General features: G+C 44.7%; 3 protein-coding genes across 8 annotated transcripts; 1 reads left to right on the top strand and 2 right to left on the bottom strand.

Annotated features, from left to right (window-relative positions):
- The first annotated feature begins 48003 nt into the window (after positions 1-48003).
- SYBU (syntabulin) lies at positions 48004-215727 on the top strand. 4 transcript variants are annotated; one of them, XM_086966132.1, is made up of 7 exons: positions 48004-48123; positions 48819-49014; positions 100751-100948; positions 166632-166737; positions 190285-190491; positions 197797-197946; positions 213793-215727. In XM_086966132.1, the coding sequence occupies exons 1-7, from the start codon at positions 48100-48102 to the stop codon at positions 214949-214951; spliced, it is 2040 nt and encodes a 679-aa protein (XP_086822258.1). In that variant the 5' UTR covers positions 48004-48099; the 3' UTR covers positions 214952-215727. The 4 variants fall into 4 exon arrangements, with proteins under 4 accessions (XP_086822258.1, XP_086822256.1, XP_086822255.1 ...); XM_086966130.1 differs by having other exon boundaries at positions 166632-166755; positions 213811-215727; XM_086966129.1 differs by having other exon boundaries at positions 166632-166755.
- Positions 215728-258156: 42429 nt separating this feature from the next.
- EBAG9 (estrogen receptor binding site associated antigen 9) lies at positions 258157-449460 on the bottom strand. 3 transcript variants are annotated; one of them, XM_086966126.1, is made up of 9 exons: positions 449286-449402; positions 428908-429091; positions 427886-427951; positions 424691-424788; positions 404817-404895; positions 358270-358419; positions 348366-348476; positions 293589-293677; positions 258157-258683 (listed from the first exon to the last, which is right to left on the bottom strand). In XM_086966126.1, the coding sequence occupies exons 4-9, from the start codon at positions 424771-424773 to the stop codon at positions 258563-258565; spliced, it is 633 nt and encodes a 210-aa protein (XP_086822252.1). In that variant the 5' UTR covers positions 424774-424788; positions 427886-427951; positions 428908-429091; positions 449286-449402; the 3' UTR covers positions 258157-258562. The 3 variants fall into 3 exon arrangements, with proteins under 3 accessions (XP_086822252.1, XP_086822253.1, XP_086822254.1); XM_086966127.1 differs by lacking the exon at positions 428908-429091 and having other exon boundaries at positions 449286-449460; XM_086966128.1 differs by lacking the exons at positions 427886-427951; positions 428908-429091 and having other exon boundaries at positions 449286-449460.
- Positions 449461-585627: 136167 nt separating this feature from the next.
- Positions 585628-1091181, bottom strand: LOC147724585 (fibrocystin-L-like). The gene is made up of 80 exons (XM_086918064.1): positions 1091038-1091181; positions 1089158-1089275; positions 1084603-1084689; positions 1058756-1058897; positions 1058550-1058637; positions 1054263-1054320; positions 1041484-1041577; positions 1035005-1035058; positions 1032725-1032792; positions 1032601-1032643; positions 1029652-1029722; positions 1028881-1028991; positions 1026478-1026579; positions 1026111-1026379; positions 1020980-1021071; positions 1000932-1001091; positions 991585-991708; positions 990826-990969; positions 987292-987449; positions 979128-979241; positions 974200-974349; positions 971920-972044; positions 967220-967380; positions 958719-958891; positions 957601-957748; positions 953858-954015; positions 953382-953504; positions 939653-939758; positions 933463-933507; positions 928395-928514; positions 921952-922116; positions 918714-918835; positions 909611-909743; positions 905633-905825; positions 902949-903091; positions 894202-894306; positions 887694-887882; positions 881884-882054; positions 878731-878954; positions 870530-871520; positions 849605-849853; positions 844430-844579; positions 841456-841630; positions 840126-840282; positions 832678-832834; positions 815134-815210; positions 814203-814332; positions 805368-805497; positions 802484-802725; positions 800525-800661; positions 797877-798903; positions 793397-793588; positions 792169-792320; positions 772355-772514; positions 764196-764364; positions 754753-754832; positions 752915-753051; positions 750238-750367; positions 743826-743944; positions 739414-739543; positions 736758-736931; positions 735817-735920; positions 722018-722144; positions 720211-720335; positions 714667-714757; positions 706204-706352; positions 696228-696350; positions 679664-679775; positions 679440-679556; positions 672374-672539; positions 661821-662053; positions 656030-656197; positions 649036-649193; positions 635836-635971; positions 634193-634543; positions 632672-632823; positions 628213-628362; positions 617934-618090; positions 600571-600799; positions 585628-587019 (listed from the first exon to the last, which is right to left on the bottom strand). Exons 1-79 carry the CDS (start codon positions 1091179-1091181, stop codon positions 600573-600575), a joined length of 12906 nt encoding a protein of 4301 aa, XP_086774190.1. The 3' UTR covers positions 585628-587019; positions 600571-600572.
- Between the last annotated feature and the right edge of the window lie 62252 nt (positions 1091182-1153433).

Genomic DNA, 1153433 nt, shown 5'->3' with positions numbered 1-1153433 from the left:
GGGGGCATATTATCAAGACAGGCGATAAAATGATCGCGCCCTAAAACAGTGATAGTGAGCTTGATAATATGCTCTATGGAATTTCAATTGAAGCACATGTTAGATGTCCTTCACATCTGGGTTATCATAAAAATAGGAAGCCAAGAACGACACAGAAACAACCACTGGCACAGTGAAACACTCATGTAGAAAACGGACTAAGGCTGTGACACCTCCAACCCAAAGGAAATAAAGTCAAATGAATTCGATTAATACTAAATAAAATAAAAATATATATGCATATATATGTATATATATATATATATATATATATATATATATATATATATATATATATATATATATACAATCCAAACCTTTGCTCGTCCAGATTAGAAAAAAGGCACTGACTCTGTTGGCTTCACAAAAAGGGGATTTATTCACCCTGTACGTATGGCTTAACGCGTTTCGACGGACAAAAACTGCCTCGGTCACAACACCTTTGTATTTAAAACAGACAGTTTATATACATAAGCACCACTCGATGGTCGGAGCAGTCTGATGACGTTTTTTGTTTACCTTGGCTTTTAAATAGACATAGAAAAAATCTTTTCTCACGTTACTCATACAGAATTTGATCGTAAATGGGCATTGTTTTGCAATTTCAGATTCTGATCCACTGCAACTGCAGTTTGCAACCATAACATGATTATTATCATAAATTAATTCAAAACAATTTCAATGCAATACGTCGCAAACTCATTATTGATCGATGCCCAAATCAATGGTAAAACATTCATTCATATATATTTATTCACTGAAAAAACCATAGGTTTCACACCAGTTATAGTTAACTGGAAATTTTACTGTCATAAAACCATTGAAATTCCACGTTATAGTTAGTTGGACTCACTATAACTTGCGCGTGCAATGCACTGCTGATGACGTCACATATTACATCACTCATTACATGGTCAGTGACATCACTCATGACATCACTGATGACACCATCCAGTGAATGTGTGTCTTTCTTAAAATGAATATGATTTATATATGTATATGTAAAGGTCGATGGAAGAATAAATGTTTAAATAAGTGTCTAAAAAGATATTTTTTTTTTTAATTGATTGGTTAACTGGCTTATTAAGTGTATCTTAGTGAATACATATATTAGCGAGTAATGTTTAAATATTTAAATATATGTATCAGTGTTTCACTTTGTGTATAAGTGGCTGCATGGGTTGGTGAGTAGCTACATGTGTGTGTATATGGGTTATTAGATTTTTTTAGTATCAGTATGAGTGTCAGTATGGTTTGGTGGGGGTATTACTTAGCACATAGATGCATCAATGATTGACTCACTGGTTGTATGTGTTTTGAAGACAGCATATGTGCAGGACTGTATGGGTGGATGAGTGTGTATATGTGTGTGTTAGTGAGTGAATGGCTGTCTCACTAGTGTCTTTATCAGTAACAAGATATGTTTTAATCTAGTATTTGTGAGTATTGATGTAAATAAGTGAGTATATGAGAGAGTGAGAGATTGTAAGAGTTCCTTTTTAAATAAGTATGTGTTTCTATAAGTGATTGTTTAAGTGAGTAAGTATGTGTAAGTTTCCTTAGAATTAAGGTAGTAGTTTGTGTATAGTTGTATATGCAAATAAATGGATGTTCAATAGTTTATTTGCATGTGTGAGTAATTTTTGGATGACTGTCGGTGTGTAACAGGATGTATAGGTGTATCACTACATATGATGAGTGAGTATATGTATGAGTGACTATATAGAACTGTTGGTGAATGAGTGGATGTGTATATAGATGGTGTAATTTCTGAATTGGTTGCTGTAACTGGTATGGGTATCTCCATTTTTTTGAAAATGTTAGTTTCTATTTTTGAATATGTGTTTCAAGGGTTACATTACACTGAAAGGAGGTCTGTCACTCTGTCACAAGGATGGTGTCATCAGTGATGTCATGAGTGATGTCACTGACCATGTCATGAGTGATGTAATATGTGACGTCATCAGCAGTGCATTGCACGCGCAAGTTATAGTGAGTCCAACTAACTATAACGTGGAATTTCAATGGTTTTATGACAGTAAAATTTCCAGTTAACTATAACTGGTGTGAAACCTATGGTTTTTTCAGTGAATTTAATAGGTTTTTTAAATGCTAATTCCTAACTATAACTAGTGTGAAACCTATGGTTTTTTCAGTGAATTTCAAAGGTTTTTTTAATGCTAATTCCTAACTATGGGGGTCATTATGATTGCGGTTTTTCCGCATCCTCGGGGCCGGCGGAAGGCACCGCCGGCCCAGAGGATGAGGAAAAACCTCAGCGGACTGACCAAAGACCCACCGCCACATTAGGATGGCTGGTGGGTCCTGGTTTCCGTCTGCAGCTTTTCCGCCGCGGTCGACTTACAACCGCGGCGGAAAAGCTCTAATATGGTGACGGTGTCTTCCAGACACCGTCCACCATATTAGGATGGCCTGTATATTATGCTTTTCCGCGGCAGGTTTTCCGCCGTGGAAAAGCATACGGAACTTCACTGCGGGGGCCCGTTGCGGGCCCCCTAGGTGAAGGGGGGGTGGGGGTTGCACATGGGGGGTACCTATGGTACCCCCCTGCATTTGCATGCAGAAAGCGGCAGGCACCGCGCGGTGCCTGCCTCTTACTGCATGCAAATGCAATGCGTGCATTTTTAACATTGTGGCGGGTGCAGCTTGAAGCTCCACCTGCCGCAATGTTAAAAATAGAGGATGTGACCGCAACCCTTGCGGTCACATCCTAATTGCACAGGAGGGAGCTCCGCATGCCATGCGGAGGTTCCCTCCTGCTCTGGGGTCGCGGACGGAAGCAAGTCCGTCCGCGATCCTAATGACCCCCCATAAGTCTCACTTTATAAGTAAGACTGTTAGCGCTCTATTTGTTCTTTAGAACACTCTGGTACATTCTGTCATTGGGCTATAGTTGCGCTACATCTGGCTGATATTTGGGCTACATTTGTATTTTTTTGTCTCTGGTGGCCATCTTTGGGCTACATTGGGCTACATTGGGTTACATTTGGGCTACATTTGGGCTCTAACATATATATAGCCCATGTAGCCCAATATATATTTTTTCAAAGTTAATTTTCTTAAAAACCACTGGAGCATATATCTTGAGACATAGCAAAGGCACATCGGGGTACAAGTCCCTACAATTTTTCCCATTTTTTTTTTGTATATTGTTTTTTTTTTTTGCCCTGGAGCGCTCCCGGTGCGCGCCCCGGTGAGCGCCCCGGAAAGCGTAGTATTTTGAAGCGCCCCGGTGCGCGAACCGGGAAGCGTCCCGTTAGCGCCAATGTCGTGATCAAAAACAACATCGTGACGCGTCGCGTAAGCGTGACGTATCTCGTAGCCGCGCGATGTGTCTTATGACGGGCTGCGTAAACGCACCTGGAAGCGCTCCACGGCGCGGCCCAGTGCGCGTAACGTAAGCGCGCCGGAGCGCGTAACGTAAGCGCATCGGGTCATGTGACTTGAAAATAACACTTTTCATTGGTTCTCATCATTTTTTTTCTCCAAATAATGAAAGCCCCCTCCTTTTTTCCTCATTCTAACTTTCTTCATTGAGAGAGCAAGAGCTATTTTTGAGCAAACAATGGCATCACTTGAAGCTGCAGCTGGTGCACCCCCACCACCACCACCACCACCAAGAAAAGAAGGTCCACCACCACAGTTTCTTGGAGGACAAGAAGAAGAGGAGTAAGAAGAGGAGGAGGAGGAACAACCAAGGCGCTTCCTGCCTGAAAAACCAAGGCAAAGGCACGTTCAAATGCACTTTATTTGGCAATTCTTTTCTTTTCCTGAAGACCAGAAAAAGGTGAACGCCCCCAAAGTCACCTGTCTTATTTGTGGCAAAGTCCTCTCCAGGGGCAATCCCAAAATGAAATATTCTTTTGGTAATTTTACCATGATCCGCCACATGGAGAGGTGGCATTCCAATAACTTAGCACAGGCTGAAGTACAGAAACTTCAAAATAACCCACCCCCTCTGGCCAGCACCTCCTCTACTGAACACTCACTTTCTGATCCTGAAGGACGCCAAATGGTGCCAAATATTCAACAAAAATTTGGCACCATCAAAATTGTTTGCATTTTCGGTGGCAAAACATTATGTTATGGTGAACTTAGTGTCACCTTAATAAATAATGCTGTGGACAACCACCAATGCAGCAAGAAAAGGAAGCAGTAATTATTGTCGTTTTTTTTGCTCTTGTTGAGCCATTTCCAATTCCCTGTTTTTTGTTTGTTCCCTTAAAAAACACAAAAAAATATAAAATTGTTCAAAAATACAAAAAAAAATGTTCAGAAAAATAATAAAAAAAATATAAAACAACAAAAAGAATAAAAAAAGTTATTTTCAGAACTACCTCCCATTTATAAAATATTGCAAAAAATTTTTAACTCTGCCATTCTTTTTTCTCTTTTGTGCGCTTCCCGGTGCGCTCCCCGGTGCGCGTACCGGGCGCTCCCTCCGCGAAAATCGAAAAAAAAAATGCTTTGCCCCTCGGGGCCCTTTTATAGCCCCCACATCAAACCTAGGGGGTCAGGGTGGGTCTACCCTGCCCCCTTATGGTCATTTCCCCCTTTGTTTTGGCCACCTCTTGTGTCTCGATCCTACCGAGACACAAGATGGCGGATGCTCCGGACTGTTTCGAATGTTTACAGACACCCGAGAGCCAATCAGCTTTCCGTGCACAAGTCCCGTGGCGCGCCCAGAGCCGCCATAGATATATATTTTTTTTTTAACCTAAATTACTCAAAATCCACTGGAGCACATATCTTGAGACATAGCAAAGGCACATCGGGCTACCAGTCCCTACAATTTTGTCAAGTTTGGTGCAAATCCATTCAGCGGTTCGGGCTAAAAATGAGGTCGACCACCCTATGGAAATTAACATGGGGAAAACATGTTTTGGGAACCCCCTTTTATCTCGGCCCCCGCTAGACGAATCCCTCCGAACCTTTCAAGGAAGGACCGGAGCTCCGGGAGGCAAATTTGAGAAAGTTTTCAGGCAGATTCGTCAACCGGCGCCAAAGTTATTCCAAATAGAATTTTGAGATTTTGCATTGAAAAAAATCCTAACTATAACTACCTACTGGCGACCGCCAGTAGGTAATATATATATATATTGTCCAAGCCGCAAGGAAATGGCACCAACATCAACTTGAAAGATGTGTCTGCCACCGCCCGAACCAAGTCGAGCAAGGTGGCAGCGCAGCACACAGAATAAAGTACCGGCGTTTGCACGCTCGTAACCCACTGGAGGGTTTAAAATTTGCATATTAAAGGGAGGAACATTGGTGTTGCAGAGGGTCTAAAACTACAAGCTCCAGCATGCTCAGGGGTCACGTGACTACTCACCTGAGAGAGCTGCGCCCCCCAGAGGGAAGACGCCCATTGAAAGGACTGAAATGTTAGTGGAAATGAGCTTCATGCTGTCTCGAGGTTTGGCCATGGAGAATACACGATCCACTGCAGGCACGCCTATGATTAAGGGGTGGGAGGCCCCAAAACCGGTCAGGCAAAGAAGAAGCAGGCTTGTAAAAATGCTGGTTCCTCCCAATAAATGGTCTTATGACTAAGAGCTGCGGTGTGCGTTCCTGATTGTTGGGCAACCTTCATGTAATATGGATGCGGCACATCCAAGACGCAAGGAAACGGCACCACCATCAACTTGAAAGATGTGTCTGCCGCTGCCCGAACCAAGTCGAGCACGGTGGCAGCGCAGCATACAGAATAAAGAACCGGCACTGCAGGCACGCCTATGATTAAGGGGCGGGAGGCCCCGAAACCGGTCAGGCAAAGAAGAAGCAGGCTTGTAAAAACGCTGGTTCCTCCCAATAAATGGTCTTATGACTAAGAGCTGCGGTGTGCGTTCCTAATTGTTGGGCAACCTTGATGTAATATATATATATATATATATATATATATATATATATATATATATATATATATATATATATATATATATATATATATATATATATATATATTCACTGAAAAAAACATATGTTTCACACCAGTTATAGTTAGCTGGAAGTTTTACTCGCATAAAACCATTGAAATACCCACGTTATAGTTAGATGGACTCACTGTAACTTGCGCGTGCAATGCACTGCTGATGACGTCACATATTACATCACTCATGACATGGTCAGTGACATCACTCATGACATCACTGATGACACCATCCAGTGAATGTGTGTCTTTCTGAAAAATAAATATGTTTTATATATGTATATGTAAAAGTTGATGGAAGAATAAATGTTTAAATAAGTGTCTAAATGGATGGTTTTTAAAAAAAAAAATTGATTGGTTAACTGGCTTATTAAGTGTATCTTAGTGAATACATATATTAGTGAGTAATGTTGAAATATTTAAATATATGTATTAGTGTTTCACTTTGTGTATAAGTGGCTGCATGGGTTGGTGAGTAGCTACATGTGTAGGTATATAGGTTATTAGATGTTTTTTTTAGTATCAGTATGAGTGTTTGTATGGTTTGGTGGGGGTATTACTTATCACATAGATGCATGAATGACTGACTCTCTCTTTGTATGTGTTTTGAAGACAGCATATGTGCAGGACTGTATGGGTGTATGAGTGTGTATATCTGTGTGTTACTGAGTGAATGACTGTCTCACTAGTGTCTTTATCAGTAACTACATATGTTTTAATCTAGTATATGTGAATATTGAGGTATATAAGTGAGTATATGAGGGAGTAAGAGATTGTAAGAGTTCCTGTTTAAATAAGTAAGTGTTTCTATAAGTGATTGTTTAAGAGAGTAAGTATGTGTAAGTTTCCTTAGAAGTAAGGTGGTAGTGTGTGTTAAGCTGTATATGCAAATAAATGGATATTCAATAGTTTACTTGCATGTGTAAGTATGTGTGAGAGTATCTTTTGGATGACTGTTGGTGTGTAACAGGATGTATAGGTGTATCACTACATATGATGAGTGAGTATATGTATGAGTGACTATATAGAACTGTTGTTGAATGAGTGGATGTGTATATAGATGGCGGAATTATTGAATTGGTTGTTGTAAGTGGATGTATGACGTTACAACGCATACTTTTACTCCGCATACCATTACAACGCGGTATTTACAACGCATACCGTTACAACGCATAGCGCTTTGGGGTGCTGGATAGTGGTAAGTATAATTTACTATTCTAACTCCAGTCCCCGTGGACCCTAGGGAAGGTGTTGGATAGTAAATTAAACTTAGCTCTTATCCTAGAGCGCCCCCCAGCGCTATGCGTTGTAATGGTATGCGTTGTAATGCCTGCGTTGTAGTGGTAGTGCGTTGTAAAAAATGCGTTGTAACAGGTGCATACCGTTGTAATTGGTATGTGTATCTCCATTTTTTTGAAAATGTTAATTTCTATTTTTGAATATGTGTTTCATGGGTTACATTACACTGAAAGGAGGTCTGTCACTCTGTCACAAGGATGATGTCATCAGTGATGTCACTGACCATTTCATGAGTGATGTAATATGTGACGTCATCAGCAGCGCATTGCACGCGCAAGTTATAGTGAGTCCATCTAACTATAACGTGGGAATTTCATTGGTTTTATGCGAGTAAAAATTCCAGCTAACTATAACTGGTGTGAAACCTATGTTTTTTTCAGTGAATTTAATATGTTTTTTAAATGCTAATTCCTAACTATAACTGGTGTGAAACCTATGGTTTTTTCAGTGAATTTCAAAGGTTTTTTAAATGCTAACTCCTAACTATAAGTCTCAGTTTATATGTAAGACTGTTAGCGCTCTAGTTGTTCTTTAGAACACTCTGGACATTCTGTCATTGGGCTATATTTGGGCTACATCTGGCTGATATTTGGGCGACATTTGTTTTTTTTGTCTCTGGTGGCCATCTTTGGGCTACATTGGGCTACATTGGGCTACATTGGGCTACATTTTGGCTCTAACATATACATAGCCCAATGTAGCCCAATATATATTTTTTTCAAAGTTAATTTTCATAAAAACCACTTGAGCATATATCTTGAGACATAGCAAAGGCAAATCAAGCTACCAGTCCCTACAATTTTGCCTAATTCTTTTTTGTATATATATATTTTTTTTGCCTTGGAGCGCCCCCCGGTGCGCGCCCCGGTGAGCGCCCCGGAAAGCGTAGTTTTATGAAGCGCCCCGGGGCGCGCACCGGGGAGCGTCCCGTAAGCGCCAATATCGCGAACGAAAACATAATCGTGACGAATTTCAATTGTTTTATGTGAGTAAAACTTCCAGCTAACTATAACTGGTGTGAAACCTATGGTTTTTTCAGTGAATTTAATAGGTTTTTTAAATGCTAATTCCTAACTATAACTGGTGTGAAACCTATGGTTTTTTCAGTGAATTTCAAAGGTTTTTTAAATGCTAATTCCTAACTATAAGTCTCAGTTTATATGTAAGACTGTTAGCGCTCTAGTTGTTCTTTAGAACACTCTGGACATTCTGTCATTGGGCTATATTTGGGCTACATCTAGCTGATATTTGGTCTACATTTGTTTTTTTTGTCTCTGGTGGCAATCTTTGGGCTACATTGGGCTACATTGGGCTACATTTGGGCTACATTTGGGCTCTAACATATATATAGCACAATGTAGCACAATATATACTTTTTTCAAAGTTAATTTTCATAAAAAACACTTGATAATAGCAAAGGCACATTGGGCTACCAATCCCTACTATTTTTCCCAATTTATTTATTTTTTAAATTTATTTTTTTTTGCTATGGAGCGCTCCCGGTGCGCGCCCCGGGGAGCGCCCCGAAAAGCGTACTTTTATAAAGCGCCCTGGGGCGCGCTCCGGGGAGCGTCCCATAAGCGCCAAAATCGCGAACGAAAACATGACGTATCGCGTAGCCGCATCCGCGTGAAACGCACGGCGTAAGCGCACCCGGAAGCACTCGAGCGAATACGATCGCACAATGTAGACGTCCGACGCGCTTACGCGACGCGCTCCGGTGCGCGCCCCGGGGCGCGCAGCGAAAGCGCGTCGTGTCATGTGACCAGAAAATAACACTTTTCATTGGTTCATAACAGTTTTGGTTTCATAATGATGAAGCCCCTGCTCATGTGACCTGAAAATAACACTTTTCATTGGTTCAATAATTTTTTTTTTCTAAATTTTGAGAAACCCACCCATTTCTCTCATTATTGATTTGCACTTGGAGAGAGCAAGAGGTGTTTTGTGAATTATCTACTCATTAATTTCCTGATCTACAGCAATGGCTGCAAGGGAGTCAGCCAGCAGTGATTCAGATGGACTTGTGCAAGAGGCCCCTCCTCACCAGAAAACAAAGAACCACTTTATCTGGAAATTTTATGACAGCCCTGAAGGACAAAAAAAAGTTAATACAAGTAAAGTAACTTGTAAAATATGTGGCAGTATTTTATCCAGAGGCAATCCTCTAAATAAATATAGCTTTGAAAATGCCAATTTAATTAGGCATGTCAAAAGAAGACACCCCAAAAATTATTCCAGGGAGAGTGTCAGGGAGCTGGCAGAGAATGCACGAAGAGATGGCGGCAGCACCTCCACTGGTGGAGCAATACCTTCAGGAAGAACACGTGCAAGAATGGTCCCTAACGTTCAGCCGGTCTTTGCAGGCATAACATTTTTATGCGTGGACTGTGACGAACTACTTTGTTATGGAGAGCAGAGCGTTGAACTCATTGCAATGAAGAGACAGGAACACCGATGCTCTCCCCGTCCCTAAGTTTTCTCATTTTTTTGCTCCTGTTGAGCAGTTTTTGAATCCCTGTTTTTGTTTTTCCCCTGTAAAAAATCCCACAAAAATATAAAATCGTTTTAAAAAGTATAAAAAAAATATAAAACATCAAAAACAAAAAAAGTTCTTTTCAGAACTACCTCCAATTTATAAAAAAATTCTATTTTTTTTAAAAAAAGTGTCATTCTTTTTTCTCCATGGTCCGCTCCCCGGTGCGCGTACCGGGCGCTCCCCCCGCGCAAATCAAAAAAAGAATTTTTTTTTTGCGCCTTGGGGCCCTTTTATGACCCCCACAACAAACCTAGGGGGTCAGAGGTGGTGTACCCTGCCCCCTTTTGCTCATTTCCCCCTTTGATTTTTTCCACCTCAATCCTACCGAGGTACAAGATGGCGGCGCTGCGGACTGTTTCGAATGTTTACAGACACCCGAGAGCCAATCAGCTTTCCGCACGCAAGTCGCGTGGCGCGCTTTGAGCGCTCCCTGGTGCGCGTACCGGGGCGCGGCTCTAGATATATATATATTTTTGAACCTAAATTACTAAAAAATCCACTGGAGCACATATCTTAAGACATAGCAAAGGCACATCGGGCTACCAGTCCCTACAATTTTGCCAACTTTGGTGGAAATCCATTCAGCCGTTCGGGCTAAAAGTGAAATCGACCGCCCTATGGAAATTAACATGGGGAAAATGCATTTTGGGACCCCCCTTTTATCTCGGCCCCCGCTTGACGCATCCCCCTCAAACTTTCAGAGAAAGCCCGGAGCGCTGCGAGGCCATTTTGAGGAAATTATCAGGCAGATTCGTCAACCGGCGCCAAAGTTATTCCAAATAGAATTTTGAGATTTAACATTGAAAAAAATCCTAACTATAACTACCTACTGGGGACTCAGAGGGTCAGTAATAAAACCGATTGATCCTCCTCCCGCGAGTGCTTGTTTTCTTTGGGGAATACGGAGAAAAAGGAGCTGAGATATGAGCGAGGTTCGCCCCTCGCAACAAGGCACCCGTGCTTGAGTGCGCGACCTGGCGAAAAGAGGGAGCAATAATACAAAACGCTGTGCACCGCCGCCGCCCGCGTGGAGAGAAAAGAAAGGATATTGACGAACTTGGCAGAAGCTCGGAGATCCGATAAGCAAAGCGGGTGAGGCGCACGAGGGAGTTTGAGCAGGAGTTTAAACAACACAGCAAAACTCCAAGGTAAATATATAACAACATCGACGTGCCATGTACAGCGAGACAGACCGCCAGGAGGCGGCAGAAAATGTTTTCAAAAAACGCACACAGGCAAGTGTGACAGAGAAAAAACAAGATGAAACAAAAGGGTCAACAGCAACAGTAACAACTCTATACAGCAAATTGGAAAGATTATTTGAAAGAGAAATTAGAAAGTGGTGGGAAGCCACGTCACTACAGAACTATGTAGAGGTGAAACGGGTGCCAAGGGGGCTGAGAGTGTATACAGTCCCAGCCTATGAGAACCCAGACCCCCAGCTTCTAGAGGAATGGGCAGAATACACAGGAGATTTTTGTCAAGGACTGTTGAAACTACTAATAAAGTTTGCGTGGAGTGACCATGTGAAAACGCGCGAGGAAATAACAGAACTTGAGAAAGAAATAGAGGCATTGGGGGAGGACAGCAAAAGGCTAGAAGAACTAAAGGGTGCCATGACGAAACGTCTAAAAGCATATGAAGATAAAATCAGGAAACGGAAACAGGAAAAATTCGCAAGAGACGAAGGAGACTATGCAAGGGGCAGGGTACTAACGTTCGCCAAGCGATATGATGCTCAGGTGAAAGCATTAAGAGCGAATAAGAAGGCGACTACAGCAAGAGGAGAAGAATTGGGATATACAACGGAATCCGAGGTCTCAGAGAATGAGGAGGCACGGAGAGATCGAGAAGCAGTACCAGCAGCAGATACACAACTCCCTTTTCACGACGAATATCAAATAATCAGAACAACACGACAACAAGGAGGCAGGGGGAAGCCCCCAGAATGACAACAAAGAAACTCCCCACGCGGAGGAGCGGCGAGTGGAGAAAAAAGCAATTACTCGCCACCGATGACTCGCAGCGCCAGATACAACAAAAGGCGATAACATGGAATGAAGAACAAACACAAGACAACAACTTAACTATTGTGAATTTGAGTCAACATAATTTAACGGAGGAGGAAGCACATGTTTTGAAATTGGGTCTCTCCTTTTGCCCGTCCAAACCGCTAGAATACACACAAACTAAAATAGACCTTTATAAATTTGCGAGGAAGCTAAAACTTCATAAATTCTATAAAATGAGACCACAGAAAACCACAGGTCCAACAAAAAGAACAGCAGGACAAGAAATCCGGGTAAAAGACATCCCAGCTCTGGAAGCTATGCAGGAATTGAGAGCAGAAGGAGCTAGTCAACCGGAAAATTTATCGCAAGTGTATATATCACAAGAAGGAGGAAACACGAACTTCAAACCAGCATCAACATTTGTGCCCCAAATGCCCAGCGATAACATAGATCTCTTCATGGAATCAGTCTCTAAAGAACTAAGGAAAATTGAAAAAAGAGGTCCAACGAATAAACAGTGGAATTTAACACGGAAACATCGTGAGGCGATAAAAAACTTACAGAATGATAATAAACTGATAATAAAGCCCTCTGACAAAGGGGGGAACGTGGTTCTGCAGACTTATGAAGCCTACAATGAAGAGGCTCTAAGACAATTAGAGGACGAAAAGTGCTACCAGAAAGTGGGGAGGAAGGAATACCAAGAGAGCATCACAGGATGTCACAAGTTGCTGAAAAAGTGGCACAGCAAGGGAATAATAGAGACAGAAGAATATCTGTACCTTCGATGCCTAAACCCCATAACACCATGTTTTTACCATCTACCCAAGGTGCGCAAAGACAAAGCAAAGCCACCGGGACGACCAATAGTAAGTGCCCAAGGGAGTCTCTTGGAACATTTATCAATTTATATTGACTTTTTCCTGATTGACTATGTAAAGACTTTAAGGAGTTATTTGAAAGACACTAAAGACCTACTAAATAAATTAGAACAGCTCACCCTAAGAGAACGAGATCAACTTATAGTAATGGACATAGCTAGTTTATACACTAGCATAGACCATGAACAAGGGATGAAGGCTGTAAAAAACATTCTATCTACAAGAGAGGCTAACTTCTTGGAACATAATGAAATGCTTTTGAAATTTCTAAACTTTAGCCTACAACATAACATCTTTCTGTACCAGGATCAACACTATAAACAGTTGGTAGGGGTGGCCATGGGTACAAGCTATTCTCCCAGCTTCGCTAATATTTTTGTGGGGTGGTGGGAGGAAAATGAGGCATGGAACCCTAAATATGCGGAGTGGACACAACACATATTAGTGTGGTACAGATATATAGACGATCTGTTGATTGTCTGGCGTGGACCAGATAAGAAGGCTAAGGAATATATAGAGAGACTTAATGTAAACACATACAATTTGCATTTCACAAGTGAAATAAGTGACAGTAAAGTAAACTTTCTCGACCTGGAAATAAAAATAGCACGAGGGAAAATAACGACGCAGCTGTTCAGGAAACCCACAGCAGGTAACTCGATTTTGCATTCTACGAGTAGCCATCCACCAAAATTAATCCACAGCATCCCGTATGGGGAACTGCTGCGGATTAAACAAAACTGTACATCAGAGGAAGACTACCAAAAGAATGAGCAGGAAAGCATAGAAAGATTCAAACATCGAGGGTATGGGGAGAGATGTCTGAAAGAAGCCCAAAAGAAAGTGAATAACATCTCACGAGTACAGACGTTGAAACCAAAATTGAAGGAAAATGACAAAGATGGAAAATTCAGATTGGTTACAACGTACTCGGAAGGAGCAGGGCTGTTAAGAACAGCATTGAGGAGAAACTGGAACCTGTTAACCACAGATCCAGTAATAGGCACAGACATACCAAAGCAACCAATGGTGACTTACAGGAGAGCAAGAGCATTAAGAAACACTTTGATGAGTAGTTACCTTGCACGTCCTGTGAGACAACCATTTGGGAAACCAATAGCGGGTTTCCACCCCTGTGGACGCTGTAAGGCATGCAAACGAAGTAAGAAAGTCACGACTTACCAGGTGAGAGGGGAAGTTCGAAAAATCAAATCCTTTTTAACCTGCACAACACCTTATACAGTGTATTGCCTAGTGTGTCCCTGCGGATTACGCTATATAGGCAGCACTGTGAATCCCACGAAAATGCGTATTCTGGAACACCTCAGAGCCATAACGAACTGTGACCCATCATATCCAGTAGCCAGACATTACAAACAGTATCATAAAAGTAATTGCGAGCTACTGGAATATTTTGCACTAGATCAAGTCCCTAATAACCCCAGAGGTGGGGATAGGCTACAAAGACTAAGGAGGCTAGAATCCAGATACATAATAGATATTGGGACGAAGAACCCGGGAGGATTGAATAGTCATGAGGAAATGACAGTACATTTAGGCTAGAAGGCAACTCCTAGGGGAAGTGTTGAGCAGAAGTGTATAGTTGCAGTTGACCCAGAGATATATATATTTTTTAAGAAACAGACTATGAAGGAAATGTACTTGTGTTTTAAATGTTATTGTGTATATGTTTAATTCTCTTGTTTTCCTAATTTGGGTGTGGGTGTTAACAATATGATTTGCACAGTGTTCATCAAAGATGGAAAAAACAAACTGTTATGTAAAAAACTGTTATTCACAGAAAAGCCCATGTAAATGTAAATGTATTTGAGCTTATATAGCGCACAGCTACCCACAAAGGGTTTCCCGGCGCTTGCTTAGGGAACCCGTCCTGGTATTCCCCTGTGAGATAACCCCGGCAGGGTATCCACAAGGTGAAAGCCAGGCATCCCGCCGCGAGGGGCCGTTGTGGAGATTAAGCAAGCTATTGCCCAGAGTCGCAGAGTGTGAACCCGTGAGTCGAGAAGGCACCGGAGCGAGAATTATCGAGTCTTTGGAATTTTTGAGCCCAAGACCCGCCGAGGCGGGGAATTGAACCCTGGTCCAGAGCCGTTCTCAGCTTCCGGGTCTGCCGCCTCTAACCCCTGAGCCACACTTCTCCACATCCAGGGCCTGATAGCACAATGGAGTGTAAACTCAGTATTTGTATAAAAAAATTGTGAATAAGACAAAAGCCCATCCAGGGCGCAATGAAAGTGTATGTAACAATGTGTGAATAACAGTTCCAATATGGCGGAGAAAGTTGGGCTAGTAGTCCCATTTCCATCTTTACATGTCAGTATCACACGGGGGATATTTAAAACAGAAAAAATGGCGCATCAGTGTACCACTGACAAAGGCAGTAGCCGAAACGCGTCTGGTGGTCAGAGGGTCAGTAATAAAACCGATTGATCCTCAAAAAAAATGGTGCTCAGAGGGTCAGTAATAAAACCGATTGATCCTCCTCCCGCGAGTGCTTGTTTTCTTTGGGGAATACGGAGAAAAAGGAGCTGAGATATGAGCAAGGTTCGCCCCTCGCAACAAGGCACCCGTGCTTGAGTGCGTGACCTGGCGAAAAGAGGGAGCAATAATATATATATATATATATATATATATATATATATATATATATATATATATATATATATTCCACACACTCTCCTTTGAAAAAAGAGACAAACCCAGGAGGACACGGTAGGAAGCCTTCATTTAATTACACAATGGCAAATGCATTATGCAGCCCTCTGCCTTCTTCAGCGCCCAAAGCATCCTGTGGTCACACGCGGTAGATAAGTCCCTCCTTTAAATCCCTTGCTGTTGCAAGCCCGCTCCACCCCTTGATGTTAAGTTCACGCACCTGTGTGAAGTCCCGAAAGTAGGGCAAGACTTCATTTCCCAGAATGCAGCGTGATGAACTCTGGGAACTATGGTGCCGGGGTGGGACACAGAATGTCAAAAATGTCAAAGCGGGGAAGCAGGGAACAGCATGCGCCCCACAGGACACTCAGTAAGATCTTCCCATGTGGATGTGCAATTTGCAGAGTGCCTCTTCCGGTCCCCCAACACTACCGCAACCACGATATCCGAAGATTCTATGCACCAGGGGCCGATCCACAATGTGCTCAGCCCGGCTTGGGATTAATAACCCCAAAACTGCTTGCTTGCTCCTCGGTGTTCGTGGCGGGATACTGGCCGTCCAACTAATGCTGGTCAAACAAACACGAACTTCAACAGTTCAGGTCCCAGTGAAGCCAGTGCCCAAGCGTGGCAGGGATTTCTGAAGGCGCCTCTGGGTGACGCTATTAATGTTCCACACACTCTCCTTTGAAAAAAGAGACAGAAACCCAGGAGGACACGGTAGGAAGCCTTCATTTAATTACACAATGGCGAATGCATTTCGGCAGCCCTCTGCCTTCTTCAGCGCCCAAAGCATCCTGTGGTCACACGCGGTAGATAAGTCCCTCCTTTAAATCCCTTGCTGTTGCAAGCCCGCTCCACCCCTTGATGTTAAGTTCACGCACCTGTGTGAAGTCCTGAAAGTAGGGCAAGACTTCATTTCCCAGAATGCAGCGTGATGAAGTCTGGGAACTGCGGTGCCGGGGTGGGACACATATATATATATTCACTGAAAAACTAGGAATTATCCTTTAAAAAACGTTAGAAATTAATTGAAAAAACCATAGGTTTCAGGGGTGTTATAGTTAGCTGGACATTTCACTCATACAAAACCATTGAAATTCCTCCGTTATAGTTAGTTGTACTAACTGTAACTCTCGCGCCCAAAATCCACTGGTGATGATGTCACATAGTTCATCATTCATGACATGTGACTACTTCACAGGCAGTGCAAAATAGGACAACAGACCTTCCCAAAATATTATATCCACACTAGCTCAATGTTCAGAGAGGTGGCAACCAACTATGTATAAGGGAAGAAACTAGCACATCAACAATAATATACACAATGGCAAGACTACCGGTGAAATGCTATACACAAATCACTATAGAAACCAAAAACTATTCCGTGTGTAGATATACTATTGATACATGTAGTGTACTGCATAGTGGACGCAACCATATTATCTCAGACACTGGGGGAATATTTTGGTCATGTAGCTGTGTTTCCACCGCCCCCTTGAAGCAGAAGCGGAGTGGGCTGGTCCAACTTATGCAACGTCAGCGTACGACTATAAATAATTAGGCTACGTTTTGGGAGTGGTTGTCTTCTGCAAAGAGAAGAGACTCCACCACAGCGAAGGTCCTCACCCTTCCACGTGGTTGCCGCCATGACCATGTGCCTCCTCGATACAGGCCCATTGCGAACTCAGCGCCACAGCACCGCAGACTTATGTTTGTATCCACTACTGCCTTCAATTTACACTGCGGACAGCAAGGTTCACAACTTGAATTCAGCTTTGGATCTACACTACGGACAGCATTCAAGTTATCCTTGATTTATGTAAGGCAAAGACTATTCTACTCTATGTCCTCAGACTTTGTTAAAATAAGTGATAAAAATTCTTCGTAAATATCTGTGCTGACTACTGCCTTCAGTCTTCAGTGCGGTCAGTGGAGTTTACAACTTGATACCAGTTGCGAATAAGCACTACAGACAACATTGAATTCAGTCTCGATTTATTTAAGGCAGGGACAATTGTACTATGTCATCAGATTTTGTTAAAGTATGTGTCAAAAAAGCATTCCTCGATATCTGTGTCAACTACTGCCTTCGATCTACACTGCAGACAGGAAGGTTCACAACTTGAATTCAACTCTCCATGTACACTACGGACAGCATTGAAGTTAGCCATGATTTATGTAAGGCAGAGACAATTTTGCTAAATGATGCAACAAAAATATTCTTCAATGTCTGTACTGAGTACTGCCTTCAAATGTACACTGAGATCAACAGAGTTCACTACTACATACCCGAATTGCATCAGCACTACAGACAACATTAAATTAATTCTCAATATATTTAAGACAGAGATAATTGTAATGTGTCCTCAGATTTTGTTAACTGTGACAAAAAAGCATTCATCGATGTTTGTGTTGACTACTGCCTTCAATCAACACTACGAACACCAGGGTTCACAACTTCAATTCAGCTTTCCATCTACACTACGGACAGCATTCAAGTTATCCTTGATTTATGTAAGGCAAAGTCTATTTTGTTAAAGGATGCCACCAAAAACATTCCTCAATGACTGTACTGAGTTCTGTTTTCAAATGTACAATGTGATCAAAAGAGTTTACCACTTGATACCTGTGGCGCATAAGTACTACAGACAACATAAAATTCAGTCTTGCTTTATTTAAGGCAGAGACAATAGTACTGTGTCTTCAGATTTTGTAAAAGTATGTGACAAAAAAAGCATTCCTCGATGTCTGTGTAAACTTCTGCCTTCGATGAACTCTGTGGACAGCAGGGTTCACAACTTGAAGTCAACTTTGCATGTATACTACGGACAGTAAGGACTTCCACCATGATTAATTTAATGCAAGGACACCTGTACGGTATGTGTTCTGATTTTGTAAAAATAAGTGACAAAAATCATTTGTCGATATCTCTGCTGACTACTGTCTTCGATTTACAGTGCGGACAGCGGGGTTCACATCTTGAAATCAGCTTTGAATCTATACTACGAACAGCATGAAATTTAGCCTTGTTTTTTTAAGGTAGAGTTAATTGTACTTTATGTCCTCAGATTTTGCTAAAAGATACGACAAAAAGAATTTCTTGATGTCAGTGATGACTACTGCCTTCGATCTACATTGTGACGCATTCCAGTAGACAAGAGACATTATACCACTGCGACCCCCCCGAACCACAAATCATCGCAGGGTATGCACACGCTGAGTTCTTTCGGTACCACTAACTCACTGCACCACAAGTCATTTTCCGTAGCCTTATTAAAGCAGAATTCACTAGGCAAAAAACATTGCTCCCAGTACAGCCCCCCTGCATTACGCATTATCGCAGGGTACGTACAAGCTCAGCGCCAAAGATACTACTAACTCAGTGCACCATAAACCATCGGAAAGAAGAGTGAACATTTTTATGTCAGCAATGAGGTATACTATCACTTTTGAGTGGAATTCATGGAGAATCCAATCGACAAGACATTACTCCAAATACTGTGACCCCCTCAACCCCCAGACCACGCATCATCGCAGGATATGTACACGAAAAGTACCAAAGGTACTAGTAACTCAGTGCACCAAAAATCATTATCACGTGGCCTTACTAAGGCAGCAGTCACAACTCAAAAAACATTACTATCAGTACCGTCTGCCCGGACCACGCATCATCGCAGGCTCCACAGAACCTTGTTGTTTCAGATACCACTTACTCAGTGCAAACCATACTAAGTATAACACCTATCAAACCTACAAAAAATCCCTTTGTTATGCTTCCTTCAAAAACGTCTTTTATATCACTTAGTTGAATAATAAAATGTATGCTACATACAAGTTCTATCTTCCATTTCAATCATGATTGCAGATAATGCAGTCTACCCTAAGATCTACTCTGCGGACAGCAAAGTTTACAACTTGAATTCAGCTTTGGAGCTACACTGCAGACAGTAGAGAATTTAGCCTTGATTTATTGAAGGCACAGACAAAAAAAATTCCTGTGGCACTACTAGCACGCGCAAGCACCTTTAATCCCTACATTCTGTGAACTATGTTTACAAAAAATGTAGAACACAGCGCCAAAATGTACCTCCACCACCGGCAATACCAAGTACCTATGGGGTATCACCTTCAACAACACCACCAGACATACGTCCCCATTTTGAGAAAGTTAGAATGCCCTGCTTGAAATTCAATTGTTCAATTTGTTATGGGGAGCAATCAGTAGATCTAGTTTGCAGAGCTATTGATAACCATTGATGGTAGTTTTTTTTTAACCTCAAAGTTCATGCAGACCAGTATGCAACTCAATATTTTGAGAACAGACCGCTAGAACCACGCATCATCGCAGGTGAGCACACGCTGAGCACCACACGTACCACTAACTCAGTGCACCATAAATATTCACCACGTGGCATTATTAGACAAAATTCAGTTGCCAAAAGACATTTTTAGCATTGCGTTCTGCTTGAACCACGCATAATTGCATGCTCTAGACAAACCGCCCCTTCCTCAGAGTACCACAACTCATAAACACTTTATGATTGAATCATCTGTGTATTATTTCACATATAACGCTCCTACCTTTGTGCAGCAGAATATATAAACCGTTTATGATTGAATATATGTGTATGATTTCATGATTACTATTCTACTTCTTACCAACTGAAGCGTATTAAAATGGAGTCGAGCACACGTGCCCGTACCCACTTCAACTATCTATCTGTGTCAGTGTATTTATTTGTAAAATGCTGCTTCTGCGCCCTACCACATTATATTGTGCTGTAAACAGCGTATGCAACCATCTTACCTCTGCCAATAACAAAAACTTCGATTATATAACTTTCTCTTGATCATTCTACAAATACGAACATACAAAATGGATCATTACAATACTGCAAAGAAACTGTATGGTCACTTTATAAATGTGTTCTATTTCTTCTTCTTTTTTAGCATAATTATATAGAGCGATGTCAACCCAAAACTATATCAACACTTTACATGACCACCATATTTACAGTACATTTACAGGCACGCGTAGATTACATAATTTCTCTTCAATAACAGAATGTGGGCGCGACTCAGATGCTCGAACACTGATTTCCAGCACCAACTGCAACAGTATACCCAAATGACTACACACGTATATAAATTAGCTGCACTTCATGTGCCAAAAACTGCATCCTAAAGCTTTCATAGCCCTGTATTACTACAGCTACAACACTCCACTGAATGTACAACAAACATTCATATACGCAGAAATGCGTCATGTCCACCATCTTTTATGTATGCAAATATGAATAGAAATAGAGTCAGTGATATCCTGTACCTTCCATGTTGGCCATGTTGTAGGACTTTACAGATATAATGACACATTTGCGTTTAAGACCCGGATGACGTCAGCACTACAAGACAGTCACCCGAATCATTTGATTTCTCATATAACTCACAACGGAACCACACCCATAGCTCCGAAATCATGGTTCAGAGCCTCGCGCAGCACTGGCATACGTCAGTCCAGCCCACTCCGCTTACGCTTCCAGGAAAAAACAAAAACGCGACATTGCCCAGATTTCCATTGTAGTGATTTCTTAGTTCCAGGTTTAGTTGTCAGAATGGCACACACACACACTCCATCATGCCTGGTATACACCCACACCACACCCATCCACCCCAAGCGTCACTACACATGTGACCCTACCACGGGAACCTCGACTCCGCCCTGCCATAGCAAACAGCAGTTTACCGGAGGCAGGCACCTGGGAGGTGATGTTCCCCAAGGCTTTCGACTGCTCCAGAATGGAGACCACACGGCCCCCCTCTCAAAATATAAAAAGCCACGGAGGATGGTAATCCCCGGGTTTAGACAGACGTTTGAGCTCCTTCACCCATTTATTTTCTAGCAAAGAGGAATGGCGGTCCCCGGGCTACAGGACCCCTTGGAACCCCCATCAAAGGTAAAATTTTAGACCCCGGGATATGGCCCTCCCAAGTAGCTAATTTTTAAGCAAGCACAGGAGCCCCTGCTTTGTTTTTATTTTTATTACAGCGGATCCATGCATCCAACGCACATTTCCAAGTTTTTTCATTAAAAAAATATATTTTTTAGGGCCCTAAGGGTCCTTGTGGGACCCCCTGAGTCAAAATATTTCTTACCTGCCCCTTTATACATTTTGAACACTTGTTCCACAAATTTCTAGATCCTCGCTTCTACCGAGGCACAAAATGACTGCCAACACTTGCTGGTTTCGAATGTTGACAACCACTTGACAGCCAATCAGCATTCAGTAGTGATCGGGATGGTGCGTTTAGTGTGCGCAAGATATGCGCAACCACCGAGGCCATAGATATATATGTACATTTACTTGTAATTTTCTCAGAAACTACTGAACCAATTTACACCATTTAAGCAAAAGGCATCAGTCTGACCCGAGGACTACCTCTTTGCCAAATTTTGTGTAATTCCGTTCAGCCGTTTGGGTTGTAGCCGCTATGAAAAATTGCATTGGGAAAACACATTTTGGGACCCTCCTTTTTTCTCAGCCCCCGCTTCACAAATCACCCCAAGACTTTCAGGATAGGACCAGACCGGAGCACCGCACCAAGTTTGAAAATATCACGAAGATTCCTCAACCGGCGCCAAAGTTATTCGAAATAGAATGTTGCGGATTTCCTATGGAAAATAGGTCTTAACTATACTACAACTACAAGCTCGCGTAACTGGGGGCGAAGCAGGTGCCCATCGCGGTCCCAGACGTCTGCCTGTACAAGTCTCCCTGAAAGGTAAAGATGTTACTATGCAGACAAAATTCAATGAGTTCCAGTAGCATGGTGTTATGTGCGGCAAACCTCAATGATCTCTTATTTAAAAAATAATTAACCGCTTTAAGGCCCTGTGTGTGATTAATGCAGGTGTATAAACTTGTAATATCAAGGACCATCATACAGAAAGAGGGCTGCCATTCCAATGTCTCTATACATTTCATGAAATTCTTCGTATCCTTGATATAGGATTTCAATTCCAAAACTGCGCTGAACAAAAAGTGATCCAGAAATTTCGAAAGATTCTCAGTTAGACTTTCCAAAGAGGAGACTATTGGCCTGCCTGGTGGTCTCATTTCGTCCTTATGCACCTTAGGCATGTGATAAAATGTCGGTAGGGTAGGATTTGCACTACTCAAAAACAGATGTTCATCAACGTCCAGTAGCTGCTTGTCATGCCATTTCTTGATAAGGGCATGAAATTCTCGTATACTGTTTTGGTATGCTGTTGTGGTGGTAAACTCATAACATTCTCGATTTTTTAGCTGTCTGAGTGCCTCTTCCACATAATAATCACGGGACAACAAAACTACATTTCCTCCCTTATCCAAAGGTTTATTGATGACAGTAGTATCATCCTCTACATTTTTAATGATGTTCTTTATGCTTTAGTCAAATTCCCGTGATTGTTAGATGTTTTTTGTTTTCCTCTTATTTGCATTAGATCTTTAATCATCGCTTCTGAGAAAATAGCATCAGGAGGCATCTGTGGGAGAAATTGCGAGGGAGATTTAAGGCCACTTGATGGTGAGTCCTGGTCTACATTTGGGGACCTGATTCTCTGACTCAAGGGTGATCCCTCCTGGCTTTCCTTTATCGTTTCACCCTGTCGTAAATCTTCCACAATTTCTAGGGTAGTCAGGTCATTCACCGTTAGAAGATTCCTATCCCTACTCTATGATTTTAGAATTCTCGCTTCTTTCACAGTAGGCCTTAATTTGAAGAATTTATGACGTTTTAATTTCCTTATGAACATAAACAAGTCAGGGTGTATTCCATACGGGTCTCTGGGCAAAACGTCAGTGCCAATCTCATTACAGACTCCTCTGTTTCTGTTAGGACCTTGGGAGATAAATTGATGATGGGTAGTTCGTCAATTTTACCTACCATCTGCCTCCCCTCTTGCTTCTTGTTACTCTGTTGGTTTGGACGGGCTTTGCCCTTCCTTTTCCTACCGCCCCTCCATGTGACAATGAAATACACCTCATCACACACTAGTATAATATTTTTCACTCACTATATAATAGATAGTGCCCTGTTTCAAACCATTGACACACCAATAGTAATTTCTAAACACACACTCGGTGATTCATAGATCTATACACACATCTAATCACTTACCTATAGATTCAGTGTTATGTGCAGAGAACACTAACAAATATACTTATACGCCTATTTCAACATTACAAACTAGCACTTATAAGGACATCTTATTGACTTATGCAAACAATGGATCATACTTACATTTACTCACCTACACACTTATACAAAACACCACTTCATCTATTCATATAGATAGTAACACACACTTAGTGTGTTGTAAAATGACTATTAGAAATATACAGTTATCTATACAGTGACTCATACAATCACTAAGTCTTAGGCTCACTTAATTAGATATAACTGTAACATGCACTGCTTTTTTTCAAATTTAATGGAGATATACTATTGGGTGACATTTTTCATCACCACCACACCCATACACATATACACTCATTGAAACAAGTGTTATAACATGTATTCCTAACCTCATTTACCTACTGAATAAACTATTCACGCATTTTTGGGCAATTACACCCCCACCACCAAACCACATAGACATTCAATTACCCATACAAATACTCAGTTAAGAAACCAATACCAAATATAGTCTTTAATATACCAATTAAGTCAAAGCAATAAAGACTTTAATACAGTTAAATAACTACACATTGTATATAGTGAGACTCAACAAATTAGTCAAGGAAACAATCAATGACACTGTTACTAAATCCATCATTCACACATTTATATTTATATATCCAGTCATTCTTCAATGCAAAGTAGTGTATTTATAATACATATTTAAATATCAAAGCAAACCACATTCACTGGATGATGTCATCAGTGATGTCATTTGAGATGTCATCAGTGATGTCATTAGTGATGTCACTGACCATGTCATGAATGATGTAATATGTGACATCATCAGCAGTGGATTGCGGCCGCGCGAGTTATAGTGAGTACAACTAACTATAACGGGGGAATATCAATGGTTTTGCATGAGTGAAATTTGCAGCTAACTATAACTGCTGTAAAATCTATGGTTTTTTCAGTGAATTTTTAAGGTTTTTAAATGCTAATTCCTAACTATAACGTGTGTTAAACCTATGTTTTTTTCAGTGAATATATATATGTTCATACACACATATGTATGTATTTATATGTATATGTGTGTTTTAATTATACAAAACGTAAGTATAATGCATCAGCAAAGGCATACTATCCAACGACCTCATCTTCCACCCAAAGAAACTTGCCCAGTGGAGAAACATCTTTCACTCATTGCTCCGTATCTCCAATGTAAAAAAAAACAGCATGCCTTCAAACTGTCAGTTACAGTTTCAGCTATTTGCCCAGCGAATGCCACCATCACCATTTACAATAACAGTAATATCCTTATACATGCCTCCGATGCTAATCTAGATACCATATGCAAAAACAACAATTGATGGACAGAATACAGAACAATGTCATACATTCATCCCAGTACAGAGATCTGAGCCCAAATCCATCGTTTTTGTTGCACTCCACACCACCCCAGTTCAGACATGGCCATATGCAAATCAGCCTTGACCCTGTGCCTCATGGGAACAGTCCAGCCCTAACTGCCAAGCCATGTCTTTCCTGGACCGGAATCAAGCATCCTAGGACCGGTTTCTGGCTATCAGCCGTCTTCAGCCAGGATAGCTTGACTCCAGTGGTGTGGAGAGCATGGGACTCACATCTGAGCATACCCATCCCACTCGGGGTGACACATTCAAAAACAACAATTGATGGACAGAATGCAGGACAATGTCATACATTCACCCCAGTACAGAGATCTGGGCCTAAATCCATTGTTTTTTTGCACTCCACACCACCCCAGTTCAGACATGGCCATATGCAAATCATCCTTGACCCTGTGCCTCATGGGAACAGTCCAGCCCGAACTGCCAACCCATGTCTTTCCTGGACCGGAATCAAGCATACTAGGACCAGTTTCTGGCTATCAGCCGTCTTCAGCCAGTATAGCTTGACTCCAGTGGTGTGGAGAGCATGGGACTCACGTCTGAGCATACCCATCTCACTCGGGGCCTAGGAGACGATGTTGAGGTTGTGTTTGCGTGCGATGGCGGCGAGGAAGCTCATGTAGATATTGAAGAGGGTAGGGCTGAGTGAAGAGCCTTGGGGTACACCGCAGATGATCTCGGTGGCCGCGGAGCGGAAGGGAGGGAGGCGGACTCTCTGGGTTCTGCCGGAGACGAACAAGGTGATCCAGTCCAGGGCTTTTCCTTGGATCCCAGTGTTGTGGAGGCGGGTTATTAGGGTGCGATGGCAGACGGTATCAAAGGCGGCTGAGAGGTCTAGGAGGATGAGGGCGGTTGTTTCTCCGTTGTCGAGCAGGGACCTGATGTCATCGGTAGCTGCGATGAGGGCGGTCTCGGTGCTGTGGTTGGCTCGGAAGCCGGACTGGGAAGGGTCGAGGGAGTTGTTTGCCTCGAGGAAAGCGTCAGCTGTTTATTGACGGTCTTCTTGATGACTTTTGCAGTGAAGGGAAGAAGAGAGATGGGCGGAAGTTATTGAGGTCTTCAGGGTCTGCTGTGGGTTTCTTCAGAAGGGCGTTGATTTCTGCGTGCTTCCAGCTCTCTGGGAAGGTGGCGGACGTGAAGGAGTTGTTTATGACGTTCCGAGGTGAGGTGCGATGATGGTGTCGGCTTTGTTGAAGATGTGGTGAGGGCATGGGTCGGAAGGAGAGCTGGAGTGGATGGTGTTCACGACATGGGTGGTGTATTCCGTGCTGATGGGTGTCCAGGCGCTGAGGGGGCATTGTTTTGGTGATAGGAGGCAGAGTCTGGGCACCGAAGCTGTCGTGTATGTCGGCGATCTTGCAGTGAAAGAATGTGGCGAGGGAGTCGCAGAGGTCTTGCGACGGTGTGATGTCGTTGCTGCTGGCGCTGGGGTTGGAGAGCTCTTTTACGATGCTGAAGAGTTCCTTATTTTTGTGTGTGTTGTTGTCCAGCCGCTCTTTGAACGATGTCCTTTTGGTGGTGCGGATTAGCTGGTGGTGTTTGCGGGTGGCGTTCTTGAGAGCTGTCATGTTTTCTGTCGTCTGTTCGTGATGCCAGGTTTTCTCGAGAGTTCGTCAGGATTTCTTCGATTCTTTGTGGCTTTCCTGTTGTTGGTCTTGCCAGGGGGGTCTTCAGTGGGGCAAGGGGGTCTTCAGTGGGGCAAGGGCGTCGGCGCAATTGGTGATCCACTGTGTGAGGTTGCGGGCTGCTTCGTTGGTGTCAGTGGTGTCGGTTGGTGGGTTCTGGCTCAGTTACATGGTTAGCTGGTCTGTAGTGACTTTACTCCACCCTTTGCAGGGGATCTGTTGCGGGCGGTCGTGGGATGTAGTCTTCTTGAAGGTGAAATGGATGCAGCTGTGGTCGGTCCAGTATAGTCCGGTGGAGTGGCTGAAGGAAACGTGGTTGCTGACGGAGAAGATGGGGTCAAGCGTGTGGCCGGCGTAGTGGGTGGGAGTGTTCACCAGTTCACCACTAACTTACCTCCCCCCTCTAGGCCTCACTCAAGATGGCCGCGGTGTAGGAGCCTCCTCGAGAAGCTCCCGGTTTAGGGATTGCCAAGTGGTAATTATCCCAGTATAACCCGTCTCACAAGCCATCCCGCCACCTACCTTTTGAACCGGACTGCGCTCCACTACCAGGACTTCCCGGGGAAGCTAGGCTGGTCATCCATCTCTCCTGCTGGAAAGTCGGAGGCGGCTGCCCTGGTCTGCTCCTACTTTGCTGGACCCCATCGCCGCTCATCGCACCTCTCGCTGCCAGCTACCGCTACAGGCTACCTGAGCTGCACCTCTCGCAACCGGTCCGCTGCTGTGGGACAGAGCCCTGGGCCTGGCAGCGCTCTCCTCCGAGGCAGAGCATCTTGCCCAAGTGGTCTCCTGTTCTTATGGTGCTGGGATTGAGTCGGAGACGGCCACCGCTCACAGCCTGCGATCGCCGTCCGGGAAGTGCCCATCTCCTCCATGGAGGTACATGGTCGAGACCCGGTTGCTGACGGAACGCAGTGTTTGCCAGCGGCCGCCAAGCTGGCTGCCACCTGGTCTTGCCTGGAGCTCGGCTCACACTAGCACTGATTCCCTGCCCCAGCACCGATCTCGGGATGCCACCACCTCTGCCTCGCCCAAAACCCCGCACGTCCTACGGCCATCTGTTGAGGGGTCACGCGAGATGTCCCAGCTGACGAGACCAGGGTTCTCGCTGCACGTTTTTGCCCAGAAAATATCGCCTGCAATGGAGTTTACCGCCCAGATGCTCAACTTTCCTTCTTTCTTTTTCTGCATCACCTGGAATCCTCAGACACACAGCTTGGCAAAAAGTGAGCCGATTGGGGAGTCCCTTCATCCACGTTTTGATCAAGACACGCCAGGTACTGTTTTCCTCATTTCCTCATTTCTGATCAATTTAACTCTTTAACTGATCCTGGGACGTAGTTTTTAGGCACCCAAAATGGCGGCGCTTTTAGCAAAGCAGAGCAATTTTACTGTACTCCTGGGTCACAACGGACCTCAAACGAGGAATTATGCAAGCGTTTGCACATAAAAGCCATTCTGATTTTAAATACCACAATCTATTTCCAAGACTAGTTAGATATCTGACTTCAGTTTCTCTTTCAGCAATGCCTGACCCTAAAATGGCGACAGCTTGAAGACATTGCCATCAATTTCAAAATGGTAGTGCTTCAAACTCCTCACAGGAACCCCACACCCAACAATGCCTGACCCTTAATAGCGACATTGGTATACTTATGTTCGCCCTACAATACCCTACTAATGCATGTCAGGGCTATAAAGTGCTTTTAACAATCCAATAACAGCATTATTAATGTGGACTCACGATTACTGCATGACTGTCCTTTCCAGCTTTACTAAATGCGTCACTCCAGGCTTGGCTCTTGCGCATTTAAGACTGACTGCCAATACTAGGTACAACGGAGTCCCCTGTACTGCTCGTATAGTTGAATCACTGATGCACGCCCTGCTGCTTCTACCCCTCCTGGATGTTTGTGGAGGTAAACTCAGGAGGGTTCCCACTGTGCCTCTCCTTCGCAGAATGACTTTTCCATCCACCGCAAATACACCTGGACTTCTGCCCCAACACTCTGACAGCCTGCCACGGGATACACCGCTTTCCACAATGTTGCAGAGATGCGATTACCCTGCCTCTCCTCCCTTAAGAAACCAGCTCGGTCATTATAGCTCCTTGACACCTGGAGAGTCATACCCTCTTCTGCTTAACCGTTCCACTCTGCTCCTATAGTGACCCACCCTAACCATCATGGCAGGTCCTGGGCTGATCGCGACTGGGGAACACTCATTTACTCTGGCTTACCCCCCCCCCAAACTTTCTAAAACCGCGACAAAATCCTTTAAGCACTCCACCCTAAAAAGTCACCTGAGACATTGATCTCTGACCAGCGCTACACCGCGGACAACGGCACAGTCATTAATGACCTTGTCTTATATTCCAGAAGAACCACCACCTTTGCACTCCTCCTTAATATATGCGCAACCAGGAACATTCCTTACAGCACTCAGCTTACAATAGAGCCCTCCTCAACCCTACGAGCTGACCTCTCCATCACACTCTACAAAAATGGCATCATCTTGATCCGAGCCTCAACCAAAAACCTTGACAAATTTGCAGACCTTTTCACCCTCCTCAAAAACCATGTGATTAACACCAGTAGACAGTGCGACAGAAATAGCATAATATCAACACAGAAGGGGGAAATTGTATGAAAGGCACACAACCAAATAATCAAAAAACTGAATTACATTTATTATATGTAAACCTATTCACATTAAAAACATTTGATAAAAAAGCATAATAAACCAACAATTACATAAACAACTCAGTAGCACAATAATCATATACTTATATCACAATTACATGAAAAAAGTCATAAAACGGTGGCAAACAATGTTATTCGACGCGCGTTTCGGCGTTGTTGGAAACGCCTTCTTCAGGAACCACAATAAAATCTGAAAAACATATTTAAAGCAAAATTAAAACCAAAAAATTACAATCTCAAGTTCCAATGTGAACAGTGAGAAGTACATACAAAAAATGCCTTTAACTGTGCTTACATAACAATGACTCCCTACTTGTGTAGCTAGAAAATATAGCTACGCAAGGTACAAGCTAGTAGTTGTATATTTGAGCAGTGGTCAATTGGGGAAGGGGAGGTACCCTATAGGTAAATTATGTTCACAACAGGTCAGTCAGGATGATGAACTCTGAATCTGCGGAGCTGTGGCCTTAAATAACCTCATACCTTCCATAAACTACACATAGAAGGATGGATCTGTGTATATATATTAAAAAATTAACTATTTAACGTAACCCATTAGAGGTCGGTCATCTGTAGATGACATCAAGTATTAGCCCAATGTTCCTATAGCTGATGTGGGTGTTTAGGAGCAAGAAATGGACTATAATGGGGAGAAGAATCACCAACTGTCAGAATTCTAGGGTGCGAAGCGTTGGAAATCACTTACCAAGGTGTCTATGACGCAAGGGAAAAAAGACACTTTTTGTCCTTCTTATTATGTCACTGTCCGTACAATCAAATCTGGAAAAAGATATGGCAAGGTACAATGAGGGAGAGAAGTACTATCAGTGATTAATTCATCCGAAAAATTAATGCAGTATCTCCGACTGACCGTATTTGCAAAACAATATCCCACATGTGAAAAATGAAATATCAGATTGCAGTTTTATATGTTATATACACTTCATCGCTATACTTAATACTGGGGGTAACAGTGATTTAGTGATTAAAAGGTCATAGATGCTCCTCAAGATTAAAATTGGGGAATCTAATTGTTCCGACGTTAGAGCTCAGATAAATGTCTAGTAGTCTGCCTCTTTGCTCCTGCTTACCGTAATAATACTTCGCTAGCAAGTTATGTTGCATAGGCCTCTTCGGATATGGCAGAAACTATCTTGGTTAATCTGAACGGGTAGCTTTCATTTCTCAAAGCTGGAAATAAGCACATGAGAGCATTACGTAAAGCTCTTTGCGATTTAGACCTAACTGGAGTGCAAGAACCTGCGTAATTTGCCCAACACGACAGGGATGGTTACTGGTGGTTAAACACAGGGAAGTATAATGAAAAAGTATAATGGAGTCATATTATATGGGTTACTCGATAGATTTATCATTATTGGAATTGGGTCGTCTAAAGCAAAAGAGTATATGACTTGCAGCGATAGTTGGGTTTGAATGGTGGTTAGGATTAAAGCTGGATTTTATCGTTTATCCTTACCAAAAACACAGATAGCGTGCATATAAAGGAGACGACTCGTGATCCCTTTGTTCTTATGTGAACTGGATGGAAATGTAACTCCACGCCGGGACTTGGTTTCTGGAATGGAAATGGAAGGCTGCTACAGTTACGAATAAATTAATAAATACTACGTATTGTATGCAGACAGGTAGACCATGGGTTCGTAAACACCCACATCAGCTATAGGAACATTGGGCTAATACTTGATGTCATCTACAGATGTCCGAACTCTTTTGGGTTACGTTAAATAGTTCATTTTTTTAAATATATATATAGATCCATCCTTCTATGTGTAGTTTATGGAAGGTATGAGGTTATTTAAGGCCACAGCTCCGCAGATTCAGAGTTCATCATCCTGACTGACCTGTTGTGAACATAATTTACCTATAGGGTACCTCCCCTTCCCCCATTGACCACTGCTCAAATATACAACTACTAGCTTGTACCTTGCGTAGCTATATTTTCTAGCTACACAAGTAGGGAGTCATTGTTATGTAAGCACAGTTAAAGGCATTTTTTGTATGTACTTCTCACTGTTCACATTGGAACTTGAGATTGCAATTTTTTTGGTTTTAATTTTGCTTTAAATATGTTTTTCAGATTTTATTGTGGCTCCTGAAGAAGGCGTTTCCAACAACGCCGAAACGCGCGTCGAATAACATTGTTTGCCACCGTTTTATGACTTTTTTCATGTAATTGTGATATAAGTATATGATTATTGTGCTACTGAGTTCTTTATGTAATTGTTGGTTTATTATGCTTTTTTATCAAATGTTTTTAATGTGAATAAGTTTACATATAATAAATGTAATTCCGTTTTTTAATTATTTGGTTGTGTGCCTTTCATACAATTTCTCCCCTTCTGTGTTGATATTATGCTATTTCTTTCACACTGTTTATTTCCCTGTACCACGAATTGATTTTCTTAACAGGGGGTCCTTGTTGTTTACATTATTAACACCAGTAGAGCCACTTACACCCATCATAACGGCCGTCAGATCAGCCTCCCCTATGCGCATAGCCACCCACAACCCACCCCTCCACGGATTTCCAACACAGATCATCCTAACACCTCCTACACACCTCCCGGCCTTGCCCACAGTAACGTCCCTGGACTCATGGTCCCCTCCCCCCTAGCTCCTCACTCTGACTGTGAGATTGGTACGCCTCCAAGGACCCATGATAGAGGTGGAGATAGCCCTTTTAGCCCACAAACTACCCCTCCTAAGCTTTCCAACTCAGACCATCTATCGTAACACAATCTCAGTCAAGTAAGCAGACTCTATCTCTCTAACCACCTGTGAATATCTCTGCATGAATATCTCTGATGATAAGACCTAGCTAGCAAGCTTCATTTATTCTACCACCACCAATGGATAATCTGACTTTCACTGACGAGCTAATGGAAGTTATTTCCTCGAACCTCAATTCACAAATACCACACAATTTCCTGGGTGACTTTAATCTTCACTGGAACAATACAAACAATCATGGTGTAGGAAGTCTTAAAGCGTTTCTGACAGACCAGGATTTATCCCAATTCTGTGACAGACCAACGCACAACAAGGGAGAGACACTGGAACTCATCATAGCAAAATCAAGCATCATTTCATTAGAATCCATCACCCCATGTGACTGGACCGACCATCACAGCATCTTCTTCTCCATCAATATCGAAGTAATTCCAAAAAGGAGTCAACCGCCAAAAACTAAACAATGGAAAAGGAACTTGCATATTATCGACCCCATCACCCTGGTAAATCGATGCCACTCCGCCCTGACCCCAGTAACGGGCATGGAGGATGTTCATGACCTCACAACCTTTTACAATTCCACAATGCTTGAAATCTTGGACTCCACAGCTCCCCTCGAAGAAAAACATGTTTCCACCAAAATTTCCAAACCTTGGTTCAATGAATCCCTCAACACGGAGCGACGCAAGCTAAGAGTGGCTGAACGCCTATGGAAATATGCACCCACTGATGTTCACCTACTTCACCTTAAAACGCTAAGGAACTCATACAACAGGAAGATTCTAAAGACCAAGGCAGACTTTTTTAGAACACAGCAAAACCAAGCAATCAACCGTCCAGAAAAACTCTTTGAAATTGTCAAGCAACAAACTAGCAACACAGCTAATTCTAAGGATCTAAACGACCTGGCTGCACCTTCGTGCAATGATCTTTGCAACTTCTTTTGTGAAAAGATAGAGGTCATCGAGGTCGACATCCAATCTAAGATGGCCCTCCCACAAGCACTGACCAAGGATGCTAATGGTCACTCACAATTCAAGGTCCTCATCAGTTCTCTGTGGGAAATCACAAAAAACAATGCCTCCCGAAACATCTTTGCGCCAATCTCTGAACAAAAAATCTATAATACTCTTCTGGGAATCAATACCTCCAAACACTTCGCCAACCCCCTTCCTCCTGCCCTCTTCAAAATGATAAAAACATCCATCCTACCATTATTGGCAAAAATTGTAAAAGCCTCCCTGAGGCAAGGCACCATACCAGATTTCCTTAAATTCGGGCTGGTTACGCCTATACTAAAGAAATCTGACGCGATCCCATCTGATCTCAACAATTACCGCCTTATATCTAACATCCCCACTTTGGCGAAACCGCTAGAGAAATGTGTACAAATACAATTATGCAACAATATTGAGAATTACAACCTCCTAGACACTCACCAATCTGGCTTCCGCCAAGGGCACAGCACAGAATCTGCTCTCACAAACATATTGGATGACATATTATTAATGCTTGACCGCAACGAATCCTGCCTAATGATACTGCTTGATTTATCCTCCGCCTTCGACACTGTTAAACATGACAACCTACTATTGCTATTTGAAAGAAGGATGGGCCTCTCAGGCACAGTGTTACAATGGTTCTCCTCCTTCCTTAATAACAGGTCTCAAAGAACCAAAATGAAGAATGCTCTCTCTTAACCATCCGGGGTCGACATAGGCGTTCCCCAGGGATCAGCCCTCTCACCTATTCTTTTCAACCTACTAATGGAACCCCTGGCTAATGCATTGAAATCAGCGAATATCTTTTATCACTTGTATGAGGACGACACCAAACTGTATTTGAAAATCTCCACTCCTGGAGACTTCATCTCCCTCAACGCTATTCTTCTGAACACGCAAAGCTGGCTCATGAACAACCACCTCATGCTTAATACACAAAAAAACAGAATTCATTCTCATCTCCCCATCCCACCACACACCAAAGATGGAGCAATGGTTGAAACACCAAACAGCCATGGACTGTGCACCACTCATCATTGACTCAGTGAAATCCCTGGGAGTCACAATAGACAAACACCTGAATATGGAGTCGCACATCTCTAAGTCCACCAAGGGAGCCAATCACCAGATGAGCTTACCAAGAAACCTTAAACCCTTCGACCGATTCAAAAATGGCAATGCAAGCCTTAGTGCTATCAAGATTAGACTATGGAAGTAGCACCTTATGTGGCCTCCCAAGATACCAGCTAGGGCCTCACTTAACAAGACTGGTATCAGGATCTAAAAGAAATAGCCACATTTCCCCAACTTTGAAAACACTGAATTGGCTACCATATGAGGCAAGAATACAACTGAAGGTTGCTTGCATGACCCATAAAGCACTTTATAACAACACACCCAGTTATCTGGCCCTAAAGCTTGAACGATACGGAGGTTGCAGACAACTGAGAAGCGCTAGTTCTTTACTTCTGAAACCACAATCCTTTCATAAAAAGAGAACTGGTTGCAAAGCCTTTTCAGGGTACGCTCCTAAGATTTGGAACTCCTTACCCCCAGTGGTTCGGGGAATCTCCTCCTTTACCGCCTTCAAAAAGGAGATAAAAATACTCCTAATGAACAAATTTACTTCCTAAGATGTCACAATCCTCTTATATCTGGGTACTGCGTGTCATTATAGGCTCTTTTATTTCCACAATATTGACCTAAGGCGTAATGACCGATTAAATTGTAATGTACCGTTGCCCTTTATGATCATCATGTGCTGTCCATCGGTCACATATATTATCTTATACCTATGTTATCTCATACCTCTTACCTCTTTTGTGAGTAATGTTGTTTATCAAATGCATGTAGACTACCTTATTTCCTATGTATTTAACTATATACTGTAAAGCGCTCTGATACCCTCGTGGGTCATGTTCGCGCTATATAAAACTTTATTAATAAATAAATAAAATAATGCTGAATTATTTTTTACATTTCATACACATAGGATTATTAACTTAGTTTAAAAAGTTTTATTTCTTCACTACGACCATATTTGGTTCAAGTTGAGAAGAAACAAAATTGTTAACACGGGTGAGTGATTTTAAGATATTCAAAACCAGTATTTTACAAAAGAATGTTATGTTATGTTATGTTATAAATTTGTTGAAGCGCACAGCTGTCCCAGTTGAGGGGCGTCCCGGCGCTGACCGTTCATTGTACAGGAGACTGATAGGCGGAACAAGAATCCTAGTTCAAAGGGAAGAGGAAGGTCTTGATGGCTTTCCTGAATAATAAAGGTTCGTCAATGCAACGAATGGATGTAGGCAGAGAATTCCACAATTTAGCCGCTAGTAGTCGAAAAGAGCGGCCACCAACACGTCAAAGTCTGAACTTAGGTATAGTCACCAGATGTTGGCCCAAAGAGCGAAGGTTACGTTGGGGAATGTAAGGAGTTAAGAAAGGACAGAGAAGCTCAGGGCTAGTACCTTTCAGAATCTTAAATGCCACACAAAGCGTCTTGAACTGAATTTTTGCTTGAATCGGTAGCCAGTGTAAGGCACTAATAGTAGCTCTGGCAGAACATCTACGTGGGAGTCCTACAAGGGCACGCGCTGCCGTGTTCTGGACTCGCTGAAGACGTAAGATCTAAGCTTTATTAGCGCCAAGAAGTAGAACACTGGCATAGTCCAGGCGCGATAAGATAGTAGCCTGGATAATAAGCTGACGAATAGGCGCATTAAAGAACCTCAGAATGGGACGGAGGCCTCTCAGTAGGCCCACACATGTCGCTGCCACTTTCTTCGTGTGGCACTGAAATTTGAGGTCCATATCCAGCCAGACTCCCAGGTTCTTAACCTCTGGCTTGGCTATAGGTATGGTGCCTAAGGAAGCCGGCCACCAATGTTCATTCCAGAGGGAGATGTTCTTCCCTACCAGCATCACTTCCGTTTTTGAGGCGTTCAATTGTAAAAAGTTGTCAGCCAACCAGTGGGCAACTGCAGTCATCCCATTTCTGAACCTCGCGGCAGCAGCGGAAGGGCCTTCAGCCAAGGTGACAGCCAGCTGAGTATTGTCAGCATACGATACCAGTGTTAGGCCCCAATCTCTCGCTACAGCCGCGAGAGGTTGTACATAAAGGTTAAACAATGTCGGGCTCAACGCAGATCCCTGCGGAACACCTTGACGGATGGAATGAACTTGAGATAAAAAAGGCGGTGCCGACACCCGGAAGGATCTGTCCGACAGAAAGGCACAGAACCATTCCAGAGCTTGGCCAGTGATCCCAATGGTCTCCAAACGGTACAACAGGATGTCATGGGACACCGTATCAAAGGCAGCACTAAGATCTAATAATATAAGTGCTGCACTCTGACCGGCGTCAAGAGTAGATCTTAAATACTCAGTGGAGACTAGCAAGGCGGACTCGGTACTGTGACCCGGTCTGAAGCCATTTTGCGACGGGTCCAGGATATTATTGAGGGTCATGTGCTGAGATAACACCTCGTTCGCGTGGGCCTCTGCCAGTTTGGAGACCCATGGGAGCTGGGAGATCGGCCTAAAGCTCTCAGGCAAAGAGGGATCAAGTGTGGGCTTTTTAATAATAGGGGAAACCAGAGCTTGTTTCCAGGCCAGGGGTACTATAGCCGTAGTAAATGATAGGTTGAGTATCTGACCTAGAGGTTTTTGTACAAGCTCCATAGATTCCAAAAACTGAGCCGGCCTCAAAGGGTCGGATGGAGAACCGGATTTGACTTTCTTACAAAGTTTCCCAAGATTGTCACATGAAATCTCAGGTATCATGGTCAAAGTAGAGACCCCTTCCCTGACCGTGACAGGACTCGGAGTGGGGGGAGGCTGAGGGAAAGTGGCGTAAATTTTCTGCACTTTATTCGTGAAGAAAGAGGCCAGCTCCTCACATTGCTGTGCCGAGTCTACATGGGAAGTTGAGGTTTTAGTGTTCCTCAGATCTTGTACAATCTTGAAGATGTACTTCGTGGGATTAGAATTGGCTTTAATATTTTCGGCGTGGAAGTTGGCTTGTGCCGTACAAATCATTTTGTGGTAGTGTTTCAGTTTGGCCAGATACACTATTTTAAGATCACTTTCATAGTTCCTTATCCAGATCCTCTTGGCTCTTTTACACTCCTTTCTAGGTGCTCTAAGAGCATCTGAGAACCAAGGGTTGGAGATCAAGCTGCGCCCCCTGATCCATATGGCAGGGATGAGAGCATCAAGCCCCCCCCCAATCCAGTTACAGAAGGCGGTGTATGCGGCCTCAAGGTCAGCCAGATCTTCCTCAAAGGTCTCTCTCAGATAGGCATGAAAATCATTTAAATTGAGTTTGTGCCAGGGTCTTTGAACATTAGAGTGGACTTGACTGTCTTAGGAGGTTGTATTAGCATCCAGCTAGCTTTGATCAAGAAGTGGTCAGTCCAGTCCATGGGTACATTAGCTTGGGCGGGGGGCGGAACCTAGCGGCAGAGGCCTCACAACGTTAAGAAGGACTAGGTGGGGAAGAAGTTGTGCAATCGATGGGGGGACTATAGGCAGCCAATTAGTATTAGAAATGTGAATAGGTCTAGTTCCAAGTGCCAACAACAGGTTTACACATGCAAGGAAAGGCCAAGAGGCTGCTATTCTAAGAACAATATCGTTACCTACGCACTATCTGCGCAGAGATGGCTATGTTCGCCGCCGGACCCCAGGGATGTCGGCAATACGGCTGTGTACTTTGATACAGAGTCTAACTCTGTTATGTGTCCAGAGCGCCGCCGGCCTCCGGGTTGTAGGCAAGAGGCTGTGTAACATAATGGCTGACACCAATAAAGGTTTTTGAAAATTAAAAAAAAACAAAAAAAACAAAAAAAACTTGTTAGGTCCAGTTCAAGGTTTCAGTAATTTAAACATGATCTCAACCCGTGGTAGCTATGGCACAGAAGACGGACTTAACTTCAGGAAATGTGTAAAGCATTTACAAGTACCAAAACAGTTAAAAAGTCAAAAACACAACACAATAAAAATCCCACTTCAGTTTATAAAAATAGAGAATACTTTAATGGCAAAATGATACCAAAACAACAAAAAGCAAGAAGGGAACCTAGAGATATGTTTTTCTTTTTACTTTTAAGTAAAAATAACTCCAATGGTAGTCAAAGATCAGAGTAAACTGACCCCAGGCACGATTTTAGGCTGATCGTGATAGAGCGTGGGTCAGATGTATCAACCAGGTTCGACTGGGTCAGAGGTTTTTCCTTGGCACTTTGTCTGTTTTTTCTGGAAGTCAAAATCCTGTAGCAGAGCAATGCAGCAGTCTGTATTAAAAGAGGCGCTTTACCAACACTTGATTTAGGGATCTATGATGTCGAATAGGCATTGAGCAAGGTCCCAGTGATTTTGGTGGGAAAAGCTCTGAGCAGGAGAACTGCAAAATTCACGCCCAGGGAAGTCCACATCTTGGCTGGATACTTTTGGCATCTTCAACCACACAAGATTTCTATCTTCAGATTTTGCCTATTTTTCAGAGTTCAAAATCCTTCAGCAGGGTAAGGCTGAGCTGTGTCTGGCCAGGGCTCCAGGATGCCTAATACCTTCTCAAAGAGGGTCCACTGAAACAGATTTGGTGCTGTGGAGAACCTTTGAGCAGGGGAAACCTGTTTATTCAGCCCAGCAGCAACACGCCTTGGTGGATTGGCTTGCCAAATTGGTCTCGGTCCTCTGGAGGTCCCAGACCAACAGGGTTTCAGAATTGTTAGGAGAAGTCCAGTTAGATACAGCCAAGGGATCCCACTGCATCAGAAACAGCACTTGGGGTTCAAGACTACCTCCAGCAATGGCCACCAGTAGGATACAGGTCACGTCCAGTAGACACTATACAGCTGGGATCTTCGGGAAAAAGCATCTTGCTGTTTGTTATGGCCCTGTAACTTACGCAGGAAGTCAGATTACTGATCTACGGGTTCCACTTCTTTTGACACAGTACAAGTGGGAGCAGGTCCTGCCCTTTAAGTCTTCTCAAAGGTCTCAGATAGCAGAATCAGTCCTTCTTCTGTTCATATTTGTGCTCTGAGGAGGGTGCCAAAGGAAACCACATTCATGCCAAGCACTACCTTGTTGCGGCGGGTAACTCCTTGTGCATCTTTAAGAAATAGGGAAAAAACTCCCAGGGGTAACCCAACCCACTTTTGCAGCAGTTCCTGTGCGCCATACTGCAAACAATCCCATAGTGCCCCTACTCACTAAATTCAAGCTGAAGAAACCATTCTCCCCTTGCACAGAGCATGTGTGCCCACTCAGTTGTGTGGCTGGAGTAATGAGCAGTTCCCTCTTCCTTGGTCACTCCAAACCAGTTCTGGGACAGCTTTCCTTCCACTTGGTTTGATGCCTGCCTGACTTTTCGGACAAATGATGGGGCCAGTACAGGTGTCATCTGCTATCTGTTGTGACAGACACAGAGAAGGGTCAAATGGGAAGAATAACAAATTAATGTTTGGTATCTCGGGAATCCTAGTTTAAAATCCTAACTTATGGTAAAGTCAGAATTTAAATTGCAGTTCTGAAAAAGCCACTCTTAGAAAGTTGCAATTTTTTTGCCATATCTCTGGTCACATGACTGAGTGTGGTTGACAGTTGGGCTTTATATATTCCCCCTAGACAGCCACACACAATGGGAGATTAGGTGTGACTAGGTGGGCCATCACTGGCAGGATGGGAGGGAGGAGCTGGGCCAAGCCTCACTTACAATTGAATCGACTGTGGTATGTCTCCACACAAATGGCCTAATGACCCTGCATTGTCACTTCAGGCAGCTTAGAGCCAGGGAAGGGGAGGCAGGGAATTCCATGCACTTCAAAGCTACTGTCTAGAAGCTTCTCCCACCTTTCAGAACCCGGGCACCTGGGTATAAAAGAAGGACTCAATTCACACAAGATAAGACACAAGAGAGTGAGCCTTCCCTAGCTCTCCTAACTCAGACTGTAAACCTCATAAAAAGAGAAGGACAGAGAACAGCTGTATAAGAAAGACAGCTAAAGACTGAATACTATCCAAATGAATACATACACTAGGTGTGCACCATAGGGAAGTAACACAAAGAAGCAAGTACTTGTGAATACCAGAAACTTAAGAGAAAACCCAGTTGTTTTCTGACGACTGCACTCACCCACTATGTAGTGGCATGCTTCATCATTGGGCTGCTACCAACACCCTGGTGTAGATCAACACACAGGGTGGAGCGCTGTTTTTTTTAGAAAACAAAAGGAAGAAATAAGGAGAACATTTTCCAGGTGAGGGATCCCTTACGCAGATAGAACTTTAAATGAAACTGTCTAAGTGGGTACCTGTATACTTATTTAATAATGGTCCCACTGGGCAGGATTAAAGTAAATGCTGGGTGTTTAGGGGGCGTTACATCTCCATTACCCCATCTGCTTCAACCGACATGATTTAGCCAATTTCAACTGCCCTTATGGGTCACTGGCCGTCCTCAGGGTGCTAATCTCTCTTGGTCATTCAAAATCTTACCAGTTACACTTTAACCAATATTGAAATGATAGGCCATACTTCATTCTTGTAAGTAACCACACTCGCCTTTCATATCTATAAAAAGACAAGATAACATACTAAAATACCTCCTCATGACATTTGCAAAGGTTATTCCTCCCTTGCAAGTTCTGTTATCTTGGATTATCACTTTTATACGCACACCAGTGTGAGGTACAAATTGTCAGCAATCCAAAGTTCACCCTTAAAATAAATACACCCCGCACCATGTGGAATGTGGGACTCTCACGTTAAAACCCAAGCCTCCTTATCAAGAAAAAAATTGAGATCATTGATGTTTACTCTTACCCGAGGTTCATTAAATTTTCTCCCAACTCGGGCCAAAGTGGGAACACCGCCCTGTAGTCAAACACTGTAAATGAACATATTTTTTTTTTAAGTGGGCTGCATATATTCATCTAGTCCTTTCATTAGGTACTCTACTCCCACATATATATTTCAATTAAAACAGTCTTCTATAGTATATGAAATACCCAGAAAGTGTTACGCCCCTTATGCATTCAGTGGGACTGTTTGACCTTGTGTACTGTAGTCACATAACGCTAAAGAATGCCATCTAGGATCCTATCTCCCTATTAGTATTCTTACAGGAGATATGACAAAACATCTATAGATGGAGCGTGCCATTCTTATTCGGTCGGAGAGACATACAGAATTGTCTCGTCCAACCCCTCTCTTTTGTTGAAAGATCAGAGCTCTAGTCTGTATAATCCATGCGATTGTGTCCCAATCCTCCCATTGACTTACTTCATCAAGGGTCAGAGTCTCCAACCCATCCACTAACAGAGAAGTGGTTCCTGTACTGCAGGAACCTCGGCACGCATAAGCGTATTGTTGGTGGTGAGCGGTTCACCGGTTGAAGGATCGAAAGTTGCCCACATCGTCGACTGTGCCACATTTCTCTTGTGAGCCATGCCACCTGCATGATCATTGCGTGCAGTGTCCAATTCACAGGTTGCAACCCTCTGAGGTGGAGCACACATCCATTGCAGAGTCTCATTCTACCTGTGAGGCATTGTAGAACTTGTGCCTGTGTGTGTGACCTGAATCGTCTGGTGTAACCGACATCAAGTTGTGCCGGACATAGCACCTCATTTCCAGGGAGGTACAGAATTGCAACTCTACTTTGTATACCCTGAAGTATCTGGTGTGACTCATCTTGTCATGTGCCAGACCCTGTGCCCGAATTTCCAGCACACAACCCGGATAAATGTGTACCAAGCTGAGAGGCTCCCCTGTGTGTTGTTCCCCATTTACTTCGCATTTCCTCACTGGCCTCCATCAAGGTGGACCAACTGCCCTCTCACTATCTGGCCCTTCTAAAGACTTCATGGCACCATGTAGGAGTGAAAGGAAATGACTAGGCTGGAGGGACACTTTCTGGAAGGTTCTGGAGCAGGTCAAAAGACTGTGTGACCCCCCCTGTGCTACACAGAACTGGTCTAGTGGACACCTGTTTGTAAAAATGGTTGCACTTGGCCCATTTCTGCTTTGAAGCTTGTTGGTGATCTTCCTGAGTGGCACCAACACCAGCTTTGTTTATGTTTACCTCTTGTTTATGCTGTCTATCCCCACCTGCTTTCCGAGGGTGCAGAGGAGATATGACCTCAGCCTTGAGCAGACTTGTTTCCAGATGGAGGGGCTGATTAACTTCCAACCGTCGTGTCTGGGACAGTCGGGGTGAATTGGATGGTGGAGAGAGACTTGGAGCCAGAGTCTGCAAAGTGTTATCTACTGACCTGTTTGTTATCAGTGGCACCGCAATAGGGTGTCGGGTGCGTATGTATGTGAAAGTGCCCATATGTACCGGGCGGGTACCTGCCGCATTGCATAGCAGTGCAAAGTGAGTGTGAGTGTGCAAGAGTGACCGTCTGTGGACCGCCTGTTCTTCATGACACTGGTTGGCCGTGTTGGTTTATACATTGTTCTCTTGTCAAAAGAAATGTACCCCCTCAACAGTGGGTTTACCCACATGACCTCGTCCCGCAGTGCTGCTAAAAGTTTTAGAATTGTGTGTGTGTTCAAATTACTGATATAGTTGTACTCCTGGATGCACCCTATAGTCATGTGAAATTGCTTTATTAGAGTTGTGAGGGTGCATTGGGGGCTGTTAATGTATCACAACGCATAAGGGTGCTGTGTCGGGATTTGAATATAACTTTTCCAATGCGTGCATACGATAGAGATCTCATCTACACAAATTGAGCCTAGTACTGCTAGTACGATTGCCAAGAGTGATTTATGCTCGAAATTCCATGATATTCATGTTGCAGTGCTTAATGTGTGTGTTGAATACAAACAACATTTCTCGACGTCAAGTGTGAAGCCTCTCTTTTTGTGTTGTGCAGAATATTTATTGTGTTTGTGTTTTGCTTTACACATTGCTTCAGAAGGATACCTGGCTGCTCAGTGCCAAGCTATCCAAGGGTGAGCACAGGTTGTACAGTATGTGTAATCACATGCCCTTGAATGGAGTGGTGTGTTCTGCCAGGCCAGGGCATCCCGTCAGCCAACCAGACAGTTGTATAAGTGTCTCCAAGTGAGTGACCATTGTGAACTATTTTCTGGAATGTTCAAGCTCCCTAGAAGTGTAATGCCTTTGTCTGTATATGTGGAACTTCTACACAGTCCTTGCAGAAAAAAAAGTAAATTTAAATATTATTTTGGTTTATGTTGTGATCCTTGCTTGCCTATGGTCCTTCTTACAGATGGCAGACAATGCAAGTCCTTGAGTTGCGGCCCTGCATGAAAGGTATTGGTACTTTTAAGTATGTAAGTAAGGTCATATATAGCACACAAATGCTGAGGTGTCTTGGCGCTGTGGAAAGCAGGATGGCGGCGGAGTCAGGTGGGGACAGATCACTGTAGTGGATGGAAAAGCCAGGTTTTAACCTGACTCCTAAACTGCGATCTTAACGGTAACAGCCTAATATTGAGTGGAAGTTTATTCCAAAACTTAGATGGCAAGAAAGATAGACAGCAGCCTCCCCATCTGGTTCTCTTAACTCTGGGGACGTGAACCAGGGTTTTGTTGGTTGGCCTTAACGTCCTGCTAGGGGAATGCTGTTGGAATAGTTTATGGTAGTCGTGGGCCCCCTCCTTAAAGGGCTTCCATAAAGGGCTTTATAGACCAAGCAAAGTGGCTTAAACTGAATTCTCTGCTTGACTGGAAGCCAGGGCAGATCTCTGATTTCACCCGGGATAGAACTATGTTTTGGGATTTTTAACAGGGTGCATGCCGCCGCATTCTGTAGGGACCTGGCATTTATCAACACCTAGTTATGAGGCGTTACAATAGTCAAGGCAGGAAAGAATAAGAGCCACCGCAAACATTTTTCTCAAGTCCTCAGGTAGAAAAGGCAGTATTTTCCAAAGTGTTTTTAGAAGAAAGTAGAAATCTGATGTCAACTGATTGATCTGCCCTTAGAGGTTGAGCTGGACATCACATAAAAAGCCAAGGTTTCTCACTTTGGTGCTATGAACAGGGCAGGCCCCAGCCGCTGCTAGCCAAGATGCTTGGGACCAGATAGGAGGACCATTGCCAAATTCCATGACCTCGGTCTTTGAAGTGTTTAGTTTTAAGTAATTCTTATGCATCCATTCCATAATGTGGCCAACACAGCTGTGAAATCTGTCCGCCACCAAGTCTGGCTTTGATGCAATGGAGATAATAATTTGAGTGTTATCAGCATATGACACTAGCAAGAAGCTGTGGTCCTTAATTAGTTTGGCCAACGGGGTCACGTAAATGTTAAAGAGCACTGGAGAGAGTACTGATCCTTGCGGCACTCCCCCAGGAAGATAGAATGTGCCTGATTCTAGGCAGGTCCAACACACCCTCTTTTCTCTAGCCGAGAGGAAGGAGGTGGGAGGGGAAAGCGCAGTATAAGTACAATATAATTAACCTTATCGAACGCGGCTGATAGGTCAAGAAGGATCTGGATGGCGCTGCCACCCTTGTCAACTTGCCATCCTATTTCTTCTGTGGCCAAGATTAGTGCTGATTCCGTTGAGTGGCCCAAACGGAAGCCATGTTGTGTAAAGTCTAATAGATTGTTGGAGTTTAGGTTGTGAGCTCTACATTGATGGTCTTTTCCAGGACTTTCACTTCCAGGGGCAGGCAGGGGATTGGATGGTAATTTATGACCTCAAGAGGGTCAAGGGAGGGTTTCATTAGGATGGGTCGGATACAAGCTTTCTTCCAGGAGGACGGGAAAACCCCAGTGTTAATAACATTGTTCAAAAGAGGGGCAAGTATTGTGCTGACTATGTTAGAGTCACCATGGATGATGTTAGGCAGACATGGGTCGGTTGGAGATCCTGACTTGATAGTAAATAGTAGGTAATTTACTCCATCGGGTGTCAAAGAGGAGAAGTTGGTTAGATGGCAAGTATTGAGTGTCATGTCTGATGTGGGTGCGGCCTGAGAAAAGGGGGTTTCAGGGTTCTGGGTCTCTAGTTCCTGGTATATAACTTGAACCTTTGACTGAAAGAACGTGGCTATTTCACCACACAGCGCTTGATCCGGAGCAAATGCGTTGCTATGCTGGAGTATGGATAGTGTATTGACGGTCCTAAAGTGTTCTCTAGCAGAATTTTTGGCCTCCTCGATCTTACTGGTACAGAAGTTCTTTTCTGAGCTAATGATGGCCACTTTGTAATCATTTATTGTCGGGCCGTCATGCTGTTATCTACCCTCCATGTGCGTTCCAGGCGTCTGCATGTGGATTAGATTGTTTTCCACTCAGAATTGTACCACGGGGCAGTAGGTTTTTTCCTACACTGTTTAACGGTTCTATCTGGAGATAACTGATTAATGGCTGACCTGATCCAATTCGTATAATTTTCAGCCACCAGGTTTGACTCTGCAGCTAAGGTGGGTATATTGTTAGCTAGCAGGTCTGTTAACGTCTCTGGCCTGATGTTCCACCAGAGCCGAGTTTTAGTTGGGGGCAGAAGTGGCAGCAGTCGGGTCTGTATTAGGCCTATCGGGTAGGTTAAAATATATTGCCATATGGTCGGACCATGTAAGTGGCAGAATTTTGTCAATGCGCATAAGGGAATTGTTTGTGAAGATCCGATCCAGAAACTTTTGCTGTGCTTCTTGCTGCAATTCCATTTGCGACTCAACTAGCATTACAAGATTCTGCACAGCTTCACAGGTCACCACTACTCATATTTGCGGTAATGCACCTCTTAGTCTCTACTACTTCACTTACATTTACTTGGTGAGGGTGCAACTCAAAGTGCTCCACCCACATTTGGAAATGCTAAATCTCTCGGCCTCTGGTACTTCACTCACCTTTGGTGATATCGCATACGTTATTTTCTGGTACTCCACTGGCATTTTGGAATGCAAAACCTTAGATGATGTGCCACTATGTCATATTTGGTCATTTTACTCTACTGTGTTACTCTGCTGAGTCTGCTCACATGTGGTGATGCTGCATATTTCAGCCTCTGCCACACCACTCACATTTGATGATGCTTCACCTCAGCCTCTGCCACACCACTCACATTTTGTGGTGCTACATATTTCAACCTTGGCCATTCCACTCACAGTTGTTGGTGTTATATAAGTTAGCCTCAGGCATTCCACTCACACTTGATGGTACATATGTCAACCTCTACCAGAGTGGTACTCACACTAGGTGGTGCTGTATATCTTAACTTCTGCTACGCCATTCACACTTGATGGTGCTTCACACTTGATGGTGCTACATATGTAAATGTTGTGCTTTTATATAGCGCACGAATCACCTCCGAAGGGGTCTCAAGGCACTGTGCACATACCGCTGTGGAACCCTTCCTGGCCTTTCCCTGTGAGTGCCCACTCCTGGGCACCCCCAAGGTGAAGCCAGGCATCCTAGCGCTGTTGGGGGCTAGTGGAGATTAAGCAAGCTATTGCCCAGAGTTGCAGAGTGGGACCCATGATTAGAATAGGCACAGAGGCGAGAATTATCAGGTCCGGGGAAATTGTGCACAAGACCCACCGAGGCGGGAATTGAACCCTGGTCCGGGCCAGACCTCTGCATCAGGGTCTGCCGCTCTAACCATTCAGCCACACTTCTCCACACCAGCCTCTGTCATTCCACTCACATAACACTTGTCGGCGCTATATTTTTTAGCCTCCGCCATCCCAATCACATTTGATAATGCTGCACATCTCAGCTTCTGCCACTCCACTCACATTTACTGGTGCTATATATATCAGTCTCTACCACTCCACTAACATTTGGTGATACTGCATTTCAGCCTCTGTCATTCCACTCACATTTGGTGATGCTGCATTTCAGCCTCTGCCACTCCACTCACATTTACTGGTGCTACATATATCAGTCTCTACCACTCCACACATATTTGGTGGTGCTACATATATCAGTCTCTCCCACTCCTCTCACATTTGGTGATGCTAAATATATCAGCCTCTGTCACTCCACTCACATTTGGTGATGCTGCCTTTCAGCCTCTGTCACTCCACTCACTTTTGGCGATGCTGCATTTCAGCCTCTGCCACTCCACTCACATTTGGTGAGCTGCATATATCAGTCTCTACCACTCCACTCATATTTGGTGATGCTACATATATCAGTCTCTACTACTCCACTCACATTTGCTGATGCTAAATTTCAGCCTCTGCCCCTCCACTCACATTTGGTAATGCTGCATTTCAGCCTCTGTCACTCCACTCACATTTGGTGATGCTAAATATATCAGCCTCTGTCACTCCACTCACATTTGGTGATGCTGCCTTTCAGCCTCTGTCACTCCACTCACTTTTGGCGATGCTGCATTTCAGCCTCTGCCACTCCAGTCACATTTGATAATGCTGCATTTCAGCCTCTGTCACTCCACTCACATTTGGTGAGCTGCATATATCAGTCTCTACCACTCCACTCATATTTGGTGATGCTACATATATCAGTCTCTACTACTCCACTCACATTTGCTGATGCTAAATTTCAGCCTCTGCCCCTCCACTCACATTTGGTAATGCTGCATTTCAGCCTCTGTCACTCCACTCATATTTGGTGATGCTAAATATATCAGCCTCTGTCACTCCACTCACATTTGGTGATGCTGCATTTCAGCATCTGTCACTCCACTCACATTTGGTGATGCTGCATTTCAGCATCTGTCACTCCACTCACATTTGGTGATGCTGCATTTCAGCCTCTGCCACTTCATTCACATTTGGTGGTGCTGGTTATCTGTTATCTAGTACTCCCTTAGACCTTGTGAGACTGCCTGTCTAGTCAGTGCTGCTCCAATCCGTGTGTAGCGATGCTGCCTCTTTAATCGCCGCGCTCCTGCATCTCCCTAGCAGCGCTGCTGTGAGTGGCTGACTGCGCTACTCCCCTCGACGTGTGCTGTTTTGCTCGTCACTGCCCGAGCTGCCTCTTTTGCCGCCCATAGTGCATCACATCATCTTCTCTCCTCCATGACAGGTCGCACCAGTAGGCAGTGAGTCGCCTCCGGGACGATGGGGCGCTTTCAGGAGAGCAAGGTAAGGCGCAGGTAGACACCTACGCTGCCACAGCATCCCTATTATGAGCGGGTAAGGCGGGGGCGGTGGCGTCGGGATGCGCTCCGGCAGCGGATGTGGCAGGACACGGTCCATTGGCTTCCCCTACTGGGGAACATTCCACTGAATGGCATGACTACACCTGGCCAGCAGTAGAGCGCTGGGGTGATGTTGGTTGATGATTGTGCATGAGAGAGGGAGAGGGGAAATACCTGGTGCTACCACACAGACAGGTACAGTCAGTGCCAGGTGGTGGCGTAGGGTATCTCCAGGGCTTGGAAAAGCTCTTGCGCCACCTGCGTATTAACGATGTGCCAAGGGGCACAAGCATCAGTGCTCTGCGAATCGAAACCCCACCCTCGGCATCTGTGTCCAGCTGACACGGGTGCCAGGAGGGAGGGTCTCCGGGCAGCATGAGCGCTCCCTATATGATCCCAGAGGGATGGGCAGGGGGTGACGGGAGTGTGGGGAGTTGATTTCAGCGGCCTCGGCTCCTCTGCCACCCTCCTGTGGGTCCGGGGAGGCCGCCCAGGCAGCTGCGTCAGGAGCCCTGCGCAGGGATGGCTCTCTGGCGCCTCTGCCCGTGCCTTGTACAGCTTGGCCGGGCGGCCGCTGAGCTGCGCGCTGCGGGGACGGGGCCCGGCCTGCGCTGACACTTCTCCCGTTCCATCCTGCAGGCCACCGTGGAGCAGCCGAGGGCTCCGGACAAGGAGGCGTCCGCCCGCAGCCGCATCCCGAGGCTGGTGCTGCGCCCCTATCTGCCTCGGCAGAAGGCCTCCCCCTCCTCCGAGTCCCCCTACTCCGAGGAGGAGAGCAAGGACTTCCAGAGCTCGGGCAGGACCATCAGCAGCAACAGCAACAGCTTCTGCTCAGGTACGGAGAGCTCCATTTATAGCGCCGCAGGCTGTTTTGTAATGTGTGACAAACAGGCACTGCCCCCTGCAGCTGCACACAGCATTTCATCATACAAGAAAACGGCTTCTGTTCAGCAACATGAAGGCACACAACACCCCACAGTGCCACATCGCAGCAGAAAACAGATATGACTGGCACTGCCTCCCCCCACCCCTCCTCGCACCGTCCATCACCCCCACTTTACGTAGCTGCACGTGAGAACCCGGCGGCCGCCCAAGGGCGTACAGTCCTCTCTTACACAACACGTCACAGTGTCGTATCTTCATTTAAAACAGTTAATGGTCTCGCCAGAGTCAGCTCAGCCTTGAGTTAATAACACAACCAAATGAAATACACCCGGTATTACACAGATGCTGGCAAGTCCGCAAATTCGGGGAGAGGATCTGGCGTGGTTCTGACAGCGCCATCACTAGAGTCGCTAGTTTACGAGAGTAAAATGAATCAGCAACGTCATGTAAACAGATTATAAAGATTCACCCAGATAAAAAAAGGTTACTTCTTCAAACCTTGTATTTCACTTGAATACTTTAGACTTCATTCACATCTGTTAAAAGTAATGCTTTATAAACAACGTTTCCCCGCTCCAATGTCTTGGCAACACGCCCACGGGTTACCCAAGAGATGTCAGTTTGTCAAGTGCTCTGTATAAATCACCAAAATTGTTGCTGTATACGGAGCGGCGTTATCGCCATTGAACCATACCAGGGGTCTGAGATTTGACAGTCAGATTAAGGCACAGTGATTTGAGTAGGATCACACAAAATGGTCACGTGGGGATTCAGGATTTTAGCTCAGGTTTCCGAATTATACATTAAACAACTGAACGTCTGGATGAATATCTCATTCCCTTTCCTATTTACCACTAAACATGCATGTTTAAGTTGAATTATTTCATGACCCACGTTAGTGCAGTGCGCCTCATATTACATTAAATCTGAAATGGTATTGGTGAAAAATGTTACATATCTTTCTTGGGGAGAAAAGTAGAAAGTTAATCTAAGGGAAGGCACGAGACTATTTCCATGTTCATTTCACTGCCTCCCTGCTTAACTCACAAACAGTACAGAGGGAGAGGGTCGGCGATGCAGGTACATGGATTAGCAAACCAGAGAGGACTTGGGCTTCTTGCGGAGTTTGATCGCTTGCGAATCGGGGCTCAGCCTGGCTAGAGACACCCAAGGCCGAAGAGCGCCTTTTTATTAGATTGTGTGCTTTCAGCTGCCCCTCATCCGGTGGGAGGGAGATGACAGTGACTGGGATGAATGGTTCGGCTCGATTTTAGCTCATGAGTCAACCTGGGACACGGGCCGAGCCAGAGCTTGACGTTTAGCCCACGCCAGCCTTTCCTACATAGAGTGTCATGAAAGGAAGATGAGCGCCTATGCATATACTGGTATTTATATAGAGTGAAACTAGCCGGAGAGCAACTAAGAGCTGGACATTATGGCAGTGTTGAGAAATACAAGCTCGTGTACTTCCAGTGGCGGGTACATCTTTTTAGATTGCACAAACGCACCACATATGTACATTTTAGTCACAGGGAGCTCTGGAACCTCACGAGTGGCTCATATTTCCGATAGGGCTGGAAACTCCTGTTTCGGGAGAGAGGTGAATAACATGGGGACCCGGCCAGATCAGCATGTGGATATATATTTTGCGCCCAATAATGGTCCCATTCTCACTATGATTTACCATCTGCTCCGAGTGGGTAGTAAATGGAAGCAAAGGGTCAATGTTGTTTGCAGGCACAAGGTGGCGAGGGCATGAGGCAGGGTAGTCTCCTGTGTTGCCTTGAGGGGCAGTGTGGGTTTCCATCAATAGTGTTTGGGGGAGTTCATGTGCAGTCGGGCAATGCCAGTGCTCAGAGCCCTTTCTCTGTGATGGCAGAGGTCTTACCAGGTGTGTACCAGGTGTGTATGTGCACCCAGATAACACCAGGCCTGGTGCACTCACACATGGTATTTGTGGGTGAGGTACCACTGGCATTTCGTAGTCTGTCAATGGGGTGGTCTCCCTGATACCATTCTGCCAGACCCATAACGTGGCTCATAATTTCACTGATGGCCCTGGTGCCCCAATATTACCACCAGATCATTCCAGGCTGCTCCTAATGAGGGTCTAAGTATTTTGCCCATATTCACGAGATTTTTTTTTGTCAAGTGCAAGGCAGGATTTGAAATCAAGGCCCTGCAGTTATAAAGTCAGCATCTTACACACTAGACTTCATCACCTCCCTTATCTAACTATACCCCCAATAACACATGGGAAAAATAAAGTCTGCCAAGGGAAATCCAGTCCACTCTCACACAACACATTACATCAGTGTACCCCATCAGAGAACAGGCATTACTCACAAGTCTAGTCCCATTTAACTATACAGTTTCATATCATAAAACAGTTTCTGCTTGGGTACCGTGTACTGTGCTGCTACGCTACCACACAATATCAAACCACACTAAACAGATGATACTCAGATGTACGCTTCTTTGACTGTAACACTAAATGCTGTGATATTTAGAAAGTCAAGTCAAGTCAAGTCAAAAAAATTTATATAGCGCGCTACATACCCAGGGGGTCTCAAGGCGCTTGAAGAGGGGTGGGGAATTACTGGTCAAATATCCACGTTTTAAGTTGCTTTCTGAATGCTAGGTGGTTCTGAGTGAGGCGGAGTTGAGTGGGAAGTGAGTTCCAGGTTTTAGCTGCTAGGTAGGAGAAGGATCTACCTCCCATGGAGGTTTTGTTGATGCGAGGTACAGTGGCAAGGGCCTGGTTGGAAGATCGTAGCTGGCGTGCGGGGGTGTAGAAGGACAGTCGTGTGTTGAGGCATTCTGGTCCGGTTTCGTAGAGTGCTTTGTGTGCGTGGGTTAGGAGCCGGAAAGTGATCCTCTTATTGACGGGGAGCCAGTGGAGGTTTTTCAGGTGACCAGAGATATGTTCTTTGCGCGGGATGTCTAATATGAGCCTGGCTGAAGCGTTCTGGATTCGTTGGAGTTTTTTCTGGAGTTTAGCGGTAGTACCGGCGTAGAGGGTGTTTCCGTAGTCCAGTCGGCTCGTGACCAGAGCGTGGGTGACCGTTTTCCTAGTTTCGGTGGGGATCCAATGAAATGTTTTTTTGAGCATGCGAAGAATGTTGAAGCAGGATGAAGAGACGGCGTTGACTTGTCTGTTCATTGAAAGTGAGGAATCCAGGATGACGCCCAGGTTCCGTGCGTGGTCCGTCGGGATGGGTGCTTTTCCAAGGGCTTCTGGCCACCAAGAGTCGTCCCAAGCAGAGGGGGAGGTACCTAAGATAAGGACTTCTGTTTTATCCGAGTTCAGTTTCAGACGGCTGTGTTTCATCCATTCGGCAACTTCTTTCATTCCTTCGTGTAGGTTAGTTTTGGCGGTGCTAGGGTCATTGGTGAGTGAAAGGATCAGTTGAGTGTCATCCGCGTAGGAGATGATGTTGAGGTTGTGTTGGCGTGCGATGGCCGCGAGGGGGCTCATGTATACGTTGAAGAGGGTAGGACTGAGTGAGGATCCTTGAGGTACGCCGCAGATGACTTCAGTGGCCTCTGAGATGAATGGTGGGAGGCGGACTCTCTGGGTTCTTCCAGTGAGGAACGAGGTGATCCATTCCAGTGCTTTTCCTTGTATTCCGATGTTTCTGAGGCGCTGTAGAAGGGTGCTATGGCAGACTGTGTCGAAGGCTGCGGAGAGGTCAAGGAGGATGAGGGCGACTGTGTCTCCATTGTCCAGGAGAGTTCGAATGTCGTCTGTTGCTGCGATGAGGGCGGTTTCAGTGCTGTGCTTGGCTCGGAAGCCGGATTGTGAGGAGTCAAGGGATTTGTTTGTTTCAAGGAAGGCGGCGAGCTGGTTGTTGACTGCTTTCTCGATGACTTTGGCCAGGAATGGAAGGAGCGAGATGGGGCGGTAGTTTTTGAGTTCGGTGGGGTCAGCTGTGGGTTTCTTCAGGAGGGCGCTGAGTTCGGCATGTTTCCAGCTTTCTGGGAAGGTTGCGGAGTCGAGGGAGCAGTTGATGACGTCTCGGAGGTGCGGTGCTATGATGGAGGCTGCTTTGTTAAAGATGTGGTGAGGGCATGGGTCTGTGGGGGATCCTGAGTGGATAGAGTTCATCAGACGGATGGTGTCTTCGGTGGAGATTGGTTTCCAATCATTGAGGGTGTTTAAGGGAGGTGGGGGTACTGCAGGGGGATGGGTGAGTTGGTCTTCGGGTTGGTTGTCGAAGCTGTTGTGGATGTCCGCGATTTTGTTGTGGAAGAATGAGGCTAGGGAGTCGCAGAGGGCTTGGGAGGGTGTGATGTCGTTGGAGTTGGCCGCGGGATTGGTAAATTCCTTGACAATGTTGAATAGTTCCTTGCTGTTGTGGGCGTTGTTATCTAGTCGGTCCTTGAAAGCGGCTTTCTTGGCATTTCGGATCAGTTGGTGGTGTATGCGGGTGGCGTTTTTGAAGGCTTCCTTGGTGCTGGTGGTTGGATCTTTTTTCCAGGCCTTCTCAAGGGAGCGGCAGAGTTTCTTGGATTTCTTAAGATCATCGTTGAACCAGGAGGCCTTCTTGCTGCCGAGTTTGTTTTGTCGTTTTTTCAGTGGTGCTAGGATGTCGGCGCTGTTGGATAACCATAGAGTGAGGTTGGAGGCGGCTTAATCGGGGTTTGAGGAGTGGGCTGGGGGGTTAAGAAGAAGCGATGAGGAGATCTGGTCGACGGTGATTTTGTTCCAGTTTCTTTGCAGAGTTGGTTGGGGGTGGTTGTTGGGTTTGGGCTTGTTGTAGGTAAAGTGAACGCAGCTGTGGTCAGGCCGAAGGAGATTCGTGGTGTGGCTGAAGGAGACATGATTGCTGGAGGTGAAGATAGGGTCGAGTGTGTGACCTGCGATGTGGGTGGGGGAAGTGACAAGTTGATTAAGTCTGAGGTTGGCGAGGTTGTCCAGAAGGGTGGTGGAGTTGCGGTCGTAGTGCTTTTCAAGGTGAAAGTTGAGGTCTCCCAGAAGGATGTAATCTTTGGAGGGGAGCGCGTGTGGAGTGATGAAGTCCGTGATGTCCTCACTAAATTGAGCGCGGGGTCCTGGTGGCCTGTAAAGGAGGGTGCCTCTGAGTGTGGTCTTGGGGTCGATGTGGATCTGGAAGTGGAGGTGTTCAGAGTTGGCGAGATTGACGTCTGAGCTGGTTAAGATGTGGATGGATTTCTTATGGACGATAGCGATTCCACCTCCTGTGTGGCCGGTGCGGTCCTTGCGTATGATCTTATAATCTTCTGGGATGGCGATGGTGATGTCTGGGGCAGAAGAGGCGTTCATCCATGTTTCTGTTAGGAAGGCGACGTCCGGAGAGATGGTGTCTAGTAGATTCCATAGGTCAATGGCGTGCCTGTGGACCGATCGGGTGTTGAGCAAGATGCATTGTAGGTTGTTGGGGTCGGATATCTGTGGTGTGACCGTAGCGGAGTTGTAGATGGTGCCGTAGAATTTGCAGGAGTTGCATGAGAAAGGTCCGTGGGTTTGTCCAGGAGTAGCTTGGATGCAGTTGGGGGAGCGGCCGGGGTTAAGGGCTAGGAGGGTGGTGGCATCGTAAGTGATGCGGGAGGGGTGGGGGGTGCAAGGGCCAGGGGGTATGGCGCTGGGCGCGGTCCAGGCGCGGACGGGCGTAGACGGGCTTACCTTTGGCGCACCTTCGGCGCAACTGGGGCGCGGTCGCTGCGCGTGGACGCTGCACGTTAATGCAGCGGTCATGTATGGATGGTGGAGGGGGTGGGGCGAGGGCGGCTCAGCTGGGAGGCGGGGCGGGCTACAGAGGAAAACAACAACAAACAAAATGGCAGCGTGGGGGTGAGCACAGCAGAGCGCTTGGGGCAAACGCGCAAACAGAGTGAAAGTTACAATTTTAAATCAAAAAGTGCATATGAAGCACAGCGGCAACCAGGCAGACAGCAGGCAATAATTATTAGGCAGTTTTAATCAGCAACGCAGCACAACGATACCAAATGTCGCCAGGGACACTGGGGAGCGACCACTCAGCCCGAGAGAGAGGAGCGAGTCACGGCGCTTTCAGGTAAGGGAGCGCTGTTTCTAGTTAGTGGGAGGGCGGCTCAGCTGGGAGGCGGGGCGGGCTACAGAGGACGACAACAACAAACAAAATGGCAGCGTGGGGGTGAGCACAGCAGAGCGCTTGGGGCAAACGCGCAAACAGAGTGATAGTTACAATTTTAAATCAAAAAGTGCATATGAAGCAAAGCGGCAACCAGGCAGACAGCAGGCAATAATTATTAGGCAGTTTTAATCAGCAACGCAGCACAACGATACCAAATGTCGCCAGGGACACTGGGGAGCGACCACTCAGCCCGAGAGAGAGGAGCGAGTCACGGCGCTTTCAGGTAAGGGAGCGCTGTTTCTAGTTAGTGGGAGGGCGGCTCAGCTGGGAGGCGGGGCGGGCTACAGAGGACGACAACAACAAACAAAATGGCAGCGTGGGGGTGAGCACAGCAGAGCGCTTGGGGCAAACGCGCAAACAGAGTGAAAGTTACAATTTTAAATCAAAAAGTGCATATGAAGCAAAGCGGCAACCAGGCAGACAGCAGGCAATAATTATTAGGCAGTTTTAATCAGCAACGCAGCACAACGATACCAAATGTCGCCAGGGGCACTGGGGAGCGACCACTCAGCTTGTGAGCTAGGTTGTGAGCTCTGAGAGTAAAATCACAAAGTACCAGGCCACAAAACATTTCTCAACAAGGTGCATGATGCTCTACATCATAAACAAAACAGGCATTAGTGAATATGACAAGTATGACTATTTTGGTTAGTTTATAAATAAAAGTTCTTCTTTGTTGACTGGTCACTATATGTGTGGCGCTGGCTGGATGGATGAAGAGTGGATGGAATAACGAGCTGACAGTTTGGTTGGATTAGTGAGTGCATAGTTGGACGAATAAATGAGCGACTAGGATACCTAATGCAAGTGCAAGGATGAATGTGTTTGCATTAAAAAAATTGTGAAAGCATGAATGGATGAACAGGTGAGTGAGCGCACAGATATATGCAGATGACACAGCAATACGGTATGTATATCTTTAAATTGTGTGGTATTACATAGTGGACCTCTGCCACACACTTTTAAAGATATATCTCATAAAATAACCCTTACCTTCTTTTACCTCTACCCACCCCTGAAACCTAAAACCATCCTTAACTTCCTTTACATCATCCCGCCCCTAAACCCTAAAATCACCCTTACCTCCCTTTACCCCTACCTACCCCAAACCCCTAAAATTACCTTTCCCTCCCTTACCAGCTACCCACCCCTAAACACAACAATGACAATTTCCATTCCGTTACCATTACCTCTTTTAAAAAAAAAACCACGGTGTTATTTGTAAAAAAAACCTTCCCTGTGTTGTAAAGTACTGAGTAGAAAATAACATTTCTGAATGGAAAAGACTGCATAGTGCATGGGCCTGTGTGTTAAAGGCCATGTTGTAAAAAAAAATTCCATCAGGATATTAGTCTTATAGGGTGCGGTATCAGACTGCAGTAGTGATCATTTTGTGACCATGCCAAGAGTTAACAATATGACAGTGCACTAGGCACCATCATTCAAAAATACCCAACATTCATACATAATCACCCTGATTAAGCTAGCACAAGCATTGTACCAGGGATGGGTATCATTGTGTCAACAGCGTTTACATTATGTCAATAATTACAAACGTTGTTCTAGATCGCACATTAACCATGAGTGGGAACTACAATGCTAACAAATTATCTACAAATAACTGTTTGATTAATCTTAAATGCATGTCTAGGTTTGCTCGATTATGAAGTAATCCTTAGTGAATGTTGAGATTCTCACCATCACTTGTTAATCTTAAATTCAAGTTTATATTTCCAACCAAATATTATAAGTGCCAGCAGAAATGTGAAAAATTGGAAGTCTTGCCTGGATGGCTGAATTTTCATCATCACTCAATAATCCTAGTCTATGATCAGATGTAGCACATCATTCAGTACTCATAGTGGAGAAGTGTGGCTCACTGGTTAGAGGAGGCAGACCTGGAAGCAGAGGTCAGCCCGGGACCAGGGTTCAATTCCCGGCTCGGCGGGGTCTTGAGTCCTAAAATGTGGTTCAATTCCCGGCTCGGCGGGGTCTTGAGTCCTAAAATGTCCATGGACTCGACAATTATCGCTTCGGTGCCTACTCGATTCACGGGTTCACACTCTGCGGCTCTGGGCAATAGCTTGCTTAATCTCCACAACGGCCCCTCGCGGCGGGATGCCTGGCTTTCACCTTGCGGATACCCTGCCGGGGTTATCTCACAGGGGAATACCAGAACGGGTTCCCTAAGCAAGTGCTTAGAAACCGGTTGGTGATTTGCGCTATATAAATTCCTGTACATTTACATTTACATTGAGATTCGCACCATCACAAACTAATCCTGAGTATGAATATCAGATGCTACAACAATGCATGATGTTTCCAACACATGCTTATACCACAGATTTTTAAAACATGGTATTTTACCATGCATTATAACAATTGATATATGATGTGTGTGTATATGTATGTATATATATATATATATATATATATATATATATATATATATATATATATATATATATATATTTTCTCCCAACCCTCTCCTCACGGAAAAGAAATGAGCCGCACTCCAGTGGTGAATGGTAAGTTCCTGCATTTAATGGCAATAATTTTCAGGCATTTCCTGACGCGTTTCGGTCAAAACATTTGACCTTTCTCAAAGGTGTGCCTTTAAATTCACACACCACAATGAAACTGCTGTCTTTACACTTGTTGGCACCTAGTGGCCACGCCTATGGGTGAAATTATTACTGCAGCATGCTGGTACTTGTGGTGCAAAACAATTTTATTTTCTTCAACCCTCCAGTGGGTGATAAGCACATGTTCGTTAAATGAAGTCCTTTACAGCTCACTGCTTCTCCCTGCACACCTATTCCTGAGGCTTCTGGTGTCCCATGCCAGAGTCAGTCTTCGGCACAGAAAAATAAAAAAAGGTTACATGGATGTTATAGTTAGGAAACAGAATTTAAAAAACCTTAGAATTCACCCAAAAAAACAAAGGTTACAGGGATGTTATAGTTAGGAAATAGACTTAAAAAACCTTAGAATTCACTCAAAAACCGAAGGTTACAGGGACGATATATTCAGTAAATAGAATTTAAAAAAACCTTTGAAATTCACTGCAAAAACCAAAAGTTACAGGGACGTTATAGTCCGGGTCAGATTTTACTCATATGAAACCAGTGAAATTCAGCATTTATAGTTACCTGAGCTAACTATAACTTACGCCCCAGCAATGCACTCCATAGGAGCTCACATATGACATCATTCATGGCTTGGTGAGTGACATCACCGGTGACATCACAAATGGCAGCACTGATGACCTCATCAAGTGCATGCATTTTATAAACATTTCTGATAATTAATGATACATACTAAAGTACTGCATACGTTAAATTACTATTCTTTCTGTACTACTGTTAAGTGATAATATTTCTGACATATGTGAGTGGTTGTCTGACTGTCTGAATACATGTGTGAGGGGCTGCCTGGGTGTGTGAGTGACTGTATGGGTGAATAATTAGGTGAGTGAGTAGCTGTATGAGTAAGTGGCTGTATTGGTGAGTGAGTAGGTGTGTGAGGGGCTGTATGGTTGAGTGAGTGGCTGTGAGAGTGGCTGTATGGGTGTGTGTGAGTGGCTGTATGGGTGACTGAGTGGCTGTGTGAGTGGCTGTATGGTTGACACAGTGGCTGTGTGAGTGGTTGTATGGGTGAGTGACTAGGTGTGTAAGTTCTTGTATTGGCGAGTGAGTGGCTGTTTGAGTGGGTGTTTCATTAACTGCGTGGGTGTGTGAGTGATCATGTGACTGCTTATGTGTGAATGGATATATAAGTGTTTTATGTGTGGGAGTGGGTGCATGAGGGGTTGTATGAGTGAGTGAGTGAGTGGCTCTGTTGAGAGGCTGTATGGGTGAGTGCATGGGGGTGTGAGTGGCTATATGGTTGAATACATGGGTTTGTGAGTAGCTGTATGGGTGACTGAGTGGCTGTGTGAGTAGTTGTATAGGTAAGTGAGTGGCTGTGTGAGCAGCTGTATCGGTGAGTGCATGGGTGTGTGAGTGGATCTATGTATGAGTGAGTGGGTTTGTGAGTAGTTGTATGGGTGTGTGAGTGGATGTATGAGTGGTTTTGTGGGTGTGTGAGTGGATGCGTGAGTGGTTCTGTGGATTATGTCATCAATTATGTAATTTGTGATATCATCATTGATGTCAATGACCATGTCATGAGTGATGTAATATGCAAGGTCATAAGCAGTGCACTGTGGGGGCTTGTGTTATAGTTACCGCAAGTAACTACTGCTGAATTCCACTGGATTGTACTGGTTAAATCTGAGCCTAACTATAATGGCCAATGTAACCTTTGTATTTTGGGGTGAATTTCAACTTTTTTTAATGTTATTTCCTAACTATAATGTCCCTGTAACCTTTGTTTCTTTCAGGGATTTTCAAAGGTTTATTTCAAATTTTATTTCCTAACTGTAACCTGTAACCTTTGAGAGTGGGTGTATGAGTAGCTGTATAGGTCAGTGAATGGGTGTGTGAGTGGCTGTATTGGTGTAAGAGTTGGTGTGTGAGTGGCTGTATTGGTCTGTGAGTGGGTGTGTGAGTGGTTTTGTGGGTGGGTGAGTGCCTGTTTGGGTCGGTGAGTGGATGTGTCAGCAGCTGTATGGGTTTGTGAGTAGGTATGTGAATGACTTTATGGATCTGCTACTGGGTGTGTGAGGGGTTTTTGTGGGTGTGTGAGTAGTTGTATGGGTCAGTGACTGGGTGTGTGAGTGGCGTATGGGTCTATGAATGGGTGTGTAACTGTATTGGTATATGAGTGGGTGTGAGAGTTATTTTGAGGGTGTGTGAGTAGGTGTGTGAGTGACTTTATGGGAGTGGGTGTGTGATTTGCTGTTTGGGTCTGTGAATGTATGTGCATGGGGCTGAATGGGTGAGTGAACGGATGCCTGAGTGTCTGGGTGGGTGTATCAGTAGCAGTGTGAGTGACAGGACCAGAATGGAAGCTCACCTGCTCCTTTATCCAAAAAGAGTCCACAGTTTTTCACAAAATGTCTACCCCACTGGAGTACTTTGCATTGGCTAATTAGTAAGTTCTACCTTCGTGGGTAAATGTCTAGTGCATAATCCACACTACAGCTGCCTAATGGACCACAATTAAATGTCCCCAGTGACCTAGGGAACCCTGAAGAAACACCATGGAAGACAGAAGGTTGGAGAGCCACCCACCTGTGGATACCCTAGTACCCACATTACCTATACCAGGGAAGCCAGGTGCAAAGGGGTGAAGTGGTGTCTGAACTGCTGTTGAATCCAATGGAGGACTTCAGGAAAGTGCCTCTGCTGGAAGAGGAGAAAGTCTCCGTGGGAATCCAAACATGTATTTTTGAAGAAGAGTACCTGAAAGCAGAGGGGACAGAGTATATGTCACTCAGGAATGACCAGGAGACTTGGAAGACGAATGCCCTCCGATGTCGGGTGCTTTAGTGGTGATGTTGAAGACCCTTGACTCTGCAGCTGCAGCAACCAGGCAAAACTGAAAATGACCAGGAGCTGTATAAGAGCTGTCCACTGAAAGATGTTGAGTGCTGAGGGGTCGGTGTCCAGCAAGAGCACCAACAAGCTTTGGGTAATGCAATCCACGCAGGAAGTCAAGAAGGTGCACCGGTGGGACCAGCAAGGTCCCGGAGACTTACCACAAGCAGGGAAGTCAGGGCAGGCCCGAGCAACCAGGGGACCCCAAGGAAAACAAAAGTGACCCTCAAATGAACCCACAGGCCGGAGGCAAAAGAGTTGTGAGAGAAGCTCGAGCAGCTCACCAAAAAGAGCATGCCATGGTGCCCACGAGGCAGTGTGGCTGAAGATCTTGGTGGAAGAAGTTGTCAGAGGTTGGGACTACTTGGAGCCTAATGCACTTGTCGTAAAGTTGCCAACAAGCATTTGCACTTGCAAAAGTATGCGTTGCACAGTGGTTCAGTTAATGCAGCCCCCACGAGGGATTCTGGCCTCAAACTCAGTGAGAGGATAGCTTAGGCCTCGATGGACGTAGGAAACTACAACCTGTGTTGTGGAACCCTTCGGAGTTCGCTGGAGCTCGGGATCAGCAGACCAGTCAGCAGTGTTGAGGTGTCTGCAAATGCAAGGGAGTGACTCCTTCACTTCAAGGAGATTCCTTCAAGTGTCTTGGATGCTCCACAGGTCGTGGATGAATCCTGTATGGTGCACTGGCACAGACATTGCAGCAGACTGGAAGGGAGAAGAAGTTAGGCCCAACAAAGTCCAGCAAAGTCCAGAGTGCCCAGACGATAGAAGTGCAGTGGTTTCAGTTGTTAATCTTATCCCAAGACAAATCTAGGGACCTACATCCAGGTAAGCTATTACGTACCCTAGGGACAGGGTTGGGAAGATTCAGGGGACCCTCCCAGGGGAGGGTCTGGGCAGGGGGGAGGTTACTCCCTTGTCCTTTGTCCAGTTTTGTGCCAGAGCGGGAGCCAGCGGCTACCACAACTGGTTTGAACTGGACTATGCACAGGGACACCAAATGTCACCTTCGTGCAGACTTTTGGGTGCTGGTAAGTGTATCCACCCGGTCCTAATACACTAAACCCTGTCTGGTAGGTGGTCACACCTCCCTGGGACCGGATGCCTATTGTTCCACCTTCCTCTGCTCGACCTTGGACTCAGCAGTAGGAGGGTAGAAATGTGTCTCTAGTCTCTAGTCGGCAGCAACAATTTTGTACTGTCCGGGACTAGAAGGTTGGCAACCGGAACACTCAGAGCCTAACGGAGGGTTCTGCCAGTGCTTGAAATCCTACCTCCCACACCGTTCATGGTGTGGGGATATGATTCCAACATGTTTGATACAAAACATGATAGGATTCATTGCAGCCGTTTTTTAGATGGTCATCGTGCGATTAGGTGGTGCCCCTCTATATAGTATATGGCTGCTTCACTGACAACCCGGGAGAATGGACTCTCTAGGCTGCAGGGGTGTCCTGCTCATGCAGGATTCAGAAAAGGGGGTGGTGATGAACAGAGTGTCTGAATTAAGCAGACCACTCTTACCCAGTCTAAAGATCAGGGCTTGATCCATCACCGTTATTTATCTCACTGCACCATCCCAGCTCAGAACCTGGCTATATGCAAATCAGTCTGTCCCTGGCCCAGTGCATCATGGGAACAGGGCAGACTAAACTACCAAGCCAATTCTTCACCAGAAAGGAGACAAGCTACCGGGGACCGGTTTCTGGCATTTCAGCCGTCTTCGGCCCGGCTTGCTTGAATCCTGATGGTGCAGTGAGAAAGGGACTCATGTCTGAGTATACCCTGCCACACCTATAGTGGCCATAAACGATTCAGAAAAGGGGGTGGTGATGAACAGAGTGTCTGAATTAAGCAGACCACTCTTACCCAGTAGGAAGATCAGGGCTTGATCCATCACCGTTATTTATCTCACTGCACCATCCCAGCTCAGAACCTGGCTATATGCAAATCAGTCTGTCCCTGGCCCAGTGCATCATGGGAACAGGGCAGACTAAACTACCAAGCCAATTCTTCACCAGAAAGGAGACAAGCTACCGGGGACCGGTTTCTGGCATTTCAGCCGTCTTCGGCCCGGCTTGCTTGAATCCTGATGGTGCAGTGAGAAAGGGACTCATGTCTGAGTATACCCTGCCACACCTATAGTGGCCATAAACGATTCAGAAAAGGGGGTATTGATGAACAGAGTGTCTGAATTAAGCAGACCACTCTTACCCAGTTCTGAGCTGGGATGGTGCAGTGAGCTGAAAAACGGTGATGGATCAAGCCCTGATCTTTGGACTGGGTAAGAGTGGTCTGCTTAATTCAGACACTCTGTTCATCACCACCCCCTTTTCTGAATCTGCTCATGCACCCTCTCACTTGGAACAAAGCACCCTGCCTTCAGGATTGCAAAGGCCTCCTATGGGGTTGACTTACGGGTTTTAAGTGCAGTGACCCTTAGATATAGTAAATCTATATCTTTAGTAAGAGGAGCATGCACCAACCTACACAGGCTGCAATGGCAACCATGTAGTTACATTTTGAATGGTTTCTCATTGGTGGCATAATACATCCTTCAGTCCATGGGAGACCTCTGGGGTACCTTTGCCCTGGGTACATGGGTACCATATACTAGGGACTGACAAGGGTACCCCAGTATCCAATCAGGGATGTACTTAAGTACTGAACACAACAATTTAGTGAGAAAGCAGATAGACTTGGGTCCTGACTAGCAGGATCTCAGTCAGACCAGTCAAGAACAGCATCACATCAAGCAAAAAGTGGGGGCAACCATACGAAGCAGATCCTACTTTCCTACAATGTTGATACCCAACTTTCACTAAGAAGCCTGCAGTTAGTGCTACCAAAGCTTGAGATCCTCTATACCAAGGCTGTGTTGTCTTGATTCCATCCCTTGCCTCATTCATCCACCAGCAGAGAGTCCTGCATCTTTACCTCACTCCTGCAGGTTATTTTACTTCCCTATTTTCACTCTTTGCAAAGGGTTTTCAGACTTTCTCTTCTACCATCTTTCAACTTCAATATTTTCTCTCTCTTGCTATGGGTCAAGTTTTATGAGGAAACATAAGTTCTGGTCCCCTAAAAAGACTGGCACTTGGCCCTACCTGCAACCAGTGGCTACAATTAGGGACTGATTAGCTTTAAATCCTGCATTATGTGTGCAGGCTTATATAGATAGTGGAATTTGCATATCTTAATGGGAGGGAAAGTATAATCTGTTTAAAAAAATGTGAGAGGAGAGCAGATGAAGTCAGAAAGGTATATTTAAAAAACAGAGTGTTTTCATCATCATATACAGTGAGGAAAATATATAAGGAGTATCGTCCTATTCATTGTCATTGGTTTTGTAATTTAAAGTCAGATCTTTTAAAAATACAAATGCCTGCTACACAACCAAAATTATTTACTAATTCATGGTTAATATTTGGAAACAGGAATTGTTATTACTACTTTTTTATGAAGAGATTCTTGATTGTTGGAAATGTGCCCTTCTTGTAGGGTCACCCCCCGAATTTTGCCTTCTATTGAAGAATCCGTTTTTGTTGGCCATAAGACACTGCACCCTGCTAACCAGTGATAAATGGCTTGTGCTCCACTTTCAAACATTGCAAAATTGAAAAAATCCCATTGGCCCATTTAGGTTACCTAGTATAATGTACTATATGTGCCCAGGGCTGGTAAATTAAACTCTCCTGGTGGGTTGCAGCATTCATTGTGTCAGCCCCTAAAGTAGCACTGTAAAGCATGTCTCCAGGCCTTCCAATGCAGCCTGGGTGAGCAGCTCTAAACCACCATTTCGCCCTGTCAAACCAAAGCTTTTGCCAAGCTTAAACCTTCCTATTTAATACTTATAAGTCATTCATGAGGTAGGCCCCAAATGTCCATAGACCAGGGTGCTAGTTAGTAGGGCATGTATATTTAGAAGCTGTTTCCGATCTTGCTGGGAGAAGGCTCTGTCCGACTTGGATCCAGAGTATTTTCTGACCGACTCGTGCTTCAGGGCTCCGAGCATCCGAGTACGATGCGAACAAGCGCTGACGGACACGGGTCCTGTAGTGGGGACACATACGTGCCACATGCACCATACATGCATGTGTAGGGGGACCCTTGGGTCCCCCCCTGTGATCGACTCATAAGGCCACGGATGAAGGGGGTCCAGCGCGGACCTCCAAAGTCTGCTTCCTGGAGCTTTTACGTGTCAGAGACTCTGACTCGATCCGGCTGTCCGAATTGTGCATCGTACTGGCTCGGTTGGAAATCGCCTCCATTGCACGGCACGGTTTGCTTACGGACGAGACGTACGGAGCGGTTCGGACCTGGTAACGATTCGGTCAGCAATTTTGCGTTTCTCGCATCGTACTTGCTTGCTCCTACAGCTGTACGAGTCGTCAGAAAACACGAGTACGGCTCGTACTTTTTCCGGCTGGACCGCGTTTGTAGCCCTTCCGAGCGAGATCGGAATCCGCCCCTATATGTTTTACTTGCCCTGGTAGTGAAAAGCCTCCAAAGTCATTCTTCACTGTGGTAAGGCTATTTCTCCAATAGATTAACACGTGTTTACAGTATTGCATTTAATAAGTGCTAAATCCCTTTTTGGAAGTAGCTAGAAAATAGTTTAAGGACTCATGTTAATAGTTGTTAAAAATCCAACTTAATGATCAAGTGAGATTTTGTATTACTGTTTTGGAAATGACATTTTTGTCATTTTTGTACTGGAGCCAATAAGGATTTTCTGCTAGTCTCCAGCTGTCACCTACTCCCTGATTGCCCCCCCCCCCCTGTGCTAAGAAGTGTATTGCTCCCAGACAATGGACAAAGGACTTTGGAGGGGGGCTCCTCCCTTGACAGGATTGCCTGAAGCTGTGCCCATCCCCTTCTGAGTTTCAGAAGATGCCTACCTTGTCTCTCACAAATGAAGATCACATCAATTTCTGCCTCCCTTTGGTCTCTCTAGACAGGGTTGCACAAAACCCAGTGGGAGGGGAGTAATTAACTGGAACTGGTTTAGTGGGCGTACAAATGAATTTTCCCCACCCACGGGCTGACACTGAGCATAAATGTGGCATCCCCAGTATCCACCTCAGAACACTCCTGGACATATGGAGAACAAGAATAAGAAATGCTATGCTGTCTGAAGACGCTGAAGGAAGAGTGAGCCTGGTTGCCTTGAACCCAGGACCACAGAAGTGACTGCAAGGGTCAGTTAGCTGGCCTCCTGTTTGAACTACAGGGCACAACAAGCTCCCAGAGGCCTCTCTCCCATTCTCTGCAGCAGCCCATCTGACCAGTTCCTACTGGACCTGTCCTGGACCCTGCTGTTGGTCTTTGTTGGAGTGAGTCCTAACCCCAAGAGGTGCTTGGCTGGTTCTGAACCCTTGGCTAGTGTTCTGGTGTTCTCCTCCTGTCAAAATTGAAAAAGCTAGGCCTTGAAAATGTTTTGTCTAGAGAGCTCACTCAGACCGGAATTTCTGTTAAAGTTACATTTGTCGACCTTTAATCACCAGTTACCCTCAGCTTGCAGGTTTGACCCGCTGAAGTAGTTCTGACTTCCAAAAACATGGAGGGCTTCATTAGGAATGACTCCAAGTCACAACCCGTCAACATCAAGGCCTTCCTTGATTCAAAATTTGGACTTCGCCTGATCGGTGCTTTCCTACTTTCGCAGACAAACACACCGGGACCCCGCACTTGCTGTTGTTGAGGCCCACTTTGGTTCCAACGTGCCCCGGCAACGACTCATTGATGACCACTTTTTCTCTATAAACATTTCTAAGTCTGAAGGTAAACTTTCCACTAGGACAAACCTGTGCTTGTATCAGACTGCTGATCCATCACAGTCGGCCCTGACTTTTGACTCTGATCTGGTCAAGTGTGACCAGACAGCCACGGTTGTGGCACTACTTTTGATTCAAACTTTAAAATATAATATCTCTGGTTCTACTTATTGGATATTTGTTGTTTTGGTGTTGTTTTATTTATTAAAATGTATTTTATTTTTCTAAATTGGCTTGGGGTTTTTCTTGTGTTGAGTTTTCACTTTATTACTGTTTGAGTACTGCGTAATACTTTACACATTACCTCAAATTTAACCCTGACTGCTTTGTGACAAGCTATCAGAGGGTTAAGAACAGGTTTATTTAGTGACTTTGAATATTCACCAAGACAAGGCTTGTGATTATTATTTCAGGTTAGTTTACACCCCACTCAACTAATACTCCAATTTCTTACATTGGTATGTTGTGTTATATTTGCAGGCAAGTTTGGACTGACCTATTAGAGGTGGACAAAATATTCAGTTCCGCCTGTGGAATTGGTGGAATTTTGGCCCCTCCAGATTACTCTTTAACGTGCAGTTCTGGGCAAATTCAGGCAATCGCTGAGTGGCAGTATTTTCTCCCATGAGGCTCCAAAATATGCGAGCTGGCGAGCACGAGCGAGATTTTTCATCCCCTAGTACAATTTTCTACCTAGGGTGGTCGCGGTTAGAGAGCTGCCATTCGAGTAGATGTGTGTTGTCGCTCAAGTAGACCTTCTACTTGAGTGGCAGTAAAATCAACTTGAATGGTCGTGCCTTGAGTTCAACGTGCTTTGCTACAAGGGTAACAGGCTAACCATGTAGGTAGGGTGTGTGGTTGTGGGGGTGTTGTGTTTGTTTTGATCCTGTGTGGGAAGTGTTTCCATGTTGTATGTAAGGATCACTAAGGTGGGGTTACCGTGTTATGGGAGACAGCACTCAGCAGTGTGATTGATGAAGAAGTGTGTGAGATAGGCTTGTAGTTTATAGTTTTCAGTAAACAGGCAGCTGTTAGCCGATCTGCAGATCCCTTTATGGTATTTGTTATGTTCATAGTTCATTTAACTATTTACTGCCTGGGGTTATACATTCTGAGATATTTTGTATCAAGTTAATGGTCCTCAGCAGGCATTGGTTAAAAGGAGAAATGGTGGAAAGATCAACTTGGATGGACTTAAATAATATCCTCCTACATCTGATTGTCACTCTGTGATGTAAAGAAGCGGTCAAAGTATGTAGCTAGTTGAGACCTGCAGTGGTAGACTACAATAAAATCCCCGGATGGCCAGCAGCATTTGGCAGATCTCAACAGTTATTCCATGCCTGTTCAGTTGGTGATGGGTGGTTCATTGCTGTAGACTGGTGCAGTACGGGGTGATAAATGTGCCCCTTAGCAGTTTTATGTGAATGTAAGACTATCAAGCCGTAAAAAGGAATAATAATGCAGCCTGTATGAACTACAATCGACTGCCCAGCTGCGGAGTGTTATGATATTACTTTTAGTTTGAGTTATATATTGTATTTGTATTGTAAGTGCATTTATATAGCGCTTAATCCCCCTTACGAGGTGTTGTAGTGCTTTACGCTGGGCAGCACGCTGCTCCTGATCTCCGGATTAGTAGGTTTTTGGTTGTTTTTCGTTACTGGGATTAGTCTTCCGCTGTTAAAGAAATCATGTCACACTTTTGCTATTTAAATGTGGTAGATTAAATTATTAGGAGTTGGGTGTTGCCCTACTTTAACGCCTTGATTAATAACATTCGGTGCATTTAATTCCATTTCTGCTTGTAAGCTCCCTCCTCACGGCAAGTTACTTGGTCAAAGTTGCATCAGCTATATAGCCTGATATTTATTGTTAGCAATTCAGTGACAGGGCTGTGGAGGAGAGGCACTAGTCTTGGTGCGAGCTTGAACTGAGCTCCCACACTATCAAAACTGAAATTATCACAAAGGTAAACAGGCTTCAGTAGAAGTAACCAATGCTCACCATGGTAATAAAGCTGTAGAGCGATGCCCTTGGAGAATATTTCGAAGTGTTGGAAAGAACTAACATAAGCAATTGCTGAACTACGAAGATAAAACGGTTCCATAGTAAACATGTAGAAAATCTAATTCAGCTTTATTTTATTGGATGAGGCACGCTGAGAGCAATGGGCACGTTTAGCTCTGCATGTGAGTGCACGTAGTTGACCTGAACTTGGTGGTCTGGCATGACTTCGAATTTCAAATCAGCATAGTTGAATTAGGTGGGACAGCCGAGCACTCACCGGGGGCAGGGAGAGGAAGCCCTACAACAAAGCCGCCACCGCCGCGAGTCATCAGGGGACAGCTGAGCACTCACCGGGGGCAGGGAGAGGAAGCCCTACAACGAAGCCGCCACCGCCACGAGTCATCAGCTGCTGAGATCAGCGCCGCCGCCCCGGGACCACAACTCCCGGCTGCCACAGCGGCGGCGCAGCTTCAGTGACGCACCGCAGCGCCAGGAGGCGCCATAAACAGCGCTCTGCCCCGCCTCGCGGGACGCCGAGCTAAGCCCGGGCAAAGGGCGGGCCCTCTGTGGCCCTCAGAGGCACGAAGAGGCCGGGTCGGGCCACCCCACCTGGCTGCTACGAAGTTGGAGGTATTGTATCTCTTCATTATCGATTCTGACATTGCACTGTTTTCACATCATGTCCATCTGGGAGGAGCTGAATGCCCTGTGTGGTACGAACTACGTCCAGAACGTATCCACCCCCCCTATAGTGGGTAGAGATGCTGATGAGGAAAATGACAAAGACACTGAGAATACCGACAAAATGTGCACTAGTCCCTCATTACAACCCTTCAATCCACCAATAATATTGCCGACTGAGGCGGTGAACAAAACACCTGACCCAGTATCACCACTTCAATTGACCCTACTGGCACAGATCGAGCAATTGTTAATAACTGCACTATCACCCCTGATCACTAAAATCAATAATCTGGGAGATAGGTTGACCAGTATCGAAAATAAATTATTAAGGAACCATATTTCAACTGAAACAACTGCCATACCCATTCACCCTATTCTCCCCAGCAACATTGACAATTTCAAACCCACGACATTCATGAAAGCTCAAACTCCTGAACCCCTCATCTCTCTACCTAATCCAAGAGGCCGGAACATTATTTTTAACTCCGTACCTGTACCCCATAGAGTTCCCAGGCTTGTACATGAAAGCAGGAATTGGATCAACATACCTCCAGAAGCCGCCCCTTACGTGACTGTTCTTTCTGGGGTCCCTGCACCTAGTCAGGGCAAACTTGAAACTCACCAGGACTTGTTAAACAAAACCATCTCCTGGCTAAAACAACACAGACCATTGCCACCTGCTTTAGATGGCGGCATCTTGAGTGTCAGGAGGGTGGGGTGGCTAGGTACGTCGCCCAAAGACATCCCAGGCGACCTTATTTTAATTAAATTCAAGACTATGAACATTCTCCCCTATTTGCGATTCTCCCAACCCAAAGAGGGAGATGGCCCCATTCGCATCTGGGACTTGTACGATTTTTATCCCGGCCCGACCCTATCCGTCCCTAAGGCAAACGACATGGAACCATAATTCTTGGTAAAAGGGGATGCCATTAACCTTGTGCTACCAACCCACTACCCTTTTTCCTGATTTTTGCACGTATCTTTTTATTTAGCTGAATGGACAAATTGATTTTAGTTTGTTTTTAATAGTTGGTTTTTCTTTTTTACTTTGCAAATGATATGTTGAGTCATTTATACATGTTTTGTATTTCTTTGCTGCTTTTATGGTTTTAAACAAAAACAGAATAAAGCTTATTTTGATTTGATTTGAATTAGGTGACACAGTGATTTTGTCATTGACATCATTACTTACTTTAAAAACACCCAGACTGCTGCCGAGCCGGGTGCCTGATCACGACCACAGGCCTAAAACAGCTAAGTCATTTGGGGCAACTGTCCCACTCCATGCACCCTCATACCTCGACACCTTTGTAACTGGGCTGGGGTGGCCGAGTACTATGAAGATTAGATGAGTGTGTGTCTGTTATTAAACATGTGTTAACTCTCAGCATCAGTCTTGTCACTGTGCCATTAAACATTTCAGGTCAAACCCACTGACAGCGGGTGACGCAAGGACTAAAGAAAGGATAACATGTTACGAAAGCACATGCAGTTGGCCTTGTCAATACACCTTTGCATGCAGATGATTCCAGCACCCGCAAAATCTGCATGTGTGCATTTCATGCCTGAGTGCTCAGGAAAATCTATGAATGTCACTGCACACACTGCTGCTGGACTGGAAAAGGCAGTAGATCTACCCTGGTGGGAAGGCTTCCCCCGGGACCATGCACTGTAGGAGTAAAATTACCAAAAATAAAGTCAGTGCATACTTATGATTTCTGAGGTCCCGGTATGTAAGGGAGTAGAGTGAGGGAAGGGCGGGCATGTTTGTGTGTCTCCCCAACTGGATCACTGCTCCTGTTGTTGGTGAACCCTGACAAAACCAGACATACACCATCTCTGTGCGGACCAGTGCGCTAGGAGGGCTAGTCCTATAGCTGTGTAGGTACTTTCATGCGAGTATATAATGTATATATGTGAAAAATAAAATGGACTATCAGTATCCGGTAACATTAGACTCGGAGACAGGAAACCTTAAGAAAAACTCGTGCAGCAATTGGTCAATATTTTAGATTCATGTTCATAGGGTGTATAACGAAGCGTAGGCCAGGAATGCATCAATGTTAGCTGCTGTGTAAACGCACCATTAACTTGTGCACGAAACACTTCCGTATGAAAAAGGCGTATGTGAAGTATTCTCAATAACACATATTTTCACATCTATGTTGACCAGTCAGTGTGTGGTGATGTTGACAAAAATTACCAGGGGGCTTATTCCCCCTGAGCCGCCGCTACGTTACTTTTTCCCCTATTAAAAGTGACGCACCGACAGTGACGCACCGACGGCGGCGCAAGGGGCTTATAAATAAGCTCCTCGGTGTTCACACTATTGCTTATCTCAAGCACAGTAGTGGTGACGTCAACAGTCGGAACCGCTGCTTGCCAGCTATGATTTGCTGGCGTGCATGGCGCACCCTGCTGCATTTGGACGTCTACTTCGTCCAACCGTCCTACCTGACTGAGTTTCGGCAGGAGCGTGCTGCCTTTTGTAACCTGCGCATCTCGTCTAGCTTCGTTCTCCGAGTAATAGGCCCTGCCTTCTTCACCGCGTACAGCAGATGTTCCAAATTGCACCTGGCTGTGGTCGTTTACTCATAGTTCCCGTGCCTGTCACGGGGAGGGAAGGCCGCATTCACTGCTCCATGGCTTGGCGCGGGGACACTCCATCTTTCCACCCGTCGCCATTCTCCCTGGGTGGCCGCCACGCAGCTCAGATGTCAGGCCCGTGGAAAACGTTAGCCCGGTCACATCTGTCTCCATGGTGACCGGATACACAATCTGCTGACAGCTCTGTGGCCTCCTGGCATCTAGCGAGGCGTCCCATCCTGGAAGTAATCTGCAATGGCATGACCATGACCCCGTGTGGGCCGCTAAGGCTACACTTACACCGCCTAATATGAGAGCAGAGAGAATGAATGAATGGATGGATGAGTAAATGGCACAAAGAATAATTGCAGGTAAGGGTGAACTAGTGAACGACTGTGAGACAGTTGCATTCGGCCCTCGAACTTACCTTTCGTGAGCAGCCAAAGTACAGATTTGGTAAACGAATCTCATACCCAAATAAGGATTTTTTTATTTATTTAACATAGTCTTTTTGTATTGCGGGGGCAATCTGATATTTAATAACCAAATTGCACTCGCACTCTTTTTAGTAGATCACAGCTATTTTATTATTCATTGATCTGACTAATAATATTTCTTTTAGAACATTCGTAAAATTCAAAGCAAATTATTTTAGTTGAGGCTTTAGTGCCTATGAATAACATTGACTTTTGTTATTTCTGATGCCGTCACCAACAGGGAAATTGTCCACATTTTATGTCAGATGCTCCCATTAGACGTGAACATAAACAGAACATGGTCCAAGGAAAAAAACCTCCGGGAACATTATTTGGGAAATGACAATTAGATTATAGCTGCCAATATGTTTTAATGTAATCTGCTTATTAAATACAGCAACAACTGCTGTTCAATGGCTGGCTACATGGCTAATTAAATAGAGCAATTAGGAAATAGTACAAAGGCATCCTCCTCAGATATTTCATTCTAGATGCATTTAAATTAATTTTGAGTGGATGACTTCTGTGGAACTTCCTGGCACCCTGTCTACTGTCATACTATCTCTCTATTCAACACATCCTTAGCCTTCTTGTTAAAGACTATACAGCTCCCCACCTGGCTCTCATCACCAATGTCTTGTTACAACAAGGTGTTTTCTCTGTGATTCCTTCGTAAGAACATGAGAGGCCTTTAGTCTGAGTCTGGGGCAGTCTCTCAGGGGCGGCCTTAGGCATGTGCAAGCTGTGCAGCTGAACAGGGCCACCAAACCCCAGGGGCCGCCATGTCAATATATATCCTTAATATAATAATCCTCTGAGGATGGACACATATTTGCGTGGCGGCACCTGGCAGGAATTTGGCGGCCTCCGGCTCTGTTCCACTTTCAAACACCCTGACCCCCCCTCTTCACTGGCCTTCGCGCTCTGCCCCACCTGGAACCGCTCTTCCGGGGCCCCATACCCACGCTCCCTGCCCAGGGCCCCCATGAGCCTAGAGCTGTGTCTCTGGTCACTGGGTAGGGTACAGGGAGTGCATGTTTAGGTCTCGCCTGGCGATAGCAGCGCATGCATTGCCCTCGCCATGCAAGTGCCTTTTGCGATCGACTTTGAAAGCTTTACATGCACGCGTACGGATGGACAAAGATGGCTGCTCTTCCAATTCATCCAAACCTAACAAATTGCGCGCGTATGTATGGACAGTGGACAGTCCGATGCCATCTTGTGCCAAGCTTTTCATTGTCATGGCAACTAAGCTGCTGCTTCGCATATGCAGCTTGCCAGAGGGTGCATTTTCGGTGTATTTCTTTTCTATTTGTTCTTGTGCACATACTGTTTACTTTTTTATTAACAACTCCATGTTTGGTCTATTTATCTCATTAATTTGGACACGCTGTCCAGGACAACTGTGCGGCTGCGACGGGTTCAAAGTTGCCGTGGGGGTGGTTGTCGCATGGTTCGAACTACAAAGTTCCCAGTTTTGTGGAAGTGCTTCTAAATTTTGTTCTGAGGAGAAACTTTCCTGCTGTTTTTATAAAGAAAGGAAAACATTGGGCCGGCGAAAACGAGAGTTGCTTAACCCCATCGGTCAAACGTGGAAACATTTGGCAAACAGTGTGTCGCCCCTGCTTGCTATGTCAAGCGGGCCGGCACCTTTGATGTGGAGTGATAATTATTCCGGGAATTTATTTAAACGGTTTTCATGCGCTTCAAAGCCACGTCAAAGTTTTGCTATTTCGGGATTCTTCGCCTTTCACTGCGCAGGTTCTTGGGTCTAGGTGCTGGGTTTCTCAAGTCGTAGCCTTCAGCAAAACATCAAATTCCCAGATAGAGGGCAGCGCAGGAGCCGCCCTTTCCATCGATAGAATGCGCCACATATATTAAATGCTTTACTGTTTCATGGCACATTTTATGCGTAGTGGAAAGTGATGGTTTGTGGTAGCCTAATGGGGCGAGTTTATTTATTTATATATTTATTTTACCAGGCACTGGAAGAACAATAGTGCTGTATCCCACACATTTCATTTTTTAATATTTTTTTTTACACAGGACTTTCAGCCCGAAGGCCTTTGTAAATAAGTAATGATCAACAGATTGGCTGTGGGTTTTTTGTAAAGCATGTCTGTGTCAGCTTGCATGAGCGGGGGGACACCATGGGGCATTCAAATGACCCACTGGTTGTCAACAATAACTGGGGGATGACTCTACTATTAGGAGCAGGGTCAAAGCGCGCTCCCACCTGGGCAGCAGATCATCTTCTGGCGTTCAGACAACTACTAGGAACTAAACTAGGGCTGAAGTTTTCCTCCAGCGTAGAGTGCACTGGTGAGAAGGACACCAGTTACAATCACAAGTTGTGCCACTTTCAAAAATCGTTCATCTCACTGTTTCAGATCAGAACATATCTTCCTCAATAGGTGGAGAGAGATAACCAACTGGTCAAATAGATATGTTTTCCAAGAGAGATAGTGCAACCTTCTAAAGCAGGCTGTCCCCCAGTTTCCAGACAGGTCACACTTCAAGACTAAATTGAGGTTATTGATGTCTACAGGGATATGTGATAGGACAGACTTCCCAAGCAGGGCTAAGCTGTATCTTGAAAAACACAACGTTGGGGAGGGTCAAGGGGGATATATTTATAGACTATCCAAACTCAATACCCCTATTCAAACTGCAGTAAACAAAAAGAGTTGGAGGGTCTGTATGCTAGGTCGCTGAGTCACAAAGGTCCTTAATTAAGCACCCCTTTTGAATTGCACTGAATCAGACCTAGTGGTCACATGACACGGGTATGAAGTAGATATCCTATCAGCCCACCCATTTGGCGGAGCATCGTCATGTAGGACGTCTGACCAGAGTGGTAAATCTAGGCCCAGGTGAATCGGCCAGATAATACACACTACTGGTTATGTTTGTACAGTGTCCATGCCACAGAGTGGTACTGAAAAATTGCAGTGCAAAAATAGGGAGTGAGGTAGAGTGAAGTTAAAATGACGGTCAAGGCAAAGAAAAATAATTTTATTGGAGATATTCACCAAGACGTCAGGTTAAAAAGAAGTGTAGAACAGTGTTGACAAAATCACTGTGATACTTTGCTGTACTATGGATTTGGCCAACATGTTTCTCACTCAAAACGATGTGCACGAAGGGGAGGCCTTCGGCTTAGGTTTCAGCCGAGAGGTACCGACGGAGAGAGCGGGGCCTCAATCTCCGAGCCGTTGCCGGGTGAGGTGAGGCTTGACCCCCACACATGGCTGGGATTTCCTCCTCCAACATCTACTAATCAGGAGGATATGGTAGGATGGTCCACGTGACCTCTCCAGTAATCTGGACAACTCTTTAACTTTTTTGGTTTGTCCGTTTCACGTTTTCACATTGCACATCGTGTTTGAGTGTATCTTTGCAGTAGCAAGATCTCTTTGTAGCTGGCCCTGAAGAATGCCGGTGTAGTTCACCTCAGGCAGAAACATGTGACCACTAGGTCTGATTCAGTGCAATTCAAAAGGGGTGCTTAATTAAGGACCTTTGTGACTCAGCGACCTAGCATACAGACCCTCCAACTCTTTTTGTTTACTGTAAGCTGTATCTTGGCCATATAGAAGCGGAACTCCCTAGGCACTCGAATGGGTATTGGAAGTCCTCTCTTTTAGTGCAGGGTGGTATGTCTGGCAGGATGTTAATGCTGATCCCTAACACACTTTGAGATGGGCTTCATGGTTTTGCAAGATGAAGCTACATTGTATTCACAAAGAGGACACCGTAGTTCTTTATAAATGTGTGACATCTTTTTGTGCCTTAATAAAAATAACTTTGACTGTTATAAGAAAGAAGAGAACAAAAGATGAGACTGAATCCACCCCAAAAGCCAAGAGAAGAAGGAAACCATCACAAACTGGGCAGTCTTCCCTTTTGGCGTTCCCATACCAAGCATTGTTAAAAGAGGCAAGGAAACTTACGGTCTGACAAAACAAATACCATAGAACAGCAACTGAGACTGTCAGCGAATTGACACAATGTGGATTATTGTAATCTAAGAAGCATCTGTAAATACATTGTAGGCATAAATATCATGGTCATAGTATCTGCATACAAAGAAGATAAAAATGTTATACAAGTATATTTTGATAAGACACGAAATAACAATATATCAGAATGCCCTGTGTTATGAATTTTATTTAACACAAATGCAAAACCTGTGTTTGAATGCGGCAGAGTGTGTCTGCTGGGCCATTTGCTTGAGCGAAGGTTGAATGAAGCCACTGTCCTGTGTATGCTGGTGGCTGCAGTTGTATTCTTTTTGGTCTGACCTTGCATCTGAGATGTTTTGCCAGGGATTTTTCTTTCGAAATAAGGGAGTCTGTGATGGTGTTGGAGAAAGCTTGAGTGGTTTGAAGAATTCTCTACGAAGTCTATGACGTTTTTAGTAGAATATTGACCATTACAGATCAGTTGGATGTAGTGCAGTGGTGTCACCTTCCTGACGGAGGGTGAATATACCAATTTGTGTCATCAGAGTATCTTTTTCTAGCTGGTTGATTAGATTTCTTCTGTTGGCTTTGAAGTGCAGTCATACTGGTCTTCATCTACTGAATATCTTTGCTGATTTGTGGGGTCTTAGGCGAATGACTCAGGCATGTGGACATATTGAAGGAAATGATTCCATGTAACCCTTCGGAAAGTGAGAACGGTGAGATGGCGTAGGAGACTATTTTTTTCTCGCTTGCAACCCTTGCATGAGAACTCTTCAAATAGATAAAGTGCTTATGTTATGATAGACCAGGCTAAGCCGCTTTAAATACATTTTCTTATATGTATTTTTGGGAAGGACCAGATCTGCTTTGCCGGACGCACTGATGCATTGTGCAGTATACACTAGAGAACAGCATGGAAATAAAATACACAGAGGTTATTGTACAGCTGTGCTTTACAGACGAGCTCAGTGGTAGAAGTCGGTGACACCAGAGCACAGATCATGCCCGTTTCTGTGCTTGGGTCAACGTGTCTCTCCGCGTTAGCTTTCCTTGAAGTTCTCTCAGCTGTGTCCCCTCAGGCTGAAGCTGATATCATTCATGACGTGGCACCAGGTACAGTCCCAGACCTTCATTTCAACATTTTCTGCAACAGCAGAATTTTATCTTGATTGCTGGTAGACGATGCTCCAAACAAAATGAATAAACACTATGAAAAAACAGATTTCACATAACTAGATCTTCCTAATGCAGGCCGTGAACAGGGGGCAGCGGTTCTGTGTCATCGGGCTGGGTCCTCCCAGGGAGAGCGCTGCTGGCGTGACGCCAGCCGTATAATGATAATCCACGCGCACAGTAGCTGTTAAAACGGATCAGGCCATGTGTCTGAGCCGATGCTTTGCAGTGCGTCTCGGTAAGCTTGTTTACTAAAGAAGCTTTGACTGCAGCCTCGCCAGGCCCGGAGGGGAAGTTATATTAAGTCATGATGATTAATTCATAGTTGTGAGTGGAAAGAGATTTCCAAGTGCCTTTACCCTCCCCCGCTTAAGTCAATATATGGTACAGTCCTCTGCACTCAGGCTGTGTACAAGCTGCCTTTCTCTGAGGAAGCTGCACAGGAGCTGGCCCTTTCCAGGCCCCCCTCCCTGAAGATGAAAAGCCTCAGCGTACACAAGAACCATATTTAAATAGAACTTGAGTTGAGTCTCTGCTACGTAAACTGCAAACCATGGATATACATACCAATGAAGTATTTACTAACTGCCTTCCTCGAGAAGGGAGGTCACTGAAATAACATGGCGTCTTACTATAAATACACATTGAAAACCCTGCAGACGTCATCAATGGGAGGGCTGCTGCAGCCAGCATTGCTTGAATGCAGATGAAGCCGAGAGACGTTCCTATTCACAAATTAAGACACATACTATATCAGAGAGAAGGCTGGTGCAGTGAAAAGATGTCTAAAAAGCCATCATTTAATATAAACGTGGGACCATTTCCACGCAGCAAGAATATTTGGATGTTTTAATCTTTGAAAATTTCTTAATGCTGAAAAAGGGGTCGCCTTGCCACTGGAATGCTCTTACCTAGATTCCTCCATTAAAAAAGAGTAACATTTGTGCAAGATGTTCGAGGATTGAGAGCCCTTTTACTTGGATTAGTTGATCTAGGGTTTAGGGGTGTTGCGCTTTCTGTTGTACTTTATGTATTTTGGAAGTTTTCATAGAGTAAGCGACTTCATTTACTAAACAAGCTTTAGCACTAGTATTCTCGAAGCGCTGGTCTGGAGTCAAGATCTTGCATATTTTCAAGGCAACTATTTCTAATGGCTACATTTTAGGAGTTCAAAGAAGGGGGTTGCTGCACTGTTCCTCAAAGAAGGGGGTTGCTGCACTGTTCCTCAAAGGGGAGAAAGATTAGGAAAAGCTGACGTGACCTAAGGTGTGGGTAGTACACCTTTGGGCATCCATTTTGTTGGATGTATTTGCCTCACACACCCAAAAGGGTGTCATGCTTCATCATTGGCGGTTGCTCCTCGTCGGGGGGGCGGTGCAATCCCCAACGGGCTCACCTCGAAGAGGGGCTCTTTAGCAGAGATCTTTTGTATCCAACAGCCCTATGGTGAAGTGAGGGTATGTGGGCAGAGTATCAGGTAGACTCGGTGTAGTGATTAAAATGCAGCAGGGGATGCCGGAAACAACTTTATTCTGGGGGTCCCCCTACTACAATTAAAACCAGTGGAGAAAGGCAGCTCGCTAGGGGTAACCAAGTTAGGTAAAGTAATCCTAGAGAGGCCTTTGAAAACAAACAATGGGTCAACATGTTTCTCGCATTGGGTTAATCACCTGCGATTCAACAGGACCTTTAAAAGTGAAACGAAAAAGGAAAAGAACTCTTAACATGCGAGTGTCATGTATGTTGTGTAGGTGTATTTTACCTTGGTGGAAAGTCCTATGCCTAAGGGTCAAGGTCTAAGAGCCACATGAATGCTCGGCGGGTCAGTTCTACGAGGGTAAGCCTTCAGGTGTGGCTTACTCGTCCCGTGACCGCGTGGATGCACCTACCCATCTCCGCCGAGTTCGGATAGTTCTATCCGAACTCGCATGTTAAGAGTTCTTTTCCTTTTTCGTTTCACTTTTAAAGGTCCTGATGAATCGCAGGTGATTAACCCAATGCGAGAAACATGTTGACCCATTGTTTTCAAAGGCCTCTCTAGGATTACTTTACCTAACTTGGTTACCCCTAGCGAGCTGCCTTTCTCCACTGGTTTTAATTGTAGTAGGGGGACCCCCAGAATAAAGTTGTTTCTGGCATCCCCTGCTGCATTTTAATCACTACACCGAGTCTACCTGATACTCTGCCCACATACCCTCACTTCACCATAGGGCTGTTGGATACAAAAGATCTCCGCTAAAGAGCCCCTCTTCGAGGTGAGCCCGTTGGGGATTGCACCGCCCCCCCGACGAGGAGCAACCGCCAATGATGAAGCATGACACCCTTTTGGGTGTGTGAGGCAAATACATCCAACAAAATGGATGCCCAAAGGTGTACTACCCACACCTTAGGTCACGTCAGCTTTTCCTAATCTTTCTCCCCTTTGAGGAACAGTGCAGCAACCCCCTTCTTTGAGGAACAGTGCAGCAACCCCCTTCTTTGAACTACTAGTACCTTATACGGGCACACGCTGTGACTGGACCTTTCACTTGCTTAAGTGATAGTTAGTGTCCGTTGATCCATTGATCACTCTCCCTATATTTGACAAATACATTTTAGGAGTGCCCTGTGGGAGAGTGATAGGGTGTGTATGAAATTCACCCTTTTTACCTAGACACCCAGGAATTTTCACCTTTTGCTAGACCCTACATTTTTGCTGGCTGTATAACTCTGTGCATTGTATCCCAGATAACCAGTGATAAAGTGTGGGCCCATACTTTCAACATGGTACAATTGGAAAACTACTAATTGGCATATTTAAGTTACCTATATATTACTATTATATTGTGAAAAGTACACCTGTGCTAGTAAATTATACACAGGATCCAAACCTTCCTTTTAAATATTTATAAGTCACCCCTAACTATACCATATTGCCCATATGTCAAGGTGCATGGGGCCAGATGTAGGTAGCCCTTTACCGATCGGAATCGGCCGAAAATACCGATTTTCGGCCGTTTCCGATCGGTAAAGGGCTAGGGAGATGTAGGTGCACATATTCGGTAATTTTAAAGAATCGTTATTATTACCGAATCGGTAATAAGTACCCATTCGGTAATAATTACCGAATCGGTAATATTTACCGATTCGGTAATATTTACCGATTCGGTAAAATTACCGAAAATGCTTTGTGGGTAGCCAATTTTCTATTGGCACATGGCTTACAGAATCGGTATTTTACCATGGAATACAAATCCATGGTAAAATACCGATTCCTGTGTACATGCACATCTGTGCATATACACATGTGCCATGTGACAGACAGACGTGCCCTTAGGGCATGTCTGTGTGCCACATTGCACACATGCCCGTTTTGGGGGTGCTAGAGGGTGTCAAAGTGACACCCCCTGCACCCTTGTGAATTCTTTAATTACCGATTCGGTAAATACCGAATCGGTAATGCCTAATCATTCCTATGGGCTTCAAAGCCCATAGGAATGAATGGGCATTACCGATTCGGTATTTACCGAATCGGTAATTAAAGAATTGTTAAGGATTCGGTAACGAATCCAGATGTTGGGACCTACATCCCATTTACCGATTTTGAAATACCGAATCGGTAAAATTCGGTATTTCAAAATCGGTAAATGGGATTTACCTACATCGGGCCCATGGTATTTTAAAGTAGGACAAATAAAAGTTGAATGTTACATATTTGAGCAGCGAAACGTCCCCAAAAGCTATTTTCAATGTAGCAAGGCTGGCTGTTCCATAGGAAAACACTGGGATGCAATTTTAAATACTAATACTGTATATCAGGAATGGTATTAGCCAGTAAAAATATTTAAACAACTATTTTTAATACTTAATACAAATCTAATTCAATAGTGAAGTCTGGTTTTGACTAAATATTAAAGAAAAGTAACATTTAGAATATCATCTTTTTGCTGCCTTAATTTTCTAGAGGTACATCTGCATTTTACTCTCCTACTTCTGCCAGCCAGAAATTAGCATTTGAATAGCCCCCTTGGTGAGGTGTGGACTTGTTCCCAGAGTTGAGACAAAGGTTTTGGGTGTCGGGAGGCGTTGTGCCCTTGACAGGATGGCCTATGGGCTGGGCCCTGGAACTTGATTAACTTCAAAGAGGTCTACCCTTTCATAAGTAGATGCAACTAGCAGTCAGGCCTGCCTCCTCTCTTTCTCCCCCCCAGCCAGGCAGGCTGCAATCACAGTGGGCCTTGTTTTGACATTGCAGTGACAAATCCTGGTGGAGTGTGAAAACCTGCTTGAAAGGTCTGCTGGGGGTGGTTTACATATAACACTTGGGCCACACTTCAAAGGATGAGGACAGGGTGCCAAAACAATTCTTGCTGTACAGCTCTTGCACACCACTTTGCAGAATCCCGCAATCGAGCAACTGCACAACCTTGGAAATCATTGGCGATCCTGCTGCCTGAGTACGCTAATGCGACTCCTCTGTTCGGTATCAAGACTGTGGAAATTCTACCGGCGTATGAGGCTCTTAGACTAATAGGCATGTATTCAATGTCCTGATGATGATCTGCTTATCTCCTTGCTGGATCGAAACACCGTTGACACTGTAAAACACCTTATACACGGAAAAGCTTTTGTTCATTGAAACTGTAAAGGCGTACTTTGCGATTTGTTCTTTCTTTTTTGTCACTGTGTATTTCCTATGTGCAACAAACCGAAAAGCTTTGCCTGAGCCCCCTGTGTTATTTCCTTTTTCTCCCCTGTTTTGTATTGGTTAAGTAGGGCACAGGTTTGTGCCCCATTTTATGTATTGTTTTGTAAAATTTCTTCTTTCTCTATTAAGTAAATATCACACCTCTGTCCGGCTGGACATGTCCTCCGAATATAGTAACGACTGGGTCTATATGTATTGGTTGCATATTCTATTTTTCCGGGGACCGTTGGTGTTCTAAAGAGTCCATGAAAAAAGCTTTTTTGCATTGCGAAAGGATGTGTTTATCTTATCTTATCTTACCTTGGGACTCTTCACAAAGTGGTGCGATAATAGAAGGTATGAAAGATCAAATAGCAGTTTTAGATTAGAAGTGCACTTGGAACTTGGTCTACCTCTGCAGCCTCATTAATATGTTTATCATTGATTTATATTCTTGGTCCAAATTCATAAGCCAGATGTTCCCTCCCTGATATCTTATGGATATTTTGGGGGATGGGGAATCGGGCATAGAGCATGAAGCTGAAGCACGGCCAGGGAGCAGAGAGATAGAGATGGAACAGGATGGACTGTTCATGAAGGTTCTCAACTGTTGCTGTCAAAAAATGGTCAGAATATATAGCTAGTCAAGACCTGCAGGTGATTAAAGTTAGAGTTGTCTTGTGGACACAAATGTGTTCGATTAGTATTGAAAGGTTAGTTGGATTTGTTAAGAACGTCCCACTCATATGGCTGATGCCTTGATTGCATAGTTGAAAGACAGAAGAGTGACTATCCCTGCTCTGTGGAAGTGGATTATACCATAATGCGAATATGTCCGTACATTCAAAAGAGTGCGTCAATACCAGCAGGGCTTATGCCGGGTTTATGGTTAAAATGGGCTAGGCCTCTTCCAAATTAGCCCTGACATAGGCGTTGATATATATGTAAAGTTCTTTTTATTTCTTTAGGTAATTATTAGTTGCTAGAGGACTGAGGGCCTTATTCAGGAGACTGATTCCTAAAGACCTTAAAGCTAGGGAAGAATTTGAAATCACGTGAACAAGTCCCAAGGGCCTGGCAGTGATCTCAGTGCTGGGGGGGGGGGGGGGTTGAGGGAGTTGAAGACCTCAGCATATGATCATTCCTAAAGGCCTTGAAGTGATGCAAATGCTGGAGAGGAGTCAATGCTGGAGAGGAGTCAATGCCATAACGTACAGAACCTGCATGTGTAGGTCTGTGAGGCTCATCCTGACATTTGCATGTGCAACTCATTACGGAACTTCCAGAAGATTGTGCCTACTGTAGCAGGTCTCTGAATCTCATCCAGTAGTAAATCATATGCTCATTACTGGAGAAAATATCTTGTAAGGTGAGAGTTCTCCAAGCACAGTAAGCAAAGTAAAACAACTGGGGAAATAACACATAAATGCTAGCGAGATTTACCGCAGGCTAAGAATCACCCACTGCATAATCGATTATCACGTTCACTTTCAACACTATGTGTGATACTATTTAAAATTATACACAGTACCCCTTTCTAAAGCAAATATCTTGTAACGTGTGAATGCTCATGACATGGATTCCATTTAGGGGACAGTCTAGCCCTAGCTACAAGACCAGGTCCTCTTAGAACAGAAACACAAGCAAATCAGGACCGGTTTCGCCCTAGTTAGGGCTCACTAGCCTGATACATAGCTGACAGATTGGGCTGCACTATTCCCATTGGAGCAAGGTCATGACTGATTTGCATATGAATGGGTACAAACTGAGGTGGGTTGGTGTGCAAAATAATGAAGGAGTGGGATGTGGCCCTGGTCCAGGGCCACAGCTGAGATTAATTCAAGCACCCCGTCACTTTTTGAATGCTTCAGTGTGTCATCCTAATGGGGACTTGTATGCCCAGCCATGGCTCTATGTACACTGTCACTGGAATCAAGCTATACCTGGCTGATGAGCCAGTCCTAGGCGTTGCGTTCCAGTTCAGGGCCCTGGACTGGCAGTTTAGGCTGGACAGTTCCCATTGAAGCAGGGTCAATACTGATTTGCATAGGACTGGTTCCAAATTGAGGTGGTTTTCGATCCATCACTTCATGTACACTTTTAGAAATTTTTCATTTTTCTAGCTAATCCAGATGTACCTTTCTGCTTGTGCCCAGGGTCAAAGTACAGCTGTGGCTAACAGATAAAGGAACAAATGAGTCTAGGTGTGAGGGGGAGACGGTCTTCATGACAGGATGACTGGGGAGAAGTTGTGCCCTGCTATGATTACATTTCAAAGGGTCCTGCCTGAAGCACACCCAAAAAAATATGACACCAGGTCTGTCTTTACCCTAGACAGTTTGGAGCCAAACGCAGGGGAACGGTAAGAATTGTACAGAATTAGTTCTTGGTGTAGGCCAGGGATTTTCCCCACACAAAGGTTGGCAGCAGTTGTAAATATGGCATCTTCAGAACATCTCATCATCACACCCTGGACCTGTGGCAGTTTCAGAAGAAGGACAACCCTGCTGACTAAGGAAGAGGCAGTGTCCTGCTGACTGAAAAAAGAAGATTCGACCTGCTTGCCTTGAACCAAGGCCACCTAGAGTTATGCCGAGGGTTAGTTGGCTGACTTCCTGTGTGAGCTTCAGAAACACAAAAAGCTTCCATAGGTCTCCCTGTAGTTGGCTAGCTGACCAGCACCAACTAGAACGGTCTGGACCTGCCTGAACGCTGCTGCCAGCCCTAATGGAGTGATTCCTGATTCCCAATAGGTGTGCCCCGGGGGCTGGAACCCTGGCTGGCATCAGGTAGCTACAGAAGCTTTTGGACTCTTCCAAAGCAGGAAATGACCTCCTCATACAGAGAACTGACTGCCTGAAATGATCGCCAGTGTAAAGCTCCAGCGGGACCTGCTCTTCGCACCAACAGCAGCATGCAACTCGAGACCTACACGTCACACCAGTGACAGCTGATGATGATTGCCAATGGAAAGCTCCAGCAACTACCATCTCTATGTGCTAAAGCAACTACCATCTGCGGCCTGCTCTTTGTGCCAACAGCCTCCTCCTCACTACCACCACCAACGTGGACATCACCCGTCACTTCAGACTTGAGAAAGTAACTCATCAGCTGAACTAATCCGGTCCCTGTATCCAACCTATGTATCATCGTTGCTGGTCTCAGCATGTGACTTTCCCCGGTCCAGCACGACCAGATAACCATGGGCACTTCGTGATTTTTGTGCTATTTTCACCTGAAACTTCAAAAACATATATCCTCGGTTTTACTGACTAGATTTTTGTCACCTTGGTGTCATTTCACTTATTACATTTTATGCTATTTGTCTAAGTTGGTTTGGGGCTTCTCTTGTATTGTGTTTCCACTTCCTTACTGCTTGTGTGCTGCAAAAATACTTTACACAGTGGCTCTAATATAAGCCTGACTGTGTTGTTTGCCACACTACCAGAGGATTAAGCACAGGCTTATTTATTGATTTTTGTAGTGACAAGAATTATGTTTATTATTTTAGTGGAGCTACCACTCCTCTCAACTAATAGCCCTATTTCTAACACACTAAAAATAAGTAGGAGAGGATGTCGCCTTGCAGCTAGAGCGGTTGACCTCGAAGCTGAGGAACTGGGTTAGAGTCTCTGCAACGCCATTCAACATCCTGTGATTCTGGGCAAGTCACTTAATCTCCCCGTGCCTAACAACAAAAAAACGAAAAATGAATGTGTCCATCTGTAACAAAACTGGTGCTCATGTAAAGCACTCTGATACCCGATGTCTCGGGTCTAGTTCTCGCTATATAAAACTGTAAACAGAAAAAATAAAGTACATGAGAGACTAGAGGAGCTTTGTTATAGATTGTTTATTCAACAGTGTACAATTTCTCTGCTAAAGGCTACTGACCAGCAATATTATACTCTCAAGGCCATTGATTTTTTGAGGATATAGCACAGCTACATGCATATGCCTTCCAAAGTCCCAAAACTCAAAATCTAGAAAGTTTGCAGAATAGAGTGGTCAAAGAATGTCAGAGAAGGAGCTTGATATATTTGATAACATTCAGCACAATTCTCCCTCATTACTCTCTCTCATGAAACTATAGCCTGACCACCCAACCTTATCAGCTCAAAAGTGCTAAAGAAAATAAATCAATGTGAGAATCAATACTAACCATTATGTACTCCTCTGTGAGACACAAAAGTAATAGTAAGTGTTCAGGACAACTTACTAACTTTCCTTTTAACATAGCCTTTTACCTCTAGAAGGACCGCAATAAGACTTTGGCATCCTTGAACCAAGGGAGTGGGCACCTTCCCTTCTTCTCAGTAGAGCACCCTTTTTCAACCAAGGCTTCAGAAGTACCTCCTGAATGTACCACCTGCCCTGCATCAACAGGAACTAGCAAACAATGATGTTTTTTGAGAAGAGGGGAATGTGATTCACCAAACTGCTGAACATGTCCATCAGTGCCTGGTACACAGATCACAAAGAAGGAAATATGATGTTGACTTATGCACGTTGCAAAACATGCATCCACATCATCTTAGTTTTACATGGCATTAAAGCAGCCTGCCTAGGGCATCCCCAATGGAGTGATCCCTGGTCCCCAAGAGGAGTTCTTAGCTGCGCGCACTACTCTCTTTTTTCCACTTTTGACAATATTAATGTTGCCATCTGGCACTCCTTGGGGCTATTTTACTAATATATCAAAGGGAGTGATCTATAAGCTTTAGCTGATGCAGCACGTACCAGCCCGCATGCTTAAGCACAAGCATGCTCAGTATCTCTCCCCGTCACTTCCGGGTGACCCCTGGCTGCCAGGGACGGGTCTCCGTGTCAGATCTCTTGGTTAGCTTCGTAAGCCTATCAACAGGAGGATTCCTCTCCATTTTCCGCCTCACTTTGAAAAAACATTAACCACCAGGATTTTTTTCCCTCTGTGCTCACGACCCTCAGGCTGAATGTCAGAAGAGTTCCTTCTTGACAAAGTCTAGAACTGGTGGTCCGCCTTCACTTCTAACAGAAGGTTATGATAATTAGTCAATTACACCTCAATGTGCGTAAAATTATTGTTATACGACCTCCAGCGCGCTCTACGTTTTATAATATGCAGAGACGCTTTCTTCAAGGGCACTTTGGACATGTACAAATGCTCTGAATGTTAAGTATGGCATTGTATTTCTGACAGGAAAGAGAAAATACCTTTCTGGATAGCAACAGTGTTACTGCTCAGTTGCAGATTGAATGAATTGTTCCTTGGTGCAACTAGAGGCTTATTTACAGAACAGTATCCTAACGGAGGTCAGTTTGATTTCACGTAAACTTTGTAAAAGAATGTTCTGAAAGTAATGCAGAGGGATTCCCTGACTAACCAAAATGAATGCACAGGATGCAATAATAATACAGAACTTGTGTATGGCACCACCGGGAAAATAAATATTACTCTACTCATAACAGGGAGTGTATGGTATGGTGTTGAGCCCAGATAACCTTCAAATGTTTGTCAAGGTTTGTCCAGGCGACACTATATTAAAGTATATCGGTTTATGGCAGTATCTCTTTTGCAGTGTGTTGTTTCGTGTTTGCCATTTCCAGGGTCGTTTTGTTCTTCACCACCCTCTACCCACCTCGAACAACAGGGTTTATAGTCAGTGACCATAGATCAATCACTACATTGTCCTTGCCTTACAATTTTCATGGGAGGTTGTGATTTGTGCAATCGTTACTAATTGATTTTCGTTTTCACTGTACATATGTTTAGATTTTGAAACAGTATATTTTGCTAAAATAACCACCCACTCTGGACATCCACATATTTTTTGAAACTATGATGCATTCTGCAGCACTCTGTCTCACTCCTGCACCACTTTAGTGAGCCTGGCCTTGATTACTCGTCCACACCCACCCTCCGACGACTGGAGGGGATTTGGGAAGACCCCTCAGGCCGGGTTACAAGACTTCTAACAACTAGGTTTTTAAGAAGATTACAAACATACTAAAATGGAAACTACAAGGGGGCTGTAAAAATAAGTTACATTAACTCACCAAAATAGTCAATGTGTTTTTGTGAATGTCAGTGCTGGATTGTGGAATAAACTTAAAATCTTAGAAAAGTTAGTAATTTCCTGAGTGACATTTTCAATCAGAGCTTCGGTGAGCTTGACCTTTGAGTGACTGTGGTGAAATAAAGGGCGTGTTATGGGGCAGTTGAAGACATTACCTAGAGATTTTGGGCCGCATTTACAGTTTGCAGGGGGCATTGCTCTCTGAAATTGGAATTGTGGGAACCACTTTGGAGAAAAATAAATTTGGCGGCCGGTATGTCATTCTTTAGAAACCTAAAATATCCAAGGGTCTAGAAAGAGATAGAGAACACTATAAATTCCTTTTGAACACCAACACCGCGATATCTAAATACCAAAAAATCAGGAAATATTCATTAAGTTCCCGGATTCCCATCACTCACCAACAAGTTGACATGCTTCATCACCTGGGTCTCCTCTGGAAGTCAATCTAGTGACTTTAAGGGCTACAACTCCATTAAAATGGTGGAGGAGCCCGAGGATGTTTTCTTTACAGAGAGAAGATAACTATCTGAATTAGCAGATGAGAGCAGTGGAGTGTGTGGGAAGTGTATGCGGAACAGTGATATGTGAGATTAAAATTGAATCACGACAGACCCAATATTTATTATTGTCTACCGTGACCCAAACTAAAAACAGTGCAAAAGACAGTTTTAACAAATAGCTGCCACATTACTAAGTGGTCAACATGTTTCAGTTCATGTGGACAACGATATGTCTGTGCTTTCGTCAGGACCCACAAAACAAAAATGTTTGCTACAGCAATAAGTGAAAATCTTGATATATAATAAAAATAGATTTCAAATCACTTAAATCTCACCTGATTTTCCCGGAATCACAGGATGTTGAGCCTCTGTTATGTTCCTGATGAGACTTGAACCCTTGAACCCCAGCCAGCTTCAAGGTTGGCCGGTGAGACAGCCCACTGTGCACGGGAGTTATCCAGCTATTAGCCCACTCAGTCCCGACAGAGAGAAATTAAACGGGTCCAATTAACATAGGCCATTTTATATCTGTCCACATAACACCAGTCAACTAATGGAGGAAACTAACCATTTTATTTCCATATTTAACCCTTTAAATCAGCCTATTGGTCGTAACTACTCTCATAGCTCATTGCCCACTGCTAGTGATAGATAAAAAACATAAACCCACTGTGACCTGCCTCCCCAACATCAGCGCTCTGCTCATACTTTGTAACCCTCACAAGCATCTCAACCATGACAGTTCTACCACTCACCGCCCTCCGTGCCCCTCCTGTTCCACACATCCAGACATTATCAACCAACAAATGGAAATTTAACATCGATTCTCTCCCACCACCTCCCCAGAGCAACAAACAACCCTTTCTACCCTAAAAGTAAAAAATAGAACACGCACGTACTTTCCAGAATAACGGCTTTCTAGGAGAGTGAAAACAAAAGGACAGTGAAAACAAAGCCTATGGAGGTTAAACCAGTGCCTTATAGGAGAGGAATAACGGCTTTCTAGAACAGTGAAACCAACGCCTCACAATCCTCTCCTGGGATCGCCACGAGGTGTTTATTACTTGCGCAAATAATGAAGTTCACCCCAGTACACTGCAGTTTATTTTACTAGGAGGTAAGCCTCCGAGATGCAGCTGGCCCAAAATGTGCCATCCCTGGGTCCATGTTTTCCCCATGTCAGCACTGCCTATTGCAATCTGGGCGCTCCTCTTAGGCCAAATTTCGTTTCCAGTGTTGGGGTCCGATCCTACCCCACCCCTAACGACCCCATGTTTGCCCATAGACCCAGGACTCCACTAGCGAACCCATGCATTATGGATAGCGCACCCATTAGTGCCAGGCACTCAACCGACCTCCCCCTTGACCCACCAGATGTGTCCGGATGCCCAAGGAATCCCTGGGAGCCCCCCCTCGTCATCCTTATCTCAAAGCCTCCTTGGCAGCCTGGCTCCCCCCCTTAAGTTATATTTCGTCTCCTGTCAGTCCTCTGGCCCAAATTCGCCGAAATGCGGCCCTCGTCTCACCCCCTCCTGTGTGCTCCACCTGCAAGCGATTTCCCTCCCCCTTAGCCACCGCAATAGTCTAAGTTTTCTCTCATTGTGTAACCTTGTGTTCACTTAGCACCATCTCCATAGTCGCCGTAGTAATATGCAGGTAAGCATTTTTTTTACCTGTTCGTCCTTCCATCTTATAAAGAAAGTGCTCTTCCCACACGAGACCTCCTCTGAAACCAATCCATGCCCCAAGGTGCAAAAAAAGATTTCGACCCCGCAAAGACCCTTCGTTCTCACAAGCTTACAACATTTATATCAAAAGAAAACGGAGTGGGGGCTGCGCCGGGTTTGACACCAGACGGGAATATTACGGCTCCCAGGCACACACACACCCGAGCATTTCACAGGTCTTTAAAAGACCATTTAACGTGCTAATAAGACTTTGTTGTTATTCATCTTAGAGCCCCTGCAGCGCCACTCTGCCTGTTGCTGGAAGGCCCGCGGGGATGATCCAAACAGCATGCTTATCGCGGGACACACCTACTCATGGGGCGCCACACAGTAACGTGTCGCGCCACACAGTTTGGAAAGCTGTGCTCTAGACGGTCGTCCGAGCCGTCAGGGAGGTACTGATCGTGTGGAGACCATGTCTATTTAACTGCAATACTGATATATGTTCACAAACCGACGCACTTACTGCACTCAACACTCTGCCCTCTGCCCTCAACACTCTGCCCTCTGCCCTCAACACTCTGTCCTCAACACTCTGCCCTCAACACTCTGCCCTCTGCCCTCAACACTCAACACTCTGCCCTCTGCCCTCTGCCCTCTACACTCTGCCCTCTACACTCTGCCCTCTACACTCTGCCCTCTACACTCTGCCCTCTACACTCTGCCCTCTGCCCTCTACACTCTGCCCTCTACACTCTGCCCTCTACACTCTGCCCTCTACACTCTGCCCTCTACACTCTGCCCTCAACACTCTGCCCTCAACACTCTGCCCTCTATACTCTGCCCTCTACACTCTGCCCTCAACACTCTGCCCTCTACACTCTGCCCTCTACACTCTGCCCTCTACACTCTGCCCTCAACACTCTGCCCTCAACACTCTGCCCTCAACACTTGGCCCTCTGCCCTCAACACTCGGCCCTCTGCCCTCAACACTCTACCCTCTGCCCTCTGCCCTCAACACTCTCCCCTCAACACTCTGCCCTCAACACTCTGCTCTTTGCCCTCAACACTCTGCCCTCAACACTCTGCCCTCAACAGTCCACCCACACCACATCATCAGAGCTGTGTGAATTATAACAGCTGTGAGCCCGTGCCTGAGGTGCATCATCAGAGCTGTGTGAATAATAACTGTCAGCCCCGTGCGTGAGGTGCATCATCGGAGCTGTGTGAATAATAACAGCTGTGAGCCCCGTGCCCGAGGTGCATCATCAGAGCTGTGTGAATAATACCAGCTGTGAGCCCGTGCCTGAGGTGCATCATTAGAGCTGTGTGAATAATAACAGCTGTGAGCCCCGTGCCTGAGGTGCATCATCAGAGCTGTGTGACTAATAACTGCAGGCAGCCTTGGCCCTGAGGTGCATCCTCAGAGCTGTGTGATTAATAAAAGCTGTGAGCCCGTGCCTGAGGTGCATAATCAGAGCTGTGTGAATAACTGTGTCAGCCAACTGCCTGAGGTGCATCATCAGAGCTGTGTGAATAATAGCTGTGTCAGCCCCGTGCCTGAGGTGCATCATCAGAGCTGTGTGAATAATAACAGCTTTGAGCCCCGTGCCTGAGGTGCATCATCACAGCTGTGTGAATAATAACAGCTGTGATCCCGTGCCTGAGGTGCATCATCACAGCTGTGTGACTAATAACTGCAGGCAGCCCTGCGCCTGAGGTGCATCATCAGAGCTGTGTGAATAATAACTGCGTCAGCCCCGTGCCTGAGGTGCATCATCACAGCTGTGTGAATAATAACTGCTGTGAGCCCGTGCCTGAGGTGCATCATCACAGCTGTGTGAATAAGAACAGCTGTGAGCCCGTGCCTCAGGTGCATCATCAGAGCTGTGTGAATAATAACAGCTGTGAGCCCGTGCCTGAGGTGCATCATCAGAGCTGTGTTAATAATAACAGCTGTGAGCCCCGTGCCTGAGGTGCATCATCAGAGCTGTGTGAATAATAATTGCAGGCAGCCCTGCGCCTGAGGTGCATCATCAGAGCTGTGTGAATAATAACTGCGTCAGCCCCGTGCCTGAGGTGCATCGTCCGAGCTGTGTGAATAATAACTGCGTCAGCCCCGTGCCTGAGGTGCATCATCAGAGCTGTGTGAATAATAACAGCTGTGAGCCCGTGCCTGAGGTGCATCATCAGAGCTGTGTTAATAATAACAGCTGTGAGCTCCGTGCCTGAGGTGCATCATCAGAGCTGTGTGAATAATAACTGCAGGCAGCCCTGCGCCTGAGGTGCATCATCAGAGCTGTGTGAATAATAACTGTGTCAGCCCCGCGCCTGAGGTGCATCATCAGAGCTGTGTGATTAATAACTGCATCAGCCCCGTGCCTGAGGTGCATCATCAGAGCTGTGTGAATAATTGCGTCAGCCCTGTGCCTGAGGTGCATCATCAGAGCTGTGTGAATAATAACTGCGTCAGCCCCGTGCCTGAGGTGCATCATCAGAGCTGTGTGAATAATAACAGCTTTGAGCCCCGTGCCTGAGGTGCATCATCACAGCTATGTGAATAATAACAGCTATGAGCCCGTGCCTGAGGTGCATCATCAGGCTGTGTGAATAATAACTGCAGGCAGCCCTGGGCCTGAGGTGCATCATCAGAGCTATGTGAATAATAACTGCGTCAGCCCCGTGCCTGAGGTGCATCATCAGAGCTGTGTGAATAATAACAGCTGTGAGCCCGTGCCTGAGGTGCATCATCAGAGCTGTGTGAATAATATCTGCTGTGAGCCCATGCCTGAGGTGCATCATCACAGCTGTGTGAATAACAGCTGTGAGCCCGTGCCTGAGGTGCATCATCAGAACTGTGTGAATAATAACAGCTGTGAGCCCGTGCCTGAGGTGCATCATCAGAGCTGTGTGAATAGTAACTTCGTCAGAGCCCGTGATCCGCAGAGTAACCTGCTGTCTGTTTCCATAGCATAAACCATAGCTGCAGATCCACAGACTAACATGCTGTCTGCAGATCCACCGATATCAACCCCCTGTAACCCATCCTGGAGATTGATGTATGCCCTTTCCGGGGCTCTTTAAGCTGCCCCTTGAGGAGCCTGGCTGTTGGTTTTCACACTGCAGTGGTGTTGGGGGCTTTGCTTTCCTTGTGTATGTGCTCTGATTGGGACTCGTCCGTGTTCGCTGTGCCCCTTGTGTAATGTTCGCTGCTGTTGAGTTGTCTTTGATGGCACCTTAGGTGTTCCTTTGTACCTGCTCTTGTTCTCTTGCCACAAACGTGTGCAGGTGGGAGTCCGGCATGCAAGCCGGTCTCAGTGGGTGTTTTGTCGTTTGTGGCATGTGAGAGGGCGGTGCCCGGTCCTTTGACTGCTCTGCTGCTGGAATGTCTCGCATTTGCTTCCATTGTTTTATGGCCCCCTGGGCATTACTCGTGCCCTCGACCGGGTAGAGGCATCTGACCCCCCACCTCAGACCCCTGCGTTCATAGTTTCATGTCTGTAACCTCGAGCTCTGCCTGGGGTCTTCTGCTGTTTGGGGAAGCTGGCGTGGGGTGCCCACACTTCCACGGGGTGCATGGAGAATTGTAATGTACCAAATGACGCGAACAGGAAACTAGACTATTTTCGGTAGAGAAAGTGGTTGAAAAACTGAAGCCTTGAACTGGGGTGAAAGAGGAGCTTGCGCTTGTCCTCGGGTCACGGGTCTGTAGGGCTATACTTGGGCTGCCCACTTTGAATGGTGACGTGGTGCGGGTGGGTCCGTGGATGGGGTACATGCTCGAGCAGAGAAGCTGCGCTCTCGCATTGGTGTTGTGCATGTATTTCCCAGTAATTAATACAAATGGATGCATACATGGAGCCCGTCTCCCCTGCCTCTGAGGGCAGAGGTGTGCAAAGATGAATCTGTGTGCTCAGCGTCTGTGCATTGCTCCTTCAAATAATTTTGATATATTTTTTTCACATTCTGGAACTTCTCCCTTGACTTCTCCTTGCTGCTCGAACTCTACATCACGTGGGAGCTGGTGCAAGAATTGTTCAGACCGTAAAGTACATGTTTTGAACATCAGTACATGTTTTAAACTGTTTGAGGCTTTTGTTGTTTCTGGTGTAAGGAAGGTTTTAATATGTATTCCTTCTCGTGTGTGCGCCCAGTACATGACCACTGCTCTGGTTTAATGCCACAAATGCAGTGCCAGTCAGACCCTAGCCCCCTCCCTCCCACGAGTTTTGGGGAGGGGACTCGTGCCTTGTAAGATCATGGCAGTGTTTTCCTGCCGCACCGATGTGCGTTTCACTGTTGCCTCACCGCGGATCCCCCCTCCGACTTGGGGTTTTGGGGCGCACTCTAAATTGCTCTACGTTAGCAATGCCAGGAATGCCTCTTCCTATATTTTAAAGAGGTGTCTTTCTCACATCAGTGGCCGGGCGCCCAGGGGACAGGAGGGTGGGGGACTGGGTAGAAGAGGCGGCGGCAGGGTCCTGCGGCATAAGACGATCGATCCTCACCTCACCGCAGATGAGAAAAAATGGCGCCCGCCAGCTTCCGAATTTTTCGGATTCGGGGGCCTGGCTTTGCTGTTTTGAGTGACAGACAACGTCACTGTCTAAAGAACAGCAGAACTTACGCCCCGAAATCCGAAAAAGACGGGGCTAAATCGGAGTGACGCATCTCTCCTCTAATGACTGGCCTCCGTTTAGGAAGCCAGCCAATGGAGGAGAGAAAGGGCAGGGAGGCGGGTTCCAAAGCGCTACTAAGGGACATTAATTCTCCGACCCCAGACTGCGCAAGCGCAGCCTTTAGGTCCTCGACCTAAAAAGGCCTACTACCAACCCGGAGTGTCAAACATGAGGGACCACTTGTAGCCTTGCTTCAATAGAACGGAATCATTGACAGGGAGAATAACAAATCAATATGGATTGAATTAATTTGATGAAAATCGGTTCTTTCTTTTGGAAACCCTGTATTAGAATCAGAGGGCTGCACCACAAGTCAATGAAGATTTCAGTGTGACTGTGGAGAGGCATACCAAGTACAGCCCTGGCTGCAACATTATAGATCTGTAGTATATTCTGAATAGTTTTCTTCTAAAGTCCTAAACAATAGGAATTACAAGAGTCAACACGCAGTAATGTACTTTGGCAGACAACCATTCACTGAGAGCCTTCACGTAAAAGTGGCAGTACATTACGGAGCATCCGTAACTAACAGAAACATGAGGACCTAATAACTTCAATTTTTTAGTCAAATATAATGTTGTAGCCATCAAAATTGGCAATTTTCTAAGCTGCTTCTTTAGGAAAGGCAGGCAGGACCCACTTACGTTGGCCACTAATCAGAGAACTAGGTCAGGGATGCACCTCCGAACAGCAGCAGCTCTGTCTTAGGTCCATTCCATTTGAGCAAATAAGTATTCATCCATTCTGCCGCTGTTCTCATGCAATTTTGAAAGCTCTGCACAGGCACAACTGAAGCTTTTGCAACCAACACCATGGTGTGTGTCTTGTCAGTATAAAACAGGAATGTGAATACTTGGCTTTGGATGAAGTTTGCTAGGAGTATCATATAAATATTGAAAAGAGTAGGACTTGATGCAGACACTTTTTGGATACCACACCTTAAAACATTTACTTTGGATCCAAGCCATTTCATAAATACAGGCAAAAATGACCCATCCCACTTACAAGCTTGATTGTGACGCCCAACAGCCCTAAGCCTGCAACAAAGAGATCAGTGGTCAGAACATTACTCATTTATTTGCAGAGACTGTCAGAATTATTACCCATCTTCAATCTTGCTCTAACTGTGGACTACTGCATCCTGCATGGGCTCTTGTACATGTAAACCACTGTTGGAAAACAATTACTCTATATCCACAACTGAGATGATATGCCACCATCAATAGAAGCCCTTCATCAACTGCCTTTGAACTTCTAAAACACACTTCAAGGCCCTCTGCACCACCTCAGGGATATCTACTTTCCCACATCTCTCAATCATTTTGCTTGCTACCACCATCACTGCCATTATCTAACAACAGTTTGTTTTTCTCAAAGGCATGTAATTCCCCAATATAAATGAAGATTGGAAAAGTGCCTTCATATCTGTGCTGCAGGTTTGTGGAGTTGATGAATCCTATACTGCATAAAAACACAGATGTCCTGGCTATTATCACAGACAGATAAAATCTCCACACCGGAGCCTACCAGGATTCCTGTCCATAACCAGCATCATCCATTGGTTAGAAATGAAAATCTTCAGAGCTCCCCCGATTCCTGGCCAATGAGCCTACGTATTCCTGCTCTCACTTTGTAGCTTTCCTGCAATCTTTAGGAAAAGACCATTGTTGGCGTACTTTCCCCCCAAATGTTTGCCTATCTGCTTTGTTGAACATAAAACCCTGCGCACTTAACCCCTGCTAAACAGGAATAAAGTGCCTCTGCTCCTCTTTAAACATGGTTAAATTGGCTTACCTCGGATTGATCTCTTTGACTTGCCTAGAAAGCCCTAGTATTTGCTGTAGGAAAATGCATCAAGGGCCGGGAAGTTAAATGCCACCTATGGACTGCAGCACCTATTGTGACATCAACAGAATTTGCCTCTAAGCACGGATTCAGAACTACTATGTGTAGACTGACTGCAGCCGCCTAAAAACCAGCTGTTAAACCTGTCATAATAACCCCATTCAGCAGCTCGGAAACCCAGCTTTTAAATATTACTAAGTCACCCCTAAGTACACCTTTGTTGCCCACAAGGTAGTGTACCTGATATTTGAAAGTGGAACATCTGCGAAAATCAAGTTAGCATGTTCCTACAGTGGCAAGTATCCAAAAGCTATTTTACTAGCAGAGCTATTGGTGGATCCTGGACAGTGTTGAAGTGCGAATTCTAAACTTTAATCTGTAACGTTTCACAGGAATCAGTTAGAATAATCAATCATAGTCCATTTTTAATATTTATTACAAGTTCAATGCAATGGCGAAGTTAGATTTTTGCCAAATATTTAGGAAACTAACTTTTACAAAGTTGTTTTTCCCGGCCTAAATCTATTAGAGGCTACATTGCATTAGCCTGTCAGCAGCTGCGCAGAAGGTTTTTGATCTTAATGAGGTGTGAACCTTCTCCCAGAGCAGAATATTGGCTTAAGCCACATGACAGTATGGGCTGGGTGTGGGGCATATTATCCTCCATTCACTCAAGAACACTAATAGGCAGAGTTCCAGAAACTTCATTAACTTGAAAGGGACAGAGCATAGGCCTGCCTATTTGTAGCTTAGTGGAGGGAGAGACCTGAGATGTGAAAAAACATAGTAGTCAGTCTGGCTAAGTACCATTATGAGGGTGGGGTAGCCCCAGAACCAGCAGAGTGGTGTAGTTTAGGACTACTCATTTCCCTAAATACACCACTGACTGGGACACAAACTCCATCCATGAACAGATGGCCTGTGGCACCTTGGATTTCCCTTAGAATTGTGCAATGTGTGATAGTATACAGTAAGGCAAATAGGGTGATCTGCAAAAGTGGGGAGGTTACCCCCAGAAACTTTTTCCACATCGGGTAATGAGTATCTAGGAGTCACCCCCATCCACTAGTGAAAACTTCAAAGCTGGTATCTCACCTGGATCTCCCAAATATACTTTCTGAACCATAAAACGGTCAGAAGAAGACTGAACCTGCTGTCTGTGTCCTGTGTGGCGATTTGAAGGTCTGGACCTGATCTCACTTATACTCAGGACTGAGAAGTGAAATCCCAGGGCCTATGTAGGTACAGGGACACAACAAACTGCAACCGGCATTTTTAATGAAGTGATCAGTGGAGCAGTTACAACTGGTTATAGACTGGGCTCTGCTATAGTGAGTCGTGAACCCTATGTGCTGTCTGTGAGGGCCCTGGAAGCCTTAGAAGTGACCAATAAGAGCTGCTCCAGGAACCCTGAAAGGGTGCGACTGATTGAACTTTTTGGATTTATGAGCTCTGAATCGTCAGTATGACCTCACAGCGAATGTCTCCGATTTTAATGCAACTTCATTGGATACAGGTTCAGGCGTGTCCGCTTTGAGAACTATAACAAAGAGTAGAAGAAGGTAACATTTTTGACTGGGACAAAGCCGCTTGGTATATTTAACCTATTCTCTATTGCGGGCAGCCTGAAATTGCGCTTTGGTCACAGTTCACTGCTTCCATAGACTATCATAGGTACTTAGCACTTTATGGCGCTATTTTCACTTAAATCTTTTTTTAAAGTTCATATTTCCACTTCCTCTTATTGATTTTTTTGTTGTTTTGATATCATTTTGTTTATTACATTTTACTCTATTTTTCTAATTCGGTTTGGGACTTTTTACTGTTTGGTGTTTTTACTTTAATAATGTTTTGGTACTGCATAAATACTTTACACATTGCCCTTAGTTAAGCCTGTCTACTCTGTTCCATAGCTACCTAAGGTTTGAGCTCAAGATAACTTAGTGACTCTTTGGCGTATATCCTGCCAAGTTAGTTTTATTATTCCTTCTGGTGGGCGACTGCCCACTCCAAATCATAATCCACTTTCTTGCCTAATCTCGTCCCATCACTTGGGAAAATCCTGCTCAATTATCAGCAAACAAGGGACACATCGTAAGTGAGATAGGACACAAAGTTCACTCATGTTGGAGTTTTACCAAAACTGCATACCACACAATCTTTTGGCAAGTGTAAACGAATACTGTTTGACCATCTGGTCAATTAATGAGACGAATGTAAGAGATCTAATGTAGATCACTTAACACAGTCTCAGTGTGATCTCACTTTGCATGCTTGATGCTTCAACTGAGTTGGAATGTGCCTGGTACCTTTAGAGCCAAAAGGCCACAATTGTGTAACTAAGGATACATTTCAAAATACATTAATTTCAACTAGTGTGCTCAATATCCAACTTTAAGTTAGAATGTTTAATTTTCAAGCCCTTTGCTTATTATACCATTCCAACTACCCAAGAGTGCCAGAGTGGCTATAGATAAATCTGTTCAAATAAAAAATGGAGTCTACTAAACTAGAGTTGTTTGGTTGTACAGAAAAAAAGAAAACAGTTCCCCTTGAAGTTACCAAATTCATGATATTGGAAAGCTCAAATTAGTTCGAACCAGAGAGGTACTTACTATGCAGGTCCAAGAACGCCGGACCCATTTTAGGATTCAAAGATAGCTGCTGACTATGTAAATGAAGTGCATTTAGATTCCTTAATGTAAATGCATTTCACGTGGTTATTCTGAAAATCTAGTTTGATCTGACCCTGCTACACTGCCATTGGACACCAGATCAATTACTTTGGTCCTTTTATGGATAGCTGCATAATATCATCGACAACTATTATGCCTCTGTACCTTGCAGTATGTGAAATTTTGCACGTACACTTTTGCAGGAACTCCGAGGACGACCATTTACAGTGTGTTGTTAGACCTGAATTATAGCTTTTCTGATTAATGAAGGAAAAATAATGTATAACCAACAAACAAGATATTCAGTTTAGGGCCACTATACTGTCTTCAAGGTTCTAAAAACAAACCGATTTATTCAAATTCCTGGGCTCACTATGACAAATAAAGTCTTATTTTCCAGCAAGTCTTTCTCTCCCTAGATCCCTTTGTGGGCTTGTTTACCAAATTATTGTGTTGCAAAGCTGTTCCTTTTTAGGTTGAGACTGGGCAGGGCATGCGCCACTCTGTGACACATGCTATTCTGAGGTAGGGACTTAAAGCTCCGCCTACATTTTTTCATTGGCTTGTGTCATTGTCCACTGTAAACTGTGGCTGTTCATTGGTTAAAAGACTTATTAGTCCCTCCTTAGTACTGCCTTGTCTCATTTTGTAACCTCCCATTGCAACATCCCCTGTAACTTGTGGTTACTCTGAAGGCTTGAATTACAGCCTCCGAGGAATATTTTCTCAAATAGCTTTGCCCTGTCTAACGCTTTTTTTTTTATTTCTATAGCATGGATTTTGCAATGCAATAGGTCTCGCATTTGCAAGAGTTTAAGCTATAGGAATTGTAAATGACAAGGACTTTTATTTACTTGTTTTTTTTTTTAAAAAGGCATTGTCATTTACAATGCCAATAACTCAAACTCAAGACCTATTGCATTGCAAATGCCTGTTCACTTCTGTCTCCTACTCACTGGAACAACCCTATCGCTTTATGCTTCTTAACTATGATGCAACTTCATTTTGGAATCTCGGTCTACTCAGAATCCTATATCTACCATAATTATTTGGCGTTCGTCTTTGCCTTTTTTCAAGTATTTTTCTTTCAGCACTGTTGCTTTATATGGACAATCCATATGCACAAATTAAGTGTAGTCATGTACTCAAGTGGTGAATTACTTGTCCAGATCTGATGTTGTTTTCTTAAACTATGCAAAGGACTGTGATGTATAAATCTAGCAAGAAATGTACCTTTCCCATCTCAAAGGAATGATGAGCATTTGAACTAAGTCTGCTTTTTTCTATTTCAGATGACACAGGCTGTCCCAGTAGCCAGTCTGTGTCCCCAATCAAGACTCCTTCTGAAGCCGGTAACAGTCCCATCGGTTTTCACACCGTCAGCGAGGAAGAATATGCCAGGAAAAAGCTGAGCCCTGCAAGCTCTGGTGATGGAAGTGCGCAGTCTGGGCGGCACAAGAAAGAACAGAAGACATGCCTTGCCAAGCCAGGTACCCGCAGAATCCATATTATTTACTCCTCTGGACAGCATGCTGGTAATGTTGGTTCATAGCTTGGTTTAGCCAGTCCTGAAACATGGATTTCTGCATGTAGTGTTTAACTAGAGAAACCCATGCTGGAAGAGTGGTCATTGTGGACCATTCCATTCTTTCCATCCAAGTGGACTTCCTGGTCAGTAGGCCTCATTGCAAGGGGCCCATAACTTCGATGGGGCTGCTAACCTGAGTTACTAGCCCCATCCGAATTATACATTTTGTGGGAATACTGCATCCCAGTCAGTTTGACCCGGAAATGTCATCTGCTGCTGGGAGATGAAGGCTCCGGGTGAAATACAGGGAAAAGGCAAGGAAGAATCGGCATTGCAAATTTTATTCCCACACAATTTTCCCAAAACAACTTGTCATCTACAATATTCTCTCCATTCCGCGATTAAAGGGACCGAGTAATGATAATTCCAGAGAAGGGAAATAAAGGGGATTATTACAGGCCACTCACAATTAGGACCGTAATGCGTTATTTGATATGGGGCTCTCAATTGACCAAGGTGACGTGACACTGACACAGTGCTTATGAAATGAGGGGGAAAAATGTGAAAAGAGCTCGGGTAGTTGGTGCTGCGATGCGCTTTCAGTTTCTCGTTATTGAATAACACGCAAATCAGTAATGTATCGACACATCTCCTGATTTCTTCGGATATCTTGACATGGGATCGTGCCAGCTTGTAGATCCAACAATCACGGACTTTTTATGCCCCCGGTTCCTACAAACGGTGATTTTGAGTAAGCGATGCCGCGGCAGCGCGTGTGTACACCCATCAGCAGGCGCGCAACACCAGGGGCGGATTGGCAAGGCGGGCATTCGGGCATGGGCCGAAGGGCCGGTGCCTCAGAGCCCTCTGTGGGCCGTTTTTTTCTCCCCTGTCCCAGCCCACAGAGAGTGGACTAGGAAAAGGGGAGAAAAAAAACGGCCCACAGAGTGCATGGAGACAGACAGAGAAAATGAAAGCAGCCTCGCCGGACGATTGTCAGCTGTGGGGCCTCTCCTCCACCCCTGCCCTGCCAAGCAATCAAGCTGAGGCTGGGCTGGGGAGGGGTGATTGCAAGAATCGGCCTCCCTTGGTGGCCAGGTGTTTCTCAGGCCTTTCAGCCATTTTCCCCTCGGCCCCCCTGGGGCCCATGCAGCCCAGAAACGGTGTTAGTCTTAACACCTCACCCACAGCCCTTCACATTCAGGGCATAGTGGGTGACGAAGAATGGGTCTTGCTGTGGGGGCCAGGTGATGTTTGGAATTTTTTTATTTAATTTATTTATGCGATTTTATATAGCGCGGACCTTACCCGAAGGTGTCAGAGCGCTTCACACTAGGAACAGCAATAATACATGAGGAGAAAAATTACAAGTGGACAAATTACAAAAGCAAACGTTAAGTTACATGAATCAAAAGTGACAATGGTGAGCAACCAAAATACATGAGGTAGCAATCGGTACATTACAGGAGGAAAAGGTGATATGTGTGCAGGTTACAAAAGCGTACAAAGTACAAGTAGATGCATAATACTGCAATAAATGGCAGACACTCCAGCACAAGAACAAACGTTACGTAGGCAATGGTGGCACTTGTGCAAGTATCTAAAGCAAACAAAAGTGAGAGGTAGCATACAGTGTGATACCATTGAAAAGTGACTTGTGCAAGTTACAAAAGGGTACCATACACAGGTACAAGGGTAATACTACAATAAATGGTAAACACTCAAACTGCCAGAACACACTGGGAAGGCACTTCCCATGCTCCAGCTTCACCTCAGCCACCCCCCTGGCTACCTTGGATGACCCAGAAAGCTGTGTTTTGTGCTCCCCTGCCAGGACATTTTCCCGAGGCCTGGAGGGCTGATTAATTTACTAATTGCAGGGGCCTTACCTCTGTTCATGTGCTCCTGAGCTGAAGGTCTAGGGAGGGCTAAGTAGGTTAGTAATAGCAGGGGCTATGCTGCTTTTCAGGTGCTCCTGTGCTGGAGGGCTGGAATAATTTTGTGACAGAAAGGGGCCTTGCTATTTATTTTAGTTGCTCAGCGTGTGGGCCATTGTCACCTTGGCCCTGTGTCCTGTGCAAGAACAGTATCCTCCCACTTTCATTCCTTGTCTGTGCAAATGGTGTTTCATGAAAGGGCACGCACCTTGAATGTGGGCCACGCCCCTTAAATATGGGCCACGCCTCTTGAATGTGGGCCACTTTTTTCGTCAGTGCCCGGGCCGAATTGTGATCCCAATCCGACCCTGCGCAACACCCATTGAGCTCAAGGAGCTTCAGCCACCCCCCCCTCCCCCCCCCCCCCCCCGTCGTGTGTGTCAGCCCGGGCGAAGACAACTTCGCGGGCTGGCGTGCATCTAATTGCAGCCGCACCCGAGTACTTAACAGGTCTTTAAAAGACCATTAAGTTGTAAATGAGGCTTTTAGTTGTAAATAAGGCTTTTGTTGTGGTTTCACCCCTTCTTACAGCCACTCTGTCTTAAGTTCGGAAAAATTAGCCCCCCCCCCCCCCCCCCCCCCCCCCCCCAATATTTTTCAGTCATCAACATGTGGAGGGCCGGAGGGCCGAGGGAACACGGGCATTCTGTTCCTGTCCGCGGAAACACAGCGCAGTTCCGCGAAATGGTGCGGACCACGGTAGAGATTCGTGCTGTGCAATAATATCAAATTTTACAGCTCAGAGTGAAGCAGCTTTTAACTTTCTGACAGCAATGACGATTCCCCACAAACCCCTTACTGCCACCCCCAAGAAAAAGCATGTCAAAAACTCCAGTTCAAAAAGAGCCACACATTACTGAAACATAGGTTTTCAAATGATAATTTAGACAGAATGAATCAGGAATGTTTTCTTTCTCTCAGCAATACGTCGTGGTAAAAGGCCAGAACAGCAGGCCAGTGAGTGCTGCCCAGAACAGAAAACCACAGACTACCCGCCCTGGGCGGATCCGTCTGCATCCCTCTTGCTGCCTGTGGCATGCTGACATTTTTTCTTGGAATCATTGTATAGTTCACCAAGCCTGGCTGCGTCTCCCAGAGCCGCAAGTGCAGTGTGCAAAGAGCAGCCTTGAAACACTGCTTAAACCAGCAGGCGCGCCTCCTCTCCTTGCTGTATACTTATATGTCCACCCATCGCTCTGCAGTCTCTCTCCCTCTCCTTCACTTTTCTCTCCATCTCTGATGCTCTTTCTCGCCTCCCCGCCCTCCCTCTCTCTAGAATCACATCTGCCCGCTGAAGGTAATCCCGTGGAACTGGGGGAAGTGACAGAAGCGCCACCAGGAGTCCTGGCTTCCAAAACCGGCCTCCGAGGGCCAATCGGGGAAATGGCCGGTGGAATTGATGGCCTGTCTGGCCAGGATATGGGGGATTTAACGCTTAGAACACCGGTTTCATGATCAGGCAGAGGAGAAGAGGGTATCAAATCAGTGCAAAATTGTCCTGTAAATCTTTTTTTAATGTTTTTTTGGGGGGGTTCTCAACATGTTTGACAGTGAGCAAGTCCCCATTTTGAGTGTGCGTTCATTACACATCGGAGAGGAAATAAATGAGCATAACTGACTTGAAATGAATCGCAACCCACTACCCCTTTTAATTTCTTTCCACGTGAAAAAACCTTCACAAAAGTTTAATAGCCAAGTTAATTGCATAGCACATTCAAATGCAGTGACACACCTTTAACTGCCAAGTTACTGTTTTGTGTACCTTCTTTACTTCTACTTACACATTAACTCTGTGCAGGTTTTCGATTGGGCTTATCCTTTGTGTGTGTTCCTTTCCATAATTTCTTCTTTTTCGTCACCTACAGGCATACTCTTTATTTATTCACCGGCTTTTTTATTATTTCACTTCCCGCAACACAACAAGTAACATTACACATACAACAAGCCAGGAGTTTTGGCTTTGCAGGGCTGGCCTTAGTCATGTGCAAGCTGTGCACCTGCACAGGGCCACCAAACCCCAGGGGCCACCACACCAATATATATCCTTAATATATTTATCCTCTGAGGATGGATACATATTTGTGTGGGGGCCCCTGGCAGGGATTTGGCGGCCTCGGCTCAGTTCCACTTCTAAACACCCTGACCCCCCCACCCCCGCCCCCCCTCTTTACTGGCCTCCGCGCTCTGCCCCACCCGGACCCCCTCTTCCGGGGTCCCCTACCTACGCTCCCTGCCCAGGGCCACCATGACCCTAGAGCCGCCCCTGGGCTTTGTCAATGGTTGTAACTTGTATAAGATAAATAAGCAACAACTATGGCTTTGTTGTATAGAATATTGAACATTCTACTCGCTATTGTGAGCGTAAGGCTAGAGCGGACGATGTTCGAGCTGAGGAAACAGGTTCGAGCCTGATGTCCTGTGATCCGAAAAATGAATATGTGCTTGTGTAATGTAACTGGTGCTCATGTAAAGCACTCCAAGTTTGCGCTATAAAAACCTGGAAAACGAGTCTCTGTGAGGTTACATCACAGGCAGTTATGGGCTGTACTATTGCAGAGTTAAGGTTTGTTTTTTTCACCCTGAGAGTAAAAATGGAGAGCCTGATAGGGACCGGTTTCGGCACCTGCTTTAAAAAACTGCCGGTGCTGAGCAACGGCAGAAAAACAGTGCATAGAAGCGTTGGTGTAAAACATAATATACACTGTTAGCTCCTAGAAAAAAAACGAAAACTCAAAGCAACCACCAAGCACATGCATTGCTAAACTAATGCCATAACAAAGAGGAATAACAGAAAGAATAATACCATGGACAAAGACCGGGCTCCTTTTAAATCAAGATAGATTTCAATAGACCACATTATCTAAATAGCATCCTTTATTTGTTTCTAAGGGTCCTGCATAGAATTGACTTGCATTTAGGTAGTAGCAAATACCATTTAGATAGCAATATTGTACATTTGGACATGTTTTCGTTTTATTACATAGGACATTAGACTAACTGAGCAAAATTCAAAAAAACAATGTGGTACTAAATGGTATGGGTGAACAAGCTGTTGTATGAAGGGCAAGGACCGAGAGAGCAATTTAGCAACTCAATACAGTATAGCACAAGTCGCATACAATAAGACAGTGTAACAAGCAACTCCTAGCTGAAGGTTGGCTTAAAAGATGGACATATTAGCACTATTAGTTAAATCTTTAAGTTTCAAGAGGCCGCCTTTTTCGTTTGTTTTGTTTCAAACTCCTTTAGTTTTGATTGGTTCTGATAATCCTTAAGTGAGTTATAGTGTGTTGGTCCAAGAACGTGGAAGGACCAGAAACAGGACAATGCCCAGAGCACTGTTGTTGCAGTTAGGATATTGTAGGAACTGGGTTATGATTGAGGGCGATGAAACCCTGCTCAAGCAGCAACCACAATTCTTGTCAAGATGAAACACAAGCAAACCCTAAATCAACCTGTGCTTATCCCTCTGGTAGCTTGGAACAAAAGCAGTGATGCCTAACTACTTAGAGGCAATATGTAAAGTAGTTAAGCAGCACTCAAACAGTAATAAAGTGAAAACACAACACAAGAAAAATTGCACACTAATGTAGAAAAATAGGGACAAATGTAATAAATTATTTAAAATCAAAACAAAAACTCCAATGAGTAGAACTGGAGATTTGCAATTTCAAAGATTTAAGGTAAGTAGATTGCCAAAAAGTTCAAACCACCACACACTGTTATCTTGTCGGGAGAGACTGGTTGATAGTCACCAGTTCAGGCTGACCACAATGTAGCATGGGGTGGATACAGGTAACAGGTTAGTCCCTCTGAAATAGTTGCCTTCAAAATTCCAGCACAAAGAGTTCCATTTGTGGTGGACTGTTCGCGAGGAGCAGTGAGAGCATTGCAGATGGTTGTTGATGTAGCAAGAATAGCAGGCTGGGCATCACGGACAGATATAACCGTAGCAGGGAGATCCTGTCAGGCGTTGCAGGCTTTCATGCTGGAGAGTCGCATTGGCAGTCACTGTGGCATGTTGATGCTGTAGCAAGAAGTTCAGATTTTGAGTTGCCGGGCATTGCTGGTAGTCGCTGTGTCATAGACTTAGATACCCTGGAGCTTCCCGTTGGTGGGCAGCAAGATCATGCCGTAAACAGGCCTGTTCATAGTCTTGAAGAGTCCAAATTTCAGAAGTTCTCCTTTATTTGAAGTGGAGGTTAAACCAATGCCACACCAAGGGTCCAGGACCTAGAGGGCACCGCTTGGGGATTACAAACTCACTTCAACAGCAGGACTCGGGCAGGCCCATTGGCATGTACAGGAAACAGGCCTGCTGGGCAGATGCAGGGAGGACTCTGAAGCTGGTTATGTCCCTGTAGCTCAGAACAGGACGTCAGTCGTTTGACCTTTGGAGTCAAAGGTCAAACGACTGGAGGATTTTGAGTTCTATAAAAAATACTTTGGAGTCACTTCAGCGTGAAACGAAAGATGAAGGTCCAGTCTCATTCTCAACAAGTAGACAGTAGGCAGCACACCAGCAAAATATCAGGGGAGTAGTGTAGAAGTCTGTATGCCAGCAGAGATGTAACTCACTCCTTCTTCTGAGTCTTTTCAGAGGCACAGATGTGTCCTGAAGAGTTGGGTCTGAGGGACCAATATTTATACTTGGTGCAATCTTAGAAGTTGGAAAAGGCTCTGGAGGTTTCCACCCAAGAAATGTTTAGAATTTCCTGCCTCCCTGCCCTGGCCACAGCTTGTCTTGGGCACAAAGAACTAGTGTGAATCACTTTGTGAGAGTGCTGATGTAGAGGCTTTGTGATGAGTATGTGTGGTCGGTGACAACTCCTCACCCTTATGAAGTCCGAGATGGCCCATCCTGCCAATACATATTCCCCCTTGCCACACTGTCTGGGAGCAATACACAAAGACCAAATGCCAGCTACACCTAGTCATGTGACCCAGGATTCAGACTGCAGGCACCAAATGGTTAGGACAAGAAAATGTCAACTTTCTAAAAGTAGTATTTTCTGACCTGTGACTTAAAATCAATCCAACTTTACCATTAAATAGGGTTTTAAATTACAATTGTTTAGACACTAATTTTGACATTCCTACCTGCTACCAATTAGAAGTTATCACATATTAAATGCAATAAGGCAACCCAATGTTATCCCATGGGAGAGGTAGGGCTTGCAGTACTGAAAATGAATTAAAGAGTTTTTCTATACCAGGGCATGTAGAACTTAAAAGTAAGTGTCCAATTTTTTTAAATACACTGCACCCCGCCCTAAGGATGTTTAGCCCCTTCGAAGCTAATGACGAGCTGGGCTCGTCATGGCGCTTACCTGCCGTGCGCGGATGACAAGGCCAGCTCGTCATGATTTATGGTGTTTTATATTTTTTAGCGCAGGACGGGAAAACGCCTAGCAGCCATGTGGTTAAGGCCTATTCTAAGGAGAACTTATACAGATTAAAAGCCGCACAAACAGCCTGCAATGGCTGGCATTAGACATGTTGAAAAGGGTACTTAAGTGGGTGGCACAAGAAATGCTACATGTCCACTAGGAGTATTTAATTTATAGGCCCTGGGGGCGCGTAGTACCACTTTACTAGGAGCTTACCAGTACATTAAATGTGCAAATTGGGTCTAAGCCAATTTTACCATGTTTAAGGGAGAGAGCACAAGCAATTTAGCAAAGTGTGCAGAGTCCTTTAAAACAACAAAAACTAGTTCATAAAACAAATGAAGGTGATCAAATTGTGTATGACCCTGCAGAGAGGGCTAGTCAAACAGATGCCAATTAATCCTGGGATGAGTTACTTCACTTTCTGGGAGAATCTGAGTTAAAAAAAACACTGTACATTCACAGTGCTTAATTGGTAAAAATGCAAGTGCCAGGGCCCTTCTCAGGCAGCCACTACATCTTTCCCCACCCCTTCCACCTGACTTTATGTAACTGTATACATTTCTCTATATGGTTTGATACATTAAATACTGATTGTTAATAATTGTCTTGTGGGTCCTTTTCAAGATGGGTACAAAGGAATGCATGCACTGTAAGAAGTGCAGTACGTATGAGGTGAAAGAATAGATTCCTCCAATTGATTTTATTGTTGATGCTTATGTTGTTTATGGAACCCTGCCTCTTGGAGTAGTGGGCCTCACTCTTTAATTTTGAAGCTAATTACCATAAGCCAGCAGCTGCATCCTGTAAGTGCTTCTCTTTAATTAAGTGCTGCCAGAACAGGAATGAAGCCTTAGCCCTTTTGACAGGAAGACCTGGGGATTAGTAATTTGACTTCTCTCAGCCCAAAAAGGACAAATGAGAAGGGTCCAGGTACTTTATTAACTTGAAAGGAACCAAGATGAGACCTGCCCTACCATTCCGAAGAGTAATGGGTAATTTGGAGAAAAGAAGCCTTTTGTTCCATAGGCCCTCTGTAGCCAGTTTGGCACCAGCCCAGTTGGACAGAGAGCTGGCCCCAGAACCAGTTTGGAATAGCTGAGGAGAAGTTGCCCTTTTTCCTAAGCAGACTGGTACACACTTTCCCTTCAGGGTCAGAAATATTCTGCCATGATGGATTGGATTTGTCTCCTAGTAGTGTGGGAAAGTTTGCAGTAAGGCAAACAGGATGGGGAACATAATTGGGAGGGTTTGCCCTTGGTATCTTTTCCCTCAGTGATTAGTGAGTGTCCAGGACCCCCCTAGCCCAGTGGTTAATGAATTCTACAAAGTGGCACCTCGCCCACAGCTCATCAGAACTCTTGCTGGACATGCAGAAGAACAATAGAGTACTGGCGATGGCAGATCGTTGTCCCACCTTGCTGCCAAGACCTGGAACACCCTTCCCATCCACCTACGGCAGACCTGCTGACCTTCAGAAAACTCCTCAAGACCTGGCTTTTCGAGACGTAGCAGCTTTCCCCATCCCACCCCAGCGCCTTGAGACCCTCACGGGTGAGTAGTGCGCTTTACAAATGAAATGATTGATTGATTGATTGATTGATTTGAGACCTGTGAGGAGACCCGAAGGGCTGATCCTGCTCCCATTTGTACCAAGAAGTGGACTCCAATGGACAGTTGGCTTACCTCCTGTGTGGCTACAGAGACACAACAAACTGCAAGAGGTATTTTTCCTAAAGAGTCCTGTTGACCAGTATCAGCAGGAACTGGACTGGGCTCTGCTGGTGGCCTTTGCTGGTCCTGAGAGCCTTAAAAGTATAGAGAAGAGATGTTCAAGAATCTCAGAAAAGTTCATCTTTAGAAACTTTTGGGAATTCTAAGACCTCAGGAACTCCAGCGGCGCGTTGCAGCAACAGTAGCCAATTTCAAGAGGAATTCCTCAGACACAGCTCCAGGACTGCCCTGCTGGAGGAATTTGAGTTCTATAGAAAATACTGAGTCCAAAGGTAGACATTTTTACCTGGTGAAGGTGATAAAAGTGTCTGTCGGATGCAAGGACTTCAGCAGATGCAAAAATTGGATTTCTCCAGCTTGAAGCTTATCCCACCAAAATGAACAGATTCAGCATGAACTCAACCAGCCCCTCTCTAACTTTGAAAGGACTTTGTGGGATCAAGAGTGCAACCTTGCCTCTGACGGTTTTGACTTCTATTTCAGAGAATAAGTCATGAGGTATAAAATCTTGAACCCTCTCTTAATATCCAACCCATGTTCCATCGTGGTTGACCTTAAATTTCTCATCGGCCTCGGTCAACAACGAACAGCGACAACTGATTGGGGTTTTACTTTATCTTGGTGCTTTTTGCTCTAAATCTTTAAAACATCATACCCTTTATGCCCTTGTTATTATTATTTATTGAATTTCTGTTGTTTTGGTGTGATTTTTCTCATTACATTTTTCTCAGTTTTAACTATTTGGTTGTGTAATGGGTCAAAACTCTCGAAGCAAGTAAGATACAAAACAATTTATTTGTGGATACAAGATCACCCAAGACTGTAGCGACCACGACTGCCTCAGCCACTTGAATCACAGCTGACCACTCTCGGCCACCACGGGCACCCATTCAAAAGAAGACTGAATATAAACATGCGGCGGGACTCGGGACCATAAGAGTAATTACGCAAGGGAAGTTGTGAGTCACCCCGAGTGTCACACCACAGGTTGTGGGATTTTTATTGTGTTCTGTTTTGACTTTTGAATTGTTTTAATATTGCTAAATACTTTACACATTTTTCTAAATTAAGCCTGTCTGTTCTGTGCAATAGCTACACAGGGGTTGAACCTAGGTTTAAATTATTAGAAGTGTGTTTTACTTTGACAAGCTTGTGGTATTATGTTTTATGGTGAACTCACATCCACATTGATTAATATGCCACTTAAACAAAGTAACATGATTTTCCTTTATGCAGATTGCCTCCTCCGTTGTGCACAACATTCCACTTCTGCCACAACACTGGGGTGTGTGCAGCAATGACACCATCCATCACACCAAATCAGTTTTAATTCCCTCAGAGCTCCAATTACCTGCTCTTTCCTCAGTCTGACAATCCAGGGAGGAGCAGAAGAAACTAACGATTGACTGGGAGTGGTTCTGGTCCCCTCACAAAAAATAGTATTAAAGGGGTCGTCTACCGCATGATGTCACAACAGATCTCAAAACCCAAGCTGACATCAAACAAAGCAACATTCTTGAATGTCTATTGTTGGTGATTCTTAGAGATGCAGATGTTTTCTCAAAGATTGTCAATTGTCCTGAGGAATGCTACAGTTTTGCCAGCCTTGCAAGTTATCAATTTGTATTTAACATTGATGTACAACAGGTTCAAGCATTGTTGACCAAATAAAAACAACAAATACAGGAAATATCTCTTCTGTGAGAGAAAGTCAAGTGAGGGGCAGATAATTTAGTGAGATAGAAATCTTCTTTGATAGCATTTCAGTTAGATAGAAATTGTCACTTGCGTTATGCCGATAGAACTGGTAGCCACGTTTTCTGTGGATTAAATGCCACTAGTCAGCAGCCATGGCTAAAGCTTATGTTCTGCAAATAAACAGAATCATGATATCTTGCTCTAGTAATGGAAACCTGATGTCTGCAGCCAAAGTGAACATCTGTTGTATACAACCAGGATTGGAAGTCCAGTGTCCATCTTTAAGCGCCTTGATGCCCCTGGGCTAAGTTGCGCTCTACAAATTTTATGCATTCATTCATTCATTCATTCATTCATTCATTCATTCATTCATTCATTCATTCAGTGTCTCCAATCGGCATGAGAAGCATGGTGTCTCAGTTTAGTAACAGAGGCTAGTTCTGGTGCCCGGATGGCTGCCTGGCATATCCATTTAGAACCCTAACCCTGGTTTCGCCTCTTGGTAAGCCTAATGCCAGCGTGGAGCCTTCACCTTTTCCTCCTGATCTACCCTGGGTTAATAAACTTCTTCCCATCAGGTCATTTTAGAGGCATCCTTTTCTTTCGGAATGCTGCCAAAATGGTACCTGATACGATTTATTTCCACTCATTCTCTAAGAGTACAATTGGTAAGCCTACACACAACAAAGGGGTATTGTAACACCTTGCGGTTGAAATATAGCTAAAGCTCAGGCGCTATGGTAGCTGTCGCTGCCCGGTCAGGCAGTCCTACCAAATGATTTTGATTGAACTGGCTTTGTCTAAACTCATAAATGAGAAGATGCAATGATCAGTGAAGGTAATGTATTTGAATCCCCAAAAGCCATCACATGACACAGATCTACAGATCTACAGAATGTTTGATTGAACCAGTTGTGCGTGCTTGGTTTGCTAGCAGCAGCACAGGAGTCATGTATTCAGCAGTCAGGCTCCCTTTATTCACTTGCTATCAATGCAGTTCAAACATCAGCAGTGCCAGCATAATGCATCTGTGTTTGTTGTTCAGACACAAACAAGCGCAGATGATGCTGCACAGACAGAACCCTCCTCACTGAAAGGGGAAATTGTCACATGAGAACTTCCATTGTCCTACATATAATAGAGAGGAAGGGTGTCCCTGGCACTGTGAAAACTGCAAATCCTGAACCTAGATCAACTTTTCTTAATTAAATCCTATAAGTCTTTTGAGTCCAAGTCGACCAGTCATTACTCAAAACGCTAAAGTCAAATCAGCATCATCATAGCCATTTCCACTCACCGCATTTTGCCTCACCCTCCATATCATAATAAGTGAAAATCAACAACCACCACACAGCTATTAAACTAGTCACTCAACATATATCTGATTCCCCCTTCACTCCGCAGACACCGCCTTGTAGGCAGTGACCCTCGCAAACTGAATTTCCTATGCTCAGAGCTTATTCTAGAAAACTCCAAAGAATCCCATGACCCAAAGAACAACACAGATTCAAAACTTGTGTTATAAAAGCACATTCAGTTCCATTGCTACCTTTTGACATGCCAAAGTCTAATCTACTCAGAAATCAGTTGCGATTTCTGAGTAAAGCCCCATCCTTGTGATGTAGCATGCTCATGTGAGTGGGTTCTGGAGCAGTCAGAGCACACACAGAGACGGGTGTGCTTCAAGTTGCACTTGCGGCCACCCATTCTTCCCTCTTTCAATCAGTGCCCTCCACTCCTCAGGAGTAAGCTGGTCTGTCATTTCAATGCCACCTCCCAAAAGCCAGTGCAACCAAGATTCTTGTCCATCAGAAAAGATCAGCACTGAAGACGTGACACACAGCAAATGAACCACTGATATCAGCAAAAAGAGCAAGGCCAATTCCAGTCTTTCAAATTCAGCAACAGGTACTGCGATCACACCTTTACTCACTCATTTGAACAAGGATTCTACTAGAGTAGGACGACATGGTGTTGGATTCAGTGTGCATCAGTTTCCCCATTTTAATCAATAAAGGACTCAGACCAACAGACGAGACTCTAAATCCTGGGCTCAAATGGAAGACTCACATCTCTTATTCAGATGAGCACCAAGACAACTAGGAGTCAATGAAAGACACTGGTGCATGGTGTGGGAGAGCAAATAAAACCCCTACACTGCAGTATGAGGTAGTGCATCTGTGGGGTACTGGCGTATCAGATGTCCGGCCACAACATGCTCCCCTCTGCAGACACTCAAGGGATAAACTGAAGCACAGCCGACAAATAACACGAATAAAATATTGTGTGCAGTATCGACTCATTAACAAGCTACCCAGAATAATGGGTCTACACCGAGGATCGACCTTCAATTCCATTCTACTGCCGGCATTCTCTTCTTCGTGGTACAAGGCAAATAAATCTGTGCCTTACACTTCCAGCAAGGTAGAATCTTTTGCTTCAACAAAAATGTCTTCTTCTTTATGCTCCTGTTTTAAATTAGAAAGTCAGAGTAAGAAGGAAGGCTGAATTTGAAACAAAATCATGTTTTTTCTCAGTTTATAGCTGATGTTCTGGTTTGAAAGCTGATGTTCCTGTTTCAACTTTAAGAATAAAGTGGAACCATCTAATGTTCCACAGTGATTGCTGGAAATTCCATCTGCCATCCCTGGTGTAATGTTCGTGAACAAAGATCACAGCGATTGGTCCTGCCATGGCTACGTCCAGCTTGCGGATTTGCGCTACATGCTCTACAGGAGGCATTGAAATCACAACCAGCAGGTTGCGAGTCCTTGCCCTCCATGCAGAAGCAATTGCAGGCAACACTCAGATTCAACGCCATCCTTCTAGTGGGCAAAGCTGCACGCACTGCAATGTTTCACCAGAAATCACTGCCCACCACAGACATGAGGAAAGAGTGACCAGAGACCTGTGTCATGTCAAAGATGCCAACCTTGTGAAGCCTCCTGTTAGGGAGATCCACGTGAAACAAATGAAATCACACCACCCATCGGATAGTCTTCCACAAAACAAGAGGGAGTGATTCCAAACAGGACCGCCTTGTTATAAATCACTACTTTGTTTATGGAATATATATGAAGAAATGGAATCTTTACACAAAAAGAAACTGGGTCTACGCCTGTTCACTACTCCAGTCCAAAATTGATGTAATTGAAACTCACAGCAAAGCGAAAAAATATGTCTCACAACATTAACAAATGATCTCGAAGTTGTGTTTACGCGCACTTCATATTTGACATATTATAGTACACCATTTTTTAATAAGTAAAACTCTGCTTTAGTGAATAAATTCCACAGAATTATCCTGTAAAACCTGATTAGGAAAAATAAGTGCCAGACTCCAAAAATGTCTCATTCTGGATAGTGTATTATAGATTGTGTCCTTTTGATCCAACGTGTATTCATATAAATATCCTTTCATTGTCTTAAAGTCGGTTATCATCTGTATGTCCTAGATTCGGCAAGATGCACTGCCTCTCATGTAACAATGATGGCTGACGCATTTGAGAGGATAACAAGCGCCTTCTTCAGGATCAAGTGGAGATAATTGGGAAAGGGCCAGGGCTGTGCGTCACTGATGCAGCTCCAAAGACCTCCAAGCAGTTTGCCATGTCCAGGGTGAACCTGCATGCTGCTAGAAAGGTCCCAATCTGAGGCACTCCTCCGAAATACGACCTGCTGGCAAAACCGAGGAGCAGCCATTTCTAGGTTCCTAGCGACTGCTGAGTATGAATCCCTCCTGCTCCCTTTCCTTTCAGAAACCAGAAGCATCTGCTATTAGTAAAATATCTGAAGCTGCCAAGTTTACAGAGTAAAGAACAGAAATTGAAGGAGGCACACTACCACTGCAGCATCGCGCCCTAATTACACAGTGCTTTAATTGCACCGCATCCAAACTAAGAACATGTAATTTGTCTCCTCAGCCGGTATTTACAGGATCCATATCACACGAATTCTCCAAACACGCTTCCCAAATCCCTTGATTAGCACAGCCACAGTTCCAGCTCTCGAAGTCGGTTCCCCGGACACCTACACTCTGCTGGCCAGCGCCGTTAATGTGACCTCACGGAGCCCTTACATAATGAAACTCTTCCACACATTTCCCTCCTATACTCAATGCATAAAAACATACTTTTTGCTGTTGGTTTGATGTAGTAAATACTCCACCCACACCTGAATTCAGCACCACATTTGATCGCCAACTATGCATTTGCAATATCAGTCCATCCTCATGAACAAGAGGCGCATATGTTATCCTAGTTAGACAAATGCCTGTCAGGTTCCGCTTTAGTCAACCAATACCTGCTGAGGTGCACTTGAACCTGGTCCATTTACAGCAAACAATCTCAAGTCATGCATTTGAACAAAGTAAAAAAACTCTCACTCAAAAGTCCTTCCTAAATACTGGACAGTGGAAGGTGTTTCAATGCAGGGACACTGAAAGTACCATGCTCTACTAGGGGATGTCCATATTGGACCACTATTACCACCGCTTGTAGGTTTGTGAATTTGGAAGTGAAACAATATATTTGGATATAGCAATAGCTCTGGCACACCACCAATCTACCCTGGCTTCACTGTGGGACATGTTCAAATGTATTCAAGCCACATGGCCTACTGCTAAAATGCAGACAGTCAGCTCATCCTCAGCATAATGTAGTTCAAGGAAACATCACTGGTCCTTATTCCATACCTCCTGCTCCTCATAGTGAAGGGGATTTTAGATTCACCAATAACATTTCTGCAAAGTGATTCCTGATCAGCTGCAAAACTTACTCTGCAGCCCTTCAGCCGAGCAGAGCGCAGTTCTCGTGTTTAGAATTTTCCTTGATGCTTACTGTCTTCTGGGAGTCAATATGGTTAAGACAGTCAAGCTGAATGACCCCTAAATATTTAAAACGTGAGAACTCCCACAGTTTGACTAGTTTGACTCATAACTCAACTCAGAAAGATAAGGTCAGGGATTGGAAAACCACCAGAAGCTCGGATAAGGGGTCTCCGGTGGTGATGAAATCAGCATGAAGTAGAATCAAGACTAGGCAAGATTGGCATTCAGGACCCCGGCCTTCAAAAGCCCTGGCCACAAGATTCTGGCAAAACTTTGAACTCCATCACTTATTTTATTACAAATCAAGCAGGACGTAGACCGGTGACGTGCACCAGTTACATAAATGAATGTAATTTTATTAACAAGTCTGTTATGCCCTGCATAGTTCACTTATTTCTTGCAGATTATCTATCTTCCTGCTGCTCAGCCAGTGTGTGTGTTTAGAGTAAAATGTTGGGAATGCAGTGATGCGTGGAATGTTGGGTGTCTGTGTGAGTGAGGAATGACAGTTAGAGATGGGCTGAGCAGCAGGTAGGCTGCTCCTGGTGGGGTTTGGTGTCACCTGAAACTAAGGGCTTATATACTGGCTACCTACATCTTTAATATTCATCTAGATGATGTCTCTCTCTGTCCACCACCAATAATCTCCTATCTGGCCTTCAGGCCTTAGGTCTTGACCTAAAATGTCCACTTCCTACTCATGGGAAAGGCCATTTACTGGATCCTGTATTCAGTAACCTGCAAAATCTTACTTCAGGAGACCCTATCCCTCTACCCTGGACCGACCATTTTTTAGTTCCCCTGTTCTGGGTCACTAAAAATACGCGAGAGGCACCTCCCCTCAATGTAATATATGACCGAAAGTGGGGTAAGCTACCTTTGGATAAATGGCAAACCTCTTTAAAAGCCACTCAACCTGTAATAGGAACCAACATTGAAGAGGCAAATACCAACTTTAATATCTGGATCCAAAATACGTTGGACTCCATTCTCCCGAACGTTATCACACAGAAATGTGACAGGAAAAACACTACACCATGGTATAGTCCTCAACTAAGATTGTTAAAACAAACATGCCGTAGACTTCAAAGAACCTGGAGAGCTTCACCCTCGAAAGACACAAAAGATACATATAGACAAGCTATCAGGAGCTACAAAAAGGAGATAAATGAAACACAGGCTAAATAATAAATAGCCACTGCCGCTAATTCTCCCAAAGAGATCTTTCGAATAACGAAAACTCTGATTAATCCGACACAAACACCCCCTGCCAAAGAAGGAGCCCTGGAACGCTGTAACAAACTTGCAGCGTTCTTTAAAGAAAAAAATAGAGACGATATATAAAACCTTTCCCTCCAACCAAAATGATACAGATAGTCAGCATCTTACTAATTCAATCGGAGTGCCCATCTTAGACCATCTGGACCCTCTGACGCCAGAGACACTCAATACAATCATTGGTAAAGTAGTCTCAGGTTCTCCTACAGATGCTGCACCTCCCAAACAGCTAAAAGCAATAATTAATTATGTCCAAACTACTAGAATGGACATATTAAATCTTTCCTTATCGACCGGTATAGTCCCCTCATCATGGAAGTGTGCAATGGTGAAAGCATTGATCATAAAGCCTAGTCTAGACCCCTCCATTCTATCCAATTATCGGCCAATTTCCCTCCTGCCATGGCTCAGTAAATTGGTGGAGAAACATGTAAACAACATTCTCACCAATCATCTCAAATCAAACAGTCTGTTGGATGACACCCAGACTGGGTTTCGACCTAACCATGGTACGGAGACTGCACTGTTGCTAGTAACAGAAGAGGCAAGGAAATTGGTAGACGAAGGAGGAAGGGCAGCTATCATCCTGTTGGACCTCAGTGCAGCGTTCGACACTGTCAAACATTCCATCTTGACCAACCGCCTCAGAATGAGCGGGGTGGCAGGCGCTGCACTGAATTGGATTGCCTCCTTCCTCAGTAATCGCCATTTCCAAGTCTTTGAGGGATATATAGTCTCATCTATTCAGCTGTTGGAATGTGGGGTTCCACAGGGTTCGGCATTGAGCCCAACACTATTTAATATTTACATGAAGCCGTTGGCAGCTGTGGTACATCCATTCGGCATTAAGATCGTCAGCTACGCAGACGATACCCAACTGGTGGTATCGCTAGGCCAAGATGCGGGTTCGTCTGATAGGCTGACACCCTGCCTTGAAGCAGTAGCCGGATGGATGGAGGACTCCTGCCTCCGTCTTAACGGAGAAAAAACTGAAATCATGTTGTTGGGCAATGCCGCCCCTGTTTCCACCATGCCCTCATGGCTTACATGTTTGGTCCAGCTCCACTACCCAAACCGCACATAAAGAGTTTGGGAGTGTGGCTTGATGACAAATTGACCTTTAATCACCAGGCCACAATATTATCATCAACATGCTACAGCTTGTTAAGGATGATGCGAATAATTCTCCCTCTCCTCCCTTTTGTAGCACGAAGAATCATGATTCAGGCCTTAATTCTTTCCCGGCTGGATTATGGGAACTCACTATACCTGGGAGCTCCTCTGTCCACCATTAACAAATTACAGGTGGTACAAAACAGTGCAGCCAGACTACTCCTCCAAGTCCCTCAAGTCCCTGGGAGACAATCGGCCAAACAAGCTCTTCGTCAGCTACATTGGCTGCCAATGAATGCCAGAATTCAATTTAAAACACTGTGCATAGCCTATAAAGCTGTCGTGTAGCGCGTTGCACGACCTGCAGGAACCACACAGGACACAGATTGCATACAGAGGTACTTCTTTATTATGTTATCATGTCCGTCCGTCTGGGCACGTCCGTCCTCGTCCTCATCCTGCTACCTAATGCCCTTTCCTGTCCGTCCACAGGAAGTAGTGTCCTGTGACCTGGTCACCGCCCTGTGACCCACAGGGTCCTAGTGCCCTGCGTCCGTCGTGGTCATCACATCTCCCCCCCCTGTCACAATAAAGTCTTTTCCACATGCACAAGTTCTTGGTATACTGTCCACACTGTGAAGAAATGATATGAGAGAGAGAGAGAGAGAGAGAGAGAGAGAGAGAGAGAGAGAGAGAGAGAGAGAGAGAGAGAGAGAGAGAGAGAGAGAGAGACTCTCTACATTTCTTCTATCAGTCTCTTTGTCTTTTTGCACTCTCTTCTTGGTCTTTGTTCTCCGCTCTGTTCTTGTCCTCCGCCTTCTTCTTTGTGTGTTTTCATCTCTCCGCTTGTTCCTTGCTCCCTTTCTTCCACTTCCGGTGTTGTTATCACTCTTTCCCCTTCTTCCATCTTGAACTCCTTGAAATGTGAGCTGTTTCTTGTTATTTTCCGATGATCTGAGACTGCAGTCACCATTGACCCTCTTACTCCAGTCACTACCAGCGGATCTTTTGAAAATGGGCTGTCAGATTTCCTTTGCTGTGATTGTTTCACTATTACTAAATCTCCTTCATTTAGCTGGTGTTCAGCTGCATGTCTCTTTTTGTCAGCATATTCTTTCATTTTCTTTTTCGCTTGGTTGTCTCTTTCTGCAATCTCTCTTCTGTTGGTGTCTGCTTTGGCCTCTGTTTGTGGTAGCCTTGTCTTGCTGGCTCTTCCTAATACCAGTTCCGCTGGACACCTGCCAGTGGTGCTGTGAGGGGTGTTCCTATAGTCTCGTAGCACTTGACAAAGCGCTTGTCCAGTTGAGATCTGTGTCAATTTTGCTCGCTGGATGGCTCTCTTGATGGTCCCCATAAATCGTTCTGCCATTCCGTTTGCTTGTGGCCACAGAGGAGTTATTTTCCTGTGCTTGATTCCCAGGTATTCCATGAACCTGAGGAATTCTTCTCCTGAGAATGGAGGACCATTGTCTGTTTTCAGTGTTTGTGGTGAGCCCCAGGCGGCAAATATGTCGTCTAACACTGGTAAGGTGGCACTTGCCGATGTCGATGACACTTCTCTTACTATTGGAAATCTCGAAAATTTGTCGATCACTACCAGCAAGTACTTTCCAGTCTCCAGTGGCCCATAGAAGTCTGCTGCTAGTTCGGTCCATACTGCCAACGGCAGTTCCGACATCTTCAACGGTGTGGGCTTACTAGATGATCCTGTTACTTGACAGGTGTGACATTGTGACACTTCTTCCTCCACCATGCTGTCCAGTCCTGGGAACCACACTCTTTCTCTCAACATCTTCTTTGTCGCTACGATTCCTCTATGTGACTCATGAGCTATCTTAACTGTTCTCTTCCTTAGTCGATGTGGTATTACAATCCTTGAACCTCTCATCAGGACTCCGTTCTCTGTCTCAGACAGCTCTTCGCCTATCTTTTTGAACGCCAGCAGTTCTTCTTTGTCAACCCCTTCTTCTGTGACGGTGTTGCTATTGATATGTCTCCATCTCTGTAGCCTCACTATCGTTCCTATTGCCTTCAATGTCGGGTCTCTTTTTGTCTTTCGCTCCAGTTCTTCACTTGTTATTGACGCTGGAGTGTTTTGTTTCACGATGAAGTTCAGATATTCTTCTGCCATTGTGGTACCACCTTTCCGATGTGGGAGCGGGTGCCGCGACATGTAGTCGGCTGGGTTTTGGTCTTTGCCTGGTTTGTGTACTATTTTGAAGTTATAGTCCATCAGCCTGATTCCCCACCTTTCGATTCTTGGTGGTATTTTAGCGTTTGGGCTTCCATAGATAGTCACTAGTGCTTGGTGGTCCGTCACTATTGTGAATGGTTTTCCATATATGAACATGTGATAGTGCTCGCATGCCCATACTACTGCCAAACTCTCCTTCTCTGGTTGAGAGTATGCTCTCTCAACATCAGACAGACTCTTACTTCCGTATGCTACTATCTGTCGAGGTGAATGTTTTCCAGGTTTGTGTTGTGCTAGTATTGCGCCAAGACCTACAGGGCTGGCGTCTACTGTTAGTTCAGTGCATAAGTTCGGATCGAAGTATGCTAGGTGGTCTACTGCCGTCACTGACGCTCTTATTTCTTCAAACGCCTTTTTACACTCAGTGGTCCATTCGAATGTGTGTCCTTGTTTTGTTAGTTCTCTCAATGGTGTGCTCACCGTCGCAAAGTCTTTTATATATCTCGCGCAGTAGCTGGCAAGGCCAAGAAAGGAGCGCACGTCAGCGACGTCTTTTGGTTCAATCGTTTTTTCAAGCGTGTCTATCTTGCTCCGGTCTGGCCTCATTCCTTTCCGTGAAAATATGTGTCCGAAAAACACTAGTTCTTCTCTTCCCAGTTCACATTTCTTCTCGTTTACTGTCAGGCCCACCTCTACTAACTGTGAGCACACTTCCCTCAGTGCCTTGTCGTGTTCTCCATCTGACTTCCCAAAGACCAGAATGTCATCGCTGTAGTTTAGACTGTTCTTTATTGGTCTTATTATCTGCCTTATCGTTTCTTGAAATATTTCCGCTGCTGACGATATTCCAAAACTCAATCTTTTGTAGCGAAATAATCCTAGGTGCGTTGAGAATGTTGTTATGTATCTGGACTGCTCGTCCAGCTCCAGTTGATGGTATCCCTTGCACAGGTCTAGTTTGGAAAATTTTCTCATTCCTGTCAGGCAGCTTATCATGTCATCCAGATGTGGCCCTGGATGTCGTTCTCTTTCGATGGCTGTGTTTGGTATTCTCATGTCCACACAGATTCTTATCTGTGTGGTGTCTTTTTTTGGTACAGCCACTATTGGGGACACCCATGGCGTTGGCCCTTCTGCTGGCTCAATGATGTCCTGTGCTAGTAGGGCCTTTATTTCTTCCTCCACTTGAGGTTGTAGATGTATTGGTACCCTTCGGTGGTGTTGTGCGACTGGCCTGACAGCTTCATTTATGTGCAGCGTTATTTGTCTTCCTTTCAGCTTTCCTAGTCCTTCCGTTAGTTTTGGGAATTCCTGTAGTATGCTCTCCTTTTCCGACATGTGGTACGTCATTTTGAGTAGGCCCATTATTTTTGCTGTTACATTGCTTAGTAGGCACGGTGCGGGAATGTCTCCTCGTAACACGTGTATTTCTTCTGTGACAGTCTTGCCCTTGTGCGTCATGGTGTCCGTGAATTTTCCCATGTTTGTTACAGGATTTTGTGCACCCCACGTAAATACTCTTACGCTTGATGGTTGTAGCTGTGGCTTCCTCTTCATCTTGTCATATTCCGTAGCACACATGATGTTGCACGTGGCTCCGCTGTCCAGTACAAATTCTGTTTGATGGGGCCCTACTTCAATGGTCACCCAATCTGTCTTCTTTATTGACTTCCTGTCTATTAGCCTGATGTGTTCCTCTTCATGCCCTTCGTCTGTGGTCATGAGGTATAGGCGTTCTACTTTTCTTGTTGTTTCTTCCTCTTCCTCCTCTCCTCCTGACTCCCCAGACGAGCTCCTCTCCGTCGCTTCCATGTGCTGTACATGTCTTGTTGTTGCTGTTCTTGGCCTTCCGGGCCTGCCACGTTCATTTTTGAATTGCCCACCTTGGCACATGGTAGCAAAGTGGTTGCTTCTGTTGCATTTCCTGCATGTTTGACCGAATGCTGGGCATGGTCCTCTGTGAGGGAATTCCAGACCGCACCTGTAGCATTGGGAATTTTGTTTTTTCGCCGCTTGTTCCTTGTGTCCTCCCTTCCAGTTCCCTTTCTTGCCTGCGTCTGACATTCTGTGTATTTGCTCTCCCTTTCGGTCCATCTCTCTCGCTTGTATCAATGCTCTTGCTTCCGCCCTCACTAGATCTAGAATCTTTTCTAGGGTGATAGGTTCTTTTAGTAGTCTTGTGCGAAATTCTGTGTCTCGGCAGCCTTCTATCAGTTTGAGGCGAAGGGCCTGTTCATTGTCGTATTTTTCAAATTCGCAGTGTGCTACTAGCTTTCTCAGCCTTGTTGCAAAGTCATCCATTGATTCTTCTGGCTGCTGATATGCCATGTTAAAAGAATATCTCTCAAAGTCGACGTTTCTTTGGGGGTCGAACTTGGCCGTTAGACATTTTATTAACTTCTCGTAGGTTTCTGTTTCACTCTGTGGCAGTGTTATGAGGAGGTCATCCACCTCGTCCCCCACTAGGTTTAGGAATAGATCTAGTTTTTTGTCGTCCACCACGTCGGTCGCCTTCATGTATCGTTCAAATTTTTTGATCCATTTTTCCCACCGGATGCCCACTTGTGGCTCCGATACAGTGAAGGGCACCGGTCTGCGGTATTGTGCACTTTGCTTTGTTTCTGGCATTTCTCTTTTTTTTTTTTCTCAATCTCTTTTATTCCTCTTCTTGTTTGTGTTTGTTTATTTTTTTTTATGTCTTTCCTCTTTATTTCTCTTTTTATGCTCCTGTCCTATGGTGACAGTGTTGCTCCTTTTTCTGTCTCTGTGGTGCTTTCCTTCGTGTTTTGCCTGCCCTTCTAATGGCTGCCCTTTGTTTCTACTGCACTTTTTCCACTTTGTCTCCCACAAAATGTCCGCCTTGTTTCTCGCGAGACTTCGAGATTGAAATCTCGCTTTCGCCTGACCTTAAAATGGCCGACTTGCTGTGGCCGCGTTTCTATTGGTCCCCTCTGCCTGTTCTCAATATGGCCGCCGAGATGTGACCGCTCTCGCGATACTACGCGCTTGACTTTTGAGCGCGATCTCCCTTCTCTCACAGGCGCTGCCGCTGCTCCCGGGGGCTCCTCTTACCGCACGTTGCTTCTTTTCGTTGGACGCTTATCGGGGTGGGCTCCCGTGTAGCTCCTTGCGTCAGCGTTCACTCTGCCGATCCCGCGCACTTTCCGAACGCAGTGGTGTCCCTGTTTTCCAACCAACTTCGTCGCCAGATGTCGTGTAGCGCGTTGCACGACCTGCAGGAACCACACAGGACACAGATTGCATACAAACAAACAAACAAACAAACAGAGGTACTTCTTTATTATGTTATCATGTCCGTCCATCTGGGCACGTCCGTCCTCGTCCTCGTCCTGCTACCTAATGCCCTTTCCTGTCCGTCCACAGGAAGTAGTGTCCGGTGACCTGGTCACCGCCCTGTGACCCACAGGGTCCTAGTGTCCTGCGTCCGTCGTGGTCATCACAAAAGCCATCTGGAAAACAGGCCCTAAAATTCTCGTCTCATTAATGCCACTCTATTTACCATCTAGGCCGCTTCGATCCAGCAACCAATTTTTAGCCTCCACTAGAAAGATAAAAAAAGCAAGATGGGGGGCCGCTCCTTTTCACACCTAGCGGCTAAATTGTGGAACGCCCTTCCCCAGTCTTTAAGAGAGACACGTAGCCTGACTGTCTTCCGCAAACATCTGAAGACACATCTCTTCAACTAGTGTCTTCACTGAATTGTCACTCTTGGTTCTGAAGCGCTACGAGGCCTCCGGGTAGTCTAGCGCTATATAAATACTCTTTCAATTCAATTCAATCTACATCACCTGTTTACCTAGACTACCTACCCAATTTACCTGTGTACCATCTTCATGTACTTGGACCAGCTACTGAATAAAAGTACTTTTGAACTTTTCTTGGCTACCAGTGTCTACTTGTGACATATGGTACAACAAAGTCATCAGGTATTCTCCCATAGACCTAACGTGTTTGGTCCTCGCTTTGTTGCCAATGTGATTCGTGCCTGCAAATGTTCAGCCTTTTAAACGGAAGGCCAGAATGGCTGAGGTAGGTATATGCACCTCATATCCCAATGGGGGTAAGGAGATTAGGGCGCAGATGAAAGATTTAGGGGCGTCAAACAAAGCTGATGGAATCATTAAAATGAGCATGTGGGATGTTGTTATTCATTAGGACATTATAGTGAGTGATTTGACGAACTGTCAGAAAATTGAGACGTATTAAATTGCATACTTTATAAATCAAGGGACCTCTGTTCAATTGTCCTTTCACTTTGACACGTGCTCTATGTGAATGATAAACTCCGTCTCGTTGGGCCATTCTTGCATTTGACACGGCCAGTATACATTTAGCTGCAAAAGACAGTGGAAGGAAGAAAGGAAGGCGAACCACTGAAGGGCGGCTGGGGACTGAAAACAAAACTCATGAGTGCTTGTTCTAGTGTCCTCAGATGTCCACGAGAATGATGCCTATCGTGAAGCCAATCGGTGTTTTTCTAGAACAGACTCCAGGCCCCGGGGAGCAGCCGCGGCGCAGCCTCCTGATAGGCTCCTTCTAGCTCGTGCATCTGTTGCCATGGTGCCTGCTAATGTGCCTACTTGACCTGTGAATACGAGAAGTTCTTAAAGCGGTCTCCATGGATACTGCAGGATGAAACGGAGCTCCGAGGGCAGCCTGCATTTCCGATGCCGTCTATGTAGGATGCAGCTTTGGGACAGAACGAGTTTGTTCCACCTTTTGAGTCGAGCTTTTGATGCAAACATTCATGCTCGCAGTTCCTCTGTCAGACGTGCGTAGGTGGTTTGTTAACGGGTCTGTTGCTTGCTCATGGAGTTACATCCCATAATGAATGTCAGACACAAAACGAGCATTTCATTTAATACAATATGTATTTGATAAGCAACAACATGGTCCTATATGTCTCATTCTCCCCGCATCGTAATGAGTCTGTAATTTCATGAGCGTTTCAGTACAACCAGAGTGCGAGATTCCTTTCACTGAGGCCCTAATGGCAGGTAGTGGACCCAGTGGCGGCTCCTCCGCTAAGGCGGAGGAGCGTCGCCCCACTGCTGATTCAGCAGTGCACAAAAGAAAAGAAAATGATAATAACATAATGTTATTATCATTTTATTTTTCTTTGCGGAGCTCGGAGCCAGGTGGGGGCCTGCTGTGCTCCGTGACGCCAAACAGAGTGAGGAGTGGTTTGCATTCCTCTCAGTTTGGCCAGCCCTTCATGCGCACTTGACATGTTCTCCATTGGGCTGTGTTACGCAGCCTCCCAGGCACAGCCTGAGCGTCCAAACAGAACGCTCAGACCAATCACAACGCGGGATTGGCTGGAAGAGCCCAGAAGCCTGGGTGCTTCCGGTAGATCATGAGGAAGAGGAGTGAGCAGAGACGTGTGGCAGAGCGGCGGCGAAGGAAAAGGTAAGTTTCTTTTTTTACTATCATTTTTTTTTGTAATCCACCCCCGTTCCGAGGCGGACGCAGAATTATGTGACTTGCCAGGAACACTTCAGATGTGGTTTTTTGTCACCTTGAAATTTCAGCTGTTTAGAAACAGGGAATTCTCATGAGAATAAAGCCTGGAATTAGATTCCCCAGAAATAATCGATCTCTTGGGAGAGCCTAAGACTCATGGACGTCATTTAGGGGTCGCCAGGGCTCACTGCTTCGCCCCTGCCTTCACGCTGCAATATCTAGAATTGCCTTTGCAACCCCTGGCATCAGAGGTGCCAAAACCAGTGGCGAAAGCAGAAAGTAAACAGTGTTGTGATGCGCACTGTTTACTTTTTATGGTGTGGCTTGACAGCGGAGCTGTCGCCAAACTATTATATGAGCCTCACTAGAGAGGGCCTTTTCCTCTAACCACATGTTGGGAGACAGAAGTACTTGTTTTGATTGAGAAAAAAGGTGTGTGGTTTCACAAAAAACGTGCTTGCCCTCCATGCAGCTGGGATCATTTTGTTTATTTATCCTGCTGACTAAGCTTGAACTTTCAGCGCCACGCACATGGCATTGTAATATTTTTTAACCACATCGCTGCGGCGGCTTTTTTCATATTACCTCGTTACATGACGAGCTCAGCTCGTCATCAGCATACGAGCACCGTAGCTGATGACGAGCTGAGCTCGTCATCAGCATCGAAGGTGTTATGTGGCTTAGATAACTAGTGGCCACATGTAGTCTAGTCAAGTCAAGTCAAGTGATTTATATAGCGCGCTACATACCCAGGGGGTCTCAAGGCGCTTGAGGAAGGGAGGGGAATTACTTGTCGAATATCCAGGTTTTAAGTTGCTTTCTGAATGTAAGGTGGTTCTGAGTGAGGCGAAGGTGAGTTGGAAGTGAGTTCCAGGTTTTAGCTGCCAGGTAGGAGAAGGATCTGCCTCCCATGGTGGTTTTGTTGATGCGAGGTACAGTTGCAAGGGCTTGGTTGGAAGATCGTAGGAGGCGGGGGGGGGTGTAGAAGGAAAGTTGTGAGTTGAGGCATTCGGGTCCAAGTTCGTAGAGTGCTTTGTGTGCGTGGGTTAGGAGGCGGAAAGTAATCCTCTTGTTGACGGGGAGCCAGTGGAGGTTTTTCAGGTGTCCAGAGATGTGGTCTTTACGCGGGATGTCTAGTATGAGTTTGGCTGAGGCGTTCTGGATGCGTTGGAGTTTTTTTTGGAGTTTTGCGGTGGTGCCGGCGTATAGGGTGTTTCCGTAGTCTAGGCGGCTCGTGACCAGTGCGTGGGTGACCGTTTTTCTGGTTTCGGTGGGGATCCAGCGAAATGTTTTTTGGAGCATGCGAAGAATATTGAAGCAAGATGATGAAACGGCGTTGACTTGTCTGTTCATAGAGAGTGAGGAGTCAACATTTTGTAAGTTACTAATTGCGACTTTTTGACACTTAGGAAGGTGCAAACTGCGATGTATAAGTGTGTCTCAGACACATTTAGGGATTCCCAATGGGGTCGCAATTGACCTACCTCATCAATATTCATATGGTAGGTCACAAATTTGTCACCCAATGCTAAAAACACAGAGATGGCGTCTTACTGGGAACAGTAGACCACTATGTCTGAGTTTAATTTTAGATAAAGCAACAATTTTTTTATTTTTTTTGTAACCGCTTAACTACGGCGGCAATTCCGCCGCGGAACAGTGGTTTAGCAGAGTGGGCGGGGCCGCGGCGGCCAAGAGACGTGCGTAGCACTACGGAGGTAGTGCTCACAATGGCCGTTGGCCGACAGAAGCATCAAAGGGGTTAATGCAGCCTGTGTTCCTTAAAGGAAAACAGGATTGTTAAAATGGGATTTCTGGTTGGCTAGGTCATGCACCTAAGCCAGGCAGAAACCACCACTCTAGTCAAGGCAAGGGAATTACACGCTGAAGATAACCCCTGCTCACCCCCTTGGTAGCTTGGCACGAGCAGTCAGGCTTATCCCAGAGACAATGTGTAAAGCGTTTGCGCAACACACACACACAGCAGCAACACACTAGGCACACCACAAAAGAGACTTCACACAAGGTTATATAAAAAAGAAATTTTGTATTATCATAAACACTTTATATCCTAATCACACAATATACACTGTGCCAACTGGCACTAGGTAATTATTTGCAGGGGATTATATACACGACAGGGCCAATTGGGCCACTGTCAGAGCCATTAGAAAACACAAGTAGTAAATATGAAACAACCAGCAACTACTGGTAAAATACGGTACTCAGCATGATCACATTAGGCATAAACACATTATGCATCACATCAGGCATAACACATTATGCATCACATTAGGGCCTTACACCCTCCCAGCACATCAGGTGCTTCACAGGCCACTGGCCTTTCCTCTGGGGCCCATCTGGGACTTCTCCATCATGCCCTATGTCCACCAAAGTCAGGGCGCTAGGCTGCCACTGCATCAGGGTGCAGGCCCAACAGGCCAGCACCAGAAATGAGGACGAGGGTGTAATCACCCCAGGTCTCTCTAGAGACCCCAAAATAATGCCCCCCCTCAACTTTGCAGCTGCCCACTGTCTGGCGGTGCAGCTGTGAAATAAGTAGGCACCAACAGAGTGCCTTGTGAACCCCTCTCACCGGGGCTCTACTTATAGGGAAAATCGGCACCGGCACAACAGTGCTTTCTCAGCTCCCCTCACTGGGGCTTCTATGCGGCCCAAAACGGATGGCCCAGCCGTTGAAGCTGCCCGCTATCTTGCGATGCAGCTGTGGAAATCAGCCCTGACACCAACCATGCCTTGAGAGCCGCTTTCACCGGGGCTCTTTCATTGCCACTCCGAGGCACCAACAATGCCCAATTTCAGCCGCACTCACCGGGGCTGTTTTCCTTCGCAATCGGCACTAACAGCGTGCCTCAGGGAGCCCCACTCCCTGGGCTTTTCATGGACTCCTCTGTCTCTGTGAGCAGGATTCAGGCACCAACAGTGTGCCTGGCAGGCCCCTGCTCACAGGGCCTCTTCTTGCTTCATCCGGTCCCCCCGCTCACACACACGTAGATGGAGTAGGCTCACGCCTGGTCTCAGGCTCAAGCTCTTCTTCCACAGAGCAAAGTCAGATCAAGTAGGGCGCATAACAGCTCTACCACTACCCCCCTTTTTAACATTTCCAGCTAGGGAAGTCATAAAATCATTTTTTTCTACTAGCTAGGAAATTTTTAATATATCACACTTATCCACAAGTCCCTACACTTTTCGAAATCACCCACACTACCTTCACATCACACATAGCCTATTATCAAAAAACTAAGTGCTCCCGCGTAGCTCGTAGGTCGCAGCACGCCCCGCCCCGTAGAGGGACGTGAAGACCCCTATGATGAAGCATGACACTAAGGGATCCTTAGTGGGTGAGGAGTATTTTAAAAACACATAGTGCTTGCCTTTGCCATCAGCAAAGTGGAGCCTTCTTCAACCTTTTTAGATAAAATAAAAAAATCAAAGTAATAATTAACTTTCTTATTCACATTAATTGCACATTCTCCAGAAGAAAGGTGTGATTTATAGCACCCAATAGAATCTGACTCACAGGGATTTGTTATTTTCTGGGTGCAGTAATTTACACCTAATCCAATTTATATTGTGTATGTAGTGTAAGTACTTTGTAAAATAAAAACCTGTAACTACTATTTGGGTTGTACAGATTGAAATGTAGCTGTTTCAGTGATGAAATGTTGAGATTAATGCACCAAAATTAATGTATTGGGAGAAAACATACTCTTTCCCAATGCAAAAATCCAGCTGTTGAACCTGCCAAAATGTAACAAAGGATGCAGACTTTATTACTCCAGGTAATTACTGGGAGCATAAACTCTTGCAAAATTCAAAACTCTGACCCCTCTGCAGACAGGTGTTATAATCAGGGCCAAAATGTGCTAACAATAAGGAATAATTTAAGACAATAACATTTTTAATATTCAATGTATGATCCATAAGAATTAATACAGGGGGACATTACTATTGTTTATTAAATCTCTTTATTTTTGCCTTATTTCTTATTTAAATCTTTGTTTGCCTCTCTTCATCATCTATTAATACATTTATTGTTGAATCTATAGTTGGGAACCATTAAAGAATGACAGTTTATTGCACAAATAATTTAGGGTCCCAATGCTGTTCTATGTTTTGGTATTGTATTCTCCTCTTCAAATAAGCACATAGGGCCTCATTACGATGTCAGTCAGAGTAGCCTCCGACTGACACCGTTTCTGTGTGAGAACCAACCGGCCATAGATCGGTGGTCCCGCACACCTCATTACGATTTGATTGCACGTGGTGCGGTTGCAAACTCCCATTTCTCTATAGGAGCTTGTGTGGCAGAAACCGCCCGCTTGTGACAATCCTTGCACCTTTGGCAGGTACTTCACAGCACTTCACAGGAATATGGGCTTGCAGGTTACAGTAAAGTTGATAAGCCTAGTGCAAACAAGAAGAATACAAACATGGGCTGCTGACACCAGAGCTTATGTAGAATATAAGCAACACCATAGTAAACATGAGGGGTTGAGACTCAAGATGGTACCACAGATCACACTGGGTGACGAGGAGTAAAGGAGACAGTGGGGTACTGCATGGAGAGAGGTGGAGTGGGAATGAAAGGGGAAAAAACGGGCTGTGGCAAGAGGGGGGGGCAGTCTAAACCTGGTAGGGTCCATGTATGCAGACACAGTTAGAGAGAGAGTGAAGCCACTTCCCGGGAATTGGGTGAAAACACCAAAGGGAATGAGAGCAGTGAGATGGGAGTACCAGCTTAAGTCACCGGGTGGGGAAGTGGGACAGGCACAGCCATAGGGCGGTACAAGTTCATCCGTTGACAAGAGGGTTGCGCAAAATCCATCCAGTTTATTGTTCAGTTTGTATGTAAAGTACTCATGATTAGCCTCTCTATGGAGTTCTATCTGCCACTCATTACATGTAGATACAGTAGATTGTCTCCAGGCAGTTTCAGGCAGTGCCTGATGAGCTGGTCTGACAGCCAGTCAGTGTGTGAGACAGTTTTTTGGCTGTTTGGGGACCTGTTTTATGGTCTGGTAGGCCAGTATTTACTGTTGAGTTCCCTGATTTTTCAACAAACATTGCCTAAAACGTTGCATTGTTGCAGGAATTGATGACGGGTAGGTTGCTCTCCAGAGTGGAAGCACACAGAAGAGGCTTTGGTTCACACTTTGGGTTTGGATAAAAAAAATGTTGATGAAAGCCAGGGTCCACATCCGAGCACAGCCTTCTGGTCACCGTGTAAACATCGCAATTAAAACGTGCACCATAGCGCCTCTGGGAATATTAAAACCGACATTTTTGTTTAAGCTAAAAATGTATAAATAAGATTATTTGTTAGCTTAGGGGCTGGAAAACGGAGAAACTTGAAGCAAAAGTTTTTCTGTCACAGTCCAAACCTGGGCTCGTTCTGTTCCCTAGTAAACTTATAAAGTCACACAAACAACTATATTTGACATTTGATTTTTTTTAATTCTTTGATTTGTGTATAATTATTTGTAGAAGTGTAGCCAACGTAAAATCACATAAAATGTTTACTAGACACACACGTTCTTCTTTGCTTCTTCTCGATACTACAAATAATATAACATTATTTCCAGCACTGGTGACAATTTTTTCCACTCAAGCAATAGTCCAAAATAGTTGCCTCCACCTCTGCTGCATGCTGCATATTCTTTTAAACCACAGCCACATCAAAACCCAGACATGGGCCATCACTAAGAAGAACCCACGAACAAAAGATGTGATCGACATCTTCTACCAACTCCATGATTGTCAGACAGGTTAAGAATAGACTGTTGAAAGATTAGATACTTGTTACTAATCTGTGGAATGTTGCTGGCAAAAGCTCTGCCAAGTGAGAAATACTTCAATAATTGTCTTTAATTAATTAACTTCTCAAATGTCCAGGCACAACATTCACTTGATTGTTAACATATTTGTTGAACAACTAACAGCTCCAGAATCTTCAATGTGCAGTCAAATGGTGTTAACTAAAGGAACCACGGTGAAACTGTAGTGCCCAAAATGCTTTGCACGTTGTCGCCGAGGCTGTAAGGCCCATACTCAAAGGGCATCATGCATGACATGGGTCTGAGCTGCTAAGTCCACATCACTTGACTGCCATGGGAATCCTTGAGCAGCGGCCAAGTACTATTTCTGTCAAATTCTGTTTACTGAATGCCCTCGGCCTATGGGCCAGATGGTTGTGCTTCTTTACTGATGGAGTTAAACCAAACTGATTGCCAAGGAGCACGTCTTTCTTTCCAAAACAAACCTGGGACATGATGTAACAAGCCATTTTGAAGCCACAAAGCCTGTGCTGTGCAAAATCACAGGGTTTGTCACCGCAAAATGGCTCTTTCTTATGCAGTAAACCCATTTTATGATTTGGTTACAGGGTACTGAAATGCAAAATGGGTCTCGAAACCCATTAAAAAATCACTATTTGGAAAGAGTGTGTTTAGGGTGTCTCTTCTAAATAATAATTTGTTACGGTGTGGATCATTGTTTTATTACCAAAATTCAGTTGAACGACCCCTCAAAGTAGATGGTAACCCATCCAAAAACGGAAAGGTTTCCCTCTGTGACCATTTCCCTTTGTGAATGTTAAGAAAAAAAGCTTGTTGGGGAGTAGGCAGTGGTTCGTGGGACTACGGCCAACTCTCAAACAAACAGAAGTAATCTGCTCTTTTTAAAAGCAGTTTGGTTCCCTTTTAGCAAAAGTACATGAAAATAAAGTGACTTTATTTAAACAAGCATTTACAATGCAATGGCCTCGGCTTTGTTAAAGTTAGAGCTATTGGCATTGCAAATGGCATTTTTTTCATTTTTTGTTTTTTTTAAAACATAAATAAATGTTATTGTCATTTACAATGGCAATAGGTGAGCATTAGAGAGTAGTAGAGAGTATTAGCAGACACAGAGCCCCAGACACACAGAGCCCCCCACACACACAGAGAGCCCCCCACACACACACAGAGAGAGCCACACACACACACAGAGCCACACACACACACACAGAGCCACACACAGACACACACACACACACACACAGAGCCACACACACACACACACAGAGCCCCCCACACAAACACACAGAGCCCCCCCCCACACACACACAGAGCCCCACACACACACACAGAGCCACACACACACACAGAGCCACACAAACACACACAGAGCCACGCACACACACAGAGCCACACACACAGAGACCCACACACACACACAGAGCCCCACACACAGAGAGCCCCCCCCACACACACACACACAGAGCCCCCCACACACACACAGAACCCCCCACACACACAGAGCCACACACACAGAGCCACACACACAGAGCCACACACACAGAGCCACACACACACAGAGCCACACATACACACACACAGAGTCACACACACACACACAGAGTCACACACAGAGCCACACACACACACACACACACAGCCACACACACACACACAGAGCCACACACACACACACCCACACAGAGCCACACAAACACACAGAGCCACACACACACACACACACACACACACACCGAGGGAGCCACACACACACAGAGCTACACACAGAGACAGACAGAGCCACACACATAGACAGACAGAACCACATACACAGACAGACAGAGCCACACACACAGGCAGACAGAGCCACACAGACACAAAGAGCCACACACACACACAGAGCACACACACACACAGAGAACACACACACACACAGAGAACACACACACACACACAGAGAACACACACACACACACACACACACACACAGAGCCACACACACACAGCCACACACACAGAGCCACACACACAGAGCCACACACACAGAGCCACACACACACACACACAGTGCCACAGAGACAGAACATAACTCACTGTTGGAGCATTCTTGCCGGTGGGACAGAGGTTTAATAACATCCAGAGATCCGGTTATACACAAACACATTTTGGAAATACAAACAGCCGCAGTGCTGGGGGTAGAGTGTCGCCGCTCAGCCTCGGTCTAAGGGGAACGTAGCCCTCTTTCCAAAAATAGTGGGCGCATGGGTCCGTCAACCTCCCGACCAGTGTGCCCTGTTTGCTATGTTCAAGTGACCTTAAAATAAAATATATCGCCACATAACAGAGATTAGGTGAAACGGAGATCTCACGAATAAGGCTCTTCCTTGAGCCCCTCATCTGCCAGAAACACAGCAGCCTTAATTATAACCACATATACCAAGTTATCACAAGCGGACGTTTCCGGTTAGATCGCCTCTCAGTTCCTATCCAGAACCACATCTACCTCGACCAAACCGCACCAGGAAAACACGCCCAACAATAAAAAAGGACCAACTCCACATATGAACCCCCAGCTGGACAGAGCCCCAACCCACCCACCCAGCCAGAGGATCCCTTTCACAACAGCAAGAGGCTGAAGGCTACGTACCGGATTATACAAATAATTACTGGAGAAGCTTGTACCGGGGCACTGACTCGAGAAGGCACCCCGGGTACTGCTTACTTGCGCCCTGAACTCGGCGGCTGCAGCAGTGGAGCCTCTCCGGCGCGCAGCCCTGGCGTCGTGCCCTCTTCACCTGGCTGCGGTAGTGGTACATTCTGGCCCCTCCGCAGTGATGTACGTCAGGGGCCCTCAACCCAGGTCTGCGTCGCTGCCTTCCGAGGAGCTAAGCCCGCCAGGTTAGGTCAGACACCTCGCGTTACATGCGACCCCCGGGCTGCAGCTGGCTCTACTGTGTGTCTAACTCTGGTTCGATGGGAAGTGGCCGTAGGGGCATCTTTGTCGTTGTGTGAGTGTACAATTGACTTCCAACTGCCTTGCTGACAGACAACTTAAAGTGCGTGTGTGTTACCTTACGTTACCCAAAACCCCCACCTAGCTGCACCTGAGTGGGTAACTCTGTCTGTTGGTTGCTGCACGTAGGTCGGCGTGCCACCTCGCTTCACCTCAGACCCCTTGGGTAACCTCTGTCCCTACTGTCAGGGCAGAAGCAGCATGACAAGGAGTGCATGTTTTTGTGTGTGTCTGTCCAGGAAGGTGTGCCGTGTTCTTCAGGTGGACCCCAGAACCGTGCCCCTTTAGAACGAACCCCACTGTTTGGAAAGTGCTGGTAAGGAAATAGGGGTCGAGGGTTGTACCCGTATGTGTAATAGAAAGCCCTCTTGGTCAACCGCCTGAAAAGGTTCATTGACAACGTGAAACTCTGCGGGTTGGGGCGCCCCCTTATTCTGTTACACCCCCACCCCCTTAAAATCTCTTCTCAGGAGTCCACTCGCCTGCCGAAACTCTTATAAAGTACCTCTTCCATTTCCCAAAATATGCTGTTCTTGCAAATAAATTAACGCACGCTGCTTTTTTTATTCCCTGTTTTAACCAGGAAAATTAATCTCTCCCTCTACGCAATTATAAAGGGCGTAAATAAAGGGGCACCACTTATGTTTATGTTTTAAAACTTTGCATTGTTGCAGGAACTGATGACGGGTAGGTTGCTCTCCAGACTGAAAGCACACAGAAGAGGTTCACACTTAGGGGTTGGATAAAAAAAAAATGTTGATGAAAGCCAGAGTCCACATCAGATAACAAAGGGAGATGCCAGTGCTGATAATGTTTACTTAATGCTAGGACTAATCACCCACAGCAAGAAAATAAATTCAAGAAAGGGTACTGCTGCTTAGTCGCAATTTTATTTTGTAGAAATCCAACAATTGTTATATAATTTATCTTTACATCAGAGAAGAAAAACATTAGAAAAATCAGGAAAAGACGGACACAACAAACTTCATTCAATTGAACACTTCAAACATTCAAAACCTCAATCATGTCACATTCAAAAAACATTCACCACATTCAAACCTGACTCAAGCATACCACATACTACTGCTACAATAAAAAGGAAATACAAACTGGATCTGCATCAATTATACAATAATTCAGTACAATTGTTTAGAAATCGTACAATCCCGTAGATTTTTTACATTTTTCACCATTCATTAAGGGATAATACAAATAGGTAGTGTACACAAAATGGTAAGGAGTCTGAAGGTAGGGGTGACTCCTATACACATAAGCAGACCAGTGGGATATTAGGCCTACGCGTTTCAAATCCCCTTTAGTTTGTCGGGGATTCTCATCAGGGCCTCAAGCACTAGAGAAGAAAAGAGAAAAACATACACAGAAATATTTTTAAAAAAGAGAATTGAGGAAATGATAACATGTGGAAAAGAGGTAAATTCAAAATGGCATACACTGTTAAAAAACTTTGCATTGTTGCTCGGGATGACGGGTAGGTTGCTCTCCAGACTGAAAGCACACAGAAGAGGCATCGGTTCACACTTAGGGGTTGGATAAAAAAAAATGTTGATGAAAGCCAGAGTCCACATCAGAGCACAGCCTTCTAACTGTCACCGTGTAAACATTGCAATAAAAACGTGCACCATAGCGCCTCTGGGAATAGTGAAACCAAAATTTTTGTTTAAGCTAAAAATTTATAAATAAAATTATTTGTTAGCTTGGGGGCTGGAAAACGGAGAAACTTGAAGCAAAAGTTTCCTAAAGCTTCTTCTCAACCCCCTCACCACTCGACCCCATGCTCGGGATACAAAATGCCGAGTTTGCCAACCTTTCAGGGCTAAAAGTCCCTATGAAAAGCCCTAATGCCCTGTAGAGGCGGCGAAGGAGGTGGGAGGATGCTGCAAGCCATCAGGAGGGCAATCGAAAACCACCATCTTTCTCCGAGGTCATGCGGAAATGCCTCGGAGAAATGCACCGTCATTTTGGGATTCAGGGGCGTGTTTTTCTTTCTCTCCTCTTCCCATTAGCTGGAATGTAAAATTCCAGCCAATGGGAAGAGGAGAGAAAGAACAGGAAAAAACACGCCCCGAATCCCAAAATGACGGGGCTTAAACAGACAGACGCCCCTCTCCTCCAATGGCTGGCCTCCGTTTAGGAAGCCAGCAAACAGAGAAGAGGGGCGGGTTCAAGCCCCACTCTCTAAGACACATCTTTCCAAACTTTTCATGCTGGTGACACACCTTTTTGTGAAAACATTTTCAGGGACACGGTAACGCGAGGAAACGCAGCGAGCGAGCCCAACCCACCTATGGTGGGTTCGGGCCCCACACACAGACACACACCCCACCCCACACACACCACCCCACATACACACACCCCACACACACACAACCCCCTCACACACACAGCCCCACACACCCAACACACACCACACACACCCCCACACCCCCCACACACACATCCCACACACACACCCATCCCACACACCCATCCCATACACACACACACTCCACATACCCAACACAAACGCCACACACAGAGACTTGAGGGGCACTGTTAAAGGGTACTAGTGAGGTAATCAGTGGCGGAGGTGGCCTTTCCCTTCACCTGTCTCCCTCCGACTGTCTCCCTCCCTCCTACTCTGTCTCAATCCCTCTCTGTCTCACTCCTTCTCTGTCTCCCTCCCTCTCTGTCTTCCTCCCTCTGTCTCACTCCCTCTCCCTCTGACTGTCTCCCTCCCTCTCCCTCTGACTGTCTCCCTCCCTCTGTCTCCCTCCCTCCCTCCCTCTCTCTCTGTCTCACTCCCTCTCTGTCTCACTCCCTCTGTCTCACTCACTCTCCCTCCGACTGTCTCACCCCCTCTCTGTCTCCCCCCTCTCTGTCTCACTCCCTCTCTGTCACCCTCCCTCTCTGTCACACTCCCTCTCTGTCTCAATCCCTCTCTGTCTCACGCCCTCCCAGAACCACTTTATCCATCTCTTAACCTACACGGGGAAACTGGGGAACTGATTTTTCACGGTGCACAATAAACCTAAATGGTGTCTAGCTGCTTAACTGTCACAAAGCCGGCTCAAGTGTACGAGGTGCGTCAGTCTTTATTGTATACTGCGGCAATGCGTCTTTGCAGTCTTACCTGTATACACTGTAGTTGTAAGCTGGAGACTGTAGGCTACCAATTGTATATCGATCGCTGTAAACAGTTATTTGGCAGCAATTTGGCTTTTTGGCCGTTGTTCATAATCAGTAGGAATTCATAGCCTTTAGTTTGGCAGGAGTACTGTGAGCTGAAATCACCTTTTGCTCCTTACAATTCCAAAGCTGTTTCTTGCACACACCAATGCTCCATTGGGCCTCTGCTAGTTTCTGGACACTCGGAAGAAAGCAGATAAAAGCGGCAATGGGGCTAAACTGGCAGTGACTGCTGCATGTGCTGCCTTTTACCTTCTGCCTCCACATCGCAGCCGATCGCCTGCAAGGCAGCAGCCAGGCTATTCAGGTCACGAGCCACTGACCCCCACGGGTGGCAATCATTTTGGTGTGCCACCCTAAGTTCAGGCTGCTCAGTCTAATCAGGACACGAACATAGTGCATACTAGCGGACGCTGAACAAGAGGGTCAGTCACTGACTCTGTGACTGCCACTCTCCCAGGCTCGGCAAGAATTCAATTTGCCTCGGGCAGGCGCCATAATTACAGGCATAGCGCTGGCGAGCCGGTTCGAGCAGCAGGCAGCGCTACAAGGCCAGCGCACGAGTCCCTTAAATCAAGAGCCTCCTGCCTTTTTCACAAACTTCCCGCTCTGTCAGCAGGAACCCCCCCCCCTCCCTGCCCCCCGTCGTGTGTGGCAGCCCGGGACCGCTCACAGCCTCACCCGAGCACTTCACAAGTCGTTAAAGACCTTGTGCATGTTATTGGGGCATTGTTGTTGCTTCCCCCCTTTTAAGAGCCCCTGCAGCTCGACTCTGCCGATGCGACACACCTACATATGGGTCGCGGCACAGTAATGTGTCGCGACACATAGTTTGGAAAGCTGTGCTCTAAGACATAAAGTCTCGGAGCGAGACTGCGCAAGCGCAGCCTTTCGCTAGCCGAGACCTAAAAACAATCACAGCACCACCAGACCAACATCCCTGTGATGGCACCCAATTGTGGCGAGTTGCAATTGGCAATCTACCTCATGAATATTGATGAAGTAGGTCAGATTGCGACCCACTACGATTCAGAATTTTATGAACCAACATATTAGTACATGGCTCAGTGAACATAAAATTCATTCCATTCACAAAAATTGGCGCACAATTTGTGACCACTTTTTGCAAAAGGAAATTTAGTATGTCAGGCCCTGAGTTCGAGCAGTTTGTGACAGTTGTTGAACTTAAAATTGGTAGGGCATAAATACCATGCCCAAATTGCAGGGAGAGATGAGGAAAGACAACTTTCTCTAGAGAGCTTGTGAGAGAGGCTTCTCCCCCTGTGAAAATTAACAAAAATTGGGCCAGATAACGAATTACTGTGGAAACTTCTTCAAGAATGTCTCAAATAACACAGACAACGAAAGGTAAAATATTCCAGTATTTCATGGAATGCTGGGCAAGCCTCCCTGGGAGTGATGAAGGTCTAACCGCTCTAAATTATTTTTTTTTAAAGTAGTGGCAATATTATGTATTTCCCAACATAATTTTAGCTCAGCGACTATAATGTGTAGGTGAAATAGGAGTCAAAAGGCAATTTCACATGGATTATCATTTTTCCTTGAATCTACGAACACTTCTGCATTTCAGATCTGCTCATTTTCACATCCTGCTCACTTCAAGTAGACTATAAGACTGACAGTCTCATTGGAAAGGACATGGAGAAAAAAGAAACATTACAAAATCTAATCATGTCAGCAAGTACATAGTAGAGCCAAGCACATTCTGTATGCTCATACAGTAGTGGCATCACTCATAATACACAGATGAAACAATTTCAGATAGGTTACACGCATTTGACAATGTGTCAAACAGCAGTGATTCTTAGCACTCAAATATTAGCTTTATACGTGTTTTGGGGAATAAAAAGCTTTTGTCCCTAAATGATAACAACACACAGATTTTGTCGTGAAATTAAAGCTTTTCATTTTGAAACATAAGGTCAGTTCCCATAAACAAAAGCTTATTATTTTCAAGACAAAAAAACACTTTTGTCCTCCAATAAAGTTTTTGGTAAATACAATAGGTGCTCAGACATCTCTCTTCTGCTTCCGTGTGACCATGGCCTGGCCTTGCCCTTCTGATTCATGTTAGTGTCTGTTTCCTGACATTTTTCCTGTTATCTGCTCGTTCTGCCCCTGACTTGGCAACTACTCTTTCTTTCTTTCTTTGTGCTGTCTGTTCTATCGGCACGTCTCTGTTTAACTGCGAATTTTTGCATCCTTTCTTCCGCTCAACTTCCCATTTCTGCATCTTTTGCTCCTGTTGCTGCTCATTGACTCCAATGCACCGGACCTCCTCTTCCTCACCAAAACCTGACTTAACACCACATCAGCACCACACATTGCCACAGCGATCTCAACTGGATACAAAATCCTGAACCAGGACTGACACCTTAAACCAGGAAGAGGACGAGCCGTCATCCAGAGACACAATCAAGTGTACCTCTTGCACTGACCCGGGCCAGAATCCACTTTTATGGGACTCATGCACTTTAAGCTTCAGACAGTAAAACCACTATTATAGGCACCTCGCCTACTGGCCATCAGGATCTCACACCCACTTCAGCAACCTCCTCACCAACCTCACTGAATCCCTCACCATGGGCACCAAAAACGTCAAACTCCTATGAGATCGCAACTTTCATCTCAATGATCCCAGGGACTCCAACTCCACAGACTTCCTTGATAGTCTACAGGACATCGGTATCACCAAGAAAATTCAAGGTCCTACCCACATCACTGGACACACTCTAGACCCCATCTTCTCCTCCAGCATCAAGGTTAAAGTCAGCCACATCATTCTACTCACATGGACAGACCAGTTCATCATCCACTTCCACATAACAGAGCCATCAAACACCCCTACAGAGTCTAGAAACACCCTAAGCCTCTACTGGAAGAAAGACACATAATGGCTCAAATTTCCCCAACTACACTTCCCAGTGCCCACCAATAACCTCATCAATGAAACAATACATTTCAACAACAGTATCACCACATACACCAATATGGTGGTGCCCCTGAAAAGAACCCAACCCAAAATATCCAACTAACAAGCCAACTAGTACAACGCTGACCTCAGAGAGCCCAAGAGAGTTTGCAAATGATCTAAAGGAAATGGAGAACCACCCGATGAACCACCGCAAAAAAACACCTACAGGGCTGCACCATCAAGTGAAAGAGACCATGAAAAAGGCTCTGACCCTAAAAATCGAATCTAGCTCCAACTACAATGAATTTTTTACCATTGTCAAGGAATTTACCAACCTAACAGCCACAACCAACACCATCTCCCCTACACAAGAACTTTGCAACAACCTTTCCGACTTCTTCCATGACAAAACCACCAAGATCTACATTAACTTTGAACCCGAGCCACACCACATCGACCATCCCAGTGTGCTACCCTCATCAAAAAAATACTACCACTCGACAGCATGGAACCCTCTATCCCATTGAGGACACTGCAGCAATAATGAAGACAGTTCGTTCAGGGGATCTCACAGATATATGTCCCCACAATATTTACAATCTGGGAAGAGCCACAATAAGTGCTGCATTAATTTCCATTTTCAATACCTCCGTCAAGTAAGTCACCTTCTAGATAGCTGGAAACATGCTGAAGTCATCGCCCTCCTCAAAAAAACCTTCAGCTGACCCTGAAGTACTCAGCAACTACTAACCCATCTTGCTGCTCCCCTTCCCAGCCAAAGCCATTAAGAAAACCATCAGCAGACAACTCTCTGGCCACCTAGAATGCCACAAACTCCTGGATGACTCGCAACCAGGATTTCAAAAACAACCACAGCATAGAAACAGCTCTCATCACAGCCACAAATTCCATACGCACCATCCTTGAATATGGACACACTGCCGCCCTCGTCGTTCTTGACCTCTTCCCCACTTTGACACGGTCTCCCACCAAACACTCATCGTCAGACTACACACAATGCAAATACAAGGACCAACACTCAAATGGATAGCTTCCTTCCACTCAGGAAGAACACAACAAGTTAGGCTCACGCCGTTCACATCAGAAACCAAGTACCTCATCTACGGAGACCCACAGGGATCATCTATCAACCCCAGACTTTTCAACATGTACATGACCCCTCTGGCTAACATCATCAGATCCTACGGAATCAGCATCATCTCCTACACTGACCACACCGGGCTATTTTTTTGGTTCTTAGACGACACTGTCACCACCAAGACAAACTTTACACAATGCATGCGTGGCCACTTGGATGAAAGAGAACTGCCTCTAGCTCAGCACCAACAAAACTGAAGTGCTGATTTTAGGGAATAAAAGGTCACCTTGGGACACCACCTGGTGGTGCACCGAACTCGGACCCACACCCATCCGAACCAACCCCACAAGGAATCTATGGAATCTTGGACACCAACCTCACCATAAAGTCTCAGGTCAACACCGCCACTGCTGTATGCTTCCTAATCCTCAGCATGTTACATAAAATCTCCAAGTGGCTCCCAGTGGACATCAGATGTACCACCATGCAGGCACTAATCACAAAACAGATTGAACTGTGGCAACACACTCTACCCCAGCATCCTAACCCATCCTCTTCATAGACTTAAAACTATCCAAATGCTGCCGCCAGACATGTCCTTGACCTTTCGTGCTAATTCCACACCAGGCCACTCCTCAGGGAGCTTCACTGCCAGTTAAACTTCTCACACACGCACTTATGTCAATACACAACAGAGGACTGCATACCTCAATCACTGGCTTCACTTCCACCAACCCACCAGACAATTTCGCTCAGCATCACTCACACGCTCTCCTCGTCCACAGAGGCAGAACAGGATGTCAATCCTTCCCCCACCAAGCCTCCAAATCCTGGAACAACCACCCCAACACATTAGGGCTTCCTCCTCCTCACTTCTTGAACGCCACAAGAAGCTGAAGACCTGGCTTTTCAATTCGTTTTCTTACGGGTCCATCCAGACTGCCTGTACTGCCTGTACTCAGGCCCAGCCTCACCATGCACCTTCTTTCACCAACTTAGTGCCTGGATACCATTGTGGGTGCCAGGCAGCACTCTATGACGCCGCCATATATATATATATACATATATATATATACATCATTACAAATCTTAAGGTGCCATTTTCATTATATATTCACATACTATACTACCACACACCGATAAAATATGCACTACATGCCCACACGATACCATTTTAATGCCATGGAAGCCCATAATATGGCAAAAATCACCAACATTATTATGTTAATAGTGGACCTCATGAGACCATGGATTTCTACAATAGTCCAAGAATTACTTTCACAATGTCATGGTATGAATTATATTGGGGGTAGACATAGGTCCCTCTACATACCATGAACTACTACCATTATGTTAGGAAGATCATAATATCAGTGGGCACTGTCATGTCATTTGAATTACTAGCACTAATAAGCAGGGGCCAAGAGTACTAAGTGGGGCACCACAAGTCATGTATGCCTGCATTATGCAAAAATGTCCACCATTGTGGCAAGTCCAGAATTTTTACAGGAGCAGGCATCAATATGCCATAATACCCACCATCATAGAAAGACCACCATTTTACAATTGGTTGCCACCATTATATCACCAATGCCCATAATATACAGATAATTATCATGATTAAATCAGGCCTAGCATGTTTTCAAGGCTGGATACTATCATTCAATAAATATCCACAATATGACAAAAATAACTATTATTATTTTAGGGTTACCATTTACCAGGGTGGCCACCATCATGCAAAGAATGCCTACAATATGCCATGAACGAACAATATTAATCCAGGGCCAGCATAATAATATCAAATGTGGGCAGAACACAAGCATAAACATGCACAAGCATACACTATTACATGCAAATACAAACACATACAGACATATCAACCCACACATAAACATTTCCATTTCCAGCATGGTGGACTTATTTTTCTAAAACTTACTGTGTGATTGGACCCTGCATACTTTCCATCCAGACTACCTTACTTCCCCCCTTGGTCATGCTCCAGTGTCGGTTCCGGTGACCTGGCAGGCTCAACATCCATGTCCTTGATAGCACAGAGTTCTCTTAGATTCTGTGATGCCAATCAAAGTGAGCTGGGGAGCTGAGGGGCATGGAATAGACTCTGAAAGGAGTCAAGTCTTTGAGCACAGATATGGACAAATCAGAAAGAGACGCTCACTCTAAAGTGCTGTAACTCATTACCAATTGAATGGACTTCAGATGGGTTTGACTGCTGGAGGTCAAGAGATGAAATCAAGTCACGCAGAGCCACCATTGGCTTATAGCTTCAAAACGAGTCCACTTGGACCATGTGGTTCGGCTAACCTTTGTCCTTAGACTAAGTATGCTTAGCATTTAACACTGAAAGTAAAGTCTATGTTGTAACCCTTTATGGCTGTGTGCTACACCCACTGGCATGGGGTCCATGCCATTCATGCTTCCAGACAGGACCTCAGACTGTTCCCTGCTTGTAAAAACATCAACTCCTGGCGTACTGACAAAACATTTAGACATGTCATGTGATGAAGAAAATGGTAACTAACAAAATGCAGTTTTCATGAGTGTATCAGAGACATATGTAATAATAATGCTCGTCAAGAAGTGGGTCGGAGGAGAACCTTGAGGATGGCATCAAATGGGGGAGCATTTCGGGGAATAAGACCAGTCCTACCTCTCCCCTAAAACAGTCACAGACAAATGCTCTTGACCTGCGTCACCCCTGGCTTCAAATTGACCGTGACTCTTCTGTCACGGACAGGGTCCTTACTAATATCAAGAACAGCACGGGTATGGTGTCGAGAGGTTGTCGCATGATTCCATCCTAAAGTTTTTGACATTCTTCTCTCCTTGAGGGGAACCTTGGATCACACCAGGAGCTAGATGCATGTGTTTACCAATAGTTTCCACAAGAGCCGTTTTCTTTAATATCACCAAATGGTTCACTGACACATGTGAAACTAAACTCTCAGCCTGCCAATGGCTCACTCTAATAAATAGCAAATCCCACTCCACATTTGAGAAGGAATGCTACCACTGTGCCGGAGTGGTACAAATGTCAGCATGGCCACAAGCTTCCAGTGTCCATGCCCAAGGGGCACATCCCACCACCTCATTTGTATGCATGTGCTCTGACTGGCATCACTCACTTCTAACGAGGCACCAAGACTCTGTTTGAAGCAGAATATAGATACTAACGTGTCCATTTCAACAGCGGATCGCAATGCTGCAGTCATAGCTTGGGATGTGCACAGTCCTGCAGTGCCCCTGGCTGTAGGAGCAAGAAGACGTCTGAAAGAAGACGGCTTGGCGTGTTACTGTCTCATAAAAAAGAATTAGTCTTGAATTCCCCATGCAACACTCTTTAGCTTTTACTGCAACACACAACACAAATGCCACACAGCAGAGTCCGATCATCAAGACCTGCCTGCCCCAGGATTGTGCTGTGGAATCCCCGTATAAGAGCTGATTTGCAGCCTCGGTTTAGCGGCCCCTTGTTGCCAACACACTTGCTTGATCCTGCGGTCTCACCCAGACACCTGCCCAAACACGGTCATCTGTCCTATTGTACATCCACTGACAGCACCCTCTCCTGCGGACACCTGAGCACAGTGCATCAGACCTCCCTGGCATCAGTGCTTTAAAAAAAAGCCAAACATCCCTTCTCATACCTGCCAGCTGGTCTTATGCTACGTGTTACTTTAAGGCAACCCCCAGTTTTGACTCCGCACCAATTTTCATGCTGGGGTTAGCTTGTGCTGTACTACAAGTCCCAAAATGCAAATCGGTATTAGCTAAAGAGACAGAACTGTCAGAAGATGCTGTACAGGACAAGATTAGGAGCCGCCTGGTAGCCATGATGAAAAGAAGTGAACATATCCCTCATTAAAATAAAAAATGGAGCACTGCTCCACCCTTAGTGTACCTGCTGGCCTGTCCTTTTCATCCTTTGTACTTTCTGTTGTTTCCTTATGTAATCTTAGACACAACAAATGCCGTAGGCTGCTGCCTTACGTTTGTGCAAGTAAAACAGTGGAGATGGGGGGACCTTGTCTGTTTATGGCTGGAAGAAATCAAAAGAGACCGTCTGTACCACGCACCCGGGCCCTGGATTGGTGTTCAGACCTGCAGTCTGCCTTTCTTGCATTATGTGGTTTAATAAGCCTGGCTAACAGTTGCCTTGCCAGACTAACTGTACCAGAATGCACCGGCCGCGTGTGTTCTTTAGCACCGGAAGTGGTTTACCTTCCCGCGGTTGGAACCAGGTGAATCGAGAGGCCGTTTCTGGCCGTATTCCACTTTTCCTGACTGCCATTTCACGGCCGCAACCGCTGTTCCTTCAAGCTGAGCATTTACTGTTTTTTTTTTATTACATGAAATATTTATACTGTCTGCCAACCTAATTAGTTTCAACTTGGTAGATATATTTTGCAATTAATGTTTATTATCTGTACCCAGTGGAGTTTTACATATTTATAGATACGTGTAAACGTTCTTAAAACAAATCGACCCTTAGCGGTACGTGTCGCCATCGGGCACTTCTAATTAATAACGTGTGTGCTGTTCGCGTCCCTCGAGGGCTTTAAATGGAGGCCCCTCTAGAGAGGCCAGTTCCTTGGTGAATGAAGGTGGGCTCTACGGCTGCAGGCTTCGGAATCCACACGTGGATATATTTCTCTCAACACCCCTCAGTGTTACCCGTTTAGTAAGTATTCACGCTCATGGCGCAGCGCCGTTCTCTTTCCCGCTACTGCTTGCAGCAAATGTCTTTAAACTCCCACAGCGCCGCGCATTGCTAAGACATGTTTGCCAGAGAAGCGCTCTGTTTTCTTAGAAACAGTTTCTATTTTTGGTTTTAAGCAGATGGGATCACGCACATGCTGCATTCCCCCGGAGGTTTTTCTGTCCACTGAAAAAACACACATTCTTCCAATTCTATTGTTTTAAGAATGTATTGTCTTTTAAAAAAGAATAGGCCCTCTACAGCGCGGCCGAAAGGAACCCGGCGTGATTCTATTCAGGGGTTGTGGGTGGACGCCCTACATAGTCCCATCATGGCGACACTCCCCACCCCAAGCACATAGCATGCATGCAAATGAATCCACACCACACAAATTGTTATTGGGAAAAACTGCTGCAGGTTTATTACATACAACGTTATGAGTGGCCTCCTGCGTTGGCCTCGGGCTGCCGCAAATACCGAGGGAGTCTAACATGTCTCCGCTGTGCCCCCTCACCCCTCCTAGTTTATATGCAGATCTACAAGGTATGTGACTATTAAATACTTCCTTTCGGTGCATGTGTTTACATAAATTCCAGTCCTTCTCAAGACGACATGGTCAGGCGTGTATATTGGAATGTAGCTCTATTTTTTTCTCAGTTCTTTCGTTCCTTGTAAAGTACAGATAAATCAGGAAACCGAGGTTGTAGGTTGTAAGCTGGTATTTATTTCAAGTTAAGTAGTTAAATAGAGAACCCCACCAGGAGCAGTATGATCTCTGCTCAGCCCGTACTCCAACTCCTACTGTAACTGACCTTCATCTAACATTCTAACATTCTACCATTCTACACTCTATACTCACGTGCACAGGCTGAGCAGTACTCTACAACTTCTCCCTTCTTAACAATGAAAAGAAGGCTTCATAAAATCATAACGATAAGTTACCATACAAAGTATTATGCTAAATATAAATATAATTAAGAACATTTATATAATAAATGTATTGCAAAAACATATGAAGAGGTGGATTGAAATTGATAAAACTATTTTCAGAAAACACAAAGAAGAGTGTAGAAGCGTGAAAGCAAAGCATGAGCTAAGAAAGAGAAACACTGGAGTAACACACTAAAACGAAAAGGCAACACAAACCCCTCTTCTCCCTTTTACAGAAACAATAGCTGAGCTAAGTGAGTAAGATGTAGAAGATAAGTAAAGAAATAGAGGAGACAAGGAGTGGAAAAAGCAAAAGCCACCAGGGCACACTGATTGGCCAGACCAGAGTGAAGGTAGGCTGAATATAGAAAAAGAATAACAAGTGCAGAATATAGATGACAAATACCATATAAAAGAAATAAAAACATGCATGCAAAATGTGGACATATCACATAAAGGAAGCAAAAGACGCATGCACGCAAAATGTACCTACCACATAAAGGAAGGAAGGGATGCATGCACGCAGAATGTGGACATAACACATAAAGAAGCAAGAGATGCGTGCAAGATGTGGAGGTACAACATGAAACGTAATCATTCTCCCGCATAGCAAGATGGAGAGAAAGGCATGGGAGGTACCCACACGGCACATATAAAAACATAGCTTAATAAATAGGTGTGACTATATAATCATTGGATGATTATTAAACATCTTAGAGACAACCAATTTTAAGATAAACCTTCCTCCTTCAAATGTCTCTTTTAAAATTTAAAACAAACTCCCAAATTTTAAAACACACGGCACCTATGAAATTCTAAACATTCTCCCTCAAAACACGTTGGAGAGAAAGGCGTGGGAGGTACCCACACGGCACATATGAAATTTAAAACAAATACCCTCAAACCAAGTCGGTAAGAAGATAACACACCTCTTGAAAGTAAGAACATGCATAGCTTAATAAATTGGTGTGACAATATAATCGTATGATGATTATTAAACATTTTAGAGACAACCGTTAAACCTTCCTCCTTCAAATGTCACTTTAACACGTTAACATTGTCTACAAGAACATACATAGCATAGCATAAATTTCAAAAAGAGTGCACCGATGAATGCATTTGCATTGGTGTGTTTAAAAATGCATTTGCACTGGATACTAACTATCAAATTATTCCATTTTATACATGCCTGTATACGAATCACGAAAGGCTAAAAGTAAAATACTTATTGAAATCACTGTAAAATTCAAATCATTAAGAACTTATGAATAATGTAACTGTAAATATAATGCAAGTGTAGAGCAGATAAGGGTAATAGCATCTTCATAATAGAGGTAGCACTTCACGGAACTTTAAACGTCTGCATTATCATTCTGCAATTCACATAAGTATATAAATTTATCATCAAAGTGCAATGATGGAAAATAACCATTAGGTGGCAGTGTTGTGACAAATAAAAGTATTGTACTTTGATAAACAGCAGATCGAGGTGATGAGTTTCCAGAGAATCCGTGGAATGCAAGACTGGGGAAAAGGGCGTCAGAGTAATGACGGAAACCGAATGAAAAGAAGGTTTGATGGTCTCGAATATATTCTGCAGTTTGTTTATTGTGTATGAGGCTTAAAGTTCTGTTCAATAAAAATGAATGAACTGCAGCTCGTGTATTTCCTTGAAGGAGTGCTCTCAAGCGTGAAGAGAATCCAATGATTGATGAGCTGTCACTGGTGTTATCTATGTTCAGGAGTGAGTGAGGTTAAATTGCTCTCGGAGACTTTGAAAACTGAAGAACAATTGCAGAGCAAGTATTTCCTTGAGCTCGTGAACTTCAAATTGTATGCGATAAAGTTAATCGTATTTCATGTTCATAAATTGCGCGTTGCTGGGCAACAGTTTAACAATGCCTGAACACTTCCTGAAAGATGGAGGCACGCACAGGATTACGTGATGACGTGCAAGAGAAGTCGTCACAGTGTAAGTAAGGTTTGATGTGTGGAGATGCCTCGCGCTGACTTCGAAAGAGGCAAACATCAACGGTAAGAGCGCGAGTAATATCTATCTCACGTTAAACACTTGACACATTGCTGCTGAAGAAAATGTAAAACTGCGCCCCTTCAAGTTTAATTTTAGCCGCTTTCAAAAATACACCTCACTGCCCTCGAGAAACTCTTTTTTCGGCAATAAAAGTGCTGTTTCAAACTATTACAGCTTTAAAGTTCACATAAACGCTGCTATGAAAATAACTGGCACTTACTTCTAGGGCGACCGGTGAGAGGTCACTGGTGGGGTTCTGGGTGCCAGTTCGCTTGATCTGTTTTGAAGGTTTCTTGCTGCAAAGTTCCTTTTCTTAAGTTTCTAAATTCAATCAGTTTTTTTTTTAAACAAAAGTCTTCTTTGAAATTGACACGGAGGTCCGTTTAAAACCCGTCGCCAGATGTAAAGTACAGATAAATCAGGAAACCGAGGTTGTAGGTTGTAAGCTGGTATTTATTTCAAGTTAAGTAGTTAAATAGAGAACCCCACCAGGAGCAGTATGATCTCTGCTCAGCCCGTACTCCAACTCCTACTGTAACTGACCTTCATCTAACATTCTAACATTCTACCATTCTACACTCTATACTCACGTGCACAGGCTGAGCAGTACTCTACATTCCTGTATTTCATTGGCTCTGCTTTGGGTGTTGGACTAAAGGATGGTCAGCAAAACACGATAGCTTGTTGTTTTGTTATTCACCCGTGCTCCAAGCTAGTTATGCCCCCCCCCCCTTTTTATTTTATTTTTTAAAGCATACAATGTGATTTTGTAAAGATGCTCGCTCATTTTTGGTTGCTGGCTTTTGGTGGTGGTGTGGTGCATACATTGGGTTGAAAGAAGAGTTATGGGCTCTTGAATGTCCGTACACTCAAACATGAGTTACCTATGAACATTCTATTTCCAGCAGGGCTTTTAGTGGGCCGGGTCCACCCTGGTCTCGGACCCGTTAGTAATAAAAAACAAAAACACAGATTAACACGGGTATCTATGGGGCCCTATATAATCATGTCCTTAACTGTACTGATAAATAAAACTGATACTTTTCTGAAGAAAGTCTAAAAACCATTAAAGTAGTAATTACGTTTTTGTTCATATTTTACTTAATCTTGCAGCAAATTACCGTTAGGCGGGCACATTATAGGGATCAGAAAAAACTAGTGTGTTTAAGCGACGCCCCTAATTACATAGGGTGCGCCTCTTTTAGAGCCCCCTTCCCCACACACACGTTTTTGCCTTCCTCTTAAAACCCTGACTCCCAAACATTTTATTTTTGTCCAGAGTAAACCCGCATCCGCTTCCGCTCAAGGTTCATTTTAAAGGACAAAACAAACAAAATGTGACGTTTAGAGGTCCTTGGATTAATCTCGCCCGCTGGTAGTTACACTGGGCTGCACTGCAACCTTTTGTGTGTGCCTTTGTTCCCTCTGCTACTACCTACATGGAAGAGCTTCGGGGTCAGTCCTGTTCAGTGTGAGGCGCAGCCTTTTTTTTTTTTTTTACATTTCTGTATTTTTTTATTGAAAATAAAGTATTTACATGGAGCGTTACATACACATGGGGAGAAGAGAAGAAAGGAAAAAGAAAAACGCCCGGCTAGGCTATGGAAGTCTAGATGTATCGATGACCCTGTGATGGCATTTACCAGTGTTTCAATTGTGTTCCAGAACCTCCTGACTTTGGTGCAGTGAAAGAGTAGGTGTGCTAGATCCCCCCCCCCCCCCCCCCCGCCCCCCTCTGCTTGTTACAATTCCAGCAGGTGTCGCTGTCACGAATTCCTATTGAGGCTAGGCGTGCGGGTGTTACTCAGGAATGCGAACATGCAACATACTACCTCATTGCGAGATAACATTTGATCTCAGGGAGAGGGAGAAAAAGAACAGTCTATGGACTATAAACACCACCTCAGGGAGTACACGGAGCAAAGGAACTTTGTCGTCGCACACCCACTCAGCAAGTATAAGGGGGTGGCGGGAGGGGAGGGCGGGGGGGGAGGGGGGAGGGAGGGAGCTGGGGGGCACACGCATGGGGTATCTACACTTCCTTTCGTCTATCTTTCTATCCTTTCTATCTTCTCTCACCACACCACTTTCTGGAAACGAGGTCAGCAAAGGAGAGCTAAAAGACAGCCACAGCCAACCGAGGGTCAGATAGGCCGAAGCATCACCAAACACAGAACTATACCAGTCACACCGCCAGAAGAAAAAGACATAGAATGACACACATCGACCCAACACACCTGACCACAGATATAAAGGCGCAGCCTTTAATGAAGACCCCAGCCCGTGAAACGCAAACTAGTATTCCATAGGAACACCGTGTGCCCTACATTTGGCGCCAAAAGAATGTGCTGCCCAGTCTGTATTGTTCGGTAAGGTAGTGATATTTCATAGTTTTGGGGCGCAGTGCCTGGGCCCCTGGTTGACTTCACACATTCAATGGCAAGTTAAGGGACTGTGGCAAAGGGATGCCACAGGTTCCTAACCTTCACACTTGTTATGAATGTGGATTGTTGCACATATTGTTGTCCCTGTGAGGGTTACTAATAGATGTACTCATACATTCTTCAGCTACCCACAGAGAAATTAAATGCGCCCCCCACCTTTACCCCTGTGTCCTGTCTCGAGGATACCTGGGATTTCCAGCAGAGCAGTGCTCCTTTCCTACCTGCTGTCATGGAGGCATGAACCCCCTCCAGTACCCTCGCAGCAATGCATTCTGGGAGCCGCTCAAGCCTGCTGCTCAGCGTCCACTCTTGGGTGATCATCTAGGGGGTTCTTACTGCACTCCCTCACTACTTGCACAATGTACTACCGCCCCTATCGTGGCTGGCTGACTGTTGCACCCATTCTCCTGGGTTTCACACCTTTTCATACCCTATATTCATCGCCTTCCTACCACTGTGATGACCTGTGAGAGCGCTGTCCTTCTGCATTCACAGAACTGGTTGCATCGCAGAGCAGCAGAGTTGAGACAAAAGTCCCAGTATTGCAGAACCATGCCACTTGTTTCATATTCCTGTTAAGTGCACCGGTGTATCTTTCGTTGATGGTTGTACGGGCTGCCACATCGACTCAAAACTTGTGCATACATGGCCTCATCCCCTCAATTCTTCAATGTTTTGTAGTGGGCACTTGTATAGCATGTTGCTGATCCCTCTGTCCCTGAAGTTTTATGCAGTTCATGTTTGATTGGTTGCAGGGCTAGCATCCATGCGTGGTAGGGTGTATGGTTGCTGAGTGACCTATGGGGTGAGTGTTTGGTGTTGTCCCAGAGGACCTCGGGGATGTTGCAGCTTTGTTGCAACAAAGGTGGTGCTGTGCATCGAAGTGCTTATGTCGTAGATGCCTGTGTGTTTCCTATAGAGAGACAGATACTTTCCATTGGACAGGTGCTTGAATATTAATTAGGACTTTCTTCTAGACATCCTTAATAATTATCATCTTTGTGCTTCATGAGGCTGATTCTTCCGAGAGCCATCTCTTGGACCTGGTTGTCTGGTGGCTCGCCAACAGAAGAGGACAAATAGCCATTTCCTTATTGCTCATTAAAATTGAGGGTTCTTATTTGGATCCGTAGGGTGCCCCTAAGTTAAGCGGGTTGTACCATAAGGCTTCCTGATCCATCCAAGTCTTTTGCTAACTTTAATGATAATTAGAGGTGTTACTTCTGAGCTCTAATTTCTTCTTAGGATAGAGTTAAGCCTTGTGTTAGAAGGCAGGAGCTGCACCCTCTATACCCAGATGCAGATGGCATTGCATGAGATGCTTCTGGCCACTGGGAGCCAGTGATGGGCCTGGACGACTGATATGAAGTAGTTGCATGTTCATTTGAGCAGTAGGAATCTGGCTGTGGTATTCTGTATCCGCTCTAACATGCATAGAAAGAGGACCGAACCCCCTATATTACCCAGTCAAGTACCGGACTATGGTAATGTGGACCTGCGGAGAAACCCCAGGAATGGGTAAAATACTTCAATGTCCAGAGTGTGTAAAGTGGATTTAATGACTTCCTCTACCTGCAGTGTTAGCTAGGGCTCAGTCTTGATAACTCATTGCCCCTATTCCTTTTTTTTCGAAGTTAGGGGGCACACAATTATCTTGGGCCACCATGCACATGTTGGGTGGCACACCTTTTCCAACATGTTACAATTTCGTTTTGCGATGTGGCCAGCTTTTAAGCGGGTGTAAGTCCTTCAGTTGTAGGATGCTAGCTAGGAAGATCAAAGAGGGTAGCTGTCTACAGATTTCTCCATCACCAGTGGAACCTGGTTGTCATCACTGAAGTAGTGACAGGAGAAAGTGGCATTTTTGACGATACCCAGTAGAGGTCTCCGATAGCTTAAAAATAGTATGATTGCAATATTTGAGCTTTGATGTACACATGCTTATATTTTGTACAGAGATGACTGTAAAAGTAAGATAATTATATATGTAGTTTCTGTGCAAGGAAAAGAGGTACCCATTACACTGTTGTTCCTAGGAATCAAAGTTCCTATAATTTGCCCAGTAAGGTAGGGTGGTTGACTGAAAAATGCTGCTGAGAGATCATGTAGGAAAAGCGTTGAATCTCAATTCTTGCCAATTGCTGATTTGTGGTATTGTGTGGCGGTGATCGGAGAGGATTTGGCTCTGCAACTGGAATTGGTTCTTATTTGAGCATTCTAAGGGATTTTGTTGCGTTTAAAAAATGTTTATAGTTGTTAGGACAATTTATGGAGCACCCTTCTATCAAGGAATTTTTAGGGTCATCAAATGTGAAGGCTCTAGTCCTTGTTTTTTAAGGAGTGCTTTTGTATTGGTTAAGTTGAAATCTTGCAGGAAGTAGAACAGTAGAAAAGAGGAGCTATGGATGCATCTAGGTATGGACCGCTGCCAATATTGATAGGAGTCTGTCATTCAAGATGCCCAGGGCTAGTCCCGAGCAGGCAAGACTAATTTGTCATGGGGTTTCCCTAGTTTGTGAAGACTTCTTCTACAGGCAGACAGACTTCCAGTATACATGTGCAAACCTCCACTGCTGGTCCGCACTTCAAATGAGAATAATTATTTCTTCTAATTCCTTTGTAGAGTGTGGACCTAGCAAAATGGTAACGATTGGAGAGAAAGGGATGGTTTTCTGGGAGTGTACTGTTACTGCATTGTGACGCGGTGCTCTTTTAGATGGTTCATGTGGATTTGAGTGGTTCTGAATTATTTAATACATATAAATTCTTGAAGAGTCTCTGGCTGCCTCGGCTGAGATGAGTGAGGTTGCGTCAGGTCATAACCCACATAACATAAGCCAGTTTGGAAGGTCAAAAACCAGTAAGGTGCTCTTTAGATAGTCGTAGCTAACCGTAAATGTAAAAAGTATAATAAAACGGTACTAGCTTATGAAAGCTAGAGTGAGAGGGTGAAAGTCAGTCCCTCTAAATCATGGGAACACTCAAACGTTTTCCCAAAAAGTATGGTCTGGGGTGTGACCAAGGGCCGTACTGATATCAGCAGGATTGTGGTCAGGAGGTATGGGGTTTTTAAGGTGTGTGTAGGTGAAGCAAAGCTTGTGATTCTCCTGAGGCTCAGCCGGGAGTTGTTAGCTGCTATTTTAGCAAATTTTGCAGTTATTTTAAAATTGCTGAAGACTGTTGGTTTCCCGTCAACAGCTTTTCTTTTAACCTTGCACCTCTTTTTAACTTCAAGCAATCCCGTTTACCGGCACAGGTAGTCCAGCAGTGGGAACACTGGTCCGCCATCTTGAGTGTGGCAAGTGGTCAGCGGGCTATGCTTTGACTCCCTGATGGCATATAAACAGTGTCTGGCGCGAGCGTGCCTTATGTGATTCTCCTGAGGCTCAGCTGGGAGTTGTGTTAGCTGCTATTTTAGCAAATTTTGCAGTTATTTTAAAATTGCTGAAGACTGTTGGTTTCCCGCCAACAGCTTTGCTTTTATACTTGCACCTCTTTTTAACTTTCCGCAATCCCGTTTACTGGCACAGGTAGTCCGGCAGTGGGAACACGGGTCTGCCATCTTGAGTGTGGCGAGAGGTCAGCACGCTATGCTTTGGCTCTCTAAAGTGGTACAAAAGGGGGTGGTGATGGACGGAGCATCTGAATCAATCAAACACTCGCACCCAGTCAAAAGATCTGGGTTTAATCCATCACCGTTCTTTAGCCCACTCTGCCACCCAATGGCGCGCCAAAGGCAAACCCTTCTGCGACCGTCCGCGATCAGACCACGCTCTGCGCCAGCCCCTCTGGTCTGGGGAGCGCAGGTAATCAGCTAAAAATGTGTTACAATAGTCTTTTTCTAAAGCATCTCAATCTAAACACCAACACACATTCATGCCTTTGTAACAGCCCTGATTCTCAGGACCAGGAGCTCCTAAATGTTTGTCCAATGTGTGGGAGCATAATCCCAAAGCTTCTTTTTCACACCTTAGAAATGGCTAGAAATTAATCTGCAAAGTTGGGGAATTACACCGGTGTTGCAACTTGGAAATGTGCCCTAATGAATGTCAGGTCACTGATTAAACATAGCACTGAGAGTGCCTTATACATAGAAGGTGAAGACATTAAGATAGCTTTTATTACCGAATCCTGGACGGACAATGCCTCTGGTCCGGACCTGGTCAAGGCGGCAACTCCTTATTTTGTTTGCTACAACTTGAGCAGGCCAAAGGGAAGAGGGGGCGGACTTGCTGTGATCTACCACTCTTCCATTATCTCCTCCTTTAGCCCGGGAGAGGTGGAAGGCTGCGAGGCGCTAGACTTCTCCTTCCGTTTATCTCCCCAGTATACCATCCAAGGCTCACTTGTCTATAGTCCACCAGGCCTCAGATCCCACTTCATTGAGAAGGTGGGCAATATTATGGAATCGGGTATTATGGCTTGCGCCTATACTATCCTAGGGGGTTTTAATTTACATTTGGAAACTATATCAGATCCAGACACAGTAAAATTGCTAGACTTGATGAAGTGCAGTAACTTAGAGCAACTGGTGACAGAGGCGACTCATCAGACAGGACACATACTTGATGGCATTTTTTTCCAACAATCCTCATTTACGAATAGCTAATATGATTCCTCTACCATGGTAGGACCATAAAGCTGTGGTATTTAAACATATTATTCCAGAGTGCCACCCTCAGAAACCAGTTAAAAATAAAATACTGGAGAAAAGAGCGTGGACTAAAGTAGTGACAGTGGATTTGTGCGACATATTTAATAAAACCATAGTTACCCTGCCCGCAAATCTAGAAAAGGCAACACGTTCCTACATTTTCTGCCTAGAAACAGCAGGGAACAAGCTTGCTCCTATAAAAAAAGTTCTATCCCACTAGAAGGCAACCCTCTGCTCCTTGGTACACACAGGAACTCGGGGGGAAAAAAAATTGAGTTGTAAACAACTGGAGAGAAGATGGAGAACGGAGTACAAGGATCGCGATAAGGAGGAGTATAAACAAGGTCTTGCCATATACAAACAGCAGATTTTATCAGGCAAAGCTTCTATTTTTCCCCATGAAAATCAATAGAGCTACTAACTCTGCTAGGGAACTATTTAATACAGTCTCCAGTTTGGCCAAACCAGTGGCTATTACATGTACACCTAGTCAGGCGCTCTGTGAAACTTTGGCCAGTTTCATTTTAATGCAAAAGTGAATACCACTTTTTCTGCTTTCACTAATGTAACCCTGAAAACCATGGTGGGTCAAGCAGATAACCTGCCTCTTAATAAGAAAGGGTCATTGGACAATGTTGCTCAGCTTACTACCACAGAAACGGCTAACCTCCTGATGCAGGTGAAATCTGGGTCCCCTTTGGATCCCTGTACGATCATAAAGTTAGCAGCAGAGCCTGTCGCCTGTGTCCTGACACACACCTTTTTAACTCGATGTATAGTGAAGGCTATTACCCGTTGGACTGGGAAAAAAACTCCATTCTGCCCTTATTAAAGAAACCGAACCTTGACACCAAAGATCCTAATAATTTCAGGCCAATATCCAGACTTCCGATACTGGCTAAAATTGTTGAGAGACATTTAAATACGCAGGTTAGCCAATATCTGGAACTCACACAAGCTCTGGACCAAACGCAGTATGCATTTGAGGGGGCCACAGCACTGAAGCAGCACTTTTGATTTCCACCAAAGAGATTCAGACTGTTTTAGATCAAGGTGGCAAAGCAGCTCTAATTATGCTAGATCTCTCTGCAGCATTCGACACAGTCCATCACGATTTGTTGATGGACCGGCTGCAGTAGATTGGTATACGGGGTGCAGCAGGGAGACTCTTAGGATCGTTCCTGTCGAACCGGAGTCAGCAGGTGGCCCTGGGCGAATTTTTATCAAACTCTTTTTCATTGCCATGTCGGGTCCCGCAGGTGTCCTCACTGAGTCTGATATTATTTAATATATATGTATCCTCTCTGGCGCCTCTTGTTCAGTCACTTGGGCTTAGTCTGACTACTTATCTGGATGATACGCAAATTCTCACTTCTTATGTGGATGATACGCAAATTGTGGTGTCTCTTTTTCCATCTGAGGTAAAGAGCACGGCTCTCAGTTTTAAAGAGTGTATGAACACTGTAGGGTTTTGGATGGCCCAAAACTACCTTAAATTAAACTTCGTCAAGACGGAGGTGGTATTTTTGGCAACAATCCTAATTTCTGGACACCGAAATGGTGGGCAGATACCCTGGGCACCTTCCCCACCCCTAACAGGAAGGTTAAATGCATAGGTGTGTGGTTGGACCAGAAGCTCCATTTTAAAGACCAGATAAATGCAGTGACCCGGCCACATCTTTTGTGCTTAGGTCGTGCAAGACAATTCTGTCATTCTTACCCACAGAATGCCGAAAAACAGTTATTACTTCCTTCACCATGTCGAGGCTGGACTACTGCAATAGTCTGTATTTTAACATTCAGGAAGGCTTAATGCAGAGTTTGCAGCTCCTGCAGAATGCTGCTGCCAGGCTGGTGTTGGGCAAACCAAAATACGCCCCTATAGCGAAAGGGATATGGAAATTGCACTGGCTGCCAGTTAGGAAATGTACCCAGTTCAAGGCGTTGTGTTTGGTTCATAAGGCACTTTACGGAGCAGGACCGGACTATCTAAAAGAGTGGCTGTACTGGCACACTCCAAATAGACCATTACGCTCATCTGACGCCAAACTAGTCAGTGCCGTTTGTAAAAAAATAAACCACATGGGGTGGTAAAAACTTTGTAGTTAATGCAGCCAGAGTTTGGAATCAGTTTCCTCTGTATTTTAGAGGTATGTCGTACCTTCTGGCTTTCCAAAAAGCCTTAACTTGGTGGTTTGCTGACTGTCATGACCCTATTTTCAATCCTTGGGAAGTTTTCACATAGCACCAGGACACCCACGGGTAACAGTGCGCTCAATATCTATACTACTATTATAAAGAGAGAACAGAAACCTTTTGGCAAGGTAAACTCTGGAACCACAGCGCCAATCCACACACCCAATACATTGTTGTAATCCTCAGTGTGTGTAGATGGACATAGGCTGCATAAATTAAAAAAAACATAAATTAAAAAATTAAACTTTAAAACAAAGTAGTCCCCTAAAAGTAGCGCCGGCCGCGACGTAGCACTGGCTGCTAGCGATGTCTGCAACATGCGTGACGACGACAGGCGGGGAGGAGCAGCGAGGAGTGGCGGCGAAGTCCGGAGCAAGGGGAAGAGTGGCGGCTCAGGCGAGGCGGGAGGCGGGAGGCGGTCTGGGCAATGTCGGGGCGGGCGTGTTAGGCAAAGGCGAGGCGGGAGGCAGGCGGGAGGCAGGCAGGAGGCGGTCTGGGAAGGTTACATGAAGAAACGGAAACGTTGGGTATTTTGAATTACCACAGCAATACTTCACTGAATATATTGCCTTCTCATGTGTTATGTTATGGTGCATTTTTATAGCGCACGGCTACTCTAAGAGAGTGTCCCGGCGCTTTCCACAGGCAACTTACAGTGTCAAATCAACATAACAAGTGAGACCGAACCCCCCAAAAAAAGAGAGAAAGAAAGAAAAACCCACCTAAACAAAATGATTAAAAAGCCAAGTCTTCAAATTCTTCCTGAATTGGAGCAGGTTGGGAGTGCTGCGGAGTGCCAATGGAAGCGCATTCCACAGCTGGGAAGCCTTGAGGCTAAAAGAGCGCCCCCCAATACGGGCCTTCCTCACGCGTGGGACCACCGCAGTGAACAGGGATTCTGAACGCAATGAGCGAGCTGGGCGATAAAAAGCTAGTCTTTTCTTCAGGTATCCTGCGCCTGAGCCAAACAGAGCCTTGTGCACCAGCGTCAAGGATTTAAAGACAATCCGTTTCCGGATAGGAAGCCAATGGAGCGACTGCAACAACACCGAAGCTCGTGCTCGTCTATGCAGCCCAAAGATTGCCCGGGCTGCCGAGTTCTGTGCCACCTGCAGACGCTGAACCAAGTAATCCGGGAGGCCTAAGAAAAGGGCGTTAGCGTAATCTAGCCTGGATCCGATGAGCGCCTGCACCGTAATCCGTCTGTGCTCCGCAGACAAAAGAGGTAGAAACTTGCGGAGCATTCTGAGGATGCCGAAACAGGTGCCGGACAGGCCAAGGATGTGCGTTTTCAGAGAGAGTTTATTGTCAAGCTTAACACCCAAATTCTTGGCAACCAAGGATGATTGTGCCGGAGGACACATGGCGGCCGGCCACCACTGCCGCCACTCGGGATCTAAGGCACAGCCGAAAAAAAAGAACCTCCGACTTGCTGGAATTGGCCTTCAGACAGTTTTGCTGGAACCAGCTGAAGACCCTGCCCAGGCAGTCCCGGATTCTCTCCCCGTCAAATGTCTGATCTTTTTCACATGTGAAGAGGAGTTGTGTGTCATCGGCGTAGGACACGATCTGGGCTCCGTAAGCCTCAACCTCAGCCGCCAGAGGGGACATAAAGATGTTAAATAATGTCTGGCTCAAGACCGAGCCCTGTGGAACCCCAACACCCAATGGCGGCATCTCGGCGGAGCTCTGGGAAACCCAGACCGTCTGGCGGCGACCCTCCAGGAAGGATGTAAACCATCTGAGCACCGTCCCCCTTAGGCCGATGTCATAAAGCCTGGCAAGCAACGCCTTGTGGGGAACGGTGTCGAAAGCCGCCGACAGGTCCAACATGACTAGCATGGCCTTGCCACCCCCATCCAAGGTCTCCCTGATGATCTCAGAGACCTCCACCAACGCTGTTTCCGTGCTAAAGTTCGGACGGAAACCGGATTGGGATGGATGGAGCAGATTGTTAGCCTCCAGGAAGTTCGACAAGACGCCATGAACATGTTTTTCGGTGATCTTGGCCAAAGCCGGGAGAAGAGAAATTGGCCTATAATTGGCCAGAGCCTCGGCATCAAGACCAGGCTTTTTCAGGAGGGGGATCACCATCGCCCTTTTCCAGGCGCGTGGGACACTCCCCGCACTCAAGGAAGCATTGAGGATCGGGTTGACCAGGGGATTCACCACTGCCGCCATCCCAGCCAAAAATTTGGCGGGGCAGGGGTCAAGTGGGGAGCCAGATTTAAGACTGGCCAACAAGGTCCGGGACATGTCGCTGGAGACAGGTGGAAAATCCTCCAGGATAGCCATAGGCATGGCCGATGTCCCAAGTCCTACCCCAAGATCACAACAACCCTCCTCCGTGCTTTCCGAGAAGGAGGCCTGAATAGCCTTAATCTTGTCGGTAAAGAAAGTGGCAAGATCCCGCGCCCACACATCAGGTAATACAGGCGGAGGTGAATAGGACGTAGGAGACGTAAACTCCTTCACGATCGTGAAGATCTCCTTACAAGAGTTTGCCGATGCCTCGATCCTCCTGGCAAGGTATTCCCGCTTGGCACCAAGAACATCACGGTGATAGGCCTTCACCGCCGCCCTATAGGCGAGTTTAAGCCTACGGTCTCATGTGTAAGCCTACGTGTAGAAATAAACAGTATGTAAGTGCTGGGGGCAGCATTTCCGGATTGCGGCAGCGTTGCCAGGGGCAGAAGGGGGTTGGGGGCAACATTTCAGGCTTGGGTGCACTCCCGCCCTGAAATGCTGCCCCCAGCCCCCTTCTGCCCCAGGCAACGCTGGGGCGGGCTGCTAGTATGCAATAACATAGCCTAACATAACATACCATACAAGTAGTGGCTGAATTGCACAATGCGAAGCCAGACAACCTGGGATAATTCCCGGCTTCCCCAAATTGTGTGATCCTAGGCAATTGCTTTTTCCACTTTGCCTCTTTTTTTCCTTCTCTTGTGTTGGATTTAATCAACTAGGATGTTGGCCATTTGTAATGGCGACGAAATCACCCTGAGGGCACATATGACAACCGACTGGCCTCTTGGTTCACTATTGGCAGTGTTGTCCGGGTCGCTGGAAGCATGAATGTTTCAAAATTCATGTTTGAAAGCTATCATTTAAATAATAAAATACCCCTCAATGCAGTGATATCATCGGCTGTATAAGGTTAAAAGGTTCTGCATGTTAACGAAATACACAGGTTGAATTTCTAAGAGACTTTTATCCTATTTTTCCACGTTTGTTGTGAAATGTCTTTTAAAAAAATGGTGTTTGTAAAGTTAAGTGGTGCAGGACTTACAACATACCTGTGCTGCTGTTCACCAAGGGGCTGTATTGAGATGTCAGGCCGGGTGAGCCGCAAGCGCCCCCCAGGCCGTACTTTAAGTATCTCTGCTCTAAACACGATATTACAGAGAGCAAAAGATGCAACAGTTGACTCCTTTAATAAAGCGGTACCTCCGAGAGGAACTAAAGCATCAGTCATCTCTGTGCCAGTATATTTATGCACACACGCACTCGAATTTATAGATATCTTCTACATTCACCATCTTCTGCTCTGTCTCCGTGTACCGCCTCGCTACATGAGATATAACATTCTCTTGCTTCTGGGATCACACCACCTCGCCTGCTCTCCTGTGCTTGAGTCCAGTTTTAAATGCTGATCCTCTAAAGGACGTTTACAGTTTTCAGTGGAGATCAAATAAGCCCTGTATCGCAATAATTGGATATTTTTTTTGTCATCCGAACAGAAGCTGCACACACCCTGGCTTCATTGCAGCGAAGTTTAAACCGTTTAGAGTTGCCTTCTGATCATGAGCCAGATTAAAAGAAAGTAATGCCTCAGGATCCTCTTAAGCCGGTTTTCGATTATGTTCAAAGCCTTTTCTTCTTTCAGAGAGGCAGTGATGGGGGGGGTAGCCATGGTTTCTGATACGGTTCAAACATGCCTTTTTAACACAAACCTTGAACAGTTGTTAAAATGGTTAAAATGGTCCTGATGCCTCTGTCTATCCTTTTTGGGAGTATCTGTGGTGGCAAATGTCTTTCAAGTCCTAAATTAGTCCTCTAGACGACCCTGGCAGATTCACTGAGATCTTGAACATCAGGTGTTTACCCGCTTTATAAAGCATGCCTGAGATGGAATATACATTTTGCTTACATGACCTGCTTAGTCCTCACTCTGTATGCTGTAGCACATCACTGTATCACTGGTTGCAGCTACAGGTATATTTGTTCTACGTAATGTGTAATCCTCCCAATCACCGACTCGCCACCAATTACACTTTATGTAATTGGATACAAATGGCTCTAGCATTTGGGAATGCCCCATCTCATCAATTCTTTGAAAAATACGAGAGTGGCTCTGGACCACTCACTCCATCCACTGGCTTTCACATGTTTTTTTCATGCTTTGTCTTTGCTTATATGAGCGGTCCAGGGAGCCCGTGGCATTTCGAGGATCGTTACAATGCCCATGTGTGTTCCCATTGGGCTTTGAGGGAGGGGCTTCAAGTAGTCCCTTTATTAAACGCAGATGCACCAACACGACATCTAGTTTGTAACTCGGGGGCAGTCTATATACTTAGCAGTATTTCCTTTCCTGACAACACATTTTAATTTCCAAATCACGATTTAAAGAAAAAAAAAGTTAGGAAGTTTATGCCGTTTGGATCCCTTCAGCTTTCCCGTTAGGACCCAGTGCTATTCACTAATCACCTTTTGAGTATTCATTTGTTTTACTTTGCTGTCTTGATAACATCTTCTTGGGTTTACGGATGTTTATATTCACAAAATAGGCATGCACGTAGAGCTTAATTTGTAAAAACATAAGTGCCAGGGCCTGTGCCAAGAGGCCACTGCAGCTTGCGCCACCCATTGCCCCTGCCAGCGATCCCAGTGACAGTACCAAGAGAACTAGTACCCTTCTACAACTGTGGCCATTCCGATTATTCCAGACCCCAATGCTGTACGAATGGCTTGGGCAGCAGGTATTAGTCATTTTTAATGTATAATTAATTAATAAACAATGTTGCTGTCCTCCTCTCTAAACTAGATAGACAGCGCAACTATGTGGCAGGCTGACATAGTTGCTGGTGTTGAAAATCAAGTGCCCGTGCTGAGCACCAGAAACCACCAGCTCAAATTAAGCACTGCATGCACGCACATAACCTTTTGAAAAGATGCAATGAAAATGCTGGCTTTTATCTAAAGTATCTGGTATGCAGCATATCTCGATCAAAGTAGGAAAAGTCTGAGTTGGGGATTGGGACAATTTTCCAGATTTAAAATTTTTGTTACGGTTAGGATGCGCAAAATCTGTTTGCACCATAAGGCAAAATCTCAGTGTATGCTATGGTAAGAGGAAGGCTAGTACAATGTAATGGACAAGTCCACAAAATATTATGGAACTAGACATTAAAGCTGTCCTAAATTTGCCGTGAAGTTGACTAGACGTTTGGATAGAAGTGAAGTCTCACATTTTTGAAAGTGACCTCTTTGTGAATACTTTTGAAAAAGTTGGCTTTCATTGTATACCTTAAGCATTCCCTTGATGTGGGGCAGGTGATGTGGAGCCCACTTTTCATTTCCTTCCATCTTCGTTTGAGAAGGAATTAGCCAATCAGGGTCACGGTAGTGCCCCTTCCCACAGGAAGTGGTCACTTAGAGTGTGTAAATGCCCTAAAGGTAGTAGGCCCATTGGCTCCTACATGTCACCCCCTGTAACCCCTATACATTTAGCATTTAAGTGGCATCTCTAGTCCCTGAACTTTAAATTCGATGGGCACAAACAATGTAAGGACCAAGAAAGGCTGCCGACCAGAGGACTGTTGCAGAAAATTTACACCAAACCCTGCCTGCTGCCTTAAGGACTCAACAATTGTGGTGTGCTGTTTTAACCCTATAAAAACATGGTATGAAACTGTGCACCGTAGAAATAAAAGTAAAGTTAGGTGCGCGGCCGCGATGCTAAAACATGAAGCAAGACGGCCTTGCAGCGGGCACCATTGGGATCAAATAAAAGGCGTGTGCCATCCCAAATAAATTGTTGGACCCTGTGCTGAGAAATAAAAGGTGCACAATGGTGAAACATGAAAGTGGGAGCCGTGATAAGATTTACTGGCCTGCCATCAAGCTCTCAATTGAAAGGCAGGGGGAGCAGCAGTGCAAAAAGAAAGCCTTCCCATGAGCCCTGCAGAAACAAAAGAAGAAAATCATGCAAAGGAACCGACCTAAATGCACTCAAGTGGAAGTCTGTAAGTCCTGGGGGCCTGCTCTATGGGAGGGAACAAACAACGAAAAGGTGGGAGAAATGGTATCAAATACCCACTTGAAAGCAAGGATGTTTAAAGGGCACTGAAACAAGCCAATGAAAAGCAATGGGCAGACTCTAAGCCTACAAACTACATACAGCATGCCTCGAAGAAACTGCGGAAGCGCTGACTAGGCTTGACCTAAAAAGTTGCATTTAGGTATTCAATGAGATTCGGGCGGCAGGTCCATAGTAGCCACATTTTAAATATAGTCCCTGATTATGAAATTGCTTTTAATTCAGATAAATTGTTTGTAAAAACTAAAAATTTAAAATGATTTATTCTTCCTGAACCTATGATGGTCAACCCTGGTCCTACAGGTACTATTCTCTTTTTTTAATTCATTAGTTAACAAGAATCCTTGCACCCGCGTCTTTTCTGTTTCAACTGTTATTCTAATATGAACAATCGTCACCTGCAACTACAAAACAAAATGGCACCTAACCTTTTAGTCAAGTGTTTCTCCTTCTGTGTATATATTTCACAAAACATTTATAGAAACTGCATATGTAGCCTTCTCTTAGGAGTCCTACTGTGAAACAGTGACTCCTGTCGAACGTAAGCATTACATGCCTGTTTTTGTGTGTGCAATCAATGTCCTCGTGACTGCCTTTATCATATTAGGTACTATTTTTCAGCAACCTAAGAGCAATGCATATTTTCCTCTTTCTTCTCAGGGAGTGAGGCCGATTTCAGCTCGTCGAGCAGCACTGGGAGTATTTCAGCCCCAGAAGTTCATATGTCTACCACTCCTGCCACCGTGGTTGCCACTGGAAACAAAAGGTCCTCATTTTCTCGCATGTAAGCATGGAACCTTCTGGAATGATTATGCTTTACAGCTGGTTTGTGCACTGGAGGTTTACAAGAGATTTAGGTTATTCTTTTAGGAAAGCATGTGTTTTCTTCTAACTAAAGTAAAGTTGGTTTGAGCTTCAACTCCTATTGGATTTTGCAAAAACGTTATATTTCAATTTGCAGCCACTTATGCCTTGTTATACGTGCATGATAACCCTGCTTCTGCAATGGCTCAAAAGACTCAAAGTATTTTTTAATGTAGTTTGTACAATTTGGAGTAGTGTTTGACACAATTTTAGTAATTGCATATCTTAAGTGCTAACCGCGACATGCAGCTTCACGACTTTATTTTGGTGTGTGATTAAAATATATTTTTTTAAATCCATGCTGATTCACTTATGTGGCTGATAGGTGGCTGCACCCATACATCATGGCTCGCTTTGTGTATGTATAAAAGATGCTTTTTTAAAGGCCAAGAAGGATGTGCATGCTCTCAACCATGACAAGAGCTTTCCTACTATTATGGTGCCTAACATGTTACTGAGATAAAAAGGTGACTATATTAGATTGCTCTTACATTGATGTTGTATTTTAGGTAGTGTATATGCTCCTTTTTTTTATGGGGTGTGTAAGAAATTAGGAATTTTAATTAAGGGGTAAGTATCAGCCTCCAGTTGTAATGACAATCTTTGTCCGGGTGACCCACTAAAATCACTAAATTAACGTGCACTCAAGCCCCTGGTAGCTATGGCACAGAGGCGACAGGCTTAAATTAGAGGCAATGTGCAAAGTATTTATGCAGTACTAAGAAAGTAGAAAGGATACACAATAAAAAAAAACTGGTTAGAAAAACGCAGTAGAATTGACTAAGCAAAATGATAAAAAATCTAATAAGGGGAACTAGATATGTATATTTTTAACTTGAAATAGCGCCAAGAAGCACAAAGTGCCAATGATAGTCAATAATCGCTGTAGGACAGGACCAAGGCACAATGTGAAGCTGACTGTGAGGGCGTGCAGGTCAGGTACACTAACCAGGTTCATCCTAGTCAAAGATTTTATTTTCTGACTATAATCCTTAAGTCCCAATCCACCACATGATTACATTTCTGAAGTCCCCAGGACCTCAGGGGAGTTACCTAGAGACTCTCAGGGTGTCAGACAGAGACCAACAGCAGGTTCCAGTCCAGGTTGAGTTGCCACTGGTCAGCAGGTCTCTTGCAACCCTGCTGTGTCCCTGAAGCTTTAACCGGAGGTCTGCCTTATGACCCTTGGATTCCACTTCTTTGTCCTGGGTACAAGAATGAGAGCAACTTCAATCTCTAGGCTCTTCAGTGCTCATACAGCAGGTTTAATCCTCTTCTTTCAAAAACGTATTCTAGATGTAGTCAGATGCCCGGCGAGCGTGCACTGTTTGGTGCAGCGGTGGATGGTTCCCGGGGGCTCGTCTGGAGGGTGGCCAATTTGGAAGTGAGGGGGCGGGGCACCGCGTAATGTGGATCTTCATATGGCCCACTTAACTCTTTGTGTAGAGGCTGGTGTGAGGTGGCAAAATTACTATTGGATAAACGTAGCCTTCTGTGTTTAACGCTTTTCAAATCATTCAAAAAAATCATTTTTTAAAAACCATGCATAGACCTACTCGATCGAATGGTTGCACACTAAAGGACTGGGCTATTATCATGTACATATCATGTGCCACGTGATCTAGAACTGTAACTGCATGTTGGCTCATAACACCAAAGTCTATTTGTATCTTACAATGGGAACATGTCAATTCACATTGTAACCACAGTCCGAAAAAGACCCCCTTTCTTTATTTGTTCTGTGACTAAGTGATTTCTAAGTACAGATGTATCCAGTGTGTATCTAAGCATAAAAATACTTGATCTAATTGTTATACAGTAAAGCACTTTTACAAGAAGTGTCCAATCCAAAGCAGGTGGTTTGTAAAATAGTCTAATTCAGAAACATGTGGTTCGGGATAAGACATGCACTTGTTATTCCCACTGTTAAGTTAGCATAGGCTTATTAGAAGTTTAAATGGCATTTTCCCTTTTTTCTGCTTTTGCACACAACACTGCATATAACTGTTGTGGTAAGTTAGGCTGCGTGAAATGCTTCGCATGAGACTGGCTTGTTTTCATCATCCCTAGACTTCATCGTGGCTGCACACTGAGTGCTAAAGCCTCCAAGGTTATCATAACAAGGTAACTGTTGCCCCGGCTGATCGTCTAACGTTCTAGCCATAACCTATATGCAGCTGCAAGCCAACGCGATCCTGGCACCTTTAATATCACACTGTAGGCATGATTTCAGGCACTTGGAAGATTTCCGTTTCCAGAGAGAGAGAGCTTTTGCAGATCCTGATGTGATTCATCCCAGCTGATCTTAGAGGTACGGGGGTCCCCCAAACAAGCCTAAGAGACCTTCTTTAGTTTATGAAACCTAGTTCCTATCTAGGCAGGGTGATTTACTAGGGGCTATAGTACCCATTTTCACCATCATTAGAATATGATTTCTATTTTTGTGTTTTATGGAATTGTAACCATGCTGATGATATTATTTCTAATCATATGTCTGCTTATGTTAGCAAAGATACTGCATCTAAGGGCACGTCGTTAAAATAAACCTTTTAACCTTGCTGTGTCTCGTTTTTACTCCTGTTGTGGACTGGTATGAGAGTATAACAAGTTTTCTTGCTTCCCACCATTCCGGAGTATAATCGAAGTTGCATGTTCTGGGTTGTCTAAAGATTGGTTCCTTTGCTGTAGGACTAAGAGCTAATGTGACAATGATGCTAGCTGGTTAGAGTTTCTAGGCACTAAGGTGAGTTTTTTGGTACACCACAATTCACTGAGGTCCTGGGTCTCTGTGCACAGTTCTGTGTAGGAGCAGAATCCTTGCAACAGGCCTTACTAAATGTCCTTTACAGGCCTTATGTTCGGTATGGATCCATCAGATATGCATACATATATTCACAAATTGTTTAAGGACATGGGTATATCACACCAGTTAAAATATCAGCCAAAGAAAAGAGCATTGTAATTAAGACACATTTATACTGAGCTTGAAAATATTACGCAGTGGAATCTAAACACATTTTAATGAATGGTCTGAGGTCTAAGATTCAACCTTTAGTGAAGTGTGTGTCATGTGCTGAGGTTCCCCAGGATTGGATCGAGCTAGTCACTGGTGCAGGGGTATGAGTGACATCAGTTCACTATGAATACTCTGAAGTCCCACCAGCTGGGCAGTGTCATCTTGCTCATTGAGTCCATTAGTTACTCTGTCCAAGAGGCACATCCATTTGAATTCTCTGATATTAAGGATCGGGCAGATGTCCCCTCCCCGTTGTCCTAGAGATACCTTCTCAAGCACTACCCATCTGATAGATTCAGGGGTGTGTGTGTGGTTGGAGAAATGTTCAACAAGGGGGGCCCCCCCTGTCTTGCATCTAATCCTGCTGCAATACTGTAGGATTTGAGTCTTTATTTTCTGTCTGGTTTGTCCAACATACAATCGATCGCAGGGGCACAGAATAGCATAGATTGTTAGATGTATTACAGTTGGTGTGTATTTTCAGATCTATGGTGTGGTATCTGTAATTGAACGTTTTGGTTTCCATGCACATTGTGCATGCCTTACACTAGGTGCATTCGTAATGTCCCACAATTTCAGGTAGGTTCCGCATTGTCTGGATGGTTGGACTGGGTGGCATGTCTAGAAGTAAGCGGACAACTTGGTCTCTGATATGCTTAGCTTTCTTAAATGCATGCATTGGAGGGTCTTGAATTTCTATGTCGTCTGAAATCAGGCCCCAATGTCCGTTAATTATCGTTTTGATATTGTTGCTCTTGGTATAGTAGGTGGCTACGCAAATCATTCTGTTCTGATCCTTGGGACGTTGTTTCGGTGTCAGTAAAGTCTCTCTATTGTACCAAGCTCGCTTTCTGGCTCTCTTCCCCAGTCTCCTGGGATATCCGGGTGATCAGATTATCAGACACTTGGAAGAAGTCTTTTTTGCGAGAGATTTCTCCAGATCTTGAGGAACTGGCCGAATGGCAGATTATCTGGGAGTCCCCGGGTATGGTGGCTTGTGTATCTGTAGTGTGTTCCGTTCTGCCTGTTTTCTATAGAGGGTGGTATAGAGGTGGTCCCCTGTAACTTTTAATGCTTATATCCAAAAAGTCAATGGTGTGCTTATCCCACTGCATGGTGAACTTAATGTCGTCAAACCGGGAGCTAAGCCAGGTAAAGAAGTTGTTCAATTCAGTCTCATCACCCGTCCAGATGAGGAGGATATAGTCTATATATCTTCTCCACTCTGTGATGTGGTTCATGAATGGGTTGACAGTATGTGATTCTCTTCAAAGTTGTCCATGAAAAGGATCACTAGGTCCGGGCAAATGCTGCCTCCATAGCCACGCCTTTGCTTTGTATAAAGAATTCATTCTGAAAGACAAAAGTTCTTCATCATGGCTACTCTTGTCAAGTGCCTTTGTCATGGATTCCAGTGCTGGTTGTTGGGGGATACTTGTATATAGTGTGACAATATCCAGAGTCACTAACAGTTGGGTATCCGTGTTGAATTTCATTTGATCAACCAGGTTGATGACTTGCATTGTATCTCGCAGATATGTCTTTGTTGTTTCAGCCAACAGCTTGTGGAAGAAATCAATGTATTTACACACTGGCTCAAGGAGCTATCCACAGCCAGAAATAATTGGTCGTCCTGGTGGCTTCAATGGGTCCTTGTGTACCTTAGGTAAGGTGTATATATGGTGGGGATGCGAGGTTGATTGACGTTCAAAAATTCGAATTCCTTGTTAGAGAGGAATCCCGCTTCCTTTCCCCTTTCTGTGATACCTCTGATTTTCATACGGCTTTCTTTGTTTGGATCGCCACTCACTGGGGTGTAACTGATCCCATCACGTAGTTGAGAGTATATCTATGCTTTATAGTCTTGGATGTTCTGCACGACAATGGCTCCCCCTTTGTCTGCGGGTTTGATAAACAATGGTTTTGTTATTCTTCAGAGTATCCAGGGCTTCACGTTCTTCTTTCGTGATGTTGTGTTTTACATATGTTTTGTTGGGGCAGGCTTTCATAACGTCTCGTAGAACAACACTTACATAGGTCAGGATTTTATGGGATACTGTATGCGCTGGAGGCATGAATGTCGATGGTGGACGCATCCCAATATATGATGATCTCGGTAGTGAATGTTTGATGAAATGTCTTGTGCGAATCTTGCGAAAGAAACGATACAGCTCTGCCTTTGTTGAAACTGTTTGCATGGGAAGTAGGCCCTTGTTGAGGATGCTGGTCTCTTCAGTGGAAAGCCTGTAGGTAGATAGATTAATGATCTGTTTTTTTTTTAGATGATTTGCCATCTGTAGGTCCTTCTCCGGGTGCTGATCTCCCAGTGATTCTTGGGTTGGAATCGCACTTGTTTGGGGTTGTGCTCCTGTTGACGCCCTGTGTCCCAGTTCTGTTGGTTCTGTCCTCTGTGCGATGGTCTGTTCCAGTTGCTGCACCGTTCTCTTGGCGGTCTCCAGTGGGTATCCTCTAAAAAAGGTTGGGGCCCAGTATGTTGTTCCTGAGGTTGTTGGTACCATGAGTCTTTGTTTTGGTTGCCGCTACTGGAACCCGCTTGATCACTGTCACTTCCTGTGCTGTAGGAAGTTTCCGGGAAATTAGTAAACCTCCCATCTCTGTATCCTCCCCTTCCCCTGTTGAAGAAGTGGCCCTGGTTAACCTGCTTGAAGTAGTCTTCTTGTAGGTACTGGTATGTCTTATTTTTGTCGTAGCGTACGTCTTTCGCCAATTTGTCTAATTTCTTTGCTTGTGTGTTGACGTCAAAATACTTTTGCGTTTTCTCCAATCTTTCTAAGGCTTCCTTCGCATTAGCTATTGCGGAATCTCCACTTATTTCTTGTTTGAGGTCACTAATTACTTTCATCAGCTTCTCGACTTGTTCCAACGCTGTTTCCACCCCCAACACCATCCAGTGACGTGAACAGTTGTTTGACACAAAGCTGAATCCTTCTTTGAATTTGGGGTTATCTACAAATCTTGCTGGTTCGTTGCTGACTTGTAGGCCTGTCTGTATGATGTTTGCTTGGAGATATTTCGTCATTAGATGTACGTGCAACCGAGTGTGAATAGGTTTCTTCTCTAAGCGTTACAACGTATTTATTTTCTCATTAAGTGAAAAATCAATATTGGGAGTTTAAGATGATAGGAACGTCGACCCAGATTCTCCTTCTATCAGACTCCTGATCTATTCCTCTGTGTAAGAGAGTGTCCCGCTCTGTCATGATTAGACACTCGATTTGTAAACATCAATGGAAAGAAAACCCTTGCAAGTGTGCACTTGCTGAGTGGTGTTTTAACGGGTAAACCCGTGAACCTACCAGACATGGGTCAGTAATGCAGTATACTCTAGAAATGGTTGTATTAGTACTTTTTAAAACACACATACAACAGAAAAAGCATTCACCACTGAGAGCTCCAATATGATTTAGAGAAACCAGAAATTACATGAATTATGGAGGCATTAAATGCAATATAAAGTCAAAGCATTAATACGAAATGTCAACAGCCGCATGGCGGCTGAAATTATTTAATTGAAGGAATATTTTGAAATATTATATAGATCAGGTGAGCTCTTTGCTGGACTACCTCCTTCAGGAAGGGAGAACAAAAAAAATAAAAACCTTATTCCCCAAAATAAACTTTCTTTAAAACAAATCTGAGCACAAGTCTGGGGAAAATCACCCCAGCCTACAAGTTGAAGGGCGGCTAAATGATTCATGTATTTGAATTGAACTTTTGCATTTCCCTAAATCCATTTGTTGACTTGCAAAGCATTCTGGTGGTTTTTATCTTTTACGAAGGTCTTTTTCAATTTAAGGGCGATTCATCTGGTTGTTTAAGGGTAGAAGGACAGCCAGAGAGTGCAAGGATAGATTATTGAAGGTCAATCTTGTCAAATTTCCTTAGCCCCCTGAGGTGGGGTACATGAAGAACACATTTCAGGGGTGTCGCATAGGTGTCTGGTTGCAGCCAGTAGAGCAAGGAAGATATTGGAGGCATGGGTCGACACCAATTCTGGTAGGGATGGCTTTACACAACACAAGGACAGTACATTCCATACAGACTTAGTCTTATACCAAAGTTGCATGTGAGGTTTGTATCGGTTGAAGATTTTAAGGGAATTTGGCAAAGTTGATGAGATGCGGGGCAAAGCCATGCAGATTCAGCTTGTTGAACCAGTCATGGTCCAAATTATGCTTGCTAACATTGGCAATAATGATCCACTACTTGTTTATGTTCAGATTGAGATGGGTTTTGGGCATCCAGGGTTAAATCAATTTTTCAGTGCGATATAGCATAGCCATCAAGACCTCTCCAGTGCCGGAGTATCATCCGCATGCTGGTAAATGCTTATTTCCTTGTTGATACAGCAACAGTAAAGTAATGCTGTGTTAAAAAGGGTTCCAAAGACAACCGGTAACCAAAGACCCTTTTATGTTGCCCGGCGGTATCGCCTCTATGACCCACCAATATTAATCAATGAAGAAGCAGGCGCTGGAGACTGGAAGGCAGGAAACGAGGATTTTATTCTCTCCGGAGGAGAACACATCAATTCAGACAGCAAGTATCGTCACGAGGTGCTCTAACCACATCTCTGAGGCCTGGCCTCTTATACTAGGGATTATGACTTTTATTGCACATAACACATTCTCGCAATACTTTAGTACTTGAAAGAACATCCTCGGAATCTCCCCTTCAGACCCGTTCCCACATACATTTACAGTTGGATTCCCCACCCCGGTCACAACAGGTGATGGTTGTCGCACAGCAGGGCATTCCGCCGATTCACGGAATGCATGGGGTTGATCGGATCTCATGGGGTGGGGGCTTTGATCGGTTCGGGGGTCTTTTGATGGGGAGGGGAAGCTTCCTACTGTACGGGGTAATAAACAGTATCCGCAGAGCCAGGTGGCGGCCTGGGAACAGGGAAGACAAACGGGGACACAGGAAAAGGGGTTTGCATCAAAAGGGTTTGAGGCCATGAAAGGAATGAGGGGAGGTGTCGCGCTGGGAACAGGATGGGATTCAGTGGTGAAGCTGCGCTGAAGAGGGGTTTATGACCCTAGGCATGAGAGAGCGGGGGTTGTCAGTGTGTGGGGGAATGCTTGCGAGGTTAAGAGAGAGAGAGACGCGCTGGCTATCAGCGAGGGGCAGGGAGGCCATGGTGCTCAAAATGGCTGCCGCTTACGCGCACGAATGGGCTTGGAAAAGGGGCAAGATGGCGCCGATAATGTTCACCAAGTTTGTATTTATTTTCCACAGTCCTCCCTTTAACATTTCCAAGACATCTTGCTGGCCTATTTCCTATCTACACCTATATGCAGCGATCATAAGTACGGGAGAGGGGACTTAGGCGAAAGAACTGTACATAAACATCACATTATCAACATCATATTGAAAAATCTCATCATTTAGTAGGCGGGTTCATCGTTAAGTTTGTTGCAGAAAAAGTCATCGTAATGCAATATCAGACTAGAATTACGTAGCGAGGGCGTTGGGTACAGATCAGAGAATAAGAACTGGTAAGTTATCATATAAGTAAGTCCTTTTTGTATACGGCGGGTGCATAGTCAGTCCAATGGTGGTTGGGAGAGAAATGAGATACAGCAAAAATATATCAGAGTTCTCGTTGTCCTTTGTCGTCTTCTGTCGGCACTGTTGAGCACCTGGATTACCTATCAACAGAAATGTTCATGTGGATTGAGTCGTTGGGGGTCTGCGGGTAGGGGTGCATTCTGTTTGGTTTTCGTCAGACCTCGTAGGAGGAATGCGTTACGGTTTTGGAGCAGGTGCATCTCCTTCCGTAATGCAGAGCATAGATTTTGCAATGGAAAATGCAATTGTTCCAGAATTGTGAGATCTGTTCGTTTCTTGAGTCCCTGTGGTGGGCATTTCCTGTTGCTTCCATCATCTTCAAGGTGCTTGGTAGCGGGCAGAACCACAGACTTTGTTTATCTTTTCTTCGGGGGCGACCCTTGGTGGAGTTCTAGGTCACCGTTCTGGGTTTTAACATAGTCCGTGGTCTACTTAGTCGGAGTTCCTTCCTTTCTGACGCAAGGAGTACTCTTCTCTGGGTAGCTCAGTAGGATTTGGAGGAACTTGGGAGTTCGGATGGAAAGGTGCGGGTGTGAACAGTCCTTATGGTAGGTCGGAGGAGGAGGGGATGGAGCAAGGCCAAGTCGGGAACAGATCAGGGGGAGGCGGAGAGTTTTGCGACAGGCGAGTCCGTAACCATGTTCAGAGAGCGGGGGCTTTTGGCACACGTTGATCATATAGCAGGGGCTTCAGGTCAGCCCTTTCCTTAGCTTTGTCTGAAACAATGCCCCGTCCGGCGTCTCCTTACTGCTGTGGTCTCGCCTCGGCCTCCGTCGCTGATGTTCCACAATCCGCAGTCAGGCCGCGTGCTCCCACATCCGGTCTCTTTCTCCTCCGACAGTGATACCCTTAAATGAGTTTTGAAAAGACAGTCTTTAGAGATATTGCAGAAGAAGGTAATTACATAAGTCTATTTCTCTCCCAACACCAAGCAACTGGGGTAAGCACTCGCTACATTGGAGATTCTTGCGACTGACGTATAAACAATTGATGATGGGTTTGCTGGATTCCTTACAACTTCCTTTTGTTGGCTAATTCTTTGACGCTTTGATGATTATTACGTTCATTTGTCATATGTCTATTATAGTAGATGTCAGTTCTTCTGGCAGAGACCCATTTCCCTAGTACAAGTCTTGAAAAGCTAGGCTGGTCTTCAGGGCCTTGTGTTTTACAAAAAGTGCAACGTGCTATTCACCATAGTCTGATAGGCATCCTTCTGAGAGGTGAACATAGGCTAAACAAGTCTGCATTACATAAAAACATTTTATTATCAACCAGGCTTACTGCAACAAGTTCTTTCGATTTTTCAATCTAATTTTCAACTTTGCACACATCCTTCTAACTTTCTATATAAATCCTCGCAACCTGGTTACTACAAAAACTCGGGAGGGGTGGTTTGCAATAATTATTAAACTTATCCTCGGGGAAGGAGGGATCTTATGGACAACAATTAGGGACACAGTGAATTAGAGCAATGTGCGTTTTTCAAGTTCTCGTTCAGGGCGGCTGATACCAAACTGGGGGGCATTTTGGGTAGATGGGGGTGTCTCGATCATTTCTTACAGCTTGGGGTACGGAGACAATTTGCAATGGGGATGGTCGCATTACCACAGACACATTTTATCATAGAAGCCACTGACAAATAGTTCCCTGAGGGTGGGTCAAATTTAGGGAACCTTAGTCGTCTTACCTGTCCCTTTCCTATCGGTCAATTTAATTTTCATCCATATTTTTAGCAGAAAGGGAGAGGTAGTAACGTGGTACCGATACAATTTTATTTAGGACAAATTTGTGCAAATACTTGTGGTATTTGGGGCCAATCAGGAGGTGCACCAGGTTCGCCAATTAGGTGCCAGTTGCTAGGAAGAGGGAAAGTGTGGAGGGGTGGAAGAGTGAGTGAGAGAGAGAGAGAGAGAGAGAGAGAGAGAGAGAGAGAGAGAGAGACAGACAATAGGCCAAACAGTACACGTGTGACATGGGGAATGACCGTGTATTGTTAGGGCTATTCAGTGCGTTACCTAACGTTTAGACGTTTTGGGTCTGTGTTAGGATGTAGAAAGCATGCAGTTTGGGGACAGAAGAGCATTAGATCAGGTAAAAAGGTCGTGCATTGGGTAGAGCGTCCTTGTTGTGTCGTTTTGCAGCGCTAGTCCGTCTTCATGCATCGGGCGTGACGTGGTTCCAGATCCCTTATGGTACTCTAATCGGGATTCTAATGTAACCTGCAGAGGGAAAAAAGGGGGAAAAAAGGGGGGGGGTAGGGGGACAACATTCGAACACATCAAATGTATGGGCACGAAAGTCCTTTACTTACCACATACTCGTATTTATCTCTTCGGGATATAATCCCTTAGGGTTCTGGTTTCCTAAAGTCATGGGGGCAGGCAATGTGATAGGTTGTTCATGGGGAGGTTCGAGGATGGCATTAAGGATCGTGTGTAGTGAAAACGCTAAAAAGAGGAATCAGAGGTGCCTAGCGTGAGGTACCCGGTTTTGTAGATGTATCCGGCCATCGGGATCCCTAAATCATTCCCAAGGCTGTGATGTTCTAAGGCATATCAGTTCTTCGTTCAACCCTGTACCTTAGTACCTTTGACCACCATATCCTTATATCATTTTATCAATTACACCGTTTTACTTTACCCATTCTCAGAGGTCAAGGTCCTTCTTCATACGTCAGTTCCTGAGCTTAGTCGCATATCTTGGAGGCAGCGTATCATACCTTTGATTCGACCATCAACCCAGGGCCGAACAACCATTTCTCGGATAACCTTAAAAAAAGAGCAGAACAGTTGCGTACAGAAAAACCCTCCCACCGATACCCGTATTCACAAAAGTATGCGATGCCTATCCATAGCTTTTTAAGACCTTTATTTGTAGAATTATTCAGTACGTAAAATGTGAGAGCGCAATTCATATTTTGGCCTGATATGTCGTCGATGGAAGCACATACAGTAGGGGGTTATTTTGTAACACAAGAACATGTGGAAAAAGGTCTAATTAATTATTTGCAAGTAACCAAAAACATTTCATTGCGTGACGAAGGAATCAGGGGCATTTCAGTTCATAAATGGAAACACAGCCAAGCTCATCATAATCACATTTTCTAGATGTAAACCGTGGGTATGCATCATAGGCGGCGTTATGTATCAGTTACAACAAACATCAGAAATAAATTGTTCATTGAAATCAACATTTTACGGAACCCTTCTCAAATGTTCGCCAAGTGAACCCTCCTCCCTCTAACATTGAGTGCGCAATGGTTCGTATATATATATATATATATCTTAGTACATCAAGTTTCATTAGCTAAGGAATACCACGAGGCATCCGTTAGTTTCCATTGATACCGGCGCCATTTTGGGCGAGGCCGGCTTAATCCGGAAGTAGCATCAGAGGAAAAAAATGTCCCCGACAATTGGCGGTTGGACCAGAGTCCCTTTCGGCAGTTCAAAAAACTGTGCTAACAGAGGGGCTGGTGGTGTGGACCGTCAATCAAGAGAGGGAGGGGGATAGAGTCTTTCTTACCGGGTCATGTTGATGCTCAGCCGGAACTTACTCAAGTTCGTTAGTCCATAATGTTCCTGGGTGGTTCAGACGGAAGCTGATGCAGACACGAGAGCACCGCCATCTTGTTGCTGTGCCGTGGTTATTTCATTTGAGATCAATGCAACTGTTCCTCACCGGAAGCCTGAAGGGGCCGAGGGCTCTTGGGACTTTGGTAGAATCTTCAAAGTCGAGGGGATGTTTGTCGATGGTGGGGGCTTGCGCCCGGGTGGGCAAGTGCCCGAGTTGCAATTTCGGACAAAGTTACTCCAGTGGCCTAGACCCGCCTTTCGAGGGCCCAGACGCCATTTTGAGACCCTGTGGCAGCCACCTTTGCCGTATCCATCAGGAGTGGAAGAAACTTCTTGTGATGGCGAAAGACAGAGCATCATGTTGCTGGAGCAGGACATTTTGGTTCGGGGCGCCAGGGTGCAGCAGTGGAGCCTTCGTCTGGGGAGGTGAGAAAGGCTCGTCCGTGCCGCCTTTCTCTCCCGGCGCATCCTACGCCGTCCCTTGGAATCAGGGGCGCACATGATGACCACCCTACACCCCTGATTCCGACTCTTGGGGGACCACTGTACGTCCGGTGCTCCGTAAATATGCCCGTCGGACATTGTATGTCCTGTTCTGAGAAAGTATACCAGTCGGGCATTGTATGTCCTGTACTACGCAAGTATACCAGTCGGGCATTGTATGTCCTGTGTTGCGGAAATATACCAGCCGGTCATTATATTTCCTGTGCAGCGTAGGTATATGGCCGTCGCCCGGCTGGAGGACATCGGCGTCGGGCCAGGGCAGGGAAGCCTCCTACCTGTGGAGGTGGAAGAGGCTCGTCCGCGTCGCCTCTTCCTCCCTGCCCACCCTGCATCCGTTCGATGGAGGAATTCGTGATGGCCGGACCAGAAGATACGAGGGAGGGGGTCATTTGCAGCCGCCCCCTCCCTACTCGCGGCCTGGGGGACGCCATCCCTGGAAGGGTAGTATGGAAAGACCATTTCATTGCCTGCTTGGTGGAGCCTCCAGGACCTTTTCGCCGGCGATCCCTTTTGGCTCATGGCTGCTGGCAGGCCCCGCCCCACACGTGCTATGTGTTTCGGATGGGCGGGACCATCGAACTGTTACATTTCAAGGACTTCCGGAGTGAGCATAACGTTTTGTATTTTTCCTATTAGTCAAGTTTGCTTTTTAGAGAGTTCTACTAGTTATTCTATTTACTGTTGGTTGTGTGTTTTACCGTAATTAAATCCTAAGTTATATAATAGACGCTTGGCTTTCTTGAGTCTTTTCTCTAACGGGGGGGTTGTTTACACTGACCTGCAGTTGTGTTTGTTTTTCAGAGTGGGGGAGCAACAGAGAGCAATCAGTCCCAGAACTCTAACATGTCGTTAAAATTGGCCTGACGAAATCTGTGCCACCGAGCATAATCAAACGGGGTGGTCCTGTCTGTTCTGTCTGCACTAGTCTGATTGGTTTTTATCTCACGTCTTTTTCCTTTCTGTCGGTCCGTCCTTTCTGTCAACCCTCCATTCTTACCTATGCTTTGCAGAGTCGGGCATTGGGCTTTCCAGTGTCCAAGACATTTACAGAAAGCACATTGGTTTTGTTTTAAATCTGTCCGTCCTGTGCGTAATGTCGGGGGATTACCTTCGGGTCGTTGTGTTCCGGGGTTGGCTTGTCGGCACATCCCTTTACACCGTTCGCTTTTCATGTCTACTCCTCGGGGCTGTGCCATCGCTGGCTCTTCCCTTTGCCTACTAGACGTTTGGAGGGTTGTCCGTCGTGTCCCTTCACCTTTTCTAAATTCGTCGCCTTCCCTTCGTCGTGCAGCTTCTTTGCGCCACATACCGAGGCTATCGAGCATAATAGGTGTTGTTTCATTCCTACGAAGGGCTATTTCTACCGTTTCTATTTTGTCGAGATCAAAGGATCCTCTCAGTGGCCACTGTCTTTCACGATCCCTTTTCGTATATTTATGCCACAGCTCACTATAGGCTATAGCAATTAATCCATGCTTCATGAACATGTCCTTATTAGGGGTGCCTTCCAGCGGAGCCGGATGGTTCATCTCTAATAAGCGGTCCGGGTTAAACAGGCTACTAACCAGTGGGGAGAAGACAGGCATGACGGATCACAATGGGATAATAGTCAGCACTACCTATCTTATCACTGCGCGCAAAGACTAGACAGAATATTTCTATTCTACGTTGTTTGCACGTAGTGAATACCTCATGAACCAATTCTGAGCAATCAATCAACGTCAGGTCAAAAATAAAAAATCAATATGGTCAATGGGGAGAATAAGTAGGCTCGCAAAGGTTCGCGTCACCTACCCTTTCACTATCTGTAAAGAGGGGACCTATTTTTCCCTGTTTGCAGACAGAGAATCTCCAGAAAACAATCTATAACAGTTAATCAATGGGGGGAAGGGGCAATTGTTCAGTGGGGGAGAAAGATAGGTCCGACGGGTGCGTACCTATCCTTCGCTGTTTATAAAGGGAGAGCCTGTTGTTTCTCCGTTTGTAGACAGTGAATCTCCAATAAATTAACAGAGTAATACTAGTATTTTCTCAACAATTATCAATTATTTTCAATTATCTATCACTTTCGCAATTCGTCGTGTTTACACGACCTTACCCGGACCGCATGGACAGTTTCTCGTCTTCCGAATCCAGCGCCCGATCGTCCTCTTCTCTTCGTACTTCTCGTGGCACTCCTGAGGGTTCCCAGTCAGGACCGCAGATCACTCGAGAGAGGTCTGTTCGGAACCAGTGAAGTTCGGATGATCGGCTGTCAGACAAGGGTCTATCGGACAGGGTACCTTCCGATCGTTGCAGTCGTTCACTCTGTCGTCAGGACCTCTCCCACTGGATCCACGAGTCGCTGATGGGCCCCACGTTTGGGACGCCAATTGTTAAAAAGGGTTCCAAAGACAACCGGTAACCAAAGACCCTTTTATGTTGCCCGGCGGTATCGCCTCTATGACCCACCAATATTAATCAATGAAGAAGCAGGCGCTGGAGACTGGAAGGCAGGAAACGAGGATTTTATTCTCTCCGGAGGAGAACACATCAATTCAGACAGCAAGTATCGTCACGAGGTGCTCTAACCACATCTCTGAGGCCTGGCCTCTTATACTAGGGATTATGACTTTTATTGCACATAACACATTCTCGCAATACTTTAGTACTTGAAAGAACATCCTCGGAATCTCCCCTTCAGACCCGTTCCCACATACATTTACAGTTGGATTCCCCACCCCGGTCACAACAGGTGATGGTTGTCGCACAGCAGGGCATTCCGCCGATTCACGGAATGCATGGGGTTGATCGGATCTCATGGGGTGGGGGCTTTGATCGGTTCGGGGGTCTTTTGATGGGGAGGGGAAGCTTCCTACTGTACGGGGTAATAAACAGTATCCGCAGAGCCAGGTGGCGGCCTGGGAACAGGGAAGACAAACGGGGACACAGGAAAAGGGGTTTGCATCAAAAGGGTTTGAGGCCATGAAAGGAATGAGGGGAGGTGTCGCGCTGGGAACAGGATGGGATTCAGTGGTGAAGCTGCGCTGAAGAGGGGTTTATGACCCTAGGCATGAGAGAGCGGGGGTTGTCAGTGTGTGGGGGAATGCTTGCGAGGTTAAGAGAGAGAGAGACGCGCTGGCTATCAGCGAGGGGCAGGGAGGCCATGGTGCTCAAAATGGCTGCCGCTTACGCGCACGAATGGGCTTGGAAAAGGGGCAAGATGGCGCCGATAATGTTCACCAAGTTTGTATTTATTTTCCACAGCTGGACCTGGCCCTCTTTGCAGGGTTATGCCCAAACTTTTTGCCTTCCTACCGGTTATTTTTCTGATCTTATTTTTTGGTTTTCATTGCGACCAGTGCAGAAAAGTGCCCAACGTGCATGTGCTCTGTCTAAAATTTAATGGTATATAGTTTCTCCATGATTCACATACTTGTTTTTGCTAAAGTCCTAGCACAGTGCACTACGCTTGCCCAGGGTCTGTAGGTCAAATGCCACCAGTGGGTCTGCTCTGTGCCTCAGTGTAACCCCTGTACCATCGATCCAAAGGGATGTTTTCAACAGAAAAAATGTGTTGTCATTGTTTCTTTGATCATCAATCAATGACTACTGGTGGATTTTGTGAGTCTTTGAAGCTGAGCACTGATTTTGCCATGTGTCAGAATCTCTTATGAAACTGTAGCCCCCAGAATAAGAGAACAAGGTATTGTGTAGTCTAATATTGTTTTTCTTCATTAGTTTACAAAAGTTCAGTTTCATATAGTTGAGACAAATATATAAAAATAACATAATCAAAGAAACATTGTGTATATAATTGAGACCATTATATACACATTGTCAATCACATAGACCTGTACATACATTGTTATGGATCACTTCAAATAACAAACATTAATGACCTTGTGTGTCAAAAGTACATGAAAAGATTAAGGCTGGTGGCCTGTGCTGTTAGTAAAGGTGGGGTACCTATTAATCAATCTGGGGATAGTAAGCGTGCTACTCACCCATGAGGGTCTCAAGGTGCTGAAGGGTGGGGGGGGGGGGGGGGGGGTCCTGCAGCAGGTCTGTTTTAGCAGAAGAGACAGTTTGAGGCTCTTCCTGAAGGTGTCCAGGGAGGGGGCGAGTCTGATGTCTACCGGTAGCTCATTCCAGGTCTTGGCTGCGATGTGAGAGAAGGCTCTTCTGCCTGCTCTAGCTCAGTGGTTGTGTGGGGCTTTGGCTAGTGCGAAGTTGGCGGATAGGTTTCTTTTTGGGTACATGGTAGTTCATTCTGTCGTTGAGGTATTTGAGTCTGTTGTAGTGTAGTCATTTGTAGGAGCGAGTTACGATTTTGAATGTAACTCTTTTCTCCACGGGGAGCCAGTGGAGTCTTTGTAGGTGTTGGCTGATGTGTTTGTGCATGGGGATGCCCAGGATGAGTCTGGCGGCGGTGTTTTGTATTGTCTGGTGTTTGTGGAGTAGGGACTTGTTGATGCCAGCGTAGAGCACGTTTCCGTAGTCAAGTCTGCTAGTGATGAGTGCGTGGGAGACTGTCTTCCTTGACTCAGGGGGATCCATTTGAAGGTTTTTCGGAGGATGCAGAGGGTGTTGAAGCAGCTGGGGGTGATGGGGTTGACTTGCCGGTTCATTGTGAGGGAATAGTCTAGTACAATGCTGAGGTTTTTGGTGTGGTCTGAGGGGGTAGGTAGGCTCGTAATACCAAGGAAGGGAGGTAGAGTAAAAAGATAGGATTCCTACTCCACAGGCACTGATAAATAAACAAGGAGAATCCTACTTCCAGTGTGCACCACAAGGATGGGGGACACTCAGTGTTGTGTAAAATACCCCTCACACACCAACAGGCCCCTTGGTGTCATGCTTCATCATCGGGGTCTTCGCACCCCGCTAAGGGGATGCGGCACGCTACGACCTGCGACTACGCGGGAGCGTTGACAAGAATAGACTATGTGTGGTGTGTGTAGAGTGCAAATGAGGGGATTAATGTGAGTGAAGGGTGTAGTGAAAAGTTAAAAAGTACCTGGCTAGTGGGTGGTGTGAAAAAAAACTTTATTTCATACCCCTGGCTGGTGCTATTAAAAAGATGTGCAAAAAGGCGAGGTTAGTTGTCTTAGTTAGGGACAAAACCTCTGGTGTGCGTCGACATGTTTCGGAACTGAGCCAGTCATGGGCTAGACCTTCCTCTACCATACCTCCAATTCGGGTCCGAAGTCTTTCTGTGGGATCTCTTTCCAGCATTTTATAGTTCCGTTCATCCGATAGTAAACGCTGGCACGCTCTGTTGTATGCTTCCAGGGTTTGCAATACTATCGCTCCCCCTTCGTCTGCTGGTTTTATCACGAGCTCACTGTTGGTTGTCAGCTCTCTCAGGGCTCGTTGTTCATCACCACTTGTGTTATAGAAGACATTTTTCCCTTTGGTATTCAGTAGGTTTACCTCAGTGGTCACTGCCTTTTCAAAGGTTAGGATTTCTACGGGAATTGTAGAATCTGGCGGGGAGAAGGTTGATTTCAACTTTAAACCGGTGTCCGTTTTATCTTCTTGTAATGGCTTATCTTTGAAGAAAGCCTGTAGTTTTAGTTTCCTGAAGAAATCCTGTAGCTCCATGTTAAGTTTGAAGACATCTGGTTTCTGAGTTGGTACAAATCCCAGGCCTTTGTTAAGGACATTCTTCTGTGTTGCTGTCAGTGTCATAGGTGTGAGATTCACAACTAAGTCCCTCTCTTGCTGGTTGATGGTTGATTGGGAAGTGATCCCGTCATGCTCCGGGTTGTCCGGGCGTTGGGCTGTTCCTGGTCTTCCCAGGCGACAGTATTGCCTTTCCGGTTCTTGCCTCGTGTGTTCTGGCGTGCCCCTAAAAAAGGTTGTTGTTGCCCTCCATATGGATTTCGTGAGTATTTCACACGCAAAAACGACACCAAGATATCCAGATTTATTGTGGAGTCAAACAGTGAGTAAAAGGAGTAACAACACTGAAACCACTTCTTTACCCTCACAGATTGTGGATCCACCTACCTACCTTGATGTTCAGGATATGCTCATGATGCAATAACAACAAAAAATATGAGTATGTCTAAACCTAACAACTTTTAAAAAAACCTTAAGTGTGTCCTATATGTTGTGTGTTTTGTGTGTCCCTCTTTTTTAAAGGTTAATTTAACTGTTTGGGGCTCCAGGTGACTGCACCTGTTTGAGCCAATCCTATATGGTAACCAAACTAAATCTAGTTTTTCTTCTTTTTTCAGGGCATGCAAATGCATGAACCTAGAATACCGCTGTAGGCACATTGTTAGCCTTCGTGAGATAGTTATCACTTTTTAGCAAAAGAGAAGTAGATAACATTTTTTGATAGAAACACGTGAGTAGGGGTGGGAAGTTGTGCCCCGTCCTGAAGAAGGAACACCAGTTCCGAAACATGTCGACGCACACCAGAGGTTTTGTCCCTAACTAAGACAACTAACCTCGCCTTTTTGCACATCTTTTTAATAGCACCAGCCAGGGGTATGAAGTAAAGTTTTTTTTCACACCACCCACTAGCCAGGTACTTTTTAACTTTTCACTACACCCTTCACTCACATTAATCCCCTCATTTGCACTCTACACACACCACACATAGTCTATTCTTGTCAACGCTCCCGCGTAGTCGCATGTCGTAGCGTGCCGCATCCCCTTAGCGGGGTGCGAAGACCCCGATGATGAAGCATGACACCAAGGGGCCTGTTGGTGTGTGAGGGGTATTTTACACAACACTGAGTGTCCCCCATCCTTGTGGTGCACACTGGAGGTAGGTAGGCTCCTCAGGGCGTTTGGCCACCAGGTGTTGTCCTATGCTGAGGGGGGGTTCCGAGCATGAGGACTTCTGTCTTCCAGACTGCGGCGTCTTGTATTCCTTTCTGAAGTTGAGTTGGATGGTGGTGGGGTCTTTGGTAAGGGAGACGAGCTGGGTGTCTTCAGCTTAGGGTACAATGTTGAGGCAGTGTTGTCGGACGATGTCTGCATGGGGGGGTCATGTTGATGTTGAAGAGGGTCTGGCTCAGTGATGACCCCTGTGGTACTCCGCAGGTGATATTCGTGGGATCGGAGAGAAAGTGTGGCAGTCTGATCCTTTCACTTCTTCCGGTGAGGAATGATTGGATCCAGTCCAGGGCTTTTCCTTGTATGCCAGCGTCATGTAGTCTGGTGACTAGTGTGCAGTGGGATACCGTGTTGAAAGCCGCTGATAGTTCGATTAGGATGAGGGCCGTGGAGTGGCCTTGGTCCAGGAGGGTGCGGATGTCGTCTGTGGTGGCGAGGAGGGCGGTCTTGGTGCTGTGGTTACTTCGAAATCCGGATTGGGACGGGTCGGGGATGGCTTTCTCTTTGCTGAATCGGGTCCATTCCCTGAATTCTCTGCTACTTTGGCTGCGAAGGGGAGGAGCTAGATGGGCCGATAGTTCTTGAGGTCGGTGGGGTCAGCTGGGGGCTTCTTAAGCAGAGACATGACCTTTGCGTGCTTCCAGTCATCTGGGAAGGCACCTGTTCTGAAGGTGGTGTTGATAATGCGTTGTAGTTCAGGTGCATTGGCGGCCGTGGCTCTATGGTAGTTGTAAGGGGGGCAGGGGTCGGTGCCCCCCCCCCCACCCACCCCCAGAGTGGATGCCTTTCATGGTTGAGGCAGTGTTTTCGGTTGTGATTGGCGTCCAGTTGGAGATGGTGGGCTGGCTGGTGTCTCTGGGGGTGGTGGACTGGCCGTGGCGTCTGGTGGATGGTCGACAAAGTTGTCGTAAAGGTTTTTGATCTTTAGGTGGAAGTAGGTTCTGAGCTTGAAGGAGAGGTCTTGGGATGAGATCATGTCTGTGCCTTCACTGTGTGGGTTGGTGAATTCCTGAAGTTGGTGAGGATTTTGTTGTGGATGATGTTCCTCTTGGTGGTTCTGATGTGGTTGTGGTAGTTCGTCATGGCTTCCTTGTAAGTGACGTGGTTTTCGGTTGTCTTGATGTTTCTCCAGTTCTTCTCTAGGCGTCATCAGGTGCGTCTGGTTTCTTGGATATCGGTGGTGAACCAGGCTGCTTTTCTGGGGCGCTGTTTTTCAGGGTTGCGGGGCGAGCTCGTCGGCGCAGCTGGAGATCAAGTGTGGAGTCCTCTGGCTGCAATGTTAGCGTTGGATGCCCAGGTGTGGCTGCCTCTGGTGAGGGTTGAGTTAATTTGCTCATCTGTAACTTTGCTCCAATTCCTTCGTGGGCGTGGAGCTGATTTGGGTGCCATGGGTTTGTCAAAGGCGAAGTGCACGCAGTGGTTATCGGTCCAAGGCGGTTGTGATATGTGGCTGAAGTTATCGCTGTTTCCTGCAGTGTAGTACCTCTTCTAACCCTCTGTTGTATAGTCCAGATGGTACTGGTTGGCCCTTTCCTTTGGTGGTCGGAGATCTTTAGCTATTTCCCAGTGAAGTCATTATTCATGTCACTGTTTTTAGAAAGATAATTGATTCTTTTGTGATTGTGATAGCTCCTGGCCACACCATTTCATAGTAATTGGTGTGGCCAGGGGCTATTAGCAATCCTCAAAGAATCCATTGTCTTCCTAAATATTCTGACATGAATTACTTCGCTGGTGAATAGCTAAAGGTGTGGTCATGAGCTATCGAAGCTGTGCAGCCGTGACTTTGCCGACGGAACGCCTCCAAGGAACCACTGCTTTTTGAGTCTCGGACACCGCATCACTCTTGTCTGTGTTGCACAGACCCAACTCCGAAGCATTCCCGGCCCTGTGTTGCTTCCAACCCATGCATCTCCTTCAGCCCAACAGTTCGACATCAATGCCGCGGAACCGAAACACCAAGCTCTTGACTTCAACACATCGTTGGCTTTGCCTGATTTATAGAAGAGATTCATCGCCTACAATGGCACTACATCACCTTTGAATTTCAGCACAACGTCCCCGAGCATCGACGCATCCAAAGTACTGTCAACTGGCCTGCATGATTCCTGTATCGTGTCTGTGCTCCATCTTGGTTGGATTGAACTTTTGGATTTGCCCCGGTGAAGCGCGACCAGATATCCCCAGTTGGAGCTATTGACTTCTAAGCACTGTTCTGATTTAATCTTGTGAAATTCATATCTTGAATTGTGAATATTGGATTTTTGTTGTTTTGGTCTTGTTTTGCTCAGATAAATATTTCCTATTTTCTAAACTGGTGTGGAGTACTTTTTATGGTATTTTCACTGTTACTGCATGTGTGTGCATAAATACTTTACACATTTGCTCTTTAGTTTAGCCTGACAGGTCTGTGCCAAGCTACCAGAGTGTGAGCACAGGCAAACTTTGAGTGTGCCCTACACTTACCCTGACTAGAATTATGCTTCCTGCTTGGACAGGGTTCAAAATTCTGCCATCCAGAAACCCAATTTCTAACCTAGGCAAACAAATGTGTAATTTAGAAGAGCATATAATCACATGTTGCAATAAATTTAAACAAGGAAAAAGTATTCATTTAATTTCTACCGTCATATAATCACTCAATTGCCTGAGAGAAAATATATCCTGAGGCTAACATGTGAATAAAAGGTTTTATTATGACAAGAACACAACAAATAACCTCGATTTAAAAAGAATTGTTAAAACATGGATGGTTAAAAGGGATTATATTGTTTGGCATAGAAAACTCAAATGACCCCCCTTACCCTCCTTCCCCTCCTTCCCCTCCTTCCCCAACATACCCCCAAAGTTCTTACGGCACAGTTCGTGATTGAGGCCAGATGCATTTAAAACTGAATAGGTTGCAGGTAGTGAAAACAAGTCCATGTTTCGGTCTCCTATGTAATAAATGAGACCTTCCTCAGGACTATGTTTAGATGAAAGTGAACCACTTTGTGTCCTTTTTGAGAGGTTGTTTCGATAGCCAGGTTCACAAATCCATTGCAGACCGTGGTTGACAAAACAAATGTAGCCTTACTCAAGAACCTGAATAAATCAGAAACAAAATGCATGCCATATGCAATTGCTTACAACAATCAGTGCGCGGATTGCCCTTGTTCTTGTTGTTTTGCTGACATGACATGGACTAATGTTAATGTGCCAAGTGGCGTATATCACTCCTTGATCAGTCCCAGGCGGTGGTTCGTCTGCAGCATTGTGATGGGATTTGTAGGTTTATATTTGTTATAAAAAATAAAAAAGGAGCGTCACGTCATGTGGGTAAAGTAGCAGCAAATCCGAATCTGGGATGGGTGGATATTAAAACACTCCTTTCATTTTTATGACCGTTTGATTTGTTTCAGTTGCCCTTTCGAGGGTTCTCTTTGTATGGCCTTCATTAAATAAAAAGTCTAAGCCACATTTTCTAAATGTTAACTTTTACAGTGCTCCCTGAAACGTTTCCACTCTGGACAGAAAGGGACATGTGAAAGATCGCTGAATAAACTTGTTGATGCCAGGCACGACTAGAAATATTACTGCACATATTAGATACATTTTCACCAGCTTCAAATAAGAAAACTAGCAAATGTCAATAAAAGAATAGAGAAAAAAAAAACTAAAAGCCTTTCTGAAGCATGAGGCGGCTTTTCAGCCAATAAAAGCTAGCGGTTTCACGCTGCAAACGATGGGCCATTCGAATATTGCATTTCTGAACATTGCAGCCACTATATACAGCAGCGATTGTTTTTCAAAATGCATTTATTCGATGCTTTAGAACGTGTTGTCTCCAGTGCTTTGTCATGCACCCATTTTTACAAAAGAATGCACCCGCATTAGTGTTCATTGAGTAACTGTTGATGACTTGTTTTCGTTTATCTCTTAGCCGCAGTTGTCATGGAAGGGGCACAGCGAGTTGTTCAGCTCACAAGGCAGGAACCAGTCCACCTGTGTCACGTGATAAGGACCTTCTGTCCATGCTGGGAAGGAATCCCGTCAGCCCTGTCAACAACCATGAAGGCTATGGAGCGTCATCGGCGAGCAGCAGCAACTCCGGATCCTACAAAGGAAGTGAAACCAGCCCAACTTTGAGGTGAGTTTGTCTTAAAGTTCTCTCTTCCTCCGTTGTGCAGATGCCGCAGCTAATGTTTTGACTTTCTGGAGAGTGGATTGGATGCCTGTTCGTACCAGTGGTTGGTAGTGGACTTCGAGACAAGTGTCCACTCTGTGGTAGTAGGACTGCCGCTATGCTCAAGTTAGAGCTAATGGTCATTGAGAAAGGACCACTGTCAAAGCTCTGCTGGAAGAAGTGTCTGATTGCTACTGCCCTACAAGCCTGGTGCATGTATGTATGTATGTATGTATGTATGTATGTATGGACAAGAGTGAAAGTCCTACTTTTCTGAGACCTGCTACCCTTCATGAGATTGCCTCCTCTTTTGGAGATCAACCAGACATCTGCATGCATTTTGGAATTCCAGTTTCAACAGATAGCACTAGAATAATTTGTGTCCAATCTCTAGTACTTCCTTTAACACTGCTATCCTGACTATTTGCTCTACAAGACAGGAATGGCCTAGATAGCTGGGCTTTGTTTTGTGGGTTTTTTTTGGCTAGTATTAGTAGGTGTAGGTTTCAAAAGGGGAAAATGCATTATTTTAACGACTTTGCTTATATTTTGAGCAATTCATGGCTGCTTTGTGCATTAGATTTCTTCTGGAGGTGTACAGAGGACCTCCCAGCTTAACAGTCCCCTCTTCAGCACAGGCTTCCCTTTCATTGCACTTGTGAAATCCACAAAGCGCTTATCAATCACACCAGGGTGTAATCGATTGGCCAGTGTGGAAGGGGCTCATGGCCTTCAGTAAGAAGGCTGCCCTACTTCAGAAAAAAAGTAGGTTTCAGGCATTATATAGAGCGCAGGTAGTTTACTAAAGCAAAGTGCTGGCTTAATCACAATGAGGAAGACTGTTTTAATGATCAAGAGGCATGAACAGCTGCGCATCAGCTCTGAGGGCCAATACATTAAAAGTGCCGATACCAGCTTCAGGCTTCACTGAGAAAAACATTATTTTGGTGTCAAATCTTTCAAAAAAATGCGTCCCGGCCAGAGACTGACATCTGCTTCCTCCTGTCTCCGCATGGCTTCAATCCCGTTGTTTTTGGTGGGATATTGTTGTATAGACACTGTCAAAAGTTTTTTGAGTCTTCATAAGGCAGACCAAATTTAGAGCAGAGCTCCAGACCACGTCAAAGGACAAAGAACAAAGGATCGGACATCAATGTGCAGGGGTGGATCTTATATATGAATTTGTTCTCTCACTTTTGGGTGACCACAGAGCATATAACACCACCTACTGGTGCACAGAAGCATTGCTGGAAGAATTCTCTGCCTCCAGTCTAACAATTAGGGCAAGTGTTGTTGGCTTCCTGGGTTATGGTCAGTCCCTCAGCTAGGACTTTAGTCGTCACTCCTGGTTACAGCAGCTCTAACTCATGGTGATCTTGACAATACTGATAAACAGCTTGTGGGATTCATGCTCCCACTTTTATAGTCCGTATGCAGACATAGATTTCATTTAGTGTCTGGTTCTTTGAAATTCATGTTGAAAGTTGACTCATTTTCTGTGTCCTCTACCATGTCCTATCCTCGGTCAAAGGGACAGTCTGCCACAGCTGGAGAGGCTCCAGTTTTGATTAACTCTCAACACAGGAGTAACTGGGGATCACACCTAGGTGTCGGCCTTCATGGAAATATGACTTACAAAAGTTCAGAGGTGTAAAGCATCCCCTCTATCATGATTCCCGGGTCCCAAATTGCCATCCTAATCAGACCCACCATCTCACTTCACAATGAGCCTAGGCCTCAATGACCATTAACCCTTCCTGAAATCAGAGACCCTTGATGTACGCAGCATATGTTCTGCTCCCCTTCCTCCAGTGCATGTTTCCACCTCAGCCCTTAGGAATGTTAACATTCTATATCTCCTGTCTGGAGTTCAGTCTTCTCCTCCTACTAGCCTTTGTAGGCTCATGTTCCAAAATGGAACCCGCTGGACTCCCTGTTATGTACCTTGCAGAACCAAACAAATGTCACAGCACCACACGCAACTATCCGTCACTATGTTGGTCAAGGGTGACGTAAGTACACAGCAACAGAACTTTACATGACTAGGCTGATGGACACCACACCAGTGACAAGGGCTAAAATGGCCTGTTCACACTCCTGATTTTTACTAAACACCAAACTGGTAGGTCACGCGTCTTAGAGTGTGCATCGCACAACAGTATATGAATGCATCTTTATAAGAAGTCTAGCATCGGATGTTTTGTCATCACCATGCTCGTGTCACTTAACTCCTTGTCAGGGCTATAGCCTTCTGCCACTATGGGAGTAGAACTAGGGGCACCCAAAGACCGCATTACTGTTCGACCGGACTAGGTCATGGCACACACGCATGGTCCATGTTTGCCCATGAACAAAAATCAGTGCAAGGGATCCTGATGCTTACGCATCTCTGGCACTCTCGACAGGGGAGCATGTCTGTTACCATGCAGGGGATGTTTCTGTCCCAACATGGTGTGTACAAAATGAGGTTGAGATCAGACCAATTAGAAAAATAGGTTAAGATGATGAAGGTAGTGGAAGCATGTAGTTGGGGTAGAACTATACTGAACGTAGTCCAGTGTTTGCATATTTATGTTGCAGTCATTTACATTTTGAAATGGAGTAGACTACCAACTGACACAGTGCCATAATGAAGTCCTACCTGCTCTCTTCATCTGGTCTCCTGGTGAAGAGAAAAAATCAAATTAAATTCTGATATAAAGTGAACTGGAAACCCCCGCAGAGAGCAGGTTTCTAGCTCGTGTTTGGAGAAGCCCCATCTATCAGGAGTTTTGCAGCCTCCCCAGGACATGTGCAAAAGTTGAAAGCCTTAATTTGTTTTTGTGGGAGGGTGGGCTCGAACAGTTGCAACCTCTAAACTCCTGCCGTAGTTGACCAGGTGGTGGTGGGCTCAAAGACCGTGCCCCACTCCAGACCCCACCCCCTTTAAGCACTCCACACCTCTCCCCTGCATAGGAAAATTATTTTCAGGGTTGGCAAAGTCTGTGTTGGAAAGTTGATTACTGGTATGGGTAAGTATGCACCTACAAATAGTAATAAGGCCACTAGCATGGTATAGGGTCCAGTAAAGGTCTCAGTGGTCAGCTAACAAGGGTTGAGCAAGGGGCCAATGTACTAACAGTCAGGCCTAACATAAGAGTCAGTGTAAAGCATTTAAAACACCAATACATCACAGAAGTAAAACTCAACACAAAATAACAATCCCACACCAATTTAGAACAAGCATTTTCAATTCAACAGGTCTCTTGTTTTTGAGAGTTAGACCTATTGGTGTTGTAAATGTCAGTCTTTTACCTATGTGTTTTGGTTTGGAGAGTAGTAGATGTATAAACAGAGAAGCCGCTGCAGCACTGTCTAGCGGTCTAAGAATGGTGAATTACCACTTGGAATTGACACAGCTGCAGCACTGCCTAGAGGACTTAAAATGGGGGACTTACTGATGAGACCAGAGAAGCAGCAAGCAGCACTGTCTAAAGGACTAAAAATGGGGAATTATCACTGGAAACAGAGACACAGCTGCAGCACTGCCTAGACGACTTAAAATGTGGGAATTACTGATGGGATCAGAGAAGTGGCTAGCAGCACTGCCTACAGGACTTAAAAGTGGGAATTACCAGCGGGACAAGAGTAGCAGCTTGCAGCACTGTTTGGAATACTTGGAATGAAAAATTACTCTTGGGACCCGAGTAGCAGCTAGCGGCACTGCCTAGAGGATGTAGAATGAGGAATTACTGGTGGGACCAGAGTAGCAGCTAGCTAACACACACACAGCTGCAGCACTGCCTATAGGACTTAAAATGTGGGAATTACCAACGGGCCTAGAGAAGCAGCTAGCAGCACTGTCTAGAAGACTTAGAATGAGGAATTACAGACGAGACCAGAGTAGCAACTAGCAGCACTGCAAAAAGGACTTTGAAAGAGAAGTACCTCTGGGATGGGGAGGCAGCGAACAGCATGTCTAGAGGACTTAGAATGAGGCTGCCCACAAGGAAATCAGTTGACAAACTGTCAGAGAAAACCCAATTATAACGGACTTGTACAGTCATACATGTAAATTCCTTGCTGTCCTTGGGTTTGGTGTTTCTTTTTTTCAGGAAAGGAACAGTCAAATTTTACTGTGGCTGCCATTTAATTTAAAAAAAGCAATCACCATGGTGTACTGCAATGACGGGCGGGGGTGCTAGAGAGGAAGCAACAGATGGGCAGAGATGCCCAACAAAAAGGAACAAGAAGCAGCAGCGCAGGAACGACAAAAGTAATGTCAGGAAGAGGTGCGAGCCAGGAAGCAGCAGATGTCCGGCAAAGAGGAACAAGCGGTGAAGTCCTCTTGGAGAGAACCAGGCATTCAAGGGCGGGACAGATGTACCCTATTGACTAACCAGACCAAAGGAATTTCGAAAGGCAGGCCAAATAACCAACCAAATGTGGTGGGCGTGTTTAAAGCCCTTATACTGAATACAGCATGTCTTGCAGACTGCCATGCAATTTTTAGGCTGACATAAAAATATTTCCTATTTTTAGGAACAGGCACCAAAAAGACAAAAATCCAGTGTAGGGAACCAGAGAGATGAATTTTTAAAGATTACCCAGTTTATGTTGCTTAAACACATATATCATCACTCTGGGACATTTGGTCACGTTTGACAGGGACAAAGTTACCTTCACGCTTAGAAACTTTTCTGGAGCTTTTTTTTCAAGCGTAGCTCAATTCGCCAGCATGCTAGATTCTTAGAGGGTTCTCTGGCTTGACTTTCTGCTAGTCCCAGGTCAAATCCTGGTGATCTGGAGTTCCGGAGCTTTTAGCAGGACGAACCAGAAATTCTGGCCGGATCGCGGCTGAAGGTAGTCAGCTTGACTTTCGACATTCGGTCGGTCATCTCATGGAGCTTTTTCACATAAGTTCTCCAGACGTCCGGAGGTGCTTCCTGAAGGTCTCCTTGTAGGTTTAAAAGTGTCCAGATGGTCTCTGAGATGTCTGGGCTGCAATTCCCACAGTTCGTCTGGCCGAATCTTTAATAATCCACTGGATGGGTACTCTTGGAGATGATGCAGGTGGGCTATGTTAACCTCTAGCATGCAGAGAGTCCACTCCTTAATCCTTCTTGAAGAAAGGCACCGCCCCCAGAGCTTTAGTACGAGATTGTGCTGTAGGTGCAGTCATTCAGAGTTCTGGTCTTTGGGTGCAAATCTAGATTCCAGCAGGGCAGTCCTTCTTTTCCTTGTTGTTTCAGGCAGCAGGTCTGAGAAACTATGCAGCTCTCACACACTTATTCAGTGTTCCGGGGCGACAAGCATCGGTCACCTCTGTCCAATGAAATACTGGGTGCCACCCAAAGGTATGACAACTTCCTCTAAAGTGTGGCATCTTCTTGTCCCACAAAGCACTGTACTTCCAAAATCTAACCTGGATGATTTCTCTGCAGAGGAGTAAGAGCTGGCTTAACCAACCCACAGTGTGGCTCATTTCCATTATATCTCCTCCCAGGGCACAAATTGTAAAAAAAGAAGTGAGTGGATGCTGTCACCGGAAGTGACGTCACGGCAGGAAGTGACGTCACGAAAGGTGCCAAGCTCCTCGTCCCAGAGAGGCGAAAGAGTGAAGTCCAGATGTTTGGCAGGGGGGCCGGCGTCCGCCCAGTAAAATAAGTGGGGGGACGCGGTCCACCCGCGTGGTACCCCGACTCGAGCCATGTCTCCTCTCCATGACTTCTGTAAACTCCTGTCTTAAGTCTGCCATTGGGCTGGGGCAGAGGATGTGGGGTTAGGTATGTATGGCATTCCTTACTGATCTGCTCTCTTTGAGCTCAGTTTGATTTACCCAGCCCCCTCTCTAGGACAAAACCTCCACAGCTGTAGAGCTCTGGCCATTCGTGCCAGATCACATATCACCCAATCAAAGCAGAGTGGTTAAGCCTGTTAAGACTGACCAATTGGCAGAGACGACCAGAAGGCTAGATTTTGGCTAGCTAACTTCTCTTCTGTATTATAGGATAAATTCAACTGTGGCAAATTGTTGCATTTATCAACCCCAATCTTTTGAGTCCTTGAATACTGAACTCCTTTCCTAGCAATGGTTCTACCTAAATAAAATATTGCAATGTTAGCCTATGGAGCGAAGTATCCACAATGGGGTAAAAATAAAATGTGCAGTTTCTTCATCCGGGCATATAAAACAATTTATCAGGTCACTGTTTAGTTACATGCCCCCCAACACTGGGACACCTGGGGTGGTACCAAATATTTAAAAAGGTAAATAATTCCTTCTGCCCATACCACAAAAGTAGAGTTTGCACCCAATTTACTTTTAAAGGGGGTCTGCAAATCAAGGCTGCCTTTAAAATGATATCCGGCGCACAGCAGCGTGCACATGCAACTGCAGGAACCTTACTGGGCCTCTAAACCTCCATGCTCTATTATATACTAGGGACTTCTAGGTGAATTGCACCCCCTGGCCCTATTTTCTACTAGGGACTTTTAAGGTCTGTAACTGTAACTGTACCGTATTTCATGCATCTTTTTAAATATTGCACTGGGCCTGCTTAGTAGAGCCCAGGCACAGCCAGAGTTAGGTACCACTAGTGTCATTCAGCAAAAAATTGGGATGAACCGAGCAAAAGGCTGACTTTCTAACAGTCTGATGCAGTCCATTAAAGAAGTTTGTTCTGATGGACCATATTTTAGGTCAAGTGTCAAAACTGGGATTAAAAAAATCCTGGACCTGGTTAGCAAATTAGATTTATGGCCCTGGATTGAGCCAGTGCACCTACAGCAGACTAGGCTCCTTCACCTGCTGCGGATTTGTAAAAAAAGCAAAAAAACACCGGCGCGTGAGCAATGTATTGCTGAATGGGCCTCAAGTGCCAGCACCACTTTCTGCTAAACAGAAACGCGTGAAACACCACCACAAACTACTCTCGGCCGTTTGCACAGGAGCACTCGTCCTCCGGTCTCTGGTTTAAGGTTCAGCAACTCTGGGTACCATTCACATATCATGCCTTGCATGCAGGGAGCTTGCACTTATTAATGTTTCAGAATACAAATTGCTGTTGGCTGCGGTGTGAAGACAGAGGCGTAACTTTGGCCTTGGTTCACGTGCCAAAAAGCTTGCAATATACTGTCGCGTGTGGAAATTGGTCTCTCTCTGGCAGAAAGTCATTTGGTAGATTAGACTGATCTTGACCGGTCACGCGTCTTAGAGTAAGCATCGCTCAACAGTAAATGAATGCATCTTTATAAGAAGTCTAGCCATCTGATGTTTTCTCATTACAGACGCACCGCCAGGTACAGCTCGTGTGGCGACAACCACGGCATTAAACCACCCAACCCCGAGCAGTATTTGACACCCCTGCAGCAGAAAGAGGTGGCGATACGGCATCTGAAGACCAAGCTGAAGGAGTCTGAGAGCAGGCTTCACGAAAGGTAACTTTTACCATCCATGCTACAGAGGGATGACCACTATGGGTGTTCTAGCAAATGTTTCCATGTCCAGTGTATTTCTCATGGTTTTATTTGATATGCCAACATGGTGTCCACGACTAGCCCATCGAATCCAATTTCTAATATGGAGTCTACAGTCCAGTCAGTGGTTGGTGTCATTGGTTGGTATCACTGTGTTTAGGCACTTGTCTTTCATGCTTTCCTGTTTTTTTTTTTTAAAACGGGAGTACCATGAGGACTATGTCCAGAAATGAAATGCTACCCCTGTCACTGGTTATCAAGTCTGCCTGTGTAGTCATTCTGTTGCAAAGGAGCACTGAGAACTGAGTCAAAGCACTTCGTATGGCATAATACAGGCCCTATACGTTTAATCTGAAATGACTCTCATGCATATTGAGGTGACCATACAAAAGCGTTCGGGTTCAGGTGAAAGTGCCTATATTACAGCTAAGGCAGAGGAGCGCCGCCCCACAGTAAAAATAAAAGAACACTGTTATTTATTTATTTTTCACTACTGGCTCTGGAGAGACTGGGCAAGGCTGGGCTGCCCACAGAGCAGGGGGCGGAGTGGTGGTCACTTTCTAAGTGAGCATGAATGTCTGGCTGGCTGTCTGTCTTTGGCAGACCAAACAGTCATGCGTCCTTGGCTTTTCTCCACCTGGCTGTATTGCACAGCCCGGGTGGAAAACATGCACAGCCTCCCACTCCCTGCCTGAGTGCAATCATAACACTGAATCATGCTGGTGACAGCAGTGTTGTGATAGTGGATGTTCAGTCACTAATAGACTGCCAACAAGCATGCTTGAAACAGGCAAAGCTTTAACCCGGGGTCCGTCAAGCTGAATGAGGGACTGGTTATTGTCCTAATTACATATAAAGTACCAGTGCTTGCATTGGGTAAAATTATGTGAATCTCCAATTAATGTTAGAAAACAGTAAACTTTCTGAGGACAGGTGGACGTGAAAAAGTTTGGGTTTGGACAAGAGAACAAGAGTTGTTTAAGCACTGTGACCTGGTGAAGAGCGTCAACTTTCGCAGACAGATCTAAAAGAACCAGCAGTGCACCATCAGCCATACTTCCTCTGATGCATCCTGTATGATGTTGGGTGTTGAGAGGGGCTGAAACCCACTGCACAACATTCCTCTAAACTATGAATATTGCATAGATGAGCGCACTGTGTTTAACCGCTTTAAGGGCTATTGCCAAACCAAGAGAAGAGTGTTGATTTATAGGGCAGTCTGCCAGCTACCCATGGAGGTACTTGTTTCCAAAACCTAGCAGGACTGGGGGTTTCAGGATAAGCCAGATAAAAAGCAAGTAGGAGTGATTAGTGAGCTGGTCCAGAGGAAGCTAGTAACATTCTGAGAAAAAACGTAACTAAATCCTAAGGCTTCTTGCCTCATACTGTTTCACATTTTAGAGATTCTCTTTATACCATGGACACCAGGGGTTAACGAGCTGAAAGCACCTGACATAGTACACAGATTTATTTTTACAAGTTTCATTAATACTTGGTGAAAAATGGGGGTTTTCATGTATCCGATCTTCAAGTTTAAAAAAAAAAAATAATGTAGATTGTTCACAAAGTCAAAAGGACACAACGTGCAGGCTACCATCTTTCAGCAGCTTTAACTTCAACTTCCAGATCAGAGAGAGGGAACTTAAACAATGGAGATGCAGTATCTGGTGGCCTTTTGAGTTTACATTTAATGGGAAGAAATCCAAGCTGCAAAATAAATCGCCGCTAATGGCTCAGGTGGCATATGATGGATCATCAAGAGGCAGAACCCATTGTTCGGTACTTCTTGAAAAAATGCTTTATTGATGTCACCAGGATGTTGGAACGCAGGAACTATGGCAAGTAAAAGCAAAAATAGACTACACACGTGGCAAGCACACCATGGAGCACGGGTGATCACTGTGAGCAAAACACAGATGCTGCATGTGGCAGTGAAATGAGTGACCCCGGGCACATGTTCTTGAAGCTCAAGCGAATGTAAATGAAGAATCATAACGTGTGCATTGTTGACCAAATAACTATACATTAAAAAAAATATCACCCACCAGTTGTAAAGAAAATGCTGAGAGGGAGCGATACGAGCCTAAATCTGAACAATAAGATGATTTAATAGTCACTATAGATGTGGAAGAAAATTTAACTCTGGCCAATAGTAATGTATGCCAATTTTGCCTCCTCAAGGGGTAACTCTGGCTGGGTGCAAAAATCAAAATAAATGCCTAGAGGGATGGCTTCTAGAATTGCAGGGGTGGAAACGTGTTTGGCTAGGTTTCAATGGTATAGTGTACTGTTTTCAAATGATCACAGATCAAGTTCCATTGCATGCACACTGATGGAACAGTCATTTACATAATGGTTGGTGTTACTTGATTGAGGGAGGAGTAAATCTCCGTCCAACATGAGACACTTGTAGCAGTAGATAAAGTGACTAACTAGCCACATTTCGTATCCACAGAGCAACTCCTCGAGCATGATGGTGAACTGTAGGACTGTATGAAGCTCCAAGATTGAATTATGGTCAAACATAAATGGGCAGGGTCATGGGATCTTGGTTTGGACGAGCAGGACTGTGGAGGCGCTGCCTCCTAGATTAAGAGGAAGACTGGAAGGTCAAATGAGCTCCACCATGTACAGCCATCATTGGAAGTAGAATCATTTAGCAAAATAATTGGGGAGGGGGAAACGAGACAAAGGGCTTAATAAAAAAAAAGATTGACAAACTACTAAAGCATAAAAATAAAAAAAGGTACGTCTCCGGGGACCATTTGGAAAAAAAAATAGCATTTTCAAAATACAGCACAGCTAATGTCAATTACTTAGAATTACAAATGAGGAAACAATCAAACTACATTTTACTAAACAATATTACATTTAGGAATATTTAACAAAGGTAAACCATAAAAACAAAGTTTCGAGTGGAAACGCTATGGAAAAAAGGAAAGAAAAGACAAAGAGAAAATGTCCAATTTTCCATCATATAACCAATAAGGGAGAGAATTCAGTTGGACAGATTAACACATTTATGACTCCACTACAAATTGCTGTCTTTCTAATGCATAAAGCTGTGTGAGACAACGCTTCCTTCCAGTTGTAAATAGGGGCCCATATCTGTCTGCAGAGTAGTTTCGCTTTCTTGCCCTTCCTTTCATATGTTCCCCTCTCAAGATTGAATACTGAGAGGAGTAGAGGAAGCCAAAGCTGGAATGTTGAGGCAGCTTGGCCAATCCAGCCTGTGGCAACACAGATTCGTAACACTGCCATGGCAAAGAAGAGAAAGACTAAGTTTGCACCTGGCTATTATCAACCCCAAGAAGTATCAAAGCTGGGGTTAACTTAAATTTAAGACCCAAGGTAGACTAAAATATCGTAATGGAAGATTCCAACATATCAATGTGAGGGCAAGAGGAAAACATATGGGCTAGATCTGCATTTAAAGAATTGCATTGTGGGCACCCAATATCTTCCATACCCCTCCCCCACCCCCCGCTCATTGTAATATCTTTGTCGGGGTATAATATAATGAAAAAACTGTTTTGTAGTGCTGGGCCTGAAACCCCCGCAGAGCATAAAACTGTCTGACCCAGTTCTAAAGACTGGATAAAGTTATCCGAATCGATGCTCAGCCTGGCTTCCCATTTTTTACCGTGCTTTTTTAAGTCATCCAATTTAGTTGCCATTAATTCACTATAAATTCCTTTAATAGTGCAGCCATTCCCGCTTCTTATTACATCAATGGCTTTACACAATACCAAATCCATTAAAACCACCCACCTTTTTGCTCAAACTGCATCTAAGTTGGAGATATTTGAAAAAATTCCTAGCGTTGATGCTAAATTTATCCTGAATATCCTTAAATTGGTAAAAACCATCTGAGCTCAATAAATCCCCGACTTTCGTGAGGCCCCGCTCAGCCCAATCAGCCATAATTTGATCCCGAACAATTTCTGGCAGCGTAGGGTTAACAAACAACTGAATATAAAAATTAATCCGCCCGAGGCCTGTCTTCTTCTTAAAGGCGGCCCAGATTTTAAAAGCTGCCTGCATAGTGTTAAATTTAGTTCTCTTAAAGTAGCAGGGCTTGCTAAATATCTAGAAACAATGTTATGCATCTACCCCCACCAGTAGCCTATATACATCTGGAATCTTAACTTCAGCAGCAGGGCCATCATATTTGCCACCAAGCATCCCGCACATATAATGGAAAGCTGCGGCCCAATAATAAAATTTAAAATCTGGGACTGCCCAAGCCCCTCTGTCTGGAGGAAACGTCATAAATCGTAAAGCCCTCCTTGTTTTGCCGTGTGCTCAGATAAATCGGTTAACCATGTTGTCCACAACGAAAAACCACGACTTAACTTCTAAGGGTATTGCCCTGAACAAATACAATATTTTTGGTAGAAATACCATTTTGATCATGTTACAACGGCCAAACAATCACAAATGCAGATTATGAAATTTGGCAAAATCTATTTTGGCCTTTTGGCCTTCCGAATCACACGGTCAATATTTGCATCCACAATTATTCAGATCTGGGGTTATAGTAATCCCAAGATATGCCGCTCAGTCTCTTTCGTGGGTCAGATCGACTAACCTCCCCATTCACTACCATCTGGGCCTTGTGTTTATTCAAAGCATATCCAGAAAATACACCGAAAGCCGAGGCTATCTCCTCGACTGCCGTTGCAGCTAAGGGGTTAGGGGTAACCAAAGCAACTTCTTCCACATATGCGAGGACCTTTGTACCTACCCTGTGATAACAATAGGCTACATTTCCTAGCAGGACTCGAATTGCCTTATTTGTGGATTTATATAAATCGCAGATAGGGGGGGTGAACAAGAACACCCCTGCCTAGTGCCTCGTTTAATCCCAAAAGCTGCAGTGTAGTTCCCATTAATTCTAAGATTATACAAACTACTGATGGCTTTAATAAACCCCTGCCCGAGATCGAACCATCTCATTGCCTCCCATAGGTAGTTCTTTTTCTGCGTTCAGAAGCAGCATGGCCATAGGGTCTCCTGAGACTTCTGCTGCGTCAAATGTTATTACCCTGCGGATATGCCGAGTGGTCCCTCTCCTCGGGATAAACCCATGTTGATACAGATGAATTACTTTCCCAATGATGGTATTTAATCTAGATGCGAGAGCTTTGGACATCATTTTTACATCAGCATTTATGAGGGTGGTTGGCAGGTACGATCCGGGTTCCTGAGATGGTTTACCCTTTTTTAAGATTATTATGTCTGCTCCTGACCAGGAGTCTGGGATCAAGTCCCCAGATTGTGCAAAGCGTATTATTTCTACCAGATATGACCCTACTTCTTCCAAAAAGATTTTATAAAATTCCGGAGGGATCTGGTCGGGTCCAGCGGCCTTACCTGAGGTAAGGTTTTTCAGAGCACAATAAATCTAGTCTTGAGGCCAGATAGCCTCAAGTTTCATACTCATGCTCGATACCTTGTAATGGTATACTATTAAGATAACCATGGATTAAGTTCTGCTGCCCCCGGGGTCCCGCATCATATAGATGTTGATAAGTATCTTTGCGCATTCATCTCTAATCTCGTTTATCTCGCTCACAGTGAATCTTTGCCCGAGTCTAGCTGCCAACATGTGACCCACCCATTCACTGAATTCATGGCAGTGTTCCCGTTTACTTAAGAAAAGCTCAGCAGCTTTTTTGGCAGCGCGATCTCCAATTCCTGCCTTAGCCCAGCAAGACTTCTTCCGTTGCTGAACCTGAATTTACAGCTGCGGCCAGCTCAATCTCGATTCTAGCAAAATTTTTATATAGCGCTTCCACCTGATGAGTCTCCCTCTTCTGTCGGAACAGGCTAAAACTAAGTTTCTCCCCTCTGAACCCAGTTTTAAAAGCATCCCATACCACCCCAGGCCTAGCATTGTATCCATCTATATCCCAATAGGTCTTAATCTATCCCTTCATATGGGAGACATAGTCCGAATCTACTGGCAGCCCTCTTTCAAAAGTCAAGTCCGCTCGACCCCCACACCATTTGTAAATACCAAAGTGAGGGCAAGGGGATTATGATCAGATAATATCCTAGGGTGTTTCTCTATCTTAGCCTGATGTACTAGAGATTGTGCCTCAAAAAAGTAGTCCAGTCTATAGACTGCCTTATGTGGGGCAGAAAAAAAGGTACTGCCAGGGTCCTGACCATTTACATGATGCCATAGATCTATAAGTTCATGATTTCTCACTATATTTGAAAGAGCCTTCATAACCTTCTTTTTACGACCCGCATATGAGTCTCCAGTGCTACCCCACAACCCACCAAGCCCATTAATATTGAAATCGCCACATATTAGTAATGGGGTGGGCCAGTTAACTAACTCATCATCTAGATACTCCAAGGCCTCTGGATCATCAGCAGTGGAGCCATACAGAGAGCGCAGAGTGAAAGACTCCCCGGCAAATACGCAATGCAATACTACCCACCTGCCCCATCTGTCTGAGAGCTTCTTTTTTACGATTATATCATACCTTCGAGTAAGAATAGCAACCCCTCTTGTCTTAGTCCCTTGTTTAGTGGCCCACAATAAACAAAACCCAAGTTGTTCTATGACTACCTCCTCTACTGCCCTCTATATGGGTCTCTTGGACACATAGTATATAAACTCTCATGGATCTCCAAATGATAGCCGCCCTTTGCCGCTTAGCCTGGTCATTCAGCCCGCAATTGTTAAGTGTTACAATTCTAAGAGTAATAGGATTCATGTACTGATTTTGGGTATCTTTTCTTAGATGTGAATTTTCCTGCATTTACTCTCCCTTGATGCCACCCTCAACACCTCTTCCTTTCAAAATAGAACTTTCCTTTATATATTTCCCAAGTCCTTTAATACCAAGTATCTTCATATGTGGTACTGTGCTGTAACCGTTCCTCCCCCACACCCCAAGCCCTCCCCTGAGCCAAACCCCCGCCACCACCTTGCCCCCCCCCCGCATCCCTCATAGGCAAATAGGTCAGTCATGACTTGTGTGGCAGCTGTTCACACAACTTGAGCTACTGCGTGCTCGCCACCCTCTATGCCCATGTATACCGTCACCAATAAAAACGCCAGTAGAGGACCCCCTATATAAAACGCATAACCATGTAAAGCAATACAAACAAAATATTGATTAGAGATCAATTGCTCATCGCCCCGCCCAAAACCTCTAACATTAACATTTGGGGTTCATCCAGCAACAACAGGCAACGTCAGATAACATCAGTTAACATCATACGACTTCCCTCCTCCCTTTAAGATCCTTTCAGTTCTGATATAAATACTTGAGCTTTGATTTCTGGAAAAAAAATGTGAACCCAACCCTTAACTATGACCTTAAGGCGGGCAGGATAAAGCAAATATGCCTCTCCACCCAACCCCTGAAAAACAGAAATCAGTTGTCGAAGCCTCCACCATGGCATGGCAAAAGTCTGGCCATGCGAAAAAAGTATGCCCTTCACAAGACCGTTTAGCATCTGGTCTTGCCATCTCTATTATGGCCTGTCAAAGCAGGAAGTTCCCGATGAAGATCAGAATTGCCCTGGGACGCTCTTCTTGCCTAGCCGAGTAATTCCTCTTCTTCTGTACAATTGGAAAATGATGGGCCTGTTGGACCTCCATGTCCCAGTTCCAGTGTGCAAGTTCCGGGAATGATCATTTTAGCAAGGATAAAACAAAGGACATCATATTTCCCCCTTCTACATTTTCGGGAATCCCAAGTAAACGAACGTTGTTTCTCTGTTGGCGAATCTCGGAATCCTCATGTTTCTAGCATCTATCCATTGCCTGCTTTTCCTGCTGCACTTTGGACTCCTGCAATTTATCTACCGCCTCCTCCAAGGCACCTGTTCTGTCCTCCACATGGGCAGCCCTTTCGGCCATTTCGGTACAAAGCTGGTTTGTTTTACAAATGGAGTCCTGGAGCTTTTTTGTTGCTTGAAGCGACTTCCTGCTTTCCGATCTGGCCTCACTCTGCATTTGTTTTAAGGTTTGGTATACCAAATCCAGTGAAGGAGGGGCGGTGTTACCAAGGAGTACTATTGAGCACCCTGCGGTCACCTGCCCGCCATTCAGACTTGTGGCCGAACAGTCCCATTCCAAAATACGTACTGTGGTAGAATCGTTTTTTGCTGGACTTGTCTTGGATCTAATTCTACGCCTCTAGGAGGTTAGCTTATTGTGAAGTGCTTTTTTTTTTTTTTTTAAATTTTTGCCAACCTTTATTGTGCATAATCAGAAGAACAAATACGGGCCTACAACCATCGGGCCGGCCACGAAACATCATCAGCACAAGTCAGGCAATACAATCCCCCCAGCAGCTGCAATAAGTCTAGCAAGCATCGAACTTTACATCAGACAGAGCCGTATCGCCGGGGGAGAGGAGGAATGAAGGTTAATTTTTTTATGTTTTTAAACGTTTTCACCAAAAGATACAGTGAAGGAAAAATAATAAGAAGATTCGAGTCCGCGCAGTGTCTTCACGCTACGGGCAGGCGACGTTACATTCTGAAAACATCAACGAAGGTTGAACACCAGGTATATCGTGGCGGTGCAAAACAGTGGTAGCAATTTACTAATGATCATGCACCCCAGCCATCGTCGCTCCAACCCTATCAACCCCAACCCAGTCCCGGAAACGAACCAGAGTCTAAAGCACAGAAATGGAAGAAAAAGGCCCATAGAACCAAGAGTACAGCAAATTACCCCACCCACCCTGCAACATTGTGGAGGCTACGGCCTGCCCCCCCCCCCACAGAGTGCCTGTCGCCCCAGAAAACCCGAAATATAGACGAAAAAGAATAAAGAAGAAATGAAAAAGGAAAAAAGACAGTAACACCTTTAATATAGGGAACTAGAGAGAAAAAATCAATCAACATTCCCAAAAAGAAAATAGCGGGGAGGAGCCCACTCGATACTAAACACCCGTATATCCCGGCCCTTCCGAGATCCACAGTTGAAACATCGGCCTTCAGTAAAGTATATTACATTGTCAAGCAGTCCCACAATGCGAGTGTAGAAAAACAGCGTACGATATGCGCCCATCAAAAAACGTTAAGCAGACCCAACCCCATCCCCTACAGCCAGCAAAATCAGTCCGCAGTGAAAAAGCAGCCTAGCCCTGGCCCGATCTCGGGCGAAGTTTCACGCCAACTACATCAGGAGAGCCCCTCCCCCCGTGCACATTAGGATAATATGGCTGCCTGTGAGAAGAAGCAGGATCCCAAAATGGCCGCCGGCCTCCAACACAAGGTCCGTTGTCCTCCACGATTAGGTCCGACAGGGCATCAATAAAGTACCGATTCGGCGGGAGGAGAAGGAAGGGCCCCCAGTCGATAGTCAACACACAGGATGAGAATTGCGCAGCAGAGTCACCCATTGAGCTCGGCGGTGCAGGCAACATGAAGCCAGGCTCAGGGGGAAGGGGAAACAATGTAGAAGTCACGGAACGTAGGGGCTGCCAGTCGCCGGGTCCGAATGAAACATCCACAAGGCTAGCTGCTGAACAGGCACCAGAAAACATTGTGTCATCGTAAGGAGGCAAGGGTAAACACTCACTCAGCTGGGGGCAAGCGCTGCGTTCGCGAGCCTCTGTAGACATCATGGCTTCCAGCTGATCACCCAGTGCTTGGAAGCCAACAACTATCTCCGAACGGAGATCACGGAGGGCAGCCAGGATAATGCCGTAGGAGAGTGCAGGCTGATGTTCTCGTAAGGCGGGTGCCGGCGCTGGTTCTCGCAGTTCAGTGTATCGCTCCGGCAGGGCTCGGCTGTCCACAGGCAGGGGTGCGGTAGCTCTCCCTAGCCGAGGGAGAACAAAGGGAATCATGGCGCCAGTAACAAAGTAGCGGAGCTGGAAGAGTGCAACAGTGGCGGATATCGCTGGGGAGCTTCAAGACCACCAGCGGCAAAGTTAGATCAGGCACATCTCCCACAAGACGTCTCTCACCCGGTTAAGCAACGGGAAGAGAGCAATCATCTGCGCTGATGTGGGTCGCCAGGCGCCGTGCATCGCTCACCTCCCCTGCAGAGCGTAGAACCACCGGCGGGTTACTCTAAAGCGGCCGTTCCGGTAGAAGCGTGGTCCGCGATGAGCTGCAGCAGCAGTGCGGCGGCGATTGCCGCGGATGGGAAGGCGCCTTCGCTGAGTCATCCGCGCTGTCCAATCGAACCGACCACATACAGGCATCCAGGCGCCGCCGACGAGCGGCCATGTAGGCGAGGGTCCGGGGCGGGAGACCTGCAATCAGTTTCTCCGACACTCAGTAGCGCCGGAAAGTCGGAAGAGGGACGGTGCACTCAGCTCGTCCTCGCACTCATTTCACTGCCGAATTCAGCCAGGAAGAGTCTCAGGATAAAGTTGCGGAGCTCAAGGGCCGGCGGAGCCGGGCGACTACACGTCCGCTCCGGTCGCCATCTTGGCTCCTCCCCCGTGAAGTGCTTTTTGCACAGCAGAAGATTCTCCCACGTCCATATGGTCTGATTTACTGAGATCACTGAGAACCGGTGAATCGGTCATCAAGTGAAAAAAATTTATCCGCCTCAGGTGAGCCGTGCATAGTCCTCGCCGAAAGCTGCGATGTACGACTAAATTTGCTGTCAAGAGTGGTATCAGTAGGTGGGGCATGATGACCAGCCTCGGAAACGGCAGGGTTAATTTCCCCATTGCTATTTATTACTTTAATCTCAGCCCAGTTCTTATCTTGGTCCCCCTTTGACTGTAACAGAACAGTTAAGCCGCCGTCTCGGATGTGACCCCGTAGTAACTATCAATTTATTATGTTTCAATAGAGGGTTTTCCGATTGCAAAGATACAGGTAGCTCTGCTGAGTTTGCTGTATCTTTTTTGTCTTTTGGACCTGCAGAGTTTACCAAGAGTGTTTCAGTCTGCTGAACTGAAGGCAGGTCCGGATCCACCTGTGGACCCTGCTCCGGTCCAGGATGTACTGGCAGACGTGTTCCCAAGCCAGAGTGAGCAAGCTCTCCTTTCTCTACAGCTCTTGAGCCAACCGATCCGACCAAATTCTTTAATTAATTTTTTTATTCAAAGCGGCAGGGGCGGCCGATAAAGACATGGAGAAAGCCTCCACCACTGTTGACTGCCGCAGCGACTCCCTCCGTGACTGCCGCTGCCGTGTCCCTCCTGCTACGGCCATATCCTTTGAAGCACCATCCATCTTCTTTGCCAAGCTGCCCATCCGACCTAGATTTGGTCCACGCACAGGTTTGGAACCGGTGTCAGGTTCTCCTCGTGCCCCCCCCCCTGAGCCCACAGATGTTCATTGGGTCTTTTTGCGCCCCTTTCACCACCTTTTCCGGTTTAGGGGGCATAATCTGCTTTGCACGGTGCACCAGAGGCACACCGAAGGGACCAGTTGAGCAGATGTTGCCTACAAGAAAATCATCAAATGTATATTCTGCAACAAAACTAAATGGGGTATTGTGTGCTTCAGTGCGATGGAAGATCCTCTTATTCGACTTTGTAAATTAATCAAAGAAGTCTTACTGAGCAAGTTTTATTGGAGATCCAGGAGAGGCAAATTTGAGATGCAGTGATGAGGTATTAGCCGCAAAATCTAAGCTGATTTCTGCATGAAGCATAGTTTATCAGGGGACACAAATCCACCTAGAAGTTGCCAGTTCTTCATTCCCTCCAAGTAGACCACATCCAAAGAGTGCAGGTTTTTCTTCATCCTCTTATATAACTAAAATATAAGCAGATCTTAGTTGGAGGAAATGAGTGTTGGATACATACTATGGGTAAAACTTGGTGCTAATCTTTGCTAATGTGGTCAATTTGTAAGGAGTTAGCAGCAAACTAAGAAGGTACCTTAATGAAGAGCCCTGGATGACGGTCCCAGAGACCGCTAAAATGGCAACTAAGGCACAGACCCCTACCCCCCCCCCCCCCCCCCCCCCACAACCCTCCACACAATTGTGTAGTACAGATAATGCTATATTCTTTTAGATGTTCGATCAGCAGGATTCTTGTTGGCCCAATATGATAAGATTGTGGTGGTTTGAAGATTTTATGATGCAAGGAGATATGGAGGCTGACTCACTAGACAGGTTCATTAACTTGGGAAGTGAATGAGAGCTTGGACTCAAATGGGTCCCCTACATCCCTTATCTGTGACATTATTTCAATTAGATTTCAGTTAAAAAGGCAGTGCAATTGTATTTATTCATATGGTTTGCCTGAGATTTAATTGCAGTGATGTGTGTGGAAGAATGTCTGTCTATCGGGACAATTTGTGTGCACCAATCTTGTTGTAGCGGCAGGTTGCAGTGCAACATTGCATGAGGAAACTAGCAATAGCAGAATAGTGTCACAGATAAGATTGCAGTTTGCAGATACAAACCAGTAGTACTTTTGTATTGCACCTAGTTTCTATTCTTGCAAGAAATGACCAGGTTTTTATTTCCCTTCTAAATTGTAGATGCTGACTGTAAGAAATTGGATTGTTGGTTGACTGCGGTGTGAGCCTTGGTCAAGTAACAACCACTATGATTATTGGGGCGAGGAACACGCCAACCCTTTATCAACCTGTGCTCAACCCTCTAGTAGCTTGGCACAGAGCAGTCCGGCTTAACCTGGCAGCAATATATGAAGTGATTGTGCAACACTTCAAACAGTAATAAAGTGGAAACACCATACAAAAAGGATCCTGTACCAAGTTGGCAAAAATAGTGACTTTTAATAAATTAAACGAGACCAAAACTCCACAAACAATGAGTAGAAGCCGAGATCTGCAATTGTTAAAAAAAAAATTGAGAAAATAGTGGCAAAAGTACAAAGCGCCAACTATTGATATCTGGTTGTGCAGATATGGGCAAGGTCACAAGTGTAGGCTCACCACGATGGAGTGTGGGCTAGCTACATGGACTCAGTTCGGCCCACTGCACAAAGTAACTTAAATCCAGGTTTGAGGAGTATTGCGAAGGTCCTAATCTAAGATGTTGTGCAGGTGAGGCGAGGTTGCGAGGTGAGGTCCTGTGTCATTGTTGAGGATCCTGTAGATGAGGGCTTGTGAGGCCAAGTCTGGTGTTGAGGATGTGCCGTGCAGTTGGGGCAATGCATAGGTTCCAAGAAGCTGCTATGCAGAGTCCATTGATGAGGTATAGAGGGCCTGCACTGAGGATGCATGGCTTAGAGGTGTTTGGGGGCAGCAAGGGTAATGTGGGTCTTTGCGACGAGGTCGATCCATGCAACAGAGGCATCAGTTCTGCTCATGGATGTTTCATGCAACAGAGACTGGCAGAGCACCTCAAGCCCATGTCCAAGGGTTCAAGACTGGGGGTGGCATCACTTGGTAGGATAGACTCACGGATGGCAGATTCCAGGTGCTGGGATCGAGGTTGTTGGAGCCTTCTGTCCCTAAGGCTCAAGTCAGGAGATTAGCCAACTAGCCCTTGGGGTGACTCTAGGATACTGAGTTCAACAGATGCAGGTCTAGTCCTTCTCACACAGGCAGAAGAGCAGCCGTCCAGCATAGTGGCAGTCCTTTCAGCAGCACATCAGTCTTTCCTGGCAGAGTATCCACAGGTCCATAATTGTACTGAAGAGCTGGTGTCTGATGTCCAATACTCGGTTAGGCTTTTGAACTGAGTGAAGCTTCTAGAGGTTTAACTTTGTAATCCCCATGCATCCTGACTTCCCTGTATTGGCTCCAAACTAAAAGAGGTATGAAGCACTTCATGTGGTGGCACGGCCAACACGGATTATTTATTTTCTTTGGCAGGGTGTTCACGAGTATGCAAGCCTATTAAAAGAATAATTTCACATCCTATCATTTGTTTTAAATGGGAGGGGGTGACAATACATCCCTGAAAGACTGGAGTGCCTGCTCCAGTTTAGCACTGGTCTAGCTACAGCTTACTGGATCTGATGTACTTTGCGAAGTATGTGGCTTTTAAGCCAAATTTAAAAGCCACTGGCACGGTAGCGGCTTGGAATGATTAGGGTCTTGATGTAAGGTCCCCGTGGTAGTGTCCAATGTAGGGGTATGTCCTGTGTGGGATTCTCATGATGGTCACTTTTTAATCACTTGATTAACCTGTGGGTGGAGTGTGAGGTTGGGGTCCTTTATCACATCTAGGGTCTTTACTATGGAAGAGGTGGTTGGGGCCGTTTCAGTTTATTCAGGACTGGTTGTTGTCAGGGTCCTATCTTTTTTTCACGCTGCACATGTGAAAATCTGTTCTGAATCAGCTGAGCTTCCGTTGGTTGTGTAGTATCCGAGTGGCAATAGCCCATAGGGATTTGAGTCCTACGTGCCACAATAGCGCAGAGGTCATCACTTTCTGCCGTAAGTGCTCCCCCACACACGTGTGTGTGTGTGTGTGTGTGTGTATGAAAATATATATCCATTACAAACACAAGTGTTGAGAATCAGAAGTACCCTAAGGGTGGATTCTGATGAGTGTTCTTCCTACTGTCACCGATGGTATTCAGGCAGTTCAATAGCCTGATAATTGTAAAGTACCCTGTGCACCAGCATTAATTGCACTTTGTCTATATCATAATGACACGTAAGAGGAGTTGATACATCCGATGCAATTGTATAGATAAAGGATTCTACATAAACGCTGTTTAGAATCTAGAACAGTGTAAAGAATGGACCGACCATTTGGTGACAGACGGTAGGAGCTTTGTTCCTTTTATCTGTGACTGGTATAGGAGATGTAAGGCAAACTTCTCCTATAACTACAGAAAAGGCCACCCCTCTGATGAGATGAGTGGGTCTGTAACCCCTAAAAATGAGGATGAATGAATATACCACTGTATTTTCACTTTGTTTCCGCACATGTGTTGTGTGTATTCACGTGTGCAACACAAACGTTTCACTGTTTACAGAGTAATACATGGACAGCCTACACTATCTTTTTACTTCTCAGAGGGCCAATTACCTGATGGTGGGATCGCGGGCATTGTGTTCTTCCTAGTCAATAATCCGGTTTTTCGCAGTGAAGAACAGAGCATGTGTCTTCTAATGTCCCATTGCCTGTCGTCTATTCATAGACTACGGTCTGAAAGAAATGTGTGAATAATAGCAAACTGCAACAATAGTTTAGTGGTCAGTCACTGTGGCCTTATGTTATCCAGTGATATAAAGTAAGTTACTTACATCACTCTTAAAATAGCATGAATAATTGTTTTCAAACTGTTTGCGAACTTGGTGACTGCACTTTTCACTAGAAAACGTACTTCATTACGCAGATACTTTTTTTCTTTTATAGAATCATTTCTAGTCCTTTCTTGGCACTAAGGTTGGTAAGACGTTTTAAAACGTAAAATACTGTAATAGGATGCTACCACAGCATTACAAAATTGTAGTAAAACAAGGTGACACTTTCTATCAACAACATATATAAATATTAAATAGATGGCCATCAAAAGTGCACTGACTTTCGAAAATATTGTTTTTTTACCTTCTAAGACTTTGAACCACAGAAGAGTAACCCAGGACCACGGTTAACATTTGCAATATTTGTTAAAATAGAACGTTATGGCTTTGGTATCTTTAAGTGATTTTATTTAATATAATCATAGAAATTAACATGCACTTTATTTTGAATTTGAAAAACATAAATTTTTCATATTTGATAGATCTATTGGGACACTTACGACTAGTTTGTAAAGACGCTATTTGTGTTTCATTTAAACGTTGCTATTTTTCTCCAAAAATTCTGACTAATGTACATTTATGTTACTGTAACTAAATTTAGAAACCACGATATATTCCAGTAAACCAGATCAGTGTGTCTGGATAAAGATCGCTGACTAAACCATGTTTTTACAGTGTCTGTTCTTACCACAGGGAGACTGAAATAGAAGATCTGAAATCCCAATTGGCTCGGATGAGAGAAGACTGGATTGAGGAAGAATGCCACAGAGTGGAAGCACAGCTTGCTTTAAAGGAAGCTAGGAAGGAGATCAAGCAGCTAAAGCAGTTTATCGAAACGATGAAAAACAGCTTGGAAGAGAAGGATAAAGGCATTCAAAAGTATTTCATAGACATCAACATTCAGAACAAGAAGCTGGAGTCTTTGTTGCACAACATGGAGTTGGCCCAGAACGGGTCTGTGGAAGAGGAGCAAGGTCTTGAGTATTTATGTGATTCACCAGGCAAGTCATTAACCGAAAGCACAATGTATGGGAAAATGGCTGATGAAGAAGACCAAGCAGTAGAGGAAATGGCAGACAGCGGGCTCCTGCTCAATGATGATATGGCAAACAAAACTGATTTACTTGATGATGTTTTGATAGCGCCATCAAGTGAACTCGAGAAGTACACTGTACGGGATTCCAGTGCTGTGCATGCCAGATCAGCACGTAAGCCTCTTGTGAAGATTACCAATGACCAAATGTCCTGTGTGGTGGCGGAGAACCCCATATTGATGGAACAAGCCATCCAAACAGATGTGGTACCATATAGCCTTGATGTGGAAAAGCTTGTTCTCAAAATCTTCAAATCTCATTATAACAACCCTATTAGTGCGTCATCCGCTCTGTGGGTATCCGGTGGCTTTCATGTTGAATGCGTCACTGAATCCACACCCGCATTAATGCTAGATTTAACTCCAAATGATCCAAACTCTGCCATTCTTTTATCCCCCATCGAGTCCCCTTCTAATAAAATGAGTTCAGTATATAATGCCAACCGTGCTATGAAGGAACTGGACTTTGAGGTCCCCCCAGAAAGTGAAACTGAGAGCGAACTGAGTTCCCCATCGGTGAGTGTGATGAAAAAGTATTGGAGCGATAGTTTTTGGGTGGATGTGTTGGCCTTAGCTGTACCCATCATACCTACAGTAATGTGGGCTTGCAGGCAACAGAGGGGAGCAACTGATCCCCTCTATACTATGGGCACTTTGCTCCGTGGCTGCTGTCTGGTGGGTTTGCATTCCCATCGGCGCACTCCATTTAATCTTGGGATTAGAATCCCACATCTCCCTTAGTGGGTGGGACACCCTACTTTTTTCCAAATGTTCCTTTCATGACGGAGACTAAAGAGCACTTAGAGCTATTGTAAACAATCAAGTTAATCTTGTATTCTTTGCACCAAAATAATTTATTTGCACTACAGGATGTTTTGTTGACCAGCACTCTGCACTCTAGAACCATAGTCAGATATTACTAAGTAATAATATGAACTTGCATAAACCAAATGCACCCAATATAAAATATGTATAAACGCACGGTAGTCTGAATGGTGCATATTGGAATATCTGTTAAGCACACCTAGACTATTTGCAATGTTCAAATGTTCCTGAAGCGGCTAGCAGTATGTACAGCACGTTCAATGTGCAAATGCTTAGCTTTTTGTGTGTTTCAATGTGCAATTTCCCTTTCCCTTGGCAAGCCATGGCCTAGTAACCAAGGATGCATTATTGTAGTTTAGGGAGTGTTGTGTGTCTATGTAATATTTTTGATTCTGGAATATTTTAAATAATGTGTACTTAACTACTGTTGTGCATAAAGTGATGTAGTTTTAAGGATTCAATGTTTTTGTTGCTGGACAGTAATTTATTGGACGTGGGAGGGGTCAGTGATGAACAATGGGTGTACATTCCATCGCTGTCAGTGTATTTGTAAAAGCAATTTAAATTATTAATTTCCATTTATTAACTTATTTTATTTAAGTGTATAAACTTTATTAAAGCATGTTGACACCCTGATTTGTCCTAAGTGATTTATAAAGCTTTACTAAATGAAAATAAAAATCCCAGTCTGATTCACTTTGTTCTTTTATTTCCTATAGTTTGTAACATGGGTGGGTTTGTTTATTCAGCAATACCTGATGTTTGTTACTGTGGTACGCTACTTGTTTTTCTCCTTTCCTGGACTGCATGTTCTGAATTTCAGTTTATGAAATCCAACAGTAATCCTGTTGCTAGTAAATTTTGTTTGCCACATCATTTTAATCATAAATATACCCATATGGATTTCTTTGGATACGATGATATTGAAAATTATGCAACATTATTGTCTTTATTAATACCTATATTTTTTTAGGTTTATTGTGACCGTTCTCTTGGAACCTCAGTCACTTTTCAGTAACGATGATCTTGATCTGGAGTATAAACATGCACTTACCAAGGCAATTGGTTTGGCTTTCGTATATTTAATATTTATAAAAAATAAAGTACCTACAAAAACCATGCATACAAGTGCACAAAAACCACTTGACCGGGAGCAACGTGCACATATACACTCGGCCACATAGTCGAGCCAGCATGTTGGAACGTGAAAGATCAGTTGTCTACATATTTTTCATAAAAACTACTTCAGGTGAATGAATGGCTGTGGGTGGGTGGGCGTAGATAACAATATGAATGGTCGAGCAAATGCTATGAATTCCATAGTGCATATTGGATTGCTGATGGTGGATGGGTTGAATGCGTGTGTGTAGGTTGGATAGGCTCTTGTGTGGTTACCTGATTTTGAGGTTGAATAAATGAAGGTGGCTAGATGGATTTTGATGTGTGCAAGGGTTTGGGTTACTGATTGAATGAATTGGTGTGGATGGATTACTGTAGAGGGCGATGGATTGGGGACTGATCCCTCCTTTTAATATGATCCCGGTTTATAAAATTATTTTCCTTCTTCAATTCGCACACTCATGAGCACCCTGAGCCCATTCTCCTATGCAAGGATCAGGCATACCTTGTGAGACATTAACTTTGTTTGCAGAAGACCAATGCTGGTGAAATGAACCTAAAAAAGCAACATGACTTTCAGTTAATTCCATATAGAAACCTCACGAGCTTCAAGAACAGATCTTCTTTTTTAATTTGGATAACAGTTGAAAGTAAAAGTGCATTTACAAGTCTCTGCAGTACTCTTAAATTCCCTGTAACAAGAATGTTCTTACAAATAAAATGGTTACCCCCTGAAGCTGAGTTTTTTTGGTTCCAGTACATTTTGAACTCCAGTCTTCTTTTAGTTCTAAATGTACACCCAATTGAATCATACTGCAAACATAATGAGCGAAATTGTGAAGAGAGGGCTTTGCAGCTGTCAATTTCAATTATTTGTTGGTAAGCTAGTCTTTCATTGACTAGAACAATTGATTGCATTTATTATATGAAAGTCAAGCACTGGCAAAATCCATGTTTTATCGATGTGGACGCAACATTTGACCATAGACCACACCTATGTGTGCATGTGAAGAGCAACACATCTATTGACACCCAGGTTTACATACCTCCACTTCTCTCGTCTGGCACCAGATCAGTCCACACAGACTGACTGATATACAAGTATCCAAGCACATATGTAGAGGCTCAGAAAACACAATCCTCCTACAGCTACATTCCAACAAAGCAGAGCTCGCCTGCAAACAGACAGAAAATAATCGAATGGAGTCAGATGGATGATGGAGAGAGACCAATAGACCGGGAATGAATGCTCAACGAGTGCTGGGGATTTGCAGGCTCCATGGTCACCCATGAACACCAAAATGTGGTAGGTTTTCCGCCCACCCTATTTAGAGTATATACCACAGCATATGTGAGGTGATGAAGGTAGTGAATTGTCCATTCCCATTTGATTCTTGGTTTATGCCTGGTAAGGTGATTTCTATTAATAGCTGGCAGCAGCAAGCTTTCCATGCCAATCCAACCTTTGTTTTTATGCAGTGAACACCTGTTTGTAGGAATATGACATTCGCACTGCCCTTTCCATCCTTCAGTTCTCTGGGTAAGTCCTACTCTGGCAACTGTGCACTTCAGCACTGCCTCCTCTCTGTGAATAACATCAATGGAGCCTTTCAGTTAGCGTGGTCTTTCCATGTACAGTGCACAACATTTATACGTTCCAAAGCTTAAGTTTTGCAAATCCATATATAATGTTTTAGTACAATTACAGATTCAGACTTAAAACTCTTCGGTTCGAGATACAGTAAATGGCAATTTCATTACTTGACAAGCCTCACGCCAATCTCACACTTCTCTACAATAGATGTCTCTTAAATAGGAATCTGACTTTGGAGAAAAATCATTATTTACTCAAACTGCGATTCGTAAACTGATAAGTTTTAAATAACTATATCACGATATACAGTAGCTTCGAGTTCAGATATCAGTCGGGAATTTCCTTGAGCTTACATGCTATAGAAGAAAGTTTACAATTTGCCAGCTATTGCCTTCCTTTAATCCAAGCCCTGAGGAAGGAGTAGTTTCTGTCCTGTAACTCCAGTTCTGTAGTAGGGGTATCTCTGTTATAGTCATAATCTAGTGAATAGTCCGCCCATGTGCGTGGACCCCGGCAATCAAAAATAATCTCTTAAATTGTCAAATCATGCAGACCCTGCAAGACACTTAAGAGAGAATTTAAAGACAAATAATGCAGCCTATATCCACAGGCTACACTGTCCAGTACTTCAACTAGAAATTCCACCAAATAACACCACACATAACCCAGCCTGCAGTTTCTACCATACAGAAACTTGCCTCCACCAGTAAAAGACTCTGGAATGATAGAGAGGAAGGCATGGACAGACAAGCCCCATAGGCTGCCATTATGTGGCTTAAATAGGATACTGTGTCTTTAAGAGAACTTTCCAGAACTTTCTCCCAGTATCCCAGAATGCATAGCAGGTCCCTCTTACTTTCAGTTCTTTTTGAAGGCGTAGCACGCCAGACCTGTAGCATTCCTTACATGAAGAATTATCTCCACCGGGGAGGAGGGCGGGCACTTACGACTATAACAGAGATACCCCTACTACAGAACTGGAGTTACAGGACAGAAACTACTCCTTCTGTAGTAGGGGATCTCTGTGCATAGTCATAATCTAGTGAATAGAATGGCAAGCCCATCCCCACACCAAAGCGGCGGTGGAGAAAGAAATTAACGCCACTATTGCGTGAACAAATTCCGCAGCGAAGCCTGCCCAACCTGAGCATCTGCCCTGGCATCAGTGTCCAGACAGTAATGCCTAGCAAAGGTATGAACCGACTTCCAAGTGGCTGCTTTGCAGATTTCAGCTATCGGCACGTTACGGAGCAAGGCTGTCGTGGCAGCTTTGCCCCTGGTGGAATGAGCCTTATGCTTACCTCCTAAGGTCTTATTAGCTTTTTGGTAACACAATTGTATGCAGGACACAATTCACCTAGAAATGGACTGCTTAGAGGTAGCAAGACCCGTCCTGACTGATCCATAATTAATAAACAACTGGTCAGACCTACGAATATCTTTGGTTTTATCCAGATAACACCCTCCTAACATCCAGGGAATGGAGAGACCTTTCCGCTGGAGATGAAGGATTCTGAAAAAACGTAGGCAAAGTTATGGTCTGGTTGACATGAAAATCAGAAATAACCTTGGGAAGAAATTTAGGGTGAGTACGCATAACAACCTTAGCAGCATGAAATACAGTATAAGGTTCTTGACAACACAACACCTGAATTTCACTCACCCTGAGGGCCGATGTAATGGCCACGAGAAACGCCGCCTTCCAGGACAGGTGCTGCAACAAAGCCTTATGAATAGGTTCAAAAGGCTCCTTCATCAACCTGGACAGCACCACATTCAGTTCCCATGAAGGTGAAGGAAGCCTGACAGGAGGGAATACTTTCTTCAATCCTTCCAGAAAATCTTTGATCACAGGGATCTGGAAAAAGGAAGTCTGAAGGGCATTTCCTGTAGGCAGTCAATGCGACGAGATGAACCTTAATGGAATGAACATTAAGTCCAGACTGCGCCAAATGTAGAAGGTAAGGAAGGATGACATTTTCCTTACACGTTGTCGGGTCATGGTTCTTAGACTGGCACCAGATACAAAACCTCTTCCACTTGTAAGCATAGGAAGTCCGAGTGGAAGGTCTCTTAGACTCCTTCAGTATGTCCATGCAATCCGCAGGCAGATTCAGATGGCCATATTGCACTATCTCAGGAGCCATGCCGCCAAACTCAAAGACGAGAGGTTGGGGTGTAACATCCGTCCCCCGAACTTCGTGAGAAGGTCCGGCCTGCACGGCAGCCGAATGTGAGGAAGGCGAGACCGGTGAAGCAGGTCCGTGAACCACCACTGCCTGGGCCACTCCGGGGCAATGAGTATCATCCGAGCCCTGGACCGGGCCAGCTTGATGAGCACTGCCGGAATCAGGGGAATGGGAAGAAAAGCGTACAGAAAGCTGTTCGACCAGTTGGTCCATAACGCATTCCCCAGCGTCCCCCGCTGGTAGTACCTGGAGGCGAAGTCTCTGCATTTGCGGTTTTCGGCGGTGGCGAACAAATCTACGTCTGGAGTTCCCCACCGTGCGAAGACTTCTCCTAGTACTTCGTCGTTTATGACCCATTTGTGGTTTTCCTGGATCAGTCTGCTCAGCGCGTCTGCCTGTACATTCTGCACACCTGCCAGATGGGTAGCCGTTCTCGTCAGTCCTCTGGCTAGGAGCCAGTGCCAGATAGCTTGCGCCTCCTGCAACAGAGTGCGAGATCTCGAGCCCCCCTGCTTGTTGAGGTAATACATCGTGGTGGTATTGTCCGTCTGTACAAGCAGAGAGTTGGTCTGGAAGGACGGAAGAAAGGCCTTCAGTGCCAAGTGAACAGCTCTGAGTTCCAGGAAATTGATGTGATACGTGGCCTCCATCGGTGACCACGTTCCTTGAATCTGTAGGTTCCCGGAGTGCGCTCCCCATCCCAGGAGAGAAGCATCCGTCACGACAGTCTGCATGGGAATGTCCTTGTGAAAGGGAACCCCTCTGAGGAGATTCTCTGCTGAACACCACCACTTCAAAGACTGAAGAGCATGCAGCGACAGTCGTATCTTGTCGTCCCAAGATCCTTTCCTCTGATACCACTGGTCTTCCAAGCACTCCTGCAGCGGTCTCATGTGCAGCCGTGCATATGGCGTCCGGAAGATACAAGAGGCCATCGATCCCAGTAGAGAAGACACCGTCCTCACTGTTGTAGATGGAGTTGTCATAAGAGCCTGAGCCTTCCGAAGGAGAGATAATCGTCGCTCTTCCGAAGGAGACACGCTTGCTGACGGCGTATTGATGGAGGCTCCCAAGTACTGTATGCATTGGACCGGAGTCGGGACAGACTTGGACATGTTGATGTGCAACCCCAGCTTGTTCAAGAGAACGCACGTCTTCTGGAAGTGTGCTCGCGCTTCCGAGAAGAGGATGCCTTGATCAACCAATCGTCCAGGTACGGGTAGACTAACACCTTGTTCTTCCGTAGGTGTGCTGCTACCACCGCCATGCACTTCGAGAATGTTCTCGGCGCAGACTTTAGTCTAAATGGGAGTACTGTGTATTGATCATGATTGGCGCCGACTTGGAACGGCAGGAACTTCCTGTGTTTGTGTGCAATGGGCACATGGAAGTAAGCATCCTCTAGGTCTATAGCACATAGCCAGTCTCCCTGTTGCAACTGAGGATAAATCTGATGCAACGACAGCATGCAAAACTTTTCCCTGCGAATCCATTTGTTTGCCTGTCGCAAGTCCAGAATGGGCCTGAACTCGTTCCTGTCCTTGCGAACCATGAAGAATCGGGAGTACAGACCTCTTCCTCTCTGGGACAGAGGAATGTCTTCTATCGCCCTTTTCCTTAACAGGATATCCGCTTCCGCCTGAAGCACGCGCAGCTGAAACTGCGAGCTGACCGGTGGAATCGCTGGAGGCGGGCTTGTGAACCGAAGCCTGTATCCATTGCAAACACTATTCAGCACCCACTTGTCCTGCGTAATTTTTCTCCACTCTGCCAGAAAAAATTGAATGCTTCCCCCTACCAGAGTGGGTAACAGATCCGGGGGAAGTAGGTTCCTAGGGCCTAGACCCAGCCTGGCCCTTGGTCGCCGGAGCCGACTGCTGGCCTCCTCTGCCCTTCTGGCGTTTCTGGAACGGCTTACGGAAGTGTTGTTGTTGTTGCGACTGTCCTGAAGCTTGGCCACGTCCTCTGCCTTGCCCACGGAACCGCCGTTGGAATGGGCGGTACGATTTCTTCGTGTCTTTAGGCTTTTCCAGGCCCGCCGCCGTGAGCGTTTCGGCCTCTGCCTTCATGCGGGCCATCTCGTCATCCGCATGTTTCCCGAAGAGGGTCTCGCCAGAGAATGGCAAGTTGGCTACCCTCTGCTGTGCGTCCGGTTTCAGGGACGTAAGACGGAGCCAGGCGTGACGTTGCTGGTTAACTCCATGGCAAAACCCATGTGCCGCCAACAGGGATGAGTCTGCTGCAGCGCTGATAATCTGGTTCGCCACCAGCATCCCTTCATTCAGCACTTCCTAGAAGTCCTCCCGCTTCTCGCGAGGCAAGTGTTCCGCAAACTGCTGGAGGGAGTCCCAGAGGGCGCGGTCGTAGCGTCCCAACAGCGCCGTGGCACTCGCAGCCTTCATAGAGGTCGCCGATGTTCCACATACTTTCCTCCCTGCTGAATCCATCCATCTATACTTCTTATCCGGGGGAGCCGTGGATGACTGGGTGGTGGCATGTTGTTTGCGGGCCGCCGTCACAATCGCAGAATCCGGCACCAGAGGTAGCAGTGGACGAGACAGGTGTTTCTGATGCAATGTCTTGAAAATGACTGTCTTAGGTGTAGGCACCATCAAGGATATGCCCAACTTTGCAGCGCCCCTTAAAAGGACATCATGGAACGCCACCAGGTCATCAATCGGACACCCACGTGTCCGGTGACCCCGACAAGGTCGGAGAATAGTCCCTGGTCCCTGAGGACCTTGTGTGAGAGCGAGATATGCGCCTCCTATGGCGGTGTCTCGACCGCGTGGACGATCTGTGGCGTGATCGCTCCTTCCTCCTAGAGCGAGAGCGAGATCTGCCAGTCCGTGGCCGCTCCACAGGTTTCCGTGGGGGAGTCTTCCTCGGTTCCTCCCGGGGTCCAGGTTTCGGTGTCCCCTTAGAAGGTGTAGGCAGAGGAGGTAACGATGTGGACCGCGGCGGAGGGACCGGAGGTATCACCGACAGAGGGGCCGGCCCATGCGGTGGAAGCGGTGGCAGTGGTCTGCCTGGCGGAAGTGGAGGGTTGGTGGGAGGGTCCTCCTTAGGTACAGGCGGAGATGGCGACCTAGGCCGAGATGGTGTGTATACCACCGAGCCCGGTGACCCCTTCGGCGAAGGGGGCTGAGATCCAGCCCCTTCAGCAGGAGATCGCTTCCTCTTGCGTCCTCCACTAGATCCAGTCTGACTTCTGGGGCCAGAATCCCTCTTGCGCCGTTTAGGAGAGGTGGAGCGACTCCTAGACGCCGATCTCTTCTTTCTCGACACTGAGCGTCGCTTTTCCGGCGTCGAACGTCGCCTCCGTGACTCCGGCGTCGAACGCTGCCTCCGCGACGTCGACCTCTTCCTTCGTGACGCTGTACTCTGCGACGTCGAACGTTCCGTTCTCGACGACGAGCGTCGATTCCTCCTTCTTGAGGTCCTCGACATTGAGGAGCCCCTCGACGTCGACCGTTGTCTCGACGGCGATCGGCGGTGTCGCCTCGACGGCGAGCACCGATGCTTGTCGCTTCGTCTCCCACGTCGATAGGTAGACTCCAACGTCGACGATGCCGTCGACGGTGGCTTCGACTGCGGCCACTCCAGGCCCTTCGACGTCGAGTCGTCACGCCGTCTCGACCCGGAGCCCTGGGGTGACGGGGAACACACCGTCGTCATCCCTCTCGACGTCGTCGTCGATGCAATCGACGCTGACGGAGACCGGGACCGTTTGCTGGTCTTCCTGCCCCTGGGGAGCCCCCCAGAGGCCTCAGCAGAGGCAGCGGGAACCTTCCCAGCCTGCCCAGACCCGCCTGCAGACGTTTCTCTTCCAGGCCTGAAAGCCTAATCTTCAGCCTGTCCCTCAGGGTCCTTGCTGAAAACTGCTGGCAGATGTCAGTCTTCAGGAACATGTTCTTCAGGGAGACAGACGATGCAGACGTCGTGTGGATCACTCTTGGCCTTCTTCCTTCCACATGCTGGGCACTTGTCAAAAAGACCAGGCATTTTAGAGCCCTAAAACGCCTGAACCAACACACAGGAGAGAAGAAAAGCACCAAGAAGCTAAACTCAAACACTTTTAAACACAAAAGTGACAAAAATCCAATAAACCCTTGAAACAAGGGAGAGCTCAATGCCAGGGTCCTGTTAGCAGGAGCCGGAAAAAACAACTGAAAGAAAGAGGGACCTGCTATGCATTCTGGGAGAAAGTTCTGGAAAGTTCTCTTAAAGGCACAGTATCCTATTTAAGCCACATAATGGCAGCCTATGGGGCTTGTTTGTCCATGCCTTCCTCTCTATCATTCCAGAGTCTTTTACTGGTGGAGGCAAGTTTCTCTATGGTAGAAACTGCAGGCTGGGTTATGTGTGGTGTTATTTGGTGGAATTTCTAGTTGAAGTACTGGACAGTGTAGGCTGTGGATATAGACTGCATTATTTGTCTTTAAATTCTCTCTTAAGTGTCTTGCAGGGTCTGCATGATTTGACAACTTAAGAGATTATTTTTGATTGCCGGGGTCCACGCACATGGGCGGGACTATTCACTAGATTATGACTATGCACAGAGATCCCCTACTACAGAAGTCTAGGCAATGAAGCCTGACGAAACGTACCTTGTCTAGAAGCTTTGAAGAAAGATGGAAAATAAAGAACCCTCTTTGGAATATACTGCTTTTCTTTTGTGTGCCTGCAATGATTTATTGAAACTCCCAGAATGCATTGATTGGTTAAAGGAAACCAGGACTGGAGACCTACAGCTCAGGAGGTCCTAATTGCACATTGCAGCTTTCTTATGTTAGGAGTATCAGATTTAATTTAGTACAGTAGACCAACATTTTGCATATACAATTTAAATTCATTTTGTTTTTAATGTTAAAAGTGTTTGCTCTTGGATTGTATTATGTTTGCTGCATATAACATAATATTTTTCGTTGAAACGTCCAACGTTGTTGCTGTTGTAGAAAATATTTGAAGGCCAGCAGCCTTTATTAAATCTGCCCTGTTGGCCGTTACGAGCTTCTGAACGTCCAAAGGTACAAATAGTTAGTTCAGTCTGTGTTCTCATACTGAAACACAAAACCCGGTTTTTCTTTCCGACTTTAATGCGGTCTTTAAGAATGAGTTTTTTTTCTACCTGCGACGACAATTTAAAAAAAGAGATTCAGATGGAATACTAGAATTGCATTCGACACTCCGTTCCTCTCTAGCTCATTTGTTCACAATTCCTGGTATTCCACAATCCCTCATGAATATGGAATTTCAAAAATGAATACCGTAATCGTAACAAGTGGCTTTCACAAAGAAATCCTAAAAACCAAAAAAACGCTTGTATATGCAGAGTGTATTCAATATAGCACTTTTGGGGCCGGGAAAGTGATGGGAGTGATTCACATCAAATCCAAATTAAAAAAAAAAAAATCACCTTGTCATGTACATTGCCCCTTTAAAGAAATCTTTGTGAACCAAGAACAGACCTGGCAAAAATGCTCAAATCAGTACCCTTGCCTCCTCGCACAGTCTATATCCATCCATTCCATTCCCTCACTACTCCCTGGGCCTGCTGCAATGAACCTGTGGGAGCTGGGGAAAATAGCAGAGGTACCAGAAGCAGCTCTGGCTTTCAAAACCAGCCTCCAGAGCACCAGCCCATGGGGAAACGCCTGGTGGAATAAAAGACCTATTCGGCCACGACACCATCATAATCCAGATAAACCTCAAACACCATTTCAATAATCAAGAAGGTGCCACACCTCGATACACAGGAGCAGCAGGTGCACTGGGCATGTCTGGGGGGGGGGGGGGGGGGGGGGGGGGGGGGGGGGGGGGTTGCCTAGGACAGTACTCTGTAGGAGAGATCCTGATTAAATCCGGAGCGGGGCACCTCACTACTTGGCAGGGGGGCACCTCACTACTTTCGTTTCGCCACTGGTCAGTGAAGAAATAGTAAGGTGGAAAGAGGGATGGCCTTATTTCTTATAGGCCAATATGGAATGGGTAGCAGCGTTTTGAATCCTCTGCAGTCACTGTGGCGGCTTGCAGGGGGAGTGTGGTGGGGAGGGGCAGGGTGGGGGTAGTTGAGTCGGACGTAAGAAGGCTAGGAGGAAAAGTAAATAAATAAAACTATTTACCTTGCGCTTGCTGCATCGCTTTCTTTTCTATTCCATTGCATGAGGAAAGCCATTTTTTATTTGCTTTCCAACTGGAAAACCGTGTTTTAAAATGGTGTATCTCCTAAGGGTATACTGAAAGTCCATCCTATTCAACCAGATCTTGAAAAAGAACCTTCAGAGTTGATTCTTCCTCGGAACTCGGTGCTGGTCCAATACATTGACTACCTTCTCATTGCATTTGAAACACTAGATTCTTGCAGAGACCATACGATTGCCTAACTGAACCATCTGGCTGACAATGGGCATAAGGTGTCTCTGAGTAAGATTCAGTACTGCCTGAATGAACTACAGTAATTGGGACATCGAATAGAGAAGGGGGAAAAGGAAGGGGGCAGTAGAAAGCGTGAAGGCGATCATGAAAATGAATCCACCTAGTACCCAAAAAGAGGTCAGAATGTTTCTGGGAATGGCTATTGTCGACAGTGGATTCTCAACTTTTCCCTGATGGTGAAACCTTTGCATATGCTGGCCCACAAGGATGTGTGTGATCTGGTACCTTGTGTTAACAATTGCCTACTTGCATTCCTGGAGTGGAGAGTGCCTGTGTCACTCTCCGGCATTAGGAATGCCTGATAACAACAAAGCGTTTTCCCTATTCTGTCATTCATTGATTCATTCTGTCATGAAAGGGAAGGTTGTGACCTATCAGAACTCACATAGGCCACTGGTTTGCAGGCACCTCCAAGTGTCTATTTCTCATCTACTGTAGATCTTGTTTCTTCAGTGTTTGCCGGATGTCTCAAATCTATTGCTGTAACAGGTGTCAGTATTGAACGATGTGAGTGCATTGTGATGGGCTATCCTCTTACAGTGTATGTACCACACTCAGTTGAGCTTTTGATGACGAGAACCAAAACTCAGCATTTGACAAATAACAGGTTGACAAGGTACAAGCAGGTGCTTCTTGCTGCTGAAAGTGTAACCGTGAAGCGGTGTTGGGTATTAAATCCTGCTACCTTGTTACTCATTCCAAGTGCTGATGGGGAAGAATGTTAAGACCATGACTGTCTGGATGTCACTGAGCTTTACATGAAATCGAGACCTGACATTGTTGATGAGCCATTAACTGATCCTGATTAAGTCCTCTTTGTTGATGGTTCATGCTTAAGAGACAATGAAGGAAATCTGAGCGCAGCATTTGCGGTTTGTACCGTCTCTGGAGTGGTGGAAGCTGCTTGGTTACAATGAGTACACTCTGCACAAGTGTCTGAAATCATTGACTTGACAAGCGCATGTCGCGTCTCTGCACAAATCAGAGTCACTTTCTATACCAGTAGCTAATACGGCTTCGGTGTGGTTCATGATTTCTGACAGTTATGGTCACAGAGAGGGTTAATAATGTCATCTGGGTCTCTTATAAGAAACCGGGAGTCTGTGAGACAACTTTTAGAAGCATTATAATTGCTAAGGGAAGTGGCAGTCAAGTGTGCAGCGCATGGAAAGGGGAATGATTTTGTAACTACTGGAAATCAGTATGCTGGTGAAGTTGCACACTGCTGTGCTTTTCATGCATGTGTTTTCAACTGAGAATATACTAGCGAGAGTTAAGAGCGGACCAAACTTAATATGCTGCTAGCAGTTGCTAACACAGGGGATGAAGTGAGGCATTTGCAAATTGAGGTAATAGAGGAGGAAAAAGCAGGGTGGATCAGAGCAGGCTGTTGGAGTGGGAAGGACGACATTTGGGTTTCAGCTGATGGCAGGGCAGTTTTACCAGATTGTTTGTTACATCCAAAGGCGAGGCTAATTCATGGAGCAGCTCACATAGGAAGGGATGCAATGGTGATATTGTTCAGGAAGATTTGGTTCAATCCGTAGTTTCGAGTGATTGCAGAAGCTATGTCATTAGTGTGTCACATGTCAACAAATTAATGATGGGAAGAAGACAGTTGGTGCCTTGAGCCGCATTGGTAGAACAGGTGGCCTCTTTAATCGGACCCAAATGGATTTTGTTGAGGTGCCTGTGTGTAATGGTTTGAGATTCTTTCTGGTTGTCATGTGCATCTTTTCTTGATGGGGTGAGGCTTACTAGACTATGAGGCGTGGTAGTCTCATGGCAGATAAGTTGTTGTTGAGGGAACTCGTTCATAGATTCAGATTTCCAAATACATTGGAGTCAGAGGCACACATTTCCACAATCAAGTCATGAAGTTACTGTGCACAGCTCTGAATGTGGATCAGAATCTACATTGTAGCCAAAGGCACCAGAAATGTTGGTACAAATTTATGGTACCTTAAAATCGAGGTTGGCTACTGTGTGTGCTTTGACATCTTTGAAGTGGCCTGATGCTTTACCACTACTGTTACTGAGTCTGTGCAGCATCCCTGACAGGAGCACTGGGTTGTCACCCCCACAAAATACTCATGGGAAGAGCGATGCGTTTGCGTGCCATGCCTGCTAACATGCTACTGAACATCTCAGATGATTTGGTCCTTGACTACGGTAAAGGATTGGCTGAAGTGGTTTGTTCTGTATCTCATCAGGTTGAAGCAGTAACTGCACAGCCATCAGATGATCTCTGACACAACCTGAACCTAGGAGAATGGGTTCTCATCAGAAAGCATATGTGAAAAAAACTGTCATGATTCTCGTTGGCGTAGCCCACACCAAGCAATACTGGTGACTACAACTGCTGTGGAGTGCCGAATCGGATCCATGCCTGTCACATGCTTTGAGTTTTAGGTCCCTCTGATGAAACCGCTCCTCTCCCAAAAGAGTTTCCAGCCATGGCTGAGAGGTCACTGTAGGGGAAAATCCAGAAGGGCTCTGGTGCCTTGTCAGAGATATTCCTGTAAATTGAACTTTAAACTAAAAAATTGGTTAAAGAAAATAATCTAGGCCCAAGTGGAAGAAGACTACATTTAGGGATTCTATCTAGAAGAAGAAAAGAAAGAGGGCTAGGGAGGTCTTCTGAGCTGTTTAAATATTGTAAAACCAGAGACTGTTGAGAGGAAGTTTACAAGATTTCAAAAGTTCCTCAAAAATGTCATGTGTGGAGAGGAGAAAAGAGGCTTGTGTGTTATTACTCTAAAATGGAGTCTGGAAATTCGAATCATAGGCACAAATGTATTGTAGGTGCATTCCTTGTAGGTGTGAATTTAGTATTAGAGGTAGTCATTATAGAATCAATTTTAGGTTCACCTGATAGCGAGGGCATGGGGTGGGGATGCACGGGAAATCCACACCTATTACTGCCACTTCAAAGGAATGTACCCTAGAATCTGAGAGAGGCTTAATAGAGCAAACCAGTCTTTCTTCATGTAGACCTGTCCAAGGGAGATTATACACTAAACGCTTATGCTAAGTTGTTGTATGAATACGTAGACTCTATTGAAGTTTGAGATTGTTATGTGTGCATGCAATTACCTGCATCAGTTGAAGAGGGAATAATGTACCATCACTTTCCCTTGAATAACGGAACTAGTTGTAGTTTACTCCTTAGTATGTTTTATGGAAAGGGCCATTATGATTACTACTTCTCAAATTATGACGTGGTACTTTTGAAATACCTGTATGAAAACATCGGATTAAGTATGATGCCCAAAGGAGAAATTGAAAATTATTTTGCACCAATTTCAACATTAGACACTGCTTACACTCATAAACATAACTTAACATGCATGCTAACCAATATAGAATAGAAATTTATAGACCAGGCAGAAGATAGCCATAGGGAATTAGTTAACAATATCAATAATATGGACTATGATTTTGATTGGACCAAGGAGGAGTTAGCTCATAAGACTAAGGGAAGTTTTGGTCCTATAGCTCTGAATTGACAACAACGAGGTAAGATTTGCATACGACAAGCTGAGAGTAGTTAAAATTCACTATTTGTGGGACAGAGTATGGTATGTGATTGTACATTCCTTGGAAAACGTTTTTCAAGAGTCAGTTTGAATGGTACTGGGAGCATATATTTTGTGTTTGGGAAGAATGCGTTTGCTCCGTTACCAAGCAAATGGCATGGTACTTGTTATTTGGCGGTTGAGTTTCTGAAAATATACCATGTGGGTGATTTGTAGAGTTCGGAATGAAGATCGAACAGCAGTGAAAAATGTGGACTTACTGCTGGAGAGGTAGTTGGAGATATATTTGAAGTGATAAAACCTAGTTTGGGAGTAGCGGTGAATGATATCAAGATTAGAAGGCTGTCTACCATAGTTGAGAAGTTATCTGTTAACATGGCTCAGTCTTTGCTACTATTTGATGGGTAGATGGTCTCGATAAGGGCAAAGGTGATGCAGACCATCTTGCAAATATGTGCTACTTGCAAAGGAGGGAGGAGTCTGTAGGATGCAGAAAGTCCAACATTGTTGTACTTATATCCCTGATAGAAGTAAAGATCTGAAGGGATATATTAGCAATATCACTGCTATACATAATGAAGTGCAAGATTTGTCAGCAAAAGGAGTTTGGGATACGATTGGTAAAGGATTTGGAGTGGTTGGAAAGTGGTTTGCAAATCTGAGAAGTGGAATCTTTGGATACATCCAGAAACCAGTAATGAGTGTTATAATCTGTATCATAATCTTGGTTGGGATAGTAAGGGAAATATAATTGGCGCAATGCAGTTGGAGAACTCCTTATGAGAGAGAGAGAAGGATAGGTAGGACAGTTACTATGGGAATTTGAAGCAAATGGAGAAATTCAGGCAGAGAAGGTGGGCTATGTCACCTGTTTAATCAGGCTGTTGGAGACTTTTGTGAAGATTCAACATCATAGGAGGGGGGAACTGATGGAGCAGAAGTCTAATTTCACTTGTAGGGGTGCATCATAATCACATATAGAGCGCACCCGCATATAATCTAGTATTGTGTGTGAGGTGCTAGAATTGTGAAATGTATCAACAAGACATATTTTAGGTTACTGACAATTAGCATGGAGAATCAACCTAGGAATTGAATGTAACAAACAGAAAACTGAAACATGAAGAACTTGCGTTGTGAAGTCTGGGGCTACTCTTGTACTAAATGTGTTTATTTATGATAATGCTTTTCATAATTGGGTAAATGTATTAGTTGAAATGTAACATAGTTAGGAGAAATTAGTAATGCTTAAGTGATGATCTTATGTTAGCCGAAACGGTAGGCCCTGAAAACTATTGCTTTAGGATTCATGTTCCTGAATTTCTTGTGTGAACGCTCCTGAGGCGGAAGCCGGGAGACTGTATGCTTAAAACCCTCGAATTTTAAACTGTGATAATTTTAAAATTGAAAAGTGCACTAGCGCTCTTTTTACTTGTATTTCGTTCTGAGGGCTGATCTGCCCTAGCTCCACTGTGTCCCGATCCCTTGTCCTCGCGCAGCAGATTACTTGCGGACGCCGGACTGGAAAGGGGCAATCCGCCATCTTGGGGGAAATTGGAGGGGTGCGGACTAGTTGTTCATCTTCCCGCCCTCCCAGGGATTTAAAATCGAGCCAGAAGCGCCCGTGCGAATATCTTGTGTGAACGCTCCTGAGGCGGAAGCCTGGAGACTGTATGCTTAAAACCCTCGAATTTTAAACTGTGATAATTTTTAAATTAAAAAGTGCACTAGCGTGCTTTTTACTTGTATTTCGTTCTGAAGGCTGATCTGCCCTAGCTCCACTGTGTCCCGATCCCTTGTCCTCGCGCAGCAGATTACTTGCGGACGCCGGACTGGAAAGGGGCAGGCCACCATCTTGGGGGAAATTGGAGGGGTGCGGACTAGTTGTTCATCTTCCTGCCCTCCTCACGCCCAATAATTGTGTATAGGATTTCGTCCGCTCAGTGGGCGGGCGCAGCAGGCGCGCCAAAGGCAAGCCCGTCCGCGCCAGTCCTGTGCCTCTCGCCAAAGATGCTGGTGGTGATTTGCCAGGTAGGCGAGTTTATTCTAGAAATGAGTTGCTTAGCTTGCACCCTTCTAAACTCCAGGGCTGTTTGGCCCCCTTTGATCCCATGAGTGGCCCAGATACGTGCTTTTGTGATCAATTTAGTCTTCTGAATCCTACTACTATAGGAGTTTTTAGTACTTCTTCTGCGCAGCAACGATTAAAAGTGCTCCAGCTAAATGTAAGATCATTACCGAAGCACCATGCGAAAATATTCGATTTTATAGTGGAGGAATCTGGGGTTATCCTTTTCATTACTGAAACTTGGATGAGTGATGATTTAATGACCATTCCTAACTTACCACTTCCGCCTGGATATTCGATCACTCTGATAAATAGGGCGTCTAGAGGGGGTGGCATTGCTGTGATTACTAGATTGGCCTACTCCTGCTTTTTTGAGAAGATTAACCTAAAAGGGGGTGAATGTGGACATTTTAACATCACTGTTAACACTCATTTTACTTTTTCAGGGTTATTAATATACAGACCCCCTGGACCTATGTGCGAGTTTAATACTGCTCTCCTGGAGATCATAGAAGCCTTTGCTATCGGATCAGATAACTTCAGTATTTTGGGCGACCTTAATTTTCACTTTGAGCTGGAGCATGAACCGATGATTTGCACCCTGATTGCTGATCTAGCAGCCTTCCAGCTCTTCCAACTAGTTAAAGGTCCTACGCATAATGGAGGCCATACGCTGGATCCAATCTTTACTAATATTGAATCATCTAGCACCTCTGTTCCTACACCCATTGCCTTGTCAGACCATTTTATGGTTGAACTGACCTTTTGTATCTCCACCCCTGACATGTGTAAAACTCAAAGAGCCGTACGCAAAAGACCTTGGTGTAAACTCCGCTTAGCGGACTTCCACGCCCTCTTGGAAACTGATCCTTTGGGCCCTTTTTCTGATGTTGAATCAGGTTACGACTCGTTCTGTACTTGGTTAACCCGGGCACTAGATAAACTTATTCCAGTAACATGGGGTATAGGACGCAAGCAGGACGCCAATCCTTGGTATAACGATACTTTGGCGGGCCTCAAGAAGATCTGTAAGAGGTATGAACGTGACTAGAGAAAAGACTATTCCACCGAGAAAAGGGCCTGCTATTTAAAACAACTTAAGATATATCACAAAGCCATCTGCAGGACTCGGGCGGAGCACTATGCCACCGAAATAAAAATCAGCCCCAATCCGGCTAAGGTGATCTTTAAAATTCCTAAGGAATTCAACACAAAGAAACCCGCTACCAATATTGTTACTTCGGCGGCTCAGTGTGAAGAGATAGCCTGCTTCTTTGTGGAGAAGATCCGGGGCATCTATCAAGCCTTCACTCCAGTGATTCAGCCCTGCTGTAGCTTAGACACGAGACTCAGTTCTGTCTCTAGGTTATCGGCTATCCCCGAAATCTCTGATGAAAGGTTCGGTCAGCTAACTAAGCTTATTAGATCGGGCTCCCCGGCGGCCCCCCTTAAACCTGCCCAATTCAGAGACTCGCCTCTGTACTGTTTTTCCCTGTTACATAGCCTTATTAACTCCTCCTTTTCGGCCGCAACTGTGCCAGTTAAGTGGAAACAGGCATGGGTCTCTCCTATACTAAAAAAGCCCACCTTAGACCCTCGGAAGCCCGAAAATTTTAGACCTATATTGTTGCTTCCTTGGGCTACTAAGATTGCTGAGGCCCATGTAAATTCCATTCTTACCAATGTTTTACACACCAATGACACTCTGGATGAAACTCAGCACAGGTTTTGTGCCGGTCATAGCACGGAGACAATGCTCCTGGCTATGACGGAGCATCTTCGGACCTCTCTTGATCAGGGCCAAACAGCGGCAATGATCCTATTGGAGCTCAGTGCCGCGTTTGACACGGTCTCCCACCAGATCCTGCCCCGCCGGCTTGAAGAGGCAGGGATTACGAATATGGCTCTTGCTTGGTTCAGGTCCTTCCTGACCAACAGATCATTTAGTGTTTCCACTCCTCCCTTCCTTTCTAGGGCGTACTCTATTGAGCAGGGTGTTCCCCAGGGCTCGGCTTTGAGCCCCACCCTGTTCAACCTGTACGTTCAGCCGGTGGCTGCTGTCGCCAAAGCGTGGGACCTTAACATTGTGTCGTATGATGATGACATGCAGCTAGTGGTCGCTTTATCGGAAGGTATTGCTATGGACCATCTCAAGTTTAATGCAGGCCTGGCTGCCGTAGCAGAGTGGATGACAGCTAACTGCTTACAACTTAATGCCGCCAAGACAGAGGTGCTATTGGTGGGTAGAAATAGGGAATTATGGGGAGACCATTGGTGGCCTTCTACTCTTGGGAAAGCTCCTATACCCAAGTCAGAAGTAAAGAACTTGGGAGTCTGGTTAGATTCAGCATTAAGCTTCAGCACCCAAACAAAAAAGGTTGCCGCTACTTGTTTTGGCATACTACGCAGTTTGAAAGCAGCCTTGAAATTTTTTGACCCTGCTACCAGACAACTAATTGTTCAATCTACGGTGTTGTCCAGATTGGACTAGGCCTCCTCTCTGCTCCTGGGTGCTAATAAAGGTGGAAATTGCCAGTCTGCAACGCATTCAAAATGCGGCTGCTAGAGCCTTAATAGGCCTGCCTTGTTTCAGTTCTACCTCCAGAACTATTCGGAAACTCCACTGGCTTCCTGTAGCCCAGTGGATACAGTTTAAGGTCTTATGTATCTCATTTAAAATCTTAAAACAGTCGACCCCTAAAATGCTGGGGCCATTGCTGAATATGTATGCGCCTACGCGGGCTCTACGTTCAGCTGGCCAGAATCTGGTTGAGATCCCCCGGTTCAAGCGATGCAGAGATGGTGGGCATTCCTTCCGTTTCTTAGCAGCAAAATTATGGAATACTCTACCAGTCCATATTCGAGAAATAAAGGAGCTGTATCAATTCAGGAAAGCCATCAAAACCCATCTATTTCCTTAAAATAATTTTTGTGTCCTTTCTGTTCTCAGTTTCGTTTTACTCAGGATTAGTGCCGGGATGCCCCTTAGCTGGGGCAGCTGTGCGCTTTATAAATCTCATACCATAACATTTCATATGCACTGTGGAAGCTGTTCTTTCTTTCATTTTGCATTGCAGGTGAAGAAGCATTCTTGTACAAAAGTAATGTCCTTGTTTTGGCAGCTAGGCTAAGTTACATGGCTTGAATGTGATAAAGAACAAGACTGGCTTCACAGGGGAGAAGGCATGGGGGGGGGGGATCAAGGGCAAATTGTTGCAAAGGATGTACATGGAGAATTCCGTCAAAGTACGCTCATGACTGTACCCATTGTGGACTACATGAACGCTGTGCATCATGGGGAAGCTACCTGTGGATAATGGATTGTTGGAATTACGTAAAGGCGACACTTCTTTCTTTCCTTCAGAGAGGGAGCATCTCAGAGCTAGCTCTTTCACTTGCAATAGTGGCTTTCTTCTGCTTGACCCATCTGATGGTAGAGAGCCTTCCTATGAAGACTCCATGTACTGACACCTTTCCTCCTTCACTTAAAATGCTTATTTAGGGATGTCACTTTAGCGATCGATTTAATGCTTTTCATTCATCACCCCTAAATGCAGGGAAATTTGGTCTCCAGCTTCTTGATCATCTGTATTTTACTTCTTCAACTAATAGTTCAAGAATAACATCCTTGTGTGAACTGGGTGCGTAGATGTGGCTTCACACTAATTCCTTTCTATTTTTATACCCTCATGTTGAGGTGCCTCAATGATCTGTTATTATTGGCTTTGTAATACATTAACTAACCTTATTCAGTTGTTCTTGGTTATTATGAACCAAGAAGTGATGCTATTAAATTCATTGTGCTTTGCTGATCTTCCCCCCCTTTACACTTCCATGCTGTCAAAAAGATTAATCGGAGTGTGTCTCGAGCATAGTCCAGAACTAAATTATTGGGCCCCATTTCAAAGGAAAGATGTATACAGTCTGTCAAGTTTCCAGGTTCCATGGGTGAGTAGCTCCTCCAGTCCAGGCTTCCTTTATTTGCATCTACTTCTGATTTTTTAGTAGGAGCAACAGGATGCAAAAAATAACAAACGAGCCTTGGAAATTTGAGACATCTGAAAAGGAAATGTACAGTTAAACACTTATACATAAGCACGTGCTGGTCTGACTGCAGTCATGATGAATTATCCAATTTAGTCCCACTCTGGATTGGTGGAGCCCAAACGGCACCACTTAAAATGTACTTTCATGTTTCACTATACTAATTCAACACTAATCCTCTATGGGTCCCGGAGTAGCGTGCTACTCGCCGAAAAAGCACTTCAACGCCTCGTCAGGGGTAGTAAGCGCTATATAAATACAATTACAATATAGGGCTCTATTATAGTTCAACTCGAGTGAACAGCAAGACAATTCAGATTGTAAAGGTAAATTACTGAAATGGCATAAAGTATAATGTCTGATATTTACATACCTTGTTAGTTGCTTGGTAAACAAGAAACATTTACTTTGATTCGGGTACACAGTCAAAGCAGAATATACCATAACCCGATTTCAACTGTGCTATTATGAATCAAGTATGAAAGTGTGGTGGCTATTGGCCACCCAACTAAAATTCAGAATCGACGAATACAATACTAGCTACCAGTGATGAGAACAACTTCTTTCCTGCCAATTTCATTAATGCGCTTGGGGCATTCTTTGAGAGGCTATATACAATGGAATGATCAGACTACATAGCAGCTGAGGAGTCATTCTTGGATGCTACGAATATGCCATGGTTTATGAATCAAAGTAGAATAAATTAATGTAAATATTTTGTAATAAAATGTATTGTTTCATTTTTTTCTATTCATAATACTTAATTAAAATGTAATCGTTAAATAATAAACATGTACTATTTCGATTTTTTTTAATTTAAGCTTATATTTTTAACTATTTTAATTATTTTCATTAAAACGAACATGATTTTATATGAGTAATAATGTTAAAGTCCCTATAAATCCCTGCCTTCATTTTTTTTTCTAGGGGGAGGTTGTTGCAGTAGCAGGGGTTGACTAAAGGCATGTGTTTAATTCTAATTATGACAGAGTAATTCGGTAATTCTGCATTACTCATGTGACATAGAATTACAGACTGTAATGCCATGCCAAGTTATGTTACCGATTCTCCTGTCCGGGGGAAATTTTACCACGAGAAGCACTGAAGCAATGCGAGAGCACAAAAGTTTGCATTTGATGAAGCTGGGTTTTCTATAGCTTAATCTTCGGGTGTAACTATTAAATAACCTCCACAATTGATTGAATGGACCTTTGCTCGTCAACAAGGAAAAGTGAAAAGGAGCGATCTTCTACATCAAATCAAATAACCAAAGAAAATCACTAAATGGTTTTAGTACACTCAATAAAGAGAATTTGTGGTATAAGGGTTTTATTTTTCAATTTCTTCCTTTTCATTATTTATTTAATGAGTATTCTTTTTTTAGGCATCAGAAATGAATATAATCCAAAAATGTATAGTTTATTATAAGAAAGAATACTTTTGTAAGTATGACAGATAATATTGTAATAATACAACAAGCATGTTCCTTAAAGGGTTTTCCCTAATCTAAATTAAACGAAATTGGAATAGAATTAAGGTGTCAATTCTGAAACCACATAAAGAGTTCTAATGAGTAAATAAATGCATAGGCATAAAGCCTTTGTGTATCCAATGAAGAAAATTACTAAGCTGGAAAGTATTCTCAGCTATATATCATCAGACACTAATAAACCATGAATAGGCTAAGCAATCTCCCATGAAGAGCAGTGTAATCTCAAGAAACTCAGAGAAGGATCTTCAGCGAATACCAATGAGAGAAGCCTTCCTCTACTCTAGGGACACGTATTAACTCTTTTTGAGACCTGCTTGTGCCTGGATACGCTATTGGGTGATTAGCCACGCTTTACAAATCTAGATTGATTGATAATTTAGATGGCAACATTTTCACTTTCTTCATTCACAACATTCAATAGAATTTCAGAAAACTCTTGGGAATGAGGAAACTTCCCAGTTTCTCACTTCTTCACAATTGGCCACAGACACAAGGGCTTGAAAAGATATTTAATCCATGTTTTTCAGTTCAGACAGTTATTCAGATGAATCATCCTTCCTGTCAGTTGTCTCATACAAAGCAGATGCCTAAACAGCAGCTCCATGGGGAAAACAGGCCTTTCATTGCTATGGTATTATAGCGCAGTTAATCTGGCATTGATTTTTAAACTAACTTAAATCAGCACATTATTATTTCTGATATATGTTCATATCGTCAAAGTAGGATTGCCTTCAAATGTTATTTAGCAGAGACTTTTACACATTTCTGTTAATAGGGTTTTAGTTTGCATTATGAAGTAATTCGCTAATGACATTAATTTTTTGTCGGATGCAATCAAAGATCAGCAGTCGTTTCAAATTCGAGCGGCAGGTCTTTAAAGCAGGTGGTTGTCGTTCAACATTTTTAGTGGACTTTTTTACTAAAGCAGCCGGAAAATCAACTCAAAATGCTTTTTCAAGTTTATATTGTATCCGGACCGTTTGGGTATTTTTCTAACAATTTTTTTTTTTTTTTTTTTTTTTTAAAGAGAAAGGAGGTACTTAAAGAAACTGGAATGCTAGTCTACATACATTAGCAAATTCCTCTTCCAGCCCTGAAGAAGACTCCTTCGGCTTTGTCCAGCTCATGGTCACATTTGATTTGCATTTTGGAAGGAAAGCATCCCCCACTCACTGTCTGCAATCCCTGCTCTAACCAAACAATTGGAATCTTAAGTTTTGGGCAGAAAATCAAATACGTTCAATGCTGCACTTTGGAAAAGGTTTGTTGTATGAGCAAAGGGCATGCACTAGTATTTTTTTTCTTTTTTATCCCCCATCTTTGTTGGGGGGTGGCCTGGGGTTTGGGCTGGAGTGGGAAGGTGGACCCACGTGGAGAAGTGTGGCTCACCGGTTAGAGGAGGCAGTCCCTGATGCAGATGTCAGACCTGGGAGCAGGGTTCCATACCCGACGCGGCAGGGCCTTGATCTCAAAATGTCCACGGACTCGATAATTCTCGCCTCGGTGCCTATTCGAATCGTGGGTTCACACTCTGCAACTCTGGGCAATAGCTTGCTTAATTTCCACTACGGCCCCACCGCGATGGGATGCCTGGTCTTCACCTTGGGGATGCCGAGTAGGGGTAATCTCAGCAGGGAACTGCCAGGACGGGTTCCCAAAGCAAGCGCCTTGAGACCTTATGGTGAAAGGCGCTATATAAGAAGGTATGATTTACGATTTATTTATTTACGTATGCCTTATGTTTTTAAGGGGAAGGGTTTGCAGTTTTTTGACGGGGGAGGATTAGGGTTAAATATACTTTTTCTCCATTTTCTTGTGTGGGTTTTTGAATTTTATACTGATTTGTTTACCATTTTGTTATTGTTAGCAAGACTTATAAAGCGCACTGTGACCATACGGGTATCCTGGTGCTGAGATACGTATCATTTGTGAAGCCCAAGTGCTGTAGGAGGATAGTATTCCCTTCCAGATTAGAAGACAAAAAATTATGCTCTAGGGAAGAGCCAGGTCTTTAATTTCTTCCTGAACTGCATCAGGTTTTCCATCGGTCTGAGATCGTTAAGGAGTTGATTCCAGAGCCGTGCCGCTGTGACACTAAAAGCCGTTCCTCACTATCTTATTTTCCTGAATCTTGGTTATCTCACCAGTTTAGCTGAGGAGGAACGGAGATTACGAGAAGGGACATACCATTCAAATTTATTCCGCAATGGTAGAGGCCCAAGTCCATGACGGGCCTTCAAAACAATACCGAGTGACTTGAATTGTATCCTCTGTAGTACAGGGAGCCAGTGAAGCTCCGAAAGAGTCTGATGAGCGCTGTGGCTTCATTAGAGCTAACTTGGCTGCCATTATCTGGATCTTCTGTAGTCTCCCGATCAAAAATGTTGGGGACTCCAGCAACAAAGAGTTGCAGTAATCCAGCCGGCTTAGGATGAGACTCTTTACTACCAGTGCTCTAGCCTGTGTAGGTAGCAGTGTAAGAACCTTCTGAAGCATTCTTATCAGGGAAAAACAACTCCCAACTGTTTTGTTTACATGAGTTTCTAAACTCAGCTTATTGTCAAAGCTAACTCCCAGGTTACGCACAGTCTCTGAAGTTGTCTGTGGTACATCCGTGGTGATAGGCCAGAACCGAGAAGAAAGTGGAAGAGGAGCTCTCCCAACTGTGCAGTGTAAAATTTCTGTCTTGCTGCTGTTAAATTGTAAGTAATTGTCTTTCAGCCATTGTGCGGTGTCCTGCATACACACTTGGAAGTCTTCCAATGGTATAGAATGGTTTCCTTCCTTCGACAAGACAAGTTGAGTGTCATCAGCATAGTTTACTAGATTAACATTGTGTGACTTAATGACAGCCATCAATGGGCTCATATAAATGTTAAATAAAATTGGGCTGATTGCGGACCCTTGTTGAACACCCTGCTGGATATTTGTGAAGTCTCATCGATAGAAAGGGAGTGCTACTGCCTGTCGTCTGTTAACTAGGTAGGATTGAAACCATTTCAGTTCCCTACTCCAACTTGCCTAGTCAATAAGACCTCATGATTGACCCGATCGAATGTGGCGGACATACTGTGACATTGTTGTTTGTGTTTGGGTCCTAGTGTTCCCTGTATTAGGCCTTGGATGGATTTTTTATGTATGTTTTACTTTCTCAATGCTGCTGTGCTATATGCTTTTGAAAAACATTCAGGGGAGTTGTGTATGGATGTGGATTAAGTGCAAAAAGTAGTGATTTTCTTTTTTTGTCTGCATGTGCCTCTTGCTGATATTATCTTTGCAATCCTTTCCCTACAATGATACAAGGTTTTTTTCAGAGGGACGGTACTCCAGACAGAACAGGGCAACTGTCTTCTTTGTTCTCCATGCCTCTTTTTTACTAGCCACGAGGCAGTGGACATGTTGTGTAGCCAGTGCATGTGTTTGCCATAGGCCGCCAAGTGTTGTTCTCCATGTGTCTTCTTTTCTAGCCATGCCAGCACAGCCATTTTGTGTAGTCAATGTGTGCGATCGCAGTGGCCATTTTGTTTTTGTTCTCGATGCCTCCTTTGCAGGCACTATTTGGCAGGCAAGTTCGCCTGAGGCCACCTGGCTTGTAAATTAATCTTAGGCGCACCAGCAGGACCTGCACAATTGGAGCCTTCAGGCGCTGCAGCAGCTTCCTCTATTGAGTTCCTCAAGCACAGTTCTGCAGGAGATGCAGTCGTGTGTCCTCGAGTTCCTCACATTTGGTCCTGTGGAGGTAGAGGACGGAGGAGTCATCAATGTTACTCGGATGCTGGTAAAGTTCCTTGTATCCTCCCCGTAGGCAGGGGGGGGGGGGGAATTCAGTGATCCTTGTGCTGGTCCTCAGTCAGTACATGAGTCCACATGGGTCTCCACAGTGGCCTCTTCCTCTAGACAATGGTCTCAACTAGACCACACTCTTTGCCTTTTCCCAGTGGCCCTAACTGGCATACAGGGTCAACGCCCTCACTCTGCACATGGGCTACAACCCAATCTGTACAGCAGTAATCTTCACTGCTTCCTCACGTGCCATATGGGATCGCTGACTTCGCTTCACACACAAGCTATGACCAGGTAGGCATGGCAGGAATCTTCATGGCAGCCACACCAGCATAGCGGGTGACAGGCTCAAACCTGCACATGGACAAGGACCCAATCAATGCAGCATTGTTCACAGATCACTTCACAATGGCCCTCCTCTTGCATAGAGGAGTCAACTTTAATCTACACATGGGCAATGATCCGATTGGTGCAGCAGGGTCTCCACACACCTCACTGCAATGATCCAATCACCAGAATCCCCCACTAGGTCTCGCTCTCACCAACACCCTCCTCTTCCTCACAGGTAATACTGGTCTTGGTAAGCAGGCAGGCACTGGTGCTCCAGACTCACGGGGCAGGTGATCTTGGATTCCCAGAGTGATGTCCCCCTAACGCAGGTCAAAGACTGGCCTCCCCACACCCCCAGTTCTAGTCACAGGCAGAAGTTTTGCTGAGCTACTCCATATAAAGCCTAACATGCTTCTTGGCAGTGGACTATTTTGAGGATCTTGAACTCCCCTTCTTAAAATCCATTTCAGACACCAAATGTGATTTAGGTCTGAGTTGCAGGCCTGCTTCCTTTTGAGGTGCCCATTCCTTCCTCCAGAAAGCAGTCTGTCACAGCAGGAGTGACTCTAAATCACAGCACAGGCCATGACTAGAGGTTCACACCTGGATGTCTGACACAGTGATATATGTATCAAAAGGTTACACCAAGTAGGTAGCCTTACTGTTTAGGATTCTCTTATCAGCCCCATCTCCTTCCTGGTATGTGTTCAGGACCCTTCCCAGTGACCTCTCTGTGAATCAGAGCACCACTGAAGTACTCTTTAGAGCCAAGCTCTCCCTTCCTCCAGTGTATCCCTTCCAGCTCACAGGAATATAGCAATACATAAATCTGTCTGGGGGTGGACGGGGATGATTCCTCTACCTCCTCATGCTCCTCTAGTTAGTTGTGGGTTTCTAAAAAAGTGAATCCAGAATCTTCCATGTATTGTACCAATCACATATACACCCAGCACATGTACATAATGAACACGCACAACACTAAACTTTCTATGTATTGTACCTTTCACTGGCACACTTGCACCAAGGCACAAGTGTGTGTGTGTGTATATATATATATATATATATATGTGTGTATATATATAATAGATTTAAATCAATGAGCCTGAAAGCCCGGGTCCAGTGATACAGTTAGAAAGGCCTGTTCACTCTTACTGATCACTACACGGCATGGGAGTCTGTATGTCGTGTTATTTGTGCCGGCATTTTCGTCATTTGACGCACGAAGGGCTACAGTTCTACTCTGGAGGGCCCCGCAGAAACAGAAATCTGCACTAAGTATGTAATCACAGATGTCCTCTATACTATGGGACCCTGAGGATCATTTAAAACTTTACTTCTCCAAGATACGAACGAGACTTATGAGAATCTGATGAAGTTGTACCTGAATTTTAGGACTTTTGGAGACTACCTGTATTAGTTGATTGGTTCCCCTCTCTGTTCTCTTCACCCAGAGAGGATATGAAATGTTGATGAAAAAAAGGTATGTTCTGCTTTCTCCTTACCCTCTCTATTTTTTGACAACCAAACCAAGTTAAGAACCTGCGCCCCGAGGAAGGATGGGCTTCATCTTGGCCTTCTCCAAAAGGCATGTTTAATAGGAACGTTTGAACATTATTGTTTGTGAATACATGGATATCTCTTTACCTGTGTTAAAAAATGTAAACAAGGAATTGTAATATGAAGCAGGGTGTGTCCAACGATCTATACTTATCCCTCGACTAATAGACCCTTTTAGGGGTTCAAATTCTGACATGTTGCCTTAATTTCTGGTTACGCCCCCATATGTTGGGTTGTCTATATTTTTAGCATGCAATTGGAATGAGTAAAGCGTGGCATGAAAGGTAGTTTATTTGTGGCGAGATTGATTTTGGGTGAGAGAGAAAAAAATTGTACATTACTGTATTTTCTGTGGCTACAAGCTATATTTCCAAAACTATATGTAAATGGGTATTAAATAAATTACAAATATACATATGGTGATTTGTGGCGTTTACCTGGAATCTCGATCCACTTTGATGATTTAAAAACTCCTTCATTTATAGTGAGATATTTCCATTTGACTGTATCTTAGGCAGGTGGCAATTTCCCCCTTTTCTGGGCGGTATCTGGCCACTACACGGTATGCAACCACCACTGCACTTGTGCTACTAAACTCCTGGCAAAGTCAATAGCCTTCCCTACAATGAAGGTAGAGCTTGAGACACCCTTCCAGATCCAAAAAGACTGCGATCTGTGAGACAAGTCTATGTTGGGGTGCACAAGCATGATCTGTGTTCACCCATGACAACAAAAATCAGCATCAGGAACTCAAAGATCTTTACAGTTGAGGCACTAGGGGCAGGGGGTACTTGTCCCTCATCATGCGAGGACTTTACCACCCCAACAACATATATGTTTAGATGTGTGCACATGTCTGTATACAAGTCTATATTGTTTATTAACCTCCTACCTTTTCCTCTCATTTCGACATATCTCAAACCTTTGACAACAATGGACTTCCAAACATCTTTTCAAACCTCTTCACTAGTTCTATCCAGTGTATCTAGCTAACAGCCAGACGTGCCCACCATCTCCCAAAAACATTCCACATCTTTTCTTTACTAATCCACAACAATGTAATCATATTCAAAATGATTGAGTTGATGCATAAGATTTCAAGAGCACTGTGGTCCTGCACACATGAAAAGCGGAAATTTCAAGATGGCAGCCAATGTTTACGATGGAAAAGTGAAGGGCGGGGTTACAGCATTCCAGACCCGCATCATGACATCATCATCCAACAGCCCTATGAAGAGCCCATATGAAAACAGAGGGCGTGGCATGAACGCAATCGGAAGAACAACAAAGATGCTACGGAGAGAGAGAAAATGCCTAAAGTTGGAAGAAGATGCCAGAACAAGATTGGAAGCAGGAAATCTATCCACAGAAAGAGGAAACTGAAGCAGAGGATGAGAACTAGAGAGGTGGTGGAGAGGAGCTTAACGAAGGATAGCCTAGTGCCACCACACACAAGTCCAGACATCCCCGCGAGGGAGAGGATGCTGTGACACCCACCGCCACGACCCCAGAGGACTTTGGCCACATGCAAGTGTCCATATTTCGTTATTGGTCACTACAGAGGTGGTGGGAGGGAAGGAGACCACCTATACCTACGTACTGAAACTACCAAGGCACCAAAAAAAAGCACATAATTATGGGCGTAGTGACAGTATAGTTAATGTCTACTATAACTATAGCTTGGCCAGATATACTGATTCTATGTACTGTTTAATTTGAGCAGCGGTCCTATCATCATGAAGGGCGACAAGCAAGAAAAGAAGACCCCCCACAAACTGCACCCCTGAGCATACAAGAAAAAGCCATTGTTTTTTTTCTGTTTGCTAAAAGTCTGGTTTACCTTTCAGAGAAAACTCTCTTACTGAATAAACACAGTGCTTTACCCTAATTTGGTTTAGGCATTTGGTTCCCTCCTTACGCCGTACCCGACAACAGTGGTGTCAGAAGTGGGGTTTAGTGTCTAGCAAAAAGATGACGCATCCTATTACCATAGAGGCCATGGTACTTCAACTGGCAGAGGGTCAAAGACGTTTGCAACTAGTCCTGGAGCAACAAAACCAAAATGCCCATGACAGCGAGGCGTTCAAATGGCGTTAAAAGAGCAGGATGCTTTTCTGATCCCAAACCAGCAGAACTAGGACACCGCCATATTACAACTTACTGATGCTATCTCAAATGCCAGAGTTCTTCTGAATGTTCCAGGATCTGTTTTGCAAAAGTTTCAAAAGAGGCCGACCCGTATAATTTTTTTGTAAATTTTGAAAGGGTAGCATCCACAGTGACTTGACCAACAGAGGTGGCGTCAATATATCACCCCCTTTGCTAATAGGAGATCTTCAGGCTGCATATCAGGCAGCTAATCCCGCTGGTGTCTCACCCTATGTGGATATAAAAAGGGCCATCCTAGAAAGGTTAGGCTGTGAACAAGAATATTATAGAAGTCAATTCCGTAGGGAGATGTGGACAGACGGAGATAATCCCAGGGCGTTGTATTATCACATAAGCTATCTAGGGAACCGGTGGCTGCAACCCACAACAACCTCAGTAGTAGAGCTCACTGAAAAGATCTAACTCGACCAGTATCTGGAGGCCCTCCCTAGTAATACGCGATCCTGGGTGAAGCAACATCCCAACTTAACTGTACAATCCATCGTTAAACTGGCTTGTGCGCATCACAGGTCACCAGAATTTAGAGTACACCCTCTCAAAGCCCCAGTAGGAAACCCTAAACCATTACCAGGGTGGAGAAATGTGATTACCTGTACCGACCAGAAGAGCAGGCAAACCTAACCTAGGTATTCCCAGCCCACAGCAAGGTCCTCAACGTTTCAGGTGCACTGAATGGGTACACTACCAATGAAAGTAGGTTTCCCCAAGTGCTGAGGATTGGTTACAGGCAAGGGGCAGGAAACAATATAAAAAGTCAGTTCATCGGATTGGCAGGCCAATCAATGCTCTATTAGACACAAGATGTCCTCATAAAGTAATATGCAGGGATTTAATAACAATGACTCAAATTAAGCAGGGTGAGACATTCGGACCGGAGGGACACGAGTAGGTGCCTATAAGAGGGAGGTATCCACAACGCAAATCTGCTGGGATACTGAACCCCTCCGAATCCATGGGGCCCAGTTAGGTCTCATGACATGAACCACGTGTTTGGATTAAATACGTAGGTATTACTGCATGCACTTATTATAGTTTGCTGCAATTTCACCTTATTTTATTATTGTACCTACATAAACTCAACTGAGAGTTAAGGAGTGGCGAACACAGGGCTGGTCCCTGTGTAGTCCCGAAGAAGTGCTTGGGGTATGCACGAAACATGTCGACGATAGGAGTTGATAGGTACACCTTGACACATTACGTTTAGGGCGCCCTATCTATCCACCCCGTTTTTAATATTACCACCTAGAGGCAAAAATAAAGTTTGTCAACCTACTGGGCAGGTATTTTTAGATACATCACATAGTCCACTCCTCAAATACACATGCACCACACATAGTCTTCTGAAAAGTGCTCCTACGTAACTCGCAAGTCGTAGCACGCCCCAGCCCGTAGAGGACTGGGATGGCCCCAATGATGAAGCATGTCACCATGGGGCAACCCTGGTGAGTGAGGGGACACCTAAAAAAAGGAGCAATTTCTCCTTTTTTTACATAATATGAATTTTCCACGACCGACCCCATTGTGTGTTGATTGTGGTTCATAGTAACTAGCAAGGCTCTTAGGAATCTGGTAACAGAGACCATTTGTTTGACTATAGTTTTTGGAGGGCGAGCCTTCGCTATTGTTCCTCTAACTCCCTTTCTTTAGTGTTATTACCTGTACCGACCAGAAGAGCAGGCAAACCTAACCTAGGTATTCCCAGCCCACAGCAAGGTCCTCAACGTTTCAGGTGCACGGAATGGGTACACTACCAATGAAAGTAGGTTTCCCCAAGCGCTGAGGATTGGTTACAGGCAAGGGGCAGGAAACAATATAAAAAGTCAGTTCATCGGATTGGCAGGCCAATCAAAGCTCTATTAGACACAAGATGTCCTCATAAAGTAATATGCAGGGATTTAATAACAATGACTCAAATTAAGCAGGGTGAGACAGTACAAGTCTTATTTGTCCATCGGTATGTGCGCAGCTAACCTCTAGCAGAGGCGCTAATTGAAAATGATGGGGACCAGCAAGTACGTAAGGTGGGGGTAAAACCGTTCCTCAGTGAAAGGCTTCTTTTAGGTACTGCCTATCCCATTTTGATGAATATTTAGCAGAGGTGACCAAGCACAACAATGCTATTGGCTGGTTAAACATTGCCCCTTTTTCCTCAACAGAAATAAAGAGTCCTAAAAAAAGAGAGGTGAAAACCAAATCCGAGAACGAGAAAGATACGCAATGTTATTCCAAATGCAGGTCAATTGTCTTCTTTCATCTACAGAAGACGAACATACTCCTACATGGAGTTTTTGGACGGCTCAGAAAGACGATAACACCCTGATGCAAGCATGGGAGCAAGTACAGGACAAGGTAGGCCCTTACTTTTTATTAAGCTTGTATACGATCAGTGGGGGTCCAGGTCTCAATACAGAACAGCTGCTAGTACCCATAGCCTTCCAGGAACAGGCACTACACCATTCCCACAGTCAGGCCAGGGGCAGACACTATGGGCAGGAACATACACTTACGTTTCTGCTAGAACGTTTCTACTGGCCAGGCGTAAATAGGGAAGTGGCTAAGTTCTGTGCAGCTTGTCCAAGATGTCAACTAGAGAAACCACACAGAGAAAAACAAGGAAGAAAAAGCCCCCCTACTTCCATTACCCATAACACATGTGCCCTTCCAATGGGTAGGGATGGACCTGATAGGACTGTTAATACTGTCAGTCCACAACTGCCAAAATATATTGGTGTCCCCAGGCTATGCCACAAGATACCCCGAGACAATACCCCTAACGAGTATGACGAAACTTTTAGTAGCCCAAGCTATGATTTCCTTCTTTTTCCGGGTGGGATTTAACCCTCGAGATTGTAACAGATCAGGAAACCCCCCTTTATGTCGTGCTTAATGAAACAGGTCTGCAAATTCCCTGGCGTCCATCAGATCCGTACGGCGGTATATCATCCTCAATCCGACGTACTTTGAAAGATACAATAAAACTATCACAAATATGCTGAGAAAAAGAATCAATGATACGGGGAGGGATTCGAATTGCAAACTACCTCTTGGTATGTTTGCTATCAAAACACATGAACAGAAGTTTACTGGGTTCACCCCATTTGAACTGTTATTTGGGAGAAAACTCAGCACCCTATTAGAAATGGCAGCGGAACAATGGGCAGAGCGGGATGAGGGAAAACCATTGTTAGAATAAAAGAGACTCTAGCCACCCTGTGGGACAAGGTTCATAGCAATATGGAAAGGGCACAACAGAAGCAAAAAGAAGTATATGACTCAGATAGTAAATAAAAGTCTGGTCTAACCTTCAGAGAAAACTCTCTAAACACAGTGCTTTACCCTCATGTGGTTTGGACATTTAGTTCCCTCCTGACTCCCTACCTGAAGACAAGCACAAACAAACTGACAACTAATCCTACAAGGAAAAGGAAGTACCCATTACTAATATACTACCTATTTATCTCCAACCTTGGGTTTTTGAGGAGCATGTTAGTTACCTCAAAGTGCTCTAATACCTCGTCTGGGTTAGTTAGCGATACATACATACAATTTACGATTACAATGGCAATATATGTATACACTTATCTATCGAAAGAAGTAGGAGGCAAGCCTGAGAGTCTTTGACATCACTGTTACACATTAATTCAAATATCCTAGCGATATTTGCAATGACTTACTAGAGGTGTTCAGATTATGGTACTGTTAATGGAGTGATTAAAACTTTAGAGAATTTGTCAACATTTTGGAGATATAAAGTCAAAGTTGTTGAAATGAAAAGTTTTGGGAGACAAAAATCCAGGGTTGACAATATCTTAGCGGTTTTATTTTTTACTTTCAGCAATGCCGCAAAGCAATGCTTCTGCTGTACATGATTAAAAAACACATTGACAAAGCCAATCTTGTATTGCACCAGGGCAGCCCTTCCTGTACTCATATGGCCAATGAGTCATTATAAACATAGAGGATGGTACCACAGGGGTACCCATGCTGGACCCATGGTGCAGCATCCACTGCTCTCTAGTTAAGTCCGCTCTGAACAAATAGCATACTATGGACGGCACCTAGTTTCACAAAATCTTGGCACTTACCACCGCTGTCAGGAAAAAGTCTTGATGTATTACTCCACTCATTAATCTTAGTTTAATCGCCCTCGGAAGGACAAACCAATGAGTAGGCCTCGACCTACCTACATGCTAGGCACTGTGAGATCTCTCCAGTGGCCGCATTCACTTATTGTGGGATGTCGGTGGGAATTAGAGCTCCTTCCCTCCTATAAATCCTTTAAAAATAGCTTTCCAGTCTAATGTAGGTGTTACAGACATGATCTATAACACGACACGTAACACCTCATGGATGAATGACTGACAGTTCTTCTCATTTCTAATTCTTTTAATTTTTTAAAGAAATAACCCGTACTTCTATTCCAGTCTTAAAAATCAAACGTAGTCTTTTTGCTGCACAAGGTGTGAGTAACTAATGACGAAGAGTGCTATATATTTAAAAATGGCAATAAAAAGCCTATATAACTCACCTGAGCTGCTCGCAGTTCCAATCTTCCTCCACATCCCTTTCGGTTACACTCCAGAAACTTCGAAAAATACTTCCCAGCAGCAGCAAAAAGCCTAGTGGAGTAATGCACCTGCTGCATTTACTCTAGGTTTAACAAGAACGCCAGATATTAAAACCCCACTTGTGTGGGCCATGATCCCCTATGAAAAACAATGAGTAGCTGTGGGTCTAAACAGGCTATCCGTGAAGCAATGTCTGATATACAACTCAATTCTAAATGTGATTGTAAAACAAGAGAAAATGTTATTCAAGCACAAGATACTTCCATGCTATGAAAGTACCCATTAGTTATCGTCCGCTACCGCCCTTATCATCTGGGCCTCCTCACACCAAGGAGAGTATTCTTGCAGCCACTAAGGAAATTTGAAGTGGGTGCCCCAGTGTGTTGAGGATTTTAAGGAAGGTGACCATGTACTGATAACTACAAAGCAGTGCGTGAAAATAAATAATGGTGAGTATGTGAATAAAGTGTAAACTCTAAAATTGGAGAACCTGGAGGAAAATTATTTATTAGGTACCTCACAGTGCGGAAACATAGTAGCTTGAACAAATAGCTACTATTTAGATCATAAGGTCAACATGTTTCTGCAGTCTCTGGACCCATAAAGATGTCCGCTGCTTTCATCAGGACTGTATCTCGCTACTGCTTAAAACCAGAATGAAGTAAAAACGTTTTTTACTTAACGTGATATAGATGTCACCTGGACATCGTTAGGCAAGTATACGTCCTCCTAGGTACTACTGGTAGGTAGGAGGAAGGTACTACGCCTCACCTGGCTGCGGCTTCGGTAGGTAGAACACCGCTCTAACCGTCGGTACTCCGGGCGTCCCTCTGGGCCATCTTGATCCCCATGACCATTTTTGAGCAGTAAAGGAAAGACATAAATAAGGCACAGCGGGCCCCTCATACTTGTGGGGGCCGGTGCCATTGCACCTGCTCCATCAATGAGGGCTACCCAGACCTACTAACTGCAGAACTGAGACTGGCAGGGTTGCCCTGAGGGTGGGCTTCAGAAACTCTCACTCTGTGTATCCGTAGACTGGGGCTTGAAGTCGTCTCCAGGAATGGGGGAGGCGGAGAAAGAGGACAGGCCGGGGTCTGCGGACGGAGGGATAGCGAGAGCGGTCCATATACAGTGGACAACAGATCTAGTCTGTGTGAGGGGTGAGGGAGGCTCCAGAAGAGAGCGCTTGGCGAGGGATGGTACAAGCTAGGGTCCAGGAAAGAAAGACAGGGCAGTGTCTGAGAAGGGACGGAGGGCGGAGAGAGACCTTGTAAAAATGAGTATGGTTCCTGTGTGAATGTCCACTTTATTGCATAAATAGTATGTGTTTCAAATGCGTGTACAACAATTGTGAAGGAGTTAGATACGGTTTTCTGGTAACAATGCTCTCTGGCTCGTGTAGGAGCCACTACCTATCAGGATCACAGACAGCGACACGATGTCCAGCTTCTTATGTCACAATGTTGAGGAAGCGACATCAGCCCATGTGCAGTGTGCAACGCAGACATATCACTGACTTTATGCATGCCTCCTTGCCTTCATCACGTGTCTGGCCTGGCTGTGGCTTTACCCCCATGGCAGAGTGTCTCAACCATGTAGCAGATGGCTCGTGAGAGGCCTTGCTGTCTACCCCTCTAGGAGCACATCGGTTCCTGGTGGCCTGCAAGGATGGGTGGAGCAGAGACAGGTCAGCTAGCATGCTTGTATCACTGGACGCAAGTAAAGCCTTCATTGCTTTACCAACAGCGTGGGAGTCAACTGTAGAAGTCCCAGTAGCAAAAGTTACTAATCCTGGTGGTGGGGTTGGTCTGCTCAAACACCTGGACCCACAGCAGGCCTGTGTAGAGTGACAGACAGGATCAAACACAGCCATTGCTTTCTTCCAACTATTTTATGCTCACAAATTGCATAAGGCTGACACAGAAGCAGTAGGGCAGAGAAAAGCAGTATTGGGCTGGTGGGGATAGTTCAGCCTGGAACACACAGCACAAGAATGTAAGCAACTGGGGCAATGATACAGCACTTAAATGCGTGGGCTGCATAACAACACATACGAGAGCAGCAATCGGGGAGTGTGCAAGCAAGACCACTGATGTCAGGAGGAGGGAGGGGGACGGGGAAGTAACCTATGCGGGCGGGGGCAGGAGGGAGTAAGCAACATCAAGAGGGAAAGGTGGGAAGCAATGGCATGGAAACAACCTACAAACACATGTACTCTTATGGGGTGCTAGAAGCAAAGTAAAAACAAACAAGCATTGGCATAGCCAATAGGTCTCGCCTTTGGGACCTTAGAAGTGTTTAGTTATCCAGCACAATATCCTTAGTGCAACATCATCAACTATTGCATGGTTAAACACTTATAAGGTCCCAAAGGCGAGACCTATTGGCTATGCCAATGCTTGTGGTGACACCTCTGTCCAGATAGTGGTAACGTGTAAAAATGACAAAGTAATAACTCAGGTATTAATCTCACAAGATGTGCATTATGATGCACAATTTAGGAAACCCTACCGCAAAATTTGGTCCTCCCCATAATTTCAGTGTCCTGCTTTGGAGTAATAAACCCGATGCTCACATGAGACATGAGCTGGAACCCCGGATGGGACAAAAGCTGACCTAGAGATCTGCCCTAGCCCTCGGCCAAGGGTGTCCTCTGTATACTGCATGTGCTGTCAGTGCACAAGGGTCAAGCTGTTTGTAATCAGAAAAGAGCCCAGGAAAAACCATACCTACAAGGCAGCGGGGAGTCCAGCACTCCTTCATTTAACTACGATGTAAAAAGCCATTCACAGAGATTGATCTATGCTCATCCTTGAAACTAGAACATGTGAAGCTAGGGTCACCAGTTATTCTGCGGCCTAACAAGGGTGCCTTCGGCCCTATTGCAAGCAGGGATAAAAAGAGCCATCCTTTGGTGCGGAAGTTAAAAATACAAAATAAATAAAAATCAGCCGTATAAGGGATGCAGTCGGCTCCTGGTGCCACTGCACCTGCTGCACTTCGGATAGCTGCGCCCAGGTGCTGGTTCTGCACTATTTCGAAACGAGATGTGGGATTCCGAGCAATTTGACGAAAGTAGTAGATGGGGCGGTTTTTGAAAGGAAAGTTTGCAAATCTCGTATTGTTTATGGGGTGAGCTGGGGCCATCTCAGAATGCTACAGAACACCAAGCAGATTCATTCAGAAGTGCCTGGAGACACTAGCATCCTCCTTTGAGGCACGTTTGTAGAGCTAGGAGATATCTTTCTCAGCTTTGGAAGCTGATGAGAGATAAGTGAACTAATGATTGCACTGTAGAGTAAAAACGTGATCACAACGTGTAAAGCGCTCCAATACCTTCGGGTCTAGCTAGCGCTATACAGATCTCAAAATAATAATGACGGGCTCCAAATTCAGTCTTTCATCCTTCAGAGGTCGAAAAATAAGTAACATTAAGTTGGGTAGAAACCAACATATCAGTGCCTAGATACCAAAAAGATGGTAGACAGAGCTATGTACAGCTAATTGTGTTATTTGTGAAAGCCACAGCCATACATAAATTCGCTCAACAATACTTCTTCAGGGCTAATTAAACATAATTCTACATTAAAAGTGATACCTGTGGCGTACACATTGTTTGCACTGGTTAGGTTTCAAAAGCTTAAACCGGCGCAAAATATTTCACGAGTTTCAAGACACACTTTGTGAACTCACTCCCGCAGCTGGTGGAACGAGGTGCAAGCTGCACAGAGCGGTGAAAACCAGGGGTGAAATGGGCAGCATTGAACAAACATCGGCTTCTGAAGTGTTGTGGCAGATTTAACACTTGGTCTGTGATGTAGCCGAGGTGCGAATGGGGTCACAGGCTACAGTAAGGTCCCTTGAGTGAACTGCAGCAACATGCCGCAGATGAAGAGTTCAATTGACTAAAGAGAAGTTGGAAGGTGAGAAGACAAACAATGAAGGGGCAGAAAGGATCAGATTGCAGACTATGGTCAGAGATCAAAGGATAGCAACACAAGAGGAGCCTTAGAGTGACGAGGTGCTAAAGAGAGGGGGAGCAGGAGGTGAGCCCGCGAGTGGTGCGCGAGACGGAGAGGGGGGAGTGAGTGAGTGGCCGGGACGTGTGGGCGAGGAGAGAGGGAGTTGAGGTAGGGAGCAGGAGGTGAGCCCGTGAGTGGTGTACACGCTTGGGAGAGCAGTCTGCTCATTTTCAAGCACTACACTCATGCCTGTGGCGCGCCCCTGCTCGCTCCCGCAAGGTGGATGCCGCCACAAACACGAGTGTGTGCTTGAAAATGAGCAGAGCGACAGCTAAAGGCCCTCCTATGCAGGGCATGCGCGCTGCTTAGGCAAGACTTAAAAGAGTACCTCCAGAAGCATAGTGCCGGTGGATAGACCCGGGCAATGGTTATGAAGGAGGCTGTACTTGGACCATTCTCCATGGCATGGACAAACACATGAACAGAAAATGAAACTGGGAGGCCCTTACCAATGAGAAGCAAGGAAGTGAGTGACAATGACACCAATCAATGGAAAATAACAAGCTGGTTCTAAGCCCTTTTAAATTCTTATTTAATAACAATAGACTTTAAAGCCACAGCACGTGCTCAGGTCGAGACTTAAAAATGATATGTAAACAGAGGAGCAGGCTAAATATAGGTCATGGAAAGTGAAATATTTGGAGATAATAATCTTAAAAAATGCATGATGTCTTACCCTCTCATTCTATGATAAGGTGGACAGAAGTTTAACAATTAGTTGGTAATGAAAAGTTATTTTGATCATTAGTGGGCAGAGTGAACTATGCCCTTATTACTCGCAATATCTTTTTCAGCAACTCCCATTATATGCTGCTCAAAGCTTCTTGTACAAGATGGATTTATTTGAAACAATATATCTCCATGAACAGCTCGGAAAACATTAGTCCTGTTTAATCTACTTTACGGACTAGTGCTCCCCGATTTTCGAAAATATTATTGGGCAGCTAGATTGCAAGGCATGCAAAAGTTAGTACGAGAGGGGTGAGAATTTCAAATGTAAATATTTACATGAGATATATGAATGCAGCCAAAACCATCAAGAATTCTAATGAAATATAAACATCCAAAATACTTCAAGAAATTTTGTTTAAATATCATTCCAGGCAATGATCACAGATGCTGGATAATACAGAAACATTATAAAATATTAATTACACTGCACTAAAGGACAATGAACATTTTCCAGCTTTAAAATTTTCAACAATGCAAAACTGTAAGCCTATATTCTATGTATAGAGGATGTACTAGGCTTACAAAGAGAACAACATTTTGGTGTATTAAAAAACTGAAAGAAACTCAAAAGGGACCCAGCTAAAATGCTTATAAATTAGACGGATATTGTAAGAAATTGAATTATTATTTGGGATGGACGACTGAGTCAAGGAATAATCACAACTCTGTCAAGGCGAACCCTCAAAGTCACTAAATTAACTCAAACAACCCCCTGAGAGCTGTCAGGAAGAAGACTGGCTTAACATAGGGAAATATATGCAGTAACAAAACAGTAATAAAGTCAAAACACCAATTAATAAAAAAGCAAACTGAATTAGAAAAGTAATAGTAGAATTTAATAAACAAAATAAAACCAAAACATCATAATTCCATTAAGCGGAACTAGAGATATGAATTTTTTAAGTTTTGATGAGATATAGCCCAAAAAGCACGAATACAGTTCAGGGAAGTGGTAGACCAGGACCACAACACAATTTAAGGAAGATTGAGATGGAGCCCTCGTGGGATACAAAAAGTTGATTGGTCCCGGAGAAAGTGGAAGTCAAAAAGTTTGAAAACCTTTCTAAGTCCCTTCGCAGAAAGAGGTTTTGTCACTTTTCTGAAGAAAAACATTGACATTTGTTCTAAGTTCCAAACAACTAACACCAAGGTCTAACACTTCTACGGCCTCCAGGACCTCAGGAGAATGCTCTTAGAGACTCGGTTCAACTCCAGTTGCCACTGGTCAGCTGGGCACTTTAAGAAAAAGGTTTCTGGAAGCTTGTTGTGTCCTCGTGGCCAAACAGGGGGTCAGCCAACTAACTCTTAGAGTCTACTTCTTTATCCTGGGCACAAGTGGGAGCAAGTTCATTCATTCAGGGTTCCTCTCAGGTCACAGGCAGCAGGTCCAGTTCTCTTCTGTTCTTCCGCAGGTAAAGAAAGTGTTTTCAGGATGATACCTTGCAGTGGCACATTTATAGCTGACACCAGGTACTGGGTGTGGGTGACTCTACGTGAACCAAGATACAGCATCATCATTTTAATTTGTACTATAGTTTTATACATAGGACAGATAGGCCTGCCACAGTGAACAAATACAATTGAGGAGATCAATAAGGTTGAAGTGATAACCAATCTTTTCTCCCTTTGAAGTACCGAGTATTTGGATATTTGTTAGCACCCTACGAAATATTTCCTGGTTACCAAAGCATGAGTACTGCCACAGTGAACATTGCTTTTTGGTCTGTGTCACTATAGAGACATAGTAATATTAATTTTCTACATGTCCCACTTATAAATAATATGCACACTGCCTTTTTGGCTACAAGGTCTAAATAGGGGTGACTTACTAATATTTAAAAGGGAGATTTTTACCTGTGAAAAGATGTATATTGTAAAAGGTTGCACTGCAGGGTTTACAATGCAGCAGTCAGACTTCACACACCGTCACAGCAGCTCCTGTCAATGCAATGTAAGTTTGAAAGACAACTGTGTCAACCAGACGGTGCCATACGGCAAACTTACAATGAGTTTTTTATTTTCAAAAAGAAAATCCCAAAGCGTAATTTACTTTTTGAAAATAAAGAAAAACAATACCCTTTCCCCTTTGCCATGGCAGCTTCTTCCAATGACAAGGGGGGCACTGGCACTAAGCACTTTTCAATACTTGTACTGCCAGGTTTTCCTGGCAGTGACTGGCATTGAAAATCAGCTTTATGGCCACCCATCAAAATTAGGTGGGTGGAAATATAGCGAACATCCAACAGTCTTACTCCATCGGAGGGGTTTGATGACGGAGAATATATTGGTCTACCAAATACACTGAATAAAACACACGTCTGGTACTTTTTTGACAAGTTGAAGTTGTGCTTTTCCATATGACACAATACATCAAAAGTGAAGCCTCAAACAAACTCATCAGTGAAAGCTAAAAAAACATACTTAACAGTTAGTAGGAAAATGATCACAATAGTGGGGATCTGAAAAAAGTTTTCAGACATTTTCCCAATATTTAATATAATTAAAATCAAATCTATTGCAAAAAAACTACCACCATTTACAAGTAGAACTAGAACTAAGTGCTTATAAGAAATTCTCTACAATTTGCTTCAGCTCACATTGCCCGATTTCCAAAGCATTTGCATATCCAAGTTTTACCTTAGGCGAGCAGAAAATGTATTAGAAATCATGACTTCTCAATCTGCACAATTTCGTCTTCAAAAGTGGAAATTACGCTAGCATAGTGAGTTTCAAAAATCAGATTTAGAGGCAGGTTTTTTAGTGTCTTGCATGGGTCTACCAGTTATCGTCTGTGATCAGGCTCACACTTATATGCTTGTGGATAGTCCTATACCTCTAGATGTAGTTTCTCTCTCTAGAAACCAACACATATATACTCCTGTCCGGTAAATGGTAGGAGCCTGTGGAAACCCCTAGAAAGTGTTAACTGAGCAAATGCAAGTATCCTATTTCCGAATGTGGAATCTTCTGCATGCTTAAATGATCCACAAAGAAATTTAAGAATGTCATTGATTTCCTCAAGTGCCTGAGGGATTACTGTGAAATCCCGAGACAGTTGCAAATGTACTCCAATAAAATGTAGGCATTAAATGCTGAACCCTTTGTTGAACGGGGGGGGGGGGGGCGTGGGAGTGTGACTGTCTTTAAACAAACATTGAGAAATTGTGGAAACACTGAAAAAAAATGCACTTTGTAGAAGACACTTTCATTGCCAACGCAGTACATAACTTATGAGATAAACTGGACATCAATATTTCTTCGCAGGAAACTACTTGTTTCAAAAATTAAATCATACTGAAAAGGCCAGTTGTAGTGGACTTTGTGTGTGTGGTGTGGCGGTTGGAAGTTTGGGGGAATTGAACAAAGAACAAAACAACTATTGAAGCCTTTTGTGATAAACCACCTACTACATTTTAAAGCCATCCAATCACATTTCATTTTTGGTTTAATTTTTCAGGCAAGATAGAAGCAAAGTTACTTTTTTGTCTTTATTTAAGTATTCCACATATTTCTGGAAAGCATAATAGACAGAACAGTAGATTTCCACCAAGTAAATATTTACACCCATATTGTATTTGAGTTCCAAATACTACTCTGCAGAGCTATTTAGCCATAACAAAAGTCTCTGTAGTCGTCAGATTTGTAACATGGCGGGCAGGGGATAAAACTGGAATGCTGTCCTACAATGGGATTTCAGAATGTCTCATAATTCCAGCTACCAATTGTCCAAGATACTTACAGAGAGAACTCTGGATGTGTATGCAACCCGAGTCTCAATGCTCTAAAAACACTTTTCAATCAATAAAAAATTATGTTCTTTCTTTTTGAAGTAAAATTATGTCCTCCTCTGGTTGACAAAGTTGTAGCAGTGCAATGATGGTTATGATAGTTTCACACCAATTTTGCTCTGATCTTTTTTAATTAACCTTTGGGCTTCTTTTTCCATTTTCTTTCTTTGTTGCTCCGCTGTTCGCTTTTCTCGCTCAGCTATTTTCTGCTGGCTAAAATTAAGAACAGAGAAAATATGGATCCAGTTTGTACTCAAATAGATTAAAAGAAGCAACTTCAACAGTTCAAAAATACAATAGGAAATATTGGAAGTGACAATCACAAGGAACACTGCTCAAACTACAAGGATGACCTAAAGGAAGCTCTGCCTCACTTTTAAAGTAAAAGTATACTGATCATGTTGGATACAGCAGGACCTTCGTTTTTGCAATCATATAATTTCTAAAGGCTATTTTAAGAAGTATTGTATAGTCTCTTACTTTGTATACACCTCCTTCCTTTGAAAGATATGTCTCCATGGAAACAGTCCTGCTTCATTTATAACGTGGTTATATCAGGATGATGATAAATATTTGTTTACAGAAGAAATATACCTTCGGATTGTGAATTATATAAATTAGGTGGGCAATGAGCCTTCGATAAAGCAGATACTACTGAACAAACTAGAATTGTAACATGCCCTAATTTACAAAAAATTTTAATATTTAGTTAATGGTATTGCCCAAAAAATGCAGATCATAAACTCAATAGGGAGAGCAGCACATTCAGGATTTGAAATGGCAAGTGCCATGGGTTCTGTACTCGTAGCACATAATATACGTAGACACCACTCACAGCAAATGAGACTCCAACACACATTTAGAAATGAAAACTACCCAACACATATATTTGTTTGAAATTACAAAGAGGCTTATCTTCTGAGAAGACTGCAGCTTGTGCAGAATGCTATGGCGCAACTTCTTTCAAAGCTGCCCAGAAGGACTCGCATCCAACCTCCCCTTAAAGAACTTCATTGGCTCCCTATTAAAGAGCAGTGAGGTTTAAAGGACTCATGACACAAAGCCTTTTACCACTCCGGTCCCCAATAACCATCTAAAAGGACCATTCCCTATTTTCCTCCCAGATCACTCCGCTCCTACTCTTTTCTGGTGGTGATCCCCAAGTTTAGAAGGAATAGATGGGGTGGCAGCTACTGGTCTTACCTAGTCGCTTAAGACTGGAATGCCATTCCACAGCAGGTGCGGGATGCGGAGGATATTTCTGTTTTTAAGGGTATGCTCAAAACCTGGCTTTTCAGTTCTGCATTGTAAACTCCATGACAACAAGTATCAGTACCTAATACAGCGCCGAGGCACACAATGAATAGCTGTTGCGCTCAACAAATCTTCCAGATAGATAAAAGGCATGACTATTCTAGCACAGTGCAGCAAAATTATGAATTTATGGAAGGATGTATCCTCGGAAATAAAATTGGTTATAGAAAATAAAATCATTGAAAACAGAGAATTTACCCAAAACAGATGACAAGAAAACGGACACTCAAAATCACATGATGCATTATTCTTCAGAAATGGAAAAAATGCATCTTAAACTAAATGAATGGATTAATAAATGTCCAAATATGTAACACTGTAACAGTCATGTTAATGACCACAAATGGGCTGTATTTCCACAATAAAGTGAGTAAAAAATGATCGGGAGGTTAGTTGAGGGGGGTGCTGGAGTTGGGGTGGGGAGGACTGCACCGAGTAATTAACATAGTTCCACAATGAGTGATATTTTTACCTAACTCTGATGTCATGTAAACGATTTGGACTTGAATATGGACATAGATCTATAGAGCTTGATATCTCCAAAACATTAAAGTAAAGGGATGTTCGAGTTAGGTTAAACTATCCCTAATTTTACCCAGTTTTAAACTTAAAATAGCACTGATATTCAGCAGTTATACTTAACAAAACTATCTAACTATAACTTGCACCTCTGCCATACATTGCCTATGACCCCACATATTCCATCATCCATATGTTCAACAACATCAATGACGACATCTCAAATGAATGCGCAACGAGGCCGCAAGTTACAGTTAGCTCTGTTAACTATAACTTCCCACTTTTACAGGTTTAAATTTTTTTTTTTAAAGAATGCAAAATGAGGTCTTCTACCTAGTCACATTTTGAGGATTCCTTAAGTGTGATTTTGTAAAAGCTTGTTTTTTCTCTGGTTTTGTGCTCTCTCTCTACTATCGCCATACCACCATATCCAATGACAAGACTCCGCAGCAATGCGGAGATGCTCATACGTCCAGAATCTGGATCGCTCTACAGTGCTGCAAGACCCTCGTAAAAGTATAAATGTTAGGTTTAATATATGTTGTAATCAATGAGAAGATGGATACTTCATGTAAGATAGATCAAGTTACTTTATTTAGTTAATTAATTAAGATAGAAAGGAAACCCCATCAGGAGCAGCTGTCCTGCTGCTCAGCCCAAACCCAACTGACACAACCGCAAGTCGTGGGCACCCCACCGGCTCCTCCCGGCCATGGAGTGGCAGCACCACTCCCCCCCTTTAGTGAACTGGCAGACCCCTTCACAGCCGCGGCGCGATGGCGTCTGTGGATCGGAAGACTTGACCACTACTTCACAGGGGTCAGAGAAACTGACGGGAAGGTAAAACGCTCGCTCCTGATGTGCTACGGAGGTGACGAACTCTATGAACTGTTAGAGGCGCTGCCCGACTGGGGTGATGAGAACGACTATGACGCCGCTGTCCGTGCTCTGAATCGGCACTTTGACCCAAGAGTCAACCCCGACTACGAGTGGTTCAAGCTACGGCAGGCGCGTCAGGGCGAGTCCGAGTCCATCGATGCATTCTATGCTAGGCTGAGAAAACTGGCGTTGGCCTGCGAACTACCAGACCAACGACTGGAAATTAGAGCGCAGCTCATTCAAGGTTGCAGATCGGTACAACTCAGACGGCTCATCCTCAGGCAACCAAGGATATCCCTTGACGAGATACTAGTCCTGGCGAGGTCGCACAAACTATCGAACGCCAGGGCCGACGAGATGCAGGCTGCCCTGAGCCGACCAGGATTGATGGTGAAGATCCCCAACATGAAGGAGGAACATGTGGATGTCATCAGACGTCGCCCGCCCCCTCAGAAAAGTGCCACCTCAACACAGCAACGCTCTGCGTGTGGTAACTGCGGCATGGACCACCCGCCAGGGGGCCGGTGCATCGCGAAAGGGAAGACGTGTTCGAACTGCGGAAAATCGAACCATTTTGCGAAAGTGTGTCGCAGCAGTGGCAGTCGGCGCCAAGGATCGGGCGTGAGAGGCGCCACTCAGGCTGTGCGGCAGCTGTCGTTAGATGATCCCGGCCCGTGTGGGGATTCAGTGCGAACTGCGTTCCACCCGGATGTGGAGGACGATGACGTCTTCTTCGTATCTTTTGTGGGGAGAGAAGGATCAAGAAGGCGGCCTCCACCGATGTGCGAAGTAACAATTGCCGGATCCCCTGTCCAAGCACTGATCGACACAGGAGCATCCGTGAACGTGATGGACAGCGCCCAAAACGAGAAGCTATCGCCAAGGCCGCCACTAATGCCATCCAAGGCAAAAATATATACATATGACAGCGACGACCCCCTCCCGCTGCGAGGGGTGATAGAAGTTGCGGCTGCCTGCAACGGCCAAGAAGTAACCACAAGGTTCCATGTAACAGGAGGACGCCGAGGCACCCTACTCAGCTGCCACACCGCGGAGGACCTCCAGCTGGTGTTCTTTGCACAACAGGTGCATGAGCTACACGCGGACGCAATGCTCAAAGACTTCCCAACACTGTTCCAGGGGCTGGGCCGCCTGAAAGGCAAGACGTTCTGACTTCACGTGGACAACACAATTCGGCCGACGGCGCTAAGGCACAGACGGGTGCCATTCCACCAGTGGCCGCAGGTGGAGGAGGAGCTGCAGAAGCTGGAGAAGTTGGGGGTCATAGAGAAGGTGCCCGGCCCGACACCTTGGGTATCGCCCTTGGTGGTTGCCCCGAAGCATAAACAACCCGGCGCCATATGCCTCTGCGTGGACATGCGTTTGCCCAACAAGGCAGTGAAGAGGGAAAGGCACCTAACACCCACCATGGACGACATCGTGGCAGACCGGAACGGGGCCCGGTGGTTCTCGAAGCTCGACCTGAACGCCGGGTACCACCAGCTCGAGCTCCACCCGGACAGCCGAAATATCACCACCTTCTCTACCCACGTCGGCCTTAGAAGATACAAGCGCCTGAGCTTCGGCGTGTCATCAGCGGCCGAAGTATTCCAGAACGCCCTTCGTGAGACATTGTCTGGACTGTCCGGTGTTATAAACCGGAGCAACGATATCTGGTCTTCTCGAAGACCTTAGAGGAGCATCACGGACATCTCCGCGCCACCCTTCAACGCCTGGCCGACCATGGCCTCACCCTGCATAAAGCCAAGTGCTCTTTCTACAAGGAATCCGTAGAATTCTTCGGATATATATTCTCCAAAGATGGGCTCCAGGTGGACCCCAAGAAGGCGGAAGCGATCAGGGCGGCACCCAAGCCGACGTCGGCCACCGAAATTCGAATCTTTTTGGGGATGGCCACTTACTGTGGCCGGTTCATTCCTGGGCTGGCGTCCCTCTCGGAACCCCTGCGAATGCTAACCAAGACAGGTCAACCGTTGACATGGACGGCAAAGGAGGATGAAGCATTTCTAGCCATAAAGGATGCCCTGATAGATGACAAAATCATGGCCTACTTCAGGCCGCACCGCCGCACGGAGGTCGTCGTGGACGCAAGCCCGGTCGGGCTCGGAGCAGTGCTGATGCAGGAGACCGAAGCAAATGAGTGGGTACCCACGGCATATGCCAGCCGAGCACTGACGCCCACGGAAATGAGATACGCGCAGATCGAGCGCGAGGCCCTGGCGATAAAGTGGGCGTGTCAGCATTTCCACTTATATTTATACGGCCACGAATTCAAAGTGGTCACCGACCACAAGCCGCTGGTACCTTTGTTCGCAGGGTTGGCCCGGCTCGCTCCCCCCCGTATCGAGCGGTGGGCAGTGCAACTGCAGACCTACAGGTTCAAAGTCATCTACCGCCCAGGAGCAGATAACCCGGCGGACTTCCTGTTGCGACACCCGGGCTCTGACGCCCAAGGCCAAGACCGAGAGGGACATAGACGAGGTTGAGGAGTTCGTCAAAATGCTAACACAGGAGGCGTGCCTAGTGGCCCTCACGCTAGAATCTATCGGGCAAGCCACGGACGAGGACGAATGCCTCCGCCGAGTGAAGGCCACGCTAACAAACCGCACCTGGAAGCACTTCCTGGACGGGGTCAGCGCCCTCACGTCAGCCGAGCAGCAGTCGAGACAACAACTTTGGAGAGCCCAGAGCGAGCTGAGCGTGGGTCCCCAAGGCGTCGTCCTAAGAGGTTCGGCCATCGTCATTCCGCACAGTCTACAGAGAGAAGTGGTGCGACTCGCTCACCAGGGACACCAGGGGATGTCCAAGACCAAGGCCCGGATGCGCAGCAAGGTGTGGTTCCCCGAGGAAGAGGAAATAAGGAACTGTCACTCCTGCACCATCACGGGGGAAGATCCCGCACCACATCATGTGATAACGGAGGAACCATGCACGGAGCCGTGGTCAAAAATCAGTGTAGACTTCAGTTCTTTCCCCGACGGACGACACACGCTAGTTGCGATCGACTCTTACTCGCGATTCCCAGTAGTGGAGGTGGTGCCATCCACCGCTTTCGCACATGTGAGGAAAGCATTGGACAGAGTGTTTGCCATGATGGGCCTACCAGAAGAAATAAAGTCAGATAATGGGCCACCCTTTCAGGGGAAGGAATTCCAGACATACCTGTCTGCCAGAGGGATTCGGCACAGGAAAATCACCCCGATTTGGCCTCAAGCCAACGGAGAGGTGGAAAGGTTCATGCGGACATTGAATAGGGCACTACGCATCGGAGTGGACAAAGGCAAAGATGCGGAAGAATGCCTCTCCCAGTTCTTGAGTGCCTACCGGCAAACGCCTCAGTCCACCACCAGATGCGCCCCGGCACATCTACTGTTCAAGAAGTCACCCAGGGACTGCGTGCCCGCTGCACCCTCTTGGTGCCCCCCAGAACTCGATCAAAACGCCGCCCAGGAGAGGAGAAGATACACCAACGATGAGGCCAGCAAGAAAAGGCGAGCTCGACCAAGGTCATTGGTGGTTGGCGATAAAGTTGTCCTCAAAAACAGACACCCAAACTGGAAATATGACACTGCCTATGAACAGAAGGTGTGGACAGTTGTCGGCATCTAAGGCACCATGGTATCTGCATCGAGAGGCTCAAGGGCAGTGACACAAAATGTGTCATGGTTCAAATGCGTCCCTCAAGGGCGTGCGAACGAGGATATCACCTCGGAGAGCCAGGAACTGGACGACGGTGCTCAGGAGGTCCACGAGAGACCAACAAGCCAGGGCCAAGGAGAAGCTCTGCCAGCTAGGCTGGAGGCGGAAGCGGATAACAACCCGCCAGCCATCCAACAAGAAGAGATCCCTGACCAAGTGAGACAGCCCGAAGTAGACGGGGGGACGGAGAACCAGCGAAGCCGGCGGTACCATCTCCGGCCTAATCCGCCTCCCAGCCAGAGGCTAAGAGACTACGCCTGCAGGCTGAGTGGTTGGAAAGACATGGAATAGAATTGGACTATTCAGCTGTGAGTTTGGAGGGATGTAATAACGTGGCCATCCGGCCCGTGCAGACACGCACGCACGCACGCACGCTCGCTCATCTCAGGGGCGGGGTAGCCCCTGAGTATTTAATAAACGTGCTCGTGACCGCTCGAGGTCTTCGGCCCTAGTAATTAGAGAGTACGTGTCTGTGGTCTTTTGTGCACACGAGTGAGTTAGGCCCTACTCTGCGGCCTAGGTTTGTCCTTGCCCCCAGACACCACAATGCCGATATCCACCAGATTGAAAACCCAGCTTTGGAAATTAGTCTAATTTATTATTTAAAACGCTGGTGAAGCTCTTAATTGCATTTATTATTAGAAATGACACGATCAGATTTGAGAACCAGACTCAGCAAGATTTGCCCCCAGTTTGAATTTTTAAATAAAAAGATTGTTTGTGTGCCCGTGAGATATTTTAGAGCTCGCCAATCCAACAGTCCTATTTGTCCAAGAGCTCTGTTCATGAGAGAGAAAGCTGCGTCATAAACGGGGTTAGCAGCTAAGTGGTTAAATATATATTTTAAAAAAATGTACGATAATACATATTTTGCACATTTACTGAAAACGTTTCCATTGGAAATGCTAGGAATTCCACAATTTCTATTCCAGTAGCATAACTCTGCAGCTGCTTTACTTTGGTTTGAATGCCTGCACACAGAAAGTTAGCTCTCAAGTTCTACATTACGAGGATACTACTTTATCGTGATAAGAGGACAGGGATCGGAGCCGCAGCTTTTATATCCAATTTGAAACCAGTCTGGTTTCAATGACAACATATCTGCCCATTTCCTTACAAGGATTGGTTCATAAGGTTTTGCCACCTACCTATTTTTCTTATTACAACACATAAAGGAACATTTTGCAAAGCGAACCCATACATATTAATTTTAGCAGATTTTTGAAAAAACAAGAAAAAGGGGTGCAACTCAGTTATGGTGCACTGTTATGAAATCTTATAATCCATTCCATGTCTATGATTTTTTAAATTTAAATTTTAAATTTAAATTTATAAAGCGCAACGATTGCCCGAAGGCGTCTTGGCGCTATGAACCAAACTAGTGAGCAGATAGCACGTAAAGCATGTTAAAGGTCAGTTTGAAAAAGCCATGTGTTTACTGCTTTCCTAAATGCTTTTAGATCCATGCAGTTTTTGATCGCAAATGGTAAAAGGTTCCAGGATTTGGCAGCTCTGAGCAGGAAACTCCTGCCTCCCCAGCGTACCTGTTTGAACCTCTGAATTTGCAGTAATTTTTGTTGAGTAGAACGGAGGTTCCTGGACGGGGAGTAGTATTTTAAGCGCGCCGTCAAGTATGATGGGCCTTTCCCCTGGAGTGCATTATAGGTAATACACAAGGCTTTGAATACTATTCTCTTTTTAACTGGTAGCCAGTGCAGTGCATTCAGCGGTTTGGAGACTGACTCATATTTAGGTATGTTCAAAATCAGCCTGGCTGCCGCATTCTGCAGTCGTTGTATTTTCTTCAGGAATTGTGTTTGGATCCCCAAATACAATTCATTGCCGTAATCCAATCTGGATATGGCAAGAGCGGTCACTACCGTTTTTATAGCCTCAAACGGGATAAAGGCACAGATCTTTTTGATCATTTTCAGAATCAGCCAGACACTAGAAGAAAGGTAGTCAACTTGCTTGTCGAATGATAATCTGCAATCAAACAAGGCCTTTGGGGCAGGTGTTGGACATTCGCCCAGTTCTGAGGGCCACCACATCGAAGACCAGATAATGGGTTTAGCTCCCAGCAGTAAAACCTCAGTCTTACTGCCATTAAGGTTAAGACAGTTAGCTTGCATCCAGGAGTTAACGTGGCGCATGCAGTTGTTAAAACGAACAGCAGTTTCCTCCACGTTGTTAGCGATTGAAACGACTATCTGATTGTAGTCTGCGTATGAGACTGCCGAAAACCCATGCTGTCTTATCAAAGTTGCTTGTGGTGTTACATAGACATTGAACAATGTAGGGCTCAAGGAGGAACCCTGCGGTACCCCACATTGCAACTTGAAAGATTGGGAGCTGAATTCGTTGAGTTCGACTCCAAAAGATCCATCAGTAAGGTAAGATGTAAGGAGAGTCGTAGCAGAGTCTTGGATGCCCATTTCAGACAATCTGGAAATTAAGATGTTGTGATTGACGGTATCAAAGGCCGCAGATAGATCTAATATTATCAAGGCGGCCTTCCCTCCTTTATCCAGTGTCTTCCTGAGCTCCTCACTTGAAGTAATCAAGGCAGTTTCAGTACCATGGCCTTCCCTAAAGCCGAATTGTGAGTGGTCCAGTAAATTGTGGGCAGATATATGGGCCGCCAACTGAATATTCAGTATTTTTTCTAGAATTTTGGAAAAAATGTAATTCTAGAAATAGGGCGGTAATTATTGGGTTCGGCAGGGTCCAGGTGAGAATTTTTCAACAGAGGCAGTACGGAAGCTAATTTCCATCCTGTGGGGAACTGCTCCCGACGTAAAATCTCCGAGAATAATTCACAAAGTTGTTCACCGAGAATATCAGGGAAAAGATGAAAGATTTTAGGCGGACATGGATCAGATGGTGCCCCTGATTTTGTAACCAAAATGATTTCAATAATCTGTTCTCGCGTTGGAGGGATAAAGGAAAAACCAGGAAAATTTGTGGGAAGAACATTATTATTGAATGGGAGATTGTTGGGGAGATTGTCAAAAGTCTTATATACCAGATCCACCTTGTCCACAAAAGCCTGGCCCAGGGTGCTGCAAAAATCAGGGTTATCTTCGAATTTAGTTTTGGATGGTAATTTTGCTAGATTCCTGACTATAACAAAAAGTTCTTTACTCGAATTTTTAGCAGCCATGATTTTTGCGGAAAAGTAACTAGTTTTTTCTTCCATAATAAGTTTTTTATAGGTAATTAGGGCCTGTGAGTAAAGCATTTTCCGATCCTTATTATAGTTTTGTCTCCATTGTTTTTCTAATCTCCTGCAGAGCTGTTTTTGTTTCCCAAGTCTCTCAGAGAACCATGGCTCCGAAGGTTTATTCCTTCTTGAGACAGTAAATGTAAATGTAAATGTATTTATATAGCGCAAATCACCAACCGAGGTCGGTATCTAAGCGCTTGCTTAGGGAACCCGTCCTGGTATTCCCCTGTGAGATAACCCCGGCAGGGTATCCACAAGGTGAAAGCCAGGCATCCCGCCGCGAGGGGCTGTTGTGGAGATTAAGCAAGCTATTGCCCAGAGTCGCCGAGTGTGAACCCGTGAGTCGAGTAGGCACCAGAGCGAGAATTATCGAGTCAGTGGAATTATTGAGCCCAAGACCCGCCGAGACGGGGAATTGAACCCTGGTCCAGGACCGATCTCAGCTTCTGGGTCTGCCGCCTCTAACCCCTGAGCCACACTTCTCCACGTGACAGTGGTCTTTAAAGGTACTGTGATGTTAGTTGCATCGGTGATCCAGGATGTTAGATTCTGAAACGCTGGATCAGTATTGACCTGTGGTTTAGGCTTATTTGTTAACAGCAAGGACTGTAGGCGCTCAGCATCTGTATTAGCCCAAGAGCGATAGGTGTGAGTTGCAGTAGGAGTGGACTCTGCCTTGGGCTGCGGTATGGCCTTAATGGTAAACATGATCGCTTTATGGTCAGACCATACCACCGGAAGGATCTCCCTAATTTTAATATTGGGGTTAGATGTAAAAATACCTTCCAATGTGTGTCCAGCAATATGAGTGCTATCCTTAACCAATTGCTACATCCCTAGACTTGACATAGTGTCCAAGAGTTCAACATTCCTGGCGTCTGAGATGTTTTCTAAATGATGGTTAAAATCCCCTAGTATAGTATAATGTGCGTAATTAATACTATTTTCTAGGAAAGAAGTGAGTTTATCCACCAGCGGTGTCTGAGCTCTTGGTGGGTAGAAAATCAAAAGGCCATTCCAGGAGTCATTCGGACTGAGTTGCGTTTGAAAAGATAGCAATTCACAGTCTTCTGTAGAGCCTAGTGAGGATGTCGTTAAAGTTATGTATAATTGCTAATCCCCCTCCTCTTGAGTTAGTCCTATCTGCTCTAAAAATTTGATAGTCAGTGGGGAGTGCATATAAAAGATCAGGGTCAGAAGTGTCCTTCGCCCAAGTTTCTGTGACAAAAACTAAATCCACGCAATAATTGACTATCATTTCAGCATTTGCTACTGCTGCTCGTGTCTGTAGTATGCCACTGGGCCCACATGTGTTCCTTCCAACCACATCTAGTTTCACTATATGCACTTTGCACGACTGAGGCAGGCCTGGGGCTTTCTTCCTGCAACCACCATCAACGCCACTTTCTGCTCCCATCACCAGTGGAATGAATGAATGAATGAATGAATATAAGACTTTTAGAGCGCGGACTTAGCCCAGTGGCATCAATGCGCTGCAGACAGAAATCAGTGTATCAAAGTTCACAAGCTACTAGAGCTAAAGGATTAAGGGAGATGTCAGCAAGAGAAAAGCTAGGTCTTCAAGGATTTCCTGAAAGAAGAATGTATTTCCAAAGTGGAGATTGAGAGGGGAAGCAGATTCCACAAGTTGGCGCCTATCAGCTTTTTGATAACAGATTTGTATGCACTTAACAATCCATCTGGCTATACCTGATTTGGAAATGGGGTTGCCTTTGGGTTGTGGAGAGAAGGCAACAAACAGTTGTTTAGTGTTTCTAAAATCTTTTGTCCTGTCGATGTAATACAGAAGAGCTCTTTTAACATCTAAGGTGTGCAGTGCTCGCTCTGCCACAGAATCTGGATTGGGGAAGAAAACTGGCAGTTCTATGGTTTGATTGATGTGGAACTGCGACACCACTTTAGGCATGAATTTAGGGTTGGCACGTAGCACTACCCTATTAGCATGAATGAAAGGCTCTTGAATAGTTAGGGCTTGAAGCTCACTAACTCTTCTTAGCGATGTGATGGCTACCAGAAAAGCCACTTTCCATGTAAGAAACTGTATTTCACAAGAGTGAAGAGGTTCAAAGGGTGGTCCCACTAGTCTGGTGAGAACTACATTTAGATTCCAGACAGGTGAAGGAGGGTGCCTGGGAGGGATCACTCTTTTGAGTCCTTCCATAAAGGCTTTAATGGCAGGCACCCTGAAAAGGGAAAGATGCTGCCTGTTTTGAAGATATGCTGCAATGGCGGCCAGGTGTATCCTGATGGAACTATATGCCAGATTGCATCTGTATAGATGCAACAAATAACATATGATGTTCTGCGTGGACGCATCTAGCGGATTAATGTAATTATTGGAACAGTAAATGACAAACCGTTTCCATTTGGCTGCATAGCATGCCCTAGTTGTAGGTCGCCTTGCCTCCTTGATGATGTTCATACAGTCAGGGGGTAGGTTGAGGTAGCCAAACTCTATGACCTCAGGAGCCATATCGCAAGGCTCAACTGTTGTGGATCTGGGTGCTGAATGTCTCCATGGCTCTGAGTGAGGAGACTGGGCGTGAGGCGCAGCCTTTCGTGAGGCACCACTGAAAGTTCTAGGAACGTGGTGTATCAGGCCTGCCGTGCCGTGCCCATGTTGGAGCAACCAGGATGAGCATCATGGAGTGTTGTCGCAGTTTGCGTGCCACTAGTGCCACTAGTGGTATGAGTGGTGCTGGGGGAAAAGCGTACGCAAATCTGCCTGACAAGTTCATCCATATCGCATTGCCCTGAGACTGCGGGTGTGGGAACTTGGCGGCGAAGGTTTGGCATTTTGCGTTTTCCTGTGTGGCGAATAGGTCGATTTCTGGATGACCCCACTGCTGGAAATATGGTTGGAGCACCGAGGGATGTATCTCCCACTCGTGCATCTGATGGCTGTGCCTGCTGAGCAGGTCCGCCATCTGGTTGTCTTAGCCTGGGAGATGTTCCGCCATGAGGAACATGTTTCTCTGAATGGCCCACTTCCACATGCTCTGGGCTAGATGAGACAATTGTGGAGAGTGTGTGCCTCCCTGCTTCTGTATGTAATACATGACAGTCATGTTGTCCGTCCGGATCAGCACGACTTTGTTGCACAAGTGTAATTTGAACGCCTTCATCGCCATGAAGATTGCCATCAGCTCCAGCAGGTTGATGTGCATCTTCTGCTGCTGTGTCGTCCATAGTCCCTGCACTGTATAATGGAGGACATGCGCTACCCAGCCCTGGAGAGACGCGTCCGTCGTCAGCACTACTTGTGGTACAGGCTCTTGGAACGGTCGTCCCCTGCAAAGGTTTTGTGTGTTCCACCAATGCAGAGAGTTGTAAGCACGACCGGCCACCAACACTAGGTCTTTTAGATGTCCACGATCCTGGTTCCACAGTCGTGCTAAGCACTCCTGGAGGGGAACCATGTGCAGCCTTGCGTGTGGGACTATGAAGATGCAGGAGGCCATCATACCATCAGTTGCATGAACACCTGCGCCCGGAGCAAGTGTTGGGGTCTGAATTTCTGAATTAGCAATTGCATGCTGTTGACTCTGGCTGGGTTTGGCTGCGCTGTTGCGGTCATAGTGTTTAATGTTGCCCCTAGGTACTGTTGTACATGTGCGGGCTGAAGGTGTGATTTTGGGTAATTTAGTGAAAATCCTAGACTGCGTAGGAGGCGAATCGTGCGGACATGTGGCTGGCACATTGCTGGGCTGACTTTGCTTGAACAAGCCAGTCGTCCAGGTAAGGATAGACATGGATGTGTTGTCTCCGAAGGTGCGCAGCCACTGTCGCTAAGCACTTGGTGAACACCCTGGGGGCTGTAGTGACCCCGAAAGGCAGGACCTTGAACTGGTAATGCTGGTTGTTGACGGTGAACCTGAGATACTTCCTGTGACCTGGGTGAATGGGAATGTGAAAATAGGCATCCTTCAGGTCTAGTGGTGCCAGAAAGTTCTCCCGCCTGAGCAATGGTAGAACTTGCTGTAAAGTTAACATATGAAAATGTTCTGACAAGATGTACTGGTTCAGGGGTCTGAGGTCTAGAATGGGCCGCAGGGATCCGTCCTTTTTTGGGATCAAGAAATACAGTGAGTACACCCCTGTACCTTGCTGTTCTAAAGGCACGAGTTCTATGGCTCCTTTTTGCAGCATGCAGATTCCTTCTTGCTGCAATAAGTGCATGTGCTCTGCGGACATAGGGCGGTGCCTTGGGGGTATGTTGGGAGGAGTGGAGGTTAGTTCCAGACAATAGCCGTATTGGATAAGTTGTCTCACCCACCTGTCTGTGGTAATGCCTTCCCAGACTGGCAGGAACTGCTGGAGTCTTCCCCCGACCAGTATCATATGGTCGGGGGGCAGTGACAAGGCGTCACTGTTTATTGGTGGCGGAGGATCTGGCATTGTTATTTCCATGTCCTCTGCCTTTGGTGCTGTTCCCACGATATCCACCCGTTATTCTTGTTGTAGGTGGTCTGCGTGCTCCCTTTGTTGTATTGGGCTTGCTGCAATGCCTGACCTCTAGAAGCTCCCCTGTTACCGGAGCGACGAAACGAACTGCCCCTGAACTGCTGTGACTGCAGGGCCCCCATGGATTTTGCTGTCTCAGTGTCTTTTTTAATTTTTTCAAGGGTCGTGTCTACATCAGGACCAAAAAGAAAGTCAGGGTTAACTGGCGGATTGAGCAAAGTTGTTTGGATCTCTGGTTTGAAACCAGAGATGCGGAGCCAGGCATGACGTCTCAGCATTACACTAGTGTTGATGGCTCTAGCTGCTGTGTCTGCTGCATCTAGTGCACACTTAATGGATGCATTTGAAATTAACTTTCCTTCCTGTATTAGCATTTCTGCTCCCTCTTTATAAGCATCAGGCAGGTGTTGCATCAGCTGTTCTAACGTGTCGTAGTGAGCCCTATCATATCTGGCTAATAGGGCCTGTGTATTTGAGATCCTCCAAATATTAGCCGCTTGAGCTGCTACCCGTTTGCCAGAAGCTTCCAAGATTTTGGATTCTTTGTCCGGAGGAGGAGCATCACAACTTGTTTGAGAGTTTGCTCTCTTGCGAGCATTAGCCACTACTAGGGAGTCCAATGGGAGCTGGCCCTTGATGTACGTAGGGTCCATAGGCGCAGGCCTATATTTTCTTTCAATCCTTGGATTTACAACCCTTGCCCTTGTGGTCTCCTTGAAAATGTCAGTAGCATGTTTGAGGACACCCTTTAGCATAGGCAATGTTTTGACCGATCTTTCTGAGGTGGAGAAAGTATCGAATAGAAAGTCCTCCTCCACTGGCTCAGCGTGCATTGCAACGTCATGGTTAACGGCCGCCCTTTCAATTAAAGCGTTAAACGCCGCCGTGTCTTCAGTAGGCGAGGTCTTGACATTATAAGACTGAGTATCAGGCGTAGTGTGTGGATCATCAGGGTCAACAGGGTCAGTCCAGTGTTGAGGTTCCCCTTGATCTGTGTCAGCATGATAAATAAATCCCATATGACTGTAGTCATCTCCCACATCCTCATCGCTGCATGTGGGAGAATCGGCATCGTGCTGTGTATATGACTCAACATGTTCAAAGAGAACAGGTGAGGTGGCTGAATCCTTCTTCCTTTTGAGAGGGATTTTGTATGACTCTAAAGGATGTTCTGGAGCGATTTTCCGTTTGTGAATGGTGAGTCTGCCAGAATCAGAGTCGATGAAGAGCTTCGACTGATTGTCATACGAGGGTGCCTGGAACATTACCTCCTCCGGAATGGAATGAGACTTGGAAGGTCCCGATACCTTCTTGGAGGTTTTGGCGCTCTTTTGTGTCTTGAACGCTTTGGGTCGAGCGGTCGGGGGCAGTCCGTATTTAATTGGTGGAGGAAGCACCGTAGACAAACCGACCTTCTTAGAGATTGACGTCGTCTTCGATCAGATTTGCTTCGGTAGATCACCAGCATGCTTGCGGCCTTGCGCCGACTCGAGCTCATGGCGCGCAGCAGTTACGGCCTTGGGCTTCGACGCGATATGCTCTTTCGGGTCGGGTTTGGTCTTTGACTCGAGGGCCTTGCTTAACATTGGCTTCGAGGCTGCAAGCGTCGGTTCGACAGTCTTTTTAATCTGGACTCCTTTGGCAGTGTCGCCATGTTTGGACGTCGACGGCGTCAGAGTGACGTGCTTGACCGTCGAGACGGGCTTCGGCGCCCCGCTCTTCGGGCCGATGGGCCCTTTTGACCTCGGAGGGTCTACGACACTTAGACTTGACTGGAGCCGAGGAGTCCGAGGGCGTCGATCCGAGGACTGTCTTCAACAGTTTTGCTTTCACCTCTGTTGGTTTCGATTTTGAGGGATCGACCGATGGCTCCTTTGAAGTATTCTTAGCCGGGCCTTGACGCGGGGCCATAGAATGTGGAGTAAGATCTCGGCTAAGGCCTTACGGCGATGCCTCGACCTGAGCCTTAGAGAGCACAGTGTCAATATTAGGCCCCGCGACTGCGGGTGGGCCTTGCTCACTGCTCGAGTCGTCACCGACTGCTCCGATGGCCTCTGCGTTGTCTCCTTCCTCTACGACGTCTTCTTCATGGACCTAGTCTTCTTCTTCGTCCACATCGAAGTTAGAGTCTTGCTCCGACGCAGGGTCCGACTGCTGGTCAGGATCCTCTTCATCGACGCCTTCATCGTCATCGGCCTCGAAGATGTTCTCCGGGTCGGGCGCCGCTTTCTGCGCCGACTGTCGCACTGCGCGTCGAAGTCGAAGAGTCTTCTTAGACCGGAACTTTGAACAGGCCATACAGCTGGCCTCGTTGTGGTCCGGGGATAAACATTTATTGCACACTGGGTGCACATCAATGTGAGGGTATTTTGAGTTGCAGACGGGGCATCTCTTGAACGGGCTCCGTTCCATCGTTGTCGTAGTTGGGGCCTGTGGTGTCGAAAAGGCAAACGGCCTTTGACGTCCTGTTCGAAGAACTGGATGAAGTATAGGCACCGAACGAGACAATACTGACGCCCCAAAGGCCTTTTGGCCTTGTGCAAAGAGTTTTATATCGATTCCGAACTTGAGTCAAGAAATTACATCCGAACCCAATGGCGGAAAGTAACAATCTGAGGATGGAGAGGATGCCCATGTGCACTGTAGTCCAGGGGAGGAGCCACCTATCTCGTGCTACTTCGAAGACTCTTCCAGGACAACAATGTGCAATCATCCGGACCCAACACTAGGCGGCGATCTATGCACAGATATGAATTCAGCAGCCCACATGCCTCGAACCTGAAGATCTTCCTAAGAGTCTATATCATCCCAAATCATGTTGAAACAGTTCTATTTATTTGTGACTTTAATGACAAAGAGGAGTCTACAATAATGCCTAGATTCTTGGCACTGAGGCAGGGGGACGGGGCAAGATCCTAGAGAAACAGGCCACCAGGCCTCTGACCATATATCCAGCTTGTCTCCAAAGATTAAAACCTCTGTTTTGCCCCCATTGAGTGGACACTGCGTCATATAGAATGATAAAAGGTCTGGGATTGGGGAGCGCAGGATGACCTTTTCAAGACCGGGAATGAGTCCTTGGTGTCCTTGTAATTTATATTGTAGTGCCTCCCTCTCCGTGCGGCCAGGGCCAGCGTATACAAGAAGGCAAGGTGCAACACTTCCCCCCCAGAGTAGAGGTGCTAAACAATTAGACAGGGTCTGATTCACACAGTGTGGCAGCCGTGAAGGGGGAGCGCCGCTCATCTTTAAAGGTAAAAAAAGCATGCTAAATCACTAGCAAGGCTTCCCTGAAGCAGGCAACACGTTCTCCTTCAAAGTAAATACATTTTTTAAAAGCGTGCTGAAACAAAGCGTGGCATCCGTGAAGCGGGCACCACGCTCACCTTAAAAGTTAAAAACATGTAAAGAAATATTGCCTTACATGACACTGAAATAATGTAAATGTCACATATAAGCAATTTGAAACCTTGGCAGCTGTGTAGAGCCTGACTATACAGGGACATCTAATAATCACTTGAGGTACTACACCCTCATATATCTAACGGGAAATGGCATCTGCAGGAAGCACAATACTCTGTGGAAAATTTGCATTCCCACAGTCCTTTGCTACACAGCAGCCACGGTTTATTTCTTGCATGATTACATTCTTTAAGAGTATATCATGTAATAATTTTGTTTTTAGCTTAGTTTATTATTTACATTTGAGAACGTTTAAGGTGCATTTATACCCCCATAACATTGGTGTAATGTACGTATTATCTGTAACTTTATTGTATCGCTACTTTTTCAATGTGGGCAACCTTATTCCCTTGTTTACTGTACTCTGTGTGATAGTGAAGGTGGAGATACTGTGTTGAATGTTTGGGGGACTTCTGCGGGGTACTAATATTTATTGCGTGCTGCCTTCTGTTTAAAGCTGGGTTACAGCAATTCGGTAAAAGAGCACGTCATCGTGAGCGCGCAGTTCTCATTTGACCGCGCGCTCCCCTTTAATATTGTAGTTTGGAAATTTGAGGTTCGTGGTAGGGTCGCACCATCCGTGAAGCCACAAATGAATGAATATAATTTTCAACAACTGGAGGATTGCGCTTAAAACTTTGGAGTGCTCCTACTCTTACAGTGTGTCCTGGCAAGCTGTGTAGAGCCTGACTATACAGGAACATCTAGTAATCACCTGAGGTACTGCACCCTCATATATCTACAAGGAAATGGCATCCGCAGGAAGCACAATACGCTGTGGAAAATTTACATTCCCACAATCCCTTGCTACTCAGCAGCCACGGTTTAATTCTTGCATGATTATATTCTTTAAGAGTAAATCATGTGATAATTTTGTTTTTAGCTTTGTTTATTATTTATATTTGAGAACATAACATTGGTGTAATGTATGTTTTATCTGTAACTTTAGTGTAGCGCTAAACTTTCTCATTATTGGTAACCTTTTTTCCTTTGTTCACTGTACTCTGTGTTATAGTGAAGGAGGAGATATTGTGTTAAATGTTTGGAGGATTCCTGCGGGGTTCCAAGAATTATCGCATACTGCCTTCTGTTTAAAGCTGGGTTACAGCAATTTGGGAAAAGAGCACGTCATCGTGTGCACGCAGTTCTCATTAGACCGCGTGCTCCCCTTTAATATTGTAATTTGGAAACTTGAGTTTCGTGGTAGGATGGCACCACCCGCGAAGCCACAAATTAATGAATATAATTTTCAACAACTGGAGGATTGCGCTTAAAACTGCAGAGTGCTCCTGCTCTTACAGTGTGTCCTGGCAAGCTGTGTAGAGCCTGACTATAGAGGGACATCTAGTAATCACCTGAGGTAAAGCACCCTCATATCTAACAGGGAAATGGCGTCTGCAGGAAGCACAACACTCCGTGAAAATGTGCATTCCCACAATGTTTTGCTACACGGCAGCCACGGTTTCGTTCTCGCATGCTTACAATCTTTAAGAGTATATCATGTGATAAATTTGTTTTTAGCTTTATTATTTATATTTGAGAACGTTTAATGTGCATTTATACTCCCGTAACATTGGTGTGATTTAAGTTTCTTGTACTACTAAAGACAACCTTTATTCTTCCTTCGTTCACTGTACTCCATGTGATAGTGAACGGGTATAAGGCAGCTTTCTGCCCTTCTCCATGTGCTCCTTCAACCAGGCCGTGCCAGACCGCAGAAAGGATAGGCAAGCAATGGCTCAAACTCGCATGAGCTTGCGCTGAAGTAAAAAAATATAGATCCACGAAAAACAACCAAACTCGCACAAGCTTGCGCCGAAGTAAAAAAAATATAGATCCACGAAATACAACGGACACAAAAAAAGCACTAACACCAGGAAAGGGGCCAATGGCCATGGGCGTGCCCAACAGGGAAAAGGAGGGACATAAAACACACTAACCCATTTTAAAAACATTTTGAAATACACACTAAAAAACATAAGAAAACGGAGGCGGAGACTACCTCACTAAAGCATATACAGCATGCCTCAATGAGACAGGGCATGCGCTGCCTAGGCAAGACCTAAAAAGAGGAAGGAGTGCGCTCTATTTTGTATGTAAGTTGTTATAGCAACTGAGTGAAGGCAAATGGGTTTCATTTCTCTATTTTGTTTTCCATTACTATAATAAGAGCGGTACAAGATACATAGTCAAATCGCCATGAAGGGCAAGAAAACCAACAGGGTAGAATGCAACTCCATAATCAATCTGTAGACCAAGCCTCCAAGGAGGACCCACAAAAAATGAGGAGGAATACCAAGAATAATTGAGTATAAATCTCCAAGAACCGAAATAGGAAATGGGCATGTAGGCAATAAATACTACTTAACCTCAATGGCGGAAAAGAAGAACACAATCATCAAGAGAGGAAGGGTAAAGGAAACATGCTCCCACAATGAGTCGGTGGGGGGGGTGGGGGAACATCCACACAGAAGAATAAAATAAGATGGACCTCTGGTCCTCAGCTTCTTCATCTTTCTGGCTTTTCTGCCCCCACCCGCCTGGTTTCTTGTGGGGTCCCCCAAGGTTCTTCCCTGTGCCCCCTCCTTTTTAACCTCAATATCCTCCCTCGGATTCTTTCCCTTCTAGATATGGGGGTCTCCGTGTACAACTATGCGGATGACCTTGTATTTGATCTCTCCTCTCCCTCTGACTCCCTGCCGAAATTTCATTCTACCCTTGTTTTCATCTCTGAATGGATGAACCATGACCACCTCAAATTAAATCCGGACAAGGCGGAGCTGGTCCTGACAGGCGCTACCACCTCCCCCTGGTCTGCCGCATTTTGGCCCTCCATCTTTGGCCCTCCTCCAGTCCCGGCGGCCTCAGTAATGACCTTGGGCATTAAAGTCAGTCAGGACCTATTCATGCATGCCCAGATTAGTTCTGTTGTCTCCTCCTGTTTCCTATCCCTTCGGATCATTCGGAAAGTTTCCAGTTTTTTCTCCCCTGATGCTCTTAAACTTATTATTTTGGCCATGATTCTTTCCCGTCTTGACTACGGGAACAGCCTGTATGTGGGTATCCCAGTCTACGAACTTCGCCGTCTTCAGGCTATTCAGAATCAGGCCGCCCGTCTCTTTCACCATCTTCCCAAGTCCCATCACATCACCCCTTTTTTGAAATCCCTTCACTGGCTCCCCATTTGCCAGAGATCCCTCTTCAAGATGGGATGTCTGGCCTTCATGGCCCGTGCCCGCACTGCCCCGGTTTTCATTAACTCCCTCATTAGTCCCTATACCCCCAGTCGTACCCTCCGCTCCTCCAATCAGGCTCTCCTTAATGTCCCTCGGTTCCGCAGATCCAAAACCGGTGGCACTAGATTCTCTGTACTAGCACCTCGCTTCTGGAACAGTCTCACGCTATCCATTAGATCCATCCCTGTCTACTCTCACTTCCGTAAGGCGCTCAAGACTCTCCTGTTCTCCCAAGCGTACTCCTGCTGATTTTATCCTGGCAGACTTCTGTGATTCTCAGTCTAAACTCTAGCGCCAGGAAGCCGCTTGGTCACAGTGCGCTCTATCAAGAACTTTCAACTTCAACTTCAACTTCTTCCTTTAAGGAAAGCCAACAATAATAGTGATCGATGTATGGGGAACCTCAGGGGGAAGGGACATGGGGACGGGACATTGGGGTATGCATGGAACATAAAGCAGGATGAAGTACACCATGGATGCCTTGAATCTTTAAGATGAGAGCTCCAAAATTCTTAAAAATATCTGCAATCTGTCATTTAGCTTATAAATAAGGCACTCGAAGCATGCCATGTCGTACATGTTGTCCAACCAGGTTCTTTAATGTAGGAACTAGAGTTGACTTCGAGTTGCAGCACTGCCAATTTAATTTAAGTGGCTTTTTTTTGGTGACATTTAATTTTCTCAGACGAATTTGAGAATTTCAGGCACTCATATTGCAGGAACCTTTTTGCCACCTCTAGGACAGTGCAGACCCATCTATTACCATGCAGGGTCACAGAGGGGAGGGCAGAAGTATCATGCAGGAGCACTAGTCTGGCGGTCAAAGGTCTGTCTACCCCAAGAGCTTTCCTAATATGGTACCAGTCCTGCAACCAGAAGGTTCACAGTCAGTCATAGTCCAGAAAATATGGACTGTATCACATTCAGTTAAGTTGCATCTCCAACACAGTGAATCTGTACTAAGACTGAAATTGTGTAACCTGGCTTGTGACCAGTGCCAATGATTAAGGTTCTCCCAAAAAAACTATGCCTAAGGCAAGCTTCCAGTAATCCTTTAAAAATAGTCCACCAGTAGAGTATCCCAGTCATCATCCAAGAACTGCGTTAAGACGAGTTTCCCACTAGGCATGCAGTGCTGTGGGAGAGAATAAACAGGAGTCCAGCAATGTGGCATACAGTCCCACAATTGTTCCCCTAAAGTTTTTCCAAGTGTAAATATATGTGCTAGGGAGATCGATATGTGCATTCTCCAGGACATACGATAAGGCGTGGGGCAATTTATTATATCTCCATAGATGGGAGGATGGAATTGCAAATTCCCATCTCAAGTCAGGGTACAATTTGATGGAACCGTTAGAGACAAGGTATTAAATGTGGTGAATACCATGCGTATTTCAAGTGGACCAGTTAATTTCCTCCCCACTGACATTGTGCGAAAGTCTGGCTTTTTGTGTTAATGCCGTTCGAGACTTGCACCATCCTTTGGTCTTATGCTACGTGTATTGAAAAGTATGAATGACCAGGCTGAAAAGTCCTCAAAGTGTAATACATGACAAGGTCCGAAGACGTCTGCAATATGTGAAGCTCCAGCAACACCCATAAGAGTATGGACCTGAAAGAAAGCCTCCAGTACACAGAATGGGCCAGCTGTTGTGACAACCAATATCCCTCAAAGAGGAGTAAGTTGGCCTTCTCAGAGGAGTAGTGGAGTCTAGCCCCCTTTATTCTTGGTCTATCTGGGCCCCAAATGAATCAGGAGATGGAGTGCTGGATGCTCCGCCAGCAGGAGACCAATATAATAAGAGGCAGCATTCCAAAGATGTAGTTGAATTTGGGGAGGACTTTCATCTTGATAATCTGATTCTTACCTCACACGGACAGGTTCAGATCAGAACACCTTTCAAAACTGCACTCCATACGATCCACAATGGATTGCACATTGTCCAGAACCAGATCTTCCAGATCCCGAATAATATACACCTGAAGTATTTTAAATGTGACTCAAAACACTTAAAATGGTAGGCTACCCAAAGAGGCTCTTGTGGTGGATGGCGTTAAGACCAGGTCCCTGAATTTCGACCAGTTTATCTAATGGCCAGAAAACTGGGAAAATAGTCCAGGTGAGACTACTGAGGCCAAAGGGTTTGATAATGTCAAGAGAATGTCACTTGCGTAATAAAAGGCCTTAACCTCATCGCATCGTGTGAATACCTTTATTGCTGTCATTAGATCGAATTGCAATCACCAGAGGTTCCAGAACCAAAAAGGAACGATGGGGACAAGGGACACCCCTGTCTAGTGCTGCTGTGGATGTCAAAATATGGGGAGGAGAAACCCCTACATGTGACAGATTTAGTGGGAGAATAGTACATGCCCCTGGTTAGTGTAAGAAAGTCTTTGCCATCGTTGAAAGAGGTAACCTCAATTGACATGGTCAAAAGCCTTGTTTGGCATCCAAGGAGCAGAGGACTTTCTTTGACCTGGTCCCTCACTTGCCAAATAATATGCATGAGAGTATGCAAATAATTGGTCAAGGAGCGACCGAGGACGAAGCCCACCAAAGAGGTGTGAATAAGAATAGTGATCACTTTATTCAAATGCGCCGCCGAAAACCTTTGCCAAAATCTTAACGTCTGCATTGATCAAAGAAATTGACAGATAGCTCGAGCATTCCAGAAGGGCCTTACCAGGCTTCGGGAGAACAGAGATTTGCAACCTGAAGAACTCAGCATAGAGGTGCCAGTTGTCTAGGTCCCCTAATAAACCAAGAAGATGGGGATTGTCTGGGATTTGGTAGCTTTATAAAATTCAGCCGGAAGGCTGTCCTCGCCAGTAGCCGTCTGAAAGCCTCTATTTGATTGACCAACGCCGAATATCTCATTAGCATGCAGTGAAGCACAGCCTATCAATCAATCAATCAGTGACACTTATAGAGCGCGCTACATACCCGTAGGGTCTCAAGGCGCTGGGGGGGAGGGGGGTGCCGCTACTGCTCGAACAGCCAGGTCTTCAGCTTCTTCCTGAAGGAGAGGTGGTCTTGGGTCAGGCGCAGGTCGGGAGGGAGGGAGTTCCAGGTCTTGGCGGCCAGGTAGGAGAAGGACCTTCCTCCTGTAGTCGCTCTTCGGATGCGGGGGACGGCGGCGAGGGCGTGGTTGGCTGATCGGAGGTGGCGTTTGGGAGCGTAGAAGTTGATCCGGCTGTTGAGGTATCTCGGGCCTTGGTCGTGTAGGGCTTTGTGTGCGTGGGTGAGGAGGCGGAAGGTGATTCTTTTGTTGATGGGGAGCCAGTGAAGGTCTCTCAGATGTCCGGTGATGTGGCTGGTTCGTGGGATGTCGAGGATGAGTCTGGCTGAGGCGTTCTGGATCCGCTGGAGTCTCTTCTGGAGCTTGGCGGTGGTGCCGGTGTAGAGGGCGTTGCCGTAGTCCAGTCGGCTGGTGACGAGGGCCTGGGTGACGGTCTTCCTGGTCTCGGTGGGGATCCACCGGACGATCTTCCGTAGCAAGCGTAGGATGTTGAAGCACGCCGAGGAGACGTTGTTGACTTGCCTGGTCATGGAGAGGGAGGAGTCCAGGATGAAGCCCAGGTTGCGTGCATGGTCTGTCGGTTTGGGTGCGGTGCCCAGGGCGGGAGGCCACCAGGAGTCGTCCCAGGCGGAGGGGGAAGAGCCCAGGATGAGGACCTCCGTCTTGTCAGAGTTCAGTTTCAGGCGGCTGGTCGTCATCCACTCGGCTACCTCTTTCATCCCTTCGTGCAGGTTGGCTCTGGCGGAGGCGGGGTCGTTGGTCAGGGAGAGGATCAGCTGGGTGTCGTTGGCGTAGGAGATTATGCTGAGGTTGTGTTTGCGTACGATGGCCGCGAGGGGGCTCATGTAGACGTTGAAGAGGGTGGGGCTCAGAGATGATCCTTGAGGGACGCCGCAGATGACTTCGGAGGCCTCTGATTTGTACGGTGGTAGGCGGACTCTCTGTGTTCTTCCGTCGAGGAAGGAGATGATCCATTCCAGCGCCTTGTCCTGGATTCCGATGTTGCTGAGGCGCTGTACTAGGGTGCGGTGGCAGACCGTGTCGAATGCCGCGGAGAGGTCTAGGAGGATGAGGGCCGCTGTTTCTCCATTGTCCATCAGGGCTCGGATGTCATCGGTGGCGGCGATGAGGGCGTCTCGGTGCTGTGATTGGCTCGGAAGCCGGACTGTGAGGGGTCGAGGGATCCGTTCGTCTCGAGGAAGGAGGCCATCTGCTTGTTGACGGTCTTCTCGATGACTTTGGCTGGAAACGGGAGGAGCGAGATGGGGCGGTAGTTCTTGAGTTCGGTGGGGTCCGCTGTTGGCTTCTTGAGTAGGGCGCTGAGTTCGGCGTGTTTCCAGCTCTCAGGGAAGGTGGCGGTGTCGAATGATGTGTTGATGATGTCTCGCAGGTGGGGTGCGATGACAGCGTCAGCCTTGTTGAAGACGTGGTGAGGGCAGGGGTCGGTCGGTGATCCGGAGTGGATGGAGTTCATCGTGCGGATGGTGTCTTCGGTGCTGATCGGGGTCCAGGCGTGGAGGGTGGTGGTGGGGGGTGATTGTTCGGTCATGGTTGCGATGGTTGGTTGTTGAAGCTGTTGTGTATGTCTGCGATCTTGTTGTGGAAGTATGAGGCGAGGGAGTTGCAGAGGTCTTGCGATGGGGTGATGTCGTTGTTTCCTGCGCTGGGGTTGGAGAGCTCTTTCACGATGTTGAAGAGTTCCTTGCAGTTGTGTGCGTTGTTGTCCAACCGTTCCTTGAATGCTGTTTTCTTGGCGGCGCGGATCAGCTGGTGGTGCTTCCGGGTGGCAAGCTTGAAGGAGGTCCTGTTGTCCGGTGTAGGTTCCCTTCTCCAGACTTTCGAGGGCTCGGCAGTTCTTCTTGGAGCTCTTGAGTTCGTCGGTGACCCACGGGGCTTTCTTGCTGCCGGGTCTGCTGGGCGGGGTCCTCAGCGGGGCGAGCTCGTCCGCGCAGATGCTGATCCACTTCGTGAGGTTGTCGGCGGCCTGGCTGGGGTTCGCTGAGCTGGCAGGAGGGTGCTGGCTCAGGGAGGTGGCGAGCTGGTCTGCTGTGATCTTGTTCCAGCTTCTGCGGGCGGCCTGTTGCTGGTGGTGGTGGGTCGTCGTTCTCTTGAAGGTGAAGTGGACGCAGCTGTGGTCCGTCCATTGAAGCTCTGTGGCGTGGCTGAAGTCGATGTCTGTGCTGGAAGAGAAGACTGCGTCGAGTGTGTGTCCGGCGAGGTGGGTGGGGGTGGACACCAGTTGCTTGAGTCCCAGGTTGGCGAGGTTGTCGAGCAGGGTGCTGGTGTTGCGGTCGTTGTTGTTCTCCAGGTGGAAGTTGAGGTCCCCCAGGAGGATGTAGTCAGCGGAGGGGAGGGCATGCGGGCTGACGAAGTCGGCGATGTCCTCGTTGAATTGTGTGCGTGGTCCAGGGGGTCGGTAGATCAGGGTGCCTCTGAGGGTGGTGTTCGGGTTGGTGTGGATCTGGAAATGCAGGTGTTCGGCGGTGGTCAGGGTGTTGTCGGTGCTGGTCGTGAGACGGATGGTGTTCTTGTGGATGATGGCGATGCCTCCTCCCATCTGGTTGGCGTTGCGGTCCCTCCGGACGATCTTGTAGCCCTCTGGGATAGCGATGGCGATGTCGGGAGCTGAAGAGGCGTTCATCCAGGTCTCCGTGAGGAAGGCAACGTCAGGGGCTGTGGCGTCTAGGAGGTTCCAGAGTTCGATGGCGTGTCTGTGGACGGAGCGGGTGTTGAGCAGGATGCACTTGAGGTGGGTGCTGCTGGTGTTCGACTTGGCGGGTGCTGGTGTGAGGCAGGTCCGGATGCAGGTGAATTTGCAGGCGTGGCAGCTGAACGGTCCGTGGGTGCATCGTGGTGTGGCTTGATGGCATTCTGGGAGTCGGCCGGAGTTGAGAGCGATGAGGGTGGCGGCGGAGTACGTCAGGCGGGTAGGTCGGGGTCTGCGTGGGCCAGGGGTCCTGGCGCTGGTCGCGATCCGGTCGCGGACGGGCGCAGACGGGCTTACCTTTGGCACGCCTTCGGCGCACAAACGGCGCGCCCGCTGCGCGTGACCGCTGCGCGTTCGCACGGTCGCCATATAAAGGCGAAGTGCGCGGGTGGGCGGAGCAGCTGGGAGGCGGGAGCGGGGAGGGAACAGAAGGAAAAAAGGGAGCGGGGAGGGAAGACGGAGGCGGCGAGGTAGGCGGGCAAACAGGAAGGACACAAGCTGGAAAATACAGGCACTGATGGGAATCACAAAAAACGCTAACACGGCCAAGAATACAATTTAGCAAGCACAAATGGTGAACAAAACAAGAGCAAAAACAAACGACAACAGAGTCAGCCGGCGGCGAGGCAGGACACGGGCAAGAAATACAATGTAGCAAGCACAAATGGTGAACAAAACAAGAACAAAAAAAAAAAACGACAGCAGAGTCAGCCGGCGGCGAGGCAGGCAGCGCGGCAGGGACAAGGCTAAGGGGCACACGCAGCAGCTGGTGGCCGTGCGGCGCGGAGGTGTCCCACAAGTGGGTCACACCTAGCCTATCTACCACCCACGTCTGCGCTGATGTCACCGAGCCCTTATTATCCTCCAAATATATTTCTTTACATTCTGCGAGGCGAGGTTTTTCCTCAGAGTCCTTATATGGGTAGGTATTGAAGCACCAAAGTCCTTGCAGGAGGGGTATGCGAATCCAAATCGGAGTGCAGCTCTACAGGGTCATGATCCGAAACCCAGCAGGGGGTTATATTTGCATTTGTTAAGTGTTGGCTCACCAAAGGGGTACAAAGGAAGTAGTCAATGAGAGTCTGAATGTAACGGGAACAAGAGGTGAAGGTATAGTCTCTAGCTCTTCAGGTGCAAGGTAGGCATGATCCTACATTAGCTTTCGTAGGCCATGCCTGTCTACATCAGGGTGCTTGTGCGGCTGCCCGATCTGTCCAAGAAAGGGCCAAGTGTTACGTTCCAGTCCACTCCAATGATGAATCTAGAGGCACCAAGTGAAGTCAGCCACCTACCGATCCTAGAAAAAAAAAACAGACTTAGATGTCTGCGGGGTGTATACCGAGCCCACAATTACAGTCAAGCCCTGTACTGAGGCCACTGAAAACACAACTACCATCAGTGACCGCTCAAGTCTGGAGGATTCTATACAAGAGACGTTTATGAAGAAGTATAGCAACGCCCAGTTTCCTAGGTAGAACACCTGCCTAAACCCAACCCCGTGAGATGGAGGAGATGATAGAGTGAAGGACCCAGCCCACCCAGTCCCTTTGTAACTGATCGCTCTCTGCCGAGCTCAGGTGGTATTCTTGAAGGAAGGCAATTGTGTTGGCCTAAAAAGGTGAGAATTTTCTTCCGTTTGATAAAATGTGTCAAGTCATGTATGTTGAGGTAAAATAACTTCATGGGTCTTTGCAGCTGAGGGTACACCATGAGACTAATATATGCTGTCGTGCTGTCATGGCAAATCCCAATTAGGAAGTCGACCAGCAGGCAAAAAGCTCCCCAAGAACGGGATACCAAGGTAGTGGGGTGCTCTGGAAGGGATGTTGGAAAGGATAAAGGCAATTGGAGACAAATAACTACCAAAAACATCCAGTAAAAGAGGAGAAGCCAGTACCTAGAACAGAAACGGGTCACAGGACCATAAAGGGATACTAAAGTACCCAGAAATTGAACCAGTAAACAGGGTGGGAGAGGAGGCACCGGTATCGAGAGAAACGGGGCCGTCAGCCGGCAAGGAAAACCCATCTATGGCCCGTATGGGTGGGACTAATGCTCTGGAAGGGAAAACAGCAAGGGAGCATAACCCCAGAAAGCATAAAGATGGTATAAAGATGTTTTGCCTGAAAAGTGATGAGCATAGTAGCGGGTTCCAATAATCCGTATTTAATGTCCTCTGGGAGGAGAGAACTGTTTCCGTTTTGCATTGGTAAGGGAGGAAAAATTCACTATGATCATACTTTGAACAGTCTCATGCTGATAGGGGCCATATTTTTTGGCTTCCTGTAGGATCTCTCTAGCATGCTGATGCTGTACACACCATGCCAAGACATGGTATGGACGGAGGTCATCAGGCACGCAACTGGTGCGAACCCTGTCAGCTCTAAGGAATTCCAGTGGGGGAACGAAGGTAAGGTTCAGAAGATCTGGGATCAAAACACCCAAGAAAAGGGGCTTATCATCTTTCTCAATGCTCTCTGGTAGGCCAATAATTCCGATATTGTTGCATAAGTGGAGGTCTATCAAATCTACGACTTTCTTCTGAAGATACCAGACATCCTTACCCCAATCTGGATTGAAATCTAGGCATCATTCCACATTTATCAGCTGCCCTGCTAGAGTTGTCAGTCTGGCGTGAAAGGAACTAATGTCACTTTGCAACAACTGTACTTCTGAATTTGTTGTGGATGCTAAGGAAGACATCTGTGCAATGGAACCTTAAATCTCAGTCAGGTCATTTTGGAAAGAAGTGAGGGCAGACTCCAAAAAAGCAGGGGTTGAAGAGGAATCGGAGGATGGTGCCTTGACCTGAGCTGTGTTAGCCACAGCTTCCAGGAACGTGAACTCGTGAGTAGATTTAGATTTTGGTATGAGAGGATGCAAGCAGGAGATTAGGTGAGGTCCAAAGGATGAGGTGGCCAGAGGCCTTTTGGAGTGCTCAGGGCCTCCGAAAAGGGGCTGTAACATCCATAAGCTGCAGATGGCAGACTAGAATTATGGTATCCAAAACAAGAAAGATTCTCTTTTTGAGTTTACTTGAAGCTACAGCCCACAATTTTCATGTACCACGGTAGTCACTCTGTAAAATATTCCTGCTGCTGGTGAATGTCTAAAAACTAAAACCCTCAATATGGAGGATTCAATTCCACAACCGCCGTCTGCACCAGAGTCTTGACTGTATCATTAAACAATGCTTTCAGACTGAGGAGTGTTATTCTAGTATAATACAGTCCCAAAGATTGTTGAGCTGCCTGTGCAAATCTTATTCAACAAAATGTTTTGTTAGTTGACAAAATAGGCATATTTGATAGAACCTTACAAGCTGGTGTTTGATTTACATCATAATTGCATTTTTTTAGAGCTACTTAAAGCTGATTGCAGAGTGATAATTCCAGCTAAAAGACTCATAACTGCTCCTGGTTCCCTTGTACAGAAGGCACTTACTACTTTCACTGTTATTGTTTGACTTGTGTATACACTTGTATGATATATTACCAAATACACCAGAGCAATGACAATAATGAACAAATTACAACAAAAAGTCTGCAGTTCCTCCCCCAGGACAAATGGTGGCGGGTAAGTGAAAAAGCCATCAATAGCCTCTAATGCCGCAGGTCTGTTGAAGGCCCCAATACGGGAATGGCCTTCAAAAGGCTCTGTTGCTGCGGCAGAGGTATATTTCCTGAGTATCCCTGTCTTCAGGTTATCAATACCGCCTCAAGACTGTGGTGAATGCCCCCTGATGCCTCCAAAAGGTCTACGTTAACAAGGATGTGGCTGCTCAGATGCACAAAGGAAGGACAGCAAGCTTGCTCAATCCAGCAACATGCCGGATTGTTGCAAAAAGTACTCCTCCTCCACCCTCCAGATAACAAATTCCTCATTTTGAGGTCTTCTTGACCCTGTTTGGCCGTCAATGAGCTACCATCTTCAACAGCACCTACCTCGCAACCTCTAGTGAACGCATATGAAAGTGTAAGCTAGGCCTGACTTCTAGAATTGGAGTAAATATAACATGATATTCTGGACAGCGGAATTTGGAGGTCCCAGTAATGCAGTAGTGGACAAATCACTTCCACTTGGCTGCATAACAACTGCGTGTAGTAGCCTCACACAAGATATCCATACATTCTTGTGGGAGACCTAGATAGCCAAACTCTAATACTTCAGGTGCCACAGCTCGAATGGGTTCTGGAAACCTGATCTGAATTTGGATCCGGATGAGAAAGTCCAGCCTGCTGGGCGGCTTTGCAGGGGGACTGATTAACATATAGAGGAGTGCTGAGTACCAGGTCGGTCTGGTGCAGGTGGGGGCTAAGCGGATGAGGGTATCCGATGACTGCTGCATCCTGCGTACTATGAATGGAAGAAGAGGCGGAAAAGCATAACCAAATATCCCTGATCAGTTCATCTATAGTGTGTTGCCCATGGGCCACATGCTGGGTACTTGGAGGTGAAGCTTAGGCATTTTGTGTTTTTATGGGTGGCAAAGACCTGCTTGTGGGGTACTCAGCAGTGGAAGTAGCTGTGGAGGACTTGTGGGTAGAGAACCCACTTGTGGAGTAATTGGTACATCCTTCTGAGCAAGCCTGCAAGGTCGTTGTCCACGCCCGGAAGAAAGTCCATCATCAGATGAATGTGGTGGAGTGCCCAATGCCAAATGTTCTGAGCTAACAAGGAGAGGTAAAAAGAATGAGTGTCACCTTGTTTCCATACGTAGAACATGGTGGTCATGGTATCTGTCCTAACAAATACAACTTTGCCCTGAATGAGAGGAAGGACGATGTTGAGAGCAAACAGAACTGCAATTTGAGTTGGTTGATGTGGTGCCCCGGTTAATGTGGAGCCCATGCTCCCTGCTCTGTAGTGAAAATTAGATGTGCTCCCCAGCCAGCTTGGTAGGCACCCGTGGTGATCGTGACTTGCGGTATCTGGTCCAAAAAAGCGTTGCCTTGCAACACACCACTTCAGAGGGCAATGTATGATGGTCAATGTATGATGGCCTTTACAAATGCTAGCTCCTATAACAGACCCTTGGCTTCTGATCATTGTGCTTAAAGGCACTGTTGCAACAGACGCATATGCAACTGGGCATGGTGCACTACGGCAATGCATGAGACCATCATGCCGAGGATGATGATTTGGCTGAAATCAACACTCAAGCTGTTGACAGGCCAAGACCCTTTGCTGGCTATAATACTTTGCCTGTGATGGAGTTTCGTATTGACCCCAGAAAGGGTTGTATTTGGAGGAGTAACAATTTGGAAGTGATGGCCTTGATGATGAACCTGAGGCTGTGGAGGAGAGAGAGATGGTAGCCTGGGTGTGCTATACACACTGTGGCTTGCTAGCACTCTTGATCGGACAATCGCCAATGTAGGGGAAGACGTGTAGGCCTCCTCTTTATAGATGTGCGTCGACCACTGTCAGGCATTTGATTAAGACCCTTTGGGCAATGGTGATGCCAAACAGAATCACTTTGAACTGGTAATAACGACCACCTAACCATGAAGAACAGGTAGAGCCAGCAGGTGGGATGGATGGATGGGAATATGAAAGCAGGCATCCTTGAGGTCTAACACCATCATAAAGTTGCTTTGATGCAGCAGAGGGATTACATCCTGTAAGGTTACCACACAGAAGTGTTCGGACAGGATGTAATGGATGAGGGGCCTGAGGTTCAAGATGGGCTTTAAGAGGCTGTCCTTCTTGGAGATGAGAAACTAAAGACAGTAAACCTCTATGCCCAATAGGTGGGGAGGGTCTGGTTCTATAGCCCATTTCTGAAGAGGTGCTTGGACGTCTTTCTGTATGAGGTTAAAGTGGTTGCTGCTGAGGTTGCGTTTGTGTGGTGGGATGTTGGTAAGGAGTGTGAGAAGTTCAAGCTAGCAGCCTGGGCGAACCACAGCTAAGACCAAGTTGTTGGATGTTATTTCTTGCCACCATGGAAGAAAATACTGGAGTCTCCCTCTATGGCAAGTGTTATGTGATCAGTAAAGGTGGACGGAGTCTACGTTTGGTGGTGGAGGCTTCTTTGCCAGAGCTCCCTTTTTCCTTACTTCTGACGTTATTACTACTATAGGTACACCTGCTATAGCCATGTGGTGTGCACTGCTGGTTAGCCTACTGCTGCAGTCTCTGAAATGAAGAGGTAGGCTCGAGAGAAGTGGTTAGCCTACCTTGGTCTAATTATTCCAAAAGGAGCCTCTAGGGTTGGATGGTACCCATGGACTTGGATGTGTCAGTGTATTTTTTTTATATTATGTAACACTCTGTTAACCTGGAGACTGAAGGAATGTTCCCCATCAAACTGCTGGTTGAGCAAATACAGAACTAAAGGCTTAAAGACAGAAATGTGGAGCCAGGCATGGGCTAAATCAAGGCACTTGTATTGACGCCCCAGGCAGCGGTATCCGAAGCGCTCAGGGAACACAGGATGGTGGTGTATGAGATAGTTCTAACCTCTGCCACCAACTCTTCCCCCTCTTGTTAAACTTGTTAGGCAGGTGTTTTATGAGATCACTCAACTCCGTGTGCTCCGTTGGACCTGGAGAGTAGGCGATTCTCCAATCAGACCACACCCCTTGCCCCGACAGCATCTAGTGTTTTTGCTCGCTTTACCGCGCCGAGGAGCATAGCCCGGGACCGGAGAGTAGTTTGTACTACTAGAAAATCTGGAATGACTTCATTTCAAATGTACGAGAGATATAAATGTTGTGTCTACCCTAGAGGGTTGTTCATCAAAAATAGAGGGATGAGGAAGAATAGTGTCCGTTTCTTTCCCCGGGGATTAGATGCAGTTAATCAGAGAAAAAATGGACACTTGTTACACCTTCTAACCTTAGGTTCAAAGGATGAAGAGTACCCTCAAAGACTCAATGCAATCGTAGGCGCGGTATATATGATTCATCCGCCCCGCATTGAAGTTACGGCAGTTATCATTGGGTTATCTTCTGTGTGTAAACTGCCAGCCTCACCCGAGGCACCTCTGGGTTATTTGGTGCAGTGTCCAGAGATATGAGGGTTTCCCCACTATACACAGTGCAAAGAAAAAGTGACAAAAGAGGTGATGTGCAAAAATATTTTAAAAAATGGAAGTAGCCCCAAGGATTTATGAAGCCCAGAGCCGCGGGCAGAGCCAGCACAAGTTGGGATACTACTTCCACGCGGCTCTGGGCTTCATAAACAAGCGAACCCTCGTAGTGGCATAACTTCTACTTAATTAAGATAATGAAAAATTGATAAACAGATACCGCACAAATTGTGTGAGTATACCATTTATGTTTTTTGTATGTGAATAAGTCCTGACGAAAGCTCCATAGACCCCTAGGGCCCAAGGAGCTGAAACATGTCGACGCTTCCTTAATAATATACCAACAGACCCAGTAACTCAGTCTGCAAAAAAGTATAGTCCTATCTTAACCTACAGTGGAAATATACCCCTCAATAAATCCTTGGGGCTACTTCCATTTTTTAAAATATTTTTGCACATCACCTCTTTTGTCACTTTTTCTTTGCACTGTGTATAGTGGGGAAACCCTCATATCTCTGGACACTGCACCAAATAACCCAGAGGTGCCTCGGGTGAGGCTGGCAGTTTACACACAGAAGATAACCCAATGATAACTGCCGTAACTTCAATGCGGGGCGGATGAATCATATATACCGCGCCTACGATTGCATTGAGTCTTTGAGGGTACTCTTCATCCTTTGAACCTAAGGTTAGAAGGTGTAACAAGTGTCCATTTTTTCTCTGATTAACTACCCTAGAGGGTTACCACCCTGGCCTTGATTGGTTCTTTGAAGGTGCCAGTGGCCCTCTTTAGCATCGCCCTGAGCATGGGCAGGAACTGCAATGTCCGCTTGGATTTAGAAAAGCTTTTCACAAGGAATCGTTGTCCTCAGGGAGGATGTGCATATCAACATGTTGGGAAGTGGCAGCTATTTGGATGACCTTAGGATATGTGATGTTTCTTCTGGTAGTGACGACCTAGGTGAATAAAGAATCATGTCTGGATCTCATCATTATCATGTATAAAAGTTTATTAGTACTCTCTGCTGGAAAATTAACATAAAACATTTGTTGTTAGACGTAGTATATACTGTTAGCCAGGTAGACCAAAGAGTCTACTAAATGTTAATATTCCTCTTGGCTACTGATTATGTTAAAGATAGGATGAAAACAAATTCTCGAATCACCGAATAAAATACATATAATGCAATTTCATATGCATGCACATCTTTAATATGCCAGGGGCTGAACACTGGAAACTCGCACAAGAGTTGTTTTCCAATTGGAGTGGCACAAGGGATCATTAGGTGGTCTTGACGAAAAGCCTTTGGGTAGGGCTTGAAACAGGTAGACCTTTGAAATAAATGCACATAGCTGTATGTCTTTTAATTTCTCCTTTTTTAACCATCCCAGTAGAGAAAGAATAAATCATTTTCTCTACTTAGCCAGGTATATAAACATCTAACTTTGTAATGTTTATGTTAAATCCCTAGAATTGTTTTTGAGATCTAGGTAAATATTCATTGAAAACATACCGAAAAACTTCCTCAGTTTGTGAAGCATCGTCCTCTTCCTCCCAGGCATTTGTGTTCTCCTGCCAGGTTTCCAAGTCCCCTAACTCGGGCTGTAGGCATGAACAAAACAATAAACGTTAGAAAGAAGCAACAAAGTAGCATGAATAGTTTGCAGTTATCAAACCATATACACTAATAGAAGTAAATATTTCCATTTGGCGTGTTTCTGAGGAACGGAGAGAATGTTGGTAAATTCTGTATTTTTTCTTTATCCGGAAGAGTTTCACACGCTACAACAATGATTACAGCTCTACTAGCCTAATGCAAGCCTCTTGACTTCTCAAGCACGTTAGTTATTTTATTCCTAATCCCCACTAGCATAAACACGGTCAAGTGAGTGTGTGAAGGCATAAATATGTATTTCAAACCTGGGGTTTTATTTGACACTCCCTTTTGTTTCTGTTTTCCTGAGGTACACATTTAGTAAAGAAAATTACACTTTAAGGTTCTTTCCCAATAAAAAACTGTTACCTCTCCCGCTATCATGTCAAATAGTTTACCAGACATGATAGCTAGGAGGCGAATAATGTGCAAGAACTTTAATTTATCATTACAAAAATAATAATAATAAAAAACATTTGTGGACTAGTAATAAAGAAGCATAAACCGTATGAACACATTCTACACAAAGACACTGTTCAGACAATGCTCTTCAGCCAGACAGAAGGAAGCACAGTCTTTGCAGATACTGAGCAGTCTGAAACGGCCTCTTTTGTGGTGCCTTCACTCATTAGCGCGAGACATGTTGGAGACACCTCTTGAAACACTTCCCTGCCGAGATGGCTGAAACGGTGGCCTGAAATCCTCGTCACTTCAGGCTAGATTTCTGAGCCGCTCGGGAATCCTGCATGTACAAAAGGTGATGTTGTACACTGATCCAGTGTATATTTATTCAGCATGCTTTAGTAATTGGCGAATCATACGGGTACTTAAGGAGGGAAACGCAGGTTCATGTTACAGAGTAGGTTGTAGTAGGTCAGGTAGCGTGGGGAAATGTGTGGTCTTATTTACACTAAAGAGAAGAGGTCTCGGCAAAAGATAGTGATGGCCATGAAGTGCCTGGAGCGCACTCTTTTTAAAGTTTAAAGCTCATGTAGGACTGGAGAGAGGTCACTACAGACATCAGAAGAAAGAAACAATTTAACCAATAAACCACTACAGAGAAAAGGGGTTACAGAGAAATATAACTTGGAAATTTGTTACTAAGAAACATTAAAATGAAGACTTAAAAGGGTTCAAAAGAGACAAGGTACATTTTATCACAAAGGATAAATGGTATGGTTGTATTTTAGGAGAGACAGCGCACTTGAATCTAGATGTTAATTTAAGATCATTGCTTTTATTAATGAGCTCACTGACTGACTACAGGAGAATTACATTGTAGAATTCTAAGAATGTTACTGGTTTTCAACTTGGCTATGATCATGTTAAATTGTCTGTTTATGCTGACATCATCTTATTATACTGTTCTAATCCAGATACTTCTCTCCCTTCTTTCCTTCAGCAAGTTGATACTTTCTCGCAAATCTCCGGTTATCGCCTTAATCGAGACACATGCGAGGTTCTACCCCTCAACGTTTTATGTCTTCGCCACTACTTTGACCAAACGGGTTTTTCCTGGCAACCGGTTAAATTGAAATATTTAGGATTATGGTTTCCTCTAATATTTCCGATACTTTAAAATTCAACTTCGAATATATCACCAAAAAATTAAACGACTCAATTACCAAATGACATCCTCTTTTTCTTTCATGGTAGGGCAGATTAGACTCTATTAAAATGATGGTAGCCCCTATAGTATTGTATTCTCTTTATATGATTCCCGTTCATATCCCAGGTTACTATTTCAAGAAAATAGACTCTATTTTATTGAAATTTCTTTGGAAAAATAAACCCCCTCGGATAGCCTTATCAAGTCTTTAAAAAGATTTAAAAAACTTATGGAGGTCTTAAGTTCCCTGACTTTAAATCTTATCACTATGCCTTCTCTCTTAAACAGGCTTCCAGATGGTTATCTACTGATCTCCCCTCTCATCCTCCTGTATGGTTGTCCATTGAAAAATCCTTTACTTCACCTTTTGATTTACTTGAAACACTTGCATTTACCGCTAATTCTTCATTTTTACTCTCTTCGGTTATTGCTCATACTCATCAACTTTTAACTCCCCTTTTGCCCTCCTCCTACCCTTCTTTGAACTCGCTACCTCAACATCCTATTTGGCACAACAAGCTCCTTCGCATTAGTAATCGTACCTTCTATTGGAAATCCTGGAGATCCAAAGGTTTAATATGGATTTCGCAACTTCTTCAGGAAAATGTTCCTATGTCTTTTTCTGCTCTTCAGTCTCTCTTTCGTCTTCCCAACTCTTTTAAGAAACAATATGACCTTCTGCTTCCAGCCCTTCAGGTCTATCTCCAATCACTTCCTTCCTCTCCTGTCCTTCCTATTTCATGCGCCACAATTTTTCCTCTTTTGCACACTTTTCCTTCTGCTTCTTGTATCTATAAATGTCTTTTATCTTCTCCAGAACGGCTCAAGACAAAGACTGAATTGGCTAGGGAACGGGATTTGTCCTCTTCCTGGTTGGTGTCCTTATGGGACAAGTTATGGTTAAAACTTCATAAGACCTCCAGAGCAGCTAACAACACTCAAACCCTTTATTTTATTTATCACCGCTTATTATACTCCCCTGCAAGATTAGCATCCTTTTCCCCAGATCTTTCCTCCTCATGTTGGTCTTGCTCAAGCCCTAATGCCGATTTAATGCACCTGGCTGTTTGAGCAGTAGCGTCCAACCCCCCCTCCCAACCCCCCCTCAGCGCCTTGAGGCCCTATCGGGTGAGTAGCGCGCTATACAAATTCTGTTGATTGATTGATTGATGCTTTTCATATGCCCTAAAATTTCTACCTTCTGGAAATCCCTTTGGTTTCGTATAAATGTCATCTTTAATACTAAAGTTCCCTTTTCATCTTCAACCGTTTTCCTAGGTTCCTTATCTCCAACCTGGCCTCAAATCCCTTCCCACTTTAAATTAGTTGATCTACTGATAGGTATTGCACTACATTTGATAACTTCCAACTGGAAAGATACGTCAAAAGTTACTTATTCGGCCTGGTGGAATGCCATATGCTTTCATCACAGATTAGACACGAATTACGTCACTCCTATTTCCTTGGCAATTAAGAGAGATCTACTTTGGGTCCCTCTTACTTCATATCTCTCTTCCCTCTCTTTCACAACTCCTTCGTCTAGTATTCCAGCCCACGAGTCTGATGAGTTTCGTAAGCTGCAATGATTATTCCCTTGTTGTCTTGTTACTATAAATTATTATTAATTATAATTGTTCACTCTATTTTGATCAATTGCTTGTACTTTTATCTTTATTGTTATATATATGCATACAATGTGTACTTTTCAAAGTTTACCATTTGGTCTTCTGCTTCTTCCCATCATATTATTTCCTTCTCCTCCCCCTCTCCCCCCTTTTTCCTTCATTCAGACATTGTTTATTGATTCCTTCTATTCATGCACCTTTATTATGTATTAAAAAAAAATGTATATACTTGTTTATATTTATCTTGTATGATGCATTTCTGATGTACTACCCTTTTGTACTTGGTTTCAATAAACCTGAACTTAAAAAAGAATTCTAAGAATGAAGGTAGCCAGCATAGATGATGAAAAAGGATGAAAGTAGGAGTCATAGGTTACAGGTGTTGTAATTATTAAGCTAGCAGGCCCACCAGGAACAGCATCCCAGCTGCTCAGCCCACACACACCAACTGACATTCACTCCACCAGGCACACAAACATTCTATGACATCCCACTCACTCTCGCTGAGCAGCAGGGCTCGGGAAATGTACTTTAGAACGAAAACGGAATCCTGCTGTGCTTTCACAGCGCAGGCAATAGAACAACCGTGTATCAGTATGCATTTCTTCAGCAAGCAAATCATTAGAAAGGCTTGCAGATGAAGGTAGAAACTTACTTGGTGGTGAAATCAGCAAAGAAGAAATTGCTGTAGCGATCGCCAAATTACCTTACCATAAACCCCCAGGAGACGACTGTTATCCTGCGGCATACTATAAATGGTCCGGGGAGGAAACAGTTGACACTCTATACTCCGCTTTTCACAAGGCTGTTCAGACAGCATCACTTGGCCCCATTTCTAATAGGGCTGTGATTGCAGTCATTACCAAACCAGGTAAGGACCCACTTGCTTGTGTCAGCTACCGTCCTATCTCCCTTATTAATGGACATGTTGAAATTCTGGTACGCATTCTGGCTACACGACTTTGCAAAGTCATTCCATCCTTCTAAGGTTGGTTTTGTTCCAGGTCTTTCCCCTAGGAATCACCTTCGAACTCTGGCTCATACTTTATGGACCGAAAAAGAGCTAACGGAAGATGCGGTGGCTCTTTCATTGGACGCAGAATAGGCGTTTAATTATATAGACTTGGGTTCTCCTATTATATGAAAATCCAGTAGCTCAGGTTAATTGCGGTGGATTTCTTTCAGACCCTTTTCCAATTCAAAGGGGTACTCGCTAAGGTAGCCTCCTTTCTCCCCTCTTATTTCTGCTGGCGATAGAACCTCGTGCCTCACTTATTCGTCATTCACCGCGGATTCAGGGTGTACCTATAGCAGGGGGTGGAATCTTAACCTATATTTATATGCTGATGACATTCTTCTTACTTTATAAGATCTTCCTCATTATTTGCCAGCTTTACTTGAGATCATTGATGTCTTTGCTGCACATTCTGGCTACAAAGGTAATTGGGATAAAAGTGAGGCCCTTCCGCTCTCCTCCGGCACCACACAAGCATCAATTGATGGATATCCCTTTTGTTGGAAAGCGGCGCATCTAAAATATTTGGGTATATTGGTTTAACCGAGGTTTGGTAGGTAGGTTTGGTCTCAGATAATCTCTCCCCACTTATAACACAAATGGAAACTGATTTTTCAAAATGGTCCCTCTTAGGTTTCTCCATGTGGGGAAGAGTACAGGCCGTAAAGATGGTCACTTTACCTCGCTTTACTTCTGTTCTTGTACTGCTTCCGATTGTCATTCCTTTGTCTACACTGCGCCGAATAGATGCCTGTATTCGGGCTTTTGTGTGTGGAGCTGCTGCAAAACTGATCGCTCGCTGCTCCCATGATGGTTTGGATTTGCCACCCCTTGAACATTATTCTCTCGCCCTGCATCTCTCGCAATTAGTTTACTTGCTTCCAGGAATGGCTGATCCCCCACAATGGGTTACAATGGAATATTCTCTACTTAATCGTGATGATGGCCTTAATTTTTTATATGGAACCCGTAACCCACTTGCATCCCCTCCGCATCCTGCGATCCAAGCTACACACCAAGCATGGAATCTAGCGCATCATCTTCTTCGGACTGCTTATCGTTTACACTACAAAGCTCCACTTTGGGGTAATGAGAGTATTGGAATAAAAGGTCATGCGCTTCACTGGTCTGTTTGGAGAACAAGAGGAATTCAGACACTAGATCAGCTTACATTAAATGGAGATTTTAAATCCTTTGACCATCTTTGTGAGGAATGTGATCTCCTAATGCACCAGACTTCGTAATATTTGCAACTACGGCAATGTTTGAAGCCCTGCCTGGGTCCTCTTCCTTTGACATTAGACTCTTCACCAATATTAAATTATCTTCATACTTGGGGAAGACATAAAGGAGTGATATCAGGTCTGTGTAGTGTTTTAACTAATCATTTATACTCACAACCACTTCTTAAAACCCTTCGTGAAAAATGGCAGGTGCGCTAACTTATTATCATTGAAGATGATGTTTGGTCAGACGTATTGGAAGCCCTTGACAGAGGTACTCAGGAGGTACGTTTGAAATTATCCCTTTTTAAAACTTTACATTATTGGTATTTTACACCTCTGAAATTACAAAGAGTAGAATTAATATCCCATTCTAAGTGCTGGAGGTGTCCTGGTATTAATTGTGACGTACCTCGTATACTCTGTGAATGACCCTCTATACAATGTGTTTGGGCTTATGTAGGGATACGCTTAAGGAAACATGCCCTTTCCTCCTCCCAATACCTTATTGCATTATCTTGACAACTCTCCTGATATTACACGTCCACAACGCTGTCTTTCACACTGCACTTTCTACAGCTAAAATTTGTATCCTAATACAGTGGCAATCATCCAGCCCCCCTACGCAGGAAGACTGGATGGTAGCAATGATCCAGACAGCATCCCATGAACGTGTACTATACCTATTACAAGATCAGGAGGAAATGTTTCTACAGGTATGGGCTCCTTTTCTCCGAGATCCCTGAATGTTTCTTTCCCTTTTCTTATATTTCATTCATCTTTTCTCCTTTTCCTTTCCCTCCTCTTCTGCTATCTCCCTTTGTTTCCTGTCTTTCATTTTCTCTTCCCTTCCACTCCTCCCCCATCTCTCCTTTCCTTTATTTTGCATACACCTTACACCTATATCTTTCCCTCCTTTTCTTCTTCTCTTTTTCTTTTGTTCCTCTCCTTTTCCGGGTAAGGTGTCTGTAATGAAGAAGCTTACTCAGGAAAGAAAACTTTATTCAGTTGCTACATCGACATCCATAACCCAGATTATGACAGTTGGGGTCTGGGAGTGCACATTAGAACCCTTACAACATTCTTACAAACGGTTCAAAACAATGGAAGAGAGTAGGGCGGAAGAGTCCAATGGAGGGAGAGAAAGGAGGGAAAATAAAGATAGACTACAACAGAGTCTATATCCCCTCTTATGTATTTATTTATATGTGCATTTATCGATTTATGATTCTTTTTCGGACTATCATCCTAAAGGATCATCCTATTTAATGTTTCACAGATTAAAATTTCTCCCTTTGTATCCACATTTCAATCTATTGAATTTATTCCATGACTGTTTGAGACGAAGGGAATGAATGTTTAAACATACTGTGCACTATATTCTTTTCTCCTAATATCTGTTTCTTATCTTCAATAAGACCCCTTTCGTATCCTTCCTCTCAATTATTCTGTATAAGTCTTTCCTCCTTCATAGTGTACTAATGTTTTTTTGTCAATGGACTGTTGTGCATTACCTTTATATACATATATAATTTATAAACGAGCATTGGCATAGCCAATAGGTATCGCCTTTGGGGCCTTATAAGTGTTTAGGCAGAGCGATTGACTTTGCCAATGTGTTTAAGCTGTGCTGTAGAGAAGTGTGGCTGCTGTGCAGCATGCTGAAAAGTTGTAATAAAAAAGTGGCAGAAGTATTTTTGTTACCTTATATATGACCAAGAAGGCATTATGTCCAACAGAACGACCATAATAAAAAATGTATGTACAATAAAAAATGTCCTAATTTTTCTTTTGTTCTTGCAATGCTGGCAACTTGTTTTTGCCTATGCCAATTGTTGTTTGTTAAAGTTTTTTTTTACGGGGGCATAAACAATTAGAGGTTGAAGGTTGTGAACTAGTAACTGAATTATAACACTAGCAGCGGCCAGATGCTAGGGGAGAATCAACAGATGGCAGATTCCGAGAGCAGGCTGAGGTGGTGTTGAGTGATGATGATGTGGTGGTGTACTATTGCAAAGGCAATGGTGAGTGATACTGATGTGGTATGCTGAGTGATGCTGCGCTGGCCCCCAGACTAGAGTAGTAGAGGGGTAGAAGAGGGGTAGATGGGTAGAAGAGGGTTAGAGTGATAGAAGAGGGGTAGAAGAGGGATAGAAGAGGGGTAGAGGGATAGAAGAGGGGCAGAAGCACGATAGAAGGGTGGAAGAGGGGTAGAAGAGAGGTAGAGTGGTGAAAGAGGGGTAGAAGAGGGTAGAAGGGGAAGACAGGGTAGAAGGGTAGTAGAGGAGAAGAGGGGTAGAGGGGTAGTAGATCGGTAGTAGAGGGGTAGTAGAGGGGTAGTAGAGCGGTGGTTGAGGGTTAGTAGAGGGGTTGATGGGTAGAAGAGGGGTTGAGGGGTAGAAGGATAGAAGAGTAGAGGGGGTAGAAGAGGGGCAGTAGAAGGGTAGATGGGTAGTAGAAGGGTAGAGGGTAGTAGAAGGGTAGCAGAGGGGTATGGGGCAGCAGAGGGGTAGAGGGGGTTAGAAGGGTAAAAGAGGGATGGGTAGAGGAGAGGTAGAGGGGTTGAAGAGCGGTAGAGGGGTAGTAGAGGTGTAGAGGGGGTAGTCGAGAGGTAGAGGTGTAGTAGAGGAGTAGAAGTGGGGTAGAGTGGTAGAAGGGTAGTAGAGGAATAGTGGAGGGGTAGACGAGGGGTAGAAGAGGGGCAGAGGGGAAGAAGAGGGGTAGAGGGGAAGAAGAAGGATAGAGGGGAAGTAGAGGGGAAGAAGAGGGGTAGAGGGGAAGAAGAGGGGTAGAGGGGAAGAAGAGGGTAGAGGGGTGGTAGAGGGGTAGAAGAGGGTAGAGGGGTAGAAGAGGGTAGAAGGGTAGAAGAGGGTAGAAGAGGGCAGAGGGGTAGTAGAGCTGTAGAAGGGGTAGAGGGGTAGAAGGGGTAGAGGGGTAGAGGGGTAGAAGGGGTAGAGGGGTAGTAGAGGGTTAGAGCGGTAGAAGAGGGGTAGAGCGGTAGTAGAGGGGTAGAAGAGTGGTAGAAGGGGGTAGAAGAAGGGTAGAGGGGGTAGAAGAGGGGCAGAAGAAGGATAATAAAGGGTAGAGGGGTAGTAGAGGGGTATTAAAGGGTTAGAATGGTAGAAAAGGGATGGGTAGAGGGGTAGAAGAGGGGTAGAGGGGTTGAAGAGGGGTGGAGGGTAGTAGTTGTAGAAGAGGGGTAGAAGGGTAGTAGAGGGGTAGTGGAGGGGTAGAAGAGGGATAGAAGAGGGATAGAGGGTGGAAGAGGGGTAGAAGAGGGATAGAAGGAGTGGAAGAGGGGAAGAGGGGTAGTAGAGGGGTAGAAGAGAGGTAGTGGGGTAGTAGTGGAGTAGAAGAGGGATAGAGGGGTAGAAGAGTAGTAGAGGAGTAGAAGAGAGGTAGAGGGGTAGAAGAGTAGAAGGGGGGTAGAAGAGAGGCAGATGCGTGGAACAGTGGTACAGTAGAGGTAGAAGTGTATAAGAGGTAGAGTAGAGTAGAAGGGTAGAAGAGGGGTAGGGCTATATAGGCAAATGAAAAGGAAGCTAATGACTTCAGGAATGTGGAAGAAAGCTCTCCTCTCTTGAAAGCTGATTACAAGCATCTCCTGAGAAACACAGCAAAACTTTCAAAACACGGAGTCGTTTGAAAGTTTTGCTGCGTTTCTCAGGAGATGCTTATAAACATAAATAACATGATTAATTTAACAGTTGGCTCCGCCCAGGATTTCTTAGTAACGCAAATGACAAGGAAGCTATCGACTTAAGGAATGTGAAAGAAAGCTCACGCATATTGAAAGCGGATGACCCATGACGAGAGAGTAAGCCAGATGGTGCCTCTGCTCGTAAGCGTTCCCATGCGCGTAACCGCAAGTCTAGGCCACAGTGGTAGCATTTTCTGGTAGATGGGTAGTAGAGGGGCATAGGGGTAGAAGGGTAGAAGAGGGATGGGTAGAGGGGTTGAAGAGGGGTAGAGAGATTGAAGATGGGTAGAGGGCTACTAGAGGGGTAGAGGGGTAGTGGGCTAGTAGGAGGGTAGAGGGGTAGTAGAAGGGTGGATGGATTAAAGGGGTAGAAGAGTAGAAGAGGGGTAGAAGGGTAGAAGTGGGGTAGAAGAGTAGCGGGGTAGAAGAGGGTAGCGGGTAGAAGGGGGTAGTAGTGGAGTAGAAGAGGGATAGAGGGGTAGAAGAGGGGTAGAAGGGTAGAAGAGGGGTAGAGGGGTAGAAGAGTAGAAAAGAGGTAGAGGAGTAGAAGAGAGGTAGAGGGGTAGAAGAGTAGAAGAGGGGTAGAAGAGTAGAAGAGGGGTAGAAGGGAGATCAAGTAGAGGTAGAAGGGTAGAAGGGAGGTAGAGGGGTAGAAGAGAGGTAGGGCTATATAGGCAAATGAAAAGGAAGCTAATGACTTCAGGAATGTGAAAGAAAGCTCTCCTATCTTGAAAGCTGATCACAAGCATCTTCTGAGAAACACGGCGACACTTTCAAAACACGGAGTCATTTGAAAGTTTTGCCGCGTTTCTCAAGAGACGCTTATAAACACGAATAACCTGATTCATTCAATTTAAGAGTTGGCTCCGGCCAGGATTGCTTAGTAACGCAAATGACAAGGAAGCTATTGACTTCAGGAATGTGAAAGAAAGCTCACGTATATTGAAAGCGGATGACCCATGACGAGAGAGGAAAGCCAAATGGTGCCTCTGCTCGTAAGCGTGCCCATACTCGTATCCGCAAGCTCTAGGCCACAGTGGTATTATTTTCTGGTAGATGGGTGGTAGTAGAGGGATGGGTAGAAGGGTATATGGGTAGAAGGGGGTAGGGGCTAGTAGAGGGGTAGAGGGCTAGTAGAGGGGTAGAGGGCTAGTAGAGGGGTAGTGGGCTAGTAGAGGGGTAGTGGGCTAGTAGAGGGGTAGTGGGCTAGTAGAGGGGAAGAGGGCTAGTAGAAGGGTAGAGGGCTAGTAGAAGAGTAGAGGGGTTAGAGGGGTATAAGGGGGTAGGTGAGGGGTAGAGGGGTAGGTGAGGGGTAGAGGGGTAGTAGAGGGGTAGAAGGGTAGTAGAGGGGTAGTAGAGGAGTAGAGCGGTGGAGGAGGGGTAGAGCGGTACTAGAGGGGTGGCAGAGGGATAGAAGAGGGGTAAAAGAAGGGTAATAGAGGGGTAGTGGAGGGGTAGAAGAAGGGTAGATGGGTAGAAGAGGGGTCAAAGAGGGTCTGAAGAGGGGTCAAAGAGGGGTAGAGGGGTAGAAGAGGGGTAGAGTGGTAGAGGAAGGTAGAGGTATAGAAGAGGATCGAGGGGTGGAAGAGGGGTTGAAGAGGGGTAAAAGAGGGGTAGAGGGGTAGAAGAGGGGTAGAGTGGTAGAAGAGGGGTAGAGTGGTAGAAGAGGGGTAGAAAATGGGTAGAGGGGGAGAAGAGTAGAGGGGGTAGAAGGGTAGAAGAGGGGTGGGGGTAGAAGAAGGGTAGATGGGTAGTAGAAGGGTAGAGGGGTAGTAGTAGAAGGGTAGTAGAGGGGTAGTAGAGGGGTAGTAGAGGGGTGGAGGGGTAGTAGAGGGTTAGAAGGGTAGAAGAGGGGTTGAAGAGGGGTAGAAGAGAGGTAGAGTGGTAGAAGAGTAGAAGAGGGGTAGAGTGATAGAAGGGTAGTAGAGGGGTAGTGGAGGGGTAGAAGAGGGCTAGAAGAGGGGTAGAAGAGGGATAGAGGGGTGGAAGAGCGGTTGAGGGGTGGAAGAGGGTTAGAAGGGGATAGTCGAGGGTAGAAGAGTAGTAGAGGGGTAGAAGAGTAGTAGAGGGGTAGAAGAGTAGTAGAGGGGTAGAAAAGGGGTAGAGGGGTAGAAGAGGGATCGAGGGGTAGAAGAGGTATAGAGGGGTAGAAGAGGTATAGAGGGTAGAAGAGGTATAGAGGGTAGAAGAGGTATAGAGGGTAGAAGAGGTATAGAGGGGTATAAGAGGGGTAGAGAGGTAGAAGAGAGGTAGAGGCAGTGCTTTAAATGGGCTGGTACTCACCAGTACTGAGTACCGGCACTTCTACATTTTCGGGCCCTCAGTACCGGCACTTCTCATTAGCCAAGGGAGAGTACCGGTACCCTAATAGTTGCACTGCAGGCTCCGATTGTTTATCTCCTCTAACACAGGTTAGATTCCGCCCTGTCTCTCAGGATCTTGTAAGGGCGCCAAGCCTCCTGCAGTCGCTGTTGGAGATTTCAGCAGCGTCCATGTGAATGGCCCCAGACTGCAGGGGTCTAAGAGGGCCTGCTGTGCCTCACGCTGTGCTTAACAGTGCAGGTGTTTATCTTTCCACGATGTCGATAATTGGCTTAAGTGCCTTACTTTAACTGGAACTGAACATGCAGTTAAGGCAGTTTCCTTTAAGATCCTGCAATTGTTTAAAATGTATTTAAAGAACTGTCTGGCGACGGGTGTGAGGGAAGTTGAACCCATTAATCGATCAGAAGGGCAGCAAACAGGGAGGGAGGTGAAAGTGTGTGAGATCATCAGAAGATTCTTCGGAGCATATGCTTTAAAGAAATATAAGGTGTGACAGACCCCTGGAGATCCCAGGGGATCCCCTTGGCACATATTGCTGCTTTATTTCGTCCAAGACTTTGGGTAGTGTTTGGTGTTTAGTACTAATTAAGTCCGTAGGATTGCGAGCAGTCTTAGCATATTTAGGAGTTGCCAAGGTTACAAGGAATGTATTGTGCGCAAGATACTGGGGCGCTTCTGCCTCGTTGGTCCTCTAGCTGGATAAGGCAGCACTTGGGGTCAATGGATTTGTCTGTAGTTAGATAACGAGAGTGCTCTTTTCGATAATTCAAAGTTTGAAGGATCAGAAGGAGATTGTTGCTAGGGATGCTGTCCGACAGAGCGCGGTCTTTGCAAAGAAGCTCATATTTCGAAATGTTTTGTGAATGTGTAGTATGGCGGAGAGGGCCGTAGTCTTGTAATGCAATGTAATGTAAAAAAGATTTATAAAGCGCAACATACACCGGACGGTTTCTTGGCGCTGTTCACTAAATCATAAAGAGACAAAGGAGGGAGGGAGAGGGAGCTTATGTGTAAGCACAGCGGAAAAGGTGAGTTTTTAGGAGGGACCTGAAGTGAGGGTAAGAGGAGGAAAGTCTAAGTTCCAGTGGGAGAGAGTTCCAGAGTGAGGGGGCCAAAAAAGAGGTCCTGATCGCTGAGTTGGTATTCTATTTACTGTGGCGATACCTTGCAGTCTTGGTACATGTAGACAAAAGTTCGTTTCTCAACAGAATTTAAATATTCGTTGTACACTCTTCTTCATAGTTGAGACCAATAAAGCAGCTCTACTCAAGCGTTTCGTATAGTAATAAAACTTTGCTCTAAGATGTGGTTCCATAAAACGTATCAAAATACTGACATTTTAAACCGAGGACCGGCTTAAGTGGTGTACATTGCTTGAGAATATGCATTGATGTGTATTTTAAACATTTCTTCCCATACAGAGGGAAAAGGGTTTGTTACCTCCTGTTTCTTATTGGCATTTATTCTTTGATTGGTGCTGTCCAGCAAAGAGCTTGTTGCATTTAATTATATGATGCAGGGATGTGACAGTCAGCATGTACCTATACAAGCCTTACCATATATCTCGCCAGCTATCTGTGAAGGCATTTCTGAAATAAGTAAACTTAATTCCATCAGCTAGTTGCTGCAATTGATATAGAAGTCATTATGTATAATCATATGTCGCCATAAGCCCCGCCCCTAGCCCCGCTTCTAACTCATATTAATGAGTACCTGCACTTATTATTTTCCATTTAAAGCACTGGGTAGAGGAGTAGAAGAGGTAGAGAAGTAGAAGAGAGGTAGAGGGGTAGAAGAGAGGTAGAGGGGTAGAACAATAGAAGAGGGAGAGGGGTAGAGGAATAGAAGCGAGGGAGAGGGGTAGAAGCGTAGAAGAGAGGTAGAAGAATAGAAGAGAGGTACAGTAGAGGTAGAAGGGTAGAAAAGAGGTAGAAAAGAGGTAGAGTAGAGGTAGAGCGGTAGAAGAGAGGTAGGGATATATAGGCGAATGAAAAGGAAGCTAATGACTTCAGGAATGTGAAAGAAAGCTCTCCTATCTTGAAAGCGGATTACAAGCATCTCCTGAGAAACACGGCAAAACTTTCAAAACACTGAGTTGTTTGAAAGTTTCGCCTCGTTTCTCAGGAGATGCTTATAAACACGAATAACCTGATTCATTTAATTTAACAGTTGGCTCCGCCCAGGACTGCTAGTAACGCAAATGACAAGGAAGCTATCGACTTCAGGAATGTGAAAGAAAGCTCATGTATATTGAAAGCTGATGACCTATGACGAGAGAGGAAAGCCAGATGGTGCCTCTGCTCGTAAGCGTGCCCCGTGCGTAACCGCAAGCTCTAGGCCACAGTGGTAGCATTTTCTGGTAGATGGGTAGTAGAGGGGCAAAGGGGTAGTAGAGGGGTAGAAGAGGGATAGGTAGAAGGGTAGAAGAGGGGTTGAAGAGGGGTATTGGGCTAGTAGAGGGGTAGTGGGCTAGTAGGAGGGTAGAGGGGTAGTAGAAGGGTGGATTGGTTAGAGGGGTAGAAGAGCAGAAGAGGGGTAGAAGAGGGCTAGAGGGGTAGAAGAGGGCTAGAGGGGTAGAAGAGGGTAGAGGGGTAGAAGAGGGTTAGTAGAGGGGTAGAAGAGTAGTAGAGGGGTAGAAGAGAGGTAGAAAATGGGTAGAAGAGTAGAGGGGTAGTAGAGGTGTAGAGGGGTAGTAGAGGGGTGGAAGAAGTGTAGAGGGGTGGAAGAAGTGTAGAGGGATAGAAGAGGGATAGAGGGGTAGAAGAGGGATAGAGGAGAGGTAGAGGGATAGAAGAAAGGTAGAGGGGTAGAAGAAAGGTAGAGGGATAGAAGAGAGGTAGAGTAGAGGTAAAGGGGTAGAAGAGAGGTAGAGTAGAGGTAGAGGGGTAGAAGAGAGGTAGGGATATATAGGCAAATGAAAAGGAATATGAAAGAAAGCTCTCCTATCTTGAAAGCTGATTACAAGCATCTCCTGAGAAAATCTGCAAATCTTTCAAACCACGGAGTTGTTTGAAAGTTTTGCCGCGTTTCTCAGGAGATGCTTATATTTGGCTCCGCCCAGGATTGCTTAGTAACGCAAATGACAAGGAAGCTATCTACTTCAGGAATGTAAAAGAAAGCTCACGTATCTTGAAAGCTGATGACCTATAACGAGAGAAGAAAGCCAGATGGCGCCTCTGCTCGTAAGCGCGTGCCAGCGCGCGTAATCGCAAGCTCTAGGCCACAGTGGTAGCATGTTCTGAAGCCTACTTACTACAAGTCTCGCCAGAGCAGCGCATGCGCTGACTCAGGCGAGACCTAAAAAATGTAGTAAAGAAATATGACCAAAAATAACGGGCTCGACTTAGGGAGCGCATTGGTGTTGGATTTAAAGTCCAACAACTTTGATACTGTTGCGCAGAGTGGAGTTGGAATGGTTAATTAACGTTTTCCAAAATCCAGCTCCTCTCTAGGACAAGTCGGTATAATGGCCTGCATGCTGAACGAATATGTACTAAACACATGTTAGTGCTAATGACGGCACCGTAAAAGCACAGCGGGATTCTGGCTTGCGGAATACCGTCATTCATTCGCAGGGCACATAATACAAAGGAAGAAAAATACATGACAATACGAGCAGGACACCACACACCTCCCTCCTTTAACCCCTTCCATGCGCACGATGGCCGGGAGCAGTGATGCGCAACAGTGCTCGTTTGCGCAAGACAGCTCCCGGGAGTCATGGCACATGGCCCCGGAAATCCCTCTGGTGCGGGCACCAGATGGATTTCTATTTCTCCCCTGTGACCTCAGACGCTGGGGAAGAGCTTCCCCAGTTCTCACGGCCCCCTCCCTGTTTCAGTGAAATGACTATCAGCGCGCACGTCGCGCTGATGTAATTTCACTTAAACTGAAACTTTTCCGTTTCACTTTCTACGTGCTCACGGGGTTGTCTCAGCCCCCTAAGCACGTAGAAAGAAAGGAGAGGTATCATTGGAAAGGGGAGAATCTCCCCAGTGGATCCCTGCTTGGTGCCCTCAGGGATCCACCACTAGACACCAGGGATAGGGGGTGGGGAGCGTCCCCTTGGGCAAGGGACTTTGCTCCCCCCAAAACTTTTTGGCAGAAAGCCCACTGGCCGCCAGGGATTTTTTTGTGTGAAATTTCAATGAGGGTGAGGCTGCCCGAAACAGGCACACCAATGCCCCCATCCCCGCCACCATTAGCCTCCAATCAGAAAGCCCGCTAAACGCCAGTAATTTTTTGGGGTGCTCTTGTTTTTAGGGTGGGGGCTGCCCAAAACAGGCACGCCAATGCTCCCAGCCCCACCACAAGGACAGCCTTTCTGGCCCCGGGGGGCAGATGTCCCCAATCTCCCCCCAGGGGGGTCAGAAAGCCCACTAAACACCAAGGATTTTTTTTCACATTTGTTTTTAAGGTGGGGGCTGCCCGAAACGGGCACGTCAATGATCCCACCCACCTTGCTGGATTCTGGGAAGGGAAATGTTGGGGGACCCACGCAAGCCATTCCTTGCTGGACTCCCCGGGGTGTCTAGTTTTTAGAAATGTGTGGGTTTGGTAGGGTTCCCTAGATGGCCGCCAAGTCCGGGGACAAAAACTCATGGGACCGCCCTTGCAAAACCAGGTTGGTTTGTGATAGGTAATTTTGATGTCGCCTCAATAGGTTTTGGGCCCTTGCTTGTCGCGGATACTTGACCCACCCACACAAGTGAAGTACCATTTTTCTCAGAAGACTTTAGGGAATGTGGGTGCGTTGAATTTTGTGGATCTACGCAGATTCCAGAACTTTTCACCACAGAAATGTGAGGAAAATGCGTTTTTTGACAATTTGTTAGGTTTGCAAGGGATTCTGGGTAACAGAACCTGGTGAGAGGCAGTCACCCCATCCTGGATTCCCCTGGGTGTCTAGTTTTAAAAAATTTATAGGTTTGCTAGGTTTCCCTAGGTGCCGGGAGAGCGGGGGTCAAAAAAACTACAGCTAGGCACTTTGCAAAACAAATGTCATTTTTCACTGTGAAATTGTGGTGTGTCCACATTGTGGTTTGCCCCATTTCCTGTCGCGGGCACTAGGCCTACCCACACAAGTGCGGTACCATTTTTCTCGAAAGACTTTGGGGAACGCGGGGTGGGTGGAAATTTGTGGATCCACGCAGATTCCAGAACTTTCCACCACAGAAATGTGAGTTTTTTGACCATTTTTTAGGTTTGCAAGGGATGGTGGGTAACAGAACCTGGTGAGAGCCAGTCAAGTCACCCCATCCTGAATTTACACCTTGACCAAGTAAGGAGCCTTCCTTCTAGTTAAGGAAGTGGTATACCCTTCTAAGATAACCCCTTCTCACCCCCTTGGTAGCTTGCCATGAGCAGTTAGTCATATCCAGTCATTATGTAAAGCATTTTCACATAACTCACAGTAATACAGTGAAAACACTACAAAACGACACCACAACAGTTTTAGAAAAATAGCCAATATTTATCTGTGCAAAACAAGGACAAAAAAATAAGAATCCAGAATACAGTTATTCAAGAATATCAAAAATAGACTTTAGCAACAGTTCCTTGAAGTTGATACTTCTGCCTGGAGCTACCATGGGAATGTGGAGCAACAAATCCCATGGTTCTGAACTGCTGCGGCAGTGTTGCCTGACTGCAGAGTCGAAAGACCCTCAAACAGTACCATTTGTTCCGGCTGACCGCAGTGGTGCAGGGCAGCGTGTAGCAGAGTGAAAAGGAGTGCAGTGCCCTGCCGCCGACTCTGTGGTGGACGTCCAGCAGCATCTTTAGACCAGGGCTGTAGTGCGAATTCACCAGCTCCCAGATTTACTCCACTGCAGGCCCGCCGATAGAATCAGGACTTGTGCCCCGCAACTGGCCGAAACTTTAACGGCCTCGACTCTTCAAAGACCCTGCCCTCGTGCAGACGCGGTGCGATCCGCCGTATACGGATTTTCTCACGGATTAATTTATTGATCCCGCTGGTCCAACAGCACTTCATAAACAAGACAACCTTGTCCTGATGACGATCCCAATTCAAGAGGATCGAAACACCGTCGGCTCTACAGCGCAATACTAGGCGCACTTCTCATTGTGGCTCAATACAAATTACAAAATTACTGTATACAGTGATGTCACTTTGTCACTATACTTGATCCACCCACTGTACATTATTTGCACCATTGTTCACTGTGCGCCGTCCACGCTGTTCACCCAATCACTTGCGTCGCGACGTTCTTCACAGACACGTTCTTGAGCACCAAGTGCATTATGGTTGTCACAGAATTTGTTCTATACAGTGCTGCTTTAACTCTATATGCCCGACCAGGAATAATAATTTCTAAATACAAGATGATTCACAATCTTTAATCAACTGAATAGTGGTCTCCTTATTTCTGTCATTGTAATGCTTGTTGCATGCATGCTTATTTGTCTTATACTATTACCTGTTGGGACATTGTTTATTTATCTACCTTCTTAACCCAGTCCCGACGTGATGTATGGGTCACACTCCTGTAACTCTTTACTGTAGTGCGAAGTGGGACACTGCTCATCGCAGTGCCGATGGTCACAGTGCAATCAACAGAGTCCGTCGAGGATCAGCAGTTGTTGGGTCTGGCGTTGGTGGGCCGAGACTGCGGTGTGGGATGGGGAGGTGTGCTGAGTAAATTACAATTGGTGCCCCCAAACCACGGTTGAAGCAGCAGCTGCAGCAATGTCAGCTATCAGTGGAGGTGCCGGTGAGACCAGGGCAGCAGAGTGTCCCTCTGTGGCAACTGAAACACCCAGTCCCAAATGTGGTACCCAGAGGAAGGTTAAGTCTTTGCTGTTCCTGAGACTTCTTGAACAGGAGGCAAGCTCTACTTAAAGCCCTTGGGGGTATTATGATGAATATATTTGTAGAAAGTTCAGTCCAGTCCTTTAACTGGCCAAGACAGAAGCATCCACTATAGGCCAACACAGCAAAGCACACAGCAAAGTGGTAGTCCCTCCTCAAAGTTTCTCCGGCTCTTCTTTGCAGGTTTCTTGATTCCAAATAGTTCCAAAGTTCTGGGTCCAGGGCCCCCAAATTTTCCTTTGAAGTTGGTACAAATAAAGTTCCTCTGGCATACATAAACCAGTTATGCCTGGCCGAGGCTGGGGTCTATCCAGGGGGTGGAGACAGCTTTGTGGAAGGCAGCCACAGTCCATTCGGGTGCAAGTGGCAACTCCTCCTAATTCTCTAAATGCAGCCAGGTCTATTCAGCCTGGCCATGAGTCACCCACCACCACTTGTGTCCACATCGGCAGCTCCTGTCACTCTGAAGCCAGATGTTGAATACACAAAAGGGAGAGGCACACAGGATGGTTAAGCAAGAAAGTGGCTTTTCCGAACGCACAATATAAAAATCATCTTTCATAAAAGTTGTATCTTTAAATTCTGAGTTCAGGAAGCCTAAACTCCAGTTCTCTATCTTGTCCCAATTGAAAGTTGGACTTGTAGGGGGTCACAAGGCAACTTCCATGTTGACCTATGAGACAGATAGCCTTGCAATAGTGAAAAACGAAATGTACAGTACTTCACCATTAGGACATGAAACACACACTAGTACATGACCTACCTTTCACACACACTTCACCCTGCCCACCGGGGTACCTTGGGCCTAACTTAGGGTAGTTGTACATGTAAGGAAAGGGAAGGTTAGGGCCTGGCAAGTGTGTGTGCTTGCCAGGTCGGCATGGCAGTAAAAACTGCGCGCAGATACGGTAGTGGCAGGTCTGAGAACCATTTGAAAGAGGACTTGAGTCAGTGGCACAGTTAGTGCTGCTGGTCCACTAGTAGCATTTGAATTTCAGGCCCTGGGCACACAAAGTGCACTGTACTAGGGACTTACCAGTAAAATATGCCTATCAGTGAAAACCAATCATAACAATTTACAGTAGGGGCACTTGCCCTTTAACAATGAACAGCAGTGTGAAAGTGTGCAGAGACACTAAAACCAGCAAAAACGAAGTAAAAAACTGAAAGCCAAAACGTCAGGGAAAAATCTCCCAAAAATGGCCAGTCCAGCAATGTCCATCACCAGAAAATACAATACATTTTTGGGGTAGCAATATACCCCCTCAAAATGGTTTGAGCTAAACAACTTGTCCCACCACCAGAAAATGCAAGAAAAGTTTGAGTGCAAAACATGCCTCAACACCGTAAGAACACCTAACAAATAAGGTGTGGGAAATGAGGTGCTGCCCTATCACCAGTACAAAGATTTGTTTGGGATGCATACAAACCAACATATCCCAGCACAGGTAAAAGCATGCAACGTATGGGTGAAAAAACAGAACCTAAATCTAAAAAGCAACACACTCACATTCAGGTACAACACTCTCACAGGTATATAACAATACATAGAGGTTTATACCTCAGCATACCAAAGCTGACAAGTAAACATGGCAGAGACAATTCTGCAGAAAATGCCAACCATAGTAGAATATAGCGAACAGCAATAAAATAAAAAGAAAAGGCTGAAATAGTAAATTAAGAAAGGCTCTATCATCACTTGAAGGGATAACTCAGCATTACATAAATACATCATTAGCAAAGCCAGAGTAGAACCTAAACATATGCTGGCATGGCGTTTTAAACAACATGACACGTCTTATGATAGAAACCGTACCCCAGTGAGCGGTTTCTCACCCGAAACATACCACCTTAGTAGCCTTCCAGAATGACGCTAATGCGCAGTTCTCAGCCAGTTAACAACTTGAAGTTGGACCGTATCTAACAACCATGGCAATGAGAATGATAGTCCCTTTTCTTGTACCAGTTCTCCACAGAAGGTAAGAATTCAATACCAAAATGCCTACAGAAACGCTGTTCCACATTGCGGGAATACAATGGCTGAGGCTCCCTGATTCACAATGAAATCAAGTCATCGTAAAAGTCCCAATTGGCACTGCAGATGCCAATGTGTAGACAAAGCCTCACTTTTTGAACATGCCACAACAGTAAGAGGAGGTAACAGCTTGCTGAGCTGTCGTTCCAGCTGTACAAGAATGGTAACTGGTGAGCTGGTAAGCTGCAGAGCACTTAAAAAGTAAATTGGATTTAGGTTTCAATGCACGCAGGACACTGCTTCCTGTTTCCCCTTAGAAGCAGTAGAGCGCATTCCAGTGTTCGTTGCATCAGCCAACAAGTAGGACATAATCCCATGCGGCAGGAATGCCAGCAGCCTTGCGGTTCGAGTTGCCACCGCACGTCATGAATTCCACAACACGGCCAGCGTGCGCCTCTATGAAATTCCTTGCAGATGCAAAGAGCATTCATCCTCCCACGCGATTCCTTAAGGCTCGAGGTAAGCAGCTCGAGCAGGAGTCTGAGTGGTTTAGATTTAAAAAGTAGGGAGCCATGACAGATTTAGAAAATGCACTCACCTGTGCATTAACACTTTAAGTCACCAAGGTTCACGCTAAACTGTACACAGGAACAGAACATCCTTGAAGAAATTTCCGGCCGGTCTTCACAGGTGTGCTGCACCATCCCTCTGAATTACATACTGCAAGGCTTCAAACTGCCTGTGGGCTCTGAATTCACAGTGCTTAGAGAGAGTGCACCCTTGCCTATCCAACTTTCCAATTTCACTGCTGTCCACGTAGATAAGATGAATGCAGAGTCAATATTGCAAATAAATAGGAAAGATGTAGGAATCCACCAATGTCAATAACAGACGTCAACTGTAAGTCTAGCTTCAAATGCTTCCTGCACTTTTACACAGAAGGACAGATAGTAGAAGTCTTTGTAGGCACCAAAGTAATTCAGCAGCCGGACTTTTAATCTGCTGTATGGATGTTTAAATGCCCTGGTCTGTGGACTGTCTGATGGAAACAGACACTGGTGGGGGTACCAGCTGCATTAATATGACAGGCTTAAAAAAGATTTTCTTAGTAACCCTTTTAATTGTTTTGTCTCTGGTATGGATTCAGTTACACTCCAGTTTCAATCTGATCTCCTCCCCTGTTCAAGCAGTGGCATTTTCTTTACATTAGGCCAATTTTCTGCTTGTTGTCAAATTAGAAAAGTAAGAATCAGGGTAGCCAGCATAGATGACAAAACAAGATTAAAATGTAGTCTTTAGATTCAAGTAGGAGGTATAGGTTACAGGTATTAAGATAGCAGCCCTACCGGAAGCAGCATCCCAGCTGCTCAGCCCACACACACCAACTGACATTGACTCCACCAGGTACACAAATATTAAACGACATCACACTCAATCTGGCTGAGCAGCAGGGCACAGAATTCAAAAGAAGAAATACATGGCAATAACAGCTGGATACCACACACATCTACCATACACTGCGACACAAACTCCATCTCCCAGTCAGCTTGCTCTTGCATACACCACTCCCGCAGCAAATGCCTTATACAAAGTCTACACAAACCATTTTGTACAGCAAATACATTGCAGTCACAGGTAAATGTACAACAATCAACCTTACCTCCTGCACAAAATAAAATACACAACATTCTATATCTTATTCCCCAGGATCCATTCTCTACCAATGACTACAAAAATTAAAAACACCTTCATACTCGCAGTAAAACACCAGATCATCATCACAACAACTTGTCCATCGCACAGAAAAAAAACCTGATAAATCACTTTCACAATTCACAGGTTCTAACATGTTGCTTAGGCTCTCAATGAGTGTAGTGGAGCAGAGTTTGGTTCCGTCTTCCAGCTGGAAGTTGAGGTTGCCAAGCAGTATGTAGGTTCTGGAGTCAATGGTGAGCGGGACAATGAAATCGAAGATCAGGATGGGAAAGACGGCCTTCGGTCCCGGATTTTAGATACATTTGTCAAGCGAAAAGGAATAAGTGAGTGGTCAGACCAGGCTACATCCAAGGGCCTCTTGACTCAAATAGAGGAGATGGAAATTGTAAGGTCACTGGTACAGCCAGTTAGATGAGCAAGGGCTGAAACTAATTTGATGTGAGAGTTATGCATTGCATAGCTGACTTGGGACTTCTGGAATCCAGAAATAAACCAGAACTGGCAATTCTCAGATTTTTAGTTCATATCCCTCAACTGTAATTTGACTGTGTATATTGCACAATGTATAGTGCCTGCCTGGTTCTTCAAAATCTGGACTGGAATGTTGTACAGGGCCTCACACCCGTGACAAGGCACCGACACGCATGGTGGACGTGACCATACCAGAAAGGTCTTGGAATTCATATATATAGATGCGTATACATTTGTGTAATTATACTTTTTTCTCAAAGTTCAGTCAACGTGGAAAGCACTGCAAGTCTGAGACCGACTTAAAAGTTTGAAAGGAAAATGTTACTTACCCTGTAAGCTTCTGTTTGTGGCATCTAGTGCTGTAGATTCACATGCTGCGCATACTACTACCATCTAGTGCTGGCACAAGAAAAACAGATGACAGACCAAGGTCCAGCTCAACCAATCCACATGTACAATCAGTAACAAGATGGTGCAACACACTTCCTGCACCCGACGTCCAAAGATGCGAGTCACAATTTTTCAAGAGAAGGTGGAAGGTGCACTCGTAGCAAGGTTAGACACGTAAACAGTAGTTCCAAAAATACTTCTTTTATTAAATCGATCCTTAAAAACCGGCACACAGCCAATGCGTTTAGTTCCCGGTAGAGCCAAAAGGGAACTTCATCAGGGATCTTAGATATATAACCAATCGGCAAAAATAAGTTAGATGCTTGAACAGGTGACGTCCTAAAGGGCACAATACGCCTGGAACAAAGTAGGAAAGAATCTCTTAGATATTCGACCAACCGGCGATGATGAGTTATATGCTTGAACAAAGGGCACAATTCGCCTGGGTCAAAGTAGATAAGTATCTTACGTCATTAGCTTTGAAGAAGGTCTCTAAAACGGTCTTAAAGATAGTACGTGCAAATCGCCACTTGTTTGTCAATGGATCCTGACTGGTACTCTCCAAGGAAAGATTTCGTAGAATGGCATGATGGGACCGAATGTGTGCAAGTTGATTTTCTTCAAAGATGTCTTCTCGAGTCACAAGGTAATGTGATTCCATCTCTAGTTAGTAGTGCGCATGGTCATCGGCAGCATGATTACCTGGTTTTCAGGATGGAGATAGAGCAAAGACATACAGGAGAGAAAGCAGGCATCAAAAAATAAACTTCGCTACTCCCTATGGCGAGTCAGATTTGATCAGGTCGAGATATTTTTAGTATCTACTTGTCCGTTCTGGTGAGTAAACTTAAGCTGGAAGGAACAGGTGTTCTGTTCACTCAGAAAGTGAATGAGCAATAAAGACGCCTTTAAAGTACAAGTTACTTACCTTCAGTAATGATGTATCTGGTAGAGACGATTCTAGCCGCAGAGTCCTTAACGTAGAATTATCCCGAGGCGTGAGACTGGATCTGGAAACTTTTTGTCACAGCATCCGTGCGCGCTGGGGGGACGGCATCACGCGACTCCGCCCTGGCGTTGTCCGCGTATGTGACATTAGCGAGGTCACATAAGTTCTACCCCGGCGAGTGTACGTCAGTTTTCTTCAGAGAACATTTCCGCGCCACAACGCGAAGCCATCAGACAAAACTGTGAGAGTATAGGAACAGTGTGCGAAAGAGCAGAAAAATTGGAAAAAGCGATGGGGAAGAACACCATAGGCACTGCAGTACCCAAAGGTAGGGAAAGAATAAAGAACAGAGCCCAGCCTTGAGCAACAACCCTGCCAGTACAGAGACGGCTCCCCCTGGAGACAAATAACATATGTAAAAATGTCAGGACAACATGTAGCAGGACTACAACCCCAACACAAAAACAAGGAAGGGAAACCAGTCCGGGACAACAAAGAACGACAAAACTCCAAGACAGGCCCATCACAGAGTGTGACAACCCCCATAAGAACAAAGGGCAGAGGCACAGCCAAAAGACCCCAACCTCGAGCATAGCAGAGGGCCCAGAACCCTAGTAATAAAGGGGAGAGGAGGGGGGGTAGGCCCCAACCTGGAGCAACAAGCACATAAGGACCCATAAACCTATCCTCCAATGTGCCAAAAGGGGAGGAAAAGGAACAATTAAACAGGACGAACATCCTGTCACGACGAGGGAAAGAATGTACACATAGAAGACCCAGCCACCTACAGGGAGGCAAGTGCAGAAGACCAAGCCAAAGTCCTTGCAGAACGGGGAGGAATGGCGGGCCGAAAAGGAATCTGCGGCAGAATCGTCTCTACCAGATACATCGTTACCGAAGTTAAGTAACTCGCACATCTGCTAGAGACTACTAGCCGCAGATTCCTTAACGTAGAATAGATACCCTAGTCATAACCAGAGGAGAGGAGGGTCTGCAAGAGGACTCCACCCGCCTGGACATAACAGACTGCCCCACAGGGGACGGTTCAAACGGACAGGGTGAAGAGCCTAGTTCCCCCAGGCAAGGGGAACCCCTACACTTTGAAGACCACCGACCCCATAGGGGATGCCGGAAGACAAGAAAAAGAGGCAGCTCGTCCTCACTCAGCAGAGCAAACAAGGACAAGGCATAAGGAGGCCAAAGCACCCCACGCCCATACAAGGCAACAGAGCCTCCACCCATGGCCAAGACAATGAAGGAGGAGCACCGAGAAGAGCAACCTTGAGACCCCCAAGGAAAAGAGGAAGAGCAAAGGCAAGACCCCCACCGGGAACACACCCAGTGAAGAAGGCAGCTGAGCCTATCACAGCCAGAAGGCAATAGATCAGACAGAACTGCGCCGCCAGCAATAAGCAGGCGGACGCAGACAGAGGAGCCCGAGGTCACCCAGGAAGAACTATCCAACGCTCCGCAGGGACAGACTGCGCCCGAAAGAGGGACAAGGAACACAAGACCCATCTCATCCCCCAGCGGACAAGGCAAGGATGACTGTCCCACTAAAGCGCCAAGAAGGCACAATGGTGCAGAAGACAGAAGGTCGGCACCGGCAAGCACAGCCAGACGCCGAGAACACCACGGAACGATGTACTCCAGGCAAGCCAGACGCCAGCCGAAGCCAGAGAGCAGGAAGGCGAAGAATAGTACCGACACGCTCCAGTGAAGGGACCACACACACGGCCCAAAAAGAAGTGGAACCAGACAGAGCCATGACACCAGACCAGGCGAACAGCGCAGCGATCCTGGAGAAGGACACCCCGGGGCGCAACTCAAGCCATTCCAAGCCATCAGCAAGAGGATTGCATCTTCAACCTACCGTAACGCCACGGAGAGCAGAGGCCCGAAGGTGACCACAGCTCCCCAGCGCATGACAGAGCTATATAACAGCTACCACTATCCCACATAGTTACGTCCCAAGATATGGGAACCTCTCAGGAAAAAACTTTCGCAACAGAAAAGACCTGCAGAAAAACCCGCAGAAGGCTTGTCAAGCAGCCAAAGAGAAAAAACAGAAGGCCTAGCCTGAGGACCAGCATGGTGTAGAAGCCCAAAGCAAAAACACACAGTCAAGAAGGGCCGGCCAGCAGCCAACAAAACCACAGTCCCAACAAGGAGGACGTGAATGCACATGATGCACACAGATCACACAACTGGGGCGACCCGCCCCAACGGAAGAACACCTCCCAAAAATCAGAGCAACTCTCAGGTCACTGAACGGAAGAACACCTCCCAAAAACCAGATCAACGCACAGGTCACTGAGGGGGAGAAGGTGGAGGAGGCCGAATCCCCGCCAAGAACCTCTGAATGGCCGAGTCCGCAGGGGCGTGGAACAAAAGAGCGCCATCGAAAGGAAGGTCCACCGGCCGTTCCCGAACGGTCTCAGGGAACACACTGTCCCAAAGCCAGGCATGGCGACGAAGTGCCACCGAAGAAGCCATGGCACGACAAGCACCTCCGAGATGTCCAGAGCGGAGCGAAGAATAAACGCAGCCAGCTCTCGACCATACAACACATGATGCCTCAAATCAACACAGGCACCAGTCTGAGAAGCGGCAGACATAAGGGACTCAGCCGAGTCCCACAAGCTAGAAGTGGCCCTAGCCAAAACAAACAGCGTGTTAAGGGCCCGCAGAGCCGCACTGGTTGAAGCAAATATATTGCGCCCCCAGGAGTCCAGCCAGCGGGCCTCCTGTGACGGGGGAGACTACAGTGGCGGCAGAGAGGGAAAGGTATTCTGGAAAAGAGGGCCTCTGCTAGATGGGTGGAGGGAAAGACACACGTGATCACGAGGCGCCGGATGGTGGTGGTGCATAAAATGTTGGGGCACCGGGTTCTCCGTGGCGGGATGGCCGCAAAGTCCCCAAAAGAGAAGAATCGAGCGAATCCTCGAAGGGAAGCAGCAGCTCCCTACCACCAGAGCCCTGATGGAGAACCTCCAAAAGATGATCCGTGGGGAAATGGGCAGCTGGATCACCAATGTGCAAAATTCCCACAGCCGTGGAAACAACGCGAGCGAAGGGTGCACCAGACTCCATAGGACCCTACGGTGGGGAAAGCAGCTCCTCAGTAGGTGACGGCTGCAAGTTAAGGTGGCCGTCCCCCAAGCCAATTGGATGAAGGAAGTGCCAGGCCTGGAAAGGAGGAAGAGGGACCGAGGAGTGGGGGACCTGCCGCGCCTCCGAAGACAGCGGGCGCGGTGACGGCGAGGAGCCGTCCTTAGACGATGTCGGGGAAAAAGCCACGATGCGTCGGCCCGTCTCCGGCGAGGATGACACCAGCAAGCGCCGAACCTCTGGAGAAGAGGCATCCGATGACGAGTCAACGGCCTGACGTCGGCCTGGCGCCGTAGAGTCCGCAATCTGAGTCAGGACATCGTCGTCCGACGCCAGGGGAGACGTCGGAACGACCTCCGCCACAGCGCTCGGTGCAGGAGACCGGGGCGGCGAGGGAACGGCGCGGGAAAGGCGCTGCCCCGACTGACGAGGCAGCCGCCTGCGCGGTGGGGAGAGAGGGACCCCGGGAAAGGACGAGGGGTCTCCTGCCAACCTCGTCCCGTGACTGGATGAGAAGGGCCCTCCGCCAGCCCCTGCGGCGCCGCCAGGGCCAGCAGTCGCCAGCGCTGAAGAGGCATCACCTCGGCCGAGGCCACCGCCTGTCCCGAGGACCGGGTGGGACTCAGGGTTGCGGCCCGAGTCCCCGCGACCTCCCGCGACACCACAGGGACTCCCGCAGGAGTTTGCAGCAAAGCAGAGGCGCCGTGGTCCGAAGGAGGGACCCCCGAAGGGCCGCTCCCCAATGGCACCACATCCTCCGAACCTGGATCCGAACCAGTCGACGCCGGAGCTGCCAGCAACGCCGCAGAGGGCCCGCACACTGCAAGGGATCCGCTGACGTCCCAGGAGTGGAAGGAGGAGAAGCCAGCGAGGCCTGCAAAGCCGCCGCATATGTCTCCATCTGGGCTCTAGTCGCCCCCACACCGAGAAACAGCAGATAGGGGAAGACACGCGGGCCACACCACCCGTGGAGAGACCGCACCCCCAACAGGCCGGGAACCAGCATTCGGGGACAACCTGCAACACTTACCGACAGGTGAGTGATGCTCTTGCGGCATGGGACAAGGACGATGTCGAAGACTGAGGCAGCGGTTCCGAAAACCTTCTGCAGGGGTCGGGCCTGGTGACGACGCCAACCTGGACATGCAAGCTGAGAGAAGTTTCATCCGGCGCTCGTGCCGGAACTCCGGTTTCATCTGCTGGCACGCCTCACAATCAGTGGAGTCGTGGTGCTCCCCCCAAACACCACATGCAGATGGGGTGAGGATCCGTCGCCGACATCTGGCACGCACAAGACGAGCACGTCTTAAAGCCCAAGGGTATTCGCACACTGTTCCCACATACACGCAAGAAGCAAAAGGGAAAAGGCCTGAACAGGAACAGGCCCGAGCACAAACCGGATCCGCGTTGCACGCGGAAAAGGAAAAAAACTGATGTAGGCACGATGGGGTGGGACTTATGTGACCTCACTGACGTCACGTACGTGGACAACGCCTGGGTGGAGTCGCCTGATGCCGTCCACCCTGCGCACAGGGATGCTGTGGCAAAAAGTTTCCGGATCCAGTCTCACGCCTGGGGATAATGCTACATTAAGGAATCTGCGGCTAGTAGTCTCTATCAGATTCTTATTTTTAACTTGACACATTTGTTGTCTGTTCAAGGAGAGATGTTAAATGTCAGTTTGTCTTTTTAGTTGAAGATTCCGTTTAGGGTTTTGAAGTGTACAAGAAAAAGTGGCGCCTATGCTGGTAGCGGTTAGTCTAGGTAAAAGCGACAAGATAAGAACGGTGCCACAAGTTCAGAGGAGACCCAAAAACCTCTGTATAGGTTGGAAAGGGCCCAGCCAATTGAATAAACGAGAGACACCACAATCCTGTTCCTGTTGTTTTCTGCATTCAGACTTCCAACCATATGACGGATGTAACCGCCAGTCTTTTCCAATAATCAGTGAACTTTTACTGATACTCCTTGGTCATTGTACCCTTTTAAAGCCGGGTTGGAATTACCACCGGCTACCCAAACCCATCACATTAACACTACTGACAGCCCTGAAGAGTCAACGAGCTATCGGCTCGCTTGACGAAACACGTGTCGGCTGGTTAAGTTGTTTTTGTTTTGAAGTCATCCCTCCAGAACCTAAAGGGTTCTAATACATCGAAAAAAGAAAATTTCTACAAGTGTCTACCTTGTCTCATTACTACAACCTACGCTCAATAGTTTTCAAATACATGAAAAAAATCTGCATGATTAACCCATTATAAACGTGTGCACAGGATTTGTGTTGTCTTTTTAGTTGTTGTTTCTTATCTTATCCAGAAAAAGGGTTTACTTTTCTTTCTCTTAATAAAGTTTGAGGTTTTTGTTAATTGAGCTTTCTATCATTGTGAAACAGAAGGCAGTAAGATGTCATTTTTTTTCCGGACACACAACCTTTCAACAGCTTGTAAGTGAATAGTACAAGTATTTCACAATATATCAGGAATTGCAAAATAATTTTTTTGTAATTCATAAGTGTGATGCAAACAGATTTAAATAGGATCAAAACAAATCAGTTTACAACAAGGGGTGGTGAGGGACAGAGTCTCTGAATTAAACAGAATACTCTCACCCAGTCAAGAGATCAGGGCTAGATCCAACACCGTTTTTTAGCTCACTGCACCATCCCAGTTTCAGAACCTGGCTGTATGCAAATTAGTCTGTTCCTGTCCCAGTGCATGATGGGAACAGGGCAAACCAAACTACAAAAGCCAATTCTTACACTGGGAAGGAAACAAGCTACCGGGGACCGGTTTCTGGCATTTCAGCCTCTTCGGCCCAGCTTGCTTGAATCCTGATGGTGCAATGAGCAAGGGACTCACATCTGAGCATACCCTTCCACGCTTAGGGTGGACAAAAATATTTACAACAAGGGGTGGTGAGGGACAGAGTCTCTGAATTAAACAGAATACTCTCACCCAGTCAAGAGATCAGGGCTAGATCCAACACCGTTTTTTAGCTCACTGCACCATCCCAGTTTCAGAACCTGGCTGTATGCAAATTAGTCTGTTCCTGTCCCAGTGCATGATGGGAACAGGGCAAACCAAACTACAAAAGCCAATTCTTACACTGGGAAGGAAACAAGCTACCGGGGACCGGTTTCTGGCATTTCAGCCTCTTCGGCCCGGCTTGCTTGAATCCTGATGGTGCAATGAGCAAGGGACTCACATCTGAGCATACCCTTCCACGCTTAGGGTGGACAAAAATATTTACAACAAGGGGTGGTGAGGGACAGAGTCTCTGAATTAAACAGAATACTCTCACCCAGTCAAGAGATCAGGGCTAGATCCAACACCGGTTTCAGACACTCTGTTCATCACCACCCCCTTTTGTAAATCGATTTTGGCCACTATAGGTGTGGCAGGGTATACTCAGACATGAGTCCCTTTCTCACTGCTCCATCAGGATTCAAGCAAGCCGGGCCGAAGAGGCTGAAATGCCAGAAACCGGTCCCCGGTAGCTTGGCTCCTTTCTGGTAAAGAATTGGCTTGGTAGTTTAGTCTGCCCTGTTCCCATGATGCACTGGGCCAGGGACAGACTGATTTGCATATAGCCAGGTTCTGAGCTGGGATGGGGCAGTGAGATAAATAACGGTGATGGATCAAGCCCTGATCTTTGGACTGGGTAAGAGTGGTCTGCTCAATTCAGACACTCTGTTCATCACCACCCCCTTTTGTAAATCAAAACAAATCAGAACACTTTACTGATGAGCAAATGACAAATATTTTCACAAACTCGTTTTCCAAACATTATTCACTAAATAGTTTTATCAGTAAAACCACACACCAGTGGGAAATGTTGTGGCCATTTCAATGGAAAATCAGATAATTACAGATTAACTAAGAGGGACAGCCCTGTATCCTATGTGTGGCTACATTTGTATTATAAATGGAGCAAAAGTTCAGTCTACTAAACCAAATAAAGTTGTATTTCGTGCAGCAGACATGGTGGACTGGCATATTTGAAGGTGCTCTCATGTGAGAAAGAACAAAACGGCAGCTCAGTGAATTAAAATATTTGCCCAGGATCATATAATTTGAAACCAGTTTATGGGTCAAGAGCATTATAATTAAGTCAAGTGCAATATTTAACTCACTAGATCTGCAGGTTTATTAACAATTTTAGGGTTTTCTGAGGCCTAGGAAGAGAGGGACTTATGCAAGAGAAGTATTAGGAATAAGTGCAACACCAGCGGCTTCCGGGGAGGAGGGTGTGTGCATGCGAGTCCACAGCACTACATGCTATGAACAGATACTTTCAAGGTAAGTAACATTTTCCATTTGTGGTTGTGGACACACATGCTGTGCATAGACTGTAAAGCAGTCCTACCGAAAGTAGTGGCAACTCTGTGGGTGTTGCAGTAGCCTGAAATAGTGTACGGAGTCCAGACTGGCCAACATTGGCTTGTTGGAGTGCTAGTAGATTCACACTATAGTGTTTTGTGAAAGTGTGCGGTGTAGACCAAGGATCTGCTTTGCTGATTTTAGCTAAGGGAATTTTCCGGAGGAAGGCCATAGAGGCCCCGTTTTCATGTAGGGTGGGCTCTTGAAGGAGGAGTAGGCAACACCCTCTTAGCTTTTGCATAACATTTTTGTGTACATTTGACTATCCATCTGGTTACCCCTGATTTTGATAGAGCACTCCTTTTATGAGGTTTGGAACTGGCAACAAAGAACTGAAGGTTTTTTTGGAAGGGTTTTTTTCCTGTCTACATAGTTTATTCGGGGTCCTTAATGTTTAAGGTATGGGGGGAGTGTTCTGCAACAGAGTCAGGTTGAGGAAAGAAAAATGGGATTCCCATAGACTGATTAAGGATGAATGGAGAGACCACCTTAAGGAGGGAATAAAAGTTAGTGCGAAGGACAACCCTATCCCAGTGAACCTGAAAGAAAGGTTCTTCCAAAGTTAAAGTCTGGAGCTCACGGACACGCTCAGGCAAGATGCTATAAAAACCACCAGGTGAGGCCATGCATTAGGGGGTTAAACTGGAAGACCCACAAGTCTTGTATTGACCATATTGAGATTCATCATTATCTTTTCTTTCTTTATTTCGGTGTGTACACCATAAAAGAAAAAACACATAAATGCAAACGATGCTAAGACAGTTAAAAAAAAAAAAAGCTAAAACTCAGGATAAACCATTTTGAATTAAAAATGTATTTGGGTTTAAAACTGTGAGAAGGTTAATCACATAGCTTAGTCCATGGTTAAAGTTCAAGAAAATTCATCCTAGCCCACCACTTGGAACTTAAAAAACTTGATACCGAACAGACAATAAAAAGTTCAGTATTATATTTTAGGAGCCTGAATGCTTCTTTACAGTGTGTTGTGCCAAGGTTCCTACACAACTGGATCAACCATCTGTGTTGAATATGGAGATTCCACACTGGGGCTGTGGGGACCCCTGGAGGAAAGACCCTTTTCAGACCCTCCATTAAAGCCTTGAAAACAGGAATCCTGCAGAGGGAAATATATTTCTTATTTTGGAGATGAGCAGCCACAGCAGTACATTGAGCTGGATAGAAGTGCCTGCTAGTCCAAAGGTCTGGAGGTGTAGTAGGTAACAGACAATATCCTGGACGCTAGCTGCTAAGGGGTCAATGTGTGTTTAGAGGTAGTTACAGTCAAACCTTTTCCATTTGGCAGCGTAGTAAACTCTAGTAGCAGGCATGCATACTTCCTTCAGAATGTTCATGCATTCGGGAGGTAGGCTGAGATAACCAAACTAAGACTTTAGGAGCCAGATCACAAGGTTGAGGATCCTGGGGTGCCTAATTTCTCCACTGTGCTGCATAAGAAGGCACCACCGAGAGATCAATGAGAGCGGTGAAAGAAGGATGACTGGTCCAGGTGGGAGTCACCAGGATGAGGGTGAGCGAGGTTTGTCGAAGCTTCCGAACCACAAAGGAGAGGGAGAGGCGAAAAAGCATGGGAAATACCCCTTACCAGTTCATCCATCATGCATTGCTCATGGACTGTGGGTATGGGAATCTGAAGACGAAGTTTGGGCTTTTGGGTTTTCTGCTATGGCAAAGAGGTCCACGTTGAGGAATCCCTATTGCTGGAAGTATTGGAGGAGGACTCGTGGGTGGAGTTACTAAACGTGGACTTGTTGCTGCATCCTGCTGAGGAGATATGCAAAATCGTTGTCTACTCCCAGAAGGCACTGCAACAGCAGATGGAGCCTGTGGTGGTCCACCGTCAAATGGCCTGGGCTAGCTGTGAGAGCTGGTGAGAGCAAACGACGCCCCGTTTCTGTAGGTTGTACATGGCTGCCATGTTGTCCATCCATACAACGATTACCTTAACCACAATGTAGCAATGGTAGGATTTTAGCACTAGATGGAAGGCTAACAACTGTAGAAAGTTGATGCGGAGACCACGTTTCCACTGGCATTGAACAGTCAGGTCTTGTAAATGCAGACCCCAACCAGTAAGAGATGCGTCTGTTGTAACGTTAATTCAGGGAACTGGGTCGAATAAAGGCTGCCCATGCAACAAATTGCTGGTGTTCCACCATTTCAGAGAGCGGTATGTGTGGCAGCTGATCAATATTAAATCGCCCCAATGACCATCCACTTGAGACCATTGATGGATTAAGCATTCTTGCAGAAGGCACATGTGTAACCTGCCATGGGAGACTATGGCAATGCCAGAAGCCATCATTCTGAGGAGGTGCATGACTGTCCGAACTATGACCTGTGATCTGACTGATAAAGAAGGAGCAACACATGGAAGGACTGCACCCTTGCAGGGCTAGAATAGGCCTTGCTCACTTCTGAATTGAGGCCTGCCCCAAGATAGCATTGAATCTGATGGGGTTGTCCACAGACACGTCATCGAACTCTGGAACCTCCTAGACGCCACAGCCCCGGACGTTGCCTTCCTCGCGGAGACCTGGATGAACACCTCTTCAGCTCCCGACATCGCCATCGCTATCCCAGAGGGCTACAAGATCGTCCGGAGGGACCGAAACGCCGACCAGATGGGAGGAGGCATCGCCATCATCCACAGGAACACCATCCGTCTCACGACCAGCACCGACAACACCCTGACCAGCGCCGAACACCTGCATTTCCAGATCCACACCAACCCGAACACCACCCTCAGAGGCACCCTGATCTACCGACCCCCTGGACCACGCACACAATTCAGCGAGGACATCGCCGACTTCGTCAGCCCGCATGCCCTCCCCTCCGCTGACTACATCCTCCTGGGAGACCTCAACTTCCATCTAGAGAACAACAACGACCGCAACACCAGCACCCTGCTCGACAACCTCGCCAACCTGGGACTCAAGCAACTGGTGTCCACCCCCACCCACCTCGCCGGACACACACTCGACGCAGTCTTCTCTTCCAGCACAGACATCGACTTCAGCCACGCCACTGAGCTTCAATGGACGGACCACAGCTGCGTCCACTTCACCTTCAAGAGAACGACGACCCACCACCACCAGCAACAGGCCGCCTGCAGAAGCTGGAACAAGATCACAGCAGACCAGCTCACCACCTCCCTGAGCCAGCACCCTCCTGCCAGCTCAGCGAACCCCAGCCAGGCCGCCGACAACCTCACCAAGTGGATCAGCAACTGCGCGGACGAACTCGCCCCGCTGAGGACCCCGCCTAGCAGACCCGGCAGCAAGAAGGCCCCATGGTTCACCGATGAACTCAAGAGCTCCAAGAAGAACTGCCGAGCCCTCGAGAAAGTCTGGAGAAGGGAACCGACACCGGACAACAGGACCTCCTTCAAACTTGCCACCCGGAAACACCACCAGCTGATCCGCGCCGCCAAGAAAACAGCATTCAAGGACCGGTTGGACAACAACGCACACAACTGCAAGGAACTCTTCAACATCGTGAAAGAGCTTTCCAACCCCAGTGCAGGAAACAACGACATCACCCCATCGCAAGACCTCTGCAACTCCCTCGCTTCATACTTCCACAACAAGATCGCGGACATACACAACAGCTTCAACAACCAACCAACGCACACCATGACCGAACAACCACCCCCCACCACCACCCTCCACGCCTGGACCCCGATCAGCACCGAAGACACCATCCGCACGATGAACTCCATCCACTCCGGATCACCGACCGACCCCTGCCCTCACCACGTCTTCAACAAGGCCGACGCTGTCATCGCACCCCACCTGCGAGACATCATCAACACATCCTTCGACACCGCCACCTTCCCGGAGAGCTGGAAGCACGCCGAACTCAGCGCTCTACTCAAGAAACCCACAGCGGACCCCACCGAACTCAAGAACTACCGCCCCATCTCGCTCCTCCCGTTTCCAGCCAAAGTCATCGAGAAGACCGTCAACAAGCAGATGGCCGCCTTCCTCGAGACGAACGGATCCCTCGACCCCTCACAGTCCGGCTTCCGAGCCAACCACAGCACCGAGACCGCCCTCATCGCCGCCACCGATGACATCCGAGCCCTGATGGACAATGGAGAAACAGCGGCCCTCATCCTCCTAGACCTCTCCGCGGCATTCGACACGGTCTGCCACCGCACCCTAGTACGGCGCCTCAGCAACATCGGAATCCAGGACAAGGCGCTGGAATGGATCATCTCCTTCCTCGACGGAAGAACACAGAGAGTCCGCCTACCACCGTACAAGTCAGAGGCCTCCGAAGTCATCTGCGGCGTCCCCCAAGGATCATCTCTGAGCCCCACCCTCTTCAACGTCTACATGAGCCCCCTCGCGGCCATCGTACGCAAACACAACCTCAGCATAATCTCCTACGCCGACGACACCCAGCTGATCCTCTCCCTGACCAACGACCCCGCCGCCGCCAGAGCCAACCTGCACGAAGGGATGAACGAGGTAGCCGAGTGGATGACAACCAGCCGCCTGAAACTGAACTCGGACAAGACGGAGGTCCTCATCCTGGGCTCCTCACCCTCCGCCTGGGACGACTCCTGGTGGCCTCCCGCCCTGGGCACCGCACCCAAACCGACAGACCATGCACGAAACCTGGGCTTCATCCTGGACTCCTCCCTCTCCATGACCAGGCAAGTCAACAACGTCTCCTCGGCGTGCTTCAACATCCTACGCATGCTACGGAAGATCTTCTGGTGGATCCCCACCGAGACCAGGAAGACCGTCACCCAGGCCCTCGTCACCAGCCGACTGGACTACGGCAACGCCCTCTACGCCGGTACCACCGCCAAGCTCCAGAAGAGACTCCAGCGGATCCAGAACGCCTCAGCCAGACTCATCCTCGACATCCCACGAACCAGCCACATCTCCGGACATCTGAGAGACCTTCACTGGCTCCCCGTCAACAAAAGAATCACCTTCCGCCTCCTCACCCACGCACACAAAGCCCTACACGAGCAAGGCCCGAGCTACCTCAACAGCCGAGTCAACTTCTACGCTCCCAAACGCCACCTCCGATCAGCCAACCACGCCCTCGCCGCCGTCCCCCGCATCCGAAGAGCGACTACAGGAGGAAGGTCCTTCTCCTACCTGTTTACAAAAAGGGGTGGTGAGGGACAGAGTCTCTGAATTAAACAGAATACTCTCACCCAGTCAAGAGATCAGGGCTAGATCCAACACCGTTTTTTAGCTCACTGCACCATCCCAGTTTCAGAACCTGGCTGTATGCAAATTAGTCTGTTCCTGTCCCAGTGCATGATGGGAACAGGGCAAACCAAACTACATAAGCCAATTCTTACACTGGGAAGGAAACAAGCTACCGGGGACCGGTTTCTGGCATTTCAGCCTCTTCGGCCCGGCTTGCTTGAATCCTGATGGTGCAATGAGCAAGGGACTCACATCTGAGTATACCCTTCCACGCTTAGGGTGGACAAAAATATTTACAAAAAGGGGTGGTGAGGGACAGAGTCTCTGAATTAAACAGAATACTCTCACCCAGTCAAGAGATCAGGGCTAGATCCAACACCGTTTTTTAGCTCACTGCACCATCCCAGTTTCAGAACCTGGCTGTATGCAAATTAGTCTGTTCCTGTCCCAGTGCATGATGGGAACAGGGCAAACCAAACTACATAAGCCAATTCTTACACTGGGAAGGAAACAAGCTACCGGGGACCGGTTTCTGGCATTACAGCCTCTTCGGCCCGGCTTGCTTGAATCCTGATGGTGCAATGAGCAAGGGACTCACATCTGAGTATACCCTTCCACGCTTAGGGTGGACAAAAATATTTACAAAAAGGGGTGGTGAGGGACAGAGTCTCTGAATTAAACAGAATACTCTCACCCAGTCAAGAGATCAGGGCTAGATCCAACACCGTTTTTTAGCTCACTGCACCATCCCAGTTTCAGAACCTGGCTGTATGCAAATTAGTCTGTTCCTGTCCCAGTGCATGATGGGAACAGGGCAAACCAAACTACATAAGCCAATTCTTACACTGGGAAGGAAACAAGCTACCGGGGACCGGTTTCTGGCATTTCAGCCTCTTCGGCCCGGCTTGCTTGAATCCTGATGGTGCAATGAGCAAGGGACTCACATCTGAGTATACCCTTCCACGCTTAGGGTGGACAAAAATATTTACAAAAAGGGGTGGTGAGGGACAGAGTCTCTGAATTAAACAGAATACTCTCACCCAGTCAAGAGATCAGGGCTAGATCCAACACCGTTTTTTAGCTCACTGCACCATCCCAGTTTCAGAACCTGGCTGTATGCAAATTAGTCTGTTCCTGTCCCAGTGCATGATGGGAACAGGGCAAACCAAACTACATAAGCCAATTCTTACACTGGGAAGGAAACAAGCTACCGGGGACCGGTTTCTGGCATTTCAGCCTCTTCGGCCCGGCTTGCTTGAATCCTGATGGTGCAATGAGCAAGGGACTCACATCTGAGTATACCCTTCCACGCTTAGGGTGGACAAAAATATTTACAAAAAGGGGTGGTGAGGGACAGAGTCTCTGAATTAAACAGAATACTCTCACCCAGTCAAGAGATCAGGGCTAGATCCAACACCGTTTTTTAGCTCACTGCACCATCCCAGTTTCAGAACCTGGCTGTATGCAAATTAGTCTGTTCCTGTCCCAGTGCATGATGGGAACAGGGCAAACCAAACTACATAAGCCAATTCTTACACTGGGAAGGAAACAAGCTACCGGGGACCGGTTTCTGGCATTTCAGCCTCTTCGGCCCGGCTTGCTTGAATCCTGATGGTGCAATGAGCAAGGGACTCACATCTGAGTATACCCTTCCACGCTTAGGGTGGACAAAAATATTTACAAAAAGGGGTGGTGAGGGACAGAGTCTCTGAATTAAACAGAATACTCTCACCCAGTCAAGAGATCAGGGCTAGATCCAACACCGTTTTTTAGCTCACTGCACCATCCCAGTTTCAGAACCTGGCTGTATGCAAATTAGTCTGTTCCTGTCCCAGTGCATGATGGGAACAGGGCAAACCAAACTACATAAGCCAATTCTTACACTGGGAAGGAAACAAGCTACCGGGGACCGGTTTCTGGCATTTCAGCCTCTTCGGCCCGGCTTGCTTGAATCCTGATGGTGCAATGAGCAAGGGACTCACATCTGAGTATACCCTTCCACGCTTAGGGTGGACAAAAATTCATCACCACCCCCTTTTGTAAATCGATTTTGGCCACTATAGGTGTGGCAGGGTATACTCAGACATGAGTCCCTTTCTCACTGCTCCATCAGGATTCAAGCAAGCCGGGCCGAAGAGGCTGAAATGCCAGAAACCGGTCCCCGGTAGCTTGGCTCCTTTCTGGTAAAGAATTGGCTTGGTAGTTTAGTCTGCCCTGTTCCCATGATGCACTGGGCCAGGGACAGACTGATTTGCATATAGCCAGGTTCTGAGCTGGGATGGGGCAGTGAGATAAATAACGGTGATGGATCAAGCCCTGATCTTTGGACTGGGTAAGAGTGGTCTGCTCAATTCAGACACTCTGTTCATCACCACCCCCTTTTGTAAATCTTCTCCTACCTGGCCGCCAAGACCTGGAACTCCCTCCCGACCGACCTGCGCCTGACCCAAGACCACCTCTCCTTCAGGAAGAAGCTGAAGACCTGGCTGTTCGAGCAGTAGCGGCACCCCCCTACCCCCAGCGCCTTGAGACCCTACGGGTATGTAGCGCGCTTTATAAGTGCCACTGATTGATTGATTGATTGATTGGTTGGAGGTGGGACTTCGCAGCATTGGTGGTAAACCCAAGGTCATATAAGAGGTTTATTGTGGCCTGGCAGAGTGAGCGACACTGTTGCTGTGTTGTGCTCCTTATCAATGAATTGTCCAGGTAAGGAAATACATGGATGTCCTGTGGTAACAAGTGCGTGGCCACCACTGTGAGGCATTTTGAAAACACTGGAAGTGCGGTTGTGATCCTGAACAGCAGCACCTTGAAATGATAGTGGTTGCCACTTACCACAAACAGGAGGTAGAAACAATGTGCTGGATGAAATGTGATGTGGAAGTAGGTATCTTAGAGGTAGAGTGCAGGCATGACATCGCATTGCTGTAGCAGTAGAATGACATCCTGAAGAGTTAACAGGTGGTAATGTTCTGATAGGATATATTCATTGAGGGGGCCTGAGGTCCAGAATAGGTTTGAGGGACCCGTCCTTTTTGGGAATGAGGAAGTAAAGGTAATACACCCCTGTGCCATGTAGATGATGTGGCACAGACACTATGCCTCTTGAAGAGGAGTGCTTGAACCTGTTCCAAAAGCAGAAGTACGTGTCTGCAGGGTGGTATGTTGGAAGGCATGGAAGTGAGTTCCAAACAGTACCTGCACTGAATGATGTCTAATACACACTGTTTGGAGGTGACGTGTTGCAAAGTGGGGAAGAACCTCTGAAGTCGACCCCTGACAGGTGTTATGTGGTTTGGGGAGGAGGAGGCAAGTCATGGCTTGGTGGGGCAGGTCCTTTGGGGGAACCGTCTTTTTCTCTACCCTTGGAACCATTATCTAGGTATGCCCCTCAGAAGCAGTCTCTTATGAAGATTCCTGAGCCTGCTGGCACTGGAAGGAAGTGGCAGAGTCTGAGGAGGTGGTTAGGAACCACCATCGTAGGTTGACTAGCAAAAGGGACCAAAAGGGGTGGACGTCTGCAGCGCACTCATTGTCTTTGCGGTCTCCATGTCTTTTTATAACATCTTTTCAAGCATCGCCAAAATAGGTGTTACCCTTCAAATCGTGGGTTGGGGAAATGCTGTTGGACGTTCGGCTATGAGCACGCTGGAATTGATGCTGTGATTGGTGGTGTTGGCACTATCAATGGCGCATCTGATTGTGGAGTTCAAAATGGGCTTCCTTCCGACACTAGCTCATGCCCTCTCGTGCAATACTCCTTTGACAGATTTCGGAGGAGTTCCTCCATCTTGTCCATGTGGGCCCATTCGTGTCAGGAAAGCAGGCTGATGGGAGCTGAATTGTGCCAGGCCAGTGGTTGTCAGATTGTGCAGCAACACAATTTCCAGCTGTGTCGATATGCTTTTTTTCTTTGTACGATGGTGGCACGTTGCCGGTACCCTGTACGTTGGCTCGTTTGCGAGCCGCCGTATGCACCTTCAAGGAGTTGGGAAGGAGTTAACCCCAGATGTAGAGTGGATCAGAAGGGGAGGCCTTGTATGTTTTGTGCCTACCATAGGGGTGACTACACAGGCTTGTGCCTGGCTCTCTAAACCAAGGATGGTTTTAGCGTGCCTTTCAGCATTGAGTGGAACTGCATGCAACGCTGTGAGGAGGAGAGCGTTTCCAGCAGGAACTCTTCCTCAATGGCATCCCCATGCATGCTGACCTTATTGAATGAGGCCACCGTAAAGGAGGTAGTGTCATCTGGTGGGGATGGACGGGGGCATGGCTAGGCCAGCCACAATGTTGAACGTGACTCTTTGATGCTTCGCTCACCGGCCCGCAAATCTTCAGTCATCTGGGTTTGGCCCTCCTCTGGCGGACAGTTTGGGACTGCCTATATGTGAGGGGACCCATTGCATCTTTCAGCAGAGACTTTTGTTATGCCAGACAGGCTCTTACACCCCGATTACGGACAACAGGTCCAGCACCAGCCAGGCCCTTATCAGCATGGGACGGGCTGCAGCCTTGGCCCCCTGGGAAAACGACCCAGCATTGGAGCCTGCCCCGGTTGAGCCTACGAGGACCAGGGACCCAAGGAGAGGAGTGGTGAGGGCCCCAACTCCTGCGTGATATCTCATCCAGCTGCCTACCCAATGTCGCGGCCCTCAAGGGACAATACCGGAATGCATTCCCTCCTTCCCTTTTGCAGCGTTACCCCAGACCAGCACGGACTAGGGAGTGTGCACCCGAGACACTTGCCCACACAATCATGCTAACCTTTTCCTGGGAGACAAATGCAAAAACAGTTGATGGACAGAATGCAGAACAATGTCATACATTTACCCCAGTACAGAGATCTGGGCCTACATCCATCGTTTTTTTGCTCACCATGCCATTCCAGTTTGAACCCAGCCATATGCAAATCAGTCTTGACCCTGTGCCCCATGGGAACAGTCCAGCACGAACTACCAAGCCAGGTCCTCCCTGGACTGGTAACAAGCATCTTAGGACCGGTTTCGGGCTTTCAGCCCTCATCAGCCAGAATAGCTTGATTCCAGTGGCATGGAGAGCACGGGACTCACGTCTGAGCATACCCATCCCACTCGGGGTGACAAATGCAAAAACAACAGTTGATGGACAGATTGCAGAACAATGTCATACATTCAACCCAGTACAGAGATTGAGGCTTAAATCCATTGTTTTTTTGCTCACCAAGCCATTCCTGGCTGATGACGGCTGATTAGCCAGAAACCGGTCCCAGGATGCTTGTTTCCGGTCCAGGGAAGACCAGGCTTGGCAGTTCGGGCTGGACTGTTCCCATGAGGCACAGGGTCAGACTGATTTGCATATGGCCATGTCTGAACAGGGGTGGCGGAGTGAGCTAAAGAATGATGATGGATTAAACCCACATCAGTTGATTGGGGGTGAGTGCTTGCAATGTTCATCACTCCCTCAGTCACCCCCTTTGGTTTTGCTTTGCTCGCCCTAAGTTGGCAGGATATGCCCAGACGTGGGTCCCTTGCTCACTTTGCCACTGGATTCAACTAGCCTGGCTTATGACAGCTGATTAGCCAGAAACCGGTCCCAGGATGCTTGTTTCTGGTCCAGGGAAGACATGGCTTGGCAGTTAGGGTTCAATCAATCAATCAATCAATCAATCAGTGACACTTGTAAAGCGCGCTACATACCCGTAGGGTCTCAAGGCGCTTGGGGGGGGGGTGCCGCTACTGCTCGAACAGCCAGGTCTTCAGCTTCTTCCTGAAGGAGAGGTGGTCTTGGGTCAGGCGCAGGTCGGACGGGAGGGAGTTCCAGGTCTTGGCGGCCAGGTAGGAGAAGGACCTTCCTCCTGTAGTCGCTCTTCGGATGCGGGGGACGGCGGCGAGGGCGTGGTTGGCTGATCGGAGGTGGCGTTTGGGAGCGTAGAAGTTGACTCGGCTGTTGAGGTAGCTCGGGCCTTGGTCGTGTATGGCTTTGTGTGCGTGGGTGAGGAGGCGGAAGGTGATTCTCTTGTTGATGGGGAGCCAGTGAAGGTCTCTCAGATGTCCGGAGATGTGGCTGGATCGTGGGATGTCGAGGATGAGTCTGGCTGAGGCGTTTTGGATCCGCTGGAGTCTCTTCTGGAGCTTGGCGGTGGTCCCGGCGTAGAGGGCGTTGCCGTAGTCCAGTCGGCTGGTGACGAGGGCCTGGGTGACGGTCTTCCTGGTCTCTGTGGGGATCCACCAGAAGATCTTCCGTAGCATGCGTAGGATGTTGAAGCACGCCGAGGAGACGCTGTTGACTTGCCTGGTCATGGAGAGGGAGGAGTCCAGGATGAAGCCCAGGTTTCGTGCATGGCCTGTCGGTTTGGGTGCGGTGCCCAGGGCGGGAGGCCACCAGGAGTCGTCCCAGGCGGAGGGTGAGGAGCCCAGGATGAGGACCTCCGTCTTGTCCGAGTTCAGTTTCAGGCGGCTGGTCGTCATCCACTCGGCTACCTCTTTCATCCCTTCGTGCAGGTTGGCTCTGGCGGCGGCGGGGTCGTTGGTCAGGGAGAGGATCAGCTGGGTGTCGTCGGCGTAGGAGATGATGCTGAGGTGGTGTTTGCGTACGATGGCCGCGAGGGGGCTCATGTAGACGTTGAAGAGGGTGGGGCTCAGGGATGATCCTTGGGGGACGCCGCAGATGACTTCGGAGGCCTCTGACTTGTACGGTGGTAGGCGGACTCGCTGTGTTCTTCCGTCGAGGAAGGAGATGATCCATTCCAGCGCCTTGTCCTGGATTCCGATGTTGCTGAGGCGCCGTATTAGGGTGCGGTGGCAGACCGTGTCGAATGCCGCGGAGAGGTCTAGGAGGATGAGGGCCGCTGTTTCTCCATTGTCCATCAGGGCTCGGATGTCATCGGTGGCGGCGATGAGGGCGGTCTCGGTGCTGTGTTTGGCTCGGAAGCCGGACTGTGAGGGGTCGAGGGATCCGTTCGTCTCGAGGAAGGCGGCCATCTGCTTGTTGACGGTCTTCTCGATGACTTTGGCTGGAAACGGGAGAAGCGAGATGGGGCGGTAATTCTTGAGGTCGGTGGGGTCCGCTGTTGGTTTCTTGAGTAGAGCGCTGAGTTCGGCGTGTTTCCAGCTTTCAGGGAAGATGGCGGTGTCGAAGGATGTGTTGATGATGTCTCGCAGGTGGGGTGCGATGACAGCGTCGGCCTTGTTGAAGACGTGGTGAGGGCAGGGGTCGGTTGGTGATCCGGAGTGGATGGAGTTCATCGTGCGGATGGTGTCTTCGGTGCTGATCGGGGTCCAGGCGTGGAGGGTGGTGGTGGGGGGGGTGGCTGGTCGGTCGTGGTGTGCGTTGGTTGGTTGTTGAAACTGCTGTGTATGTCCGTGATCTTGTTGTGGAAGTATGAGGCGAGGGAGTTGCAGAGGACTTGCGATGGGGTGATGTCGTTGTTTCCTGCGCTGGGGTTGGAAAGCTCTTTCACGATGTTGAAGAGTTCCTTGCTGTTGTGTGCGTTGTTGTCCAACCGGTCCTTGAATGCTGTTCTCTTGGCGGTGCGGATCAGCTGGTGGTGTTTCCGGGTGGCAAGTTTGTAGGAGGTCCTGTTGTCCGGTGTCGGTTCCCTTTTCCAGACTTTCTCGAGGGCTCGGCAGTTCTTCTTGGAGCTCTTGAGTTCGTCGGTGAACCATGGGGCCTTCTTGCTGCCGGGTCTGCTCAGCGGGGTCCTCAGCGGGGCGAGTTCGTCCGCGCAGTTGCTGATCCACTTCGTGATGTTATCGGCGGCCTGGCTGGGGTTCGCTGAGCTGGCAGGAGGGTGTTGGCTCAGGGAGGTGGCGAGCTGGTCTGCTGTGATCTTGTTCCAGCTTCTGCGGGCGGTGTGTTGCTGGTGTTGGTGGGTCGTCGTTCTCTTGAAGGTGAAGTGGACGCAGCTGTGATCCGTCCATTGAAGCTCTGTGGCGTGGCTGAAGTCGATGTCTGTGCTGGATGAGAAGACGGCGTCGAGTGTGTGTCCGGCGAGGTGGGTGGGGGTGGACACCAGTTGCTTGAGTCCCAGGTTGGCGAGGTTGTCGAGCAGGGTGCTGGTGTTGCGGTCGTTGTTGTTCTCCAGGTGGAAGTTGGTCTCCCAGGAGGATGTAGTCAGCGGAGGGGAGGGCATGCGGGCTGATGAAGTCGGCGATGTCCTCGCTGAATTGCGTGCGTGGTCCAGGGGGTCGGTAGATCAGGGTGCCTCTGAGGGTGGTGTTCGGGTTGGTGTGGATCTGGAAATGCAGGTGTTCGGCGCTGGTCAGGGTGTTGTCGGTGCTGGTCGTGAGACGGATGGTGTTCTTGTGGATGATGGCGATGCCTCCTCCCATCTGGTTGGCGTTTCGGTCCCTCCGGACGATCTTGTAGCCCTCTGGGATGGTGATGGCGATGTCGGGAGCTGAAGAGGCGTTCATCCAGGTCTCCGTGAGGAAGGCAACGTCAGGGGCTGTGGCGTCTAGAAGGTTCCAGAGTTCGATGGCGTGTCTGTGGACGGAGCGGGTGTTGAGCAGGATGCACTGGAGGTGGGTGCTGCTGGAGTTCGACTTGGCGGGTGCTGGTGCGGGGCTGGTCCGGATGCAGGAGAACTTGCAGGCGTGGCAGCTGAACGGTCCGTGGGTGCGTCTTGGAGTGGCTTGGTGGCATTCTGGGAGTCGGCCGGTGTTGAGAGCGATGAGGGTGGCGGCTGGGTACGTCAGGCGGGTAGGTCGAGAACTTCGAGGTCCAGGGGTCCTGGCGCTGGTCGCGATCCGGTCGCGGACGGGCGCAGACGGGCTTACCTTTGGCGCGCCTTCGGCGCACAATCGGCGCGCCCGCTGCGCGTGACCGCTGCGCGTTCGCACGGTCGCCATTTAAGGCGAAGTGCGCGGGTGGGCGGGGCAGCTGGGAGGCGGGAGCGGGGAGGGTTACAGAAGACAAAAGGGGCGGGGACAAGCGGCGGTGGCGGGAAGGGAGGGCGGGGGGCGGCGCGGTAGGCGGACAACAAGGAAGGAGAGCAAACACGGAACAAAATGCAAAAACAGGCACAAATTAACGCAAAAAGCGGGGAAAAAGAGAGTTTACACAAAGTTAAACAAGCAAGCACAAAAAAACGTCAAAACAAGGGAAAAAACACTCGCAGCGGCGGCAGCCGGCAAACGAGGCAGCAGCGAGGCAGAGGGCAGGCAAGGGGCACACGCAGCAGCTGGTGGCCGTGCGGCGCGGGGGTGTCCCACAAGTGGGTCACACTCACCTGCGTCGCACGGTCGCCATTTAAGGCCAAGTGCGCGGGTGGGCGGGGCAGCTGGGAGGCGGGAGCGGGGAGGGTTACAGAAGACAAAAGGGGCGGGGACAAGCGGCGGTGGCGGGAAGGGAGGGCGGGGGGCGGCGCGGTAGGCGGACAACAAGGAAGGAGAGCAAACACGGAACAAAATGCAAAAACAGGCACAAATTAACGCAAAAAGCGGGGAAAAAGAGAGTTTACACAAAGTTAAACAAGCAAGCACAAAAAACCGTCAAAACAAGGGAAAAAACACTCGCAGCGGCGGCAGCCGGCAAACGAGGCAGCAGCGAGGCAGAGGGCAGGCAAGGGGCACACGCAGCAGCTGGTGGCCGTGGGTTGGACTGTTCCCATGAGGCACAGGGTGAGACTGATTTGCATATGGCCATGTCTGAACAGGGGTGGCGGAGTGAGCTAAAGAATGATGCTGGATTAAACCCAGATCAGTTGAATGGGGGTGAGTGCTTGCAATGTTGAAGACCCCATCCGTCATCCCCTTTGGTTTTACCTTCTCCCGAGAGTCAGCGCTCAGATCGTAGGGGTGGCCGACACATCCAGTGGCTGCCTGCCCTTTGTGGCGACGCCGCCCCAGCTGGGGATCACCACAGCACAGCGAGCCGTCTTGGCCACAGTGAGTACGCTACATCGAGGCCCTTGACTTAGCTGAGCAGGGCGCACCCAGTGGGCCATTGACAACTGCCCATGCCCTCCGACCAGCGCGATGCCCTGCGTTACTTCTCTTCCCCCCTTCCTTAAGCGCTCTAATCAGTGCACGGGCGTGGGCATGCTTTGGCCATAGACCGATGCCCTAGGGACTTGGACACTGACGCACATCTTGCACTTCAGCTAAGCCTGGATCCTCCCTCATGGGCCTCTCCTGCTCTGCATCATAGCATTGAGGGCCCAGAATCAACGTACCCTTTGCTCCCCTCCTTCTATTGTACCCGGAGGCTCAGGCTGGTCTCCACACTTACCCTACATTGCTTGACCTTGGCTGGGGCCCGCTGAACTTTCCTGTACCCAGGCAGGACTTACTCAATTTCCCCTCATATCGGTGCTCATGTAGGTAAGTGTGTGGGGACTTGCTGGACTTAGCCATATTGGCACAAACTGAGCAGGACACTGCACCACAACAAATAGCCTTCTACCTCTGTGATGCGCATTTTGAGTCCTGCCAGTCACTCACTGATGTGCCAACAGTACTGTAACAGCCACCTCTTTGTTGCTCCCACCAAACACAGCTCGCGCCTCATGTACTGTATCTTCCCTGATCATCCCCGCAAACCCCCTGCCCCTCTTGGCGTTCAATTGGTGTACGTGGGTAGAGGAGGGGCCGGACCAACCACCGGGGATCGCCTTTGAGCCCTGCTTGGAGCCAAGCATGTCACATGGGGCTGGGGTTTACAACCGCAGAGGACTCCTTCAGATGCTGATGCCGTCCAGCCGGCAACCCTTGTCAGTTATCACCTTCATAGGAGTGGGCGGCAGGAAGGGGATTGCAGTACTAAACCTGGCACCATCAGATTGCTTTGGCGAGGAGACACCCACAGCTTTACATCATGGGCAGACTCAGGTCAACCACTCTGGGCCCATCTTCATCATGCGCAGCTCCACCGCTGGCGATGGCGAATCCTGCCCTATGTCTACATCTGATTGGTTTGACCAAGTGCTGGCTGCCATTGAATACTCTGATGTCTTAATGGAAGCAAGGAAAGATTTGGCTCCACAATGATCATCGTTCTGTATTTGTACAGAACCCCATCAACATGGCACCAGCTATGATTGGTCTAGTTCTTATTCACGAGATCCCTGAAAAGCGCTTGTGCGTATCCACAATCCCCCAACACCATTTTCCAGGGATGCCCGTGGTGTGAGGGTGTAGCCTCCTATATTTAAGGGATGACAGAGCTCGCCTCTACTATTTGTTACATATATAGACCCCTTCTTACGCCAATTGGAAAAAAATAGGGCTATTAAGCCTATCGTAACCCATGGTTGGGAAACCAAAGTTTTGGCATACGCCGATGATATTGCTCTAGTGACTCCCAATCCAGAAACGGTTATAGTCTAAATCAAAGTAGAAGCAGCGAGATTTGGGACACTCTCAGGGTATTCCCTTAATCATAGCAAAACACAAATCTGTAATGAGAACGTACCGATTAATGATGTTTGAGCAGTTAAAAATTGCAACATATCTCGGTGTCGATCTCTCTGCAAATATCAACAACATTGTTAAAGATAATGTTGAGCCACTAATTGCTAAAATGAAACCAGACCTGGTAAGATTATATAATTTACACTTATCCATTATCGGCAGATGTAATATCAAAATGTTATTTTCCCAAGTTTTCATACGTGTTGCGTGCAATCCCGCTGGAATTTACCACTAACTGTTTAAAAGAAATTGAGGATTTATTTTTCCGATTTATCTGGGCATACGCCAAGCCAAGAAGGGCATATAAATATGTCTTTTTACCTAAGGAGAGGGGAGGAATGGCCCTACCAAATATTAGACTTTTTGCTGGGTCACTACACTACTATATAACCTAGTTCTTGTACAAGAGAAGCCACGTGATAATGCGGCAGAAGAAGTATCGACCCGCTGGAACTCGTCATGGGGGTAGAAGCATGGGGTTGGGGCTGGGACTGGCGATATTTAAATGACAATCACAATTAGAAAGTTCGCTTTAAAACACTGCAAGGGGGTGTAGAATTATAAAATCAGTCCGCAAACGAATCCGTTTGGGGCATCTGAATTACTACACACCACTTTGTAATACCCCAATTTACCTGAAATGTTTAACGGCCCAATCATTAAAAGATGGGGCGACGCGGGCATGACTACGCTTGGAGCCTTTTTTTCTCCAACAGGACTGGTCTCTTTTGAATATCTTAAGGAATGGTATGAGCTAAAGCAGAGGGATTTTTACAAATATCAGCAAATTCAGGATTTTTTAAATAAAAAGGGGGGTCCAATAGGTTTTGCTAATAACGATATAATAGATAAATTAAGAAAGAATAGAGATCTATCTATTGGAGTTCACTGTTAGATGACATGGAAGATTGGGCATTAAAGTGGAAAGCGAAGACTGGAATCCTGGAAAGTCAATTTTTTTAATCTGTCAAATTTGCACAGAATATTTGAATCCCAGCCCGACTCGAGGCTCAATACTATAAATCATGCTTCTCGCTATATTACAACCCAAAAAGGATCGCTAAATAGGGGACGGGGAGAGGAACTGTCTGCCCCGGGTGCACATTATATCAGGCAGATCTCAGTCATCTCTTTGCCTCCTGTGATGCACTCAGTAAACTAAAACAAGAGATTACCAGCTTCTTTAAGGAGGTTTTAGAAGTTGACTCTTCTCTCTCTTCGACCTTGATAGGACTTGGGGGTAGCCCAGGACATGCATGGGATCCTTCATTATATCCCGCATCTGCCTCGAACCTAATCCCCTGGGTTTCAGCAATGGCTTTCTAGGCTATTAGCAAACTATAATTTGGAAAAAGCTATTTACACAAGAAGGGGACTGCGCTCCTGAACAAAAGGCTTGAAAATCTGGGCACCATTGACTAGATGGATTGAGAAGAATGGGTAAACTATAAAGTGAAAAAAATAACTTCTTGCCACACTAAATAGAACAGAGCGAGGCCAACTCCCAGGGGTGGGTAGGGAGGGTTGGGAGGGATGAAAAATAAAAAATGAATGCATTACTGTGATTTTCTTCGCTCTCTTTCTCTTGTTTTCTGCTCTCCTGTGCCAATGAATTATAATTGTTCTGTATATTATTGACATTTATGCATTATTAAAAAAAAAGAAGAATCCCAGCAACAGAAGGTCTGCTCGGACACTTGAGTGAATAAGCTAGATAGTCGGTTGCAAGCTAGAGCCAGCAATGGTACTCCAAAGTGCAGAGTCTCATTGCTTCTAAACAGAGAAGGTGAGAACCAACTGCTGCTTTTTGGTTGATGTACTGCATTGCCATTGTGTTGTACCACAAGATCTGGATGGGATGACAGTGAAGGGAAGGGAGAAAAACCTTGAGTGCCAGTCTGATTGCCTGGAGTTCTAGGAGACTGATGTGTAAGTTCTGCTCTTCTGCTAACCAGAGAACTCTGGTTTCCAGGTTCCCAATAAGCACATCCCACCCCAAGGTGGACACGTCAGTCACCACCATCGCCACAGTTGGCGAGGGATTGAAGGGCATCTTGCAAGATTGGTTCTCCTCCGATCCTGACCAGCTCAAATCCACTTTCAGCCTCCCTTGAGGTCACAATGGAATCTGCCAGATTTCCAGGATTGTGGATCCTCTGCCTGCGGAGGCGAAACTGGAGGGCTATTTTGCTTATGTTGCTAGGGTGATGCAAGAAGCCAACAGACTTGGCAGAAACAAGACTGTTTGTACTGGAACTCAAGCTCCATATCTTGAATCCTCTGAGAAGTAATGAAAACTCAGAGATAGTCCATAGCCAGTACTGCCCACATGAACAGGAGACAGTGGGAGGGCTTCAGATGAGGCTAGGGTACACTGACTGAAAACTCCAAATTGAAAAGCAGTTGAGCTGCCAACTGCAGGTGGTGTGATACAGTTTGTGATGAAGCACTCATGACCAGCCAATCATCCAGGCATAGAAACACAGGAATCATCAACCTTCTGAGATGGACCGTGACCGGCGCCATCACCTTGGTGAAGACTCGAGGTGCCATAGTCAGTCTGAAGGGAAGAACTCGAAATTGGTTTCAAGTAGGTCCCACTACAAAGCGAATATACTTCCTATGTGATCTTAGGATTGGTTAATGAAAATAGCCATACTAAAGATCAAGAGACGACATCCAACCTTCTATCTCCAGCCCTAGCAAAACCTGAGCAAGGGATAGGATTCTGATTTCCCCCTTGTGCAGGTACCAGTACATAATTCTAAGATCTAAGATCAGACAAAAATCACTGTAATTCTTGGAAACTAGGAAGCATGGAGTAACACCCTTGCCTAATTTGCCGCTCAAACGGTGCAAGCTTCCCAGCCAGTTAAGCCGCACCACGACTTTGGCAGTCCTTAAGACGCGGGTCTTATAAGCTGTCTACTGTACACAGAATTATCTGCGTTACCACACAGACCCACTTGGGGGTCCTGGGTCCAGCTCCTTCCCATCCCCTACCCGTGTTGGGAGCGTTTGTCAATTGGGGACCCGTCAATTGTTGGGAATTCGGCAGATTCTCATCTATAATAATATATTTGCATTCTTATGTGCTGGTGATTGGATCTGAATAGCCGTAGAGGACTGGCCCTGCCATGTGGTGGTGTATTTTCTTTTTCCCCTATGTCCTGATGAGGCCCCAAATTAGTGGCCAGAAACAGGTCAACCCTACAGACCGGAGGAGTCCGACAGAATACTAGCATCCCAATAATAAATTGGATACATACTTATTTGGACTGAATGGAGGGTTGACCTATCCACTCCTGTGTGTTTTGGACTACCTGGATGCTGGATTGCTTGCAAACATGTTGCAAACATTCCTTTTAATTTCGATTGTTGGGCTGGAAGGAATTGTGATTGTACAGTATTGCTGTGTAAATGATGAAATGATCACTAATTAAAGAAGTATATAAAAATGTTCTCTTGTAATAGATATGAATGTGGTATGTGATAACTGAAAGATGTATAAAGAATATTGAGGGACTTAGCACCATCAAGTAGGAATTAATTTGTGTTCTCCCTGATTAAATTCATGTTGAATCCATTTCGCTACATCATTTCCTTATTGCCAGTAGTTTCCTGCTCTGGACAACAGGGTGGTGATCGGGTGGTGCAGATAGGCTCAGTTTGTACCGAAAGTCTCTGCTAAAAGCCCTGGGTCTGCAAAAGGGGCAAACATCTTTAGAAGTCAGAAAAAGTCCCAGAGATCTTGCTGTAACTTTTCCTTCCTTAAAGTAATCAAGCGCTGTATCTGCCTTCCAAGAGAAAAGCCAGCCTGAACGGCATGTCCATTAAGGTGTTTTGTACATCCACTGAGAAGCCTGTACAGTGCAGTCAGGTGCTCCTTCTCAATCGAACAGAGGAGCTCATGGTCCTGGTAACTTAGGTGACTGTGTCGAGGCCCGCCCTGATGATGTGGCTAGAGGCATCCCCTCCATTGCGGACTACTTCTGTAAAGTGGCCTTTTCGGTATTCTGGTAGTAGTTTCTAATCTAATGCTGCCATGTCCCACGGTGTTGGATCTAGCCCTGATCTCTTGACTGGGTGAGAGCTTTCTGCTTAATTCAGAGACTCTGTCCCTCACCACCCCTTGTTGTAAATATTTTTGTCCACCCTAAGCGTGGAAGGGTATTCTCAGATGTGAGACCCTTGCTCATTGCACCATCAGGATTCAAGCAAACCGGGCCGAAGACGGCTGTAATGCCAGAAACCGGTCCCCGGGAGCTTGTTTCCTTCCCAGTGTAAGAATTGGCTTTTGTAGTTTGGTTTGCCCTGTTCCCATCATGCACTGGGACAGGAACAGACTAATTTGCATACAGCCAGGTTCTGAAACTGGGATGGTGCAGTGAGCTAAAAAACGGTGTTGGATCTAGCCCTGATCTCTTGACTGGGTGAGAGCTTTCTGCTTAATTCAGAGACTCTGTCCCTCACCACCCCTTGTTGTAAATATTTTTGTCCACCCTAAGCGTGGAAGGGTATTCTCAGATGTGAGACCCTTGCTCATTGCACCATCAGGATTCAAGCAAACCGGGCCGAAGACAGCTGTAATACCAGGAACCGGTCCCCGGGAGCTTGTTTCCTTCCCAGTGTAAGAATTGGCTTTTGTAGTTTGGTTTGCCCTGTTCCCATCATGCACTGGGACAGGAACAGACTAATTTGCATACAGCCAGGTTCTGAAACTGGGATGGTGCAGTGAGCTAAAAAACGGTGTTGGATCTAGCCCTGATCTCTTGACTGGGTGAGAGCTTTCTGCTTAATTCAGAGACTCTGTCCCTCACCACCCCTTGTTGTAAAAAAGCCATGTCCCAAAGAGCATGTTGTGGCAACCCAAAAGACTAGCAGCATTCAGAATATGAAACACCAGCCTGCCCACTGAAAAGGATTTCTTAACCTCACCTTCAAATTTCTTTGACTCCCGTCAAGGGGGTAGTAGGAAAAGCTCTAGGGTTCAATTTAGATGAGGAGGAGACTTGCACCACCAAACTCTTCCGAGATGGATGCAGGGATAAGACGATGTGGTCTCCAAGGGCTGGTCTGTAGCGTTGAACTGATCTGTTGACGGCTGGACAGGACACTGGCTTACCCCATGGATCCTCATTTGCATCAAGGAAGATTTTAAAGGCTACAAGTACCCCCAAGTGAGGTGGCAACTGACTGCAAAAACATCTGTGAAACTGTTGATATGCAACTCCATGGAAGAAAGAAGAAGTTCTAGAACTTCAGCTGCGTTTTTAATTACTGCATGAAAGCCTTAAATCCCTGCAATAGCTGCACCAGGGTTTAGATCGATGACGGTATCAGGCGAAGTACCCAACTCACTATTGTGTTGAAGGGTCAGTGGACCTGAAGCATCAGAGAAAGGCATCAGCATCACCTTAGCCATCTGGAGACTGTAGCTCTGAATCTGATCCAAAAAGATCATGGAGAGTATTCCAATAATGTTCCCCAGCTTTTTCCTTCGGATACTGTTCCTCTTCTAATAGGAGCTGGGACTTTCCGTGAAACCTCATTATTTTATTTTGATGTCCATGAGGCTGTAAGAGGAAATGGTGGAGGAGGACCCATAGATGCCACTCGAGGTGGTGGTGGCACTGTAAATGGAGCCGGAGGTGGCACTGGAGTTGACCCAAGCATCTGAGTGAGGGGCTCTGGCAAACAGCCTGCCAGAGGACCAAGGTCAGGAAGCCCCAGGAGAAAAACTTGCAGCACCAAAGGAAGGTCTCCGCATGGAATACAAAAAAATTTAAGGGAGCCAACAGACACACCAGAAGAAACTGCAACTCTCTTAAACATGTCATGACTTAGTGGAAGAAGGCTAGGCCGGCATCCTGTACCAGGAACTGCAAGTATGCCGGTGTCCAAATTAACCTCAGTACTGGAGGTGATGTCGGTGCTGAAGCCTGGTGAGGCGGAGCCAGTAAACCCTGAAGAGACCACACTACAGATTCGAAGTCTCTGGAAAAGAGGGCCACTTACCTTTGGCAGACAAGAGTATTTCTTCTTTTTTATGGTGCCTCTTCTTTCACTTGAATATTTAGACAAAGGGGAGGGATAAGGGGACTTGGATCGCATTTTGGCTCTCGACCTTGACTAGGATACTTTTTGACCCCTAGAGCCATCTCTAGCATGATTCATGAAAAGCTTGGCTTCCATCTCTTTGATGGCTTTGCGGTTCATGCAGGATAAAAGGGCGCACAAAGAAGAGTTGTGTTCAGAGAAGAGACACCATAAAAAGTCATCAGTATTGAAGGGCTTAAACCCTGACTTTTTAAGTTGGGAGGTGGGTGGGGGGGTTTTAGTACAGCAACAAAAGCAATTTGAAAACCAAAATATTTTCACCTCAGAGTTAAGAGAAGCTACAGACCTGCATCGAAAGCCCTAGGAAAAAACCAGTAAATCATGTCATGGAGCCAGTAACATCAGTATGACCCTAGTACTTAGCTGAAGTCAGTGCGTACAATCAGTGCTGGAGAACTATGGTAGACAATTCTGGATCAAGACTGGCCTCAGATGTTCCAAGGTGATAAATCTGCAGGTAGAACTATCCATCAGAAACACAGCATTCTATAAATTCAATTACAATATTGTGTTGCAAAATACAATATTCCACACGTAAAGATCTCAATTTAGGAACTCTGGTACAATAAAAATAATGGTTAAAAAGGAACAGAACACTAGCTACTTACAGACTGATTCATGAATGGAATATCTAGGGTGGGTGCTGCAAGTCTGCTGGAGAACAATGTGTTTCCATCTGGGACTGCAAAATTAAGCGGTTCTCTTTTCTTAATTACAATCTGCAAATGGAGAACAAAGATAGAAGAAACTTGTTACATAGGAACTTTAATACAACTGCAATGATTACCGCAGGAACAACATGCATATCTGTTAGGAAAGGATTGTTATTTTACCCGTAGAGAAGGAGAGTCCCAAGAAGAGTCACTAAATACTTCTAGAATGTGGAATGGGAGTATATGTAGGACGATGTTGGACAAAACACAGTAATAAAGACAGATTTGAGAGTGGAATGGACTAACCAGGAATTGATGGACAGCTGCCTGGCACAAGTTGGAGGTAATCATATAAACATAGATTTTTGCATGATGAAGTAAAAGTAACTTTCATAAAATCAGTAAACACTGATTAGCTCTACTTCTGTGTGGGATGCTGAAACACACCTAAAAAGGATAGGAAATACTCTCCAAAATTAAAGCAAAACATGCTAATATAAATACAATGCTTGCTTTCTATTGTGTAACCTTTAGCAAATATGTACAAGCAATATCAAGAAACAAGTTTAAGACAAACCAGCTCTGCTATCCAAAAACACTTTCCTGTACCACCTCTGCAAATTTAAACAAGCATTGGCAAAGTTACCTGATCCCGCCTTTTGGACCTACTGGCTTTGTCAATGGTTCTAACCTTGCTGCCTTAATATGTAACTTTATTTATTTTAAGAGTGTTATATAGCGCTAGATGGACCCGAGGATATCAGAGCGCTTCACAGCAAGTAACCTATGTGCAAATAGGCAGTACAGAGAATATAGTAGAACATAAGGGTTTGCGCTGGATATAGATCGAACAAAGGCAGAGGAGCGATCAAGCAGAAGGAGCATGAGTGTTGGAGCTCCTGAGGTTCCTGGACTGGCCGGCCACTTTGAGTTTGGCAGCCGGGTATTCTGGTTTGCCTGTGTGCAGGGCTTGGTGTGTGAGGCAGGCTGTTCTGAAGCTGGCTCGCAACGCAATTGGGAGCCATTTAAGTTTTCTGAGTGCAGGGAAGATGTGTTCGAATTTCTTAGTTCCGGTGACCATTCTGGCTGCTGCATTAAAGCATTAAAGATTGTTTCCAGGGGGGCGAGTTGGTATTTAGCTGTGCCAGTCAGGGCTGTAATCCCATAACCGATTCTGGAGAGCACCAGTGCTTGGGTGGCTTGTTGAAGGTCCTTGGGCGGGAGGCAGGGTTTTATTTTGTACAGTAATTTCAAATTGAGAAAGGCACTTTTAGCAGATCTTGTAATGTGTTTTTTCATGTCCAGTTTTGGGTCTAGGGTGGTACCTAGAGATTTTACTGAATCCGCCAGGGTGAGGTTACCATTGAGGGCCTCAATAGCTTTGAGCCATTCTGCAATTTGAGGGTTTTCGTCTTTGTTGGAGATGAGGAGTATTTGCGTTTTCTCTTGATTGAGTTTCAGGTGGTTACTTGAGAGCCAATGTTGTACGTCTCTGAGCGTGCCGTTGAGTCTCTGGATGTTGTCAATGGAGGTGGTTTCCAGATATAACGGTGTGTCATCAGCATATAAGTGGAAAGGAATGTTGGATTTCCTGAGTAGAGTGGTAAGGGGTTCAAATGTAAATGTTGAAAAGCTGAGGAGAGAGCACTGACCCTTGTGGAACACCCATGTTAACGGGGTGGAGGTCGGACTCGAAGTTTTTAATTTTTATTCTTTGTGAGCGGTTGTGGAGAAAGGAAGAGAACCAATGGAGGGCCGTCTCTTCAAGACCAGCCCTTTCTTGTAGAACCTTGATGAGAAGTTTGTGATCAACTGTATCAAATGCAGCCAATAGGTCCAGGAGGATGAGAAGGCAGCATTGGTCCAAGTGACTTGTGTAGATTGTCTAGGACATTGAGGATTGCGGTTTCAGTGCTGCAGCACGATTGATGGGGTTCTAGAAGGTTGAAGTTGTCCAAGTGTTGGGTCAGTTGAAACTTTCATATATACACTTACGTCATGTTGGTATTATATATATATATATATATATATATATATATATATATTCCACAACAATCGTTCCACTCAGTCTCACAAGAACGACGTTCAGGCCAACAGCTCTGTTCAGATATTGTGTTTATTCACAACGCACTTGACACGTTTCGTGAACAAGGGAATTCAGTTCCCGAAATGCGTCGAGTGTGTTGTGAATAAACACAATATCTGAACAGAGCGGTTGGCCTGGACGTCGTTCTTGTGAGACTGAGTGGAACAATTGTTGTGGAATACGGGGGAGTGGCGATCCCGGCCCGCCACTGTCAGCGGCCATCCTTGCTGACTTTTGGTGGATATATATATATATATATATATATATATATATATATATATATATATAGATATATATATACACATTATGTATGTTTTCCACACCGAGTGATGAGTCTGTACTCCCACCTAGGGATGACGTCTGAGAAGTTTTTTCCATTTCACAAATTCTTTGATGTCCACCACTACAGACTGCGGTGACCTTTCCCTGTGACAACCACTAGATCCCCCTAACCCCACAGACTGTATGGGCACTGACTGTTAAAGTGTTATCTTACAGTGGCAAAATATGGTGCCAGCTGAATGGAGGATGTTATCTATTCTTTCAAGTTTACTGCTTTACTCACGTACTAAGGCTGACGTCTGGTAAGGAAGGTTTCTCTGCTCTGTAATGCCAAATACATGTACCTGGTGAGGTGGGTTAAACGAAACGTGCACTATATCTAGGTATACTTCACAGGACTGTTTTGTATTGACTGGCATGGGATAGGTTTGAGTTCACTGCTAATTTTTTTTTTTTTTTTTTTAAGCTTTATTCGATTTTAGTTTAAAAATCATAAAAGCATCAACAATACATGAATAAAAACCATAACATTTCATGGACATCGTAAAAGAACATTGCAAAATTAATAAAACAAGATTAAATAAGTATAGCGAATCAGCTAATGGATATGCACGGGTTATTGATCAATGAAGCAACTCTAAAACAATATACTTATCAGTTGCATCCTACCCTGTCAGTTTGGGTCAAACTTATAAGTGGCCTTTAAATAGTGGGGTCTTAAAAAATACAATTTGTAGACAAAAGTTCAAAACCTTTACAGCCTAGGAAATTTGTTCTAAGTAATATGTGGGGAAGTCGGGTAAAAATCGTGCAAGTCCCATATGCGAATAGTGCCAAATCTTGCTGTGGGGGGGCAAAAACGTAAAAAGGGGACGACATTTCTATTTTTGAATTTAATTAATACCAAATCCCCAGGAATGTTTTTGGGCAGCGTGCCTAACCATCCCACCCTTCTGACACTCAAGATACCACCATCTAACTCGGGTGGCAAGGGGCTATTCTTTTGCAGCCAGAAAATGACCTTATTTAACAGGTCCTGCTGGGATTGATGTGTTCCCTGGGTGGGGGCAGGGACACCAGAAAGGACAGATACATATGGGGCGGCTTCCGGAGGTAGGTTGATACGTGGAGCGGGTCTAGCCACTTGATGAGTTTTTGAGACGGGTTTTAAAATTACTTTCGGGCCTATTGGGGTAGGTGTACAGGGGGGCTGTATTTGAGCTACATCATGACAAATACCAGGTTTATGTTTTTCGGGGACGAAGGGGGGGTTAGGGCAGACGGATGTAACCGTTTTGATTGACGAAGGAGGGTGCTTTCTGATTACTTCCTCGATGCATGTCAGCCTTTCCCCCCAAGTCGTTGATTTTTTTAACCAAGGGAGAGATGACAGTTACCAACAGTTGCTCAATTTGAGCCAATAAAGTCAATTGGGGAGACAAGACAGGGTCATCTGATTTGTCCGCAGCAGGGTCCTCCATTAATGCTGTTTGGTTGGGGGAAGATAAAGTTGTGATGGTACACAAATTTTGTGTACTTACGAAATTCCCATTGTCTATTTCGCTGTCGTGCTTCCCTCTAAAATTGGGTCCCAGGGGCGAAGTGTTAAATTGGCTATGGTCTTTATTAGCGGGAGGAGCAGGATCCCGTGGAGTTATTTGGCGTAACACAATAAGTACCCACAGTAGGGGAGATTGTTAAGTCAGGGACGTACTTTGTGCCACACAGGGCATTGAGCTCTTCCCAAATGGACATTATGTTTTGTGGTAAAGAAGTCCCCAGACAGTCAATAGTAAAGGAGCATCACATTACCTCCTCCTGTGCTACAAACAAATGAGGTGGCCCGTCCCGTCCTCCTCGTGCCTCTGAGGGCCTCAGAGGGCCCGTCCTTTGCCCGGGCTTAGCCCCGGGCGCCGACCCGCGCGCGATCCCGCGACGCGGGGGCTCGCGCTGTCCTTAAGCGCACCTCCGGGGGCGGGACAGGAAACACGCCTTCCTAGGCGCTAGGGGTGGTGGGGGATGTAGTCCCCGATGTGCCGCCTCGCCGCGATGTTTGGAAGCAGCAGGCAGCAGGGAGCCTGGTGTGTGTTGCTGCAAGGCAGCGCTGAGGCTACGATGATGGTGGTCTGGAGCCAGGAAGAAGGACGACCTCCCAGGTCAGTGTGGCCCAAAAGTCCCCCGCTCCACCGGGGCTCGCGCTGTCCTTAAGCGCACCTCCGGGGGCGGGACAGGAAACACGCCTTCCTAGGCGCTAGGGGTGGTGGGGGATGTAGTCCCCGATGTGCCGCCTCGCCGCGATGTTTGGAAGCGGCAGGCAGCAGGGAGCCTGGTGTGTGTTGCTGCAAGGCAGCGCTGAGGCTACGATGATGGTGGTGGTCTGGAGCCAGGAAGAAGGACGACCTCCCAGGTCAGTGTGGCCCAAAAGTCCCCCCACTGTGAATTCACATTGGAACAACTGTTACAATGTTGCTTCTGATCCCCTCTGGCATTGTTGAAAATAATTCCTCTTCACCAGTGATTGATACTTCTAGACAGGAATCGAAATAGATGGAATCCCTGTGCAAGTGAGGTCCAACAACTGGAATATATACGATATTGGGGAGAAGATTTGATGATTGGTTGAACTAAACAGGTACTATTTTTTCTTGTGCATCAGTATGATTTAAACTGACAGCCACTACGTAGCTGCTTCCCAGAACAAAGGAATGACTGAAATGTCATCATTGTGACGTAGGTTGTTGTAGTATAATGGTTGAAAAATGAAAGAGGTGTTTTGGTTAGTGTTGTGTTTATCTGAAATTAGAAGAAGACCATATGTCAGGAAGCTGGGCTGGAGATATTGCTTAGTGACTGGTGGAGAGATAAATACTCCAAACCCACTAGTGCGGATTTTCCTTCAGAGATGGAAAGGTTGGCAGTTCCTGCCGTGTCAGTGCGGTCTGCACTGAGCCTTAAAATGTGCAGAAAATGCAATAAGCAATAGCATTTTGGCAATGAAATACAAAATGTTTCGGCTGCACTTGAACTCTCGCCAAATTCAAAAAGACAGAGCCCATCTTGGATATGTAGGTGTTATTTTCCTCAAGGCCTATGAGGGTTGTCTTGCTAGGCAGTTGTGAAGGTTTGTTGCTTTAGCCGTGCCTAGGGATCTGGATCTTAACAAGAAAGTGCATAGTGACGAAGCTTGAAGTAGTCATTCAAGCCATAACGGGATGTACTAGTAAACATATATTTAAGGCACTCCTTTTTAGCTTTCAGATTGAAGGAGAGTTAGTTATATAGAGATACAGCTAACGCACCGAGATCTGAACCACGACGGTGAGATTTTCCCGATGTTGTGCCCATTGGAACTTCACGTCCCACTGCCGAGCCTGCATACACCACCTGGCTTGTCTTACCAACAGGATGCAGGAGGCCATGAGGCCCAACAGCCTCAGAGTCAGTCTCACCAAAATCCTGGATAGAGGTTGAAATATCGGAATCAGCCTGAATATCCTGAACTCGCTGCTCAGGAGGATAGGCCCGAAACTGCACTGTGTCCAGAACTGCTCCTATAAAAGAAAGTGTCTGAGAAGGAGTCAGGTGTGACTTCAGCAAGTTTATAGAGAACCCCAGCAAATGCAGAAGGTTCGCCGTAGTCTGAAGGTGGGAGACAACTAACTGGGGCGAGGATGCCTTCAGCAGCCAGTCATCGAGGTAGGGAAAGACTGACACCCCTAACCGGCGCAGATGAGCTGTGACCACAGCCATCACCTTTGTGAACACCTGAGGGGCAATGGTAAGACCGAAGGGGAGCACGATAAGCTGAAAGTGCTCATGGTCTACCTTCAACCGCAGGTAACGCCTGTGGCCAGGCAGGATGGGAATGTGAAAATACACATCTTGCAGATCCAACGCTACCATCCAGTCTTCTTGGTCTAGGGCAGACAAGAAAGAGCCAGAGTGAGCATTTTGAATTTCTCCTGTCTTAGGACGAGATTGACGGTCCGAAAATCCAAAATGGGCCATAGCCCTTTGTTCTCCCTCGGAATCAGAAAGTAGCGGAAATAACAGCCACTGCCTACTTTTGAAACTGGGACATTTTCTATAGCTTCCTTGGCTAAGAGGGCCATAACTTCCTCTTGGAGCAAATGTAAATTATCTGCCGTTTACCAATCCTAATTTGGCAGATTAGGAGGAGGAAAAGAAAGAAGAGGTAGAGAATATTCCTCCTGGACTATCTGCAAGACCCACTTGTCCGATGTTATGGATCTCCAGTGGGGGAGATAATGACAAATTCTCCCACCAACTGTAGTAGTGTGGTCCTGCAGAATTGGCCTAGGATTGCTTGGAGGCTGCGGAAGTGTGGTTGACAACTTCTGGCATCCAGTCAGAGATCGGACTGCACCCCGTCCACGTCCTCGCACGGCTTGGGCAGTCTGTGCGGGATTTGGCTGGGATAGGGCTCACTCGGCTGGAAACCCCTTCCGTTGCCACAAAAGGGGCAAAAGGAAGACTGGCCAAGGGGGGTGGAAAAAAGGTCCAATGATCTGGCGTGGCGCGAGAGTCCTTGAACCTGACCAGGGCGGAGTTTGCCTTTAGCCCAAAAAGGCAGGTTCCATCAAAGGGTATGTCCATCAAATTGGCTTGGACATCCACGAGAAGCCAGTTGTGCGAAGTCAGGCATGGCGCCTCTAGGCCACAGTCGTTTAAATCGATTTGCCTAGTGAAATCGGTCGTATCTAGGCCACACCATATGGTGAATTTTGCGACATATCTCAGCTTGGAAGAGCCCAGCCCAGGCCTCCTCCTGTACTTGTGGCAGCACTTGTTCAACCATCTCCTAAAGGGAATGGGAGAAAGGGCCCAACAAGCATGCATATTCACTGCCCGCATTGCCAGGCTGGAGGAAGAAAATATATTCTTCCCGAAAGAATCCAGTCACTTGGATTCTCTATCCAGAGGAGTGGAAGGGAATGCGCCTTGGGACATAGAGACCTGCACCACCAAACTCTCTGGAGTGGGGTGTAGAATGAGGAACTTTGGGTCGCTCAGAGCTGGGCGATGGCAGCATGCAATCGTCCTATTCAAAGGAGCCCCTGAGCTAGGTTTGGACCATGTCCCTAGAAGGACGTCTGCAAGTGCCTCATTAAAGGGCACCAGGTGTTCGGAAGTGGAAGTCCCAGGTTGATGCACCTCAGTTAGGAGGGTAGTCCTGACCTGCACCGAGGGCAGCTAGAGTTCAAGGACCTCTGCTGCCCTCTTAACCACCATGGCATAAGATGCTCCCTCCTCCATAGCCACTATTGGGGGAGAGAGCATGCCAGGATCTGGAAAAGTATCCAGTCCACTGGCCTCCCCAAGTTCCCCATATCAGTCCAAATTCTCCTCAGAGACTTCCTGGGTTTCAAGAGGGCCCTCAGATCCCTACCAATCCTCTCCTGAGCCTACCACATCTTCCCAAGTGCTCAGACAACAACATAAAAGCTCTGGGTTATGTCAACGTCGGAACCAGGGTTGATTGATGCCATGCCGTCTCATCGGGGAGGAGGTTGTGGCTTGCACCACCGACTGGCATCAGTGACGTCGCAAGCACAGACTTCGGATACAATGCAGAGGAACATCGCAATGACACAACTGTCGCCGAACCATCCCTGAGGCCCCACCGGCTTCATGGACGGAGAAAATGGCGTTGAACCCAATGGGGCCCCTTTCGGCCTTGCAGGGCCCAAAGGCTCACCAGAAGGGTCTTTCTGCTCAAATACATGGCGCATGGCCTTGTGAAACTCTTATTTTTTTTATTAGAGGGGAGTCGCTCCGGCTCCTGGAAAGGGAGGGTGGGGTGGGTCGGGTGAGACACAAGTTCAAATCTGGCTCTGCAGAACCGTGCCAAGAACATCCGTGCTCCTTACCGCTCTCGAAGACGGACGCTAGTTGAGGTGAAGATGAAGACCGCTTGGACTACTTCTTCTTATGCCTCTTCCCTGAGTGTCCTGAGGACCTCGAATGGGAGGAAGAGGACTTAGGGCTCCAGGAGCAGTCCCGTGACCTCCTGTTCTTCGATCGGGACCGTGACCTCCTCAGCGTCTTGCTGGATGGTGTCGACTACTGGGCCGCGAGCAACTTCATCGCCCCCTCACTCAAGGTATTCGGGGCCATAGGCCAAACAGTCCGAACACAACTTCGTATCTTGGTCGCGTTCCAGACACCAAAGACGTACGCGATGGGGATTGGTAACAGACATCATGCGGGAACAAGTTCCACATGGCTTGAGACCGGTCTTCCTTGAAGACATCCCTCACTGACAAGTTGGAAAAAATAAAAACGTTCGACAAAAGTTGAAAAAAAACCTGGCAAAAAGCGGCAGAGAGGTAGCTCTTCCCGGATCGGGGCTTAACTGGCGCAGAAAGAAAAGAACTGACGTCCGCCTGCCTGGGTGACACCTATATAGGCACCACCACACCATAACAGATTGAGACTTCTGGCAGATCCCCAGTGAGATCTCTGTCGCTGGAAAATCCCTGTGAAGGGTAGCAGGAGTGGAAAAAGGATTATTTACCCTCAATGTTCTTGAATTAAAGTTACATAGCTCACATGGATGTAAACAATTGAAAAAGGATTTATAATTTTGGAGAATATTCTTGGTAGCAGACTTAAAAAGACTATTACGAAAGAGGGCACACAATGCTGAGCCCACGGGCAATCAAAACCTAACAAGGAACTCTAGAAACAAGAAAGCCAGTGAGGACCAAGATGTTTGCTTCTCAAGGGAAACGGTGCACAAAATTAACAAGCAAGGGGCATAGCATTAAAAACAGCTTCCTGATTCCAAAAGTATACAGAAGATGACAGGTAGTTGGAGGCCAGTAGAATGGGCCAGTGGTAAGAAAGTTGGGGAGGAGGTGTGCCTGGTCCTCAAATTCTGCAGCATCACTACCACACTTTAATCATATCTGGAGTCTACTGATAAGAAGTGGTGGTGTCCGGGGGAAGGGAAAAAGCAAGATGCAATGACAATGGTACATGGGAGCACAGAATAAGGAAGTGGACATGGATGTGGGTCTGGGGGTGGGAGGGACTGTTGATTATTTCCCATGATGTATTCTCTAATGCCCATACATATTAACTGCATTTAGAAATGTTTGTTTCTTCTGCCACAGACTGCTCTGTTCCCTATGCTTAGCCTTTTTAAAAATCATACAGTTTGCATTATAAATTCTTTTTCAATAATAATGAATGTGTTTACTGGTGGCATTATTCATATATGAATACAGATGGTAGTCTAAAAGAGGTAGAAACTTTCATCTGGACAAATGGACTCTTCATGTTGTGTTCCAGATTCTTCTTCATATCCACAATTTCTAAAGAGTACACATCGATTCAATTAAAGCACATGTCCAATGATACAACTGGGGTGACTTCTTTTCTGTTGGTTTATGGTATAAGCAGTAAGTGTGACAGATAATGCAAATGCACGAGTGATGCTGTCCTGACAAGAATGCAGGCACCTACTTTTTGAGTTTTCCGTATAGTTGGCATCATATCCCTGAAATAATCTGGCTCGTTTTCATCCATTTGTGATAGTACATTGCCATTCCCACCTTCCACTTTCACACTCGTAGGTGCATCCTCATCCCAAGAGCTCCAATCTTCGACTTCCGCCTTAAAAGAAATTAAATGAACTAGGTTAACGTAATCTAACAATGTAGCATGGAGTCTGTTTTTCTATTATCTATTCAAACATCACAGATGACAGGAAGAGACATAAGGCACACAATCCCAGAAACTTCTCTTTTCAAGGAATACAATGACATTTTAATAATGGCTAGGTTTCTACTTCCAGTTTCACGATCACGCCTAGTCAAATTGGAGGGTTTGGTGTCAACATTTTGGCAAAACGAAAATACTTAGTTTTATCTATCAATACTGCAGTGTCACCTAGTCAGCAAGGGGGCTCTCTCTATGCCAGAGAGTTGCATTTAAAGGCATGGCTAACACTATAGAAAATCACATCCTAATACTCCTATTCCAGCAATTAATTATGATAAGAAAAATGAACAATCCATCAAAAGCACAGTCCGTAAAATCTGGTAAAAATGTATGCAACCTTCCTTTCTTCTGTCCTGCACTTCGAGTGGGCAAGAACAGTCCATTTTTGGCACTGGAAAGTATGTTAATAGCTGCTTATAGTTTCATACAGATGTTCAAATGACGTGCCTGAGACGGCTTAAAATGCATACAAACCCTCCAGAGTTTTGGCATTGAAAGTTTTCCAACTAGCATGTTTGTGGATTTTACCCTAATTTCAGTTCCTCCAAAACAGCTCTTCCTTTTTAGGTCGAGGACTCCGTGGCACTGCGTAAGCAGTGGGCGGAGCTCCGAAGATTTAATGTTTCTTAGAGGGGGCTTGGAACCCGCCCCTTTTCTCCATTGGCTGGCTTCCTAAACGGAGGCCAGCCATTGGAGGAGAGGGATGTCACTCGGTTCAAGCCCCGTCTTTTTCTGATTCGGGGGCGTTTTTTTAAGCTTCTTTCTATTTACTTTCTCTCCTCTTCCCATTGGCTAGTATTTTACCTTCCAGCCAATGGGACGAGGAGAGAACGTGAATACGCCCCTCAATCCGAGTAATGACCGTGCTTTCTCCGAGGCATTTCTGCATCGCCACAGAGAAAGAGGGTGGTGTTCAGAGACACGCTACCTCTGCGAGGAGAGTTCTCTGTGGCACACACACTCGGCTGTGATGGGGACTGTATCTCACAGCCCTTCCCGCTGCTCCGATAGCTCTTAGCACACGCTGGCACTAGCGCTCTGTCTGGCAGCATGTGTAGAGGGCTCCTATGATCCAGCGAGCTGGAGTCTCTCTCCTGACTATCGGTCCCCACGACCATCTTGATGGACGGGGCTTAGATACAAATGGCACTGCTTGTTTTGCAAGGACTTGTGTGCATGTAAAGCCGGCTCTCCAAAGGTGCCAAAGCTCACTCCAGGCGGTAATAAAGTAATCAGGGTCAATAAGAAATACCCAGCCGAGTTATCTCTTTCAAAAGGTCCGATTACGTTAATAGTTAATACACCTTCAAGCTATTCAAAGACTTTGGGCGGCCGTTCTAAGTGGAACTCAGGAGACGCGAGAGTGACGCTAGTACAGACCGGGTGGTTCTCGGGGGCGGATGGTGAATCAGAAGTTGCTGCAAGGCGGAGTTAGAGTCCAGTCAACTCAGGCCGCCTTGGAGAAAAATCTTTACACCAACACCATTCCGGTTTAGGCAGGCGATCGGTGTTTAAGGTGACCCACCAGATCAGATATTCTTTGAACCTGTACGGTGAATGAGATGGTATCCGTTGTCATTGAATAATTTTTAAATGTGCGTTCCCTGCCTCGTAATTACGGCGAGCAAGGCCAGAGGTTGGTGCACCCAGGACCTCACAACCTATCAGGTAAGTCTACAATATTTCATTGGCACCAGCCATCTCTTTATTGTCGTCTTTTCTCTGAACCCGGAGTCATGCCTGCCTTGGAAATTTTGTAACCTCTGCCTAGCTGCAACCCCCTGCTTCCATTCCCGGTCTCCCCTTTTCACACTGTTGTCAAAGCCCTCTCCTTACCTTTGCTTTCTCCTCGCCCTCTTTGACACCCCGAAATAGTGGCTGCTGACGTCGAAATATTGCACAGAGCTGTACTGGTTTCCCGCTTGAGGTGCCGGCTGGGGCTCAGCTTCACAGCGGACAATGATACTCATGTCAGTCCCTCTGGGAGAAGGGACGCACGTAGCGGTGTTTAAGCTGCCCAAAGAACAACGGCTCGGGCACAAGGTGACTAGAAAGAGGGACACTAACCTCTGTATTGCTCCCCGCCATTCTCCAAAAGATCACAACGTAGTGGAAAAGGGACACAAAGATGTCAGCTGTCCAATCAGGATCCCAGGTAATATCGCGGCAAACAGCCTCCCAACTAGAAGGTATGTGGTCTTGTCCAAATAGAATATTACCGTTTATGACCAACCATACTCTTATAAAATAAGGAAGGAAGCTCAGGGGGTATTTCTTATCTGACAGTCACCGCACCCATAGGACACAGTGACGTCACCAGACATGTAACTCCCTCCCTGACATGCCTGGCTGCCTCCTAGATACAATAGCAAAGGACTGGGAAAGTGTATTCCTTTCAAATTCAACAAGAATGGTTAGCCTACAACCTAAAAATGTATCATACACACACAGAAACACACATGGACACGCACGCATACCACCACATTCACAACTATATCACATACTTAAAGTCACCCTCACCACACACAGACAGACAACTCACAAAACCGAACGGACAAAGACTATTAAAGTAAAGTATTTCCTGCGCCCTGGTAATTTTGCTATGTGTCTCTGAATACTGTCAATCGCCCTATTTAAAATCTCCTTTTGTGCTTTAAGAGAACTAAGACATCTTAGTTTGAACAACTTGCCTAGGATCACACAGCTTTTCTGGTGAAGCCACCAGATTTCTTGTTCTCCCCAATTAGGGTTCACAATCGTCAGCTTAAGCAATAGACCGCATCGTCTCCCATGAGATGAACATTACATTGCGCTACTTTAAGGTTCATATTTAGTTTATTTGTAATAAACTAATAGTTATTCTGTATTTAAGAACAGTTAAAGCAGAAACTGTCTTTTAAACTTCCCTGCCCATCTGTTAGGTTGTAAATCCGACATGCTAACATCGCGTTCGTCAACGCTCTTGGCAGCTGGAGGGAAGGTTGGTAATGAGGCCACACCTGCCAGAGGGGTAGCATCGATGCCACTGTGGCGAAGGTCACCCGCTGTGGCTTCTCCTTCTGTGCCCTCTCCCACTTGCATGCGCCTCCTCGCCGATCTCGCAAGCCACATCTGCCCTTCCTGTCGGCTTCTCGCTCTCTCTGCCCTGGATTCCCCCGCCTCTCTCGCCCCCCTTCTGAGCCCTCTGTATGTGTAGCGCTCTCCCCTCCGCCCTTGCTTCCTTCATCCCTCTCTGTCTCGTTCCAATTCTGATCCCGTTTGCACATCTCCCTCCTGCTGCCCTGGTTTCCATCAGACCCTCTATTCTGCTCCACTTCGGACCCTGTGTGTGTGTGTGTGTGTGTGTACGTCTCCCTCCCCTAGGTTACGTCTCCCTCCCCTAGGTTATGTCTCCCCCTCGCTATCTTGCTCCACGCCTGGCGCCCATGCTTGTCACTTTATGCTAGTTTCCGTCTCCCCCTCGCTTTCTTCTCCCACTTCTGAACACCGGTGGATCTCGCTCTGCCCTGTCTCTCTCTCCCCTTATGACCTCCATGCGTGTCTCCCCCTCTGCCCTTGTTACCCTGCCTCTCCCTATCTCGCTCCACTTCCCTCTGTGTCTCTCTCTGCCCTTGTTTCTATCTCCCCTGTCTCTCTCTCCCCTTCTGACCTCCATGCGTCTCTCCCTCTGCCATTGTTCCCCTCCCACTCACTATCTCGCTCCACTTCCCCATGTCTCTGTCTGCCCTTGTTTCCACCACCCTGTCTCTCTCTCCCCGTCTGACCTCCATGCGTTTCTCTCTCTGCCCTTGTTTCCTTCTGTGTGTGGCTTGCAAATTCTTTCCTGAAGAGTAAAGCATGTGTAGCGAAGAGGATCTGGCTCCCCTAGCTGCATTCGGAGGCTATATACCTGCCAGCTGGGAGTGTGCCCTGACCTCGCGGGCTTTGGATCAAGTAAGGTCACAGGACTCAGACACAGGTGCCCGAAGAGACGGGCAACCAACTCAATGAGAACACACACCAGTGGGCACTTAAGTGGAAACAAACTAATAGTAAAGTTATGCTAGACTAAGGCATAGCCGCAGCAATGGCTCCGGAAACCATTGGTGTAGACTTGCCCTACAAGCCTCATTAAGTACTGATTAAAATGTGCATGTTGCTCTCACATGATCCCCAAAATCATTTTTGTTGGAGGCCACCCAGGAGTATGACTGACACTGAATGGGGGTGGAGGCTTCTATATCCACAGAAAGTCTCTCCCAATATGCATCATACATTTTATTATGCTCACAGGACGTACCTTACTCCTCATAGGATACAGACTATCTAGGACGGGAGCCTAGAGGCTGCCTTCGCTGTGCAACACTGAATGCTGACTTTGGTCACATGACTTGGGGTTGGCCTGGGCACACCGGGTTCTCGGGGAAGGTAATTTTGCATCTCAATAAGACCCTTTCTAGGGCACTCGCTAATATGCCTGCAGTTTGCTTATTAGGCCTCTTCCGCAAGCCGAGCCCCAAGAAGGTGAGGAACAGATTCGAGGACATGGCCCTGGCTGTGGCTAAGCGACGAGTGGCTATTGCCTGGAAATCACTCAGAGGGGTGTGGAAACATAGGTGGCTACCGTCACGTGCTGGGCATGGGCTGAAGTAATTGCACAACAGAGGGAGGAAGCAAGGGGTGTCCATAACAGACCTATTGACCACTCTGGAGGGAAGTGGTTGATGAATGGGAATCCCCGGGTGCTGCCGTAAGCAGATGGATTGCTCTTCCTTGCCCCTCTCTTGACCCCCCATCTCCTCCGCAACTGATTTAGTTCAAACATTTTGTGACAAGACACAGGAACGTATGAAAATGGTTATAGTTGGTTTATTAAATTAGTATTATCATCTTTTGGCATTCAATTCTCCTGAAAGTGCAGCCATAACCCATCCCTTGTGGGTGCTCGCTTGCTCCTGTCTGCACTGCGTGGACTAAAAACTGTAAATCAAGATTCAGTGGTAACATTGTACTGTATTGCTCTATCATTTGAAATGCCAATAAACGAAAGTATTAATAATAACTATACATTACAGGTAGTGTCTTGGTTAGAAACCTCACCAAGATTTTAAAGAAAAATCAATAAAGATTGTTGGATTCACAACTCAAAACCAAATATCCTCTCACCTATCCTTTTATCATACCAATGTCTGATACATGAATTCACATGAACTGGCATATCCCCTTTCGTCGGGGGTAGAAAATGCTATATAAATGCACTTAAAATGGAGTACAATGTGTATGCATAGATCTAAGATTGACCGTCATATAGGTCTCCTTTATTGATGAGATGTTTATTTTATTTATCCATGTGTTTCTGAACATCTGTCTTTGCAAAGATGGGCCACAGAGTGCTAATTAAAAACATTGTATCGTAACAAACAACATGCTTCTATAGTACACAATGCTGCAGTATTTGTTATCCAGAAACTGAGCATTAGTGAGGAAATATAAATTTTATGGACAAGAAATGTTCCCTAACGTGTACCCCACCGTCTCCATGTACGAACTTAAAGTGCATGTAACTTCCCTCCTGTGCCAGCTATGGAGACGCAAACACATTTGCGTCCAACGTTAACATGTCCTCTTTCCGACCCACCCTGAACGGGTTGAATAGTCCGTTTCTAAGTATGCCTTGCCAACGTCTTTTTGTGGTGTACTTTACACGTTTTCCAGCCCAGGCGAAGTAGGCCCTGAATTCTGCCATCGAGCCTTTTCCTGCCTTCAGACTCTGAAATGCCTCAGCCTGAGCCGGCCTCTGTGCCCGTGACCTCTGCCTTACTCCCTGCGCGGCTCACGGCGCTCAGCTCAGCCTGTTGCCTGCCAAGACTGTATTCAACCTTCGAATTATCTGTTCCGCTCCTCAAAACTACATTCCTGCCTACTAGTTTAAGTAAACATCCTTCCAGCTGCAGAGCAAAGGGCCCGGCCTCACTGTCTCCGTCCAAGTAATTCATAGTCTCTGTTACCATGGTAGGCCCATGCCCCCTCGCATCTCATGCAGACAAATAGACGCTTATACACGCACTCACAGTCAGTATAGAATAGCTTCTGTCCGAGAGACCTTTTCCTTCTAGATAATATGGTTCCCAAACATCAGATACCAGATATGATATAGGAACGAGTTGATCTGACATGCCAGACTTCTGTCTCTTTCCTCTAGTGTAAATGTCAAGTCCCCTGCACCCTCCAACTTTACGTCAGTCATACGTCATGCAGCTGCGCGCGCATCCTAGCTACCGATTCCTGCTGACTCTGCACTATTCGGTCATAGAGCCACCCACTTCTGACACTTACATGTGACGTTTCTAGAACACACCTCTGTGCACGCCTTAGTTCACGCCTTCTGATTACGTATTGCCAACACGTGTGCATCTTTATCTTGTCTCTCTCAGCTGTTACGCCTTCTGCATTGACTTCTATTGTGTATATTAAGTATAAAAGTAATGTAATGTCAATAAAGTATGCTCTATCCCTTCCTGCACCCCTGTGGTGGCAGGAACCCGATATCCGTTACCTGACCCATTCCTTTTAAGGAAAAAGACCCCTAAGAACTCTAACACCACGGACTCTGCCTCTTTCTTTCCGATTGAGTTATTTTTGTTTAAGTACTTACCTGCATAGAAATTAAGACGGTAAATCAAATATTTACCACATTATTCTGGCGCCCGAACAGGGACCCCTCCCCCACCCCACGCGCCGGTTGGTGCGTTGCAGCTTTGGTCCTCTGCCACAGTCGTGACGGACACTACGCGTACCCGCAGGATTTCCTGTATCTCCCTCAGGCCTACGGAGGTGACGGAGACTGCGATCAGCACCCAGAGGAGGCGGTGAGGAGTGCGGAGGATCCCGACCAGAGCCTAGCCGAAAGAAGCAAGGTCCGAGGTGTCAAGAGGCCCACCAGTTCTGAAGTTCCGAAGTATTCACGTATCGAGTCCAGTCCGGTCCAGTCCAGTCGAGTTTTCCGAGGCCTTCTGTTCCGTGCTTCCCGGTGAGTACCGTTGCTGGGGACGCATCTAGACGGGTGCATTATTATGTATCCGGTAAAGACGGGTTTGGGTACGCAAACGCGGTCTGCACTGTTTTAAGACAGTGTATCTGTGCTGTTAAGCAGTACATCTAGCATACAAGTTCTTGCACTGTTTCCCAACAGTGTATCTGTGCTGTTTAGCAGTACATCTAGTGTAAAGGGTAGTCATATGTGTTCAAAATGTTTCATGTGATTAATGTCGTGGTATGAGTGGACTGTTTTGTGTACATTACTGTGTTTTTGTGTAACTAGCCGTGTTCAGAAGTAAAGTAACAAATATCGAGTATCCAGCACTAAGTAACAAGATGCCGCTTTTCAATAAGTTAAGACAGATAGGAACTAGGAAAGGGATGCTAGAGGAAGAAATTCCTATCCCCCCTAGGGACACTCCTGGAAATTTTATGTACCATAAGCATGGCTTAGATGCCATACTGTATCTAGATTTATGGGCCGATTATACTAAGCACCTAGAAGAAAGACACAGATGGCCCGTTACAGGAACTTGGGATGCCGAGTGCATCCTGAAGGTAGAAGAAGCGCTATGGAAAAAGAAAGCCAGACAATCTCAGAAAGACGCCATAGAATTTTGGCGTAAAGAATCACATAAACGTGCCGAAAAAGCACTCCGAAGAGAAGACAGGCTTAGAGAAGAGTCGGATAAAGCCCGAGAAAACGAATTAGTTAATGAGGGGATTCGAGTAAAGGCAGAACAAGTAGACCGTATGCGAAATAACCTTGTAAATTGTATGTACTTAGTGACCGAGGGTTCGCCTGAAGCCACTTCAGAAATACCGAAAGATCTGCCACCGCCATTGGTTCCAACTAAAGTAAATCACCGAACTACAAAGGACATATTCCTTGCCTCCTATCTAGATGACGTAGCTCCCGCTTACACCAATCCACCTGCCCAGGTACCACCTGCTGATGGTGACGGAGGTGGCAACCCACCCCAAGACCATGTCCCGCCCTTACCACAACAAAGTTCACCTGTCCGGAATCCTGTTCCACCTATTCCCCCACCACTTCCTACACCTAAGATGGATACTCTGAATCCGTTTAGGCCTGACCCTGGAAGAACACCAGTTCAGTTACTTACGCAGTCCCCACAGACAAGTCATACTCAAGCATCCGCCTCTGGAGGTGCGACAGGAGGTCACCAGACCCCGCCACCACAACATAGGTTAAACATAAGGGACATATTAAAGAACCGTACACCCCGAACCACAAATTTTGACATGCTTAAAGAACCCCTTCCGGTTTGCAGATACGATCCAGTACCCGGTAAAGACGATAGGATGTTATTAGCATCTCTACGCTTACGAAAAGTCACAGATTACTTAATGCTATTCCCAGGAATGACTGATCATCTAGATAGAATATACCATTTTATCCAGACTGGGGAAGATCCTGACTGTATTAAAGAGGCCCTGGCTTACCAGAAAAAACTGACACTCAAGGTTGTATATTACGATTCTTCATAAACTGTTTAATAAGAGAACGAGACAGGCCTGGGGTAGACCAGGACGAATTGGATGCACTAAACAAGTGGGGCCAGAACATAGCCGAAGGAAAACACGACAAACAGAATTGTATAGCAAGTATGTACAAAAAGATCAGGAAAGAAGTCATAGAGATACACAAAAGAAAGAAACAAGAAAGGGAAACAGATGAGGGTAGGCTTGATTCCTCCGGGGAGGAAGACCGAGAGGAACCCGAACAACAACCTAAAGAAACGATAGCGTACGTAGGTAAGGGAAATTATCTTAGGAAAGGTATTCGCCCAGAAAGCAAGAGAGTTTTTCTGTCTAGTATAACAAAACCGAATTCTTCTGAATATCTGTTTCAAGATACCGATAAAATGCTTCAAGAACGAATGGGGTACCATGTACTCAACTCTATGGATGAACAAGAACTAGCCCGGTCAGCAGTACTATGGGCTGACAATCCTAGCATATACAATGATGATACCGTAGCACAGACATTTCTGAACCTTTCCCCGGACGAGCAGAAATTAGCGAGTGTATACATGATTCAGCATCTTCTCACGTTATACAGAAACGAACATTCGGACCCAGGTCCCTTACCTGATACATTAGAAGAATTACTTATGAATAGATGGAGAGGCCTAAGTACCAAGTTGATTCAAATAATTCTAGAACAACGACACAGATATAACGCTTTCTTAGGCCCTCAACATGTTTCAGCTCCGCCCTCAGAAAGAAAAATGTTTCATATGGAACATTTGGACAGACAGAATCCTTTACGGGAAGTACACCCAGTTATGGGTACAGATAATACTCTGAAACGCGTGTATGTGTACACACCTTTGACAAAGTTAGAATTGTTAGAAATGAAGAAACTAGTACCCTGTCACGATAAAGACCCTGCAGGTTTTCACCGAGAACTTAAGGATATGTTACTCATGGGAGACTACACATATACTGATATTATGAAATTGTTAAAAGTACTGTTGCCTACTGGCATCTACGAGAAACTCAAAGAAAAAGAATGGGAGGTGGGAGAGAAAAAGATTATATGGGCTGAAATAGAAGACGAGGAAAAACTCCGTACTCCAGGGCTAGGCCTTGGGGAGAAAGCTAAAGCATTACCAGGTTTAATAGTACAGGTTTTGCCAAGATTATTGACAACTAAAAAGGAAGACTGGGACGCGATCTCAGCCTGTAAACAGAAACACGACGAAGATACTAGTGACTTCTATTCAAGATTCGAGAAATGTTTCATTATTAATAGTGGCCTGAAACCAAGTAGCGAATCATACCCACACCTTTTTGTAAGTAAATTAGTGGAAAATTCCCTAACACAGGTTAAGAATCGTGTATATAAAGTCGAAAGCACATGGCAAGCGAATACGCCATCCCAGATGTTACAAATGTTACAATATCATCAGAACAGAATTAGAGAAGAACAAGAACATGAACAAAGACGTATGAAAGACACGAAAATGAAAATACTAGTTGCCCAGACAGTACCAGCTGACGGTCAGAAAAAGGGTGGGACGCAGACAAGTAACTCAGCAGCTCCCGTTAAAGGGACATGCAATTATTGCAAGCAGCCAGGCCACTACGTAAATGAATGCCCAGTCCTGAAACACAATATAGCGACAGGTAAAACTAAAGAAAGACCGCGTCAGCCTAGACAAGACCAGGTCCAGCCACAGACTTCACAGAATACACAGCCTATGCATGCTTCATCACACACCGCCCAGACCGTAGCGGTATCACAGCCACAGCCCATTGCCGCGACTCAGCAAGTTTCACAGCAAATGTATCAGTATGCCCAATCTGATTATCCCGATTATCAGTGATATACATGAAACAGCCTAGAGAGGGAGGTTGGCTTGCCCCTTATCGAGATTCCTGTAGATCAAGAGGGTCCTTACGTACATAGCCAGGTATTGGGAAAAGACAGAAAGTTTCTAATTGACACAGGGGCAAGCCGCACAACAATCAGCCATGACGAAGTCCCAGGGGCACCCCTCTCAGGCTCACAGAATGTTTCCCTTGGTTTTTCAGGAAAGCCTATTGTAAATGAAGTATCAGAACCCGTCCCCCTAGCAGTAGGTCCATTATCACGTGTTACAGACTTGTTACTAACGAAATCATGTCCAGAAAACTTGTTAGGAATAAAGACGCTGAAGGCTCTAGGAGCCGTGATAAGTTGTTCTCCGGAAGGAGTTAGACTTTTCCTGCGTGACTTTAAGGGTCACTATGTATTACGAGATTTTGATGTCAGATTGAAAAATGTACCTGAACACCTGTGGGCACAAGGCCCAACCGATGTAGGTTGCATGCACATTACACCATACCGTGTAACACTCAAACCAGGAGTTGTTTTACCCCGAATCAGACAATACAAGTTACCACCCGATGCTGTAGTGGCTTTACTGGAAATCATTGAAGAGCTCATTGCCCAAGGAGTGGTCGTAGAGACCGACTCCAATATCTGTAATTCCCCTATCATTCCGATTCTTAAACGTACTGATCCCAATGCACCGCCAGTATATCGGCTGGTGATTGATTTACGAGAACTGAATAAATGCATTGTTCCACAGTACCCTGTGGTTCCCGACATCTCATCTTTATTGACTGCTATTGATTCAGAAGCGACGTTCTTTACTGTAATTGACCTCAAGAACGCCTTCTTCAGTGTGCCCATCGATCCAGAGAGCCAATATCTCTTCGGATTCAGTTTAAATGGACGAAGTTTCAAATTTTCACGCGCACCTCAAGGATTCACAGAAAGCCCCAGCATCTATAGCCAAGCACTGAAAAGACAACTTGATTGTATCCAAATGCCAGTTAACACTGCCTTACTACAGTATGTCGATGATCTGCTGATCACCACACGAAGTGAACCCGAATGTGAACAAGCATCATTGACAGTTTTACATTTTCTGGCCGACAAGGGACACAAGGTGTCTCCTTCGAAGCTACAATTCTGTGTTCAGCAAGTTGTGTACTTGGGTCACTTGCTGTCCAAAGTGGGGAGACAGCTCACTCCTGACCGCATCCAGTTAATTGTAAATATGCCACAACCCCAGACACAAAAGGAAGTGCGGGCCTTTATAGGCCTCACCTCGTACTGCAGACAATGGATTCCCCCAGTATGCATTTCTAGCTAAACCACTCATTCAGTTGACAACACAGGAGGCAGCGACTTCGACTGCCCTTCCTTGGACTCAGGAACATACACAGGCTTTTGAGGAATTAAAGAAAGCTTTATGTCAGGCACCAGTTCTAGCGACACCATGTTACAGCAAACCTTTTACACTTTTTGTTACAGAACGTGATGGTACAGCGTTGTCTGTCCTCACTCAAGACCAAGCAGGTTCACATAAGCCTTGCGCTTATTTTTCGAGTACATTGGATTCAGTAGCCCAGGCACTCCCTGCGTGCCTAAAGTCAGTTGCCGCGACAGCCTTAGCAATCAGACAGAACGATTCAATTGTATTAGGACATCCATTGACAGTACAAGTTCCACATTCTGTAGAGGTCCTTCTAAACCGAACTCAGACTCAACACTTGACTATAGCACGATTGACAGGTTATGAATTAACACTATTCCAGCCTCACATAGAAATCAGACGCTGTAACATTCTAAATCCTGCCACATTGTTACCTTCGATTATAACAGATTCAGCCCCGCATGATTGTATAGAGATAATTAATGCAGTAACAAAGCCCCGACAAGACTTAACAGATGTTCCACTGACCAACCCAGACCTGACACTTTATGTGGACGGTTCATGCATGAGAACAAGTACAGGAGAGTTAGTGGCCGCATACGCAGTAACCACTGAAACTGAAGTCAAAGAAACACATCGTTTTGACACACTGTCCGCTCAAGCAGCAGAGCTCATCGCTCTGACCCGAGCCTGTATACTAGCCAAGAACAGAAATGTTAACATATACACTGATTCTCGTTATGCTTTCGGAGTCGTACACGACTTCGGAATGTTATGGCAAGAACGAGGTTTCTTGACTTCCCACGGAGCCAAGATTCAACACGGCCTCCTCATTCAAGCACTGTTAGAAGCAATACATCTGCCTTCGGGCATATCCATCATGAAGTGTAAAGCACATACTAAAGTTACAGACTCTGTTTCCCAGGGTAATGATCTGGCAGATCAAACAGCAAAACATACAGCATTGACTCACACCCAGACAACTGATGTGACGAAGATTATAGTACCGACACATTGTATGACTGTTAAGGATCCCACACTAGATGTAATCGATATTCAGACACATGCCACTCCAGATGAAATCAAGAAATGGACTGAACTAGGAGGGATCCAGACAGATCAGGGATGGATGACGAAGGGAAAATCTACATGGTTTCTCCCCGACTCTATGGTTCAAGTCATAATAAATACTGCACATAGTCCAGCTCACCTAGGAGAAAAAGCCATGTTAGACAGTTTACAGAATCTCTGGTACAACAAACATTTACGAGCAGCAGCAAAACAGAAAGTGCGTACTTGCATGATCTGTTGTCAGTTCAATCCAGGTAAAAGCGTCCCTGTAGAGCAAGGTGGATTTCATCCTCCCGATCACTCTTTTGAAGTCCTCCAGATGGATTATATCCAGATGGACCGATGTCGAGGATTTAAGTATGTCCTCGTAGTTGTTTGTGCACTTTCCCGTTGGACAGAAGCATATCCAGTCCCAGACTACACTGCTCCGACCACTGCCAGGCAGCTGGTTCGAGAATTCTTCCCACGGTACGGCTTGCCTCGTATCGTGTACTCAGATAACGGACAGCCCTTCTCGTCCGAGCTCATGAAGCAGGTTTCACTCCTTCTAGGATATCAGTGGAAATTCCATTGCGTCCAACATCCCGAGGCAGCTGGCCTTGTAGAAAGGCATAATCAGACACTTAAAACCCGTCTTGCTAAAGTTTGTAAAGAGAAAGGGGTCGACTGGATAGTCGCCCTGCCAGTTGCATTATTCTACATGAGGATGGTTCCTCATTCGAGATCAGGGCTATCCCCGTATGAGGTGGTTTTTGGCAGGCCACCAAATATGGGGGGGACGCCCATGCCTAAGAAAATAACTGATGTTGATTGCAATATGTTGACAGATTACCTTGCCTCCTTGATGTCTGCACTCCAATCATGTCGTTCACAGGTTGCTGCAGCCTTTCCCGACAACACTGATGTAAAGCCACACGATGTCCGTCCAGGGGACACGGTGTTGATCCGCAACTTCGATAGGAGGAGTCCGCTGGAGCCCCGCTGGCAGGAGCCGAAGCTCGTCCTTCTGACCACGAGGACCGCTATCAAGGTTGAAGGCCGCAAGGGGTGGATCCACACGGGTCATATAAAAAAATGCAATGAACTTTTACCCGAAACTGACTCTTCCACCCCCTCAAAGGACTGCCTAGACTCTAGTGACTTTAAAGTACCCAAAAGAGAGAAAACTCCGCAAGAAGAGTACAGAACTAAATTACGATCTAGCAAGTCAGACAGTTTAATTGTTTAAGTCCTCCCCTAGGTGAATCGGTTAAATTAGTTTCTGACATGTATCCCCTAGATCGAGATAGAGAGAGAGAGAGACAATTCAAGAAACGTGCATACTGTAAATCACTCCGTAGTCGCTGTATAGTGACATTATTGATTTTGTTTTTTCTGAGCTTTTTGATTATTGCTGCTAGTATATTGCTGCCTGTATATTACCCTATCTTCAAGCATACACCATCTGTTTACAATGTCTCTGCCGAACATTCTTTTAGCGAATTACCATTACATGAGTTATCTTACAGACTTGCGCTGCGCAACAATACATTCATTAGTATGTTACATCACTCCCATCAGACTAACAATGCTACCAACTGTTGGATATGTGGCCGACTCCCTCCCTACCAGAAATACAAGGGAGTTCTGCCTCTTTTTCCATACCCGTTCACTCACAATGGCTCCTGTGGTGCATGGTTCAGATTAATTAATTCTTTAGATTCTGATATTGCTATTTTCGAAGGGAATTGGGTTTGGGGAAACCTGAACTTAGTTTTGCTTAACGCCTGCTACCCTGACAAGAAGGGACTTCCCACTAGGACAGGAACTGATCTAGAAAATGAAGTATATGGATTAGGTAATTACACACTTAACCTCATGATTCTTACTGTTGAATCCGAAGCTGCCCCAGTTCTCCCTGCTATGTCAGTATTACCAGTCACTGGTGATTTATGTCTCAGAAAGAAGGGTTCAGTAAACTTAGGTCATAGTAAATGTACCACTGTGGTCGAATTCAGTGATCAAGGCAGGTCTACATTTAGAGCTACTCGTCATTCCTACTTTGTTTGTGGCCATACCGCATACATACGCTTACCTCTAGATTGGGATGGTACCTGTTACATTGCCTTCCTTCTGCCCCCTGTTTTCCTAGCTCCTCCTGATTATCACAGAAATACAAATCTAGTAAACAGTAGACTCAGAAGAGATCTCCCGATTGTCGACTATACTGAAACGGCATGGGAGCAATATACAGACTTTAATAAAGGTTTCTTCCCCTACTTAGGTGCTGTTTTTAATAGTAAACTGATACGCAAACTAACTAGAACCCTCGAAGCAGTAGTGAATGAAACTACCTCCGCTCTAGGCAACTTAACAGAAGAGCAGTCCGCCATGCAGGTTGTTGTTCTTCAGAATCGTCTCGTTATTGACGTCATCTTGGCAGATAGAGGCGGAGCTTGTAAGGTCATCGGGTCAAGTTGCTGTGTTTTCATTCCAGAAAACGCGCCAACTGTATATAAAGCTATCACACGTCTTCATAAAATTGCAAGTCTGATACATCAGAATCCAGGCACCTGGACTTGGTCCGGTTGGTTCTGGACAACATTGACTGCTTGGGGATAGAAGATCCTATCCTTCCTAGGCATTGCCCTTCTCATAGTATTCAGTTGTTGTTTATGTCTACAATGTGGGCCAGCGATTTGCGGTCTGTGCGCCACGTCATGTATTTCGCATTCCAGTTTTCATGCAAAACGCGAAAAGAAGAAAGAAGAGCAAATGATGTTACGTGAACAGACTGATCGGTTCATGAGGATCGATATATCATGAAGGGTCCGTAGGGAACAAGGAGGGAATGAGGAAATATACATTTTATGGACAAGAAATGTTCCCTAACGTGTACCCCACCGTCTCCATGTACGAACTTAAAGTGCATGTAACTTCCCTCCTGTGCCAGCTATGGAGACGCAAACACATTTGCGTCCAACGTTAACATGTCCTCTTTCAGACCCACCCTGAACGGGTTGAATAGTCCGTTTCTAAGTATGCCTTGCCAACGTCTTTTTGTGGTGTACTTTACACGTTTTCCAGCCCAGGCGAAGTAGGCCCTGAATTCTGCCATCGAGCCTTTTCCTGCCTTCAGACTCTGAAATGCCTCAGCCTGAGCCGGCCTCTGTGCCCGTGACCTCTGCCTTACTCCCTGCGCGGCTCACGGCGCTCAGCTCAGCCTGTTGCCTGCCAAGACTGTATTCAACCTTCGAATTATCTGTTCCGCTCCTCAAAACTACATTCCTGCCTACTAGTTTAAGTAAACATCCTTCCAGCTGCAGAGCAAAGGGCCCGGCCTCACTGTCTCCGTCCAAGTAATTCATAGTCTCTGTTACCATGGTAGGCCCATGCCCCCTCGCATCTCATGCAGACACTTAGACGCTTATACACGCACTCACAGTCAGTATAGAATAGCTTCTGTCCGAGAGACCTTTTCCTTCTAGATAATATGGTTCCCAAACATCAGATACCAGATATGATATAGGAACAAGTTGATCTGACATGCCAGACTTCTGTCTCTTTCCTCTAGTGTAAATGTCAAGTCCCCTGCACCCTCCAACTTTACGTCAGTCATACGTCATGCAGCTGCGCGCGCATCCTAGCTACCGATTCCTGCTGACTCTGCACTATTCTGTCATAGAGCCACCCACTTCTGACACTTACATGTGACGTTTCTAGAACACACCTCTGTGCACGCCTTAGTTCACGCCTTCTGATTACGTATTGCCAACACGTGTGCATCTTTATCTTGTCTCTCTCAGCTGTTACGCCTTCTGCATTGACATCTATTGTGTATATTAAGTATAAAAGTAATGTAATGTCAATAAAGTATGCTCTATCCCTTCCTGCACCCCTGTGGTGGCAGGAACCCGATATCCGTTACCTGACCCATTCCTTTTAAGGAATAAGACCCCTAAGAACTCTAACACCACGGACTCTGCCTCTTTCTTTCCGATTGAGTTATTTTTGTTTAAGTACTTACCTGCATAGAAATTAAGACGGTAAATCAAATATTTACCACATTAGGAACAGAACAGAGCAGTTTGTCGCAAACATCTGGTACACTTAAGATTTCAGCAGTTTCCTGATACAAAAAAGGGACCAAGTCAACATACGGCGGGGACAGGTTAGGGAATTGGTTGGAAGATGGGGTTCTTGTTCTCTGCTTTGGGGTCAAATGTGAAGAAGCCTCCAATGGAGGAGAATGGACAAAGCAGAAGGTTTTTCTTCTTGAAAAATGGTATAAGTTCCTCACACTTCAACATTACTTTTTAATAGCCAGTTTCAGCCCATGATGCTGCACAGCAGTGACTGCTCCTCGCACTGCACATCAGGACCAGCCTATGATGCTGCCCTAAAAAGAACTCAACACACTGACGCGGACTTCAAGAACTTTGCAATACCAAACTCATGCCTGCTCTGTGTATTTCTTACCAGTCTCCACTTCTCACACTGGTCATTATTCGGCCCATGACTGCCAGCTCATTACACTTGCCATCTTCATTGCCTGTGCACATCACCCATCAGAGCAAAATCCTGACTACCATCAAGGACCCACCAAGCAGCTCCACGCATTGCCCATCAGTGTAAAATCCGCACGCTGCCTGCCAGGATCTGCTGTTGATTTCATTTCCTGTTACCCCTCCTCACAGTAGCCTCATGTGTGCACCAAAAGTGCTCCTTACAAGGATGGCACTGTTTAAACTTCATTGCAAGTCAATGCTTGGCATCTCTGCTGAAGTAGCAGTCAGTAAGCCATCAGTGATATTGATTTTAAGTACAGGCTTACCAGTATTGCTTTTTGTACTATGATAAACCAACCAAGGGCCGTATTACACATGAATGCGCCAGTGCTAGTTGTCACTGTGCGCCACAGTATGCATGTGTTTGTGTGCTTTTACGCCTGTGCGCTAATACAATATGTACACAGATGCAAACGGACAAACACAGAGCTCAAAGTCTGCGCCAACATCACAGCGAATTACAAACTGATCCTCTGTAATGCCATTGGGAGCATACTCTGGCGCACAGCAACAACTAGTGCCGGCGCAGTCATATGGAATAAGGCCCCGAATGGGTACATTCTAGCCATGAAGTTCTGGCCCATAACGTAGGGATGTTAAGAATATGATTATGAGAATGATCATGAGCAGGAACCTACAATTAAAAGGAGAGTTCAGTTGTAAAGTGTAGGAAGGTCAGCCAGGAACAAATGCACCATTACTGCTATGGTACAGAATGAATTGGTCAACATTGTTACAGTCAAGAGGATGGCCCATAAAATGTGACTGCTATAAAACATGCTGGCTGAAACTAATAACTAATTGCGACATGAAAAGTGATAGCCTTATAAAAAACAATGCAATAGGTCTCACTTTTGATTAAGTTAAAGCCATTTGCTTTGCTAATGGAACAGCATAGCTAAGCAAATGGCTTTAACTTCATGAAAGGCGAGACCTATTTAATTTTTAATGCTTGTTTAAATTAGACTTAGACCCAGAAAAAATTGACAAAGTCATGAAAGGGGAGAGGGAAAGGAAGACAATGACGGAAAACCGGTGACAAGGAAGAAAGCAGGGATGAAAAAGAACATGAAAGAGTGGATAAGAGGTCAGCGGGCGTCTGTGGTGGATTGGAGGGACCTAGAATAGAATTGAGGTGAGAGGCCCGGTTGTTCTGTACCACTGCCCTCTGGCTCAACAGTAAAACACTGGTGGGTTCCAGCACTTATTCTTACAAATTAAGCAGTGGGTAAGTCCATCCCAACAGAGTAGAAAGTGTCATATGCTACCCACCCCCTCAATGTGATGACAAGCCAGTGACGTGAACCCCTGAACGATGGCGCAGGTTTGTTCACTAGTCACTACGGTTGTTTCAGCTCCGCAAACTACCATCCATGCCAGGTTTATCGAAAGTACCAGGTGGAAAATCACCAGAGCACAGCAGACCGACCACCCTGTCCACCTGCATTCTCTTGTCTGTGGCCCCCCAGTGGAAGGGTTCACGAGAAAATGCATAATTAAACAAAGCAGAGAACATTAGTTACATCCGACACCTAAAAACCTGACTGGTTGGCTTTGCTAATATTTGTCCTTTGCTGAGATGTCTACTACATGAAGAGTGTGAGGGGTGTAGAACTTTGATGATAAGAGCTGGAGTCTGTGTAACGAAGGTTAACGGTAAATGAAGTGTTTTTTTTTTTCGAATGAACGAAAAGCATTTACACCAACTGATTTAACTCCAGATCCAACATACTCTGTACAATGTATGCACGCGAATTAACATACCACCCCCTACAAAAAGCAGCACCGGCAGTCAAGTGTGCTCACAGCCCAGCCACCCTGGGGACATCCTAACACTTGAAATAATAGAGTGCATCCAAAAAGAGCGCACATATTTAGGAAAAGCATGAAAGCCTGAGTGGGACGTTCAAAAACTATGCAAGTAATAAGTACTATTATCCTTTTTTCCGCACTAAGGAAATCTCAGTATGCATGATCATTTATTCGTTCAAGGCGGTTTCAATTTGTCTGAGTCTCGATTCAAAATATCCCCAAACTAATAATTCGGCAAAAAAATAAAAATAAAAACAGTGCATGAAGCAGGAGAGCAGCTTGCTGTGAGAAGTTGGCCTAGCATATGCTGTCCAATATTCTAGTGGGCACCTTGCACCAGTCCAAACGACCCCTTATTGATGGTAGGTTAAAGACAACCTTATAGAAAGCTATCCTAGTGGTTGCTGTGGAGAGCAGCCTTCAGGCCAAGGCCAAGTCTTGAAGGAATGTAAAGCAGATATATATATATATATATATATATATATATATATGTTCTAAACACATCCCCTATTCTCTTAATGAGGCTAGTGGCAAAAGTACACAAGTAAACTTATTCAACATACAGTAAATTAGCACAATATATGATTAGCCCTAGGGGCGTCACAAACCATATACTAAGAAAGTGGTATAAGAACCACAACTGGCATAGGTACAAGGCCCAGAGCCTTTAGAACCGCTGGGGCCACCAGGAACCACCCAAGGTAGTGACACAGGGGACCCTCGGGGACGCATTAAGTGTCTAAACACAGCCGTGAATTTATTTATTTATTTATTATTTATTTATTAATACAATTTATAAAGCGCATACGTTTGCCCGTGGGCGTCTTGGCGCTGAGAGTACTACATAAGATCTCTGAGGGGAATGGCGCGTGGTCATGAAGGCTGCAATTACTGATGGAATAACCATGTCTTCACCAGCTTCCTAAACTGGAGGAGAGATTGAGCTGCTCGAATGGACAGCGGGAGTGAGTTCCAGAGTCTGGCTGCAGACACCGTAAAGCGCCTGTCTCCCCAAGTGACCGTCCTAGTGCGTGGTACTGCTAGTTGATGCAGTACCATTGATCTTAATTGTCGTGACGGGCAATAGGTGGTGAGCTGTTCTTGCAGAAACATTGGGCCTTGGTTGTGAATAGCTTTGAACGTTAGACAGAGTGTCTTGAATTTAATACGGTTTTTTATTGAAAGCCAGTGGTAGCTTTTAATTACTTGACTAACTGATTTAAATTTAGGAGTTTTGGAGAGTAGTCTAGCTGCCGCGTTTTGAATCATTTGCAGCTTAGAGATTACTCGGGATTGTGCGTTGGCAAATAGGCCATTGCAGTAATCGAGAGATGTGAGAACCAATGTGCTCACCACTGTTTTTCCCGCGCTATCTGAGAGAAATGCAATGATCTTCCTTATAATTTTGAGTTTATGGTGAGCATTTGCCACTGTCTGATTGGCATGTGCTACAAAGTTTAACTTCTCGTCGAAGACTATGCCCAAATTTCTGACCTTATTGGAAGGAATTGGTAAAGCTCCTAAGGATGAAGGCCACCAGACAGAAGACCATTGCGGGGCCATCTTTCCAAAAATGACTACCTCCGTTTTTTCAGAGTTCAACCTTAGACAGTTGGCCAGCATCCAGTCTTTGATAGCCGTCATACCTTCTTGAAACCGTGCCGCTACCTGTTCCCCATCATTGTTGATAGCAAGCACCAGCTGAGTATCTTCAGCATAAGAAGTGAGGCTCATCTGGTAGGTTTTAATAACTCTCACTAAGTCCAACACATAGATATTAAACAGTGTTGGACTTAGCGATGGGCCTTGAGGTACTCCACAAGGTAAGGTAACTTCTATGTGGAAAGTCGCGGTTGGAAAATTACAGATTAAGGAAACTTAGGAGTGAACTAGGTGCAAACCCCTTTAGAACTAGGCAGTTCTAGAGTCAATACCCACGGGAGCACCGGAGTACTCGTGTTACCTCACCCAGGGAAGCTGGGTGCATAGGTGTTTTTTAATGTCGGGTTTCGTCGTCGTTTTCTATGGCGAGCTGCGAAGAAGTGCTGCAGGCGACCAAGTGGAAAGTGTCCGGATGGATCCAAGAGTGTATCGAAGATCTGAACAACCTGGAAGCAGAGGGGACAGAGCTTGGGTCACTAGCCAGTAACCAGGAAGGCAAGGAGAAGATGCCAACCAATGTCAGGTGATTTCAGATGAAGAAGGTGAAGCTTGACTCTTTAGCCACGAAGACCAGGAGGCGTTGACGACGACCAGGAGCTGGATTCGAGCTGTCCCACGAAGGATGTCGAGTGCTGCAACGTCGGTATCCGGATTGAACCCAACAAGCCTTGGCAACAGTGCACCCACGCAGAAAGCAAAGATTGGCTTTGGTGCAGACGAGCAAGGTATGAGGGACTCACCCTTTGGAGGGGAGTCAGGGCACGTCTGGAGCAACCAGGGAAGCCCAAGAAACAGAAGTTACCTTCGTGGGGACCCACCAGTGGATGGACAAGGGATCGCAAAGGAGCCTCGAGCTGAAATGCTAGAAGGGTGCCCATGGAACACTTGTGGAGTGTAGGCCCACAATCTTCGGTGCAAATGGTGCTCGGGGCTTGGACTACAAGTAGCCCAGCACATAACTTCGGGAAAGCTCAGGAAGTCTATGCACTAGCAAAAGTGCACGGTGTCCAGGGTTTCCAATTCCACGTCTGCAGGTCTCAGCTTTGCTGTGATCTCGTGTCGGCCTCGGAGAGGTCTGGAAGTCTGGGTCCTGTGTCGCAAATCCTTCGGGATCCGGCGGGAGCCTCGGAAATGCAGACCGGCAAGATGCTTCTTTGGTGCCCGTTTGAACAGGGGAGTCACTCGTTGACCCCAAGGGAGATTCTTCCGTCTTCTAGTCGATGTAGAATGTCGAAGTTCCAGGATATGTTGCAGAGTTTCGTCCAGGGGTAATCTGAAGTCCTAAGGTCTGGGTTCCCATACTTATACTGAGTTAGGGGTTGGACATACTCTGGGGACCCAGACAGGGGGATGGCTACACCCCTTTCCCTTTGTCCATTTTCACGCCCGAGCAGGAGCTGAGCGCCCCTGCAACCGGTTTGAACGGGGATATGCAGAGGGGCACAAAGTGTGCCCCCAGCACCATCTGAAAAGCATCCTATGAATGCACCCACCCAGCCCCAATACACTAAAGCCTGTCTGGGAGGTGGTTACACCTCCCTTTGACAGGAAACCTATTGTCCAGGCCTCCCCTGCCGGAGTTTCATCCAGCAGCAGGAGGTCAGACTCGTAAAGCAGCAGCATCCATTTTGTGATGCTGGGGCTCTTTTAAACTATTACTGGTCAGGTAAGTGTGTACATGTCTTCTCCCTCTAGAAGGGTGGAATTCTACCCGTGCCGCCAGAACTGGCGGGGGCGTAGGATTCCAAAGTGTTTGTCACCAAACACAACATGTTTCCATGCAGCCATTCCAAAGTTAGCATTAACCGCGAGGTTATAATGCACTTAAGAGTATATGGTCTGGTTGCATCACAGAACAGCTACAGAGAAGTGATTCCGAAAGCTGCAGAGGGGCTCAGCTCAGGCTTGGGTACCCTCTCACACAAAACCAAGCACTCTGCCTTCAGGATTGTTAAGGCCTGCCATAGGAGTGCCTTATAGGTTTATATGTGTCAGTGATTAAAGGTAGATATAGGTAACCTATCTCTTAGTAAGGGGTGTATGCATCACCGTACCCAGGCTGCAGTTGCAGACCTGTGGTGCCATTTTGGAAGGCTTCCCAAGGGTTGCATAATACATGCATCAGCCCCTGGTAGGCCTCTGGGGTACCTATGCCCCTAGTACCTAAGGTACCATATACTAGGGACTCACAAGGGTAACCCAGTAACCAATCTGGAGTGTACCTCCTGTACATGCAATCAATTTAGAGAGGAAGCAGCTAGGCTGGGGTCCTGGTTAGCAGGGCCCCAGCCAGACTAAAGTCGAAAAATAGTAAAACACCAGCAAAAAGTGGGGGTAACCATATTAAGCAGATCCTACTCTCCTACACTTGCAAACAGAGCTGAGAGCTTCTGTGGCTGTGCCGGGAGCAGGCACAGTGCTGAAACATGTTTACACTGTGGGCAGAGGCGCTGCCCGGGGCCAGCCTGTCATCTGCGCCCCTCACCACAATTTCCGTAGAAGGCGGGGATGGGGATTCTCGAGTAGGCGCTGGGGAGACCAAGCTCGCACCTCCATCCCCTCTCTCACCCTCCAGCTCACCGTTAAATAAATAATTTAAAAATCTGTTTGCAACATCCGGGTTAAGGATTGAACATAAAGGCAGAGGCTGCACTAAACTCGTAGATAACGGAGTCTCTATGGAAAATAAATCAGGTTTGAGGTGCTTCTGGACGCTGTGATATCTGCAGTATTTTCTATATTAATGCCAAGTAGTTGAAACAGAGCTGCAAGTGGTCTGGGGCTTTGTATACTATAGCCTTGTGCATCCATGTAACTATATGCCCAAAACGCCACATGCAAAAGCACAACTACATGTCCCAGAAAGCACAGCGTTGCTGGCGTAAAACCAGGTATGGCTGCGCGAACGTGTCACATATGCCACGAGGATACCTGGCAGCTGTGTGGGAGGAGCCAGTGGTAAACATGAATTTATCAGCTTGTTCAGCATGTAAAATAGGGCGTTGTCCGTAACTGTTTTGAGACACAGATGAACATTATGGGAAAATCTGGGTTTCTATAGTGCTAAAAAGAAAGCCAAGACATTAGCATACGCGGGGTTGAGAGCTAGCCCATGCTACCAGGAACGGAGCACTGTGCTGCGAATACCAAGAGCCCCAGGGCTGCGTGTGGTGGGGAGAGAGGGCTGTTCGGTCGTGAATAATTCACTGGTAAGCGCAAATCACTAGCCAGGAAGGAGTCGTCGATCACAAGTCAGTGCAACATTACAATGTAGCGCCCCAACCAGACAAGCATCACCGCGCTGCACGCACAATACTTTGTGAGTTAGCATCCATTTAATCGGGCACGATCAAAAGTGAGCAAACGCACAAAGAAGTTCTTTACCAGCATTGCAGAATGGAGTAGCGCTGCATCACTACACAATAGCACCACACCACGAGTGCAGATATACAACCCACTTCAATGCACCATCAACATCAGCTAACAGGACGCATAGGGCTTCTTAGATGGAGGGCCTCGTCTCTGCAGCTTAGAAGCTGTGATTGTATTTCGAAAGATCTGCCATTTTCACCTTGTTATCCCACGCCGCCGCCCGCACCAGAACCAGCTGGGAGACACCCCAGGACTTGGAAGCTAAGGCGACTGAGACTCCCCCTACTCTCGGCTCATCTTAGTACAAACTTAGCCGCACGCTCAAGTGTAAGTAGAGCACCCCCACATACACCCCAGAGACATAATGTTAGATCTGGGGGGTCTCTATTTGGCAGAGGTAAGTACCTGAGCCCAAATAGGGACCCTTGCTTCTAGTCAGGGTACAGGGACACACACAGTAGATAACCCCTGCTCACCCTCTAGGTAGCTTGGCACAATCAGGCAGGCTTATCCCCAAGGCAATGTGTTAAAGTATTTGCAAATCACCACAATGACCCCCCCCCAGTACACCACAAATGTATACCACACAGGTAAGTATATCAAAAAATATAGCTTTATCTAGTTTCAGCAATAAAAAGGCAGTTACAGTATGATTGCTCGTTCTCTTGGTTTCTCTTAGTATCTCTCTGATATTTATCTCACTTCTAGGAAGGTTCCACACATTTGAAAAAGCAGTCTCAGTCTCTTAAATGAATCAGTTACTCAAAGAATATGTTTGTAGTCTACGGTTGCTTATAAAATGATTCTGTGGTTGCTTAGCGCTACTTCACCGTAGCGCTTCTCTCAGGCTGCACTATCCGCTCTTATTAGCGAGATCACACACTGGGCGGCAGTCCCCGGGCCCCCCGCGCTCTGCGAGGCTCTCGGGGGTTGAAATATGGCCTTAGACGCTTCACGCGCTCTTAGCGCTTCCTGCCGCTTCTGCCGTACTTTAGAAATGCCCCACACAGCGCTCCGCGATGATCCAGGCAATCGGCTTCTCTGATGCACGGACCCACCAGGATTCGGGCCGGGCGCAGTATCTCCTTGCAGGCAGAAGGTCACTCGGCGCTTCGGGGACCCACGGGACAACTTCTCCGATGCAGGGCCTCCTCGAGCAGGTCACGAGCGATGGGCCAATCCCAGCGCGGCCATTGCGGCGAGCCACCGGTGAGGTTGGAGCTTCTGCAGGCGCCTCGACCAACCAGAGCGCGACTGTTCGGGACAGGCCCACAGCAGCAGCCAATCAGAACGCGACTCTTACCGGCAAACCCTCTGTGGCAGCCAATCAATGCACGGCCCCTCCGGTGCTTTCTCTGCGGCTCTGGGGATGCGAATGGCAGCTTCTGATCAGTTTCAGGCCCCCGGGCCGCGGCGGTGAGATGCGGGCAGATTATTAAAACGCGCCCAGGGTTAATAGGCCGATCTTGAAGCCGCAAATCCTCGCAGGGGATTATATGGCCCTGGGGACGCCCACGATCTCACGGCCACCACCACGCACGTGCCGATGAGCACGTAGATCCCCCAACACGGCAGCCGGTTGCAGGCAATTACGGCACTCTAGGGGGTGGTGATGGACGGAGCATCTGAATCAATCAAACCCTCACACCCAGTCAAAAGATCTGGGTTTAATCCATCACCGTTCTTTAGCCCACTCTGCCACCCCAGTTCAGACATGGCTATATGCAAATCAGTCTGACCCTGTGCCTCATGGGAACAGTCCAGCCCGAACTGCCAAGCCATGTCTTCCCTGGACCGGAAACAAGCTTCCGAGGACCGGTTTCTGGCATTCCAGCAGTCTTCAGCCAGGCTTGCTTGAATCCAGTGTCAAAGTGAGCATGGGACTCACGTCGGAGCATACCCTGCCACACTTATGGCGGCCAAAAGCGGTACAAAAGGGGGTGGTGATGGACGGAGCATCTGAATCAATCAAACACTCACACCCAGTCAAAAGATCTGGGTTTAATCCATCACCGTTCTTTAGCCCACTCTGCCACCCCAGTTCAGACATGGCTATTACCAGCGCAGCACTCTCACTCGGGTCAGAGAGCAGCCAGCGCGCTACACAGGGCAAATGGCAGAAACTCTGTCAAACAGCCCACGATCTTGATGGCACACAGCAGCTTCAAGGGCTGGGGGGGCACAGCAGAGTCTTTTAGTCTTTAGCAACCTTTCTGTCCCTGGGTTGCAAAACAGGAGGCCAGCTCTTCTCAGGCCCTTGGAGATTCAGAGACACAGCACACAGCAAAGTCTTTGTAGGTCAAGCAGGCAGGGTCACAGCACACAGCAAAGTCCCTTCTTCTCCTTAGCTTCAGATGAACAGCAGAACAGGACAGCCCTTAGAGCACACAGCAAGGCAATCTTCCTTCAGTTCTTCAGCGGTTCTTCTTCCAGCAGAGGTTCCTCTTGATTGTAGAATCTAAAAATCTGGTGTCAGGGGTCCTTCTCTTATACCCCTAAAAGTCTTTGAAGTCTCTGTACAAGTGGGCCCTGAGCCCGGTCTAAACATATTCTGGGTTGCTGGAGCACTTGGGCTTCCTGGCTTCTTCCTTCCTTTCAGTGTGAGGGGCAGAGGTGACAGCCGCCCAGCAGGAGGTGGAGCCAGCATTGTGGCAGGCAGGCACAGCCCTATTCACTCTCAAGTGCTATCTCCTCCCACCACTCTAGTTGCAGATGCAGTCATTCAACCACGGGCTTACTCAGACAACCTCCTGGGGGCTCCCCAGCCCCTGTCACCCTCAAACCAGACAGACAATCCACAAGCAGGCCCAGGCACACAGAAAGGTTAGACAAGAGAACAGCCACTTTCTAAAAGTACTGTTCTCAAACACAGAATTTAAAAACAACCTTTCCTAAAAGATGTATTATTAAATTCTGAGTTAAGGGATATCAATCACTTATGTCCCATTGTTGGACCCGGCCTTGTGGCGTGGCCCTCGCTGACCTCCATAGACCCAGAACGACGGACAGAACTGATTTCCGTCCACCCAGAACTATACCCGAGACTCCTACGTTGGACCTGAACCGATCTCCAGACCGCGTGCCTGCACCCATGCACGTGACCAGCAGACTCCATGTTTTGCCACCCCGGCCAGCGGCCGCCTTCTTCCCTTTCGGAAGCCTCTACCCGCTCCCGGCTGCAGCTGGGCGTGCGCGTCCGGCGTGCCCCAACCCACCCAGGGGGTGAACGACTCTCCAAGCACCCGAAACCAAGGCTTCCATCACACCTCCGGGCCCCCCTCCAGAAGAACTGGTTGTCCTCACACCTCCGAACCATCCCTGGGGGCTGGTTTCGATCGCACCTTTGGCTTCCTACTGAGTTGGCTCCAGGCCTTGATGAGCGTCTGGGATTCCCTGGACGCAGGGTCCAAAAGCATCAAAGACCCAGCCGCCCGACAATCAGGCGCCTGGCCCTCGGACCTCCGGCCTCCTGCCACTGAAGGTCCGGACATCAAAGAGCTCCTGGACTATAAGGCAGCCTGCCTTCCATCTAGCCGGCAGTTGTATCCTGGACAAAAAAGCCCTGCTGATCTGATCGCGGCTGACCTTAAGGAGAACAGACTCTGACCCACCGAGCCCTGCTGACATCGTCGCGGCTCATCCCCGAAGTTGCGGAACTGAACTACCGAGCCCTGCTGACGCGGTCGCGGCTCCCTCTCGAAGAGTAAGAACTGACCCATCGGAGCCCTGCTGACCTCGTTGCGGCCCACTCTTGAGAAACGAGAGACTCTTGCTACCATCCTGAGCCCTGCCGACGCTGTCGCGGCTCCACTTGCCTACGGGTATCACGGAATACTCCGGATCAAGCCCTGCTGACCTCGTCGCGGCTTAAAGAACCATCTGGTCCGGCTGGACCATCGACGCTACCCTCAAGACAATCTTGAATCGAAGTGAGTAGGACAGCGAATACCCTCGCCGGCCCCCGTACCCCCCAGTTCGAGGATTGAGAACTGTGCGCAGGGTACGTGGTGTGCCTGCCGGCCCTCTAAGAATGTCCCGCTTCCCCGTTCCCTGGTTACGAGACTTTCGCGATCCCTCGATCGCTGTGTATTGCGGCTTACTTTTCTTTTACCTTGATAAAGTGCATACTTGATAAAGATTCACGGTGTGGTGTCCGTTCGTAAGTGTGGTGTGTCGACAGTGGGTACGATCAGTCCTCCCCGGCGAGGACTCCCCCTCGATAAGACTCGGCAGGAATTGTGGGAGAGGAGGGTCTCGGGTGGTTAAGGGAACAACTTTGACCCCGGGGGTCTCCGCCTTCCAACATTGGTGGCAGCGACGCGATACGAACCTACGTCTGAAGATCGTACCACTAACACAATACCTGAACCCACACGCAGCAAACGCACGAGAAAGGAAGAGCAATAATGTCGTCCACAGAATCCGGTGAGAAGACGACATTCGATAAAGACCTATTGGAAGACTACACCCATAGAGAGCTAAAGCAGTTCTGCAGAGAGGTAAGTATCCCGAGTACCGGACTAAGTACTAAGGAAGATTTCCAGAAAGCGCTAACCGCTTGGGTAGAGTCCGGAACACCTCTTCCCCCGACCGAAGACGAGGGAGGGAGGCCCCAGACCGAACCCGGTACCCCGGCCGGTGAGAGAATCCAGCCACCGTCCCGGAGCCCAGCAACCGGGAGAGCTCGATCATCGGAAGAGATGGTCGACCGAGAACGTGACCGAAGCCATGAGCTCGAACTGGCGCGCCTCAAATTGGAGGGCGAACTCAAACTTGCAGAGAAGAAATTGGCCGTCGAACAATTGCGGCTCCAGGGAGAGCTGGAAGAAAAGAAGCTCCAGAGGGAGCATGAAGGCCAGAAGCTCCAGCTCGAGCACGAGCACGCACGCACCCTCAAGGAACTCGAGTTGAAAGCCAGAGCAGAGACACCCGGACCCCTGGGACTCGGAGAGCAGGTGGTCCCCCGCGAAACAAAGGTGCACATCCCCAAAGACGTTGTGAAGGAGTTCTACAAAGGGGACGACATCCAGCAATGGTTCAAAGCCTACGAGATTGCCATGTCTGCCCACCGGGTCCCCGAGAAGGACTGGGGGGCCGGCCTGTGGAGTCGCTTCCTCAGCGAAGGAAGAGACACACTGCTGGACCTACCGACCGCACACATGAACGCCTACCCTCACATGAAAGACGCTCTCTTAATCCGCTACGGCCTAACGCCAGAAATGTATCGCCAGCGGTTTAGGGAGTCCACATGGGTGGACTATGTGAACTACTACACCCGGGCCCTAGATGGGTGGATCAAGGGCAGCAATGTAACCACCTTCGAAGACCTAATCGCTTACGAGCACCTGTCCGCCAATTGCTTTGTGGAACTACGACAGCATCTCTTGGACAGTAAGCTCGCCAATCCACGGACACTGGCTGTTGAAGCCGATCGCTGGGTGGCCACCCGAGTCCAGAAGGGGCCCGGGGGAGAACCCCCACGGAACGACCAAGGATCTTCCCGCCAGCGGGGTGGGGGAGGTCGAGGCAAACAAGGATCCCAGTCAGGGCCCCAGCGTAGTCCCCCCAGAAACCAGGCCCCACGCTCGCCTCCCGCGACGAGAGCCGCCCGAGCGCAGGACCCCCGGGGCTCCGCCCCAGCTCCACATGCTACAAGTGTCAGCAACCCGGGCACTATGCCGGTGATCCCCGATGTCCCATGACCCAGAAATCCACTCCCACTGGTACCTCCACCAGACAGATATCCTCAGTAGCCCTAGAAGAAGAAGAGATAGAAGAACAGGGGGAGTGGGAGCCCGCAGCCATGGTTTTAGACTCCCTGGGGAATAGCGAGATGATCCCAGGAGACTACCTGCCCGACAACACAGAAAAATATCGCCAGACAGTTAAGGTCAACGGGCGCAGCATAGGAGCCCTTAGGGACACCGGAGCCAGCATCACGTCTGTTAGATACACGCTAGTCCCTGAGGCCATGATCATCCCCCACACCTCCTGTAGAGTGATAGCAGCTGACAATTCCGTCCGCACCTGCAGGATAGCACAGGTCCCGTTTGAGTGGGAGGGAGTTTCGGGCGATCTACGGGTAGCAGTCCGCACGGACATGCCTGTAGACTGCCTCCTGGGAAATGACCTAGAGAGTTCCAAGTGGAAAGAGGTAGAAAGAAGGACCCATTTAGAGATGTAGGGTCTGCCCCAATGGGCCTGTGTGAGCACCCGAGCCATGACCGCCAGAATGTCCAACCCCGGGAACGAAGAGTCCGAGTTCCCCAGTGCAGCCCCTGATGTTCCCGAGGGGAGCGAGCACCCCACGGTCCTCGACCAGCCCCCCACCGAAGGAAACAAATCCGACGAAGGTCCCCTCGGACCGGCCGTCGAGCCAGTCTCTACCCTAGCAGATATCCCAGAGTTGGCCCAGTGGCGCCAAGAAGGAGGACCGTCCCGAGAGGAGTTCTGCCAAGAGCAGACCTCCTGCCCTGCCCTTGAGGGGCTGCGGCGACAGGCCGCAGCCCAGGCCGCCGGAGACCAGTCCGGCTCCCATTACCTTTACTGGGAGAACGGCCTACTGTACAGTGAACAGAAGACCGCCGAACTAGGGTCAGCCCGCGTGCTGGTGGTACCCCTACGTTTCCGCGGCCTCCTCCTCAACCTGGCCCACGATGTGCCCCTGGCGGGACACCTGGGCCAAGATAAAACCTTCCAGCGGTTAGTGACCCATTTCTACTGGCCCCACATGCGGGCCGATGTGGAACACCACTGTAAGTCCTGCTCCACGTGTCAGGCTAGCGGCAAAAGTGGAGGCAAGCGCAAGGCTCCCCTCCAGCCCTTCCCAGTTGTCAGTACCCCCTTTGAAAGGGTGGGGATCGACATCGTCGGACCCCTGGACCCCCGGACCTCCATAGGTCACCGGTTCATTTTGGTTCTGGTCGATCACGCCACCCGATACCCCAAAGCCATCCCCCTCCGGACTGTGACGGCCCCGGTCGTGGGCCGGGCCCTCATGGGGATCTTCTCCCGGGTGGGATTCCCGCGGGAAGTGGTGAGCGACCGAGGCACCAACTTTATTTCCCGGTACATGAAGTCCCTATGGCAACAGTGTGGGGTGTGATACAGGTTCACCACCCCCTACCATCCCCAGGGCAACGGCCTGGTTGAGCGGTTCAACTGCACCCTGAAAGGGATGATCATGGGCCTCGAGGAGCCCTTGCGACGCAAGTGGGACGTCCTCCTGCCCTGCCTCCTGTTCGCCTACCAAGAGGTTCCCCAGAAATCCTTGGGGTTCAGCCCTTTCGAACTGCTCTATGGGCACCCCGTCCGTGGTCCCCTCAGCCTGGTCAAGGAAGGCTGGGAGACAGCCCCTCCGGGCACCCCCCCCGATGTGTTCTCCTACGTCCTGGCCCTCCGGAACCAGACGCGGAAGTTTCGTGAGCTGGCCGAGGCCAACCTGGAGGCCAGCCAAGAAGAGATGAAACGCTGGTACGACCAGAATGCCACTCTGGTCGAGTTTCAACCAGGCCAGCAAGTTTGGGTCATGTCCCCAGTGGAACCTTGTGCCCTACAGGACAAGTGGACTGGACCCTTTAAGGTGATAGAGCGCAAGAGCCAAGTCACCTACCTTGTTGATACGAAATCAGCCCGGAACGCCCTGAAAGTCTTACACGTGAACCGGCTCAAACCCCACTTTGTGCGTTCCGAGCTGGGATTACTCCTTGCCACCGACGATGGAGAGGAAGAGGAAACGGACCCTCTGCCAGATCTCCTGTGTGCAAAGGATCAAGATGGCTCCGTAGAGGGAGTGAATCTCTCCTCCTCCCTTACCCCCGTGCAGCGTGAAGAATGTTGCCACTTGTTGGGACAATTCTCAGACCTCTTCTCCCTCACCCCCGGCGTCACCAGCTGGTGCGTCCACGACGTGGACACCGGGAACAGCCCTCCGGTACGACACAGAGCCTACCGAGTCCCTGACCGAGTTCGAGCCTGCATCAAGGCTGAAGTCGACAAAATGTTGGACCTAGGAGTGGTAGAAGCCTCCGACAGCCCATGGGCTAGCCCCGTGGTCCTGGTTCCGAAGGCAGCCGCCCCCGGCACCGTTCCTGAGCTGAGGTTCTGCGTGGACTACCGCGGACTCAACGCAGTCATCCGAACCGACGCACACCCCATCCCCCGAGCCGACGAACTCATTGACCACTTAGGGTCGGCTCAGTACCTCAGTACCTTCGATCTCACCAGTGGCTACTGGCAGATCGGCCTCACGGAGAGGGCCCAAGAAAGGTCTGCGTTCTCCACTCCAGATGGCCACTTCCACTTCAGAGTGATGCCCTTCGGCATGAAAAACGCCCCCGCCACCTTCCAGCGACTGGTCAATCTGGTCCTGGCCGGATTAGAAAATTTTAGCGCAGCGTATCTAGACGACATTGCGGTGTTCAGTGCCCACTGGCCCGAGCACCTGCATCATCTGTGGGAGGTGTTGGACGCCCTGCGCCGCGCCGGGCTCACCATTAAAGCTAGCAAATGCCAAATAGGACAAGGCTCTGTAGTGTACCTCGGGCACCAGGTCGGGAGCGGCCTCGTAGCCCCCCTCCAACCCAAGATAGAAGCCATCAATGCCTGGGAGACCCCACGACCCAGACCGAGGTGCGGAACTGAACTACCGAGCCCTGCTGACGCTGTCGCGGCTCCCTCTCTAAGAGTAAGAACTGACCCATCGGAGCCCTGCTGACCTCGTCGCGGCCCACTCTTGAGAAACGAGAGACTCTTGCTACCATCCTGAGCCCTGCCGACGCTGCCGCGGCTCCACTTGCCTACGGGTATCACGGAATACTCCGGATCAAGCCCTGCTGACCTCGTCGCGGATTAAAGAACCATCTTGTCCGGCTGGACCATCGACGCTACCCTCAAGACAATCTTGAATCGAAGTGAGTAGGACAGCGAATACCCTCGTCAGCCCCGGTACCCCCCAGTTCGAGGATTGAGAACTGTGCGCAGGGTACGTGGTGTGCCTGCCGGCCCTCTAAGACTGTCCCGCTTCCCCGTTCCCTGGTTACGAGACTTTCGCGATCCCTCGATCGCTGTGTATTGCGGCTTACTTTTCTTTTACCTTGATAAAGTGCATACTTGATAAAGATTCACGGTGTGGTGTCCGTTCGTAAGTGTGGTGTGTCGACAGTGGGTACGATCAGTCCTCCCCGGCGAGGACTCCCCCTCGATAAGACTTGGCAGGAATTGTGAGAGAGGAGGGTCTCGGGTGGTTAAGGGAACAACTTTGACCCCGGGGGTCTCCGCCTTCCAACACCCATCTTGTTCCTATGGGAAGATAGGCTGGTATCCATTGGGACCAGCCTCCCCCATGTTAGTCTATGGAGCAAGATAACCTTGCAGTAGTGAGCACACAAAATGGCTGCTGCTCACTACCAGAGCATGTTACCTGCACTAGTACATGCTCTACCTTTCCTATACACTGCACCCTGCCCAGTGGGGTACCTTGAGCTTTCCTTAGGGGTGACCAATGTGTATATAAAGGGAAGGGTTAGGCCCAGCCAGTGGGGACACTGGCCAGGAGGACATGGCAGTTAACTGACTGCACACAGGCACTGCGGTGGCAGGCCTGAGACACCATTTTAGGGCTACTCATGTGGGTGGCACAATCAGTGCTGCAGGCCCACTAGTAGCATCTGTCATCACCAGCCCAGGTACATCTAGTACACTTTACTAGGGACTTCGTGGTGATACAAATATGCCAATCAGGTACATCCAATCAATATGACAATTTTCATAGGGAGCACTTACACTCTGGCACTGGACAGCAGTGGCAGAGTGTCCAAAGCATCTAAACCAGCAAAAGCGAATTCCAGCACAGCATCAAAAATACAGGAGGCAGAGGCAAAAAGATAGGGGAAAACCACGCCAAGGGTGTCAGGTCTAACACATAAATATTAATCGCACTATAGAGCTCTGATTGGTAAGGAGGCAGCGCGATTTGGAAATGCTTGAACATGAGACAGCGAGTCTACGTCCGGTGTTGACCACGCTGCCTGCATGCGCCAGTAGGCTCTCTAAATTGGTTGACAAGCTCCACCAATCACACAAAGCTTATTTGGTGGTTGCCAACCAATAAGAGAGCCAGCTAGCCCATACAGATAGCGGGAACAATAGACTCGCTGTCTCATTAACTCCCAGTAAGATAAGAAAACGTTTGCGACGGGAGGAAAGCAGGCGAGCCAGTCCAAGTGGGCCGTCTGAAAAAGCCGAAAGTACACGACACAAAAAGCTCTTTTCCAATGGCTAGCCACCGTTAGCCACCGTTTAGCATAAACTGTGACGCCAGCCAATGGGAAAGAGGGAAGGGCTTGAAGCCCTTTACTGAAAGTCCTCAAAAACATTAAATCTCACTGAGCGAGCTGTGCATGTGCGCAGCCACGCTAGCCGATACCTAAATAAGACACACTGGACAAGATACAAACATGCAGGAGAATTCCATAACCATGGGAATGAATGAATCTGGAATATATTTTGGGGGTTGGAAGGACAGAGATGTGATTACAACTGATGATATATGACTGACATCTCTCTGTGCCTTAATTTCCTCTAAGAATCACAACATCTATTTCTAGTATTTAAACTAGGGGTGGGCAGAATTTGCGTTACGCAAATCTCTGCGAAACGGTAAAAAACCTCCGCGAACACGCAGAAATTCCACGTGTTCGCGGAATTGCTTGTTCGCGATGCTTTTTTACTGTTCGCAATCGCTGTTTGCATGCTCGGGGGGAAATATATTGCAAACAAGCATTTTGAGAACGCAAACAAGCAAAAAATGTCCGCGAAGACAAGAAAAGCTGAATTTTGGGCAATTTTGCATTCTCCGCGGAACGTAAAATTACCCAAATTCCGCAAATTTCGCGAGCGGAACGGAATTTACAGGCCAGGCCAAATTTAAACCCTACTGTCCACATTCCTATAGCAATTGAACTGGAACAAGCACCCAATGGTCACGGACTCCAGGGGACAGAGTCAAAAATCTAAAATCTGAAGTGTAGAAGTAAGACTTATCTGAAGCAATAAGTAAATAAGGAATATGCATCTGTTCTTGGCATGTAGGGCTGCTGACATTCATATCTTGTGCATAGATCGCCGCCTAGTGTTGGGTCCGGATGATTGCACCTTGTTGTCCTGGAAGAGCCTTCGAAGTATCACGAGATAGGTGACTCCTCCCCTGGACTACAGTGCGCATGGGCATCTTCTCCTTCCTCAGATTGTTTTTCCCCATTGTGGCAGAGATGGAGTATAGCAAAGTAAGAGATGGCCATGCAAAAGAGAATACTGCAAGAGAGAATACTGCAGCTGCAACAGGCACCGGGGAGGAGGATGGGCGATATGAATGTCAGCAGCCCTACATGTCAAGAACAGATGCACACTGGTAAGTAGCATATTCCATTCGAGGCATGTGGGCTGCTGAATTCACATCTTGTGCATAGACTGTATAGCAGTATCTCCTCTAGCGGTGGTCACCTGTACCAGCTGCAGCAGTCTGAAAAAAAGTTTTAAGGACAGCCTGGCCTACAGCAGCTTGCTGCTTTGATTGCACTTCTACACAATAGTGTTTAGTGAAAGTCTGTATGGTAGCTGCCCTACATATGTCTTCAAGGGGGATATTCCCTAAAAAAGCCATGGATGCCCCCATTTTACGTGTAGAGTGTGCTCTTGGGGGAACTGTTAAAGTGCGTTTTGCTTTTTGATAGCATATCTGAATGCATTTAACTATCCATCTGGCTATTCCTGATTTTGAGATGGGATTACCTTTATGTTGCGGTGAAAAAGCAACAAACAGCTGCTTTGTTTTTCGAAATGATTTAGTCCTGTCAACATAATATTGCAGAGCTCTCTTTACATCTAGTGTGTGTAGCGCTCTTTCGGCTACTGACTGTGGGTTTTGGAAGAAAACTGGCAGTTCTGCTGATTGATTGATATGGAAAGTTGATATGACTTTTGGCATAAACTTAGGGTTGGTCCGAAGTAATACCCTATTTGCATGTACTTGCATGAAGGGTTCTTGAATTGTTAATGCCTGAAGGTCACTTACTCGCCTGAGGGAGGTAACGGCAATCAAGAATGCCACATTCCATGTTAGAAATTGCAATTCACATGAGTGGAGTGGTTCGAAAGGAGGTCCCATAAGTCTGGTAAGTACCAAATTTAAGTTCCAGACTGGTGAAGGTGGGTGCTTTGGAGGGATTATCCATTTAAGACCCTCCATAAAAGCCTTGATTGGCGGTACCCTAAACAGGGAAAGGTGTTGTCTGTTCTGGAGATATGCTGCTATAGCAGCAAGATGTAGCCTTATAGAAGAGTATGCTAGATTGCATCTTTGAAGATGCAAGAGGTAACAGATAATGTTTTGGATGGAAGCATCTAATGGATTGATTTGGTTATTGTTGCAATAAATTACAAATCTTTTCCATTTCGCTGCATTGCATGCTCTAGTAGTTGGCCGTCTTGCCTCCTTGATAATGTTCATGCAATCAGGAGGTAAGTTAAGGTATCCGAACTCTAAGACCTCAGGAGCCAGATCGCTAGGTTCATCTGATTGGGATCTGGGTGTTCGATTTCTCCATGGTTCTGAGTTAAAAGATGGGGCAAGAGGCGCAGTTTTTGATAGGGAACTACTGAAAGGAACGTTGTGTACCACGGCTGTCTTGCCCATGTGGGAGCAACCAGGATCATTGTGAGTGACTGCTGACGTAGTTTGCGTGCTACCAGCGGAATCAGTGAAACTGGTGGAAAAGCGTACGCAAATCTGCCCGACCAGTTCATCCATATCGCATTGTCCTGTGACAACGGATGTGGGAACCTGGCGGCAAAGTACTGGCATTTTGAGTTTTTGTTTGTGGCAAACAGATCTATTTCTGGGTGCCCCCATTTCTGGAAGAATGGTTGGAGAACTTGGGGGGTGAATTTACGATTCGTGTAGGTGTTGGCTGTGTCTGCCTAGCAGATCCGCTACTTGATTGTTTTTCCCTGGCAGGTATTCTGCTATGAGAAAAATGTTTCTTGGAATTGTCCACCTCCATATGCTCTGTGCTAAGTGGGACAGCTGTGGAGAGTGTGTTCCTCCTTGTTTCTGGATGTAGTACATGGCTGTCATGTTGTCCGTCCGGATCAACACAGCCTTGTTGTACAAGTATTTCTGGAATGCTTTTAGTGCCAGAAATATTGCTAGCAGCTCTAGTTGGTTGATATGCAGTTTCTTTTGTTTGATTTTCAAGAGCCCTTGGACTGTGTATTGAAGTAAGTGGGCTCCCCAACCTGTCAGTGATGCGTCCGCTGTTCGTACTAGTTGTGGAACCGGCTCTCGGAACAGTCGCCCCTTGGAAAGGTTTTTTGGGTTCCACCACTGCAGAGAGTTGTAAGCGCGACTGTCTACCAACACTAGGTCCTTCAGTTGTCCTTGAGCTTTGTTCCACTGCCGTGCTAGGCATTCTTGCAGTGGACGCATTTGAAGTCAGGCATGAGGGACAATGAATATGCAGGAGGCCATCATGCCTATGAGCTGCATGAACACTCTAGCTGGCAAAGAGTGTTGTGGCTGAAATCTTTGAATGGGAGTCTGCATGTTGCCTATCCGGGCTGAATTTGGATATGCCTTTGCTACTGAGGTATCTATTGTAGCTCCCAGATATTGCTGTATGTGGGAGGGTTGTAGATACGATTTTGGGTAATTTATGGAAAAACCCAGGCTGTGTAGCAGCTGCAGTGTCTGAGACGTATTGCTTGCACACTGCGAGTACGAGTTTGCTTTTATGAGCCAATCGTCCAGGTATGGAAACACGTGGATGTGTTGCCTTCTGAGGTGTGCAGCTACTACCGCTAAACATTTTGTGAATACTCTTGGGGCTCTGGTTACCCCGATGGGGAGAACCTTGAACTGATAATGTTGACCTTCTATTGTGAACCTGAGGTATTTCCTGTGAGCTGGATGTATAGGTATGTGAAAATATGCGTCCTTGAGGTCTAATGTTGCTAGGAAGTCGCCTTGCTGGAGTAACGGGAGTACTTGTTGTAGAGTGATCATATGGAAGTGCTCCGAGAGTATGTATTGGTTCAGCGGTCTAAGGTCCAATATTGGTCTGAGTGACCCGTCCTTTTTGGGAATAAGGAAGTATAGTGAGTATACTCCTGTCCCTTGGTGTTGAATAGGGACTGGCTCTATGGACCCCTTTTCTAGCATGGATTTTACCTCTTGTTGTAACAGGGTGATGTGTTCTTTGGGCATAGGACGGTGTTTGGGTGGTATGTTGGGTGGAGTAGAAGTGAGTTCCAGGCAATACCCATACTGGATAATTTGTCTCACCCACCTGTCTGTGGTAATTGCGTTCCAGACTGGTAGGAATTGTTTGACTCTGCCTCCGACTGGTGTTAGATGGTCTGGAGGGAGTGTGATGAAATCACTGTTTGGTGACAGTGGAGGCTCTGGTGTTATTGCCACCACATCCTCTGCCCTCGTTATTATTGCCCCTATAACCTCCCCTGTTGAACTTTGGGTGTTGCCTTTATATGTAGAGGAAGTCTGAAGTGTTGCGTCGTGCGGTGCCTCTGTAGGAGGAGCGACGAAAGGAACCTCTGTGTTGTTGAAACTGCAGTGCGCCCATAGATTTAGCAGTTTCGGTATCTTTTTTCATTTTATCTAAAATGGTATCTACTGCAGGGCCAAACAGGAAGTCTTGATCAACTGGTTGGTTGAGGATGGTGGATTGCACCCCATTCTTAAAACCAGAGATGCGTAGCCAGGCGTGTCTGCGTAGTAATATGCTAGTATTAAAGGACCTGGCTGCTGTGGCTGCTGTGTCGGCTGCGTCAAGCGCTCATTTAATGGACGCATTGGTAATAAATTTGCCTTCTTGTATGAGGTCGTTCGCCTGAGCTTTGTAAGGTTCTGGCAGGTGTTGCAGTAAACTTTGAAGCTGGTCACAGTGTGCTCTATCGTAGAGAGCTAGTAGAGCATGTGTATTTGCAATCCTCCATGAATTAGAAGCCTGTGAGGCCACTCTTGCCTGAGGATTCCAATATCTTAGACTCCTTGTCAGGAGGTGGAGCATCTCCTGTTGTTTGCGAGTTAGCTCTTTTGCGAGCGTTTGCTACCACCAGTGAGTCTAAAGGCAACTGGTCTTCAATGTAAGCAGGGTCTGTAGGGGCCGCCTTATATTTCTTTTCAATCCTGGGATTGAGTACACGTGCTCTGGCTGGATCTTTGTATATATCTGGTGCGTGTTTTAGTACCCCTTTCAGCATAGGAAGTGTGCTGACATTTTTCTCAGAGGTAGGAAAAGTGTCAAATAGAAATCTTCTTCTATTGGGTCAGTGTGCATGTCGACCTTATGGTATTTTGCTGCCCTATCTAGCAGTTGGTTAAACACAATGGTGTCGTCGGTAGGCGACGGCTTTGTAGGGTATGTGGAGATGTCAGGGATGGGTTGTGTGTCATATGGATCATTCTGATCCTCCCATGTGTCATCCTGTGGATGTGGATCCTCTGGTTCGTTAAAATCCTCTTGAGGATCTTCCCCCATGTTATCCTCATTATAGTCTGAATGTATAGGGGAGTACGGCACAAAAAGGCATATTGGGATAGAAAGGAGGAGGAGTAAAAGGCCCAGAGGGAGAAGTCCCGAAGTCCTTTTTCTTCGGAGGAACATGGAAAGAGTGTCTGTGTCCAATGTTTTTTTTTTTTCGGTAATAAACTGTAACTTTGCCAGTCTCAGGGTTTATATACAGCTTAGATTGTTCCTCTGACTCCGGATCGGGATGGAAGAGTTCTTCTTCCACTGTTCGTGTCTTTGGCGCCGATGTTTTTGGCTTACTGACTTGTTTGTGACTTTTTTGCTGGAGGACCTTTGGTTGTGGAGTCTTTTTCGGCTCGACTGTTGCTTTGGGGTCGGTAACCTTCTTCGGTTCAACGTCTTTTGTTGGTTTAGCCATCTTTTTCGGCTCGCCGACCTTGTTTGGGTCGACGACCTGTTTCGGATCGACCGGAGCTTTTGGTTTGATACGCTTTTTATGGTCGACGGCTTTCTTAGGGTCAATGTTTTTTGTCGACTCTGACTTTTTTCGGTTCGACGGGTTTTGTGATGTGATCTTGTTTGTGTTGATCCACCCTCTTTTTAGGATCGACGGCCTTCTTTGGGTCGTGTGTTCCTTTTGGATCGATGACCCGCTTTGGTTTGAGGCTTTTCTTCGGTTCAATAGCCTTTGACTCTATAACCTTTTTTGGTTGGGCGACCTCCTTTGGTTCGACCACCTTCTTCGGCTCGATGACTTTTGGCTTGACGCCTTTCTTCGGTTCGACGACCTTTGGCTCTACGGCTTTCTTCGGTTCGATGACCCTCTTGGGTTCGACAACCTTCTTGGGGAGAACGTTACTTGGACCTGGGCTATCGGAAGGCTTTGTTTTTGGCTTCGGAGCCGAGCCAGAAGGCGGGGCTTCTGAAGGAGTTGTCGATCTCGGCTAAGGCCTTTGGGCGATGCTTCGACCGGAGCCTTTGGTTTCAGGATAAGCGGCGTTGGGGGCTGTGTACTCACGGTTTGCCCCAGTGGGATCTGGTCATCGGAGTCCGACTGGTCCTCGACGGTGACTATCTCTAGATCCGAGTCCACCGCTTCTGGGAGTTCTTGTTCATCATCGAAGAAGTTCTCCGGTTCCGATGCCGGTCGCTGCATCTCTTGCCTAGCGGCCCGTCGAATCCGGATGGTCTTCTTCGAACGGAATTGGGCACAAGCTGGGCAATTTTCTTCGTTGTGCTCCGGTGATAAGCACTTGTTGCATACTGTTTGTTTGTCAGTATGTGGGAATTTGGAGTGGCATTGTGGGCACCTTTTGAACGGGCTCCTTTCCATCGACAGAAGGCCCACGTGGCGTCGAAAGGCCCAACGGCCCGCGTTGACGACCGGATCAAGATGTAGAGTTTGGTCGAGTCAAGAAGTACCGAGCAAGAAGAATACCGTTGAAGTCGAAGGCCTTTTGGCCTTTTAAAGAACTTTAGTTTCGGTTCCGAAGTTGGAGTAGAGGAATAACATCCGAACCCAATGGCGGAAAACAAAATTCTGAGGATGGAGAAGATGCCCATGCGCACTGTAGTCCAGGGGAGGAGTCACCTATCTCGTGATACCTCGAAGACTCCTCCAGAACAACAAGGTGCAATCATCCGGACCCAACACTAGGCGGCGATCTATGCACAAGATGTGAATTCAGCAGCCCACATGCCTCGAACAAAGAGATACAAAGGGAGATATAGAGCATGGAGCAGTTAGTGGCCCTCTGGGCGAATGCTTAACAGTAGCACCAAACAAAAGTGCACAGGACAATAGAACAGGGCTACTGTAGACAGATCCAATCATGCTGTATGCAATAATACAAAATTAGAAACCATTTTGGCTGTTGGGTCATGCCCCAACTCAAAATCATCGAAAGTTAAAATAGCATGGCTCCAGTCACCAATTGGCAAAAAGTCTAAAAAGCAGCTATCTAGATCACCTGAAAAGCCCCTCCCTCTTAAGGTGGTGTAACATAAGTTCAAAGAGATCATAAATGAACAGAAAATACTAACCTAGTTGAGAAAGGTAGAAGACCTACACATTTACTGTCAAATACCCCAAACAGACATCCCAGGACCTATTTCAGATTCATTAAGGCTAGACAGGCACATTACTAGTCACAGCCCTCTGCCATCCTTTAAATTGGTGTGCTATCGTACCACTTTTAGGGTGTATCTTCAAAGTGAAGGCTCTACATTTTTCTCCGCAGACCAGTAGTCTCAATGGTATAAGCTCTGCTTTTGAACCCCCTCTGTAAAGACCCTAGATGTTGGAAGCATGCTTATCTTAAGATACCTAGTTGTATTTAGGGAATCAGCCTTCAACTGCTATATATAAACTCTCTCTAGAAACTTATTTTTGTTTTGTTTGTCTTGGATGCTCGCTAACAATGTAACATTGCTTTCAATAATTGACAGCACTCACTGTAACTTGTGCATTCTGTAAATGCTTTGTATACACTGCAAATGAAACGGTCCCTCAGGTAATGCTTCGCTGCTGCAAGAACATTTGGGAGAATGTTGGTGGCAAGATGGAAGCAGACCACAGAGGCGAAAACCATGCTCTAGTTCTTACTCTGCTGTTCTTGGTTTTCCAATTCTGACAGGAAAGAATACATAAGGTGATATATTGGAGCACACCCCTGGAAACTGCACATGGTCACCTTTATGTAAGCTTTGACCACTGTACTGCATAGCCAGACTCCTCTCAGAGGAAAGTAAACAGTGTGCCCCATCTGAATGGCACTGAGGGCTTGCCCATCTATGTGAACTTGAACATTTCAGCTGAATCTTATCTTCAACTTGCTGGACACTTTTCGGACCTAGACCTACATGGTTCTTGCACCAGTTAGTGCTACCAAAACATGGTCCTGAAATGTTGCTTGTTTTTTCCTTACTAGGAGCAAGCCTGAAAGTCCCTTTTAAAGTCTTACGGCCGTATTACATATTTGCATTGTTTGGTGCATCTTTCAAAAGGTGCGCCACGCTCAAACAATGCCAATGCGCCCTATTATGATCTATGTGCTGCCCCCAGGGAAGCCGCAAACTCACCCTGCCAGTTGCTCAGTGTTTTCACAGTGCAGGCAGCACCCGCCTGCACTTTCAAAGAGGATTAGATATCCCCTTGCAGGCGGATGCAGGCAGTGACTACACCCGCCTGCAAGGGGATGTCTGTAGGTCCATGGAACCCCCTATAACCCCTGCAGAGGGCTGCTGTCAGGAGGCGCACTGACAGTATGCCACCTTTTAAATGGCACACTGTCAGTGCGCCGTGCGCCTCCTGAGGGCTTCTTTGACTCTGTGCCCGCAACTGTAATATGGCGCAGGGGCAGAGTCAAAGTAATTCCCTCATTTGCATAGGGCACGCCCCTATGCAAATGAGGGAACACCGCACCAGCACTATCTGTATTACAGAAGGAAACGCACAAGCGTCTGCGCCCCCTACTAGAATACCAAGGTGCCCAGTGGGCACGCAAAGCTGGCGCAAATGCCCATTGCACCCGGGACACTTTCTGCAATACGGCTTCTGGCGAGCAGTGCAGACGCCCCAAGGCAGCCAAGCTACACAGAAACATTGTTATAAAAGTTCTCGCTATCCACAACCAGAGACTCGCGAAGAGCTACACAAAAAAGGTGCAAATCACAGGGTCGCAGCAAACATTATACAAGGAACACAGGCAAGAGACTATGAATTACCACTATGTTGAGCAGTGTACAGTTTACCTTCTATCCTCTAACTTTTAAGGTATTCATAACTTCCTGAAGTATAATTAAAGAGTTTTTCCCCCACAACCCTGGCTGGACATTGACATCTTTATTGCACTGTGATAGCTGTGTTGTCCTGTACCTAAACTCACGCTATGCCGCTTATCTCGGTACTGACTATCCCATCTTTGTCTACTTGGACTGTCAAGGTGGCTTAGTGAGGCTGTCTATTTGTCTTGTACTCTCATTAAGAGAGGTGGTCCCTGCAAATCCATGTCCTGAAGACAAAGCCTAGCCATAATAGGCAGGTCGCATGGCCTTGGTGTCCACAATATCAGCCAAAAGCAGTCTACAGGTCCCTTATTGGACAAACACTTTCTATTGTAATGGTAGCACTGTACTCACTCGCTCTTTGTGCACAAATAAGTATCAGTCTGATGTCAATTACTTAGTTATACATTGAGTTCAGGTACATACAATGGTGGAGGGCAGAAGGTCAGTTTGGAGTTGTGAATCGCATTTACCATCACTATTAAGAATAGGGAAGATTGTGACTGGAAATCAAAAAAGGTTTTGAACCCCCCTCCCACTCGTATAGGTTTTGTGCTCATGAGCGCTTGCCCTTTTTTTCTGTCCTGGGCTATTTATTTTTTTTATTACATTTTTTATAAATGTTTAATATGTTGTTGTGCATTAGTTTTTTTTTTAAGAAGGGCAATTGTGGGGAGGTCGAGTTGTTTTATTAGGGCAGAGATATTATTGTTGTATTGAGACGGTTAATTAATAGTGGATCATATAAATACAAATAATACGGAATATATATATATATATATATGCCTTCACAAAAATGCCCAGATGTAAGGACGCACTCCGTAGTAGGTAGGTAACAACCATTTATTTCATAAAACAAGCAGCTTCACATCCCGTTATCGTGTCCTCGGCCTTACGCGTTTCAAGGAACCCTTTCCCTCTTGTTACTTACCTACTACGGAGTGCGTCCTTACATCAGGCATTTTTGTGAAATATATATATCTGTTCACCACTATTTGGGCCGTATTCTACATTGTGCCCCAGGGGCGCAATGGGCGTGTGCACCAGCTTTGAACGCCCACGTGCCACTATGGTATTACAGAAGAGGGCTGCAGACGCTTGTGCGTTCCCTTCTGTAATACAGATGCACTGGAGTACATGTTGAGAGAGGGCATTCTCTTATTTGCATAAGGGCGTGGCCACAGATGCACACATGTCTTTAACAGACACACTGAAAGTGCTTTCTACAGGCAGCCCTCTAAGTGGGGTATAGGGTAAGGGGCCAAAACGGGGTTACATGGACCCCCCCCCCCCGAAGGCGGGTGCGGTCAATCACAGCACACAGCACCCACCTGCAAGAGGATCTCTAATTACCCCTGAAAAGCGCAGGCAGGTTGCCGCCTGCACAGTGAAACACGGAACAACTTTAAAACAACAGCTCCGTATTTCACTTAAATGCGCTATTCCCAGAGCAGCAGAAGTTCGCGGTTGCCCTGGTGGCACAGCATTTGTTCTAATACGGTGCACTTTCCTTGTTTTAGCAGGGCACACCTTTTGAAAGGTGCACTGTGGCAAAAACAAGGAGAGTGTGCATTATTTGTAACACAGCCTTTGGTTTCTTCTTCGGTTGTTCCCTTTGTATTGCTTCGTGTTGTACGGAAGTGGACTACTTAATCTATTGATATTTGATGTAATGTGCCAGGGCCCATTTGTTGATGTTTTGATGAACTAAGAGAAGAGCCTGCCATGAGACCCACGCAGGTGCTGGAACTGCCTCTAGTACATGTCCAGTATTAAAATGCTTCGTTATCACTTCTGTAGCAAAGGGGGAATAGGAAGCTGTTTATCAGAACTGATGCATTACTCTGCTAGCATGTCCAGTTTGGCTTGCCCCTTCCCCATGCCAAGCCAGACATGCAGTTAGAAAAGACTGGACACTGGTGAAAACATTTCTGTGCTCATATATCTTTGAAATGGAAATGAAAGTCAGCTTGAAGCACCAGAGCCCAGTCTGCCTTCCCACTACCTGCGCAATGGTGCATGCTCTGTTTGCTGAAAATGCATGTGCACAGCAAGGTTCACGTGGCAGCACATCCCCATTAGTCCGGTAACACACATCACTAAACGCTTTAGTCAAGTGAAGAGTTTCTGTGCGTCAGGACTACATAAACCCACAGGAAGAAGTAGAGGGATTCCCATCTGGCATTACTCAAATTGTAAGTTGCAGCAGTTGCTACTAGTCAAAGGCTTAGGGCAGCTGTAAAAGGTAGGATGGTGAAGTAGTGTTCTGAGGGCTGGAAGGCGGAAGTTGCGGAGCCTAGTGACCAGTATACTCAGGAATGTGCATATATACTTTTATACAGGAGGATGGTAAAACACACAGTTATTTGGGAACGTGGCCAAAGAAATCAACGCAGATGCCTGAACTGTATTATGTACTTTTCCAAGACCAGCAAATCAGTGCTTTAAGCAAGCTCACTTATGCCTCTCAAAGGAAAATAAAGGACCACTGTTTCCCATTATCCTAACAATTTCTGAAACCTCAAAAACTGAAATCCAAAATTTAAAAAACAAGTGGATGGACAAGACATGCAAAGTCATGTTACTGCTCTTGCGCTTCGTAAAACACAAATTCTAAATACATGGATACATTTTATTTTATCACGAACTTTAAGAGAAAATACCAAGGGAAAAATTGAAACGGGTTCACCAAATAGATTTCTCATAAAGAAACTTTAGCAGATCAAACCAGGACCTACCTGTTTAGGAACAGAGGAGTAATCTACAGTAGTTGGCAGAGTTATTTGGTCTCCACTGAGCTTCCTTCCTCTTCCCGTCCTAGAAATTGAGGGAACATTTTTAATTTCAAAATGTACAATATAGTTCTAAAAGCTGCTTAAAACACATTTTTGCAACAGAAATGGCATTTAGATATAGGTCTAGGTTTATGAGCGTTTTTAAGTAAAGTGAAGCAAAGGAGCAAGAGGACGCATTAAGTACTATTGTTGGATTCTCATAGTATACCAATGGACACTCTTAGTAAAGTAAATATGCAAATAATATTATAATTAGAAAGATGTAGTACCTTTTGTTTCATGTCAACAGCAAGTTTAGAAAACTTGACCATACTAAGGGCATTAAGAATGTTACCAAGGTTTTAACAAAATTTGGATAAAACAAACTTAGTTCTGGCTCAACCACTATGTTGTAATTCTCCTTCTCATTTATTTATTTATTTCAATGTGCTGTGGTTCTTCTAGTGACATAGTTAGTGTTCTAGATTAGAATGGTTGGACTCTGGCTCTGGTTTAGATTGAATATGAGCCTACTGTCAGTTCGGTGGATGAGCTGTACTATCTTCATTACTTCAAGAATAAATCTAACCTAAAAGAAGATTAGCATCTCGTCTCATCATTCTCAAGAAAGAACCTAAGTACCTACTTTTTAACACACTAGTTAATTACCATGGCAGTGCCAAGCTACACTTGGCCCTCTTCTTTCCTACATGCATGTAAGTTGTATGGCAAGGTTTAAACAGTTTCATCAATGCATGTACATTGCGGACTTACTCGCATGTGTTATTCATTGAGGCATGCTCGAGTGGGTGGAAGAACAATATGCATGACACAACCACAGACTAATGGATGAAGTCTATCTGAAAACCCCTATTACTAACTATGTTATACATAGAAATTTAGTTAAAAGGTCTGCCTGACGCAGACGTAAAATGCCTGCAAGCCTCTTGTCTGAGAAAGAAATGAAAAAGGCAAGGTACAAAAAAAAAAAAAAAAGAAAGAAAAGCTGCACTAAAGATCAGGATAGCTTTCTTTGAATCAACCCATTGACCTATCTCAGCAGTATATGAAGGTAGCAATTATTGCACTGTAATGAGCTGTTTACATGGCTCATACATAATTACACTGCTAATGAGTTATATAAACAGCTTCAGATTTATTTGTGATTACATTCTGAATGAACTATCTTACAATCACATAAAGAGACATTTAATTCCATTTTAAGATACTGAAGCACCAGTAAGTTTCTTGTTTTTTTCTAAGGGTCAAAGTATTTTATTATTAGGTACTAAAACCTAAATTACACCACACCTATGTTTAAATAAAAGTGTTACAACTACGCTGCAAATCAAACACGATAAAGCCCTGTTCTCTTCCTACGCAAAGTTTATTAAACAGCCACTGAGGAAACCAAGTCTAGGAAAAACGTGTTCTGCAGAATTGTTTGAATATGAATTCACGTTCTATAATAATGAAGCTTCCGGTTATAGTATTTGTTGTAAATAGAAGCCTGGAGCCTGGTATTATTTAGGTTGTTTTATTCAGGATAGATTGTAAGATCAAGTCTTCAAGATGGTGAGATAATAAGATATAGCGAAGACCCACCAGGAGTGACCAGCTTGCCACACAGCCTACCTGGTTACAACTGCCAGTTGTCACCAGGCTAAGCCCCAAACACTCCATGATGTCACCAAAAGTTCTACTGGTGACATCATGTGAATGACAATGAAATCCCACAGGCAGAAAAGAGACAGGCTAAATACAACAGTATTATATTGGAGTAAAGGGACATAACACTTCAAAATGTGCGTAGCAAAAAAGGGATAACCTAATGGAGAACAGTTACAAATTGACACAATCTGATATGCTGTGAAATAACAGCAGTCAAATAAACAAAGGCCACTACAAAAGAAATGTACAAAAGCATTGGTAGGAGAGGGGAACTGATAACGCTAGGATGTGCTCTGTGCTCACATCAAAAGCATCCTATCATCACATCAGGCTCAAAGCACAAAGGTAAAACTAAAGTAATTATAATTTAAAGTAGTATAACTACCTTAAGTGCGAAAGTGATCCGTGTTAAAGAGCAAAATGCAGTCCCTCAAAGTGCAGTTAACCAATGGCTTGAGGTGACAGACCCATTGCTCCATGCTGTAGGCTGAAGTGGGCAGAAGCAAAATGTAAATGACAACAGACCAATGGATCAAGAGATGCGGCTGAAAACCCCTTTAAGGAAGTATACTATACAAAAAGCATTGGCTAATGTCAGACCTACAAACAAAAACTAGTTTTATATAGTGCTTCAGAGAGCATTTCTGCAGTTTCCATGCACTGTAAATAATGGGCGTTACCATTACCCCATTGTAAAAGTACAATTTTTATCAATTGTTATGGGACACCTCAGACGGAGTATACCTCATGAAATTGGGGTGCGAAGTTTAAACTATACACAAGTTGGATTCTACAATAAACGCACCGGATCAGAAAAACTCCCACATTGAAGTAATGAGTCTTACGTTTGACTATGAAAGGATTGTATAGAAAACACGTGGATTTGCTCACCGCCAGCTGAAAATAATGATGTGCTAAGTCTATTTCTGGGGATGGTGGATGAGCCTCTTTATGAATGTGAAAAGGGGGAGCGCTGGAGGGCACCAAGCAAGATGGCCACACATTAACAGGTCTTTGGCGGCTGTAAAGAATATTGTTGGAAATCGCAAAGTGAACATGATCATACATCGTAGAAATATCAGCATAGTACTGACCTGGCACCAACTGTGTAGAGAGATGCTATTTGGAGTTTCCATGCTGCCCATGCAGCATCGTCGGGCCTGCCAGTATCTTGTGTACTGACAGCAGCCTAAGCAGGGGGAATGGGGAGAGGGTGAGGAAGAGTACCAGCCAGGCTCATGCACCAGCAGCAATGCATAGGGACCCCCGCCCAAATCCTGCAAGCGGCTTGTGCAGTCTATTTATGTGAGCTCATTGAGGGACTAGGTGGTGGATTCTGCACCCCCACCGTAAGGGAGGTAAGCGAGGGACCAGCGTGGAGTGGTGCAGAGCATGACTGGCCTTGGTTGTATGGGTTGGGGCCTGCATTGACTGATGGAGATGACTGGTACCTCTATAAATGGGTGCCTTGGCACGGGGTACTGCCAATGCAGCAAACTGCATGCAATCTCAATTTTGTTACTTGCAAGATGCAAAGTGCATTGCCTACTCAGTACCTCTTGGGCAAAATCCTTTCTGTGATCAGGAGTGTGCTACACAGTCGATAAGCTGCTCATATTTTTCACAACTGACAATGCTGCAGTAAATTCGCTATGCTTATGTGCTCATTGTGGTTTCTATTGGTGATCCTGAATACATTTGAGCTGCTTCAGTATAAGCAGGTGGCATGAATGCATGACAGGGCTAGGTGCTGTTCTGAGCAGATCAACGCTGATTAAACATTAACTGTGGAAACTACTGTTTTATGGCCAGTTGAGGATGCCATTGCACCTCTACAACAGGGATACAGTTGCATAATACAGCTGTCTCACACACATCTGTCAGTAAACCCAGAAATAATTACCTCTTATCCAGGATAACATTTCATGTATTGTGTTAGAAATGGGAAAAAATCAGACGTTAAACAACCAAGTCTCAATTTCTGGAGTCGCAAAATTACATGCAATACCGAGAATGATGACAAAGTAGGCCCTTCGCTACCAGGTCCACAGAACCCTGTAGTCCCAAAGGATCGTGATGTAAAGGGCTACCACTGGAAATTAAGGACAGCCTGCTACTACAGACTATAAAATAGACTCCCTTGCAAAGACACTGGATGACTCGAAGGATTGCCTCGACAAACAGCAGACAACCAGGCATCTGGAGATGGCAGAACACATTTCAGATGCAGAAGGGGATATGGTAATTTAGTCCAAACTCCAAAAAGACGTACAAAGAGAGCTTGAATAACAAACTCAAAACAGGGGACCTCAAAGCACGATCCAGGCGGGGAAATTTGCAAATAGCTGGAATTCCAGAATCAACATAAATGGGCTGTGTTGAAGATTACATTAAAAGAATACTCTGACATTTTTTTAAAAGGCAATTTATCTGTGACCTTTGTGGTAGAGCTAAAGCATTGCTTCATTTGACACAAGGCAGTCCTTAGAGCTGCTCCTAGACTCATTGTAGCCGAACTGCTGAACTATAAAGATCGCAATACAATTTTGAAAACTGCCAGGGAAAAAGCAGTCACAAAACATAATAGCGCAACCCTGTGTTTCTCTCCAGATTTGACCCAAATATTCAGGAGGCGAGAGAAAAATGTACACCTTCGAAAAAAATGCTAAGCGATTTGCGCATTCGGTACTGCACGATTTACCTCCACAAAGCTCAAGTTTGGCATAGATGGCAAGTCACAAAGAAGAGGATAAATAGATCTGTATATTATCCCAGGCTGCCAAGAGAGTATGCAGAGACCATGATGGCTCTACAGAAGGCCACCTATGTGATGTTGAATGAGGTTTTTATGCGATCAGCTGACAGGTAAATAATTGCTCAACTAAACATAGGTCACCATGCCCTCGGACCTTCATTTCCTGCATGCAAATATTTACATCAAAGCTCTTACTTTGCCAATCCTGGGTTAGAGATGATTTTCGTTCTGGTAACTTAGCAACTTTGAACGCTGGCTGACAGTGACTGATTGCCGTCTTTGCTGAGCAGTTTTTCCTCTGGTAGGAGCTGATGTGCCACAACCTAATGGTGGCTGTGCTCTTATTTAGGGTTGGCGTAAATAATAGGCGGTACTTGCCCAACCTGAACCCCTTTGTAGAGGTAGTTTGACCTCAGTATTGGCGGTTTCCTGGTACCTTATTAGAACAATCTCTGGTGGTTCAAGCTTTGACTTACCTCTGCCATGGGTTTGCATAAGAAATGGAAATTAGAGCCCCCCACTCTGCTTGACTCAGTTTTTGTGGCTGAAATCCAACAAGCCATTCTCAACAATTTTGCTACAAATAAATATTAAGTGGCGTAGTTTTTAACTCTCAGGGAAGCTTTAAATGCTGTTATTAGGGGTGGATGTATTGCTAAGGGGAATGAAATTCTGAGTTCGTTGGGAAGCAACTTTAGCATGCTTAAGAGGGAAATAGCACAATTGGAAACAACAATTAGCTGCTATAGACTTTACTGTGCACGCTTCCCTCAACCTAAAGAAGATGGTGTTCAGGAAGGAAGCGGAAAGGGAAGATGCATTTTTGGGGAAATACTCGGTAGCCTGTAGATTTGGGAAGTCGCACTCCTCAAATCTATTGCACTCAGGCCGCTTATTGGTGTGAATTATCAGGCCCCCTTGGATTGACGCAGACATAGTTAAGATTAATATGAAGGATGGGCACGCTCTGCACTGCACACACAGCATTCTGACGAACTTCATTGCAAATTATGCACATCTATATTCTGACAGAGCAAATGTGAGCTCTTGGAATGTTTATGCATATTAAGTGAAAGCAACACTGGCATGCTACAAAACAAATGCGAATGACTATGCTCCCAGATTACTATTGAAGAGATAATAGGGATAATTAAAGCACTGAAGAATGGCTGTGCACCAAAGAACGATGGCCTGTCAGCCATATTCTATCAAAATATGCTAAAGAAATTGCTCCTGCTCTCCTTGAGCTTTGTAATGAGACCTTCAGGACTGGATCCCTCCCAGGTTCACTTAGGGAGGCTATAGTAATCACCTTACCCAAACAGGTAAACCGTCCACCAGATGTGACTCCTACCGTGCATCGTCCCTGATTACTGTGAACAACAAACTTTTAGCCAAGATACTGGCAAATAGATTGCTTCCTCTACTGCTAGGGCTGGTCAATTAGATCAGTCAAGCTTCATAGATCAGGTAGGCCTACTATCAATAATTGGCATACACTATTTGCAGCGACTCATCACATTGACCCCGAACTGTCAGCCGCAGTGGTGTTCCTGGATGAGCCAAGGCCTTTCCTTCTATTGAGTGGCCCTTCATAATGACAATCTTAGAAAGTATTGGAAAGGCTATGTTTCAGTGGATCATCCTCATATATACTAACCCCACTGCTAGGATCAAGGTGAACGGGCCGATTATAATCAGTTGGGGAACAAATAATGGATTCCTCTCTCACTCATTCTATTTGCCCTAGATGTGACGCCACTAGCAAGCATAATACAGGAATTTCATAATCTGAGAGTTATACCGATATATTGCTGCTAGTTAAAGATCTAGCTATAAATCTTCATTCAATAAATCAAGAAATAATTGTTTTTGACACAAGATCTTGGCTTACAATTAACTGGTAAGACTAACCACCCGCAAGGAAGGTGGAGCTAATCAGTTATCTTGGTTTCAGGTATCACTAGGCTACAGATTTAACGCTGCAGGCTAACTATTGGGAAAGCATTACCACAATTGCTTACTTAGTAGAGAGATGGATCAGGCGGCCTTTGTCATAAACTGTGAGAATTGCGTTGATGAAAATAATACAACTACCCATATTACTAAAATTGTGACAATATGTCCCCATCCTCTAAATAGGTTATTTTTTGGGCAGTTGAATTCTCTGCTGATTCAACTTGCTTGGGTAGGTTGCCAGCCCAGAATAGACGGAAAGAAGCCACGGAGACGACAATCGCGCTGATACAGATGCAGTTTGTAAAACACAACTCGTAAGGGGAGCATGTACGCCAATGGAGAGGGTGAACTGCTGGCTGCCCTAAGAGCCGTGAAGCCACTGCTAGAATCAGTAAAGGTGTCACTGCTACGCAATGAACAAAGCCGGCAGGAAGGAAGGAAGTGTACCCAGCATCGAAGACTCCTCTCTGACCAGTGTGCCTTGCGGATAGACGGAAAGAAGCCACAGAGACGACAATGGCGCAGCCCACTCCTGCAAAAGACACTTCGAAAAAGACGAAAACATGGCGTAAAAAAAATAAAAAATCCGCCCACCGCCGCAATGACGTTGTTAAAGGGGCGGAGAGCGAAAAAAAAAAAATCGCCGGAACGCCCACGAATCTGCTCGGACAATGACAGACGCATCTCTGTTCCAATGGCTAGCCTCCATTTATGGAGCTAGCCAATGGAACAGAGAGGCGGGTTAAAGCCCCATACTGAAACTCAAAAGATTTCGCCTGCGCGAACACTGCTGCGCAGTGGACGCCAGGCGAAACATAAAAAATGATTCCCTAAATATTTCAGGGGAGGGACAAACACAAGAATGAACAAGATAAGCAAGTAAAGCCACTGAATAGGAAGCAAGGAAGTGAGAAACAATAAAGCAAACCAATGGTTAGCAATGAGCAGGCTTTAAGCCCACTGTAGGCTTGGTAAGCAGACAATAGATATTTTACAACCAGACAGCTTGTGCTCGATCTAAAAAGCAGAAGGTGAACAGAACAAAGAGGAAGAATGCAGATGCTTGTGTTAACCAGCTAGATGTGGCAGTCATATACAAGATGAATGTATAAATCTTAATTAGGTTCGGTAAAAAGGCCCGCTAAATGTTTTAAGTGTATCAAAGAGGTTAAGGGAACTAATAGTCATCTGAATCCCCAGTTTCCCTCTGAAAACAAAGGAAAATCATTACAACACTTCAGATCACGCCAGAAATCGGTCTTCTCGCACACAATTGGCATTAAGGACTGTGATCTACAACGCTTCTCTCAAATCAGTCATACCAATCATTCTCGGTAGCATGCGACTCCAAGTGATCCTATCTACCAGTTGGCATCCCACAAGGGTCAGTTCTAGGTTGGCTTTTCTCTGTACACTACCTCTCTTGGAGCCATCTTTTGGCTCCTTCTGCCACTTTCAGCTGATGGCCCACAAATGTCTGTTGCACCCTCTGCCTCCTCCTCCAATCACATATCTGACTTTCTCAATGCAATTCAACAATGGATAGCCCGCAAGACTATTGTGACGGACTCCTCCAAAACGGAAGTAATATATCACCACTCCTCCTCTGCACCCATCTTTTCACGTGGTTCTCATGTTTCCCTGGATTATTTAACTTTACAGTTTGAAATCTCAGTGTACTTTTCACCTCTTCCTTTGCATCAAACGTTATCATTGCCACCACCCACCACAACATGATATAAGTGCTCAACATAAGAAAATATGCATGTCTATTATTTTGTAATGCTAAAGCAGTAATCCTTTTGCACTTACAAATACCTAAACAAAATATCTTAAATAACAAAATTATATTTGTGGTGTACAGGCTATCCAATTGTGGGCAGAGCCAGCAGTGCAGCAAAATGGCCGCATCGTGAGCAGCTCTAACCGGTCACCCCATTTTACCTGTCTCTATCCCAACTGCACAGAGCTAGGGGCTGCTGCTCAGTTTCCCCTGTGCCGACAGGAGCCCAGAACAAGTGCGTTAATACCAGACTGAGCTGTGAGGAGCGCCACATCCCTCTTGTGCCCCTGTACAGAATTAGACCTTCAAAATGGCAGCCCTCCTCACACTAGTTTGTTACACCCCTTAAGCACGTTACCCCTACGGCCCCCTGAGCAGCTGGTGAGCCGTGACCGACTACTTCTGGGGTGCCTGTGAAGTATTGCTGACATCAGATGCGGTGGGACGAGGGACCTTCAACAGATATGCCCTCTAGTCTCATCTGAGGCATACTAGTGGCAGTGGGAAGGCCTATGAAGTGCAATGTAACATTTGGACCCAGATGAATGTCCAGTCTTGGCGTTGGTCGGGGAGCAGCGGAGACACGTATTTAGACTGAGGGGACCCTCGCTCTCTTCCCACTTGTACAGCAGGGGTCCCCATCCCTGGTGCGGGGAACCAGCGACAAATTCAGCAGTCGCCCCTCACCTAAGTTGAAGTAAGCTCAACTGCCGAACAATTCCTGGGCAAGGTTCATACTTATGCTGTACATCAGCTGGACTGTGGGTGAGGAGGCCTCACTCTTTCATTGCGAGTAGAGGGGGGATGGAAGCAATAACTTATAGCAGCAGCGCTGCCTGTCTACTCTACACAAGTGCAGGATAGACTCACTTGTGCCCCAAAGCACTGAATTTGCCTCTACTCCTGCCATCACTCACTAAGTGCATCATACCTACTTTGAGACCACTAAATGTGACACCAGCATTAAACCAGGGAAGACCTGGACTTTCTTGGCACCTCGGCTTGGTTAGGGCTCGTAAGACTTTTGGAATCCTGGGATGGTGCTCCCCGGGCCCCTAGGGTGGCTACATAGGAGCAGCACTGACCTGACCTGCTACTTCTGAGTGCTCACCGGTTAGCCGTAGGGTGGCGTCCCCCTATCTTTTGCCCTTTCGCTTCCTGCTCTGGACTATATCTTTTTGTTGGACTTACCACCGATTAGCAGCAGTAAAGTGCCCAGAGTCTTAAGGTGCGGGTGCTCTCTCCTAAAAACATAGTGACATTGGCAAACCGGTCGCAGGCCTCTGCCACTACAGTAAGGCCTACCGCTTCCATAGGCCAGCATTGAGAATTCCCTTATATCCCTTTAAGTGATAACTCTTGAATAGGAAGGAGCAGATACATCGTATTCAGTATGGTTGGAATGGTAGAGAGAAAGCTTCTCTATTGGTGTCTTTGGATTTAGCACTACTGTTTAAGAATTGCACTTTTAGAAAGTGGACATTCCTCAGCCGTTCACTCAGCTCTGTGTGCCTGCTGCTGCCCCAATCCATGTCTTGCCCAGGGTGGCAGTCCCACACTTGCATATTCCCTAGACTCCCCACAACACAGGAAGGGCTCCCTCCATCTACAAACTGATGGTCCTCTTGAGATTGAAAGGGAGGATTAGTGATTCACACCTACACCTGAATAGGTTTGGCCCTGCCACCCCGCAATAGGCTTAACAACCCTGTTTTGTTAGTGCAGACAGCTAGGAACCAGATCAGGAAAGGCAGGGAACTCCCCAAAACTTCAAAGACTCTACCAGAAGCTTCTGCCCTTTCTAGTAGCTGGGCATCAGGTATAAAAGTAAGCTCTGACACCACATTGGTACACCACTGGAACTGGAGTAATCTATGCTGGAGTAAAGGTTATTGTGCTGGAGCATTGCCATCTTGCTGTGCTGACTGTTCCAAGGGACTGCTGCCCTGCTTGGTTGTGCTGCCCTGCTGCTCTCTGACCTCTGCCCTGCCACACCGATCAAGAAACACCCCCAAAGTGACTTTCAGGACTTGTTGGTTTGCCGCCCTGTCAACCACTGAGGCCCCAGAGATACCAAACACTCCACTCCCCCAGGATCTGCATCTTGTTCTGAACTGTGGGGCATCCTGAGTATCGGAGGTTTAACGTCCTACGGCTGGCTCAGCGGAGGCAGCATTAGTCCTGCATTGGCTTCTCCAAAGGAGGACAAGCCCTCTGTACTCAATTCTCTGCAACTAACCAGATTCAAGCGATCCCGGAGGCCGCTCGGCACCTCCCCCAACTTCGTACTTTATTTCTGCAACTAACTCGATCCGAGCGGTCCCGCTTTGCCTCCAGCAACATCGTACTGTATTACTACAACTAACCCGACCCAAGCGGTCATGGAGCTGCCTCCTGCCAACTCCGTACTTTACTTTTCCGCACCCAATGCAACCCGAGCTGTCCAGGCCGCATCGCCCTGCATAGCTAGGTGCAAGGCAGGTGTTAGGTTTACCAGAACTATTCCGTGAAGCCAAACCTCACAAGAACTGGCTGGAGTACCATAAAGGCTCTACAGCGAGCCCGCTGACTTTTAAATGTACTGCTTTTAGGAAGTTAGAATTCAACCTGCTGATTGTATTCTTGTTGTTTTCTTACCAGATCAATACTTACTATTTTCCTAAACCTGTGGTCTGCTTTGCAGCGTTTTCTTTGATTTGCAGTGGGAGTGTGTTACATAAACACTTTACACTTTGCCTCTTTGGATAAGCTTGCCAGTTCCGTGCCAAGCTACCTGAGAATGGGTACAGGAGTCTCGAAGGCAGTTTTGAAACTTATCCTGGATAGAGTGGCGGTCCCTTCTTGGCCAATGGGTCATACCTCTGCCAACCAGAGACCCCATTTCTAACAAACACACTTAATTAAGGCACCCTGCATACACCTATTTGACACTTCTGATCCTCCCATCATAGCGACAGATGTATAGTACAGCTGCCCTCCTGGCCCCCACTCACAGAGGGACACACAAGACCACTGAAGAGTCGGGGCATGAGTAGCTGCCCTGAGGCTGAACATACCCAATCTCATCCGGCGGATGGCACCACCCTGGCTACACCATCCACTTCGAAACAAAGCAAAGCTGACTCCGCTGTGTCACTGATCCACATTCTAAAAGCCATCAACAACCAACGTGGAGTTTTGGAACACACAATTGATGAGGTAGCCCTAGATCTTGGACTGCTCCAAGATGACAAACGCAAACTAGTCAACAAGGTCGGAGGATGGAGGGGCAGTCGATAAGACAGTATGCACAAGGTGGATATACTGAATGGGTGAGCTAAAGACACTAATGAGTGCAAGCTGTGTGAATAACTTTCTGATTAGTGGGCTTGGAGCGTGAGGACATGATAACCTTACACGAGAGACATGTCTGACGAGTGAGGTAGTACCGGAGGGCTTGTCTAACTTCTTGGATATAGAACAGGATTAACCAAAAAGTAGTTTGTGAGCTACCTGAAAGTAGCTCTCTGGTGTGTAGCCCAGTGAACTAAATATATTTGTAGACAACAAGGGCACCCAATTAAGTCAGCAAGGGACCTTGGAAATTGACTCTTTAACCGCATCGCTGCTGCGGTGATTTTTGTGCTGTGCTGCATTTTTCTAATAACCGCGATACATGACGAGCTCAGCTCGTCATCAGCACACGCCACCGGTGGCTGATGACGAGCTGAGCTCGTCATCAGCATCGAAGGGGTTAAGACAACAACGGCCCCTTACAAGTATAAGAATAGAATCAAATAAATCTAGACAAAATCGTTACTATATTAGCTTGACATGTCCAGCCGGACAGAGGTCTAGTATTTACTTATTAAAGAATGTAGTACAAAAAATTCTCACAATAAAGAAGACGGGGCACAGGCCTGTACCCAACTTTACAGACATACAGCATAGACAGAAAAAACAAACAAAGGGCTTTTAGGCAAAAGCTTAGTGTTCTGTTATACTGTTGGTGTCACAGTTTAAAATGAAAAACAGAATACTAGCACCTTTACATTTTAGAAGGAAAAAATTCATTTTTACAGTTGGATAAAGGTGCATATATTTGTCGACGGCGTTTCGATTCGTATTTAAAATTCACGAATCATCATCAGGACATATTTATACATGCCTAACACTAATAAGCCTCAATTGCCATCAGCAGGCCTGTTTGCCTCAGATCCGGACGCGGTTACGGGGTTAGCGTACCGATAAGGAATGCGAAAGGAGAAGCGTCGGTATGACCGGGATGAAGCGTAGCCGATTGCTTGGCACCTGCAACAGTGCAGGGTCCTCCAAGGAATAGGTTAAAATTGAGCGTCAAGGAAGCCAGGGTGAGGCGTATAAGATCGCTCTGTAAATCACGCCGGTTTGGTGACCGGTCTTGGTGATGCGAGGGCAGCTCGATCGCAGTGCAGTTGAACTAAATGACAAATGTTTGCTTGGTTGGAATAATATATGGGTGTATTTTAACCAAAAATATGTTCATTTCCAGAATAAGCTGATATTTAGATAAAAATGGATGGCTTTCTAAAATGTATTTGAAGCAGACATTTAAGTGATAAAAATCAAACAGTGTTGGGCAGACTACTATTAATATTTTGTTGGTGCCAGGGGCATTGCAGCTTGGCTGTTAAGTATTATCCATACAGAGGAATTCCACATTGACAGACCCAGTTCTTAAACACCCCCAATGGCGCCTCGAACTGGCTTGAACGACACTGCACTAAACTACATGACAAAAACTGAAGCTGCGCTGCACCAAGAAGAATAAAAAGATGAGATGCTGGGATAGAACGGACGCCCAAGGCTGCTCCAAACGTCAGGTGGAAAAGGAGAGTGCGGAAGAAATACAAAAGACTTTGGGGTCCTGTCACCAAGAACCTCCATCAGTAGGAACACAGAGATGTAACAGACAGCTCAGGCTCGTAGGCGCCACATTCCGTGAGTCCTCGTTAGCTCCACATATAATGCCGCAGACTGCAAACTATAAAATCTTCCTACTACACAGGAACTCACAGGTTAGAGAATTCAGACATATATACAACCATGTTTGGTTTGTATGAAGGTTCACTAGCATCCAGACACCTCACTTTATACCAGTCTATAAGGCCTCTAGCACAATTATACATATTGTTTTGTTACAGGAGGGTGCTGGGGGAGAAACATTCTGAATTGCCACACACCCTCACATATGTCTTCCTTGGCTCTCATCTATTGAAGAATTTGTTACGGATTGAACACAGCTCTCTTTTTCTCATGGTGCACTTGCTGAATTTGCACAGAATGCAGCTGCACTGCTAAGCAGAGGGTGTAGGAGGGGCAGTGATGGGAAGTTTTTCCTCTTTTCCACTGAACACATGCCCACCTACATCGCTGTGCAAATTGATACACCACCAGACTCATTATCCTGGGATCTTCCGCCAAACATGAATAACTAAACCTTTGTCACTTGAAATATGCGAGGGATGCTGTTAAAAATTGGGCTTGTTGACCAACTGTGGTGGGAGCCCTGGTCAAGCAATAGCCACAATCCCTCGTAGGGTGAACCACAAAAAGTTACTAAATTAACCAGTGCTGAACCCTGGATAGCCAGGCTTAACTTAAATGCAATGTGTAAAGTATTTATGCAGCACACAAAAAGTAATAAAGTGAAAGCACAACACAAGAACATGTTAATAAAGAATTTGACATCAAAAGTGCAACCAGTAGTACCAGAGTTATGAATCATTTTTTTGTAAATTAATGTGCCTAAAAGAACGAAGCGCCAACCGCAGACCTCTATTCATCCAAGACTGGGTCAAAATTAAAAAATATGGCCGACCGCAATGTAGCGCAGTTTGGATATAAGAAGTGGATTGGGCTGGGTTAGGTCTTACCTTCAGACTTAAAAAAATTCTTGAGAAAAAGGTTTTGAGAAAGAAATGTTCAACAGGATAAGATGAGGTGCCTGATGAAGGAGTGTCATTGCCAGAAAGCATTGGGTCAATGCTTTCTATGTTCGCACTTAGTCTCCAAAAGGGAATTAAAAAATCTCCAGGGGGACGAGGCAGAGGGCTATGGTCGAAGATAGTCCCACTAAGTAAGATACATCTTTAGCAAAGGACTGCTGAAACTGATTTGTTGCTGGGGAAAAGAATGTAGTGGGGAAAAACCGCAAAGTAAATCAAACTGCTTGGGAGGGCAGACGATCAAGTTGGTCCCAGTCTCCTCCTGGTTCTCAAAGAAGTTTTTAGCCAAAACTTTTGGATTTCTCTATATGGGCACCTTAAGCACCACTTCCAAAGGTCCAGTACTGGAGAGGCACCACTTGGATGATCAGGACTCACTGGGTCCAGGTGTGGTTTCAAGATGGAGGAAGCCTTTTGTGTCCTTGTGGCTCTGAACCCAACTAGCCCTTGTGAGACACTCTGGGGGTCCTGGGGAAGTTGAAGCTCCAGCCCCTTTCCCCAGACAGAAGGTAGCAGAGCAGCAGAACAAACAGAGCAGCAATCCAGCAGTTCAGCAGTCCTCTAAAGCATCAATCCAGCAGAGCAGCAGTCCTTCCAGAAGAACAGCAGTCTTTTCTGTAAGAGTATCCACAGGTCCAAAAGTGTACTCAAATGTTGGTGCCCTGGTTCAGGTAGGTGGGAGAAGCTTCTAGGCAGGGACTTTGAGAGGCACATCCTTTCTAATTTCTCCTGCCCTGACTCCAAGGTGGCTGCAGTGACAATGTGGGGTTGTTAATCTCTTTGTGTGAAGGCAGAGCACAGGCTATTCAGTTGCAAGAGAGGCTGTGCTCAGCTCTGCCCACTCCATCTTAACAGCAGATGGCCCATTGAAGAACACTTAAACCAATCTATTGTGTGACTATCTGGGAGTAATTCACAAAGTCTAACTGCCAGTTTCTCCCAGTCATGTGACACAGGCTACAGGCACAAAAGGGCTAAGGACAGAAAAAATGTCAAATTTCTAAAAGTGTAATTTTTACAATTGTGATAAAAAAAACACAGACATAAACCATTAAATAGGGCTTTCCACCACAATTTCAAAGACACCAGCCATGACATAGCTATCAGCTCCCAAATAAAAAATGACAGCTTATTAACCCTTTCCATGCTCATGACGGAACGGTTCCGTCATGAGCGTCAGTTGGCCTGTGCTTATGACGGAACCGTTCCGTCATGGTTCCATAGACCCAATGGAACAATCAGCACAGCGCAAGAATTTGCGCCGCGCTGAACGGGTTAAAGAATCCCCAACATTATCCTATGGGAGGGGTAGGCCTCACTGTGGTGAAAAACAAATCTGGGAGTTTTTCACTACCAGGACAGGTAAAACTAAAAAAGACATGTTCGACCTTTTACTTACACAGCACCATGCCCTATGGGCTACCTAAGCCATACTGTAGAGGTCACTTATACACAATCAAAGGGGAGTTTAAGGCTTGACAAGGGGGCTTCAATGTCAAGTCGACATGGCAGTTTAAAACTGCACTCAGGCTGCAGCGGCAGGTGAAGGACAATTTGTAAAGTGTTACTTAAGTGGATGGCACGGTAAGTGCTGCAGGCCCACTAGCAGCATTTAATTTACAGGCCTTGGGTATACGATATACCAGTCTACAAGGGATTTATAGGTACATTAAATATGCTAAATGGGTACAAGTCAAATGTTTTAGGAACAGAACACAAGCACTTTAGTACTGGGTAGCAGTAGAGTCCTAAGGACTAGTTCAGCATAAGGTGGAGGGAAAAAGGCAAATGGTTTGGGGGATGACCATGCAGAGATGGACTCCACAAGGATGCAACACAAGATACTGCAATACTGTAAGTGCAGAGGGGTGGACATTGCGTTCATTCAAGAGACACACTTAACGGAAGAGGAGATACCCAGACAGAATATGGGAGCGACTGAGCAAGAAGATTGAGCCCATCACTGTGAAACTAGACAGGGAAGGTAGATATGTCCTCCTCAAGGCGCGTCTTAAAAGCTTACCAGCACTGCTGCGCAGCATTTGTGCCCTGAGTGTCAGGCAAACTCTATTCCTAAACACGCTCATCCCACTTCTGTCTTAGGTGGGCGTGCACATTACTGGTAGGTGACTATAATAGCGTGGAAGACATACACCTTAATACATCGGTATGGCTGCTGGCAGACACACCCAAGGTAAAATTGGCAGTGGGATTTAGAGACTGAGCAGGAAACTGGGGCTGGTAGATGTTTAGAGACTGCAACATGGGGCTAGTCGTGGTAACTGTTTCTACTGAGCGAAAGAGAAAGAACAAACAACTCTTGAGAGTTCTATCCGAGCTTTGAAACAGACTCTCCCTGCAGACTGTTAGGCTAGACCCAAGATTGCAGCTCTGTGAGAGAAACATCCAACGACTCTCGATAGACTGTGTGTTACGGTCTTAAGGCTACATGCACATCAATCATACAGAGGGTGGTAGGGCAGGCTGACTACTACCAAGACTTCTCCAGCCTTCAGATTGTGGTCACTCTGTTACTCGCATCAAAAAAGCATCCGGTGACCTAGTGTTTTGCCACAGTGATGTTCACAGGATGTTGGTCGATAGCTACAGAGAACTCTATAGTGTGCAGCCGCAGGAACATAAAGAGGAGACGATCTTTCCTGGACAGGGCACCGCTGCCTCGCCTAGGGACTATGGAGGGTGAGTTCCTGAGGAGACCCATCACAGAGCAAGGGAGACCATAGCGGATATGGCACGTGGTATCAATAAACTGGTCTACCATGACCGCAATGGTTTAATTCCTCAGTTTAGTACCTCCCTCAACATCCAGGGCCTCTTCAGGGTCCTGGGTGATAATCTGCCACAGCTAATACTATTTATAGACATTCACAAAGCATTTGACATGTTAGATTGGGGATACCAAAGAGCAGTCATGCACAGCATGTACTTGGGGCCGGGGTGGGACAATTGGCTAACCCCATTATACTCAGGTGCCCATGTGTGGGTATGGACGTGTTGGTGCATTTCGGAGGCATTCGAAGTGCACAGAGGGACACGTCAGGGATGCCCCACTGTTCCCACTGCTTTTTGCGTAGGCAGTTCAACTATTTGCATCCATGATAATAACAGAGTGAAGAGGGAGATGGATTCCACTGCAGATCGCAGAGCATGGTGTCTTGCATAATGACTTGCTTCTGTACCTCTGTGATGCCAATATTGGAGTCTCCTTGAGCATATAGATCCTGAACTCTTTGGGAAGAGTCTCGGGGGGACGACTCAACTAGAATAATTTCTGTGCCTTCTCAGCATCCCCTCGATTTCACGGTCCACTGTGGCTCGAGCCACAATGGGATGTTAAATGGACCCTCACGCGCTCAGATATTTTGGGGTCAATGTGTATCATTCCAGAGTGGAAACGACGGAAGAAAACCTGGGTGAGGCACAATGAGACTTGAAGGGCTGCACAGGTGTTTTGGCACTCCCTTAAATAAACCATTATTGGCAGATTTGTGCTGTTTAAGATGTTCATCTTAACTGTTTTGTTAACCTTCCCACATGGATGCCGCAGAGCTGGTTCAGGGAGCTAAATACCCAGCTAAATCACTTGATTTGGGATGGGACAGACTTTTGGATGGGGCAGACTCTGGGTTTTGCTGGAGGTGCTGACTAATAGAGGACAATTGGGGGCTCCAGACTTTGAGCAGTACTTCTGCTCTGCCCAACTGCAATGAGTGGGAAGATGGTTAACCAGACACCATGTTAGAGAGACAGGAGACAGTAAGAGAACCGTGCTGCAGGGATGCCCTTGTGGCGGCGATATTGGGAGAGCAGCTGAGGGCAGTCCAGTGCCCTAACCTAGCGCTATGCTGCTGGAAAGCTGTGGTCTGTAAGGCACCACACCACCCTCTGTGTGCGCCCACACTCCCCATAGTTAGCATATCCACATTTGGAAGAGGCTTATTTCTACAGTGTATGCTATGGGATGGAATGGCAGCAGGTCGCGATTCGGGGGGGGGTAGGGGTGGTGGGGGAAGGGTTACTCCCCCACCCCCCACTGCTGCTCCACGGAAGGCAGGGCTTGCGACCTTGATGATCTAGTCAGGGATGAGGGCCTGCCACCGACAGAATTCCTGACATATATAACACTACTGAGGTCAATGGGTGATCTCTAGAGGACGGGCACGGCAGAGCCACCCACACACAACTTGCTGAGGACCTTGCTGACCCTTGGCTGGTGCCACAGCCTCATGTCTTGAATCGGATGACTTTTCCATGGACACACACCTTGCCAGGATTACAAAACTACTGAAAAAACCACTTGGGCAGACCATTAAAAGAAAAAGAATGGGAGCAAGACATGGTGAGGGTACACAAAGTGCCCTGAAACACGCTACAAATACACAGTATTCGACTTTTACAAATACACAGTATTCAACTTTTACATTGCACTTATCTCACTTCACACAGGCTGAAAATTATTAAGTAATCAGACACCATATGCTGCCATCATTGTGCCCAGATCGATGTCAACTTCATCCATATGCTGTGGAGCTGTCCTATAGTAACGAGATTTTAGGCCAAGGTGTTTGGGGACTTGGAGCGCACACTATACAGATACAATATACACACTTTAGGTATTTGTATTCTGGGCATTTACAGTCGAATGAGAGTAATAAATTGGTTAACAGATGTCTCGACCTGACCCAGGGTATAGCTCATAGGGACATTGCGTGACACTGACGTTTAAAGACAAGCGGCCTCACAGTAGAAGGAAGGCTGAGGGAGATTTGGGCAACAGATAAGAGGCGGCCAAGTAGGAACTGTGGGGATCAGACAGCTAAATACCCTCAGCGCTTACTACAGCGACCCCAAAGGAACGCCCAGTCTTAGATCTCCCGCAGGGATAGAAAATCACCATTCCCCCTCAGGTAGATTACTGTTCCGGTAATAATTACTGTGTCAATGAATCATGCCTTTGCTGTACTTGATGCTGCAGCTGAGTGGGCAACTGTTGATAACACATATCATACGATACATGCATGTGCCATACATGAATATGTGTGTCCCAATACTATGTACTCCAACAGGTTATTGCTTGTTCATTCTTATAAAACAAAACTTTTTTTTTTTGAAGAATCTGCGGACCAATCAAAGCATAAAAAGCAGGAGTAAATGGTAAAAGGTTGACATCCACAAACTATTTAGCACAGAAATAAAAGAATTTGATTTCCAAGAAATAAAAACAAGCACTGGTAAAGTCAATAGGTCTTACTTCTCTTGATCATGCAATGACAGTCATTAGATCTGGCTTTAGTTAGAGAATGTGTTTGATAAAAGTTATACAACCGTGCCAATATTTCTACACACTGTCCTTGAAAGAAAATACCATATTGAAGCTACCTATTGGACTACAACAATACAGAAGCTCAGAGTAAGGCCCTTTGCTGAACAGACTGCATTAGCACATACAAGATATACCCTCAAATTGGAGTGTTATTAAAAAAACAAAGTTGGAATATTACATGTATGCTGTTAGTGATGAACGTAAAGGGCACAATCAAAAATTGAAAAGTATGTCCTTTTCAAATGGGTCAGTAATTTTGGTGCAGCTAAAAATTCAACACCCTTACATTAAAGGCAACATTATACACCTAACTTAAGACGACAAAGCTAATAGGAAAATTAATGAATTTAAACAACTCACCTGCATATTAACCGCTTAAAAAAAGAGCAGAATGATGCTATGCAAGTGCAAATTTTAAAAAGACGAAACTGTGAAATAGCCATGATGAGTAGTTACACCTAAAATAAACAAAACACAAATTAAATCAATCACTAGCAAAGCTAAAACAACCATCCTTCTATTTATCTTCCTGTCGGATGAATCAGCACATATGTGAACATTCGAAAACACACTAATGGAGTCAAACAGATGGAAAAAAAAGTTAAGTTATTAACGCAATGCTATCAGTCACCTGCAGGAAAGCACTATTGTCCATCCTAAAGAAAGAAGAGGCAAGCATTTGTGTTCATGCATCAAGCACAGATTCTCTGCGTATTACACTCTTCCATGAGTGACACACAATGGGATTTCATTCAACAAATGTTGGAATTATGGTACTTCTTTCCAATTCTATTTTTGTGTAATGACTGAACAAAATATTAAAGTAGAGATAAATATCAGTTCTACTTTGCTTGGGGAAAAATCGCTAAACATAGCACTGCAGTCCCCACTGATGGTTTGATCATAATCCCCCAGAGTTGTCAAAGGTAATTAAAGATTCTTCTTGGAAACTGTTCCAGTTTTGGGCATGATAAGAACATGTGGTATCAATCTCTTTCTTCCCTCAAAGCAGAAAGGAAAGGCATCTAGAATCTGCAAACAAAATAGACTATTTGTTGGGATGGGGCCAGTCAAGCTGTCCGAGGAGCTCTGGCATAACTCCCACGCTCTGTTGCATTGCGACTGCAGCATTGCTGGACGCATTACAGAGCCACAGTCGCCAGAACCGGATGTTGCAGAATGGTCCCGTCCCAATGCCCACTCATCCACAACGAGCCTGGAATTTTCAGAATGGTCAGCCTCCCACCACTTCTGGTACACTAAACAAGATGGTGGTTTGGCCATTAGTGCGCGGTTTTAATACAGCCGGCACCACCCAAGTACTGATGTTCTGTAATGAGTGGGAAGAGGAAGCTGACCAACACCCAAAGCAAAGGCTAACAACACCCCACCCCCAAAACACCCCTACCCAGTACTAACATTGGTTTTGGAGTACTGCCATGACACAGCACTTGTGTAGCAGTAAACTGAACCTGGGAGTAGAGTAAAGGTCAGGCAGAGACGAGAAAGAGCATCTAAGGTCCCTGAGAACTGTCCTGACCTAAGAAGGCATTAAACTACAGAATTGAGGAGCCAGTGAACAAATTCAACCGAGCGCACTGCAACCGCCTAGAATTGTAGCTCCACAAGCGCAAGATGCCACATAAACAAGCCAACACCAAAAGAGGCCAGCATAAAAAGGGAGACATTTGCACTCAGGTCAAGCAGGGGTGATACTGAAGTGGAGGATTCCAGTTTCGTTTCAGGGAGGGCCTGGCACCTTTCCTACTGGAGCAGGGTTGAGACTGATTTGCATATGGTTTGGTCTAAACTGAGGTGGCATGGTGAGCAAAAGAATAATTTATTGTAAAGTTACCCCGAGTGATTGGCAGTAGTTAGACTTATTGCAGGAATCCTCCCGTCACTGGTTGTGTATTTGATAAACTGCCCTAAGTGACAAGTGTATGCCCTTGTTCTCTAGCCATTGGAACTAAGTTTTACCCGACTGAAAGGCCCCAATCAGGGTGAAACCAGTCTTGAATTGCTTGTGTTCCAGTTCAGGGAGGATCTGAACTGGCAGTTTACGCTGCACTGTTCTTATTAGAGAAGGGTCGAGACATTTGTGCATATCGCTGGGTCCAAACTGAGGTGGCATGGTGGGTAAAAGAACGATGGGTTAGAATGCTATCCAGAGAGACTGCTGGTGGTTAGACGTATTGCAAGCATCCTCCCGTCATCTTTTATGCATTTGAAGCCCTTTTCTGTAAGGCATTAGTGAAGGTTTTAGAGTCAGATACGTTGAGAGGCACACAGTGAAAAGTCTTTAAAAAGTAGTGCTATTATCTATCGTTATCTAAGCGATTTGCCTCAAATGTTTGTGAAAAAGATTCCTTTAAGTGCCTAGCTTCTAGAAATGTACCTTGTTTACGATCTGCAATATGGACTCACCCTCAAAATAGGAAAGTTCAAATATATTAATAGGAGTAGATTTCAGTTCAATGAACTGGGATTTTATTAACAAGGCAGCTATTTAAAATCAGTAAGCAGTTTGTGCCGTGGCAGAAATAACTGATTGTTTAAAAACTAATGTAAAAAATGGAAATGTATTGGAATCGGCTGTTTCAACAAGTGCCAATAAATTTGCTATGACATCAGAGGATTATTAAACATAGAAAAATTAGGAAATATATGACTGGATTGTAGGTAGGTCAGGATAGCTGTCCTGCAGCATAGTCAGGAATGAGTGAAGAGTGGCGACTGATTATTTTTGTTCAAGATTGGGCTAGACAATTTCCAGCAATGCTTCTGCCAACTACAGGGAGTATTTTCAAATCAGTTATCTTAAAAGGGAACGCTCTTGGGCTCAATGTTTCTTTGGCTGAGGTACCAGACTTTGGAACTTACAGTGACCAGCTCACCACTTACTTCACATCCCTTGTTCAAAAAATAATTTCTTTTCAATAGGCATTTCCAATCTGAATCTTTTAACTGCTAATATAGCCAGTGCCCTCGCCTTCATCTCTAGGTCAACAGCTCTTGTGATGGTTTGCATCTAAATTTGACTCTTCCTCTCCTTTTATTATTTGTTGTCCTCGGTGTACTTTCATCCCTAAAATCCCGATATTTTGCTATGACCTTATTGCCACTCTCTTTATCTTACCTCTCATTTCAACCTCCAATACAACTTTCTGTCCTGAATGTATCGCTCCATCTTCTGGATACTATGCCCGATTATTGTTCTACAAATATTTTGGTAGCTATAAATGTTCCCGTTTCTCGTCTTGCATCGAGGACTTTACTCTTTCGGTTGCAAGATGTTGTATAATTGTAACGCCTTTGCAATGATTTTTCGCTATACTCAACAGAAAAAATAAATAAAAAGGTAATATTGCAAAAGAACAGCTAAGTGGATATTCAAAGACCACACCAGATTGAAAATACCTTAACAACTTTCAGTATACAAGCTTCGGTAGCATACTAGTAGAAAAATGTAAGGCCCGGTGACCGTAACAAAAGTGTTTAATTGGTTAGCATACAGATTTTCACCAAATATTGAAATATGAAATGATTACTTACTCTGGCTTGGACTGCTTGGTATCTTCGTTAATAATAACATTAGAGGCAACCTGGATCAGATAGTTCCTTTGAAGGTAGGAAAGAAATAAAAACAGAAGATAATCACCAACAGCTAGTTTATATGGGGCACTTGAGAGATTATGGAGAACCGACAATAACTGGCAAAGCCAACAGGTCTAGCGGCTGTTAGTCCCTTGGCTTGGTCAGTGCTTTTTCTGTTTTGCCATGGCTTTTATAAAACTATATTGCTGGGGAGTTGCAAGGCGTTCACCATTATAAAAAGAAATGGATAAAAACAAATAAATATTGTGAATTTCAAAAAACACAAATTGCCCATGTAATCCCTGGCACTGAAAACTACTTGGTGTGCAGATGTTCTCCATGTAAAGGAGCAGAATGCTATCCCTCACACTTAAGTTAGTAAAATGGCTAATGGGCGATTAACCATTGCACATGCTGTTGGTGGACGGAAGAAGAATTTAAATGACAGCAATAAACCAATGGATGAAGAGGGTTGGCCGACAACCCTTTAAGTTAGTATATTAGTTTATTCAAATTAAAGGTTCTTGGCTAACGCCAAACCTAAATATATAGCGCCTCACAGTGCACTTTAGTCACTTCCATGAGCTATAAATAACAGGCCTAATAAAGGAGATAAACTGGTGTGTCTATGGCAAGCTTAAGTACATAGAGAAATGTTAATTCTAGCTAAACAGAAATAAATGACATACTGCTGATCCTACAATTTTCAAATTCGTTCACCTTTTCTGAAAGTAGAAAAAAGAGCAATAACTACATTTTAACCCTAAATGAGGTCTGTATATCTCGGAGTAACTGTACCTCCAGCTTATTACATATCATGCATAAAAAATGATTATTGAATGAACAACTAAATTACTATTTAAATTCTAAAAAAGTTATTCTTAGATTGTGGATGCGGGGATTCGGGTGCAATTGGTAGAAATCAGAAGTGACGCCTACTCAGGTTGCATAGGTTAATAGACCTCTATCTACATAGTTACCTAATGCAGTCTAGAAATTTCAAGTGATACAATATAGTGCATATATGCCAACGCTCCCAATTCAGACAGGAAACTACTGCTTTCTAGGCTAGTCTGCCGCCTTCAAATTCCAGCATGCAAAAAATCCAATACTTCAGCAGCTTTCCGACGGCAGAGGCTGGTTTTGTGTGACTCAGATTTTGCGCTGTTGAGGAATAAACATCAGCATTATGATCTTTGGAGGTAGCAATTTTGAGACTGTAAAATAGGACCAAGTTTTGAGAGAGAAGGCCATGATAAATTCAAGAAGAAAAGAAAGTGCAAGAAAGGTTATGGGAAGAACAGAAATGACACTCAATGCCACAATCAAAACATATGAGGGAATTTGCCAATCTGAAATCTCTGTTCAAGAAATTAGAGGGCAATCGAAACCAATAATCTACATAAAACCGAGAGTTCTGTGGTGATGAACGTGGCGAAGAGGAAAACTAATGTCGGTATGTTACAGATGTGGCAGTTTTTATTATATGGGAAACCGTAAAGGGTGTCCGGTTTCATACAAGATGCGTAACAGATGTAAAAAGAAAAAAAAAACACACATGTATGCTGTGCTGCATTTGGACCTAAAGTTAATAGTGTAAGATTGAGGAGGATGATACCTTCAATCCTACAAATGTTATTTACATTACATTATGGCCATAAGACAAATACTTTGCGGGATGTTTGTTAAAAGTGAATGGCAAATAATTCGAAATGTTGGTGGATTCATGTGAATCGATAACCATCATAAAAAACCTTTAGTGAAAGAAATTTGGGGTGTAGGGATATTACAATCTCCAGGTGGGCGAAGGCTACAATAAAAACATTTATGGGGCTACCTTTGGTAGTATTTGTAATTTAAAGGATGAAAGGCTAGAGGCAAGACTTATGTAGCGGAGAAGGGTAACCCCATTCTGGGCCTGCCATATCAACAAGAGTTCGCAATACATTTAGATCCAAATGCTACTCAACCAGTTTTTGCTGTGGAATGCAATGAGAACAGCAAACCTGTAGTTAATTTAATGGCAAAGTTTACAAACTTCTTTAAGCAAGTGCTAAGGAAATTTGTTGGATATAAACACAGGATTAGGTTGAATGATCAAGCAACACTGGTCAGGTATAAAGTTTGCAATGCTCCTATTTTATAAAGAGAAGCACAAAGTAATGTTAGAAGGCCTTAGTGTCAAGGGCATCATTAAATCAATTGAGCTTTCTCTTTGGGTTCTCTCTACACAGTTGTCACTCAAGAGCACTAGAGAGTCAAGATTATGTGCGGACCTCTGCAGATTAAGTGAAGAAATACAAGGATAGATATCCACCACCAAATTTACATGATGTTGTGTCTAGCAAGCAAGGGCTATAGTATTTTCTACATTAGTCTTGACTAGAGCATACCACCAGATGGAATTAAAGGCAGATTCTAAATATCCAACAGCCTTTGTTACTCCTGAAGGGATGTTCAAGTCCACAAAATGTAATTTGGCTTTTCAAGTGCCACATCAGTTTTTCAAGGTCTAGTGAAAGAAACACTTGACGGTATAACAGATGCAATTGTCTTTCAGGACAAAATTCTGGTATATGGGAGAACTAAAGTTGAACCCAATGCCAATCTGAATGCAGTGCTGAATGTGTAAAAAAAAAAAAACGATTAACATAGAAATTTAAAAAATGGACATTTATGTGTAAGAAAGTAGAGTACCCTGTACAACGAAATTCTAAGGATGCAAGGGGAGTGGAATTTAATAAAATATCTACTTGTCCATGGGGAGGTTGCTTCATAAATCTACTTGCCCTGTAACAAAATCCACTTGTCTCTTTGGTGCCATGTAGTGCGGAGTCACATTATGGCAGCAATCTCATTATATAGGAGCTCTGATAGAGCCTCTCCGATTATACCAGGGCTGATACCACAGTAGTATTTGAATACTTGTAATCCTGTTATGCTACCACATTTCCGCTGATCTACATACTGGGTTGGAGGTAGTGGTTTGCAATAGTTCCAGGGTTAGTCTGCCCTTTTGAGTCTGTTCGAACCTACTAAATTGCATGTTTTAAGGGTTTTCAACAACTCTTCTCTAATCCTTTCCCATACCGAGAATGGACGACACACACCTTCCAGAGTTGGGAAAAAAGAGGTTGGAGGGAAAGTGAACTTGCAAACACTAAGATTTTCACATGAGCAAATCTACACATGCATATTTGCTCATGCTAAAATGCAGTTTATAAATATTTTCTAGGTGAAATATCATCTTGTCCTACTTCTGTAAATTCTAGGGAATCCATGAAAGCCGTAGATAGCTGCACTTAATGCAAGGACATATACCATGGGTGCACTTTTGAGACATTCTATAATAAATCGAGGCCTCTAATTTTATCTGGAGTTGACCATGACCTTTTGTGTTTATTAAAATTCCGTCTCTCTCTCTCTCTGTGTATCGGATGGCTTCACTGTGAGTGACAGTATTCTGCTCTCTCACAAGGAGCATATCGGCACACAGTCGTTTTGTTCAGTGCCAGTAACTACTGTGGAAGTGTATGCATTTTGAGACCAAAAACAATTTTGGCTCTTGCCAATGTTTGTTATAATGGGGAGGGCCAAGCAGCTCCCACAACCAAAAGGTTTTACAAAAATCATGCCAAAACAACTCACACATTGACAAAACTAAAAAGCCAACCGGCAATTTCAGACCTACAAGCTTTGCCAATGCTTGTTTATTTTTGTTTCCCATAATCTTATTGAAACTGGATACACTGATTTTTCCATTATGAATATCTTTGGGAAATACTAGCATTCATCAACACATGTTACTAAATGATGCTGCAAAGAAATGACACCTGAAATTTTACTGTAGTTTAGAGAAGTGTTTTTCCTGCTTTCATTTTTTTATCAACATTTTATTTTGAAAGCAAATCTTGCTCTTAAGCTTCTGCAAATATTTGCATCAAATCTGAGAGCATTCTGGGAGCATTATACATAGCCTCATATTGCTAAACTTTGAAAACATATGTACGCATTTATTATACTGGAACCACTGTCAGTCGTGCAGTCAGAGCATACGCCCACCCTAATAATAAAGGCTTTAAATTAAGTAACCATCAATACAAGTTTGAACAGCATTAACATATGGACAAAAATATGACCTTAACTGCAGACAGTTCCTTTCCCTGATCCATAAAGTGGTACTGCAAACTGGCAGCCAAAGGGTTTGTGCTGCAGGGGTTGGGCCTACCTGTCCAAAGGGCAAAATACACATGAAAAAGTGTTGCCCTCGACTCCAAACAATATGTTCTTGGTGTCGGGCTATAGGAATTCCACATCCATGAAGGATGGCAATCAACCAAAGAAGAACTACATGCAAGCTATTATTGACGTTCCACAGACCAAAGATCAATTTCTGTCACTTTTAATCATGACCATATTTTATGCAAAATTTGTCGAAAATTATGCTACTTAAGTGGAACCATTGTGTAGTTTGACAGAAAAAAATGATTTGTAATGGGGTAGATCAGTCACAAGCATTTGACGTATTGAAACACAAAACTAACTGCTCCATTGCAGAATGGGACCGGTGCTGTTGCAAAGAGACAGAGGTAATGAATGGGGGGTCCTTATGCTTCAAAGATGCTAAAAGTCTGAACTCTTATTGAAAGAGAATTACTGGTAAGCATGTGCTTTAGGCAGTTTTTGTAGGGTACATGTTTTGTGATCAGAATTGGTCGCAAATCTGTGGTTAATAGGATGCTTCCAGGAGAAGGAAGATTCCCATCTGCTATCAATTGGCAAGACTGGCACACAAATTACAGGCATACCAATTTCAAATGGAATATGTTCCTGTTAGGTCAAATGTACACTCATGTTGCAGGTCTCTTTTTCTGATAGATTCTGGAAAGGAAATTCATGATGGATGATTAAGAATGTGGGGTGCAATTTCCTAGTGAGGATATAAATGCAGGCGTTTAGAAAAATCACAGTGAGCAACTTATCTCACAAGAGTTGTGGAGAAAGAAGACCAAGGAGAATATTGCTACGGTGCAATGTTTGGAATTTATGATCTCAGAAAGGCCGAAGAGCATAAACTACACAGCTATCTTAATGAATTTTTCAAAAATATAAGATCAGCTGACAGAGGTGGATTGAATATTGATGTATGAAGGAGATTTCAGGCCACCGGTGGGCATCACAAGAACTATTTTGAAGGACATGAAGGTATTTCTATGACTAACAGACAGTTGAGAGAATATTACTGGTAGCCTAGAGTAAATAGTGGATGAATGGGTGAGACAATGTCCAGAACATTCAAAGTGGGACAAGTCTGCCAAAAAACATACCTGGAAGGTCCATAGAGGAAATTAGGACTAGATGTTTTAGGGCGATTTTGTGTACTTCTAAGAAAATAAGCTTTTCCCACCGGTTTGGTGGATTATGTATCAAAGTGGCCTTAAGTTAGGATGGTGTGAAAAGATGTACTTCTAATTCCATCATTGAGTTTTGGAGGATGCATTTTGAAGAGGATTGCCTGAAGATCTAGTTATGGATTATGGGCCTCATATCTAACTAAATGTGGAATCATACACTAAAGGCCAGTTATTTTCATAATTCAAATAAACAAGTAAAAATATTTCATGAACTGGTGAGAGAAGCTATTCAGCTTGCTGTGAAGAGTGCATTATCGTGAAGGAAAGCTTTAGAAGCCTCATTGTTTAGACATCTTATTTCTACAAGTTCAGTAACTGGAGTTTCTCCCTTTGAACTACTCAGAGGTAGTAAACCTGGGTCAAAGTAAATCGTTGGAGGCTTAGGAACAGTACCAGTGAATCTTGTAAATCTCGGCATGGAGAATAAACAGATTGAAAAACATCAGGAGAGGATGAGGTGTTATGTTAATAATAAACAAGGGATGATTCACAATATAAGGTGGTGATTGGTGTACAGACTTATATTAAACTGTTAGTGGATTTCTGCATAGAGACTTCCAATTGGTTTGATCCTGTTAAGGTCACGGAAGGGGAGAGGAGTTGGCCTAACGGCTAGGTCGGTCGACCTCGAATCTGGGGAACCGGGTTCGAGTCTCGACAATGGCGCTGAACATCCTGTGATTCTGGGCAAATCACTTAATCTCCCCGTGCCTAAAAAAAAATAAAAATAAAGAAGAATGTGTACTCCTGTAACACAACTGGTGCTATGTACAGTGCTCTGATACCGGATAGCGAGTAAAATTGGTGCTATATAAAACTCTGTAAAATAATAATAAAATAAAAAAGTTTAGTAAGGGAGGAATAGTTTGGAAATAGAGAAGAGTGTCAGTATGCATGTGCCCAGAGGCTAAAGTGAGGATGTAAGTGGTGATGGTAGGAGTGCATCTGAGAATAATGGCAACGTCTTTTTAGACATTCATGGAGACAATAAGTATAATTTATCAGGAATTGCAAATGAATGATGTGGGAATTAATGCTGCTAAAAAAAAAGGTGGACATGAGAGGGTCAACAATGAGTCACAGCTGATTCCACAATGCATGTGGTAGTGGAGGTACGGAGGTATAGATCTGTTGTAGTCTCTGAAAAGACTACAATAGATCTATACCATTTTAACTTTATTAGAGGTTGCAAACATTATATGATTTATTGGTACTAGTTGAGAATATGTGTAATGTTCCTTACACTGGAGTATCATTGAAAATATGATGAATAATAATTTTTATTTTTTATCAACTTGCATTCAGATTCTTCATAATTCTATTTAAAAGTGTGTAATACATTTCTGTTGTATATTTGGTAGTAAGATTTTAATTTATTTTTGTTAGGAGGAAATATGTGTAGGTTTCTAAAAATTTATTTTTAGGACTCGCCTATGCAGCGCACATGCACTGCATAGGAAAAAGACCTTTAGCATTGGATTCTGTTTTTCAGTGAAAAACGCGCATGCATTGCATTGCTTTGAATACAACGCTTGCACGTTTGGCGATTTGTTGCAGGAGCTTTAACATATGCTTCCTGCTGGTTCCCGCAAGGGAAACAGCTGCATGCCGCCTCCTCTCTCCCCCCCTCTGCTGCCTCCTCCTCTCTCATCTCTTTTTTTTTTTTTTTTTTTACTTTCAGCATGAGGCGCGCTCTGATTCTTTTTTGGATCCATTTCACAGGGAAGTAACTAAATGAAAGAAGGAAAGAGATGTTGTGAACCGTTTTTTCAAGTCACGGTTTTCAGTAAGTGAGGAGCGAGGCGCGCGCTGGTTTTAGAAGCTCCTAAACCATTAACTCAAGAGTTTAAACTACAAAAGCGTATTTAAATTCTTCAGCTTATGCACGTTCATAAGACAATTATCTGCAATGTTCAGTTAAATTGCGTCTACGAACTTGCATGATTGTTAGCCACTTGGGGTCCTATTTGAGATAGACAGTCCAAGAGGCAGGGGCGTAGTGGGTCTGGATTGTGTTTCGGACTGGTATTTGAGCCCTCTTCCCATGCGTGCAATTACAACTTCTCAGGCCCGTAATGGAAAACAACATGCAAGTAATAATTTGAGAAGACCACTCCAGCATGCAATTCCTGAAGGCCAAGACAGTTTTCGCACACAAATTTCACTCTTCCGCGAGTACACAAAATGTGTCAGCGGAAATAGAAATGTAGTTACCAGGTGCATGACTGCACCCGTTCAAGTTGTGGTCATGTTAGGTGGTAGCTACTACGGATATCTCACTTCCCATGAATCACTATCATCCTATGTCAAGAGAAGCCTTGGATTGGCATATTCAACCTGCACATTTAGGACTACAAAAAAAATGAAAAATCCAGGAAATGAAAAAAAAAAATGTATTAATCAAAAAACTATTTCAACGTGTGTAGAAGCTGCTTCATTTTTTTTTTAACTTTATTTATTATTACCGAGAAAGAAAGCATGGTGGTAGGAGACTGTAAAACATAAGATTAAACAGAAAAATGTACATCGAATAAATGAATATAGCCATCAGTGATTACCATAAAACAGTAAAAAAAAATTAAAAGTAGAGGTTATAGAGTACAATAAGATAATTTTTTTTTTGTTGTTGTTGTTAGAAAGCCATTTCTCAAACGGTGCCCAATTCTTAGAAGCAAACATACGTTTTCTCTTCCCTCTAAACAACTGGACCGATGACTCTAATTTATACCATGCAAGCATCCTTGCTTTCCAATGACCAAAAGTAGGAGGCTCGACACTCAACCATTGTGATGTTATACATAACCTAATCATGGCCATAGAAATGAACAAGAAAGCTTGGGTATAGATCGTTCTCTCAGAAGCCATAGAATATTCATACCCAGTTATGACTAACTCCGCTGAGATCTTAACAGGAGTTTGAATCAGCTGATTAATAAAAACCTTCAATTTCATTTAGAAAAGACCATAGATCAGGACATGCATAAAACATACGGATAGAATCAGCAGAGAACAATTTACATCTAGCACAGGACGTCCCTTTGGCACCTCTGGTGGCTCCCCAATTAGCAAGCTTAGCAGGGGTATGATAAAGATTAAAGATTGACATAACTTTGTGTGTGAAGCATGCCAGAGACTAATACAGACATAGATAATTCTAATGGGTATTTCAAATGTATAGATGAAACTCCAAATTTACCAGCCCACTTACTATTCTGAACAGCTAAATCATCAGGGAGCTGCGAGAGGAGACATCGATAAAGGACACCTAATCTAGACTTTCTCCGTATTAATTCAACAATAGTAATCTTGTCAAACATATTAGAATTTCTAGGAAGGTTCTTATCAAGAAAACTTCTAAGCTGTAAATATTTAAAGAAATGGCTAGACTGCAGGTGAAACTTCTCCTTCAAATAAGAGAATGAGGCCAACTGACCAGACTGAGCCATGTCCCCGATATCCTTCAAACCGATAGCGCTACATTTAATAACCATGCCATCTTGGAATATTGGGGGTAACAGTGTAAAAGCTGCTTAAAGTCTACTTCTGTGATACCCAGTAGTCTTTTTATTTCTCAATATTAGTGGAAGAAGAAGAAGACTTCCACTGCTTTTGCGTTCCACATAAAAACTCAAGTCCAATAGTCTCTGTGTCGTTTAAATTAACTATGTTTGGAAACAAAGTCTATATTTTTTCAATCATATACTTTTTAAACAGCGGAAGGATTGGTATTCCTGGGAGCAAGCTTTCGGCTGCACTTTCAACTGGACATATTTTCTCTTGCTGGAAAACTACATGAAAATAGTTTGTGTTTATTTCCATGATTATATACCGCGAAAGAGGCCTAGTAAGAGTCAGACAGATTTCCATAGAAGGGATATAATATTGGTAATACATAGGTTTGAATATAAAGACATACAAAAAATATTTGACTACACAAGTGAAACGATAAAGTCGTCTTGGGGGCAAGCACACAAGAGACCAAATAATCACACCGTCGTAGAACCTATTTGTACGTGAAATGGCGATTTTATGGGAATTATTTCCATGTTTTATAAATGGATAACACCTTGGCACAGACAGACTAGCTACAAATAAAACAGCAACACAGATCAAACATTTCATGAGATCACTTGCCCATGTTCTCTAGAAGGCAGAGGATTAATTTTTATTTAATGCATAAATGCACTAAGTTATCTTGATGCAGATGCATATCTTTAGCAATATTTAGCTTATTGTTATCTGGCACTTATCAGTAGTGGGATAAGGCAGGCCTCTGCGAGAGTAGGGAGCAACTTCCAAATTTTGAAGAAGGACTGAACCATTAAGTACACTTTTTTTGTGAAAGATAGTTTTTTTTTTTTTAAACACATGCGCAGTCGAGCCCCCGATTCCCCCAAAAGATGCTTCATCACCAAAGGAGCAGTTGCAATGAGGGCATAGATGAAAGAGTACCAACATACCCTCTGTTCCATAAACTGATTCAGATTCTTGGCCCCTATGTATCTGATGTAAAAGAAATGTGATGGCATCCACCTGCCAAACTGATAAGTTTCTATGTGGAGGAGCTATTAAAGTGCTTTCCACAGACCGCCGACAATCTTTAACATTAACAGAAATCTGCAGATTCCACCAAGGACCTTTCAGCAACTTGACAGTACTACCAGATATTTCTTCCTTTTCCTTAATCTCAACCTAGATCCACTACGCCCAGCTAACTACAGAGCTTTCTCTCTTCTCTCAGTTTTGGGGAAGATGCTGGTGTCTTGGTCAACCTCCCGATTACAAGATTGACTGAGGAGACTAACGCCATACCTCCTTTACAATCTGTTTTGTGTGCTGGCTTCAGCACTGTGCCGGCACGTTTAGAAGTGTCGGATTTTATTAAAACTCGATTTGACCTAGGAACGAACTCCATAGTTATTCTGCTTGACCTATCTACAGCTTTCGGTATGGTGTCACATGATATTCTTATACAACAGCTGGGGAAATGCTGGCATGGTGGGCTCCACTTGAGAATGCTTACTGTTAGAGAGGAAGGATTTTAGCCAATCAGTCCACCTTCACTCTTTACCTTGAACTACAGAGAGTTTAATGGTGGAGTCCCGCAGGGGCCAGCCCCCAGCCCCATTCTAATGGTGGAGTGCCGCAGGGTCAGTCCTCAGCCCCATTCTTGGTAACATCTATACAGCCACTCTTGCTTTCATCATATAATCATGGGGGCTTTAATACAGTGACCTATGCTGATAACACTCAGTTGATGTATGCTTTCAATCACCTGGATGACAATATCACAGCCAACTTCCAGGGTTACCTGTTGGAAGTAGCTGAGTGGATGCACAAAAACAGTCTTTGTCTGAACTCAGATAAATCTGAGGTCTTAGGTTTGACCTGACCTGAATGTGACCCACTGAATTGGACCAACCTACTTTACAGACCACCACTTGGACCAACCTACTTTACAGACCATCACTATCAACAAGCATTGGCATAGCCAATAGGTGTCGCCTTTGGGACCTTATAAGCGTTTAGTTATCCAGCACAATATCCTTGGTGCAACAACATAAACTGTGGCATGGCTAAACACTTATAAGGTCCCAAAGGCGAGACCTATTGGCTATGCCAATGATTGTTTAGAATGAGGTGGCGGGATGTGGGGGGGTTTGGATAGTTTGAGGAGGCAGACAGACGGAGAGCGGCAGTGCCATCTGCTCCTGTTGCATAGATTAATAAATCTGTTCCTATGCATTTACCTGATGTCGTCTGGGGACTTTAAGTGACACAACAAGGACCAAATAGGAAATTGGCTCAATTAAAATCATTACTGGCCCCAAAGGATTCTTTACATTGCTAAATTGCAGCACAGTCTCTAAACAAACATTGTCTAGAATCTATAAATACTTTACATAGAGGTGAACGTGCAGGTGCGGACCGGTATTTACTAATTTATTTTTTCTTAAAACGTTTCAGATCAGAGACAGTTTTCTTGCAGGCAATGGCACATCACAATAGAAAACCAAAGAAAATGTATCCATTATAATGTGAACTCAAACCAAATTCATGCATAGCACATTCTTATCAACTTTCTTCCTGTTTTTCTGCCAGAGCCATTGGGAAGGAGGAAGGAAAATGCAACTGGACAGCTGATGTGGATTCTAGAAAAGGACAGCCACCATGCCAGATCTCTCCACACAGCGAGAAAAGGTGCTCAGGTATAGCTTAAGAAAAGATGGTAAAAGTCTGGAAGTATAGTGGCCTAAATGTAGGTCTCGTTAACAGCAGTGGGCAGGCTGTAAAGACCAGAGAGGAAAAAGACAATGTGAAGCGCTGCAAACGTGTCGACTGGCTTGAGGGCGGGCTGTTGTAACCATCTACTATGGAGGGGGGGGTTAGTACAATAGTAGGTAAGATATCTTGAGTTAATGCTTACTGATACCACGTTCTCTGATCTATGGGTGAACAGTTTCTATTTTGGTAATACCAACGTAAGGTATTTGAATGCCTTAATTGGACTCCTTACCAAGTTCTTTGGGGGGTGGGGGGAGAGAATCACAGAGCAGACCAGGAAATGTTTACATCAGCAGAGGGAACAGCTGTATTGTCAAGCGAGAAAACTCAACCTTATGTGTGAGATTATTTAGACTTCACTTTGCCACTTTTCTGAATGGATCACTTTCGGTTTACGTCATTAACATCTGCAATGGGGGCTTGAATAAAGCTATCAGTAATTCTTAAGTTTAAGAGACTACACGTCAGCCACAAACACGTTTGAATATTTTGCCTGCTAGAGACATAGTGCATCAACTTCAAGGTCTTGGCTCTTTCATATAGATCGCTATTGTTCGAAATGTCCAATGTACCCCAACAACATGTTCCCACGATGAAGGCATACAGATATGCAAGTCAAACGACAACATTTTAAAATATTCTGTCAAAGTCTAAAGCTAGCAACCCAACGAAAGACACCTTTAGTGAACAGGTCAGCTGAAGACAACTCAAAGTCTATACACATGTTAAATGCAGAACTGTTTTGAAAGGACTACAGATACGACTACATTACGATGGTGTGTGCGTACGTTCCAGACTTTCAATTTGTCATTGATCAGAAACAACTCTTTGGATGCATCTAGTGGGGTTTATATCATGGAGTAGTTTTATTAATGACTAGTAGGCTTGATTACTGTCGCTTTCTACATTCCATTCTCCACTGGTAATCCATTTATTACCTCAAAAAGCGCGAAACATTTTGGAGACGGGTGGTTCAGAGAAGCTATCGCCATATAAAGCTTAATTAGTTTGCAAATTGTACTTCACAGTGGAATGTACTCTAGGAAAAACCATGTCAGTTGCTAGCAAACATACCTTGTGATCCAACAAGTTATAGCTAGTGAGGGGAGGATCTTAAAGATGTTGTAATTGCACGTTTGTCTACTGAGCCCAGTTAGGAGCAAGTTGCAAGCCATAAGGAGTGGATAATCCAGAGTATGTTGATAGGTTAAAGTTCATTGTAAAGGATGGACTATAGGAGAAATGTTTGGATGCCAACTTGAAGTTGTATTGAAATGAAAAGGAAGAAATAACTAAAGAACATGAAGTCACTGTAAGGAATGACATATTGATACTACCAAACATCTTGAGGCTCTGCTTTATTGCTGTTGCCCATGATGGCCATGTTTGAATGACTAGTACTAAGAAAAACTGCAGAACAGATGATGTTGACATCTTCATGCGAGGGTGCAAAGAGTCAGACAAAATGAGCAAGGTACTTGCCTGTCCTCTCATCCCCATGGGTTTACCTGCGGGGCAGTGGCAGGTGGGCAGAGATATAATAGAATCCATGAATACATGTGTTATGCTGTGGTGATTGTAATACCATGTGGATCAAACTGAAATTTGAGTCACATCATAGAGCAAAGGAGTTCCTGGGTTTCTTAAAGCAAATATTTTCAAGGGAGGGATTTCACAAACAGATTAGCATTGAAAATAGAGCTCAGCAGTTCTCTTATGAGGTTGACACCCTCATAAGGACCAAAAGTTTCAGTCGCACCCCAACTTAGCGGGTAGTTTGAAGGAGAACAAACAATTAGTTGTACAAAGGGTCGTGTCTGTGAGGACTGTGTGACCTCCAGTTTGACCAGCAGAACCCCTTTTGAACTTTTGCTGGGTAGATTGGCTATGACTTAGCTCCATCCCCACTGGTTTTAGGTAGAAGAAACAAGGGTTCAACACGCCATCACAGTAGGAATGATGTGTTATGTGAAACTGCTAAAGACACAAATGGGTGGAACTGCATTATGACAAAATGAAAGTAGTGGCAGATACAATTGTGAGAGAAATATAGAGGCCTGGTTAAGATTTAGTGGTAACTTTCCAAGCACAGAGGTGATAAAATTAACAGTCCATTGCGTGTGGTTGGAATGCTGATTCGGCCTTGATGTTAAAGAATGGACAATGGTGGAATAATTCTCATGCTGTGCATGTGTCAATACAGGCTAATCATCTGCACAAGGGGTGTGTTGTGATAAGTAAGATTCTGCTTGACCACGGTTAGAAATTAGGTCTTTAGTTGGCAGAGGTTTTCACCCTGTCCAAGCAGGGACCGCAATCCAAGTCAAGGTAAGTCAGATACACAAACTAAATTAACCTGTGCTCACCCTCTAGTAGCTATGGCACAGCGCAGTCAGGCTTAACTTAAGAGGCAATATGTAAAGAATGTGTTCAACAATTAAATTACAGTAACAGTGAAAACACCACAAAAGACTCCACATCAGTTTAGAAAAAGAGAGAATATTTATCAGAGTAAAACAAGACCAAAACGCCAAAAATCCAATAAGTGGTACTTGCGATGTGAATTTTTAAAGAATAAACAGCAATATAGCGCTTAGAAGTCAATAGCGCTAAAAAAGTTACTTGAGGTCGCGCTACGCCAGGCCAGGGTAAATGCAAAGTTCAGGCCCACTACAGGACCCACGCAGGGTATGCTGAAAAAGTACCTTGGATGGAGCAAGTGTTTGTTCCAATTCACCCAGTTGCATCGAAGTCAAGCCTTGCAGTCGGGCCTGCATCGTCGTCAAACCCCTTACGATGCAGGAGATGCATCGTCGTCGGGACACACATTGTTGGCCTCCCTGGGATGTCTTCAGATCGGCCCTGCATCTGCTCTGATCGGCGCAGAGGAGACGATACATCCATTTCGGAGCAATGCAGCTGCAGAACCCACTTCGGAGGCCCAGACCTGGAGGGGCACCTCAGGTGAGGAAGGACTACCAAATGGCAGAGTACAGGAGCTGAAGCAGGGTTGAAGGAAGTCTTTGATGGTCCAGAGACTTCAAGAACAGGGGCCAAGGCAGCAAGCCCATGGAGAAACTTGGGTACAAGGATGGAGAGAGTAGGTCCAGTCCTTCTCACTCCCAGGCAAGAGGCAGCACGCCAACACAGCAAAGCAGGTAGCAAAGTAGCAGTCCCTCGTACAGCACAGCAATCAGCAGGTCACCACAGCAAAGTAGTTAGCAAAGTGGCAGCCCCTCCTGCAGCACAGCAGCTCTTCTTCCAGGCAGAATGTCTTTGGTTCCAGCAAAGTTCTGATTTGGTGGTGTCAGGGGTACAGTACTTATACATAGTTGTACCTTTGAAATGGGGAAGACTTCAAAGAGGCCTGCCTTTCTTGCCCTGGCTCCAGACTCACTATAGGGGGAGTATGCACATCTTTGGGTATGGATCTATTCAGGTGCAAGTGTCAGCTCCGGCTTTTCCTCTAAATCGACCTCAGGAGGGCCTATCAGCCTGGTGATGGGCCATCAGGGTGCAAATGTTACACCGCAGCTCCCTTTGTATGACTGTCTAGAGCAGAGGTCTTCAAACTTTTGAAGGTTGAGCCCCCCCAGCTGAATTTTTTTTAAAATGTCGCCCCAACCCTCCGCCCCCCCCCCTCCCCCGCCCGTCACCTGACAGAAATTTCTGGAATCTGGTTCACTACATAATCGACCGCCACCCACATATCCCGGGCCATGTCCGGCAAATAATGTTCAAAACAATGAGTGTTTCCTCCTTCTCCATGAATTCCCTCACTACCACTCACCAGCGCCGGCACACTCCAGGGAGTAGCCGCGCGCTTTATAAATATGTGTTAACATAACATAATGCACCTCATCTCTCTATAGCACCTTTCTGGCAAACATAATTTTTTTTATAGTGATACTCATAGTTTCATCATACTCAGGGGCATATGTACAAGCCCCTATAGGCACCACACCGTCACTTTTTACGACGTTGTCGTATTTACAAGGCGGCGTTAATCCACTTAACTTGGCTTAACGCTGCCTTGTAAATAAGGCCCCCTTTCATGCTATGCTTAGCGTGAAAGGGTGGGCAGTGGGTGTTATGGTGGGTGTTCCACTGCAAAGGGCACTGATTTTAATGTTGCGCCCTATTTACAAGGGCAAAAGTGAGGCAGCGTTAAAATTAAGAACAGGGAAAACCTGGTCTTAAGCTGGCAAAACTAGGAAAAATGCATAATTTCTCCTCATTTTTGCTTCATTCATGTGTGCTGCCTTGTGCAGCACACATGGAAAAAGCAAAATGCCTTGTATTAGTAATGTTTAAAAAGAAAAATCAATTTTGTGATTTCTGTGTGTGCTGCATTAAGCAGCACACATGGAAGTGTGACAAATTCATTTAAAGATTGTTTATGTACAGGAAGGTCCCCCTCCTGTACATAAACAATATTTTCCCTGCACCCAGATACCCTTGCACTATGGTGCAATGGTGTCTGCGTTGGCGCTACACTGCTAAGTGTAGCGCCAGCGCAGGAGAAACGCAAGACTGCACCATATTGTTGTAAATATGGTGCAGCCTTCTGTTTCTGAAGTGGCGGAGAGAGGCCTTTAACCCATGACTGCTAACGCCTCACTCTGCAACTTCCTTGAACATATGCCCCTCAGTTCTTTGATCTGTATGGTACATCCTTCTTTGTAGCAGGCGCATTAACCCTCTGTGCTGTGAGGGTGGCAGGAGTGCTCATGTGAGTGCACAGTGAGGTATGCGACAGTGTGAGAGTAGGATAAGTGGAGTGACTGCAGGGTGAGTGAGGTGTCCATATGAATTTGGGTGTGCATGTTAGTGCAGAGTGGGACTAATGAATGCATGGTTAGTGATGGGCTTGTTTAAGTGATATTGCAGATTGAGCAGTGAGGGGGACAGGTGAGTGAAGTGTCACATGAGTTCAGGGTTGGTAGTCTGCTTGTGTGGCTGCAGGTTGAGGTACAGGGAAAACCGCGTAAGTGCATTGTGAGAGCAAAGTGATCACTGAGTACAGGGTGAATGGTGTGAGTGCATGGGGTCAGTGTGAGGGAATTGTGATCGCTGTGAGTGCAGGGTGAGCATGAAAGTGAAGGGCGAGAATGAGGAGCAAGTTATCTGAATGCAGGGTGCATTCCCAGACACTTGCAGTAACTCAGCACGCTATTGAAGGCAGCGCAGGGTTTCAGATATGTTAAACTATTGCTATTGCAATTATGGCATTAACCAGGTATCAAGGGTGGAGGAAATAAATACTGGGCAGATCTTGCAACAAACTTCCAGTTTTATGATTAGGGTTGCCAGCTCATTATTTTGATGTCCCCGTTAGTACAAAAATAGGCAGTCACCTAAAGCTCTATTTTCAGCACTTATCTGTGAATACTCTGAACAGCTAATATAAATAGAAAGCACTTTAAATTGTGTTTTAGGGCTGCTTGAATGATATGGCGGATAATAGAAGGGAATAAAGACAGAAAAGTCACATCATAAATGAATACATACTTCTTTATAACCCATATTTAGTGTCAAGAGACGCAATTTGCAGGCTGTTTAAACACCTGACTGGGATTTGTCTTTTGGCAATTTAAAACCCTTTTAGCCCTGTGATCATTGTGCTCCTGCAGGTGTAATTTAAAAAGCAACAGTGTCGCCTTTCTGGGAAGAGCTGTCTCTCCCTGGACGGGGTTAAATTCCGAGAGCTGAAATGCTTCAGCTGCAGTGGGAGGCAGGAAGCCTCCTCTGCTAAAACTGAAAGCAAGTAACAGACATTCATTTCATCTGCAGGGTGAGGCAAGGAGTCTCCTCTGCTATGAAATCATAGCTTTCAGTTTTAGCAAAGGGGGCTCCTTGCCTCCCACTGCAGCTAAAGCATTTCAGCTGTAGGAATTGACTAGGATAGCCCACACCCCAAACCCTGTGTGTGGCAGCCTGATGAGACAGCTTCCCGGCGCGCACACAGCCCACCTGAGTATTTCACAGGTCTTTAAAAGACCTTTTTCTTGTTAATGAGGATTTGATGGTTTTCACCCCTTCTTAGGGCCCCTGCAGCTCCACTCTGCCGTTTGTTTGAAGAATCAGTAGAGGACAAAGGTGAGATTTTAGGGTAGAGTATGCGCCCCCCCTGAGACGGTGTCGCACCCCACAGATTGAAGAACTCTGGTCTAGAGAGAATTCACAAATCTCCACCCAACCCAGATGTGTATTCAGAGACAGGCAGAGGGGCACAGAACGGTTCAAGTAAGAAAATGCAAACCTTCTAAAAATGGTATTATCAGACTTGCAATTAAAAAGCAGACCTCAGTTGTGATTTTAAACTGGAGTCCAGAGACACCAAACTCCATTTCTCTATTTTTTCCCAATTGGAAATGACACTTAAAAGATTTTTTTAAGGAAATCCCAATGTTATCCTATAGGAGGGATAGACCTTGTAGTACTGAAAAAAGAATTTAGCAGTTTTTCACTACCAGGACGTGGAAAACTCAAAAGTACATGTCCTACATTTTGAATACACTTCCCTCTGCTCATAGGGCTGCCTGGGGCCTATCTTAGCAGGTCTCAAAAAATCCCCAAAATGGTACTAGTCCTGCAGGTGCAGTACCTTGAAAAATCTCCTCGACCGAACTGCAACCTACTTGACCTCCGTCTCTGAAAGCGGAGCAAATGTGACAAGATAACAAGATTTAAAGGCATCTTTATTGCTCATTCACTTTGAGAGCAATAAAAATGCTTTTATATCTTGTTATCTTGTCGTAATTTACTCAGTTTTCAGAAACAGAGGCCAAAATTAGTTTGTCTTCCTACTCGCCAGAAAGGGCGAGTAGGACCTAAAAACAGCTTGCGCTCATTAAATTTAGCTCGCAAATGCAAGTGGTCAAGTGGATTTTTCGAGCCCTGCTTAGAATTGACATATATGTAATAAAAATGGTAGGTCTTGGCCTAGCAGGTAGGTTAACTTGTCAGGTTGAATGGCAGTTTAAACTAAACACACAGTTTATGCAGTGGCAGGCCTAAGCCAATTTTAAAGGACACTGAAGTGGGTGGCACAATCTGTGTTGCGTGCCCACCAGTAAAATTTAATTTACAGGCATTGGGCAGATATAGTGCACTTTTACTAGGGACATATAGGTGAACTAAATATGCCAATTGGGGGTAAGAATGTTATGTTACCATATTTTGAGTACAGAGCCTATGCACTTAAGCACTGATTAGCAGAGGGTAAAGTGTCCAGAATCGTAAAGCCAGTAAAACAGGGCGTCAGAGGGCAAAAGTCAAGTGAAACCACACCAAGGATCCCAGGTCTAAAAACCATAATAAAAGTTTTGATACACCTGTGTCGAGCAGTGCCACACTCCTTTTCTGAATGAAAGTACGACTATGAGTGCACACTCTGCTGAAGCCCATCTAGTTGCTCGGAGCCAGGTGTGCTATTAATTTTAGCCGAGGCAGAATGAAAGGTCTTAATGCTCATAATCCCAGCTTGCCAGCTAAATTCAGTGACTATTTGATGGACTAAATTTTCCAAGAAGGAGAAAGATTAAATATTCTGCAATAATACTTTGCCACACTATTGATGTTAACGTGCCATTGTTCCCTTTCTTCCCTTCTGTTATCTGTGCGTGTGCTCCCTCATGTGATGTTCTGAAATGTTGAGGTAGAACGATCCAGATCTGGAGCGTGGCAGGATAGTTAGGGGAGTTAACTTTTCCCATACTTGTACTGTAGGTAAATATAGACGTTGTGCTCTTCACCTCTGGGTCTTTGTCGTTAAGACATTATCACTTGTGCATATGCCCTCTCCACCACGTTAGCCTTCATTACAAGCTGGGTGTTAAATTTGATCTCCCTGCAAATAGAAGTTTGCTTACAGGTCAGAATCGCAAGTAGTGTGAAAATTCAGTGCAAACATTTACTGCAAATGCATTGAAATGGAATGCGATCTAACAGACTGTATTATATATTAAGTAAGTAATGTGATGGTCTACAGATCTCGTTTTGTCATAAGCTTACCTCTGGCGAGGATTGTATGTCACTGTTTGGTCATTGAATAATGGATTAACTAGCTTATGCTTGGTCGTGTTGATTCAACAGACTTTATTATGCATGCTAGAGATTGGGTGAATAATTCATCGTCATTAATTCTTGATTTTTTTATGTTTAAAGATTTAACTATTTTATGTACTTTTATGGCGTAGCGCATTGGGTTTGGGTTTTTTTAGCGCAAGAATGAATTTCATGCTAAAATATACAGTAACATTACAGATTTGCATTTTGCATAATTATTAAAATTTTACCAAACATTTCACATAATTTAATTATGCAAAAGCAAATTCTGCATACCTACTCCAAGAGATGCAGAATTCGGTGTGTGCCTTATTTCTAAATTGAAAATTCAGAATAGGAGGCATTAACCAAATATGATAAATACTTCAGCCTCGGTTAATGATATTTACCAGATGCAACAAATACCCACCCTCTTCCTCACAACTTGCAATGATTATGATGCACATATGGTACTGCTGTTGAATACAAATGTGGAGTAGGAGTGCCCAAGCCACTCATGGCTCAAGCCAGAGGCCTGACTTGGAACAAGTCGAGAACTTCTTGGACCCTGGAGTGACTTCTGCCTGCCACCATGCTCTAACCTCAAGAGCCAAGGGATACTAAAAAGCATTCACCTTTGGAGTTAAAAAGGGGGAAGAAATTGTGGACATATAGTGGCTGGATTTCGTAATATGAACAAGAGGAAATCTAGGATCAAATCAGGCTTCCTCATTTCAATAAATTGTGTAATCGTTGATCAGATATTATATTTCAGTGCATGATCTTTTCCTGAACAGCACCTTGAAATACGAGTTCAGGATATGCACTGTACAAAAATCTCGTCATTGATTTAATAGGTTATAAAGTTGCTCCACGTATGTTAAGAATGTAGGTCACATGTAGGGTGCACATGAAAACTGATTTGCCTCTTTGTCCACAAATGGCATATTGCAATTGGCACAGGAATGAGCCTAAGTTCAAGTTTCAAAACTATCAGTAAATAAATGCCTCTCAATGCAATGATACAAATCTGTACCGAGGTGAAACGCTTCTGCATTTTAAAGAAATAGAAGATTTCGAAATTTGAAATAACATTTTTACATGCAGTTTGCTGCATGATTTTCATGCCAACTTCTTTCAGGACTCGGTTTGGCCGCAGGCCCATAAAGCCCATCCAAAGCCTTGGCTCGGCTCTTCCTCGCCCACCTCTGGCTGAGCTGTTCACTGTTTCCAACCATCCTTCCTAAAGGTCGAGGAGATAATTAAATGGAACCACATGGTAAACAAAGAATAAGGAACGTGATCCCTAGACGTGTATGCTAATGGACCAAACTGCAAACTAAGCATTTTAACGCTGGAGGATACGTTAAATCGGTAAAGTAGGTCTGCTAAAATTAACAAATGACAACATTAAAGGCGGAGTTTAAAATAAAAGCCTAATGTAAAAGGTAGAGCCAGCGGCCCAAATATAAGCAATATGGCCGGTAAGTGATCCCACTGCAATAGGAGGGATCCGTGGCACCAATATGGGGAGGTGTGCACACGCTGCACAGGACGAGGTTACACAATAGATTATCTAGCAGCCCAGTACATTCCGGGCATGTCCTCACCTCACTTTTTTCCCGCTGCTCCCTTTCCGGGCCCCAGCAGCCTCCTATCCTAGGGCGCCGCTGCAGCCGCCGCTCGGGGAAGCCATCGCAGTCAACAGTTGTACTAACAGCGCAGGCCCGGACCGGGAACACCCGGAAGTACAAGAGGCAGAGCGGAGTGAATGCCACCGCCATCATGGAACGGAGTCCTTTTCGTTCATAATTAGAAGCGCGGCGGAAAGCAAACCACTTGAGCGTTTAAAGCCGCCATGTGAGAATGTTATTTCAAAGTTATTTGTATATTTTCCTCCTCTCGAGTCTCTCTGGGAAACGCTGGCGCTTCAGAATTGAGCGACTTTGCCAGTGGCAGCTGTAACTGTCCATTCGTGGAGCAGTGGTTGGTAGGGACAGAGTAAAACAGCAGCTGAGCTAACAAGTATTGGCAAAGCCTAACCGGTCTCGTCTTTCCACAAATACCATCATTTTAGAAGAGGGAAGTGGGAGATTTAAAAAAAATATCTGGAGAATGTATTTCCCCCCATTGGTTTCTATTGAAGGAGAGTTAATTTGATGAGAGAGAGAGACAAAGTAAACAATTGTTTGGCTTCAAAAATCAGGAATTTCTTTTCTGATTTGGGTCTATTGCAGCCAAGTTAGTACCACTCATCAGCATAGCTGCCAAGGTTTCAGATTGCTATGTGTGACATTTTTATAATGTCATTGTAATTATGAGTGACATTCAACGACTATGAGTGACACTTTCTTCCGAACAAAATCAAGCAATGAATACGAGGGAAACATATAAATATTAAGTAGTTATACCCATTAGAGCACCAAGAAATTCTAAGGAGTTAATAAAAGCACCAGAAATGGAAGGGCACACACATAGCTAGGGATAGCAATTGGGCCACAAAGTGTAATTTTTTTCAAAAAGACATTGAGCAAATTAATAAAAATCAATTCGCTGATTAAAGTACGGCGCCACCAGCTATTATTAACCTGTGGTTGAGAGTAAGTTGCATGACTATTCTAAGCACATAACATTACAGTACAATGAGGCATGATTTTTTAAAAATATTTATTTTTATTAAAACAAGGCATAAAATCACTGGTGCACAGTACAGAAGCGGATCGGTCCCATACAGCAATACTTAATACATAAGATATTAAAGAGGGGTGAGGGGAATCGGGAAAACAGAAGAATTGTACATAAGAGGGTTATGGGGAGGTTGGAATATCGAAAACAACATCAGCTGGTGGTACACATATCCCCTCTAGAGCGGTTCCATGGTCCCCAAACAGTTGTCCATTTTCGGGGGCGACACCTCGCTAGGTACACAGTCTTTTCTCGGAACATGCACCAATCCATTGACTCTTTCCACCCCTTTAGTGTAGGTGGCCTCTCAGATCCCAACAGCTGAGCAGTATCACGTTTGGCTACCATATTACCTAAAGTAACCCATTGAATCTGTGCCGTGTTTAGATCTGTAGGCTCCCAGATATTCAGGAGACATCCTCTACCCTCTGGTGGAACGGCCACCCCCAGCACTTCCTGCATGACAGTGTGTATCACGCCCCAGTAATCCACCATATAGCGACATCCCCAAAGAATATGAAGGAACATCCCCAATTGACCACAACCTCGTTTACACAGACCTTCCTCGGTTAATCCCATCCGCATCAGAGATGGGCCTGTAACATATATTCTGTGTACATTTTTTAACTAGACGAGTCTTAGCGGTGCTGGAATAGCGACTTCTTTCGGGGAGGACACCGCCGACTGCCAGTCCTCATCATCTAGTTCGATACCATCTCTCGTCCATTTTTCCCTCAAATCAACTAACAGGTCTACTCGATTATTTATACATTTTTTATAAATTAGGGAGATAGTGCTATCAGGTAAGTGCCCATCTAGTATTCTGTCCTCCAGTGGCGAGGCCTCCGGTATCTCTTCCTCCCCTGGAAGTACCGATTTTAATGCATGACTCACTTGTGCCTATCGGGAAATATTCCGTTCTGTTCTGTTCGAATTCAGTCTGTAACTCCCCAAAGGATTTATTCCTTCCCTTTACCCAGATATCTCCGATCTTGGTGATCCCTATCAAGGTCCCACTTATCAAAACCCTTGGTGTTCCAGAGCTTGCCCAATTTGTCTGATCCAAACAGTGGGGTGGCTAGGGTAAGTAGGTCTCTCCAACCCAACGAACTAGTGGCATCATGCCATATTCGTACCGCCACTCTAGTTGGCCCCGTCAAACTTTTCACAACATATCTGGTATATAGAGCTCTATTATAATCCCCACCAGGGCGCAACCATTTATCCATGGCAAATCCCGGATCTGTCACAAGCCCATAAGTACCAAGGTTTATGGCTCCCAATTGTGAAGCCCAATAGTATCTCTTAATGTCAGGGAGGGCTATACCTCCATCATACCATGGGAGCGTTACTATGGATAGCGCTATACGGGGTCTACCATCCCACAGTAAGCTACGCTGCACCCCTTCCACCTCCTGAAAATAGCTAGCCGGTACCACATCCAAAGTAGTTTGAAGGGCGTAGAGAAAGCGGGGCAAGGACATCATTTTGAAAAGGGCCGCCCGACTCAGTAGAGAAAGCGGAAGCTTCTTCCAACCGGCCACGTCACTCCGCAACCTAAGCAGAGGGTGGAGGAGATTTTTCTCATATCTAACTTTGGGGTCCACTGAGATATAGATCCCAAGATATTTAATCCCTTCCGCAGAGATCTGTATTGGGCAATTTCGCGGGGGGGGGGCGGGGACGTCACCACACAATACAAACAGATGGGATTTCGTCCAATTAATAATGAGGCCCGAGTTTCTACCATAGGAGTCCGAAACATCACAAACTACCATAAAGGATTTTCTGGGTGGGGTCAAATAAAGTAAAATATCATCTGCGTACAAAGAGATGCGGTCCTCGAATTGTGGGGACCATCTAATACCCCGAATAGAGGGCTCCCAACGGATCCAAGCCGCCAGCGGTTCAAGAGCCAGCGAAAACAAAAGAGGAGACAGCAAGCAGCCCTGCCGAGTGCCCCGCCCGAGGCAAAATGTCGCAGAGACTCGATTATTAACTACAACCTGGGCTAGAGGCTCAGTATTCAACAAACGCACCCAGTTGATGAATTCAGGACCAAAACCAAACTTTGACAAGACAGCCCATAATATGGCCATTCTACAGTATCAAAGGCCATTGTTGCATCTATTGACGCAACTATGGCCGGTTCCTTTAGTGTTTGTGCCCTGGCTAAAACTCCGTGTAACCGGCGTAGATTTAAAGCCGTGTTTCGATGCGGGATAAATCCAGATTGATCGGGGTGTATTAGTGCACTAACGACCTTGATAAGTCTATTAGATAACAATTTGGACAATAGCTTAGGTTCCGAGGTTCAACAACGAGATCGGCCCATATGAAGCGTAGCTGGTTTTTGGCATCCACTCCTTATATATCACCACAATAGAAGCTACTCTATGGTCATATCAGGGGCGTAACACAGGCCCCTGCAGCCCACGTGGTGCGGGGGGGCCCGAAGCTCCAGGGGGGGCCCCTCGGCGCTGCACTCTGTCCGGAGAGCTCCTAATTGAGCCCGGAGGGGGCCCCTCTACATACCTTGCAGGGAGGTCCCCTCAATTTTCGTTACGCCAGTGGGTCATATGGCAATAAGCCGCACTCTCGAGCTTCCAAAAACATATCCCTAATGTAAGGGGCAACCCTGTCTGGTCGGAACTTGTATAGTCTAATAGGGAGCCCGTTCAGGCCCAATGCTTTGCCTGAATTCAAAGAGCGAACCGCCAGGGCCACCTCATCCGCAGTGAGCTGACTATCCATAAATTCGCGATCCTCTTTAGAGAGGCACAGGAGTTGACAATAGGCAAGAATCTTCCTCAGGTCGCTCTGATACAGAAGTATACACCGTCTGAAAATAGTTTGCAAAACCGTCTACAATTCCCTGGGGATCTGTTATGCATGTTTCTTCCGCTGTCTCAATTTCAGGAACCACACGATCTGCCCTATCTTTCTTATCTAGCCAAGCAATCAGCTTCCCTGCTTTGTCCTGGACATCATACAACCTACCCTGCTGCTCCCTACTCAGAGCTCTGGCGCTATCAGTGACCAACGTTCTATACTCGAGCTGCTTGAGGTTAAGGACATGTAATGTGGCGCGGGTCACTTCCTGCTCCAGTTCAGCTTCTATACCTGCTATTTCAGATTCCACTCTCACAACCTCTTCATTCCTCTGTTTTTTAACTCCTGATATAAGCAACCAGGCTTGGCCCCGTACAACTGTCTTAAAAGCCTCCCATAGCGAGACTGATGATGACACTGAACCCTCGTTCTCCCGAAAATAATGCTCCATCGTCTTCAACAGGTCCCCACGGATTTTGGGATTACGCAAATACCAGGGGTTAATTGGGGCGACTCTACCTCTCGACCCGGGGGTAATCTTAATTTCAAGCCAGACTGGTGAATGATCCGATATACCCCTAGCCATGTGTTTTACTTCTGCAACATATGTCGCCTAGGCCGCTGGTACCAGACAATAATCAATTCGGGAAAGACTACCATGCGCAACAGAATGTAAGGTATACTGCCTCTGATCAGGGTGAAACAATCTCCAAGCGTCAATCAGGCCCAACACATCTAAGAAATCGGGCAACCATCTTTGCACCCGTCCTACGTCTCGGGCGGATGTCTGTCCATGGCGCCTGAGACAATGGTGTTGAAATCTCCCAGAATCATCAATCCCCTCGGGAGGTCCAGAAGAACCTTCCCAATTTCAGAAAAAGTAGTTGTTTGAAGACCTGGGGGGACATATATCGAGACCAAGGAAAGAGTGTTTCCCTCCCATCGCCCTGATACTGCTATGTATCTTCCCCTATCATCTTCCGTAATCGAATCTACTACAACCGGGAGTGACTTTGTAAGCAAGATCCCCACTCCCCTGGAACCGGAAGTGAATCCCGCATGAGATATCAGACGATATCCCTTTCTATGCATCGCCTTACACGCATTTCCTACAAGGTGCATTTCCTGGAGTAGGACCACATCAGGGTTGTGTCGTTTGAGGAACTGCAGAACCACACTTCTTTTAATTTTATCCCCTAACCCATTCACATTCCAACTCAACACCCTCAACCCCCTATCCCCCATCCTGAAACATGAAGTGGATCCAACCCTTCTCCGATCCCTGCACCATAGAGAAGCAAATATTCAACACCAAACCTTGATACACAATGCCTTGAGCAAACACAAAAAGCACACATACAAAACAACAAAGAAACTCCCCCCTACCCTCCACCAAACTTCCCTTGTCCTCACCCCCCACCCTGCACCCCTGCTTACGACTATTGCGCTTCCCCAACTTGCAGTGTGCCTGTCGCCCCATCATCTAAACTAAACTACCAAAAAGTAAATCTGAGGAGGAGAAAGACCCGCCGATGTCCCGTTAACCCCCCGACATTATTATAACAAACATAGTATCGGAAACATTATATCAATAGTCCGTTCCCTGGCCGGCCCTGGATCACATGATAACAGTACTTATTCTTGCGAACCCTCTTCATCTTCTCTACTTTTTCTCCGGGGTTCCTCCTAAGCGGCTAAGGTGTCCAACCAATCCAAGGCAATTTCCGGCTTATCGAAGAAGTAGACCCGTTCGTCAAGTTCGACTCTCAGCTTTGCCGGGGATAGCATAGCTTACTTAAGTTCCTTGTCACAAAGCTTTCATTTGACACCCATAAAGTTCATTCTCTGCTTCTGGACTTTCTGTGTGAAGTCTGGGGAAAAAATGATGGATGAGTTTTCATACTTCAGGGGGCCCTCAGATCTGGATGCCTGCAGGATAGTGTCTCTGTTCCTAAAATTGAATATCCTCGCAATCAATGGCCAGGGAGGGGCTCCGACTCGCGGCCGACCTCCGGGAATTCTGTGTGCTCTTTCCGCAGTGAAAAAATTACCCAGGCCTTTGGGCTTAAGATGGTTAGTTACGATATCTTCAACGAAGAGATCAGTCCCTCCGCCTTTTCCGGCACGCCAATAAGGCGTATATTGTTTCTTCTGGCCCGTCCTTCAAAGTCATCCAGTTGACGAGTGACAAGTTCATTCGAGGCCCTCAGATTGCGAACTTCCAACTGTAATTGCGTCACATCATCAGTGAGGCTGGCCATCTTGATGTCCAGGGATTTCACCTTCTCACTCGTTTTCGTGAGATCCGCCCGGATCAAGTTAACCTCAATAGATACTGTGTCCAGTTTATGAACCAAAGTCTCCATCTTCTGACCGAGGAGGATGTCCCCCCATCAATGGCGGCCATAACATCCTGTAGCGTAGGCTCTGCCGTCAAGGCTGAGGTCTCTCTTGCCCCGGCTTGGGATTTCCCCATTCCACTTGGCGACCCTTTGGATTGCGCATATCGATCCATGTTGTTGGACTGGGTATATCTCGTCCCTCTAGCGTTCTTCGATTGCCGTTTGTCCCCCTCTGGTTTGGCCGCCATTTTGGGAGAGTCCAAAGAGACAGCCACCAGTTTCCCCTTGTGGGGTGGCGTCACTGTAAGATCGATATAGTTAGGCGAACGTAAAGATCTTCACTATCGATCCTGTTGATTATTCTGCTTACTGTCCACAGTAGCGCTGTGCCCGATAATCGGCAGGTACACAGACCCCAGCACCGTCACTGGCCCGGTGCATAGATAAAGTAATTGATTGCGATGATCCGGGTTTTTAGACTGTTGCATAACCCGGTAGGGGTACCAAGAGCGTCCCAGCCATCACAGGAATGAAAGCAAGTCCCGACTTGGGGCAGGACCCGCCACTTCCGGTCTTCAGTGCCGTTGTTATTGCACTACTGCACGGGCACAATGCCAACCCCAGTTCTGGGCTTCCAGCTCATGCAGGGCACAAACTTTCCAACTCTCCAACTTCGGATCCCGGGGCTCGATCGGGATACGGTTTGCAGCGTCTGATACTTCTTCGATTCCGCAACAAGAATCACAGTATAGTAAACAGAATAAATGACAGGATATATCCGGGGGGCAACAGGGGTCTCGGGAGCCCTAAGCTCATGCGGCCATCTTGGACGCGCGTGAAGCTCCTCCCAATGAGGCATGATTGGGAAGGGGATTAGGACAAGTCTCAGTAGAAGAGGCTGACTGAGGTACACAAAGCCTACCCATGTAGGCTGTATTATTTAAAAAAGGCATTTTCTGAGACACTGACTAGCAGTAGTAATTCTAAAGCTCAGGGTCCAGTAAGTTGCCCCGCGCTATGACCTATGAGTAATTGTACGAATGTGTGTCATACAGCAGGCTGTAAGACTAGTCTAAAAAAACATATATGGCACATAATTGTTTACTTTAAGATATTCCAGCTATTTGGCAGAAACATGTTAAACCGCCACTTGCCCGGGCCAGTAACCCGCGCTACCGGGCAGAATGGCATCATTAGAGCACTCCCAGGGAGCTCCTATGCCCGAACCTGCAGTGGTGTCTGCTGCTTTGCTAGAGAACATGCTTGTGTCCTCAAACTACTTACTTCTGCACACTGGATACCGCGCCCTCCTAGCTGTCCTGCCTGCAGCTTCCTAGGACTCACACAGTTTGTGGGGCTCTTTGTGAACTTGCCTTGCCACCTTGCACCAACCCCTGGCTAGACTCGTAGACCTGGCCTGGTTGTACTGTAGGGATGCTCTTCATCTCTCCCATGGAAGCACCAAAATTAAATATGCATGCTATGATCCCCAGCCAGAACCCCTCTTCGCACCCGGCTGGGAATAACCCCTGCAATCATGCTCTACGTCGCTCCCCACTCCTGGCTGTGCACCACTGAATGCAGCCGGTGCCTGTCCTGGGGAGCCATGGCACCCGACTGCAGCTGTCCCAAGTTGTTTGGCCTCATGGAAGCTATAATGAATGCACCAGCGCTTGCTGCAGCAGTATTAGAATAAATACGTTGCACTCCTAAAATTAAATTAATTTAAGTGTTAGTGACTGACAAATTATAGTGAGTTCACTTACAGTGTGCACAGTTCGTCTTCGCACTCTTCTCTTCCCAGGCTAAGGTAACGTGACTCTGCACCGATGACGACAGGCCCTCAGCCTCTCACGCGCTTAACTGCATCATGTTGCCTCGTATTGGCCGGCCCGAGCTGCAGGCAGGCGGCATGACTCCTGAGCCTGCCTTCCCCACATGGCGGGCGGCCCGGCTGGGCTGCAGGGCAGGTCAGTCTGAGTAACTGGTGCGAACAGCAGCGTGCTGCGGCCCAGGGCAGAGCAGCACCATGATTTCCCCCGGTCACCCACGAACAAGTGCGTAACACTCAGCAGATGGGCCAGTCCGCAGCAGAGGGAGCCCTCACCATTTAATAGTCTCCCGGCTGCACTTTCTGGAAGCAGGACGTGACGTGACATCCTCTTGTAACGCTACACTGAACGCTGGGCTTGCTATGGCGCCACACAGTTTGTCTAGCCCCGCTGCACACCCCACAGGAATAAAAAAAAACTATGTAGCAGCACTGGCTGTCACCCTCGGAGGCTGAGCCTGAGTTACTAGGAGGACTCCCAAGCCTCCAGGAGCAGCCCATGCAAGCACTGATGCGCGCCGCCAGTTGCAACACACTGTTTACAGCGCGCTTTCTGTGACAGCTCTCATGTGCATTATGCGTGACAATGCATTTCAGTGCGGTGATGCGGAGCACCACACTGAAATGCGTTAGTGTCACGTCTGACGCGTGATACTTGGCAGGATTGCATCAGGGTTCAGACAAAACATTTTAGTGCTGGTGTCTGCTTCACCACACTGAAACAGGATTAGTCATGCAACATAGCACGCCAAGAACAACTACGTGGCTTGCTATAATCGCACTGTGCTTCCAATAGGAGGGTATTACTAATACTGTCCTTTTGCAGGCCTGCCAGGTGTCACGCATCAGGCGTGACGCTATCGCATTTCAGTGTGGTAATCCGCATTACCGCACTGAAATGTATTGTCACACATATGCGTAGTGTCTCAGCAGGTGTCTGACTCAGACTGGGAAGTGCTACCTACCACGGTAGTAGAAACTGTGTTCCATTAGGTAAAGCAGCATACAGTTAACAAATTGTGAGTAATCTGACCTCCGCCAGCTGCACACTACTGAAGCATTGCAAACAAATGTATCAGTTGTTAGTCTAAATTGGCCCCCAGCACCCCGGCCTGGGAGCTGGCTGCATGCTTCAACCTAGTCTCACTCGCAGCCTGGCCTCTGCGCAGCCACACATGACTTGGCTGTCAAAACAAACGGGTCGCCAAACGGACAGGGACCAGGTAAGTGTACATTCTGGGCAGAGCTGGGTGCTGATTAAAAGCGAAGGGCATCTGTTATAGTGTGAGGCCGTTTACCAGCTGCTCATGTGATCGCAACAACTCTTTTCTACAGGACACATTAGAGTTTATTGGGTCAGGGTAGCGGTAGCTCTCTGATTGTTTCTTGGGCCGTGCACTCCTCGTTCAGACTAAGTGATATCGCGTTATGACCCTTTCTGTAACTCTGGAGTGAGCAGCCATGCCTGTGGGTAGCATCACTCCTACTGTATGCCACTCTACCAGTCTGCTGATGGTTATCTTGACGTTGTGCATGGGATGAGGTGAGCTGCTGTATTTATTTCAGTTTAATAATCTATCTAGCTTAATCAGGCTCCACACTACTGCAGGCGTGGAGAGGCAGCATGAAACTAGGACGGTTTCTTGTCACAAGTGGAGTTTGCCAGGTATATGTTCCGGGGGGTTGGTGTCTTCTACTGGAGCGATCGGGGGAGGGGGTGATGGCCATTCGGGTTCTTCTGGTAGGGGGATGGTACGGGCGGCCATGGACCGGGTGGTTACACACGCCCAGTCCGGGAGGCCCAACATCCCCAGGTGTTCTCTTCTTTCTACGGCGGCCCACGGGGAACTCCCAAGATCATTTCCCAGGAGACAGTCCACGGGGGCGTCATCTCGGACCGTCACCTTCAACATGCCGGATACTCCTCCCCATTCGAAGGGGACGCAGGCCATCCGACATAGACTCTCCGAATTGTCGGCTGAACGGACGGGGCAGAGAATGTTCGGCAGGATCTGCTCTGGGGTCACCAGGTGACAGCGGACGGCCGTCACACTGGCCCCTGTTTCACGTAGGGCTTCGGCCCTGCGCCCATTAATGTTCACCCATTGACCGTATTTTCTGGTGTTGGCGGGTAGGGGAGCCCGCGGTACCATGTCTCTTCCCCCTAGGCACGCTAGAACCATGGCGGCCGGTTCCCACTCTTGTTGTTCTTGTTCGCACTCCTCCTGTTCTTCGGAGATTTGTTCTCCCCCCAGGGCGGCGGCAGCTACCTGGCGGGGTCTCGTACTCTGGTTCTGTGGACAGTTCGGGTCATTGGCGTAGTGGCCGACTCGCTGGCATCGGTGACATGTGACATTAGCTCGGAACCCCGGGCGCACCGGGGAGTTGCCCCGGTTGGCCGGGGGCGGGGTGCTTGCAGCGGAAGCGGCCGGGACGGTGTCTCTTCCTCGTCCCTGGCCTCCTCCTCCTCCTCGGGGACGGTGCTGACCTTGTTTGTTCCGGTTCTGTTCGTGTGGCCCACTCCGGCCTACTCGAGTGCTCTCCCACCGATCAGCCTCGGCGGCGAGCTGCCGTGGGTCAGTCAATTTACTGTCGAGGAGGTGCTGCCTGAGCTCGATGAAGCAGTTGTTAGAGAGGTGCTCCCATACCATGAGATTAAAAAGTTGTTCGTAGGTTGTTACATGGCTTCCCTTGATCCAACCCTCGAAGGCTCGGCTGAAGTAGTTTACATATTCCACCCAAGTTGTACCTGGGATCCGGGTGCAGTCTCGGAACCTCTGGCGGTACATTTCGGGTGGGAGCCCATATCGGGTGAGGAGGGCCGCCTTCATGTGGTCATAGGAGGTCATCAAATGGTCTGGGAGCTGTAACAGGGCATCGCGGCCTTCATTGACGAACCTCCCCCATAGACCGGCTCCCCAGTCACTTCGATCAATCCGGTGGGAGGTCATGGCGATCTCGTAGGCCTTGAACCACTGTTGTATGTCGTCATCTCGGAAATATTCTCGAACGACATCCTTGGGGATGTGTACTTTCTTTTCTGTCGTTCCTGGGGTGCGCGGTTGCTCGGGCACCCCCAGTTCTTTGTTCTGTTTCCGTAGGTTTATTTCTGCTAGGTTGCGCTCGTGTTCGTACGCTAATTTTTTTTCTTCAAGCTCTCTCTGCCTCTCTTTTTCTTCCCGTTCTTCTCGGAGCCGCAAATGTTCTAGGTTCAGTTTCTGTTCGGCTAATTTGAGCTCACTGTCCATTTTGATTCGGGCCATTTCTAACTCATGCAGTCTGCTTTTTTCTCTCTCTTGGATCTCTTCCTGCGAGAGACCCGTTCTTCGCTCCTCGGGAGCCGTGGTGTTCCTCTCTGATGCTGCAACGTTTTGGTCCGGGGGTCTGACGGCCCCGGTTTCTGCCCATGACTCAATGGCGTGCTTGAAATCGTCTTTGGTACTCAGACCGGTGGTAGCAATGCCTAGTTCCATGCAGAATTGTTTCAATTCACGATGGCTGTATTCTTCCAATTTCTCCATCTGGAATTTCTCGGTGGATCCGCTCTCTTTGGTTGTCATTGTGTTTTCGTCGTCGGGTGAGCTACTCTCTGTACGATTACGCGTTGATTCGGATCCTACCGCTGCCACCAATGTTAGACGGACCGGGAGGGTCGGCCAAGGACAATGGGGGAGGTCTCCAGGGAGAACCCCTCTAGCGATCGTACAGACAAGTAACTTCCCCCCCACAGACGTACACCACACAGAGATAAGGTTTAACGTTCTTTATAAGTGATCTTTAAGTACGGTGGAATGGTACAAGGAGGTCTGGACTCAGGGGTCCCCTCGATTCTAGTCTCTTGGATGGGAAGGGGGTAGCGGGACAGTCTTATTACCAATCTGGTAGATGCGGTGATATGATGAATAGCTCACAATCCTCGAGCTCGGCATTCTAGATGGACGGGCCGCGGCAGCGCCGGTAGGTCCCGAGATGATCGTAGGTAGCGACGGTCCGCGGCGGCACCAGCAGGTCCCGATGAAGGTGGTAGTTACAACGGTCCGCGGCCGTGCCAGCAGGTCCCGACGAAGATGAAGGATGTAGAAGGTTGCGGCAGCGCCAGCAGGCAGGACGATAGTTCGCAAGGCAGGACTACGGCAGCGCCAGTAGTCCGTCAAGGATGAGTTCTTCACGGTGTCTCTCGACTCCAGGATACAACTGCCTTCCTGCTCTGGAGCTGCCCCAGTTATAGGTCTGGCGCCCTTTGATGTCCGGACCCTCGCACTTGGAGGTCGGGAGGTCCGGGATGAGGGAGTCCAGACACCCAGCAGGGGGGTGGAGCCAGCGCCCGGGGGGAGCTGGGTGCGATCGGCACCTGGCGGGGGAGAGCCATCGACACTTCTTTCTCCCATTGACCTGCCAAGTGGTCCGTTCACCTCCTGGGTGGATGGTGGTGCCGGGATGTCGGGGCCTGGCCAGGCCCAGGGTTAGGGTCGATCTGAGGCCACGCGACGTCGTGGTGCAGTGTCCAAGATGGCGGCCGGGCCGGGTGAGGGCCGGTAGTGGTTCGGCCCCATGATACAGAGATGTCCGGGGGCAGGAGTCCGTATGAGACGGGGTGCGGGGTACTTCTGTGGGTAACACCTGGAGGGCCGGGGCTCGGGCCCTGTCATGCGGGGAGGGAGCAAGCCCTTCCTGTGGCCTGTCCAACATGAGGCAACAAAATAACAGGGAGAGTTGAGCCAGAGCCGAGCCAGGGGCCAGTTCTGGCTCAAAGAGCCTGTGCACGAGCAGAGCATTTCAAATATTTTCCACGTAAATAATGCAGCAGTGTGCTATTCACAAACCGTGTGACTGGTCGCACAGGACTGTTTTTCAATAAGTGCAAGTATGCATAACTGTGAAACTCATTAACAATTGCATATTATTGTAAAGAAAAAAACCTGTAAATAAGGGAAATGAGGGAGACAGAAAGGAATGGAAGTGAAAGAAGGGCAGAAAAAGGACCGAAAGGGAGAAGTGAAGTTATGGAAGGAAGAAAAAGATTAAAACAAAAAGTAAGAAAGAATTAAGGATGGATGATATATGGAAGGAGCATAAAAGAAATGAATAGCTCAAACACATAAGAAAAAAAAGGTTAATATTGTTAAAGCAATGCTTTGTTTTTGAAAGTTTATAAGTGTAATGTGCAGCTTTTAAGTATTGAACTAAATGCTATTTTGGCCACTCATGGCGCCATCATGGGACAGTTCAGAGTCTAGTAAAGAGACCCTGGAGTTGTTGTGCACTATCGAAGAGTTTACAGATCTCAATAATGGCCCAGGCGGTAGCAGAGCACACACACACATAAATCAGTGAAAATGTTCATCTCACCACACAAAGATTCAGCAGTGCAAGCTTTCCTCATGATTTGACTCGGTGTGTGTGATGTTATTTATTTGGTGGTGTACAGTTGTGTTTGTTAAAGCAATTATGTGTGTCAAGACAAGTGTTTGGTGGAGTGAGATAGTGAGTGTTTGTTGTTGTTGCCAAGTGTGGTGGTGATAGATCTCTTACCTTCTTGGCTAATCCTCTCTTTAAACTCAGTAGCTAAAGAACTGATGCTATGCCTCCTCTCGGATGGGTGGCGCCCTTAACAGTGGTACTTACTTTCCTTTCTTCCATAGGTTTACGTCAGCTGACATAGCACTTAAGAATTGGAGCGCAAAGCAATAGAACTTAGCCATCAGTCCCAGTACACTATGTCAGCATTATATCTCCTCAGACACCCCCAGCCAATGCTTAATTTGAGCATGTGGTTGCAGATGGGGCCTACCAACTCTAATTTTTGGAGGCCAGTACTTATTTTTCTTCATCAATACTTTGACCCAGAGTAAGAGAGAGAAAAACACACAAGGGGAAAGAAGGAGGATAATATTTTATATGTTTCCCTCGTCTTTATTGCTTGATTTTGCTTGCAAGACAGTGTCACTCATAGCCGTTGAATGTCACTCATAATTACACTGAAATTATGAAAATGTCACACAAAAGCAATCTGAAACTTTGGCAGCTATGGAGTATATACGTAGCTTGAAAAACAAGTGGGAGAGTAAGGAATTGCGTCCGTAGTCGTTGGACGGGGAATACTCCTGATTCCCTGGGTCAAGGTATGAAAGAACAAAATGAAGGAGTACTACCCGATGAGGGTAAATGAAGGCTTTTGTCTAAACACAGGAAACATTGTTCCTTTGTTAGGAAACCCCTCACTCACCACCTAGTGGTGACTTGCTTCATCATCGGGGCCCACCCAAGTGGCCTAGCGTCACTTGGGTGTGCTTCAACACCTGCAATTGCAGTGGAGCTGGTAGTGAGATGTGGGGTGCAAACAAAAAAGGTGTAAGTGTTAAAAATGTCCTGGTAGTCTTTTATTTAGAGTTTAATAAAAAAGTAACTGGACAAAAGTTAAAAATCAAAGTTGAGATAGTAGTAGGGAAGTTACGGCCTACTTATCTCTGTTTTATGTGATGGTCGACATGTTTCTACCATAAGGGGAAAATCCCCGGTATTCCTCAGGACCAAAACAAGGAAGTGGGTGGTATGTGCCCCCTAAAAGACACACCCAGCTCTAAATCCTTGGACATCAGAAGAAAAATAAACTTCTGGAACGCACACCTAAAGTATAGGGTGCTGCAAAACCTGTGGAAAGGAAGAAAGTGAATAAAATAATTACTATCCTGTTACGTAGTGCAGTGAATAGAGTGCAGGTTACGTGCAATTATTCTGGTTTTCCACAGTGGTGGTTGACACAGTGCCTTCATCGTTGTAGAGCGTGTCTACAGGTGCTGTGCAAACGTGCTCTTAGCTTTGGAAAAAATGTCTAATGGATAAGGTCTATTTTTAAGCCTTAGTGCGTGCTATATGATATATACATGCTGGCATCGTAGTCTGGGGTGCCTTGAGTTGGAGTGCTCATATTTTGTACCGCCGTGATTTATTATTGGTGCCAGCTCAGTAGTGGTTAATCGCTTATTGTAGAACCTGTTCAGAGTTCGTGGTCAACACATAGTGACAAACTAGACTCACAAACATCAACAACATAAAGTAATTCACGACAATATTGTATGGCAGAAAGATGGGATAATGCTTACAATGCTGGGGCTCAGGTCGAGCTGCATCAAGCAGGAGTGGGGCGCTATGCCGAAAACAACATACTCTAGGGAGAGAAAAGGTATGTTGTTGGAAAACGGGTAACTACCCTGTTGGGCGTTAAAAGGAGGCCTCCGTTGTTTAGTCCTGCTGGTAGGGAAGGAAAAAGATCAACTTACAGTTGTGTGGGCGGAATCAGGTGGGTCACCTACTTGTCCGTGCTCGCTGCTTGGAAGCAACGAGACAGTGAGGGCGTGGCGCATATATGCGTCTAATCGCTTCCGGCAGCGGTCATGGCAATACGGGAGCCCAGGAGGATCAAGCGTAGGCATGGAAACCCAGCGATGCTGCGCATGCGCAGAAGTGTGGCCTGTCAGCGTGGTTGGTGCCCGGCGCCATTGAGTACGTGATCCTGCGTGGGACAGCGGTTGGCAAGGGAACTGCACGGCGCTGCGCCTGCCCAATGAGAATGTAAACACAGGCTTGCGGGTGGAAGTGCTGTTACCGCCCGGTGCCGAGTGTTGGAAAAAGATCCGAACGATCTTAGGTGGGGAGAGCTAAAAAGGGGTGGGTTGCTGGTACTTTGGTCAGTGGGACGAGGGATTAAACTGGGGGTAAATGTAGATGCCGGCTGTGGTGTCTACAGAATATGAAACCATGCTAATGTGCTTGGGTACATATGAAAAATGATAAGACGAAGGAATGGTGAGCCTTCAGTCTACTGTGGGGGACGTATGTGGGCTTATTGTCAAGAGAGGAATACTGGAAACATGGGGAACTAGGAGTAGTATATAAATGGTACTACAGTTTTAAGACTCTTTGAGGAAATGGATGTAGTGATAGATATCCTCTGTAGGAGGAATCATACTTTGTGGGAACTATTGTGGGTACCGTCAGGTTGACTGGAAAGGGAATCATCTCAGTACAGAATTCCATGGGATATTATCATTAAGTCCATGGATGTGAGTGGAAAGTCTATATATCCATCTCTGTTCCTTTTCAAATAAACGGGCCTGGATGTTGGGGCCCGCTTGCAGCTGTTCGATGATCGTCCACCTCATATCGTTGGTAGTATGGTGGACCGTGAGGAAATGGTCTGTGAGTTTCGTCATGTTTTTCTTACATCTTATAGTACTCCTGTGTTCACAGATTCGTTGTTTGATTTTTCGCGTTGTCATCCCGACATACGGTTTGCCACAGGTGCAGGTGATAAGATAAACTACATTGGAGCTATTGCAATTAGTATGGGATCTCTGCTCCCATGTCTTTCCTGGTTCCAAATTGATGGTCTTGGTATTTTCAGTGAGGTGACATACACTGCAATCCCCACAGCGCGAATGTCCAGTGACTGGTGGTAGACCCCATATCTGAGTTAATGTTGGTTCGTTGGTATTGCGATTATTTTTGGGACTGGTGTTCACCAAAGTATTTTTTAGACTGTTCGCTTTTTTGTATGAGAAGAGTGGTTTTTCCCATTGGAATGGACCAGAGTTGATAATAGACCAATGTTTCCTGATACTTTTACTCACTTCATTGGAGATGACATTGTAGGTCGTCACACATGTCAAAGGTATATTCTCAGTGTCTTTAACAATTTCCTCTAGGAGTGCTTGACGTGGTTGATTTCTTGCCCGTTGGCACCAAGAAATGCCGCCAACGGGCAAGAAATCAACCACGTCAAGCACTCCTAGAGGAAATTGTTAAAGACACTGAGAATATACCTTTGACATGTGTGACGACCTACAATGTCATCTCCAATGAAGTGAGTAAAAGTATCAGGAAACATTGGTCTATTATCAACTCTGGTCCATTCCAATGGGAAAAACCACTCTTCTCATACAAAAAAGCGAACAGTCTAAAAAATACTTTGGTGAACACCAGACCCAAAAATAATCGCAATACCAACGAACCAACATTAACTCAGATATGGGGTCTACCACCAGTCACTGGACATTCGCGCTGTGGGGATTGCAGTGTATGTCACCTCACTGAAAATACCAAGACCATCAATTTGGAACCAGGAAAGACATGGGAGCAGAGATCCCATACTAATTGCAATAGCTCCAATGTAGTTTATCTTATCACCTGCACCTGTGGCAAACCGTATGTCGGGATGACAACGCGAAAAATCAAACAACGAATCTGTGAACACAGGAGTACTATAAGATGTAAGAAAAACATGCCGAAACTCACAGACCATTTCCTCACGGTCCACCATACTACCAACGATATGAGGTGGACGATCATCGAACAGCTGCAAGCGGGCCCCAACATCCAGGCCCGTTTATTTGAAAAGGAACAGAGATGGATATATAGACTTTCCACTCACATCCATGGACTTAATGATAATATCCCATGGAATTCTGTACTGAGATGATTCCCTTTCCAGTCAACCTGACGGTACCCACAATAGTTCCCACAAAGTATGATTCCTCCTACAGAGGATATCTATCACTACATCCATTTCCTCAAAGAGTCTTAAAACTGTAGTACCATTTATACTACTCCTAGTTCCCCATGTTTCCAGTATTCCTCTCTTGACAATAAGCCCACATACGTCCCCCACAGTAGACTGAAGGCTCACCATTCCTTCGTCTTATCATTTTTCATATGTACCCAAGCACATTAGCATGGTTTCATATTCTGTAGACACCACAGCCGGCATCTACATTTACCCCCAGTTTAATCCCTCGTCCCACTGACCAAAGTACCAGCAACCCACCCCTTTTTAGCTCTCCCCACCTAAGATCGTTCGGATCTTTTTCCAACACTCGGCACCGGGCGGTAACAGCACTTCCACCCGCAAGCCTGTGTTTACATTCTCATTGCGCAGGCGCAGCGCCGTGCAGTTCCCTTGCCAACCGCTGTCCCACGCAGGATCACGTACTCAATGGCGCCGGGCGCCAACCACGCTGACAGGCCACACTTCTGCGCATGCGCAGCATCGCTGGGTTTCCATGCCTACGCTTGATCCTCCTGGGCTCCCGTATTGCCATGACCGCTGCCGGAAGCGATTAGACGCATATATGCGCCACGCCCTCACTGTCTCGTTGCTTCCAAGCAGCGAGCACGGACAAGTAGGTGACCCACCTGATTCCGCCCACACAACTGTAAGTTGATCTTTTTCCTTCCCTACCAGCAGGACTAAACAACGGAGGCCTCCTTTTAACGCCCAACAGGGTAGTTACCCGTTTTCCAACAACATACCTTTTCTCTCCCTAGAGTATGTTGTTTTCGGCATAGCGCCCCACTCCTGCTTGATGCAGCTCGACCTGAGCCCCAGCATTGTAAGCATTATCCCATCTTTCTGCCATACAATATTGTCGTGAATTACTTTATGTTGTTGATGTTTGTGAGTCTAGTTTGTCACTATGTGTTGACCACGAACTCTGAACAGGTTCTACAATAAGCGATTAACCACTACTGAGCTGGCACCAATAATAAATCACGGCGGTACAAAATATGAGCACTCCAACTCAAGGCACCCCAGACTACGAAGCCAGCATGTATATATATCATATAGCACGCACTAAGGCTTAAAAATAGACCTTATCCATTAGACATTTTTTCCAAAGCTAAGAGCACGTTTGCACAGCACCTGTAGACACGCTCTACAACGATGAAGGCACTGTGTCAACCACCACTGTGGAAAACCAGAATAATTGCACGTAACCTGCACTCTATTCACTGCACTACGTAACAGGATAGTAATTATTTTATTCACTTTCTTCCTTTCCACAGGTTTTGCAGCACCCTATACTTTAGGTGTGCGTTCCAGAAGTTTATTTTTCTTCTGATGTCCAAGGATTTAGAGCTGGGTGTGTCTTTTAGGGGGCACATACCACCCACTTCCTTGTTTTGGTCCTGAGGAATACCGGGGATTTTCCCCTTATGGTAGAAACATGTCGACCATCACATAAAACAGAGATAAGTAGGCCGTAACTTCCCTACTACTATCTCAACTTTGATTTTTAACTTTTGTCCAGTTACTTTTTTATTAAACTCTAAATAAAAGACTACCAGGACATTTTTAACACTTACACCTTTTTTGTTTGCACCCCACATCTCACTACCAGCTCCACTGCAATTGCAGGTGTTGAAGCACACCCAAGTGACGCTAGGCCACTTGGATGGGCCCCGATGATGAAGCAAGTCACCACTAGGTGGTGAGTGAGGGGTTTCCTAACAAAGGAACAATGTTTCCTGTGTTTAGACAAAAGCCTTCATTTACCCTCATCGGGTAGTACTCCTTCATTTTGTTCTTTCGTATATACGTAGCTGCCAAGGTTTGAGATTGCCATGTGTGACATTTTAAAAATTTGAGTGACATTTCAACGACTATGAGTGACACTTTCTTGCGAGCATAAATCATGCAATGAAGACGAGGGAAACTTCTAAATAACAGAAATTACAGCCATTTGAGCAACAATAAACTCCAAGAACTTCTTGAAACTGCCGCAGAGCACCCCTGTTAACGGTCATGAACTGACCCGGAAGATAATACCCAACTACAGTGATCTGGTGCCCTAGATGAGACTCACAGAGCTAAGCAGACAGAGATAAAACTAAACCAGGACTCAGGCTCACTGTCTCCGGAAGGATGATCAGACAGAGCAGGACTGCAGATCGATGCTGTTTGAGCAAAATTATTTTTTCAGATGAGATCATGACTCATGTAGTTAGTAATAGGTGCTACAGGCAAGTGGGTGTGAATACCTGACGCAGTGCTTTGTAGGACTAAGGGGAAGAGTGGGCTGTAATAATGCAAAGGGTTCCTCAGTTCTTACCTCTCTGCGTAGGTGCTGTCTCACCTTCTGGCTGGCCTACCCTTATTTCTTTTTTCAAGAACTAATTGTTCCTGCATTCACAGCCTTTCTGGCTAGCGTGACCCCCCTATCCTAAGTTGTCCCCTATTTGTTTATTGTGCCATCTCCTGCTCTGAGTTTGTTCCCTTTACACCTTGGCTCCGAGTCCCACCTGATCATGCAGGGTCCCGCTGAAGTCGCGAGTGACCCCTGGACTATATGGTGCCTCAGGTTTAAATACTTAAGTTGCTGTGACGTTTATCTTGCTACCATTTTGCATGCACGTGCTAACCTGAATAGTGTCACGGACTAAAACAGTACTTACTTGTAGAGTTCATGACTAATGCGGTCCGTGTCAGACTGCACTGCTGCTGCATCGATGCACTGACTCTGCAGCCTTTTCTTCTTCATCCAGGTAAGCAGGGCTGCTGACCACTGACTCGTCCCGGGCCCCGGCGCCGCTGGCCAGCTGAGCTGCAGTAGTGTCAAGTGTTAGCGCCCGTCGGCCGCCCGCCACAAATCGGTGTGATCGATCTGCATGCTCTTGCGTGGCGGGGGGCCATTGAGAGAGCAGCAGAGACTCGAGTCTCATCAACTTGAGTCCCTCGCCACTTCTGCCTACTTCCTTTTCCTCCGGACTTGATGGCACTCATCCAGATGTTAATACCGGCCCCAATGGTGTGCCACAGTGTGACTGAAAGCAGTAGCATCGACTGCTGAGAGGGCAGCCCGCCCTCCAATTGGCAGCAGTGAGTGAGTCGACTGAGTTAAAGCTGCACTGCTCTGGCGCAGCAGCCAGAATATTTCCGCATTGTTGCCAGGTGACACAGGCAAGGCAGAGATTTCAATCAATCAATCAATCAATCAATCATTTGTAAAGCGTACTACATACCCACAAGGGTCTCAAGCCGCTGGGGGAGGGGCCGCTACTCATTGAACAGCCAGGTCTTGAGTATCCTCCTGAAGGTCAGCAGGTCTATGGTCTGTCATAGGCTCAGTTGGAGGGTGTTCCATGTCTTGGCGGCGGGGTGGGAGAAGGATCTCCCACCGGTGGTTGTTCTTCGGATGTGCAGGACGGTGGCGAGTGAGAAGTCGGCGGAGCATAGCTGGCGGTTGGAGATGTTGAAGGAGAGCCATCTGTTGAGGTAGGCTGGGCCAGTCTTGTGGAGTGCCTTGTGTGCATGGGTGAGGAACTTGAAGGATATTCTCTTGTTGACGGGGAGTCAGTGCAGGTTTCTCATGCAGGGGGGTGATGTGGCCGTGGCGTGGTACGTCGAGGATCAGTCATGCCGAGGCCTTTTGGATGTGTTGTAGTCGTTTTATGAGCTTGGTCGGGGCTCCCGCCTACAGGGCGTTTCCGTAGTCGAGTCTGCTGCTGACGAGGGCCTGGGTGACTGTCTTTCTTGTATCTGTAGGGATCCATCTGTAGATCTTGCGGAGCATGCGGAGGGTGTTGAAGCAGGAGGAGGAGACAGCGTTGACTTGCTTGGTCATTGAGAGCGTTGAGTCGATGATGATTCCAAGGTTGCTTGCGTGGTCGGTGGGTGTCGGGGTTGCCCCCAGTGCCGTCGGCCACCAGGAGTCGTCCCAGGCTGAAGGGTTGGAGCCGAGGATGAGGACCTCCGGCTTGTCAGAGTTCAGCTTCAGACGGCTGGTCTTCATCTAGTCGGTGACGGCCTTCATTCCTTCATGGAGGTTGGCTTTGGCGGTGCTGGGATCCTTGGTGAGGGAGAGGATCAGTTGAGTGTCATATGCGTAGGAGGTTATGTTAAGGTCATGCTGTCGGGCGACGTGTGCGAGCGGGGCCATGTAAATGTTGAACGGCGTCGGGCTGAGGGAGCATCCCTGGGGTACGCCGCAGATGATCTCAGACACTGTGGAACGGAATGGGGCGACGCTGATGCTCTGGGTTCTGCCGGAGAGGAAGGAGGTGGTCCAATCCAGAGCCCTGTCTCGGATCCCTGCGGCGTGGAGGCGTGCACATAGTGTGCGGTGGCAGACGGTGTTGAAGGTGGCAGAGAGGGCTAGAAAGATGAGTGCTGCGTTCTCGCCGTTGTCCAGCAGGGTCCTGATGTCATCATGGCGGCGATGAGGGCAGTCTCGGTGCTGTGGTTGCTGCGGAATCCTGACTGGGAAGAGTCTACGATTCTGTTTTCTTTGAGGTTTCAGGTTAGCTGTCTGTTGACGGTTTTCTCAATGACCTTGGCCGGGAAGGGGAGCAGAGAGATGGGATGGAAGTTCTTGAGGTCTCTTGGGTCTGTCTTAGGTTTTTTGAGTAGGGCGTTGATCTCGGCATGTTTCCAGTTCTCTGGGAAGGTTGTGGTCTTGAGGGAGAGATTGATGACGTTGCGCAGGTGGGGTGAAATGGAGCTGCTTGCTCTGTTGAAGATGTGGTGCGGGAATGGGTCTGACGGAGAGCCAGAGTGGATTGAGCGCATGGTCTTGATGGTGTCATCGATGCTCACGCTGGGCCAGGCTAGCAGGGGGTCGGGGTCGATGGTGTACGGAGGGTCTGTTGTGTTGCTTCCTGTTGGGGCTGTCTGGGTGTTGAAGCTGTCGTGGATGTCTGCTATCTTGCAGTGGAAGAAGGTGGCAAGGGAGTCGCACAGGGCTTGCGATGGCGGGATGTCGTTGGTGTTGGAGCTGGGGTTGGAGAGTTCCTTCACGATGTTGAAGAGCTCCTTGCTATTGTGTGCATTGTTGTCGAGGCGGTCTTTGTAGGAGGTCCTGTTGGCTGCCCTGATGAGGTGGTGCTGGTTGTGGATGGCGTCCTTGTGTGCAGCGAGGCTGTCCGGAGTTTGTTCACTGTGCCATTTCTTCTCTAGTTTCTGGCAAGCTTGCTTGGAGGCTAGAAGTTCTGGGGTGAACCAGCTGGCCCTCTTGCTGGTGTCTCTGTGGGGGGGTTTCTTCAGCGGGGCGAGGGTGTTGGCGCAGTCTTCGATCCAGCGTCTGAGGCTGTGGGCAGCGTCGTCGGTGTGTGGGCTGAGAGCAAGGTTTGCGTGTAGTTGGTCTTCGGTGATTTTGCTCCAGCAGCGGCGGGGGATCTGTTGGGTGCGGTGGTGTGTGGTGGGTTTCTGGAAGGCGAAGTGGATGCAGCGGTGGTCGGTCCAGAGGAGTTCGGTGGTGTGGCTGAAGGAGACGTACGGTCTTGAGGAAAAGACGCTGTCGATTTGATACATTGTAGTGCTTTCAGCCACTCCAGAGCAGATGGATTTAACTATGTAGGAACTCAGCCTAGCAACGCAGCATGTCTCTTGGGAGCAGCAGAGCCGGTGCACAAGGGCCGCTGGTGGCACGCGCTGGCAGGTGGCAAAATGTGTGACAATGCATTTCATTTTGGTGATGCGGTACACCGCACTGAAATACGTGAGCATCTCACCTGATGCATGATACTTGACAGGACTGTATATATGTGCTAACATTTCAAATCAAAAATAATCGGGGAATCCATTTTTCCCATTGACTTTAATTAAATCAGGGGCTATTTCAGGCGGCAGACAGCGAAAAAATAAACAATTTTTGGCTTAAAAAAATCAGGGTTTTCCTGTCTGAATAGGGTCTGTTTGCATGTAGGCAGTTAGGAATATTGACATGTGTGTTTTAAAAATGTATTTTTTTTTTAGAGTTTTATATATCGCAAACTAGACCTGGGACATCGGGTATAAGAGCACTTTACATGAGCACCAGTTTTGTTACAGAAGTGTAGAGAGGCCACCCGGCTAATACCCGACATTGTTACAAGTGTATCACCCCTCGTGACCGGGTGCAGTCCGAGGGGATAAATAAACTGGCGCCAGGTCGCACGTGACTTTCAGCCGAGACTGTAACTGCGTGTCTTGTGTGCCCTTCTTGCTGCGCGCTGCCATTCCTTGTGGCATACCTTTCAAACGTGCCACACTGGTGACAAGGTGTGAACGGACCCTTGCGTCTTTCCCCTGGCACCGGCGATGTATTGCCTTGGCTACCAGTGTGTAGCTGCATCGGCTGGGAGGCTCTGCACTGCCCACGCCCATTCCTGCATGCACCTGCTGCTCAAGAGCCCACCCGCTAGTGACACGTTGAGCGAGGGTGGGGCTCCTGGACCTGAATCAGCAGAGTTCACCAATGGCCTACGAGGAGGCCTAATTCCGCTTGGAGGATGCTCCAAATGAACGAATATCGCTGCACTGGGGGCTCAGGAGCAGCAACGAAAAGTAACACAGGGAGAAGTGAAAATAAAGGTTAAATAGGATCACAGGTGCCCAGCAGCTACCAAAGCAAGAAAAGCCTCCACCAAGAAACAAGGTCAGTAAAAAGGATCACAAGGGGCCCACGACAGGCGCATGGGGACAGAGGGCACAGTGTCCCAGAAGGGGGAGCCTCAAGGCCACCCCATTCTCTGTGCAGGGAGGTGCTGTCGCATCCAGGGAAGATCAGACCCAGTACAGCATAGGGGACCCTCTGCCACCACAGGCCCTAGCACCAGCTAACCCAGTGGTGACGCCCTAACCCCCATTCAGCCAGCTAGCTTACCACGCCACAACTTCGCCCAGATGGAAGCTCTGGGTGGGTCGCCTTAATCACTACTTCACAGGGACCCGTGAGATGGATGGTACAGTGAAATGCTCCCTGCACTTCGGAGGGGACGAGCTCTACGAGCTTTTCGAGATGCTGCCCAACACCGGAGCATCCCACAAGTGTGATGCCGCCATCCTGGCCCTCAATAGGTACTTTGACCCACAAATGAACCTGGACTGCAAGCGTTTCAAACTACACCAAGCCTGGAAAATGGAGGCGGAGACAGTGGACATGTCCTACGCCTGGCTCTGGAAGTTGGCAAGCTCATGCACAAACATCGACCAAAATGAAGAGATCAGGGCGCAAATCAGCCAGGGATGTAAGTCTGTCGCGCTGCGGCGCCAGATGCTCCGACAACCAGGATATCCCAGGACGAAATCCTGGTCCTTGCTCGCTCTCATGAGCTGTCCGACAAGTGGGCTGAAGAGATGGAGGCCATCCGATTGAGGAACACTCGGGCCGTAGCGATGCAGAAGATAGTCCAGGTCAAGGAAGAGACAGTAGAGGTCGGGCAGAGGCGACCCGTCCCAGGCCGGAGGCGGGGTACCAGACATCAGCCAAATAGCAACTGTGGGCAGTGTGGGTATAACCACAAGGAGCAAGACAGGTGTACGGCGAGAGGCCAAACCTGCTTGCAGTGAAGTGCGGCAAGGCCAATCACTATGCCAGTGTCTCCTGGAGCAGAGCAGGGCGCTCACGCAGAGGTGCGTCCAGAGGGCACTCGACAACCCTAAGGAACCTCATGTTGGAAGACCACGACAACCCAGGAGCACGCCCAAGACAAGGTGCGGCAGCCTACCACAAAGACGACGACGACGACTTGTTCGTCATATCATTGCTGTATAGCATTTTAGGACCCTAGTGTAATTCTCCCGATTCATGCCCTTATATAGGTATAAAGTACCGTATCCTTATATAGGCATAGAAATCATAACCATATTAAGACAGCTCATGCAGTCCTAATACGGCATGGCTACTTCCACTAGTTCTGAAAATCTACAACGATTTCTTGGAAAAACCTGCCTTCAGCAGTCAGGGGCTTCCCCCTGCTTGAGTATTGATTTATCCAAGAACTCATGGAGTTTTCAAAGAACTGAGCCTCTTTGATGACGTTTTATGTCCAACCTTACGTCAAACTCAGCACCTTCAAGGTATAAATATGCCCACACTTGCCCAAGCAAACACACAGTGGTTTGGAGCAGTTCGACTATCTACTTGCTGGACGCATCTCGCTGCAGCAAGTGCCGAAGGAAGCCGACCCTCCAGCAGACGCAGACACACTGAGAGAGACGCTGTCTTTTCTCCTGCCCAGAAATCCAGCTCCAGTGTTTCCAAGCTACCCTTGTGGGTTGTTGGGAAATTGAGTCCTGAGAGAGAGATACCAGACCTCCTTCATCCTAAAACCAAGGTACGGAGCTGATTAGACCCCAAGAGAAATCTTGGATAGATTCTTGGCAGAAAGAATACTAAAACTTAAGCTACACCTTACTTACTCCTTCCCTCGTACTAGACTAGGTTAGGTACACCGGGGTAGGCGTATTTTGGAAGCCCCAGTTGAGTACTTTTAGTATTTATTATTTACGTATGTATTCTATGTATTTTATGGCTTAGAAACCATATCATGTTTTTACAGTATTATTTTATGATACTCTTCATACTGTACGAACTGTACTTTGCAACCAGCATTACGATTGTAGCAGTTCATTTCTTCTGTATGAGAAAGAAGACTGTTCAATAAATAACTTTTATTGAAAACGCCCCCGTCTTTCTATTTCTCTACACTTCTGGTGAAACGAAGCATGCATGATTGACTGAGTGAAATAACTATCTATTGTTTCCGCGACTCTAGAGATACATTTCTTATTCTTGGGAAACAAAGTTGTCATGTTTATGCGGTTGTCAGAAACTAATCCCTTCTTGTTTATTCGAGAAAGTTTCTAGTGACCTCTGAGATATCTGGCATTCACAATTAAGTCTAATATGTTCGATAGAGACCTAGTCGACCTCAGTCCTACGTCTAATCTATAGGAGATATTATTCCAATGTGCAGAGCCTATTGGGAATATAGGAACTACACTACATGGCGGCCAACGTTTGGTAAAGCACTAAATTAACACTAGATACTAGAGTAATACTCGGTATTGTAGCACTGCGCTGCCTGCATTCGACTGTGCCTATATTGTCCATCAGATCATAATTGTTTTACTCTGTAGTACGTGTGTAATTGTTTAACTTTGCAGCGCTTCATAATTGATTAACTTTGTAGCGCGTGTGTAATTGTTTAAACTCTGTAGCGCTTGCATGATTGTTTTTGACCTGTGTAGTGCTCGCACCATTTCTGATCCGATTTAATATTACCAGCGCGACTTCCCTCGGCGCCTTGCTCTACTCCCCCCCCCTCCATTTTGTCCCTGTTGTTGTTGTGCCTCCGTGTGCGCTGACCTGAGCCCGCCCCGCCTCCCAGCTAAGACGCCCTCGCCCCTCCCCCCCCACCATCCATTTATGGCCAATGCCCCCACGCGCAGCGTCCACGCGCTTCGGACACGCCGAAGGTGCGCCAAAGGTAAGCCCGTCTACGCCCGTCCGCGCCTGGACCGCGCCCAGCGCCAGACCCCCTGCCCCTCGCGCACCCCAGCCCTCACGCATCACCTACGACGCCGCCACCCTCCTAGCCCTTAACCCCGGTCGCGCCCCCAACTGCGTCCAAGCCGCTCCTGGCCACACCCATGGACCATTCTCCTGCTACTCCTGCAAATTCATCGGTACCGTCACCATCTCCGCTACGACCACAATACAGACCCCTGACCCCAACCACCTACAATGCATCCTTCTCAACACCAGATCAGTCCACAGACACGCCATTGAACTATGGAATCTACTAGACACCATCTCTCCGGACGTCGCCTTCCTAACAGAAACTTGGATGAACGCCTCTTCCGCCCCAGACATCACCATTGCCATCCCAGAAGATTATAAGATCATACGCAAGGACCGTACCGGCACAGGAGGAGGAATCGCTATCGTCCATAAGAAGTCAATCCGCATCTCAACCAGCTCTGACGCCAATCTCACCAACTCAGAACACCTTCACTTCCAGATCCACATCGACCCCAAGACCACACTCAGAGGCACCCTCCTCTACAGACCACCAGGACCCCGCGCAAAATTCAGCGAAGACATCACGGACTTCATCACTCCACACGCGCTCCCCTCCAAAGACTACATCCTTCTGGGAGACCTCAATTTTCACCTTGAAAAGATCAACGACCGCAACACCACCACCCTCTTGGACAATCTCGCCAACCTCGGACTTAACCAACTGGTCACATCCCCCACCCACATCGCAGGTCACACACTCGACCCCATCTTCACTTCCAGCAATCATGTCTCCTTCAGCCACACCACGGAGCTCCTCTGGACTGACCACAGCTGCGTTCACTTCACCTACAACAAACCAAAACCCACCAACCACCTCCAACCAACTCTGCAAAGAAACTGGAACAAAATCACCACGGACCAGATCTCCACATCACTCCTTCTCAGCACCCCAGCCCACTCTTCTAACGCAAACGAAGCCGCCGCCAACCTCACCCTATGGTTATCCAACACCGCCGACACCTTAGCACCACTGAAGAAACGTCAAAACAAACCTGCCAACAAAAAGGCCTCATGGTTTAACAATGACCTTAAGAAGTCCAAGAAACTCTGCCGCTCCCTCGAAAAGGCCTGGAAAAAAGACCCAACTACTAGCACCAAGGACGCCTTCAAAAACGCCACCCGCACTCACCACCAACTAATCCGAAAGGCCAAGAAAACAGCATTCAAAGATCGACTCGACAACAACGCCCACAACAGCAAGGAACTTTTCAACATCGTCAAGGAATTTGCCAATCCCCCGGCCAACTCCAACGACATCACCCCCTCTCAAGCCCTCTGCGACTCCCTAGCCTCTTTCTTCTACAACAAGATTGCAGACATCCACAACAGCTTCGACAACCATCCCGGAGACCAACCCACCCAACCATCTGCTGAACATTCTCTCCCCGTGAACACCCTTAACGACTGGAACCCAATCTCCACTGAGGACACAATCCGCCTGATGAATTCCATCCACTCAGGATCCCCCACAGACCCATGTCCTCACCACATCTTCAACAAAGCAGACTCCATCATAGCACCGCACCTCCGAGACGTCATCAACAGCTCCCTCAACTCCGCCACCTTCCCGGAAGACTGGAAACACGCTGAACTCACCGCCCTCCTGAAGAAACCCACAGCGGACCCCACCGAACTCAAAAATTACCGCCCCATCTCGCTCCTCCCATTCCCGGCCAAAGTCATCGAAAAAGCTGTCAACAACCAGCTCGCCGCCTTCCTCGAAGCCAACAAATCCCTCGACTCCTCACAATCTGGCTTCCGAGCAAAACACAGCACTGAGACCGCCCTCATCGCAGCAACAGACGACATTCGAACTTTACTGGACAATGGAGACACAGTCGCCCTCATCCTCCTCGACCTCTCAGCAGCATTTGACACAGTCTGCCACAACACCCTGTTACAACGCCTCAATAACATCGGAATCCAAGGAAAAGCACTCGAATGGATCACCTCATTCCTCACAGGAAGAACTCAGAAAGTCCGCCTCCCACCATTCAAGTCCGAAGCCACCGAAGTCATCTGTGGAGTACCTCAAGGTTCTTCACTCAGCCCCACCCTCTTCAACGTATACATGAGCCCCCTCGCGACCATCGCACGCCAACACAACCTCAACATCATCTCTTACGCGGATGACACTCAACTTATCCTCTCTCTCACCAACGACCCCAGCACAGCCAAAACTAACCTACACGAAGGAATGAAAGAAGTTGCCGAATGGATGAAACAAAGCCGTCTGAAACTGAACTCAGACAAAACAGAAGTCCTCATCTTAGGTACTTCCCCCTCTGCATGGGACGACTCATGGTGGCCGGAAGCCCTCGGAAAGGCACCCACCCCGACAGACCACGCACGAAACCTGGGCATCATCCTGGACTCCTCACTCTCAATGAAAAAACAAGTCAGCGCCGTATCATCTTCCTGCTTCAACATTCTTCGCATGCTTAGAAAAACATTTCACTGGATCCCCACCGAAACAAGGAAAACGGTCACCCATGCTCTGGTCACCAGCCGACTGGACTACGGAAACACCCTCTACGCAGGTACTACCGCTAAACTCCAGAAGAAACTCCAACGTATCCAAAACGCCTCAGCCAGGATCATATTAGACATCCCTCGCAACGAACACATCTCCGGTCACCTTAAAGACCTCCACTGGCTACCCGTCAATAAGAGGATCACTTTCCGACTGCTAACCCACGCACACAAATCACTTTACGACATCGGACCAGAATGCCTCAACTCACGACTGTCCTTCTACACCCCGTCCCGCCAACTACGTTCCTCCAGCCAAGCCCTCGCCACTGTACCTCGCATCAACAAGACCACCATGGGAGGCAGATCCTTCTCATACCTAGCCGCTAAGACTTGGAACTCACTCCCCGCTTACCTTCGCCTCACCCAGAACCACCTAGCATTCAGAAAGCAACTTAAAACGTGGATATTTGACAAATAATCCTCCCCTCCTCTTTAAGCGCCTTGGGACCCTCTGGGTATGTAGTGCGCTATATAAATTCTCTGACTTGACTTGACTTGACACAGACCCCTTTATCCCGCAAAAAACTCCAATAGACGTCTGGAGTGGGTAAAAGGATAATATCCGCCATAACTGAGTAAGACGAAAATCCTATGTATTAGTTTTTGGTTTGTTCAACGTTGAAGGATACAGTGTTCCAAAATATTGTGCACCTTATCTTTATTTCCTTGAAACTTGCTCTGCAAAGCTTCATAAAAAATGTCGGAGAGTGATGAAGAATTAGCTACAGCAGCAGCACTTGCACAAACCTAGACACTACAGGTTTTAATGAAAATGACCCGGGTGCTATACACATCCCGGCAAATGTAAGAAAAATTATAACTTACAAACTTATAAATAATGGAGTATCATCGAGAGGTGGTAAAAAAATCTTTGTTATAGAGGCACATGAATATCGGCAGATTTCGAGGATGTTGATATTACATTAACTTACCAAGAGCATCAACTCTGGTTTAAAGGCGCCCTACAATATCAAAATCACATTACCAGTCTCGGTCCACTAGGTAGACCAGGAGCAACATGGCCTGTACTAGCCAGCTATACACCACATTCTGACATTAAAAGAATAACAGATCCAGAACTGTAAGCTCAGCTGAAACAGTTAATTAAAATACATAGACAGTCGGGTTCAATATGTCATGCGGACTTTAACAGTCCAACCTGCTGTAAGAATTCCACAGCAGATCCCTCACCAGGGGAACACAAACAAAATTACACCACAGACTATAAAATCAGTCATTGGCAAATTAGCCGCAAAACGGGAACAAATTCCGTTCTGGTTAGCTCAAAACATTACTCAAATAGAGGCAGTATTTCCTGCTAGTACACCTCATGAGAAATATAGGATTTTAACAATCTGTTTACCAATGGGGATTGCACCACATGTGGAGGACTGTGACACTCGGGTACAATATTTGCTTCTACCTACACAAAAACACATGGTGTTCCGTCTATGGAGGGGATACCAGACGTACTAAGACAGATTCAAAATGAATACGGACCAGAACCTGCTTTGAATCTGGGTATGAAATTACTAAAAGATTTCAAACAGGTCTCGGCTATACTATTAGCTAACATTAAAGGTGAAGAAGCATCTGTGGCAATCCGCCAAAAGCTAAAAGAAATAGATGTAACTGGACAACCGTATGAACTTGCAAGAATAATTGAAAAATCCTATGAAGAACTAGGTAGAGATAGCTTGGGAGGGAAACCAGTAAAACCAGAACTAATAAAAAATCCTGAAAAAGTTTTTATTAAAAATAATCTCACTACTCCTAAAAAGAAGTGGGAAAATACTAAACAGACACTTCCTAAAGAGAAACGTTATCAGTCCAGAGGTAGGTCTCCTCAAAAGGAATCCTCTGAAAAGAGGTATAACCCCAGGAATAGGGATAATTTGAGAAAACCTGATAGATATCAAGATACTGATGCACGTTCCTCTCGTACCTTTCAGACTTCCTCTCAGAAATTAGAAAGAGGAGGACAGTCAGAACAAAATGAGGAACGCGTGAAGTCCAAAGACGAACAGCACGTTCAGAAAAATAAGAAAACCCAATTCACCAAAAAGAAGGTAGCAAGTCTAAAAATCAGACATGCCAAGGATCTTGAAGACACAACTCAAGAACAGGGAGTGGGCCCAGACAATGCTGGACAACGCAGCAGAAGTTACCATAGCTCGCATGGTCCTGAAGGATCATCTGGAGACAGTGGACTTGATTTATTGCATTCAAGTTGAAACTGCCGACACCAGGGTTAGTATACCACATAAGTTATATGAAATAATGCTCCGGATGGAAGAGAACATACCTAGGAAAATAAAAGCACTCTTTTGGGAGAAGCTATCTAAGGGTTATGACATTCTTTTAGCTGAAAAAGACTGGCTACCTGAATTTGTCGGAGTGCCCATATGGTGAAGAGATTATTATGCCAGCCTTCTCTAATCATATTCCTATTCATAAAATATACACCTATGCCAGAAAATGGGCAGTAGCCCAAGCTCCAGCATTATATAAAAATCATGTAGGATGGTGTGAGGACTCTCCTCACCATAAGATCCAGTTAAAAAATCAACCTACTGTACAGAGACAGTATCCAGTCCAGCAAGAAGCTAAAAAACAGGTCAGGTAGATCTTAGATCAACTTGAATACCAAGGGGTGATTGAAACATGTACCTCGTCTATGAATAATCCTTTGTTTCCTGTCTCCAAACCATACAATACATATCGTCTAGTTTTGGACTATAGATATTTAAACTCTTGTTGCAAAACTTTTGCAGTACAAAATGCACACAGTCCGCACTGATGAATAACATCGTGCGCAAAAAGTATAAAACCACATTAGATATTTCTAACGGGTTCTTCTGTCAAAACATTGCACCAAAAAACAGGTGTTTGACCGCTTTCTCAATTATGGGGACACTGCGACACTTTTGTCGACTCCCTCAGGGATTCAAGAATAGTCCAGGGTTATTTTCAGCCAGAGTAACAGAGTTACTATAAACGTATGATGATGAGGCATTATCTTATGTCGACGACATCTATCTTACAGACGATGATTTGGACGTAGACTTGAAAATAGTGAACACCATAATACTAGGGTTTGCTTCTGAAGAGTATAAATTAAATTTTAGGAAATCATGAATTGCCCACCTCAGCGTCCTATTCTTAGGATAAGAGTTATCAAGTGAAGGCAAAAGCCTGGCAGACAACTTTCTAGAGAAATGCGCGCTGCTCCAACCTACAAAAACGCTGAAAAACTTACAGTCGATTCTAGGTTTCCTGTATTTTGGAAGTACTTACATTCTAAATTACGCAGAAAGGGTTAAACCTCTCTACAAACTAATCAAACCTGATTTCAGACTAACTGATTGGACTCAAAAACACAGAAATGTTGCGTTCAGTGCAAACAGACATGTTAGCAAAAACACAGTTACAAACATGCGACAACGTACGCAATCTTGTAATCCGAATCATCCCAGGGAGATGCGGATTCACATACCTAACCTTTAATGAAGGTGAAAAGGTACCAATAGCTTATAAATCACACCTGTACACACAAGCTGAAATAAAATTCCCTTTTACAGAAAAAATTCTGACAGCGGTTCAAACTGCAGTAGCAAAAGAGAGAGCCTTCGCACAGGGAAAATGCATAATGGTCGTTACACCTGTAGCTGCCTTAGAGGCAGAGACAAAAGCGAGCATTCCAATTGCTAAAGTTTTACATCCGAGATGAAATACAATGGGTAAATTCTCTTGCTGCAACAGACTTGAATACGTTTTTGACCCCTACTTGAAGACACAAGAATTTCTCCAATATAAACAAGAATGTCCTTTGCCCATTGAGATTCTGCCTCTAGAACATATACAGACTAAGCATGGGCGAATTTTGCGAATCTCGCGTTCGCGAATTTTGTGGATTTGCGAACTCGCAATTCGCAAAATCCGCGAATTCTCGCGAATTTGCGGATTTTTTTTGTGTTCGCGCGGGTTTCTGCCAGTTCGCGAGGGTTTTGTACAATTTCGCAAATGCGAACTTACCTGTCGGGTCGAAAGTTTTGCGAACTTGTTGTTTCTACGTGTCCAGCCTGTTTGGGACACTCTTCTTCATCACTGCCACTCTCTGTCACCACTGCCACTCTCTGACTACTCATGCCACCCTCTGGCCCACCCATGCCACCCTCTGTTTCATCACAGCACCCTCTGGTTGTCCAGTCAGTGTACATTATTGTGGCAAAGCAAAGCACACCTTCCCTGCCTCAAGTGACCTGAATTAATTTGGGGCTGATTAATGTGTCACAGAATATTTTTTTAGCTGGCACCTGCTTCCTTAGTGCTTCCTGATTAGTGATCTTTTGCACTTGCTAAGTGCTTTCATTGTTGCAAAATTAGTTACAACACCTGCCCTGCCCCAACTGACAATAATGAATTAGGGGCTGATTAATGGATTTGAACTTCCAGCCTGGCTCCTGCTTGTCTCCCTTAGCTGTAATTCAGGACCTTTGTGGCATATGTGTAACTATTCTGAGGTTCAGAGCAGGGTCACATAATAGTTGCAAGTAGGCAACTGAACTCTGGAGGGGCCCCTCAGGAAGCACTACAGAAATGGCTACTAATGATGAGCCTGAACTTTTGAACCTGGTAAGTAGTTTCAGTTTTGCTAAGATCGCATTTCTGCAATTTAGCGCTTATTCGCGGGGCGCAAAGTTGTACTGGGAATCCGCGAACTCACGCGAACAGTGCGAGCAAAATCCGCTGCTCGCGGATTTTGCGGGAGATTCGCGAATCTTGCGGATTGCGAATTTACCGAAAATCCGCAAAATCCGCGAGCGAAACGGATATTCCGCCCATGCTTAATACAGACGGATCAGCACAGCCCGCTATTGGGGGTGAACAAGCTTATAGTGCGCAATTGTTAAAGGTCGCTGGCTCAATGGTAAATTCCGACCAATGGTAACAAAAAATCAATCACTAGGAGGTGAGCTGAACTACAGACTTTCAAAATGGCGCTTGAAAATGCCGATCGCGAATTCCTCACACTCATAGTGTGCAATTCGTATTTATGCGTTCAATCTCACAACGAACACTTGCAGAGCTGGGTTCAAAACTGTTTCAAAAACACAAAAGGTAGCACAATCAAGCATAAGTTGCTTTGGGAACAAGTAGTTCTATTACAAAAAGAACTACAAAAGACTCACATGATCCATACACTGAGTCATCAGCGTGATGGCATTCATGTTGCAGGGAATTCATTGGCTGATGAAGCCGCAAAGGCAGCTATGCAAATGGCTTCCATAGCTGCAATCACTCGGTCAAAAACAAAAATAGACCGCGAAATAATGCAAGCTGTCACAGCCTTAATAAAAGATAGTGGTAAAACACTTCCAAAAGGCTTTCCACTCAAGTACTCATATATAACTGATGTAAACAATGTTCCTTTTGCTCGAATCCCTGGAGTGGGGGATAGAGCAATTCCAAACATGGAACATAGGTTAGGACTAATCTTAGCAGTACATGAAGGGCTTGCCTCTGCACATGCAGGTGTTACCGCCACAGTATCATTATTAAAGCAACGATATTGGTGGCCACGCATGAGGAAAAAAACCAAAACTATGTTTTGGAATGTGAAATCTGCCAAAAGATGAAAGTCTCTACAGTGAAACGTCCTGCACAGACTCCCCTTCTAATCTCAGATAAGCACTAACGTGCGTTTACCTGGACCACTACGGTCCCTTACAGAGGGATGGCAACTATAAATATATCATGGTCGCAGTGGATTCATGCTCAAGATTCATTTGGATGTGGCCTCAGCTCTCGGATGACGCCCGAACTGTTATAAAAGGTTTGCGAGTCTTTATCGGCACATACGCAATTGGCACACTACATTCTGACCAGGGTCCTGTGTTTAGCTCTCGAGCTTACAAGGAGGCCATGGCTAGTTGGGCGTTGCATTTCGGTACTCAAGTCCATTCCATCCCGAGGGAAATGCGGTAGTGGAAAGAAAAAACCGTGGCATAAAGCAATCTATAACAGCTAGGGTATTAGGCTCGGGTGACGGGTGGGTCAAACATCTAATAAGTGTCCAACGTAGTCTTAATAACCTGCCAAGAAATTCTCTGGGTGGAATTACTCCATATGAAATACTGTTTGGTACTAGAATGATCATCCAGGATCTTGATCGTCATACTTCAGTGGTGGAACAAAAGCCCTTTGATATCAAAGACCGTTTGGCTATTTTACAGGACTTAAATGAAACAAAAAGAAGTCTAAGCAACACAACACAAAAGCCAACGACCACTGAAGAAACACTACCTGTCCCAGCAAGACATGTCTGGATTCCAAAGATTGGGGATCTAGTCAGGGAAAAGATTGCGGTGAAGAAGAAATTTGGGCATTCTTACAGAAAACCCGTACCTGTTTTAGCAATCCAAGGAACAAGATCAGTGTTACTGCCGCCCCTTACTGGAAGAAAGGAAAACAGAGTCGTGTCCATCGACCTGGTCAAACCACATCATGTGGCCGATAATAAGTAGTAGGCCCAGTGGACTCCCGAGATGTAGAGGACGACCGAATCTGACTACTATCCAAGAGGTTCGAACTGAAAGGCGTATCTCCTTTGATAAACCTATAGTGAGAAAAGAAGGACTATGCAACAAAGCCATGGAACTTGTGCCTCTTGATACCCAAATAACAGTTAGTCAAGAAACACCTGTCTACAATGATATAGCATCGGACTACACTAATATGACAAGGGAACACGCAGCTCCAGTGATTTCGAATAATCCTGATGCAATTCCAACAATTGACAGAACTGCTTCTGGCTATTTCATCAACGTTGGTACATTTTCTGAGGATCCCAGTGAACCGGAAACTACACCAGCAAGTAAAACTTACAAAGAAAAAAAAATAACAGAACTCTTTCTTCAATTTGACAAAATGGGTTGAATTTTGGATTGTGTTAGGTGTACTTTTTTTCCTACTTTGGCTCATCCTTGTTTTAAATTTGGGAAAGATGATAGATGGAAAGTACAGTACAATGGACACAGCAAGTAAGAATATCAACTTGCTCCTGAAGCCACACAAATCATCTCATCGTGAAAAAAGAGACTTGTAAACATCAAAGCTGTTCCTATACTAGGTGGTATTGCATGGGACAGAACTGATTATGACATCTATGACCCTGTAGAGCTGTTGAAGATTCCACATCAATTTAACGTTTATTTAAGTGACTTTGTTTTACCCAGCACCTTTTCTGATGATTTGGACTTTGAGACTGTTAATAACATGATGGCAGACTTAGACATGTCAGCAAAATTCACAAAACATGAATACTTAGAAGGTTCATCAAATTATGAACACATGTATTATTTTAATCATGATGGTCATCATTATTTGCATAGATCTGCAAATCCTAGAAATGGTTTTACTTATAATCAATGGGAACATTGTCCAACGCCTCCAAAAGGGAGCTCGAAATCGTTTTATGCAAAATGTCCATACTTTTCAGGTTTCAATGTCACGAATCCAGAAACTTTTTACTTTAAGAATGTTAATAAGACAGGAATGAAAAGTATGTTGACCAATATTAAGCAAATTTAATCTGCGACCTTTTATGCTCAGCTGTCTACATTAGGCTTTGACTTTTGGAAAGACAACTTTGAGACAAAAACTTTCTGGGGCACAAAAGACTGGCAGGTGAAAGGTTTAGAAGCCTTATTCAGAGCCGACATCATCCCAGATCAAATAATGTTTTGAAATTACACTATTCAACAAACATCTTGTCTTGGCATAGCTAAGATGAAAGATTTAAATAAACCGTCCATATCCTAACCCACAACTGATAGTACTAAAGATGAGGAGGTAGACGTAAACTACATTTTACAACAGAACAGAACTAATCCTGTTTGGAAAAAATTGTAAATCTGGCCCACAAACATGAATAACTGTCAAGATAGATTCCTGAACAAAACACAAGGATTTACAGTAACCAGGCCAGACCCAAGGTTTATCCAGAGACAACATCCAGGGATAGTAACAACATACAGTGTAGGAAAACTGTGTCTAGAATACAAAAAATGGCTGCCCAATACATTTCACCGAAATGTTAGGTCGTATCTTAAACATGTCTGATACCAGTGGTATAGCACATGTATTTAAGACGATTTTTTCGGGACTGTTAACACCCTTTGAAGCAGTCCTAGGCATTTTTCCAAATTTCGTGCACTCTGTGTTCGGCGGTCTGCCTCTCCTTTTGCAGGAATACTATTTTTATTTCTTCTGCTCAGATATGGCAAGTCCAGTCACCAGCGATACCCAGATTACCATGGAAAATGCTCTTCTGGCGATGCAGTATCGTGAACGAATAACACAGATTCTTGGCTTGGCTCGTTTAAGAGATCTGAATACCACATGGTTCCTTTCATTCAGACCAATCTGGCAAGATTGCATCTTACCTGTTCTACGATGCCTACTTTGCGGAGAGGAATGCGTGTTAGACGTTTGTTTGACACTTCCATCAGCACTGCCAACGGATGTTGACGCTTTACTGGGTCCGGTAACAGCTCATGCATTGTGTTGTCCCCAGCGGCTACCAATCCTGATGACGGCATTCATTGAAGTCTCACAGACGCAAGCTGCTAGTGAGATCCATGGACCAACAGGCATACAGGTACCATCTACTGAGAGTATTGCTTATGCGGTTGATGCTGACGGTGATACTTCTCATCTGTGTGCAATTGATCTACTTAATAAAGTGGTTCAACTCTCACTTACTGTGGTAGACGATTTCTTTGCCAACTTAGACGATTTTATGTTTTCTCCTGACACTGAGAATAACTTTTGGAACTAGCACACAGCGTTCCATGAACTCTGAAATTGCCCTTCGCTTTTCAAAACAAAACCTTTTAACTTTGGAACTCTATTTTTCTACTATTTTTGATTTGATTTTTTCTGAAATTGAACTTTTTGGCACAAAGCAATCTGCTTAAAGTAGAACTATTCTTAGAGAACAAGAAATTCTTTTTAATAACCTCCGAGAGACAATATTTGGCCTTGTCCTCCAAAAACAGTTTATTTATTCTGCTTTGGAATGGTCTTGACCTTTTTTCTGTAAACTTAGAGCCATTTCTAAATGTCATTTCATGATTCATTCAGAAAGCATTTCCAAATGTCGTTAACATATGCTTTGAACGATAGCTATTGCTTTTAAAATGCGTACAGTACAAATGCTCATTTATATGTACGACCATTTACGAATGCATTTTTATGTATTTTTGGGTGGGATTATGAACACATGCTTTAGTTATGTTTCAAATACTTACAGATTTAGTAATATCAGACATAATACGTGGAGTGGGTGTTGTATAGCGTTTTAGGACCCTAGTGTAATTTTCCCAATTCATGCCCTTATATAGGTATAAAGTACTGTCCTTATATAGGCATAGAAATCATAACCATATTAAGACATGGCTCATGCAATCCTAATACGGCATGGTTTCTTCCGCTAGTTTCGAAAATCTACAACAATTTCTTGGAAAAACCCACCTTCAGTAGTCAGGGACTTCCCCCTGCTTGAGTTTTGATTTATCCAAGAACTCAGGGAGTTTTCAAAGAATTGAGACTTTTTGATGATGTTTTATGTCCAACTTACTTCAAACTCAGCACCTTCAAGGTATAAATATGCCCACACTTGCCCAAGCAAACACAGGGTGGTTTATAGCAGTTCGACTATCTACTTGCCTGACTCATCTCGCTGGAGCAAGTGCCGAAGGAAGCCGACCCTTCAGCAGACGCACTGAGAGAGACGCTGTCTTTTCTCCTGCCGAGAAATCCAGCTGCAGTGTTTCCAAGCTACCCTTGCGGGTTGTTGGGAAATCGAGTCCTGAGAGAGAGATACCAGACCTCCTTCATTCTAAAACCAAGGTACGGAGCTGATTAGACCCTAATAGAAATCTTGGATAGATTATTGGCAGAGAGAATACTAAAACTTAAGCTACACCTTATTTACTCCCTCCCTTGTACTAGACCCAGGTTAGGTAAACCAGGGTAGGTGTATTTTAGAAGCACCAGTTGAGTACTTTTAGTATTTATTATTTATGTATGTATTCTATGTATTTTATGGCTTAGAAACTACATCATGCTTTTACAGTATTATTTCATGATACTCTTCATACTGTACGCACTGTAATTGCAACCAGTATTACGATTGTAGCAGTTCATTTCTTCTGTATGAGAAAGAAGACTGTTCAATAAATATCTTTTATTGAAAACGCCCGTCTTTCTATTTCTCTACACTTCTGGTGAAAGGAAGCATGCACGATTGACTGGGGTGAAATAACTATCTATTGTTTCCGCGACTCTAGAGATACATTTCTTATTCTTGGGAAACAAAGTTGTCATGTTTATGCGGTTGTCAGAAACAAATCCCTTCTTGTTTATTTGAGAACGTTTCTAGTGACCTCTGAGATAGCTGGCACTCACAATTAAGTCTAATATGTTCGATAGAGACCCAGTCGACCTCAGTCCTACGTCTAATCTATAAGAGATATTATTCCAAAGCGCAGAGCCTATTGGGAATATAGGAACTACACTACATCATTTGCAGGAAGGCCAGGACTGAGGAGACACCCCCGATGTGCAACATCGTGGTAAACGGAACATCAGTCCAAGCCCTAATAGACACAGGTGCATCAGTTAACGTGATGGACTCCGACCTGTACGAGGAGGTGTCGCCCAACCTTCGCCAGACACCGAGCGCGGCCAAGATCTACACATACGGAGGCACGGAACCCATACCGCTCCGGGGTATGATGGAGGTCGAAGTATCCAGCGCAGAGTATTCCGTGATGATGAATTTCCACATGACCGTAGGGAAAAAATGATACCACTGGGATGTCACATGGCAGAAGACCTGGAGTTTGTGTTCTTTGCCAAGCAGGTTCATGAAAACCACGCTGAAGACATGCTGAGCGAATTCCCCCAGCTCTTCCATGGGCTAGGCAAGCTGCAAGGATGCCAAATAAAGCTTTATATCAACAAGAAAGTTCAGCCGAGGGCCCTTAGGCACAGGTGCATACCCTTTCTTCTGCACCCTGCGGTCAAGAAAAAGCTGCAAGGCCTTGAGGACCTTGGGGGGTCATAGAAACGGTGTCTGGACCTAGCCAAGGAGTCCCCGTTTGTCGTGGCGCCAAAGCCGAAACAACCTGGCGCCATTCGACTGTGTATCGACATGAGGCTTCCAAATCAGGCCAGAGAGAGAGACAAGTAACCCCAACCATGAACGATATTGTGGCAGGTTTGAACAGGGCACAGCGGTTCTCCAAACTTGATCTGAACTCCGGATACCACCAGTTGGGGTTGACGACAGAAAGCCGCTACTTCACCACGTTCTCCACGCATGTCGGCCTCTGGAGATGTACCCAGCTCAGCTTCAGTGTGTCATCCGCCGCAGAGGTGTTTCAAAACACCATCAAAGAAGCCCTCTCAGGCCTGATAGGTGCAATCAACATAAGTGACAACATCCTGATTTATTCACAAAGCCTCAAAGAACACCATATCAGACTCAGGGTGACACTGCAGAGGCTGGCTGACTGTGGACTCGCACTCCATAAGAAAAAGTGCACCTTCAACCAAGGGTCAATAGACTTCTTTGGATATGTCTTTTCACAAGACGGACTCCGCGTCAATCCCCACAAAGCTGAAGCATTCCGGAGCGCCTCCGTCCCACAGAATACCACAGAGACAAGGAACTTCCTCGGGATGGCGACATACTGCAAGAGGTTCATCCTGAATCTCACCGCTGTGGCGGAACCTCTCCTGAAGCTGACGACGACCGGCACGCCCTGGGAGTGGACGCCAAGAGAGGAAGCAGCGTTTCCAAACACCAAGAAAGCCTTGCTGGATTAGATGACTATGGCATATTTCCACCCCAAACGGAAGACAGAGCTCGTGATTGACGCTAGCCCTTCGGGCTAGGGGCAGTTCTCCTCAAGAAGATACCAAAGGAGTCTGCGCTCCTTGGCATACCTCAGCAGGGTGCTATCCCAGACGGAGACCAGATACGCTTAAATAGAGCCGAAGGCCCTGGCCATCAGGGGCGCATGCCAGCACTTCCACCTGTACCTATGCGGCCATCCCTTCTGGGTGGTAACAGACCACAAACCCCTACTACCGCTGTTCAGCGGGTCGGCACGCCTGGCACCCCCGAGGATTGAGAGATGGGCAGTACAGCTGCAAGCGTACTCTTTTCAGCTGATGTACAGAAACCCTGCAGACTTTCTCACCCGGCAACCGACTACAAAGACTGGTGAGTCACCACAGGAAGATGACGCCGGCACAAGGCCTTCATGAAAATGGTGGAAGACAGCGCCTGCCCCGTGGCAGTGACTACAGAAGGCTTCCACAGTGCCACAGACAAGGATACAAGATGACAAGAGTGGAATAGGCCCTGGAAAAGGGACGGTGGCATTGGTTTCTGGACGGAATCTCTCAGCTAACCGCAGAGGACCAGAACTCCCAACGCCAACTCCGGAGAGTGCAGCACAAACTCAGTGTTAATGGGTCCAGGATAGTCCTAAGGGGACAGCGAATTGTCGTGCCCAAGAACCTCTGCCAGCGAATGGCCGCGCTCGCCCATCAGGGACATCAAGGCACCGCCAAGACAAAGGCCAGACTGAGGGAGAAGGTATGGTTACCCAGTATGGACAACATGGTGGACGCGAAAGTCCAACACTGCCACCCGTGCACTATCAGCGGGGGGAACCTGTTCCAGTGGCAGTAATCACAGCGAAACCGTGCTGCGTACCCTGGACGAAGATAAGTGTCGATTTTGGGAGCTTTCCCGATGGGAGGCACACTATGGTCGTCATGTACTCCATCTCAAAGTTCCCAGTGGTAGAGCTGGTGCCCTCCACGGCATTCATACATGTGCAACAGACCCTGGAAAGAATCTTTGCCACATTTGGGCTGCCCGACGAGATAAAATCTGACAATGGCCACCTTTCCGGTGCAGGAATTCCACAACTTCATGGAGAGGAGAGCCGTCCGATACTGCTGCATCACCCCACAGTGGCCTCAAGCTAACGCCGAGGTGTAGCGGTTCATGAGAACCCTCTATAAGGCTCTCCGAATCGTAGTGGACCAGCATCAAGACGCGAGTGATGTCTGCAGCAATTCCTGCTCGCCTACCAGTAAACACCACACTCTACAACTGGATGCGTCTCAGCCTTGCTCCTGCTAAAGCGCTCGCCAGGAGACCTAATCCCTGAAGACCCCGAGTGGGTGCCGCCCAGGCTGTATGCCGAAAGAGCGCAACAGAAGCAGAGAACAACCAACAAAAAGGCGACTGCAAGCAGAGGGGGCAAAACCTCCACCTTGAGCGTAGGATAAAAAGCGGTCATCAAGGATCGGTGCCCAGGCTGGAAATTTTATACACCTTATGAACCGGAGGTGTGGACAGTCACTTGAGTGGATGGCACCATGATTACACCTCAAAGAGGCCGACACACAGTGGTGAGAAACGTATCTTGGTTCAAGGTCACCCAAGGTGTCCCGACTGCCGAGCGCTCATCTCAGGATGGCGGCGCAGATTCAGCAAGTCTTCCGGACAATGACACTGAATGCATCTCGGCAGGCCACTTGCCCACCCCCATCCCGAGAGCCCAGCCATGCCCGGGGCGTCCCCGAGGTCCTCGGAGAACACCAATGAGAACCCGCAGCAAGGGCCCTCCTGAAGCCAATGTTACCAACTCCGACCCAATCCGGTGCCCAGCCAGAGGATGAAGGACTATGCGTGCTAAGCGAGCTGTGCACCCGCCGGCTTTATGTCATGGACTGCAACACAACAAAAATTGCGTTATGTGATTTACTTTTGTTCTTTTGTTCCTATACTCTCATTTTCTATTTTCCTCTCCTGCTGGTTCTTTTCATCTAAAGGAAAGGAGGGATGCAGAGAGGCCACCTGGCCAATACCCGACATTGTTACAAGTGTATCACCCGTTATGACCAGGCGCAGTCCGAGAGGATAAATAAACCGGCCCCAGGTTGCACGTGACCTACTGCCGAGACTGTAACTGTGTGTCTTGTGTGCCGTTCTTGCTGCGCGCTGCCAAGCCTTGCGGCATACCTTTCAAGCGCGTTACAAGAAGGACACATTAATTTGTGTTAGGCAAAGGGAGTATACGTGATTTACCCAGATCCACAGGTTGTTGGGCATCGTTGCTAAGACTTGAACCCGGTTCCCAGCTTCGAGGTGGACCACCCTAACTGTTAGGCTACATCCTCTATGTTCTAGCTTGTGACAGAAAGCACATTTAATATGCATATCTTGATTTTAAACTTCCATTACACACTGCATTAAATAGACTGAAACAAAGTGCAAAAAAAGCTTTAGGTTTAAGTTTAAAATAAATGATACCAAAATATAGATGAGTAATGTGCAAACTCTACCTAGTGCAAACATTTGTATAACAGTCCATTAAAAGCACACACTCCACACCTCATCAGATCACCTTACAATATCTCCCAAAAAGAAGTGACTCCATCAATTAAAGCTGATGCCAGCTTTTAAGCAGCCTTTGCATTTTAACGAAAAAAACAACTTAATTTCAGATGTCTCCCCCCTTGAACTCTCTTCAGCTTCAACACAGGTCAATAGGGAAATTAAATTCCCACAGCTGGCAAGTTTTCCATGTTCATATGTGATGTACTGCTCCATTCCAGGTTTCTTCCTTAGAATTCAGGGACTTGAATTCTTTTTATTTTTACAATAGAATTAACAAGACTACAAGTCCCCGAAGTCTAAGTAAACACCTGAATTGAAACAGCACATCATGCATGAACCTGGGAAACTTGGCAGGACTAAACTTTCCAGACTTTATTTTTCAAATCTACCTCCTTCCAGGTTCACAATTGTGGCAGGTATGTAAAAGACTAGATTCAAATGGGAGAATCTCGATTTTTTGAAGCCAAAAATGGCTTTATTTTAGCTATCTTCTACCTAAATTTGCCTCCAGCCCAAAATTATCCTCTGCTTCAATATAAGTAAATTAGAAAACTCCATTGTTAGCGGATAGATAAGAATGGTATTCGCCCCACACTAACTTAGCGCAAAGTCAGAACTCCACTATGTCCATTAGGATGGACCTTTTTCTTGAACTGAGACTGAAATCACAAATTCATGAACATTGTTTTTACAGGGAAGCAGATTCTGCCCCACAGTAGTGACAGAGAGGAATACGTTCACAAAGCCTTAACAAGTTAGTAAAGTTACAATCTCAAATCAAATTAATTTGACATACATAGAAATTCGCCTGACTACAGTTTAAATGAATACAATCCAAGTATTGTTAAAGGCAACATAGCAAATCGAAGCAAAGTCTCATTTACATAAATGAAACTGCCTAATAGTAAGCCAAGGTTGTGGCCAGGTCAGGAAAATGCAGAAGCAGCAGGTGTCAGCAAATATAGCATTGAAAGAAGAACCAAATGAAGGTTCCAATTAGAATTATACGGAATGCTCTTGCTCTCAAGAGTAACTCGATGAGCATTAAAACAATGATCATTAGCCTCAAGAGAAGGGAAAGGATGTTCGCCTACAAAGGTGGACAGGAGCAAGTGATATAACTAACAAGTTTGACCCAGTTAAAATATAACATTTCATCCAAGAGATACATTGAACAGGTTCCTATTGAGTAAGAAGCAATTAAAAACTAGTGTTCTCTCCATACTGGGTGTCAGCCTCCTTCTCATTGATAATACAATACCAACTGTGTCCCAAACTGCGACCTTCATGAGCTCTCAGAAATTAGAATTCTCCTGCTCAGCTTCCCAGCTAGTGCAGGTGCTAAAGTCACTGGCCAAACTAGTTAATTGCTACTTTTGACGTTTGTCCTTCAAACTGTAAATTTACAAAAATAACAATTCTAGATTAGTCCGCGGTGACTGGAACAGAAACAAGCATTTACAATGCAACGGTTTCGCCTTTGGAAAAGTTAGAGCTATTGGAATTGTAAATGACAACATTTTTATTTATGTGTTGGTATTGAAAACAGATAAAACAAGCATTTACAATGCAATGGTTTTGCCTTTGTTAAAGTTAGAGCTATTGGCATTGCTCTTGACATTTTTATTTATATATTTTTTAACATAAATAAATGGCATTGTCATTTACAATGCCACTAGCTTTATCTCTCGCAAATGACACACACAAACACACACAGCCTCCCCACACACACGCACACCCACACAGAGCCCCCCACACAGACAGCCACACAGAGCCCCCACACACACAGCCACACAGAGCCCCCCACACACACAGCCACACAAAGCCCCCCACACACACAGCCACACAAAGCACCCCACACACACAGCCACACAAAGCACCCCACACACACAGCCACACAAAGCACCCCACACACACAGCCACACAGCACAAGCAGGCAACAGGGGCACACGGAGGCACAAGCAGGCAACAGGGGCACAAGCAGGCAACAGGGGCACACGGAGGCACAAGCAGGCAACAGGGGCACACGGAGGCACAAGCAGGCAACAGGGGCACACGGAGGACTGATGGAGGGCCCCTGACACGTAGGGGCACTCAGTGGATATCCCGCCCCACTCCATCGCGTCGCTGGGGCTGCGTTACACCAGCATCCAGTGTGTGCCATAACTCGAGCTGAGCATCACCACTGTTTCTACTCCCAGACATAGCTCACCTTACTTTTCACATGAGTTCGCCCTCTCCCTGTCCTCAGTCTTTCCTCACTGGCCCCTGCTGTCCTTTACACCTGTTCATTCATCTTCGCCCGTCCCCTCGCCCTCATTAGTACCTGCTCCCCATTTCATCCGTATTCTCACTCCTTTATCTCTTCCTACTGTCCTTTTTATCAGTCCAAAATCTATCTCTTGCTCATTCGTCTCTGCACCCCGTTTATACGTCTGCCCTCCGCCTCTCTTATTAGTCCATACTCTCTTTCACTCATCTGCCCGCAACTGCCCTACTAGTTTGTCCTCTCCTTTCACCAGCCGACCACTCTCCGCTCACACATCCCCGCTCTGCCTCCCGCCTGTCGCCTCTCACTCACTAGCTCCTGCTCTCTTTTAACCAGTCTGTCCCCAGTCAGTCAGTCTACTCTCCCGTCAGTGTTCCCTGCTCGTTCCTCCTTTCATCCGCATATCTACTCTCCCCGCGCTCTTCTTCTTCACCGTGCCCTCTCCTGCTCACTAGCTCCCGTGAACCTTTCCCCCGTCTGCCACTCTCCCCACGCTGGTATTTTATATCCATTCACCATTCGACCCCCCCCCCCGGACCCCTGCTTTCACTCGCATCCGTCTGTCCTGCCTCTTCCTCGTTGGTATCCGCTCTGCATTTCATCCGTCTGTCCCCGCTCCCACACTGCCTCCTGGCTGCGCTTCTCTCAGCAGGCCGTCCCTGCTCCACTCACTGGTCCTCTGCTCACCTTTTCACCCGCCTCTCCCCACTAGTCCGGGCTCCGCTTTTCATCATTGGGCCTCTCTCTCAACTCTAGCTGTAGTTCTCCATTCGCCAGTCTGCTCTCGCCGCCCACCCCCCAAATTCGACCCTCCTCTCCGTTTCGTCCGTCTGTCCTCTCTCCCTCGTTAATATCTGTCCATCTGTCACCAGTGCCTGCACACTGCTCTCCTTCACACCAGCCCATAATCTCCGTCCCTCGTTTGTCCCTCCTCTCTTTCTCCTCAGCTGGTCCCCTCTCCCTCATCAGTCCCCGCTCTCTCCTTTTTCCGCCCATCTATCTCCTGCTCCTCTCACTGGGTCGCGTTTTGCTTTCGGCAGCCTCAGCCTGTCCTCTCTCCGCGCACTCGTCCCTTCTCTCTCATAATATCCATTCGCCTCCCTCCCACTCACTATGATCTGCTTATCTTTGTCACCCAACAAGTTGCTGCTTTCCTTGCCTCTCCCCGTCGGCCCGTCTCTCTCCCAGTAGAGATGCATTTCTGAGCCATGCTCACCCATCAACCGTCCTCCTCCCCATCCAGCAAGGGTGCAAGGGGCCCGCAACCCCCAGCTGGAGTGAAGTGGGCTTCTCTCAACCCCCCTGGGCCCCGGTGCCACAGCTGCACAAGTAATGGGGCGCCCTCGCCCCTTCTCATAAATGTTATATAATGTCCGCCCCTATTCACCTTGCACCTAACCCGCTGCCGTCACTAAATAGAAAAAACAGCGCCGTTGTCGCCCTTTGCTGGCGTTGTTTCTGCTTCAATCCCTGCTCACAGACAAAAGGGTCCAACCCTAAAAAAACACCGATTAGCAGAGGCACTACTCACTGCGGGCGGCGTGGTGGTGCTGCAGGGCTCTCCCGCCTCTGATGCCGCCGGGATCCCTCAGCTCACGGGAGCCCGGCAGAGCACCCGCCATGGTTGTTCTCCTGTCTCCCGGGCTGAGAAGCACGGGGGGAACGGACAGCGGGAGGGGGGGGGGGTCGGGAAGGCTTTCTCCGTCCAACCCTAAAAAAACACAGATTAGCCGAGGCACTACTCACTGCGGGCGGCGTGGTGGTGCTGCAGGCTCTCCCGCCTCTGATGCCGCCGGGCTCCCTCAGCTCACGGGAGCCCGGCAGAGCGCCCGCCATGGTTTTTCTCCGGTCTCCCGGGCTGAGAAGCACAGGGGGGGGGGGGGCGGGAACGGACAGCGGGAGGGGGGGGGTCGGGAAGGCTTTCTCCGTTGGCGGTCGGCCGCAGAATGGCCAAAAAAACCAGGTCAACCAAAAAAAAAAAAATAAACCCCGCCCACGGCCGCGATGACAACATCGCAGAGGCGGAGACGGAAAAAATCACGGGAACGCCCACGAATCTGGTCCGGCCATGACGGACAGATCTCTGTTCCAATGGCTAGCCTCCATTTATGGAGCTAGCCAATGGAACAGAGGGCGGGACTAAGAGTACACAGAGACATAAGATTTCTCTGGGGGCGGAGCTAAAGCTCTGTGCCCCAGGCGAAACCTAAAAAGCAGTTGGACAGAGGAAAAGTCAAACATGAATTAGGGGGTGGAGGCTATTGAGAAGAAACGGATGGGGATAAGAAGCAACAGGGATTGGGGGCATAAGAAGCAACCAGGATGGGCAGTAGGGAAATAAGAAGAAACTGCAAATACGACCACTCATATGGAGTGCTTGAACACAAATTAAAAAGTAACATGAAAAAACTGGAGTTGGGGATGGGCACAGGTACTTGTTCCATGCTCCAGGAGAGGGTCAAAACACAAGAAGAGGTATGACTCATGCATGCCATGACAAACGGGACCAAAGGATATGAGAGCGATCCTGAAGCTAACAAATGGTAAGCTATGGCGGGCTTACTGAAAGTAAACCACGTCTTGAAGATACAGCATGTGTGATCTAGCAGAAGCCTCAAAATGTCCAATTATTAAAAGCGACAAACATCAGTTGAGAACGTGTGCCTAGGGAACTATATATTTAAGGATGGCCTTTGTCAGAAAATTGATTTGATAGCCAACTGAACAAGGGAGGTAACAAGACAGGGAAGCAAGGGAAAAAACAGATCAAAAACTGTTTAAAGTCTGGCCTTGCATACACACAAACTTTCTTAACCAATGCCAATGCTTACGAATCAGGGTGGGGAAGTTAAGTAGGTAATCAAGAGATGCGTGGCATTTGCCACAAAAATAATGTATTCTGTTACAGAAAAACAAAAGCATTGGTATTTTAGTGAGGTATTTTAAGTTTCCAACCATACGTCTGGACAACTGAATTTCTTGAATTAACAGATCACAACACATTTGGTTGATTTTTTCACTTTCAAGAAGATACAAACTGTCACGACTTAGGTAGCAAATTATTTTTCTCACTAGAATGACAATATGGAATGAACATGCTCCTGCTTCAAAATTGAATCTGTTCCAGGTTTAAAGGTCATAACTGCTCATATACTATTAAGATTATCACTGAAGGAAGAGAATGAAGTGGAGACCATCTCCAACTAGTAACACAAATTATGAATATTTATTTATTTATGAATATTTATTTATTACTAAAAAGCTAAAAATGAACAGAACTGCATACAATTAAGTAAAAATGTTAGAAAATGTGAAAACAGTGTTTTATAAAAAAAAAATTGAAATGTAAAGAAGGATCCTCCACTTCACAAACACACGCCTAACCACCTTGGAGGTACCTGCACAATTCAGGGTCTTAAACAGAATAATAATGAGCCAACAAGTTTTTTACACCAGCATGCAGCCATTAATACCCCAGCTAAAAGGTACTTAGGCATCATCTTATAAAAAAGGAAAACAGATATTTCTGTGGCCTAGAATAGAGGAGGCGCAGTAGTAGCATGAAATATTCTTGCATTTGCCATAATGGAAATGTTATCTGGTTTAAATCGATTACTATCCATGCTGCCTCGAATTTCAGTTGACAAATACATCGGCTGCCTCGAATTTCAGTTGACAAATACATCGGCTGTGCTCAGTTAAAAAAAAAGATATCTGGGGAAGTCAAAAATTGTAACCAACAAAAGAGTTCAAGCAGAATCTTCAGACATGAAACATTCCTAACCAATTATTGTACACATAAAAACGGGTAGCATCTAAAATGTATAACTTTTGTGGATTATAATCCGCATCATGATACAACACATTATGGTAAAATGAATTAGTCGTTAAAATACATCAGCCCTGCAAAAGGGATCACATTACATAATTTAGGTCCAAGTTCCAAAGCTACAGAAGAGATTAAAAACAGTGCGTCCAAAACGGATTACTAATAACCAGTTTGATTATCTTGAGCTCTTTAATTTTCCCAAAAATAGAGCACACACATTCTTGCTTTTAACCGACCTGTTTTGTTCCCTCCACATACCGTTGCAAAAGTACATGTGTGTCTTGGTTCTTTGCATTTCCTTCCTATTGTTGCACATGCATTACTGCCTCCCAAATGTGTGCTAGTCCCACACCTCCTTGTAGGTCTGGGCCTTGTGTTTTTTTAAGCACAAATACAAACTTTTCTAATAGGCAATTCTTCAAAATTTACTTAGGGAGTGTTCCGTTTGCGTACACAGCAACCTTTCCCAACATGGAGTTCCCACTTATCTGAAGCCTTTCATTCTAACAATGCATGCATACATAATCAGCTGGTTGCATACTGTAGGTTCAATAAAAATGACAATATACATTGCATCGAAGTATCTCAGAAAATCTATACATTGAAAGATTAATTCTACTTCGGTCTATAAAATATCACTTCTACCATCACTGCATTCTCATTCAGTGAGAAGTAATTTTCCAATCATCGCAACGCTTCTTTGTAATAGATCATTCCTTTCCTGTAATTCTGCTACTAACAAGTTTAGATACCCTGTAACCAAACCATGAAGCAGCAACGTTCATCTTTGTACTGTAAATTCTTCCCCATACAATTGCTTCAAGATTAGTGTATGTCTCATTCTCACAGACTCCAGGATTTTAAGTCGACAGGCTGTGCATATTATATGCATTTTTTACATTATGCCGCCTCCCCTCTACCAAGTCTTTATGTTTTTTTTGTTCCTTTGCCATGACCAAAATAGTACCCTTTCACGCTGTGTGTTTCTCGGTGATCTATTCACTCTCCTTATATGAGCTGTATTAGTAACGTGTGTCCCATGGTTGCTGCAATACTGAGGTGCGCTTTCTTCAGTTTCCTGATCTTCTGAAGCCACACGTCACACTTCAGGAAACCTGCATCTTCCTTTGCACGCTCATTAAGCTACTTAGGGTTGCGTCAGCCAGGCACTCACTTGCTCTTGTGCTTTTTAGCACGCCTCAGGCTCATTCTAAATCTATTTCAGCCATTATCGAATGCATTTATTTTTATTAATGGCACTTATTTTATAAAGCAGGAACAAGGCCAAGCATGCGCCAGTGCGGTTTACAACGACGTAAGTCAAATGTTACAAAGCATACAAAAACTGCATTTCGTGTGTTATGCAGGTGATCGGACCACGAAGAACCGGCTTCAAGTCCATATCCCACTCCAGTTCTTTGGGCAGAGACAGGTTGCTGCTGCTGTTCCGAGCAGAGTGTAAAGCTTTAGGTACAGTCGCCTGACCTATCCATGTTGACCCTTGCAACAGTTGCCAGGACACCGTTGCTGCCTTTCTGGTGACTATCCTTGCAGCCAGTGTTGTGCCCGAGTGGAGAAGTCCCAAATACAAGCACGTCCCAGTCAAACGGCATTCCGTGCAACAGCTGCCGTTCCCGGAAGTACCCGCACCCCTATAAAACATTCACACGTACCACGCAAACTATTTGTAAATTCAAACTAGATTAAACTAATTAATTTGGACGTTGACACATACACCATCTTCCTCCGATGGTACCCCCCCCCCCCCCCCCAATCCAGTGATTTTATGGTAATTTGCCACCCCATGAATTTCTCCTTCAAACTTCGTGGCCCTTCCAAAGCTTATGACAACAACAGTTTTAGATCTCACTATAACGTATGTCCACTAGTTTTCCACGTACCCTGGTGGTTTCCCATAACCCTCTGACCGCAACAAACCCCCTTTTCCTTCTACTTGGTCTCAACATGTCGCCCATGGTCATTCTCTCTCCGGTTCCTTCCACATGAACCGATGCTCATAGTGAAGTTCCAAGATCTCATACACATACACCACCCACTATTTACCCTTTATACGCATGCTAATTACCACACTTCACATATAACTGGTCTCACTCCGTCTGTTCACCTCTTCCCCAAACCTCCATGGGCTCACGCTACCGCCTTTGTCCGTTTTTCTGTCCAGTCTCACCTATAACCATGGTCTCGTCCGGGATCTCCTCGATGAAACATTTTCGCTCGGTCTCCCCTATGTGGAAGTACAGCCCCGAACTCAGGGAGGCGCCCGCAAGAAGCACAAGCACAAGCCGCAGAAGCACCATCTTTACCACCAGTTCTGCGCAGGCGCAGGCGGAACCTGCCACGTACTCCTAGCGGAGACAAGCGGCATGCTGGGAACCCGAGTTTAGTGATTGTTTCTTATGTGTAACTGAACTACATTGGGACCACAAGTCCCAGTGATACTTCCGCTTATCAGTCGCCGTATGGTGAAAGTAGTGCCCCAGATGCTTAACTGAAGTTGTAGTTTAAGGACCTAGAATGCACTCTTGGATCGTAATGAAAACAAGTCAGGTCCCGGGCCGCGTTGTGATTGGCTGACGTCACGGGGGTGTCCCGGGCCGGCAGCCAATCACAGCGCGGCCCGGGAATGATGTCACGGGGGTGTCCCGGGCCGGCAGCCAATCGCAGCGCGGCCCGGGACAAAGGGGCGGGGGTTACAAAAAAGCACCAGAAACGCCCCCGAATCACGTTTTCAAGAGAAAGCGCGATTGACAGCCTCTGTCTCCCAATGGCTAGCCTCCATTTATGGAGCTAGCCAATGAGAGGCAGAGGCGGTGCCAACATCCCTACTGAAGACAAAAGTTTTAGAACTGGGAGGGGCACTGACGTGCCCCTCGCCAGGTCGAAACCTAAAAAGTGTTATGCACAGCTGCAAAAATGCAACGTTTACTTCAAACATGGAATAAGGTGCCTACGACCACTCACGATAAAGTTAAGATGCACATATATTAACTGAAGAAAATCAAAACCATGTGATTTATTCAGTTTACTAAATGAAGATATAAAACAGTGTGCAAAATATTGTGTGAATTAATACGCAACATAATGATTAAGTCATTTGTAAGTCATGTGAATATTGGTTATGCATGGCAGTTCTAAAAATCCACAGCAGACAGTCTCTGCTTACATCAAGATTCTTCCAGCTCCTTCAACTTGGTATAGATAAAAGACTATCTCGTCCACTTCTATTTTTTCTATCTTTCTCTTCAGTCCTCTATCATCAACCAATTTCTCTCCCCCTTTCTGTCCTATATTACTTCCCCCTCTCATCAACCTAAATCGTTTTATCATCAAAAGCAAAACAAATCACTCAAATATCAATCATTAATATGGGCCTTAAAATAGCACCCAAGAGCCCACTATGAGGCTCACAGGACCAACTAATTGAAGCAGAACAGCCTTTTCACAATTACTTCCCAAGCATCTGTCTCTTCCAACTCCTTCCGATCTTTCAACAGACTGGTAACATTCTTCACATACTTGTTAATTCTTAGTCTTATCTGGAACATAAGTGCAGCATTTGCGGATGCGGAAAAGCTTGTAAACTCTGCCCTCTTTGGTGAGCAAACTATCTAAAGCAAGACTGTTCTGAAGAACCAAGGATCTATTTTCTACTAATTCTCAATTAAAGGTGTCTGATGAACCCACAGCATTGGCTGCCAACCTGTCATTCAAAGGGGATAATTTTCCAATTTTTACATCATTCAAACTCACACCTCTTGAAGGAATCATGCCATCAAAAATATCACCTACTTCTTGTGATGCACTTTGAACAGATGTTGCGTAAGTAACTTCACTCTTGTCTTCTTACTCTTGTACATGATATACCTTTGGAAAAACTAACTCCATTTAACAACTACCCTCCTAATTAGAAGACAACTGAAAATAAGCATTATTCCTACATATGTATATTTACACTTTTCCTTCTCACAACTGGTAGCCATGCTATTCTCGGAATCATTTGTAAACAGTTCCCTCTTTGCCTCCAACTCTTCCATAAAATTATTTTTATTCCTGTTCATCTTGCAACTAAGATTCCTTTTATTGTAGGACACTTAAGTCTCAACATCCAAAAAGTATCCTCAATCCTTCAGACATCCAACTGCAGGATACGGAATCAATGCTCTAAGCATAGGTACCTTATGTATAGGTTTGTTAACATTCAAAAGTTGATAACCTAAACGACTTTGTCTATAAAAAGAAACTAGTAATTATGCTACAAGTAAGGGAGTATGTTAGTGGAATGTGGTGATAACTCATACAGCCCTCAATCGACGGTGGCAAATAAGTAAACATATAACATCCTTTGACATCTATTAACTGTGAAAAACCATAGAACAACTTGAAAAACACATTATTGGAAAAATTATCTTTGGACCCTTTACTGTGCAGAAGCTAAACTGGTGCTACTCTTCTTCATCATTTAAGTTAAGCTCTAATCTGGATTGTTCTACTATAAAAGTAGGGGTAGGAGGAGCAACTACCTTTGCAACAGAACTCAAGCTTATCAGCAAGCATATCAATAAATAGATAGAAATTACTGATACTATGACCACTCTTGTTATGCGAAAGTGTAGACATAATTTCTTGTGAACCAAAAAAGGGTGTGGCCATGACCAGGCCCTATTACCACGTGTCCTGGCTGAGCTCCGATGACCCAGGGGGCCTGCCAACCCCTCACTTTGACTTGATGCCCCAAACCCATCCCCCTAATGACATAGAAAGATGGGGGAGACACACTACATCTGGAAGATGCTGTCAGGTGACATCCTCAGTAGGATTTAGAGCCTTGGACACTTACAAAAGCCAGCTTCCCTGCCTGTCAGCTGCTCCATTTAAGATGGATTCTCCCTGTGTTGTGGGCAGCGACCAATGGCAATCTATTGATCCAGCTGCAGATGGCCACCCGGTGAAGATCGGAAGGTTGGTGGTGTTCCTGGTGTCCCCTGCCCCTGAGAGAGCTGAATGGGGGTATGGTCAGGGGTGTTAGCCTGAGCAATATTGACCCCTGCTGTGGGTGTGAAGTGGAATCCACAACGGGTGCTTTAACCCTTACTAGAGCTGCTGAGCGGGAGGTGAGTGGTGAGGCCCCCACCTTACTGGTCTCTGCTTGGGCAACAGGGTCGTGGATTGAATACATTAGAGCCGGTCCAGTGTTCCCAGGCTTCGTTCCATTTCGACCACAGAGAGATCTGCATCTTCGCAATTCTGCCCATCTCAGAAGGTTGGGGGACGGCAAATGCTTTCTAGAGTGGAGTAGAGCACCTGTCATCAGGAGCTGCCATACTGGCCCCTCTGAGTTGGCCTGTTACAATGTTTTGGGACCTGGTGGCGGATTGCCTCTACTAGACACCTTGCACCCTCTGATCTTGGAGACGTGCCGCGTACCTTGAAAACAAAAGATTTAAACTATTCAACATCTCATGGGCATGAGAGGGGATATCCAGTCGATGTGACATTCTTTACAAAAGAAATACGTTTCTTGAGGCAAGACTTTATGAAATACTGCGGAGGGCACACATAAGGGTACTCATGAAAGGAACAAACTGAGCATAAGGATGGAGTCAATGGAGAAGATATGTCAATTTCTCCCAGACAAGGTAGAGGATGGGGAAAATAGATTGTGACAAAGCATCATCAGAATCCGAGGCATACTGGAATCAATGACTATACAAAACAAGACTGTCAATGGTCTCTACAGCTAGTATGGGCGAAGTCAAGGAGAATCTGTGTCTACCTATGAAGTGTGTACAACAAAAAGAAAATGAATCACATCAGCCCACCCATATGGCAGAGCATCATCATCTGGTATAGAATCAAAGATGATCCGGTTGAGGAGTGACACATCTGTTGGTATTGTGTGCTTCTCCAAACCAAAGGGACCAACAGTGATGAATCATACCAAAAACCAAATGTATGTAATGGTGTGGGTTGTCGATTGCAGTGAAAAAAATAGTTTAGAAAAAAGTGAAATATAAAATTGGCTCCCATAACCTAAGGAAAGTTTTATTAGGGAAAAGTCATGGTGTCAATATTAAAACTAAGTGTGAGGCAGTTTGAAATTATAACTGTCTGTTAAGGATGGTATTCGGTCAACATGTTTCAGCCATTGTAGGAGAAGTTAAACCTACTCGGCTTTCGTCAGGACCTCTTAAACACTACTGCAATAAAGCTTGTTCAAAGCTTCAATAAAGGAGGAAAATAACACATATAGATGATAGCACACATCCTACCGTATGTTGGTTTTTCCATACGGGGGATGTCCAATTCATAAATCAAAGGATTCTTTCCTACAAAGGAAGATACACACAAAAACAACAAAAAGGTATTTTTTTTAAAAAAAAATTTGCCACATTTATTGCCTAGAGGTAGTTCTTCAAAATGATAGCAACTAAACTTGTATATCTTTTCTACTCACCCAAATTTGCTTGGGAGAAAGCCTCGCCTCACCTGGCCACTGCTCAGGGATGGAGGCCCGCTCTATATGTGAAATAAAAATCAATGGATGCCTGGTTAGGTCATGTCCATATTCAAGTTTCACTAGCAGAAAACCCGCTAAAAACCTAGGCAATACTTTTTGAGCATAAAAAAAGACGACACCCGCAGGTGCCGCCATAAGGTTGAGACAGAGTTGGTAAGGAATCCCCAAATGTAACAATATATCACTGTGGATATAATGAAAAAAGTCCTTCAGAACAGGAAAAAATTCTGTTCTTATGATGGATAAATAAAGGGCTTAATCCAGTATCTCAGTCGTATTCCAGTAATCTTATTTGCTGGTAGCTTAGGTGCTCTGCTGAGTCAAAAGTGGAAAATGCAGGAGCTGGGCTGGCGTAGCTTCCTCACCGGTCTGTCGGTACCTCTGGGCTGATCCTAAGCCGAGGGGGAAGTACCGACAAGATCAGGCAGGGAGTTAATATATGTGGCGTGAACCAATGGAGTTGTTGCATTGCTGCTGGACCACAGAGGAAACAGCAGTTTTAACCAATGGAATTTCGAGAAAACCCGGTAAAAGTAAGCCCGTGAAATAATTAAGATGCTATTGGACCGCAATGACTAAACCAGTCAAACACACTTGAACTGAGCCGGAAATAAAATAGAACCATGCTTTAGGTGTATGTACAATTTCCGTATCCCAACATCGCCGTATTTTGACTATTTCCGTTTCCCGGAAATAGTACATACACATGAGCATGGTCCCGATTGACTTCCGGTTTTAGCTTAAGTGTGCCTGATTGGTTTAGCCATTGCGGTCCAAACAGCATTTCAACTATTTCACAGGCTCACTTTCGTCATACAGGAATGGTGATGCACATGCGCACTGTTTCTTATCTAATCCCCTCCTGGGTCCGCCGCTACAGTTTCTCCAGCAGTTCCAAGCTAACTAATCACATTATGCTTGAGCTACACTTGACCAGACCAAGGTTTCCTTTCGGTTCTCTCTCCAGTCCGCCCTTGTCAAAATACGGCGATGTTGGGATACGGAAATAGTACATACACCTAAAGCATGGTTCTATTCTATTTCCGGCTCAATTCAAGTGCGTTTGACTGGTTTAGCCATTGCGGTAAAATAGAATCTTAATTATTTCACAGGCTTACTTTTCCCAGATTTTCTCGAAATTCCATTGGTTGAAACTGCTGTTTCCTCTGTGGTCCAGCAGCAATGCAACAACTCCATTGGTTCACGCCACATATATTAACTCCCTCCCTGATCCTGTCGGTACCTCCCTCTCGGCTTAGGAATAGGATCAGCCCAGAGGTACCGACGGACAGGTGAGGAAGCTACGCCAGCCCAGCTCCTGCATTTTCCACTTTTGACTCAGCAGAGCGCCTAAGCGACCAGGAAATAAGATTACTGGAATACGACTGAGATACTGGATTAAGCCCTTTATTTATCCATCATAAGAACAGAACTTTGTCCTGTTCTGAAGGACTTTTTTCATTATATCCACAATGATATAATAATAATAATAATAATAATAATACAGAAACTTATTGAGCGCGAACAGCTACCTCTGGGGAGGTGTCCCGGCGCTAGCGAGTCCCACAGCAAGAGTAAGTAGTCAGGAGGGGGGGCAGAATTATTGCATAAAAAGCCAGGTTTTTAGGAGTTTCCTAAAGCTTGCTTCTGACGTGGCGGATTGGATGGCAGGAGGCAGGGTATTCCAAAGTTTCGCCGTGCCGGCCGAAAAGGACCTGCCTCCAAGTCTAGCTTTCCTTACGCGCGGTACAGTTAGCTTGAGTAGGGAGTTGGAGCGCAGCTCACGTTTTTGGTGGTAGCGGGGGAGTCGGAGTTTCAGATAATTTGGACACGTGCCTTTTAGTGCTCTAAAAGCCAGGGTCAACACTTTGAACTTAATTCTGCCTGCCACTGGTAGCCAATGCAGCTCGTGCAGATGCGGAGAGATGTGCTGCCTAAAAGGGATCCGTTTTATTAATCTCGCAGCTGCATTCTGCACGATTTGTAGGCGTTGCACCGCATATTTAGGTAGACCAAGATAGAGGCCATTAGAGTAATCGATATTATATATATAATATAATATATTGTTACATTTGGAGATTCCTTACCAACTCTGTCTCAACCTTATGGCGGCCCCTGCGAGTGCCGTCTCCTATATGCTCAAAAAGTATTGCCTAGGTTTTTAGCGGGTTTTCTGCTAGTGAAACTTGAATATGGACATGACCTAACCAGGCATCCATTGATTTTTATTTCACATATAGAGCGGGGCCTCCATCCCTGAGCAGTGGCCATGTGAGGCGAGGCTTTCTCCCAAGCAAATTTGGGTGAGTAGAAAAGATATACAAGTTTAGTTGCTATCATTTTAAAGAACTACCTCTAGGCAATAAATGTGGCGAAAAATTAAAAATTAAAAATACCTTTTTGTTGTTTTTGTGTGTATCTTCCTTTGTAGGAAAGAATCCTTTGATTTAGGAAACAGATATCCCCCGTATGGAAAAAACAACATACGGTAGGATGTGTGCTATCATCTATATGTGTTAATTTTCCTTCTTTATTGAAGCTTTAAACAAGCTTTATTGCAGTAGTGTTTAAGAGGGCCTGACGAAAGCCGAGTAGGTTTAACTTCTCCTACAATGACCGAAACATGTTGACCGAATACCATCCTTAACAGACAGTTATAATTTCAAACTGCCTCACACTTAGTTTTAATATTGACACCATTCTTTTCCCTCATAAAACTTTCCTTAGGTTATGGTAGCCAATTTTATATTTCACTTTTTTCTAAACTATTTTTTTCACTGCAATCGACAACCCACACCATTACATACATTTGGTTTTTCGTATGATTCATCACTGTTGGTCCCTTTGGTTTGGAGAAGCACACAATACCAACAGGCGTGTCACTCCTCAACCAGATCATCTTTGATTCTATCCCAGATGATGATGCTCTGCCATATGGGTGGGAAGATGGGATTCATTTTCTTTTTGTTGTACACACTTCATAGGTAGACACAGATTCTCCTTTTCTTCTCCCATACTAGCTGTAGAGACCATTGACAGTCTTGTTTTGTACAGTCATATCGTGAGTAGGGGGTTTAGTCTGTCTTCTTGGTCTATAAATATCTGTTCCCCTTTGACCCTCCACCAATCTTGTTTGACATACTGGAATCAATGGTCACCACTGATGTACCAGACTACATATATAGCCCGTTCACCTTGCTTCTACAGAGCTCAAAAGCCCGGCCATAGAGACAGATTGCACACTGCGATTTGCAGCTCCTTCAAAATAAAAAACACAATCTCCCTCTGGATGGCCTGATACAGCAGCCAGGTAGAAGTCTGTAGTGTTCAGTGGGACCAAAGTAACACTTTTTCAGGATGTGACATTCCTGACCCTTGCCAAACATAAATCCTTGAAAATAGTGACAGATTATCTGGGAAACCTCAAGATTGCATATTGTTGGGGTTTCCCAGTTAACTTCACCTTTCAATACAAGGACGACCAAGTCTCTCTCCATCTATATCAGGTAGGAGGCTGTCGACCTCTTTCAACAAGACGAAGTGCAAAATGCAGGAGGCGACCGCTCAAATAGTCTAAAACCAACATGGTGCCATCAACAATCTAAGAAAGCAAAACGTAGAGAGACCAGAAAATCAGCCCTTCAGCTGCATCACTCCTTGTGAAATGAATGGCACCCAGTGGAGTCACAAGGTTAAAGGTGTAGATTGTAGAGAACTAGTGTAGATTGTAGAGACCAAAGAATATGAGGCGGGAAACCTGCAGGTGGGACAATTGCAGTTAACTACAGAGGATGTTCAGATAGTATCCTTATCAATCCTTTTATGTTTTGGGGCTGGGATAACCATTCCACTTTGACTGATGATACTGATCTTATTGAAACAGAACTTAGGATGGAAAAGGTACTGGGTGGGCTCAGAGGGAAGGGGTTTATCCCTCGGGATCTTGATGAGCTAGCTCAAAAATTTTGGGTGACCAAACGATTTGCCACACTTTTGGAAGAGTACCCGGATGGGGGGAGAAGCTGCAATGAGAAGTGGAAACAGGCCCAAGCAGGGAGCCTGAGACATATCCCCACAAGTTCTAATTTGATTGAATTACTTTGCTTTTGTTTTACCTTTTATTAGTTATAGCGACAAGTGTGGACTGTTTCCGCCACATACTTGTACAGTGAACTTGTTATGTTGGGACTCTGGGCACCTTCATCAGGGAGGACTTCAGGGAGATATACTATTGGCCTTCCACTACACCAATGTAGAACGGGAGACGAATTTAGAAAATAGTCAACTGGAATGTGCAGCGCCTCAATTCGCTAGTGAAGAGAAAATCGTTATTGAACCGATTACATTTGAAGAAAGCCAACTTAGTCCTGTTACAGTAGATACATCACCTGGCAGGTGATACCAGGAGATGTCACTCTAGATACTCCTTACAACAGTTCTTCTCCAATTCATGGACCAAATCTACGGGAGTAGCAAATTTGGTAAGATTGTGGATCCTCCTCCAGGTAGCTGCTTTCTACAGAGATATGGAGTGGTGGTTGTCAATAGCACAGTAATAGTCAGACCAGTAACCATAGTATCAGTATATGACCTGAATGACCACAGGGAACATTTTTTCTCCTGGCTGTTTCCATACCAGGATAGTCATTCCTCGACCAACATGATTCTGGAGATTTAATATAGCTCTAATCCTGAATTAAACAGATCCTGCTCCTATGGCAAATGCCCCATTCCCCCACTCTCCAAGACACATGGCCTTGAGGCTTTACAATTAATCGACACTTGGCGCATGCAACATGAAGATGTGAAAGATTACACTTTCTACTCTTGTCCATAGGTCTCATTCCCGAATCGACTATATATTCTTCATCTCTCTGTATACCTCTGGGTGGATATCTCAGAGATAAGCACAAAAATGCTGTCAAATCATGCCCTAGTATACATAACACTTGTATTGCTACTTCCTGAAGTGCCTCTTGCCACACATGGAAAATCAATGAAATAGCATTTTGAGACCCTGCCCTTAGAAAAAATATAAGAGAAGCAGTGGAAAATTATTTTAAGGAGAATGAGAAAGAGGGTACCTCATGGGCAATGATATAGGACTCTGCAAAGGCAGTAATTAGAGGGGAGCTCATTAGTCACACCACTACCCTTCTCAGGCAGCTAGATCCAGGAGTCTTGAGCTCGAGGCAGAAATAGCCACATTAGTAGACGAGTTTAAGCGAACTTCTGGCAGACAGACATAAAAAGCCATATGTAGGGCCCATATAGGGTCCGTGGGGAATTAGAAACGGTGCTGGCTAAGGATGCTGTCCACAAATGACCGGAAACAACGCAATAATATTACAAACATGGGTACAGGGTAGACAGGCTCTTGGCCACATAAAATATAAATACTGAGGTGCAGTAACTATGTACCTTTTATAAAAGAGGAAGAAGGACAGCTGCAAACGACAGAAAAGGGGATTATGGCAGCCTTTTTGACCTACTATACAGCTCTATAAGTAGTGAATCATTAAGCGAAACCCTCCAGGAGGAATATCTATCCTCAGTTCATTTTCCAGAAATTGAGACCACATATATGGAAGAGTTAGACCAACTAATCGCTAAAGATGAGGTAAACTTGCTATAAAACAGCTCTCCACTGAGAAGATACCAGGACCAGATGGATTCATGAACTCATTTTACAAGGCCTTACTTAGTAGGGCTTTTGGCCCCCTATTTAGTAAAGATCTTTAATCTCCCAATCTTATCACCCAATAGCCGTCCTCAAAAGTGACATGAAAGTCAACACAAAAATCCCAACCAATAGGGTAAAATGAGTGTGGACAACCCTTGTATCTCCATATCAGTTGGGGTTCTTCGATGATTGCCAAAAAGGGGATAATATCAGATTAGCAGTCAACATAATTGGCAACGCCACTGTTAGAAACTCACAAATTCTCCTCTCGGTGGACACAGAGAAGGCATTTGGCTGTGTTGAATGGAACTACTTGACGAAAACATTAGATAAGACAGCATTAAGAACCCCAGATAAAGTCCTTTGTTATGACAAATTATGTCTAGATTTCAAACACTTGATGCTTCTCCGACCCTACTGACCTGTCTCAGGGGGTATGTCAGGGGGTCCTTTGTCCCCTACAGTATTTCTATTGATGTTGGAACCACTGTTCCAACACATAAAGGCTAACCCGGAGATCACCGGGTTAGAGACGAGGGAGAGGCAAGTGAAAATTGCATTTTCTGCAGATCATATCTTGTGTTCTCTTACTAATCCAGCCACTTTGCTCCTGACACTGGTGGCAGAGTTGGAGCTATTTCAATGGGTGGCCAGTTTCAAGGTCAATCAATGTAAATCAGTAGCAATGGGTATAGGTAGGAATAAAGAGAACAGTGAAATGGTAGGTTCTGCTTATCACTTCCAAATAGCCACAAAAGGAATCAGTTACTTGTGGTTGATCATGCCCAACACTGCTATCAGAGAAATGTCCCACCACTCCATGACACTTTGTTTAAAGACCACTATTACTGGGGCAGATTGAAGATCTCATGGATAAGTGAGATTTCGTGTATCAAGATGAATATTTATCCATGCTTGCTGAATCTCTGTAAATGCTACCACTTGAAGTTTTAAAGTCCCTACAAACGAAACTTTGAGGCTGTAGTTGGGTAAGTAAGCCACCTCGCATAGCTAATTTCTTAATGGTCAGGAGCCCAGCAGAGAGTGGAATGGGTGCCCTAGATCTGGAATGATATATGATGGCAACCCAGCTCACCCCATTACTGACCTGGTGTTCTCCAGACACCAAACAACCTTGACGTTATCTGGAACAGGAGAGATCTAGGCTCCCTCTACATTAGTTACTGTTGATTTCCCCACCAGCACATCTTCTTCTGGGAGCCATGGTTTGGGCAACAGAGTGACATTACATTATTGGAAAAAGGCAGTCAGAACACATTAGGTCATTACATACCCTTCACCCGGTGTTGGGGTACCCGGACTTCTAACTGGAAATTACTGATAAGGGATACCAAACAATGGAGAGGAGCAATACACTGTCTAGGCCACTTATACCACAATGAGCCCCCAAGACTAGGGACCAATGTGCCATGATTTCAAACTATGATCTCACAACCTATATCAGGTGACACAGCTTCTTCACTTGTCAAGATAGCTTGAGGTCCAAGGGGAGGAGGGACGCCGGAGACAACGGGCATGGAAAACATGATGGCAGATGGGGATACCCTTAAAGCACTTTCTCGCCATTGATATGACTATCCCCATAACATATTTCTGGTACACTGAACAATGGTCAACGAACCTTGCATTTGAATTGACAGAAGCAGACTGGATACAAAACTGGCAGGGCAGCACAGTCGTCTATATGCCTTCAACACAGGGCGAGGGCTTTCAAACTCATGTTGCAATGGTACCTCATCCCAGTCCTTTTGAAGGTGATGTGTAATGCCCTGGATTTCTGCTAGGGAGGTTGTGGTACACGGGGGGGCCTACATGCATGTGTGGTGGGCCTGTCCTAAATTACAGCTATTTTGGGTCCAGATCTTAGAACTTATCAAGGAGATTACAAACATTGACTTACGAAAACTGCAGCAAATAGCACTATTGGGCAATATCAAAGCTGAAAAATTGCTCTTTCCGGGCTGAAGACAAATTGATAGCGTTATTCTTATTGGCAGCATGATTATTCATTGCCCAGACTTGGCAGAACATAACTCAACCAATGACAAATCAGGGGTGTGGGAAGGTATGAACAATCCTTGCAATGGAACTCCTAACGACCTCCCCGAGGTACACCATGCATATATTTGAAAAGATATGGACCCCATTATACACATATCTTAAATGAGAAAGGAGAGTCACAAGGCCATCAGAGCTGGTGAACTTAACAGGTACCAAGGAGCTGGTAATGGGCACTTAGTTGTACCCTTCCTGAGGGAAGCATCGGGAAGCGAGTAGGGAGTGGGGATTTCACGTATGGCAGACTTATCTGTACTATGAACAACATAACCATATACTTGTATGAACATAATTGAACTGTACTGGCCATTTAAACTATAAATAAAGATTTAAAAAAAGGGGAAAATGCAAACTCACAAATAACACAAACAAGCATTCTACTGGTGTCTCCGTATCTTACGTAAAGCTCTGCAAACTATTGACTTGTTCATAATGGATATCAAGCTGAGTTGCTTCAAAGTCAATTCCTAGTCCCACGTCAATCTTTTTTGAAAGTGATATCCTTACTCTTCTACAGGAATATTGGCTCTAAAGGTCTTCAAAAGTTCAACTCAAAGGTTCAGTCATTCAGGACAATCAGTTGAATTAAGTTCCATCAAAATCCAGTCAAATTCAGAATGTGGCCGCTTTCAATATGAAGGTTTTTATAAAGCAATTTGTTGGTCACCGTTCTAATATAATTTCAAGGTAATTTCACGTTCAGCAAAGTATGCCCATTCAGGACCTGAGTACCTCTGAATCGGTACCTGTGTCCTTTTTGTTCTCCTGACTACTGGCTGTCATTGTCACTATAACTTTGCTCATTGGTCCCTATCTCTTTATTAATGACATCTGAAATGCATTACTCAAACACAGAAACTCTTGATTGACCACTTTTCATTTCCTGGCCTTCTTCTGATCACACCACTTTACCATGTCCAAGCTCAAAGTCTGCACTTACAGATTCTTCAGTTTAAATCACTGTGGATACTCGTAGCACATTCACCACAGTCCAAAGGCTGACTTTGAATCACTTGAGGGCACACTTCTTCTTCTCCCTCTAAACTTCAGGTTGCACTGAATTTAGCCTTTGGACATCAGTAGTGACTGTTATCGCTTTTCCTCCAGTTGGTCTCAATCTTCGAGATTGTGATGCATGAATCCAGTTTGGAAGGCCTCCTCATTTAACAGCAGTGTTTGTGATCAAGTTTACTTGGTGGGAGCATGCCATATGGGATCCAGGCACACATTTCACACGTGCTTCTTCACCAAGACTCAGTCTTCAGAACTGAGGCCATGGCACTGCTCCTTCCTTGGGAGTGTAGTCGCCAATTCAACGTAGTGAGAGACAGAACACACGATATCAGTCAGACTGAAGTCGTCAGGAACCATGCCATCTGTAATATTTACAAGGGAAATTGCAGGCACAGCAGGGAGTCTAATGGCTCTACTCATGGTTATCAGATGGTGGAAGTTCTGTCCCCGGATCTGGAACACTTCTAAGAATCATCAACACAAATGAAGGTGCATGGGGCCACTTTAGAGACGTGGATGCTCACACTTTAGCAATACAGGACGAAGGTAGTTTGTGCCACATTTTCCGGAGCCTCATGGCGATAACTGCAATGAAACCTCTGATCACCCTGTAAAGCTGAACACAAACGTTTCATCACCTCATTTTTGAAGTGCCTGCCACAATCCACAACGAGGGATCAACGCTCACAGCAATATTTTGACCACAGTAAGACTGTGATTCCTCCTGGTAGGGTATGCTTCCATTGAGCTGTAAAAGAAACAAATCATAACCGATATTTAACTGAGCCCATTACAAACAGAAAAAGTTGGGCCACATGTGATTCACTGTACAACCAGACCGTTCTATGTGACTAGAGAGGACTAGGGTTCTCCTGCCTGCATTTAGATGTTGGCACACTAATGCTATAACTCTTGTGCAATCACTCTGGGGTGAAAACAATATGTACAAAAGAGATGAACCATTGTGTCTTGACCTATATCAATATTTACAACAAGGGGTGGTGAGGGACAGAGTCTCTGAATTAAGCAGAAAGCTCTCACCCAGTCAAGAGATCAGGGCTAGATCCAACACCGTTTTTTAGCTCACTGCACCATCCCAGTTTCAGAACCTGGCTGTATGCAAATTAGTCTGTTCCTGTCCCAGTGCATGATGGGAACAGGGCAAACCAAACTACAAAAGCCAATTCTTACACTGGGAAGGAAACAAGCTCCCGGGGACCGGTTTCTGGCATTACAGCCGTCTTCGGCCCGGTTTGCTTGAATCCTGATGGTGCAATGAGCAAGGGTCTCACATCTGAGAATACCCTTCCACGCTTAGGGTGGACAAAAATATTTACAACAAGGGGTGGTGAGGGACAGAGTCTCTGAATTAAGCAGAAAGCTCTCACCCAGTCAAGAGATCAGGGCTAGATCCAACACCGTTTTTTAGCTCACTGCACCATCCCAGTTTCAGAACCTGGCTGTATGCAAATTAGTCTGTTCCTGTCCCAGTGCATGATGGGAACAGGGCAAACCAAACTACAAAAGCCAATTCTTACACTGGGAAGGAAACAAGCTCCCGGGGACCGGTTTCTGGCATTACAGCCGTCTTCGGCCCGGTTTGCTTGAATCCTGATGGTGCAATGAGCAAGGGTCTCACATCTAACGGTGATGGATCAAGCCCTGATCTTTGGACTGGGTAAGAGTGGTCTGTTTAACTCAGACACTCTGTTCATCACCACCCCCTTTTCTAAATCGTTTTTGGCCACTATAGGTGTGGCAGGGTATACTCAGACATGAGTCCCTTTCTCACTGCTCCATCAGGATTCAAGCAAGCCGGGCCGAAGAAGGCTGAAATGCCAGAAACCGGTCCCCGGTAGCTTGTCTCCTTTCTGGTGAAGAATTGGCTTGGTAGTTTAGTCTGCCCTGTTCCCATGATGCACTGGGCCAGGGACAGACTGATTTGCATATAGCCAGGTTCTGAGCTGGGATGGGGCAGTGAGATAAATAACGGTGATGGATCAAGCCCTGATCTTTGGACTGGGTAAGAGTGGTCTGTTTAACTCAGACACTCTGTTCATCACCACCCCCTTTTCTAAATCGTTTTTGGCCACTATAGGTGTGGCAGGGTATACTCAGACATGAGTCCCTTTCTCACTGCTCCATCAGGATTCAAGCAAGCCGGGCCGAAGAAGGCTGAAATGCCAGAAACCGGTCCCCGGTAGCTTGTCTCCTTTCTGGTGAAGAATTGGCTTGGTAGTTTAGTCTGCCCTGTTCCCATGATGCACTGGGCCAGGGACAGACTGATTTGCATATAGCCAGGTTCTGAGCTGGGATGGGGCAGTGAGATAAATAACGGTGATGGATCAAGCCCTGATCTTTGGACTGGGTAAGAGTGGTCTGTTTAACTCAGACACTCTGTTCATCACCACCCCCTTTTCTAAATCGTTTTTGGCCACTATAGGTGTGGCAGGGTATACTCAGACATGAGTCCCTTTCTCACTGCTCCATCAGGATTCAAGCAAGCCGGGCCGAAGAAGGCTGAAATGCCAGAAACCGGTCCCCGGTAGCTTGTCTCCTTTCTGGTGAAGAATTGGCTTGGTAGTTTAGTCTGCCCTGTTCCCATGATGCACTGGGCCAGGGACAGACTGATTTGCATATAGCCAGGTTCTGAGCTGGGATGGGGCAGTGAGATAAATAACGGTGATGGATCAAGCCCTGATCTTTGGACTGGGTAAGAGTGGTCTGTTTAACTCAGACACTCTGTTCATCACCACCCCCTTTTCTAAATCGTTTTTGGCCACTATAGGTGTGGCAGGGTATACTCAGACATGAGTCACTTTCTCACTGCTCCATCAGGATTCAAGCAAGCCGGGCCGAAGAAGGCTGAAATGCCAGAAACCGGCCCCCGGTAGCTTGTCTCCTTTCTGGTGAAGAATTGGCTTGGTAGTTTAGTCTGCCCTGTTCCCATGATGCACTGGGCCAGGGACAGACTGATTTGCATATAGCCAGGTTCTGAGCTGGGATGGGGCAGTGAGATAAATAACGGTGATGGATCAAGCCCTGATCTTTGGACTGGGTAAGAGTGGTCTGTTTAACTCAGACACTCTGTTCATCACCACCCCCTTTTCTAAATCGTTGACCTATATCAATAGCATCATGAAAATAACATGCCATCGGAGGCAACATTGAATTGGGTAACATAGGGCAACCATATGCAGAAACTCAGAATTCATCCTCATTCTTAGTACAACCTTCTCTGACCCACCTTTCCTGTTCACATTCTATCGCCTCTTCCTGCAATCTCTTCACCTCTTCCCATGTATCAGTAACAGTCAGCAAAAGATTCATAGAAGTGGCATGATCTGAAAATTCACCAATGAAGGCTCAAAACCCAAGAGCGCAATATTGGGCAACCTTATTCACATACCTATTACCCGCTGTCACAAAATAATGTCTGATGTTTTGTGCTGCACACTTCACAATGGTCACTTCAGCAGCTTTTCCAAAGCATTAAAGAGTTCCATGAAATAGTGCGCCTTATTGATAGGGGAGCTAGATGAGTTCATGAAACCCAACTGGCATCACAACTGTCCGAAGTCATGGATCACACAAAACCGGCACTGACTATCAGTGTAGATGGTGACACAGCAGGCTCTAGAATTAACACTCAGTTCAGCACATATGCTGAGGTTACATTACATAAACATGAGGCTCCATCTACACCATATAAGGTGCAAATTGCATATTCTGATTTCAAAATCCCTCTTTCATCTCCCAAGTAGGAGGCGTCCACCATCAGCATATAACCAGTCTCTTCCAGAGAGACACCTCAGACGTCAGGCCTTGGTATACAATCCAGTAACATCCAGGCATTCATGGTTTACCTTATCAACAGTTTCATCAAATACAAGCAATTGCAACAGTGTATCAGGATTCAGACATTAGCATCCCTTTAGTGCAATGTTTTTTCCACACAAATACTTTGTTCATACTTTGTAAATCAACTATTGGTCCTGTACTACTTCTGAATATATGTTTACAGAATTGTTACAGAGTAGGGCACCATCACTGTAAGAGGATAGCCCATTAAAACCCCTTCACATAGTTAAATGCTGACCTCAACTGTAGCCACTGCCTTTAGGTAACCCAGCAACACTGCAGCTATTGGGTCAAGAGTGTCTGAAAAGTAAGCAATGTGCCATTTTGAGTTTCTATGCATCTAAGTCATTACTGATAGAAAACACTCTTAACTCTCAGAACAGTTAAGGATAAAAGGCATCTCATAGTCTGGCATTCCTAGAGCTGGGGTGCAGCAGAGATTTTCTCTCAGCTCGAGGAAGGCTTTTTTGAAATCGTTCTACTCCTGTTGGAAGATCTGACACATCATTGTGTTTAAGCATCTGTAAATGCTTGGTCACTAGAGAAAAATTGGGAATCCACTGATGATAGTATCTCACAATTTCCAGGAAAATCCTGACCTCTGTGTGTTTTGGGAGAATTAATTTGTAATATGGCAGAAATGTTCTCAAAACTCTTTTCTTGATCCTTTCTCAATGCGTTGTCCTAGATACAGAACATCTGTTTGACAGAACGGTACTGGGACGTATTACAATAAGTGCTCCGGGCACGCAACGGGTGTTTGTGCCCGTTTGTACGCCCGTGGCAATTTGCTATTATAGAAGGGGGCACAGGCGCTTGTGCATCCCCTTTACTAATACTGATAGCGCTGGTGCACTTAAAGCGCAAGCTCTACCTTCAGAGGGTGTTCCCTCATTTGCATAAGGGCGTGCTGTATACAAATGAGGGAATTTCTTTGACTCAGTAGCTGCATCATTTTACCGACGTGGGCGCAGAGTCAAAGAAGCCCTCAGGAGGCGCACTGACAATGCAGCATTTAAAATGTGACTGGCGCACTGTCAGTGCGCTTCCTGAGAGCAGCCCTCTGCAGTGGGTAAAGGGGTCACATGGACCCCCAAGACATCCCCTTGCAGGTGGATGCCGTCACTGACTGCACCCGCCTATAAGGGGATCTCTAATCCCCTGTAAAAGTGCAGGCGGGTGCCGCCTGCACTATGAAAAAAAGGAGCAGCTGGTTTCACATGAATGCGCTGCCCCCAGGGCAGCGCAAGTTTGCAGCTGCCCTGAGGGTAACACGTACATCCTAATAGGGCTCATTGTCATTGTTTGCGCCTGGCACATTTTTTTAAGGTGCGCCAGGCGCAAACAATGACAATGCTTAATACGGCCCCTTATGTCCATTTTCGGCTGGCAGATTCAACAGTGCATTGGTATCCTGCCTGCCTTGTCAGCACCAACAATTGATATATATGACATCAGGACTGAGTTACACTGCAGCTTTAGGATCTCCAGATTCTTTTTCAAGATCTGGTAGAAAATTGAGGGGTGTCAGAAATTGGGTTGTTGGTTGAGGGGGATGTTAACCATACTCAAGCAGTAGCAACAATACCTGTCTGATAAACTACAAAAGTCATTCAATTAACCTGTGCTTAACCCTCTCGTAGCTTGGTACAAAAGAAGTTAGGCATAACTTAGAGGCAATGTGTAAAGTTTACATGCAGCACACAAACAGTAATAAAGTGAAAACACAACACAAGAAATATCCCACACAAAGTTTGAAAAGTGAGTACTTTTTAATAAAGTATCTGACTCCAAAACAAAAGTCCAATCAGTGAACCAGAGTCCTACATTTTTTAAGTTTACGGTAAAATCTAGGCATAAAAGATCAAAGCACAAACCGCAGGCATCTAGTCTCACGAGACCAGTTCAATGTTGAAAAATATGGGCAACAGTGATGGAGTACGAGTCGGATGCAAGAAGTGGATTGAGCCTGGTCGGAGCTTACATTCGGACTTAGAAGAACATTTAAAAAAAATGTTCTGAGAAGGTAAAGTTTCACAGGACAAGGCTGGGGGTCTCTAGTTGGCAATGGTATACACCTTTGACCAAATAGGGACCCTTGCTTCTAAGTCAGGATAAGGGGATTACACTACTGGATAACCCCTGCTCAGCCCCTTGGTAGCTTGGCACAAGCAGACAGCCTTATCTCAGATGCAGTGTGTTAAGCATTTGTGAACACACACAGTAGTACTATGAAAACACTACAGATGGACACAACCCAGGTTTTATAAAAAATAAGTCTTTTTTATATGGACTTCACTTAACACAAAACCACAAACGACAAAAATCCACAATACCGTACTCAATAATAATTCTTCAAGATGGTAGAAATAGCTCAAAAATAGGTTATTCACTTAAAAGCAGTCTTTAGCAACATATAAACCTAACAGGAGTTATCATGACGTCAAGGTCAATGAAATCCCAAGTATGGCGCCGACCGCGAGATGCCCGGCTTCGTGCCCGGAGTCAAACCAGATGCACAGAGAACAGTACCTGGGAAACGTGAAAACAAAGACAGCTCACGGCGTCGGGGAGGTGCAGCGTCATTGGCGCGTGGCGGTGTCTGTTCCTTGCTTCGGGGGAGATGATGCGTGGGGACACGGATGCTAGCGCAGGCAGGGGAGGCATTGGTTCCTGACCGGAAGGAGGTGACGTCATGATTGCACCGAAACCACGGTTCCTTACGATGTCGGTTGATTCTTGACCACCTACGTCGACGATCAGCTACGCAAATGGTGTCGGCTTCGGAGTCGATGCGGCGCAGCAGACATTGGGCCAGAGTCGCAAGTCGGAGCAGCGCTCACAGCTATAGCAGGATGCAGTCCCACTCTTCACACCTGCCCCCATGTACCAAATGTGCAGTGCTCAGAAAGTTTAATCAGCAGCCCTCTGCAGCTAAATATAAAATTGTAATTTCTAAAAGCAGAGTTGACACCTGTTCTCTCACTTCAGTGTTGAGGTCCCCTCCCTTCAGTCTCAGGAATGTCAGCATTACACTTCCATTGCCTCGGAACGCAAACTTACCTCCATCTTGTGCATCTGAACAGCAGTCCAAGGGTTTCCAAAATGGAACCAGCAGGTCACCTCCATTCTAGTTCACTCACACACCTTGCATGTACGTATTGAGGAGATCGCACACATAAACACAATCATACATGCATGGAATGATAGTGCTAGGATTTGAGTATGCCTGTAGAAGTTGGGCTTTCCACAGGAGAGAGGATAGCGTCTCCCTCCTAATACACAGGTAAAGGTGTCTGGTTATTATTACTGATTCACAAAAACATGATGTGGCGTCATCACCACTCTATTTGCTAACTCCTGACAGGGATGGATGGTAGTACTCCTTCACAAAGAAGAGTGCGCTTGATGCACCCCTCCAGGTCCAGAACCCACTCATGTCAAGGGAGAGGCATGGGCTTCACCTCGCGCACTAGATTAGCGTGATGCTGGGTCAACATCCGAACACCAAGATATTAGATCCTCACAGTTGGGCAGTCAGGCTTGGGACACGACTCTACACCATGCAGGGGACATTCCAGTCCCAACACCAGTCCCCACTGGATCCACATGATCCTTCAGACTTTTCGTTATGTGATTGTATGCTGGTGGGTGTGGGGTCACAGAGTGTTTTGTGCTGTACTCCAGTGATGAGCATTGATAAAGCAATAACTTTAAAATGTATTTAAGTTTAATGCTTTTTTGTATGGGTCTAATTGTTTATCTGAATATGTAAAGCACGTGTGGTCCTTACTATACTAAGACATGTTTCTAAGAGCACATGCATTGCACTATGTATAGTTCTAATAATGATTGAAGAGCTCGCCTTTGCAATATCCCTGTTACTCTGGCTGTGGAGTTCGATATCATTTACTTTCTTCCCTGGTACCATTGTGGCACACCGTCAATGTAAGTCTCTATCCATACTGGAGGAAAACCTGGGCTTGGACTTGGGGCATGTGAGGTATCTCACAACTTAAGATCCTAGCCTTTTGTGTAATGTTCCTCTGAAGATCCGTTGTAAGGCAGTCTAGACTGCAGCTTGCCACTTGCCGGACCTATTTATGTTTTACCTATTATTTGCGAGACCATCCCCATCTGGCCCATGAAGATGGAACCAAAGAATGAGCTTGTCATAATATTCAGGTTATGTAGAGGACTCATGGCAAGGGCCCAATGTTCAGAATTAGCATCTATCACCTCTGCAAGGAGAAGGAAGCATAACCAACATTTAGAAGTGCATATGAGGTGAGTAAATATAATAATGAGTGAGCAGCAAAATAAACATTTCAAAACTAGATATTAGAAGGATGGGGCCCGAATCATCCCTTTTAATCGTATACATAATCAAGACTACACGAGGCAACTCTTGTACCCTATATCAGTTTATATTGAGTACATGGAGTATCGGAACCATTAAAACTCTTAAATCTTAAGAAATGTCTCTAAGCCCAATAAAACGGAATGAAAAGCCATGTCCACTACCTTTGGAGAATACTCTTTCCTATATTTGGACATAGGTCACTTGCAGCGGACCTATGTCTATATTACTGGCTCCATTTAGGCTTATAGCTGCAACATTTTATTTTTGCCAGGAAACCACAACAATATTTCCCGAGGGCGGTGTGGGTTGAATGGGCTTCTATTTTAATCTGTGATGTAATTATTCAGAACTATACGACATCAACCATGTGGTGTGTGTTTCGTACTACCTAATCACAGACTCCCCATCCCAGTTTGTAATCTGGTCTCACTCAGGTTGACAACATGCAACCATCATGTATTGCACCTGCCACAGCAGCAACTAAAAACAAAATGTGGAACACGGTAACGTTCTATAAACCATTAAAACCAAAGAATATACAGATATTTTCAGTACTACAAGAGCTGGATAATATTATCCTTTGTGTGTTTAAAAAAATCTGGATTTTTTGCCCCTTAAGCTGCAGAACATCTGGATTTTATGGTGAGTCAAGGAGGCCAACATTTTATGAAACTTGAAAATCTTGCCAGCAAACACTCACAGGAATCTTTACTGGTTTAAAACAAAAGCAGTTAACCATATATCCTCTAAACCAGTCCGCTAATCTCAAGAAATCCTGTTATCTGCATCCTATTATGTAGGACTTTGATATCACTGCCCCTTTCCCAGGATGTGCTTCAAACCTCCTTATATCTATCCCTGCCTCTCTCATCAGCTCCTTAACCAACCCACATAAAGCTGGAGATGAGACCACTGTCTTAGGAGGGCTAGTGGATAAATGGTTTCTTGACCAGTGGTTGCACCACTTGCATTCCTTTCGTTCACTCTTTCACACTTAGCTCCAAAAACATCTCGAAACATTGGGTAAAATGTTGATAAAAACTGGACAGCTTAGTTTTAGTTTTAGTTTTTCTTACAAAGTGAAATCAAACTCCTTGAGGAGATGCTTCTACATCAAGTAAAAAAAATTGCTGTTGCTTGGGATAAATCAGTCTTTAGTAGATACCAGCCACAGATTTGCATTTCAACAAGCACTTTCACAAATAAAAGACCAAATCTATTGGCTTTGCCAATTCTTGTTAAAATACATCCAGAATGTTGACACAGAATGACAGGGCAGTGCAAATCGCTGCATTGCCTTACTCTGCGCTAGGGAGGCTTTCCAATGGGTTTTCCCAAGCAACACCAATCGATTTTGATGCTTGCCTAGATTTACGAAAACCATGTAAACCCGAAGATGCACCAAAACCTTATACCTCTGATGGAGCAAGGATTCGCACGTAAAGCGACTTGCTCACACTCAAGAACCTCGTTAACCTATAATAGCATAAACCAACCTGTTTTGTCATTAATATTGCACTTTCACACTACACGCAGGTGTCCCAGAGACGCTTGCCTATGTGTCTATTAATCCTAACAAGGCTTGCATACTACAGAATCGCTGCTTCGCAGAAATCCAGTCTGCGCATGCGTCGGTCATACCCATGTGATGTGACGCACTTGCAGTTCTGGAGGGATTTTTTCGCTCATGCGCATTACAGCTAAAATGGCCGCTTTGTCTTTAACATGCTCTCCGCTTGCTAATGCTGCTTTTGCACATCTATCTATTTCTGCCTAACACCCTAATGCTATAGATATTATAAAGTAAGGGGTGCAGTGTAGCTTATCATGGTGTACAGTGTATTCATTTTTTCTGTGATTCTAATTTGTTTTCGCTTACTTTTCATGTACCGCGTATCTGTGGGCCTGGGAGTGGGGAGCCTCTCCATCTTAGAAGTCTGACAGGGACTCACCACGTGACATGAGAAATGAAGTCTTGCAACAGTGGAACTCAGCCAGCTGGCTGCCGAAGCTGAGATGCTCCTGGGAACCTGTCTTTTTGCCTGGGAGAAGACTTCGACTTGTACCTAAATTGTATCTAATTGTATGATAATGTTTGTGTGCTCCATTGTCTCTTCTACATGTAGACATGGGAACTGGAATGTAAGGGGTGGGTACGGAAAATTAAATATTCATCATGGGAACACAGAATTTTAGGTGGTGACAATGACCTAACCACCTCTTCTGACCAATCCTAAGTGGGGAACCTGTCACTTGCAACATTTGTGGGTGGTCTGGGAACCCGAAAAATGGTATAACTAGCTTAGTTTTAGCTAGAGAAATTGTCCGACTTGTCCGAGTAGCTGACCTGTCACCGACCCTACGAACTCTATAGGTGATTGATACAGAGAGCTGTGGAGCACTCTGTCCGAAATTTCCACAAGCTCCAAGGGGTGGAAATAGTCTTAAGTGCTGGCGAAGCACTTTGCTGGGAGATTCGATAACCCAATCGGGGTTACTGACGGATTCTGTGCAGAGAGGGAGTAGCGCAGGCGTTGCATCCGAAGCTGCAGGTGTTGGTCGTGCCCTTTGGTGAGCCCAGTCCTGACCCAAATCCTGAGTGTATCCTGTCCTGATTGTCCGTGAGCTGTACCTGCTCACCCACTGGCATCCTAAATCCTGGAGGGTCCTTGTCCTCGCCTTTTCCCAAACTGACCCGTGGCCAGGGTTAGTCCTCATTCCTGTTCTAGGTAAATATAATTGTGGGTGTCCGTCTTTCTATTCTCCTTCCTTCTTCTCTTTTAATAAAGCATACTTGCCCATGGTATTTCTCTCTGTCCTCTCCAAACACTTTTATGCAAACTGTTTGTTAGCTATGTTCCATTTTTCCCCTACCTATAGGACATATTGAAACTGTTTTACTTAATTAGTGTGATCTAATGTACTGGAGTTTAGAATCTAGGTTTGAATTAGCAGTTAGACTAAGATTAGTTTGGATCTCTTGTAGGACTTTAGCAAATTCACTGACTAATGTGTTTGAAGCCCACCTACCTTAGTATAAGCCTGAAAACTGAATAGTATGTTCCCTGTTACCCTTACCCAATAGTTTTCCCGCACACTCAATGGTGCTTGCTCTCATACATAGTTATGTTATAGTTATAATCTTGATTATTGACATTCTAATCTGTATTAGTCTTATACTCTTGTCACTTTGAATTTTTACTTATTATATAAAATCCGTAAAACCCTTCAGGTGTCTGTGGTCATTATAAAAATATCGAAGTGTTATTAAATGTATAAAGTATTAAGGATCTTCTTATCTCTTGTTCACTGCTAGCTCCTGATCCATAAGGAAAGTATGTACCTGTGGTAAGTCAGATACCTTGGTAATAGTGTTAAAGAAAACACATAGAATTACTGATGGTGGTGTGTAAACTCGCCCGATTCACAAAATACTGCCATAAACACGTCATGGGCCCAAGTGCGTGAAATCTGGTAAATCTAAGAGTCGGGCGACCTGCGCGCTCTATCAGTAATTTTCTGGTAGCAGAGAATGGTTAGGACTAGTTAAGATAGGTAGATGAGATAGTTTAGGAACTGGGAAAAATATGTGCTGCTAAAATTTATTACTGCTAAAATAAGTTTTGGTATTGCATATTAAATGTTATAAAAGGTTTGAAAATATCTTATGAAATGTTGCTATATTTTTGCATGTAATTAACATAATTGTTCGTGATTGTTGCTTGTTGTGGGAATCCCCGGGGAAGTGGTGAGTAGAATCCACTTGGCTGTGAGGTCACTGGCTAGGAGGGAGATTAGTGCATGGTTAGGTAGAACTGGGAGCGCTAATTAGGATTTTCCTGAATGAATTATTGAGTAAATGATAGCTACAAGTACCCTGTTGAGACTCCCGTTGTGATATCACCTAGTAAGGGTCACTGACGGAAGGAGTAATAGGTTCTTTGGAGATTGAGTGATAGCAGAGGAGTCCGCTGGTGAAAGTTTGGCTTAGTATATATCCCGAAAAGAAGTGGATGAGTCAAAGGAGTAGCAGGTTCTCTAATGCTTGTGTGAGAGGATAGGCAGAAGAGATCTATCCGTAGTGAATGAAAAGTAGACAGAAGTGGTTTACTTGCAGTAAAAGAAAAACTATTGTTCTTTTTAAAACCCTCAAGCACAGTGGCAAAAGTTATACGTTGTTAACTAAACTGAGCACTTGCACTTTAAGAAAAATTCAAAGTTTCCGTTACCTTGTGACGGAGGGAGTCGGTCGCAAGGCTGCACTGATGTCACTCCGTGCCGCACTGGTATTGGTTGAGCCAGCGGGTGTGTAGCAAAGCCAGAATTGTAAGGGAGGGGTGAGCACCGAAGAGTGAGACCGCGTCTCACGAAGGGGCCGCGCACCCATTGGTCAAGAGCTTTTGCAACCTCGGTGCTGATTGGTTGCCGTGAAGTGAAAGACGCGCTAGCATTGGAAGCACATAAGTAAACAAAATTAATCAATCCGAGCTTGAAGATAGTTTGGAGAGGTGTATGTGGTATCCCGAATTTTTACCTAATCCGAAAAATCTAGGTTTTCATAAGGAGCAGATGCTAAGAGGTAGACCTTACAATATGTACGGAGGAAAGAGAAAATTGACCCTTGCCGAAAAGATCAAGAATTATTTCAAGAAAGACAAGCCCATTAGAACTAGGGAGGGTGTGATCATTCCACCTCCTAATACTCCCGCATCATTTATGATGTTTGACAAAGGGTATCACACCTGTGTATGGTTGGAAAATCGGGTAACGTATACTGAAGATGACGGAGTCCTAGCATTTCCCCTCAATGGTACCTTTAATGGTAGAATCCTGTTTAACTTGAGGACCCGAATGAATGAATTACACCCCCGACCCAGATTAACGCAATATGAAGCTTTAGAGGAATGGGAGATTGAGGCTCTAGAGCGAGACAGACCCCGAATGGATAAGGGAGTGAGCAAATGGTATCCAAAATTACAGCGGGAAACGAAGGAGAAAAAGATGAAACAGTGGAGACAGAATATGATGGTTGAGGGACTGTTTCCAATGTTTGGGGTAACAGAACAAGAGGGAGGAAAGAAGACAGAGAAAACCCGACATTTAATGACTATGGGGGATTCGGAGGATGAATACCTGGAGGATTTGTTAATGAAAAATCCACCTCCTTATGCTGAAGAGTCTGGACCCCTAAGCTCGAAAAATCAATTTTTCTGACATCCTAGAAGTAGGAGAGCCAGTGAGACAGATGTAGTTGATACTGGTAGCAAACCCAGTGATAGTGACGGATTTTGCAGACCTGGCACAGCGGTCCCAAATTACCGACCTTTTGGTGAGGACAGACCAGGGTTGGCAATCCCAACTGCCCCGATTATATATCGTCCTTTAGTATCCCAAGTAATGCATAACAATTCTACGGAAAGGGTTTTGCATGAACGAGAAAGAGAAGCACTGATTAAACAGCGAAATTAACTAATTCAGACCATAGCTCAGATAAATCCCAGTCCTGACTCCCTAACAATCCCAGTGACTATTGGTCCTGTTGTTCCTCTCTATGGAGATAGACAGGCTAATCCAAGTACCCCAGTTATTACACCCATTGTAGCCCCACCCAGAAAAGAACCGCTCATAGTTGATGATCAGGCAAGTGAATGCGAGTCTGTAATTTCCCGAATGGATCTGCCCATAAGGGAACCCGGAACCAGTGTACCGCGGTCAGGACATCAGACCAAGGCAAAGGAAGTCCTAATTGGAACAGCTTCAGGGACTCGGAGTGCCACCGTAGTGACTCCGGAGGAACTAGATCGATGGACCCGAGAAATAGAAAAGGAAACTCCCCAACCCAAACCTTTAGATATCTACAGACTAAGGATAGAAATGGAGGCACTAATGGCTGGAAATGTGGGATTAGACCGATTGAATACTCTTAATGAGGAGGAGTTGCTGTTTATCAGCAAAAGCCTTACTCGGAACACCAGAGTGCTCCATGAAAAATTAATGGACACAGCCACGGATATGGGAATAGATGTTAGTCGATCCAAAGTATTACAGAAACCCTACAGAGCTGAATTTTCCGACAAGGATTTAGAGAACATGAATGTGTCAGGGAAGAAGATACAGATAAAAGAATTGCTGAACATACTGCAGAAATGGGGAGATCTAGATAAATGGAAAGCCAGGAGGGCAAAGAAAAAGGAAGACAGTAAGGCCAAGCCAAAGACTTCCGAATACGTGTTAAAGGAAGTGGGCAAGGCAGAAAATCTGTATCCCATGAGAGAAGTTCCGGGTGGGAAATATGTACATGTCCCCTGGTCCCGACAGGATATTGTGTCCTTTACCAATGAATTCCCAAAATTGCGAGAGAAACCAGTGGAGTGGTATAGGCAGGTTGAGCGATTCGTGAAGGTTCAAAAGTGTCTCCTGAAGGACCTGGATGGGTTCTTTGACATTGTAGTTCCTGTAGACTTATGGACAGAATGCAAGAATGCAGTTGATTGGCCCAGTGAAGAATATGAAAGAGACTCCAGAACTGGAGCTCCTTCACCAGATGTAATGAGAAAGTATGATAAGGTCATACAATACTTAAAAGCGAAAGTGCCAGCAAAGGAAACCGATTGGACCCGAATAGTTAGAACTACCCAAAATCGTGATGAAACAGTGCACTCCTACTATGAAAGACTACTACAGGTATTCAAAACCTACAGTGGAATCAATAATATTGAAATGAAGGACATGACCCATTTCATTTATCGATTCGTGTTGGGTTTGAGACCTGAAATATCTCAGTGGATTAGAGATAATAAAATCTGTTGGCAGGGCAAACCCATAGATGAGGTCCTTAAGTACGCTAAGTACTGTGAGGATGAATTGGAGAACAAAAGAAAAGCCCTGAAGGAGAAAGTGATGTGGGCACAGGTAAAATTGGCTGAACAACAAGAGAAACAGTTAAGTAAAATGTATAATAATACTCAAAACACTAATTCTGGGGGAGGAGGGAAGCCCCGAGTAAAAATGAGTAACGAAGAGGCCAAAATGAAATTCCCCTGTCACGGGTGCGGTCAGATAGGACACTGGAGAGACGAGTGTCCACATTTGCAGGCTGGTAATGCCCCCATAAATGGTTTAAATCCACAGGTGCAGAAAGAGGGGCCACGAAAGAACCAGCAACAGGTAAAACAGCTTCCGTTGCCTCGAGCTCCTAGACCTAATTATAAGAATCAGACTCAGCAGAATGAGGGGGTCGAGGTATGGGAAGGAGGGGACGAGAGAAATGCAGCAACTTCGCAATTCCTGTTAAATGATACATTCCTCTGTGATGAACCATACTGACAGGGCCTGAGGGGGGAGGACGAGGAGTGCGTGCTTGGCGCCTCCTTACCGGTGGACCAGACAGGGCCATACATTGAAGGAAAGGTTGAAGGAAATGACGTCACCTTTCTGTTGGACACTGGTGCTACCCGTTCTACTGTGAGAACAGTGGACGTTCCAAACCTACCCCTCTCGGGAGAAGCTATCCAAGTAGTGGGCGTGTCAAATCAGATAATTAGTACTCCAGTCCCTGAACCGATGGAGATTTCTATAGGGAACTTTAAAGAAATGCACAGATTTGTTGTCTGTGACTCTAGTCCAGTGAATCTACTGGGAAGTGATTTGTTGTGCAAAATGAACTGCACCATCTTTTGCTCACCAAAAGGTGTCGAAAATCAGACCCCAGATGAAGATGGCCTGTACAAATTGATGTTATTAAGGCCTGACACAGAAATTAAGAAATTGACAATACAGGACTTACCTGAAGAGCTCCAACAAAAGGTGATACCAGAGGTGTGGGATTTCACTGGGAGAGATGTAGGATTAATGGCAAATGTGGACCCAGTTAAAATAGCCATTAAAACCAATGCTATCTACCCGAAAACCCGACAGTATAAAATGAGTGCAGAAGTGAAAGCTGGAGTCGCAATTGAAGTAAATAGGTTGCTAGAGGCAAACATAATACAGGAAGTAATGAGCAGTCCTTGTAATTCACCCATAATTGGAATTAAAAAGCCTAGCGGAAAGTACAGGGTAGTGCAGGACCTGCGCAAGGTAAACCAGATTGTTGTACCTTGCTGTCCCATTGTGCCAAACACTGCAGTGATCTTGTACCAGATTCCATGGAATGCGGAATGGTTTACCGTTATTGACTTATGTCACGCATTCTTTTCCATCCCATTGCATCCAGACAGCAAATTTCTTTTCTCTTTTGAGTTCGACAGTCATGTCTACGTCTGGAATCGTGTCCCCCAGGGGTACACAGAAAGTCCTTTGATTTTCAATCAGATTTTAAAAAGATGCCTTGAATCCCTAGTCTTGCCAAAAGAATCTGTTTTGGTCCAGTACATAGACGACCTTCTGGTGGCGTCTAAAAGTCGAAACAACTGTGTCACTGATACCATTGCCTTATTGAATCATCTAGGCAAGGGAGGACATAAAGTATCACCTGACAAATTGCAGTTCTGTAAGAACTCAGTGAAATATCTGGGGCACCAGATAGAAAAGGGTATCCGAAGGGTTACTTCAGAAAGGATTAGAATAATTTGAGATATGGAGTTACCTAGAACCCAGAAGGAAGTCAGAATGTTCCTAGGAGTTGTAGGATACTGCAGACAGTGGATTGTGGGATTTTCTGTTTTAGCCAAACCACTGATAAAAATGACCAAGAAAGGAGTAGAAGATCCAGTTAGTTGGGATGACGAAAGTATGACAGCTTGGATAAAATTACGAAATTGTCTGTGCTCAGCTCCTGCATTAGGAATGCCAGATTATTCCAAGAACTTTGAATTGTTCTGTGATACACGAGACAATTGTGCACTCTCAGTCCTAACACAAGAGCATGGTCTGACCAGACGTCCTGTGGATTATTTTTTGGCTACTTTAGATCCAGTGGCTGCTGGATTACCTGGGTGTCTGAAAGCAGTAGCTGCCACTTGCACTAGTCTAGAACAAAGTGAAAACATTGTCATGGGACATCCTGTAACAGTATATGTTCCACATTCAGTTGTGATTCTGCTGACCCGAACCAAGACTCAGTATCTCAAGCCCAGTCGGCTGACTAAGTATGAGAGAATTCTTATTGGTGCAGAGAATGTGATAATTTCCCGATGTAATATTCTGAACCCTGCAACCTTGTTACCCATCACCCAAAATGCAGAAGTGGAGGGTGAAATTGAACATAACTGCATTGACTTAAGTGAGTTTAGCACCAAACCACGACCTGATATAAAAGAAACAGCCTTACTTGTAGAGGACCTTGTGATGTTTGTGGATGGCTCCTGCTTGAGACATGAGGATGGAGGGTTGAGTGCTGCCTATGCTGTAGTCACACTGGATACGACCCTAGAAGCATCCTATTTAAGTGAAATAAAATCTGCCCAAGTAGCCGAATTATTGCATTGGCAAGAGCTTGTAAACAAGGGAAAAATAAGAGAGTAGCCATATACACTGACAGTCAATATGGTTACGGGGTTGTTCATGACTTCGGCCAGCTATGGTTGCAAAGAGAATTCATGACTTCCTCAGGTACCCCTATCAGAAATGGAAAAGTGGTACAAAACCTACTGGTAGCAATCCAGTTACCCAAAGAATTGGCGGTGGTCAAATGTGCTGCTCACAAATCTGGCAATGACGATGTGACAGCCGGAAATCGATATGCTGACCAAATTGCCCAATATTGTGCTCGATACAAAATGTCCCTAAAAATTAAATTGTGGGGAGGCGGAAATAGCTGCCAACTTATGGTGTTTGAGAATGTATCTACTTGGAGGGAACTGAAAGAGTTGCAGCTGGCAGCAGAGGAGGAGGAAAAGCAGAGATGGGAGACAGATGGATGTCAACCCAGGGACAGGGATGGTGTTATGGTTGATAAGGGGGGTATGCCTGTATTACCAGACAGCATGGTTGCTCCTATGGCCAGAATGATACATGGAGACACACATATCGGGAGGGATGCGATGTGCCGTATGTTCCAAGAAGTGTTTTACAATTCGAAGTTCCGAAACATTGCAGAGACACTTTGCCAGAGGTGCTTGGTTTGTCAGCAATTTAACCCAGGGAAAAGAACAGTAGTAGATCAGAGTACGATTGGAAAGGCAGAAGGTCCCTTTGTCAGACTACAAGCAGACTTTATTCAGTTACCCATGTGCAAAGGATATAGGTATGTCCTAGTTATAGTATGCCTATTCGCTAGGTGGGTGGAGGCTTACCCAGCAAAGAAAAATGATGCCATTACTGTAGCCAAATTGTTACTAAGGGAGCTAATACCTAGGTATGGTTTTCCAGAGACAATTGAAACAGACAGAGGTGGGCATTTTGCCAACGAAATCCTAGCAGAGCTCTATAAAGCATTCAAGATTGAGCCAAAACTGCACTGTGCATATCATCCAGAGGCTTCTGGAGTAGTCGAACAGGTGAATGGCACTATAAAATCAAGATTGGCAAAAATGTGTAACTTTACAAGATTGAACTGGATAGAAGCCTTGCCTCTTGTCCTGATGGGATTGAGAAGCATTCCAAACCGAAAGACAGGCCTGAGCCCCCATGAGATACTAATGGGAAGAGTGATGCGACAGGCATGGGTACCAGGACACAAACTGCTAAGTATTTCTGATGATTTGGTACTAGAATACTGCAGGCAGCTGGGTGACCAAGTGCGTTCTATCTCTCACCAGATTGGGGGGGACGCCGTCGCCTGGCCTACAACTCCAGCCCATAAGCTGAAACCTGGTGATTGGGTTGTGTTGAAGAAACACACCCGGAAGAGTTGCCTTGCACCAAAGTGGGGAAAACCAAGACAGGTGATCCTTGTCACTACAACTGCTGTGAAGTGCGCAGGCCTGCCAAAGTGGATCCATGCCAGCCATACCAAGAGGGTAACCGGAGAAGAAGCGACTGAAGCTGAAGGTGGTGCAGCTGAGGAGACTCCAGACGAGGGTCCGGATCTAGTTGATGTCATACTACCGAGCGCCAGTCAAGACGAATGGTTCCCAGCAGACGATCTGATTCTTGATCCAATAAGAACCAGAAAGTATTCCTACCTAGACAGAGAGTGGGATAGTGAGGATGAGACAGGACTAGAAGGAGAAGATCAGGTTATCAAGATTCGCATCAGACCTGATCAGGAGGTAGGTCAAGTAGGGACAGACCAAGTCATCAACACTCCTCCAAAGACTCCTGAAACTGAAAAGGGACAGTTAGTAATTAGGGCTGAAGTTCATGCAGAAGAAAATCAAGGGTTCGAAGTGCATGAACAGGAACAGATAGAAATAGACGAACGTGTTTAGGAGGCAGAGCCAGAAACAGTTGAAAATCAAAGACAAATCCAAAGTACACCTGAACAAGGCCAGCTTAGAAACCAGGCAGAAGAAACTGAAGAAAAACCTGGGACTAGTCAGACAGGAAGGGAAAAAGATACTGTCGAAGTAACAGTGCCACAACAGAACGAAAATAAAAGGGCTCGTGAGGAGGGCCAAACTACAGTGACAGCTAAAAGGCTCAAGAAGAAAAGTGAACCCAGATACATAAAAAGACTGAAACTACGACTAAAGACAGTAGAAGAGAAATTAGAAGACCGAAAAAGAGCTGCTAGTGAAAGACAGAGAGCAGGAACTCAGCCAAGCAGACGCAGTACCAGAATAAAAAGACAAAACAAGAATTATCGGAGTCCTGAATGGACTTACTTGGTGTTGGAAGAAATTGATGAACCCGAAATAAGCGACAAAAGCGACCAATATACAATTGCTGATCAGAGTTCTGAAGAAGAAGACCCAACTTGAAGGTGAAACTGCGTAAGCCTCTTGTGTTGAGAAACAAAGAGGGGTTGGAAAGCCACCTGTGAGCTAAAATGTCTGATTCAAATGTGAATGGAAGACCTAGAGGGAATTGTTGCAAAACATGCTGTAAAATATGCTTATGTAGTGTAGCCATAGTACTAATAGTATGGATAGGACTAACAGTCTTTATACCTTTTATGATAAGTAAAGATACTAACTTGTACCCCACTAAGTCAATGACGCCAGACACAGAAGTTGTACAAACTGAAGAAACACCACGAAGTGTAGAAAGACGTGAGAATACAGTTAGCCTGAAACAAACCAGACCTGACTTAGAAGCACCAGATGAGGAAGGACTACATTTTCACAGAATCAGAAACAGAACACATTTGAATGTCTTTGCAAATCTTTTGGTGCATTATGTAGAAGCTATGGAAATAGAAGATTGCTATGTCTGCATGAAGCTACCTACTTCTGTAGCTGAAGGTGTGACCTATCACCATCTACCCCTGACCTATGGAATTTCCTGTAGTATATTAGCAAGCTTATTTTATAGAAGCACTTTACAGTACTACTATTCAAACACTGACGTAATCTTTTCTGAACTTCCTATTCGGGGAAACCTGAACATTGTACATGTTAGAAGCGAAGTGACTCGTTACATCGGAGAATACTTCCTGACTATAGGTGACATAGATTTAAATGAAGCGCGCAGAGATAATTTGACTTGTTCATTACATGAGCAAGAGAAAATGTTCTTAAAAATGGCAGAAAAGAGAAGAGAGAGTTTCCAGAGAAAGGCAAATGATAAGATACAGAAAACCCCTAAATGGGCTGAAAACATGGAAAGCACCTCAAATGGCGAAGCTAATCCTGCACTGTTGCTGGACTTCGAACGGAAAGGGAAACTCTGTCTTCATAGAGAAAAGACTAGTTATTATAACAATGTATTCATCGGTTCCAGTGAATGCGAACATAATTACAAGGTAATTGGAGGTTGGGGTTTCAAAAATGGGTCAGAACCTGTGTTTCCCGGAATTTATTATATATGTGGAAACAAGGCTTATTTCAAATTGCCGGATCACTGGTATGGAAGCTGCTATTTTGGCATTGTCTTCCCGAAAATATACCATGTGAACAACGCCGCTGGAAGCAATGAAAATACTAATGGTTTAGTACGTAGTAGACGAGAAAGTGTAGGAGAAATTATAGGTGATATATTTAGTGCACTGATACCTGGAGTGGGAGTGGTTCTAAATACTCACTGAATTTGCAAATTGTCTACAGTAGTGGATCGGTTATCAACTGACACTGCTGCTGGATTCCTACTGGTCAATACTGAAATGGTTGCGATCAGATCAATGGTTTTACAGAATCGACTTGCTCTTGATACCTTATTGGCAAAAGAGGGCGGAGTCTGCAGAATGCTGAAGGCGCAGCATTGTTGCACTTACATTCCTGATAAAAGCGTAGAAATTAAGAAATATGTGCGAAACATAACTAATTTGGAAAAAGAACTCAAACCACTGGCGGTTGATAGTGCCTGGAAGAGACTAACTGATGGTCTCTCCTCTGTAGGTAGTTGGTTTTCTAACATAGGTAGAAGTCTTGTTGGGAAAATACTGATGCCAATAGCTGGAATAAGTTTGATTGTGTTTATTATAATAATTTGCTGTAAATGCCAAAAATGCAAAAAGAAGTACACAGTAAACAGGAGGGGAGTGAAATGGAATGTTGATGAGCTGGAATTAGAGGAATTAAGAAACCAGATATACAAAAAGGCCAAGAATTTCCATCCTAATAAGGATGCTGAGAAGAGGGTCAACAACAAATTCATAGAAATTGAAATGAATGAAATGTGAGAAAGGAAGTTGGCATCTGTTTCCATTAATAGTGATGATAGTAAATATCATCAAAGAGGGGATTGATGGAGCAAGGATTCGCACGTGAAGCGACTTGCTCACACTCAAGAACCTCTTTAACCTATAATAGCATTAACCAACCTGTTTTGTCATTAATATTGCACTTTCACACTACACGCGGGTGTCCCAGAGACGCTTGCCTATGTGTCTATTAATCATAACAAGGCTTGCATACTACAGAATCGCGGCTTCGCAGAAATCCAGTCTGCGCATGCGTCGGTCATACCCATGTGATGTGACGCACTTGCAGTTCTGGAGGGATTTTTTCGCTCATGCGCATTACAGCTAAAATGGCCGCTTTGTCTTTAACATGCTCTCCGCTTGCTAATGCTGCTTTTGCACATCTATCTATTTCTGCCTAACACCCTAATACTATAGATATTATAAAGTAAGGGGTGCAGTGTAGCTTATCATGGTGTACAGTTGTGAAGGGGCGACCCTTACCTCCATGGCGCGGCGAACCAGTGTGGACTCCCATACCTTCGGAACGACACATGCCGCAACTCAGCCAACCCAGGCTACTCCTCTCTCTCTCTCCCTACAGGCGCCGACAGCAACAGCAGTGCGCAGCGGACCGGATACGACCTTTCGTGACCCCGGAAGTGTGGCGAATCCCGAACGACCGGAAGCGACCCCACCTGACCCCGGAAGTCGTTCTCCAAGTTCCCGACCAGATGGTAGAAAAGCCGACAAGACAGAGGATGCGGGGTTCCCAGCAGTGGACTTGTGGCAGGAGTTAGCAACACGCGAAGAACCAGCAGCGGAGAGCGGAGAAGAAAGGAAGAGCCGAGAGAAGGAAGAGGAGGAAGACGTTTGGTGTGAGGATTGGTGGTGTCCTCAGGAGGTGGCTGGAGAGCGGCCGTAACTCGGAAGAGAGTTACGGCGGGGCACGTGAGTACCTTGTCACCTTTCTCCGTGTTTCCCCTTGTAGTTAGTGTAAATATTGTATATAGACTCACGAGCAGCACTCACTGTAATAGTAAACGCAACCCCGGCACTGTATAGAACTGTACACCAACCCCCCCCCTTCAAGCCACACTCTCTACCCGCTACCCGTCTTCTGCTTCCCTTCTCCACCTACCCTACCGTACCTCCCCCACGCTCGCTTCAAACCCTCTCACTCCCCGGTGAAGGTGACAGTATTCCGAGGTCTGTTGTCCACAGGACTAATCGCCCTGTATTTTGTTTCTTATACCTCCGAGGGGCAATCCGTTACCTACACCACGGAAAGACGACCTCAGCCCAGCAGCGGACATCCTACCGACAACCCCCTCGCCGGATCCTCACCGCAACGACCCCACCTGCATTGCTTACCGGGACTCCAACCCTGATACCTCTACTCCAAAGACCTGGTTTCTGTACGCTTAATAAAATTCTCGCTAATCATAACGCACTTCATCCGGCCTCCACGCCTGTTAGTCCGGCCCGCCCCAACCCCCACTCCACAGGTGGTGTCAGAAGTGGGATCGCCCGGAAGCATGGAGGCCGCAGTCAAACAGCTGGCAGAAGGCCAGGAACTTCTGGGGAAATTGATGGAACGGTTCCTCAAGACCGCAGAAGATGACCGTGGACAACTGCATGACGTCCTGAAAGGTCAGGGCACTGCCCAGGACCAAGCCCTTGAGAAGCCTACGACTGTCATGGGGCAACAAAGACCAATGGCCTCTCTTCCCTCCGTGGTTCTGCAGAAATATGTGGCTGGCGAAGATCCCGATTTTTTCTTCACGAATTTTGAGCGCCTGGCCCAGGCCGCAGCCTGGCCAGCCGACCGGTGGGGTCATTACCTCGGTCCTCTTTTAACAGGGGAACTACAAGCAGCCTACTAACAAGCAAACATACAGGGACAAACCCCCTATGCTGACATAAAAGCTTGTATTTTGGAGCGTCTAGGGATCGACGACGAAACGTACAGGGTTCGGCTACGTCAGGCCAGGGAAGGACCCCAAGAAAATCCCAGGGCGTTGTCCTTTCGTATACAAGACCTGGCTAACAGATGGTTGAAACCCGCAACATCCAGCAAGGAAGAAATACTGTCCAAGATCTACCTAGAACAGTACCTAGCATCCTTACACCCGGCCACACAGAAATGGGTACGTCAACATGCTCGACTGACTCTCGACAGTGCAGTGGAGATCGCCAGTGCCTATAGCCGAGCACAAGAGTCACAACGTGGGAAGGAAGAACACCCCCCACGCATACACCATGGCAGTCATCCCCGGCCGCAAAGGCCGCCTCCTGTGGTCAGAAAACCCGATCCTGTTCCCTTGATGCCATATCCGGTCATGTCTAGGCCACCACAACCCGGTCCACAGTGTTACCATTGCGGCGGATATGGACACATAGCCCGCATATGCCCCCAGAAGGAGGAACCCATGGAAATAGGACTGACTAAGAACTATGTGTGTCTCACTACGGAAACAACCCCTCCACCCTTCCGCTGTCCTGTCCAGATCGATGGACACCGAATGATGGAGCTTGCCGATACGGGGTGCCGACATAGTGTCCTGCAACCACAAGAACTGCCCCACTCCGTGGGACCCGTGACAGGGACCGTGGCCATCAAATGTGTTCATGGGGATACAAAGAGCTACCCAGAGTGTGTGTGCAACACCCCACCGATAAAGGAAGCCTACTAACAGTCGGTCTGGTACCCAATCTTCCTGAACAAGCTATTCTAGGTAGCGACTACAGTGGTCTTCCCCACCTCCTATAGGACACCACAGACTCCCTGAAGAAATGGTGGGCAGAAGCCCCTTTTTCCCATGACTCCCCTGCTTTGGGCTTTCCCCCCAAATCACTGAAATCCAAAACCCAAAAGAAAAAGGAAAAAAAAGACTTTGCCCTGGCTTGCCCTGCTCAGGTGGACACACATCCGTGGGAAACAGATAGAGAATTCTGCGCCGCTCAGCAAGAAGATCCAGTACTACGCGACGCCTGGGGGCGTGCCCTTCCCAATGAGGATCCATTGCAAGTAGGTCCTTATTTCTTCATAAAGAATGGACTCCTGTACTGTACCTCGCATCAACAAAACCACCATGGGAGGTAGATCCTTCTCCTACCTGGCAGCTAAAACCTGGAACTCCCTTCCCACTTACCTTCGCCTTACTCAGAATCACCTAGCATTCAGAAAGCAACTTAAAACGTGGATATTTGACAAGTAATTCCCCACCCCTCCTCAAGCGCCTTGAGACCCTCTGGGTATGTAGTGCGCTATATAAATTCTTTGACTTGACTTGACTTGACCCCAGACAAAAACCCAGTTGGTTATCCCTGGACTGTTTCGGGAGAAGGTGCTGTTTCTGGGCCACAGTCACCTGCTAGGAGGACATTTCAGCGATGAAAAGACTGGAGAATCGATCCTGGAGAAATTCTATTGGCCAGGCTTATATGCCCAAATTAAACGCTATTGCCGGGAGTGCCCGGTGTGCCAGAAAACCAGCCCGTATCGGCCTCCGAGGGTTCCCCTCCAACCCCTCCCTCTCATAGATGTCCCCTTTACTAGAGTGGGGATGGACCTTATAGGCCCCCTGTTACCCTCTAAGAGCGGGTGCAGGTACGCTCTAGTGTTAGTGGACTACGCCACCCGATTCCCAGAAGCAGTACCACTCCGACAACCCACCACCCAGAACATAGCCAAAGCCCTCATTTCCATCTTCTCTAGGGTGGGTTTCCCCGCGAGATATTGACCGATCAAGGGACGCCCTTTGTCTCGTCCCTTATGCGCCAAGTCTGTTCTAATCTGGGTATCAAGCAAATTAGAACCTCAGTTTACCACCCCCAAACAGACGGGTTGGTGGAGCGTTATAACGCCACCTTGAAAACCACCCTCAAAAAGCTATTAGGTCTTGAGAGCAAAAGGTGGTAGGAAATGCTTCCTCTCGCCCTTTTTGCCATTAGCTGTAAGGTACAAAGTAGCACTGGCTATTCACCTTACGAACTATTGTATGGACGAGCCCCCCAGACTCTCTTGGACATGGCTCGCGAAGCCTGGGAAGCTGAGCCAGACCTAACCCGTCCTCTACCCGAATATGTAGACAATCTCAAGACACACTTAGGAGAAATCAGGGATATTGTGAGACAGAATCTGTTGGCCGCCCAAACCACCCAGAAAAACCAGTGCGACAAAGGAACCAAGCCTCGGTCCTTTGTTCCCAGAGACCTAGTGCTACTACTCCTACCATCTTCGGATCATAAGCTGCTAGGACAGTGGCAGGGCCCGTTCCCAGTCGTAAGACAAGTGACTCCGGTCACATATGAAATTGAAACGGACGCCAGCCGAGGGGTTACCCAAATCTACCATGTTAACCTCCTAAAGAAATGGGAGGGACCCCGTCCCGTCCTATCCGGTAGTTCCCCCTTTCCGTTTGAAGGATGTTTTGACCCAGACCTACCAGAGTGCAAGAAACAGGACCTCTGCCGGTCCTTATCTCCTTTGCAATCAGTGTTCTCCTCCTTACCGGGACACACCACCGTGGTGGAACATGCCATCCACACGGAACCTGGAAGGACGGTAAGACAACGACCATATCGAATCCCTGAAGCCCGTAGAGCCGTCATTAAAGAGGAAACCAACCAGATGTTGGAGATGGGCATCATCGAACCCTCCAGCAGTAGTTGGAATTCGCCCATCGTCTTGGTTCCTAAACCCGATGGCTCTACCAGATTCTGCATTGATTTCAGGGAGGTGAATAAAATCTCTGCCTTCGACTCTTATCCCCTGCCTCGTGTGGACGAGATGGTAGAACGCATTGGCAAAGCTAAGTATATAAGCACCCTTGATCTGTGCAAGGGCTATTGGCAGATCCCCTTAAAAGAAGAAGACAAACACAAGACCGCCTTCTCAACCCCAGAGGGCTTGTTCCAGTTTAAAGTAATGCCCTTCGGGCTACATGGAGCCCCGGCGACATTTCAGAGGGCTATGAACTGGGTCTTACAACCTCATTCCCAGTACTCAGGCGCTTACCTAGACGACATCGTTATCCATAGCGATACATGGGAACAACACCTTTCACATTTGCAGTCTGTTGTCTCCTCCCTGGGTAAATCTGGCTTCACCATCAACCCCTCCAAGACCACTTTAGCGGCACAGAGTGTAAAGTATCTAGGATACTTGCTGGGTGAAGGGCATATCCGTCCTCAGGGCAACAAGGTCAAGACCATCCAAGCCATACCTTTTCCCCAAACACGAAAAGACCTCCGTGCCTTCCTGGGAATGTTGGGCTATTACAGGAGGTTCATCCCTAACTTTTCCCATACCGCAGCTCCACTGACCGACCTCCTGAAGAAAACGGCAAAAACAGAGGAGATACTAAAACAACTGTCTCCCTTGCTGTTGCATGCCTTTAACCGGCTCAAACACTCCCTGATTTCTGAACCTGTACTGATGAGTCCCGATTATACCCAGCCCTTCATCCTACAGACTGACGCGTCCGATCAGGGCTTGGGGGCTGTGCTGTCCCAAAAAGATTCAGAGGGAGCAGAAAAACCTATCCTCTATCTTAGTAGGAAGCTTTTTCCAAGAGAAATGAACTATTCCGTTGTTGAAAAGGAGGCCCTGGCTATTAAATGGGCGGTAGAAAGCCTCCGTTACTACCTGGAGGGACGGGAGTTCCTCCTATACACCGATCACGCCCCACTTGAATGGATGGCACGCAACAGAGGACACAATGATCGAGTACTCCGGTGGTTCCTCTCTCTACAACCCTTTCGGTTCAGAACATTACATCGGAAAGGACTAGAGCAGGGTAATGCGGACTACCTCTCCCGGTATCCTCCACCCACAACCCCTACAAGAAACACTCCTAGGGAAAGGGGATGTGAAGAGGCGACCCTTACCTCCATGGCGCGGCGAACCAGTGTGGACTCCCATACCTTCGGAACCACACATGCCGCCATTCAGCCAACCCAGGCTACTCCTCTCTCTCTCTCCCTACAGGCGCCGACAGCAACAGCGGTGCGCAGCGGACCGGATACGACCTTTCGTGACCCCGGAAGTGTGGCGAATCCCGAAGGACCGGAAGCGACCCCACCTGACCCCGGAAGTCGTTCTCCAGGTTCCCGACCAGATGCTAGAAAAGCCGACAAGACAGAGGATGCGGGGTTCCCAGCAGTGGACTCGTGGCCGGAGTTAGCAACACGTGAAGAACCAGCAGCGGAGAGCGGAGGAGAAAGGAAGAGCCGAGAGAAGGAAGAGGAGGAAGACATTTGGTGTGAGGATTGGTGGCGTCCTCAGGAGGTGGCTGGAGAACGGCCGTAACTCGGAAGAGAGTTACGGCGGGGCACGTGAGTACCTTGTCACCTTTCTCCGTGTTTCCCCTTGTAGTTAGTGTAAATATTGTATATAGACTCACGAGCAGCACTCACTGTAATAGTAAACGCAACCCCGGCACTGTATAGAACTGTACACCAACCCCCCCTTCAAGCCACACTCTCTACCCGCTACCCGTCTTCTGCTTCCCTTCTCCACCTACCCTACCGTACCTCCCCCACGCTCGCTTCAAACCCTCTCACTCCCCGGTGAAGGTGACAGTATTCCGAGGTCCGTTGTCCACAGGACTAATCGCCCTGTATTTTGTTTCTTATACCTCCGAGGGGCACTCCGTTACCTACACCACGGAAAGACGTCCTCAGCCCAGCAGCGGACATCCTACCGACAACCCCCTCGCCGGATCCTCACCGCAACGACCCCACCTGCATTGCTTACCGGGACTCCAACCCTGATACCTCTACTCCAAAGACCTGGTTTCTGTACGCTTAATAAAATTCTCGCAAATCATAGCGCACTTCATCCGGCCTCCACGCCTGTTATTCCGGCCCGCCCCAACCCCCACTCCACAACAGTGTATTCATTTTTTCTGTGATTCTAATTTGTTTTCGCTTACTTTTCATGTACCGCGTATCTGTGGGCCTGGGAGTGGGGAGCCTCTCCATCTTAGAAGTCTGACAGGGACTCACTAAGTGACATGAGAAATGAAGTCTTGCAACAGTGGAACACAGCCAGCTGGCTGCCGAAGCTGAGATGCTCCTGGGAGCCTGTCTTTTTGCCTGGGAGAAGACTTCGACTTGTACCTAAATTGTATCTAATTGTACGATAATGTTTGTGTGCTCCATTGTCTCTTCTACACGTAGACATGGGAACTGGAATGTAAGGGGTGGGTACGGAAAATTAAATATTCATCATGGGAACACAGAATTTTAGGTGGTGACAATGACCTAACCACCTCTTCTGACCAATCCTAAGTGGGGAACCTGTCACTTGCAACATTTGTGGGTGGTCTGGGAAACCGAAAAATGGTATAACTAGCTTAGTTTTAGCTAGAGAAATTGTCCAACTTGTCCGAGTAGCTGACCTGTCACCGACCCTACGAACTCTATAGGTGATTGATACAGAGAGCTGCGGAGCACTCTGTCCGAAATTTCCACAAGCTCCAAGGGGTGGAAATAGTCTTAAGTGCTGGCGAAGCACTTTGCTGGGAGATTCGATTACCCAATCGGGGTTACTGGCGGATTCCGTGCAGAGAGGGAGTAGCGCAGGCGTTGCATCCGAAGCTGCAGGTGTTGGTCGTGCCCTTTGGTGAGCCCAGTCCTGACCCAAATCCTGAGGGGTATCCTGTCCTGATTGTCCGTGAGCTGTACCTGCTCACCTACTGGCATCCTAAATCCTTGAGGGTCCTTGTCCTCGCCTTTTCCCAAACTGACCCGTGGCCAGGGTTAGTCCTCATTCCTGTTCTAGGTAAATATAATTGTGGGTGTCCGTCTTTCTATTCTCCTTCCTTCTTCTCTTTTAATAAAGCATACTTGCCCATGGTATTTCTCTCTGTCCTCTCCAAAGACTTATATGCAAACTGTTTGTTAGCTATGTTCCATTTTTCCCCTACCTATAGGACATATAGAAACTGTTTTACTTAATTAGTGTGATCTAATTTACTGGTGTTTAGAATCTAGGTTTGAATTAGCAGTTAGACTAAGATAGTTTGGATCACTTGTAGGACTTTAGCAAATTCACTGACTAATGTGTTTGAAGCCCACCTACCTTAGTATAAGCCTGAAAACTGAATAGTATGTTCCCTGTTACCCTTACCCAATAGTTTTCCACGCACACTCAATGGTGCTTGCCCTCATACATAGTTATGTTATAGTTATAATCTTGATTATTGACGTTCTAATCTGTATTAGTCTTATACTCTTGTCACTGTGAATTTTTACTTATTATATAAAATCCTTAAAACCCTTCAGGTGTCTGTGATCATTATAAAAATATCGAAGTGTTATTAAATGTATAAAGTATTAAGGATCTTCTTATCTCTTGGTACCTTGGTAATAGTGTTAAAGAAAACACATAGAATTACTGATGGTGGTGTGTAAACTCGCCCGATTCACAAAATACTGTCATAAACACGTCATGGGCCCAAGTGCGTGAAATCTGGTAAATCTAAGAGTCGGGCGACCTGCGCGCTCTATCACCTCTTTAGGGGAGGAGCAATAACTTTACTTCACATTGTTTTTTCCACTTTCCACGTGTGCTGCATTCTGCAACACACAGAGCAGATGGAAAAGGCCCTCCAGGATTGTTTTTGTGCAGGAAGGTGCCTCTTCCTGCAAAAAAACAATCCTGCCAACAGCACAGGCACCCATGCACCATGATGCAAGGCTGCCTGCATTGGTGCCAGGCTGCCGACATAGCACCACCAGGGGGAAGGACAGGAGTGCACTGTATTGGATGCATAAGGGGCATTCCTGCCCTTTCACTTCGATATAGGGCAGCGCGGCAGGGTGACCTGCTGCGTTGCCAAAACCCAATGTATGAGGCCCCCAGTGCCCACAACTCTGCCGATATGGCTTGTAGACCATCGGGATCAGCCTACCATCCACATTGCCAATACTCTGCACACATTGTTTTCAGTTTGTTCATCTAGCCTTTGTAAAAGGTGCACTGGCAAGTAACATGTATACCTTCCTGGAGGCTCGGTCTGGTATAGGTTCTTTTCTGTCTTTTGCTGTTCATAGATGCCATGAATGTAGCAGCACAGATAACAACCCGAAATTCCAAGGGAGGCCTGCAGAGGAAAAATATGAGCAGAAGCCCTCAAGCTGTGTGGGTTGTGAGCACATTGGCAGAGACCAGTTAATAGGATCATTGCTTGACACAAACAAGAATTGACCTAAACAACTCTTTGATTTGATCAAAACTGTCAACAGCCCTTCCTTGCTGACTTCCATCAAACTTTATGACCCATCAAAGAAAACAGAAGAGTTTGTAAAATTCTTTGTTTCCAAAGTGAAATCACCCCTATGCCAAAATGAATGTTCTACCCTTACCAGGGCTGGGCTGGCTACCGAACGGTTGTGTGTGCTGCAGAGCTGGGGGCTGATTTCTCTGCAGTGGGGGCTGATTTCGTTGATGGGGACCTGCGTGCGTTTTGAAATAAAAAAAGCAAAATAATTTTGTTCAGCACACGCAGGTCCCCATCAACGAAATCAGCCCCCAGCTTGGCAGCACACACAACCGCCCGGTAGCCAGTCCAACCCTGACCCTTACCATGGTTTGCAAAGCCAAGAACACCTGGTAAACTATTGACATAATCGGGGAGAAAGACCTACTTGAAAACATCATGAAAACCAAACCCTCAAAACACTTAATGGACTCTATTCCAAATAACATTGACAAATACCTTTACACACATATGCTCTCTTACTGGACAAAACTGGTGAATCTCTCAGCAAAGAAACATTCCCTGATTCCTTCAAGACCCCACAAGTTACCCTACTTCTCAAAAAACCCTCCACAGATGCGAACAACTTTCGCCCTATCTCCAAGCTGCCTTTTCTTGTAAAAATCATCGAAAGATGTGTAGTGGAGAAACCCACCCAAAACCTCAAAGACAAGAACCTACTGGAAGAATTCCATTCCGGATTCAACTAATGGTGCAGCACCGAAACAGCACTGCTTCAGATGATGCTTTTCGAGTCCTAGACTCTGGAAGTTCCTGCCTCCTGAGCCTTCTCGACTTGTCTACAGCTTTCGATACAATAAATCACTGTATGCTTCTTGACACATTTAAAAAACAGATGGACATTGATGGTGTGGTCCGAAAATTATTTGAATCCTTCCTCAAGGGTGGGTCATAGAGGAATCCCACAGGGTTCCATCCTTGCTCCGACCCTGTTCAAACTCTATATTGAGTCTCTGGGAGCCCTACTAAGAAAGACTAGGATAGTCTATCAGCTGCATACAGACAGCGCTCAACTCTGCTTAAAGGGTTCCTTCACAAACCCAATCTTTCATCTTGCCGCCACTCCAAATTGCATTAAAAACTGGTTGACTTCTCATAACCTAATCTGAACCCTTCAAAAACTTTATTCCTCCTCAGTCCTTCTTTAAATTCACCACCCCATATACAAGCCTGGATGGATACTCTCAACATCCTTAACAGCAAACCCACCATAGTTGACAGTGACATATCTCTTGGAGTCACTCTAAATAAAAGGAGCAACCTCATTACCCACATCAGCACCATGGCCAGGAACACGCAACATCAACTAGGTCTTCTTTAGAGAATTCCCTGCTACATTCCTGAGCAAGATGTGGGACCTCATGTTCAATCACTGGTGCTCTCCAACATCGACTATCATAACTCAAATCAAATCAAAAACCATCTTTATTCAGTCAAACGTTGACCATAAAAGCACAGAATAAAACCTTTTACATCTTTAAAAACGTAAGTAACACTTAAAAACATAGTGTATCATGATAGTGCATAGGTTCTTTGTTGAAAGTGAGCCCATAATTCTATCAATGCCCAGGCTGCTGGCGCAAACCGCCTCTTAGTTTCCATTCTGAATAATTACCAAATAAAGAGACGGGCGCTGGTAGCAGGAATCAAGAACAGAGTTTATTTCTCATGAGGAGAGCCAGTCATTTCGGACACGAAACACAGTGTCTTTCGGGAGGTGCTCTAACAAGTGAGCTTGAGACTCTTGCTTTTATACATTGCAGAACATTTGATGATACAATCAGGTCAGTATGTCGCAAAAGGAAAACATTCCTATAATCCTCGTGATGATCCTACTCCACATACGTTCACAATGGGGACCCTTGACCTGCTGATAAGAGGGGAGGGCAATCAGGCAGCTGAGTGCTTCGTAGGATGTGTGCGCCTAATCATGGCCCAGGGGGTGGGGTGGCTAGGCATACAATAAGGGCAGTAAATGGTATCTCCTGGCTTAGGCGATGGCCTCGGACATGTGTGGTCAGCTGAACTCGGGGGAAGGGGTCATCAAAGGAGTGGTATTCATGCCTACGTGGACAATCGAGCGCGGAGGGAGGGCTTGTCAATAGAGGGGCATTCATGGAAGGGAAGGGGTGCTGGTCAGGCGCGGCCGTGACTCTCAAGGACAGGGCTTTGCGGAAGAAGAAGGTTTATGACTCGCTCATATGAGGAGAAGGAGGGGGGTCAGGGTGCATGCAGGGCCAGAGTCGCGCAGAGAGAGAGAGAGAGAGAGAGAGATCTTATGACCTGTACATGAGAGAACAGGGGCAGTCAGATACAACTGGGGGGGGCTATGTCAGCTTAGGCGAAGGATGCTTCTTCGAGAGGGAAATGAGGAAGGCCTGGGTCGAGCAGGAGGGTTACCTTTTCACATCAGGATCGCGCAAAGGGAAAGGGTTTCATGGTCTATACATGAGAGAGGGGGTGCAAGATACGCGCAGGATCGAAGCTGGGGATTCCAATGGGTAGAAAGGCCATGGTGCCTAGAATGGCTGTACATATGCATAGGGGTACGGGTTCTTACTGGCAGGATGATATGGTCAATAATTTACAGTATCCAAGGTGTCCACAGGGAGAGGAGTGGGAGAAGAAGGGAAATGAATGCTGTCTATGTACATCAGTTTCGTCAGATTTCACAGTCGCCCCTTTTTACATAGCAGCAATCATTTTTGCAGCTGATGGCATGACAGGTAGACAAGCATCGTTGACGAATTAGCACTTTGTCGATACTAACATGTGGCGTACAATCATAGACAGTCAAGGTGATGGGAAGAATACAGTACATAGGAAATTACTTTTTCGTTGTGTTCCTGGCAATTAAACGCACTACATAGCATAAATCTTTCTGACTTAAAAAAAATGTGACCAATGAACATTTTTGACCAGATAGTTGAGAGCGGAATTCAGTTCAATACACAAGATCTCTTCGTCACAGTGTCTTTTATCGGCGAGCCATCACTGGTAGGCTCTAATCCGGGTACTTTCGTTGGCACTTTTGAGCACCGGCGGTGGAGCTATAGGTCCAGCTCGGTTCGATCCTTACGCGTTGCAGGGTGCGGTCAGTCCTCTGCTGTTAGACCACAGTCCTGTTCCCTAAACAGTCCGTTTGGCGGCGCCTTATGCTCGGCACCTAGAGTTCTGTGGCAACACCCTCTTCCCATATAATTGAAGTTCTTTTCTTTGGCAAAAAGTCACGTGGGAAGGTGGGTGAATGTGGTTCAAATAGTCGATAGGAGAAAGAGTGAGCGGAGTTGGGTCAGAGTTCCTGGGACACACAAAAAGGGACCAAGGGAGCAAAGGATAACAAGCAGGCAGGCCCATCAATCGGGCCCAAAGAAGGCAGACGGAGACTCCAGGCACACGTGGGTTAGCAGTCGGAGGGCTTCGAGGCGGCCCGTCATTTTTCATTTTCCACGTTGAAATTGCGGTCTCGTCCCGTGCCTTGTTGCTCTGCAGCTCCACCTCTGGTCGATGTCATACGTGTCCCAAGGTCTGCAGTCAGGCTGAACGTCACATCTGACCCATCTCCTCCGGTGATCATGAATCTTTGAATAGGTACAAGACAACGTTTTAGAGAAATGGCAGAAGAAGACATCTACGCATATGAATTCCTCCCTCAATTCTCCGCATTTGAGATTTTATGCTCATCGGTCACAGTCAGAGGTCTATTACCAAGCAGTGCAGGTGTCAGCATTCCTACTAAGTCTATGGCAGGTTTATTCATTGTCCTATTTATAACTCACATGAGGATAAATGACATTTCCATCGACTGTGCGTTACATCATATTCAACATTACAGAGCATTTCCCTTCAGAACAATCATATTTTCAGACAGGGCGGGTGTGCTATCGTCGAGAGTCGGGCAAAACAACATTTCCTCAAGGGTCAACAGCTACTCATGGCCATTATGTTTATACCCGGGACAGCAGAAGTCGTTCTATCAAAAATGCGGCGGGGATGCTTCGGGCGCTTGCGCTTGGGTGCAAAGGGGCGGGGCAATCTGGGTATTGGGTGTCAGTCTTGACGTTGGCGCTTGTCACAGAAGAACAGACATAGGATGCCATTGACATACAGTTCCCCTATAAATGGCCAGATTTGGGGGACCTTTTAGTCGTCTTACCTGTCCTTTCTTTCTTAGCCAATTCAAGTTCATTCATTTTGCAGAAAGGAGAGGCAGTAACATGGCGAGATATGCTCATTTTAGTTTCGGTCAATTTCGCTGAACACCTTTGCGTTCAAATACGTATCAAATCAGACTGGTGCCGGTGGGGCACAATTTTACCAAATGAGGGAGGAACAAATAGGGAGACTCTCATAGAGAGTGAGAGTCGTCCGCAATCTAAACGAGCCATTCGGTACACGTATGACATATAAGGAGAGAGAGAGAGAGATAGAGACAGAGATAAAAAGGAGCGGAGAGAGAGAGAGAGATAGGGAGAGAGAGAGAGACAGAGAGAGTCGTGTACGAAAATAGGTCATTTAGTGCGCTCACAACACAGAACGGCAAAGGTCAGGTGACCTATAGATACAGACAGAGGGGAGACATAAATTCGTACGTTACATACACACAAACTCAGACAGGGAAGACGGCACATATATTACGCATGTACAAGACATTCACGACAAGACAGGAAACAATTGTTAGTCTACAAGATCTGTTTTTATATTTTCTACATATCGTTACCATCCTATTTATCTACGTGCTTAGCTCTTTCTGCCCTTCCCCCCTTTCCCTTCTCGCTTGTCATGCCTGCGAGCGTTCCCAATTACCAATACTCACACCTCGGTTGGTCGATCAGAAATTAACCTGGTTGCGCTAGTTACCCATGGTTGGATCTTAAACCATTTTTCTGTTCCCTCCTGTGGTGGGAAGTTCTCCAGGCCGAGGCAACGGCAAATATTGATCGGGAAAACAGTCGGACAGCCTGGCTATATCTGCAAGAGTGTGAGAAAGGGGGCAGTGCATTTTGAACATCGGCAACATTTCTAACTTCCTAGGCGGGCGGTGCCGTGGCAACCCTTACCCGTACAATTTTTCTTTGTCCTTTCCCTACCTAGTCAAAACGTCCAGTTACATTATTTTACGCGTCGTTTCTAGTTAATTCTTCTTTGTCATTCAGTACCTGTCCAGTCTCTATGTCAGTCCATCCTCCCGTTGCTATGTTCTAAGGAGGAACAGTCATGTTTAAGTCTACGTCTTTTAAAAACTTTTATTTGTCATAAGGACCATATTCATATTCCCTTCTTCCCCTTCTCATCGGCGGTTCGGTCGTCGTTCATCCATACATCAGCCAGTGTTCCGACGTGACCTGCAGAAGGGAGGAGAAAGAAGGGGTGGGGGGGCAACATTCAAAACCTCATCAACGTGCAGTAATCCGGAAATGCTTTACCTACCACATACTCGACCTATTTCCACGTAGTGCATTTCCCTACCATCACGGCGTTTAAGCCCAGATGGACCAGAAAGGTCAGACAGATAATCATTGACGATCCGCGTGACATGAGCTACTTGGTCGTAACCCCTTTCGATCGGGTACAAGGGTGGCGGTCAGGTGGCATTTCTGTGGTGTCGTTTTAGGGCTTCTAAAGCTCCTTTCCGGCTGCCTGTGAAACATAGTGTGGTTGCTAAATATCGGGTCCCTTTTAACCTTTTACCTTCACCATACTTTCTCGTTGCTCACAGTAGTAATACATTCAAAACTCATTAATGCAACCGCTACAACTATGCTTTCGTTTTAAAAAATACTTTTAATAAAAAGTGTTGACACATAAATACAGGCCTACAGCCCGGTGGACTAGCCACGGAGCAGATTGGAACTGTACATGGGAAGAACGAAGCTGGTGGCAGTTCATTGCATAAAGTGCGGCAGTGCAAAAAAATCGTATTAAACTCCCCTACAGAGCAAGCATGATGCATGTCAGTAATTCATCTTTAATAAATTCATAAATACATTATCCAATGTTCATTCATTACCTTAAATTACACCAATGCATTTTCCAACTCATAATCGGTACCCACCCTAGGTCAATTCATCGTCCAAGCACATACTCAATATCCTTCATATCTACTTTCATTATCCAAAACGTTATAAATATATATATCGGGGTAAAAAGCTTGCGTAATCAGGGTGCAACAAAGTTCATTAAAAACATCTCATTTTGCGTCGGCGCCATTTTGGGTGGGGTCAGGCAAGTTCTAGCACAGTCAGAGTGTCTCTAGTCTCGCAAGGTTGGCCCAGAACTTTCCATTTGGCAGTTCAGAAAGTCTCGTGCAATGTGGTTAACAGTCTAATCAATATGGACCATGAGTCAAAGAATGGGAAGGGCGGCAACAATTTTCCTACCGGGTCATTCTGGTGTTCCTCCGGAACTGAACAAGCCTGTGCCGTGGCGGCATTTTAGCCATTTCCGATCCGAGTCTGGTGCCGGCAGGAGCAGCACCGCTGTCGTGGTTCCCAGTGAAGGGGACGGGGGCACCCATGCAGGGGGTCGGGAGCCCCCCGGCTCTTCTAGAATCTTCAAGGTCGAGGAGAGGCGATATGGAGCGAGTGCCCGTCCTGGGCAGAAGACCGCTTTTTGATGTTGACCCTCTTTAAGCAAAGAGTGTTGGGGTGTCGCTGGAAGCCTCCACCTGGAGGGAGGTGGGGGAGGGTTGTTCGCGCCACCTCCCCCTTCCAGCGACCCCGCGCCGTTCTTCGGCTCCATCGTTCTCGACATCGGCCGTGCCAGCCATTGATGATGGGGGGGGGGTGGTCGGCGGCTGAGGCAAGACAGCCCCCCCCTCCCTTTTTGACATGTGGCGGGACTACCTGATTCTCCAGGGAGCCCGAAATGTGGCGGGACTACTTGATTCGCCGCCGTTCTCGCCTTGGCGTCGGCCTTCGACAAAAGCCGGATCGGGTGAGAGAGAGGGGTGGTCGGTGGCCGAGGCAAGACAGCCCCCTCTCTCCCCGCGGCCTGCAGGGCGGCAGAAGAGAGAAGATGGAGAGGTCCTTGTCATCCTTTGGACCGCCTGCCCAACATCATCTCCTCCTGACCGTGGCTAGGCGAGTCCCTCGTGCCTCCAGGCCTCGCCTTCCGGATGGGCGTAACCGCGGACCTGTTGCACTTCGGGAGCTTCCGGAATGGGGGTAGGTCCCTATTGAGTTGTTTCTATTTCATGTGACCGTTATTTGGGCGGGGCGGGCAATGAGGCAGACATGTTGGGAGCAGGAACAGGCAGTGAAACCTAGCTACCTCGTGGCTGTGTTCTGCTATCAAATCTTTTCGCCATTTTACATTTCTTATTACGAACTATTTCTAATGTTTCTTATTTTTGGTGAAGTCAAAAGCTCATCAGGGGGTTACTGACTTAGCCTGATTTCCTTTTATTTTTCTTTCTCTTCCTTAGCGTGTTTCGAGCTAAAGCTTTCTGTTAGTAGGGAACGGTGATCACTTCATATTTTTTATGTGTCCTTTTCACTAGGGGGTACATCTGGACGGACCAGACGAGTCCCCTCCAATAAATGGTCCGGGGTGGAACGAGATTATCGATCAAAAGGGGAACATATATTCCTTCATTAGGGTATCATCCTGGACAGACCGAGCGATGTACTTCCACTTACTAGGGTAGCCGCCTGGACGGACCAGTCGGTCTATTTCTATTAAATGGCCCATGAGTAGAGAGCATATGTCCTCCATAAGAGTAGTCTCCTGGGCGGACCATACGAGCTACCCCACAATAACCAACCAGTGGGGAGTGGGTAGGACTGACGAATTCACAAAGGGGCATAACCTACCCTTTTCTACTTGCAAAGACAGAATATTTCTATTTCACGTTGTTTGCAAATAGAAAATACCTCAAACGAACCAATTCCTGAGACAACAATGTCCAGGCAACCAACCAACCAATGGGGAGAAAAACAGGCATGACGGATTACAACGGGGACAAATGTCTGCATTACCTGCCCTTCGCTATCCATAAAGGGGACAGAATATTCCTATTCGTCTCTGTTTGTGGACAGGGAAGATCTCAAAGAGCAACAATCGATTATTAATCGACTTCAAACAATTCAGTGGGGAGAAAAGTAGGCATGACGGATTACAACGGGGACAAAAGTCTGCATTACCTACCCTTCTCTATCTGCAAAGAGGGACGACGTTCCTATTCGCCGCTGTTTGCAAACAGAGAATGTCTCGTTCTCAAAAGAGAACCAATATGTCAAGTAGCCCTCAAAGCTAAATGAACCAATACCAACCAATACAATATCAGTATACAAATACCGACTTTCAATACAATCAATCAATCAGGTGGATAGAACCACCCTACCAATCAGGCGTAAAAACACCCTACTTAATCTTACCCGGACCGGACCATACGGACAGTTCTTCGTCTTCCTCCTCCAGCGCCTGATTTTTCTCTTACTCCATGTAGCATTCCTGTGGGATTCCAGTCAGGACAATAGGTCACTCAAGAGAGGTCCTTTCAGAATTGGTGAAGTTCTGTCGATCGGCAGCCGGGCTAGGGCCCTCTCAAGGCAGGTATACTCCGATCATTTTAGACGTTCACTTCTTCGTCTGGATCTCTCTTACCGAACCCTATGTCACTGATGGACCCCGCGTTGGGACGCCAATTGTTGAAAGTGAGCCCATAATTCTATCAATGCCCAGGCTGCTGGCGCAAACCGCCTCTTAGTTTCCATTCTGAATAATTACCAAATAAAGAGACGGGCGCTGGTAGCAGGAATCAAGAACAGAGTTTATTTCTCATGAGGAGAGCCAGTCATTTCGGACACGAAACACAGTGTCTTTCGGGAGGTGCTCTAACAAGTGAGCTTGAGACTCTTGCTTTTATACATTGCAGAACATTTGATGATACAATCAGGTCAGTATGTCGCAAAAGGAAAACATTCCTATAATCCTCGTGATGATCCTACTCCACATACGTTCACAATGGGGACCCTTGACCTGCTGATAAGAGGGGAGGGCAATCAGGCAGCTGAGTGCTTCGTAGGATGTGTGCGCCTAATCATGGCCCAGGGGGTGGGGTGGCTAGGCATACAATAAGGGCAGTAAATGGTATCTCCTGGCTTAGGCGATGGCCTCGGACATGTGTGGTCAGCTGAACTCGGGGGAAGGGGTCATCAAAGGAGTGGTATTCATGCCTACGTGGACAATCGAGCGCGGAGGGAGGGCTTGTCAATAGAGGGGCATTCATGGAAGGGAAGGGGTGCTGGTCAGGCGCGGCCGTGACTCTCAAGGACAGGGCTTTGCGGAAGAAGAAGGTTTATGACTCGCTCATATGAGGAGAAGGAGGGGGGTCAGGGTGCATGCAGGGCCAGAGTCGCGCAGAGAGAGAGAGAGAGAGAGAGAGATCTTATGACCTGTACATGAGAGAACAGGGGCAGTCAGATACAACTGGGGGGGGGCTATGTCAGCTGAGGCGAAGGATGCTTCTTCGAGAGGGAAATGAGGAAGGCCTGGGTCGAGCAGGAGGGTTACCTTTTCACATCAGGATCGCGCAAAGGGAAAGGGTTTCATGGTCTATACATGAGAGAGGGGGTGCAAGATACGCGCAGGAGGGAAGCTGGGGATTCCAATGGGTAGAAAGGCCATGGTGCCTAGAATGGCTGTACATATGCATAGGGGTACGGGTTCTTACTGGCAGGATGATATGGTCAATAATTTACAGTATCCAAGGTGCCCACAGGGAGAGGAGTGGGAGAAGAAGGGAAATGAATGCTGTCTATGTACATCAGTTTCGTCAGATTTCACATCTTTTCAATTTGATGGCAGCATTGATGTAACTAAGAGCAGCAGTGCAAACATCATTTGATGGCAGACTTTGCAAATAAATCGACCCCTCTTTATAAGAGTTAAATTGGTTGCTCAGAAGAACGGGATGTAAAAAGTGCAGTATAACAGAGTCACAAGGGCAACATGGGAGGGAGGAAAATCAGGGACCCTCTAATAGAAAAGCCACTAGGAAATGAACTGTATTAAATCTCAACCTAGTGAGATAAAATGTATGCTGGAATTTGTTATCTATTTTGGGTAAGGCTCCATATCAGAGGATGTAGAAATGTGCATATATCTTGGAACTGAGGTCATATCAATGAACTTTTCTAGTCTAATTCTCTCTTTATACTATTCATAGCTTCCTTTGACTTTAATTTTAAGTTCAGGATTAATAATTTGTGGTGAATCAAAAAGATGACTGTACCCCAGGCTATAAAAGGTGTTTCTTACATAGGCCAGCCATGGGATAGCAGTCATGTTATCGAGTATTAAACAATCTATCAACATCAGGGCCGGACTGACCGTAGCAGGCACCGGGCAATCCCCCGGTGCGCCGCATGGGTGGGGAGCCGGTTTGGGGCCCCTGGGAGCCGTTTTTGTTACAGGGCCGTTTTTGCAGCATAGCTGCAAAATCGGCCCTGTAACAAAATCGGCCAAAAAACCGACCCGGGCAAAGAGCTCAGCGGCACCCACAACCCCCCCCCCCGCGTGGAGTGGTGGGTGGGAGGGAAGAGGGGGCCGGCCTGCGGTTTCGTGATTTTGAACCCGTCCAATAAAGGTTGTCGTATCGTGACGATTTTGGTATCAGCGGACCGCAAATAACGAGTGCGGTATGTACGAGTGTTTTCGTCATGATCGATTGATGGGTTCACTACGTATTAAGGGATTTCGTTCCGAACCTTTGGGTTCCATTTTGTGTACGGCAGCCATTTTGTGGTTGCCCTCACATAGGCTGATGACTGTGGCCAAGCAAGTCTCTAGGACACGTACACCTTAGCTTGAGTTTGTGCTGACTTCTGTTTGACCTGAGTGAACTGACCCTGTTGCCTGAGGCTAAACTTGCTGAGCCAGTTCCTTGTCAGGCAGCTGGTCAGATAGAGATCAAAGAGCAGGACATTGCTGAGTTTATGGTACATACACACACCCCTCTATCTTACTTCTCATCTGTTTCTGTTCCTTCTTTATGGCCTATTTTATGACATGGGTTGAGGTCCTTTTATTAGGGATTCGTTTGACCTGTCCGAGCAAGAATGTTGGTTTTTGCCTTGTCATTTCTGGTGGGCTGGACAACTGAAAGTGGGTTTGTCGTTATGTGATACCTTTGAAATGTCATTACGTGATTGGTCAGTTTGCAAGTAATTGATGCTAGCCAGGAATGTGATTTTTGGCATAAAAGACAATGTCTCGCTCTATGAATTTGAGCAGTCTCCTGAGAACATACACCGTGTTGTACTTCTAGGACCTCTGTTACTGGCTGCAGCTAATAAATTTGATCTTTGACGTCACCAAGAAGTATCCCGTGTCTCTGTACTCCAAGACAGGAGAACTCGAAAACTTCGGGCGTTTCCCCTGGCGCCTCTGGGTTTAAATCCCGGTTCTTCAGTTGGCGCCCAACGTCGGGCGACTTCAGCGGTACCGGTCCAAGCCTGAAGATCGTGAGGAGCTTCGTGTGAAAATTCTGGAGGAAGGCCTACCACTTCATCGACCCCTGTATGTCCTCGTGGTCCGAAAGTCTTTGCTGCGAGGTTCCCCGCTTTCCAACGGCTACGAAGGACTGCTGCCCTGACTGTCGCCCTGTCTTGGAGCCCTTTGATGATTTGTAAAGCGAGACGATAGACGGGTCTTCTGGTGACGTCATCGATACTTTAGTTAAGTATGAGAGCAGAGTCTCCCAGTCCTTAGTTTTGTTTTGGGTATCCCCTTGGGATCTTTGATTTGGTACTTGCAAGCTCCAAAGCCGAGGGTCTTGTGTATTCGCGAGGCTATCGTGTTCGATATTCCCTTGAAGTTTGAAGCTAGACTAGTGAGCGAAGATGCCTGGTCTTAGCAGACTTGGAAAGATATTTTGTTGTAGTTGTAATAGGGATTCCCGATTGGAGGACTCATGTCCGGTGCCTCCGATTGGAACTCCGACCTATGAGCTCTATTTAAAACATGGCGTGGGCCCTATCACGTATAATGAAGTATGGATTAGGTATACCAGGAAAGATGATGTCCTAAAATGGCCCCAACATGGTAGTTATGACAGGGAGATTTTAGATAATTTAGAAGTTAAACTGTTCAAGAAGAAAGCCCGGCCGACGATGTTTGACTCTTTCCGCCTTTGGCGAAAGGAAGCCAAACAGAAAGAAATTAAGTTAGTGAAGCGAAGTAAACGAGAACGAGGTATGTCAATGGTGCAAGCTGCTATACAGTTTAGGGACAACGAAGAAGAACAAGAGAGTGAGCAGTTGCAAAGGCAACCTAAACTGGCAATAGATAAGCGCTATCCAGCTTTGCCACCTCAGCAGCAAGATGAAAAGAAAGACTTTGAGAAAGATCCTTTAATGTCGCATCTGTTGAGTTCGCCACCCCCTTATGTGCAGAGTGCTACAGCACCTCCGCCACCTTTAGCTGCGCAGCCTCTGGTTGCTTTGCCTCCTGTGGTTCCTCAACAGCCAGCGCCTTTTCAGTTGGCTCCTATTCCTTTGGTGCAGCCTTCTCAAGGGCTGCCGACTTTGCTACCTACTCCGCCTCCAATTCCTACGACTTTGTCTCCTGTACTTGCTACTTCTTCTGCTACCGTTCCTACGTTGGTTTCCTCTCAGTCTGCTCTGTCTCCTGTCCTCTTGTCAACTTCTCCTTCTGTTCGACAGATAAGGACTGATACTGTTGCTGGTCTTTTGTCTCCTCTCTTTGGGTCATTGAGTATGACCCCTGCTTCAGCGTGTACACAGTTGCGTAGCCAATTGCCTGGTCCCGATGAGTGGGAAGTATTGGATCATTTAGCGCGTAAATGGGTTACTCATTCTTTGAGATATGATTTAGAGTCTGTTATGGATGTCTTCCGTCAATGGGAAGCACCGAAGCAGAGATATGTTTTTGACATAATGTGTACTTTCCTTCGTGAAGAATGGGAAGATAATGAGTTAGGACGAGCTCCGCCTGAGTTGTTCCGTGTGCAGTCTGAGTTTGCGAAGGGAACTATAGTGGGTGTTGACGTTGAAAGAGCAGTTGCGACATTGTTGTCGTTTAGGAGTGAGTCTCCTTCTCAGCCGTTGTTTGAGCCTGATCCTTCTGTTAGGAGAAAGGCGCGACAATATCCGATGAGAGAGGTTTCCCCGGTTTGGAGACCGGGTGATGCAAATGCTAATTCACCTGTTCAGCCACATTTCCAGCGTGTTTGGGTACATGTTCCATGGAAGTGAGTTGAAGTTTTGGCCCTTAAGCAGTCTTTGCCTGATCCACGTAAAAATCCTGCAGGGTACTATAAGGAATTAGCACAGACTGCGGGTTCGTGTATTATGAATCTGGCCGACATAGACTTGTTGTTTGGGAATGTTGTTCCACAGCCTATATGGGGAATGATTCGTCATACGGATCATGCGCTAGAGTTAGGTGACACATGGAATAATATTAGAGCCGCAGATGCTAGACAAGTAGGTAGTGCTAAACCAGAGGATTTAGTTGCAGACCTCCCTGGTAGAATTGTTGATTACATGAAGACTTTAATGCCCGCCGTGAGTGTTAATTGGGACAAGTTGTCTGCGTGTAAGCAGAAGAAAGACGAAAGCGTGTCCGACTTTTTCACTAGGTTTGAAGAGACCTTTGTCGATCATAGTGGTCAAGATATGAGTACGGAAGGTGGTCAACGGTTGTTCGTTGACAAGTTTGTGCATAATTTGCTTCCCTAGTTGTGCAATAAGTTGAAGGATTCTGAGAGTGCTTGGGCTGTTTCTTCGTCAGCGCAGATTTTAGCTACTGCCCAGTACTACGAGAATAGGGATAAGGATGAGAAAGGGAAAGCGGACAAAAAGACTAAAGAATTAAAGACTACGGTTCTTTTGCAGCAAGCGTATCCGCCTCGTAATAATCAGCGGGATTATCAGCAACCTCAGCAATATCAGAGACACTCGCAAAGGTTCGAGTCTTCTCAACAGCGTTTTCCTGTAGGCCCTAATCAGTGTGTGTATTGTAAAGAAGAGGGTCATTTCAAGAATAGTTGTCCGGTTCTGTTACGGCGCACGAATGGTGCTTCTGGTGTGAGAGGTCGAGGTGTTCAGCAAGCTCCTAGAGGTAGAGGACATGGTGTGTTTCCTCAGAATGCGCGTTCCTTGCATCCACAGAATTCGATGAATAGTTTTGATCAGCAGAATGGTGCGTCTGGTAGGACAGCACAGTACTATACAGACGATTACTATGTCGAAGGTAAGGATATGGATGGTAATGATTGCTAGAACAGCCATAGACAAAGAGAGGGAGTTGTTTCAGTTCCAGTAGATCAGAATGGACCTTATGTTGAAGTGATTGCATCAGGTGTGTCAGAGCCTTTTCTGTTGGATACTGGTGCTGGAAAGAGTTCTATCATGCACTCTAAACTCCCTGGCGCACCTTTGTCTGGCTTAACGAATGTTTCAGTAGGTTTTTCTGGTGCCCCGGTTAGTAATCCGATTTCTAGTCCTTTGTCTCTTTCTGTTGGACCTTGTGAATTCGAAGCACCCCTTATTCTGACGACGGGTTGTGGTGAGAACTTGTTGGGATTGGATTTGTTGAAAAGATTGTATGCAACGCTATATTGTTCTCCTTCAGGAGTACAGCTTACATTGTGATAGAGAGTAATCTCTCCGATGTATTTGTCTAAAGATCAACTTCCAGCTGAATTGTCTTCTCTCCCTGATTCTCTTTGGGCTACTGGTCCTAATGATGTGGGTCTTTTGGAGATCCCGCCATATGTAGTGACGCTGAAAGCGAATGCTAGATTGCCTCGTATTCCCCAATATATGATTTCCAGCGATGGTGAAAGAGCACTTTTGGCGATCATTTATGATCTGATTGAGAAAGGTGTGATTGAAGAAACGAGAGGTAATGTGTGCAATAGTCCGGTTTTGCCTGTTCTGAAACGTACTGATTCTTCTCAGCCGCCTGTGTACAGGTTTGTGATCGATCTTCGCGAGGTGAATAAGATTGTAGTTCCGCAATTCCCTGTTGTACCAGATATCACTGCTTTACTGACTTTGATTCCAGCTTCTGCTACTTGGTTTTCGGTGATTGACTTGAAGAATGCTTTCTTCAGCATCCCGATTGCCGAGGAGAGTAGAGATATTTTTGGCTTCTCTTTAGGAGGCCGAAGTTTCCGGTTTTAGCGCGCTCCTCAAGGCTATTGTGAGAGTCCATCGATCTACAGTAAGGCTTTGAAAACACAACTTGATTTGATTGTTTTACCTGATGGTGCCGCCCTTATTCAGTATGGCGACGATTTGTTAGTTGCTGCTGATAATGAGGAGATTTGTAAAGAGGCTACTTTGTAGTTGTTGCGTCATTTGTCTGATTTCCATCATAAGGTGTCTCTTTCGAAGTTGCAATATTGTCGACAAGAAGTAACCTACTTAGGTCACCTCTTATCGAAGGAGGGAAGAAGATTGACCCCAGAAAGAATTCAAGCTATTGCGAAGATGAGTGTGCCTACGACACAGAGAGAAGTGCATGCTTTTCTGGGTATTACATCGTACTGTTGACAGTGGATCCCTAATTTTTCGTTGCTTGCGAAGCCTTTGATAGCTCTTACTGTTAAGGATACTCCAAATCCTATTCCTTGGACTGACGAATGTCAGAAGGGCTTTTCAGAATTGCGTGATGCGTTGTGTTCGGCTGCTGTGTTGGGTACTCCCGACTACAGTAAGCCTTTTACACTCTATGTCCACGAGAGAGAGGGATGTGCATTGTCAGTTTTGACTCAACAGTTTGGCGATAAGCAACGTCCATGTGCGTATTTCTCGTCGACTTTGGATCCGGTAGCTAGAGCGTTGCCGAGTTGTTTGAGAGCTACAGCGGCAGCGGCTGTTTCTATTCGACAGTCTGCTGGTTTGGTAATGGACAATATGTTGATTGTAATGGTTCCACATGCAGTGGATACCTTATGGAATCGAACGAAGACACAGCACTTAACTAGTGCTCGGTTGTCAGGTTACGAATTGGCACTTTTAGCAAGTCACGTGCATATAAAGAGATGCAACACGTTGAATCCAGCTACGTTGTTGCCAATTTCAGTTGAGACAGATGTTACTGAACAGCATGATTGCTTCCTTAGGACAGAGGAAGAAACGAATGGGAGGATAGACCTTAGGGACACTCCTCTTGCAGAATGTGATGGTACCTTATGGGTTGATGGTTCGTGCTTTAAGCTTCCGAATGGTGATATGACTGCGGCATATGCTGTTACGACTTTGCATACGATTGTTGAAGCTGCACGAATCCCACATAATTCAGCGCAAGCAGCAGAGTTGATTGCATTGACAAGAGCGTGCGTGTTGTCGAAAGGGAAACGAGTGACAGTGTATACCGATAGCCAGTACGCGTTTGGTGTGGCTCATAGTTTTGGACGTTTGTGGAAAGAACATGGGTTCCTGACTTCGCATGGGACTAAGATTCAGCATGGTCAGTTGGTGAATGAGCTCCTTGAGTCACGTACTTTGCCGTTGCAAGTTGCGATTGTGAAATGCAGTGCGCATAAGAAAGTTACTGAAGATGTTGGTCGTGGTAATGCATTTGCAGACGAAGTCGCGAAAGAAACTGCGAGAGATGTGATGAGTCGAATGTATGTTGCGGGTCCGGCGAGATGGGTTCCGGATAGAAGTATGTGTGAAGATACGATAGAGAGTGTGATGTCAATTCAAGCTGAAGCTACAGAGAAAGAGTTGAGTGAATGGAGAGAAAGTAAGGGTAAATTGGATTAGAATGGTTGTTGGATTGAGTTGTCAGAGCATCAGCGATGGTTGTTACCTGATGCGTATGTACTTCCAGTGGTTACGATGGCGCATGGAATGGCTCATATCAGTGTAAAAGGGATTTCTAAGTTGTTGGCTCCAGTATGGCAGAATACTGGTATTCCTAAGTGTGCAGAGAATGTGGTTAAGAATTGTATGGTTTGTTTGATGTACAATCCTGGTAAGGGAACTCCAACTCCAGCTGGTCATTTCGCTCCTCCAACGTATCCGTTTGAGGCTTTGCAGCTAGATTTCATCCACATGGAGAGGTGCAACAACCTGAAGTATGTGTTAGTGGTTGTTTGCTCTTTTTCGAGATGGAAGCCTACCCTTTGAAAGATAACACTGCCTTGTCCACAGCTAAAGCCCTTATTAAGGAATTTTTCCCTAGGTATGGTTTGCCGAGAATGGTCTGGAGTGACAATGGGAGTGAATTTGTGGGTCAAGTGATGAAGAGAGTGTGTGATGGGTTAGGAATCCGGCAGAAGTTCCATGCTGCAAATCATCCCCAATCAGCTGGTTTGGTTGAGTGCTATAATGGCACCCTTAAGCTAAAGTTAGCCAAGATTCAGGCGAGCTCTGGTCTACAATGGCCTGATGCCTTGCCGTTAGCCCTTCTGTCCAGAAGAATGACTGTGCATTCGCGAATGGGACTTAGTCCATATGAGGTCGTGTTTGGTCGCCCGGCAAATATTTGGGGAGTGCTGCGGCCGACAAAATTCAGTGAGATAGAACACCCTGTCTTGCTTGATTACCTTTATGAATTGATGGCTAAATTGCGTGTTTTGCATCAACAGGTTCATGACACCTTGCCACAAGCATCTGAAGATCCAGGACATGCTATCGAACCTGGCGCATGGGTCTTCGTGAAGAATTTCCAGCGGACTAAGAATGAGCAGCCCCGCTGGAATGGACCCTACTTGGTGCTACTGTCCACACGATCAGCAGTACGAGTGCGCGGTAAAAAGAACTGGATCCACGGCGTACATTGTAAGAGGGCCCCTTTGCCTCTGTCGTACGACCGGCGGGTCCAGAACGGACTTCCTGATTCTGAGACTGAAACCGTGCCTCGTCTTCTGCCTTTTAGCGATGCACGTTTGATTGGAACGAACACTGAACGAGAAAGCGACGATCTTCTGCAAGAAGCTGTGCCTCCGTCAAATCGTTTGGACACTTCTGAACCTGAGCTCCTGTTCTGAGAACAGACATTGCCTGGCAAAGAGCGTTATAATTTGCGACCAAGAGTCGTGGGACTAATAAAGAAATAAATTCTTTCTTTTCTGACTTTTAAGGTTAAGCTCTCCTCCGAGGAACTATTTTGATTTTTGTTTTTCGAACCAACATCCGGGTTCAGCTGTAGGGTCGCGGTGCCAAGTCTTTGGAGTGCAAGCCGAAGACGTTAGGTCGACGGTTCTGGTTGGTCTAAGGCCGTTCCCTGGACTGACAGACGCATTCCCTAGCACGGAACACCCTACCGCTGCGAGCAGCACGATTAGAGGATGGAGTTTTTCGAGATGGAGAGACCTGTTGAAAGAATGAGCTTTAAGAGCAAAATATGTACAGCAATGAACAGAAAACGTTTTCTAATATTGTGTTTGTTTATGTTGCTTAGTTTAATAATGTTTCTGTTGGGATATGTTATATTCTCTTTTCAAGTGACATTTGCACCCACTATACAACCCATACCTTCTTCCACTGTTTCTTCGCATTCTTTTCACCCTCTGCCTGAACATGAGTCCATTAGGAGAATGGAATTCGCTAATAATTCCTTTGTTCAGCTTCTGCACCAACACCAGCTAGTAGTGAACACGACTAATTGTTGGGTGTGTGGCCTTATGCCCCATACTACTGACAAAGGTATTCCTTACCTGGTCCTGCCATTCAGCTACAATGGTTCCGTATGGGCATACAGAACGATGTTCATCTATGCTCGTGAAGTCTACCCCCTACGTTCTGTGAAAGATAGTCCGAAGAATAGTGCTCTGGTCAAGGGTATAGTCGACATGATTAGAGGAACTAGTTCCTATGAGACTATCCCGAGAGATGAGACACAAGCATACATTGGATGGAACGTGACTGGATATGGAGTTAGTCTGAGTGTTAACCAGCGGGCGAAAAGGTCCTCTCCGATTTGGATTGTACCCCATCAGGGTCATTATTGTCTGCAAGGGAATGGCAAGAATCCGGGAGCTCAGTTAGGGAAGAGTGTTTGCACTGAGACGTATGTTTTTGCGTCCCAGTCTTCCCCATCCTTTCTAGCGGCTACGGGTACCTATTTTATCTGTTACGATAGAGCGTATACATGGTTGCCCCCTGATTTCTCGGGCACATGTTTTGTCTCGTTCCTGTTGCCTCCCACGTATACAGCTGCGGCAGATTACCACAAGACAAGAGTTGTTAGATTTGTCTTCAGTAAGGAAGATACTGCAGGACAAGAATTGGGAGATTTTCTGAAGGGTTTTCTGCCGTTCTGGGGACCTATGGTTAACAGCAGGAACATTCGAGAGTTGACGAGAGTGGTTGAGTCCACCATAGTCGAAACTGCCGGTGCCCTTAGTAACTTGACTGCTGAGCTCCAGTCGGATTGCCTTATGACTCTTCAGAACAGAGTTGCGTTAGATGTCATACTTGCAGATAGAGGAGGGGTTTGTAAACTGATCCAATCGAATGGCTGCTTTTTCATTCCAGACAACGCTCCGACAGTGTACAAAACCATTTCCAAGCTACATAAGATCTCCGAGTCTGTACATATGGACGAAGGAGATTGGTCGTTAATGGGATGGTTTTGGGGATTGTTATCCACCTGGGGATGGAAGATTCTGATGATCATTGGGATGATCTTAGCTATCCTTTTCCTGTTCTGTCTTTGGTATCAGCGGACTGCAAATAACGAGTGCGGTATGTACGAGTGTTTTCGTCATGATCGATTGATGGATTCACTACGTATTAAGGGATTTCGTTCCGAACCTTTGGGTTCCATTTTGTGTACGGCAGCCATTTTGTGGTTGCCCTCACATAGGCTGATGACTGTGGCCAAACAAGTCTCTAGGACACGTACACCTTAGCTTGAGTTTGTGTTGACTTATGTTTGACCTGAGTGAATTGACCCTGTTGCCTGAGGCTAAACTTGCTGAGCCAGTTCCTTGTCAGGCAGCTGGTCAGATAGAGATCAAAGAGCAGGACATTGCTGAATTTATGGTACACGCACACACCCCTCTATCTTACTTCTCATCTGTTTCTGTTCCTTCTTTATGGCCTATTTTACGACATGGGTTGAGGTCCTTTTATTATGGGTTCGTTTGACCTGTCCGAGCAAGAATGTTGGTTTTTGCCTTGTCATTTCTGGTGGGCTGGACAACTGAAAGTGGGTTTGTCGTTATGTGATACCTTTGAAATGTCATTACGTGATTGGTCAGTTTGTAAGTAATTGATGCTAGCCAGAAATGTGATTTTTGGCATAAAAGACGATGTCTCGCTCTATGAATTTGGGCAGTCTCCTGAAAACACACACCGTGTTGTACTTCTAGGACCTCTGTTACTGGCTGCAGCTAATAAATTTGTTCGTTGACGTCACCAAGAAGTATCCCGTGCCTCTGTACTCCAAGACAGGAGAGCTCGAAGACTTTGGGCGTTTCCCTTGGCGCCGCTGGGTTTAAATCCCGGTTCTTCAGGCCGAGGACTTTGCCATTGCCAGTTTTGCTTCCCAGTCCGGCCCTGATCAACACCTTCCTTGAAAAGTTTGCCTTTGGGGAGCTCAATTGCTTTCACCACAGTAACAGTGGTGCCCTTGAAATCTGATCCACCATGAACCCTATACCCAATTTTAGTTGTGTAATGAGGGTCGAAGAAGTTTGGAGAATGGCCAGAAGCCTGTACAAGAACCTACTCTTGACTACTTGAAGTTCTGTGCAGAGAGCACAGCCCCAAACTCCAGCGCCCACCGATAGGCACTTGCTTTTATAGAATTGAACCATTGCCTGGATCAGCTTGTGGCCTAACCTTTTCGCAAATCAAAATATTGCATCACCTGCTGCACAAATGTTTTCCGGCCTTTCTCCATTTGCATCCAGCAAGATACCAAGGTAATTAAAAAACAGAAGCCTTTTCAATTTTTGCCCCCCCTATATAAAATATTTTTCACTTGGTATGTTTTGGGCCGCAGGTCATAATAAAAGATTTTGCCTGGTTCACTTTAAGTTTTAATCTAAGCATAAAAGTATTGAAGCCATTTAGGAGGTTTTGGGAATTTGCAGTCAGAGCTAAGAGAACTGCGTCATCAGCGTAAAGCAACACAGGAACTGCCTGCATACTAATCCTAGGGACATCATCACTACAAACTCTTAAAGCAGTATCTAGAGAATTAATATATGATAGAAAGAGGAAAGGGATTAACATGCAAACCTGCCTCACCCCTCTGGCCCCATTTTTGGGGTGGGACAGTCCCTATTCCATGTGAAACGCCCACCCGGTTTGGAGGCCCGATGCAAGCGTTTTACAAGATCCAAAATTGGGGCATCAATTCCAACCTGCTCCATTAAGTCCCATATTATGCTCCTCTCTACAAAGTCAGAAGTGCAAGAGAGGTCCATAAACGCCATATGTATGACCTCCCTCCGGCTTTGACATATTTCTCCAGGATGCGTGTTAAAGTTAGCGTAAAGCCCGCACCCCCCCCATCAATCTTGAGACCCTCACAGGTGAGTAGTGTGCTCTATAAATCCCTGATGGATTGATTGAGTGTTTGCTCTACAGTCCCCAAGCCTTGTCGAAAGCCATACTGGTCAGGCCAAAAAAAAGAATTGGCCTCTGCCCAATCCTCTAACTTAGCCAAAATTACCTGACCCAGGAACTTTGCCGTAGAGTCAATCAATGAGATTGGGCAACAACATGCAGGGCAATTGCAATCCCTTTCTTAGAAATGGGCACAATGATGGCTTTTCTCCATGAATCTATAAGGGCACACTTCACAGCAGCTCTCAATACATTTGCAACAAGGGGGCGCAGAATTATACATTTCTGTTAAAAAGGCCAATTGGAATCTCGTCCGGCCAGGGGCTTTCCTGCTTGCAGCTCTCATAATGGCTATTGTAACTCTATTTTGACAGGTCTCCTCAAGACCCACTTCACCCCTCTTACTTTCAGTGGCACGTTTCGTCTATGGGGTTAAAAAAAACACATCTCACCTTTGATGGTTACTCTTCACTGGCTCCCGTGAGAAGTCAGGGCAAAATATAAGGCTGGCTGATCACTCACAAGGCTTTACATACATTCACTCCTCGCTATCTAGTGAACTAAATAAAGCTATCGGGAAGTACAGGACCATTTAGATGCTCAAGCTTTGTTATTACAACGTCTGACCGTCGAAAATAAAAGACTCATGGCACAAGCCTTCTCAGTAACCCAACCAGAATATAGAAATCCTTACCCCCAAACCTATGCACCACCACCTCATTGACTATCTTCAAAACAGAACTGAAAGCCCTTCTCCTTTCAAGACACTTTTTCTAAATGTCCCCTTAGCCAACCTTCCCAGTGGTAATGTACCCTCCCCGAGGCTGAGATTAACAGTGTTATCTCTGTTAGAGTTGATTTAATCGTACTGCTACTACCTATACCACCTACATAATCTAACAAGAATAAGCCTGTGCATTGTGTAAGGATTGTAACAAGCAACTGTCCCTAAGCATCTACCAACCACTTTGTGCCTCTTTGTAATGATTGTAAAGAGCAACTGCCCTTATGCAATGACCCACCCCTCACTTCCTAACTTTGAGTCTCTTGTAATTAATCTTGTCTTTTTGTAAAGTGCTCTAATATCGTTGGTAATGTCCATGTTATATAAAAGTGCATAAATAAATAAATAAAAAGGAAGAAGCTTCCACTTCTTGCTGAGATTGTTTAAATCCAAGAAGTAGGCTAATGGGTGGGTGCAGAACAAGATACCTAGACTGCATAGTTGCAGTACAAGGAACAGCTCATAGGTTCAAAGCAAAGGGGTGGACAAAGAAGGAATGAGAAGGGAGGGAGGATGAAAACTGAAGGTTGGAAAGAAGAGATTAGAAGAAATAAATAAGAGTGAATGGATTTAAAAGAAGGAAGAAGAAGAAGCAAGTAGAAGGGCTGGAGAAAGAAATGAGCAGATCTAAGTAGTGAAAATAAATGGGGCTAAAGAGGTAGAAAAATGAGAAGTACTGGTGGACAATGAAAGAGGGCCAGGGACTGACAAGCGAAGAGGAGGTGAAGAATATGGAGAGTGAGGGACTGAAAGAAAGAAGATGAGAACTGCTGCAGGAAGTATGGAGGGGCAGTGAAGGGATAATCAGGGCTGAAAAAGAGAAGATGGCAGAAAGACGCCCATGAAGAGATTGGAATGTACGAGCTAGAGGGAACAGGGATGTCATGGATCCACGTGGGTTAAGTAGAGTGAAGGTCAGAGAAGGGTTAAGGGAAAGAGGAACAGGGAAGACAGAATGTAGAGGGACTGTGAACTAGAGTCAACAATGGATGGAGAAGAATAAAGGGAAGGTGAATGACTGACAAGAGGGAGAGCAAGATGGGCTAAGTTGTGGGAAGACACTACTGAAGGGAAGATCAGGAGTGGAAAAGTAGAACAACTCCGCCGTTAGGGGAACGGCTCGAACGACAGCACCGCAGCCGCAGCAGCATCGCCAACATCACCGCTGTGAGGGCAGGGAACTCCATCCCCCAGGTGCCCCGGCGGTGGTGACGCCAGCAGAACGCCCGGAGGCTTGTTAAAGGAGTGGAACGCCTCTCGCCCCGGGAGTCGCGCGCGGGAGCGCCTGGGCCAAGCCCGGGCCAAGGGCGGGACCGTTTAAGCCCGTTCAAGACCGGAGAGGCCAGGTCGGGCAACCCCCCTTTCATTTACCACCCAGCACATCCGAGTGAGCACATTATCCATCTGACCCATCGTAATAAACAGGGAGAACTGACATGCTGCCGAAAGAGGCTAAGGGGAGGGCAGGTGCCGCAATATTCATGGGAGCTATGGACCAATTCATAACAAAGATGAATAGTGTTGTTGATGAGGGGATTACTATAATGGAGCGACGTGTCTCGCATGAACTAGCCAATGCAAGAAGATCTTCTATGGGACCTATTGCGGACGCTCGGACTCCTGATAATCTGATTGCCAATAGTCGCCTAAGTGCTTCCCCCATCCTAGAACTTCCAATCCCACAGCCACCCCTTTGTAATCTCTCACAGACTACCCTTAGTAGCCAGTCCACAGCCTCAGAATCATTGCTGTTGTCGCCTCAAATGTTTCCTACTGTACCTAGTGCAGTAAAGGTATATAATACTAGGCAACAGTGTGGGAAGGACCCAGGGGCAATACCTAAAAAGACCCACCAACCATCTAATAATGCAGGTGGGAGGAGAAATAAAGGTCGTAAGGGCAGGAAAGCAAACCCACCCATCGTGGAGCAACCTGGCGCTAATTCACTTCCCGGTTCAACAGTCTCTATACCGCCTAGCAGGGCAGTAGAGGCTCTAGATGGGTTACCAAGCCAAGAAATGCGATAGAGGGTGTTGGAGATTGAGCCTAACGTTATCTATGACACTATTAAGCTTCTGTTAGCTCCGCTAGAAGAGAGGTTGAGCAAGATTGAGGTCCACCTAAAAAGGATCGAACGTGATGTTAAGGGCCTTGTTGAACCCAATCTCAGAGTTATTTCGCCCTCAGTCACTAAATTGTCTAAACTGCCTAAAACCCTTAAGGAAAAAGTGATCACTCCAGCAACCAATAAGGAGTCAGTAGGTGTAGGCACAGCCCAGTCGGTTATATCTGTTCCTGTGGCTATTGCTACTGACAAAGAAACAACTCGTCCCATTGTGAATAACTCATGTCAGCATAAGAAAATCCCAGACCAAAATATGACTGGTGGGGGGGGCACTGATTAACCAACCTACTGCGGGTAAAAAGATCTTAAACCTACCTCCAGAGGTTTGCCCATTTGTGGTGGTCTTAGCGGGGGCCCCAGAACTGGGCAAAAACGAAAGGGAAAGCCCTACAAAACTATTGAATAGGGTCGTACACTGGTTAAATGTGAATAGACCCTTGCCCTTGCACCTAGTGGGTAAAATACTTATGATTCGCAGGACCCCATGGGTGGGACATCTGGCTAAAAACATAAGGGGAGACTGTATTTTGATCAATTTCAATAACCCTAGAATTGTAGGTTTCATCTGCATCTGGAGATACCCAAGCACAGGCACGACTGTCCACTCTCTCCCACTAACCTACTTTTACCCCCCCCGCCATTTTTCTTCTCAACCAGATGGATGGACTGTGGTTCCTGGGCGCAGGAGGGGCGTAGCACAAGGAGAATGGACTATGCCCCCTGTGACCATGGATAACTTCTTTCACTACAATCTTTATGACTGTCTGGATGCAGTCGATTGACCAGACGTTATTGTAAGAGATATAAGTACCTTTTCTTCCCCCCAGGGTGACCACTCCTTAGAGCTACCTGCATTGCAATTGTCAGTGGGTATAAAATCCACTGGCACAGCCCCGGACCCTGCTGGTATCACAAACACTAATATGAATCTAACCTTGGGTGAAACTGCAAGCGTATTAGCCCATGATGGGGATAATGTTAGCAATCTTAAAATTGTTTCATGGAATGTGGCAGGTCTGCGAAACAAGCTTTTGTTACCATATTGGATTGGTTTTATTAATGGGTTTGACATTTGCATGTTTCAGGAGACATGGAGTCTGGAACCGCTGCATATGCAGGGATTTTCTTGCTTTGGTGTACCCGCTACCTCGGTTGGGCGTGGTCGTCCCTCTGGTGGGCTCATAATGTGGGTAAGGGTTGATCTTAATCTTAAGATCACTCATCATACATCTATTTGCCCGGACATTATGAGGCTCTCCATTGAGGGTATAAATGGTGCTCCCGTTTGGGAATTCTTTAATGTATATGTAAGAGGTACCCAGGGGGGGCCAAATCGCCCACAATTGACATTTTAACTGACTTGCTAAGGCTGTGTGTTCCCGATTCCTTAGCTCTGGTTGCTGGGGATTTCAAATGCTCATTCGAACCATTGGCAGTGGAGGATATTTTAGGAGTGCATGAGCACGATGCACAATGGGGCATTCTGTCCCTAACCCTCAAGCCCGTGCGGAGATGGTCTCTTGTAGTCATCCAATTAAACGGTTTAATGATTAAAACAGGTTTAAGAGCTGCCAACGGCCGTACTACCTCCGATGCTCAGGGTGCAAATACCTACAACAGAGTGCTGTGTGAGAGTAGGATAGATTACATAATGATAGATAGGAGGACTTGGAAGTCCGTAGTGGATATGGTCATTATACCATCGGTGGAGAGTGACCATAACCCTCTGTCCCTTACATTGCTAGACCCATGGCACAGAATGGAGTGCATACCTTTAAAAAGTGGGGGTCTATTAACCAAGCAACTTATTCCATCTAATTGTAATAGATTTCTCAAGTGGCCTAAGTTCTGTCTGGATGAGTCTAGATTGCGGGATCTGGATGGAATCATTGCAGAGCAGTTAGCAAGGCTATCTGTAGCTTGTAACGAGGTGGCTGGGTCAGCTGAGGTAGAAAACATCTATACTACCACTATGGATCAGATTGGCAAGTTGTTTACGGTCCCAGTAAAGAAGAGCCTGGCAACTACCAAGCCATTGCAGGACTGGTTTGATAGTAATTGTAGAAGGAGGAAAACCGATTTAATTTCCGCCATTAAATCCTCTAATCCAGTATCTGTCCGTTCGGCCAGATTGTCTTATAGAAAGGCAATTATAGCCGCCAAAAGGGCTTGGGAAGAGTCCCATTGGGAAAATCTTAGAGATGCAAGTCATAGCAAGGATGGTAACCTGTTTTGGTCACTAATTAGAAAATCAACTGGGTGCAGCTCGAACCAAATTCCAAATCATATCACGGACAACGAATGGTTTGAACACTTCTTCAAACTCTATGGTGGGAACGACCTGCCCGGAGCCCCTGGGCATTTGAGCGGTGCCCCGGTTGATGGTCCCGGGCGGCTCGCGCCAACTAGAGTTAGTAATAAAGAGGTTCTTGCTGCAATAGCCAAAATAGTGTCTGCGAAAGCCCCAGGACAGGACGGTGTGCCCGGTGACCTTTTTAAAGCTAACCCCGAATGGTTGGGCAACGTATTTCGCCATCTTAATAAATGCATTGTTGGCAGGTTCACCGGTCCCTAACTCTTGGAAGGCGGCTGAGGTGATTCCCATTTACAAGAAGGGCCCTAGGGTGAACCCTGCCAACTACCGTCCAATTAGTCTGATAGATGCTGGACAGAAATTGGTGGGCAGGGTTCTCCTTGAGAAGATCCTCTCGTGGGCAGAGGAACACAAGATCATTTCCCCTTACCAGGCTGGCTTTAGGGCATGCACAGGTACAACTGACCAAGCGTTCAGGTTGTTACTCCTTCACTGGAAAGTGGTTACCATTGGCAAAGGCGGTCTTTGTTTGGCATTCATTGATTGAAGACCGCCTTTGACCTGGTTCCTCGAGACCGCCTGTGGACTATATTGGAGGAGATGGGGATTCCGCCTCCAATTTTGAACCTTTTGGCACGCATGCACGATGGTACCTATGCTCGTATTAGATGGGGCTCCCAGGGGCAAAAAACAGATAGGATTCCTGTGAAGCGTGGGGTACGACAGGGGTGCGTGCTAGCCCCAACACTTTTTTCTCTGTTTGTGAATGGCGTGGTCTCTTTTCTGCTTGAAATAGACGCAGACGCCCCGGTCCTGGCGGGCGATAAAGTGCCCACCTTACTTTTCGCAGACGACACCTTGTTGGTTTCGAAAACCCCTGTGGGCCTGCAAAAGTTGCTGAATCACTTCAGTTTGTTTTGTGAACTTAGGGGCCTTGTCATTAACACCTCGAAAACTAATCTCCTCTACTTTAACCCTAGTAAATCCTCCATGTCCACCGTCTTTCTTGATGGAGAACCATTGGAGCATGTAAAAGAATTTGATTATCTGGGAATTAGAATTTCTCAAAACCTGAAGTGGCAGGCCCATATTGATGAAATGCTTCTGAACCATAAAAGGGTGGCTGGTGTTTTGGGGCGGGAACATCGTATGTCCACCTCTAAGCCCGTTGCCCCTGCCCTGGATATATATGCTGCAAAGGCTGTGGGCAGCGCTCTCTATGGTGCAGAGTTGTGAGGCTTTGAATGCATTAGCGGTCTCACCACTTCTGAGAATAAGTTCCTTAGAGAGTTGGTATCCCTCCCAATGGGGACCCCAATCAAACCTTTATTGAGCGATCTGGGTCCCCGTTCCATCCGGGATCTAGCCAGGTTGTGACCGATTTTATTCTGGGCTTGGCTTTGGCGGACCCCTGAGCTCTCTAAGTATCTTGATGGTTTGATAGAGGTTATGAATCTTAATGGCTCCCACAAAGTCAGCTGGATTCGTAACATTAAGAAGCTTCTGAATGACATTGGTTTGCCAATCAATTGGGAGCTTGGAGTTCCCTTATCTAAGCTTGAAATTAAGCGAGTCTACTGGAATTGGGTGGACGAGCAAGACCTAAGGGACCTAAACCAAGGAAGGCTAACCGAAGAGGAGTGGATTCTCTGACTAAGCTGCTTTTCCCTCCTGAGGCGGAAGCCGGGAGGTCTCCCTCTTTACTTTGCTATTTTGCACCTTTTTAAAGACTTCTGGTAGTTCGTTCTACAGACTTGATTTCAATAAGTGTGTGGGACTTCCTAAGCGCTCCCTGGCACTCTGTGCTAATTCCCCCCACTCCCTTCGCCTTCCACCAGCTCTCGGCTGAGTGTTGACGCCGAGGGCTGTGTCCTTCGTTTTTTGGCCGCCATATTGGGTGTTGGCCGGGCTGGTGATGCGCTCTAGCAGCGCTTTAAAAGGGACTCTCAGGATCTAGCGTGTGATTCTCTGACTAAACTGCTTTTCCCTCCTGAGGCGGAAGCCGGGAGGTCTCCCTCTTTACTTTGCTATTTTGCACCTTTTTAAAGACTTCTGGTAGTTCGTTCTACAGACTTGATTTTAATAAGTGTGTGGGACTTCCTAAGCGCTCCCTGGCGCTCTGTGCTAATTCCCCCCCTCCCTTCGCCTTCCACCAGCTCTCGGATGAGTGTTGATGCCGAGGGCTGTGTCCTTCGGTTTTTGGCCGCCATATTGGGTGTGGGTCAGGCTGGTGACGCGCTCTAGCAGCGCTTTAAAAGGGACTCTCAGGATCTAGCGTGTGATTCTCTGACTAAGCTGCTTTTCCCTCCTGAGGCGGAAGCCGGGAGGTCTCCCTCTTTACTTTGCTATTTTGCACCTTTTTAAAGACTTCTCGTAGTTTGTTCTACAGACTTGATTTTAATAAGTGTGTGGGACTTCCGAAGCGCTCCCTGGCGCTCTGTGCTAATGCCCCCCCCCTCCCTTCGCCTTCCACCAGCTCTCGGCTAAGTGTTGACGCCGAGGGCTGTGTCCTTCGTTTTTTGGCCGCCATATTGGGTGTGGGTCGGGCTGGTGACGCGCTCTAGCAGCGCTTTAAAAGGACTTTCAGGATCTAGAGTGTGATTCTCTGACTAAGCTGCTTTTCCCTCCTGAGGCAGAAGCCGGGAGGTCTCCCTCTTTACTTTGCCATTTTGCACCTTTTTAAAGACTTCTGGTAGTTCGTTCTACAGACTTATTTATTTATTTATTTATTTATTATAGAGTTTTGTATAGCGCGAACAAGACCCGTGGGTATCAGAGCGCTTCACATACAGAGCAGGTTACAGGTAAACAGTGTAAGCTCAATAGTAAACAACACATTGATATGAGGTAGAAAGTTATAGGCTTTGGGTGCATATGGATCTATATATATTCTCATATCCATTCCAAATGTGCATTACGCATTACGAGGTAGGTTAGGGTAAAACTTATGTCATTTTCAAATACGCCAAACATATAAAAGGTAAGACTTATCTGGTTTAAAGCAATGTGATAGGAAATATAGTGATGTGGATATATACGATATATACGATCGCCTTTCCTAGAGGTAGCATATTTATACAGCTTAGTCTCAGTGGAGTCATCAGTCTCATGTTGTCTCAGAAGTTCGGTAGTCGGACTGCACTTATGATCAAAACGAGCCTAAGTGGAGAATTTCTTCATCATGAAGCTCTTCACTTCCCATTTAAAAGTTGCAGTGTTCTGGATCTTCCTGATCCTTGGAGGGAGTGAGTTCCAGATTCTGGGGGCAGCCCCTGAGAACGCTCTGGCATAGGTTTTTTTCTTTCGGAAGAAGGCTGGCCTCAACAGCAGCTCCTTAGCACTTCTAGCTGGTCTGTTACCTCCTGATAACTCAATTTTCTTGGCTAGGTATTTTGGTGTGTTGTAGTGGAGCGCTTTATGGGTGATACATGCTATCTTTAGTTGGATTCTGGCTTCAAAGGGTAGCCAGTTTAATGCTTTCAGGTGCGGGGATATGTGGTCGAATTTTCTCGATCCTGTGATGAGTCTTGCCGCCGCGTTCAGGCAAGCTTTTAGTGGTGCTGTCGACATGTTTGGTAATCCGGCTAAGGTAGTGCAGCCATATTCAATCCATGAGATGACCAGGGATTGGATTGCCAGTTTAAGATCGGCTTCTGAGATGAATGGTTTCAATTTTCTTAGGTAATTCAGATGGAAGCGGGCACTTTTAGCCATTGAGTTAATATGGGTTTTCATGTCAAGGTTTTCGTCTAAAGTGATTCCTAGTGATTTAGCTGAGTTGACTAGGGTAGGGGTACAGTTTAACGCCGTCACCAGCTTGGTCCATTATTTTATTTTTGCCTGGCTCCCTGTTGGTGAGATTAATAGGAACTCTGTTTTATTGGCATTTAGCTTCAGATGGTTGGCCTTTAACCATTCCAATGCTATTTTTAAGGTCTCGTTCATTAGTTCAATGTCTTCCAGGGAGGCGATCTTTATGTATATCTGCGTGTCGTCTGCATACATGTGGTAGGATATCTGTGAGTTTCGGAGAATTTCTGTAAGGGGTTCAACATACAGGTTAAACAGATCAGGTGATAATGACGATCCTTGTGGAACTCCAATTGAGTTAGGGCATATGGGTGAGATTGATTGGTTGACCAGGAAACGTTGTGTTCTGTTTCTTAGGAAAGACTCGAACCATTTCAGAACATTTCCCTCCAGTCCCATCCTGTTCCGGAGCCTAGTCAGAAATGCTTCGTGATTTACTGTGTCAAATGCCGAGGACAGGTCCAGGAGAATTAGTAAGCATGCTTGATTTTGGTCTAGGGCCTGTAATGCATCGTCCACAATATGGAGGATCGCTGTTTCCGTACTATGCCCGGTTCTGAATCCTGATTGGCATTCGTCTAGTAGGGAGAACTTATTGATGTGTTGGCTCAGTTGACACTGCACACATTTCTCCATTAGTTTGGCCAGTAAGGGGATGTTGGTCACTGGGCGGAAATTATTCGGATCCGTTGCATCCGCTGTAGGTTTTTTAATTATAGGAACAACTTGCCCTGTTTTTAGGCAGTCAGGGAGGATCCCTTGTGAAAGTGATGCATTTATAATTTTCGTCCAAATTGGGACTACGATAAAGTTGATTTCTCTTACGCACTTCGCAGGTAGTGGGTCCTGGTAGTGGTTGTTAGGCTTGATTTCTGAGAGCGTTTTGGCGACCTTCTCCTGGTCATATAGTTCGAATGTATCCCAGTACGCTTTGTTTTTTGATTTGCTACATTCTATAGTCGAGTCGGACTTGTTTGCAGTCAATGGTTGGATTGGAAGGGTAGCTGCTGCGCTTGTGAGCTCTAGTTCCAATGCTTTGGCCTTCTCCGTGAAAAATGTCGAGAAGTCCTCGCAACTTAGTGGGGTTTTTGAGTTCTCATGAGTGGTCTTGGCTAACTTCTTTGATTGTTGCTTTAGGATCTCGAAGAGTTTCCGTGGTCTATTTTTGGCATTGTCCAATTCGGATCTTATATATTCCTTTTTGGAATTGATGATCTTTTTGTTATACTGGTTCCTGATTTTGCGGAGGGCTGTCAGCTCCTGGGATGACGGGTGTTGTCTCCATTTTCTTTCGGCCATTCTCAATCTGCGCCTATCATCATTCAGAGATCCATTAAACCATGGGTTTTTTGCCTTCTCAGTGACTCTTTTCAATTTTAGTGGCATGGCGTCATTGACGATGTTCCCGACTGAGGTTATGTAGTGGTCTGTCATCTCATTTACATTCTGCAGATTGCTAGGTACTTTTAGGTCTCTCTCACACCTTTCTACGAATAGCTCCATATTAGCCTCTTTTGTGTCACGCATCCATTTTCTGAGTTTGAAGGGTTGAACGGTCGTACCCTTTTTCACTATAGGTATCAGGAAAGATATGGCATGGTGGTCTGACCAATCAATTGGGTCTATTGAGAGTATTGATGTGTCTTTGGCTCTTGAAATAATCCAGTCTAACGTTGCTCCTTTCGAGTGAGTAGGTTGCGTGCATGCTTGTTTGAGGTTTAGTTCGACGAGGAAATCCTTAAGCGTGTTGACAAGTTTGTCATTGGAGTCCTCCCAGTGTAGGTTGAAGTCACCCAGGTATATATTATTGGTGTCGGAGTTAGCGTTGGCTGTTATGATCTCCATTAACTGTTCTGTGAACTTTGTGTTCTCTCCGGGTGGGTGATAAAACGCATGCAGGTTGCATCTTTGATTGGTTGCTGATCTTATGTTAAGACCTACATATTCACAGGATTCGAGTGGGTCAGATTGTATTAGGTTGACCTCTAGCTCCGATCGGTGAATGCAGGCTATCCCTCCTCCGGTCTTTTTCGGTCTGTCTCGTCTCACAATGTTGTAGTGGGGAGGTACTAATAAATCCATTGTTGGCGATGATGACTCTGCAAGCCATGTTTCTGTGAGGATCGCCAAATCAATTTCCTTGTTGAGGATGAGGTTTGCTATGTCTGATGCGTGTTTAGTTGCCGATCGACAGTTGAGTAGCAGGCAGTTCATTGGCTTCTCAGAGCTGCTAAGGTTCGTCTTATCGGTTTCGGTTATTAGTTGTATTTGATGTAGGTTGTTGAGGTCTGGTTTTCTATCCTTCTTTCTGGGTGCCCTATCGGCATCTACTGGCACTATTTTGATTAGTGTGTGGGACTTCCTAAGCGCTCCCTGGCGCTCTGTGCTAATTCCCCCCCCTCCCTACGCCTTCCACCAGCTCTCGGCTGAGTGTTGACGCCGAGGGCTGTGTCCTTCGTTTTTTGGCCGCCATATTGGGTGTGGGTCGGGCTGGTGACGCGCTCTAGCAGCGCTTTAAAAGGGACTCTCAGGATCTAGCGTGTGATTCTCTGACTAAGCTGCTTTTCCCTCCTGAGGCGGAAGCCGGGAGGTCTCCCTCTTTACTTTGCTATTTTGCACCTTTTTAAAGACTTCTGGTAGTTCGTTCTACAGACTTGATTTTAATAAGTGTGTGGGACTTCCTAAGCGCTCCCTGGCGCTCTGTGCTAATTCCCCCCCCTCCCTTCGCCTTCCACCAGCTCTTGGCTGATTGTTGACGCCGAGGGCTGTGTCCTTCGTTTTTTGGCCGCCATATTGGGTGTGGCTCGGGCTGGTGACGCTCTCTAGCAGTGCTTTAAAAACGGATAGATATGACTCCGCGCAGCGGACGCGTACAGCGGACGCGCCAGACCTGCGCCGGAGTCGTGCCAGAGTCCTGCCCGTCTGCGCCCGTCCACGTCTCGGCAGCGGACGGCGCGGCAGGGGGGCTTTGGCTCCAAGCATACTTATACCGCAGCTGATCTATTGTCTCTTAGGACTAATATTGACACCTGTCGGCGTGTTTTTCCTGGTCGTTATAACGGTAAATGCTGCTGTCCCGGCTGTGGGTGGCACCCTAATATTTACCGGGCATCTGAGGGGCCTCGTACTCTCCCTGTTGACAACTTCAAGTGCCTATTACTTAAACACCCGCTCTCTGCACAGGCATGCTTTGGACATCTTTGAGTTGTTGACAACCGAAAAAACATTATGTCTAATGCTTACAGAAACCTGGCTCAGTGAGTCTTCCAACCCGGATATCGCTACAGCCATCCCACCGGACTATATACTCTATAGACAGGATAGGTCACTGGGTAAGGGTGGAGGGGTTGCACTTGTAGTCCAAAGATCTGTTACTTGTGTAGTCGTGCCATCTTTGTCTATCTCTGGCTGCGAATCCCTTGTCTTTTCCATCACTTTGTCCCCCCATCAATCGTTCTCTGGGCTCCTGATTTATAGACCTCCCGGCCTGCGGGGTCCCTTCTTTGATGAGTTACAATCAGCAATTAACACTCTTTGCTTGAAGGTTGAACACTGCATAGTGCTAGGGGATTTTAACATTCACATGAATGTCGAGTTAGATGGTGATGCAATCAAAATCAATGACATCACTGCCCCTTTAGGTCTAACTCCCTACTTGTCGGGTACGACTCATGATAAGGGCCACACTTTGGATCAAGTATTTTCCACCGTCCCCCTTGTCATGACCTGTCCCATCCCTGTTCTCTGGTCTGACCATTTTTTTTATCTGTTTTCTACTTCAGGGCAGAAGTAAACCATCCTGTACAAATTCTAACCATCTCAGGCACCCCAGTAGGCCATACCATAACGTCACTCCTGAAAGTCTGGCCCAAGCCTATCAGGAACACCCCTGCATCTTATCAGGTAATCTGGAGAGTGACCTTGATACATTACAGAGATGGCTGACTGAGCGGCTAGATGACCTTGCCCCACTCTCTATGCCCCGTTCATCCACTAAGCGTAGCTCAGCGCCATGGTTTTCCAAGTCTCTGGCTCTTGCCCGGCGTAACTGTAAGTTAGCCGAAAGACTCTGGCATAAGCAATATGATGCGGAAGCCAAGTCCGCTTACAAATCATCTATTAAGTCCTATCACGCCGATATTCTGGAGGCAAAAAAGAACTATTTTTCCACCAGAATTGAGTCAGCATCCAACTCCTGTAAAGAAATCTTTACTATTGTCAAGGAGTTTGTCTCTCCCAAAGCCAGTGCAGTTCAGCACAAGTTCTCGGAATCTTGGGTCACTGAGTTGGCGAACTTCTTTACTATAAAAATCAAACAGATCCAAGACTCTTTTCCCCCCTCTGGCCTTAGCTCAGCTCTCATTGATTGTAATCCTTCATCCTCATCCTCCGAATCCAGTCCTGTCTTATCGGAGTTTCCAGTTTTGTCTACATCCACCTCTCTGGATCTCCTTCTTAGGATCAAGTCAGGCTCTCCATTGGACCCATGTCCTGCGACCTTTCTGGCCAGTACTGCCAAGATTCTGAACCCTTTAATAAATCCCGTTCTCAATCTATCCCTGACAAGTGGCACTGTCCCCCCGGCCTGGAAAAAGGCAATGGTTGTTCGACTTCTGAAAAATCCTGGCCTTGATCCTGAAAAGCATGTAAACTATAGGCCAATATCTCTTCTACCTAGTTTAGCAAAGATTGTGGAATAGCACGTCCACTCTGTGCTCTCCACTTTCCTGGAAGATCATGGTCTACTCCACCCCACCCAGTCAGGCTTCCGCTCCAATCTGAGCACCGAGACCGCTCTCTTGGAAGTAAATGAAGCCATCAAGGAAGTTCTTGACTCAGGTGGAAGAGCTATGCTGGTGATGTTAGATCTGTCGACGGCCTTCGACACCGTCCCCGTGAGGGTCTCTTGAGTAGACTCTATGAGATCGGTCTCAGAGGGACGGTGTTGAGCTGGCTTAGATTCTATTTAGCGGGTTGTCGACAGGTGATCTGGGCCCCCCCGTACTCTGCCGAAGTGCCGCCGTTGGAGGTCGGAGTCCCTCAAGGGTCGGTACTTAGCCCGACCCTTTTTAACATCTTTATGACTCCATTGGCGGTACTGGCGGAGTCTCTTGGTGCCCAGATCATATCATACGCTGACGACACCCAGCTTCTCTTCACCTGTAAAAAGGGTGCGGAGTTTGACGGTGAGAGCATCCGTGGTTGCCTTGGAGCTGTCTTCGACTGGTTTCAGCGAAGCAGCCTCAAGTGCAACCCTGATAAATCGGAGGTGCTTTTCTTTGGCTGTCAGGTAGACCCACCTTGGCAGGACTGGTGGCCGGTGAGTATGTCTCCTCTGTCTTCTTCCTCCTCGGTGGCCAAAAATCTCGGGGTTAAAATTGATAACAATCTTTCATTGAAATCCCAAATAACAGGCCTCACCGGTACATGCTTCGGTCTCCTAAAAATGCTGCGCAAATTCCTCCCTCTGCTTCCTCTGGTCCATAGGAGGTTGACGGTACAGGCCTTAATTTGTTCCAGGCTCGAGTATTCTAATGTTCTTTACTTGGGCCTTCCGGACTACCTTCTGCAAAAACTTCAAGTGGTCCAAAACTCTGCGGCGAGGGCCATTTTTGGCCTCCCCCGCCATGCTAGGACATCGGAGCTGCTACTCTCCCTTCACTGGCTTCCTGTCAGGAAGCGGATTGTGTTCAAGGCACTTACATTGGCCTATAAGGCACTCCATACGGTTGGGGCCTACTATATTCAGAAACGGCTTACTTTTTATAAGCCCACTAGATCCCTTAGATCTGAATCTCTCGGTTTGGCAACTGTCCCAATCATTAGAAAAGCCAGGATGGGTGGTCGTTCTTTTAAACATCTCGCCCCCAAGTTGTGGAATTCCCTCCCCTTGGATCTCCGCTGCACTTCTAATCTGTTGGCCTTTAGAAAGGGCCTGAAAACCTGGCTTTATAGTCAATAACTGGTCTGTTCTCCGTTTCTTTTATCTCTCTTTTCAGCTATGGGTCAGAAAGCGCCGGGACACTCCTTGGAGTAGCCGAGCGCTATATAAGACACCCATTAACATTAACATTAACAGAGTTTAAACAGCATAAACCCAAGCCTCGCTTGGAGCCTTACTTGGATTTCATAAAAAAACCAAGGGATAGATCTCTGTTTATTTAGTTCAGGCTGGGAAACCTACCCTTACACGATTACACTTGTAAGTGGAAGCCTCCGTATCAAACCCGACCAGACTGCCCAATTTGTGAAGGCGCCACTGAAAGCATTGCTCATGTTTTTTTTGCATGCCCAGCCTATGCAAAACCAAGACAGAAATGGCTAAAACCAGCATGTCTATTGCTCGGAACTAGGAATTATTCCGTAGCTTTAAGAATACTTAAGACTGACACCAGTACATCTTTAGTTTGTGGGGTTGCCAAATTTCTGAGCTGGGTATGGGTAATTAGAGCAAAAGCTATGAGATGACTTAGTTTTTAATTACATTTTTAAACTCTACAAAGCTGCTAATGTTTAATATGCCTCTTAACTTATTTATTGTAACACAAATGTTTTTACTGTAATTAACCCTGTAAAATGTAAGGCTTATGAATTTTGGTTTTTCTTTTTAAAATTTTGTATGTGCTTTTATGATATCGTGTGTGTATATGAAATAAAGCTTTGATTTGAAAAGTAGAATGCAGGGCTGGAGGCAATGAAAATGTTAATGGAGGAAAAGAGGGAAAAACAGAATCAGGTAGCAAGGAAAAAGAATAATGGTAAATGGCGCAAAATGATATTGAGTGGAAGTGCTGACGAAAGGGAGTGAGTAAAGTTTGAGCTGGAAAATGAGGTCATTGAAGATGCTCACCAGAGGATACTGGTAGTGGTAGAGGAAAGGTTCAATGGGAGAGGGCTGAGAAAAAGGGTAGAGAAAGAGGCTGAACGGCAGAACTGGCTGGAAGAATGTCCATCTAAAGAGAAGGGCTGCAGGGAAAAAGATTCCTCTACCTTCTCATGTCTTTGCTAGGGAGGTCTGGGATTTCCAAAATGGAACCCAGGGTCCTCCATGTAAGGTACCATTACAGGCACACTTGCACGCAGTGTATGCACATAGCACACACTCTGTCCAGTACTGTTACCTGCATGTATTGTGCCACCTCAGGTGTGCATACATTAATGGCACACAGTCACTCGTACACGTATATTTGTAAACACTTCCTTACGTTTGTTTAAAAATATTAAATCTGACTTTTAATGCATGTCTGTGTGCACACATCTATATACAGACATACACATGCACAAACAGAGTCCAGATTAAACATTTTGGTTACATAGATTGCATCAAACTCTCAGTCGCTCCTTAGTAGTGAAAGATAGTTGGACTAATTGTGTGTGGCAAGGAGCAATATTTTTCTATGTCTCCTCCCAGCAAATCTAATAGCTGTGGTGATAAGGCCCACTCGGAAGGGTAGCGCTGAGCAAATGAAGATGGGACATGCCACTCTCACCAACCCTGCCGCCTTTACCTCCCACTCCCACTGCCATCTCTTGTCTCTCTCTCCCACTCCCACTGACCCAGTCATCTCTCAATCGCAATCTCACTGCCACCTCTCATCTCTCACTCGTACTTCCACCAACCCTGTCATCTCCCCCACACTCCCACTGTCCCCTTCACCCCTTCCTCACACGGCCTCTCTTCTCTCTGTTCTGCCTGCTCACACATGCTGCCTTGCTGTGCACTTGCCATCAGCCCCCCTCCTCTGGGTGCCCCTCCCACTCATCTTAGTGATGCTCTCACTTATACTCAGAAACAGGAAAATTTGCACAGTGCACAGCCTGTCTCTTTCCTTGCTCTCTGTAGGTTCCCTTGCCACTTTCAGTCTGATGCCCATCCTCGGTGCCCTGCCATTAGAAGGGGGGGGATTGCCTCTCTAAACACCTGCCTTACTTAGAGGCTAATAAGGTGTCTTTAGGAAGAGCAACCAGTCTTTTTCTCTCACTCGTACCCTGTCTCACTGAGGAAGAACACATCACTGTTTTCATGCAGCGATGCATCACTTCTCATAAATAAGGCTCTGAGTGAGCAAATGAGAAAATAAAGGCCCCAGAAAATGTTACAGCAACTGCTAATGTAAATCTCCAGGTCTCCACCGACAGCTGACTCTTCAAGCTACAGCATCAACCGTCTGCAACACCCGACTTGCTCCTTACTCCAACAACCTCCTCCTTCTGGACCCTGGCAATGTGAAAAGCACTTTTTGCAGAGACTTGAGAAGGTAACACTTCAGCAGCACAAACCTGGTCCCTGTATATGACCCGTGCTCAATTGCAGTCAGCCTGAACTTGTGACTTTTCCCCAGTGCAGCATGACCACATAACTGCGAGTGGCACTTTGTCTTTTTGACACTATTTTCACCTAAAACTTTAAAAAATCATATCTCTGGTTCTACTGATGGGATATGTGGTGTCATCTTATTTATTACATTTTAGCTTGGAGCTAAGGGTGATTAGATTGTAAGCACAACCATCGGTGAAACAACTAATTTAAAATAATTTACATCATTACCTGTCATAATATATCTGCTTTTCATTATGATAAAAGAATATTTTCAAATAGTTGAATAAGAAGCCTCAATCATTTAGCGATATCCATTATTCACAGGGTTGCCTGCTGCATCATGTTATGCCAGATGTCTTTCAATAGTGGATTGCCCTTTCATCATAATTATCAAGGTTACAATGAAGAAATCTATCAGGGATGACGTTCATGTGTAATTTCACACCTGTTTCAGAAACTGTACATTTTTACTAGCAGGGATATATGAATCGTTAGAACATTTTTGGTATCACTGGATCAAAGGAAGGACATTAAGAACTCGCAATTGTATCTGTTCGTGCATCTGAAACTTTGATTTATTACATAAGAATGACAATGATTTCTTCAAATTCATTAGATACAGAGAATAACGTCAAACAAAGCATTACATGAAGACAGAGCAGGTGTCTGCAGATTATTTATTTGAAAAGTTTTATAAAGCGTAAACAAGACCCCGATGGGTATCAGAGCCTCTACAAGGAGAAAACTGACATTGAGGTGAAGAAACAGTATAAGTACAATACAAAAAAGCAGCATGAGAAGAACCTGAGGCATAAGAATAAATGTAGGATCTAACGATCTAAAGAAGATTACGTTAATATTCTTATATAAACAAAAATGCATTGGTTTCAAAGAATTTTTATTTTATTTTGTACATTGGAGTTTATAAAACAGATCAACAACAGTATAAATAGCAACAGGTGAAAGTTTGGTTGATTTGAGTTTTATCGCAATTAAAGTGTTGTGCACTCCTGACCCGGCCCACTCAGCCTGTACTTTCCAGATACATTTAGTATCACAACAATGGATAAAAACAACTCTTCTAATTTACATTGCTCTGAAAGTGCAAAACAGGCGTAATAACTAATGTACAGCAGAGAGGTTGTTAGTATTGCTATTAGCATAGTAATTGGGCAATTATATATTTGTTCACGTATCTCCCAAATAAACAGACATTTACAGCTCATAATGTAATTCTTCTTGTGTACCATTCAATAAGAAATTCATCCCAAATATAAATTGCATCCTGGTCTTGAAGTGCTTTTGTTTTTCATGCCAGAAAAGGCTGCTCTAGTTTGACCTGGAAACACGCGATGGCCTTCATTACAATCCACACTTCAAGAGGTGTAAATCACTGCAATGCTAAAACGGCCCGAAAATTGTTTCAGTTCATTTTTGCGCTGGAATCCCACCTGAGCCTATGAGTGCACCACGCATGCAGTTGGATGCACGGATAAGGTTACTGTTTTACCATTTCAACATTGAATCACTGATAGCACTGGCTGCTGGAGCCTCAATGGACTCATACAGTTGAAGAAACCTCAAGCGAACCCATGGGTAAGAAGATAAGCAGTAGAAAAAGACAATGTCAACAGAATATTTAAGGTTGCCGGGCAAAACCCAAAATTTACTGCAGTTCGAGGACACTTAAGAGATTTCTAGAAAGAGACGAAGTACCACATATTAATTTGGATAGACAGTCTAAATGAGAAATACAATCATCAAATTTTGTCAAACATCTGTTTGTGAAACATTTACTGCTACAATTAATTGAACACCCACCCCTCTATACATGACAAATACACAGGACCTGAAAAACCAAAAATAGTTGTTTCAATCAGTTGACTCAAAGCAATTTGTTGCTCTTCCACCATTTGCAAAGTAGCGAAAGGAATATTTATTTTACATTTCTTGCTCCTCAAACATTTAAAAACATTGAACGGAGTAAATAGTTTCCTTTGACAGCGTCCAAGTTTTTAGATTTCCATCTGAAACTGAGTCTCACAGATGTGACCTGAAAAAATAGAAAAATCAATAAATTTCTAATCAGAATATTTGCAAAAGTTATATAGGCCTGATGACCGAGAACGTTATTTAAACACACGCCAAAGCCTTCCAGGGCTTTCCAAGAGCATATCACAAAAAATATGGAAACATTTTTGTAGGACACCACAGATTGTTAGACCACAGAAGAGAGGCAACAGTCTTCCTGTGACTGAGCTACCACATGGAAAAAACACAGGTTTCTGTAAGAATCCCCAGCTTAACCATGGTAGTCTGCCCAAAACAGCAACAGAAGTAAATCTGGTAAAGGAGTCACTAGATATTATAAAAAAAATTGCTATGGTTACATGCTTATACATCATATTCAGTTGGTATGAGAGAAATGATCGAGAGGAATGATTTTAAAACTGAACAGTTTTCAGGAATTTTGAAATCGAGCATTTTTTTTAGCCTTTTAGCCTCTTGTCTGGTGTTCTAAATAGGGGTGAGCGTGACCCATGGAGTTTCACTCTGCAGAGTTCCGCAGAGTTTCCCAAAAACTCTGCGAGATTCTTCAGAGTTCTGCGAGCTGCATGCGGTACGTCGCACTACACAAGATGATGTTTACACCGGGAGCTTGTCTGGCACTGTAAAATCAGCACAAACTGCACCATGCGGCACGCCTGAGGGCCCTGCTTTTTTCTGATGCTCGAGTAGCTTTTCTACCAGAGCGGCCGCTTTTTCACCAGGAGTGGAAGCTTTCTTAATGCGAGCGGTTACGGCCTGTGTTGCGAAATTTCACCTGCAGGCTGTCCAGAGCTCCATTTTCTTGCTCACACTTGCCAACTTAGCATTGGTGAGCCACGCACAAGAAAAAACTCTGCTGCACGACAGTTGGTGGAGTTTTTATGAAACTCCGCTCTCCAAGGGGAGTGAGGAGTGGCAAAACTCCACAAACTCTGCCGGTGGAGCGGAGTTTAGCACCCACCCCTAGTTCTAAGCCTTCCCAAATATCCAGATAGTTCCTTGAACAGCAGCGCCATCTGGCTTTACTGGCTTATTTCTTGCATGCTAAGAGAATGAATTTCATGTATGTGTCTAAGCTAAAAGCTTTTGCCACTGAACAAGTTTAAGGTGATCAGCCCTACCTTCAAAGTGCCATTCTAGCCAATGTTACCATTTTATACTTGCAAGTGGTAACAGTGTACATTTTTTTAATTTGATCACTATACAGCTGGTCCTTTTTAAATAGGATACAAGGACAGATACCTTCCATTGTGCTAAAAATTGCTTTTTTAATTGCAAAAATGGGTGAATTGTGTGACATAGCTGTCTCTATCTCATGCCATCAGTTTTTTTCCCCATGAGAGAAGAGTAATTATTTGATTTTTAGAAATAATTATATGGTCAAAACATTTTGCAGGATAGTCACCACCCTATAAACATGCGCAAACCTAGTCTTGACACACACAGAAATTAGTATAGTTTCATGGCGAGGCAGCAAGGGGAAGACTATCCTCTTTTTCTAAGAATGTAGGGAAAAGGGCTTCTCCACAGGGAACATAAATTTTACTGGGGAGAAAAAACAAATAAGATAAATACATGTGCAAATGCAAATTCTCTTCACAGTGGTGGCCAATTTACTAGATGATACATAGAGAATCAGTTGTATCGATTGAAACGTACACCTAGAAGTTTAATGTTTAGTCTCCAATTAGCCAGATACTTTTCTGACTTTCTGGGATAGTTCATCCTAGACACTATACAGTTATACGGCTCCCAGGACCTCAATGACAGCACTTCGGGGAGAGTCAGACTCTACAGAAGCCACCAGCAAGGTCTATTTCAGTGCCAGCTGTAACTTGTAAACTGTTCACTCCAGGAAAAAGGTATCTTGCAGCTTAAATCCCTGTAGGCACACAGGAGGTCAGCCAAACTGACCTTGCAGTCCACCTTTGTGTCTTGGGTACAAGTGGGAGCAGGTCCACCTCTCCAAAGGTAAGAGGCAGCAGGTCCAATCCACTTCTGTTCAACTATAGGTCCAGAATGTGTTATGAGAAACTGGGGGTGAGGTTCTTCGTTTATTCAATTCCCTAGCCTCACGGCAAACTGTCCCCCAGTGGACCATTTTCATTAAAATCAAAGATGGCAAAATCGTTCTACCCCTTGAGGAGAGCTTGTGGCACACCTGGCAGTGTGTTTGAGGTAATGAGCTGCCGCATCCCAGTCAAAGACTCCAAACTGTTTCTGGTGCCAGCTTCCTCCTCCACTGAATCCAAAGCTAGGATGATAACTTTTTTTTTAATCAAAAGACCTGTCTTCGTCAGGATACCCCAATGAAAATACGATAAAAGTACAGGTCTCCCCCGATCCTGTTTAAGTTTGTGAACTTCCTGGATACTCCTGACCTGTTTTGCTTGGGTAAAGCTCTGAAAGCACTATTGTATACCACATCAAACCCGCACTGACGGGTCATCTGCAGGTAGGCCTAATAGCCTGCAGGGGTTCAGGTAGTAAACTATAAAGTTACTTTTCCTGTATGTTTAGCCAATATCCAACTTCACCACTGAGTTGGATTTTTAATAAATATTAAAATGAGCGGCTGACCTGTCTCTGTAGTGTATTCCAAACCAAATGTATCGAACTACCATATTAATCATACCTTAGCGTTTTCTTTATAGAACTAGCAATAGTCATTTCAGGGACAGGGCACCCTCCTTTGTGGGCTACAAGGCCTACTTGGTGGGGGTGGGGGGCGCTTACCCAATATTTAAAAGTGTGGTTTCACTATTGTCAAAAGGTGTATTTTAACAGCTGTGCCCTCATGATTAATTTAAAAGCTGCAGAAGTCAGGCTACATATTTAGACCTGAAGCCATGCTTCCTAGTCAGCCTAGTGAATAGCACAATAGGTGCTGCAATCCGCAGGTGACATTAACTTACTAAGAAACTGGTGCATTTTCCTACACCATATACAATGGGCCTACTGTAAAGTTAAATATGCCAAATAAAAAAATGTGCCTCTTTTGCTAAGTTTTAGGGGCCAGAGCACATGCACTGAGGACTGGACAGCAGTTCCCAAGGGCACAGCGTTCAACAACCAGCAGCATCAGTCCTCGAAAAAGAGGAGTAACCAATCAAAAAGAAGCTCTTTCCCAAATTATATCCTCAAACCACAGAGGGAGTTGAAGTTAGCAAATCCTGGTTTGCTAGCCCCATTTAGTATCTTGGCCTCAAGTCCCATCTTTCACAGTTGAAAAGTGGCAGTTGTTTATCTTCATTTCAAATAATCAAATGCAGCAAAAAATAATGTAAAATCAGTTTTCTCCATGTGTTGCCCGCCTAAATACACTGTTTGCTCCCTTATGCTTTACACAAAAACCTGTGCAAAATCAGTATTAAATTGTGAAACAAATAGGTGCTTTTTTACATCAACACAAAAACTCTGTGATAAAACCCATGCAGTCTCCTGACAGCGCCAAAAGGTAGACTACTGAAGTATACGGAGCATCTCATATTAGCTAGAAAGGTACTCAAGCTCTGATGAATAGGTTCTCCAACCATGCAAAGACAATCTCGGCATAAGCAGAGTTACTATTTGCACAGGAAATCATGGCTCCCACCAATAGACGTTTATGATTTTAAAATGTAATTTGTTTTTTTATTCAAGTACATTGGAGGCATTATATTATGAGCAACAGCAATCAAATGTTTAGCACCCTACAATCTCCCAAACATAGAAGCCATAAATCAAAGGCAAACACAGTAAATTAATCATCTAATGAACAGTGGCTTAGCTGGGGGAGGGCGGTCCCTTGTAGGTGGCATTTTTTGGGGATGGGGACAGCAGTGAGCGCAAGGTAAGTTTAAAAACTTTTTTTTACTTTCCCTCCTCGTGATCTCCTCTTCCCTCCCCTGCTCTTACCTGCACTGGGCGGCAAACTCGGGCTTAGGGACCATACCCGGGCAGCAAAAGGTCTAGCTACGCCACTGCGAATGAAGCTAATTGGTGTGCATTTCAAGCAACTGTAGTCTCAAGGGCAATATGTACTTTTGAATAATTAAGCGACTTTTTCATTTTACAACAATGCAATTGTTCAACTTTCTAGTTTTTAATGTTTGCTGGTGAAGACAGAATTAGAGAACTGACTCAAACTGATCAAGCCAAACTTAAGTCTAAATTATTATGACTATGTTTTACTTGGCCCATTTTCCCAATATGTTTCGCTTTTCACCCCCCTATTTTAGGATGTCTCCCTATGGTAGAGAGTTGTATAGGCCATGTGTGGTGTGAGATGCCCTAGTAATGTAATGCAATGGTGGGCTCACCTATAATTCCCCCATCGAAAGAATGTACCCTGGTGACATGCTGCGTTTAAAATGGATGTTATGGCTTTGTGATGTGCCACCTGACTGTGGTGGGTTAGCAGTCTAGATGTTCGGTTCCCAGACATCCCAGCTTTTGAAGGGAAAGCCTGGCACACAGGGTGCTCTTCTCCTCCCCCTGAGCCAATTAGAACCAGTTCCCCAGACGCTTCCAGAAGCTTCTGGTACTGTCTGGTAGGTGGGCTGAGGGCACATAAATAAGGGGGCTGTGTCACCATGTGCTAAGACTGAGCAGGGACATGAACATGAGGGGACATGCTGCCAGGGGGTACCGCCACTTGGGCCTGTGTGCTGGACCCTGCACCCAACTGAAACCCCTCTGCTATCCACAGGGCTAGTGAAAGCCCCACTGCAGGAGTAAAGGCTGCCATACAGGAGGAGTGCCACGCTTCAGTAGATGATGGTTTGTAAAGCCTACCGTCCTGTCTTTGTTGAGTGCCCACTGACTGCTGACCTTGCCCAGTAGTGCCTGCTGCTCTGCTACCTGGCCCCTGAAGAAGGAAGGAGCACCATCTTAGATCCATGAGGCTGCTGGTGGGACCTTGCGCCACGCGAGCGCTACACCTAAAAGCGCCTGGAGAAGAAGAGCGCTTTACCTGACTGCCAAGGAGCACCTGTGACTGTGCCCAGAAGGAGGCGGGGAGTGCTACCACTGTCCCCCAGCTGACCTGCTGACTAGCGCTTGGTGCGTGCAGCGCTATATTCCCAGCCCCAGAGGTGAGGAGCTGAGGCCTAAGAGCTGTATTGAGAGGACTGTGCCCCCAAAGTGCTGTGCTACAGAAGCACTGCTTGGCCTAGAAGAACTGTTTATTTTAAAGCGCTGCGGGAGCCAATCCCGCGTGTGTGCTGTGCCGTGGTGCCTACTGAAGTCAAGGCGAGCCCACCCTGCACTTCGCTGCTGCCCAAGATTACCCCCGCCGCCTGGGGGTTGCCAGAAGAAGAAGAAAGGAAACGGGTGCCCAACCCGTGTATTGCTGCCTTTGTGGTGCCTGTTTTGAAATTGACGGGAGCCTACCTCGCATGGTGTTTCCGCATCGAAGGGAGCCTACCCCTCATTGCCGTGTGAAGGATCACTGCTGACGGCCCGGGAGTCCCAGTGCGCCGTGCAGGCTTCCCCGCTGAGGTCAGGGGAGCCGGGCTGGTATTGGCGCGGGCTGGAGCGACCCACTGGCTGCCGCACCGCCATTAGTCTTTGCTGCCGCGCCCCCTGCAAACCGCGCTGTGGTAGGCGGTTGCGGGCGTGCCTGTTAAGGGCCGGGCCTGATTGGAGCCACGGCAGGAAATGAAGGAGAGTACCTCGTGGGGGCTCCCGTGAGCTGGGGGGTCTCACCTGAATCTTGTCTCACCACAGGAGGGGTCACGCTGCCATCAGTGACCACATGCTGAGCTGCACGCCGCTGGGTCCCTGACGTTGTGGTCGCCCCCGCCGCCGTGGAACTCCATCAAACGGACGCGGAGAGGAGCGGACCACAACTCCCAGCTTGCCCGGGCCACTGCAACGCCCACTTCCGGTTCAAAGCGCCAGGAGGCGCACAAAAGGAGACGGCTCCCGGAGCTGAGCGGGGGTCTCACCTGAATCTTGTCTCGCCACAGGAGGGGTCACGCTGCCATCAGTGACCACACGCTGAGCTGCACGCCGCTGGGTCCCTGACGTTGTGGTCGCCCCCGCCGCCGTGGAACTCCATCAAACGGACGCGGAGAGGAGCGGACCACAACTCCCAGCTTGCCCGGGCCACTGCAACGCCCACTTCCGGTTCAAAGCGCCAGTAGACGCACAAAAGGAGACGGCTCCCAGAGCTGAGCGGGGGTCTCACCTGAATCTTGTCTCGCCACAGGAGGGGTCACGCTGCCATCAGTGACCACACGCTGAGCTGCACGCCGCTGGGTCCCTGACGTTGTGGTCGCCCCCGCCGCCGTGGAACTCCATCAAACGGACGCGGAGAGGAGCGGACCACAACTCCCAGCTTGCCCGGGCCACTGCAACGCCTACTTCCGGTTCAAAGCGCCAGGAGGCGCACAAAAGGAGATGGCTACCTCCGCCTCGTGGACGCGCGCGGGCGGCGCCGGGTGGAGCCCGGGCAGAGGGCGGGCCGTCTAAGGCCGTCCAAGGACGACCAGGGATGGGACGGGCCACTCCCTTTCACCACTCACCATGGGTAAGCGTAAATTGGCTGCATCGGCGGCAGACGAAGCTAAAGCGAAGGTGCCAAAGTACACAACCAGTATAATCACTTACCTAACAACAAAGGTGGGGGAGTTATCATCGCAGATCGCTGAGTCCGAGCGTGAGCTAGGCCTTGCTCCTAGCCCTGGGGCTGTTGATACATCCAATTCCTCTGCTATAAACTGCATTCCGCTGGAGCCTCGGGTTATCATTGAGGCATGTAGACCTACTCTGTCACAATCCGCCACAGTTCTTCCATTTCCGGTTTTACCTGAAACTGTGATACCTCCATTCCCTATGAACCCGGGGGATGCTGCATTAACTGTGGCTGGATCTCCTCAGCCAACTTTTGTCACGGAGGAGGGTATTGTGGCCTTACTAGAAAAATTGTTTACAGAAAGACTAGAAACCGCATTAATCCAGATTGCCTCTGACATTACTGAAACTTTGAAGGATTGTGTCAAAAACCTTATGGCAAAATGTGATCGCATTAACGATGCTCTTAACATTCGGCCCCCTTCTTCTTCTGTGCCCTCGGCACCATGTCCTACAGTTGTGCAGGTGCCTAAAGTTGGGGACCCACTCACAATTAGGCCGGTTGTTACCCCTCTATTGCCCATCGTTAACCCTGTGCCACAAAAAGGGAAAGTGGATAATGGGATATATATTCCCACAATGGAGTCCGCCCACAGTGTAAGTACTTCTACAAGGCCTGGATGCCAGTTGGGGGCTGTGGCAAAAAGGGTACCCCCAATAAATTTACCTCCGGATGCAACACCCTTTGTTGCAATTTTGGTTAACGTGCCCAAACTTGAAGACGGGGAGGTGGAACAACATGAGACCCTTCTCAGGCACGTCAAAAAATGGTGTAATGCTAACTGCACGGGAGAAAGTAACATCGCAGATAATATTGTAACAAGTAGAAGGGTGAATTGGGTGGGCAGAAGTAAGAAAGAGGTGTCTGGAGATTGTGTCATTGTTAATTTTAAATCCAGAAATGTCGCTAGTCGACTTTTCTGGGCCGACTCCCCTCTGGATCCTGTAAGTAAAGGTGTTCGGGCGATGCCTCTTGGCTTCTTTTATCCCCGACTTTATAGACCTGGTGCTGAGGAGAATAACAAGTCACAGTCTACTGATAATATCTGGGCAGAGGACAAACTTATCTCACCTATGCTCACTAATGACTGGATGACAAAGCCAACCAAGGACAATGGGGTAGTAAATGCTGTAAGGAACATATCCTCCAATGATTTACCATTGTCAAATAGGTTTACGGCCCTAGCTGACAGAATAGACATTGAATGACTAGAGCCTGAACATGATAACCTGACTCCCCTATGCCTAGGCAATGCTGAGGCTGCCCCATCTGATGTCAGGGTTGAAACTGTTATAAATGACCCATTACAACTAGGTAGAGGGCACATCCAGTTATTATCATGGAATATTGCGGGCCTACGGGCAAAACAGGATGATCAGATTTGGCTACAATCGGTGAAGAACCATGATATAGTTGCCTTACAAGAAACTTGGACGAAAGATAAAGGCTTTTGGGTAGATGGTTATACCTCATTCTTTGTTGATGCCCAGAGCTCCACGTCGGGAAGGGATAGAGGGGGTTTGTTATTCCTTGTTTCAGTTAAAATTGCAGGGAATGTCAGAGAAATCCCCAGTTCCTTGCACTTTTTTCAGCTGGTGGAAATTCGCTTGGCAGACAAAAACAAGATTGTGTTTATAAATTGTTATAATTCTGTGCAGGGGGGGCCCCCTAATTTTGTTTTAGACGGGTTATCGGCCTTTTTAACCAAATATATGTCAAAACAAACCACTTTTGTTCAGATAATAATGATGGGTGATTTTAATGTTCATCTGTGTGAATCTCACTGCCAGATTGTAGATGATACCGGTCCTGATTATACATCACTGCCTCACTTTGAACATAGCCCTAAGGGTGTGGCAATGGAAAACCTACTATCATCTAATGACTTATATGAACCAGGGTTTTCAGATCCAATAAACCGTGTGGTCACGTATAACGCGAGGGGCAGTGAATCGATTATCGATTACTTTTTTATGTCCCCGGGGCTCCTACGTTACGTATTGTTTTATAATGCAATTGTAAGTGGGTTCAGTGATCACAACCCGGTGCTGTTGGTTCTGGACGTTCTCTCTGGTTTGTGTAAAGGAGATCTAAGGGCTACCTCTACAAGGGACGTAAGAAGCAGAGATCAGGGAAGACGCCTTAAATGGTGTAAAGTCTGTCCAGAGGATTTTCATGGTCTTATTGTGCAAGATATGGCAGTCGAAATTGAGAAATGTAGGGATGGAGAGAGGAGGGGGGGGGGGAGGTTGTGAGTGCCTTTGAAGCTATTTGTGCCAGAGTAGAAAAAGAGCTCAGAGCTAAATCAGGGAAGGGTTCTGCCCCAGTGTTTAGTTGGTTTGACCGCACTTGCTCGCAGGCACACTCGGCTTTGCTGAAAGCTCTTAAACAAACTCCTAGAGATAGGTCCTTGGTGGCACCGTTGAGAAGAAAATATGTTCAGGCCGTAAAAATACGGAAAAAAGCCATCAAAGATGAAGCATGGGATTCTTTAATGGATCCTACAACCCTTAAACAGAGCTCCAAATTTTGGGCCATAATAAATAATCCTTTGTTTTCCCATACTAACAACATGGATCTTGAAATTAATATCCCTGAAGCAGACTGGATTAACCATTTTTCCAATATATATGGCTCAAATGTAGTAGTTGAGGCGTTTACAATACCCCACTCCCCATCCTCTCCCACTAAATTAAATTTCAGGAAATCAGAAGTAGAGCTGGCAATTTTAGGCTCTGCTGCAAATAAAGCCCCGGGCCCAGATGGGGTACCCCTGGACCTCTATAAACTTAATTCTGAGATGTGGGCTGAGATTCTAGCTAATGTTTTTAATTGTGTGTATGAGGGGGGTTTGCCAAAAACTTGGGCATGTTCTATCATAGTACCCATTTTTAAAAAGGGCCAAAGAAGTGACCCTAAGTGTTTTCGACCTATTTCGTTATTGGATTCTTCTATGAAGATTTTGGGCAAAGTCCTGCTAGCTAGAATTAACACCTGGTCCCTAGACAATGATATTCTAGTAGATGCTCAGTATGGGTTCCGTGCTGGTAGAGGGACTGAGGACCAATGCTTAAATCTTCATTTGTTAATTTCGAAATACACTATTGCCAAAAAAGGGTCAATTTTTGTTGCTTACATGGACCTGTCCATGGCCTTTGATTTGGTGAATAGAGCCCGGCTGTGGACCATGCTGTTAAAATTGGGTCTTGATCCTCCCCTTGTATATTTTTTGGCAGAATTGCATACGGACTTAAAAGCCGCAATTAGAATGGACCAAGAAGGTAATCGTACTGCTTGGTTCAAATCAAGTAGGGGCGTGCGGCAGGGCTGCATCCTTGCTCCCATGCTGTTTACTTTGTATATAAATTCACTTGAGGAGACTCTTTTAACTGCTACCTTGGACACTCCGCGTGCAGGGGACACTCGCATTCCTGTTCTCCTGTACGCGGATGACGCAGCTTTGATAGCTCGGACCCCCATAGGTCTGCAAAAACTCTTAAATGCTTTTAATGATTTTATGTCATCTCTTGACTTAGTGATAAACAACTCCAAATCTCATGTCATGGCTTTTGGGGCTGTCAAAAATAACTCTAAACAGTTCTATTGCAATGGTGACATGATCACTAATGTCAACATTTTTACGTACCTGGGTGTAATTTTTGACACCAAGGGGAGCTGGGCTCCGCAAATTGTAGCTAAAACTAAAGCGGTCAGGAGCTCGGCCAACGCTATTTTAAGTTTTTCCAGGAGACTGGGCGGGAAGCCAACTGGTGCTTTATTAAACTTGTACAGGGCGAAATCTGTAGCAACAGCCAGGTATGGCTCAGGTTTGTGGGGCTATGTAAATAGTGAACCAGTTCAAAGGGAAGAAAATAAGTTCCTCCGTTCCACTTTAGGGCTCCCCCAATCTACAGCCACGTTCTCAGTTCACCAGGAAGTTGGTCTTGGGTACATATCTGACATCCTTCTAATGGCCCCCATCTTGCTATGGATAAGGATCTGGACCAATAACAATCTAGGTCTGAATCATAAAATATTGGTGGACTGTTTAAAACTGGACAATTTCAAAAATATTACTTGGCTATCATACATACAAAAGTGTTCTCTGGACCTGGGACGTCCTGATATTTTTTCGGTCCCTCAGGGTCTAAAGAAATCTGATTTAGATTGGGTGAAGGTCAATTTTATTACATTGAAAAATGTGGAGAGGGAGGAACGCCAATTGCTTAAGCCCACGGTCAGAGCCCACTACTTGACCATTACCCGCCTTACTATACAACCGTACCTTACCATCGTCAATATCCCCTTTCATAGGTGGCTTCTGGTTAAACTCCGGTTTCATCAGATTTACACAGTCCTTTGTGATAGTCAAGGCTGGTATAAGGAGGAGGACGCCCCTGTCTGTAATTGCGATAACTTTTCAACGCAAGATAATATGCACTTTATGTTGTTCTGTAATTTCTTTACTGCGCCCAGACAGAAATACCTGGTTCCATTACTGAAGGACAAAGCCTTCTACTAGGCAAAACCTGCCCTCCTGTATCTCCAATTACTGGACTCTGCTTTGGCTATGTTTAGCGTGGCCAATTATCTTGTTGCTGCAGTTAGGATCAGGAGGAGAAGACTTAAAAATGTAACATAAGGATTTTGTATAGAAGGCTGAAATGGAAATGTTGTTTATATCCCCAAAAATTTTTTACTGAGTATTTACTCTTTTAAACTGTATTTTTATACTGTAAATTAATTAACTACTATTGATGCTTTTTAACCATCTTGTATACTGTGAATATGTAAATATTATTGATCGATGATTTCTGTAATTCCTCATGAATTTGTATTGCCCTTTTCTCTTTGTGATTGTAGAATGCTTTTATGATTTTTAACTAAATCGAATAAAGTGGTTTTGACTTGACTTGACTTGGTGGGAGCACTGCGCCTGCCGCAATGTCTGCTGGTCGGTGAGGAGAGGCGGGAAGACAATGCTGCGAGGTTTATGGCGGGCAGGGACTGCCGAGGCACATTGTCAGTGCCTTCTCTGCCCGCCAAGACATCCAGAGCCTGCCCTGCCGGTCGGGACACCGGAGGAGAGTCCCGGTGAGTGAGGGGCTCCGAAGGGGGACTGGCGGTGGAGAGGGAGGGGGCCACGGGGCACAGGGTCGGTGTCCACCCCGTAGGTCCTACGCGGGAGACGCAGGGAGCGTCCGTGCCAGCCCGGCTTCCTCAGCTGCCCTGACTGGCAGTGGGTAGCTGCAACATGTAGCATTAACTATTGATGCCCCATGGGGCTCCACCATGGACAGGGCCACAGTGCCCCGGGGGCTACACAGCGATGCCGCAGTTGCAGGTAGCTGCAACGTGAGGCATTTTTCTTCCAACCTCGGGTCCCAGGAGGGGACCCCCAACGGGCCAGAACTTTGTGGGCTCCCTAATTTTTGCTTGGAGAGTCCTAAAGGGAGATGGGCTCTCACTGGGTCCGTGACTTGGGGGCCCCCTTCATTGTTACAACTTTGGGCCTTGAATCTAGGTAATACATTTTGTGCCCCCCTGAGGTCAGATGTGCTGTCCTATTGTTGATGTTCTTTACGCCCAAAGATATTGCCCTTGTTAGGCCGGCTCCGCCCTATGCAAAGATAACTTAGGCCGGGACTATGACGAATATGTCTTAATGCTTTACGCCCCCGGGCTAGGTTTGATGTCTGCATGCCTACGAAGCTACTCCAGGGGTTTATGTTAATGGAAGTGGTGCCCATGTTAGAATGCATGACGTTTAGGCTTTGATGCCCACAGGTAACGCCTTGATGAAACCTCCATGTTCATCTGCCTTACACCCATGAGGTATAGTGAGGTATATGCCTCAGTTATTGTGCATGCTTTGATTTAGGAAGTTGGTGAGTTCATGCCTAATGCATTAGGGTCTAATGGGATGCCCCAGGTACTTATGTTGAGGCCCCACATGAATATGGTTGACATTTCGTGCGCAGTTGTTCAATGCCCCATGTTGAATGTGTTGATGACCATGGGAGAGATGCTTATGTTCCCAGGTGGGCGGTGGCTGAGCCCAGTTGTATGCACACTATGTTCCTACCCTCTGAGTTCCGCCTCATGTTGCCTCGAGGCTGGTGATTTCGACCAATGCTAATGTGCTGACGTGCATACTAATGTGATCTATGCCTGACGCCATGCCTATAGTGAAAGTTATGCTAGGAGGGTTTATTGCAGAGGTTCCTGCCTAATGTGTTATGCCAAATGTTAATGCTTTATTTTTTTATTGCAGCATTAAAGCTGATGGACTTAACTTTTTCATTTATCCTTTATCGCGTAGCAATGGTTCTGGCAGGGGCCCAATTGGCCCTGCCCTGTAAATAATCCCCTTGTAAATATTGCCCTGGCGCCAGTTGGCGCAGTATAGCGATAAGTGTGATTACCTGTGAATGTTTGATACAATACAGAAGTTATTCTTTTCACCTCATCGGGTGTGATCTCTTTTTGTGGTGTGCCTTGTGTGTCGCCTGTGTGTACTGTGTTAATGCTTCACACATGTCCTTTGGAGTTTGGCCTGCCTGCTCTGCACCATGCTACCCCATTTCTAACGGTGTTATATTTTGCTTCATTTAAAAAAATAAAAAAAAATTCTGTGCCTTACTTTATTTTCTCTTTCTCGTCTCTATTACGTGTCCCTCTGTCTCTCACAGTTTTAAATTTCAGAATGAGCTTTTATATCATTATAATGATTTCTTCATATTTACAAATATGAATTGTTATCTATCTCCTTATGATGATATTATTTTATATTTATTTCATATTTGTAATGCTCTGTATTATCTTCTCTCTAATCTCAATACCGTCTTATTAAACTGAAAAAGTGACACAAGAGGTGACTCTGTTCTGATTTTACCTTTCTCACTCACCATTTACCCGAAAAGCAGTACCACTTACCTTCAGAGTGTCCCTAGTAACAATCCAACGATCAGAACTGCCACCTGGAAGGCAAGACCACTTCTGACACCCAAGGCAGAACTGGATGTGTCCACGACAACTATGGGTTTCTTTGTTGTGGTTTTGGTTGTAGTTGGACTTGTTGTTCCTACTGCTGAGGTTTTTGGATCAAAAGCTCGGGTCTGTGCGGAAACTTTGTTCAAAGAAAATTCGATCTTGAAATTTGAGCCTAAAAAACAATCCAGACATTAATTACATCAGCATTTTGCAGTCGTCGTTTTATGTGCAGTTAGGATCATAATGACGTGGAAAGTATATTTAAGAAACTGCCTGTCCCTACATTAAATGTATTATCAGCCTCAATGCACCTACATTTGGATACAAAAATCTAAATACTGGGCATAAATGCATCTTCATCTTCATGAGGCTATGTATTGAGGCGTAAGCGTTGAGAGGAAATGCCCTGTATGGACAGACCTACACATCATAAGTACTTGATATTTAATGCAGTGTGCTCACAGAATCAGAGAAGTTACTTAGCATACTTCTTTAAAATAGGACATGTCTAATCCCATTGTTTCATTGGAACTGAACGTGTTGTCCAGTGTATAGGCTGAACTTGTATACCGCTTTATGATGGAACATTGAACTCAGAAAATGTGCATGTCCATGACCAGTCATGTAAAACTCTGCTTTATGACAGCACCCCTTGTGACACCTACAGCTCTACAAATACATATTTTTCTTGTGTAGGGCACATAAAGCCTAAACCGCACTCATACTGTAGTCCACCATACGCTAAATTGTTAAAAAACAAACAACATAGAAATTGCTAAGCTTTCTATCACTGTGCCGTAAGTTTAGCTCACATGTGTAATAGCCTTTTTATATGTGCAAAGCCACTTTTGGAATTCTCAGAGGTTGGAAATTATGCACAAGTAGATTTACTCACACGGTTGCACCTGGGTTGGAATGTCCTGTGAGCTTGTGCATATCTATAAACTTCAACATTTGTGTGCATTTACGAATCCTTTTTAATACTGTCTCACCTGTTAAAATGTTGGTATTCACTCCAGGCAAGGACAAGAAAATACCTTTCGGGTGGGAAGGGAAAGAGAGCATCCCTAAAATTGATAGAGGTCCAGTGGAACTGGATTTACAATGGGTAAAAATATTATTTTCCTAATAGAGAAAACACAAAACAAGATAACGCACAGGATCACTTCCAGATGTTCTCAGGAGCAATTTTACATTTGTGTATGTGTTCATGCAAAACTGGAATTCACTTAAGATTTTCTAGACTATTCTTACGCCTGTATGGATCGCAGGCTTCGAGGTATACTTCTGGACAGTTGAGTCAATTCCTGAAAGACGTAAATCTGCATCCATGTAATGTAGTATACCTGCAGTTGCAGATTTACATCTTTCTTTACAAGCTTTGACTCCAAGACCTTTATTGATAGGATAACTGTTACCTCCATTTGCACGTGTGCTTGCCTTCCTTCGAGGTCCCAAAATGATCACAACTTCTCCCAATGTACTCTTTTTCCCATCTCTCACTGACATATGCAGTGGATAGGGGCAGTGTTCTGGGAGATGTTTAGTGTAGGCCCAGCCCCAGAGTGAGCGTGAGATCCTTCTTGGATCTCAGTTGTGCTTTCTCTTCCTGACCAGATTAGTGGCTTCTCCTCACATTCTGCTTGATGCTGACCTCTTCCAGAGAGATGCTGCTACTGTCCACAAGCACCACTTAGACTAGACCAAATAGTGCTCACCTTTGGGCATTCTACACTTTGGTGGCATCAGACCAGTCCACCTAGTGCCTCTCTAAGAAACACAGCACAGACTGCATTTTGTAGAGAAAGGGGTCCAGGAGACACTTCTAGACCGCGGCCCAGAGCCTCAATCTATGCAGCATGTGCAGCAGCTGCAGTGCAAACCTTGGTTGCCACTAATCACTCCCATCTCATCTCCCCCCAGGTACTCTTCTGTGTGCCACAGGTTGGCTTTTTTATGCTGCCTACTGGTCGGGGCTCCTGTGGATCGGTGCTGTTTTGAGCCGAAGAACGTGGTTGAGGAATAAAGTCAGCTCATCTGAACATTTCCTCATCGGTGCACTGGAGCAGAATCAGACAATCTCCAGGTGAGAAAAGCAATGTTGAAAGATCCAAGCTTTTCTTTGCTATACTTTTAAACGTTTTTTTCGTGTGACCTATAGTCAGATGTTTAGCAACTGTTGAGCGAGTATAGGCCTGTAAAATTGTATCATGTTAAAATTACATTTTTTCTCAGACGATGCTAAAACTCTAAAGTTTTTATTAAGGGTTAAAGATGCGACATTTAAGTTTGTAAAAGTGCACCCCTTTTCTGCAAAGTCAGATGAAAACTCCAGCACTTTAAATAAAGTTAATCCTCCATAATGGTTGTGGTAGATTTTGCTTTAGATGCACCCTCTGCTATTCATGATGAACTGGAAGAACCTCAGCATGTTTTCATAGTGTGTGATGTTCAGCGATATTTCTGCATTGTAGGCCAAATCATGTGCATCCCGTAGCTTTAAAGGCCATTTAAAGGGGGAAATAGATGTCCCAGGAAGCAAAGTAATGTTTCCAGGACTAAACCACGTGAAACGTGACATGGGGTCATTAGTGAGCTATGCATTGCTACCAGGCCATACTAAGTTGATTTATTTTGGCGAGTTTCAGAAGAGACAGATCGAGCTATACACTTAGAGGCATATTTAGTGGGATGTACGTCAGTACAATGCGATCAAAATGATTGCGGTACTTTACGACGCAGCCATTACAACGCAAGTCGTTGGAGGACGCTGCATTGTGGATTAGATTAATTTTCTATTCCAACTCCAGCCCACGTAACAGTAGGGAAGGTGTTGGAATAGAAAATCAAACTATTCCTTTACCAAGAGCGCCCTCCAGGGCAAGTCGTAGTAACGACTTGCGTTGTAATGGCTACGTAGTAAAGGACGCGCAGTGTAAACTCCGCGCCGTAAAGGATGTTTACCTATTTACTGGAATCCTGGTGCAGGGCAGCGCAGCCAATCACCATGATGCGCTGCCCTGCTGCACAGGATTGCATCGTATTTATCTAAGACAGTGCATTCCTGTCCATTCCCTCAGCGCTGGCACCTTTTCGGCAGCCTAGTGCCAATGCAGGCCTCCATGCACCATGGTGCAAGGGGGCCTGAGTTACAGGCAGGATTCTTTTTGCAAAGGAATGGACGCCTTCCTGCACAAAAAAACAATCCATAAAGGCGTTTTCCTCTTTCTATGTTTTCTGCAGAATGCAGTACACATAAAAAGAGGAAGAAATGAGGAGAAATAAACTTCTCCTCATTACAGCTCACCTGGGACGCAGAAGATTTTGACACATTCCAAGGTTTACAATGTCTTCTGCATCTGGGAGTACATTAAAATCCATAGCAGTTGCCTGGTAACACTCACTCCAGTTTCTCCATCTTCTCCACGAATAAAGGGATACCTTGGAGAAATTGAGGGATTTTTATTCTCTAGTTCAGCTCCCTGGTTACCCTTTTGTATGTGCTCCCTCGAATACGGTTGAGCCCAGCCTTACCTTTAGGAGTTGGGGTAAACCCAATGATAAAGCATGACACAACTAGAGTGTGTGAGGGTTATATATAAAAAAATAGGATTTTTTTCCTTCCCCGCACTACTTGTGCGGAGCAATTGTACCCACTCAGGGTGACCTACCCCTTTACCCTCTGCCCTCTATTCTTTTAAGGGCCACACCAGTGGTCCTAGGTGGGATACTTGTATGTTTAATATAGATACACTAGGGAGGACGTGTCCACCATTCCCCCTTCAATTGTGAAGGGACCTCTCAACCCTCTGGATTCGGAAACGTTCTTTTTCAGATCTCAAGTGTATAATAATTTTGTTCTGGGTCTCGTGAGAGTAAAGGCTCTCACCCTGGGAGGTCAGAGCAGCGTCATGGATGGCAGGCTGGCAGGCTGGGAGTAACCAGTGAGCAAGAACACCAGAGGCTGGTAGGTTTTCAGGGGGAACCTCCAAGGTGCCCTCTGGGGGCATGCATTTGTAAATCCAACACGGGCATCAGTGTGGGTTTGCAAATACAAGATGTTTGATACCAAACATCGTATTTTAAGTAAAGCCATCATGTGGCTGGGAGACTCGTTTTCACTGGAGACCAGCATATGTCTTAAAATAGCTTCCTAGGCCACTTGCAGTAATACGACTGACCAAGATAGGGGCATATCTGCTTATGCAGGTGTGCCCTCACATGTGATATTCAGCATCCTGCCTTAGGACTGTTAGGCCTGTGGTAGGGGTGATTTACAAATTTGACATCAGTGTTAGGGGACATGGCACACAGGGATGTGTGACATGACATGTTTTCACTTTTGTCTGCACCAAGACATGCAGCCTGCAATGTCAGTCTAGAATGTGCTTGGTGAGAGGTCCCTTACGGGTGGCACAATTTGTTCAATTGGAGGAACAATTCTACAGTTTTTGTAGAGATCTTTGGCACTGTGGACCTGGTTAGGCAAAACCGAGTGCACTTACAGTCGAAGGCACATCATTTTTCAAGCAAAATGCAGGGGTGACCATGTCAAAAAGTGGCTCTTTCCTACAAGCGTACATAGAAAGAGGGAAACATGTGGAGAAATAAACATATATATCATTGTTACACCTCACCATGGGAGGTGTAGGTTTTTGGCACACTCCCAGGACTACCACTTCTGGTAAATCTAGGAATGCTTCAAAATCCATGGTAGTTATATAGTAAACTCCCGCACATTGCCCATGGAAACGCCTCCCTGGCACAGAGTAATGAAGCATAGTGATTTGCGACGCGTTGTATTTATGAAGCCACTTAGGGTCTAGCAAGCTTTTCATAGCCTCGTAGATATGGAGTAAGGCAAGGTCGCGCAAGTCGCTGCATTGCCCTACTCTGCGTCTCAGAGGCATTCCATGGGCGCTGCCTGGGTGTTACCACGCAAAACCCATGAATTTTTATGCATTACCAGGTTTACCCTGGTAAACCTGGGAATGCATCAAAAGCCTACTCCTGCCCAGGGGAGGTATAATGAGGAGAAATAACTATTTCTCCTTGTTTTTCCGTTTTCTTTTCCAATTTCTGTGTGCCGCATTGTGCAGCACACATCGAAGGAGTAAAACGCCTCCATTGATTGTTTTTTGTGCAGGAAGGTTTACTTTCCTGTACAAAAACAATAATTTGTACGATGCAGAAACCCTTGCACTGTGGTGCAACGGTGCTTGCGTTGGCACAAGGAGGTCAATTGTGCACTAGCGCAGTGGAAGAGGCTAGCATTGCACTGTACCACTCAAACAGAGGGGGACCCCGACATTGGATAAAGGTAGAGAACCAGGGGAAGGAAACACAAACTACTAGTACAAAAATTCTCTACCCGAATTGGTCAAAAAGCACTATATGTGTTTGCGACGTACATCGCTTTTTGACCAATTCAGGTAGGGAATTTTTGTACTAGTAGGAACGTATTGTATCTCATGAATACGGTGCATTCTTACCCTTTTCTTTTGACACAAGGCAGTGCAGCAAAGTGACTTGCTGCACTGCCCTGAATCGAAAAGTAGTAAATGAGTCCCTGACCTGCTGAGTTGTCAGAGTCTTTGAGGGTCCATTGCTGGACATTGATTTAATATCATTATGTCTTCTGGGTGCTGTGGTGTTGATACACTTCATTTGTACTAATTACATAGCAGAGTAAAATGGTTTTGCCGATAATGAACTGAAGTGAGCGAAGCACAAGATCTGTAACATTTGCCATTGTGTGTGCCTGCGTGATTTGGGATTAATGGATGAAGTACAATGCATTGACACAGCTGCTCAGTGCCACCTTGTCTTGTGCACCTTTGACCAGTCTGGCCTTCTAACCAACATTTATTTTCATTCTGGGCTCCTTAAGTACCATTACCAAAGCATTATGTTACACAAACATCATATATTGGTCTATTTATTTTATTGCTTGGACTCAAATGCATTATTATAAACATAGGAAATGTCAAAGTGTCACACATGAAGAATTAACAAGTCTTGGGTCACACGTAAGGACACCAAAAGTAATGAGATGTCACACATAGACAGACAACAACTTTGCAGCTCTGACATAGCAACACTGGTCAATACAATTTAAACTCAATGTAAAACAAACTTAGTTTAAACCACTCTTATGTAAAGACTCAAAAACTCTGCATGTTTATTCTGACCAACGCATTCCAGTATATTATTGTGCTCTCAAACCATGGCACATTAGTGATTACTTCGCTCCTCAAATATGGTACAATAGTTAAACAAAGAAGACACAAATCACTGGTGAAACAAAAAAAAACGTTTTATTAATTATTAATCAAGCCTTAATCACTCTAGTAAATGTTAAATTACAGAAGAAGCAGTATAAAACAAAAATCAGACCTGCTATATATAGTCTTCAGCTCCAAGATATACACTGCCTAACTTAACCTTTTTTCACCCATATTTGTTGGAAAAGTAACATCTATACTCAAGTTTACGACAACCCTTTTCAGACCGTTCAACTCTTGGTGTTCACCTCCAAGGATCAACCCTGGCTGGTCACAGTCTTCCATCACTCCCTCTTTTTAGGGCCCTACCTTTAATGTCCTGCCACTGCTGAAGGGACTAATCAATGACCCTTCCTCACCCTTCAACTACCACTTGGTTCATATCTCCCATTATTTTGGAAAACCCTTGCACTTTTTTATTTCAGGAGACACACACTCTGTCTACACACAATACACAATCCTTAACCCTCTCCATCCTAGCTTCTGTGTCCTGCACTCCACTAAAATGGATCTACTGCTTGGGCTGAACTTTATTATCTCCGGCAATCACAAGCACTTATCCTCCAACCTTACTGCCATTGATCGATTGATGGCATTCAACATAATACCTCATTTTACTAACAACAATACGTGTCACAGTTGAAAGAGAACGCTCTGCACTGAATTCGTTTTCATTCTACCACTCTGCTTGGCCATTCCTTGCCCTTCACCTGGCGTCCTTTCCTCCTTTAAACTACTCCTCTGTCAGTCCAAATATCTTAAGTCTCAGTCCTGGGTCTATTTCTCTTCTCTGTGTATGCTATATCCTTGGGCACCATACATCCTAACATGGCTTTTCTTTTCACTTCTTCTTGGATGACATCCAAATGTTCTTTCTCCTGTTCGTCTCTTACCATCAAAAAGAAATTTTTAACTGCTTAATGGACATTCATCCCTGGATTGCTATGGGGGCACCTTTGCCCAGCTCCTCAAACACATACAATCCTTTTCTTCCCTGCATCACCTACTTTTGACTCTATGGCTGATTAAGAGTTTCGTAGACAGGTACTCCATCACTAAAGTGACAGACATCCTGTTCACCTTATTACAAGTGCTTTATGTTGTATATCACTTGTAATATGGCTAATGGGATACACATCACTTTGCAACAGAGTAACTCATCTGCTAAGCTCTAAATCAAGCCCTGTGTCTGACTTCATTAACTCCTCCCTCTGACACCCTGAATCTATCTCCTGTATTCAAAACATCAGAATAAAATTGATACTTGTATAGCGCGCTACTCACCCGCAAGGGTCTCAAGACGCTTGTACGAATACCGCTGTGGAACCCATCTTGGCTTTCCCTGTGAGGCGTCCACTCCTGGGCACCCCCAAGGTGGAGGCCAGGCATCCTTAGCGTTGTGGGGGCTGTTGTGGAGATTAAGCAAGCTAGAGTTGCAGAGTGGGACTCCATGATTGGAATAGGCACCGAGGAGAGAATTATCAGGTCCGTGGAATTTTTGAGCCCAAGACCCGCCGAGGCGGGGAATTGAACCCTGGTCCAGGGCTAGACCTCTGCATCAGAGTCTGCCGCTCTAATCATTGAGCCACACTTCTCAATGTTTTTGTGGACAATTCACAAAGGCTTGTAAGTGAATGTTTTTCAACTTTGGAATGTCTTGAATATTTTAATTGTTTCGCAGCCCCGTCACCAGATACCAGGTAAAGAACCTAAGTAAAATGTGACACACCTCTTTATTCCCATAGCAAAATCAGAGAGTAATTTGGTGCAACATAGCATTCTCCTGGTCAATCTTCCGCAATTCTCCTTTGCCCCTAATATGCGTTGTCACATATATCCTATTTAAACTACATAGTCATAGGCCTACTTTTTCTTGTGACACCATGCAACCTGATTATATCTAACAAACAGAAACTCAAACTTCTAAGGCCAGTCTTGAAAGCCACTGATGATGCAACAACAGCTTAATTCATGCAAAGCTTTGCCTGCCATGTTACATCTGAAGATTATAAATCCCTTAGTAGCCTCAAACCACTCTCAACGGTATACAGATTCTGATCGTTGAGTCTTCTCGAACCTCTCCTCTGAAATTTGGTGCTCACGGTGCTAAATACCTTCACCTCCTTCGCCTCATTCAAGGTCCCACAGAGCACCCATTTGCTGCAGCTGGAGCACCAATGACCAATCGCGTCTCTGTTCTCCTCCTACCCCTAATGCTCCCTCCAAACCCCTACTTTAATTAATCTAAATAGTTAATACACTAATTGTAAGTAATGTCTTTATTTCGCTCCTATTTTATCACATATACCAAATTCATCAAGGCATTCAATGCACTGACGCGAAACAACACAGCTCTTAAGCACTGTGAGGTCCATACACAAAATGGATTGAGTGCAGGAAGAAGTACTAACAGAGTACTATTTATGTACTTTTATGTGTCTTTTCTAATTGGCCCTGAAACAATCAACTCCCAGTCAGTAAAAGAGCAAAGAGAGCACAGTCCTTTCTATTTGGACAAAGTGTACATCAATTGCATTTTATTCAGCTGTAGTTGTTTTTGTGGACAATTCACAAAGGCTTGTAAGTGTATGTAAAAGAGTGCCGCAGAAGTACTACTTTCCACGCTTCCAAAAGCCTTTGTAAATAGGCTCCTGTATGTTTACTTTGTTCAGGGTTTTTTATTAAAAATGCTACCTGGCCAAATAAATGCAAAGGCATACAGCACAGGCAATCGCGTTTGTAGCATCTAGGCACTGCAGATGTCAATTGGTGGCAAAGTGGGATTTAAATGCTTGATGACAATCTTTGTTAAATTTTTAAGAGTAATTAGGGAGGATTTGTGCAAACATAACTTGTGATACCATCTTAGGGTGAAATATGTTTTTATATTCTATGAAAAATCATGTGAGTCTACATTCACAAACGCTTATTTGTACATCAATTGAATTTACAAGCACAAAATGGATATGCGGCGGAATATTCCCTGGGAATTCTGTTTTACACACATCATTTGTCAGATTCAGACAATCCAGCAATACTGCAGATTGTCAATATTCGTAATTAGGCGAGCATGGCAGGAAAGGGGTGTTGCAGAAGACATGAAGGTGGAGGTCTTGCAATCCCGGCTCATCATAAATTAGGCGGTTTTTAGCACAATATACAAGATTTACACCTCTCTTTTTCTGCAAGATACCCCTTTCCTTCTATGATACTCTAATTATAACTACTGATAAGACAAAAAGCACAAATTCAAAAGACGCATTTTACAACTCTGATCATAATCAACTTTAGCTTCTTTTGGGGTGACTGTTTTAAATTGGGTTACTGGTTGACTGATGTGTGAGCCCTAGTCAAGCAGCAACCACAATCTTAATCAGGGTAAGGAACAAGCTAACCCAAAAATTCACCTGTGCTCATCCCCTGGTAGGTTGGCACAGAGCAGTCAGGCTTAACTTAGAGGCAATGTGTAGAGTAATTGTGCAACACTTCAAACTGTAAAACAGTGAAACCACACAAAAAGATCCCATGCCTCGTTAGACTAAGTGCCTGATAATTAGTTTGAGTGGTCTTGGAGCGGGCGGCAAACCACTTCTCTGCTCCAGGACCACGGAAACTCAACGCCACCCACCTGCCTGCCAGAATACAAGAAATATTGTCGTATGGTGGTCAGGCAGCATTGTGGCGGTTTGGCAGCTGGGCTGTTTATAGGCTCATTGTGGGACCACCAGTGCACTTTTTGCACAGGGACGAATGCACCATGCCACACATTCCTTCCTGTGCAGGAACTGGGGATACAAAGCTACAGGGGGCGAAATATGTGCCCTCACTGCATGCATCCCCATACACATGGGCATGAATGGGACCCGTAGCTCCCCTTTGTTGCCTCCCCACCACCCTTTTCATGGTGGCACTACTGCCATGAAAAGGGCACTGGAGAGGCACCTCAAAATATGCTCAGTGGTACCACTCTGGTACCACCAGCATATTTTGTCCTCAAACCGCTGCCAGACTGCCGTAGGATCCTTGATCCATTGCGGTAGCGGCAGTTCAGTGGCAGTCTGACCGCCACACTTATAGTACTGCGGGCAGTCCTGCAGTGTAGCGGTGGTCAGACTACTACCACGACTTCGATAGTCCCATGGACCGCCCTAGCATTAATAAGGCCCTAAAATAGCAAAACGTAATGAATAAAGCCAGACCAAAACATCAAAAATCCCATTAGTAGATATGGAGGTACTGAATTTGAAAGTTTATAGAGGAAATAGCGGCAAAAGACATAAGGCTCCCACTGTGGCTATCTGGTTGCATGGGGCCAGAACAAAGTCACTAGTTCAAGCTGAATTCAGTGTAGTGTGGACTGGCTACAGAGACCTAGTTAGGCCCGCTGAACATAGTATGTTAAATCCTGGTTTGCGGAGCGTTGCATGGATCTATCTCGCTCAGCGAGGCGATGTTCCGAGACGCAGCAAAGCTACGGTGTCATCGAGGCATCCTGTTGACGAGGCTTGATATGCAAAGACCGGCAACAAAGATGTGGCATTCACTCAGGGAAATTCGTCAGTTCCTAAGAGCTGAAAGTCTGTCATTTGGAGTCCAGTGTCACAGTCAATGCTGTCATCAATGAGAGATGATAGGGCCTACGCTGAGATGGCAGTTCCGTAGGAGATGCTTGCAGTGGCAGCAATGCAAGTCTATGTGACAGCTCCAATCAATGCAACAGCTGAGATTCGCCACTTCTGTTAAGGATTGCGCTGCACAGTAGAGGAGATGTGTTTGCAAAGAGGCTCTCTAGTTGGCAGTGGCATACAAACTGTCCAATAAGGGACCCTTATTCTATTAAAAGAAAACCCCTTCTCACCCCATTGGTAGCTTGGCACAAGCAATTAGACTTATCTCAGAAGCAATGTGTAAAGCATTTCTACATAAATATTCAGTAACACAGTGAAAATGCTACAAATGGACACCATATCAGTTTAAAAATAACCAATATTAATCTAAGTAAAACAAGACCAAATGAGAAAAATCCAACATACGCAAGCAAAGATATCACTTTAAAAGTTTTGAGCAGTTCAGTTCATAGAAAAATATGGATGTGTCACTTTTTAGTGCAAAGTTCCTGGGCTGTGTCAAAATTAAAAGACAAAAACAGAACCAGGGGAGGTGAGGTGCCGAAAACAAAACAACGTGTCGATTCCTTACTCTCAGGGGTGGTGATGCATCAATTCATTACTGCCAGAGGAGATGATGCGTCGATTCCTTCCTGTCAGGAGGTGATACATTGATTCCTTTCTGTAAGGGGAGTTGATGTGTCGAGTTTCGGGCACACAGCCTCGTTTCCTTATTTCTGGGCAACATTGATGAAGACTTGGCGCACAGGTGTGATGCGTGTAAAATCCTGTTATGCTTAGTTGATTTGGCAGCAGTGTAAAAGGCGCCGCATCAATTTCCCAATGATGCAGGTGATAAGTCGAAATTTCAGCCGCACAGCAGGGCCTGCACTGGAGTAGGAGCAGGTGTCTCAGACGTCAAAGACATGGTGCTCGGGACTCGTTGATGCTTCGGCCGCACTGTGGTGTTGCTTTGGGTTTTCAACCACATTGCGTGACTGTGGTGGGAAAACTAGGTGCTGAAGGTTGGTGCATGGTTCTTCTTCTCTTCCTGCAGCAGAAGCCACCTCAAAGGGCCCAGAAATGGATTAGCACCACTTGGCCAAGTCAGAACTCTCAGGAGAGGAGTTCAGGGGCTGCACTTAAAGTCATTGATGGCCTGAGAATCCTTAACAGGAAGCAAGCCCCCACAAGCCCTTGATGAAATCAAAGTCCAGTCCTTTCACTCTCTACAACAGGAGCAGCAAACAGCAAGCCAGTCCAACACAGCAACAAGCTGGCAGTTCCTTTCCTACAGCTTATCCAGCTCTTCTTCTTAGTGGAATCTCCTCTTCGAGGAAGAAGTGTGGCGCTTCGGCTAGGGCGACTGACTCCGGAATCTGGGGATCACGGTTCGATCCCTGGCACCGGCGGCAGATTAGCCCAGCACCATGTGACTCTGGGCAATAGGTTGCTTAATCTTCCCGACAGCCCCCAGCGCCTAGAGACCCTTACGGGTGATTGTGCGCTGTACAAAGGTGGATTGTTGTCAGTCCAAAAGTTTTCTAAAACTGTAGGGTCACAGCTCCAGTTATTATACCAGATTACCAGGAGTGGGCGAAGTTCAAAGGATAGTCTTTGTAGTGCACAAGAACCTGCATTTTCATGACCTTGCTCCAAACACACTATAGTGGAGTGTAGACAGCTTTGTGTGAGGACAGGCACAGTCCTATTATGAGTCAGTGAAAAATCCTTCCACCACTGTAGCTCAAGAAGACCCACAAGCCTGGTGATGGTACATCAGGATATGCAGGGCACACCTCAAGTCCCTTTGTACGGCTGTCTAGAGTGAATGCACAAACAGCCCAACTGTCAGCCTAAACCAGATGTCGATTTCACAGGCAGGCTGAGACACAGAATAGTAACGCAAGAAAATGCCCACTTTTTCTAACACACAATTTAAAAAACAACTTCACTCGAAGATACATTTTTAATTTCTGAATTCAGAAAGCCCAAACTCTAAATCTATATCCCTTCCCTAATGCAAGTTACACAAGATGTAACAAGGAAGCTCCAATGATAGCCTATGGGATAGATAGTCCATGCAATATTGAAAAATAAAATTGGCAGGATTTCACTATCAGGACATATAAAACACACCAGCACATATTCTACCCTTTAAATACCCTGCACCCTGCCCAGAGGTCTATCTTGAACATAACTCAGGGGTACCTTGCTTGTAGAAGAAGGGACAGATTAGGCCTGGCAAGTGGGAGCACTTTCGGGATGGCATGGCAATTTAAACCGGCACTCACAGACACTGCAGTGGCAGGCCTAAAATATTTTTGCAGGACTACTAATATGGGTGGCACAATCAGTGCTGCAGGTCACTAGAAGCATTTGAATTACAAGCCCCGGACACATATACTAGGGACCAATGATAATAAAAAATTACAGAGTGAGCACTTGCACTTTAGCACTGATAAGCAGTGATAAAGTGCCCAGAGTTAAAAAAAAAAACACCAAAAGGAAATCCAGCTCATAGTCTAAAACTGGTAGTAAGCAGCAAAAAAAGATAGGAGAAAAACACGCCAAAGATGCCAGTTCTAACAAGATATGTTGGTCCCATTAGTACCATAGAGGCCTGTAAAGTACCTTAAGCCAAGTTCTAAGGCTCCAGGACTGGGGTGGCACAACTTGGTAGGGTAGATTCACTGATGGCAGAGTCCAGTCGCAGATATAAGCTTGTTGAAATCCAGTTATGTCCCTGAGGCTCAGATCAAGAGGCCAGCCAACTAGTCCTAGGAGTCACTCTGGTTCTGGGTTCGAAAGATGTAGGTCCAGTGCTTCCCACCCAGGCAAGAGGGCAGCAGGCTGCAGATTAGCAGTTCTTTCACAGCAGTAGTCCAACAGAGTTGCAGTCTTTGTAGCAGCACAACAGTCCTTCTTCCTGGCAGAGTATACACAGGTTCAGAAGTGTACTGAAGTGGTGGTGTCTGAGGTGCTTCTTTTATACAAAGATGTGCCTTTGAAGTGGGGACAAGCTTCTAGCGGCATGCCCTGCAAGTGCCCTAATGCCCTGCCTTCCCTGCCCTAACTTTAGACTAACAACAGGGGATATGCAGCCCTTTGTGTGGAGACAGGGCACAGAATATTAGGTGTAAGTGAGGCTGGGCCCAGCACCTCCCTCCCATTTGGTAAGTTATGGTCCATTCAGTCACACCTAAGCTCAGATTGTGTGTGGCTGTCTAGGAGGAATACACAAAACCCAACTGCGAACTGCACACAGTCATGTGACCAGAGACAGGCTACAGGCACCAAATGGCCAATGCAAGAAAATTCCATATTTCTAAAAGTCGAAAACAACAATTGCCAATATTAACTGACTCTTTAAACATACTCAATTTTTATTAAACATTCTATTTAATAACAGTGGTCATCAAATATAATTTGACATATAATAATGTCATTTTACAATTTCATCATTTACAGGAGCCTACATATACTCAGTACATAAACCCATCCAACATACATGAACAGAAACTGTTACACACAATAATGAACAAAATTCAATATAAATATGCACATCAGTTATGACAATACAAATCAACACTCACAATTCTGGAATATATTTGTCCAAACAGGAGAACACCTAACTTAACATAAATTGTAATTACTTGTCTACTCCTGAACAAATGGTCCAAGCAACCTCACCATGCACTGCTCTTATAACCACGGGGCTGATTTGTCAAATTTGTTATTATTTTCCTGATTACACTGCCTTATTAATCGCTTGTATGTTGTGCTGTTGTCGACGTGTTTCTAACCCGTGCCTTTATTTATGGGTTCTCTTCAGAACTTGGAACTGATAAACACTTGGGTTCCTAGGTCAGTTTGCCGTATACTAAGCATGGGCGAATTTTGCGAATTTGGCGTTCGCGAATTTGCGTATTTGCCAACTCGCAATCCGCAAAATCTGCAAACTCTCACGAATTTGCGGATTTTTTTTTGTGTTCGCAAGGGTTTCTGCCAGTTTGCGAGGGTTTTGTACCAGTTCGCAATTGCAAACTTACTTGTCGGCTCGCAAAGGTCGCAACTTTGTTGTTTCTACGTCTGGTTCATCATCACAGGTTCACAGGACCCTCTGTTTCACCACTGCCACCCTCTGATTCACCCATGCCACCCTCTGGTACATCACTGCTACCCTCTGATTCATCACTGTAGATTATGGGGGGAAAAGCAAGCACACCTGCCCTGCTTCAACTGACATGAATTAATTTGGGGTTGATTAATGTGTCACTGAATTTAAATTTCCTGTCTGGCACCTGCTTCCTTATCTGTAATTTGCTTTCTGTTGCAGTGCAATTTTTTTTCCGAGGACCTTTGTGGCCTACTTGTAGATATTCTATGAGCCTGCTGTGAGGGTCAAAGCAGGGTCATAGAATAGTTGCAAGCAGGCAACTGAACTCTGGAGGGGCCCCTCAGGAAGCCCTACAGGGAATTGTTACTAATTATGAGTTTGAACTTTTGCACCTGCTGAGTGCTTTCAGTTTTGCAAAACTCGTTTTTCTGCAGAACAGCAACTGTACGTAGGAAACTGAACTCTGGAGGGGCCCCTCAGGAAGCACTACAGGGAATGGTTACTAATGATGAGTGAACTTTTGCACCTGCTGAGTGCTTTCAGTTTTGCAAAACTCGTTTTTCTGCAGAACAGCAACTGTAATGCCCCAAACAAACTTACTTGTGAAAGTTGATTTCTAATCAAAAAGTGATCCAAAGAAAGTCAAAAAGGCCTCAAATCCAAAAAAGTGCAGGCAAATGTCAACCTGAGGAGTTATTCTGATAAAAATTATCATTTTCAGAAGGTTCATGCTGCTTGCTGGTGGATTTCTTGTGCAGAATTGCAAATTTTGTAATTTCGCGAGTGCGAGATTGTTGCTGCCCGCCGCAGCTACATGTTTGCAATTGCGAACTCTCGCGATGCGTCGCCAAACTCCAGCGGGATCCTGCAGCAAGATCCAAAATGGCGCAGCACTCGCAAAATATCGAGAAAAACAACTCGGCAAACGCTGAATGACGGTAAGTGAACGCCGCACGCCGCAATATTGTATCACCAAGCAAAAAAATCTGCTGCGTGCGAATCTGCGGATTTTCGTTAAATTCGCGAGAGTTCGCGGATTGCAAATTTACCAAAAATCCGCAAAATCCGCGAGCGGAACGGATTTTCCGCCCATTCTTACCGTATACTCGCAAACAACCATCTGCACTTCTCCAGTCACCAAATGGAATTCACAAGGACCAGTCCGGTGCATATGGACCTAACCCCAGCAAAACCCAAGTCAGCAAATACAGGAGAGTTGAAGCCAAAAGTTAGGGGAAAACCACACCAAGGGTCTGTTTGAAAATGAAAAAGGGCTATCTGATAGATGACCGAAAGCCTGTACATATCCTTCAGTGTCCAACTTACAGTCTTGTGTCCTTCTTCAACCAAGAAAGATTGTTTCCCTCTTAACAAAGAGACATTTTGAAAGGCACAGCAAGTTAAGCTTTCGGTTCTGACACTGGAGTGACATTAGATTTATGAGGCTGAGTAAGACAAAGCCTGGATGAAACTCTGCCTTTCATCCATTCATTGCAAGTCATTATATCTGGTAATAGAAACATTGTATTATGGTAAGGTGTTTAGCACTGGCCTGCACCGCTGCGCATCTTTGACAAGGTGCTCCAAGTGGACACCGGGGCACTGGGTCTCATCACCATCAGTGAGTCGCCCCCAGTGCATTAGTGAAAGACTGGGTGCCTGTTCGTAGCAGCTCTTTTGTCTCTCACTGTGCACCTTGCACCCACCTGAACTTCAAAGGGATACAGAGATCTCCCTGCACACATGCAGGCGGGGTCTGTGTGGTCCTTGAGACCCTCTAAGCATCCCAGAAGGCTGCCTTTAGGGAGCACACTGACAGTGCACTTTGAGGAGTGGTCTGTGCACTTCTGATGGCTTCTTTGCTCTGCGTCCACGTCCATAGTACAGCACAAGTGCAGAGGCAAAGTGTTTCCCTCTCCTGCATGGGGCAAATGTGGGAAAGCCTTCTTAAGAGACTGCCAGCGCTATCAGTCTTGCAGGAAGGGGCACACATGTATCTATAGCCGTTTCTGTTCTAAATGGCTGTGAGCCCCAGGGGCACTTTCTGGGATGGGGCCACTGGCATTTCACGCGTTTAGAAAAGGGAAAAACAGATAGGCAGAGAGTGTTAACATGAAATGACTTGAACAATTACTTTGACACATTTATCATATGAAAAACGGTACCAGCAATTTCGAATTGTAAGATAGTATGACGATTTCACTTCAATATCGCTTTGTGCAACAATATCCACATACTACGCATATCACAACCTAACTAAATAAATCAATGCAGTAGACTAAGAACGATTCTTACCAGATGGAACCAAAACAAGATCAGTGTAGTTGGCCCAGCAGCTGCTGAATGGAATGGTGGTGTTTCCTGTGAGTCCACCAGCAACATATGCATTTGCTGAGTTCTTAAGTTTGGCTGTCAAGGTCAATGCACTGGCACTAACAGCCACGCAGTTGTTCTGAAATGCAAAGAATGACATTCGTTTTTGTCTTCTCTTTCTCATTGTGCATTAAAATGGAAATAACTAATGATAATATTTTACATAACAGATTTACCATAAGGAGTCATTTCATATTTTGCGCTTATTCTCGTGTGACACAACTCTTGGTAAAATAAAAGCATTAACCAGATTTCCCATGCAACATTTTTTTGTGCTAAAATGATGGCGTCAATGTGTTGTGTCCTGGTCACAGCAGGTACTGGTTTACCAGCCACCCCCCTAATGGTTGGATATACACTCACCCCACACCCATCCACTACAGACGTCAAAGGTGACATGGGCCTGGTAATAAAGGGGCCCGAGTGCATGTGCTCGAGGCCAATTCAGTAACATACCAAGCAGTGTCTAGGGCCCACAACATTACACAAAGCAGATAACAAAACTACACTGTGTCACATAGTGCGAAACCTCTGTTAATGTATACAAACACTGTCATCGCTAGCGGGGCACGAAGGCCGTGCGCACAGGGCGGCACGAGTTTTGGGATGGCATACTCCCTCCACTCTTACCTGCCGTCTCCGGGTGGCAATCGCCCCCCACTCTTCAATTGGCCACGAGGGGCAGCAAATGCAAAACATCTCACCAACACACCCTCGCTCTTTGATGCAGAGGGGAGGCAAACACGGGGACTGCCACAGGCGGCCAAAGTGCTTGCTACACCACTGTATGCAAAACAGATGTAATGCGGGGACCAATGAAAAGCACCTTTCCATGCAAGGCCAGTTCTCTTAACACAGTATGAACTGGCTTTAGTGAAACCTTAGAGCAAAGGAAAGCATGTGAAGTCTATGTAATTCCCTCTTAAGCAGTTATCTGCTCTTTGAACAAATACATACAGTGGAAAACGTCTGTAAGATGCCTTTTGCTCGGCTTTGCACAATGACCCTAAGTTGTACTTGCTTATGCAAAACTGCTATATTCTATATGTGCTCATGCCAAAACGGCTTTTTTTGTGTGACAGCCATTGATAATCTTAGCGTACACCTGTTTTTAGGTCGAGGGATCTATAAGCTGCAAAGCAGCTTCCGGTCCGGAGATTTAATGTTACTTAGTAGGGCTTCAGAACCCGCCTCCCTGCCCTGTCTCTCCACCATTGGCTGGCTTCCTAAACGGAGGCCAGCCATTGGAGGAGAGAGCCGTCCCTCCAAAGAAGCCCCGTCTTTTTCGGATTTGGGGGCGTAAGTTTTGCTGTTCTTTAGACAGTGACGTTGTCTGTCACTCAAAACAGCAAAACCCCGCCCCGAATCCGAAAAATTCTGAAGCTGGCGGGCGCCATTTTGCTGGTCAAGCAGCATCTACCAGGACATGAGGTAAGCCTCTGCTCCCCTGTTTGTGCCTTTCTTCGTGCCGCCCCCCTGTTTGTGCTGTTGTTTCTTGCCTCTGACTCCCTGTTTGGCAACCCCTTCCCTCCGCCCGCACGTCTGGTTTTCCCTTCCTCCCGTGTGCCATTTTTCGTGCTTCTGTCCCGTTTGTTTTTTTGCCTGTTTACTTAATGACGCTGTTCGAGGTTGCGGGCTTTCACTATTGCACGAGCATCCTTGGCACCAACAACAGGCTAAGGGCTTTGCCTTCAGAGCGAGCCATACCCTCTGCAGTAATCGAGGAACCATGCACCCGGATCGGTCAACCCCAATACTTACAGCCTGGAACTATCCTCCTTCCGGTGGCCCGGGCATCCACGCCTCTTCACAGAGAGTGTAAGCTTCAGCTCTCTAACACTCTTGTACTCTCAGCTGCCTGAGGCTCCTGCCCTCAAAGCGCTAGAGGAACCTAGCACTAACAGCTCTCTGAGGGCCCTGGCACTCACAGCTCTCTGAGGGCCCTGACACTCACAACTCATTGAGGACCCTGACACTCACAGCTCTCTTGGGGCCCTGGCACTCATAGCTCTCCGAGGGCCCTGGCACTGGCTGTTCTCTGAGGGTCGCGATATTAAGAGTTCTCTGAGAGCCCTGGCACACACAGCTCTCTTGGGGCCCTGGCACTGACAATCTTCTGTGGCCCCTGCCGCTCGCAGTGTCCCAGCGCCCTAGCAACCACTGCTCCACTCTAGCAATCTGACACTCACATTTCTCCGATGACCCTGGCACCCACAGTTACCCGATAGGACATTGGCTCTCGGAGCTCTCCCTAGCGCCCTGACACTTTCAACTCTCTGAGGCGCCTGTACCCACAGCTCTTGAAAGACCCTAAAACAGACACAGCTCCCCCTAGGGCTCTAACACCCCACTCTCCCGGGACCACCAACAGCTTCCCGAGGTTCCCAGGCACTCGCGTACCTCCGCGGACCTGGCACAGATGCCAGACGCACTCGTGTAGCTCTGCGGACCTGGTACAGATGCCAGAGAAGCCTCAGTTCACAGTCCCCGGGTGCGCACTGGACTGGCCGGCCGAGCTCCCTCGGGGCCCGCACGCCCCTGCCCCTGTATCACTGGGTCCTTCGGAGCCCTCCGCAGTCAGCTCTCCGCGGATCCTCGCCTTCCTTCCACAGATCCGTGGGGCTGAGCGCAGCATCCCACACTGAAGTGGAAGAGCCGAGAAGCGCAGGTTGGAAAGAGCCAATCACGGGCAAGTGGGAGCGCACCGGTGAACTCTCTATTAGGGAGAAGCCCCCGCCGTGCACACACCATTAAACACGCTCCCGGCGCGCAGGAAAGCCTCCCATCCTAAGGGGAACATCCACTTCTGCGTATTGATACAGCGCCCTGGTCCTCCCCTGATAACTGGCTGATTGTAAAATACATCTTATTACCCCAGTCTCCTCCTGGTGCTGTCCGGGCTGGCGCAGCCGACCCTTCTGCGACGAATCACGGAGGGAACTCCAGAGAAAAGCCAAAACAGAGAAGATTGTTGGGAAGCGACATCAGCGCAACTCAGTGCAGCTCAGAGGGTTTCAACAATGTGCTTGGACCCGCGGCCGCGCCACACTGGCGTTGATTCCGGATTAGAAGTACTGGAGGGGCAGACGCTGGTCTTGAGGGTACTGGCGGGATAGATACTGTTACTGAGGGTACTGGTGGGGCAAACATTGGTACTGTGGGTATTGACACTGGTACTGAGGGTATTCACAGAGCAGACAGCAGGGGCGGCTGGTGACATTGGAAAGTAGTGGGGCGTAAACTGATTTGCATACTGCACCGTTGCGAGCGAAAGTGGGTCTCTACACTTTTAGCACAGACCTACCTTCGCTTCCCCACTCATACTCGGTTTCATCTGTCATCTGCCCACTTTACACCAATCGTATTTAGTCTAAATTCCTGCCTGTATTATTTTCTTAGCTGTGCCTTCCCCGTACAGGTTAAGTTTAAGTCTATTCTTACAATGCAGCTCTCTCTCACTATAGATGTAGTATCTTGTTCTCTGTTTGGCAAGGATATCTCTGCCATCTGACTCTACATTACCAGTCCAGCTCTGTCCTCTCTGCATTCTCGGCCTTGCCTCACTTCCTCCTCTGCTTTCATGGTCCCTTGATCTAAACATTCTCTACCTATCAGTGTTTCTCTCTTCTTTCTCACCATATTGCCAGTCAACTACGACCCTCATTTTCTGCATTCTCAGTCTTATCATTCTCCTTACATTAGCACAACTCTTTACATTTTCACCCACCAATCCTTTTATTTTGTTTTAGTAGAGAACATAAGCTGTGAGGCACACGGTGAACACCTAAGCCGGCAAGATTGCTCAATAAGCCAAATGTGCAATGCTGTCTTCTGCTGTAACATAAAAGGCACAAGACCACATCCGGCAGGGCCAACTCTGCCTCCCATCCTGCCAGGGCCAGTCAATTGAGAACCTTTAAATTCAATAATAGTAAGGTATGTGTTTTACAGTGTTCAGAAAACACAGACGCGCTATCTAAAGTGGCACATGAATTTAGCATGATTATTATTAAAATGCGAACTAGCAAAATTAAGTTAATGGATTCCTGGTCTGCTTAAATGCAGTGATTTTCCCATAGCGTATTTCCACACATTACTTTCCTTATTATGGATGTTTGCATAATTTAACTAGCCATCTGGGAAATTTACAGGCCTGCGTTAACCTAATGTTCGTTTTTTTCCTGAAAATATCAACATTGTGAGTTATATGAACCGGGCGCGAACAGTTAACTTTATCAGTATAAACAGATTTACTTTTCTGCTGTGAAAAGAGAAATGGGAATTAAAATGCTCCTTGAGGTTTTACTCATTAGAAGGGCCGCGCTAGAATGTTCCATTCATCATTTGTTGGCTGCGCAGCACCGTGGATATAACAGCAACTCTGGGAGATTTGCAGTTCTTGGGTGCCGTGGCCCCCAACCTCTGCTGGCATGCTGCCCCCTCAGACTTGCTGAACTTTGGGGGAGCACGCTGAGGGGGCCCAGAGGCAATGCAGGTGACACCCAGGTGAGCAGATGTGGAAGGTGACTGCCGGTGGTGGGGGCTGCAGTGTGCTGGGGGTGTGCTGGAACTCGAGGGATGTGGTGTGGTTCCTGCCAGAAAGGCCTCGCCCCCCAGCAGTGGCACTCTCCCGGCACCTCTTATGGCAAGGGGGGGCATGCGGGAGTGACCCCGTCTGAGCACAAAGAAGAGATGCTTGCCCGCTACAATGGGATAAAAAAAACTGAACACCGAGGACATACATTGTTCTTCCAATCCCCTATAACCCCTCCTCCCCACCCCATTTTCTTGACTCCCCCTCTCTGGGTCGCTGCAGTGTATCTCTTTCACTACCACCCTATCTTATCTATTCTCTCCATTTCCTCTACTTCATTCATTGCCAGGAATCCTGTGATGTGCATGTGCTCCTGGAGAGAGCCCTGGCCTGGTGCTGACTATATTATATTAAATATAAAAAACAAAACTTACCTCAGTTACCGCCGGTCCGGGTCTACGCCACCTCTGTTCCCCGACCCCTTGGCGCCTCACGGCACAAATGGAGACTGGCAGCCCTCGCAGCCAATGCTGGCGCTTAGGGCACAGGTTTCTCTTCGCCCACAGCACGTCCATAATGGGCATTCGCAAAAAAGCGCAAACGCAAGTGCGCATGCGTGGGCAAAAAATTCACCCTCCGTCCCCACTCATGCGTACTTGTGTTGCTTGCCCTAGTGACATCATCATGTCAGTCAACATGACGCCAACCCGCCCACCCCCTTCAGACTCTGAAGGGGGTGGGCAATGTGATGTCATGCTGACTGACATGATTGGAATGTCAGTTCTCCTGCCTTGGCGTCTTTCAACAGAAATGCTGCGGGAGCTGCGGGCGGGCGGGGGGGCTACGCCCCCACGCCCCAATGGACGCACCGCGCCTGGCAGACAGGTAATAGTGTGGCAAACACTGGTACTGAGGGTATTGGCGGAGAATACACTGGTTACTGAATGTACTGGCGGGGCAAACACTTGTACTGTGGATACTAGCTGGGCAGACACTGGTACCAGGAGCGGCCCGTTCAGGTAAGAGCGGTGGGGCCGGGTGGGAGAGGGGGATTCGATAGATGAAGGCGTTCTGCCCCCTGATTGCACTCATTTATCCTGTTTTGTAGGTGGCTCTATGTGTGGGTGACTGTGTGAGGGTGGCTCTGTGTAGGTGGCTTGGTGTGTGTGGGTGGCTCTATGTGAATGACTCTGTGTGGGTGGCTCTGTGTGGGTGTAAATGCAATAGGTCATGCATATGCGAGCGATTAAGCTATTGGCAGTGTAAATGACAATGCCATTTATTTATGATTTTAAAAAAAAAGGTCATGAGCAATGCCAATAGCTCTACCTTTAATAATTCCGAGACCATTGCATTGTAAATGCGTGTTGAATACTGTGCCCTAGAATTGTTAAACATTTACCAAATGCTGGTTGAATTGGTACATGCAGTGCTGCTCTGCTCGAATTTTAGTGAATCTGGGCCCCATTCTCATTTGTGGTGTTCTAAAACAATGTGCAATAAACAAGCAGATATGATGGGTGTATTATAATAAATATCAGGCAAGACGTAAATAGCTATCTTAGGCCTGAAGGAAGAAACCCAATTTGCATTTGGCCCCTGAACTGATAAGAGCAGGGGGGACATTTGCTCCTAACTTTCAGAGAGCTGCAGTATTCTCTTCCAAAGAATGGACAAAGGAGGCGTCAGCACAGCAACCACGCCCCCACTGGCATTTGTTCAGACAGCCCACCTGGCTTGCAGATAAGTAGGTCCAATTCTTCATAAGTTCTTACAATCCAAGGATCCAATTCAGCAACATTTGGCTGCGAGTAGATGTGACTTGCAGAGTTTCCCACAACCATAGATGTGTGCCAGTACCTAGGAGTCAATCTCTGCCTAGATGCAATTCACAAACTCCCGGAGGAGATTTACACCTCGTAGAACTAATAGATTAACCCATTCCGTAGACTGAGGGGTGTCAACAAGCCCAACTCAAATTACAACCCTTAAATTACTACTTGTAATTTGCTGGCCAGATTTTAGGTGTACATCACAGATATATTTCTATATTGCATACGTGGAAATCGCAGCCTAATCCACGTAGAACTATCTTTTGACAAGAAGAGGGAATAGGTCTCACCAGAAGAAAATAAAAACACACCTAACAAACAATGAAACTGAAAGCATGTAAAGCCTACACCTCAGGCTCTGACCTCCTGCTGTGTGCTGTGGGACACCGCGGAGCCATAGATCACCTATGTTTTGGTACGTGCCTGTGTGTGTGTGTTTTGGACTATCAAAGTGTTATGATTTTTCTTTGAGTGTGTGAAACATGGTGTTTGATGTGAGATGTCATATATTTGTTTTAACTAATTTGCAAAGTATATATTTGTAATTTTCAATATGTGTGCATCTATTATGTTGACATTCTATAATGCTTTCTATTTACGTATCTGCAGTTTTCGGTTATAATACTTTTTGCCTTTTAAAAATATTCTTTAATGTTTATCAAATTTGAATTGTTTGCGGTCTGCAAATGTTTCCATATATTTGACGATTTGTATTCAGATTTGTATATTAAATTTAGGTTATTATTGTTTAATTTTTGTGCAACATGGGTGTCTGAAATGGCTCAGGCTATATGACTATCTTTGCAAAAACCAGTTGATGGACAGAATGCAGAACAATGTCATACATTCACCACAGGTACAGAGATCTGGGCCTAAATCCATCGTTTTTTTGCACTCCACACCACCCCAGTTCAGACATGGCCATATGCAAATCAGCCTTGACCCTGTGCCTCATGGGAACAGTCCCCGAACTGCCAAGCCATGTCTTTACTGGACTGGAATCAAGCATCCTAGGACCGGTGTCTGGCTATCAGCCGTCTTCGGTAGCTTGTTTCCGGTCCAGGGAAGGCATGGCTTGGCAATTCGGGGTGGACTGTTGCCATGAGGCACAGGGTCAAACTGATTTGCATATGGCCATGTCTGAACTGGGGTGGCAGAGTGGGCTAAAGAACGGTGATGGATTAAACCCAGATCAGTTGACTGGGGGTGAGTGCTTGTATTGTCAATGCTCCGTCCATCATTTCCTTTGGTTTTTCTTTATATGACTATCTTTGTCTTTTGTTTACTTTATTTTTTTGTCCTAATGTTAGCCTAGACGTTTTGATTGAAAAAAATAAAATATTCATGATGTACTTAGTTATAGGGGCTTTCATCCATTGTTCATTTATTGTGCCTGTGCCATTCACATTTGTCTTCCTTTCACTACAGCATATAGCATGGGAAAATTAGTCCGCTCATTTTTGAGTTATGACAATCTGCTCTTTCCCAAAAAGTATATATGCACAAAAAGTAGTTTCCTTCAATGCTCGGGACTACTATTGCATTGTGTGCATTTTATGAACAAACTAACCATTTGTAAATTTGTGAAGGCCTGGCAACTTACCCAACAACAAAGTGTTAGGAAATGTGACAGGTGGGTGTACAGGATATATTGTAATGATTCTCATCTATCGTATTACCACCTATCTCTAAACAAAGCCTTGTGGATCTTGGGTGCTGCGCTGCAAGAGCAGTGGAGGCTTCAGCCAGCTGCAGTCTGCCTGCTATTTTTAAAATCCCCTGACTCAGCTGCATGTTTGTTTCTCCAAGTGGCTCTTTCTTTTATGGGAGCTGCTTTGGTGATACACACTGTTGCTACAGTAGCAAGGCGAACCTGCAGGCATTTTGCTTTCCGAAGACAGACCCCCAGAGGGGAGAAAAATGTCCCTGATCCACTGGAAGCTGATTTTCTTAGTGCGTGGGGTACATTTGTTGAGTTTTACTCAGTCTGTACTGCCATAGTATACCTAAGGGACGTGTATAGGAAATAAACAGATAGGTATCATATCAGAGGGGTGCTTTACATTGGGTGGCCTATCAGATGCCTGTTACTGCCGCCACTGAAAGAATTTTCAATGCATCTCACATTTTCAATTATAACTTACACTTCTATTTTCACAAAGTTAAATATATACATGTATTTTCTTCTACATCTATATATAACTCTCTTTTGCAATTCACTACTTCTGAGTGGAGATTTACACCCAAGTCTAGATTTACATATCTCCAGCCATCAAAAGGAGGGGTGGCATCTACTACAACCGAATGTATGAGTGTAAAGCTACTACTAGCAACTTTTCACCTACTGATGGACATCTCAACCAAATGGCTGGAGATCTCCTTATGGAAAAGTATATAGTAATATAATAAAGTTTAGAATATTTTTTAAAAATAAATGAAAATATTTATTGTACAAAATGAATTGGAATTAATGTAAAATATTTCTTAATGAAAATATGTTTTACAGCACATTATCTCATCAAAACAACTGTTTTAAATAAATAAATCAATATAATTTATAAATATTAAATTTCAAACAATAATTTAAAAGAAACCATTACTCACCCTCATTAGCATTTTTATTTACTATTTAATAAACATGGCTGAAAAGTTACATATTTGATGAATTTAACACATATATTTTTTAAATGTTTAATTTTTTTCAATGAAGTTGATCATTACATTTAAAAAAAATCAATAATCACATTTTTAGCATTTATAGAATTTTAAATGTGGAAATAATGTATTGTATTTTACATTTTTTCCTATTGGGTGTTAATGTTATTCCCTATCTCCAATATTTTCTATGAGAATGTTTTGCAGTCCAAGTTGTAGGCCATGTGTGGTGCTTGGCTTACTCCTAGGCTGGCCTGGAGTACATTTAACATTTAAGCCTGATCTAATACCTTAAGGGCTGTAGTAGGTTTGGGAGTATATTTTGTGAACTGTTGTCTTACTATTTTGGAGGTGTGTGTTTGTACTGCCATGCCTCTCTCAAACTTCACATTAAAGTTTTCTAACCCCCCTCTTAATTATTGACCATTTTCCCACTATTCCCCTGGTCCCTTTCACATTTATGACTAATTCACAGACCCACATTTAAGGAGATATCCACCACTTTAGCACAGATCTCCACATAGAAAAGCGAGAGGCGGCAGTATCTGGCTGTAGGTTTGTGAACTGTATTTTGTTGCAGAACTACAGTATCTATTGAAGGCCCAGTCAGACTGGTGTATCTAAAGGTTTTCAAAGTTTAGCGTACCCTCTCTGAACATTCAATGCAGAATGAAACAGTGGGCGTAGAATCCACAGTAAATAATTCTGCCCATTAACTTCTCTGTGGCATGCTCTCTGTTTGTAATGCACTCAGTTCCACCATCCCACTGGTTCTCAAAGAAATGTTAGCAGTGCACGTTTCAGTAACATTCAAGACACATTATCCATTTGTGTCAAACTAGTTTTAAAGACTCAAGAGGTGATTTAATTTAGGATGCTGGATATTGGCAATTGAACATGTTAAAGAAAACCCTGATGTGTGAAAGATAAACAGGAGTCTTTTTGTTTTTTGGGCCTATTTAGAGATGGGTAGTAAGTCACCCATTTTTGGGGGAAACTCTATTAAAAAAGTAGGATCGAAAGGCTGAATTTCCTCCAAAATACAGAGGTTGCCCTAGAAATTTTCAGTTAAGATTAAAATGACAGTCTCCTGTTATCATTACCAGGGCAATGAAATCAAGCAAGACTGAAACAGCACGTCAGAGAGCAATTAAATACTGTTAAGAGTGACTGCGCTTACGTTATCATCCACCGCCTGTATCGAGGGTTGTTGAGTAAGCAGTGCTCCGGGTAATCCTGCCTCAGGTTGGGTGACGACAATGAGTTTGGTTACGGTAGACACAAAGCTTGCTGGGGCTTCGGTTCTTTCTGTTACATTGCCACTTGCCATCTGGAAAAACAGAAAATCATTTATTTAGATGTGGATCTTTTACAAAAACACCACATATTAATCTCCTACTTCTTTCAGATTGGAAGCATTTCATTTTCTATTCTCACACACCCTTTCATACTATTTACAATTGAGCGTCCCGAGCATGATTTCTGTGGTAGAAGATATTGGAAATTACAATCCCACTGACCCCGGGTGCCACCTTCATTGGTTTACAGCACACATTCACTGCTTGAGCTGGGCTGTGCAGGAGCAACGTGAAGCTCTTCTCTCTGTTTATCTATTCTTTAAAATTCTTCCCTCCGTACTAATTTGCGGCCTCCTTGCAGCTGCAGAGGCTCCAGGGCATTGCAAATGTACACAGACCAGACTAAAAGGTAGTTCAGAAGTTGGGTTTGAGGGGGCAGCCGACCGAAGGGAGGTCTCCCCCCCCCAAGAATTTAGGCAGGGGCGGGTCCTTCCATTTTGTAGCTCATTGGGCTGTCCAGGGCCTTACCCTAGGTGCGACTTATATATATTAAAAAGGAAGGTTTGGGCCTGGCAAAAGTTTTCTTTTTGCCAGGTCAAAATGGTAGTTTAAAGCTGCGGACACAGGTACTTCAATTGCAGGCCCAAGGCATGTTTAAGGGGTTACTTACGTGGGTGGCACAATCAGTGCTGCAGGCCAACTAGAGCATTTCATTTACAGGCCCTGGACACATGTTGTGGTACTTTAGGGAGGACTTATACATAAATTAAATATGCCAAGTGGGTGCAAGCCAATGTTACCATATTTTAGGGAACAAACACAAGCACTTTAGGACTAGTTAACAGTGGTAAAGTGCACAGAAGGCTGGCAAAAACCAAGTCAGCAAAAACAGAAGATCTGAAGGCAAAAGGTTACGGGAAACACACCCAAAGATGCCAGGTCTAACAGCCTCAATACGATTTGTGACTTAAAGGAGTGTGTAGTGTGAGGTGGGTAGTCCAAGTTTCATTATTGCAGTAACTATTTCCCTTCTGGCATTCATGAACTTCAGAGCGTTTGCCTCATTCAAGATACAGCTATTTAAAGGGGAAAGACCCAAAGTAGGCTATGGGTGAGCACATATTTTTAAGAAATGTTGAGTTTTATTTTTGGAGTGAGATGTGTTCCGGATTTGTTTCCTGTCCTTGGTGATTAGGCATTGAAATATGGATATAAGGGTGAACCCACTGGAGGGTTAATGGGATTGCCTTTCAACTAGCAGCAGAAAGCCTCTTTTTAGCTGGATTTGGAAGTGTCTAAAACAAAGGCCTAACTAAAGGGCCATCAACCCTTCTTTTGTTCAAGTATCATCCTGGCTGGAAGCCATCTGGAGCCTAACACCAAGATTCCAATTCAATGGAAGGGAACAAAGACACACAGCTTATCACCCCACTAGTACTCCAGAGAAACTATGATTTGGAGACAGGTTTTTGACTTTGTTCAACCCTTCTACATAAGGGATTTGCTGGCACTATAAGGATGCTAGGTGTATGTGTGCATTAGTAAATGCACACATAAATATTTAAACAGCACTTACTAATTAATTTTTTTATTTAATTATTTTACAGCACTACTCATTACATCACACACAAAACCATAATAAATAACTTCCTTTTTAATACTTATGTCACATCTGAGGTAGGCCCGACATGCTCACAAGGCAGCATCCGTGGTATTTAACCCCTCCCACACTTATGACGGAACCGCTGTGCTGGGGACGGAGGGGTTCCGTCATGGCCCGCTCGCTGCGCCTGCGCGGCGCTGATTTAGCGCCTGCGCTGTGCGTTTCATTGAGCGGGCGGGGCCATGACGGAACCGCTCCGTCACAAGCACAGCCCACCCGAGGGCCGTGACGGAGCGGTTCCGTCATAAGCGTCGGAGCGCCGCGCGGCCACCCCACCCCCTTAGCGCTGCGGCGGAATTGCCGCCGCAGCGAAAGCGTTAAAAAGTAGGACATGTAAATTTAATGTTTTATATGTCTTGGCAGTGAAATACCTTCTCAGTCGTTTTTCAGTATAGCAAGGCTGGCCTATACATAAACACTGGGTTACATAGTAACAACTGATCATGCTTAATTTCACTTAGGGTGCAGCTAGACAAATGCTTCAATGACTCATTTTAATAGCAATGTGAAATCGAACTTAATGTTAAAGTTGCATTATATAATACTGTTTTGGAAATTACACTGTTAGAAAGTTGTCATTTGTGCTGCCTATAACCAAAAGGCTTTCCGGCCAGTGTCCAGCTGTCACCTGGACAAAGGGCTCTGGTTGTAGGGAAAGGGTCTTCACCCTTTACAGGGTCACTAGGGTGCAGTGGCCAGTCCCTTTCTGAGCTTTATTTGATGTCTACCCTGTCACTGGCAGAGGAAGCTCACACCTAGGCCTGCCTCTTTTTTGTCTCTCTAATCAGGCCGACTTCAACAGCAGATGTAGGGAGGAGAGGAACTGACAAGAACAGGTTTAAGGATGGACAAAGAATTTTCCTTTACCCATATGCTGGCACTGGGCATAAATGTGGACCCCACAGACCTCTCCTCAGAAAACATCTAGACCTGTGAAGAATTAGAAATAGCCCAGGCCTGCTGTCTAAAGGACCTGAAGAAAGTTGGATCTGCTTAACTGGAACCCAGGACCCCGCAACTGGCTCCACCCCCCCCCCCCCCCCCCCCCGTTTGAGCTAAATGGACACAAAAAGCTTCCGGAAGTCCTTTCTCTGAGACTGCAAAGCTCAACATAACAATTTGGATCTAACCCTGGACCCTGCGTTTGGCCTCTGTTGGAGCGAGTCCTAACCTCCAAGTAGTACCCACCAGGTCCTGCACCTGTGGCTGGTGTTAGAATGTCTTCTTCCTGCTGCCAAACTGCAAGAAGTATAACTTATAACATTTTAGCCAACTTTAAGCATGGATAACCGACGGAGAGAGACATTGCTTTTGAAGTTGGAGCCGTTAACTTGCAGGTCTGCCTCAGCTTGCTGGTTTGTCAAGGTGAAGGAGATCCAGAAAAAATTCCAAGTCCGAACACAGAAGGCTTCAACAGGACGGACGTTGAGCAGCATTCAATAGAAGTTGAGGCCTTTCTTGGTACAGACTTCACCCGCTCAGAGATTTCCCGCCTTGATCAATGTCAACACTGGAAAACCATTCTTCAGCAACTCGCTGTCATCAAGCCCTCTGAGGACTTGTCGACGACCCTGTTTTCTCAATAAAAGTTTCTAAGTCAGAAGTTAAACATTAAACCAGAATGAACATGGTCTCTGTAGCTGACCTGTGCGCAGTTGCCCTTAACATATGAATTTTTCACGGTCTAGCATGACCAGATAACGGTGGTTGGCGCTTTGTTCTGTTCAGCACTATTTATATTTCAAACTTTAGAAATTCATGTCTCCGGCTCTATTTCATGAATTGTTATCTTCTTGGTGTTAAGTTATTTGTTACAATTTACTGTATTTTTCTATTGAGCTTTCAATTTATTACTGTTTGAGTGCTGCATATATACTTTACGCATTGTCACTAAGTTGAACCTGACTGGTTTGCTCTAAGCTGTCTGAGCGTTAAGCACAAGTTTAATTAGAGACTTTAGTGGTTCACTTTGATGACTGTTTTGATTATTGTTTGAGAAGGCTTCACACCCCATCAACTAATATTTCAATTTGTTACACAGTTCACAGATCACTGTGCTACATAGGAGAGATTGTGACTTAGGAACTAGTTGTAACAAAAAGATCACTGTATCAAAAGCAGTAACTCGCCTATCTACTTAAGATACAAATCTGCATATCATACAATATGCTTTGTAGCAGGCACATCAAATCTCTCTGCTACTTTTGGAGTCAGAACAAGTCAGAACTATGACTAAAGAAAAAAAGATCTCGTGAGCAAGTGCATTAACCATCGGAGTTATCTTCCAATTATTATTATCCCCCGTAATTTTCTACACACACAAAGATTACAGCAGCAGATGCTGTAACTCATAAGATATCTTAAAATTCAGCCTCTTTGTGAATAATGAATTAAGCAGAACATATTTACTCTCATATTTGTCATTCTTGTCAATTTCGTTGCAGCACATTTAAAATAAATAATGTTTACAATGATTGTCAGACTCTGCTCCTTTTTATGACTCTGCTCATTGTGACTCCTTTTTCTTCTGCCACAACTTGAACCCCAAATTCTGTATTCCCAGAGTAAATCTTTTCTAATTCCAGCACTGACTGCATTATAGCCCCATACTTCATTAAACTGGTTAATTATTTCAGCCATAATTTTGAATAGTTATTCTCCATTGCCTGATGTCATACCTGCTGCCAACTAGGGTCATCCGGAGGTGGAACCGGCTCTTTCATCGCCACAGATCCAATACTAACATTGAGGCTACTACTGAGGTTTCCAGTTACTGCGGCTGCAGCAATTGATTTGGAAAGCACTTGAAGATCCGAGTATTGTAGTTGCCCTGCAAAACACCAAAAAAGCAGTGTTAAAAAATAGCACATTGTCCCAGGGAACAGAGGCTCTCATTTAATTAATTTTAGGTCTGGCCTGGAGTCAACCTAATGTCATACTAGCTTCCTTTACACACACATGCACACATACTACCCCCCCCCCACACTCTCTCTCTCTCTCTCTCTCTCTCTCTCTCTCTCTCTCTCTCTCTCTCTGTCTCTCTCTCTATCTCTCTAGTTCTCTCTCTCTTTCTCTCTTTTATTGCACTGTAGCCAGTCAATAGTTGCACAGTATTGAATGGCTATTACTTGACTATGTAGTAATCACTAATAATTTAACGCTGTACATTGTAAACCACTTCCAGGTTTAGCTGTACTTCCAGGTCAGAGGTCTCATAACTAGTCCTGTCATGACAACTTGCCAACGCCACTCTAGCAGCAAGCACTGTCCGACCATCAGCAACATCAATTTTCAGGAAACGATGACCTCACCTTAAACTAAATTTAAACAGACCAGCTTTTGTTAATTGAGCTTAGCAATGCTTGAACAACAGTACTAATTAAAGTTGAGCAACCTTTAAACAGTGTAGCGCACTCTTCAAAAGTTCTTACCACCTCCTACCCCTCAGTAGAAAATTCCTCAATATAGTTTAAGGGTTATCACGTAACAAAAATATGAATATGATTTCTATTGTTTCACTGTCTTCTCAACTGGTGACCTGTTAAGTGAAGAGTAAACATGTACTTCTCATAAACTTTTCATTGGAAGCTACTGTTATCCCAAATATCAGCTAAAATAACAATCAGCTTATCTCAGATACCCAGCATTCTGTCACTTAGTCGCTTAGCCTGATTTGTCCATGCTCCTATATCTATTCAACAAACCTTCATCCTTGTCTGCCATTAAGGTATTTCAGTTGATGGGACAATATCACTTTGTGGGAGATATTCACATTGTTTGGGACCTGGGCAACTTTCTCAGAAGCTCCGCCTACTGTGCGACTTAGAAGAAACCAAGCTTTTCACAGGAAATTTGATAAAGTCCCTCACGATCTTCACAGCAATGTCCAAAGCCTAGACTTTGTAAAACAGTTGTGTGATTCCACTTAAGTCATTCTCGGACAAACAGGGCACAGGGTCATGCCTTTTGTGGTGGGGTTATAAAAGTGAGCCTGTGTGGGGGCATTTGGCATCTGGATGTCTGCTTAGCGTGGTTCTCCAACAGGAGCGATGTGGCACAAGTGAACTGTTGTAGTCGGCTCACGTCCAAAGCACCTCTTGCACAGAATCACATACCGTTCCTCACATTTGATCATGGTTAGTGTCATTGCCTGTGCTATGACTACTGAAACACATTTTAATAAAATAAATGACACTTGCCTGTGGTGTTGGTACTGTTGCTTGTTGTCAGAGCTGGAGGATCTGCAATCTGTACAGTAACAGACAATCCGGTCGCCCTCTTTCTGCGCCTACTTGAAGCTTTAGTGATCTTTGTGATGCGGATTTTATTTGCTGGGATCTTTAGGAAAAGCGCAAGATTGTTCACCAAATTCGGCCCTGCATAAAACTCATCTTCAGTCATGGCGGGGAGGTTAAATGAAATCACGAGCAGCGGGGAGGTGCGAATTTCAACAGGTGTTGATCCTCTTAGCAAGACATATAGCATCTGATAGGTACTGTCAAAGTAGGTTTCACCAGGAGTAGTGGAGTTCAATGCTGGGACATACTGTCCTGGGGAAATAGGAACAAAACGCAGACACTCAGAGGCTTACATCTAGTACATCTCATTACAGTGAAGCTGTAATAAATAGTAAACATGCAATATAAATCAATCTGACTGCAATAACTTTAGGATGATTTATGATTAAAGTGGTGAACCCTATGCTATCTATTTTGATGGCTGTCTTCTACAACCTGTCTCATTGGCCACCTATTTCTTCATCCAAACTATGAATTTACATCACTTGTCTACCTATTTAATTCTCATTTACAGTTGGTATTCATCCAATCAACTATGTATCTACCTGACAACTATCCAATCTTCTGCCCACTCGTCAGTCCATCCATCAATCCATCCATCCATCCATCCATCCATCCATCCATCCATCCATCCATCCATCCATCCATCCATCCATCCATCCATCCATCCATCCACCCGCCCGCCCACCCACCCATCCAATCATCCACCTTATTTATTCAGCTGACCATTAGCATCATGCTTCTCTACTATTAAATGGACTCTAATTTTTACAGTGCAAGTTTCAGAACTCCAAGTGGCTTGGTGTACATTGAAAACAGCAGCAAACACCTGCAACTGAAAGTTCACAAGACTATGAGCATGATTATGATGTCGGATGGACCTGAGTTCGTCCGACATCGTTTGGGAACTTGGACCGAATGAACTCCTGTCGTCAGTCTCAACCCAGCAATTAGGATGCGACAAACACTGTTCAGTCGCATTCCTATACTTTACAATGGGAGCATGAATTCAAACTAGAATGTACGCTCTCATTGTAAAGAGCGGAGGTGCAGTTCATCCCTGCACCCCGTGGCAGGCACCTCAAGATACCTGCCACCGGGTGCAGGGATCAACAGGGGGCTAGGCCTCCATCCAGAGGCCTTGCATCCATGGGGGACCTGCTGGGGGCGCCCCCAAAGTCGGATTCCCACAGCCTTTCTCTGCAGGAAAGGCCGGCACCAAAAGGCTATTGAAATCTTCCATCATAATCACTCGGGCAGAAAGATCAACACAAGGGATTACTGGAGGCTTTCTGAATGGCAGACTGGCTCTCTGAGCCCATCAGAGGCCATTCAAAAATCCGGTACAGATTCCTTTACGACCGACCTTATCAAAATGGGTCGGTCGGAAAGGAATCCTAACAGCCGATTACGATACCGTAGGAACTGCTCCATCCAAGGGTCTGAGCCATTTCATATGGCATCGTAATCAGGCCCTAAGTCTGATGGCTACTCCATTTGCATCCGAAAAAAAGGAAAGGCCAGAAGTCAGTGCAAGCACCTACCATCATATTTTGTTTCGTTTAATGTAAAGTCAGTCCTGGCAGCATTCCACTGGGCATTATTAGGGCCAACAAAAGAATTGTTAACATACACGTCCAAACGCTGGGGATTTGCATAGAAAATTGCCACTCGAACAACCTATGAACCAAAGCGAGAAGTTAGACCACAATTTTGAGACATTGGCGATGGCAAAACATAAAATGACTTTCTGGAGCACATGAATATCTACATGGCGGTGTCTTCTAAAACACAGCACCTATTATATGACCAAAACAGGTCAACAACCATCTCTACACTTGATAAGGAGTTCTTATCTATTTAGAAAAGGAGCTAAATGTGATCAGTAGATACATTTCCTCATCTAATCTTGGAATGAAAAGTTCCATAGATATCTCTACATCACATAACACACACAAAGACATCAGAACTGGAAAAATAGTCATTATAGCTGATCCCACACCCATGAACATAGTGTACTCCTTGGTACACATTTCCACCAAGACCACCGTATGTAATATGGCACTGTGAGCCAACGTCAGGTTAGAACATATATTGACCCTTGGTGAGAAGTGCAATATATGAGATATTACTATGCCTTCTGGTGCATGGATGTATGAGTATGAATATTAAATAGCGCCATATGTGTACCAGAGATTATTATGGATGCACCTGATGATTCTTTGCACATGTGTGTTCAAAAGAGAGCTTCTCTGACAGCAGGATTAAAACATGTCATGAGAGGACATGAATTCTTACAGGAAAGATGAACTAATGTATATATTGATGAGCAGTTTTGATTATCAGAGCTAGCAGAAGCATGGGATGAGTGTGGACTGGAGAGAAGGTGACAGCCAGCTGATGCCACATAGGATTCTTTCTGTAACCATCTACTTGTACAACCAACCAGCTATTAGCTTTAAAGCTTTACAGACCAGCCCTCATGCAACTTAACCATACTCCCATATTTGGGTGGCTATAATCATACCTGTGCCTTCCTGGCAAAGATGGCCCAAAACACACAGGTGCATTTCTAATGATAGATAAATTAGCAACCAGATCCCTTTGATATATAACCTTATACTTTAACTGGGGTTTGAAGACTAGCGCTAACCACTGTGGTGGTTTGGTTAAATTCGCACCACCCAGAGTTTAATTTGTTCAGCAAAAGAAAAGAAAGAGCAAGGCCGGATTTTGTTCCTTTACAAGAACACACTACTAGAGCATTATTAATGGTTTATTTCAGTATAGTTGAATGTCAGAATATCGACCAAGAAAAAAGACTATGGCACCATAGTATACATCTCAAAATATCGACCTAAAGAAATAATGACTTTACATACTTCTTACTTACTGAAATTACCCAAATATCAAGTACAAAAATATCTAACTATCTATCTATCTATCTATCTATCTATCTATCTATCTATCTATCTATCTATCTATCTATCTATCTATCTATCTATCTATCTATCTATCTATCTATCTATCTATCTATCTATCTATCTATCTATCTGTCTATCTGTCTGTCTGTCTGTCTGTCTGTCTGTCTGTCTGTCTATCTATCTATCTATCTATCTATCTATCTATCTATCTATCTATCTATCTATCTATCTATCTATCCATATATACATACAAATATATATATATATATATATATATATATATATATATATATATATATATATATATATATATATATATATATATATATATGTACACACACAACACACACACACAGATATATATTATATATATTCACTGAAAAAGCACAGGTTTCAGGGATATTATAGTTAGGAATTAGCATTTAAAAAACCTTAGATGTTCACTGAACAAACCACAGGTTTTAGGGACGTTATAGTTAGGCTGACATTTCACTCATACAAAACCAAAGATATTCAGCTGTTATAGATAGCTGAGTTAACTGTAACTAGCGCCCCCGCGATGCACTAGTTAAAGATCTGGGGAGGTGGCAGTCCCCAGGGCTGCATGGGGGGCAGGCGCCCCACACACCTTTTATTTTTTAAAAAAGTCCTGGGGATGTGGCGGTCCCTGGGGTTGTGTAGGGGGCAATAGCCCACCACCTCGCTTTTAAAAAAAAAAAGAAGTTAAAAAAAAGAAGCCCCGTGGAGGTGGTGGTCCCCTGGGCTGCATGTCCCCACATTTCATGATGTTTACCCTGGGGAGGTGGCCGTCCCTGGCTGCAGCGGGAGCCTGCTCGGGCCCCAGAATGATAATGTGGCATTGACCTCGGGATTTGGCCCACCCAGGGGCTTAAAACAAACAATGCGGTGGAGTCCACGGTTGGTTTTGTAAAACTAATTCTGTTGGATTCGTGCACCAAGTACGAATCCTGCCGGAAAAAATATATGCTTTTTTTGGCCCTATGGGTCTCCCTGGGACCCGCTGCGAAGGCTTAGGGGGTCAGGGTATTTCTACCCTCTCCCCTTTTATTGTTTTCAATCCTTTTCTTACCTTTTTTCTTGTGACTCGATTCAACTATTTCAAAATGTGCATACAGTCTATGTACTATTCCAGTCCAATTAACATATATTTGGAAAGGGGGCAGATTTACCTCTAGTCTAACAAACATGAAGAAAAATGTATAAGTTTGAGGGGGACAGATATATTATTCTAAATCCAGTCAAAGAGATTGTGGGGAAAAACATTTATTTTTAGTGGGTAGGTTTCCTATTCTTACTTCTGTTCAACAAGTACTGTGACACATGCATATGTTAAGGGAGGGCATCAAATTTACTATTATAATTCTAAGTGTTTGCCCAACAAACATTTGGGGAAGTACATATGTTGAGGGATAAGGATTGTAACCACTAATGCCAGTCCAACAATACTAGGTAGAAAAGTATATATTTGGGGGGAGAATCAGATTTAATATTCTTATTCATGTCCAACAAATATTGGGAAATGTATATATTTGAGGGATCAGGCTTACTATACCAACTAACGTCAGTGTAACAAATATTGATAAAAGTGCATACATTTGGGTGGAGTGCATATTTACCAATAGTACTCAGTACAACAAACACAGAGTTAAGAGCATATATTTGTGAACATCATATTTACTATGCTAACTCCAGTCCAACAAATAGGGTGGCAGGGGTTAGATTCACTGTTCTAAATCTAGTCAACAAACATTGAAGAAATTCCATATATTTTTTGGGGGGTGTCATGTTTAATATTCAAACACTGAATAAAGTTAATATATTTAGGTGGTCAGATTTACGATTCCAAATCTAGCCCAACAAATAATCAATCAATCAATCAAAGACATTTATAGAGCGCACTACCTACCCGTAGGGTCTTGAGGTGCTTGGGAGGGGGGTTGCCGCTAATGCTCTAACAGCCAGGTCTTGAGTTTCTTCCTGAAGGAGAGGTGGTCTTGGGTCAGGCGCAGGTCGGCCGGGAGGGAGTTCCAGGTCTTGGCGGCCAGGTAGGAGAAGGACCTTCCTCCTGTGGTGGCTCTGCGGATGCGTGGGACGGCGGCGAGGGCGTGGCTGGCAGATCGGAGGTGGCGTTTGGGAGCGTAGAAGTTGATGCGGTTGTTGAGGTAGCTCGGGCCTTGATCGTGGAGAGCTTTGTGTGCGTGGGTAAGGAGGCGGAAGGTGATTCTCTTGTTGACCGGGAGCCAGTGTAGGTCTCTTAGGTGTCCAGAGATGTGGCTGTGTCGTGGGATGTCGAGGATGAGTCTAGCCGAGGCGTTCTGGATGCGTTGGAGCCTCTTCTGGATCTTGGCGGTGGTTCCGGCGTAGAGTGCGTTGCCGTAGTCCAGTCGGCTGGTGACGAGGGCCTGGGTGACGGTCTTCCTGGTCTCTGTGGGGATCCACCAGAAGATCTTCCGCAGCATGCGCAGGATGTTGAAGCACGACGAGGAGACGGCGTTGACTTGCCTGGTCATGGAGAGGGAGGAGTCCAGGATGAAGCCCAGGTTGCGTGCGTGGTCCGTTGGTTTGGGTGCGGTGCCCAGGGCGGGGGGCCACCAGGAGTCGTCCCAGGCGGAGGGCGAGAAGCCCAGGATGAGGACCTCCGTCTTATCTGAGTTCAGTTTCAGGCGGCTCGTCGTCATCCAGTCGGCTACCTCTTTCATCCCTTCGTGCAGGTTGGCTCTGGCGGCGGCGGGGTCGTTGGTCAGGGAGAGGATCAGCTGGGTGTCGTCGGCGTAGGAGATTATGTTGAGGTTGTGTTGGCGTGCGATGGCCGCGAGGGGGCTCATGTAGACGTTGAAGAGGGTAGGGCTCAGTGAGGATCCTTGAGGGACGGGCTCAGAGAGGATCCTTGAGGGAAACTGCATATATTTAGAGGATCAAATTTGCTGTTCTAACTCCAGTTCAACAAGCATTTTGGAAAGTGCATTTATGGGGGAATGGCTAACCATAATTCATTCCAACAAAAGTTATTTATAATATAATACTTCACTCCAAAAATAGAGTTTATGATAAATACTTCTAAAACACCCAAAACACAAATCCCTAACAAAAAAACGAATACAACCATTTATATTTCAAAGCAAATACACAACCCATGCGTAGTTAAGAACTAATCATTAAAAGTACTGCACACCCAATCTTCCAATAAACCCCTCAACCCAATATACAAAGTGCAAACAAGTGAATACACTAATAAATATTTCACCAACAAATATTTTTAAATTTTCAAAAAAGATCTAAAAACACAATAATATATAATTCCCTAAAACACCACTCACCCATACAAAAAATAAGCCCTGCAACTCAAAAAATACAATAATTTAAAATAAAAATACCCTAAAACATAAATATTCAATTAAATCATTAGCAATAATAAAACTCAAATAATGTAAAAATTATTTAATATGAATGTAATGTAATTAAGCTACTACCCACGCAAATCCCCAACTAATCAACCAGCCCAAAACTGAAATACTTTATAGAAACACCTCCCATCCTGTCCCCAAACAAACCCTACAATACAAACTGTACATTACTATATTATTATTGTAAATTAATGTAATGTAAATGTTATCTAAAATATAAGTAAAGAAATGAAAACATTCATCTATTCATTGTAACTACATACTAAAAATGCTATTATTGTAAATACAATTTTAAACTTTGATATTATTAAGTTAAAAAAGTACAATTACATTCACAAATTTTGCATGTGATGTTTTTGTAGTCACAACCCTTTGACTACGATATTATAGTCGGATGATACAGAATCAACATTCTGGTGGAATACTTCTGAGCCTATGGTTATTATGTCAGTAACCAAATAAACTATATTATCTTTAGATACCATAACTCATTCCAACAAAAGTTATGTATAATATAATACTTCACTCCAAAAATAGCTGATTATGATAAATACTTCTAAAACACCCAAAACACAAATCCCTAACAAAAAACTAATACAACCATTTATATTTCAAAGCACATACACAACCCATGCGTAGTTAACAACTAATCATTAAAAGCACTGCACACCCAATCTTCCAATAAACCCCTCAACCCAATATACAAAGTGCAAACAAGTGAATAAACTAACAAATATTTCACCAACAAATATTTTTAAATTAACAAGAAAGATCTAAAAACACAATAATATATAATTCCCTAAAACACTACTCACCCATACAAAAAATAAGCCCTGCAACTCAAAAAATAAAATAATTTAAAATAAAAATACCCTAAAACATATATATTCAATTAAATCATTAGCAATAATAAAACTCAAATAATGTAACAATTATTTAATATGAATGTAATGTAATTAAGCTACTACCCACACAAATCCCCAACTAATCACCCAGCCCAAAAATGAAATACTTTATAGAAACAGCTCCCATCCTGTCTCCAAACAAACACTACAATAAAAACTGTACATTACTATATTATTATTGTAAATTAATGTAATGTAAATGTTATCTAAAATATAAGTAAAGAATTGAAAACATTCATCTATTCATTGTAACTACATTCTAAAAATGCTATTATTGTAAATACAATTTTAAACTTTGATATTATTAAGGTAAAAAAGTACAATTACATTCACACATTTTGCATGTGATATTTTTGTAGTCACAGCCCTCTGACTACGATATTATAGTCAGATGATACAGAATTAACATTCTGGTGGAATACTTCTGAGCCTATGGTTATTATGTCAGTAACCAAATAAACTATATTATCTTTAGATAGTTTGAAGTTTTATAATCATCTGTGCTCACTAATGTGTCAGAAAGTTAATCAGTCCGTATGTTTTAACCCAGTCTTACAGATTTGGTGAATGAGCTGGGATAATTCTTTGGGGAAATGAATGAGAAACTCAGCATGGCGAATGAGCTCTCTCTATCACCTGGCTCTAAGTTGTTTAGTTCTTGGTCATCAACCAGTGAGAGGTGAGTTCAAGGACTTTTCATTGATCTCATTCCAGATGATGGGATCTTGGATCAAGACAATAAAGTTCTCTGCTCTGCCTGCCTGGCGACAAAGTAAAAAACCTTACGCCTGCCCTGACACCACTGATGAAGAGTCTTGTTAACCAACCATTAGTTCATGTTGTAGTTCCATTTCCACTGAAACATCCTATATGTACCCCTTGCTAAGAAATACAATCTTCTTCCACACTGGCCAAACAAATGTTAGGTCCATTTATGCTTCCCTGCTGGCCACTCGTTTGTACAGTGTGGTGTAAGAGCAGCTGCAGTAATATTTTCTGAATATGCCACAGATGGACAACTTTCAATCTAATGTTTGTTTAATTCTCTGTCCAGAATTAGATCTTTTTACTATATGAAAACAAATCGTATCGACTACAATTCAGGGGCAGCAACTTGCCTCATTTTGTTGAAAATGTTAGTGTTGGAGGAACTAGTAATGATTGGCTGACATCTTTCTTGGCATAGCAGAACACCCTCACAGTACATGTGGTACCTATAGACAGCAGAGCTATAGAGAACAACAAGCCGCAGAATTTGCACCTTTTCTTTTCAATGAGTGCAAGTTACCACTTTATATGACAATATGGCCTTAAATCCCAACTCTAGGCTGATGACAACCAGATAACGGTCCATCTACAAGATGGCAGCAGGAGAAAAGAATGAATAGCCACAGCCTCTCAGTAATCTATACGTGAATGTGAAAAGCAAACAGTCAATACCTGTGGGAAAATAGAAGTCGTATTGTTTGGGGTGTCTATACAATTATCTGTCCCATTGGGTGAGCTTCATTTTATAAGTACTGTCATCAAGAACTTGGGAGTTTACTTGAATGAACAATTATCTAATTCATGCACAGTTAACTGCTACAGTGAAAGGCAATACCTTTCAACATAGACAGGCAAATTATGTTGTCCCATATCTTGATACATTAGACACAGCTGCTCTACTTTAAACCGTCTGGATTATGCAAATATACGTTATTCTGGATGCATTACCACACATCTCCAGAGGCTCCAAAGATCCGAACTGAGGTACAGGAATCATGCAAAGGATGAACATAAAAGGTGCACTTGTTTATGATGGTAAATTGGCTTCTAATGAAACAGAGAATTGGCTTTAATGTTGTCCTAAAATAAATTTGATGTAAAATTACCCGATTAGGCTTACCTTGTATTGGGTCAACACGGCAAGGTCTGGTGACATGTTTCTTGCCACTCTGGGGATTTCTCTATGGAACTTCACCAGCCCACCCCATCTAACTCACCTTAGCGCCAGGACACCTTAGGGTAGCAGCTGCGCTTTACAAATCCAGTTAACAATAACATTAACTTCTCATTGATAATTTCACCGCCAATTCAAAAATGCCCTGAAGAATTGTTTGTTAAGCAAGCAATGTTTATGAAGAGCCTACAAGGATGAACAGTGTGTACTGCAGAGTCCCACGCTTTGAAGTGGCCACTAGGCTGTATGAAGCATGGTACATAAAATGCCTTTAACATTTGCTCAAATAAAACATGATATGCCTCTTCTGTATAAATTATGTATTGGGAAAATAATACAAATGATTTCAAATGAATAAAGGACAAAAGAGAAATTTGAATAATTAACAGACATTCTCATTCGTTTGAACCTTCTTGCCAGGGGCGTAACACAGGCCCATGCTGCCCCCGCGGTGCGGGGGGCCCTGCAGGCCAGGGGGCCCCCCTGGCCTCACTAGTTTCAGCACAGGAAGAATACGGCTGCAAGCAAGGCAGCATTGCAAAGCTTAGGCTAGCAGACAGTAGCGGGTTAAGTGAAACACTCTGACTGGCCTTGGGCGTATTAACACAGCCTCACCTCCTCCACCCAGACCCAGGGCCCCCACGCTCCAAGGGCCACCTCACGTCTCTCGTCTCGGCAGAAGACAACTGCAAGCAGGCCAGCCCCCAGCCAGCCAGCACACCACGGGGGGACGGTGCCGGCCTGTATTTAAACATTAGGGACGTATTAGCAATTTAGGCCCCCGCAGGGGGCCCCCACGCTCCAGCCAGGGGCCCCCTCACTCTCGGCACAGTAAGGAACAAAGACACAGCACGGAAAGCCAGTTAGCCAGGCCAAACAGTGCGCGCACCATCGGTGACCTGGCATGACATGCCTCTGTCTTTTTAACTCTAATTATAGCGCTGTGCGTGCGCACGTCCTCCCGGCCTGCCCGAGCCTTTAAATTAATTAAATAGTTGGAGCTCGCGTACTGTGCTGGCAGGACGGCTCGTTGTCTTCACAACAACATCATTTAAAATAAATTAAATGGTCCGTGCTCGTGGGCATGGACGTGGCCTGTGGCGGCGTGCAGTTGTCTATGTGCGTCTGCGCGCCGCGTTGCAGCGGTCTTTAGGGTGGGGGCGGTGCTCGCCTCGTGACTAATAGTGCCAACTTTGTCATGCACATTCACTGTGACTGTAGTGCTAATGCCTCTGTGTTCTTAGGTTTCAGGTTCTCTTTGCCAAAGCGCCTGGACACCCCTTGGGGTAGCCGTGCGCTCTAAAAGTACGGCCTTAACATAACATAACATAACATTCACATTGTAGTGCATGCAGCGCGTGACTTTAGAAGAACAAAGAAGCAAGAACTAGAAGAAGGGTGCGGCCGCCGCGGTACTAAAGAGCAGTACCACTAGTACTACTAGCCCCTGGTCTGGTGGCTAGCCCCTCGCCCAGTCAGTCGCCCCCTGTCTTCTGCTGCCCAGTGTGCACGCCCCGCTCACCTTATCTGCAGGCCAGCTGCAGGCCGCCAGCCAGGCCTAAGGTGAGCGAGTATGTCGTCGTGTGTTTGTGTGTGTGTCCTGCTCACTGCTCAGGACTCGGAGTCTGTCGGACGGGAGCGGGGGATCAATGATAAGGAAGCCTGCTGCCCTGCCTGTCAGTGCTTGCAATGGTACACTCAGCCTCAGGGCAGGGCGCAGGCAGCATTGGTCATTGGTGGCAGGTGCCAGGTGGTATAGAAATATCCCTCGCCTTAGCACTGGCACTGGCAGGCTGGGCTCAGGGCTGTAGTGGAGAGCCTCAGCCTGGATGTCGATGAGAGATGGAGGGGAGGGGGGGGGGGGGGGGGGGGCGAAAGAGTACCGGTGCGGACCGGTAGTACTGGTGCTGAGCCTGAGTGAACGAGGGACACATTAATGAAGTAGTGCATTTGAAAGGGTCAAACTAAAAGATGGATGTTTACACTAATGACAAGCATGCAGAAGCAAATCGGGTGGGGGGCAGGCTGTAAATTGTTTATTGGCGCCTCTTCTTGAATTCATTTTACATATAGATATTTGCAACTTTGAAGCAAAAATGCTGGAAACTAGGTGAACAGAAGTCACAAGAGAAGGGCGCCATGAAAGTCAGAGCATCAGTTCAGGGTGAATACTACTGGTCATACCTGTAACCTATCTGCACCGCACCTGTAATGCTTCTGTTGGATGCTGTCTGTAATTTTGTGGTCCTAAATATAGCGCAGATCGCAGTGGAGTAGGTGGGTGGAGGGACCTCGACCTTGGAGGGGCGGGTGGCCAGCTAAGCTTCAAAGGTGTTTTCTTGTAAAGAAGGGCCCCTGACCTCTGACCTTCCCTTGATCGATGTCTTTTATTCCAGGAGCGGGAGAGGGTGAAAGGAGGTGAACAGTGGTGCACATGGGATGCCGATGCTTTGACAGACCCAGAGTAGTGTGAGGGGAGTCGTGGCGCTCTCTCTAGACAAATCTTTCTACCGTTAACATTAAATGCAGAGAGGGAAAGAAACTCTTACATAGGCCCCATTCTAACATGCTTAAAAGTCAGTGTTAGCTTAGTTTTGTTTCTGTATAATTTGGCCGCTGGAATCTATGAACTGTTCGCTGGTGACTATATAGACAGACATCCTTGTTCACATTTACAGGCTCATTGTGCTTAAAATATGTGATTTTATCAAGCACATAATTCGTGATTTAAAAAATGTTTGGGGCCTGGGAAAGACATATTTTAAGCGCCCATGTTAAGAACAACTTTGGATTGTATTCATTTTCTCTGCTATTTCAAGCCTAGCCTGCATGATGCCAAGCAAACTTGCAGAAAAGGGGTCACTCAAATAAAGTTCAAATATGGCTGACCCATTTAAGGACGAAAATGTTTACAATTCTTATTGCCAATAACCAAAACTAATTCAAAAAGTGTTTATAAAAATAAAAAGAAAGATGCCTTTCCCCCAAAAATACTTGAGATGATCGAGGGCAAAGATAGACACAGTTAGAGAGACAGAGAAGAGAAATGTTTACATACAAAGATAGACAGAAATAAAGCAGAGAGCAGTTCACTCTCCCCTTTTAAGGTGGAGGTCTGGGGCATTCGCCCAATTTGCCCTTGCATTAAAACTCATGAAGTATGCTATGTAGGTTATCACAAAACTCACACTCACCTTTGTGGGTTATGTGCAGTCTCTCCTGGATGGTTAAGACTCCCTCTGTTTATTTGGATGCAATTTTCTATAGAAACCATACACAAAGTGATGGTGTATGGTGAACACAAAAACGATGAGTTGGAATGCATCCACTCCAGAGATCTGTTTGACCTCATTGTCAAAGGTTGGAATCCCCTTCATGTTCAATAAGCTTTATATCCTCTAGTAGATAAAATGAGTACTAATGAGTTGGGTTACAGAGTGGAGAGAGAGTAGAGAGAGTGAGAGACAGTGGCGAGAGAGTGGAGAGAGAGAGTGGAGAGAGAGAGAGGAGAGAGAGAGGAGAGAGAGAGTGGAGAGAGAGTAGAGAGAGTGAGAGAGTGGAGAGACAGTGGAGAGAGAGACAGTGGAGGGAGAGACAGTCGAGGGAGAGACAGTGGAGAGAGAGTAGACAGAGTTGAGAGAGAGAATGGAGAGAAAGAGATAGAGTGGAGAGAGAGTAGAGACTGACTGGCTCAAAGACTGAATACTGACTGACGGAGAGACTGACTGGCTGAGAAACTGACAGAGAGAGATAGACTGACTGACTGAGAGTGACTGACTGACTGACTAACTGACAGACTGACAGAAAGAGAGAGATAGAGAGACTGACAGAGAGAGAGACCGACTGACTGACAGAGTGACAGAGAGCGAGAGAGAGAGACTGACTGACTGACTGACAGACTGACAGACTGACAGACTGACTGACAGAGAGACTGAATGACAGAGCGAGAGAGAGACTGACTGACTGACTGACTGGGAGAGAGAGAGACTGACTCACTGAGAGAGAGAGAGACTGTGATGGAATTGGGGTCAAAGTGTGTATGAAGCTATGCAATGCCTCTTAAGATTGCTATTGTTTACTAATAAAAATGTATTATCAAAATGTGCTCTTTGTAGTTACATCTGCTTTTGAAATACTGCATTGTCGCTTTCTCTAATGTTTTAAAATGGAAACGAGAAGGAGCAGTGGATGCACTTTTGTCAAAACTGAATGATGAGTGGGGCTGATGTTGTATATCCTGACAGAAGTCTGCATCAGGAAACCCACCTAACATTGGGCAAACTTCCCCGGCGTACTGATGGCAGGACCCTGTAATAAATGGACCACCACCTATGATAGCCTCGGGCAGACTAAGCCCAACCATTAACTCCACCATCCAGTGTTACTTATAACGGCTGGATTGGTGACCGTGGCGTAACAATAGCCAAGCATCGCCTGCCCTAAAAATGGGCACCACAATGGGAACACCAAAAACTGTTCCTGCACACGGCATGGACTAAAATTCATGCCATGCGGGAACTGGGGTGCATGCTTACAGGGGGGCTCATGTTTGCCCTACTAAATGCACCAAATGGCGCAGAGGCACAAGGAGTCCCTGTAGGGCTTCCTTTGTTTCCTCTCTGCCACAGTTTTCATGGAGGAGGAACTGCCATGGAGAGGAAACTCGTAATATGCTTGGCGAGACAGCGGTGGCCCTGCCTAGCATATTGTGGCCTCCTGACCGCCAGGAAACAGTGGTTCCCTGACAGATGCACCGGCGCAATGGCGGTCCGACCGCTGTAATCGTAATAGGTCTGCCGCGCTTCCACAAGTCTGGCATTTCATGGACCGCCAGACTCATAATTAGGGCCTAAGTGTAGACACTGTGCACTTATATTGCTGACCTACAGATGTGTAGCTTATAAATTATTTGAAGTCACAGTGATACCTTGGTTTCCTGTTTTGATCAGGACATGTTCCCAGTATGGGAGCTATAATAAAGCATGCATTTTTATACAGAGTGTCAGCCTGGGAAATATTTAACAGGCTCACACCTACATTCGTGTTCAAATAAATAGATGTACAAATGCAAAACAAAGAAATGGTTCACATATTCCTTTTGTGCTACACAAAAATTGTCTTTAAAGAAAATAAATTAACTGAATTTGCTACATAATGCTATGCCAATGGTATTCATTAGTCAATATCCGTAAACCTTACACTACATCAGAGTTCATTATGGCTCACATACAAAAAAGTACGATTTTGGGTATTGTAATCTAAATTCACTGTCCAATTACGGTAATTGCTGAATATAGGAAGAAAGTTGCCAAATACAATAATAGGTTGCACCTTTTTAGAAGCAAAAATAAAATTTAAATGACTTGTAACAACTTATCTCTATCATAACGGTAGTATGTTCATAATAAGGTTGTGTTTACTGCTATGCAGTTTCCATTTTATATCTTATAATCTATTTTCAACAACCTATAATGACTTATTGCATTGATCATTTCAATGTTCAAATTCATATTTACAGATAAATATTGATAGGTGGGATAAGCCTTACTTTTGTGTCATCGACATTCAGGAGCATTAATCGGAGTTTCTGAGGGCTGGTGCTTGTGAAAAAAATATCAAAGTGTTTGCCGCTCGCTACAATGCTGTGAAACAAAGAAACTCTCTTCTGACACGTGTATCCTGAGCACCAGCCATGATCCTGTGGACCTAAAAGAAAATACACAGAGAGATATTAAAACACTTGTAGGCCACTGCCAAGTGCTACACTACATGCAGAAGCCCCAAATGTTTGACAATGTAAGGACACCCAAAATAGCCCCACCCATTGCATCTAGGAAATCGAAAATGGTTGCACTCTTATCATAGGGCTTGTGTTAGGATTTAAGCTACTTATTAAAAAAGCGTAGTTTTGCCACCATTGCAGTGACACATGGGAAGAGTGATGCTGTTAAGGCCTGTCTAGTGTTGCTTTTCTTTTAGAATGATAGACTAATTGATTGATACAGACTTTGGGTCAAGCAGGGACACCCCTCTGACTGAGGCCACCACAGTACTTTACTTGGATTGTAGGCTGTGGCATGAACCTTAAGGTGAGCAAGTAAGCAGGAACACATGCTTGCAGCCTGCCCTTTCTTCTCCTGTTTCTCCTAAATATTTATGGTGGTACCATTAACCCTTTGAGGCCAGTCGCCTTCCATGCCTATATCGTTATAAAACAAGCAGTACCGGACTATGAGAATACCAGGAATTTACACTCTACTGAAGAGAGTAGAAGTAAGGTAAAGATGTACAGGATAGACCAAGTGACATTTATTATAACAGAGCAGTGAATCTGAGGCTGGGGAACAAAGGTGTATGGTATACAGATGTTTTGAATAAGGGTGGTGTGCTCATTCGCGAGGGGGCACAGAAGGGTCAGTTATCACTGTTTATGAGTGGTTAAGTATCATTGATTGGGGAAAGAGGGTGCATAAGAGCTCAGGAATTGAAGGAAGGACACCGTTGAGCAAAGATAGAACAACTGCTTTAAGTAGGAAGCTATATACAACTGTTTTATGGCCGTGGTTATACATGTGTCCTAAGGGGGAGACAAATCATAGACATTCGTTTTCGTAGAGTGGGAAAGGACTCTTTTTCGGTATATTTTGGTATGCATAGGAAATGCCAGGAGCACTGGAGGGAAGGAAGGTGCTCTTGTGGTTAGATTGTTGTTAATATTTGGTACTAATGTATGGGATCAAAGAGAGGCGAGGAAGTGTTTTGGAACATTTATGCAGGAGAATAAAGGAGAGAGAACACATTATTTTTGGGAAAGTGCTGGGGAAAGTAAGTTTCCTGGCAGTGCTTCAGAGCCCTTTGTTTTTTTGTTTTGCTTATTAATGAGAGGTTGTGTCATTTTATGGGTAAATGCTGCAAAGACAGAATCTTCTTTTTTGCTAAGACACTGCATGAACGACAGGATTATCTAGCTTGACAAGTAAAGGCCTAAGATGCACCAGACAGTTTTGAATTGATACACAAGAGGCCAATTTGAGAATAGGTCAGATACATCTATACAGGAGCATCTAAGGATTCCAGAGTCCTTGTTATAACTGATGTGAACAGGAAGCATGATACAGTGAGTCCTAGGAAAGTCCTCATCGGAGTCTAGGCTTTGATAACCTCCCAATCCACGATGATGTGACTCTTAGGCATTTAATATGAGTGGACAGGTTAAATGTGATGCGTGGTAAGTTGTTTTCTGGTACGTATCACAATTTGGAGTTTAGAAGCTAATACTGCACCCCCGGCATATCTAACCTGACAGAATTTATCAGTGAAAAAATGCCCAATAATTACCTGGCCCCATGAGTTTCGGGGCATTAAGCACCAAAATCCACGTTAGTCACCATTATTTGTAATTTGTAGTTTTTTGTTGAACCCAATAAATTTCATTCTAGCGAAGTGAGACTTGTATTATGAAATAAATGTAATAATGTGTGCACAAAGATAATTGTTTCATGTGCTATACAAAACTAATTGAACTTTGACTATGCTGTGATAACAACCTACCTAAGTCGAGGCATACTTCACTCGTCTTGGTGAGCAGGGTACTTTATAGACACCCTCACCTAGACCTTATACAAGGTCTGGTTCTTAGTGTGCCTTTCTAATTGTGCAATCTCTTGCTTATTTTATGATGGTAATGTGTAACTTTGGATATGAAATCCAGCACATGGTCTACGATGCAAGGTTTGGATTTAAAGGGATTTTTCTCCAGCACTCCTCCAAGACTTAGATGACCTCTGATGTTGCCCAGAGGCACAACAGGGTTAAATTCTATTCATTACTGTTTCACCTCCCATAAACTGCGGCGGCCAGTATAGGTAAATGCGGTGGTGTGGGTGGGATGGTGTTAAGTCGACAGATGAGGGAATAGGTATAATAATATAAACAAATAACACCTATTCCGTCGTGTCAACTCTCCCCCCCCACTAGCCCACCACGCTTACCTGTGCCGGTCGCCGCCACCCATAAGTCCTTTTACAATCCCAGATCATGTCTTTCAGGGTATTGCCAATCTCTTAACAAGCCTGTTAATGTTTGGGTGAAATGGAGTAGGCAGCACATACGTTACACTACACTCTTCCCACTTAGCCATCATGTAGACTGACAGAAAGTGAGATTATCTGTCAAAGAGCCATCTCCAAGGGGATCCCTACAATGGAAAAATATAAAGGAGTGCTAATAAGTATACTTGGTAACAGGCCTGAGGGCAGGACCTCAGGGAATAGCCAGCAGGTCTCGGGGATCTGCCAATACCAATCATAACCTTCTAAACAATGTCCCCAGAGCTAGTGTTGTAAAGAGGGTTCCCTGGATTATTTGCCTTCATAACCTACCACTAGCTTGGCAAGTTGGACAGGATGGGCAAAAGTATTTGTTATTATTTGTACTGGCTTCCCACCCCCTTATGGGTGTTTATCGCTCTATGTTGCTCATTCAGGGAGATATTGTGAGCTATATCCATCATGTAAATGTAAATGTAAATGTATTGGCATTTATATAGCGCACTACTTACCCGTAGGGTCCCAAGGCGCTTCGACCGCTGCGAAACCCTTCCTGGCTTCCCTGAGAGATGGTCCCTTAATGGGTATCTCCAGGGTGAGACCAGGCATCCCCGGCGGTCTGGTGGGGCCGTTAGTGAAGATGAGGCAAGCTAATGCCCAGAGTTGCCGAGTGTGATCGCTGATCAGAGTGGGACCGAGGCGAGAGAATTATCGAGTCCGCTGACCCTGGTCCAGAAACCTGCCGCGCCGGGAATCGAACCCTGGTCCCGGGCCGTCCTCTGCTCTCGGGTCTGCCGCCTCTAACCAGTGAGCCACACTACTTCATAAATTTCCAGGATTCAACTGCCAGCATTTTGTAGTTTGCAAAAAACTCAGCATGCTCAGGCTAGTTCTCTTTAGCGAACATTTTGTCGCCTAACTCAGGGACTTATTCCTTTGGAAAAAGTACCTTCAGTATACTTCTGAGCATCATGGCGTGAAAACTGATCGCTAATACTCAGAGAAGCCACACCAGGAGACCTCTGATTGGCTGACCGCACCCGAGTATCAGGAGCAGCCCATTCAGATTTTAACAAATCATTGCCCAACAAACAGTTTACAGACATGGAGTGGCTGACAGGCCCTTTCTATCATCAGCATGCCCTTTATTCCAGTGAAGGCAGTGCTACTAGTCTTATTCATACTACATTGTTGAAATTGACATTTGCATGCAATGTTCAAGGGAAGTATTGCTCTGGAATAAAATGTTATTTATCTACTAAGATTTGGCAGTCTAGTGTATTCTGCCCTAGCTATAACTTAGCTGTGGAGCCCAGAAAGGGAGGAGCTTCTTTGGGCAAGTACACATGCCATCTTCTAGGTGCAAAATTATGTTAATCTCTTAGGTCCTCCTTCAGACTCTACCTCATACTTCCTTGTGGCGTTACTGGCTCACGCTCCCTCTATTAGCCATATCTCTGGAGCATTCAGAAAATTATATTTTGTTTCCATCTTTGCTTTTAGTTCACTTTGGTTAAGTTGGTGTGGGCCTGACCTACTCTACTTATGGACTACCCTATGTGCTCCTAAGCAACCATGTTTTATAAATCTCCATAAGTGAATACACTGCTACTGTTCATCCAAGCTTTCAGTAACTCTCCTGGAATCCCCCAAGCTGTTTTTACAGATATCAACCCATGCTTTCTAGTTAGAGCATCCTTAGTGGATATGCATTGGCTGCCGTTTCCGTCTTCTATTTTCAAAATAGCACCACTGGCATCTGACGTAATCTCTCCAATACTATAGACTTGATAATATTCTGCTTACTAGTGCAAGTAACAACACCTATCAAATATCTCCAGCCAAGTATGCCCAATCAATATCATTAAAAGCTACCTCTTCTTCTGGAAGGTGGGGTTTACTTTTTATCAGGCTTAAAGCTCCATTTCCACAATTGCCACTGCCATCAGGTGAACCATCAGCAGAGCATAGATCTGAGTTAATATGAACCTTCGGCTCCATCCTCTTCAAACTATCAGCATTAAACAGGCCAGTCATTTTCCCTCGCAGAACTACATATTCATGGGACCTTTCTTGGCTAGTCCTGTTGTAGAGGTACTGAATCTTACATGGAGTTGTTTCTGGGAGGACCGAAGAGTTGGGCTTACTCTTCCTTGCTTCTCTCTATCCTACTTCTCATATGCTGGGCCCACTTCTTTCCTAAGCAGAGACCTTTTAGCTGGAACATTTCTCTCATGCCTCAGCTGACAGACAAGACAAGAAAAACAGATTAACCACCAAGCCTAAAAATATCCAAATGTGAGAAAATTGTATTTTGGCTGTGTCACAGAGATAAAGATATTTTGTTCAACAGTTTGTGCTCCATATTGCTCTATGAAACTGGGTAATTTGGCCCATATAGTTTGTTAGTACTAGTCTTGGAGGCTTTCTTCAAACCCCGTTTTGCACAATGTACTTTTTTCCATAAGTAATTTGAACTATTTGCTGATTTACACTTCAAAGGGGCATAACTTTGGTTAAATCCGAATATGATAAGTATATCTATGAAAGGGACCTGTTGTAAACTCCCCTAAGGTGTACATCTTTGAAAAAAAAGTATTTTAATTATGGATCTTTGTAGATCTGTGTCATAGTGCCATTTTGTAATAACGTTATTTAGTTTTATTTATTGGCGTTTTTATGATTTATTTAAATGTTATGTATTGATGAATTGGAACATTTATGTGATATTTCTGTACGAATTTATTTTTTACAAATAAAATATTTGACTGTCTAAAATGGATCAAATACCTTCTTCCTTGCAAGGGTTTCATTTTGAATATTGGCTGACCCAGCAGAAGAGGATTACTGAGGCTTTTTAATACGATTCAGGTGATTTGAAGTTACTGCCACCCAAACGTTTGTTGCTCTGGCTCAGAGACTTCAAACTTTAGCTCGAAGAAATTGACATGTACAATAGGAAGATGTCAAACAGACTGTGGGCGAATCCTGGTATTCTACTTACTGATGCAATATTAACCCTGCAGCAGATTTAGCCAGCGCTCAACTTGAACCTCTGGCCTCTAGACATCAAACCCATGTCTTGGAGGTATCACACAGCAAGCATGGCTGTGACAGGAACCTCCAACTAAACGGAGTGCATGTACTGCAGCGTTTCAGGGGTCAGAACACCCTCTGGCTCCAGGATCTTTGCAGTTTTTAAGGCCACAATTTCTTGTTAATGATTAGGCTGGGGGGAGGTTCAGGCCAGCTGCCGAGGTGCTGTTGGTGTTCTAGCGCGGGGACACTCCGTTGGAGTAACCAGGCGCTCTATAAGCTGAATAATAATAATAATAATAATGAGGAGAGCTGTGAGGTGAAAGTAGGGCACACAGCCAAAGGGGTAAATAGGTATCAAAGAGATTCGGTCACCGCATTCCGATTAAGCACATAATATTCCATTTGTCAAAAGTCCCAAAAATAAATCTGAGGATAGGTGTGGGGTTAAGGGCAAATTGCACTTCGGACAAATGATTGGTGTTAATTGCATTCATCAAAATTGAGAAATATATAATTCAATAGCGATCTAACATTTTATTTAACAGCGGTCTGCAGCAAAGCTTTCAGAGTTTCAGTGTGTCAATCATGATCACTGGCAAAGAGGAAACTGTGGTGATGATTTACACCACCGAGATTTAGGTAACTGATCCTAAGCAACAAGACTTCACTAGCACTACTGACTTAAAAGGAGTGAGATATTCAGATGTACACAATTCTTGTACATGTCAGAGTCAAGATTGGCCTATAATAGTAGAGCTATACTGAGCAGACAAGGGTATGCTCTTTTACATTGAACATGTATTTGAAAATAGATCCCAGCTGATCGGAGACCCGCCTACTACTTTGCTGCTGAAAATAACTTGTGGAGCTGTAATGCTCCCTCTAAGAACATTTGAGAGAGTCCAATGTAGGAGAGTTATGATGGTTTTCAGTAGGTGTCAGGTTGCTGGGTAGAAAGAGTGGACCAAGACGGAGTTTCAGGCCTCAACCTTGGCTGGACTAGGAACTTAACGCCTGATGCGACTGGGAAAAATGGCTGTAGGCTGTGCAGGTCACACTCATGAGGTATAAGCGATGTGGAAGAGGAATTTCTTTGGAGTGAACTTCATGACATCTGAGTCCAGGGTGAGGTAAGTGTGCACAAAGTATGCATCTTGACCAAAACATAATTTTGTGAAATAGGAAATGTGCAAAATCTAGGCATCCAGGCAAATTTAGGGCTGCATATCATATCCTGGAAGAAATAACTCCAGTGAGGTGCTGTAACGCGAATATCTGTGCAAAACTGCTATGTTTTGATATCCCCACTGGTAAATGATTATATTCCGCACTAATCAGTTAAATTAGCTTTGGAGTCAGACAATCAAAATCTTCTCAAACGGCATTTCTATAAATAAAATCACATAGCATAGTTTTGACTTAAATGATTTCAATGTGTCATTGTTGCTTCCATACCATTGATGAGATCAATGTAAGAATCCCCCAGTACAGCCACTGGTGATAATCTTCTGGTCTCTGTATCAGAATCAAGGCTCTCAATAACCAGCATCTCATAATCAAGTCCTGAGCAGTTGTAACCTTCCCATGTGGACATATAGACACAACTGGAATCTCTGATGATACCTAGAAAATAGACACATATTCAAGTATTATAAAAAAAATATATAAATACATAGTCAACACTGAGATCAACATCAGAACCAAAGGGAAAGGATCCACAGCACCTTTTTATTGTATCACTTATTATTCTTTATGCACAATGAAGCCCTGTTGAATACTTGACCTGATGTACACCTCCACATTCCAGAATGCCTTCGAGTAAGGTAAGAACCTAAGGAGTCATTCGGTTAATGATGTCACAATATATCGCAAAACCCCTGCTGACACCGTCAAACAAAGGGAAATTATTTATAATTATTGTTGTCAGTGAAGCAAGATTGGGTACAAAGAAAGGCGCTTTCTCCTCTTTCCTCACCTTTAATTGCCCTTTAATTGCACTGAATTGTTTCAGTTAAAAGAATATCTTGCAATGTCTTGCTCATTGGTGAACCTTTTACGAGCCAGCCTCTACACACTTGGCAGCCCATTTTGCGAATAGTCTCTCAGCTGATTTGAGGCTGAGCACAAGGGCATTTGGGCTGATTTGAGGCTGAGCACAAGGGCATTTGGGCTGATTTGAGGCTGAGCGCAAGTGTATTTCAGATACTGATTGTGGTTCAGATGGATAGGAATGTGTACATACATTTTCTAAAGTTACAGGGATGCCATTAACTCCCTTTACTTCAGTAGAGAGAGGGCCCCTGAAATTTAACCATCCTGAAGAACTGCAACCTTAAGAACTGTCGAAGATGGTTCTGCAATCGCCACTTGTATTCTTTACTAGAAAAATATTGAGTAGAAAATCTGAAATTGACTTTTGGGTACCTTCTCTATTGCTCTATTACAGAGGAGCAAGGCTTTATTTGTGAGGGCCTTGTTTTTATGCCTGTAAACCTCCCAGTCTTTTTTGCATTGCTTTGTCGTTGTTTTGTCTGTAAGACCTGGAGTATTCTTTATCATTGCAGAGTTGACAATTCATATTGTGAGGAGACTTTTTTGTTTGGTTGTGGCCTTCATGAATCTCAGAATTCAGGGGGCTTGTGAAACTTACGTACTCCTAAGAAAGTGTGCAATGTTGGTGTTCTGTCTTGATGCCCCTAAGGGCCTCATCCAGGATTTGCAGAAGAATATTTAACCAGTAGAGCGCACAGCCAGTTCTTTTCCCTACACTTCCAGATTAACAGCATTGCTATTTAGCCATCCTAATCAATGATAAACAATTGCTGCCAGAAACCAACATTGGGCTCATCCATTGCATCATTAATAACAGAAGCTGAGGCCTTTTTTGCATTCTCTCAAGAGTGTCCCATTTGCCATCTGGAACGAGCTTAAGTAGTGGTGTGATGTCACTTCACTACTGTTTGTCTTAGTAACCCAAGATGGCAACAGCATTGCCTGATCTGATGAATGCTGCAGCCATGGAGCTCACTGTTTTGCCAAAGACATCAATGTGTCTGCATTCCCTATCAGGAGGAGTAGAAGCAGGAGTCATTGGGTTGCACATTCTGTTGGGGCCGCTGCAGCAAAGACCGAGTCTGATCAAGGGTAACATTTCCCCGAATGCCATCATACACAGCAGAGGACCTAAAGAAAATGAAGAGATGGCATTTGATTATAGGGTGGCAACAATGGTCATGTGACCAGTGCCAAGTCCAAGGTGACAGTAGATGAGAAGGTAACCATCAATCAGGCGACCATCAACAATGAGTTGTCATCTATTATGAAAGGTGTGTTGATGATGAGGTAAATGAAGAGGTGTCTGCCACCATAAGGAACCACTGAACGATAAAACAGCTGCTGAGGACGAAATGACTATTGAAAATGTGGTGGCCATTTTGGTAAGACTACTGTCAAGGATGGCTTTTCAGCTGACAGGATTTTACATTTGGGTGACAATTTTGGCAGGAAAGGAGACAGAACACCTGCCACAGTTTATTTCACATCACTTCTGCAGCTGAAGAGTGAGAACAGTGGATGGATGCATCATGAGAGGTGGCAGATTGTAATCTGTCAGTATCTCCTTACTTCTTGTATATCCAAATGTTTTTTTTGCTCTTTTTTGTGGAAGTTGTTAGCAGGGCATTTCTTGTAGATTCATCCATTTAGTATAGGGCATCACCAGAGATGGGAGTATCGCTCTAGAGCCCTCATAAGAACAAAGGTAAGAAACTGTATCTGTGATGAAGTATCTTAGAAATGAAAGTCTTTCAGATGTCACACCTGGATACCTTCAGATCAAGGCAGTAAATACATGTAGGATGCAGTTCACTCACATACTCTTTTAATGCACATGCCAAACAAGCCTTAAAATGGTATTTGAGGAGATAATGGCAATATGACTGTTAGAAATGTGGTTGTTGAATGACTGGGGTATAAGCAGTGGTCAAGGCGCAACCACAATCCTAGTGAGAGTAAGGAACAAGCAAACCCAAAAATAACCTGTGCTAACCCCCCCCCCCCCAGTAGCTTGGCTTAGAGCAGACAGGCTTAACTTAGAGGCAATATGTAAAGTATTTGTGCAACATTACAAACAGTAAAACAGTGAAAACACCACCAAATAAAATCCCACTCTAGGTGAGAAACTTAGAGCTCAATTTAATAAATAAAACAAGACTAAAGCGAAAAAAATCCAATCAGTAGACCCGGAGATATTGCATTTTAACGTTTTAAAGCAAATAGCACCAAAAAGTCTAAAGCACCACCTGTGGATATCTGGTCGCACTGGAAAGGGATAAAGTAAAAAATTCAGACCGTCCACAATAGACCACGTGCCGGCAAAAGGGACCCAGTTAGGCATGCTGAACAGAGAACCTTAAATCCTGGTTTTTAGATTGTTGCATCACGTAGCTAAAGGAATGCGCTGGTTCCGAGATGCAGTGAGGCTGCGATGTGAGGTCCTTTTGAGGATCCCTTCTATGGGCTTGCGATAAAAAGTCCTGTGTTGAGGATGTGGCATGAAGTTTGGGTGATGAGTCAGTTCCAGAAAGCTGGGAGGCTGTGATTTGGAGTCCTGTGTCATCGTCAAGGCTGCCGTCAATGAGGGATTCGAGGGCCTGTGCCAAAAATGAGTGGCACAGTTGAGGTTCTGAAGGCAATGAGGGCAGCAACAGCGATGTGGGTCTTTGTGATGGGTCTAATCCACACAGCAGAGGAAATGCGTCTGTTCCGCTGGGCCCACAAAGGCTGGTAAGCATCTTAAGCACACTTCCAAGGGTCTAGGACAGGGATGGCACCACTTGGTAGGGTAGACTCACAGATGACAGAGTCCAGGTGCAAGGGTGTTTGAATCCTGTTATGTCCCTGAGGCTTAAGATCAGGAGGCTAGCCAACTAGCCCTTGGAGTCACTCTGGGTTCTGGGCTCAAGTGATACAGTTCCAGTCTTTCTCACCCAGGCAAGAGGGCAGCAAGCAGCATGTCAGCACAGCCAGGAAGCAGTTTCTTCAGAGGAGTAGTCCATCAGAGTGGCAGTCCTTGTAGTAGCACAGCAGTCCTTCTTCCTGGCAGTATATCCACAGGTCCTGGAGTGTACTTAAGTGGCGGTGCCTGGTGTCCTTCTTTTATACACAGTTGTGCCTTTCAAGCAGAGGGAAGCTACAGAGGCATGTTTTGGAATTGCACAGATGCCTTGCCCTCCCTGCCCTGGCTCCAGACTAGCTACAGGGGGTATGCACCGTTTTCTGTGGGGACAGGCCACAGCCTATCCAGATGTAAGTGAGGCTGGGCCTAGCTCCTCCCTCCAATCTTATCAGTGATGACACATCCATACACACTTAAGCTCCTATTGTGTGTGGCTGTCTAGGAGGAATACACAAAGCAGAACTGCCAACTACACTCAGTCAAGTGACCAGAGACAGGTTGCAGGCACCAAATGGCTAATGCAAGAAAATGCCAACTTTCCAAAAGTGGCATTTTCAGAATTGTAATTTGAAATCTGACTTCACCACAAGTTAGGATTTGAAATTAGAATTCCCGAGACACCAAGCATTAACCAATTATTTATTCTCATTTGGAAATTAAACTTATAAAATGTAATAAGGCAACTCCAGTGTTATCCGATGGGAGAAATAGCCCTTTCCATAGTGAAAGATGGATTTAGAAGTTTTTCATTACCAAGATATGTAAAACTTAAAAGTTCATGTCCAACTTTTTAAGTACACTGCACCCTGCCCTTGAGGCTGTCTAGGGCCTACCTTAGGGGTGGCTTTTATGTATTATAAAGGAAAGCTTGGGCCTGGTGAAATGTTTATTTTGCCAGGGTGACATGGCAGGTTAAAACTGCTCAGACAGGCTCTGCAATGGTAGGCCTGAAACCCAATTAAAGGGCTACTTAAGTGGGTGGCACAATTAGTGCACGGAGCTCAGGCTCAGCAATGACAGGACTTGGTCACATCTAAAGGGATGCTTAAGTGGGTAGCACAATCATTGCTGCAGGTAGCATTTAATGTATTGGCCCTGGGCACCTGCAGGCACTTTACTGGGGACTTATAAGTAAATTAAATATGCCAATTGGGTGTAAGCCAATGTTACCATATTCTAGGGAAATAATACAAACACTTTAGCACTGGTTAGCAGTGGTAATGAGTCCAAAGGCCAGTAAAAATGAAGTTAGCAAAAACAAGACTGCTAAAGGCAAAAAGTCATGAAGGAACCATGCCAAGGATGTCTGGTTTAACAATGAAATGACCTCTTAAGGGCCAGAAAAGAACATATCCAAAAACACACTCACAGTGAGTGTAGATGGATCTGGCATTTATCCATGGAAGATAATAATGAGAAATCCTGAAGTTCTTTTAGAATCAGTACAGATACAGCATATCTCATATCTCTGTCTTGGGACTCCTTCACAGGTGTCATACAATAGGAAATCCCAACTATGGTGGCCCCTATTGGACGTGAGAGCGGTTAGCGCTTTTACCTCATTGGTCAAAGTTGTGGTGGTTTTAAATGAGATGAAGATGCTACTAAAGAAACACTGTTCCAAGGCATATGCCCAGTTTCACAATGTTTATTGATATTTTAAAGTCTTAAGCTTGCCCAGACTAACTTGATGTAATAATGCAAGCATGTTAATCTATGGAAATTTAAAAAATACCTGTGGGTCATTATATTTTAATTCATCACCTTGAATTGGTCCCTAATGACCTGCAACCATGAATGCATTACTTGTTACCAAAGGGATGCACCTCGATTGCATTGTAACCTGGCCCCTAACCAGGAAGCAAGACTGAAATACAAGATATGAACAGTTGGAATCTGGTGGAGTGTAGCACGCATAGAAATGAAGTCAAGGAGAAGCGCCAAGGATACAGGTTTGCAAACCCCTCTCAACCTTGCTAGTAAAAGGCACAATCAGCATAGGTGGCTGCCCCTAGCATAGCAGCTCAGATTGTAAGAACAAAGGGGATCAGAGGAAGCTCAGGGGGAGGAGGGATTGTGAACTTCAGGACCCTGATGAGCTGTAGCAGTGTGCCATGCTGAGAGCCAAACATCTGCGCTGAACTCACATAGATTCCTTTATAGGAGAATGTCCTACAAGAAGCTCAAAGAATGAACAGTTTGTTACTTTTACCTTACAAATTAAGGCAGGTTGTGACAGAAACATTCTTATCAGCGTACACCAAATACCAAACATGTTATTCTTCAAACCTTTTTTCGGGGCTATTTGATTCACAGGTATTCGGCTGCCATTGAGGTTCGTTAGCATCACTTTAGGAATTCTATAGTCTCCAATTCCATAAGGTGTAAGTCCATCCCACTGGTACTCAGACTGAGCTACCACAGAGCCTGGGCTTCCAAGGAGAGATCCGTCGAGGTCCTTCAGTAGAGCTTTCCTCTTGGCATCGCAAACCATGTCCACGCAGTCGGATGGATTTGCTTTTCTGCATAAATCAGAAGAGGTGAAACTTTACTTTAGGTTTAACAAAAGCTCACATTTTCAAGAAATACTTACATAAAGCAATGCATTTTATAAATAGGAGAGGTGCTACCTCTCCTCTGCTAGCATAAATTCTCCCGTCTAAAACTTTGCTCCAAACAATTTATTTTAACACAAACCAGGGAGAGGCAGAAGTATACAAACATAGAAGCAGATACCAAGAGATTAAAAGGAGTGGAATCAAAGGAGTGGAAACAAAATTGAATAAATCCTAGCAATCATAGATAGATATGAAACATTTACGTGCCTGATGTGGAAGATTCTTTGGTGCATTTTGCTAGTTTACATTCGATATGAGATGAAAAAAGCAGGTTTGAGGAATCAAGATATAACGTGAGGAGTGAAGGAAATAAGTCAGGAAGCAATTTCAAACTCCTCATAAAAAGGCATTCTGCTTATAGTACAGCCATAAAAAGGAAATTAAAGTACAGCAGGGCTGAAACAATCTAAACGTATGCTTCAGCGAGTCAGGTGGCGCTAAGGGTCAAGTCCTGCAAATGATCAGCTTGTTTAGGATGAATAACCTCTTGAAGAAAGGGAGTTATGTCCAAGCACTTGAAGTCTTTCTTAAGGCCAACCTATCCCTAACCCATCAGATGTCTATAAAAACAGTCATCTGAAAATTCTGATAAACCTTAACTGGCAACTACCCAAACCCCCAATCAGTAACTGTTCCTAATGCCTATATTTTACCAAGGCTACACTAGCACAGTGTAACATAGTTAGGTCTGCTGCCTGTGTCACTCACTGTCTTCAAAACAGTCAAAATGTCAGTGAGGGTTGGGCCATAGCAAACATAAAAATTAGAGACAGTGTCCTGTCAGTGGTGGGATACTATGGTCCTAATATAGATGATCCCGCACCACTTCAATCTTTGTATGCACACCTGATGTCTCAGACCACACCAAGCTACTGGGAGGTGATTATAATATTTTACTTGATCCTAAATTAGATAGGCACCCCCTGGTAAAGGTTTAAACCTAGATTAATCAAAAAGAGGCTAGCTATGGGTTGGGGTGGTATGATGTTTACATTGTAAAGATCATGGTGACTCAGGTAAGTTTTGTTGGTCAGGGGTGGCACCCATTGGGTGTCTTAAGAAAGCCCTCACCCACCAACCTAGTTGGTGGCATGCTTCATCATCGGGCCCACCCAGTGACACCTAGCGTGTCCCGGGTGTGCTACGACGCCTGAATACAGCGGAGCAGGTATGTCACTGTGTGTGCGGTGAGGGATGTTAAGAAGGTGAGTTTAAAACGGCTTGGCGGGGGTCCCTATAAAATGGGTGTAGGTGTGATTAAAACTAGTGGGTGTGTAGTGTGGACTATGTGTCTACACGCCCTAAAGTGTATCTAACTGTGAGAGGGGGGATTCCCTTCTCAAGATCACGCTAGTTTTAAGTGGTGTCCTCTTAAAGGTACTTTGAAGTGGCAAAGGTTAGACCAGGATTACTGGTCGATACCGGCTGTGGACCTAATGTGCCTCCTTCGTGGAACCGGTTCCACGAAGGAGGCACATTAGGTCTCTGGGTATAGGGACCCCCGCCAAGCCGTTTTAAACTCACCTACACCCATTTTAACTGTCCTGAAGAAAGCCAGCATATCAATAAGGCACTGGCTGAAACATGTTGACACTCTAAAGGACGTGAGAGGTCGTAACTCGCCTCTTACGTCCCACAGCCTTATTTTTAACCGCTGACGGAGGCCCTATTAATAAAGTCTTTTACCCTCTGGGAATAGGGACCCCCGCCAAGCCGTTTTAAACTCACCTTCTTAACATCCCTCACCGCACACACAGTGACATACCTGCTCCGCTGTATTCAGGCGTCGTAGCACACCCGGGACACGCTAGGTGTCACTGGGTGGGCCCGATGATGAAGCATGCCACCAACTAGGTTGGTGGGTGAGGGCTTTCTTAAGACACCCAATGGGTGCCACCCCTGACCAACAAAACTTACCCGAGTCACCATGATCTTTACAATGTAAACATCATACCACCCCAACCCATAGCTAGTCTCTTTTTGATTAATCTACATATAAACCGGGGATCTGGACTAGCTATCTGGTCCTCTCTCTCCCTCTTGATACACGCAAAGGTTTAAACCTACCTAAAATGCGAGAAAGTTTTAATTGGCTTAAAGACGATCTGGGTCTAATAGATATCTGGAAGCTGAGAGGGGATCAAACCAACAGATTTACTTTTAGGAACTATAAATATGGTCACACCTCAAGAATAGATTTCTTCTTGGTTGACAGACTCCTAAGTAATAATGTCATGAGTGTTCAACATCTGCCCGCACACCTCTCTGATCACTCGTTGTTCCAAATAAGTATAAAATGTGAGTTAGTTCAGGGTGCGAAAAGGTGGACTCTAGATCGGACTCTCTTGTTAGACCAACATGTTATTGATGCTCTAATATTAACTACAGAAAACTATTTTAAGGAAAATGGTGAGGGCAAATTCTCTGACATGATAGTGTGGGATGCTTATAAAGCCATCCTTAGAGGAACATTAGTCGGTATAGCGATAGGTAAAAATAAGTTAAAGAGGTCTAAAATTTCACAAATAGAGGCAGACTTACTAAAAAAGCAAGCAAATCTAGAATCTACAGCCTCAGAATTAGAACAAAATATTTTGAAAGACAAAATTATGAATAAGAAACAGGAGTTGGCTCTGTTCCTATAGTAGAAGATAAGGGAGAGATGGCAAGCTAGCTCCCTGTCGAACTACAAATATGGCGAGAACAGCAGCAAACTTTTAGCTTGGAAACTAAAAACTGAGTCTAATAGAAATAAGATAACTGCTATTCATAAGGGGAACAGCGGGCAGATAGTTGAAGATAAAGCAGGTATTGAAGAAGCTTTTGAACTTTTTTTCAGTCTTTATATGAGGAGGATCTATCACCTCTCCCTATAACAGTGGACACCTATTTAAATAACTTACAAACCCCGAAGCTAGTATATGCCTGTGAAACTTTAAATGTAGAAATTACTTTGAATGAGGTATTAGAGGTAATAAAAAACCTCAAAAAAAGTAAAGCAGCAGGGCCCGACGCTGTACCAAATGAACTCTATGTAGCTCTAAAAGATCATCTTGCCTCTAAACTTACAGATGTGTTCAACAATATTTTTTCTGAGGGTCACTCAATCCTTAAATCCTGGAACGAGGACACGATTAGTTTGATTTTTAATGCCTGGTAAAGAACACTCCTACTACGAGTCATATAGGCCAATCTCGCTCTTTAATGCAGACTATAAAATCTTTACCCAGGTCCTAGCAAAAAGACTAGGCTCTTTTTCTGATAGGCTTATACATGAAGATCAGAAGGGTTTTAACAGAGGGAGTTGCAGGGGGACAGAGCTATTGATATTGCAGCCCATGAGAAGGTACCTCTTGCAATATTTACATTTGATGCGGCTAAATCTTTTGACCGTGTAAATTGGTCATACTTACAAAAAGTTATTCAACATAACAAATTAGGCCAAAACTTCTCTAGGGCAGTAGCAAATATTTACTCAGCTCCAATGGGGAAAATACTCATTAACAGCAGTATATCAAATAGTTTTCAAATTAAGAGAGGCACCAGGCAGGGGTGTCCTTTCTCCCCCCATCTTTTTAACTTATATATAGAACCGTTAGCAAATGTGATTGGGCCTCCAAAGAAATCACCCCATTTAGGTTCAATAGTTGGGAGCTAAAAGTGGCACTATATGCCGATGATTTAATGATTTGTTCAAGCAAATTAAATGAAACTTTCAATAGCATGAACAGCTTACTAACAGATTTTGGGGGAATCTCAGGCTACCAAATAAATAAGCAAAAAACGGAGGTAATGCACTGGAATATATCTACTCAATGTCTTGAATCAAAAGAAATAATTAGATATCTCGGTATTCAAGTCTCAAGGAACATCGAGGACATCACCCAAGTAAATTTGGAACTAAAAGCTAGCGACGAGGAAACTATTGAAGTAATGGAGTTGTCTATCTCTCACGTTTATGGGGAGGGCAAATGTAATAAAAATGGTCATCCTACCAAAATTCACTTTTGTCTTTAATACAATCCCCTTGGAGTTTAAGTTACAGTATATTAAAAAGATACAGAGTGAACTGAATACTTTTTTTTGGTCATCCAAAATGTCCAGGATAGCTGGGAAAAAACTTAGCCAGAAAAAACATCAAGGAGGGATAGCTAGTCCGGATCTCCTGCTGTATTATAAAGCCTTTCATTTCAAGAATATAAGGCATCTGTTTCGGGACTATGAGTCATACCCTGCCTATTGGAAAGCAGTGACACAACATAATCACTGCCTTTATAAGTTTGGACACCAAAAGTTCTTCAAAAATGTCAAACTAAAGTTGCCAAAATTTTCTTTTAAGCTATGGTCAGATATAAGGAAAATATGGCAATTCCCATACTATAGCCCGCAAGCACTGATATGACACTCTCCGGGAACTCCCGAATGTTTGAAAGATTCACTAGCAGCGCCTCTGAAAAGAGCTGGAATATCCAAGTGGGGAGATCTTTTGGAAAATGGCCACTTAAAAGCATGGGATGAGCTAACGGAAATAACGAAGAATGAAATATCAAGATTTACATTTTACAAGTTGCTTCGCTGGTCTAAAGAACAAGAGACTTGGCCGGACTTTGTCGTAAACTTAGAGAGTGAATTTAATAAACTCGCTGGGAAGAAAGAAGTATCAAAGGGGAGAAGGATTCTGACGATGACATCCCAGACCATAAATGGAAGAAGATTTTCCCAGCTCAAGATTTGCAACAAGCTTGGCAAGTATCCTGCACTTACTTATGGCACATTATAATTTCTGCCCCTCTTAGAAAAAATCATTTGTTTACTTTGCACAGATCTTAATGGACCCAAGAAAGGCTGTCAAAAATGAGCTCCCAGGTGACGAGAAAATGCCCAAAATGCGGTGAGAAGGATGTAAATGATATTCACATGTATTACTCGTGTCATCACCTTGATTTATTTTAGAGCGAAATTGGTAAGATTATTGATAAGAGTCTAAATACGATTGTTAAGGTAAGAGCTTTTACTATTATTTTTGGTATTCTGGATCCTGAAGATTCCATTTATGTTTTAACGAAAAAACAGAAATACCTTTTGTTTACATTCATACTTCTTGCTAGACGCGAGATTTGCATAAACTGGATTCTTACCAGTTCTCCTACGGTTGATGACTGGGTCTGATCAATAGAAAAATTTAGAAATCTGGATAGAGACAGAGGGGAATGTAATTGCACAAAACACTGGGAATTATGGGATAATTACAGGTGGTATGTTAGGAAGGGATGTCCAATGATTTCAACAAGCGCAATCGCAACTTTAAGAGTTATAGTGGCTGGAACAGTGATGTATAACTCGTGGAAAGTGTTTGTTTTAAGATTTAGCTCTCACCTCACATCTCGAGGGCGTACAGTGTGAGGTGACCCTGTTGCTTAAACAATAAAGATCGCATAAATGAGGACAAAAAAAAAGTCAGTGAGGGCCCCTTTTTGGACTAGGAGGGTTTGACCATGTTTCACCCAAGCTGCGTGCTCTTGACTGGCTCTCTGCACCAAAAGGCATGTTCTTCATGTCTGCTTGTGTTATACATAAAGCTTTCTAACATTAGGTACCAGCCTTTCAGAAGATGTATTTTCACAAATATTCACCCTCCCACACACTGCTATCGACATAAAAGTTCTATTGACCTTACCCGCAGTCAAGGTTTTCTAAAGTAAGAGACAAATCCTGCTGTGTCAGACAGAAATACTCTGGAAACTGGTCTAGACTCCATGCAAAAGGAATCAACTACCTTTAACTCAAGGAGAATCTCAAAACTTGGTTCGCCCACAAAAAAATCCTCCCTTTACTTTTCAACATAGATTTAGCCTAGGTCCTTGAATTCTTATTACATCATTCCACTATAGTGCCAGAAAAGTTAATATTACAAAAACTGTTTACTTGTCTTTCCTTTCATGACCATGATGTGCTGTACGATTCATCTACATCAATAATTTATTCAGGCTTAACAAACAATTTTACATAGATAATAGAAAAACAAAATGAAGAACCTATTTTTGACATGTATTCAAAAATCAAAAAATACTATAGAATTAATAATCGTTAGCCTTCAACAAAATAAACACAGGCAGTATCTGTAGTAAAATCATGACAGACCATGCCAATTACCCACCAAGTCAGTGAAAGGGAGCTGATAAAAATGGATTAGCATGTGTGTTTTTCTTTGCTCAAAATGTAGAGAAAACCGACAATATGTAGGCAATACCTTTACAAGAAAAAACAATCGAAAGGAAAACAAGAATATGAGTGTATGAATCTAATACGAGCCTTATGTTTGTTAATAAACGACTGGTTAATTGTTTTTGTAAGTTTTAACAAAGTTTGTTCCTGTCACTGTTAGGTTAAGCAACATATTCTACAATGAGATATCCACTGTCAATTGTAGTCTCAGTCCGTAGATCTTAGTTAGATATTTGCCACACAAAGAAAGAACATTATTTGGAGTTGTCCCTTTTCTATTTTAAATAAAGGGTTTATCATACATTGGAGACAACACACATTTGTGGAGCAGATCATCAACTGTAGGAAGGTTCCCGTGATGGGCGTAGTGTGTCAGAGGTCCAATGCCTGATTAAATGCATATGCTACTGTGCTCTCCGGCAACTTGCCCTTCCCTTATCACAAAGTGGTTGATCCACTTATTAGGTATTGAAGAAACATTGCTGTATAGGACTTATTAACAGTTACAAATATTGATCTCCAATGGTGTTGCTAAATTGCATTAGTATATTCCATATTGCTTTGGACGTAGATCGTTTAGAGCAAATGTTCCTAACTTTTTTTAATTCTGCGGACCGCCACTGAATCATTAAGGGAATCTGAGGATGGCTACTGAATCATTACTGGAATCAGATGAGCCCACTGAGTCAATCATGGAAGCTGGGGATACTGCCCTAAGCAATTTCTATGACTTAAACTTGAAGTCAATTCACAAAAATGCAGAAATAGGTAGACATCAAACATACACCAATAACAAATAACAAAATATTTTATTAAACTTACAAACATAGAAAAATAGAAATTTTAAATTGTAATGTGAAGGTTGGAGCTTTTATATATTTGTCTTTTAATTCCAAAGGATGTAGCCATATGCATAACTCTAGTATATAACTTTGTCTTCTTTGCTCCTTTTTGTTGGCACTTTAATTGAGGCCGCCCATCCTCCATACTATTTTGTATCTGCTATACTTGCACTGCTCCAACAAATCAGAGTAATGATACCAACATACTTTTTAGCCTCCAAGTTTTTTATTCCTTCCTATTAACAGAATGTTTCAAAAAGTTCAGTTTATGAGTTTGTTTCTTTCTTTTTATACACTTTACTAATCTGCTAATATTTTCAAATTTGCCATGAAGTTGTGGACTCCCAGAGTAGGGGTGTGGACACCTTAGCTCCACAGACCACGAATTAAGAACCACTGGGTTATAAAAGTGCAATGACTTCCATATATATGAATTTCTGATAATTATTCCCTAATATTTGTTTGATTACCAACTTCAAGTTGAGCACTTTATATGAGTACCACCAAAATGTTGCAGGGTGCTCCAAATAATAACACCTTGCTTTCTATAGGTTTGCAATAAAATAATTAGTACCACAATAAGTGCTTTCTTTACAGGATACATTTCTACCCCAGTGTATGTTTAGGTGCCTCATCTAGAGGATGACAAATGCTCACACTGTAAATGTTGCAGCACTCTTGAATCATTTATAGATGTGGCAACCACAAGGTTTCTGCCCACAAACCTGAAATCCTTCGCCCGATGAACCGGTTATATATATACCCCGTAATGTTGACCCATCTTTTATAGTGTGGCCATCACTGATTTGCCCTGCCCTCATCGCATCGTAGTCCCAGGCAAGGAATACAAACAATTGCTCTGACATGCACAGACAAACCTTCCAGCGCATCAGGGACATTGTCTTTTTGTTTTACTAAAACAAACTCTAAAGTTGTGAGTTTGTGTCAAAAAAACAAACAGAACGCTGAATGGGTCTAAAAAACATGGCATTCTCCTCTATCCTTAGGGAATTCATAGCACCTGCAACATTGCAAGTCAAGTTGGTATCAGTATTTCGTTACTAGGAATAGTTTAGACCTGGGCAGCTATGTACAGCATTTCCTATCCAGGATTTATCTAAGAAGGTATTTTGACTAGAATTAGCATTTCCAGTAGAATTTAAACTTTATTATCTTCTTTTTTAAACTTCGCCAGAATATTCATTATCTATTTTGACCGGTGCTTTTATGAACATTGGATAGCATTAGAATGTCACCTATTCCTCAAAAGTGTGCAGACTTCCAGACATTGATCTTGGAAATAAGATTTCCAGGCAGCATTCCAAGCTTCTTTCCAAACTATCGTGATCATAGCCCTTGGTTCATAATTGGTCTACATGTTTGAGGATTAGTTCAAGCAGACCATAATTTCACAGGAAAGACCCAACAAATGTATGCCCAAGTAGCCCTTAGAAATGTTCAAAATTAAAGGACTGAAATTTCTGAAATTGTGGCGTGGAGCCTAACAGAGCCCATAAGCATGCCTGGTTTAAGAAATATGAGATGTAGATGGAACTATTTATTGATTTAGTGCTAGCTTATTTGGTAGTAAAATATGATTCTAAATCTATCTCATATCTATTGCAGGGGCTGTTCTTCTATATGGGTGTGGGGGAGTTGAACACCTACTGTGAGCCCCCACACCGGAGACAGACTCATGACTTTATCCTAAATACATCCCTCGTACTGCCATTGGGCTACAGCACTCACCCTCCCGGCTTGATTGTGACGACCAGGAACAGCTGAGGTGGTGTTACCTGGACTGCGCATGTCATATTGGTCGGTGTTTTTCTGCGGTTTACAATTATGAGCAGCATTAGAGCAGTGCTTGGATTTGCTACGATGCCTGGAGCTTTATTTTCTGTGGGACCAGCATACACATATTACAGCCAGGCAGTGCGATGCAGGAGAATTTACCCTTGCGTGTACAGGTTTGCAGTTGCAAGCTGAAGCTATGGTGAATCCAGACGTCAAGGTAAGTTTATGTATATTTTTGATGGTATAATGGACGGTAAGTGCCTTATAAATAGAATGTGTCCCAATTCGTAAAGCAGAAGTGACTGGGGAACATTCTATGAATTAAAACATTTACTATCTGTTATAAGCATTTTTAACTTTTACACACCCCAACACTTTCATAACTACCAGTTGCCACTGATCAATTGAGCTTCAATGTGGAGTGCATTTGTGTGTTAAATGCTGCTGAAAAGTATGTCTTCCTTTTAGTCCTATTACAGTGAATATTGCTCAGTGCATCAATTGAACATAAACAGGATGTTGGCATAGCTGTATGCCTATGCCCAAAACATAAGTCATAATCCAACTTTTTGGAGAGACGGCACAGCACAAGGCCGCTAGAAGGGCGTATGGATGAATGCACACTTCATCCATTATTGGGTGTTACATGAGCCTTCCCTGGCACCTATTAAGGACAATGCATCCGTGGAATTTGTATCTTTCTGTGGGTGACCTTTCTCTGTATGATTTGTATTTTCCATACAGATCTCTGCCGAGAAAGACTATTATTGTGCCCCTTGCGTACTCTGAATCTAAACAACATGCGTGTTGGGTTAATAATTTGCAATATAAACCCTAGGACTGTATTGCAAGACTGCTCACAAGAAGTGGATTAAAAATGTCTCTTCTTTTGAGAGATGTGCAGTTCGTGGTATGTGCATAGTGATCTATATAAGATTGACATGTACCCCTCGCCAAAACAGTAGCCAGCTCATCTCCCGCTACTTTATGAATACAATTTCTATAGAAGCCCAGGTTAACACCATAACCTGGGATTCTATGGGGATTCACAAGGGCATATTATCAAGCCCATTATCGCCGTTTTAGAGGCAGCTTCCTGTCGATAAAAGCGGCGATAATGTATCGCCCTTTCTTGATATTATGGCCCCTTCTATCTAACACTTGCTTATGCACTTAGACAACATGTGCAAATCTGGACTCATCACTTTATTCCCTGTGACAATTTTCTCTTATCAGACGGAGATTGTGGGTGCCTAGATTTGTTTCAATTTTCAGTGTGCACTGTTCAGAAAGATTCATGCTTATACATAAAACGAATGTTGCTTTACAGCAAACTACTACTTTTGATGAAATTCCTTACCCTACTTCAGGTCTGTGTATGAATATCTTTGCCTCGTTCTCGGTGTCAGCCATCTGTATCCCAGACACGTGCACCGGGTGCTGAAGGTCTTCATTCAGGGGATTCGTGATGAACATCACATTTGTTTCACCTGAACAGACATTCTTAAATCCCACGAATAGAGAATCTAATAACAGACAAATGTGTTTTTGTTTATATGTTGTGCAGTACTTAAACAGCATGTTGTTTCAAAGTAGTTATGCCATCAGAACGGAAGATATTTATTTGAACTGTAACACATAAGTTGATCAATAGCATTTTCAGTATTGTTAAATAAGTGACAAAAGTACATTTCACTTTCACAATGATTTTTTTTGTTGTTGTTCAAACTGATCTTTCATTTTAAAATCAAGGTTTGATGGTTACTAGGGAGAACGGATACATGGAGGGCCCATATAATTAGAAATGTGGTAGCTCCAGAGGGTAGAAGGCGTTTATGTAATTCACTAGGATATCTCTCTCTCTCTCTCTCTCTCTCTCTCACTCTCACTCTCACTCTCTCTCACTCTCACTCTCTCTCTCTCTCTCTCTCTCTCTCTCTCTCTCTCTCTGTCTCTGTCTCTCTCTCTCTCTTCCCCCTCCCCCCCCAAAAAGGTTAAGGAAACATTATAGTTAGGTGTTGAAATAAGTCTAAAGCTAATGTTAAAAAAAACAAAAACATCCATTTAAATTTATCAGTTACCGTTTACTGAACAAACTATAACTTGCCCCCTACCATGCACTGCTTATGACCTCACATATTACATCACTCATGAATTGTTAATTGACATTACTTATGACATAACTGATGATATCTGAAATGACATCACTGATAACAGCACAGAGTTACTGAATGTACATGTGTTGGTCCATAGCATGGAAATAACGTAAGCCCTGTAGGCAAGTGTGGTTGTGCACGTTGAAGGTTATATGGTGCTCCATTTACAAATCATTACAGTTTGCTTTGCAGGTCTTACTCCATATTAGAGACCTTGGCTGAGGGCACCTGATCTTTTTTACAGAGGTATGTTTCAAGGTAGATTCTGGCGTAAAGACAAAGCGTATTGCTAAACATTGGTGATTACGGCCAAAGCTATTGTTGACCTTGTGTGATCTAGTGGATATCTGGCCATGTTCTCCGCTAAAGAGTTGTAATAAAGAGCTCTAGACAAATTCTGTAAAGTGAGGACAGTTTTAAGGTGTGGATGTTAATTTTCAGAAATTCTCTGATGATTCTAACACACTCAAACTTGTTGAATACAGTAGAATGCAGAGATGTCCAACATAGAGGTGGTTTATCTCACACTAGTGTTGCAAGCATCACTCTTAAGCTGCATGCCATTCTGTCCAACTCAGGATTGTGTAAGGTGTATTTTTCTAAACTACGGAGGGTTGTACATAGGACCAGGCAGAAGTCATTTTTCTGTGGCCTTTAAAATGTATACCTTTTAACCTCTTGACTACATTTGCGGGTCCTGCAAAGTCTTTTAGAGGGTAATCCCATTGTGGTGAATAGAAAATTTGCCACAGCTGTAGTGTGTTGATTTACTTCAAGTCCACAAATCCTTTAAGACAATGCCACAATGACTGCATGATGTCATCAGTGATGTTTTGATAAATTTGTTTTTGTAGGCTTTAGGACATTAACTAGTCATGCCGCAGATGGCTACACCTGCTGCATATGGTTGAAGGCTGAAGGTGCAGTGGGGGGGTTGGGGGGGAGTTGACCATAGGGGCAGACCCCTGGTCAGACCTTGCACCCAACTCTTGCTATGGGTGACCAGTAACCCACTGTGTATGGCATTCAGCCCAAAGCCCCTGTGAGCGACCAATACCCCTGCTTCATGAGGCCTTTGTTCTCATGGAACCGTGATGGCAAAAGAGAAAAAATCTCCCTCAGCCAATCAAAGGGTCCTAATGTTTCAATTTACTATACTGCCTAACTCCTGTGATACCAACAATTCAGATACATCTAACTTTTTAACCTCTTCATCTACAACCGATCATCTTGACGTGAGTTCCCTTTAGAGCCCACTTAGGTCGTCCTTATTTTAACCTAACTGCACGTTGTGGGCTGCTTTGCTTTGCACATGTTACACACAGCATGTTGTATTTGTGTCACAATATTATTTTAGAACTGCACAGCACAAGCTTCTATTATTCAGTTCTTTTTTCTGGGACTCAGAATGAATGTTTTGTATATGGTCGAGCAACATCCGGCCCTGTTTTTTCTGTGATTGGCTAGCAGCATAGCTTGGCATTTAGACACAACACAGAAGGAACATCTTCGGTTTTCAAATGAGGCACCTTTTATCATATACACCAAGACATGAGGAGAATTTTTGCAGAGTGAAAGTACCCGGGATGGGCGCACTAGCTTGTGCAGCCTGAGATGCAGACCACCTAACTACAAATGCCAGGTATGGGGGCTGGTTCCAATCCCAGAGATCTCTGAAATATCGCTGTCACCACATAGTGGGGATAGGCTAAGGCAGAGGTATCCTTCACCATGGTAGGGCTTCTTATTGTATACAGTTTATTCGTAATGCTGATCTCTCTGCTCAGTTACATATGTTTTCTAATTGCAGCACAGTTGTTTCGAAGTAGAGCACAATAGTTTGAAAAAATATTGTAAACCTTTCTTGTTTATTATTGACATGCATGAGTGAGAAAATGAGAGGTGGTAATCTGTCTCCACAGTTCCCCCTCGGGGCTAAAGAGTTGTGTTCTGGAATACTAATTTAGCTGTTACTCTGAGAATAAAAGGAAGGCAGGTAAGACACTCTGAGCTTGTCGGATTTAGACGCATAGGTACTATGTGGTACGGTTACTCAGTCCCGACATTCTGACGCCCTGTAATGGCATAGTTCTGATTCCAAACAGAATCCCTACAACAATATCCTTAAACATGAATTTCCCAACAACGGCTGGACAGATTTACACCAAAACGCAAATTTCACAATATCTGAGTAAAGTTCAAACTTTTTTGCCAAATTTGGTGTATTTCTGTTGTCGTTTTTTTCAGTATGAGAGAGCAGAATTCATATGGCCATTAACATGGGAAATCAACATTTTTGGCCCTTTCCCCATTCAACTTTTTCTTGTCTCTGCTTGATGGATTAGTACAAAACTTTCCAGGAAGGAGCAGAGGTGAAATCATTTTTTGGGGGGTTTTGTGCAAGTTAATGAAATGGCTCAGTTAGAAATCAGGTTATTGGTTGAGGGGGAGGAAGCCCCACTCAGCCAACAACAGCAATCCTTGTCTGGCTGCCACTAGAGTGTAAAGAGCAAGCCAGGTGTCGCGTTATGGCCATCAATGTTGCAAGAAGAGCCGATCAGCGTGGGGGATGGCCATTGCTGAAGCTTCGTGTTGGAGGTTGCTGCAAACTGTTGTTACTGTAGTGCAAAGTACAGGTCTTGTGTTGCAAGTTACTGGGGACAGTCAATGTTGATGCAAAGAGTATGTCTCACTGCACCTTTACGTTGCCGGTCATAGCAGGTGGCAAAGTCTTGGCACAAACTAGCCTGTTTGCGGTGTGAGTATCTCAAACTTAAGAATGTTCACCATTTTCCCTAGGAGGAGCCTACGTTGATGCCAGCCAAGGGTTCAGGACCTCTGGGGGCATCTCTTGGCGATAAGGGCCTTACTGCAGCAGAGGTCAGTAGAGTTCAGGCAGGTCCAGTTACAGGTCAAGGTAAGTCCAGTTGCAGCAGGTCAGCTGGGCAGCTGGGCAGCTGCAATGAGGTCTCTGAGGTTTGCTGTGCTCCTGAAGCTCACACAGGAGGTCAGCCAAAGTACCCTTTGAGTCACTCTTGTAAGCCTGGAATGACAACAAGCAGGTCCAGTCTTCCTTCTCAAACTGCCTTCATGCAGCAGGGCATACGTCTGGCAGCAGGGCAGTCCTTCTTCTGTAACTTTCACAGGTTCAGGAGTGTTATGATCAGTGGCTCGGCAGGTCCAATATTTATACCTGGTGTCAGCATTTGTGTGAGGGAACATCCTATCCTACCCCATGTCTTGTCCTGGAATGTTCTTCCCCTTTCAAGGCTCCAAAGACTCTGGGGGTGACAAAATGCAGTGCAGTCTTGGTGTCAGATTCCTTTGTGTGTGTAGGAGGCAAGGCCCCTTGAAGAGTAAGTAGGGCTGGGTACAGCCCCTCCCCAGTAATACTGCCAGGGCCCATCTTGTCCACACTCTGGCTCCCTTTTTGTCAGTGTCTGGAAGCACTATACAAACTGCAACAGCAGAGCCATTCACAGTCATGAGACCCAGAACACTGGCAGAATGCACAAATGATTGGGACAAGACAATGGCAACTTTCTAAAAGTGGAAGTTCAGAATTGTGACTTTAAAAACATTAAAGAGGATTTTAGACACAGTGAGTGCTGCAGGTCCACTAGTAGCATTTAATGTACAGCTCCTGGGTACAAATTGTACCATATACTAGGGACTTACAAGTAGATTTAATCTGCCAATTAGGTGTGTGTAGACAAATGTTACCATGTTACCGAGATCACCAACACTTAAGCACTTGTAGCAGTGGTAAAGTGTAGAGTCCTAAGGACAACAAAAACTAATTCAGCAAAACAGGAGGGGTGAAGGCAAAGCATGAGGGAATACCATGCCATGATGATCAGGTCTAACAGATGTCAAATGTATTATCAAAACAAAAAACATTCTTCCAATTGGAACACTGACCTAACTATAACTACAAAGTTGCAAGAGTTACTGTGTAATAGGCTGCCTTTTTGGCTCCACTCTTTACTTTTCTTCCCACCGATAGATTTTACAGTAAACTGGTAGTGCCAAACTTAAACTCCATTACCTTTTTGGAAGATTTTATGCAGATTCATGGACCTGTGTCAACGTTGTTAGCAAAATTAAAAAACAGCTTTTCAATGGAAACTGTGAGCAAGCCATAACTAGAGTCACTATCTCTGAGAGCACAATAGATATATGTGTCTGTTACACAGATTCAAGTTCAAACCCTGTGGTTCGCAAACTCTGAATAATGAAAGTTTACAAGCTGAGGCTGTATCTTTTCCTTGCTGCCTATTAAACTAGAGCATGAGGACAACATGATAGAGTGCTTTTCTCTAGGCGTGACTTGAAAGATTTCCTTTGCATAATCGTGACTTAAGGCAGCAGCAAGTCTATAACATAGCAGTGCTTCCGCTCCAGCAAACTCTAAATGAACCCCAAGATATCCACCTATTCCACACAACCTGGCCCAGGTAGATTCTGTCTGTCTGGGCTGGAATACCTGCTGTGTACTATAGAAGACCTTTAGGTCTGTACACAGTATCTGACACATCTTTAGGAATAATTGACTGACATATGCAGATAAACAGATACATCTTTGCCTTCTGAGCAGGCTGCCTATTTATCATCAGCTTTCATGAACAATAAATAGTACTACCATGGCAGTGTGTCATCAAAAGTACAATTATGTAAGGATTCCCCGTTCACATGCCCGGGCAGAACAATTGAGAATGTTTCCTTCCCTATTGCTGGGTGATGAGATAGCACCATATACTCCAGTGGAGCCCTGGCAGAAATGATGTGCCCTGTCCTGCAGATAGGAAAAAGCGTGGTACCCGTATAGGCATGGATTATTTGGTCCCCTCAGGTTCCAAGCTGGTAGACAAAATATGCAGAAAGACACAGAAACACATGATGCATGCACACACGCACAGACACAAATAAATGATTGTTCCATGTAAACACAGAAAAAGGAAGCTAAAAGCCAAGAGAGCCAGATATGTGTTACCCTTCCAGGTGCTAGACATTCTTTTTAACTTTATTTCAAGGAAAGGGAAATGCGCAAATAAAAGCTGACAAATGTATCTAACTCACACTTCATAACCGTAGCTTATTATACAGCTGTTAGATACATGGAACTGTTACACCTTCTTCTCTTCCTCCCTCTCTTTATTTAGACATGGCTTTTCTTAACAATCCATTTTAAGGTCATGGATACTACACAGCGTAAGTTCTGTCTTTTGCGTGGCATATTACCCCCTATTGCCCAAGTGCTTCTCCCCACCCCTTGTTACACTCGTCAGCGTGCTTCTTGTACCCTCTGTGATGCTTTCCCCTACCTGTGCTCTCCTCTCTCCCCATTGCTGCTTCCCCCACCCGCATCCTCCTTTTTGCTTCCTCCAACCCCCATTTTGCTTAACTGCCCCTCCTGCCCTCCCATATGTTCCGTTTACTTCCCCTATCCTCCCCAGTGCTGCTTCTGACCCCCGTTGCTCCCATTCCACCACCGGGGCCACTTTAAAAAAAGAAGGTTTTACGTATTACAATATTTTATTTAATCACTGATCCATCTTGGATCAGTACCTAGTAGGGATAACACCTATATCATTCTGTAGGCACATACATGCATGGTGTGCACACCTACAAAATTATGCAAACAGCAGCATCAAAGGCTTTTCTAAGAAAAAACTTTAGCCATGCTGCACAGCATTGGGGAATCAGTGCACCATGGCTAAAATCATTGGTAAAGCCAATAGGTTACAATGGCGAGATCTATTGACTTTGCCAATGCTTGTATGTTTCAAGAATTTGGTATTACTTGCGAGGATATGCATAACGTTTACATGCAGCAACTGTTACTTCCTTTAAGGGATAAATGGTTAAGCGGTCAGTGCCAATTTTTTCTCAGAGCACAGATTCCTATAACAGAAGAGGTAGTCCAAAGTCAAAGAGATATGTCCTAAGAAATGTGGTACCTAACTTTAGGCAGGTCTGCGAACAATATTACAATTCGATCTATCTGAAATGTGCCATATACCAATAAATGATGCCACATACTAATGTATAAGTGCGGAGAGTATATAAAATGTGCCATATACCAATAAATTATGGTATGTATGTATGTATTATTGTTATTACTATTATCATAAACTTCTCACAATAATAGAAATAAGAATTGTGATGCAATAATGATTAGTATATAAATATATATTTTACTTAGGAAAGATTAGTAAGAGCCATCAGAGTGGCAGTGACAAAAGGAAGGCTAGAACAGTCCACACCTACCTTCTACAGTCATCAAGCCAGTGATAGCATTGTAAGACATCAGGCCTGCCATAGGCTTTCCAGGGGCCCCATTGTGTCCGGAAGCAAAGGTTGGCCAGCAGATACCACTTCTACCGCCTATGGTGTGAGAAGAGAAACACATTTTAAGACAATGTTTACTGATTTAACCCCATGAAATCAGTTATTTAAACCCATTATCAAATCCCACTGACAAAGTATCTCACCCTTTGGCGGTCTTGTGCTGCGGTGTTCACTGCTAAGGTCTAAATTCGCATCACTTTTGGTGAGGACATCGGAGCAGTTGAAGTTCGGACTACTTCCCACAAGCAGTGAGTTCTGAAAATAAAAATATCTGCTAGTTAAATGTCCAATATATGCCCGCCACTATAGAATTGCAAAATGAACTAATCGCACAAATACATCAAAGATCCATTTAGACTTCACCCTATTTATATATAAAATGTGACATCTAAGTGCACCACAACTCAGCTGCAACTCGGCTATTTTTGCCAAGAAATCCAGTCCTTCCTTAAAACGCTTTTATATTTTACAATCTCCTTTTAACACTAATTATGTCGAAATAATCAAATGACATAAAACCAGCTGCAGTACTCGTGATTGCCCATGGTTTCCAAAATACCGAGGAGCATAATGATAAGACTAGTGTACGCTCAGTAAGTAAACACTTTTACAAGGAACTGACGCATGTGCATAGATGCGTCAGTTTCCTTGCATCACCTTCAAATGTCCTTGCGCCACCATGGATGCACTGTATTTATAATACAGTGCACCATGGCGCAAGGAATTACAGATGCGTTAGAAATTGACGCATCTGTTGGAGGAAAGGTGACGCATTGTTGGAGTTTGTCACAAAAGTGACGCAACTCCAGCAATGCGCCAGAAAACATAGGTAGGTCCCATGTAAAATGCCCTGCGTCAATCATTACGCCTAGTCTGAGCAGATGTAGGGATTTTGTAATGCAGTGAAGGCGTAGAGTGACGCAGTGAAATCTTGTCAATTTCACGGCGCCAGTTCTACATGACTTTTTGCATGGGAACGCCTACCTTACATACATTATACCTGGCGCAGGTATAATGTGACGTAGTGCTTTACAACGTGACACATCTCCCTAGATGCGTCATGATATTAATGGGGCACAACTTTTACGCCTCCGCTGTGTCACAAAAGTGATGGAACGGCGCGCACAAAAGTGACGCAAGCGGCTTGTAAATCTGCCCCTTTGAAGTTTCCTATTCAATAAGTACACACGAAGCAGGCACTCCGGAAATCAAATTACGTTTCACATCTTTGTTAACAGGATTAATCTCAAAGAGAGGGTTATCCATTCAAGCATTTATTATTCTGAGGAGGGTTGGCTAGGTGGTGCTGCTGTTGGTTGGAGTTGGGTCGGTGTCTTGGTCGCCGAAGTTGCCGTAGAGTGTCCTGATCTTGTGGTGGAAGAAGGAGCTGAGTTTGTTGCAGAGGTCCTGGGAGGGAGGGACGTCGGAGGCTTAGCTGTGGGTCTGTTGAATCTTGTATGATGTTGAAGAGTTCCTTGGAGTTGTGGGAGTTGGACAGGATTCTGTCCTGAATGAAGTTTCTCTTCGTAGATCTGATGAGTTGGTGGTGTGTCGTCGTGGTGGCCCTGTAGGCGGTGCGTGCTTCCGGAGTTTTGTTTGAGATTGAGGTTGTTAGTCAGAGGGAGCTTTTATGGATGATGGCGAGGCTTCCTCCAGGGTGGTTGGGGCGGTCTTTCCTCAGGATCATGTACCCGTCAGAGATGGTGGTTGCGATGTCGGGAGCAGAGCTTGCATTGGTCCAGGTTTCTGTGAGGAAGGTGAGGTCGGGCATGAGAGTGTTGAGGAGGTCCCAGACTTCTACTGCATGTCTGTGAAGGGAGCGTGCATTGAGAAGGATGCAGCTCAGGTGTTAGGGTGCTTTGGCGTCCGGTGAGTAGACGGTAGCTGTCTGGGTGGTTGAAGGTGCGGTGGCAGTGATGGCAGGAGAACGCGTCTTGGGAGTTGCTCGGCATCGAGAGCTGGCAGTTGTTGGTGCATCCAGGGTTGAGTGCATGGAGAGCGCTAGAGTCGTAGCAGCGGGTGGTCAGAGGACCATGGTCCCTGGCGATGGTCGCAGTGGGGTCGATGAAGTGAGAGTGAAGTAGCAAATCTGGTTCGAGGAGGAGGAGGGTGCATTGTCAGAGGTACACTTCTCCTGAGCGGACCTACCTCACTGCCAATGCCGACGAGAATGAACTCTGGAAGATCAGTACTGATCATTGATGTTTTCCTGAGGATTCTGGAGACTGAATTGTATATTCATCTCTCATTTGCTGTTCCTTTTCAACCAAGATTGAGTGGCTTGCAAAATTTAATATTGAATCACACTGTTTATCCTCACCTGAATCCAGAAGAGTCGTCTGAGGAGTTTGCTGAATGAAAAGCTGATTTGCTGCAGTTGCTCAGACATGACTTAGGGTCTGAATTTATGAGATGTTGAATTAACTTTGTTAATACTTCCTATAAAACTGAAGAAAACACTTAGGTCCGAGTGAAAGAAGAAGAATCTTAGGGATTCAGTGCTTTAGAAAAACATGGAATAGTGTTAGGGAAGTCTCACAATGAACTGTAAATACATGTATATGAACTGAGCTTCATAACAAATACTGTTTTGCTTTTGCACAAGTGGAGGACCACAGTGAAGACTGTCGCTGCTATTTCTCTGCTGAACTTGGTCTGAGTCTAAAGTAGTATGGAAACCAATCGTTCTAATCATAGACGTAGATGCATCCTGTGCACTTCCATAACATTATTAGTGATTGGATTATTAGTGTTAGTTGTAGTATTGTGTCTATAACTTCACCTTACCTTTAGGCCCAGGGAACAGATAGTAATGTTAGAAGACCAAAACATACATAATGATCTTTCTAGGGGAGATATTTCTTTAAACACTGATGCTAGGTTGCTTTATCAGTATGTAGATACCATGGAAGCTAGGGGTTGTTATGTCTGCTTGCAGTTACCCGCTTCAGCAGCTGAGGGCATCACTTACCACCACTTACCTTTAAAATATGGTATTAGTTGAAATCTGCTTCTTAGTATATTTTACAACGAAAATCATTTTGAGTACTACTTTTCGAATGTTGTTCCAGTGCTTTCAGACGTGCTCTCATTTAAGCATCTGACTAAGCATACAGACGCTAAGACAGCTGAATTTGTTATCAGATACTGCACTTCACCTCAGGTCATAGATATCGCTTATGCACACTGACACAATCTAACGTGTGCACTCATAGGGATTGAAAATAAATTCATTGACCATATAGGTTTAGGGCAGGGGTGGATACTGCTGACATTTTTTTCGTACCCAGGAGTGGACACAAGAGGAAAAGGATCAGAAAACATCCGGACAGACAGGGGCTTTTTCTCTAGATTGGCAACATAAAGGGAGATTGTGTATATACCACAAACAGACAGACCTAGTTCTATATTTGTAGGGAATAGTGTATGCGATCATACCTTTGAAGTCCGTGGATCATGGAAGTTGAATGTGGATGGGAGAGACCCAGTGATTCCTGGAATGTATTAAATGTGGAAGATTATTTACTTCAAGTTACCCAGTAGATTGTATGGAACCTGTTATCTATGAGTGGTATTTTCAAAGATTTGTCATGTGAATGATTTTGATCATCGAGTTTGGGGGGAGACCTCAAGACATGAGTGTGGCCTGAGTGCTGGAGAAATTGTGGGGGATATTTTTGGAACAATCATTCCGAGTGTTGAAGTGATACTGAATGATATCTAGATTAGAAAGCTTTCTACTGTAGTTGCTAAATTGACTAACACAGCTGGATTGCTATACTAGTCAATGCGGAAATGGTTGCTACCAGGTGAATGGTTTTTCAGAATTGTCGTGCTTTAGATGTGTTGCTCACCAAAGAGGTCGGGGTCTGCCGGATGTTGTGGTCCAACAGTGCTGTACTTATATCCCTGATAAGAGTGGAGACCTACAAAAATATATAACGAACATCGCGGACCTTCACCATAACCTACATGGGTTGGCAACTGAAAGGGTTTGGGATTCAGTTGGAAATGGATTTAGTGCCATTAACATGTGGTTTGCAAATTTGGGGAGTGGCCTAGTTGGGTCTATTCTAGAACCACTGTTCATAATTGGCCTTTGTGTGCTTAAGTTTTTCCTTTTAGTGAAGGGATACCAAAAATATTGAGAAAGGAAATAGAGAGCCAGAGAAGGGGTGAAATGCATTTAGAGAGTGCCAGATATGAGTATTACGATGATCTGAAGAAATTGGAGAATTTTATGAGAAAATGACATGCAACCACAGCATTTTAGATTAGCCCATCAATGAGCACATCTGATAGAATGTAGAGATTGTTGATGGTTTGATACACCATCAGAGGGGGATTAGAGAAGCACTTTATGTTTGTTTCAGCTTTCTTTTGATAGAGGAGTGCATTATAGCCATGAGTAGTTTGCACTCGCGTACACGTTGTGTGACTAATTTTGTAACTAAGAGGGTTCATATTCAAGATGTTGTAGACTCTTTCATCTTATAATATTTGTTGTGTGTATTAGAGACATATCTGACAACTTCGGACTTCACATTAACCCCAAAGAATGGTTTAACATTGAAAGTGCTGTGAACTAGTTATAATAACATTGGCATAACAATGTAGTAAAACTTGGGTATTCATGATATTGTGTATAGTAAAATAACATGTTTTATGGGTCACATAGAAGCTGCTTTGAAATCTGTGTAATACTTTTTTAGCCAGAGCAGTAGACCTGAATTGTATTCCCGCTTCTTTTTCTTGACTAGCATTTAAAGTTATTTTGCTTGCACTGTTAAAGGATGAATGTATTTATGTTCCCACTGCAGGTGGGCAAGACATCATTAGTTTAGAGAAGGGCCCATTGTTCAGTTGATGGTTAGGACTGGGAAGGAACACAATTGTGAAGACAGAACAAAGTCTTTTGAGAGACAGAGATGGCACTAAGGATAGGAGGGGAGTTTACCATGTGAAGCAGAAGGTGGAGAAAGGAGCCAATGAGTTTTCTGGGATAATGGAAAAATACTTTACAGTTGCGCGATGTTAGTGCTGGATGACTGGTTTATACTTTTGAGGTTAGGGACTGCTGACACTCTTCTTGAAGATCTTTCGAGGTACATACCTCTCCCACCGCTTGTGGCAATAGGTTACAAGACCCATTGTCAGAGTTTCTCTAAGAAGGGCTCTGACGACTGACACCTTTTGTGCTTCCCTTGAACCGTATTAGTATGTTTCTCCTCTCTTTAGTGGAGGGATAGTTTAGGTACGTAGGGCATAATTTTTCCAAGGACTTCAATGCAATCTAATTTACATTTTTGCCTTCTAATAACCAGCGTGGCATAATTTAACTTGTAGTATTTTGTTATATAGGCTTTTTTTGGCTTCATCCTATGTTTTCTGCATTTCCAAACTATTATTCTAAGACTGATATATCTGAGCCTGTTTCAAAATCTACAACAACTTGATTAACGACTCCCTAGTAGAGGACTTGAGTTACTGAGGCATTTCTATTTCTGCGTGGGTGAATAGAGGAGTTCCTTACCTCTCACGCCACTTGACAAGAACTATTGACCTAGAATTGAGGAGACAAGTTTCCGCCCTAGCAATATTGACATCAAGTGAGTCAGTGAATGGTTTAACTTCAAGCTGTTCGAGTATGCTTTGACATAGGACAGTGGCAACTGGTAACAGTCCGTGTATTAGTCAACAGAGGCCAGAGAAATGAGTATGTAGGCTTGAGAAGTGGGAAGTGACATATAAAAGTAGTTAGTGTATGTTCCCAAGGAGGGCAGTAACACATTATAGTAGTCAGTGAATATTTTACATAGAGCAGTGATATCTACTAATAGCTGGTGATTGCTTTCGCAGGGAGTTAAGGCACCAGCTAACCCTTAGTGAATGCTTTGACAGAGGACAGAGACACCTTGTAATAGTGAATGATTTGGCAGAGGGATGAGACATCTTGTAATAGTAAGTGCTTTGTCAGAAGACTGTCATTTGTAGTAATAGTAAATGCCTTGGCAGGAGACAGAGACAACTTGTAATCGTAAGTGCTTTGACAGAAGTCTGTCATTTGTAGTAATATTAAATGCCTTGGCAGAAGACAGAGACAACTTGTAATCGTAAGTGCTTTGACAGAAGTCTGTCATTTGTAGTAATAGTAAATGCCCTGGCAGAGGGCAGGGACAACTTGTAATAGTGAAGGCTTTGACATAGGGCAGGGACAACTTGTAATAGTAAATGCTTTGACGGAGGGCAGAGACACCTTGTAATAGTACATGCTTTGATAGAGAGCAGACACACTTTGTATTAGTAAATGCTTTGAAAGAGGGCAGGGACACTTTGTAATAGTGAAGGCTTTGGCAGAATAAAGGACGCTTCGTGATGGTAAATGCTTTGACAGAGGGCAGAGACACCTTGTAATAGTAAATAAATACTTTGACAGAGGGCTGTGACTCTTAGTAATAGTGAATGCTTTGGCAGAGGGCAGGGACACCTTGTAATAGTAAATACATACTTTGACAGAGGGCTGTGACTCTTAGTAATAGTGAATGCTTTGGCAGAGGGCAGGGACACTTACATTAGTGAATCCTTTGATGAGGTCAGGGACACCTTGTAATAGTAAATGTTGTGACAGAGGGCAGGTACAGCTTGTAATAGTGAATAATTTGACAGAGGACAGGGACACCTTGTAATAGTGAATGCTTTGACAGAGAGTTGTGATTTCTAGTAATAGTGAATGCTTTGAGAGACTGCAGGACACCTTGTAATAGTGAATGCTTTCAAAGAGGGCTGCGATTCCTAGAACTAGTGAATGATTTAACAGAGGGCGTGGGCACCTTGTAATAGTGAATGCTATGTCAGAGGGCTGTGATTCCTAGTAAAAGTGAATGTTTTGACAGAGGGCAGGGACATCTTCTAATAGTGAAAGCTGTGGCAGAGGTCAGGGGCATCTTGTAATAGTGAATGCTTTGAGAGGGGGAAGGGGGACCTTGTAATAGTGAATGCTTTCAGAGGGGGCAGGGTCACCATGTTATAGTGAATGCTTTGATAGAGAGCAGGGACAATTTTAATAGTAAATGCTTTGACAGAGGGCTGTGACTCTTAGTAATAGTGAATGCTTTGATGAGGTCAGGGACACCTTTGTAATATTGAATGGTGTAACAGAGGGCGGGTACAGCTTGTAATAGTGAATGCTTTGACAGAGGACAGGGACACCATGTAATAGTGAATGCTTTGACAGAGGATCATTATTTCAAGTAATAGTGAATGCTTTGAGAGGCGGCAGGACACCTTGTAATAGTGAAGGCTTTGAAAGAGGGCTGTAATTCCTAGTACTAGTAAATGCTTTGACAGAGGGCAGTGGCACCTTGTAATAGTGAATACTATGACAGAGGGCATGGGCACCTTGTAGTAGTGAATGCTTTACCTGAGGCCTGTGGCACCTTGTAATAGTGAATGCTTTGATAGAGGGCTTTGATTCCTAGCAATAGTGAATGATGCTCTGATAAAGTATTGTGGTTACAAGCAATAGTGAATGCTTTGACAGAGGACTGTGATTCCTAGTAATAGTGAATGCTTTGATAGAGGACAGGGACACCTTGTAATACTGAATGCCCTGACAGAGGGCAGGGACACCTTGTAATAGGGAATGCTTTGACAGAGGGCAGGGGAACCTTGTAATGTTAATGCCTTGACATAGGGCTGTGATTCCTAGTAATAGTGAATGCTTTGACAGAGGGCAGGGACACCTTGTAATAGTAAATGCTTTGACAGAGGGCAGGGACACCTTGTAATAGTAAATGCTTTGACAGAGGGCAGGGGCACCTTGCAATAGTGAATGATGTGACAGAGGTCAGGGACACCCTCTAATAGTGAATGCCTTGACATAGGGCTGTGATTCCTAGCAATAGCGAATGCATTGACAGAGGTCAGGGACACCATGTAATAGTGAATGCTTTGGCAGAGGGCAGGGAAAACCTGTAATAGTGAAGGCTTTGACATAGGGCAGGGACACCTTGTGATAGTACATGCTTTGATGGAGGGCAGAGAAACCTTGTGTTAGTAAATGCTTTGAAAGAGGGCTGTGACTCTTAGTAATAGTGAATGCTTTGGCAGAGGGCAGGGAGACTTATAATAGTGAATGCTTTGATGAGGTCAGTGACACCTTGTAATAGTGAATGTTGAGACAGAGGGCAGATACAGCTTGTAATAGTGAATGCTTTGACAAAGGACAGGGACAACGTGTAATAATGAATGCTTTGACAGAGGGTTGTGATTCCTAGTACTAGTGAATGCTGTGATAGAGGGCAGGGGCACCTTGTAATTGTGAATGCTATGATAGAGGGCTGTGATTCCTAGTAAATGTGAATGCTTTGACAGAGGGCAGGGACACCTTGTAATAGTGAATGCTTTGACAGAGGGCTTTGATTCCTAGCAATTTGACAGAGCGCAGGGACACCATGTAACAGTGAATGTTTTGGTAGAGAGCAGGGGCACCTTGTAAAAGTGAATGTTTTTGACAGAGGGCAGGGACACCTTGCAATGGTAAATGTTTTGACAGAGGGCTGTGATTCCAAGTAACAGTGAATGCTTTGGCAGAGAGCAGTGAATCCCAAACATAGTGAATGCTTTGACAGAGGGCTGTGATTCGTAGTAATAGTGAATGCTTTGAGAGAGGACTGGGACTACTTGTAACAGTTAGTGAAATGATATGATATGATTGATGTGATCGATTGTGATGTGATATGATAGGAAATATTGATTAAGTACGTTATCATTCAAGACGGAACATCCTGGTGCTGGCTTAGCAGCAACCAAAGTAAAGCTTCTGCTAACACAGAAGACTATAGTATAGTATTATAATTCAAAGGAAGAAAAGTAAAACCTTGAAGTCAGTCAGTCAGAGGCCTTCGGGAATAATCGGATAGAGAGAAAAGCCAGTTTTGAGAAGTTTGCGTGTTGTAAATGAGTGGGACAAGAAGCTGATTCCCGATTTGGCAGAGGGCAGTGAGACTCAGTAATTATTAGAGAGTGCCTCAGGCTTTTTTTCAAAGTTTTCTACCAACTCCTAAACTATATCAAGGACTGCTAAAGTGCAATGACATATTTGGCAAATGTTTTAACTATTGTGCCACATTCTTCACTAATCACTTTTTACCACTGCTTCCTTGGCCAGGAATCATTTAGTTGATTCTATAGCGCTGCCTGGTAGAAACCTATTCGCTCACTCCTCACTGCTTACACCCACTCCCTCACTCACACTCTCTCTCATTCACACTCACCTTCTTTACCTGTCATGTCTAACCTAGAACTCTTCCATGAACATCCAGAGTAAGGGACACCAAAAGCAGGGCAGCCTTACTGGGCTATTCTTCTCTCACCTCTTAAGAGTGTGGTTGGTGAATGATTTCATCCACCTGCCGACATAAACCATGGCTCTTCTACTGGTGGTGCAAATAGGTAAACCAAACTTTCCCTATTGTGATTATAGTTTATGGTTAGATTAATTGGGAACTGTACAGAAACCACACCTTTTTTCATGTGAACCACCAAAGCCACAAAAAGATCACTGTTTGGAAGCACTGCTACAGATTTCGATACGTTTTCAAACTAACTGAAACGTAAAAGTCCTTTTCTCCATATACAAACCTACACAACCACTAATTTCTCTAACACAAAGTCAATGTTCTGACAGTTTGGAAGAAAGATAATACATTGAAGTAACACTCTTAATTGTGGATTTGTTATATTTTTGTATACTCCATAAATAGAGAAATCTGGTTTTGTGACACACTAAAAAGTAATTTAGTAGTTGCGACATTTTAATCATTCATAATCAATTGACTAGTGTGAAAAATGGTATAAAAAAGGGCTGTGGCCTTATGACATTTTCTTGCACATGTAAGATGTCAAGTTTTCAATAACAGGGGGTTCAAAAAGTGCACATATGTCCCAATTCCTTGTGTGGGAAAGTAGCAGACGCATGCACACACAGAGAGGATGAACATTCCCGGCTGCGTTCATGTGTCGGGTGTAGGTGTGGTGGGTTTCGCAGACCTGCCAACCTGTATACATTTTACCGTATGAGGAGGGGGTGGGACCTTGTAAGGAGTGGAGACGTGTGCCGAGACCTAACTAAGAGGCATTCTGCCCCTGACCAAGCCCACCACCCTTCCTCCCCCCCCCCAAAAAACAAAGGGTCACTGAGGCTGTTACTGATGTGCAGGGGTGTTTAACACACCCCTTAATTGACAGTGACTGTTCAAAGCCTCAACAGGCGAGCTGGAAATCCACTCTCTGCAGTGGGTTACAGCTCGTCTTGCCTGCCACCATGTGTCTTTGCCTCCTCAGCCGGTGACTATGTGAAGGAAGTCAAAATCGTGTGACACACAGAGGTATCATGTGAGTTAGCAAGTCTGGAGTTGAACTGTGATATCTTGTTTCACTTTCTTGCTATGATCAGTAAACCTTTTTGTCGAGCCCCTGGGTGTATGAACAAGTCGAGCTTCCATTCTCTGGTAGTGACAGGATGTGCATACTGCCCCTTTAATGTTTTGTAGGCTGCATCCAGAAGGAGAATCCCATGCACTATAGCACTAAAGAAGTGTATACTAGGTAGATGACCATTTCAGGAGTGGTTAGTTTAGAGTCAGAAAGTTGAGGGTGGAGTTGTGGTGTCCTTGAGGGGTGTTTATGGACTGGAAATTGTTTCTCATCATTATGTGTTCTGACACACAATGACAAATGTTCTTTACCTCACATGTTTCCTTTCCTTAGCATGACCATGGAAGGAATGCTTGCTCGTGTATGCCAAACCCCAAACCATTACTTTTAACTGATGTTTTAAGTTTTCTCAATTTATGGGTAACTGCTGGATTTGCTATGTTGGGGCTTATTGCTGTCAGGAATGTCATACAGAAGCTTATAAATACTAAGGAGAAAGTAATTCCACTCAATATGTATGTAAAGCAAAACCATCTACAAGAGCAAGGAAGGACTACCTATATGCCCAGGCAGAAACTTGCAACAGTGCACAAGATTTGCATCTATTTTAAGCCACTTCAAGTTGATCTCAGTTTGTTCCCCTACCCATAGCTTTAATACAGTACAATCATTTGTCATTACTTGACAGTCTCTGATGGCATCTATTTGTTTTCATATTACTTTGAGTGACAACATCATATTAAGCTTTGATGCATGAAATCCAATGATTGTTTAAACCTCCCACCCTGAGGCATTTATATCTTTAACACAAATCTCATCACAAAGTACATTAATGATAGAGGCCAGAACACCAACGTATCTTTGAAGGTCTGTTTGGTGAAGTTAATGAGGTTGAAGACCTCAATGGCCCTTAGAAATATTCAAAATCAGAGGATTTCAGCAAAACAATCAATCAATCAATCATTTGTAAAGCGCACTACATACCCGCAAGGGTCTCAAGGCGCTAGGGGGGGGGGGCACTACTGATCAAACTGCCCGGTCTTGAGTATCCTCCTGAAGGTCAGCAGGTCTTGGGTCTGTCATAGACTCAGTGGGAGGGTGTTCCATGTCTTGGCGGCGAGGTGGGAGAAGAATCTCCCACCGGTGGTTGTTCTTCGGACGCGCGGGACGGTGGTGAGTGAGAGGTCGGCAGAGCGCAGCTGGCGGTTGGGGATGTAGAAGGAGAGCTGTCTGTTGAGGTAGGCCGGGCTGGTCTTGTGGAGTGCCTTGTGTGCATGGGTGAGGGGCTTGGAGGATATCCTCTTGTTGATGGGGAGCCAGTGCAGGTTCCTCAGGTGGGGGGAGATGTGGCCGTGGCATGGTACGTCAAGGATCAGTCGTGCCAAGGTGTTTTGGATGCGTTGTAGTCGTTTGATGAGCTTGGTCGGGGCTCCCACGTAGAGGGCATTTCCGTAGTCAAGTCTGCTGCTGACGAGGGCCTGGGTGACTGTCTTTCTTGTATCTGTCGGGATCCATCTGCAGATCTTGCGGAGCATGTGGAGGGTGTTGAAGCAGGAGGAGGAGACAGCGTTGACTTGCTTGGTCATTGAGAGCGCTGAGTCGAGGATGATTCCCACATTGCATGCGTGGTGAGTGGGTGTCGGGGCTGCCCCCAGTGCCGTCGGCCACCAGGAGTCATCCCAGGCTGAAGGGTTGGAGCCGAGGATGATGACCTCCATCTTGTCCGAGTTCAGCTTCAGACGGCTGGCCTTCATCCAGTCGGCGACGGCCTTCATTCCTTCGTGGAGGTTGGCTTTGGTGGTGATGGGGTCCTTGGTGAGGGAGAGGATCAGCTGAGTGTCGTCGGCGTAGGAGATTATGTTGAGGTCGTGCTGTCGGACTATGTGTGCGAGCAGGGCCATGTAAATGTTGAACAGCGTAGGGCTGAGGGAGGATCCCTGGGGTATGCTGCAGATGATCTCGGAGGCTCTGGGTTCTGCCGGAGAGGAAGGAGGTGGTCCAATCCAGAGCCTTGCCTAGGATCCCTGCGGCGTGGAGGCGTGCGCGTAGTGTACAGTGGCAGATTGTGTCGAAGGCGGCAGAGGGGTCTAGGAGGATGAGTGCTGCGGTCTCGCCGTTGTCCAGCAGGGTCATGATGTCATCAGTGGTGGCGATGAGGGCAGTCTCGTGCTGTGGTTGCTGCAGAACCCTGACTGGGAAGGGTCTAGGATTCTGTTTTCTTCGAGGTATCAGGTTAGCTGTCTGTTGACGGTTTTCTCGATGACCTTGGCCGGGAAGTGGAGTAGAGAGATGGGTTGGAAGTTCTTGAGGTCTCTTGGGTCTGCCTTAGGTTTTTTGAGTAGGGCGTTGATCTCGGCGTGTTTCCAGTTCCCTGGGAAGGTAGCGGTCTCAAGGGAGAGATTGATGACGTTGCGCAGGTGTGATGCGATGGAGCTGCTTGCTCTGTTGAAGACGTGGTGCGGGAATGGGTCTGACGGAGAGCCGGAGTGGATTGTGCGTATGGTCTTGATGGTGTTATCGATGCTCACGCTGGCCCAGGCTAGCAGGGGGTCATGGTAGATGTCGGGAGGGTCTGTTGTGTTGCTGTCTGTTGGTGCTGTCTGGGTGTTGAAGATGTCGTGGATGTATGCTATCTTGCGGTGGAAGAAGGAGGCGAGGGAGTAACACAGGGCTTGCGACGGCGGGATGCCGTTCGTGTTGGAGCTTGAGTTGGAGAGTTCCTTCACGATGTTAAAGAGCTCCTTGCTATTGTGTGCGTTGTTGTCGAGGTGGTCTTTGACGAAGGTCCACTTGGCCGTCCTGATGAGGTGGTGGTGATTGCTGATGGCGTCCTTATTTGCTGCGTGGCTGCCTGGAGTTTGTTCACTGTGCCATTTCTTCTCTAGTTTCTGGCAGGCTTGCATGGAGGCTAGGGGTTCTGGGGTAAACCAGCTGACCCTCTTTCTGGTGTCTCTGTGTGAGGGGGTTTCTTCAGCAGAGCGAGGGTGTTGGCACAATCCTCGATCCACCATCTGAGGCTGTGGGCAGCGTCGTCGGTGTTGGAGGGTTCGGTGGGTGGGCAGAGAGCGAGGTTTGCGTGCAGTTGGTCTTCGGTGATTTTGCTCCGGCAGCGGCGGGGGATCTGTTAGTTGCAGTGGTGTGTGGTGGGTTTCTGGAAGGCGAAGTGGATGCAGCAGTGGTCGGTCCAGAGGAGTTCGGTGGTGAGGCTGACGGAGACATGCAGGCTTGAGGAGAAGACGGGGTCGATCGTGTGGCCGGCAGAGTGGGTTGGCGTTGTCACAAGTTGCTTCAGTCCGAGGTTTGCGAGGTTGGCAATCAGGGTTGTGGAGTTGCTGCCGTTGTTGTTCTCAAGGTGAAAGTTCAGGTCTCCGAGGAGGATGTAGTCGGTGGAGGTCAGGGACTACGTGCTGATCAAGTCGGCGATGTAGTCGCTGAACTGGGGGAGGGGTCGGCAGGGTCGGCAGACGAGGGTGCCTCTGAGGGTGGAGTTAGGGTCTGTGTGGATCTGGAAATACATTTGTTTGGCGGTGCTGAGCGTGTCGTAGGTGCTAGTTTAGACCGTGATGCTGTTCTTGTGGACGATGGCGATTCCTCCTCTGACTCCATTGGTGCAGTCTCTGCGGGTGCCGTTCAATTGCAGAGGTGTGGTGAAGGGTGGAAAATATTGATCCAATGATTTCTAATCATAGCATTTCTGTTGTTTAAATAAGGAGCTGTGTTCTCAGAGGTGGGAACCTATTCAGAGATTCATAGAACTCAAGCTGCACATCACTGCAGAGGCTGAAAAAGTCTGAAACATGTCTTGGTCTGTTTTGTAATAGAAGGAAAAAGAACGGTTTCTGTGGATTGATAAGATATCTTTGAAATAAAGGAGGCAAAATTGCTATATTTTAGAGGGTACCTTAATGACAGAGGGTGAAAGAAACACTAACACAGGAGAATCCATGTAACATTTTTACACATTTTTAGACCAAAAGTAATATAACATAATTTGAAAATCAAGTGAGAATGGGAACCGAAAGTTAAGTGACAGTGTGAATTTCTATATACAAAGTTTCCACAAATTTTTAAGTCAACTATTAACAAGAATATTCCCTATGTAGACAGCAGCAAAATGCAATGGCATGCACTGTGTAATGGTTCGCTTCTTCTGTGTGTCGACGGCGTACTTCGCTAATGACATTGTACCTCACAAGGCTGACGGAAGCAGCCTTGCAACTTGAAAAGGCAAAGCGCTGCCCCACAGGTTATTTATCTACATTCTGGTTACAGTGCATTGTCACTGGTTACCATTTACCAAAGGGATTTCCCCCCCCTACGGCTGAAGCGAAGTACGCCTTGAGCCCATCTGGCCGCATTCCAATCGTTTTACTGGCAGTTTTTCCTCATATTAAGTACCCAGATGGGTTCTGATGTGAGTAAATTATTTTCGTCTATCTTTCCACGTGTGGCACACAATTCATAATGCATTAATGTTTTTTGATTTTCAAATTATGTTTATATTGCTTTTGGTCTAAAAATTTATAAAAATGTTACATGGATTCTCCTGTGTAAATATTTCTTCCGTCCCATCTGTCATTGAGGTACCCTCTAAAATATTGCAATTTTGCCTCCTTTATTACAAGGGTATCTTATCAATCCACAGGAACCATTGTTTTTCCTTATATAACTATTACCCTGGTTCAATAGTGAGTAGGGTTCCCCTGTTTTCCTTCTTTGGTCTGTTTTGTGGCAATGGCAGAATTAGAGTGGCCAAGCAGTTAGCGCCAAACTGTCCCTTTGGGTGGGGCTAAGACTGATATGCTTATGGTTGGCACATACCTATCAAGGCACTGAAAATCTTCTTAGGGTGCAACTACCCCAAAGTAATTAACAGTGGTCAGATAGGTCCAAGCATTTTCAATGTTTTAGACCTCTCTAATTGAAAGGGGTATCCCCAGACATGGGTTCAAAGATTGCTGTGCTATATGGCACAAAAGCGTTGGGTTTGTTAGTGTTTCTATTCAGGAGGCATGCATATTAGGAGTTTTAGTTAGGGTGTTGTTTTGGGGGTTAACTAAGTTAATTTTCATATGATGCCTCCCTGCCTATGATGGCACAGATTAGCTAAAAAAACAATAACATTCAATACACCCAGCTTATTAACCATGATTAAGACTAATTGCAGTGTTGACAACCAGGACTTTTTAGTGGCCTTCTAAGGGATTATGGGTAAGGCTGCCACAATACATGTGCTTTCTTACTAAATCTGCATGCCATTTATCAGAACTAGCAAAGCCAGAAGATAAAGATGGTTACTTGTCTTCCCATTCCGAATAAATGTGGGCTTGCAGTTCTCACTGGACTTTGCCTCTGGGGCTGTGTTTGAGGCTGATTTCTGTACATTGCTCTCCCTATGGGATGGTACAGACAAGCAAAAGAGATATGAAATGACATGTAAATAGAGTAATTTTTAGTGACCCAGAATGATGAAAACATAGCCAGCTCTCTCCTTATGCTCTTGAAATGGTACTCCCTAAGTGGAAGGTGTATGATCTCCAGATGGTTATATTGGGTTTAGTAAGTCACATGAATCAAATTACATCTCACTAGTGAGACACAAGAAGGTTGAATCGGGCTTGGAGATGCATATGCTATTTTCCAGAATGGAGGTTGCTGCCTGTTTTGAGGTGGACAGGAAGGTTTTGCATGTTTATCTCTAACTATAATCACACAATTTAAATAAACGTAAGAAATGGCCTGGCCCTAGAGCAGCCAGTGGTTCAAACTGTTACAAACATTTCCAACCATCATGTTTTGCTGTCTTCCTAAGAATGCCAGGAAGTGGGACGAAAATCGCTGTTCAGTAGGACTCATGCTGCTCCTCAGTGATGAGGCTCAACAAGGTCTCTACATACTTGGGGTTGCTTGCCTTCCCTTACACACAGCATGTGTTCTAGTAGTTTGGTCTGAGCAGTCCCTGTTTGGCCAGTGAGAAGACTGACACAGAGTCACATTGTTTATTTGCATACTCTGTGGTATTTCGTGGACAAAATTAGACATGCAATATACTAAACATGAAGAAAAGGCAAAACAACTTCACAACAGTTATACCAATCCAATTCACGATTCCCCTGCCTATTAGTAATACATACTGCACAGTCTCTAGTTTTATACCCTAGGATCTGTTGCTTTAACAGGATGCTCAGTGCACACATATTTCTTTGTGTGTGATCCCTCATAGGCAGACATAACACATTCATCAAATAAATGGCAAGAAGTACACCTTACCTTAATTGTTACTGTTTTGGTTGAGAGTTCATGGGAAGTTGCCGTGGGAGTGTAGATAATGGAGAAAATTCCCATTCCATTGTCCACCAGTCTCACGTTGTTTATCTGTACACTCTCTGTGGTCTGCAATGTGGTAGTTCCTGTGGTCTGCAATGTGGTAGTTCATGTACAAAATTAGACATGTGGTATACTAAATGAGAAGAAAGAGTACATCTTGGACATGGTAAGATGTGCAAGGTCAAATCAAAGATAAGTCAAACAGGGGCACAGACAAAAGGGGAAGGTCCCAAAACTTGTTTTCCCCATGCAATTTCCTATAGAAAAATAAGACACAGCTACAACCAAAATAGTTTAAAAAAATTATACCAGATTTGGCAGAAAGCTGGATCTTGGTCTAAAAAGAGAGCTTTCTAAGATTTGGTGTAAATATGTTCAGTAGTTTTGGAGAAAGTAAGGTTCAACATACAAGGCTTCAGAGAAACATGAATGGAAAGTAAGATTTAAGTCTTTTGATTACTCGAGTACTCAATACAAGAATGAAAACCTCACTTATCTGTCCTCACATTAGTATCAAAGAAAGTTTAGCCTAACTACAAATTTATTTCACTAGTCCTGGGCATATCCCAAAATAATTTGATAGACTCCGTATCACTATCACATGATCGCTCTGCAGTGATTGACCAGCTTCAGTAAATTGTAATGTAAGACCTGATGCATGCAGAGCTTAAGAACCTATATTGAAAAGTGAACATTTTTACACATTGAAATGTATTTATTTGTCCCAAATCAAAAGTTAGTTGGCTGCAAATACTAGTCTCTGACAACTCCTGGATAGCATCGATCTTTTAAAAATGTGACTGATTCCATCCATTTTATATGTTATGTTCTAAGAGACTATTTCGGATTTAGAATCCTACTTGCATTTCTAGATCCACCAGCTGTCTATGTACGACGTATCTGACAACCACAAGCAAAATGGGAACTCCTCTAAATGCCCTGAATCCTAGACAAATACTAGAATCTAGTGGGATTACTCATGTGCGCCAATGATCCACTCAAGAATCTGCATCAATGGGTACTATATTAAGTCAGTCGCTGGCTTGATTTCTGCTCTCAAACATATCCTTTCAGCAGGACACCCATCCTGTCAATCTGATGTCAAGGGTTTCAGCTTGTAGTGCTCTTTAATGCCTGTAGCTTACATGGGCTTTATTTAGTAGCTGAGTTACACATCAAGGCTGATCCCAGATGACACGCTGCCAGACTCAGAAGACTGCAGAGTTGACAGCCATGGTTTCATGTTTAGAAGGCTGTGATCATGATGTCAGGTTAGTAGAATAGTCTGGTGATCTGGTCTAGGGACCGAGAGGATCAATGGAATGAGATGAATAGCAGCTTTTTTTGACCAGTGCGTCTTTTACAATGGCGTCAATGTTCAATATTCTCCAAGCACATTGGATCTCTTAGCAATGCGCAGCAAAAGAACGGATGTAATATTTTATGATTTGGGAACATGCGTAGCACTGAGAGTACTTTTGAGCCTTAAGGGCCTAAAATGCTCATATTAATAAAATGATTGATATTGGTAGAGCATGTCACCATTTTAACATAACAGTGACATGTAGAGAATCACAAAGACAGGAACATGGTAGAGGTATAAATGGAAGTACAAGGGTGAAATTAGTCAACAAACAGGACGTGAAGTTTTAGATTTCTCATTGCAAACTACAGCACTAAAGGCATTGCTTATGGAGTGATGACCTATGGTTTTTAAAAGGGTGGTGCCCCTTTGTTAAGAAAGTGTTTATTTACAAACATGTCTACTATCCTAAAGTAGAGTGCATGGACACTCTTCTTTTCTCCACCTTCTCTATATAGATTTAGGGCGGCGCTCCCTTTATTCCCTGTTTCGGACATCTCTGATCAAGATTGGCACCTCCCCTCAAAATCCCAGCATTCTTTCTCTGCTCAAGTAGCCATACTAAAGAATTCCTTACTTCCAGACATAAGCCATGCATAACTATCTTATCTTGAGAAGACTACTCAAGAGTTGTCTGTTTACTTCATGACTGCCACGCTCAGACACATGTGCACAGCTTATGCCTGTGCATGTTAACATATATAATTTTATTATACGTATGCATTTAGATATGTGCATTACTTCATTTCTTTGTACAAATATATATATGTAAAACACTCGATATCCTTCTTCGCTTGCTCTGCGCTCGGGACCCACGCCTCCACGCCAACAAAGAAAAGGAACGGACCACAGGAAATCAGCAAGATGTAGTTTTATTTAGTCTCTCACGGAACCATCAGCGACGCGTTTCGAGTACAAGTACCCTTGATCACGCTGCGACTAACTAAACATTCACTGTCTTTTTTTATGCATTACTACTCCTCCGTTACCACCCCCTGGTGGTAACCTCCAGTATTGTGTCAAGAATAAAAAGTGAGGAAAGACTATTGCTGACTCATAAGAAAATAAGCATAATGCACATGAAAAATACAGTTTTTAGTTAAAATCCAACAATGATGAGAATAATGGCTAAAAACACTCTTACCACACTACAATACAACTGGGTTAAAATCCAGAAGTAAAATTAGGTCAATAAATCCTAGTAGTGCAAAATAGCATAATGCCTGAAGGTTGGAGTGATTAAGATCAAAAAACCATCATATCAAAATAGAAGGAATTAAGTTATCATGTGCAAAGTAGCAAAATTGAAATAGCAGCAATAGATCGAAAAAGTGCAAATAATTATATATGTATGTATATGTAAAAATCTATAGATTTTCTTTAGGTCTGCGTAACAAATGTATACATTACTAGTGGTTAAATATATATATATATATATATATATATATAAACCCTGGGCAAAGCACTAAGCTACGCTCGCGTAGTTTGCGAAGTCTGCGCTACTTCGCACTACGCGAACTGCACATAGCACAGTGCAAACATGCGTAGCTTAGTGCAGCAGTTATTTTTTGCTTGCTCGCGGTCCTCAAAGTGAAGTTAGTGACCGCGAGCAAACAAAATGATATCCCAGCGAGACTTTTTCCTCGTTCGCGATCAGCAACATCAAGTTGCCGATTGCGAGCGTGGAAAATAAACCTCCCGGCGAGATTCTCAATGCGGGGAGGTCAGATTTCTCATTGCGAGTGGTTGCGTATGCTCATGACCGCTCGCAATGAGAAACTACCAGTTACCGTTGAGAAAGCTGCCGCTCGAGTAAAAAACTACTCAAGCGGCAGTAAAAGACAGCTCGCACTGTGCAAGATGCCGTTTTCAATGATTTAACAGTGCAGACAAATATCGGCAATGTGCAATCATCACAAACAGGGTACTACGCAGTTCGAGAACTACGCCCAGGGTATATATATATATATATAAATATATTCACTGAAAAAAACAAATGTTATGCTCAGATTTCACTCATACAAAACCAGTGAAATTCAGTAGTTATAGTTACCTGAGCTAATTATACCTTACCCCGTCATAATGCACTGCTTATGACCTCAAATATTACATCACTCATGGCAAGGTCACTCACTGGATGATAACATCAGTGATGTCATCATTAATGTCATTTAAATGTAATCAGTGATGTCATCAGTAATACCATTGACCTTTCCATGAGTGCTGTAATATCTGAGGTTAAAAGCAGTGATTTACAGGGGAGTAAGTTATAGTTAGCTCAGGTAAATTGTACTGCTGAATTTCACTGGTTTTGTACAAGTGAAATTTGAACTTTGTTTTTTCAGTGAATTTCTACGTGAGTGGGAGCTTGAGTGTCTGAATGGCTCTGTGAGGGACTTCATGACTCTCTCAGTTGGTATGTGAGTGGATGCATGAGTATCTGAGTGGTTCTGTGAGTGGGTGTGTGAGTCTCTGAGAAGGTTTGTGAGTGGGTGAATAAGTCACAGAGTGGGTCTGTGAGTGAGTGCATGAGTCTCTTAGTGGGTCTCTGAATAAGTGCATGAGTCTCTGAGTGGGTCTGTGAGTGAGTGCGTAAGATTCTGAGTGGGTTTGTGAGTGGGTGCATGAGTTTGAGTGGGCCTGTAAGTGGGTGTGTGAGTCTGAGTGGGTCTGTGAGTGTCTAATTGGGTCTGTAAGTGGGTTTGTGAGTGTCTGTATGGGACTGTGAGTAGGTGCATGAGATTCTGAGTGGGTTTGTGAGTGGGTATATGAGTGTTTCAGTGAGTCTGAGTGGGTGTGCAAGTCTCTCAGTGGGTCTGTGAGTGGATGTCTGAGTCTCTGATTGGGCTGTGAGTGGGTATGTGAGTGCCTGAGGGGTTCTGTGAGAGTGTGCATGGCTCTCTGAGTGGGTTTGTAAGTGGGTGTGTGTGACTCTCAATGGGTCTGTGAGTGAGTGCATGAGTCTGTGAGTGGGTCAGTGAGTGGGTGCGTGAGTCTCTGAGCAGGTCGGTGAGTGAGTGCGTGAGTATCTGTGTGGGTTTGTTAGCGGATGTATGAGTCTGCCAGCTTTTCTGCCCTCTGTTTTGACTTTTCTGTGCATTTTTCTGCCCTCTGTTTTGGCCTCTTCTGCTCAATTTTCTGCTCTCTATTTTGACTTTTTCTGCTCATTTGTCTGCCCTCTGTTTTGTCTGTATCTACTTCTTTCTCTTTTTCACAGACAGGGGAGGAGCGCCATTGGGCCAATTTGACCCGGGGACACATGCCCTGGGGCCTGGCCTTCGTTGAATTGGGGAGGTGGGCTGCGTGGCCCACCTCACTGGAATGATTTTGGTGATTAGGACCCTATACCACAGGGCATAGCTTTATTATATTTATGATCTAAAGGGGAGGGAATCACGTGCCCCCCTCCCCAGGCTGATTTCTTCCCGATGACCACATCCCCCTGGGCATGGCCAAAATGTGATGGGGAGGGTAGATGCGTGGATCTCTCCCCAGGCCAATTGCAGGTGGACCCCATCCCCCAGGGCCCAGCCATGTCTCCTGGGTGCCCTGGAATTCACCCAGGGCACCAAGTGTGCATTTTGGGGATCGCTGGGAGCATCATGGCCCCCGTAGTCCCAGCCAGCTCCCCGCCTCCTGCGGTAGCTGGCATTGCTGCTGCACGCAGGCGGCTGCTGGAAAGGCAGCTCCCTCTGTTCATGAACAATAGTTGCAACTCTTTCCCTGCCCCCACATCTGAAACCTCCACTTCCAACAAGTCTGAAACCTCTGCTTCCAGCGGGCAGGAACACTTTAACAGCTCCCGTCTGCTGGAACCAGAGTGTTTGCTTTTGCTTGGTGGGGGCTGCCAGCTCCTGCCACGCAAAAGCAAACAGCAAAAAGCTATGTCCCAGGGTGGGCACCCCAGGACGTAGCAGGAGCCGGCCCTGGGGGATGACAGTCCCCAGGGTCATGTATGGCTCCAGAAGGGGGGGCTGCATGGCCTCCCTCCTTTCATGTTCACGGGCCGCCACAGGGAGATGTGGTGGTCTCTTGGGCCCCATGTGGCTATAACTATAACTAGTGCCATTAAGTAACTTAAGGCAACAAGTCATAGGGCTAGATGTAGATAAATTGGATTTACCGATTCTAAAATACCGAATTTTACCGATTCGGTATTTTAGAATCGGTAAATCCTATGTAGGTAAAAAATCAGTAAAAATTCGGTAATTGCCATTCATTCCTATGGGCCTGGAGGCCCATAGGAATGAGTGTCAATTAACGAATCAGTAATTACCGATTCGGTAAAATAGGGAAAGCTTCAAGGGTGGCAGGGTGGCACTTTGACACCCTGTTGCACCCCTAAATATTGCTTGTGTGCACATGTGGCACACATACATGCCCTAAGGGCATGTATGTCTGTCACATGGCACAGTTGTAAATGCACATATTCGTTATTTACCACCAACTAATAGTTGGTGGTAAATAACGAATCCTGTAAGCACAGAAGCACTCTTCAAAGTGCTTCCTACATTTCATTTACCGATTCGGTAAATACCGAATCGGTAAATACCGATTCGTTATTTACCAAATCGGTAAATATGCCCCCTACATAGGAAAAGTCTGTTACCGGTCGGTAGCGTCCGATTTCGGCCATTACAGACCGGTAATAGGCCACCTACATCTGGCCCATAGTTTCTTAACATTAAAGTAACTATAAGTATAGCTATAACTGCTGAATTTCTATGGTTTTGTGTGACTAATTTCAGAACCTAACTATAATGTCCCTCTAACCTAAATTTTCTTTTTATTTTATTTATCTCCCACAATATGTAAATATAATCATAACAAGTGCATCTATAAGTGCTTAACTATTGAAATATTGAGGAAAATATAAAAATAAAATTAATATAAAACAGAAGGAAAAAAAAGAAAATAAAGTGCATAATATAAAAATACACAAATAAATTAGCTGTACGTATGACTCATTCTGTACCTCTCTCAATATATCCGCCATTTCCACTCTGACTCATCCCAATCCTTATTATATTATTATGATTTTACTAAGACTCTTCCTTGACTATTCCCATCTCTATCCCACTATGACTCCCCTGAAACTCATTCTACTACTATGATATCTCATATATCACTTTCTAAATTCTTCCCTCGTCTAGCCCTCCTTTACTCGTCCCAAATCTCATTTTACTACTATGATCTCCAAAAAACACTTCCTAGACTCTTAACTCCTGTGTCTCTCCTTTGACTCACCTCAAATCTCATGTTACTACTATTTTCTCCCTAATAGCCCTTTCTAGGCACTTCCCTCCTCTATATATCCCTCGTTTGACTCATCCCAAACCACATCTTGCTAATATGATCTACAAAATAACACTAAGTAGACTCATCCCTTTTCTAACCCTCCTATCCAATTCAATCAGACTATCAGACTCATATAACAATTTATATTTCCCTATACTAATCCACCTTTAACCCTTTGAGTTCTGGAGTATCTTGCTACTCGCCAAACAGTGCTTCAATGCCTCACCAAGGGTAGTAAGTGCTGTATAAATACAATTACAATTAGGTCTTCACAAAAGGTATGGTTAACCAGTTCACCACCCCCTGCCTTCTCCAAACAAATACTGCATGATTCTCCAGCTTTACACTCTTGAGCACACACATTGCTTAGTATGTGATCATAAGGAAGCCATTCTATCTGATGATGATACTTATGACTACCACTTACTCCACAACAGCCAACACTATTTTTTATACATTATTTTTAGATGCGCTAGTCTGATTGATTCAATTAAGCCAACACAAGATTATAGTGCAACACATCATCAAATGAGAACCCATGAGTGGAATATGCAGGTCAGGGTCACGTGTGATTTGTATGCTAAATAAAGAAGTTTCACTTCTGGTTGTCATACCTTGTGCAATGCACTAATACCTCAACTGACCTGGTAGGGGCTGCCAAAAGAAACTAAATACATAAAATGTACTTTTACTTTGTCCAAATTGTTATGGATGTAATACATTTGCTATTTTGAGTGTAAGTGTGCTTCATGAAAAAAATATGTTTTGTTCGGAAAATTGATTTACTGTTGTTGATTCTCAGCCTCCTGCCAGCAATGTCATACTCTTATCTTTGCTTGTAAAATAAGTGTTGTATTGAAGACACTTGATGGTTATATGTTGTTTGATGTTTTATATTTGTTTTAGCAAATTCTCATATTTAGTAGCCCATGTTTGGACTACATCAGGCATGTCTGCATCTTACTATGGAGCTGGACTCTATGATATGGCATATTACCCCTGGGTTCAGCTGGCCCATGATGTGTGCACTGGAACATTTTATATAAAAACAAAAAACTTTGAAATTATCCAAGGGAGGGAACCAGAGCTACGGGGTTTTCAGGGTGAGCTGGCCTCCAACCTATCAATTATACACACATTAGAAGCTACCCTGAAATATTGGTCACTTTATATAATGTAACCGTATCCCTACAAAGCACTAAGATAGCAGAGTGCTGGGCATCTCAGAAAATGGTAAGGAGTGTCCTCACACACCACCAGGTGTCATGCTTCCTCATAGGCATTCCTCGCTCTCTAAAAACCAGGTTTGATAGAGAGCGGGCCTACACCTGGAGACAGGGAGGCATTTCTAATAATCTAAATGGGGGCCCATGCAATAGTGATTTAAAAACCAATGTGTTACCCCAAATTACATTTAATTGCAGGGTATCACTTGGTGTTAAAAACTAGAATGTGGGGGATGGGGTAACAACCCAGTCCTTCTCAGGGCGTGCTCTGGAAGGAGATGGTTATGCGATTATGCTGACTTGAGTATTATGGTACAGTGAAGCTATGCTTTATTTATTGACTATAAAACTTCAATAAAGTTTCTTTAGCAAAAATAAAATAAAATGGAATGTAGGGATTAGGGGAACTATTGCCCCATCACCATCCTTGTCATCAACATGTTTCAGCTGATCGCCCAAATGGGTCAGCAGCATACATCAGGTCGGAATTTGGGCTCTTTTATCCTACTAATTGGTGCCAGATATTACAACTGTGTTAGGGTGACCTGTGTCATCCTCTAACTAAAATTGGTGCTCTTTTATACCCCAACATAGGGTCCTAATTGCCCCCTAGGAGGAGGGTAAAGGGACCCCTGTAATCACACTTGCGTCAAGTTGCGGCCCTCACTGTCCACCAAAAGATGTCTACTCCTCTAAGTATCACTGGGGAAGAGGAGTGGCCATCTTTAGGCCATAGTCATAGAGCATGTCACGAGTAATGTCAAATGTGATGTCATAAACAGTGCATAGTGGGCCGCAAGTTATAATTAGCTCTTCTTATATATATATCCCCCAGTGACACTCACCACTGGGTATTTATAGTTATGTCTCCACTAGTTTTTTCATGGAAAGATTCGGGGTGATCTGTCAAGCGGGGGCCAAGAAAAAAGGGGGAGGTCCTTAAACACAAAATCACTATGCATTTTCCATATACTTTTTTTAGAAACCGATAACGCAAAAACTGGTGGACGCTATTAAGCTAAATTTGCAGGAAGCATGCTTTTGTGATTTTCTGTTTATCGGTTTTTGAGAAATTAAGGATCAAAACATTTGTATATCTGGACAGCTGTGTTTGAAGGACGTTTGTGAGTCCCCCAAACCCAGCTTCAAAAAGAGCATTTGTACTGGGTTAGGGTTTTGTTTTCACTTGGGCCTCATCACTATAGTGGGAGCGCTCTGGATGGCTGGCTGCAACATGAGAAAAAATGTTGCAGGCAGCAATTACAGCAGGACTTGGGAACCCAGTCCCCTGTTCTGAGTTTGTTTAAGAAAAAAAAATGTAAGGGGGCAGGGTAGACATACCCTGCCCCTTAGCCCATATGGGCGAGTACCAGAGAATCCCATGGGGCCAAAATAGAAAAATATATTTATCATGCTGCAAACTACAGCCTTTTTTATGTAAGGGTGAGGAGCTCAGGCAGAAACCTTCAAGTTTCTCTGGTATATACTGATCAACTATAGTGCTATGAGATTTGAAATTTTCATGGACACCTTCTATTTTCATTGCTTGCTACATTCAACCAATGTATAAGCCCCCTGTGTTCCATACCATCATTAATATACTGAAAATGTTGTTTCTTCATGCTGCTTGAACTTAGCAGTGTAGACTTGTACATGCCTTTGTAATCCTAGAATATTTCCTTCTTTAAATATACTTTTATTCTACCAATTGCAGTGATTCCGTTCACATCTGAATTATTGGTCTTTGCCTACTTATCATGTTTACCCAATCCCTTGTGTGCAAATATTTTCACTGCCGCTGATTGTAGCTGGAGACCCCCGAATCAGGTGTCCTATTGGGAGCCTAATTTATGAGGATAACGCTCACATTTATAAGGACCAAACACACAATTAATCTCCTTAATTTTTGAGGATCAGGCACCAATTCCCCCAATGGTTAGGTGCATTAATGGTTGCATCCCTGTAATAATATACTGGTTTCAACTATTCTACCATATTAGGTAACTTAAACAAGTACACAATAAAATGTTACCTGGAAATAGATGCCATAGTCCCAACATCTCCAAATGGTAAAACCTTGTATGAGAGAACATCCTGGTAAGCCATCTTGTTGCATGTACACTCCATACAATCCTCCATGAGCTTCATTGTTGGACCACTCTTCTGCTAAGTTACTTACACCTGAGAACAAAAGAATATATTACAGCAATGTGGAATGTATCCCCAGATATGCAGTATCAAGTGTAGCCATTCTGCAACGTACATAGTCGCTCACAGAGCAGTAGGCTTGTGATGTGGAATTATTCACTTGCAGCACATCTACCGTCCACTAAGACATTCATTGTCAATATTTACTCCCATAGATTACTTCTTCTGCAGGAACATAGGCGGTTGCAAGGGAAATGCTACATCAGACAGTGATCAATCCTTACCCAGATTGGCTCCCTGCTGAAGGTCATCTGCAAAGCTTCAAAACCTTCATTTTTGTAGTATATGCATTAAATAAACCATTTATAAACTCATAGGTGACTTTGTTTTCTCCTGCATAGAATATATATTCCATAACCGTTTGACTCTATTCAACTCAACTTCTTATTATACCTTTAACTGTGAACTTCTGTCAGTCGTTTACTCTCACAAGCTCCTCTACACGTTCATCCAATTTGTCCCATGCTTACCCTAAGCCCTCATAAACTTAATCAGGATTCATAAGGGCACTGACCTCTGCACTTGGAGGTCGTACTGTACTCTGAAGCACCAGGATACTTACAAGCAGACACTCAGTGCTCTAAATTCTTCCACTGACTTGTAAAAATCAACATATTATTAGAGCCTAATATAACTAGTATACTAACACATATACAAATCACTAAATTTCCTCCTATGACCCACTTGTGTCAGATATAACCTATTGGCAAGAGACTTTACATCTTGCATATTGTCAAAAATCTAAATCACCCTGATATTGTCACATGTATCCACATTTTGTCCCCCCTCTAATGTTAATGGAGCTCTACAAAATTTCAGCCCTAAAACCTTTTACATTTTCCCCTGCACCATCATACACAACCATGGGCTTCTCTTATCAACCTATTCTATGTCATGTAAATTATAGTTTTGGTTTAAAAAATCAAACAATCAATTATGGAGATTCCTCATTTGAATGAGCAGCAAAACAAATCATGCAATGCCGTTGTGAGAAGGTGAATGTTTAATTTGTAGTGAAAGGTAGTCCACCACAAGTAGGACATGATCTTATAAGTCGAGTTAAAGATTTCAGTAATTTAAATATGTGCTCACCCTTGGTAGAGGGATTAACTTAAGAAATTTGTAAAGCATTTAGAAGTATCATGCGCATAAAAAGTAAAAAACGCAACACTATAAAAATCCTACTTCACATTATAAACATGGAGAGTAATCCAAAGAGCAAAATTATACAAAAACTACAAAAATCCAACAATGGGAACTGGAAACGTGAATTTTTAAAGCTTTAAGTAAACATGGTACCAAAGAGCTCAAAGCTCCAATGGTAATCAATGGTTGTGGTAGAGTGGGACGTAGGCATGATTTTATGCCGTTCATGAATGAGCATTGGTGAGATACACCAATCATTTTTGACCCGGTCAGAGTTTTTAGCTTAGTATTTAGTTTTATTTTCATGAACTTAAAATCCTCCAGCAGAGAGGAAGCAGGCTGTACCCTAACAGAGCTCCATGGCATCGGCTAGACAATAGATGAGGTCCCAGTGAAGGTGTAGGTTTTGTCAGGAAAAAAGGTCAGAGCAGGAGAAATTCAAATTCCGTGCACAGGAAACTTTTCTCGCTTACCGGATACTTTTGGGACCTTCACCCTGTCAAGATTTTTACCTTTTTGAGTAGGAGCTTCCCTAAAGGTTTTAAAAATTTGCAAACCATCTGACTCAGTAATTCAGAGGATTTGCAAATATTAAAACCTTTTTCAAATGTACAAAGGCCATTTAATAATTTGGAAACGTTTTTCAATATTGTTAAACGGGTTTATAAAACCATTATGAATTGGTATTTGGAAGTAGCATGTTAAGGTTTCCCCTTCCAGATACAAATTCTTTATGTTATGTATAATGTTTCGAAATTGAAATCTGGTTGCAAAACATTCATATTCTATCACTATCCAAAAGAACGTCACAACCCATTCACAACCCACACTTCTTGGTTATTGTTGAAATAAAACACAAAAAATCTAATAAAAATGTTTGTAAAACATATATTTAATTTTTCTTTTTGAATGCATCCCAATTAGTGTAGGAAAACGGACTACACAGACATGGTGGTCTGCTGACACCAACAGGCCACCATACCTGTGATCATTCATTGCCAATCGTAGTGGGTCACAGTTGGAGCCTACCTCATTATTCTTTATGAGGTATACCAATTTGCGACCAACTATGATTCTGTATTTTACGAACCGACCTATTAATACGTAGGCTGGTTCACAAAATACAAACACATTCAGTAAAAGTCAGTGTGGAAATGGTGACCACTTTTACCAAATGCATTTTAGCGATACTTTCACAGCCAGGGCCATCTGAATTGGATTTGCTATTGTTGAGAAAATCTGTTTCTTCAGCCCAGCCCTAATGCACTTCAAATGGATTGGCTTGGCAGGCTTGTCCCAGTCTTCCAAAGGTCTTAAATCCAAAAATCTTTTAAGTTCCAGCTTTTGCAAGGATGTTTGGAGGAGTACACTGAACAAAGTAAAGTGACCCAGGAAATCAGGAACAGCACTTGGGGGTCAATGCTCACTACAGAAGAGTCCACTAGCATGGTCCAGGTCAGATTCATATGGAGCGGGTCAGTTGGACTCTTCAGAGAAAGGATTCTTGCAGCTTATTGTGGCCCTGTAGCTTATACAAGAAGTCAGCCAACTGACCCTTGTTGTCCACTTCATTGTCATGCATACAAGTACAAGTGGGAGCAAGTCCAATCCTTCAGGTCTCCTCACAGGTAACAAAGAGAAGGTGCAATCCTTCTTGTGTTCTTTCACAGGTTCAGAGTGTTCTGAAGAGGGTGCCCGAGGGTGCCACAGTATGCCCAGTACTATCTTTTAGGTAGCCCGTCCCTAACCAGTAGGGAGAAAGTTCCCAGAGGTTACCCTAGCCACTATTGTAGCAGTTCTTTTGTGTCATACTGCAGACAATCACACTGTGCCCCTCACTCAATAATTCGAAGATAATTGGACACTTCTCTTGCTGTGCAAAACCTATGCACCAACCCACTTCACAGGGAATAGAGCCACCACAAAGAGCAACATTAAACAGTGGCAGAAATGTTGGACTGCCAATATGTATGTTCCTTCAAAGTATTAATAAATAACCCATCAGCTGCCTGAATGTAGGATTACTTAGTAAGTCTTACAAGTGTTCTGGCTTTATTCACTGGGATCTTAATTTGTATTGGTTCAAACTTTGTAATAGCCCCTTCAGACCCCTCCAAATTAGTAACCATGTAAACTCAACATATATAGTTAACCCGTCTTACCTGAGAGCTGTGATTTCAAATGATGGTGTATGCTTCAAATAAACTCTAAAATACTTTTCAATCCGGCAATCTGACAGCCTTATTCATAGCCTCCCAATATTTTCTATACATTTATCGTTTTCTATTTGACTATTTTCTAACTTGTTGCCCTATATTTTTAATTAGCCTGAAAGTCTATTTAAATACAGGAATACTTTGCCATTTGACTATCCTGAGTTGTCTCATGGTTTGATGGTCAGAATAGAATTTGCTATCAAACCAGCTTTGTGCTATGTCTAATCTATCGTGTTTTTTTTAGCTCTTTCAGTACAAGATAACTATATAGTTTATGACTACATTTACTCAAGTAATGTTGTTAGAAATCAAAGCACTCTAGATATTTTTAACTATATGAATATTTAAGACCCTGTCACAATTCCTGCTATTCAAGGGTACGCTGTCATTACCGAGACCGTTTTTGAACATCACACATATCTCCTTGTACAGAAGCAAATTGCTAGACAATGCGAGAAAGAGTTTTCAATCTTGATTTGAGCTGTGGTTGAGCACCAACACAATCAAACTATCTAGGTCGTAATATTAAAAGAAGACTGGTATGCGGAAATCACAGTGAACCTTGGCACAAGCAGCTTGTCTGTGTTTCAGGTACAGCAACACACAATAAATATCACAGTGAAGAAGTAAATAAATGAAAAGTCTCAAACCAATTCAGTCCGATTTAATTTAAAGGCACTAACAGGACCGAAATAAGATACAGGGATCAGGTGTTATATAATAATCAAATAAATCAATACCTATGCAGTATGGGTCTAAGCAGAACTTTGATCAATGACTATCAGCCAAGTAGCAGGGGCGGTGGAGCCCGGTTATTCTTAGCCCCATATTTGACTGACGAACACCTTGTTGTATCTCATTTGCGGTACTTGATGATGAGGCACCCTTCATGGTTTCTTCATAGGTTTGGCTGTCTTACAAAATAGTATTCACCTTTAACTTCAGACTTCAATCACTATCTGACATCTTTCCAAAATTTAATGGCACTAAGCTTCCTCATGATCAACTACGCCAACACAGATTTGCTCATCCATAATCCTTTTCTCTTCTAACACATTCCCATTATCTTTCACTATTGGTAATTTCAGCATCAAATTAGACTCTAGGAAGAGGTTGATGTCTCTCATCACCTGCATATATACAGCTGACACTTTTTAACAATTGAACATTCACATTATTATGTAGCACTCTTTCCTTTGGTTCATAAGTGAGCCACAGAAATGTTGATATATACCACTCACCATTTTGATGTTAGATGTCAGAGGCAAACTGGTCTTTTCTTGTAATCTCCTTATCTCTGACATGGATTCTTCAGAGATACAGTCATAAGCATTATGGAAACTAGATAGACTGTAAGAAATGTGACAGTGAAATCTATTCCCCAGAACATCTATCGATCCTGGCCAGCAACTGTGTGGATTTTTGATTTTGGTGAAGGGGACGCTGTTTCTTTCGCACTTTCTTTCCTCATGTAGAGAACAAAAAAGATCATCAGCAGGTGATGAATGTTTCTAACTCGTCTGATTTGCTGATAAATTGAGGACATAAATATTAATTTTGATGGCCTTGGGTCCTGGAAAGGCTCAAACTAGTTAAATGGAGTATTTACTCAAGTAGCTCCACCTATCCCAATTCTGTGAAAATGTGACTACTTTCCTAAGTCACTAATGTTGTTGCTTTGCAACTTAAATGAGATATGGAAACTGTTGAAAATTGGGTTTCTGGGTGGCGGAGGTATGCACCCTGTCCAAGAAGGAACCATAATCCTAGTCAGGGTAAGTCACAAACATACTCTTAATCAACCTGTGCTCACTCCCTGGTCGCTTGCCACAGGCTTCTTTTAAGAGGCATTGTATAAAGTATTTGTGCAACACTTCTAACAGTAAAACCGTGTAAACACCACGCAATAGATACCACACCTGGTAAGAAACATAAAGCTTAATTTAATTAACAAAACAGGACTTAAATGACAAAAAAACAATAAGTAGAACAGGAGTTAGTTTACGTATTAGCGCTAGACGCAGCAATGCGAAGTGCACTTTGCACTACGCAAGCTACGCGTAGCTACGGGAACTGCATAGTGCGGTAGGGAAATGCTGTTTGCACGGATTGCAAAGTGCCGGATGCTTGTCCACACTGTGCAATCATTGCAAACGGCATCTTGCACATTGCAAGCGGTCGTTTTCTGCCGCTCGAGTAGATTTGTACTTGAGCGGCAGCTTTCTCAATGCGGACTGGTAGTTTCTCATCGTAAGCGGTCGCGAGCAAAACGCGACCACTCGCAATGAGAAACTTGACCTCCCTGCGCTGAGAATCTCGCCGGGAGGTTTATTTTCCATGCTTGCGATCGGCAACTTGATGTTGCTGATCGTGAACGAGGAAAAAGTCTTACCGGGATGTTGATTTTGCTCACTCTCGGTCGCCAACTTGACGTTGAGGACCGCGAGCAAGAAAAAAATGCCTGATATGCTACGCGTTTTTCCACTGTGCTACGTGCAATTCGTGTAGTAGCGCAAACTACTCACGCTCCGTGAATGTAGCGTAGTACTACGCCCAGAGTTACTTTTCATACTAGAAAGGGTCAAATGCAAAAGTTCAGCCATATCGCGATGGAGCAAGGGTCGGCAACAGGGCCAGACTTGGCCTGTTAAACAGTACCTTGATTGCAACATCGTTAAAGACGAGATGCAGGCTGCAGAAGAGGTCATAATACGTTGTCATCGAAGATGCAATGAAGGGAGTATATGAGGCAATGCATTGTCGCCCTGCTGTCACACGCCCCAGGCGTATTCAGAGACAGGCAGTAGGCACCAAATGGCGAAAGTAAGAAAATGCCAAATTTGTAAAAGTGGACATTTCAGAATTACAATTTAAAATCTGACTTCACCATGAATTATAATTCCAGAGAGACCAAACTTGAGGGTCCAATCACTTCCCAATTGGAAACTACACTTATAAAATGTAATAAGATAATCCCAATGTTATCTTATGGGAGAGATATGCCTTGCAGTAGTGAAACACAAATTTAAGAGTTTTTCACTACTAGGACACGTAAAATAGTCCTACTTTTTATTTACACTGCATCTGCCTTAGGGCTGTCCAGGGCCTACTTAGGAGAGACTTATATTTATTAAAAAGGAAGGTTTGGGCCTGACAAGGGGGTGAAACGTGCCAGGTCGACATGGCAGTTTAAAACTGCAAACAAAGGCTCTGCAACGGCAGGCCTGAGACATGTTTAAATGGCTGCTTAAGTAGGTGGCACAATCAGTACTGCAAGCCTACTAATAGCATTTAATTTACTAGCCCTGGACACATTCAGTGCACTTTACTCAGGACTTATATGTAAATAAAATATGCCAGTTGTGGATAAGCTAATGTTGCCATGTTTTATGCTAAGAGTGCATGCACTTTAGCACTGGTTAGAAGTGGAATAGTGCCCTGATTCCTAAAGCCAGCACAACTGAAGTCAGCAAAAACAGGAAGTCGGAAGGCAGAAAGTCTGGGGAAACCATACCATGGATACCTGGTCCTTAACAGAAACTCTATTATCATGCATGAAATACAGATATCTAATATTACCTAGATGTTTGAAACAGGGATGGGTACAAGTTTCTGAACTTTTTTCAAAAGTAGTCATAGTAGTTTGGAAACTACACCCACACTTACTTTCACTTTGCTCCAGTGCAGTGTCATGCAAAGTGACGCAAACCAGAGCAAAGTGGGGTTTGAACAGTACTTTAGAGCTAAAAACGTGTTTTCTACTGGAAAGTAGCCCTTAAGTAATGCAAAGTAGCACTTTGTGCTACTTTGCCTGAGGGGGGCGTGCGTGGTCACATGCAAACTCCATTGCTTTTCAAGTAAAGTCCTGTCTTCTAAAAAAGGTAGTCAGAGTTTTGCACCAAAATGTGCGCCTCTGTGAGGCAAGTATGTTTGAGAAAGGTTTTCTTTTTTCAAAATGTTTTAACTTTGCATATGTGCTATAATGAACAGCAGACATTCAAAGTTAGAAAATGTTGAAAAGCATAGTCTTCTGTACTGGAGAGATACTCTTCCACACGCCCTTTCACTAAGGTATGTGCGTGACCCAAGGCAGCATAATGAGCGCAGGTGCAGAGCATGACAGCTGCTGCACCATATACATAGATATGACCCTGCCCTACCATCTCCCTTCCACACAGAACAGTGCAGCAGCTTCGGCTGTGCCGCTGGATTGTTTGATCTCTTAGCAAATTCACCCCCATGTTTTAAATTGGAGGTAACCCAAAGTGCAAGAGTCTTTACCTGAATTGTGGCTTTGGACATATCGAATGCTAAAGACAAAGACACCCATGATAGTAGAGACTGTGTTACGCACATTAATTTCAAAGATAGTTAATGAGGCTTGAAGTCTGACTACAGGCACAAACCTTCAGCAAATAAGGAAATCATATACATTTAATGACAGCATATTTGGGGGGGGGGAGAGAAGAACTGGTGTATTTCCTATAGTTGAGTTATGAATTTGGAAGTATGTAGCAAAAAAATAAAATTCAGAAATTGGTATTTTAACTCTCCTATTGAGAAAGATCGATCTAAGGTAGTGTTGTTCTTTGCAGTACAAGGAGAACCAACAATTCTGTCACCTAACCATTGGCCTTTTTTAAGGCTTGCAATGCTCGTTTATTTTTGATTTAATAAACAAAGTTCCACAATCTGAATACCTTCATCAGGTATGTTTAGAGTGGTTACCGATTCTGCAAGGACATTTTTAGAAGATAGAATTTATTTGGATAAATAAACACCCTATGGAGTTTCAGAAATTGTTCCCTTGCAATCAATGAAGTTGGCATGCTTCGTATGTTAAGTGGATTGTAGAGAATGACCGTAAGGCTGTTTAAAACCATGTTGTCAACATAACTCTTGGATCAAAATCATGGCCAACTTACCTGAGCATGGTTCACCATTAATTCGATAGGCAACTCTTTCAAATCCTGCAACAATATTGTCCTGCAGGACAATCTGGCTGCCTTTATTTACCTAAAAGCACATTAAACATAAAAATAAGATTAACTGTGACCATATTTAGGAACAAAGGCGTAAAAACAAGCTAATTGAACACACAAATTAAAATAAGTGACAGTTAAACTTGAAGTTGTGGGAGAACTTTCAGAAAGAAGCACAGAGCTCAGAAAGAGTTCATCAAAAATATTTTACGTTATTTAGAATATTTGGTGTATTTTCAAACTATATTCAAAGTTGCATGGACTGGCAATATGTGTCACAGACTGCTGCTCAGTTTTGGTCACTATTCCTTCTCCATAATTGTCGATTGTTTGGCTTGCTCTAACATCTACTCCAGGGCCTGAGAACAATGTTTGGGGTATTTCTTTATGTGGGGTCTAAGCAAAATTAACAAATGTCAAATGCCCCAGATTTATGGAGGGTTACAATTTTGATAGACACCAGAACTTGCAAAACGTTTTAGAAATAGAGATTCTACAAATTCTAGCTCAGAAGCATTTATTCTTTCATTCAAGAACCAAGGGGAGGTGGCCTCACATGGTAGTGTTTGTTTTATTTGGTCTTTAGGGAGAACAAAACCTTAAAGGATGAGCCACCTCGAAATACAAATACAGCGTTAAAGGGAACACCATCATCTTTTTTGCTCTGGTGAGAAACCTCCTCTTAGGATACAGTCTCTCCATTACAGAAATTAGACCATGAAAGGGTCCTAATCGTGTGTTTAGGTGAGGGAATGAGCAGGGGAGTGTAAGACACTGACTGGGTCAGCTGAAACTCAAAGAAGTAATATATATGTAACCCTGGGGGTATATTATAAAAACAGAAATATAAAGGTATACACAAGGGTCTAAGGGATAGTATTTAATGACCAACTCAACTCTATACCCCTAATTCAATACATGTACAACATAAGGGAGAGGGTCAGTCTATTGAGTCAGACAAGACAACCTTCTTAGTGCTAAGAAAGAACGCCCACCAGACTCAGATCGCTTTCCCAGCAGTCGGCATAAGTATGAATTCCATAGCCCACCCTTTTGGCGAAGCCTCGTCATCTGGAATACAACGGAGAAGAGTCTATGCAGCCAATGTTGCCCTCAGGCTAACAGTATGGGATACTTGACCTCTTGCTCCAGATTAACTCAGCCAGAATGCTTATCAGAGTATGCGAGTACTGATGGTGTGCAGCGATATCGTGAATGTGAAAATAAAAATGACTATAAGGACAAAAATATGTTTATTAAGGATCGTCCGAATGTCATAGATAAAAGCAACCTGATAGTACGGAAAAAATTTAACTATCTCTTAACAATAGGTAAAGTCAACATGTTTCAGCCGTGATGGCAGATATGCCCGGCTTTCTTCAGGACTTAGAGGATGTAAAAAACTACTGCATCAGATTAACAAATGTTTCATAAAATATATTTCAGAATATTTCAATCGGAATGAGTACGTCAGTGGTCAGAGACCACCTTACCAGAACTGGAAAGCGTGTCCATGTAAGAGAGTACGTACTCTTCTTTTCCTAAAAAGGCCAAGAAAAATAGAACTAAGCAAAGGTGAGCAAAACAAAATCTGAGCAAAGAGGTTATAAGTCATAGATTAATTCAAGCAAGTAATTAACCATACCAGCCCTATCAGTGGCTTTGTTAAACAAATTGTATAAAAGTGAAATTTATATCTACTCACCCAACTTGCTGTGGGAGTATGCCTCACCTCACCCGGCAACTGCTCGGTAGTTGAGGCCCCGCTCTATTTGTAGGTGGAACAAGGGAACAGAATGTGATGTCATCATACAACACATACCCCTAGTTTCACTTTTATATCAAATGAGTTATAAACCTAGATCAAATATAAGATCCTATTATTCAAACACCAGGCTATAATGCAAGTAGACTTTTTGTTATAATAGTTTTTAGATTGGGTTTCATACCAAATAAAATGAAAAAACAAAGAAATCTATGGCCACTATGAATGCTAAATGTAGCATTCATCGGACTAATCATTGATGGTTGACAAATCACAATTTCACTATATGTGCAAAGAAGAACAATGGAAAATTACCCAAGTACTAAAGAGCAAGTTTGTAAAAAATTGAGGCCCTTAAGAACGATTAAAAAGCCATATAGAAGAAGAGAACTTCCTCCTTACCTGTCCGTCGGTACCCCGTGTCAAGCTTCGAGCTGAAGGGGAGGTACCTGACGGCAGGAGGATGTTGCTTTTTATAACGCCTTTAATTGGGCTAACCAGCCGTCGTTATCCAATTATCCAATGGACAGAGCCGATGGTGTTAGGAGCGTTGCACCCACCAATCGTACAAAGTGAACTTAACTGTGGGAAGTTATGCGTGGGTAAATAGCGCGTCTAATGCAGTCCATGTCCTGTTTGCAGGAGGCGCATGCGCGCTCGGCAGTGTACCGGTTCCGCGCATGTGTATTTAATCAAAAACGGTGCTGTATAGTGGCAGAGTCAGCACAAGGTTGCGCCACTTCGCCATGATTATCGGGAACTGTATTACTCATTAAAGTCTATAGAAAATTGCATACCTTCCAAAGTATATATCGTCACCAGGTAGGCTATGTGTAACATGATATGTCAAAATATATCATAGATTCTTAGATACAGCGTGCCTGCGGAAGGTGACTTCATGTCATAGCAACCTTATTCTTAGACTTGTGTGAACAGAGTGAAATCACTACCTAGTCAGGGTGGAGAAACAATATTTCACAGTTAGTGCTATCAAGGCTAGCGTGTTGTTAAATGCTGATGAGCCTTTGTTTACATTACTCAAATGGATAAGGTAGCGGCAAAGGGATGTAAGGACCGGCCACATAAGTATAATTGTTTGCAGATCTACACCGGTCATGCGCATGCGCCTTCTGCAAACAGGACATGGACTGCATTAACTTCCCACAGTTAAGTTCACTTTGTACGATTGGTGGGCGCAACACTCCTAACACCATCGGCTCTGTCCATTGTATAATTGGATAACGACGGCTGGTTAGCCCAATTAAAGGCGTTATAAAAAGCAACATCCTCCTGCCGTCAGGTACCTCCCCTACAGCTCGAAGCTTGACACGGGGTACAGACGGACAGGTAAGGAGGAAGTTCTCTTCTTCTATATGGCTTTTTAATCGTTCTTATGGGCCTCAATTTTTTACAAACTTGCTCTTTAGTACTTGGGTAATTTTCCATTGTTCTTCTTTGCACATATAGTGAAATTGTGATTTGTCAACCATCAATGATTAGTCCGATGAATGCTACATTTAGCATTCATAGTGGCCATAGATTTCTTTGTTTTTTCATTTTATTTGGCATGAAACCCAATCTAAAAACTATTATAACAAAAAGTCTACCTGCATTATAGCCTGGTGTTTGAATAATAGGATCTTATATTTGATCTAGGTTTATAACTCATTTGATATAAAAGTGAAACTAGGGGTATGTGTTGTATGATGACATCACATTCTGTTCCCTTGCTCCACCTACAAATAGAGCGGGGCCTCAACTACCGAGCAGTTGCCGGGTGAGGTGAGGCATACTCCCACAGCAAGTTGGGTGAGTAGATATAAATTTCACTTTTATACAATTTGTTTAACACCTTAGCAGCTATGGAACGTCCAGCTCCAGTGCTGGACGTTCCATTGCGCAGGTGCAATTTGAACATTCAATGGCCCACGGCAGCACTCCCGAGGTAGTGGTGCCGTCGGCGGCCGAATGTGCGCAGCACCTAAGGTGTTAACAAAGCCACTGATAGGGCTGGTATGGTTAATTACTTGCTTGAATTAATCTATGACTTATAACCTCTGTGCTCAGATTTTGTTTTGATCACCTTTGCTTAGTTCTATTTTTCTTGGCCTTTTTAGGAAAAGAAGAGTATGTACTCTCTTACATGGACACGCTTTCCAGTTCTGGTAAGGTGGTCTCTGACCACTGACGTACTCATTCCTATTGAAATACTCTGAAATATATTTTTTGACACATTTGTTAATCTGATGCAGTAGTTTTTTACATCCACTAAATCCTGAAGAAAGCCGGGCATATCTGCCATCACGGCTGAAACATGTCGACTTTACCTATTGTTAAGAGATAGTAAAAAAAATTCCGTACTATCAGGTTGCTTTTATCTATGACATTCGGACGATCCTTAATAAACATATTTTTCGTCCTTATAGTCATTTTTATTTTCACATTCACAATATCACTGCACACCATCAGTACTCGCATACTCTGATAAGCATTCTGGCTGAGTTAATCTGGAGCAAGAGGTAAAGTATCCAATACTGTTAGCCTGAGGGCAACATTGGCTGCATAGACTCTTCTCCGTTGTATTCCAGATGACGAGGCTCCGCCGAAAGGGTGGGCTGATGGAATTCATACTTATGCCGACTGCTGGGAAAGCGATCTGAGTCTGGTGGGCATTCTTTCTGAGCACTAAGAATGTTCTTTTGTCTGACCCAATAGACTGACTCTCTCCTTTATGTTGTACATATATTATAAAAACACCTTCAAGGACTTATTCATTTGTCAACTTAAATGGAAAAGTACTTTGCCCTAATGGCTAAACAGAAAGGATTGCTGCACTGCAGAGATTCACCCTGCTCCACGGGACATGCCAAATAAAATTAAGAGCACTGCAGTGTGGGGGGGATACCGGGCTGCGCTTTGTGGAGGTCCTACAAAATATTTCACTTCTATCATGTTCCTTGTCTGCAGATTGACTTTCAAAGGTCTGACCTAGGACAAGGAGATAGATATACACACACACACTCTCTCATTTTTCAGACAAAAAAGAAGCAGACAAAAAAAATGCATAAACACACTGAGGGTATACAAAAACAGATGCAGACATCATCTGGCAATTATAGGCTTACATCCACATACTTTTGTCTGCCACAGTACAGGTCATTGTGCAATTATGTTTATACACTTGATGTGTTTTTCTCCTTTATTAATGTTGTGTTATGAGGTATCTATATCAATTTGCCCCACTGATCACCATTGCATATAGCCTCTTTGTCTTTTTCAATACTGATTACTTTAGTTCTGTCCAATACTTTTAGCAAATTCATCTATTATTTCATTTTCTTGTCTCATTTATTCATTTGGATTTGCTTGTTTTGTGAAATCTGTGTGATTTGGAGGAATGCAAACTAAACTTTGCTCCAGACATCTGCCTAACTTTGTGTTTTCAGGGATATAAAGACATAGCAGTGATGACATTAACAGATGCTTTCCAGGAAGTTTGGCATTGCACAGCAATGCATACTCTTGAACTTGTCCCACTTTGCTTATTTCGCAAGGGACACATCAGACCAACTCACACTGTAAGTCACAACATTATTCGGCCTTGTAGCTTTATCATATTTTGAATACAATTAAGAAGAGAAATGGAAAGAATTACAATTATATACGTTAACGAAAACAATCATGGAATCTGAAGACAGAGAGAGAACGCCAAATTAATGTACCTCTATGCCAGCGTGCCACAAGATACGGTTATTTATCTCAAGTCGATCTTGATAAGTTGAGGGCCAAATGGCTAGGGTAACTAAATTCCTTCGAGCCTTGTTCCGCTCTCCCCAAAGTCGAATACCTACCAAGGAAACCAAACATATCGGTTCAAAAGACTGCTTTTTTTGGAAATTTGATTTGTTATATCGTTTCACACAATAGTGCTTCATACGTATTTTATTTTAAATGGTTATTGTTGGTTACCCCCTCCACTGCACATTTATTGTCAACTGAAGTAAAACGATTAATTCAAAAGTGTCTGCATATCAAATGGCATTTATTTTCATAAATATTTGGAAGAAAACTAAATTCCCTGGCAAGCACACTTCTTCTTCAAATTAACAATATATATTGATTTTTTGAGGTTTCTACCATCTGGGGATACATCTCTGGAATTGTGCCCACATTGTTACCAACTAGGTGGCTGGCAGCTTCATATGAAGAGCGTTATTTCAAAATGACAATGTCGTGAAAAAACTGAAGCACTTTTACAAACCACATCTTACCCTCGTTGAAACATTGAACAGCATAAGAAAAAGTTTCTGACTTCAAAGTGTTTGGTCGATAGATTGTGTGACAATGGGAATCATTCATCTCTGGAATCCACAATTGTACTAGTAGAAAGCAATGTAATGTCTAAAGGAGCACTTACAGAGTGAAGGGAGTGCACCAAGTGACAGGGAGGGGTTTTGGGGAGGCCTGCCTATTTTTCCATCTGCAGCTAGCAGAATAATGGTTTAGACCTGGTGTGACATCAGGGATGGAATAAAAGGTTGTGTGGGGTTTTCCGTGGGCAGTAATAAACAGGGCCCATTGTGTGACCATCAATATTGGGAGCCGGTGACTAGCTGGTGGGGTCTCTCAGGTCGACCTCATAGGCAAAAGGGCTTTTTGTAAATACATTTTACGTAGAACATCAAAATGTTTTAGTGCCTCAATTCTTAGCAGTGAAGACAACATAATGGACAAAAGATTTTGTGATATTAAATTAACTACTTTTGCATGACTCTATTTGCTATGGAATCAAACAGACACACACTGAATTCTGCATACTTTAACGAAGCCTTATAGCCCGTTGCCGAGGGCTATACCAGTTGTTAAAGACCCTGAACCCAAATAATAGGCCTGTGGCACAAGCAAAGGCCTAGAACAAGGAAGATGAGCTTTAACAACTGATATAGCCTGATGGGTAAACAGCGTTTACAACAATTATTTTTCTCCGCGGGGAATCACAGCGCGGTTGTTATCATGACTGCGTTGTGATTCCGCATACCATTACTCCGCAAGTCAGAACAACGACTTGCGGAGGTGGGGGAAAGGTGTTGGATTTAAAATCCAACACCTTCCCTAGTGTCTGCACAGACTGGAGTTGGAATAGTAAATTATACTATTCCAATTTCCAGCGCCCCCCCTCCGTAAGTCGTTGTTATCACGACCGCGTTGGGATTCCCCGTGGAGAAAAAGAATGTGGGATTTTAACATATATTCAGCCTGAGGCAGAGGGCCCACTCAAAGAGAGTAGAATGTTCTGAATTAAAAAGGGAAAAACAGAAAGACAAGCCTTAGAATGCTGGAGCAGAAGTCCTATACAAGTCATTATACACCCCGTGCCACTTGATTGTCCTTCAAGAAGGTCGCAACATTCCAATGTTCTAAAATCACTAATCACTTAGGTTAATTGGCCATGACCTCCTTTTCCCAGTTCCAGCAATGAGATGAACCCTCACTCATTATTAAGGTGTACAATTTATTTTTGCATATTACCTTCTCCAACAGTAAAGTGGATGATGTTGTCATCAACGTTTAGCCCGTTTGTTCCAAAAACTCCAATTGCTGGAGAAAATCCATTGTGGAAAGCACAGCCCTGGACATACGACTCATTGGAGTTAATCTGAAAAATATAAGATAATTAAGTAAAGCCCTAATACAAAAGGAACTTCTGAGTGCTTGACAATTATAAAAACATATATTTGCTTAAGTATATTTACATGTGCACATTCTTGTTTCTTTATTGTGGGTCAATGCTGTACACAGCGGTGGAGGAGGTCAATAAGGAAAAGCAATCCCGGGACATCAAAAACATCAACCCTTCCAATGGTGCCCCTGGGGTGCTCTGCTACGTGGTGTAGCATACTAAATGTCTGACCAGAGGGCATGATGATAAGAGCCCGGCATTTATATGGAACACGGCCCAAATCTAATGGGTAAAGGCAGTATATTTGAGGACCTGGCAGTGAAATGAAATTTCTTGATCTTGGACAAGAAATGGTGGCCGCACCTTATCGCTACTTTCCACAGCAAACTGGATAAAGGCATATTTATTTATTTTATTTTGTTTCTTATATAGCGCCGGAATTGACCCCAAGAGGTATCTCCGCGCTTTTAAGATCTTCCAAGATGCCAGTTCAAACCATAGTCATAAAAGCCCTAGATCTTACACAGCCGGAAACAGATAAGTCTTCAAGGATTTCTTAAAGGCATCTAGATTGGTAATTTGTCTTAAGGTTAGGGGCAGAGTGTTCCAGAGAGTGGGGCCCTTATAAGACAATGCACGACCTCCTTGTTTTGCCTTCTTAATCCGTGGAATCTGCAGCAATAATAAATTGCTAGATCGCAAAGAGCGGGTCGGAATATAAGGCTGAAATAATTCAGCCAGGTATCTAGGGCCAGATCCACAAAGGCATCTGTGAATTACACAACAGACTTTAAACTCAATTCTCTGGCGGATGGGCAGCCAGTGGAGCTTATGCAAAAGAGGGCGGGACGGGGACCTATTAGGAGCGTCAAGGACTAATCTGGCCGCAGTATTCTGGACCACCTGCAAACGGCTCAATTGCTCCTCGTTGGCTGAGAGGAGCAGCCCATTGCAGTAGTCCAATCTACTGGTGACCAATGTCTGAACCAGTGTTTTCCTATAGCAATCATCCAGGAATGGTAACACACGCTTTAGGAGCCCAATGGTCCTGAAGCAGGTTCCCGCCACCAGATTCACATGTTCCTTTAGTAATAATGCTTGGTCAAGCCGCACTCCCAAATTTTTCACTATCTGCTTAGGGCAAGGAGCAGCTCCTAAATCCATGGGTCACCACTCAGGCGACCATAGGAGGGGGGCTTCTCCAAAAAGCACGACCTCCGTCTTGCTCACATTACATTGTAAGCAATTGGAGGTCATCCAGTCAGATACTGCTCTCATACCGGTGGCAAATGCATGTTTAATTGCATATTGCTCCTAACCTGTATGCCCTGCCCTATAACTGCCAGTGTGTTCCTCAGTACGCCTCTTTTTTTTCGCAAGACGCCACCATTGGCAACCCTGGTAGGGCTGGGCCTGCTGGATCCAGCCAGATGCCAGTTGTCTGCCTCGTCCCTGAGTAAAGGGACGCTAAGCGGCCATCTGGAAAGTGGAGGCTGGATTGCAAATGGATTAACAAGTTGGCATCCCTCCGGCAGACTTTTCTTTGCTGACTCCCGCTCTCGTTCATTCAGCAATATTAGAAGCCTTTTGAAAGCCATGTTGTGTATGAATCAGATTTTGTGTTCACCTAATAGTCTCAATGAGTGGTGCTATTTACTGGGTTGTATAATGCTTTTTGATATAATAGGTCAGTTGAAATGTCTCACACATAAATGTATTCAAAACAAAAGAAACAATGTAACTGTCCTCTTATCCGCCTGCTCCCTGGACCCTGGTTACTTGACAATCCACTGTGAGTACTCATTCTGCGATGCTACAGAAGCACAGAGTAACACAACACTGGTTGTGTGAACAGGAAACTGGTAATCAAACCTTAATACCGTGTCCATGGTCAGTGAACATTTAAATGTGATCTTATAAATAACATAATTGGTGGCCTCGGAAATCAAGTCAGGGAGCCTCAAGTTTATTGAGTAAGGAAGGTCATGGCAAAGTCATGCAAAGTATTAAATATAATAGCATTATCTACTTTGATAGAAATATTTTAAATTACCTAATTAATATACGAGGGTTTTGCTACTCTTACCTGTATGAAACACTCATTATTTACGTTACATCTATACAGTTCTATCTGACATGTTTGTTTATAGTCAATAACACCGGTTATGTTACATAGTGAGGATTCTCCCAGCACATGCGATAGCTCCAGTCCCTAAGCAGCCAAAGGACAAGAGGTAAGTCCATCTAGAACTGAGAGGTTTGGGATGATGTCAATACAGATGTTTCTTTCTTCACTGGACTGGGAAACAGGGGACAATATCAGTTTTTCTGAATGGGGTAGAATTTCGGAAAAGCAGAGAAAAGTAGATCAGAGTTTATTGCAGCCCCTTCTATGGTGGAGAAAGGATGGCTCTTACGTAATAAGCAATACCCAGGCCTGGGATGCAAAAAAAGCGAATTAAAGTAATTTGTATATAAGTTGGAGATGGTGGGAGCAGGACACATTCTTTTCGCACACTACTCTAACCCCTTCCCTGCGGGGCTAATTCCCCCGCTGTGCTGAAGGAGGGGGGCGCGCACAGCACCGCGGTGCTCGTGACGAGCTCAGCTTGTCACGCAGCACGGTGGCGCTGTGCTCATGATGAGCTGAGCTCATCATGACCATGCCCGTTTTAATAGAACGCTCAGCACAACGGAGGAATTATCCCCACGTGTGAGCGCCGCGCGTGTCATGACGAGCTCAGCTCATCATGAGCACAGCGGCAACGTGACTCATGATGAGCTGAGCTCGTCATGAGCATGGAAGAGGCTAAACTGGATGAATTGTATTACTAATACACACAGTGCACACAATGAGTCATCACAGTGTGACCAGAATCAGTAGTCGTTATGGAATGTATGACGTTACAATGCCTACATTTACAACGCATGCCTTTACAACACAGTTTTTACATCGCAACATCCTTTACAATGCACTCCATTACATCGCATGACATTACATCACATTTTTAGAAACTACTTTTACAACGCATTCCATTACATCGCATTACACCTTTATAACGCATACCAACCATTACAATGCATACCATTACATTGCATGTAAGGTAAGTATTGGATAGTAGAGGGGTAGAAATTACTATTCTAACTCCAGGGGGTGCAACAGTAGGGTAAGTGTTGGATAATGTAGGGGTAAAAATTACTATTCTAACTCCAGGGGGTGCAACAGAAGGGTAAGTGTTGGATAGTGTAGGGGTACTATGCATTGTAATGGTATGCATTGTAATGGTATGCATATGTGTTGGACCTGTCAGCCTTAGGGTGGTCTTCCCCTACCTTTTTGCCCTTGCGCCTCCCATTTTCACTGTACCTTTTTGTTGGACTTAGGACTCTGGGAGCCTCACCACTGCTAAACAGTGCTGAGGTGCCGGTGCTCTTCCCTAAAACCTTGTGATGCTGGCATATCTGCCACAAGCCCCTGCTACTGCAGTAAGGCTTAACTCTCCTTAGGGTAGCATTGGGAACCCCCCTTATGGGATAATTTTTGACTGTGAGCTAATAAGTCTGTCATGTTTGGTCTAGATGGACTCGGGGCGGGGAACCATTTCCAATGATATATGGGGTTTGGGCTCTGCTATGTTAGGGATCCCACTTTTTGAAAGTGGACTTTTTCCTGCCTACACTTAGATTGGGCACTGTAGCCTCCCCCTCCCCTCTACATACTGATAGCTGCCTGGGTTGGGAGGTGGGAGTGGTGATTCACACCTTCTTCCCTGGGATGGGCTGCCCACTGTAGCCTTAATGGCCTGTCTCTCGTCACTGTGACAGCCAGGTCAGGGAAGGCAGGACCATATCAGAACTCCCTGGACTCTTCCAGAGACTTCCACCACTTTCTAGCCACTGGTCTGTAGAATATATAAGGGAGGGTCCTGGCCTCACATTTTTGTTACACTGGTGGACCACGACAAAACTCTGCTGGAGTACAGACTGCTGCGCCAGGAGGATTGCCACTCTGCTGGAGCTGACTGTTCCTAGGAACTGCTGCCCTGTGGGTGCTGAGCTGACCTACTGCCTGCTGATCTGACCCTGCCAAGAGGAGACCGAAGCAACATCTCCACAGTGTCTCCACAACGTACTACTGACTGTTCTCCTGCCCAGTGGGGAATTCATCAAGATCACCGCGTGCCTATATGGAAGTTTCTCCCCTTGTGAGTTCTGTGCTTTAAGAACTGCTTCATGGGGAATTCTTCAGGACACCAACATTGTTTCCCCTTTAAAAACTGCCCTTGCAGCACTGGGCGAGGAGAACCATTCCATTTAACACCCCCAAAATCACCGGCGCTGGCCCGAGTGGAGCTGTCATGACCCCGCTGCATAGTCCCACTGTCGGCAACGTCAAGAAACGAAAATGCCTGAACCAGAGATCATTTAATAAATATCCACACTGGTTACGTCAAGGACCTACCTGGAAGACCACTCTGAAATCCATTCTCAGGGTTTTGAATCTGTCTTCAGTTGCGCCAGCTATGCCACGGCGAGAAGACAAAGGTTCTCGCTCTAGTCTTCCAGAGCGCGAGATCAGTAACATCGAGTTGGCGCATGCGCGCCCAGGTAACTGCGCACTTCAACTGAATAGATCGACGGAGAGAGCAGCGTTTCCTCAGCGCGCCTGAATTCTAGTGCGCACCTTCAGAGTTTCAGAGCAGTTTTGTCCAGGAAAGTATTCAGAACTATTTCTAGAGTTACACTCGAGTTTTGTGGTAATTTGTTCTTTTCACGAATTCATCTTCAGAGTCCTTTGGTCGTCAGAGAACTGTATTTGTCAAGTACTGGAGATAGTGCGAAGTCGAGGTTATGAAATATGCTTAATCATTTGGAGGAACGCCTTCTGTGAAGAGAAGGTTTCCAATCTTCAGAACCAAGTAAGACTTTCAGTTTATAATTGAATACTGCGTCACCTCATCATTCTGTGAGGTTTTCAGTGACTGAGTTTCAACTGTCAAGAGACTTTTCTAATCCTCTAGCCTCAAGGAATTAAGTGCACTGATGCACATATAGACTTGGTGTTCAATTTAAGACTGCTCAACCTTTCGTGAGAATCGAACTTATAATTTCAACCTTCCAGTCACGAAAGCGAGAAAGAACCTTTTTCCAACTGCATTCTTCAGTTCTTGAGCGGGAGCTGAAGCTCTTACAACTGATCAAAGAAAAGCTCAGGCAAACATAGAGTGGGGCAAAGTCATTGGTGAAAAAGGTAATGAGAGTAATATCTAAAGAATAATTAGAGTCTGAATCTTATAGTTTGAGAATAGAGTTACATTATTGTCATTGTTACAGGTATTGCCAGAAGAGAATAACCGAAGAAAGACGAGTCTGGTTGATACCATCACCATTGAAGTCTCTCTTGTTTGTCTTCCACTTCCCCTTTCCCTTCTGATTGAATTCGGGAGATTAGTGTTTCAATCTCTGTCTCCTGTGTTTGGTCAGGGGGTATTGGGGACTAGCGTCTGTTCCTGGGGAGGTCGCATTTGGTGTTCTGACAGATTGAAGTGCCCAGAGGCCTCTTTCTGAGGTGTACAGACCTCTCCCCGAGCAGACATGGCTGAAGGTTTAGATGTCAAGGCTTTGGCCACAGTCCTTGATAGTATGCAAAAACAATTAAATAATTCATTGGAAGACAATAAGAACCTCAGGTCAGAGATAGAAAGAACTAGTCAAGAAAATTTGCAAATAAAATTAAGATTAGATGAGTTGTTAGATGCAGGTCCAAGTTTTAAGTCATCGACAAGTCAAATTAGTAGCTCATCACCCTCAGATATCTCAACTCAAGTAATTCATGCAGTTTCGCCCATCATTCCATTAGCCTCTCCTGAGAGATTTAGCGGGGACCCCCAGAAAGCCCAAATCTTTCTCACACAATGTTCCTTACATTTTTTGTGCAGGCCCGTAATTTTTGCTAAGGATCAATCAAAGGTGGCTTTCATTCTGTCGTATCTGACTGGTGACGCAGCTGCGTGGTCCATGTCTCTAGTTACTAAGGACGACCCCATTTTGTACAAGTTTGAGGAATTTAAAGTGGAGTTTCTGAGAATCTTCGATAGACGTTCAGCGTCACAAGCTACAGATAACGAATTACTCGATCTAAAACAAGGCAATAGAGACTTGGTGGCATATTTAGCCCAATTCAATAAATTGATTGTGGAGACTCAATGGCCGGAAGCGAAGAGAGCTGCCATCTTTTATCGAGGGTTAAAAGATGAACTCAAGGACGCTCTAGCGCAGATTCCAAAAAGACCCACAGAAGTTTCCGAGCTTATTGATTTAGTTTTACAAATGGATCATAGGCTCAACGAGCGGAAGAGTGAAAAGAGAAGAGATTTTCGTCTTCCTCCACCTCGATTCGATCGCATGAAAACTGAGAGTCAAAGGGTCAACGAAAGTTCTCAGTCAGAGGAGCCCATGCAAATTGGATCTATCAGGGGGCCTTTATCCAAAGAAGAAAAAGAAAGAAGAAGAGCCGGGCAATTGTGTTTATACTGTGGATTATCGGGCCACTATGTCAAAGACTGTCCAAAGAGGCCAAAGATGTCGCAGCAGGTAAAAGATCGGCTTCACCTGTAGTCGGAGCTGCACAGGTGGAAGCAGAACCAAAGTCAGCTTCTAATTCTTAACAGATTGTTAATACTCTTCAATCCTCTGCTCCTCATTTAGTAGTTTCATTTACCATCGAGTTTCGGAATTCCAAGATTAGTGAAGTCACTGTGATGATTGACTCGGGGGCAACGGGCAATTTTTGTGACATTAAGTATGCTCAACGGATTGGGATTCAATTCATTCGGAAGAAAGTTGTAGAGCCGGTGAGAGCAGTGGACGGAACAAATTTATCATCTGGCCCAATCACTCATGAAACTGAGAAGATTCAATTAACTGGGTTGAGGGGTCACACTGAAACCTTAATTTTTAACCTTATCGATGCTCCTCAATTTCAGCTTATATTGGGTCTTCCGTGGTTAACGGAGCACAATCCACGCATTGATTGGGAGAAGAGAACAGTGGATATGGACTCCATTTTTTGCAAGGAGAATTGTTTTTCTGAATTCCCCTCGGTAGAAGATGACTCCCCAGCACGAAAATTGGCCGATCATCCAGCTTTGATTTGTTCAATTGAAACCCAAGAGATCCCAGCGGAATACCGGGATTTATCTGCAGTTTTTGATAAGAGAGAGGCGGAAAAACTTCCTCCTCATCGCCCGTATGATTGCAAGATAGAAATTGAACCGGGAGCCGTGCTTCCGTGTAGTCGCATCTACGCATTGACAGAAGATGAGAACAAGTACTTAAAGACATATCTGGAGCAATATTTAGAGAATGGATTCATTCGGCCATCCAAGTTGCCTGTCTCTTCACCCTTATTTTTCATTCCAAAGAAGAATGGTGAATTGAGAACCTGTATTGATTATAGAGCGCTCAATCAGGTGACAGTTAAAAATAGATATCCTCTCCCACTTATTTCTGTGCTCCTGGACCAAGTAAAAGATGCCAAAATCTACACCAAATTAGACTTGCGTGGAGCATATCATTTAATCAGAGTTGCTGCTGGGGATGAATGGAAAACCGCTTTTCGAACTCGACATGGATTATTTGAGTATCAGGTGATGCCATACGGTTTATGTAATGCCCCAGCAGCTTTTCAACATTTTGTGAATGACATCCTACGAGAATTTCTGGACAGAATAGCTGTGGTCTACATTGACGACATATTAATTTTTTCCAAAAATGTTCATGAACACATTTCCCATGTCAGATCAATTCTTGTTCGACTACTTGAAAATCATCTCTTTGTAAAACTGGAGAAATGTGCCTTCCATGTGGAAGAAGTGGAGTTCCTTGGATTTGTATTATCTCCCAAAGGAGTCAGCATGGATGTGTCCAAGGTCAAGGCAGTGCAAGACTGGCCTTCCCCTTCAAGTGTGAAAGAAATTCAGAGTTTTATTGGTTTCTCCAATTTTTATCGGAGATTCATTCCAGACTTTTCTCATAAGGTTAGCCCCATTACACGCTTATTGAGAAAAGGAGTTAAGTTTGAGTGGGATGAGAAAGCGGAACCAGCCTTCCAATTTTTAAAGAGATCCTTCACTCAGGCTCCCATTCTATTGCATCCCAGGCCTGAAGAACCATTTTTTGTGGAGGCTGACGCCTCAGATGTTGCCATAGGAGGGATTTTATCTCAACGCCATCCGTCTACAGGTCAGTTGCACCCCGTGGCTTATTACTCTCGGAAATTGACTCCTCCTGAATGTAACTATTCCATCTCGGACAAAGAATTGTTAGCTGTTAAGGCGGCCTTTCTTGAGTGGAGACATTATTTACTTGGTGCAGCTCACAAGGTTACTGTCTACACAGATCACCGTAATCTGCAATTTTTAAAGTCAGCAAAGACATTGACAGCACGTCAGCTTCGTTGGTCTCTGTTCTTCGCGGATTACAACTTTGTTATCACTTTCAGACCAGGTACCAGTAATGTAAAAGCAGATGCGCTTTCCAGAATTGACTCTAATTCCAGAGATGTTAATCCAAAAGATCAATCAATCATTCCGGAGGAGAAAATTGTTGCTATCTCCATTACAACAGATTTCACCGAAGAGATACAGAAGGCGTTATCTACAGATGAAATGGAGATGTGGTCCAAAGAAGACTCCAATAGAGATATTCGAAAAGGATTGCCTTATCATCTGAATAGCCTCTATCTTCCTACGAAGGAGTTACAGGAAAAGGCTTTGAAGTTTTGTCATGATGGAGCCTTAGCTGGTCACAAGGGAATCCAGAAAACCACAGAGTTAATTGAAAGAAATTTTTGGTGGCCGGAAATGAGATCACAGATACGACAGTATGTTACCACCTGCGAGCGATGCTTGAGAGGCAAAGCTGATCGAAGGGCACCTTTGGGACAGTTAATGCCCTTACCAACCCCCCCTCATCCATGGCATACGGTGTCCATGGACCTTATTGTAGATCTCCCAATGAGTCAAGGGTTGAATACGATATTAGTGATGGTGGACACTTTTTCTAAAATGGCCCATTTTGTCGCCCTAAAAGGTATCCCTTCAGCTCCTCAGTTGGCTCAAATATTTACTCAGCATATTGTCAGACTGCATGGAATTCCTCAAGTCATAGTCACAGATCGAGGTTCACAATTTGTTTCCCACTTTTGGAAGGCCTTCACCAAAAGATTGGGAATAGACGCTCGTTTCTCGACCAGTTTCCACCCAGAAACTGATGGACAAACCGAGAGAGTCAATCAAGAGTTAGAACAATATTTGCGACTTTATTTGATGAATCAGGAGGGAGGATGGTCAGATCTAGTTTGGTCAGCTGAATTTGCCTACAATAATGCTCAACACTCCTCCACCGGGTTTTCCCCCTTTTACTTGAACTATGGTAGACATCCTAGTTTTATTCTAAGTAGGGAAGAGGCTCCAGTTCCAGCAGTTGAGGGTTTTGTAGAAAAGATGCAGGATTCCCTGAGTCAAGCCAAAGAAAATCTCGAAAAAGCCAAGAACAGTTATAAGGCACAGGCTGATAAGAAGAGAAGAAAAAATTCCCCCTTCAGAACAGGAGACCAGGTTTGGCTATCCACCAAACACCTTAGGCTAAAAGAAAACCGCAAGTTTCAACCCAGATTTATCGGACCCTTTAAGGTAGAAAAAATGATCAACCCAGTCTCAGTTAAAATACACTTGCCATCATATTTGAAGGTTCGCCCAGTCTTCCACGTATCTTTGATAAAGAAGAGTCCACAGCACTTAAGAATCAATCCACACCTAAACCTATAGAAGTAGATTCTGTAGATGAGTTTGAGGTACATAAAATTTTAGATTCTCAAATCAGAAAAGGTAAATTGCATTATTTGATCAGTTGGAAGGGTTTTGGCTCTGAAGAGAACTCTTGGGAGCCGTTTGACAATGTTCATGCTCCTAGACTTGTGCGAGAGTTTCATCAGTCAAATCCAAACAAGCCAAGACTGAAGGGACGCCTTTTGGTGGGGAGTACTGTCATGACCCCGCTGCATAGTCCCACTGTCGGCAAGGTCAAGAAACGAAAATGCCTGAACCAGAGATCATTTAATAAATATCCACACTGGTTACGTCAAGGACCTACCTGGAAGACCACTCTGAAATCCATTCTCAGGGTTTTGAATCTGTCTTCAGTTGCGCCAGCTATGCCACGGCGAGAAGACAAAGGTTCTCGCTCTAGTCTTCCAGAGCGCGAGATCAGTAACATCGAGTTGGCGCATGCGCGCCCAGGTAACTGCGCACTTGAACTGAATAGATCGACGGAGAGAGCAGCGTTTCCTCAGCGCGCCTGAATTCTAGTGCGCACCTTCAGAGTTTCAGAGCAGTTTTGTCCAGGAAAGTATTCAGAACTATTTCTAGAGTTACACTCGAGTTTTGTGGTAATTTGTTCTTTTCACGAATTCATCTTCAGAGTCCTTTGGTCGTCAGAGAACTGTATTTGTCAAGTACTGGAGATAGTGCGAAGTCGAGGATATGAAATATGCTTAATCATTTGGAGGAACGCCTTCTGTGAAGAGAAGGTTTCCAATCTTCAGAACCAAGTAAGACTTTCAGTTTATAATTGAATACTGCGTCACCTCATCATTCTGTGAGGTTTTCAGTGACTGAGTTTCAACTGTCAAGAGACTTTTCTAATCCTCTAGCCTCAAGGAATTAAGTGCACTGATGCACATATAGACTTGGTGTTCAATTTAAGACTGCTCAACCTTTCGTGAGAATCGAACTTATAATTTCAACCTTCCAGTCACGAAAGCGAGAAAGAACCTTTTTCCAACTGCATTCTTCAGTTCTTGAGCGGGAGCTGAAGCTCTTACAACTTATGAAAGAAAAGCTCAGGCAAACATAGAGTGGGGCAAAGTCATTGGTGAAAAAGGTAATGAGAGTAATATCTAAAGAATAATTAGAGTCTGAATCTTATAGTTTGAGAATAGAGTTACATTATTGTCATTGTTACAGGTATTGCCAGAAGAGAATAACCGAAGAAAGACGAGTCTGGTTGATACCATCACCATTGAAGTCTCTCTTGTTTGTCTTCCACTTCCCCTTTCCCTTCTGATTGAATTCGGGAGATTAGTGTTTCAATCTCTGTCTCCTGTGTTTGGTCAGGGGGTATTGGGGACTAGCGTCTGTTCCTGGGGAGGTCGCATTTGGTGTTCTGACAGGAGCGCAATATTTAAAATCTTAACTGAGCGTGGGCGCTTGCACGCTAGTGAACCAGATTCAAATCTGTTCCCTAATCACCGCCGCGGACCTGAGCCAAGCGAGGCCAGCATTTGGCTTTGAGGTCACCACCGCCAGCCCGGGATCTACGTGGGGTGCCTCCCTCGTGATCACCTTTGATTGCCACGGTGAGGAGCCTGAGTGCGCTGTGTGCCCGTAAACCAAAGCGCTAGGAAGGGAAGCGCTGCTGGCCAAATTCATCGCTGCCGGCCCGGGAACCTGGAAAAGTCCGGACAGGAATCCCCCGGTGACGTCAAGACCGCCCTGCACTGGGATTGGGCGCCGGTGCCCAGCAACCAGAGACTTCTCCAGCAAGGTGCTGCCCAGCAGGACGGCGGCTTCCCGTCAGCAAGGGAAGCCGCATTGGACCCCAGGAGACGACAGCGACTCTCCCCTTGGGTGGCGCCCACGACATGAAGGGAGAAGCTGTGGACGGAGGATCATCCCGAAGCAGACTGCAGCCCGAGACTAGCCTTCCCAGGTAAACACGCGCCCACACTGCTGTTAATGTGCTGATCGGGCGGGCTTGGGGGTCGGCGGGACTGCTGGTGGCAGGAGGATCTGGACTACCTCAAGAAAGTAATGGGGCCGGCCCGCATCGGGGCATATTTAACTCATGAGCTGCAATGTTAGCAGCGGGGACTTTACCATTGCTTGAGTAGTGCGGCACCTCCGAAGCGCGTGAGGCGTGCCATTAATGAGCACCACTTTTAAAGGAAATCGGGGACTGCAATTAAGAGACTGGGGACTAGAGGCGGAGAGAATACTGGCAGTTGCGGGCCCCGTTTGGAGTGCTCTTTGCAGCCTCTGTCTGATCACCACATGTAGAAGGCTCACATTACCATTGTCCCTAGTGGGAGCCCAGGCAGATTCCAGTTCTGGGTTGCCCTGAATTCAAAGAACTGCACTACCAAGGCAGTACAAATTCCTAATGACTGCGAACAGGAGACAACTTATTGCACCCGAGTAACTGACTTTCCTTTAATGAAGAATACCGTCATCCACTTTCCAAAGACATTACACTGACCCCTTTTGATCATATATATACACCTGTGGAGCCTTACTATTCCTATTGTTATCTTGCGCAATTTCTAGATAGGGATAACGTTACCTCCCTTATATGCAACTGGCTTCACTTTTATTATTGATCTTGCCTGCAACTGCATTTATTTGATGATTGATCTTGACGGAAACTGAGATAAAGATATTTATATTTTTATACTTCATTGGTGTAGTGTCTTTTTCTTTTGTGCGTGTTTTACTGGGAACAGTTGGTGTGTTGCACAAATACTTTACACATTGCCTCTGAAGTTACGCCTTTGCTGCTCTGCGCCAAGCTACCAGGTCGGAAGCGGTGGTCCTAACTTGGACTAGGGTGCATACCCCTGCCAACTAGAGACCCCGGTTCTAACAGTATGCATTGTAATGCCTGCGTTGTAGTGACATGCGTTGTAAAGGATGTTGCGATGTATTGACTGCGTTGTAAGTGTAGTGAGATGTAATGGTTGCGTTGTAAAGGATGTTTCCCGTCATGATGTGACGTCAGTGTGTTCTTGTCTACGGCAGCGAAAGCAGTTTGTAGGTGAATGGGCTTAGTTTCAACAGAAGGCACTCATTAATACTGGAATTAATTTCCCTTGTTACTAATTATTACATAAATTCTCTAACAAAAGTGAGGAGTGCAGTGCTTAATTTGAGCTGGTGGTTTCCGGTGCTCCGCAATGGCACTTAATTGACAACACCAAGACTTATGACAGCTAGCACATGGTGGCGCTATTGTTTAATATAGAGAGGACCACAACAGCAGTTGTTTATTAAGTGAATAGACATTAAAACAACTAATACCTGCCTCCCAAGGCATTCTTCACAGCTTTGGGGGCCTCAAACACTCTGAATTGTTATACTTGTAGCTGTGGGACGGCTAGTTTTGTAAGTACTGTCATTGGCAGCGACGGAAGTGGCACTGAGTGGTGCAAGCTGGGTTTACTCCTGACGAGGGCCCTGGCGCTTACTCTTTTACAAAGTAAGCACTGAGTGCATCACAACTCAGTATTGTGAATAGAAGATGATGTTTGGTATTTAGAGGCATCCTTTGACTAGATGCAGAAGATAGAGGGTTAATGTGGCCTTAGAACCACAATGCACTGCGACTGAGCAAAAGCCAAAGCTCCAGTGTCACTGTCTCCCACAGCACAACACTTAGCATGTGGACAGCTCCCCCAGTGTGTTTGTATTCGGGCCCATTTCCTCTACACCAAACTGTAAGCAAAGGTTTAATAGTTAGGAACAGAACATGATTCTAATCAAAATGCAGCTTTCGAAATAAAAGATGTATAAGAAATAATACTGTGTCACACCTCGTCTAAGTTGAGGAAGGCGAGTGAATATCTGGGATCATAATCATCCCTGTAGCCCTCCTGGCCGCTGTGGTAAAATTCAACATTGCTGATCCGTGCGCTTCCTAAGGGGAGAGAGAGAACAGCTTTAGCAACGGTCTAAAAATTATGGCCACATTCAGAATGGAAGTAAACCAAAAAGTGTCGTACGAAGATTCATAGAACGTCTGACCTTCATTACAGTCAAACTTGGGCAAATGCATATAATTCCCAAACTTCCTATGCATCAATTTATGAGTGAGTATCTTGAATTTTCTAATCGATGGTATTTACTCTATAAAAGCACAGCTATATAAATAGGCACTCATAAATGTAATAATATCGATACAGGAATATGTAATATTGGTTAACACCAGCAGTGGCTTAAAAATTCCAAAACATCGCGCGCAGTTGACTGAAAATACAAGACAGGCGGACGGTGGCACACAACATCAAAGGTAATTTGCCAATGCACAGGTGTGGTTGTGCGCCTATACGTCAGTTGATCATATCTTACTTTATCTGAGAATATTTGCACTGCAAGACAATCTGCACACATGTTTGTGGGTTCCTTACGTGCATGGAATCCTGCATGTGTTGCCTGCGTTCAAAGGAGACTGTATATTTGTTTTTTCTGTGAGCATTTGTCCCTACACCTTTGCAAGATTCCTGATGAATGTACATTCCCTCCTCTGCAAGGAGTTCTTCATTATCCCATTGGAAGATGTTTGAAAGATGGAGAACGCTTAAAGTTCTAGGGTCCTTGTTTAAAGAACTGAATAAAGCCCACATTTGTCACATTATATGACGAATTCATTTCACCACAGTCTATCAGCAACTTTATCAGAACAAAGGCTGTATGTCGACTATACCAGGAAATGGTAGAAAACGCTATAAGTAGAGAATAGCAAATGTTTTATTACCTCGATATTCATAGTTGTTAATTGTAAACCTGCTGACCAGCACGCGGGCGCCGAAGGACTCCTTGTACCACGCGGGATAATCTTGACCGATTATTTTGATGTTTCTGCTGAGCAGGCCCACATCTGCAGCTAGAGTGTAGCTGACATTGGTATCCGGCACCTGGTGAGTTTCAGCTGGAAGAAGAGGAATTGTAGATTTTGTTTGAAAATATTGATAGATTGCCTACTTTGATGAAAGATCAGGTTCAGTGATTCACTCATTACTCCAAAGCATCATCATTTTAATGTATTAGAATAAGAATACAATATTTAAAAAACAATCAGAGGAAAGAATTAAAATAGAGTGCATTACCACTTCATCATAGACATTTGGGAATTTTTGATCTAAGGACTAAGGTTCAAGGTTTGTTTTATTATTGGAGTATTTGCATTTTATTCACAAAATAGACAGGGTCGTCTTATGCATTTTTCTACCTTTAGTTCTTACAGCAAAAAGAAGCAATATCACATTCTACATCTCCCAGCAAGCTAGGTTGAAAAGAATCAATAGCAATCATCTCTATGAAAGGTGTCTTGTAGGGGGAATCCACCACTACATTCCAGAGCAAGATCTGAAATCTGTTGCTCACACATCGGCGCTCTCCTGAACAATTATTATCAGTCTCTCTTGGCTGGTCTCCCAGCTCACCTCCCTGAAATCGACCCTACCCTCTGCAGCACACTTTATCTACCGGTCCAAAGGGAATGACCTTATCACATCTATGCTGGTCCCTCTCTGTTGGTTGCCCATTGAGGCCAGGCCTGTATTAGAGACCGCTTGCATCACCCAAAGGCCCTACACACATCCGCTCCCTATTACATGGCTGACACATTCAAACTTTCAGGAGGTTCTAGACCATCGCAAAACGCCAAAGCATTGTTACTAGACCCCCAACATTTAAAAAGTAACTATTGCTGGCACAGTCTTTCTCAGGGAGCGCAACCAGAATTTGAAACTCACTACCTCCAAGCACCACCTCCCGGCGACCTTCAAAGTGGAACTGAAAACCCTCCTTCAACATTAAGACATTCCAGCCAATCGCTTTCATTGACAACATGTTCCCTTGCTTTCTAAACTGCACTGAAAGCCCTTTTCCTTAAATTATATTTTAGCTAAGACACTGCAGCTAATCCTCTCCATTGAGAGCAGGTTCACTCCTTGGCACAGAACTACACTGCCGTCACTTCATTAGACGCTTTCACTGCTGTGTATACCTATTGTACAACTTGTTTCCTTTTTCGGTGAGAACATGATGAGTATCGCATTTACTGCACATGAAAGGAAATACAGAAAAGTGTCAAAATAAAATAAACTTCCAAGTATGTATTTGTGGATAGTTCTGACTAAAAGGTCAAATGCTTACTCAGCAGCCACCACCAATACTGTGGTTTTACGTCATGATTGTTGCTGATGATCTGGTTGGTATTTTCTCAGTGTATTGTTTACCTGTACGCAACGCATTATTCTAGTTAAATTGTTTTTTATGAGTTGGATATTATTTTGGGGACTGCCAAATGCCCTATTCATGTCTAATACCCTAGTCAATCTTTCCTGTTTCAGAAAACAAAATACACCTGGTGAGGGTTGGTGGAAATATCACCTTTATGCTCATTTTATATCTCATGTCTTTCAAAACGTGTAAGCCACACAGCTACTTGGGACTATACACAATAAATGTATATACAAAACCCAGTCCTACGTTTAACAATTAACATTACAACATGAATTCCGTGATTGTACTGTGTGTACCATGCTACGATTTAATGCTGTTTTATGTGACACGTATAGGTGTTACAGAACTAAATAATGCCCCCTTTGGTAGTATGGACATTTCAGCATATTTCAGCAGGCGAATTCTTTTGTGGTACAGGGGCAGAAATACAGGCAGTGAGTGTTGACTCATTCAATAGTAAAACCTGTGCATCAGCAGCTATGCACTACCAACCACTCACTACCTTGATGCCACCTCATGAGCTAATTAGAATGGGTGCTAGTGCAACTTGTGACCACCTCGAGATACCCACTCACACAGATCTAACCGGCTGTACAAGTGTGTGGCCCAGACCACAGTAGATGGCTGCACTACATGTAACAGCCCTACAGGTACGAGGAAAAATGCTTACCACCATCTTTCAGTAAAGTGCCTACCTACTTAAATGAATAAATTGTTGGTATTATTTTTAACTAGTGTCTAGCTAAACAAAATGACATGTTTTTTAATGTTTCAACACAAAGAGGTCATTAGTAAAAATTACAATGAAATTCAAAATTGTATGAACACCAGTAGATGATATTAATATGAATTCATGGCTTGTAGAAAGGATTGGCTTATAATGTGCGCTCGCCCTGTCCTACTAAGGATGCTGGCGATGGGTCTTAAAAGGCCTGTGCGTGAAATCCCGCTCGCAGTTGCCAACTTTAAGTTTTTTTGGTCACTTCACGGAGTTACGCATAGCAACGGAACTCAGCAAACTCCACCCAGGTCTGCGTAAAACAAGACTTTTCAATTTTGCAAAACTTTTCTGCAATCTATGCAACCATGACTACTTGTACAAAGCCTTACATTAAATCTCAAGCTAGTAGCTACACAAATACATTACAGTGGTTGGCACTTACCAATGTGGCCGAAAGAAAGAGACTGATTTAGAGTGAGGATTCTTCTGTCGGGTGAGACAGTAACAATCCTTCTAGTTTCTGTCTGCCAAGCATCATAGCTGGTGGTGGTGATCAGAATGTCCTCTCCCACCTGGGGAAACATTTTACAATCAGATTTGAAAAACAGATGTACTTGAAGTTTGATATCTTATTCGAAAAGGACATTCCTATATGTGTCTATCTGGCATTTGAATTACTCCTAACTCCATATAAGTTTTTAAAAAACTTAGCAGATTCCACAAACATTTGCAATACGCAAGCACAACTTATGCAACTGAATGTGCACTGAACAAATATGAAGATTTGTTTTGATACGTGAAGCAGATATGAATTTCCACACATGCAATGCTTTTGCTAGTCAGAACAACTTGCCCAAAGGCCAATGGCTTGTTTTCCAATGATCAATTATAAAAATGCATTGACTGTAAAGCAGCATGAGCAAATCTGAGTTTGCACATTTCTGCATGTTGGCAGGCAGTTTTGCAGGGTTATCCCAGAACTTTTTGCCTTCCTCCTGTATTTTTTCTTGCCTGTTTTTATTGGTTTTATGACTCTGGGCACTTTACCACTGCAGATCAGTGATAAAGTGCACTTGCTCTCTCCTGTAACTTGGTAAGATTGCTCTACAAAGGTTTGGCATATTTAATTTACCTGTAAGTCCCTTGTATTGTGGTATCCTATATACCAAGGGGCTGTAAAAAAAATGCTTGCGCCACCCACAGTAATATCCTTTCAAATCTGTCTCAGGCCTCTGCCGCACCAGGCCTGGTGTGCGCAGTTTACTGCCGCAGTGAAGTGGCATTTAAAGTGTTTGCCAAGTCTGAAACTCCCCTTTTACTACAAATAGGCATATAGGCAGTAGTGGCCTGTGGAGGGAGTTCCGCGGGGCGGTGGGGGTGGTGGGGGCGGCGGGGGAGGGGCAGGGTGGCAGGTAGTAAACTACAGAATAGAGCCGAACGGAGGTAAGTAAACAAATAAATAAATAAAACTAATTCCGTTGCACTCACTGCATCACATTTGGCAATGCAGTGCGCGCAATAAAATTCATTTTGTTCATTTGTTTGTTTACTTACCTCTGTTCGCCTGTATTCCAAAGCTACTACCCACCATGCTTCCCCTCCCCTGCCCCACCACCCCTCGGACTTCCCTCCACGGGCCGCTCCTGCATATAGGTCACCCCTAAGCTAGGCCCTAGGTAGCCCTGTGGGCAGTGTGCTGTGCAGGAAAAAGGTGGGACATGTGCCTTTGTTGTGTGGGATGACCTGGTAGTGACAAACAGCCTATTTGGCTTCTCACTGTTGTGAGGCTGCTCCTCTCATAGGTTTGCATTGGAAATTCCCTGATATGTGCTTCAGTGGTAATTTCTGACATGAAAGTGGTAGCATGGCCATGTTTGGTATAGTGGTGATAAATCCTGCTTATTGGTGAAAGCAGATTTTTTATTACAATTTTAGAAATTCCACTTTTAGAAGTGGGCAGTTCTGTGTGCGTACGACTCTTTGTGCCCTGCCTGGTTGTGTATACACCGGCTGGCTTAAACTGACAGGTGCTGGGGATGCACATTCACACTAGACAGTCTAAAGGGGGGTTGTGATGTGCCCTGCCTTCCTTGGGTGACTCATAGCCAGGCTGAATAGACCTGGTCTGCATTTGGAGTGTTAGGAGGAGTTATCACCTGCACCTCGATAGGGCTGTGCCTGCCTTTCATAATGCTGTCCCCGCCCTCCTGTAGTGTCTTTGGAGCCAGGACTGGGGATTGAATGAGAGAGTTGTGCACTTCTAAAATTGTTTGAAGTGCCCCCAGAGCAAAGACTTTGTGGGTTTAAGTACAGGGGCTGTGACCCCATGATTTTAGACAGTGTGTGGGACTTCAAACCAGATGCTGCTGTCTCTTCATATTGCACCAAGGGAGTGCTGTGCTGCCAGGAGGAACCACCATTTGGACTGCTTACTTTGCTGGACTGGTCTGCTACCTGCTGAATGCTGGGCTGCACAAGGGGATGCCACCTTGCATCTGGCTAGATTGTGCTTCCCTGCATGCCTGCTTACTTTGCTTGATACCCCAGTGCTCTCCAGGGGCTTGTTGGCTCTCCCCCTACCCCTGTGGGACTGCAGAAATTCAGGACCCAGCCTTGGGACTCGTGAGTCCAGCCATCATAATCCTGTGGCTGCTGGAGCACCCGAGGAGAAACGCTCTTCCTAACAGAGAGCCTTGCCACCCAATCGGAAGTGCTCTTCTCTCCACGAGAACTTGTGCTCAGCTTGAAAGTCAGAGGTGCAGGCGTTGTGGTCCCACCAGCACATGGTGAGCACTCTGCTTTGTAGTCAGAGAGTGTGAAGCGCTCTATCGTTCCCAGGAGTCCAGCCTGTGTTGCTGGCATACCTGCAAGGCCTACACAGGGCCCTAAATCAGTGGAAGAGAGATGCCAGCATTGTCGTACCGGAGCCACGGTGGAGGAGACGCCGCCAGCTCTCCTGTCAGGATATCCAGCATGTACCTTCATTTGTATGAGGAGCTCCTTGGAGCACGGCTCTGAGTGCAGGATCACCCACTCCCATGTAGATGGCTTCACCGCAGCCGACTCCGAGGTCAGACGCGACCTCGCGGACAGCCCAGCTCTCACACGGAGCTAAATTGTAGCAGCTGCACTCATTAATATCCTGCCGTGGGGGACTAAGAGAGGTCTATCCATCGTCATTGACAGGGTGGGCGTGTTTGTCTTTGCCCAGATCATGGATGGCCCAGGCAGCCAGGGAGGAACTGGGTCCTCACAGTGTTGGCAGCTGCACTGCGCTTTCACTGGCAGCTAACTTTGGGTATTCTGAACACGGGCAGCAGGACAGACCAAGGGAGGTCTCCCACGCCCGCTATAGATGCAATCCTCACGCGGGGAGCAGAACCTGTTGGCTGTGACAGTAAAGGGTGAGACATTGATGGCAGCTCCCCACTTTCTTGAAGGAGGAGAATTACGATATTCACTGTTGTAGGTAGACATGAGGCCAAGTAACCTACATGTGGGGTGCACAAATGACCATATAATGCCTGATAGGAGCACAAGTGTATTGGCGACCTGTAATTGAGTTGGTGATTTCTATCCTAGTGATGTATGTTGATGCTTTTTTTCTCTTCATTACCTAATTGCTTCATATTTAGGCCCTTATGTTGTGCTGTAGGTTGTGTTTCCTCGCATTTCCAAGACAAGGTATAGTATGCCCAGTAGCCATGATTTATGTATGACCTAACCTGCATTTTAGGTCCTGAAGTGTTCTAATGTATGTCGTTTTTGCCTTGGCCTGTCAGGATAATGAACATTATTTCAGGATTCACCTTATATGGGCAGTCAAGGGTATTTGTATGGAGTGTTACCTACAAGTATTTACTTTATGCATTAATTGTGATGTTATGACACTTGCCTGGTTGGCAAAGGGATTTATGTGATTGTGGTCTATGTGTTTTATATACAATAAATGATATATATTTATATAACCTTGTGTGGAGTCTATTTTGTGGTGTGCCTAGTGTGTCACCAGTGTGTGTGTGTGTTGCGCAAATGCCTTACACATTGCCTCTGGGATAAGTCTAACTGCTCTGCCAAGCTACCAAGGGTGTGAGCAAGGGTTAACTTGTGTGTGTACCTCCCTTATCCTGACAGTGGTGGTTTCTGCCTCACGTAGGTGTATACCCTAGCCAACCAGAAACTCAATTTCTAACAGTGCTCATAATATGCAGGGGGTTTTGAACTGTCAGGTGTAATTGAGGTCACCACCAGTGACACTGCATTACTCATAGAAGAATGGCGTACAGATTGCAAATCTCATATTTATGTTTTCAATTCCTACATAAATATGTCTCGCCCCCCTGACTCCACCCTAAATGGGATCCCTTGCATTATTTAGAAGCTCATGCAGTACTGGCGAAATCACACAGAATACAAACAACACATTGCTAGTCAAATATTGAGCAGTGTATTTGTTAGGTGCATGGCTATCCTCCATTTGGGAGTGGACTTGAGGGATGAAGCCATGTTCTGTGGGCGGGGCCCAGGAGGATCAGCAAGAATTACAGCCACTGGGGTAGCACCAGGGCTGGCGGAGATGAGCTTCATTTATGACAGCGTTTCTGACTTGATGAAAGATTTATAATTTTGTATGTAATGAGGGATGGAAAACCACACTAAAATGGTTAAAGTGGCAGTAAAGAGGCATGAAGTGTATGCTAAAAAAAGATAGTGGCTATATAGCTAGGTGGTAAAGGAAGTACGATGAACTCAAGAAAATCTACTATAGAGCATAGCCATCCTGGACTGAAAGTGAACATCAAAATCCCCTCACGTATACAAAGCGCGACAACTGTGCAGTTATCAGTTTCCCACCTTCCAGTCCACCGCATCCACCAAAGATATGTTCATTGATCCGGCCAAGGCTGTTTCTGACAATTTTGTTTTGTAAACAGAGCGGGGAATTCCATGAAGATCCAGTCCGCCAAACACCCCTGCAGATCAGAAAATAGAGGGTTATGCTCCAGCGTAACACATGATGTAAGTCCCCGTACACAGTAATTATTATGCTTGTATTCGAAGGTTCTATACCCTATACATTACCCAAGGGGCTGATCATCGTATGCTGCACGGTAACACAATTTATCACTACATATAGTTACTTTTTCCTGCTGTGGTGATTCAGAGTTCTGTAGCAGGTATCCCCAGACGTTTGCTAATTTAGCCATTTTTCTTTCGTCAAATGAAAATATGTATATTATTTTATATGAGTACTGAATCATTTGCCCCGTGTGACTGAGGGGATTTTATTTGGTGGAAGTATGCAGAAGTGAGCCATTCCTGAGGTAGCTGACCCCTAGAATTCCACTAACTGGGAGGGAGTAATCGGCTTTGGAGATTTGGGGACCTTCCAAAGTGTGGGCAGGTGTGGGAACTCTGCCAAGATTTCTGCATGAGCACAAGCACACACACATACCAAACAAAAGAAAAGACAAACCATTATCGAAAATGCACAGCCGCGGATTTCTAAACCATCATTCATCATATACCAATCTTACCAAGAGACCTGCTAATAAACTTCCTAATTTGCCAGTTACATGGAAACGGAAGGTAGGCATCCCTTAGTACTTGTGAAACAAATAATATCCACGGAGGCAAAAAAGACAACGATTGTTTGAGGTGCCACCCAATGAGTAACTTGTAATGTCGGTGTTTTACCCAGCAATGATGACGCTGCAATCAGGTGGTGTTTAACCGTCTTTATTAAAACACGTCTACCTCTGAAGAGCGCCGCGCCTCAACTGCCGATTAACGGTCTTACGCGCCAAACCACTTATGCAGCCGCGTAACCCTGCGCGGGCGCGGCACGTCACGTGACCTACGTGACGTGCATACACTAGTGCGCTATACTACATATCTCCCCCTTTTACCCAACATGGAGACAGTTCCTCATTGTCCACAGTTCAGTTCATAGTCTTTGTACTTTGCTGGTTTAACCACCACCCTGCCACTTCGAGTCAGTCTTACCGGGGTGCTGGTGTTCTCACATTCGTTACTTCCTTCTGACTCCTGCGCAGCCGCGCCTGCTTCTCCTTCTCTCCTACTTCCTCGGGCCATCCACTCCAGCTCGCGCTCCCTTGTCTCTAGTTCTTGTGTGTCTTCACCATCCTCCTCGAGCGTTCCTTCCGGAGCCTCCTGCTCTTCCGACTCTGTTCCTTCTTCCTCCCAGTCCGTGGTCCTCTGATTCCAGTTCAACACTTTGTTACATCTTGCCATGCGGTCTTGCGACCAGACATTGCCATCACTCAGTAGAGCCGCCCTGCCCCTTACTTCTTTCACTTGCATGGGCTTGCTGTACTTGCTCTCTCCGTTCCTCTGCGCATTAGCCAACCTCACTCGCACCCACTCTCCTTCCTCTAATCCAGTGTCCCGTACATTCCGTCTGCGATCATAATGTTTAGTGTAGGTTGCTTGAGCTTTCTCAAGGTTGGCTCGCACCACCGCGGGCGACCATTCGCTGGTGATTGTTTTCTCTTTCCACACTCGATTGTCCTGTGTGAAAGGTTCTCTGCCTCTGAGTATTTGGAACGGGCTGTATCCTGTACTGGTAGGCGTTATCCTGTACGCCCAGATCATGTGCCAAATCTCTGCCTCCCAGTCTTTGTCATCGGCTATGGCAGCTTGGATTGACCCCATCACCACCCTGTTGAAACGTTCCACTAAGCCGTTGCCGGCTGGGTGGTAAATCGCTGTGTGCTTGGCTCCTATGCCATTTCTTTTCATGAATCTGTTCCACTTCTCTGATTTGAACTGGGGCCCATTGTCGCTAAGCACCACCTTGGGGATGCCTTCCCTCACGAACGTGTCTGCTAGGAACTTGATGATTGCGTCTATGTCCATGGTCTCTCTTATCATTATCTCTGCCCATTTCGAGTACCTGTCCACCATGACACACACGTACTTTTGCACTCCTTGTATGTCCAGAACCGGGCCCAGTATATCCACGCTCAGTTCTTCCCAAGGGTTCTTTGGTATCTCAAACTTGCCCATCTCAGGTCGGAGAAGTTTTAAGGTCTTATCCGCTCCTTGACACCTGGTGCAGTTCCTGACATGTCTTTCTGCTTTCAAGTCCATTCCCGGCCACCAGTAATTTTGCCTGGTTCCCAGCCTCAATTTGCAGATCCCAAGGTGTCCCTCGTGGAGTGTGTCCAGTAGCCGGTCTACGAGGTCGGCGGGTGGTATCACTCTCTCGCCCCTGTGTACAAACACTCCCTTGTCTCCTATCGATAGTTCCTTTCTAACTTCATAGTAGGGTCTGAGTTCCCTTACCAGCGCTTTCTTCTCGGGCCATCCTTGCGTCACAAACTTCTTTACTTCCTTCAACGCTGCGTCCTCGTTATATGCCTTTTCCCATTCTGTGAGGCTGATAGAAACCTCCTGGTCCTCTGTGAGTGCCACCCATTCCTCTGTTCCTGCCGTGTTCACACCACTGGATTCCATCGCAGCATCTCTGCTCAGGTAGTCTGCTACACGATTCCTGTTCCCTGGCACATGCTCCACGTCGTACCGGAACTCTAGTAGCTTCAACGACATCTTTGATATTCTTGGTGTGGCTTCGGCGTGCCTACTTGACGTCAGCACCTTGAGCAGGGGTTTGTGGTCTGTTCTCAATAGGAACCGTGTGCCCCACAGAAATTGTCTGAACCTCGCAGTGGCCCACACTACTGCCAGCATCTCCTTCTCTATTACGCTGTATCTTTTCTCAGTGTCCGACAGCGTGCGTGAGGCAAAGCTTATAGTTTCCATCTGTCCTTGCCCTCTGTCCTGCATCAGGACTGCTCCCAAGCCTTTGTCGCTGGCATCCGTGGTTAGGACCGTTCTGCCTTGGGGGTCATACCCTTGCAGGGGAATGGCTTCTGTGATCGCTTTCTTGACATCATCGAACTCACTCTGTGTCTCTGCTGACCATCGGAACTCTGTTTTCCTTCGTAAGTTGCCTCATGTGATGGGTTCTGGAGGCGAAATGTTGCACGAATTTTCCGTAGTACTCGGCCATGCCGAGAAATGATCTTACTTCCTCTTTGCTGATTGTAGGAGGTGCCTCACGGATCGCCTTGACGTTTTCCGTCTTGGGGGTCAGTCCTTCCACGCCTATTTCATGTCCCAGATATGTCACTGACGACATTCCGATGCGGCACTTTGACCATTCCGCGGTGAGACCTTTTCCCTCCAAAATCCGCAGCACCTTTCCCAGCTTTGCGTCAGGATCCAGTTTGTCTCGGCCCATTATCAAGATGTCGTCTTGAAAGTACTGGACGCCGGTGCTATTATGGAACAGCTGGTGCATCAATTTTTGGAACACTGCCGCTGCAGACGCCAGTCCGAATGGCATGCGGAGAAACTGGTAACACCCGAACGGGGTGATAAACGACGTGAGATGGCGGCTCTCCGGATGCAGGGCAATTCGGTGGTAGGCGGAGGTCAGGTCGATGGTGGAATACCATTTGATGCCTCGGGTGCTGGCCAGCATCTCTTCTATTCTTGGTAGGGGAAATCTTTCTACAACAATATTCTTGTTCAGCTCCCTGAGGTCCACGCACAACCGGACCTTCCCGTTGGGCTTCTTGACCACCACCAGTGGCGATAGCCATTCCGCACATGTGATGGGTTGAATGATCCCTTTCTTCTCCAGCTCTTGGAGCTCCTCTCGCACGGCCTCACGTACTGCGATGGGGATGTTTCTGACTCGGTGGGCCACGGGTACTGCCTTGTCCTTCAGGATGATCCTATGTGCAAACTTCTCAAGCTTCCCCACGGTGCCTCCGAACACCTTGGGGAATGTCTTTCTCCATCTGTCTTGGTCAGGCCACTCTTCATGTTCAGTTAATAAGATCTGCTCCACACCCCCGGGATCCAACTTGATGCCCAGGTCACCCTGGTCCAGCCACCCCAACACGGATGGTCCCTTTTCCGCTATGTAGAGCTTGCAGCAGGCCGATCGACCTCGGAATTCGAATTTCAGTGGCCGGAATCCCGCCATAGGTATGCGGTCCCCATTGTATGTGACTGGGCGGATATCTAGCCTCTCCAGTTCCGGGCCTAGTCGTGGTGCAAACTTTTCCTCCCACACAGCCCTCTGGACGATGGTATACGGCGAACCGGTGTCCGCTATTATGCTAATCATGACTCCTCCTATAGTCATCTCCAACACCGGCTTCATAGATCTTTTTCCATCCACACTCATGACTTGTACATCCGCTCCCAGTACCTGATCGTATATGCCCAGCACCGTGGCTACTTCCTCCTCCGGTGTGTCTTCCTGCGTGTCGCTATCCTGGCTGATGAGTCTCACCGTGTTCTTGGAGGCTTTCTTTCTGCACACCTTCTCGAAGTGTCCAATTATACCACAGTACATGCATTTGGCCCGGAACGCCGGACATTTCCTATCATGCGCCTCGTGCGTCCAGTTTCCGCATCTGTAGCATGGTTTCCGGTTGGTGCCCGCGTGCCTTCCTGGAGGCCCACCATCACTGCTCCACCTGGCGCCATTCTTTTCCATTGACTTTTTTGTCGATTGGTCCTTACGGGTCACGTCTTCATCAATCTTGTTCACCGTAGTGCTGGTCGCCGTCTCCTTCTTAGTTGCATCCGCACATCTCCTCGCCAGCTCCGCTCTTTTGACGATGACCATTACATCCTTCAGGGTGGTTTCTCCACTGGCCCACAACTTGTCTTGCACGGAAGTGCACGTGGTGTGCATAATCACTTGGTCCTTTATGAACTCCTCCTCCCAGTTGTCGTACTTGCATGCGGCCACCAGCCGTTTTAGCGCCGCCACGTACTCCTCTACCATCTCTCCTGGCCGCTGTTTCCTTTGTTGAAAATTGAACCTGTCCACGGACACACACACCGCCGGTCTAAAGTGTTCATTCAGGTCCTCGATTGCGTGGGCGTATACATCATCGTCCGTGCTGTTCCTTTGCTTCGGCACCAGGCTTTTGTACACTCTCAAACCTTCCGGGCCTAGGTTCAACAGCAGGATGCGTTTTTTCCTTGATGGTTTGAACGTCTCTTCTCTCTTGTCCTCTAGCACGCCAATGAAGTTGTCGATGTATTCTCTCCAATCGTCCCACTTCATTAGTGGCTCTCCTGGCCTGGGCAGGAATTGCACCGGCGCTGTCGCATATCCAGTTTGGATGCTCATCCTTTCACTCTTGATCGCGGGCTGATGGCTTGTTTGGCCCTTGGGGCTTCCTGGGGCACTATCTCGTTCTGCTTTGTACGCGTGGTTCTGGGGACCACCTGTATCAGCCCCCTCGCTCTTTACCAAGGTATCCAGCTCATTCCTTGGCTGGTGGACGATACCACGTGGCTCGCTGCTCCACGTGTCTTCCTCGCTTCCCGCTGCTCTGGACTCTGGAGGAGCTTAAAGTTGTTCGGCCCTGCTGCGCTCTTCAGGGTGATTGCTTGGTTGTCGTCGGTTCACTGCGGGGTAGGGATAGTCGATCCCACCCTCGTCGCCATTGTAATGTCGGTGTTTTACCCAGCAATGATGACGCTGCAATCAGGTGGTGTTTAACCGTCTTTATTAAAACACGTCTACCTCTGAAGAGCGACGCGCCTCAACTGCCGATTAACGGTCTTACGCGCCAAACCACTTACGCAGCCGCGTAACCCTGCGCGGGCGCGGCACGTCACGTAACCTACGTGACGTGCATACACTAGTGCGTGCTACTACATAACTATTACCCAATTTATGGTAGTTATTCACCGCCCTCAGGAGAATGTAAAGCTGAGCCCCCTTGTTGGGGTTGAACCTTGAAGCCTTCACTTAACCGCATTTGTGGTTAACCGAGGGGACATTCACTGACCCATCGTCCCAGGTGAATTTCATGTACAGACTATTCTCACTAACTCTTCAAGGCATACCAAACATTATACTTAATTTGTGCACGGTGAATATCCTCATGCAGTAGCTGGTGAATGCCTTTCCTTCTCAATATGTGAAGAGTTGTAAAAATGCATTAATGTGAGGTCGGAAATCTGTGGGTGCATATTTCTGACTGTATAAGAATCAGAAGCAATGTTTCTAAAAGAAGCCTTTATTCGAAATGATTTACTGAAATATTAATGTGGTGATGACGGCTGCACTCGTCTCCTAATAGCATATTACAACCAGGATCCCTTTGGTTCATTATTTCGCTCTACTTTAAACAGTGGAGAGAAATAAGATCCCCTTTCTGAGCACAAATGTTTTACCGCTTTCGTAAAAACTCCCATGGTTTACCTAATACTTTTGACCCTTCAACGGGTCCATCTGGAAAGACTGATTCAGGCGTTGAGTGGTTTCCTTTCAGTACAATGTGCAGTTCTCCTTGGAATGGGTCGTTCTCCCAGCCTCCTATCAACCGGCCGCCCTGTTGTGAGCAAGAGTACACATGGAGTCAATTTAAGCATGTGGGCACGAGTGGGTAGAAAATACATACAGAGAAATATGTTTCATACTTATTGCTGATATGCTATAAATTGCAGACATTCTTTAAAAACAGTAAGGATTACTACACTTTTTTGACAAAACAAACTCCACTGGGCAATGACGATTCGACGTGAAACTGGCTGTGAACATTGAAAGTCAGCATCATTATTGACTTGGGGCGTTTGTTTATACCAGTATTGCATTCCTAGTTCATTTCTACAGAATAGGACAGTCTGATTGTTGGGACAGTCTCTAAATACCACTGCATTCCTAGTTCATCTCTACAGCAAAGCGCAGTTAATTTGTTGGGACATCAGTTATAATCCATTGCATGTCCTATAGAAACATCTCTTCTCAGAATGTCTTTGACACCCCTTTGAGCATTATTCCTTACCTAGACTTCTTGTCACTTACGCAAATTTCATTAATCCATGTAGCCAACGCGTTTTGTCTCATAGGAGACTTCTTTAGGCCTCTAAATTGTGTACTTTTGAGAATCCAATTTTGTTCAAAATGAATTTTATAAGACCAAGTGAACTTCTAATGACACACTATTGGTCTTAAAATGAAGATGACTAAATATACATCATCTTAGAATGACAATGGCTGAATATACATCAATGAAAAGTGGCAAGGTGGCCAACAGCAATAAGCTCAGCGTATGCTTGCGAAACAAATCAAACCAATTTGTTGGCTACATGGGTTAATGAAATTTGTTAATATTATATTTTAAATGACCATTGACCAATAAAGAAAACACTTTTTTGAATACAAAGACAACGATTAGATCTTGCAAATTTCTACAAGTCATCATGGACACTTGATGCTATTTGAGCTTTTTTTAATAATTCAAATTGATGGGTGCTGATTCCGCTTTCTTTGTCCTAGTTCTTTGAAAGAGAGGTGCATTGATTGCAAGGTGGGGCCCAAAGACTTAGGGACTAATTACAATCACTTAAGTCTGCGCCTAGCCCCAGGGCTAGCAATACCAGGGGTATCAGTGATCAGGACCAAGAAGTTATGCACCTAATTACCCTGGTAATGCCTCATTTCACCAAAGAGAGTTATAGGAAGACTAATAATGAGGTTGTATGGAAAAGGCTCTCAAAAGAGTAAAAAGGAGCAACCCCCACCCCAGATACAAATCCTTGGATATATTCTCCCTCCACCAGGAATGAAGACCCATGGGAAGTTGTCTTGGAGAGATAATCATTTGCTGCTCGCATGTGAGGGTACCTGCAGGTCGCAAGTTTGAATCAGGTCAAGACCAATACAGCCATTGTTCCCTCCAAGTTCAATACATTGCTGTCAGTAAATTGAGTGATCAGATGGACCATGTATCAAATACCAACATGGTGGCATAAGCAGTACTTCAAACATATTATTGTCGTCAATTAGGGATAAGAGCCACTAGTAGTACTGAATCAAATGGTATATTAACCGAGGTAGGCATGAACCGCCCTTAACCGTTATCACATGAGAACATCTGTTTTGCATTTGCAATTGTAAGTGAACTCACTGCAGAAACATAGTGTGGTTTCCAAAAATGAGTGACGTTGCTCACTTCCATATAGTACTAGCACACACTCAGAACTATCATAAGGTTTACCAGTATATCATTATAACAAGAGTTCCACTGTTTGCCTGCCTCTACCTCAGGTGTTTGCTAGCTTTTGTACTCGTTTTGTCACCACCACCTCTGACTGATTATTTCTGTATACCTTCTCTGTCCTTCCTTGGTAAAACAATTTTCTAATGCTACTCCAGATTTTTGATCTGCATAGGTCTCCACCTATACATCTGCTGAAAACTGCTTGCTCTTCTGTTTTGAACTTTTCACTTAGGCATGTTTCATCCAAGCCCCACTCTCTTTACCTCCCTCCACATTTAAATAATGAGACTCACATGTAACACTTCTGTTATTTACCATTTTAACAGACCAGTTAGGAATATCTCCAGGTATCCTGCGGAGCATGCCACAATGTTCTCTGCGAGAGTTGACTGGTGATATGTGCATCTACATCAATACTATGTCTCTGCTGTTCTCAGTATCCTTCCATTTACCCACTTGAAATTCAATCATATTGTTAAATATTTGCATTGATTAAGGTAACTCTAGGTCTTTCTCTTTTCTGGGGAACTCTACATCTCTCTTCCAATCTAGTTGTGATCAGTAGAATGGCTGTGAGAGCAGTGGATAACATTAAACCCAAGCTTTCACCTTCCAGACAACACTTTCCAGGTTTCTAGTTTATTTCTCAGTTTGTGGCTATACAGAATGCAATATCCACATCAGCAGGCAGTGTAGCGCTCCACGGAAGAAGAAACAATACTGTAAACCCAAGCCTACACAAACTTGGCGTTCAATAACCTTTAATTGATAAAAATATTACTGAAACTATTGATCTAGTTGGGACGTTAGGTCTGTTTCACAACATGGGTTTCACATCCAAAATATACCTAGCCTGTTTTTTCATATTTTCCTTACCTGTATAGAGATGTAGGTAGCTGTTAGAACCACTGTCTTGTATCCTGAAGGTGCAGTGAGATTTTGTAGCTCTAGAACCCCGTAGATTGTGAGTTTCTCAAGAGATGGCAGATCTATGTCTGCTAAAACCCATTTACCTACAAAGATAATTATATTATACAAATGAATATGATGTAGCTACTGTCACACTGCTAGTTTAAATGATTAATTTGTCCAGTTCTCATGGTTCAACAGCCATACTACGTCACTGGACAATGAAGGTGCAATTTGCACTGCACAGACCACTCACGGGCATAGCAATGGGGCTCTGATCACTTATAGTCATAGAGACATTAATCATGCATGGTACAGTTCACAGTGTAGGAAGGACACAGTGGGGCACTGATTCCTCAGGACTCAGGTCTAAGCATGCAGGGGTTGCACAAGAACACTCATTGCTCAGGATGCCGGCTGGAATGGTTTCACAGGCTCAGTTAACATTCAAGGCACATTCACAGAGCACTGGGGCAATGGTGCTCGTCATTGGGTGTAAAAACATTTTTTGTAAATATAAAACCATTATATCTTGTTTTGAGACATAGGTTTGTTTGCTAGTGGGTGGTCAGCTCCAGAAATTCAAAGCACATGAGGGTCCCGAAGCAAATACTTTTGTACGGTTCGCATACTGCCCTGCAATGCAAAATGTGTATGTCCTGTCAACTAGTTAGCAGATGTGTGGTTGGGGCTTCAGAGTCCAGTCTAGAATGGCCAACAGGTATGGGGTGAAAGAGGTGATCCCACCCTCAGATGGCAGTACTCTGAGGCCGTGTGACTGGTGTTGCTAGGTGATCGTCACCATGCCTGCCCATGTGTGATGATTGGTCGATGGCTGTGCCTGAAAAAGCGCAGCCAAGAGAGCTATGCGTTCCCACACCAGGAAAAATATCTTTGATTTCCCTATCTCCCTACTCAGACTACCTCTGTTCACTCACAAATTGCTAGGGTATATTGATACTTTCAAAGGAATCGATCTACAATTTGTGTGATGCATGGTCAGGGTTGGTCAAATTGTCCCTCGAACTTCATACACAGGTGTAGCACGTCTTCAGTAACAACTTCAAGCTGAGGCTCACAATACAATTTAGCCAGTTAGCTATCTCCACAGGTGGTATTGAACTTTCTAATTCCTCTCAGCATCCTCTGCTATATAAATTCCTCCAACTCTGATATATGTAGCATCAATCGGTGTCTTAAGTCCTGCATTGGCTGATGCACATAGAGACGGAATCACTACTCTCTGTCTTAGGGACTAAATCCCGCTGCACCACTACTAGATGCACTAGTTCTATGTACACATGTGCCACCTGATGAGTCTCACCATGCAAACTGAACAGATAGCTATATACACTTACTGGCATCAACACAGTCAATACACAAATCTCAAGACCCACGACATCACACCATCATGTTTTTCAAGCATTTCTTGATTTATTGGGTGAAAAATATTGAAATCTCCATTATTCATTCTCTGCCATATGGTAACAGCGAATCTATTTATGTAATATTAATATGGGTAGTTGAATAATCATTTCGAAATAAAATACCTTTTTTTCAATGCATTTTAAATTGATGATCATTGTAAATTGGCCTTAATTATTTGATCAAGTTTCCTGCTAAGTTAAAACATATGCTGGCTCATACTCACTTCAGACATATTTCTAACATTTGCAATCATTGCGCAGATAAGAGTGCTACCCATTGTTTATTTGGCTAAACTGAACAAGGAATCAAACATCCAAGATTCCCATTAACATATGGTGTATTTTATGAAGACAGTATGACATACTAATGTACAGTACCTGTAGGAATCACCACATTTGATCCATTTGTCGGGACTTGCATACCGTTTTCCAACCAGAAAGACTGATTTGACCATAGGCTGAAGAGAAAGAAAGAGAAGCACATTTGAATTTTTAGGCCGTGTATTCAAATTCATTATTTCTGAGTACCTGAAATGAGTCCTCATACTAGTTCAGCGATATTGGGGGCTGCCTCCACGCTAATGGAAAGGCAACCAGTTTGTAACTTGCAGGTATCAGCCTAGCTTTTTTTCTTCAAATTCTCCCCCATAAATCCCATACCGTTGCTTAACTAAGGTGCAGCATTGATACAGCAACCAGTGACATAACACGGTATACATGGCATTTCAGAGTCCAGAACATGATTACTTCCACCATCTTGTTTGCTGTTTTTCCTCTGAGCAAGAAAAGACAGGATCCTATGCTGAGGAAGGATTCTGCCAGGGTGATCAAAAGTGTGTTGAGGACGTGTTTGGGGTCATTCCAAAAGGTTGGGTCTTATGTAGGTCGAGCCACTGTGTAGCTCGAGACCACGGTTTGCTGAGTTGATCAACTTGTGTTTCAAGTAAATCTGCATTAGATCTTCATCACTGAATTTGGCTAATGAAATTACTAATACTAAAAGAACAAGGCGTAATTCAGATTTGGGAAACAGGTGAGAAGCTGTTAAGCAAATAAATGTACTAATCAAGGAGGAGATTTGATTAGTGAAGGCACTGCAGTATATCGATTGGCCCCTCAAGGTGATTTGGCCATTCTGGTTGCTGCGGTCACTAGCCTGGTGTTGGAAGAGCATCACCTTTCACACCGAAAGCAAGTGTGCTACTAAGCACTCTGGGGCAGATTTATGTTAACTGGCGCATCCCGAGGGATGCGCCAGTTAACGTGCGCCACAGTGCGCCACAGCTACGCCACCCATGGTGCGCCGCATTTATGTTGCGGCGCACCATTGGGCAAAAACGGCACAGATGCGTGACGCATCTGTGCCGGAAATGCGACGCATTGCTGGAGTTGCGTCTCAAGCGCGACGCAGCTCCAGCAAAGCTCTGGGGGGGCCTATTCTTTCAATGCTGCCTCAAGCCTTACGCCTGCTTCAAGCAGGTGCAGGGTTTTGACGCAGCATTGCCCTGAAAGTGACTGAGTGAAATCTCATAGATTTCACTCAGCCACTTTCAAGAGGCGTTCCTGCGCAGGAACGCCCCCCCCTGCGCAGGAACGCCTCCTCATGGCGCAGTGCTGTACAACGTGACGCATCTCATAGATGCGTCACGTTGTAAATAGGGCGCAGGGATGCGCCACGTTTCCAGCGTAAACGTGGCGCAAGCCCTTCATAAATCTGCCCCTAGATATCTGCTCCCAGCTGGTTGTCTGTTTTTGGTCCTGTGTTTTTGTCAGTGAATGAAACTACTCTCATATATAAAGATAATCTCTGGGTGAAAGCACTACCCTCTATGCTCGTAATTTTGTACATACATCTCGTGTGAAATTGTTTAACTTCAAATGTCAGTGTATTGCAGAAAAATACCTAATATAAGTAAATCAGGCATTATGTGTTAGCTATGGAAATAATTCTGTCCAAAAAGACAAAAGGGAGTGAAAATGAAGAGTGTCTTTTTCCAAAATGTTAAAGAGCTGCATGAAAGCCATATTGAATGAATGATTCGATGCTTTGGATTTATACATGCTGCTTGTTAGTATAAGCAGTGCTGAACGATAAGGAAAGACAAAAAGTTCACATCTGGGGAACAGTGACAGCCTTCACAGCCGTATGGACTTTTGAGAGGCCCCCTGGCTCCCTAGTGTTAACACCACAAAGAGATCTCAATGTCACAACAAGGCTGTGCTATCACCCTTATCCATTCACCTAGGACAGTCAACCAGCGTGATATGAAGGACAGTCTGGTGTGGTTTCAATCATGAAGCTCTTTTGGAATATGCCCAATACGTTTATCCAGGGTCTGGTTCTGCAGTTTGCTGTTACGTTAACCTTTCTTTTACTTTACATACATAAAGAGTGGTGATAATTGCAGCCGCGGCCCGTGCAGGTAAGAGCAGTGCGACCGGGTTGGGGGAGGGAAGGGGATTCGAGAGACGACCATGAGGGAAAATTACATAAATAATTCATTTTCCCTCATCTTTGTCTGTCGAAATAGGCCCCACCGCTCTTACCAGCATGGGCCACAGCTGGATAATTGACCTGTGTTGGATGCTGTACATTGGTTATGCATAAAGGAGGAGCCTTGGGATTTTTAATGTGTGCTTCAAGGGAGAGGGCATCAGGCACCTAGAAGTGTTTGGAAGCAAAGAAGTCAATATATTTTGATAATGTTTAATTCTGGAGACAATGTTGATCATGCTCCAAACACTGATGTGTTTATGGATGAAGGAAATTAGGGTACTGGTTGAGAGGAATAAAATCCTATTCAAGCATAAACCACAATTCTTGTCAGGGTGAAACCCAAATAAACCCAAATTTATCTGTGCTCAACTCTCTGGTAGCTTAACACAACAGTCAGGTGTAACTTAGAGGCAATGTGTAAAGTATGCAGCACTCGAAAGAAGTCATCAAGTGAAAATATAACACTAGAAAAATCCAACACCGACTTCGAAAAATTGAGTAAAATGTAATAAATTATTTTAGACAAAAATGACAAAAATCCATAAGTAGAAATGGAGACATGCAGTTTTAAAGTTTGAGGGAGAAATAGTGCATAAAAGCACCAACCGCCAACTGTCGTCATCGAGTCGTGCCAGACCGGGACAAAGTCACAAGTTCAGGCCGACTATGATGGGAGCATGAGCCGGCTACAGGGACCCAGTTAGGCCCACTGGAGAAAGTACCTTATGTGCCAGGAGTGCGCAGCAATGTTTGCAAGGCTTCTTGTTATCAGCATCAGTTTTGAGGGGCTGCGCAGGCCGCGTGTAAGGTCCTGCATCAGAATGTCACTCTGTGTCGTTTCAGATGAAGCTGTGCTTTAAGGCTTTGCCTTGAGTTTGTTTGGTTTCGATGAAGCTGGGAGCTGGGTGGCATGGCTTGGTAAGGCCCTGCGTTGCTTGACATCAATTTCATTTAGGCTGACAGCGGTGTTGCAAGGCTCTATGGGGCTTGGTGTTGCTCGGCGTCAGATGCAATGAAACTTGTAGCTGTGCAGGGAGGCTTTGCGGGGCTTCACGTCACTTCTCACCAGATCCAATGGTCTGTCCCCACTTCGAAGGGTCCAGAACTGGAGGGGATCACTTGAGGGGGTTAGTTTTCACAGCAGGCAGAGTCCACTTTTCAGCCAACTACTCTTGGAGTCTCTCTGGTGGTTCTGGTTCAAGATAAAGATCCAGTCCTTCTCACTCAGGCAGCAGGGCAAGAGGACAGCAGAGTATCAGTCCTTCTTACAGCAGAGAAGCACAGCGGTCCTTCTGAGTCTCCACAGGTCCAGAAGTGTACTGAAGAGTTGGGTCTGAGGGTCAACTATTTATCCTTGAAAGAGAAGAAGTTTCTTGAGGTTTCCAATCTTAGAGGTGTCTGGAATTTCTTACCCCCATGCCCTAGTCCCACCTTCTCTGGGGCACAAAGGTGTACTGTTAAACCCTTTGTGAGTGAGCTGAGGCAGAGTTTTTGTGATGTGCAAGAGTAGTAGGGGACAGACCCAGGCCCCCATCAAGTCAGAGAAGGCCAGTCCTGCCAATTTCGATTCCTCCTTTGTCTGGGAGTAATTCAAAATAACCAACTGCCAGATAACCTAGTCATGTGACCCAGGAGGCAAGCACGAAATGGTTAGGAAAAGAAAATGCCAACTTTCCAAAAGTGCATTTTTAGAATTGTGACTTAAAACCTGACTTTACCGTTACAGAAGGGTTTAAATTACAATTCTTTAGATCCAAACTCAGCATGCCTACTTGCTCCCAATTCAAAACTATACCATATTAAATCTAATAAGGTAACCCAATGTTATCCTATGGAGGAGTTTTTCACTCGAAGGACATGTAAAACTTAAACGTACATGTCCAACTTTCTAAATGTGTGACACCCTCTCCTCTTCACTGTCAAGGGTCTACCCTAGTGGTGGCTTATATTTATTATAAAAGGAAGGTTTAGGCCTGGCAATAGGTTTATTTTGTCAACTTGAAAAGACAGTTTAAAATGACATGCCTGAGATATGTTCAAAAGTGCTACTTTAGTGAGTGGAACAATCAGTGCTGCAGGCCCACTAGTAGCATTTAATTTACAGGCCCTGGGTATGCATAGTGCAACTTTACTAGGGACTTACAAGTGAATTAAAATGTAAGCCCATTTTAAGATGTTTAAAGCTGAAAGCACAAGCACTCTTAGCAATAATAAGTAAGTGTGCAAAGTGCTAAAGCCAGCAAAATGAAGTCATCAAAAACAGGAAGATAGAAGGCATAAAGTTGGGGGAAACCATGGCAAGGATCACAGGTCCAAAAATATGAGTTTTTTGAAGAGGTATTTTACTTGGGGTAGTATTATTACTTATTCAATAGCACCTTTGTTATCAGCTACAGAAGTATAATAGGACAAGGGAGCTTGCCAAAACTCTAAAAAAGTTACACATAGATTACTTTAGTTGACACTCAAACTAAGTTATCTAATCAGCAACATGTAATACATCACAACCAATATTTTTTGTTATTTACTATGATCATTTTGAGGGGCTGTTTGTTTTTCTAACTTACTTGGTTTACTAATTAGGTAGTTGAATTTCAGTTTGGAAGGGGAGATCCAACTTTGGTTACTTGAGTGCTGTTGGTGTCTGTGATGGTATCTACCATATCGATGTGGAATTTTCCATTTGCATGATTATGTCTTCTTCATATATTAAAGTCATTGGCTGAAGATCTAGGTGAGCAGATTGGGTAAGGTTTGATTCAGGGATGTCTTTGATTCAGTCACAAACAGGAGAATGAAAAGACCTGGGCACTCTGGATGAGTGTTTGCTAGATGTGTTTCTTTGGAGAGCAATGTGTTTACTTTGGTAGAGAGCATATAGTGATTTATGTATTGTAATAGGTTGAAAGACAGAAATGCTACTTTTAGATTCATTGATCATCTGACTATTTACCCAAGTATAAGGTGACAGGCTTCAAAGTGTAGATCATACTACTGTTACTTGTTAACGAGAATTGTTCATTCAAATATTCTGGGGATCCTGGGATAACACTAAGTAATTAATGAGAAACATGTTTTGAAACTTGGAATCATTTTAAGGTACAAAGATTAAATGACATTTTGTTGCACTTCTGAAGTGGAATTGTAGCAACAACGCCTTCTATTGACAGCTCAGGTTGGACTAACCACAGTGTTGTCTTCTGGGCCCACCAACTCAATGATGAAGTAGCTGCCTGTTAGAAATGGGATTTCGGGTTGGCTAAGGTTTGTACCGAAGCCAGGCGGAAACCACCACTTTAGTCGGGATAAGGGAGTTACACTCCTAAAATAACCCCTTCTCACCCTCTTGGTAGCTTGGCACGAGCAGTCAGGCTTATCTTAGAGGTGTTGTGTAAAGCATTTGCACATAACCAACAGTAATACAATGTAAGCACTACAAACTAACACCACACGAGTTTAGAAAAATATCCAATATTTTTATATACTTAACCAAGACTAAATACGACAGGAATCCACAGTACAGTACTTTTAAAATAGTTGCGTTGCAAGATGTCTTGAAAAGACAGTTCCTTGATGTCGATAGCTCCGTCCGGGCTATCACGGTGTTGTGAACAAACAACTCCAAACAGTTCTGGCTGACCGCAGCATCGCGGGTCAGCTGCGGTGTCAGGAAGACCCGCCAACAGTACCTTTCAGAGATGCAGATTGTCGATGACCTCTTGTTGTCACACATGTTGCAGGTCGATCTCCTCTCTGATGGAATCAGGAGCGCTGGCGTTGGCAGGCATCGGGTGCTGCGGTGCAAAGTGCAGCGGTGCGGCATGCGGTTCCCTCAGGTTGCGGTGCGAGCAGCGGCTCGTGGCGGCATCTGATGGTGGCATCAGTGAGACCAGGGTCGCGGTGTGAGACGAAGGCGGTTCTCGTCATGGTACTGGCAGGTCACAGTGCAGCAGCTGCGTCGCTGTTGCTTGAAGCGCTGTTGTTGACAACTGGAGTCGATGGCACCTGCGTCGGTAGGCCAAGGCTGCGGTGCGGAATGAGTGCAGTGCATCGTAGAACTTTACGAGCAGTGCCCCCGAACCACGGTGCAAGCAGTGGCGTCGAGTCCGGCATGGAGCGTCGTCGTCGGGGATACCAAGGCGTCGTTGTGAAGTGAGGGGGTGCAGAGTGCGGTACCCACAGGTCGCAGTGCGAGCAGCGGCTCGGTGGCGGCGTTGGCAGGCGTCGGTGGTGAGATCAGGGTTGCGGTGCGGTTGCAGCGGTCCTCTCTGCGGTGCCTTTCAGAACAGGGGGTCGGCAGCGGCGTCGTAGATGGCGTCAGGCTTGAAGCCTTTGATGTTCCTGAGACTTCATGAACAGGGGGCAAGCTCTACCTCAAGCCCTTGGAGATACTCAGCACAAGTAGAGAAAGTTCAGTCCAGTCCTTTCACTGCTCAAGGCAGAAGCAGCAGCTGGAGGCCAATCCAACAAAGCAATAACACAGCAAAGGGGCAGTATTCCTCCTGGTAGCTCTTCCAGCTCTTCTTCTTGGCAGGTTCCTTGAGTCAAGTGAGTTCTCTGAAGTTTTTTCTATCCCTGAGACTTCCAACAGGATGCAAGCTCTACTTCAAGCCCTTGGAGAAAATTCTAACAGCAGGATGATCAAAACACAGTCCAGTCCTTTCCCTGCTCAAGACAGAAGCAGCCACTGCAGGCCAACCCCTCAACACGCAGCATAGGGGCAGTACTCCTCCTCCAGATTTCCCAGTCCTTTGTCCTGGCAGGTTCCTTAGTTCAGAAGTAATCTAAATCTCTGGGGTCTGGGGCCCAGTATTTATACCAGCAAATCCTTTGTCCTCTGAAGGCAGAGGGGCCTGTACCTAGTTCAAACCAGTTCTGGGTGCATTCTGCCAGTGTGCACCTTCTTCCTTTGTCAGTGTAGGCCAGGGTCATCAGACGCACCACTGGAGGTGGAGCCAGCATTGTGGAAGGCGAGCCCAGCTCTATTCTGACCCAGGTGCGACTCCTCTCACCCATCTATTTGTAGATGTGCCTATTCAGCCCTGCTGACTCACCCGGTCTCCTGGAGTCTCCCCCAGCCCCTGTCACTCACAAAGCAGACAGACAATACACACGCCAGCAGAGGCGGGCTAGATGGTTAGGTCAGAAAAGACCTATTTTCTAAAAGTGGTATTTTCAAACACAGAACGTTAAAACCAGCTTCACTAAAAGATGTATTTTATCATTATTAGTTCAGGCATACTAAACTCGAATTCCTACCATGTTCCCTGATTCTGTTAGGATTATAGGATGTAATAATCAATCTGCCCATTCTGGCCTAAGGAGAACAGGTAGCCTTGCAATAATGAAAAGCGAAGCAGGCTGTAATTCACTATCAGGACATGCCACACACACCAGGGCATGTACTACCTTTTACATACAGTGCATCCTGCCCATGGGGGTACCTTGGGCCTACCTTAGGGGTGACTCACATGTAGAAAAAGGAAGGTTTAGGGACTTGCAAGTGTGTGCACTTGCCAAGTCGACATGGCTGCCCCAGGCTGTGCACAGGCTCTGCCGTGGCAGGGCAGAGTTACACTTTACGAGCTGTTTGCGTGGGTGTCACAATCCAGTGCTGCAGCCCACCAACAGCATTTGATGTATAGGCACTGGCACTCGCAGTGCACTATACTAGGGACTGACACACAAATCAAATAAGCCAATCATGGAAACACCAATCCATAACACATTTTACACAGAGAGCATATGCACTTCAGCACGTATTAGCAGTAGTAAAGTGCCCAGAGTCCTAAAACCAACACAAAAAGGTCAGGGAAAAATAGGAGGAAAAAGCAAAAAGTTTGGGGATAACCCTGCAAAAAGGGCCATTTCCAAAACTGCCTTACTGGACACATTTCTGCAATCAAATAGCTAGGTTTAATGTTGGAATTTGATGGGCAGGTGCAGGCGGTATTATGATGTAGCATGAGAGGAGAGGTTTCAGTTATTACGCAGTACAGGTTAGCCCAGAGATTGAGCGGTTTGTGGGGCATCCTGTCTAATGTGGTGTTTGAACTGAAGAAGGTAAGCTGATCTGCCTGGATGCATAGGTTTTAGGTGCCTGGCCTTCCCGAACCATAAATATTTGTTACAAGAGGCCTCCTGGTTATAAAGGTAGGTGTCTAGCAGTAGCACCTATTCCAACAGAATGCATCTCCACCACTTATCTCCACAGTCCACATCTGTGGTTTGATTCACAAAAAGGTACGTCTACATCCACAGAGTTTAGTTCTATGATTTTCAACTTGCTGTAATAATAGTCTTTTTTGCATTTCCAGAATACAAAATTTAATGCACAGTACAATTCTGCATTGTAGAAAGCCAAAGCTTTTTGGGTTTTTTCTGCATGGTGAAAATATTTTTTTAAAGGTCTAGAAGTTTGGGGTTCTACCATTCCCCACTCTGCAAGAGAATATACTCGAGCACATTCGGAGGGTCAGAGATGAGCTTTTTTAAATAGACACAATTTTACTCTCTTAAAAGGTCTTAAAGCCCAATCCTAACCACTTGTGCGAGATGTACGTACGTCTAATATTACATTTCTGTGAGGTAATATTTTGCAGGAGTATTAACAATTGAAAGGTCACCTTTGTGAATTCCTTTCTAGTTGCAAGCCTTTTCCTTGGCGCTTGTAAATCTTTATTCTAGCAATTTGGGCCCTATGCCTGTCTATTTTCACTATGATTTCTTGATTTTATCTCATAGGCAATTAGCCTGCTTTTCCTTGATATGCTTCTTTTTTTCCTTCTGTTCCATCTGTCCAGCAGTCCAGCCCCTATCTTTTCAATGTTGTACCGTACTTCTTTTCTTTAGCCTACCTCTTAAAGCATACCTCTTAATATTTCCTTCTTCTTCTCCATGGCATCTGATCTCATTTTAATTGCTCTCTGTCCCTAGTAAGTGGGAGAAGTACATGACTGCGAGTGCCTTCCTGTCAAGGGTCGGTCATTCAGAGGTCACAGCACAAATGCTGCTATTTATACAATGTCATGAAAGTGCCTACAATAACTATGTCTGCCCACTCTAGTTGGTAGGGTAAGTGCAAAAAAGGTACTCTGTTGTTTGGCTGGAAAGAGGTTTGAGCCATTATGAGAGTGCAGAGCCCAAAGGAGCCAGTTGCGTAAAGCCATCCGTCTACTATTCCCTCTAAGAGATGTCCGAATCTGGCCCCAAATGCACCAGTGATCATTTAAAATTCTCTATGCGTTTCATGTTGTGAAAGAAACCGACAGTAATGCTCCATTTTACATTATCACATCAATGTTAAAAGAGATAGAGTACATACTCATAAGCGTGAGGACGGTCTTCGGAAACTGGTACACTGGTCGGCGGTGGTGGGACGACGCAGTCCTTGAAAAAGCACTGATACACTCTCAGGTCAACATTGACATTGGACATGGTTGGATCCACCATTCCAGGAACAGCTCGGCGCGAGCGTCGGGTTTTGCCAGACACTGGAATGGCAACATTGAACACTTTAGCACAATCACTCTATCAAAGCAACATAGCATGATAATGAAAGAATGTATTCGACGAATGACAAAAACTTAGGCACATTAAATAAAAATGATATTTTACCATATTAGCACAGTTTATACAAACAGCTATAGGATCTCCAATTAGTGAAGGCCTTATATAGTGGGTAAATATATGGGAAAGAGCCATCAATGTGAGTTGCGGCAAATGTGCATTTGTGATTCAAAATATACACATTACACAATTCTTCCTCACCACTCTAGAAAAGTGGGAAATGCATAGTCAAGGGATCACAAATTCCATCTCGTCATCTTCCTGTGCTCCACAATCAAGCATGAAGGTCATTCCCTTGCCCTGGGACTGAGTATGGATCAGCCACAGAACAAGAGTTGGGAGCAGGCCTCACTAATATTAATAAGGATGGGACCCGGCCCGTGTCACAAACGTGTGCATTTATGCAGGGCACGGGTGTGTGCATTATCTAGAAGGCATACATTTCTATGGTGGTAGCAGTATTAATATTTATTTAATTTGGCAGCCAGTATGGGAGGTTGTAGAGCAGTGAAATAGAACAGGTTAGCGAGTGCTTTCAGGAGTGTTGATTTACATTTGGTGCTTCAAAGAACTTCTGGACATTGGGGGCCTAAATGGGATGGGGGCAGTGGTCTTCATGCCTGAAGATCCTCCACAATATAAGCATGATTTAGTGAATGCTGTCAAAGAACCTGGTTCTGAACATGTGCACTTGTGTATGTTTTAGTGAAGAACTCCAGAACTATGGACTGTGGGTCAGATTCCCAAACTGTAGGAATTGCGATTGTCATTTCCTAATTGCGATTCTTAGCATATAGCAATTAGGAAATCGCAATTCCTGATGTAAAAAACACTTACAGGTCTTAAGTAGCGACCTACCTCATGAATACTAATTAATGAGACAGGTCACAGTTTGCGACCCCCTAGAATTACAGCCATCACAGGGATAGTGGCTTGCTAGGATACCACCATATCTGTGATTTATTTTGAATAAAGCAAGCTTTTGTTTTAAATACAGCACATTGTTTCAAGAAAGAAAATGAAATGGTTAAGCTATATTATATTTTTCAAGAGCAGACCTCTGCCTGCTCTTTAAAAATGTTTATTTTAACATTCTCAAAGGGGAGGAGGTCTTGTAGGAAACCCCTTCCTATTTGTGAATGGGTTAACACCTCCTTCAAGGGGTTTGTAAAATATTAATGTTTTGCAACCAGAATTTAGTCACAAAACATTATAACATCCCATTCAGATTCCAAATTTGGAAGCAATACCCTAAACAGGCCCCTTCCAAAAACCGAATAGGCAGGTATTTGCAATTCCAAATTGAGATTCTGCAATATTTCACTGAATCACAATTTGGGATTTCCAAATCCCAAAATGATTTTTTAGGTTCACAAACAGGCATATTCTGCAAATAGGCCTGTTAGCAACCTCAAAAAAGTTTTGCACATCTGGTCCATTTGCTACAATTGTGGAACAATAATTACTGCTAATACCCACTTCACTCTTTAGGCACCCTTACCATGAGCTCGGTCCCGTAATTGCAGGAGCGGGTAATTATCATCTACAGGCAATAACACCCAAGTACTTTACTTTTGAGAGTCAAATACGTTGCTGGGCAATGCTGTAAACCAAAAGGGGCACAGAATCTTTTTTGGGGTGATGGTCATTCCATGTGTTGCTGCTATTGCCAAAGATCAGTACTTCCGTCTTGTCCGTGTTCAGCTGTAGAATGTTCTTCATCAAGTCTGCTATGTTCATTATGCATCTGTGTGCTGTAAACCAAAAGGGGCACAGAATCTTTTTTGGGGTGATGGTCATTCCATGTGTTGCTGCTATTGCCAAAGATCAGTACTTCCGTCTTGTCCGTGTTCAGCTGTAGAATGTTCTTCATCAAGTCTGCGATGTTCATTATGCATCTGTGGATGTAGGTTATGATGGTGGTGGCATAGTCGGTGAGTTAGAGGATGATTTGGGTGTCGTCTGCATAGGAAATTATGTTGAGACTGTGGGATCTGACGATGTTGGCCAGTGGGGTCATATATGCGTTGATGGGCATGGGACCGCGGGATGAATTCTGGGGGAAAAACAGGTGATCTCCTTGGGTTCAGAGGTGAAAGGTGAGAGGTGGATCCTCTGGGTTCTTCCTGTGAGGAAAGAGGTGATCCCTCTAAGTGCTTTCTCTTAGATGCTGATCTGGTGGTTGGATTGGTGTCACAGCTGCCGAGAAGTCGAGGAGGATGAAAGCGGCTGTTTCTCCTTGATGAGGAGGTTTAGGATGTTGTCAGTGTCTAGGATCAGGGTGGTTTCAGTGCTGTGATTGCTGGTGAAGCCAGATTTGGAGGCATTGAGTAGCTGGTTCTTCTCCAGGTATGTCATGAGTTGATTGTTCGTGATATTTTCCAGTACCTTCACTGGAAATTGGAGCAGTGAGATTGTCTGGTAGTTTTAGAGTTCACTGGGGCTGACAGAGGGTTTTTGAGTAGTGGCCTGTCTTCAGCGTGTTTCCAGGCATCAGGAAATGTTGCTGAGGTGATAGAGTTGATGAGTAGAGTGGTGAGTTCCTGGCCAATCCTTTGGTTTCTGAGGTTCAATATGTGGTGTGGACATGGGTCCGTGAGAGCTCCTGGGTAGTTGGATTTCATGGTGAAGGGGGTGTACTGGGTGGAGAGCATGTTTTAGGTGGTCAGTTTGTGCTTCGTGTCAGTTAGAGTGGTGGCATATCTGTTGAGGAAGTCCATAGATATGTTTTTAAGATGGTAGAGATCGTGTCGTGGAAGAAGTGGGCGAGGTTGTCGCACAGCTCCTGTGAGGGTGTGACATTGTTTTCGCTGGCAGCAGGGTGGAAGAATTCCTTAACAATGTTGACAAGTTCCCTCGTGGTGTTGGTGCCTCTCCAACTGTTTCCTGTCTCATTTTGCGGTTCAGAGTTCTTTGATGTACCAGCTGGCCTTTTTGGGAAATTTTCTCTGGATTTTGCTCTTGATGAAGACATTCCAGTGTAATTGGTGATCCAGGTGTTGAAGTTTTTCACTCCCTGTTTGAGGCTGGTGGTTGTAGCAGGGTTGGACGTGTTGAGGGCATTCATCCAGCTGGTCTCTGAGATTTTGCATCACCTCAAATGAGGGGCGTTGGTCCACTTAGGGTTGACGGTGCAAGGGCTGGAGATGCTGAAGTGGATGACTGAGTGATTGGTCCATGTGAGTTCTGTTACATGGCTGTATTTGATGTGGTTGCTGGAGGTGGATATTGGGTCCAGCATGTGTTCTGCGGTGTGTGTAACGTAGTGCACAATCTGGGTCAATTTGTGGCAGGGTTTTTGTCACTGAGGACGTCGAAGTGGACATTTAGGTTACCGATGAAGATGTTGACCTTAGAGTTTAAGGCTAAGGGGAGCAATGAAGTCTGTGATTATGTTGCAGAAGCTGGAGTGTGGGCATGAGAGTTAGTATGCAAGGGTGCCTCTGATGTTTGTTTTGTGGTCCGTCTGGAGCTTGCATTTGAGATGATCCATGGGGTGGTGGTGTTGTAGGTGGTGGTGGTGCACTGTATGGTGATTTTGTGGATGATGGCTGTTTCTCCTCCTTTCATTTGTGCAGTCCTGGTGACTGATTTTATATCTATCAGGATTCGCTGTAACAATGTCTGGGCGAGATGTGGGGTTGAGGCTGCTTAGGAAGACAATGTTGAGTACAAGGATTGGGATAAGGCCCCATAATTCAGTGAAAGGCTTTCAGAGTAAGCATGTTTTTAGAAGGTCACATGGAAGTTGGTGTTTTTGTTCAGGTAGCGTCTGAGGTGTGTTCAGGGTGAGGCTGGTCGGTGGGCTGGTGTGTGTGCAGTGGCAGGTGAAGTGCTAGTGGGTGTAGGTGAAAGGTACTACTGTGGAGCATGGGTTAGAGTGGTGGCAGGGTTTGTTGTGGTGTCCAGGGTCGAGGGGGTAGAGCTTAGCAATGGCGTATCTTCAGGTAATTATTGTTTTGTTTTTTCATGGTATTGCAAAACCTTATTGTCTGGGAATATTCCATGCCATCAATCTAAATAAATTATTTGCTGCAGGAACAAAAATATTATCTAAAAAAACACACATTACCAGAGGACTCCCTTGCACTGTCGGGAACTACTGTGTGTGTGGATGTGTTCCTGGTGAAAGAGTGGCATGACGCTACTCGTAGTGAAGTCAGCTTTTGACTGAAGTGGGCTGATACATTGCCCCTTAATGCGTACTGCAGTGGGTGGAAGAAAAATGTAAATGACAACAGACTGAAGGATAAAATCTGCCTGAAACCCCTATAAGTATTGCGTTCATGTACATACTATTTTAGTAAAGTCAAAAGATTTTGACAGACACAGGCTCAAAAAAAGTTATTTAGTCTGGGATTGGGCACCAGCCTCCTGCCTTTGATAGCGAAAGGAAGAAAGGAAGAAGGAAAGAAAGATCGAATGAAAGTAAGAGAAGGAGGGAAAGAGAAAGAAAGAGAAGGAAAGAAAAAGAAAGAAGGAAAGAGAAGGAGAGAAGGAATGAAAGAGAAGAAAAGAGACGAAAATAAATGGAGAATGAAAAAGAAGGATAGAAAGGGAGGGAAGGAAGGAAGGAAGGAAGGAAAAAGAGAATGGAAAAAAGGAAAGCAAGAATGGACGACAGAAAGCAAGAGAAAGAATGAAGGAAAGATAGAAGGAAAGAAAGAAAGAAGGAAATAGACATTGATAGAAAAGGAAGAAAAGAGAGAGTTAAAGAAAGAGAGGAAGGAAGGAAAAAGAAAGAGAAGAAAAGAAAAGAGAAAGAAGGAAAGAGAGAAAGAAAAAGGGACAAAAGAAGGCAATAATGAAAAAAGGAGAAAGAAAGAAAGAAAGAAAGAAAGAAAGAAAGAAAGAAAGAAAGAAAGAAGAAAGAAAGAAAGAAAGAAAGAAGGAAAGACAGAAAGAAAGAGAAACAAGAAACAGTTAGGAAAGAGGGAAAAAGAGAAGGAAAGGCAGAATGAAAGAAAAAAGAAAGGAGGAGAGAAAGATAAAAGTAAATAGAGGAGAACCTTATACAGAACATCTTCAAATGGGCACAACCTAGTATGCTGTGAAATAGCAGCAGCCAGAACAGCAAAACATTCCAAAAGGAATTTATACCAGCTTTGGCAAGAGACTGGATCAGATAAAGCTGGAATATGTATCAGAAGTGTCCTCCTATCACCTGCCATCAGGCTCTAAACACAAACCACAAAAATAATTATAAAGTGAAAACAAAAACGCTGATACTGAAGGGAACTAGCTTGTGTACGTGTGAGACAGCAAAATGCAGTCACTCAAAGTGAAGTTAACCAGCAGCTTAAGTAGGCCAACCCACTGTCCCATGCTCTATGCTGTAGTGGGCAGAAGCGACATGTGAATGACAACACAACAGACAAATGGATGAAGAGAGGTGGCTGAAAGCCCCAATAGGTAGTTTTTTATACATATTTCAGTAAATACAAAAGGTCTTGGCTAACTCCAAACTAAAACAGGTGCACAGTTGTGGAATGTGCAGTCACACACAATCATAATTAAGTCACAAACATGCAATCTATTGATGCACCCTATTGAGAGTAGCAGCAAACAAAAAGTCAAAAGCCTGCAAGGGGCAGCAGAATACAGTCTCATTATTTGCTTTTGTAGTGCATCAGTAGCATTGGGGTGTGAGGGACAGCAGGAACGGTGGGGGGAGAAAGCAGTGGGGGGTTAATAGTAAAAAAAGAAAGACTTCCTGGAGCTGCCGGACACCTCGTGCTCTTCTGTTCCTGGTCGGAGCAGTCTCTGGGACAGCTTCGAACTCCCCATCCAATCCCTGTCCTGCTCTCAAGCATACGAGCAGCATGGGAGTTGACCTCAGCCTGCATGATCAACGCTCGCTCAGGGACAGGGAGTCTGCGCTGTTTCTCCAACCCGACTGTGCAAAACTGCCGGGTTGGAGAAACCTAAGTGCACATGTCAGTTTGACGGCCTAAGGCGGCCAGCCAAACTGACATGTGCACTTAAAAGTGCACATTTACCACTCCTCCTTGCCCCTCCCATGGCCCGACCCACTGCTCCCTGCACACGCTGGCTCAAATCCAGCAGCTGAAAATAAAACAAAAGTAACATATTGTTTTATTTTTCAGATGTTGGCTCTGAGCCAGTGTGGCAATGCTCCTCCAACATTGGGGAGGATCTGCAGCTCTGCAAAATCTTACATCGGGTTTCGATGAGCAAACTCACAGGGACCTCTTTACAAACTATATTTTCTAATATGTTTAGTAGTATTACTCACATACGACAAACTGTGATTCACTCACCTACGGCATAAGTCTTCGCCTCTGCCTCTCATATATTTTCTATGTGGAGATATGTGTTCTGACCTCCATATATGTATGCCTATATTTTAGTGTTAAATGTAAAGGGATGGGGGAGTGGGTGAAAATTTAGTTTACTTTCAAATAGGAGGGCTTTTGGGACAGATTCAGGAGGGGATTAAGGAGTGCAAGGGGGGAGTTTAGTACAGCAATATGCTCCCAAAGAAAAAAAAATGGTGGCAGCGACTTAAAACAACACCCCATAGGAAATAATGTTAAAGATAATAATAAATGTTTAATTTAAAAAAAATGTTTTATTTTAATATAACATTTTAATTGTTTTCTTAGTTTATAAATAAATGTAACTTTAATTGTGGATACATTAATTAATGTAAATATTTTTTATGCATAATGCTTAATACATATTAATGCATTATAACTACATTTAAACATTTAACTTTAGGTGGGCTTTTATTGTAAATCTTTAAAACATAATTTTAATTTAATATTTTTAAGTGACTTAAATATTTAATTAAAATGTAAGGTAATAGTGCTGTATCCCTTTAATTTTGCCCTACAAATAAAATAAACATGCAAGTTAATTTACATTAATATCTATATATTTTTTTAAGGTTCAAGAAACTTTATACTTTCTCTTTACTCTGCTATAGGGAGCACTCGGCCTTGATGGCAGAGATTTAAAAGTTACTTGTAGTAACTCAACATTTGTAAATTAATTCAGGGAGTGGAAATGTGGAAGTCTATAATTTGCAGTAAACTTACACTCATAAATTGTGAATATCAGAAAGTATGAAAACAGTAAATTTAAATATGTAGATTAACTCTTGTATAAATTCACCTATGTGGATAGCCTCCACATTTCTACTGTGCCTTACACTTGGAATCTAATCCACTGTCAAAAGACAATGGGCCTGATTCGTCAAGGTAAACGTACACTTTTTTGTAAGTTTACTACTTCTGGTATTCACAAAAGTAAACAGACCAAAAGTCTAACTTTTTTATTTGTCGGTATTCACAAGGTAAACTAATAACAAAAATCTAGCATTGCTATTTTTCAGCGTTCACAAAGGTAAACTATGACCAAACATATAACATTATATTTTTTGGTGTTCACAAAGGTGAACTAAAACCAAAAGTCTAACTTTGCTAGTATTAACTTACCTTTGTGAATACCAAAAAATAGTAAAGTTAGACTTTTTGTCTGAGTTTACCTTTGTGAATACCAAAAAGTTGTAAAGTTAGACCATTGGTCTAAGTTTGCCTTTTTGAATACCGAAAAGTAGTGAACTTACACAAATATTGGCTGCATATTCACATTAAACGTGTCATTTATTCTCAAACATGCAAGATCTATATTGAACTACGAAAACATTTTGGTATAGTGCACACAGTCAAATGGAAACTAAAGCAATCTCACACGTAAATAAATTGGTTCACCTAAAAAAGGGATGGACTTTTGTGAAGAAGGCAGACTGTATGATGAAAGGTGTTTTTACATTAAAATTCCCAATCAAGGCTCCCACAAATAGTGGTCTATCAAGGTAACTGCTTTTAAACATAACATTGATCATTTACATGGGCTTCTACTAACATTAGGAATAATTTCTCAAGGTACCTAAATAGCTCAATGTTGTCGTGCCATTGTCAAAGTACCAGTCTCCGTTGAAGTTTGAACTGTAAGTGAGGGGCAGTTCAGATCTGTTCCTCACGTCAATGATGTTAAACATATCCGGCTTCTGGGTGAGGTTGTGAGATATAATGACATAGTCTTCAGCCTGCAAGACAGACCCAAGAAAATACTTTATGGACTGCAAATTACTGTTGGCAACGTTTTAATGCTGTACAAATAGTCATTATTATATGTATTACCACCGAAAATGTATTGATAGTTCACAGTAATCAATAATATGGATGAAGGGTACATATCCGTCATGTCAGTAAACATGTGGGTCAGAATACATAAGAGCTAGTTTGACAGAAAACAGACGGTTAGGCATAAGTTGAACAAGGACTTTACAATGTTACTAATAGCACAGTTAGCTAATAGGCAAAGAACACATTAAAGATTATATTGGTACTATCATTTTAACTATCAGCAAGACCTTTAATAAAACATTCGCATCTGAACACCCACTCAGAATTTCTTCTTCGCTGGAAAGAGGTTTCTGTAGTACTGCTAGCAGCATGCTGATGGTGGCATGATATTGAGACTGGAAGCATGTTCTGCTGATGGATATTAATATCAGTGGTAAACTAAACACTGGCTGCAGACACCATTTTGTACTATTCAGATCAGATGACCGTTTTATTGTTGACCACCTGTGTTACAATAGTATTAAAGTGCTTAACAATATATGTGTACATTGAAGGTGTAATCCAAGAAAGTCTGTGATAAAAAAAGATCCATTAACATGATAAGAATAGCATACCATATCTGGCCTATGTTTCAGATAGTGGCTGGTGCAGTTGGTTTTGAAAATATTTAGGATCAGGTGAGAACATATTTATTTTTAATGGTAAAAGCTGCCATTTTTAGATGGCACTTTTCTTGAAATGGGAAACCATGGCCACACATTACAGTGGTAATTCCACCACCAGTGCTAATTTGGTGGTACTCCAACAGACAATATGAGGATGGAAGTCTGTCATCTGGTGAGTCTGTGCCCTTCTTGAATGGGTGGTGTTCTAATACTGGAAGCATGTCTCAATTGCCCTCAGTAGTATGAATATCACCTTTTCTTGTATGGACCAGATTGAGTGTTACACACAACTATTTTATTTACCTGTAGATACTTGCAGACGGTACCGAGTAAAAACAAAACAATTCTTTCAGAGGAACGTATCTAGGTTGAGCGAGAAGCAATCACTTTAAAAGAAAATAGGATCAGAGATGCAGAATGTAGTATCTTTATTAATATAAAATAGAAAGAGTAGTTCTGGGCTGTAGCACCTAGGACCTAGAGTATGCAAGATGGAATTTGAAGAGAGTTTGATTTTGTAAACAGGACTAGCTGATAAAAGACATTTATCTGAGAACAATGTAAGTGTTATGCATTACATTTAATTTGTTAACTAATTTAAGAGTCACCAACCTTGCTTAACATTACATAACCGAAAAGTACCTTTATAGGATTGTATCAATTTGGATCATATATGTACAAAATGGGATAATGCACTTGCAAAACAACACTTACAATACCCTATAAATGATGTGTGGCGCAAGCACTTTAAGTAGAATAGGGGAAATACTAATGCCTGTATACGTTATTTGGATAGGAGAGGGTATGTGAAGGACGCTTATAAATTAAAACTTGATTCTTTGGTGGAGATTTACTGGAGATGAGACATCATAAATATTACTTTGATGTCAAATACCCTGCATTGCTTCATTTGCAAAACATACCATTATTCTGACCAAGGTGGTCTTTCAGTCTATGACATTTTTACTGTTGATCGTTCTATCATCTGGCTCTTTTGTTTAACCATTTAGATCATTTATTACACTTGGGAACACTTAGACCTGATTACGAGTTTGGCTCTGCGGAACCGCCACTCCAGTGGCCCACTCCCATAACGCCATACCTGTGTGCACACTGCCCACCAGATTATGTCTCTTTTTTTTGTCACTGGCAGAGGGTTCCTGGCAGTCCCACAGTGGTGCTATGAAATAGGGACTGCAATGGTAATGTCAAGGACAGTACTTGCAAGGCATGAGCTGGTGAAGTCCATGCAGTGCAGGTACTGGGGTGCATGCACACAGGGGGCACAAAAGTTGCCCCCTTAATACACCCCATGGCCCTGAGGCACAAGGGAGCCATGTTGGGCCCCCTTTGTTTCCTTTCCGCCATGGTTTTCAAGGCATATGAACCGCCATGAAAACCTTGGCAGAGAGGAAACTAGCAATATGCTATGTGAAACCGCTGCGGTCCCAGCAAGCAAATTGCAGCCTCAAGACCACCGCGCTACCACCAGGGATTTCCGATTCATGGCAGTTGCAGCGATGCAATGGCTGTTCGACCACCCTAGTTGTAATGGGGCGGTTGGTACATTAGTGTGGTGGTGGCTGGACTGGGCCTGCCTCGTCCCCGTGAGTCTGGTGAGCCTTGGACCGCCAGACTTGTAATTAGACCCTTAATGCAAATCAGCCTTTTTGATAAACCAGCTGTGAAGAAGTGGGTTCTGACTCCAAAAGCCCCTACCCGAAGTTTTGTTTTTGTGTTTTGGACCTCCAGGTAATTGGATCTCGGTTCCAAGTCTTCATAATTAAGTCTCACGCACTGTAAGCTTTTGTTAAAATGGGTTTGATCTGCGACTGCCAGTGACTACCTTTTACAATAAGCTTTGCTGCCGTGCAGCTGGGTTGAAAGGCTCTGCTCTACTGACAAAGGAGCACATGTGCACATGCAAGCAGGCACTGACATCTGCAGGCTGAATGTGGAATACTGTTGTCTAACTCAGCCCGGTATCAGCACTCAGGTTACAGTGTCAAAGAGGGATCCCAGAATAAATGTATTGTGGCATGCTCAGGCCTAATATACAATTGGGAATTGAAAAAAGAAATGTTCCTCTTTATTTATGATTGAAGGGTAGCTCAGTGGTAAAGTAAATGTTTGATTTGATTTGGGGATTTCTAAAGCGCATGGCTGCCCGGAGGCTTTCACGCTCTGACGATAGGAGCCTTGATCAAGAGAGGAGCTAACCAGTGGTTTCTAGGAAACAGCCAGGTCTTCAGTCTCTTTCTAAAAGCCAGCTCATTTGTTGACTTCTTAATTCCAGAGGCAGCTCATTCCACATCTTAAGAACCAGATGTGAGAAGGATCTGCCTCCCCATCTGGATCTTTTTATTCTGGTGGTGTGAAGGAAATGAGCGTGGGAGGACCTCAGTAGCCAAGTTGGGACACGAGCGGAAATCATGAGTCTGAGTTTTTCTGGACCTTTATTGTTGACTTCCCTCTGAGCAATGCAGAGGGCTTTGAACTTCCCTCTTGCGGTGACTGTGAGCCAATGTAGTTGTTTCAAGGGTTCTCTCACTGATGTGTGTTTTTGGAGTTTAAGTAAGAGCCTGGCTGCTGAGTTCTTTACTGGCTGAAGCTGCTTCATCACAAACTTAGGCAAGCCCAAGTAGAGAGAGTTCCCGTAGTTCAAACGGCCAACTATCAGAGACTGTGAGGCAGATTTCCTGAGCTGCTCTGGAATGAGATCCAGAATCTCCCTGAACATTCTCTGAAGTCCGAAACAGATACCAGACAATTTGTTTGCCTGTTGGTTCATAGAGAGGGAGTTATCTAACCAGATGCCTAGGTTTCACCTGTTTAGAGACTGGTAGAGGACCCATACAGGCTGGCCAGTTGTTCAATAGCCTGGAAATGTCCCTATTGCCTAGGATCATGAGTTCGGTCTTTTCACCATTCAATTTTAAATACCTATCTGACATCCAACAGGCCAGTTTGGTCAGGCAAGGACCGAATTGGATGTTACCCTGGTTATGGTCTTGGGGCAGGGAGACAGTCAGCTGGGTATCGTCAACATACGATACACCCAGGATACACAACTTCTGCATGATGGTGGCAAGCTGCCTTACATAGACATTGATTAATGTGGTTCTAAGGGCAGAGCCTTGTGAGACTCCAAAGTTTATGGGTAGGCTGTCCGAGAGACAGTCCTGTTCCAAAACTTGGAGACCGCTTGTCCAAAAAGGAGCATAGCCATTCTAATGCTATTTCCTGAATGCTTATTTACCTCAATCTGTTTTTAAGTATGGCATAATTAACGGTGTCAACGCCGCACTGAGATCAAGTAGGATGATGGCGGCTGACCCCCGTTGTCTAGAATAGCTTTAAGTTCCTCTGTAACTACTAGGAGCGCTGCTTCTGTACTACGAAATTTGTGGAAAGCCATCTGCAGGGGATGGAGTAACTTGTTCTCCTCCAGATAGTTAGTGAGCGTCTGGTTGACGTGCCTTTGGAGTATTTTGCCAAGGAGAGGGAGAAGTGATATGGGCCATAGATTGCCAAACACATCGGGATCCAAGTGTGATTTTTTTATGATTGGTTTTATTATGGCATGCTTCCAGGCTAGTGGAACCGACCCTGACTCGAGCGATTTAATAGGAATCTTCACCAAAGGAGGAAGTATGATGTCAGTCACCTTAAGGATGGCATGCCGCAGGGAGGAGTCTAGCGGTGAGCCTGATTATATGGCCTTCTGCAGATTTAGGGTAGCTTCCTCCTCAAGCTTCAGAAAGTGTGTCAGACTCGAGGTACATGTTTGAACGGGTTCCACATCTAGCTCTTCTCGAGCTCAGTGGGTGGCGGTTTGAAATAGACCAAAGATGCCTGTCACTTTCTTATGAAAAAAGGAAGCTATTTGGTTGCATCTGTCTGTCGTGACCTTCAGGGAACCTTTATTTGCATGAGGGGCGGTCAAGTTTTTGACTACTTTAAACAGTTCCTTCGAGGAGTTAAGAGCCTGGTTGATTTTCTCCTCATAAAATTTGGCTTGTGCCAGTTCTAACTCTTTATGAAAGAGTCTGATAGAGATTTTTTAATTTAATTTTTCAGGAATGAAGTCCTTTCTCCAATCCCTTTACAGGCTCTTGCAGTGCTTCTTCCATGATAGCAAGTGTTTAGTGAACCATGGAACTTTCCTCGATTGGGGAGGAGCGCAAATCTCTAGGCACTGACTGATCCAATTTTCCCACTGGTCAAAATCCTCATCAGGGCTACTGTTCAGGTTAGGCAAGGAGCCTTTAAGGGTATTTGACAATGAGTCCGAGTTAATCCTGGCCCAATTACTAATAGTGATGGACTCAGCTTTGTCCCTAGACTGTATAACCGGTTTGGGAAGCCCAAATCTGATTAAGTTATGGTCAGACCAACTGGGGTACCATCTGATACCCTGACCTGAGGGTCATTTGAGAAAATGAGGTCTAAGTTGTGTTCCTTTAGATGGGTGGGTGAAGAGATCAGTTGAGTAAACTGAAGGGCTTCCATGTCATCGAGTATTCTTTTAGTGGAAGGGGCTACCAGTGCATCAAAGTGTATGTTAAAATCACCTAGCAAGGTAATGGCATTTTTCATTAAAGCCAGGCTAGCTAAAGTGTCAGTCAATGCCTCTAAAAAGGAGGAGCAGGGGCCCGACGGTCTATAAACAAGGATTCTGGAATAAGTGCAGGATGGAGAGAGAGTAATGTGGAACTGTGCGCTTTCACATCCTGGTAGTGAAAGTGGTGTCATGGTGCAGCTAAAGGAATTGTTTTGATATAATAGCAATCCCACCCCCAAGTTGGGTCTCTCGGTCTAACCTGTGAATGTGAAATCCTAGAAGAAGAGCAAGAACAATGTCTGGTCCTGAGCTACCTTTGAGCCAGGTTTCAGTAATAAAGAGTGCATCCAGGGAATCCTTTTCTAAGAGGTTCCTGATGTCCAAGGAGTGTTTTGGTATTGACCAGGCATTAATTAGTCCAAACTGCCATACAGAGTTTTGGTGTTTAAGAGCTCGTATGTGTCCATCCTTGAAAGGAGGAGTAAATAGCCCACTCGTCTGACTGTATCCTCTAGTGCCAAGTGGACTGGTGGGATCCAGTTGCGGTTCATTCAACGGTGTGTCTGAGGGCCTAAGTGCAAGGAGTTGCTCCCTAGTAAATATGTTGCGACCTGTTGCTAACTGGGCAAGGTTTGTGGCCCCTGGTCCCAGTCAGGCACGGACGGGTGCAGATGGGCTTGGCTTTGGCGCGCCGGCTGCGTGCCCGCTGCATGAAAGGGCTGTGTCTATTCACTCAATCGGCGATGCCGTAGCGGACCGGAGACACAGCATGAATGCACGGCAGCTGCGGTGATGGGAGTCAGCAATCCTCCAGCTCACTTCCTGGTAAGGGATTACGTAAAGTCTTATAAAAACAATGATAAACTACTATTTAGAAGCACTAAAAGCAAATAAGCAGCCGAGAGCTAAACCATTAAAAAAAGGACCATGCGCAAGTTGTACCTTGCTTTCACCAGCACAATCATCGGGGGGTCTCGTTCTGTATCGGTTTTTATGTCTGTGCGGAAGCAGAAACTGATGTGGCAGGGGAAGGGGCTGTGTCTCTCCGCTCAATCGGCGATGCTGTGGCGGCCCGGATACAGAGCGTGAATGCAGGACAGCTGCGGAGGCGGTGACGTGAGTCAACAATACTCTAGCACATTCCCCAGTAAGGGATTACGTAAAGTCTTACAAAAACAATCAATAAACTACAATTTAAAAGCACTGAAAGCAAAGTAGCAGCAGAGAGCTAAACCATTAACAATACGGACTGCGCGTAAGCTGTATCTTGCCTTCACCAGCACTATGTTCTTGCTCTTTCGGTAAAAGGTGCCCCAACATAGAAAAAATCCAAAGCATTTTCCTCTATTTTAACAGGTACCAAACTAAATATTCAGTCAGTTTGGACTTATATGTGTTCATGAATTTTAAAATTGTTAATATTTCCCTGATAAAGATATAAGGAAATTCAGGGCCATTCTGTAGCAATTTAATTATACACTTTTGCAACTGGCTGTTCAAAGCCTCCCCCAAACAGTAAGCCCATTTGGAAAGATTAGCCTTTTCTTCTAAGAGAAAGGAACAGAGGTACAAATCTCCATAAGGTGATTAGTTGTTTTTGTCTAACAATACAGGGAATGTTGTTCTTAGTGAGACATAAGGAGAGCAGACACAACCCCTCCACCTGTCACCACATGAGTTCCCTTTAAAGGCATGGAGGGGAGAAACTAGTTCTGGCTGAGAGAAGTGATACTTACTTGAGAGGTCTTTTTCAACTTTCAGTGAAATTGCCATCTTGGAAATTCTCAGGGTATTTGACAGCTCAGTTAAGAATGGGAAGGTGATGTGGCATCTCTAGCTTGGGGAAGGAAGGCCTATCTTCTAAAACTCTCCCATTAAACACATAGGGCCATATGTATGAAGTTAATTTGCGAGCGCTGATGCTGAAATTCACAGAATTTCAGCTTTTGCGATCGCAAATTAGCTGTGTGCAATGTAGCACACAAGTCCCCCTTGCAAAATAATGAATCGCAAATTTTGCAATTCCTTATTCTGCAATTGCATTTAAGAAATTGCTAAATCCAATGTAAGAAGCACAAAAGAAAGTGCGATGTGCCCTTAAGGAATCGCAAATTACCAACAACTTCCAGATGGTGGTAAATTGCGATTTCACTTAAAAAAGCAGTATTTTGCATTTTTTTTAAGTGCCATATGGTGCACATACATGCCTTAAATGTGCACACATGCACATTGCAGGGGTGCAACAGGGTGTGCTTTTGACACCCTGCCACCCTTGAAATTGCATTCTCAATTAGCGATTCTCTAATTGCTAATCGCAAATTGAGAATGCCTTCCAATTCATTCCTATGGGCCTCCTAGCCCATAGGAATGAATGGGAAGGTATTCCTTATTTGCGATTCTCAATTTGCGATTCCCAAATAAGGAATATGTGGCATTCGCTAAATTAGCAAATCCGACATACGTAGCATTTTGCGATTCTCAAATTGCAATTCGCTGTAAATCATAATTTGAGAATCTCAAAATAACATTTTGATACATATGGCCCATAAACCCCAGAAAAAAGGGAATAAACTTTGAAAAGAATAGGAGAAGGAAGTATTTACAGCATATCCATGTCTCCTGCCTGGAGTGCAAAGACTAGACTAGTACTTCTAGGACTTTTGTTGGACTCCTCACCTTCCTCCTGGATAGAGGGTATACTTTCTGGGTACCTTGATGGAAGGTGGCTCCCTTAGACATCTGTGGACGGGTCCTGACTGGAGATGTAATAGGAGGTGTGCCCTATGTTACTACAGGCACCCTGCTAGCCGTGAAAGGCTGTAGGTGCTTGAGGAATGCAGGCAGAGAGAATGATCTAAGGGGTGCTACTTCAGCAAGATCCAAAGTCAGGTGATTATCAAAGGGTCAGAATAGTAGACCCCAAACCTTACAAGCTATTGCAAGTGCAAAAAAAGAAGCAGCAGTGCCAAGGAGTGATTAAAATCAGTATGCCATCAGTAAAGCAAGAATAAACAAACTGTGTGACAATTTGTCCTATTATGGTAGAGATAGGTGCAGTTTACCCAGACGCTCGTGGAAGGCAGTCTTCAGCAACTATGTGAGTCCCTTAAGGGCAGGGGGAACAGCCAGGTCAAGAATACCTCTTTCACAAACAGCTGATTTCCAATATAAGCAAGGGGAGCCCAATGACAATTGGGTCTCCACATACCATTAGCCATAATAACGGCACACTTCCCTTTCACTTTCCCATTAGAGTGGGGGTAACCATCTCTTCGTGGACCTAGAGAGCCCCTGAGCCTGACCACATTTGCCTATGAAGACGAAGGCTCCTCCAGTCCCAGGAATTCAACTGCACCCTGCTTCTGCTCACATTATGCTCACCGCAGTTGAGTAGGAGAACAGGAGCTGACTGAATTCCCAGTCAGTCAGCATCGATAGTGTGCCAGACCAGTGAGAAGAGAAAAAGACCATGTGGCTAAATGTAGTGCCACATGGTTTACTGCTTGAGTTCATGGGTGTCTGATAGGTAGAGGCAGCAGCACACAATAACCTGCTGCAAGTGCGTGTATCAAACAAACAAGGGAAAAACAAACCAACATCTGCTTCTATGGGGTCACTACTAGTTGGACACGTGCTGCATTATGTTGTGGTACTGTCTTATTTGAATAATTTTCCTTGTGGTGCTCGAGAAGGGCTGAGGCACCACCAAAAGGATTAGAGTGTGCTTAGAGGCTACCAGAAATGCAGCACCCTCACTACTGGAGACTCTTCTTATTTGTCAATGTGGCACCCAAGCCCACTGTGGCCTGATATTGTATTTTGTTTCAAACATCTAGCCTAGCTTTTGCTATGTTGCTTTGTAATGTTTAAACACATTGAATTCTGGATCCTCTGAGGCTTCTAGGGATCTTGGTCAATGGGATAAATAAGACTCCCAAAGAATTATTTGTTATTTTAATAATGTTTACTATTGCAAGTATATGAAAAAACAACAAACAACTATACCTTAATAGTGAAAGCAAAAATTAGTGTATATGTTTAGTTCCACTGTGGTAGAATGTTTATTATTCAGAGACTGGTTACATTTTGTTGACCATGTGTTTACAGTCTATGCAAATCCAGTAGGCTTTAGAAATATTTGGGGTTAGTAGTTTTTCCTGAATGTCTGCTGACTAAGTGTCCAAAAGTTACTGTTATCCATAACCACAGAATGACTGAAATATTTTGACATTTCCCCAGTGCGTTCCTGGATCTTTCTTGTTACAGATGAAAGTCTCATTCACATATGTGGGGTACCATTTTCTGCTGAACCACACATCTTCTCAACCGTTTCCTCACAGAGATGTGAGGAAATTCAGTGAGTTTTGCTAAACGTTGACATTTGAAGGGCATTCTGGGTAAGAACAAGCAAGGGATCCATTTAAGCTATTGGTCCCTGGACTTCCCTGGATGACTTGGTTTAAAAAAATGTCTAGGGTCTCATTTAGTGCCTGTCAATCCCAGTCCAAAATACTGCAGCTATATCCATTCCAAAAATCGATGAATTTGAATCAAAGGTTGTGAGCTTGCCATGGTGTGTTCTTGGCTGTTCTTGTTGCATGTGATAAATCTACTTACATATGTGAAATGCCGTCAAGTTAATTTATCTTCATTGGATGATGGAGCATCCATCAAAGTAGTCTAGTTTTCAAAAATATCTTTGGTTGGAATCTAACTTTCGTTGCTAGCCAACCTCAGTCATGTGGGGTGCTATCAAGTTATCTTTAATGAATGATTAAACATCCATAAAGGTACATCCATTAAATACATTAAAATTAAACATTCATCAATTCATATAAAAAATATTAATATGAACACTAAAACATTGATAAAACCTTATGGAACTTCATATAACTTCAAAATTGAGATAGAAATGTGTGCAGCCATTACAATCCAAGTACTTGATTACCTGGAGATATCAGTGAAAGTGTATGCTACTCCTAGAGCAAATAGCTAACTTCAAAAAGGTCCCCTCATGATAACCGCAATCCAAATCTGGCAAATGTTGAAGATATTGAAATACTGGCCTATACTGTTTGCTGTAAAATGCATACAATTTTATTAAAAATGTGACATTTTTAGATGGAAAGCAAAACAGGTAAATGGCTGTGCCTGCCTTGAAGCGAAACAGTAAAAGTCTTTCCAAGCATCCCTGTGCATTAATTAAGTACTGCTACAGACTGCTACTATGCTTTAGTTGCATATAGTCAAGAGCGGTAGATTTCTTATGTTCTGCTTTAATCCATTCCAGCTTTGCTTGTTCTTAAAACAGAGCTTTTAACAGCTTTTTGTTTGCCCATTGTCTGGTCATTGGATCATTAAAGAAAGTTGGCTCCCACAGCTCACAAAGTGTTTTCATAACATACGCGAGCCTGCGGATACTGAGACCCTTATCACAGGAAAGACAATGGTTGATGACGATTCTTTACAAAGTGAGTTTCTGATTCTGCAACACAGTGATCCATACTAAGGCAGGACAAAATCAAATGCAGTCTTTGATTTAGTTGAATCCTAGCTCTTCATGGTAGACATAGTGAGAAGTTTTGGGGAGGAGGGCTGAGTCCTTGTGCATAAGCAGTTCTCTTCCACCTGATTAGTTGCACTACTAACTATACTTATACGCCTGCACCATAGCTTGCGGCCGGCACACACTGTGTTTCATAAATTTATAGTAGCCGGACAAAAATGTTGCTGGAAAGCATTAGAGGACTAGAAGACTTAGTCTCCTTTTTTTTTTAAATTATATTTTTATTGCAGAGTTATAAACCACAGGATAAAATTAAACAGCCAGTGCACTTGTGGGCTCCCCCCGTCCAATGACAGTTCACAGTTGTACACAGCCATTCAGCCCGCATCCCGGAGGCCGGGCGGCATATCAAATCGCTCGAGAGGAACACAGCACAGTGTACGTCCCATTGGGACCCTGGCGGAAGGTCGTTTTACGTATCTGCTTTTACCCCCCCACCCGCAACAACAGTCCCGTCAGCCATCTCCGTGGAAATCAACGTAATTGCCCCTGTCTGGGCCTGCTCTAGGCTATTCGGGCCTTCGTGCCAGGCCGTCCCACCCAATCAGTCTGCCTGCCACTCAATACCCCCTGTCCCAGTAGTTCCAAGGCCTCAATCAGCAACCCTCCAATGGCTTCCGGCCCTCCCCAAACCCCCCTACAGCTAACCCCCCCAAAGCCCCCCCCCCCCTGGCAACTGCTAAGGTGTGTGCTTCGCCCTATTGAACTGGATGGTTCCACTACAGTGCGTAGTTGCATACTTCTGTGTTCGCCCCGCGGTGTCCAGCGGCTTAGTCCTCGCCGTCCTCATCCTCAACCAAAGCATCACGCAGAGCCTGTACCACTAACTCCCATGCACGCGCCGCATCCAGAGCCTTCTCATTCCCCAACTTCACTGCCTGCTTCATCCGGAGCACGCTCTCGCAGTCAGACCATCGCAGCAACTCATTCTTCCATCTACGCAGTGAGGGACCTCCCCTGGCCTTCCAGTGCCACGATATTTCCCTTTGAGCCAATATCAGACCCAGATCTATGAATTTACTTGTCACCTTGGTGTGCTTAGTATGCGGGAACCAGAGCAATAGACACGCCGCCATGTCGAATTCTACCTCCCTGTCAGTCACTTCATTCAGGAGTTCCCCTACCTCCGCCCAATAGGTTCCCAGTTGTGGACACCCCCAAAACAAGTGGTCCATGTCCGCCCCGAGGGACGAACACCCGGGGCAACAGGCATCTGGCACCCGAAAGTGCCGCTGTAGTTTCTCTGGAGTTAAATAGGCCCTATGGAGCACATAGAAATGGACCTGCTGAAAGCGCGCGTTCCTGGTGCCCTTCCACGTGCGTCGCAGGATATGGCCCCATGCCGTATCCGGTATGGGCCGGCCAACGCTCCCCTCCCATTTAGCTTTGAGCCCATGGAGTGGTTCCAGCCCTTCGTTCAGCATCCTATTATGGAGGCACGTCACAGCTTTGAATGTACCAGCCGCCATCACCACATATTGGCACGCCATAGTCGTCGCGGGTTCCAGGAGCCCCTCCTTCCAGTGCTTTTGCATAGCAGCCACTACAGCCGCGTGTAGGAGGAAGCCCCCCTCAGGCAGTCCGAACTGGTCCCGGAGCACGTCGAACGGCGCCAACGCCCCATCTATGTACAAGTCACCCACCACCTGCAGCCCCGCTTCCTCCCAATCCAACAACGGGGACCAATCTCCTCCGTGCGGCAAAGCCGTCAACATCCCGATCGGGATCTCCGGGGCATAAGGCCGCGGTGCCCTCGCCCTCCGAAGGCTCCTCTGCCAGCACAGCCGGAGCGTCCGCTCCTCCATGGTGAGGGCCCGTAACTCGAGCCGTTGCTGCATGATGATGTATGACAGCACGTGGCGCTGTATCCCCCGACCCCGGTCTTCCTCCGGCCCCCGGAACACCCTGGCTACGTTCTGCGTAAGGACCTGCAACTGCGCCGCTAAATAATACAGCTCTAGGTCGGGCACGGCCATGCCCCCCTCCAGCTTGGGGCGAAGTAGCGTGCTCAGGGCTATCCTGCGACGGCCGTGCCCCCACAGAAAGCCAGTAATCATTGACCACAGTTCCCTAAACACCCCCTGGGGAATCCAGACAGGTAGCGTTCGGAAATAATAAAGGAAGCGGGGGAGCGCCACCATTTTCAACAATGCTATCCTGCCCAGGACTGTCAGCGGGAGGGTCGACCAGAAAGACAAGCTACCCCGCAGTGACCGGACACAACGGCCAATGTTACCCTCCAAAAGGTCAGCAGCCGAGTGGTAAATGCGGACACCCAAGTAGGTGATGCAAGAGGGTTCCCATGCCACACCCAAGTCGCTGCTAGGGGCTGGCGATCCCGCTCTCAGCGGAAACACGCAGGTCTTTGCCCAGTTGACCTTAAGGCCCGACAGCCGGCCGAACTCGGACAGCAGATCCATCGCTCCAACCAGTGCCCCCGAGGTGTCAGCTAGGTACAGGAGCAGGTCATCCGCATAGAGCGATATATAATGCCATTGCCCATCACTCGCTATTCCCGCGTATCGGTCGCCTGACCTCGCATGGACCGCCAAGGGTTCCATCGCCAGGGCAAACAACAGAGGGGAGAGAGAGCATCCCTGTCGTGTTCCCCTGCCCACCGGGTACGCGGCAGATACCAGGCCGCCCAATCGAACTCTCGCCGTCGCCGAGTTATACAAGACTCTCGTCCACCTTCGAAACCCGTCGCCCATGCCAAGCCGCTCCAGCACTCCATCCAAGAAAGGCAATTCCAAACTATCGAAGGCCTTCTCGATATCCACGGACAGAACCGCCGGCGCTCCCTCCCCATCCAAGATGGCGTCCATTATTCCCACCAGGCGGCGGATATTCATCGCCGTGCTCCTCGTGGGTATAAACCCGGCCTGATCCCTGTGCACCAGGCCCGTCATGTGCGGGGCCAGTCTAGTGGCTAGGATGCGACTCAGGATCTTATAGTCCACCGTCAGCATGGACAGCGGGCGATAAGACCTCACGTCCGTGGCATCCCGGCCAGGCTTGAGCAGTGGTACTATCAAGGCCTCCCGCATGGAGCCAGGCAATGCCCCCTTCTCGAAGGCCTCCGTATACACCACCAGCAGCCTGGGCGCCAGAGCGTCCACATAGTGCTGATAGAACTCGATTGGCAGTCCGTCCACACCGGGCGTCTTGTTACGGGCCATATGTTTGATAGCCACTCGAATTTCCGTAAGTGTGATCGGGCTACCCAGGTCCCTCGCGTCGTCCCCGTCCAGGACCGGAAGTGGCCTCTCCCCCAGGTACTCCACGATGTCCTGAACCCCCACTCCCAACTGACTCCGGTACAAGTCCTCATACTATCCCCTGAAGCGGTCCAATACAGCTGCCTGGGAGTACACCATCTCTCCCTGCGCATTAGTAATGCTGAGGATCGGGCAACCCCTAAGTTCCGGGCTAGCTAGTCTGGCTAAGAGGGTACCCACCTTGTCCCTTTCTGCGTGTGCCCTGATAATGTACTGCCTATAGTCATAACATCTCAAGCGTTCCGTCTCCGCGGCTACCACTTCCTTCGCCTCCAATAACTGGGCCTGTAGACCTGGCCTAGTTGGCCTGCGGCGCTCCAAGTCCCTCAAAGTTTCCTCCGCTTTCATTAAGTCATTCAGCACCGTCGTTCGAGCGTTCGAGTACCTGCCCAAGCACACCCCTCTCACCACCACTTTCATTGCATCCCATTCAGTAGACCTACTCGTCGCCGTTCCTTCATTCACACCGAAATAACTATCAATGCCCTGCCGGACCGCATCGTCGAACACAGAATCCTCTAGCGTCTCCGGCCGTAGCCGCCATGTTGGTATTACTGAGCGCTCACTCTGCCACTGGATATGCACCAACAGGGGGTTATGATCGGATATAGTCCTAGCAAGGTACTCAGCATGGGTAATCAATGGGGCTAGGGAGCTCCCGCAAAGCACCGAATCGATCCTGACATGTAAATCATGGAGAGCGGAATAAAAGGAGTAATCCCTGGTTCCCCTGTGCCTCTCCCTCCAGACATCCAGCAACCCCCATCGTTCTTGCCAGTCCTTCCTGTGCGCGGCCAGCCTGCGCACAGGAGAGTCTACTAAGGGGGGATGGGACCTATCCAGAGCCACATCCGTAATCGAGTTGAAGTCCCCCCCTAGCACTATCGGACCCGCCAGGAAAGAGGCCAAGGACCCCGAGAGGTTATCAAAGTATCGGCCTTGGTCAGTGTTCGGTGCATAAACACAACAGAAAACCACATCCCGTCCATACAATCTCCCCTCCACCGCTACAAACCTGCCATCCGGATCTATTACCTGATTCAGCACTTGAAAGGGTATCCCCGCCCTCACCCAGATCAAGACCCCCCTGGCATACGCTGAGTAAGTGGTGCCAAAAACCTGGCCCCGCCATCTTTTCTGCAAGGCAGCGCACTCTTTTTTGGTGAGATGAGTCTCCTGGAGCATAGCTATCTGAACCCCCCTGCGTACCAGGTATGCATGTACTTTGTGACGTTTCACCATAGTCCGCAGCCCCCGGACATTCCACGTTAGGCATTTCAAATTAGGTAATGTCCCCATTCCAATTCCGTACAGTCCGAATCAAACAACAACGGTCCATGACCCCCCCTATGCAGTTGCCCCCCCCCAAACAATCCCAAAACTGAAACATTCCCCAAACCCCACTCCCCAGGACAGAGCACACGAACCCAATGGCCGCCCCCATCCAAACCTTGATCCAACTTCTCGCACACTTACCCTGTGGTCTCCACCACAGTCGACCTTAAGGGCCTAGGGGGGGTGAGTCGCCGCCGACCCCAGCTAGCGGAGCCCGCGTCCCGCCCTTCATCCCCTCCGAAACACTCAGCTCCCCCACCCGGCAACCCGCCCTCCAGCAACAGGATATCACCCTACCATGAAGTCCCGGTCTAGCCCCAAGTCTATCTCAGCCACAGAAAATATCAACCGAAGTCTGTGGAGTCACTTTCGGCCCCTTCTGGCTCTCCGCCTCCGAAAGTTCCTCTCCTGTTCTGCTGCCTTCTCCTCCCGAGTCCGTTTCGGCCCGTTCACTGTTCTGTTGCGACCCTGTAATGGCCGCCGTCGCCGCGAGTGCATCCCTCTTCTCCGCCGCCATTTGAGCCTCCCGTTTCTCCCGCTGGCGCCTGTTGCGGGACCTGATGCGTTGTGACTGCCGCACCCGGGGCTGTTTGGGCTGGTCTCGCCGACTTTGGTGCGACCTGTCCGTCCCCGCTCTGTACGACTCAAGCCATTGCCAGACTTCGTCCGGAGTCTGGAAAAAGTGTGTGGTGCCATCCATGATAATCCGCAGCTTGGCCGGGTAGAGCAAGGAGTATTGGATGCCTTCCTCCCTGAGCTCCTTCTTCACAGCAAGGAACGATGCCCTGTCCTTCTGGACCGCCTGCGTATAATCCGGAAAGATCGTTACCTTGCTGTTCTCCATCTCATAAGGGCCCGACATCCTGGCCCGCTGGATGAGGAGGTCTCGGTCCTTATAGTGGAGGAGCCGCACCACCATCGGTCGGGGGGGGCGGCCAAGCCCCGGCGGGCGAGCGGGCACCCGGTGAGCTCGCTCCAGAGTGAAAAATGGAGTAAGCCCCTCCGGCGCCACCACAGTGCGGAACCAGTTCTCCATGTAGGCCACCGCATCCTCCCCCTCAATCCGTTCCGGCAGGCCTACGACCCGCACGTTGTTCCGCCTATTGCGGCCTTCGGCATCCTCCGCCCTCCGCTCTAGAGCGTCCAGTCGGGCCAAAATGTCTGTGATCCTGTGCTCCGCGGTCACCACCGATGGCTTCAGGTCCAGCAACAGTTGGTCATGATCCTTGACCCGATCCGCCAGCTTCGCGTGATCCGCGCGTAGCAGCCCCAGGCCCGTGGCCACTTGGGCAATGTCATTGTGCAATGCCTCCTTAGTGGAGGTGATCGCCTCAAGGATGGCATCCAAGCGCCGGTTCAGCCGCTGTTCCTGGTCAAGCTCCGGGGAGGGACTCTCACTCAGCCGGGTCGATGTCGCCGAGTCCCCCTCGCGGCTCCCGGGCATCGGCCCTCCGATCGCCGCCATGTCAGGGCGCTGCGTCACAAGTCCGGCCACCCGTACTACGGGTACGCCCGTGGGTCCGTGCCGGCCACCGGGCACCGGGCAGTGCTATGTCCCCGCCAATGGTCTCAGGAGCAATGACCAGGCGGACGAGCTCCGTTCCGTCACCCCCACTGGGCCTGTGGGGGGAGGATGAGCCTTAGGGCGGTGGCCGACGAGAACCCCTGATCTCCTGGGTGAATCGGGCAACGTCCCCCGGTCTCAGGGCATCGCGCCGCCAGTCCCAGTGCGTCGGGCAGTCGGGTGCAGGGTCCCTCGCTGCTTGGCGACAGCCGGACTCAGGGCTGAAGTTCGGGACCGTCCGACCTCCCCGCCGCCATTTTCTTCACACCCCGGACTACACCTCGGCCGCCTCTTCCTCGATCTCCTCGGGGCCAGCAGTCCCCCAGCGACTCTCCGAGTACGTCCAGCTGTCCCCACACACTTCAGAGGGCAGGAACGTCGTCTCCGGGTCGCCTAGGGTCCCGAAAAACAGGAGAATTAGCGGGATTCCGCGCGGAGCTGCGAGCTCACGCCGCCATCCCGATCGGCGTCCAAGCCACGCCCCCTAGAAGACTTAGTCTCCTGACCTGAAATTTCAAAAACAATAATAATATTGGGGGCAGGGTACAGATACCCTGACTCCCTAGGGTCCCACCCTGGGACCAAAAAGTAAAAGAAAACAGCAAAAATGCTGCAATCCCGCAAGACTCTTGCCGGATCTGAAAAAAACAGAAAAAAATGGGGCCTGGGCCACATTTAATACCAATAAGGAAGCCAAACCCCTGGGCTGTGTTTTCATAGGAGAGGGAGCTGGTCAACCAACTCCCAGAGCCTGCAGAGGTCCAGGGGTGCCCACCCACGGGGCCAAAAATTTTTATTTGCAAAGGGGCTATGCATCCACCCTCCCTGAGGGCGCAGAGGCCCAGGAATGGGGTAGGTGGTGGGCGCCCCCTGCCCCAGCCTCCATAAATGTCTTTATATGGAGAGGCCCTAATGGTGGGCCTGGGAATGGTGTCCCTAGGGCTAAAGTCGGCCCCTGTAGGGGGCCACGGAGGACCTTCTACACTTTATTTAGAAGAGTGGCCCTTGGGGATAGGTTACCGAGGGCCTAACAAGGCTTGAAGAGAAGGAGGGCAAGTGGCCCCAGTCCCTTTTGTTTACATACATGGCCCTGGTGGATGGGGTCCCCAGGGGCTAAAGAGGGTCGGGGAGGGGGGCTGGGCTGCCCTCCCACCTTTATTTTTAAAAATGGCTCGGGGAGGGGTCCCTAGAGTCTAACAAGGCTCAGAGATTGGGGCGCACACCCCGCCCCTTGATAAGTGAAAAACAAATGCAAGGGGAAGGCTGTGCTCAGTTTGAGGTTGGCTGTACGGAGAGGGCTTGGATGCAGGCATTTATGTATGGTAATTAACTATTACTTTATGCAAATGTTAAAGTAACATTATAGTTAGGTGGGATAAAAATATCTGTACTAGTTTAACAATAAATGCAGAAGATTATTGAAAAGAAACAAAGGGTAAAGTAAATTTATAGTTAGGCGAATTTGCCCACTCCCAATAAATTATGTCATAGAATATGCCATGAGTGAGGTCATGAACAGTGCATGACGGAGGCATGAGCTATAGTTAGTTCAGCTAACTATGAATAGGGAATTTCGAAGTTTTTTTAAGTTAAAAAGTTAATGTGTCATTGACAAATTCACCTAGTTGTAACGTTACATTAACCTTTGGGTTTTTCATACATATACATACACACACACTCACACACACACACACACACAAACACACAAACACACGCACCCACCCATGCACACACACACACACACGTGTGTGTGTGTGTGTGCATGGCACCACTGTGTACAACTTAGTCACAGTTTTAATAGGGAGAGAGCAGCTAATAACTTTGACGAACTTGCTGGAAACTTTGTGCTGGTGAATATCAGTGTTATTTTGGTTGTTAAACAATAGCTTCTACCTTATTTTAGCACCTAGCTATCACGTCACATCAACCTTTGTTTAATTCAGTAAAAAGAAAAAAATCCCATCAGAATTCATTTAAACATTTTAGGCAGATTATGAATTCAAACTTACGATGGTCTGTGGAAAGGATAGTGGCCTTTTGAGTGTCACTCACACTCACTTCCATTCTACACACCACTTTCTTCTGTACTCTGTGGTTAGACATGAAATTTTTCTACTCATAACTTTCTGAAACTTTTCATCTGCATACCTAATAACTAATTTCTCTCCTTTTGTGTACACTTTTTCACTCTAACCTGCACGTACTGCTTTGTATCTCATTCACTTCCCCACCCTTCAACACACACACAATGCACCCACTCACATGCATAGTATTTGGCTCTGTCACTATTTCGACAGGTCTGTACCTCCTTCACACACTTTTGCATAGATTCAGAACTGAGTGCTGCCAGTTCCGGCGAAAGCAGAGCAAATTTCTCACTGTGCCCAGCAATAGGTCATAATCGGGTTCTGCATACATGCTAATCCAATCCTTGACCTCCCTGCAGATTGCACAGAGGGACGGTTAGGTGTGCCAGTATTAATCCTGATCCATTAAAAACATCCACCCTCAACCTGAATCTGTTCATTTACCCTCTTCAGTTTAGTATAATTTAGGCATATACCCACATGGATAATTATTGTTTGTTTAAGAGCAAATAAAGATGCAAAATAATAAAGTAAATACATGCTTTAGTCTGTTACCTTAAATCCATAGAATATTGAAGAGTATGATATGTTTGTGATGAACTCTGCATCATGAAAGTACCAATTGAAAGAATCTGCATTTGGGAGCAAAGCCATCCAGCCTGGTTTATGAGTTAGGCGTTTCTTCAGAAAAGGAACAGTGCTGACACCTGCAACACACAACAGACAACGATATGTAACTTGTACTGATACATTATTAAGCATACAAGTAGGTTAAGCGTTATACAATAGTTCATGTTTCTTAGTGTCAGTGTAGACACCTATATTACTACTCTCAAAAACAAGACATAGGTGTTGTGGGAAAAAAAAGGAAAAGATATGGAAGAACCATTCAAGTGTTTTGCCATGAGGTATAGGCTATGTCAAAGTAGTCGTAGCCCAGCTACACTTTTAAGGGCTCGTGCTAGTGATGCCGGTTGTATTTGTCCTAGGTTAGTCTGATCATGAATTTAGTTGGAGGCAGGATAATGGTGTGCTTATATTGGATGCACAGATTAATCTTGTAGGGCCATGTGTGATATGGAAAGAAATTCCTCAACTGGCCCAGGCTATTTTGTAAGCATTACACCTTTAACCAACATGTCAATGGATCCCACATAGTGCACCCAGATGTTGCTGCACGAAGTTAGGAAGGAATGTGGTGGGAGGGAACTGCTCACCTGTGATCTGTTAATATGTTCAGCCCCTTTTTCAAGATGGCAAGGCGATCTATTACTTTACCCGCATTGTTTGTACTTGATTTACAATCGCAAGTATATATTGGACTTTGGAAATGTACAATTTACAATTTTTAATGCTGTACTGTTGTACGTGGGGTTTACTGTTCTGTCTTGTACATATCTATCTGGAATGTAATTGATCTTGCAGCCATAAACGCCACATATCAAAAAGCTTTACAAAGAATAGCCTTGAATGTATTTCTGTAAACAGGAGGCGATTTAAATGGATATGGATTTTGCTGAACACGTGTCCCTACCATCAAGAGGCTGGGACCACTAATAGTATATACATATTAAAAGACTAGCATCTTTGAGAAACTTCCCTCTATTAACAGACTGTCCAGATATTGGTATCCCTATTTGTACTACAAGGACCCACTAGAAATACATCTGTTTTTCATGATGTTTCATGAAAGGCATTCTGTTTTTTTCAAATTAGGATCCTCCTTGGCCAGGAATGAATTATTGTTTAATATATTACCAATGTTTAATACAAAATATATTACCATAAGCATTGGAAAGAATTACATCCTGTCCGGAAAGCGATGATGGTGAAGGTTTGTTGAAGGCCAAACGATGGAAACTGACTGATGAATTGCAGATAAAACCTTCAAAGCCCAAACTCCACTCCGCGCTTCGGCTGCACTCTGAGGGATTCAGAAGCGAGCTTTTTGGAACTACTTTACGCCCTGCAGTTCCTGTTGGAAACAAAATATTCATTACATTAGTCAGTCATTCAATGCCTGCAACCACGCAATACCACTGTTACTGTGACTACATATAAATATATGTAATCAATTTCATAGTGTTTAAGCTAGGTAAAGTCGTGTGCATTATGTGGTGAATGGTAGACAATGAAATTCTTCGTTTCGTAAGTTTGTTTTGTGGGGACTGCACAGGAAAGACTCCTAAAGCACAAACATACTGATCACATGTTTAGTTCAAACAAGTAAAACTGTTATGTTATGTTGTAAAGCAAGCCGTGAGGGTTTCCTGACACTGAGCAGGTGTGTCTGCCTAACCTTGCCATGGGCAGGAAATTATTAGGAAAAGTCAGGTATTCAGCTTCGTGCAAAACTCAAGAAGGGAGGAGTAGGCTATGCTGTGTAGTAGGAGGGTTTCTACACTTTAGGGGCAATGTATGAGAAGGCCCACCTCCGGGACTTGTTTCTGTGGATGCCTAGGAATGCATGTTACATCGCATGCTTGCTATTACACAATGCGTACTTTTACAACACAGTTGTTACAGTCGCAATACCCTTACATTGCAAGTCATTACAACAACTTGCTGTAGAAGGGGTGCTGGACTTAGGAATAGTATTATTCACTATTCCTACTTCAGTTTGCGCAACAGCAGGGAAGGTGTTGGATTTCATATCCAATACCTTAGCGCCCCCTACAGCAAGTCATTCTAATGACTTGCGATGGAAAGGTATTGTGTACTAACAACACGGTCTTTGTAATAACTGTGTTGTAATAGTACTTTGTTGTAAAAACAGCATTGTAAACGCTATTTCCCACACGTAGATGTGTGGGAGGAGGAGTCCAGTATAGGGGAGGTATCTGGATGTTTGATGGAAGGAAGGCGGTTGTTCAGGTAGGCAGGGCCTATGCTGGATAGTCCCTTGAATGTGTGAGAGGCTTTTGAACATTGTGTTTGTGTCCTGATACTCAGGGTCAATTTTCGGGAAGTCTATTTCATCTTAGGCATTTTTGATAAATGACTACTTATTCAAACCTTCTTCCCTTCAATGAATTAGGCAAGATTACTTCAGAAGTTAAAATATAGACAGGGTCTAACGACAGGAATATATACAGATGTATGTTCGGAGAATCCTCATTCAAATTCACTTCCTGCATTTGTTTCTTTGAACAACCCTATGTTGAATGTGTACTCTCTACCCGTTTGGGGTCTACTTGCTTTGTACAAGCTACACCAAGGTGATGCAACTTTGTATATGTGTTGTCAATTTCTGTACAGTGAGAATAGTGCTGTGCTGGTAACCTAAAATCCGAGGAGTCACCTCACGGGATGATATCTGTGGTCACAGATAATGCTTGTTCCTCCAAGAATGGGAATTATTTCTCCTAGACTACACCTATTCCTAAGCACTCTATAGTGGTCTTAAGGGTTGGCTGTCTAAAACAATGTGTGTGTGTCTTTCTATCTCTGTCCGTGTGTTTGTGTCGGTGCACAGTCAAAATATTGATTCCCTAATATCGACCTACAGTAATATCGAGTTGTAAATATCGAAGGTGAAAAATATCGAGGTCAAGAATTTCGTTGGACAGAATATCGACCCTAAGGTAAGTAATATCGATTTTTTTTATATCGATGTAAGTAATATCGAGGTTAGTAATATCGATATCAATTATATCGATGTCACTAATTTCGATGTTACTAATATCGATATTTGTTTGTTGTTATGTATTTTATTATGTATTTTATATGTATGTGTTATATGTTTTTTTAAAGTATTTTATTTGTTTTAAATTATATGTGTACTATTTATTATATATTAAAAATGTTCTTTTTAATTTAATTTTATGTTTTAGTACTGGAGCGGGTTGTGGGTTTTTAGGGGAATAGGGTGTGAAGTAATGTATTTATATTAAATTAATTATCAATTTTTAGTAATTGTAAATTAATTTTGATACATGTTTGCGTTTTAGTTCTGTAGCGGGTTGTGGGTTTATAGGGGGATTGGGTGGGAAGTAATTTAATTGTAATTAGGTAATTATCTATTTTTGATTGGTATTGATAATTATTTTATTTCTAATTAATTATTAATTTGTAATTAATTATTTTAATTGGTAATTAATTTTATTAATTGGTAATTAAGGTTTGTAATTGGTAATTACATTTTTTAATTGGCAATTAATTTTTCAATTGGTAATTAGGGTTTGTAATTGGTAAGTCTCTGGAGTGTGAATAGTAATTTTTACCGCTACGCTATCCAACGTTTTCCCTACTGTTGCACTCTCTGGAGTGGGAATAGTAATTTTTACCCCTACGCTATCCAACGCTTTCCCTACTGTTGCACTCTCTGGAGTGGAAATAGTAATTTTTACCCCTACGCTATCCAATGCTTTCCTTACTGTTGCACTCTCTGGAGTGGGAATAGTAAATTTTACCCCTACGCTATCCAATGCTTTCCCTACTGTTGCACTCTCTGGAGTGGGAATAGTAATTTTTACCCCTATGCTATTCAACGCTTTCCTTACTGTTGCACTCTCTGGAGTGGGAATAGTAATTTTTACCCCTACGCTATCCAACGCTTTCTTTACTGTTGCATTCTCTGGAGTGGGAATAGTAATTTTTACCCCTACACTATCCAACACTTTCCCTACTGTTGCACTCTCTGGAGTTGGAATAGTAATTTTTACCCCTACGCTATCCAACGCTTTCCCTACTGTTGCACTGTTTGGAGTTGGAATAGTAATTTTTACCCTTACGCTGTCCAACGTTTTCCCTACTGTTGCACTCTCTGGAGTTGGAATAGTAATTGTTACCATTACGCTTTCCCTACTGTTGCACTCTCTGGAGTGGGAATAGTAATTTTTATCTCTACGCTACCCAAGGTTTTCCCTACTGTTGCACTCTCTGGAGTTGGAATAGTAATTTTTACCCCTACACTATTCAACACTTTTTCTACTGTTGCACTCTCTATAGTTGGAATAGTAATTTTTACCATTACACTTTCCCTACTGTTGCACTCTCTGGAGTGGGAATAGTAATTTTTATCTCTAAGCTATCCGACGTTTTCCCTACTGTTGCAGTCTCTGGAGTTGGAATAGTAATTTTTACCCCTACGCTATCCACCGCTTTTCCTACTGTTGCACTCTCTGGAGTGGGAATAGTAATTTTTACCCCTACGCTATCCAACGCTTTCCCTACTGTTGCACTTTTTGGAGTTGGAATAGTAATTTTTACCCCTAAGCTGTCCAACGTTTTCTGCAACGTTTTATATAATTATTTTAAAAACATTAAAAGTATATTTAATTTTCTTAATTTATTAAACATAATTCTTTACTTTTTATTTATGTTTTTGTTTTGTTTGTAAATGTATTTGTAATGTATATTTTTTATTAATTTATAAATTATTTAAAAAATTATTACAACTTATTGTTAAGTACATATATTATATATTTTCTGTATATGTTTAATAATGTATTATTTATTAATTTTAAACATTATTAGATATTTTTAACTATGTTGATTTTATTTATTAGTGTTATTTACTTTATTTTACATTTATATTTTTACAGAAAACAAAATGATATTTTTAACATCGATATTTTTAACATCTATATTTTATTTTCGATATTTTTGTACTTACCATGTTGTAGATAGGATGTCGATATTCTTGCCTTCGATATTTTTGCATCGATATTCCTGTAGGTCGATATTTTGTAGGTCGATATTTTGTCAGTGATCCGTTTGTGTCTATGTGTGTTTGTGTCTGTGTTCTATCTCTTGTCTGTTGATAATAGTTTTTCCACAGGGTAAAGATTTTTCTGGAGGATTGCTTTCTGACTTTAATCTGTTCTCCAGCACATATTAAAAATACATGGCAACCTAAGATCTTGTTTCATTAGAAGCAGAGCAAATTGTGTGTATCTCTACCTACATTATCATGTTGTCTGTTACTAGTAATTATACAACTAAAATACCAATTGAGAACTAATGTTAAATGTATTTTTACTTACAGTAATGGTTCTATAATTGTGCTATACAGAGCAAAATATCCGTATTGGACAATGCATGCCAACTGAACTCAAGTATTCAATGTGTTTTATCTCTTTTGAAGAATGAAAAAAATATGGATGGTACTAATAATTTTTCCTTTTCTCGGTTTCCTATATATTTAGGACTGAACTCACAGAATATTTTTCTGCACCTCTAGTGATCACAGGTACTCATAGTAATCATGATGGGAGGTGAAATTCCAATCCAGATTTAGAATTAAATCAATAGATAATTACCTGTAAGCGATCCATCAACATCAATCAGAACAACTTCATGCTCCCATCTGAAGCCAGCCTTGTTACTTGTGTTAACAAACTGGATCCCATCAAACTTTGCACTCCAGCCGCCGCATCTGTCTGTACACAACCCTGCTACAGACGTCACACCAATGGCAGCACAGCTGCGATCAAAATTTATGAACTTTGTCAAAGAAACTGTAAGTCCTTCATCGAAAGGAAGGACAATGCCTCTGGAAGAGCAGTATGAAGAACCCAGTCCAAGCTCATCCAAATACCCAACAATGGTGGCATTCTTTATGACAGCTCCACTGGTCTCTCCCCATCCTCCAACATAGTCGAGGAATATTCTCTTAGTCTCTATGCCAGCATTCTCATTGTTTACCATTAGAAAATTCTGAAAATGAAGAGCTCCACCATTCACCCATTCTGCTCCTTTTTGGCAATTCCAGGTTGTTAATGAATCAAATATGGCAGGCTCTGGAGTACGGGAATAGCAGCTGCCTCCCTGTGTGGGGAAATAGGACTCAAAGATCCAGATCCCAAACCAACCTTGCGAATGTACAGTGTTGTTATGGAACTCTCCCAGAGGGACCCGCTTCTGGCAAATATTTGGATCATAGGAAGGCCCATCTGGATTGTCATGCATTCTGTACCAGAAACCAAAATGGGTTCCCCCCGCTGCAGCATTGTGCCTGATCGTGTTGTTTGGATTGGTCACCCAAAATGCAGCTGGAGTAATGTCATCATTCAGAAGGCTGGTGCTCTGCTTGACAAAAACCGCAAGGTTGTACTGCAAAACATTACCATGTTCTATCCCATCTTCTATGAAAAATGCTCCTCCCATGATATCGTATATCACATTATTCTCCACAAGAAGATGGTGTGTGTTGTGAATGGTCACAGCCCTGTTGTACGTCTGATGAATTGCACAGCCTCTCACATAGGACTTAAACTGCATATCACCCATCAGATGCCAGTGTATGGGGTACCGTCCCAATCTAAATGCTTGACCAGCGTGAAAAACCTAGGAAATGGAAAAACAATATGCATTAGTGGTATGCCAAGAGGCATTGTTGTCAGTAGGCTATGCAATGAAATATTTGCTCATGAAGTCAATAGTAAACTTGAGACACAAAAATCCCAATTACAATTGAAATGGTAATCCCATTCCAGTCTTAAACTATCTTTTTTGACTAAAAGTGTATTACATGTTTCTAGGTGTTCCTGCACCTGGTAGCATCAGGTGTGGTAATACACAAGCACAGTTCCTCCTATCAAAACCAAGTGGAATTCCTGCCCGTTGATGGAACCGTAATGGGGAGGGCATGCAGAGACATAGCAGCATCATTTTGCATCTTGAATATCACTTCACCTTACTGAGTCATTACCTCGTAATAGTTGGGTGATTCCACAATGAAAGAGTCTGGAGGCAAATTTAACACCTACCCATTACAATGCAACTTGTGATCGGCAACGATAATGAGCACATTGCCCGTTTGACTCTTTAACCAATAATAATAATAATAATAATAATAATAATAATCTGGTATTTGTAAAGCGCAAAGTAATCACCCCTAAGGGTCTCAAAGCGCCATGGCCGCTTGGGAGATTAAGTGAGCTATTACCCAGAGTCACATTATACTGAGCGGAGCTGCCCCTGGATTTGAACTGTGAGCCCCGGCGCACTGGAGTCAGCTGCTCTGGTCGATGCGCCACACCTCTACCGATGCATTATAATCAGCATGCATCTCTTTTTTGCTTCCAAAAATCTCATCACCAGGCTACAAGGGATGCTCAGCCAGACAGCCTTCACCCTTCCAACCAGGAACACATTAATCCATCTTTGAAACAGCTATATTGGAGGGAAATTAGTCTTGAATTCAAAACTCTATACATTATGTCGGAAGCACATTGGGGCAAAGCTCCTGGCTCCCTTTAGAAACTCGCTCGCTGCAACACTCCATCAAGGGTCCTGTGATCCTCATCGACTAACCCGACCATACAATACTTTAAGGAGCTAAAGACGGCAGAAAGTCCTCGTCCACAACAGTTGGGCAGACTAGGCACCCATTTCCCACTGAAAGGCAGTTTAGAGAACACCAAAAACCATAATATCCAAACAGGTGTTAAATTAAAGACTTAGGGGCTCAGTGAGTGAAAAATTTCTCATCTGGGGTCATCTTCACATCCAGCTAGACTCTACCTTGCACATTATCAGAGTTTTTAATTATTTTTTCTTATGAGGCTATCGCAATGCTCTAAAAGGACCTATGCGACGTAGAGAACCTCACAAACTCTTCAGTAAACACATAAATCAAGAAAAGCAGAATAAAAGAGAGAACTTAAAAGATAATTAGATCAAATAGACAGATCCTTCCCATCCCTGTGTAGAAGAGCACATTTCTTATTTATTGATCATTGAACGTGTGAAAGAAATAGCCAGTTGTATTGACACATGTAATAATGCATTTTGATTCCTACGTGAATAATGAATAATCCATTCAGGTAAAGCCAAAGAGATGACCAAACAACATTTTCTGCCTTTGCCCCTTTATACTTTATCAAGGATGTTTCTTTGAGAAGGAGGTTTGTTCGTCACCATCAGACATATAATTGTGTTATAAACAAGCGAGAATGAAAAATACCTCCACGTATTCAATCCTCCCGGTCGCAAGTTGCATGTTTGGCTGCGGTGCGTGGAACATGATGCAGCCTCCAAACTGGTCACTGCCGATTTCTTCACCAAAACGCCCCTGGAAGCACGTCTGAGTGGCAAATTCACCTGGGAAAAAGCATAATAACTTGTTCAGAAAAGGCAGGTTCTGCCCTGAAGAAGTGAGGGTTGTCTTCTGTCAGGTGAAGATGAACAAACAAATAAAATGTAATCTTTGTAAATAAGAAAGTTGTGAATTTTGATATAACACATATCAATTTTTGTTGTGTACACCAGATTTTAACATTTGTACAATATTTTGAAAAAGTACTCATCTAAATAGAAGTGGTTAATAGAAACTAAAAAATAATAAAAAGAATTGTAATTAAAATCAACAAACATACTGTCTCATCCGTATGTTTTGACTAAATAATTGTCCTATCCAGAAATTAGCGACATTGGCATTTTTTTGTTTATTAGAAGCTTGTGGCAAGCTGTGTCGTTGGGAGCCCAGACCCAGTGGTATTGTTCACTCCGGTACTTCTTGGCACGAGGCCCCACCCACTCCAAGGCCCCACCCCTTATCACACAGTAAGATTTAGACTCAGGTTGGCAGGTCTGAACTCGGCTCAACTGCCCACCCTTCCTCAGCGTCCTTCCTTTCTGGAGCCCAGCTCTTCGGTAGTAGCCCCACCTGTACCCCATCTCTCCCTTTGGTTTATATTTTTTCAACAGGGGTCACTCCTGTACTTTCCTCTTTCCAGTTTCTGACTCTACTGCCTTGTATCATTTAACTCCTCCCACCCCCCCCACACTTTTGATGATAAATAACTTAATGTGTTTCAATTAATTAAAATCGTACAAAAGAAAAGGCAGTAGTCAAAATCATGTAAAAGGCTTGGATATAGAAAATTGATGAAGCACAAGTTAAACCTGCCAATGAACAACTTTAAAGTGCAATGTGCGCTGCCTGGAGGTTGTCAGAAAACCACAAGGTACCAGGATAGGTCATAGTTTTAAGGCTATTGTTTCCACTCTGGCTAGCAACTTAGCCTAGGGTTCTGGCTGTTCCACAAGGAAGGTTGTGTAAACAGCAGATTACAGTGCAAATTAGTGCCCTTAAAAGTGCTTGTGTGCATTCTGAAGGTAGTCAGGATAGCATCGAGTTTGTGGTGATGGTGGTCCACTGTGACTGGCATCATGACCCAGGTTTCTGACTGATCCCCGAGAAAGATATTTTAGACAGTGAAGCCCAGCTACTCCTTAGTGCGCTCAGTTGCTTTTTGGAGAGATTATTTGTTCAAACAGCAACAATTCAGGATGGAGTCATCAAGCTGTAGACAGGAAATGACGGCCTGCCTGCATGTGTGGATCCCTTTGTCCTTTAGCAAAGGTTTAAGGGGGCACCTCCTCTCCTCTGCCATTTTAGTGCAAATGCAGATTACGTGCATAATGTTCTCTTTATTTGTGCTGCATACGCGCCAGTTTCTGTTAGCTATGCAATACAGGAGGGGATGGAGGAGCTATGCAAAATATTTCAAGAAAACACATTTTGTAATTACCAGTAAATGTGAAATGTAATGATTTTTGTGATTGACAATGCAGTATTATAATGAAAATGACGTATTAAAAAAAGAAAACACATTTTGAATGGATAGAGGCAACAATGCCCACGTCCTAGCTGTGGTTTCACCTCAAGCAGTAACAAGACTTAGACTCAAAGAAAAGCAATTAATAAAGAAAGCCCAGTTCTCTTTTAGAATTTGTCTAAAATATGTGCGCTGTCCTCATTTCGGCATATGTCAAAAACCGAAATTCTACCGCCAATTTGTGAGTTCTGTTTTGAATAAAATGGAGCAAGACACAAACTCGACCCATATGCAGTATAGCTTAATTAGCAAAAAAAATCAATACTCTGTAAGCAAAAGCTGAAAGAGTATCCTCAATGTACCTGGATCAAATCCATCAGGGCAAGCCGCGATGTCATCATGCCACTCGACATTGTCACTGCCACGAATAAGGATATTTCTGGTGAGGAGACCAACTTCTGCTCTTGCTTCAAACACTCTACCACCAGGCAGTGTAACAGATACCCCCAAATGTTTGTAAGTAAGTGGGGTGTCGATAGTCAAGGTCCTGCCATCGTCGGACACAGCAGTTATAGATCTCTTCTCATTTTGGGGTTGAGCAAGTCTGAAACAGACCAAAAATAAGTTCATGATCATGCAGTTCTTTGGTTTAGCCTCTTTTCCTCAATTGACTTTATAATGAGTTTCAAATCAAGAAGAGATTTCAAAACTATTTTTTACTGCAAGTGTAATTCAGCTGGCGCTAATTTCTAGTACTTTACACAAATATTCCTATTTTTAGTTGCAGTGGTTGACCTCAATACACTGACAGAAATCTTAATGCTGTCATAGCCCACACACAGTCCAGTATGATCTGGTTTTCAGTGAAATCATCAATTTTAGATGCCATAGACCCAGCCTCCTGGTAAAAAGAACAGACATTTACAGTGCAGTAGGTCTCGCAATTAGGGCCTTCTACATTTTTTGCTATAAAGCACATTATCCTGTGTAAAGAGATTCTGGCATTCTACTAACCTCTGCTTTCTATCAAGACAGAGGCAGTTGCAACAGAAATAAAAAAAAGCCTCTAAGCAGAAATCGATTCTAGTATTTTACTGACCTCTGCTGGTCATTTTCTATCAAGACAGTTAAATAGAAGCAGTTACTACAAAAACAGCAGTCCGTAAGCAAACGCGCCAGCAGACAAGTCCTTGGGCAATGCTGCAATGCCAACACAAAATACATGCAACAGATCTTCCAGACAGTGCAAGCGCTGTCTGGGCTCAACCTTAAAAGGTAGCAGATCAAATCCTTGAATTGGCTGGCTCATTGTGCCACCTTAGAGACCAACATTTTGGGACCAACCAAATCATTTTTTTCCTTGCGAGCAAATAACCAATTTGTTGCCACATGAAAGGAAAGTGCCCTTTACAATCGCTCCACCACGACCCTGCACTCTTCCACTCTCTTTCTCTTTTCCACTTGCCCACCTTTTGCCTCTTCCTTCTCCTTTCCTATCACTCCACCCTGTATGTTAAATTGTAACCTTCTTGCTTCCCTCTTTCAGACATAAATCAAGTATTCTCGTCATTCTTATTGCATCACACTTTTGCATACTTCTCCATGGTTCACGACGTAAGTGCCCCCAAATGGTTATCATAAAGAAGGTACTTTTATTAGGACCCGATTAAGTCAATTTAATTTTCAATACCTTCTTCCTTATTAAACTTTTATTTTGGTCCATCTATATATCTGGGCAGAGTTTATTTTATTACTTAGCTGTTTGAATAACGTTGTTGATTTAACTCTACCCAACACTCACCTTTTCATCTGAAGAATTATGTTCTGATTGGCATGCTGCCCTTAACAAGTGCGACTTTAAGGAACAATATTGTGCGTCGTTCTGCCAAATAAAAATGCCTCATATTGGCAGCTGTTCAAGTCCAGAATCTGGTGTTAGGTTTCCCAGGCCACCCTCTCCTCTGCCTGCATGATATTCAAAAAATGTCTTTTGCTCATGCTTGAATTCAAAATAAACTGACATGATAGGGGAACAGAAATCGGGTTCTGTGACTTCTGTTCATCCATGAGTTCTTAATTGTTATTGCATTTTTGTGCAAAATGTATCATATTTGGTAGACATAAACCTTTGCAGAGTGGCTAATACTGCTGCTTTGTCTGATGTCCGTATTACAATTCCTCAATGAAGAAGTAATATCAAATGTTTGACATTCTTACTCAGTTTAGGAACTTAAGGCATTCTTACCCTGTTTAGTTACATCTATAGTAAAAAGCATAAATAATCGAATATTAACAGGTCATGATTAGAAAAGGGGGTGACTAATGTCCCCATTACACTTTCTGATCTTGCCTTTAATATGCTTATAGTCAGTGGTATCCCTGGTGGAAGACAGACATGCTCACTGACATGCTGCTTCACATACAACTGAGTTCCTTCCACCTTCTGTTGTTTGGGATTAGATAGTTGAAAAAGAGTCAAACCTCATAAAATAGACACTGTTCTGTTGAAGTGTTAGTCCACTAAAAATCCCTTCCGTGTTAATCAATGGGGAGCAGAGCCATGACGCAATGAACATGGCTCTGTCGGGATTGGTGTCACTACAACGCATGCTTTTACATCGCATGCCTTTACAACGCGGTTTTTACCACGCAGTCCATTACAACGCATAATGCTTTTAGGCGCTGGATAGTGAATTATTTAATTTACTATTCCAACTCCAGTCCCCGTGGATAGCAGGGAAGGTGTTGGATAGTAAATTAAATATATTCCCTATCCTAGAGCGCCCCCCAGCGCAATGCGTTGTAATGGTATGCGTTGTAATGGTTGCGATGTAATGGTAGTGCGTTGTAAAAAATGCGTTGTAAGTGATGTTCCCCCTCTGCCGGCCTGTAAACATACCAAACCTGGAGACATGAAGACCAAAGCAGACAAAGTTGCCTTCTTGTAATGATTGTTTTCTCGTGCATGTATTTTCAAAAGGTACCATGCACCTTTCAGTACATCTACGGTCTTAGCGACCTTTGCCGCTGACTATGTTAAAACGAAACATAAAATTCAAATAAAAGTACATACAAAGAAATGCCCAGAGAGCCTAATCCTCAATCATTCCCAACAGGCCAATCACTCACTCAACCATCATCCGTCATTCCTGATACAATGGCAAATACAAATGCCATGATATGTTGCATTCACAGAAGTCTTTTCTCTAGAGAAACGCCTATGCTCGTCTGATTTCTGTAAAGTACCTGTCTCCCGTGGATGCAATAACGATTTTATCTCCGACCTTCCACGTTACAGCATCTGATAAAACCAAAGTAGATGAACTTGCTTCTGCTGTCTTGGCCAATCGAGTCCAAGTCACAGGAACCGGCAAACCTGCGGGTACAAGAACATGTTAGACGTTTTTAAATCGCATTCAAAAGTATACGGATTGTTTGACCTCTAAATGTAAGTTGCAGTGATGTTGCATGTAAGTTGCAGTGATGTTGCATGTAAGTTGCAGTGATGTTGCATGTAAGTTGCAGTGATGTTGCATGTAAGTTGCAACAGTTGCAGTGATGTTGCATGTAAGTTGCAGTGATGTTACATGTAAGTTGCAGTGATGTTACATGTAAGTGGCAGTGATGTTGCATGTAGAGCTATATGAAGAGTGGGCCGGGGAGGTGTAGGTGGACCATAGGGGGACCGGGGCACATTTGCCTCGAAGGGCGCCAGGAAAGCACGGACTGGTGCACCACGATGTCCTATTAAAGACACTCATGGCATTGGTCAGAGTGGTTTGAACTGACCAATGCGGAAGAGAAGGCGTGTGCCCCTGCAAAGCCAAAAGTGGAGACCAGAGAGGGCAGACTGCTGACAGTGACATCTCACAAAGGAGCAGGGCTTCACCCTGAGGCAGCAGAGAAGGATTAGTAGGTGAGGGCAGAGGCTAGAAGCTCTATGTGCAGTGCTTAACTTGAGTGCATGGTTTATGGTATGCCACACTGGCGCTTAATTGTTAACACGAGCATGTCCAGAACATAACTTGAGCTTATCAACTCTGGCGGAGAAGGAGGCACCTCTTGAAAAGAGTGAGTTAACCACAAATAAAGGATGAGGATGTGGCAACTTGCTGCCCGGGCAATCAGTGTTGAGTCTCAAGGCCGGATCAACATCCCATGGTTCTGGGCAAATAAGGTAATCTCCTGGGCATACATAAAACAGGAACGTTCCCTTCGGTAGTGCAACTGGTGCTAAAATGCCTTTGGGTGAGTACGTAGCCGGGTCTGGTGGCTTGGTGGACTAATGTGTCCACTGTAGGGGCATGTGTTTGACCTCATGGTCACAGGTTCAAATCCTGGCCTTTTCATCCTTCTGACGTCAATAATTTCAGTAACATTGAGTTGGGTAGCAATAAATATCTGTCTATACATACAGCAAGAACACAGTATTTATCCTCTCGGGATGATGGATGTGTCGCTCCTGAACATCGCCAGGGCTAGTGAACTTGTGCACAGACAAAGGTTCACCTGGTATAAAGGGGGGAGCTGTCGGCAGGCGTAAAACCACCAACAGTGTGGTGGAGGCAGCGCCAATAACAGGCATCAATAACACAGTAGGGAGGTAGGTAGGCTGTCGGATGAGAAGAAGTGCCAGAGCGGTGTCTTTAGGATGCCTTACGGCAGGGACACCGTGGACAATGAAAGAGCCAAAAAGGATAATTGCAGAGCGGACACGGCACTTGCAGCCCAGGCATGGCCAGGGAGTGTCACAAATGTCACACACTGGAAGCAAGGGAAGCCTAGAAGCCACAGAGCACAACTTCAGGGGCCTTCGTTTCCACGGCATGGACTGGAACTGAGCCGGAGAGTGCTGCCGAAGAGGATTATGGTGACGACCCACCCAATCAAGACTGGGGATCAATGGTTCGCAAATGGGCAAATTGATGTATAGCAGATTCCATTTTGTGATTGTGTAGAGATGATTGATTATTTAATGATTGTTGTGATAATGTATGACCGATCATGTGGATTATGAACAACTGCTAATAAACTGTGGTCAAGATTTACACCACCACAAGGTCTGGAAGTGTCATTAATAACTTGTGTTTGAGCGGTGGCCAAGAGGCCCGGGGGGATGGGGGAAAAGAGGGGGCAGGTAGACCACCTGGGGCAGGTTGAAGAATTGAGCAAGTTTGCTAATGTCAAGGAGAGAGGAATGTACTCTAGCTCTTATGGGTTAGCCTTGAGGAAATTTTAAATAACTTGCTGGACTCCTTTAAATTAGTAGAAGTCCAAACAACAATTATGGACCAAATAATGCCCTTGTTTGTACACTTCCATTGATATTGACATGTATAGTAAGTAATCAAGGCACTTATAGTTATAGTTATAGTTATTGATTTATATAGCGCTGAATCACGCATGAGGAACCCTTCCTGGCTCTCCCTGTGAGGGGCGGAGCCAGGCATCCCAGCGCTGGTGGGGCCATTGTGGAGATTAAGCAAGCTTTTGCCCAGAGTTGCAGCGTGGGGCCCATGATTAGAGAAGGCGCCGAAGCGAGAATTATCGAGTCCGCGGACATTGATCCTAGACCCTGCCGCGTCGGGAATTGAACCCTGGTCCCGGGCCTGATCTCTGCTTGAATGTCTGCCGCCTCTAACCAGTGAGCACCATACAGAAATGCTATGTGTGGATTCCACAAATTAATTCGGTTTCATTTGTTTTAATAAACATAATATGAAGCCTAGCAAAAACTCTCCCACCCTCATTTATACTTACCTTTTTTGCAGAAAACCTATAAACTTAGAAATGGCTGAAGTGATGTGGAAAACACACCGAAAATATAAGGAAAAACTGTGATTTGTATTCACAAAATATTCTCTTTTTCTCACTCACTCAGAGGTCAAGCTAAATTGCAAGGGGCATATGTGCAAGCCCCTAATGCCACTGTAGCATCACTTTTTCGACGCTCCAGTGGCATTGCTCTCTACCACATATTTTCAGGGTGTCATTAAGCCATTTATCGTGGCGTGACACCACCTTGTAAATATGTCCTCTACCGCAGCAGTCCGCTGCGGCAAAGGGGCAGGCAATGAGTGTTGCTGTGAGTGTTCCATTGCAAAACCCAATGCTTTTTGACGCTGCCCCATATTTACAAAAAAGGGGCAACACCAAAAACTAAGGCCAGGTAAAACCTGGTCTTTGGATAGCGATACAAGGAGAAATTATTATTTCTCCTCATATTTTGCTCTGTCTGTGTGTGCTGCATTCTGTAACACACATAGAAACACCAAATTGCCCATAAAGATTGATTATGTACAGGAAAGTGCCCCTTCCTGAACATAAACAATCACTCCTGCAGCCCAGGCACCTTTGCAACATGGACCATGGGTGACTTTGCGCTGGCGCCAGCAATACCAATTTTGGAGTGACACTGCGCTCCGACATTTTATTGAAAATATCTCCCCAAGTCTTCCAGGAAGCTCAGAGTGTGCATTTTTAATCCTCCCCCTTTTAGCTTTTAAGCTTTTAATGATGGAAGAAATGTGAAATTGAATGGTTTGATTCCTGCGGTGTCTTTTTTTCATTCAGGGCGATTGGTTCCAAAAGACCTGGAGCTGCAGAGCTGCGTGGGAGTCCACAGGCTGCTAGCCCTGGTATTAGTAGAAAGAGAAGCAGTTCAGGAGAGCAGACTGCCAGAGTCCTTTATAGGTCCCAATACTAGAGTGGTAGAGCTGTGTCTGGGCTCCAATAATGGAGGTGCAAGGATGGTGAAGGGCACGATACAGGTGCATTGGCAAAGCTCAAGTAACGGTGCCGCAGATCACAACACTGGTGCAATGTTGGAGCTGTGTATGAGCCTGGAGAGAGGTTCTTTGTCTAAGCTGTGAATGAGCTTAAGTACTCGAGGAGCAAGGGTGCAGAAGGCTAGCATAGAATTGCAAAGTAGTGGTTTCAATAGTAAAATAACAAGGTACAGCTGATAAGGACAGAGGTGCATTATCAGGGCTGTGCATGGGTGACACTAATTGAGTAGCAGGGTGTTGAAGGCCTTAACAGAGGAGCATTAGCAGAGTTGTATGGACATCAATACTAGAATGACATAGTTGATGAGGCTGCACGTTGATGTCAAAGTTAGAGTATCCAGGGTGCTCACAGGTAGGATAGAGGTGCATTGCCAGAGCTGTGTGTGAGTCTCAATGCAAGAGTAGCCAGGGTGCCGAAGGGCAGGAAAGAGGGGCATTGGCAGAGCTGTGCGTGGGTCTCAATGCTAGAGTAGCCAAGGTGCCGAAGGGCAGGACAGAGGGGCATTGGCAGAGCTGTGCGTGGGTCTCAATGCAAGAGTAACCAGGGTGCTCAAGGATAGGTTAGAGGTGCAATCGCAGAGCTGTGTCTGGGTCTCAATGCTAGAGCAGCCTGGGTGCTGAAGGGCAGGAAAGAGGGGCATTGGCAGAGCTGTGCGTGGGTCTCAATGCAAGAGTAGCCAGGGTGCTCAAGGATAGGTTAGAGGTGCAATCGCAGAGCTGTGTCTGGGTCTCAATGCTAGAGTAGCCAGGGTGCCAAAGGGCAGGAAAGAGGGGCATTGGCAGAGCTATGCGTGGGTCTCAATGCTAGAGTAGCCAGGGTGCCGAAGGGCAGGACAGAGGGGCATCCGCGGAGCTGTGCGTGGGTCTCAATGCTAGAGTATCCAGGGTGCCGAAGGGCAGGGCAGAGGGGCATTGGTGGAGCTGTGTGTGGGTCTCAATGCTAGAGTAGCCAGGGTGCCGGAGGGCAGGAAAGAGGGGCATTGACAGAGCTGTGCGTGGGTCTCAATGCTAGAGCAGCCGGGGCGCTGACGGGCAGGACAGAGGGGCATTGGCAGAGTTGTGCGTGGGTCTCAATGCTAGAGTAGCCAGGGTGCCGAAGGGCTGGACAGAGGGGCATTGGCAGAGCTGTGCGTGGGTCTCAATGCTAGAGTAGCCAGGGTGCCAAAGGGCAGGAAAGAGAGGCATTGGCAGAGCTGTGCGTGGGTCTCAGTGCTAGAGTAGCCAGGGTGCCGAGGGGCAGGACAGAGGGGTATTGGCAGAGCTGTGCGTGGGTCTCAATGCTAGAGCAGCCGTGGTAGTGGAGGGCAGGACAGAGGGGCATTGGCAGAGCTGTGCGTGGGTCTCAATGCTAGAGTAGCCAGGGTGCCGAAGGGCAGGGCAGAGGGGTATTGGCAGAGCTGTGCGTGGGTCTCAGTGTTAGAGCAGCCTGGGCACTGAAGGGCAGGACAGATGGGCATTGGCAGAGCAGTGCATGGGTCTCAATGCTAGAGCAGCCGGGGCGCTGAAGGGCAGGACAGAGGGGCATTGTCAGAGCTGTGCATGGGTCTCAATGCTAGAGTAGCCAGGGTGCCAAAGGGCAGGACAGAGGGGCATTGGCTGAGCTGTGCATTGGTCTCAATGCTAGAGTAGCCAGGGTGCCGAAGGACAGGAACGAGGGGCATTGGCAGAGCTGTGCGTGGGTCTCAATGTTAGAGTAGCCAGGGTGCCGAAGGGCAGGGCAGAGGGGCATTGGGGAAGCTGTGTGTGGGTCTCAATGCTACAGTAGCCAGAGTGCCGGAGGGAAGGAAAGAGGGGCATTGACAGAGCTGTGCATGGGTCTCAATGCTAGAGCAGCCGGGGCGCTGACGGGCGGGACAGAGGGGCATTGGCAGAGCTGTGCGTGGGTCTCAATGCTAGAGTAGCCAGGGTGCCGAAGGGCTGGACAGTGGGGCATTGGCAGAGCTGTGCGTGGGTCTCAATGCTAGAGTAGCCAGGGTGCGGAAGGGCAGGAAAGAGGGGCATTGGCAGAGCTGTGCGTGGGTCTCAATGCTAGAGTAGCCAGGGTGCCGAAGGGCAGGGCAGAGGGGTATTGGCAGAGCCGTCTGTGGGTCTCAGTGTTAGAGCAGCCTAGGCGCTGAAGGGCAGGACAGAGGGGCATTGGCAGAGCAGTGCATGGGCCTCAATGCTAGAGCAGCCGGGGCGCTGAAGGGCAGGACAGAGGGGCATTGGCAGAGCTGTGCATGGGTCTCAATGCTAGAGTAGCCAGGGTGCCGAAGGGCAGGACAGAGGGGCATTGGCTGCGCTGTGCCTTGGTCTCAATGCTAGAGTAGCCAGGGTGCCGAAGGACAGGAACGAGGGGCATTGGCAGAGCTGTGCGTGGGTCTCAATGCTAGAGTAGCCAGGGTGCCGAAGGGCAGGGCAGAGGGGCATTGGCAGAGCTGTGCATGGGTCTCAATGCTAGAGCAGCCGGGGCGCTGAAGGGCAGGACAGAGGGGCATTGGCAGAGCTGTGCATGGGTCTCAATGCAAGAGTAGCCAGGGTGCCGAAGGGCAGGAAAGAGGGGCATTGGCAGAGCTGTGCGTGGGTCTCAATGCTAGAGTAGCCAGGGTGCCGAAGGGCAGGACAGAGGGGTATTGGCAGAGCTGTGTGTGGGTCTCAATGCTAGAGCAGCCTGGGCGCTGAAGGGCAGGACAGAGGGGCATTGGCAGAGCTGTGCATGGGTCTCAATGCTAGAGCAGCCGGGGCACTGAAGGGCAGGACAGAGGGGCATTGGCAGAGCTGTGCGTGGATCTCAGTGCTAGAGTAGCCAGGGTGCCGAAGGGCAGGACAGAGGGGCATTGGCAGAGCTGTGCATGGGTCTCAATGCTAGAGTAGCCAGGGTGCCGAAGGTCAGGGCGGGGGGTATTGGCAGAGCTGTGCGTGGGTCTCAGTGTTAGAGCAGCCTGGGCGCTGAAGGGCAGGACAGAGGGGCATTGGCAGAGCTGTGCGTGGGTCTCAGTGCTAAAGTAGCCAGGGTGCCGAAGGGCAGGACAGAGGGGTATTGTCAGAGCTGTGTGTGGGTCTCAATGCTAGAGTAGCCAGGGTGCCAAAGGGCAGGACAGAGGGGCATTGGCAGAGCTGTGCATGGGTCTCAATGCTAGAGTAGCCAGGGTGCCGAAGGGCAGGACAGAGGGGTATTGGCAGAGCTGTGCGTGGGTCTCATTGCTAGAGCAGCCGTGGTGCTGGAGGGCAGGACAGAGGGGCATTGGCAGAGCTGTGCGTGGGTCTCAATGCTAGAGTAGCCAGGGTGCGGAAGGGCAGGAAAGAGGGGCATTGGCAGAGCTGTGCGTGGGTCTCAATGCTAGAGTAGCCAGGGTGCCGAAGGGCTGGACAGTGGGGCATTGGCAGAGCTGTGCGTGGGTCTCAATGCTAGAGTAGCCAGGGTGCGGAAGGGCAGGAAAGAGGGGCATTGGCAGAGCTGTGCGTGGGTCTCAATGCTAGAGTAGCCAGGGTGCCGAAGGGCAGGGCAGAGGGGTATTGGCAGAGCCGTCTGTGGGTCTCAGTGTTAGAGCAGCCTAGGCGCTGAAGGGCAGGACAGAGGGGCATTGGCAGAGCAGTGCATGGGCCTCAATGCTAGAGCAGCCGGGGCGCTGAAGGGCAGGACAGAGGGGCATTGGCAGAGCTGTGCATGGGTCTCAATGCTAGAGTAGCCAGGGTGCCGAAGGGCAGGACAGAGGGGCATTGGCTGCGCTGTGCATTGGTCTCAATGCTAGAGTAGCCAGGGTGCCGAAGGACAGGAACGAGGGGCATTGGCAGAGCTGTGCGTGGGTCTCAATGCTAGAGTAGCCAGGGTGCCGAAGGGCAGGGCAGAGGGGCATTGGCAGAGCTGTGCATGGGTCTCAATGCTAGAGCAGCCGGGGCGCTGAAGGGCAGGACAGAGGGGCATTGGCAGAGCTGTGCATGGGTCTCAATGCAAGAGTAGCCAGGGTGCCGAAGGGCAGGAAAGAGGGGCATTGGCAGAGCTGTGCGTGGGTCTCAATGCTAGAGTAACCAGGGTGCCGAAGGGCAGGACAGAGGGGTATTGGCAGAGCTGTGTGTGGGTCTCAATGCTAGAGCAGCCTGGGCGCTGAAGGGCAGGACAGAGGGGCATTGGCAGAGCTGTGCATGGGTCTCAATGCTAGAGCAGCCGGGGCACTGAAGGGCAGGACAGAGGGGCATTGGCAGAGCTGTGCGTGGATCTCAGTGCTAGAGTAGCCAGGGTGCCGAAGGGCAGGACAGAGGGGCATTGGCAGAGCTGTGCATGGGTCTCAATGCTAGAGTAGCCAGGGTGCCGAAGGTCAGGGCGGGGGGTATTGGCAGAGCTGTGCGTGGGTCTCAGTGTTAGAGCAGCCTGGGCGCTGAAGGGCAGGACAGAGGGGCATTGGCAGAGCTGTGCGTGGGTCTCAGTGCTAAAGTAGCCAGGGTGCCGAAGGGCAGGACAGAGGGGTATTGTCAGAGCTGTGTGTGGGTCTCAATGCTAGAGTAGCCAGGGTGCCAAAGGGCAGGACAGAGGGGCATTGGCAGCGCTGTGCATGGGTCTCAATGCTAGAGTAGCCAGGGTGCCGAAGGGCAGGACAGAGGGGTATTGGCAGAGCTGTGCGTGGGTCTCATTGCTAGAGCAGCCGTGGTGCTGGAGGGCAGGACAGAGGGGCATTGGCAGAGCTGTGCGTGGGTCTCAATGCTAGAGTAGCCAGGGTGCCGAAGGGCAGGGCAGAGGGGTATTGGCAGAGCTGTGCGTGGGTATCAGTGTTAGAGCAGCCTGGGCGCTGAAGGGCAGGACAGAGGGGCATTGGCAGAGCAGTGCATGGGTCTCAATGCTAGAGCAGCCGGGGCGCTGAAGGGCAGGACAGAGGGGCATTGGCAGAGCTGTGCATGGGTCTCAATGCTAGAGTAGCCAGGGTGCCGAAGGGCAGGACAGAAGGGCATTGGCAGAGCTGTGCATGGGTCTCAGTGTTAGAGCAGCCAGGGTGCCGAAGGGCAGGACAGAAGGGCATTGGCGGAGCTGTGCATGGGTCTCAGTGTTAGAGCAGCCTGGGTGCTGAAGGGCAGGACAGAGGGGCATTGGCAGAGCTGTGCGTGGGTCTCAATACCAGAGTTGGATTTCTCAGGTGGGAGCCTTCACATCTCCATTCCCGACGAATGTTTTCAAAGTAGAGTTGACAGCCAGATAAGAATCCACCAACTTGGCCCTACGGAACAGCGCAGATGTTGCCAGACCTTTATTTTATTTCTTTTAAAATCTTGTTTGATAAACCGTGCTAGCATCTAGAATGGGGTTCAGACCGAAAAGTCTTACCATGAAGGTCGAGGATGCCTTGTCTCACTGCCAAGGTCTTTGCGCCATACAGCGGAAGTTCCGGGGAGCGCAGATGTCCATGGAGTGTGATGATAGCTTTGTGCTGGAAGGGGGCATCTTCTGTTCCAATCTAAATGAGGAAACACATGGCAAAATGAAACGTCACCTTTGAGCCACACCATACAGCTTAAACCACAGTGGGGCATATTTACAAGCCTCTGTTGCCACAGGAACATCACTTTTAGTGACTTTCCTGTGACGATACGGGCTGCACCTTATTTATAAGGCAGCGCTGAACCACTTAATGTGGCCTAACCCCGCTTTGCAAATAAAGCACCCTTTCACACTATAATTAGCGTGAATAGGGTGGGCAATGGCTGATGCGGTGGGCGTTTCACCACAGCACCCATTGATTTTGACGTTGCCCCGCATTTGTAAGGGTGGCGTACAAATAGGCCAGTGCCAAAATGAAGACTAGGTAAAATCTGATCTTAACATGGTAAAATGAGGAGAAATGCTTTATTTCTCCTCATTTTCGCTGTCTTTGTGTGCTGAATTGTGCAGCACACATAGAAACAGCAAAGCACCATTAATTGTTTTTTTATGTGACTTTCCTGCACATAAACATCATGATAAACCATGATCAGCATCTGTTCACTCTGGCCAAGCAAATATTTGAAAACATATCCACCACCACAACCTTGCTTGAAGCTATGAAAATACGTTTCCAGAGGTATTTTAATGTCATACAGGTCCAAATATATGCGCGATGGTTTGCACGAGCCAAAGTAAGTTTCTGATTAAGGCCTGGGTATATTTCAACAGTCAGCATCTCATGTTGCATCTTTATTCAACAGCACGTGTGGTAAAGAATCCTTTTAAACAACATTGTATACATAAGGCCTACACCACTTGCAGTGTAATTATGTACCTGAAGAACTCCGCCATCTGTAATCAGAATATTCTCTGCCTGTAATTCGATGTCAGCTTCATCAAATACCAGAGTTCCTGATGTGGGCAAGTCAAAACCAGAAAAGAATCATCAATGTTTGATACATATACTTTTTTAATGAGAACAGAAATGTATCATCTAGGGAAAACACAACAGAATATATGACAATAAAAGACAAGCATTGGCAAAGCCAATAGTTCTTACCCTTGACACCAACTAGTCTTATCAATAATCAACCCTCAGAGACCATTATAAGTGCACTGGTATGCTCATTGGTCATCTTAGAATAGTTTTGTTTTAGTTAAATAATTTTAAGTTAGCAGAACGTACATATGTTTATAAGTGTGTCACCATCGTATAATAATTTTTTCTTTAACTAAAATAAAAGTCATTCCAAACCGCCACTACACATGCGATGACACACATGTTGGCCCTATTGGGATTGTTTTTCTTTTAGTTTAAGAAACATTATTTGGTAATAGTCTCCGTGGTTGAGTGTGCATGCGCGCACATATGCAGCCATCTTGGAATCCTTTTAAAACTATTGTAAGATGGCCGTCCACTGATACAACTGCAGGTGGCGAAGTAAGCACAAAGAGGCAGGAGAGGGTCTTTTTTGTTATGAAGGGAAGCACAGGAGCGGAAAGAAGCAGGAGGGATCAGAAAGACACAAAGAGAGGGAGAAAAACGGTGCCTCCTGTGATGCAAAGTCTAAAGTCAGCAGTGAGACCGAAGTGCTCCATGGGAGGAAAGCCATTGAAATTGGAGCAGAGAAATGAGACAGAGCAAGGGGTGAATACAGAGCCCATTCTAATTCTATATTAGATAGTATAGGTCTGATTGCCAGAAGACACCTGTCGCTGTCTGTAGGCAAGACCAAAAAAGGAGAAAAGAAACAACGTCTTTACTGCAGTTGCAATGAAAACAAGCACTGGCAATGGCAACAGGTCTGGCTTTAAAGGAATATTGTACTGTAGTGTGAAGTATTACAAGTAAATAGCATGGCAATAGATATGTATTTCTGCAGAAGCAAAGAACCAAAGAATAATGTTGGTTTGCTTAAGGGTCAGGTGACAATTGCACTGTCAAGCCAGACCTAAAAATCCATGCAAGTGAATGACTGCCCTCATCCCATCTGTGCTGCTGCCAGAGAAAAACAACATACATTATCTAGTTATCTATGACACTAAAATAACATTCTAATGTCCTTTGTGCCCCTGAAAGTTCAAGCTCATGCAGCTGGATACATAAGCAACAAAATCACATCTGCGGTTGAGGGAAAACACGTTTTTTTGTGGAAGCACACAACTGTCCAATAAAAACATGTACTCCTGGGTCCAAACATGTGGGTGGAGGCAAATCCCCTCTCTTGTGATGCTCACATTATTTTCTGGCGACAATGCTCACATAATTGTCTGGTGACCGTGCCAGTCAAGCCAGAATCCAAAAAGACAAGCCATTCCCATATAGAAAGTAGTCATCACTATTATTGATTAGGTTTCTGTGACTATTATAAAACATACAGTACTAGATTACTGCTTACTGTGATGCAATTACGCAGTTATTGGCACCAACCGATCACTGCAGAAATATCTTTGCAATGTAAATATCAACATTTTGCAATGCATGGCTGATACACCTATCATTTTTTATGCCAGTAGATTGGTGATATTTATGGCTTTCAATTACACCTGCATTGGTACTATTACTAGTTCAATATATATAACATGGGTCAAGCTGCTTCCCTATTTCTGATTTTGGGCCCTCATTGGGGATCTGTTTTAGGATCAAACATCTAATCTCAATATGATTTCATTAGATTTTGTCTGTGGAGCTCAGACACTCGGAGGCTTATTGGCACTAAGAACAAAACCCAGGTAGAGTGGTAAACTGCCAGAGAAAGAGGGGCTAGGAGAATACGTGAGTTTTCCAATCTTCTATACAAACATGACACTCTGTATGTCCTAGCAGCAGGGGAAGCATGTTACAGAGTTTGGAACCCATCATTTAAAGGCAGAACTAAGAGGTCACCCTTGAGAGTTCAGAAGAATAAAGTGATTTGTCAATAAAGAAAATGCACTTGAAGTGGATTTGCTACTTTACTAAAGGCAAGTGTAGATCTCGCATGTCTGAGAACCATGATCTTGTGTTTGAGATGGAGAATGGATAGAACATTGGCTTCTAGCACTTGCATCATTTGTACACTGGCATATGTTGTATGTGTAGACTGTTACACTAAAGCCTTCAAAAAAGCATGCCGCGACCAACGTGGAAACTGTAGGCAATGTCAAATACTCTTCAGTGTGTTTGATCAACAGTCACGCCCCAGGGACTTGAATTTAAGGAGTGACAGGGGCGCATCACCCAACTAGCAGGTTAGAGTGCCCTTTCCTTGCGCTCATTATTGTTGTCATATTGACATTTTATTTCAAGAGTTTGTGCAAAATTATTGTTGCACTGTCTCCATGGCTGTAGGAAGGTTGCTGAGCAAGCCTGGAGACCGGCTATCCATTGGGTGATGAATGGAGAGTTGTCCCCATAGAATAGTGCTCTACAACCAAGCAGTCCTATTATGGGGTTAGAAGATGCACATATACATTGAAAATCATTGGAGACTTTGAGGATGCTGAAAGGACTCCTAAAGAGGAAGGGGAGCTCTTTGATTTAACTTCACAGATTGCACGTGGCCTGTCAAAGAAACTGGGAAGTACAGTGTCACTTCTAGCTGCTTCCCTGAGATTGTAAAAAGATCTGGCAGTCCATGACAGCTTTGCATGTTGGAAAGACATCAACAATTATCTTTCCTGTCATATTACCCTCATCCTTAATAGCCCATAGCTCTTCAGAGTGATGGAGCGGGTTAATGAACAATATTTTGTTCAGGCTTGTGAAGTCAGACTTCCATAATGTTTAATAAAACTAATATGTTTGCTGCATGTTATTAAATCAACCTAGAATAAACTGTTCAACATGAACATTTGGAACTAACATTATGCTTATTTGTGCAAAATGCAAAAGAAATAATACAATAATTATTGTCTATTGTCTTTGTTGTATACTAAGTGCTGCTGTTAAAAATAATAGTATGTGCTTTTAAATGTGCTTTTGTCTTGTCTTTTCTGTGACAAATGCAGTTCCAGATCGGATTGGTATATCAAAGGTAATATATGCTGCTTAAATGTGCTTTTCCTAGGTAACATAATTAATGGGTTAACATTTAGCAAAGGGGATGGGTAACAGAACAAATGTCAATTCTTTAATTAATTGATGTTTTATGTTTGTTTAAATAATAGTTTTCCAAAAGAAGCATAGAGTTGGCTGCAGAAAAATAATGCATTCTAAAAAAAGTGACGCAAGAAAAAGTTTCGCAGAAAATTGACGCTTTCTGAAAAGAGGCCTGCTGATGTAAAGCCACAAGAGAAAACGTATTTTGAAAAAGATGAGAAGCCTAGAAACTTTTATTGTGAAAAGTTTTGAAAAGAACTGCCAAAGGCGACCCTGTGGAGAGGTTTGCTATTCTGCCACGGGAAGCTCAGAACGGACAGGCTCAAGGCCAGGATGTGAGTCGTGGCATTTTTGTGCATTACATGAACATCTTTGCTACAAAATGTAGCAGCCTAAGGAAGTGCCGCCAGGACTCTGTGCATGAACAATGGGTTAGTAAAAAGGCCCAGACCTGAGGTGGAAGATGTCACAATTTACTGTGGCATGAGGTGGTTCAGCCAATGGGGAGCCAGAATTCAGCTGTTGGAATGTGAAAATAGTTAGTTTAGCCTTTGTTTCGGGGTATAAGAATTGGCTCAAGGGGCAGACTTTTTGCTACGCTTCTTGATTCCAGAGGGTCGTGTTCTGCTGATCGACGAACGCACGTAAGGAAAGGAGACTTTTAAAGAGTTTGTTTTCAGGCGATGAGGGTAGAGACAGGGAATTAGTTAGGGTTTGGAAATGCTCTTTTTCACTTATTTCTGTTAATGAATAATATTTCTTGAATCAAGCTCTCTTTATAAATGCTGAATAAACCTTTCTTTAATGAGATTTTCTAATACTTGTTTAATAACGTTCCAAAGCCTAAGTTTTCATGAATATGTTTGAATAAACTTACTAAATGACAAGCTGGTCTTGTTTATTGTAGATAGTTTATACAACATATTAAATTCATTCGCCTCATGATTCAGCTGCTCTGTTATTTTTATGGTCCTGGTATTGATTGGTAAGTTTGGTGGTAGATGGTGACATCATTTATGCAGAATTTTGGTAGGAGCGCTGGATCAAGAGGAATAAATCATACCAGTTGCTGGTCCTTCTCTGAGAAGAAAACTTAACTCACAAGGGTCTATTACATCTAACAATCACAAACATATGAAACATTTTTACACACTGGCAGTAACAACATATGTGTTCTTTCCCGTCATGAATCGTCCAAATATCAAATGAAGTTGAAAATAACTAATCCCACAAAAAAGCTTTTGTGGCTCTGTTAGATTGGTAGTGTGCAAATAAGGCAAGAATCCATATTTCGTCATACATTCCATCTATCTATCACACAGCTGTGGTGGTAAAATCATTAAGCTATGGTCCACTGAAATCCCACGCATCTCATTCACCTTGGTCAATTTAGCTACCATGCAAATTCATTCATGCATGGAATTCCTATAGACCTTGAAGACTAACTAAACACATTTTAACATAGGACTTTGATTCCCACAATCTCGGAGAATCTACGCTTCATGCATTGCTCCTACGAAGGAAATCTGTGGTTGCTACAATTATGTAGGAGTATAATGAGTAAGTAGCATATGGCAAAGTGACCCACTAGCATTTGACTGGGAGATAATTCTGCAATCACATACGGAGGAGGGGAGTTTGAGTTAGAACCACTGACTTGCGATTACACAAGTAATTTTGAGATCAACAAGGAGTGAATATTCACTTGTCTACCAAGCCCCCACTCTATTCACGGCAGGACTGAGAACCTAAGGCAGCCCTGCGAACCTTTGTCAGATCAGCCCCAGTACGGTGCATAGTGAGTGCAGCAAGCAAGTCTGACCACTAGACGCAGAGGTTATGGGGGTGGGGTTTCTCGCCCCAAGAAAATGTTGGCAAAAATGGCACATTCTACAACACATATTTCCTTTTGAAACATAGTAAATGATGATCTTATAGTGCAACAGGGTACTACTATCTTTATTGTGGCTTTTCAATGATTCCCTTACTATCAGCCTACAACAGTGCCCCTAATCTCCCTGTAGCCCCTTTCTCACATGTATTTAATTTGTTTTGTAGTGCGTCACATACCAGTGTAGGGTGTTGGAGCACCTTACATCACACAAACATACAGGCACAATGAATCATACATGTATAAATCAGTGTATTGAAAATGTTGCATAAGACAAAGGGGAGTATAAGGTGTAGGTATGCCTTTTTTAAGAGTTCATCATCTTGGGAAGCACAAACTTATGATTTAGAATAAAACACAGTGATTAGGATTGGCTTTTCTAATAAGAATATTATATCTGCCCAAACAAACCCTATTTAGCACCCTTAGGATAATGAAAGACCCCTCAAAAATAACTTTCTACCCTGTACCATGTAGTTTGCATGCAGCTCTATAATGGCACTTCATAGCTCTCTGTGCTATATTACGATTGTAACTTATGAACTGCACAGTAACAAAAGGGTCTCTGTGACAAAAGCAGTAGCCTACTAAACTCTGCACAAAAAATACTGTTCTGTGACCTGCATAGTTCACCCTTTGGAGCAGGCATATTAAATGCCTGTGCTACCTTAGATGGGTCAAAACTAGCACTAGGCAAAGTTATATTGACACTTTAATTGTTGCATGAAAACTACTGGACATACAAGGAACTCTGCAGAGGGTGTTTTCAAACCTGTCCCCAGTAACAAAAAAGGTTCCCCACCCTCCCAGCCTCGCAGGGAAACGCCTGATGCCAGCCCGGCCTTGACTCTATTTATTGTTGCGGGAAATCTTTTTTGCACCCATTCTGAAGCACAGGCTACTGCAGAATATCAACATTTATAACTACAATATTAGACAAGTTTCACATGATAAGGAAAGCTCCAAAGGTTCTGCAAAATGTAGAAAAATCTCTCTTAGATTTGAGAACAGAAGCTATCATATGATTAGAAGCAAAATTCAATCAAGATTGTCAAAACACTTAACACAATTTACATCCTCAAATTTATATTAAACTGGAATTTTACTATCTCAGTCAAAGTTGCTAACTGGCATAAATATTTTAACTTAATTATACTCATATTTAATTTTTTATATGTCTCGCAGCTCTCCAAGAATTTAGGACAACATTAAAAAGTATGTATGTGGGAATAAAGCTGTAAAGAGACACCTTCATCTAAAGTAAAACTTTACTTTTCACTTAAAAATCTTTCTGAGTTGCTGCCATAGGCCCAGATGCACAATGGATCAGTGGTGCAAACTGCAGCACCCATCAACTTTTGCACACAGAAAGGAATCTAAACAGCTAAAATTGACAAATAACAGTGAGAAATGCTTTTGTTATGCTATGGTATTTTTTGATTGTTTGTAATTTTATATAGCGTGGACATGGCCTGAAGGCATCTGAGCGCTGTACAACAGTAGCATGATAAAAGGGTACAGCAAGTTACAGTTGCAATAATTACATTCAGACATATTGCATCAGTAGCTGTGACAAGGACAAAAGCAGCCATTGGACAGGGATGTACATGGTTCTAGCATGATTAAGATGGTGGGGACACACGATGTGGATAGTTTGTCTCCAGGATAGAGTACTTAGGTATAGCTGAGGGTGATTAATTCAGGTGTCTGACAAATAGGAGGAGCTTGATGTCCTTTTTGGAGGTGACTATGCAGGTTGTAAGGCAAGGGGAGGGAGGTAAGGAGTTCCAGACTCTTGTGGCACAACCAGAGAATGACTGGCTCATGTACCGTTCTCCACTGAAGGTGGGGGTTCCCGGAGCAGGTTTTGGGCATTTCTGCAAACCCGTATTTGCTCCAGAGATTTTCAGTTTATCACTTAGATATGAGGGCGAAGAGGAGTGCAGTACTCTGAGACGAATGCAGGCGGTTTTGAATTGGGCCTGAGCTTCAATTGGAAGCCATTAGAGGGTTAGCAGGGCCGGGGAAATGTGATCCCATATCTTGAGACCTAAAATGAGCACGCTGCTGTATGTAGAGTTGCTCTCAGTGGGCCAAGATGATCTTTGGAAATAATTGAGAGAAGCACGATTCCGTAATCTAGTCTGGAGAGGACGAGAGACTGCGCCACTGTTTTGAGGTCTTGTTCTGGGATAAGCTGTTTGACACCCCATAGCTGCTTGAGTTGGCGTTGTGCACTTTTGCCCATGAGGGTAATGTGACTGTGAAGATTTGTCAAGGGTGATACCAAGGGATCTACTACTGCAGAGGAGCCATCCAAGACGGGAAAGTTGGCCATCAATTCCTGAACTGTGGTTTCTGCTTTCGGAGGTTAGGTCAAAAGAAAATTCAGTTTTAGTTGGGTTGAGCTTTAGATGATGGTTAGACATCCATTTTTGACTTTGTAGGAGCGTGATTGAAAGGAGGGCAAGATCATCAGGGGAAGAGATTTTCATGCATATTTGAGTGTTGTTAGCATAGAGGTGAAAGCAAATCCTAGCGTTTCTGAGAATCGCAACATAGTGGTTCTAGGTACAGGTTAAAGAGGGTTGAGAAGAGGATCAAGCCTTGAGAGACCCCTTGATGTACATTGACTGGTCTAGAACATGTGTTATACATTTTCACAATTTGGGAGCGGTTGGTTAGGTAAGAATAGAACTGCACCTCCACAGCCCATGAAATGCTCATGAGTGTGAAGGAGGTCCAGATGTTTGACAGTGTTGAATGCAGCGGACAAGTCTAAGAGGACCAATAGGAAGGAGTTCCCGGAGTCGAGGATTCTAAGGGCGTCATTGACTATATGTAGGATTGCAGTTTCTTTACTGTGACTCTAGAGGAATCCTGAATAAAGGGCCTAGGAGGTTGTGCGTTTGAATGTGAGAAGTGAGCTGGTAAGCAACGCAACTTTCAATGACTTTGCCTAGAAGAGTGGAGACTGGGCGGTAGTTGTTCCGGTTCTCTGGGTTGAGAGATTGTTTTCTCAAGAGAGGAGACACTTGACCCACTTTTAGTCGTTCTGGGAACAGGCCCAGTTGAAGAGAGGAGTGCACCATGTTGGTCCAAGGGGTAGTTGGTGAGTGGCAATAGATTTGCTGATAGATCCTGAAATGCCATCCTGAAGGTAGTTCGAGGGTTTAACTTTACACATTGTTCGCTGTAGGTCTCGTTCAGAAATGGGAGAGAGGGAGGACCTCGAATGAAGTGCCTTGGATGGTAGAGTCTCAGTTTCTGGAGGTTCATTGGTGTGTAACGAGGTATGGATGTCTCTGACTTTTCAGTCAAAGACATCCTCAAAGTTGTTGCAGCGTGCCACTGATGGCTCAAGAACTGAAGTAGTGGAGGGGTTTGTAGCTTGTGCTAGAACCTCACACAGACACCTTGGTCTGTTCTTCGCAGAATTCACAAGTGCTCTGAAGTGAGAGTATTTGGCTCTAAGGATTCAGTCTTTGCACTTTTTTATTGTTATGCAAAGCTTATTCATACTCCGGTGAGAGGGTGCTAATCTTCATTCCTTCTCGCTCTATCTGATAAGCTTTCTTTTTTTGTAAAGTTCTTTTGAGAAACAGGGATTGTAGGGTTTTGGTCTAGATAACTTTCACTTCTGGGGTGCAAGTTTGTCGATAAGGGATTCCATGCAGGAATTATATTTGGAGATAGCCTCATTCATATCAAGGTGTGGTGTAATCAAGGTTAGGGTAGGAAGGGCCATGATGGCCATTCGCTATGTGTCAAGGTTGGATGTGTCCCTGAACCATATTTTCTCTTTCTTGGGTTTCCAGGCATTTTTGGTGTAAGAGCCAGAGAGGGAGAATGAGATATGCATGTGGTCAGACCAGTCGACCGGAATGGGGTCAATTGACTGTAGATTGTGCAACAAATTGTGCACAAATCACCCCGGGAATGGTTTCTGAGTACAGCCCAGATCATAAACAAAATCAAAACTACTAGGCCACCAACAGCTCTGTCTTAAGAAGTTTCCTAAAATCAAAATGATCAATACAATGACGTTAAGTAGAGCATCAGCTTGTTCCAATAAAGAGAGGCACACATTTGTTGCTAATCTAGGCAAAGGGGGCTTAACAGGGTCGGACACAGTGCAAAAAGCACCCCTAGGATTGCATGCAAAGACATATCTACTAAAATAGAGCGACTGCTTTTGGTATGTTAGTTTCAGCAAAACTACACATCTTATGGGCTTCACTCTTGGATTGTTAGATGTCTCTGTATAGACATTTGTACTGCAGAGTATACCGCAAGCTAATATTTCAGGTCGGATATGGCTTGCTCGTTCACATTTTAGCAATGGAACAATAAGCAGACCACATTAGGAGCACAAGCTATAGTTTACTCAGTAAATTATTAATGATGAATTTCGGTAATTTTTGTTCTTTAAACATTAGCCTTTATATTATTTCAACACTTAGCTATAACATCACTTTACCAATTTGTTTTTCAGTATTTTTGGGGGTATGTTTAACATAAGGAAAGATCCTATCACCATAAATAATTATAATGTCACTTTGACCTTTTTTTCAGTAAGTGAACTAACTATAAATTGTGTCTCCATCATGCTCTTCTTATACATGCACGTCAATCATGGCATGTTAAATGACATCACTGATGACATCACTCATGATATCTCAGTCACCGCCTCCCACCAGACCCTGTATTCAATTTGCATCAGGACATGGACTCAGTGCATAGGCTCCAGCAAGGCCCTTCTCCCAACTCTCTGAAAGCATCAAACATCCACTGCACACGATCTTCAGTCATATGTAGGACAAGTTTGACACAGGCTTAAGTGAAGCAGGGGTTATATGCAGGGACTCGCTTGTGGCCTGGCCCTGCACCCACCCCCTCCAAGACTCCCTAGCTCCCTACGTGAAAAATCTTCATTCCTACAGAGCAAATGTTGATGTTCTGTGGCCATTTCTCCACAACTGAGCGGTTGCCACTGTACCCATTTTTTATTTAAATACAAACAAAGAAAAGGCATCCTCAAAAGTTCTTCACTTCTGAAACATCACATTTCTTTTACATCATTTGCAAAAGTACATGCAATATCATAAAATTGCAATCATTTATGTAGGTAGTTGTATTACTCCTGCTACATAAAGCCTATAGCACACTGTCATCAGTGTCAGAATCATTGATTGATCTCATTAGCAACTTCAACAGTTATTATTTAAATACAATCAGTGATGTCATCAAATAATGTAATTTAACGTAATGATTATGTAATATCTGAGGCCATAAACTGTGCATGATAGGGGCCAAGTTATATTTACTACACTAAACTATTACTGGTGTACTTTCAGAGTTTTTTTTTTTTAACGTTATCTTGTGTCTCAAGCCAACACCTAACTATGACATCAGTTTAACCAGGAATGGTGAAATATATTAAACTAGCAGCCCGTCCCGACGTTGTCCGGGAGCAAAAGGCTGCTTCAGGGCCTCCGCCCGCCCCGCAGAAGAGTTGTCTCTGCAAGTCCTGGCCCTGTTCAACTGATTTGGCCCACTTGTGTTATTTTTTTAATTTGTATGTATTGTTTTCCGCGTTTTATGTTGTCCGCAAGATGTGAGGAAAGTGTCGTGTCACCTGTCTAATGGTTTTTTTTCTTTCAAAGGCTCTTTCCGTGTGTTCATTTTTGTATCCCTTCAAAGAAGTTTCCCTTTTGTTTTGGAACTTGTGTGGTGAAGTCCTGGCAGTGCTCGAGTGAATATGGGCAGTTGTGTTATTTTCGTTATTCGTATGTCTTATTGTAAGCGTTTTATCTTGTCCGCAAGATGTGAGGAAAGTCTCGTGAATGCGCAGTCTATTGCGTTTCTCCGTTAAGAAATGTCGGCTTTTTTTGTTCGTGTTTACCCCCCTGTGGCGTCGTTGGTCAATGGCCAATAGTTAAAGACTTTTTTTTTGGGTAAGCCGAAGTCGTGTGTGTGTTTTCTTTAGTGCGTTGTGATTGGTGAAGTATGCGATTAATCCTGCCCCCTGTGTGGCGTCATTTGACACTCCTCGTCGATGGAAGGCCCGCCCGGTTTTTAATGCGAAGGCGTCAATGTTGTCTGGGTAACTGCAACAAATGTGTGTATATTTCTTATAGCGCGCACCTCTGCTTTTTTGTATATTGGTGTTACCGCGCTGTATGTGTGAATTTAAATTCATTGAAAGCGCATTTCCGCTGTATGTGTTGGGATTTGCAAATGTTTGTTAGAAATTCATTGAAAGCGCATTTCCGCTCTATGTCTGCATATTGTGCGTTCTAAATTCAGTGAAAGCGCATTTCCGCTCTATGTGTGCATATGTAAGTGTGTTGTGAAGTCGCTTGGCCTATGTTTGTTATTTGCACTTGGCACGGCCCTGTTAACGCCCACATTTCTTGTTTGAGACGCCCATGGCCACGACCACGCCCCCAAGGGACTACTTTACCACTTTTGGCGTTTTTGCTTTTTTGATGTATATGGTGTACATATCTATAGCCTATGTCCTTCTGCCACATCTCCCCTTTCAAATGGTGTATTGGGTGTAGTGATTGGTGCATTGCTTTTGTAGTTTACCTGGCTCAAAGGTTTGTGTTCTCTCTTTATAATAGTAGTATAGATATTTCATTGCTTTCTTCAAAATATGTGTTTCATCATATTATTGACAGCCCCAAACCACTCTACAGAGATGTACCATTGTCAGAGCTGCTAGGTTTATTCACAGGTTATCTAAATTAATATTTTTGTGAGATCTGAAATTATGTGGCTCATTATGTGGCAAAAATGATTCAAATCCGTAAATCTGTGGTAAATGCAACAGCCCCAGAATTGCATATACCCACTGGGCCTAACGATTATTGATTGTTCTATAAACAATTTATTTTTACACAGTGTGGCAGACAACCGTGGTGGGCAGGCTACGGGCGTGTTCCAGCGCGGCTGATACTTTTACTTTTAACTACCAACCCAGCTGACTACGAGCTGTGTTGTGCACTTTGTGTATTTTTTAAACTTGTAATGTGAATATTACTAATGCGCCCGCATTTTGAACTTTGCTAACTGATTAGCCAGCTTACCTCCTCAATCCCGCTCTCGACCCCGGTCCGCCCCGGCAGTGTGCCGTTTGTGCGGAGGGTCCTCCTTACAAGCGACACTTCCTGCTTGGCTCTGCACCACTTCCGCCCTGCCTCTCCACCGTGCAGGTGAGCGGTCTAGTGGCTGCAGAAGCGTTTTCTATATCTTGCTTCCTGTTTGACCTCGCTGGCAGACAACTGTGGCAGACAACCGTGGTGGGCAGGCTACAGGCGTGTTCCAGCGCCGCTTATACTTTTACTTTTAACTAGCAACCCAGCTGACTACGAGCTGTGTTGTGCACTTTGTGTATTTTTTAAACTTGTAATGTGAATATTACTGATGCGCCCGCATTTTGAACTTTGCTAACTGATTAGCCAGCTTACCTCCTCAATCCCTCTCTCGACCACGGTCCGCCCCGGCAGTGTGCCGTTTGTGCGGAGGGTCCTCCTTACGAGCGACACTTCCTGCTTGGCTCTGCACCACTTCCGCCCTGCCTCTCCACCGTGCAGGTGAGCGGTCTAGTGGCTGCAGAAGCGTTTTCTATATCTTGCTTCCTGTTTGGCCTCGCTGTCAGACAACTGTGGCAGACAACCGTGGTGGGCAGGCTACGGGCGTGTTCCAGCGCCGCTGATACTTTTACTTTTAACTAGCAACCCAGCTGACTACGAGCTGTGTTGTGCACTTTGTGTATTTTTTAAACTTGTAATGTGAATATTACTAATGCGCCCGCATTTTGAACTTTGCTAACTGATTAGCCAGCTTACCTCCTCAATCCCGCTCTCGACCCCGGTCCGCCCCGGCAGTGTGCCGTTTGTGCGTAGGGTCCTCCTTACGAGCGACACTTCCTACTTGGCTCTGCACCACTTCCGCCCTGCCTCTCCACCGTGCAGGTGAGCGGTCTAGTGGCTCACGGCAGACGGCATAAATGGCGACCTGGAGTAAGCGCAGCGGACGAGCGCAGCGGGAGCGCAGCGGGAGCGCAGCGGGAGCGCCGACTTCGCGCCGAAGTCGCGCATAAGTCAAGCCCGTCTGTGCCGTCCGCGGCCGACCGGGGCTAGGGGCACGTCACTCTGCCCAATTTATCACCTACACTTCCTCTCAACTCCGCAGTCTCCATGGCACCTGGCCTTTGTCTGCCCTTACTTGCTCCCGCATATCTTCTCTTGGTCTGTCTCCTGCCTCCTCATCTCCCCGCCCTCTCCCTCCCCCCATTCCCCTTCTACTCCCCAGAGGAGATGCCAGCCCAGTATCACTCAGGACCCTCTCGGCCTATTACCTTAACACCCGGTCAGCAGTGGCCCATTCACACGAACTGTCGGTGCTGCTGGACCTTCACGCACCGGACCTTCTCTTTCTAACAGAGACGTGGTTTAGTGATGATTCTCTCCCTGTCTTATTGGCCACTCTCCCCGCTCCATACTACGCTCTACGAGCAGAGCGTTCTGCTGGTAGGGCAGGGGGTGGTGTAGCGGTCATCACCCGGGCTGACCTCCCCTTCCAACTCCTATCTTTGCCAGATATCGCCACAACAGAGTACCTTGCCATTCGTACTACATCTACCACTCCCCCTCTTACTTGTGTTCTCACCTATCGTCCCCCACAATCACCCTTACTGTTTCTCTCTGATTTTCAGGAGGTACTGGCCACACTTACGGTCAATAACTCTTCTATCTTATTATTTGGAGACTTTAATTTCTGGCCTTCAGACCGAGTGGAATGTCCGTCCTCAAGAGAGTTCTCAGATACCCTTCAATCCCTCAACTTTGTGTCACATGTCCATTCTCCCACTCATGTCAGAGGACATATCTTAGATCAGATTTGGTCCTTGAACTGTCCGATAGACTGCCTATCCATCTCACCCTGCACCTGGTCTGGCCATCATTTGATCTCGTTTACCCTCCCCATCAACTCCACTGTTAGGCCCCCGCTCCCCAAAAATGTTTGGGTCCGCTCATGGAGCCGAGTGGATCCGGAGAATCTATCCGCACTATTAACCTCTTCCTATCCCACCCTACAAGGCCTATCCACTCTTTCTCAGGCCGTTGCCATTAAACATTGGCTCTCCTCAGGCTGCGATTCCATTGCCCCGCTGAAGCGGGTAACTTCAAAGCGGGAAAAGGATGCAAACTTGTGGTTTAACGAGGATCTCAAGACCATCAAACTAGCGGTACGCCGAGCGGAGCGTGCCTGGAGGAGGAATTACTGTCCCTTACTTAGATCTGAGTTTATCGTTATCCTGGCTCAATACAAGAAGGCCATCTTGGCTGCAAAAACGGCCTACTTTTCCTCAAAGATTCTTGCAGCTGAGAATCAACCGAGGGAAATTTTCTCGATTGTCCACAATTTGGCATTTTCTGATAGGACATCTCTTAAGCCCACCCCTTCCCAGGACCTTTGTCACTCCTTAAATAATTTCTTTATTGAGAAGATTGCTATTATTAAAGCCAACATTCCCACACCCCCCCTACTTTTGTTGACCCTCAGTGTCCTCCACCTAAGGGACAACTCGATGCCCTTCCTCCCTTAACCAAGGAATCCCTGACTTCGATAATTCCCCTTGTTAAATCTGGCTCCCCACTAGACACTTGCCCCGCCCACATCCTTCGCCATATTTATACAACTTGTCCAGATCCCCCTCTCCACTTCCTCAACAGTTCTCTTTCTCAGGGGGTTGTAGCCAATTCACTGAAAACAGCAGTTATTGTTCCCATCCTAAAAAAGCCCGGGCAGACCCTTCGGTCCCCACCAATTATCGCCCCATCTCCCTCCTACCATTTCTGGCTAAGGTGCTCGAACGTCATGTCACCAGTTCTTTGAGCACTTTTGTGGAGGAGTATGGGGTCTTGGCTCCTCGCCAGGCTGGTTTCCGCCCCGCACACTCTACGGAGTCCGTAGTACTCTCGGTCCTTGACAACCTCAGGGAGGGAATGGATACCAACCAGGCCCAGGCTTTAGCCCTCCTCGATCTCTCAGCCTCCTTTGACACGGTTGACCATACCATCTTGCTTTCCCGTGTCAGGGCGGCGGGGATCGGGGGTACCGCCCTGGTGTGGTTATCCTCCTTCCTGAGGGACCGCACCCAGGCTGTTCGCCTGGGTGATTTTTCTGCGGACTTCCAGAAAGTTCAGTGCGGGGTTCCCCAAGGTTCCTCCCTTTCACCTCTTTTGTTTAACCTTTATATTGCCCCCCTTATTTTTTCTTTGCAGCAAATGGAGGTCAGCGTATACAATTATGCGGATGACCTCCTACTTGTTTTCAATCTGTCTTCTTCCCCTGCTTCCATCGTAAATTTCCAGTCTATTATGATTTTTATCCGGGACTGGATGAACCACAACCACTTGAAACTCAACCCGGACAAGACCGAGCTGGTGTTGACGGGTGGTTCATCCAGTCCCTGGTCTTCACTTTTTTGGCCCCCTCCCTTGGTTCTCCCCCGGTTCCTTCTACCTCAGTTAAAACATTAGGTATTAAACTTAATTCACAGCTCACTCTTCACTCCCAGGTTAGCTCTGTGGTGTCCTTTTCTTTTCTGTCACTACGCACCATAAGCAAGGTATCACGCTTTTTTTCTTTTGATTCCTTGAAATTGATCATCCTGGCGATGGTTATCTCCCGCCTGGATTATGGCAACGCCCTATATGCAGGTATACCTGCATATAGTTTAAGGCGTTTGCAGTTGATCCAGAACCAGGCGGCACAGTTGGTGTTCAATCTTCCAAAATCCCATCACGTAACACCCCTTCTCAAATCCCTACACTGGCTCCCTGTTCGTGAACGCGTCCAGTTTAAGCTTGCTTCTATCACCTTTCAAGCACGACTGGGCGCGGCTCCGGCCTTCATTACATCCGAGATCGTTCCCTATGTTCCAACTAGGGAACTACGCTCATCTACGCAATCCCTCTTATCAGTCTCCCGTTTCCGGAGGAAGAAATGGGGAGGATCGAAGTTTGCGACCCTTGCCCCAGTCCTATGGAACTCCCTGCCTTTAGAGCTTAGATCTTTAACTCTCTACCCTCAATTCCGGAAAAAAACTCAAAGCCCATCTATTTGCTAAATCTTTTAACTAGATCACTTGCAGTTTTTGTTTTCCTTCTTATTATTTTCTGTCACTCTCACGCTGGGGGTCTGTCTGTTGCAGCGCCATGAAACCGCTGGTGAAAGTGCGCTATATAAATATTTTTAAACTCAAACTCAAACAGTAACCTTAAACATTCTAATTCGTATCAATGCATATTTGTAGCTGTACTTTGAAGAAAACAGCTTTTTCAATGTAAAGACCCCCAAAATGCACATATTATACAAAAATACATAACAGGGGAGGTGTAATATAGTCCTGCTTTTCCACCATAGGTTCCTAGTGACATTTACACACCACTCATCCTTCACCTCATAGTTCATGAGATTACCAGGCCCTCTCAATAACAATATTGAACCATATTACAAAAACATAAATGAAATACTAACTTATATAAATGTCTGGGAGCTTCCTAGCAGAAAGGCATATTTAGAACCAGTCTGGAAATGCTTGTTCGTTTTAATGGACATCATAGCATAAGAATATTATTCTTGGTGGAAAGTAAATGCACAATTGGCTTTGAATTACTGTTAGCCGAATATATAGTTTACCCACACAAAGATGACCACAAAAGAGGAAAAGAAAAAAGCAGGTGTAAAATAAGGGCACTCTTTTTTTTGGATAACGTACTCACATAATATGACAAAAAAACTGTCTATTACAGCGCAAGTGAGCCAATGGCTAAAGTGGGCTGACCCATTGCTCCAATCAGTATATGTGGTGGGCAGAATCAACATGTGAATGACAGGTGAACAGAACAACGGATGACGAGGTCTGACGCAAAGTGCCTCTATGTAGGTATATATGTATATTGCTTATTGATTTATTTTTTTATTTACAAGCTGCTGGCTTGGAACCTAAAGACAGACCTAATGTTGATATTTTTTGATGTTGCCAGAGAGAAATAGGAGAACAGGACAGTCTGTGTGCAGGCCAGGCAGGCGGGTTTTAATTCAAATGTTCTAATTTATGGTCTCATATCATACACTATATGTGCCCCAGATTCCGAACCGTTAATCATTTCTAAGCATACTCTTTTTCAAAGCTTTTTGGTTTCAAATGTGTTCAGATGCCCATGTTGCTTTTCATGCAGTTCTAACACAGTCTCTATTGAGGTCATTCCCTTGAGTGATTCCATGAATTCCAAATTCACCCCTTTGTCTCATATCATTGATGTCCTCCATGATTATTTTGTTCACCAAACTTGATATGTAAATTAAAATAAAGATTCCATATTTACCCTGAATGACGAGCATCTTCATTACAGCGGTGTTTACATCTAGCAGGATTGTTTGTCCCTCGGTGATAACAGCCAAATCGCCGTCACAAGGAGGTGATGCACCTCCCCAAGTGTAATTGGAGGACCAAACATCAATGTAGAAGAAGTCAGCCTGGTCCTGTAATACAAGCAATATACAAGCAATATAGTCATATTAATAAGCATATAGTCTTGGTGGTCTAAGAACTAAACAAAATAACATTTTATAACACAAACGTATTGAAAAGTTACTTGTTATTTTAAAAGGAACACCTTAAGGTATTCAATGTGCTTGATGGACAGCCCAATCAAATTGGTAATCAAAATGTAAATGGCATGATAGCAGTGTCCAGAAAACTACCGACAATCTGCAGATAAGCATTAGAGTGCTTCCTCGTTGATAAGAGATTTTATATGCATGGTGGGTTGGAATGTTGAGCAGGTGAGCATTTATCCATCTATTGACTCATTGTGCATTCACACAACCACCCACACAAGCTCACCGATCAATGATGAAGAACATTCAGATATAAAAAATAAACTAGACCTACCACAGCTGGGTGGGACCTTGACTCAACATGCTAAAGCGTGCATTTAAATGTTTTAAGTTATAAATAAAGAGTTTGTATTAACTGCCCGTTTTGTGTTGAGGTCCATTTCTTACAGTAACTCTCCCATCAGAGTTTGCCTCCGCGCGTTTCTCGTCATCAAACACCACAGTGCCGAAAGAGGTCTTGGTTGATTTGAATTGAGTATGCCCAGGTTAAATAGTGGAAGAAAGGGACGCTAGAGAAGGCACAAAGCCTTCTAATGTTCAGCTTCAGGTGCCCATTTGTAAGTGCTTACTTTCTTCACAGCTAGTCAGCACTATCCATAAACACACACAAACATGAAGAAACGTGGGGAATATTGGGCCTTTTTACAAGTCACACAGCCCTTTATTCTCTTTCTGCCCCACCTTGCCCAACCACTGCTCAATCAGAAGGGCCCAGGTTATAGCAGGGGCTACATCAATGCAGCACCATTTCACATTCAAATGTCTTTTTTTTGTCAGTTAGGGGCACATGGGCAGTAGTTGCTCATGTTTGAGAAAAAACGATATGGGCATATTTATGAGTGGGGTTGTGTTGTGCTTGCTCCACAGAACGTTGTGCATGCACGACACAAGCCCAAAATGTGGTTCATGAAGTCATGCAAGGATACCTTGCGTGACCCTGAGTGGCTTCAATAACATCAGAGTGATGCAAAAGAGTGCAAATCGCTGTGTTATATTATTTTGCCCTGGAAAAGCATGCCATGGACGTTGCGTGGGTGTTCCCACGTCACTCCCATGGAGTTTTACACATTACCAGATTTACCATTGCTGGTAGACCTGGGAATGGACCAAAATGTAAACGCCTTCTCAGGTGAGGCAAGAAATATATTTATTTCTCCTCGTTACATTTTGCAGCACACATAGAAAGAGGAAAATGCCTCAGGGGATTGTTTTTTTGTAGGAAGGGCCCCCTTCCTGCACAAAAACAATCATTCTTGCAACGCAGGCCCCTTGTGCACCATGGTGCAAGGTTGCTTGTGTTGGTGCTAGCGAGCCAAAATGGCATCAGTGAAGGGACATAGGCAGGAATACAATGTATTCTATTAAACACTGCACATTCCTGCCATTTCCATGTCAACCAGCACAGCAAGTTGACATGCTGCGCTGCGTGACTTTGCCATATTAATGGCCCATAATTTCTAAAACAAATGACAGAGCATTATAGCAGCTCCTGCTGGTTAAGGCTCTGAAATTGAAAGCATTACGACCACGACACTGGATACTAAAAAACAGCTGCTTGGTAGGTCTGCATGTATCAAAGTAGAGACAGCCATAATGGTGCCATTTGGACATTTTATTTTTTCAACACCATCGCAGAAAAAATCTCATTTTTTGGTGTTTCAGTTATTAGTAGAAAAAGAGTATAGTCAAACTTTGTTATGGATGTTTACGTATTTTCTATGCTTTTCACATAATGATACAATGAGTACCCATATTAGCCCTAATTGGGCCTCATTTGTCCACACTGTCAGGAAGGTGGACTGGTGCTGAGTTACAAATGAGTTTGCAAACACAGCACGATAATGGCACTCTTTGGATACTGTAGTGATTACCACACTTTTCGCAACAGAGTACTGAGTGCACACAGGGGCTAGTATTGTCCTATTACTTCGGGTAATCTTCATTACTCCGGGTCCCGTAGTCCTCGACACCTTCAAAACTAATGAGATGTTACTATCTCTGACAGAAAAAAGAAAAAGAAGGAATGCTGGACCTACCCTCCCCCTCCCGCCGGGAGTATATAAGGGTACATGTCCCAGCATTCCCTCTGAAATACCAAGCCAAAGGATGAAGGCCGGCAAACAGGGCGGGAGGGAGGGAAGTCATGAAGGTGTCGAGGACTACGGGACCCGGAGTAATGAAGATTACCCGAAGTAATAGGACATTACCCCCAGGTCCCTACGTCCTCGACACCTTCAAAACTAATGAGACATACCAAAGCAAACTCCGGCATTCATCCCAAAAAACACAACAAACAACCAGTACAGCAAAAAAAACAGGCATTTATTGAGCACAGAACAGAAATCACGGGCGAACACAACCCAACACCCCCAAAGCAAAACCGCCCTCATCACCCAGCAAATTGAGAAGACGGTAATGCCTGATGAAAGTATTGGAAGAAGCCCAAGTGGCCGCCCTACAAATCTCAGAAAGAGGGACACCCCGGATCTCAGCCCAGGAGGCCACCACCCCCCTCGTAGATCGACCCTGAACACCCACAGGAGGAGGGGACCCAGAAAGAGAATAGGCCAAGGAAATGACCTGCTTCAGCCAGCGACCAATGGACACAGACAAAGCCTTACGCCCACGGGAAGCAGCCCCAAAAGAGACAAACAGGGAGTCAGTCATCCGGATAGCCGCTGTGCGCTCAAGATAAACACGCAAAGCCCGGCACACATCCAACAAGGACCAACAGGGACCACCCGGGGAATCCAGAACAGAACCCAACGCAGGCAAGACTAACTCCTGGGACCGGTGAAACTGAGAAGCGACCTTAGGCACGAAGGAGGAATCAAGGCGGAGCACCACCCCATCCTCCGAAAAGGACAGGAAAGGTTCCCGAGACATCAAGGCCCCCAACTCGCCAAGGCGCCGGGCAGACGTGATGGCCACCAAGAACACAACCTTCAAGGTCACAAACTTCAAATCCACCTCCGACAAAGGTTCAAAAGGAGGACCAATCAAGGCCCGAAGGACCAAGGCCAAATCCCACAGGGGAAAGGAAGGCCGGGAAACCGGATGAGAAAGAGAAAAACCGTGGAGCAGCTTGGAGACCAAGTCCTCATCATCAGAAAGATTACCCCACGGGGAACGAAAAGCCCGGACAGCTGCCCACTGGGCACGCAAGGTGGACACAGCCCAACCCTTCTCAAAACCCTCCCACAAAAACTGAAGCACCGCCTGTAAAGAACAGTGCAAAGGGGAAAGGTCCAAGGCCGAACACCAACGACTGAAGTTACCCCAGTGGCGATCATAGGACAGGAGAGTAGTAGGCCTACGGGAACCCTGGATGGCAGCAGCTAAATGCTCCGGGAACCCACGCCGCCGCCACCCCTGCCTCTCAACCTCCACACCGATAGCCGCAAGCGGAGAAGAGGCAGGGGCGGGGAGGACCGCAGGGGAGACGGGGACAGAGGGAGGAACCAAGGGCCCTGCACAGCCAGAAGACGAACCGTCGGAAACCAAGACCTCCGAGGCCAAAAGGGCAGAACCACAACCACCTCCCGATCCTCCAGACACAGACGGGACAGAAACCTGGGAATCAGTGCCAGAGGGGGAAAGGCATAGAGCAGGCGGGACGGCCAGGGAACCGACAGGGCATCCACCCCCCAACAACCCTCCTGCTGAAACCTGGAGCAGAAGCGTGGAAGCTGCGCATTCAGCCGGGAGGCAAAGAGGTCCAGAAAGGGACGCCCAAACTTCCCGCACACAAGCCGAAACGCAACCCGGGTGAGAGACAACTCCAGAGGAGCCGGAAAGCAGCGACTCAGGACATCCGCCGCACAGTTGTCCACTCCCTTGATATGAATCGCAGTCAGAGACAGCAGATGACCCTCCGCCCAACAAAACAAAGGAGCCACCACTGCGTTCAAGGAAGCCAAACGGATCCCCCCTTGATGGTTGAGGTAGGCCACCGACACCATATTGTCTGACCTCACCAGGACGTTCCTGCCCAGCAAACACACCCGAAATCCCATCATGGCACGGGACACAGCAGTCAACTCCCGCCAGTTGGAAGACCTGCGACTCTCCAGCCGGGACCAACGACCCTGAAGGGACTGAGAACCCAAGGTCGCCCCCACCCCAAAGCGCTGGCATCCGTCGTCAAGACCAGCGACGGAGAGGGCTGCAAGGGGAGCCCCTGAGACAGATGGACGGGATCTGACCACCAAAGCAGAGCAGGCAGGACTACAGGAGACACGGGCACCAGACACTCCCAATCACGGGACAACGGATCCCAGAGAGACAGAAGGTAACACCACAAGGGGCGGAGGTGAAAACGAGCCCAAGCCACCGTAAAGACAGTCGCTGCCATCAGACCCATAAGACGCAACCAGAGGCGCACTCGAAAGGAACCCCCCGCCCGGAACCATCGAGCAAGGGACAACAGGGACACAACCCGAGGATCCGGCAGGAACACACGGTTGAGGTCCGTGCGAAACCGAGCCCCAATGAACACCAGATCCTGCGAAGGAGTCAGCCGGCACTTCGGCAGATTGATCAGAAACTCGTGCCGCCGCAACTTCGAGCACACCAACTCTCTCGCCTCCAACAACAGGTCCCGAGAGGGAGCATGGATCAACCAATCGTCTAAATAGGGATACACCATCACCCCCTGGAGATGAAGCCAGGCAACCAAGGGGGCGACAACTTTCGTAAAGACCCTCGGGGCAGAGCGAAGGCCGAAGGGCAAAACCTGGAACTGAAAGTGGCGCCCCTGAACACAAAATCTCAGGAATCGACGGGACCTGGGATGCACCGGAACATGGCAATAGGCGTCCTGCAGATCCAGGGGACACATGAAGTGACCCGGCAGCACCAAAGGAACAATCCGCTGCAAGGTCTCCATACGGAAGGGAATCCGCAACACCCACCGGTTCATGACCCTCAAATCCAGGACCAGGCGGAAACCCCCGGTATTCTTTGGCACCAGAAAAATCAGGGAATAAAAGCCCAACCCCACCTCCGAAGGAGGAACCGCCTGAATAGCGCCCTTCCCAAGAAGATCCTCCACCCCTTGAACTAGGTGGGCCCTCCTGGACCGGCAAGCAGGCCAGGGAGTCGGGCGGAGGCCGGAATCTGGAGGGGGAACAGAAAACTCCACCTCGTAACCCTCCCGCAGAACATCCAACACCCAAGCGTCTGAACATGACTGAACCCAGGCATCCAGGAAGAAGCGCAGCCGCCCTCCTACCAACAACCCGGGAACCACAGCCAAAGAGTCAGGAGCGAGGTTTCGGGGGAGGAGGAGACCTAGCCTTACGGTCCCGACCCCCGCCAGAAGAAAACCTCCCTCGGCCCTTCCCAAACTTCCCACGAAAGGAAGGCCGAAAGAAAAATTTAGACTTAGAGGGGGCAGAAGAAGCAGGAGCAGAAGCAGAACCCTTAAAAGAAGAAGAATGTTTCTTTTCTTTAAACAGCTTGTGCAGTTTGGTCTCCAACTCCCCCCCAAACAGCATAGAACCCTGAAAGGGCAAACGCAAGGCACAAGCCTTCTGCGCAGAGTCTGTCTTCCAGTCCTTAAGAACAAGACTGCGACGAGCCGCCACACAGGCCCCACCAGAAAGAGCAGCAGCGCGTACCACATCAAAAGACACATCGGACAGAAGTTCAACCTGCCGCTCAATGTGTTCAAGAAGACCTGAACAGTCTGTGGCATCGTCCATCGACTGGTAGAGAGACTTAATGTCCGACAGCAGAGACTGCGACAAATAAGTACCATAAACACCGGCCCTCAAGGCCAGATGAGAGCCAGAATAAACCTTCCTTAGAGCCCCGTTAGCCTTCTTATCCACAGGGTCCTTCAGCACAGCGTCCTCAGACAAGGAAGTGCGACCCACCAAACTCGCAACAAAGGAGTCAATGGGGATCGAATCAGGAAGATCCGTAGCCATATCCCGGAGGGGGTAAAGACGGGCCATAAAACGTCAAACCAGAATGCGATCCGGATCAGCCCACTCCCTCTTCAGGACATCCTTAATAAAGGGATGAACAGGAACATCCACCGCGGCAGAACTCTGGAATTGGCGGAGCAAAGAACCCCCCAGCGTCATCAGCAAAGCCCATATTCTGCTTCACGTGCATCAGGATACCAGGAAGAGCGTCCTTGTCAATATACTTCCCCTTCAGCTCAGAGTCCCCAGCCCAAGCCGACTCGTCACCAGAAGAAGCAGAAGCACCTGAAGCCGCAGCAGGAACCTTGCGTCCGGCTCCACCAGAACCCATTTCTGAAAGGGTCTCCCTGATCAAGCGCTTCAAGCGCGCATCCCCACCCCCACCACGGCGTCTGGACCGGGCAGGAGAAGGAGAACGTGAGACACTGGAAGAAGAAGAAGAAGAGGACCTCTCCCTGTGATGCCTCTTCCTCGAACTTTTCCCCATCCTGCACAGCAAGGAACAACACAGGAGGCAGTAGCAACCAGCAAACAGCACAGGAAATAAACACCGCTACGCGGTACTCACCAGCTGCCCCCGTTTATATCCGTAAAAAAAAAGACCGGGCAGAAGCGCCTGGCTACGTCCCAAACCGGAAGTCAGGCAGCGCCATAACAGGAAGGCAGTCCCAAACCAGCCAACCCAAGACGCGAAGGCGGCCGCGCCCCCTAACAAGCCCGGCAGGCAGGAGGGGCGGCCATCGGGGTAGACGCGAGGCCCACGCGGTCCAACATCCACGCGCGGCCCAGAGGAGCGTCAGAAGCAGCCCGCGCCACTCCCCCCAAGCCCGGCAGGGAGGGAGAGGCCATCCAAGTTGCCGAGGACAACGAAGCCCCAGCGGAGGTAAGTTCGGCGCAGGAGCCTATTCCAAGCTCCACGAGCCACAGCAATCCCTGTCAGAATGACAGAAAAAAGAAACAGAGGGAATGCTGGGACATGTACCCTTATGTACTCCCGGCGGGAGGGGGAGGGTAGGTCCAGCATTCCTTCTTTTTCTTTTTTCTGTCAGAGATAGTAACATCTCATTAGTTTTGAAGGTGTCGAGGACGTAGGGACCTGGGGGTAATGTTTTAACTTCTACGAACGAGATTAGAATAAACACAGCGCTTGCTTCTTATAAACTGTATCTCTTGTTCCTATAGATAGTGAATAGGGTGAGGAGGGGTTGTATTGTCATTACCAGCTTTGCAATTCCGTGGCCCCCAATGTTGACCTTCACTTTTGTCCGCTCTGATGGAAAATGTGCAGCTGTTCTGCATATGATGCTTGTACTGTTTGAAGAAACAACTTCACATGGATCTCCTGCAATGGTGACTTCAACATCTGTAGTAATTGAGCTGTGGAAAACAAGGAAAGCACTCAGAATTTAAAGGTGCATAACTTGGATTTACAGGTAATTGTTTTCTTTGCTGCATATAGCTCTCTTAAGTCCGTATTGTCCTTAATAAACCTTACAAAGGGGTGGTATATAGTATAATAACATTATTAGAAAAATTGTGGAGTTATTCTGACTTAAAATACTTATTACAAAACTTTAGCCCTGACTTAGAATTTGGTGGAGAGTGTACTCTGTTGCAGCAAAGAAATCTTTCCGCCAAACTGATGTCCAGCCCACCTCATTTACAGTTGTATAGAACTTCAGTATGTCAGTGACAGAAACTACTCTGTCTCCACTGCTAACAAACACTTCCGACTCCACAATGGAGTCGGAGGATTGGCCACTTGACCACCTGCCCAATTTAGAGTCTGCAGTCAAATGACCAGTTTTCACTGTCCGTTAAGGGGCACTGAAAACTACAAAATTACACCTGCACAATGGGACACAACTCCCATGGTGCAGGGGTAATTTGTGATTTTGATTTTCAACAACAAAATCCTGCTTTGGGATTGTGTTTTTGACAATTAGAAGACTTGTTAAAAGTTTGACAAACAGTACCATCGTCTTGTGAGATCCCTCTGCCAAACGTTTAATACAATTGACAGGAACCTCCATGATGGGGGTTCCAGTCAATGTAAGAGAGGTTCACTGAGCTGGCAGACATTTCTAGCTTTGGAGTACAGGTTCTCCATCAGGGTTATGGAGAATTTTACTCTGTCACCTGGATGGCACAACGCCCGTTCTCCATGTTGTAAATCAGGCCCTTTGTCTTAAAAATGGAAACATTTGTAAATAATCCAATGACAACCAGAGTAAATCAATATTTGTTATCAAGGACAAGGGGGGATATGTCCAATGTATTGCCTGAAACACTGGAATATGTTTATGTCCATAATGTGAAAGGCTTTTATGTGAAAGTTATAAAAGTTTGTCTCTTGTGTTCATGAACATCTACTTTGTTGTTTTGCAGAGGAATTTCTTAGTCTTTCGAACTAACAGTTATCTTATTTTTAGGTTATACTTCCCAGTTGTAGAATGGCGCATTCTTCAATATAAATATGTGTCCTTTGTACTTAAAATGCTTCACCATCTACTGAAGTATTGTCCCATGGGGTCTTTGTGAAGCTGGTACCTGAATCCTGTTCCTGTTATGGTGAGGAGCACGCCTCCTCCTGTGCCTCCTCTTCTTGGAGTCACATCATTGACTATGGGGGTCAAAGAAGACCGGTAGGTATAGGCATCTTGAAGAGTGACTGAGTCTCTGTCATTGATCACATGTACACTGCAGACTTCCGTAGAACCAGTCCCTGTAAAAACAAGCACAATTGAGATATTATTTTGTTGTGTATCTGTAATCTGGCGCCTCAAATGATTTTGATAATGACAAATGTTGCTTTTAAAACAATAACGTTTTAAGAAAAAGAGAAAAATATGGCGTAATAACAAAAGGGTTCGTTGTGTCTCCCAAAGACCAGAATAGGCTGCGCAGTGTCCACCTCTTTTGAGGACTTTTGGGATTGGATTGGCAATTGAAAACATTAATGTTTTACCAACACCTCAAAGGAAGTGGTAACCCATTCACAAATAGAAAGGGGTCCTTAATGGACACCTTTGACTTTGTGAAGGTTGACAAAAGTATTTTTAAGAGTAGTCAGAGGTGATATAATTCACTGACTACTCTTAGAAAATAAAGATGACACTTTCATTTTTTTTTTTAAATGTATCCCGTTTTCCTTTAAGGAAACCAGGTTGCATTTAAGGAAAACAATGACTTTATTTAAAAGCAATCATAAACATGGTTGCCTCCTGACCTGCCATCAGTTCATCATCGCTGTGATGGCTGTGATTCCTAGTGGATCACAATTTGAGATCTACCTCAGTAATATTCATGACGTTGGTCAAATTGCAACACACTATGAATTATGAATTGGTAATTTGCAAACCGACCTATTATTACGTAAATTGCTTAGCAAATTATTACACTTGTTGCAAAAATACTGTTCGTAAATTGTACACTATTGCTTTTTCAAAATTAGAATACTGGCACTGAGTGCAGACATCAGCCGTGAAAAAGTCTAGATGACAAAACATGTGTCTGTTTGTAACAGGTTTTTACGCAAGAAATGTGAACAACCTTGAAAAGATTAAATCCAGACCAACACAACTCTGAGCTTTCAACACATTTTTTATTGGTCACACTATATAATGATTAGACTTCTTTGGGTGCCTCTGTATTTCTCTGTTTATCTATCTTTTCTGAATACTTAAGACACAGATTATTCTAGGATTCTGAGACCATTTTCTCTTGGCAGTCCATAAAGAATTAATAGATATCTATGTTCAGTTAATTTCTTATGTTACCTAAATTACATATATCCTTTTTTGTCAATATTGATCATACCTAGACCTGCTTTACATATGATTGTAAAACTCCTTACCCTAGTATATTTGTAAGGAGGTCCATCTACTTTATGTACCCCCTCTTTTTGTTCGATTTCGAACACAGGTTTTTGTAATTCCACTGTGGGAGGAGGCCTGAAACAGCATGATGTGCTATCTAAACATTATGCTTTTATTCTTTCAGTAGTACTGTGGCCTGGCTTGGTAATTTTTAGGTAGTTATTAATATCTCACACCTCCAAAGACAGATGTATTAGTATTATGTAGCCTAGCCTAGTGCAGAGGGGCGGTTATGAAAACTGGGACAAAGGATGTTTTGCCTTGTTTCTCCATTTAGGTCAGCTGCCTGCTGAGCTGGGCCATGTCAACATTATGCTGCAGACCCTATTCCCCAAATCAATATACATATTACTTCACTTTAAATTGGATTTCAGGTTTGGTTAAAGCACTCAACACCCATATTTACATGTGTAGATAAGTTAGTCTGATAATCAACAAATAATCAGATTCCAGGTAATTATTTTAATTGTGTGACTTAAGGAGAATAGGATAGTTCTCATTTCTGTCTGAGCCGACTATAAGTGCTTAATGTGATGCAGATTTTAGCTATGGTTAGTTTACACCTACTTTTGAACCTTGCTTGGAAAACTCAGTTTCAGCTCACACATTGTCAGTCTATGTGGAAGACATTTTTAGCTTCCACATAGGAACCCAGATAAATAGCCCAGAAAATGGATGAAGAGGTGGCTTAGATATTTTTGTCTGAAAAAAGGCGGTCAAACCTGCTTCATTTAATACATAGGACCTTTCCATGCCAAGAGACTTCAATGCTCAGTAAGGCTTTACAGATAGTGCTGGTAGAGAGTACTTGAACTCCTTTGAAGTAGAACAGGAAGAACGTATCCTGAAGTGTCTGAAGATTGCTACAATGTTGACATTTCTGAAAAATCCCCAGGATGTCACCCTGGAAGAATCTCTACATCATATTAAGGCTGCTAGCAGTGTCCATCTTGCCTGTCAAGGAATGTTTATGGCTGGCTGCTTCCCTTTCAATGAGTAACTTCAATGAACTGCTGCCATTGGGTGAATGTTTAGGAGCAACAAGCTATTTTGTGTTTGCTTGTTTTTCTGGGTTTACAATTATCTCCCTTATTTGTGTTTCAGTTTGCTATGACCTCCTGAACCCTTGATTGTATTTTTTTTTGTAGGTTAAAGAATTTGGTTCAGTCAGGTCTTGTGTTTATAACTAAAACTGATGTGAACATGTATGTCCTTTCTTGATGGCATTGTTATTCTTTTGTGCTGGTAGACATAAGACTACATGCGGTTTCTTTGGGTATTGATTTTTCTGCTTACAAGAGTTTGCCAAAGGGAGGAAAGGTAAATATGTTTATCTCTGCGTGCTGGAAAGTAACACAGAATCCAACAGGCAGTTTCTAATTGTTAACATATTTGATTATATTGTTAGTGAAAGGACATTTGTTAGATACCTTGGGAGATTCAGCAATAGATACCAACAATATGTAGACATAAAGTACACATTCTGCACTGGCTACCAGAGCTGTGATACATTTCATGAGCTGATTTACAGCATAACTTTTCATTGCTTGAGCTGAGTCAATGCAGCAAGTCACAATGGAAGGAAAAAAAGAGTCAAAAGCAGTTCTAGAATTTTTCTGAATTACTTAAGCGTCTTGTCTACTTACCATTACTGGGAGACACTTCACAAATGAGGGTACTTGGATCAGATTGATTGTTGTTTACAATGCATTCTGAGCTGCAGATGAACACTTGGGAGTTATTTCTGTCAAAGCCTGTGCCAGCCACTGTCAAATTCTGACCACCACCAAAGCTCCCTGAAAGGGAAGAAAGCAAATAACTTGTATAAAAACAAAAACCTTAAAAATAGTCACATATTTCAGTAACTAAGCTGTAGGTCAAGGTTTGTCAAGCAGTTTGAGAGTGGTCCAGTGCTGTATTATTGGTTGAGGAATAACACAGAATGGTGCGCGCCAAACCACACTCCCTCCTGAAATTGTTTCTGTACAAAAGACCTATTGAAAATGGGAAGATTTGCCTTGGTTCTAAATCTACTTTGCTGGGTTACAGAAAGAGGTAATATTTCTGTTGGGTGTACATTCCATAGAAAGCACAGTAGTTGCACTACATCCAAAATACACAATTAGCAGAAGAAGCATTGACAGAAAATTCAGAATATTAACAGTCAACATTGAAAGAGCTCCAAGTTGACCTTAAACCTAGGGGTGCATGAAACTGTAAAGGCTTTATCCCTCTATAGCTCTGTATACCATGGAAAGATTCTCATTTCCGGGTGTAAGCATACAAATCTTGACGTTTGTCACAATTTATGTCACCTTGTTAGAGGCTAATAAATAGTTCTGCAGAAGATATTATTTGCAGACAGCAACTAATGCTATTATAAAGGATGGTGTTCGGACGTGATATCAGAAATGGAAATATCATTGGTCTGAATATTGTGTCAAAAACATTGAGGAAAAATATATTGTGATGGTCATTTTCTATGGGTACATAATGTTGTACTTATATAACTCCACATATATGTACCTTGATGATATATAAATCTTCAAGGTAGGTAGACTTGGAGTTAAGAATAATAATTTTATACTTTCCTATTTGCACTTATGATCTCCATATCATCGTCCTCAATATTTTTGACACGATATTCTGTCCACACGAGATTTGTGTTTCTGATATTCTATCACTGATCCGGTGGAAACTAGTTTGCACTCAGAATGGGCAAAACCAGAAGAACCTGCCTCTCCCTTAAACTCCGTTTTATGTGATGTGTTATCACCAGCGCTCAACTACAGCCAGTGATGACTGTGGAGGGTTCTGGCTAGGCGGCCTCTGGGAATCATAGTTAATTTCTGGAAAACAATATATTTCCCACTAGCTGTAAATATTTACACCAAGCTGTAGTTTTGTAGCCCTTGGAGATGATGGTGTTTCCATGCAATGTACTCCCTGGCCTTATTTATCTGCAGTGCTAATTATCACTGGTGGTATGTAGTGCCAGCGGCAAACTTATACCACTGGATGCAATATGCAACATCACCGCTGCTGAGGTTAGTGCCTGGCACAGCGGTATTCTTAGTTGAGTGGCACTTTACTGCAGAGTATTTCACCTCTATTAAACACATTCAGCTGGTGAACCACTGAATGCCTGGCAATGGTTGTTCCATTCAATGGTTAACTTTATGCCAACATAAATTACTAAACAGTACCTTGCCTCAAGAGAAATAAAGAGACATATACATAAATGAAGACTGCAAACCTGCAATTACCAAATAGAAAATAAGACTTGGGGATATCAGAGCAGACACACGGAAGTCGACAGAAAGAACTTTTTCTAAAAGTTATGTTCAAATCTTGTAGGCAGGGCCAGACTGGGAACCCAAAACAGCCTTGGCAGTTATGTCAGACCAGCCCTGGTTTTAGGTTGAGCATTCAAGACCTCTTGTATATGCTTACTCTTGTATATACTTTAGTTTATACTTATATGTGTATGTACTTTGTGGGCTCTGAAGATCAGCCCTAGGACTTGTCTGCTTCCGCTTAGGCACTTTTTCTTCTGTTCAACTGCCTCTATTTAACTGTTGTGATAGAAAACGACCAGTAGAGGTCAGTAAAATATCAGAAATGCATTCTGCTGAGGGACTTTCTTATTTTAATTTTTCTGGCAACTGCCTCTATTTAATTTTCTTGATACAAAATGGCAAGCAGATGTCATTAAAATACTAGAATCACTTTAGGATTCTCTAGATTCCAGTCCATGGAAATTGTCTTCCACAAGCACTGGTAGACAATATTTATTTCATATCTTGTATTTTCAGTGAAATGACCACCGAAGGCCATGATTTTATATTAAAAACAGAGCTTTGGATTATACCATTTCCCACTGAAAGGCAATATTTCTCTCCATGTGTTCCATACCTGGTGTGTCACGCAGTTTGGTGCTTACAAAATCTCATTAACAAGGAAATGGTCTTTAAAAGACCTCAGAAGTACTCGGCAGTTTGCCCAGCAAGCTGTCTCAGCTCGAGCTGCCACACACGCGGGGTGAGGTGACCAAGGGTGACAGAGGACAGCAGGGTGTGAGAGCCGTGTGAGGTGACGGAGGGCAACAGGGAGTAGGAGCCGGGGGAGGCGACGGCGGGCAGCAGGGAGTTAGAGCCGGGTGAGGTGTGCGTTAAGAGCCTTGATGTGATGTTTACCGCCAGCCTGTAGTCAGAGGGTTGAGCGAAGGCCACGGTGCTCAAGCCTGGTCTCGCTCTCGCAGCACAGCACACATATGCTCGCCACCAGGTTGGCGCTATATATAATTGATGCATGCATACCTACACGGACGGGTGACTGGAGTCAAAGGGGGGCTTTGATCTGACAGCTCAGGGGTGAAAGTCATAATTAAAGCCAGCGACCTATGTGACCCCAGGCCCAGTGGTGGGAAACCCAGCAAAGCAGCAAATTCAGAGAGAAAACGAGCTGGCTTTTACGTTACACAGGGAGTGGAGGGAGGTGAGGGGGTGGCTATCTCTGGGCTGGTGACGGGGACGTGTAGGCACAGTAGGTGTGCACTGCCCGAGGCACCGAGGCGGAAACAGATAGAGACAGATAGAGATAGAGAAAGAGATAGACAGAGACAGGGACAGGCTGTCAGAGACAGATAGAGGCAGAGACAGACACAGATAGAGACATATAGAGATAGAGGCAGAGACAGATAGAGGCAGGGGCAGAAAGAGCTAGATAGAGGCTGAGACAGGGACAGACTGACAGAGGCAGAGACATATAGAGGTAGAGACAGGACAGAGACAGACAGCAGTAGAGACAGAGAGAAAGTCAGAGAAAGAGACAGAGATAGAGGCGGGGACAGATAGAGGCAGAGATAGATAGAGGCAGAGACAGACAAAGACAGATAGAGGCAGAGACAGACAGAGACAGAGGGAGGGAGACAGAGGGAGGGAGGCAGAGGGAGGGAGGGAGACACAGACAGAAAGAGGGAGACAGAGGGAGACAGACAGAGGGAGGTAGACAGAGAGGGAGAGAGAGAGAGGGAGGGAGACAGAGGGAGGGAGACAGACAGAGGGAGACAGACAGAGGAAGACAGAGACAGACAGAGACAGAGAGGAAGAGAGACAGAGAGATGGAGAGAGAGAGGGAGGGGGAGACGGAGGGAGACAGAGGGAGACACAGGGAGGGAGACAGAGGGTGACAGAGGGAGGGAGAGGGAAGGAGACTGAGAGAGGGAGACAGAGGGAGACAGAGAGAGGGAGACATAGCGAGAGGGAGACAGAGGGAGGGAGTCAGGGGGAGACAGAGGGAGGGAGCCGGAGACAGACAGAGGGAGACAGAGGTAGACCGACAGAGGGAGATAGAGGGAGGGAGACAGAGGGAGAGAGACAGAGGGAGGGAGACAGTGGGAGGGCAACAGAGGGAGGGAGACTGAGACAGACAGAGGGAGAAAGAGGGAGACGGACAGAGGGAGGGAGACAGAGAGGGAGACCGAGGGAGGGAGACATAGGGAGACAGAAAGAGGGAGACAGACAGAGTGAGACAGACAGAGGGAGATAGACAGAGGGAGACAGACAGAGGGAGGAGGGCAACAGACCGAGGGAGACAGATAGAAGGAGACAGAGGGAGAGACACACAGAGGGAGACAGACAGAGACAGACAGACGGAGACAGACAGAGGGAGACAGAGGGAGGGAGACAGAGAGAGATAGAGTGAGGGAGAAAGAGAGAGAGAGAGAAGGAGGTAGACAGAGAGAGAGGGTGACAGAGTGAGTGCGACAAAGGGAGACAGAGGGAGAGAGGGAGGGAGAGAGAGGGAGTGAGAGAGAGAGAGTGAGGGAGGAGACAGAGAGAGAGGGAGGGAGAGATAGAAAGAGGGAGGGAGACAGAGAGAGAGAGAGAGAGAGAGAGAGAGAGAGAGAGAGAGAGGATGTAGACAGAGAGAGAGGGAGACAGAGTGAGTGCGACAAAGGGAGACAGAGGGAGAGAGGGAGGGAGAGAGAGGGAGTGAGAGAGAGAGAGTGAGGGAGGAGACAGAGAGAGAGGGAGGGAGAGATAGAAAGAGGGAGGGAGACAGAGAGAGAGAGAGAGAGAGACAGAGAGCGGGAGGGAGGAGACAGAGAGAAAGAGAGGGAAGGAGAGATAGAGAGAGGGAGGGAGAGATAGAAAGAGGGAGGGAGACAGAGAGAGAGAGCGAGAGAGAGTGTGTATGCCAGGTCTGGTGGCTCAGTGGACGAAGGCATCCTCTGCAGGGGCCTGTGTTCAACCTCATGGTTACAGTTTTTTGTGTGCTCTAGCCCCGCCCCCTCGCAACTGACCCCGCCCCCACCGGTGCGGCCCTCGGCCACAAACCACACTGTAAATGTGGCCCCCGAAAGAAAGTTCGTGAGTACCCATGGCCTAGGGTCTTGGTTTGAGGGTAGTATCTTCTGATCACAAATGCTGGATGGCTTGAAGTGAGTGAAAGATTCTTGCACAAGTGTTTCTGTTGCATTGGATATGGACGTTGCCAATATGTTATGAAAATTCACATCAAAGAATACACATAGCCAAAGACTACACAATGCCAGTATGCTCCCCGTAAGGGACATCCCCTCTGAACTAAAAGAGAGATCGCACGTCTGCTGTCCTTCCACAGCTACGCTCGACACACTGAGCGGGGCTGAAATCCAACACTATGACATTGAAGCCATGTGCGACATTATAAATGCTTATAGCTAATTCAGCGTCACGAAAAAAGTATTAGCAGTGTACTACTTGTGTACAAACAGTCTACTTACAATTACAATCAAAAACATAATAATGGCGTCTTCAGTTGCAGACTGTACGTACCTTCCCGGGGGGCGACGGAGGTGATGCTGAATGCGTACTTGAAGAATGCGCTGGTCTCAGCAAAGCCCTTCGCAGCACTGCGGAAAACAACAGAAAAGTTTCCCCCCACGTGATCCCCAACGGTGCACTGCAGCTCGCTGTCGGTGACTGACTCCACAGCACATGCTACGTTGCCGATTCCCACTACTACATCTGAGCTGTCAGTCCCCAGGCCGGATCCACTGATCGTCACCCTCGTTCCAGCCGGCCCTGAAACACAAAGGCAATAAACAACGTTTCATCCCAGGGAACTCTTATTGATCTAACCTTCATAATTAGGCTTTGCAAAATTAAAGTGTACAATTGTTCGCTGGTAGTCGCTTGACATCAAATGTACACTTCAGCAGCGCGAGGCGGCAGTAGTTGTCATATCTTAGTCAAAAGCATAGCCAGCAACGGTGCAGCAGGTGCAGTGGCCCACCGGACCCTGACTATAGCTGTAGTGTACTCCAGACAGAACTCAGGGGGCACACTTATTGCTTGCACTAGGGCTCATGGAAATCATGCTATGTTACTGCTACAACCGCCTACTACATACTACATATGCACTCTTCATTATAAGTGTTTACGGCTCGTGACCTGGATGGTCAATGCTTCCAAGAAGGGATGACCGGAAGCACCGCTGGAAGTGGTAACATGGAGCAAACACCCAACAGTAGCACCTGCCCGTTCATTTCCTTCAATATCCTTGAGTAGTACGGCCCAGGAGAATTATCTTCACAACCAGAGGTCGTACCCCAGCTCCAAGCGGTAATCTGGGGCACCTCACATCCAAGTGCGTCTTCGGGAGTTCTACCTTGCTTTCAAAAATATCACAGAAGTTTAGAGAAGCAAATGTCTGATCGTCTGTGTGACGTTCCACTGCAAAATGGGCAGTTCCTGCTACTCAGAAGCAAACGGACCCTCCTCCGCCGTCAGCAGACGGCACCACCTATTCATTCAATAGGGGCTGAAACATTTTATTTCATGATGAACCTCCAAATCTGAAAGACTATTAAAGAAGGATACACGCACAATGAACTCTGCAGTAGGTGCTTTTAAATCACACGCTTTTGATATATACAAACGCCCCCGCTGAAGCCAGTACCCCCTCCAGGTCAGCACCCAGTGCGGCTGCACCAGTCGCACCCCCCTAAAGCTGGCCCTGACTACACATCTAGAGCTGGGAGCGGCAAGATAAGCATCTTCGAGTTGTAAGAAAGAGTAAAGGAGAAGGCAGAAGGACGCAAATGTCTCTGAGTCATGTGCCTTATGCCACGTGTCACATGACATATCAGGGAAACATAGTGGAGAAATGGGGATTTCCGCCAACAGAAGGGTGAGGCTCACAACATGCACATCTGTCCTCTAATGATAGTCATTAATTGACATATGTATTTCATTGGTCAGATTTCACAGACTAAATTAAAGTTAATGTACTTTTGTGTGTTGGGATCTTTGATTTTCAAACAATGTGAGCTTTTGGATTTGGTTCTTTATGGCACTCTCCCTTCTTAAGTTGTGCTTATGGCTCTTGAGTATAAAGTCTGTCTGCTGGCACAGTACAACAATTCGTCTCTACATCAATTGCTTATTTGTGTGAAGTGTATTATTTTTATAAAAGGGTGCTGTGTACATTGGTATGAGGTATCCACTGTTGAAGTCTGAAATCTACACCAAACTGTGTATTTTTGTTAAAAACAAAGCTCAACAACTTACATAAAGATCTCTCAATATACCACCTAGCATTTGAAGGACTAAACATTGATACACAACAAGCCAGTCAGCTGCCACTTGTTAGAAATTGCGTTACTGGGTTGACTGGGGTGTGAGCCCTGGCTATCAGCAACTACTGGCCGTAGAGGGCACTGGTCATTCCCTCAGTGGGCCGCAAGGGTTAGGGACGGTTTTGGGCCCAGGGGAGGGAGGAGGGGGGAAAGAGGGCGTTTTAGTTAAAGGGCCACTTTTGCAGAATCGACCCCTGTAACAAAATTGGCCAAAACTGGCCCTGGTAAATAGCTCGGCCAGTCATGCTTAGGCACGAGCAAACCCCAAATTAACCTGTATTCAGCCCCCTGGTACCTTGGCACAGAGCAATCAGGTTTAACTCAGAGGCAATGTTTAAAGTATTTGTGCAACTCTTCAAACAGTGAAGCATTGAAAACACCACACAAAAAGAATCCTACACTAAGTGAGAAAGTAGAACAACATGTGATAAATAAAACATGATCAAAAGAGCACTTAGTAGAACCGGAGTTATGCATTTTTAAGGAATAAACCATAAAAAAGCACCCAAAAACTTAAAGTGCCAACTGTGGCTATCTGACTGCACTGGGTCAAAGTCAAAAGTTCAGGTCGACTGCTATGGAGCATGGGTCAGATGCAGTCCCAGATTAGTTTTCTTGAAGTTTTACCTTCTGAAGTTTTGTGCCAAGAGTCCCATTGGGGTGGGAGAGGGTCCCATGTAGCAAGAAAAGTGTCACAGGTGGTTTTCGGTGTGGTTCGGAAGAATAGGTCAGGCAACATGATGGGCAAGCTAGTGCTTCACTTTGGCGGTCCTCCACTGGCGATCGATGATTGCTGCTCAAAGAGATGGGGTGGCAACAGCTCATGTTGAATTTCAATGCGAGCGGTAGGGTCTCGGTGCCAACGGGCCCATTCGCAGTTGCAAAGAGCCAAAAAGCTTGATTTTAAGAGCACTGAGCCACACTATGGATCCAGAATCTGAGGGGCACCACTTGGGGGTGGGTCAAGACCTCACCGCAGCTCGGTCCCTGAATTGTTTGGGAGTACCTTTAGATTCCTGAGGCTCAGATCAGGAGGCCTGCAGACTAAGTGTTGGAAAGACATGTTGATTCTAATGCTTACACCTATATTATTTGGGCAGTCTCTTCCTCAGTATTGGATGCCTTTGTTGTCTATCTCAATTGCCTGATCTTGGCTCTATGGCTTTTCTACTTATTCTTGTGTTTGTCCAGACCAGGAACAATTATTTCTCACAGAATTCTCTCTGAACTGTATTAATGTCCCCTCCACTGATCGCCAGTATCCCCTGTTGCACTCCTGTCCAACTCTCCAACCCATTACCCTTGTTCTATGTACTTTGTTTATTTTTTACAAATATAAAGATTAAGTTGCAGGTCCTGATCTTCTTGCCCAGGAAAGAGGGCAGCAGCCAGCAGTTCAGCACAGCAGTGCTGCATTTCCTTTTGAGCAGCAGTCCATCAGAGTGGTTGTCCTTGTAGCAGCACAGCAGTCCTTCTACCTGACAGAGTATCCAGAGCTCCAGACATGTACTGAAGAGTTGGTGTCTTAGGTCCAGTATGTATATGCAGTTGTGCCTTTGAAGTGATGAAGAAGCTTCTCGGGGATTCCCTTTGATGTCCACAAAAGTCCTCCCTTTCCTGCCCTGACTCCAGACTTTCTACAGGGGGTATGTAGCCTTTTGTGTGGAGGCAACACACAGCCTTTTTAGGTGTAAGTACAGCTGTGCTCAGCTCCTCCCTTCCATCCTGCCACTGATGGCGCATCCATGCATACCTAAGCTTCCTATTGTGTGTAGCTGTCTAGGAGGACTACACAAAGAACAATTGTCACCTACACCCAGTCATGTGACCTGAGACAGGCTACATTCACTAAATGCCTAAGGCAAGAAAACATCAGCATCAACATCAATCTGCTAGAAGAGCCATTTTTAAGAAGGGGGTGATTCATTTCACACCTATACACAACTTCAAAAGGGGTGGGAAAAAGGGGAAAAATCATTTTTTATAAATAATACTCTCGTAGGAGTTCCCTGCATGCTGTTTGCTTCCTGACCCTGCCGGGACCGATTTGGAGTTCTTGGACGCTGTTTCTTCCCCGAACCTGCCGGGAAGGACCCTGTTGTCAGGACACAGCGTGGCACACCGGGACTGCGAGGACCAGCATACCTTTTGACATCGACAGCTGGTGCCTTTTCCTGTGTATGCCCCGCCCTTCCCCACCTGTACTTTACTCCTCACGGCCCCCGCTCCGCGGGAGCCGCTCGTAGGAGTTCCCTGCATGCTGTTTGCTTCCTGACCCTGCCGGGACCGATTTGGAGTTCTTGGACGCTGTTTCTTCCCCGAACCTGCCGGGAAGGACCCTGTTGTCAGGACACAGCGTGGCACACCGGGAATGCGAGGACCAGCATACCTTTTGACATCGACAGCTGGTGCCTCTTCCCGTGTATGCCCCGCCTTTCCCACCTATGTATTTAAATCAAGGTCATACCGCGCATCGCGGGACGCGCGCGGGGGGGAGCTCGGGGCGAAGCAAGGGCAAAGGGCGGGCCGTTTGAGGCCGTTCGAGAACGGTAGAGACCGGGACCGGGCCACCCCTTTTGCATCTCTTCTATTCATTCTTTCCACTCACCAAGCTTTGAAACTATGGCCATGAGAGAGACGAGGAGTAAGAGCACGCTAGCTGCTGGGACCTCAAAAGGTACTTTGGACAACTATTTTGCTAAGGCGGGCTCTCTCCTCATTGATGAAATCACGATTCTGGAAAGGCGAATATCGCAAGAAATAGACTGGGTAAGGCGATCATCCATGGGCACAATAGCGCAGGCTATGAGCCCAGTAAAGAGACTGGATCGCATAGAGTCTGACAATGGGGAGAATGGAGCTAGTGGTGTGTTAGATACACCTCACCTAACCATTTCCACCCCATTATTTAACGATATTGACACTAGTGCGCCTGTAGAGTTAAGCTTATTACCCCTACCCCAGCCTCCTCCTCCCCCTATTAATGTCATTGTTAGCCTGGCTAACACGGATGACAATACCGATACAGCTAGCTGCCTTACGCAGGGGGAAAGGGAAGGAGCCATACCAAAAAGGAAAAGAGGGCCAAAAAACCCTGGGGGGCGCAAGGCTAAGGTAGCAAAGCACAACCCAGCAGCGGAGGGAATCAACTTGGGATCTGGTAGTAAGGGACATACTCCACTGAGGAGAAAGGCGCCATTACCCCGCCTAATCCCCTCCCCCAAACACCACTTCAGACATCCAGTCACAATGTTACCTCAAGTGACGAAGATATCACCCTCTCTGATATCGGCACTCTTCTGAAATCACTTTTAAGCCCCTTGGAGGCGCGTCTAACTAAGATCGAAGCCAGATTAGTGTCAATTGAAAAAGCTACGGTCCAACTAGCAAACATCCCCAAAAAAGATAGTATTGTTCCCAAAGGTGGGGGCGGGGGGGCTCAGGAATAAAAAGCCTGCATCCACGCCACTAGTAAAGGAGGTGGTGAAGGAGGTGGCACCGGCCTCCAAGCCCCCCCAATCCCAACAACCCGCACCGCACATAGTGTCATCTCAGTTGACTGATTGTGCCACATCTTCACATCCCCCTGAAAGGCGGACTGTAGTTACACAGGGAGACCAGGGTATTAACAAAAAACACAGGTTAGTAAATTTACCGCCGGAGGCGAGTCCATATACAGTTATCCTGGCGGGGGTTCCGGAGTTAAAACCATCGTCAAAAGAACATGTTTTGGCTCTTAAAAATAAGGTGATCAGTTGACTTTCCATCAATAGGCCCCTCCCCCAGGGAACAACGAGTGATGTCCTTATGGTGAGGAGAGTCCCATGGTTAGGTTACACACGAAAATCGATCAATGGGGATTGTATCCTAATTAATTTCAGGGACCCCTCGACCGTTGCACACATCTGCAGATGGTCTTACCCTGACTTTGGGACATCTATCCAGGCCTTACCTCTATCTTTCTTCTATACCCCAGCGAACCATGTGAGAGATGAGGAGCGATGGGAGACCGTCCATAGGAGGGAGGGAAGATGGGGCGACAGAGGGAGAGGATTCTATTCAGTCCACTATCCAGTCCATATCCCAACCTTCAATAGGTATAGTATCCTGGATTTAGTCGACTGACAGAGTGGGAGTTTCAGAGGGGAGGCAGCAAAGCGACCCAGGGTCTTTGAGGAAAGGGGAGCCACCACTTCCAAATTCTGCTCCAATAACTCCTGTGGGCCAGCTCGTTGTGAGGTGCAACATTCTTCCAGAGAGGTTTACACAAATATAGCTGGGACTATCCCCAGTTTGAGTGAAACCTTACATGAACAAAGGGAAAGTCTCTCTAGTAACACGCCTTTAACGAACTCCTCATACATGGGCACTTCTCCCCTTCTGACCCTGAACCCCAGACCGCCCTTCCTAAACATACTATTTCGGAATGTGGCTGGCCTGGGGAATAAAATAAATTCTCCGGATTGGAGCTTATTCATCGAGGGTAGGGACATATGCATGTTCCAAGAAACCTGGGCGAGAGAGGAAGTCCCTCGCACAGGTTTTGCATCTTATTCTGTCCCCGCAAAATGGGGGGGTAGGGGGCTCCCTTCAGGTGGCCTCGTGACCTGGGTGGCGGTCGATCTGGGATGCACGGTCGCCGTGCTTCCATTAGGCACAGACAGCATTCTTGGTCTCTTGTTAGAGTGGCCGAATTCGAGTAGACTTGTGGTGTTAAATGTCTATTCCAGGCCGGCTGGCCTCACACAGGAGTCATGTACCATCGATGACCTCTCGGTAGCCCTTAGCGACATTTCCCAGGGCACTCCCCTCTTGATTGGAGGGGATCTAAACTGCCACTTTGAACCCCTCTTGGGTTTAGTGGATGGACTTTCCCAAGAGGAGGATGCATTATGGTCCGTACCTCCAACGGCAGCACCTGCACCCAGAGCCTGGACTCCGTTGGCTGTCCAAATTACTGGTCTGACTCTCAAACACGGTGTGCGGGCCTGTAACAGACGCACCAATTCTGACATCCCCCCCAAATGTACTTACAATAGAATAGGTAGGGTGTCGAGATTAGATTATATTCTAGTCCCAATTTCGTTGTGGTCTCACATTATTGACTTCCGGGTGATATCTAGGGAGGACAGTGACCACAACGCATTGGAACTGGAATATGCCCATCCAGGCATTGATGATAGAGGGCACGAGATGGTCGTCCCTGGAAATGGGTTAGCACTGACAAATAACAGACGGAGAGTTAGGTGGGAGAAGCTTGCCTCTTATCCAGAGAAGGTATCAGGGCTTTATGCCCGGGTTATTCCCACACTTGAAAAGGTTTGCACACTAATAAAACAACCTACCATCCCGGGTATCAACGAACAGCTGTGGCTGTTGTACGAGGACATGGTTAAGTCCGTGGCTGATGTTTTCTTTTCAACAGGAAAGAGTGGTGGGGGTCTCCACACCCGCCCCACTTGGTATAATGCTGCATGCTGTAAGGCTAAATCTGACCTGCTGACCTCGATTAAGGAAGGCAGAGACAGATCCGTGATCAGGGCCAGGAGAAGGGTTTACAAGTCCCTGATCTCACACGCTAAAAGTGAATGGGAGCAGGAGAAATGGGAAAATCTCACAATTTCATTATCCTGTAGGGATTCACGAAAATTCTGGTGCATTGTAAACACGGGGTCTGAGGAGTTAGCCTCGGCAATCAAACCCAACATTTCGCCCAAGGCTTGGCAGGATCACTTCCAGTCTCTCTATGGGGTTGATGATGGCGCCCTCAACAAACCCCTACCGACCAACAGTACGGTATTAGAGGGGGACCCCTTTACCGAAAAGGAGGTGCGAATTGCCATCGCAGGGCTGATACCTGGCAAAGCGCCTGGTTTGGACGGCTTACCGGGTGACCTATTTAAGCAGGAGCCCAATGTATGGGCACCATACCTAATGACGTTATTTAACGGTGTTCTAGGGGGTATGGATATACCGGGTACTTGGCTGGGCGCAGAGATTGTCCTTATTTATAAGAAGGGGTCGCCTCTGCTCCCAGCCAACTACAGGCCTATCAGCCTCATTGATGTAACTCAGAAAATTTTTGGTAGGCTGATACTTGACCGCCTCCAAAATTGGATTGAGGAATTTGCCATCTTAAGTACCTATCAGGCCGGGTTTAGAAGAGGGGTTTCAACGACGGACCAGATCTTCCGCCTGAACCTTTTGTTCTGGAAGACTGTGACAATCAAGGGCGGCAGCTTGTACACGGTTTTCGTGGACTTGCGAGCAGCCTTCGATTTAGTGCGGAGAGATAGACTGTGGATTGTCTTGGCGGAGTTGGGGATCCCGGCGGACATTCTGTCAATTTTGATGAGATTACACCAGGGGAATTTCGCCCGGGTCAGGTGTGGCAGAAGTGGGGCACTCTCGGGTAGTTTCCCCATTGGCAGAGGGGTAAGACAGGGCTGTGTGCTTGCACCGACCCTGTTCTGCCTCTTTGTCAACGGGGTGATCAACCACTTGAATAGGCTGGTTGATATCGACGCTCCAAAGCTTAATGGCAGCAGGGTGCCCGCTATCATGTTTGCGGACGACACCCTGCTGCTATCTAAGTCTCCCATGGGCATACAACAGGTTTTGGACGGGTTTTCGACCTTTTGTGTGGAGAGAGGGTTGGAGACCAATGCTATGAAAACAAAATTTATGATCTTCAACCCTCCCTCCTCAACTCGCCCAAACCCTACCATAGGGCCGTTGAGACTAGAGAGGGTCCTCACCTTCGAATACCTGGGGGTAACCATCAATCAGAGCATGACTTGGGACTCCCACTGTACCAAGGCTATCATGAAACTGGTCCAGCTAACGGGTGGAATCAGTAGGATGGCAAGTAGGTCGACTTTTAAGCCTTTTGGTCCCCTTATCCATATTTATAAAATGCAGGCAAGAGGGGCCGTTACCTACGGCGGAGAACTGTGGAGCCATGCAATTGCCAAGAAACTACAGATTAGTGAGAATAACTTCATAAGGCAGCTGGCAGCTCTACCACCTGGCACACCCCTCCTCCCACTGAGATTAGATTTGGGTCTTAGACCCATTACTGAAGAATTGGGACTGAACCTTTAACCTTTTGGCGCAGAATTTGGAGCTCCCCTGAATTATTGAGCTATAGGGACGAGCTCATGGAGATCCTACGCCTACCAAATGCTACCCTGATACCTTGGCTGAGATATATCAGACAAACATGCGAGTCTTTAGGAAGGCCGGAACTATGGCTTGACCTGGGTAATGCTTGTGGTAGGATCCCACGCAAACTTCTCTCAAGAGAGTTCTACGAGCAAAAGTTGCTTGTCTCAATTGAGGGTACACGTGAGGGGTCTCTAACTAATATGTTTACCATGTTCAAGGACTCATACCTCCTAGAGCCTGTCCTTGATGGAATTAGTCCCATCCTGACCGGAAAACTATTCATGCAGTGGCGTTACAGCACTCTCCCCCTTGGGACCTTCACGGATCGTTGGGGTAAGTCCCAGCCTTCCGCACAGTGCCCAGCTTGCCGACATCCTCATGAAAACGATCTGCATACTTTATTTTTTTTCAAAGCCTACCAAAGACCCAGGAAATACTGGCTTGTTCCCCTTTTAAAAAACCTAGGCTTCAGGCTCTATCTCCCAGCCTACAGAATATTAAAGACAGATCTATCCCCTCCTATTGTGTTTGCAGTGGCAACATTTTTAACAGCTATGTGGCACATTCGCAACCGTTCCATTAAGCTAAATATTGACAAAAGCATTGCTTGATGATTTTCTTAAATGTAATGCACTGCAATTGTTCCTTTTCTAACATGCTTTTGTAATGTTATAACTCTTGTTTACCTGCACTGTTTTCTGCTTATCCTCCAAACTTCTTTTTTAACTTGACATCTTTTTAACCATTTAAATTGTTGTAATCTTTTATGATCTATATTGATCGAATAAAGACTGGAAGAAATAATACTCTTGCACTCTAATATCGGCATGCTTGATCATTGGGGTTCACCCTGATCCCTAAAAGTCAGTATGTCTCGACCATGTTTGAAGGAGCTCTTTATATATTGCTACCTAGGGGGGGGGAATAACAATTAAATAGAAATTCCTCCTCCACTGCCAAGGCATCCCTTTATTAGCAGGGTGGGTGGGAAAGATTACAACTAAATATAAAGGGCATTTAGGATATTATAGTGCTATGACCTTTTAATTTGCCAACATGTTTAAGCCCTATGCTACTGACCAATTTAGGTCCTGGGCTTTCGTCAAGGTGGGTTCATTTTTGAAGTACTCCCTTAGTGACATATATTGTTTATGTAGAAATGTTCATGTGGCATGTATTCTAAGTCAAGGTATGCAGAAAGCAGTGTTATGCTTGCCTATTCAAACTGTTCCCTCTCATTGGGTAATTCTTACCTCTCAGGGGCAGGGGGCTTGGCCTTGTAGTCAAACAGTTGTCAAGGGTCCCTACCCTCCGTACCACTTATTCAGCTCCAGTCTCTCCAGCTCGTGGTGAGTGGAGCTTGACAATTGTTTAACTACAGGGCATAGGAAAATTTCTACGTACAATTACAATCAGTGCTGCGGGTTCACTAGTAAGTAGCATTTGATTTACCAGTCCTGGCACACAGGCGCATGTATCTCCCCTTTACTAGGGACTTATAAGTAAATTAAATATTCCAGTTGGGTATAAGCCAATGTTATCATGTTTAGTCCTAAGGCCAACAAAAACAATTTCAGCACAAATAGGAGGAATGAAGGCAAAAAGTTTGTGGATGACCCTGAGGAAAGAGCCAAGTCCAACACGACTGTAGAACTGTAAACAACGTTTATCACAAAACCTTTTACCCGCAGGAAATCACAACGCTGTCCTTACAACGACCGCGTTGTGATTCCGCATACTATTACTCCACAAGTTCGAATAACGACTTGCGAAGGGGAGGTGGGAGGTGTTGAATTTAAAATCCAACACCTTCCCTAGTGTCCGCACAGACTGGATTTGGAATAGTAAATTATACTATTCCAACATCCAGTGCCCCTCCTCCGAAAGTCGTTGTTCCGACTTGCGGAGTAATGATATGCGTTGTAACGACCGCGTTGTGATTCCCTGCGGGGAAAAAGCCTGCGGGATAAAGACATAGATTCCTGTAGAACAGCTAACTTTAAACATTGGGTGACAGGGTTGTCTATGATATGCACACAATGTGAGCGTTGGAGGAAAAGATATCCCACACACGTCCTCCCATCATAACCTATACACACACACACACACACAAGGAGCTTGGGTATTATAGATGATTAGAGGGCAAATTTGTTTACCTATGTACTGTAGACCTAGATGAAGCATGCCATGACATGTTGTGAGTGAGGCAATCTCTTATATATCCATTTTGATCAAATAGGTGAGGAAGTATCTAGTACATAGGAACATACATTTGCCCTCTAATCATCTATAATACCCAAGCATGTTGTGTGTGTAAAGGGTTGTCCACGAGGCTTTGTATCAGACCATGGCATATCATGGATGAGAAACACTTAAAGAAATAGTTCACATCTGTGATATGAGCTAGTCTGTTTTTTGAGGGTGGGGGCTTCATTTTATTCTAAGGGCCTCCACCTCACCCACTAAATGTTGGTAACACAACACCCAACTGCCTGCCATCACTAGGCTCTCTCTGGTGTCCCTTCATGTGATTTTTAATTTGTTGCTACTATACATGGCCCCAATACACGGCTCAGTAGCTGCGAAGTGCTGCTTGACAGATCACTTTATTTTTATGAACCCCTGCACACTTTTTTAAATATTACTTTTAGGCATGTCAATTCCAACGATTAAGTAAAATGACTGCCAGTGTGTCATGATAGCGCATGCATCATGATGCATACACCCCAACACATTCATAAACATCTGAGTGCATGGCATCATATTGGAATAGTCTACATGTTGGTCACTGTATGAGCATGTGTTAGGATTCATGCATCAGTATTCATGATGAGGAGAGATGACATGGATGTCATGCATCAGAATCTGTAAACCACTGGCAATAGCAGGGGAGACCTTTTGACTTTGCCAATGCTTCGCCAATGCTTGTTGGCATCTGTCATAGTTAACTAGACAAAACACGGGGCCACATGCACAGAATGGTTTTAGCGGTTTCAAATGGAGGATCTGGCCATTAGCGACCGCTAAGTAGTCTTTTGACATGTATTAACCCTATTTTTTTAGTCAGTAACCTATTACCGACTCGCAAATCAGGGTTTGAGATTTGGCATTAGGAAGGGGCATGTCGAGGGTGTTCCTTCCTAATAGCGAGTCGCAGGCGGATGTATGATTGTTTTGTGATCGGAATGTAGTCGGAAAACTTTCACAGTTTTCCGCCAACTTCAAGTAGGTGGTAAGTTAGTCGCAAATGTGGAGGATTCCTCTGGGGACCCCCTTCCCCTTTGTAAATGGTTGCAAAGAATATTTTTAAGAGCAGGCAGTGGTCTCCAGTACCCCTATCTACTCTTAAAAAATGAAACTGAAAAGTTTAATTTTCCTTCTTAAAAATGCTTCCAGGTTTCCTATAAGGAAAATGGGCTGCATTAAAAAAAAAAAAGGTTGCTTAATTTAAAAGCAGACACACCCATGGTTGTCTGCTGTCCCACACAGGCCTTCATCCCTGTGTTTTTAGGAATACCCAATGGGTCGCAAATTACGACTTCCCTCATGAGTATTGATGAGGTAGGTCAATTGTGATGTCATTAGGAATCACTAAATGTGTCCGAGACGCATTAGTACATCACATTTTGCGACATCCTAATTTCGAGCCGCAAAAAGTTGCAATTGGGAATTTGCAAAATGAAGCGGTTGTACATGTGGCCAATATACCTATGAAAAAGCGGCATTCGAGAATGTGGATTACATTTCAATACGAAGGCTGAAACTTTGGTGCTGACTCAACCAGTGAGAGAGAACTTAAAGATAATCCTACACCAAACCTCTGAAATGAGTGAACAAGATAGTTCCTTAGTGTTTCAAAGCCAATCTGAACCAGCAGTCTGCAGGAATAAATTAGCTTTTCTTGCAGCGAGAGTCCCCAACTATGGAAATTGTCTTTAAGATTGGCAAGTGGAATAAAACTGGCTCTGTTTTGAAGTACTTTACAAAGCAGTATCCGTCATTTGCACACCAGAGGTACTTTTGTGTTTATAGTGCTGCAATGGTCTTTGCACCTTCATCGTTTTATGGAACTCTCCTGATCGTTATTCAGTGCTGACTGGCCTCAAGTCGTCTTGGTGTATTTAAGTGTTTATGTGATCGTCTGTTTCATACTTTTACCTCTTGTTTTATTGAGGTGTTCAGATGGAATATATTACAGATTTTTCTGTTACTTGATAGTATATACTGCCAAGCGCTTAGTAACTTTATATTTTGAAGTGTGTGCTTATGCGGTGAATAAACATGAACCCGATGGCACGAGGGCAGGATTATGACCCAGGAGCAGCCCCGGCAAACCAGACCTGCCCCCGCACTGCAAGAAGCGAGTTAGCAGAGCACCCTCAAGGAGGTTTTGCAATAGTCATGTTGCCTCACAAATATTTGCGAATTTTTGTCATCTCATTTCCTCACTCATCAATTCTCCTCCGTTCTCGTCTTTTCTTGGAATCCCTCAACTCCTGTCTCGATCCATAACGTGCCCAACCTCCTCCTCAACTCTTCTTCATACTGCGTGACCCGTGTTCTTACTGCATCTCCGTCCTTGCATTTCTCCGATCATCTTTATGTCCCTGCTTCTCTCACGTTCCAGTCTTATTTCCTTCCTCATCTTCCCCTTTCTCTTATCCTTTCTACTCATCCTCCCTCCTACATATAAAATAAAAAGGGTTCCAGGGACCAACATGTTTTGAGAAGATGCTACCCAACCACCGAGCACATTACCACTAGGGCGGCCACTAGTAGGTTTGGTAAATGCCCACTGGTATTGGGGCTGGCTCCACCCTGCTGCAAGTGGTCCAGTTAGAAGGGAGGAAGAGCGCTCGGCATTCCAAGGGTTCCCTTCTTGTTGCATACCACGTAAATACTCAAACAAAACAATTGGGTAGTCTACGGTAATATATATGTAGTCCCTTTACCAAATCCAACGCTGCCTTTAGGAATCTGTGAAAAACATTCTCCTTCACTGACACAAACAATTGTGATAGCTATCTGCAGCGACGGCTGTGTAACCCTGAAGTGAAAGTACTAACCATACTTAGAGTTCGGCAAAAGGATTACCTGGTCACCGCCTGCATTCAGCATTCTGGGGGGACTTCAGCTAGAAATGGTAGTATCTTATTTAAGTGGCAAAGGTTATTTAAAGGCTACAACGCTTAAGCATTTCAATTATGTGTATATGGAACAAAGGTAGGAGGCCCTAACATCAGTCCTCACTAGTGGAAGATTACAGTGAACAAATTTACATTCAGGCAGACAGATTAACAAACATGAGACAGTGCAGGGGGTTCAGCACCCAGTGGGAGAGCTAGACCTTTTGCTGCCCACGACGGCCGCAGGTAATAGTGGGGTGGGGGTCCACCGCCCCCAAAACTCCCCTCCCTTGCTACCCACTGTCAGCACCTGCTGCTGACCTTTGCTTATGATCTGCAAGTCTCAGCTTCACATGTCAATTAAACCATTCAACTTCAACAGTGGAATGCTTTTCTGTAAAATTCACATTTACCATACCTATTTGCAGACAATGTAACATGGTTTGCCATTTTTGGGACCAAAACCAAAGTTTTCTTATGGTGAGGAGATAACAAGTCCATCCATTCCAATCGTCTATTCACACCCCCTACAAGGACTGAAGCTTTAACCATGTTTATTCAGCTCTGAACATCTTGTTATTTGCAGTACATTGAATCAGTTGCAGTACACGGACTGCACTACTGCATATTCGTCATCTGAGGATTAGGTGCCCAGTGTAGTTTTTTTCAAGATATGAAAAGTATTAAAAACACAACTGCTTCTGTCGTAAAGGTTAGTGGTAGGGGTGGGTAACCCAATATACCCTTGCGGGCTTGGGCAGTCAAAGTATTTTAAGGAGAAAGTTGCCAGCAAGGGATTTGTTTGGTGATCTGAATTTAACAGTGTAGTACAGTCTGTATTAATTAGACTTAGCAGCTGAATGGAACAGCAACTGTTCAACGTGTTATGAATCTGTTAACTGAATTCTATAGAAACTATAGAAACTACCAAACTACCACACTAGCCCCATGACAATCCAATCCAAGTCTCTTTTCCTACATTTGGCTTTCTATTTATCATCTTTTAAAGAAGTCAACTTTACTTATTTTGTCATAGACTGGATTGTTTTCTTCTGTATCTATGGATTGTTTTGTCAGCTCCATTTACACAAGAAACACATGCAATTGTCAATAACTGTACACCCTTGATTTTCTTTGATGATTTATTTCCGTATGAATATAAAAAATAATAATTTTTTCTAGGAACAAACCTTTTTGTGTTTCTTCACCTTTATTCTTGTGTTCAATATTTCACTCACTGTTTGAAACCACAAGATTTTTACAGAATCTGTCGTAAAGGCACAACTGTGTTAGGTACTAAAGCATTTTTAATATTTTTCCCAGCTAAACAATATATAATTTTGGGTACAATATATTGCATCTGCTTGATTGCACTATTAAGAACACCCCACATTTTGTTTTTAACAAAGGCTTACACCTGGGAAAGCATTTAGGGAGACAGGGGTCCTGCCCGTCCAAGATGTTGCTGGACATGTTTAAAAATGAAAGTGTGGAGGCTGTTCAGATAGTTTGATGAACTGGTTCCAGAAGAGGGAGGAAATGTGTAATAACCGAGAACCAACATCAAATCAACCTCCACGTCTGTAACAATTACTGATGTTAGTGCTACGCCGCCTGCTCTCCCTTCTCCACAGTCAGCGCCTGTACTGGCTGCCGGGACCTGTGCTTAATCTGACCTGTCAGTTTGGTGGACTTGGGGCAGGGCATGGTGGGGGGGAAGAGAACAGCTTCATTGTTTGCAGTGCACTGGCAGCTGCAACATCAGCAAAATGTCTGAACCAGGACTCAGCAACCAGGGGCCGTTTTACAGAAGAGCCCTGGGGGCAATGGGCCCCCTTCTGTCATACATATAGCGCTGGCACACATTAAGCGCCAGTGATATCATCAGAGGGCATTCCCTCATTTGCATAGGAGCATGGCCCCAGCAAATTTAAGAATTCCTTTGCCTCTGCACCCATTCCGTATTACAGATCCTGGTACAGAGCAAAGAATTGTCAGGAGGTGCACTGAAAAGGTGGTGCACTGTCAGTGTACACCTAATGGCAGTCCTCTGGAGCGGGGAAAGGGGGTCCCATTGAGCCCCCAGACATCCCCTTGCAGGCAGGTGCAGTCACCAACGGCAAGCACCCGCAAGGAGATCTCTAATCCCTCTTAAAAGTGAGCAGCTGCTTCGTTTTTCACATGAATGCGCTGTCCCCCTGTCAGCACATGTTCGCAGCTGCCCTGGAGGCAGTGCACGAATCCTAATATGGCGCATTTTCCTTGTTTGTGCCGGTGCACCTTTTAAAAGATGTGTCCAGCGCAAACAAGGAAAGTGAGCAATATGTATCATATCGGACAAGTGTGGCTCACCGGTTAGAGGCGGCAGACCCAGAAGCAGAGGTCGGCCCGGGACCAGGGTTCAATTCCCGACGTCGCAGGGTATGGAACCAATGTCAGCGGGCTTGATAAATCTCGCCTCGGTGCCTCTCTAACCATGGGTCCCACGCTGCAACTCTGGGCAATAGCTTGCTTAATCTCCACAACGGCCCACTCGCTGCCGGGGATGCCTGGATTCACCTTGGGGATGCCCAATAGGGACCATCTCACAGGGAAAGCCAGGACGGGTTCCCCAGCGGCACACAGCGCCAAAAAACCCTGGGGTGAACGTGCGCTCTACAAATTCATACTAACATAACATAACATGGTGGGATAGGCCAGCTAAAGCAATTTCCACTCACTTCCTAGTCTGCAACCATTCAGCCTGGCTCAGCCCAAAGAAGAGGCTGCTACAGTGAGCAGGCTGCTTTGGCATGTCCCTTGGGCAAGCAAGGAATGTCAGAAGGATACAGTATTCATGACGGAAAACTGGAACAGTGTGGCATCAGTAAAAACGAAGGATCCAACAGGTGCATCGTGCATAGTTTATTTGCACTTATTCATTTTGTCTGCTGTGACGTTATAACTGCTTCGCATCTGGTATTTTTTCACAGAAGTCCAGCTGTATCTAAGTAAAATCGCAAGCCTCCCCTCACCCTGGCCAAAACTGCCTGGCAGAGTAGTCCAGGACAGACACATCGAAACAGCCCTTTCCATGATCACAGCATCCGGCATGCCTACCTGGAAACGCCTGGTGCCCTGTGGGGCCGGTCCGAGCCTGCCCAAAAGGTCAACTACATTCAGCAACATGTAAGTGCAAGTTTCTATTGGCAAGAAAAAAATGACAATCACATCCCAAACTGATGGCAGAATAGTCCTAACTAGCATCTGGGTATCTCCACCATTTTATTCGAAAGGGATCAAACTCATTGTACAAATCCCACTCCATAACCGAGAGATCTTATAGCCTCTCGCTCCAGCTACAGTAAACTAACAGCATTCATATTGTGCTTTGTAGCCCACCACAGGTGATCATACTCTGCATGTAATTATCTCGCTTTTTTCCATGTTTACTTGCTTTAAGGTCAAGTTGCATTATTCCACTATTACCTGGATAGCATATGTCGTTGACGAAATGTGATCCTAGATATAAGTAGCAATCCCTTTACGCCAGTATGAAATGGGCCACGCTTTAGACCACATTTACGAGGGGGTTTGAGCTGGTGCTTGTGCAACACTCAATGTTGCAATGCGGTGCCGATAGGAGTGACGGATTACCTTTCAGACGCAAAAGCTATTTTGTACTGAAAGTGCTGTCATGTGCTGTGCCCAAGCCCCTCAGCGCCATGCCCCATTTCATGTATGCAAGAGAACATGTCTGGGGTGGGCAGGGCAAAAACCTCAGAATCTAAAACAAAGCCATATCTTCTAAATTACCAAAACTTGACTTTCTACAAAATCGTAACACTAAATTAAAGTAGGCGCAAGAAAGTTGGTCAAGCGGAATTTTACTTGATGAACCCTACATGTAACATGTGTGCTTTACCCTGAAGCACTCATCTTTCATGAATGCCATCTTTACTCTTGGTTACGCGTAAGAATGAGGGCTGGACGGTGTGCAATCTGAATCATGTATAAGCATAACACATAAAACAGGGGCTGCAGGACACTTTGTTACTCCCCATTGTGCATAACATTTTTCATGAAGCAGGACCACAGTTTCTCACAATTTTTTTTATAAAGTATCTTCCATCCCTTTGGAAGATCACAATATTTTGTAACCACAACCAAAATATATGAAATGGAGTGCAAGGGCCTTCATTACCCAAGGCACAGAGCTGTGGAATAATCTGCTTGAATTTAGGACATCTCTAAAAACCTGCCTCTTTACCAATCAAGTCTATGAGTGGTCTTGTGCTTTTTGTATCAATGAATTGCTTCATAGAGCCAAAAGACTTGGACTTTATATGTATATGTAAATACAAGGCCTAAACTAGACAGCACAGACTCACCTTTGGAATTGTATGAGGGCATGCATAAGTCAAAAAAGCCACTTTTCATGCGAGCACTGATGATGACATCAGCAAAAGGAACAAGTAATGGACGGAATGGGGAACACTGCAAACATTCACCCCAGTCACAAGGACCTGGGTTTAATTACTATTTTTCACAGCGGAACAGAGCATGGGAAATAGCTGTCCTGCATTGTATGAAGGGAAGAAAACAGTACACTGCCATATTTAAAACAAAAGTTACATGCCGATGTTGTGATTTCATGATGGGAGGTGATGCCCCGAAACCAATCCCAGGATGCTTATTTCCAGTCTAGGGAGGACCTGGCTTGGCAGTTTGGGCTGTACTGATCTCATGAGGAACAGGGTCAAGACTGAATTGCATATGGCTGGGTCTAAACTGGGGTGGCATTGTGAGCAAAAAAACAATCAATTTAGGCCCAGATCTCTGTACTGGGGTGAATGTATGAGATTGTTCTGCATTCTGTCTATCAATTGTTGTTTTGCATTTGTCACCCCGAGTGGGACAGGTATGCCCAGACGTGGGTCCCATTCTCTCCATGCCACTGGAGTCAAGCTCTCCCGGCTGATGAGTGCTGAAAGACCAAAACAAGTCCTAGGATGCTTGTTTCCAGTCCAGGTGGACCTGGCTTGGCAGTTTGGGCTGGACTTTTCTCATGAGGAACAGGGTCAAGACTTATTTGCATTTGGCTGGGTCTAAACTGGGGTGGCATAGTGGGAAAAAGAACAATGGATTAAACCCAGGTCCTTGTGACTGGGGTGAATGTTTGCATTGTTCCCCATTCCGTCCATTACTTGTTCCTTTTGCTGATGTCATCATCAGCGCTTGCATGAAAACTGGCTTCTTTGATTGACTTGCTTATTTTTTTATACCAGGGCTGAACCATGTACAATTTAAATGTTAACTTGTACGCACAGTGTTTTTCTTCAACAATTGATTAGTTCAATTAAAATTATTGTAATTTTATTAACATGACAATACATTACATTGCTCTTATTTTGCAAGAATCAATATCAGTATTGTGTAACATTTTCTTATCTAAAGGTTTTGAAGAAAACAAAACAATTTAAAATGACCCATTTCAGTACACTTTCTTTTCATTTACGCATAAATGGGCCAACATTATTGCGTTATTTTTCTTAAATTCAGCCCCACCAGTATGCAGAATTTGGATTGGAACTAAGGCAATAAGACGTAGAGTGACCTGCTTTGTCCTTTCACAAGTCTGAATCGTAATACACTAATAGTGTCACAGCTGTTCGTACCTGCTGTAACCACACATAGCGGCAACCTGCGCACGCTATCGTATATGTCTTTAAGGGAGATGGAATAGGAATGGCTGCGCAACACATGTCACACATTTATGTCCTCTCCCAATGTTATAGTGTGATTGGTACCTAGCTTGGTGGTATTCTGTTTGTCATAACCATAGCCTGGACACAACTTTTGTATTTTATATGTCCCTTGGCAAGAAACGCCTACAATTTGATCCCCTATCACGCAGTTTTTAGACGATTGTGCAATGAAATTTTGTGCTCCCCCTTCTTACATACAGGAAGATGCCCAACCTCGCTGAGCTCTCTCTGACTGTTATTTTTGATTTATTGACATGTCTTCTTTTGCCATACATGTTCTAGCGTTGTACTAATTGATGTTTTTAGCCTTACCTCTTGGGTTTTACTTCCAGCTACACACTCTATTTTTTTTCTTTGCCACTTCATGCTCTCTAATATATCATCATTGTCATCTTATCCTTTTTACAATGTAAAGTTTTAGATTTTGCTATATAAATTGTAGTTATGTTTTTTTCTCCCTTTTATGCTCTATAAACTTACCCTTTTGAAACAAAAATAAAATATTGTTACCTTTAATATTTTTATATTGACACAGGCTATTAAATGAGTCGTCACCTCAATCTACAACGAGGTAGTTACCCAAAAGGCGTTTTGAAATTCTGAATCAAAAGACAAAGCTTTCTGCTCTGAGTCTGGATGATAATCATTGTGAAGCCCAAATTCAAAGAGCACCATTTGATGGCTGTTCCAGATCAGGGACATAGTTATACTCTTCAACACAGCACCGCAGCAGAGAACGTACTCCAAAATCACAGGCTCTTGGTCACCTCAACCGGAAGGGTGCACTGAAGTGAGCTTTTACATGGGACTCCAACTCTACAGGCTGCTTAAATACCTAATATCCATGAAATGAGAAGATCCAGCCATTGGACACGGCAAGGACCTTCTAAACACAGGCAATGGGTGATGCCTCCAGCGTTCCTTAGCGTGTTTCACTCTCTGTTACTGCTATGGGGTCAAAGGGATGAGACTAAAGGCACCAGATCGCAGAAAAAAGGCAACCCAGGTGGTAAGGTTTAAGACAAGCATTTCTCTCAATATGAAAAGTAAATCAAAGGAACAAATAAAAAATATAAATACCTGTGTCAGGAAGAACAGACGTGATGCTTGGCGTATCACTCAGTGAATAAGTGAAGCTCAGCGGGTCGTATACAACTGAATTAACAACAATTTGAACTGTTTCTTCTGCAGCAGAGTGTGGTGGTGTGATACACTGAATTTCCCCAGGATTGACAGATAAAACTATACACAAATTACCACCTATGGTCACTCTAGTACTGTTTGCTCCAAATCCATTCCCGGTGATGAACAAAGTGGTGCCTCCCATGATGCTTCCAGAGTGCGGTGAGAGAGAGGCCTCTGCAGGACTGTTGAGGGTGAGGGTACCTGTAGCTAGGCCTTTACTTAACACCACAACTGTGAGTGTGTAGTCTCCAGCAGGAAGTGGGGTCACAAGGCAAGTAATGTTGTTTTCAGTGACGCTGGTTGGCTCAAATGCCTCATCTCCAATGTACACAAGGATGTCGTCAACTCTGGACCCAAACCCTTCGCCTTCAATCACAATTTCAGTAGGTACGTCCCGCAAGATGGTGGGCGCAACGCTCAATATGTTTGATGTGACGTTGGCGTTGTACGAAAAGCTGCACGACCCCCTGCACTGAGCTGAAATTCCAAGTACACTGACTTTTAGATCCACACTTTGTTCAGCATCAGCTCTTAAGGTGTCACATTCAATGTTTGTGTAACTCACAGACACAATGGCACATGGATACCCGGCCATTGTAACCATTATCCCACTCTGCGGAGCTGCAAACCCTGACCCGTGGATGGTCAGTCTGGTCTTCCCTGTGAGTGAACCAATACTCGGGGTCACAGAGTCCATATGTGGGAGGAGGACGAAGCGTCGATCAAACTCCCTGGTCAAGGTGTTGATGGCTGTACCAAGGTTATGCACATTTAGGGAGACCATTTCTGCTATTCCAATGTCCATTGTGTTCTGTGGGTCCACAGTGCATGTCAGTTCATGTTCACTACTTGAGGATACCACACACGGATAGCTTCCAATCTTCACCTAAAAAACATGCATAAGAAATACATGTAAAACCTACTGAGTTATAGTGCACACATATAACTGTTCTTCAGTACTGATTTGTCTATTTAGAGAGGTACACAGGAAGATATAAACCCTTTGAAAATACAAACTCCAGAAAAGTACAACGGCCAAGCCCGTGCAGACGTCTTCACGATGAGTGTTCAGCGTGTATTTTCCAAAGGGACACATTTATACCAAATGGTCAGGGTATCCCTAAAATGTACATTTACAAACAAGCAATATAAAGGGGAAAATATCCAGTCAAAGGTAAGCCTGAAAATGTGGCACAGAACAGGCCCTCTGGAACACCCAAGTCTGCAATATGGCTGCGGTTGCTTGAAACATCTTATTGAAAGGTGACTATGTTCTTATCCACTTGACAAGAACGTCATAGCTGCCTACAATATGAGCCTTCAATATAACGTTATTTTTTACGAGTTTTAAAAGCGATTACTGTGCATTATTTCAGCAGTGTGCCGCTGATTATTTGTACCATAAATAAACAATAAATTATTTTCTCGAGAACTGGCTGCCCTGAGTTACAGTGCCACACAACTGATTTAGTGACCTAAGATTCATAAAAGTTAATGTAGCCAGACTAATAAATGTCATTTACAGAACAGTCTTATTTCAGGTTATTTTACACTACACTTTATTATAGCTCTTCACACTGTACTGGTCAGAGCTTTCTTAAAGCGCTTCAGCTCTATTAGAACTTGGAGTAGTGCTTAAATTGAGCCAGTGGTTTCTAGGGCTCCTCACTGGCACTTAATCATCAACACCGCGCTTTTCATGAGCACCAGTTAAAGACACATTCATTTACAGGGAGATTAAATGATTTGCCCAGAACCACAGGATGTTGAGTTGACCCCAGGACTCAAACCTGGTTTCCCAGCGGCGAAGTCTGCAGCTCCGGTTATTACGTCACATCCTCTCCCCATTTTAATGGTTAGTAGTTGGTTCTGTTTTAGGAGGTGCTAACAGGGCTGGTGCAAGCTGCCTCCTGAAGAGAGCCCTGGAACTTTTTTTTTACAAATTAACCATTGGGTAGGAGATAATACTTTATAATTGTCACGGGGAAGAGTGTGCTTGCAAACAGAATGTTTTTTTCTGATTTTTTCTGTCTGGCGTTAGCCAAGAAGACCTTTTGATGTTACAAAAATTATACAGGCATATTACACATACTTATAGGAGGCTTAACCAACCCATTTCCCTTATTGATCTGTTGTTGTGCTTTCACATTTTTCTTCCACTCCACACTATTTAGTATGGGGCAATTGGTCAGCCCACTTCAGCCACTGAGTTACTACACTGAGAGTGACTGCACACTGCTCTTTTGCAAGGAGCGCATTCCCACAGAAAGTAATTCCATTAACGCTAGAGGCTACTGTGGCAATATGTGCTTTCTGAAAGCAAAACATATTTTCACTTTTAAACAATTGTTTATATTGTCAAGGGCCTAGCAGCTCCTTCAACAGTCAAATATTAGAAAAGTAATGGGGAAATGTAAACATAATTTGCTAAGCTAGACATATTGGATGTGGCAATGCCTTTTGTATATCCAAACAAGACAAAACAAAACGAATACATACCTTAGTAAAAAGATAAAGGTACAACAATATGTTCTACCTTTGGCCTCACAAACTGTCCGCTGCCTTATGTGTACTCGTTAAAAGTATGATTTATATATTTTTTTCTATGTAGCGGCCACTGCTGCTAGCTGGTGTGCCTGGGCATAGTCAAGGCACTGTACTTGACTCGCCAAGCAACAATAGCAAGGCCCCGGGGAATCAGAAGTGAGAGTATGAGAAAGAACACCCTGCTGCAGAGGGCAGCTATGAAGGCAAGGGTACACAATATATCACCCATCTCAGATTTTGTCTCACACCAGCATTGAGAACCTTTGGCTGCAAACCCATGTCCCTTTGAAATAAAAATGTTACTTCACATTAATATGGATCCCTCGTTTAGAAAGCACACTTGACATCAAAGATATGTTACGTGTAATTTGGCCCTAATAGTATTACATTCTGTAATCATATTTGAGCTACAAGAGATTTTATTTGTGTGGCTAATCGAGCGTGAGTGATCCCATAAAATGCAAACTGTGGCTAAAAGCTATTTTACACTCATTCGACGTCTTGCCCAGACAGCTAGGTTCAGCTAAAATCTTTTGGTCGCCTATTGCAAGACATATTGGCCTCAATTTCCAAATCATAACTACACAAGTCATGAATAGAGGAAGAAAATGTTCTAGGACCACAGCCCGCCCTTTTGTTAGAATTAAAAAAAAGCTTGAAACAAATGGACCCACTGGATCTCCAGTTAGCTAAAATAGAAATGAATAAATTAGAACGATTCTATCACAAAGACTTTAAACGGGAAACAAAACGGACTTGGGTTCAAAGAGCAATACCATACACAGCACGGCAGCAATACCATACACAGCTGATCAAGGCAGCAAAACTCACCTGATACACAGACAAGATATTTGATTCTTTAAACTTAGCTCAAGAAGTATTTAGGAGTGCACCAGGCCAATGAGCTCATACATTTCCACTCTCAATCGATCTGTCTTTGGAGCTTTAAGACTCTCTAGTTGAATTCTTACACTTTAAAGACCTAGGGCCTTATTATGAGTTTGGCGGTGCAGGAGCGGGACAGCCCCGTGTTTGAACCACCTGCCAGATTAGGAGTTTTCTCCTGTCTCACAAGTTCAAGTTCAGTGATTTGTATAGCACACTACTCACCCAGAGGGTCTCAAGGCGCTTGGGGGAGGGTGGGTGCGTTACTTATCGAATAGCCAGGTTTTTATCTGCTTTCTGAAGGAAAGGTGGTTCTGTGTGAGGCGGAGGTGAGTGGGGAGAGAGTTCCAGGTTTTGTCCGCCAGGTAGGAGAAAGATCTTCCTCCCATGGTGGATCTATTGATGCGCGGAATTGCAGCGAGGACTTGATTGGATGAACGTAGTTGGCGGGTGGGTGTGTAGAAGGACATTCGTTTGTTGAGGCATTCGGGTCCTATGTCGTAGAGGGCCTTCTGTGCGTGGGTGAGGAGACGGAACGTTATTCTCTTATTGACGGGGAGCCAGTGGAGATCTTTCAGGTGGCCGGAAATATGAGCTTGACGGGGGATGTCCAGTATGAGTCTGGCTGAGGCGTTTTGGATGCGTTGGAGTTTTTTCTGTAATTTGGCTGTGGTTCCGGCGTAAAGGGTGTTTCCATAATCTAGTCGGCTAGTGACTAGTGCGTGGGTGACTGTCTTTCTTGTTTCGGTGGGGATCCAGCGGAAAATATTTTTGAGCATGCGTAGGATGTTGAAGCATGATGATGAGACGGCGTTGACTTGTTTGGTCATCGAGAGGGAGGAGTCTAGGATGAAGCCCAGGTCACGAGCGTGATCTGTAGGTATGGGTGCTATGTCCAGAGCTGGAGGCCACCATGAGTTGTCCCATGCAGAGGGGGATGATCCTAAGATGAGGACTTCTGTTTTGTCCGAGTTTAGTTTTAGGCGGCTGTTCTTCATCCATTCGGCTACTTCTTTCATTCCCTCGTGTAGGTTGGTTTTGGCGGTGTTAGGGTCTTTGGTGAGGGAGAGGATTAGCTGGGTGTCGTCAGCGTAGGAGATGATGTTGAGGTTGTGTTGTCGCGCGATGAATCCGAGGGGGCTCATGTACACATTGAAGAGGGTGGGACTGAGTGATGAACCTTGTGGTACGCCGCAGATGACTTTGGTGTTCCCACGGTGCTGCCTACAGGCAGCGCAATGGGAACGTCAACATCAGTGATTCTGGGCAAATTACTTAATCTCCCCATGACTAACAAAAAAAAAATGAATGTGTCCTCATGAAATGCAACTGGTGCTATGTAAAGCATTCTGATACTCGATTCGGGTCAAGTTTGTGCTATATAAAACCTGTAAAACAAATCAATAAATAAATAAATCATTACCTGCACTCAGAGTGCAGGTACTGGATGCACCCAATGGCGCAAAGGCACTGGGCCCCCTTTCTTTCCTCACTGCCACACTTTTCATGGCACCTCCATGAAATGCACTGCCACGAAAAGTGTGGCAGTGGGGGAAGCTCGTAATATGCTGCAGCCCGACAAGCATATTGTGACCTCAAGACCGCCACACCACCACCAGGGATCTCTGATTCTTGGCAGTTGCACTGGTCCCAAGGATGGCCCTGGTCGAGATAGGGCAATTGTAAGACCACCACTGCCATGCCCCCAGGAGCCTGGCAGTCCGTGGATGAGCAGACTCGTAATAAGCCCCTTAACACCTTCCGAGCGTCGAACGTTCAGCGCCCAGTGCTGAACGTTCGAATAACGAATGCTGATCCGTCGGCCAACGGTTGTGCGCAGCACTGGCAAGGTAGTGCTCGTGGCGACCGTTGGCCGACGGCAGCACTTAAAGGGTTACATTTTAAACAAAATATGGTTTCATATCAAAATAGCTCATTTCCTATTTCGAACAACTGACCTTATCAGGTAAACAACTGTGTGTTTGTCAAGATTTTAGAATTAAGACCAGAAAATGACTCTCAGAAAGTGTCAGCTGCCATTCATGATCCCTGCATGGCAAGTGACATTGTGTTCATAAATGGCTCAGAGCTGCTCATTAACCACTTTACATGGGTAACCTGGAGGTCAGTCTGGATGTGAACACCAACCACAGCCTACAGTTTAACAAACAAAAGGCTGGTGTCATTATCGGGAAGTTATGGCATGTATGCCATTATTGGATGACCCAAATACAGTTATTTATGAGAGTCTGTGAAGTAACTTTGGAATCAAAAATAAACGTGTCTCGAAGATATCTGCAGCGTCCCCCTTTTCTTTTAAAGCGCTACCTGCTGCCAGGTGCACTTGCTTCTTAGTGAGATGATTTTCCACTTGACAGCTTCACACTTGTTAAAGTGGCAAAGGTCTGTTGCCAATAAATGACCTATGTTTATGTTTACTAGATGCATATTCACAGGGACTGGTGCTAATGACATTTACCTTTCCTTACTTACTGTGTCATTGCTTTTCCAGACTTCAGCCAACAATCAGTATCAAGGTCACTGCTCTGTAGCGCTTTAAATGTGGTTGGATGTGACTACCTTAAGCTGCAGCTGACATCTCATCCAGCATCTATTTATGCAGCAGTATTTGTGACCTTATGACAATGTCTCAAAGTTAAATATAGGCTTTCCCTCCTATAATATTTCACACAAGAGAATGGATGGTGTAGGGAAATTCACAATTCTGTGAGGTCCCGCCACATTGTTTGATGTATTCCCTGACCAATTATGACCCCGGGGGATGGTCATACTGCAAAACTGTTCTTAGCATATGTACAACAACCCACCAAACATGGTGATAGATTTGCTAACCCCAACTGGCATGTTCAATGTCTAAGAAACCTCTTTTGAACATGATGCAATGCACTTGTGTCTCACAGATATACTGTGACCAATTGGTTGAAGTTTAAAGTTGCACCAAACGTTGCTTTAAAAGCGTGGCTTTCAATACAGCCCTCAACAGCTGTGTGCAAAGCTGCAGCAGGCACACATCAAAGGAAATCGTGTGACGTGCTTAAACGCCTACATCAGGCATTAGCCAATTAATCTGTAAGTAGTGTCTTGAAGCCCACAATGCCTGGGTCCATAATGTACAAAAGCAGAATAATAATTAAATAAGTACGGCTCGGCAGCTCGTTTGTACTGCATTAGGCAGTGGTAGCTCTTTCCTATAATATATTTACCCCTGTGAATAAAGCCTTAATTCCCATAAAATTGGGTTAGAAAATAGCTTTAGACATCACCCACACACCATTGTACTCTTTACCAAATAATCTAATTTGATGGTCAATGTAGTTTCACCTCAGGCCAATCTCTCCCTTTTCCATTGGGAGTAAATATCTCTTTGAGATATGAAATACCTTTCCTGGGAGAGAAAACACCTTGGCCTGCTGACAGAAAGGTAGGACTGAGTTAATTAAATAACAGTTATTGTTAGTTACATTGAAATGTGGGACCAATATATGAACCGGAACAGAAGATGGTTTTATAGATGCTTTTTGGGTGCGAGAGTGGCCACAGGCAGCCAACCTCTGGTGTAGGTACTTGAACTGACATTGATGTTTAAAATGCAATTGTTCCTATTGGTATTTGTGACATTTTCTCGACGAAATAATATCTTCAGGTCGATATTTTCAACTTTGTTTTGGTTTTCTTTTATTCACTAATTATTTCATCCTTTTATTCTTTGTTAAGGAATTTAAATGTTTGGTTACTTGATTTGAATGATGTTGTTGTGATACCTCATTCCTAACACACACTTCTAAAAAAAGCCAGATCATTTTTGCCATTCCCATTTGAGGTTCAACCCACATTTCCTCATTGAAACTTTGTTTTCCTTGCTAAAGCACTGCTTACAGACTCCATGTCCATACCTTGTCCCACCCTAACAAAGTAATAATCCAGACTATCAAATATGGCAAAGTAGAAGAATTTGGCGGACAAGTTACTACGTCACAAGTGGGACTGATATCCCATTTGCCTTACTACAAGTGCATTTTATCCCATGGCACTTTGTATTAAGTTATGTGGGATATCCCTCACATTTGTTATGAACTGCCCTTCTGCCAAACTCTAAACCAGGCTCTAACTTTGCCTTTACTCTGCTGAAGAAATATCAATGAACACTCATTCAATCATGGTAATACATTCATCAGCTACTCACCTTTTTACAGACTATGGGCCTCATTACAATGTCGGTCGGAAAGCTTTCTGACTGACTCGGAATCGTTTCTGACCAAATCAAATTCGGGGAGTCCGATGGACCGATTACGATGTTTCTGAACACCGTTTGATTGGTGTTCCAACTAACTACACAGGCTTCTATTGAAGAAAGGAGTGGTCACGTAAAACCTTGCACCCTGTGGTGGGCACACCTTAGTGCCTGCCACACATTAATGGTTGGGAAGATCGGACCAATGGGCACCCTCACTGGCCCCAACTGGAGGTCTCCAGGTGAAGGGAGGCCTGCTACGGGCCCCCCAAATCAGATTTCGACAGCTGATCTGGAAAGGCTGTCCGAATCCGACATCATGATGCGTCGGTTGGAAATGCGGCTCTTGGATATATTTGTTGACATCATAAACCCACATTTAATAAATTGGTATTATTCAGATGTCCTTTACCTTATTGGCACATGAAATGTTGCTGAAGCCGGTTCCAGTGAGTGTTATTGGGTCCAAGACGGTGCCATTGGATGGAGTGATTGCTGTTATGGAAGCAGAGTAGCAATTGGAAAACTCAAACACAATGGGATGTGGACTTGAAGTTGCATGCAGGAGATGGCTGCAGACTGGTTCATCGGCTACACACTCTACAGGGGATCTTCTCCTGCGGAATGGGACAGGTCCTGAAGACATAAAACATTTAAGGTTAGACATTTATCTTAGAATAAGATTCCGGACCTAAAGCTTAAGGCATGAGGAGTCACTTACACTTAAAATAATTGCGATCTGCATAATTACAAACCTGGGTGAACAAGTTCAATTGAATTAGGAGTTATTGGGCAACTAGAGAGCAGACAAGCATGTTTCATTTCTGTATTTCTGCACATACATAAATTGAATATGAAAACTGCAGAGTTTACTGATCATTGAGCGACATTACCTATTAAATAGCCCAGCTGTACTCCTCAGATTACTGCACGTATGCATCACTTATAGCGTCACAGGTTTACCAAAAGTCCTAAATGCTGCCAGCAGCACTTAAAGGCTAAATTAGAGAATAACCATGCTGCCATGGGATTTCTTACAGATTGAGCAGGTACATCAATAAAAATGTAAAGCTCACCATGGAAAGAGACCACCATCAATAACAATTTGATACTACAGTAGTTCTGTTATGCTTAGTATTTTCCCTGTAATCAGAATAGCTGATTGAGTTCTACTTCCAGTTATCTAGGGACCTCAGAGCACTATCTTCTCTTCTGCAATAGACAGTAGTTTTACAGCCAGTAATGCATGGCAAGTACAGATGGTGCTATTTATCAAAACATGCTTTATATAGTGCTTCATACCACAGAAATACCATTTGTAAGCTCTGCAAATATCAGATAGTAATATGGCACTCAATTTTGCTGGAAGCTCATGGGTGGCGCCAGGTGTACGCATTGCAGGCGTAATTAAAAAGAGATTACTCACTGGATCTCCAGATAGTTAAGAAGCCTCCTGCTTCTAGTCTCTATGGATAATGATAAAGGGCCTAATTTAGATCTTGGAGGAGGGGAATACTCCAACACAAACGTGACAGATATTCCGTACGCCGTATTACAATTCCATTATATCCTGTGGAGATTGTAATACAGATGACGGGTTATTGGTCACGTTTGACGTTTGTGACAGAGTATTCCTTCTGCCGAGATCTAAATAATGCCCTAAATTAGGGGACGGTAACTCCCTGACAAACTTCAGCATCCTCTTACTCCTTGGCATTCAGGTTAACCGTATGATTTCTATACACAAAACACACACTCAGTTGTTAGATTTAGGTTCACCGCATGGGTGGGTCCCTTTGATTCTGATGAAAGCCCTTTGACTGCAAGGCTGTGGATTACAGGGAAGAGACAGGTTGACCACAAGGTGAGAGATGATGGAGGTGTCATATTCCACTTACTACCTATCCTTAATAATTTTTAATCTTGTAAAGGTGAGGCAGAGTAAGTAATAAATCACTCATTAGTTTTCACACTAAATAGAATTTTAACTACAGTGGCCTCTGTAGGACATATTCATCCACAATCACTCCCAGTAAGACTTCTGGATGAGCCCAACTAGCGTTTTCGTTCCTATGATGAACCATGCCGACTAATGTGGATGAGATGACTGCATCCTTTTATGCAAATTAGGTCGAATTATCCTCTCCAAGTAGAAAAGCCTAGACAATGAGTGAATGTCAAACATTCCACAAGGTTGACACAGTCTTTTGTTTCTCAATTCAGCAAACTTGGAATAATGAAAAGATGAGTAAGTCTCAGTGGTATTCCGATTCATAGCCTCGAGAACAGCACATTTGTTAGCTGTAAATGATAAGTTCACTGAGCTACTTTTCCAGCTATCTTCATGCCACCCTTTCTGTTGACATTATCCCATTGCCTTTGGTATCCAGTTCATCTTCTTAAATGTCAACAAACAAGAATGTTATTGCATGCTATTTAAAATGTATTGTATCCTAGAGTATACTCCTTAGTTTCCTCCTACTGTTCATAAACTGATTTACCCATATTCCTTTCTCCATCAAGGGCCATACAATATTTAACTTTAAGCAGGTGTGCTAGTTGCAAACAGGGACAGTGCACCCTAATAAAAGGAATGCCCTGCCACCAGAGTAGCCGCAAACCTGCACTGCCCTATGGGCTGCGTATTCAATTAAATACAGAGCGGCTGCTTCAAGGCGACTCCATGTTTCTCTGCTTAGGTGGGATGCTGCCTACATTTTAAAGGAAAAGAGATCCCCCTGTAGGCAGGTGGAGTGAGTGACTGAAACCACCTGTAGGGTGCATCATTGGGGGTTGAAGGGATCCTCTTAACCATCCTTCAGAGGGCTGTTTCAAGAGACACACTGACAGTGCACCCCCTTTTTGTTGTGCACTGTGAAGGTGCCTCATAAGGAACTGTTTGCATCTGCACTCCATCAATAATACACCACAGGTGCAGAGGCAAAGAGATTCCCTCATTTGCATAGAGCCACACCCCCATGTAAATCAGGGACCAACCTGTCATGACAGCGCTGGTGAGACATGTGCCTCAGCACTATCAGTATTACAGAAAGGGGTGCACAAGCCTCTGCGACCCCTTCTGTAATACCATTGTGCCCCGGGGGAGCACAAAGCGGGCTCATAGGCCCTTGCACTACTGGGGACAAAGTATAATACTGTCACTCATACTGATTCTAAATTAACTCATTTCGCATCATATGATTATCAGCTTTTTTTTTTTACAAAGCCCTTGTTAGAAATAATACCTGCCTTTTATATATAAATAAAAAAGGAGGCACCATAATAATTGTTTTATTTCTTCAAAGTGTAGCATTATCTGCCAACATTAAAAAGTGCACCAAGTCGGTAGACACAATTATATTATTTGCATTTACTGCGCCTGAAGGTATCACAAAGACATAACAGATCAAGCAAGGTAGCTCTCTCCTAATGTACACATGCTCTAGCTATAATGTTTACCACCTTCAAAATATACATCTTGATTTTCTAATTTTCATAACTTAAAAATATATATTTATAAATCATGCATTCAGATGAGGATAGACCTTTCTGAAAACAGAAATACCTGGGTTATATTGAGCCTCTTTTCCCCCAACGAGAAGATGCAGTTCAGCTTCTTTGTCTGGAACCGGAAGTACCCGGACCTTCCCCTGTAGAGAAAAGCTGTTGGAATAGCCGACACTGCCGCTGCTGTAGTAGTAGTCGCCGGGGGATGTGAACTGGTATCTAAAAGAGCCTGAAATATGAGAATGAGGTTAAAATGGAGCACTTGTCCTCATTAAAGATATATTTGGCTTAATTCACTGATGATGTGTTAATCACATGCCACATGGAGTTCTTGTGTATTTCATTTACCAGCCGCTAGGCTAGCAGTCTGATCATGCTTCTAAAGTAGCTACAAAAATAATTTAAATACTAGCTGGTAACCGTACTAACTGACCCGCCCGTTCCTCTTTAGGTTCTCTGTCTTAAGTTCTTACCCTCTTGCCGCCTAACTGTACCACGGAAGTGAAGCTAAAGCCAGGTTTGTCACTTGATATATCAAGAGTTTTTCACGTTTTTTTCAAGAGAGCTGGCCCCAGACCAGATTTTCAGCTTAACTGCTGAAATTGTAAATGATTTCAAAGTACATTATTTATATGCACATTTATTGTATGTGACAAACTGAAAATCTGCTCTAGTTAATTTATACTTAATCCCAAAATACATGCTCAAAATATAGCAGAGTTCTAAGGCCTTAAATACAGGACTAAAACCAACTTGATGTATAATGAAGGGGAAATCGCTCTTAACTCATATCCATACTATGAATGAAACGTTTTTTATCATTTTGGGGCACATGCATCATTGTTTCATTTTGCACTTCCTAATTTGCGATTTTTAGGGAATCGCAAATTAGTAAATGCAAAATGGGATGCATGTACATTTTCTCAAAATATTTGAGAATCGGTAAAAATCGCAATTTTTACCGATTCTCAAATATTATGCGATTAGCAAAGTGCGAATTGGCAATTCCCATTCATTCCTATGGGCTAAAATGCCCGTAGGAATGAATGGGAATTGCGAATTCGCACTTTGCTATTCGCAAATCCTGATTGCATTTCAAGGGTGGAGAGGGGGGTTCAAATGACCCCCCCTGCACCCATGAAATGTTGTTTTCGCATCATGTTGCACACACACATGTCCTAAGGACATGTGTGTCCGTAACATGAATGTGTAAAAAATGCTTTTGCAGCGTTTTTAACACTTTTTGCAAATTTACCGAGTGGTTCAACCACTCGGTAAATTTGACACCCTAATTGCGAATTCGCAATTATAAAAGTAATCATGCATTGCTTTTAAGAAATCGCAAATTTGCGATTTCTTAAAAGCAATCGCATTTTTAGAAATCGCAAAAATGTGCGATTTCTAAAAATGCTTGATGCATTCCAAAAAGCATTTTTGGAATCGCAAACGGCCGATTTTAAGGAATCGCACCGTTTGCGACTCCAAAAATGCTTGATGCATGTGCCCCAAAATCCTGCAAAACATCCTGCAGCCTGTATGTAGGCTTATTTTCAATCAGAAGTGGAGGTGGAAGGGATTAAACAACATAAAAGTAAGGACGTAGATTCCCATCTCTGCCTGAACGTTCTTCTAGGTTTTTCATTGCAGCTCTCAAACATTCACAGAAGTAGGACTGGTTTCCAAGTGCACTACTGGCATTGTCGTGTGACATCTCCCACAGCTCCTATTCCCTCTATTTTGAAATCTAAATAGAGTAGATTTCAGCACAGGGGTAATAAACCCGGCTGTGCAGATGTACATTTTTGTCTTGTGTTTTCTCCACTGGGAAACACATTTGTTTATGGAGGACGTGTTTCCCTAAACTCCCACCAAATGCGGGGTGCCATCTCTTCCCTTCACGCCCTTGAAATCTTGGCTGAAGTTACTTTCTGACCATTATCCCCTTTCAAAATCCTTCTATGAATTCCTGTCAGGCGTTTAGGAAGTATAATTTGTTTTTGGCCATAAACATACATTAATGACCAAACCGACCTTGGTGAATAAGGCATGAGGTGTCGATAGTATGTCCAGATTGGTTGGATCCTTCCCAGAGTATCAGAATTCTCCCATTATAAACAAAATGCATAAATGAATCCTAATTGAACTCTTTTAACTGGTCTCTGATTCTTCTGAAACTTTGACATGGCTCTGTCTCCAGTCACTGTGAGCTGCTCTCTAGCTGGAGATGCCATTCAAGGCCTCAACCACCCGACTGGCAATCACAAAGCCTGGGCTGCGGCAAATGTAATGCCTGGGTACTTCGGCAGCTGGAAGGCAACAGGAGTGGAGCAGTGGTTTGAAACTTGGTGCAAGTTTAGCTATTACTCTGGACTTGCAGGACACCACTTCTTTTCAGGCTCACTCTCAACAGGCTCAGCAAGCTGCAATTCTAGTTCTGTCTGCTTTGGTTTCTGGCGTCCACTGGAGTCCCTCTTCCTGAAAGAAAATTTTTTTCACCACGTACACACGTCATCACCAGGGTTCAGTATCTGGTCTCTTGGGACATTTAAGTGTCCCATATTTAGCTATGGTGGGGTATGCCAATCATTGTGCAGACATGGGCAGATCTGACCTCATCTTCAATATGGTCACGGAACTCCTTGGTTGACTTGCAATATACTTATAATGTATGCTAGAGGGTACTTTATTCCATAAAGTCAATAGTGTACATTTGTTGAGGAGTAGGTGGAAAATAAAATAAAAATAAAGAGTTTTTGCAGTGGAGAAGTAGTGTGTACAATTTCCAACATATTGCAATTAAACATTTCGGAACTTTTATTACAGGGTGAAGGTTTCCAACTGTTCTTCACCTGCGTTAAAGCTGTTCTTGAATTCCTTAGAACTCACTTATACAGCACCAAACTTTTCAAGTCGGTTCTCCTAAACCCTGTGTTTTCCAGAAGGTGTTTCATAAACAATGTGATTTATACCCTGTTTTTGACCTAATTGGGTGCCTGCAAAATCTGTACATGTGGCACCCTCACCTTTGGTGCTAGTATCATTAGAGACTCTACTTGACAATCCATGCTGATTGCAAACACGCATCTTGCTGAAGTATGAATATTTATGGAGACACAATGAGTAGAAAGTGAAATATGTACATGGCATAGCCTTCACCGCTGAAGCAAGAGAAAAAAAATCCCACTTAGCCTAAATTTCTTCTAATATGTCAGAAAAGAAATCTGTATTCTGACCTGGAGAAGCACTACACAATATACATGCTTTGTAGATTATATTTCTCATTTAACATTTCTTAAACATTTTTTCGGTTCTACTACGAAATATCAATACATGTATTACTCTCATATATCCATTGATTTTAAAATATTTGTCATATGATTGCACTTATTTAGCAAAACCTGTACATGAAAAATACTGTACAAAACAAACAAAAGATGAAATTTAGAACCCCCATCCTGCACTCTCTCATACATACTATAAAAAATGTACCATACCATCCTTGCATACCACATCCCAGTACAAACACACATACACAAAACAATAAAACAATGGGGAAGGTGTTTCTTTTTCAACCGTTAATGTGTTGTGGGCTGAGACCACTTCTAAAAATGGTCAACGCATGTTTCGGTGTGAAAATTGCTTTTGTCCACACACCTTCTTCAGGACCACACTAATTGAGGATACTTCTAAAGATGGCCGGGGTGTAATCTTATATTGAAGCTGCCCTCCGTGCAGAGATGAAATATCTTTATTTAATGTTTTAATGAGTCCTCCAGACTCGTGTTGATTGTTTCCTTCTTCACAGGGAACAAAGTTCTTGGAAATGTTATAATAGTCACTCCCAAACTGACAATGACACTCTCAGCGGGAAGATTAGAAAGCTCCCAGAATTGACTGGTAGATGTTCAAGTTAGCAAAGCCAATAGGTAAGCATTTATGAATGAATGAATGAATGAAATGAAATTTATACCACGCAACTAAGCCCGTAGGCATCAAGGCGCCTAACCAAAGAAAATCATAAAAAGGCAAATCCAGAGCTAAGGATAGGCTTTGGCAAATAGCCACGTCTTAAGAGCCTTCCTAAAGGCTTGCTTTGAGGGAAGGGATTTAATCTCAGACGGCAGAGTGCTTCACAACCTTGGAGCCAAAGTTTAAAAGGCTCTGCCACCCCACCTAGCTCTACGGACACGTGGGATTGATAACAAGAATTTATTAGCAGAGCGCAAAGATCTGGAAGGGGTATACGGAATTAACAGATCCCTCAGGCCTCCAGATCTGTTTGTGGCCAAAGCCCCATAGATCAGACAAAGGGACTTAAAAGAGATCCTGGCCTCAATCGGAAGCCAATTCAATGCTTTTCTGGCAGCCATGGCAGAGGCCCGCCTAGGGAGATCTAGCACAAACTTCGCGGCGGCATTCTGCACCATTTGAAGTCGCATTATCAGACTCTTGTTAATGCCTATATATAAGGCATTACAATAGTCAAGTCTTGAGCCTATTAATGCTATTACAATTTGCTTTCTGGCTTGAGGGGACAGGTAATGTTTTATCTTCCTCAATATGTTTATTATGCCCCAGCATGTGGAGATAGTCCTATTTACTTGCTGACCCAACCCCAAAGTAGGGTCAATCATGACTCCTAAGTTCCTGGCCAGGGCAGTGGGTGTCGGGCACACGCTCAGGGATGAGGGCCACCATTCCGCCGACCAAATGTCCTCCTTACCTCCGAACACCAGAATTTCTGTCTTCTCGCCATTGAGCTTCAATGAATTGCAAATCATCCATTGAGCCACTGCCTCCATGCAGTGTCTAAAATTGGAGGCAGCCGAGATGACAGGTTGGGCGAGAGACATCAATATCTGCGTGTCGTCGGCGTAGGAGACTACCTCCATCCCGTAAGATCTAATGAGCCTGCCAAGTGGGGTCACATAGATGTTAAAAAGGGTCGGACTTAATGCCGACCCCTGGGGGCCCCACACTGCACAGGAAGGGATGGAGATAGGAACTCCCCCAGCTTGACTCTCTGTTCCCTCTGGCCGAGGAAAGAGGTCAGCAGACTAAGTGCGGACCCCTCAACCCCTATCTCCCTCAGTCAAGATGTTAACACTGAGGGAGACAGGGTATCAAACGCAGCCGTGAGGTCTAGCAAAATGAGGAGGGTAGTCTGGCCCATATCTTTATAGTAATAATGCATACAAAACTATTTGACAAACTTGTGTTTGTATGCTTTGTCACTTTAAAACCATACCTATTCGTTTAGCCATTGCTTTTTACTATTTTAAATCTGAAAAGTACACGCTGTCATCAAACATGTAAATATTTATATCATCCATGCGTTTTATATATCCTTTCTCTAGAATGTTTTGTACTGAAGCAGGCATTTTCTATGGCTTCGTCAGTTCTCCATTGCCACCGGCAAACTTTTGGGCTTTTGACAACGCTTGTTTTTTTTTTTTTTTTTGCACAAGCGATCTACATAATGTTTGGTGCAAGAAGGAGGAGGTAATCGAGCAAACAGGAGCTTCTAGTTGTAATCTTGCATCTTACCAACTAAATCTGCTACTTAAAACGCACATTTCCCATGAAAAAAATTGAAGTTAATTAACACACATCGAGTTATGCGTGAAATGATGTAAGCCGAGGCATTTCAGGTACTCTCAGCCTGTTCTTTTCAGCACTTACTTCCAATATCAGCTGATGCCAACCTCAGTAACACAGTCAATTATGTCTTGCTTGTTGAATCTGCCGGCATCGGTTTCATTCATTTAGCAAAGACGGGAATTTCAATTTAATTGAGGGATACTTTCTCATTTCATCCTATCTTCATTTTACTGAGTATAGAACTCTTCATAAAACGCCACAACTTACCAGATGCTTGTCTGCCATTGGGACTTTGAAATCCTTCCCCGTCGTAATCACTGCTTCCGGGGCTGGACACAGAGAACACTCGGTAACCCACATTTTGGACCAAAGCTGGGGCTTTCCACTGCCATACCACGGTGTCTCCTACAGCGATATCCAGGTATGCTGGAGACCAGGCATATCCACGCCCAAAGTCTGTGCCAACAAAAACACACACTTTTAGTACATACACTTTTGTGACATTCTCAAACGTCACCTTTCCTGAAACCTGTTGTGGACACCGGCACTTACTGCACTGGAAACGAAATAAATTCAAAGTCCTAATAGAGATTTTTTCAATAAAGAACGGAATATCTGAAAATTAAAGGTGGTGAATAAATACAGAAGCAGCACTTCCCAATGCAAGTCCATTTTTTTAATCACTGTCAACTTTGTTAAAATAAAATGATAACAAATATACAGGAGTGACTTCCAATTCTGTGACACTTAGCCACACCCTCTTCCGTTCACAAGTGTTAGGGTTAATGTGTGAAATGCCCTTTGCACCCAAGTGCTGGTCACATGCCTCTGTCTGTGAGTGAATGGATCTGTGAATGCATGTCTGTTTGTGATTTTTGTGATTGTGCCTTTTTGACATACTTGTGGTTACCAATAGCATTATGGCGGCTCATCCTTGCCATAATGAGGGACTTTCTGTCATTAATACAACTATAACTGGAATAATGGACATCCACAATTGACATCTTGCGGGCACTCTAGACAGTGTGGCTGTGGCTGCTATATTACTGGTGCAGGCATAGCTGTGCCAATCCTTCACAGAATATGTGGATTTTTTTTTGTCCTCATCTCACCTTTAAGCAAATTGCTAAATGTTACAGCCGTTTTATGGACCTGGGCTCCCTCCGGCCGACTGCACATGCTTAGGTCTCCCGACCAACTCCTTACACTGGAGTTTTAAAGGTGTAATCATAGGACCGGGAGCCTTCATGCTTCATTCGCTATACAGTCTCAAGTCTCTACCCATGATGATAAGAGGTTGCCAGAGGCTATTTGAGATGTTACCAACACTGGCGATATCGAGACGAGCCATTGTAAATGCAGAGTTCAACCAATCTTCTGTTCTTGGGGGGTTGGGGTCTTTCTATTTCAGGCAGATTTCCCTACGCGCTAGTGAAATAAGACACAGTAAAAGTCCTCTGTCTTTCGCTGCCAGATTCTTTGTTGAAGAGCAGTCATTGGCAAAAAAGACTAGAGTCCCATTAACCGTGATATTTATACCAAAGATCTTGCGCAGTTAGCCCCCTATCCCTTCCCAAAATGTTACAAGCTTTGCACATTCAAAAAAAACATAGATGTCATTTGCTTTAGGGTCCATGCATCTATAACATTTCGGTTAAGGGGATGGGGCCAATTTTCCTATTTTAGCTGGGGTATAATATATGCGGTTGGTAACAAAGAAATGGTTTTTCTTTAGACTAGCTGATTTGGTATATTTGTATAGAAGATTTATGGAGGGCTCTAATAACTCCTCTATAACAGATTCAAAGGGGGATTGTCTCCACACCAAAGCCTAAGATGGAATATCTTTGTCGTCTGCTTCAACCAATTTCTTGTACCAAATTGATACCTCTCTCTTTATCTGGTTGTCTGACATAAAGAGGAGCTCGGTTTCCCAGTCTCCCATTATACCCCGGCTCTCTGCCTCGAACCAGGATTTCAGTTGTAAGAACTTGAATTTGGAGAATCCAGGGCCTATTTCAGCTTTCAATATTTCCCACGAATACACCCCATCAGTATCCCCCAGATCTGACCAAATGGAAATTCCAGCCTCCTTAATAGGAGCAGCCAACCTATCTTTAAGGCAAAGAGGAGTCCCCGGGGAATCCCAAATGGGAGCGTGGGCCGAGTAGTAGTAGTAGTAGTAAAGCTTTATTTCGATATAGAAACATACGAGTAGTACCCAATCTTGCATGTAGTCCTTACTTTGCACCAGATTTCTAGTGCGTTTTACAGGTCCTTCAAGTGCACCTTCTTAAAAAATGTTGGTGCTCCGAATTTATAAAGGAACCCTTCTGTTCTGCCCCCTTCAACATTGCTTGTCAATTCACTGAGCAGAAGACCCCAAGCTGAAAGTATTGGTTTTGTTAAAAGCATCCAGATGGCTTTAAATTGGAATGCTACCAGGTACCAACTGATATCCGGAAGAGCTAACCCACCTTTGAGCAACCTCTGCCTCAATTTCTTCCAGACAACCTCACTCCTTTGTCCCCCCCATTTAAAACTCCCGATCTTTCCCTGTATTTTCGAGATATCATGTTGAGGGAACCTCAGAGGACAGCGTAAAAAATGTATGTCAGCTTAGGGAGGACAGTCATTTTAACTAAATTTACCTTACCGAAAATAGTCAAAGGAAGATTCTTCCACCTTGCGAACAAGCGATCTAATTCTTTGATGACTCTTTTCAGATTCAAGGGAGCAATTCTGTCTAACTCACTGACTATTGTAATGCCTAGATATTTGAACTCAGTACTGGTCTGCCCCGTCCAGTGTGTTATATTACAGCACATTACCTCCGTCTTGGAGGACTTGGCTAGATATCCAGAAATTGAGCCAAACTCCCCCAAGAGGGTCTCAACCCTTGGCATTGTTACTTCTGGGTCACTGGTGTAGAGAACAATGTTGTCGCATACAGTGCTATTCTTGATGTACACTGCTGTGATTTAAAAGGGAGAATCCGATCATCAAGCGTTATTGCCTGGGCCAACAGCTCTATATACATGTCGAACAGCAGGGGGGAAATGGGGCAGCCCTGCCTAGTTCCCCTCTGAATCCCGAAGCTAGAAGTGAGCGTCCCATTTACCAAGATTTTTGCAGAGGCTCCCTGATAGCATTGTTTGAGAGTATGAATAAACACCGGGCCTATGCCCATAGCTTCCAGCACCTCCCAAAGGTAGGACCAACAGACCCTATCGAACGCCTTGGCAGCATCTAAAGCGATTACCACCAAGGGTTCGGATCTTGCTGTGGCCAGATCAATATTGCCAATGAGGAGCTGTGTCTGTTCCTGAATGAAACGCCCTATAATAAACCCCTTTTGATCAGAGCTGACGAACCCAGGAGCCAGTTTGGCCAATCTCCCTGCCAAGATACCCATAAAGATTTTATAATCGGAATTAAGCAGGGAGATTGGTCGATAGGAGTCTGCCCTCAGAGGATCCTTCCCAGGCTTAGGTATTAATATGATGGTCGCCTCTCTCCATGAACTTGGTATTTGCCCTGATGGACTGTAGATTGATTGAAATAAGGTTCCCAATGTTGGCGCTATCTCATCCTCCAGAAGTTTGTATACCTCATTTGGGAGGGCATCCAGACCTGCTGCTTTCTTGTTTTTAGATAACTTTATTTGAGTTTTAATTCCCTCCAGCGAGATCGGGGAGTCCAAAAGGTCTCTACCCTCCTGCGTTAGGGATGAAAGTAATTTAGTACTCAGCCAGGTCTGGATTTGGTTTTTTGAGGGGTTCACATCCTCCTTGTAGAGATCTGTAAAGAGGGAGAGAAGGCAGTTCTTTATGTCGTCTAAATCTGTGGATTTATCCCCACTACTATTAATAACTAACTCGCTTATATTATTTTTAGTGCGGTCAGTTCTGGCCTTCGATGCCAGCAAAGCACCAGCCTTCTCGCCATATTCAAAGTTCTCAATGTTTTTATTTTACCATTGGGCCCTACATTTCTCCTCTAGCTTACCTCTATAGTCCAAACTAGCTGTCTCAAGATCCTCCTGTACTTTACCAACCCTTTCGGGTGGACCCCCCCTGATAAAAGAAGATTGGCTTCTAGCATCTTAATTCTATATTCTCTCTGTTTTAGCTCACAACCTTCAATTTTGTTTTTGAAAGATATAAAACCATGTAGCCTACCTGTAAGATTAGCCTTAAAGGCGTCCCTTACAACTCCTATGGACGTTGAACCGATGTTAATCTCAAAAACTCCAAGGAGGAGGCTTTAATGGCCGAGATGATTTCCGGGTCAGTTAACATTCTCCTATTTAGAGTCCATCTCGTCTGAGTTGTCTTTGTTGTACTATTACATGAAAATATAACAGGGGCATGGTCCGAGAGGTGACTAGGGAGAATAGAAATAGCGGAGGTTTTAGACAAGAGATCCCTACTCATAAGTATGTAGTCGATCCTTGAAAAGTGGTGATGTATTTTACTATAAAACGTAAACCCAGCCGCATCTCCCATCACGCCCCTCCAGACATCTACCAACCCTATGTCGTGCATTAGATTTTTCATTGCACGCCGAATATGAGGAGCCCCTACATACTGACACTGATTTGACCTATACTTATGAGGGTCCAAGAGGACATTAAAGTCCCCCTCTACAATTATAGGAGGATTCTCCAAAATTAACTTTGAATAAAGTTTGGAAATATAAGTAGGGTCATCCACATTCGAGCCATAAAAAGACACACAGACCAAATCCATACCCTCTAGATCCAAATGTGCAATGACCCACCTCCCAGTTTGGCCAGTCTGAAAAGATTTTATAGGATACACTAACCCTCTTTTTATTAGGATTGCAACTCCACGAGTATTTGTTGTTTGACCAGAGGTGCAGAAGCTCTCAACCCAAGAAGTATTTGTAAACAATTTTCTAGATTCCTCAGCAGTCAGATGGGTCTCTTGCAGAAAACATATCTGCGCCTCGGAAAGTTCAAGATATTTCATTACTAGTCTCTGTCTCCTAGTACATCTCATTCCATTGACATTCCAAGAGACAAAGCTTTTCTTACTACGCTGAGTCGCTACTCCTGCCATAGCTTCAGAGTTCTTTGACCCAGAACCAGCGGCCCATTAACTGACATTCTAAAGTGAGATGAGTAAGAAAGATTGGAGAACCATACCCGGAAGAACAATTTGAGACTCTTGAATGATCCGGAGACCATTGAAGGGGCCGATCGGAAGGGATTTATCATTTCGCTGTTACAGGGGACAGTACTTAAGAGCTCTCCGGGTATAAACTTAGCCCAAGAGATTCAAAGGGTCCATCGGGACCCTTTTTAGGAAGACGCAAGGCCAACTTAAGCCCTGGAAGATTCTGGTTAACTTTCTCTCTTATGCCGTCAAAGAACAAATATTATCTGCAGGTCTCAAGGAGGGCTCTGTCTCCTTTTCTCTTACAGGGCATGAACCAATTATTTTTCAAATAAGATCAGATATATCCCACACTACAGCTACCAGGCAATGGGAATTTGGGAGCAGATTAGAAGAGTTTAAGGGATTAGGAGTCAAGGCCCAATTGAAGTTCCCAGCTCAGTTACGAGCTATGTTCACTAATAAAATATATCAGTTTCATACCACTGAAGAGGTTGATGACTTCATAGCAAAGATCAGAGGAGGGATGCCTGGGAATTAACTGAGGGAGTGTGCTGTTATGAGGGTACGAAGATAGCAGGATTCGCTCTTTATTATGGTAGTTAAGATCGTCTATTCATTCTTTTTTTTCTTAGTAAGTTTTCTTTTTGCTTGTTAAGGTGGGTGAGACTAAATAGTCTTAGCCTATCTGGAAGGGAGGGTTCCTCAAGGAAATGAAGAGGCACAGGTGAAAGGGTGGGAGGGGAAGGGGGCACTGGGTGGGGGGTACGGGGAAAAAATGAGATTATGGGGATTCTTGATGTAATTGTGGCTATCGCAGCAGAAAGATGGTCTTGGCCTAATTGTGCCAATACACAACATATTGCAGGTATTCTTGACAACATTATGCCTTTCCATGGGATAAAGCTGAGCTCACATCATTCAGTCTATGTATTCTTGGTGTAATTCTGGCTACCCTGGCATCCCTTTGGTGAAAATCACTGCCATATGATGGACAACCATAACATTGAATTACGATGATAAATGGGCACGGAAGGGAGAATCTCCACTTATGTGAGGACACTGCATGTGAGACCTTGTTGAACATACAAAGCACGTTTTTGTGTTGTAAACATGTCATTTCTACAATGTTTACGATCTTCTGTTTGGGGAACTTAGTTAAGTCATCCAAAATGAAAAGTTTACATTTTATGGCGGCATGCATTTTCAGCCAATATCTTGGGACAAAATTATTGGATTTCAAAATATACATCAAACATTTTTAAACATTTACATTTTTGAGGGAAAATGAATGCTGAGTTTGGGGGTCTTATTGCGAGGGCATTTATGGTCATTGGAGGACTCCTGTGTAAGCATTTACATATGCATTATGATGACATTCGTTATAATATTAGAATGTTACTAATAATTAAATATTTGGAGTTTGCAAACTGTTCATGCAATCAGTCTCTGACAGATGGATAAGCATCGCTGAAGGAAGGACCGATTAGCAAAGCAGGGCATGTCATTCTAAATCATCATTCTCGACTTAAATAATGAGATTCTGACAAATGGTAAAGTATAAAACACCACACATTCAATGGAAATGCCCTATATGGATACCTATTCTTTCTATACGGTGAAATAGCACTTACGTATGTCTGAGCCATTATTGCTGACCAAGTGTGTTGTATCACTTGAATGAATGACACATTCTATGTTCTCTTCTGTTGATGAAGTAACCTGGCAAGGCAGCGAACCTGCAAAAGTAACAATGATTATGAAGCACAAATGCACAAAAAAAGTACTTGCTTAAGAACAAAACATAATTGTTGTTCTTCTTCTGATGGACAGAATCCGCAAACTAAGCCATTTGATCTGCAATTACAAAATGAAATAGTCGAGAAAAGCAATTATAGAGTCAATGAGCAAAGCATAATAAAATGAAACATTTCAATGAACAAAACTTTACACTCCATGAGAAGAAATGTAAGAAGTCACAACAAAAATGTACAAGTTAGGGGTATCAAACATAGGTCTAGCAGGGTCTGATTGGTGCCACATAAGGTTATATACCAGCAATGGCTCTCAATGAAGTTCATTAGCATAGTTAGTGGTAGTCATGATTATATCTGGACCTATTTTGGGCATCCATGGCATAGCATTTATGGGAATTTCATCAACCTCCTTTCTTGCCCATAATGATGCTTTTCATCTGGGGCAGAGACTAAGAGAAATAAACTGTGTTTAAATCTACAGTACCTTGTTAGCTACCATAAGGCTGAATAACACACCATAATTTATATCATTACATTGAGTGTCTAGATGGATATTACATGTGAAGAACTGTTGGCATAGAGCGTTTTTATGTATTTTTATATGCGGGGGATTTATCATATATCTGTGAGCGAGTGCAAGAGAGAATAATGTACAGGGAAAGATGGCTGAATGGGGCAATGTTTTGTCACAATAATTGAAAAATGTCATAAAGTTACAGATATAAACGTTATTCTGGGTAGAATTATACGTTGAGTGTACTGTTAAGAGGTCTATTGACAAGATCTCAAGCTCTCGCTGTGTGAGGGAGTCCATCGCCTTGCTATAAAGCATTTGACACACAGAGGCACTGATTCTCTCTTCTCAGCCAGGTCGGACTGGGACAGAAAATAGGTCAGAGCACCCAAAAAAATGTTCACCATTAGCGAAACAGATACCTACAAAAAAGTGGCCCACATTTGCAAATCAGGCTAGTTCTGAACATGTAAAGACACGCTTCCTTGGTAATTTGCAAGGTATGCATTTGTGTTTGGTGCAGGCAATGCTTGTGGTAATATAAGGGAAATCTACAGTAAAACCCGCCAACCTGCCTACAAAACAGGCCCATAAACTGCTAAAAAAAACATGTTCATATACTGATCTGGCAGCCGAGACCATCGGGAACAGCCCGATTGCCTCATAGTATTAAGATCAATGGGGCCACCCTGTTTCCCTCGGAACCTGGGTATCGAATTGCAAAGCTAAGAGTGGTTCCGGCGGGTAAGCACCATATGGTGCTTATTTACACCCAAACCATTTCTTCAAAATCAATTTAAATTATACAAAGCAATCCTGAATGTACCACACATACAGCAAATCAGCAAACATATAAATGTATTACTTTTTGTTTTGATTTGCTGCTTTTTTAGAAAAACTTTTTTTCATAAAACAATTTTGCACAGTGAATAAATATGGGCTGTCAGACAAAAGAAAACACTAACAATACGAAGAAAATTCAATGGGTGACTGTGGTGACAAAAAGTGAAATGGTTACATTTGAGATTCAAACATAAACAAAACAATAACATAAATTCTCTGTCCTTCTCCGGTCTTTCACTCTAGCATGCACTGTCTTTTAAATATCTAGTCATAGTGAGCCTGGACATGAGCCAATTTCACGTCGATGTTTCGACCCTGTAGATACATCTGTCTGTAGATACATCAGATAGGGTCCTCCTCAGGTCAAAGTAGACAAGCGACAGACTTTGTTTGTTAGATCATGAATTTACTCCTCCGAGCCCGGACGGAGCTTGACCAAAAAATTTCTTTATCCACTTAACCGGGGCGCAAATTTCTCCATGGTGCTGTGGTTTAAATGAGTGGGCGGAGCGCGTCGGCCAACGGACGTGCGTAGGACTACCAAGGTAGTGCTTGTGACGGCCATTGGCCGACGTGCGCAGCAAAGGACTTAAAGATGAGGATCATCCATGTGCCCCCATTCGTTAATCTGTATTAGTTTGGCATCAGCTGTAATCCAAATTTCAGTTTCGGCTTATGGTCTCTCTCCTGGTTGCTGCTGCTTGAAGGAGAAAGACCATAGATGCCGGCAATCATGACCTCATTGATGTGTGGATAGTGGCAGTCAATTGACTTGGATAACTTTAATCAAGTGGATTTTCTTTACACCCTCTGGAGTTCGATGCATATGACCGTGAAGGTGCCTGGATGCCCAGTATCCCAACACTTGGACCCAACCAAGAGAATGTCAGGGAGCACCGCCGCGGCCCCCGTCAAGGTACCTGAGGGCCCAGGATCCCAACTCTGGGCCCCAACCAAGAGGAAGTCGGGGAGCGCCATTGCGCTCCCTGCGAAGATGACTGCGGGCTCCAGGATCCCCACCCTGGGCACTAGAGTGGGGAAGGAAGCCAGGCAGCCCTGTTGCGCTTCTAGTAAGGCCCAGTAGAGGAGGTGCTGGCTCTCGGAGCAACACACAAATGTGGTGGCCGCCCAGGGGAACCGGTGGGAGCAGCCGGGGGTGGGCTCCCCAGCTGCTCTCCAACATCATTCCTGCATTCAGGGTGACCAGGTGGAACTGGGCCCCTGAGAAAAGGTGTAATGTGGCGCAAGGCCACCAGGATGGACAGAGTAGCTCTCCCCAGAGCAGCAGTGGAGCCGCTGCTCAAAGATGCACGCACAGAGGACACCCCATAATGCCCTGCAGGGCCTGGATGCATTTATGCGGAAGAACCGCTCATTTTGGGCTTGTGGTGACCCCAGGAAGTTGGTGTCACTCCCCCTCATGAAACAACGGTGTGGGAGGAGCTGCAGGAGCAGCACACACTCCCCAAGAGGAATGGGAAAGTCCCCACCATTAGTCTCTAAGGATCATAAAAGAATAACTTCTCAGGAGCTTTGTTAATTTGTCAAGCTCCCTGGGTGTTGAAACTTTTGTTCGACCGCGGGGAAGATCTTTTCTACCAGGAGCAAGGATTATGGTGGCACGGTTGGTGGCCAAAGTTAGTCCATGGAGAGATTTTCTGCTGTCAGACACTTTCTAGGGGTGGGAGGTTTTTAATGGACAGATGTGCAGTTCCAAAGTAAGTTAACCTGTATGCAACATGGTTTAATGTGATCTCTCTATGGTAAGCACCTTTTAAGGGGTGTAGGAATTATGAAAGTACAGCAATGATATGATTCCTGTGGTGCCCTTTCGGGGCTGTGATGGAATTGCATATTGTAGGTTTCCAGTTATGATAAGTATACCATGCTCCCCAGTCATGCTTAGACATATATTCTTGCTACTGCGTTAGTTGAACAACCAGACTGTCAGCCACTGTGATCTTAGTGTGTATACTTTATTGTCAGTATATTTCATTATGGCAGGTGTTCCCATTACAAAATGCTTGTTGAAATTATGTGGTGGGCTCTTGCTTGGTGCCAGTGGTAAGGGCCCTCATTCCAAGTTAGCATCAACACGTGGCATTTGGGGGCAAGATGATGTTCATACATGCGAGTGGTGGTACTGTACCCCCTCCTGCGAGAGCGGTGTGAAGGTTTATGCAATGTCAAGACGTATTTCCATCAGCTTATGCATATTTGTAAATTGTTGCATAGTGTTGAATAGTGTGTGTGTACTAATTGTACTTTTCCTTTTTTATAAAGAAAAGCACAGACTGGACAATCAATTATTGAGTGTGATTTCCGCTTATCTATCAAATGTGATTACTAGCCCACACCACCTTCCTTGAGTAAACCTTGGACTGCTCTGTTAAGCTACCCTCTGTGAGTCAAGTGCTACAATGGGGTAGTTGGTTCCCAATGAAGGACAGATGTTGACCCATTACTTGTGCAGCCCTCACAACTAATGCCTCGTTTTTCAACACCTGGCTTCCTATTCATTTCAAAATGGTTGCCATACATGGACTTTACTAGGCTCTCACAATGTTCTCATAGTGAACGTGTCAGGTGACCATTTTGCAATAGTGGCCAAAGCTGGATTGCCATTGTTAAGAGTGACTGCACCTAAGAGAGCTTCCTACTCTGCATGAACATAAGCAGGAGGAAGATATTGTGGTGGGGGCCTATGAGGCACTTGGCACTTGGATGTTCCTATTGCCTTAATGTCATTTCAAAGTATGTTTGGCCTCAATAGCATTCCAAAGGGTGGCAGACAGAGGAAGATTGTGGAATAGCTGACCTGATTCAGTAGCTGTTGTACTGCTCTGGTGCCAATCAATCAATCAATGACATTTATAGAGCGCGCTACATACCCGTAGGGTCTCAAGGCACTGGGGGGGGGGGGGGGGGGGGTGCCGCTACTGCTCGAACAGCCAGGTCTTCAGCTTCTTCCTGAAGGAGAGGTGGTCTTGGGTCAGGCGCAGGTCGGTCGGGAGGGAGTTCCAGGTCTTGGCGGCCAGGTAGGAGAAGGACCTTCCTCCTGTAGTCGCTCTTCGGATGCGGGGGACGTCGGCGAGGGCGTGGTTGGCTGATCGGAGGTGGCGTTTGGGAGCGTAGAAGTTGACTCGGCTGTTGAGGTAGCTCGGGCCTTGGTCGTGTAGGGCTTTGTGTGCGTGGGTGAGGAGGCGGAAGGTGATTCTTTTGTTGACGGGGAGCCAGTGAAGGTCTCTCAGATGTCCGGAGATGTGGCTGGTTCGTGGGATGTCGAGGATGAGTCTGGCTGAGGCGTTCTGGATCCGCTGGAGTCTCTTCTGGAGCTTGGCGGTGGTACCGGCATAGAGGGCGTTGCCGTAGTCCAGTCGGCTGGTGACGAGGGCCTGGGTGACGGTCTTCCTGGTCTCGGTGGGGATCCACCAGAAGATCTTCCGTAGCATGCGAAGGATGTTGAAGCATGCCGATGAGACGTTGTTGACTTGCCTGGTCATGGAGAGGGAGGAGTCCAGGATGAAGCCCAGGTTGCGTGCATGGTCTGTCGGTTTGGGTGCGGTGCCCAGGGCGGGAGGCCACCAGGAGTCGTCCCAGGCGGAGGGTGAGGAGCCCAGGATGAGGACCTCCGTCTTGTCCGAGTTCAGTTTCAGGCGGCTGGTCGTCATCCACTCGGCTACCTCTTTCATCCCTTCGTGCAGGTTGGCTCTGGCGGCGGCGGGGTCGTTGGTCAGGGAGAGGCTCAGCTGGGTGTCGTCGGCGTAGGAGATTATGTTGAGGTTGTGCTGGCGTGTGCGATGGCCGCGAGGGGGCTCATGTAGACGTTGAAGAGGGTGGGGCTCAGAGAGGATCCTTGAGGGACGCCGCAGATGACTTCGGTGGCCTCTGACTTGTACGGTGATAGACGGACTCTCTGTGTTCTTCCGTCGAGGAAGGAGATGATCCATTCCAGCGCCTTGTCCTGGATTCCGACGTTGCTGAGGCGCTGTACTAGGGTGCGGTGGCAGACAGTGTCGAATGCCGCGGAGAGGTCTAGGAGGATGAGGGCCGCTGTTTCTCCGTTGTCCATCAGGGCTCGGATGTCATCGGTGGCGGCGATGAGGGCGGTCTCGGTGCCAAGAACATTCCATATTAGCCCAGAGACATGCAGATTGCCAGGCTCATACAGTGCACATTTCTGTAGGCCATTTTGGATAGTCATGAAAACTGTGCTGTCGCTCTTGTGAATCACTGAGCACAAGACTGCTTCATCCACTGTTCGAAGAGAAGCAGGAGCAACAGTATATAGGGAAGGGTGTTGCACATGCATTCCTGTGTCTTCACTTGTTTTCCAAGATATGCTTGGACTCACAGATGTTCCAAATTGACTTTTATGTGGAACTAGTATTTATTTTGTCTACTCACCCACCACACTAGTGGCTGGAGGCAATTGTTAATGTAACCACATGCAATATGCAGTGGGCTGATACAAAACCCAAAGGATAGCCCATCAAATTAAGTCCGAAGGGGGGTTACTGCCCCTTTCTGCACGCAGTATGGTTTATGGTTTGTATTGTGTGATGAGTATTTGACTGTGTAGGGGCCACAACGGGCTATTTCAGGAGTGTGTGCAGTAGTGACAATAAGCCTCATCAAAAAGCTAAACCCAAAGAATACCATTTCTCTGAAACCTTGCCTGGCAGTTCCCATCTTTTTTGTATTGTAGATGCACTCAGTTAATATTCTTCTATGTTTAAATCGATTTCTTACCTTATTTTTCCACTATAATTGAAAAGTGTACTGACACTTAGGTATATGATGCCATCTAACTAAATATATCAATAAAGATGGAGAAAAAGAAGGCAAGATTTGATTTTTATAGACCACTGCTACCCCTCCACTTGTGGATTACTCTCTAGTGAATCTTTTCAACAATTATTCAGAAAAAAACGTGCCTGGCAACATTAATGATACATCAAACACAAAATAGAGGTACCTAGAGATTGAGCCTTCCCTTGCTTTCAAAAAACGAATTCTAGAACTCACCAAAGGAGAAGGACTAAGATCAAATGTAAAACTCCAACAATCCCAATAAGGTAGTCAGAGTGTAAAGAACAGAATTTATATATATATGTGGAGGAAGAACCTATTGAAAAACCCATAGGGTTATTAAAATTGCCCTCACCCACTAGGTAGTGCCATGCTTCATCATAGGGCCCACATCCTGGCGCAGACAAACACTCAGGGAGGAGTGCATTTTTTTTGTTGAAATAGTTTTTCATGAAAGGGATCCCAAATGCAGAGAAAGGAAGATTTTATAAAACTGCCTAAGTGGATGTCCCTATCCTTATTTATTTTGATTAAAAGATTTTTAGATAGGTATATCAGAGAAATATTGGCTCCATTACCCTATCCGCCAGTATCAACATGTTTCAGTCTCTTACAATCGGCCTTACAGGTTACCGGCCTTCTTCAGGATACAGATCCCTTATTTTAGTCGCAATCCCTCTTAGTAAGTTATATTAAGTGGTAGGGATACATTTTTGGCAATACTTGCCTATTTGTGGACACACTTAGGACGTGTACCCAAGTTTCACAATTGATGCTCCTAACTCAGGGTCAGAATGGGAATGTCCTCCTGTAGTCACACTTTCGCCAAGGAGCCACCTTTCCCATCCATGCCAATTAGCACCCTCTGGCAAGTATTGCCAAAAATGTATCCCAACCACTTAGTATAATTGATGAGGAGGAATTACGCCTAAAATAAGGGATCTGTATCCTGAATAAGGCCTGTGACCCGTTAGGGTGGTTGTAAGAGTCTGAAACATGTTGATACCAGCAGATAGGGTAATGGAGACATAGTATCTCCGATATACCCATCTTAAAATCTTTTGATTCTGTCAATGGTGGCCCAGAATAAATAAGGATGGAGGCATCCACTTACACAGTTTTATGTAATATTTCTTTCTCTGAATTTGGGATCCCTTTCATGAAATACACTTTCAACAAAAAACATGTGCTCCACCTTGAGTGTTGGTCAGCAGCCCTATGATGAAGCATGCCACTACTTAGAAGGTGACGACAATTTTATTAACCCTAAGGGTTTTTCAGTAGATTCTTCCTCCACATATATATATTTTCTGTTCTTTACACTTTGAGTACCTTATTGGGGTTGTTGGAGTTTTTCATTTGTTCTTAGTCTTTCTCGTTTGGTGATTTCTAACATTAATGATATATCAGGAGCTGAGAAGTACGAAAGCCATGTCTCCATAATGTCTAATATATTTAGCATCTAATAAATCAAAGGCATATGTAGCATGGACCATGGTCAATTTCAATTTTGTTGGTACAAAATATTAGTCATTGTTAACATTGGTTTAGTTGTAATACGAGTGATCCAAATATTATGATCAGAAATGTAGGTAGTTGATGCCATTTCTGGTATTAATTCCCAGTTAAGCTACTTATAATGTTGTTGTCATGAGTAACTTTAGTTGATTTTTTACCAGGGTTTCCAGTGTGTGCGTGTCTATTTGAGGATAAATTGAATACCTCTCAAATAATAAACAGAAATAATGAAATTAATGAATGTGCAATATGACATGGGGAGATATAATTCTGAATAGATGTTTCATGGCAGCGTTTTGTAAAAGAGTAAATGTGTATCAACATCACATCATCAGTTAAGTATGAAAGACTGGTACATGGAGGGGCATCTCTGCCTAAACCAGTTGAAATCTGTCTTTAGACAAAATAAAATCTCATTCTCTGGGACTCTGCTTAAGTCAAAGACATAATCAGTCCTAAAATCCAAGGGTTAGTATCCCTGTTCCTCTCAAGACATTTTAACTATTGTTTCCTATGGGATAGCAGGACAGTCTGCATCCTGTGGTGCATGCAGCGTTTGAAGCCTTCATAGTACGAAGTATGCAGAAAAGGCTTTCGGGCTGGATCCTATGGGTTAACTGGTAACTGTGAACATCTGGGTACTCCGAATGGCCGACAAGCCATACCAGACCATCAATGCGTAAAACAGAAAAGGAATTCTGACCTTTCCTGTGTCATTTTCCTGCTGAGTAAGTTGGACACATGTGCACATTTTAAAACCTTCCAATGAGTGCCAAAGTATCCATTGTAGTCTAGGCCAGAGAATTTCTCCATTGAGACGTGGTTGAGGTACAGACCGTCAGGTACTCTCTCCTTCTACTGATATTTCAGATGAGGACCTGGTATAACAGAAAATTTACTGTGAACCATGAATCTGAAAATGACAAAAATAACGTACCTAGCAATACTTGATTGTCTTCGTCGTCTGTGCTGAAACCAGAACCAGTTATAGTGATTTTGGTGCCACCATACACTGATCCACGCTGAGGGGAGACACTGGTCACCTCCAAAATGTATGTAATATTTGCTTGAGCAGGGGTCCTGAGGAAAAGGAAAAACGAGTGGTTTTTAGGATGAAACCACAATCATATTAGCTTGTGCCTTGTGCTTTTGTGACATGTGAAAGCATGACTTTTCATTGTGTTGCATTAAACTGCCATGTTTATGAGCCATCTACTTCTCTGTGCATAATGATCCAGAATGTCACTGTGGAGAGGATGACAAGTAAGTCTTGTCATCAGAGCATTCATGAGTTTGCCTCGACTGTGCCCATAGAATTAATTCTATACATAGAACTGAGAAGTACCTCTAACTCATATGTCAGTGAAAATGTAAATGGCTTGTAACACTATAGGCTGTAATTTATTAAAACTATTCACAGCCAAACTAGCAAAAAGTAAACTGAAGGAACAGCCAAATAATGTGGTGATGTGCATCTCCTATCTTTTAAGGTTATACCATGCCAGCCGCGGCCCGTGCTGGTAAGAGTGGTGAGGCGGTGGTGCCTGATGGCAGGGGATTCGAGAGACGACCACAAGGAAAAACTAAAAATGTATTTAATATACCCTCAAGGTCGTCTCTCGAAATAACCCTCCTCCCGGCCCCACCGTTCTTACCTACCTGGTCAGCAGCTGTACTATGCACGAAAAAGAAAGAGCTACAACAATCCACATAGCATGGCATAATTTGTTCAGTGCATGTCTGGCATGGGGCCTTCCCTGAACAGGAATATTCTATTCAAACATTAGGATCATCTTATTTGTTTGGGCTTATCCCACACAAATGTATTTCGTAAATGTTTTAAGGAGATTGTAAAGCAATAATTTAGTGATCTTTGTAGTGAGAATAAATAGGAAGAATATAGGTAAAAGGGCCAAGAGAAAAAGAAGATGAAAGGATAGAGGTGAATCCAGGGTAAGAACTCAGAAAAAGAGGACTCCAATCAAGTATCGACCAAGGAAGTAAGGCACACCTAACTAGAAATTGACAGAAAGTAAAAAAAAAGATATAAGTTCTGATTTAGGGTGTGGTGAATGGAGTAAATCAAGACAGAGTGGTGGAGAACTTAGCGCCCACTACTGTCTTTACTCTGCCCACCAAACTGAGAGGTGTCTGCTGGGTCAGGGATATCTCTTGACATTTCAGAGTTTTTTTATTTTTCAGAAGCAAACTCCCAAAGAGGGAGTTTGTTTTTGAAACATAAAAAGACAAATGGCCCAGACACCATGATAGGTTTCTTCCATGGATTTGTGGGAGGTCATTATTTTTTTTGTGTTCCTGGTGGTGATGCACAGAACAAAATACACATTACGCTGTCCACCCTATGTAGGGTTGACAGAAAAATGTGTTTTCTTCATCAGACTATTGGAGTAAGGTTTACTTCATTGGCTGGACTCAAAAAACTGGGCAGGCGGACAGACCTAGATTTGATGAAGAGGGTATACCGTTGCTGTTGCAATGGAGTACCATCTCTACTAAACTCTAAATCACACCAAAATCTATTTACATTTAACGCTCACAAATCAAAAGTAGAAGAATATGAGGCACCTACAAGAAATACTATAAATTGTGGACACTGAAGAAGCTTGAAGGATAACTCTGAATGTTCTGAGGGTCAGTGAGCAGCCCCCACCTGCTGATATATCAGACTCGCACCCAATGGGGGCTCAAGCAGTGCAGGCACAGAACCACAGTAAAGTAGCTGGAACCCTAGCAGCCAAAGACTACAGAGAGCAGTCACAAGCCCCCACCTTTGGAAATATACAATGTCCACTCTCTGAATACCCCCTGTAGTGAAAAACAGATATTATCCTCAGAAAAAAGCACACTGAGCACCTCTCCCCCTCCCCACAATCTGCATAGATCGAGGAACCCTCTCAAGCAGAGTTCTTTATTTTCCAGGTTCATGCATTTGAAGCTCATCAATCCAGATTTTATTTTGCCATACATTCTGGTACTGCCAACTTGGAAACAGATATACTGCTACCTTCAAAAGCAGCACGTCCCCAACTCTTTTGGATGGGACAACGATCAGAGAAAATATTTGGTAACACCCACAAGATCACATGCTTGTGGGTGTGCGCACACATTTGAGTTCTACATTAACATAAGGGGATCCCCACTACCCCAAGATAATTTGGGATGTGTAGAATTTGGGATGTGTAGAATATGTGTGTAATGGCTTGTAACATGAAATTATACTATTAGGCCTGTAATTATGCCACTATTCACAACAACATTATTGCATGGGAACACATAAACAACACAAACAACCAGAATGCAAGGTATTATTGTCCACAGCAATTTTATTTATTGCAAATTTTCATTGGGTCAAAAACTGATGCAAGAACGCATTTTGCACTCAAATACATCACTAAAAGACCAATTTACATTCTGTGTAACTATCCCATAATTTTGCATAATTATGCGAAAGCAAATTAAATGAATTTTGCATGCCACTACCTAATGCTAGTCATCACTAGTTAGGAACCTACCTATATAAATTCTCAAAAAGCCTCAAAGAAACCATTATGTAGTTAATTAAATACATGCAGTCCATGGACAAAAAGCCAGAGTTCATACCTGAATGAAGCAAAACCCACGTTTCCAACTTGCAGCTGAACAGGGTACACCCCCGGTGGGAGACTTGGCAAAATGCAGACAACATAAGTAGAATTATTTTCGACTGTAGGACAAAGACGTGAACCAATGTGTACTATGGTATCAACGGCCGCAATTCCAAAGTTGGACCCAACCAATGTTAGGGTTGTGTTTCCTGAATGAGTATAAAAAAATACATTAATTTAACCTGCATAAAAGAAATCACCCATCAATTTCAATGACAACTGATAATATGTGTTGCAAATTAGCAAGCCTACCTTAAAGTTTATGATACTGTTATCTTTTGTAAAATTGTAGTATGTCAAAGTCCAGGGCTGCAGGAATAGTTACCTTCCATTGGTCAGAGAGCTCATAGGAATGCCAGCAACCAGCCCAGTCAAGACTGCCATGCATTTCTCCACTCTGCCCCCTATACATTCTTCTAACACCAGTTTATCCAAAGGGTGTCAACTCATTGGGAGGACCACTAAAGCTCAAGGCAGTCCAGAGACTCAGGTCCCCATTACAAGTCTAGCAAAGTGGTGTCCCAGGTGAAGGGGATGGGAACACTGCTCCAAAAGGCTACGAGTCAATTGCCCTCTTCTTTAAATGCCGTCACTCAAATGCAAAACAGCAAATGAATGCAGTGGGCTTTCCCACTGCTCCTTGATGCATGTTGTGGTGGATAGAAGTAAAACGGGAATGACACTTGAAAGGCCAATTGATAAAGAGTTGTGACAGAAAGCCCCTGCATGTACATATCTGCATTTTATTTTGACATTTTTGGGGAAAATGAAGCTGGTGAGACAGCTAATACTATCTCAAGGCCAGAGGTAAATTGGTTCACCTGGTATTGGAATAATAAAAAATACATCAATGTTGAACTGACACGTGCCTTGGGGAGGGATCCACTGATGCGGATATACTTGCTACAGTTGGTGTTATCCGTTGTTCAATGAGTTCCTCCCTAAAGACCCACATTTGTAATTCTTCCCTTGCCATCCTCAATGGTTTGACAACAGGTGCTCCAGATCGCACAGGGATGTAGAAAAGTCTCTTAGAACTCACTCAAGGGACAGAGACTTGCTTGCATCCTGTCGGCAACTTTAGAGAAAAGCCATGCAGGACAGGAACAGGGCCTTGCAAAAGGATGCTTTTCAGACTTTTGCCCTTTCTCAGAATACCCTTTTCTGGGAAATCTGGAATTGTATTGTGTTTGACTTGGGCAAAGGGGATATTGTTTGTTCCTATATTTCATCCAATAGTTGGGTCAATTACTTTGTTATGGGTCTATAATTCCAATTTCTGGGCCACTTCTGAGCCAGATATGGTACACCTTGTTGGTTTCTTTAATATTGTATTTCGCTTAATTAACCCCTAGCGAGCAGCGATAATTCTCTCGCTATGCGGGAGAATTAATGAGCGGGCTGGGTTTGGGCGACCACCGGCCGTCATCCACACATGCCCACCATGACGTATGATGGCCAGGGGCCGTCCTAAGCACCAGAGGGGTTAAATACATGAAGCATTTATTGGCTTAGCCAAGATTAAGGCAAGAGGTTCAGACAGGGTACTTGCCAATTTGTGTTTGCTGGAACCCAACCTTTGGGCCCCATGTTCACAAAGGTTCCTATTGAAGTAGTAAGAAAAAGCCTGCCTAGCTCATTGTCATAATCTGTTATTATGTCAATTTTTAACACATGAGATAAAGGGGACCCCAGATGTTATCGCCCAATTTCGTTAATTGACTCAGTACTCACGGTCATTGTGTGGGTGGTTCTCACTAAACTTACCTTTTGGGCTGAAAGCAATAGGATAATCTTTGATGTACAGTATGGTTTTAGGTGTGAACAAAGTACCCTCAACCAATGTTTAAATGTATATCTTCAATAAATGTGTGGCAGCAAAGCAGGGAAACTTACACATGGGCTTCATGAATCTCACTTCTGCATTCAACCGAGTCAACAGAGCCATACTTTGGGCTCTGCTGATCCCAATTAGTGTGCATACTGACATTTTCCTTTTTTAAGAGATCTACATGACAACATGTGTGCCTTTATAAGATATGGAATGAATGGCTAGTATACCATGAGTTTTGATGTATGAAGGGGCATGAGACAAGGCTGTATCCTAGACCCTTTTTATTCACCTTATATATCATCAGCTAAAATCTGTCCTTCGCTGGTTTGCCAGAGATTTGCCCACAGCGGGCGTAGGCCCATTCCGGCTCTCCTCTATGCTAATGATGTGGTTCTGCTAGCCGTGCATCCGTTGGTTTAAAACATCTACTGCACTCCTTTGAAGATAAGATGTCTCTGGACCTGTCAATAAATTTGGTAAAGTCTCTTTTTGTGACTGGTCCAAAATCCACCAAATCCTGTCACCACTTCATTGCTGGTAATGAAATTACAAAAGTGTCTACGTTTCTGTACCAAGGGGTACAGTTTGATCAAAAGGGTTCCTGGTCTACCGCTTTAACTATTAAGAAATATTCCATGGCCAGTTCTATCTTGGCTATCCGTGACTTTGCCACCAGACTGGGTAATAAGACACTTCCCACTAAAACTTTTCAATCTAAGTGCCTCTCTGCTGCGGCTTATGGGAGTGACATTTTAGGTTCTGAGTATACCTCTGTCTTACAAGCATTAGAGACCTCTTTCTCTAGATGTCTTTTGGCCCTCCCTCAGTCCACACGTCTTACATAGCCCAGGAAGAACTTGGTATGGGTTATTTCTCCAATGTCCTCACCCTTCGCCTTCTTCTGAGATGGCTATTGGTTAGGCTACTCAGTGGCTCATCCCTCAACAAGGTCATCATAATGGATTGTTTGAAGTTGAATGTGGCTTATCCGATCAAATGGTTGACCTATGTAAATAAGATAGTTTGCCCCCTTTGAAATCCCGGCCTACTTTACAACCCCAATCGGATCACTAGAGGAGACCTGGAGTGTATGAAGATTAGCTGTTATGCCCTAACACAAGCTCTGAGGGAGCCTACGCAAATAGTGAAACCTACTGTCCTCACACATGCGCTTGTGAAATCCACTCTACACACCGGAGGCTTACCTGGTTATGGCCCACACCATTAACACCCATTCCCAACTAACTAGGTTTAGGTTAAGTATGTTACAGTTTTTACTTGAGGTCCCGAGAGGATGACATAATGCTGGGTGTTTGGTTCCTTGTCAGTCTGATTCATCTTCATATCAAGAATAGCCCTTATTTTCTTACAATTACGCCCTACTGAGCATGTTTGTTTTTCTGTTACAGGTTTTTTAAAAGACGCGTTCCTAACTGAGGCTTACAATGAACATTTAATAGCCCTGATCTAAGTGTGTTATTACTTTTTCAACAAGAGTTTTACCTAATGTAATATGTTTTTAGCTGATTCTATTGCTGGGGATTGTATTAATTATTCTTACAAGATTTGTAATGCATTTTGCTTATTTTGTTTTTAGCCGGTTGCAGTTTACTGTTATTAAATGATTGTATTGTCTGTGTTGCGTAATTATTGTACCATTATGATTTATTTTCTGATAAATCGAATTAAAGGATTATGACTGTCTGACTATGTATAGCTATGTTTCACACACCGATTAAAGTCTTCCTACTCAACTGTCCTTTTAATTTTTGAAGCACCTATTGATGGCACCAAGCACTCTGACGTGAGATTGCATGTGTCATGTCTAAGTCTGAGGTGGTTACCATTCACTTACCAGACCTCAGAATTCAAGCCATAGAGGCCCTGCTTTGCCAAATCCAGAGCAAGAGTCCTGTGTTCTCTGACACTGTATAAGTGTTTTTTTTTGTAGACAATGGATTCAGTAAACATGTATTGACAACAAGGGGTGGAAATATATGAAACCAATAAATATGTTTGAATCAGGCATTTTTACAAACAACTTCTTCAAAACACACAACTATATATTCTTATTTCGACTCTTTATGCATAAAGTCTTACCTAAGACACTGCTTGTAGTTGGAGTTACACCTGTGATTACTAGAGTACCTGTAGATATGTAGCTAAAATGGCCTGTTAAAATAACACTCAGTTCATTGACCAAAACTTCTACCTCGGCAAATCCTGAGTGTCCCTGCAAAAGAGAAAACAGATTGTGGCTATTTTGCATTTATAATCCATAAGAAAGAAGGCATTTTGCCGATATAGCTCAATTTCTTTTTTTTCTGAAAGAGCAAGAAATAATATCTTGAGTATTTTACAGGTGGGCATCTACAGATGTTGAGGCAGGTTTACTAAGAGGTCATGCAAAGCAGCAAGACAACTTGCTGAGCTGCATTGCGTGGCAGGGAGAGAGCAGGCCTGCGCCATATGTACTAAGATAGGAGTCGTTCCTGCTCTCTCCGTGTGCGGGCACACTGAGTGCAACCTAGGGCTAACACGGCACACTTGCACATAGTGCGAGGGTGCCTGCATTACAGGCAGAATATTGTTGTGGAGGAAGGGACGGCTTCGTGCACAGACAGAATCCTCTGAAGTGTTTTTCTTCTTTCTAGGCGCTCTTCAAAATGCAACTCAAGTAGAAAGAGGATAAAAACGAGGAGAACTATAGATATTTCTCCTCATTATGCCTCACCTGGGAAGGTGTACCATTTTGGTGCATTCCCGGTCTTAGTAAATCTGGGAATGCGCCAAAAGCCATTGGTGGATGCATCGGAACAACCCCGCATCCACCCATGGAGCACCTTCTCAGGGCAGTGTAACTCTAGGCAGTGGCTTGCTCGGCCTTGCATTACTCCAGATTTACTAAGCCATGCAGAGCCTTGCAAGGTGGCTTTCCACTGCTTGGTAAATCCCACTCAAGCCCTTGTGTTGCCTTGTGCTTCCTTGTGTGGTGCATTGGAAACACAAGGGCTTTGTAAATCTGGCCTCTAATGTCAAAATGCCAGAAAAACATATCAAAAGCCTCCATAAAATGGAAACTAATGAAAGGTACATCTAAGGTGTACCGTGGTCTTACATGGAAGATGCACTGAGTTTACTGCAGTGGGTCACTGGATTACTTTACCTTTGACCAATGGTAAGACCGTAATTCATGGATTTTTCTATTATGTTGCTTCCTAAAACTGCTAAAAATAGCAAAGCACCCTTGTTTTGTGTGCAGCTTCAATATCATACATCAATATAGTTGTCATTATTGTATCACACTCAAGGTATACTCATTGCACACAACAACACATACTCATTTCATGAATATGTTTTCTGGTTCAGCATATTTATTTTGCATCTCTGTAAGTGGTGACTCCTTGTAAACAAATATATGATACTACCATGTAGAGTGAAACATGCTGATAATACATTATATAAAATGTCTGATAGCCTATTTTTCCTGAATTAATTAAAAGTAAATTCATGTTTGAGATTGCGAGAATAGAAGATAATAGTTAAAAATACAAGGAATAGGAAAGACCATATAGAGAGAACATGATGCTGTGCACTGTAGACTGAGCATGGATTTTGCCAGTTTCACAGGGTCTAAAATCAACAGGGACAAATTAGAGGCTCGATTTAGGCTTTTTTGATGCATGAGTAAGGCTACATTATTTTTATTCATACTTTATTTCAAGAAAGTACGTAGCACAACTTAAAAGTAAAAAGGCACTGCACAGAGAACCAGTTGGATTAAGAGGCGAAAAAGCTGTAAAAGGTGTATCTTACCCGTGTTTAAGGTGCACCTTTGTTGTTTGGTAAATGTATCGCTTTCATTCAGCTTGACATGCTTGGGGACACTATGCCAGAATAATGGAATTACTGAGAGTACAATCATGGAGTCACAATGCTAGAAATGGGGGTCACTAGTTGGTAGTCTTATGCACCCTGTCCAAGTAGGGATCCTTCCTTCTAGTCATGGTAAGGGAGTAACACACCCAAGATAACCCTTCCTAACCCCCTTGGTAGCTTGGCACGAGCAGTCATGCCTATCCCCGAGACAATGTGTATAGCATTTGTACATACAGCACACAGCCCCAGTGAAAACGCTGCAAATGGACACCACACCAGCATAGAAACATAACCAATCGTTATCTAAACCAAACAAGATCAAAATGACAAAAATCCAACATACATAACGTAAAAATTACTTTCAAAAGGTTTAAGCAGTTCTGTCCACAGAACTCTATCGATGCATTCATTTTAGCACAAAGCACCTTTGATGCATCAAATTCCAAGACAAAATACAACTGCAAAGGAGGAAGTGATACATTGGTTCTTGAGTCCCAGGGGAATGGATGCATCAGTTGTGCTGTACGCAGTAGAAGTATTGTGTTGATTCCTTACTGCAAGCAGAAGCAATGCGTCAATTTCCAGAGATGACTCCTTTCAGGGGTGGGGGCAATGCATTGGAAATGTGGCACACAGGTGCGATGTGTGAGAAAACCTAGCCACTGCAGGTCAATACGGTGGCGAAACAGGCACTGCACCGATTTATACTCCCGCAGACAAGGAACGTGACAATACTTTCACCCGCACAGCAGGGCCTGCGTCGATGTCAGAGTGTGGGTCTTGGACATCGGAGACTTATGCTCTGGACTCAGGCAGCAGCGGTTCTCCGGACAGTGAGCAGGAGCAGTGTACATTTTTAAGCCACACTGTGGTGATACTTTGGTTTTTCAACTGCATGGCATGCTTGTGGCACTAAAATGATGATGCGTGGATTTGCAAGAGTCTTGAAGCAGCAGAACCAACTCCAAGGGCCCAGAACTGGAATTGGCACACACTTGGTGGGTCAGAATTTGCAGCTGTGGAGTTCAGAGATGCTGCAGATGACGTCTTTGCTGGCCCTGAGACTTCCAACAGGAGGCAAGCATGCTCACACCCTTGGAGAAACTTGGAAAAGCAGGATACAAGAAAGCAAAGTCCAATTCTTTCACTGCCCACAGACAGAAGCATCAACTGCAGGTCAACCCAGGAAAGCAACACACAGCAAATGGGCAGGACCCGCCCTGACAGCGTTTCAGCTGTTCTTCTTGGCATGGCCTCAGTCCAGAAGTGTCCTAAAGATGTGGGTTTTTAGGTCCAATACTTATACCCCTTTTGGTCTTTGAAGTAGGCATTCCTCAAAGAAACGTCTTTGCTGTCCACAAAATTATACCTTGCCCTACTTTGGCAAGATTATTAAAGATCATCCGGTCCGCGCAGCTCTACCTATATCCCACAATCCCAGTCCTAATCCTACCTTGCATGACATTTGGTCCTTCACTCCTCTTAAGGGCCACGCAAAGTGCGGCAACTGTGTGGCGTGTGAATTCATCATTGAATGCAAGGAATTTATATACAAGGACCGTAGGAATGAACTTACCAGTTTCAACAATTGTAAAACATGCAATGTGATATATGCTATTTTTTGTCCCTGTAATACGATTTACATAGACCAGACAACACAGAAGATTCGCCTACGTATCTCTCAATGCAGACTAAGGTGTAAAACGGCCAATGCCCCCCTGGTTGAATCGTGCTTTGATATTCCCTCACTACTCTTAACCCCCTTGGACTTTGTCCCCTTTTCCCCTCTCTCTCTCTCGCCAGGCATCTGAGGCTACACATATTAGGCATATTATTCATGTCCTGATGATGATCCGTGTATCAAGATAACGGACCGAAACGCTGTCAACTTCTTATAACACCTTATACAAGCTCTAAATCTTATGTGTACTACTATTGTAAAGGTGTTCTGTTATACTTTGCTGTACCTTGTCACTGTGTAATCACTGGTACTGTAAACCTCATGCTCTTTGCCTACAAGCCCTTATGTTCCAGTCTTGTCAAATGATTGTTTGCTGCACATGTGTTGAGTAGGGTGCAGGCTTGTGCCCCAATTTGTGAATTGTTGTGTAACATCTCTTATATCTATCTTTAAGTAAATATTAGACCTCTGCCCGGCTGGGTATGTCCAAAAAAATATATCTACGATTGACTCTATATTTATTCTTGTAAAATTCCCCCAAAGGGACCACTGTTGTTTAAATACATACTTTGGCTCTAGACACACCACAGGGAGCATTCTGAGTGGCCAGGGACTGCCCTATTCAGGCGTCAGTGGCAACTCCTCCCACCACTCAAGCTCATGGAAGGCCCATCAGCCTGTTATCAGGCTATGCAAGGAATACCTCAGCTCCCTTTGTGAGACTGTCAACAGTGAATGCATCAACAACCCAGCTAACTTAGACATTGATTCCACAGGCAGGGGCACAGGATGGTAAAGCAAGATAATGCTCACTTTCTAAAAGTGGCATTTTCAAACACAGAATTTAAAAACCAATTCACTAAAAGATGTATTTTTTTCAGGGAACCCAAATTCTAAATCTCTATCTTTTCCCAATTTCAAGTTACGCTTGTAAGAGGTTACAAGTCAGCACCAATGATAACCTGTGAAAGAGCTAGTCCTTACAATAGTGAAAATGGCATTGGCAGTATTTCACTAATAGGACAGGTTAAACACACCAGGACTTGTCCCACCTTTCACATACACAGCACCATGCACATGGGGCTACATTGGGCCTACGTTTGGGTTGCCTTACATGTAAGAAGAAGGAAATATTTGGGCCTGGCAAATGGGTGAACTTGCCAGGTTGACATGACAGTTTAAAACTGCACTCACACACACAGCAATGGCAGGCCAGAAACAATTTTACAGGCCTACTCATGTGCGTGGCACAACCAGTGCAGCAGACCCACCAATACCATTTGATTTACATGCCCTGGGCACACACAGTGCACTTTACTAGGGACTTACCAGTAACTCAAGTATGCCAATCATGGATAACCAATCATAATCACAATTTACACAGGGGGCACTTGTACTTTAGCACTGATCAGCAGAGGTAAAGTGCCCAGAGTACACAAACCAGCAAAGACGAAGTTCAGCACACACTCAAAAATACAGGCATTAAAGGCAAAAAGACAGGGGAAGCCATGTCAAGGAAGCCAGGTGTAACACACACCACTTATACACTTTGATTAATTTGGTTGTGGGACGAAAGCAGGGAGTAATCAACAGTGAACGCTCATCCTCACCCCCATGATCTCTTTGTCTGCGATTAAAAACATTTGAGATTCCTCAGACCTCAGGAAACAGGTATGATGGTACAGCTAAAATTGATCAATGAAAAATAAATGTCTACCTCTATAGATTGCCCAATGGGCAAAACACAGGGACGTTTGCTTGATATGAAGGTGGATGTAAGACAATGAAGAGACACAAGGGTTGAGGGACTCACATATCTGTGCCTCATCAGCAAGGCCTGACCACTGTGTTTTGAATTGAATAAGTAATTTATGAATAGCCAGTTTAGACTGATCGAGATTTACCGGGAAGATGTGAAGAGACAAATACAGTTACTATGGTTACTCTATGTGGCATTGAGAAAAAAACACGCTATTATCCTCCAAATATGAAACTGGAAAACAGATCTGGGTTATGTGTAAATGATTTAGTCAACCAGTAAGACAACTGATATTCCAGTCAGAGCAAGCATTCAACCTCCTGCCTGGTTTTGGCGGGTGTTGGAATTGACCATATTTTACGTGATTTTCCCCAGATTTTTGTCTTGCCTATTTTTGCTGGTTGTGGAACTCTGTGCACTTTAACCCTGCTAACCTGGGATAAAGTGCCTGTGTTTCTCCTTTCAACATGATGAAATTGACATACCACTAACTGGCATATATAAATTACTTATAAGTCTCCAGTATATGGTACAAGTATACCCTGAGGCTCTATGTTAAATACCACTAGTAGACTGCAGCACCCATTGTGCCACTAACTACGGTGACAGTGCAAACATGACTGTAGGCCTACCATCTGTATCATGGCTGTTGTAGCTTTGAACTGACAGTTCGACCTGTTGGAATAACCCATAAGAAATGTGCATGGTTCAAAGTAGGACATGCAAATGTTGAATGTTAAACATGTACTTACACCATCTATAGTTATCTCAACTGTAGCCAGGCTAGCTGTTCCATAGGAGAACTCTATTATGTTGGTCAATGCTATTTTCATTTAGGAATCAGCTAGAAATATGATTCAATAACTCTTTTTAATAGTTGTTCAAAATCCAAATAAATTGTAACATCACATTTAGGGAAAAGGTACTTTAAGAAAGTTACTTTTTTCCTGCCCTACGCGTCTTCCTGAAGAACAATTTGCATGAACTCCAACTCCTACCTGGTAGCTGTAAATACTGCTTTTAGAGCAGGACTAGGGGCGTTGGTAAAGGGAAGTGTTGTTGTTCCCTTGACAGGATGGCTAGTGGGCTGTATCCAGGAGTTTTAAAAAGGCCTACCTTGTTGCAGGCAAATGTTAGCGGACACCTGTCCCAGGCCATTTACTAATGTGGGTCTCGAATAACAGTGGGAGAGGAGCAGCCCCCAGAACTGACTTAGAGTGACCAAGGAGGAAAGGTTGCTAATTTCCAAGGGCCACACCTCTATGGTGTGTGCACAAGCTCTGCACAGGAGAAAATGTTCTGCGATCTTGGGTTTAGTTAGAGAGGGACATTGTGGGATTGTTTGCTGTAGGGAACACAGGAAATACTGCAGAGATAGGCAGGTTAACCTCTCAGAACTTTAACTCGACTGGTTCTGCGACCTGGAGCCTTGCCTGGTAACTTCCCGCACTGATCGTGCGGTTCTCCGATCATACTTAGAGATTCCTGCGTCTGGTTTTGGACGTACCCGTCCATAATACCCCATGTGGGTCTATACACGTCGAGCAGGTTACGGTCTTTCCACCATTTCCACTGCACTCGCAGCCGGTCTCTGAAGACTACACCGCAATTGCGATCTCCAATTACAATACAACATCACAGCCCTGATGAGTCACATCTGCCATACGGTGTGACGAAACACGTGTCGGCTGGCTACTGTTGAATGTACTGATCAAGATTGACTTATAAATCTTTTCTACATACAATACCTGGAGTTTTACATTCATTGCTTCGAATGAACATAGATTCTCATGTTGAGTTCTGACTTCAGAACTACTATTCTATGAACGTGTGCACAGGACTTGGTTCTTATATGTTTGGTATAGGCCTCCCTATACTAGTGCAGAGGTTGTTTGTTGTCTGGGTTTGTTTTCCCCTGAACTGGTTGCCCTGTGAAACTGTTATATCGAAAGACTTATTCAGAATCACACACGCTTGAGCGCCACATCTTCCTGTCCACTAATCTAAACCCATTCGCCTCCTCTATAATGTGGCATTCACATTACCCTCAGAACACAACTGGACCTGTGTAAGATTAGAAGTGGACAGAACATCCTGTCGGAGACCTGAGAAGGGTCTAGAAAATTGTGCTTGCTTTTCTCTTGTACCCAAGAGAAAGAAGCTGACTCCAAGGGCAGAATGACAAGAAAGAACAGCTGAATGGGTCCGTCTTTATCCCAATACACACTGGAGGGTGAGAAACAAAAGTAATGAAATGGATGCAAAAAAGCAGGCAGACCCCACCAGAGGGAGAAAACACACGAGCAGGAACTCGAAGTTCTAGAATGCTTTTCCAGTATGCACCTGAGCAGCCCACCAGGGGGCGGCAAAAAGTAATAATAATGACTGACTGCTCCAGCTCATAATCACTGCCTCATTTGCATGCCAGCCCGTGAACAAGAAGCAAGTTAGCTTCGAAACGCGTCAGGCGTTTTTAATGGGAATTCAGAAATGCTGATCTGCTGGATTAAAGGACGCTTTCAAAATATACAGGAGTCCGGCTTGTCATTTTGTTTGTGCATTCCAAGCAAATGGCACACCCTTTTGTTTAATATATATATATATATATATATATATATATATATATATATATATATATATATATATATATATATATATATATATATATCTACATATATATATATATATATAGCCATACATATACATATATATATATATATACATATACATATATATATACATATAAATATATATATATATATATGCAACACAAAGGAAAGATATATCCGCATATATATATATATATAAATATATATACCACTTTGTTCATATTCTCCACTGTCTTCCCAACTCTTCATTTCTTGAAAGGCAGAGAGGTGGTTGCGACTGACCCAGGTGGCCAGATTCGGGTAACTTCCTTCAATGATATAGACTCTGATTGGGCATTAACAATACCCAACTGAACTGGGGGTCTGAGTTATGCAATGCCGCCAAGTGCCTCAAAAATACTCCAAAAAAGCAAGCAGAAAAAAGAAAAGTGAAGAAACAGGAGAATAGCGAAAAGGAGGAAATCATTGAGCAAATCTTATCATCTGGTTATCCACCCATCTGGATTATGTGTCTCTTGATCATAGAGACTAACCTCCAAAAAAAGGGGATTCGCTCAATGGGATTGAAACAAGAGCCCCATAGAAAAGAAGGACAGATTATGCATCATATAAATCCATGACCACAAGGGAATTAAGTGCAGTGCAAACAAACAAAAGTGTGTGATGTTTAAAATAGAGTTGTGAGGAGAAAAATTGAGTTTATTACGAATATCGCCTCACACACTAATCTAAAATCTGAACAGTGCAAGAAGCAGTGTTAACAAATAACTGCAATTATCAAGGCCAACATGTTTCAGCCAACAGGGTAAAAATGCCCTAGGCTTTCTTCAGGACCTCTGTTCTTAATATTTGCTACTGCATGAGTCTATATACACAAAATAACATGTGAGAATTTAAGGAAATTGGGCATTCTCAAGATCAGAATTCACAATTAAGAGTAATTTACAGATGACTGAATAGATGAAAATAAAAACCCCTGTCAAGCTATATTAAAAAGCTCTAGAAACAGATATAAAGAATATGGAAAGCAGTGGCTGTTGCATACTCAATGTCAATGGGTAGTAACGTTTATTAAACCATATTACTTCCATGCAAAACACTGAGAAAGTCATCGAGCTATGCATTCGAGCGAAAAAACACAAACAAATATTTGTTATAGTTAAATACTAAATTTCACTGATACATTATTTTTTACTATAACATAACATAATACATTTATGCATCACGAAAAAGTACAAATGTGTGATTGAACTGTAGAAAACATGATTCACTTACAGGTGGAGTTCTGCACTGTATTTCAGTTGGAGTTGTTCTTTTAACATCACATGTGTTTCCCTCCACAAACACCTGGGATTGTTTATTAAAGTTACTACCGGTAATGGTCAACAGAGTTCCCCCTAAATACAAAATTAGGTAAATGATTTAATGGTTATCACATGCTTAGGCTGGGGCACAATGCATGGTTTACAAAAGTGAATGAATGATCATTTTCATATACTTTATTTATCTGCATCTTATAAAACATAATATATATCACAGAAACACTTCCAATGCATACTAACTCACCATTTACCCTATACATTCTCTGCTGTTGTGACAAAGGTGTAGAAATGCCAGAAGTGGCAGTTAACATCAGGTGAACCATGATAATTAATTCGTAAATGAGATAAATAACACTATAACTGAAAAACTATTTATAAAAATATTTGCTTTGGAAAATGTTATTTTTAATTGTAAATGCATTTATTATTCATTGCTTAGTTTCATTTAACTACTTATATTATAACGTATTAAATGTTTGTCAAAATATGTTAATGATTGGTATCACAGTTATATTCCATGATATATTGCTATATACTTTATTGTATTATATTATATGACATGTATTTTACTGTAAATATTATTGGAAACCTATAGAATATATTATGCATGTCTTATTATATAGATGACTCACTTAATTTTCTAATTGAAGATAAACATGATGAAGACAATTGGCACAAAATTGAACCCATATGTAAATGTATTTGCTAAACGTATGCCTTAAAGCAGGCCACCTATTGCAATTAATATGTTTTTCTTGACTATGTTGACTTCTTTAAACAGCCATGCACTAAATCTCATTATTGACAATTTTGAAGAGAAACAACTGATCTAATATGGAATGTAGGTGTCACCCACGGGAAGGGAGCACCAATTCTGTTAAACATTAGAAAGCATATTTTAATCAAACACGGCACTAGGACAGTCTTGGTTAGGATGCGCATGGGTAATATTACATGCTACATAAAGATGTCTTTTTGTTTATGCTTTGTGTACTCTCAGCAATGTTTGACAAAGTCAACCATCAGTGAGTCATCTCCAATTTAACTATATGCATGTCTAGAAGTGTTTTTTAAATATTTTCTGTCTAGCATAAATCACTTTCTAGAGAAGGAGCACTCCAGGCTGGACCCTTTCCAGATACATAACGTCTGCAGAGGCGATCCTGTTTGCCTAGCTCTTTACTTCTACAGGGAGCAGGTGTGAGATCTGCTGCAGGGCTTCAGCATCTCCATTCACTAATATGCTGAAGACACCAAACTGTGTAAGAATGTATCATCACTTGCTGTTTTTTGTCATTGGAGGACTGCCTTATTGCTATTAAGTCTAGATACCATTACTCCTTAAAACCAAATTGTTACTAAGCAAATTGTCTTGGTATTACTTCCCAATGTTCCAATAGTTCATTCACTAGGGTTATTATCTAATCTTCTCTCAACTTTGAGTCTTATATTTCTAAATGTGTTCATATTTGTCTCCAATCTAAATGATTTTCTAAGGCTAGATAGTGTATATCTCTGTAAACTACATATATTCAACGACACATTTCTTAACCTCTCAAATGATGTGTGCTTTGGTGGTGGGTGCCTTTCCATTCAACCATATCTTTCTTTTTTGCACCAAACATGTTCACTTTGAGATGTGTGACTGATAAGGCAAGAGTTAACTTATATAAACTGCTTTGAGTGAAGGTTGTATACCTTGAAGTATGAGGCCACAATCATAGGCAGCAACATTAATGCAAGTTATAATTCCAAACTTGGACTTCTCAGCTGCAGCAAACTGCCTCTGGAATTCTGCACTTGTGGATATCTGCCTTATATCTTTGTGCGTCAGGAAGGAGGGTTTTTAAGTTACGTCTCTGCAGCAGTTACAATAGGACTTTGCATGCCTTCCTATAGGCGGATGTATGACGTTACAATGCATACTTTTACAACGCTTACCTTTACAACACATTTTTTACAACGCAACATCCATTACAACGCATTCCATTACAACGCATACCATTACAACGAATTTTTAAAAATTACCTTTACAATGCATTCCATTACAACGCATTCTACCTTTACAACGCATACCATTACAACGCACAACATTACATTGCATGTATGGTAAGTATTGGATAATGTGGGGGTAAGAATTACTATTATAACTCTGGGGGGGTGCAACAGTAGGGTAAGTGTTGGATAGGGATGTATGACGTTACAACGCATGCTTTTACCATGCATGCTGTTACAACGCAGGTTTTACTATGCATACCATTACAACGCATAGCGCTTTGGGGGGCTGGATAGTGAATAGTTTAATTTACTATTCCAACTCCAGTCCCCGTGGACACTAGGGAAGGTGTTGGATAGTAAATTAAATCTATTCCCTATCCTACAGCGCCCCCCAGCGCAATGCCTTGTAATGGTTTTTGTTGTAAAACCTGCGTTGTAATAGCACTGCGTGGTAAAAGTTGCGTTGTAAAGGATGTTTCCCGTTGGATAGTGTAGGGGTAAAGATTACTATTCTAACTCCAGGGGGTGCAACAGTAGGGTAAGTGTTGGATAGTGTAGGGGTAAAAATTACTATTCTAATTCCAGGCGGTGCAACAGTAGGTTAAGTGTTGGATAGTGTAAGGGTACTATGCGTTGTAATGGTACGCGTTGTAATGGTATCCGTTGTAATGACATACGTTGTAGTGGTATACGTTGTAGTGCCATGCGTTGTAATGGTTGCGTTGTAATGGCATGCGATTTAATGGATGTTGCGTTTTAAAAGTTTTGTTGTAATGTTAGTGCGTTGTAAAAGTTGTGTTGTAAAGGTTGTTTCCCCTATAGGCACTACAAATGGCCTCCCATGATCTTTTCTCTTTGCCTATGATTTTATTTTTATCTGTTGTGCAGGACCACTTTGATGTGGAAAAGTTGAGGCATTTTTCATAAAGTCGTTTATTTTTCTAATCCAAACTTTGTACACCCAGATGTCATGTGTGTTCAATATCTTCATGCCACGTGTCAGTGCCTAACAGTTCTTGGCTTAAAGTAATAAGTGAGCTTTGTGGCAATTGCATCATTAATTACAATGTTAATAAAAGATCAATTCAAAGTTTGCTTTTTGCCATGGTGGATATTGCTATGTATGCTCACATTGCTCTAAAAACGTTGACAATATCAATTAATTTAAAAACAGTAACTATTCTGAGTTTTACCTGCAGCACTTCCTGTAGTAGGTGAAATGTTGGAAACATGTATCTTGTATGTGAAATTGAATGGTACACTCGACTCCGGCTGTGCAAATCCACGTTCAGCGATGTAAACAACTACAGGGAAGGACCCTGCACTTCCGTTAAGTATCCGGCAGATTATTTCATTTTCTTTTCAGGACAAAGTGTAGGAGGGAGAAAAATGTCACACACATTATTTTGTATTCATAAAATGGTACTTAGATCTTAAGAGCTAGAAACTTGAATAAGTCTTTGCTGCATAGATTTATTTGCTTACTGAAAGGGCATAAAATCAAATTAGCACAGTCCAGCTGTCCAACATGTACTATGCTTTATATACATTACTCTTAAAGGTTTGCTTAGAGCTGCCAGAAAGAACATAGTTTGCAAACAGCATAAATAAAAATAAAGTTTTTTAGAAGAGTTGTATTTTCTGAATATCTATTTATTTATAAGTAGATTTTCAGTGTGGGTGAAATCTTCTAAAGACAACATGAAAACGAATTAAAGTGAGGTGTGACCAACAGGCAGTAGAGAAATTATGAAAAACTCCGACCAAGTGAAAGGAAATATGGACTCTATAGCAAATGGGTTCAGTGCATACCAGGAAAGGCCAACCGATCTAAATCCTTTGGGATAGGCATCATGAATTAGATCAATACCCTTCTGGTCTCATTGTCCAAGCTTGGCTCTCGCGTACCCCCTTTCTTATGTGGGTTTCAGATGATGGGTGCTATCTGGCTGTGCAATTGGTGTGTTCATGCCCATTTAGAGCAGGGTAGGGTGGCACTGACTTGATTCTGAGAGGCACAGCTAGAGAATCTCCAGCTGGAGAAAGAAAACTTTCATAGGTGCATTGTGGGCAGCCATCTTTTTCTCAGGATAATTTTTTTCTACAAAGTATTAAGAAAACTACATTTGGATTAGATGGAAGAGACTAAGGGTCACACGGGGGAGAAGGCTGATGAGTTGTGAAAATTGTCATATTTAACCATCATTACAATGTAACCTTACTTTTTAACAGGTTAGTTACAGCGAGGATTCATAACGAATTTTGGAACTTCACTTTTATTTCCAATCTATGAAATACTGAGCTGAATGTCTACCACTTCCCATATTTTATAACCATATTTATTTTCCAATTGCTAAATTACAACTTCAGTTGATCCAGCAATCACTGTGCTCAGCCATTTGCTTATGTTTTGCATATTATGTATTGGAGGAGCACCTGCTCATAATTAACTTTGCCCATGCTAATGGTAGAATAATATTAAGAAATAATTAAGAATACTAATTGTTAGCTCATGATTCATCAAAGAGGATGTGGTGTTAAAGCCAGAGCTGCTGGCTTTGCAACTGGGGAACCGGTTTTGAGTCTCAGTGCTAGCTCAACAACCTGAGATTCTGGGAAAATCACTATATCACCATGCCTACAAAATAAATGTGACCTTGTGTAATGTAACTGGTGCTCAGGTTATGTTTGCGCTTAATAAAACTTTAAAAAAATAATTTAGGGAGGTTATACTGAAAAGTCAGGACTGCATGTATAAATGAAAGCACGCATCACACTAACAAAATTTGACTTCACAGATCCATTCTGGAGGCAATATCAGAAGACAAACTATGAACGTCATAGGAATAGCTGTCTAAAATTAAGAACATTGTATTTGGTTTTCAAAGTATACTACATTCAACATTTTTTGAGGATGCACTTTTGTCACAACTTCTTATCAATGTCTTAGCTTCCTATCAATAAGCAAAAACATGCCTTAATTTAATTTTGAGTGATGTTTCTGTCTCTCCAAGTCTCTCTGAGCTCTGTCTGTTCACATTGAGGTGCGTAGCAGCACCCAGCTCACCATTGTAATTTTCAAAAAATATTGTAAATGTGAAATAATTACAGGTGCATGGGCTAAATGTATCCAAAATACATTTTTGTTGGAACAATTCAAAGATTTCGAATGTTGCCAATGTTTTGGGAGATTCAGCTCCTCAGAAGGATTGTAATATTTAGTGTTCAGCTTGTGTGTCAGCAGCCTACATGGGACCTTTCTTTTGCAGGATTTCCATTGTGTCCTTTGTAAACCATTTGTAGCCCCAGGAAATACAACAAGGTTTTTGGATGATTTAACCACATATCCTGTAAGAACAGCAAGATTATATTCACCTTATAAGGACTCTCAGCAAATTCTACTTCAGCAAGGAATTGCCTTGGGACAAACCATCTTTCTACTAAGCCATGGTTTAGGTTAAGGAATCTAAGATACTGCTGGAACATCTTTAACTTTCCTCATTTATTTACAGTGAATATATTGTTCTTGAAGTATCACTCTTTCATACAATCCTACATAAACATTGCCCTACTTTTGCACACTTTCAGGACCTTGGACCTCTTAAATTACAGTTGGACTATTGAAGTAGAAGTTTGACTGTTCAAATGCATGCAAGAGTTGAATTTAAAATATTTTTGAATAATCACAAAGTTCTGACTGTATTGGTGTTCACCTCATATCATCTAGATGGCATTAAAATATATGAAAGGGAGCATATTTTACAGAGGTTCAGCACATACATGCAACAACTAGGTTAACCTCAGAGAACTGCCAGTAAGTCACACATGAGTGGATCACTGGCATATGACTGACTTTGCCTGCCTTCCCGATTTTGCCATTTTCTAATGGCTAGCTCTAATGCCCTGTTGCAAAGCACAATTGATTGCGCTGCTGCAGCTTCGCATTTTAAATAAAGCTTGTTTGGCTTCCTTGCGAAATTACTTGAGGATTGACTGCTAGGTTGGCCGCTTGGATGGAAAAGCCAAGCCACATATAGTCTCCTTATGAGGGTGAAGTAATATAGTCTGAGAGTCATAGGTGCCCCCTGCGAGCCTGTTCATAATTAAATAAGTAAGTAAATGCAGTGGTCTGAAGAGCATGCTCTGGTGTGACACAAAGAAGCAAGGGGAAATCAGTAACACAAAGAACAAATTTGAGATCCCATTACACATAGGTTTATTTGTTAGGAGGTCAAAGGTATTGATATCCCTTCAGAAACAGTAGATGTTCACAGCTCAAGCTCTGCCTTCTGCTGTTTTGTACATCAATGTATAACATTCACACATTGCCAGATTGCACAAAAGCAAGAACATGTGGGTAGTTACCAGCAGAAACACATCAAACACTATATAATGTAGCAGAGGAATAATATAATTGGGCGAAAACATTTTCAGGAAAAATACTGAATCTAATATGGCTCTAATTTAAAACTTCTGTTTATTTAATAAGTGGAGTACTCTCTTGTGTTTGGGTAAGTCACAAAACATTTTTATTTTTTCCAATTTAGATATTGTATTTAGATGTTGATTAATGAAAGTGTATGCAGCTCTTGAATAACTTGCTGTTTGGTTAGCTACTCAATTTGGTAGTTTGCTTTCCACACAGTGCTAGCAGAAGTTAAGGTCAAAGGGCACAGATCAATAAAAAGCAGAATCTGGGGACAAAAGACAGGGAAGATCACATTTAAACTGATTCACTGTTGTCAATTCCTTGATCTAGAAGAAAGCAAACCACAGAAGATGGAAGGAAGTCTCACTGTCATCCATTCATCCTCCTGATTGAGCACCATAGGAAAGGAAGTAACACTCAACTCCATGGCACTATTAGCAATCCATAACCAATTCAGAGCAACTTAGATCACCATCTTCCATCTCATCTACATGCTTTCCAGGCAGAACAAAGACGTCACTGATAAATTTGCAGATCTCTTCATCATCTTGTTTATCCACCATGCCCTCTTGTGTGACTTCTAACCTCACAGACAACACAATCTCACAAAACACTAGTGACACCATACTCAACCTTATTATTTACACACTTCATACAGTATAGCATGTCACACACCCAACAGACTCCAAAGGCCACATCCTCAACCTTGTCCTCTCAACATCCAACCTACAATGCAATGCAAACCACCAATATTCCTCGACTGGACCAACCACTTCAACTTCACTATTCCACTACTCAGCATCCTAAAACTCCCCATTTTGGATACAAAAACTATACCTTCAGATCTTTGAAATAGATTTCTCCACTCAACATGTAGACAGTTCATCACATCAGTAAAAGCCAGCAAAGGCAAAGCAGTTTAAGACAAGCGAGCACTTCACCAACCCCTGCCAGACACACCTATTTATCACTCAACTGAAAAGTGCAATGCCATCAACCTCTTGATGCTACAGAAGATCCAACAGAACATTGACAACACTAAGCCTACTTCATCCCTTAGACCCACCCCCTTCACATAGAATGCCACAAGGGCCATCCTTCACAGCCCTATCTCTCACAGCTACCCCCAACAAAGTCAACTACCTCAAAGCCACTTCTTATGAATATGAACCCTTATCCTCATATTTCATTAAAACTTTATCTGGAGACACTCTCTCATCCCTACTTACCATTTACAATGCATCTTATCAGAAAAGACAGCCCAAATTCTCCCTCTTCTAAAGAAACCTAAACTAGTCCCTGATGTCCTTGCCAAGTACAGCTCATCATTTACTTACCATTCATTGATAAGATCATTGAAAGAACAGTCTATGTTCAACTCCAAGATCACATAAGTACTAAACATCTAGTTCACAAATACCAGTATGGATTCAGATGACGTTTCAGTAAGGACACTGCTATCGTGCACATTGCAGAAGATGCAGTTTGAACACAAATGATGACCTTGGGGTCGTGATGTTGCTGGACCTCTCAGTTGCCTCTGCCCATCCCATACTTATGCACATACTGGAGTCTCCAATAGTATTGATCAGTAATGCCCTTCGCTGGATCTCCTCCTACTTTTCCAACCAACACCAATTTGTTCACATGGACACCTCAAGGTCCCAAAAGATTCCCATCACCTGGGGAATCCACCAGAATTCAATCCTCTTCTCACAGAGAAGAGCTTCCAAATTCGCCAACATGCTGATGATAAACAACTCTTCCTAAAAGTCTACTCTGCTTCAGACATCCAATTATTTAAACAGTGCCTGCTCATCATCTAGACCTGGATTTTCAGCGTCAAATGAAGCTCAACGCAATAAAGACAACATTCCAGTTATTTGCTAAAACAATAAGCAAGAGACAGTACAAACCTGGCTCAATGATGTGAACATTGATGGTTTTGAACCTCAACCTTCACTGAATTCTAAGTCACTTGAATTTATTGTGGAGACCAACCTTACCCTAAACAAATACATTTCCAAAATACAAAGACCATCTGGTACCTGCACTCTCTTCTAAAGAAAATTAAACAGTTTCCTCCAGAAAGTGACTTATGCACTGATTTTAAGTTCCTCATATTCTTACATTCAGGATAGTTGTAACACCCTGCTCCATGGCATCCTAGACTCCACACTGGCCCCCTAATGGCCTCCTACACACTACTGCACATCTCACCAAGCACCTGAAGAAATATAATCAGATCACCTCCATCATGAATGAATGCCATTCGCGGCCCTTGCCATCCTGCAACATCTTCAAAACAAGCATTGGCAATGCCAATAGTTCAAGCTTTAAAGGAGTGTTGTGGGCAATGTGAAGCATTACATAGAACATTATATGTATTTGTGTGGAAGCATAGAAATGTAGAATAATATTGGTGTAGGTTAAAAGGTCAGGTGACAGTTACACTATCAAACCAGACCTAAACATCCATGTAGGTTAATGACTGCCCTCCTCCCATAAATTATCTAGTTATCTAAGATACTTTAATAGGATTACAATGTCATGCATGTGACCCTAAAATTTCATGCTCAGGCAGCTGAATACATAAACACAATGATCACAGCTGTATGGGAGGCACACACTTTTTTTGTGGAAGCACACAACTCTTTGCTTCCAAAAGGTGGGCGAGTCAGTACCCCTCTCTAGGGATGCTCACGTAATTTTTGGGCAACAGCTGTGCCGTCAAGCCAGACCAAAACCAGCTGCATTATTTACAAAGAAACCATGATCAGCACCCCTGCTTATCTTGCATACAAGCCCACCATTTCTGGTGGTTCTCAGTACACCCACAACCTGGACCCCATTAGACTGTAGACCTTGAAGAGTAAAAAAGAAAAAACGTGGCAGCAGGTCTTTTCAATGAATTTGAATTTGAATTTGAAGATTCACCTCTTTAAAGAACACTTCATCAAAGTGGATTAACTGTCCACAAACCAGCTACCTCACCTATCACTCTTTCACTAGACCATGTATAGCGTTCCAGTGCAGCTTAACTTTGTTCAGCCTAGAGAAAGACCACATACATGCCTAACAACAATTTCAACTTTGTTATCAAATACACTTTATTACATTGTTTTAACATTATACATGACAAAGGTTAGTCTTTATTAAATCATGTTGAACAATGTTTAAATAGTAGCTTTCCAATAATAAACCTACCAGATATAGAGATGATTGGGCAACTGAATGGGCCAATGAATACTGAAGTGCTGTCATTGCCTATGCTTCCAGCAAACCCAGAACCCGAAATTGTTAAATTCCTTCCTTCCACAAATGGATCTGTGAAGCATATAAGCACAACTATAAACACCAATAACAACTGCAATCAATTAATCTGTATCAGTTTCACACAGGTGCCTGTTATCCAGCAGCATTTGTCAGTGGCTACTAGTAGTAAATGTCTCTATTTTGAATTTACACAGAGCGATGATATGGGATAAACAATTAATTGTGAAAAAAATAAGGAAAAGGGGCATGTGCAAATCTTAACTTCCACCACACAGTCAAACTGAAACTTTGCTAATGATTTGGAACTGATTCACAAAGGTACTTATGTGTGGTAAAGTAATGAGTGCGGAGTCTCCGTAATCCTGCACTCTCTGCAGAGATTGAGTGCGTGGGCTCGTCACTCGTAACTTTACTACATGTAACTACCTTTGAGAATCGGATCCTTAGCATCTAAGCCGACAACAAGGTTGTGTCTGCACTATGTAGTAACATTGTGTATGACTTCCATTCTTAGCATCTATGCACCTAATTAAAAAACTGATTGTACACTGTGCTTTTGTAAGATTAGTATACACAAGTGTTGCTTTTTACTTCTTGTACATTAGAGCAGTGAAAAAACAGGCTCTAAAACAGGAATGTGGCAGATGCTGATCCACCATCACGCCTGCTCCTCTCAGGTCTCTGCAATCCTGAGGAAGATCTGGGAATACTAGTAGTGTTTTTGATCTACTAATAGCCATCTCCAATGTCAGCTGCTCATTCACAGAGGATCCTGAAAGGTTAATCCATGCTGAAGCTGCTAAACCACAATCAGCCTGCTGCCGGCCATCACTCTCTCGCATTGAGGTCACTAAGCATGATTATCCAGTGGGTAAGAGAAGGAAGGCTCATTGGGTAGGAGGGAAAGGTAGCAGGTTTCCATGTATTTTTTATTTAAAAGATATTTGGCCAGGATGGGAGAGTGATTTCCAAGGGAGATTTTGGAGGTAAGCAAGTTTATGTATTATAGTTGTAATAAGATTTACCGGGATGGGTGCTAAATATGATCAGGAAGTGTGGCAGTACTCCAGGGGCCCAAGGATAGAAATTGCCCCCAGGGGCAAAAGGGCATGTTCGCCAACTTTGGTATTACAAAAGGGTCTGCAGACTTTTGTGCGGCCCATTCTGTAATACTGATAGTGCTGTCTCACATATAGCACCATTGCTATCTCAAGAAGGCACTCCCGCATTTGCATGGGGGCATGGGCCCCTTCTAATGAGAGAATCTCTTTAACCCTGTGTCCGCGCTGTATAATGAATATCATAGCCAGTCAGGATTACTTATCTAGTGATTTATAGGACACCCAGCCTGTCTGTACTGAGTGCACCACGAGGTTGTTTGAAAAAAATTGTTTTATTATTTGTCAAAAATTTGTCTCCGTGTGGCCGCGGAACGGATTCAGTCGAGTTCCCGCCTGATTTCCAATTGAAGGAGAGCTGTGCCCCTCCCTTACCTCCGGATTAATCACCGGGCGTTCTTACCTACAAATACGTCATCTCACTTGTTTACAAATTCAGAAACTCCACACCGTGCGAAGCTGCTATTTTATCTTTGCAGCCCCTGCGTGCTTCCTGCAGAAATGGATTTACCAAGACCACGTCCTGAGGAGAACCCATAACTCATCGGTGGTTCGAAACGCGTTGACCCCCAACCTGTGAAAAGGAAGAAGGGTGCAGCTAGGGAACCAATAACACCTCTCTTTCCCCCTAGTCGTCCAATCCTAAAATCACCCAATCACAGGCCTATTGAGACAGGCAGGCAGTATCACTGAATCCCTTTGTCCGCCTGTCTTTCTGGTTTATAATTCTAAGGACTGGTTTTTATGTTAAATGTTTTTTCATGCCTCAATTGATTTGTGTTTAGTTTAGTTTTTGGTTATGTTATGTTATGTTATGTTATTTATTCTTTTGTATAGCGCAACGGTTACTCAAAAAGAGTGTCCCGGCGCTTTTAGGTAAGGAAAACAGATTTCAGAATAACACAACACAGCTACAAGAGGTTAAAAAATAAACAAAAAGAAAACGAAACTACTGGCAGACCTATTGGGAAAACAGCCAGGTTTTGAGACCTCTTCTAAAATCAAGGAGAGTAGACGCCCCCCGCAAAGGGAGCGGTAATGCATTCCACATCTGTGGGGCCAACAGACTGAAAGAGCGGCCCCCAAGGCGAGCCCTCTTCACACGCGGAACCGCCGCCAAAAGTAGAGATTCTGACCTCAACGAGCGAGTCGGATGGTAAAAGGTCAGTCTCTTTTGGAGATGTTTAGCTCCCACAGCATGGAGCGCTTTGTAGGCCAAGGTCAGAGCCTTAAAGGCGATCCGTTTGCGGATGGGTAGCCAGTGTAACGTCACCAACAACCCAGAGGCGCTGGCGCGTCTACTTAGGCCAAAGATGGCCCTGGCCGCCGCGTTCTGTGCAACTTGAAGCCTTTGTAGCAGATACTCTAGCAGGCCCAGGTAAAGAATGTTGGCATAATCCAACCTGGAGCCTACCAGAGCCTGCACCGTCAGTCTCCTGTGCTCCTCGGACAAGAGAGGCAAAAACCTCCGCAGCATTTTTAACAGGCCGAAGCAAGTGCCGGTTACCCCCAAGATCTGGGCTTTCATCGTCAGCCCCTCGTCCATCTTAACCCCCAAGTTTTTAGCCATGGGAGAAGAGCCGGACGGAGGGAACATGTCGATGGGCCACCAGGCCTGCCAGCTAGGCTCCGTATCGCACCCGAAGAAGAGTACCTCCGATTTGTCGGAATTGCACTTGAGGCTGTTCAGTTGGAACCATGCGAACACAGCCCCAAGGCAATTCTGGATACTCTCCCCGTCGAAGTCAGCCCCTCTCTCGCAAGAGAAGAGGAGCTGGGTGTCGTCGGCATACGACACGATCCGGGCACCAAATGACTCCGCCACCGCCGCCAAAGGGGTCATAAAGATGTTAAAAAGGGTCGGGCTCAATATAGAGCCCTGAGGGACCCCGACTCCCAGAGGCGGCATTACGGCGGTGTCAGATGATGTCCAGATCGTTTGCCGGCGGCCGGCCAAAAAGTTTCTGAATTTTGAGTACTTATTGTGTACAGTTTCAACACTTTTATATATTGCGCACATTTTTGTCTGAATGTTTACTTGATTGTTTTGATAAATGTGTCCTTGAAAACATGCTGATAAGTTAACCAAATTTTGACAAATAATAAAACATTTTTTTCAAACAACCTCGTGGTGCACTCAGTACAAACAGGCTGGTTGTCCTATAAATCACTAGATAAGTAATCCTGACTGGCTATTTTGTTCTGTTTCGCAAGATAGTCGAGGTCCAAGCCGGTCAGAGACAGGACCCAAACCTTTTTTGTTCCCCGTATAATGAATATGGGCGCAAAGTCAAAGAAGCTTTCAGGGGGTGCACTGAAGGTGCTCCACAAAAAGGTGTCATGCTCTCAGTGTGCCCCCTGAAGCCAGCCTTCTTGAAGGCTGAAAAGGTGTGCCATGGGTTCGCTTTCAGGCCGGTGGTGGCATTTACTGCGCCCGCCAGCACAGGGATCTCGAATCCCTTTTGAAAGTGCAAACACGTACCATTTGCACTTTGAAACCTGGAGTAGCATTGACACAGTTGCTCAGTATGCCATTTCATGCGATTTAGGCTAACCTGAGGGAAGAGGCTTCAACATAATAGGTGGCACTGTCCCTATTTGAACACTGTACACCTGTTTGAAGGTGTGACATGGCGCAAACAGGAAATGTGCGCCCTAGATATAATGGGACCCCAGGTACCTTTTTTGGTTTCGTTTGGTTTGACTATTTGATGTTGCTAGGTTTCAAATTTCTCTTTTTCACTATTTCTCTCAGTTTCATTGTTCTCTCTTTCTGGTAAATCTATTTTGTAGGGATATGTCTGAAATATTTCGCACAATCTAACTAAAATGTCCCTCTACATTTGCAAAATATGGATAGTTTCCTTAACTATTTCTGTGTGATATAGTTGTTAAATGTTATTATTGTAATTGTTATTTTTCTTATATTAATTGTCGGTAGTGGTTTTTTAGAACGCTCATATAAACTTAAAAGGGTTATATTTCTATTTAAAATGTATCTTGAATATGGCATATGGAGTTCGCAGAGAGTGAAACGAGATAATAAAAACAATCCTTCATTCATTAAAATGATGGCATTTTCATATAAAAGACTGAAGGTCTAGTGCACAAAAGTAAACTTACATACACTTTGTGTAAGTTTACATACTAAGTGAAATTCACAACCTAGACTGCAAAGTCCCCGCATACATAAGTATATGGAAGTCTCTAAATAAAAAATATATATTACATTCAGGTCCTGATTGACAAAGGTAAACTTACAGTTTTGTGTACGTTGATGAATATTTGCTATTCCCAAAGGTTTTTAAAGAAGAGCATCTTTACGACTAAAGAGTCTCAGCACATACTAAGATAGAACAGTCGTAAAGATGTTACTAGTAAAATATATTTGTGAATAGAAACCAATCATTAACTTACACAAAAAAGTGTTTGCCTTTGTGAATCAGGCCCTCAGAGTCATAAAACTCCGTAGTAGTTTGCAAATTTCACTTACATTGTAAATTACACTAAGTGTAAGTTTACCTTTGTGACTCATGTCCTAGATCTCAAAAAGAGAAGGAACGGAACTTTACAGCAACAACCTGCTTGCCTTAATAACCGTTGCTTCGTGTTGTTCAAAACAGAGTGACATATACCCTTGAACACATGTTTGCGACACATGAAAATATATTATTCTGCACTCTGAAGGTCTGCTGGGGCTTGGGTATGATCCTCATAGAATCCTTTAACTAATAAATTCTACCCAGCAGTCACTGAATATTTAGTTAACCAAATTATTCTAACATTCAGTTATGAAGTTAAACACATTTGTGGGCTATGAATTGGCACCAAAATTAATATATGGAAACATAAATATAGACCACAATATGGAGGTCACATACCTACGATGCCATCAGCACTTCCTTCTGTATCACTTGTTACCGTTTCTGTGTTGAATGAAAGAACATCATAGTCAATGGAAATTGCTATATTAAATTGTGTTAATCACATACAGGAAAGGTTGCAAGCGAATGTGGAAAAATGCTCACAGTCTGGGTAAAAACATGACTGACATAAATAGAGTATGAGTGGGATACAGTGTTTTTGGTGTATACCCACTGATAAGGGTGTAATATTGCTCATAATGCTTGAGATGGATTCACAGTCACAGTGTTACATGGGATAAGATAATACAAAGGTCCACTTTGGATAACTCTTGAGATCAGAAACCCACTTCACAAGGTAGACTGGTAAATTCAATATTGGTAAAAGAACTGCAACTATGTAGGAGCTAATCTTTATGGAAGTTCTTAATCTGCCTCGTATTAGTTGAAGAAAACCAATGACAAGTGGGTCGATTCTTAATGGGTATGCACTAGTAAAGAAAAACAAGTATTTGGAATGTCAATAGGTATGGCTAATGAATGCACAGTCAAGCCAGACTTAAAAATCCATGCACATTAATGACTACCTTCTCCTATCTGTACTGCTGCCAGAGAGAAACACCACATATTATCTTGTTATCTAAGACACTTTAATAGCATTACATGGCATATGTGTGCCCCTTAAAGTTCAAGCTCACACAGCCAGATAGAGAAGCAAAATTATCACAGCTGTGTGGAGGGCAAGCGCACAACTTCTGCCCAATCAAAACACGTACCCCTGGCTCCCAACATGTGGTTGGAGCTAAAACCCCTCTTTAGTGGTTCTCACGTAAATGTCTGGCGACAGCTGGGCTGTCAAGTCACACCATAAAAAGAGTCCAAGTGCCCAATTTGTTTTTAAACAAAAGTGTGACAATATGGGTGGGGTACATGAATTTATCAGTTTACAGAGGAACATTGTAATAGGTGCCATCTTACAGACTGGGTAAACTCCAACTCGAACTTATCTACTCACAAAACACATAGCAGAACTTGCACAGTGTGCCATGTTGTTGTCAAGTTTTTATGAGTCTGTGCCATTGGTAAACAGTATTAAGAGCAAGGTGGAGGACACAAGTTATGGTGCATGATATGAGTTATAGTTTATTTGTTAACCCGTTTAGAGCATCGAACGTTCAGCCCAGTACTTAACGTTCGAATAACGGGTGGGGCCGCATCGGCCAACGGACGTGCGCAGCACTACCAAGGTAGTGCACGTGACGACTGTTGGCCGACGGCAGCGCTTAAGGAGTTAATAACCATAACTGGCCAATTTCAGTGGTTCGGCATGCTTAAACAAGAACCATAACGCAGTTTTTAAATGTTTTTTTTTCAGTGATTTTCTTTTTTTATGTACGTAATTTCTGAAGGTCTTCAGCTGCAGGGGTTAGGCACAGGCTTTGGCCGTGCACAGTGGAGGTTGGGTAGAATACATGCCTAACATCCAGGCTTTCATTTCCTTTCACCCCTGTAAAAAAATTGCATCACATGTGACTTATGGTTTTTATTCAAAACGGTGGTTGAATCCACTATCTGAAATGGCCGCTCATGCGATCATCTTCTGAGTTACAATTCACATGCTATTTTCAGAATTTTATTTTTTTAAAACACTTAATTTGTCCATGACTCAGGGTTTCTCCCAGTGACAAACTCAAAATACCCAAAAACTTTTTTAAATCCCTTTTCCTGATTATCACATTTGTCATAAAAAGTATTCAAATTGTGATTGACAAAAGCTGTGAGTTGTGAAGTGTGTTAAAATGGCAGAGATTTACAAAATAGCATTAAAGCTTACTCAGAAACTTTTTAAAATGATAATATCTCAAAAACCACCAAACAGATTTAAAGCAAAGCAAAAAAAGCATGTTTTCTGATTACAGTTCTACTTTCAGCTGTTCGGGATATAAGGGTCAGCAAAATGTATTTTTTCTCACCATATCCCCATCTTCCTTTATCCCCTGCATGCAGCTTTACAAAACATGACATGCTGAAGTTTAACTGACTAAGGTAGGGTGATTTACCAAATTTCATGTAAATGCATTGATGGTGTAAAACGCTATAGGCAAATCGAAAAATGGCTTTTAATTGAAAGTGCATCTGAACTATAACTACACAGTGGCCACAGATTATGATTAGGGCCTAAGGACTAAAATCAGATCCCTTTGCACACTCGGTTTGCAAATGAATCGGTATTTACACCAAGCTGTGGTACCCAGTAAATATTCCAACAAATGGTATCACTATTTATCAGGTGTAGGAAATACCTCACTCACTTTCAGCCCACTCATAATCAGGGCCTCAGTGTCCAGTGTTTTTGTCCTCACTTTGTGTTGTGAAGCATCACGCATGGAGCGCAAGCCATCCATGTATTGTTTATCATGGCAATGAGTCACAACAGATGTCTTATACTGGTTTAATTTAAAAATCATAATATAAAACACACAGAGTGTGAGTTCTGCTACTTCATTCCATGAAGTATAAAAGTTATTATCCAATGTATTTATGCTGAAACATTTTCCTGTCTTGAGGCAGAGGTCACTGATGTGTGTCAATGTACCTTGCAGATGCAGGCAGGGCACCAATCAGCTGTCAGGGCCAAAATCCAATGATCTTCGCCATTTTGCCTAATACTACACAATGACTCACACTAGCTGTCTTTATTACGCAGGCATGTATTCTATACATTTGTGTGAATTAAGGCATCTTAAAGGGGGCAGTGGAAAGTTAAAACAAGCCTGGTTTTAATATATATATTTCTTCATTGAAAAAACAAAGGTTAAATTTACATTATAGTTTGGTGAAATTGTATGTTAAAACATACTGTTTTAAACTGGCAAAACCACTGAAATTCACTAGTTATAGTTATCTCCAGCAACTATAACTCATGCCTTAAAGTAACTATAATTCAGACCAACACCATGCACAGTGTTGCCATCAAGGATGCAATTTCAGATGTTTTGGTGATGTTATCAATGATGCCATAGAGCATGTAATGAGTGATATATTACGTGAGGTAATAAGCAGTGCAAGGTGAGGGTGCACATTATAGTTACTTTTAGGTCCAAGAGATTGTCAATTGAATTACCTGGGTGGCCATGTTATGCCCCCCCCCCACCCCTTTAATGAGGTTAACCTCAGGGGTTGGGTCCTTAGGGCCCCCACATGGTTTGGGGAGAGGTGTTTGACAGCTGAGGAACAGAGTATCCCTACATTATACATAGTATATACACCCTATATATTTTTTATACTTTTACAGGACAATTGCCTGGGTCCCAGAGTCCTAAAATGGCTGCAGTTACATCTTTGTTGATGTGGTGGCAGCCAATCACATCTTATCTTTAGATCCCTCAGCTCTGCATATCCTCTATAGCGTTATAGGAAGATGAATGGTTCACCTTAATTTCCCAAAACCTACTGAACAGATTTACACCAAACCACAAAAAGCACGCTATCTGGACCAAGATCTAGCTTTCTTGCAAATTTGGTGTAATTTCATACTGTTGTTTTTACAATATCACTGTTCAGTTTTCCTATGGAATTTGAATGGGCAAACAAGGATTTGCCCTCCCCCCTCTTTTCTCGGCCCAGACTTGATGGATTACCTCAAAACTTTACAGGAGAGGGCTCAGGTGGATGAGCTTTATTCCAAAAGTTTGGCAAAGTTATAAGCAAACCAAAAAAATATATTTCCTATTTGAAACATGGTCCTATCTATAACTACTAACACTTGGCAAGATATCTATATCTATATATGTCATTTGAGATGCCATCAGTGATGTCAATGACCATGTCATGAGTGATGTAAAATATGAGCTCATAAGCAGTGCATTGCAGGCCGTAAGTTATAGTTAGCTCAGGTAACTATAACTGCTGAATTTCTATGGTTTTGAATGAGTGAAATCTAAGCCTCACTATAATATCCCTGTAACCTTTGTTTTTTACAGTGAATTTCTAAGGTTTTTTAAAATGTTATTTGCTGACTATATCAACCCTATAACCTTTATTTTTTCAATGAATTTCTAAGGTTTTTAAATTGTATTTCCTAACTGTAACCTGTAACCTTTGAGAGTGAGTGTGTGCGTGAGTGCATGAGTGTCTCAGTGGGTGTGCTAGTTTTTCTGCCCTCCATTTTGCCTTCAATCTTCATTTTCCTGCCCTCTGTTTGGCCCTCTTCTGCTCTGTTTTGCCTTTTCTGGTTGTTTTCCTGCCCCCTGTTTTGCCTTTCCTGCTAGTTTTTCTGCTCTCTGTTTTGCCTTCTACTACAATGAGGGTTGCGGGACTGCCTGATATCTGTCCAAGGGACCCCATTTATCTGGACCTGGCAAAAAGTCAGTGGGGGATGTTAGCCAAGGGGCCCCCATCCCCAGGTGTGTTCTAGCCTCAGGAACCCCAGGGCCTGGGCACGTCTACCTTGGAGCCCTGCCGCACCCAGGGCACCCAATGTGTATTTTTGCAGACCACAGGAGGAGCCTGTAGGCCCAGGATCCCTTTTGGCTGCCTGCCTTCTGAAGAAGTAAGCTTTGCTCTTGTGTGCGGGTGCAATTATTTCATTTGTTTCCCAGCACACATGACAGTGGACAAGAAAACAGATGCAACAAGCAGGATTAGTTTGACAGTTCAGGCTTCCTGGGAGTGGAGTTAATGCTTGCTCTCACTTGGTGGTAGCTGTCACAGCTCCTGCTTAGCGAAAGCAAACAGCTATCTCTCGAGTGTGGGCACCTTGGGAGATAACAGGAGCCAGCCCTAGGGGCTAGCGGTCCACAAGCCCATTAATGGCTTCAGGAGGGGGGGGGGGGTGCTCGCACATGCCCTCCTTTCATTTTCATGGGCTGGTCCCAAAGAGGTGGTGGCCCTGGGAGTCCAGGTGGCCGCCGCTAATTATAGTTTTTAAGCCCCGGGAAGGTGGTGGTCAAGGGGGCTCAAAAGAGCTCATGCAAGGGGGTCTGCCATGCCCCATTCAATATATTAAATAAAGTCCTATGTAGGTGGGGGTCCTTGGGGCTCAAAAGAGCCTTAAGAGGGGGCCCAATGTGCCCCCCTCTTTTTTTAATCTACTCCCACATACACATGGGAAATGGCCCACCCTTGGCTGTACTGCAAACAAGAGCTTGTTTTTTCTTGTTGCAAATTTGCAACTCTGTTGCAATTTCTCAGCAACATGTTTCTTTAAAAAAAAGCTTTTGGGCCCTACCGGGGTCTCCATGGGAACCCAAGACCAGGCCTAGGAGGTCAGGGTATTCCCACCTGCCCCCTTTTCATTTTTTTAACCTATTTTATGGGACTTGGCAAAGTCTGAGTCCCAAGATAGCCGCAAACACTTCCTGGTTGAAAGTGTTGGCAGCCAATTAGATCTCTGCACGAGGTAAGGAGGATTCGCTGAGGGGTTGTGTCCCTATATAAACAAATTCGTTTTTTCTTTAATATCTCCAAATTTACTGAATAGATTTACACCAAATAACTGAAAAGGTGCTTTCTGGACCAAGAACTACCTTTCTGCCAGATTTGGTGTAATTCCGTCCAGGGGTTCGGACTGTAGTCGTGTCTAAAATCCCTATGGGAATTTCCAGGGGAGACACTTTTTTTAGCCCCTTTTTTCTCAGCCCCTTGTTATTAGTTTGAATATTTCAATATTATTATCATCACTTTGCCATGTGCTGTTGTGGTTGTTATTAATTTTTAATAGTATTATTGTTAATGTCATAATAATAACTATTATTGTTATTATAATAATTATTAGTAGTAGTAGCAGTAGCAGTATTTGACTAAGGGCAGAAACCACAGAGACAAATACACAAGGATTAACTATTTTACAAAAACAGAGTAAATTCTGATCTTTTAATGTAGCTAAACATTTATGAGAGTGCCTTCTTTAAGAGATGTTTATTTCCCAGGAGTCTCCTCTTAGCGTGTAATGCTTTTCTTTCATATATGATGTCTGATGTGCCCTAAACAGCAAGTGTTTTGCAGTACAGTACAGTAGTAACAAATATCTACTGTATTATTTTATATAATACTACAATACATGAGGGCTGCGTCATTCCCTCAATAAACCCTGATGACCCTTAAATAATCCAAATCAAATCATCATGGACAGAAGTCTAATACGTTGTTCTAAGATTTCGGAATTGGCCTATATCCCAAACAAGTATTCAAACTTCTGAATAATTACCTTCAGTCGGATCAATGCCAGAGATAACAGGAGTTTTTGCAGTATCCCAAGAATATGCACAATTTCCAGTGCACTGAGATGGTATTCCATTGATAAAAACTGTGAGCTGTAAAAGGCAAAAAAACACAGTGACTGTAGAAATCTCAACAACACATATTACTGCATAAAATTACATTTACGGATGCCTTATTTTCAACATACACATTTTGGTAATCATGATGGGGATAATTTGCAATGCAATTGCACCTAAGTGAAAGTTCAGTGCATATGGAATTAAATTTTTTGAGGACAAAATATTTTTGTGATTCCTAGAATCAGGATTATTGGAATTTTGCCCTTGTAAATTGGTTTTCACGTACATAAATTCCACTAGTACAGTGTTATCTCTGTGTCAGAAAATATGTATCTAGAAGCAGTTTTGTGGCCAATCCAAGGTAGAGCCGCCTCTGAATATTGGAAAGCACCAATAAACTAAACATGTATGCTTGTGGGCATTCACAAACCATTTATGTAGTTTTCCATTATGGAAACTTTCACTATTAGGGTGGGATTGGGTAACGAACCTTGACAAAACAAGTGGGGTGCTATAATCCATGGGCAAAAATATTTACCCCTCAGATAATGTTTCCACCCTATATTAGATCAATGGAAGGCTGGGATCTCCATTGAAGACAAAGAAGTGGCTCTGGTCTAATAATGACTGATATAAACCTGCAGTTGCAACATTCCATTGTTTGTCTTTCTGTCTCTCCCTATTTAATTTAGAACATTATACTCTCAGCAGGTGGAATGTTTTAATAGCCTTAAATCCCTTGTGCCTAGGGCTATACCGGTTGTAGCCTAGGTATAGCCCTAGACCCTCTCTCTTATTAAAGTCCGTCAACTTCAGCATGGGCCTATAACGTTTGTTCCAGATCATTAAAAAACAGTATAGTCCTCAGGAGCTGTCTGTATGGCAACATTAGAACACTGTAATGCTGGAAGCCCCATTAAAGTCAATGACAAGGAATATTGGTTGTTAAATTAAAGGCCACCTCCCTTGTTATAGATCATCACCTGTGGCTCGGACCTATAACTCAGTTCAGGGCCTTTAACTACCAGTATAAGCCTGAACAACAGGCTATAAACCTCTAATCTGAAAAAAAAATGTTATTGATTGAAATTGGGTTACTGGTTGAGGGAGGGGAAACTCTACTCAAACACCAACCACAATCTCTGTCAGGGTTAAACACAAGCACACCCAAATTAACCTTTGATTAACCCTGTGGTAGGTTAGCACAAAGCAGTCAGTCTTAACCTAGAGGCAATGTGTAAAATATTCAAGCAGCACTTCAAACAGTAAGTGAAAACACAACACAAGAAAAATTCGACACCAATTTAGATAAATGGAGTAAAATTAGATACATTATTTGACACCGTAATGATTTAAAAAAAAAAACACTAGAACCAGAAATATGCAATTTTAAAGATTTCAGGTAAGTATAGCGCTAAAAAAATCACAAAGCGCCACTCACAGTTATCTCATTGTGGGAGACCAGGGTGAAAGTCACTAGTTCAGGCTAACACAATGGAACTGAGGCTGGATACAGGGACCAGGATAGTCCAGCTAAAAGAGGTACACGTCCAGCACAAAGAGTTCCATTTACACTGGAAAGAGCTTTGCTGAGCACTAAGCGTGTCACAGATTGGCGTCGATGTAGGATTAAGAACAGGCTGGGCATTCCAGATGGTTGTCTCTGTAGCACATGAATCCTGTCGAGCATCACAGATAGACATTGCTGTAGCTCTGCATAGGCGGTCAAGTTCAAATCTAGAATTATCAGGAGTCTGTGGCTGTCACTGTGGCTCAGAGACTCAGTTTTCCCGGAGCTCCTTCATTGGCTGGCCAGGTGGGCGGCAACCTCTTGGTGCAAACTAGAAATTTGCATTTGCTAAGAGCCCAAAACTTCAGGATTTCTCCTTTTCTTGAGGAGTGAGCTCAACTGATGCCACACCAAGGGTCCAGGACCTGAGGGGCAGCTCTTGGAGATCGGTAACTCACTCGTGCAGAGGCCAGCAGTGCTCAGGCAAGTCCAGTTGCAGGTCCAGGCAGCAGGTCATCTGGATGGTATCAGGGAGCCTCTGTAGCTTGTTATATCTCAGAACAGTTGGTCAGTCAGCTGACCTTGGAGTCACTTCAGCCTGGGATGGAAGGTGCAGGTCCATTCCTCCTTCTCAGCAAGCAGGGCAGCAGGCAGAGAAGCAGAAGAGTGGAAGGGCAGCAGAGTAGCAGTAAATCCGGCAACAAAATAGCACAGCAGTCCTTTTTTTGTAGTAGCCACAGGCCCAGGGGTGTACTGAAGAATTGGTCTGAGGGTCTATTTTTAATAACTTGTGACTTCGTGAAAGAAGGAGAAGTTTCTAAAGAATTCCCTTAGATGCTTTTAAAGTTTCTTGCCCTCCTGCCTAATTGCAAGCTGGCTGCATGAACAATGCAGTGGTGCTAGGTCCTTTGTGTGAAGGCAGGGCACAGCCTTTTCGGTATCTAGTATTGCTGTGCCCAGCTTAACACCCCTATCCTGCCATTGACGGCCCACCCAGGCACACCTAACCCCTGTATTGTGTGACTGTCTGGGAGGAATACACAAAGTCGAACTACCAACGACGCCCAGTCATGTGGCCAGGAACAGGCTGCAAGCACCAAATAGTTAGGGCAGGAAAATGCCAGCTTTATACTATGTATGTATCTGGGAAAACCCTCTATATCATCTATCTTGGAAAAATTGACAGACAAAAATGTCTTACCATTATTTCACTGAACGTAAGTCAATGACTACTGATGAATTTTATAAATCATACAAACTGAACACTGAATAAACCATGTGTCACATACCAAGATGAGGATAGAAACACATTTCTTTACTATTCGAGATTCCACCAAAGAAATCGGCATGACAATTTACCATACAGCCAATTCCTGAGGATTGGAAGGAATTGTTCAAGATGAAAGGATTACCTAATTAATGCTCTTGCTCTAAGTAAACTACAGCAAAGCAATTATCTGAAAAACTACTCAAAAGAGCACTCACACAAGCTTGGTACATGCTCTGAGAAACCCTGCTGGAACCTAAGGACCGCAACAGCAACAACTCATTGTTATGCGTTATTACATTCTCTGGTGCCACCAATGATGTAAAAAAGATCATACAAAAAATTGGACAATTGTCAACAGTCTTGAAAAATTGAAAGCCGTTTCTCTTTGCTTTAAAAAGGAATAACAATCAATGGGATAACTTGGTGAGAGCAAACACAGCCCCTCAGATGGAAACCGTGTCCTTGCCCACAATGTTTCATTTACCTCCTATAAAAGGACACACAAATGTGGCAAATGTACGCTGTGTGAAAGTACAATGGAAGGGGAAGAATTGCTCTATCAAGGTACAGCAATCAAACATTCTGAATTTACAAACTGCAATACAACAAATGTGGTATACTGTCTGGTATGCCCATGTGACTTGGCATATATGGGAAAAATGTCATAGGCGATGAGAAAAAGAATCACACAAGAGGCGATGAGAAAAAGAATCACACAAGACTGATCACGCCTAAAATGCAAAGTACAAAATGCCAAAATGGTTTAACATTTCATACAAATGAACCATGGATTCTCCAAGATCAAATGGCAGTGCTAACCCATGTAAAAGGCCTGAATGACAGGCGCCCCGTGCCTAGGGGAGGGCGCCCTTAGTATTTCAAGTGGATCCCACTAGCTTCTCGGAAAACCCTTATTCAGGGCCTTATAATCAGTCGCCTTGATTATGGCAACGCACTATTGGCTGATGTGAACGAAGGTTCTCTAACCAAACTTCAGACCCTGCAAAACTCTGCAGCGAGGCTGATTCTTGACCTCCCACCCCGCACCCCATCAGCCCCGTGCCTTAGGACCCTTCACTGGCTCCCAATAAGAAAACGCATCAAATTTTTAAATATGCTGCCTGGTGCATAAATTTATAAATGGACAGGGTCCCAAGTACCTTCAGAGAAAGCTCCAGGGTTACTGTCCAGGAAGGACTCTACATTCATCAAGTAAACCCCTTCTAAAAGTCCCAGAGGTTAGAACAGTCAGGAACGGGGATAGAAGCTTTTCCAAAATAGGCCCCACCACTTGGAACGCCTTACCACTGTTTCTCAGAACTGACCCCAACCACAAAACATTTTGTAAAAATCTTAAAACCTGGCTTTTTTAAATCCGATAAAACCTATCTATCCTTAGTCTAGCTCTCCGCAAGCGCCCTGAGACCGAACTGTGATATATGCGCTATACAAAAATAAATACATGAACATAAACATAAACATAGTAGCGCCACGGGGCTGAGCCTCCTCCGGGGCCCTGGACATAAAAGGGGGTTGGCTGGCCGGGGTGACGTAGAAATGAAACTTGCAAGAAATGAAACCTAGCAGGCTATTTAAGGCTGTGCCAGGGGAGGGTGGGGTTCGTTCTCCTTGTCCCCTTGGTGTACAGCCTGGATTAAAGGAGCGTCGTCGATGGAGTGAGCTTCCTGTCGGGCTGAGTTGGAGGGGTCCTGGCGTAGCATTTTTACCCTAAACTAGGGCTTCTATTGATATGTGAGTGATGTAGTTTTGTAGTTTTCCGGAATTTTGCCGGCTGGCATTGTGCGGAGCGCTGTAAACTATTGATATGTGGGCAGTTGTTTCGAGCGCGCACGTGGGGTTAAAGAACCGCACAAGTTCATTCTCCCTTGTTGCTCTTAGTCTAGTGATTCGAGGAGTGTCACAATAACCACAATAGCGTGCATGTAGTTTCTGGATTTTTGCCGGCTGGTGTTGCGCAGAGCTTTTTAACCTATTGATTGATATGTGTTGTTGCGGGCCTGCACGTGGGATTAAAGAAGGGCGCAAGTTCATTCTCACTTGTTGCTCCCAGTCTAGTGAATCGGGCCGGGGAGTGTCACAATAGCGTACAAAAAAGAGGCAATGAAGAGTGCTACAACTCGTACTTACTGAGATGGGTGCAGCTGTGGCCAAAGTCCTTCTGCTGCGCCCCAGTGTTGAACGTGTGGAGGATAGGGAGCCCGCGTTCGGGGATTGGCACGTGTGAATGTTGTGTATTGTCAAGGTGTGGAGAACCTGTGTGGCTGTGAAGAGGTCAAAGCAGATGGGAATGCATGTGTGACCCCTGTCGTCAGTAGGGAACATTACTGCCATCTTTGAGTGTGGGAGCGTGCAAGCCTTTGGCTCGGGCAGAGGAGAGGCGCGGCAGCTGAGCTGACCGAGTTTGTTGTCTCCCTGAATGATCTTGACAAATCCTCATGATGTTAGCATCCCGAGATCCGTGACATAACAAATTAAGACCTGGTCTTGTGGTGTGTTGTTAGTGGTATATGAAATTGTCTCACACTATCGTCCCTTACCGTACAGTGAGATAGTTTATGCCAAACCGGGTAATGCGACAGAAAAGACTCCCCGGGTGTTCAAGGAAATGCATAATTAAAAAGTGCACGCTGTGCTGTTCATCTCCCCGTGGCTCATAGGGTAAGGAGAAGAGAGGCCCGTGTTTAATTGTGCATATCCGGAGGTGGGTGCCCTGGGGATTCATATCTAGAACCCGATTGTCCGATTTTAATTAGTGTACGATACAGACCGACAAAGATCTAGATCTCTTACACCTCACAAAGATGCTGGATTTTCTCTTGCAAACGGTATGTCCCCGTATATGAATTCCTACCTGTGATCAGTTTTATGTCTTTATGTTTCCCAGAGAACACAAGGGATCACAATATAATTCTGTCTTTTTGATGTTTTCACATAGTGTCCCTCTAAAAATGTCCCCCAGCCCTGAAGAGGACCTTCATTCACAAAACATATAAGGCCCTACACGTAGGTCGAAACGGGTCGGCATATCGATTGGTGTGGCCTACAGTCATAGTCAACTGCAAAGAGCACAAATCAATTTATGCAATATTGGTGATCTGAATAACGACCTTACCCAGAGATAGAAATAGTTAAAGTGCTCCAACTACCACAGGAAAGGAAAAACAAACCTTTTGGACTATTGAGTAGAGTGTCAAAATAGGCAAACACAACGAGAAGGAGAGCAGCATCAGGAATGGGCGCAGGGAAGTCTGGGGGCCTGTGCTGCAGCGAGGACTTGAAGCAGAAGAGTGGCGGGTGGAAGGTAAGTTATTTTTTCCCTTTTATTGTGTTTTCTTCAAAATACGTTGTCCACCCACCCCAGCCCAGCCACTCCGCCTTCACATCAGCTGCTACTGCCCACTAGTAATATTTAGTTTATAGGCCCTGGGTACACATAATACTGATTTACTAGAGACTTTCAAGTAAATTAAATGTGCCAATTGGGTGTAAACTATTTTACCATATATAAAGGAGAGGACACAAACACATTAGCACTGATTGGCAGTGGTAAAGTGTGCACAGTCCTGAAAGCAAAAAAAAGGGTTAAGAAAAAAGGAGGGAGACAGCAAAATACTTGGGGATGTCCTTGCAGAAAAGGCCATGTGCAACAGTTTTAAAATGCAACAACACTTGTACATTCCTTTTCTGCACCTGGAAATACACCCACTGCAAATGGTATGGTGTGCTGCAATTCTTGGGAATCTCTGATAGTCATGGATTCCTTGGGATACATCTGGAATGTTTAGCTATTTTCATGAAAGTCAAAAAAATATACACATACCCATACGTGTACGCAATTCAATGGATGTCTTGTATATCAGTCCCATTGACATTAAGGGTGTACAATATTCTAACCTGAAATACAGCTCTTTTCTATATTTCAGGGATATTTTGGAAAGCGTTTGTATAGGGAGAAGCAAATCTGTTCAGGCAAGAGACATTAGTGCAGTTTAGAGCTGTTGCGTTCTTGTCGGATTGTTATTTGCAAATAACCTCAGTTCAGTTTGTCTTCTGTATGTATTATACATTTCTCCAAACTTGAAATAATAATAATAACAATAATAAAACCATTTATAAAGCGCCTGGTTACCCAAAAACAGTGTGTCCCCGCGCTGAATACTGCAGAATGGCTTAGAGGAAGGGACAGGGGTGGAAATCATAGGATAATGTCATATATTTAATAGCGTTTATAATTTGTCGATTGTATGTGTAATCATAGAAACCCCTCAGAAGAATAAAACATCTGGAAACAGTAGGCTTAACAATTGCGCACACTGCTACAACTGGGCCATTTCATAATCTTTTTGTAGTGGCAATTGGACTTTTTCCTGAAGAATATATATTGCGTATCATTATGTGGCAAAGCACATATGATTCACAAAAACCAAAAATGAGGGACAGGTCGTATTTTTGATGTTGCAAAGCCTGTAATTCTCAAAATCACATACTTTGCAACACTAAAATGCAAGAAGCAAAGTAGACACTGCAAGTCGAAAATTACTTTCAGATTCATGAAATGCCTTTTGAGAATGTTTGCGATTAGGCAACAGTTGCTGGTGTGAAACTGACATGAATCTCAAATTACCAAATCAAAATGGAGTGAATCAATGGGTTGCAATGGTAATTGTTGTAAAAAATGAAACTAATATCGACCTTCGAAAGGGGATGCTATCCCATTCCCAAAGTGGAAGGTATGGCCATGGGACAGATTCCAAACTTGTGAATATGTGTGTCTTTGATCTTAAAAGTAGAGGTGGGCGGAATTTGCGTAATCACGTCAAGCAAATCTCTGCAAAACGGAAAAAATCTCTGCGAACACGCAGAAATTCCGCGAACACACGGAATTGCTTGTTCGCAATGCTTTTTTACTGTTCGCATTCGCTGTTTGCTTGGTCGGGGGGAAATATCTTGCGAACATGCATTTGAGAACGCGAACAAGCAAAAAATTAAACGAAGTCGAGGAACGCAGAATATTGGGCAATTTTCCGCGGAACGTGAAATCACCCTAATTCCGCAAATTCCGTGAGCGGAACGGAATTTACCACCCAGGCCTACTTGAAAGCAGCAGATATTTATTTTTTTAACTATTTATACATTTTTATATAGCGCAAACTAGATCCCTTAGGATATCACAGCACTTTACATTAGGAAGGAAAGGAAGGACAATAACGCAAATACATTAACAGGGAGGGATAAAAGCAAGCATGATCACAGATTACACGACAAATTCCACATGGAGGTTAGATTAAACAATTGTACAAGGGTAGCAAAGGAGGGGCATAATATGTCATAAAGAAGCATAGTAGTAAATGATGGTACTATGGAAGTAGGAACAAAGTCATTTGGCAGGAGAGCCTAGCCCACAATCAATCATACGTGTGTAAATCAGTGTATAGGAAATGTTATTTGTCCACGAGACAAGTGCATGCCTCCTCAACTGACTTTCACTGAATGATAACTTTAATTTTGTAAGCAGCGTTATCATTTCAAAGGACAGCGGCTGCTTTCTAACAAAAAGTCTGCATTTAGTGAATGTAAATGCACAGCCAGAGGTCTGCTGTAGCTCGCAAACCTCTCTCCAAGCATTTGCAGCTACTTGAACTGGGCTTCAAAAGGACTCCTGACCCATACATATTAATGAGGCAGCGGTATTTGCATATGCCTGCAAATGGGCGTTTTACAATAAGACTGATCACTGCATCAGTAGCGTCGCAAGTTCAAGTTGGTGTTACAAACCAGTCGTGTGCAAAAAAAAAAACATTGTTTTGACACACATCAAGCCCAACTTTTATTATTCATAAATTACGCTTTATGTAAGCAATTTCACTGTGTGTGACTAATTTAGGATTCTTGCCACTTATTTAAGGTATCTTGCTCTACAAGTCAGCAGATAAAACTGGGTGTGGAAAGTTTGCAACTCCAAAATCACTATAGTTGCAGATACATGTATCTATGCAAACAGTGTCCAGGGGCAAACTACGCAAGGAGTCCTGCAGAATTGAAAGAACAATTCCCACAAGTTATTTGCAGGGTGACAAAATGACCAAAATATTTGCCGCCGCTTACCCAAATTGTACATTCAATCTATTCCAACTTGGGGTCATTCAGTAATTGAATTAGTTTAAATGTGTAAAATAGAGACTCTAGAATGTTGGATGAAAATCTATAGTGAGACTACTAGTCGTAATAGCAGTACTAGTACTAGCAGTAGTAAAAGAAGTAGTAGTAGTAAAGAAAAATACATCCTTTTTAAATTAATTTCTAGCAGATGAATACCACTTCCACTATTGTGCCCATTCTGGACTGTAAACTAACACCCCTCCCTTAAATTGAAATGTTAATTAGGCATTTTAGCATAGTGTAGATGAAAGTGCTGGTGAGTAATCCCAATATCACAATAAGGTTTAAAGCCATAAAAATGAGACCGCCTATTTGTAAGCATCGAAATCTGAGTTGCAAATGTATAATTGCATTTTGATGGAATTGCATTTATTTGGCTAGTTGCTCCCTACATACAAAGCAGCAGTAGCATGCTTATGCTCTTTCATGCACTATCTCCAAGAGACCCATTAGGGGTGGTACAGAACCTAATGATGTCTGCCGGGTTCTCATCCCCATATTCACATCAACTTTTAAGGACTCATTATAAGTGACCTCTTAGTTCTAAGGGAGCAAACAACAGTTATCAACCCTTTTTCAATTATGAAATCCGTGGGAACAATATTGATCTCGCTACCTTCACCTGAACATTTTGGCAGCTTATAACAGTCCACAACTTTGTGTAAAAATACATGGAAAAATAAGGACTTACTAAATTGGATCCGAAATTAATTCTCCCGGTGATTCCTCATTTCTTGGTGAATCCTCGGAGTCTGAATTGTAATGGGATGGACTTGCCTCATCCTCGGAGTTACTGACTCTTCTGTTATCCTTAAATCTGGGGGTGGGAAAAGTTTGATGTATTTCCCAGAACACCCATAATGAGTGCCTACGTGTTTACTTATAAACGTGGTCTGACACTTTCACAACCCGAAATTAGGGTTGTGAATGTGTCAGACCACGTTTGTGAGGCCTCAGGGTAGACGTAGACTACTGGGTACCAACTGTGGTGGTTGAGGTCATTTACCATTGGTGTCCTTGACACACTCTGGAAAGTAGGCCAAGTACACCTTTTCTACCTTAAACGGTCATGGTAGCGAGAGTGAGCAGTTAAAGGCTTTTTCGGGAGGAAGTGTGAGGGAGAAAGTGCTCAGTACTCAACAGTGAAACACCAGGCACAATAATTACATTGTCTAGTCCAGGTCTTATCTTAGTACAAAACAAGTACCTTTACTTTCATAGATCACCAAATGTAATATAACGCAATCTAAAGGGTCACATGTGCAGTGTGATAAGTCTATCTATGATGCCTAGTAAATGAACCACCTGCTATTGTGCCCTCTCCCCATTGCTATAGAGTCTATAGATCAACTTGTTTAATGTAGTCATGAGCTATGATTAGGAAAAGGTGCAGTTCACTAGGTCTCCATTCACTTGGAATAGTTCACACTTCAACTCAATAGTTCATTTACAAAAAAGGAAGCGCTCAGACAGCAGTCAATGCTCCTGCTTCAGGACATGGTCTGTGCATCTAGTTAAGTTTTTCATGTAAGAGCCTCTTTCTTGTTCACTATATTGTGGTAGGCCGGTACTCGAAGGTGCCCCTTTGGCTGGTGCTCTCTGTGACGTGTCTGCGGACAAGAAACTAAGGTGGCGATTGCACTTGGGACAGGAGCCGCAGATTGGGAACAGGCAAGCGGGCCAGCTGGGCAGGTGTCCATTCTGAGAGATGCAGCCTCCAGGCTCAGATCCAACTAGTGCTCATTTGGGGGAACATCCTTTACAACGCAACTTTTACCACGCAGTGCCTTAACGACGCAACTATTACAACGCACTTCATTACAATGTATTGCGCTGGGGGGCGCTCTAGGATAGGGAATAGGTTTAATTTACTATCCAACACCTTCCCTAGTGTCCACGGAGACTGGAGTTGGAATAGTAAATTAAACTATTCACTCTCCAGCACCTCAAAGTGCTATGCGTTGTAAAGGTTTTGTTGTAATACTTGCGTTGTAAAAGCATGCGATGTAAAAGCATACATTGTAATGTCATACAACCGCTCATTTGTAGTCCCTTGGGTCAGCTTCACATGGGGTGTGTTCTGCTACAGAAAATGGACTCCTCCAGACTGGGATGAGCTTCTTCTTTGACAGCAGCTTCTCCTCAGCATTTGCTGGGTGTCGCGCAATAGCAGCAACAAGCTTTCAAGCACTGTAGGTGTACCAAACAGCACTGAATGACTTCTAGGCTTGATTTCAGTAAGCAGTCCACAGCAGGGGTTGCGGTGGGAGACCAGGACACGCCTCGCAGCACAGATCAAGTATGACTTTACTTCCAAGGGCAGTCAGCAGAGTCCGAGTTATCATCGTGCAGGAAAAACAATCCTGGCTTTTCCTTGATGACAGATTCTCCAGTGGCAAGGCCATACACCCGCCTTCCTTCTTTGAGCAGGCAGGCTCCTAGGTGCTAGATAGACCTTTAGCTCTCCTGCAAGATGTGCAGTGATCAGTTGATGTCCTCAAACCTACATGTAACTGAGTGTCAAGTAGACACCAGCCCTGGTGACTCAGAAACTCCTCGAGTACTCTGCAGAGCACTCGTGTCCTTTGTCAAGAAGAACTGGAACAAAGCGCAGTGATTTGGATCCCTCTTCTAATCCACATAGAGGGATGAGGATCCATTGTCTACGGTATCAGAACTGGTTTGTATTGTTTTTTTTAAAGGCCATTTGTGGGCTGCTCTGCGGGTATACCGGGTAGCAATGCTCCTGCTGGCTTCAAGTAGGAGTATCCAAAACAAGGGTATAATGAAGTGTGAGGTTTCTGCACCTGGCTGTCATCAGCTTTCCTTAAGTAGCAATCATAAAATCAAAAGGGAAAGCCCTGCTTAGAAACATTCTCACCTCAAAGAACTGAAAATGTAGTCCAAACCCATTCTCTACTCTATACCAAATGGCGGACCTGATTCACAAAGGGCCTCTGCACTTGCGGCGCAGGTACCACAGTTGTGGGGGGCTCTCCTCACTCAGTGTGAAATCTCCGAAGTGAGAATGCTCAATCCGCCCTGAATGTGGAGACTCCCCAGGACTGCAGGGCCTCCGCTACGAGTGCGGTGGCCCTTTGAGTATCAGGCTCCTAGTGTTCTGAAAGAACATTATGAGCAACCCTTTGTGAAGAAGGTTTTCTTTGTATTTCTAAGACCCTATCTCCACTGGCAGGGGTAAAATCTTGTACCTACGTCTTGCAACACGTTAAATCAGGGGGATCCAAAATGGATCTCACTGGCCCTATGCAGAGGGCATTCTCAACAAAACCTTAATTCCATTGGTAGCTGAGAGTGTGATCACCTGTCACGACTCTTTCCCCAGATACCTTCTTTGTTTGACCAAGCTCTTTGGTCTCATGCAGGTAAGTTCAAAACCATGTATTTATTATGCATCACCTTGGGCAGCAGTACAAAATAGAAACTGAAGAACAAACAGAAGAAGCATTAAGGAACTTTTAAGTGTTACTGTATGGACCTGAAAAGTTTGATTAGGAGGTGAAACTTAAATGAAATGCATAGTTAACAAAGCACTCCAAACATTAACAATGACATATCAAAGATGGGACACTCTCAAAGTGTTGTGTCCTTTCACACTCATCACCACTAGAACAAAACAAGACATGCCAGAGCACAGAAAATGGCATCCAGCATAGAGTGAAATTGAGTCATACTCTGAATTTCACAAGGAGTCAAATGAAACCATCATTCTTAAAGGAAAGGCAGAGTGCAAATGGTAAGGCAAACATGCTGTTATGTTATGTTATGTTAATAACAATTTCTTAAGCGCACATACACCCTTGGGTTTCTTGGCGCTATCGGTTCATGACACTAGACACAGATCTTAAGCATAGGCCTGTTGGAAGAGCCACGTTTTTAAAGACTTTCGAAATGTCAAAAGATCATTGCTCTTTCTGATACAAAGTGGAAGAGTATTCCAGAAAGAAGCAGCCAGGTGGTGAAAGCAGCTGCCACCCTGGCGCTTCTTCTTAAATGAAGAGACATTTGCAAGCCTTAGGTGTGTAGAGCGTAAGTTGCGTTGAGGTGTATAGTTGGTGATGGACTGCCTGATGAAAATAGGGCCATTATCGTGGAGCGCCCTGAAAGTGATGCATCCTGCTTTAAAAGCAATACGCTGGGCTACTGGCAGCCAGTGAAGTTTTTCCAGCCCGGCTCTAATTGATTGCCATTTAGGTTGCTTCCAGATGAGCCTAGCCGCCTGGTTTTGAACCATCTGAAGACGTTTCAAAAGGCCAATCGGAAGACCCAAGTAGAGACTGTTAGAGAAGTCTAACCGGGAGAGAACAAGGGCAATCACTACTTGAATGAGTGCAGAGTGTGTTAGAAGGTGGGCGATTTCCCCAATCTTCCTAAGTTGAAAAAAACTAGAGGAAACCACCATTCCCACCTGTCCTTTCAGAGTTAGATCCTCATTGAGTGTTATCCCTAAGCTTTTAACTGATTGAGTCTTTGTAGGGGGAGTTCCCATATCGGTTGGCCAAAACTGACGACCCCAGCTCAGTCCACTTTCCCCAGGCAAGATCAATTTTGGACATTGGTTTGGATTACAGAAGTCACTTCTCATTACGCTTAGTTTCCTCATCATTCCATTCATACCAACTTGAGGCATCCTGCCTCACAGGCGCACTCATTGAAAACAGCAATCTTCTAATACCTGTGGCTGTTTCTGTGGGGTACGAAGCAGGTCTCCTAAGATATTCTGCCGAAACAAGCCCCCTTTTATTAGTTCTGTAACACCCAGTGTGGCGGTTTCTCCTGTTAGTCCAAAATCGTCAACCTAATAGTGGGGTGACAAAGAAAGTAAGTATAGAATTAGCAAGATGTAACTGAGAGTTGCCAGTTACACTTCCCACATGCAAGCTACCAGCTTCCCAAACCCTCACCCCAACTCACCAAGAGCTCTCCCGAGAACACCTATGACAAAAGTTAACTCAAATCTGCCCGCTTTGACTACTAACCTATGAATTGGGTAACCACCATGATGCTTGTATGGCTCATTTTAATGCACTGGTATGTCTTTTCAGTTGAAGTCATGTCAGTCTTACATTTTCAAGAGCTATCTACTGTGTCTTAAGTGCACAGCAGCCCCTTCTCCCAGAGAGTTATGTGCTCTATTTATATGTTTCTTACCTGTAACAAAGGCTGTTTGCCAGTCGCAGTTAACCACTGGATTTGCCGGTCGTATTCATTACAGCTCCTATGCGTGTCTGTCACTTTCACCTGTCCCATTTCAGGAATGCTTTGCAGTGCATACTGCAAATCTTCTTCCGAGATGTCAATTCTTAAACCTGTTAATGGATAGTCATAATAATTGACTATGAATTGCAGATATCATGCATAACTACTCATAAACATTGTATACATTATGTTTCTCAGGCTGGAGACCACCACTAAATGAAAACGAAGGTCAGAAGCCAAATTTGTCTGTCAGGGTTCAGTCACTGCACACGTGATTTCAGGCATAGGGTGGGTTGAGGGTCGAGAAAGTGGAGAACATAATGGTGAAACTGAAAGAACCTCTTCCTGAACTTTTTTATCAGGTCATTCCTACTTCCTGGATCTAAATCCAGCTTCACGAAAAATGGTCCAGAGTTAGGATTTAAGGGTCAAGCAGAGGTGTAATTAACATCTTGCATTTGAGTTTAGTTATGGAGGCTTGCTGCTTCATATTAGTTTGCACGTGTTTATGCATCCTTCGCTTTTGTTGTTTCGATCCCTTTTGGCTCGATCATGGTTAGATATTCCCTTATAATTTATTATCGACTGTATTTTTTGATGGATCATGATACCTACAGGTATCCTCTATCTAGCTTACTCAGCTCTGGTGTGATCGGATTTGTGAATGCGTTCTCTGGTCCTGTCCTAATATTCTGAACTCATCAGATCAAAAGTCACTGCCAAAACTGGTAGTCCCATGTCTCCACTGTACTATGTCTATTTCTTGACATCCAATTTACATTACAGCCAGTTCAGTGACTTACCAAACTCTTACCAATGAGATCTCCCAGTTCAGCTCCCCACCAGTGAAGAATCTTATAGAATAACTAGCAGCCCGTGCCGACGTTGTCCGGGTATGAAATGCTATGTGTGTAATGTTTTGGAACGTCTTTGTCTAATTGTGCATGCACTGTTAGTAACAGCGTTCTTCATATGTGCCTCCTTAGCTGTCCCGTATTTGGATGTCCTTCGTTATGTGTGCGTCCTCAGCTTTAAGTTTTGCAGCTTTTGTGTGTTGTGGAGTGTGTTGGTTATATAATTCCCAAGCGGGTTGTCTTTGACATTAATGTGTGTACGCTGACAGTGCCCGGCGTGATCCCGTGCTTGCAAGGGCTGGTTTGAGGCCCCGCCTGAGCCCCTGACTAAATTTTAATTGTGAAATGGCTTTGATCGTGTGGTACGCTGCCTGCCTTCAGTGTCCGCTCGAGCCGTTGGAGCGTGAATGTCGCGGTGAGTGAATGGAGCGCTTGTGCGCCCCTTTTGTTTTTTTTTCTGCAGCCACTCCTGACAAATCTTACGTGCATAAAAGAGTAAAGTTTTGTTATGTTAGTGATTTTTTGTAGGCAGTATGGCAAGGTCTGTCAATGCGGCGCCCGTTGGTGTTTCGAGACGGCCGAGTGAGAAGTGATCAGAACGCCAAGGCGGAGCGTGAATGTGCGCGCACATTGGTGGCGAAAGCCGCGCCCCCTTTTTTTTGTTAATTTTAGTGCAGCCTCCTCTGACAATGCTGACGCCCACAAACTTTGCGCCGCACTGTATATCATTATTGTCGCGTCATCAGAACGCCAAGGTGGAGCGTGAATGTGCACCACATTGGTGGCGAAAGGCGCACCCCTTTTTATTTTAATTTTGGAGCAGCCCCCTCTGACAATGCTGACGCCCACAAAGGTTGCATTGCACTATATATGATTAATGGCGCCTGAATGGCAATGGGCGTGAATGCAGCGCAGCTTGGTGTTTGTAGACGGACATGTGAGACGCGAAGGTGGAGCGTGAATGGGCGCGCACATTGGTTCTGAAAGACGCGCTACTGAAGTATGCAGCCATTTTTTGTTTTATTTGTGGCACACCCCTCTGACAATGCTGTTTTGCCACACCCCTCTGACAACGCTGCACGCCCACAAAGGAATAATGTAGTGTAGTTTGACATGCCCATGCCAATGCCCAAGTGTACTTTGACACGCCCACAAGGGACTACTTTACAACTAAGGTTGTTTGACCTTTGTAATGTGTATGGTGGCCATCTGTATAGCCTATGTCCATCTGCTGCATCTCCCCTTTGCAATGCTGTATTGAGTGTTGTGATTGGTGCTGTACTTCTTGAGTTTACCCGCCTCAAAGGTTTCATCTCTCTCTTTATAATAATAGTATAAATGAAACCCAATCCTGAATTAGTTACTATCCCTGCTTTCCCTATCACTGTTTCTATATTGCACAATGTATTACTTTTACCGATCCACATAGTAGTTAAGGGACTTCATTGGGCTTAATCAGATTTATGTACCAGGAACCCAACAGTTGCCATCCAAAGAACAAAAGTAAATTGTATCTGATTGTGACAGGAACTGGGCTTCCGCCTGCAGTTATGTATAGCCATGGAGTCTACTGAAGCTTCTCCAGTGGACAGGCGTAGCACTACCCTGTGTTGAAGTTAGAGAGCAGTATCTTCATTCAAGAGTCTGAAGCTAACCAGGCAGGAAGTAAGTTCTTTATTTCATGTTAGGTCCTTAGGTTACAGCAACAGCGAGTAGGTTTTGTCAGGGCTCCAACCTCCCTCAAACTCAGGCACAGCCGGTGCAGCTAAGAGCAGTGGGCCGAAGTCAACAGGTGACAGAATATGTCAAATAAAATTAAAATTATAATACACCACTTACCTTGCGCTCACCACATCACTGAGTCAACGATGCAGCGAGTGCAAGATAAGTGGTTTTATTTCTTTTTTATTTTATTTTCCCTATTCCATCGTCTGTCGACTTTGCCCTACCTCACCCCGCCCACCACTCTTACCTGCACTTGCTGCGACTGCCCAAACTGTTTCCCTCATAGGTTCCACTCCATACAGCAATACAATTTTTGTTTAAATCATTCCCTCTCCGCATTCCACACACCATCTTAGACATGCAGGCAAAAGTGATGTATAGGATACTACACATGGCCCACTGACACATACCAAGCAAAGGAAACCGTTTCTTAACAGTTCTTCCCCTTACTCCTATTTGCCTTACTTCTGCAATGAGATGGTCAGTTTTCAATAGCAGCACCATCATAAGTTCATTGGATTTAACCATATGTAATGAGATATGCATGCCTACAGGATTTTTCCCTGATTAAACATACAATTAGTCTCCACGGCAATCAATTATGTTATTTGAGGAGTTTAGCTAGGCTTTTGACACATAAAAGCACCCTTCGATAAGCCACCAGTTTACCCTGAAACTCGTTAGATCTCAGAGACATTTCTGAGTTTGTGAACATACAAAATGATATTATGTCAACCAGTACAGGTCCATTCGTGTAAATATACCGACAGCAGGTGCATGTATGTATTAAATATTAAACACCTTCCTGTGCTCTGGCCTTCTGTAAAATCCATGCCTGCAAGAGCTGCATGAAAGTGCAGGGGAGGAGAGAGTTAATCATGAAATGGTATTGTAAGTACAACAAAGGATGATGAGATAAAATCATCTTTTTTAATGCCTTGACAATATGACCTCCTCTTAAAAGTATGGAGTTCATGTTATAATAACATATGTTATTTTTTACACTACAATGCTAACAGCCTTCCGTAATATGTTGTACTTGCCATGTTTTAATTCAGAAATATTTGACAGACATCAAGCATATAAATGAACGTTATTCAAGCAGAGGTGACTCACTACTGATTGTTGTTCCATAGGCTTCAATATCAAAGGTTCCATTGAGTGGAGGAGATGCAGCCTGAGTTCTTTCAACAACAATTACAGAATCACCAGGCCATGTAGACCCTCTGTACTCCACAATGCTTCCCCTGTCAACAGCTTCATCCTTTAAAGAAAAAATAGTTTAATGTAGTGAGCATAATTAATACATGAATGTATGGAAATGCTTTTGTGTAATGCTGTGAATCAACTGAGGTTTACAACTCCAAGGCCGTCATATGGATCTCTTGGCATCACCTCATTACTGCACAATACTGATCACTACTTCCTCAATCTACAGCTAATATCCATGTGTTAACTGTGAGCTGAAACCCTTAGATAAAGTGCCAGGGATCTAAGGAAGGACTGTATAGGGAAGTATGGTGCCTAGAAGATCATACGGAATGTTTTATTTTCACAGCTTATTTTCTATCCCACTGATTCCTCTTCAAAAATGAAGTAAATGTAAAGTGTGGACACAGGTAGACATTTAGATCCTCTCTGTCTTCGATGTCAATAATGTACAAACAGGGCTCACCGTTGCATTGCTAGTAGTGACATGGCCAATACATGCAGAATTTCTAAATAAACAATGTGTGAAACAGAATTAAAGTAAAAAGGAAATCTGTAAGGGGCATGCACTTAACGGCAAATTCAAGAGTCATGCTCCTACAGACAGGTACATTGATTAAACCTTATGTGTTGCAGTACTTATCTTGAGACAGTAAAGGCACTCTAGCAGTGTGCCTTAACGGGTTCTATATTGGCCAAGGAGTGTCATGACTGGGGAAAGGAAACAACTCTGTTTCAGTGCTACCAGAGAGGATAATTGCTTAAGCAATCTTTTCTCTGGTTTCTTATACACAAAAAGTACTATTATGTAAGTACCTCATGGCATTTTTAACACTTTCTGTGTACCCTTCTTACTCCTTCGACATGTTGTTAAAAACTGTAGAGCGATATTGGGCAGTTGAAATGAGTAAATCAAGAGATTAAAATGTGTAGGTTTAGCCTAATATTATATCGATTATAGTAATCTCAAAGCCCCAACACCAAATTATGTTGCATTTATAAAAAGGTAGAGTGTGTCTACTAACCTGAGCAAATGCAATTGCTATCAGTGGTATATTAAAAGCACAGTCAAATGTGGAGATGGTCACAGTATACTGCTTGTCGGCATGTGGTGGGGTAGGCTGGGTTTCATCCACTTGAATGTTACTAATATATATCCCTCTGTTTGCCAGTGCTGGTGGTCTTCTCTCTGCAATGGCTGAAGATTTATAAAGACATGAGATACAGAAAATTAATCCTCATAAATTAATTGGGCTCATAAATTTGCTTGTGCATAATTAAAAACATGACCAGTGCTACAGCCTATGTGGATAAAGCAGGGCAAGGGCCACATATTTTTCCTGAATTCAGTGCAACCCAAACTCAACAAAAACACAAAACACAAAAGGGTAGGTAGAAGTAGACAAGAAAATGTGCTTTAAAGAGGATCAGTGAAAGATTTTTGCCCTGGAGTCGTTGTTTGAAAGTGGTCTTTTTTACTAATATAATCAATGTCTTTAAACAAGATATTCCTCTCAAAGTGGTACAAAAGGGGGTGGTGATGGCTGAAATGCCAGAAACTGGTCCTCGGAAGCTTGTTTCCGGTCCAGGGAAGGCATGGCTTTGCAGTTCGGGCTGAACTGTTCCCATGAGGCACAGGGTCAGACTGATTTGCATTTGGCCATGTCTGAACTGGGGTGGCAGAGTGGGCTAAAGAACGGTGATGGATTCAATCCAGATCTGTTGACTGGGTGTGAGTGTTTGATTGGTTCAGATGCTCCGTCCATCACCACCCCTTTTTGTACCGCTTTGTTCGCCATAAATTGGCAGGGTATGCTCAGACGTGAGTCCCTTGCTCACTTTGCCACTGGATTCAAGCAAGCCGGGCTGAAGACGGCTGAAATACCAGAAACCGGCTCTCGGGAGCTTGTTTCCGGTCCAGGGAAGGCATGGCTTGGCAGTTCGGGCTGGACTGTTCCCATGAGGCACAGGGTCAGACTGATTTGCAGATGGCCATGTCTGGACTGGGGTGGCAGAGTGGGCTAAAGAACGATGATGGATTAAACCCAGATCTGTTGACTGGGTGTGAGTGTTTGATTGGTTCAGATGCTCCGTCCATCACCACCCCCTTTTGTACCTAGATTGAATCTAGTGGCACAGTGAGCACGGGACCCACGTCTGAGCAAACTTTGCACTTACGGTGACAAAGGCAAAAAGAAAAAATGATGGAAGGAATGCTGAACGTATTGAACATTCACACCCAGTTACAGATATGGGTTCAACCATTGTTTTTTGCTGATCACGCCATCCCAGTTTGGACCCAGCCACCTCAGTTTGGAACCAGCCTTATGCAAATCAGTCTTGACCTGGCTCCTGATGAAGCATGATATTTGCTAAATAATCTTGCTTGATCAAATCTGCTCATAACTATGTTATTAACAAAAGCAATGACTAATGGTGTTAGTTTTTAACATTCATGTACATGGGGATATTCAAAAGTACAACGTGAAAATATGCAAGAAGGGCACGATATGTTTAGTAAAATAGAAAGTGCAACATTTAACATACTGGAAGCATGGAGAAATAATGAAGTGTTTTTACATGAATTAAGATGTTATGAGAGGGACTTGAATAAATATGCATTGAGAATCATGCACATAGAAATATAAAAAATACTAATAATAGAGAAAACTCTTACAGAAAATGTTTTATGAAATGTTTTTCCTATCTTCATAACAAGAGAAAAGCAACTATCAATCATAGCTTGATTATTGAAAAGTTAGATTATACTTATGAATTTGATTAGGATAAAGAATCTTTAATTTCTATTTCTTTATGTGTTTCTTTCTTTTTTTTAAATATTAATGTGTGTGTTTTATTTCTCGGAAAAAAGCGACGATTTATGCTTTTTCTATGAGGGCCACAAACCCTGCTAGAGTAATGTTCCTTTCCCTAATGTAGGTCACAGAAGAATGCATTTTGTCCTTCACTATTTCTAAAAAAAAGCTGATTTATTTGTTTAGTTGTGCTTAGCATATCACTAGGACTTTCTTCTTACGGTTAGAGTATTTCTTTCTATGAATAATTCTGTCAACTAATGTTGCAAGTTGATGTAGAAGCGAGAGCGAGGGCATGGAGTTATCAAAATTTATTTTCCTGCTTCTGAAGAGCGATGATGACCTTCATTTTTAAACAAAGAACTTTAAAAAAGAAATCAAGATGAACTAACTGATACGATGATCACCTCATAAGCCTGACCAGTGGAATCACGTGGAACTGTGAAATCACAACTTTAGGGAGATTTAACTTTTTAGCATTTGGGGTATAATTATTACCGTGAGAAAAGAACTAGGCAGTAGCTGTTTCTATGAGAAGAAAGCATTTGCTGCTGTACTCTCTATGCTACTCTGGCCGGCTATTAACCTTGAAAATCCTGGTGAGACTATCTGGACTATCTTGCACTTCATCAGCTGGTGATGTTGTTTAAGCTATACCTTTTCGGACGAAGGGTTAGCTATTTCTGACTATTGCACGCTGTGCATTAGTATTCTCTGATATAGGTTCGTATGAAATACTAAATTGCATACTGATTTGCAATGGTTTATTCTTTTTCTCTCTCTCTCGCTCTCTTTCCCCTCTGTGATTTATTTGTTAATGAACTGAATATCCTTGTTGTGAATTTACCTGTAATATTGAAATAACATAGAATTTATGATTTCTTATGTACTTGCGTATTGACCATTCATATTTGAAATATTTAGAAAAAAGTAACTTGATAAGTATCCAGAGTTTATCTTTATTAATGAATTATTGGTCATAATGTGTGTTGTGATTACAATTGTTGGACAAGCTATTCCTTCATTATAGGTCCTGATGAGGGAAATAGCATCCGCCTCTTATTATTGAGTCCCTATTAGCTCTACCAAAGATGTATTGGAGGACCTGATATATGTAAGTGGTTATTGAGTTTATATAGGCCCCATCCCCTTGGTTATAGAAAAGTTCCTGATTATAATAAATTAGGGATAAAGTGAATGATTAAAAAATGTATGCCTTTTCCGCCGGATCACTCCCCATGGGGAAAAAAAATGACTGACTTAGGCCCAGATCTTTTTACAGGGAGTGAGTGTTTGACATTGTTCAGCATTCCATCCATAATTTATTCTTTTTGCATTTATCACCCTAAGTGGGTTGAGTATGCACAGCCATAGGTCCCATGCTCACCATGCCACCAGAGTCAAGCTATCCTGGCTGATGAGGTGTAAAACTCCGAAACTGGTCCCAGGATTCTTGTTTCTAGTCCAGGAAGGACCTGGCAGTTCGAGTTGGACTGTTCCCATTGGAAGCAGGGTCAAGACTGATTTGAATATGGCTGGGTCCAGACTGGAATGGCATGGTGAGCAAAAAAACAATGTATTTAGGCCGAAATCTCTGTATGTGGGGTGAGTGTTTGACATTGTTCAGCATTCCGTCCATCATTTGTTCTTTTTGCATTGACACAATTCTGAGCACATTTATGCACATTGCACTTGGGGCACTTTTCACTTTTGTATTTTTGATGCTGCTTGATCCTTAATTGTCATTTAATATATCTTTTTGGCATACCTAGGCCGTATCTCGTTCTCTGTTTTCCTGGATTATATAATAGACTTTCTTAAATATGGTATTAAATGTATTATTGGTTCTTTAAATGAAACCTTTAGGAAACTGCTTTTTGATATCAGTTATACGTAGCTTATTTTAGGTTTATGGGTGACTACTGTGGTGTATGTTGCAGATGTCCTTAAACGTTTTTGCTCTGAACCTCCCTGAGCAAAATATTTTGAAGTTGGGCCCCCTCCATAACTATATGGCAAGGATTGGGGGTGGGAAAAACTGAGGGATTTTTCACAGGGACGGAGATCATGATAGCATTTCAGTGGTGCTTTTCTGTTGCTCGTAATCCACACTAAATGTAGGACTTCTAAAAAGCAGCAGCATTGAACAAGAACAGAATTGACCGAAACCCTACTGCCAATAATTTGGGTGCTGTGGACCCCTTTACACTCCACTTGCTGCACTAATGATGGCTGTAGCCCTGAAAAGCAGGCTATCACCCCTTCTTTCACTCCTTCCCCATCATGTCTGATGATCACTTCAATATCGAAACTAGTCCGGTCTCATTCTGAAAGAAAATGAGCTACTGCATGCTGCCCCCTTTTCTGCACCAAGGGTACCATGTGCCATAATGCTACTTTTCCCAGGGCTAAAGTGTCACTGCACCTGTTTCACTAATGATAGCTATTGCCTTACTGTCACTTCTGACATTTGTTAGCAACATGGGCTCACATCTCACACCATCCCTCTGGCTCCCATCTCTCTGATGCCCAAATCAAGGTGTCTCCTCTACTTCATTTTTCCTCTCCCTTGGGCCATTGCTTCGAGGCTTAAAGAAACAGTGGCTCGCCAAGTATGTCCTGGGCCTCTAATGCAGCTGCAGCACCAATGATACCTACAGTTGAGCCATTGCATCTAGGCCTGATGCCCAAAGCAGGCTTTCTGCTGCTTTGTGTAAAAAACAACAAAAAAGCCCCTTAGTGTCCCTCCACCCATCCCCCCAGTTGCTGTGGACCTATTCCATGCACAACAAAAGTGACTTGGGTCCAAATGCTAGAAAGGAAAATGCACCCCTTATTCTTTTTCATAGTAAGGCTGCTATTACTGGGTTCTGCTGCCCACTCACAGAGGTTGGGGGGAGAGCTCTTGTGTTGTGAAATGAGTAGTAGAGAACTAAAGAAGAAACATGCCGTCTCACCAAGATGCCTGCTAACTGAAATAGATGTAAATGTGTGCAATGGTTAAAGGCAGCTTTGGAGCCAGTGTAGCTTTTAATTAATGGAGTCACTCAGCCTCATGGTGACAAATATTATTTTTGAGAGGTGATATATGTGTTGATTAAAAGGAGAGCATCCTTTTAATGGACACCTAAAAAAATATTTACACTAGACATAGTCTGAATTTGTTTTTCGTTTGCAGAAGCCTGTTTTATACAGCATAATACAGTTGTAAAATACAAAAGACATCTGCAGTGATCACATTAGCCAACTGATGTTTCATAAGGTAAACATTTATATTTTCTTTGATTATGTTAATTTGCATTTATTTTTCATATGAGACTGTGCGTGTTTTTATATGCAGTTACTGGAAAGTCAACAAAAAACAATAAAATGCTGATTATTTCTTCTTTTTAGCTATGTATTTGATCCCTATTTCACACTTACTGACCGTGCCCCTTCTCACTGAATTGTACCATCCTCACACTGTTTTGATAGGCTTTAGCCGCTCCATGTAAATGAAGACCAGAACAAACTTTCCACGCTTCTAAGCTATTTTTATGTACAAGCAACTACAGACCAAATTGTGCCCCCTGGGAACCCATCTATGGCCCACCGAGGGGGCATGCCTGACAGTTTGAAGACCTCTGGTATATTGTAACTTTCTAAAAGTAGTATTTTTAGGATGGTTACTTAAAATCTAAGTTTACAATTATAGATATTTTTAAATTGCAATTCAGTAGACCAAACATGACATTTCTACCTGCTCCCAAGCAAAGGTTATCAAGTAATAAATGTAATAATGTAACCCAATGTTATTCTATGGGAGAGGTAGGCCTTGCAATACTAAAATAATTATCTGAGAGTTTTCCACTGCCAGGGCATGATTACGTGTCTAACTTTTTAAATGCAATGCACCCTGCCCACTACGCTGTTCACCCTATGGACTCTTTAGGGTCTACCCTAGGGGTGTCTTATTTGTATGAAAAATGAAGTTTTAGGCCTTGCAAACGGTTTATTTTGACAGTTCACAAAGGCAGTTTAAAACTGCACAAAATGGCAGGCCTAGACATGTCTTTAAAGGTTTTCTTAAATGGGTGGCACAATAAGTGGTGGTATTTGATAAACCACGTTACTAAGGACTTGCAAGGAAAAATAAACATGGCAATTCGGTGTAAGCTAATTTTACCATGCTTAATTGAGAGAGCATAAGCACTTTAGTACCGGTTAGGATTGGTAAAGTGCACAGAGTCCTAAGGCCAATAAAAACAAATCCAGCAAACATAGGAGGGGAGTAGGCAAAGCATTTGGGGAAGCACACCCTAAGGCTGACAGCTCTAACAGTGACAACCTCTCAGGAGGTCCCAGACGTTTGTCTCTACTTCCTGTGAATCCAATTTATATTAGGTTTTCAGAAAGGAGGTTGTTGAGTCATGTTTTAAAGAGCCTCCAAACTGTTCAGGTTTCTGGTGCCAGCCAAGTCCTCTTAATAATTATACACTAAAGTGGGACCCAATGTTTGTTTTCTTGCATTTACTCCTATCTGCACAAAATCCATAGATTATGGATTCACCAAGCAAATGCCCTCATTTGGAGTTGGCAGTGAATCCCAATTTGTTTGGTAACAGGAGTTACCAGAGGATTCTGTATTACAAGTATGTAGTGGTAAAATAGGATGCCTGCTATTTTCAGTCTGGACATTTTACCAGCAAAATCCTAGTGAAAATATTGTGGGTATCAGGCGCGGAAGAACTGATTCCCATGGTAGTTCCCCATTTGTCAGAGTTCCTCCCAGTGTGAGAATAAAACATTTCTGTTCCTGGACTACTCAGTGTGAGGACCATAGTGGCTAATAAACACTACTTAAAAACTATAAATCAGGCCAGTAGTATCGCCATCACATGAGGATTGGATTGCTTTCAAAATACAGGGGATTCATGTCCTCATTTTCTTTCAGAACAATTGGAAACACCTGCAAGGATTTTAAGGATTGATATGATTAAAAATGTTTCCAGCCAGTGTATAATTTGAAAAGGAGAGATACTTTTGCATGGCTTAGCTTGTAATATTTTACTGCTACATCTGAGGTGTATGTAGTGTAAATAACAGCTTTATGTTTTCAAATAATGTTATATACTGTTACCATGTACTGTTGAATACACATGTTATGAAGTAAAGAAATTATCTTACAGACATTTGATAGAGTCCCTTTGGTTACCTAATGGTGACATTAAGCGGTCTATTAGAATGGCGGGTGGATTGCCACCACCCGTCTGGCGGTGGCCATCATCCCGCCATTTCCCACCGCCCGCTCACCAATTCCCCAGCCAAATTATGATGGCGGTGGGGACCCCGGCATACGTAAAGACCAGCCGCCGGTTTTCCGCCAGTCAAACAGGAGACCGGGCGGAAAAGGGCTCAGATATGGTGGCGGTATCTGCAAGACACCTCTATTTATATTATGATGGGCGGCGGTGCAGGGCTTCCATGGAAAGCCAGAGGTTGGGGGTGCATTTGGGGGGTACCCAGGGTTCCCCCCTCCATTTGCATGCACAATGTGGCAGGCACCACGTGGTGCAATATATGTGGAATGTCACCGCCGCGGTGGCATCCTAATTTCCATGGCGGGACCTCCGCATCAATGGCGGTCGGTCCCGTGTCAAAGTCCGCCCGCCACCGTCATAGGCCCCTAGGTGTCTGGATAAGTAATGTTTGGTATTTAGCTTCTTTCTACATTAATAATGGAAGCAATACTTTATTTCTCTGGAATAACTTGTCATGGCTGTTAAGCATAGAGCTTTAAATCTACCCTCCTCAATTTAGGGGGAATTGTTGTACCTCTGAACAGCACCTCTTATTAAAACGAGCAAACTTTTCTACATAGAAATCTTGAAATAATACTGGATAAAAATATTTATTGTAGATATATTTCAAACTATTGTAAGGTGTTCTCAAAGAACTCTTATGTTGCTATTTGATGTTAATATTTTTGCAGACTTGCAACATTTTAATGTGAAATATAATTTACAGCAGTGGGTAACAAATGTACACACAAATTCAATATCTTAGTTTGGCCTTTCACAAACCCTGGGTTACGACCGACTGTTTGGTCGTGAGCTGATTTCTGGTGGTTCACAAAAGTACAAGCAATAAATAAAGATGCCTTTAAATTCAATATTTATCTTGTCACATTGCTGCCCTTCAAAAACAGGGCCCAAATGGCAGATATGTCGTCTGACAAATAGCTGCTTATTGTTTTAACATGGGGATTGGTGTTTAGCAACTCCTCTTACTGTGCAGACAGAGAAAAAAAAGTAAAGTGAATTATGCAACAATCTTGTTGGGCACTTTACAAAATGTAAATATCTGTAAATTAAGAAATTCAGCAGTTAGGAAAGCAAAAAGGAACCACATTGTTTGTCATTCTGAAGTGTGATTAAAACAAAGATTTCACTAGGATCAGAAAACAAATAAAGACACTACTTAGTGAAGCACAAATAATAAATATGCACACAAAAAATCCAATTTGCACACATTATTATTTGTGTGCAATATAATTTTATCCCAAGGGTCTTAGAAAGTTCAAATCCAAAATGAAGGGTCTAACTGGATTGGAACATTAAGGGACTGCATGTAAGAGCATTGCACTTTGAAAACGTTATGGAATGTGTTTGCTTTAGTAAAACTAATAATAGAAAGAGTGTAAACAGGTACTCTACTAGTAAAAAACTCACCATTCTGTCCGTCACTGGTAGCTGTCTGTCCAATGTACATGACATCAACATAGAGTGCATGTGCAGGATCACTTGGTAACAAATACATTGCATACACATATTTTGGTACTGAATATTTTGTTTTTATAAGGTCCTGTAGATTTATGCAAGTGTATGACCAGCTGCAATACAGTAAGAACAAACAGAGGTGTTTACAGTTAATATATCATACCATTTCTGGGTGCAAAAAGAGTTTAGTATGGCAGAAGGTGGAAGGACAAAGGTCTGCACATTGCAAGAATTGGTGCCTTCATGCTCATTATGATCTTTTGCTGGCATAGTTTGTGACTTTCAGTCAATGATCTTTGCTGGTACAGCACAAGCTGGTGAACTCATTTAGCTCAAGTAGGTAAAACCCTTGAATAATTGTTTGGCACATATGAAATATAGAATTATGTATCACAAGCAAAGTGTGTCAATACTTTCTTTAGAAATAAATGTATATGATGAAGCAAATTCTACTGTATTGCAAAATGTAGTTATTCACTCTTCGTCTATGTCACCCAATGTAACATACTGAAGTAAAGAAAAGATTTTGTATCTATACCTGATATGAAAAAGCTCTGCATGCATGCAATAGAATGAATTTTAATTAAATATAGTGTGTCGTTTGATATGATACTCACCCATAAGAAATAGGAATTCTAGAGGATTGTCCTTACTAAAGAACATATGGTTCAGCTCAGTGGGATCTGCCACGAGGATGATTCAAAGATCTAAGACTGCCACTAGCCATGAAAGTGTGACAATAGCTTTCTTTAAACAAACACACCTTACTATATACCACAGGGACCATTGAAGGGCTGTGCTTGTTGGTAAAACTGCCATTAACCTATGTTGCTCTGTAGGTGTTTGTATAATTTTATCTAAACCAAATAACAATTTTAGGATTTTTTCACTCTATGGGGTCCATTACGATGTCTTGCGGATTTCCACCGCCAGCCTGGCGGAGGAAATCCGCCCGACATCCTCTGCCATATTAGGATGGCGGAGGGGACCGTGACGGTGCGGCCGGGGCGGGAAACCTTTAACATGGTGGCGGTGTCTTGTAGACACCGCCCGCCATACAATGTGCTTTACACAATGCATTTCCGTGGCGGCAATGCCCCCACGGAAAGGCATTCGGAGACTCCCTGCGCGGGCCCCTTGCGGGCCCCCTGGGAGTCCGTGGCTAGGGGGGTGCACATGGGGGGTACCTATGGTACCCCCCGCATTTCAGAGTGCAACATGGCAGGCATTGTGCGGTGCCTGTCATGTTGCGCGTTGTGAAACATGCACTTTTACCATTGCGGCGGGCGGAGATTCCTGCTCCGCCCGCCGCAATGGTTATGATAACACCTTAGTTGAGTAGCAACTTCCTGTTACTTGGTCATAACGTAGCCCCATAAGTATTTATTTATTTATTTTATTTATTAAAACATTTATAGAGCGCGAACGAAGGCCCTTGGGCATCTCGGTGCTAAGAATCTCTGCAGTGTTTAACCAACAAGGGGAGCTAGAGTTTATTGATTAAAAAGCCAGGTCTTGAGTTGCTTGCGAAAAGACCAGAGTGAGGTACTCGTTTTGATCGAGTATGGCAAGGTGTTCCAGAGTTTAGGTGCGGCTACAAGGAATCTTCTGGCTCCCCATGAGACAGATTTGGTACGGGGTACCACCAATTCATGTGAACTGGATGAGCGTAGTGTTCTGGAGGGACTGTAGGGAATGAGATTTTGAGTAAAAAAAGCAGGTCCGAATTGTGTAGAGCCTTATACACTAAGCAGAGGGACTTGAACTTGATTCTATTTCTTACAGGCAGCCAGTGCAACTGTCTTATAGTTTCTGACGCAGATTGGTGTTTAGGGATACGTCCAAGGAGCCTGGCGGCTGCATTTTGAATAATTTGTATTTTTTGTAACACTCTTTCTTGGGCACCTAAAAACAGAGAATTACAGTAGTCTAATGTAGAAAAAACCAGGGAACTCAGCAGGGTTTTTCCGGCATTCTCGGGTAGAAATGGCAAGATTTTTTTTATGAGCCGTAATTTGTGGAAGGCCGAAGAGGAGATCTGGTTTGCGTGAGGTAGGAAATTGAGGCGATTGTCAAACATGACTCCCAGATTCCTCACCTTACTAATCGGAGCCGGAGGCTGGCCCATAGATAACGGCCACCAGAGGGAGGACCATTCCGGGGTCAAGTTGCCGAAAATGACCACTTCCGATTTGTCGGAGTTTAATTTCAGGCAGTTGGAGGCCATCCAATTCCCTATTGCCAGCATGCCCTGATTAAAATTGTTGGCAATTTTATGCCCATCATTCCTGACGGCAAGGACCAGCTGGGTGTCATCTGCGTAGGATGTAAGGCTCATCCCATGTGCCCGAATGACTTTGGCAAGGTCCGACACATAAATGTTAAATAGTGTCGGACTAAGGGATGAGCCTTGAGGAACTCCACATGGCAGTGAAAGGGGGGAGGATTGAAAGGATCCAATAGTGACCACCTGGGACCTGTCCGCCAGAAAAGAAGCAAGAAGTTTCTTGGCGTTATGTAGGATACCCATGCTTTCGACACGATCGACCAAAGTAGCATGGTCGACCGTGTCGAAGGCCGCAGATAGGTCCAGCAGAATCAGGACTGCTGTTCCTCCAACATCCCGGATGGATCTGATGTCGTCCGCCGCTTTAACCAGGGCAGTCTCTGTTCCATGGTATTGGCGGAAGCCGAACTGAGATTCATCCAGTAGCTTATGTTCCTCGATAAAGGTTGATAGTTGGAGATTCATAACTTTTTCAAATATTTTTGCCAAGAGTGGGAGACTAGCAATTGGACGATAACTTTTTAGTTCTTCCTTACCGAGGTTCGGTTTTTTGAGGAGGGGTTTTATAAGGGTCTTTTTTAAAGTCTCTGGGTAAACGCCTGTACTAAACATAGCATTACAGATTGCAGTCATAGCCGGGAGAACCACTTCTATGATCGGGAGCAAAACTTTCAGGGGACATGGGTCTAGAGCAGAGCCCGATTTGATAGAGGATATGATGTTCCGAACCTGGGGGCAGGAGACATCTGTGAACTGCAAGAAGGTAGGACCAGAGTAGGAGATAGGTGGTTTCAAGGAGATGTTGGCGTTATTTGCGAAGTCCCGACAGATGTCCTCAACTTTACTAAAGAAAAAGTTAGACAGATCGTCGCAGAGTGATTAGGAGGGGGGAGGTGTCAGGTTGGGAGAATATCCAGCTAGCTGTTTGGTGGTTTCGTATAATGCTTTGTTAGAGTTTTTTGCTGATTCAATTGTCTCACAATAGTACTTTTTCTTTGCCTCACTAATTAAGATTTTATATTTAGCCACTGATTCTTTGTACTTGGTTTTGGCTTCTTCTGCATAGTCTTTCCGCCAATGCCTCTCTTTGTTGCTACACTGTTGTTTGTGGGTACGTAACTCCTCTGAGTACCAAGTATTATGGCGCATTGCTAATCGCAATGTAAAAGTAATCACTCTGAATATTGACTTTATTTTGACCCAGAGAAAGATATTCGCCTAGTGCAACAGATACGATTTGTGTTGGGGGTTTGAAAACTGTTTAGAGTTATTTCAAGTACTTTATTTTCACATTCACACAGCAGCTTCTGCCTGTTAAAAACACCTCTGAGGTTTTGAGTGATCATGTTCATGACTCTTTAAAGTGAAATGGAAATGGACTTGAGATCATATTTAGTATATGATAATATGACCATTTTTCCTACAGAAGCTGTCATCTAAAGGCTCAGGTATGTATTAACTCTTGATTGTATCCCTCTATTGCTTGTCAGACATACCTCCTAAAACGGTATCTTGTTAATCTGCAAGTGAATCTAAAAAGAGATTACTTTGATTATAGCCTTATAGCCCGCCGTAGAGGGCTATACCGGCTATTAAAGGCCCTCTCCAGCGTTAAAGGCCCCGAGCCGAAGGCGAGGGCCTTTAACAAGGGAGAGGGACTTTAATAGCGGTATAGCCCATCTACGAAGGGCTATAAGGCTATTAGAACATTCTGTCACTAGAGGACAGAATGTTCTAACAAAACAAACAAAGCCTTTTGGGAGCGTGAGGGGATTGGAATCCCCTCAGGTTCCCTGAAGCCTTTGTTCACAGTCAGAGCTGTGAACAAAGAAACATTGGAATGCTGGAGCTCCGGGCTTATACCAGTCATGATAAGCCCAGAGCACTCCATTGTTTTCAATGGAGCTCCCAACATTCCAATGTTCTAATAATCATTAATGTTCGTGGCTCCCTGTCTCAATGTGATGCAATTCAATCACCAACTTGAGGTATGTGTGTCAACAATAGGTAAATACCTGGATGATCTTTGTTCGGAGTCTGTTCTTAGCTCTTTTTCTTGTGCCATGCAATCAATAAGCTGATTATTGCTCGTGATAGCACCACACCAAACATGTCAGAAGCATCATAGATATTTTTTATTAGAAGAGCATCTCTTATAGTCAGTTTCACTCTTTAAGTTAAAGCTCAACACCAGGCTATTTTGGCAGGTGATGTACTGTGATGGTATTGGTTTCAAATTGATTTTTGTTCTACAAACAGGTATAAATCTGATTCTGAAACCAAATTTGTTTAGGTGCATAACTAAACAATGTACAGTACAAACATCTCATACTGAAACGCAAAAGGTGACTGGGTCATATTTTACCTATCATCTTGGTGAAAATTATACAGAAAGTAATCTGTCACGTTCTTAACTGTGGAACTCGTATCTTGATACTGGAAGAACAAACCAATCTGCTGATTCAGGAAGCCTCTGTAAGCCAAACACAGCTGTGCACCAAAACAAAATGAGAGAATAGTACATGAAAATGAGATTTTTGCACTGTTCATCTATAGGCTTCTGCATTTATTTAGGAGTTTGATATCACTCAGATCATATCACCAACTGAACCTTTAACCCTTTCGCTGCGGCGGCTATTCCGCCGCAGTGCTAACGGGGCGGGGCGGCCGCGCGGCGGCCGCATGCTGGTGACAGAACCGCTCCGTCACCAGCCACGGTTGAGCTGTGCTGGTGACGGAGCGGTTCCGTCATGACCCGCCCCGCTCAATACAACGGCCGTGCAGGCACGGCGGCCGGGCCATGACGGAACCGCTCCGTCATCAGCACAGCCCAACCGTAGCTAATGACAGAGCGGTTCCGTCATCAGCAGGGGAGGGGTTAAATGTCTTCTGCCTGCTTTTTAAAAAATTAATTATATATTTATTCAAACATTTCTTTATTGTTATATTATAGTAACACGTGCAAGCAAGTTGGCATATCAAAAAGACATTAATAAAATATATATCGATTGAACTTGTGTTACAAAAGTTGACTGAGATAGAGTTATCTTGTCTTATGCCTTTGTTATCTTAGGCTTTTTAACAGAGACAGTGGTCCCTAAACAAACAAAATAGATTCAATGAATATAGACTAAATAGTTCTATATTAACGTCCAGCCGGACCGTTTTATTTAATTAAATAGTTGATTGTATCAAAATCTAAAAAAATATAAATGGGACACCAGACGGTGCCCGACTAAACACACTCCACAAAGAAAGACATACAACATAAATTGTAGGCAAAACAAGAGGTAGTCTGATTGGCATAAATTATACACAGACTAATCAAAAAATACACATATGCACATAAAAAATATCAATGCGTTATTGACATTTGTGTATGCTGTTGACGACGTTTCGAACTACAACTTATTTAGAGTTCATCTTCAGGACTATTGATCCTTTGCCTAGTCTGAATGGCTGAGCGAGCTCGTCAGATTCATGAGAGAATTGAATCGGCTATAAAATTAATGCCGGGTTGATTTCCACCGTTACAATGCCGGGAATGGATTTACACAAACTCCAAGGAGATCGGCATAACAACAAGGTTAAGAATGTCGCGGTCCTAAGTGAGGTCCGGAGTCCCAATATCCGATGCAGGAGGGGTCCACAATAGGAATCCGATTTCTGCGGGGTCAATGCCCAGGACTATTCAGAGTAGCGGGTCCTCAATGGGGGTCCGTTCTGCTTGTGGCTGAATTCGCCCGCAGAAATCGGATTCCTATTGTGGACCCCTCCTGCATCGGATATTGGGACTCCGGACCTCACTTAGGACCGCAACATTCTTAACCTTGTTGGCACAAGGACCTGCTCAATGGGGTCGGGCTGCAGCCTTCATTATGTAGGTCCTGTGGGGTGCGTAGGGGGCTGGGCTGCAGGTGAAGGAAATGGCAGGAAGAGTGAAGAAAATATAAGAATATGGCAAAACAGAGGGCAGAAAATAAGCAGAAAAGGGCAGAAAAGGCAAAGGGCAGAAAAATGAAAAAACAAAAACTTACCTCCATTTGGAAGTCACAAAACTCCATTACGCATGTGTAGATGTTACCTGTGCTTAATACCTGAAATGTATGCATGACCTACACAGTCAAAAGTTTCACTTTTACTATTTTCCTGACCACCTAATCTCAAATCAAATAAACCAGACACATGGGGTAAGGATATTGCACCTCAGAAATTAGTTATTGTTTTTCCAGCTTTTTTCTTTAGTCTTTAATGTTCATTGAAAAAGACAACAAACGCCAGGACGGCATTGCATATCTACTTCAAGTTTCCAGAATGGCCAGAGATGCCAGTACCCTCATGTTACATCACTTCCGTAATATGTCATAGTGTGAAATGATGCCGCATGCGTTTCTGGAGCAGAAGAAAGTCTGATTAAGAGCAGGCAGATACAACATACGTTCTGAAAAGTTGGAAGTGAAAAAGGCATAAAATATACCGTATGAACTAAGGTGCACTGTAGGTAATCTGGTGAAAACATCCTGCAAACCAAATCCAAAGCATACTCCAAAGGTGTATTAACAAAATGGGTGTGAATATTATCATAAAGAAGTGTACTTCTGACACAAAGGAATGTGTTACTCAACCTGCAGTTCGGTACACGCACCTTGTTAGTAGAAGTCAATGAGAGGGGACCGTAGGGCTGTCCTCCTGGCCTAAGATCCTCAGCGGTAAACAGCACGTTGGGATTCTTCAGGGTATAGCGACCGCAAAATGCTTCAATTTCAGTGGTCCTCTGTCCTCTGGCGCCACCTCCCTGCAAGGGTAGTCGAGGCATTACATTACATTGCAAATAGTGCACCTTCTTGCGTTTTTTATTTATTTATTTATGCATTTTTATATAGCGCGGACTTTACCCGAAGGCGTCAGAGCGCTTCACATTCGGAACAGAAATGAAACATAATGAGAAACATTACAAAAGAGCAGATTGCTAAAACATACGTTACTTACATAAGGTAATAGTGACAATTGTGAGCAAACAAAAAAACATGAGGTAGTAAAAATTGTGAGCAACCAAAAATACATGAGGTAGTAAGGGTAATAATGACAATTGTGAGCAAACAAAATACTTGAGGTAGTAAACATTGTGAGCAACCAAAAATACATGAGGTAGTAAAGGTAATAGTGACAATTGTGAGCAAACAAAATACTTGAGGTAGTAAAAAATGATGAACAACCAAAAATACATGAGGTAGTCAAAAGTGCACAAGAGGAAAAGTGACAAGTGTGCAGTTAAAAGAGAAAACAGAGTATAATTTGAGGTATAATACTGCAATAAGTGCTCGGCACAAGAACAGGCGTTACGTAGGCAAGGTGGCACTTGTGCAAGTATCAGAGGTAAAAACATGTGAGAGGTAGCAACCGTGTGTTACAAGGGCAAAGTGTTGTGTGCATGTTACAAAAGGGCACCGAACACAAGTACATGGAGAATACTGCAAAAAGGCAGACACTCCCATCACAGGAGAACACTGGGAAGGCACTCCCATGGTCATGGAAAGTAGTAAATATCAGTAGTGGGAAGCCTTCCTCCAAATAGCAAGAGGACGTGAATTACTATTGGAGGTGTCTCTGGAGGAGGAGAACTTTGAGGTCCCTTTTGAAGGCCTGGGAGGAGGTGGTGGTCCGGAGCTCAGGCGGAAACGAGTTCCAGATTCTCACTGCGTTGCCTGAAAAGGATTGGGCCATTGTTCTTTCCTTCTTGAAAGTGGGAGGTTCAAGCAGTAGATTCTCGGCATTGCGTGAAGGTCTAGAGCCTCCAGAGAGTTTCAGTTTATTCGCCAGGTAGCGGGGAGAGGAGGAGTGCAAGGCTTTGTGAGTGATACAAGCGGTCTTGTAGATAGCTCTAGCCTCGAAGGGAAGCCAGCGGAGGGTGGATAACATCGGTGTGATGTGATCGCTTCTTTTGGCCCCATAGATGAAACGAGCTGCTGAATGGAAGACAGACTTAAGTGGGGACAGGTGAGATTTGGGGAGGCCAGTAAGAAGAGAATTGCAGTAGTCTAGTCTGGAGAGGACCAGCGCTTGCACCAGGGTTATAAGGTCCTGCTCCGGGAAGAAGCGACGGATTCCCCAAAGAAGGCGCAGTTGGTAGCGAGCAGATTTTGCAATAGAATTGATGTGGGGAGTTAGATTGAGTTTTTTGTCTAGAATGACACCAAGAGATTTTGCGCTGTCGACAATGATGGGTTTGTTGTTTAGTAGATTCATCTGATCCATCCATGATTGAACCGGGGGAGGAGAGAGTGAGGAGGAGAAGAGGAGGAATTCAGTTTTGGAGGGATTCAGAATCAATTGATGAGATGACATCCAGTTTTGAATGGAGTCAAGAGTAGATCTTAGGATGGAGAGATCATGAGTGGAGGCAACCTTGAGGTAGAGTTGAGTGTCATCTGCATAGAGATGATAGTGAATCCCTGATTTGCTTAGGAGGTTTCCCAGTGGTTCTAAGTAGAGATTGAACAGTGTGGGTGCAAGTATAGAGCCTTGGGGAACACCTTGACCCACCGCCACAGGAGAAGAAAGACTGTTCGCTATTTTGATCATTTGAGATCTGTCAGAGAGGAAGGATGCAAACCATTTAAGCACAGTGCCCTCCATGCCCATTCTCTGTTGAAGAATATTGAGGAGGGTGTTGTGATTAACAGTGTCGAAGGCTGCGGAGAGGTCAAGGAGAATTAGCAGACAGGACCCCCCTGAGTCGAGTATCCTCAGCGCATCATCAACCACTTGCAGTAGGGCTGTTTCAGTGCTGCAGTTTTGGATGAAGCCGGACTGACAATTGTCAAGAAGATCATTGTCCTTGATATGACGAGAGAGTTGTTTGGCTACACATCTTTCCGTGATCTTTGCAAGAAAGGGAAGGTTAGTAATGGGGCGGAAGTTGTTGAGGTCATTCGCATCAGCAGTGGGCTTTTTCAGCAGAGGGGTGACCTGCCCAGTTTTGAAGGGGACAGGAAGGGAGCCTTGCCAGAGGGAGAGGTTGATCAGAGTGGTCCAATAGGAGAGGGAATGTGTATAGAAGTCCAAGGCAATGGCACTGGGGATAGGGTCAAGAGAATGGTTGGAGGGCTTTGTTTCGCGTATGCACTTGAGAAGGGCATCTTCAGATATGGGGTCAAAACTCTGCCAAATGGCTAAGGATTTGCGCTCCTCTGGAGGTGTAGGATGAGCAACCTGATCCACAAGTGATTTCACCTTTCCATCGAAGAAAGTAGCGAAATCCGCTGCTCTCTTTGTAGAATCCTCCACCTTGGAAGTTGGGGGAGAGCAGCTCGGAGTCTTGATGAGATCGAATAGTTTTTTGGGTCTATTTTTGGCGGAATCAAGGAGGGTTTTGAAGTGCGTCGCTTTCTCAAGGAAGATGTGCTTGTGGTATTTGGATCTTGCTGTGCGAAGCAAGGCTAAATTGTCAGTGGAAGGCAATTGCCTCCATTGCTTCTCCAGGAATCTTAGCTGCTTCCTTTCCTCATAAAGGGATTTGTTGAACCAAGGTGCTGAGGCAGTGGGCCTTATCCTTTTGCTTTTGAGTGGAGCAACGTTATTAATTTCAGCTGCAAGAACTGTGAGGCATTGGGAGGTGAGATCGTCAACAGCTATGTTCGGGTCTAGCCTTGGAAGTGAAAGCAAAGCTGATTCACAGAGGGGACCGACATCAATGTTTTTGGCATCACGGAACCAGGAGATGGCCCTTTTGGGTTGGCCAAGAGTTATAGAGTGTGAAAGTTGTAGAGAGAATGGGATGAGGTGGTGGTCAGACCAATCTACATGAATAGGGGTAGTAGTAGAAAGCATGCCTGCTTTAGAAATAACAAGGTCCAGGATTGCGCCCTTAGAGTGGGTTGGTTCAGTGCAGTGTTGGATAAGATCATTTGCCGAGAGGAAGGTGGCCAGTGAGTTCGCAGAGGAGTCTTGCGGTGCGCCCCAGTGGAGATTGAAGTCACCCACGATGGTCTGATTGTCACTTTGAGAGTATTGGTCGCTGATGAAGTCTTTGAGATCTTCTATAAACGAAGAGCTACTACTACGAGGCGGGCGGTAAATGATATGGAATCTGAGCGGTGAATGGTGCTGCAATTGAAGCTCAAGAGAAAGGCATTCAAAGGTGTGGGAGGAGCTGCTAGGAGACGCCTTAAGTTGGAGGGCGTTTCTGAAGATGACTGCAACACCTCCCCCCGTGTTTTCAGCTCTGTCATTCCTAAATATGGAATAACCTGTGGGTAATAGGAGATCAAACATAGAGTGGGAGGTATCTTTGAACCAGGTCTCTGTGAGGAAGAGCATGTCAAGTTTGTGAAGGGTGATGGTGTCGGAGATTTCAAGTTTGTGTTTTACTGCAGATCTGCAGTTGTGAAGCATACATCGCAGCTCTGTCAAGACTGTTTTGGTGACGGGGGCACTTGTTCTGCACTCACTGTCGTCCTCAGGTTGAGACGAGTAGCAGTAGTAAAAGTAGTAGTGGTAGCAGTAATATTACTAGCAGTAGATGCAGTAGTAGTTGTAGCACAAGGAGGAGCAGTAGCATAATTAGTAGTAATAGCAGTAGTCTATGCAGTAGTAGCAGTAGCAATAGAAGTAGCAGTTGTAGTAGTCGTGGTCAGAGAAACAGTAGTAGTATTACAAGTAGTAGTAGCAGCTGTAATGGAACTAACAATTGAACAAGTAGTAGTAGTATTTGTGGGACAGGGAGGAGTAGTTGCAGAAGTTGTGGTAGTGGAGCAGTAGTATTTATTGAGTTTTAATAAGTAACATCAAGCACAAAGTATACAATCATGGCAGACGCATTCTCTTGGTACAAGTGCATCTTTTACAGAGTTGTGCTGCACAATACATGATAGATCATTACAGTCGTGAACCTGGAATAAAAGAGGTACAGTACAGAGACAAGTACATTATGTCCGCACCTCTGAGAGATTTCTCCTCGGCAGATTCCAACATACAAATAGGGACAGAATTTTATAACAGGTCATCAGAGCAAAATCCAGTCATAACTTATTCATTAATCCAATCTCTTTTAGCGAAGTAGCCGTCCCGAACAGCACCTTACATTTATCATTCTTTCATATTTTGAGCAGTACTAGCATCATGTCTCCGATCACCTATTTTTATCTGGATGAGATAATAGGTAGCATTTCAAAGTGCCCTATATAGCTTTAGGACATGAAGCCGTGGGCAGTAGTTTGGCATCATTGGTCATGACAATATATTAAATCAGTAATCCAGTCTTTGAATTTCGGAGCCCTCCCTTACAAGCTTTATCTGAATGAATCCTCATACTGCTTGCCTAGTAGTTCCCCATGTTTTAGTTTATTCTCTCTACTACTTATTTGTATTTCTCTAGTGAATTATAAAGCAAACATTAGAGCTTATTTCGAAGACATATGCTATACATACTCGTTAATAAATGTATAAATATAGACAATTATGCATGCAAATACTGCCAGGATGAAGTGAAATTAAAACGTATAAAAGAGATATGCTTATAGAATATTTAAAATTATATTTCTCCATTACTAAACACACAAATGGGTCACATACCCCAAACGTTGCTGTTTCATAGTCTCTAAAGCACTTCACTGCAAAGTTTTCTGTGACCTTCACAATCGAGTCTGGGCATATAGAACTGACCATCCCTGCGATTGCAGCTTGAACCTAAAATATTTATAAGAATTGTAAGAGAATGACATAAAACATGTATGCAACACATTGTCTCAATTTGAACCAAGAGAAAAGTATCAGGGAATAACCAATGATAAATATAATCATACTTACTTATACATTAGAAAACATCTATCAGTCTAGGGCCTCTGAGAGACCAGTATTGCTGGAGAAGAGTAAGCCACCTCTCTAATGTTACTACATGCAAGAACTGTTTAAGACTCATCACTGAATAGATGGTTGAGGCTGTGTTATTTTAAGGAAATAGTGTCAAATATAGTAATCATTTAAACCAGGGCCCAGATTTACTAAGATTTCGTGGAACACAAGGCAGAATGACAACTTGCTGTGCTGAGCTGTGTCAAGTAGGGAGAGCAGGAATGCACCATATCTATTAAAAGATGGTGCATTCCTGCTCTCTCTCTGTGCTGGCGCAAACAGAGCAGCTGTGTGCCAACACAGGAGCCTTTGCTCCATGGTGCAAGGGTACCTGCATTACAGGCAGGATTGTTTTGTCCAGGAAGGGGCACCTCCCTGCACAGAAACAATCCTCAGAGGCATTTTCCTCTTTCGATGTATGCTGCAGCTCCACCATAATTTCCCTCATATGTGTGGCCTATGCTGGACTACTATTCTGGCCAATGACCAACTCAGGGAATATTAGGGCAAGCACAGGCCAACATTGCAGCAGCAGGCATCTAAGGTGGGATACCCATTCACCAAAAAAGCAGCAGAGCACCCAGAGCAGGGAACTGAAGAAAATGCCAGCTGGGAAGTGGCAGGCTAGAAACCTACAGATATCTAAGCAACCGAGTCCAAGGCAGTTCGCGCAGGTGAGGCAGATACTACAAAGTCTTGGGGAGATGGCTGAGCAGAGGGTGCAGCCACCAGCAAACCAGCTAGATAATACATCATGCTATTCCCGGGCAACCCTACTATAATCACACGTGAGACAGGGCTGGCTAGTCTGGTCTCCCGATTTGTGAAGGAAAGAATATGGTGGAAGGAATTCATTGACTTCTCTTCCCTATTAGAAGTTAGGCAGGTGGATCTGGATTTCGTGGCAAAGGACAAGAAAGAGGATGGCAGGAGAGGCATAAGCCTAGAATTCAAGGGTCCATAGATTACTGGCTGCATGCGTTTAGAACACTAGCTTGTGTGGTGAAAGAAAAGATTCCCCAGTGAACCGCAGCACTCTACCTCTTGTGTATGAAATGCAGCATACATATCAAGGTGATGCTTCATCCTATCGCTTTAGGGAAGAATGCATAAATGGCCCATTATAGACTTGTATTACCAGGATGTGGCAGGCTTCCCTACTCGTATGGTTGAAGCCCACAAAGGGTTGGGCATGGAAGAGCCCTTTTTTCAGTACTATAGGAGCAAGGGAAAGTAAAAAGGGTATCAGCAAAGCAGCAACAGCAAACCCTAACAGCAGGGAGAGCGATGGGAAGAGCCATAACAGTGCATGCTGGAAGCTTGTGAAGGGTGAATGCAAATTAAGGCATGTCTGCAGCACATGTGGGGGCTCTCATCTAGCCAGTGATTGCAGGAGAGGAAAAGTTGTTGCTGAGTAAAAATATCCCCCAAGAAATAGTCCTGGAGAGGTACAGGAAGAGGGAGGGGCTAGGGACAAGAAAGGGGCACAGTTCTATAATGGTTAAAAAACTATTTCCAGAGCTCATCGGGTATCACAAACGAATGTCTGACAAAATGTCGATATACAAAATATCGACATACAAAAATATCGCAACAAAAACATCGATGTCAGCAATATTGACATCCTATCTCCAACAAGGTAAGTACAAAAATATTGAGAAAAAAATATATCGATGTCAAAAATATCGTATTTAAAAAATGTTGTTTTTTTTAATTAAAAAATATATCTAAATATGTTAAATAATACTTATAAATGTAATAAACATAGTTATAAATATGTTATGATATTTAAAATGTTTCATTAATATACATAATTGTATACTACATACATTAAACATATACATATAATACATATTATATACTTACTGAATACCTTTTAATAATTATTTTATTAACTTATAAATAATTAAAAATATTATAAATTACAAATAAATCTATACACATAAAATAATATTATAAATAAAAATTACATACAAATGTAATACACATTTTAAAAAGTAAGGAGAATGTTGAATAGTGTAAGGATAAAAATTACTATTTCCACTCCAAACAGTGCAAAAGCAGGGAAAGTGTTGATTGCGTAGGGGTAAAAATTACTATTCCCATTCCAGAGAGTGCAACAGTAGGGAAAGTGTTGGATATCATAGGGGTAAAAATTACTATTCCCATTCCAGAGAGAGCAAATATAGGGAAAGCGTTGGATAGAGTAGGGGTAAAAATTACTATTCCCACTCCAAAGAGTACAAAAGTAGGGAAAGCGTTAGATGGCGTAGGGGTAAAAATTACTATTCCCACTTCAGAGAGTGCAACAGTAGGGAAAGCGTTGGATAGCCTAGGGGTAAAAATTACTATTCCAACTCCAGAGAGTGCAACAGTAGAGAAAGGGTTGGATAGCGTAGCGGTAAAAATTACTTTTCCAACTCCAGAGAGTGCAACAGTAGGGAACGCATTGGATAGCGTAGGGGTAAAAATTACTATTCCACTCCAGGGACTGCAACAGTAGGGAAAGCGTTGGATAGCGTAAGGGTAAAACATACTATTCCAACTCCAGAGAGTGCAACAGTAGGGAAAGAGTTGGATAGCGTAGGGGTAAGAATTACTATTCCAACTCCAAAGAGTGCAACAGTACGGAAAGCGTTGGATAGCATAGGGGTAAAAATTACTTGTCCCACTCCAGAGAGTGCAACAGTAGGGAAAGCGTTGGATAGCGTAGGGGTAAAAATTACTATTCCACTCCAGAGACTGCAACAGTAGGGAAAGCGTTGGATAGCGTAAGGGTAAAACATACTATTCCAACTCCAGAGAGTGCAACAGTAGGGAAAGAGTTGGATAGCGTAGGGGTAAGAATTACTATTCCAACTCCAAAGAGTGCAACAGTACGGAAAGCGTTGGATAGCATAGGGGTAAAAATTACTTGTCCCACTCCAGAGAGTGCAACAGTAGGGAAAGCGTTGGATAGCGTAGGGGTAAAAATTACTATTCCCACTCCAAAGAGTATAACAGTAGGGAAAGCATTGGGTATCGTAGGGGTAAAAATTACTATTCCCACTCCAGAGAGTGCAACAGTAGGGAAAGCGTTGGATAGCGTAGGGGTAATAATTACTATTCCCACTTCAAAGAGAACAAAAGTGGGGAAAGCGTTGGATAGCGTAGGGGTAAAAACGACTATTCCCACTCCAGAGAGTGCAACAGTAGGGAAAGCGTTGGATAGCGTAAGGGTAAAAATTACTATTCCAACTCCTGAGAGTGCAACAGTAGGGAAAGCGTTGGATAGCGTAGGGGTAAAAATTACTATTCCTAATCCAGAGAGTGCAACAGTAGGGAAAGCATTGGATAGCGTAGGGGTAAAAAATAATATTCCAACTCCAGAGAGTGGAACAGTAGGGAAAGCATTGGATAGCGTAGGGGTAAAAATTACTATTCCAACTCCAGAGAGTGCAACAGTAGGGAAAGCGTTGGATAGCGTGGGGTGAAAATTACTATTTCCACTCCAGAGAGTGCAACAGTAGGGAAAGCGTTGGATAGCGTAGGGGTAAATATTACTATTCCAACTTCAGAGAGTGCAACAGTAGGGAAAGCGTTGGACAGTGTAGGGGTAAAAATTACTAATCCCACTCCAGAGAGTGCAACAGTAGGGAAAGCATTGGATAGTATGGGGGTAAAAACTACTATTCCCACTCCAGAGAGTGCAACAGTTGGGAAAGTGGTGGATGGGGTAAAAGTTAAAATATAACAAACTTATAAATAAATTAATATTTTAAAATATATATTTTTTAAATTATTAAATAAATCTAAACTATATATAAATATCAATACATAATTAATAAAACATAATTACCACATAATAAGAAAGTAACAATAAATAATAATAAATGCAAATTAATAAAAATTAATTACAATTAATAAATAATTAACAATGATATAATTAGCAAATACAATTAATTAAAATAAATAATTACTTAATTACATTTAAATTACTTCCCACCCTTTTCCCCTATAAACCCATAATCCGCTACAGAACATAATTATCACTTTATCAATTAATAAAAATTAATTACCAATTAATAAAAATGTATTACCAATTAATATTTAATTAACAATAATATAATTATCAAAAACAATTAATGAAAATAAATTATTACTTAATTACATTTAAATTACTTCCCACCCTATTTCCCTATAAGCCGCTACAGAACATAATTATCAATTAATCAATTAATTAAAATGAATTACCAATTAATCAAAACAATTACCAATTAATTAAAATTAGTTCATGATTCCAAAAAAGTTATAATTAATTTAGTATAATGAAATTACTTTCCACCCTATTCCCCTATAGACCCACAACCCGCTTCGCTACTAAAATACAAAATATCCTTAAATTACATTAAAAAAATAAAAATACATATTAAATACATAATTATATACATAAAAATCGATATTAGTAACATCGTTATTACTAACGTCGATATTAGTAACATCGATATTGCTTACATCGATATTAACAAAATCGATATTACTTACCATCGAAATTCTGTCCCTTTGATATTAAAAAAATCAATATTACTTACCTTCTAAATTCTGTACCTTCGATATTTCAACATCGATTTTATTGTATGTCGATATTTAAAAATCGATATTTTGTCTGCCACCATCACAAATGAGATGACGGGGTGGGGTTCAAGGAAGAGATTCTCATACCGTACAAGGGCACCAGGGTGGACCGTCTCAGTAATTACCTGAAATCAGTGAATGAAAACATTGAGATGGCTAGACGGAAAGTGGCAAAGGAACTCCAACTGTACAGTGCAGGAGGTCCATTTAAATATCCACCATTGAAGAACTTCATAGTTTCTCTGCTGGGGCGGTTCCTAAGAAGTAGGCTGGTCAGTTTAGGTTCATACCATACCTGCCTTACCACCAGAGAGTGTGAGTGAAGGATGGGTGAGAGCAGGACCTATCCTCAATATCTTACACAATGCTAAATGAAGCAGTAGACATGCTGAGGGTGGTGGGAAAAGGGCCACTTATGGCCAAAGTCGACATTGATTTAGCTTCTGGGCTCCTCTCACTGCACCCCTGCAGGTTTCACGTGGTGGGTTTCCAGTTAGATGGCCTATTTTGCTAAGACAAGTGCCTCTCTATGGGCTGCACGATATCTTGCGTGTACTTTGAAGCATTCAGTGCTTTACTTGAGCGGGAGCATGGTGTGAGACCCCAGGCAGGCTGGAGGTTGCAATACCTCAATGATTTCTTTTTTAAAGGGGACCCTGAATTGCTGCAATGTGGCTCATTGCTGGCCCAGATTATCGGTCTTGCAGCTTAACATGGAGTACTGTTAGCACACGAGAAAAACAAAGGACCCACGACCAAGCTAACATTTTTGGGCATAGAGCTGGATCAGTGTAAGGGGTTTGTGGGATACCACCCCTAAAAATGGCTGAACTGAGGCAGTTAATCAAGGGGCTACTGGCTAAGAGAAAGTTTCCACTCAGATTAATTCAGCAACTGCTAGGCAAGTTGAATTTAGCAGGCAGGGTGATCCCTGATGAGTAAAATGTTGCCAGGGACTTCGCCTGGCTTACGCTGGGCCTGAGCAAAAAATCATCATACCGTTGGGCTAACTACCAGGGACAAAAGGGACCTGCAGTAATGGCTTACCTTCCTCACCACATTCAACTGCACATAAGTTTGGCTCAAGCACTGGAGAACAGCAGAACAGTTGGAAATGTTCAAAGGTGCAGTGGGTGGCAAGGGCATCAGGCCTATTCTGGGCATGGCTTAGTGTGCAGCCCGGTGCCCAGACTGATAGTATAAAATAGTCCAGACAAGGAATATAATGCTGCTAGAAGATTTTCTCATTGTGGCAGATGTCTCATTGTGGAAAGACAAGTTTACAAATACTCAGGGAATGCGGTGGGCAGATAATCATGCAACGGTACAGTCGCTGAATCTAAACATAGCACAGTGCCCAAGTGTTTTGGGTCTGGTATGCCATCTAGTTGACTGCCAGCTGGGTGCTAACATAGCAATTTTGGCCAGGCATGTTCCAGGCTGTGATAACTCAATTGCGGATGCTCTCCCTCGCTTTCAGTGGACAAGGTTCCGAAAGTTGGCACCTCTAGCAGAGCAAGAGATGGTGTCATTTCCAGAAGAATTGTGGGAGCTGGTAGACCTGACCTCGCACCACTAGTAGGCCAGGCCCTGGCATCTAGGACCGCTGTAAAGTATTGTTAAGTGGTGGACCCTATTGTAGAACATGTTAGACAGCACCAAGGTTTGCGGAGTTAGAGGGAGTGCAGAAGTCGGGCAGGGCATTCATTGGGCTTTTCCTGCGTGGTGAAACAAATTCATTGGCCTAAACATGCCTGAGTGCAGTTATGTAGTTCTCCGAGCTCCACGGGGGGCTCACACCAAACAAAATCTTTTTATTGCTGGGCAGCAATGCAGGGTTGAGCCTGTATACAGATAAGGCAGGAGGATGGTACGCAGAGCCCTGCAGCCTCGAGGCAAGTCGGATGCAATCCTCATATATTTGGGTTGTAACGATCTTGCTAAGATGGGTTGACATCAACTCATGGAAGCCATGAAGGTGGACCTAATCTTGGTCGGCTGGCTGGTCTGACCTGCCGATGGTGTATAGTCTGATGTGAATGGAGGGGGTTTGTGACCACGGGGCAATTGAGAGGTCCAGGCCGGAGCTGAACATATCAATGAGAACGTTCTGTAAAGGTGTGGGCTGGGAATTTATCAAGCACAGTCTCAGTAACATTAGGCACCCTGGCAACTATGCAGAGGACAAGGTTCACTTATCTGGGATCGGGATGGACATGTTCCTCTTGAACATCGTGGGGGCTCTCAAGCAGTTAGGGTTAATGACAGCAGTAAAAGGCAGAGCTGTCATGATTGAGAAACCACTGGAAGCATGGCGGAGACAGCACCAGTGAATGCCAAGGATAACATAGTAGGCCAGGAAGAGGAAGTAGAGTCACTCGAATAGGGTCCTTGGGATGCCTCACAGCAGGGACTCTAGACAGCAAGGGTCAGCAAAGGGCCAGTGCTGTCGAGGCACAGCACTTTCAGCCCAGCTACAGCCAGAGGGCCACCAAGACTGGACATCGGTAGCAAGGGAAGCCTAAACGCAGCGGGGCTTGACAAGAATGGGCCCTTGAATAAAGTGACGTCAGCCAGATGGGTCAGGGCACCGGATTATCTTGATTATGAGACTGCAAGGAGTGAATTATTAAATGCAGATTATTTATGACCACCTGTGGACTTGGTGTACAATGGATTGCTTGTTCTATGCGCTAAGTAATGCACGCTTATGGTTCGCATTAATGACTCATTTCTCATGAAGATTTATGAACCAGCACTGTTTCCCTGAAGTAATAAACTGCAGGTGTTTACACACCAAAGAAAGTATGTGGTCACCATTGTAGATGAAGGAACGTCAAAAGTTTAACCAAAGCTAGAACCTTGGTAATTCCCTTTTTCCTGCTTGCCCGCTAAGCGCCGGGCCACCTCTGTTTGAAATAGCTGGCACACTTTATAAATGCTGATATTATAATTCTGATTATTTTTAAAAGTAAAACGGAGAGAGACCCGGGAGAAATACTCACCTATCTGGGGTGGGTTTAGCATACAAGCAATAACTGAACATTATGCAAGTGTTGCAACAAATAATTCAAAATCTTGCCTGTCACAGGGATCGTTAAAGGGAAAACATGTTTAAATAGAGTGGTACATTTATTGAACAAAAATATAATAAATAATTAGTGCATTTCAAATCCGCTGATATTGCCCCCTATTCTAAAGGAGGAACAGATCCATGATGAAAATGACATGTAACCATCATTAGAAAGTGCAGTCCATGCAGAGCACTAACCTCGGCTGCCGACGCCTGCGCTGCTATAGGTTGAGAGCTGATGCCGTCCCACATCAAGGTGTAGTCCTGCATGCTGGGGATTCCCTTTGTTTTCTCAACAATGTCGATGGTGATATTTGTTCCCACAGGAACCTCGTATTCGAGCAATTCAAAATCACCTGGGAAGAAAGTTACAAAGGTCAAAAAACAATTCATTCAGATAGACACTCCTAGTAACCGAATGATATTTGAAGTAGGATACGATATTGAAACCTATAGGGAATACTATGCTTCAATGCACAGAAGCTGAGGAGCAGATTTGAGTATTTCACACTATCAGTGATGGAAAGAAAAGGGTATGGATGAGCACTGCAGGGTGCTTTATAAGGCGGCACAGTCTTGAGCAAGCCTAGGCTCTGTACGTTTGTCTGTAGCCTATCAGTCTTCCATCATCTACTGATAACTTCTCACTTTCGCCAAGCATGGCCATCAGCATTGAAATCAGCACCCTTCTTCTCCAGTCAAGGGCTCACTTCACCAAGAGGTCACATATTTCAGCGTTGCCCTGCTTTTTCACTATTCGCATCTCATAGCCACCCCACCTCCTTTACAGTCTCAACCAGACAACACATGGACCACACCAAAGTGGTCATCCACAGAAATCCATCACATAACTTCACCAGCCTATGGAGGAGCCACATCCAGGCAAAAAGCATTCCCCAAATAAGTCTTCGAAAATGGTCAGGGTTAACCTTCTCTTTCATACGTGCTTCTCTGCTTCTATGTGTGGGCTCAACTTGTCATGAACTCTGCACACTCAAGTACACCAGGCGTACTATCCCAAATGTGTTTCCTGTGGCACTCTCACAATTATTTAAACTTATAATCTGGTGCTTCCATAAAGACAAACGTGGACTCACTCCTCATCAGAAACTGAGGGGCGTGTCTTCTGCAGCCTCCACAAATATTTCTAAATGACAATGCAAGCGTAATCCTCATTCTAGTCAATAGACCACTTTGCCCTTTGGGCAATCTGTTTTCAGCATGCTGACTCTTAATCAGCTTCCAATCTGTTTGCAAACACACAATTTACAGTCTCCAAAGCGGTACAAACAATTTATAAGGCACACCATTGGCACTGTTTGCCATTGTAGATCCATTGTAATTTGCTAAACTATGATTTTTATTTACCTATTTATGAAGCATGGCCTTTTTCTGAGGCTAAAGGTGGATTTAAAGATTTGACTCGGATCTCAGGATCTAATGATCTGATTGACTAGACATGACCAAAAAAATGTATTACATTTGCAAACACAAGTGTGAATCATTAGAGCTTGAATCCTGGAAAAAGGTTGAATATCCGATAACCCTAGGGAAGATCACACATTATGAAGAAGGGGAACATTAGCTGGTAACAGAGAAAATTATGTGGGTTTCAAGTGGTCATATATAGCCCCTAAAATTGAAAAATATAACATTTATGTCATGGAATTTACACAACTACCATTATGGATTCACAGGTCTAAATCTGTGATTTCGGGCCAAGACCCTCAATTCAAATCATCATATTTGGGCCTGGCTCACTAAATATAGCTCCCTATATCCAGTCCAGGTTAGAATCCAGACCCTGGAATCAATACCTGGATCCTGGAGTCAATGCAGGGGTCCAGATCGTGGAATCTGGTCTAGGATTTAAGGATCTTGATAAGAAATTCAATGCAAATCCACAGTGCATTCACAGCCAAAGGCTCTGTGAGGTTAGGAGTGTGGGCTCATGGGTTGGGTGCAGGGCACGGCTAGTCTGATTAGGACCCAAGGTAGGCACAGTGTGATCACACTACAGACCTTATGCTGAGGCACACTGTGCAAGACCAAAGGCCGTGCCCAGCTGGGTTTGGTCAGATCGCGCCTAGGGTATGGCTACGTTCGGAGATCACTCTGAAAGCCAAAGTCTGTGATTAGCTGTTTCACTGGGATGTGGCCCACAACCCACTGTGAAGAGATAAAGGCTACGCACTGCTGATTTCAGTTGCACAGAAGTTGGTACAGGATTTGTCTGTAGATCAGACCTTTTATCCAGGCATCACTGTCCACTGTCACAAGGCTGCATAGAAATTCTGGTGGCATGGGGCCTGGGCAAAGGGCCTGGCCCATGAACAGGACGTGTGTATTGAGCTTGATGTGCATTGTGAAAGTCCACACTCTGCATTCAACCTAACAGGTCATGCACATGTGGTTTTGGCCAGGTCAGGTCATGGACACAGAGACTGCAGCACACAGCTGAAGGTCATGCAAGACTCAGTAGGGTTGAATGGGGGCATCATGTATAAATATCACTGTGAAAACATTAGGTTAAATAATAGTTTGAATATAAAAACGTCAGAAATTCACTTAAATACAGTTATTGTGATGTTAAGGTGACACTGTCAAACCTATAAAACGCTGATTTTCTCTAGTTATAGTAATTTGCATTAACCATAACTCATGTCACCACCTAGTGCTTCTCATGCACTCACATGACATCAGTGATGACAACTGAAGCGATGACAATGGTGACATCACTGTTAGGATCTCTCATGGTGGTCAACACTGATCAGGAATCTGTAGGATTGCGCGCTAGGCACAGTGTCGTCCAGGGCCGCACCATGTGCCCAGTTCCTACTACATATTGCTAAAGAAGAAGCACAGTTGGTTCTGTGGACTGGTGATTTTGTGGTTTGAGGATACAGAATGGGCAGCTGCACGTGGCCATGCACAGTGGTCAATGTCCACAGGTGGGTGGGCTCAGGACCTAGCCAAAGGCACGGCCATGTCTTCGACCAGAGCTCACCGGGGGAATGCTTCCCATTGCTCGTGTGCAGAGTGAGGGTCACATAATTATTACATAATACCCAACAGGCAACTATTTCACTGAAGAAAAAGGCAATCGCAGAAAATGACTGTAGACAAGATCACAGGGGTGACAAATCCTCCAGCAGGCGGTTGAAAACCAAAGGCCATTCACAAACAAATATAACACCTGTTTTGAAATATGTTATGCATATCCTAGAAAGAACATGCAATTTACAGTATGTAAGAATGAACCCAAACATAAACCAGGATCGAACATTCCCAGTGAAAAACTCATTTGCTAAGGCAACCACTTGGAAGACTACTTGGAAGATGAACAAAAAAAAGAAATACATCAGGCACACAAACATCACAGAAGGGGTGCAGGAGAACTAACAGAAAGGAATCAACGCAGCATATAGAAACTGTCACATTGATTCCATACGGTCACAACCAAAAGTACAAAATCCCTACATCATATGAAGAAAGCTCTAAAAAGCTAAATACAATGCACCTGCAATAACACACCATGGACTCAACAACACTGCGAGTGGATGAGCAAAGGAGGCATGAAGGACGCACCAAACCTCCAACAGGACTTTGACTGATAATGAGTCCACATATGCAGACTATTCTGTGATGTGGGAGCAGAATGAGGGATCTAGGCACATTTGGGGGCCCTACGCGCAGCCATGAGAACCTGTGAGCGTGCTGTATGTGGCATACCTCGCGGTGAGTTGAACGTCACGGTGTAGTTGTGCACTTCGCCGTCATCAGATCTTGTGACTTCTACTGTATCGGGTTTTATTGCCCACAGGGCATTCAAAGCAGACTGCACTTGAAGACTTGAAGCATCCGCGGACAGAGGAGCTGCAGGGCACAAATGCAACATTAATGAACTGTAGACAATAGTGAATAATCCTTCATCAACTACACAACCAAGTTGGTCTTCAAATAACACAACTAGAAGCATAACGCGATCTGTGCTCTAAGACGTCCCCCCCCCCCCCCCCCGCCCCCCCACGTGGCAAACAGCCCTCGATATTTCCCGCTACTTCTAATCCATACTTTCCTGGTTTTGAAACTATCACACCAAGGCCGTATTTGGCAGCATTTTTACAGATCTACGGTTGTAAACGGAAGGAGTTTGGCAGACTAAAACAATCTGAATCATTTATCTTAAGGGCTTTGATGTCCCCCCTCCCAACGTTCCCTGGACCACTAACATCTGGGAGAACCACTCTTGCCAGCCCAGACAGCCAAAGGAATGGGCAGTCGCACAGATAGTTTTACAAAACACGTTCGGGCTTATCACACAAGACCAGCGTTAAGAAAGTATAATTAGCAGATGCAGTCTGCACTGGGCATTTGTTTTGTCAACATTATGCAGATTGCTTTAAGGGAATTATACAATAACCTTGTTAGATCCTCTTCATAATTTAGCATCAAGGTTGCTAATTTGACTGATTCACTTGAAGGACACACCTGTTTGTTCCATATTGTAGACAAGTGCGAAGGAGAGCGAGGCGCACGAGTCTCCGCACGCAACTGTGATTGTCTGAACTTCGGCAGTGGCGGTGGATTCCGTCCAGTTACTCAAGGTTATGACCTAAAGAACAAATATAAATAGAAGCCATCAATAGGTTATAATCGTCCCACTTTGAGTTATCTCCTCTAGTGTTAGAGCATATTTATTCTGTTTCCCGGCCTCATTATTTTCCCGCCTTCGGTTTCTTCAGTATTTTAAACATTTCTCTATTGCCTCTTTCTCTGCGTTTCTGAAAAGTTTCACTCCATTGGTCAATTATTGGTCGGCGCTGCACCTGCTACACACACTGCTCCGTTCACCTCTCTCTGTGTTTCTGTAATTATTTTGGAACACGTGTCAGCATTTATGTCCCTGAAGCATTTCACCATGGCCTTCCCGGCATGCATTTCTTCTGTTGATTTATGGATACAGTCTCAGCCTCCTGATATTAGCTATGAATATGTAAAATTATTTTGCCCCCCTGGCACATTATCCATATCTTTAATTTTGTCTATCCCTTCTTTCCAAAACTCCTCTTGCACACAAACACATACAAAAAGCCAGGTTGCAACTACAACAGAACTTCAGGGGGGCTAAGACTCCCAGCCAGGGCTAGCTCGAGCACTGGTTGCGGCTGTTACAACAGTCTTTTTCAACGCTTTCCTCCCCCATATCCTCCTACTCATAAATTCCCTCACTAACGCTCTCCAACAGTGCACCTCATCTCTCCATAGTCTCTCTCTGACTTACAATAAATTTTTAGGTCTCGCTGGCGTTGAAGCGCGAAGCGCTGCCGCCAACGAGACTTATAATCGCAGTGTTTTCTCCCAAGGGAGACAGACCTGTGCACGAGCCAATTCTGGTCTGGGCACGAGCCGATTGTGGTCTGTGAACGCGCTTCACAGTGGAACAGCTTGTGCACGTTAACTCCAGAGTGCTCGCCTCCGGAAACACGCAGGTCAATTTGTTTTCCCAAAACAAATGTTGCATAAATAGATGGATCATGGAATGCCAGTGATTGTGTGGTATAGTGACAAGCAGATTCCGCTTCTGCATTGGTAACTCAACAAATTCATTTCCGAATACATTCATTGTAATGGGACACTTTTCAATAACGGTATTACAAACTGGGCTCGTTTCTGATGCAGTAACCTAACCGGGCCCCTTGTTGCATACGGAGATCAAACAGGACTAGGTTCGGGTTTAGACGCAGTAACGTTACAGATTCCTTTTCTGAGACGGTAACCTAACCTGGTTCCAACAAGGCTACTCTGGCGGGATGCTTTCGGATTTAGTTGCTGAACATACGCACGTGACAGCCGAGCAGATTTATTTGCTCATGAGATAGATAACCTGAACGATTCATTTCCTCATGCACTGGATGCAGTCATTTCTCCTGTTCCAGAGAACGAAAATAACAGTTCCTAGCAGGAAGACGTAAAGGTAGATTCTTTTTCCGATGCATACAAAATCGATCTGTTATAAAAATACTGCGAGTCCTGTTTAGAAACAGTGCTTTGTCCCGGATACAGAGGCTGGCACTGCCATCATGTGGTCAGTGTCAGTGGTCATAAATAAACCAAAAAGCTCAGCAATTGCATTTGCAGAGCCATGCAGATTAAACATTCAAATTAGGACGAAAAAGTACTGTTGTTTCAGAGGCAGAAAAAGCAACAACGAAGAGACCCACCACAGGTAAGGTGAGCGTGAGGCACCAACACAGGGAGAAGCCATGGATGACAAAGACCAGAGGACCAGCTCCCCCAACATTCCCACCTGCTTCCCTCGTCCTGGGAGGAACTTGGTGCTCGCCTTTATTGCAAGATATGGCATGGAGGGACTGAAAATATCTCCCTCATCTTGGTTTTTAAAACATATATAAAATGCATTGTCATTTACAGTGCCAATAGCTTAAACTCGCGTAAATGCAAGACCTAGCGCATTGCAAATGCTTGTTTATAGTGCTATTCATAGCATACGGTCACTCAGTTCTATGATCCTCATGGTACACGTTCATTGCAGCAGGGACATTAGCCCTCTGTGCTACTCTACAATAAAACAAAACTGTGCTTTTAAACCAAAAATTATTTTTAAATACAGCGCCACACACCAGTGTCAATGCCAGGTGCGGCTGCAACTGTTGCACCGCACTAAAACCAGTCCTGCTCCCAGCAAAGGGGCAGGACAAGCATTTCCAGAAATAGGGTGAGAGCTAACCTTATACCCATCATTTGAGGAAAAAAATCTATGTGAGGGGTTGGGCGTGATACTTCCCCCTAATTCAGCAAGCAAACCAGGTTAACAAATTTCTTTTAGGTGATTTAAGAGAGAGTACACTTCTCCCTTGAATTAAAAAAAAAACAACTTTTGTGATCTAATTTGCCAAAACGCTGCGGACCCTTATGGGCATTCATGAAATGTTCCAGTACTTTCATGGTGCACCAGTGAAGACTGCGCCTTTCTAGGAGTAGATCTCGTTTTTTTAAAATGTCTTAAGTCAGAAATTACTTCTACTATACCAAGATCATCTTTTTTTATGGGTGTGCCCCTTATGCCAAGGAGTACATTCAATATGACAGTGCCAGAAATGTACCATGGATGCTTCAAACACAGCCATGGGTCAGAAATTTGCCATTGACACCTCCTATAAAATGAGTACAGGAAATCTTATGATAAGAGTTACCTCAAATATGAGTGCCAACATTTTGCTATGGATCCACCCCGTATGCTAAGAATCACGTGCATCATGTCAGGACCTTTGGCCAGGTGTGGTGGCTTGTGTTCTGTGTCCCTGCTACTGGGTATGACCGGGCGAGCAGCTTTCTTATTTAGACATCTCGAGTCCCCACAGCCAATGATGACCACTCATCAGTTTTGCAAAAGCATTTGCAAAGGCACCAGTGGCAGGCACTTTTGTGAAATAGTACTATTTAGGACTCACCTACATCTGTCTTTTGAAAACCTCAATTTGCCAATTTATATGAATACGCAATTGCAGTTCAGAAGAGTATGCTTGTTTGGAAGCTCCATTTAGCCATTGACTGTTGGAATATTTTATAGTTTCCATTGTCTGTATAGACTGTCTTGAAAGCTTGACTTTTCATTGAAGGTTACATGGGGCTTTAAATAGACCCATGCGGTAACCCTTCTATTGTTCTGTAACCACATTACTGCCTCTGGACATCTTGTAAGAGAACTCCTGAAAATAAGAAATTCCATTACATGATGGCAGTTGAGTATTGCATGCACCCATTGTGGCCATTTTGTAATGGAGTTTTAAAGAACCTTCATCACAGATGGCTGTGGTGCATGCACAAACAAACAATCTGTGCCTTGCTACCTGCCTCTTTCCTACTGGAAACCAATCTAAGGGGGCATCTCCGAACTGCTCATAAATGTGTGAAGGAACTCTGTTTTTGAGGTATAGTTATTTTCCCCCTTACTATTGTCATCACCCAAAATGTAAACCCACGATAAGAATTTTACGGAGAGCCCTTGCCACGTGCATCCAACATACCTCTAATAACCTGTATTTTGGGCCTATCAGGTGTTGCATCAACACGGTCTGTCTTTGGCCTCTGGTAGTCATCCCGAGCAAGCTGTAGTTTTCACAGAATGTAACTAATTTAACTAATCATGATACATGCAAATGATTGTCATCAGGGATTTTTACTTCCTAAGCTGCACCAGTGATTTTTTATAAGGGAATTATTATTCTGCCCTCTAAATAACCAGTTAGTGCTCTTGACTTCAAATGCTTCCCTAAAGCTAGGCCCTCTGGTTAGGTCATATGTTATTGTGCACTTACTCCCTTCATGGAAAAAGAAGCCAGTAGACTCTGCTCAAAGCTTCTATTGAGCAAAGTGGTTCCTGCCCTTCACTTCTCTTGTTATTGCAGCTTCAGGTCATGTCAGTGGTATCCTCTGGGGACTGACTGCTTTGAAGGGAAGGGACCTCACAGACCTGGAAGAGCTTTTTCCTTAAAGTGCCTGCTAGAGGTGGCACTTTGCTATGATGCTGCAGGGGCCAACATAGAATGTCTACGGTCAGGGGTGTGACACAGGCCCCTGAAATCCTCGCACCACAGTGGATGGGAGGCACACACTTCAGGGCACCTGCATTCATCATACTATTTATGGATGTCTGTGAGATAAGGGAATCTCAAGGGTCACTCATCAATTCTGCAGGAGACATCCCTTTGTGCTATGCCACTAGCATTGGGAGGGGCTGAGAGAGAGAGAAAGAGAGGGGAAGGGAGAATCCTTAGACAAGCTTAGGGGCATATTACCAAGCAATAGCGATAATTATCGCTATTGCTTGGTTAGAGACAAAAATGTACCGCAGCTCTGCGGCGATTTTTACCGCAAATAAACCTTGGTATTACCAAGGTTTAACGCATATGCGGTAAAAATCGCCGCAAAGCATGAATATCGCTGAAAAGTCAGCGATATTCATGCATTAGCGAGCTAATGCTCTTAGCCATGTTATCCACCTCCCATTGGATAAGATGGCTAAGAACTGCGCAGGGCAGGTGTTAGCTTTTGGAGATATTCCCGCTTAGCGCGAATATCTCCAAAAGTTGGTAATAGGAGATAGCGATGTTAGCGACTGTTTTCAGTCTCTAACATCTTGGCACGCCCACTTTGCATCTCATTAGTGATAAATATCACTGACATGCAAAGTGGGGCCCAAGATGGTCGCTATCTCCTACTAGCTGTCGCTAACTGGTGTTAGCGGCAGCTAGGTAATAGGGAGATAATTTTATCTCCGCTTTCTTGGCTTTTAAAGCCAAAAAAGCGGAGATAAACCCCCTTGATAATATGCCCCTTAGTTCTTTCTTTGGGAAGCTGGTGAGCAAAGCATTGTGGACTCTCAAGACAGACAGCTGCTTAAGAAACAATACAAGACTAGAAATCTATCTACTGAAAGAATTCTCTCAACCCTGGGACTGGGGAGTAGAGATTTCTGTTATGCCTTGAATCTCTGGATCTGAAAGGCTTCTGTGAGGCCGATTAAGCAGGCCTCTTCTAGACCCACAAGGAGGAGACGATCCAGGTTACTGAAGAAGCCTGCTTACTTTAGAGCTTTTTTCTATAACAAGGACCATGTAGACTCCTTAGAAGAAAAAGGAAGCTGTGTCCATCTGGCAGACAATCAGCTGGCCATACGAATGCACAATGTTCTTCACCCTGCCCATGTGAGGAAATTCAGGGACCAATTGAAGCTGGGAAGTCTGCTGTGGACCAGTAGAAAAGGCAGCCCCTTTAATGTGATACCTCCATTGCTGTCTGAAGTACCAGACTGTGCATTCAGACATTTATCTATTAGCTACGTTTTAAGCAAAGACCTATGATGCAAGTTAGTGGATCTGTTTTTGAAGGAGAGCTTTTTATAGCTTTTTTTGCAGCTTTGGCTTTGTTTCAGTATCCAAATTGAATGCATTAGTGCTCTCTAGTGGCTATTTTTGAGAATTACAATGAGCTAATTACTCACTCTTCTGAATAGTTTCTTAAATCCAATACTGTTGTAAGGGTTGAGCCTGCCGGAGCATTCGCTGAAGCCCTTGTTTTTGAAAAAAAATGAGCTTGGATCCCACCCATTGCTTGCCATTTGTTGGCACCAGAGCCACTCTTCTTTGCAGCCTCATTAATCATTTATGTGGTGCATGGACCCAGCACGGTTTGATTCAAGTTAAGTAGTGCCCGCCCGAGATTGAGGTACTATTTATTGCCTCTCCTACTCTCACTGCCCACTGCCCCCTCCATAGCACTTTCTTTCTTTTTCCGGTAGGTATATAGGGCCTCTTTTATGAGGCTGTGCGTCACTTTTCCGCTGCCGGTGCGTCACTTTTTGTGACGCACCAGTGGCGTAAAAAATGCGCCTTGTTGCACCATATTTACAAAGTGACGCATCTAGGTAGATGCGTCACTTTGTAAACCCCTGCGCCACATTATACCTGCGCCAGGTATAATGAATGCAAGGGGGGTGTATTGACGCAAGGAAGGGTCGTAGATGTGACGCAGTGAAATCCATGAGATTTCACTACGACACTTTTAGGACGCCGTTGCGTCAAAATCTTGCGCCTGCCTCACAGCAGACGTAAGACTGACACAGGCCCTTTCACATGGGGCTTGCCCCATGTGAAGGGACGCATTGCTGGAGTTGCGTCACTTTTGTGACACACTCCAGCAATGCGTCACTTTTGCCCTTACAGATACGTCAGAAATACTGACGTATCTGTAACTCCTTGCGAGATGATGTGTCATACTGTAAATATGACGCATCAGGAATGTCGCAAGGAGTGCGCACTGAGAAGTGACGCATCGCTGCTTTCACGCCGCGATGCGTCATTTCTCATAAATGAGGCAAATTGTTTTTATTGCACCAGAGTAATGGTAGGCCAGTGGAATTCCTTGGTCAGATCATTTTATATTGCCCTTTTCCTGGCCATGGTCCCCTCCGAAAAGTCAAAGGAGAACGGGCCTTCATCTAAGAATCATGCCTGGAATAAGGTGGAAATAGATATCACTATTTAAGGTACACTAGTTGCCACCGAACTTACACTAACTGGGGACATAATTGTAGATGACGTCAGAGTGAATAACTGGCTTGCGCAGGGCGCTTCTATACCTGCCCCTGGAGTCAGTGGTAGAAACCTTTGATACAAACCATTTGCCCCCTGGTTTACGAGTAAACAAGCAGAAGAAAGAAAGCACTGTAAAAAGTTGGAATGTATATGAAGAAAACAACATAATGAAACCAGCAAAAGCCGGAACAAAGCATCTCTAAGCACCTATCACATTAATCTGAAACTTGTACATCTCACTTTTTACTCTAACGTGACTGGGAAAGCAAAATATAACGCAACATATTTTTTTTAAATTGCGTGTGATTGTATGGACCCTAAAGGCACTGCACCCCCCTTGAAGCAAGTGTCTCTTTATGTACCCAACTGAGCAAATAAATTAAAGATAACATTAAAAATAATCAGGACAACCTTGCAGAAATACAAGATAATGAGCCCTTGAGTGATGTAAGTCATTTAATGGTCAAATCTCAGGATAAACTGTGGCAGTTTATCCCTCCAACGGTCGAAGCCTTGGAAAGTTCCTTTGCCAAAAGTAAACCTGGCTCCCCCAAGGATCCTTTTCCCTCCCAGGTTATGCGTCTTACAGGGATAGCCTATGCCCTACCAACCAGGATCTCTTTACTACCTCCCTGTATTCCAGAATAGTATCCTCTTCTTGGAAAAGGGCAAACCATATTCCTCTATTTAAAAAAATCAAATGCAGACCATAAAATGTTTTCTAATTTTAGACACATCTCTTTGCTCCCTGGGGTCTCCAAGATTATTTTAAAAGTTGTTAACATCCAGGTAACATTATTCTAGAAACTCTTTGGATTTAGGACCCTTCAGAACACTGAGACAGCACTCTTGGAAAAACAAAGACTTCATCAAATTCATGCTGGAAGCTGGCCACAATGCTAGATGAATGTTGTTAGAACTCTCAGCGGCATTTGACATGAATTTGCATGCGATTTTGCTACACAAACTCGTCCACATTGGGATGGAGGGGAAGGCTCTAGCTGACTGGGTTCCTGTAGTTCAGGGCCGAACTGGCCGTAGCGGGCACCGGGCACCGGGCAATCCCCTGGTGCGCCGCACAGACGGAGGCTGGTTTTGGGCCCCTGGGCCGTTTTTAGTTTCAGGGCCGTTTTTGCAGCAGAGCTGCAAAATCGGCCTTGTAACAAAATCGGCCGAAAACCGGCCCCGGCAAAGAGCTCGGCTGCACCTACAAGAGCCCCCCTCCCCACCCCCCTTCCCCCCTAGTGGGGCGGGGGAGCCGGCAGAGCACTTTGCCAGGGCCGGTTTTGGTTCCCAGTCCGGCCCTGCTTTAGTTCATACCCACCTTCTGCTGACCTATAACAACGAGCCGGAGGCCAAAGTTGCGGCCTGGATTTGAGCTGTGATGGAATAGCTTACATCTAACTTCTTCCAATGCCACCCTGAAGAAGCCTAAGGTCCTACTGTTTGGTATCGACCCCCTTCCCTGATGGTCAGGGGCCTGGCAAACAAGCTTTACTGCACCCTCCACCTGCTCAGGTGGCAGGAACCTAGGGGTATTTTTCGACACACAGTTATCCCTTAAACCCCAGACTTCAGCAGTGGTTAAAACCACATGCTCGATTCTAAGGATTCCAAATAAATTCCTCAGATTCCTGCCATGGGAAGCACAGACAACAGTGGTACAGGCACTGCTCCGATTTAGGCTGGACTATATCAATATTTAGTCCCAGAATACCTTATCCAGAGGCCGCAAAAGGTACAAAACATGGCGCCCGTATCCTAATTAGTCTTCCCAAACACTCCACGTTCTCCTACTATGTTGACCCGTTGCATCGGCTTCCAGTGAAGAAAAGGGTGATTTCTAAAGCCTTGATGGTGGCACATTCATCTTTCTAGAAGACAGGCCCCAAATACCTGCATGACAGGATGACCCTATACCGCCCCAAAAGATCCATGCGTTCACAGACTGTTGACCATCCCATTCACCAAACGAAAGAAGTGGGGCAGTCCCGCCTGTTCGGTTCTGGCAGCTAAACATTGGAATCAGCTCCCCCTTCCCCTCAGATATATATCGGATACAAAGTTGTTCGGCAGACAATTGAAATCCCATCTGCTCAAGGGATTCAGTGGTTGTGATCCTCCTAATGGCTACTTACCTCAGCACTGGGACACTCTCCCAGTAGCCGAGCACCCTACAAATCTGTGATCCAAGCCCCAAACAAAAGAGTAAGACTTAAAAGGCAGAAGCAAACTGCATCGGTTCGAGTTTGCTTGCTTCACTCGTGCAGTGCATTTCAGTGTGCCACGAGGCACCGTCACACTTTCAAAGTCCGCCTGCGGTCACTGCAAAAGAAACTGTCAAATTTCGGGGACAGTGCTCATGATGCAGGAATGCTTTGAAGTGGTTTCACCCAAAACTCAGCAATTCTTACTAACATGGCTCCATGAAAGTCCCCGTATTGTTTCTAAGTTGGCAACGTTTAGTGTGAACAGTGAAAGCGTCTGCACAGTATCATGATATTTATAGTAGAACACTGGTCCAGCTCGGGACCCCCAATCTTGCTTTGCTCATTTAGTGTATCTCACAAATGTTGAAGGACCACGAAGTTAAGGGAGAGTATGCGATTTTGCAGCCTATGCAGATGAACCCTACATGGAATTGGATTGTATTTTAGTGTGCACTTATACTGAAAGTTAAACATTGCTTTAAAACGCAGCTGTCTACGAAGAACAAACCTGTTTTTCCGGTTTTGTAGCAGAACTGGAATCAAGGACTTGTACTTCATTCACAGCATCCATAGTTTGTTTTTCAGTGTAAGAAGACCTCTCGCTGTATGCTGCTACATTAACAAATGCATCATAGAAGAGCTGCTGAAGATAGATTTCCATATAGTACCTGAAAAACAGAGTACAGGCAATTACACTTTCACAGTTTTAAAACAGCATTCGCACTCGAAGTGCTTGCTTGGGTCATGTTCAAGGACAACGTGTAAAAATTAGGTCGGCATATGGAATGTCTGTTAATTCACGTTTTGGAGTAAGAGTAAAGAATTGTAGAAATTGGTGGCCTGCAAGCTAAAATCTATGTGTGGTAATAGCACATTATGGAAAGAAAATATCTGTAAATATCTTCATGGCTATAAGAAATAGGGTTATTAGTCATGCAGGGTGTCAGGCTGCATAAGTAGTAGGGCCACATTTGTATCATTACTCCGATCCAAGAACCCAGCGTAGCACTGTACTCCCTCAGATGAGCGAACAGAGGAATCTAAGGCCTAGGTAGTGTGGGCTTGTAATCTCCATCTTCTGCCATGCAATTGCAAAACTCAATAAATGAATGTCGTCCAATCAGTACTTTTTCTTTGAAAATGGAAAAGTACATGTATTGCACTCATACTACTAAATACTATACATGAATTTACAAATATTGACATCAGGCAGATTGGAATGACTTTGGTCACCTCTTACACCACCTTTGACCCCTTTGTTTATCATGACCCCCACAATCACAATACATCCCCGTATACCAGATGCAACATTACAAAATGAGGTGTTGTTTTATATGAGGCAGGCCTACTGGACTAGCTTTTGCCACAGGCTCAGCACAGACACAATTCATGCCTTTTGTATTTTGAAGGGGTCACCGCATTAGAATATATGACAGGCCTATTGGATTCGTCAAGAGGTCAACCCCCTGGGGGCGTGGCTTAGCGCCCGGGACGGATGGTGGTACCGGGGTAGAGCTCCGTCCACACCGGAGATTTTCTGCGGTTCCAGCCCTCGCCGACAAACATGCTGCACAGCAGATGGCATCGGAGCTCTTCGAGCTTAATTTAAGCTACTTGCCATCTCCAGGCTCCCTCGACTTCGCCCTGCAGATCCCGTTTTGTTCCGGTCGCGGCTCTGCTTTAGTCGCGACCGCCATTTTGGGCATTTCTGACGGCGCTCGTCTGAGGAGTGAGTCTATAACGCGTGCAGCCTCCTGATACCGGCGTATTCTTAAAAATGCCACATTCCTTCAGGAAATAAGGACAAACCCACACAGGCTCCACAGGTGACTCTATTTTCTTTTTGAAATCATTTTTGTTTTTTTTTTTTAATGCTGCCTGGATTATTGTCTCCTCCTCAACTTTGGCAGCCATCTTAGATATTACACCACGTCAGCCTGTTTAATGCTTCCAGTGCATTGCTCATTCTCCTCATTCTCATTGTGCTGGTTTACCAATTTTTTCTGGCTTCTCTTTGGATCCCATCCTGGCTCCTCCTCCTATTGACTTTGCTGGTCTTTATTAATAACTGCTAGTAATTTCAATTCTGGCTGTGGCTCACTGGTGACCCTTTCTCCCTCTGTTTTTATGGCGGAGTGCTCTGGCAAAACCCCCAAACGTAATTATATTAAAAACTCGAAGCTTTTCACTGCGTTGGCTCATTTAGAAGCTTCCGCAGACCCCTCCATTTGTGAATCGTCTTTAACCATGGATGCTCCTCCTCAGTCAGGATCGAAAGTTACTTCCAAGAGGCTGAAAAAGGACCCACCCTCTCCCCCAAAGCCTACATCAGCCATTTCAATAGAGCTTCTCCTTCAGGAAATAAGAGCACTACGTCCCTTTATGGAGGAGACAAATTCCAAGCTGCAAACATTAACTGATAATTGGTCCCTAATGGATACCAGGGTCTCCACGGTGGAAAAGACTGTCTCATCTCTCCAGGAAGCCGCCACCAAGGTGGTCCACATGGATACGCAGATCTCGTCACTCCAGAGGCAGGTGGAGGACCTTGAAAACAGGAATAGACGCAATAACCTACGTCTCTACGGCCTGAAGGAAGGTTGTGAGGTGAATGATCCCATTGCCTTCTTTAAATCCTTCTTACCCAAGCTTTTGCATCTCCCCGAGGACACCTCTCTTAATATTCAACGAGTACATAGGCTTGGTCGAGCTCCCTCTAATATCTCTCCTGCAATGAAGCCTAGAGGTGTAATAATGTACTTTCTTGAATATACAGATTTGCTGAAGGTTCTCCTAGCGGCTAAAGCTATGCCTCATCTCACTTGGTCAGGTTCCACCCTATTTTTTGCCCAGGATTACGCCAAAGATACTGCCTCACGTCGTAAAGCATTTCTTGACATGAGAGCAGATCTACGTTCTATTGGAGCTAGATATGGTCTTTTTCACCCTTGCTTATTCAAAGTCACTCATAATAACAAGACTATGACTTTTGAGGATCCTCTTCGACTCCGAAGTTTTCTGAATTCCTGTGGGTCTGCTGGCATGGAGTTTTCCGGCCCCTCCTCTCCATTTCCACCTTGACTCTCGTTATCACTATTTTCTGATTACTTTGATACTCATGGGGTCTTATTTATGAAGGACTTGCGCCATCGGTGCGTCACTTTTAACATGGGAAAAAGTGACGCACCGGTGGCGCAAGCCTTTCATAAATGAGGCCCATGGTTCCTAGTTTTATCTATGCTGTTGTGTTTTTAACTCCACAGGTTCCTCAGTTGTTTGCATAATTCTCTTGCTCATCACCTGCACTGGTTTATTACCTGTTCTTAATCTGTTTAATCTTGTTTTTTGCCTGAAATTATGCCGTTTGCTTGTTTCTAACCTCATTGTTTTCCTTTTTTTGCAGATCATTGTTCTGTGTTCCGTCATATTTCTCCGGTTGGACGTCTTGTGGCCCCGTATACCTGCCCTCCGTTGGTTGGCCTTTCCTCCCTCCTCTCATCTCCATCTTTTCTCCTCTGTGTCCTGCCCTTTGACCGTACTCATTCCCCAACACCCTCTGTAAGTACCTCCCTGCATTTCCCTTTTCCATTGTTGACATGCTCCCTATTGTTTCGCATGTTCTCGTCTTGATTTTTTCTTTGTTTCTATTAAATATTTTGGTGTCGCTCTTTCTTAGGTTGCTACTGGTCTTCTCTTTGACTTCCTTATCTCACTCTCTCACTGTTTATCAACTGCTTCTCTCTTTTTCCGCCTTTTTTCTGCAATTCTCTTCCACATCATCTTTTCTCTCCTCTTTCTTAAATATACACTTCTTCTCCTGTAATTTTTTACTATTTCCTGCCTCCTTTCTTATCTCTTCACTTCATAATGCCTTCTCTTCTTCTTGGCTCACCCATGACTTCCCTTCTTTATTCCAATACCTTTCCTCTTTACTGCCTTTCTGTACTGAGTTTTTTCTATTTTTTATTTCCATGGCAATTTTGCTCTCTATGTTTTTATACTCAATTTTCATACTCTTCCTATTTTCCTTCTTTCCCTGCTCTACAATTTCATCAATCCACTTTATACTCATTTACAAGGCTTCGTTGCACTTCTTTATCTTTCTCATATTCTCTTTTTTTATCTTTAATTGATGTCTGTACGAATTGTTTCTTGGAATGTTAAAGGCTTAAATTCTCCTATTAAGAGGCAAAGAATTCTTTCCCATTTAGCCAAGCTTAATGTAGATATAGCCTTCTTACAAGAAACCCACTTATCTGACCTTGAAGCTGTTAAACTAAAAAGGGATTGGGTGGGAACTGTTTTTTCCGCCCCCGGTGATGGTAAGAGAAATGGTGTCTCCTTGTTAGTACACAAGTCTTTTTCCCATTCTGTTTTGGCATCTGAATTTGACCCCGAAGGCAGATGGTTATTTGTCAAACTCTCTTCGAAAGGCACTCCATTTTCCCTTCTCAATGTTTATGCTCCCACTGGTGGAGATTCTGCCTTTTGGTCTTCCTTTTCCACTCGTATCACTGAATGCATTGCTGACAATTTTATTCTAGCAGGTGATTGCAATTTACCCCTGATCCCTTTTTGGACAGACATTCCAAATCATTTTTTGTCCCTAACAAGTCTCACAAACCTTTCTCACATGCTATCTCCCAGCATAAACTTATTGACGCTTGGAGATTATGCAACCCCACTTCCAAAGAATGCACCTTCTACTCTCCAGCTCATCAATCTCAATCACGCATCGATTATGTTTTTCTCTCTCACCATCGGTCCCAATCCCTTACCCGAGCTGATATTGGCCCCATCTTGCTGTCTGATCACGCCCCGGTTACGATTAACATTGACATCTTACCTAAATCGTCTGGCCCGAAGATATGGCGTTTTAATAACTCCCTCCTTCTTGACCCCAAGTTTACCTCCTTCTTCATTGATTTTTCACTTGAATTTTTTAACATTAATGATACACCCTCTTTGGCAAAACATACTATTTGGGATGCATATAAGGCCGCAGCGAGGGATTTCATTATCAGCCATGTAACTGCAAAACGAAAGTCCGCCCGCAAGTACACCAGCGATCTCTTACTCCAGATTAAAAATTTAGAACATGCATTTTATACCTCTCACTCCCAGGAGAGTTTGACTGCCCTTGTTAATGCCAAGATGAAGTTTAACAAACAATCCACAGAGGATGCTTCTTTGTATTTATTAAAGTCCAGTTCGAAATTCTATGGTGGGAAAAACAAGGCGGGAAAGATTCTTGCTAATTATTTGAAGGTTAAGCAAAACAAACTGAATATTGAAGCTGTATTAGATGTTAATTCTGTCCTTAAGCATAAAGACGCTGATATTTTGGGGGAATTTTCTCGCTTCTACTCCACACTTTACTCCTCTGAAACCCACCCTTCTGTTGATTCCCTTAATACCTTTTTTGCTACCATCCAACCGCCCTCAAACTTCCCTGTTGACTTATCTGATCTTGAGACTCTCATCTCTCCTCATGAATTACACACTGCACTTCATTCCCTCAAGAAAGATAAAGCTCCAGGTCCAGACGTTTTTACAGTCGAATTTTATTTACATTTCGAGAATCTACTATTACCCAAGCTGCATTCCCTCCTTGATTCTTTCACAGCTGCTGGTGCCTCCTCGGGAACCTTTTCCGATGCCCACATATGCATCATAACCAAGAAGGGAAAAGATAACCAACATTCCAAAAATTATAGGCCAATTTCATTGGTTAACATTGATTATAAAATTTACGCCAAATCCCTTGCCATTAGATTAGATCCCTTCCTCCCAGAGCTCTTTGGCCCCGAACAATCCGGCTTTGTCAAAGGTCGCTACATCACCGATAATACCAGATTAGTATTCAATATCCTCTCCAAATCGCCACGCATAACTGATCCCCTGGCGGCCATTGCTTTAGATGCCGAGAAGGCTTTCGATAGAGTTGAATGGACTTTCCTTTTCTCTGCTTTAAAATGGTTTGGATTCGGCCCCCATTTCATTTCTCTCATCTCTTTCCTTTACTCTAATCCTAGAGCAGCAGTTTGTGCTAATGGTCTGATTTCTCCCTTTTTTGATTTGCGCAGAGGGGTTCGTCAAGGTTGCCCCCTTTCCCCTTTCCTCTTCAACCTAGCCTTAGAACCTTTCCTTTCCAGACTCCGCCAAAACCCAAATATTCATGGTTTTCTCACCACCCACGCAAATGTAAAACTTGCCGCTTATGCGGACGACATTCTCCTTTTTATATCCAGACCTTTGCTTTCCATCCCTGCATTCCTCGATGAAGTTCACACTTACTCTCAACTTTCGGGGTATAAGTTGAGCAATGATAAATGCAAAATTCTTCTTCTTACCAAATTCACTTTCAAACCTGACTTTGATGCTTCCCATTTCACTTGGAGCCCAGCCCATATTAAGTATCTCGGTCTGCATATTACCCCTTCCCTCTCTGACACTATTTCACTTTGTCTCACTAAATGCACTCAAAAATTATCTGACCTTACCTCCAGATGGCACCCCCTCTACCTCTCATGGTGGGGACATCTTGATACTATCAAAATGATGCTATCCCCAATAGTCCTTTATATCATTTCCAACATTCCTATCCCAATCCCTGCCAAATTCTTCAAGAAAATTAACACCATTCTTTCCTCTTTTCTGTGGTCCGGGAAGAAATCACAAATGTCCTTATTCAGGTTACGTCTTCCCAAATCAGAAGGTGGGGTAAATTTTCCAAATTTCCCTGATTATCACAAAGCTTTCCTTCTGAAACAAGCTTCCCTTTGGTTGAAGGATCCTACCACTCCTTCCCCGATCTGGGTTGAACTTGAACGCCTCTTTTTATCGCCTTTCTCTTTTGCTGAATATTTGTCCTTCTCTCGTAAACCCCATAACCTTTCAACCCCTATACACAAATATACTAAGAAACTGCTGCTATCCACCTCCCCAGCCCCTCCTTCCTCAATTCCAGAACTCCTCAATACTACTATCTGGCACAATAATACTGTCCTTATTAATCAGAAGCCTTTTTATTGGAAGACTTGGTCGGAGCGGTGTTTGATTTGGGTTTCCCAACTTTTCCTTGGTTCTGATTTTAGATCTTTTTCGGATTTAAGTCGGACTTTCTCTCTCCCTCCCTCTTTTGGTCGTAAATTTCTAATCCTCAAAAATGCGGTTACATCTGCCTACGATTCCCTCTCCTGCCCTACTAGTTCCACTAGCTCACCGATTCCGACCTTGCCACTCCACTCCCTTTTACTTGCAGATCCTACAGCATCTTCCATTTACCAATACTTGCATAGAACCCCTTCCCCCGCCTGAAATCTACAGTGGAGGAGCAATGGGAATCTGATTTTGCCCTCTCATGGCCTGTTTCTCTCTGGGACAAAATCTGGTCTAAACTTCACAAATGCTCTAGATCTGCCTCCCTCACGCAAACATTATTCTTTATATATAATCGGCTCCTGTTCACACCATCTACGCTGCATAAAAGATTCCCTTTGACCCCAGATGCCTGCTGGTCCTGCTCCGCACCTCAGACCACGTTATTTCACATGCTTTTCTCTTGCCCCCCCACACACGCTTTCTGGATCCAGGTCTGGAATCAAATCAATACCATCTTCCACACTAAGACTCCTTTTGCCTATGAAAACATTTTCTTGGGTAGCCTGTCTTCCATTTGGGATAATGTTGAGTCAAATACTCGCATTATCGACTTGTTATTAGCTGTTGGTTTCCAACAGATTACAGTCAATTGGAAGAACTCTAGTAACATCACGTTTAAGGCTTGGTGGTACAATGTTTGTCACAACCATAGACTTGACACAGCTTTTGTTCACCCGCTATCTCTCGCCCCGAAGAGACATGACTTATGGCTTCCAGTAACTTTATATCTAGATGTCTATGCAAAACGCTCCTTTCACCTACCCCCTCTTCAACAAGAGGTTTCTAAACCCCCTTAAATGCCTTCTCATTCCTTTACCTTCTTGACAATCATTTTTTCTTTTTACCATCCCCAGCATGAACATTACCCATCATTGTGTTATTTATCTGATAGCCTTGTAATTCTCATACTTGCCTTTTCATTGTTATGACTCAATCCTACAATTGTACTTTGCTTTATTTACTCTTGACAACATGTTTTTATTTTTTTCTATGTATTGACACCTCCTTATATCCTAATAAAATTATTTTGAACTGAAAAAAGAGGTCAACCCCCTATATAAAATAATACCTCCATATTACGAATTTACCATTAAACCCATTGACATTCAAAGGCATTCATTATTAATAACAAAACACTACAGAGGTCAACAACAATCATTGTGAATAAAATATTGTGAATAAAGCATCAATCTCATGTGCCGAAGTCCTTCTTATATCACTTCAGGCCACATAAAATGCAGCTTATTAACAACCTATAGTTGTCCTTGCACTCTTGAGCTGAAGTGCAAAAGCTCCAACTCGTGAGTGTTTTGAATAATGATGGGAACTTCTCCTGGGTCATTGGGGGACCAAAAGGCCTGGAATCTGATTCTTATCTGAGCCACCAAAATATGACAGTTCAGACTGACCCATATGATATATATGTATGTTATTAAGATGCATATCGAAACTTTCTATGCATGTTTCACTCCATTTTGACACCTTGCAGGACTGTGTATGCCTAAGTGAAGTGAAACTGTACCTTATCCATACACCCACTTACATACCCAGTCACAAACCCATATAGACATTTATGCAGCTCTGAGCCACTCATAGAACCACTCATACACCCACTCATTTACCCATTGAACCACTCACATAGCCGTTGAGTTACAGATACACCCACTCACGCATACACACACACTCAGCCACCTATACAGCCATTCACATAGCCACACCCACCCTTACAGCCATTCACACACCGCTTCACTCACCAAAACAGCCCCTCACACAGTCACTCACTCACCCATATAGCTTCTCACACATCCACTTATTTACTCATACAGCCACTCACATACCTACTCAAATAACAATACAGCCACATAGACACCCACTTCCACACCGATAAAGACAGACACACAGATGACATATGTTAAAGTCAATATCATTCATTAGTATTCCAAAAAGAATAATATTTTAACTTATGCAGTTGCTTAGTATATATGTGTAGGTCTCAGAAACACTATCAAAACACACTCACTGGATGATGCCATAAGTTATGTAATTTGAGATGAAATGGGGGATGTCATCAGTGATATCACTGACCATGTCATGAGTAGTATAACATGTGCGGTTATAAGAGAAATTGTGTCGCTTAATGGCTAGGACCGCTGACTTAGCAAACACAACGAGAAGATGGACAGAGGACTGAAACATTTCAGACACTCACCCCCATTCACAGATCTGGGTTGAATTTATCATTGTTTTTTATCTCACTTCTCTACCCTTAGTTCAGACCCAGCTATAGGCAAATCAGTCTTGACCCTGTACCTCATGGGAACAGTCCAGCTGGAACAGCCAAGCCAGGTCTACCTTGGACCGGAAACAAGCATCCTGGGAACCAAGTTTGAGTCTGGCGGGAGGCTTAAACATCCTGTGAATTTTGTTTATATCGGGATGCAGATCCTCTGAGGATCCGACCGTACCCATGCTGAAATGTGATTGGCTCCCAGCACTTCAGCCTGGATGTGTTGGCATCCATCTTGGGGCTTGGTTTCATCCGAGTCTCCCTAAAAACTTTAAAAAAAGAGAGATGAGGCAGGGCAGGAGTACCCTGACCTACTAGGCCTCTTGGGGACCCCACCTGGGGCAAAAAAACACTTTTGTTTTTATTTTCCAAAAGGAGTCATGCTGGATTCAGGGCTCCCACTGAAAAAAAAGTCTCCTGTGCTTCTCTAACATTTAGACCCTGGATGGGCCAGGTCCTGGAGGCGCTCAATATTTTAAAAAGGAGCGGGGCACAGAGGGTCCCTTCCTGAGGTTGTTTTAAGTCCTGGTGGCCAATATCACCTTGGGGCTTTTCTTAGTGTTACGGGGTACACGCCCCCCTCCAAGCCTCAGAGACTGCCACCTACCCGGCAGGGGCAGTTTAACTGTAATGAAATCAGGTAACTTGTGGCCCCCAGGCCCTGGGAACCACAACTACCCCAAGGCAAGCAATATAGTAATGTGGGAGCTTGGGGACCTCCCCTGGGGACCACCACCTCCCCGGGGCTAAAATGCCATTTTAAAAGTGGAGAGTGCCAAGCGGTCCCACTCCCAGGCCATATACCACAAGGGGACCACCACCTTCCCAAGGCCAGCCCATGTTCACAGAAGGATGGGGGCTGGCTGGCCCCCATCCTGGAGGCAATAATGGCTCTGGGCAACACCACCCCCCACGGCTGGCTTCTGTTATGTCCCAGGATTCCCATCCCTGAAACATAGCTGTTTGCTGTGGCTTGATGGGAGTTTTGACAGCTCCAGCCAACTCTCCTCTTCCAGCAAGCGAGAGCTAACAAAATGCTCTTGCTTGCTGGATGCAAAGATGTTGTCTGTTTTGATGCCCGCTAACAGCAGGCATGGAAAGAAACAAAATGATGGTTCCTGCACGGAGGGAGTTGCCTTTCTTTAGCTCCCTCCGTGCAGCAGCAATACTGGCTCCTTGCAGGGAGCATGGGGGCCTTGAGGTCAGAAAAGAGCAGCGGGAGGTAGAATACAGGTGAGAAACAAGCAGAAAGAGGCAGAAGAAAGATCAATACGAGCAGAAAGAGGCAAAATAAAGGTGAGAGATAAGCGGAAAGAGGCAAAATAATGGTGAGCGACGAGCAGAAAGGGCCAAAAGTAAGTAAGACCAAGTATAAAAAGGCTGAATAAAAGTCAGAAAATAGCAGAAGAAAATAGAGGTCTGAAATGCACAGTAAGAGACAGAGAAAAGGTCAGAAATGAGCAGAAAGAGGCAAAAAATAGGTCAGCAATGAGCAGAAGGAGGCAAGATAAAGGTGAGAAACAAGTAGAAAGAGGCAGAATGAAGATCAACAATGAGCAGAAACAAGCATGATAAAAGTTAGAAACGTGTAAAAAGTGGAAGAATAAAGGTCAGAAGGTACCATAAAGAGACATAATAAAGGTCAGCAACAAGCAGAAAACAGAGTTTAGAAAAGAGCAGAAAGAGGCAAAATTAAGGTCAGCGCCAAGCAGCAGAAATGAGCAGAAAGATGCAGAATAAAGTGAGAAACAAGCAGAAATAGGCAAAGTAAAGCTCAGCAGTGAACAGAAAGAGGAAAAATAAAGGCAGATCAAGGTCTGATAAAGATCTGATAAAGGTGAGAAATGAAAAGCACAAGGCAAAGTAAAGGACCAGGGTGGCACAGGTTGTGCCCCCCCACCCGCATTAGTTTCCTTCCCCTTCCTTTTTCACGGAAGGTGCAGTGGACAGACAGCTTGTAATATGCTCATCAGTGCTGCAGAGGCAGTACCAGCATATTGCTGCCCCTGTTATCTTTGATTGAGGCAGAGCCGGCAGTCTTGTGGTGGTCCAACCGCCACACTCATAATACTGTGGGCCAACCCACAGTGTGGTGGCGGCTGGACAATCACCATGAGTCCGCCTTACTCGTAATCAGGCCCATTTGCCCACAAACCGCTGAAGCCAGTGTGCTAAACGTTTGACCACCAGGAATTCACTATTGGAGGCAGTGTAACACTGAATTCATATATTTAAAAAATGCCATAACCGTATATCACTCAGCAACTCGACTCATTGCCTTCCACCACTCTTTTCTCTCACATGTCCGCTACAGGCCCTTGTATCATTCCAAAGTTGTAGTCACACTTCTGGGCCCGTTATGCTCTTTTCATACTGGCCAGAAGTTGTTTTTAAAAAAATTTTTACAAAGTTTTATATAGCGCAAACTTGACCCAGCATTATCAGTGGACTTTACCTAGCACCAGTTGCGTTACATTTTTTTATTTTTATTTTTTCATTATCATTCAGTTTATAGCATAATCAAAACAAATACAAACACATAAAGACATCAGGCTGTTAGCTAACATGCTACAAATATAATAGAACACCATGAGAGCAAGCTGTTATGGCATATACAAGCCCAATAGAGAATGAGTGAGGAATGAATCTACAAATTAGTCTAAACTTTCTAAGTGATCAATCATAGGCTGCCAAATTTTGATCCGCAGTTGTTTTTTTTTCAATGATTTAATACGAAATAGATTATATTCTGAATAGAACACATTATAAAACTTTGCCCGCCACATCTCATATGAAGGCGCATCGGGTTTCAACCACATAGAGGCAATGCAGAATCGGGCAACTGACATAGCCATAAAAAAATATCGATTTTCATAATACAATGGCAAGATATCCATATCTTTACATAATTCAAGCATCATCATCTCTCTAGATATCAACACATTACAATTTTAAATATTTGATAGAAATTGTGCAATAGATACAAAAAAAGGGTTCAATACGCTTCAAAAAATATGTGCACAATATCCGCCATATCGGTTTGACACCTATAGCATTTCCCATTATGGATATTGCTCCACTTCATCATCTTGGCCGGTGTGTGATATAGATTAAATAAAGTTTTGTAATGTTGAGAGCGTAAATTGGCAGTCAAAATGATTTTAGCAGCGATATTGATTGATTCTTGAACAAGCAGGTCAGGAATGCCAAGTCTAGTACTCCATTTCCCCTCTTGTACATCAATATCGTTGCGATGCGTGCTCAGCAAACTATTATATAAAATCCCAATCTTGGTGGGTTTATTCAAGACTTCAAGAAAGTTGTTAATGCCTATAGGTAGAATACTTTGATGTTTAGAAATAAAGTCCCGTAGCTGTAGATATTTTAAAAAATCATTCTGGGGAACCGCATATTTTTCTATTAAATCTTCAAATGAAACCATAGTGCCAGCATCATACATACTCCCTAAATGAACAATGCCTTTATCGGCCCATGTCCTCATCTTATTATGCCAAAATATAGAGGGGAATAATTCTGTTGAAACACAAGGGGTATAGAAATTAATACGATTAAGAGAAATTATTTTTTGTACCCACCGCCAGCCTTTAAATGCTGCTACTACAGTCTTAAATCTGGTTCTTTTATAGTAGCTTGGCTCGAGAAAACGTAGCAGCACTTGTAGAGATTGGCATCCCAATAACATTGAATAGATATTAAGACTTTCAAATATTGGTGGTTCACCCCCAGTCACCAAAATGTTAATGTTCTGAGGAAGGCAGGCTAAATAATAAAAAACAAAATTTGGAACTCCCCATCCACCTTTTGAAAGCGGAAGTGTCATGAATTTAGACGCCCGACGGGGAGATTTCCAACCTCATAGAAACCTATCTGCAATAGATTGCCGCGTCGTTAATTGTGCACGTGACAACTCTGGCGGTACAGTCAGGAAATAATAGAGTACCCTAGGTAGACAGATTTACACCCTGTGTCGGTGAAGTAGTCTATGTTCAAAAAGAAATAGTCCAAATAAGAGAACGCTGAGTCCAAAATTGCAAGCAAGTGTTCAAGGTTCCTTTAATATTCCAATTGAAAAGCCAGCCAACGCGTTTCGTTCCCTCAAGCGGAACTTCTTCAGGGCAGTGATGGTAGTTGACGAGTGTAGAGATTGTCTGAGCCGGGATCACAAATAACCGTAAATATCTGTATCCTATGTCTGGATGTTGGTGAGTAAATGAAGTCACTAGATGTCAATTTCAGAAAGGTAGTTGCCTTGTATCTTCCAAAAGGAATGCTCCTTGTGAAAGCCTTCCTGCTGTTTTTTCTATTTTTTCTATTATTTCTTATTTTTCATTTCTTCATCATTAGTGACAGTGGGCTCTGATGTCAGAGTACGGTAATATTGACCGGAGCGGATTTGGCGCGAGTACCGTGGAAACGCCGACTGGGGACATCGAATGGGACCCCTACAGGTAACTACCTGAATGTGACTACCTCGCCAGAGTCGATTAGGGATCTACAAATCCGAACAAGTGACAGTGAATAATCCGAACCTTCTATACATTTTAAGGTTATTATCCAGCAATAAACTGCACAGCCCACTGTCACTAATGATGAAGAAATGAAAAATAAGAAATAATAGAAAAAATAGAAAAAACAGCAGGAAGGCTTTCACAAGGAGCATTCCTTTTGGAAGATACAAGGCAACTACCTTTCTGAAATTTACATCTGGTGACTTCATTTACTCACCAACATCCAGACATAGGATACAGATATTTACGGTTATTTGTGATCCCGGCTCAGAAAATCTCTACACTCGTCAACTACCATCACTGCCCTGAAGAAGTTCCGCTTGAGGGAACGAAACGCGTTGGCTGGCTTTTCAATTGGAATATTAAAGGAACCTTGAACACTTGCTTGCAATTTTGGACTCAGCGTTCTCTTATTTGGACTATTTCTTTTTGAACATAGACTCCTTCACCGACACAGGGTGTAAATCTGACTGTCGAAGTGGTGCATTTCGGAACTTGTTGTAAATATTGTGTTTCCCAAAGCTGTTGGGATATACTCTCCGGACAGGGAGTATTCTGAATACTGCACACGATCTGAAAGACAACTTAAATGTATATATTGGTAATAGTTGGATTGGTGCTTATAGGGTGCTAAAAGTGGTCCACTGTCCATATAGTGTTTTTGAAAAGTACCCTAGGTAGAATACACATCTTTAAAACGTTTCTTCGCCCCACAAGTGTTAAATGAAGACACTCCAGCTTTTCCAACTGACGCTTAATTGATTGTAATATATCAGTCCAATTTACAATGACTAACTCTTGGAGTGACATCCTAATTTTAATACCAAGATATTTAGCCTTGTGAGTGACGCGTAGATTGTTATCGCATAACCCAGCGGTACACACTACCTGGGTTTTAGTAATATTCAATTTATACCCAGACACTCTACCAAACACTTGTGTTATATTTTCGATTTCGCATAGTGCTTGTTCCGGATCAGATGTGATGACCGCAATGTCATCAGCATAAGCTAAGACACGGACATAGCTATCACCCACAGCCATTGATTGTATACGCTGAGAGGTAGCTAGCATCTGCAACAATGGCTCGATATAAATAGCAAACAATAACGGCGAGCATGGGCATCCCTGCCGTATACCCCGACTAATATAAACAAATGATGACTCCTGCCCCATCACGCAAATCTTGGCCCTTTGTCGTTTATACATAATTTGCAAGGCAAGTAAAAATTGGGGTCCAAGCCCCATTTTGCCCATGATGGCCAATAAAAATGCCCACGCCACACGATCACATGCTTTTTCAGCATCTAAAAACACCAAGCCAACATCTTTGGACAATGCAGATGCATAATCCAAGACAGCAATCACACAATGCAGATGGTTAACAGTACTTCTGCCTGGAAGAAAGCCATGCTGATGGTGGGACACCAATGATGGTACAACTTGAATTAAATGACTAGCGAGGATTTTAGAATATATCTTGGTATCAACATTAATTAATGAAATGGGTCTATAAGACTCCGGAAGATATGGGGGCTTGTCTTTCTTTAGGAATACCACTATGCTCACATAATCCCATGAGGGAGGAGGGTTACCAGCTTGAGCAGCGATAAAAGTGGCGAGCATATCATCTTTAATGATAGGAAATAGCAAACGATAGACCTCTAGAGGCAATTTATCCGGACTGGCAGCTTTCCCAAGCGCAAGGGCCTTGAGTGCGATCTCAAGCTCTAGGATCGTTATTGGGGCTTCCAGCTCCTCTCTAACAATGGGCTCCACCACGGATATGTCAAATCTAGCCACAAATTGATCAATCTGATCTTGGGTAAAATATTCTTGGGTATACAATTCAGTAAAGTACTGTTGAAAAACCTGCAGTATACCATCCATCCATCGTCTCAACAAAACCGCCCTGGTCGTTCTCTAGGGTCGCGATGCACTGTGATGTCTGTCACCCACGAAGTCTTTGAGCTAAACATCTCCCAACAGCTCTACCATACTCATATCTCTCAGCTTGATGAATTTTATACTGACATGCTATATCACGACTCCAGACACCATTGATCTTTGCCATAAAGCACGCAATCTTCATTTGTGCCAATTCGCTGTCTCAGTGTGCTCTGAAATCCAAGATGAGTTCCTGTTCTGCATTTTTTAAATCTGCCAGCAATTTGTCCATATCAGCTTTTTGTTTTCTTTGTTGAGACCACCCATAGCTATAAGTTTCACCCCGCAATCCGGCCTTAAAACAATCCCATACCATCGCCAGAGAAGCTGTGCCTCTATTATAATCAAGGAACTGCTGAGCCCATACTTGAATATGGCATACATATTCTTCATCAGATATCAATTTCTTATTGAATGAAAATGACCGCAGTACCCGCTGGATCTTAAAAGGAAGCATATCTATTACAACAGGGCCATGATCCGAAGTAATCTGTGGCATTACCTGCATACGGGCGCCGCACATGAGTGAACTAGGCAAAAAAATATAATCTAACCGAACAAACTTTTTATGGGGGGGGGGAAGAAAAAAAAGTATACCCGGGGTCACCCGGTTAACCAATGGCCACCCATCAACTAGGCCGTGTGGAAGCAATAATTGCCGCAATGCTCTAAAAACATGAGGCTTACGGCCGATATATCCAGTACATTGAGGATCCCAAATATAGGGCTCACCATGTATATTAAAATCCCCAAGTAATAGTAAGGGTGTGCCCCACAGTGCCAGCTCAACATTTAGAAATTGATGAATCTCAGCTTCATCCAGATTCGAGCCATATACAGTACATACTGTACCTGTAACCCCCGATGATACACTCCGCAATTGCCCAGCGTCCTAAACTATCAGCTTTAATTTTCCTCATAGTGGCTATCGTTTGACGACCCAGAATTACAACCCCCCGATTCATAGTAACCTGCCTTGATGCGACAAATAGTGTATAGCCCAGTTCACTCAATATCTTCAGATTTCCCCATGGCACGTGGGTTTCCTGAAGGCATATAATATTCGGATTGATTAGTCGAACTTCCCGCATCACTCATCTATGCTTAAGAGCATTGTTCAATCCACACACGTTAAATGAACATAAGCGTAGACTATTACTAGTCCCTTAATTGAACCATAAATTGGCACGGGCCATTAATACATGAAACACTGAATGAGCTTGGTCCTACAGCCCTACAACATATGCTATGAACTGACATTTTTCCCTTTACACCCTTACCCCAAATCTTACCCCCACTACACTACCCCCCACCCAAAGACCCCCTCCCTCCCCACACAACCCCCCAGAGTGACCCTCCCAAACAACCAAGGCAATAGGGCCTATCGCCCTTTAGATAAGTGTGAGAGAATCTCAGATGCTTGGACAGTCCCGTATCAAATTGACATATCTCTAAAAAATAAAAAAAGACAAAAGAGCAAACAATGATTAGCAGTTGATCTATGTGCATGTTCCTATATAGATACTCATATGGAATCAAATTATGAATAGTCAATGCACGGTTTCATCAACTCATCAACTCAAAGAATTAAGATATTCCTTAGCTGAGGCCTCAGAAGTAAAAAATCGATTCAGCCCTTTATGTACCATTTTCAAAGTAGCTGGCTGCAAAAGAAAAACCTGTACGCCCTTAGATTGGAATAGTGCTATTAGTTGGTGTGACCGCCAGCGATTCTCTACAGTGGAGTGGCAGTAATCAGGGCGTACAAAAAATTCAGTCCCTTTCCCAGATCTTTTTTTCTCAGGTCTAGCCAAGTCATAAAGTGTTTGTCTTGCTCGAAAGTTATTTAGTGAGATCAATATAGAACGTGGGTGTTGACCAGCTTGCCCAGTCCTAACTGGTCGCTGGCGAAATGGGAATCGATGCGCCCGTAGAACTTCCTGGGCCCAGTTCCAGTCTTTAACCTCCGGAAATGCCTCTTCAAAAAGTTCCACTACGAATTTGCGAATGTCCTGCCCCTCAATGCCTTCGGGGATCCCCAGAATACGCATAATATTACGGTGTAGTTGATTCTCCAGCTTTACACATACATCTTCCTTGTGTGCCTTGATGTCTGCAATTTCTACCTTGTGATTTGCCACTTGATCTTCTAATGTAGAAATATGGCCCTCAGCTTCTACCATTCTATCTGTGAAATAATTACATGACTTTGCTAGACGTCAAACAGTGTTCTGGAGCTTCCGGCAGGCGTTGTGGGTTTTTAAATGCCCAGTCCTGGCTTCTAACCGTAAAGATCTCCTCAAGCGAGACTTGGCTAGTGGCTCCTAGACCGCCACTAGCCTGCTCAGACAGGTCCAGGCTACCAGACATACGATCGGCCGCCGACAAAGCCCAGTCAGAGACCTCAGCAGTCCCCTGTTGCCTGATGGTATCATTTTCGCCACCCAACTCACGCAGATTATTATCACTCTGTTGACTAGCCTTCAAAATAGGTGTAGTCTCCTCTGTAGTCTCATCGAACATTGACAAATCTGCCTCATCTTCCAGATCACCATTGGGATCTGTTCCATCTGATTGCTCCGAGAGAGAGTAAAATTCTATGTCTTTGCTGCTCACAGGGTCAATAGGTTCTTCCCCGATAGCACAAGTTGCATTGGCCACACTATGTTCACTCACTACATGCTCATCATGCCCAGCCAGAGCTTGTGATGGTACCGTTAAGGAGTGCTGTAGAAAAACTGGAGAAAATGGAGAAACTACGAGCTGTTCAAGTGCTTCCACCAGTGCAGTATCCCCGTCGATATCGGCGGGGTCAGAATCAGTAGGTCTTGCTATGGAACTCATGGCCTTTCTCCCTGAGGGAGTTTGAAACATTTGTGGAATCTTGGGGGTAGCCGATTTATCTACCCCAGAATCCTTGCAACTGTCCTCCTTATTGCTACTAGTTTGTGTTAGCTTTTCAGCAAGGGCAGCGCGAATTCCCACCTGGCTCTCGCCAATAGCTCTAGTTTTCCCACCATGGGCTGTTTTTGGACCCATAGCCCAATTAATTAAAGCGAACCAAGTGGTCTTATCCCAAGGATTTACTTAACTATATAAACCGCTTAAAGGGGCTTCCAGAAGTTCTCTCTGCGGCACACAAAACTCAAACAGCGAGTTTCACAACGTAGAAGCAATGTAGAAGCAATGTAGGAACAGTCAAGGCAATAATTGAAAAATAACGCAATTTTCTTCTTGCTCCAGGCGTTAAAAGGCAAATTTGAAAATGTTCTCCCTCCTCTAGCTTTGAAAAAAAAGGGGCTACTTAATTAATTAAGCAAACTACCAACTAGAATGTTCGTTCCACAGCACACAAGTCCCAGAAATCAGTTCTTCACAGTGTAGGAGCAGTGTAAAAATAATCAGAACAGTAGTTGATTAATAAAGCAGTTAGCTGACCTACAGTGCTCCAGAGTCTCGTACTTGCCTCAGACTTGCCGCTTTGGCCATAGAACAAAAAGGTGCATGTGGTAATTTCTTTTTGCCCTAGGGCGTTGAAATACGGGTTTTGTATGATTCACGCTCCTCGCTCTGTGCAGAGAGAAAACCCAGCGGAAAGCATCGACGAGTGCAGCCAAACACCGCAGCTCCCCAGCGTGCTCCGCCCACTGCAGCTCCGCGGCGCTTGTTGCCTCACACCGCTGAGAGCCGCACTGGAAACCCCGCGAATGACGGATTATTGTTCCTTGCCAACTACAGCCCCCCTAATGGCATTGGGGGGCTGCCAAAAGCCAGCACCACGCAGGATCCGCGAATGCCCCAAAACTGCCGCTGAAGACTTTAACAGACCTCAGGTAAGTGAAAACGCCAGTATGCCCAAACGGAGCCTCTCACACATACGTCTGACTAGCAGACGCCATCTTGCCTCACAGTTGCGTTACATGAGGACAAATTCATTTTTGTTAGCCACGGGGAGATTAAGTGATTTGCCCAGAATCACAGGATGTTCAGCATCATTGCCAAGACTCAAACCCAGTTGCCCAGATTCGAGGTCGACCGTCCTAGCCGTTAGGCCAACTCGTCTCTCAAAGTTATTTTCAGTAAGCAAAATATCGTACAGCCATGGAAATAATACAGTTCATTTAACCTATTTCACCTTTGCAGCCACTTCTTTTAACAGTGTCTCATAAATATACGTTCTCTTTTCCTGTGACAGTTTATTTGTTCCGAAATAATATGTTGTCTTACATTTTCTCTGAAAGGAACAAAAAAGACAGGTTCGCGCATATGTTTCTGACAGTCTCTGATTTCAAAGTAGCCCAGTTGTACAGACAAAACTCTGCATAACTAGTTACCTAGACAACGAATCCTTCCCATCAGCCGCATAATCCAGTCTAAATGTTGTATTACTTTTTACCAGTTTGAACAAACTGCTAAATATGAACACATATACCTGTTGCAAATTAAATCCCAACTGTCTTGATCTCTACAATTTGTATCCTTAATACCTTGTAATATATTTTATTCTTTCTTTTCCGTATCGTTTTTGACTTTTTTAAATCATTTGTTACTCTATTCTACTGTTTTGCTGTTGTAAAGTGCATAGCCTGAGAAAGAAATGTAATAAATGTCATTAAAATTACAACTTACCCTTTCCCTTTTTGAAGTGACAAAACAGCAGACTTCTGTGTGTTAGAGTTATAAAATTCATTGGCGGCGCTATTCCCATAGGCAATCCTGACCTGATAACAGCGAAACAAGGACATTGTTAGTCTAATTCACCACAGCAGTGCAGTTTCAACCACATTTATCAAGTATTTTTAAATGAATACTTGACTTATAAAAGATTTTTTTGAAGCATTTGCCATTTTTGATGTTTTCTGGGGTTTGTCCAGAAAAGATATATCACAAGGAAAGAGATAAACCGGGGTGGAAAGATTAATTTACTATCAAATCATCATGCACGTCTCAGGCATCGGAAAGAAAAAAAACAGTATTAATTCCAAATCTATTGTCACTGACAAGAACATGCAGAAGTCTCTCGGGAATTTCAACAGAATTTAAATTATCTTTTTCTCATCAGTCTATTACATTTTTGTTTTCAGTCTCATAAAATTGCTTGGTGAGCTGTGTGTCGAGGGAGTGTCTCGCAAATAAACACATGGCCAATATTGTTAAAAGCTTTCCTTAATGACAACATGTCAGATGTACAAAGCACGTTTTTGATCACATTTGCTCCGATCCTGAGTTTGAGACCAAAAAACTGGTGTTAGCAATGTACTATACACACTTAGGAAAGTGATAACTTTTTAACTATTCGTAAAATGGGTTCAGAAACGGATAAGAAATCAATATTTAAAAGGGGCTTGTAGTAGTTGGACCTAAATAGCGGTGGTAAACCATTGATAAGTTACCGACCCCCATATTGGGATGGTAACCCATGCGCAAAAGCCAAGGGGGTTTTAATTAAGAGTAGGCAGTGGTTTATAAGATCGCTGCAATCTCTCTAACAAAAGAAATTGCCCTTTCTTTCCTAATGCCGCCCAGCTTTCTGGCTGGATGTAAAAAATAGGTTTACGTTTGAAAGGCAATCACAGACATGGTGGTCTGCTGACTCAAGCAAGCCCTGTCACTGTGATTGCATGCAATCGTAGTGAGTTGCAATTTACAACATTCCTCAATAATAATTCACATGGTAGGCTGGATTTCGAATCACGATGATATGTAATTTTAAAAGCTGACCTATCATTACATAAGTTGGTTCTTAAAATGTGTTATTGGTCAAAAAAATACTGGTTGCAAATTGCAAGGGAACTTGATCCTCCTCGGCCTTTTAAACTCTTGGAACCCCCGTTGTCGGTATCGCAGAAGTAAATGGTGCCCTATTCAGGTGCGAAGGTCACTTGGGTAATAGGATGGATTAGTGAGGGCTCTTTGTCCCTCACCTTAACCTCATCAGAGCTTCGAACGTTCAGCGCCCAGTGCTGAACGTTCGAAGAACGAATGCTGGCCCGATGGCCAACGGTTGTGCGCAGCACTGGGGAGGTAGTGCTCGTGACGACCGTTGGCCGTCGGCAGCAGTTAAGGGGTTAAGTACTCCCTTGGGTCTGGAATTCAATTGTAAAAGACTTTAAATCGTCTTTTACAAGAGCAGGAGATGCAAGAATTGAAAAGTTCGAGGAGGATCAAGTTCCCACAGAAAACTGGCCTGGTTAGAATTTTCCATGATAAGCATGCAAATGTCTATATGTTAGACTCTTTAAACTGGGAGAGTGGTTGTATGATGTCCAGTTTTGGAAATACAAAACATGCTTTTAATAATAATACATATTAAGATACCCTATGTGGGAAGGGTATGCCCAGACGTGGGTCCCGTGCTCACTACGACACTGGAGTAAAGCTATCCTGGCTGAAGACGGCTGATAGCCAGAAACCGGTCCTAGGATGTTTGAGTCCGGTCCAGGGAGGACATGACTTGGCAGTTCAGGCTGGACTGTTCCCATGAGGCACAGGGTCAAGACTGATTTGCATATGGCGATGTCTGAACTGGGATGGCTTGGTGAGCAAAATAACGATGGATTAAACCCAGATCTGTTACTAGGCGTGAATGTTTTGCCATTGTGCAACATTCCGTCCATCATCTTGTGTGTTATGCTGTTCACCCTATGTGGGAAGGGTATGGCCGGATGTGGGTCCCGTGCTCACTGGGCCACTGGAGTCAAGCTATCCTGGCTGAAGACGGCTGATAGCCAGAAACTGGTCAAGGATGCTTGATTCCGGTCCAGGGAAGACATGGCTTGGCAGTTCGGGCTGGACTGTTACCATGAGGTACAGGTTAAAGACTGATTTGCATATGGCCATGCCTGAACTGGGGTGGCTTGGTGAACAAAATAACGATGGATTAAACCCAGATCTGTGACTGGGGGTGAATGTTTTGCCATTGTGCAACATTCCGTCCATCATCTTGTGTGTTTTGCTGTCCATTGTGGACCCCCAGGCCCCTGGGACCACCATTTGCCCAGCGCAAACGGGATGAAAAGAGTTGTGGCCCCCCTCCAGTAGCCCTAAATGGCCCTGGGCACCATGTTAGCAGCTCCCTCTATCCAAAATCAATACCAGATCCTGCAGGAGGAGGAGAGCTGGCAGGGAGTGGGGGCCTTGAGGCTCCCACTGCAGTCCCCAATGATCTGGCCATGCCCCGGGGAGGGAGTCCCTGGGGCAATAGCGGTCCAGGAAGGGGGAGGGAACACAGGCCTCCTCTCCATTTTTTTAAAAAGATGAAGGTCTAGCGAATTAGGCTTGAGGAGGGGGACCACATGGCCCCCTCCCCCTTTAAAAAAAAAGATAAATAAAGTCCTGGCATTGGGGGATAAGGTCCCCGGGACAAAATTGGCCTTAGGGGTTCCATACTTCTTTGAAGAATTACCCCGGATGGGACTGGTCCTGTGGGCCTATTTTTATTTTAAGGGGAGAGGGGGTAGTGAGAGGATACCTTCCCTTGCCTTTCTTGGCCCTGGGGACCACCACCACCACAGCCTTTATGAGAAAAAAGAAGGAGACCACGTGGACCCCCTCCCAGGCATGAAAGGGACCCAGAGTCTACCACCACACCAGGGCCATATATATAATAATGAGAGGGGGGCATGTGGCCCCCCCTCCCAGTCTGGCCCATGTACTCTAAAGAAGGGGGGCCAAGGGACCCTCTGGAGTCTTTAATGTCCCTGGGACCACCCCCTAGGGCCATCTCATGCTATGTCCTGCATGGCCTCCCTCCTCTCTTACAAAAGAGGGTACAAAAGAGGGCACAAAAGGGGGCAGAAAAGGCAAAATGGAGGGCAGAAAAACAAGCAGGAAAGGCAAAACATAGGCCTGAAAAATTAGCAGGTAAGGCTAAACAGGGGGCAGAAAAACAAGCAGAAAAATGAGCAGATAAGCAAAACAAAGAGCAGTAAACCAAGCATTAACCCCTTCGATGCTCATGACGGAACTGTTCCGTCATGAGCGTCGGTTGGCCTGTGCTCATGACGGAACCATTCCGTCATGAGCCCGTTGGCTCATTAGAACCTTCAGCACAGTGCGAGAATTCGCGCCACGCTGAAGGTGTTAAAGGCCAAACAAAAAACAGGATAGCGAGCAGAAAAGGTGAAACAGAGGGCAGAAAAAATGAGCAGGAATAGCAAACCAGAGCAGAAGAGGACAAAACAGAGGACACTCACACACCCACTCACAGACCCACTCAGAGACTCATGTACCCACTCACAGAGCTACTCAGAGACTCACACAGTTATAGGTATCTCAGCTAACTATACCCTGCAATGCACTGCTTCTGACCTCACATATTATATCATTTATGACATGGTCAGTGACATCACTGATGGCATGTAAAAATATATCACTAATGACATCACTGAAGACATCATCCACAGAACCACTCACACCCCTATACAAACTCTCACACATGCACACAAACACTCACATACCTATTCATAGGTCCATACATGTACTCAGACAACCAGTCACTTATCCATAGAGCCACTCACACACTTACTCACTCATATAGCCCCTCACATTACCACCCACGCATCCGTACGGCTAGTTATATAAGCAGTCATTCATCAATATAGCCACTCACATATAAACTCACTCCCCCATACAGCCTATCAACACAGCCACTTACTCACCCATGAGAGCACTCACACGCTTACTCACACACCCACACAGATGCCCATTCACACATCTACACGCTCACCCATACAGCCATTCACATAATACTCTCCAATTCAGCCACTGACACACCAACTCACTTAACCAAGCCCCACACTCAGTCACTCACTCATACACCCAGTCACTCACTCGTACAGCCATTCAGATACCAATTCATTCACCCATAAGGTCACTCACTGCCACACCGACTCACCCACCAATACAGCCACTGTGTCTCTGACACACCCACTCACTCACCAATACAGCCTCTCACACAGCCACTCACTCACCCACAAAGCTACTCATACCCCCACCTATAGACCTATATAGACACTCACACACCCAGTCACACACCCATACAGCCACTCTTACACAGAATCAGACAGCCTCACAGTCAATCAGAAAACATATGTTAGAAATACTAACACTCATTAGTAATACTGAAATAATTGTAATTTAAAGCATGCAACAGCTTAGTATATCTCTTTAGATCTCAGAAACTTAACGGAACACTTCTACTCACTAGACGATGTCATCAGTGATGTCATTTGAGATGTCATTAGTGATGTCACTGACCATGTCATGAGTGATGTAATTTGTGAGGTTCTCAGCAGTGCATTGCAGGGGCGTAAGTAACTGTATCTACCGAATTTCAATGGTTTTGTATGAGTGAAATCTTAGCCTAATGTCCTCACATGTATATCTCTATATATATATCGATATCTATATATATATTCCAAACACAGTCCGGTAGTAAGGGGCAATCCTGAACAAGCTGAAAGGTGAAATGCGTTGTTAGAGAACAGTTTCTGCAATAAATGAATTAAGCATCTTGGAGGGTCGTGGATTTTTCTTGACTGAGAGAAGGGGTTTATATATATGATTCTGTTTTTTCTCTGCTAAGCTCTATTTGCTATTGCAAAGATGTCATGCACATACTTTAGACAAATATTTGAAATTAATCAGTTTGTTTTGTATAATTTCAGAATAACCACTACTTTGTCTACAAATGTATATTTTAAATTCATAAGATAACAAGTATTTAAAGAAGAATTGTAAATTTGCCCGGCATGTGTACCTTATCCTGAGGGTGTCCAGTCTCGCTAAAATAGAGGGCAAAGCGGTCGTCTCCTTTTATGAAGAATGTGTAATTATCTGACTCTGGAGGCACAAAGAATCCACTAAGACGAACAACAAATCCATTATGGCCTGAGGGCCACTTGTATGAAGCTGAATCGACCCATGATGCACCAGCATATCCAGTGGTGTTTTCATTGTACATGAGTGCATCTTCTAAGCGAGAAGGGTTGCTATTGTTCCACAATTCAAGCATGAGTCCTCTGCCACCTAGAAAGGGGAAGAATAAAGACGGTCTATAAACTATTTGTACTATTAATTGTCTAATTTTTAGAAAGGATAATAGAGGGAAAATTTAGCACACTTACCTGGAAACAGAGTTATGAAGTCAAGTGAGTCTCCTGTTGGTTTTGAGGGAGCCTTGCATGTTATTGTGGTATCTGTAAGAGCTACGACATCACAACTTTGTCCTGTAAAGATGGTAAAGTTAAAATAGAATTGGTAGACTTTGTGGAATCTGATAGTGTGCTGAGCACAGTAAGCAATATTCTTTAGAATGGAACACTGTAATAATTTGTAAGTCATATGTGTCCTATTTTAAATTCCTTATAAACAACTAAAAGAATGTCTCGTTTTGTAATGCAAAAAGAATCTCTGATGATCATCTGGACAATTAATTATGAATTTAACATCAAATTAAGGGAAAGCTGGGGTGGTATGGTGATTTACTATTGAGTAGTTGAGAAAAATATGGGAAAACCTGTTGTGTGCTTTTGTGAAAATGACCATTTGTTCAGGTAGAAATGTGGATAACTAATCAGGAAAAGGGCAACTGAACCTTGTGTGGACTTCCCTGCGATGACTGCAGAATTTTAAAAGTTCTATAAACATTTTAACTATTCCTGCAGGATTTGTGCAGTTTATGGTTTACATATGTGAGCAGATGTACATTGTAGAAAATCAATTTGCCTAGTACTTTTTACATTTGGCTCCTGTGCTCTACTAAAATGGTATCCATTTATTCTCGCAGTACTTTCTACTCTACTCTGGGACTTGTCCGGCTGCCTGTCAGAGACTAAAGATGACAATGGATAATAATGAAATAGTAATGCCTAACCTATTATAATGAAATATTAAAAGTTCTTCCTACTCTGCCTATTTTGATCAGTTATGGAATTGTTTAATAGGATATTTCAATACAGAACAACAGGACTCTTAAGACAGGAACCAACCATATACCAGTACTTTTTACATTTGGATTCTGTGCTCTGCTAAAATGGTATCCATTTATTCTCGCAGTACTTTCTACTCTACTCTGGGACTTGTCCGGCTGCCTGTCAGAGACTAAAGATGACAATGGATAATAATGAAATAGTAAGGCCTAACCTATTATAATGAAATATTAAAAGTTCTTCCTACTCTGCCTATTTTGATCAGTTATGGAATTGTTTAATAGGATACTTCAATACAGAACAACAGGACTCTTAAGACAGGAACCAACCATATACCCACTGCAATCTACATAAATGCTCATGATAACACAGGTCCAATGATCATTTAAAAAAAACATGTATGAGTTGGTGTATTGAAACTGTCGGAAACATGCAGAAAGCAACATAGTAGCATTGGAAAAAATGTGTTGCCATATAAGATTAGATAAGTATGACAAAAGAGTTTGACAGGTACTCTATGCTGTGTCAATTTCAATTTGCGTTTATTAAGACGATTCCTTAGAATTAGGATACACAACCTTAACTTTCAAGGACTGTGAACACTCGTAGTGACAATTGACATTTAATAAAATAGAAATACCCATATCATCATACAATACGGTTGTGGAAAATATAATTTTTCTCCACAGCACATAAATAAATACCTAAAGAGAGAGCAACAACTAAAAGTCACATCTGACTAATCAGCTGTGAGCTTGAACATGAGTGAAAGTACAATGATTACAATTAGAACAAAGAAATCTACAGGAATAGGTTAAATAATGGATAGCCACATATTAACATGTTTCAAACAATAGCATAATAGTCCTAGACATTGAATTTGCAAGCAGATATTAACCCTAACTGCAAACCCCTGGCTCTAAGAATGTAGTCACTTAAAAGTAAGCCTGTCTCAATTTGGATTAACCTCTCAAAGACCTTTGTCAGTTTGTGTAAGACCTTTCTAACTCTGCTATGATTGTGGTGCACCTTTTTGCCACACTGTGCAACACATCCTAAGAACTGGATAACTTCCAATTCCTAAAGAGTAAGTGAGCTGACATGGACACAGTCAAGTTTGGCTCAATATCTGCTATGAAGTTAAATAGAATGGCAACTTCAAAGCTTTAAACATTGTATTTACCAGGAGGGAGATCAGTCATTTCAGGATCTTCCAACCCCTTCCAAACTACTCTAATATCCCCATTTATGCAGGAAAATTACATCAACAATAAAAATATTTCAATAGATGTGTAGGATAAGGGATCTCAGAGAACATGGAAATCTCAGTTGTATTTGTTATCTGGTACTCTTTACTATAATGTTTGTGGTCAGACTTCTTATGCTGCAAAAAGGTAACATTCACTAAATTCAGGATTGGCTCATGTTTCATAATACTGTAAACAATAAAGAGCTTGCACAAGATTCATATACAATGATAACAAATCTAAAGTATTATTGCAGTATAAGATTACGTTCGAAGAGGGTGCCCTTCACATAATGCCCTGTAGGAAGAAAAAGCAGAGGACAGAAAGAAAACATATACAACAAGGAACATACCTCCAAGAAGAACACTAATAGGCTGATCTGTGTCATCAAAATACTGGCCAGTTATTGTAAGCAGATTTCCACCCTGGATACTTCCAGCAGAAGGTGAGATTCCAGAGACAACTGAATAGAAATTTCATAAGAGGCGTCAACATAATAAATGGTTGGTTATATGCTACACATTTACTTATTCCCTTTAAGCTAGCAAATGTTTTATAAAATCTAGTGGTAAGAGTTACATCTTTACCTGTATCTTTAAATATGTCCTATGTTCTAACTGTCAAACCAGAGGAGAACAAGAGTTTAAGTGAATCTAAGGTCACATGGGAGACAGTTAAGGTTCAGTGCATGAAAATGTGCATCCTCAGAAAAAGTGCTACATGTACTGTTGACTTGAGTGTGTTGCTTGAGTTTTAGAAATCTGTCTTAACAAATGCTAGATAAACATTTGATTCTGTACTTCTGTTTCTGCTGCAAAAACCTATTATATTTGGTTTTACGGGTTTTTACTCCGCCTCCTTGCATTTCTTCCTAGTGAGAATTCATGTTTGGAGAGGCACTAAAAGTTGCCAATAAAAATAAGTTTCTCTCTTCACAAGCATTGTTTCCAAATTACATTAAGTGAGGTAACCTTACAAAATACACTATTTTTGAATGGGTAATATGTATGGTTCTTTGATTTTAGAAAATGTTTGAAGACTCCCCTCTCATTTCCTAAAAATCAGTAAATGCTTGCCAGCACTCATAGGATGCCTGCAAAGAGGGAGAATGCAAAATACATACCTGCATAGGTCTGAAACATTGCAATCTTATTCATTGAAGACACAAAATAAGTATTCAGCTGTGGAGCACTCCTGTGGGAAACAATAACATGAACAACGTTTAGATCCAAATCCTCATATTAATCACTCAGAATAATGAGAACAATGAATACAATTGTTCAATCAATACTTTTCAAAGTCTTATTTATAAATAAAAGTAACAAATAAAAGTGTTCATATTTATATTTTGAGGCACACTGTTATTTAAATGACAGACGTTTACCAAAATAAAGTTCTACGTACTCATGGCATAGCTTCTGAAATGGTTCTCAGATCTTCAAAAAGATCTATCAGGCTACAAGAATAAGTTACTATGCCTTTTGAAAAAGATAGAGGGCTGCTTTTGCATCTTCAAGAACATTTGGAAAGGAATTGCACCATTTGTAGAAGTTGTCAGAATCGTGGAGCAAATACTAACCAATTCAGTGAGCTGTGGGGCACAAAATGTTATTATTCCTCCTAAATGAATAGATCTCCTTATAGCTGCCAAGCCATCCATAACTATGCCTGCATATACAAAATGGATCTAAGTACACATTGACAAGTAGGATTTTGTAAGTGTTCATGGTAATGGCATAATCTTCCCAATATATAGCATGCCACTCTTTTTAATATTATATAAAAGGGGTGGGTAGGGATGTGTTGCACCCATCCCTGCCCACCCTCATTAAGCACCCATCTATACAGACTTGCAAGGCACAGTTCAGGGAGGGACTTAGTTTATGTATAAAGGTGATTCTTTCTAGATTGCAAATGCACTTTTCCTTACCAGGTGTTACTACATCACTTTTGAACAGCAGCCCAGCCAGGCCACAGTGGTGCTCTCTGGAGCTGTACATTTATATATATATTGGTGGTGTCAATACGCACTGCAGCCTACATATGACATTTGATTTCCACGTCACTGGTGCATTTCTTCAACGTCTATAATGTCTTTACAGGAAAGTTAAATAAGACAATTCGGTGAAACCATGGCATCGTCATGTTTGGCAGACTCTTTGGGTGATAATAATACATATTACATGCAAGCTACGCCTGAATGCGTGTAAACTTGGTTGCATTTATTATTAAGATAATTAATTGAATAGAAACAAGGCCCAGAAGAGCAGATCAACCGTTTAAATGGGGATGCTAACAGTGTGTGCTCGTAAAACACATGTTCTCTTCAAAAATGCAACGTTTTCTGACACTGCTCGAACTAAAAGGACAGAGAATGAAGCACGTCTACATAGCTGGTGCAGGATTTGCACCCATAGATGCCAGGGTAGAAGACCTTGTAAATATCCGTACTGGAAGAAAGAAGAGAGAAGCAAGCAGCAGCCTCTGTAGCTTCCATATGCTCCTGCAAAAGATGCCCTTTTCACATTTTTGTAGCAAAGAAAGTAGAAGCCGAGCACAAGTGACCCCTTTTCATTAGTGAAAATGCATATAAGGTACAACTTTATTCTCCTGAAAAGGGACCTTTTTCACATTTTTGTATCGAAGTCGGAGACTAGCAGATCCGACCCCTTTTTATTAGTGGCAAAGGTGGCAATGAAAGGCTCCCATATGCTTCTACAAAGGTACATGTTTGTACGTTTTTTGTAGCAAAGTATGAGCCCTTTTTATAGGGGGCAAAGATATATCAAGTACCAGTGAAGGGGCGGAGTTAAACACACGGACCTGTTTCTGAGGGGAAATTATGAAGGGGTGAAATTCCACAGCTACAGAATGACAGCCTAATTGAGTCTTGATACACATGTAGAGCCGTTACCGTTAGGTGACTTACAATATACAAATAATTTGGCTAGTGAACAGGTTGGGAGCTTATGATGAAATATGACCTGGCTTTTTCTAACTTTAGCTCTGATTTTCCTAGTACCATCTGCGTTGTTTCTAATTATACACATTCTAATTCACTTGATTTATAAAATAAAATTTGTTCTTCTTATCCTTTTAGTGATTTTGAGATTTGTGTAAAAATAGGGCGTATTGTATGTTGTGTTTCTGAGGGCGTCACCCTCTTTTAACGTTCTTTTAACAAGTACTGAATTTTACCTATTTAAGATGTAGTAGAATGTTGTCTGTCCGTACTTTTTGAGCCTAATTGCGTGTGTACTGTACTGTTTAAAAGACCAAGGTCTAAATAAACAAGTTTTTCTCTCTCTCTCACTTGATTTATAGACTCATGCTTTAAAATAAATAGTCGTATAGTTGTAAAATGACAACTGTTGTTTGTGCATGCTGATTTTGGAGTACCAGTGCGGAGCTCCCTCTAACACCTGCAGGTAAGAGGTTCTCCCACGAGTATGTCTGTACCCCCCCCCCCCCACCCCTCTGTCTCCAATTGAGAATAACTGAATGAAGGCAGAACTGAGATGCACCTCAAGTTCCACTTCTTTTCCAAAAGAGTTACACTTCTTTTTGTGGCTAAGTGGATAAGTGGATCCACTGAGTGTGACCCCGATAGAATTGTAGTGAACATGAAATCATAATAAACATTTTTGATGAAAGGAACACACACTTTGTCAATGTTTCTGTAATGGCATGTTACAAAAATCACTAAGCAAACAAAAATCAGGCAGAAAAATTTGGAAGACCACAGCAAAAATTAGGTATTTTCTTATAGTGGTTTTAACATATTTTAATTAATGATAATATCCTTGAGAGCCTACTGAATTTACGTACACTTGCAGAGTATGCTTGCATTTACCTATCCATTAGACCTATTTTCAATACCTTATAAAAAAAAAGTCATTTGTCGCTTTCAAACATGACTTATTTTTGAGGGGGTTAGCAATACAGTGAAAACATAACAGCTCAACCTCACAAAGAGAGTATACAAATAGTACTACCATTGAAACTGAAAAACAAAATGTTACCCAAAAATTAAGAAATTGATTTTATTTTTTAAATCTGAAATGTCGTTTACCGTCCGTATTGAGCATCCAGAATGAAGCTGACATTATGATGGCCTGTGAAAATAAATAACAATAGAACGTTTAATATGGTATTTCTTCAGAACATAAAAAAATATGTCTAGAAATGCCACTTACCAACATATGTTCCAGTCATTTTACAAATAATGGTTCCCATGTCATAAGAGGTAAGCTGTAAACCATATCTAAAGGAACAAATCAAAACAATTAACAGATGCATTTTCTGTATACTGTTCCCACTATTCTGTAATATAATAGTTTACACAGGAACTTCTTTTGAGTTGTCAATTACTACACAAACTATTCACTAGAAATATTTAAACAACATAAAAACCTATGCTCCAGCAATGTTTAAACTACAATCAATCCACCAGATGTTTTTGGCAACAGAAAACATTTGAGAGCACATTATTTACAGGGTCGGTAAAAAATCCTGTTGCATTGAAAGAGGTTATACCTGTGTGATTGTCACCTTTCAACTAAAAAATATAGCCTAACCCTGTTATTATTAGACTCACCTCAACTCTTAACCCTACAGAGTCTTTTGATTCAAGGTAGAAAAATGTGCTTCAGCACAGTGATTTTCAGAGTTATATTACAGTTGTCTTCATGTAACAGAAACTTCTCAGCTGTGCATAGGCAGGGTAAGGGCATCTTAATGGACTTTTGTGTTTAACTTTAGAAATAGTTAATTGGAAAGTTTTTTTAATGGGATTTTGGTCTTAAAGTACATGGATCACATTACGCTTTTTATGGTGAGAATGTAAAGATAAGGGGAATGTAACAAATACATTTAATTTAGCCATGTACAGGGTGGGATGATCTCCCAACCTCCATGGGTGGTCAACACAGCTTGCTACCATCCCTGAAGTATTTTCAGGGTTCATAATACACACTGGGCATGTCTTTGCTATTCACATTTGCATGGTTGTTTTACCTTTTTTCTGAGTATTGAAAAAGAGGATATCACATTTTTCAAATACTACCCATGAATTGATAGGTTACAGACATGATAATGAAAGCCACGCCAACAACTATTTGTATAGTTAATTTTTCTAAAACTACTGAATGAATTTACACAAATCAAGCAAAGGTGCATGTTTGATTAAAGGTCTACTTTCATAGCAAGTGTAGTTGTTTTCAGTTCTGCTTTGATTTCTATAGAACAAAGGATGACATTTCAAAAGACAACTTGTTCTTGAAACGTGTTGTGCCGAGCATAAAAAAGGCAGCAAAGGAATAGCAAAAATCTATTTCATATGATACAAATTGATAAACATAAATACAAAGTAAAATAATGAAAGCAAGATTAAAGTGAAGTGATGGTTAGCTTTGGTTATAGCACCTAAATATATATTTTTAAACTCAGAAAATTACTTAAAAAGACAGACTTAAAGTGCAGGTATGGTTATGAATTAAAACTAGAAAAACACTGTTATTGGCACATTATGGGAAACTTCGTGATCCAAAACTCACACAACACCCACAACAACCATAACTCAAATTCAATGTTCATGACCTTAGTGTGACAGATGCAATCATAAATGTTGTAAATAATCTTACACATGAGGTTGCCTATCATATTACCCGTACTCCTATGAAAGTTATGTATTTGAATTTTGTCTAAATTATTGGTGTAAGTATGTATTTGAATTTAATTTGGTTGTGCTCTAGTGTTGATGCTTATCAGTATAAATATTGTGAGGTCATGAACATGGTACTGTTGGCCTCCAAACCCCAAATCAACTTATAATTTGGGTGATTTGTAGTTGCAATTAAGAGGTTCGGCTTGGCATACCTATAGTAAATCAGCAATTAAAGGCTAGGCGAGACATGATTGTCACTATAAGTAAATAAAATGCAATTTAAGATGAAATGACTTTAGTCAATAGTATCAGGAATTTATCAATGTATGGGCCCTGCGCGCGCTTAATTTTACGCTATACTGCCACATAAAAGGTAGAGGGACGAGTGTTTGCAAGTTGCTTAACAACTGGCAATCATTCCAGGGCAGTGTTATAACCCATTGCTCTTTTGTCCACCGTGCCTCTTCAGTTTGGACCCAGCCATATACAAATCAGTCTTGATTCTGCTCCATTAGGAACTGTCCTGCCAGAACTGCCAGGTCAAGTCCTCCCTGAATCGGAACATAGGCAACTCAAGACCACTTTCATCCTGATTGGGGCTCTTCAGTCGCCTGTCGATTGGTTTCAGTGGGTTAGTGAGCACGGGATCCACATCTAGGTGGTCAGAGAATTATTTTTATGCACCAACCATGCAGTCTTGTGAGAAATAGTGTGCACATATTACATATTAATCAGCAGTAATAATGCAAATAAACCACTTTGATGGTCCTAAATAAGCAACCTGTTATAGATTTGTGTGCTTGGTACTTACAGAGTATCTGAGTTTGGTACGAGCAGTTCACAAGGCATTCCACCAGCATAGGTTCTGAAAGAGGTAGACAGTTAACATGCTTAACAAGTTCGGTTGTCCATGATGCAAAATGGTGTTCATAAGAAATTTATTAAGTTACAAAAATAGATTCACGTTTACATACCCTCCAGTAAGTAAAGTAACTAAACCAAATGTTTCATGCAGTAGCATCCGTATATGCTAGTAGTTAGAAATACATTGCTTGGGAGACGCGCGAGGGCGTCAATCAAGATGGCCGCCGCAGTGTGAGCTCCGGTTTTCGTCGGCACTTTCTCTTCAGAAACAACGATTTTCATGTCAAAAATTGCATTTAAGGAGGGCGCTTGCTTAATCATCTGGTCTCCTACCTATATGCCGATTTTGGGGCGATTTGGAGCGTTAGAAGCCTGTTTCTCAGCCTCCTGGTTCCTGCTCCCAGCTGCATCTTGAGGTACTGCCTGTATTGTGAGGCCAGGGGGCGGAGTGCTTCTTAGGAAAGGGCCTGGCTTGGCCTAGCCACGCCCACAGTCCAATTTAGCTGCTTTTACAGTGTTTTACACAGTTTTTGTTGCTCTCTTTCGCTTATTGAAGGATATTTGAGTGCTATATTGCACTTTTCAGCCTCATTTTTGTCAATTTATAGAATTTTTTTACCTCACAATGGAAAATAAAATTCCAGTTAATAATAAAAGGAGACAGCAAGTCTCCCTTCCTCCAGTTAAATCTAAGGTGGTGGAGTCATCTGAACCCTCTCTTGCTTTAATTCTAGAGGAAATTAAGGCTTTACGCATTAACACTGATGGTATTGCCTCTGATATTAAATCTGTGCGCAAAGATATGGCTTCTATGTCCATGAAAATTTCAGATAATTCTATCAAGATACAGGATAATAAGAGTAAAGTGGATTCTTTTACTCCTCTTGTGGCTCAAATTCATCCAATGCATGTTCATCTTCTGGGATTGGAAAATCGCAATAGGCAATATAACCTTCGTATTTTTTATTTGCCTGAAGATGTTGAGGGATCTGATTGTCGATTTTACTTGGAATCTTTGCTTCCTGGTCTTTTGAACCTCAAGCTTCCAGAAAAATTTGAAGTGGATAAAGCCCATAGAATCCCTTCTCATCGTAACCCTCGTCACACTAAACCCAGGCAAATGATATTTAAGGTTTTGCGTCATCACCATCTAGTTTTGATTCGGAAAGCTGCAAGAGACATTTCCTCACTTTTGGTAAAAGGTCAAAAAAATGTAATCCATCAAGACTTTGCCAAAGAGACAGTTGCTATCCGCAAAGAATTTTTTGCAAGTCGTCCGCAACTCATGAGCCTTGGTTTCAAATATGGTCTTTTTGATCCTTCTACTATGAGCATCTGGAAGGATACTTTTTCCAAATCTTTTCAACGTCCTGAAGATCTGAGGCAATTCCTTGACCAACAATCTCCACCTTCAATGGATACTCATGACCCTAACACTTGACACTGGCTAGTTAGAACTTTATTGCCACTTTTTTGATTTTTCTTTATATTTTTCTGGGCTCCAACGGTTTTGGCCATGCTTGTGGAACGTGTGTGCGTTTCTATGTTTCTATTTATGTTCCTTGTTGGTTCTTTTCTCCATATTTTCTTTTCCTCCTCTTTTGTTCCTACTTATGGAGTTGCTGTTTTAATCCATCTTTTCTGTCTGTTTTTGCTCAGCTGTTCTTTTTCTACTGCTTTTTTCCTTTTTCTTGTTTCTTTTACCTTCCATAATGGCTGCTGTTCATAATGTTAAAATTGTTTCTCTTAACACCTTGGGTGCTAAGGGAATTCCCGCTGGGTGCTGAAAATCCTAAAATCCCAGAGTTCATGACAAGGTCAACTCGTCATAAGCACAGCTCCAGTGGACTGCATGACGAGCTGACCTTGTCATGAGCATCGAACAGGTGTAAAAGGTTTAAGACACCCAGTTAAACGTACAAAAAGTTTAGATTATCTAGGTAGTTGTAAAGCTTATATTTGCTTTGTACAAGAAACTCATATTGATGATAAAATACTTCAGTATATGAATAAAAAATGGGTTGACACTATTGTTTCTTCTCCGGCTCAAGGAAAGAAAAATGGTGTGGCGATCTTCTTTGCAAAATGGCTTCATTGTCAGGTTCTGAATACATTTTCGGATTCTGAGGGTAGATATATAATAGCTAAAGTTAAACTTCATGACTCTACTTTCTTTTTGTTTAATATTTATGGTCCTACAGCAGATGATCCTACTTTTTGGTCTACTATTACTACAGAGGTTTTGAAGTTGGGTAATGTTCCCATTATTGTTGGGGGTGATTTTAATGTTATAGCTGACCCATTTTTGGATAGATTGTCTGCCACTAAATTTCGTCCTCCCAAAGTATTTCATGCCTTTACATTGTTTAAGCAAACCACCAAATTAGCGGATATTTGGTGACTTCATTTCCCTACTGAAATTTTTTTAACCTTTTTTTCCAATCCTCATAATTCTCATTCACGAATTGATTACTTTCTCATTTCCCTATCTCTTCTCCAGACAACGTCTACTCCAGCTATTGGTAATATTGATATATCAGATCATGCTTTAATTTCTTTTGTTTTAAATAACTCCTCCAACTTTACTAAACAAACCAGATGGCGAATGAACAATAGTATTGCTCTCCATGAGCGTAATAAACCTAAATTATTGCAAGCTATCCAAGATTATTTTTTGTTTAATCCAGAAAACCCAACTTCTGTAGTCAATAGATGGGATGCATTTAAGGCTTACATTAGAAGGGCTACAATTTCCATTATGGCTCATGAGAATAAATTGTTTAACACGAATGTTAAGCATTTGGAAAAACAAATTGCAAAATTTGAAAGATTATTTATTACCTCCAATAATCCCCAATACAAATTAGAATTACAAAAACTTTGTTACGAGTTTAATCTCTATTCTTAGTAAAAGAACTGGAGTTCAAATCGCCAAATCCAATGCTAGATTTCGTTTTAACTCCAATAGGTCTGGGAAACTCCTTGCTAATTACCAACATATTAAAAGAGATAGAACACAAATTACTTCTATTCGTAATCCCCACGGTAAAATTGCATTGTCCCATAATGATATTGTTCAAGAGTTTCTTGACTTTTATTCTAGCTTATATTGTAAACCTGACCTATGTGATAGTTCCTTAATTGATGCCTTTTTACAAATTTCTTCCTCAGATAGAATTGGATTGGATTTACCTATTTCTAATGAGGAAATTCTGGCAGCCATTAAATCGCTTAAGCAAAATAAATCCCCAGGCCCTGATGGTATACCCGCTGAATTTTATAAGGAATTTCAACCCCACCTTTTACCTTATTTATTTCAGCTGTTTTCACATTTTAGTTCCTCTGGGACCATTTCAGGCTTTTTTACTGATGCCTTAATCATTGTTCTTCCCAAACCCGATAAAGATCCCACCCTAGTTTCCAACTATCGCCCTAAATCCCTAATAAATCAGGACTGTAAGTTATATGCTAAAATTCTTGCCACTAGATTAGCTCCAATACTCCATTCTATTATTCATCCCGCTCCATCCGGATTTATGAAAAACAGATATTCAACCAATAATACCAGAACCCTACTACATGTTTTTGAACAAAGTCCTAGCATTCTTGTCCCTGCTGGAGTTATGGCTTTGGATGCAGAAAAAGCCTTCGACAAGATTCATTGGCAATTTTTATTTTCAACTTTATTGGCATTTAATTTTGGTCCCTCCTTTATTCGTATGATTTCTGCGTTTTAGTGTGCTCCCACTGCTCGTTTATTTATTAATGGTCAAATTTCTACTCAATTATCCCTATTTAGTTGAATACGTCAGGGCTGCCCCCTTTCCCCTCTTTTGTTTATTCTAGGAATTGAACCTTTTCTTAATTATATACGTAAGTGTGATAATATTCAGGGAATTACAATTAAAGATGTTACCATTAAGACTTTGGCTTATGCAGATGATGTGTTATTGTTTATTAGTAATCCAATCTCATCTCTTCCCTCCTTATTTTCCATTATTGACAAATACTCAGAAATTTCAGGTTACAAACTTAACGTTAATAAAACAGAATTTTTCCCCTTAAATGTGCTATTTACCCCTGATATCTTACCTTTATCTGATATTGTTTGGCAGAAACATAAACTTAAATATCTAGGAATTTTGTTTGCATCCTCCTTGCCATTAACGTTAAAATTAAATAGTACTTTTATTCTTGATTTTGTTACAACTAAAACTGCTAGGTGGTCTTCTCTTCATCTCACTTGGTGGGGAAGAATGGAATCCATAAAAATGAATATTGCTCCTAAAATATTTTATTCCCTTGCTATGATACCCACTCAATTTCCGTTAAAATTTTATAAAGATATTGATAAGCTGTTATCTAAGTTTTTATGGTCTAACAAGCGTCCTCGAATTGCTTATAAAAAATTAAAAATACCCAAATGTAATGCTGAATTTGGCATTCCTGACTTTTTTCTTTACCATAAGGCATTCATATTGAAACAAAGTTCCTTCTGGTTTACTATTTCACCTGTGGTTAAACCTCCTATTTGGTTTGATATTGAAAAATCACTTATTGCTCCTTTTCCATTACCCTCCTTACATAAATCTACTGTTGTACACCATTCATCTATACTTAAATACTCCAGATTAATTTTCAATGATTTAGATGTTAATTTTGCTACTCCTTTAATTTCTACAATGCATATATCATTATGGCATAGTGCTATTATCAAACTAAATAGAAATGTGAATTTTTGGCACTCATGGATTAAGGCGGGCATATTTTATCCTAAAGATGTATTTTATGATAATGCTTTTATTCCTTTTCATGAGTTGCAATCACAATTCCAATTGCCTAAGAATGATTTAGTTAAGTATCAATCTTTATGTAATTCTATTTTACATTCTTTCCCGAATGGTGTTCCCTCTGTTGTTTCACATGGTTTGTTAATTTATCTTGCAGCTGTTTCTTCATCTTCTCATGTTGTTTCTATTTTGTATAAATAATTTTCTGTTTCATTAGGTACCAATATTGATGTTATTTCTACATTTTGGAATATTGAACTCTCTATTCACTTATCTACTGACTCTTGGAAATCTATTGGCTTAATAGTATTTCTGGGTGGTTACCAGTGTCACTATATCAAACAAACGCATATACTTTGTTTAATTCACTCTGGTCGCCAGTTCGTCTTCATCGTGCTAAATTAATTCCTTCGGATGTTTGTTGGCATTGTAATTCACAGCCTGGGTCCTTACGTCATATGTTATTTGAATGCCAAATGATTTCTAAATTTTGGTCAGATGTTTGGGAAGTTTTGTTAAAAATATTACCTATTCACGATGTTTTATCATATCGCTTATTAATTTGTAAATCAGTCATGCTTAGTCATCAAATTTCAGACTGTAATGCAAAATTGTTTAACTTCTTAATTTCAGCTGCGTTAAAATCAATTACTTTTTGTTGGAAAGATGATTCCTCTCTCTCTGTTCATGCTTGGTGGTCATGGATTATCTTCACAAGAAGAGGTGCCCAATTATCTTTACATGGAGTTAATCATAACCTTGACTCTTTTCAATCCTTTTGGTCTCCTATTGATTCATATATGTTGTTACAACAATAATGAGAATTGATGTATTTAGATTTACGGTATTGAGATGTTAGCAGCAACTCAGCATTACCTGTGTGTTGATATCTTGTAATCCCTTTTCCCTTTTCCTCCTTTCCCATACCATCATTTTATTTCTCCTTTGATTGATTTCTTACTTATAGTAATTTCATGACCTATTCTGATCTTTTCATTGTTTGCTTTAATCACTCAATTGGGTCTTATTGATATGTATTGATTTTTGGTATTGTCTTTTATGTCTTCATTTTGAAATCTCAATAAAATTATTCCGAACAAAAAAAACAAAAAAAAGAAATACATTGCTTGCCAGCTTAGATTGAAAACTATTTAAAATAGCGCTTGAAGATGTAGATTCTGTTATTAGAAGCCTATGTGACAAAGATGGCTGTGATTGCGTTAGGTGGCAACAGACCTTACACATCTGGGAGACTGCAGGTACAAGGGATAATGCAGTCCGATTCTATCTTACAGCAGATATAATTGAATATTGCATATAGTATATGCTGTAGATATGTAGGTGTGCAGAGAGTATTATGCTAGTTGTTACTATCGTGATTTCAGTTACGTCGGACTGTGGTGATAATGTGTTTTGCACTTTAGTAATAAATGTGGCAATGTGTGATTATTAGTACACTTGTACTAAGTAACATACGTTTTTGTGGCACATTTATTTTCTTTGGCACCACATTAACCTATTTACTCTGAACCATCAGATGTGATCACTAATTAACGACAAATGCATTTTAATACAGACATTTAATGCAGAACTGTGGTGATTTACGGAGCACTTCAATACTGTAAGTATAACTTACCTCAAAATTCGGACATTTAATCCATTAGAACTGACGGCGGTGTTGCTGCCATAAACATCAGTTAGAATCCTTCCGCTCATAGTGATCATTGAACCTGCAACATCACATAAATAAAATATTAATAATCATTCCAAAATGGCCATTGCCTGAGTCTGGTTGACAGCGATTCCTATGTCAGTGGATAAGAGAAGAGGGCCGTCTAGCCATTGTACTGCAGGCAGTCCACGCACTAGGGACTGGTGTGCTCCAAGGGAAACCACGATAGCAAGAGCAGGCCACTAGGGTGAAATCACCTGGCAACAGAGATCTTGCAAACAATCCTGTTAGCAAACAGCAAAAGAGCACACCCAAGGGCAGGCTATTTACATTGTCTGCGTATTGAGCTAAGATGTTGTCATTTAGGTGAAATATGACAGTAGTGTCTGTTAGTTGTGATGAGTTACTTTTAGAGCTATGTGTCGGTGCACCCAATAGGCTTGCCCAAGGTGCCTGGCTCTGCGTACTTAGGGCCCCATTAGGATGTCAGGCGGATCGCCACCGCCATGTGGGCGGTGGCGATCCGCCCGACATCCTTTCCCGCCCGTCAACCATTTCCCCACCACCATATTACTATGGCGGGGGGACTGTGGTTGACCGAAAGACCGCCCGCCGCTTTTCTGCCCGGTCAAGGAGTTGACTGGGCGGAAAAGGGTTTCATATGGTGGCGGTGTCTGTTAGACACCTCCATCCATATTAGGGTGAAGGCGGGGACATGCGGGAATGTCTTGTGGGGGCCCGTTGCGGGCCCCAAGGGACTCCGGAGGGGTTGGGGGTGGGGGATGCGCACCTGCACTTCACTGTACCACGTGACAGGCACTGCATGGTGCCTGTCACATTGTGCATTGAAGTGCACAATGTGCATTTTTAGAATTGCGGCGCCCGCAATGTTAAAAATGCGGGATGCGCCCGCCAGTGTGGCGGGCGCATCCTAATGGCCCCATGGGACCGCCGCCCTTATGGCGGGCGGTCCCGTTTTAAGTCAGGATGACAGGCGGACAAAGTCCGCCTGCCATCCTAATGGGCCCCTTAGGGTGGATTTTGTGCACACTCTACACTTTTCGTTATGACTCATTTTTGGAGAGTGAAGTCATAACTATATGCTGTGGCTCTCTGAGATCTTGGCATCTTGTGTTCCTTTAGAGACCGCTCACTCAGCACAAGCAGGCTAACTATTTCCCTACTGCATGCCTTAATATTGTTTTATTTTTTATTTTTATTTTGGGTACATGGGTGATGTACTCTCCATAAGTTCCTATCACTCTATTATGGGCCCACTTAACATTGTAGATATACATATGTGATCCAGTGCAGGGCTGGACTGGCCATACTGGGCATCAGGCTTTACCCAGGAGGCTGGAAAGGTGGGGGACGATTTTGTTACAGGGGGGCGGTTTTGCAGCAGTCCTTCAATATCGGTCCCTGTAACAAAAGCAGCAAACAATCTTTTCCAGCTTCCCGGGGCCAAACAGTTCTTCCTCAGGGACAGGCCCGAGAAAATTGCCAGGGCTACTTTGGGATCCCTGTCCGGCCCTGATCCACTGCAAGCACATATGGGAAGCACATCACTGCTGATGCACCACTGATTGCAAATATGCAATTTTGAGGTAGGCACCATTGGGTTCAAACAGGATCCGCCTCAGCTTTGCTACTTAAATTTGATGTTCAGGACCAATTGAGGTCTCAGACTCCAATAACTGCCTGGCGCGGCCCCTGTGTCGCACCTCAGAACCAATCTAACATGTTCCTCTTACTTTAGTGCTGGAGTGAGACATTGTGCCTTTCAGATAAGCAGAACATCTCTGTTCCTTAATCAGAGGAACAGCAGTACAGGGCGCATTACTGTAGGAAACAGGACCAGCTTTATCGCTGGTGGTGACCAGTGCAACAATGTTTGTTGGCACCCCCCTCTGACCTCCTTCGCCAAGGATTCCCTCACCACCACCACCACCATTTAACAATGTTAAGTGTTCACAACCATTCTCTCTCACAAGCATTTATTTTGTTTTATAGTGTTTACTTAACATACACATTTAACCCCTTCCGTGCTGCCGTCGGCCATTGGCCGACGGCTGCACTACCTCCCCAGTGCTGCCGTTGGCCAATGGCTGATGCGGCCCCACCTGTTTTTCGGAAGTGCCGCGGCAGCGGCAAACGGGTTAACAGAGATAATGAATCATTTGTGTATAAATAAGTGTTTAGTAAATGTTTCATCTGACAGAAAAACCACAAGGTGTAGGAGTCACATGTCATCCATACTGATAGACAGTATAGTTTAAGAGTACTTCGTTTGTAGAAGCACACACTCAGATGTTAAAACGTAACATCATGGTTGTGGGGTTGTCTTAACTAATAAGAATATATTTTTACCCAAATTTACCCTTTTTACATTAGGAAAATGAAAGACTGGGCAAAAAATTATAACTCTATAACGTATACTTTGCAGTATGCATGGGGTGATTTGGTGGCAGCTTATAATACGCTGTTCCACATTAGGATTTTAACCTGCAAACTGCAAGTAACAAAATGATCTATCTGACCAAAGAAGTAACCCACTGAATTCCTCCATTATATGTACTTGTGATCTGCATGGTACATATTCTTTGCAGCAGGCTTATTACCCCACTGCCCTGCCTTATGTTGAGTCAAAACTGCCCCTAGATAAAACTCCAATCTCTCTCTAGAAAAGAAATTAATCACTGGAGTTAGCTTGACATTTTTATGGTTGCCTGAAAATTGCTGGAGGTAAGGAACGCAGCAGCAGGTGCTTTTAAAATCATACTATACTTGAAAACATGGCACCCACCGCCCCAGAGCTGACCCTGGTAGCAAATGCAGACTCGCCGCACTAAAACAGGAAGTGGTATGGAGAATGCAGTACTGGGAGGAATTGCATACAATGTGTACTGGGAAGTTATGAATGAAGGTCAGAAGAGAGTTTGTATTCATTTAGCATTCAGTGATTCTTTCACCCTTGTTTAATGCTGCACTATCCACTACAATTTTATTGTGTCCATTTAATATTAAAAAAACCTTTATCAAAGCATGATGAACTTCTTATCAACAGGTGATGAAGTACCCTATATCGTCAAGGGGAACCAAAGCAGCTAGAGAAGATCCAGAGCATTGTTGGGTTGAACAGTCAGGCAGCAGAGGCCTTGCAACCATGGTTTTTGCCAGACACCAGAGGACAAGATACTTAAATTGCATAGGTATTGAGAGTAGGAAGCTGGTTCTGTATACACTATACCAAAGTAAGGTTTAGTGTGCACAGAGTCCAATGGATCCAAAGAGGCTTTACTGAGGTAAAAGTAGATAATACCTTACTCTCTTTTGCGGTTGTGTGGGTGAGCAGTAGTGCTTATCAGATGGCTGTGTTAAGCATTTGGTGTACACACTCAGGTAAGAAATGCTTACACACACTCAAAGAGTGAATCCAAGACCAATTGTTTTGTATAAAAATATTACTTTGAACATTTTATTTCTAGAATCAAGAGAAACTCAGTTGCAGGTAAGTACCAGTTTTATAATAGTGAAACATTTCGGGTACAGAAAAAAGTGTTTTTGTAAACATATTTTTCTGTACTTTATAGTGATACTGAAAATGTTTTGTGGTATTAAATCAACAGCCGCAGTAACTTAGGCACTGAGGGCCAGATGTAGGTAAAAGCAGTTTTGCGAGTCCTTTATAGCGATTTTTAGGGAATCGCAAAATGCCATGTAGGTAGGAATATTTCTGTGACTCCTTAATATTCCTTAATTACGAATTTCAAATTGCGATTCGCAATCAAGGAATACCTTCCCATTCATTCCTATGGGCCTAGAGGCCCATAGGAATGAATGGGAATTGCGCCCGCAATTTGTGAGTACCCAATAGGTACTCGCAAATTGTGTGCGGAATTTCAAGGGTGCAAGGGTTCCAGAGCGACACCCTGTTGCACCCCTGAAATGTGCATGTGTGCACATGTGGCGCACAAACATGCCCTAAGGGCATGAATATGTGCCACATGTGCACTTTTTAAAAAGCAAAAAAGTGCTTTTTTTTAAAGGAAATTGCAAATTACCACCAACTTGAAGTTGGTGGTAATTTGAGATTCCTTAAGGCAATATCACAATGTGCGATGCCTACTAGCATAGCATTTAGGGATTCGCACATTGCGATTCTCTAAATGCTTGCGCAAAATACGGAATCGCAATTTTAGCGATTCCCTATTTTGTAAGTAGGTATTTGCCTACCTACATTGGACAAAGCTGAATTGCGATCGCAAACGCCGAAATTCACAGATTTTCAGTGTTTGCGATCGTTATTTGGCGTTCTACATATGGCCCTTAGTGCACTACCAAGAAATGCAACACAATCCTACGGGAGGAAGACAATTATATACCTTTACAGGTAAGAACTCGACTTACACATCCAGTATTCTGGGCTTTAAACCAACACTTGGCAAGGGTCAGAACAAGGTAGGTACTGCACCACCAGCAGCAATGGGGCAGCAGAGTGCAGGGGTCACTGGGCCCAATTTCAGTCAATGGAGACTGGGGGCACACAGTATAGGTGCTGGTTACAGGTAAGTACCCTAGGTTTCAGGGCACAGCCCCAGGCTTTTAGGCAAGCACAGGGGGGGGCACAAAACAGCACCAAAGCTACAGTACCAGTGGCACAGGGGCAGCATGTGCAGCCGCGGGCGCTGCAAGTAAGAGCGGTGGGGCAGTTGGGCCAGCTGAATGGATTTCTAGAAATGACCATGAGGGAAAATTTATTATTTGTTTAATTTTCCCTTGTGGTTGTCTCTTGAAACCCCCTCCCTGCCGGCCCCACCGCTCCACCGCTCTTACCTGCAGCGGCCGTGGCTGCCCGGGTGCAGGGGGCAAGCACAGTGTCAGGCATCCAATAAAATCTTATGGTGATTCCTCTTTGTGGCTGGAGGTGGCGAACTGGAGGGGGCAGGCAGAAATCCTGGGACAGCCAATTGAATTTAGAATGTTGAGGGTCACAGGGGCGCCGCTGGTCAAGATACCCATAACCCAGGGGCTGCTGGTGCAGGAATACCTTTAGAGGTTGAATTTCCTCTTACCGGGCCAGTTGCGGTTTGGGTGGACCCTTTGGATTCACACCACAGGTTGCAACATGGAAGTCAGGATGGCCAATGATGAATTCGAGGTTAGGATCTCTGGGGAGACTTGACTGGACTGGACAGGTGAGACACTCATACTCAGGCCGTGAGCAATGGGTGAAGATGGCACAGGAGTCCTTAGAATTAGTTTCTTCTGGACAGGTCCACTGGCCACAGGAGATTTGAGTCTTTTTCAAAGGCAGCAGTCATCCCAGGGTTTTCAGAGAACACGGGTTGCAAGACGGGCCGCCTTTTTGTTGCAGGCTGTTCGAAGCTGGAGACAGGCCGGTTGGGCTGGGGCTAAGGCAGTCATGGTCTTCAGGCTTCTCTGCAGGGTCAACTTCAGGGATGTCGTCTTTCTTCTTAGGTCAAGGCAGATATGAATTCCTTGGTTCAGTATGCCCCTTAAGTATTAAACTTTAGGGGGTGTTACTGTGAGTTACAGGGAGTAGCCAATGGTCTACTTACCTTGAGGGTGGCTACACCCTGTATGTGTTCACTCAATTTGGGGTGAACACGTCCCTAATCCTATTGGCTAAATATCCTTCCATCAAATGTGGAGGATTTTTAAAGGAGGCGGTCAGTTCAGCTCTGGACCCCTATGGGGTGGTTGTGGCTGGGAAGGGACACACTTCTCCTGAATACCAATTTTCCTGCCAACTATGCTGCCAGAAATGGGGCTTGGTCAGGGGGCGGGCATCTTTGCTAGCTGGAAAGGCGCTTGCTAGCATAAAAATAAGCAGGAAGGATTTGAGGATCACTGCCCTGAATGCTGTTCCTGCTTGGCGTTAGGTGTGAAGTACCTCCACGCAGAGAAAGCTTCACCCCTCTGTCCCCTATGTCACATCTAAGCTTGAGAAGCTTTATTGTTATCTTTAGAGTGAAAATGCATTGTTTATGGCTAAACGGTCCGTTTTGTTTCACCTTTCTATTGCACAGTAGAACAAGCTTGTGGTTTAGTATCAAATGTGTATGTTATTAACTAGTTTTCCATAAAACCTTAAGACCTGGATATTTGACTAATTTCTCTTATCTCAAATAAAAATGTTAACTAGTCCTGGAAAACCCTAGTTGGAAAACTGTTACAGTGTTATACCTACCTCAGTTTACTTTGTAGGGGCAATACTTTAATAGTTTAATTTATGTGTGTAAGTGGTGACATAGTTTTGTAGAGGTTCTACCAATTTTTCTATTGGTTTTACTGGTATTATTTATGACTCTGAGCTGAAACACTGGTATTAAGTGGAACTGTGTGTGTGCTTTATTCCAGAAAAATGTACTGTTCAATTGGTTAACCTAACTGGCTAACCAGTAAGAACCTTGTAAGCTGGCAAAGGTAATGCACTAGTGGTGTGCAGGTTAAATCTCACGTGACTGTTGTGTATATGTATACCACCCACAAGTATGAGTAATGTGTGACTCCAGAGAACACAATTATGCGATTAATGTATTAAACTGGTACATACTAAATATTTTAAAAAGTATTTCTCCTCAGAGAAAAGTTTCTAAAAACGTTTTGTTAAAATGTAGCTCAAGTAAAATTTTCCCAAGGCAGGCATAGCTAGAACTAAAATCATATATTTGTAACTTCAGCTAGGAAAATTGTGGAATCTTAATTCAAAATTGTTTCTATATTTTATAAAAAACTAGCAGCCCATCCCGACGTTGTCCGGGTATGAATTGCTGCCGGCCAGTAGTATATTGTATTGTAGGATTTCGTTTTGATAGCATTTCTTATCTGTGACAGGCCTGTGAAACGCTCCGTTTCACAGTGCACAGCTGATGCACTTAAGAGTGCACGTTCAGTAGTGTGTGAACTCGAGTTTCCCTACTTTATTTTTCCTTGCAATATTATATAGTGCGAACTCGACAACATGACATGAGCACAATTTACATTACAGAATAACACATTCATTTGTGGTAGGCACGGGGAGACAAAGCGATTTGCCTGGAATCACAGGATGTTGAGCTGTTGCAGAGATTCGAACGTAGCTCCCGGGCTCTAAAGTTCGCAATTCTAGAACTTGTGGCGGGAGGTGGGTCTAAAAGTTTATGTCGGTGCTGGCCATCAATGAGAGAGACCTGTGCATTTTTCAAATGAGTGGTGAAAAAATATGAGTATGTTGCTGGAGATGTGGGCCGCCGTGCCACCAATGTACTTACCGGGGAGGGTAAACACCCATTATTCCGCAACCTTCTTTCCGCATACCATCACTCCGCATACTTTCATTACGAAAGTACTATGACTCCGCAATGCCATTATAACGCATGGCATTACATTTTATATGCTTTTACCACGCATACATTTACAACGAAATTCGTTGTAAATGCATGAATGGTAAAAGCCTGTTTTTAAAAAAATGTTTGGATAAGGTAAGTATGGGTATAGGGGTATATGTTTTGGGGTACTGAGGTATATGTTTTGGGGTGTTTGGGTATTTTAAGGGTTCAGATATAGTTTCGGGTTATGGGGTACAGGGGTAGTTTTAGGGTTTAGGGATAGGCATGGGTTTTGGGGTACAGGGGTATTTTTAGGGTTCAGGGCTAGGTTTGGGTTTTGGGGTATAGGGGTATTTTTAGGGTTCAGGTGTACAGGAGTATTTTAAGGGTTCAGGGCTAGGTTTGGGTTTTGGGGTACAGGGGTATTTTTAGGGTTCAGGGCGAGGTTTGGGTTTTGGGGTACAGGGATATTTTAGGGTTCAGGGGTAGGTTTGGGTTTTGGGGTACAGGGTTATTTTTAGGGTTCAGGGCTAGGTTTGGGTTTTGGGGTATAGGGGTATTTTTAGGGTTCAGGTCTAGGTTTGGGTTCAGGTGTACAGGAGTATTTTAAGGGTTCAGGGCTAGGTTTGGGTTTTGGGGTACAGGGGTATTTTTAGGGTTCAGGGCGAGGTTTGGGTTTTGGGGTACAGGGATATTTTAGGGTTCAGGGGTAGGTTTGGGTTTTGGGGTACAGGGTTATTTTTAGGGTTCAGGGCTAGGTTTGGGGTTTGGGGTACAGTGGTATTTTTAGGGTTCAGGGCTAGGTTTGGGTTTTGGGGTACAGGGGTATTTTTATGGTTCAGGGGTAGGTTTGGGTTTTGGGGTACAGGTGTATTTTTAGGGTTCAGGGCTAGGTTTGGGTTTTGGGGTACAGGGGTATTTTAGGGTTCAGGGGTAGGTTTGGGTTTTGGGGTACAGGGTTATTTTTAGGGTTCAGGGCTAGGTTTGGGTTTTGGGGTACAGGGGTACTTTTAGGGTTCAGGGGTAGGTTTGGGTTTTGGGGTACAGGGGTATTTTAAGGGTTCAGGGCTAGGTTTGGGTTTTGGGGTACAGGGGTATTTTAGGGTTCAGGGCTAGGTTTGGGTTTTGGGGTACAGTGGTATTTTTAGGGTTCAGGGCTAGGTTTGGGTTTTGGGGTACAGGGGTATTTTTAGGGTTCAGGGGTAGGTTTGGGTTTTGAGGTACAGGGGTATTCATAGGGTTCAGGGCTAGGTTTGGGTTTTGGGATACAGGGGTATTTTTAGGGTTTAGGGATAGGTTTGGGTTTTGGAGTACAGGGTATATTTATAGGGTTAAGATGGGTTAGTGTTTAAGGGTATTGGGGTATTTTAAGGAGTAAGGGGGTAATGATTATGGGGTGCAGGGGTATTTAAAGGGAGCAGGGTGGGATTAGCACACGATATGAGACATGGCATGAAGGGCGGAATGTACCACACGCCCCCAGCGTTTGTCACGCCCCCAGCACACTCCCATAGCACAACGCAGACACGCCCACAAGGGACTACTTTGCTGGCACCGTTCTTTTACCTTTTAAATGTATATGGTGGGCGTCTGCATAGCCTATGCCCTTCTGCTGCAACTGCCCTTTCCAACGCTGTATTGGGTGTTGTGATTGGTGCTGTGGTTCCTGAGATTACCCGCCTCAAAGGTTTGGGCTCTCATTTTATATTATTAGTATGGATGTCAATTAATTATGACAGTAGAAAATGACATTTAACAAAATTTACATGTTTCTGTCAGTTAGCACATTGGAATTGAAACCAGTCCTGTTGACTGCCTCTAGCCTCTAGTTCGGTGACTTTATGTAGCATCTCAGATTAGAGTTGTACAAGTGGACTTCCAGAGGTCAATGCAGATAGATCTACAAGCTTGAAAGCTGAAGTGGTTCAAGCACTAAACAGTTAGAAAGAGTGAGCCAACGGGGAGGGTTATAGGAACACATGGCAGTCAGGAAATGGTGACATTGGACGACAGATTTCTGCAATTCAAAAAAAGTATAGGACCATTGGAAGTGAGGAACTCTTGGAAACTGCACAGTAACTTCAAAGAGGAAGCGCTGGAAATGGGGGTTGGTTTTAGGTGGGAAAGTTGCCAAGCTTGGTTGGAGGGAATTCTTCAGTTACCTTCTAGCGCATGTGAAAAGAATGGAACTCACCACGGCTTCCTAAGAACATTCTTAGACAAGCTAGAACATCAGAAAAAGAAAATAAGATTTTCCCTGAATAATAAAATGGAAGACGTGGGCAACCTTTAACTCTATTGACACTAAGGCACTTAATCCTCTCTACAAGGATCATCTGGCTGACCTTCTGTTACTTCTATTGGGACACAAAAGCAGAAAGGACTCTCTGCTCTGAAAGGGATGGAGCTGAGCAATCACAAGTGGACTTGTTTGAAACCTGAGAGAGATTCCTGGCTAGAGAGTGGCTTTATGTATAGAGGCCTGCCTCTAGGACTTGGTGGCTAAAGTAAAATACAGGAGTGACATGGCCAATAACAATAATCTTTGGTTGCCAGTGCTGAGGTTACCCAACAGAGGGTGTACTCTTGTCAGGCATGAGTTCTAGGTCTGTGCTGGTCAAAGATTTTGCTATTAAGGAAAAGGCTTCAGCTGGACTTTGTGGTGAACTTATGTATCTTTATGTTGTTCTACACAGCTACAAAGTACAGCCAAGCTGAGATGGATGATTTTGAGAACCAAAATATGGACTAAGCTGAATGTAAAGCTATGGAACAGGGAGGTAGCAAAGTTATCCCAGTGAACTCAATTGTTATAAAATCTAGCTTTTTCCCATTTTGTCACTATAATTGGTGGCTTCAGTGAGGATTAATTGACAACATATCTGACCTAAGGGGTAGATCACTAGCTTCAGTATGCTGCCATGTGCCTCTGTAGGATTTTGAATACCAGAAAAGTCCATAAGTGAAAACTCTGACTGTGCCTTTCTATTCATTAGTATTTAATTGCACGTGATAAATTAGTTTGTACATTTTATTATGCTCTGTCCTTATATATATTTAATGTTGTTTGTTATTGCGTCAACCTAACTCACATTTCTCTGCTTCCTAGGTCATATAAAAAGATGTTAAGCAGAGATTCACTTAGAAATGTGCTGTGGTAGTTTTGTCCCCTCATAAATTGATAACGCTGTTGCTGAAACAGTGTGAGTCTGGACTGATTTGTACTGATACTCCAACTACTAGCATAAATTCTTCACAACAATTTGGTAGTAGATTCGGTGGTGGATGAGACTTGGCGAACACTTTCACACCTGGGGATTTCGCATGAGTTACAGCCTGTGACTTTTCAAGCTAATGCCCTCTCATGATGTGACATTGAAGACCATTTGACCCCAGTAAATTTACAGGAAAAGGATACAATGATTCTACAGCAACTGCAAAGCCAATAAAACCTTTAAAATTTCAAAAAGTGAATTAAAGACAGGCGGAGCACAGCAGGCACTGTTGCAGTCTGAGTTCAATAAATGATGCACTGTATATCAGTTGCTCTACCTCAGATCACAACATCATAAATGATGCCCTGTTTCCAGGGGGAGTGTAACACGAATTGTCTTAGGTCTTTTCTGCAATGAGAAGTAAGGCGATTGTTCATATGAAAGCTGAGAGTTTCACTAGCAAGTGGTTCATTATATACAGCAAAAACATCAGCAATGGCAACAGGTTTGGCTTTTAATGAATGTTGTAGGGTAAAGTGACACTTTACAAGTGAATAGCATGGGAATGGATATGTCTTAGTGCAGAAGTAAAGGACTGCAGAATCATATTAGTGTAGGTCACATGGTCAGAAGACAGTTGCATTGACAAACCAGTCCTTAAAATCCATGTAGGTCAATGACTGCCTTACTCCCATCTGTGCTGCTGCCAGAGAGAAACACAATACATTATCTTGTTATCTAAAGACACTTTATTAGCTTTACAATGTCTTTTGTGTTCCCCTGAACATTCAAGCTCAGGCAGCTGCATAAGTAAACAAAAGGAACACACCTGCTTTAAGGGCAAGCACTTTTTTGTGGAAGCACACATCTACCCAATCAATACATGTACTTCTGGCTTCCATCATGTAAGTGGAGCCAAAGCCCCTCCTTAGTGATATAAGATTGTCTGGTGACAGCTGCGCTGTCAAGTCAGACCATAAAAAGGTTCTGACTTGTGATAACTTGCAACATCCAGGGGCAGCTCCTCCACTAAGGTGGAGGAACGTCGCCTGACTGCTTTGAAGCAGTGCAAGAAAGGAAATATAAAATGACTATAACTTGATGTTATTATCATTTTATTTTGTACCTGTCCTGCAGTTTTGCAGGATGGGGGCGGGTGGGTCTGCTATGCTATCAGGGTAGCCGAGGAGCCGTAGCACCCTCCTAAGTGCGCAATGACCGTTTGGCCAGCCCTCTCGGGCCGCCCAAAGCAGTCATGCCCACTTCATATGTTTTCCATCTAGGCTGCATTACAGCCTGTGTGAAGAACAAGACCACCCCTCCAGTCCCTGACTGAGTGCTGTGTCACAACGTGATTGGTCAGGAGAGCCAGGGTGCTTACCTATCACAATGCTGCATAGCAGCGTTGTGATTGGTCAGGGAAACCTGACTGCCTGCTTCCTGTTCAGAAGAGAGACGACGGAGAGTGGCAGCAGTGAGGTAAGTTTAAAAAAAATTTAATAATCCCCTTCCCCTCTACCCCCCTTTGCCCCCACCTTGCTACCCCCGATCTCTGCCAGCCACCCTCGTTGTCAAATTTGTTGTGATAAATAAAAGATACAATCCAATGATGTTCTTCAAGTAGATTTATTCTTCAAGGAAAGACCTGAACATCTTCATGCCAGACACAGCTGGACCAACTGCTCACTGATGCCACAGGCATGACATCATCTTAGAACCATCTAAGGCATCATAAGGATGCAACATTCTAATGAGTGAAACATGTGAGTACTGATATAGTGATGAACCACATGACATATAAATATAACACAGCCCCTACTGACAACATTTATAAAACATTTATGTCCCGAATAAAAACACATGAACAGCTTGGTAGGGCAATTGAAGCTGCATTAAAGATACTGGGAAAGTCAGTTTTTTCAATTTAATAACATTTCTACTTAACTTTTCCTTTGAAAAAACAAGATCAGATGAAAATTCTTTTTAGTAACTTCATAGTATAATGTGAGTGCTAAAAAATCTGTTTTATTTGTTACAAAATTTAATTTAAAACAAGTATGATTTTTTCATCTGGACACATAAACAAGTGCCAATTCTGCGCATTGTACTCCCAGTTCTCAAAAATTACAGCCTTTTTTCAGTTGTAAAACCAACATTAACAAGGTGATATATACGTACATTTACTGAGTCTTACCTGGCAATCCGGATAAAGGCTGGATGCTTGTTATGGTGGGAGTAAAGCTCGAGGTGGCCTAAAAATATGAATAGTATTTATTTTTTGTAGAATGCCTATAAAACTATCTCTTTGGCAAATCTACGTTTTGATAATTATATGATTTGTCATAAACATGCTAACGCTTTGACCATCTATTTTCTCAGGAACAGACACACATTCTAAATAGTCTAATTTTATGGCACATATTTCGAATGTAAAAAGTAACTTTTATTTGACGTTTGGGTTGATTGTGAAGAATCAAAAAATAATTGACTACGAATTTACTTTACCAAATGTGGTTGGAACCCTTTGTTGCAAACCCAACACATTATAGGTGTGAACGTTGCACTGAATTTATTTATCTGATAAGAAATCACGGGGTGGCACTGGAATTCTCAAACAGTGCACCTCATGCTCTTTCTGCTGTTAAGAGTTTTCATCAGCATTTCACTTCAATGAAAGGAAACCAGATGTCAGAGAAGTTTTACAGAGGCTGAAATGGTTATGAACAACATATGGCTATCTAATATGCCTTATAGAGAGTGGGCTGAATCCCATTTCTGACTGTACAAAAGTGTTACAACTTCCATAGTAAGTGTTTGGTACACACACCTTTGTTTTTTTCCTCCTCATGCCATTCCAGTTTGGACCCAGCCATATGCAAATCAATCTTAACCCTGCTCCCCATTGGAGCAGTCCAGCCCGAACTGTCAGGCCGGGTCCTCCACCGGAAACAAGCATCCTGGGACCGGTTTCGGGGTATAACCTTCTCATCGGCCAGGCTAGCTTGACTCCAAATGCACAGTGAATATGGGAGTCACGTATGGGCATACCTTACCATTTAGGGTGACTCCTAATCTACAGACCCCCCAAGTCTAAATCGCCCCTCATCCATTTACTAAACCCTTTCCTAGAATCTAGTGTGAGAGGCGCCGACTACACTATTCTAGGGGATTTTAATCTACATCTGGAGAAAAGTGCGGACACAGTTGTAGCATCACTGAAGGATGCCATGGCAAATATGGCAATGGAACAGATGGTCAAGCATGGTACCCACAAGGCTGGCCTCACGCTTGATGGGATTTTCACTTCCAATAGGGGGGTAAAAATATTTGAAACCTTACTGGTCCCATGGTCAGACCACAGGGCGATCATTTTCAATACTGAGGTTACGGAAGAAACTGCCAGCTTAACCACACAGCCAAAGACGGTCATATACCGCGATTGGGCCAAGACGAACACAAGGATACTACAAGAACAACTCGAGCTGTTAGCCCCAGAGTCCCAGACCCCAGACAGCGATACGGCTATGGAGCAAATCACCAATTGGATTAATACAGCGGTTAGTGTGGCAGTTCCCCTGAGAAAGGTCATGCATAAAAGGAAATCTCCATCTCAACCGTTGTTCTCCGAAACCCTTAGGGTGCAAAAACGGAACTGCAGGAAAGCGGAGAAAATTTGGAGGACAAACTATGAGTCAGGGCCAAGGGAAGACTCTAAAGCCTCTTTGGCTATTTATAAAAAACTTATAGTGACAGAAAAAAGCAGCTACTATACGCATAAAATCAATGAGGCCAAAAACTCTAGCAAGGAGCTATTTGCCACAGTTAAAAAGCTGGGAAAATTAGGCAGCAATGATACATTAGATATTAGCCCCGAGTTTTGTAATACGTTGGGAGACTTTTTTGTTAATAAAGTCGCCGCAGTGTATGACTCCTTTAAGAAAAACTGATATAATTGTAGGGGCTCAGCCTCCTTCAAATATGACCAGTGCAGTTGGGGAAGACCTGACTATTTCTGAGACAGCTCTCCCCAGCGCACAGCAGAGCACGCGGTTCCTGTTTCAGGCACCGTCTGAGGAGCAGATTCTGCAGACGGTAATGACCACCAAATCAGGCTGCCCGTTGGACCCTTGCCCGCCTAAGGTGATGCAGCTTTTTCCCGAGCTATTGAGCAAACAGCTGGAAAAACTGTTTAGGCATATCATTTCATCAGGAGTCTTCCCTTAAGCATGGAAATCTACATCAGTAATGCCACTCCTAAAAAAAAAAAACCTAGACCTGGAGGACCCTGGCAATTTTAGACCCATAGCAAGGATTCCCTTTGCAGCGAAGGTGTTGGAAAAACTTTTGAACAAACAACTTGCCCAGTACCTCTCAGACGGAAACATCCTAGACCACTCTCAGTTCGGGTTTCGAGAGGGACATGGGACCGAAACAGCACTGCTAACGGCAGTGGAAGAGCTCAGGAGAGTGCTCGACGCCGGAGGGAAGGCCGCCTTGGTCCTTTTAGACCTCTTGGCGGCCTTCGACACGGTCAACCACGAGACACTCCTGACTCGTCTGGCCGGAGTAGGAGTTCAGGGCTCAGCACGCACACTGCTAGCCTCATATCTGAGCAATAGATGCTGTACAATAGAGCTGGGAGAAGCAAGATCCAAACCTTTCAAATCGCCATGTGGGGTGCCACAAGGGTCCTCCCTAAGTCCCACGCTTTTCAATCTTTACGTGGCACCTCTAGCGGCGATCATAAGGGAAAGTGGGTTTGTGGCTGTCTCCTATGCCGACGACACACAAATAGTTGTGTCCATAACCAGCGATGTTGACCAAACCGTAAAAAAATTCAAGTCCTGTATGTTACAAATCAAGCAGTGGATGCAGAGTAACTGCTTAAAACTGAATGGAGATAAAAGCGAAGTAATGCTGTTTGGATCTGACGCCAATGTATGGACACCAGAATGGTGGCCAGATAGCCTGGGCAATTGCACTTCTCCAGTTCAGAAGGTAAGGAACCTAGGTGTTACTTTGGATAGTAAGCTTTCCTTCGATGCTCAGGCCAGCAAACTAACATTGGCGGTATGGTATATTCTGAAAATGATAAGGAAGCTTCTACCCTATATCCCGCTGGACACCAGGAAAACGGTTGTAACAGCACTGGCATTATCAAGGCTAGATTACGGAAACACGCTGTATGCTGGGGCCCAGGTCTAAATCATGGCTAAACTCCAACGTTTACAGAACGCAGCAGCCAGATTGGTGTTGGACGTCCCCAAGCACGATCCAATAGCCCACAGACTGGAGTACCTCCACCGGCTCCCGATTCCCAAAAGAGTGGTGTTTAAATCACTATGCCTGGCCTATAAGGCCCTTCATGGCTCTGGCCCCTTTGTTCCTTAGAACACGGCTCAAACCCTATGAACCATCCAGAACCCTCAGATCTAGCCAGTCTCAACTGCTCCAGGTCCCAATGTTTAGACAGGCTAGGTGGGGAGGAAGAAGCTTCATACTGCACACGGCCAGGACTTGGAACCTACTCCCAGTTACTATTAAAAATAGCACCTCTCTGCTCTCTTTCCGGAAGGAAGTGAAAACCTGGCTGTTCAAAGCAAGATAGACCTGAGCAAACCGGACCATGTGTCTCCTGAAACAGATCCAGCGCCATGACGCCCACGGGCAATCGCGCGCTTTACAAAAATAAAAATCAAATCAAATCACTATAACAACACAAAAAGATGATTGATGGATGCTGACATTGTCAAACATTCACCCTCAGTCACAGATCTGGGTTAAATCCATTGTTGTTTTGCTCACCATGCCACCCCAGTTTGGACCCAGCCATGTGCAAATCATTCTTTACCCTACTCTCAACCGGAACAGTCCAGCCCGAACTGCCAGACCAGGACCTCCTTGGACCGGAATCAAGCATCCTCTGACAGGTTTCGGAGTATCACTCACAGGGAGAACAGCCCTTTTCCCTATCCAGCTCCTTCCATTTAGGTCCTGGATCGTTTTTTGTGGCTGCTATGCTACAGGGCAGAGGGAGTGTGGTTAATGGAAGGAAGTGGGAGGTGGAAGTGAAAAGATATTTTACCCACTTTAAAAAAAGATAGGTCATATCAATGTACAGGTTATTCAATCTCCCTGTAAATCACCTGCCTATTGGCCAACTGTTTCTAAAAGCTGTGCTGGGAAATTGATTTTCGAAACACTTTTGTATAAAATTGTACTGGTGCAAATCAAGGGTGGCATTAACACTCCACCAGTTTGAAAGTTCATGAACATTTGGTGCGGTGTGTCGTCACCACGTTACCTCAACACTCCAGCCTCTACCTACCCACGTCAGAGGCTCATGTGTTCAAGGTATCGTTTCCTTTAACAAGTCTGTTGGCTCAAGTCAAGCTATGTTCTGGCAGTGGCTTTTATGGCCCTCCGAGTAATAATATGCACAAATAGCTCTTAGTAGATATACAACTAGAGAAGCACTTACGTAAAAGACGCACTGCCCACTACACATGTCTGTAGCCAGAACTCCATTCACGCTCACGCGCACCGTGTATCGATCCTCTGGCATGGCTCTGGAAGAAGTGAGGTGGGGATACAAACGAGAAGGGTTTACGGTTGTAATTGTTTACTTGCACGACAACAGGAATTACATTTGATCAATCGTTCAGATAACACGAAATAGAACATTACCGGGTAAAGCAGGTTACTACCCCTTGATGACTGGCATCTTTTTCCACATCACAAGGAATCGACTGGGTCGCAGATACCATTTGCACGAGGTTCCCCGAGGAGGCGCTGTCACCATAGTCGAACTGGTTGGCATCAGCGAAGCCTGAAAATGGAAAACGAATAAAGTGTCTGTCAGCATCTGTACCACAAAATTGCCTACATGTTAAATAATTCATACATAAGGGTTTTGAGACTATTCTTACATTTCAAGACCATTCTAGATGAACTGCCAATGACAAAGTACTCCTTGTGGTTAGGGGCGCGGGCGTCATTAGCCCCCACTTTCGCATTTTGTGCGAGGGTTGGTGCGTGCTACTGGGCTGTTCTGTGTAACATGAAATATTTGTAATGTTTAGGACTCCTTTGACTTTAATTGAAGACTCCGGTCTCCAAGAAACTCATACATAGATTTCGTGCAGTGGAATGATGGGATGGAGGGGCGGAGAGAAAGGAAGGATGGAGAAAAGGATGAAGAGAGGATGAATGGATGAATGCAGAGATGGATGGATGGATGGTTGGGGAGTAGGATGAACAGAGGATAGATGGAGAGCTAGATGTTGGAGAGGAGGGATGGAGGAAAGGGTGGGGGAAGACCAGAATGGATAATGATTTGATGGATAGAACAATGATTGAACAAATGGAAAGGGGCGACCGCTCGGTCCCCCCGAACGTATGGTTGGGTGCCCCGATCCCCCCGGGAAACCATTTTGGGTGGGGGGCGTGGCTCGGCTGGTATGCCCAAAGTGGCGTAGCCGGGGCGCGCCCTTTCCCGCCCAGGAGGGGTTGTCCTAGACACCCGCACGGAAGACCACACCCAGTAGGCGTACCGGAGGAGGGTCCCCGCCCTCCCGCAGACGGATAAAAGAGCGGGAATCTGAAGAGGCGTCCTCTTGTTCCTGTGCTCTGAAGGCTGCACCAACTCGTTGCTCGTGAGCCCTCGACGGAACAAGCGGCAATTTTGAGATCTTGTAATCTTGTTGTTTCTCTTTCAGTTATTTGGAGTACGAAGGACCTGGGACCTCGTTGACTAGAGCGGAGTAAACAAAGCTATGGCCGGCAAAAAAGCAGGAAAGAGCTCTGAGTTGGAGAAGGTACTGTGCACCTTGTCGAATCGGATGGCGAGCATGGACCGGAAATTCAGTAAAGTTGACTCGATCGGTCGAGGTTTGGCCGAAGTTAAAAAACAGTTAGCAGCTCAGAACAGCTCAGGCCATCCTAAGAAGGTAATAGGCCCGGCCTTGCCGGGAATCGTCCCTGAGGGTAGGGGGAAGCATATTAAGAAGAGGGCGGTCTCCGGGGAGGATCCGGTTCCTGAGGTGCCCCCAGTCGCCCCCATCACACCAGCAGACACCCCGGTACCAAACCCAGATATAGGTTTACCAATCCCGGTTGTAATTACCCCTGTTAATGATGAGGAGATGCCCCCGGAACTGGCCATCCAGTTGGCGGCAGTGTTACCCTGGCTCAAAAAGAAAGCGGGGGGGCAGTGGCCGCGGGGGACCCGGCCGAGGAGGCTAGACTAATAATCGAGCAGTTACGGCAGTCGAGAGAAGCCGGGACAGCGAGTGTTCCTCTTGTTCCCTCACAGGTGGCGCCAGGAGTACCTACGGTTAGCCGGGAAAAAGCGGCGGACACGACGGTAGAACCCGGTAAGCACACATTGCCAATGGCAGGGGAAGGTTTGTTACCTTCAAGGCGCGAAAGGGTGGCCCAGCACATCCCTGCGGCCACAAAGGAATTGATATGGGGGGAAAAATATGTGAATATGTTTTCATTGTTGACTGACCATCGCGAGATGGAATATGCAAAATCCCAGAAAGATTTATGGCACCCCAGTGTATGGCGGGCCCAGATGGCGGAATTTAGGGTCGATGAGACCGTGGCGAATTGGGTGAAGGCCTTTTCGATATTTACGGCAGTCATGGGTGAACGAAAGCCGGAAGTACTGACCGAGTTGTCCTGTTACCAGAATAGGATTATGGATTTTTATACTATGTATGAGGGGGACGAGTGGAAAGGATATGACATGAAATTCCGAAAAGCAAAAGAGTTTGATACATCTTTGACCTGGGACTGCCTCGACTCGGTGTCATGGCACAAGCAGCTCTTGCCTGGTGCGGCGGGTACGTCCTCGCCGGGCGGGAGCGGGTCGGGGTCAGTTCGCCAAAAGCCTGCGGTGCCCTTTCGAGCATGTGCCGGTGGGGAAGTTCAGCCCAAGACCGGTGGAAATGGCGGCAAGCGGGGGGTTTGTTGGGGCTTCAATAGAGGCAACTGGAGCAGGCCCCAGGGAACATGTAGGTTCAGGCATGCGTGTGCGGGCTGTGGGAACTCCTCACACCCGGAGAATAACTGTAGATCTAAGAACAGCGGAACGGGAGGAAAGAGAGGGTCTAAGCAAGAATGAGGTGATGCTTGTGAACCGATTGCCTACACCTGTCGATATCATGGCTCTGACTCCTTGGTTGAACAAATACCCTGATCATGTATCCGCCGGGGTGTTGAGGAATGGATTCCTATATGGCTTCAACATCCCGGCGGGGGATTTTCGGGGGGACTCCTTTTGTAAAAATCAGTTATCTGTCCAACAGAACCCAAGCATAGCAGCAAAGAAAATTTCCAAAGAAGTCGGCTTGGGGCGGGTGGCGGGGCCTTTTCAGTGCCCGCCGGTGGCAGATTTCGTGTGTTCCCCGCTGGGGGTGGTTCCAAAGAAAGACCCAGGGGAGTTTAGACTGATTCACAACTTATCTGCCCCAAGAGGTTCCTCGGTGAACGAAGCCATTGACCCGGATATTTGTTCGGTGCGGTACGCATCGTTCGACGATGCCGTTGCCATATTAAATCACCTAGGCCCCGGGGCGCTGGTGGCGAAATCGGACATCGAATCGGCATTCAGGTTGCTCCCGGTACACCCGCAAGACCAGCGCTTGCTAGGTTTTGCGTTTCAAGGGAGTTATTACATGGATAAATGCATGCCTATGGGTTGCTCCATTTCTTGTGCATATTTTGAAATGTTCAGCTGTTTTTTAGAGTGGGCATTCACCGAGGCCACGGGGCATAGGCACGTTATGCACTATCTAGATGACTTTCTGTTCTTGGGAGCGGCCGGCAATGCGAAATGTGCGCAGGCGCTGCAGGATTTCTGCATCCTCATGCGGGAGTTCGGAGTCCCATTGGCACCAGGTAAGACGGTTGGACCATCTACTTCACTGGAGTTTCTGGGAATTGAGCTCGATTCTGTGGAAGGATGTTTCCGTTTACCGAGGGAAAAGGTTGCCAAGTTTAGGGCTTCCTTGACGCAATACTTGGGCAAGGAGAAAGTGACCCTGCACCAGTTACAACAAACAGTGGGTCAGCTTAACTTTGCCTTAAGGGTGATACCAATGGCCCACCCCTTCTCACGCTCCATTGCACAAGCTATGGTTGGCCTCAGGGAAGGACACCACCGTACGAGACTGTCGGCAGAGGTTCGCCAGGACATGCGCATTTGGTTGGCATTTCTGGCAGACTTTAACGGTCGAGTTGTGTGGAACAAACCACCAGCATTGTCGGATGAACTAGGTTTTTGGACCGACTCAGCTGGGAGCGTGGGATTTGGCGCCATCTTTGGTAACCGATGGTCGGCACAAGTATGGCCGACGTGGTGGTACTCCAGCGGTCTGACAGGTAACATGGGGTTCTTAGAGCTATTTCCCATTTGGGTTGCTCTGATGGCATGGCCAGACGACTTCAGGGACCGCTCGGTGGTGTTTTGGTCGGATAATATGACTGTGGTTGAGTGCATTAATCAGCAGGCAGCCCGCTGCAAGTGGATCTTGAGATTGTTGAAAGAAATTGTTTTACGTTGCATGAAATTGAATGTACAGTTCAGGGCAAAACATGTGCCAGGCGTACTGAATTTTGCAGCTGATGCACTCTCTCGTTCACAAATGCAGGCTTTCAGGGGCCATCTACCCACAGCGGACCTAGTGGCGGCACCATTCCCCGAAGGGCTATGGCTTATCGGTGCTCCGGATTACAAGACCTCGTGGCAGCCAGCTTAGCTCCCAGGACAAGGAAGGCTTACGAAGGAGCGTTTCGTTCCTACTGCACATTTTTGGGTCTGACAGGGAGACAGAGCTGGGGGCAGGAGGAATCCTTCCTGGGGTTCCTGGTAGCGCTGCACAGAGAAGGCCGATCAGCGGCAACGGCCAATAGACATAGGGCGGCCATTTCGTTCATGGCACAGCTGGACGGCATAAGTGACCCGACGGGTTCCTTTTTGGTTAGGAAGGCACTCCGCGGCTGGCAACGCCTCGAGGGTCGCAAACGGGATACGAGGCGCCCGATTGGCTTAGACAGATTGTCTCTGCTTTTAGCAAAGCTGAATGAGACGTGCTCCTCCCCTTTCGAAACAGTTCTGTTCCGGGCAGCTTTCGCTTTGGCATTCCATGGGGCTATGCGGGTAAGCGAGCTCGTAGCAAAGAACAAGAAGGATATGGAGGGAGGCTTGTGCAGGGATCACTTACAAATAAGGGGTGATTCGATGGTAATCTCGGTAGCCAGGTCCAAGACAGACCAAAGAGCTATGGGAGATAGTGTTGTCGTGCAGCGCGCACGAGGGTCTCCCACTTGTCCGATAAAGTGTTTAGAGGAATACTTGGCACTGAGGGCGGCTAGATGGGGGGGGGGGTCTGCTTAGGCACAATGATGGCACCCCACTGACGAGATTTCAGTTTCAGAGGGTGCTAGCACTGTCAATCGCTGCCGCGGGCATGGACCCGTGCGATTTTGGGACCCACTCATTTAGGATAGGGGCTGCTACTGAAGCTACGGCCCGGGGTCAGAGTGCAGAGGAAGTAAAACAGCTGGGCCGTTGGTCCTCGAATTGCTTCAAAAGGTATGTGCGATTGCACATGTTGTGAAGGTCAATTGACATGCACTCACGCTTCTTGTTTTTTGTTTGAATTACAGTTCCGCGAGCCTGTCACGCGGGGCGGAATTGGAAGTCGACCCAACATCAGGAGACCAGCGGTCGAGGATCACCGACTGGCGAGAGAGTGGTATGGGTCGTGGGCCAGTCATATGTGAGGCGCGCCGGGGACGTATTCAAGGCAGGTGACGCGACTCGTGCATCTGGGGAATACGGGTACAGAGTGACCTTCCATGGGAAGGGCGGGCTCTGTTTTGACCAATTTCAATCGTTTTTTGAGGGTCTTTTAGGGCGGCAAAGGTCATCTATAGTCATCTATAGTCATAGTACACCTGGGGGGCAATGACTTAGTGAAGCTGGGAAGACGAGTGTTGTTAGAACACATCCTGTCGGCAGTTAGCTGGTTGGCTAAGAAACTCCCGGGGTGCACGATTGCCTGGTCCCACATGATTCCCAGGAAGATTTGGCGGGGGGGGTCTTTCAGTGTCAGCGTTGAACCACTCAGTGAAAAGGGTCAACAATAAAATTGGGAAATTGTTTCGCTCCGCGCAGTTGCATAGCATTCCTCACGGGTGTATTCGGGGTGATCACATGTATCTGAATGATGGGGTTCACCTGTCCGGGGAGGGGAATGATTTACTCATAGGGGACTTCATAGCATGGCTAAGGGGTGTGAGGAAGCATGACCTTGAGGAGGAGTGGGGGGGCCGGAGAGTCGGTCAACTATCCGGCCTGTGGCGGTAAGGTCATGATCGGTGAGCAGTAATTTCAAGGTCCCTAGAGGGGGGCGCCACCCAGAATGGATGGGAGCGCCCGGGGGGAGGCGGCCATTGGCCCCTTCCACGGGGAGGCGGCACCCACTAAGGATGGGTTACCTAGGGGGAGACGGCCATAGGCCCCTCCCAGGGGGGAGGCGGCTAGATGCCCCTCCTACAAATTTCCCGGGGGCCGGATATCCGCGACGGCGGAAGAGAGTGTGGGGATGGGGGGGAGTCCAAGCTGTCCTTCCTACAGATACCTCACACAGGAACTCGGACGACCTTTAAGATGGCGTCGAGTGAAAGGGGGCCCCCACGACAAGGGAAGTTACAGTTGGCAATGAGGGTAAAGTCCTCTGCGCATGCGCCACTCACACACGTGAGGGCGGGATTTTGGTAGTAGGGATCTGACACCGGTTAAGACCTTGCCGTTGGCCCTTAATGCTAGGATGTACAATTTTAATTTAGAATGTATGCATTTTCAGGATGCTAGACTCGGCTAGGAAACCTTTGTATTAGAGATCTGTTAAGGTTAGCCAAAGAACATGTCTTCATCAAAATGTAATGAAAATAAAATTGTACATAATTCATATAACTTTTATTTAATGTTTTAAATTTTGTTTCATATTTTAATAAATACGGCCGGGGGGGTAACTCCCCCCCGCCTTCCAAAAGTTCAAACCTGTGTCTGTCTTCTCCCATTGGGAAGTGGTGTTGGGAGGGGGTGACGGGCATCCCAGCCATATGGAAAGGGGCGACCACTCGGTCCCCCCGAACGTATGGTTGGGTGCCCCGATCCCCCCGGGAAACCATTTTGGGCGGGGGGCGTGGCTCGGCTGGTATGCCCAAAGTGGCGTAGCCGGGGCGCGCCCTTTCCCGCCCAGGAGGGGTTGTCCTAGACACCCGCACGGAAGACCACACCCAGTAGGCGTACCGGAGGAGGGTCCCCGCCCTCCCGCAGACGGATAAAAGAGTGGGAATCCGAAGAAGCATCCTCTTGTTCCTGTGCTCTGAAGGCTGCACCAACTCGTTGCTCGTGAGCTCTCGACGGAACAAGCGGCAATTTTGACCCACCCACCAGCCCCTATGGCATTGTTTGTTTAAATAAAGTTTGATTAGAAAGAAGTGTATAGGCCTTTTTTCCTTTGTAGAGAAGTAAGGGAATGTTTCATATAATGATGTTGCTTCTGCTTTTAGGACAATTTTTCCCTTTGAAGAAAGGTTAAGTTGATGACTCATCAAGGCTATGTCAGAATTTTTCTTCCCTTAGTAGGTAAAACAACTGTCGTATTTATTTTTTGGTCGGGCGGTAAGGTCATGATCGGTGAGCAGTAATTTCAAGGTCCCTAGAGGGGGGCGCCACCCAGAATGGATGGGAGCGCCCCGGGGGAGGCGGCCATTGGCCCCTTCCACGGGGAGGCGGCACCCACTAAGGATGGGTCGCCTAGGGGGAGACGGCCATAGGCCCCTCCCAGGGGGGAGGCGGCTAGATGCCCCTCCTACAAATTTCCTGGGGGCCGGATATCCGGGACGGTGGAAGAGAGTGTGGGGATGGGGGGGAGTCCACGCTGCCCTTCCTACAGATACCTCACACGGGAACTCGGACGACCTTTAAGATGGCGTCGAGTGAAAGGATGCCCCCACCACAAGGGAAGTTACAGTTGGCAATGAGGGTAAAGTCCTCTGCGCATGCGCCACTCACACCGTGAAGGCGGGATTTTGGTAGGAGGGATCTGACACCGGTTAAGACCTTGCCGTTGGCCCTTAATGCTAGGATGTACAATTTTAATTTAGAATGTATGCATTTTCAAGATGCTAGACTCGGCTAGGAAACCTTTGTATTAGAGATCTGTTAAGGTTAGCCAAAGAACATGTCTTCATCAAAATGTAATAAAAATAAAATTGTACATAATTCATGAAACTTTTATTTAATGTTTTAAATTTTGTTTCATATTTTAATAAATACGGCCGGGGGGTAACTCCCCCCCGCCTTCCAAAAGTTCAAACCTGTGTCTGTCTTCTCCCATTGGGAAGTGGTGTTGGGAGGGGGTGACGGGCATCCCGGCCATAAAGAAAAGATGGATTGAAGGATGGAAGGGTGGATGGTTAAAAGTACATACAGTATGCAACAAAAGAAAGCAAGATGGAACAAGACAGAAAGAACTACGGACAGAAAGAAAGACAAAAGACTGAAAGAAGTATGGTGAGAAGGAAATAAATGTAATTATCTCTAGCTAACGGGTTCGCTTGCCTCATCCAGTCGCTCAGAGCTATTACTACTGACAAGGTTCAAAATGGAAGGTGGTTTATTTTGCATGCTACTCCCATGCTTGTTGTAACAATCAACCTCCTTCCTTCCATCAATATGTATGACTTCTAGGTAGTTCCTGCCCAGCACACTGAAAAACAAGCATTGGCATAGGCAATAGGTCTCGCCTCTGGGACCTTATAAGTGTTTAGTTATCCAGCACCATATCCTTGGTGCAACAACATCAAGTGTTGCATGGCTAAACACTTATAACGTCCCAAAGGCGAGACCTATTGGCTATGACAATGCTTGTTTTGAGTGAGTGCCACGTGCTGGTATGCCACTGTGAGGTAGAGATGCTGCAAGTGCTTTTACAGGAGCCCCTGTGACATTGCGCCTCTTCAAATGTATCTTGGGTCTGGTGTAATACTACTAGCCCCTATTCCTGTCTTCTCGCACCCAATGCAGCCTTAAATGTCCCATGTACAGCCAGGGTTGACACTCCTATTACCCCTGGCCTTCAGTGACACTTAACTCGTGAATGTATGACGTTACAACGCACACATTCACAACGCATACCATCACAACGCAACTTTTACAACGCAAGATCCATTACAATGCATGCTATTACAACGCATGCCATTACAACGCATATGCTATTACAACGCATGCCATTACAACGTAAGTATTGGTAAGTATTACATTTTATTAATAATAATTTAATTTTAATTACAATTTTTTAAAATAATTTATTTAAATACATTTTAAATGTTATTTATTAAAATGTTATTTACTATTCTAACTCCAGGGGGGTGTAATAGTAGGGTGAGTGTTGGATAGTGTAGGGGTTAAAATGACTATTCTAACTCCAAGGGGGTGTAATAGTAGGGTAAGTGCTGGATAGTGTAGGGGTTAAAATTACTATTCTAACTCCAGGGGGGTGTGTGTGTGTTATGTGTTATTAATTTTCTAAAGCGCGCAGCTGCCCCAGCGAAGGGGCGTCCCGGCGCTATCGGATCTACCTACCCAGGACACAGACGAGGCAGGAAATGGCAGACCTAGCTATCAACTATACGGATGCAAAGAGGAAGGTTTTTATTGCTTTCCAAAATGTGAGCAAGTTCTCCATACCGCGGATAGATATTGGTAGGGAATTCCATAGCTTGGCAGCCAGATAGCGACATGAACGCCCTCCCGCCCTACTACGCTTAAACCGCGGGACAATCACCAGTTGCTGACCTAGTGAACGCAGCTGTCGGGGAGGCACATACGGGGTCAAAAGGTCGGCCAGAAGTGCTGGCTGCTAGTGTTAATAATCCTAAACGATAGACAGAGGGCTTTAAACTGGATCCGTTTAGAAATCGGAAGCCAGTGCAACCCTTGAATAGTATCCCCTGCCGAACAGTGACGGGGGAGACCTACCAAAATTCTGGCTGCAGAATTTTGAACCTGTTGCAGCCGCCTGATTTCTGCTTTGCTGGCCCCTAAAAGAAGAGAGGTTGCATAATCTAGGCGGGTCAGGATGGCGGACTGAACAATTAGCTGACGTACTATCGGGTCAAAGAATTTCAAAAGGGGTTTAACCCCTTCCATGCTGATGACGAACCCCAGCCGTCATGCACTACGGTGCTCGTGTGCTGATGACGGCTGGGGTTCGTCACGGCCCGCCCCTGTTCGTGCTGTTTACAGCACACCAGGGGAATCGCGGCCGCATGGAAAGGGTTAAGGACCCTCAGTAATCCTGTACAGGTGGCAGCAACTCTCTTGGTATAGGTCTGGAAAGTCAAAGTATCATCCATCCAGACCCCAAGGTTCTTTACAACTGCCTTAGGCGTGGGCATCGAACCAAGGGACATTGGCCACCAATGTTCATTCCACAAGGCAGCCTTCTTTCCCACCAGCAAAACTTCAGTTTTGCTGGTGTTGAGTTGCAAGTGGTTTTCTGTCATCCATTGAGCCACTGCTGTCATCCCCTCTCTGAATCTGGATGCCACTACTGATGGCCCCTCGGCTAAGGTGATGACCAGCTGGGTGTCATCCGCGTAAGACACCATCGTAAGGTCCCAACTTTTCGCGACGGCAGCCAGAGGCTGTACATAAAGGTTTAACAGCGCCGGGCTCAAAGCTGAGCCTTGCGGTACCCCCTGGCCAATAGAATGGGATTGAGAGAGGAACGGCGGGGCTGACACATGGAAGGATCTCTCCGCTAAGAAGGATCTAAACCAATCCAGAGCGGTGCCACTGACCCCGGCTACCTCCAGACGATGAAGGAGGATATGATGAGAGACCGTGTCAAAGGCAGCGCTCAAATCTAATAGAATGAGCGCTGCACTTTGACCGGCGTCCAGAACATTCCGCAGATGTTCCGTGGTGGCAAGCAGGGCCGTTTCCGTGCTGTGGCCCGGCCGGAAACCATTCTGTGACGGGTACAGGATGTTATGAGTACTCAAGAAACGTGATAGGATGTTGTTCACGTGGGCTTCAGCCGCCCACTGAAGAAGTGAGATTGGTCTGAAATTCTCAGGCTTTGACGCATCTAACGTAGTCTCTTGGTAATAGGAGACACATAGGCCTCCTTCCAAGCCACTGGGACTATAGCCGTAGCAAAGGACCGATTCAGTATATGGCATAGCGGTTGCGGAAGCAGCGAGAGTGATTCTAGAAATTGGGGTGGCCTGAGTGGGTCAGAAGGGGAGCCCGATTTAATTCTGCCCCCCAGTCTAGTGAGTTCCGTCTCTGAAATCTCTGATATAGCTGATAATGTAGGGCAGAGGGCCTCCCTATCAGGTGTATGGATGGTATGGGGGCCATGAGTGGAAAGGATTGGGAAATCTTTTGCACTTTTTCAACGAAAAACGTCGCAAGTTCTTCACAATGTTGTGCGGAAATAACACACGATCGAGCCACTTTGTCGCTCCTGAGCTCTTTAAAAATTTTTAAAATACATTTGGTCGGGTTGGGACTCTCCTTAATCTCATTCGCATAGAACGCCGCGCGCGCTGCGCAGATGGCTTTATGATAGATCTTAACTTTTGACAGATAGATTAGTTTCTCTCCATCCAGGTATTCCCTTCTCCAGACACGCTCCGCTTTCTTGCAGGCTTTTCTGAGCGTTCTCAGAGAATCATTGTACCAGGGGCTCGAGCTGGACGTACCCCCCTTGGTCCATTGTGCAGGAATCAGGGAGTCAAGTCCCTTTAAAAACTGGTCGCATAACTCGGCATATGCCTCCCCAGGGTGAGCATTCTCTCCTAAAGGGTTAGCCATGAGGTAAGCGTGGAAATCTTCTAGTCTGAGTTTATGCCATGGGCGTCTTCGGACCCTCTTATCGGTGTCAGGTCTATAAGCGTCTGGGATGGATAACCCTATTTCGATCAGGAAGTGGTCAGTCCATCCCAAGGGCTTAGGCACAACAATAGTCAGAGCAGAGATATTAGAAATTACCGGGTCTAATATATGACCAGCTATGTGCGTAGCCTCCGACACTAATTGTTCCATCTGCAGCGCCTCTAAATCTGCTAGCAGGGTACTGATGACACTATCCTGCGACATGTCAAAATGGAGGTTAAGGTCCCCCAAAACTGTTGGCGGAACCCACCACCAGTTCACATGTCGCATCCAACAATGCCTCTATAAACTGGGCGATAAATATACAGTCCAGAGAGAGTGAAATGTGCACTTATGTCCACCCTAAAACGGGCGCATTCACAGTCTCTGATATTCTCTTTAATAAAGGAACAAGGATATTGCGATTTATAAATTATAGCAATTCCCACCCCCCCCTAGAGTCCCTGTTGACTGTACTGATTTGAGTATCCCACGGGGAGGGTAAGATTAGGCATAGCTATCATATCATCCTTAAGCCAGGTTTCGCATAAAAAGAGAATATCCGGAAGCTCGTCAGAAATAAAATCATGAACTTCCATATGGTGCATGACCAGAGACCTCACGTTAAGTTGAAATATTTTAAGCTGTACTGGGTGGATTCTATCCCCTACTACGCTAGCCAATTCAGGGGTAGGGGTGCTAAAACTGCAAGTATGGCATTTCAGGCAGCTTTCCCCCATATGTGATGTGAGCTTGCCGCATTTCTGTGCCCCTGGGTTTAAAGATAAGAGAGTCTCTTGCCCATACCCACGGAAGTCACCTGGCATTTGTCCAGCGTTCCTGGCGAGAGGCGACATCCTGGCGCGGACGGGCGCAGACGGGCTTGCCTTAGGACGAATGGTAGGATACATTTAAGGGGTGGGAAGGGGGCGGAAGTGTGGAACAACTAGTCCGCCACCCTGCACTCGTCCCAAAATGTCGGCTTCCCCCTGCATGAGTCCCGTGACAGCTCCTACTCGGCTGCGAGGGCACAGGGTTAGGATGCGGTAAGTATCCGAGTTGCAATGTGCAGATTTTAATATTAAAACAACTATTAAAACAAACGTTAAGAAAACAGTTCTCCTAAGCTTAACTTTCCCGGCTGTGCCTCAAGAAAGTAAGCAAATCCAATATCGTGCGAGTGTTCAGGCGTGACTTTTAAAGCTCGAGGGGGCGGAAGTGTGGAACATCTAGTCCGCCACCCTGCACTCGTCCCAAAATGTCGGCTTCCCCCTGCCTGAGTCCCGTGACAGCTCCTACTCGGCTGCGAGGGCACAGGGTTAGGATGTGGTAAGTATCCGAGTTGCAATGTGCAGATTTTAATATTAAAACAACTATTAAAACAAACGTTAAGAAAACAGTTCTCCTAAGCTTAACTTTCCCGGCTGTGCCTCAAGAAAGTAAGCAAATCTAATCCAATCCAATAGGGTAAGTGTTGGATAGTGTAGGGGTTAAATGTTTTATTCTAACTCCAGGGGGGTGTAATAGTAGGGTAAGTGCTGGATAGTGTAGGGGTTAAAATAACTGTTCTAACTCCTGGGGGTGTAATAGTAGGGTAAGTGTTGGATAGAGTAGGGGTTAAAATTACTATTCTAACTCCAGGGGGGTTTAATTAAAATAAGTTTAATTACTATTAATTTTTAATTCAAATATTAACATTTATTTTGATAAATTAAATTATACTTATTTTTAGAAAATTAATTTAAAATTAAATTAATATTTTTTTTATTAAATACTTACCCATACTTACGTTGTAATGGCATGCATTGTAATAGCATCTGCGTTGTAAAAGCATGCGTTGTAATGGATCTTACGTCGTAAAAGTTTCGTTGTAATGGTAGTACGTTGTAAAAGTTGCGTTGTTATGGTTGTTTTCCTTAACTCGTCACTGACGTGTGTGTGTGTGTGTGTGTGTGTGCGTGTGCGGGTGCGTGTGCATGTGTGTGTGTTTTGAGAGTCATAGGGGTACGAAGAGAGAGGCCATAGGGAGGGAGGAGGAATTATTTGGTAGGAGGATGCTGGCAGAATGCGGAAGGAGAGGAGGATATCGAAGGGGGCACATGGGAGAGCAGACAGAAGCCGAATATTAAAAGCAAAGAAAAAAACGGCGAGTGGATAGAACACAAAACAGATTTAGCGGGCGGTCACTTCTGATAGCGCTTATGAATGTTCTTTAGCACCACGTTTTTACAGGGGGGCCACGGGGAGATTAATTGATTAATCATGCATGATGATCGCGTGCGAAAGCTGGTGTTACAACATTTAGTAATCTGAATGTCAACAAATTAGGTACAAGGCTACATCTCACGGGAGGTCAGGGGAGACCGCTGCTTTCACTTTTCAAGCTCTCGCACTTGTGCTTGTGGCGGCATCCACCTTGCGGGAGTGACCAGTGGCACAGCCACGTTAATTACAAACAGCGCGCCGCTGCTCGCTCCCACAAGTTGGATGCTGCCACAAGCACGTGTGCGGGTGCTTTGAAAGTGAAGACCGATTGCTAAAGGCCCTCTCCTAGAGCAGCGCATGCGCGCTGCCTAGGCGAGACCTAATAAACTAGCAAGCCAGGGACTCTGTTGAATGTTGACTGTCAGGACCACCCTCAGACAGTGTGTCACATTGGCAGTAACTTACTAGCAGGCAGCGGCTGCAGCATAGGTAAGTGCGGCGGCGCGGGGCGCTGCGGGGGGAGGTCGACAGATGACGGGCTAGGTATTCTTTATTTATTTAATTATACCTATTCTGCCATCTGTCGACTCTCACCCTCCCACCACACCCCCGCCCAACCGTCCGCCGTGCTTGCAGGCATAGCATCTTGAGCAGATGTATATTATTTGGAGGCAAGGTTTCATACCTACACTTCGGCAGCATCGGCACAGTGACTCTTTTGCAGACACAGTGATGGAGTCGGGGTATTTTGTCTCACTTACGGGTACAGACTTGCATTCAAATGCAGAGTGCTCATGAACACAGGGTCATCATCACATGTGGACACGAGCAGCCTTAATCTCACTCATCGACACAGGCTCACACTCAAAGGAGGAAACTCACATGACCACGCTCAATGTCACAGTACCACACTTCCATTTGAGCCCTCATTAGAAGGGTCACATCTGGTGCAGAAAAGAAATGCTCTCCCTATACCATTGGTCTCCGGACTCTTAGGGGGTCATTAGGATGGCGGGCGGACCTATCGGTCTTTGGGACCCCCCGCCATAAGGGCAGGGGTCCCGTGGGGGGCATTAGGATGCGCCCGCCATTGTGGCAGGCGCATCCTGCATGTTTAGCATTGTGGCGGGCGGGGCTCTCAGCACGAATGCATTTGCATCAACATAGTGGCAGGCGCCGAGCGGTGCCTGCCGCTTTGTTAATGCAAATGCAGGGGGGTACCACAGGTACTTCTCCTGTGCACCCCCACTTCTCCTTCACTCCGGGGGCCCGTAGGGGGCCCCCAAAGTGAAGACTGCATGCCTTTCCATGGTGGCATCACCACGGAAAGGCATCTATCCTGGGCCATTCTAATATGGCTGGCGGTGTCAAATAGACACCGCCACCATGTTAGACCTTTTCCGCCCCGGCCGCAAGGCAACTGGGGCAGAAAAGGCGACTTGTTGGAAAAGGCGACGGGGCGGAAAAGAGGCAGACGGTCTTTCCCTCCGCCACGGTCACCCCCGCCAGGCCGGCGGTGGCTACCGCCAGTCTGGCGGGGGCAATCCGCCCGCCACCTTAATGGGGCCCTTAGTATTGACATTCTTATACTTGTAACTGAGCTCACTACTGCAGAAAAAAACTGCAAAATGTTAACCCTTTTCAATGCAATGGTGGAAATAAGAGCCACGCAGGTTTGCTCTCAGATGTGATCATAGTCATGAATATTATATAAGTGGGTACAGCAGTTATTACAAGAAAGGGACTATTTCTCCTCTGTGGAATTAATGATCCCTGTCCGATTTAGGCATTCAAGAGTTCTGTTGGGATGTGTGTGAAGGTCAAACCTTCCCACACATCACTGGCAATCTCTCTCGACCCTGGAAGGACAGTGCTACCAGGGTGGACTCAACATCCAAGCACTAGGAATAAGGAGGAGGTTCTTAGTTAATGTATAACTGGACAAACGGGGGACACAGATTAGTTATAAATATATTGCGGCATCCCAGGCATCCCAGGTTTTACACCTTGGCTGCGGACCTCGGGTATACCTAAAAACAATACTGGGATGGAAAGTGAGGACAATGACTCATTCCATCCTGCTAAGAGAACATGTTTCTGCCCCTATATATTGCGGCATCCCAGGCATCCCAGGTTTTACACCTTGGCTGCGGACCTCGGGTATACCTAAAAACAATACTGGGATGGAAAGTGAGGACAATGACTCATTCCATCCTGCTAAGAGAACATGTTTCTGCCCCTATTGTTTGCCTACACAGGTCATGGGCATTCATCAGGGCCAAGGACCCCTAATGTACTGGCCAATTTGCTGTAAGACAATGCTTGGTGAACCGAAGAAACCAAGGTGAGTCTTACCTGGATTATGAGAAATAACACTTACAAATTCAATAACAAAATAGAGAAAGTCTTAGAGAGCTGTTTAGAAATCCTAGGACTAGCATGCAGACTCATATTGTCTCATTGTGAAAACACAGGTGAAACTGCACAGCACACCTCTCAAAGACATGTGTAATATGGAAAAACCAGTGCACATGCACATTATAAATACTTGCTATTTACTCTGGCCTGTTCCTAACCTTAACATTAGGGATACCAGCTCCCTGGTCTGAATTGGGACGATGTCCGGTGTAGTCACACGTTAGCATAACAGAATGAAAGGGTCATTGTGATGCTTGAGGAGTCGTTATCAGACAATCAGACCTATAGCCTAGTTAACATATTATGAAAATCCTATCCTTTGTAACCTTCCTAAGGTTTATGTTAGCTCACATTCTCTTTTAGGGAAAGCCAAGACTTAGTACATGATGTTGGTAGCACTTACCTTTAAAGCGGCATGCTCAATGAAGTGATTATGGATGTTGATTTGATATTGGTAACACTTATCTCTAAAGCCACAGGCTTAACATTGGGATTATACATGCTGCACTATTAATAGGTTCTTCGGTTTCGATATTACGTGTGAACCTCAATATGTATTCGCAAACATATATTCCCTGGTGCGGATAACAATTCTGCCCCTTCATTAGTGGTAGTGGGAGCAGTGAAAGAATAGAAAGAGACTCAAAGTAACAAAGTACTATGTGTGTATCACTCCAAACCATAGTATGCACGTTTGTTTAGATTACAAAGCCCCCCAACATGGGTGTAATGGCCTCCAAATCTTGGTGGTAGTTGGAGCAGTGCAAATTATGCAAGCGAATATGTTGCTTTCATGACAATAGCTCCACAGCTATGTGCTGCTAAATGTAAATGGCCTCAAAAGGCAGTGCTGTAATAGTACCACATGCCAAATGGTGGTCGAGAGAGTACTGAGTGGTGATAGAGAGGGCCGCAACAATCAGGAAAGACAAAGTCCTTACCTCTCGGGTATGAGTTGAGAGTGCCCAAGGAGGGGGACACTTTGCCCCTCACATCCCCGACTTACTTCATCACTTCATCAAGATGCCCATCCTACCTTACACCTACAATCCACACCTCTCCCATCCGCTAGTATGACTGGTGATGTGCTGTAGATCTTTTTATCACCGGAGCCAATGGGGTGCACTCTGGTGTGATGGTGATGGGTGCCCATAAGAATCATAGTTCCCGAGGTCCGAGGTGCCTGCAGATCCCTTTGGACTACTAGTCCACGCGAAACTTGATAACGAGCTCTCATGTTGCATCGAGGAGACATAGGTTACTGAATCTATATCTTCTATGTCTAGTTTAAGGAAGTTGCACTCTGGGGCTCAACTAAGTGTGGGTTAAGCTAGCTAAATGATTGAAGATACATGACTACTCTGCTCTCAGACTCATAGAAGGAGAGCTAAGAGGTTTACAATATGTCTGTCCATGCCCTCAGTATTCATCAACGAGGTAACAGGGAGTAATGCATACAAAATTATTTATATAGAGTATATAAAAGATATAGTCAGGATTGTATCCATAATACAAATGTGTATATCTTATTGAACAAATAAATATAATTGAGCCGACAGTCAGGAGTACTGCATTTAGCTAGCCCAACAGCCTAGCAAAGGGGCTATTTTTGTGTAGCTGGGATGGGGTTGGTATGATATTATATTGTAATCATACTGGTGACTCAGTATTGTTTTGTCAGGGGGAGATGGCACCTGTTGGGTGTCTTTAGAAAGCCCTCACCCACCAACCTAGTTGGTGGCATGCTTCATCATCGGGCCCACCCAGTGACACCTAGCGTGTCCCGGGTGTGCTACGACGCCTGGCTACAGCGGAGCAGGTATGTCACTGTGTGTGCGGTGAAGGGTGTTAAGTAAGTGAGTTTAAAACGGCTTGGCGGGGGTCCCAATACCTGAAGGGTAAGAATACTTTATTAAATGGGCCTCCGCCAGCGGTTAAAAATAAGGCAGTGGGACGTTGGGGGCGGGTTACGACCTCCTACGTCCTTTGGTGTGTCAACATGTTTCAGCCAGTGCCTTATCTGTAATCTGGCTTTCTTCAGGACTGATAAAAAATGTGTGTGGTTAAAATAGGGGTTGTGTAGTGCAGGCTATGTGTCTACACGCCCTAAAGTGTATCTAACTGTGAGAGGGGGGGGATTCCCTTCTCAAGATCACGCTATTTTTAGGTAGGTCAGACTTCAAGGTTATTGAAGTGGCATGGGGTTGACCAGGATTACTGGTCAGAGCCGGCGTGGGACCTGTTGTGCCTCCTTCGCAGAACCGGTTCTGCGTGTAGACACATAGCCTGCACTACACAACCCCTATTTTAACCACACACATTTTTTATCAGTCCTGAAGAAAGCCAGATTACAGATAAGGCACTGGCTGAAACATGTTGACACACCAAAGGACGTAGGAGGTCGTAACCCGCCCCCAACGTCCCACTGCCTTATTTTTAACCGCTGGCGGAGGCCCATTTAATAAAGTATTCTTACCCTTCAGGTATTGGGACCCCCGCCAAGCCGTTTTAAACTCACTTACTTAACACCCTTCACCGCACACACAGTGACATACCTGCTCCGCTGTAGCCAGGCGTCGTAGCACACCCGGGACACGCTAGGTGTCACTGGGTGGGCCCGATGATGAAGCATGCCACCAACTAGGTTGGTGGGTGAGGGCTTTCTAAAGACACCCAACAGGTGCCATCTCCCCCTGACAAAACAATACTGAGTCACCAGTATGATTACAATATAATATCATACCAACCCCATCCCAGCTAGTCCTCTTTTGATTAACTATACATATAAACCGGGGATCTGGACTAGCTATCTGGTCCTCTCTCTCCCTCTTGATACACGCGCTATTTTTGTGTAGCCAAGCCGGCAAGGCAAAGCTGATGTGGTATAATCTGGTGGAGGCTATGACCTCACATCTGGACCATGAGAGCATTATCGTAATGGAGCAGATTTAAACCAGCTGGACCTGCTTCATAGGTACACAACCCTTACTCAGGGACCAAAGAAGCATAAATATACCATGTGGGTGAAAGTTACAGTATCGTCTAACAGTTAATGTACCCCCGCGGTATCTCATCATTCAGCCCACGCAGGTCAGTGCGGAGTCTGGAGATCCACCTCTGCTCAAAGATGAGGAGATGTTTTGCCATGTCCTTCTTTAAGGATTTTAGTTATTCAAGGATGTACCATTCCATTGCTTCCTCCGTCTGTCCCTTGTCAATACAGTGTCTTGTTAGTGTAGTCACATCGCATATACATCGAATGGTACTGCGATGCTCAGTGATTCTTGTGTGATTAGCACATTAATGACTATACATACTTTTACCCACACTTGGGCTGGCTCAGAGAGACTCCTATGTGCTCTGAAGCATGATTCGTCCCTCCCTCAGGCACTCTCACACAGGCTTAGACTAGGTGTTTCATGTCTGCTCTGAGGGAACACGTGTTCTTCCCCAGGATCATTATCAAATGTAATTTTTCTCTCTCTACATTCATTTCAACACTTCTCATTCTTTCCTGCCCTCCAGTGACACTGTCCTTCAGTACAAACCCTCTGCAACTCCCTTTTGAGCTCCAATGTTGTTATGACTGTGAATTAATTCTCAGCAACATCACTTAATAAAAGGATGGAGTGTTGAAACTTTTCAAACACTCGCACCCAGTCAAAGATCTGGGTTTATTCCATTGTTATTTTTCTTGTCACGTCACCCCAGTTTGGACCCAGCCATTTGCAAATCAGTCAGATCACTTAAAGTGACTGCCAGCATTCATCCCATATATCCCTGCAGAAATGCCTTTTGGACCTATCACGTTTAACCACATTCATCAAAATGTGCTTTTAATGCACCCAATTCCATCTATATTTCAAAGATACTTCATGGGGAGAATGACCCAAAGCCCTCTGTGGAGCAGTTGCATGCTGGGCAATCATTATACCTGGGGGCTTGAGGGGGGTCAAGCCAGGAGCCGCGGAACGGGATAGGCTAAAAGCCGGGGTAGACGACTTGATGAAAGTGTGACTACAGGGCGCCCCTTTTCCCACGATATCACCTGATAATCGCAGGTGAACATGCTAAGGATATCATTATCAACTGCTTAAAACAGGGAGATATCATTATATTACCCGATGGAAGCCCCGGAACAGAGAGAAAGTTAGAAAAGGGTGAACAAAGTAGGAGAAAACACAAGGAATGAGATAAGGAAGAAAAAAATAGGGTTGTGGAAGAAATAATCATGATGTGGAATCAAGACTAGGCAGCTTTGGTACTAGGCAACCCCGGCTTTTGGTATGCCGGTCATGGGCTGTTAAAATACATTTTGGCCCTGCACTTTTTACAAATGTTGTCTGTGTTGGTGCTCTGGTCTTACACTCTAGAGACACTGATGAGAACTTATCTCATCTGACTTTTTGACCATGCAGAGAGTCTGTCTCTTTCACTCATAGCTGATGATCAGAGTCTATCTCTTCCATTCCAGAGTCTGTTTCTTACATTTTTGTACAGGGTGAGAGTCAATCTCTTGCAAGTTTCAAATCTAAACTCATATCTAGAATCTCCTGCATCCTAGATGATAATGGGATAATGCTTCCAGCTTCTTGGAAATATATCCAAAAGACAAACAAACAGAAAACACAAGGGTCTGTATGACTGAATACATCACACATATTCAATGAAAATCCAATTATGGTAATTCATACAATAAGGTATTCTGTATCTGTCAAGTGAAACACTGCTCATGCAGTGCATCAGACAACAAAGTATATTTGGATTTATTTCCTCATATGAAAGAATTACATAAGTGTATGTCCATCTTTAAATCCTTCTCTCCTCCTTCCACTGAGACAGTTACTAGACGTATTAAATCTACAAGATAAGTATCACCAGAGGACCCTTGTCCTCCTAAGGTAACCACCTCTATTGCCAAAACAATAGCCCCTACTTAGACCATGGTTTTTCAGCATATGTTTCATTCTGCCATCTCTCCAGTCAGCTGGAAAAAAGCATCAGCTCTCCCTCTTCTAAAGAAACTATCTCTAGATCCTGCTGAGCCTTACAGCTAACGGTGTATATCATGCCTCCCTGTGCCCACCAAGCTTACTGAGAAGGAAATAGACTCTCAGCAGGTTAAGTTTATTTTCTATAACAATCAGCTGGATGATACCCAACTTGGTTTCCGCTCCGGGTATAGTACAGAAATTGCACTAATTAAGGCAACAAAGGAAGTCAAGGAATCCCTTGATCGGGTTAGCAAAGCTGCCCTGATACATTTCGACTTGACAGCTGCATTTGATACCATACATCACAACAGACTGCTGGATCCCCCAAACAAGTATCAGTTTCACTGGCACTGCCTGGAAACTTCTTAGTTCTTTCCTTCATGGCCGCGAACAAACAGTCCAACTGGAAACATTTGTTTCTTACTCCTTCTCCCTTCCATGTGGGGTTCTGCTGGGGCCTTCACTCAGACCAACGCTGTTTAACATGTACGTCCCCCCTCTCGCTGAACTCAAGTTGTTTAGTTTTTCCCTTATCTCCTACACCGACTGCACACAAATTGTGGTGTATCTTGCCAATGATACATCAGATACAGGACCCAACTTCTGCAACTGTATTCAACCCATCAACCAATGGATGGCAGAGACCTGACTCCAGCTGAACTGGGGTAGGAAGGAGGTCCTGCTCATTGGTGCTGATCCTTCATTCTGGATGCCCACTTGGTGGCCCCAGGATATGGGTACGCTCCTGTCCCCCATCAACAAAGCCTGTCATTTAGGTGTTCTGATTAACAACAAGTTGTCCATTACAGTTCAAGTCAATGTAGTCTCCTCCAAGGTCTTTCATACCCCTAGGCACATAAAGAAGATACTCCCTTTCATCCCCCTTCAGCTTCAGGAGATGTTAGTGACTTCCCTTGCTCTGTCCCGGTTGGATTCTTGTAATAGTCTTTATCTAACTGCCCACAAACATGTGCTAAACAGGCTACAAACTTTGCAAAATGCAGCTGTGCAGCTCCTCCGTACAATTCCTAAATATCAATCGGTGGCTAAACCCATGAGAGCGCTACACTGGCTACCCATCAGGCAGTGAGTCACTTTCAAGGACCTCAGTATCGTCCACAAGTCCCTGAATGATCAAGGGCCCCTATTCCTCTAAAAACAGTTTTAACTGGTACCTGCCTTATGGGCCATTAAGATCTTTGTCGGCACAAATAGTCACTGTACCCAGATTCAAACATGCAACATGGGCTGGCCATAGCTTTGTGGTTTTTCCTCTCTGGCATGGAATGAGCTTCCTCTTCATATCAAAGCTTCCTCCAATCTCCTGATGTTCAGAAAATCCCTCAAGACCTGACTTTTTAATTGCTCATAATAGGGTTCACTCACCTTTCCAAGCTATCGGCACACTGTTTCTAGCACCAAGACACCCATGGGTAATCGAGTGCTTAGAAAATATATATAACATAACATATGTACTGCAAGCTTTATCTGACAAAACCATTTGTGTTTGTACACCGAACGTTACCCTAGTTCTGGGGAACACAGGGTCACCCCATTGATGCTTAATGTCCAGCTTCCTGGAAAGAGTCAGTCTGTTTCTTCAACCTAAAAAAATTATTGAGCGTCTGAATCTTCTCACTCTGATCCAATCATGAGAGCCACTCTCTTCTAAATGAGCAGTGGCGGTCCGTCCATTATGGGCGTTGGGGCGTTGACCCCCCTCTCAGCCCGTCTTTGAAGTGAATCATTTAAAAGACGCAGAACTCAGACAGTCTGCATGACGCCAGACCGCCCTGAAGGGGGTGGGCGGTCTGCCGTCATTTGTCAGACGTCACCAGGCCAGGGGGCATGCAGCACCACAAGTGCGCATGAGTGGGGACGGAGGGCGAATTTTCGCACCATGTCCACTTATGCGCACTTGTGTTTTTGATTGGATGCGCATGCCCATTAGGAGCCCTTCGGCCTCCTAATGGGCGTGCTACGGGCAAGAAGGCCTGTGCCCCCCCCGGCGCCAGGATTGGCCGAGAGGGGCTGTGAGCCTGTGACGTGACGTGAGGGGAGCAGAGCAGAGCCCAGAAGTGGCGTGGACCGGAACCGGCATCAAGGTAAGGTAAGAGTGCGTGCATGTGTTTTTCTTTTATTTTAAAGTGTTTTGTGCGAGCGTGCGTGTATGCATGAATGTTTGGTGGAGAGTGTTGTCATGAATGGATGTGTTTGTGTGTATGCGTGTCGTGTGTGAAATTGAATACATTTCTTTGAGTGTTGTCTGTTGTGTATGTGTGTGTGATTATATGCGTCCCACTGCCCAGGCGTGATTCCTTTTTGTGCGGCACTGCGTGCATTCAGTGTTGAAAATAATTCACCTCACGGCTTTTGATTTCCTCCGCAGTCTTCAGATTATCCAGCACCATGTGACGGACGAGATTCATGCTAATCCTGCCTGCCTGTTGTCCCATATAATTTCTTCTAGTGGCAGCACTCTCCCAGTCGCAGGCAGCTCTCGTCCACAGATCTGACTGTCCCACTTCAGAATCAGCCCCAGACTAGCAGGTCGCCCCCACAGCAATGCCCATTTAAACGGCCGAATTTATGCTCCCTGGTGACCCCCCACCTGACTCCCAGCCAGCAGGACGGGGGCAGAACGACATTTCAGAAACAAACACGTCCTGCTCAACACAGCCGGAGGGCCCATTGACCGCAGCGCAGGCGGCAGGGTTAGCGAGAGTCAAGACCCCTCCCCAAAGAAAGGGAAGGTGGTGACTGCAGCAACACCAGTATCGTGTGATACCAGGCCCGGGATTTCCTCTCACTGGCACGTTCACTGACATAAACTAAGACTGCAACTCTCATAATTACAGTTTAAATTTAGGACTGCAGGCATGGCGTCAGCTGGCATGGACCCATAAGGTCAACGTGAAGGTTCGTTCTGACCAAGATTTTAAGGATTTCTACAGTTCAATTATGCACTCTTTCATTCAGTCATACATGCACCTCTTCATTACATTACCAAGTTATCAATCAAGCGCTTTAAATCCAGAGTTAATCGTGCACGCTCTCATTTATATATAAACTTTCTGCCAAAATCATATTGTTCATAAATTCCTCTTTTATGCTTACAGTCACCCATTAACATATGCATGCACCCAGATACTGAGTTATCAATACATTCATTGTTGCAAGCAACCAGGATTTATCATCCAGCCTCCCACGTATCAATTTATCCTAGTGTGTGTAGGGTGAGAGACCCCTCTCACGATAAAACAAGACGTCTGAAAAGTGCCTGTCTCTCTTTGCACACAGTTGACCTTTGCACAGAGCTGAGCAAAGTTTCGGATGGAAGGGCTGCCTGAATACACAGGTAAAAGACACACTCGAGGCGCACCAAGCCATAAACCTGAGGTGAGCAGATAGCTTGCCACTTGTTTCTAAAAACTAACCGATTGAAAGCTATGAATAGCAGCTGTCAGTGTGTATCCCTCATGAAAAATAAATAAAAAAAAGTAAAGAGTGCTTTCTTATAGATTTGGGCTATTCGGACAATGCAGTGTCTGGAACTGGGCACGTTAGTTCTAATAGGACGGCTTTGAGTTCTAACACAGCACAAGATTCGGCACTTGCTGCATGGAAGCGCGCTTGAAAATCGCGGGTTAACATTAGCAGCAGTATTTACCTTCTCTACTGGGCGTTGCTGGACAACACTGCCTCCTTCGAGATCAGTGTCACTCTCAAAACAATAATTGTAACTATGCAATTCTTAATTTCTATATTTATTTATTTGTGTGACTTATGGATTTAATAATGCAGTAATGCCTATCAATAATGATGTAATTATGATGTATTACATATTGCAATAACATCTATTTGTGTTAATAATTGAATTATTTAACTATTGTTACATAGTTCACTACGATTGCATTATTTGTTATTTTTTCAATTGTGGCTTTGCGCTACAGTTCAGATGCCAGGGTTTAAAACATTCCCTTAAAACACTTCTATATTGGTTGTTCCTACTTTCTGCAGCCCCCCGACGCCAGGAGCCTTTAATGTACAGTCCACATCAATACATTAATACACTAGTTACAAATGCATTCATAAGTTGCTCTGTTAGTGAGATAAAGGTGTAATACCAGTGTAACAACTGAAAAGGGATGCAGTTTGTCCGTAATTTGGACAATGTAGGGTGACAGCTAATTATGTGGCTGGATTTCGGCCTCCAGTGCTAAGAGCGCGTGAGGTTGGGCTCACTTGCAGTGCTCACTTGCCATGGGCATTTTCGAACTTTTACGCCCCACCACTTCCAAATGTCACCATCCGCCACTGTAAATGAGGTCCTGGGTGAGAATTTGTAAAACTGCGATTCCATTGTTAGGGTCAGTCTCTTCTCTTCAGGGGCCAGTGAGGAAAGATATGGATTGTGAAAGTGCTGGAATATTTAATAGGCTGCCTGTCAGAGTTGATAGTTAGCTATTTAGAAAGTGTATGTGGAAAACTTGGCTTTACAAGGTTTTTCAAAACGTTTTCTTGGAGAGAGCTCCCCCTGTAGAAGGCAAGCTCGCTCTTGACAGACTGACTTTAGACATTGTTCATGCAGGCAGTTGGCGGTGCCACTAGAGAAAGTGAGTGGCTCTAATGGGTAATTCCTTCCCCACCCCTGTCCTGTGAGAGACATCAATGAATGAAAGGAAATGGGCCCTTCAAACCACTGAGCCACATTGCCACTTCACCTGCTGCACTAATAGGAGCTATACCCCAAAAGGTCATGTTTGCAGTTTGTCAAAGGAGCTGCGTCTTGTAGGAAAAATTCAGTACAATGATGTGTGGAAATGTACACTTCTTGTGGACAGTGGTATAAAATGCATGGGCTGATGAACTACTGTCATAATATGACGTGAAACACATAGGCATGTTGTTGGTAAACATTTTTTACAACAGTCTTTTTCAAAACTTACCCTGTCCTGAGATTGTGAGACGCGTTGCTCCATTCGTACTCCCATAAATAGGCTGGATTCGTGAAGCTGAAGGGGGCTGCTGGCCAGCTGTAAAGTGAAAACACTGGTCAGCATTGTTTTCAGAGATAACGTTGCACCCAGGACTTAATGTATCCCAGCACTAAGCCAACAAACACATGCATGTAGTGAGGAATTTGGAAGAGGCAAGCTAATAGAAAATGGTACTGCAAATCTATCTATGCAAAAGAAACGCTTATCATGCATCTTCACTTCTGGAAATTTCTTTTTACAAACATAATAACATTATGATATTAAGGAATGTGGATTATTAACTGTGGTGGTTGAAAGTTCACCACAAGCAATAATTCCATTATTCTTGTTAGGTCCAGTAAAGGTTTCAGTAATTTTAAGCAGAGTGTATCCCTAGAAATTATGGCAGTTATCAGACAGGCTTAATTTAAGAAAATGTGTAAAGCATTCAGAGATACCAAAACAGTTAAACAGTCAAAAACACAACACAATAAAAAATCCCACTCGATTTTATAAAAATAGAGAATATTTTAATGAACAAAATTATACTAAAAAGACAAAAATCCAATAAGAGGACCCAGAGATATGAACTTTTAAAGTTCTAAATTAAGATGGCACCAAAAAGCACAAATTGACAATCTGGTCTCACTAGACCATAACAAAGGTAGGGTTTTTCGATCGACCGTGATGGATCGCGGATAAAATAAGAGTAGCAGGTTGGTCCTGGTCAAAGAAGTACCTTCAAACTTAGAAACATTTATGTAGAAAACATCAATGTCTAGGCAAGTTGCAAGCTTAATTGAAAGTGGGACTCAACAATGACACATTGCTGAAGAACGGGGTCCCAGTACGGTTGTCGACAAAGGTGGGAAAGCTCCAAGTGTACAAAGTCCAAAGTCCCCGCACAGGAGGGGCATGACGTTGACCTAATTATGCTTGGCATTGGTGCTGGTGAAGCCCTCTACATTCGAAGGAAGACACATTCGAAGGAAGACACTTTTTAGAAGTCAGATTTCCTCCAGCAAGACAAACCAGAAAGTTGAGGCTACTGGCAGTTTGGCGTTGCCTGCTGTGGCTTCGACTGCAGCATCAGTCTCCATTAGTTCTCCAGGCAGAAAATTGGCAAAACGTTTCTGAGTCCAGCTTTTGCAGTTTGGACACCTCACTCTAACATCAGCTCAGAGTTACCAGAAATAGAAATTTGGGGTCATTACATACTCCAAGAGAAGCTATGAGATGGGTCCAGTCAGTTGAAACTGGTCACCTGGGATCTTTCAGGAAAGTTGCTTAACCCCTTCCACGCTGATGACGAGCTCAGCTCGTCATGAGGTACACCTCTCGTACACTCATGACGAGCTGAGCTCGTCATGAACCGCGGTATTTACAAAACTTCAGCGCACAGCGGGAAAAGCCGCCGCGCGCATGAGGTTAAGAGGAGGTCAGACAACTGACCCTTGGAGTCAATTTATTTGCCCTGTGTAGAAATAACAACATGACCAGTCTCTTAGGTCTCCTCCCAGCAGGTGCAGTTCTTCTTATGTCATTCACAGCTCCAAAGCAGGAGCTGGCCTTCTTCTTTCTTCCACAGGTCCAGTAGAGTTCCAAAGAGGGTGCCAAGAGATGCCTCATGTATGCCTGGTGCTAGCCTGTGAGTGCGGAATGACTTTTGAACGCTCCTTAACCAATAGGTAAGAGGTTCCCAGGGGTAACCCTACCCACTTTTGCAGCAGTGTGTGACCTTGTGTGTCATACCAAAAACAAACCAACAATCTGCCTTATTTCCACATGGCAGAACCTTTCCTTCCTTATGCAAAGCTCTTGTACCCATCCCAGAGGTGTGGGAGCAAAGCCTCCAATGTAATCACTTAAAATGGGTTCTGGAAGCAACTCCTCTCCCATTGAGATAGGTGCCTGGATATCTTATTAGACAAAGGGCAGGAAGGCCCAGGTGTGAACTACATCTGCCAGTGACTGAGGAGACTTCCATTGAAGATATGCAAGAGGCTGGGCACAGCCCTCCGGGCCATGCTGTTTTGGGAAGGTCATCAAGATATTATAATTGGATGAAACTTAGGCATATATTGTGAATTATTTTGTTTGTTTCGAATATTGTTATTTTCTTCTATTTGTTCAATGTAGCAAGCAAACAAACATGTAACAAGCTGTCATTTAGTATGCAAGTATGATGATAATGTGCACTTCTCTAAGTAGATCTACTCAAATAGAGGGTCATATGAGTTGTGAGACTAGGTTTGTGACTACTGATTTTGAGATATAAGAATGAGCCTTTATAGCGTTGATTTAGGGTGACAAAACAATTACACGAGTGTTTCTATTTTCGATTGAGCATCTTACCAATATGTTCAAACTTTCTTCTTCTGTAACCGATAATAACAACAATTTGATGATTATTTTCTATAGCCAAGTGTTGGACACAATGGGGTAAGTCCAGGGTGTTAGGAACAATTACGCCATTTGGCGATGCAGCGCATGCAATGTAATTCATTTTATTTATTTACTTACCTCCGGTCGACCGCATGCCGGAGTTTACTAACCACCACCCTGCCCTCCCCCCCACCTCCCCCCCCCCCCGCCCCGCAGGACTCCCTCGAGGAGCCGCCACTGTGGCTGGGGAAGATAGTATGAAATTATAGAAAAAATGCTTACATTTTAGCTTCAGGAGCACTTTCCCTAACCTCTATTAGAAAATCATGAGAAAACTGTTTTCTTTATAACATGGTTCATTAAATCAAAACAGTTTTCTTTATAACACGGTTATTAGCCTAAATCACCTAGGAACACATCAGAATTCCTAAAATGATTAAAGTATGTTGTCACCCTTTATATATGCTCCTTTTTGTGACCCTCCAAACCTGACATGCACTATAATGCATTTCTATGAGGACCATGCCCCCTAGTTCTGTAATGTTCTAACTTTTTTCCAAAATTTGAATCCATTCAGTTATTTTTTTTTCTCTATTGGTTCCCAAAACTTCCTGTCATAATTAACATAGAAAATCAATGTATTGGGACCTCTCCTTTTTCTTGGCCTCACTTGCCAAATCATCTCAAACCTTTTATAAGTCTGAAAGTATCAGCCGGTGTATATGATGGGTCATTAGATGAGAGTGTGGGAATTGACTTCTATGGCAAAGGTGTGGTGTGGGTGATGTCCACGATTTTGATATCATGGTTAGTGAGAAGAGCAGGTGAAAAGTCAGATGACAGAAGAGGGGGCAGAAGGAGTGTTACAGTTGTTCTAATGGCCAACATCTCTCTTGAGCAACAAGAGTAAAAGGGCAAGATTCACAATGGTATACATACATGTGTAGATTTTCTTTATGTGTAGATCTAGTCCTATACCTAGGTGTAACTCACCACTTTTAGGTATTCACCATTTCCGACTGGAGATTTACACCTAGACACAAATGCACATGTCTCCTGCCTCTCCAGTTTGGGGATGGAACCTCTTACAACCGAAGTTATGATTATTAAGTCCTGTTGGTGGCCACCTCCTTCAGGGTGGTTCCCTCCCTTTGAGAAACTATATGGGCATTTAATGACATTTATTATGTTAAAACAATATAGAACAATATTTAATTTACATTATAAATGCCAAACAATTTACCATACTTAATATTAAGTTTGAACAAATAAAATACAAATGTTGACACAAGTTAAAATCAAATTAAATGTGTTTAAATTATACTGAAATTTAAATATGCTAATTAATTTACAAATACCAATAGTTTAAAAATAAAATTATTCGTTCTCACTAACATTTTTATTTTGCTTAGTTTGTAATAAACTTCGTTATTATTTAAATTACTACATTTTTAAAAAGTATATAATATTATATAGTTATAATCCTAAACCACATGGGCAACAAAACAAAGACCTTAACATGTAGCCTAGACAAGTGACGCAAAGGCCATTTTCCCCCGCCAGTGTTCCAGAATAGTACTACAAAATTATTTACATATTTTTTATTTCATCAGGGTGACCATTATTAAAATTGTCTTGCATGATTACATCCTCAGTAATTTTATATAACCTATCCCTACAATATTAACCCTAGACTACTGGTGAAGCCGACACAGATGTTCCATCTTTCTGGGTGAGGAGACCAATGATGAAGCATATCACTAGACACTGTATAAGGGTTAACTTACCTTTTTTAGAATCATTTTGTTACTCCAGTGAAACGGTAAGGTTCTCTTACAAATATCTCCTCACCCCCCCCCCCCCTTTTTGACTGAGACAGAATTTGATCTCCATTTGCTAAAGAGTGTTGGCATTATTGCTTCAAAATTTTGATTCTGAGAGTAATCCATCATTGAGGAGTTATTGGGGTAAAATTCTGGATAAAATAGTGAGAGTCATGACATATTTGTCAAATACGATGGCTATGTTGAAGCATTGCATAGTTGTGAATGTTGAAGCATGAAATGGTTTTAAAAAGATCAATTCAGACCTGTTGTCATTTGCAGATAATTGTCTGATGGACAGTGTTCACCATACGTACCTGCAGATGTAAGGATGGCAGCCAGCAGTGCCAAGAGGAGGCACTGGCACAGAGAATGTCGGGGGGCCATGGTGAGGCCCATCTCGAATGAGACCGGAATCCGGCCTGCAGCCAACACCTGTAGGAGGAAAGAACCGGAGCAGCTGTCAAGAAGTGGATATTTCTTCAACAAGCCTCCTGCTCTTGTGAGGGATTGAAAGGAACACATGCACAGGCAATTTCGCTAGTAATCTTGAGCTCACAGACAGATAAAGATGGAAACATATGTGAGAAGCTAATGAAGTAGAAATGAACAAAGATGATGTGGTTTTAAATAGTTGTAAAAAACAACAGGAGGTTACCCGTAGACCCAGTTGAGACCTGGGTAAATCGTGTTTTAGCAAACAACAGCGTCACAACAGGTAATATTCATAGGCACTTATGTAAAACATGCACAGCTATTGCAGAAAGATAGAAACAAGGAGACATCAATAGTTAAGGAAAATGTATAGAACAGTTTCTCTTTTTTTAAATGTAACAGAGTATAAGCACTATTTACATTATATGTGGGTGTAAGCCATAGAATCTCGTGCACATCAGTGCTCACGCGGAAAAGTGAATTGGACAAGTGACACGTGAGACCAGGGAAACAGCGAAAAGGTGGCACAATAGGAATATACAATTACTTAAACGTTTGCAAAACTTTAAATTATAGTGAAAACACAGACTCATCAACATGTTAGAGAACCAATAAACGTCAGAGTTACGCTGAGTAATTGACTTTATTTCAACCTTTACTTAGTTCAGGTCGCCTTCAGGACCAGGATGCAAACGAATTTGCCAGTGCTGTCATGGAGCAAGGATGCGGCCCACTGTATGGTTGGTACATCAGAGACTGCATCCACGGTATGGTGAAAAATCCAAGTGAATGGACGAAAAGAATGCACTACCGGTCTGGTGTGTAGTGAGAAGTGGAAGGCTTTCCCAAAAGTTGACTGGTCAACTTTCATTTGCTTTCACTGTATTTGAATGTTAAATTGGTTCTAATGTGATAGAGCCTTTGCCAAGTCAATGTTATTGTGTCCAAAAAAAGAAAAAATAGTGCAGATATGCTATTACAAAACGTGGTGTAACAACCTGTATAATTTAGCTATTCTTGCCACATAATTTAGTCAGCTTGGCTGCATGATTTGGTCCCCTGCCACATAACTCGAGCAGCCTTGCCTATACTATGCCTGTGCGTACCCCCTGCTCTGAAATCTCAGGGGGCCTATAAGAAGGTTTAGCGTCTCTCCATATCTGGCAGACCTGAAAATGTGTTCATCCGATCTGCTTTTTGTGTCGAGCTCGAGTAGTGAATCAGTCCGACGGTTCTTATGAGTATTTGGGGTTGGGGCAAGTTACACAACTATCTACAAGAAAATAGTGACTCCCTAGGGAGGTTTGCCATGCTGGTTATCTGGTGATCCCTCTAGCCGCATTTAAAAAGAACCACCGGCCCTCAGCATCCCGAGGGGTTTCCATAAAGTCATCCAGCCTTGGTGCCCGACGGCCTGAAAAGGCAGGGCAATTCTGGAGACAGCTGAGGTCGAAGTGTAGGTAACCAAGACGGGGGTGTTAAGTAGAAAAACGACATACTTTTTTACTGGTAGCATACGCGATATTGTTAATGTAGGCGAAAATGCCTTCAAACTTGAATTTTACTCCTTTAGGGGAGTTTGTTATAACGAACACCGCCCAAGTGTCCGTCCGTGCCGTCTACACCCCACCGGTCACAGTTCCACAACTTTGTACTCACACTCCGTGTTCTTCGACCTTCCCTCCGGCGAGGACTGGTGCACAATGTTCATTCACACCCAGCAAACACAATACAGCGCCCCTCAATGGGGCGTCCACCTTACCGACTGCGTCGCGGTGGGTCTCTGCGCACGGCCGGCCCCGGGATTCTTCTCGGCCGCTCTCCGTGCACTGGCGTGGGGGCTCTCTGCACGGCCGCTATTTATCGTCCGCTTGGAGCTGCTGCTAGTAGCAACGGTGGAGGACATTGCCCTGGGCTATGGATCAGAGGCGCTTCCCTGTGTAGCGCCGCGGCGCACCGGTGATTGTTTTGTGGCTAATTAGACCAAGCTCAGCTGTCCTTGTTAATACCCGAAATGTTGCGTAAAAAGTAAAGTAGCAGGTTGAGAGATATTCGAGACCCGAGACTCAGGCGTAGAGAATCAACAACGCGGAGTTGCCCTTGGCTCTTGGTTCCACAACACTTCGGAGCTATAGTAATGACTTCGCCTCTGCTTGTCGCATGACCCCTGCGCTCGTTTGTCCGGTCACTACAGCAGCGGATGGGAAGGGTAGCGTAGAGCACAGCTTTCAAACTTGTCATGTTGGTGACACACTTTTTGGAGATGCTTTATTTATGGACACAGTAAGCCAGCAAGCGAGTCCGAACCACTTAAGGGGTAGGGTGGGGGGGGGGGGGGGGGGGGGGGCAATAAAAGTGGGCAAATGGTGCACATTCAAGCAAATTTGAGACCATGACTTAGAACACAGGCCCCTGCAGCGGGTGCCTTCATCCACTGAGCCACCAGACCCTGCATGCACACATGTCAATCTCTTTTATCTCTTCTCTCCCTCTCTCTCTCTGTGGCTCTCTATCTCTCCTTCCCTCTATCTGTCTCCCTCCCTCTCTCTCTCTTCCTCTCTCTCTCTCTCTCCCTCCTTCTATCTCTCTCTCTCCCTCCATCTCTCTCTCCCTCCCTCTCTCACTCCCTCTATCTCTCTCTCTCCCTCCCTCTCTCTGTCTATCTCCCTCTCTCTCCCTCCCTCCGTCTCACTCACTCTGTCTGTCTCCCTCTCTCTCTGTCTCCCTCTCTCTGTCTCCCTCCCTCTCCCTCTCTCTGTCTCCCTCTCTCTCCCTCCCTCTCTCTGTCTCCCACCCTCTGTCTCCCTCTGTCTGTCTGTCTACCTCCCTCTGTCTCCCTCTATCTGCCTCGCTCCCTATGTCGCCCTCATCCCTCTGTCTCCCTCTGTCTCCTGCCCTGTCTACCTCTCTCTGTCTCCCTCTGTCTCCCTCTGTCTCTGTCCCTCTGTCTCCCTCCCTCGCGTTCCCTCTATCTTCCTCCCTCTCCCTCTCTCCCTCTGTCTCTCCCTCACTCTCCCTTTGTCTCCCCCGTCTGTCTCCATCTCTCTCTCTCCTCTCTCTCTGTCTCCCTCCCTCCGTCTCCCTCCCTCTATCTCCCTCTGTCTGTCTCCCTCTGTCACCTCACCCCAGCTTCCTGGGTACACAAACAGCTGCACCAGAGTACTTCGCAGGTCTTTAAAAGACCATTTACTGGGGGGAAACATCCTTTTCAACGCAACTTTTACCACGCAGTGCCTTTACGACGCAACTATTACAACGCATGTCATTACAACGCATTGCGCTGGGGGCGCTCTAGGATAGGGAATGGATTTCATTTACTATCCAACACCTTCCCTACTATCCACGGGGACTGGAGTTGGAATAGTAAATTAAACTATTCAGCACCCCTTAACGCTATGCGTTGTACCAGCATGCGTTGTAAAAACTGCGATGTAAAAGCATGCGTAGTAAAAGCATGCGTTGTAATGTCATACATCCTTTACTGGGAGACGTTATGCAATAGATGAGGCATAGTGAGAACAAAGCTCTCAAAGGAATGCCTATTAATTAGCAGCAGTTATGTGCTAAGTGCCTGGTAATACGACACACCCACCATTTGCAGGCAACACAGTACTGTGTCGAGACACACAGTTTGGAAAGCTCTGGGTAGAGGATCGCTCGCGTTGGTCTGTTCTGTTCACCTGGCCATTTTGGCCAGAGGTAGAGGATGACCAAGTCACTAAGGGGCATATTATCAAGAACGGAGTTAAGATTATCGTCACTTTAGCGGCAGGAAACTGCAGCTAAAGCAGTGATAATGGCCTTGATAATATGCCGTAGAAAATTCCCATAGAAGCCCATGTTCACACCAGAACCTGGGCTTCTATGGGAATTCACAAGGGAATATTATCAAGCCCATTATCGCCGCTTTAGCAGCAGTTTCCTGCCGATAAAACTGCGATAATTTTAACTCTGTTTCTTGATAATATGCCCCTAAATTAATCCTGAGAGGCCAAGCAGAGTCAGCTACTTCACTAGAAATAAAACGTGGGTCCACTGTTCACAGGCCCAGTAAGGCCTCATATGTGCTGTGGTGTCAAACATTAGGAGGATAGCCATTTACGAGTTTGAAAAACGATCTAAACCTGAAACTTTTTAGCTTAAGAATAAGAACTAATTTAACATAGCAATTGTCAATGTGGTCATTGCTAAAATAACTCACACTGTGTTTGATCTTTGCCTGTATCCATACCTTGTGTAGGATCTTTGCCTGTATCCTTACCTTGTGTAGTGCTTGACTAGGAACCCTTACTTGAAATGGTCTACCCTGCAACTGTGCCCCATCTTATTCTGCAATATTTAATTGTGCTGTGACATTAAAGTACTTTCTTTTATGACAATCACCTGGGCTGGACAGTGATTTACTGTGTATGCTGTTTAACAGTTTGAGTTCTGAGTTTCTGCCACCCAGGCTTCTTCCCTGAGAAGATTTGAACTGCTCGACCCTATATCCTGGGAGTTAAGCCGAGAAGGGTATACTTAGCAAGTTTCAAGTCTATTTTATTTATGTTTTGGAACTCTATACAGAGGTCCACATAATATCATCCAACATTGACATGTGAAGCATTATCAACAATTTACAAAAAACGAATCTAATATATATCCCAAAAACTTTTAAAAAAGTTAAAAATTATACAGCAAAACCTCTCATTTGGCGGATTATGGATAGCATCGAGAAGAGCAGAAGCGGAAGAAATATTTAGTCTTAGACAGATAAGTCTCAACCATTTGAGGCAATGTTGTTTCAAAGCCGAACAAACGAATAACACATGATTAACATCCTGTTTGTTTTTGTTGCAAAAATTACACATCACTGATGAGCCATACCATTTTGATAACAAATTATTTAACGGGAGTAAGTCTTGCCTCAGGAGGAACAGAAATCGGCGTACCCCATGGGGGAGATTCTAGGAAACATAAGGTTGAGAAATCCTAATTTGGTAATGATTAATGGCCGGTAGCGGGCCCCTTTTTGTAGTAAGGGCCTCTTTATCTAAATCAAAACTTAGGTTCCATGAGGCCAATTTCAGAGTCAGTTTTAACTGATAGGTGGATAAAGAAAAGAGTGTCAATTCATCCAATTTCAAAAGTTTAACTGCTAATCTAAAATTCTTGACAATAGTGGAATGCTCTTTTGGGGGTCCTAGCAGTTCTTTTTGGATCAGGTATCTTAAGGTACCAGGTTCATCATTCGCCAAGCTGGAGACCCACCGTACTACCCCAGCAAGACCCTGGACCCAAGTGCTTCGTATACCAAATTTCAACCTAAAGGCTGCTATATTACACGCAGTATTAACCATACACAATTTCCGTAGGATTTTTCCCTCAGTAGTATTCAGAAAACCCCATCTTTCCACTTCGAGTAATTCTATGCCATATAGTAAGGTAGATGGGACTTTAGCTCTAAAAACCTCCAATAGGTAGGTGAAATGCCTCTGTCCTGTAGATCTATAGAGGGTATTTAGTCCCCTCTCATGAGACATTGCCTTCCCGATATTGTTAGCTATATGGGCCTTATTGCTTAATGTACTAGATACAATTTTCCCCAAGAAAGTATAGGAATGGACAACTTCCACACCAAGGCCCCCTATATTCCAAAAAAAGTTCCCATATTTTTGCTTTTTCCTTCCTGTATAATGCACATGACTTTACTCTTGGATATATTTATCTTTAAATGGTGCGATTCTGCAAATCCATGAAGCGCCTGCAACCGATTATTCAATCCAGTGGGGGTCAAATCCAAGATTAGTATATCATCTGCATATAACAGATATACTATCGGTTTGCCCCCAGAGTCGGGGCAATACCATCACTTGACGATAGGATTTGCAGAAGGTCCGACAGGTATAACGAAAACAATAGTGGGGCCAAAAGGCATCCTTGTTTTAGCCCGTTGGCAGACGGAATAGCTTGAGAGAGACCTCTTTCCCCTCTCAAGAGAACTCTGCCCATGTATCGGAGTGAAGCTCCCGAACCAAGTTTAAAAGCTCGGGGGCATGCTTAGATCCAATAACTTTCTCCACAGCAGAGGGCGATCCACCTTATCAAAGGCTGTGGAGAAATTTATGAATGCTGCATATATTCTCCCTCCCCGGAGCGTGATGTATTTCTCCTATAAAACTTGTAGAGCGGTCATGGTGCCATACTTTTTCCGGAACCCCGTCTGCTCAAGAGGCAAAATATTATTCTCGGCTACCCAATCATTGATTAGTTGCAAAAGACATTTAGAAAAAACTTTGCCAACAGCATCGAGGAGGGCAATCTGTCGATAGTTTTGGGGTTCATTTCAGTCACCCTTCTTATACAGGGGGACCAGGATGCTACCCTTCCAGGAAGGAAGGATTGTGGTATGCAAAAAGCAAAATTTAAACACCGGGAAAAGAATCTTACTCCAGATGTCACTATTCTGCTTTAATACAGAAATGGGGAGCTCGTCCGGGCCCATTGCTCCAGACGAACGCATACCCTTGATGGCTAATTCAATAGTTTGTTCGGAGGGTGCAACAAGGCTGGAATTGTTCTCTTTTTTCCTATTTGGGACAACTACCCTTCCATTTCCAGCATACAAGTTCAAGATATATTCTACCCATTTTTGTTCTTCAATCGGGACAGGTATGGATCTAGATCTAAGACCACAACCTTCCCCGATCAGAGACAAGAATAGCCCAGGTTTGCCATTGAAGACAGCCTCCTGCAGTTTGATCCATACCGAGTCCTCTCTTTCCTTTTTAAGCTTGATTTTTAGCCTTGTCCTTATTCTTTTTAGTGGAGCCAGTCTATGATGTCTTAATGGGCAATACCTCAGATATTGTTCTCTTATAAGTTTATTAATTTCTACGTTAAGCAACTTCTGAGAAATAGGAAGCTTTTTAATATGGTCTTTCTTTGATGGTTTTTTTGCGACCGATAACACCTTATTCAGGAAGTTAGCGAAGTAAATTAATTCAGAACCCTTCCAATTGATCACATCATTTACTGCACTATCTAAGAGGCTCTTAATGCCCTTGATTGCTTTAAAATTCCAGAAGCATCTCCCACTATGGACTCCAAAGTTAACCAAATTACCATCCAAGGACCAATGATCCGTAAGAGGGGGATTTAAATCTAATAGGATGGGTATTATTTTACGGTCACTAAGAGGAGTATGATTAAACGTGATGTCCTTAAGTAGGGCGAAAGTTGGCATGTCTACGACCACGTAGTCTAAAATAGATTCACCAGTGGTGGACTTGTGCGTGAAGTTTGCAAGAGTATCAGAGGGAAGCCTACCATTCACTATGATTCCATCTATTTCATGGAGCTCTTCAAGAAATATTTTCCCTCTCTTTGTTTTTTTAATATTTCCGGGGAAAAGACTTTGAGGTATCTGTAAAGAATCCTCTTTATGAACGTTATGAAAGATCTCTAAACTAGAGTTGGATACTTTACAATTAAAGTCACCTACTAATGTTATATGGGGAGAGGCATCATTTACCAAAAGTGCTTTAATATAAGAGAAAACCCTAGTTAAAATCTCAATATGGCAGACGTCAGGAGGAATATAAACATTTATTAGAATAATAGGATTATTTTTGGAATTAGCAGAGCTAAATAACGTAACTACTTGAAACAGATTACTAGGGTCTAAAAAATAGGAAAAATTCCATTGTATCTTGGAGGACAAAAGACTTGCTATTCCCCCTCTAGCATGGCCTCTCCTGGAGGGGCTTGCTTTGCCCTCCAGAACAAAATAGTTCCTTCCTGTAGGAAAATTCTCTATACACCAGGTTTCTTGAAGGCATATAACACTAAATTCTAATGAGAGTAAAAATAGTAGTTTTTCGGGGCTATTTCGTATTTCTGCCGCGTTCCAGGATAGAATCCTGAAATCATTGTTAAAGATATGGTTGTGATTGAAATTTATGGGAGGATTTACTGGCTAAAATTCCAGGTAACCAGTTCCATTTATGATCAACCTCTGCAGGAGCACTTTGGAGGTAGGAGCAAGGGGGATTTAAATACTCCACCTGCCGCCCATTTTTTACAATACTGATTTTTAAATCTTCAAAGTCAGGAAGGATAACCCCATTTCCAACTACAGCTTGAGAGAGCCAAGGTTTGCCCATTGATCGATTAGATTGAGGCTCTACCAGAAAAGGCAATACATCGATCCCTCTGCGCTGAAAGCTTTCTGTTTTTTGGAGAATAAGGTTAACAACTAACTTTGATTAGAATCTTACTCTGGTTAGAGACCCAGCATCAGTATACAAGATTTTTACTAAATCTATATCGTTGGACTGTAAAAATTTCAAACCATCCGTCTCGTGAAAACATTGGAGGAGCGTAGACCTATTTAAGATAAAATCAGAATCAAATAGCGGAAAAAAGTCTAAAATAAAAGTATCAATGTTTTCCTCCTCAATTCCTGTAGTTGTCCTTACTGATTTTGTTTCCCCTCCTGCAAGAGCAGGGAATGGCCTAGCTAAGGGATTAAGGCTAACTGGCACTTGATCTACAGGGTTTAACAACTCCACAGGAGGAGCTATATTAACAGATCCCCCAGGGGGTGGATAAGAAAAGCCTAATATGGGCTGCATAGAAATGGAGGAAAAAGAGATTAAAGGAGATTTATGAGGAGAAGGGAAAACAACACCCATAACTGAAGGATCCGGTGTCTCATGCAAAGATTTATCCACCCGGATTTCCTCAGTGAAATTATTAACCGTAATATTGGGGTTGTCTTCAAAATTAAATCATCCGCCTCTTTTTTGCAAATCTACGCAGTTGTTTCCTCCTTTTTCCACCGTTCTTCTTTGGATGCGTTATCTTTTCCTTATTAGATACCACCAGAGCCTCCTTCATTTCAGCTTTAATAGGGGGACAGAAAATGGGAAATAGCTCTTGAGGTATTCCTTTACTCGAGACACAGATAGATTCAATTTCCAAAGGGCCCTCCACCACACAGTTATTCCTAAAAGCCTCTGCCTGATTTGTTGGAGAGATCCCCCGGACTGATAATACCTTTTCTATATCTGAAATTGGAGGGTTCTCCATCAAATCGGTTTGGACTGAAGCAGTAGTTACAATTTCTTCCGATACAGGTTGAACAATCACGGGGGAAGGGCTAATATCCTTCCCCCCTTTCTCTCTAATAGGACCTTTAATATTTGAGTCACAGATTCCAATACGCAATCGGAGCCACCAACAAACTTTTCCAACAGGGACAGAATAGAAGCAAGCAAACATTCAATGCAACCCAATGTTTCTGAGATTGGATTATCATGACTACTGGGCCCAGTTAGGTCATTATTCGATGTATTAAAATGAGGGCTAAGGGAAATGTTTAGTTGGGGCATAGAGAGGAAAGAGTTATTGGAGGGGGTACTGTTGTATAGTTGAAGCCCAGATGGAACAGGGACCACCGGGGTTTTCCTTGGATCTAATGGCACATTAATTACTTCCTCTGTATATCTTTTGCATAAGTCCATATCTATATCAAGACAGAGGGAATCAGTATGTTGTATCACCCCAGAAGCCTTCTCTAGGGGAATTAAGGATTCACCGGAGTTAAACGATTTGTTATGCCCTATGACATTCGTAGTGCTTAAACTGGGGGCGGATAGTCTAGGAGAGGGGGGAATGCTAGATTTATTTAAAGGGACGACAGTTTCCCGACCTGGTGTTGACATTTTTAATAAAGCTGGAGGATTCCCCAGCTCCTCTTTCGAGGGGCCTAAACAATTCACCCTCAAGGGAGTGGAAGTAGAGAGAGATGGAATAGTGTCCCTATTCTCTACATATTGTACCGCCTCATCTCCAACCTGTGAAATATCCTTTAGCGAGGGTATTCCAGTAGTGATTTTATCCTTGCCTCTTTCCCATAGAATAAATAGTTGAGCTCTTCCCTTTACAAAAGACGCCTGGCCGTCCTTATTTCGTAAAGGGTTGGACTTAGTTTTTGAGCAGGACCTCCCTACCAAAAGTCTCCCAGACCTCAGTATCTTAGCAGTCATGACTTAATGGTACTAGCACAAAAGGATACAATACAATGTGCTAAGAGAAGAACAAATAAACAGAAAATGGTGCAGAGGTCCGCACCGCACCAGCCTTTTCAGCCTCTGAGGGCCTCAGAGGGCCCGCCCTTTGCTCGGTCTTAGCCCCGGGCTGAGTCCCGCCCGCGTCTCGCGTTCGCGGAGAGGGGCGGGATTAATATAGGAGGGGGTGGGGCGGGAAGAGGCTCCAGCCGCGGCGAGTGGCAGGCCGCTCTGAATGCTGGGCCTCGCAGTCCCGGCCCCGTCCACACTCTCCCGTAGGTCCCGGTGATGCTTTCAAAATACGAAAGAGAAAGCACCAGTTCAGGGCGATGCAGAGTCCTCCCTTACACAGGTATGGCAAGTCCAGGAAATAAATTACAGGGCAGCAGAGATCACCACAATGTTTACGGCTTGCGAGCGGCTCCCGCGGAGCGGGGGCCGCGTCCCGTTTTCAGGTGCTGCAGGAGGGTGGGGCGGGAAGAGGCTCCAGCTGCGGCGAGTGGCAGGCCACTCTGAATGCTGGGCCTCGCAGTCCCAGCCCCGTCCACACTCTCCCGTAGGTCTCGGTGATGCTTTCAAAATACGAAAGAGAATGCCCCAGTTCAAGGCGATGCAGAGTCCTCCCTTACAAAGGTATGGCCAGTCCAGGAAATAAATTACAGGACAGCAGAGATCACCACAATGTTCACGGCTTGCGAGCGGCACCCTGGTTTATGATATATCTGGGCGGAATTAATGTGAAGCAGAAACGCACCAATCCTTTGTGTTGTCGTCATCTGCAGCTGTGTCGGAGGGGCAGGATTAGGGTGCAAGTCCAGCCGAGTTCGGGCCAGCAGACAGAGCAAACAGACGGAGCAGCAGGCAGGTGGCTCTCTCGTAAACCCCCGTCTCTCACTGCGAGCCTACTCACTCCTCGGCTCCGCTTCCAGCCTCACGTCCAGCAGTCTCTTGTGGCTCTGATCGCACCCAAAGCGCCTCTTGCGGTACCTGCTACGTCCAGGGGGACCTCGCAGCTCCCAATCGCGGGAGTCATCGCGCACCAGCTGCGTCCGGGGACACAGAGCAATGCAGCAGCGCCTGGGATGCCCCTCCGGCAGTGAGCAAAAGGTAGCGGCCGGAGTCGGCGTCTCCTCGTTGTCCTCCTCGCCACAGCTTGTGTGCTCCGCAGCTCATGTGCTCGTGTGCTCCACAGCGCTACCACCTGGGGTATACTTAGCCAATTTGCAGAACCACAATAGGCCCGACCCCAGAGTAACAGTGGCAAATGTTCCCAACTACTACAAACGTGGCCCAGTGCACAAGTGTGCACTTTGCTCATCCTAACAGGGTTCGACATGAACAGAGTGCACTCATACACTCTTGCCTGCTCTCCAGGGTCCCACTTATGTCCTCTCTATGTTCACTTTCTCAGACCTCTATGAACTGTACTGATGCAATAAAGCTCTGGAGTTTTGTGAACTCTTCTCTATGTCTTACTAGTTGACCTATGGATGGGGCATGTTTTCATAGATTTGCTTTGTTCTTACCTACTGTGTGAAGCCGCATTTCAATTTTCAGTCCATTTCTTACTAATTTTGTCTGCATTAAACATGTTAATGAAAGTGTCAGTCAGACAGTGAATAATGTATGAATCGTGCTTGGTTTCACCTCTCTTGTTATACGATGGACTTCGGCTCTCTGATGTCCAACAATCCTTTTACGAAAGTATGGTGCACATTATATAAAAAATGATATCAAAAATTAAATATATTTGTGTCTTAATTTCAAACTTCACTTAGTAATAACCAAAGATTTATTCGTTTCAGTTTGTTATACGAGAGGGTTGTCGGCCGCACCTTACCTTGAAATACAATAAGTTTCTACTTGAAAAGCTTTTCTATTTTTTTCGCATTTGTTTACTTTGAAAGTTCTATTGATGTGTCAAGACCATCAGTGTGCGCATTAAACCAACAATGTACATACATTTGGTGTTTCTTCAATTCCAGTATTGAGCGTGGGAGTTACATTGGAACGTTAATTGCATCACCTTTGAGGCCTTGGCACGTTTCACGTAAAACGAGCACTGCATGGGCCAGACGACACGGGCAGAATCACAAATTGTTTTTTGACTTGTGCTGGCAAGTTGCTATGGGCCCGATTCACAGAACTAATTTACGACAAAATCCTAAATGTACTTTTGGTATTCACAGAAGCCATTTAGTAGTCTTAAAATAGGATTTTGTCCTAAATTAGGTTTTTGTCTTAAATTAGGATTTTGTCTTAAGTTAAACTTAAGTTTAACTTAAGTTTGTCTTAAATTTAATTTAAGACAAAATCCTAACGTAGGACAAAATCCTTATTTAAGACAAAATCCTAATTTAGGACAAAATCCCAACTGAAGACAAAATCCAAATTTAGGACAGAATCCTAATTTAAGACAACATTTTAATTTAGGACAAAATCCTAACTGAAGACAAAATCCTAACGTAAGACAAAATCCTAATTTAAGGACTACTAAATGCCTTTTGTGAATACCAAAAGTAGTAAATTTAGGATTTTGTCGTAAATTAGTTCTGTGAATTAGACCCTATATTTCTAGCAAGTTATAGCAAATAAGGTTTCTGGAGCGGTGATATATGACAAATAAGTCTATGCATATCTGCTGTATGCCATTTTGTTGTACTGATGTATTCTGTTGGTTTTTATTCTTCTCTGTTTTTGAGCTACATTATTGTAATATGATGTGTTTTTTCCAGTTGTGTTGTGTTCTGTTTTGACTGATTTGTTTTCTTTTTCCCTTTATGTTCTAATTGGGTTAGTGCATCTATTTGTATAGGTTATTCCACACCATTCGGAAGTTTTCGTTAGATATGTCAACAAATGTTGCTATAAATCAAGGAAAAAGCAGCAAGTATTTAAAGTTCCTGTGAAAAGCAATGTTTTACCACTGTCTAAAGAGGTAAAATAGCGCTAATCCAACACTTCAACAATTTCTGATAACAATGAGACTGAAACTGTGGCAAAGACTGTGCCTCAACAGTTCTTCAATTACCCGCTTTACGTAATATGGCCCACAGTCTCTGCCTCCCTTTTTTACTGCCTGGTGTTTTTCACAGATGAGGGCGGCAGGTTTGACTAAAGGTCCTATGGAAATTAACATGGGAAACACACTTATTTTGACCCCTACTTTTTCTTGGCCCCCACTTCAAAAATGACCCCAAACCTTTCCATTCACAACAAGATTCACCAGAGCACTTTTTCTGTGAATCTTGTGAAGATTCGTTAACAGTGCCAAAGATACAGTCAAGTCAAAAAACTTTTTCCTGTGGAAACGTGGGCCAAACTATAACTACATACTGATATCTATATATGAATATATATATATATACATATACATATTGCCTACTGGCAGTTGCCAGTAGGTAGTTATAGTTAGGACATATAATTCATAGGAAAATCGTAACATTCTTTTCCCAATAACTTTGGCGCTGGTTGACAAATCTTCGCAAAATTTTAAAAACTCGTGGGGCGCTCCGGTCAGCTCCTATCTTTGAAGTTTCTGGGTGATTCAGCAAGCGGGGGCTGAGAAAAAAAGGGGGACCCGTAACGGACCCCCAAGCCCCGGGGACCACCACCCCCGGGGCTGTGCAGGCATTGGGAGGGGGGCCGCTCGGCCCCCCTCCTGGAGCCAGTGATGGCCCTGGGGACCACCCCCCCCAGGGCCGGCTCCTGCAGTGTCCTAGGGTGCCCACCCCAGGACACTGCAGTTTGCAATGACAGGGCGGGAGCCTCGCGGCTCCCGCCCTGTCATTGCAAACTCTGGTTGGGTTTTGAAAGCGAGAGCAGGAAACCTGCTCTCACTTTCAAAATCCAAACCATATTGCTCTTCCATAAGGGGAGCTGCATCTTAGCAGCTCCCCAGGTGGAAAAGCAATGCTGCTTCCCGCAGGAGGCGGGGAGTCGGTGGGACCGTGGGGAAGTTGGGGACCTCCCATGGTCCCTAAAGAGAGGCCAGGCCCCAGGGAAGGGGTCCCTGTGGCCAGAAGTGGCCCGGGAGTGGGACCACATGGCCCCCCTCCCCATTATAAAAAGTAAAATAAAAAAACACAGGAAGGCCGGGCCCCGGGGGATGGAGTCCCTGGGGTCATAAATGGCCTGAGGAGGTGGACCATGCTGCCCTCTCCAATAATTTATAATAAAAAAATATGCCCCTGCCCCGGGAGAAGGGGTCCCCGGGGCTGACTATGGCCTCAAAAGGGGGGCCACGCGCATACTGGCGCATACTGGCGCATACTGGCGCATAGTTGAGGTAACTGGTAGGCTAGTTGGACCTCAAGGACCCTCAGGATTCAAGAGGACTTAATCCCCCAACTTAAAATGTGCCACTGGATGCTTTTGCACAGTGGTGAAGGGAGGGGGGTGGGGCGGGAAGAGGCTCCAGCTGCGGCGAGTGGCAGGCCGCTCTGAATGCTGGGCCTCGCAGTCCCAGCCCCGTCCACACTCCCCGGTAGGTCTCGGTGAAGCTTTCAAAATACGAAAGAGAATGCCCCAGTTCAAGGCGATGCAGAGTCCTCCCTTACATAGGTATGGCAAGTCCAGGAAATAAATTACAGGGCAGCAGAGATTACCACAATGTTCACGGCTTGCGAGCGGCACCCTGGTTTATGATATATCTGGGCGGAATTAATGTGAAGCAGAAACGCACCAATCCTTCGTGTCGTCGTCATCTGCAGCTGTGTCGGAGGGGCAGGATTAGGGTGCAAGTCCAGCCGAGTTCGGGCCAGCAGACAGAGCAAACAGACGGAGCAGCAGGCAGGTGGCTCTCTCGTAAACCCCCGTCTCTCACTGCGAGCCTACTCACTCCTCTGCTCCGCTTCCAGCCTCACGTCCAGCAGTCTCTTGTGGCTCTGGTCGCCCCAAAGCACTTCTCACGGTACCTGCTACGTCCAGGGGGACCTCGCAGCTCCGGCCACACACACAAAAAACCACTCGCAGCTGATGGGTGCTGCCGCACCCAGAACATCACTCGCGGTAGTTGCCGTGCCCTGCCGCGTCCTGCTAGGGCTCGCGGGTCCAGCTGCAATTACTGCCGCACCCCAAGCGCCAACCGCAGCTGACACGCGGCTCCAGCCACCAGCCGCAGCCTGCTCACCAATCGCGGGAGTCGTCGCGCACCAGCCGCGTCCTTGGACACAGAGCAATGCAGCAGCACCTGGGATGCCCCTCCGGCAGTGAGCAAAAGGGAGCGGCCGGAGTAGGCGTCTCCTCGTTGTCCTCCTCGCCACAGCTCGTGTGCTCCACAGCTCGTGTGCTCGTGTGCTCCACAGCGCCACCACCTGGGGTATACTTAGCCAATTTGCAGAACCACAATAGGCCCGAACCCAGAGCTACAGTGGCAAATGACATGACATGAACGGAGTGCACTCATGCACTCTTGCCTGCTCTCCAGGGTCCCACTTATGTCCTCTCTATGTTCACTTTCTCAGACCTCTATGAACTGTACTGATGCAATAAAGCTCTGGAGTTTTGTGAACTCTTCTCTATGTCTTACTAGTTGACCGATGGATGGGGCATGTTTTCATAGATTTGCTTTGTTCTTACCTACTGTGTGAAGCCGCACTTCAATTTTCAGTCCATTTCTTACTAATTTTGTCTGCATTAAACATGTTAATGAAAGTATCAGTCAGACAGTGAATAATGTATGAATCGTGCTTGGTTTCACCTCTCTTGTTATACGATGGACTTCGGCTCTCTGATGTCCAACAATCCTATTACGAAAGTATGGTGCACATTATATAAAAAATTATATAAAAAATTAAATATATTTGTGTCTTCATTTCAAACTTCACTTAGTAATAACCAAAGATTTATTTGTTTCAGTTTGTTATAAGAGAAGGTTGTCAGCCGCACCTTACCTTGAAATACAATAAGTTTCTACTTTTTTTCGCATTTGTTTACTTTGGAAGTTCTATTGATGTGTCAAGACCATCAGTGTGCGCATTAACCCAACAATGTACATACATTTGGTGTTTCTTCAATTCCAGTATTGAGCGTGGGAGTTACATTGGAACGTTAATTGCATCACCTTTGAGGCCTTGGCACGTTTCACGTAAAACAAGCACTGCATGGGCCAGAGGACACGGGCAGAATCACAAATTGTTTTTTGACTTGCGCTGGCAAGTTGCTATGGGCCCGATTCACAGAACTAATTTACGACAAAATCCTAAATGTACTTTTGTATTCACAGAAGCCATTTAGTAGTCTTATAATAGGATTTTGTCCTAAATTAGGTTTTTGTCTTAAATTAGGATTTTGTCTTAAGTTAAACTTAAGTTTAACTTAAGTTTGTCTTAAATTTAATTTAAGACAAAATCCTAACGTAGGACAAAATCCTTATTTAAGACGAAATCCTAATTTAGGACAAAATCCCAACTGAAGACAAAATCCAAATTTAGGACAGAATCCTAATTTAAGACAACATTTTAATTTAGGACAAAATCCTAACTGAAGACAAAATCCTAACGTAAGACAAAATCCTAATTTAAAGACTACTAAATGCCTTTTGTGAATACCAAAAGTAGTAAATTTAGGATTTTGTCGTAAGTTAGTTCTGTGAATCAGCCCCTATATTTCTAGCAAGTTATAGCAAAGAAGGTTTCTGGAGCGGTGATATATGACAAATAAGTCTATGCATATCTGCTGTATGCCATTTTGTTGTACTGATGTATTCTGTTGGTTTTTATTCTTCTCTGTTTTTGAGCTACATTATTGTAATATGATGTGTTTTTTGCAGTTGTGTTGTGTTCTGTTTTGACTGATTTGTTTTCTTTTTCCCTTTATGTTCTAATTGGGTTAGTGCATCTATTTGTATAGGTTATTGCACACCATTCGAAAGTTTTCGTTAGATATGTCAACAAATGTTGCTATAATTCAAGGAAAAAGCAGCAAGTTTTTAAAGTTCCTGTGAAAAGCAATGTTTTACCACTGTCTAAAGAGGTAAAATAGCGCTAATCCAACTCTTCAACAATTTCTGATAACAATGAGACTGAAACTGTGGCAAAGACTGTGCCTCAACAGTTCTTCAATTACCCGCTTTACGTAATATGGCTCCCTTTTTTACTGCCTGGTGTTTTTCAAAGATGAAGGCGGCAGGTTTGACTAAAGGTCCTATGGAAATTAACACGGGAAACACACTTATTTTGACCCCTACTTTTTCTTGGCCCCCACTTCAAAAATCACCCCAAACCTTTTCATTCACAACAAGATTCACCAGAGCACTTTTTCTGTGAATCTTGTGAAGATTCGTTAACAGTGCCAAAGATACAGGCAAGTCCAAAAACCTTTTCCTGTGGAAACGTGGGCCAAACTATAACTACATACTGATATCTGTATATGAATATATATATATATATATATATATATATATATATATATATATATATATATATATACATATTGCCTACTGGCAGTTTCCAGTAGGTAGTTATAGTTAGGACATATAATTCATAGGAAAATCGTAACATTCTTTTCCCAATAACTTTGGCGCTGGTTGACAAATCTTCGTAAAATTTTAAAAACTCGTGGGGCGCTCCGGTCAGCTCCTATCTTTGACGTTTCTGGGTGATTCAGCAAGCGGGGGCTGAGAAAAAAAGGGGGGCCCGTTACGGACCCCCAAGCCCCGGCGACCACCACCCCCGGGGCTGTGCAGGCATTGGGAGGGGGGGGCGCTCGGCCCCCCTCCTGGAGCCAGTGATGGCCCTGGGGACCACCCCCCCAGGGCCGGCTCCTGCAGTGTCCCAGGGTGCCCACCCCAGGACACTGCTGTTTGCAATGACAGGGCGGGAGCCTCGCGGCTCCTGCCCTGTCATTGCAAACTCTGGTTGGGTTTTGAAAGCGAGAGCAGGAAATCTGCTCTCACTTTCAAAATCCAAACCATATTGCTCTTCCATAAGGGGAGCTGCATCTTAGCAGCTCCCCGTGTGGAAAAGCAATGCTGGTTCCCGCAGGAGGCGGGGAGCCGGCGGGACCGTGGGGGATTTGGGGACCCCCCATGGTCCCTAAAGAGAGGCCAGGCCCCAGGGAAGGGGTCCCTGTGGCCAGAAGTGGCCCGGGAGTGGGACCACATGGCCCCCCTCCCCATTATAAAAAGTAAAATAAAAAAACACAGGAAGGCCGGGCCCCGGGGGATGGAGTCCCTGGGGTCATAAATGGCCTGAGGAGGTGGACCATGCTGCCCTCTCCAATAATTTATAATAAAAAAATATGCCCCTGCCCTGGGAGAAGGGGTCCCCGGGGCCCACTATGGCCTCAAAAGGGGGGCCACGCGCATACTGGCGCATACTGGCGCATACTGGCGCATAGTTGAGGTACCTGGTAGGCTAGTTGGACCTCAAGGACCCTCAGGATTCAAGAGGACTTAATCCCCCAACTTAAAACGTGCCACTGGATGCTTTTGCACAGTGGTGAAGGGAGGGGGCAGGGCCTGAGGTGACATGTGTGCAAACACGACCTGTGGTGCATTTTAAGTTCGGTAATTAATTACTCTTCAATCCTGAGGGTCCCTGGGGGCCAACTAGCCCACCAGGTACCTCCAGTAAGCACCACAGAGCTGCGTAGCAGAGTGGTGTAAAAAGGGGCGTGGCCTCTGAACACCTCTCTACGTCTCTGCATAGCAGCTCCCTGGTGCATACTGGAGGTACCTGGTGGGCTAGTCGGGCCCCAGGGACCCTCAGGATTGAAGAGGAATTAATTCCCTAACTTAAAATGCACCACAGGGCGTGTTTTCACACATGCCACCTCAGGTCCCGCCCCCTTCCTTCACCACTGTGCAAACTCCCACCCCTGGCGAGTTGTAAGTTGGGGAATTAATTGTGTTGAATACTGAGAATCCCTGGGAACCAACTAGCCAACAGGTGCCTACCAGGTACCTCCAGTATGCGCCAGGGATCTGCATTGCAGATAGGTGTTCAGAGGACACACCCCTTCTTACACCACTCTGCAACGCAGCTCTGTGGCGCTTACTGGAGGTAAGTGGTGGGCTAGTTGGCCCCCAGGGCCCTCAGGAAACAAAGGGACTTAATCCCCCAATTTACAACGCACTAGGGGGTGCATTTGTGCAGTGGTGCAGGGAGGGGGCATGTCCTGATGTCACAAGTGTGTGGAAACACGCCCTGGGCTTGTTTTAGGTTGGGGAATTAAGTCCCCTTTAATCCTGAGGGTCCCTAGGGGCCAACTAACCCACCAGGTATGTCCAGTAAGTGCCACAGAGATGCATTGCAGAGAGGTGTACAATGGGCATGGCCTCGGACCACCTCCATGCAATGCAGCTCTGTGATGCTTACTGGAGGTACATGGTGGGCTAGTTGGCCCCAGGGACTCCCAGGATTCAAGCAGACTTAATCCCCCAACTTATAACGTGACAGAGGGCACCTTTGCACAGTGGTAAAGGTAGGGGGCGGAGCCAGAGGCGACGTGTGCAAATACGCCCTGTGGCACGTTTTAAGTTGGAGAATTAAGTCCCCTTTAATCCTGAGAGTCCCTGGGTCCAACTAGCCCACCATGTACCTCCAGTAAGCACCACCACAGAGCTGCATTACAGAGAGGTGGTCCTCTGCAATGCAAATCTCTGGCACTTACTGGACATACCTAGTGGGTTAGTTGGCTCCCAGGGACCCTCAGGATTCAAGGGGACTTTATCCCCCCAACTTAAAACGGCCACAGGGCGTGTTTGCACACATGTCATCTCAGGCCCCACCTTCCTTCCCCAGTGTGCAAACACACCTGTGGCACATTTTAAGAGGTATTTTTTAATCCCCCTGCCCTATTATGTACCAGGGTCTTACAGAGGAGGGCATGCTAATCACAAGAGTACCCCAACGCATAGTGTTCCAAAGTGTATGTAGGTGTTTTCACTGTATTCTAAGTGTCTTTTAGTATAGCACTGACTCTAGGCCTGGTTAGTCAGAGTCAGTTACCACCAGTCCCCGTGTGAACAAGTTGCAAGCACAGGATGATTTTGCAGCACAACCTCTTTCTGCTCGTCTGTTGGTTCTTTCTGCATATGGCTTGCTTCTTCCTTCACTTTTCTTCGTCTTTGTGGACTTCTGTTGCTTCTTTCTGCATTTCTTTTTTTTTTCTTTCTGTGCATTGTTTCTTCTCTCATCACATGTCCTACCTCTGTAGGCATAGTGAGAATGTAGCATTTGAAAAACCTTTGAAATTCACTGAAAAAACTATAGGTTTCAGGCACGTTATAGTTAGAAATGAGCATTTAAAAAACCTTTGAAATTCACTGAAAAAACATCGATTTCAGGTACTGTTAGACCTGGCACCATTGGCGTGGGTCACCCTTCCACTTTTGCTTCATGTGTTTTTGCTGGTGTTAGATGCTTTGGGCACTGTGCCACTTCAATCCAGTGCCACAGTGTATTGTATTGTATTGTATGCAATATTTGTAGAGCACTAGTACATGAATCCTGTGTACAGTGCAAGTGCTCCCTAGTGTAAATTGATGTATGGATTAGTGATTCCATGATTGGCTTGTTTGGATTACTTGTCAGACCCTAGTACGGTGCACTGAGGGTGCCCAGGGCATGTAAATCCAAATGCTCCATACCTTGATGGAAAGAGAATGGCGTTTTGTCTACACGTGAACTTGCGGTAGGAAGAAAGCCAGAAGATATTTAGGATCACGAACCACGCTTGCAATTTGAAACTTCTAAAACGGGAAAACGCGGGCATTCAATTGCCAACATTTTGCTACATACATAGAAGCTGCGAACCATAAATACACAGAGCTTCGCCTGCTGTTGCCAGCAGAAGGAATCATATGCAATCCTCAAACGCAGGATGATGTAAACCACGACGGACCTTTAATAGCCCTTGTCCTGATGAGGCCCGTAGTTATTGGGCTGAAACGCGTCGACCTTTTCAAAAAGTGCCCAAATAAGAAATGTTTAAATAATATATACCTTCTAGGCCCCTGCTTTTGCTTTGTGGTAGATCTTGTAGTGTAGGAATGATCATTCTATTACAGTAAGCATCCTTTTTGTTAAAAAAATGGCTATAATACATACAAAGGTTACAAAATATATGTGCTAGTATGTCAATGTAAATCTTGTGCACAGATTTGTGATGAATATAAATGTGATGTATATATATGTATTTGTTTGAGTATATGTAGTAAATGAAGTTTTTCGGTCTATGAAAAAATAGAACATTAATCAAAAGAGAATAACAATAAATAAGAGCTACTAAGTAAGTTATTTTTGTGTCATGAGTTTGGCCTCAGATGGACATGAATACAGATTGGTTTAGATTAGATTTAATTTTAGTAGGAAGAGATAATTCATGTTTCTCTTTCCTGGAAATAGATGTATTATTGTTTCCTAGGCATCACTTTTTGTAGGCTAGTGGGCTTGCAGCACTGTTGTGCCACCCACAGTAGCAGCCTTATAAAATATGTCTGAGGCCTGCCATTGCAGAGCCGGTGTGCAGTCTAGTACTGTCATGCTGACAAGGCAAGAAGTGCACCCACTTGCCAGTCCCTAAACCTTTCCTTTTCTTCATATCAGACACCCATATGGTAGGTCCAAGGGCAGGGTGCATTGTAAGTATAAGGTAGGACAAGCCCTGATGTGTGTGGCATGTCCTAATAGTGAATTACAGCCATTTTCGTTTTTCACTATTGCAAGGCTACCTGTTTTCCATAGGGTAGAATGGGCAGTTAGATTATTCCATTTTATAATCCTAACTGACTCTGGGAACATGTTGGAAATTCGAATTTAGTATGCCTGAACTCAGAAAGATAAAAAACTTCTTTTAGTGAAGTTGGTTTTAACATTCTGTGTTTGAAAATACCACTTTCAGAAAGTAGATATTTTCTTGTCTAACTATCCAAAGCCTGCCTCTGCTAGGTTGCGTATTCCTTGTCTGGTGTTTTTGAGTGACAGGGCTGTGGGATTCCAAGAGACAGAATGAGTCAGCCCAGTGGTGAATAGAGAGATCTGCATCTAGATGGTGGGGGAGGAATTGCACCTGGGACCTGAATAGGGCTGAGCCTGCCTTCCACAATGCTGGCTCCACCTCCTGTGGTGTGGCTGATGTCTCTGCCCTGCACTTTGAAAGAAGAAAAGGAATCATGTCAACAAAGTGCTCCAGGGCTGTGCTTTCCCTCCACAATGCTGGCTCCACCTCCTGTGGGGCCTCTGATGTTTCTGCCATGCACTGTAAAAGGAAAGAAGGAGTCTTGTAAACAGAGTGATTGAGAACTGATTTGGACTGGGCAAAGGTCCCTCTGCCCTCAGAGGACAAAGGATTTTGGGGTTTAAAAATTGGAACCCTGATCCCAAGAAATGAGATCACTTTTGAACTACAAGAAGAAACCTTTGCTGAGGTGAGGAACCTTATCAAAATGAGGAGAGACTATCCCTAAGCTGAAGTGCTGCTTGGGGAATTGGCCTGCAGTGGTTGCCTGACTGCCAAAGAAAAGAGAAAGAACTTTGTGTACTTTGCTTTCAGCTTGTTAAGGATCTCCATGGGCTTGGAACAGAGCTTGCCTCCTGCTGAAGTCTCAGGGACAACAGACTTCAAACCCCAGCTCCCCAGAGTTCTTTGGACGTGCCTGCTGCTGTTTTGGGCCTTCTGAGGGACTGCATGTCGCAAGGAGCTGGAAGCGCAACTCAACGAGGAAGAAGTGCATCGCCATCGCTGCTGCTGTGATCGCAACGTGAATGTCAGCACAGTAGCTGTCGTATTGCACCACATCAGGACAAGGGTCTCGCAAAGAGGAAGAAGCGTGTCGCCAACGCTTTTGCTGTCGTCGCATTGTGGATGTTGATGCTGTAGCTGTTGTATTGCATCGCATCAAGAAAAGAGCCTCGCATACCCGGAGAAGCGCGCCGCCGTCAGAGCTGCTGCTTTCGCATCTTGGATGTCGCCGCTGCAGTTGTCGCATTGTGTGGAAGCTTCTCGTAATGTTGGAGAAGAGTGTCGCACCTGAGGCTGTTGCTGTTGCATCACTGAACAAGGGTGTCGCCGCTGCAGTTGACGCATCGTACTGAGACTTCTCGCATCCTCGGGGAAGTGTGCCGCATCTGGAAGATCTTCACCTCTTTATTTCTTTGCACTGGAACTTTGCCGCATTTCCATCACAGCAACATTGCTTGTTGTGGAAGCGTAACGCATCGTAAAGTACATTGATGCAAAGTGTCGCATCTTAAGAACTGAACAGAACTAAGCTAAAACTACAATTTTAAGTATAGTATTGTGGATTTTGTACGTTTGTGGTCTTGTTTATCTCTATAAAGAATACTTATTTGTAACACACAACTGTGTGGTGTCCATCTGTAGTGTTGTCACTGGGTTACTGTATGTTGTCACAAATGCTTTGCGCACTGCCTCTGAGATAAGCCTGGCTGCTTGTGCCAAGCTACAAAGGGGGTGAGAAGGGGTTATTTTAGGAGTGTACTCCCGTACCATGACTAGAGGCAAGGGTCCCTATTTGTCACAAGTACCTACCTGTGCCAACTAGAGACCCAAATCTAAGAGGCACATTATAGTTAGAAATTAGCATTTAAATAACCTTCAAAATTAAAAAAAAAAACATAGGTTTATGGGGCGTTATAGTTAGTTGGACATTTCACTCATACAAAACCAAAGAAATTCCCCTGTTATAGTTAGTTCAGCTAACTATAACTTGCGCCCCCGCAATGCACTGCTGATGATGTTACATATTAACTCGTAGTTTTGACTGAATCCTCGCACTCGTGTTTTGATGTGAATTTTTGAAATTTGAGTCTTTTCTAGCAATGTGTTTAGGTGCTAGATGAGATCTCCCTTCTGGGTCATGGGAGTATGGTAAACAACTGTTAGTAGCGTTGCTCCAGCAGGGAGCAACGTCCTCATCAAGCACTCAAGAAAAAAGTTCCTTAGGACTGTGTTAATGTCATTTCAATAAAGTTTTATTCGAATCGTTTGTTTCAAAGTTTAAATCATATATTCTTTCTTTATCGTCATCATTTTTGTTGTAAATCAAAGAAAAGTGCCCAATGCATTTCGGGCTTTTGGCCCTTCTTCAGGGGCATAGTATTCTGTTGAGGAAAAACACAATTGTAGTGTAATCATGTAAACATAATGATACTATATAAACACATTGTTTTCATCAAAATCTCTTACACAGAAAATTCCTTATATCCCTTAAAGCATGATGTACATTTTTGGCAATCTTTTTAAACCAGTCATTTTGGCAAAACAAATACAGACATGTGCTCAACTGTAAATCAGTTGTGTGGGTTTGTCATGCTGCATGCACTGTGGTGTTAACGTTTTGTCACCCATATGTCGATTTTGGTTACCTTCGTCGTCTCTTAGAAGTGTCTTAATGTCGTTTTAGTCAGGTACCCAAAAAGTGTAGGAAACCTGTGAAGTGCATGTAAGTGCGCTTTAGTCACGTAGTTTTAAAACGAAAACAGTGTGAGGCCATTGATTAAATTAACTTACGTACCAATATTGGTATCCGGCGTTTACTTTGCGAAGTGCTTTTAAACGTATTCGTTGACTTCATAAGAGATATTTTCTGAAACGTAAGGGATGCAGGTGGTTACTATCGGCAAAGCGTAACGCTGTAAGTTTGTGGCCAAAATATCCTTTACACTAAGCGGTGCTTACCGGCAAGGTGACGCGGGTACGGAGAAATGGAAGCCGTCGAGTCCCGAGGCAATCCGGGTGGCGGTAACGGTTCACGGCTTTCGAGAGACTGTTGTATTTAACCCGGAAGCCGGGTCTGGCGAAACATCGACACTAACATAGGACTAAATTCGCGTGGAAGAGTTTCCACAACAAATATGGCGGAAATGGGTAGGGGAGCGTTATGTTAGAGACTCGTCTATCATAAAGGCAAAATGGGATACTGAGTCGGATTTAAGGAGATATAAGGGGTGGATGTGAATGTGTAATACTACTGTCCAAGAAAACAGTTAAAAAAACCTGGATGGTCAAATAATAACAAATTAATAAAAAATTAATAAAAAAATGTGTAACAGTCACCTGGTCTGTGATAATCATGTGGTCACAAGTACTAAACATCATCATTATTAAATGAGCACAATTTAGGTCCATACTAAACATTCTGATGATTAAATGAAACAATTTAGATCCATGCGGTCGTTGAGACCTTTTGGTTGGCAAGTGTTCAAGTAGGATATCCAAAATACTTCTCTGCGTAAAAGGTGCTGTGAATTGTCTCTACCTGGTAAAATGGGAACAGATTCCAAAATCAAAAAGCGTAGTTGGCTTGGAGTGTGGTTGTTATTGTTAAAGTGGCTTGCCAAGGGCGACTTGAGATTCTTGGTTCTGATGCTGCTCTTGTGTTCAATTATACGCGTTTTAATTTTTCTCTCAGTCTTTCCGACATATGGCAAGCCGCACGGGCATTTGATAAGGTAAATAAAGTTTTTGCTGTCACATGTAGCAGTCACGCGTAGAGAGATGGTAGTACCTTTGCTTGGATGTTTTATCTCCTTACCCCTGATTATGGCATTGCAATTTCCACAATTTAAGCAGGGGATAGTTCCTTTGAATGGTACTTGTGGTTCAGAAATTTTTTTGTTTAACACTTCTTTTATATTGCTTGATCTTTGGTATGCAAACCTAGGTGGATGTTGAAAGATGTTGTTGAAATCATCCTCTGTCGATAGTAAGGGCCAGTTTTTCAATATTATTCGTTTTATTTTGAAGCTTTCAGTTGAATACTTGGAAACAAAGACCATTCTATCTTTTGTGGGTGGTTTGGGTTTGGGTTGCAACAACACTTGTCGGTCAAGTTTGCTCATTTTTAGTGATGCTTGTTCAAGAATCTCTCGGGGGTATCCTCGCTCACTAAATTTCTCAATACAAATTTTAGTATGTTTTTGCAATGAATCTTCTGTGGAGGAAATCCTTTTAATTCTCAGTAGTTGGGAGTACGGCAAATGTCTCTTCAGAGACGGTTGATGGAAGCTGTGAAAATGCAACAAATTGTTGCGATCTGTAGCTTTTGTGAAGACACTGGTGTCCAGTTCTTTTTCATTCTTGGTGATTAATACGTCCAAGAATGATATTTGTTCAGTTTGTATGTTGTGTGTAAATTTGATACGATCGTTTACATCATTTAAACCTTTTATTGCTAGCAACAACTCAGATTCTGTGCCTTTCCAAAGGATAAATATATCATCAATATATCTCCTGTACAATAAAAGATTTTCAGTCCAGCATTTTTTGTTTAGAATATTGTCCAACTCAAACCTGTACATGAACAAATTTGCGTATGACGGTGCGGCACAATTGCCCATGGAAGTACCAGAGCTTTGGATGAAGTATTGATCTTGCCACATAAAGTAACTGTGGTAAAGTGTGAAATTTAGTAATTCCATGATGAATGCTTTTAATCCTTCCTCCATTTCTGATGTCATAAGAAATGATGCAGTGGCATCTAGTCACAAATTGTGTGGGATTGATGTGTACAAAGCTTGTACATCAATGGTACATAGTAACATGTCATTGGTGAAGGAAGATTTGTGATTTTCCAAAGTAGTGAGAAAATGCGTAGTGTCCTTTATGTACGTTGTCATGGATTGGACCAATGGTTGTAAATGTTTATCAATGTAACGTCCGATGGGTTCATGAATTGAGTTGATCGTTGAAACAATGGGCCTGCAAGGTGGATGGGTTGGGTGTTTGTGCACCTTGGGTAACATATATATGTACGGTATGGATGGATTGATTTTCACAAGATATTGTTTTTCTTTCTGTCCGATAACTCCCAGTTCTATGGTTTTGTCAATAAGGTTAACCAGTATATCCATGAATGCTTTGGTTGGATTTTGATCCACTTTGTAATAAGTATTACTGTCATTTATGTGTTCATTGACTTGATCATTGTAAAATTTGGCATCCATAATCACAAGTGCTCCTCCCTTATCCGCCTGGCGGATGGTGATTTCAGAGTTATTAGCAAGATCTTTCAGAATGTTTCGTTCATTTTTAGATAAGTTACTCATTTTTGATTTAGGTTGTTTGTAAATCTTTTCAATTTCTTTATGAACAATTTTTTCAAAGGCGTCAAGTACTTTGTGGCTTACTGGAGGAATATATTTACTTTTGCTCCTAAGACCCATCAGTGTGTCTTTGGGTGGCTCTTCCGTAATAGGTAACCCTGGGCGTAGTTCGCGGAGTCGGACTCCGCGGAGCTCCGCGAAGACGTAGTTGCACTCCGCGAACTACGCGTAGCTCCGCAAGCATGCGGAGTTGCTTGCTGGGCCCGTTCGCGCGCCGTTTTTCGTCTTCGGGAGCGCGGTGCGCGTGTTCGGGGCGTTGCCTGCATGCTCGGGATGGCTAGCGCGCTAAATTACCACAGAGGTTTGTCCCGCCTGCTTGCGTTCCCTTATTTCCTGTTCCGGGTCACAATTAACGTGGTCGCGTTGTGCAAGACATGTTCGGGAACTCATCTTCTCGTTCGCACTACAAAAGTGCGTGATCGCGCTAAATATCGCGCGAACCTACCCATGCGGTCGCGATGGGCGCAGCCATCTTGTGGATCACACACCCTGGCTATGGTTTTGGGCCTACTTTTGCATCCTGTTAAAATCTCTTTAATCCTTGTCTTTTTACCCACTTTTTCTAACTTTCTTTAGTTATTACCTATTTCTCTCTGTGCCTAGGTTTATATTTTTCATTTTATTTCTACTTTTACAACTTTTCTATTGCTTTTTACTTCCTTCTTGTTCTTTTACCTTGCTTCTTCTTTCCCCTACCTTTTTGTCTTGAACTTTTAGTTTTCTTCTACCCTCCACCCAGAACCATGGTCAAGGGCGCCAGCAGCAGCGGCGGCTCAAAGGGCAAGGCGCCAGTGCCCCAAAAAACTAGGCTGCCTTGCGGCAGAATGCGCCCCCAAGGGGTGAGGCCCCGCCAACTTTTTGGGGAGGAGGAGGTGGCTGCCCTTGTTTTTTTTATCCAGCGCCACCTCCCCTTGATGTTGGCAGCAGGTGGCAGGCCCGGCTCCGGCTACCAGCATATTGAGGAGCGTCTCCGGCGGTGGGTGAAGGTGCGCCGGGCAGTCTTCCGCTGCTCCGGTATCCGGCGTACCCACCACCAGCTGACCCACCGTTGGGCAGACATTTTGGACCGGGAGCAGGACCTGTTGGACCTGCTTGGCGTCGAGGTCGTGGGTCTTGGTGAGTGGCTACCCAAAAAGAAAAAGTGTGTGTACTATATCTCTATAGTAGTATAAGTATTGTTGTTGTATCTTTGTAAATCTTGGCTGAATAAGTAACGCAATGACTGGTGCTCCTAGTTACATTTCCGATGTATTCCGTTATTATATCTACTGTAATTGTATGACACTGGTCTATGCTGCGCTTCTTCATCTCTTCACTGACTCTTGCGTGTTCAATTTGGCGCTAGCTTTTGCTGTTTATTGGTGTGAGATTTTCTTTATTGTAGAGAACTGAAGTTAGTTAATGCTATTAATAGAGTCTTGTCCTTCCTTTGTCCGTCAGTGAAATAGCCGTTGATGGATAATTGTACGTGTTTGCAATGCATATTGTATCTTTTTTTCACGGCCTTCTCTTCTGCATGAATAATACTCCTCTGGCAATGAATGCAAAAGTTACTTTGTTCTTCTTACCTCAGCCAGGGCCGGATTTAGGCATGTTCAAGCTGTGCAACTGCACAGGGCCACCAAACGCCAGGGGCCACCCCACCAATATATATCCTTAATTTAATAATCCTCAGAGGATGGATACATATTTGCGTGGCGGCCCCTGGCAGGGATTTGGTGCCTCCGGCTCTGTTCCACTTCCAAACACCCTGACTCCCCCCTCTTCACTGGCCTCCGTGCTCCGCCCCGACCTCCTCTTCCGGGCCCCCCACCTACGCTCCCTGGCCAGGAGTCCAGGACCACCATGAGCCTATAGCTGCCCCTGCCTCAGCCCTCCATAGAACTGATGTAGTTTGTTTATTGAGTGGGTAGGGCAGCAGTAGCATTCAGTCAGTAGCAAAACAAAATATGATGCCATGAACGTACAATTTCGTGTTAGTTAGTATGCACAAAGTTAAGCTTGTCTCCTCCTTGCGATCTATGTATTTTGCTGGCAAAAAATGAAAAAGAAATGGCTACTTACATTCTTGAATCTGTGGTGTTGTTCAGGTCTTACTGCCTCTGTGTTACTTAGTAATCTGCAATCAGAATGTTTATGGAACATTTGATTTGTTTTCACCAAGTACACTAGTCAGTGAATCATGCAAGGCAGTAGTCATTTGGTAGACCAATGTTTGTTTCTTTTAATGTTGTAGCAGTGGTTTTTGAAATGCTTGCTGTCTATGTTTCACAGCACTCAATGTTTTCTCTTTCTTTATTATTTCTTACATGAACCACAGAACCCAGGGGCAAGCAGAAGGCTGGGACCGAGTCGGCGGGTGAACGTGATTGTGAACCACAGGCACAGAGCTCCTCTACTGAGGATCCTGCTGCTGTCCCTAGTAAGTCCAACAGTGTTTTCTTTTGGAACAATGATATTTCCCTAACTTTCTAACGGAGCTTTTTTTCCAACCGATTAATGACATTTCACCTAACTGTTTAGTTAAGGTATCAATCTTTTCAAAAAATCTGTGATCGAATAGCGGAAGGCACAGGGTCCACTCCTGTCTTATGCTTTTTCCTCTATAATGTCTCTTCTTTGGCAATTGACACCAACCAAGTATGCATGCAGATAATGGTCTACTATTTTGTAAGCGTTAGTAAGAATACCACTACTACTCTTGCGGGTATTCTTCTATGCAGTGACATACATAACTATGTATGCACCCCAAAATTGGATGTTGTTGTTGATAGGCAGGTTGGACCTTACTTACTTACAGTCTTACACCTCAGTCACAGAACTCAGAGGAACCCACAATTCAATGAACGACAACCTATATGGGCTCAGTCATTGGTCAATTATTCAATTACCCCTTTCCTGAACCCCAATATGAAGATGCCAAATGCTTTTTTTATTACACAATCCATAACCTAAGTAACCCCCTTTTTCTCACTCTCTCGTGTAAGTCTACAAGACAACAGACACTGAAAATATACTCCCGAGTCAATGTGGTACTTCAAAACCTTTATTTTGTTAGAAGTAACTAAGTAAGTAACATCAATGTTTTTAAGTTGTTCTGTCAAATACGTCAAGGGCAGGGCCACCAGAAGAAATCCAGAGTTAAAAAAGGCTCAATAAAAAGTATCCTACATTTGTACAGCTACCAGTGCACGATAGGGAAATGTGGGAAATGTCCGAGACCCCTCACCATTGAACGTATACTGGTTGCATATGCCTCTTGTTGGTAAGCTCTGCAAATCTTTGCTTCGTAGAAGTAAATCTTCTCATCTGCCGAAAGATAATGACAAAAGTGGTGCACGTTAGACAGTATGAAAACATTACATACATTTATTCAACTTTTTAGCTGTCATGCAAAAAAGAAGGTGTAACCTGAGGCTGTAAGGAAACTGGACTCCACAATCCACATTCAAAAAGTAAATACGGGCCTCTATTTTCCAAACTCTTCAGGTGTATGCTTTGAACTATCATGTGGCCTCAAAGGCGTCTCCTCGTACTGCGCAACAAGCTGTGAGGTAGCATGCGCAAAACTGTAGACATGTCATTGATGTACAAAGTAAACTGGTTAGGTTACATGGTTCAGTCTAACTTTCCAAGGACTAGAGTACCAGTATAGAATAGATGAGATGAGCTTGGGTACCATACCATACCAAATAAATGCTGATATGTGTAGTGTGTTACTTACTCTGCTGTACTAGGCAATGTGGACTACTAGTGATTACGTTGTACTTAACTGTTTTGCAGAACTCCGTTCTTGGTGAACAAGTACAATGGGGGCTGTGCATCCATCTAAAAAGGTGTACTTAATTACTTATTTTTATTTTTGCAGAACCGGTACCATCCACCAGTGCCGACGGGGGCAGCGGCGCTGCAACGCCGTCAGCAGAGGCGATCCCGGAGGGGAATGGAGGACCACCACAGGCACCTACAGCAGCACCGGCAGCAGCGGGGGAGGAGACAACAACGGTGGGCGATGGTAAGTTACATTCAATAGTGATCCGCATTACTTGGTGGGTGGGGAAAACTTCCTCACTGTACTCTGATATTTATAGTGAACTTGAAGTTCTACTGGACAATATATGACGCCACTGTTCTCATTACCAAGCTTAGCAAAAGCATTACCACCGGCCAGAATTGATAAAATTAGTTATACATGCCTCTTCTCTGTGACTACAACTCAGCTGTGAAAGGTTGGTGGCAGACTAAAAAAGTCTTATCCACAACATTACATGACCGCGATGGATTAACATGAGATTGATTTTAACTAAAGTATGATGAAAGTTGCAAGGAAAAAGCTCTAATCATATAATATAGAAGGATACTTTGGAATCAGCAATGCAGGTGTTTGAGAGCAGTTGGATGCGTGGGTTGTTGTGGAAGCATAGAAAGTGGAAAACACAGCTGCCTGCGTGGGTGGGAGACACATCCAATATTGGTGGTTAGTGGATAGTGGATACTAGTGTTGGCAGCGGTGTTTTGGTTAAACACAAAGGCAAGGGAAGGAGGGGACCACTGGATGCATTCTGGGTCGTTGCTGGCGAAACACAAACCACCTAACGTTTGTTGGCGATATAAAGAATGATAGTCTGTAGAGTAGACATTTATTAGTACTAGCTGGCCACTGTTAATTTAATGTTAGTTTGAGACTGTCACTTTTCCCGGAAGCACAGAGTATATGATATAAAAGAACGAGATATGAAAAAGACAGGTGTTCGTATGTGACCGTTCAAGTACACCCATACTATGTTACTAGGGCAGGCATAATGCCGTGCCAAAAAGGCAGACAAATGAAGTATATAAGGCGTAGAATAGAATGTTCAAGATAGATAAAACAACATTTTAGGTACTCAACTTGCTTGCTATTGCTACTGTACTGTGCCGCCCACTATGTGTTGGATCCATTTTGCGTTCTTTATTTGCTGGGATTTTTGATTACAACAATTCTGTCTCTTTCTTTATAGTTACTCCTTCTAAACCAACCAGGAAGGAGCTGGCAGTCCGGGCCCGTCAGCGGAAACTGCAGGCCATCGTTGAGGCCTACCGCCGGCTGGTGGCTCAGGCCGAGGAGGAGGAGGAGGAGGCGGCGGCAGCAGCTGCTGCCTCTTCCAATGCCCCGGCCCCCAAGCCTGCAGGAGTACGTCGGCGTGCTCAGGCAGCCGCCCGCCGCCAGATTTTCCCTGCATCGTCCACCCCCCCACAACAACATGGCTGCCAATGTAGGTGCCGCCAGTTCCAGCGAAAAATTCTCCTCCGGGTAGCCAGGCTGGAGGCTCAAAGCAGTCAGACTAAAAAACAGATAGAGGAGCGTGTCAAGATCCTGGTGGATCAACACTTAAAAGCCCGCCGGCTATAAGATGGACCCTGTTTGCCCCTTTTTCAATCCTTTTGTTGGTGGGTGGGAATTGGGTGTTGGGTTTTTACTTTTTTTTTACATGACATTGAGCGTGGGAATTTGGTTGGGGTTAGGGGAGGCGGGTAGGGGGACAGCTTGGTGTAGGATTTATATATATTTTATTTTTGTATCATCTTTAGTTATATATATATTACATTATGTTAAAATAAACGAGACAAAGTTATTGTAAAAAGAAAACATTTGAAGTTCATTTGCGTTTCTTGTGGGGTTGGAGGGGGGAGTGTTTCACCAAAGAATGTACGTTGTGCAACCTCGCAAGGTTTAATTTGGCCATGCAGGTCGGCGGACAGTGCTTTTTAATAATAAAATATATTGCCCACATCTTTAACATGCAAACAGATAGATGCAGTAAACCCTCACCGAGTTATATTGGTAGTATTAGAAGAACGACCAGTCTGTCTTGCGTTATACCTCACTGCAAACTTATCTTACCTGTGATTGCTGATGAGATGATGATGATTTATCATGAAGTGTGGCACTGCAAGGGCTGCATTTGATTTCCAAGACAATGGCGAAGAATCTGTGGTTCAGAATCAGAACTTCTGTGATAGTAGACAGACCCTGCCAGTAGCGACAAAAAGAAAGAGACAGTCATTCGCGTGACAGACAATGTGGGGGTAGTATAAGTAAGTACAGTACATTGCATGGGTGACCCAATATTGCAACTGCTAAACTGAAACAAAACAATGGTTTTGGGGACTGGAAACAAAGTGCAAGAGAAGATAAGAAGTTCAACGTTACTTGTAGTACTCACGGCAACGTCAAACTTTTCTAAATCATAAATGCTTTACACTTTAAACCCAAAAAATAAATTACGCCAATTCATTAGATGCATTCGTTGTTTGATGTTAAATGGTAAATTATTTGGCGTTATACACAGAGCTTGAGTTGGGAAGCCGCAGAAGATCCTGGCCATGCCTTGTTGACATTTCACTATTGTTGCTTTGACCACATCTGCCCCAGCAAGCGCGTGATCAAATTGTTGGTGTATATTTAATGTAAGAAACATCACACCTCAATGTAACCACGCAGCCCGGGGGAAGAGGGTTAGGGATTGTTTAATGGATGGGTACGGGGGTTTTGGGAAAGGTTTGAGAAAGAAAAACAGTACGCATGGAGATTGGAGACAACAAAAGCAAAACAATGAAGACGATGATTTATGATGTTGATCAGCTAGCTAATGATTGTAAGCAATGGACGTAAGAAAAGGACACGCTGAATATGATTCTTGGTTTCCCGCAATCCAATTGCTTGATGATGAGGATCTGTGGTAAGGATGAGAGTTGATGCTCATACTATAAAGCAGTGGGTGAACCGTGAAAGATGTCCAGCCTGAAAAAGAAAAGGCAAATACAAAAGAATGTGAATGACCTAAACAAATTGTAATACAGTGAAGATAAAAAAACAATACAAAACAAGAGGAGTAGTCGTATGAGAGGACTTTCAGACTGAGGCGGCTTGGATACAATTTGTATAAGTCTACTAGTTGCATATCATTTTTAATGTAGAAGTACAAAAAAAGACAGGAGCAAGCACACAACAACAGGCCCACGACGACACAGGTTTGGCCGTTATACAAACTGCATTTCCCTAAAAATTTCAGACCCACAGAAAGGTGAATGAAATTGAAAAAGCAACCTAGCATTTACAAAATTAATCAACAAAATCAATGCGTCATTCTCAGTCATCAATCATACCACTATTGTACTCTACCACAGCACTGTGCACAAACATGTAGTAGCCTGGGTCTACTGTGCTGTGACTCTTATTTGTATTTTATTTATTACCTTGTATTCCACTCCAAGAAACATCGTGCATCAATCAGCTCAGATCCAACCGCCGGACAGCAAAGATAAATTAAGTCCTGACTGCATCTGTAGTAGTAGGAACACAAGTGCGTAAATAATTTCTATTATTAGTAAATAACATGGAAGAATTGGCTATCACGTGAGTCTGAACTGAAGTTACTAATATACTTCAACTCCATGCACATTAGCTCAGAGTCAGCCAAAAAATACATCCCATGCAATGCATGGCATTCATTTTTATACCTGTTTTGCTCTTCTTCTCTTTCACTGTCAGAAGATTGATCACAGATGCTGCTGAGCCTTTGTAATGCGAGTCAACATCACAACAAGTTGACTTCAGTTGTGGATGCCTGCTCAAGTTTCTTTTGACACAGAAGAGTCGTCTCTGAATGCCTGCAGACAGAGGTGGTAGCCTTAACAGTAAGACTCAGCAAGGCAGTTATTATGAGTTGCAGATTTCAAATGAAATAGAGGATGGCTGTAGTCATGTACGGTTCACTTATTATGGAGGGACTGTTAGAGGCTACATTATTGTTATTGTACTATACTCCATCTACAACATCAAATGTATGGCTGCCAAGATGGAATTGTATTGACTTGAGTGGGAGTCAAGAAGATGCAGCAAGACTCTGAGGAGTGCAGTCAACATGGAACATAAATGCACAGGCGTGCAACTCCAGGAGGTAACTAAAAAAGATACAGCGAAAATAAAATGCACAGGTGTGCAACTCCAGTAGGTACATTAAAAGAATGAGTGGTGGGGATGGATTTGGTTGAGCTTTTTATTTTAAGATTAGCAGTTATGCACCAGAAAGTCATTTTTAATAAGAAAATAAATAACACAAATAAAAGAAGGGAAAAAGTCACAATTTAACAGCCTATTGGTCAGGGAAGAGGTGCTCGTCCTCAAACTCTGCGGGTCCGGACAGCAGTAGGTCATGTAACCCAGCAGTGATAAATTCTTCGGGCTCGCTTTCTTCATCCTGCTCTGATTCACGTACAGTATAGTCTGGTGGTATGAAGTGTTGATTCATTTTTATCATTGTCAGCCTCTCGACGCTTTTGGGGGAGAGACTGGTCCTTTTCGATGTCACAATGGCACCAGCAGCACTGAAAACCCGCTCAGAGGCGACACTGGCTACAGGACAAGCCAAATACTTTATCGCCAGCCTGCTCAGCACTGGCCACTGTCTCCTTCTTTCATACCAATAGACCAATGGGCTTTGCTCCATGAACACCTCTGTTGTGTCATCCAGATAGGCCTGAACCATCCGCTCAGTGTTCAATGGTGCTCGGCTTTGCTGCTCCTCTTTCCCCTTTGCAACAGCAACGGACTTACCCATTCCCTTCTGTAGAAAAAAAGCAGTTATGCTTTTGGTTGTGTCTGCTGAATCAGATCGTGCAGGTGCTGCTTTTGGTACTGTTGGTGCCTGCTGGGAAGCGGACGCACCGCTCTCATGCTGTGATGAACTTGCCAGAGTTGCCTCAGGAGGATGGCCTGGAGTACTTTGACTGTCCTGGGCTGGCACTGTCAGGCCTTTAAGTAACAGCCGTTCAGTTTCGAAATCATTAGCTTCCACAGCTATGGAACTTTTGTAATTGGCAACATCCCCATCTGAAAAAGGAATGACTGCGCTACTGCTGACAAACAATTTGTACCGTGGATCCAAGATTGTTGCAGTTATGTAATTTGGATCTGACACAATCATTTTAAGCCTTGCATTTACAGATAAGCGGTTGCGTAAGGCCTTGGCCAAGGTACATGCATCAACTTTTTCTTCGTCACCTTCGTATGCTTCACAGACCTCCTTCAGCTGTTGCTCGAGCATGTACAACAATGGGATGGCTTGGCCCATAGTACAGTCCTCCCTGCTAACTGCACGTGTGAACACCTCAAAAGGTTGTAGCATCTCTGTCAAGCATTTAATGATGTCCCACTGCCACATCTCAACGGTCAGGCTTTTAAGATTAACAGTAGGATCCACTAATCTTCTTGACATTACATAAGCATTCAGTGGTATGTACTGCTCAAAGAGACGCTCAAGCATGAAATAAGTCGAGTTCCAACGTGTTGGGACCTCCTGGATCAGTGCTTTGACTGGCAAATTATGCTCCCGCTGAATGACGCGTAGCAGCTTCCGCGCTTTGAAAGAATGGTTAAAATGCGTGCATATTCTTCTGCAGATGGTCAGTATGTTGCTGACTTGTTGTTCATGTTTCAGAAAGTCTTGCACGACTAAGTTAATGCAGTGTGCCAAACAGGGTACCCTGAAATACTGTCCATCTTTCATTGCCCTCACTACATTACTGCCATTGTCGGTGGCAACAAAACCAATCTTAAGGCCTCTTGGTTTCAGCCATTCAAAGACCTTGCTGTTAAAGTCAGACAAAATGTTGTCAGCAGTATGAGTTTTCTCCATACCAAACATGGCTACAGTTGCATGTTTGCGAGTGTCATTGAAAATCCCAGCAACATCAAGAAGGCCTGATGTTAACTTGTCTTTCACACCTGCAAAAGAGATCCAGTGTGCGGTGATGCACATGTAATCTGCTGTGGCTTCGCGACTGCTCCACATGTCGGTTGTCAGGTGGATACAATGGACAACACTCTGTTGTAAGGCTTTCCCAATCAATCCCAGCACGTCGTGGTGTAGTGCTGGAATAGCAACTCTTGCAAAATAGTAGCGACTGGGAACGTCCCATTTTGGGGCGAGTGTTGCCACTAATTGCCGAAATCCCACTCCCTCAACAAATGAAAATGGGAGAAGGTCCAGTGCCAACATTTTTGCAAGTTTCGCATTGTACAAACGTGCTGTTGGGTGGTTCCGCTCGTACTTTCCCTCCTGCCTAAACATGCCAGTAATGGTAAGCTGCTTGGTAATTCTGTCTGTTCTGCTAGACGGACCACCTTTCAACGCAGACTTTTCACTCCTTGCCCTTGGTGTCTCCGGCTGACTCTGGTGCCACTGAGAAGTTGCTGATGCTGAGGATTTGGACTGCACCACTCCAGTGCTGGCGACAGGGCTCATTGGTGTACCACTCCCAGATAGAAGGTCATCGTCTCCCTCTTCTTCCATGAGTGGACCTTGTAGTACTGTATCCTCCCCACCAACACCAGTGCTTACATCTTTTTGTAAGCTTGCAAGGTGGTTCTCCCATACAATTGTGTGTGTTTTTTTCATATGGGTCGTTGGGCCTCCAGTACCATAGTTTGTACCAATCTTACCACGACTAACATTGGTGCGACAAATGGAGCATATAGCAATGTTCTCCTGATGTGGGTGAACCGTAAAAAAATCCCAGACTGGGGAGCTAAACTTTTGTCTCCTGCCATAGGAAGAGGAGGACCCACTTCCAATCCCGGATGAACTGGAGCCTTTTGGTTGCATTTCCCTATGTGACAGTTCAGTACTAGTACTGCCACTACCTCCTTCTGTTGAGGTGGCGCTTGCGCTGGATGTCGCACGCTGCCGGGCCTTCGCTGATGCAAAAATGGGAGCTGGTGTTACTTTGGGCGCTGAGTGTGTAGGAGTTACACGTGCTACCTGCTCATCACTAATCACAGCCCTTCTAGATAGGGTGAAAATGCTGGTCTCTACATCCTCTGCACCAGGAATAACGCTTGTGATGATGACATTGTCAGTGTCAGACCCGTCTTTATCACCATCAGTATCCTGTTCACCTACATCGAACTCCGGAAGTTCAAGCCTTGACGGATCCTTCCTTTTTCCCAGCCTGGTCTTTTGATGCCTCTCCTTTGAATGCTCAGTTCTTCGTCCTGGATGATAATCCTTATCAAGGTCATCTGAAGGGATGCTATGCGAAGAACTCGATGCACTGCCACTAACCCTCCTTTCCTTTCGTAAATTTAAAGACAGTAGATCACCTCCAGAAGTGGCTTCCTCTTCTTCTTGCTCGGAATGAGGCTCTACTTCCTGAACTGCCCCGACATCGGGAGGAACAACTTCCACTATTGCGTGTGGAGACGGTGGTTGTTGTTCTTGAGGAAGTACTATAGCGTGCTGTGGTTCTTCAACAACTACTACTGTGGGATTTGGTTGTTGTTGTTGAACAACTATTGCGGGAAGTGGTTGTGGTTGTTGAACATCTACTGCTGGCGGCGGTTGGTCAGCACTTTCAGCTTGCATAGATTGTGTGCTACTTTGAGACAGCGATAAGTTAAGTTCAGGCTCAGTATCACTGCTTTGTAACACTAGGTCGGCTACCTCTTCGACCCTCATGTGCTTGGCCCTGGGTTGGTGGCTTGCCCCCGCTAATGCCGATGTGCTGGCTCCAGCTTGCACCATGGACACCGCTGCTGCAGGCGTACGTTTTGGGGGCCCAAAAAAGGTTTGGGGGTCCATACCAGCCTTAAGTGACACTTCCTTTTTCTGTACCTTCTTCTCAGCAACTTTCTTGGTGGTGGAGGACCTGGTAACTGCTCTCTTAGGACCCATCTTCTTCTGATGTCAGCAGCACACAGCAGCACTCAGTAGCACAAATTGCAGAGATGTGTGGTCAGATGAGTCACACCCCACACGTGGCGTACAATTGAAGGACGTCCGTCTGGCAGTTGAACGGGCGATGGATGAAAACAGCCAGCACCTCCTCAGTCTTTTTCTGTGCACCTACAAGCAAAGAAGACAGAAAACGTCAGTCAAACAAGCAGTAAGCCAACAACACATGAACAATTGAAAGACACACAGGGCAATGTATAAAACACAAAAAAGAAGACTAATAGTACGAGCACCACAGCTCCCAGCTAGAAATAACCAATAATAAAGTCAAGCAGGCCTATCATATACCAACATGGACAGAAAAAGGAGGTTGCCTGCTACACATGAGTCATGACAGGTTAATGCAAGGAAAATCAAAATACACCATGGCTAAGAGTTTGTAAAACTTCACGGCAAAAACACATACAAGTCATAAAATTATTCCACACACAAAAAAGTTACCTACCCCCCTGCCCAGACAACCAACTTGGAAATGCAATGGCATACACACATGCCGTAATGATGGTAATTAAATAGACCAAATAGAAACAGCTACATAAAGCAGCCCCGCTCACTAGTAACTACCACCTCTGGGAGTCTGTCCTACTATCAGATCAGACCAAAAGCAGGGAGGCCAATGATAAATGCACAAAGGAAGTACCTACAAAATGGCCACCACCACATGGCCTGTTCAGGAAGACAAAGCTACAACCAAAGAAGTAAATAACACAAAAAATGAGGACTTTTTGGTAGCACAGGGGACACATTAAACATTTTCGAGGAACTTTTATGCAACTCGGGACATATTGTTCGCGAGAATGCAAAATCGGCGTGTTCGGCAACGCGAATCGAGTAAAAAGTCGTTATCGCGTTCCCGAGCCAGTACATTGAGCGCGCGAAAAAGACAAAAAAGGTAAGGTCGCGTTCCCACACGGCGCGACGTTACCAAAACTACCCGAGCTGTATTCCTAGGGTTACCTAATGGCAGGGAGTGCCATAATAGCTACACACAAGCAACCAAAAAACTAAAAGTACCACCATTACAAAAAAATGTGAAGCAATCCAAAGCCATACACGGTGTAATTAAAGTTACACCACAAAAATAGTTGATTAACTTGAATGCACCTATGGCTTTGAGTGGTAGTACCTACAAAAGCCTTGGATGGCTATGGCAAAAGAAGAGGACCAGGGAAGGACACAGAAAATGGCCGCCTCCATAGGGCCAGGAGGACAGGGACACCCAAAGACAACATGGAAAGGGGATGCACCCAAAATGGCCTCCACCACATGGCAAAATCAGTCACAAAGGAAGCATACACAAAATGGCCGCCACCACAAGGCCTGCCCACCAACAACAACATAGCAGAATCATCACAAAGGAAGTACACACAAAATGGCCCTCACCACTACATGAAAAGAAAGAGAGGACAGACAATAAATGCCTATGCCAAAGGGACAATGCTTTGCTTCACAAAATGAACACACCAGACACCACCCCCCAAATTGGTCACCCCAACCATAAACAAGAAATCATTACATAGAGGACAGAAAGGAACTGGGAGTGGGCCATGCTCCAGGAAGACAAAGCTACAACCAAAGAAGTAAATAACACAAAAAATGAGGACTTTTTGGTAGCACAGGGGACACATTAAACATTTTCGAGGAACTTTTATGCAACTCGGGACATATTGTTCGCGAGAATGCAAAATCGGCGTGTTCGGCAACGCGAATCGAGTAAAAAGTCGTTATCGCGTTCCCGAGCCAGTACATTGAGCGCGCGAAAAAGACAAAAAAGGTAAGGTCGCGTTCCCACACGGCGCGACGTTACCAAAACTACCCGAGCTGTATTCCTAGGGTTACCTAATGGCAGGGAGTGCCATAATAGCTACACACAAGCAACCAAAAAACTAAAAGTACCACCATTACAAAAAAATGTGAAGCAATCCAAAGCCATACACGGTGTAATTAAAGTTACACCACAAAAATAGTTGATTAACTTGAATGCACCTATGGCTTTGAGTGGTAGTACCTACAAAAGCCTTGGATGGCTATGGCAAAAGAAGAGGACCAGGGAAGGACACAGAAAATGGCCGCCTCCATAGGGCCAGGAGGACAGGGACACCCAAAGACAACATGGAAAGGGGATGCACCCAAAATGGCCTCCACCACATGGCAAAATCAGTCACAAAGGAAGCATACACAAAATGGCCGCCACCACAAGGCCTGCCCACCAACAACAACATAGCAGAATCATCACAAAGGAAGTACACACAAAATGGCCCTCACCACTACATGAAAAGAAAGAGAGGACAGACAATAAATGCCTATGCCAAAGGGACAATGCTTTGCTTCACAAAATGAACACACCAGACACCACCCCCCAAATTGGTCACCCCAACCATAAACAAGAAATCATTACATAGAGGACAGAAAGGAACTGGGAGTGGGCCATGCTCCAGGAAGACAAAGCTACAACCAAAGAAGTAAATAACACAAAAAATGAGGACTTTTTGGTAGCACAGGGGACACATTAAACATTTTCGAGGAACTTTTATGCAACTCGGGACATATTGTTCGCGAGAATGCAAAATCGGCGTGTTCGGCAACGCGAATCGAGTAAAAAGTCGTTATCGCGTTCCCGAGCCAGTACATTGAGCGCGCGAAAAAGACAAAAAAGGTAAGGTCGCGTTCCCACACGGCGCGACGTTACCAAAACTACCCGAGCTGTATTCCTAGGGTTACCTAATGGCAGGGAGTGCCATAATAGCTACACACAAGCAACCAAAAAACTAAAAGTACCACCATTACAAAAAAATGTGAAGCAATCCAAAGCCATACACGGTGTAATTAAAGTTACACCACAAAAATAGTTGATTAACTTGAATGCACCTATGGCTTTGAGTGGTAGTACCTACAAAAGCCTTGGATGGCTATGGCAAAAGAAGAGGACCAGGGAAGGACACAGAAAATGGCCGCCTCCATAGGGCCAGGAGGACAGGGACACCCAAAGACAACATGGAAAGGGGATGCACCCAAAATGGCCTCCACCACATGGCAAAATCAGTCACAAAGGAAGCATACACAAAATGGCCGCCACCACAAGGCCTGCCCACCAACAACAACATAGCAGAATCATCACAAAGGAAGTACACACAAAATGGCCCTCACCACTACATGAAAAGAAAGAGAGGACAGACAATAAATGCCTATGCCAAAGGGACAATGCTTTGCTTCACAAAATGAACACACCAGACACCACCCCCCAAATTGGTCACCCCAACCATAAACAAGAAATCATTACATAGAGGACAGAAAGGAACTGGGAGTGGGCCATGCTCCAGGAAGACAAAGCTACAACCAAAGAAGTAAATAACACAAAAAATGAGGACTTTTTGGTAGCACAGGGGACACATTAAACATTTTCGAGGAACTTTTATGCAACTCGGGACATATTGTTCGCGAGAATGCAAAATCGGCGTGTTCGGCAACGCGAATCGAGTAAAAAGTCGTTATCGCGTTCCCGAGCCAGTACATTGAGCGCGCGAAAAAGACAAAAAAGGTAAGGTCGCGTTCCCACACGGCGCGACGTTACCAAAACTACCCGAGCTGTATTCCTAGGGTTACCTAATGGCAGGGAGTGCCATAATAGCTACACACAAGCAACCAAAAAACTAAAAGTACCACCATTACAAAAAAATGTGAAGCAATCCAAAGCCATACACGGTGTAATTAAAGTTACACCACAAAAATAGTTGATTAACTTGAATGCACCTATGGCTTTGAGTGGTAGTACCTACAAAAGCCTTGGATGGCTATGGCAAAAGAAGAGGACCAGGGAAGGACACAGAAAATGGCCGCCTCCATAGGGCCAGGAGGACAGGGACACCCAAAGACAACATGGAAAGGGGATGCACCCAAAATGGCCTCCACCACATGGCAAAATCAGTCACAAAGGAAGCATACACAAAATGGCCGCCACCACAAGGCCTGCCCACCAACAACAACATAGCAGAATCATCACAAAGGAAGTACACACAAAATGGCCCTCACCACTACATGAAAAGAAAGAGAGGACAGACAATAAATGCCTATGCCAAAGGGACAATGCTTTGCTTCACAAAATGAACACACCAGACACCACCCCCCAAATTGGTCACCCCAACCATAAACAAGAAATCATTACATAGAGGACAGAAAGGAACTGGGAGTGGGCCATGCTCCAGGAAGACAAAGCTACAACCAAAGAAGTAAATAACACAAAAAATGAGGACTTTTTGGTAGCACAGGGGACACATTAAACATTTTCGAGGAACTTTTATGCAACTCGGGACATATTGTTCGCGAGAATGCAAAATCGGCGTGTTCGGCAACGCGAATCGAGTAAAAAGTCGTTATCGCGTTCCCGAGCCAGTACATTGAGCGCGCGAAAAAGACAAAAAAGGTAAGGTCGCGTTCCCACACGGCGCGACGTTACCAAAACTACCCGAGCTGTATTCCTAGGGTTACCTAATGGCAGGGAGTGCCATAATAGCTACACACAAGCAACCAAAAAACTAAAAGTACCACCATTACAAAAAAATGTGAAGCAATCCAAAGCCATACACGGTGTAATTAAAGTTACACCACAAAAATAGTTGATTAACTTGAATGCACCTATGGCTTTGAGTGGTAGTACCTACAAAAGCCTTGGATGGCTATGGCAAAAGAAGAGGACCAGGGAAGGACACAGAAAATGGCCGCCTCCATAGGGCCAGGAGGACAGGGACACCCAAAGACAACATGGAAAGGGGATGCACCCAAAATGGCCTCCACCACATGGCAAAATCAGTCACAAAGGAAGCATACACAAAATGGCCGCCACCACAAGGCCTGCCCACCAACAACAACATAGCAGAATCATCACAAAGGAAGTACACACAAAATGGCCCTCACCACTACATGAAAAGAAAGAGAGGACAGACAATAAATGCCTATGCCAAAGGGACAATGCTTTGCTTCACAAAATGAACACACCAGACACCACCCCCCAAATTGGTCACCCCAACCATAAACAAGAAATCATTACATAGAGGACAGAAAGGAACTGGGAGTGGGCCATGCTCCAGGAAGACAAAGCTACAACCAAAGAAGTAAATAACACAAAAAATGAGGACTTTTTGGTAGCACAGGGGACACATTAAACATTTTCGAGGAACTTTTATGCAACTCGGGACATATTGTTCGCGAGAATGCAAAATCGGCGTGTTCGGCAACGCGAATCGAGTAAAAAGTCGTTATCGCGTTCCCGAGCCAGTACATTGAGCGCGCGAAAAAGACAAAAAAGGTAAGGTCGCGTTCCCACACGGCGCGACGTTACCAAAACTACCCGAGCTGTATTCCTAGGGTTACCTAATGGCAGAAATTGACAGACACCCGAAACCTGACATACCCCACACATAAACATAAGATTTTCTAAATCAATCCAGTCCATCCATGATTTCCTAATTAGAGGTACACCAGAAAAACAGTTGATTACCTTTCATGACCCTATGACTAGTACCTCTGGCCTACTGGAAGAGTAGGCCACAAGTTTGGAGGCCTATGGCAAGACCAAAGTGGCTGGGAAACATAAAATGGCCGCCAACAACACATGGCCAGGCCAACCACAGAAAGTTATTACAATGAACTCAAACATGCCTACACACTAACTACATGGAGTACTAGGGTCAGCTATTGGCTTAAAAAAATAAAAAAACTTTTTCATTACACAAACAGAAATTCCACAGCAGACATTGCTATTGCATAATGATGACCATAATCCAATGCCAGCCATGATGTTTGTTTACAAACTTGAATAAAAATTTAAACACAGAATTATGATTTTACCCATGGGTACCTCTCTATGTAGCCTGGATGAAATTTAAAAAGAAATACAAGTTGGGACCTCATAAAAGTAGGCACCCATCAATAATTTAAATCAAGGAATGAATAATGTAGTTAAAACATTTTAAATCAAACAAACACAAGTCTACAACATCATACTCACTCATACATTACTGAACTTACTTGAAAAAGAGAATTCAAAATCCAAAAGTCCTCAGTAAGATTCAAAAAAAGCAGTAATGCAGCCAACACACACAGAAAGTGATCCTGCCAGCTCAAAATCCAAATGAAAGTGACCACCTCATGGACAAAGCACTGGGAGGAGCCTGGTGGACAGGAACAGGAAGTTGTAAACTCCAGAGCCCTTCCTCCTTAATATTCAAAAATACAGTAGAAACAGAAAGAGGACTCCTTCCCCCCAAAAAATACATCCAAAGGTACAACTTTGAGGGGTTTCTCACTTGTTTGCTAACCAAAATGGTAATTTATTATTATGGTTTAACTTTTAACATGCTCGCGAGTTATTCTGTGCAAGATTGCAGGTTCTGCGTGTTCGGCAACTCGATCTTACCAACAAACATACTCGCGCGTCCTTATGGCTTTATCGCGCTTCCAATGACGTTATCGCGTTCGCACAGCTGCACGGAAGGCTTTACAAACATGGTGGCCGACGCGACCGGGAAAAAGCGAACGCAGAACCAAGGTAAGCCATTGCCGCGCACGCGATAATGTTATTTAGCGCGCGACAATGTTATTTAGCGCGCGACAACTACGCTCCGCACCGGATAGCGGAGTTATCGGCAGCTACGCGAACTCCGCGGAACGCGGAGTTGCCAAAACTCCGCAAACTCCGCAAACGGAGCGTAGTGCTTCGCCCAGGGTTAGTAATAGGAATGATGTTCGAGAAAAAGTGTCGTAGTCGTAATGTCCTCATAAATTTATATGTACTGATTTGTGTGTCTAATAAATTGGAATGAAAAGTAGACACAAATGATGTTCCTTTTTGTAATACATTCATTTCCATATTCGAGAGTGTTTTGGTTGATAGATTGATTACTAGGGTTTTTGGCTCCTGGTGTTTTTGGCTATTGCATCTTCTACCCTTGGGCCTAAACACATTGCTAGAAAAGACTCAAATTTCAAAAATTCACATCAAAACACGAGTGCGAGGATTCAGTCAAAACTGCGTTCTTTCCCCATTCTGAGTCAACTGAATCACGCACCACCCACAAAAATGCAATATGAAGATATCTTAGTAATGACCGACGAAAAAGCTGAAACACTAGGATTCTCAGAGGAGGACACACAACGCATTTACTCTTTGATACAAGAGAGTGAAACACTATTACCCTCAACAGGGTCCAAACAAAGTAACATTAAACAATTACTCTACTTATCCAAGAAAACCGTTAATCAAAAACTTCATGCCAGTACTCTTATTAAGTATCATAAAGTACAAAGAATCCCTCGGGGCCTTCGGATATCACTTAAATCAACACTTTGCAAAAACAATCCGAAATTCACACAACGCTGGCAAGCAATACTCAACAAATGCTCACTCGATTTAATTTTACTCATTATCGAAGAATTAGCTAAACTTATTAAAGATCTAACAACTGAAACTCAACAACTCAAAGAGGAACTAAGTGGCATGCTAAGCAAAGAGGAAATGGACGACATGATAAGTGACATCAACAAACAACTAGAATCATATACTAAGGACATCAATGACCGCAAAATCAGAAAATTTAAAAGGGACACGCTTGACTACAAGCTAGGAGAAGTTTATAGTTGGGCGGATATATACGCCAGAAGAAGACAGCAAAAACCGAATTCAGGGAGACCTTCTGACGAAACTTCTTCATCTGATGATTCACAGTATAGAAAACAGCCTGCTCGTCCTAAACACACAGTACCAGATATACCATCGAAAGAACAGCCAACCACATCAGGCAGTAGTAACAACACTGGGAATGCTTTTTTAGAGAAAGGCCAGAAATCCACAGACGAACAAGGAGGGGCAAAAGGCCCAAGGGTAGAAGATGCAATAGCCAAAAACACCAGGAGCCAAAAACCCTAGTAATCAATCTATCAACCAAAACACTCTCGAATATGGAAATGAATGTATTACAAAAAGGAACATCATTTGTGTCTACTTTTCATTCCAATTTATTAGACACACAAATCAGTACATATAAATTTATGAGGACATTACGACTACGACACTTTTTCTCGAACATCATTCCTATTACGGAAGAGCCACCCAAAGACACACTGATGGGTCTTAGGAGCAAAAGTAAATATATTCCTCCAGTAAGCCACAAAGTACTTGACGCCTTTGAAAAAATTGTTCATAAAGAAATTGAAAAGATTTACAAACAACCTAAATCAAAAATGAGTAACTTATCTAAAAATGAACGAAACATTCTGAAAGATCTTGCTAATAACTCTGAAATCACCATCCGCCAGGCGGATAAGGGAGGAGCACTTGTGATTATGGATGCCAAATTTTACAATGATCAAGTCAATGAACACATAAATGACAGTAATACTTATTACAAAGTGGATCAAAATCCAACCAAAGCATTCATGGATATACTGGTTAACCTTATTGACAAAACCATAGAACTGGGAGTTATCGGACAGAAAGAAAAACAATATCTTGTGAAAATCAATCCATCCATACCGTACATATATATGTTACCCAAGGTGCACAAACACCCAACCCATCCACCTTGCAGGCCCATTGTTTCAACGATCAACTCAATTCATGAACCCATCGGACGTTACATTGATAAACATTTACAACCATTGGTCCAATCCATGACAACGTACATAAAGGACACTACGCATTTTCTCACTACTTTGGAAAATCACAAATCTTCCTTCACCAATGACATGTTACTATGTACCATTGATGTACAAGCTTTGTACACATCAATCCCACACAATTTGGGACTAGATGCCACTGCATCATTTCTTATGACATCAGAAATGGAGGAAGGATTAAAAGCATTCATCATGGAATTACTAAATTTCACACTTTACCACAGTTACTTTATGTGGCAAGATCAATACTTCATCCAAAGCTCTGGTACTTCCATGGGCAATTGTGCCGCACCGTCATACGCAAATTTGTTCATGTACAGGTTTGAGTTGGACAATATTCTAAACAAAAAATGCTGGACTGAAAATCTTTTATTGTACAGGAGATATATTGATGATATATTTATCCTTTGGAAAGGCACAGAATCTGAGTTGTTGCTAGCAATAAAAGGTTTAAATGATGTAAACGATCGTATCAAATTTACACACAACATACAAACTGAACAAATATCATTCTTGGACGTATTAATCACCAAGAATGAAAAAGAACTGGACACCAGTGTCTTCACAAAAGCTACAGATCGCAGCAATTTGTTGCATTTTCACAGCTTCCATCAACCGTCTCTGAAGAGACATTTGCCGTACTCCCAACTACTGAGAATTAAAAGGATTTCCTCCACAGAAGATTCATTGCAAAAACATACTAAAATTTGTATTGAGAAATTTAGTGAGCGAGGATACCCCCGAGAGATTCTTGAACAAGCATCACTAAAAATGAGCAAACTTGACCGACAAGTGTTGTTGCAACCCAAACCCAAACCACCCACAAAAGATAGAATGGTCTTTGTTTCCAAGTATTCAACTGAAAGCTTCAAAATAAAACGAATAATATTGAAAAACTGGCCCTTACTATCGACAGAGGATGATTTCAACAACATCTTTCAACATCCACCTAGGTTTGCATACCAAAGATCAAGCAATATAAAAGAAGTGTTAAACAAAAAAATTTCTGAACCACAAGTACCATTCAAAGGAACTATCCCCTGCTTAAATTGTGGAAATTGCAATGCCATAATCAGGGGTAAGGAGATAAAACATCCAAGCAAAGGTACTACCATCTCTCTACGCGTGACTGCTACATGTGACAGCAAAAACGTTATTTACCTTATCAAATGCCCGTGCGGCTTGCCATATGTCGGAAAGACTGAGAGAAAAATTAAAACGCGTATAATTGAACACAAGAGCAGCATCAGAACCAAGAATCTCAAGTCGCCCTTGGCAAGCCACTTTAACAATAACAACCACACTCCAAGCCAACTACGCTTTTTGATTTTGGAATCTGTTCCCATTTTACCAGGTAGAGACAATTCACAGCACCTTTTACGCAGAGAAGTATTTTGGATATCCTACTTGAACACTTGCCAACCAAAAGGTCTCAACGACCGCATGGATCTAAATTGTTTCATTTAATCATCAGAATGTTTAGTATGGACCTAAATTGTGCTCATTTAATAATGATGATGTTTAGTACTTGTGACCACATGATTATCACAGACCAGGTGACTGTTACACATTTTTTTATTAATTTTTTATTAATTTGTTATTATTTGACCATCCAGGTTTTTTTAACTGTTTTCTTGGACAGTAGTATTACACATTCACATCCACCCCTTATATCTCCTTAAATCCGACTCAGTATCCCATTTTGCCTTTATGATAGACGAGTCTCTAACATAACGCTCCCCTACCCATTTCCGCCATATTTGTTGTGGAAACTCTTCCACGCGAATTTAGTCCTATGTTAGTGTCGATGTTTCGCCAGACCCGGCTTCCGGGTTAAATACAACAGTCTCTCGAAAGCCGTGAACCGTTACCGCCACCCGGATTGCCTCGGGACTCGACGGCTTCCATTTCTCCGTACCCGCGTCACCTTGCCGGTAAGCACCGCTTAGTGTAAAGGATATTTTGGCCACAAACTTACAGCGTTATGCTTTGCCGATAGTAACCACCTGCATCCCTTACGTTTCAGAAAATATCTCTTATGAAGTCAACGAATACGTTTAAAAGCACTTCGCAAAGTAAACGCCGGATACCAATATTGGTACGTAAGTTAATTTAATCAATGGCCTCACACTGTTTTCGTTTTAAAACTACGTGACTAAAGCGCACTTACATGCACTTCACAGGTTTCCTACACTTTTTGGGTACCTGACTAAAACGACATTAAGACACTTCTAAGAGACGACGAAGGTAACCAAAATCGACATATGGGTGACAAAACGTTAACACCACAGTGCATGCAGCATGACAAACCCACACAACTGATTTACAGTTGAGCACATGTCTGTATTTGTTTTGCCAAAATGACTGGTTTAAAAAGATTGCCAAAAATGTACATCATGCTTTAAGGGATATAAGGAATTTTCTGTGTAAGAGATTTTGATGAAAACAATGTGTTTATATAGTATCATTATGTTTACATGATTACACTACAATTGTGTTTTTCCTCAACAGAATACTATGCCCCTGAAGAAGGGCCAAAAGCCCGAAATGCATTGGGCACTTTTCTTTGATTTACAACAAAAATGATGACGATAAAGAAAGAATATATGATTTAAACTTTGAAACAAACGATTCGAATAAAACTTTATTGAAATGACATTAACACAGTCCTAAGGAACTTTTTTCTTGAGTGCTTGATGAGGACGTTGCTCCCTGCTGGAGCAACGCTACTAACACATATTAACTCGTGACATGGTCAGTGATATCACTGATGGCTTCACTGATGACATCTCAAATGACATCAACAATTAGGCTTTCAAATTGTTACTTTCTTCCTTCCTTTATTTGTGTGTGTCTCTGTCTTTCTGGTTCGAATCACAACAAATCCATCACCACTGTCTTCTCTTTTTATTTCCATATTGGAGTTGCACCTCTGTGCATTTAACTGTCGACTCCTCAGAGTTCTGCTCCATCTCCCTGACCCACCCTAAATACATTTCCCTCAAGCCAGACATTGGATGGAGAATAGTACAAGAAGTGTTGCCTCTAACAGTCCCTCCAGAAGAAGTGGAACATGACTATAGCCATCCTCTTTTTGTTTCCGAGCGAAAATTCAACACTGTTAGAACTAGGCTACCACTTCAGCAGGCATCAAAAGCTCATCAATGTCAGTACAGAAGATACTTGGCAGAGAAAGACAAGACTCTTCGAAGAAACTTGCTGACATGTCACATTTCTGCAAACTCAATTGACCAATGACCGCTACCCAGGCCGCGGCCCATCTCACAGCGCTGACCATGTGAATCAACCTCAACTGCAATAAAGTGCCACAGATGAATAAGAAAACCGAAACAGCGACTAACTTTCAAAATGAATGTGGAGTAATAACGAGGCCACTGCCTCGGTAAAAAAACACACACCTGTCAGAACTAGGCATCTGACAGCCAAAGAGAAGAATAAGACAGGTAATGATGGCATGCGTTGGATGCAGAGTCAGAGTTGGTGACGTTGTGCATGAAGTCGAACTGTACAAGAAATTAATCTACCAACTGAAAAGTGACTCAAGTGACAGTCAATGCTTCCCTTCTTGTTCTTTAACAACCAAGTTGTACTCCTATTATTGCAGGCCAATATCCGTTGCATTTTTTAATTTGGAATATGGACTTAGTCGGAATCATACTTGGTACACTACAGACTGAGTTGGAGTTGGACAACACGTACAACACCATGTTGATGACCATACTATCTTCGCAGTCAGTCAGTTGGATCGGAGATGATTGATGGAATAATTCGGTAATTTCAAACATAGTGGCATAAAAGGTAAGTAAGTCAACAACCACAGAAGACCTACATGTCTGTGTAGTGGGGGAGTCAAGTAGTTATGAGTCTAGTAGTGGAGGTATGACTGACAGCCGTGTGTTGATTTAGTTACTTACTTTGGAAAATGCTGTGTTGTTGTATATGTGTCCTCCTGTAACTGTGTCTGGTTAATGCTGTAAACAGACTTATTTTTTAGTAAATATAATTTTACTTCTCCTGCAGGGCGATCCATTGTATATTTGAATATGGCCTCTGGACTCATTCGGTACACTACAGACTGAGTTGGACACCATGATCATGATGGTGTCCAACACACTATACTCTTCGCAGTCAGTCAGTACTTAGGATCGGAGTTGATTGATGGAATAACTGCGTTTCATGAAGTGGCATAGAAGGTAAACACAAGTTAACAAGAATCACAGCAGACCTACATGTCCGTGTAGCGGTGGAGTTGAGTGCAGTGGTATGACTGACAGCAGTGCATTGATTTAGTCACTTAATTTTGAAAATGCTAGATTGCTGTATATGTGCTTTGTCTGACTCTGTCAACATTTAAGCTAAATAGAGGTTTGGTCATGGCCCGGTGCTGTGGGCCTGCTCTGTCCTGTTGTTGTTGTAGCATAATGCTGTAAACAGAGTAGACATGATGTATCCATGCCGCCTCATCTGAAAGTGTTCTCTTCTCTTGTTGCACTCCACTGTAATTGATGCATTTTTTTCATTGATTTTTCAATATCCCATTTGTTTTTCCATGTATACTTACAGGCCAGCTTTTACCCTGTGCTATACTTGGAAAAACAATGCACACTTACCATACCAATGAATCTACATCTGCCAGGCAGGCTGTGGCGTCACCCAAGATTGATGGACGTAGCATCCATGGAAGGGACTGAGGACCAATAGGAATGCCGAGATGCAACTCCCCATTTTGTTCAGGATAACACAGTAACAGTATACATTTTCATCATCTTTTAAATAATTTGATTTTTTGTCTTCAATCATTACCACAGTGTTTTGTTATTATTAATTATGTTTGCTCTCTTATCTGCTTATAATTCATCCCTACAGCTATTTTAAAATTTTCTTTGCTATCTTTAAAAGTAAGCCCGATACAATAGAACAGAATACAAACTGTATGTAGTCCGTGTGTCTCTATGAGGGCAGACAGGCAAGGCAAATTGCATAATATTAATATTCTGATGCCCTGTACTGTCTAATTGTCTAGTAGTAGTTGGTAAGTTTCACTTATCATTAACCGTCAAGTCCAAGATTAACGGTAATCTATTTTAAAGGATTCTGTTTGCACTAAGGTGGATTGCACGATTTTGAATTGACATCTTTTAAAACGAACTTGCTTGCACTATCGTTTTAAACTTGAACTGCATTCACCACTTTAGATTTTAATACGCTGGCTGGTGGCGCCAATCATTTCCAATGTTTGTGTACTATCTCCCGACCCCCCGTGCAGCCGAGTAGGCTCTGACACGGAAGGAGGGACAGGGACCCGCCATCCTGGAGGGAGGTGAAGGTCTGCGGACTAGTTGTCGCAGCCTCCCGCCCTCCTCCCGCCCCTACAAAATGACCATAGGGCCCCGTCCGAACAGCGGGCGCGCCGGCAGTGCGCAGAAGGCGCACCAAATGCAGGCCCGTCTGCGCCTGTCCGCGCCGGGCCCGCGTTCAGCACCACTGCCCCTAGCCGGACTCCTCCAGATCCTCTTAGGAGGGTCATATACAATCGAGCGCAGCTCTGGAGTCTGGGGGGGTAGGTGAGAAGACTGGTTGCATTATGATGGCCCCAGATAAAGATCTGCAGGTAGGCCTGCATTGCTGTCCTTCCACCGATCATCGGGGTAGAACTAGGGCCTTCACCCATTCCTCTATGCCTAAAGAAAGTCTAAGGGATCAAATCACCAACTGTCTCCTCATTAACGCCAGATCGTTGGTAAAGCACAGCATTGAGTGTGCTGAGCTGATTTTGGATAGAAACGTTCAAATAGCCTTTATCACCGAGACGTGGACGGACGCAGCATCCGGTCCCGATCTGGTAAAGGCTGCTCCACCAAATTACCGTAACTTTGTCCTGGATAGACCTGGTAAAAAGGGAGGAGGTTTGGCTATCATCTATCAAGCGTCCCTTCAAGGAGACTTTTTCCCAGTGACCTCAATGGCATGTGAGGCCCTGGGGTTTAAGCTGGAGCTCTCCAATCATCAATCCTTTAAGGGCTGCCTCCTGTATAGACTTCCTGGGACGAAGTCTATTTTTCTGGAAACAGTGGGTAGTATTTTGGAGGAAGCCCTCTGCACTAACTTTTCCACGGTTTTGGGTGATTTTAACTTTCATTTAGAAGGTATCACCAATGTGGACACCATGGCTCTAGTGGAAGTGATGTCCGCAGTGGGATTGACCCAGGTGGTCTCTGGGGAAACGCATCAGGCCGGCCATACATTAGATGGGATATTTTCGAATAATCCCGATTTGGTATTCTCCAAGGCTGAACCTGTGTCCTGGACAGACCATGGGGTGGTGCTATTCACCATCCTTAGCCCTCTGGTTAAGAAGACTCTGAGAGAGGGGCAATCAACCAGAATGTGCAGGGCATGGAAAAACACTGATGGTACAGCCCTGGAGGATTTGCTGACAGCCTCTAGGCCAATCATGCATACTGACGTGAATAAAGCTACTACCGGGTATACGGAGTGGCTCGATAGGGCCTGTCACAGGTTAGTTCCGCCCAAGTTGTGTTGGCCTAATAGGCCGGTTCCTTCGGCCCCATGGTACTCAGATGAGCTCAGAGAAAAAAAAATAATATGTAAAAAGTTAGAACAGATCTGGCGAGTGAACTATCACGAACTTGTGAAAGAAAGACTAAAAATCAGCCTTAGGTCATATAAAGAGAACAGAATAACAATGGGAGAGGTAGGGAAGTACAAGAACACTCTCTTAATCATATAAAGAGAACATCAGGAAGGCCAAGAGTGCCTATTAAACGGACAGAATTGAGAAGGCCAAGAACTCAGCCAAGGAACTTTTCGATACCGTGATCAGTCTAACCTCCCCTAAACCGGCGACTGTGCCTCCCAATATCGAACTTTGTGAATCATTAGCTGACTTCTTCCTGAATAAAGTTCAAGCAATTTTTACCACACTTGAACAGCAGGTGGCCCTCAGCCTTGCAGAGGGGTACCATAGGGCATTTCCTGCCGGGTCCTCGGAGGAAAAATTTGTTGCCTTCAAGCCAGTAAACTCTGGTGATGTTTTAAAACTACTGATGGCAACTAAATCTGGCTCACCTTAAGATCCCTGCCCTACGTCAATTGCAAAGCTGGCAGCCATCCTTATTGCAGACTCTCTAACCAGCATTTTCAATTTGATGTTTGAGAAGGGTGACTTTCCCACAGTGTGGAAGTGGGCATCCATCCGCTCACTACTTAAAAAGCCCTCCCTGGATATCACGAACCCTAACAGTTATAGACCAATTGCCAGATAACCACTGCCGGCAAAACTTGTTGAGGAAATCATGAACTCCCAGCTCTGTTCCTTCCTGCGTAACTCGAAGGGTCTAGACCCGGCCCAACATGGGTTTAGGGAAGGACACAGCACTGAGACCGCCCTGATCAAGTCCATAGAGGAGGTCCGGAAGGTGCTCGACGATGGGGGCTAAGCAGTGGCCTTCGATACGGTTCACCATGCTATGTTGGTGGACCGATTGGAGGGCTGCGGGATCCAGGGGCAAGCACTCAGCATTCTGAAGGCCTTCCTGAAAGACCTGGTACAAGTGGTGGCTATGGGTGACTTCGAATCAAGACCTTTCGAACTCCCCGGGGGGGTCCCTCAGGGATCCTCCCTTAGCCCCACTTTATTTATTATCAATGTATCCTCTCTTGCCCCAGTGATCCGATCCTTTGGGTTCCAGTTAACATCCTATGCAGGCGACACCCAGATTGTGGTCTCGGTGCTTCCGTGGAAAGAGCTGGAGGTGGCAGCTAGGTTTCAGGATTGCATGTCTGCAGTCAGCTCCTGGATGGCAAAAAGCTGTTTAAAACTCAATTCCTCCAAGACTGAGGTGCTTATCTTTGGGTCAAACTCAAACCTTTCGAGCTCCAGGTGGTGGCCGACAGATATGGGAGCTCCGCCATCTCCGGCTCAAAAGGTGAAGAATCTGGGAGTCATTACAACACCACTAAGTCACTCCTTAGTTGTTTCTTATATTTATGATTGGGGATATAGGAGTGATACTTTGTTAATCCTCCCTCTCTTGTTGTTGATATATATTTTGCAGCGCGCAGCTGTGAGAGATATTCTATTAATAATTTGTCTCTTTGGTGCCGACCCCTTTCACAATATGGAGAATCCTGGTTTGTCATACACTAGAGAAGAATTTGAGGCCATCATGAATGACAACTCTCTGTTTTCAGATCCCCTAATATCCCAGACAATTGCTCAAACCACTGAATGGGATAAGCTTGGGGAATAGAAACGTAGTCGCATAAGAGCCATCCTGCATGGGACCATGCTAAAGGAATATCTAAGTAACAATCTAGCCCCTAAGGGACTCTAAGTCACCAACGCCCCAAGAATCTTCCTGGACGATGCAGTGTTCAGGAAAGAATGGGCCCAAATTGCCTGGCACTGCACGCGGGACTGGGCAATATTAATTATAAAAACAGCCCTACGTCTGTCTGAAGCATTGATGGTTGAGATACAGCAGACAGAGAGTCATTTTAAAGCCACTCTGACTGGTTATAAAAAACGTTTAGATGATCTAAATAAAGAAGTTAACGAGTACAAAGAAAACTTGTCCCAATCAAAAGCCCAAAAATTCAAAAAAGATCTAAACAGATGGTCCTATGTTAAGGCTTACCCCTATTCCAGTCCTGATTATTCACCCCCAAATATGAATGATGATAATTCCGATACATCAGGAGATTCCAACATGAGTGGGTCCTCAACAGGGAGCAGTGGGACCAGAAGGGGAGGACGAGGCAGGGGGAGAGGACGAGGTTTTCAACCCCCTATGTGGCAGCCTTATCCACAAGGGCCAAACTTTCATCCGAACATGTTCCATCAACCACAACAGTTCCCACCCATGATGGGCTGGAATACGCCGTTTGGCCCGCCACCACCCCCCCCACCACCAATACTATTCAAACGTTTTTCCTCAACAACGTTTTTAGGGAGAGACCAGGGCAGAGGGGGCAAACGAAAAGGTACCAACCAGGTCCACTGGGACCAGGTGGAGACTGTGGGCGACAACACCCGCAGCAAAACACAAGACCAGAGGGCGGGGACAAGCAACCAGAGACTCTAGTGACCAACCTATCCTCTATAACTTTGACTCCCACTGAGATGAACACTCTGGAAAAGGGACTCGGCTTTGTGCCGACCCCTAGACTAGATCGGTTCAGACTACGTTGTAAGTTAACTGAGTTTTTCAGGAAGTTAAGGTTAAAAAGCTTTTTTGAGCAAAGACAATCAGAAGATCTATCCCTAGACATACAGAATGATACTACGTTTCGATTGAAATCCAATTTCACACCCCCTTCCAACATGGTACCTCCCGAAATATTGGCATTCGAGAAAGCGGTTATCACTGAAGTAGAGCAACTGAATGAGCCCACTCCTTTTAGGAACATGACAGGAGCAGAATTTCAAGCAATTCAATCTCTACAGAACAACAACACCATCGTGATGAAGAGCGCAGACAAGGGGGGAGGAATTGTGATTCAGGACCGAGTAGATTACGACGCAGAGTGCTGTCGTCTTCTGAATAACCAGATTAATTACATTCCCGTGCATGAAGACCCATCTGAGAGTTTAAAAATTGAAATTCTAGAATTAGTGACAACTGCTGAACATGATGGAATTATCAGTAAGCACGAGGCGGACTTTCTAACCACCACAGAGGGTAAAATTCCATACTTTAACACCCTCCCGAAAACTCACAAAGGGGTCCTACCACCTCCGGGCCATCCTATTGTGTCGGGAGCATTGTTTCAATACTCGAACCGCTTTCAAAATACTGCGATTTCTTTTTAAGACCAATTATTGAAGCCACAAGTACCTACATAAAGGACACGAAGAGCCTCTTAGCCATGCTACAAACAATAACTTTACCAGATGATCCATGTCTTCTCGTTATGCTCGATATTGAGAGTTTATATACCTGTATACCACAGGATGCGACTATTGAGGTATTGGCAGAGATGTTACAACAGACAACTTGGGAACAAACTTTGACAAACAATGCCAATAGAGATGCTCAACTCCTCAATGAGTGGGTCGGAAAGATGGTCTCCTCCATTGCGCCAGCCTCCCAAGCACTATCAAAAAGAGACTCTCCCTCAGCTCCATGGTTCTCGCAGGAACTAAGGAAAGAGAAAGCAGCATGTAAAAAACTAGAGAGACTCTGGAGAGCAAATTACGGCCTGGAAGAAAGAACTAGGTATAAGGAAGCTTCCAAAAATCTACGGAAAGCTATCAGAAAAAGTAAAAAACGCTTTTATGCGGATTCGATTCTACAGGCAGAACAGTCAAGTAAACAGATCTTCAAAGTAGTACAGTCGTTTTTCAAACCAAAGTGCATTGAGAGGGAGGTTGCACCGACAGCTACGCTATGCGAGCAAATTTCCGAGTTCTTTGACCAAAAGATAAAAACGGTGTACGACTCTTTTGGACCAGTAATAAAAACAGTGAAACAAGACCTTGCGATCAATGACGAGCCAGGTGAGACCTTCACCCAGTTCACGAACATTCCCCTGAGTGAGGTAAGGCAAGAACTTATCCGTTGTAAATCCGGTTCCCCTGACGACCCATGCCCAGCAAAATTATGGAGCTCTATAGCTGACTTTGTAGCTCCCACACTTCAACATATCTGGAACTCCTCCATTGCTTCGGGCACATTTCCGGAAGTCTGGAAACATGCTACTCTCCTACCCTTAAAGAAAAAACCCAATGGGGATCCAGAAGACCTCACTAATCTCCGCCCAATATCTCTATTAGCTGCCCCGGGAAAAATGTTGGAGAAAGTCATACAGCGCCAACTGAGCAAATTTGTAGAAGTAAACAAAATCCTACACGAGACACAGTCTGGCTTCCGACCCGGCTTCAGCACGGAAACAGCGCTTATTGAGGTAGCCGAGTCAGTAAGGTGGTCGATGGATGCAGGTAACTCAGCAATGCTGGTACTCCTGGATCTGTCGGCCGCCTTCGATACGGTGGACCACGCCAGACTACTCAGCCGGCTGGCTGAGATAGGTATTCAGGATAGGGCGCTCGGTTGGATACACTCCTATCTATCCCAGAGAACTCAGAAAGTGGCACTTGGGGCGATCTCTTCGGTCCCCAAGACCCTCAGCTGTGGAGTTCCGCAAGGGTCAGCCCTCAGCCCCCTTTTGTTCAACATCTACCTTGCTCCTCTCTTTACGCTAATTGCCAACTGGGGTGTCAAGGCAATCTCGTATGCCGACGACACCCAGTTGGTATTTCCGTACTCTGAGATGATGCAAGAGTCCTTTTCAAACTTCAAAGGCTGTCTCCAAGATATAGCACATTGGATGAACACAAATAAATTAAAACTTAATGCCAATAAGACCGAAGTTATCTTCTTTGGCAAGGGTCCCACCCCCGCCTCAGAACTTTGGTGGCCGACGGAGATGGGCCCTGCCCCCTCACCCAGTCACTCGGCAAAAAATCTTGGAGTGAGATGGGATGATAGCATGTCCTTTACCTCCCATATCCAACAAGTCGCCGGCTGCTGCCTGAGCAAGCTGAGAAATCTCCGAAAAATCCTGAGACTCCTCCCAGAGAGCTGCCGGAAAACGGTTATCCATGCCACTGTTACCTCACGGCTGGATTACGCCAACGGACTCTACCTAGGCCTACCAAAATACCTTACACAAAAACTTCAGGTAGTTCAAAATGCGGCTGCGAGACTGCTATTGCGAATCCCTCTCAAGCAGTCAGTCTCTCCGCATCTTCGATCCCTGCACTGGCTGCCAGTTGCCAGCAGAATAAAATTTAAAGCGCTGACGCTGGCGTTTAGATCCCTGCATGGCTCCTGTCCAGAATACCTGAAAAACCGCCTCCCGAGATACTTCCAAACCCGCGCATTGCGGTCCAATGGTCGTGTTCAATTGGCCGTCCCACGCACGAAAAAGGTTCGACTAGGCGGTCGGACTTTTTCGGCAAACGTCTCCGCTCTGTGGAACACCTTACCACAAGAAATCCAACAGGCCCCTTCTGAACCCTGCTTCAAGAAACTGCTGAAAACTTGGCTTTTCACCCAACCCCGCTAACTTTCCTATCTTTAGCCTCCAGGTCATCTGTGTTCTACTAGCGCCGGGACACCTCCTAGCGAGGTAGCTGTTCGCGCTCTACAAAATCCAGTATTATTATTATTATTATTATTATATAACACCACCAGAGCATTTGTCGTGGAGATTGCGACTCTAGCCCTTAAACGCAACTTCTTTGAATACAATGAGAAACTGTTTTTACAAGCAACAGGGACTTCAATGGGAAGCACGTTCGCGCCCAGTGTGGCAGGGCTATATGTGTACCATTTCGAGTGCGAGCACATACTGAACGAATCAAACCCTTTCTCGTCAAATATGTTACTATGGCAAAGGACTCGCTCCTGACCGGTTGCTCCCTTGCTCCTCTCCCAGCACTGCTGCTGTATTACTGGGGATCTTCACAGCGCTAATTTTGTCACGGTATCGCCTGCATTGTGCTAACCATTGGGATCGACTGCATGTAACCATTTTGCGCTGTTGTAAAATTATCATCGCTCGGAACGCTTGTGATTATAGCGCCGCCCGCCCTGCATTGCTTGTGTTTGTAGCGCCGCCCGCCTGCACTGCATTCAGCTATATTTGGCCACCTGGCAGCATCGTTTATTTTAATATTAATTTTAGCTGTCCCAGGCGACCTACTGCCCCTGCCTCGCCTCCCCTCACCTCCATCTTGTTTGCTGTTGTTGTTTTCCCTGCCCCTCCTCCCCGCTACCGCCTCCCAGCTGCTGACCCTCCCACCCACGTTCACAGAGCCTACCTCGTCCTTCCAGCCCCTGTGACCGCCCGGACTCGCTCCTGACCGGTTGCTCCCTTGCTCCTCTCCCAGCACTGCTGCTGTATTACTGGGGATCTTCACAGCGCTAATTTTGTCACGGTATCGCCTGCATTGTGCTAACCATTGGGATCGACTGCATGTAACCATTTTGCGCTGTTGTAAAATTATCATCGCTCAGAACGCTTGTGATTATAGCGCCGCCCGCCCTGCATTGCTTGTGTTTGTAGCGCCGCCCGCCTGCACTGCATTCAGCTATATTTGGCCACCTGGCAGCATCGTTTATTTTAATATTAATTTTAGCTGTCCCAGGCGACCTACTGCCCCTGCCTCGCCTCCCCTCACCTCCATCTTGTTTGCTGTTGTTGTTTTCCCTGCCCCTCCTCCCCGCTACCGCCTCCCAGCTGCTGACCCTCCCACCCACGTTCACAGAGCCTACCTCGTCCTTCCAGCCCCTGTGACCGCCCGGACTCGCTCCTGACCGGTTGCTCCCTTGCTCCTCTCCCAGCACTGCTGCTGTATTACTGGGGATCTTCACAGCGCTAATTTTGTCACGGTATCGCCTGCATTGTGCTAACCATTGGGATCGACTGCATGTAACCATTTTGCGCTGTTGTAAAATTATCATCGCTCAGAACGCTTGTGATTATAGCGCCGCCCGCCCTGCATTGCTTGTGTTTGTAGCGCCGCCCGCCTGCACTGCATTCAGCTATATTTGGCCACCTGGCAGCATCGTTTATTTTAATATTAATTTTAGCTGTCCCAGGCGACCTACTGCCCCTGCCTCGCCTCCCCTCACCTCCATCTTGTTTGCTGTTGTTGTTTTCCCTGCCCCTCCTCCCCGCTACCGCCCCCCAGCTGCTGACCCTCCCACGCTCCGCCCCCTCCACCATCCATTTATGGCCAATGCCTCCACGCGCAGCGTCCACGCGCTTCGGACACGCCGAAGGTGCGCCAAAGGTAAGCCCGTCTACGCCCGTCCGCGCCTGGACCGCGCCTAGCGCCAGACCCCCTGCCCCCGCGCTCCACAGCCCTCCCGCATTACCTATGATGCCGCCACCCTCCTAGCCCTTGACCCCGGTCACGCCCCCAACTGCGTCCAAGCCGCTCCCGGACGCACCCATGGCCCGTTCTCCTGCCTCTCCTGCAAATTCTGCGGCACAGACAACATACCTGCTACGACCACACCACAGATTCCCGACCCCAACCACCTAGAATGCATCCTTCTCAACACCCGCTCGGTCCACAGGCACGCCATTGACCTTTGGAACCTACTAGACACCATCTCTCCTGACGTCGCCTTCCTAACGGAAACATGGATGAACGCTTCCTCCGCCCCTGACATCGCCATCGCTATCCCTGATGACTATAAGATCACACGCAAGGACCGCACCGACCATACAGGAGGTGGAATAGCTATCGTCCATAAGAAATCCATCCGCATCTCAACCAGCTCTGATGCCAACCTCGCCAACTCCGAACACCTTCACTTCCAGATCCACATCGACCCCAAGACCACACTCAGAGGCACCCTCCTCTACAGACCACCAGGACCCCGCGCAAAATTCAGTGAAGACATCACGGACTTCATCACCCCACACGCGCTCCCCTCCAAAGACTACATCCTCCTGGGAGACATCAACTTTCACCTCGAAAAGATCAACGACCGCAACACCGCCACCCTCTTAGACAACCTCGCCAACCTCGGACTTAAACAACTGGTCACCTCCCCCACCCACATCGCAGGTCACACACTCGACCCTATCTTCACCTCCAGCAACCATGTCTCCTTCAGCCACACTACAGATCTCCTCTGGACTGACCACAGCTGCGTTCACTTCACCTACAATAAGCCGAAACCCATCAACCACCCCCAACCAACTCTACAAAGAAACTGGAACAAAACCACCCTCGACCAGATCTCCTCATCGCTTCTTCTAAACCCCCCAACCCTCTCTTCTAACGCCAACAAAGCCGCCTCCAACCTCACCCTTTGGTTATCCAACACCGCCGACACCTTAGCACCACTGAAAAAACGTCATCACAAACTTGGCAACAAGAAGGCCTCATGGTTCAACGATGACCTCAAGAAATCCAAGAAACTGTGCCGCTCCCTTGAAAAGGCCTGGAAAAAAGACCCATCCGCCAGCAACAAGGACGCCTTCAAAAGCGCCATTCGTACTCACCACCAACTGATCCGAAAAGCCAAGAAAACAGCATTCAAGGACCGACTTGACAACAACGCCCACAACAGCAAGGAACTTTTCAACATCGTCAAGGAATTTTCCAACCCCTCGGCCAACTCCAACGACATCACCCCCTCTCAAACCCTCTGCGACTCCCTGGCCTCTTTCTTCCACAACAAGATTGCGGACATCCACAACAGCTTCGACAACCAACCCGGAAGCCAACCCACCCTACCATCTGCTGACCATCTTCCCCTCGTTAACACCCTTAACGCCTGGAACCCAATCTCCACTGAGGACACCATCCGCCTGATGAACTCCATCCACTCTGGATCCCCCACAGACCCATGCCCTCACCACATCTTCAACAAAGCAGACTCCGTCATAGCTCCGCACCTCCGAGACGTCATCAACTGCTCCTTCAACTCCGCCACCTTCCCGGAAGACTGGAAACACGCTGAACTCACCGCCCTTCTGAAAAAACCAACAGCAGACCCCACCGAACTCAAAAACTACCGCCCCATCTCGCTTCTTCCATTCCCGGCCAAAGTCATCGAGAAAGCTGTCAACAACCAGCTCGCCGCCTTCCTCGAAGCCAACAAATCACTCGACCCTTCACAATCTGGCTTCCGAGCCAAACACAGCACAGAGACCGCCCTCATCGCAGCAACAGACGACATTCGAACTCTACTGGACAACGGAGACACAGTCGCCCTCATCCTCCTCGACCTCTCTGCAGCCTTTGACACAGTCTGCCACAACACCCTTTTGCAACGCCTCAGAAACATCGGAATCCAAGGAAAAGCACTAGAATGGATCACCTCGTTCCTCACCGGAAGAACCCAGAGAGTCCGCCTCCCACCATTCAAGTCCGAGGCCTCTGAAATCATCTGCGGCGTACCACAAGGCTCCTCACTCAGCCCCACCCTCTTCAACGTATACATGAGCCCCCTTGCGGCCATCGCTCGCCATCACAATCTCAACATCATCTCCTACGCGGATGACACTCAACTGATCCTTTCTCTCACCAGGGACCCCAGCACCGCCAAAACTAACCTACACGAAGGAATGAAAGAAGTCGCAGAATGGATGAAACAAAGCCGTCTGAAACTGAACTCAGACAAAACAGAAGTCCTCATCTTAGGTACATCCCCCTCTGCTTGGGACGACTCCTGGTGGCCGGAAGCCCTCGGAAAAGCGCCCACCCCGACAGACCACGCACGGAACCTAGCCGTCATCCTGGATTCTTCACTCTCAATGAACAAACAAGTCAGCGCCGTATCCTCTTCCTGCTTTAACATCCTTCGCATGCTCAGAAAAACATTCCGCTGGATCCCCTCCGAAACAAGGAAAACAGTCACCCATGCTCTGGTCACGAGCCGACTAGACTACGGAAACACCCTCTACGCAGGCACCACCGCTAAACTCCAGAAGAAACTCCAACGAATCCAAAACGCCTCAGCCAGGCTCATATTAGACATCCCACGCAACGAACACATCTCTGGTCACCTTAGA

This window comes from Lissotriton vulgaris, chromosome 4_1 (assembly GCF_964263255.1).
Source record: "Lissotriton vulgaris chromosome 4_1, aLisVul1.2, whole genome shotgun sequence".
NCBI classification, from domain to species: domain Eukaryota; kingdom Metazoa; phylum Chordata; class Amphibia; order Caudata; family Salamandridae; genus Lissotriton; species Lissotriton vulgaris.
Note: the sequence above shows the minus strand (reverse complement) of the source record. Positions and strands in the feature narration are given on the sequence as shown.

Coding starts and splice junctions, on each gene's coding strand:
- SYBU (XM_086966129.1), top strand. CDS start 48,100: ATGGGGCGCTTTCAGGAGAGCAAG. Junction 190,492..197,796: donor GAAACCAGCCCAACTTTGAG/GTGAGTTTGTCT, acceptor TTCTCATTACAG/ACGCACCGCCAGGTACAGCT. Junction 197,947..213,792: donor GAGAGCAGGCTTCACGAAAG/GTAACTTTTACC, acceptor ATGTTTTTACAG/TGTCTGTTCTTACCACAGGG.
- EBAG9 (XM_086966127.1), bottom strand. CDS start 424,773: ATGGCTATTTCACAGTTTCGTCTTTTTAAAATTTGCACTTGCATAGCA. Junction 358,420..404,816: donor ACTCCTCTGTTCCTAAACAG/GTAGGTCCTGGT, acceptor ATTTCTTTTAAG/GCGGAAGTCGAAGATTGGAG. Junction 348,477..358,269: donor CTATACGGAAAACTCAAAAA/GTAGGTGCCTGC, acceptor CTCCATTTGCAG/ATTGTAATTAAGAAAAGAGA.
- LOC147724585 (XM_086918064.1), bottom strand. CDS start 1,091,181: ATGTCCTCCACCGTTGCTACTAGCAGCAGCTCCAAGCGGACGATAAAT. Junction 849,854..870,529: donor GTCTGTTCTTCCTGACACAG/GTATTTATATTT, acceptor TTTGTGTTTCAG/GGCCGGCTGGAACGAGGGTG. Junction 662,054..672,373: donor ATACACAGACCTGAAGTAGG/GTAAGGAATTTC, acceptor TGATTTATGCAG/AAAAGCAAATCCATCCGACT.